At 40.2% G+C, this 936,502-nt stretch overlaps 4 protein-coding genes across 8 annotated transcripts; 2 read left to right on the forward strand and 2 right to left on the reverse strand.

The window, feature by feature from the left end:
* The first annotated feature begins 61,473 nt into the window (after positions 1 to 61,473).
* Positions 61,474 to 63,825, forward strand: LOC136872269 (uncharacterized). Its single transcript, XM_067146090.2, has 2 exons — positions 61,474 to 61,516; positions 61,888 to 63,825. The coding sequence occupies exon 2, from the start codon at positions 61,927 to 61,929 to the stop codon at positions 63,535 to 63,537; it is 1,611 nt and encodes a 536-aa protein (XP_067002191.2). The 5' UTR covers positions 61,474 to 61,516; positions 61,888 to 61,926; the 3' UTR covers positions 63,538 to 63,825.
* A 30,606-nt stretch (positions 63,826 to 94,431) lies between these two features.
* LOC136871959 (putative uncharacterized protein DDB_G0291608) lies at positions 94,432 to 703,466 on the reverse strand. Of its 5 annotated transcripts, XR_010859845.2 has the most exons (11): positions 703,209 to 703,466; positions 246,614 to 246,733; positions 172,904 to 173,006; positions 165,400 to 165,527; positions 159,886 to 160,125; positions 152,151 to 152,418; positions 134,702 to 134,995; positions 128,117 to 128,427; positions 121,669 to 121,956; positions 121,461 to 121,585; positions 96,723 to 96,862 (listed from the first exon to the last, which is right to left on the reverse strand). XR_010859845.2 is itself a non-coding variant. In XM_067145717.2 (10 exons), exons 1-10 carry the CDS (start codon positions 703,320 to 703,322, stop codon positions 96,422 to 96,424), a joined length of 2,307 nt encoding a protein of 768 aa, XP_067001818.2. In that variant the 5' UTR covers positions 703,323 to 703,466; the 3' UTR covers positions 94,432 to 96,421. The 5 variants fall into 5 exon arrangements, 4 of the variants coding, with proteins under 4 accessions (XP_067001818.2, XP_068083376.1, XP_067001819.2 ...); XM_067145717.2 differs by lacking the exon at positions 121,461 to 121,585 and having other exon boundaries at positions 94,432 to 96,862; XM_068227275.1 differs by lacking the exons at positions 121,461 to 121,585; positions 703,209 to 703,466 and adding an exon at positions 673,403 to 673,525 and having other exon boundaries at positions 94,432 to 96,862.
* Positions 703,467 to 752,419: 48,953 nt separating this feature from the next.
* Positions 752,420 to 796,552, reverse strand: eIF3i (eukaryotic translation initiation factor 3 subunit i). The gene is made up of 6 exons (XM_067146521.1): positions 796,449 to 796,552; positions 796,029 to 796,275; positions 777,751 to 777,903; positions 763,085 to 763,212; positions 760,845 to 761,045; positions 752,420 to 752,711 (listed from the first exon to the last, which is right to left on the reverse strand). The coding sequence occupies exons 1-6, from the start codon at positions 796,449 to 796,451 to the stop codon at positions 752,460 to 752,462; spliced, it is 984 nt and encodes a 327-aa protein (XP_067002622.1). The 5' UTR covers positions 796,452 to 796,552; the 3' UTR covers positions 752,420 to 752,459.
* A 4,277-nt stretch (positions 796,553 to 800,829) lies between these two features.
* Positions 800,830 to 802,005, forward strand: BCL7-like (chromatin remodeling complex subunit BCL7B-like protein). The gene is made up of 2 exons (XM_067145721.2): positions 800,830 to 800,946; positions 801,106 to 802,005. Exon 2 carries the CDS (start codon positions 801,119 to 801,121, stop codon positions 801,512 to 801,514), a length of 396 nt encoding a protein of 131 aa, XP_067001822.1. The 5' UTR covers positions 800,830 to 800,946; positions 801,106 to 801,118; the 3' UTR covers positions 801,515 to 802,005.
* The last annotated feature ends 134,497 nt before the right edge of the window (positions 802,006 to 936,502 follow it).

Genomic DNA, 936,502 nt, shown 5'->3' on the forward strand with positions numbered 1-936,502 from the left:
TCCTATCAATCACCAACCCAAGATATTTGACAGTTCTAACTAGTTTTATTTCAGTATTCTGCATATATATTTTACTGTGTGGGATTTCATTCTGATCTTGTTTTGTCATTATCATATAATTAGTCTTTTGCACATTAATAGTTAATTTATTTGCTTGAAACCAAAAGCACAAAGTTTTGAGGTCTTCCTGCATTTCCTTAACAATGGAGTCTATATTACTACCAGTATAGAACAAGTTTGTGTCGTCGGCATACAGTGTGATACGTCCTTTCAAGCGGCAAGTTGCAATATCATTGATGTAGACTAGGAAGAGAATCGGCCCTAATACTGACCCCTGTGGAACGCCATGGGTTACCCTAATTGCTGAGCTCCTACAGTTATTCAGCACTACATACTGTTTTCTATCGGACAGATAATTATCAAACCACTTCAATGCAACACCACGAACTCCTGCTCTCTCTAATTGAGCTAACAGTCTTTCATGGTCCACTGTATCAAAGGCTTTCTTTAGATCTATAAACAACCCACCAGCAAAACTATTAAAATCTATTGACTCTTGCAGCATATTTATGAGATCTACGGTTGCTATTTCAGTGTTAGAGTTCTCAGGAAAGCCATATTGTGCATTGTAAAAGAAATTATTTTTGTTTAAAAAGTGAGAAGTCTCTTTTTAACAATAGTTTCTAATATTTTGGAGATTATGGAAAGAATACAGATAGGCCTATAGTTACTAGGATTCCTCCCGTCCCCACCCTTGAAGACAGGAACTACTTTAGCTACTTTTAGCTCACTGGGTAATGTACCAGATGACAAGGATACGTTAAGGATATATGTTAGCATCCCACTTAAAGAATCCTGGAATTCTTTTAGAAAGTTGGCAGTTATACCATCCTGCCCACAGCTACTCTTGTCTTTTAAATTTCAAAATCAAATCAAAATCAAAATCTCTTTATTTGCAAATGAGGTGTCTACCTCGGTGGCAAATGGTACACTAAAATACATTATTGTCAAGCACTAAATTTTAAATTAACAGGAGACGAAGAAAATTTTCCTAGAATACAAAATTATACAATTTATGCTAATAATTTTTTCTATTAAACACACACATCATCCTTAATAAATTTATATTGTTTACAAAATTCTACTTATAATATCTTACAAACATAGTCAACTCTTATACAGTACGGTATGTGAAATTACTTCTAATAATACTATACAACTGGTATAAGATTAAAATTAACACTGAATTTATTTACATATTTATATTTTAACCATTTTGGAACCTAAGTAGCATAACGACCTGCTGCGTCTTAACCAGAGCCCCTTTTGCCACCACTTTTCAGAGTTCCTGAAGGGCCTTCACAGCTACCGTAGCGGTCCAAGGGCCCTCGAAGTCCCCACTGTACTTCACCTCTACAGGCAGTCCCCTACTTGGGCTGTCCAAACTCCTTAGACCAGGGGATGGAATTAATTTAATCACACACATTTATTATTTACAATATCCTGCACTGGTCGAATGCCCTCTAACATTTAATTTATTATCTCTGTTGTTGTTTATTCTCTTCTTGAATATCTGTACAGATTTTGGAAAAGGATCAAACCCTACCCCTGGTAAACTGTTCCACTCCTTCACGCCCTTCCCAATGAAAGAAAATTTACCCCAATCACTTCTGCTAAAATTCCTTCTAATTTTGTACTTGTGGTCAGTTCTACCAATATAATTATTTTCCAACCGAAGCCTCTCGCGGATATCTCCCCATGCTTCTTCTCCTGTATAGACTCTATATAATCCTATAAGTCTAGTTTTCTCCCTTCTCTTACTTAAAGTTTCCCACCCAAGTTCCTTTAACATTTCTGATACACTACTCTTTCTCCTGAAATCCCCTGTTACAAACCTTGCTGCTTTCCTCTGCACACCATCTAGTTCTTTTATTAGGTATTCTTGGTGAGGATCCCAAACACAGTTTGCATATTCCAATAATGGACGAACCATACTTAAGTAACTTTTTTCTTTTAATTCTTTGTTGCATCCTTTAAGTAGTCTCATTATGACATGTAACGATCTGTATGCTTTCCCAACAATGTCATCAACATGACCCTTCCAGTGCAAATTACTTTCAAATCTCACACCTAAGTATTTGCACTTGCCATCTTGCCTCATCCAAAGTATATTCAAATTCAGTTTTAAAGCTCCTGTTTGTAAATGTTGTAACAATTGATTTGCCTCCATTAATCTTCATATTATTTTCTTCAACCCATTCTTGGATACTGTCAAGATCCCTTTGTAATTCTGAACAATCCTCAATGTTATTTATTTCCCTATAAACAATTATGTCATCTGCATACAATCTTATTTTCGATGTTATATTGTTCCCTAAATCATTTGCGTATATTAAGAAAAGTAACGGACCGATTATACTACCCTGTGCAATTCCCTTACAGACTTTCTCTTCCTGTGATATATTATTTCCTACTTTGACTTTCTGAACCCTTGAATTTAGAAATGTTCTTATCCAACGTATAACCCTTACATCCAATCCTATTCCCTCCAATTTCTTTAATAATATTCCATGTTCCACTCTATCAAAGGCTTTGGAAAGATCTATGGCTATGCAATCTAACTGGCCTCCTGAATCTAACTGATCTGATATGTCCTGCTGAAATCCCACCAGTTGTGCCTTGCAAGAAAATTTCTTTCTAAATCCATACTGGCTCCTCATGAACCAATTTTTATCATCACATATCCCTCTGATGTACTTTGCTATTAAACTCTCCAGTATTTTACAAACTATACTGGTCAGGCTGATTGGTCTGTAGTTCTCTGGTTTCCTTTTATCACCCTTTCCTTTATAAATTGGTATTATTATAGATTCCTTCCATTCCTTTGGTATCACACTATTATTTATGACATAGTCAAAGAGAAATTTTAAATAAGGCACTATATACCACCCCATTGTCTTTAATACCTCCCCAGTAATTTGATCACTTCCTGCTGCTTTTCCTTGCTGAAGCAGTTGGATTTCTCTGAAAATAACTTCATTTGTGAATGAGAAGCTTCTTGTTTCCCTCTGTGTCTCTCCCTCTCTATCTTCTGTTACGGTTTCCAAGTCCTGACAATCTTCTACTGAATCTCGGAATTCCCTACTAAAGAGGTTTGCTTTCTCAGTATCTGTTAAATAGTGTTCACCCCCTTCTCCCACCATTGTAGGAATTTGGATTCCTTTTCCTTTTTGATTCCTAATATATGAATACAGCTTTTTCCATTTCCCTTTGTGGTCATTACGCTATTGAAGAATGCCATTCATATAATTCTCTTTTGCTTCCTTTTTCACTCTATTCAGTTCCCTCATTAGCTATTTTCTACTTTCTCTACTCTCCCTACCTTCTTTGATTTTCCTGTTTACTATTCTACATTTTCTTTTTAATTTTCTTATTCCCTTGTGTAATAAACAGGGTCTGAGGTCATTTTACCCTTCTTAACAGGTACAAATCTCTTCTCTCCTTCCCAAATGATTCCTTTAAATTTAGCCCAAAGTGTATCCACATTATTCCCTTCACTTATCCAACAACTGAATTGTGATTTAAGGTAAGTCCCAAATTCATCAACTTTAGTTTTTCTGTATAATTTCTTGTCTTTTGTGACCCTCTTATTAAGCATTTTTGGTACAAGTCCTACATCCATTATTACAGCCTTATGGTCACATATTCCTTCAATTACCTCAGTTTTATCAACAATTTCCCATGGTTTAACCAAGAATACATCTAGCAAGTTATTGAGACGAGTTGGTTCTTGTACTACTTGTGTAAATCCTCCCTCCCAAATTAACTTATTTGCCAGTTTCTGTTCATGGGCTTCACTTGCAGCTCCATTCCATTCAACTTCAGGCAAGTTTAGATCTCCCCTAATTATTACCGTATCATTATTGTTTTTATGAGTATAATCTATTATTTTCTCAAATATTTCCATGTCTCTTTCCTCTCTTCCAGACCTATATGTTCCTATAATTTCCACCTCCTTCATATTATCACAAACTAATTTTATCCCTAATATTTCATCCCTTTCATCAGTAAACCATTCATGCGAACAATAAGTTTCCTTCACCAGAATAAATACCCCTCCTCCCTTTTTATCTCCTCGGTCTCTACGATAGACTGTATACCCTTCTGGAAATACTTCTGTATTACCCACCCCTTCTCTCAACCACGATTCCACTCCTATCACCACATCCGTCTCATAAGATTCCATCAATGTACCGAATTTTAATTGTTTATTTACTACACTCTGACAGTTTACCAAGAGCAATCTCAGACCTCCTTCCTCCCTAAAACTTGACTGTTGCAATTGGGTAACGTTTGACTCATGAGTTGAGAACTTCCCTGGAACCCAGATCCTTGTACATAGATCTTGATTTAAGGGTCTGGGTTTTCTGGCAAGTTTCCCTGTATGTGCCAGTTTAGTGGTATGGGTTTTCTTAAGTACAGATTAGTTCGCAAATCTCTGTTGATAATTGTAGCAATTTGCTTACAGAGAGTTGCTTTTCCATTACCATTTAGATGTAAACCATGTCTAGTGAACATTTGCCTGCCAAGACCTAAAGTATCTACTACATAGACATTTCTAAAACTCTTACTTAATCTCTTGATTTTTATATTTACATCATGTACAGCTTTGTTCACACATGAGTCCTCTAAAAGGTCAAACCTGGGTGGCACATTTACTACAATTACTTTTGAGTGAGGTAGTTTAGAAATCTTACCTCTGAGAGTCGTAATTAATTCCTCACCTTCATTTGCAGCAATGCCATTTGTACCACTCACAATCACCACATAATTGTCCTTCTCTAACACAGGATCACAACTTGAAAGGACGTCTTCAGTTTTGGCACCTGGTTTTATTAGTCCTAAAACCTCAGTCTCTGGATTCTGCAGCTCATCCTTGATGCCTTCTGCCATACCCCGCCCTTGACTGTCTGCGTAGAGATGAATCTTTGGCGACCTTGACTTTCGGTTGGTTTTCTTCTTCTGTAGCTTACCTCCACTGGATTTAAAATTATTTGGAAAACTTGGTGTGTCTTCTTCTGGAACTTGCTGCAATAACTGAAATCTATTTTGGCACTGCAAAGAGTTTTTTCCCGGTTTTAAGTTGTACGTAGTTTCTCCCATATGTTTAACATTAGGCCTAAAATGGCCACGCGTCACTTCCGTCCACGGCGATCTTTCTTCTCCAATGTCTTCTTTATCTTCCAGTTTCTTTATTCTGTCCTTTAAGCTTTCATTTTCATGTTTCAGAGCGCATAAGTCCTCTTGTAGCACTCCTAAAAAATTATAGTTTCGTAAGTCTCTCTTTCTTGTTGTTCTGCCTCATTCTCAGTTTGTTTACACTCGGGACACAGCCACTCACTTTCTTCAATATCAGTCCTATTTACAATATTTGCACAACGAAAATTGTACCATTCATCACACTTACGACACAGAATCCCATTTTTAACTACTCTTCTGCATTTGCCACATTTTTCACTGCATCTTACACCATTATCTACTACGGATATCACAGACTCACACACAGTAGTCGCCATCTTGTCCTAGTTGATATTATAGATCTTACTTCTGTTTCATCAGTTGGATATAGGTAAAATGAGTTCAAGTAACTAGGAACCGCAAGTGTTTCAGTGCTCTGGGGAGGGATTGCTGAAGCCAGGGTTTTAGCAATATTTGTAAAATATAAATTTAATGAAGTCTATTTGAAACCTTCCCGTCCATCCAGGTCTCGTCCACGTATACAGCCGTCGTTTGTGGTGTTTGAACCAAGTATTGACAAGGACTAAATTATGATCGGTGAAGAATTCAACCAGCCAACTTCCTCTTTCGTTTCTTTGTCCCAATCCGAATTCTCCTACTGTATTACCTTCTCTTCCTTGGCCTACCACTGCATTCCAGTCTCCCATTACAATTAGATTCTCGTCACCCTTTACATATTGTATTAAATCTTCTATCCCTTCATATATTCTTTCGATTTCCTCATCATACGCTGAACTAGTAGGCATATAGACCTGCACTATTGTGGTGGGCATTGGTTTGGTGTCTATCTTGACAACAATAATTCTTTCACTATGCTGGTCGTTGTAGCTTACCCGCTGTACTATTTTCTTATTCATCATTAAACCAACTCCTGCATTACCCCTGTTTGATTTTTTGTTGATAATTCGGTAGTCGCCTGACCAAAAATCCTGTTCTTCCTGCCAATATACTTCACTTATACCAACTACATCTAACTTTAATCTATCTATCTCTCTTTTCAGATTCTCTAACCTACCACAACGACTCAAGCTTCTAACATTCCACGCTCCGACTCGCAGAATGTCAGTATCCATCTTCCTGATGATCGCCCCCTCTCGTGTAGTCCCCACCCGGAGATCCGAATGGGGACTAGTTTACCTCCGGAATATTTTACCCGGGAGGAAGCCATCATCAGTACATCATTCATACGGAGAGAGCTGCATGACCTCGGGAGTTAGTTACGGTTGTAGTTTCCCGTTGCGTTCAGCCGTGTAGCAGTATCAACACAGCTAAGCCATGATGAGTGTTATTACAAGGCCATATCAGTCAATCATCTAGACTGCCGCCCTTGCAACTTCCGAAAGGCTGCTACCCCCCTTTCGATGAACCATTCCTTAGTCTGGTCTCTCAACAGATACCCATCCGATATGGTTGCACCTGCGGCTCGGCTATCTGCATCATTGGAACACGCAAGCCTCCCCACCGCGGCAAGGTCACATGGTTCGCAGGGGAAGATATATATCGTAACTCGTTTATAATCATGCCGCTGAATAAAGAGTAAAGCTTGTTGGATAGCGAATAATTCCGCAGTAAAGATCGAACAATCACCAGGTAAACAATATTGTTTCTTGATATTTATAGAGAGTATACAGAATGCGGCTCCGACTCCAGTGGTATTCTCGGCACCGTGTGTGTATATATCTATGCTTGGAGGAATACAGGAAAGTTTCAAGTTTTTAGCGGGCAAATGATCTGGTCCCTGTGCATGTATGACGGCAGAATAGGTACTGCGGGTAGGCCAGATTATCTGTGGCCGATAATGAAGAACAGAATACGGTATTGTGTAGGGTATTAAGGTTACACTTTGCAGTATATACTGTATCTTGTAACGACTTTAAAGCATCGAAGGCATGATATAAAGCAGGTAGTCTTCGCAAACCTTGACGCCGGATGGAAGAATACTCATGGAGGAGTTGCAATTTCGGGATTAAATGGTGCCTCGTAAGAGAACATTTTTAAGTAAATATTGCATAGAAAGCATTTTTCTACGAACATGTAAGGGAGGTTCACAGGATTCCACCAAAAGTGCATTAGTAGGTGTTGATTTCAGAGCTCCTATACATGTGAGCAGTGCTTTATATTGATATATATTAAGAATATTCAAATTCGTACTCGCTGTCATGTCAAAGATATGGGCTCCATAGTCCAGGAGCGATCTTATAGTGGACTTGTACAGGGATAGCGCCACACACGGGTCAACTCCCCAGTGTCTACGGGTGACAGATTTTAGTATCTGTATATAATTATCACTTTTCGAGCGTTAGTAGAGGAAATGCTGCTTCCATGTAAGCTTATGATCTATAAATAATCCTAGATATTTATGTTGATTAACGATGGGAATTTCATACACAGCAATCATAAGTACGATGGTGTGTGAAGATCATCGCTCGACATTTGGCGATAGAAAGATGAAATCCATGAGAATCCAACCATGCTATGGCCTCTCTAAGCGTGTATATGATATGCTGTCTAAAAACCTGTAAATTCTCATATAATAAATCAAAAAACCATCTGCGAACGCCTGTATACGAGCATATCGGAGAATGACTGTTTCAAAATCCTTCATAAATATAGCAAAAAGAATGCCGCTCAGGATATCTCCCTGAGGCAGCCCTGTACTCACCTGACGAGGCGGTATTGTATGACGTTTTGAAAGACAATGTTCGATATATGAGTAGTTGTCTAAAAATGATAAGAATCCCCACAGGTATTTTAAGAGATGCAAGTTTATCCCATAGGATATTCAGAGGTACAGAGTCGTAGGTCCGTTGGATATCGAGAAAAACTGTAATCGTGCTGTCCTTCCTATGACGGGCTAGTAACAAGTCAATGACGAACATTTTAAACGCATCATATGAACTTCGTCCCTAAAAAAATGCATATTGATATTGTGGTGTTAGACAATAATACTACTCTTACCCATATAAGCCTCCGAAGTAAAATTTTTGGAAATACTTTGCGAATACAAGAACCCAACACTGTACCGCGGTAATTGTGCGGTTCAGAGGGTATGTGCCTATTTTTAAGAATAGGTATAAGAAGAAATTCATTACACGTAGGAGGCGTAATAAAAGTTCGAAAGATATCATTCTTTCTTTCTTCTTCTTTTCTAGCCTATTTCAATCCACTGCTGGACATAGGCCTCTTCCATATGTTTCCATCGTATTCGGTCTTGAGCCACTTGGATCCAGCGTGTTCCAGCCAACATCTTTACGTCGTCGAGCCATCTCTTCTGGGGTCTTCCAATGCCTCTCTTGTGTCCCCATGGTCTCCAGTGAACAATCCTAGAGGTCCACCTGTTGTAGTCTTGTCGAGCTACGTGTCCTACCCATTGCCATTTTAGTCTTGCTACTCTCTCTAGGATGTCTGTTACATTAGTTCTTCTCCTGATGTCCTCTGAACGGATCTTATCCCTAAGGCTGATCCCTAGCATCTGTCGCTCCATAGCTCGTTGTGTTCGCTGAAGCTTGCGAGCGCTTTCCTTCGTCAGAGTCATCGTTTCCAGACCGTAAGTTGTAACTGGCAGCAAGCACGTATTATAAACCTTGGTTTTCAGGTTAATTGGAACATCCTTGTTGGTGAGGATGAATCTTAGTTTTCGGAATGCAGTCCAACTCATACCTATTCTGCGAGGAATTTCTGCACGTTGGTTGTCTTTTCCAAGTTTTATCTTGTGTCCAAGATAGATGTACTCATCGACAGCTTCTATATATTGGTTTCCCATTTTAAGTGGTCGACTCTCTGGGCTTAGTATTTTTGTTTTATTAATGTTCATTTCCAAACCAATCTTAGCAGAAGCAGTTTTTAATTCTTGGATCATGCTTTCTAGCTCATCTATATTTTCACTTATGAGCACAATGTCATCGGCAAAACGCAGATTGTTCAAATATACCCCGTTGATTTTTATTCCTTTATTATCCCAATGAAGGGTTTTGAATACGTCTTCCAAGGCAAGGGTAAACAGCTTTGGAGAAATTGTGTCACCTTGTCGAACTCCTTTGCCAACTGAGATTTTATTGGTGATGAGGTCTTCGTCCACTCTGACTACCATTGTTGCTTGATCATAAATGTTTTCCAGAAGCTTTATATACCTTGAGTTTATCATGGCATTTTGAAGTGCCTTCATGATTGCCCAAATCTCCACTGAGTCAAAAGCTTTTTTATAATCAATGAAGGCCAGATGAATCTTGATGTTGTACTCAGTGGTTTTCTCAAGAAGAAGACGAATAGTCTGGATGTGTTCAACAGTTGAGAGACCTTTACGAAATCCCGCTTGCTCGGCAGGTTGATAAAAATCCAGTTCTCTTGTGAGGCGGTTGGTTACAATTTTAGTCAGGAGCTTGTAAAGGTGTGATAACAAACTCACAGGACGATAGTTCTCTAAATTTTCCTTATCACCTTTCTTGAAGAGAAGTATCACTTCAGCATTTTTTCCAATTTTCTGTTTTCTTCCAGAGTTAATACACTTGTTGATGAGTATTCTCATGGCTTCTATCTCGAATTGGCTCGAATTGGTAATAGTTTAAGCATCTGAAACGATACATTATCAGGACCTGGAGATGAATTCGAACAAGATTGAAAGACCAACAGCGGAAGCTGTACTGACCTGATAACGCTGAAACCTATCACAGACGGAGACAACGGTGCCATCTAGCGGCTGGTGAGCACACAACGCCATAGATTCAACTCAAAGACAATTAAAGCAAAATTGCTTATACTTATTGACTTGCCGTCGTATTTACTTCCAGTTGTCCACTCTCAAACATAGAATGCGCTGCTCTGTGATGCAGCCTCTTAACTTGCCGACTTTGTCAACTTTTGTTACTTGTGACTTCTTCCGATCTCCGCCGTGTAGGATATCTAACCTGTCTTTTGCGAACGGCCAACGGGAGTTTTACTATCTCCCACTTCGAAACGTGACAGGAGCATGAAGACGAGTCTACGTATGAACACTTGAGGTTTTCATTGAAGTGATCTTGAACAAGAACTCTGCTGCTACTCTTTTAATCTATTTTAAACTCACTTTTCTCCTTGGATAGATTTCCAAATTCCTCTTTTCCGCACCTTTCTCCCCTTCATGTTATCGGCTCATTTTTATCTCGGCTTTAATTTCACGCTTACGTACATCAATGCTCGAAGATGGTCATACGTTAGCGGTGGAGTGTCACATGAACGTCTGGTACTAGTCAAACAGCATCTATATTACTCCAAAGCAACGAGCTAGAAAGAGGACTATAGAGTGGCTATTGGACCACCATATTTGAATCTACTTGAAAGCCACGTCCGCCATATTGTAAGCGATCAAATCGAGTGGGCTTGTGAAGCAAGTACAGAGGCTGCGGGAATAAATACCGTTTCACAGTTTTTTTAATTAGGGAAGCACTCAAAGATGCGCAATGTCTGTTTAAAAGGACATTAAAAATACAAGATACAGGCTACATACTTACATATTGTATAAAGAAAGAAAATTAGCGCATTTCCAGTAGTCCGAATTACAAAACAAATCACAAGACATTGCCAAAAATTTAGACCCACTTACAGGGAATGAAAATATAGAACAGAAAACCTTGAGCAAAGTAATATAACATCGGGAAATAATTCATATAACTTTAATAATAATAATAATAATAATAATAATAATAATAATAATAATAATAATAAATCCTAGTATCTTTCCATTTACCTGGAATTGGAATTTTGTATGGATTTAGCCTAATTTTACGACCGGATGCCCTTCTTGACGACGCCAACCCTAGGTGGAGTGATGTATTTACTATTGCATGTTTTTGTAGTGGTTTGTAGTATGTTCTGTTGTGTGTAGATGAATAAGGTTATCCAGTCCCGGATCCAGAGTAATTAACTGTCGACTACCCGGTTAATATCCTCAACCCGGTCGAATCCGGTGCCCTCTGAACCAAAGGCCAGCACGCTGATCATTCAGCCAAGGAGCCGACCCTAAACAACTTGGCAGGTTCGATCCTGGCTCAGTACGATGGTATTTGAAGGTGCTCATATCCCTCAGAACTCCTGCGGGACAACATTCCGGCACCTCGGCTTATCCGATAAAGTAGTTAATAGGACGAAAAACTAATAATAATTTACGAAAAATAAGTATTCTAGAGCCGTGGGGTACAAGGTTTGAAGTGAACAATGGTGTAATAAAGTATCCCTTAATAATAATAATAATAATAATAATAATAATAATAATAATAATAATAATAATAATAATAATAATAATAATAAAAATAACAAGAATTTGTAGGATAAACAATTTGAAATAATTGTTGAAAAAGAGAACGGTTCTTCTTGTGATAATGATCTTAAATCACATAAGTTAACTTTCCTGAATAATTCACTTCGGTTATCTTTGGAAGAAGATTATGGTAACGCCGATTTTTATTTGCCTTATGTAGCACCCACTCAGACACGCCTTATAGCTACGATGGGATAGGGAAATGCTAGGACTGCGAAGGAAGTGTCAGTGGCATTAAGGCACAGCAGCCCCCGTATTTGCCTGATGTGAAAATGGGAACCACGGAAAACCAGCTAACAGTGCTGTCGGCAGTGGAATTAGAACTTACTATATCCCGAATGCAAGCTAAGAGCTATATACCGCGAAGCACGTAGCCAACTCGCTCAGTAGTAGTGGTGATGTAGGACTTGTAACACCGTTGTTCACTTTATATTTATTTTCAAAATGCTGGGGAAATGTGCTCTGTAGGATACAATGTAATAATAAATAGTGGTCTTGGTTTTTCTTCCTACCGACTACTTAGTACGGTTTTCGGAGAAGCTGAAGTGCCGGAGTTTTGCCCCGGCGGAGTTCCCTTACGGGTCGGAAAATCTACTGACACAAAGGTGACCTATCTGAGCATCTTCAAATACCAAATATGGCATCTTGGGCTCAGAAAGCTAGCCCTCTACCGTCTGAGCCACTTAGTCAGGTAGGATACATTTTTATCGTGTTTGGCTGCCAGTTCCTACAAGAAAATAAAAGTAGGCCTAATGTACACGTGCTGGATTCTGCTACACAGGCAACGTAATTCTGCTAATCGCCCAAAACTGTGTACATTAGTAAAAAAAAAATCTTATCTGAAATGATATTTATTCTTCGTGTTTTCTCTACAATTTATGCAATTGCATGCCACACACGTAGAGAGCATAATTTCTCCGATCTAATCTGTTAAAAGTATCGCACCGTATGCGGAAGAAATTATATGAATGGCACTTAAACTATGGAGTCGCTATTTCGTCTTGGCACCACCCAGAGCGCTGTAGCAGCCATATTAGCCACTCTATAGTCCTCTTTCTAGCTCGTTGCTCCAAAGCGACCATTGTGCTCTTTCAAGGGGATGACTAATTTTTTCGTCCCGTGTGCTTAAAAATATAGAGTATGGTACATAATGTCAGTTATTGCACTTACAAAATGCATACGTACTACTAAGCAGTGGAATGTCTTCCTTACGGAACATCGAAAGGTATCCACATTATTTTTGTAAGCCTGTGGTAGTTGTGTCTCGATCAGGCTTCCCTTACCAAAACCAGCAATAGAAGTTTCAAAGGTACATGCAGAAAGATATTACAATGATAATTAATATTGTGGTACCACGCGTTCAAATAATAAACTAATATCTGCTTCACTGCTCCTTGGCATCACTGAATGTCTGAAGCTTCTGTAAACAAATGCGTAATGAAATGCAAGTGAATTACGAAGTTGTTCTAGGAACTAAATAGCCTATATATTTATATTTTTAGTTGATCTCTGATTAGCCAAATATCGGGATATCAAATTATGATTGTATATAATTTATACTCTTACAATTTCCGTTCATATTATGGTTACGACTTGAAAATCCATTCTTCCAATCTATTATGATGCTTCTTTGTTGTTCTCAGAATGGATGTTTCTGCCCATTTATCACAAAATTGTTTAAAGTGCATAAATGTGAAATTATATTATCACTGATGATCTTGTAGATGTCTAATGAGAAATTTTGTAGACGACATTTATGCAGACATCGAAAATGTAGCTAAACAACGTTGAAAAATCTGTCTTAATCCTGTTAGCACCAAACATATAGTATCAGATGGCGTGTCATGATTGTGCATCGACATTAAACCTTCGTGAGGAAAGTTATATATGCCATGGATTTGGATTAGGTTATTGCGGTGAATGCTTAAGTTACAGGAAAAAGTTGTCTAAATTTGGTGAAAGCGTGAAAACAGTGTATGGATTTAGTTGTAATATGCCAAATGAAGTTATTGGTAGAAATGTCTCATTCGCCTCATAGACCAAGTAAGGAAGAGGGAACCGAAAATTCGAAGAAACCTCCTATTGTATTGTACAAAGATAGAAAGAAAACTGAGCATATACAATCGGAATTAACGGAAGTTGACAAGGAAATTCTTGAACGACTGAAAAAATTGAGAGAATATAGGAAAATAAAAGCATTTACGAATGAAGATGTACATAACAGGTCTGAAAATTCTCAAGAAAACTATACTAATGACGAAGGAGCTACTGCAGTTGAACATTCGTCACTGCAGTCTCTCTCTGCTGAGACATTAGATGAAGTAATGATCAGCGACCTTTCGATTGATGATTTCATTATTAAGAGCTCAGATGATCTTTTAGTTTTAGAACCTCTTTGTCAAGGACGTTCGCAGGAAGAGGATAAATTCAATGCGAAGGAAGGTACTACTACAGTAGAACAGAGAAAGGAATCTCATTCGATCCTCTGATCTAGTAATACTTCTCGCAATTTTAGTTTACTTAATTTCTGAAAGTGTGGGGCATAACAAATATCAGTGGTTATTAAATCCTCTCAAGTACAGAAAAAGTTTATTTCATAGTTTGAAATTAAGTTTAAGTGGATTATAAACGCAACAAGAAGTACCAGAAAGAGTACGGGGGGGGGGGGGGGGGGGGGGAGGCGGAAGGTTGCATGTTGATAGAAACTATTTACGTAACTGCAAATTTTTCCCGAGAGGTAGGTTCGAAAGGTCCATTTGCAGTAGACCTAACTGTGAAAATCAGACGGATATATAGTGGGATACAAAAATGCTATGAGGAATACAATATATGTATCATGAGTGTACATTTCATTTATTAATAATTACACAATGCAATGCGTATCGAATGTGCTCGTTCGTGCTTGTTCTTAAGTCCCACTAACTACTTTTTCGGTTTTCGGAGATGCCGAGGTGCCGGAATTTTGTCCCACACAAGTTCTTTTACGCGCCAGTAAATGTACCGAGACGAGGCTGATGTAATTGAGCATCCTCAAATACCACCGGAGTGAGCCAGGCTCTAACCTGCAAATTTGGAACTAGAAGGCCAGCGCCTCATCCGTCTGAGTGACTCAACCCAGCAGTCTACATTATTAAGAGATATTACCGGCATGCCAATTTTACTACAAGGTTGCTTGTACCTTAAAAAGGACAAGAAAACTTGTATTACTAAGTGACTATTGATGTCATCATCACAGGTCCAAGTAACCTCCTGTTTTACTCGGAATCCGAATCACGGGACGAGGCTTTTCATTTAAGAAGTCCTACCTGCTTTGACCAAGTTTCTAACCATCGCTACCTTCGTCACAGACCCTCGATGATATTCCCCGGCTATCTCGCCCTCTGTACCCTAATGAATTCTACTTTCTAAAGCCCAATTCATTTTACCAGTACTACAGTACATACACTATAATCGAAATAGGCTACTACAGTGATAGCTGTACAGTATTCCTATTTATTAATCCTAAATATTACACACAGAATTACTGTCGGTCTCTATCACTCCACAGTAGATTAAGACAGTATATCAGCGAAAGAAGTGCAAGGAAGTAACCCTGTAATTTTACGTGACTGTTGATATCGCAATCATGGCCACAGGATGTCCAGTTTTCCTTGGAATTCCTCCCCTGTGGGTGAGGGAGATAGAAGAACACCTATGGTATCACCTGCCTGTCGTAAGAGGAGCCCCAGGGGCTCTGAACTTTCAATCGTGGGTTGGGACCACGGGGCCCTTAGCTGAGACCTGACATTGCTTCCATTTATTCGTGCCAGGCTCCTCATTTTCACCTATACTATCCTACCTCCCTTGGTCAACTCTTTTTCTTTTCCGACTCCGACGGTATTAGAGTACTCGAGGCCTAGGTGGTCTTTCGTTTTCACGCCCTTCGTGGTCCTTGTCTTTCTTTGGCCGACACCTTCATTTGTCGAAGTGTCGGATCCCTTTTATTTTTTCCCTATGATTAATGTTATATAGAGGATAGTTGGCCAGTTGAACTTCCTCTTAAAACAATAATCACCAACACTCTCGGAATTCGAACCACACGACGTCACATTTCATTTTAAACCCATCTCATCAACGGAAGCTTAACCTTTTCAACATGCAACACGTGAAATCACAATAGCACATATTGCACACATTTCGGTAAATTTAAATAAAATCCCATGCTCTAGTTATCGTGTTTTGGGAATAGAATGAGATAACTTTAAACAGCGGCGAAATATATGAAGTTTTAATATTCAGATGAGAACTTACGGTGTGTACTTACATACCTATTGAATATCTATTTCTCTCAAACGAACGTATGAGTTTTGCAGCTGGAAGAACCACGTCGTCTACCTTGTATTAACATTACTTCTACTTCAGCCAGGCTCAACGTTCCTGCAAGACGCTATTATCCTCATGATACTTATTACGGCGACACTGAGTCCGAAGTTCACGTCTGCACTGGAAAAGTCACGACTACGTTCAATCGACTCCAGCCTGTACGGTTGGCAGCCCCATGTTTCAAGTTGTGCCTGAACTCACTTATCGTCGTTCCCATTGCAATCTAAGCGAGCGAAACGTAACGTTGACGGCTATTATCTTTACGAAGATTATGTTTTCCATCATCATAGCATGCGAGTAATAATGAGAACCACGTTACAAACGAGGAAGTGCGGCGGCGCACTGGCTTGATTGCCTGCACATCATCGTTGCCCACCATCGATTCCAGTTAACTGGTCAGGACCTTCGTATTCTCCAATATTCTATAATCCGAATGGCCATGCACTGGGTCTCACAAGGAGTTGGAAAAACAGTGACCGAACACAGACTAGCTGGTGGTGAACAGTTATCACTGACCTCAAGCACACTGGTGTAATCTAGAACGAGAAGGAATTGATCGCGGGGAACCGATAGCGGTGGAGAGACCTTGTCGTCCGATGTTCTCAACTGCACGGGAAGAACTCAGACTGAGACTGCAGTTCTATTGAGTAGCCTGATAATTACGCCTTTAAGAAATTTTTCGTTTTTTAACCCGATAAACCACTCTCGAAGGGTCTTCTATTGACACTTCAACAGATCTTTATCATTGCATTCTGCCCTCCCGTACGACGTACCATAGTAGAAGGGAATTACTATTTGTATTGTTAAGGGATAAGCTGGAGTTTATCTGAAGGGAATGGTAACAACTTTTTATCAATTGAAAGCTGTCCAGGAGGTATACAACTAGAAATACTGAGGAATGGAAGTAATAAATTTACTGAAAAAATTGTACAGAAATGTACTGTAAGGAAGAGAGGAAGAGAAATACCTCAGGAAATGAAGTTAGAATATACTAGCTCCATTAAGGAGACAGAAGGTTAAGCCAAAATTATCGTGGAAATTGTATAATGAATCCTGTATAGGTAATGAAAACCTTTTCCAGAGTCACAAACGAACATTTAAAGATTTGAGTATAGTAATTGTGTTCATTGATTTCGAAAAAGGCTATGGCAGTGTTCATGAAGCTACTGTGGCAAGCATCATGAGAAGCATCAGTGAGTGAAGATATAATCGATAACCTACGATCTACAATATATACTGAAAGTAATAAATGCTCTCCAGAGAATTCTACACAACCAAAGTTTTGCCCTGAAGATGGTTTTCCGTGGTTTCCCATTTTCACACCAGGCAAATGCTGGGGCTGTACCTTAATTAAGGCCACGGCCGCTTCCTTCCCACTCCTAGCCCTTCCCTGTCCCATCGTCGCCATAAGACCTATCTGTGTCGGTGCGACGTAAAGCAAATAACAAATAACAAAAAAAAAAAAAAAGGGTTGTTTCATATCGCCACTTCTTGTTCTTCACCTACGGCTTCTCCCCCCGCCTTCCCCCTGTGGGTGGGGTTGGTAAAATAACACCCACGGTATCCCCTGCCTGTCGTAAGAGGCGACTAAAAGGGGCCTCAGGGGCTCTGAACTTTGGAGCGTGGGTTGGCGACCACGTGGCCCTCAGCTGAGTCTTGGCTGTGAGTCCACTTACTTGTGCCAGGCTCATCACTTTCACCTATCCTATCCGATCTCTCTTGGTCAACTCTTGTTCTTTTCAGACCCCGACGTTATTAGGTTTGCAATGGCTAAGGGGTCTTTCATTTTCACGTCCTTCGTGGCCCTTGTCTTTCTTTGACCGATATCTTCATTTTTCGAAATGTCGGATCCCTTCCTTTTTTCCTCTGATTAGTGTTATGTAGAGGATGGTTGCCTAGTTGTACTTCCTCTTAAAAAAATAATCACCACCACCTCCCCCAACTCCCCCACACCTGTGGGGTCAGGGGAGCGAACTGGATTGCACATGTGTGTTATCACCGGATGCCCTTCCTGACGCACCGCCTTCTTTTTCTTCTTCTTCTTTTTATTATTGTTCTCCTCCTCCTCCTCCTCCTGCTGCTACTACTACTACTACTAATAATAGTAATAATAATAATAAATTAATAATAATAATCTGTCTACGTATTTAGCTTTGTTGTGGAATCCTTTTATAGTTATTCCGAACACCAATTATTAACGGCAATTTTCATTTCCATTTGGGCATCGTAATAACATTTGTAATTACTAACTCTGAACGCAGTTTATAATTATTGTATAATTATAAATTAGCGTGCATATTTTATTACTGCGAAATATTTGTGCAGTAGGGGAGATATCAATTTAGCTCTTACTACAGTTCTATTGTTGTAATTAGAATAGGCTTAACTGCAATTTCCAAATGAAGGATAACAATGCTAATATTATACATTACCTTGCTTGCTTTATGTTTGCAAGTAATAGCAATAATAATAATAATAATAATAATAATAATAATAATAATAATAATAATAAAAAATTAATAGTGCCTTCCGAGGTGCACAGAAGTGTAAGAAGGTGCGGGCATGAATGGGTGGACAGGGAAAAGATCAAATATTAATTTAAAACTCTACAATTTGAAAGTTTCTTTCTTTCCTTTCTTTCTTTTCGGATTTTAACTTTGTTAAACAATAACAAATAACAGTTGGGTAGGCATAAGGGGAGCTGGTTAGCTCTTATAACAATAGTTATTTCAAATCAGGTGCACTAGGCATAATGATTTTTTAAGAAAAGTTTGTTTGCTCAAACGTTACACTATTATAAAGAGCACTACTGCTCCAATCAGTTACAAGTTAGGAGACTGGGGTCCGAAATTTACAAAACTTCAAAAGAGGGTCATTGCACCATACAATTAATTAGGAAACTACTCTCCAAAATTTACAAGATTCAAGCCTCTCCAAGGCACAATCTAACTTTTACAAAGAAAACAAACAGTCTCAGTTATAATTAAATAGGAAATTAAATAAGAGTAGTTAACTTTAAAAGAGGAAATAAGTGCCCATTCTACACGGCCTTAGTACAAAAGAAAAGGCTAAAGTTATTGGCCGGAAATCAAAATTTTAAGAGACGAACACTTGCACTCCATTGAAGTTCACTTGAAAATGCTTAAAACCCTATGTGGGCTTATGGTCCTAAAACAGAGAGGCTAAGCCTATACTACGGAGGTGAGCAGATGAAGAGATAATTTTAAATTACAAAAGGAAGAGACAAATTTTAAAGTTTACGAAATCATAGTCACATCAATACCAAGTTGAAATGGAATAAAAGAGGGTTTACACACTTTATTTCCTAAGTTAGAATAAGGTCTTAATACTTGGTTAAAAATGTACATTACCGGGCGAGTTAGCCGTGCGGTTAGGAGCGCGCAGCTGTGAGCTCATATCCGGGAGATAGTGGGTTCGAATCCCACTGTCGGCAGCCTTGAAAATGCTTTTCCATGGTTTCCCATTTTCACACCAGGCAAATGCTGGGGCTGTACCTCAATTAAGGCCACGGCCGCTTCCTTCCCACTCCTAGGCCTTCCCTATCCCAATCGTTGCCATAAGACCTATCTATGTCGGTGCGACGTAAAACAAATAGCAAAAAATATTACATTATAAGATTGAATTTTACATTAAGAAATTTTTTTGAAACCTTCCCCTCAAGTTAGCTTTCTGAGAATATTACATGATTAAAAGATGTCTGCCATTACCTTGAGCTGGTGGGCCTTCCGTAGATGGTGAAGGATAGCCCCTGCCTCCTCTACGAATACATTCTAAACCTCGTGACTGAAGCGATCGAAAGAAAACATGGCCCAAAATATCCCTGCTAGTATAGCGGAGAGGAAGGTTGCAGAATTCTACGGACTAAAGCCCTATACACACCCATAAATCCTATTGGTTAATTAAATAAACGTTAAAAATTCTTTAGCAGCTAAAATTCCAGGCACCGGGCGAGTTGGCCGTGCGCGTAGAGGCGCGCGGCTGTGAGCTTGCATCCGGGAGATAGTAGGTTCGAATCCCACTATCGGCAGCCCTGAAAATGGTTTTCCGTGGTTTCCCATTTTCACAGCAGGCAAATGCTGGGGCTGTACCTTAATTAAGGCCACGGCCGCTTCCTTCCAGCTCCTTGTCCTTTCCTATCTCATCGTCGCCATAAGACCTATCTGTGTCGGTGCGACGTAAAGCAACTAGCAAAAAAAAATTCTAGGCAGCGGGAAGAGATAGAAGTTCTAGCAACCTCGGATCACAAAAAAATCTACAAACAATTCAGTTTAGGAAACTTTTGAATACAAAATTTCTCTTGAGAATTAATTGTCCATCCTCTCACCAGTGGGAGCACATAAGTCGACAGTACAGACATCTGACGATAAACTTACAAATTTCTTCCACTACACTGAAGTGCACATTACAGATGGTCTTCTAAAATGCGCTCACTTTGAATGTACGGAGTGTGTATACCTCCGGTATAATAATAATAATAATAATAATAATAATAATAATAATAATAATAATAATAATAATAATAATAATAATAATAATAATAATAATAATAATAATTGTTACGGAGATTTCCGTGGTAGGTAGAGGTGAAAGAAGGTGCGGGTGTGAATAGGTCTCCGACTACGGAATTAAAGTTAAATGTAAAATTTAACAAGGTTATATTTTCTTTCCAAAATTCAGAAATAACAAGAATGGCAGGTACGGCGTAGCAAGACAACAAAGTACAATTACAGTATTTACAGGATTTGGGCTTCGAGCCCTGAAAACACAATTCTTGAGCAACTAGCCCAACTTTACGATATACAAATTTCAACAACGGGGCAGAAGACCCCAATCAAACCCTGGAGCACTTGCTCCAAATTACACCGTAAAGCCTCCTCGAGGCATACAAGACTCAGTTTCCGGAAAAGAGCCACTCGCTCTCAAATTTAAGCCTCTCCCAGGCCACACCAAACTCCACCTTCAAGCTGTCCTCAACGGACATAAACACAGGGGTAAAATACCCAATCTACTGAGGCCTATTAAGTGAGAAAAGGTTAATTATATGGCCTCTAAAATACCAACCTGAAAGGAGGCTCTCCGCACTCCTAATACCCTTTATTTAAAACCTACTTGGCACTAGGCCGTTAATGCAAGGGCTAATCCCATACTACAGAGGTGACTTCAGAAAAGAACAATTTACATCATATTAACGAAGAATAGGTTGAGAAAAATAAGTTCACCTCAAAACAATATGATTGGGAGCTCGAGAGGGTTAAGCACTCTCTATCCCGATATGCAGTTTAAAAGATGAAATAGATACAAGTTTCTTTACATTTTAAGGAAGGTTACATAATGGAAAAAGCTTCGGACCCGCCCCGAGAGTTAAACTGCTGAGCTAGCAAAAAAAGAAGTTATTAATTGGCCATTACCTTGTTGTTGACCGCTGCCGAAGAAAGAGGCGCTTCCCGCCCCCTGCTATGTACTTTACACACTGAAAGATGGAACAGAAGTGGCCCCGAGACCCTAAAATCAGCAGTTTATATACTCTCGCGGAAGGTTCTAGGCGTTAGGGGAATGAGAACACCCGCCCACAATCACTTTATTGGAGAATAAGGAGAAACCCCTACACAAGATGAAGAAGAAACACATTATTGGTGGAAAATTAATTTCAGAAATTCGGGATTGGCTAGATTTAAAACAAGGGGAAAGAAAGGGGTAATATTGCCAACTTAACCAATGACAGAAAGAAATTTAACAAAGAACAAACTTTTGAAATAAAATTTTCTCCAAAGAACAGTTCTTTTTCTTCGCACTAGGGTGCACTATTGTAGTTCTTCAGTAGTGTCCTCTAGAAGAGAAAGTTCACACTTCTTACTTCAAGCAAAACAAAAACACATCAAAAATGACACAGTTCTAAAACTCCAAAATTTACAGGTAGTGACATCTTCTGAGAAAGTAGAAAATTAATACCGTCAATAAAGTTCAGACTTCCTCCAGCAGATGAGTTTCAACTGGCGCACCTTTTGAATTAGCGGCGTGGAGGTGTACCGCCCGGTACAATAATAATAATAATAATAATAATAATAATAATAATAATAATAATAATAATAATAATAATAATAATAATAATAATAATAATAATTGTACTGAAGGTAAAACTTCTCCGTCCATTTCAACTGCACGCCTTTTAGAAGGACATCTGTGTTATGAATCTGTAACTGTGTATCTGAATGAGTTTAGAACTTTGACCTATAGATGTCTCTATATTTTACTTATGTGCCCCTCTGACGGGAGGACCGACAATTAATTTTCAAGGGAAATTTATTTTCATATGTTTGTAATCCTGAAGTTTTTTAGATTTTTTCTTGTGTGATAAGGTTACCAGCATTTCTACGACATCCTTCTTCCTGAAGTTATTAACCAATCAGAAATTGTTGTGCATATTCTTGTAGCCAATTAAAATTGGTAGTATGTACAGGCATTCTGCCTAGGTCAAGAGAGATCGGGAACATTCCCCGAGAGTTGCTATATAAGATGGGCGTTGTTGGGCCATTTTGTCGCTTCATCGCTCCAATCTAAGTGTGTGTGCGACATAGTAGTCAACAGCTCAAGGTAACGGCAGACATCTTTTAAATATGTGATAGCTCAAGGTAGATAACTTGAGAGGAAGGTTTCAAACTTCCTTCTTAATGAAAAATTCTCAAGTTTATTATCTCCCTTTGAATGCGAGTTTTCAGGCCAGTCTAAAGAATCTACTCAAATCTTGATGAGAAAAATGTAACTTAGGGAATAAAGAGTGTTCAACCTCTATTAATTCCCATTCAACTTGGTATAGGAGTGACTATGATTTTATACATTTTCAATTTCAGAACTATTTTGGTATTCTGTAGTATAGGCTTAGCCTCTGTAAGTTCGGGCCATAAGCCCATTTGGCATTCTGAGTGTATTTCTAAAGGAGTGCAAGTCTTTCGACTCCTAGCATTTTGTTGATGGGCGATCGTCTTAAACCTTTTTTTGTACTTCTACGTCATTTTGTATGGGGATTTCTTGCCCCTGTTTAAAGTGTTATTAGTTCAATCAATCACTACTGATCTGCATTTAGTGCACTGGCCCAGGTGGCAGATTGCCTATCTGTTGTTTTCCTAGCCTTTTCCTAAATGATTGCTAAGAACCCTAAATCCCGGCCCCAGGGACTCTGAACTTTGGAGCGTGGGTTGGCGACCACGGGGTCCTCATCTGAGTCCTGGCATTTCTTCCACTTACTTGTGCCTGGCTCCTCACTTTCATCTATCCTATCCGACCTCTCTTGGTCAAATCTTGTTCTTTTCCGACCCCGATGCTATTAGGTTTGCGAGGGCTAGGGAGTCTTTCATTTTCACGCCCTTCGTGGCCCTTGTCTTCCTTTGGCCGATATCTTCATTTTTCGAAGTGTCGGAACCCTTCCATATTTTTCCTCTGATTAGTGTTATATAGAGGATGGTTGCCTAATTGTACTTCCTCTTAAAACAATAATCACCACCACCACCACCACACTAAATCCCGTTCCTATAAACGAATATTTGCCCCAATTTGTCCTCATGAATTTCAGCTTTATCCTCATATTGTTATCTTTCCTCCTTTTAAAGACACCACTCAAATTTATACGTCTACTGATGTCATTCCACGCCATCTCACCACTGAAAGCTCGGAAATACCACTTAGTAGAGCAGCTCGTCTCCTTTCTCCCAAGTCTTCCCAGCCCAAACTTTGCAACATTTTTGTAACGCTACTCTTTTTGTCGGAAATCATCCAGAACAAATTGAACTGCTTTTCTTTAATTTTTTCCAGTTCTTGAATCAAGTAATCCTGGTGAGGGTCCCATACACTGGAATCATACTCTACTTGGGGTCTTACTAGCGGCTTATATGCCCTCGCCTTTACATCCTTACTACAATCCCTAAATACCCTCATAACCATGTGCAGGGATCTGAACCCTTTATATACAATCATATTTTCGAATATCCCAATGAAGATCTTTCCTTATATTAAGACCTGGGTATTTACAATGATCCCCAAAAGGAACTTTCACCCCATCAACGCAGTAATTAAAACTGAAAGGAGTTTTCCTATTTGTGAAACACACAACCTAACTTTTAACCCCGTTTATCATCATACCATTGCCTGCTGCTCATCTCACAACATTATTGAGTTCATTTTGCAGTTGCTGACAATCTTGTAACTTATTTATTACTCTGTACAAAATAATATCATCTGCGAAAAGCCTTATCTCTGATTCCACTTCTTTACACATATCATTGATATATATAAGAAAACCTAAAGGTCCAATAATACTTCGTTGAGGAATTCCCCTATTAATTATTACAGGGTCAGATAAAGCTTCGCCTCCTCTAATTCTCTGAGTTCTATTTTCTAGAAACAGCCACCCATAAAGTCGCTCTCTTGTGAAGTTCAATTGCACACTTTTTTGCCAGTAGTCTCCCATGATCTACCCTATCAAATGCCTTAGATAGGTCAATCGCAATACAGTCCATTTAACCTCCTGAATCCAGGATATCTGCTATATCTTGATGGAATCGTACAAGTTCAGCTTCATTTGAATAACCTCTCCTAAACCTAAACTGTCTTTTATCAAACCTGTTATTAATTTCGCAAACATCTCTAATGTAATAAGAAAGAATGCCTTCCCAAAACTTCCATGCAATGCATGTCAAACTGACTGGCCTGTAATTTTCAGCTTTATGTCTATCATCCTTTCCTTTATACACAGGGACTATTATAGCAACTCTCCACTCATTTGGTATAGTTCCTTCATACAAACAATAATCAAATAAGTATTTCCGATATGGTACTATATCCCAACCCATTGTCTTTAGAATATCCACCGAATCCTTATCAATTCCGGCTGCTTTTCTAGTTTTCATCTTTTGTATCTTACTCTAAATGTCATTTTTGTCTATGTTAATTTCAGTACTTCTTTAGTATCAGTGACCTCCTCTATCTGGACATTATCCTTGTATCCAAAATCTTCACATACTGCTGACTGAATACTTCTGCCTTTTTAAGATCCCCGCGTACACACTTCCCTTGTTCATTAATTATTCCTGCAATGTACTTCTTGGAACCTGTTTCTACCTTAAAGTACTGTACCAGGAAAGCCTATGTCCTGGCCCATATCAATCGAAAGAAACGTTATTCCAGCATAAAATATCCGTCCAACGTACGAACATTTAAATAAAGGAATGTTCCAGCAGGTGCCAGACTTCACGAGTGCACTAGGCGAAGTCAAGTGACGTCACCTGTCGCTCGAAGCTCACCTCCCCTAGAGATATTTCTCGAAAAGAATTTCCTTTTCGCAAGCTTTCCAACGCCTTAACCAATTTCAACGGGACAAACGCTGAATTGTAGCGGACGTCATAAAAGTTAATCCCTGTGAATTTCGAATTAATCCATCCCATGGTTGTTGAGTTATAATAATTTAAAGTCTAAGAAAATTATACACTCACGGTCACATGGCCAAGAGAAACCACCCCTCCCAGCGCCGGTGTATATATGTCAAGGCTAACAAGCAGAGCAGCGCAGTACAAGGACGAGTACACAGATGTGTGTGAGTGAGACAGAGAAGATACCGACCCTCGTACATTATGTCCGCGCAGTCACGGTGAAAGTACTTGCCGTCGCGTTTCCGGAACACGAAGTTATATCGCCGACTAAATTATAAAAGACGTCGCACTGTATTTAGTACATCGCGTCACGACTACAGTCTAATTCTAAAGACATTTGAGAATATAAAACGAGTGAACTTATTGAAGTGCAAATATCAAATATTTAACGTTCACAGAATATATCATTACGTGTAGACTTAGTTTACTTCACATGATATTGAACTTCTACAGAAACTAATGTGTAGAATTACCAGAACTCATTTCTTTTCGAGTATTGAACTGTATTTTTTTTATTCACGCCATATTAGTATAAGACTTACAGTAGTAATCTGTGTGAGTACTAAGAACTTTTTCTGAGGTAATATGACGTTATAATAACAAGATAATCAGAAAATAATCCTTAGTGACTTAATGACCGTGTTCGAAGACCGTGATTATAGACTATGATTTGCCTTTTTCAAGTGTGAACTGTGTAATTATGGACGTTTCAGTAACGACTTTAAATAGTATTTCATACAGGAAGGACTGTGATTATTCAATTAACGTCTTAAAGTTCAATTACGCCATAAACTGTGTTCAACAGTAAATGACAGTGTCAGTGATAACTACTCGCACTAAATGAATTTTTCGTGTGCGAAAAATCACCTTAACGAGCTGCAATTCTACACGATCCAGTTCCAGCTATCATCACCTCATCGGGGACGTCAACATGGTGTGTTAAGGGAACACCGCCGATCCTGATTCTCCACGGAACATTCCAGACGCCCATCCTTCAACATTTGTAGCAACATTTCTTTCATTAAGTGAGTAGTAACAAACTGAAAAAATGTTCTCATTAATTTTGAACAGTGGAAACTTCAGTGCCGCGTGTGAACAAATATTTCAGAGTTCTCATAGTTTCTCAGAAGTGATTAATTTAATATTCAAATTTAATTTTCATATCTCATAGAAAGACTTTAGGCTTTTCAAGTGTGCTATACATCAAGGTTTACAAACTGAAAAACTGAAAACTTTTAACAGAAATTTAATTTCTCATGTCAATTTGCAATTACAACTGTGTGCTCATATTTAGAAAGACTTTAGGTGGAAATCTAATACCTCGTCTTCTCACATATGAAAGATTTTGGAATCAGTGATATTCACTTAATTTTTATGAACAGAATTCAAGAATATTACGTTCAAACTTTTAATTTCAATGCCAGATTTGAGTCCAATAATCATATTGCAGGGTGAAGAATTAATAAATTTTTTAAAAAATTTTAACCATCTATTATTCGCTCTGCGAGTCTATCCTACTCTGTATCGGCTCCAAAACCAAGTTCCACTCCCTGAAGTCCTACACATGCCCTTTCCCCAAAAACGTTTCCTGGTACAGAGAGGATAGAATATATAATAGATGGCGCGCCAACTTAAAGGGGCTTGATTTGGGGCCACGCCAAAAATAATAGAAGGCGCTGCACATGATTAGGCCTCGATTGGAGTCACGATACCAGATATAATAGATTGCCGGAACACTCAGGGTTCGATTTGCGTCATAATAAATTTCAATTTGAGTACAGGATTCGACTGCAACTATTACGAACACGAAGAACTTGTTGTATTTGACTTATTCGAATATTCCGGAAACATGGATAACTTACTTGCAGCAATCGAAGCTCTCAGGCTTAGCATTAACGATCAGAATGCTAAGATTGATAGGTCTAACAGCCAGATAGCACAAATGAACACGCAAATAGATCGAATTAATACACAGATGGTAGAGTCTAATTCCCAATTACAGGCTCAAAATAACCAATAACAGGCGCAGATAGTTGACTCTAATTCTCAATTGCAGTCACAACTGCAGGCTCAACTAATTGATTCTAATAATCAACTTCAACAACGAATGCAGGCACAAAATACTCAACTACAAGCGCAGTTAACTGAGTCAAATAGCAAGGTAACTTCTAAAATTGATAGGACCTTGAACACTAAGTTTGCAGAGGCCGATAAAGTCATTAATAAAAGGCTCACTGAATCCAGTGCCCTTATCGAGCAACAATTCAGTGAAGCTGGAACTCGCCTCGAAAAGAAACTTACTGATTCTAGTGCACAAGTTGAAGCCACTTTAAAAAACATGAGGGATCAGTTTGTTGAAAACTTAGAGTCTATCAAGGAAGAAATAAAGACAGAGGTCGTCAAGTCTTTAGACAAAGATCTTAGAAATGTTCTTCCTTCCGTTCAAGCATTTTCCACCGAACTCAAAGATTTACGGACTGAATTTCAAGAATCCCATGGTAACATCTCACAAGCTCAAGTAAAGCTAGGTCAGGTGCAGGAAAACCTGCGAGATGCATTAAAGAACGACGTGGGCAAATTACGAAGCGAGATAGGATTAATTAAGAGCACGCAAGGCGAACTCGACAAGCGTATTACAGGACAGCTAGACAGCACGCATACCCAGATAGCTGCTTTCGGTAAAGACGTACAAGTCATTAAAACTGACTTGAGAAATGAAATAAAAGATTTAGACGCCTCAATTAATTCCAAAATTGAGAATTTGTCTGAAGAAGTGAATCAAATTAAACTCGAAGAACATACAACTGACGTCACAATTCCTGGTTCATCGAGGGAAGTACACAGCACAACAACCCTCATTAAAGTACCAGATGACAAACCAGTCAAATTTTCAGGACGTGACGAGTATACTGCTCGAGAATTTTTGTTAAATGTCGACGATTACCTGGAAGAGAATAGGGTAGATGACGATAGAAAACTTAGAGTAGTATCCAAGCTTCTAGAAGGACGAGCCTTATCATGGTTCATAGCTTTTAAGAGCAACTTTAAAAACTATGACGACTTTAAAAAGGCACTTCTTAAAAGCTTTTGGGATTCTGAAAGACAACACCTCGTCAAGATGCAACTCTACTCTAGTAAATACAATACTTCAATCAATACTTCCCGATATTCAGATTATTGTTTAATGCAATTAAAAAAATTACAGTTTTTAGATCCACCTTTGCCAGATATCGAACTCATTCAGATCCTGACACTTCAATATCCGCCTCATGTTCAAGAGATACTAGTCGCTGTCAACATTAAAACATTGGAACATTTCGACGCTACTTTGCGCAGGTTAGATACGGCTAATATCCAATCTAGTCCGAAAACTAACAGGAGTCGAGAAACAAATACGAACTCTGCGGAAATGAAACCGCCGGAGAGAGGGGAACCCAGGACACGTGAAGAAGGCAGATTAAGCCCTAAAAACCCAACCAGATTCCGGAATTTACGACGTCAGAGGAATCAGGATAGACACCTTTACCAACCTAGGAATTCATGGAGACAGCGTGAAAGCACTCCTGAAGGAAATCGTAAGTCCAGACAAAGAGAACTCGAAAGTAGATGGAAGGATACACGGAAATACGTCAGGGAGAGAAATTGTAACCCTGATGAGCTTGGAGCCACGTCCCTGGAATACCAACGTCAATTCGGACCAAGAGAACTAAGATCACCTGATCCTGAATCAACAGGCGCTATTTAAAAAAACGCCGATCTCACAATAGGGAGATTGACTACAGAACACGATGAGGACGAGATTTCAAACTATTGTACTGTTGTTATCGATTACTGGCACATTGACGATTCCGTATTACTATTCGAAGACGCACAAACACCAAGGCCAATCATTACCCGTTCATTGCCTGTCATAACAGTACACACAGGCAACCTACAGGTGATTACGCTCATCGATTCTGGAGCGCAAGCTTCTTTAATTTCTGATAGGCTTGTAGACTCGCTTAAAAATCAGAACAATGTTTTGTTATTGCCTGCAGCTCAAATCAAAGTAAGACGGATAGTTCCTGATAAAGTTGTTAAGTGTAAATCCCAGGCATTTTTAGAGTTTGAAATTAACAGTCAGACATTCGAACACATATTTTTGGTAGTATCACGTCCTAACTTCAATTTAATACTTGGATCAGATTTTATGATTAAATACAAAGGAACCATTGACTATGACGCCAACCTCGTAAGATTAAAGAATAATTCTGTAGGACTACAGGTGGTAGGACGAAGCGACCTGGAAGTTCAAGAGAATGGAGCCCGTTTCGAAGAAGCCGGTGGTGACATTATTAAGCCCGCTGTAAGCGAGGTTGCGCCAGCCGTAGCAGAATGTCAAAAGGGTGACCAAAGTGAGGACGATGCAGAGTCCCTATTCAATGAGAACTCCATCATAGGTCCGGATTATATAATGTCAATAGCCAGTGTGGTTGAGGACCCGGAAATTAAATTAAAATTGGAGGAGGCTAAAAATGATGTTCTACAAAAATGTGCATGTGTGTTCGATGACAAGCCTGGAGAGATAGCTGGCTACGAATATCATCTTGATGTAAATGACTTATCCCCTTATCAAAAGAAACCATATCCCGTCCCCGAGAAATATCGAGAAGAAGTTCGTGACTTAATTCATAAAATGACAGACGATGGGATAATTTCGCCTTGCGTAACTAAGTACCTGAATCCATTGGCCACAGTGCGTAAGGCTAACGGCGGTATCAGGATTTGCCTTGATGCGAGGGTCCTAAATGACCGACTGACCTTAGAATATGACCGTCCTCCATTACTTAAGGATATCATCAGAAGATTCCACGGCATGAATTTCTTTAGTTGCCTTGACGGAACTTCTTCATATTATCATATAAAATTGGATGCTTCTTATTTGAAAATAGGACCTATGTTTTCAACAAAATTCCATTTGGCATTAAGAACTCGGGAGCTGTTCTGATCAGAGCCCTGGAAAAACACTTATCAGATGACGTAAAACACATAACTACGATTTATGTTGACGATATTTTGATTGCCTCGAGAACTTTCGAAGAGCAAGTGAGAGATGTCAATCTGGTCCTACAGTAATTGGAGAAGAAGGATTTCAAGATAAATGCCCAGAAAAGTCAGCTTTTCCAAACATCAGTATTATTCTCAGGACATGTAATTAGTGGTGATGGAATTCAACGTAACCCTGCCAAGATTAAGAGTATCATTGACTTTCGTAGACCTCAGCGCATTAAAAACGTGAGACAGTTCCCAGGACTTTGTCAGTTCTTTTCTCAACACTGTCCAGATTATACTGAGACGTTAGCTCCTCTTCAGCAACTACTACTTAAGAATAATAGATGGAAGTGGACTGAGGAATGTGAACGAGCTTTCCTTGACAACAAGGACATGTTGAAAAACTCTGTTAAACTAGTTTATCCGGATTTTTCCCTTCCATTCTTCATAGAGAGTGATGCCAGCTCTGTAGGAATAGGCGCAGTGCTGTATCAAGTGAGACCTGAAGATCCCGATCACAGACTTTACATCTCGTTTCTAAGTAGAAAACTACGACCTCACGAAAAGTCCTATACCATAACTGAACTTGAAGCTCTGGCTGTTGTTTTTTCTCTCCAGTATTGGAAGAAAATCATCTACGGCTATCCCTTTACGATTTACAGAGACCATAATGCTCTGACATTCATACTGTCATCTGACATGACGAATGAAAGAGTTTCCCGATGGGCTCTTTTCATTCAGCAGTTCGACCTCACAGTAATACACAGGCCTGGTCGAAAGAATGCCTTAGCAGATGCCCTCAGCCGCAACCCTGCTGAAGTTATCGAAGTTCACGAGGTTAACATCATGAATGATGATGACGAAGAATGTCTTAGCAAACTGCGCTACCTTGCCCAGATGCAACGAAGAGACGCCAATTGTAGGGAATTAATTCGATTTTTATCAGGTACGATGCCCGCCGATGATGATGAATTCCCACGTCTCCAACGACTTTCTTCAAACTTCTATTTACGGGATGGGATTCTTATGAAATACATTGACTTAGCCAAGACGCAAAGCAGGATTTATGCACCTGTCAAAATCAGGAAGGCTACCATATGGCATTGTCACTCAATTTCAGGTCATGCTGGTACGGATAAAGTTCTCACCTTATTAAGGAAAGGTTTACATGGGAATATCTTAGGCGAGACACTAGGAGAATTTTGCGGTCTTGTGATTTATGCCAGCGGATCAAACCAAATAATTACCTACTTAAGGAATTTCCTAAACCGCTGATCCCGGAAAAGCCCGGAGAAATAATGGCAATCGATCTGTACGGCCCTTTGTCAAAGGCGACCAGGGGGAACAGACATGTCATTGTTGTTGTGGATGTCTTTTCCAAGTATACTATGCTGTTGCCTATCCAGAAAGCTAATGCCGGTAACATCTTAAGGAGGCTGAAAAAGAACATCATCCCTGAGATGGGAAAGCCTGAATACTTACTAACGGATCACGGAACGCAATTCACTTCCGTAGAATTCCAACAGGCCTTAGAAGAACTTAACATCTGTCATATCATGAATTCTATTAGGCACCCGGAAGCTAACCCTGCTGAAAGGATAATGAGAGAACTCGCTAAATTCTGCCGAATCTATTGTAGCGAATATCACTGGAAGTGGATCGAGGTCTTGCCAGTAATGCAAAAGATTATAAACGCTATTGTGCATGAATCCACTAATGACATTCCTCTCAGCCTGCATCATGGGATAAAACCCGAGAGACCTTGGGACAGAATTCTACCAGTTCTACCAGATGCTATCGTGCCGCAGCAAGTTAAGATCAACGACACGCTGACCAGGCTAAGACATGCAGCTGCCATCAGAGAACGACGCCAGCGTAATAGGAAGTTCAGAAGACCACTAAATCCTGGAGACCTTATTTTAATACGCAGACCAGCTACTTCCAACCCTGAGAGGAGGATTTACGCTAAGTTCTGTCCACCATTTGTAGGTCCTTACCGTGTCCGCACTGTATTGAGAAACGGAGCTTATGAAATTGTAAGATTGGATGGCACTTTTGAGGGTATGTATAACTCAGCCAATTTAAAACAATATGTACCACAGGAAGAGTAAAGCCTGGAAAAGAAAATCCTGCGTATTTTCTTTTCGTCAAACCAAGGGGAAGATGTACCAGGAAAGCCTATGTCCTGGCCCATATCAATCGAAAGAAACGTTATTCCAGCATAAAATATCCGTCCGACGTACGAACATTTAAATAAAGGAATGTTCCAGCAGGTGCCAGACTTCACGAGTGCACTAGGCGAAGTCAAGTGACGTCACCTGTCGCTCGAAGCTCACCTCCCCTAGAGATATTTCTCGAAAAGAATTTCCTTTCCGCAAGCTTTCCAACGACCATAGCCACGTTCTATTATGTGGCGCGGAATTTTGAACGATCCTTAACCTGAATTCTGTCATCTGCACGGGACTTAGCCGCGTGGGGGCGCGAAAATTTAAAAAAGAGAACGTGGCTAACCTCACTGCTACCATCATAACAGGTCCAAACTCGTGCTTTTGACAGGTGTGTGGCGCGGAATTTGTATCTAACCTCACTGCTGTTATCTTGATGGGACTTAACCATGTACAGGCGCGGAAGTTTGAACGGACCCTAACCTCACTGCTGTCATCTTGACGGGACTTAGTCGCGTGCTTGGAATTTTGAAAGGGTAAACGACGCTAACTTCACAACTGTTATCTTGACAGGGACTTAGCCATGTCGATGGAGGGCGCTTAATTTAGTTTTGCGGCTAAATGCTCTTCCCAACGCCATATTGCCAGATCCCCTTCTCGGGACCATCTTGGGGCATAACTTCACAGTGTCGTACATTTTATGTCAAGATGCCCTTCCCGACACTATCTTGGAGGGGCCTAAGTGTCCTAGTTCTAGTTCTACGGCTAGCTGTCCTTCTCGTCATATCCCCTTCCCGGCACCATCTTGGAGGCCTAAGGACCTAAGTTTTAAGGCTAGCTGCACTTCTCGTCATGCCCCTTCTCGACACTATCTTAGGGGAGGCCTAACCTCAGAGGACCCTGTCCATCCCGACGAAATATTTCGAGATGCCAATACCTCCTCCTCCTCACAGTTTTATGGACAGATTCCCTTCCCCTCTGCTATTTCTAGAGGAAGACTAACTAAACCGTCGCTGAGGCTTTATGTCTCCAACCGACGCGTGACCTCCCCTCCTAAACAAGATAAAATATGTTGTTAATAAATCCTGTTACAGAGAACTGGGAAGATGCATTGTGCTGTGATCCTCTATTAAGAGAAATCTTTCTTTATGTTTATAACATTGTATGTTCTTATCTTACAGTAAAGATGTGAATAGTCATCATACATTTCCCATGGGGTTATGAACTGAAAAATTTCCTTGATTATAAATATATGATGAAAGGAGGGCGCAATAATTTTTATTACCTGAGATACTTACATGTGAAAAAGGACATGTTATAAGGGAGAAGGTAGTAACACATACCCCTTCTTCTATCGATTAGCATTATGAGATTAGCACAAAGGCTTTAGGTCTCTATCCGACAAAAAATCTGAACAGCGTCCTCTCGCTGCAGAGGGGATTTTTAAAAATGTAATCATGACATACACAGAATGGTATATATTTACTCTGTTGCGCTGAAATAGCATAGACGGCGCTGGCATTCTCATCACAAGAAAATTGGTTCAATCTTGTTTTTAGCTGTGTAGGGTAGAGGTAGGGGGGAGGGATCGGAAACGTATTCATATACTGTCTGTTGTTAACTTACATTGTTTATAAAATGGTTTACCCTTTTAGTCACTACTTACGACAGGCAGGGCGAAACAGCGAAAAAATATATCTGACCTGATTAATGTTAATAAAGGATGGATGTACATTTGTACTTCCTCTTAAAGCAATAATCACCACTACTATTAATGATAATATAGGATGGATGTACAGTTGTACTTCCTCTTAAAACAATATTCACCACCACCATTACTATTGATGTTTAAGAGAGGATTAGCGCACACAATCTACAAGCCAAATATGCGATTATGATTTTTACTACTGCAAATAAAATTTCACTACTTATGACAGGCAGTTAATACCGTTAAAATATTCTCTGACCTGACTATACACTGTGAATGAACGACAAGCAGGGGATACTATACATTACCGCTATTAATAATAAGGATGGATGTACAGTTGTACTTCCTCTTAAAACAATAATCACTACTACTATTAATGATAATAAAGGATGGATGTACAGTTGTACTTTCTCTTAAAACAATAATCTCCACCGCCAATACTATTGATGTTAATAGAGGATTAGCGCACAACGGCTATAAGCCAGAAATCCTACTAGTATTTTTACTACTGCAGATAAAAATTCACTAATAACGACAGGCAGGTTATACCGTAAAAACTTGTTAGATTTGGATTTCCTATCGATCACTACGATGTCCGCTCGTTCAATTTGAACATTCATTTCAAGACTGTAAGTTCTGCATCATTTGTTACTCTGGCCGTTGTTTCGAGTCGCCTCTTCGACTGTGATTGATCTCGCTTTAAAAAGAGGAATTCACGTCTGGTATAAGAAAGGTTTGGAAACAGTGTCTTTGATTTTTCGGAGAAATGACTTTAGTTTGATCACTAATGTTTACGGCGTTCTAAAAACTACGTCATATATTTTCAACGTGTTAACGTTTTTCTAAAAGCTAATGATTTTTATGTTATACTTCGGGTGTATTTTAACTACATTATGATTATTTTAGGCATTCGAAATTCAAATAATAATAATAATAATAATAATAATAATAATAATAATAATAATAATAATAATAATAATAATAATAATAATAATAATAATTTTGGTGTGAGGTAAACTAGCGCGGACGTTTTCACAAGGACTTATGTAATTGGATTTTTTCCTTTTTCCTTTCGTGGTTTTAAAGTATTCATTTCCCTACTTAAAGTTCAATTTTAGATTCTTTCACAACCGTTTTTCTTTTGTTTTTACATTATTTGCATTGTCGTGCTCGTATCTTACGATTGGGTTATACGAGTAGGCCTAGTTATGGCGTTGGTCTGTAGCCTCGGTGTTGATTATTGTTTTGGTGTTGTGAGTTGCTCTGTTTTGAGAGGATGCCCTGATATGATTTCTTTAATTATTCTATTCGATACCAGGGTGTTGTCATCACTTACTTGAGCCTCTTCACTATTTCTCTAGTGTCACTCATTTAATTTCCTCTAACCTTGCGGTTATTTGGGATGAGTTTCCTTGTGAAACTCCTCGAGAAATTAATTTCTAATCAAGTAAATTTTAATTAATTGTAAATTGTTAAACTGGTATACCAAGAAAAAGAGAGTCCTTCCAAAGGTATTAAAGATGCAAGACCGAGGTCTGTGAATTTGAGTAAATTGCTAAAAAAATATTGTAAGGTTTTTAATTTTCTTAAATCTTGAAGGGGATCGGCCGATTCCTGCGCACGTTTGTTATCTGTTTTTAAAAATCTAGATATTTAGTTTTAATTTTACTTAAATGTTTTTCCTGAATACAATTACCTTGTTTATTTAAATGGTATTGTGTTTGTTCTTGGAGTAGTAAGTCAAGTTTTAATACAGTAACCAAGTTCCTCCGGTTAGTCATTGCCTGCACTGTTTATGGTAAGTTCTTATGTGTTGTAATTTCCTTCTTGTTGTGCTGTTTTTGTGATGTGTGCTTCCACATTGGTATCAAATAAATACGGTCTGGGCGATTTGTGGAGATCGCGCGACTGGGTCAGTTAGTGGTAGGAGAGCGTGGTTGTCTTTTGTTTCACTGTGGATATGTGCTTCTTGTAGGTTGTCCTGAACAACCTCTTGGTTAGTAGAGTCCTATGTTATGTTGTTTCTTGCTTGCTTGTTGTTTTAAGGGGCCTAACATCGAAGGTCATCGGTCCATGTTGTTTCTTGCGCTCGTAGCTAACTCTTCTCTTAGTACATCCTCCCATATTGGCATGGTTACTGTATATATTTTGAGTTGTTCAACTATTCTAAGAAAGACAAGTATGAAATAGTAAAATATATCTGTAAAAGGAAATGCAGGCATCTTGTATAAATTTTGTTTTACTGTTTCATGTCTCAACCCTGGAGTGGCCTGTTTTGTCCCTTTTATTTACGAGAGCTGTTTGGATTTCCGTACTCACCTTTGGCGATTTTCATCCTACCGGTAACGTTGCTGTGTAAGCTGCCTTCCACCTTCGTGGTTCTCTGTAAACCGTAACTTATCATTTTGTGTACCCCGGCTATTAAGTGCATTTTTCATGTATTATTATTTATGATTGCTTGGATATTATAGTTGTTGAATTTGAAATTCTTGGACAACTCGTATTTGAGTACTGATCGTTTGAATCAGGGCTGGTAACTTATCTTGTGTTTTACTGCCTACTGGTGTATTTGAGAACCATCTCAATGTGCGAATTCATTCTATTTTTATTGAGTTATTTGATTTGAGCATTTACGTTGCGTGTGAATTTAATTGATCAATTGGATTATGATTAATGTTCGGTACTCTGGGAAAATATTATTATATTATCTGCCCTGGCGTTTGATATTGGTTCCCAGTTTTTTGTTATTATTACACTGACTGACAGAGCAAATGCAACACCAAGAAGGAGTGGTTCGAAAGGGATGAAAGTTGGGGAAAAAACAGAGACGGCACGGACGAATAATTGATGTTTATTTCAAACCGATATGCAGGTTACACAATGCGCACGGCATCGACTCAGTAGGATGTAGGACCACCGCGAGCGGCGATGCACGCAGAAACACGTCGAGGTACAGAGTCAATAAGAGTGCGGATGGTGTCCTGAGGGATGGTTCTCCATTCTCTGTCAACCATTTGCCACAGTTGGTCGTCCGTACGAGGCTGGGGCAGAGTTTGCAAACGGCGTCTAAAGAGATCCCACACGTGTTCGATTGGTGAGAGATCCGGAGAGTACGCTGGCCACGGAAGCATCTGTACACCTCGTAGAGCCTGTTGGGAGATGCGAGCAGTGTGTGGGCGGGCATTATCCTGCTGAAACAGAGCATTGGGCAGCCCCTGAAGGTACGGGAATGCCACCGGCCGCAGCACATGCTGCACGTAGCGGTGGGCATTTAACGTGCCTTGAATACGAACTAGAGGTGACGTGGAATCATACGCAATAGCGCCCCAAACCATGATGCCGCGTTGTCTAGCGGTAGGGCACTCCACAGTTACTGCCGGATTTGACCTTTCTCCACGCCGACGCCACACTCGTCTGCGGTGACTATCACTGACAGAACAGAAGCGTGACTCATCGGAGAACACGACGTTCCGCCATTCCCTCATCCAAGTCGCTCTAGCCCGGCACCATGCCAGGCGTGCACGTCTATGCTGTGGAGACAATGGTAGTCTTCTGAGCGGACGCCGGGAGTGCAGGCCTCCTTCAACCAATCGACGGGAAATTGTTCTGGTCGATATTGGAACAGCCAGGGTGTCTTGCACATGCTGAAGAATGGCTGTTGACGTGGCGTGCGGGGCTGCCACCGCTTGGCGGCGGATGCGCCGATCCTCGCGTGCTGACGTCACTCGGGCTGCGCCTGGACCCCTCGCACGTGCCACATGTCCCTGCGCCAACTATCTTCGCCACAGGCGCTGCACCGTGGACACATCCCTATGGGTATCGGCTGCGATTTGACGAAGCGACCAACCTGCCCTTCTCAGCCCGATCACCATACCCCTCGTAAAGTCGTCTGTCTGCTGGAAATGCCTCCGTTGACGGCGGCCTGGCATTCTTAGCTATACACGTGGACTGTGGCACACGACAACACGTTCTACAATGACTGTCGGCTGAGAAATCACGGTACGAAGTGGGCCATTCGCCAACGCCGTGTCCCATTTATCGTTCGCTACGTGCGCAGCACAGCGGCGCATTTCACATCATGAGCATACCTCAGTGACGTCAGTCTACCCTGCAATTGGCATAAAGTTCTGACCACTCCTTCTTGGTGTTGCATTTGCTCTGTCAGTCAGTGTATTTAATGGCATTATACTAGGGCAGTGTACGTGCTATAAATAATGAAAACCTGCTGTAATTAATATTCTCTACGGCGTTGCTAGTGGCGTGTGAACCTGATCCATACTTGATCTAATCTTTGGCATATCCACCTTGTGTCTGTTTCTGTACGTATGTGGTTCTGTGCTGAACTATGGGCGTTTCATTACACCCTCCCACCGTTACTATATATGAACTTCTTTTTTTAAAACCTGCAATGATTTCATGTGATCAGTGTGTGTGTGTGTGTGTGTGTGTTAATTTTATCTGCGCTGTACGCATGAATTTATTCCTTGCAACCAACTTTGGGCCCAAATGGTATGATTTTCATGCCAGTGACCGTTTCGTTCATGTAATTGATACATTACAGTCGTGTGTGACTTAGTGATTTAGTAACGTTTAGCCTGTTATTTTGAAAAGTTTAACTTTTATTTATCCTACAATATGATAGCTAACTCCATTAAATTATCTACTTTTGAAGTGAACTTGGCTTGAGGTGTGGAGCCCTGTATCTACTTCTAAGTAATCATTACTGTCTTATACAACCTATTGCTGGTAATGTGTTTCTGTTTCTGCTGTGCGATTGCTGATCCGTGCTGATTATGAGGCTGGTGTGTGTGTATTGTATGAATGGTTTTCCATTTTTACCCTGTCTCGCAGTTGGTGTCGGTTGGTGTGTTTGCTAGGTGGTGATTGGATGCATTTTACCTATGTCGTCTGGTTATTGTGTAGTTATCGGTTATAGTGGAACACTGTTAATCGGTGATAGAGAGGGTCACCTGTTGGCCTTGTGCTTAGAATTTTTAGAGCCTATACTCGTTCTCCATTCTTCTAACTACCGATTGCATGGGTTTCTCTGTTTCTAATGTGTCCTGCATCCTCTTCTCGGTTATATTTGTTACTTGGTTGTAGAGTATTCATCTGGTGTGTGGCCTACCTCAACTTTTTCCTACTCGTAAATTTTTCTGTTGTGTTAATTAACCTAACTTGTCTTTTATGAACTATTGATTTTGTTATCATCCTGGTGTGAACGTTACTTGGTGCATTGATGTTTCTTGAGCCTGGTTGTTCTCTGCATTGTTGGTATTGTGCATTGCCGTGGTCATTATATACCTGGTATATGTGTTTTGAAAAATTCTGCTAACCTATTGTTATTTATCTAGTTCCGTTGAGTTGTCAGTTCCGTGTATTCCCTACGATATCTACTTGTTATTGTGGTCTTGCGTTGCGCAAGAGAGGTCCTTTGCCTGAAGGGTGAACCACCTTTTAAACCTAAGAAGTATGGCTATGGTAATTGTTATTGCGTTGTGTAAATGGGTGGTTATGGCACCTTGGTATGGGCAGTGTCTTCCATTAACTTACCTCTGTGTCCTGTAGATATTTCCATTTTTCTTTACATGAATCTGCTACTCCCTCGGAATTAGCTTGCCTTGTTATGAGTAATTTGTTGGTTTCGTGTGTTCTGGTTTCTTCTTTTCCTCTCTCCATGCATTTCCTATTCATCTGACGTCGTATAGTGTTTAATATTTACTTCTGTAAAGCTCATTTAACACATTGAGTGCCAAGCGACCCCATTTGGGTACGTGAGAGTAGTCAAGTTTTTGAACTTCACATCCCCATATGGTGTCGTACGTTCGTTCTAAATCGAGAACTGTGCGATCCCATTTGGGTGCGCAGTAAGTATGTGTTTCGAAGCTGTAAAATGTCTCTTCCTGCAATCTGCTGGTCGTCTGTTTGAGTACGTACATAGTCCACTTTCCATTTCTCAATTCCTGTTTTGGCGCGACCCCATATGGTTACTTTTAGAATGCTTTGAATGGTGATAAGAGTCAGTCTCTCTCGCGCACAGATTGTTTATGTTACTTTGCAGTGTTGTGTGTTTCCTTTTCTTTTTTTAAGTTGTTACGAATAAATCGAGCAGTAAAAAATTAGCGCACATAGTCTGGTCGATATATGGAACAATTCGGACAATGATGATGTAGACGAAGTATATAGTTACAGTGATTTTGAACCCAGTACAGAGCAAATAGCGATCTCGCACGTCCATCCACATTGATGAATTTCAGTCTTCAGCATACACATCCCCACTGTACTCCGGGTTTACAAGCCAGCATTTGCAACAATTATGGCCATCTTCAATGATATAGTCACTGGTTTCCCATGTTGCACAATCATCACTGCTAGGTTCTCTTACTCAAATTAAAAGTTATACATATATTTGTATATACTTATTCAATATTCCGTAACTACTAATTCTTCTTCTAATATTATTCTGTTACATCCTAATTTACCAAATTCACATGATTTTCACTACTTCATATAACTGTATTTTATACGAAAATTCAATCAATCAATCAATCAATCAATCAATCAATCAATCAATCAATCAATCAATCAATCAATCAATCAATCAATCAATCAATCAATCACTGCTGATCTGCATTTAGGGCAGTCGCCCAGGTGGCAGATTCCCTATCTGTTGTTTTCCTAGTCTTTTCTTAAATAATCACAAAGAAATTGGAAAATTATTGAACATTTCCCTTGGTAAGTTATTCCAATCCCACACTCCCCTTCCTACAAACGAATATTTGCCCCAATTTGTCCTCTTGAATTCCAACTTTTATCTTCATATTGTGATATTTCCTACTTTTAAAGACACCACTCAAACTTATTCGTCTACTGATGTCCTCCCACGCCATCTCTCCACTGACAGCTCGAAACATACCACTTAATCGAGCAGCTCGTCTCCTTTTTCCCAAGTCTTCCCAGCCCAAACTTTGCAACATTTTTGTAACGCTATTCCTTTGTCGGAAATCACCCAGAACAAATCGAGCTGCTTTTCTTTGGATTTCTTCCAGTTCTTGAATCAAGTAATCCTGGCGAGGGTCCTATACACTGGAACCGTACTCTAGTTGGTGTCTTACCAGAGACTTCTATGCTCTCTCCCTTATATCCTTACTACAATCCTTAAATATCCTCATAACCATGTGTAGAGATCTATACCCTTTATTAACAATCATATTGATGTGATTACCTCAATGAACACAGTAATTAAAACTGAGAGGACTTTTCCTATTTGTGAAACTCACAACCTGACTTGTAACCCCGTGTATCATCATACCACTGCCCACCGTCCATCTCACAACACTATCGAGGTCACCCTGAAGCCGCTCACAATCTTGTAACATATTTACTACTCTGTACAAAATAACATCATCTGCAAACAGCCTTATCTCTGATTCCACTTCTTTACACATAACATTGATATACATAAGAAAATATAAAGGTCCAATAATACTGCCTAGAGGAATTTCCGTCTTAACTATTACAGAGATAGATAAAGCTTCGCCTACTCTAATTCTCTGAGTTCTATTTTCTAAAAACAGCCACCCATTCAGTCACTCTCTTGTCAAGTTCAATTGCACTCTTTTTTGCCAGTAGTCTCCCATGATCTACCCTATCAAATGCCTTAGATAGGTCAGTCGCAATACAGTCCATTTGACCTCCTGAATCCAGGATATCTGCGATATCTTGCTGGAATCCTACAAGTTGAGCTTCAGTGGAATAATCTTTCCTAAACCTAAACTGCCTTTTATCAAACAGTTATTAATTTCGCAAACATCTCCAATATAATCAGAAAGAATGCCTTCCGAAAGCTTACCTGCAATGCATGTCAAACTAACTGGCCTGTAATTTTCAGCTTTATGTCTATCACACTTTCCTTTATACACAGGGGCAACTATAGTAACTCTCCATTCATTTGGTATAGCTCCTTCAATCAAAAAATAATCAAATAAGTATTACAGATATGGTACTCTATCCCAACCCATTGCCTTTAGTATATCCCCAGAAATCTTATCAATTCCAGCTGCCTTTCTAGTTATCAACTTTTGTATCTTACTGTAAATGTCATAGTTATCAAAGGTAAATTTGAATACTTCTTTAGTATTATTCACCTCCCCTATCTGGACATTATCCTTGTAACCAACAATCTTTACATACTGCTGAATACTTCTGCCTTTCGAGGATCTTCGCATACACACTCCCCTTGTTCATTAATGATTCCTGGAAAGTCCTTCATTGAACCTGTTTCTGCCTTAAAGTACCTATATACCTTCCATTTTTCACTAAAATTTGTATGACCACCAATTATGCTTGCCATCATGTTATCCTTAGCTGACTTCTTTGCTAGATTCAATTTCCTAGTAAGTTCCTTCAATTTCTCGTTACTTCCATAACCATTTCTAACTCTATTTCGCTCCAACCTGCACCACATTCTTAGACTCTTTATGCCTCTGTTATAATATAGTGGATCTTCACCATTCCTTTCCACCTTTAAAAGTACAAACCTATTTTCACATTCCTCAACAATTGCTTTAAACCCATCCCAGAGTCTGTTTACATTTTTATTTACCATTTTCCAGCGATCATAATTCTTTTTTAAAAACTCCCTTGTGCCTGTTTTATCAACCATATGGTACTGCGTAATAGTCCTAATTTTAATACGTTCCTTTCTCTCACATTTATTTTGAACTACGACAAAAACAGCTTCGTGACCATTAATACCATCTATTACTTCGGTTTCTCTATAGAGCTCATCTGGTTTTATCAGCACCACATCCAAAATATTCTTCCCTCTAGTTGGTTCCATCACTTTCTGAATCAGATGCCCTTCCCATATTAACTTATTTGCCATTTGTTGTTCATGCTCCCTGTTGTTCTCATTACCTTCCCAATTGACATTTGGTAAACTAAGATCACCTGCTACTATCACATTCCTTTCCATATCATTTCCAACATAGCTGATTATCTTATCAAATAATTCTGAATCAGCGTCAGCGCTACCCTTTCACGGTCTGTACACTCCGAAGACATCAAGTTGCCTATTATCTTTAGAGATGAGCCTTACACACAGAATTTAATGTTTTTCATCCTTATCTTTTTCGTAGCTTACATATTATTCTTTCACCATAATGAATACTCCCCTCCTACCATACCTATCCTATCTCTACGATACACACTGCAGTTCCGTGAGAATATTTCTGCATCCATTATATCATTTCTCAGCCATGATTCAACTCCTATTACAATTTCTGGTAAGTATGTATCTATTAAATTACTTAATTCGATTCCTTTGTTTACAATGCTTCTACAGTTGAGCACTAACATTTTTGTGTCATCCCTACTTGATTTCCAATTCCCTGTTCGCTTAACACCGCTGCCTAAGCCACCCCGTTTCCCTGAATGTACCTGCCTATAACCCTTCTATACAAGTTCCCTATCTTATATGTACACTGCGGTATAAGTTAATGCCATCTGAGCGCAGATCCGTGTCTCCTACCCACCCATTAGTATCTAGAAATCTCACTCCCATTTTCCCAGATACCCACTCCATAGTCTCGTTTAAATCCCCAATCACCTTCCAGCCAGTATCCGTCCTACACAGTATTCCACTGATAACAATCTCCGCTTCCTTAAACTCCATCCGTGCTGCATTTACCAGATCCCACACATCCCCAACTATGTTGGTACTTATACCTGCTTGCCTTAGGTTGATAGTACCAACGTGAAACACTACCACCTTCTCCTTTCCCTCTTCATTCTCTTCTACTTTCCTCAATATCTGCCTCAACCTAATTCTTGGATAACACTCTACCCTGGTTCCCTTTCCTCCACACACTTTCCCCACATGTCCAACGATGGAATCCCCAATGACCAGAGCCTCAACCCTACCCACCTCATTTGAACCCCTCCCCTCCTGGTCAGCCCTATCTTCTCTCACTGCTGCAGAAGCTACTTCCTCCTCCCTTTTCTCCCTCCCATGACCCTGTTCCACCTGTCTTTTCCTTTCCATTGCACTATATTTCCCTGTCCTGCCTTTTCCCTTCCTCCTACTTCCACACAGCTCGGCAACAGTTCCCTGTTCCTCCTCTTCCCTCGGTTGTTCTACCTGCAGTAATGAAATGTCGTATGGCTTTTAGTGCCGGGATATCCCAGGACGGGTTCGGCTCGCCAGGTGCAGGTCTTTCTATTTGATGCTTGTAGGCGACCTGCGCGTCGTGATGAGGACGAAATGATGATGAAGACAACACATACACCCAGCCCCCGTGCCATTGGAATTAACCAATTAAGGTTAAAATCCCCGACCCTGCCGGGAATCGAACCCGGGACCTTCTGAACCGCTGACCGTTCATCCAACGAGTCGGACTGCCTGCAGTGACTCGTACCGATTTCTCACAGACACCTGTCCTGAATTCTGATCCAGAACAGAGCCTTTAACCTGCAATCTCCTTCCCCTTAAAACATTAGACCACCTGTCTTCTACAATTACCCCATTTCCTTCCCATCCCTCCTTTACACCTACTGTATCCTGTACATTATTTGAAGGAGGCCTACTTTCCTTCCTGTCCTCTGAGGGAACGCTAATTATCTCCCTCAAACCCTCCAACTCCTCCCTCATACTCCTTAATGCCTGGCCACACCCACAATTCCTACACTTGCACTGCGTAGCCATTATTTACAGAATAATGGGAAGAAAAGAAAAAATGAATTAACTTATTCTGTGCAAATAAAAATGAAAGGAAAGAAATATTGGCTATAAAAATTAAAGGAAAGAAATTGTCTAGGATACTTCACAAAGATCACACAACAACAAGGTAATTAACATAAGCTACTGCTACACTACTCTAATTGCTGCAACTTTAATTCTGTTAGAGTGTTGTAGAAAAAAATGCTGTTAATTACTGAAAGACGAAAGTAATACTTAATACACAAGAATTAGGTCTACACAATTCTAAACTGCAGTTAAGTCTATCCTAATAACAGCAACAGAATTCTGTAAGAGGGGTAATACAGATACAACAGATACTATAGATATTACAGATACTATAGATATTACAGATACTATACCACACAATTTTTTCACAGTAATAGAATAAACACACTAATTTATCATAAGATACCTACTATAATACACTACAATTATTTTAAACTACCGGTACGTTCAGATGTACCGTAATTATAATACACTAGGTTATTACTAAGCACAAACTGAAATGGAAGTTACAATTAAAGTTTGAAAATCGCAAGACTACTCAAAATAATAGAATAAGCACTCTGATTTATAATAAGTCACTACAATATACTACAACAGTTTTTAAACTACGTTCAGACGTATCCTAATTACAATAGGTTATTATTAAGCACAAATAGAAATGAAAATTGCAATTAGGCCCAAAGTTTGAAATTCGTAAGAACTACCGTACTCAAGGATTACCAACAAAGTTAAACGCGTAGACAGAAGACAGAAGATTATTTCTTTAGTATTACTTTATCCTGCTATGCTCTAATAGAAATGAAACATTGCGTTTGGTTAAATGCTTAAGTATCGAAAGGAATGCCGTACACAAAGAAAAACACTAATATAACAGGCAAGATACTATCTAATATACCTTATCTTCACTAAAATTCTCAACTGAAATGTGGTTATGTGATTATTACAGCTGGTGGATTACTATTATTTTCCCTACTGCACGGGACGGAGAATGTGTCCTTAATTAGCCCCACTGAAAAATACGAGGTTTTCTACAATAATTTCTCAAAAATATTTCTATCATAACTACTCCTACTACTCCAGGGATTTGAATCGCAATTACTGGGATATATGAACTTTATTATTACTAGCAGTTTCCCGCTGGCTCCGCCTGCAATGTACAAAGCATGGTGTACGTTACTATCCTCACAGATGTATTTGCAAAGTTTCGAGTTAATGAAATAAAGCACATGATCTACTGTGATAATAGAATGTAATATTATGTCAAAGGAACACTTGAAAATACATCACACAAAGAAATTTAATTAAACGTTCCTTGGAACAACACTACGCGCTGAACTGTTAAAAAGTCCTTCAAAGATCGTCGTCATGGAGACAAATGTACTCATAACTTTTCTCAGAATCTACCAATTTAATTAGTTATCACCTTAAAAGAAAGCGCTTGATCCAATGAGTGATTTTAGACCAAACCGAACTGCGTACCTCAATAAGAACGAAAGATATGATTGCTTCAATGAGAACAAAATGTTGAAGAAATGAGACGTCAAATTGAATGTGCACTCATAACAATACAACGACTGTTAACTATTACCGTGTACAGTATCTCTTTAACTTCTTTTTAAATGGAAGTGTACAGGCATATCGTGTTTGTTAATGTAGTAAATTATTACTTTCGCGATAGTTCGAACGGATATCTATACGAAATACCGGAGAAGTTACGTTATCATTCCTTATGATAATCTGCCTTTGTATTATACCAACGAACCTACAGATATTTACAAATATTTTTAAAGTTAATATTATTACCTAAAGTATTTCCTAAACCTAAATTCTAAACAAGGTACACCTAGCTAGGCTACTTAATCTAGAGAACGTAATTTACTGAAGACCAACTGAATTACTTGTTATAAAATTTAAATAAATATCACTACTCCCAATTTCTGCCAACAAGCACTAAACACCACTATATAAATAGCACTAAATGAATCACAAATACACAAAATTAAGCTATTTCAATAGGTTTTAACTACTTTACCACTACAATAATGCAAGAGGTCTCTCAACAGCCCCCCTGTGGGTGGGGGCGGTAGAATAACACCCACGGTATCCCCTGCCTGTCGTAAGACGCGACTAAAAGTGGCCCTAGGGGCTCTGAGCTTTGGAGCGTGGGTTGGCGACCACGGGGTCCTCAGCTGAGTGCTGGCATTGCTTCCACTTACTTGTGCCAGGCTCCTCACTTTCATCTATCCTCTCCGACCTCTCTTGGTCAACTCTTGTTCTTTTCCGACCCCGACGCTATTAGGTTCGCGAGGGCTAGGGAGTTTTTCAATTTCACGCCCTTCGTGGCCCTTGCCTTCCTTTGGCCGATAACTTCATTTTTCGAAGTGTCGGACCCCTTCCATTTTTCCCTCTGATTAGTGTTATATAGAGGATGGTTGCCTAGTTGTACTTCCTCTTAAAACAATAATCACCACCACCACCACCACCATCTCTCAACAGCCAACTGTTCTCAAGCGCATCCAACAATGCAATTGTCAATTCTGCCGTAATTCCGGCCGTAGCGAATTGAGCTTCGATTTGCATCAGCCATAATTTTACGTTCTTTCGCCAAATTGGTGGTATTTTTACCGAGACGCGTGCATTTCTGTTCTCGTAAATGTCTTGTTGATAGGGTTCCTTCCGTATTCTCAGTGTTAGGCATTTTTACAGAAACACAATAGTCAACGGTTACACTCCACAACACATGAATGCACATGTTTTTATTTCATCACGTCGGGGTCACCACTGTTAGAGTAAGCTAAGTTGACTCGTGCTCTAAAATTGCTATTCAAGAATTAAACCGGTAAAAAGCAATGATTTATTGTTAACACAGCACCACACACAATTAACAACCAGATATAGAACAAACCTACATAAACATCTTGATAAACATACATTCCACAAGTAGGTTATACAAATTTAAAAGGAGCAGAAAGAGAATGTAAAGATTGGTCACTAAGCCTTTGGAGTCGTTTTAATGTAGATGGAGCCACCACAATCTGCCCCTGTAATAATTAAGAGGGGAATTCCTCAAGGCAGTAATATTGGACCTGCATTTTTTCTTATATATATCTATATATATAAATTAACTTGTTCTGACTGACTGACTGACTGACTGACTGATTCATCATCGCCGAGCCAAAACTACTGGACATAAAGAAATGAAATTTTGGGGATATATTCATATTGAGATGTAGGTGCTCGTTAAGAGAGGATTCTTAGATATTCCGTCGCTAAGGGGGTGAAAAGGGGGTAAAATTTTAAAATGAGTGTGTCTATATCTCGAAACTTTAAAAGTTTACGGCTGTAAAAATTGGTATTTAGAATTTTCTTTAAAAATAAGGAAACATGTATCTTTTTTTGTTTTCAGAAAATCCTAATAGAAGGGGATAAAAAAGGGTGAAAAAGTGTTGAATGCCTTTAATCAGGATACCGGTACTTATATCTCAGAAACTGACGATATTACAGACCTAAAAATTGGTACTTTTGATCTCTTTTAAAAATAAAGAAACACGTATTTTTTGTTTTTGAAAAATCCAATTAATGGGAGGGTGTAAAGGGGGGTGATTTTTTAAAATGAGTGCATCTATATTTCAAAACTTTTAAAGTTTACAGACGTAAAAATTGGTATGTAGAATCTTCATCAAAAATAAAGAAACACTTTTTTTTGTTTTCCGTAAATCCCAACAGGAGGGGTGTAAAAGGGTGAATAATGGGTCGAATTCCTTTAATGAGGATACATATATATCAGAAACTGAAGATATTTACAGACCCGAAAATTGGTATTTCGGATCTACTTTAAAAATTATTTTTGGAAAATCCAATGAATGGCGGGGCGGGGGGGGGGTGAAAAGGGGGTGAATTTTTAAAATTAGTGTATCTATATCTCAAAACTTCTGTAGTTTATAGATGTAAAAATTGGTATTTAGAATTGCCTTTAAAAATAAAGAAACACGTATTTTTTGTTTTCGGAAAATCCCAATAGGAAGGGCGGAAAAGGGTGAAAAAGAGGTCGAATTCCTTTAACGAGGCTACTTATATTTCAGAACCTGGGACCGCTACGGTAGCTGTGAAGGCCCTTCAGGAACTTCAAGGGCTCTGGTTAAGATGCAGCAGGTCGTTATGCTACTTAGGTTCCAAAATGGGTAAAATATAAATATGTAAATAAATTCAATGTAATTTTAATCTTATACCAGTTGTATATTATTATTAGAAGTAATTTCACATACTGTATATGAGTTGACTATGTTTGTAAGATATTATAAGTAGAATTTTGTAAACAATATAAATTTATTAAGGATGATGTATGTGTTTAATAGAACAAATTATTAGCGTAAATTGTACAATATTGTATTCTAGGAAAATTTTCTTCGTCTCTTGTTAATTTAAAATTTAGTGCTTGACAATAATGTATTTTAGTGTACCATTTGCCACCGAGGTAGACACCTCATTTGCAAATAAAGAGATTTTGATTTGATTTTTGATCTGAAAATTGGTGTTTGGGATCTCCTTTAGAAATAAAGAAACACGTATTTTTTTGTTTTTGGAAAATCCAATTAATGGGGGGAAGGGGGTGAATTTTTAAAATGAGTGTATCTATATCTCAAAACTTTTAAAGTTTACAGATGTAAAAATTTGTATTTAGAATCTCCTTTAAAAATAAAGGAACACGTATTTTGTTTTCTTTAAATCCCAATAGGAGGGGTGTAAAAGGGTGAATAATGGGTCGAATGCCTTTAATGAGGATACATATATCACAGAAAATGAAGATATTACAGAACTGAAAATTTTTGTATAGGATCTCCTTTAAAAATAAAGAAACACGTATGTTTTTGTTTTTGGAAAATCCAATTAATGCCGGTTAAACAGGAGTGGCAAATTGGGGTTAATTTTTCGAAAGACTATATCTACAGAATATCTCAGAAACGCAAAATGTTACAGACGTAAAAAGTGGGTATTTGGAATTTCCTGTAAATGTAAAGAAACATAGGTGATTTGTTTTTGGAAACTCCAGTTAGGGGGAAATAAAAAGGAGTTAAATTTTAAAATGAGAATTTCTACAGTATATCACAAAAAACTTAACATGTTACAGACGTGAAAAATGGTACTTTTTATCTCTATTAAAAATAAAGAAACGTGTATTTTTAGTTTTCGGAAATACCACTTGGTGGAGGGGGGTAAAAGTGACTGAAAATGCTGTTGATTTCTTTTAGTTAGGCTACTGATATCTCAAAAATGAAGATGTTACTGACGTGAAATTTGATATTTGGAATCTGCTTTAAAAGTAAACAAACACGTATTCTCGGAAAATCCAATGAAGGGGGGGGGGTGAAAGAATTGAAAATATATTGACTTAATAGTATGAGAATACATACATGTAATAAAAACTTAAGTTGTTACAGACGTGAAAATTGGTATTTGGATCTCCTTTAAAAACAAAGAAAAGCGCGTTTTGGGGGGGAACCATTTTGGGGGTGGGGGTGAAAAGGATGTGAATTCCTTTCATGTGGACACATAAATCAAAAACTGAAGAAGTTAGAGTCGTGATAATTGGTATTTAGAAGATCATTTACTATTAAAGAAACAAGTATTTTTTGCCGGAAAATTCATTTGGGGGGGAGGGGAGGAGTGTGAAAGGAAGTGAAAAAGTGAATTATTTTTATGGGGATACTTATATCTCAAAACTGAAGGTAAAAGACGTGAACATTGGTGTTTGTAATCTCCTTTAAACATAAAGAAACACTCCTTCTTTTAATTTTTTTAGGGGGTAAATAAACTTAACTTCGGTGAGGTGTGAAAGGAGGTGAGACCAATTGATTTTTTTGCTACTTGTTTAACGTCGCATCGACACAGATAGGTCTTATCGCGACGATGGGACAGGAAAGGGCTAGGAGTGGGAAGGAATCGGCCGTGGCCTTAATTAAGGCACAGCCCCAGCATTTGCCTGGTGGGAAAATGGGAAACCACGGAAAAACATTTTCAGGGCTGTCGACAGTTGGGTTCGAACCAACTATCTCCCGAATACTGGATACTGGCTGCACTTAAGCGACTACAGCTATCGAACTCGGTCCAATTGATTTTACTGTTCATAATGTACTTATAAGGAGCCTCCGTTGCTCAGGCAGCAGCGCGCCGGTCTCTCACAACTGGGTTCCGTGGTTCACATCCCGGTCACTCCATGTGATATTCGTGCTGGACAAAACGGATGCGGGACAGGTTTTTCTCCGGATACTCCGGTTTTCCCTGTCATCATTCATTCCAGCAACACTGTCCAATATTTCATTTAATTTGTCATTCATCGATCATTGCCCCAGAGGAGTGCTTCGGTAGCCGGCACAGTTCCTATTGTTGCCGCTAGATGGGGCTTTATTCATTCCATTCCTGACCCTGTCGAATGACTGGAAACAGGCTGTAGATTTTCGATGTACTTATTCTGATCATAAACCGATAATTTTTAATCTTTCCTGGGCTCGTTTTCAACAGCCATCTTTTCCTTCGGAGAACGTTCTTAGATTACAGTAGATTCTCCTGGCATATAAATAAAAATTTGAACACATTTGGAATAAACGACAGGAATGCGATTGACCGTCAAATTGTTCACCTCTATAATAAGGTCAATAATGCACGGAAGTATGTTATTCGTATCGCCAGAAATACCGCACACTTGCCTACGCGCGACAATGGTGCTGGTCACATTTTCAACAATGGCAATGGCAGCAGATGGAATTTACCGCCAAGTAACGGTCTTGCATCTTACTGTGGGGTCCACAACATCTAATAATAATAATAATAATAATAATAATAATAATAATAATAATAATGTTCTGGACCGTCGTCAAATGTGCGGACCGCGCTGGAAACAATTCCTGGATGGGTAATGACTAAGAATGCAGTCCGGCCGTGGGTTCAGTACCGCCAAGGCACCCAAGATGACACCACGCCGGATCTCCGGAAGGATTTGATCCATATTGAAAATGCTTATAGGAAAAGATGGCAAAGATTTAGGGACCCAACTGACCGAGTGGAATACCTGGACCTAGCCCGGGAAGTACGAAATCGATTGCTGGAAAGAATGATTAAAAATGGGAGGAAACTTGCCGTAATCTATTAGAAAACCAGTCAGATCGCGAATTTCGGCGGATTCTCACAGAAAACGAGTCAGATTGCGAATTTCGGCGGATTATATATCTAAAACAATAAGCATTCAATTATAAATTTCAGTACAATACCGTAGCGAAGCACGGGTATCTTGCTAGTCAATGATATGTGTAAAGAAGTGGAATCAGAGATAAGGCTTTTTGCAGATGATGTTATTCTGTACAGAGTAATAAATAAATTACAATATTGTGAGCAACTGCAAAATGACCTCGATAATGTTGTGAGATGGACAGTAGGCAATGGTATGATGATAAACGGGGTTAAAAGTCAGGTTGTGAATTTCACCAATAGGAAAAGTCTTCTCAGTTTTAATTATTGCGTTGATGGGGTGAAACTTCCTTTTGGGGATCATTGTAAATAGCTAGGTATTAATAAAAGGAAAGATCTTCATTGGGTAATCACATAAATATGATTGTTAATAAAGGGTACAGATCTCTGCACTTGGTTGTGAGGGTATTTAGGGGTTGTAGTAAGGATGTAAAGGGAAGGGGATAAGTGTATCTGGTTAAGACCCAAACTAGAGTTTGTTTCCAGTTTATGGGACCCTCACCAGGATTAGTTGATTAAAGAAATGGAAAAAATCCGGAGAAAAACAGCTCGATTTGTTCTTGGCGATTTCCGACAAAAGAGTAGCGTTACAAAAATTCTGCAAAGTTTGGGGCTGGGAAGACTTGGGAGAAAGGAGACAAGCTGCTCGACTAAGCTTTATGTTCCAAGCTGTCAGTGGAGAGATGGCGTGGGAGGACATCAGTAGATGAATACATTTGAGTGGTGTCTTTAAAAGTAGAAAAGGTCACAATATGAAGATAAAGTTGGAATTCAAGAGGACAAATTGGGGCAAATATTCGTTTATAGAAAGGGGACTTAGGGATTAGAATACCTTACCAAAGGAGATGTTCAATAAATTTCCAATTTCTTTGCAGTCATTTAAGAAAAATTAGGAATACAACATATAAGGTATCTGCAGGTAAAGGCGTCTGCCCTAAATGCAGATCAGTAGTGATTGATTGATTGATTGATTGATTGATTGAGTGATTGATTGATTGATTGATTGATTGATTGATTGATTGATTGATTGATTGATTGATTGATTGATTGATTGATTGCTCTATTCTTGCATGCGGTTTGCATTGCTATTAGCTTCTATCTTCTGTGACTTCCAAAACTGATTGTGGTTCCACAACTTCTAACAGTTACATCAATTATTGTTCCAGGTGTTGGGTGTAATTTTACGTACAGCATCTCTCCTCCTGTAATTAAGTCTTTTTCAAGTTTCCGAACGACAAACAAAATTTGATTAGAAGGAAAGCGTGGGCGACATTTTTGAAACGAATCACGTAGGATGAAAAACCAAGGACACCCACGAACAGTTCCAGTATTTGCATCCTTCATTTTGTAAAATGAATGCTTTGAAGAGTTCCTGACCGCCCTGTGTACGTAGGTCTACTTAGTTCACTTCTGACACTAAATTCAAACATTAAATGGAATTTTTAGAAAAAATTGCTCATTGTTACAAAATACGAAAATTAAGGCATGACAACACAGTCGAACATTTTACAGGTATGAATATCTGCCTGGTTATTTACGCAAGTGCACGGGCTAGTAGGATCAACAATTTTAATACCATGTTTTGCTTCCAGTGAGGTACCAGTTAACAATCAGGCAATTACGGACAATTTATTGACAATAGGCGTTTTGGAAGCGTTTCTATCGCTATTTAAAAAACACAGGGCTGCAATATCCTGGCACTTTTCTGACAAACCTGCCTTACATAGGCAGTTGCCATATACAGATTCTATCCGAGTCAGCTTGAAGAATATTTGTATACAGAATATGTGTTAATGTCTTTGAAGAGTACTGTGTTCTGAACTTAAATAGTGTTCGTAATTTTGCTTATGAACTTACTACGTAGTTGCAGTGAGTTAATAAATGAAGTATGCAAAAAAAAATTGAAAATCTTATCAATACACTGTGATGTATTAATATTTGTTTCCCCTCAACATTAGCTGGATATTTGTCCCGATCTTTCTTCTATGTTAAAAATATCGGGACTGTCATTCAACTGCTCTCCTTTCCTTACAGTAGAATCCTTGAAATAATCCGGGCACCATGTCACAATCTCATCCAAATGCTGCCCAGACTAATGATTGTCTACTACGTGCGTTCGCTACTCTCCCGTCTAGGTTCGCCTTCCCTTGCCGCTAGGGCGTCACGAGTACCAAACCGTTTCATTCGCACGTGACATATAGCGATTACAACCCTACATATAGGTAGGGTTGGCATACGTCCTGAAAAAGTGAAATTGTCCAGAATTTGAGCACGTGTCCCGACGTCCTGACTGAATTTTCAAAAATCCCCAAGTGTTCTGAATTTTGAAAATCAGAGCAAATTATTTAAAATTTTGCTCAAATGCTTTTCTAAGGGAATGTCTCATCTATGCAAATAACATTGAATATTATATAATTTTGGAGGGGTCTGTAAAATAAATATTTTACTTGGTGTATGATTTCTTATTCTTTCTTTATTTGATTTTTAACATTAACATCAGGTCGTTTGGTAATGGATGGGACAGTTCACATGGAATTACCCAAATACACTCGTTGGAAACATAGGCGCCAATTTTTGGTCTTGAGCACGTGGGCAAGGATGAATATATCAAATATTTGATGATGATGATGCTTGTTGTTTTAAGAGGCCAATCATTGAAGGTCATCGGCCCCTTCTAAATATTTTTACGGGACCAAAAATACGATTGCGTCCCCGTATCACTATATGCATGGGGGGCAACTGCTCCCGTGGAGTCGGCGGCACCTATGTTTGGAACTTGTCAATGTTGGTGTCTTGATTTTCATCCTGAATCTTGTGGCAACCCTACATATAGGGTTGGCATCAGGAAGGACATCCGGCCGTAAAACAGGGCCAAACCCACATATGCGACACAGTTCACACCCGCAACCCCACAGGTGCGGGAAAAGCGGTAGAGAAAAGAAGATAGATTGAAAAACATGTATGTCTGTTTTTGTAAATGCAAAAGTTTTAAGGGTGCTGTCAAAAATGATTTAACCATTTTAAAAGAATACGAAACCTTTTCGTAAATTCTTATATTGGACGTTTTCATTAAGCGTTGGATATTACTGTTTTATAGGTTTAAAATTTAATACTCGTTAACAGTAACAATTCCGCTTAATAATACTGAGATCAAAATAGGCATACCGTAAACTGGGGTTACTTTGTGTTAGTTTTGACGATTTCAATATAATCGGAATAATATAATTGTGTATTAAAGTTTTTTCTATATTATCGTATGCTTCCGTCCTTTATTCGTGTTTTGCAACAATTTTTATCCATGTATTTGCATTTAATAACTTAATATTACAAGAAGAACTTATCACAATGTTACCTCGTTAGGTGGGGTTACTTTGTGACACCATATTTTTACCATTGCATTTCCATGTTTGGTGCGTACCCTATGTCACAAAGTTACCCCCATTAAGCGGTTACTTAAGACTTCGGTAAATACAAAAGGAGAATTTCTTTCACAACCATGGTAATACAACACAATGTATATGTTTTAAACCATCAGATATAACCACTTGCAATATTTACATCATTCAAGAACGAATAGTTTACAAAACTGTTTACTTTGCGCTGTGCTGTGAGTTCTGGAATGCCATAGATTTCAAGTTTTCCTCTTAGTATGGTCGGATTAATTTTACACTATATTTCGTCATCTGCGTACTATATTTCATCCTTGATGTCCGGCCACTTCACGGTGCTATCCATAGCACTGACAACTGCACCTTGCTTGTATACTTTCGTTACGATTCCTGGATAGTACGGTACTTGCCTTCAACTATTACAGTTACGCATGTTTCAACAATATTATCATCGGATTCGAAGATACGATTTTCACGAATAGGAACTACTTCATAGCCAGAATTAAATTCTTCTTCCTGCAATGAATTGTCTCTTGACTCAGTACAGATGTCATCATTGTCATTTTTACTTGAATCACCTTTTCGGGTGTCTTTAATGTTCTTTGATCGACAGTTCCCGTTGATGCCACTACAACTAAAAATCTCATCTACAGTGTCAAAATCTGAAGGTGTCATACTTCTTCCAGGTGGCACATCTATACATCTCCCCTTTCTTCAGCCATTATTTGTTACCTTACCTCTTTTGAGATTCAGGTGCTCAATGAAACTTACAGCTTGTTTCACAACATCACCTTCTACATCAATTGCCCTGTTGAACATGTACTTCAGCACTCCTCCTGGCTTAGAGGGTAAATGCCACATTTCCTGCATCAAGAACGTAGATAATTCGGATCATTTTCAACTATAGTTGGGCCCATGATAGTTGAAGTCTGACATTTGAGCGGCGAAAGCAGTAACTACGAAGTACGCTACGTTGTCATAGTTACCTCAGTCTGCGAAATATCACCTTTTCTTACAGGTTGAATATTTAATCAACTATGTTGGTTTAAGGGCACCCGGAAGGGGTGAAATCGATTTTTTTTTATTTTTTTGCAGTTTTATATACCTGTGACTTTCTTCTATCGAATACTTTTTGTTTCAGACCTCTGCGACGTTTGAAAGGGTGTTAATTTTTATATTACCTGGACTGGTGCAGATGTCGGGCATGACATGTCCTCGAACTGATGTAACATAACATTACTTTCCATCTGTAAGCGGTGACAAAGACTCTGTTGAAGGTGTTTATGTTTCAGAACGTGGTCATTTTCTGCGAGAGGATATTACCTGTGTTGCAGGAAAGTGCAACTTTCAATTGTTGGCCATCCTGGACGGCAGAATGAATGAGAACAAAACTGCATGTGTTTATTGTTTGTTTTGGCGGCTTCTTTCACAACAGGATTCAGCTGCTTTCTTTTTCGTTTGGTTTTATACATTGAACAGGATACGTAGACATAGTAATAGGATTTTCAAGGTGCGCAAGAATGTGGGAAAGAGGAAAATCACTGTTGTTATTCCAAACGTTACAAGTGTGTGTTCCCCAATTTACTATAAAAAAGATGCAGAATGAACAACCACAGCACGGTTTGTGTCCAAAAGGAGAGGACACGTAGTGCAAATACCATAAAAATGAAGGAAACTACGACCACAAGCACAGTCTCCCGTATGCAGTCGTGGAATCCATAAGGCCAGTCTTCAGAGATCTTATGGTCCGGAAATGCCTTCCCGGTAAAACCCAAACCCTAACGAATGCTTAAATAATGTGATCTGGACTCGGATACCCAAGAGTGTATTTGTGAGTATAAAAACACTCCACTTTGGTGTTTATGATGCCGTGGCAATATACATTGGGGGCAATATCTCGAAGAGGGAAGTTCTACAAAGACTTCGTATACCGGTACCTCGAGGGCACAACACTGAAACGAATGTCAATTGTAGATAAGGAAAGAAAAAGGAAAGCAGATGCAGCAGAAAGGGAGCTGGTGAAGCTTGGAAGACAGAAGAAAGGAAGTGTAAATAGAAGATTACAGGATGAGATGGAAGAGAACCCAGATGATCGTCTGTATGAATGTGGAATGCATAAGGAACTTTGAGGCTCGTTTCCTGAAAAGTAGTTTTTTGTGTATCTAAGGAACATTTATGCGGATACCACTAAACGTACATTAACGAAACTTGTAGGTGGTATGTAACTAATCATTCTACGTATTTTAACACGAGATTTTAAAAATCAAAGGTACGATTTCTGAATTATGGAACAAAATGTCTCATTTTAAAACCTAAAATTTTGATGTTCACTTAAAAATGTATATTTTCAAAAAAACAGAAGATATTAAAATATGATGTCGTCTATCCACGTATGAGGGTCTAATAAATATGTATACAAAAAATGAATTTCCTTGGTTCATAAAGTTATGAGAAAATGTTCCTTAAAAACGCCCATTTTAACATGGCAGACATAGCCCCTTCCGGGTGCCCTTAATGCAATTCAGTAAACTTTGACCCGTTCGTAAGCTCGTGTTAATAATTCCGGCATTTAATGCAGAACACTAAACTGACAATAACCTCAACAAATGCACATGTTAAATAGAGAAGGAACTGTACAACTAGCCACTGATTAACTTACGGAAAAAATAAACTAAGAACGAAAATAATAAACACTTAAATTATTACATAAACCAGCATTTACTAACACAGCTAACAATACCATTCCGAATAATATGACCAAAGCGACTGAGAACAAGCCAACCCACATGCCGATAGCATCCTTAAATGTGGCATCGCTGTTATCGTTGCCATAGCAACAGACCATTTTCGAGCAGCGTTAGTCAACTTTTTCTCGCTGGTGGCGCTAAACGTCAGACTTCAACTCTTGTGGGCCTAACTACAGTTCTCAATTAGATCTTAACAAGAGATGGACATTCTTGCTTCAGTATTGTGGAACATCGTTTTCTGACTCCAGATTCCTTTTAAAAAAAGCAATTTTAGAACACTGGGGTTACTTTGTGGCAGTGCCATTGATGTCACAAAATTACCCCTTTAACTTCTCCTCTTTATTTTATTTTAACATAAATAACTGAAAGAAAGCTCAAACTGACGTGAAAATATTGCATGTTTATCAGGAAACATTAAATTAAGATTTTCACTAACTTTGACATGTGTATCTCATTAACGTTTTCTCTCGCCGACAAAAGTTTCTCGCTATTCATAAAATCACGTGCTCAGTACACTACACCAAAAGGCTCTCTGTAACCAATAATCCAACTCTTAAGTCGTTATCATTGTGCACACAGGTAGCAGCATTATTGAGGAGTGAAAACATATACTGTTCATTGTCAGACGATCGATGCATATCCCGCGAAATATGGAAGTATTGTCATTAATGCTTTCACGGCTCGTACTTATAGACATGACTAGCTGATGTACCCGTGCTTCGCTACGGAATTCTACATTGTACACAGAACAGTAGGTTAGGTAGAGTACACGTTGTGATCAAGACTGTATTAAATTGCTTAGCTCTTAACGTTACGCTAGAAACGCGACGGAGAAATCACCAAACGTCTTTTCTCATATGACGACTGCACTAGGGAATTTTTATTGTAATGGTAGGCCCGCTTTCCTACCATCAGTCTCAATCAGGTTGGGAAATTGCATTGTAATGACAGACACTCACTCTCCACCTGCCTGTTTACATCCTCAGAAAGATTGCCTTAGTGGGTTTTCCCAACTGAAATGAACATAGGGCATTACAACTGCGCGAGTAAAGGCAATGATTTCACATGAAATACTCAATCAAATGAAAAACCACACATTTTCTCACTTTTAACGAACAGTACTATGCTGCCAATATAACAGTCCAAACTTCCAGAGCTGGAATGACCAGGCCTCAGACAGCCATGATACGTGAACACTCTTAGTCTTTTATCGGGGTGGGGGCGGGGTGTAATTCTAGACCAGGTCATACTACTACTACTACTACTACTACTACTACTACTACTACTACTACTACTACTAAGTGATCCTCTGTCTTGAGAGAGCACACTGATCATTCAAAACAGCGCGTCAGAGTAGGGATCGAATAGCTGGAATACTAGGAACCAGTGTGTTACGTACCAGCAGTACGGTATCAGAAAATATATAAACCAGAGGAATGACATGTTAAAGAAGAAAGTTTTCTAACTCCCCGGCTATTTCCCCCAATATTCAGTCAGGCTGTTATACTCGGTACGCAGCAGTAATCCCATCTATCGGAGTTGAGCGGCAGCATAGGAGACAAAGAACATCGCCACAAACAATGGTCAATGTAATGTTATTGTTGATCAATGTTGTGCGCTTTCAATATTGTACGCCTTCACATTTAGTTTCCTTCCGACTCTGAAATACCACTCTTATCATAGTCGGTACGGTAAAGTTGAATAAAACTTAAATGGTCGGAAATTGCATTCTCTATAACTTTTGTTAAGTAGCACTTTTCGATAGGACCATTAACATAGGTACTTAAAAATTAAGTTTTAGGCGGCGTCCCCTAAACTACAATTTCATGCAGGGCGAATAAAATTGTTTTTAACTTAGACTGTAGTTTCTTATTCCCCGACTCTATATACCGACTTTCATTAAATTCTGTTAACCCATATTCTCGTGGCTCGGCGTTGATATGGACATGGTAACAAAAATACAATTTATGAATATCTGTGTTATCAAAGCCGGTATGGTAACAATGTATGGCATAAATGACGGAAATTTAATTCTATATAACTTTAGTTATGTAATATTTATCGATAGTACCGGTACCACTAATAATATAAATATTTAAGAATTAAATTTTAGGCCTTCCAATAAACTACCATTTCACTCAGCGTGAGTAAAATGATTTATAGCCTAGATTGTAGCGGCTAATACCCGGACTTCATATACCGATTTTCATTAAATTCTCTTCAGCCGTTTTCTCGTGATGCGTGTGCAGACAGACAGACAGACAGACAGACAGACAGACAGACAGACAGACAGACAGAAATTGCAGAAAAGTAAAAAATGCAAAATGCATTTCCTTGTTACTATGGACATGACTGATACAGAAATACCATTATTTTCAAACTCTGAGCAAGGTGAAATTCTTAACGTTTCGCAGAGAACTGAGCTCTGCGTCTTCAGAAGAAATCTCAACTGTGCACGAGAAAGGCTTCTTAAACATTGACACTTTGAAATTTGGATGTTATAATAGAACATGGGTTACTTTGTGACATATGCGCGCCAAATAATACTTCCATATAGACATGATATTGTATAGGCTTTTCGGGCTTATGCCGTGTCAAGAACTGCATGACAAGCCTCCTCTTCCTCGATGTTATTATTATAATTATTATAACTGCCGTAGATAGTATTTTCTGTAGTATTCTGAAGCCTAGTGGGTCACTTCTTATTTCAGTTATATGATACATTTTTTAAGGTGAAAAATTCCATTCTGCCGGCCGGCATCTGGAACTGTTATACTGATTTGTTACCGACTGAGCAAATTAACTCAAGCTCATTATCAGGCTGCCATTCTGGCAGTTCATGTAATGAATGGTTCAAATTATAAGCGATGCCATTTCATTCGTCAAAGAGAATCTGTTATCTTCCTTCCTTACCAATTGACTCTCGTAGGTTTTTTACCATACATGGAAACGCGTCGCATCCGTGGTTTCGAAAATCTCATTGGTAGTGGAGTGGCATTGGTTATTTGAAAGTGAGGCGTGGTCGGCGTTGCGCTGTCATTCCTGTATATGGAGCGGCGGTTAAAATGAAGTTCTAATGACCTGATTTCAATTCAGTAAGTTCATTTCATTTTTAAATGTCTCTCATTCCACTTTCGTGACAGTATGTTGATACTATCTAACATTTTAAGACGTCAAGTTCCTGCTGTTGGATATAAACTTCTTTTATAAAAAGAAATATGGTATTATAACTGGAATGTTCTTGTGATACTCGAAACAAGTGATCTCACGCTTGGAGAAAGTTTTTAACAGTCTCTTTAAATTTAATTAATTGTGGGAGGGAGGAGAAAGTGTCTGTTCCTTATTATTTAACCCATAATTCTTCTTAATATTTCGTGAATTACGAATATGTTCCTCCATAATTGAATAATTTGATAGGTTTTATACATCTGTTTTAATGTTAGTACCTTTTTTTCTTTCTTTGTAGCGGACTGCATTAAAACGTGGTTTTCGACGAGAGTGGAAAATGATAGCAGATCCACTGATTCAGTCTTCGGTTCAGCATGACAATAGTACAGATGACATATTTGCAAATAGTAGTACTGAAACTGTCATAGAAAATATTGACTTTTCTTTAATTTTGAAAGAAGGTTTTTTATTCACATGTCCACAACCTGATGCACAATCCACTGCATGCCCTTCTAGTGGTCAGGATACTGTTCCTGTTAACCCGGAACATATTTTTATGGCTGAAAAATTGGAGAACTGTGCAGTACCATTAGCAGGCTTATCTTCAGGCACTGGTGAAATTGTTAGTAATATTAGCATCATAGCCAATGAATTTGTATCTGAAGCTGTTAATTTCCCTCTGAAGATATATTGCCCATTTTGTATTTATTACTTTTCTTCAGAGTATCTTCTTAAAGACCATATAAAGAATATCCATGAACACGAATTACACAAAATTTCAAATCAACCTCTTAATGAGAAATTCACCTTTAATCCATGCCCATATTGTCATGCAAAATTTTACTTGAAGGCTTTGGTATCAAAACACGTTATGCGTTATCACCAGAATGATGTTATAAATATTTTTCAGTGTTCAGGTCCTGATACATACACTACTTGTATTTTTTGTTCACATAAGGTCTTAAAGAAGCATGAGAAACTGTTATTAATTCATATAGAGAAAAAACATGGTACTGAACTTCAAAGTTTTATAGAGCACAAATTATCTCAAGCTATAGTTACAGAAAGCAAAAATGTTAAAACTGTAGAACTAGAAATACAGGATTTGATTTCACAAATTAATCATAGTCCTACCTCTTCCAACTTTGGGACATCTTTCCCACTCAGTTACCCTAGATCAATATTGAAGAATAGAGATGCTTTGAATTTAGGTACCAATGAGAGGAATAATCAAGACAAGTGTACCAAATTAGTTCAGAAAGGTAGCGCATCAGTGCGTCGAGGACTTAAATTTGACACTGCTAAACCTGATTATATGATAAATGAGCAGGAAAATAAAGGAAATTGTTTCAATTTTGTAGAACGGTTGGATAAACATGAAATAAATGATGTAGAAGTTAGGAAACGAAAGAGACAGACATGGAAATCACTATTTTCATTTAAAAGACATGGTGAGGGTCAGAATAGAGCAAACATGCTGGAGTCAAAAAGGTGCAAAGTAGAAACAGGTCAAGAGGTCCCTGATCAGGTAATAAAACCAAAATTTATATGCAGTACACCGATATCTGTATCTTGTCATGACAAAAATAAGAGTAATAACTTTTCATTCGAGATGAGTCCATGCCAGATAGCCAGTCCTTTGAAACGAGTTATGTTTAAAAGTATTGTTGATGATGGTGTTCATCAAATAAATGACAAAATGGAAGTTAGTTATAATAGTAAAATATCTGTTGTTAAACAGTTCAAGTGTGCATTATGTGAAGAAGGTTTTGTTGATAATGGTGACTTGTTAAGGCACACAAGAAAGTTTCACAGGGGACCAAAGAATTTATTTCATCCACAATATAAGTGTGGTGAATGTGAAGCAAAATTTTACAAAAATAGTTATCTTGTGCGCCACTGCCAGTTTCATCACACTCCTCTTTGTCTCAGAAATAAGTTACGCTAGATTGCTACAGTACCTCTTTGAGTAGATGAATGGATTCCCAGATTCTTAATGTTGGTACATGTTATAAAGGTACATTTATAGACTAGGTCAACCGCTGTATTAAGTATAAGTCTGTCATGGGTAAAAGTATTTTGGGACCTTCTTGAACATTCAAAGGTTGTTCTTCGGTATATGCTGGCAGTGGACTTCTCCGAGAAATGGAGGTTATTCAGGGGAATATGCACAATTGTATTTATGGTATTTCTCATTCTTATCACCTCAAACTCGATGTGGCAGTGGTAACACGTTCAATATGATATTGTTATTATCACTATTCTTAAAGAATCCAGATATTTTTCATGTATCTTCACCTGAAATAATAATACCAAAGGTATATCATTGTACATATTTTGTTGTTCTTTTGTTACAAAACTTGATAACCTTTATTTACATAGATTTTCTTATATACAGTTCTTTTAGTATTAAGTTATGCATTTATATATATATGGAACAATTCTCTTGTTAAGTAGATTTGATAGGCCATAAAGCAATGAAACTATTTCATGAATTCTGCTTGCAACTACTAGGCCTACAACTCAAACAACAAACTGCTTAACAGTGGTTGTTGGTCCAGATAAGCCTGGGATGTTATGAGATAGTTTCTTGTACTACTGCTTTTCTGACATATTACATTATTGTTCATAGCTATTCACTTTACATGTCTGTGGTGAGCAGTTGTCACTGCTTCTTAGAATGTCAGTTTGATTTTTTAGTTTATTAACCAAGTCTACAGGAGTTTTATAGCCAGTCTAATACCGGTATATTCTATAGTAATTTATGATACACTATTTTGGATTTTTTTAAATTGTAATGCATCAGATTGTTCATTACTAGAATTAAATTTTGTATAAAATTCTGCCATAATACATCGAACCTTAACAAGTATCTTTCTTACCATGCAACATTTGTCCTTTGTGCATCTTTGTGACTGGTTCCATGTAACATCCTTCATGAAGATCAAAGCTTGTAAAATTGGTTTAATATTCATCTTCTTCCACTGCTTTTCCTACGCCCTGGTGAGTGGAGGGGTTTGCTTATATGGACTGTTGTACGGCCAAATGCCTTTCCTGACACCAATCCTGTGTGGAGTGATGTATTCAGTGTTGCATGTTTTTGTGGTAATTGATAGTGTGGTTTGTCAATTAATCAATCAATCAGTCATCAATGATCTGCATTTAGGGCTGTCGCCCAGGTGGCAGATTCCCTGTAAATGTTTTACATAGCATTTTCTTCAACGTTTTCAAAGAACTTGGAGATTGATCAAACATTTCCTCCGATAAATTATTCCAACCGCTTACTCCTCGCCCTATAAATTAATATTTCCCCCAATTTGTCCTCTTGAATTCCAACTTAATCTTCATATTATGATATTCCTACTTTTAAAAGCTCCACTCAAGCTTATTCATCTACTAATGTAATTCCATGCCTCTCTCCGCTGACAGCTCAACATACCACTTAATCAGGCATCTCATCTCCTTACTTCTTAGTCTTCCCAGCCCAAAGTTTGCTATGTTTTTGTAATATTACTCCTTTGTTAGAAATAACCCAGAACAAATCATGATATTTTCCTTTTGATCTTTTCCAGGTCTCATCAAGTGTTCCTGGTGTGGGTCCCAGACACTGGAACTATACTCTAATTAGGGTCTTACCAGAGACTTATATATCCTCTCCTTTATATCGAAGAGATCTGTAACCTTTCTTTACAATCTTGTTAATATGATTACCCCAATGAAGATCATTCCTTATATTAACACCTAAGCACTTACAGCGATCCCCATGAGCCACTATCACTTCATTAGCACAGTAATTAAAACTGAGAGGACTTCTCTTCTTGGTGAGACAACCTGGCTTTTCATCCCATTTACCATCATATCATTGTCCGCTGTCCATTTCAAACATTGTTTAGGTCCCTCTGCAGTCGCTCACAACCCTGTAACTCATTTACTACTCTATACAGTATAACATTATCTGGAAATAGAGTTATCTGTGATCCCAGTTCTTTACTCATCATTTATATGTATAAGAAAACATAAAAGTCCAGTAGTGCTCCCCTACGAGATGCTCCTCTTAATCATTACAGGATCAGATAAGACTTAACATACTCTAATTTTCTGGGTTCTATTTTCAAGAAATTTAGCCACCCGTTCGACCACTCCTTTGTCTATTCCCATAGCCGTGATTTTTGTCAGTAATCTCCCATGATCTACTCTGTCAAATGCCTTGGACAGGTCAATAGCGATACTGTCCATTTGAGGTACTGGATCTAAAATCTCTCTTATATGTTGCTGGAATCCTACAAGTTGAGCTTCACTGGAATAACCTTTTATAAACCCTAACTGCCTTCTGTCAAACCAGTTATTGATTTTGCAAATGTGTCTATATAATCAGAAAGAATGCTTTCCCAGAGCTTACAAACAACACATGTCAGGCTGACTGGCCTACAATTATCTGTTTTATGTTTGTTACTCTTTCCCTTGTACACTGGGACTACTATTGCAACTCTCCATTCATTTGGTATCACAAAACAATAATTAAATATTTCAGGTATGGCACTCTACCCTAACCCATAGCCTTTAATATATCCCCAGAAATCTTATCAATCCTAGCCGCTTTTCTAGATTTCAGCTTCTGTGTCTTTTCGTAAATGTCTGTTTTCATAGGTAAGTTTCAGTAATTCACCAGGGGCTTTCTCTATCCTTATGTCCAATTACCTTTACATACTGTTGACTGAATACTTCTGCCTTCTGTACCGGTAATTCCTCAGGTATACACTGCTCTTGTTTGTTAATGACCCCTGGAATGTCCTTCCTGGAACCTATTTCTGCCTTAAAAATATCTATACATCTTTCCATTGCTTTCTAAAATTCATGTGCTGCCAATATTGTTTGCCATCACTTTATCCGTAGTTGACTTTTTCGCTAAATTCAATTTTCTTGTAAGCTCCTTCAGTCTCTCCTTACTCCCTCGACCATTCCTAATTCTATTTCTTTCTAATCTACAGTTCCTTCTTAATCTCTTTATTTCCCTGTTATAATATAATGGACCCTTACCATTCCTTACCTCTTTTAAAGGTACATATCTGTTTTCACACTCGTCAGCAATTGCTCTAAACCCAACCCATAGGCTGCTTACATGTTTATTTACCATTTTCCATTGATCATTTTTTTTTTTTTTCTTTTTTAAGTTTTCCCATACCTCTCTTATCAACCGCATGTTATTGCCTCATACATACAGTACATTATAGAATGTTATGCTTTTCAGTGTTCAGTCCGTATATCTAAACCTCCTCAAACCTCTGTTCACAACTGGAGCTCTGTGGCCTCGTTTAATGTTGCCTATCTTTAAATCATTAAAACAGATATATGTAGTCTATATATTTCACTCCTGTTAGCTTTCTTACTCTCCTCCTCTTCCTCCTCCTCCTTCTTCTAGACACTATGTGTGAATTAAACCCAGTTTTGGGGCTGGATGACTTTCCTGATGCCACCTCTATGTGTAGGGAAATATTCACTATTGCATGTTTGTGTGGTGGTTTGTACTGTGATGGGTTGTATGTAAATGAAGATGTGTGTTAAGATGAACACAAACACCCAGCCCCCAAGCTAGAGGAATTAACCAAATACAATTAAAAACCCTCAGGCTAACCAGGAAACAAACCCAGGACCCTCTGAACCAGAGGCCAGTATGTTGACCATTCAGTCAAGGAACCATGCTGTTAACTTTCTCGCCTGAGCCTTCATTAAAGGCCGAGTCTAACCATCATCTTCTTGGTCTTCTCCTGCCACTCTTACCCTCTATCGATAAGCCCATTATTCTTCTAGGTAACCTATCCCCTCCCCACCACCACAGCCAGTTTATATGCACTGCTTCAGCCATTGAGTTCATTCCTAACTTAGCCTTTATCTCCTCATTGCTAGTACTCTCCCATTATTCTTACTTGTTTATACCAGCAATCCTTCTCATTACTTTCATGTCTGTTACTTCCAGTTTATGAACAAGATATTCTGATTTTACCCAGCTTTCACTCCTGTACAGCAAAGTTTAAACATTAACAGTTGCTGTTTTAATACCAGGGAATTACATCCTAAGCAGCAGTGTAACCATCTCACCCTTAGATAGGCAGTTCTACTTGTATTTTAAAACCAATGATGTGAAGTGGATGTTGAACAAACTTGTTAATAGAGATCTGGATATTGTAGAAATGAAAGAGTTTTTTCACTTACTTGTGGGCTGTTATTTTCTTTCTGGTGAGAATTTTCAGAAATCAGTGTGGAGACTCTTGAGACTTTTCCAAGTAACCAGGGATGCATACAAAGAAGGTATGTATGTTATTGCTAAAAATCCCTCATAATTATCCAGTAGATTTCATAATTTTGGCATCCATTTATCCTGATCTCTAAGCCTATAAAGTTTTTTGCTTCATGATTCAAAACCTTACCCCTAGTCTCCTCCAATTCTGTGATAAAAACTGCTGAAATTCAAGCTTCTTGGAAAGTTATGACTGGTTGATTGATCACTGGTTACTTGCTAATTCTTTATGTGCATCATTACCCTCAGTAAATGTGTACAGTTTCCCCTCAGTGTGAAGTACACCGTTTAGGAAGCTAAATCTTAGAAATCTTACTTCGTGTAACATGTAGGAGCTAGCGGTTTGTTCATTGCCAATACCAGGGACCACCAATCCACCCCAGTCATGTATTTACTTTTATAGCAAACTATCAGAACTTGTGCAGCATTTTCCATACATCCCAAGTGAATACCCACTGCCATTATCGGATACTTATGAAATGTGGTGTTACTGCCAGAAATCAACGCAGATAGACTTTATTACCAACTATCAAACTCCTTTGCTGTAGGCCAGTGGTCGCACATGAAACAGTGTCCCCGAATACACATTTCCTTTGAGACGCTATATGTTAGGTACCCCTGACGTGTTAGACCCATGGGTTTTGTCACTATCCAGGACATGTGCAGACCAGTACACACCTTGGATGTTTAGCGAACATTTGGTGGCCAGGTACTTAGGAAGTATGTGGTAACCTCAAATATATGTAAGGGTGATGCTTCTTTTTTTTTTTTGCTGACTCTGCAGTGTAGGGGTAGCATGCCTGCATCTTACCTGGAGGCCCTGTGTTTGATTTCCAGTGAGGTCAAGGATTTTTACCTGGATCTGAGGGCTGGTTCGAGGTCCACTCAGCCTACGTGATTACATAATTGAGGAGCTATCTGACGTTGAGATAGCGGGCCCGGTCTAGAAAGCCAAGAATAACAGCCAAGAGGATTTGTTGTGTTGGCCACATGACACCTCATAATCTGTAGGCCTTTGGGTTGAGCAGCGGTTGCTTGGTATGCCATGGTCCTTCGGGGCTGTTGCACCATGGTTGTTGGGTTGTATGTTTCTTTGATTAACATCTCTTCCAAGAGGTGCAAGGGTGTTGGAATTTTGTCCCATACGAGTTCTTTAGCATTCCAGAAACCATTTCACATTTATGAACCCACCAATGTTGCCCACCTTAGTCAGAAACAAACCTGTTCTATGGAATAGTACAGTGATCAGTTGATAGCACCACTAATGAGACCAGCTATCAAATTCCTTGACCACACTTGCCCTTCCTTGAGCTCCCCAATTATTTTTCATTGAGTAAAGTCATTGATATTTTTTCTGTAGGCCATTTACTGTAGTTAGTTGAGCACAATGAAATTAAGTTATTCTTTTGCTAATCATTTAATGTTGTATTAACAAATCAGAGGTTTTTGGCGATGCAAGGATAGGAAAGGGCTAGGAATGGGAAGGTAGTGGCCATGGCCTTAATTATGATACAGCTCCAGAATTTGCCTGGTGCTAAAATAGAAAACCATCTTCAGGGCTGCCAGCGGTGGGATTTGAATCCACCATCTCCTGAATGCAAGCTCACAGCTATGCGATCCTAACTGCACGGCCAACTGTTTGGTCAGTGAAATGAAGTGAAACTCTTTTAATAATAATGTTTTTGCCCCGAAGACTTCCATTCAAGTGGTTCATTTGCACTTTATTGACCAAGTGATTTGGTTGTGTTGTGGTATGGACTGTGTAGCTGTAAGATTGCATTTGGAAGATATTTGAGCAGACCTAAAGATGATTTTCCATACTTTCCCATTTTCCAGGCAAATACTGCAGCTGTACTTTAATTGAAGGTCATGGTTGCTTCCTTCCCAGTACTAGCCCTTTCCTATCCCATCATCACCAAAAACCTATCTAAGCTAATGTGACGTTAAACAGCCAACAAAAAATAAATTTAATAATTCTGTATTGCAACACAGAGCTCTTACAAGCTCTCAGGCCAGAAAAATTTCACAAGGTCAAGTTTATATTCTGTCAGACCTTCGTATGGGAATGCCCCACATGGCTTTAGTTTGGTTATAACAGTTATCAACAATGTTTTGTTTCGTTTTATAACTTGATCCAAATAACTGTGCCATGTGCAGAAACAAAATAATCATACTCTCCCACCAACAGGTAAACTTCAGACATCTCTAGTTAAGAAAGTTTTAGTTGCAATATTTCATTCTTATGGTGATGGATGCACTTAAAATGTCCTTAAAGCAGTAGCTAGGATTGAGCTCACTTGAGGGCTTAACACACATCTGGCACCCTTGATGGACAGAAAAGGAACAAGTGACAAATGAAATTGCAACATTGCCAAATTCTCTGCCCTTGATCATAACAGGTCGTAACTAGCACACTCCTCCTAAATTATGTTTAAGTTGTTCAAGTCTGCAGTGGACTGAACGATGTGGCAAGCTTTTCTCTCACTCCTTGCCTGTTCTAGGAGAATGTTTCTGCTTTTTTATCTATCCTAAGCCAAGAACATCGAAGCTCAAGCCATTCAGTTTGAGGTTATGAATATTCCAGGTGGAACAGTAGGAGCCATAGTAAAAGTGAATGTACAATTCCCCTCTGCTCACCACGCAGCACATTTATTTGGAGTGAGTTCTACACTTTGTCCTTCACTTTTGTATAACAGTGTTATATTATCTAATTTTGTCTTTATGTTGTGAATACTCGTTAAATTAAATAACATCTAATTTTGTCTTTATGTTGTGAATACTCATTAAATTAAATAACATTTGTTTCTGGAGTTTATCTGGAACATAGGCCTACACTACATTGGCATCACTCCTGAGAGGGAAGTAGACTGATCCCATACGGTATATCACTCATGTCATGAGCCTATATAAGGCTGTGAGCACTCAGTATAAATGTTTACTAGCTCCAGCAGAACTCAGTGAGGCTGAATGAGGTATGATTATATATTGGAGCTCACCAATTCGGTCATTTCATCAGTGAGATTTTTTGGCAAGTTTCAGATGCCACGTTTAACAATGCATGATGTAGTGGGGAAGTAGAAATGCCAGGAAGTTATAAAACAGTTAACAGATAGAGACCCAATGTATGGCGAAGTCAGACTGCAAGCTCCGTAAGAAACCATGCCCAAAGATCTTTGTCAAAGTGATACCATTCATCAAGAGGTGTTTGCACTTGGATTCGATGGGCAAGCTGCATTACACAAACCAACAATCACTAAATTAAACGCTTGCTCGATATTACAGGGGTGCAAAACACATCGCCTGTGGACTTTAAAACAAAGGAAGAGCATCATATGGAATGACAAATTGTGCTACATGTTGTGGCAGTCCAGTGAGTGTGTATGGACCTTATAAATGTAAGTGAGTAGTACTTACCTGAACACATTGTTCCCATTGTGAAATTTGGCAGTGGAAGGATTATGGGGTGGACTTGTCTTTTGTGGTTTAGTTTTAGTTCCTTGAACCATGAATGCTGAAGCCTATTGGATAATATTGGACAATTATATGCTACCCAGTATGTGATAACAATTTGGAAACAGGCCCTTTTCCTTCCCAACATGACAGTCCACCTGTTCGTAAAGTAAAGGCCATAACCAAGTGGTTTGTCAAAATAGGAGGGAATTCAAATGGCTAGCCCAAAGTCCTGATCGAAACCAAGACTGACTCCAATAGTCAGACTGTAACATTAAAGAAACATGGTGGCCGAAGTAGCCAGACTGCTGGTATTGGCTAAAACGAAAATATCACATATATATTACACCAATGGCAGTAATTTAACATGATAAATTTAACATTGTATGGAAAATCACTGTTGCACATATGAAAAAGCTTTGTGAACAACTTATCCATCACAAGGAATTGACTAGAATCACATATATCTACTAGAAGTGATAGACAGACCCACACTAAGAGAGAACAACAAGCTGATCATTTAGAAATTTACACTTAGTCAAATAATGTTTTCTCTTAGATTTCACTTTGCTGGATAGATGGAAATATACAATAAAACTGTTAAAATTATATTTATAATTTCACTTTGAATGTTTAAAAATATTTTAAGGTGAAAAATTCCTCAACTTATTCACCCTCATGAGAACTTGTTGCATTAGCTTTAAAGTGGTGGACAAGCACAGATTGCTGTGAAATACACTTGCATTTAAATCACTTGACACTTTGAAGCACATAGACACTGACAAAACATCACCATATCAATTATCATCGATCTAAATGATTTTCTTTTTGCAAGGAATACGAATAGGTTCACCATTTAGAATTAGAAAAAGAGTCTTCCCTAACCTCATACTTGTTCTCAAATGATGCATGCTCACTACTGTTTTGTCATCAACTTTAAAATAGTCACGATATACACTATGTGATCAAAAGTATCCGGACACCCCCAAAAACATACGTTTTTCATCTTAGGTACATTGTGTTGCCACCTACTGCCAGGTACTCCATAGCAGCGACCTCAGTAGCCATTAGACATTGTGAGAGAGCAGAATGGGGCGCTCCACGGAACTCTCGGACTTCAAACGTGGTCAGGTGATTGGGTGTCACTTGTGTCAAAAGTCTGTACGCGAGATTACTACACTCCTAAACATCCCTAGGTCCATTGTTTCTGATGTGATAATGAAGTGGAAATATGAAGGGACGTGGTCGAGCGGCTGCCCATAAGCCACACATCACACAGGTCAATGCCAAACGATGCCTCGCTTGGTGTGAGGATTGTAAACATTGGACGATTGAACAGTGGAAAAACGTTGTGTGCAGTGACGAATCATGGTACACAATGTAGCGATCCGATGGCAGGGTGTGGGTACGGCGAATGCCCGGTGAACGTAGTGCCAACAGTAAAATTCAGAGGCAGTGGTATTATGGTGTGGTCGTGCTTTTCATGGAGGGGCTTGCACCCCTTGTTGTTTTGCGTGACACTATCACAGCACAGGCCTACATTGATGTTTTAAGCACCTTCTTGCTTCCCACTGTTGAAGAGCACTTCGAGGATGGCGATTGCATCTTTCAACATGATCGAGCACCTGCTCATAATGCACGGCCTGTAGCGGAGTGGTTACACGACAATAACATCCCTGTCATGGACTGGCCTGCATAGAGTCCCGACCTGAATCCTATAGAACACCTTTGGGATGTTTTGGAACGCCGACTTTTGTGCCAGGCCTCACTGTCTGACATCGCTACCTCTCCTCAGTGCAGCACTCCGTGAAGAATGGCTGCCATTCCCCAAGCAACCTTCCAGCACCTGATTGAACGTATGCCTGCGAGAGTGGAAGCTGTCATCAAGGGTAAGGGTGGGCCAACACCATATTGAATTCCAGCATTACCGATGGAGGGCGCCACGAACTTGTACGGCATGTTCAGCCAGGTGTCCGGATACTTTTGATCACATAGTGTATATTCCTAATCCACTTCTCTTTTAATGTTTTATTGCTTAGAAAGCTTAAGAATATTTGTATGAGAGGCATTGCCATAATTTGACTTAAACCCGGTTCACAACACGATGAAAACAAACACATTCTCACATTACTGCATATAATTATAGATTCTAAGTGTCCGTTGACTCATATAAATACACCCGTACACTTATATTCTACAAAGAAACTCATATGTATCATCAACTTTCATGAAATTACACCTTCAGCATGCAAAAACAACAAACCCTCATTTCCAGCATGCCCGGCTATTTGATTCGTCATCTTGGAACGATCGAGAGTAGCATTAAGGTATGAAGATTGTAGTTGGTCTTATCTTAACCCAAATGAGCATCTCTGGGATGAGTTACAGCACCAGTTGACAGCCAGTCTATACTGCCCCAAAACAGCTCCAGAACAGTTTGCCATGTTGCAGGAGGAATGCAAGCAATACCTGTAGCATCTACCAAAACTTTGTGGAAAGTCTTCTTAGAAGGTAGAGGCTGTGATAGTGGTGAAGGGTAGACCTATGTCATACTGACACCATAGCAGCTCCAGTACGCCACAGGAAACTACTCATTAATGGCAATGTAGTGTATTTGATTATCATACATGGGCAAAATAATCACTGTTGTACTCTTTCTCTTAGTTGAGGATACTCGTGTTCATTTTTTGAATGGTAGAGTACCTATACTGATATTGCTTTTCATATTGTTCCAGAGCATCACCTCATCTTTGGACTGCTGTACAAACAGTCACTGCTTTGGAACAAAATACTGGATGGCACACGTAACAAATGCTGAAAACCTTCTCTATTTTGGCCTTATATTTTAGCTGTCCTGTGAGTAATTACTCGTGAAAAATCATCATAATATTCATTAAGTTTTTTTAAATTGGAAAGAACCAGCAGTGATTTCTCAGTAGCAACCAGAAAAGATAACGTAGAATGTGTGTGATGTGAATGAAACTGGTCCATACTATTATAGTTTGTTTCAAATGGTAAGCTATTCCAGTCGGGGTTGTTTATATGGCAATAGAGTTAAAATAATGTATTAATAAGGTCCACCTTTTCAATACAAACTGTACAGAGTTTAAATTACATATATGTTTAGGGACTAGTTTCGACCTAATAGTAGGTCATCATCAGCCTAAAGCAAATGAAATACATAAGTATCGAAGAAATTAAACAATGTAAAGACACATAATGTCTCTAAATTGTACATACCATGTGAGAAACTGAGATAAGATATGAGAGACGTGCTGCACTATGTTAAAAAATAGCTCTATGATAGAGATTCGTAAAAAGTCCAGTGCACCATACAACATTAAAAAACTTGTTAGAGATAGAAATCCTTAAGTTGTTGGTCAAGAAATTCAATATATGCTGGCTCCTTAAAGACGCTGTTATCCATTAGAAGAACAACTGAGCCGAAGTCACGTCGTTTTCTTGAGATATTCACAACTGTAATAACACATGGATGCTAGAAAGGCTCTTTTGTTTTTTTTGGGACTTGAAGAAAGGTGATTGTTGCGCGTGGAGGCTTAAGAATCAAGAGATGTGCTACACTATGTTAAAAAATAGAGATTCATAAAAAAGTCCAGTGCTCCGTATAACATTACAAAGTTGTATAATTAATCCTTGAAATTGCTGGTCACAGAAATTAATATAGGCTGGCTCATAAGAGATGCTGCTTTCCATTAAAGATCAACTGAGTTGTAGTCATGCTGTCTTCTCAAGATGTTCATAAATTTAGTACACATGGATGTGAAGTAGGATGCTAGAAAAAAGCTCTTCTGTTTCTAGAATCTTGAAGGACGATGGTTGTTGCGCATGGAGGCTTAATATATATAAAATCAAATAAAGGTGGTTAGAAATTCACAGTTCAATGTGGACCATACAGTTGATGTTGAATAAATGACAGCTAAGAAAGAAGGAGATAAGTTACGGGGAAGAAAATACTTAAATGGAATATGTTATATGGGAATTTACTTCATGTTGTAATAAGCTGAGAGGAGCTAGAAATGAAGTGAGAATAGGGGTAGAGTAGGTGAGGTTCAAAGGAAGTCTTGTGTAGGAGGTGCGGGGAGAAAGGGAAGAGAAAGGAAAGTGAGCGGAAGGAGAGGAGGGGTGGAGATTATTAAGGCAGGGATGAGGGAATACGGAAGATCGCCTAAGTAAAGTACTGTAAATAGAATGAAAAACTGGACCTTGATTACTTGATTTTGAGATTCTGAAAAGGTGAATGAGCAGGTCAAAAAGAACAGTTGGTTTTTTGGAAATGCCGTTAAGATTGTAATTTGGATTAAAATATTGGTCTATTTTTTAACATAGTGCAGCACGTCTCTCGTATCTTATCTCAGTTTCTCACATGGTATGTATAATTTAGAGACCTTATGTGTCTTTACATTGTTTAATTTCTTCGATACTTATGTATTTAATTTGCTTTAGGCTGATGATGACGTACTGTTAGGTCGAAACTAGTCCCTAAACATATATGTAATTTAAACTCTGTACAGTTTGTATTGAAAAGGAGGACCTTATTAATACATTATTTTAACTCTATTGTAATCACAGTTTAATATGGATCTATTATAATGAAATTTATTTCTTTTAATTATTTATATGAAGTAAAAATATGGCTTGGCAGCAAAATTTTCCACGGAGTGCAATGTATTGAGCAGGTGGGAGAATGCAACAACACAATACGGAAGATCATTTGGGGTCTCTGGGGACAATGTTTGAAGGGTAATTAGCTTATGGAAAGCTATGTTTCCACCAACGATCATGCTCAGTTGGAAAGCCGGCATTTCTAACTATAGCCCGACAATGTAATTTCCATTGCAGTAGACTTTTCGCAGAGATAGGATGTCTATCTTATCCCACTCCTCCTGACAGGCTTTCTAGAGGTCATTGATAGTGCTTGGATGTCTATTTTCTAAGGCCCTTTTTAAGGGTCCAAATGCACAGAAGTCCATGGGTGACTCATCAAGTGCCTTTACCGGAATGCCAGTAAAAGGAATTGCACGGATTCCAGTTTCCATCTCCTTTCTCACTAAGAACAGCCGTTTCGAACAAGAGGTATGGCTGGATGCTTTATCTTCATGTACCCATACCTGATTTCTTGCCCTCTCATGCAGTGCTGGGATATCCGTGTTGTGAATGGGTGTTAAAACCTCGTGCTGATAGCATGTAGAGTTCACCTTCACATTATTAGCAACACAGTGAATGGTTAACTTGCGACTGTAGCATTATCCACCGATGATCATAAAACCCCTTGGAAAACTTTCCTGGCATTCTTTATACAATGTTTGATAATTTTTTTTGTCTATAGGGCAGTAGTAAATCGAGTGGGGTTTATTACAGCCACTAAGGTACACACGCATGCTTCATCTAATGCCACCGCATTTTTTCATCTGTCCCCTGCCAGATAGCCCTCATACAGCTTTCTTGCGTTAGTGCGATGTTCCGAAATGTGATGAAGCAACAGCTTGTGAACTCTGCGCTTTTGCCGCTTTTCAAATTGCAGGTTCTGGTTGATTATGGTGTTAACTGTTGAAACAGACATCCCCAACTTACATGCGATAGTCCTTTGGGGGGCAGGGTTACCATATGAGACACACTTTCTTCACCATTTCTGGTGGCTGGTCGTGGATTTGCCTGTTTTTTACCCTCTGGAATTAAGCCCAGTTGGCCTTTGCCTTTTTTATTCAATACAACACTGATCCCGTTCTTTGATATCAAAAAATCACACTTCTTGCACATTCTTTGGATTGCAGAATAGCTATATTTAGCTTTGGAAAGGGCTGTTTTGTAGCCTTCCCAATCCGCTTCAGTATCGTTACAGCTAATGTCATAAAACTCTACACACACGTTCTCAGTATTGACATAAATCATCACTCCCCATTTCGATGTGCTCAAGTTGATAACAGTGCCGCCAGCGGCCTCCAAACTTGTCACTAGAGATTCCGAACGACCTTCTGTAACCCCGTGGTTGACCAATTCCGACTAAACTCCAAAACAAATCAATTAATCATATTTGCTTAATCCAAATATAAGTATCAAAAAGGTTGAAATTTACTGTTATTGATTCATTGTAAATAGGATTTGATACGGGAAATGAAGCTGATTTCTTGTAAAATCTGAAGGCTGAAACACTTCCCATTTGAAACAGACTATGGTTTAGTATGTTGCCAATTCATTAAATGGCCATAGATGAATCTATAACTTACCATAATACTAATGTGTCAGTTCAATTAAGTAATTAATGTTTTCCAGAGAAGTGAAAAATACTTATGGCAAGTTGCAGGAGAAAATTATTTTTCTGCCACCTAAAACTGCCATTGAAAAAGTGTATACAGTATATGTAATGTAGAATATACAATGTAGAGTATATAATTTGCATTATATATTTACATGCACATGGTTAATAATAAATAAAATATATGTTAGGTTTCATGCAAAACAAAACTTGTTTATGAGATTTTTTGTCAGTATTAGGCACTCTCAAACTACTATGGGATACTTTTAAACAGTTGCTTTGCTCCAGTAAGCGATTAATTATGCAGACAGTTAAAACTTTCTTGATAACTGCAGCTATGATTCATGATCTTGATGTAAAACAAAGAAAGCCAAGAATTGGGTTTGATTCTTGGTCTGATGCCTTATTTGTTTCTGTTACTGTATTTGCATTGTGTTATAAAGCAAGCAAGCTTGAAGTTTCATAACTGTCAATATTGTGGTCATAGCCTTGGGATCTCCAGTTTTACATGGAATCAGAACCACATGGACTTGACTTTTCATTTCAAAAATCCTACACACATTAGGTGGTATTTGAACCACGATCAACTTGGTAAGAAGCCAGACAAGATGTCACTCAGCTATCATATCCTTCTTTCTCAAGTAAGAGAATCCGACTTTTTAGGCCACGGATTCCCACCCAGTGTGATGTACAGTCTGATGGGGTGTGCGACAAAATTTCTTCTAGGTAATCTCTCTCCTCCTCAAACTAGCGCACCACTAAAGCTGGTTCTAATAATAATAATAATGTTATTTGTTTTACGTCCCACTAACTACTTTTTAAGGTCTTCGGAGACGCCGAGGTGCCGGAATTTAGTCCCGCAGGAGTTCTTTTACGTGCCAGTAAATCTACCGACACGAGGCTGTCGTATTTGAGCACCTTCAAATACCACCGGACTGAGCCAGGATCGAACCTGCCAAGTTGGGGTTAGAAGGCCAGCGCCTTAACCGTCTGAGTCACTCAGCCCGGCAAAGCTGGTTCTAATGCACCGCTTCATCTAATGAGTTCATTCATAATGCCTCATGATGTCAGTATCTTACAATTGCAAGGAGGACTATAAAAGTTTTCCATGTCATACTTGTACAAATGAACAGTTTCTACAGTGAAAATTGTGCAATATAAGCAGAGGAACACCATATATTGAGAAACTCTGTGGAACCCATCGAGTGCAGATTTCTCATTAATTTTAATATTTGTGTTTTCAAAAACAATAATAAAACTATTTTATCAGACATTTCGTACATAGATAAATTGGGACTACAGCACCTACCTTTCTCTTTCTCTGATGAAGCATGATATGCTGCTTGTATTTAGAAGAATGCTGCCACTTCTTTGCTAACATTGGCCTATCGACAATAATGGATGTCTGACAACACAGAAGTCTATATTATTACTAGTATGTAAACCTGTTTTTGACAATCAAAATGATTATGTGTAAAATAATTGGAAATTTGAAATCAGTATATTTGTGTATCTTGTGAATAAAATTTTTCCATGTTTGGTTTAGAGGCATGTACTCTATAGAACGACGACAACAGCAGAATTCAGGCAACAGAAATGAGATTCATTAGGACTATGAATCAAAAGGACAAAATCAGAAATGAAGTAAATAGGAGGGTAGCTGGCATTGAGATCTGTATTACCAGTGTAATAAAGAAGCATAGACTTCAATAGTATGGGCACATTATGAGAATGAAGAGTGAGAGACCTGCCAGAAAATACTTCGATATTACTATCCAAGGAGAAAGGCCAAGGAAATGCTGGATAGACACAGTGAAAGCATATGTAGAAGAGAAAAATCTCAGATGGAAAGATGCCCTTGAACACAAGATGTATGCAGACAGGAAGAGACGGCAAGCTGTTGTATTGCAAGTGACTAATCTCATCTCTAAGCTGTTGTATACCATACTCAGGAAAATGGAGTTGGATGATGATGATGATAAATAAAAGTTACACTTCCCTCATTACATATTCTACATGCCATTTGCATAGGATCAGAACAGGTCTTATGACAATTTTTTGAGAAAGAAGCAAACATGCAAAATTTCATCTAACCTGTATCTTGACCACAGGCGCAGCTCCATAATATGATCTGCAGAGCTGCAGACCACCACAATGAAAGATATACAGTAATATATAGCGATTAGCGATGCCATCCTTCATATTGAGTGTTTATATCGAGCCAAAGATCGATACCCATACAGCTGTTGGTGATCTGGCAACCCTGTTTAGATCTGTGAACAACAGAACATTAGGAGAGCACACTTACCTACAGCTTTCTTCCGATAGGTGGCTAAGAGTTGTCCATAAGGTTCTGTATGAACTGCACGCCTTACAGTACGTCTGGCCTATTCCCATGACCATAGAGTTAGTAAATAATACACTAGAGGTAGCACCAGCGCCACTGTCCGTGAGAGAATCGCTGCAGCGAGCGAGCATGTTGAAATCTCAGCTGTTTGGGAAAAACTCCCTCCATTGTACTCATCAGTATAAATAGAGAACTTTTAAAACTGTGTGGATATTGATATGGTTTAAAATTCTTATGTGTCAACATTCTCAGATACTACAATATAGTTGTGATGCTTCTGTTCAGTAAAAAGCCCAAATAGCTTAAATACAGGATAAATGCGTGATAAAAGAGGATGGTTGTGATTAAGTAACACAAAATCAATTTACTGTTCATGTTAAGTCTTCAAACAACGTACCTTAACTCTTTCGCTGCGCTATTTTTAAACAGAACACTTACAGAAAAATGTAACTTTTTTCGTATTTTCCAAATGAACTGAAATTCAATTTTTGTTAAAGGTTAGTGACATTCAACTCCATTGCACCATTTTTAACTCAACTTTGGCAAACTAGCAGTGACATTTGACCTTGAAACACACATTACTGTGATACATCTCCGAACATGGAACTGGACACATTGCAGGCTGCCCTGGGTAATTTTTACAAAAAAAAAACATAGTGTCTGTTTTCTCTTGCACAGTCCCTTTCCTTTCTCTGAACATTTTGCTGGTAATATGGAACAAACAACACAATTAGGTTTGTGACTCTTGTCCTGCTGCTCCCCAAGAAAGTGCGTCTCCGTCAGGAGCGCTTGAGGTATGTAATCAGAAGGTCTTCCTCGTTTCGCCGGCGGACTGCGCTGATACTCTCGTAGAAGTCCGATTATAACAGAATTTCTGAAGTCAGGAGCACTAATTGCCCTTTTTTGAAGCTTATTGTATAACATTCTTCCTCTCATTAGTGAAGTTTCAATGCCATCTCTAATATCCCGCTAGTCCGAAACAAAATGAAGATCTTCCTCGTTGGCACTTTCTCCCGAACAATTACTATGCACATCATCACTTGTTTCATTGTCCAAATTTACTGAACAGACTGAATCAGAATCGGCCATTAAAAGATTGAAGATTTCGTCACTGTCATTACTAATGTTTTTCCGCTCGCTCATAGCTGCTGAGTGCAGCCTGCTATCGGCCCGACAGCTGACAGAAATGTTGGCGGGCGGGCGGGTGAAAGATAACAAGTAAACATAGGTCCAGTTTTCGCGGCAACGTTTTCAAACAATGCTTAGTACATAGTCAATACATGACTATAGATGTTTGTATTATTCAATGCGCCTTTATTAAATAAGCGCGTGGAAAATTTAGCAGGAAAATACCAAGTCGACAAAAGTCAACTTCCACAGCGAAAGAGTTAAGATTGGCGGTATGTATATTTCTCTATCTTTTGTGTAAATGACCAGGACTTCAGCATAATTCTATCCAACGACCGAAAACATTCTCTCTCATACGAAACGGATGAGCGAGTTCTTAGGCCTACAAGTAATCATGACTATGTTTCTCCGTAATGGTAGTGAATTCTTCCGAGTTAGGTAGTCATGATAATGAAAACAGAAACGCTACTACCATCAGATGATGTTCCCCCTCCATTAAGAAAGCCGGCTCTCAAAGATGTATGCAGGTCTTGGAACCTTTGTAAATATGAATTTGTCGATAGGTAAAAAAAATTTCGATAAGCGGAAGAGAGGCTTTATTTTCTGTAACTTTTTAATTGTTGTTTTTTTTTGTACAATTGTTATTTATATTGTCAATGTCCCTCTAAATCGGGGTCTTGCAAATTGAGATGAACATGTACCTGTATTATTTTGGTACATTTTTGAGAACTTCACACTGATAGGACATGGAGTGAAGCGTTTTCACAGAGTTGGAGGACGATTTCACACGAGCTCAGCTGACACTTCCCGTATGCAATACGAATTTAGATTTGTCTATTAAACTTACTGCAATCGACTGGGTGTCACAGAGCAGAACCACCATCATTAGTCAGCACGAGCCGCTACTGCTTCACCACCATGGAAATAACTCCTCCCCAGGCTAGAGTCTTGTCTCTTGCTTTTAGATGGAGGCAGTGTCGTCATACATGCCAGAATGATGTTTGAAGATGATTTATTAATTATACTGAAAGAGGGTATTTTTCACTAAATATTGCAGTTCAAATGTGGTGGTCACCATTGTAATGTAATGTATTCTATAAATGGTGCCAATTTCAGCCATCTAAAAATTCTCATTTCTGCAGTATCACTGTGAAAGGCAACAGAATTCAGGGATGGATGTAGTTCAAATTTGTGCCAATTGATGAAGCTGTGCTTGTCAACATGGCGAAGAGCACACAACCACAAAGAAACTGTTTTCCTTTGAAGAGAACAAAAATTATAGTTGTGAGAGTTTACTTGTAAAGTGGAGATAGTAAGCCATATCTGGTGCCAATATCAGCTTTTGAAATGTTCTCGTTTTCTCAATAACACTGAAAGACAGGCAGTCATAGAGATTTTATGTTCAATGAAATCTCAATGCGATGATACTACACAGACAGAAAAAAATATTGTTGTTTTTATAAAGAGGGATTTAGAATTAATGGGTTCTCATGTCACTTGTTGAATACAATAACATCTGAAAACTGAATTACATTTACTACCTGCCACATTCTATTTAATTTCCACTAATATGAGGTTTGAAATACAAAGAAATATTAAATAACAATACCTTACCTATTTCCAGCAGAGTATATTCGTAGTGACCATGTAATTTTAATTGTTCACACTATGCAGCACTCCACTACTGTAAACTACCGCAGATAAAGAAGTCTGAAACGACACTTCATTTCAAATTCCTCTTCACTGGCAGAGAAACTCACAAAGATCTAATTGTGTTGAGATTCACTGCTACACCGAGCTTGATAGCTGCAGTCGCTTAAGTGCAACCAGTATACAGTATTTGGGAGATAGTGGTTTCGAATCCCACTGTCTGCAGTCCTGAAGATGGTTTTCCGTGGTTTCTCATTTTCACACTAGGCAAATGCTGGAAATGTACCTTAATTAAGGCCATGGCCGCTTCCTTTCCTCTCCTAGCCCTTTCCTGTACCATTGTCACCATAAGATTTATCTTTGCCGGTGCAATGTAAAGCCAATTGTAAAAAAAAAAAAAAAATCACTGCTACAGTTACAGCAACAACAGCCTGGGAATGTACGACACTGTATCAAACCGAGATAATGAATGGGCTATTTAAATTTTAAGCAGCTATTCAATAGCTACAGTACTGCCGTTAAAATCTTTCTGGTATGCACACTACCTAGATCTTCCTGGAATTCCCTTTTTATTTTTTTACAAGTTGCTTTATGTCGCACTGAAAATGGGAAACCATGGAAAACCATTCAGGGCTGCTTATTCAAGAAATTGTCATCTGTCAGAAAAGTTTGGAAACCGCTGCCTTAGGCCACATGGCTTGGGTTTCATCTTCACCAGTGATTAAAGACCATATGTTCATGTCCCACGTGATGCTCCTATTGAAAAGCACACTGAGACTTGAAGTTCATCCTTTAATCACATATTCACTATGGGCTTGTATTAAAATATTAAACAGAACAGGGTAAGAAATTACAGCTGTGAAAGGCACTAACAGCAACTGGTAAGGAAATTGTTTTATATCCTGCCACCTATCAGTAATGGAAATTAAATTTTCATAACTACTGTCAGTTTGAAAGTGCCTTATGTACGGTTCAATTTATTATATATTTTTTTGTTTTGTTTGTTTTTTTTTTTTGTTTTTTTTTGGTTTTTTTTTTTTTTTTTTTTTTTTTTTTTTTTTTTTTTTTTTTTTTTTGTGGATATGATGGATAGTCTTGAATAATCTGTGTATACTGTTCAGAAAGAGATCAAGCAGAATATGTCTATCAAATAGTATACTGTGTTGGTTTGAATGTATGTCATAAAACAATGATACAATAAAAACTTTGTGCTTATTTGTCGTGTTCTTTTTTCTGAAATTTTGTTTCAAATATAATAGATATCCCTTTATTTTGCTTTGCGACAGTTCTATGAGGTATGTACCTGAACTGTTGTTATGCTTCCAATATGTTTCACAATTGTCTAAATCTTGTTTCCAAATACTACAGCACTGACTATTGAGAAGCAAATCATTTCTGGCTGTTCTAGTTCGATTTGGTTGCGTAGTCGCAGATTCTGCTCTGTGGTATACAGGAGCACATGTTCATTAGACTCAATCTAAGCAACCTGAGTGTGTAATTCATTTGTCTGTTGAAAGGATTTTCTCCCTCATTAACAAAATCTGGGCGTATGAGAAATCACATCTAAAAGTATAACGATGGCTTTCTTTTAAAACCTCGTATGTCCCAATGCTCTTCCTACCCATTATATTCCTTAGGACTGGTCACGTGTCCCAGGCACATATTTATATGTAGTCCATCAGAAAAAAATTTCGTTGTGTTCATTTTCCTGTGCTAATGCGTAAATGAAAATGAACCTTAAATACATTATACTGTAGGAGTACGTAAATTCGTCATGCAGACAACATCCCCAATACGGTATATTAAGGTCCATTTTCCTTTACAAATTAACATAGGAAAATGAACACAATGAAAATTATTCTGATGGACTGCATACAAATGTGTGTCTGGGAGGTGTGATCAGTCTTAAGGAATATAATGGGTAGGAAGAGCATTGGGACATACAAGGTTTTAAAAGAAACTCATCAATAAGTAACTTTAACTTTTCTGAAAATTGTTTAGAAAACCATGGCTTTTCTGAAATCGCCTCCACAACTGTTAAAAAATAGTATCTAGTTAAAAGTACAAACTGGTTGTGAATAAAAGTGACATTCTTATGAAATCAGAGTGTAAATTTTAGTACTAATTATATTAAAAGTAGATATAGGAATACTAAATTTTACCTATTCAGTGTTATCTTGCAGATATTCCAAAGAAATTAACACTGAAAATTATCTCCTCAGTTTTAAAGGCTAAATCTTTGTTGAAGACATTTTATTTTTCACAGGATTGTTTGCAGTTTCATGAGTTTTTCCCTTATCTTCATAACTGTTAAATACAGTAGTACTAAGTAAAAAAATTGAATCAAAGAGAACCTTGGAAAGTCTGGATAAATGTGGTAACAATAAGACTTTTATAAATCCCTAACCCAGGGCCTGTGCAGGAAGCTGGAAGCCTTCAAAATGTGGGTCTATCGGCAGATGTTACGTATCTCGTGGACTTAGAGAGCAGGGAATACTGAGGTGACAGAAAGACTAAACAAGAAGATTGAAGTATTCCTTTGTATCAATTTGTAACTTGAATATTTTGGACACGTGATGCAGAATGAATGGTACAGGATTCTACAGTTGGTGATGCAGGCAAAGATCTGAAGACAACAGAGACCTGACTGAAGAACCTGAGGGACTGGTTTGTGCATTTGAAAAATAGTGGGTTAGAATCCCACTGTCGGCAGCCCTGAAGATGGTTTTCTGTGGTTTTTCATTTTCACTACCTTTCCAATCCTAGCCCTTTCCCATCCTTCCATCACCGAAAACCTTCATTGTGTTAGTGCGACATTAAACAAATAGCAAAAATATATATATATATTTAAATAGTCTCATATAATTGTAAAAGTATGAACAGTAGAATATTAGGTGTTTTTTTTTTGTTTGCTACTAGAATGGTCAGTGTTAAGTGAAACATTTGAATTAGGCCATTATTGCAGTACAAACTTTATTCAGACTTATTTGAAACAGGCAGTTATGGCATTAATATTCAACATCACTGACTTAGTCACAGGAATGGTTTTTGCAGTTAATATAATAAGAATGGTAGGTAGTGGATATGAACTCCAGCAAAGTCATTAGATTTTTCTTCTTCAAATCACCAATATGTCGATTGAAATAAAGCAAATCGAAAGTCGCTTTTAACTCACATTTTGCAAAATGTACTTAATCAGAAGTAACATCTGCATTGTTAGAATACCTTTAATGCATTATATGAGGACATGACGACTGAAAAGCCCCTTTATCTTCATTCATTCCACCTGGGAATTAAGTTGAGACAATTTATGTTATGTTTTCTGTAAACATTGGAACAGACTACGGGAATTACCAAGAGACTACCATATGGCTTGTATCAAGCTTGGCATGATAAGAAGTCTTGACAGCTGACGCAGCAGTTTGCTAGTACTATGGTTGTCTGACGAGAAGTCGCATGCATGTGGAGTAAAGGGTGTGGAGGGTAAGCATGGCTGATGCGCATGCGTTAATCTCAACTCTCAAGGCCTACCAATAAACATCAGTTCCATCCGTGATGATTCTTGTTAACTGAGGTGCTGTTGTGAAGTTTCAAAAGTTGTAGTGCAATTGCATGTTAGTTACACATTTACTGTAAGTACTGCATAATGAACAGTTTAATAATGAATCCGCATCTCTTTCAAAGAGCTTGCACTGTTTATCACGGCTAATGTTTGTAGCTTAGTGTAGTAGTATCTGTTACTCCTTCCAAATTTATTTTCAACTTTTTCAATTTTCCTTCACAGTACTACTCCACTATAAATATATAAATTTGTTCTATTACTATACTAAAACATATATAATTAATGTTATTTCAATTAAATCAATTTTCCTATTCATCAAATTTTAAATTGATACTTTCAAAATAATTCGAATCGCACGAACATCCTCTCAGTGTAAATGAAATGCTTTACTTTAAGCTTTATTTTGCATTCTAGATACACTTTCCAGTACATCTACTATGTTATGACTAGGGCTCGGATTCATATGCACTAAAAACTCCGAAAATATGCATGCACATATGCACTAAAAATGTTGAAAATATGCACGAAAATATGCACTAAATATAAAACATATTGCAATTACCAAACAAATCATTTAATTTTAACTCAGTGTTAAATTGATAAACGAGTTTCACTCCTTATAAAATGATACATGGCAGTAGACTTCAACAGTTTTTCAATGTTTTCAGGAGTCGATGACATTCTGTTGTCGGACATAAGTAATTTATACGCTGAAAATTATCGTTGTACGTCGACGGACGTAACTGGGCAATACTTGTACACTGGCTCTGACTGCTCGGAACATCCTTCTGGCAAAGACTTCAGGCATTTTTGCAGTTTAATCTGGTAAAACATTGCAATGGACGAAGAGCAAGTTAACAGAAGAACGCACTTGTTTAAGCAAAATTTGGCAGGCAACTGTAAGGAGAAGGAGGAAGGAATGTCAGAAAGAAGGAAGCTGCAGTTGTGGAAAACGTCATTTTCCATCTACCTACTTGTACTGCGACACTGAAAGCACTTTCCTTGATCAGGGAAGGTGTCTCATGTTACCAAGTGATGTGCAACATACAGATTTCATTAAATTTTTCATTTCGTTCAGAAATCTTAGATAATCCATCACACATAAGAGAAAAATATGTCTGTATATGCACTAATGTTCAAAATATGCACTAACGTTCAAAATATGCATTTGCATATGCGCATATGCATTTTTAAAAAGTCCGGGCCCTAGTTATGACTTATCTCACCTTATAATGAGAGCGACGGGCGATGTGTACATGTTTTAGAGCTAAAATCATATTATCATAATATAACAATATTACTTTCAAATCCACCTTCAAACGCACTACCTTTCAATGCAAGATCCATTTAAATTTTTCTATTGTAATCCATCTCTTACTTGATCATAAGCTGCACCTTGACCTGACATTTACTCTAATAAGAGAGAGTAACTATTGGATAGTAACTATTGGACTTTTAAGGTATGTTGTAAGTTTATTATCGCAATAATATCCAGCTCTAGGGCTAAATGGTTAGCGTGCTGGCCCTTGGTCACAGGGGTCCCGGGTTCGATTACCGGCAGGATCGGGAATTTTAACTATCATTGGTTAATTTTCCTGGCACGGGCGCTGGGTGTACGTGATGTCTTCATCATAATTTCATCCTCATTACTACGTGCAGGTCACCTACGGGAGTCAACTCAAAAGAGACCTGCACCTGGCGAGCCGAACCCGTCCTGGGATCTCCCGGCACTAAAAGCCCTACGCCATTTTTTATCGCAATAGTTAAGTACCGTACACTACAGCACAGAGAATATTTTTGGTCAAGTGTTATTTGTACATGAAGAAGAAACCCATTAGAACGTGCCTTTGAAAACTCTGTAGATAGTTTCCCGGTTCTACAATACCATCAAAATGTTACATGCAACAACTGGTTCACAAGTGGCGTAGTACTGGTTCAGTAACTAGTAAAAATAAAAACAGTGAAGGAGAACAGCTCTCTCACAGGAGAGGTTGGAAGACATACAGGCAGACTACAAGTCAGTCCACGTAAGTCGCTTCGAAGAGTAGCTCAGGAAACTGGTATTTATTCATCAGCATGTAATGTAAAAAAATACATTTACAGTGTTATCAGACTCATTCAGTGGTGAGTTCAATTTCATTTACTAGTTTATTTGTTTTATTTATTTATGTATTTGGCTGAGCATTTACAGTATATAGCTTGTGAATTGTTTCGTTTAGTTTCTCACGTCCGCTCACCATTGCGCGCGCTGTCCTTGCTGTCACCGCTTCTCTGCACTCCTGTGCCTCGGTATTCCACTAAGAAGTCTTAAATTAGACTCTATAGTTCTTAAGACCCACTGCTTGAAGGTTGCTGATATTTCTGTTGGTTTTGATGCAGGTTTCTATGCTGTATGTGGTAACTGGTACAAAGAAGCTCCTGTATAGTATTAACTTTGATCTTAACGGAACTTGCTTATCCCACAGAAGTTTTCTCCCAAGGTGATAAAACTGGGCTCCATTCTGTATTCTACAAGTTATTTCTTCAGATTGTTGGCTATCTGTTGTTACTACACTGCCAAGATAACGGAACTGATGTACTTGTTCCAACATTGATCCATCTCTACAGGGTGTCCGAGAAGTCCCCATACCCCTAGTTTCATACGTTTCATATTATTATTTTGTTATATTATGGCATGGACAATTGAGTTTGTATAATTGGGGAATTTAATAGTTGTTTTATTGGTATTGGTATCCCTGCTGCTAGCATTGTTGTCAGTCTCATTTCAGTTGTTAAGTCATGGTGGACATGAGCGGACACAGCTACACTGTTGAGGAGCGATTAGTGGCGTGTGTGTGGGTGCACGAACGAGCACATACGGGGCAAACAATGACTGTGATAATGAGTGCATTTAGAGATCACTTTGGCAAACCCCCACCTTGTATAGCTACTCTGCTTGATTGGGAGAAACGTGCGTTTGCTTCAGGCAGTGTCAAAGACAGGCCGCGTAGTGGACGTAAGAAGACGCGGGAAGAAACGTGTCAATTGAACAGTCTCCATTGAAATCCATTCGCAAAAGAGCAGCTGAACTTTAAGTACTGCGGTCAACAATGCATGACCACATTAAAAGAGATTTGAATATGAAGGGATTTAAGCTGATGCATGTGAATGAATTATCTGACAATGACATGGAGCAATGAGTTGCAGCCTGCCATGCTTTGTTGGCACAATTCCCAACTGCCGTGTCTTGCTCAAGAGTGTTATTTTCTGATGAATCTGTGATATATCACAGTTCACATAGGAGGAATGTGGTTTTCTGGTCTAAGGAAAATCCTCATTATGTGCAAGAGTTGGAAAGAAACCCACCTCATGTTATGATATTTTTTTGATGGGTATGTGAATGGAAAATCTTATTTGCATATGTTACAATATTGGTTAATACCTCAGCTTCAAGACAAGGGAATCATGGGTCATGTGTGGTTACAACAGGATGGGGCTCCAGCACATTTTGCTATTCAGCTGCGCGAGTTCCTTGATGAACAATTTCAAGGCCGCTGGATTGGCCAACATCTCCAGCCCCGTTGAAATGGCCAACACGAAGCCCGGACCTTACCACGCCAGACAACTCATTATGGGGAATAATCAGGTCCCATGTGGCTCAACATCGGTACACGACTAATGAAGAATTGCGCCAAAGTGTGGAGGAAGCCTTTCGTTCCATAACTCCTGAGATGCTCCACAAGATGTCAATGAGGACTTGGAGACGGATAGAACTCTGTGTAAGGCATGATGGTGCACATACAGATTCCCTGGATTCATAGTTTTTATATGTAAGTACTCCACTGTAATATGAAACGTGTGAAACTAGGGGTACGGGGACTTCTCGGACATCCTGTATGATGAAATTCTAAAATAATTCAATTATATTAGGTCCATCTATTCAGTACACTTCTGCAATTTATAAAATGGTCTATTTAAAGGTTACATAGTTGTCTATTTAAAGGTTACATAGTTGTTTAAAATACCCTGGGCAGCAAAATAATAGAGAAGAAAGACATACAACAAAAAACAGTGATACATAAAAAATCTGAGATAACACAACAAATGCAATTAGAGTTTATGTTAAAATGTACAGTTTCTATATTTTGCGACTCCTCATACTATCTTTAACCTCTGCCTCATTTTTCATTCTCATACTCTGCCTTTTACAGTATTTTCACTTTTAGATCCTGGCTATACTTGTTTTCTCTGTGATGCAATACAACTGATTATTTAAAAACTTCACTCCATTTTCCAGAAACATGACAGACTAGAACAACATCTGTCTTCTCTATCCTTTAAGTATTTCCTCCAGCCAACCAATATTTTACTAAATACGGTTGGACCCACACTCACAACTTATTTTATCCAAGTTTGAATCCATGTACATTTTTAACAGTTTCCAGTGTACTTGTTGAATACCCATATTTTTAATATAGAAGCTATGTACATTTTAACATAAACTCCAATTGCATGTGTTGACTATGTTTTCTCGGATTTTTTATGTATCACTGTTTTTTGTTATATGTCTTTCTTCTCTATTATTTTGCTGATGATGACCTCTAAGCTAGGTCGAAACATGTTCAAGGTATTTTGAAGAACTATGTAACCTTTAAATAGACCATTTAATAAATGGCAGAAGTGTATTGAATAGGTGACCTAATATAATTGAATTCTTTTAGAATTTCATTGTAGATATTTGAAGTCAATATGGAACCGGAATGAAGTTTATTACTTTGATCCATGTAGTGACGTTAGTACGGATGTTCTTTCGAGTAATAGGCAACACTGTTGTTTTGGACTTGCTTATCATGAGACCAAATTGCTTGAATATAGCTCTCCAGACATTCAATTAATTAATTAATTAATGTTATTTGCTTTACGTCCCACTAACTACTTTTACGGTTTTCGTAGACGCCAAGGTGCCAGAATTTAGTCCCGCAGGAGTTCTTTTGTGTGCCAGTAAATCTACCGACACGAGGCTGACGTATTTGAGCACCTTCCAATACTACCGGACTGAGCCAGGATCGAACCTGCCAAGTTGGGGGCAGATGGCCAACGCCTCAACCATCTGAGCCACTCAGTAGACATTCAGCTTCTGTTGCACTTCAGATACTCTATCATACCATATTACCACATCATCTGCAAAGGCAAGAGCTTTAAACTCAGAGTTGTTGTTGAGTCTCTTAACTCTCTTTATTATTTCATCCATTACAATGATGAATAAAAGTGATGATAGTGTGCTGCCTTGTTGTACATCCTACCTAGTCTCAAACCACTCCAAATATCCATGTCCTATTTGAACACAACTCTGGCAATGTTCATACAGCATTTTGACTTTATTAATTAAAGCATATGGTATAGATCTATTCTCAAGGCATTTCCAGAATTTTTGTCCCTGTATGCTGTCATAAGCCTTCTCAGTATCTTGGAAAATGAAGATGACATCTTTTCCTTTTTCCCAGTGCTTCTCCGTGATCATCCTTAAAGAAAATATCAGATCTGTTATTGCCTTATTCCTTCAGAAACCATACGGCTCCTCTTCAAGCTGTGATTCAATGATGTTTCTTAATCTCTGTTCTATGATTCATTCCACTATTTTAAGTAGCCTACACGAGATAGAAGAGTGACGCCTCTGTAGTTGCTGGGTTTCCGTCCGTCTTCTTTCTTAAATAGAGGGACAATGACTCCTTTGGTCCAGTTTTTTGGAAGTTTTCCTTTCCAAATGATGCGTAGGACTCTAAACAACCACTGCAATCCTTGCAGTCCAGCAGATTTGATCATGTCAGCAATTACCTCATCTATGCCTGTTGCCCTGGTTTTACTTATGTTCCTTAGGGCACTTTCCACTTCTATCCATGTTATAGGAGGTTCCACATTTTGAATATATTATTTTGCCATGCTCTCCTATTGTTTATTTAAATTGTCACCATTATATAATTTGTCAAAATACTATACCATCTCATCTCTTATCTCTTTGTCATTCCAAGTGATGTTTCCATCTTCTTTCTCCAGGGCCTCAATCAATCAATCAATCAATCAATCAATCATCACTGATTTATTTAGGACAGTTGCCTAGGTGGCAGATTCCCTATCTGTTGTTTATCTAGTCTTATTAAATAATTGCAAAGAATTGGGAAATTTATTGAACATTTCCCTTGGTAAATTTTCCAATCCAAAATTCCTCTTCCCATAAAGGAATAATTGCTGCAAATTGTCCTCTTGAATTCCAACTCTATATTCATACTGTAATCTCTCCTACTTTTAAAAACACCATTCAAACTTATTTGTCTACTAATGTCATTCCACGCCATCTCTCCACCGACAGCTCAGAACATACCACTTAGTTGAGCAGTTTGTCTCCTTCTCCCAAGTCTTCTCCAGCCCACCTAGCGAGATGACCATGTGGTTAGGATTGCGCAGCTGTCAGCTTAGATTCGGGAGACAGCGAGTTCAAATTCCACTGTTGGCAGCCCTGAAGGTGATTTTCTATTGTTTCCCATTTCCACACCAGGCAGATTAAGGTCACGGCCACTTCCTTCCCACTCCTAGCCTTTTCTTATCCCATCGTTGCTGTAAGATCTATTTGTGTCGGTGCGATGTAAAGCAAATTTACAGCGATAACTTTAACATTATAGTCCCTCTAGTCAATACTTATTACAATCTTTTATTGGCTAAACACCGTACATGTTTCGAGAACCCATATGTTGTCTTCTTCAGTGGCTGTATAATCTACCAAGCTTTCCCAGGACTTGTTAACAACACTATTTTATTTTGCCTTACAAATAAATTACAAATTGTCATTATAAATATTGTAAACTAAGTCTAAGAAATAAAATTATTATATGTCAACTTAAATAAAAATTATTGGAAATTATGTGGCCTAGCATTCCAGTTTTCAGTCTCAATAAAATAACAAATTTTTCAGTTAAGGTATCTACTTAATAAAAATATTTTGTCTAAAAAATGCTCTTGTAAAATTGAGGCATCCACTCTAATACTGTAGATATGTGTGTAAATGTTTATATCTGCATCTCCTGTTCAACATTCCTCTGTTCCATTTCTTTGAGGACTTCTGCAAACTTTCTTGTCTTAAGTATGCTATTTTCTCCTGTGTATAACTATATTTGACCTTGACCTCCAATTGTAACTTTTAGAGTTCAACATAAACCTTGTCTTTCGATCTTTGTGGCTCTCACAGTTGCTATTTAAAACTGTATCACGAGCCAGTAAATCTACCGACACGAGGCTGACGACCTCCAAATACCACTGGACTGAGCCAGGATCAAACCTGCCAAGTTGGGGTCAGAAGACCAGCACCTGAACAGCCTGAGCTGCTCAACCCAGTATTTAGAATTCCTCCCATACACCAGCTTTTTAACTGAAGTACATTCTCTCATGCCTTGTACATGAATTGACTAGACAGGTGTTCTATGTAGAAAAGCTGCACCTGAAGATGCTTCTGCCAGCCGCTTTAGCTTATAGGGACTCTGTAAAAACTTCAGCAAAAGAGATCTGGTATATGGGAGAAATTCCAACTGAGTGATGCCATGACAAACCAAGAGTGGTCACAGGGAGACTGAGCTGAGATACACAATGACAGGCTTTCTGTGCACAGTTTTCATCAGAAGCTGTATCAAATCAAGTTCTTCCATGAACCTGGCCCTAATTGCAGGTGCAAGAGATGTGGTGAACCGTGAGTGGTACAGAGTGCTAAGTTGCCAGTTGAGAATGGAATCACTGAAGAAATACTGTACTAATTATTGATTGTAAGAAATTCTTTCCCTGCACATTGTTAGCAATTAAATATTCATTTATTCATTCATTCATTCATTCATTCATTCATTCATTCATTCATTCATTCATTAAGACATCATTTCCTAATTTAATATTGCCTGTATTGACTGTATCCCAGTACTTTTGTTTTGGATTTGTTTATTTTCATCTTTTACTCCTCCAAGACTGTGTTTAAATGAGATATGAGTTTTGTGATTTTGAATACCTTTTTTTTCAGGGTTATATTCATTCAGATAAATAGGGTCAAGGGAAAAGTAGTATTAAACCAAAAGTAGCATGTCTTAATTTAACTCTAAAAGAAAAAGTCAAAAGAGGCACAAATCAGCTGGAAATGGAATGGTATATTTTAGAATAAATATCAGTTCACATCTTAATTGAAAATGAAATACATTTTAATTCAGTAGCAGAAGTTGTCATTTACAAAAGTAACATGATGCTAAAAAGCAAAATAAGTACTAAAAGACAGAACAGTTTTTGTAAGTCCAAAAAATATTACAATTCTGTTTTTGTAGCTTCTACTGTTATTAGCCCAAGGATATCTGAAAGGAGAAGCCTGAAATCAATACCTGAGTTTGATTATAACAGAGTAAGCTTTCTATTAGATCATGCCAATAAGAAGTGAAACAATTTCATTTATGAGGAAATAGGATGTAGTAACGTTTTACTTTTATGCACCATGTGGCTTGTAAAGAGCTTGAAAAACAAAGAAAAATTCATGATAGTGTTTATCTTTATCTTTTCATATAAATAACATAATGGCTTATAATTATTTGGTATGAACACACATTTGTATCCAAACATGTTTCTATTTGAAATATATATCAAATAATTTCATGACTAATGTCTACTATTATACTGGAGATTCCTTGCTTGTGAAACTCTCACATTCAAAATGATCACAGACACTGATCGTTATCGCTGATATGCTGGTTTGCCACTACATCAGACGACACATCTTTGGTACATGCTGCTTCTTAACTTTGGGTAGCTTCATTATATCACATTTCTAGCCAAGGAACATCCACACTTCACACCACAGAATAGCTTGTTTTCTTATATAGAGAAAACATTGAAAATAGTCATGTAATTGTTTACTTTGGTATTTCCACTCAATCTAAATACCTATCAGAAATCAATATATTAATATAACATTTATTTACACTTTCCCACCTTTAGTGGGAAAAAAATATAACTTCAAAAAACATTTAAATCCTGCACAAGTGGAATATAAAACAAAATATATTGCATATTACAAATAATAATGATATATACAAGTTGAAAATTACATATGCTATAGGCCTGAAGAGTTTTCGATGTTTACATTTATATAATTTTTAACAAAGAACAAAATGCTACTTTGTTACATGTATATAGACAAATACCTATTATAACTATGTAATAGTAATGGCATTAATACCATTTTCCCTGGTATGCTTTACAAAATAATATTGAAGCCCATTTACAAAGAAACCAGTTCTGATAATCAATTTCAGACATTTTTAAGCATAACTTTATTTCTTTACACTATGAATTAAAATAATCATTATTGTCTGGATAGATTTCGATTCAGTTTTCATTTTGAAAAACAGGGAAATATGACTAGTATAACAAGACAGTTACCTGTCGACTATTCCACCTTAAAGAACAACCACACAATTAAACACTCTCTGAAAGAGTCACACTTCAGAGTCCTTCAGTAACTCCAGTGGTATAGTCCAATTCAGCTAACACCTAACATAGCGCAGAACATTGGCACTTCATTAGTTAGAATTATATGCCTTTTTAGACAGCAGAGAGAAGCTCAAACATTAGCCTGCAAAGATATCTCACGTTTCTCTTGTAGAAAAGTTCCATTAATTAAAAATATATTAAACCTGAAGAGTAGCTTTTTCTAAGCAAGATATAAAATATCTACTAAGGAGCAATGCTAATAGATACTTCGTAAAATTTAACTTAGTGCTTAATATTTTGAGCAAAATAAAAAGCCTATTTTACAGAGATTCCTTTGGATATGACTCCAACAGCTGTGGAGTAGGTAGAGTAATATTTAATGTAGTTGAACTCGCCAGATAGTGTTCCTGGTTATCTTAAAGCAATTTTCTGAGTAGGAATACTATAATTAGCAGACTGTTCTTTCATGTATTTTTACCTTTCCACTTACGTGTTTCCACATTCTTCACTCCAGGGTAATTTAGATGATTCCAATCCAATAATTTAAAAGTTCTTCGGAAAAACTATTTGCACACTGTTAATATCCCACCAAAGTATTTAATGGCTAAACTTCTGTTTGGCCATTATTATTGAGCTTTTGTCAGAGCCGTGTTATTTCTGCTCCATTCTCCTGAGCACTCTCTTTAGCATCTGTCTGACTTGCCTTATTCTGCTGTCCTTGTTGAGGTGATTGCTGCTGCTGATGATATGTGTTCTGTTCACTATTCGACGATACATTTGGACTAGACGTAGGGAAGAATCTTATTGTTTGACTGCTACCATCCGCCACAGGTGAAGTCACATCCAAGCAGTCACAGCTGAGACTGGAATCAGAAAGTGTTGGATCTCCAGAATACTTTGGAAGCAAGAGAAGAGACTCAGTGGATTTGGTGGGCTGCACATAACGATGGTGATGATGGTGGTGGTGGTGATGGTGATGATGATGTTGGTTGTGCCCATGCAGGTTAACTGATGTCGAAGCAGATCCCTGTGGTTGTCTGCGATCACCTCTGCATTGTGATGATCCAGCACTACCACTTGCCTGAAAAATTTCCAGCTATTAAACATTACATTTATAATGGTATACAGTATAAGAAATTAGAAGAGCCAAAGAAATCTGAAATGGAATACATCATTTAGCTACAAATATATGCACACATTGAACTGTAGAGAGTTAATATACATAGGTTAACCTTCTGGAAAAAAAAGAAAAAAAATCTTCAAATACACCGCCTGACAAAAAAACACCCATAAGAAGTGGAGAAAACAAAATGAAACCTAATGTATTCAGAGGGTATGTCATATTTCAGTTATTACAAAATCAAGTCAAATTTACAAAGAACTTCGCAGTACGAGCCACTTATCAGCATGACGTTGCACCCCCTCTGGCCTGGATGTATGCACTGAATCGGTTGGGAAGGGCGTCAAAGTCATGTCGTCTCCTGAAGTAAGCTGGCCCTCAACTGTTGTAACTGGTCCTTGATATCCTAGTTACTGGCACTGGGACGGAGTAGACGTCCGAGCTGGTCCACACATCTATTGGGGACAGATCTGGGGATCTTGCTGTCCATGGGAGTACCTCAGCATCACGCAGACAGTTTATAGAGACATGTGCTGTGTGTGGACAGCACTGTCCTGTTGAAAAACGGCACCACAATACTGTCGCATGAGAGATAACACAAGAGGACGCATGATGTCCATGACGTACCGTTGTACTATCTGAGTTCCCTTAATCACTACCAGCTGTGACTTGCCACGGTGAAGAGGCTTGTATGTCGCAGTGAAGCAGATAGCCAAACCGCAGTTGCAACCATATCTGATAGGTATCTGTCGAGAGACCAGACAAACAAATGGTTTATCGAAAGGGGGGTAGCAGCCTTTTGAAAGTTGCAAGGGCGACAGTCTAGATGATTGAATGAGACGGCCTTGTAATAATACTTAACATGGATTAGCTGCATTTACACTGTTACACGGCTGAAAGAAACAGGAAACTACAGCCGTAACTAACTCCTGAGGACATGCAGCTCTCTCTGCATGAATGATTTACTGATGATGGCTTCCTCCTGGGCAAAATATTCTGGAGGTAAAATAATTTCCCCATTCGGATCTCCGGGCAATCTCAGGAAATTGGATACTGACATTCTGCGAGTCGGAGCATGGAATGTTGGAAGTTTGAATTATTGTGGTAGGTTAGAGAATCTGAAATGGGAGATGGATGGACTAAACTTAGATGCAGTTGGTATAAGTGAAGTACATTGGCAGGAAGAGTAGGATTTTTGGTCAGGCGACTAAAGAATGATCAAAATAGTACAAAATCAAACAGGGGAAATGCAGGAGTTGGTTTAATAATAAGAAAATATGGCAGCAGGTAAGCTACTATGACCATCAAAATGAAATAGTGCAGCTCTATATGCCTACTAGCTGGGATGATGATGATGAAATTGAAAGAAAATATGAAGAAGTAGAAGATTTAATACAATATGTAAAAGGTGATGAGAATCTAATTGTGATGGAAGACTGGAATGTAGTGGTAGACCAAGGAAGAGAAGGTAATACAGTAGGAGAATTTGGATAGTGACAAAGGAATGAAAGAGGAAGTCAGGTGGTTGAAATTCTGCACCGATCATAATTTGGTCCGTGCTAATACTTGGTTCAAACACCACAAACCATGGATGTATACATGGGTGAGACCTGGAGACACTGGAAGGTATCAAACAGATTTCATTATGATTAGGCAGAGATTCAGAAACCAGTGTTTTATTGAAAGACTTTCACCAGGAGCAGACGTGGACTCTCCCCACAGCGTTTTGGTCAGAAATGCCATCTGAAATTGAAAAAACTGAAGAAAGGAAGGAGTGCAAGGAGATGGGATCTAGATAAGTTGAAAGAAAAGAGTGTGAGGGATTGTTTCAAAGAACATGTTGCACAAGAACTAAATGAAAAGGCTGAAGGAAACAATAGAGGAAGAATGGACAGTTGTGAAAAGTGAGGTAATAGGATTGCTGAGGAAATGTTAGGAAGAAAGGAAAGATATAAGAATCGATGGATAACTCAGGAGATACTAGACCAGACTGATGAATAACAAAAAATCAGGAGGGCAGAGAAGAATACAGGCAATTAAAGAATGAAGTAGGTAGAAAGTGGAGGGCAGCTAAGGAAGAACGTCTGAAAGAGAGTTGCAAGGATGTTGAAGGTTGTATGGTCCTAGAAAAGGTAGATGCTGCATACTGGAAAATCAAGGAAACCTTTGAAGAAATGAAAAGTAGGTGTGCGAATATTAAGAGCTCAGGTGGAAAACCACTTCTAGGGAAAGAAGTCAAGACAGAAAGATGGCAGTAACATATCCAACAGTTTTATCAAGTTAAAGAATTAGATGATATGGTTCTGGAACAACAAGAATCTGTTGATGCTGATGAAATGGGAGACCCAATTTTCAGGTCAGAATTTGACAGGGCTTTGTGAGATCTAAATAGGAATGAAGCACCTGGAATTGATGACATAACCTCAGAATTACTGACTGTCTTAGGATAAACCGACATGACAAGGTCCATTTAGTGTGCAAGAAGTATGATACAGGAGAAGTGCTATCCAATTTTCAGCAGAATGTTGTTAAACCTATTCCCAAGAAAACTGGTGCTGACAAGTGCGAACACTACTGCACCATTAGTTTAGTATCTCATGCCTGCAACATTTTAACACATATTATTTACATAAGAATGGAAAGACAAGTTGAAACTGAGTTGGGAGAAGATCAATTCAGCTTCAGAAGAAATGCAGGAACACTTGAAGCAATCCCGACTACGTCTGATCTTACAGAACTGAATTAAGAAGTATAAGCCCACATACATGGCTTTTGTAGATCTAGAAAAGGCATTTGATAATGTTGATTGGACCAAGCTATTTAAGATTCTGAAGGTGATCGAGAAAGAAAGAAAGAAGAATTATCTACAATCTGTATAAAAATCAGTCCGCAGGGATAAGAATCAAGGGTCTTGAAAAAGAAGCAGCATTCTAGAAAGGAGCGAGGCGAGGCTGCAGTTTGTTCCCCCCTGCTTTTCAATGTTTATATGGAAAAGGCAGTAAAGGAAATCACAATCCAAGAACAGGAAATCAAAACTCTTCGAGATTTGCCGATAATATTGTTATTTATCTGAGTCTGCAGAAGATCTGACTATTCAGTCTAATTTTCATTATCCTGTCGATGTTCTCTACCATGTTCACATGCTCCTCCAGCTGTTTTGAAATTATCAAGCCCACTCCAATTTTTGCCTCTCGGTCATCACTCCAGTATAGTGCATATCCTTTCCTCATTCTCTTCTTTCTTTTGCCCTTCCACTTAACTTCGCTCAAAACCATAATTCTCTTTCTCCATAAAATCCACCACTTCTTCTGTCTTTCCTGTCAGAGGCTTAAGGTTGATTATGCCCACCTTCATGGTGTTGGTTACTGGTTGCCCATTTTTCACACCCTCAGTACCCAAGGAACTGTGCATCGCTTGCAGGGTATGCCCTAACCTTTTCCAAGGCAAGTTTAGAAGTACCATCTGCAATTATTTCATTAGGGTCACCACTCCCAGAGGCATTTTATACCTACTGCAAGGTGTAACTTTAGGCTGTTGCTCAGGGATACAGACACCTTTTGCAGCTGCTTCACTGATATACAGACATTCCTGACAGGAGAAATTTCTTCCATTTTATCTGTCATTGGGACTGGGTCCTCTTCCACCATCTAAACTGTTGACTACATTCTCCTTTCCTTCACAAAGGATTCACCTGGCCTCCAATGGGAAGACTCCTCTGTCCGTAGCTGGTTGTCCCCCCCTTTGGGTGTCAAATTTGGTAATGGCCGCTTGACCTTTGGCCAGGCAGTCGTGGGTAGTACCGTCTGTGTCACATACGGTAGCAGGATGATCCTCACCTGACACATCAACATACGGTACTGAAAAGGCCAGGCTGAGTGGTTCAGACGGTTGAGGCCCTGGCCTTCTGACCCCAACTTGGCAGGTTCGATCCTGGCTCAGTCCGGTGGTATTTGAAGGTGCTCAAATACGTCAGCCTCGTGTCAGTAGATTTACTAGCACGTGAAAGAACTCCTGCAGGACTAAATTCCGGCACCTGGGCGGCTCCGAAAACCATAAAAGTAGTTAGTGGGACGTAAAGCAAATATTATTAAAACTGAAAGGACTTTTCCTTCTGGTGAAACTTATAGCCTGACTTTTCATCCCATTTACAGTCATAGCATTGTTTGTTGTCCACCCCATAAGACTGTCAATGTCTTTTTGCAGATGGTCACAAATTCTGCAAAAGCCTTATCTGTTCTTTTTCTCGTACCATTTGTATACATAAGAAAATATGAAAGTACAATCATCCTGCCTTGTGGGACCTTCCACCCTCTTAATTGTTACATGATCCACTTACTCTAATTCTCCGAGTTTCTTTTTTTTTTTCTCTCTAGATATTTAGCCACCCATTCAACCACTCTTTTGTTTAGTCAACAGTCCTCATTTTCACCAGCACTCTCCCATGATCTACCCTATCAGAAGCTTTGGATACGTCAATAGTGACATTCCATTTGTCCTCATGAATATAAAAATTTCTAAAATATCTGTTATATCTAGCAGGAATCCTACAACTTGAGCCTCAGTGCCTTCTATCTAACCACAAGGCGGGGTGAATCCAATCAATTATTTTGCATATAAGAGTGGAATCCATCTACCAATGTGTGAATCTGATCATTATTTTGAGTTTTTAAACATATGTTTAGTATTTATAACAATGTATCACATTTTATTTCAGACTTAATTTGTAAAAATCATACAATACACTTAACAGTAGTGCTATACAAAACATTAGAATTATGAATGATTACAAAAAAAACGTCTAAATTACTGGAGTTCCAAGTGGTAAAATGATATACGATCAACGTTAACAATAATATAATCATAATTATTTATGGCATTAAACCTTCATACCATGCCTTCTAACCATGACATAGAGGAGCATGAGGCAAATGAAAATAAAGGAGCAGAAAAGGAGAGTGCAGAATTAAAAGTATATGATTTCATCGTTGTAAAATATGTTACCAAAATATATATATATATATATATATATATATATATATATATATATATATATATATATATTATGAAAAAAATAATGAAATGCATACAAACTGTGTAAGTACAGTATATTACTACAGTTTTAATCTTTGATAAATTGGATATTTTTAAAATCCCTTTTCTGACATTTGAGAATGTGGTATCTGCCACAGAAAAGGCCATTTAGTTCACACATACATCCTGAGTCAGGTGGGGGGTGGTGGTGCTCTTTCATCATGCAGATTTTATAGTGATTGCCATGCACAAAATGTCGGAGCTCATTTTTCATGCCTGTCTAGGATTGGTTCATCGAGGCCTCTGTGGAACAGAGTTCCAAGCAAATATTGTTACTTTTTGCTCTCTTTCTTGTATAGACTTGCCCATCAAAATGTAACTGGCAGGTCAAATTTCAATCGTAGATCTTCAATTAGTAATGTCTCCGCAAAAATGAGGGTTGGATATTTTTATTTTGTTGACAGCATACAAAATGACATTCTTGAGAATGGAAGTTGTTTGTGTTGTTTATAGTAACATTTACTTTGTCTTTCTGAAAAACGAACCTGACCGAGGCAGAAAAAACACAACTTGTTCGAAAGCTTGTACTAGGATATTGATTTTAGAGTTCATCCCAGAACCTTCTTATAAACCCTCATGATTGGATTCACCCTACAAAATTGAAATATTATAATCAGATATGGAAAGTATGAAAACAGTGTTAACTATAGATATAAAAATTAATAGTAGTATTTAAGATATTTGTATGAGAGTAAAAATATCATAACTTAACAATTCTACAACTGAGGTCCGGCTCCATGGCTAAATGGTTAGCATGCTGACCTTTGGTCACAGGGGTCCCTGGTTCGATTCCCGGCAGGGTCGGGAATTTTAACCATCATTGGTTAATTTCTCTGGCACGGGGGCTGGGTGTATGTGTCGTATTCATCATCATGTAGATGTATTCTGGGTTAAACCATGGGAAATTGTTGATAAAACTGAGGTAACTGAATAGGAGACCATAAGGCTGTAATAATGGATGTAGGACTCGTACCAAAAAGGCTTAATAAGAGGGTTACACAAGACAAGAAATTGTACAGAAAAACTAAAGTTGATGAATTTGGGACTTACATGCAATAGAGAACCACTCCCAAGTGGACTGCATTTATACAGACTTCTCAAAAGCTTTTGACACTGTTGATCACGATATCTTGCTGCAAAAACTAACGGGCTACGGTTTGAATCATATCTTAAAAATCGCCTGCAGATTGTTAAAATAAGGAATCATTTTTCTGCGCCTATTATTGTTACCAGTGGAGTTCCTCAAGGGTCTCACCTTGCGCCCTTACTTTTTACTCTCTACATAAATGACATTAAAAATATACTTAAGAATTCTAAATTGCTTTTGTTTGCCGACGATGCAAATTAATTGTTCACTTGATTGTTTAAAACTTCAAGAAGATTTACATCATCTGGAAAAGTACTGTATTCAAAATGGGTTGAAACTTAATCATGAGAAATGTAAAATAATATCATTTTTTAAAAACAAGAAGAAAATATCATTTCCGTACAAATTTAGTAATAACATTCTAACTCCTGTTTCACAAGTAAATGACCTTGGTGTTTTATTCAGTTATAACCTATCATTTAATGAACATATTGAAAATATTTGTAAGAAAGCATTTCAAAGATTGGGTTGCATTACTAGATATTCTAGGGAATTTTCAAAACTTAGCTACCTATCGATTGCTGTATGTATCTATGGTACACCCTATACTAGAATACTGTTCACCTGTTTGGAACCCTTCTCATCAGACCTCTATCCATAGATTAGATTCAGTACAACATAAATTTCTTCGTCTATATTCTTTTAGAGCAGGATTCTCAGATGATAATGTTGATTATACATCCCTACAACAGTCCTTAAATCTGCATAGCCTGTCACAACGCCGTGAATTATTGGATACACTCTTCATTTTTAAATTGCTTCATTCCTTGGTGAATTGTCCACAACTCCTTGCAAAAATTAACGTACATGTAGCAGACAGACGCACAAGGTTCAAGAATACATTGTCTACAAATTGGCATAGAACTAACTATGCATTCAATGGGCCAATTGAACGAATGTCAAGATCTATAAACAAAGTGGATATTGATATATTTAACTGCTCATTGTCAAAACTTAGAACTCATTTACATAATCTCCAGAATTGACTATTACTTTCCTGTGCTTACTTGTAATATAACCTGTGTATATATCTGTACATATTTTTCTACTTATACTCCATTGAACTTTCTTTTTACAGTGTTTTGTCTATACTACTCTACTGTTATGCAAAATGGTATTTCCGTTAATAAAGTATTATTATTATTATCACAATTCAGTTGTTGGATAAGTGAAGGGAGTAATGTGGATACACTTTGGGCTAAATTTAAAGGAATCATTTGGGAAGGAGAGAAGAGATTTGTATCTGTTAAGGGTAAAATGACCTCAGACCCTGTTTATTATATAAGGGAAATAAGAAAATTAAAAAGAAAATGTAGAATAGTAAACAGGAAAATCAAAGAGGGTAGGGAGAGTAGAGAAACTAGAAAACAGCTAATGAGGAAACTAAATAGATTGAAAAAGGAAGCAAAAGATAATTATATGAATGGCATACTTCAAGAGGGTAATAACCACAAAGGGAAATGGAAAAGGCTGTATTCATATATCAGGAATCAAAAGGGAAAAGGAATCCAAATTCCTACAATGGTGGGAGAAGGGGATGAACACCATTTAACAAATACTGAAAAAGCAAACCTATTTAGTAGGGTATTCAGAGATTCAGTAGATGATTGTCAGGAGTTGGAAACTGAAACAGAAGATAGAGAGGGAGAGACACAGAGGGAAACAAGAAGCTTCTCATTCACAAATGAAGATATTTTTAGAGAAATCCAACTGCTTCAGCAAGGAAAAGCAGCAGGAAGTGATCAAATTACTGGGGAGGTATTAAAGACAATGGGGTGGTACATAGTGCCTTATTTAAAATTTCTCTTTGACTATGTCATAAATAATAGTGTAGTACCAAAGGAATGGAAGGAATCTATAATAATACCAATTTATAAAGGAAAGGGTGATAAAAAGAAACCAGAGAACTACAGACCAATCAGCCTGACCAGTATAGTTTGTAAAATACTGGAGAGTTTAATATCAAAGTACATCAGAGGGATATGTGATGATAAAAATTGGTTCATGAGGAGCCAGTATGGATTTAGAAAGAAATTTTCTTGTGAGGCACAACTGGTGGGATTTCAGCAGGACATATCAGATCAATTGGATTCAGGAGGTCAGTTACTGTAGATTGTATAGCCATAGATCCTTCCAAAGCCTTTGATAGAGTGGAACATGGAATATTATTAAAGAAATTGGAGGGAATAGGATTGGACGTAAGGGTTACACATTGGATAAAAACATTTCTAAATTCAAAGGTTCAGAAAGTCAAAGTAGGAAATAATGTATCGCAGGAAGAGAAAGTTTGGTCCGTTACTTTTCTTAATATACGCAAATGATTTAGGGAACAATATAACATCAAAAATAAGATTGTATGCAGATGACATAATTGTTTATAGGGAAATAAATAACATTGAGGATTGTTCAGAACTACAAAGGGACCTTGAAAGTATCCAACAATGGGTTGAAGAAAATAATATGAAGGTTAATGGAGGCAAATCAACTGTTACAACTTTTACAAGCAGGAGCTTTAAAACTGAATTTGAATATACTTTGGATGAGGTAGTTATCCCAAAAGATGGCAAGTGCAAATACTTAGGTGTGAGATTTGAAAGTAATTTGCACTTGAAGGGTCATGTTTGACGACATTGTTGGGAAAGCACACAGATCGTTACATGTCATAATGAGGCTACTTAAAGGATGCAATAAAGAATTAAAAGAAAAAAGTTACTTAAGTATGGTTCGTCCGTTATTGGAATATGCAAACAGTGTTTGGGATCCTCACCAAGAATACCTAATAAAAGAAATAGATAGTGTGCAGAGAAAAGCAGCAAGATTTGTAACAGGAGATTTCAGGAGAAAGAATAGTGTATCAGAAATGTTAAAGGAACTTGGGTGGGAAACTTTAAGTAAGAGAAGGGAGGAAACTAGACTTATAGGATTATATAGAGCCTATATAAGAGAAGAAGCATGGGGAGATATCCATGAGAGGCTTCAGTTGGAAAATAATTATATCGGCAGGACAGACCACAAATATAAAATTAGAAGGAATTTTAGCAGAAGCGATTGGGGTAAATTTTCATTCATTGGGAAGGGTGTGAAGGAGTGGAACAGCTTACCAGGGGTAGTGTTTGATCCTTTTCTTAAATCTGTACAGATATTCAAGAAGAGAATAAACAGCAACAGAGAAAAATTAATGAAGTGTTAGAGGGCATTCGACCAGTGCAGGTTATTGTAAATAAATGTGTGTGAATAAATTAATTCCATCCCCTGGTCTAAGGAGTTTGGACAGCCAAAGTAGGGGACTGCCTGTAGGGGTGAAGTACAATGGGGACTTCGAGGGCCCTAGGACCGCTACGGTAGCTGTGAAGGCCCTTCAGGAACTCTGAAAAGTGGTGGCAAAAGGGGCTCTGGTTAAGACGCAGCAGGTCGTTATGCTACTTAGGTTTCAGAATGGGTAAAAAAAAAAAAAAAAAAAAAAAAGTAAATAAATGCAATGTAAATTTTAATCTTATCATTTGAAGTAATTCCACATACTGTATATCAGTTGACTATATCTGAAAGTAGTACAGGAGATATTATAAGTAGAATTTTGTAAACAATATAAATTTATTAAGGATGAGCTGTGTGTTTAATAGAAAAAATTGTTAGCGTAAATTGTATAATATTGTATTATAGGAAAATTTTCTTCTCTTGTTAATTTAATATTTAGTGCTTGACAATAATGTATTTTGGTGTACCATTTGCCACTGAGGTAGACACCTCATTTGCAAATAAAGAGATTTTGATTTGATTTGATCATTTCATCCTCATCACAACGTGCAGGTCGCCTATGGGAGTTAAATCAAAAGACCTGCACCTGGCGAGCCAAACATGTCCTCAGACACTCCTAACACTACAGTAAAAGCCATACGCCATTTCATTTCATTTCTACAACTGAGGTACTTGTCAGTGACAGAAGTTATCCAACTGATGTCCTTACATCACGTGATGTGAGAAACATCTGCTAACTATGGCAATTGTTGGTAATGTGAACTACAACTTACCATTATTGTAGACAAGTTTATCTAGAGGTCAAAACAGTGATCAGTTATGGAACCAGTTATAACACCATACCAACATTTCTCATTGTTGAAAAGTAGGTAATGATCAGATTTACACCACCTGATCAGAATCACCCCATTTTACGGTAGATAAATTACATAAAATAACAACACTATTCAACCCGAAAAGGAACTTAATAATAAATTTGCATATTTTTTTTGCAAATTTTGTGAAAACGCATATTTGTATATTGATAAAATTGTGATTTATACCTTCATTTAGGCTACCTTTGTAATACCAGAAACAGAGATGGGCTACCTAAACAATTTTTAGATTTTTAAACATTTTTTGCCAGGCTGCATAACTTAGTTGAGCACTGGCCTTTTATATGAAGGTGCTCAAATACGTCAGCCTCGTGTCAGTGGATTTACTGGCACATAAATGAACTTCTTCAGGATGAAATTCCGGCATCTCTGTATCTCCAAAAACCGTTAAAGTAGTTAAAGGAAAAAGTAAGCAAACGTGCTTGCAAATTCCAACCAGAAAAATTTGCTGTTAAGTGAACACAGTAAACTGTGTGGAATGTAAAAAACATAACAATTTAATGATTTCAAAATAGTAGTCAGAACTTCAAAATTTGATGAAATCACCTAGATGAGGCAATAAAATTTAGTAAATACTCAGAAAATGTTACTAGTAAATCTAATTTCATCTCAATAGAATGTGGCATACCATATTGCCCACAACAGCATGAGATATCAGCTCTTCCTCCACTGAATTATTGGAGAACTCCACAGCTCACTCAAACAAAACTGAACTGTCACAAATTTCAAGTACCTTCTAGAAGCTATCAGAACCCTAACACTTAGTTCTTCAGCCTGCCATATCAGCCCACTGAGACTTGCAGAAGTTTGTTGAACAAATTTCTGAAGATGCAAGCTTATTTGATGGGTAATGTTGGATGATGATGATAATAATAATAATAATAATAATAATAATACAAACCAAATCCCATGGCTCAACAGCCCCAAAGGGCCATGGCCTACCAAATGACTGCTGCTCAGCCCGAAGGCCTGCAGATTATGATGTCGTGTGGTCAGCATGACGAATCCTCTCGGTCATTATTCTTGGTTTTCTAAACCCGGGCCCACTATCTCGCCTTCAGACAGCTCCTCAATTTTTTATTTTAATCATGTAGGCTGAATGGACCTCAAACCAGCCCTCAGATCGAGGTAAAAATCCCTGAGCTGGCCAGGAATCAAACCTGGGGCCTCTAGATAAGAGGTAGGCATACTACTCTTATACATTATTAATAGGCTAATAATTGCATGGCCTGACAACTTGACAACTTGTTCTGGAGATTATTAAACAAAGGCTATAATCAATATCAATATGAAACCTGAGTTATATTGCTAATTATGGTACGAATGTGAAATAATTGAAAGAAAGTGAAAAGAAACAGTCAATGTGCACAAAAACTATATTCTTTACTGATATTTAGATTGTTGCTCTCACTGACCATAATTATAGACATAAGCTTTTGGACTTTTGCCATGTCAAGAAAACAAGGTGCATTTTTTACGTTTTGAATATTCATGCTATTAAGGAGAGGCATCTCCTATAAAGAAGAAAATGAACAACAGTAGAATACTAACACCACTAAATGGTAGGGGACCTGATAACAGAGTACTTACAGGTATATTATCTAAAAATAAATGGATTAGGAATTCTCTGTTTTGCTAGTGGCTTTACGTCGCACCGACACAAATAGATCTTATGGCGACGATGGGACATGAAAGGCCTAGGAATTGTAAGGAAGCGGCCGTGACCTTAAGGTATAGCCCCAGCATTTGCCTGGTGTGAAAATGGGAAACCACGGAAAACCATCTTCAGGGCTGCCGATGGTAGGACTCAAACCCACTATCTCCCGGATGCAAGCTCATAGCTGCCCGCCCCTAACTGCATGGCCAACTCGCCCGGTGGTTAGAATTCTAATCAAGGAATACGTGGTAAGTTATTTTAAAATAATAATATGTAGCACTCCAAAATTTCTAGTAATTTTTAATAAAGAGAAATTTAAAGCTATGATACTGTGAATGTGAAGGAAGCATTGCTGCCATTTCCTCTGAATGCCAAGGAAACTTGCTATTAAGGATTCAAGGAGCTGGATGGAAATGAACTATGAAAAATGTCAGCGCAAGATAATACAAAGGAGATTTACAGATTAACAAATATGACACTGTACCGACATGAATTTCATGATAAGAACAATGAACACCAAAGTCAACTAACTGCGAGCCTTAACTGAAATTAAAATTAATCATCACAATGAGAAAGTATAAGAAGTAATCATACAATATAAAAGTCCTCCAAAAATTTTATAGCAAGTTGTAGGATTAAATTCAGTGCACTATAAATAGGAGCATGTTTAATACAGAACAGGATCCAAAGCAAAACACATCAAGTGAAAAGGATCAGGACATATGGTACATAAATATGAATCTGTGAAGTGGTATCAGATAGATACTGTGGTACTAGTATGCTCTTAGTATAATTTAAATACAAGCCTGGTGTTAAGTGTGAGTCAAAAGTCTACAGCAACTACTAAAAGATTGTTGCTCTTGAATATCTGGTATATTTTTACAAGGAAAAGAAAGCTGCAGTACATAGCTAATTTATTTTATTACAATCTGGGGTCACTTTTGGGTTCTTCACTCTAAAACTGGCCAGGAAAATGAGTTGATGAAAGGAATATGATTCTACAGGTGATAAAAAATAGGAAGAGAAATTGACTGAAAAGAGATTCCTTGCTTGTAGGTGCTATGGAAGGGATGGCACAAGGAGGGGGAGAGAACGTATGAGATCGCAGACAATTTAAAAGTGGAAGGAAAATACATATTGATCAAGAGATCACCGGAGTACAGGGATGTGTTAAGACTCATTTGTTGGTGGAACATACATACATACTTACATACAGGTACATGAAACTTCTTCAGGGATTTATTACAAATGTCGATTAGTAACAAGTGTCTACTATTTGGGAAAATAAAAACAGTTTTGGGGACACATTTTCCAAATGAATACTCAGCTGTAATCAAGAATAAACCATGTTCCATCAATAGTATTAGGTTTAATAGTAGGTGTAATACAGTCATACAATACAAATAGTGCAGACAGTACTGTGAAGCTTCTCCTAGATCAAAATGAAAAGACATTGCATTTATTAATAACCTCTTTACTTTTAAAGTAAACACACCCGGGTGACTGGAGTGGGACAATGATGATGATGACTTTTAAAGTAATCTGATACGAGAGTTTGTGTTGTGGAAGCACTTTTAGTTTACTTTTTAGATGCATTTCTACTTCTGAAATAAGTGTAAGTCCATTTCCATCTCTGTTATGGATGAAGTACTTTTCAAATTGCTCACTTTCTAACGGCATTCACAAGCTTCTGTTGCTTTGACTGCTTCATCCTCATTTCTATCCATAATTAATACAGTAGTATAATCAGTCACACTTTGAACGAGACACTCAGTATCCACAGATCAATCCTCGGTGCACACAGAGTCATCAACGGACTATAAGCCAGCTTTTAAAAGTTTGCATAGTTCAAATTTAGTGCTTTCATTTTCACATTCATCACTTCTCGAACCATGTTCATATTCAGTAAAACGAAAATTGTGTCCAATACTGCTTATTTTATAGTAAGTACATCAGTTATTAAGAATAGGCCTATCTGCGATTAGGAAGCAAATTCTCCATATATACGCATCTATTTCTGCCAGAGAATCAAAAAATGTCTGGTCTCCAGAAGTGAGTGTCTGGAGAAGTTTTAATGTACAGTATTTATTACAAGATATAAATTAATATTTTAGAAAATATAACCAGTAACACCTTAATATACTGCACAAGAATTTACCGCGAAAACTTAGCGTAGTAGGCAAGTAACTAATGAAGATTATCAGCAACCCTTTCAAGTAGAAATGCACGAAATTAAATGCAGGCGATAAAGGTATGGAAAATATTATCACCATTCTCCACAGCTAAAAACTGACAAGAAGCTAGTTTTGGTTGCACAAGGATAAATATCAACATTATGAATTACATTTCCAATAATATAGACAAATCCTTGATACACCTCCTCCTTGCATAAGGAAGCCTACAGACCATGCTTTTAGCTGACATTCTGTATTGAAAATGTCAATTGTTCTTGAAGAGTGCTAAACAGTTCAACCAGCAGAGATCATTATAAAGCGTATGTCTTTCGCACAACATGGTTATTAATTGGAAAAGTGCATAATGCAGTCTGACAGATGTCATTGTTAAGGTCACAGAGTAGAATAGAGAAAAATTAGGGAGGCAAACAAAATATTTGAGACATTTTATAAATAATCTTTATATATAAAATGAGCAAATTACTTTGCTCAGTATAATGTTAATACCATAATGGTAAATTAACTATATCAGGATGTTGATTAGAATTCAAGCACTTAAAAGAAATGTCTACTTATAAATTTAGCACTTTGTGCCAATGGGCTAATGGCACACCTTCCAAAGACAACACACACAGTCATAAACACATACAAACTCAGCATTTATTCACAGCTAATTTACAATATACTCCAATATTAAAGGAGCAGTCTGGTGTAAAATGATAGAAAAATTGAAACAGAGGTCTTGAATAAAGAAAAACAACTATGTTTTCTGTATAAGAATCTGATTTCAAAGATAAACAGCTGAGCGTCAAACATGGTGACGTCACTTCTATTATTTACTATCAGCTCCAAGCAAGTGTATGTGCAATGAGATAACTGCTGCTCCTAAATAAATCGGTGATAGTTGCAAGATGCCTCCGTGTTGTCCAATCCCATTAGTAATTATTTCATATACTTGCATTTGAATACAATGGATACTGAAAGGAAGTTCAATAGAAACATATTTATGTTTCAGGCAGCAATAATACTGAACTTTTTCACTTTACCTATTTTTCCTGGTTAGAGAATTCCTTATTAACAAATAGGCAAGTAATATTTCTGTTTAATAAAAATGTAGTGTTACATATTAATTATATCTGTAACAGTAACCACTGATGGAAAAACTTATAATGTACACTTGGGTCCGTTGCTATAGATAGTTCTGAAGTTTCAGACATATCATTAATTAACCCATTGTCAACCAGCGCTGAGCACATGTTGCTGCAGAAACCAACAAGTAGTTTTCTTGTGGGTTCTGGGATTGTGTGTGTGTATTTGGAAATATCTGTGCAGGAAATTGGGATAGATCCCAGGATGTCTTAAAGACAAAACTACACTCCAAATAAACATTATCAGGAGCTTAGATGTAAAGCATAATTCCTTAATCGGTGCAGCTTCCCAGTCCAGACATCTAAAATAAAAACACAGAGAGAGAGAGAGAGAGAGAAATTATGTATGAAAATGAATGAACTAAAATCATATTGTTTCAAACCCAACAAGAACCCACCACGGTCAAATAGCGATAAGGAATTACTATTCCATAAAGAAATTCTATTAGACAGAAGCAATAACATTTCATGGTGTAAATGTGAAAGTTGTATTCCTATGCCAATTGATCTCTAAAGAATGTACAGTCTCGAGTTCCAAAATATAAATGAAGTAAAGGGCTGTATAACTGTTGTTTGTTTACAGTTCAATAATCTTAGGCCTACAGAGGTGCTTTATACAACAAGACACAACTTAGCTGTAAAACCAAACAATTCTAAAGAGAAGGGATATCCCCATTCCTAAAAGAAAGATTTGTAGCATAGTTTGCAAATTTGATTAATTCGTGGACTGCAGTTGGTCATAAAAATAGTGTTGTTATACTATCATGTGTATAACTGTATAAGAAACAAATTCCCAGAACCTGATGGAATTTATCAAGAATTTAAGGCTGCTGAGAATGATCTATCAGCCTCGGTTGCTGTTTGTTTAGAAAGGTGAGTAAATAATAATAATATGCATATGTTAGTAGAATTTCATATGCCAATTGCATTTTACCAGTTTGTTTTAACACTTGAATGTACTATTAAATGCCTCAACAATGTATATGGCTGACAGCGAGTGGAGTAAGTGACATCACACGCATTTTATCAAGCACTGTATTTTGTCTTCTCATAACAGCATACAGTAGAGTTCAGATAATGATCAGTAACCTTGTAATTTCTTCTTCCATTTTCTTTGGCAGTTATACTGACAGGTGATTTTTAGACCAGGCAGCTCGTTTAATGCCAATATTTCTAAAACTTCTACAACTAATTTTGATGTTCACTGTAGACACTGTAAAAAGCAATATGGCAAAGAAAGTTGTTCAAATCCTGAGCACATTCAGTTTGGACCATGCATTTTATCTATTATGCAGAGAAAATGTTAATTTAGCAGATTTGTAACATCTCCCAGTTGAAACCAGAAGAGTTCACTTTGAGGACATTGAAACACTGTCTATTGCAGTTCAACATTATCTGGATATATAATTTTAATGAAAAATAAACACAACAACAGATCAGCATCGGAACAGAGAGCGACAGAAGGAGAAGATAAGGACAGATGTGAAAATACAAAAGAACAAGGACAACCTCCTCGTTTTCATACTCTGCCATCTGCAAGTAGATAGGTTCTCTCCCCTCAATCCCTGTTCTTCTACATCCATTTCTTCCCAGCACCCGACAAGCTCATTTCTGCTTGCATTTTTGTATTTGTCTTAATTTTCCTTTCCAACATTCACCGATCTTGCAATGACCTGTAATTTTACTTTTCCTCCATGTGTGTTACTATCCTCATTTCTAGCTTTCTGTCTTTTATTTATATTGGTCAATTACTAGTATACTCACACAGTAGATAAATGAATAAATAATATAATTAAATGGTATCAAAAGCAGGAAAACACCCATAACTTCCGACCAATGTAGTGGTGGTGAACAAGAAATCCCATATTATTCCTCTAACAGGACTCAAAACCGAAAATCAGACTTAATTAGTGCTGCAAGATGTTTTCTCTGACAATTTTGCATTGACAGATGCTACAGGTAACAACATAAAATGTGCCAATATTTTCTAAGAAATCTTTTGAGGATATTAGGTCAGAATGATGTAAAAATGTGAACTACTCTGCAGTAGCCCTCAACAAGACAAACCAACATGACCAAAATGGGTGTCTATACTTTTATACCAGTAAAACAGACTTAGTTGTGGCACTGCTGTCAGATTGGGTCCTCCTCAAATTGGTGACAGAGTGCCATCTTGTGGCAAATGCGGACTGCCAAACTCTGCTAATCTGTAGCCCCTTTATTTTCTTGTTGAAACAGTAGTCACTTTTCATTATTTCATTTTGCTTCAAGGTAGAGATGAGCATGATACCGACAGGTGTCTGCTTGAAGTATGATTTCCTCAAATTTCTGTTTGAGATTAAGAAGAGAGAGACTTGCTCTTCTTCTTTTCCTACTACTTTTCCCACATCTGTGGGGTCGCAGGTGTGAACTGCATTGAACATGTGGATTTGGCCCTGTTTTACGGTCGGATGCCCTTCCTGCTGCCAACCCTATATGGAGGGATGTAATCACTATTGCGTGTTTCAGTGGTGATTGATAGTGTACTGTGTTGTGTAAATATGAAGAGGAGAGTGTTGGGACGGTCACAAACACCCAGTCCCCAAGCCAGAAGTATTAATCAGAAGCAATTAAAATCCCCGACCCGGCGGGGAATCGAATCCAGAACCCTCTGAACCGAAGGCCAGTACGCTGACCATTCAGCCAACGAGTCGAACAAGGGAGATACTTGCTCTGCTACTGAGAATTTTTCTAGTTAGGCAAGGCAACAAATGCATGCATGTTCCTACAGTCTGGTGTTAATGCTGTGTTAGGAGGACCCAATGTAAATATTTCTGCATAAACAGGGAATGTGGTGATTGTCTGTACTAGAGAGAGGGTCCTGAGGATGTTTATATCAGCACAAAGGCTGGGATATTTTTCTCATGGTTATAAAAGATGCATTAAAATCTTTCCAACCATGCCATTCATTTTTGAGATTTATGGAAGGATTACCCTTTCCCTCACAAATCTCTTCCAGTTTCTTCTCAGAGTGTAGAGGAGACTCAGCAACCCTCAGTCTCATTTTTACAATCTATTGCAAAATAATAGAATTTAATACTTGAGCATTCCATACTACTGGAAGCCTCCAATACTCAGGAAGAAACGCTTTGACTTCTCACCACTGGATTCTGTGGTTCAAATCTCGATCACTCCATGGGAGATTTGTGCTGGACAAAGTGGAGGCGGGACAGGTTTTTCTCTGGGTACTCCAGTTTTCCCTGTCATCTTTCATTCCAGCAACACTCTCCATTATCATTTCATCTGTCCTTCATTAATTATTGCCCAAAAGGAGTGCGACAGGCTTCAGCAGCCAGCACAATTCCTATCCTCACAGCTAGGTGGGGGCTTCAATTATTCTATTCCTGACCTCCTTAAATGACTGGAAACAGGTTGTGGATTTTCATTTTTTCCATGCTACTGTATTATACTTCTATTCTTTCAACAGTGCAATGCAATATGAGGTATTTAGAGAAAGAAAATATTAACAGGCTATTTTTTTTAATGCAAAATATTTTTTGTCCATAGGATTCATCTGTATATTTCAAAAAATGCTTTTCTCTGAAGTTATCATCATCATCATCATCATCATCATCATCATCATCATCATCATCATCATCACACTAGTGCAGCATTGGTCAAGACTTGAACACTTGCTTTCCCTAGGAGCATGACCTCATCTGTCCAGTGCTCTGGCTATCCCCCACCAGTGCATTATTCAGTGAAAGTGTATGAGGGAGATTGATGTCTGCCGACAGTTGTGACAGGCAGGGGTAAGTAAAAGGTTGTACTGTATGTGGTAAAATCGGACTGATGAAGCAAAATCCCTGCTCACAGCCTTCGTAATAAAATATAATATGATAAAAATAAAATTATGTAATAATGGCTGAGAGGAATAGTCACACTAGCCATGCACATCTCATAATCAGCAGGCCTACGGGCTGAACAGAATTCATTTGGTAGGCCAAGGTCCATTAGGGCTGTATTGCCATGGGGTTTGGGTTTTATTTTATAAAAACAACATTTTACATACAGGCACATGCTTTTAGCCATTTTAGCAAAACAAAGAACCCTTATCTGAGATGGGACATGCGTTAGCTTAGTTACGTTTTAACTATATAATGTGTTTGCAACAAAGGTTCATGATACAGTGAAGTACACAGAGTTGTGCAGTTTAAAATCTGTTGAAGCCATGCACTGCTGGTCAATTATAAAACAAAAATTAAAAAAGCAGCTTGCTTATGTAGAAGGAACTGAGTGCTGAAAAGCCTTAAGCAGCTTGCCGGTCCCATCAAGGATATTGCTGTTGAAGTATTTTACAAAAATCATGCATATTTCAGGATTGTAGAAATATGCTTGAGTCAGGTGTTGCACTGCTGATCCTTCAGCTCACAGTGCAAGTAATTGGAAACATTCTTAGTCAAAAGCAAATAAGGTCTTATAAATAAATCGAAATCAGTCTTGAGACCTTCAAATTCTTAAAATCTCTTTGAAAATGAATTGGCTGATGGGCGACAAGATGACTGTGTTGCTATTGTGAAGCCAGACTGCTAAACTCTTCCTCGGCCCTTAACATCTCACCACTTCTGCACTTAACATGCATGACAGGAGCGCAGCAAGAGTGCATGTGAGTGATAAGCACTGTTTGGCCAGGCTTGCACTAGTCAGCATCATAATGGAGTATAATTTTCATATCCCTATCACGTATAACAATACAGCAGCTCTGTTGACATTTGCATCTTTGAGGAAATGCTAGCCATGTTGCAAAAATGTATGAAAATTACTCGTTTCCAAATCAGAGCAGTAAGTGGGATATCAATGTTTTCCAATCAAACATCTTTAATTATGGTCAGGAATTCTGATTAAGAAATAAAACACAGCAAGTAAGCACAACACATCTTCTGCTCTGGATTTCTGCTACAGGCCTATCTGATAGTAGATAACGTTACTGCTCGCTGAGCCAGTGGGCAAAAATTCAATCTATTTCTTGTAAGTTGTAATAATCTTCTTATATTTTGGCTTGCAATATCCGTGTCTCCTCACCTGTATGTTTTTTGCAAGTTGCTTTACGTCGCACTGACTTAGATAGGTCTTATGGCGAGTGGAACAGGAAGGAGCTAGGAGTGGGAAAGAAGCGGCCGTGGCCTTAATTAAGGTACAGCCCCAGCATTTGCCTGGTGTGAAAATGGGAAAACACGGAAACTCACCTGTATCAGTGTGGTTCTAGAACTTGTCACCTTGCTCACTGGATGTTTTGAAGAAAGCCAATACTCAGGTATTCATTTTGATTAACATTCACTGGAGAGCATTATAATCTTCTACTTCACAACTGCATGCATCATAAAATCATTGTTGCCTATTGACTGTCCATTGTATTGATGCTCATCCTGCACATTTTCAAATTCATCATCAAATTTAGCCAGATATACTTACAAAGTTGACTGAATGCCTGCCAGTTTTTCAAGAAAAGGAAAGAGGAGTGCATTTCACAGGTGATAGCAGGCCCATAGCCATCGGGAGTGGGGGTTGGGGAGGCAGGATGGACTTTGCTTGTACTGGCATCTTCTTCACACAACCTAGCTCAATTACAATTAGATATTAAAATACATTAACATGGATGCAAGAATATAGGGTGTGTTTGGATGTATTCACAGCATTGTGAAAATTACAAAATGCCCATTATGAGTCCCAGTCCTTTCCTTACCATCCCCTCTCACTCTCCCTTTCCTGTATGTCTTCTACCCACTTCTTTTGTTGGTATCTTCATCTGACAGCCATCAACTTGAAATTATCCCTCTGGCAACCCAAGAACCAACCAGTGACGGTACAACCAAGCTGTGTGGTCTATGTGATATAGCTAGCATTATTGCCGCATCAAAATGACGAGTTTAAACATGTTTATACCGTATATCTCCGAATCCAAGACAAAGTTTTTTTCTCAGAATCACATGTGAAAAATCAAGGGTCGTCTTACATTCGCGACCTAACAGTAATAAACACCATTGACAGCTACCACGGTAACCACGCTGCTTCCCTTCACCCTCCGGGCACACATAAACCTCGACCTTCAATGTTGGCGTCTTTATTAAGCCTATAGGCTACATCACTAGTCGCGGCAACAGGTTGTACAGTGCCTCAGAGTAATGTCACTGGTTCTCGGGCAATAGCAAAGAGAGAATGACATTCTACTTGTCGGGAGACAGGTTTGCAGCACCGGCGACCAACAATACCCTGAATAGATAAAAGAAAATGTCCCTGTATTAGCCTCTACAAAAGCGTTTCTCGTATCCACAGAATGGCATCAAAACATACGAGCCTTCGAATTCTTAGGCTATGGCTACTCAGTGGCTGAGGTGTAACACATCTATTGTGCCTGATACTTAGTAAAATTAACAGTTTACAGACAGCAGGAATATTTTTGTGACGGATCATCGTACTGTAAAGACACGTGGAACAGGTATTCCCAGCAATTTTTCAATGGGTTCTCTTCAATATTATAATACCGATTTCAATTTAATGGTTATGAAACTTGCTGAAATAAAGAATAATTGTATAGCTGCAAGAAAATACGGCATAACTAAAGCCAATATTCGGTGCTGGCATGAAGACAAAGATAGTCTAAAAATGTGTACTGTACAAGAAAGGCATTTATTTGATATCACAAAGCACTTTTTAAGCCTAATTTAATTTTTGAAGGAAAAAGTGGGTGTTCTCTTGCATTCTCAGGGTTGTCTTGGATTTGGAGAAATACAGTAATTTCACTTTTGTTGGTAAATATAAGATTTCTTTTACCTTTATAGCAATCTGCCAAAATGGGCTCCATTGATGTAACAAGCGGTAAAGTATAAAGAGGGCCTACAGCCGTAACTTCACCTTATCTATCTAACATCTATGATCTATGATATTTAGCATCTGTCTGTGACCGAGCATGTGATGCAGGTGTAACACAGCAACACCATACCATCTGGTATTTTTCACATCTCTCTAGCAGACATTATTTTATCATATTCTTTAACTGCCATCTGTTGACTGGTTTTGTTCTAAAAAAAATGCATGCATAATAAACTGAACAAAAAGTCGGCATTTTAAATTTGACTGCAAGAATCTTGGCATTAAAAAAAAGCAATATGTTGATGGTCAAGTAATTTGAGACTACATTTCTTATGGTTTGGGTAGATATACTTAAATATTGATGCCCCTCCTAAACAAGAGGTTCCTTCCCCCCTGAACCATAGGACTGGCTATGGGCCTGGATGGTAGGTCACTCAATTCACACACACATACCAGTAGGAAAAAGCCTCACTGTCACAGAGTAGTGTCTGAATTGTATAAAGAATAACTGCAACCACAGTAGTCTTTGCAAATATCTGCAAACTAACTTTCTGGATATCCTACATAAATATTATATTGTTCAAATGAAGAAAAAGCAGAAGAACCTGTGGCATGTACACCCCATTTTGGACCTTGGCTTATCGAGATGACTGGTGCCCAGCCAGGTGGCCTGCAGATATTGGGAGTGACATGTACTCAGGGTATGACATCAGCCATAATTATTGAAGTGAATTAATAATAATAATAATAATAATAATAATAATAATAATAATAATAATAATAATAATAATAATAATAATAATAATAATAATAATAATAATAACAACAACAACATTGGTCTTACATCTTGCTGGCAACTTCTACAATATTTGGAGATGCTCAAATAAGTTCTTATTCATCATGAGACCATAAAAATGATTCAGATCAAGACAACACTTAGTGTATCACAGAAATGTATGCAATTATTTCTTTTAATGCGTCGAGTGCCAAGCAAAAAATTTGAAATTTTCCTCTGTGGACCAAAAACACATTTTTATTTCCTACCATTTCAGTAGCAATATTCCACCATGCATTTAATTGTAAGGTAAAATACAACATCAAAAACAGAAATAAAGTAAAGCTGCCACTGGTGTCTGCTGAGGGCTGTTGAGAAACTTGTATCTGCTAGGGCCATAGTGGTCATGCAAGCAGACAATAATCACAGACACGCAAAATACTATCCAATTTTAAGCTACTGTCCCTTGTGGGATGAGGAAGTGAGGGAAGAGGGGAACAGATAGAGTGAAACAGGTTAGGTAAGCATGTGTTAAGTAACAATTTTGGATTAAAAGTTCATTCAAGTTGCACACAATTATTGAACCTCTCTCTCTCTTCTCTTTGCATGCCAACACCCAACCACTGGAGTAGGGCAAGTAAAATGTTTTTAACTGAATAATAATAGTAGTAGATCTGTCACCTGTCTGGCACTTCAGGTTGTCAACACTTCCTCGTGATAATGTCCTGCATTCCTCTCTGGGGTCTTGAGCCCAGCATCAAAAGGTACTGTAATATGTTGACTACTCTTAAGCATTGGAAAATGCAGTGTGAATGAATGAATGACAAGAAAGCTACAAACTAAAGAAAATAAATGTTTTCATACCTGAATGTATAATGTATATATAATATTGGAGACTGTAGCATGAATTATAATCAAAGTGGACTTGACGGTTAATCAACATTGTCAAATCCTATATACAAGCAGACAAGTGTGTATGTAGTCAAGTTTGAGTGAGTAGACATGTATGTCTGCCATGGCCAAGCTGGACAAATTAGAATAGTCTCCTGTGTGTGCTGTGCTGCTCAATGTGTTGATTAAATTGCTACTTTATTTCTGCCATTCCATTGAAATGTAAACCAGTTCTTGAATTTGATAGAGATGGGTATATTCAGTTTCCTGGCTCCTTTTATGATCAAGAATGGGATGACTTGAAGGTGAACAATGATGTTCTGGTACTCTAGCATTGGAGTCTACAAAATATGACGAAAATGTGTCTAGAATGATGATGGAAAGAAGCCCGTCTGACACAGGGAGAACTGCTCAGTCCATTTACATCAGAACAGAAGTTAATATATGAAAAATGAATTCTGCTCTTACTACCAAACTTATTTACATGAAGAGCTATATCAGCAGAATCAGGAAAATGAAGCTTGACAGAATATGAAGACACATAAAGAGAAAAAAAATGTGTATGTTAGTAGCGCACACATAGCTGAATGCAGTTACATGGTCAGTGAAAATAATGGAGCAAACATGGATCCAACTGTTAGTTACTCAAAGCAACAGCAAATCTTGTTACGCAAGTCATGAGCATGAATGAACTTACTAGGTAGAGCTTCAGCCAGTTTCTGACCTATACAAGTTTGTCATGTGCAGTCCTTTTCAATATCTGTCCCCATTATTTTATATATGATGTCCATAGCTATGAGAATTGCAATAACTATCATCCTTCTGAAAAAAGAAAAGTAACAATAATGCATTTGTGGACAGGATGAATAATTCTTAATATGACTACAAGAATAGACCCTGCATACCTTTGTGCTCTGTGTTCTACTGTGGCTGCCTTTGCTTCCACTACTCTTAACAGATGAAGTATCCAAATAGCCATAACCAAATCCATAGCCACCAAATGCTTTTGTGGTAAGATTGTCCCATGACTTAGCAGGCTTTGCAGGGTTGTATGAGGTAAAGCCAGATCCCTGATGCTGAGAAGTGGAGGGATACTGGTGCTGCTGTTGCTGCTGCTGCTGCTGATGGTATGAATTAGAAGTACTCTGCTGCTTGGATGACTTAGTGGAATGATTCCTAGCAGCTGAAGATCCCTGCAATGACAAACACTGATTCAAGACTTGAAACTAACAGGCTTAAAATGTAATACTGTCAAACTGTCCTGAGTCAACCTGGGGTCTAGAGTTGGCCGCTATGTAGACTTTATTATTGCACATTTATTGTTATCCAACTGTCTATGAGCCGCAATTGCCAGCTGCCCTGACTGACACTACTTCCTATCACCATCTGACATGGAAGTACCTACCACAATGTGTGACACATGATGCAGCAGTTAGAGTAGCCAACAGTAAAAATATAAACACATAGCATCTAACTTTTACCAATTTGGTCTTGTTAAATTCTACTGAAATTCAAAAATGTATTTTTTCCAGAATTTTGTGCTTAAGAACATATCGTATTATAATAATTATTTTTCCAAGGCAAAATTGTATTTTGGTACAAAGCCAACCACCTGCATGGCAACACAATGTGTAGCGCTTTTGGTGCAAAATGTGTGGTGTGTAATTGTTGTACTGTGGTAATGATATCAAACATGGTATGTTTTAAAATATTTGTAATTTTGGAAATTTCATTCACTACATAACTTCTGCCCTTATTATTCAGGCATAAGATTCCCTATTCACTGATACAGACATCATGGATTAGAATTCACATTCAGAAGTCAATATGAAACAAATTAAGAAATTTGCACATATTAAATTCCTGCATAATTTTATCCCTAGCAATCACAGGACAATTGTGGCAATTATCTCAGTACCCCACGTGAGAGACTGGAGTTGTTATTTAAAAGTCTTCAATATAATTTTATGCCAGGCAGTTAAAGGAGAGAAAATATTCTACTCAATTCATGAATACCCTGTTGAATATCTTCATTCTATGGAAGTACGAATGTGTAAAAATAATTTATTAGTAATGTTGAAATTTGTATAACCTTACCTATGTATGGTGCCTTTGTTGGCGGGACCTAGTGTTTACAGTGCACTATGTCTTCTGGTCTGGGCTAGAGCAATTTTGTTACTTTCATTGACCTGTCTCAGCTTTATCCTTGGCTTTGACAATATAAAAGTGACTGAGGTATGAGCGATGCTAGTAATGCCAATCATTATTCAGTCAGTTCCTGCTATGAATGGTGTGAAAATGTTGCTCATAGGGTCGGTTGGTATATGTATTTCAGTGGGCTTGGCAGACTGGTATGTAATAGCACTTACCAAACCAATGATTACATTACCAATTAGCCTGCCTTTGTCTGTGGTCTCATCATTGGAAACCCAAATAGTACCAGCTTTATCTTTTCTGAACAGTTTCATCGTATTTGGCTGAACAGTAGGTTTTTCTGAACATTGGCTCATCCGGGATAGTTTGTTTAGTATAGTTCTTGAAAAATTCCCAGAAGCACTGATTATTCGGTTTGAAGAGAGGTATGTCAGCAGAGATGAGAGCACCGCAGAGATCAGTGTTGAACTCTGACGTTACACTTGAAATTGTTGGTTGTGTCAGAAGCAACTGTCTCTGTTTGGAATTTTGTTGTTTGTTAGTTTGATGTTTATTGGTTGAATGTTGTTGCACCAGGAACCTTAAGTAGATGTCGCTATACACTGACACAAATTACAAAATAATATCTTACTGTCAGTTGATAAATTATCATTTTTAAATCCTGATACATAACTTTTCAATTTTAAACTGGTTGACTGTGCTAGTTTAGGCATATTGTACCAATGTTAATGTCTTCACTGAATATCACTATACAACTGAACACACAGTACTTGTACACATAATGGTATGTACAGGAACACTACAATTTGTCTCCCTGCTAATTCAAATGTGAATGAATGGCAGTGAACTAGATGGAGGTATGAAGCAATGAAAGGGAATGCCCAAATAACAAAATAATTGGGTAACCACTGAAACACCGTCAGTGAATGGGATTTCACGAGTTATGGAATTTTGGGACAGACACAACCGATATTGTTATGTAACGCAGCGTAGCTCAGCATACTGACTGGCTGGCCTCACCTCCTCCGGCCTTCATCCTCTCTTTCTCCACACTGATTATCTGCTTTTTGTATCAGTTCAAATGTGGACAGACACAATTGTTGAACTCCACACCAACTATTAAATGTTTAAATATAAATTATTAATTTGTTTTTCAATTATTGAGAGGACTGTTAATTTAATACCCTTTAGCCAAAATATGGACTATTGATTTTAATGACTAAGAACATGGAACATATGGGCTAACCTCCAAAATGTGGAAAAATATGAAATATAAACACTGCATTTTTCAAGCATGTCATGATTTGTAAAGATAATACAAAATATAATTCATTTCATTACAAAACTGTTGTCAGACCACAGTTTTTGTATGCCTCAGAGACCCTCCTGATGAACAATAAAGCCACCATGGATGATCTAAAGAAAGCCGGAAAGACGTATCCTCAGGAAAATTCATGGACCAAGATTGCTCCTAGATGGAACCTAAAGACTTAAATCGAACTCTGAGCTGTATCGACAGTTAGAATCGGCCAATACCAGCATGCGACGTAGGAGGCTTAAGTTCTACGGACACCTACAATGAATGGACAGCAACAGGCTTACAAAGAAGATCTTCTCTTTGGTTAAAAGCTACAAGACTGGAAGCTTGTGGCTTAATGAAGTACAGGACTTGGATTCGGCTGGGATTTCAGACCTTGATATAGAAGATCGTTCCAAATTTTGTGCTATGGTACAGTCTTGGACCCCACGACCTAGAGTTCCTAGAAGTCGGAAGCCCCTTTCGCAGGAGAGAAAGGAGAAATTATCAGCAGGGCTCAAGAGATATTGGGAACAAAGAAGAGCATCGAGGAAGAACTAGTCATCAGCGCTCCTTAGTGGGCTTAAATCAATAATAATAATTAATTTCAGTTTCCTAAATATGTATTTACATAGAAATCTGTTCCCTGGTTATGATACAGTCTACTATAGATCTGGTGTCCCTACCCTTCCATGTGTGACGGTGAATCGTCTTATGCTTGGAACTGTTAATTCCATGGGTATGTGGGGAACTGGGAGTGAAATTTCTAGATCCTAATGGGTGGGTAGGAGATAGGGATCTGCGCTCGGATGGCCTTCATTTAAACCGCAGTGGTACGTATAAGTTAGGAAATTTGTTTGGAAGGGTAATAGGGAGGTACATTCAGGGAAACGGGATGGCCTAGGGAGCGGTGATAAGGGAACAGGGAACTGGAAATCAAGTAGGGATGACATAAAATTGTTAGTGTTGAACTGTAGAAGTATTGTAAAGAAAGGAATAGAATTAAGTAATTTAATAGATATATATTTACCAGATATTGTAATAGGAGTTGAATCATGGCTGAGAAATGATATAATGGATGCAGAAATTTTCTCACCGCATTGGAGTGTGTATCGTAGAGATAGGATAAGAATGGTGGGAGGGGGAGTGTTCATTCTGGTGAAAGAAGAAATTGTAAGCTACGAAAAAGTTAAAGATGAGACACATGAAATTCTAGGTGTAAGGCTCATTTCTAAAGATAATAGGCAACTTGATATATTTGGAGTGTACAGATCGGGAAAGGGTAGCACTGACACGGATTCGTAATTATTTGATAGGATAGTCAGCTATGTGGGAAATGACATGGAAAGAAATGTGATTGTAGCGGGAGATCTGAATTTGCCAGATGTAAATTGGGAAGGAAATGCGAACGACAGGAAACATGACCAACAAATGGCAAATAAGTTAATATGGGAAGGACAGCTAATTCAGAAAGTGATGGAACCAACCAGAGGGGAAAATATCCTGGATGTCGTGCTGATGAAACCAGATGAGCTCTATAGGGAAACTGAAGTAATAGATGGTATTAGTGATCATGAAGCTGTTTTTGTCGTAGTTAAAAATAAATGATAGAAAGGAAGGTCTTAAAAGTAGGACTGTTAGCAGGCATGAGGCAGTTTCTAAAAAGTAACTATGATCGGTGGAAAACGGCAAATAAAAATGTAAACAGACTATGGGATGGGTTTCAAGAAATTGTTGAGAAATGCGAAAACAGGTTTGTACCTTTAAGAGTGGTAAGGAATGGTAAAGACCCACCTTATTATAATAGAGAAATAAAGAGACTAAGAAGGAGGTGCAGACTGGAAAGAAATAGAGTTAGAAATGGCTGTGGAAGTAAGGAGAAATTGAAGGAACTTACTAGAAAATTGAATCAAGCAAAGAAGGCAGCTAAGGATAACATGATGGCAAGCATAATTGGCAGTCATACAAATTTTAGTGAAAAATGGAAGGGTATGTATAGGTATTTTAAGGCAGAAACAGGTTCCAAGAAGGACATTCCAGGAATAATTAATGAACAAGGGGAGTGTGTATGTGAGGATCTTCAAAAGGCAGAAGTATTCAGTCAGCAGTATGTAAAGATTGTTGGTTACAAGGATAATGTCGAGATAGAGGAGGAGACTAAGGCCAAAGAAGTAATAAAATTTACATATGATAACAATGACATTTACAATAAGATACAAAAGTTGAAAACTAGAAAAGCGGCTGGAATTGATCAGATTTCTAGGGATATGCTAAAGACAATGGGTTGGGATATAGTACCATATAGTACCATATCTGAAGTACTTATTTGATTATTGTTTGGTCGGAGGAGCTATACCAGATGAATGGAGAGTTGCTATAGTAGTCCCTGTGTATAAAGGAAAGGGTGATAGACATAAAGCTGAAAATTACAGGCCAGTAAGTTTGACATGCATTGTATGTAAGCTTTGGGAAGGCATTCTTTCTGATTATATTAGACATGTTTGTGAAATGAATAACTGGTTCGATAGAAGGCAATTCGGTTTTAGGAAAGGTTATTCCACTGAAGCTCAACTTGTAGGATTCCAGCAAGATATAGCAGATATCTTGGATTCTGGAGGTCAAATGGACTGTATCGCGATTGACCTGTCTAAAGCATTTGATAGGGTGGATCATGGGAGACTACTGGCAAAAATGAGTGCAATTGGACTAGACAAAAGAGTGTCTGAATGGGTTGCTATATTTCTAGAAAACAGATCTCAGAGAGTTAGAGTAGGTGAAGCTTTGTCTGACCCTGTAATAGTTGAGAGGGGAGTTCCTCAGGGCAGTGTTATCGGACCTTTATGTTTTCTTATATATGTAAATGATATGAGTAAAGGAGTGGAATCGGAGGTAAGGCTTTTTGCGGATGATGTTATTCTCTATAGAGTGATAAATAAGTTACAAGATTGTGAGTAACTGCAACGTGACCTCGAAAATGTTGTGAGATGGACAGCAGGCAATGGTATCTTGATAAACGGGGTTAAAAGCCAGGTTGTGAGTTTCACAAATAGGAAAAGCCCTCTCAGTTTTAATTACTGCGTTGATGGGGTGAAAATTCCTTTTGGGGATCATTGTAAGTATCTAGGTGTTAATATAAGGAAAGATCTTCATTGGGGTAATCACATAAATGGGATTGTAAATAAAGGGTACCGATCTCTGCACATGGTTATGAGGGTGTTTAGGGGTTGTAGTAAGGATGTAAAGGAGAGGGCATATAAGTCTCTGGTAAGACCCCAACTAGAGTATGGTTCGAGTGTATGGGACCCTCACCAGGATTACCTGATTCAAGAACGGAAAAAATCCAAAGAAAAGCAGCTCGATTTGTTTCGAGTGATTTCCGACAAAAGAGTAGCGTTACAAAAATGTTGCAAAGTTTGGGTTGGGAAGAATTGAGAGAAAGAAGAAGAGCTGCTCGACTAAGTGGTATGTTCCGAGCTGTCAGCGGTGAGATGGCGTGGAATGATATTAGTAGACGAATAAGTTTGAATGGCGTTTATAAAAGTAGGAAAGATCACAATATGAAGATAAAGTTGGAATTCAAGAAGACAAACTGGGGCAAATATTCATTTATAGGAAGGGGAGTTAGGGATTGGAATAACTGACCAAGGGAGATGTTCAATAAATTTCCAATTTCTTTGAAATCATTTAGGAAAAGGCTAGGAAAGCAACAGATAGGGAATCTGCCACCTGGGCGACTGCCCTAAATGCAGATCAGTATTGATTGATTGATACTAGCAAAGAAGTCCAGTAAATGCTTCCCATTCCTATTAGCTTCCATACCTTCCCCCACATTTACCACCAGCTTTTCGTATTTTACAAATATTTTAAAATATTTTTAATAGGACGTTTATTATAAAACGTACCTCACATGGTGGGTCCCAGTAAAGAGTGTCGGTACTAAGTGATGTGGTGTACGATGCTGCACTGCTCTCCCCACCAGGTCCACCAGCTACAGTACAGCTCAATTCACTTGACGTACAGGAATGTAGGCTACACTGGCTCACCAAGCCAGTACCAAAATTGAAGTAACGATGTGTTCGTGGCTGTGGGGCCTGTGCCGGTAGAGGTGTTACAGGTTGTTGTTGTTGTTGTTGTTGTTGTTGTTGCTGTTGCTGCTGCTGTTGTTGCTGTTGCTGTTGCTGCTGACCATTTCGACCACTCTTCTCTTTCCAACCTACATTTGGAAAGAAAATCAATTAAACACTTCGGAAATGTACATTTCTAACTCCTGTTCAAATTCACATATCAGTTTTGGTTGTTTATTTCTTACAAAGCAGCATTGCAATGATTGTATTTAAAGTTGAATACAGTATACACAGTATGTCGAACAAAGAAGTTTAATTAAAGAAAATTATGTTGATTAGCTTGGACATTACCAAAGTCTCCCACAAATTTGAACCAGGCAGTTATTACAAATAAACTGAGAGAAGTCAGCAGTCATGAGCAAGTCGAGTGCCATTCTCATAATTAATATTGCATGGAGATTATGGCTCATGTTTGCAGATTTTTAGAAGGTTAAAAAGAAAATAGACCTGGATCTTCTTTCCTTTATTTAAATCTATATATATAAAACTAGCAAGATACCCGTGCTTTGCTACGGTATTATACTGAAATTTATAATTGAATGCTTATTGTTTTAGATATATAATCCGCCGAAATTCGCGATCTGACCAGTTTTCTGCGAGAATCCACGAAAATTCGCGATCGGACTCGTTTTCTAATAGATTACGGCTAGTTTCCTCCCAATTTTCAATCTTTCTTTCCAGCAAACGATTTCGTACTTCCCGGGCTAGGTCCAGGTATTCCACCCAGTTAGTTAGGTCCCTAAATCTTTGCCATCTTTTCCTATAAGCATTTTTAATATGAATCAAATCCTTCAGGGGATCTGTCGTGGTGTCGTCTTGGGTGCCTTGGCGGTAGCCTACTGAACCCGCGGCCGGACTGCATTCTTAGTCATTAGCCGTCCAGGACCCGTTTCCAGCGTGGTCCGCACATGTGACGACGGTCCAGAACATTATTATTATTATTATTATTATTATTATTATTATTATCATTATTGTTATTATATGTTCTGGACCCCACAGCAATATGCAAGACCGCTACTTGGCGGTAAATTACATCTGCTGCCATTGTCATTGTTGACAATGTGGCCAGCACCATTGTCGCGCGTAGGCAAGTGTGCGGGATTTCTGGCAATACGAATGACATACCTCCGTGTATTAGTGACCTTATTATAGAGGTGAACAATTTGACGGTCAATATCATTCCTATCGTTTATTTCAAATGTGTTTTAATTTTTATTTATATGCCAGGAGAATCTACTCTAATCTAAGAATGTTCTCCGAAGGAAAAGATGGTTGTTGAAAAAGAACCCTAGAAAGATTAAAAATGATCGGTTTATGATCAGAATAAGTACATCGAAAGTCAACAGCCTGTTTCCTATCATTCGACAGGATCAGGGATGGAATGAATAAAGCCCCATTTAGCGGCGACAATATGAATTGTGCCGGCTGCCGAAGCTCCCCTCTGGGGCAATGATCGATGAGTGACAAATGAAATGAAATATTGGACAGTGTTGCTGGAATTAATGATGACAGGGAAAGCCGGAGTATCCGGAGAAAAACCTGTCCCGCCGCCATTTTGTCCAGCACGAATGTCACATGGAGTGACCGGGATTTGAAACACGGAACCCAGCTGTGAGAGGCCGGCGCTCTGCCGCCTGAGCAACGGAGGCTCCTTATAAGTACATTATGAACAGTAAAATCAATTGGTCTCACCGCCTTTTACACCCCACCGCCGTTAAGTTTATTTACCCCCACCCCCCAAAAAATTAAAAGAAGGTGTGTTTCTTTATGTTTAAAGGAGATTCCAAATACCAATGTTCACGTTTATTACCTTCAGTTTTGAGATATAAGTATCCACTTAAAAATAATTCACTTTTTTTAACTTCCTTTCACACTCCCCCCCCTCACAAAGTGATATTAAGGCAAAAAATACTTGTTCCTTTAATAGTAAAGGATCTTCTAAATACCAATTATCACCACTCTAACCTCTTCAGTTTTTGATTTATGTGTCCTCATGAAAGGAATTCAGCTCCTTTTCACCCCCCCCCCAAGGTTATTCCCCCCCCCCCCAAACGCACTTTTCTTTGTTTTTAAAAGAGATCAAAATACCAATTTTCACGTCTGTAACATGTTAAGTTTTTTAAGATATACTGTAGAAATTCTCATTTTAAAATTTCACCCCTTTTTAGTTCCCCTTAAGTGGAGTTTCCTAAGAAAATCACCTATGTTTCTTTTCACTTACAGGAGATTCCAAATACCCACTTTTTACGTCTGTAACATTTTACGCTTCTCAGATATTCTGTAGATATAGTCTTTCAAAAAATTCACCCCAATTTGCCACTCCTGTTTAACCGCCATTAATTGAATTTTCCAAAAGCAAAAATATACGTGTTTCTTTATTTTTAAAGGAGATCCCATTTACAAATTTTCAGTTCTGTAATATCTTCAGTTTCTGAGATATATGTATCCTCATTAAAGGCATTCAACCCATTATTCACCCTTTTACACCCCTCCTATTGGGATTTAGAGAAAACAAATAAATACGTGTTCCTTTGTTTTTAAGGGAGATTCTAAACACCAATTTTTACATCCGTAAACGTTTAAAGTTTTAAGATGTAGACACACTCATTTTAAAATTTCACCCCCCTTTTCACCCCCCATTATTTGGATTTTCCAAAAACGAAAAAATACCTGTTTCTTTATTTTTAAAGTAGATCCCAAATACCAATTTTCAGGTCTGTAATATCTTCTGTTTCTGAAATAAAAGTAGCCTCATTAAAGGCATTCAACCTCTTTTTCACCCTTTTCCACCCTTCCTATTTGGATTTTCCGAAAACAAAAAATACGTGTTTCTTTATTTTTAAAGGAGATTCTAAATACCAAATTTTACATCTATAAACTTTAAAAGTTTTGAGATATAGATACACTCATTTTAAAAATTTCATCCCCCTTTCACCCCCCATTGTTTGGATTTTCCCAAAACGAAAAAATACCTGTTTCTTTATTTTTAATGTAGATCCCAAATACCAATTTTCAGGTCTGTAATATATTCAGTTTCTAAGATATATGTATTCTCTTTAAAGGCATTCAACCCAATTTTCACCCCCTTTTCACCCCTCCTATCGGGATTTTCCGAAAACAAAAAACTACGTGTTCCTTGATTTATAATGAAGATTCTAAATACCAATTTTTACATTTCTAAACTTTAAAACTTTTGAGATATAGATGCACTCATTCTAAAAATTCACCCGCCTTATCACCCTCGCATTAATTGGATTTTCCAAAAACAAACAAATATGTGTTACTTTATTTTTGAAAGCGATCAAAAGTACCAATTTTGAGGTCTGTAATATCTTCAGTTTCTGAGATATAAGTAGCGGTATCCTGATTAAAGGCATTCAACCCCTTTTTCACCCTTTTTCACCCTTTTTCACCCCTCCTATTGGGATTGTCTGAAAACAAAAAAATACGTGTTTCCTTATTTTTAAAGAAGATTCTAAATACCAATTTTCGCATCTGTAAACTTTTAAAGTTTTGAGATATAGACACACTCATTTTAAAATTTCACCCCCCTTTTCACCCCCTTAGGGACGGAATATCCAAAAAATCCTCTCTTAGCGAGCACCTACATTATAATATGAATATATCCCCAAAATTTCATTTCTTTATGTCCAGTAGTTTTGGCTCGGCGATGATGAATCAGTCAGTCAGTCAGTCAGTCAGTCAGTCAGTCAGGACAAGCTATTTTATATATATAGATAAGAGTTTTGTCTGTACATTGCTCAGAATTTGAAAAGAATGGTATTTCTGTATCGGTCATGTCCACAGTAACAAGGAACTGCCTGCCTGCCTGCCCGCCCGCCCGCCTGCCCTTAAAATGGCCTCATGTGACTCATGGGTGTGGTAACTAGGGCCTGGATTTTTAGGTAGCATAAACTAACTTTAGGTTTCTTATATTCTTAAAATAGGTTATTTTAGGTTTTGCCTCCAGGATCAATACAGGTAGCAATCATTTTCTGTTTTCGTAGTTCTGTAAAATTTATTTATGTACTTATTTCACAGAAGTTTACATTGTCATATTCATATCAACACACAGGGAATATGCTTTACTGTTTCCTTTGTAAGTTATTTCTTTGCACTGCAGTAAATAACAACGTACATACCCAAATTGTCCGGCGTAAATGATTTCCTGTTGTCACGTAACACATTATTATATGATGAAAAAGTTCTTTCGACAGAACACGATATCATTGGAGCGTAGTACATAGATGCTAATGCAGCAGGTTATAGGGTTAATTTTCCTGAATACTTTCCTCTCTGTAATACTGAATTGATGACTTTGATATCTTCAAAACCAGGATTGCATTGAAGAATCTTCTGCTGCTTCAAAGAACGTGCCACTCCCAATGGCCCAGGTATTTCTCTTCTGGAAACATTGTCAATGATATCCAGGGAATCTTGGAGTGGCAAGGTTGCACTTTCCAACTGGAGAATAGCTTCTGGTATAAAACAGATATGTGTCTTAATATATGGTAGGGAAGCTACGAGAGTCGGGCACTCGAGCAATTTCTTGGCCTAGGCGATGCAGGAAGCTTCTGTTTTATCCATATCATTGACGGCATTTTTAATTCCTTCTTGGTGCTTAGCATAGTAAATAGCAGCAGACAGCCAAGTCCCACAGCGGGTAAGTATCGGCTCAGGTGGAAGAGATGTTGTTGATAGTTTCTCTTTGAACAAATGTATACGTGTTAGGGCTTTTAAGAAATATTTCTTGACTGAAGAGACCATGCTGTTCACGTCACTGAAGTTGCTTCTAATCTCCTCCGCAAGGCGGTGCAGGCCGTGGTCCAAGCGTGTAACGTGTAGCATGCTCGGGTAGAGGGACTGTAGAATCTGCCCTGCCTTCAACATGTAGGAAGCACTGTCACTGAAAAAAACGGAACTTACTATCTTGATTCTCTGCTGGCCACAATATGCATAAAGCATCCCTCACTGCGCAGGCTATTGTGCTGTTGTTAGTTTGTTCTATTTCTTTACAAAGAACTAGATGAGGGTTAGCTGGTTCATTTTGATCAAGCTTACCTACTACCACATTCACAATGAAGCAACCGCAACTGTCAGATGTTTCATCGACAGAACACTAAATATAGTGATCTCCTATATATTCTCTTATTTCATCTAATGTCCTGTGGTAAACAGAATGCAAATAATTCTTCCTTAAAGTGGATTCATTAGGTATACTGTGGCCGCTGATGTCTCCTAAGAAAGTTTTCATGGTCAGGTTACTTAGCATGTTCCATGGGACGTTTGCAGACACAAACGCCTGACAAAGGCAAAAGTTAAAGTTATCTTCAGGCCTGCCAACTGTGGAAGCAGTAAACGTTTGCTTACTGTTGCTGCTGGACATATTTCTTCTCGCTACGCTAGCCATGTGAGCAGCTGCAGATTTATACTGCTCAAGATGGGATTTCTGCTCACATTTAACCTGAAATGAAGAATCAAAATCCTAAGTACTCTTCAGTAAGCGAGCTAGGGAATTGCAATGCAGGTTTTAGATCAGTTACGGGGAACTTACTTCTTTGGAGTATGCCTGACAGAAGACTATTTGACCATATGTAGTGAAGTATCCACCTGTAGCAAGCCAATTTCTCAATAAGTGCGATTTAGGCATTATTTGGCTATACAACAATTACGGTTAGAAAATACTGCAGGAACAATTCACCACACACTCTGCCAGTGTACTCTCTGTGGACAACTGGAGGCGAAACTGTTTACGTTCCTCCTGACCTTCCATCAGATGCATCAAGGAGCCATCAGATGTCACATGTGTAGTGGGAAGCATGGGACGTGCTGTAAAACTGTAGTAACCTGAACTCTCTCCGTCCTACTGCTTGTAATCACGGTGGAAATAACTTTACAATGCAGGGAAATAACATTCTTTATTTACAGAAGGTAAAACACTATTTAGGTTATTTTAGGTGTCAACCCCTCATTTAGGTTGTTTTTTTTAGGTGCAATAAAATTTGCATATTCTGTTCCAGGAAGTGTGAAACGAACAAATATATTGAAATTCATGAATTAAATAGTGAGGAAAAAACTAGGTTAAAACCTCAAAATCCAGGCCCTAGTGATAACTGAGCAAAAATTATTTGGCTGCCAGTCCACCTTCCAGGTGGGAAGACAGCAGCTAAACCAGCCAGTTAATCATGCAAGAAGAAGAAGAAGAAGAAGAAGAAGAAGAAGAAGAAGAAGAAGAAGAAGAAGAAGAAGAAGAAGAAGAAGAAGTTCCTGTTGTATCATGAGGAACCAATTCCCATAGCATATTTTAATGGTGGAGAAATATGACAAACATTAACATTTTTGTTTTATCACATTTGTACGTACCCTTCGATTCTGGGGTAGACTTGGAATTGTTCTTGCTACTGTGACCATTCCGATGCTCCTTGTGATGTCGGGAACGGCGCCGAGAAGAAGGAACACAATGTGGATCACAGCAAGGGCTGGCAAGATCATACGCCTCAAGACTAGAGTTGTCCTGGTTGCTGGCCTGTACACAAGGATTGCACAAATGGTGGGATGAGTGTTGCTGTGGTGGTGGAGCTTGCTGTTGCTGTTGACTCTCCTGATGGTTCTTACTGTGATTATTCCCTGAATTTTTTGAGCATTTTGTGGACACACCTGAAAGAGAGCATATTCCAGTTAATAATGAATTACTGTATTTACTTGCATATTAAACTAGATTTTCTCTTCATTTTTATAGCTACCATTTGTGACAACCTGCCATTTTGTGTGGTGAACACATGACTTTTATGCCTACATACCATATTAATTCATGCAATAGATGCCACAGCATAATAGAAGCACTCCCAATTTTCCCCTTAAAATTTTGGAAAAAACCATTTCCCCACTTACTGGATGCACTTTTTTTTTTTTTTTTTGTAATATTTAAAATCTTAAAATTGGAAGGATCGCAGTATGCAAGAAAACTTGTAAGCTGAGATCAACGGCTGCAGACTCAGTTGTGTTGAGCACACAATACCGTACTCTTTCTGCAAAGGATAACAATTATTTCCATAGCACATGGATAAAGGGGATGACAAGAGTGCAGTATTTTTTTTATAGTGTGTAGTAAGTATTGACGATAAAAAGAAAAGTAGGGAGGCACAGTGATGTTCACATTTTTAGACAACAATGCATGAAAAATGAGCACCTTCCAATACCACCGGACTGAGCCAGGATTGAACCTGCCAAGTTGGGGTCAGAAGGCCAGCGCCTCAACTGTCTGAACCACTCAGCCTGGCCCTTTAGATTATATTGAACCATTAAGAGGATTTTCACAAATTCTATCTTGAAATGGTTCCTATTATCAGTCCATTATACTGAGATCAATGAAAATAGTATTTCTACATTTGCATTGTTCTCTGGTATAGAAAAAATATATATTTTGCAAGTCTCAATAACTCGCAACTACAATCAATCGACTTACATTAATTGAACTACTTTGCCCATTTCTTACCACAAGGTAACTTGTTAAATTCAGAATTATTAGTACTCTCATTCAAGAATTGTTTGAAATTGCAGAACTGATCAAAAGATTTCACATCATCAATTTGAAAGGATTCAGCGTGCAAATACAGAATACATTTTTCAACTCCATAATATTCAATATCACTTTTCAGTCCCATCCACTTAAAACAGGCTTCCTTCAAAAATTTGTTATCTCCTGTCACTTGTCATGTTGTTAGCTGTCACACATTAACATAGCAGTTTTCTGACAGTATATTGCTGAGAGAGAAGTATGCAGTATACAGAGTGGTAAATAGCATCTATTATCACAATAGAAGGCAAACATAGAATAATCACATTTCTGTATATCGATAAGATATCGATTATACCATTGCGTATTGAAGAATACTTGTAAAAGCAAAATAGTAAAACGGATTACCCCAAAATAAACAGATTCACTATTTTTTTAAAAATGGATATTTTGGGTTTTTAAAATAAACTGCCCGGACAGTACTCGAAAAAGGAGGACATGTCTGGATAAAAGAGGACGTCTGGTCACCCTACTACCACCACTATCACCACCACCACCACCACCACCATCTTCATCATCGATTTACAGTTCCAGTTTCACCAGGTACTGTTGATAAGTCTCCTCCACCCTCCTCTCTTCAAGAATGTCTTATTCTTCATGACAACATCCACTGTCCTTCCCCTAGCTACAATGTCAGTCTTGACCATATCCATTCAGCACGTTCTAGGTCTTCCAATCTGGCATTTTCCTTCTAACTCTCATTCCATATTCCAAGTAACACTCGGGCTATTCTTGTAGGTCCCAACTTCATCACTTGCCCGAACCACCGTAGTCTGGATTACCAACTTTGACTAGTACATATTTCTTAATGCCAGCTTCCTGCCTCACCTCCTCATTTCTTAATTTGTCCATACTGGCCTTCTGGATAGTGGACCTTAGGAACTTCAATTCTCATCCTTGCAATCTTGAGTATCTCTTCATGTAGGTGCACGTTTTGATACCACAGGTCAAGATCGGTATGAACATAGCTAATTTTGCTTTCTTTGGAATCTTAACATCCTAAAGAAGGGTCCTCACATATTGGTAGAAGAAGGAACTCTCTTACATTGTGTTTGTGATCTCACTTGCTGTTATGTAGTCTCTGGAAACTGTACCACCGAGGTAGATGAAACTACCCACACTGTGCAACACGTGGTTAGTCTGATGCTTGTTGATTGACCATCTCCATTCATTGTCATCATTACAGTCTTAGTTTCATTGAACTTTAGGTTGGATTCCTGAAACTTGGCCTTCCACATGTCAAGTCATGTCTGCAGCTAGTCTTCTGTTTCTTCCCAAGGCAACTGCATTGAGTTCATCTAAAGTTTTCTTAATGTTGTTCATTAATCATCCATAACTGTGATAAACAGCAGTGGGAAACAGTGCACTGTCCTGCTGGATGGCACTCTGCAAAATGAATGCCCCTCTCAAACTCTCATACAAGAAGTAATATTCTTGTACAACTTCTGGACTTCCATTACAAGTCTTTCAGGCATGTTCCTCTTTCGTAAGCACTGCCAGATCTCCTCTTCTGTGACTCTGCCGTATGCCTTTTCAATATCCAGGAATACCATGATTCTTGCCTTCCTCCCGATACTTTGCCACATGTACTATGTACTTCTGAAGCCATCCTGCTGTGATTCTATGATGGTTTGCAGCCTCCACTCTATGATCTTCTTGAGAATTTTCAGCCCATATGACAGAGTTATCCCTCTACAGTTTGTAGATTTTTACCTAATTCCTCTTGAACAGAGGAATGATAACACCCTTGTTTCAGTCTGCACGTACCTTGTCCTTTCACACTGCAGTAAGCAATCTGTGTAGTTATTATGAACCCTGTACTCCTGCTGCTTTGATCATGTCTTCATTCACTTCATCTACTCCTGGTGATTTTCCTTTAGGCATAGTTTTTACTGGTGCTTCTGTTTCTGTCCATGAGGTAGAAGGCTCCTCCGAGCAGGCTTCCACATATCTGGCTCTTATGTTTCTCTTTACTTCTCATGCAACCAGCAGATGTTTGAAATGGTTCTTCAGGACCTCTCTGATATCACATTAATTTCTGACCACATTCTCAGTTTCATCTTCAAGTACCTTGATGGTATTCATCAGTTTCCTTTTGCCTTTGGCCACGCTATATAGTAACTTCATATTGATTTTGCAATCTTCATCCAGTTTGTGTGGAAATCTTCCAACTCTTCATCTCCTCTTCTTGAACTATCCTTTTCACCCTCAGCTTCTTATCTCTGTACAACTGTTCAAACAAAACGATGAAAGTCTATAATATTTTAGGTTAAATCCTTTGGCATTCTTTGGTACAATGACATCCTTTGTTGCAGAAAAAGATTATTTCTTCCATAAATTTTATTATTCAGCCTCAGTTTATCTTACAATCCAAGACACTAATCTCATGTGCTGCAGATATTTCATATCCTTTAAAATACAGGGTGTACCCGCGACGATGTTACAAACTTTCAGGGCTGATGTAGGATGGCAATGAACTCTGACACCAGCAATTTATAGGCTTCTTCTTCTTCTTCTTCTTCTTCTTCTTCTTCTTCTTCCCTTGCACTCTGCTTGGGATCCCACCTCTACCGCCTCAAGGGCAGTCTGAATTTAAGAATTTCATTTTGAAGTCCGTATTGAACCGAGAATAATAGATAAGTAAAATTAGAAATCCACCTTTTCAATACTAATATTAAACTAAATAATTTATAACATTAGAGCATTACGGTAGACTTGGGGTCGAGGGATAAAACTTGGGAGGAGGACAAGTACCTTGCCCAGGCGGCCTCACCTGCTATGCTGAAGAGAGGCCTTGTGGGGGGATGGGAAGATTGGAAGGGATAGACAAGGAAGAGGGTAGGAGGTGGCCGTGGCCTTAGGTTGAGTACCATCCCGGCATTTGCCTGGAGGAGAAGTGGGAAACAATGGAAAACCTCTCCCAGTATGGCTGACGTGGAAATCAAACCCACCTCTACTCAGCTGACCTCCCGAGGCTGAGTGAACCCCGTTCCAGCCCTCGTACCACTTTTCAAATTTTGTGGCAGAGCCGGGAATCGAAGCCGGGCCTCCAGGGGTGGCAGCTAATCACACTAACCACTACACCACAGAGGCGGACAATTTATAGTTTACTGCTCTAATTCTACGAGTCTTGGCACAATGGATATCACTGGTTTTTATGATGCAGTTGTTCTTGGATACTCACTCATTTAATAACAAACAGTTAAGAGCTCACAGAATGCACATGAAGTACTTGCATAGAATATTCGCAACAGACTACACAGAGCATTAACCCATTGGCGCCGACTCATGGAACCGTTCCGTACACCGCCATTTTGGACCGAATGCCGACATACAGAACTGCTCCATACCAAATTATTAACATTTGTAGTTTTAGTAAACAGCAAGTGATGAGTCTTGCGCCACATTGTAGATTACTCACTGAAGTTCAGTGAATCTTCATAAGTGTTGTGAAATGTAGGTGGCCTTTCTGTTCTGAAATCTTGCTTGCACTTGTTAGTAAATAAACATGGCTGATGATTATGTAGATATTGTAAAGTGATTAGAAAGTAATAATGAGAATGATTTTTCTTCAGAGACCTCCAACAGAAAGGAAGAAACATCCAGTTTGGTTTTTTGAATTGTGGACTTCCGGAACTTCATCTCAGATGCCTGCAACCTTGACAAATCTTTCTTAGTGAGGGTGCAGGTTTCAATACCATAGGTTAAGATTAGTATGAAGTACTGATTGAACATCACCAGCTTTGATTTTGTTGGTACTTTCGGATCCCAGAGGAGTGTTCGTACTTGCTGGTAAAAGTGAGAGCTCTTCTGCACTCTATTTGCCACCTCCTTTGTGGCTGGTGTATCTCGAGATATTACACTGCCAAAGTATGTTAAGCTTTCCACACTTTCTAGTGGACGGTTTCCTAGCATGATGTTCGCTGGTTGTCCATCTCTGTTTATTATAATCACTACTGTTTTGAGTTCACTTATCTTGAGATTGAACCCCTGTAATTTAACCTTCCATTCATTGAGTCTCGACTGTACTTGTTCCTCAGTTTCTCCCCAGATCATAACATCATCTGCAAAGGCCTTTGTATTTAGTTCAGAGGTTTTCTTGATGTTCTTCATTATGTCATCCATGATGGTGATAAACAATAATGGGGATAGTGCACTGCCTTGCTGGACTCCACTTCCAGTCTTGAACCAGGATGAATGTCCGTCACCCAATCGCACACAGCTGGTACAGTTCTCATACAGCATCTGAACTTTCCTCACCAGTCCCTCCGGCATATGTCTTTTTCTCAGGCATTCCCATATCTTCTCTCTTGCAATGCTGTCATATGCCTTCTCAGTGTCAAGGAAAACCATAAACAGATCTTCGCCTTTTTCCCAATATTTTTCCATTAACATACGAACACTGAAGATTAGGTCTGTTGTGGACCTGTTAGGCCTGAAGCCATACTGTTCCTCTTCAAACTGTGGCTCTAAGATAACTCGCAATCTGCTCTCTAAGATTTTCTCAAGAATCTTAAGCCCATGAGAAAGGAGTGTTATTCCCTGGTAGTTGGGGCATTTTCGATTTCCTTTCTTAAACAGGGGGATAATGATATCCTTGCTCCAATCAGTAGGTATCTTGCCATCTTTCCAAACTGCATTGAGCACTCTGTGTAGCCACTGTAAACCCTGGACTCCTGCTGCTTTAATCATGTCCGTGCTGACTTCATCGATTCCTGGGGATTTCCCTTGCGGCATCTTCTTAAAGGCTGCTTCTGTTTCTGCCCATGTAATGGCAGGTACCTCTGTGCAGGTTTCAACAGCTGGTTCTTTTGTTCTCTGATCTGCTTCTGTCCTGTTCGATAGGTGATCAAAATGATTCCTCAGAACCTCTCTGATGTCCTCCTCTTTCCTGGCCAGGTTTCCATTAGGATTCTCAATTGTTTTGATGGTTTCAACTGAATTCCTTTTGTTTTTGATCACTCTGAACAATAGTTTCATATTGCCTCTGCTGTCTTCCTTTTTTAAGTTTTTTTAGTTTTTGAGTAAATTTCTCCCAGTACTTTATCTTCTCCTCTTCTACTACTCTTAACTCTCAATTTCTTGTCCCGGTAAACTTGCTCAAGGTCTCTGATCTTCCTCTCGTCCCTTACCTGTTCTGGCTTGGATTTCTCTCTATCTTTCTCTTTGTGCCATGTTCCTTTCCTTTATTGAGGATCTTACTCTCTCACTCCACCAGGATCTCTTTCTTGCTTACTCTCACACTTGTCTTGCCGCAAACCTTGTTACGAACTCTCTACTACATTAAGACTTTTTATTCTTCTTACCGTCTGCCAACCTCCGCATTCTACTGCTGCATTGTTTTCACCGTCTACATGCTCACTCAGCTCATCACTGACTGTGCTGCTCCACTCCACTGTTGTTTCTCCGCTGTTACGTCACGCTTACGTACTCCACGTTCTAGTAACTTCTGGACTCGCCTTTCTGCCACCTATATAAGCGTGCTCCTGCCTCTCTTCGCTGGTCAGACATCGAGTGTGATTATTCTGGAATGGAAAGAGCAGCTTATTTCGCAAGCGGCTGGTCCGTTGCGATATTTTAAATTGTCATTCTGAAAATGCTACATTGAAAATCGTCGTACAGACTGGGTGAGCAAACATTTTAATTTCTTCATGTTTGGTGTTTCTATCAAGACTTAAAGACTGAACGATTGATTATTTAATGCCTTTCTGGCTTTGATTCTAACTAAATCCTCCAGACGGATATCTTTATTTGTCTTCAATTTCACATGGTGGACTATACATGGACAAATGTTAGGAGTGTTGTCACGTCATGAACTCTTGCTTGGTAGTGCAGTGGTCGCGCTCACTGTTAACTGATAGGGTTTAAGCAGCCTGAAAATCTCCCCCCCCCCCCCTTTTCCCTCCCTCCACTGTCTGTCTCCTTTTTTTCTTTCCATGGTTTTAACTCCTATTTTCTATTTTCTAACATGATCTAATTCTCCATTTTGGTTATCCCTGGTTGGATTTGATAAATAATTGTAAGTGTGGCCTTTAATCAGTATTGTGAAATTGTATTAACACCCCTTTTTTCTTAAGCGTTGGGGTTCACAAAAAATAAAATTGTGGTTGTGTCTTAGGTTTTGGAGAGACTCCTTGGTGCCGCTTGTAAAAATTTCTAGTCAAGATTTATTCTGATTGCATTCAATTGTAAAAGGCTGTGCCTGTTCTGAAATTGTTGTGATTGCATTTTTAAAAAGATATTTTTGTTGTACACTGCCTGTTCTAGTTCTTTATGGTAAAAAATATAACCTACTTAAAATTGATTCCCTTTTCTTTATATCTTTTTTGATGTTTGCTCTTTTTCCCCCTCTGTTTTTTTTTCTTTCTTATATTGTACTTAGCATGGACAACCCTCTTGGTCGGTCTGGCAAAGCTCCACTGACTCTGCTGATTGAAAAAATGCCATTTCTAATACACTAGTTTTCGTGTCACTGTTATCTAACGAGATTATTGGTTCTAGTATCCAGCACATGCTTTTCCGCGGTGTGACAACTTCCCTCCAGTAGAATGATACCTGCTTATTCTAGTACTGAGTTGCTCGAAATAAATACCGTTTTGTAACCTTTGTGCAATGGATCAATCCCATTATTATTACCTGTGGTGTGATTATATATCGTTTCGGTCATTCCTATATAAACTTATCATTATCATATTAAAAAAATTCTCCATGCCACATATGCTAGCAGACAATCTTTTTACTAATTATATGCCTTGTTTTCTCACTTGTAGATATGGCATGTTTTTCAGATAACTTTATAACTTCCCATTGGGTGAAACTTCCAATTCACCACTTCCCTCATATCATAATTTGTCCTTGCCCAACCCTCTCATTGGGGACTTGATTTCTTTCTCTCCTTTTCTAGTTCATCAATGGATTCTCCTTCATCTGATCCATTCAATGATGATACTAAACCTCCTACAGCCTTTTGTCAACACGTAATCTCTCCGTTTCCACTACCCCATTTTTCTTCTTCCCCTCACCTTACCTCTGTTGACAGTGCACTTAATATTCAAATAGTTAAACAGTCCTTGCTTCAGGTGCCTCAATTACAAGCTACTGATCCTCGCAGCTTGACCATTTGGCATTTTTCTGTTCGAAAATTTTTAAATATTACACTAGCTTCTTTTCCTCAACTAATTGGTCTCTTGTCTGCTAAAAAATACTGGTTTCTTTTCAAAATTTTGGCTCAATAATATGTCTAATTTCTCTTTTTGGTTTCACTTACGGACTGCAATACATAATTATTTTTTTTGCCATATGAGATTCGTTATAAACTAAGTACTGAGTTTGTCCGTCGCCACCAGCTACCCACTGAACCTGCACACGACTACCTTCTACCTTGACTCTTACCACCTATAGTGATGTATTAAACATTGCTCACAATACGTCTGAATTACTTTCAATTGTCCAATTCTATGCTGCCCCTTCTTTTCCCTTCTTTTCGTCAATTCTTGGCCATATCCTAAGTTCACAGGGTGTCGCTGTTGATCCTGACCAAGTCTCTGCCATTCACGAAATTCCCCCTCCTCAAAATTTGAAACAGTTGCACTCCTTTTTAGGTATGGTTGGCTTTTATGCCAAATACATTCCTAATTTCTCTCAAATCTCTGAACCTTTAAATCTCCTTAAAAGAAAAGGCATTAAATTTCACTGGGCTGTTTCTCAACAAACCACTTTTGATACCTTAAAATCTAAACTCTCTCCAGACCCCCTGATACAAATTCCAGATTTTACCTTACCCTTTGAACTTTCAACTGATGCCTCTGACATTGCTCTTGATGCCGTATTACAACAAACTAGTAATGGCCAAACAATGCCTATTTTAGCCGTCTTCTATCTCCTGTCGAACGAAAATATTCTCTGATACCATATGTGGCGTGGAGAATTTTTTTTACATGACAATGATAAGTTTATATAGAAATGACCAAAACAATATATAATCACACCACAGGTAATAATAATGGGATCCATCCACGGCACAAAGGTTACGAAGCGGTATTTATTTCGAGCAACTCAGTACCTAGAGCAAGCAGGTATCATTCTACTGGAGGGAAGTTGTCAGACCGCAGAAAGGCATGTGTCGGATACTAGAACCAATGATCTCGTTAAATAACAGTGAGACGAAAACTAGTGTATTAGAAATGACATTTTTTCAATCAGCAGAGTCAGTGGAGCTTTGCCAGACCGACCAAGAGGTTTGTCCATGGTAAGTACAATATAAGAAAGAAGAAAAAAAAACATAGGGAAAAGAGCAAACATCAGAAAAGATTTAAAGAAAAGGGAATCAATTTTAAGTAGGTTATATTTTTACCATAAAGGACTAGAACAGGCAGTGTACAACAAAAAGATATTTAAAAAATGCAATCACAACAATTTCAGAACAGGCACAGCCTTTTACAATTGAATGCAATCAGAATAAATCTTGACTAGAAATTTTTACAAGCGGCACCAAGGAGTCTCTCCAAAACCTAAGACTCGTGATTGATACACAACCACAATTTTATTTTTTGTGAACCACAACGCTTAAGAAAAAAGGGGTGTTATTACAATTTCACAATACTGATTAAAGGCCACACTTACAATTATATATCAAACCCAACCAGGGATAACCAAAATGGAGAATTAGAGCATGTTAGAAAATAAAAAACAGGAGTTAAAACCATGGAAAGAAAAAAAGGAGACAGACAGTGGAGGGAGGGAAAGGGGGGGGGAAGATTTTCAGGCTGCTTAAACCCTATCAGTTAACAGTGAGCGTGACCACTGCACTACCAAGCAAGAGTTCATGACGTGACAACACTCCTAACATTTGTCCATGTATAGTCCACCATGTGAAATTGAAGATAAATAACCGGGCGAGTTGGCCGTGCGTGTAGAGGCGCGCGGCTGTGAGCTTGCATCCGGGAGATAGTAGGTTCGAATCCCACTATCGGCAGCCCTGAAAATGGTTTTCCGTGGTTTCCCATTTTCACACCAGGCAAATGCTGGGGCTGTACCTTAATTAAGGCCACGGCCGTTTCCTTCCAACTCCTAGGCCTTTCCTATCCCATCGTCGCCATAAGACCTATCTGTGTCGGTGCGACGTAAAGCCCCTAGCAAAAAAAAAAAAAGATAAATAAAGATATCCGTCTGGAGGATTTAGTTAGAATCAAAGCCAGAAGGGCATTAAATAATCAATCGTTCAGTCTTTAAGTCTTGATAGAAACACCAAACATGAAGAAATTAAAATGTTTGCTCACCCAGTCTGTACGACGATTTTCAATGTAGCATTTTCAGAATGACAATTTAAAATATCGCAACGGACCAGCCGCTTGCGAAATAAGTTGCTCTCTCCATTCCAGAATAATCACACTCGATGTCTGACCAGCGAAGAGAGGCAGGAGCACGCTTATATAGGTGGCAGAAAGGCGAGTCCAGAAGTTACTAGAACGTGGAGTACGTAAGCGTGACGTAACAGCGGAGAAACAACAGTGGAGTGGAGCAGCACAGTCAGTGATGAGCTGAGTGAGCATGTAGACGGTGAAAACAATGCAGCAGTAGAATGCGGAGGTTGGCAGATGGTAAGAAGAATAGAAAGTCTTGATGTAGTAGAGAGTCCGTAACAACCTCTATTGCTTCTTTTATCAAGGTGTTTTGAAATATTGTCCACTCTACCTCACCACTCTCCACTTCTTCCGTAGGCAGTTGTCCTCTTACACGGTCTTGATAGTCTGTCCTTTTTTCAATCTGTTGTAGCTCCTACACCTTAATCTTAGGTAATTTCCTGGTTGTTATCTTTGGTACATTAATGTCTTTCAGATCTACTACTAATAATCGGTGGTCGCTATTGAGGTTCTCACTTGGAATCACCTTGACATCAGTCACAATTCTACTTCTTTCTTTATCTGCAATGACATAGTCAATGACCGTCTTGCTCTTTCCATCCCAGCTGTAATGGGTAATCTTTTGATCGACTCTTTTGTTGAACTAACTGTTTTTTACTACCAAACAGTTTCTAATGCAGAAGTCTAGGAGATGTTCGCCTTCCGAATTCCTTTTCCCATAGCCATGTGGTCCCATCACCTTCTCATAGTCATTCCTGTTTGTCCCGAGCTGTGCGTTGATGTCCCCGATGATGATTGTCCTCTCTTCACTGATGATCTCTTCTAGGTCTTCGAGAAACTTGTTCTTTTCATCTTGATTGCAACCCGTCTGAGGGGCATACACTTGCACCAGTATCAGCTTCTCTTTCCCAAGATGAACTGTTGCCTTTATTATCCTCTTACTTATGTACTGGATCTCTGTAATGCCATCTAACGTTTTAGCCAATATCAATCCTACTCCATTTCTCATCTCTCTGTTGTTACCATTCCAGTAGAGGGTATAGTTTTTCCTCAACTCTTTCTTCCCTTTACCTTTCCACATAGTTTCACCACAGTCTAATATATACAGTCGCGAAGCTCTTATAAGAGGAAGCTTCATCCACTTGACAGCTGGAGCGACACTAGCACCTCTAGCTGCGAGGTAGAGGCAACTTGCTAGCAGGCAACAGGGAACAAATTACCACTACAGTCTAAAATGGTCATAACTTCTGAACCATTCATACAAATAATGTCCTGCCAAGGTTATTGTAATCCTTATGAAATAGTGGAGGAGGTCAAACAATTTATTTCGATGAGGAGTTCGAGGATAATATCGAAATATGTATTTAATCTTAAGGAGTTATATTTTTTTACCGCAGACTATAACATAAAATCGCTTCTAGAGGGCAACCGGTTCGAAATAGGTATATACCATCCTGGGCTTTTTAGTAGAGGTTTCTATGCTCTACATTTCTTATGCTTACACTTGGGGTCTATTGTTGACAGTTCACACAGCGTAAGCCAAGAAAGCAAGTGATGACCATGGTAGAGCGGTGCGCTGGCCTTCTTAGCCCAACTTGGCAGGTTCGATGTCGGTTGGTCGCTTGCTACAGTCTAAAATAGAAGCGATTTTATATTATAGTCCGCAGTAAAGAAAAAAATTCCTATAGATTAAATAAATGTTTTGATATTATCCTCAAACTCCTCATCGAAATAAATTGTTTGACCTCTTCCACTATTTCATAAGGATTACAATAACCTTGTCAGGACATTATTTGCATGAATGGTTCAGAAGTTATGACCATTTTAGACTGTAGTGGTAATTCGTTCCCTGTTGTCTGCTAGCAAGTTGCCTCTACCTCACCGCTTGGAGAGCTGTAGTCGCATCGGATGAAAAATATCATCAGAGCTTCGTGACTGTATATATTAGACTGTGGTTTCACTCAGTCCTAGGATTGATATTTTCCTTCTCTCCATGATATCCACTAAGCCTTCATATTTCCTAGTCAAACTTAGTACATTGATTGTTCCTATTCGAGTGTGTTGTCTTCTCCAGGGTTGTTGCACAATCGCAAGGCTTGGCCTATCATCAGGCTGTAAGCCATCACACCTGGCGTGGGTCTGCGGGTGCTGTTGTCTATTCCGAGTTCTTTGTTTGCATCCGAGGCTTATAAGTGTTGAAAGCGAGTGCAGTTACTTTTCAACTGACTTGCTAGGCCTAACGTTAGAGAAGATTTTCTGTCAGGGTTATCTCCCTTAGCCTTTAGCAGTCCCCTGCCACATCTGCAAGGCAGCAGCTTCCAGTTGAATTTGTGTCATTTCCTACAAAATGGCTGACAAGCCCCCTAAGGGTGAACTCCTCGTCCTGTACTTTATTATAAAAGAAGACAACAGAATATTTTGCAAAGTTTGATAAAAAGACGTAAGGGCAGATAGAACTCATTACAAAACATTGTAATAGCAAAAGACACAAAGAAAAGTACCGGTGCCTTGTTTTGCTTAAAATCTACGTGAATTTAAAAATTAAAATAATTAAAATCAATGTGGATGGTTGAATGGGATGGTGAAATGGAAATTACTTCACAAGATGGAAGGCTACATCAGCCGTTGCTCCTCCAAGGACACAGTAGATTTGTCGTCAACAACAAGATTTCAGGGAAGCTCTTTTAATAATAGTATGACAGCAATCAGCTTCAGGGATCCTGCATAAACTGAAGTCAAGAGACACTTTTATAAAATTAAAATAACATTTGCCTTGGAAAGAGCTAATGAAGAGAATATCCTTGTAAAAAAAAAGAACAGTGACAAAGAACAATTAATTTTCAAAAACTTTTTTATTAGTAGACAACTAGAAAATTATACATCATAGTGGAAAATGTGCTGGGAACAACATTTTTTAAAAAATTTATGTTTAAATAAATAGATATAGTTTTAATATAGGTTAAAATAAGTAAATCCATTTTCCTTCCCATTTCACTGCCCCAATTCAACCATCCACATTGATTTTAATTATTTTAATTTTTTTAAATTCACATTGTTTTTAAGCAAAACAAGGTACTCATTAAGATCATGATGCAAGTATAATGGTGTGGCAGTGCGCATCCAGTCTACCGCAGTGACGTCACGCTGGTAGCAAAGCAAGGAAGGCGGTAACATTTCTCGCTCTGTGAAGAGAGCGCATCGTTCAAAATGTATTCGTTTACAATCGAGAGACAACTAATATATTACTACAGTCAGTTTATTATTATGTCATTAATATTCTAAGTATTTTACTCTTACATTTATGTAATGAATGCCTTACACATAAGCGTTATACGGTAGCTCTAGCAGTTTATAATGTTTGACATTTTCTTGGACGTTTATCTAATTTTCGTCCTGTAACTGTTTCAAGCGAATACAAGATCTTGTGCGCGCTAAGGTTAAACTCACTTCTCGAGGAATTTTCACCGTTGGCGGTAATTGTTTCATAGCTCTCTCTGTTAGTTTGTCAAATATGTAGGGTTCCCCGCAAAGGTAGCTACCGTGAATGTCATTAAATTCTTTCTCCATTATATTTGTAACTTTCAGCAACTCGTAACAGGGTCTAATTAAATTTCCTCTTGAGACACATTGGAGCCAGTTTGTTTGTTTGTTTGTGGCTGCCGAACAGTTGTACCTTTCTTTCTTTATCTGTTTACCCTCCAGGGTTGGTTTTTCCCTCTGACTCAGCGAGGGATTCCACCTCTACCGCCTCAAGGGCAGTGTCCTGGAGCGTGAGACATTGGGTCGGGAGATACAGCTGGGGAGGATGACCAATACGTCGCCCAGGCGGCCTCACCTGCTATGCTGAACAGGGGCCTTGTGGGGGGATGGGAAGATTGGAAGGGATAGACAAAGGAGAGAGAACGATGCGGCCGTGGCCTTAAGTTAGGTACGATCCCGGCATTTGCCTCGAGGAGAAATGGGAAACCACGGAAAACCATTTCCAGGATGGCTGAAGTGGGAATCGAACCCATCTCTAATCATTTGACCTCCCGAGGCTGAGTGGACCCCGTTCCAGCCCTCGTATCACTTTTGAAATTTCGTGGCAGAGCCGGAAATCAAACCCGGAACTCCGGGGGGGGGGGGGGGGGGAGGCGCAGCTAATCACACTAACCACTACACCACAGAGGCGGACTTGATTTTATTTTCATGGGTCATTAAAAATTTTATTTGCCCTGGAAAAAAATATGTTCGAACATTGAAGTAATTATCTCAGGAATGACATTTGCCTTTTTTAGTTGTTGTAGTAATTCCCATTCATTCTTCAATAGCTGTTCATATTTTTCCTTAAGACACTCTTTTCTCTTTCCAACAGTAGGATCTTTCTTCTAAAATCATCCAATTCGTTAGTTCCATTTTCTCCGTTATAGTCCACATTCTCTTCAGTTTCATCTTCCCTAAAATTAACATAGACGAGTTATTTATTCTTTCAGCTGAAAAAATGGAATGTTATATAACATTTAAACATATTTATTGTGTTTCTTCACTCACCTATTGAAATCAGCAGCTGGCGATCTTAGAAGTTCAGCTACATCCTTATGTCGATTTCTGTTTTTCCCTCTCAACCCTCTGCCACTATTACGAGTTAATATATTTCCTCCTAGTGGTATAGTCTCATACATCCGGTTTTAATTCACGGCTGCTTTTATTCCGATGATTTAGAAGTTGTTGTCTTAAAGGGATTTCAAAGCACGTCACAGTGAAATAAAGCGAGCAAACTCGACCTAAAGTAATAACGTAATAACAAACCTTGTATTAACTTAACACGGCATGTATTAAATAAAGAGTATTATAATTTTTCGTGTATTATAAATACGTACCGCGTTTCACACTAGATTTATCATTGCGCCGACAAGCGTTTTCCCACAGTCTGGCAAGATGTTCATTTTTCGGGAATGAAAAATACTTTGTGTATGATCCTTGGTTTTCCTGTAGTAGCTTAAACAGTCTGCTACTGCACAGCCTGGCATTTTCAAAAGTGTGATCTGTGCAGATTAATGAAAAGAATAAAAGCTTCAAATTATGTACGGCACGTATTTAATACATAACGCATGTTTAACTCGTTAAAAATACAACAGCGACAAGCCATGTAGCCGCAGAGCCAGTTTCTCGCAGTGCTCTCCGCGTGACGTCACCTGCGCAGAAGCAACGCATTTTCGTCTCTGTTACTGACACACCATTATACATCACGATTAAGATGTTTTAAAGAAGATAATATACTTTGTAATTTCACCTAAGCATTGTAATATAGCTGAGGATGTTCCAAATGGAACGAAACATGTACTGTAAGTGATTAATTGATTTGCTTAAAGCAAACATAAGTACCAAAATGGTGGAAATTTACTGTTATTGATTCAATGTAAATAAGTTTTGATATTCATAATGAAGCTGATTTCTTGCAACATCCACTTAGCCGAGCATCTCGTCTCCTTACTCCCAAGTTTTCCCAGCACAAATTTTTCAACATTTGAGTAACACTACTCCTTTGTAGCAGAAAGGAAATGACCACCCTACCGCACGTAAACTCTGGCTCAGGACACCTCTGCGGAGGTTCAGACCTGCCTTCAGGCAGAATACACCCTTACCTTACTCCTTTGTTGAAAATCACCCAGAACAAATCGTGCAGCTTTCCTTTTAATTTTTTCCAGTTCTTGTATCAACTACTCCTGGTGAGGATCTCATATACTGGAACCATACTCTAACTGCTATCTTACCAGAGACTTACACTCCCTCTCATTCACACCCTTACTACAACCCCTATGAAGATCATTCCTTATATATTGTTCCCCATGAGGTACTGTCACCCCATCAACACAATAATTAAAACTGAGAGGACTTTCCTCTTAATGAATCTTACAACTTTACTTTTCATCCCATTTACATTACATTCATACCATTGTCCGCTGTCCATCTCGACACATGGTTTAGGTCACCCTGCAGTCGCTCACAATCCTGCAACTCATTTACTACTCGATACAGTATAACACCATCTGTGAGTATCCTTATCTGTGGTACATTTTCAAGTCATGAGAAGATCAAGAATTCAAGATATTTGAGACAGATGATTATGAAACACAAGACGGTGCTTCCTCATAAAAAGGGAAAGTTTTTAAAAGTTCTGCATTTGACCTCAGGTGATATTCGCCTTAAGAATTTTGATTCGTATTTTCTAATTTTATTAATCCTGCATTAGTTTCAACAGACTGAAAAACTGCACAGTTATAGAGCAATTCAGCACGGTCAAAAATGAATATTTTAGTGGTTTTCTTGAAAAATACATGGATAATTCCCGGAGAATCCACCATAAGACAATGTTATCACAGATCTTGTTATCATAATGCTTTGAACCAGGTAAGAAACTCAGTACAAAACCAGAAAATATGGGTTTCACCAGACTAAACACAGATGTTTGACAGATTGTAACAATAATATTTTCATGGGGATTTTGTTGCCTGATCATGTTGAAAACAAAACATTGTTAATAACTAAAATACTTGAATAAATTAACCATTCTATGACTGGAAAAACCTGTTTGAAAATTTGATGCATCTGTATCTCATGTCCTACTGTGCTTGAATGGTAGCATGTTTATGAGTGAAGGCAACAACTTCCCTCCTTTCCACCATGACCGGCACAACAGTTGTCTGTGTTCTCCTAATTCCAAGAGTTTTGAGTGATCAGGCATGAACCCATACCGTATATCATTACTGCTTCTTGAAATTTTATCAGCATCCTAAATTTGCTTCCACAAACACCTCTGCCTCCTTTTCTTTTTAAATAAGAGGTGTTCTACTATATTTGTATACTAAAAGAAATACTGTTGTTGATATCTCACCAGGGCCTGCAGCAGCTATACCATTAGTCTGATGATATCCTTTAGATGCTCCATGGCGAGGCTGCATATCACATGCATTCTTCATAACATGGTGATGGTTAGCAGGGTCAGCATGAACCCGCTGTTGGTGTGGAACGTGAGAACCCGTCCAGCCAACAAGGTATTCACCACTACTACTAGTGGAAGGCTGTTGCAGTATGTAGGACCGGTACCGAGGATCCAAGTACTGATACGCCAACAGCATTTGCTGGGTCTGGGGTTGTTGTATCTACAAATATACATACATTTTCAATCAAAACTCAAATAGGCAAAAGGTTTTTTTTATAGTACTTAATTTTTTATTTTATACATTACAATGTTTAGTTATGAAGTTCAGGTGATATATACACAAGTGTACAAGCTAAACATTTTCCATCTTTATTATACAAAAAATTATATTTCTACAGAGGACTATGAATTTGCCGTACTAACCTGCCATGTTCTGAAGAAATTGTAAAGCACAGATACAGCATAGTAAGAAAGAGTGAATTCACCTCCCAGAAAAGGGTAAAATGTTGACCATGTGCAGACGTTACAGACAAGATATTCAAAATGGTAAAAACATTATGTTAAAATACAACCATCAGCATCATCCCTAATCTGAATGTAGCCAGGTAAGGAAAAATTTGGTTCATCCCAATTTGAGTAGAGCTTAGAAATTGTGAATACAAGAGCTGGTGTGAATTACCTGTTCAAACAGAACAGCATAAAGCTGCAAACAATTGGGTTTGAAATCACATACCAAACCAGAATCATCAGTCAACAATGCTGAAAGGTAAGGAAAGGTAAGGGTGTATTCTGCCTGAAGGCAAATCCAGACCTCCGCAGAGGTGTGTCTGAACCGGGGTTTACGTACAGTAGGGTGGCCAGTTACTTTCCTCTCCTCCATTCCCTTACCACCAACAGCGTGGGCCAACCCATCCAAACCTTGACCACGCCCAATGTTGCTTAACTTCGGAGATCTCACGGGATCATGAGATAGAAACACTTGCTCATGTTTTGGGATCTTACCATTGTGAAGAGATGCTGTGGAACATCTGGGATAGTAAGATTTGGTCCTTAATAGCAAATTCTTTGAGAAAAATAAAGAATATACACTGACTGACAGAGCAAATGCAACACCAAGAAGGAGTGGTCAGAACTTTATGCCAATTGCAGGGTAGACTGACGTCACTGAGGTATGCTCATGATGTGAAATGCGCCGCTGTGCTGCGCACGTAGCGAACGATAAATGGGACACGGCGTTGGCGAATGGCCCATTTCGTACCGTGATTTCTCAGCCGACAGTCATTGTAGAACGTGTTGTCGTGTGCCACAGGACACGTGTATAGCTAAGAATGCCAGGCCGCCGTCAATGGAGGCATTTCCAGTAGGCAGACGACTTTACGAGGGGTATGGTGATCAGGCTGAGAAGGGCAGGTTGGTCGCTTCGTCAAATCGCAGCCGATACCCATAGGGATGTGTCCACGGTGCAGTGCCTGTGGCGAAGATGGTTGGCGCAGGGACATGTGGCACGTGCGAGGGGTCCAGGTGCAGCCCGAGTGACGTCAGCACGCGAGGATCGGCGCATCCGCCACCAAGCGGTGGCAGCCCCGCACGCCACGTCAACCGCCATTCTTCAGCATGTGCAAGACACCCTGGCTGTTCCAATATTGACCAGAACAATTTCCCGTCGATTGGTTGAAGGAGGCCTCCACTCCCGGCGTCGGCTCAGAAGACTACCATTGACTCCACAGCATAGACGTGCACGCCTGGCATGGTGCCGGGCTAGAGCGACTTGGATGAGGGAATGGCGAAACGTTGTGTTCTCCGATGAGTCACGCTTCTGTTCTGTCAGTGATAGTCACCGCAGACGAGTGTGGCGTCGGCGTGGAGAAAGGTCAAATCCGGCAGTAACTGTGGAGCGCCCTACCGCTAGACAACGCGGCATCATGGTTTGGGGTGCTATTGCGTATGATTCCACGTCACCTCTAGTGCGTATTCAAGGCACGTTAAATGCCCACCGCTACGTGCAGCATGTGCTGCGGCCGGTGGCACTCCCGTACCTTCAGGGGCTGCCCAATACTCTGTTTCAGCAGGATAATGCCCGCCCACACACTGCTCGCATTTCCCAACAGGCTCTACGAGGTGTACAGATGCTTCCGTGGCCAGCGTACTCTCCGGATCTTTCACCAATCGAACACGTGTGGGATCTCATTGGACGCCGTTTGCAAACTCTGCCCCAGCCTCGTACGGACGACCAACTGTGGCAAATGGTTGACAGAGAATGGAGAACCATCCCTCAGGACACCATCCGCACTCTTATTGACTCTGTACCTCGACGTGTTTCTGCGTGCATCGCCGCTCGCGGTGGTCCTACATCCTACTGAGTCGATGCCGTGCGCATTGTGTAACCTGCATATCGGTTTGAAATAAACATCAATTATTCGTCCGTGCCGTCTCTGTTTTTTCCCCAACTTTCATCCCTTTCGAACCACTCCTTCTTGGTGTTGCATTTGCTCTGTCAGTCAGTGTATATAGGCCTATCTCTGGTGTTAAATTGAAAATATATAAAGAATCTTTCGTTGCTCACTGCCAACTGTTGATGGATGCAGAAATTGTAAAATTAGCTTACAGTGATGTGGATGGTGCAAAGTAATAACATTGACAGAGGGGGGATTGGGCAGCAACTATGTACTTAGGTCATAGTCACGAATGTTTAACTGGAAAAAAAAAAAAAAAAAAAAAAAATAGATGTTATAAAGTACAAAGTACCGTATTTCACGGCATAATCGTCGCCACCGCGTAATCGTCGCATCCTTTATTTTCAATACAAAAATCGGACTTTAAACCTTTAATTACATAATCGTCGCACGTCCAAATTTTGTTCACTAATCTGGTTAAAAGGTAAATGGAACTGCAATGTAAGTTGCACATGAATGCGCAATTTAAATACGTGTATGGTTTATGGGCAATTTGGCAACACAGTCACGTTTGCGACCTGTTGCACAACGTATAAATAAATAATACCGGTATATGTACGACGCATGGCTTACCGGTAGACTATCGGCAGTTTGACAACGTGGTCGCGAGACAGTGTACTATTTATTCACCGCCTACATATTATGCTTACTGGTAGGCTATCGGCAGTTTGACAACGTGGTCGCGAGACAGTGTACTATTTATTCACCACCTACATATTATGAGTTCCCATTTGAAATACGTAAGGCTGTAAGTTATCGCTTATCGGCAACGTCGCCAGGAAATACCGGCTAGGTAGGTTGAATGGACCTCGAACCAGCCCTCAGATACAGGTAAAATTCCCTGACCCGGCCGTGAATTGAACCCGAGGCCTCCGTGTAAGAGGCAAGCACGCTACCCCTACACCATGGGGCCGGCTCCTGTGTTATTGCGCACGAAGTGAAATCCAAGACGATAACGCAGATTTCCACGGAATTATTCAGCCGAATTATTTACGATGTCTCAGTTGTCATCGCTAGACTCTTATCTTACTACTACGTCATAAGTGTCCGGGCATGGGATGAAAACTTTTATCCAAGCAGTCAAGATAATTATTATCCAATGCTATTAAAGTTTTATTTTATAAACTCGTCAGTAATGTAATGTAAAATCAACAATAACTGGGAAGAAATATTAACCTTAATTACCGTATGTTTAAAAGAAATTGAAAAAAAATGAATGTTTGTTACTGACGTCTCGGAATACAGTCAACTATACAGTAGATCTACACCGCGCTAGCTAGAGCTCCGGTTTGCGAGCTTTGCGCAAGCGCAGTAGTGTGTCGCAACCAACGAGCTAAACTGATAAATTGTTGCATGGTTCCTTGCTGCCTAACAGTATTGGCTGCTCTGAAATGGACAGATCACAGATGCATTCATTTGTTTCAGATTTATGTGATTACTGTAGACATGTGTGCGTGAGAATTTAAGTTTTTAATTTGTGTTTTGGGTGTTTGCAGAAATAATTTGTTTTAATAGTGAACAATTACGGAAAGTCATTTATATCGCAAAACATTAACGTGTGAAGCATTTATAAGCGATTATGGGTAAATATAGAAACTATTCTGCGGGCTTCAAGCTAAGCGTAATTGCCTTCGCTGAACAGCACGGGAACAGAGCTACAGAAAGAAAATTTTCTGTGAGTGAAAAGTTGGTGCGTGACTGGCTGAAAGTAAAAAACAAGCTAAAAAGCACAAACCCTTCTAGATGCGCGTTTAGAGGTCCTAAAACAGGGAAGTTTCCTATAATTGACGAAGAAGTGTTTAGGTACGTCAGTGAAATACGTAACAATGGCTGCAGTGTATCATATGAAATCTTACAAATTAAGGGACAGGAGGTAGCGCGCAAACACAACATACCGGTAACTCAGTTTAAGGCGACTCGTGGGTGGATTAAGGGGTTCATGCGACGACACAATCTGTCAGTGCGAAGGAGAACAACACTAAGCCAAAAGTTGCCTGCTGATTACACGGACAAGATTGTAAATTTTCACCGATTTGTCATACGTTTGCGCAAGGAAACTTCGTACTTGCTTTCTCAAATCGGTAATGCCGATCAGACTCCAATCTTTTTCGATATGCCTCGCAACAGCACTATTGCGCTAAAAGGATCACGGAGTGTATTAATGAAAACCAGCGGTAGTGAGAAGTTGCGATGCACGGCAATGCTAGCCATTACAGCTGACGGGAGAAAGTTGCCGCCTTACATCATTTTCAAGAGGAAAACGAGACTAGGAGACTAGCTTACAATCAGACAGTTTATAAAGGAATAGAACCTGTGACTACCAGAATGAAAAAGAAACAAATATTTTTAGGGCATATAATACAGTCACCAGAAAATAGAATCAGTAGAAAAATAATAGAAAAATTATGGAAGAGTAAGAGTAAGAATAATATTAGGTGGATAACAGAACTTAAATAAGACATGAGAGAGTTGCATATTATAGAAAATTTTAAATACAAAACAAATACACTCAACATATTGAAAGATAAACACATTAGACTAGTACAAACAAAAATCAACAAGCAGAGAATAGGAGGAGTGATTCCAGAAGCAGAAAGAAAATTATGTTCAGAAAGGATGAAACAGTATTTGGCTGACAAAAAAGAAGAAAAATCTCCATAAACCTGACTAAGTAGTCCTATGTTGGCTAAAAAATTAAAATAAATAAATAAATAAATAAATAAATAAATAAATAAATAAATAAATAAATAAATGTATTTTATTTTTTCCTTGACACAAATTTTATAGTCACATGTCTTTGATAACTGAAGTAAGATAGATAAAGCACAGGTTCTGCATTAATGTTATGAACAAAGGTAAGGTCAATCTTGCTATGTCCAAGAGTTGTGTTAGATAACGAAGGTGCATATTCCAATCCAATGTATTTCTTCAAGAAATTTAAAATGTTCAAACAAACATTAGCATCGATTTTAAAGTCTCCTAGTAGTATGATAGACACTATATTATTAATGATTTCTGACAGTCATGTCTATCAAACAAGAACCGAACATTAATGTCAACTTACAGAAGCAATTCCGTCTCAGCCAACAACTCGCAGAAGATTTTTGGTACCAAGATTGGTACTAGGATTGCAAAGTACCAAGAAGTTTGTACAGATGGACCAATAGATGGACAAAAGAATATCTGCTCCAACTCTGCAGCTGTCATGAAGTTCACCAGCCACCCAAAAGAGACACAAAGCTCTGAGTTGGTGATCTAGTACCTCTACAAGAGGAGCTATGTCCAAAGTATATGTAGAAGCGGGCATATGTAGAAGAGTTACATGAAGGTAAAATAAGAACTGTTGTGCTTTGTAATGCAGATGGAAAGCATTGAATGAGCCCTGTCCAGCTGGTCGATCCCTTGAGAGTGACCAGGTTAATAGACTATATTGCCTAGTTGTACTTCCTCTTAAAACAATCACTACACCTCAACCAGGGTTGGGAATACTTAGGCAATGCCATTCCTACTTACCCTGCCTGACAAAAAAATTGGTCGGATGAAGAAAAGGTCGGATGCCAATGTAACTTTATACACATACACACCATCGGTGGGTATGTAAATAACTAGAGTTGCAATTCTCTGTGACAGGTAGAATGTCCACCGGAGCGCATTAGTGTTTTTTGTGTTTAGTGTTATTACCAATCCTGACAGGGAATATAAGGGGCATGAACAGCATCAGATGTTGAGTGATTACTGTGAAGGACATGGAGATGCTACATACTCATGTAAGACAGTGTTATCAGCACCTGACAGAGTTTGAAAGGGGCCTCATTGTGAGTCTCCATTTGGCCGGCTGGTCAAATTGTGCAATATCCAGATTTGTGGGGAATTCGGATGTGAGTGGTCCGATGTTGCATTGCGTGGGAATATGAGGATAGGCATACTCATCATCAAGGTTACGTTTCATCAGGTCTGACCACCACAAGAGAGGATTGCCATATTGTGCACTAAGCAAATCATAACCACTTCACATCTGCGCCTACCACACAAGAACAGGTAATGGACTCCCTGCAACATTCTGTGCCATCCCACACCATTGGTTGGAGACACTACAACACGAACGGCTGTGTTTGGAGTGGTGCCATGACCGGGAAGCGTGAACTGCTGATGAATGGCATCGCATTGTGTTCTGCAATACACACTAAATGATTTGTCATTGAACCAACTGCAGGCCTTTGGTATCACAGGATGTTCAAGATCACATGTCACTACAAGGAGGTACTCTAGTGAGCCGAGAAATTATGTGAAGTCTTAACCTTCACAAAATGCAAGAAATCATCCTATTCAGTCATATCTTCAAAAGTGACAAAATACAGCCTGGTAAAACTGATCATAGAAGGGAAACATGGACACGGGCAGAGAGAGTTATCCTGGTCTGAAGATGGACATCAACCCTCTGTGAGGAGACAGCACCAGCAGAAAAGCAGAAGATAATAAAGTACAATAATAAGTCAAGAATGAAAGTGGTAGCAGAGTTCCATTTGTACACCATGATGGTGACTTGACACTCGCTCATTCTCTATCCCTCTCTCTTGGTTGATTCTACAATACTTCCTCTTTGAGGACAATGTAACTCACTTCTTGGTGAATATGAGAAGTTGTCTTGTTTGGTATTCCGGCTCCTGCACATGATAGCTTGTGCTGCTCTTACATTTCTGATCATCGCCTCTACAATCAAAGCACATAATTCTCTCAATATTATATATCCATGGGTTGGCTAGTACAATTCTGATATGAATTGTGTGGGCGCCACCAGATGACAGAAGAACAGCTGCATTGGGTCGCACTGCACAAATCCTGAAAACACCAGTCTTAGAGAGAAATGGATGGTGGTAACACCACCCAGTCTTCTTTCTGTAATAGAAGTATGGATGCTCATCCAGTCCGGGTCATTTCCTCTCGACAAGGAGTACTGGATAGTAGTTGGAAACATAAAAAATATTTTAAATGTCAACACAGCTTAACCTCCCAAAAGAAGATCAAAGGCTGTGAATAGACATTGGCTGTGAAAGCTTGCAATAGTATGTAGTGCAATTATCACTTCCAACTACTGGTAGAATATGATTTCATCAGCATGCAATTAGAGTATGGAAATGTGAAGTCATTACAGTATTTCTCTTTCAAACTAGCTGATATGTGGCACATGATTACTGAAACTTTCACTGAAACCTAAGTTACGAGTCCTTACTTACCCTAGCAACATCTTCTGTGGACACTGTAGGCCGACAGTACGTGTACTCAACTGCTTCAGACTGTGTGGGAGTGGTAGCATCTGTAGACGTTGAGGCTGTAGCCTTCTTCCGTGCAGGGAGACTGTGAGTCTTCCACTTCCCTTGGAGCAGTTCCCTTTCACGCAGACACAGCCGCTCCAATTCTACCATCTTCCCTTGGAGAACACGCTGAAGTTGAATATAGCGCATGTGGAGTTCAACCTGAAGAATACAATTAAACAATTTAGGCTACTCAGCAAATAGAAAAGCATTTATATAGGATGACTCATGAATCAAGCTCTGTCTTATTACATGCAAACTACAGAAGTGGGCACAAATTGGGTTGTGCAGACATATACACTCAACTGCAAACAAATTTGGCAGAAAATAAATATTTAATTTTATACATTCTCAAAACATTGTGGATATTCAGTGGCCGAAGATATCATACTTGCAGTCCTACCATCTGCACAATATGTTTATCCTATTTCAGACTGTACTGGGAGGTACACCCGCCCCGTTCATTTAAATGAAGCGCCATGGAAAATGCCATCTTAAATCTAAAACTCGCAACAACTAGCACAAGAAGTTTGAATTTTTCTCTACAGATGTCTCTAACAAAAGAAAACTTATATTATGCCCTCTAGTGTGAAGAGGAACTATTAAAATCCTAAAGTAAATTTTTATTTTAAGGTTTACTACACTGAGTTTATTATTCTTTGTTTTTCGTATGTTAAAGTTGTCAATACTTCGATCTCTTCTCGCCAACTTAAGATGTTGGCCAATAGAAAATATTGTGTATTTATTTTTCGGCCAATTACATTTATCTTGTAACTATTTAATTATCCAATGGAAATTGGGAGTGTGTCGGGCCTTAGCCGATAGCTCTATAACCTTTCTCTCGGGTATAAAAGCTGGCACATTTTCGACCTGGCTGTCTTATTCATCGCTACAGTTTAGTGTGTGTGGTTATTAAGGAGGCGGGGACCTCGTCAATCATCGAGCAGACCAGCAGCTCAAGGTAATGGCCGTCCTATAGAAATGAGAGTCTTTGAAAGCTAGCTCAAGGGGAAGGTTTCCAAACTTTACTAATATAGCCTAACTGTAATTTTCTAAAATAAAACTTTCAAACTAGTCAAAAGAACTTAGCCGAAATTCAGGAATAGAGTGTGTTACCCTCTCGAGTTCCCTATCAACTTCTTTGAGGTGACTATGACTTTGTAACAGTTTTCTGTCTGTAATTTTTGTAACTTAAATTTTCTCCATCTAGTCACTTCAGTAGTATAGGCTTAGCCTCTGTAACTTCGGGCCAGAATCCCAACTAGGGTTTTAATCCTTTAATTGCAAATTTCAAGGAGTAAAAGTGTCCAGCTCCACATCATTTTGATTTTTGGACCAGTAACTTTAACCTGTTGTTTTTTCCACAAAGGCCCGGTAGATAGGGTGTTCGATACCCCTGTGAAATTCTATTTCATTCTGTGTAAATATGTTAGACGGTAAATACTGTTGGAATTATAAAATGTAGGTTGTGCCTTTGATAGGCCTGGGCATTTTGTTGAAAATATAAATTTTATAGAGCGAAGACGCTATGGGTGTAATGTTCAGAGAATAGTCTCCTAGACTCCTAGATAATTTTGTGAAGCAAAAGGTGCTCTTAAAACACTGTATATTTTGAATACTCTGTAAACAAAATTGGGAGGGTCATCTCCTCTACTGTTTTTTGAAAGGAGCCACAGCGCTCATTGGAGAATGTATAATTAGTGAGCCCTAAGCTCAAGGTGGTTGTTATTCGATATTCTAAAATTGTTATCCTATCTTATGATCTTTTGTACCTGAATTTTGTAAAGTCTTATTTCTGAAAAAAAAAAAAAAAAAAAGAAAGAGCATTGAGAAAGTAATATAACCATAATTTTAAAGTTTTATGATGATGCTTGTTGTTTAAAGGGGCCTAACATAGAAGGTCATCGGCCCCTTTAAAGTTTTAAATCAATCTTCTGATTGTCCTATCTTGACCCATTCATGCCCACACCTTCTTTCACCTCTGTCCACCACGGAATCCCCGGAACACAAACAACGGGATTTTGAAAGTAAGTCATCTTCTGCAATGGCCTTGAGTGTACAGGACATGGTTAAAGTGTGTCTATGCAGAGGTACTTAGGACATTTTGTATTTATTTACCTCAGAGTTATGGCTGAGCAGAGAACATTTAGATATAAAAAATACTGTTTTAAGCAACCTAGATAGGTATGAAAATATTAGAATAGGCACTATTAAAATTTTGCATAAATTTGTAATGACTACTTAATGATTGAAAATTGAAATTATCTCCTAAATAATGTTAAATAAGGGTTTTACTATATTCAGAAATGTCAGTTCATTGCTGATCTCAATTTTGTAGAGACAGAATGAAACTGTACTGAAACATCTGTTGCCAGTGGTTTAACATTGCACTGATAGGTTTTTGGTGATGATGGGATAGGAAAGGGGAAGGAAGCATCTGTGGCCTTATTTGAGGTACACTCCAAGCATTTACCTGGTGTGAAAAGGGAAAACCACAGAAAACTTTCCCCCAGTAGGTGGGGGCGGTAGAATAACATACACCGATATCCCCTGCCTATCATAAGAAGCTAATTGAGAGCATCGTTTGGTGACCATGGCGCCCTTAGCTGAATCCTGGTGTTTCTTCCACTTACTTGTGCCAGGGTCCTCACTTTCATCTATCTTATCTGATATGCCTTGGTCAACTCTTGTTCTTTCCCAACCCCAAAGGTATTAGGTTTACGAGTGCTAAGGAGTCCTTTATTTTCATGCCTTTCATGGCACTTGTCTTTCTTTGGCCGATATCTTTATTTTTGAAGTGTCTGACCCCTTCCATTTTTTCCCTCCAATTAGTGTTAATAGAGGACGGTTGCCCAGTTGTACTTCCTCTTAAAACAATTCCACACTACTTTGGGCAAACTAAGCTACAAAAGTCACATCACTGAAAGCGCAGTGTGGTTGGTTTTTCTCATTGTGCTACAATTAAGACAGCTCAAAGCTGCCAGGAATACTACTGTGTCAAAAATCTACACAACGAAGACACATGAAATATCAATATTTAGATCTTCCTGAATAAAAAAAAATATATATTAAAATGCTCCTGATCTTTCATTATTTATTTGAACATGTAATAATCAGAAGAAACCAGTTCTAAAAATGATTTTAAACCCAACTCTAAAATTAACTTTCTTAAATGGCTGTGATATATATTTTCTCCTTTTTCTTCAGCTAGTTTAACATTGCCAAATCTCTAGTATTGCCTATTTCTAGAAAACAAAACTAATCACTGGTACAAAAAAGTTTGGCATTTTACTTGTGAAGGAGGGGTAGGCAGCGTTGTCACATTCATGCATCATTTGTAAGGCATCACATTTTCACATACTTTCACCGATATAAAATTTCCAAAGTTTAATTTATCCATGTATTTATTGTACATGTTTTAATATTTTGCTGGTTCTACCTGCCTCTCTGGGCAATGATATGACTCCTCCACCTCGTGCTGGCCCAGCACAGTGGTAAACTGCGAGGAAAAAAGGAATTTGAATCTTTGAGCTTGTTGCCCAATAAAGGGAAAGGAATGGTTTTATAAAGGTAGTACACAGCCACTAACAGCTTGGTAGGTAAAGTTGAAGGCCTGCCAACCATAACATTATAAAAATATTTTGGAGATCAACATTATTGGACTGATGAATGATGCAAAAGGCACTAATCCTGTGCAGTTTCCAGAGATTTTCTGAAAGTTTAAACTTGTGAAACAGTTTTTAATGGCCTAGCAACCTGCCATGGCTTTGCAAGAGAGCAATTTTTAATTTCTGGTGATAGGATTTAACCTAACCTTAGTTGAATTGATGCCAATACGGGACACAAAAATGAGATTTATAAGTTGTCAATTATCCTCATTACCAAGGAATCGTGATCTTGAGTAAATTTTTAGTATGAACTACGGTTCTCCAATTGAACAAATCTCTATCAACATATATCAAGAGAAAAATGGCTAATGTTTTCTACAAGGAAATATTACCGGTATAGTACAAGGCCGAGAGACTCCTTTCAACATCTTAAAACTTTACCAAATCACTTAACACTTAACCTCAACTTTGGAACTTTGGCTATTCTTTGAAGAAAGAAGATCCCTTACATCAGATTTTTTATCTCAAACTTGTACATTGAGGTTTTAACTAAACATGAAAGAACATTTTGTATCATCATCATCATCATCATCATCATCATCATCATCATCATCATCATCATCATCACCACCACAAGTGTTTATTATTTTGTTTATGTCAATTTTTGTATCCTTTTTAGATGAAGATGTTCCACATTACGAATGAAACGTACTGCTGTATTTTGAATAATGTAATTGGATTTTAAGCTAGATATGTTTCATAATTACATAGACTAGCAGTAAAATCAGACAAGTATTGGAAAGTGGGTTTCTCCATTCAACCTAACCTTAGTTGAGGAAAATTGAGTTAGAAGAATATGTTCATAGCTCACGACAACATTCTTTCCAAAGACTGCCTTTTAGCTCGCTCCTTTCTCCCCATACAATATTTAAACTATTTACTTTGATATGAATTGTGATTTATTCTCAAAATAACTTTTACAGATAGGCATATCACCACAGACTTCTTTGTGGTAGAGCTTTTGTGATAATTCTACTACACATGCTTTGTTGGATTTGTGGAAGTACAGGCGACATAAGCTAAGAAAGCACTCAGATAAATTTTCTCTGACTAACTCCTTCCTTGATACATGCTCTATACAATGGTGAAAAGTGCATAAAAATCTGTTTTGTCATTCTCGAACCCCCTGAGTGTGAGGACGGTAGAATAGCATCCATGGTATCCCCTGCCTGCAGTAAAAGGCAACTAAAAGTGGCCCCAGGACCTCTTAACTTTGGAGCATGGGTTGGCGACCATGGACACTTAGCTGAGTTCTGGCTTTGCTTCCAATTACTCGTGCCAGGCTCCTCACTTTAATCTGTCCTACCTAACCTCCTCTGGTCAACTCTTGTTCTTTTCCGACCCCTACAGTATTAGGTTTTCAAGGCCTAGGAAGTCGTTCATTTTCATGCCCTTCGTGGCTCTCTGTTCCTTTTGCCAATTAAAGTTTTGAAGTGTTGGAACTCTGCGTTTTTTTCCCCTCTCATTAGTGTTAACTGAGAATGGCTGACTAGTTGTACTTCCTCTTAATCACCACCACCACCACCACCACCACCAGTCATTCTAGAGATTATCCTACAGTAACACAGACACCTACCGAGGACTTTATTTTATAAAATGTATAGACATTGTCACCACAGTTTTGGTGTTCATTCTTTGAAGTCACCTATACAATAATTATTAATGACAGGTAATGAATGGTTAAATAGGTATTTAGGGTATTCATAGTGTCATTTGAAAAGTCATTGAAGGTTGTAAAATTTTTAAAAAGATGTTAAGTTAAACTTACCTTCCTTACACAGTCTTCAAACAGTACCACCATCCGCATCCGAGAGTCACAATTCTTGATGAAATTGACCAAGGTCTTATGATCAGCTTTCTCCATATCATGGCCATTAATAGATAAAATAACATCCCCTGGAAGAGATTCTACAGTGAATAATAATAATAATAATAATAATAATAATAATAATAATAATAATAATAATAATAATAATAATAATAATTTGATAGCATAAAACCATTTTACATACATAATTTGAAACTAGATACTACATGAAGCACAAGGTAAAAATTAGGGTGATAATCACTTTCTGCCTGTTGATATTTCATGAGAAATGTTTGTGTCTATCTCTTGGCCAAGGCCAGAACAAAATGTAGCTTTCAATGAATTCTCAGTCTCATTTATGTCTCTGACAGTATGGAAGGTGCTAAATAATGGCACTCAGAACAATACTAATGCTTATGAGTCAGTTACGCTGCAATAACATTTTTTGAACGTGTGAGGAAAGCGATGGTAAACTACCCCACTCCTCATCTTACCTAATAATTCTCATTTTAGAATTGCCATCACTTTTTATGGTTTCCCCATAACTGCGTAACCTTCAGCGATGCTATCTAAGGAACCAACCAACCTTTGGAACGAAGATTTAACAGATAACAAAGAGAATTAATAACATGGTACTATATGGTGTAATCATTTTATTAGATCCTGTACACCATGCACTTTTCAGAATAATATAATCTTGTTATGATTTTTTGAACAAATATTATATATATGGCATTTGCATCTTTTCTACTATATTTGAGAATGAGAATGGGAACTATCATAATCATTATGTTCAGCACATCTGCACCCTGGTCATTATTTCAGCTATTTGTCCTATGTCAGGTATGAAAGAGAGCCATTGTATATGAGATAAAGAGACAGTTGTAATATTATATTCCCTGTTCTAAAATAATAGTCACATTTCCTTAGCCATATATTTATTGACATTGAATGATATAAAAAGTAATTTCTTACAGCATTATAATTATACAATGAAAACATATTACGGTACTGTCAGTATTCTGATTTCTTAGTATTTTGCTTAGACCACAGCAGCACAGGTGAAAATAATGTCAAGACTACAATGAAGAAATTGATAGACTGCCCTGATGTTAACACTTCTTGACCTACCATGAGAACTTAGCGAGTCCAGAATCATAGGACGACTCAGGATCTATTAACTTAAACTGTGACTAACTTCATTTTATTATTGAATTTATATTTATTTGAAAGTCTATCTTCCAGACTCTCAACATTTATTTTATTTTCAATCAATCAGTCGCAACTGATCGGCATTTAAGGCTGTTGCCCAGGAGACAAATTCCCTATCAATTGTGTACCTAGTCTTTTTTTAGATGAATTCAAAGAACTTTGAAATTTTTCAACCATCTCCCTTTATAAATTATTCCAATCCCTAATTCCTCTTCCTATAACAAAATATTTGCCCTAATTTGACCTCTTGAATTCCACTTTATCTTCATCTTATGGATATTCATATGTTTATAAACTCTAATCAACTAATGGCATTTCACACCCTCCACTCATAGCTCAGAACATACTACTTAGCAACATTTTTTTAATACTACATTTGTGCAAATGTGATTTTATGAAAATATTGACGTGTGACTTTAATAAACATTTCCTAACATAATCATAAATAATCATAAATGTGATGTACTAATCACTTCACCTCTTTGGATACTTTTGTTCTATTTATACACTTCATATATATAATTCAAAAATTCTGCTATGTAGGTATTATAATACCAGTAGAATCAAGAAGTAACTGAACATGTGTAGAAACTTAATTACAGAAGACGTACAACCCTTTACACTTTACCACCTACAAAGTAAGTTCCTTGGGCAGTGACATAGCTCTACCAGAGTTTGTACCACTTTTTGAAACAGCCCTACGGCCTATTTGTGGTAATTTCCCACAAAGAACACATCACAATCATCTTCACTTCTTTGGTTGACATAACAGGCACTTTCAGAAACAGGTAGTACATCCTAATCTTCTGAAGAATGATCTGGAGAATACAGAGGATAAGGGCAAGTATGTTAAGGAGCAACCGGTGTGCTGGGGTGTCATAATTGAAAACCCAGTTCTGTGTGCCACAAATGTAGGCTTGTCATTCATTTTGGAAAACCAGGAATGTCCTAATTTAAAGCGCCAAAATTACTGTCTCAGCCAGATAACTAGAAAATCCTCAAAATCCCAAATTTTTGTTTCTTTGTTTAAAGAGATCACAAATTTTCAGTTATTCAGATTACCACACAAGGGTTTAGTTAAACATCACTATAGCGCAACAACATCTCCTAGTCGAGCTGTGTAATGAATGATCTATTGTGGACTTCTCACTTTAATTATCATGAATTTAAAATTAACTTCCCCTTGTAGCTTCCTTCTTTCGCTTTTTCCTAATGTAGGCTATATTTGGTTCACGTAATGACTTGTAATTATTTTCAGCACTCTGTGCTTTTGTGTGTAACTAATGATTCATCTAAAATGACTTAGAGGAGGGAACAGAATTAAATTTATCACACAAAAGAGTAACTTTGAATTTTAAAAACAGGTCATTTTGAAGTTGAAGCATATGGAAGTAAATATGGTAATATTAAATTTCTTTGAAAATATAGCCATTTAGTATATTTCTGAGGGTAAATTAGACAGGTACTACTTTTTTTTTTTTTTTCACTTACCATTAAGTATGGAGGTAGAAGAGATATCAAGGACCGTATGAGCACATTTAAACACAAAGAAAATGTGAGCTCTGCTTCTACAACAAACTACTGCCTATTAATTTCTGAACTGATCAATGGAAGGAATGAAAATTTGCTGAAGCAGAGGCTACAAAATGGTACAGTAAGTTCCCCGGTTTTTATAATTCTGAATAAGGCAACTTCCCCCAGTTGAAGCCTTTTACCTCACGCTGTATCACGAACAATCAAAAGAATTAAAACGTACGTCTCCCAAGTGACAGTCCTACCTTCAGGAATGAATCAGAAATGTACAGTACACTGGAATCGAAGAACACTTCGAACATAACATTTTCCATACACCTAAGACCATAGCACAATCTAATATATACAGTCACAAAGTTCCTTAGTGATAAAATGACATCCTGTTGACAGGCGGAACGACGCCAGCGCTCATAGCTGCCAGCAAGCTACAACTGTCAGGGACAAGTTCTCTATCCAACAACTGATTGTACCTTACCACGTAAATTATAAACTGTAACCACCTCAACAACTATAGTAATCGTAAATTTTAAGAAAACATGTTGATACTTATTGCTAAAGCATGATAAAAATACTGAAGGAAAACTACTATAGTTTACTTCCAAAGGAACAACTGATCATACCACTGCAGTTAAGGTCTTGGCCATTTTAGAAATCCTATTATTGAACTGAATTTGGTAATTTCACATAAATCAGAAAAAATAGTAGACTAATAAACAAAATCCAATTCAAATAATATTCAAATCTCAGCAAACTAATTTTAAGGACTTTGTGTGTTTCCTATGGCACTCAAAACCTGCAGTACATGGATTCCACCATGTCATCTGCGAAAACACAACATACCACGAACCATCAAACTCATGCAAGTGTACATTATGTGGACAGTTATGTGAACGATATCACTTACAACTCTGCAACAAGAGGACTAGATCAATCAGAGACTATGCGTCCAATGGTGCAAGTGTTAAATTGTTATAACACCCTTCACTAATCTATGGCTATTTTGCTGCAATAAATGTTTTATTATTATACACATCTCCTTTTGTAAATGCCATGTTAATTTAATAGAAAACCAATCATCTGTGATTGGAATTACCACATGCTTACCTCCCAAAACATACACTAACTTTAACATACCAGTACACCAGTAGCTTGCTGACCACATGGAGCACTACAGTTGTTTGGATGAAAAAAATTAACCAAGCTTCATGAATGTATGTATTAAACTGTGACCATAGGCTATATTCTATACAGGCATGAAAACCTACCAAGACAGAAGTAACCAAAGTTTGGTTTCTTTTTGACTCTCTTTGTAGTTTGTTAGTGTAACCAAGTTACGAATAAAATATGGTATGTTAGTTGAGAATTAAAATATTTCAGAATGCAAGTCAGTACGAGAAAACAAACAAACAAACTAACAAACAAACAAACAAACAAACAATGCTCAACATGCCAACGACATGAAATGCCAAGATTTTGACCATCCTTCAAAAATAGCCCACCTCGGCCAAGATTTAACCCACAAACTTGGAATAACGAATCAGTCACTCAGCACTCAGGTAACTAAAAGTTATTTATGTATGATTTACGTAGTACTTACAGTTCTTTAGAAGTCAATATCTAGGTATTTACGGTGACCAGAATTTTGGATATAAAAAGCAGGGCCTACCTGAAAGCGGTCATGCGAAATGCAAGCTTAGGTTTTTACAGACTATGAATCTCATGTTAAATCCTTATTGACGGTTCAACTTCTTACAAAATTGTACAAAACTGTTTTAATCCTCCTAGTCAATACTATATATTTTATGTCCAATTAAGACAAAACTTTACATATAAATAGACGTGTTTCAACCCCCCCAGTGGGTTATCCTCAGTAAAACATGTAAACTGATATTAAAAACATAGGAAACATATAAAATGAAATATTAATTTAACAATTTTAAAAAAAACATGATGAAAGTTAAAAACTGTGAAATGTTGATCATTAAAACAGTCTTGAACTGGAGGTCTTTCTGTTTCAATGCTTTGTTGTCCTTTGGTGTGGTTCAACTGGTGTCTGTATAACTGTTGGATTAGTTATTTGTGTTTCGACATGGCCTGATATACATAGGCATTATTGAAGTTGAACCATCTGATTTTAGTCTGTAAAATGGATAATACAAATCAAATTAAGGTTGAGAAATGGTGACTAACAGGAACAATATTTACAATAAGTTATGAAGAACAAAAAATTAACTTACGTTACGTATCACTCATGTTCTCTGACTATGGAGTCCAGCTCTTGACTGACTTACTCCCACAGTTGAGATGCAAGGCGTGTTGCTAAGAGGAAGTGGAGTGGGGTAATGGGGGGGGGGGGGGGGCTTGCGGGAGAAAGGGAGTGTGGAATAATGGGGGTGGTGACTGAAACCGAGTGTAATAATTGTGAGTTCTTACGTTCCTGTTGTTTTACTACAAATGATCAGATTAAAAGTTTCCCATATTATGTTCTTTTATTCATTTATCTCATTTAAGTTGAGGGCTGGGTTCTTCTATTGATCCATACTGCTGTAACAATCCTCTACCGAGCTCAATAGCTGCAGTCACTTAAGTGCGGCCAGTATCCAGTATTCGGGAGATAGTAGGTTCGAACCCCACTGTCGCCAGCCCTGAAAATCGTTTTCCGTGGTTTCCCATTTTCACACCAGGCAAATGCTGGGGCTGTACCTTAATTAAGGCCACGGCCGCTTCCTTCCCACTCCTAGCCCTTCCCTATCCCATCGTCGCCATAAGACCTATCTGTGTCGGTGCAACGTATAGCAACTAGCATATTTTAAAAAAAACCTCTAAAATGTTGAGTAGTGGACCTTTTTGTTCACATAGAATTTTTATATCTTGATCTATTGTAGTATAATTGTGATTATAGTCTTTGTGACGGTTACTCAAGGCAGAGAAACTATTATATTTTAAAGCATTGCGATGTTCTGTATATCTTCTCAGGAAGTTTCTACCAGTTTGTCCAATGTAATTTGACCTGCATCCCTGACATTCCAGTTTGTATTTCCCAGAATTTGTGTATTTATTGCTAATATTTACTGTGTGAGAGTTAAATAACATTCTTTCAATAATGTTGCTGGTTTTGAAAGCAATTTTTATGTTCTTTTTTCTTAGGACATTGGTGTTTATGTGTGTATAATTATTATTGCTAAATGTGAATGTGGCATATTTTTCTTTAGTTTTTGAATCTTTCATTAAAGTAGTTGTGGGCTTGTTAATATGTTCCTTGATTGGCTTACTTATAAATGTTGTGCTGAATCCGTTGTTCAAAGCTAATTTCGTGGATGGTCCTGATTTTTTTTTTCAAATTTTTCTTTGAGAGTGGCATTTTTAAAACTCTTTATCACATGTTATTGTAGGCAGCTTTTTTTGTGAGCTTCAGGATGTACTGAATTTTGTTTAATGGTGTTAGCAGTATAAGTTGGTTTCCGGTAAATGTTAAATGCCAGGTAATTATTCTTATGATGTGATAGTGTTATGTTTAAATAATTAAGAGCGTTATTGTTCTCCACTTCCATAGTGTATTTAATATTATGATCTAAACTATTGACGAGTTCCAAAATTTCCTTTCCTTCATTAACGCTGCTACCTATGATGGCTACCTCATCATCAGCGTAACGTGTCCAGTATTTTATAGCTTTCATCTAATCTATGAGGAGGATTAAAGCAGTTTTTTTACGGTTTTGTAAGAAGCTTATTTTTTTGCCATTTGCATTATCATAATATTGAAGTACCAGTACCGGTACATTAAATCACACCAGATTCTCTCTCTTCCCTGCTGTAGCCCACAAATTGGTGATTTTAATGCAGTCAAGAACAGAATACTCCATCTTCACCACAGAGAACAGCAGAAAAGGAATAGTATGTAACTAATCATTTTGACACATTCTTTACTGGCTGGACTGAGTGGCTCAGATGGCTGAGGCTCTGGACTTCTGACCTCATCTTGACAGGTTTGATCCTGGCTCAGTCCGATGGTTACACAAAGGTGCTCAATTACTTCAGCCTCGTGTCAGTAGATTTACTGGCACATAGAAGAACTCCTGTGGGACTGAATTCTGAAACCTTGCCGTCTCCAAAAACCATAAATATGTACTTAGTGGGACGGAAAGCCAATAACATTATTACTTTCTTTACTAAATTTCATAGAGAGTTGACAATAAAGAAAAGGAGAATCCTGCGAAAAGCCAGATATCTGATCACCCTATATGTACCGAATAATCTGAATCTAGTTTGTAATATTTGAACAATGGGTTGGTTCTTATTGTGTTTCATTTAAATGAACTGTGAGAAAGAGATATGATTTCTATTAGACCATTTTCTATGGACCTCTTTTGTCTCTTTTTAAAACAATTTGCTTTATGTCGTACCTGCACAGTTAGGTCTTATGGCGGTGGTGATGGGATAGGAAAGGGCTAGGACAGGGAAGTAACTGTGACAGCACCAGCATTTGCCTAGTGTGAAAATGGGAAATCATGGAAAACCATCTACAGGGCTGCCGATAGTGGGGTTCGAACCCACTATCTCCCGAATGCAAGCTGGCAACAACATGAACCAGACCGCGCAGCCATTCGCTCGGTTACTTACCTTCTAAATAACTCCCGATTACCAGTATATGCTATTGTTTTATACCCTGTACATTCTAATTAGGCACACCAATGTACAGTAAGTTCTAAAGTCTACCTACCTTCACGCATGCCTGCCTTAAAGGCAGCACCATCGTAGTCGACATAATCAACATAAGTTATCATCTCGATCTCCTGCTCCTTCTTGTAATGAATTCCATAACTCTGAAAGAGAAATTATAGGATTAGTTCTTTTCCTCTAACACACACAATTTGAATATATTGTATAGCTTAGCTTTCATTCATTTTGAAATGTTCAATAAAAAGAAGTCTAAAAATCATCTGGAACACACTGGTCAAAAGAATGATGCACGGGATGAAATCTAAAATAATGCTGAAGAAGTATTGAAACATGTAAGAAAATTGACTATCTGCTCGCGACTTTCAAAAAAAAATAAGAGAGAAAAGAATGTGAAAATGTCAGTGGGAACAGGAAAAGGAGAGTATTGGACCCAATACTATTTATACACTTACCAGTATGCAGTAGTGGCGATTAGGGGGAAGGGGGGGCAGTTGCCCACCCACTTTGTGGAGAAAAATATTACATTTTGATTCCATTTTAGCCAGCTTAAACAAGGAATTATTTTTTAAAAAAGCAATTTGTAGAAGCACTGTTGTCTTATCAGCTGATTCTATCCTTTATTTTCTGTAATTAACAACATTATTAGCAGAAATACGCACAAAATGTCGTTTGTCCCAGATAACCGATTTGTATAGCGCCAAAGCAAGGCGGTGGACATTTTGCATGTGCTGTAAGGAAGGGTAGCAGGTTTTTTTTTTTTTTTTTTTTGTTTTTTTTTTTTTTTTTTTGGCACGGTCACGGACACTGAGGTATGATTCACCCGCTTGCCGCGCGCATTCATCAGTTTGCAAGACTCTTGAGTGTCTTATTTTCTTAGTGTGTAGCAGTGGCGGTGCGTGGATAAAACGTGTAGGGGTTCACTGCTATGGAAAATAACGTGTTCAAATTATTACTTGATGTTTACATAGATGTAAAATAGTGACATTGTTTGATTAGAAACGTGACTTTGCTTTGCAGAGACACGGCTACAGCTCAAAGGTTACCAAAACAATGAAGAATGAAAGAGAATATGAGGTGCAATTACTATAAACTGATCCAATTTCCCCTCATTTTGAAGACGTAGGAGTAAGTTCTTCAAGAACGTGTTAGGCATACTACTGTTATTTATGTGTTGGCGTATTTTGCTGTTTACGTTTCATAAAACACGTATTACTAATGAAAAGTTTTATTTAATTACATAAACTTAGGCTACGTACGCCTATTGATGCTATACAAACCGTAGTTAGCAAAATATTCTGGCTCATTGCGGTTAATTACATTAGAATGGCAAAATCGCCAAATTAAAATCCCTTCAAAACCTACCACATACGGCAAATTTTAACCGCGCACTCTGACAATGCTTCGGCTAATTTCGGAACTGCTCGATGTAAATCGTGTCTATCGCTGGTCCAGTTACCAGCGATTCCTGGGCTGTTTTCCCTGCTTCTCATACCTCGCCTTGCGCACCCTCCTTACGTCTCATGGCCCCGTGCCTTGTGTCCTGAAATTGAACCTCTTCGCTGGTTCCGGAGTGCAACCGAGTGTTGATGTCAAAAATGCCGCTACGCGCGCTGATATACGGAGCAAATTTAAGGAACAGGCTCTGGTAAACCATTTTACCTAGACTTATCTATTTCTAGGGGGTTCACTGAACCAGTGAACATATAGAACGCGCCGCCACTGTGAAGAACTGATAATACAGTTGAATTTTTGAAACTACCTTTCAGGCCATACACATTTCGATTATGGGAGACTCAAGGCCAACTCTCTTGCACCCACAAACAAACCTTTACCATCCCCATCCCGTTCTTTTCATAACTCTGTCAGTGCCGGGAATCGAATGCAGGATGCATTGGGGGTGGGGGTGGGAGGGGGAGAGATGTGGCCAATACACCATCAGTAGATTTACTGGCATATAAGAAAACTTTTGCGGGACAGAATTCCGGCACCTTGGGGTCTCCGAAAACTACAAAAGTTGTCGTGTGACGTAAAACCAATACAAAGAATAACACAGCATCGTCTGGAATTTGATATGCCTAGAAATCAGTCCACACGCCCATTAAAACCGTGTTTTAGTAATGGAACAATATAATTGGTGTGTATTGGGGAGAGCTCTTACTGAAAACTGGATGACCCCATTCGGATAGCACATTCTCGTGTTGGGAACAATGATATGGTCATAAACACGATGAACCACTCCTGCCTAATTTGATGACATCCCCACCTCCTTGCATTCGGGAGACAGTGGGTTCGAACCTCACTTTCGGCAGCCCTGAAGATTGTTTCCCGTGGTTTCCCATGTTCACATTAGGCAAATGCCATGGCTGGCCGCTTCCTTCCCACTCCTAGCTCTTTCCTATCCCATCGTCGCCATAAGACCTATCTCTGTCGGTGCGACGTAAAACAACTTGTTAAAAAAAAAAAAAAAAAAAAAAGAATAGAACAAAATGGTTTCTTTCATTAAGCAATCCGTTACGAAAAGTGAGTGAAGACGAGTGCACTTAAATCCTAATCGCTGACTCTTGAGAGAGAAGCGATAGCGATATCTGAAAACCGACAGGGGCTTTTAATTTCCTGCGGGGATACAGGCCAGCTGGTGAGGATTTAATTTCTCCCGGTCATGTTGCGTAGAACAGAACAGCAGGCCGCGACGTTGCAAGGTCACAGCTGGAAACGAAATTACGGCCGAGGATGACAAGCTGTCGATATTTCGAGGAGAGAGACATATTCATTGTTGTTTATACAGATTGTTATCTTTTATACGTCTTATTATTATTATTATTATTATTATTATTACTATTATTATTATTATTATTATTATTATTTATTAGTGTAAAATGGGCCCTCCATAAGCTGTATCTAACAAATAAATAAATAAATAAATAAATAAATAAATAAATAAATAAATCAGTGGATTGGTATTTACTCGCACTCAGAGCCTCCGTGGATCAGGCGGCAGGGCGCCGGCCTCTCACTGCTCGGTTCCGTGGTTCAAATCCCGGGCACTCCATGTGAGATTTCTGCTCGACAGGGACAGTTTCTTCTCCGGATATTCCGGGTTTCCCCGTCATCTTTCATTCCAGCAACACACTCATTTCATCTGTCAGTCATTAATCATTGATCCAGAGGAGTGCGACAGGCTTCGGCAGCCGGCACAATTATCAATCAATCACTACTGATGTGCATTTAGGACAGTCGCCTAGGTGGCAGATTCCCTATCAGTTGTTTTCCTAGCCTTTTCTTAAGTGATTGCAAAGAAATTGGAAATTTACTGAACATCTCCCGTGATAAGTTATTCCACTTCCTAACTCCCCTTCTTATAAAGGAATATTTGCCCCAATTTGTCCTCCTGAATTCTAACTTTATCTTCATATTGTGATCTTTCCTTTTCCTACTTTTAAAGACACCACTCAAACTTATTCGTCTCCTGATGTCATTCCACGCCATTTTCCACTGACAGCTCGGAACATACCACTTCGTCGAGCAGCTCGTCTCCTTTCTCCCAAGTCTTCCCAGCCCAAATCTTGCAATATTTTTGTAACGCTACTCTTCTGTCGGAATTTCCAATTCCTATTTTCGCCGCTCGACGGGGCTTCATTCATTCCATTCCTGTTCCGGTCGAATGACTGGAAACAGGCTATGGATTTTCAAGTTTCATAAACTCTTCTTACTTATTGAAATTCACTCAGTTAAGCTGTATGTATCATGTGGCCACTGCACACCGTTGGAAACACATATTCTCCTAAACTTCCGAGTTTGGTTGCGTGGCTGCTATGTCCCAAGTTAGACTTACAGAGGTGATGATAGTTTAAAGGAACAAAACAAAGAGAACAACAGCTTCTCGTAGTAGCCTATTAAAAGAAGGAGGAAGAGGAAGATATTAGATACCACGAAGAAAAAGAGTGTCGGATAAAGAAAAGACAATCCCATGAGATTTAGAATAATGAAAGACAACTTTTAAAATAGGACAAGAGCTGCCCAACATTGGGCAAAAGTAAATTGAAGCACTGCCGACTCAGCTGAGTTTCCACGATTTCCCCTCGTGTCTTGTGAGGTGTGAAACTTTGTCTGGAAGCACCGTGACCTGCAAGTATTTGGGTGTTACTTGGTCAGTGGAACAACTCCCTTAGCTGTATTATTTGATTTTAAAATCCAGGCTCTTCCCCTGTACTTACGAGGCTGAGCTAACCCATTTAAGTGCTGAGAGAAGGACTTCTAAGTTCTTCGACGAGCCGCGTAAAAGGCAAGAAAGACTCCTATACAACGGGCCGGCCTCAGCTTAAGTCTTTGGAGAAATAATAATAACAACAACAACAACAACAATAAGTCTGAATTTCGTCCTGTGCCGGTAGATCCATCAACACGAGGTCGGAGTAACTGAGCACTTTAAAATACCACCGGACTGAGACATGATCGAACCCGCTATATTGGGCTTTGAAAGCCAGCGCTCTACAACCTGAGCCACTTAGCGTGGCGGATGTCTAGATCTTCTTCTACTGAGAAAATAGAAATTTACTGACATAATAAAAACCACCACTGAAAAGAATTACGTCCTTGATGCATGTACCTAAGAATGATTAAAACTCAGCCTACCTCTCGTCTCTTCTTGGGCATAATTTAGGATGCTCTGCCTTTTCAATCGTTCTTTTCCACGAAGCATTTTACAATATATCACTTCGAAGACGAAAGAGAGACAGAGAAAGTGACGTGCACGCTTCAAAAGAGATTTTTTAAAAAACAAGCTCTTACTTTCTGAACTTAACATGTTCAGTAAAAGAGAATTTACGTAGATATTGATTAGTGCTGGAGCCTCCGTGACTCAGACGGCAGCGCGTTGGCCTCTCACGGCTGGGTACCGTGGTTCAAATCCCGGTCACTCCATGAGAAATTTGTGCTGGACAAATGAAATGAAATGGCGTATGGCTTTTAGTGCCGGGAGTGTCCGAGGACAAGTTCGGCTCGCCAGATGCTGGTATTTTGATTTGACACCCGTAGGCGACCTGCGTGTCGTGATGGGGATGAAATGATGAAGACGACACATACACCCAGTCCCCGTGACAGGGGAATTAACCAATTATGGTTAGAAATTCCCGATCCTGCCGGGAATCGAACCCGGGACCCCTGTAACCAAAGGCAAGCACGCTAACCATTTAGCCATGGAGCCGGACTGCTGGACAAAGCGGAGGAGGGACAGGTTTTCTCCAGGTACTCCGGTTTGCCCTGTCATTTTTCATTCCAGCAACACTCTTCATTATCATTTCATAGCATTTGTCAGTCATTAATATAAATCACCTTGGAAGTGGCGACCCCATTGTAATAATAGCCTATATATGGTTCATTCATTATATCGCTGACCCGATCAAAGACTGGAAAGCAGGTCGCATGTTTTCATTCATTCATTCACTCATTCATTATAAGTGCTATCAAAACTGTCTGAGGTACAGTATGTCTCTTACCTTTTACGTGACAGGCTCAGGCCTGAATAACTAGAGTGCCATGTCCAGGGGCACGAACCTGTGTTAAGTAGCATTACGCAATATAAGTCATACATAGTATAGAGTGGTTACTTTGGAAACTCATTCCATGAGTCTATGCTAACTAAGCAGCAATGAGTTGCGGTGAAAAGGAATGAAGTAAACACAGAGTCTTGTAAGGTCAGAGGGTCTTACGAGCAAGTCGATACAGGCAATCTATATAGTCACGTTCCAATGTTTGGAAAAAGCAAGCGAAGGGGTAGTTTGAAGTGTCCTGTAACTTAAAAGTTAATGGGGCCATCCCAATCAAGTATTACGAGACAGAATTATGTTTATGATGACAAATATTAGAAAGGGGGGGGGGGAGGGAGTTAGGTTATGAAGATACGTGTTAAGAGGAGAATACCGGTAGTCATGTTTAAGAAAATGAGAATTGCTACATGTATAATAGTGGGAGTAGCGATACCTGGGGGAGATGACAGAGCCAATAGAGAGCCAGAAAAGCCTTAGCTAAGAGTAAGGAATATTCTCATATTAATTGCTAGTTTCTTTAAATAAGGATGTAAGTGAAGGAACAAGCGTCTTATTGCATTAGTCTTCGCGCCGTGGGAGCTTTACCTTCAGCTCACGCCAGGGAACCGCGACCGGTTCCAGAAGTTGCGTCGCTACCTACAATGTTTCTTAGCAGATCAAGTTTTTTTTTTTTTGTTTTTGCTAGGGGCTTTACGTCGCACCGACACAGATAGGTCTTATGGCGACGATGGGATAGGAAAGGCCTAGGAGTTGGAATGAAGCGGCCGTGGCCTTAATTAAGGTACAGCTCCAGCATTTGCCTGGTGTGAAAATGGGAAACCACGGAAAACCATCTTCAGGGCTGCCGATAGTGGGATTCGAACCTACTAGTAGATCAAGTTTGGAGGGTGTTGCTAACGCTTTGTATTCATCATACTTTGATTCTCGACGTAAGCTGTAGTTCTTCTGGGCTTATCGTAGTTGACAACTTAAAACTTGAGGAATCTCTGCGAGACTCCATGATACTCTGTTTTTACATCGCTTTAGCATTTCAGCGGTACTCTAATGTTTTAGAGTCGATATTTGAAGTAGCCGTTCTGAGCTCGCAAAATGTTGTGTATGTGGGAAGAAGTACGGTACTCTTACAAGTCGTCTACAACAAATAAAAACAAAAAAGCACGAGGAAACCAATTTTGTGTAAATAAATAATTTTGTGTAATATTTTGTGTTCATACTCTTGGGAGCAATTCATTAAGTGTCCTATAGATTTTGTCTCTCTTTCGCTCTCTTTGCTCACTGTTGTGGGATCCAACCAGACGTAGTTATTCGGCATTTAAGACTCTCATGTCAGTAAAATAAAGGACCTCTTCTCAGGACGAAATACCGGCATTCCGGCGTCTATCAGAAACCTATAACAGTTGAATTATTATTATTATTATTATTATTATTATTATTATTATTATTATTATTATTGCACTTGTTTTACTTCGCAGAGACACAGATGGTGGTGGTGGTGGTGATTATTGTTTTAAGAGGAAGTAGAACTAGACAACCATCCTCTATATAACACTAGTTAGAGAGAAAAGAAGGAAGGGATCCGACACTTCGAAAAATGAAGGTATCGGCCAAGAAAGACGAGGCCCACGAAGGGCGTGAAAATGAAAACTTCCTAGACACCAAATGCTCTAATATCGTAGGGGTCGGAAAAGAACAAAAGTTGACCAACGGATGTCGGATAGGTTAGATGAAGGTGAGAAGCTTGGCAAAAGTAAGCACCTACCCAGACAGGTCTTATAATAATTATTATTAGTAGCAGTAATAGTAGAAGTGATAGTAGTAATATTCACAGTCTGACTTCAAAATTTAGATTTATACGTGGAATAGAGCAACTCACAATTATTTAGGAGTTTAGAAATTCTGTGTTAGTAGGTAGGCCTATAATAATATTTACATTATAATACATACTCATTGTCCTGAATATTGTATTGTGACCGTATCGGTCATACCCATAATTAATTAAAAATTGAATTAGGCGGTGGAAACTTTTGTCAAGCTCCTTTGTCCATATTGGAGTGAAGTTGCATCAGGATGCACAACACCTCCGACTTGGTGGTGTAAACACGAGTCCGTCATAGCTGGAGAAATACCTAGACAAAGAGCGGGCTATGAAAAATGACAAGGAATGAAAATATATAGCAATAACTCTGCCCACTAAAAATGGCCGAAACACGGTAATGCCAACGTGCAAGCTTGATTTATAGTGTAAGATTTCGAGATAAGCATATTAATTAATCAGGGAAACCTCGGCATGCTATATGTTTTTATAGTAGACCTCTGCCTAAATATTCATTTTTTTTGTAAAATTTCAACGTGTGGAATATTACGCCACCAGATGATTATATAAGCACTGTTGTAACCAAGGTTGAAGTTTACAGAACACAACTTTATTTTGCTTCACTTTATGATATTTACACAAATAACTGAAATTTATTTTGAAGCAAAAAGGAATATTGAATCTTGAGAAAAGTCTGTCTTTATACAATATGTACAGGTTTGCAGTCTTTATATACACTTCTATCTTGAAAAGATAGTCTTCGTGAATTGACACGTTGATAGTCGAGAACTATCTGGCACACTAACATAAATGTTCATGAGAGTCCTTGTTTGTTGAAGTACCTGAATTCCTAAAAAGCAAGTTCAATTGATTGAAGAAATTCCACCTAGCGAAACTAAGGGAGCTTGCATAACTTTAGGGAATGAAAATGGCTTGTAAAAGAATTACGGAACATAGGCAGCGGAAACAGGAAAGGGAGCGGTGACCAGAGGTGAAACCTCGTACTGCCAGAAATTCAGTCCACCTGGTCGAAGCACATTTTTAAGAGGAGTAGCCTCCGTGCTCGACGTAGGGTGTATTCTGGAGCTGGACACCGGGGAAGTGGGCAAGTGAGCAGGCCGGGAGCTCCTATTTATAGTACACTCGATGGTCAGGCACGCGCACTGAGGGCTGCGCGTCGAAGCTAGCAGAATGGTACACAGGCGCGCGTGCAGCTGGCTGGCGGAGCGAGAAAGGAGCGCCGGACATACAACAAGTACCAGTAGCGTACCCACGCTTGCTGAGTACGCAGACTCCGGATGGGGGATCCCCAAAAAGGTATCATTTTGATAATAAATTTCAGATAAACCGCCGATCGATTTGTTTTCCGCACATAACCAAATTACTTAAAAGTAATCGAGCGCATTGCCGATGTCACATAACTCGTAGAACCAGTGATATGCAAAATGTGGTGGGGACTGTTCGCCGTCTATCGTTCGTGCAGGGGTGAAATTATATAAGGGCCCGCCATGTTGAGGAAGCTATTACTTGACGGGAAGTATCGGAGGCAGACATACGGTCCGCTTGTGTCCTGACCTTACCTGTATTCGGGAGTGCTAATATATATTTTCCCAATACGCTGTGTGAAAAACTTTGTTCAAGTTAAAGATAAAGTTAAAGTACAGAAAGTATGTGAGAATATTGATTAACGGGACAAGTATATCGCCGGAAATTCGACCGCGGGAACTGTGTTAAAGTTTCGAAAATTGTGTTAGTGAATGACGTAATTTAATTGAACGTCATTAGACTTGTTACAGTGAAGAAGAGGACCCTAGCATAACCAGAAAAGGATTCGAACCAGTGATCCACGCCAGCGCCATGAGGGGTTAAACGACGTCAAGGGCCTTTCCGAGGCCTGAACCATGGATTTATCGACATGACGATGAGTACATAAAATTTAAAGTATTATCCAAGTACATTGTAAGGTTATTTTCTTGCTAGTTGCTTTACGTCGCACCGGCACAGATAGGTCTTATGGCGACGATGGGACAGGAAAAGGCTAGGAGTGGGAAGGAAGCGGCCGTGGCCTTAATTAAGGTACAGCCCCAGCATTTGCCTGGTGTGAAAATGGGAAACCACGGAAAACCATTTTCAGGGCTGCCGACAGTGGGGTTCGAACCTACTATCTCCCGAATACTGGATACTGGCCGCACTTAAGCGACTGCAGCTATCGAGCTCGGTAAGGTTATTTTCATGTAAGCGTATGTAGATCACATAAGCAAGGTTAGTAATGTAAATTGCATGTATTTTTGAATTAGGGAGAGACTTGTGAGTGATCTTTATATTGTATTAAATAATAACTCAGAGGTAATTACATGTAGTTACGGAAGAGGTATCCTGGACTGTACAACTTAGGTAAAATCCAGAAAATACCTCATACGGATAAGGTCGTATACTTTCAAACATATATTTAAGTAACTATTAAAGAATATGTCTGTGGTAGTAAACTATAATTGAATGTGGTATCAGTTACAAGTGAGTTGTATTTAGAAATTGAACAGAACCAATGACATGTGATAGCGATGGATGCGATGATCGGATGGTCTCTCCCCCGGGTTGTTGGCCATCCGTGGCTGGGGGAGGGGGATGTCCGTTCTTTATTTCCAGTCGACCATGTGGAGTTAAATATATTTGATTTTCCGTAATTAATAATTCTGTTTGCATGTCAGTGCAATGGTCGCGGCGGGCAGACTTTCTCCCCCTCCCCGGTGGGCGGTTGTCCCTCACTTTGGGGAGGGGTCTGTCCGCTGTTTTTATAAGGATGTATAACTTGTGGGGTATGCAACATATACTAACATTATCTAACTGTTAACGAATTTGAATATCTTTGGACTTTTTGTATCTTGCTTTCGGTTATTGGTTTGTTTGGAGTACGTTCAAATTTAACTACATGTAATGTTTTACATTACAATAAACGAATACGCTCTCCCCAGTTGGTGGTTATCCTGACTGGGAGAGAAGTGTATTCATTCAAATAATGTTTAACTAGATGGAAACGAAAATTCTGTAATATGGGCTAAATTTTCGGGCCTATAAAATAAAATTTAAAGTAACGCATGTGCATGATTTAGTGACGAAATATCAGAAAGGTTGAGAGTGCTTTAGATTGAGAGGGTAAAATATAGATTTGTTTTATTGAAGATTTATAACGATAAAATTAATATCTTCCTTTATATGGAATATTCAATCTATATTGGTAATGAATGACGGCAGTGTCTTCAAAATGCCAGTATTGGCATAATAATCACGGGTGTAGAAAGGCACTCTGGTTTTAAAGTAAATTTGTATTAGTAGAATATAGAGATGGCTGTATTAATTTGTGTAAGTTGTGAAAAGCCTGGACCCGAACGGACGTCCTCCCCTTGTTTAGATAAAGTTTTCCTTCTATGTAAAGAAGTATATGATTTTCTTTAAAATTAGAATACAGTTATGGATACGTTTAAATCCATTTGAATCATCGCCATAAGACCTATCTGTGTCGGTGCGACGTAAAGCCCCTAGCAAAAAAAAAAAAAAAAAATCCATTTGAGATTTTTGTCTGAGTTCAATTGTATAGGAAAACATACGCTGATTATTCTGTGCGTTCGATTAGGTGTGAACCTGGGTCTTCCAAGTCTATGGATGTGACTTAATGTGAGTTGTAAGCGGGCAGAGAATTAATAAGCAAATGAAGCCTTTGACTATGATAACAGGATATCAGTTGAAATGATATATATTTGCCACGATGTTTCCTCAGGGAGACTGGTCGTCTCGCCTTGAGTGTGTTTAAAATGAGTGATCTCCGGCCAGCCATTACCAGGTATGGCTCTGCGTTGTATGATTATGGCTTTTAAAGGGTGCGCTAGCACACTCTCGTAAGAAGGGATTTTGCCAAGTGTCTTGTTCAAGCCTGTGCACCAAGATGGAAAGCTAAAGGATTCACAAATATATGATCGCATTTAGAGATTTCTTTTTAAAATCTTTCATGTTTATTTCTGTAAATAAATTAAATAACTTGAATGCCAGTATTGTACTGTGTGTTGATCTTATGAATAATTGAGATAGGGAGTTTTTAGAGACCCGTTTGTCGGTGACATCCTGGAGACCATCGGTTCGAAGTCCAAGGCAGGCCCTGGATTTTCGTCATACACAAGTTTATTTTCTTGTTCCTCGAAATACAGCCAATCGCATGTGTTTATTGCTTATATTTTTGTTTATAATATGCGTACATAATTTTTGATTGTGTTCCTTGAAATTTATTTCATGTTTTATGTATGAATTCGCGAACGGGTTCTGTCTCGTCATTTTGTCACCGGCTTCATTGCGATGTGAGTTCGATTCCGGTCCCGACATCTGTTTAATTTTATTGTTGGTTGTGATAGAGCCCACTAGTGTTAGCTTATTCTTTTGTTCATATATTAGAAGTATAGTTAATTAGGTAGGCGACCATTCCAAGTTATCTCCGATTTTAACGTAGATACAGAGGCGGCCAGAAATATTCAAATGTAGGGATGTGAAGCTATAATTGTTGAAATGATCGAGGTAGTATGCGGAATTATGTATTATGTCGTGACTTCACCGATGCATTATCATGTGTTACAAACACAGACACAGTATACAAACGATGAGAATACGTGTGTGTTCTGTAACATGTGACTTCCTTCAACAACGTTCCGTAACCTAATGACACAAGTATTCAAACGCGATCTATCAGCGAATAGTACAACCCATTAAACGATGGCAATGTTGACATCTGTACCTTCAGAGCACCTCAGTCGTCTCTCCAGCCATACAGTACACAAGCAACATCGAATACGAGTGTTCATAGTCGAAATGAGGCGAAAAGGAAAGGAGACAACTCTAGAGGAGAGAAAAATCATCTAGCGCCTGCATGAACAAAAGAGGACATGTAAAGAAATTGGAGAAGCTGTACGCAGAAATCTGTCCAATGTGTGGTGTGTCATCCAAAGTTACAAAACGAGGAATACCGTTGTTAATCAGCCTAGGAAAGGTGCTCCGCCAAAATTTACGTCTCGAGATAAAAGACTGGTGCTTAAAATAGTGAAGCAAAATCCCAGACTAACAGCAACATAAATTAGAGCACATTTCGAGGAACATCTTGGGAAGGTAGTTCATGAAGGAACAGTTCGTAGGGTTATGAACAGTACCGCGTACCAATCCAGAACACTAAGACATAAACCGAATGTCAGTAAAGTAAACAAGAGAAAGCGTTTGGAATTTGCTAATGAATATGTATCGTAGAATAATGCATTCTGGGATCGTGTGTTATGGTCGGATGAAAAAAAAGTTCAATATATACCGAAGTGATGGCCGATCAAACGTGTGGAGACAGAAAAATACTGAGTGGGACCCTCAACATATGGAAGCTACGGTCAAGCATGGGGTCGGCAGCGTGATGGTATGGGGATGTATGGCGTCAAGTGGTGTGGGTGAGCTAGCTTTCATTGAGGGCAACATGAACAAGTATGATTGTAAGAACATACTACAAGAACATCTGAAGAAAAGCGCTCAAAAACTAAATCTTGGAAATAATTTTTATTTCCAACAAGATAGCGATCCGAAATACACCTCCGAAGTTGCTAGATTATGGATCATCTACAACACACCCCATATATGAAAACACCACCTCAATCATCCGACTTGAACCCCATCGAGAACATTTGGCAGGTATTGGAAGATAGGACCAGGAAACATCACATCACCAGAAAGACGACACTAAAGGAAATTATTCTGCAGGAATGGAACAAAATTGCTGCGGACATAACTAGCAAGTACGTACATTTAATGCCAAGGCGTTTGGCAGCAGTGATTCAACGTAAAGGTATGACAACCAAGTAGGCTACTAGAGTGCAGTGTTTTGTATATTTGAATACTTATGTCCCAATGTTGGAAGAACCTTTTTCAGCACAAAAATGTATTCGTGTAACTTACGTGCATATATGTGACATTAACATGAAGGTACGGTGTATTACAAACCATGGAAGAGGAGTGTTTATTCCTATAGTGTATGTTTTGGTCATTAAATGTACTCTTATAGTGGCATAATGTTGCATTTGAATACTTCTGTCCGCCTCTGTAGATCTTACGCGACGAACGCACCGTGGCCCTGAGAGGCCGGAGGTTTGATTCCATGGAACGGAGGAAGTGCAGTTGATCCTTGCACGGTCGAAAGAGCTTTTGTTCACCCATCACTTTGAAGTTTACTGTTCTTCGCTTTCTAGATGAGGTGGCATTTGACTCCAGACTGAAAAGGTTATATACCATCGAACGCCTTGGCGTATGGTGCTGTATGGCGGTAGTCCGGTTTGGGGATCAATGATGCTGTCGTATAGTTCTATCGGGCAATGGCGAGGGTGGTATGGTTGCAGTGTGTCGTTAGTTATTGCGTGAAAACAAAACAATAATAATTTTATGCGAAGATCGTCATAAATCGAACATTGCTGATGATAGTATTTACTTATACGTTACCGTACGGTAACAAACATAAAAGCTGTCCAATATATTTATCTTGTAATCTCCTCTTATGGTACCGGTACCGTTTTATTCAGTTTCTACGGAGCCCACTGAATATAGGCAGGGATATGCCTCATACTTAGGAATTAATACACACACAATATCCCCTGGTCGTGAAAGACGAAGCCATTTTTTCTTTCTTTTGATTTCCGCCAATCCCAGCATGTCTAGCAGATGTCCTGATTGCGAACAGTGCAGATGGCGAACAAGTGGGAAATACCAAGTTGCCCAACCCGCTTGACTAGAAATGTTGAGTTGGATATGAACAAAATTCTAATTTGACGGGATGCAGAAAAATTAACCCTCAGTTGGTACATCAAGTTGTGGTACACACAATTGGTGTATTAAAGTATTTGGCGCAACTCATTGCCAGTTCAGTGGCGCCAGTGTTGAGCTGGCTTGTTCTGTTTATGTGCAGTGATTGTTTTGCTAGCGCTGTTTTGTTCTCGTTTCGTTTTTTATGATGGCATGTTTAAGTGAACAATGTGCAGCTGTGAAATTTTGTTTTCTACTCGTCAAAAAAGAACCGACGTGTGGCAGACAGGAGACTGGTTCTTCCACCACGCAGGATTCTACCTAAGATGAATTATAATGCTGAAGATGGCACAAACATCCAGCCCCCAAATCAGAAGAATTAACCAATGAAGGTTAACATCCCCGACCCGACAGGGAATTGAACCCGGGATCTTTTGGACCAAAGGCCAGCATGTTAACCATTTACACATGGAGTCAAACATGCCCTTACTTAAGGCGTGGAGATGGGAAACCATGGAAAACCATTTTCAGGGCTGCAGATAACGGGGTCTAAACATACCATCTCCCGAATGGAAGTTCACAACTACGTGAACCAAACCGCACGGCGAGCTCACTCGGTATTATTATAATTGATTATCTACTTTGAGATTAAAAAGATTTTTGCAGCTCCTTTTTTGTCCTTAAGTCAAATGTCAGGAACTTTATCCGGGTAAACTCTTCCCTGATTACATTTGAAAAGAACTGAGTGAGTGTGAGACTGCATTTAACAAATCGATAGTGTACGCTTCAATTACTGCGTATCTATATATATAAAAACTACTGGACCGATTTCGCTGAAATTTTCACAATTTGTTCTTATTTCATCTGAAAGGGATTATGAAGTGGTTTGAACGAAATCGGTAAAGTAGTTGTGTTACTATGAGTAATTTTATGTAATTTTATTAAATTGCAAAGCCGCACCAAGATTGGATCGACTTGATGGACAGATTGTCGCTAGGCGACAGCAGCTTACGTTATACCATGATAGTCCGCTAAATGAAATGGCGTATGGTTTTTAGTGCCGGGAGTGCCGAGGACATGTTCGGCTCGCCACGTACAGATCTTGTGATTTGACTCCTTTAGGCGACCTGCACGTCGTGATTAGGATAATATTTGCTGTATATAGGAGGATGAAAACACGCCGCATTGACTTACAAAGTACCTTCCTTGATACGAGGTGCATTCTTATGCCTATTATTTTGTAATAGCAATCCAACATGCCGTGATCGAGATGTACTTTCATGTCATAGTACCAACATTGGCAGGTCTGCCCATTTTGAAGAATGCAGCTGTGTATTAGACGTGTGAAGTATTTAAGAAACTTTTAAAAATATAGAATATCAACAATGGAATGACAAGAGTTATCACCCCCCCCTCCTAACGAAGAGCAACTGGGGGTTCCCAACGAGCAAAGGCGAGTCTATGTAATCTATAGGTGGGTATGTACGTATGTATTGCATCTCCTCCTATACCACTCGAGCGATTTCAACCAAACTTGGTACACTTATGACTTAGTGTTGAATTCATAGTTTTCGTGGTCGCTGAGATAAATAGTGACACTCCGGATCTTAAAGTCCAATTTCAGGGGCGAGGAGGAGTGAGAAATAATAATAATAATAATAATAATAATAATAATAATAATAATAGAAAATAGAGCCGAATTCATCATTTTCAGGGTGACTGAGATGAATAGTGATACTCCGGAATTTTTTTTCAGATATGTCGTTTAAATTGTAATTAGGGTTGAAGTATTGGTCAAGGTGAATAAAACGATTTTCAGTAGTGTTTAGAAGGGGGCGTTTGTTAATGATTTTAAGTATTGTTATGTCTTTTTCAATATTGGTGAAATTATGTTTGGAGTCTCGTATGTGTTGTCCTATAACAGAGAATCTGTTGTATTTAATGGCGTTGATATGTACGGAGTATCTGATATTAAAGTTGCGTCCAGTTTGACTGATGTACGAGGAGCTGCAGTTGTTACATTTGAATCTGTATACTCCAGATTTAGAAAAAGCAGTAGATTTATTTTGTGATTTAGAGTTGTGTAATATATCAAAAGGCCCCCTGGTCGCCAACCCACGCTTCCAAGTTAAGAGCCCTGGGGCTTTCATGTTCTTGTATAAGCTTCACAGAAATTGTGAAAGTATGTGATGGAGAGTTAAAAAAGGTTAACTGTTATATTAATGTGAGATGTAGCTCGTGGGGGAAGATTTTGTATAGCAATGTAAGGTAGTATTTATAATTTATGGGACATGCATGTGGACTCTTGGGTGGATGAAAGCCTCGATACGGCCTGTATATCACGAAGGAAGTTCTCTGAATAACTGGAAATGAAAAATATTACGGTTCAGTTTTTGGAAGCTTGACATGTCGGATTTGTTTCTAAGGAAACGTATAATCTCATTATTGTCACAAAAACGTTAGTGGCAGCTTCTCATACATGCGACACATAGTAATCACTGATCATTGAGCGTGATGCACCATCTCCAGGACTGAGGTAGAAACATTACTACAGTATTTGATATCCTTAAAGGAAAAAGTGTCCAGAACGGTATGCGAGGGCAGAAGTTTCACAGCCCAATTCAACAATCTTCCGGAAGGAAACAATATAATATACGAGAGAAACTGAGTTCTATTTTCTTACGACCTTATTCCTTAGTGTAATATACCTATAATTTTAAGTTCTGGTAGGAAATAATGGAACTGGGAGAACCCTTCATTCTGCTCCATAATCGCAACACATTCGGTGCGCAGTCAACAATAAGACACGACAGAAACATACTATTGTTGAACAGGTCGCTTACTGTGCAGTCCGCATTCAGTTCATATAAGAAGGATAAGAAAAGTTGTCGCTATTCCCCGTACACCCAGCACGCGTCCGTAAGGATTCCGGGGGCGATCAAGCGTGCTGACTCTCTGGATGGTTGCCACGGGTGATGGCGGGGAGGGGCCATCACTACGGGGAAGCCTGCTGCGATCGCAGTTGGTACTACCCCACTGTACTTGTTAATATCGTCGGGGTGACAGTCGAACTCGACACGAGGTACTGCTCCTCAGAACAGGGGTTTTCTCTGTTTGGGGATTCAGTCCCGAGTGTCGGAAACGACTGAAACTTCGGAGATATTAACAAATACGCGGGATGAGGTGCGCGTCCGAAAGGATTCCGGGGGCGACAAAGCGCATCGACTTACTGGATGGTCGCCACGGGTGATGGCGGGGAGGAGCCATCACCTCTACGAAAGCTTCCTGCGTTAGGTCAAGGAGGCATGGTGGAGAAGTTCTACCCACTATCTGACAAGAAAGAAGAAATGTGCGGTGAATCGACAAAATGACGCATGTTCAGTTGATGTGAAGAGTTTCAATTGTAAAATGTTGGTATCAATGGATGGTAATAAAATCTATGTATGGATAATTTTGTATATCCCTATGATATTCGCTAAATAAAATTCATCATCACTGTTCTTAACTGCAGTATTTTTTAATATTCAAGCGAATAAAGAAGGCTAAATGTATTTACACTGATGGGTTATTGAAAAGCTCACAACCATAGTGTTAACGAGAGATTTAAGATAATACATACCTCCCATAATTTCGGAAATCATAGAGCCGGGAGATGGTATTGATTATTTTAATCTTAATTTTCGATACATGCAGTTTACAAAAATGATTATAGTATAATTGAAAAACGTGCACTAAAAGCACAAATAAAGAATAACCTGTCCGGAAATATGATGAATAAAAATTTAATACAAGTATTTGTGAGTAATTTAGAAGTTGAACAGAAAAAAGAATGGCCTGAAAAGTGTGTTAGAAATATTATTGTAAGAAATGGAAATTCTCGGACATGCTATCGAGGAAACATGGCACCCGGCCCAAAGAGGTCAGCACAGTAGTTATCCTCAGTCCCTCCATATGTCCGACTCCTGAAATGAATATTAATATTGACTCTCGAAAGAAAAAAATATAAAAAATAAAACGTGCAGACTAATAGAACTATTACGATAAAATTATTATATGCTATGTCTATAATCTACGTATCTAACTGCTCTACTCTTCAACGGAGTTATATTTTCTAGTATATACTGTGACCGTACCGGCACAATTAGTATTTATTTCAAATGATATGCTTGGTAAGGAAGCTGGCAGCAAGCTTTCTTTGTGTGGATGCTGGGGGTATCGTCAGGTTGCGCAATACGAAGCCCGCCAGAGAGGCGCCTTCACCCGCCCACTGGGTGGCTTAAGGAATCCCCGAGCTAGGCACACGTCATAGAAGAAGCAGGAGAAGAACACTATTTAGCGACTCCATATTGGAAAACATCTGCCAGCGTACGGCGATGCCAAAGCGATCGGGCAAAATTTAATGCATTTTCGGCATAAATAAGGCTTAATTAACAATACTCCACCCGTTAGAGTAGTGTGCTGAATTTTGGTGGAATTATAAAGTCAAGAGTTCTGGTAGAAAATACTCTCCAAGCGAAAGGCGTTGGTAAACAACTTACATAATACCCATAGCGTACGGACGCGATGGCTGAAGCCAGATGCCTTTGGGGATTCCCTACTTCCCCTCCAAGATGATAAATTAATTACGGCAGATCCGCCGAACATATCCAATTCCGCATGGCATAGCGTACTTGTGCATATCCAAGTCACACAGTCTAGCGTATTGCTAATTTCGACAGGCTGGTTTATCCAGGAGCAGTCGAAATAAGAGTGGGGATGAAGTCACTAAACCGCCCCTACCACCGGGGCTAGTATAAGTTTTTTGCAGTTCCAGGGAACTGGAGTAGTCGTTGAGGAGCTTTCGACGGGAAACGACGGTCGCTTCGCTATCGGATTACCGCTCCTTGGTATACTATGTGAACAAAGCGGCAGGGAAAATCTTTCAGTTTTTTTTTTGTGATTATAATGTGTGATCGGCAACAGACGATTACGGTAATGAGATATACTTAAGATATCGGTTGCAAAGTAGACTAAGACTTCGTGAAAGATGAAGTAGGATTTTGCATAACAACTACTTGATAGTACGTAGAATTTCTCGAGCAGAACAAAGAACTGTATAAAATCACGCTGTTTCTGAACAGAGCGTAGGTCAGATTATTAACTGATTAACAATCTAGTGAGGAGTGTTCCTGAACTATTAAACCATACAGAAGATAGGGATAGAAAATTCTGCATCATACGAATGCAGGGAACGCCCGGTTTAACAGTGTAATAGACTAGCTGAAAGTAGCCGATATATTCATCTCCTTGTAACTGGCAGTGGGTAGACAAAGAAGTAATAGGAGTGAACGGTAACACGTGTGCAAGAAATTGATAAATTGTGTGAATTACAATCTAATTTCAGTGATCCGTGTGTTACTAAAATGGATTACGCGAGACAAGATATGGAACTTCTGAACTCCAGGACTACAGGATCCAGCGCCATGGAGTAATCCAACATGGGCAGGCCTCCGGATCCTCCGGACAGGGCCGAAGACGTCAACTGTTGAGTACAAAGTTATGTTTCTTACCAATGCTAGTATTTCCCTTTGTAAATAATAGTCATGAAGTATAGGGTTAAAATAACATATATAAATAGGTTTAATCCGCCCAAGAATGGTCGGGAATCCTTTTATTCATTTTTGTTTCAATAAATTAATTAGATATGGGAAGGGAGTGATCCTGTGTTAGTGTATAGAATAGGGGACCCCTTTTAGTGGATATATTTGCATGTTATTATAATTTGTTTATTTAGTGCTGAGAAGGAATTGAGGGGGGAAAAGGAATAGAATGATATGTAGATTAATAATGTAGATCTCATCTGAGCAAGTGCCTAAGTTACGTAGGGATTAGCGAGGTGACAGAGTCATCAACAAGTGCCCGTATGAAAGGAAAAACTTGGGCTAGAATCAGCACTATGTTCGTAAAGTCAGAAATAGCATGTTGTTGCATGGTAGTATAAGTTTTGGCTGTAACTGGTGATGTTCAAGGAATGACGTGCCGAGGTTTGAACCCCTGTCCTCCACTACACTATTGAGGTTAGATGTAGAAGGTCTGTTAGTGGTTTGGAAGGATTTGATAATTTAAATTAATTTGAATTTCATTATTATTATTATTATTATTATTATTATTATTATTATTATTATTATTATTTTCTTAATGTAACTTGAGCAGTGTTTTGATACTATACATTTCAAGCAAAAGGTTAGAAGATTATTATTATTATTATTATTATTATTATTATTATTATTATTATTATTATTATTATTATTAGTATTGTTATTATTTTACCTAAGGTATTTTGATTGATGATTTATACCGATAGATAGGGTAGTATCTGATAGGTACACATACTCGCCTCAGAGGCGGAGAAATAGGAGTATTGCTATGGTCAGGGGCTAACGGATGGTGCACTTTGGAAGGAGAGAAGATACGAGTCGAACTCCAGACCTCCAGAGATATGAGAGAATGAAATGTGAATTAACGGTCGAATTTGAGAAATGATTCTCGTGTACTGAATGTATGTGGGCTGGTCCGAGCATTGAATAAAATGTGCCAGTTTTCTCATGAATTAATTTGATGGACACAGAGAGAGAAAAAGGCCTAGCGGGAAGCAGGCTGAATGGTGTTTTTTTTGTCTCCGGACCGTGGGACAAGTGTCAGCTGTGAATTTATGGCTGAGAGGGGAGAATCTGGAACAGGGAGGAAGATATACAAGCAGAAAGGTTGGTCGAACCAACATTCTGGTTTCTTTGAGAATAAAGACAGCAAGTGCTTTAATTGCCACCCCGTAGACCATGACCTACAGAGCAATATAGATGTTTATTTTTGTTATGACAGTTCGATACACGATTAGATTAATTAGGGCTTGATTACAGTACCCTGGATGGAGACGACCAGAGTCTCAGGTTCGAACCTCATGTGGGCACAGCAGTGATCAACAGCTCGCTAAGACAGCGGGTTACAACGGTTAGATTACAGCCATCGTCTTTATTGATACATGTGTTTGATATATTTTCTTTTTCAGGATATGTTTTTGTTGGTTACTTTTAATCGATGTCGGTTTGAATCTAGACTTCGTGAAAGTCCACTGGTAGTGATTGCAAATGATAGTTCGTTGTTCAAGTCTGTGTTTATTTTATATGGAAGACTTGAGTCCTTTTTCTTTCCTTCTCCGTGTTTTAGTGACGGATTTCTGATATGGTCAGAATGTTCGGATTAATTATGTTTTTAATCTTTACTTCATTGATTCCTAGCGTTAGCCGACCATTCAAAGGCGGACATTTTTCTTTTGTGTAAATAGAGTCTAATGTGTAATACGGGATTCAGTCCCATGGAATACTCGCATTGGGGGAACATGGCTTGTTTTGTTTGTTTTTGTGAATATGATAGGGTACTCAGTGGTTTATGCTAAACCGGGTGATGACGCGCACAAAACAATTGCGATAATACACAAACAATTTGTGTAGCATCCATCCAAACTAATGTAATAATTATGTAAGCAATATATGACACAGGCAATTCAAAGTGATAGTATGTGAAAAAGTGAAATCATATTAACAACCTCTCGGTTATTCTCTGTTTTGGTAGAGAGGGATATGGATATTTACGTCTGTGTCAAAAGGGAAAATTTATTGGAGTAGAGAAAATAACAGCTAACGTTGCCTTTCACATAGATTTTGTCTGTGGAATGTGGAGGTAACAGCCGATGTCAATGGCAGCCCGGATTTTTCCGCTGCTAAAATAAGTGATTTGCTCATATTAATTGTGTCAGAAGTATCAAGAGTGTATGTAAATTTGTATATTTCACCGAGTGAGTAGTAAATTGTTCCAAACGATTTTATGCCTATCTATACCGAAAAACATGCATCCAGAATCCTCTTCCGTTCATTGTAGGCCTTTAAGATAGCTTATGTTTGATAGCCTCTTTATGCCGCGAACGTTCTTCGGCCCTGAGGAGTCCGTGTTCAGACCTCAGGAACGGGAGAGTAGCTGTGATCTAGCTGAGTCGAATGGTCGATAACTCTTCATGTGAGTGGATTAAGTATACAATCCCAATGAGGAGAAATCGGCACAGACCGAAAAGATCCCTTGACTATCGACTTCCGTGGAGCATGGTCCCATGTGTTCGTGACCCGAAAGGGTTGGTTTGTTATCACATGGTCCCATGAGTCATGGGGGACGGTGGTTAAAGGTCCCATATGGCGCCCTCCGTGTTGGCATTTTCGGCATTTTCGGCATTTGCGTGTAGGCATTTTCGGCATTTTTCGGTAGGTATTTTCGGATTTGAATTTTTTTTCTTTATTGGGCGCATGGCACATATACCTAAGTTAAAATGGATAGGAATGGCCAATTATGACAAGGAACTGATTTAGTTCATACTTGGATGCACGTAATTGGACCAGTAGTTAAATCTGAATGACTAAGTAAATAATAAATGTTAATTTGAGGAATTTTTCGGTATGTCGTGGTTATTATTATTATTATTATCATGGCAATAACCATGACGGTCATTCAAAGCAATGGACGTACCCGGAAGGTAAATAAGGATTCAATCGAGTCCAGGAAACAATGAAATGATTTTCCAGAATCTGGGGAAAAATGAATATCGATACCCTTCAGGTAATCGTATTCGCGGGTATGAGTCGGAAGGTACTGTTTGATGTAGGCCTCATTGCTAGTAGTGAATGTTATTTATATATTAAGGTAGATTTCTCGTGATTTAGCAAGGGTAACCTCAGGCCCTGGAGCTGATTATGAAATGGCAATAAATTAGGTTTCAGACGGAAAGTCTTGGGACGGTATGACCTATTGTATCGGGTGTATCTGCCTCAATGCTTGAAGGATGACCTGTTTTATTGGCATATACCACCTGTGTTGGTAATTTAATGCGCGCGTGATTAATTTATTCAAAATTGATTATTGATGAAAAAGGCTATGTTTTAAAAGTTGTTTATGCACTCGGTGAAACAGGGGTGTACATGTTAGGCAACTTCGAGTTAGCCGTGTTTGAGGCGGTGTTTTGGAATTAATGTTTTGATTTTCAAAATTTTTCGAAGTTGAACGGGGGGAACGCATTCTTGAATGAACATTGTTTTGTGCGTCTATCAACCCGAGGTCCAAGGTCCGAAGGTGAAGGGGGTCTCATTTTAATGAAAACAGTTGTATTATCATGGATATGGAGGCGTTAAAGGAACTCTTACGGGAGATGAGTGAGGATATTCAGGCGAATTTAATGGAAAAACTGAATCAATCTAATGAGGACATGCAGGCAAAATTTAATCAGAATAGCGAAGACATGCAGTGTATGAAAGAACTGATGCGGAAAAATAGCGAGGAGATTCGGGATAACCTAACGGAAAAACTGAATCAAACGAGTGAGGATATTCAGGAAAAGATGACGGGAAAACTGAGTCAGGCTATTGGAAACATTCAGGAAAACCTCAAAGAAATGATAGACCAGGTACAGACAGAGTGTAAGGTAGGAAGGGAAGAAATAAATAAGCGATTAGAGCGAATCGATGAGCGGCAGGACGAATTGGTCGAACAATTGAGAGTCGATCGGGAACGCTGCATTAAGATAACCGAACGTTTAGAAGAGCGAGTAGGGAGCGTTGAGGCAAAGCAGGAGGAGATCAGTAAGACCATGGATACGGCAATTGAACGCATTGACTGTGTTGAGGCTCAAAGCACAAGTGTCGCGGAGCAGTTAGACCAACATATGAAGGCGACAGTTGAATACCAAGAAAATCAGCGTAGGGAAACTGAGGCAATAACTCGGGAAATATCCCAAACCCAGATGAAGCTGAATGATGTACGCCATAAAGCCGAAGCGTTACGACAGGAGTTTACCGACACGATCGAACTGCGTGTAGCAGAGGAAAGAGAGCTAACGTCCGTAAACATTACCGCGATCCGGGAAGAAATCGACAAGAGGGACGATAAACTTTCAGACAGGATCGAGGATTGGTCACATAGAACTCAGAAGGTCAAGCTCAAAGTAGACATCCACGACGCCATAATTCAGGAATTAAAGGAAGAGTTTGGGAAAATTAAAGTAGGGAAGAATTTTCAGGAAGTTGGGAAGGAATTTAGCCCAATGAAACCAACTCAATTTAATCCGTTCGACACAAAGCCCGAATCCGAAAGATCAGGACTCTTCCAGACAATGAATATGAGTCAAGATCAGATAGCGGGGACACCAGGGCATAACTCAACATTCCTTCCTGTCGAACCGATCCCCATCTATAACATGGTGAAGATGGCGGACGACAAACCAAAACGTTTCAAACCCGGCGGGAATATGACGCCAAAGAAGTTTTTGATTGAGATGGACGGTTACATGAGCGATAACCGGATCTCGTCTGAACGAAAGTTACGGGTTGTCGAGAAATTTTTAGAGGACCAGGCCCTTGTATGGTTCCAAGCATTTCGATACTGCTTCGACGGGTACGAAAGCTTTAAGAGGGCATTTCTAGACAAATATTGGGGAATGCAAACGCAGCAGGGTTTGCGCCTCGAACTGTACTCACGTCGGTATTCGATGACGGGACCGACGCGCTTCTGCGAGTACTTCACAGGACAGCTAGTGAAGATGAGGGAGTTGGACAACCCTCCGGCAGAAGGCGAACTATTGGCAGCGCTCACAGAACAATTTCCCGCTGACGTGCAGCGTATCTTGATAGCGGCAGATGTAAAAACAGCTGTTGAGATGGAGCAAGTGTTGCGGCACCTGGACCAGACGTCGGGTGGCCAACACATGCGGACCAGGCAGACTGAAATGGTAAACACCGTGAACTGCCAAGGAAATGCTAATTCGGTCGGTCAAAAGGACCAAGGGACAAGTACGCGGGAATTGTACGCTACAAATAACCATTCAAGGGATAGTAGGTGGAATCCTCGTCCGTGGAAGGAGGATAGGCGGAGTTACGGTCGGCAATCCTATACGAGAGATAATTACCGTAAGGACCGGCGACCCTATCCGAAATGGCAACCTAGAAACGATAGGAATCCGCAACCACGGGGAGATTATCGTCAGGGAGACCAGAACGACCGCAAGAAAGAATCTCAACGGTACGTTAAAGAACTGCGCGAGGCGCGAAGTAATGGAGACATATGGGAGCAGCCCATAAGGCAACTCTCCCAAACAAATGAGTGTCAAGGGGCAGAGAGTCTTGCGTTACAGCAGCATAATGCGAATCAAGGGAGGTTGAACCCCTGTGCGCCAGAGTATGAGGCCACAGAGGGGAATCGCCTTAAAAAAAGCCCAACTACTAAGCGGGGAGATAGCCGGATTTTCGGAAGCTATCGATCCTCAGGAGACGTCATGGACGGTCATTACGATAGACACCTGGGTGGTGCAAGCTGACGATTTACTGGAAGAACAGTTGAAAACAGACATTAAGGTCATAAGAGAACTACCCGTTATTTACATCAGGGTTAACGGGGTTCGAGTTCGTTGTCTTGTGGACACGGGAGCCAGCGTGAGCGTTGTCTCTAGAATTCTATTACAAGAACTTCAATCCAAAAATGATATCCCGGTTATCCCAATATCAAATGTTAAGGTTCGTGGAGTAATGCCGGACAGGACCACAATCTGCAATAGCCAAGCGTATCTGGACCTGGAGATTGGAAAGGACATTGTTTCCCATCCATTTATCGTTTTATCCAAAATTGAATATAATATTATCATCGGTTCAGATTTCTTAAGGGAATATAAAGCCCACATTAATATGGAGACGAACGAAATTTGTTTAAAATTTGATTCGGCCCAAACCGAGATGAAGTTAAATGATTTTGGGGACTTAGAAACCGAGGAAAGAATTTGGACGACACAGATCTGTTCAGGAAACCCGGAGGGAGAAGAAAGCGGGATAGGATTGGACGTAATCTGCCACAAAGTCTTTGAGGAATCTGGAATGACAATCGCAGCATTGGAGACAGAAGAGGAACCATCGTTGGATTCAACCATTCAAGGGAAAATTCATGAAGCCAAAATTGGGGAAAATGAAAAGGACCAATTACTCAAAATTTTAGAACAATGTAAAGAAGTTTTCGGTTCGCGACCGGGGAAGATCCCAAACTTTCAATATACCTTGGTAGTCAACAGTTGGGAACCTTTTAGGCAACGCCCGTATCCGGTACCAGAAAAGTATCATGACAAAGTCAGTAAAATCATTGGCGAGATGGAGGCTAGTGGTTTAATTATGAAGTCCCCAACACCTTTCCTGAACCCACTCGTAATTGTTGAAAAAGCGAATGGGTCTCTTCGCGTTTGCCTTGACGCGAGGGCTATTAATAAACGCTTAGTCCCCGAGTATGATCAAGCCCCTTGTATCAAGGACATCCTGAAGAAATTTCGGCATATGAAGTTGTTTTCTGGGGTCGACTTAACTTCCTCTTTTCATCACGTAGAGTTAGACCCGAAGACCAAAATTTTGACTGGGTTTATGTTTGACCAGACGACATACGTCTTCAACCGGCTTCCGTTCGGCATTATGAACGCGGGATCTGCTCTTATCCGAGCTCTCGATAGAAACCTTAGCGACGAGGTAAATGCATTTACGGTAAGGTACATCGATGACATTTTGGTGGCATCTGAGACAGTCGAGGACCATCTCGAAAAGATCAAGAAGCTCTTGCTCGATCTGGATCGAAACAACTTTAAAGTCAACCTCCCAAAGTCACAGTTCTGTCAAAGGATTATTTTATTTTTGGGACACGTGATTGACTCCGATGGCGTGATCCCAAACCCCGTCAAAATTCAAGCAATTCAAAACTTTCCAAGACCAACTAGGGTCAAGCACGTTCGGCAATTTTTAGGGATCTGTAATTTCTTCTCTGATCACTGTCCTGGGTATACTGAAGTCGTAGCACCTCTCCAAAATTTGCTAAAGAAAAATAACCGTTGGAAGTGGGACGAGGAATGCGAAGCCGCTTTCAATAAGACGAAGGAACTCCTCGCCAACAGCATTAAATTAGGTTACCCAGATTATTCTAAGAAATTCATTGTGCAAACAGACGCATCGAAAATTGGGGTCGGTGCTGTATTGTACCAAGAAGACCCGGAGGCACAACCAAAAATCACATATCTGGCATTTATGAGCCGCAAATTGAGATCTCACGAGCTCAAATACACAGTGACTGAACTCGAGATGTTGGCTATCGTCACAGCCCTAGGTCACTGGCGGAAGTATATCTATGGCTTCCCCATTGTCCTTCGGACAGACCATAAGGCCTTAACTTTCATGCTCAAGTCGACAATGACGAGCGAAAGGGTCAATCGTTGGTGTCTTTTCGTCCAACAATTTGCCTTAACGGTTGAGCATTGTGCTGGAAAAAACAACATTATTGCAGATGCCCTAAGTCGAAACCCGGACTCCAGCGAAACTTCCATTTTTCACATCCAGCTGGAAGATGAAGACCATGCCACTCTAGAAAAGTTGAAAACTATAGGGGAGGAGCAGGAAAGATATCCGGAAACAGGGAAATTGATCGAGTTCTTCAAGCGGAAATTACAACCGGGTACCGCCGAGCACTCAGAAATAGAGAAGAAGGCAGAACGGTACAATTACTTCAACGGGATTCTCCATAAGTTTGTCGATGATAATCACACTCGATACAGGATTGTAGTGCCGCCCGTTTTACAAGAGGACTTAGTCTGGTTGGCACACCGAGCCATTGGTCACGCCGGGATCGACAAGGTTGTATCAACGTTAAAGGAAACCTTCATTTGGCCAAATATGAGGAAGATTGTCCGCCGTGTATTGATGACATGCGATATATGCCAGCGGGTGAAGCACAATACCTTTTTGCTTAAACAACTGCCGCGGCCTTTGTTGCCGAAACAGCCCAAAGAGCTCTTCGCGCTAGATTTTTACGGTCCCTTACCCAAGGCACGACGCGGGATGCAGCATATTTTGGTTTGCGTCGATGTCTTTTCGAAGTTTATCCAACTTTGCCCCGTACAAAAAGCGAATACCAGAGCTGTCATCAATCAGATAAAGAATAAAATCATTCCGAGGATGGGTAAACTGGAGTGTATTTTGACAGATCACGGTTCCCAATTCACGTCCGGAGCTTTTAAAAGGGATATTGAACGATTAGGGGTGAAGCATCACCTGAGTTCGATTCGCCACCCCGAATCAAATCCAGCCGAGCGAATCATGCGGGAGATAGGCAAATTTTGCCGGATCTACTGTTCCCGTCAACATTGGCGATGGGTGGACGTCCTTCCTATTATTGAGGAATGTGTGAATGGGACGGTCCACGAGTCGACAGGGATGATCCCAAGCGTCGTTCACTTCGACGAAATTCCAAAAAGACCCTGGGTGAATGCAATCCAATGCCCTCAAGACCCCCGCTTATCCGTGGAACTCTGCATACAGACAACGGCGGAATATTTGAAAGGACAGGCAGAGAAGCTATTACGGCGATTGCGCGGAAAAAGGTACCATCGTCCGCTGTGAGTTGGAGAACTTGTTCTTGTCAAACGACCAGCGATCTCCGATCCCGCAAATAAAATTCATCATAAGTTTGCGGAGCTATACATTGGGCCGTATCGGATCATCGAAAATTTGGATAATAATTCCTACAAGGTCCAGAGCATGGACGGCACGACTGAGACCGTGTACAATGCCGCCAATTTGAAATTGTACCATCCTCCAGGAAGCAGCAGAATAGACGCCAATCAGGTGGACGAGAACGCCGAAGAAGAGGAAGAGGATCTAGAGAGAGACGAAGATGAGGATCCAGGGGACGAAGAAGAAGATGGTGAAGAAGATCCAGCAGTCCATGTAATGACGGTGGAGGAACGAGATGATTTGAGTGACCAGAGTTGTGAGGAGTGCATAGAGCTGTACCAGAGACGCGACATTATGGCACGAGTATGTTTCTTGCTCCAGAGAGAAAATGCCCAGTTGAGGTTGGAATCACAGAAACTTAGAGCAGCTAAAGAAGATTGATCGTAGGACGGATTGAGTAGTAATTCTTCAAGAAATTCGCAACTCCGTTTCAAATTTCTTGAAACCAACGGAGGGGCAGATGTGACCGTACCGGCACAATTAGTATTTATTTCGAATGATATGCTTGGTAAGGAAGCTGGCAGCCAGCTTTCTTTGTGTGGATGCTGGGGGTATCGTCAGGTTGCGCAATACGAAGCCCGCCAGAGAGGCGCCTTCACCCGCCCACTGGGTGGCTTAAGGAATCCCCGAGCTAGGCACACGTCATAGAAGAAGCAGGAGAAGAACACTATTTAGCGACTCCATATTGGAAAACATCTGCCAGCGTACGGCGATGCCAAAGCGATCGGGCAAAATTTAATGCATTTTCGGCATAAATAAGGCTTAATTAACAATACTCCACCCGTTAGAGTAGTGTGCTGAATTTTGGTGGAATTATAAAGTCAAGAGTTCTGGTAGAAAATACTCTCCAAGCGAAAGGCGTTGGTAAACAACTTACATAATACCCATAGCGTACGGACGCGATGGCTGAAGCCAGATGCCTTTGGGGATTCCCTACTTCCCCTCCAAGATGATAAATTAATTACGGCTGATCCGCCGAACATATCCAATTCCGCATGGCATAGCGTACTTGTGCATATCCAAGTCACACAGTCTAGCGTATTGCTAATTTCGACAGGCTGGTTTATCCAGGAGCAGTCGAAATAAGAGTGGGGATGAAGTCACTAAACCGCCCCTACCACCGGGGCTAGTATAAGTTTTTTGCAGTTCCAGGGAACTGGAGTAGTCGTTGAGGAGCTTTCGACGGGAAACGACGGTCGCTTCGCTATCGGATTACCGCTCCTTGGTATACTATGTGAACAAAGCGGCAGGGAAAATCTTTCAGTTTTTTTTTTGTGATTATAATGTGTGATCGGCAACAGACGATTACGGTAATGAGATATACTTAAGATATCGGTTGCAAAGTAGACTAAGACTTCGTGAAAGATGAAGTAGGATTTTGCATAACAACTACTTGATAGTACGTAGAATTTCTCGAGCAGAACAAAGAACTGTATAAAATCACGCTGTTTCTGAACAGAGCGTAGGTCAGATTATTAACTGATTAACAATCTAGTGAGGAGTGTTCCTGAACTATTAAACCATACAGAAGATAGGGATAGAAAATTCTGCATCATACGAATGCAGGGAACGCCCGGTTTAACAGTGTAATAGACTAGCTGAAAGTAGCCGATATATTCATCTCCTTGTAACTGGCAGTGGGTAGACAAAGAAGTAATAGGAGTGAACGGTAACACGTGTGCAAGAAATTGATAAATTGTGTGAATTACAATCTAATTTCAGTGATCCGTGTGTTACTAAAATGGATTACGCGAGACAAGATATGGAACTTCTGAACTCCAGGACTACAGGATCCAGCGCCATGGAGTAATCCAACATGGGCAGGCCTCCGGATCCTCCGGACAGGGCCGAAGACGTCAACTGTTGAGTACAAAGTTATGTTTCTTACCAATGCTAGTATTTCCCTTTGTAAATAATAGTCATGAAGTATAGGGTTAAAATAACATATATAAATAGGTTTAATCCGCCCAAGAATGGTCGGGAATCCTTTTATTCATTTTTGTTTCAATAAATTAATTAGATATGGGAAGGGAGTGATCCTGTGTTAGTGTATAGAATAGGGGACCCCTTTTAGTGGATATATTTGCATGTTATTATAATTTGTTTATTTAGTGCTGAGAAGGAATTGAGGGGGGAAAAGGAATAGAATGATATGTAGATTAATAATGTAGATCTCATCTGAGCAAGTGCCTAAGTTACGTAGGGATTAGCGAGGTGACAGAGTCATCAACAAGTGCCCGTATGAAAGGAAAAACTTGGGCTAGAATCAGCACTATGTTCGTAAAGTCAGAAATAGCATGTTGTTGCATGGTAGTATAAGTTTTGGCTGTAACTGGTGATGTTCAAGGAATGACGTGCCGAGGTTTGAACCCCTGTCCTCCACTACACTATTGAGGTTAGATGTAGAAGGTCTGTTAGTGGTTTGGAAGGATTTGATAATTTAAATTAATTTGAATTTCATTATTATTATTATTATTATTATTATTATTATTATTATTATTATTATTTTCTTAATGTAACTTGAGCAGTGTTTTGATACTATACATTTCAAGCAAAAGGTTAGAAGATTATTATTATTATTATTATTATTATTATTATTATTATTATTAGTATTGTTATTATTTTACCTAAGGTATTTTGATTGATGATTTATACCGATAGATAGGGTAGTATCTGATAGGTACACATACTCGCCTCAGAGGCGGAGAAATAGGAGTATTGCTATGGTCAGGGGCTAACGGATGGTGCACTTTGGAAGGAGAGAAGATACGAGTCGAACTCCAGACCTCCAGAGATATGAGAGAATGAAATGTGAATTAACGGTCGAATTTGAGAAATGATTCTCGTGTACTGAATGTATGTGGGCTGGTCCGAGCATTGAATAAAATGTGCCAGTTTTCTAATGAATTAATTTGATGGACACAGAGAGAGAAAAAGGCCTAGCGGGAAGCAGGCTGAATGGTGTTTTTTTTTGTCTCCGGACCGTGGGACAAGTGTCAGCTGTGAATTTATGGCTGAGAGGGGAGAATCTGGAACAGGGAGGAAGATATACAAGCAGAAAGGTTGGTCGAACCAACATTCTGGTTTCTTTGAGAATAAAGACAGCAAGTGCTTTAATTGCCACCCCGTAGACCATGACCTACAGAGCAATATAGATGTTTATTTTTGTTATGACAGTTCGATACACGATTAGATTAATTAGGGCTTGATTACAGTACCCTGGATGGAGACGACCAGAGTCTCAGGTTCGAACCTCATGTGGGCACAGCAGTGATCAACAGCTCGCTAAGACAGCGGGTTACAACGGTTAGATTACAGCCATCGTCTTTATTGATACATGTGTTTGATATATTTTCTTTTTCAGGATGTGTTTTTGTTGGTTACTTTTAATCGATGTCGGTTTGAATCTAGACTTCGTGAAAGTCCACTGGTAGTGATTGCAAATGATAGTTCGTTGTTCAAGTCTGTGTTTATTTTATATGGAAGACTTGAGTCCTTTTTCTTTCCTTCTCCGTGTTTTAGTGACGGATTTCTGATATGGTCAGAATGTTCGGATTAATTATGTTTTTAATCTTTACTTCATTGATTCCTAGCGTTAGCCGACCATTCAAAGGCGGACATTTTTCTTTTGTGTAAATAGAGTCTAATGTGTAATACGGGATTCAGTCCCATGGAATACTCGCATTGGGGGAACATGGCTTGTTTTGTTTGTTTTTGTGAATATGATAGGGTACTCAGTGGTTTATGCTAAACCGGGTGATGACGCGCACAAAACAATTGCGATAATACACAAACAATTTGTGTAGCATCCATCCAAACTAATGTAATAATTATGTAAGCAATATATGACACAGGCAATTCAAAGTGATAGTATGTGAAAAAGTGAAATCATATTAACAACCTCTCGGTTATTCTCTGTTTTGGTAGAGAGGGATATGGATATTTACGTCTGTGTCAAAAGGGAAAATTTATTGGAGTAGAGAAAATAACAGCTAACGTTGCCTTTCACATAGATTTTGTCTGTGGAATGTGGAGGTAACAGCCGATGTCAATGGCAGCCCGGATTTTTCCGCTGCTAAAATAAGTGATTTGCTCATATTAATTGTGTCAGAAGTATCAAGAGTGTATGTAAATTTGTATATTTCACCGAGTGAGTAGTAAATTGTTCCAAACGATTTTATGCCTATCTATACCGAAAAACATGCATCCAGAATCCTCTTCCGTTCATTGTAGGCCTTTAAGATAGCTTATGTTTGATAGCCTCTTTATGCCGCGAACGTTCTTCGGCCCTGAGGAGTCCGTGTTCAGACCTCAGGAACGGGAGAGTAGCTGTGATCTAGCTGAGTCGAATGGTCGATAACTCTTCATGTGAGTGGATTAAGTATACAATCCCAATGAGGAGAAATCGGCACAGACCGAAAAGATCCCTTGACTATCGACTTCCGTGGAGCATGGTCCCATGTGTTCGTGACCCGAAAGGGTTGGTTTGTTATCACATGGTCCCATGAGTCATGGGGGACGGTGGTTAAAGGTCCCAATACATAAAAGTGAATGTTTGTTTGTATGTCACAAATGGATTTAAAGTTAAAAACTTCATGTTTCTTCCGTATTGAATAGAGAAATAAGAAGATGTACAATATTATAGGGAAGGATCCACCTTTCAATACTCCGTAGTAAGTTGAACTAAAAAGTAGTTACAACCTGTTTATTGGGACCGGTTTCAACACATTTCAAGTGTCATCATCAGCCAATTAGCGAAGATCTTAAAACAACTAATATATTGAACACAGGCAAAAAATTAACATTGTATCATATCATATCCTTAGTTCCCCCCCCCTCCCCACCCAAGGGGCTCTGAACTTCGGAGCGTGGGTTGGCGACCATGGGGCCCTTAGCTGAGTCCTGGCATTGCTTCCACTTACTTGTGCCAGGCACCTCACTTTCATCTATCCTGTCCGACCTCCCTTGGTCAACTCTTATTCCTTTCCGACCCCGACGCTTTTAGGTTTCCGAGGGCTAGGGAGTCTTTCATTTTCACGCCCTTCGTGGCCCTTGTATTCCTTTGGCTGATATCTTCATTTTTCGAAGTATCGGATCCCTTCCATTTTTCTTTCCTTCCCACCCTCCATCCCCCAGGGGCTCTGAACTTCGGAGCGTGGGTTGGCGACCACGGGGCCCTTAGCTGAGTCCTGGCATTGCTTCCACTTACTTGTGCCAGGCTCCTCACTTTCATCTATCCTGTCCGACCTCCCTTGGTCAACTCTTGTTCCTTTCCGACCCCGACGCTATTAGGTTTCCGAGGGTTAGGGAGTCTTTCATTTTCACGCCCTTCGTGGCCCTTGTCTTCCTTTGGCTGATATCTTCATTTTTCGAAGTATCGGATCCCTTCCATTTTTCTTTCCTTCCCACCCTCCATCCCCCAGGGGCTCTGAACTTCGGAGCGTGGGTTGGCGACCACGGGGCCCTTAGCTGAGTCCTGGCATTGTTTACACTTACTTGTGCCAGGCTCCTCACTTTCATCTATCCTGTCCGACCTCCTTTGGTCAACTCTTGTTCTTTTCCGACCCCGATGCTATTAGGTTTGCGAGGGCTAGGGAGTCTTTCATTTTCACGCCCTTCGTGGCCCTTGTCTTCCTTTATCCGATATCTTCATTTTTCGAAGTGTCTGTTCTCTTCCTCTTTTTTTCCTCGAATTAGTGTTATATAAAGGATTGTTGCCCAATTGTATTTCCTCTAATAACAATAACCACCACCACCACCACCACCACCACCACCCTCTAATAAACGTTCCCCACCCCCTTTCTCTATTTATCATTTCTTTATCAATTACTACGGCAAGTTGTTTCGAGTTGAACCTCGTATTTCTTTCATTATTTCTTCCTATTTTTTAATATATTTTAATTTGGCTTTATTCTTTTTTAACGTTTTAAATTATTTTAAAACCTATATATCCACTTTGAATTTGACGAAATTAAATCCTACACTGTTTTCCTAAGACTTCATTCACGTCACCTTTTACTCTTCGGCCGGAGAAACAAATGCCTACAAGACCTGCCTAGCAACGACTTTACATAAGTGCATACTTGATCTGCTTATGAACTTCAACTATATTTGTTTTCGGCGCAAGATAGTGATGTTCTGTTTACTCTCTTGACTGATTATTGTGTTTTGAACATTAACTGAATTGCTACGATATGATACAATGTTAATTTTTTGCCTGTGTTCAATATATTAGTTGTTTTAAGATCTTCGCTAATTGGCTGATGATGACACTTGAAATGTGTTGAAACCGGTCCCAATAAACAGGTTGTAACTACTTTTTAGTTCAACTTACTACGGAGTATTGAAAGGTGGATCCTTCCCTATAATATTGTACATCTTCTTATTGTCACAAATGGACTCAAAACCTACCAGACCGAAATGTCACAATGTTTTCTTATTACTCTTGGGAGGGTTTAGGAACTCATTTGAACGAAATCAGATGGGTAGTATTTTTGTAATGAGTAATTTTATGTAATTTAATTGCAAACCCGCACCAAGATCGGATCGACTTGATCGACAGACTGTCGCTAGGCGACAGCAGTTTACGCTAAATGAAATGAAATGGCGTATGGCTTTTAGTGCCGGGAGTGTCCGAAGACACATTTGGCCCGCCAGGTGCAGGTCATATGATTTGGCTCCCGCAGGCGACCTGCGCGTCGTGATAAGGATGAAATGATGATAACACATACAATCAGCTCCAGTGCCAGCGAAATTAACCAATGATGGTTAAAATTCCCGACCCTGCCGGATATCGAACCCGGGACCCCTGTGATCAAATGGCTAATCATTTAAGCCATGGAGCCGGACAGTTTACGCTATATCATGATAGTCCGGTGAGAAATGCTGTACATAGGAGGATGGGAACACGCCAGCAAGCTTTATAAAGTATATTTCTTGCTAGGAGGATCATAACCGTGCCTGTTATTTGGAAATAGCAACCCAATATGCGGCGATGGAGATGTACTGTACTTTCATGTCATAAGACCAACCTTGATAGGTCTGCCCAGTTTGAAGAATATAGCTGCGTATTAGATGTGACAAAGTGAGGGTAATTGTAGCCTATCTCAAAACTGAAGGTCACAGGCGTGAAAATTGGTACTTGGAATCTCCGTTAAAAAACGAAAGATGTGTTCTTTTGTTTTAGGAAAATCCACTTAAGGGGGTGCGTGAAAAGAAGTGAAAAAGAAGTTGAATTCTCTTTATGAGTATACGTATATCTCAAAAAATGAAGATGTTATAGACGTGAAAATTGGTACTGGAATCTCCTTTGAAAATAAGACACACGCATATTCTTTTTTTCGGAACATCCACTTAAGGAATGGGGGAGGGGTGTGAAGAAAATGAAGACTGGGTTGAATTATTTTTATGGGGAAACTTATAAAACTAATGTTACAGACATGGAAATTGTTATTTGGAATTTCCTAAAAGAATGTATTATTTTTCGACTTGAGAGTGGGCTGTTTCTCACATGGACAGTTCCATGTCACCAGAGCCAATGCCACACGCGGTTTTCAAAAAGTTACTGGGGTAAATGAACCTCACTTTTCCGGTAAGTTTTTGTGCCTTAGGAAGTTTCAGAAAATCTCTTAGTGCAGTAGCGAGGAATGATTACTTTTATCAAAGTACGAAATCCAAAGCGGCGGGTAACAGCTAGTTTAATATAAAACTGTATTTAACAAACCATTAATGTACGCTTTAATTACTGTATACTAAATTATGGTGTATTTGGTGAACATGGTCTTCAGAAGAAGGGGCTGCCTGGCCGAGGCGGTAAAGGCGTACTCGGTTCGCCCGGAAGGACGTGGGTTCGAATCCCCGTCAGGAAGTCATAAAATTTCAGAAATGAGATTTCCACTTTCGGAGGTGCATATGGCCCTGAGGTTCACTCAGCCTACACCAAAAATGAGTAAAAGGTTAATTCCTGGGGGCAAAGGCGGCCGGGCGTAGAGCTAACCACTCTACCCCACCACGTGCCGAGGTTACGAATAGTGGAAGCCTTTACCTTCCACAACTCCCAGGGCCTTCATGACTTTGCTTTGCTTTTTGGTCTTCAGAAGACATGGAGCAAAGTTCTCTGCGAGATGTAAAGATATCCACCTTGTTTTCTTCAGGCGGCATACACCCGAAAGTCCATATCATGTCTACAAGTTCGGGCCGTGAAAGCATCAATGTTAACATGGTGTAATTTTTGTTCCGGGGTTTCCGTGGCTCACAGAGAGATAAGAAGCGCCTGGGGTGAATGGGTGGACAAGTAATTAACTAGAGCAGAACATAACACGACAAATTTTGAAATTTTATTTCTTTCCTTTTTTTCAGGTGTAAAATTTGATATATGTATCACATGGATCACATAGCCATCCACCACACGCATTAAGTGGACATTTAATATTTTTTTCTTCTTGTTCAAATAATGCAGCTGATATTATGCTTTAAAATATCACAGATTATTTAAAGTTATTATGATGGAGTTCATCCATTTACTTTCACTTCTGCGTAGCCAGAAGAGAAGGCTGATTTTGCTATCTATTTTCTATCTATTTACAGATGAGAAACAAAGTAATTTGTGCTTCACAATTGAATATCTAGTTCTTCTATCCAGCGTACAGCATCTGGAGTTACCAGCAGGAAGTCCGCTTCATCACCGTGATAGGTTCGAATCTTTCATTCCCTGACGATAATTGTTGTATACAAGGAACTTGGGATACAAGGCACAACATAAAAGTTTATGCTATTGCTTCAACACATTTATACAATATGTACATGAAATAGAATGAAACTTCCAGAAGCTTGTTGAGTTGCACACGATTAATGTTAATATAAGGTAGTAGGCTGAGGGCCTGAATAATATTTACATTTGAGATTCCTACATACATTCAATCTTGTCTTGATGAGACAGTCTGTTCAAATGAGAGAATGTTCTTGATAGTCGACAACTATTGGTCATGTATAATAACAAGTGTGACTTGTAAAGAGAGTTCGTATTAGCAGAATGCTAACAGGAGGCGTATAACTTGCAAGGAACTTGCGTCTAGTGTTCATATACAGCAGAATGCTATGATTGGGGTCGGAGCAGGATGAATGAGGCAATGTCCAGAGGTGAAACCTCACGGCCAGGAATCAGTCCACCTATTCAGAACACATTTTTAAGAGGGTGCCTCCGTGTCTGACTTGCGGTGTAGTCTGGTCGTTGGACACTGTAGGAGTCCTGGAGAGGCTTTTTTTTAATCGGGGGGGGGGGGGCGAAGCCCGCTCCCCCCGCGTGACCATCGACTCAATCTACATGTCCTCCGACATGCTATTATTTCTAAGAAGAAAGAGATAGCAGGGAGGAGTGGGAAGTGGTACAAGGAGTATCTGCCGGTTTCCGAGTCAGACTCGGTACCACGGCAAGAGTTTGTGTTAGGTATATGGTGAGAGGCGAGAAACGTTGCTCCTTTTATAGCGCTGGCTGACGTCACAGACGATCACGTCAGCGCACTGCAGTCTGCCTCGTGGTCTCTGGAAACGTCTGTGTTCGGCGGGATGCGGAGCTTGTAGACGCGGAGGACACACACAACAATAATAATTATGATGAATGGTCTGGTGTGGCATTTCATAGCATCTATCAGTCATTAATAAATCACTTTGGGAGTGGCGACCCCATCGTACTAATAGCCTATATCTGCTTCATTCATTACACCCCTGACCTAGTCAATGACTGGAAAAAAGGTTGTAGGTTTTCATTTTTCAGTCTGGTGTGGAGCTTCGCAGTCATAGTCTGGATTAGGTATAAAGTTTATGCAATGTCATAATCGACTCTAAATATTCACATAATGTATTTCAACGGATGCTTATGATTCACATTTTCTAATTAATAATCATAACTTGTGTTAGTGACAGACTATCCTCTTTTGAAATAGAGTCTAGTGTTTCTCTGTAAAAAATTGTACATATTAAGTTTAGGATCACATGGCCATCCACTACACGCATTACGTGGACATTTAATATTTTTTTGTTCTTGTTCAAATAATGCAGCTGATATTATGCTTTAAAATATCACAGATTATTTAGGGATGTTATTAGGATGGAGTTCATGCATTTACTTTCATTTTTGCGTAGCCAGAAGAGAAGGCTAATTTTTCTTATTTATTCTTTTACAGAATAGTCCAAATATGACAACGTTAATCGAGCAATCTGACTTTAATTATGTATTTATTCGACAATTGTACATTCGAGAGTTATAAGGCGACGTCAACCAAGAGATAATTTTTTTAAAAAGTTTATTATATGTGCATATCTTATATATCAAGCATGTTTTTAAATTGTTTCTTTTTGTATTGTCGTCAACCCTTATCCTTTAAATGCCTCTAAAATTGGGACAGCTAGCAAACGAACCTTGGGATCTCTCGTATGTACACTGAGTTAGACCGGGTAAAGAGGGGGCAATACAAATGTGTCAGGTGCAATGGAAAAAACAAAGAGTTACTTCAATAGGATACAGAGTAACAGTGGATCACACTGGTTCAAGGTTTACGTTAATTACAATCGTGCGCTACCATGTTCGAACATACTCCAGTGAACTGGATGAACATGTGGTCGCGCTTTCTGGAACGTTAAACCTGACTTACGAGCACTGTCAGCGAATTGCATGATAGCGTTCTGGCATTTATAAACTGCACTCTGTACGTAGAGTTATTTATAACACTCGCAGACTTCAGAGGCATATTCTGTTTATATGCATTCTAGAATAACACAACAGTTTTCTTTCAGAGTTTACGATTTCCTCCAGCAACTGAACATCAACACATGCAGTACAATATCGTAGCTAACGCTGTCAAGATTAAATTGCCTGGTTGAAAAGCATCTCTGCTACTACGCTAAACATTGCTATCACTCATGTCAGCTAACTGATATTTCGTCGCTTAGCCTGCGAAAACTTACGTGAAAATATTTTTGCTGGTAGGGATTTGTCATCTAAGGTTCAATATTGTGCGATGATCCTCAAAGAATTCTCGTTCATGATACATGCGCTGCGGGTCAGTATTTCTCCAATACATAGCGGTAACACAGCGGTTTTAGCAGGCGCAACGATGATTTGTCGCTGCAATTATAGAAAAACTAACCCTTAACGACATGTACAACGCCTAGTTGGTCTACAATTTGATTTACGTCGCATCGACACAGATAGGTCTTATGGCGACGATGGAGTAAGAAAGGGCCAGGAGTGGGAAGGAAGCAACCGTGGCCTTAAGGTACAGCCACAGCATTTACCTGGTGTGAAAATGGGAAACCACGGAAAACCATCTTCAGGGCTGCCGACAGTGGGTTTCCAATCCACTTTCTTCCGAATGCTCACAGATGGGCGACTATAAGCACAGCAAAATCGATTGGTTCCTGAATTTACGTGGTTAAGTGTAAGAGAGGGCCACGATCCCTAACCTCGCCACTGCTAAAGTCGAAAAATAACTTACTAACTAAATAAATTACATAAATAAATAGCACGCAGTATAAGGAAAAGGTAGCTGGGCTGAATTACAGTGACCTAAGAAATATTTTACTCCGTTTGAATTACAAATTACTCTTTCAGCAAGTGAAATGAAAATCCACAGCCTGTTTCCAGTCATTCGACCGGGTCAGGAATGGAATGAATGAAGCCCCCTTGTAGCGGCGAGGATAGGAATTGTGGCGGCTGCCGAAGCCTGTCGCACTCCTCTGGGGCAATGATGAATGACAGAGGAAACGAAATGGTAATGGAGAGAGTTTCTGGAATGAAATATGACAGGGAAAACCGGAGTACCCGGAGAAAAACCTATCCCGCCTCCGTTTTGTCCAGCACAAATCTCACACAGAGTGACCGGGATTTGAACCACGGAACCCAGCGGTGAGACGCCGGCATGCTGCCGCCTGAGCCACGGAGGCTACTTTTTCAACAAGTAATCAGTGATGATGATGATGATGATGATGATGCTTGTTGTTTAAAGGGGCCTAACATCGAGGTCATCGGCCCCTAATGGTATGAAATGAAATAACAAAAATTTCAAAAAATCCACTGACCAAAATAAATAAAAATGTCATGAAAAATGAATGAATGGACATTAACGCCCCCTCCCCAGAAAAACAAGAAACAAACAAAAACCAGTGGATCCGACTCAAAAACGGTCATAAATAATAGTATTACTGACCAAGGGACCACTTATAAACCACAGTCCTGAATCGATCATGCTTGATGTCTAAAGGGGTCCAAAAACCAGGTCTAAGGCCCCTCAGTATGGTACATGTCGCAAGTAACGTAGAACCATGATATTTCTCAAGCTGCGGTACTAATCAAAGGCTAGAACCATGATATTTCTCAAGCTGCGGTACTAATCAAAGGCAGCGTAAACTCACGGTGTTCCAAACATTAAGGTACTACTCACAAGTATCGTACGTCGTAAAGGTAACGCAGACCTATGGTGTTTCTCATACAATGGCGCCACTCATGGCCAACGCAAACCGATGAGGTTCCTCACCTAGGTGTACTAATCACGGGCGCCGGCATTCCCGTGGTGTTCCTCACATAGTGGGTACTAATCACTGGCAACGCAGACCCACGGTGTCGCTCATATAGTGGTACAACTCACAGGCAACGCCCAGACCCGCGGTGTTGCTCACATGGGTACAACTCACGGGAACTGGAAAACCACACTGAACCCCGCTTGAGTGCTACGAATTACAAAACTATTCAGTACCTAACAGAATGGTACTACTCGCAAGTAAAAGCGACCCATGGTGTTCCGCGCGTGATGGTACACATCAAAAGTAGTTTCATACAATCAGCCCTTGGTCGCCCCTTTTAGTCGACTCTCACGACAGGCAGGGGATACCGTGGGTGTATTATTCGTCTGCCTCTCCCACCCACAGGGGGTGTGTGTTTGGTCCGCGAGAGGTATTTTATTTCCCTCAAGTACGCGCCACGTGGGAGTATCACCTCTCCCCCTGCTACGCCAGCGTAGTAGGTTCGTGGCTTTTTTTTTTTTTTTTTTTTTTTAGCAAGGAGGCATTAAATGGCTGTCTTCGCTCTTCTTCCTGGCCTTCTTCCCAAATTACTGGGGTCGGCAATTGTGATGGATTTCGCCTTCGTGACCCCAACTCTACTGTATGTGGAAGACACACATTTTCACAACTGCGTATCTCTATAGTAGTTAGTAGTATGTCTGACTCGTAGGCTGAATGATCAACCTACTTCCCTTCGGTTCAGAGGGTCCAGGGTTCGATTTCCGGCCGGGTCAGCGATTTTAATAGCTTCTGATTAATTCTTCTGGCTCGGGGACTTGGTATTTGTGTATGTCCCAACACTCTCCTTTTTATATTCACACAACTCACCACACTACACTACAGACCACCACATAAACACGCAATAGTGATTACATCCCTCCATATGGGTTTGGCGTCAGGAAGAGCATCCGGCGGTAAAATAGCGCCCAAATCCACATGTGCCACATAGTTCGCACCCACGACGCCACAGGTTGGGGAAAGCGGTAAAAGAAGAGAAAGAAGAAGGAGGTGGTTAGTAGTACAATGTAACTTATGTGGTATGTGTAGATAAAAAGAACACAAACACTCAGTCCGAGTCAAAAAATTACCCACACGCAATTAAAATCCCTGACCCGGCCAGGAATCGAACCCGGGGTCGTCTGAACCGAAGGGCAGTACAATTACCATTGAAAAGTGGCTGCCCTCACTGAGTGAAAGTGAACATGATTCATTGGCACTTCGAAAAAAATCCCGTAACTTTTATTTCAGTTAGTAATTTTCAGCACTACAAATAATTTTCCATTTACTGATAATAATAATAATAATAATAATAATAATAATAATAATAATAATAATAATAATAATAATAATAATAATAATTGGTTAGACAGTTCTAATCGCTAAGCTTCTACCTCTTGGGGGAAAGTAGGCCTACATCGCTGCCTTTGCTGAATAGACGTTCTGCCGGGCTGAGTGGTTCAGACGGTTGAGGCGCTGACTTTCTGACCCCAACTTGGCAGGTTCGATCCTGGCTCAGTCCGGTGGTGTTTGAAGGTGCTCAAATACGTCAGCCTCGTGTTAGTAGATTTATTGTCACGTAAAAGAACTCCTGCGGGACTAAATTCCGGCACATCGGTGTCTCCGAAAATCGTAAAAGTACTTAGTGGAACGTAAAGCTATTATTATTATTATTATTATTATTATTATTATTATTATTATTATTATTATTATTATTATTATTATTATTATTAAAATGTTCATTTATAGCAATATTAAACATCTCAAGAGTATCCCGGAGGCCCGGGTTCGATTCCCGGCTCTGCCACGAATTTTGAAAAGTGGCGCGAGGACTGGTACGGGGTCCACTCAACTTTGGGATGTCAACTGAGCAGAGAGGGGTTCAACTCTCAGCTCAGTCATCCTCGAAGTGGTTTTCCGTGGTTTTTCACTTCTCCTGGCAAATGCCGGGATGGTACCTAACTTAAGGCCACAGCCGCTTCCTTCACACTCCTAGCCATTTGCTATTCCATTTTCGTCATAAGACCTATTTGTGTGGGTGCGACGTAAAGCAAATTGTAAACATCTTAGAAGGAAAATCTTCCGAAAGAGACTTAAAGGTGCTGGTGGTGGTGATTACTGTTTTAAGAGGAAGTACAAGTAGGCAACTATCCTCTATATAACACTAATCAGAGGGAAAAATGGAAGGTATCGGCCAAAGAAAGACAAGAGCCACGAAGGGCGTGAAAATGAAAGACTCCCTAGGCCTCGGGAACCTAATACCATCGGGGTCGGAAAAGAAAAGAACAAGAGTTGATCAAGAGAGGTCGGACAGGAAAGACGAAAGTGAGAAGCCTGGCACAAGTAAGTGTAAACAATGCCAGGACTCAGCTAAGGGCTCCGAGGTCGCCAACCCCCGCTCCAAAGTTCAGAGCCCTTAGGGCCCCTTTTAGTTGCCTCTTACGACAGGCAGGGATACTGTGGGTGTTTTTCTACCGCCCCCACCCCTAATTAAAGGCCGCTCTGTGCAAATATATTAGATACAAAAGACAACTAATGTTGACTACATCATCACAAATCACCATAGATTCAAAATTGCTTCTTTGCGAACCCCGGACAGATCACTAGTTAGTAATATATTAAATTATCTGTTCTGTGTGGTGTTTACCATTCATATGAACTTCAATTCCATGGTATTAACAGAACTTGAACTTAATGTAGATAAAACTATAACACGACCCAACCGGGCCCGAGAATGTTTATTGTTCGACCCAGAACTTGTAAACCATGCGTGGTAAACACACGACCCCCCACTGAATCGGATCGTTGCTTCAACTACGAAGCGCGACACTCATCTTGGCAGTTTTACTGTTTAGTCTCCTTTTAGCTGAGTGCTACCTTCTCACCACGAGGTCATCGTTCACCTTCTGGTCAACAGTGGTCAGATTTAAGATCTAGTCTCAGTGGTTCGAATTCCAGGTAAAACTGTATATTCATGCCTTCTGCTAAAATATTAACAGTCAAGCTGAACATCAAGTTGGTTTAACCTCATATCACTACGTTTCTTGGCAGGCTTTCATTTACTGCGTAACTGGAGTTGGTAAGGCACTCACACTCAAGCCGTGCATATGAAACCTAGGTTATTGGATTAGGGTTTACGAGGTGTATGCATAAGTCTTTTTCGCTTTCACTAAGAGATGGCGCCAGCCAACAGTACGCAGCGTATGAATTTGACACATACGTCAGTTTGTTCGTCTGACATTGACCTACCAACACACACAAGTAGAGATGAGATTAAGTGATATTTCAGAATATCTGTGACCAGCGTAACTGTGACACAAAAATATCTGTGACTTTTATCTGTGATTCAGTCACAGGAAGCACAAACATATGATTATCGTCACGGTCAATCTTTGATTGATTATCAGTACTGATCTGCATTTAGGGCAGTCGCCCAGATGGAAGATACCCTATCTGTTGTTTTCCTAGCCTTTTCTTAAATGATTTCAATGAGACTGGGAATTTATAGAACATGTCCCTTGGTAAGTTATTCCAATCCCTAACTCCCCTTCCTATAAATGAATATTTGCCCCAATTTGTCCTCTTGAATCCCAGCTTTACATTCATATTGTGATCTTTCCTACTTTTAAAGATGCCACTCAAACGTATACGTCTATTAATGTCATTCCACGCCATCTCTCCACTGACAGCTTGGAACATAACACTTAGTCGAGAAACTCGTCTTCTTTCTCCCAGTTCTTCCCACCCCAAACTTTGCAACATTTTTGTAACGCTACTCTTTTGTCGGATATCACCCAGAACAAATCGAGCTGCTTTTCTTTGGATTTTTTTCCAGTTCTTGTATCAAGTAATCCTGGTGAGAGTGCCATATACTGGAACCATACTCTAGTTGGGGTCTTACCAGTGTTCCCCCTGTGGGTGGGGGCGGTAGAATAACACCCACGGTATCCCCTGCCTGTCGTAAGAGACGACTAAAAGGGGCCCCAGGGGCTCTGAACATTGGAGCGTGGGTTCGTGACCAAGGGGCCTTTACCTGAGTCCTGGCATTGCTTCCACTTACTTGCGCCAGGCTCCTCACTTTCACCTATCCTATCCGACCTCTCTCGGTCAACTCTTGTTCTTTTCCGACCCCGACGCTATTAGGTTTTCGAGGGCTAGGGAGTCTTTCACGCCCTTCATGGCCCTTGTCTTTCTTTGGCCGATATCTTCATTTTTCGAAGTGTCGGGTCCCTTCCATTTTTCTCTCTGATTAGTGTTATATAGAGGATGGTTGGCTAGTTGTACTTCCTCTTTAAACATTAATCACCACCACCACCACCACCACCACCACCACCACCACCACCACCACTCTTACCAGTGACTTATATGCCCTCTCCTTTACATCCTTACTACAACCCCTAAACACCCTCATAACCATGTGCCAGTATGGAAATGCTTCTATTTGATAAGATGACAATGTCGGAAAGTATTTTCCGGAAGATTCGGGACATTAGAAGCGGAAAAATAATATTCACGTTTCACAGGGACAAGATTGTTAACATGATGCGCAATAAATTAACAAACGGATTGTGATTACCCGTGTCGTGTCTCCGGGATACCTATTATTTACAGTACTTAATGTAGTTTTAGAAATAAAATGACTGAAAGTAATACATTTATGAACAATACAAAGATTCCTCCTATATACATGGTTATTTCATAGGTAGCGCGGTATGATAAAATGTGTGATTTAACACCTTCAGTATTGCCGCAGGTAATTGGTGGATGGAAAACGGGTATAGACCTTGAGCTACAGCAGATAACATAGCCCTGTGAACGTGATCCAAGTATCTACACAACTTAAAAGATATTTTGTCACAGATACTTCTGTGTCAGCGTATCTGACATATCGGTGAGAAAGTAGGCTGTGATTTATCGATCATCTCTACACACAAGTTGAGTCCGCCAAACACTAGCGTCTGCGTTGTATCGTTCAGTGATCATGACGACGTTTGTGCCTGAAAAAGAACATTTGTGGCACGCATTGCTTTTCTTATTTAATCAAAAGAAATAGGCTGTGAAAAGTCATCGTTTGCTGGTAGAAACATATGGTGAACACGCTCCGTCGATTACAACATGCGACACATAGTTTCGACAATTTAAACGTGGTGATTTCGTTGTGAAAGACAGTGCGTGCTCTGGTAGACCACAAAAGTGCGAAGACGAGCAATTGCAGGCGTTACTGGATGATGATCCAACGCAAACTCAACAGTAATTGGCACAAGCATTAAATGTGTCACAAAAAACAATCACCAGACGTTTACGAGCAATGGGGAAGATCAGTAAACTCGGTAAATGGGTTCCACACGATTTGAATGAAAATCGCAAAGTCACTTGTGAAATACTGCTACTACGCCACGAAAGAAAATCATTTATGTACCGAATTGTGACAGGTGACGAAAAATGGATTTATTTTGCAAACCCGAAGAGGAGAAAATCGTGGCTGTCACCGGACGAAGCCGGTCCTTCAACACCAAGGCCAAATCACTTCGGCAAGAAGACCATGCTTTGTGTCTGGTCGGACCAGAGCGGTATTGTGTATTACACACAACGCTGTCGCCAACAAATTAAATTTAAATTACGCATTGATCGAAAGACGACCGGAATGGGCCAAAAGACATGGCAAAGTGATTTTGTTACACGACAATGCGCCGTCTCATACAGTAAAACCAGTGAAAGACACCTTGAAATCGCTTGGATGGGACATCCTTCCGCACCCGCCGTACGGCTCCAACCTGGCGCCATCTGACTATCCTATCGGTGGCGTGCCAGATGCGACCGTGCCGCATGCGACCCGTGCCACTAGCGACCGCATAATCTGTAACCGTGCCGGATGCGACCGGCGTTGACAAGCAAATTGTCATTTGATAAGTTGTGTCATCACCCACGATAAGGTAAGCTAAACGAAGTGCAATGCCATTTCAGTAAGTCCTATAAGCAGCTACTGCCCCCTACTTTACATAACACTTCTGGGGGAAACTCGTTTTACAACACGAAACATGGTGATGCGATTGCGTCTTTTCCCACCGGGCGAGTTGGCCATGCGGTTAGAGGCGCGCGGCCCTGAGCTTGCATCCGGGAGATAGTGGGTTCGAATCCGACTGTCGGCAGTCCTGAAGATGGTTTTCCGTGGTTACCCATTTTCACACCAGGCAAATGCTGGGGCTGTACTTTAATTAAGACCAGGGCCGCTTCCTTCCCATCCCCATTCCTTGCCTGGTTCAGGTCTTTCTACCTGATTCCCTTGGGCGGCCTGCGCGTCTGGATGTGGGATTATGATAATGAAGTAGGATTTCGGCACGTAGCCTACTCCTCTCGAATAATACAAAGGGGTCTGCTCAATGCTTTATGTCGTCATCCGACGGCCGAATCACCATCAACAGCATCATATCCCCTCACTCCATTTGAACACTGCGAAAAGGTTTGGATTTGAATCCCGGCTTTTGGCATGCAATCTGGTGATTAGAAACTGTCTACCACCAACTTTCCTACCGTGCCGGCCAACATTCTGATGGTGATTTTTTTCTCATCCCGGCTAAGTGGCTCAGACGGCTCAGACGGTTGAGATGCTGGTCTTCCGACTCCAACTTGGCAGGTTCGATCCTGGCTCAGTCCGGTGGTATTTGAACGTGCTCAAATACGTCAGCTTTGTGTCAGTGGATTTACTGGCACGTAAAATAACTCCTGCGGGACCAAATTCCGGCACCTCGGCGTCTCCTTAAACCATAAAACTAGTTACTGGGATGTAAAGCCAGCAACATTATTATATTTTTCCTTCGACATACGGCACTCGAACCTGCTAACAATGGTGTCAGACCTTTATTTTAGAAAAGACCAAGTTAGCTACTTATAAGCAATCTGCCACTTGGTGCCAGCCCTTAATGCAGATCAATTGTAAGTGATTGATGGGTCGCATGCGGCACGATGCTTATCCGCTCGGTCGCTATTGGCACGATAATGGCCGGGTCGCATCCGGCACGGTCGCATCTGGCACGTAACCATCCTATCACCTCTTCGCATCAATGGGGCACGCACTCGCAGAGCAGCACTTTAGCAATTTCGAGGTAGTTGGAAAATGGCTCGACGAATGGTTTGCCGCAAAACACTAGCAGTTTTTTCTGTCATGTCATGTCATGTATGTATAATCCTCAGCCCTAAGGCTGGTTGGATCCTCCACAGCTCTGCCATAAGCTACCATAGATGGCCTAGGCATCACTGAAGAGCCGTATTAGGGAAATGACTAGTGAGGTAGTTTCCCGCTGTTTTCCTCACCGAGCCAGAGTTGCTATTACATATCAGTCTGCCAAGCCCACTGAAATGCATGCACCAACCGACCCTATGAGCAATATTTTCAGACCATTCATAGCAGGGACTGGCTGCGTAAGGATTGGCATTACTGGCATCGCTCATACCTCAGTCACTTTCATATTGTCAAAGTCAAGGATAAGACAGAGACAGATCTATGAAAGTAACAAAATTGCTCTAGCTCATACCAGAAGACATAGCGCACTGTAAACACTAGGTCCCGCCAGCAAAGGCATATGGTATTCATAACTCACCTGAAAGATGGGCGAAGTGTGTAGAAGCCGATGGCCAATATTTTGAATGAACAAACATGAACTGCTATTGAAAATTACGTGGTTTTTACCATAAAAACTGGCAAAAACTTGTGCATATACCTGGTATGAGTGCTTATGTAAGATACTCGCGGTATTAAATTTATTTTATTTTATTTATTTATTTATTGTCTTGTTTTATATGGCGGGACTCAGGCTATGAAGCCTGCTATTCTGTCCGACCATACATACACCTACATGAAGAGTTAAATATACACTAAATTATCTACAGTTTAATATCTTAAGGTAGCAATTAAATGTTTTAATGAATCTAAAACTTAACTATGATCTAATCCTACTATGTTATAAGAAATCATTATTATTTATTAACCAGGTTTGACAGAGTTTCTTAAAGCGGAGGTGGTTTGACACGCTCCTAATTTCAGCAGGTAGGGAATTCCAAATTCGGCTGGCGGCGACTATAAATGATCTACTGTAGCCAGTTGAGCGGTGAATGGGAATGCTTAGTACTGCGGTGGATGATGATCTGGTAGGAATACTAGAAGGTGATGCTAGGTAATGGAATTGTGTGGCAAGGTATTCAGGTGTGTTAAGGTTCAGTATACGATGTAACAGGGAAAGAGTGTGTAAATTTCGTCGCTCTCTTAAGCATAGCCATGAAAGCCTAGCAAATGCGGGAGAAATATGGCTAAACCTGGTATATCTGAAATAAATCGAACGCATGCGTTATGTGCCTTTTGGAGCTTGATGGAAAGTGAGGCATTCAGGTTACTGTATACTACGTCACAGTAGTCGAATATTGGCATTACCATACTTTGGATAAGCAGTTTTCTTACATTTTGGGGGAGTAAATCTCTGAGTTTTTTAAGGGAATGTAAGGAATAAAACACTCGCTGACATATACCTGTTACATGATCTGGCAGGTAATCCTTTTTCTGGGCAATATTCTGTCGTCCATGTGTCTCTTAAAATCGATAACAACTGAAGGAAGTTTAAACACAAACTAACATCATCTATCATTAATCACAATAAATATTGACGATGCCTCAATGAATACCAGTTTGCCGGATTACAATCGAGGAATCCGTGATTTGTCTAAATGGGATAACACTCGTTCACAATCAAAATTGGAAACTTTGGCAATCCATCGCTAGCAATATTCGGAATAATATTCATGATTTAAGAATTAGAAAATAACTTATCGAGATGAGTAATAATAATGTTATTGGTTTTACGTCCAACTACTTTGGAAGACGTCAAGAAGTTATTTTACGTGCCCCTAATTTTTGCTGGTAAACTTTACTAAAATGATAACAGCTCAGGAATAAAATGCAACCTGAGTATTCATCTTATAGTATTCTACTTCACAGTGGCGATTAGCATGACGTCACTGCCGGGAAGAAATCTCCTGTGAATTTGCTTTCACAAAATGAATACAGCTTTTCGTTGTACCTTCATTAAAGTTACGGCCGCCACCTTCCCAATCCTAACCCTTTCCGATCCTTCCGTCGCTGAAAACCTTCCAGGTGTTAGTGCTACGTTGAAAAGGTGGCAAAAATGGATTTTTTTTTAAATAAGAGAGCGAGCGAGGGAGCAGTAATTTGTCATGCGAGATGAAACAACGAGAAAGCAATCGCTTTCGCTATAACTCCTCTTGCTCCGTAACAGTCCCATGCTAATGAAAAGTTCGATTAGCGCGACGGTTTCAGCTACGTGGATCAAGTTACGTTGTGGGTCAACGTCTCTTCAGTTCAGATGCTATAAATCTTGATGTGATCTACCAATGGCTTACTACCATAAACTTCCTTCTTAGCAACACTCTTACCAAAAAATCTACATATGATATCAAAACTGATTTATTCAAGCATTTTAACTGACAAAATACTTCAGTGGAAGCTACATTTTACTCTGACACATGCCCAGAGACAGATGAAAAAATACAACGTCAGACCAAATCACAATTACTTCTGGAGTAATTCAGGGTAGTGTGATAGGGCCCCTCCTGGACACGATTTATGCTCTCGACTTCCCGGATTGTATAAATTCGACCATGGCACAGTATGCCAATGACACAGACATTTATAGAGCCATGAAAAATAATGATGACCGGGCGAGTTGGCCGTGCGGTTAGGGCTGCGCAGCTGTGAGCTTGTATCCGGGAGATAGTGGGTTCGAACCACACTGTCGATAGCCATGAAAATAGTTTTCCGGGGTTTCCCATTTTCACACCAGGCAAATGCAGGGGCTGTACCTTAATTAAGGCCACGGCCGCTTCCTTCCCACTCCTAGCCGTTTTCTGTCCTATCGTCGCCATAAGACCTATCTGTGTCGGTGCGACGTAGGGCAAATTGTAAGAGAAAAAAAAAGATGATATGGTACAATTCCAATCGGATCTGGATAGTATAGCTCTATGGTGTGATGTAAATGCAATGTGTATAAATTTTAATTGTAATAAGACTAAGCAGAGCTAGACAACCACTCCAGAACCAGCCTATTCTGTACGGAATCCAACTACCGCCTTCTAACTCCATCCGACTGCTTGGTATTCATATTACGGACAATCTAAAACGTAATAAGCACGGGGAGGATGCGAGGTGTAAGGCACACAGAGCACTATGTAGGTTTCGTCCCTAGATGTCTCTCGGGAGAAGTAAAGCCCTACGAACGACTTATACACTCATGTTCTTAAGAAAAACAGAACACCTTGAAAGACTAGAGATAGGAAGGCCATATTCACAGAACATGTACTGTATATTAGTATGTTCGGAAGAAATTATTGCCATTTGAACCATGTCGGCCCTCAAGTTCAAGGTCCACATCGGTATCTCGACGCACTACTACCGACTGGTAAAATGTGCCTGCGGCTCTCGTTGTCGCTATAAACCGAAGGTAATGGATCAGTGTGATTTGAGCAGACGTGCAGGATGCCTCGCAGACGTATGCGAGAACCGTACCGTCAAATGAATGAGTATGAAAGAGGGCGCAGTATTGGCATGAGAGAACGTGATGAATCTATCCGAGAAAATGCTGCTTGTGTGAGATGAAGTGTGTCGGCAGTGCAGCGGGTGTGTACAGAATGGCTCACAGAAGGCCGTAGAACACGACGAGATGGGTCTGGTCGCACCAATCAGACCTTCCCCCGAGAAGATCGACACCTCATTCGGATGGCATTGCAGGACAGATCTGCGTCCTCCTCGGCTCTGGCGCAACAGTGGAACAATGTAACACATCGTACACTATCAAGAGTGACAGTGTGTCACCGTTTGTTACGGTCTGGGTTACCGGCGCGTCGTCCACTTCTCCACCTACCTTTCACTAATAGCAATAAACATGCTAGACTGCAATGGTGTATGGAACGACGTCACTGGGGACAGGAATGGCAGCAGATAGTGTTTTCGGACGAATCCAGGTTCTGTTTGTTTGAAAATGATGGCCGCATTTTGGTTCGCCGCAGACAGGGGAAGAGGCATCACATTGACTGCATTCGCACAAGACATACAGCGCCAACTCAAGGCTTTATGGTGTGGGGTGCTATTGGGTACAACTACAAATCAAAGTTGGTGCGTGTCCAAGGCACTGTGACCAGTTTGACCTACGTGAATGACATCCTGCGTCCCATAGCCATACCCTTTCTTCACGACACCCCAGACGCTATATTTCAGCAGGACAATGCGCTACCACATGTTGCTGCACGAATACGTGCCTTCTTGTTGTCACAGGATGTCAGACTGTTGCCCTGGCCCACCCGATCACCGGACTTGTCGCCAATCCAAAATGTGTGGGATGTGATGAAACGACGGGTGCGGCTCTGTGACCCAATGCCAACCACCAAAGTTGAATTGTGGAACCAGGTGAATGCATCATGGATGGCTATACCCCAGATCGTCATTCGCGCCTTATACGCGTCGATGCCATCACGCATGGAACAAGTTATCAATGCCCATGGAGGACACAGTGCCTACTAGGCAACAGGACACATGCTGAAACTAGGTGACAAATGTTAACCGTTTCTGCAGAGCATACTAATGAACATGTCCTGTGAATATGAACTTACTATTTCTGGTCTTTCAAGGTCTTCTGTTTTTTTTTTTTTATGAATATGGCTGCATTTCCCTGGTGCAGCCCATACTACTATAGGGTCCTTCCTCCTGGCACCAAATGGCAACAGAAAATTTGAGGAAACTAGAAGATGCACAGGGACGAGCAGAACATATAATTAACAAACACATCCCTCTAAACACAGTCAGGTCACTGCCACCAGTGAACTCGTTACGTAAACAAATAGCCTTCCTTACCAATTCTCTTTCCACCGCCAACATGTTAATTATCGCTCTGTTAAGAGATGCAAAGGAGTTACTCTTATTCAACCCCTCGCTAGAACAACCTCATATTTAAATGGATTTTACGTACGGTCTGCTCGTCTCTGGAATATTCTGCCATCTGAAGTAAAACTGCCCCCTCTTCCTCACTTCCTCCTCGCAGTAAAGAAATTGTATATGTAAATAGAAACCCATATGTGATGTATATAACGTGTACAAATTACAATTTCAGAAATGATGTGAGCAAATGTGGCGAGAGTAGTTGTGAACGAATGTATATACAGGGGTATCTTCTTACTCTAATATGTACAGCATAAATCAAGATAATCATTATTCTAAGAGTACAGTGATTGAAGTGGAAATACGTAAATTTAAAATTGTCTATACATATGTAAATATTCAGTAGGTTTTATTTTATACACGTTTCTTTACGTCACACCGACACAGCTGCGCGCCCCTAACCGCACGGCCAACTCGCCCGGTGGGAAGGAAGCGGCCGTGGCTTTAAGTAAGGTTAAACCCCAGCATTTGCATGGTGTGAAAATGGGAATGCATGGAAAACCATCTTCATGGCTGCCGACAGTGGGGTTGGAAGTCACTATCTCCCGAATGCTGGATACTGACCGCACTTAAGCGACTGCAGCTACCAACCAACCAACCAACCAACCAACCAACCAACCCAACCCAACCCAACCAACCAAATAGCAACTGGATGGCGTTGATTTGTTTGATAAACAATTTTCTTGGAAATATTTGAACCACTTTTCAGGATTTGTAAGTGTTGAACGAGTGAAGGCCCTGCTTCACGTAGTAGACAAGTTGTCAAGAGAATCTCTGTCGATTTGACGTCCAATTTACGTGTAATTTGCCTTTATTAAATGAATTCAGCTTTTTTAAAAACATTAACCGGCTCTGTCTTGTGTGTTAGGTCATCATCCCAGAGGCTGGTTGGATCCTCAAATAGCACCACCAAAGGTTATGCGGTTATAAGGAAACCCCAAAAACCAATGGCAGCACCAAAATGAGGCATACTAGGCAAGATGAGGAGTGAGGTAGTTTGCCATTGCTTTCCTCACTGGGTCAGAAAGTACTATTGCAGCACGACTGACCCTATGAGCAACGCCTTTCATAACACTCAGATGCACTAGTCGTGCTCTGAATGTCATTACTCAGCACCACCCATACCCCAGCAGCTTCCATATTGTCACAGCCATGGATGAGCCTGGGACTTCGGTGGAAGCTACACTTTACTCTGGCCTGTGCCAAGAGATGGATGCAAAAGTGCTGTATCCATCAAGAAATGACAGCAGGCAGAGGCTCTGTCTTATTATCGAATAAAGATGAAAATACCGATCATATAGAAGGCCGTTAAGAAGTCTGTACAGGCCACCGGCCTTAATCAAAATAGCAGTTCAGGGAGTATCTGAATTCCCAATCTTACACACTTGGAAGGCTGGTAGTGGGGCCCAAGTATACAGAGTGGTCGGAAACAACGTGAGTCGAGTATGTGAGCGTTAGAGGGTTGGTCATACTGATAAATAATGTGAAAAAAATAATTTGACATCTCGCACCGTTGTCATTTTATCAGTTGCTGAAGTTAGCCAATCAGATCGCTTTGAGGGCGAATTCGAATGAGCTCTGTGAGGCGATGTTGTAAAATCTGCACGTGGCTTAAGACCTACTTGAGAGCACCAATCGAAGAAAAACCTTCGCCAGGAGAGGGTTTTGAATACAGACCTCCGAGCTGACAGGATCGCGCCATATCAAGTACGCTATAGTGACTGGCTGAAGCGCGCTGTGTGTTTGTATTTGATACTTATTTCTCGGCGTCGATACCTGCTAGGCGGTGGTGGTGGTGATTATGTTTTTTTTTTTTTTTTTTTTTGCTAGTTGCTTTACGTCGCACCGACACAGATAGGTCTTATTGCGACGATGGGACAGGAAATGGCTAGGAGTGGAAAGAAAGCGGCCGTGGCCTTAATTAAGGTACAGCTCCAGCATTTGCCTGGTGTGAAAATGGGAAACCACGGAAAACCATTTTCAGGGCTGCCGATAGTGGGGTTCGAACCTACTATCTCCCGAATACTGGATACTGGCCGCACTTAAGCGACTGCAGCTATCGAGCTCGGTAATTATGGTTTTAAGAGGAAGTACAACTAGGCAACCATCCTCTATATAATACTAATCAGAGGGAACAAATGGACGGGATCCGACACTTCGAAAAATGAAGACATCGGCCAAAGTAAGACAAGGGCCACGGATGTCGTGAACATGAAAAGACTCCCTAGCCGTCGCAAAGCTAATAGCGTCGGGGTCGGAAAAGAACAAGAGTTGACCAAGGGAGATCAGATAGGATAGATGAAAGTGAGGAACCTGGTACAAGTAAGTGGAAGCAATGCCAGGACTCAGCTAAGAACCCCGTGGTAGCCAATCCACGCTCCGAAGTTCCGAGCCCCTAAGGCCCCTTTCAGTCGCCTCTTACGACAGGCAGAGGATACCATGGGTGTTATTCTACCACCCCCACCCACAGGGGAATAGCTGCTAGGCGATCGGTCATTTAATAAAATTTCCCTTAAGCAGTCATTTAGCATGCGTACAGTGGACTTTGACTCACATAGCAACGCAAGCCTTCTTCGATTGGTGCTCTCATACCAGTTTTAAAAGACGTGCTGATTTGGCAACACCGCCTCGCAAAGCCCATTTGAACTCGCCCGCTAACTTGGTTAACTTCAGCAGCTGATAAAATGAACGTCAGATATCGAATTATTTTCAAATTATTTATCAGTATGACCAACCCTCTAACGGTCTTATACCCGGTTCACGCTGTTTCCGACCACCCTGTATAACATTTTGAATAGAAACAAAAGTCCGGAAATGAACCGTCCCCTTACCACAAGCAAAACACTACCACACATTTATGTGTCCCGTGTCTGCTGCATCAATGAACAGCGTTTACGTTGTTGTTGTTGGTGGTGGTGGTGGTAGTGTTGCAGTGCTTCTGCGTGCACTTACAAGTACGGTTCGAATTGGCAACCACCCTTCTTCGATACGAACATTGTACCTGTGTATCATGTTCTGTTACACTCGTTCACAAACATCTGGTAGACGACCGACCGCCGCTGCCATAAAACGCGTAAGCAGATCTCCAGACTCCACCGGCGTCTTGTAAATCCAACTCTTCTTGTAAGTTCTGAAGCGAACTCCTCTGTAACACGTCCGCTTGGCCGAGTGGCTCAGTCGCTTGGTATTTGAAGGTGCTCAAATACGCCAGTCCCGTGTCACCAGATTTACCGGCACGGAAAAGAACTCCCACGGGACGAAATTCTGGCACTCGCTGTCTCCGAAAACCGTAATGGGACTTAAAACCAAAATTATTATTATTATTATTATTATTATTATTATTATTATTATTATTATTGTTACGGAGATTCCATGGTGGACAGAGGTGAAAGAAGGTACGGGCATGAATGGGTCTAGGTATATGGGGCAATCAGAAGATTAATTTAAAATTTCAAAATCAGAGCTATATTTCTTTTTCTGCTGTTTTTTTTTTTCAGATGCCAAATTTTAATGAAACGAGTCGCTCTGCGACGGAACAATATTTCAGATACAGAACTAACTCGTTAGCTTAGATACAAGGTAGGAGAAAACAGAAAAATCCACAAAATTGCTAATTAACCATATGAGCTTACAGCTCCCAATTTTACAAATATTACTTGAGCACTATTGCTCCATCCACTCAATGGTCAAGGAGACAGATTTCCCAATTTCATTTACAGAGTATTCACAATGTACAATCTTCCAAGAGCACATTTACTCCACAAAACAACGTTACCGCCTTCCAAAAGGCACCATTCAATATTCACACTAACACCTCTACATGAATAGAAAAAACAAATTTATCTAGGAGACTGCACTCCAATTTATAATTTATAATTCTAATGAGAAGCTGGTGTAGTAACAATCAGTCAATTCAATTTCGAACTAGCACTCTTTGCGCGGTTTCATATTCTTCAAACTTTATTTGGAGAGTTTTGATTTAATTTTGTTCGTACAATGTCTGTATTGTAATCGAATAAATTATTATAACAGAGACTTCAGTACCTATCGGTTACAGAGTATAGTTCTGTAGTTACTGAAAAATTAAAGCAATGAGAGTTAAAACATCTCATTGGTGTATCTGTTCAGCAGCTCAGCTGTTAAACCACGGAGAAAGTCAAATAAAACCTATTGTACATATTTTAATAATCTTACGATAACTAATAACATATTTGTTTATATAACTTCACAAAATATTCCATTGCTTCTACCTGCTGAAATTAAATTTACATTAGTTATTCATAGATTTTATATTTTATTTCAGCGGGCCCGAATTTTTATTTCGGCACGCATCACATTCGTTACGGATGTGGTAAGTATTCTACGTGAACACTTATAGCCGTGACCCCGACACAGCCCGCTCAGTTTTCCTTCATAACGCACTGAAAAAAACATCATCGCAAACCTTGATATAATAAGTAGACAAATGAGAACTGATCTCATAGTCTACTCTTGATTTTTGATAGACAATCTGTCTGTTGTAAAACAGTACTGGAGTTCTGGCAGCTGGACTGTACACCGTGGGACTTCGAGAACTGTCACGGTACTCTTTCCTTTACTTCCGCTATACAGCCAAGCACACACTCAACATACATATGATGGCCACTTTCACCCGACGTTAGGTTACATCACTATGTTTCGTCAATACACAGATAGCACTGTAGCGTAAACAAGGGTCATCACTTTATTTTCATCACCCCGTTTCCTGTCATACTATTTCCTCTTTTAACATCATTCTGGAAGCTTCCGCACTGTCTCCATAAGTTGCGCTCCCACAGTAGCTTGATTTCCTAATGGAGAAATAATAATAATAATAATAATAATAATAATAATAATAATAATAATAATAATAATAATAATAATAATAATAATAATAATAATAAAAACCTTCCGCGAGTGACATTGTGAGTATCCTAATGATGGCGATGGCCATCTTATCGACGATATGAACACGAGGATTATTATTATTATTATTATTATTATTATTATTATTATTATTATTATTCCTGACCTTTTTCCAACTAGTTGGGGTCGGCACTACATGTGTATTAAAGCCAGTTTTACTGCCGGATGCTTCCCTGACACCAATCCTATGTGTGGGGGAGGGGGGATGATTGTATTCATTATTGCGGGTTTCTGTGTTTGTTTGCAGTGTAATATGTAGTGTAGATGAAGATTTGTATTAAGACGACCTCAAATATCCAGACCTTGAGGTAGAGGAATTAAAAATACGCGGCTGAAACAACAGACTTGGTCGGGAATCGAGCCCGGGACCCTCTGAACCGAAGGATTCTACCACCATTTATCCAAGGAGCTGGACTGAATAATGGCTCATATGACTACTTATAACTGGTGCTTGAGAAATGAAACGCCAGACTCTCGAAAAGTTAGGGCCACTGGATATAATTTCCAATCAGGTGCAGATTTAGTATCCATGTAGGTTAACCTCGCGAAAACCCAACAAAATCTGTGTCCGTCACAGTATAATGTCCCCTGGTGAGTGTAATTCCGGACAATGCAGACGCCTAGAGAAGCGAATATCCCGGATATAATAATTCGTTCCTATTAGAAGACAATATCCTCGAGCTACTCGGGCGAAAGGAACCATAAGTACGCACGTGTACTCCGCGCTCTGCCCTGATTACCTGGCAGTGGTTGTACTGAATAACAATAGGCTAAGCTGTGCAGTGCACATTTCGTAATACGGCCGTGAATTAAACTGGGTTATTTATATAAACTGGTTCCAGCTCTTGCATAAAGTCAATGCAGCAACAGCATGGATAAGAATCAGTGCTGAAATTTCATCAGCAAAAAGAGTTCACACGAACAAAAAAGTTTTATTTTATCAAGGAAAACTATCTGCATACAATAAGACCAGTAGGGCATATATTACCGTTTCCAATCCACTCGTATTTAAGGGATTGAGACGGGGTTCTCTTATCTATACTAATATTATAAAAAGGAAAAATTTGTATATTTGTTTGTAACGGATAGACTCAAAAACTAATGAACCGATTTTAAAAATTACTTCACCTACAGAAAGCTACATTGCCAGTGAGTAACATGGGCTGTATTTTATTTTCAAAACAATTCGATGGGGGGGCGATGGGGGGGGGGAGATATAAAAATATAAAAATAATGGGCTAATATAGGCGAAATCGAATATGTCGTACAAGGACGAGACAAAGCTCATTTTAAGCCCCTTGACGCAAAGAATAAAACTCGCTAAGTCCTATGGGCCCGAAAACCAACTGTTATGGGGATATTGGCACCATACTAACCCTGCTCTAGGAATCGGATAAAAGAAATGAACTGCCGTAACCATGGCAACGTCAGCTCCAGAATTCTAGAGAGCGAGATTGTGCATGTACGTTTGGGCATACCTGCCAACCAAAATTGGTACACATATGACTTACTACCTGGAAAAAATATACTGTTGTGCAAGACACTCACAGGACTCCTTTGGGCGGGGATGGAAAGGGGGTGAAGTATGAAAATAATATGTACTGTATGTCAATGTTTGTATGTATGTGTTACACTTCTCCTAAACCACTGGAGCGATTTCAACCAAATGTGGTACACTTATCACTTAGTATCAGGAGACAAACCGCGTGGGGGTAAGACACCCCTAGCACCCTTACAGGAAGGGGGCAAGGGGGTAATGTATAAAAATAATCTAGAATAGTATCGAATCCATAGTTTTCGTGGTCGCTGAAATGAATAGTGCACTCCGAATTTTTTAAAATTCATGTTCAGCCCCCTTTGTGGTGGGTCCGGGTGGGGGGGAGTGAGATACAGAAAAAATCGAAAACAGTGTCGAATCTACGGTTTTGGGGTCACTGAGATGAATGGTGTCAATCCAGATTTTTTTATCTCTTAGGGGTGGGGGCGAGAGAGGGACAATCTCATTGACAGTTGAAATCCTGTTATCGTATCTATAGTGCGACGGCTAAATACATATTGTAATCATTTAATCATTTTTGACAGGATCAAATACTTCCTAGTCGATTCGAGCTTCCATAAGGACAAAGATTTACTCGAAAATTAAATAATCTAAATCTTGAAATCAAACACATCTAAATAATTCTAAAACTACATAGGAATAGATCGAAACATATCAATCTGCAGGTCAAAAAGGAATTCTATAAAAATTCACTTCACACGTAACTAACTGGTAATACAAATCTTAAAGGTAAACATTCAGAAACTATCCGGGTACTACAACTAGTCTTCAGATATCAAAATAGTCAAACCCTGCATCAAGAACACCAGAAGTAACAAACACCGACAACACAGCATAAGCACCGTGATCCTCAGACGGCCCAAACTAACTAATAAATAATAATAATAATAATAATAATAATAATAATAATAATAATAATAATAATAATAATAATAATAATAATAATAATAATAATAATAATAATAAAAATTCTTTTTAAAACTGGGCCATATTAACACCCGCGATACCACCAGAGTTTGGGAAATAATTGTATAATGCAGGGGTGCAAATACGGAAACACCCACCTGCTCCGAACATCTAATTTCAAATAAAAATCGGTATAAAGTACAAAAATCATCGTAAGTTTATTATTATTATTATTATTATTATTATTATTATTATTATTATTATTATTATTTAACATGAAAGTGTCTCATGGTAGGAAAAGAGAGTTGACCAAGAGAATTTGGATAGAGAAGATGAAAGTGAGGAGACTGGTACAAGTAGGTACAAGCAATGCCAGACTCAGCTAGAGACCCCGTTCTCAACCCACGCTCCTAAGGTAAAATCCCCTAAGGAGTTCCTTTCAGTCGTCACACACGACAGGCAGGTCATACAGTGGATGTATTCTAACGCCGTCACCCACAGGGGGTCGTCTGGACGTTATGAAAGGTTGTATCCATAAGACCGGCCGTGTGGCATTAGTGAGGAAAGCAATGGAAAACTACCTTATTCCTAATCATGTCTTGTACGCCTCATCATAGTGCCACTATCGGTTTTTGTGGTTTCCCTATAACCGAATAACCTTCAGTGGTGGTTTTGAGGATACAACCACCTTCTGAACTGATCAGGCAGTCCATTTGGCGTAATATAACCTTTCTGAGATCGGAGTCTGGAGAACCTGCGCCTTCGTATAGGCGCAAAAGTTCAAACGTATTTAGCAACCTTCAACATCAATTCTCATGAAAACCTTCAGTATCATCCTCAAACTTCTGTGAGTAGGAACTGTCTATGATGGAGTCTCATGAATGTAGCTTTAACAATCAGAAATTAGATAAACGCCACGGGACTTCAAGACACTACCGCAGAATTTTCTTGGTGTGAGAGTAAAAGTAGTCCTGAGACGAACGCATTTAGGACCGAATTCATAGACAGCCAGGTTTTATTTCATATTACCTACTTAAGTGTCCCACTTATGTCTTTAAGAGGGCCTTCTTCGTACACTTAAGTGACTCACCTATGTCTGGTAGCAAGATGGAGTAAAATGATTTTGCTGAATGTCGCATTTCATGCACAGAATGCTTTCCGTGCACCCAAAAGATATTTCAGAGACATGGAAAATCCTGTAGATATGTATAGTGACCAACGATTTTTGAAAAAGGTTTCGTTTTAGTAAAGCGACAGGGGCTGCCTGGTCGAGGCGGTAAAGGCGTGCTCGGTTCGCCCGGAAGGACGTGGGTTCGAATCCTCGTCAGGAAGTCGTAAAATTTAAGAAACGAGATTTCCACTTCTGGAGGTGCAGATGGCCCTGAGGTTCACTCAGCCTACACCAAAAATGAGTACCAGATTGATTCCTGGGGGCAAAGGCGGCCGGGCGTAGAGCTAACCACTCTACCCCATCACGTGCAGAGGTTAACAATGGTAGAAGCCTTTACCTTCCACTCCTCTAAGGGCCTTCATGGCCTGTACTGAGGCGACTTTGCTTTGCTTTAGTAAAGCGACAGTTACGAATATTTTTTTGTTCCCTTGACAGAACATAACCTCCTCCTCTCACAATTAATGAAGATATTGATTTATTTTAAATTTTTCTTATTCATATTTTTATATTTGGCTTAATTGGAAACATGTTACAAGTTCATAAGATACCAACACTGTAGTCCTATAAATAGTAAAGAACAATATTGACTTACCTGGAGAAATAGCTTACAACATGTTGCAGTATTACCAATTTTTGTTTTCAGTTGGTTCATAGGCTACTGATTTATATCAGTTAGTCAATCAATCATCTGTCGGATTATATCAGTAGTTTCTGAGATCATGGCATTCCACATTCAAAGATACAACACATTTCCTACAGACCAGCCTGTATAGGCCAGGGCCGTAGCAAAGGGGTATTTCGGGGGGGGGGAGTCAGACACCCCATGGAAATTTTACAAAAATAAAAATAGAAAGTGACAATAAACTAAATAAACATTCAGGGACATAATTGTAGAGTCAAGATATCTGTTGAATATCTTTTCTAAGAAGGCTCAAGTTGGATTTTAGATTGTAAAGTGAACTCGCCATTCGCTGCAAAACTATTGATCTTGATCGCATTGTTCTTGTTATGTATTTTAATATAAGATTTTTTAGTGTACTGCAATCTGAATATCAGCATAAATCACTTAAATATCATTGTCATAATGACAAGTCTTACATGCGCACACCACACACGCACAAGCACATTCATACCCCTCAAAGGCCGATCCTGGCTATACTACTGGTATATACGATCTTCTAACCTCAAAAACGGCGTACGATATATTTCTATAGACAAAACGCAATAGATCATTGCCCTATTCAGTAGCCAGGATCGTAATATACGGACAGTGTTGCCACATGTCCATTGAATACTTATCGTGTGTGCTCTTTAAGTGTTGTCTATGAAATGTAAACTCGTATAAGAGAATACTTAACGAGCTCGATGGCTGAAGTCGCTTAAGTGCGGCCAGTATCCAGTAATCGGGAGATCGTGGGTTCGAGCCCCACTGTCGGCAGCCCTGAAGATGGTTTTCCGTGGTTTCCCATTTTCAAACCAGGCAAATGCCGGGGCTGTACCTTAAGGCCACGGCCGCTTCCTTCCACTTCCTAGGCCTTTCCCATCCCATCGTCGCCATAAGACCTGTCTGTGTCGGTGTGACGTAAAGAAAATAGCAAAAAAAGAGAATACTTACTATAACCTATCCCTTATTACTCAAGGTTCAACTTATGTATAGGTACTCCATAAATTCGGCTACTGACAATCTACGCATCCCTCCCTAAAACAACTTCCAGATCTCGCCTTGAACTCCTAGACGGTACCAAATTATTAACAAACCTAATTACATAGTCGAAGAAGATTGCGTGTCAATAGCATGCAAGGCCGGAGAAAGCGAAGATACTCGCACTATCACACGTTGCGGCAGCGATCGCTCAATAAAAACAAGACAAATGAGGTCAACGCTTTCCTCTGCGATCAATGAAACGTAAACGGAGTTACGTCACAGACCAGCTTCTTCGGCACTCATTCATCTGTGGGCTAGCCCGAGGTGGTCCGCGTACCTGCTCGTGCTTTAACTACTATTACAGGATGCAGCTGAAATAACCAGTATATCCTGTACTACAGCTACTGGAGTAACCCATTAACAGTGAATTCTTAGGTAAATACATCAAACTCAATTTTAGAATTCTACGTGAATGTCAATCTCCTGATCATAACTAAAATAGTGGGACAATTTACTGATACATTTTTCTAATCTTAAATTGCTCACATTATTAAGTACTTGTTTTCAAGTACACATAATAGAAGCAAAGCATTGTATGCCAATACTGGATGTTGTTGATAGATTGGAATGATCACACGCAATGGGGAAATATACAAATTACTCTACGATGGAGCAATTTGGTGCTGTATAACTATTTGCTTGCACTTGTAATTTTACTGTCCTCTGGGGGAGACCGCTGTACCTAGAACCGCATTTTAAAAAATTGGTTTAATTTATTAATTTTTCATTAAAATCAAATAGTTTTTCTAGTGATACACTCCTTATTTATCTACAATAACAATTTAAGTCAAAGTGTATCACTGTAGTAGACCAGAGGTGCTCAGCTGGGCGCCCGTTGAGGCTAGCCCAGTGCGGCCGGGCTGGCGTGACGTAAATGCGGGCAGCTTACGTAGCAAGCATACGTCACAGTGAAGCGAGACAGCGAACGCACTTTGCAGGAAGGCGAGGGAGCATTGACGTTCGATTGTGATTGCGAAGCTCTCCTCCACTACTCAGCGAAGTGCTGACTATAATCACAACACCTGACCTTTTCAAGATATTGCGGATTGATTTACACTGCGCTCGATATAGGCTGAACAGTCAGTTTTATTTTCTTATATTTATTCAATCAAAGAAAACTGGCACGTATTTTGTTACAATCTACAAAGTTACAGGGTTTAAGCGTACAAGCTACGGTTTACAATTCCTTGAATGGGCATGGCAGTATTTCCATTTTAAAAAGGTAAAATTCCTGTTATTCATTAAGCAAAAAGTAGTATAATTACATAATTCAACAAGTTTACTGCTTGATTTTGCACAGTGTTGTAGTCGTGTGTGACTTTCCACGTTCAATGAATATCTGAAAATAATATTTTAAATTTAACAAGCGTCCGATGATAATAGCTAGCCTAGTGGGGACATAGATATTTACTATCCAAGATTAAAGTACAACAACAATGTAAATATGTCTGCCATATAGATGTATAGTATGCCTTCAAATACATAATCTAACTGTTGTTATTTCCGGTAAACATGATTTGATTGTTGGTGAGTTTATCAGATAATTTAAACCTAAACAACCACAAACCAGAGCTTATCCATCTTAATGTCGTATTATATTAGAAATGTTGCTAAAGCACCTCTTAAAATGTAATAGGGAAAATTGTAATTCATTACGGTACATCATACAAATATTTGAGGTTTTAGGCCTCTTTATTGTATCCAGTAAAAATATATAAATTGCAATGAACATAAATAACTTATTTCTTACATCGTAAATTGAGAATGACGTGAATTTCTGCCCTCTTTCATTATTTTCTACCTCCATTTCAAACTCGGTTATCGCCACGGTGAACAAGAGAGACTGGGAGAACTTCGCCCAACTTTCACGGCCTGTGACGTAGCCACGTCACTGTGGTTGAATAGCACAGACGTCATCACGTAGTTGCTCTAGGGAGCCGGTGTTTCTCGCTCCGCTCGGGACGGCTGTTTGTCACGTGACAAGTGAGCAGCAGTTAGGCGGGTTGCATACCGTGGCCGTACTGTACTGTCGCCACTAGCCTTCAGTACGTACTACGCCATGCACTTCCCCTACTTCTTCCCCTACTTGCTCGCTAAGCTGCTCTCGTTCCTCGAGAGCGGGGAGCAAACTGGCTCTGAAGGAATTTCGCTCTCGATTGACGATGCCTGGAATAGCATATGCTCATCGCCTGGCCGCCCATTTACAGCGCTGGGCGCCCGCGGGGTGGAATGCCCAGCGTGAGCATCTCTGGTGTACACAATATAAAGAAATGTCAATAGCTCAAGGTACAATATACCTTTGTACCTTTGGCCACCAGATAACAAGTGTAGTTTAGCTTATACTGTAAACAGTACAGGTATTGGCAGCATAAAATACATTTCTGCTTAACTGCCACTGTATCGAAACACTGAAGCACTGTAGCAACATATTTTTTATAATAAAACTGTTAGGGAATTCAAATTTTCATTCGAGGATCGTACATTTGAAACACAGTTCCATACCACCCAGTTACTTCACATCCCATTTACCTCACTCTACCCTACGGACAAAAGACTCCGTGTGAAGCAACAGCAAAAGCCCTAAGTTCCCTTTTCTAGGATTCAGTCAAAATTGGTGGTGGTGATGGTGGTGGTGTTGGTGATGGTGGTGGTGTTGGTGATGGTATTGGTTTAAGGGGAAGTACAACAAGCGACCCCCCCCCACCCCCCATAACGTTAATTCGGAGGAGTGCGGGTTGATAATTTGTTGATATCGTGATTATAGCCACGGGACCTCCAGTTTTACGTGTAATCCGAACCACAAGGATGTAACTTCATTTCAAAATCCCACGTGAACTGATTGGGATTCGAACCGGGTCCCCTAAAAAATGGGAGACTTCCGACCCTTTGAATAATGAGGGTATCCTTAAAAAGAAGGGAAGGGCCATGAATGTCGTGAAAATGAAAGAGTCCTTAGATCTAGCAAACTTAATACTGTCGGGGCCGAAAGAGGGCAGCAGTCGATCAAAGGAGGTCAGATAGAGAATATAAAAGTAAGGAGCATGACCCAAGTAAGCGGAAGAAATTCCAGAGGCGGCTACATGTTCCACGGTCACCAACTCACGCTCCTAAGTTGAGAGCCCCTGGGAATTAACGCCTTGAGTAGCCTCTTGTAACAGGCAGGAGATACTGCGGGTGTATTATTCTACCAATGGAGGTTGAACATTGTGTTAAAATACCACGACGAGTTTCCTTAGCTGAAGTCAAATAACTAAAATATTTCCGAATAAGGAGCCTCCGAGGCTCAGACGGCAGCGTGTCGGCCTCTCACCGCTGGATACCGTGGTTCAAATCCCAGTCACTCCATGTGAGATTTGTGCTGGACAAAGCGGAGGCGGGACAGGTTTTTCTCCGGGTACTCCGGTTTTCCCTGTCATCTTTCATTCCAGCAACACTCTCCAATAACATTTCATCTATCAGTCATTTATCATTGCGCCAGAGGAGTGCGCTAGGCTTCGGCAGCCGGCACATTTCCTATCCTCGACGCTAGATGGGGGCTTCATTCATTCCATCCCTGACCCGGTCAAATGACTGAAAAAAGGCTGTGGATTTTAATTTATTTACTTGTCGTAAACTGTGTGCTTATCACTCGGATCAGAACTGAATTCTTGCTTCTTGTTTGTGCAAGCGGGTGGGACCAAAGATCATTATCAATATCATCCCCGCATTCCGAATCTAAATGAAGTTTTGGTTAGCATATCATACGACGAGTAAGCAAGAGGTTCATGTTTTGCGATAATTTAGAAATCGCTTTAATTTTCTGAACTTGTTACTTGGTATTGAACCCATGACCTTTGTGCCCTAACAACATTATGCATAAATTAACAATTAAATTAAAAGTTGGATTCTTGATAGCATGGATTTGACACGTGACGAGGGGGTGATTACCTTCGGTCCCACACACTGGGGTACGTGACGTCAGCCACACGTGTCGACGGCGGAAGAATCTCAAGTCATTTTTGTGAACTATTTCAAAGCGCGTGTACATGGCGTGACCCAAGCCAAGTCAAAAAAATATAGTGCCTATCAAAGGGGGTCAATCATCTCACAAATCGAACCCGTATAAATTTTAAATGTCCATGAACACTACCGCCAGAAATGTAGCAAGCATGTAGTCACTTTCAAAACTCTTGAAATTACAGTTTAGTTTAGTCAGAAAATTTATAGAAATTTTCTTGGCGGCAAAGGGAGATATCCGAAGAGAGGGGGTAACTGCTATAAATATGAAGGGACGCCATGACGAAGTCTCCTTCTCCGGCATTTGTGATACAAAGCGGACGAAAAATTGTTGAGCTGCTCTGCGAAATCAAACAATAAAAGTAGACTGAGTTCAACTGCAGATTTTAGCCATTGTGGCTAGGTCTTGACTCCATGAGGAGATAGTTTTCTTGAGTGAAATAATTGTACCAGATAGGGCGATCAAAGTACTGAATAAATTCTAATGTGATTAAGTAATTCGTGTGCGGAAATAATTATAGTCCATCGTGTGCGCTCAGCAAACAAGTGAAGGGTATTTTCCTTTTTTTATGCTTTATTCCAGGAAACCTGAAGAAATATAATGATGATTTGTAAAGCCATGAATGTAAAAATGGCTAAATAAAATGCCAGGGTCGCAGGTGAGCCCTATGACGAACAATGGTGTGACTACATGAGGTAGGTGACTTTCCATCTTACTACCTATTATATCTTGTTTCATGATCTCTAAAAGTGTATTTGAATGGGGATATACAACGCAGTGGTCACCCCTACTAAGTTTTGTAAATGTGAGAATACGACTAAAAGAGTCATTTGTTTTATTTTACACTTGGATAAATTTTTGAAGTCTTGCGAGTGCCGTATAATGTTGTAAAAAGTTATTGAATAAGGTTTCGAAGTGATATCACGTCCAATGTAGATCGTCATCCGTGTGAGTGTACTGCCTATATTTTGTGATGTCAAATTAAGATGTTCATTCGACGTAAATTTTTCCTGTCTGCAATTTGACGCTAATAATGTAGGAATCCATGGTTACTCATTTTCAATCGAGTGGAAGCGCGCTGTCGGGTGAGAATCTAGGGTGATGAATTTGGTCACGGAGAGAAACGTTTTTCTAGGCCCATTTTAAACTGTGTCTGACTGACAATAAAAAGATCTAGTAGAATGTTTCAGTCATTTTTCGTAAAAATCAAGTTATTAAATACGATATCATTTATGCGAAGTTATTCATGATTAATGCATTGTGCGATATTAGACGTCGAGATTTCTAGTAAGGATTTTATTCCAGTTCTTTGTCGATGATAATTGTGGAGCTGGGAAACAGAGGTTAGTTTTGTTGATATGAGATTTATGAATCAGGTTGGACCTGTCATTGAAGCCGGGACACGATAGCCCGAGGTATATTTTATAATGTTGGGAATGGAAAGAAATACATAGAAATCCATAGCGGTATTAATTGGCGACGCGTATAATTAGTGTGGGCATCTTGAAGCATAATCTGTGCATTTTGTTGGTTAGAATATCGTATTTGTTTAATTATGTCGGCAGAGTTTAAAGGAGAGCATTTTGAGAAGCCAGTCAACTGGAACAAACCAGGTGTTTCATGTTACTGCCAAGCGAACTTGGGGACGAGAGGCCTCAGCTGAGAGGGTTACACCATATGATAACGGGACAGGCGTGGAATTGAGATTGTATTCTCGGCCGGGGAGAACGTTAAAATGCTGGATTTAGTTGAAATTCATAGCCGGTAATAATCTGAGTATTGTGGAATACTGTAAAATGTGTTTAATTGGGGACGTAATTAACATTTGAAATCACGAACTTCGAGTATAAGGAACAGAGTAACCAAATTCAGGGTTGTCCAAAATATAGAGCGATGGTTGTGATGATTGGTTTGTCTGTGAGGGGTGTGCAAAATTCATAAATGGTATGACGAGATATGACATCGTAATTATATGGCGAGTTGTTTGGTTTGTACGTAGATTATTAGGATATCCAAGTGTTAATAACGGTTAGGACTAGATTAGATTTTAAAGTGTGAGATCATGAGACAAGATATATAACTGGACATGAATTATGTAACAATTCTTTTCCGGCCAGATAAATATCACAAGATTGAATTCACATCACAGCTGCGTAGGAATTTGTGAAGAAACCAGAGTCCGCGGAGATAAAATTTACTGTTCTTTAACATTTCGTTAAATCATTTAAATTTATTTAATTATTAAATTCAGTGAAACCGCATTTTGAAATAACTTTAATCAAGCGAATAACTTGGAGATGCATTCTGGCAATTTTAGTTTGTTTTCTGGGGAATATTTAAATGTAAAGTAACGATTAAGGGGACATATCCGAAGGAAATGATTTTACTGCCACAAAGTTTGTGAGCATTGCTATTGTTGTAATTATTGAACTTTGATTGATTGAGCAGTGAATGTGCTGGGGATAGTAAAGTGGAAACTTTGGTCATCAACCGATGTAACTTAATTGTGTTTAGCCTTCAGCCTAGAAACTTGGATGGTCAGGGGGTCATCAACCTCAGTGACTTAGATTAGGGCCATATGCCATTGTAGCATCATTTCCTTGCGGTCATCATCCACAATGACTTTAAAGTAACTTAGAAGATTAGATGTCGGTCCATGACATAGACGCAGGTCACATCGATTCAATTAAGGGTCCATGCCGTAGAACCACTGTGTGGCACACACCGATTGGACGGCCTTAATTATACCCAGAGTCCAGAGTTCGTGTTACGAGGGCTGGACCATAACGAATCACTATGATGGTACATGTGGTCTCACATGGAAGCCGAATTTAAGGATTTCCAGACTTTCCTTTCTTAAATGATTAATAATTGAGACAATGGTTTCTAGTATGAATGCCCGTCAGGCAGTTACGTTAAAGTCTCACACCAGTGTTCTGACCTTTATGTAAAATGATTGTGGTGTCCAGTGGACACAATTGACTATGACACCGTTGACATATCAGATTGCTTCAGAATTTTCCTGAATAAATGGGTATCTTTTAAATAGACCTTTCATTCCAGTAGATAGATTAGAATTACTGAACCCTACCTTTACCTCAGCAAGTGACGAAGAACCCGATACTACCCAAGAGACAGATCTCATGAACTTTGCTGATAGGTAAGAAAGGTAGGTATCCCTCAATATGGACCAAAGGGTTCAGTATAGATGATGCCTAACTGGAGCAATAAAGGCGTGGTTCAGATTCATCTCCAGAAATTGACAAATTTAGAAACAAGATTTCAGTTACCGGATAAGAATTCGGTCCATGAGTGTGGCGTTAATTCCAAGACGAAGTAGGGTCACCAGATCGGTGAAGTGAAAAACAAAACCAAGTCGGTGACTCGTGGGAACATGACCTGATGATGGCACAATGCAACCCTAAACCTTTCAAAATAATGATTAATAAGGTTATGAAAACACTGTGGAAACATGATGACGCAGGTGCTATAATAGGTAGTAAAAATAAATATGTCAAACCCAAGTGTTTGGCCTTTGCTGATGATTTGGCACTCTTCGCTGAGACAGAACAGGAAGCAATAACACAGATAAATGAACTACAGGAGATAGCCGAGAAAACAGGTTTAAATATCTCCTTCACAAAAACAGGGATGATGAGCACGGACAGGAATTATGTGAAAAGAACAATGACGACGAAATATGGCGAAGTGAAGGTCATAAAGCAGTTTAAATATCTGGGAGAGATTATCAGCAGCAACGGGATGGATAAAGAGGCCATGGAAAATAGGAGACTTAAGTTGGAAAGGCTAAACACTGCCACCAAAGCCATTTACAACAAAAAAATCTTTCCATTAATGCCAAACTAAGACATTATGATGCTGTGGTAAAACCAGTGATTCTGTGTGGGGTGGAAACAGCAACGTTAACGAACCTGGAAAAATTACTAAAGATTGAAAGGAGAATATTAAGGAGGATTTACGGCCCAAGGGTGGTAGAGGGAAACTACAGATTACGATCAAATAAGGAGATATACAAAAGAGCAGAAGACCTGGAAACAACAAAAAGGAAAAGACGGTTGCTATTCTATGGACACATGGTCAGAATGGATCCAGCAAGGTTAAATAAACAAATCTTTAATAAGATATACTACTTGAAGAGCCAGGGGGGTTATGCCAAGCAGATGGAGGAAGAACTTAAGAGGTTATGAATTGCAGATGAAGAATGTCGTGATAGAGACCAATTCATAAAAAGACTTTCCAACATAAAAGTTCTTGTGGAAGAAAAGAAAGAGTGCAGAGGGGGGAGATGGACTGAAGAGAGAAGAGTGCAACATTCTGAAAAAATGAAGGCACTGTGGAGAAAAAGGAAGGAAGAAGGGATGATAAGAAGGAAGTGAAGTGGTATTTGCGTGGTCCTAAGTTTGACCGGTTCGCAAAAAAGGAAGAAAAAGTAGAATAAATCCCAATTAAAACGACCAGGCCTGGTTTGATCATACTAACAATATATTCCCTATTTTACAGTCTTCACTTTGGCCGTATTTTCAAGAAGTTCTAATGTTAGGCTATGCCGTAGTTGTTTGTTCTTCAAACGGTATGATGGTAAGCGGGATGAAAAATTAGGTTTTGAGTTTCACCAAGAGGAAATGTCTTCTCAGTTTTAATTACTGGAGTGAAAATGCCTCAGTGTTAATAAAAGGGAAAATCTTCAATGCGGTAACCACATTAACGAATAAAGGATACATATGGTTATGATGGTATTTACGGGCGCTAGTAAGGAGTTAGAGGAAAGGGCGTATAAGTCTCTGGTAACATCCTAGTTAGAGTATTGTTTCAGTGTATGGGACCTTCACCAGGATTGATTAGAGAACTGTAAAAGATCCAGAGGAAAGCAGCACGATATCTGCATATGTTCGCAAAATGTCCTAGTTCTTTGAAATAATTTAAGAGAAGACCAGGTAAACAACTGATAGGGAATATGCCACCTGGGCTATGCGCCGACACCGGGTTTCTTTTTCTACAAGTTGCTTTACGTCCCACCGACTCAGATAGGTCTTATGGCGACGATGGGACAAGAAAAGGGCTAGGAGTTGGAAGGAAGCGGCCGTGGCCTTAATTAAGGTACAGCCCCAGCATTTGCCTGGCGTGAAAGTGGCAAACTACGGAAAATCATATTCAGGGCTGCCGACAGTGGAGTTCGAACCCACTATCTTACGAATACTGCATACTGGCCGTACTTAAGAGACTGCAGCTATCGAGCTCAATACACCGGGTTTTACCTTCTCCCAATATCATAATAATCTCACAACCGCATGTGTAGGTTGCCCATAGGTGTCAAACAGAAAGACCTGCATCAGGCGAGCCGAATATGTCCTTGGAAACTGCCCGCACTAACAACCATACGCAAAATAAAAATCTACTCGTGGTAGTTGAGGTCATACAATTATTATTATTATTATTATTATTATTATTATTATTTACTGTTATTTTCTAGTACACGATTACATGGTACTGAGGTTTTCATTCATACATAAATACACGTCTCTCAGGGTGTCACGAACCTCATAAAGCATTGGTGCATAACAATTCTAATTTCGTACGGCTACTGCTAGTCTGATGCAGCCCTTGTAAGGCAGACCCTCCAACGAGGGTGAACGGTTTCTGCCGTGTACAGGAAACTGCGTGTTGTTGTGGGGGAAGATAATGTTGCAGGGATATTGAGGACAGCACAAACACCGAGTCCCCGGAGCAAGGGAATTAACTATTTATGATTAAAATTGCCGGTCCGGAATCGAACCTGAGACCCTCTGAACTGAACGCTGACCATTCAGTCAAGGAACCGGACTTCCTCGAGGTAGTACAGCTCTTTTCAGACACTCTCGTAATGGCGTGTGCCTTTTAACCAAATACGAGCCCTCCTGTCATTCTTAAATCTGTCAGTACCGGGAATGAAACCCGGGTCTCCAGGGACGGCAGCTAATAGAGCTAACCGTTACGCTGCACATGAGGGCACTGTCCACATAAAAACTATTTTTTGTTCCTCGGTATCTGGAACTGGTGGCTAATGTTAGAAGACGACACACACATTGCGCAGCTTTGTAACATCAAACCAGAACGTTTTCTTCACATCATTATTAGGAATGTTGAAGTTCAACTGACCTGGAGAGTGAAGCCGAAGGAGCCGTTCCTCTTCTCGACGATAATGGTGCGGCGCCGCCTATCCTCCTCCGGCTTGCTCGCCGTCACGCGGTCTGGCTTCACTCGCTCCAGGATTTGTGACTGGAACAAGAAAAACAACTGTCATCTGCTGCACGAAATAACATCCCGCAGTATAAATACATGTAAAATCTCCAGGTAAGGAAAGTTAATTACAAGAAAATGGTCTACGACCAAGAAACATTGATATACATTCAATTATCAAGGAAAAAGCTGTTCAAATGGCCGCAATTGGCGTAAGATATATATAACTCTATAAACCCTATCAACTATTTTAATTCTCCAGAAACAAGTTATTTAAAAATGTGCATTTAAAAAAATGCTAGTCTATTAACAATTTTCACGGAAGGGAACCGTAATTTAATTCATCGATTGCGAATATTAAGAACATTCAAGCTCTTTAGGTGTTTTCAACCGTGAAATCACCATCGTTTCTTCCCAGTGTGGCTCGTCGGCTGGATATCCATATCTCTCCAAGACGCTGGCGGCTTTTACGCCTTTGAAACTAGACAGGCAGTAAGTCAAGTTGAATTACGTACTTCCCCTAGTTCACCATCACTGCATTGTCCTACAAGGAGGCTTGCAATGGTGACAGGCATCGAATCACAACCCACAGTGTAAAAGAAAGAGGAAGGCACAGACAAATATGGTGTAAATGTTTCTACACCGAGGGTCTGAAAGGAAGACCTGAAGCGTAATAAAGTAGATGGTTGCCAACAAGAGCAGATGGAGATATTTTGTCGATGTCCTAAATACCACAATGAATTAAAGTAATTCTTGCCCTTTAATCATTCCAGTCTTTGACAATTAACTAGAGCAATTGGAGCCATATTATTAGTAAAATGATTCCTTCGCAATAAAAAACTTCTCTTCCAGTGCGTGGTACAGTAATGTCCTCTCTCGTCTGATTAATCAGTCCTTATGTATATGGAGAAACGTTAAGACACGAGCAGTAACTTTTGAAACTAGAACGATGTCGTAATCTGCCTTTAGTACAGTCAATAAGTCTGAAGCAATGAAGGTAAACGGTTCGTGTCAAATGGATCCATGCTCTTTGCTGTGTGCTGTATATGTCAGGTAACATGCAGACATCATCTTTCCAGTCTTCAAACTTCTCTCCACATATTATAGCCTTCCTCCCTATCCGGAATCGGACCCTCCCGACCACCACTACAAATCTCACTTCTTCACTACAGAGATAATATTTATAATGCGTTATAAAGTATTATCTTTCCTCAAGCTATTAGTTTTAATGCGCGTAGTTACGGATGGAAACAATCGGGGAGAAATTATATCACTTACAATCCATCTAGGAAACAATCAGATGCTCCACCTAGCATCTCAATCCGGAATATACGTGCGTGATAATTCGAAGCCCCAACAATATCCCAGGATACTAAAAACAAACATCAATGAAGGTGTTCACAAAGCTGAAGCAATACTGACATTTGTAGGAAGTACTAAATAATCATTTTGAATTATTCCCCCCAACAAAAAAAAAAAAAAATTGGTTTTCCGATATGAATAATAATAATAATAATTTCGTGTGGATATTTCTAGCCGGGTGCAGCCCTTGTAAGGCAGACCCTCCGATGAGTGTGGGCGGCATCTGTCATGTGTAGGTAACTGCGTGTTATTGTGGTGGAGGATAGTGTTATGTGTGGTGTGTGAGTTGCAGGGATGTTGGGGACAGCACAAACACTCAGCCCCCGGGGCATTGGAATTAACCAATGAAGGTTAAAATCCCCGACCCGACCTGGAATCGAACCCGGGGCCCTCTGAACCGAAGGCCAGTACGCTGGCTATTCAGCCAACGAGTCGGACTTCCGATATGAAGAAACCGATTGATTGAAAACATATTTTGATTCATAAATATTGAATTAAAAACTGATAGCGTTTAATTAATTTAATTTTCAATCAAATCTTGAAGTACCATGAATTTTTGGAAATTGAATCAAGCGATACAGTAAGAACAAACAGCAAGTACAAGTGTGAAGGAATGATTTGATCTCGTAACGAACTCCCCTGTAGAAAAATGTAACATAGATGCCTAAAATATATTCCATTATATTTCATAATATCAGAGGGAATCTTTCCTAATCGAAGACCTCAGAATAAAGCACCATCAGCCATCTACAGTCTACTCAACCAAAGTTCTTGAAGAGCGACAACAAAAAGAAGTGAAATCTGGAGTGAATTTTTTGCAACAAATTAAGTTAACTACGGAATGGAAAGGAACGAACTACGACTAAGAAACAAAGTCACACGCTTCGCCGTACTTGGTTTTCACCATAAGCTATGAATGACCAAATAATTTCATGATCCAAAGACTGTATTTGTACATTATGCAAGGAATATTGCAACCGGTATCACGTCAAGAATAAATGTAAATTACGAATGAAATCGCTGTTGAAACTTTGTAACACCGATTAGCTTAAGCTTAATGGAATGGGTAAGAGTCGGGTGAGTGAAGGTAGCGCCATAGCCTTAATTAAAGCACAGCCATTTGCCTGGCGAGGAATCAGGAAAGCATGAAAAAGCATTGAGGACTGCCGATTGTGGGCTTCGAACTCATCTCTCGACTGCAAGCTTCCAGCTACGCGATCCACATTGTTTAGTCAAATAACTCACTATGTAGTCAAACAACACCCATTTTACTGGGGTCTTGAATACTGCTTTGTATATTTAGAAATCAAATAGTGAAAGAAAAATTCGATATCAAAGGGTCACTTCTTGTTTTTTTTCTTGTCTATTATGTCAAGGAATGTGTAACTGATATTTTACTTTAACGTTTTCGTTTCGATTTTCCTACCCGATATTACGTGCTTTTTCAGAACTTTGACAAAACATTGAATGTCAGACATTTCACTATACAGTTCCAGCAGCTGGTAGAATTAGAGCAGAATCCTGCTAAGCCGGACTCTGCAAACCCAAAAGTGGGATAATCCGAAGAAAATATGCGATCGAGGAAAAATCCCAATTTCTTTTTTAGCTATTTTGTTTTTTTACGTCGCACCGACACAGATATGTCTTAAGGCGACGATGGGAGAGGAAAGGCCTAGGAAGTGGAAGGAAGTGGCCGTGGCCTTAATTAAGGTACAGCCCCGGCATTTGCCTGGTGTGAAAATGGGAAACCACGGAAAACCATCTTCAGGGCTGCCGACAGTGGGGCTCGAACCCACTATCTCCCGATTACTGGATACTGGCCGCATTTAAGCGACTGCAGCTATCGAGCTCGATAATCCCAATTTCAATGTAAACGTTTTCATCATAGTATTGTGCTTAAAAATATCTGTTTAAGCTGGCATTTAGCTAGGCTGAGTGGCTCAAACGATTAAGGCGCTAGCCCTCTGACCCCAGCTTGGCAGGTTCGATCCTGGCTCAGTCCGGTGCTATATGAAGGTGCTCAAATACGTCAGCCTCGTGTCGGTAAATTTACTGGCACGTAAAAGAACTCCATCAGGACAAAATTCCGGCACCTTGGCGACACCGAAAACCGTCAAAAGTAATTAGTGGGACGTAATACAATAATATTAATATAATCCAAACGCAGTACAATACATTGTTAATTCAATTCTAGGATAATTTTGCTTCATTTGTAGTCAGTTCTGTGCGGTTCGGGTCATGTAGCTGTGTGCTTGCATTTGAGAGATAGCGGGTTCAGACTAGAGTTCTATATACCCGGGTATGGAGACCATAGATTAAATGAAATAGTCTGACGCCTGGCTGTATCGGCAAACCGCCGAACGTTTCTGTGAAGCTGTGTTGTATACCACAATCGAGTATATCCGCCGAGTCTGTTTATGTTCGGTCTTTTATGTGAAATGTGTCCCTTCTGATTTCCCCAGCTTGCCGTGAAAAAACAACAAAAAAGAAAAAAAAAACACAAACAACTTAGTCATACAACATAGTATTTGTTTCGCTTTAATTGCTATTATGAGTGAGATTATTAATATAATTTTGTTTGTTAACACAATGAGAATAATGTAATGGCGTGTGGCCTCCGGGGAGGTCTGATGCAGATATTTCGAGTTGACGCCTGATAGGCGACCTGCACGTCTGTGAGAATGGGGCCCTACCTGTGATGAAAATTCTAATGGTGAAGACGACGCACACACAGCCAGCCTCCGAGCCGTCTGAATTAACCAGTAAAGGTTAATATTCCTGACCCGGCCGGGAATCGAATTCGGGACCCCTTGGAACAAAGGCCAGCACGCTAACCATTCAGCCACGGACACAATGAGAATACAAAATGTTCAATATTTAAAACACAAATAGACCTCCTCGCAAAGCAAACTTTGGGCTGAGAGACTTGGAACTAGGAGACGAACAGCTCGACTAAATGGAATGTTTCGAGCTGTCAGTGGAGAGATGGATTAGGATGGAATTAGTAGAATACATTTCAGTGGAGTTTTCAAAGTAGACAACATCATAAAATTAAGATAAAGTTCTAATTCAAGAGGACAAATTGGCGCCAATACTCTTTTATAGGAAGAGAAAGTAAGGATTGGAATAATTTATCAAGGGATATGTTTGAAATCATTTAAGGAAAGACTACGTAAACAGCATATAGGGAATCTGCCACCTGGGCGAGAGACCTAAATGCAGATCAATGCTGATGAAGTGATTGATTGCGCATGGATCTTACAGTTTTCAGTTGCGATTTTAAATGCCTATAGACACAATCTATTCCGTACCTAAGAACCAGTAGCACGTAAGGACCAAATGCAAATATTTCACTACAAGGTAAACAAATACAAAACTGTAAAAAAAAAATGAAAGTCTTAGGAATCGGTCTCTCATAATTAAATAGCTCAATTATTTTGAAGTAAGAGAATAAGCATCATTGTATTTGTCCATGTCAGTCACGCGATATTGTACCGCCGCAATTCGGCTGTGTTCTGTCAGTTACACAGTGTTGTTCTCAATCTACTGTAATCGCAGGGGAACGATCGGGAAGCAATGAAATGTTTAGCCGACTACTACCATCGCATTATGTTCACTTTAAAAAAAAATTCGTGTGATTTCTAGCCGGGTGCAGCCCTTGTAAGGCAGACGCTCCAATGAGGGTGGGCGGCATCTGCCATGTGTAGGTAACTGCGTGTTATTGTGGTGGAGATAAGTGTTATGTTTGGTGTGTGATTTGCAGGGATGTTGGGGACACTACAAACACCCAGCCCCCGAGCCAATGGAATTAACCAATGAAGGTTAAAATCCCCAACCCGGCCGGGAATTGAACCCGGGACCCTCTGAACCGAAGGCCAGTACGCTGACCATTCAGCCAGAGTCGGACATCATGTTCACTGAAGGATCGAGTATACGCCAGTTTCTGCAGGACTCTAGTTTAAATCCCACTGCCGACAGCCGCGAAGGTGGTTGTATGCGGTTCCCATTTTCGCACCATGCAAATGAAAGGTTGTAAGGCCACGGTCACTCCTTCACAGCCACAGCCCTGTCCTACCCCATCGTCACTGTAAGACCTGCCTGAGTCTGTGTGACGTTAGACCAATATAAAAACGAAGTCAAGCTACGAAATTACAAAGAGGCCTACAGTGAGCAATTTTGTATGGCGTTTTGTGTAGTAGTTACAAAACAAGTTAATTGCATGAAACATCATTACTGTATTTTTAATACGTTATTTAACAATACAAATTTAGGTAACCTTCATTCACATTTATATTAAAACGCAGTAACGCTCAGTGAGCGGCAAAAAAGTCGGTAATCTTATTTTGGCGTAAAGAATTAAGCCAGATTGATTATGCGATATTGCTGCAACCAGGGGCGGCCGTGCCTTATGTGCTGAAGTGCTGCAGCACATTGCCTATTCGGAAAATAAATTAGTTTAAAAATATTATCTACAATCAAATACAGTGCACTGAAAAAAGGCGTCAGCCAAAGAATATGAAATTATTCAACTCCCCTCACAACCAGGTAACTACTGGTGCGCTTCACAACGGGTGCTGTGCGATCACAGCTCAGCGAGCTTTTAGCCAGTAACCAGGAACTCTGCCTTTTGCGCATGCGTGTCGAACTTTTCCGATACAAAGATAATGTGTTCCGATAGGCTGTGGAAACAACAGCAAAGACATCACTTCACAGCGATTATTCGTTCAACCACAGGGAGGCAGCACTTGCACTAGTCACACTTGCATTACGACCGATATGAGAAAGTGGCAACTGGCACCCTCTTGAGTCAGCGGTGGTATTTAAGAGGATCGCTCAAAGCAAACGGGAAAACGAAATACTATAGAGCTGTTCGCGCCAGGTCTTTTAATACCAAAGAGGATAGAATACTACCAACTTGCCTATTCCATAGCCACATTTGTAAATCGATGAACTATAAAAATTGTACTTATGTTGTCAGAATAAGGACATGATAGTGTGATTTTCTTTAATTAAAATGTTTTTATAGTGTCATTTATAAACTATACATAACATATAATTTTGCATTACGATGTTGCTGGTTCTATTTCAATGATGTTCGTAACATTGGGGAGTTCTGTTTTTGCGCGCTCACACTAAGTGTTTGAGATCGTGAATATTTTGCCATTGCAGGTGTTATTGTGTGTTTAATTATATAGTTTTTTATGTGGAATGTGTATATGTGTTGGGGTTGTTTGCATGTTTCTTCAGTGTGGAAAACTCAGTGGAGAGCCTCTTGAAAACTACATACCGGTATATTTCTAAATATTTTTATTTTTTGGAGTGGGGATGGGTTACAGCACACAACTGATTTTCTGCACCAGCCGCCACTGGCTGCAACGTGCCATAAACATCACGTCGGTCAGCGTAGCACCAGCGTACTGTTCTACGTAACTACTGCACGTACACTATAAGACATACATGTTTTTTTCGGATAATCCGACCAGACTGCAGCCAAGTTCGGATTAGCAGGGCTATGCTGTAGTAGGCTCGATTCGTCGTCAGCAGCATCTACTAACCAATAACAACTCTTAACTAGACTGATGACATTTCAGGTTTCTCTAGTAAGTACTGTAACTCCTTCAAGATATCCTCTTCCTGTAACTTAAAATGAACTACCGTGAACATAAGCGGCTCCATAACTTGTGTATCATTAGAATCAAGCATAAGTTTGGTACTTAAATTATGATGCACAATCAGGTAATTATTGTGGGGGGCGGGGGTGTGGAGGCATGATTAATATGAACACAGGCATGTGAAATGGTGAACAACTATTAATGCAAATATTACTATAAAACAACAATATTCACAAACAAACAAAAAACTGAACAATAATAGAGCTTGCTTCCCAAATACATTGTTCAACGAGATTATGTACGGAGTTTTCCATAGTATTCACAAGTAAACAGAAAAATGGAACTTTTCATATTTTTTTAAATGAATGTTTTATGTACGAAGCTATCAAAACTAATCACAAGGAAAAAACAAAACTTGCTTAATTAATACTTTTTTTTAATAAATGCCATATTACTGTATATTATGCATTTCATGACACGAAATGTGAAAGGCTCTACCTACTGAACAGTCTCCATTGGGAAACGTAGTTCTCTGAAGGAATACCCGCTTTCTAATCTCATTTCTTGATATAAAACCATCTACCACCTTCTCCAGATTTAACGCCTTAGCAGCCTCCGAAGGCTACCAAACTGCACGTTTTAAAGGGAGGAGGGGGCAAACTAGCAATCTGCCCCCAAGATCGTTTTTGGGGTGCAGAAAACGTCTTCCCCCACCTAAATTCGGCGTCACTGTGCACAATGTAAATCAATTTCCTATAGAGTTTTCAACCCACCTTCCATGTAAATTCTGAGATCAAATTTTATTTCGAATCTGGAATATTTTAAAATTCGAATGAATTAACTGTCGTTTAGTAAGTTTGCCTGTCAATGTAGATGATGGACAGATTACACGTCTCGATAGTTTCGGACGGAACCTGAACCTATCGGCCCATGTGGCCTTGAATTCACTTCATGACAGATTTTAGCTTCGCTGCATAGATGGGTTTGAAAGTGGTGTGCTTTTTGAACGGAATAGAGTTGGCCAGAATATGACTTGGATCACCAAGGGTGGGTGTTTCGCTGAGTAAGGACCTGGCATTTTATACCTTAGTCATTCTGTAGTATAGTTTCCCAATGAGGAGACGAGATAATTGGGATTGTCACTTTCACCAGAAAGGAATTTTCTCTAGATTCCATTCAAACCATTGCGCGCCAGATATCATGCGTAAGGGTTTGTTCTGGAAACGCTGCATTCTGTTAATGTGTGTTTTACTTGCAATATCCCAGATGGACTGGCATACTTAAGGATTGGCCGTACTGAGGTTTTATACAGCTTGAGCCTGTTTTCTAGATTGAGCGCATTGTCGGCATTCATAATTGGGATAATTTCTGATAGGCGACGGATCGCCTGGGCCGAAATTCTGATGATATGGTCCTTGAATGTATCCTCTGTCCAGGGTAACACCCAGATATTTGGTTACATTTAACCACCAGATCACTTCGCCAAAGAAAAATAAGAAAAAAGACCAGTGGTTGGGGATCATCTTTAGGGCATTCTGATAAAAGACTGACACTACTCTTGGCTACATTAATTTTGAGCGGAAGACAACGGGCAGGGTATGATCGGGAGCTGATCATCATATCCCCCCAATTGCGCATAAGATCCTCCAAACACTTCAACCACCACTTACTACCGACTACCACGTCTCTATTGACAATTTTTGCTAGTTTCTTTACGTCGCACCGACACAGATAGGTCTTATGGCGACGATGGGACAGGAAAGGGCTAGGAGTGGGAAGGAAGCGACCGGGGCCTTAAGGTACAACCCCAGCATTTGCCTGGTATGAAAATGGGAAACCACGGAAAACCATTTTCAGGGCTGCCGACAGTGGGGTTCGAACCTACTATCTCCCGAATACTGGATACTGACCGCACTTAAGCGACTGCAACTATCGAGCTCGGTCTATTGACAATTACAGTCGAAATCTGTTATAACGACTCCGAAGAGATCACCAATCAGCGGTCGTTATAGCCGATAGTCGCACAAACCGGTTTTATTTTTTGTTGCTAAAAATGTAATATCTGTAAGTTTTATGCTGCACACTTACATGGTTAATTAACATAATAAGTTAAAAACAAAAAATCGCTGTATACTGTATTTACAGTATTTGTGGAGTGGGAGTGAGGGGAATTTCATTGAATTCACATAAAGAACAGGTTCAATAATGGGCACATTATTTGTTCTTTGCTGCTTAAACGATCTACGTAAAGAGTCTTCACTATCTTTGTGCTCAGATGATCTGGTCCGCTTGATTTCTTTTAATATTAGAAAAAAGACTGTATTTTCTCTCTCTTCTTCCAAATATTAGATATCGTTCAGTGTGAAAATGAATGAAAACCTATAACCTGTGTTCCAGTGTTTGACCGGGTCAGGGATGTAAAGAATGAACCATGTATATAGATTATTATTACGATGGGGTCGCCACTCCCAAAGTGATTCATGAATGACTGATAGATGCTATGAAATGATAATGGAGAGTGTTGCTGGAATTAAAGATGACCGGGAAAACCGGAATACCCAGAGGAAAACCTGTTCCGCCTCCGCTTTGTCAAGCATAAATCTCACATGGAGTGACCGGGATTTGAACCAAGGTATCCAGCGGTGAGAGGCCGACGCGCCGCCGTCTGAGCCACGGAGACTCACCGTTCAGTGTGATACATCCAGTTCATTCGCGATGTTGACGTTTGTCTCCCAATTTTCCAATCGTCAAATTATGTGTGACATTTCTTCAAAATTAAACACTTTCCTCTTCTTTTGCGAAATCTTCACAGCGATTCTTGCCTTGACTATTTAACAGACAGACTGATTTTAAGTTTACAATAATAAGCTTTACATTGTTGTCAGCAATCCCCAAAAATACGTAACAAAAAATAATTGGACGTTATAGCCAATCAATCAATCAATCAATCAATCAATCAATCAATCAATCAATCAATACTGATCTGCATTTAGGGCAGTCGCCCAGGTGGCAGATTCCCTATCTGTTGCTTTCCTAGCCTTTTCCTAAATGATTTCAAAGAAATTGGAAATTTATTGAACGTCTCCCTTGGTAAGTTATTCCAATCCCTAACTCCCCTTCCTATAAAAGAATATTTGCCCCAGTTAGTCCTCTTGAATTCCAACTTTATCTTCATATTGTGATCTTTCCTACTTTTATAAACGCCATTCAAACTTATTCGTCTACTAATGTCATTCCACGCCATCTCACCGCTGACAGCTCGGAACATACCACTTAGTCGAGCAGCTATTCTTTCTCTCAATTCTTCCCAACCCAAACTTTGCAACATTTTTGTAACGCTACTCTTTTGTCGGAAATCACCCAGAACAAATCGAGCTGCTTTTCTTTGGATTTTTTCCAGTTCTTGAATCAGGTAATCCTGGTGAGGGTCCCATACACTGGAACCATACTCTAGTTGGGGTCTTACCAGAGACTTATATGCCCTCTCCTTTACATCCTTACTACAACCCCTAAACACCCTCATAACCATGTGCAGAGATCTGTACCCTTTATTTACAATCCCATTTATGTGATTACCCCAATGAAGATCTTTCCTTATATTAACACCTAGATACTTACAATGATCCCCAAAAGGAACTTTCACCCCATCAACGCAGTAATTAAAACTGAGAGGACTTTTCCTATTTGTGAAACTCACAACCTGACTTTTAACCCCGTTTATCAACATACCATTGCCTGCTGTCCATCTCACAACATTTTCGAGGTCACGTTGCAGTTGCTCACAATCTTGTAACTTATGTATCACTCTATAGAGAATAACATCATCCACAAAAAGCCTTACCTCTGATTCCACTCCTTTACTCATATCATTTATATATATAAGAAAACATAAAGGTCCGATAATACTGCCTTGAGGAATTCCCCTCTTAATTATTACAGGGTCAGATAAAGCTTCACCTACTCTAATTCTCTGAGATCTATTTTCTAGAAATATAGCAACCCATTCAGTCACTCTTTTGTCTAGTCCAATTGCACTCATTTTTGCCAGTAGTCTCCCATGATCCACCCTATCAAATGCTTTAGACAGATCAATCGCGATACAGTCCATTTGATCTCCAGAATCCAAGATATCTGCTATATCTTGCTGGAATCCTACAAGTTGAGCTTCAGTGGAATAACCTTTCCTAAAACCGAATTGCCTTCTATCGAACCAGCCGATACATTTCTCCGAAAATGTGACAAAGTACGTCGTTCTATACGATATGTCGTAATAAGCGGCTTTTTAAATACAGTGTTTATATAGAATAAGCATTGGATTTCTCCGTCATATCCAATAATCGTTAAGAGCGATGTCGCAATAAAAGGTTTGATATAGCTATATTGCGAGTCCAGCAAGTAAAAGAGCTTCAGTGCACTCACTAACCTTCACAACGAAGAGGGATTATGAACGGCTAAGACAAAATTAAGAAGTATTTAGCTGCTGTAAAACTGTTCCTTCGAAGATTAAAAATAATTGAATATCAATAGGAAGCGTCAGCATGTGTTTCCATTCAGGAACAAACATATTCAGAAGCTTCATAGATGCAAACAGGAGAAAGTGTATGTATACAGTGGGAGCACAGAGAGACAGAGGCCACCATTATCGCGTTTTAATGAGTGTGTCAAGACACAGGAGAAGATACTAAACATCTGCTTGGAGTATATAAACTGTTCCACGTGCCACATATAAATAGACTCGTGAATGAAACCCTCGCTGCGTCTGTTCTTAAAAGGGGGAGAGAAAAATGATGTAGATGAAAGAGATAAGTAATGCATGAAACTAGAGAGTTAGTATTATGCAGCAGGGGAAAAAAAGTGAAGTAGCCATAATGCTATTCTCCTTCGTGTGTAGAGCAAAATTCACGAACCGAATAAGAAAACGACAGCCCGTCAAGTCCTTTACGTATTGCAGATAATACTTTATTTTGATAATATTAAATTATTCAAAATCAGGTATCAAGAAATTCAGTAGGAAGTCCTTCAGATACTAGACGTTAAATTTAACACGAATTTAAAGCGAAAAGTGGACAAAATATTCACGTATGCCCAAATTTAAGTATTTTCCAAGAACAAATTTTGCTTCAGAAGGAGGAAACATTACCAGATTTTTATGTCCCTATATTAGTTCACTCTGTGGATCAGTGGTAAGAGTATCGGCCTTCGGATCACAAAATCGCAGGCTCAAACCCGGCAGAGAGCGTGGGATTTCTGAAAGGTGGAAGAAGTCCCATCGACACTCCATGTCACACAATGTCGGCAGGTAAAAGATCTCTGGCGATATATTTGTCTTTTCGCGACAAAATTAATTAAAACTCAGCCATAGACCGCCCAACAGCGATCAGTTTCTCTGCTGTCTGGTACAGTAAAATGGAACATGAAAATTGACACGCAGGAACCCGAAATTGCATGAAATGAAAAAGACTGACCACGATAAAAAAGACCATACCATTATTATTATTATTAATTACATTCATATTGAAAGTGTAAAATATCGAATACGGTTGCACATTGACATTACAGTAATATGTTAAGACTGCTGTACTTTACATTCCAGCAAAACCTTTACTAGGATCACTTTCCTACGTATAACGCAGTGAAGTTTTAATAATTCAGTAGCTATCTAGAACGTTTCTATTTATGAAAAAAAAAAACACTTAATGAACTTCTATTTCGCTACTAAAGTAAACGAAGAAATTTTTTAAAATTTTCAAGGCACTCCCAGATACGCAAGTTCCAAATACAAGTTTTTTTGCTATTTTGCTTTACGTCGCATCGACACAGATAGGTCTTATGGTGACGATGGGACAGAAAAGGGCTAGGAATGGGAAGGTAGCGGCCGTGGCCTTAATTAAGGTACAGCCCCAGCATTTGCCTGGTATGAAAATGGGAAACCACGGAAAACCGTCTTCAGGGCTGCCGACAGTGGAGTTCGAACCCACTATCTCCCGGATGCGAGCTCACAGCTGCGCGCTCCTAACCTCACGGCCAACTCGCTTGGTAATACAAGGTTAATAACAGAGTTCAATATCTCATTTTTGTTCTACTACTTTGTAATCATTTCTCTACGGTTTTAATTATAAAACATATTGACGTCGTTATTCCCCCTCGTTGTCAGTTAATATCATTCCAGCTATCGGTATCCTTTCGCAAAAAAAAAAAAAAAGTATTAGTTTACTTGGCTCTTGATCGTGATCAAAGCCACGGAACTTCTAGTTGTATGGGGAATCCGAATCCTAACGATATGACTATTATTTTTTCAACTGATTATTTCAAAATTTCCACATGCATTTAGAGGATTCGAACCGCGACCACCTTCATAAGAATCTAGTGAATATACCACTCTGCTATCACGTCCCTATTCCTTCCTGAACAGGAGCTTTCAAATCATTTCGGAGTATGCATCTTGTTTGCATACTGTACGCCCCCGTGGCTAACTGGTTAGCATGCTTACCATTGGTCCAAGGGATTCGGATTCTCGATTCCGTGCCGGGTCGGGATTTTAACCTTCATTGGTTAATTCCTCTGGCTCGGCGAGTGAGTGTTTGTGCCGTCTTCAACATTAGATTTCATCCTCACAGACAAGCAGGTCGCCCAGGAACATCAAATCGAAAGACCTACACCAGACCTCTCCGGAGACCATACACAATTATTATTATTATTATTATTATTATTATTATTATTATTATTATTATTATTGTATTATTATTATTATTATTGTAGTTCACGTAGACGCTGATGTACAGCTCACTATGTCAAGAATGCGGTCGGAGCTCTACTTTAACAGCAACTTCTGGCGTTGAATTCCCGGCCTGAGGTGTTTAACAAATCGACCGTACCTACGTATACCAATGAAACTGTACACTCGTTATCTTACAGGAGAGCGCCATAAAGCTCTTCTTGAGCATACGCGGCTGTATACTTTCAATACTTTACGCTGCTTGATCTTCTCATTAAAGCTTCTTGCATTTTCACATACGGCTGGACTATATACAAATACAAGCCGTTTGACTATAAAAGGCGATTCCTCACAATATCGGTTTCGACAGTTTACGGAGGGACGATCAAAATAAGTCAGAAAGGATTTTTAAAAAAGACGGTATATGGCGAGTCCAAATAAAAACGTGAATAATTGTGTTTTTGCTAACTTGAATACGTAACAAAGTTCGAACCGTCGCAAGCATTCAAAGAACCTCTGCTACCAAGACAATTTTTGAAAAGTAATTTTCAGTCACTCCCTAAAAGCAATAAATAATAATAATAATAATAATAATAATAATAATAATAATAATAATAATAATAATAATAATAATAATAATAATAATAATAATAATAATACCACTTTTCTCACATCTGTGCGGTCGCGGGTGTGAACTGTGTTGCACATGTGGATTTTTCCTGTTTCGCGGCCGGATGCCCTCCCTGACGGCAACCCTATATGGAGAGATGCAATCAGTATTGCGTGTTTATGAGGCAGTTGGTAGTGTAGTGTATTGTCAGAATATGAAGATGAGAGTGTTGGGACAAACACAAACTCCTAGTCTCTGAGCCAGAAGAATTAATCAGACGCGATTAAAATCCCCGACCCGGCAAAGAATTGAACTCGGGACCCTCTGAACCGAAGGCCTCAACTCTGACCAGTCATCCAATAATAATAATAATAATAATAATAATAATAATAATAATAATAAATTGTTGATATGTCTCATTAATGATTTATGACTTTCGGAGACGCCGATGAGCTGAGCTGAAATTTTGTCTCGCAAGAGTTCTTTTACGTTCCGGTAACTCTGCTTCACGAAGCTGACTTATCTGAACACCTTCAAATACCACTGGTTGGAGCCGGGATTGATCCCGCCAACTTTTAAGCTCATAAGGCCAGCGCTGTACCTACTGAGCCACTCTGCCTGGCTGTCTCTTAAATCGTCCTTCTCGGTAATAAGGGATTTCCTGATAAGCATGGTTTCAACAAACACAATCTCTCTCATTAATCGCTACAAGTCAGATAACAGAAAAGATGTGAATTAATTACTATATTAAGGAATCTAGAAACACAGTCTTACCTTGGAAGGTCGGAAATGAAAGGAACTTCATATCGAAGAAATACTTCCGCTCAAGGTTAGGTAATTAGGTATCTCAGTGGTTATTATTATCATCATCATCATCATCATCATCATCATCATCATCATCATCATCATTATTATTATTGGGCCGATGACCTTCGATGTTAGGCCCCTTAAAACAACAAGCAAGTATTATTATTATTATTATTATTATTATTATTTTGAAATTTTAGATATGTTCTGTCCTTTTGATTTACTCTCTGTCTTATTTCGTCCCGTTCAAAGAAACATGTAGTCTCGCAGTTTCAATCGTATATTTTCTTTCTTGTTTTCCCAGGGCTTTTTTTTCTTTTTTTGCGGATGACAACTGTGTCACCTTGGCCCTGATTTACGGCCGGCTGCAGTTTCTGATGCCTAATCTGTTTGGAAGGGTCCATTTCACCATTGCGTGTTCCAGTGATAGCTGGAAACACAAATATCCTGTTCCTCAGCCAGAAGAATTAACCAGTCGTGGATACTCTGCCTGCAATCGAACGCAGGATCCTCTTAACCGAAGCGCAGCGTTGACCATTCATCTATGCAGCCGGACATCCCACAACATTTACTTAGAAACCCCTAGATTATTCTGAATAATAATAATAATAATAATAATAATAATAATAATAATAATAATAATAATAATAATGAAATGGCGTATGGCTTTTAGTGCCGGGAGTGTCCGAGGACATGTTCGGCTCGCCAGGTGCAGGTCTTTTGATTTGACACCCGTAGGCTACCTGCGCGTCATGATGATGAAATCATGTTGAAGACGACACATACACCCAGCCCTCGAGCCAGCGAAATTAACCAATGATGGTTAAAATTCCCGACCCGGAACCTTTGTGACCAAAGGCCAGCATGTTAACCATTTAGCCATGGAGCCGGACATAATAATAATAATAATAATAATAATAATAATAATAATAATAATAATAATAATAATAATAATAATAATAATAATAATAATAATAATAATAATAATAATAATAATAATAATTTTGATTCAAACCCCAAAACCACAATTCCCTGGTTTAGAAATACCAAAGAAGACCTTCAAATACTACATATCTCAGCTGAAGACGCCCTTAACAGAGATCTCTTCCGCAAGAAAATATTGACGAACGGGCTAAACCGAGACGAGCAACCGAAGAGAAGACACGGTGCCCCTTGGACAGAGGAGCGTAAGCAGGCCCACTCACAAAGAATGAGGGAAATTTGGGATCAAAAGAAGGCCAAGTTCAGTGTCAAATGCAACAAGACTTAACGTGGTCCTTGATGGCCCCAGCGAAATATATATATAAGAAGAAGAAGAAGAATAGGACCAGGATCAATTCCATACTCTACAATTTAAGAGAAATTTGAGATATTCCATTGGGATGTTTATAAACAAACAAACAAACCCCATGGTATTTGAGCCCTAACGGGCCTTGGCCTACCACGCGACAGCTGCTCAGCCCGAAGGCCTGCATATTACAAGGTGACACATGGTCAGTACGACGAATCCTCTCGGCCGTTATTCCTGGTCGCTGTCTCACCGTCCGATAGCTCCTCAACTGTTATCATATAGGCTGAATGGACCTCGAACCAATCCTCAGGTCCAGGTAAAAGTCTCTGTCCTAGCCGGGAATCGAACCCACGGCCTCCGGATGAGAGGCAGCAGGCTACCCCTAGACCGCGGGGCCGCTACTCGGATGTTTATAACCTAAGGTAAAATAACGGAGAAGAGAATTTAGCTAAAATACCCTCGGCTACCCCAGAATTGTTTAGCGCAGTTCACCCTCTTCAAAATAAAGACGACTTGTAGTTTTACGCGCCAGTTGATACCGTGATCATAGCTACGGGACCTCCAATTTTCTGTGGGATCCAAACTAAAGAGATGCAAAATATTATTTCAAAACTCCCGTATACGTTGGTTGAGAATCGAACTGTGCCCTCCTTACTGAGTGGCCAGTGACAGGGCCACTAATCAAGTCCCTTTCACCCACTTCAACTCCACGTGAATGTTGATATGATACCTCACGAATAACCCACGCATGCTTCCTTCCCAGTTCTATCCCATGTACACGCCCCACGCATGCCATCCTCAGACTTCACAGAGTCCCTGGCACTTTACCTCCAAACCAAACAACATTTTACGAGTTTATCTATCAACAACAGCTCTTTGAAACCACGGGGAAAAAATTGAACTCGACTGGACTGACAGACGCTTAATACTCAACATACAAATAACAGGATTCTGAAATGAAAACAAATGGAACTAAAACGACTGCAAGAATGAGGAAAGATATAAGACAAGGCTATCCACTTTCAACCTATTTAATAAACATGTTCTTAGAGGAAACAGTTTCGGAGATGAAAAAAAAAAAAAACAACGCTAATTATGATTAATAGGAAACCAATCCATCGTTTTTTTTTAGTTGCTATTTTTGCTTTACGTCGCACCGACACAGATAGGTCTTTTCGCGACGATGGGATTGGAAAGGCCTAGGAATGGGAAGGAAGCGGCCGTGGCCTTAATTAAGGTACAGCCCCAGCATTTGCCTGGTGTGAAAATGGGAAACCACGGAAAACCATTTTCAGGGCTGCCGACTGTGGGATTCGAACCCACTATCACCCGGATGCAAGATCACAGCTACGCGCTCCTAACCGCACCCAATCCATCGTAGAAGATATGCAGATGATATTGCAAAAGTTGCTGACAGTGGAAAGGAAATAAACAGCAACAGTAAGGGTCGAAGTTATATCCCAATGTTATCTCAAAATTGTCCGACTCGTTGGCTGAACGGTCAGCGTACTGGCCTTAGATTCAGAGGGTCCCGGGTTCGATTCCAGGCCGGGTCGGGGATTTTAACCTTCATTGATTAATTCCAATGGCACGTGGGCTGGGTGTATGTGTTGTCTTAATCATCATTTCATCCTCATCACGACGCGCAGGTCGCCTATGGGTGTCAAATAGAAAGACCTGCACCTGGCGAGCCGAACCCGTCCTGGGATATCCCGGCACTAGAAGCCATACGACATTTCATTTCATCTCAAAATTAACATGAAATAAAAGGCGAGTTAAGCAAAGCCATTCTACCGAGCGAGTTGGCCGTGCGGTTCGAGGCGCGCAACTGTAAGCTTTTATTCGGTAGGTAGTGGGTTCGAGCCCTGCTGTCGGCAGCCCTGAAGATGATTTTCCGTGGTTTCCCATTTTCACATCAGGCAAATGCTGGGGATGTACCTTAATTAATGCCACGACCGCTTCCTTCCCATTCCTAGCCCTTTTCTAATTCGTCGTCGCCATAAGACCTGCAGTGTATGTGTCGGTGCGACGTAAAGCCAACTGTAAAAAAGAAAACATTCTAAAACATCAAGAGTGAGAAAAAAAATTGAAGATCCAAAATTTGAGCAGGAAAGCCAGTTTATCTCGCAAGCATCGTTACAAGTGACAGAAGAAGCATCCAAGAGGTAAAGACAATATCTACGGCTAACAAAGCCTTCCAGAGCAAAACACATATGCTAACCAGCGAGTCCTTAAATGACAATAGAAGGAAGCTTTGTATGGATTGTACTTCCATATAGATGTGGAAGTCTGACACTGGGAAAACGTGAAGGATAAAAGTTGGAAGCATTAAAGATGTGGATGTGGAGAGGAGTAACCAAACAAGCTGAACACAAATAGGAAGTAAGTGCCGATTCTCCAAGAAATCGGTGAAATAAATCTGATCCATGAGAAAGCAAAAACTGTGGAGTACATTTTCGGACGGTGAATTTTTTCGCAAAATATTTGAAGGTAGATGCATTTAACCATCGGCGGGATTGGAAAATCTGGAGGTTTTGGAAAGTTCAACAGGCATTCTTTTGGATTAAGCAGTTAGAAATATACAATCAACATAAGTCTTCAGAATTACTATCATTGTTATGATGTATTATGTATTATTTGAAATTTAGGAAAGGGATGCAATGAAGTTTTCTTGGAGATCATGTGTATTTTTTAAGAACCCCAAACAGTGCCCTGGTGCTAGCAGTGAAATTCTCCCTAACACCTTTTCATTATCACGCAAGCGTTTGCTGAAGTCAGTCCTGTTCACCGTTCCGTTAAGAAGAGTACAACACTGCTACTTCTATTAGTCGCGCCCAGTTAGCCATCGTTGCTCTGAGAAGAATCTACTGTTCTTTTGGCATAACGCATGGAGTTTTCTAGCCGGGCTGAGTGGTTCAGACAGTAGGGCACTGGCTTTCAGAGCCCAAGAGGGCAGATTCGATCTCAGTCCAGTCCAATGGTATTTAAAGGTGATCGAATACGCTACCGGGACGTAAAAGAAAGCCTACAGGACAAAATTTGCGGTATCTCGAAGTTTCCGAAAGCCGTTAAAAATTAGTTGGGAGGACGCAAAACCAAGCCGGCAAAAGAGGCCTAGGGGTAGACTGCCTGCCTATGATTCCCGGCCAGGTCAAATATTTTACCTGGATCTGAGGGCTGGTTCGAGGTACACTCAGCCTACATGATTAGGTGCAATGGATGAACTACTACCTGTCAGTAAGACAGCGGCACCGGCGTGGAGACTCAAGAATTAAGGCATAGATGATTCATCACAATGATGATGATGATGATGATGCTTGTTGTTTTAAGGGGCCTAACATCGAAGGTCATCGGCCCCTAATGGTACGAAGTGAAAGAACAAAAATTTCAAAGGCATCCACTGACCAAAATAAAAATAAAATATGTCATGAAGAATGAATGGATGGACAGGAACCCAACAAAACACAAAACAAACAAACAAAAACCAGTGGATCGGACTCAATAGAGATCGAAAATAACATTATTACCGACCAAGGAACCACTTATAAAGCACAATGATGCTTGGTGTCTAAAGGGGGTGCAAAATCCAAGTCTAAGGCCCCACAGAATGGTACATGTCGGGAGTAAAATAGAACCATGGTATGTGTCATGTTGGGGTATTAATCAGAAGTAGCGAAGACTCACGGTGTTCCACAAAAGATGGTACTACTCACAAGTATTCTACTTCGTACAGGTAACGCAGACCTATGGTGTTTCGCACACAATGGCGTCACTTACAGCCAACGCAGACCAATGAGTTTCCTCACCTAGGTGTACTAGTCACGGGTGCCGGTCCCAAGGGCCCCGTGGTGTTCATCACACAGTGAGTACTAATCACAGGCAACGCAGACCCACGGTGTCGCTCATATAGCGGTACAACTCACAGGCTACGCCCAGACCCGCGGTGTTGCCCACATGGGTACAACGCACGGGTACTGGAATCCACCAGGCCAGGCTTTTTACTGCAACGAATCACAAACCTATTTCGTACCAAGTTAGTGATACTACTCACAAGTACATGCAACCCATGGTGTTCCCCGCATGATGGTACGAATCAAGAGTAGTTTCATGGTTCTAATTCATTCATCCCTTGGTCGCCCCCTTCAGTCGCCTCTTACGACAGGCAGGGGATACCGTGGGTGAATTTTTCGTCTGCCTCCCCCACCCACAAGGGGTGTGTGTTTGGTCCGCGAGAGGTATTTTATTTCCCTCAAGTCCGCCGGCAAGCCGGTTAGGACCCCCCTATCCGCCACCTGGGACGATTCATCACAATGACCACGTGGTACCACGTAATTTGCAGGCCTTGGGGATGAACAGCGCTCGTTTGGTAGTCAAAGGTCCATGAGGGGGGTTGTGCGGTGGGATTTGTATCATTTTGGGGGGAGGGGAAGGGGTCCGACGTACAACCAGTAATAATACTATTATATGAATGTTCCTGGTGAAAATTCTCTCTCTTCCTTCAAATATTACTTTACTAGCAAATGTACCCGTGCTTCGCTACGGTATTCTACATTGTATACGGATATCGACGTACATACTGTGCGTGCAGCAAATGAGATTGCATGTCTCTTAGCCTTATCCGAGAAATAGCATGGGGATGTCCACATACGTTGTTTCCAATGTAAAGTGAGGGTTGCGGAGTTGTGACGATAACGCCAGGCTCACTTGTCTACTGCCATTCACAATCGAGTTGGCAAGTTTACATTATAATTGCAGGCCCCAATGCCTACTGCGCGGTCACAATCGATTTGGGGAGTTTTAGTTACAATGGCAGACCCATTTCCTACTTTCAGACAGGTTACAGTTGAGGAGTTTTTATTATAATACCAGGCAACTTCCCTACCACCAGTCAAAATTGAGTTGTGCAGTTATCATTATAATGACAGTCCCTTTTTACTGCTGCTAGCCAGCTTACTGCCAGTCACACAGAATTAGTGAGTTTCCATGAAAATAGCAGGCCAATATGCCTAATGCTAGTCAAATTTTAGATTGGAACATTTGTTTATAATGGCGGGCACCCTGGCCTAGAGCCAAACACAATAGAGTAGGGGACTTTCGAACAAAACTGCATGATCCCTTGCCTTCTGCAAGACAAATCGAAAAGTGAATTATTCATTAAAATCGTAGGCCCTCCTTACTAATGCCAGTTACACAGGAGTTGGAGAAGGACCCCATTCCTACTGCCAGCAGTCAAAGTCGGTGTAGGGAGTACTGATTACAATAGCAGACACATCCTTTCTCGATCGCTACAAATCGACATCAATGAATATATATACAGATGGACATACGAAAGTATATGAATGTTTGCAATATTGCAGACCTTCATTTACAGATTAACTGCTGCTAAACGGCACGTCATATCGACAAAGGATTGTACCGTAAGGCGCAGTATTTAGCGATCTAAATGGCTGGTCCTATGATATTTTCTCGCATCTAATCTATTCATGGGTCAGATTGAATCAAAAACGTTGAATAGGTTGAAATTTGTGTAAGAATATCTTACATTGCAATACTTTCCGGATAATTATGTGACATAGCATTTGGCTCACATATGGGTACTGGGTGGGCCAATGTTCGTGTAGAGTTTGATCATACTATCTTTCCTGTAAGTGATTGAAATGATGCACATGAGAAGAAAAGGTTTAGGAATTAATTTCCATTAAGGCAGGTAGATTTCCATAAAGTTTGGTTGTGTGTATTTTGAGGGAGTGCAAAATCACGGTTTCGGTTTCGTATAAACCCCCAATTAGTTCAGGGATTTAGAAACAATATTTGCCCTAAAACCTCCCCAAAGGACAGGTGGATTATAAATATGAAGTTTGGTGGAAATATATCCAGTAGTTTTCAAGTTAGAGAAAGACTAACTAACTAACTAACTAACTAACTAACTAACTAACTAACTAACTAACTAACTAACTAACTAACTAACTAACTAACTAACTAACTAACTAACTAACTAACTAACTAACTAACTAACTAACTAACTAACTAACTAACTAACTAACTAACTAACTAACTAACTAACTAACTAACTAACTAACTAACTAACTAACTAACTAACTAACTAACTAACTAACTAACTAACTAACTAACTAACTAACTAACTAACTAACTAACTAACTAACTAACTAACTAACTAACTAACTAACTAACTAACTAACTAACTAACTAACTAACTAACTAACTAACTAACTAACTAACTAACTAACTAACTAACTAACTAACTAACTAACTAACTAACTAACTAACTAACTAACTAACTAACTAACTAACTAACTAACTAACTAACTAACTAACTAACTAACTAACTAACTAACTAACTAACTAACTAACTAACTAACTAACTAACTAACTAACTAACTAACTAACTAACTAACTAACTAACTAACTAACTAACTAACTAACTAACTAACTAACTAACTAACTAACTAACTAACTAACTAACTAACTAACTAACTAACTAACTAACTAACTAACTAACTAACTAACTAACTAACTAACTAACTAACTAACTAACTAACTAACTAACTAACTAACTAACTAACTAACTAACTAACTAACTAACTAACTAACTAACTAACTAACTAACTAACTAACTAACTAACTAACTAACTAACTAACTAACTAACTAACTAACTAACTAACTAACTAACTAACTAACTAACTAACTAACTAACTAACTAACTAACTAACTAACTAACTAACTAACTAACTAACTAACTAACTAACTAACTAACTAACTAACTAACTAACTAACTAACTAACTAACTAACTAACTAACTAACTAACTAACTAACTAACTAACTAACTAACTAACTAACTAACTAACTAACTAACTAACTAACTAACTAACTAACTAACTAACTAACTAACTAACTAACTAACTAACTAACTAACTAACTAACTAACTAACTAACTAACTAACTAACTAACTAACTAACTAACTAACTAACTAACTAACTAACTAACTAACTAACTAACTAACTAACTAACTAACTAACTAACTAACTAACTAACTAACTAACTAACTAACTAACTAACTAACTAACTAACTAACTAACTAACTAACTAACTAACTAACTAACTAACTAACTAACTAACTAACTAACTAACTAACTAACTAACTAACTAACTAACTAACTAACTAACTAACTAACTAACTAACTAACTAACTAACTAACTAACTAACTAACTAACTAACTAACTAACTAACTAACTAACTAACTAACTAACTAACTAACTAACTAACTAACTAACTAACTAACTAACTAACTAACTAACTAACTAACTAACTAACTAACTCCAAGGAAACCTACCCTTGGACAGATGGATGCTATATATATAATTTGGTTCAAATATCTTGTTAGTTTTCAAGTTGTAAGAAGTACGCTTTACACGCACCCGCTCTTGCGTTAAGTCCGCTGGGATTTGTACCGAAAAACGGTCCGTTAACGATATCTCCCTTACTAAATCCTGTTATCGAAATGATGCACATGAGAAAAAAAGGTTTAGAAATTCATTTTCATTAAGGCAGGTTGATTTCCATTAAGTTCGGTTGTGTATACTTTGAGGGAGTGCAAAAACACGGTTTCGGTTTCGTAAAAATCCCCACTCAGTTCAGGGATTTAGAAACGATATTTGCGCTAAAACCTACCCAAGGAGAGGTGGATTCTAAATATGAAGTTTGGTGGAAATATATATTTAGTAGTTTTCAAGTTATAGAAGGACAGACAAACAAACAAACAGACAAACAAACAGACAAACAGACACCAAAGCTAAAAATGATGCAGATGGTCATTATTACACCTGAAACGGATAACTGTACGGAAATTTCGCCAAAATAATCAATGTATAAACACACGGTCGTTACGATTTTATTGTTTGCGCTAAAACCTACCCAACGACAGGTGGATTCTAAATATGAAGTCTGGTGGAAATATGTCCAGTAGTTTTCAAGTTATAGAAGGACAGACAAACAGACAAAAAAACAGACAAACTGACACCAAAGCAAAAAATGATGCAGATGGTCATAATTACACCTGAAACGGATAACTGTACGGAAATTTCGCCAAAATAATCAATGTACAGACACACGGTCGTTACGATTTTATTTATATAGATGACGGATAAGCATGAGCACGTTGAAAAGTGCAGACTTCCACTTCGAGATTCATATCTCCTAAACGGTTTATGATATTAAGAAACAGTTTGCGCCATCAGACGCCTCATTTATCGCTCTACATGTCGGTTTCTAAACCACTTCCTCGTATCTCCCATATTAAGGGGGTAAATTGAGTTCACATTTTGAATAGGGTGAAATTTGGGTGCATTTTTACCATTTTACATTACTTTTTGCCTACTTATGTATAAGCTAGAATCATGAAATTTGGTACACATAAGTCCCTCAATTGCGCCAATGTGCGCACCTAACGCGATGATCCTATCATTCTTATAAGTGTGTCAAACAATGAAATATACTTGTAAAAATCACCAAATTTACGAACAATACAGAAATACGGCCAAATTTAACGTATAAGGGAGAGAGATACGACAAAATGTCACAGGATCAAAGTTGTAGATCACTCCGAATTGAAGGGACATTGTGCCATCCGTTTTGTGATACGACTTACCGTTTAGCCAAAAAATAGCTCAAAAGGAATGTCTGCACAGTCATTAAAATTGCCTCCATATTTCGATATTTTTTGGGGGTAAAAAGTGAAAAATTTGAACATCTTGGAATTTTCCCGTCGGTTAGGGACCAAAAGCTATAATTTCACCAAATTTCAATTGTCTACCTCGTCTGGCAGGTTGTGCCGCCATTTTGATTTGGGGGGATAGGGGATAAAAATGAGGAAATTCCCGAAAATTTTTAAGCCCACGAAACCTATAGGTTATCGTTTTGGATATACTATACGACTGTGTTCTTATGCAGATTACAAAATTTGAGCCCCCCAGCGTGCCCCCTTCAGGGAATTTTGAGAATTTCCGATTTGTCTAGGGATCCTGGGGTCATCAGTTTCCTCCGTACCAAGTTTCAAATTTCTGAGATTTCTGGAAGTGCCTCATTAATTCACGTCTTTTTTCATTTTTGAATATTTATATATACATCGCTCCAGCCCGACTTGCTTTTATATATATAGATGACGGATAAGCATGAGCACGTTGAAAAGTGCAGACTTCCACTTCGAGATTCATATCTCCTTAACGGTTTATGATATTAAGAAACGGTTTGCGCCATAAGGCGCCTCGTTTATCGCTCTACATGTTTGTTTCTAAACCATTTCCTCGTATCTCCCATATTAAGGGGGTAAATTGAGTTCACATTTTGAATAGGGTGAAATTTGGGTGCATTTTTAACATTTTACATTACTTTTTGCCTACTTATGTATAAGCTAGAATCATGAAATTTGGTACACATATGTCCCTTAATCGTGCCAATGTGCACACCTAACGCGATCATCCTATCATTCTTATAAGTATGTCAAACATTGAAATTTACTTGTAAAAATCACCAAATTTACGAACAATCCAGAAATACGGCCAAATTTAACGTATAAGGGAGAGAGATACGACAAAATGTCACAGGACCAAAGTTGTAGATCACTCCGAATTGAAGGGACATTGTGCCATCCGTTTTGTGATACGACTTACCGTTTAGCCAAAAAACAGCTCAAAAGGAATGTCTGCACAGTCATTAAAATTGCCTCCATATTTCGATATCTTTGGGGGTAAAAAGTGAAAAATTTGAACATCTTGGAATTTTCCCGTCCGTTAGGGACCAAAAGCTATATATTCACCAAATTTCAATTGTCTACCTCGTCTGGCAGGTTGTGCCGCCATCTTGATTTGGGGGGATAGGGGATAAAAATGAGGAAATTCCCGAAAATTTTTAAGCCCACGAAACCTATAGGTTATCGTTTTGGATATACTATACGACTGTGTTCTTATGCTGAGCCCAAAATTTGAGCCCCCCCAGCGTGCCCCCTTCAGGGAATTTTGAGAATTTCCGATTTTTCTAGGGATCCTGGGGTCATCAGTTTCCCTCGTACCAAGTTTCAAATTTATGAGATTTCTGGAAGTGCCTCATTAATTCACGTCTTTTTTCATTTTTAAATATTTATATATACATCGCTCCAGCCCGACTTGCTTTTATATATATAGATGACGGATAAGCATGAGCACGTTGAAAAGTGCAGATTTCCACTTCGAGATTCATATCTCCTAAACGGTTTATGATATTAAGAAACGGTTTGCGCCATCAGACGCCTCATTTATCGCTCTAAATGTTTGTTTCTAAACCATATCCTCGTATCTCCCATATTAAGGGGGTAAATTGAGTTCAAATGTTGAATAGGGTGAAATTTGGGTGCATTTTTAACATTTTACATTACATTTTGCCTACTTATGTATAAGCTAGAATCATGAAATTTGGTACACATATGTCCCTTAATCGTGCCAATGTGCACACTTAACGCGATCATCCTATCATTCTTATAAGTATGTCAAACATTGAAATTTACTTGTAAAAATCACCAAATTTACGAACAATCCAGAAATACGGCCAAATTTAACGTATAAGGGAGAGAGATACGACAAAATGTCACAGGACCAAAGTTGTAGATCACTCCGAATTGAAGGGACATTGTGCCATCCGTTTTGTGATACGACTTACCGTTTAGCCAAAAAAAAGCTCAAAAGGAATGTCTGCACAGTCATTAAAATTGCCTCCATATTTCGATATCTTTGGGGGTAAAAAGTGAAAAATTTGAACATCTTGGAATTTTCCCGTCCGTTAGGGACCAAAAGCTATATATTCACCAAATTTCAATTGTCTACCTCGTCTGGCAGGTTGTGCCGCCATCTTGATTTGGGGGGATAGGGGATAAAAATGAGGAAATTCCCGAAAATTTTTAAGCCCACGAAACCTATAGGTTATCGTTTTGGATATACTATACGACTGTGTTCTTATGCTGAGCCCAAAATTTGAGCCCCCCCAGCGTGCCCCCTTCAGGGAATTTTGAGAATTGCCGATTTTTCTAGGGATCCTGGGGTCATCAGTTTCCCTCGTACCAAGTTTCAAATTTATGAGATTTCTGGAAGTGCCTCATTAATTCACGTCTTTTTTCATTTTTAAATATTTATATATACATCGCTCCAGCCCGACTTGCTTTTATATATATAGATGACGGATAAGCATGAGCACGTTGAAAAGTGCAGATTTCCACTTCGAGATTCATATCTCCTAAACGGTTTATGATATTAAGAAACGGTTTGCGCCATCAGACGCCTCATTTATCGCTCTAAATGTTTGTTTCTAAACCATATCCTCGTATCTCCCATATTAAGGGGGTAAATTGAGTTCAAATGTTGAATAGGGTGAAATTTGGGTGCATTTTTAACATTTTACATTACATTTTGCCTGCTTATGTATAAGCTAGAATCATGAAATTTGGTACACATATGTCCCTTAATCGTGCCAATGTGCACACCTAACGCGATCATCCTATCATTCTTATAAGTATGTCAAACATTGAAAATTACTTGTAAAAATCACCAAATTTACGAACAATCCAGAAATACGGCCAAATTTAACGTATAAGGGAGAGAGATAAGACAAAATGTCACAGGACCAAAGTTGTAGATCACTCCGAATTGAAGAGACATTGTGCCATCCGTTTTGTGATACGACTTACCGTTTAGCCAAAAAATAGCTCAAAAGGAATGTCTGCACAGTCATTAAAATTGCCTCCATATTTCGATATCTTTGGGGGTAAAAAGTGAAAAATTTGAACATCTTGGAATTTTCCCGTCCGTTAGGGACCAAAAGCTATATATTCACCAAATTTCAATTGTCTACCTCGTCTGGCAGGTTGTGCCGCCATCTTGATTTGGGGGGATAGGGGATAAAAATGAGGAAATTCCCGAAAATTTTTAAGCCCACGAAACCTATAGGTTATCGTTTTGGATATACTATACGACTGTGTTCTTATGCTGAGCCCAAAATTTGAGCCCCCCCAGCGTGCCCCCTTCAGGGAATTTTGAGAATTTCCGATTTTTCTAGGGATCCTGGGGTCATCAGTTTCCCTCGTACCAAGTTTCAAATTTATGAGATTTCTGGAAGTGCCTCATTAATTCACGTCTTTTTTCATTTTTAAATATTTATATATACATCGCTCCAGCCCGACTTGCTTTTATATATATAGATGTGGAGAACTATGATTATAATTTCATATTTTAGAGGTTTTGTAAGAGTTCTTTTTAAGTATTTGACTGATTATAGGCATGATTTCAAGTCATTTAGGCGATCTTAACTTAATTAGCTAGAATAGAATACTCCCATCGTGCAGTTTCGGATAACCTGAAATTGGGAAGGGAACAATCATTTATTGTAATCCAAAATGTGTTATTGACATATTCATTCTTTTCCTTATTACTATTTGTTTATCTCTTCCTACATTAAACATTACAATTTCCACCTAATTTCTAAGTTGTTGTTTTTTAACTTAATTAGCTGACAACGGCGTTTATACTACACCGTTCTCTTCCAAATGTTTTAAGTAAAACATTTTTACAGGTAGGAAATTAACCACTACGACTGCACCTACACCCACGCTCATTACAGGTTTCCCACGACGTTGTATCGTAGTTGCGCCTCGAAATATCGCTATGTGATAATGTTGAGGGGAGTAATACTGACCCGCAGCACATGTATCACTTAGAACGAAAATTCGTTGATCTAGTTCAGGGCCTCTCAGGGTGCATGCACTGTGCACGGTGCAAAAGACGACTTCGCTCGGTTGACCAGAGCGGAGAACCCCCACTCTTCGATTTGGAGCAATAGCGCTGTCTCTCTCTTTCCCCACACCTGTCTCGCTCGCTTCCCCCTGTCTCCCTCTTCCTCACTTGCTCCGTAGCGCTCCAAATCCGAGCCGAGTTGAGCCGAGCTTAGCCGAGTAGTCCAGAGACGAAGCGTTGGTCCGAGCCGAGTGGAACCGATGCACTGTGCACAGGAACTCTGCGCCGCTGTCTGCACGCGTGAGATTTTGAGCGTTTGAGAGGCCCTGATCTAGTTCATGCAATACAACTTTAGATGACAGAACCTTTCTGGTTCGAGTTCTAAGATGAAATATCACATAACGATTTTTCCAGACACAACGACAATATGTATATGAACTTAAAACGGGAGCTGATTACTTGTACTGCCAGCGGTAACTTTTTAGCAAATAGATAAGTTTGTAATGTTGAAACTGCAGGCCGATCGGGGATGCCACTTACTTTACTTATCATGAGGCATGACATTAGTCTATAATTCCTAAAACTGGACAAGCCTGCGGGCCTATACACCAAAGCGTTCGGTACTCAATACTACTTGAGTAATTTAATTAAAGTCAGTCAAGGGCTCTTCAAACGAAATTAACTTCTAACTTCTAGCATACAGCTCTCAAGTTTGCTGACGGGTTGAAACAGATGCTCAACGAACAATATTCCGGAGTTAGCCAACGTGACCTCAGCAAAGTGGGTGAAAGTAAAAAGGCAATACCCATTATCAACCAGTTCAGATAAGGGACATATGAATGGGTCAAGGGGAAAAAACACGTCAGTCAACTTCCTTCAGAACTCAGAAAAACGACATTTTAATTTCGAAAAAGTCATTAGATAAACAAAAAGTTACCAATGTATTTTGAAGAACTGAAGTTCGAAATGTAGTCGCACGGCCAACTAGCTCGGTAGAATCTTCAGCTATCTGAGGCTAAGTATCCACGATTCCCCTCCTCAAAGCAGTATTGTATTCGTATAAATGTCGGGAATCGACCGCAGACTATAAACTACAGTGACGAGTCTGGGAACTTCTACTCAAACTATCATTTCACACCCTCATAGGACAGTACTACACCATTGGTTATTATCAAACACAATCCACTTCAATCACATGCAGCTAACACACTATAAACTCACATCTTTGCAGCAAGAGTAATCAGTTTAAAGCATTACGTTCAACTGACAGTTAATACCGTAGACAACGCCACGGGAGATCTGTGCGTAGGAAGCACTACAATAGTGAGGCTTGACCACAAGGTATTCCATATGATCTTCATTACGGTTCTCTTTGACCCTCAACATGACAACTCTCATAAGAAGGGTATCATTACGAGCTCTACAAGGAATATACCGGATGTACGAGACATGCTTGGGCACAAAGTTTTACCTGATCATTCATGCAAATGAGAACTTTTTTAAACACTTTTTGTTATACTGCCTGATTTTAAATTACGATTATTAAGAGGAAACCCTACTGCAATATTGGACAATAGTATACATACTTTTGGTACTAGACACTCGAAACTTTGAATCTCACGGTAGCACCCATTCTCCACTTTTGCAAGTGCGCCCATTTTTAAATCACACAAGCACAAACCTATCGGTCAGAACTCAAAATACTGCAGGCAAACCAGTTTTATCCTGATTCGTTTCAAATATTGCACAAACGTACACCCATGCGTTGTTTATAATGTGTAGGATCCATTTTTAAAACGACCGCAATTTTCCAGAAATACTATGAGTCAAAGCATGGAAAAAATAATTTTAAGGTGCAAAATGTTGTTAAAAATATAAGCATTTAATTTATAACAAATTTAAAACTACACTCATCCCAGGGAATAACAAGATAATTCAAAAAATATAGTTTCCATGGGAAACATTTTTTTGTTTTTGAACAATACGAAATCACTGATTGTCATCAAATGTTGTAAGAACACGCTGCGTCATATGAAACAGCTTTCTAAAAGGGGTCTTGCGTTTTATTTTGTTTAGTTCCAAAAATTAATACCTTAACTGCTTTGGTTCGTGAGCGAAACTGACTTGTCCTGTAATGATCAAGCATTATTTTCTTATGTGGACCAGCCAGCACCGAAGTGGTGTAAGTCACATTTGCATATCGTTAGCTAGTAAGTTCTCATTAACAAAGGCAGTTTTTAAATTAACTAACAATAATGCATTTACAATATAATAATATCCACGCCCACGATAACAACAGAAAAGATTTACTACACACAAGACAAACTGACTTATCAGGTTGAAGCCACTTTTGTTAGCAACATTCAAAATATAAACAAGATAACTAGTCTGGTTCTTACTGGGGACTGTATTGTATTCTTTAATAATCCGGAAGTAATGTTTGGCCATTTATTAAGTATTATGATGAAATTACTCATCTCAATGGTGTCAAATGGTGGAGATCACTGAAATTAGTAGGTTAACGCAAAAATAAAAAATAAAATCGGAAAAAATGACTTATCTGGTTCTTTTCCGGGATGAGTGAAATTATTCCTTAGACCTTCCCAAGCTGAATAACCAAATTTCAAACCAGAATGAAATAGAGTTCCTGGAGCATTTTGAGACATCTACCATTTCTGGAGAAAAACAAAAGGTCGCATTCCGATCCAATTGATATATTTAAATAACATATTTATTTTTCTTCATTTAAACTGTATGAACTATCTCAGCAAATTCGGTGCAAATCAGGCTAAAATTATTCATTACGGTCCCCTTACTGTATGTAGAATATTAGATCATACACCAGTGTGATGTTCAGTACTCTGACAGCCGCTGTTGAACAAGGGAAACCAATTAAAGCCCAACGCCCTATACTGAAAAGAAAGTCTTAATCCTATCTTTAAAATAAAGTAAGGTAATTATTAGTAAATTTATTACCGAGTCTTTTGAAATGAGGTATTTTGGTGCTTTTCTTTGGAGCAGGAAATGTGTTCGTTTATCAGTATTCGTAATGTATTCATCCTAAACTAATCAATATGGTGATGTCCTTGCAATATCCCGTTACATTTTCCATACTTTCAGCATCACTAATTCAATTGGTGTGTTCACGTATACCTTGTAGTGTTCCCCTCGAAATTACCATATAACCGTTTAATTAATGAAATACAATGATCCTGTCGTGAATAATAATGTCCTCAAAACATATATTCTGTTATTCAAACTGGTTACTATATTAAGAAAATGTATTGCTCACTTTAACATGTAGCGTTCAATTTGGAAATTGCCTATATCACCCGATCTACACACACACACACACACACACACACACACACACACACAGAGTACACTTCGTATTTATATATTAATGTTTCCACTAAAACAAAAAAATAACTTCGGTCTTTTAATTGGAGAGGGAAAATTGGAAGAGATGTAAATGGCCAGGCCCTTTCAATTTTTCACAGGAGTAAAACCACCCAAAAGCGCAATACATTTCTTACCAACTAGAGACGCTCATTCTTAGAAGGTCAATAGCACATATTTTCGTAATGATCTTAATTTCACAGGGTCGGGCCGAGTGGATAAGACAGTTGAGGCGCTACCTTTCTGACCCCAACTTCGCAGGTTCGATTCTGGGTCAGTCCGGTGGCATTTGAAGGTGCTTAAATACGTCAGCAGCGTGTTGGTAGATTTACTGGCATGTAAGAGAACTCCTGCGTGACTAAATTCCCGCACAACAACGTCTCCGAAAGCTGTAAGAGTAGTTAGTGGGACGTAAAGCCAACAAATTATTATTATTATTATTATTATTATTATTATTATTATTATTATTATTATTATTATTATTATTATTATTATATTTCACAGTCGCAAGATTTACGGTCGCACGTTAACTCTAGTAATTAACACGTCAAATCCTGTGGTCAACCTGATGACAATTACCATTTTTGTGTAAACATGAAACAATTAAAGCAAGGATGCAAGTATCCTGGTCGGTATCTTACGGGGAAATAAGGTGAGCGTTTCGTAACTTTCACTAAGAACTAAAGTAATGGCATTTTTTGCCCTCCAACAGACTTAGTATCAATGCAATAACTGTAGTCAGTCACTTAATGTGCACTGATCTAACAAGCAACTTGAAAATATTTGTTAAGAAAGCTGATTTTCATACAGTGCTGAAATGAAATGACGTATGGCTTTTAGTGCCGGGATATCCCAGGACGGGATCGGCTCGCCAGGTGCAGGTCTTTCTATTTGACACCCGTAGGTGACCTGCGCGTCGGGAGATTGGAATTAACCAATTGAGGTTAAAATCCCCCCTCTGAACCGAAGGCCAGTACGCTGACCGTTCAGCCAACGAGTCGGACCATACAGTGCTGGTAACACAGGACGAATCGTAAACCTTATACAGCCCTGATCGCAGTGATTCCGTGTTTGGTGGTCACTGAGCGGTATATCGGCCAAAACCGCATTTTAAGGCGTATTCTGTGTACATTCTTTCGGGCAACTGTTTATAGACTACTCACAAGGGGCAGATAACTGATCCCGTTGTTTTACGACATAAAACAAAAACCATCAGAACCATTAACCTATTCGCCTCATGTTTACACTACGCTTCCCAGTAAATATCTTCCATCTGGATCTGTCGCCATCATGCATTATCTCCATTATCACTCTTCGTTCTGATTCACTATCCAGAACAATTTTTTTTTTTGGTAGTGGCTTTACGTCGCACCGACACAGATAAGTCTTATGGCGACGATGGGATAGGAAAGGCCTAGGAGTTGGAAGGAAGCAGCCGTGGCCTTAATTAAGGTACAGCCCCAGCATTTGCCTGGTGTGAAAATTGGAAACCACGGAAAACCATCTTCAGGGATGCCGACAGTGGGATTCGAACCCACTATCTCCCCGATGCAAGCTCACAGCCGCGCGCCTCTAACCGCACGGCCAACTCGCCCAGTGGGAACAATAATTATACTCCGTTGCACGTTGTTGACAGAAAGACACTTAGCGATACAGATTTACTAATTCCAGTTTTTCAGACTTAATGAGATGATGCTTAAATCGAGGAAAGGAAACTGCTATTCCTTAACTATTTAGCTAATTGTAGAATAGGTTAAACAGAGAATTATATTAGCGAAGTTTAGTTAACTCTATACTCATTCTAAAATAATGCTTTGTACAAGGAGTATTACCCTTAAATAAATCTTTCAATAAGCGCTATTATAAACAAGTACTGCAACAATTTTCGAAATGACGGATGGATATGGATTGTTTCAATGTATGCATCTTCTACAAGTTGTGTATAATAGTCCGCATTTTTCTTTATTGGTTATTGTCAATGTTGTTTGTAGCGTATTTAGAGGAAATCAGATCGTTTTGGAGAAAATGTCAAACGCTCGAAATTTCCTTGTAGTCGAGGGGGACCAAGTGGCCTACGATCAAAGAAACTGAAGATGCAAAGAAAAAACACAAAGGCAAAACAGGTCAGGAGCATGTTAATACCTCTCGTAAGGTGCAAACGTTAAATTGCACTTTTGAGAACATACCATTCGTATATATTAAAAAATATTCCTCGCCCATCATCAAATAGCGTCTACATTCAATACCATTTTCCATGAATGTCCAAAGACCAACAATAAAATTCCAGAGCAAAATTACAGAAGTCATTGCACTGAAGCATTTTTCCAAGGAAATTATAGAATTAAAATAAAGTATGTCACGTATAAAATTACAAGATAGAGATTAATTTTTGAAATGATCAGAAATATTTCTCTATAAATGTGTTGAACATTGTCTGGGGTATGTAATGTGAAAATTACGTTTTCAAACTGAAATGGGAGGTTTTGATTATGGGGTATTTTTAATCAGATTTATAAAAACAAACTATACGGGTATCTCATTACTTGTCCCATTAAAATTAAATTTGGTATATATATGCTATTCTCCATGCATTTACTACGCAGCAAAAGTATCAGAAATATTTTTTCAGAAATTGGATACTTCTTAGTAGAAAGGAGAAAAATGCCAAATTTATTAACAGTAAGTTATTGATAAGAAATTGTCTCTGACGAACAATTTAGAGATTTATGTTTGAGAATTAAATTAAAGGAACAAATGACAAGTTTTCATCGATCTTTAACAATAGATTAGGGATGAAGTTAAAACTATTACACTGAGTAATATACACAAAAAAAACCACATTTATAAAAAGTGCTAAGTCCTGCAAACAATTTGTTCATAGCCTATGTGCTTTGTTACATGTATTAGTGACAGATCTGCAAATAGATCTGCAAATAATATAATTTTCGCTCTTCATTGGACTTCAAACCGTTAATTGATACAGAACATGCAAATACCGGGCGAGCTGACCGTGCGGTTACGGCCGCGCAGCTGTGAGCTTGCATTCGGGAGATAGTGGGTTCGAATTCTTCCATCGGCAGCCCTGAAGATGGATTCCGTGGTTTCCTATTTTCACACTAGGAAAATGCTGGAGCTGTACTTGAATTAAGGCCACGGCCACTACCTTCCCAATACTAGTTCTTTCCCATCCCTCCATCACCGAAAACCTCCGTTGTGTTAGTGCGACGTTAAACAAATATAAAATACCTTCATTTATCACTTTCTTACCTTGACTACCGGATTTTCATAGCCTGGTCCCGCTCATTCTTGGAATGTTGATGGCGCATCTTTCGTGGCCATCTTATTAGCTTAAGAGCCATAATATTTACGGCCATACGTTAACTCGTATATTAATTATGCCAATTATTGAGCAGGTCACAAATACAGGTAGTTATTGACTGTTGCGAACCTAATTATCTGAAAACAACTGCCAGCTGTAGTTGATACAAGAATGCTACTTCATAATATGACTGGCAATAAAAGTGCAAGCCAACATAGAAAATCACTATGTAGGTCTCCGCGGAGTAATTAGGTTGCAAGTTAGTTGGAAATTTAAGATGCAACAATGTGGGTTATGTGGTTATAAGTACCCAAAATATTTGAAAAAAAAAAAAAAGCGTCCCACGTCTGAAGATAAAGGTGGTAGGGTGACGAGATATTTCCTCTCCACTGTATGCGGTATTAGTTGACGATGAGGTTCATTAATCGGTGCGAAATGTGAACTACAGGTATGGGCTGTGCTTGAACATTGTAAGTACCTCACGTGAGGGAAAATAAAGTTGTAACAATTATGATACAGGAAGGAATGCTGGGTGTTTAACAAAGGGATGTCACGATGTCCGCATCACCGATTATGTTCAACCGCACGGCCAACTCGCTCGGTAATAAATAAAGTGATGTAGGGTAAACCTACCTTATTTCGTGATATACTTTATTTCGTGATACGCGACATATTGTTGATCCTGAAGTAAGGTAGGCGTTTTACACTTAGTTCCAACAGTCCTCAGTACATAACAGGAGTGCTTTTACACGGGGAAACTATTTTGAGCGGGAATTTCAGCTGGGTGAAGGACAGGCAGTTGATTTTATGTTGTGTGGATGGAAACACGCTACTTGTTGGTCTGTCCCTGTAGTAAAACGTTATTAAGGTTAGTTGGCAAAGTAATTATTCAGACAAGTATATGCACTTATATTCTCTAAGGAACACACTTATAATATCAGTAGCCAGAGTTGGATTTAAGTGCATTATTAATGATATACTGTAATTGCTTAAGAAAATGACTACGACTCTTACGTTTTGTGTCCATTTCAGACATAATGGCTCCAGCGTAAAGCAAATGTGTGAAGAAGGAAAACAGCAACAGGCTCAAAAAAACGGGTCTTGTGACCTAAGAAGACAAACCTATTCATCAGTTGACCTTCGGGAAGCGCTTCAGAAAGTTTTGGAAGAAAAGTGGTCTATACACAAGGCTGCTAAACATTTCACCGTTCCGTGGAGTACTCTAAAAGGAAATATGACTATTGGAAAAATGGGTAGACCGTTTTCCCTTACGAGTGAACTGGAGATTAAGTTCGTTAATTTCATAGTAAAAATGCAGGAAATAGGGATCGGTCTGAACGTTTACCGAATAAGACATGTTGCGTATGCTATGGCCAAAAAACAGTATGCAAACAATGACAAAGTTCCCATTCAGTGAAGTGAAAAATTGTGCAAGCTGGAAATGCTGCAGGTGAATTCGGTCCACTTCTAATCATTTTTAAACGAGTGAGAATGCCAGATGCATTGACGAATAGTGCCTTCCTAACGCCTCAGTAGTCCTGTCACAGAGTGAATGGATTAACAGTGAACTTTTCTTAAAGTGGTTCATCTGATGCTATTGTATTTATGTGTAGTATTTGTGAATATGTCAGTGACAACGATACCGATACTAAAAATGAGTGAAAAGTACGTGAAGTGAACTGTAACAATGCTCAGAAAAGTTATCACGGAGTTAAGTATACTGTGTCACGGAATTAGGTATGCTATCACGAAATTAAGTAGCACGCCCACTTCGCCTATTACATATTATAACTCCAAATGTTTTGCATTTTTTGAACGTTCTTTATCACGTGTTTGTAGAATAATGTATTGGTACTCAGCATGTAAAATATAAAATTCCTAGATCGAGTATTTGTCCTGATATATTACTTGCAATCCTTAATATCATGAAGTTAGGTAGGTTTACCCTATAAATCATCAAACGTCATATCCATCCATGCCTCGAAGACCCGTGCAGGGGTGAAGGTTTCCATTATCCGTAATCTCGGCACGAAGTGGTATACAGTTGTTAGTCCTTTGTTCAGCCGCGTTTGCATCCAGGAATTAAGCTGGTACCCACTTATGGTGTAGACTGATTGGTTCAGATATTGTATTTCTCCAGGAGAGATGCCGACCTGGGCAGCTCAGGGGGTAGAGACCTGGTCTTCTGAGCTCAAGTTGGCGGTTTTGATCCAGGCCCAGTCCGATGGTACAGTGGGTCACCTTAATATTCGGACAACACAGATAATGGAATGTTTCCTGACATAATGCGTTCGCAAACAAGTGTATATCCAACAAACACACGTCCAACAATTCATGAGTATATACCCCACGTATCACAACAAAATTAAATTTCTGGCGAATTGGTGAAGTGTTCTGATAGTGATAGAAAAGGAAATCATGAGATACTGTATTTGAAAGTGCAGCCTTGTGTCTGTGATTTTCTGACACGTACAATAACTCCTGAGGAATGAAATTCCGGTATCTCAGCGTCTCCAAACATTGCAAAAGTAGTTAGTGGGACGTAAAACGAATACATTATTTATTATCTCAACGAGATAACTTTGTAATGGGGAACCGAGCCCACATTCTTCAGAACGAACCAAGCATTTCATCATCATCTCGGCCAAGTTGATTTCGTGATGAAGTCAGCACAAGAACAACAACAAAAAATGTGTTCACTGGTTCCTTTTTCCAGAGTGATTAGCGTAATGGACTTCAGTTCAGAAGATCTTGGATTCGATTCGGAGCCGGCCCGGGGATTTTAGCAGTGAGCAGCTATTTCTCTTAGCCTGGGCACGAGGCGTTTGTCTTAATGTACAGCTCTTCATTTACATACACTATGACACAACCAACCGCCAATGAAACACAGAACAGGAGAAAATGCAGAACAATAGGGTTGGAGTCAGGAAATGCATCCAGCTGGAAAACCGAGAGAAGTCCACATCTTTGACAGGGTCTAGGGTGTGGAAGAAGACCATTGTGGAAACATCAGATTATCATGCAAATACATAACATGAACTACTTATCATAAATAATGGCGCATAGTCAGGCACCTCGTGCCCGACTCGTTGGCTGAATGGTCAGCGTACTGGCCTTCGGTTCAGAGGGTCCCGTGTTCAATCGCTTCTGATTAATTATTCTGGCGTCAGACTCGTTGGCTGAATGGTCAGCGTACTGGCCTTCGGATCAGAGGGTCGCGGGTTCGATTCCCGGCCGGGTCGGGATTTTAACCTTCACTGGTTCCAATGGTCCAGGGTCTGGGTGTTTGTGTTGTTCCCAACATCCCTGCAACTCACACACCACACGTAACACTATCCTCCACCACAATAACACGCAATTACGAACACATGGCAGATGCCGCCCACCCTCATCGGAGGGTCTGCCTTATAACGGCTGCACTCGGCTAGAAATAGCCACACGAAATTTAAAAAATCTTCTGGCTCGGGGACTGCGTCTTTTATGTACGTTCCAACACTCCCCTCTTCATATTCACACTACACTACCAACCAACACCGAAACACGCAATAGTGATTACATCCCTCCATATAGGGTTGGCGTCAGGAAGGGCATCCGGCCGTAAAACAGGGCCAAACCTACATGTGCAACACAATTCGCACCCACGACCACACGGGTGTGGGAAAAGCGGTAGGCAAAGAAGAAGAAGAAGAGTCAGGCACCTCGTGTTGAATGAAAGTAACCTTAACAGAGCAACTGTAACATTTAATTTTAAAACTTCCGATGTTATTTCAACAGTTCTGGTTTACTTCTGCCTGGCGCTCCTTGATTTATGGTCAAACGTAGTAGTCGTACGGTTCAGAGGGTCACGGACTCGATTCCCCGGTCGGGCTGGAGATTTTAGTCGTGTCTGGCACGGGAACTGGGTGTTAATGTTCATCATAATACAGAACGCTTTATATACACACACAACACATCACACTACCGCGGAACCATGCAATAGTGAATGCGTAGGTTTTAGAACGGGAATTCAGCTGTAGAACTAGGCCAAATCTAGGCGTAGCGCCGATCTCAAATAATTGAGGAAAGGTCAGGAAGAAGAGAGAAAGACGAGTCACGGTTTAATTCTAGCGAATTGGAATAGAGTCTTCACGAAACTGTATGTCATCCATCCAGAAGATTTGTGTCTCTTCATACAGCATAATTTCAAAAGATTGTCATATCTAACATTCAAACATTAAAGTATCTGACGTTTTAAAACTTAATAATTCATCTGATATCAGGTCAAACATTTTCCGCCAGATAATTCAATATCCCTAAGGAATCACTAAACAAAAGCCTTTCTTTCTCTACCTCCTTAGGCACAAAGAACTCTTGTTGTCACCCATGAAAGTCTCCTCTAGTGAAAGGCATAAGACAAACTGTTTAACACGATATTCAAACCACGTACTGAAACTGGAACGACAAACTTTCACAGAGCGTACAATTGCGTATCATCTTGTAAAACTTTCGTCAGTGAAATGGGAATGATAGCTTATTGCTGTAGCAAACTTGTTCTTGGTTTACAAGCGAATCGAAAAGAATACTTTCACGTCTGTAAAACAGTATTAGTCAAAACAAGATAAAAATGACAAAGAGATAAAGAATGCATTATTTGATTGAACAGAGGGAAGAAAATGTACGCATGACTCAAACACGGAACACCGAGCTCGATAGCTGCAGTCGCTTAAGTGCGGCCAGTATCCAGTATTCGGGAGATAGTAGGTTCGAACCCCACTGTCGGCAGCCCTGAAAATGTTTTTCCGTGGTTTCCCATTTTCACACCAGGCAAATGCTGGGGCTGTACCTTAATTAAGGCCACGGCCGCTTCCTTCCCACTCCTAGCCCTTTCCTGCCCCATCGTCGCCGTAAGACCTATCTGTGTCGGTGCGACGTAAAACAACTAGCAAACACGCAACGACAGCTAAAAAAACCAAACCAAACCCCATGGCACTACAGCCCTTGAAGGGCCTTGGCCTACCAAGCGACCGCTCTTCAGACCGAAGGCCTGCAGATTACGAGGTGTCGTGTTGTCAGCACGACGAATCCTCTCGGCCGTTATTCTTGGCTTTCTAGACTGGAACCGCTATCACACCGTCAGATAGCTCCTCAATTCTAATCACGTAGGCTGAGTGGACCTCGAACCAGCCCTCAGGTCCAGGTAAAAATCCCTGACCTGGCCGGGAATCGAAGCCGGGGCCTCCGGGTAAGGGGCAGGCACGCTACCCCTACACCACAGGGCCGGTGGTGACAGCTAGTTTAGTGATACACAAAGTCAAGTCAAGCAGATGGTACTCCAATCTGCTTGGAACTAAGCGAGTTGGCTACACGGTACGAGTTGTGTACAAGCTTACATGAGAGAGAGAGAGAGAGAGAGTAAGAACCCCACTTTCAAGAGTCCTGATATTGATTCTCCGTAGTTTCCATTTAATGCAATAGATAAAATGAACAACTGTGCTTCTAGTGTTATTGTTAGAATTTAAATATGCAGTGTAACTGATTGACTGAAGACTTGTTTGTCTCCGTTGCTATTTGTTTTACGTCGCACCGACACAGACAGGTCTTATGGCGATGATGGGACAGGAAAGGGCTAGGACTGGGAAGGAAGCGACCGTGGCCTTAAGCTACAGCCCTAGATTTTCTCTGGTGTGAAAATAAGAAACCACGGAAAAGCATCTTCAGAGCTGCCGACAGCGGGGCTCGAACCCACAATCTCCCGAATGCAAGCTACATCTACATAACCTGAACTGCGTAGCCAACTCGCTCGGCAATACCGAATTCTCTTATGACAGATGCACTGGAACGTTTATCTGAGAGAGCTGACAACATTGTCACTAGCGTCTCACCAGGCGGCCACGGATTGAATCCGGACAATGTGCGTGTGTGGGATGTTTGAAATGTCAAGTCACGTCCTTGTGATTCGGATTTCACATAAAACTGGAGACACATAAAGATTGCGTTTATGTTCCTCTGTTTATGGAATGCGTAACAACACCCTATTTCAAAAGTATCCAGTTTTTTACGGTCGGGAACTATACTCCCCGAGTTTACGATGCCTACAGCAGGTCAAAGAAATTGACTGCAGGGGGAGCTGAAATTTTGTTCCGTTAGTGGTGCCATAGTCTCCAGATTTTGGTTAACTCTGCAATAACGGTCCATGGCATCTCAGTTCTTCGGCGTAGGGCTTCTAGTGTTTGATAAAACACACCGTAAGTAAATTAACTCGCCAGCCCCTTCAATTTGTTCTTGTTTCAGGGAGGTTGCCCGATCGCCCTATCAACTATAGTATGCGCACTTTTTAGTGATAGATTTTTGTACTCGTTGGAGAAGTAAGAAGAGTTCCGTTAGTACTGCCAACTGAATGGAAATGAAATCTGAATTGAATCGATAATATGATCGATCGATATGAATTTTATAAACCTTTATTATTTTAAGCAAACAACTGTGTCACACACACAATATATAATACTATATAACATTTCCTGTTGCGAAACGTGTTCCTAGCATGAATTCTATAGTTTGGCTTTGCTGTGTAAATGACAACAGTACGAGTACTTAAAGTGTACGCCAGATGTCGCACAGCCATGATAAGCAATTCTTAGTTTGTGTTTGAGAGGTTGCCAATACGAATCTCGAAGATAACCGAAGTCGACCACTTCAGCACTAGGGTGTAAATCTATCACTAAAAAGTGCGCGGATAGTATCATCACTTTGATTTTTTATTCGAATAGTTATTTCATTCTCCCCGTTAGGGGAGCGGGCCATCAGTCCAACAAAGGGACTCTTTGGACGATTACTTGTACAAATATTTGTTTATATAGGATTGTATGCTAACAGTACACGTTGTACGAAAGTTTTTTAAAAATCTGTAGAGCACGTCATCAAGTACTAAGCACTACAGACTTAACAAAAGAACAGTGGACATTGTTTTTTTCTTGAAAAAAGAATAAGGTAAGGGTTATTCTGCCCGAAGGCAGGTCCGAACCTCCGCAGAGGTGTTTCTGAGCCGGAGTTTACGTGCGGTAGGGTGGCCAGTTCCTTTCCGCTCATCCATTCCCTTACCCCCCCCCCCCACCCTCCGCCAACAGCGCGTGGCAACCCATCCAACTCCTGACCACGTCCAATGTTGCTTAACTTCGGAGATCTCACGGGATCCGGTGTTTCAACACGGCTACGGACGTTGGCGAAAAAAAAAAGAATATGGAAATAAATTATAAACAATATCTAGATTTAAATATACAATCAATGACATAATATTATTATTATCTTATCATCACTTTGATCTTGTCCTCATCTATGTATAGGCCAGTTGTTTGCTCTCCTCCTGAAGGAGTTTTATGTAAAGTTCGGGTTCACCAGTGTTTCTATCTGTAACGACTGTATAGTCTAGATATCCAAGTTAATTTGCTGCAATTTATAGAAAATCCACTTTTGTATTCTAGAAGGACTCACCTCATAAGGAGATCTTCACAAATTACAAAAAGTATAGGAGACAGTATACAACACTGACGTACCGTACTCCTATCGGAAAAAAAAAGGAGCTTGTACGTCACCTTCTATCCGACTCGTTGGCTGAATGGTCAGCGTACTTGGCCTTCGGTTCAGAGGGTCCCGGGGTCGATTCCCGGCCGTGTCTGGGATTTTAACCTTCATTGGTTAATTCCAATGGTCCGGGGGCTGGGTGTTTGTGCTGTCCCCAACATTCCTGCAACACACACACACCACACTATCCTCCACCACAATAACACGCAGTTACCTACACATGGCAGATGCCGCCCGCCCTCATCGGAGGGTCTGCCTTACAAGGGATGCACTCGGCTAGAAATAGCCACGCGAAATTATTAGTATTATTATATTATACGTCGCCTTATCTCCAAACAAACTTTTGTCTCAAAGTTTACTGATTACGGTAATGAGATGATCACGAACACACATTTTTGTCAAAATTTCCCCACAGACATGACCACTTCCCGAAGCCCACGAAGCATAAGAATAGCAATGTTCACACTAAGTGCATCAAAAACCACGAGAAAGAAAAGCAAAGCTATTTTTTGGAGAACCAGAACTCTCACTGGCAAGGTGCACTGTGTTTCTCGATGGTTCTACAGCCCCACCATCCAGGACATGACGACGCCAAAGAAGCTGCATCCACGCTCGTAGCCTATCAGATAAATTTGGTGAGAGCATAGATCTATAAGCAGTTAACTTTGGCCTCACGATATGTACACTAGCTTTCAAGCCAAACGGCTTCACAACAATTCAAACGACGTTTAGCTCAACTCGCTACTTCCAAAAAAAAAAAAAATCTACCTTCGTTACGCCATACAGCAGATCAACACACAAAGAGAGTGATTTGGAAGTGAAGGTTCTATTATTAGTCTACTTCATCGGAACATCTGTAGGTAAGCAATGTGACGCGGTTGCAAATAAAATTGTCATAAATATTTGATTGCAAGCAATAAATGTTGACAATCGGACTAAAATGACATAGGATGGTTGAAATGGTTACGGGCTGCAATCTTTCAATCTAATTTTTCATTTGTACAATGGTCACTTACTGAACATTATAAAACAGCAGGGAGAGATTCAGCTGAGTAGAAATGCAGTATGCCTAAGAAGACGACGTGGCCTCAATGACAGAGTGTGCTGAAAGCCTGTAATCCAATATGTTGGAGTGATAATAATTCAAGTATCTAGGGGAATATATACAAATAGGAGGATGAAATAAGACATCCTACACAGATAGAACAGAAAAACTTCAGAAAGCGTACAAACTCACATGGACACACTACAATAAAAGAAACATATCACGACAGGTCAAACTCAGGCACTACAATGCAGTTGTACTACCAGAAGCCCTTTACGCTTCAGAAACAACCACAATTGGAAAATCAGGTATCATAGAGTCAGAAAAATGGAACGTAAAATCCTCAGAAAGATGTTTGGAGCAATACACAGTGATGGTATATGGATGAAGAGACCAACTAAGGAACTATACGAATACACAGACAGACTCACAAACATGATCAGAAAATGCCGACTAATGTTCTATGGGCACCTACATAGAATGGACAGCAGCAGCCTCACAAAGAGGATTTCTGATGTAGCTAATAGCTCAATAAAGAAAAACAAGTGGCTGAAAGAAATAGAAAATGGTCTACAACAAGCAGGTATCGACAAGGCAATGATAAATGAAAGAAACACATTCAGAAATAAAATTATGAATGCGAAATTTGAAGTAAAAGAGAGTAAAAAACAGTGGACGTATGGACTGAACGAAGGAAACAAGAACACAGTCAAATAATGAAGAGATTTGGGAAGAGAAGGGGAAGAAACAAGACGATATTGAATAATCATGTAACATTCAAGTTCGACCACTGTCTTAATGGCAACAATGTATGATGATAATTGTTCAGCATAAGTTAAAGCACTAAATTTTGAAATTGTATTTCTTTCTTTTTTTATTTTAAAATGTGATAAATAATCTGAATAAACAATAACAATATAATGATGATGAGCTCGTCAGCTCGGGTAACAACAGCGAACTATGAGTCCAGAAATCAGGTACAATAGAGAAAATTATCGACAATAGTTTACAAGGGACGAGCAATGTAGCTCTGAAGGTACACTATTTTACACGAGCATATTTGCTCTACTCACGTACATTGTAGGAGACTGAGCTCTGAAATGTTACTGTAGTCCAGCCTCTAAGAGGCACAAGCTTCTTACAAAATTATTTCTTACAGCATTCAAAAACAGTATTTGCAGTCACTTCTGCTCAGCAGTCTGTTACACACTCGTTCATCAATATTTACACTTTAGACGGGGGCAATGAGTGCCCATACTAAATGGCCTTAATGCAAAAATAAATTAAAAATCAGGCGATCGTCCATGAACAAAAGGCTAGGAGGCGAGACGCTTGCACTCCTTTTAGAAAAAACACTTAGAATCCTAAATGGGCTTATGGCCCGAAGTTGCAGAGGCTAAGTCTATACTACAGAGGGGTGACCAGATGCGAAATATTAAGTACCAAAGCAGTGTGAAGAATTTATAGGTTTAGACAATCTTAGTCACCCCATACCAAGTTGAATGGGAATTAACAGAGTGTGAAGACTCTTTATTCCCTTAATTTACATATTTCCCAGCAGAGATTGTTAGAGTCCTCAGACTTGCCGAAAATTTACATTTAAACAATGACTTTAGAACTTCACATTAGAAAAGAAGTTTGAAACCTTTCCCTCAAGTTATCTGCCTGGAGCTATCACATTTTAAGAAATGTATGCCATTACCTTGAGTTGTTGAGCCTTCCGAGCAATGGCAGGCAGCCCCTGCCTCCTTATTAAGCCGCGCACACAGACTAGACCGGAGCGATGAAGATGACAACACGGCCCTAAAGAGCCCAGATTTTATAGCATCTCAGAGGGGAAGATTCCAGAACTCTCTTCAGATAGGCAGAATACCTGCACACTCCCGCAATTTTAATTGGCTAGAGAAATATACACACTATTCCTGATTTGTTAATAACTCACGGAAGAAGGAAGCCGTAGGAGTGTTGACAACTTCAGCACATGAAAGAAAAACAATCTACAAAAATGTAAGGTTTACAAACATTGAAAATTCCCTTAAAAATTAATTGTCCATAATCCCGCCAGAGGGGGCACATAGGCCGATAGTAGAGGCATCTAATGATTGAAGGTCCAAGTATCTTGAGTTACATTCGTTCCGGATTCACCATACAGATGGCCTTCTAGAAGAAGAATGTTTACCCCCGGTATAATAATAATAATAATAATAATAATAATAATAATAATAAATATTATTATCGGCTTAATAAGGAGGCAGGGGCTGCCTGCCATCGTTCGGAATTATTATTATTATTATTATTATTATTATTATTATTATTATTATTATTATTATTATTATTATTATTATTTTTTTTGCTAGGGGCTTTACGTCGCACCGACACAGATAGGTCTTATGGCGACGATGGGATAGGAAAGGCCTAGGAGTTGGAAGGAAGCGGCCGTGGCCTTAATTAAGGTACAGCCCCAGCATTTGCCTGGTGTGAAAATGGGAAACCACGGAAAACCATCTTCAGGGCTGCCGATAGTGGGATTCGAACCTACTATCTCCCGGATGCAAGCTCACAGCCGCGCGCCTCTATGCGCACGGCCAACTCGCCCGGTTTTTTATTATGATTATTATTATTATTATTATTATTATTATTATTATTATTATTATTATTATTATAAGGACACCTACAGAAAATGTGTAACAAAGAAAGGGAAATCAAATGGAAGTACAAAAATGGATTGCAATGAATAAATGAATGCTATCTCCCCAGTTTTAAGTGTTTTGCAACTAGGGGATGGGAATATTTTATTTTATCTAGTTGTGATGAACTAGTGAAGTTTGCTCAAATGCTACAAATTTTAAGGCATTCAGGTCGTTGAACTGAATACATTTTCAAGTGAAATGTGTCTATAAATATAACGAAGCCGACTTTCGCCCATTACGTGTTGTCTGCGATCACGCATGCCTTTAAAGCTTGTAATCATGCAAGGTCAATGTTCGGTTTCGTGAAAGAGAAAGAGTTCGAGAACGATTTAGATTGAATTTGGCTAAAAAAAAAAAAACTTAAAAAAAAAACGGAATCAACCCTCAACTGATCCTCGTAATACTGGGTTTGTTGTTCCCTGTAGTAGTTTACAGTACTTCAGTTAAAAAAAACAGCACTTCCTATTAAAATATGATTTAGCTAAATTTATTAATTTAGTAATTACGTATATGCTGAAACGAATATCTTGTATTATGTAGCAGCTATTAAGGGGTTATTCGGTCTCAACCACGTGTAAAGCATCTTGAATTACATTATCTCGTTATGTACAGTTCACGAACTCGCAAGCTAACCGGTCAGTCCAACTCAGTTAAACTTCTGACGATTTCGCAATCAATGGTTATTGTCCTATGTTGTTATTACTCAAGAGGAGTCCATCCCACACAGCTGAGCAAAACGACGTGTAGACTCGTTCAGAGCTTCCTGCATTCTGGTCAATGAGTTTCTGAAAGAATAAAACTAGAAAAGCCACCAAACTTCACTGAACAAACGGATGTACCGAACTGTCTGATCACAATGAGCAGAATGAGCAGAATGCGTTGATTGATTGATTGATTGATTGACTGATTGATTGATTGATTGATTGATTGATTGATTGATTGATTGATTGATTGATTGATTGATTGATTGATTGATTGATTGATTGACTGATTGATTGATTGATTGATTGATTGATTGATTGATTGATTGATTGATTGGAGACGAGGTTCACTTAGGCTCACGTGACGCAGAGGAGTAGAAGAGCAGACTGAAATGTCACACTCTGTAATCCGGCCAATGCCGGCTGCCTCCTTATAATCCTTTAAATTACGAATACACCGAGCATGTGGCTACGAGATTGAGGACACGTAGATGTCAGCTTGCATTCGGGAGATAGTGGCCTCGAACCCCACTGTCGGCAGCCCTGAAAATGGTTTTCGGTGGTTTCCCATTTTAATAAATAATGTTACTTGATTTACGTCCCGCTAACTACTTCTGCGCTTTTCGGAGACACCAAGGTGCCGGTATTTAGTCCCGCAGCATTCTTTTACGTGGCAGTAAATCTATCGACACGGCGGTTTCCCATCTTCACACCAGTGCTTCAAAGGCATGCGTGAGCATAGGCAGCACGCAATGGGTCAAACTTTGCTTACGTAGGTCTACTGTACGTCTCCGCTAGAGATGGCTGAAATACAACGTAGCAGTTACATGTTTGTCACTGTTACAAATGTAACCAGGACAAAAAATAACAGGTTACCGAGTAACGACAACAGAATAACGTACTAGTGAAAACAGTAACTGGGAAGTGGGAATTGTCACTAGTAGCAGCTTACAGACACAGAATGTGACCTTCAGAGTTCTGATAGTACGCATTTCTTTATTTCTTGATTTGTTTAAGTTGCTGCTGGCATCTGGTAACTAAAGAAAGCGTCAACTGTTATGACATATTCAACTGCTCAGGAGTAATCGTTGACTCAGACATCGCGCAGGGCTACCTATATTATAATATTATTATAAGTTTCACCCGTATAATTTTTTCTTGTACCATAAATAAATTAGTATGCTAACTTCCTATATTGATATTATAGATAAGATATTATCGAAAACATAACATTACTTCATTTTACTTAATCTTTTTATACCGGATTGTGTCGAGGTTTGGCAGACAGATCATCATGTTTTCTAGTCTTCTATCCTTTATCGGGGCATTGTCAAACTCACTCCTATAGATTTCAGAGAAGACGCTATGTTGTCTTCTCATTTCATCCGTTGTCTGCCTCTCGTTAACTTTATAGCAAATAGGAATGCGTGTTTTGCTGCACCGACTTTCAACAGTGTATTACACCCTGCGCACTTTTTAGCGTTAGATTTACACCCTAGTGCTGAATCGGTCGACCTCGGCAATCTTCGAGATTCGTACTGGCAACCTTTGAAACACAAACTATGAATCTCTTATGCATCGCTGTGCGATATCTGGCGTATACTTTACGTACTAGTACTGTTGTTATTTACACAGTAAAGCCAAACTATAGAATTCACTCTAGGAATAAGATTCGCATCGAGAAATGTTATATAATGTGTGTGTGACACAGTTGTTGGCTTAAGATAACAAAGGTTTAGAAAATCCATATCGATCGATCGATTATATTATCGATTCAATTCAGGTTTAATTTACATTCAGTTGGCAGTACTACCGGAACCGGGAGAGCTCCCTCCTTATTCCTCAAACCCGTACACAAATCTATCGCTAAAAAGTGCGCAGATAATAGTCATGCGTGCGCACATGTGCGAGTGAATGTATGGGACTTAGCAACACAATTGTAACGAGACTAGCTTGGAGCCGTCACCAGGCTGTGACCAATAAAAGGTGAGTAACGTTGGACATTATTTTTAACTGTTACTCTTCACAGTTACTTTATTGCAGCAGTGACAGATGTAGCAGTTACACAAAAATGACCGTTTTTCACACCTCTAGTCTCTGCATGTGAGACAACGTTCTGACAACGTAACGTGTCTTAATATCAATAGTCATTAAAGAAGTAGTTACAGTAACACCTTTACGTCCTATAAATTACTTTCACGATTTTGAGAGACAGCGAGTTACTGGGATTCTGCCTTACAGTTCTACTCACCGGCGTACTTCAAAGCCTTGAATTTCCGTAAGACTGAGTCGATTTCGAACCCGATTAATACTCTCATCGCGGAGTTCGGTAGATTTTTCTAACATATTTGTTATGTTTCTGATATTTGTTGTATTTTGAATTAAGCAAGGCTTACTGTATTCATTCCTTCTTCTAGCAGCAAGTGCTATTCAGCTTTTTTCTAACTGCCCAGAGGACAAAGCATTCCGAACATGCTCATTCTTATAATCAAGATGGTGAGAGAGTAATGTGTTCAAGCAGAGAAAGGTCAGCTGTTCCGCATGTGCCTCATAACTGTTACAGAAATGATTTCTCGAAAGTGCTACTGAATCATTTACAGCCACCAAAGACTATTAATAAATTCGTTCTACCCCAACAGCTTGCAGAATAAACAGAGATCACAATACCTGTAAATGAATACTCTCTCCAATAGGTGGTCATTCGTATTTGGTGGAGAAAAGTGGTGTGTTGTACTTTATTCCATCCCCCTCTGTGGATCAGTGGCAATGTCTCCGCCTCTGAATCCCAAGATCACACGTTCAAACCCGGCACAGGCAGTCGGATTTTTGAAGGGCGGCAAGAAGACTATTCGATACTCCATGTCGTACGATGTCGGCATGTAAAGGATTTCTGGTAAAACATTTGGTGTTTACCCGACAAAACTCTGCAACAGATCACCCAACACAGATCTAGTTTACACTGCCATCTGGTAGAATAAAACGGAACGTCAAAATATACGCCCAGGCAGTCTAATGCTGTCAAATTGAAATACCTGCAGACGGTAGCTGAGGCCATATTATTATATTATTATTATTATTATTATTATTATTATTATATTATTATTATTATTATTATTATTATTATTATTATTATACATCTGCCTATTGCCATTTCTTGATGGATGCACAGGCCAGAGCAAAATGTAGCTTCCACTGAAGGCTCAGCCTCATCCATGGCAGTGACAATATGGAAGCTGTTGGGGGTGGTGCTGAGTAATGACATTTGGAGCACGACCAGTGTATCTGATTGTTATGAAAGGCGTCGCTCATAGGGTCAGACGTGCTGCAACAGAACTTTCTGGCCCTGTGATGAAAGCAATGGCAAACTACCTCACTCCTTATCTTGCCTAGTACGCCTCATTTTGGCGCCGCCGGCGGTTGTTGCGGTTTCCTTTTAACCACATAACCTTTCGCGGTTCTTTTTGAGGATCCAGTCAGCCTCTGGACTGATGACCTAACAGACTCGTTATTCATACATCATTATAGATCTATGACTTCCAGCGTTCAGTCTGAAAGCCTCTGTGAATTTACTAAACATTTCCAAAATCCTCTATTTGTAGCTAGCTCCCGAGTCGTCATTTAGTTCCGTACCTCTTATCCTTAACCCTCAAGCACACGCGCCAAATTTTAGGACGCAGACACACGCGTGGGGGTGCTTTCCACCCCATATATAATTGTATTGTAAAATATGAATTAATGTATTATTTGGAGATTTTAAGATAGATTATATAAGAACGACTCTGTCTGTGGGGATCCAGCCAGAAAGATATAAGAGCGGGGAGAGCACAGGAGAGTTATTTGTACATTTCACTAGGAAATAAAATGACCTGGGGTGGATTCCATCCCATACGCGTGTGTTTGAGGGTTAAACATTAGTAGGCGAATCTAACCATCGTCGTCATGGTCTCCCTCTACTACTCTTGCCCTCCATGACCGAGTCCATTATCTTAGGTAACCTACACAACTCCATTCGCCTCGTATGATCCCACCACCGAAACAGGTTTATGCGTACAGCTTCATCAATCGAATTCATTTTTCATTACGTGCACCTTCCTGCCCTTGTTCCCTCCTGGGTATAACTGCGATCATTCTCGCTACTTTCATGTCTGTTACTTCTAACTTATGAATGAGATATTGCGCCCTGGTGGGGGTGTGATAAGCGTCATGCAATTATGATGAATTACTGAGGAATATATATTTCATTTTCAGAATAAAGAATATCTTACTGTACATACAGTAAGAGCAGGCCAGGCCGAGATGGTATGGTGAAACATGCATAGACTATTGTCTCCACTGAGATTAACAAACACAATGAACGGCAGAATTAGAATTCTCAGAAATTGTGACGAAGGGGGAAAGAGAAAGGCACGAGTTGTTAACAAGTTGCGGAAAGTTTTCATAGCCCCGGGCACAATAGGTAGTGGCAATAGCGCAGAGAGCCGGGTGCAAATTTCTGAGAAATGATGGCAGGGTATCTCCATGTACTAGCGGGAGTTGAACGCGGGGTTGGCACTGGAAGAAAAAAATATGAGCCTTCCCGGTCACGTGATTTAGGTGGACCAATGGAAAAATTCACTTGACCAAAGCAAGGCGACAACTTCGTATTTTAAGAAGCACTAGCGAGGCTAACTCCGCGGATTAAACTGATAGAAGGGAATGAGTTATCAATTCAGAATAAGGTGGAATTTAGGAGCCTTACTATATTATAAAACTTATAAAAAGTTAATAATTGCGGGAGATTGCATGGTGTAATTCTGAGAATTCATGGACGCTATTCGTTGATTGGCTGGAGGCAAAGGACGCCACAATAGAGCGCGAAATCCCGAGCTGGGATACGGCAGCTAAATTCGCAAATATATCCATTACCAGCGAACGATAATAGTTGAGAATTGGTATAGAGCATTTGAGAACATAATTAAATCATTGGATATCATATTTAAGCCACTGGCAAAGGCGCAAATAGTCATATGAGGATATCGGGACTGCGCGTCCTAAGATAACCTCCCTTAAACTCGGAAGAGAGGGGATACAAGTATAAATATGAGGTCGTGGACAAGGACTGGCAACTACTACTTCTGACAAAGTGTCGGAGCGGATACCACGCCTGGGGTGCGTGACAACTTCTGATATTTTGTTCGAGCCGTGATTACGCCAGGGGTGCGTGTGTGTACTTACTCGTGGAGTAGGGTTCGAAGTATTATATTGTTACATAGTACGGTGATTCATGACGTGATGTAGCTCATATTACAGTCTTGAGCAGTATACTAGTATGAAGTGTTTCAAATAGACAGGACTCAGTAAAGCCTAACTTACGGAGTGTGAGATTCTACCAACAGATTAGGAAGTGCGTTACGTGAGAACGGTCACGAGTGTTTATGTCACCTAGTAAACAGTCGATTCTAAACTGATACCTGGTCAGCTACACGAACGTGAGACGGGAAATTCAAGTGCGCGCACGGGCCGTTGTAAAGGGGATCCCGAGGTATCCCATGTTCCTAGTGTCCGGGAAAGGAATGAAGAATGTATATCTACATTAAGTGGGCTAGATACAAGGCCGAGAGTGTAAAATTTGTGAGTAGAATTTAGGGTGGAAATTATTCCAGAGTGCAACAGTTATTGTATTTGTTTTTATTCAAAATGTGTAAAGTTGAAAAGGGTCAAGGATTAATTCTTCAAGCTGGCATGAATACCAGTGGAATGCAGGGCTAAGACTGGACGGGGCCTGTGCTTCTCGTCCGGCTTAGCAGACTACAAAAAAGAGATGAGTAACCTTTTCAAATATTTGTAGATTGCTATCGTTAGGGGGAGGAAATCATTATTTTATCATGGTAACTTGATTGTGAAACGAGCCGTTAGATCGAGCACTCATCATAATTTTGATTATTAAATAGAGTATAGTAGGGTTGAATTGTTCATTCAAGTGCTTGAGTTGTTTGATATGATATGGAGCACGTTTCACGTAAAGATAATGTTAATATTCATTTAGAAGTGCTTCCAAAGTGTTTTTCCAGTATAAGAACTTTTATAGATATTAAGGCATGTTGTTAAGATAATCCAGAGGTAGGGTTGCCAAGTGATATAAATTGTTGTGGGACGGAATGAAGTCCAGAGATTTGTTTGTAAATATCGCGAAGTTCGCCAGTGGACAAAATAATAATAATCTGTAGAAGTGTCGGAGTAATAAATTAATATTGGGTAATGTGTAAAGGCGTGTTTAATAATAATCTTTGAGAATAAAGGCACGGGCCTAGTTGGATAGAATGATTGCAAATTAAAGTAATTTAAATGTGGAGATATTATGTGGTATGAATATTTTATTTGGGCAGTGAATCCGATTTTAACACTAATTGTTGATTTAACGTTTTTGGACTCCATAATAATCATAAATAAATTTGGTAGAAACGAGATAGGCATGTTTGATAATATGGTCACGCTATGTTTGAGGCCCAGAGTGATTTGAGCCAAAAGTTGAGATTTGGAGTTTTGTGGGACAGAAATCCGGCCCGAAATGAAAGTGAATTGTACTGATGATGAAGAAATAGATGGATCTTAAGGCCTACATAGAGGTTGTATTTCTATACCGGTGTATTGGGTGGCAGAATAGAGTCCACACACCGAGGGTTAATTAGTGAAAATGTTTTGAAGAGTTCCGATGGATAAATGGACTTCAAAATGGAAAAGAAAGGAATAATTTAACACTTGCAGAGATTGGAGGTATTTGCCCAACTGCGAGGTGTTATGGGATTTGAGAATTGTCTTAGGAGCATATGGTCTCCATGAATTAACGACAGTACGAAAATAAGGGTGCGGTTCGAACACTATTATGTCCCGACCGATGTGAATTCGGATCTTTGTGATTTCTGTTTGGGAGAGAACGAATGTGACTAAATTATAAAGATGGGGAATAAAAATAAAGATTCTCGAGAGCATAAGAATATTAATAATAATAATATTACCGGGCGAGTTGGCCGTGCGCGTAGAGGCGCGCGGCTGTGAGCTTGCATCCGGGAAATAGTAGGTTCGAATCCCACTATCGGCAGCCCTGAAGATGGTTTTCCGTGGTTTCCCATTTTCACACCAGGCAAATGCTGGGGCTGTACCTTAATTAAGGCCACGGCCGCTTTCTTCCAACTCCTAGGCCTTTCCTATTCCATCGTAGCCATAAGACCTATCTGTGTCGGTGCGACGTAAAGCCCCTAGCAAAAAAAAAAAAATAATAATATTCCAAGTAAATCATGTCTGGATTGATTAGTGCCAAAATAAATCTGAATTGTAAAAGGGGTTATGCGTTAAACATATTAAGAGTGGACTACCGTGTAACAAGCGAAATTAATTTTTTTAAATAATAATAATAATAATAATAATAATAATAATAATAATAATATTTGAAGACATTTTTAATTTATTTATGAACGCAATAATGATGTTGGGAGTTGAAATGAAAAATTTGAAATTTTCAAACCACTTTAATAATTATAATATTTGAAAAAAAAATAAAAGAAACTACTTTTTTGAAGAAGAAGAAGAAGAAGAAGAAGAAGAAGAATTTACTTTTTTATATTTTGGACACAATAAGGATGTTGGGAGTTGAAATGAAAAATATGAGATTTTTAACTAATAATAATAATAATGAGAATATTTGGAGAAGGAGAAGAAGAATATAAAAAGGAAGCTACTTTTTTATTTTTATTTTTTGATGAGAATATAAGAGCGAGAAGTTGAAGTATTATAGCGAGGATGATTACGGGTGACGATAATCACGATTTCCACTATTAATAATAATGTTGATAATAATAATAATAATAATAATAATAATAATAATAATAAATTATTTTTTTAAATATTTTTATTTTATTTTATTATTTCGGATGCTGATGATGAATGATATTAGGGAGGTCAGCTGGCGAATTAACGTAATAATGTCAAGTGTTGTGAATAATAATTTAATAGTTGTAAAATGCAGGCAAATCCCTACATCTGGACCATTAGGTTAGAGTATCTTTGTCGTTTCCTTCAACTAACGATTAGCATATCTTGGTTAGGAACCCGGGGAGAGTTTGTAGTTTCCCGGGTTGGTCTCATCTCAATCAAAGTGGAGGCGATAACATAGTTCATGTGATCGCGCCCACTTAGCCAACAGGTAATTGGTCCATGACCAAAAATGGTCATGGTGTTAACGAAGGTAAATATGATACCTTCAGATATGAACGGTTCCACCACCCAAATGGAAGGGTGGTCAGAAGTGATAAATATTATGTAATCATTTTCAGAAATAATTTGCCAAATTACCGGCAAATCAAGGGTCAACAGATTTTGTTGTGTGTAAAAATTATTTTGTTTACTTAAATAAAATGCTCCTTTAGTATTTGCAAGGAAACAGTTCCAGGTTCTTGTTCTTGTAGAATAGTAAACCCTTGGTGACCGTTTAAATATCCGTCCCCATTCCTAGGATGGAGCCTTCATAATTTCCCTTTGATCTGAATATATATATAATTTGTGTGTTTTATGATGAGCCTTAAAGTTAAAGATTAGAGTGTCCCGTTCAACCCTGTAGTACCGATTGGATTGCGCCCTTACATTTAGTTTGAGATATTATATCTCGATAGAATTTTTTATCGTTTATGAGTTGCGATAGATTCGGACCGTAACACTCCCTGAGATAAATGCTGGTTGGGACTCAGCCTTTGAGCGGGTACAATATACTGAGTCCATCCAGCTTTCACTACCGTACAGCAAAGTTAGTCGGAAAACAAACCGGTGTAAAAATAGTTTCGTACACGAGCTGACTTCTTTCTTACAGAATACTGTTGATCAAACTGTGAACTCGCCGTATGAGCTTTGCTGCACCTTGATTCATCACTGAGATGAGGACACATGCAGGGATGTGTTTCAGTAAATACAACATTGTCCACGTTTTCAGTGCTAATTTTTCTCAAACTCCTTCTCACGTAACGAAATTTTCCACGATTTTGCAGTCGTACATAGCCGTCATTTTCATAACACTGTCACTAAAAAGGAAGCCACGTTATAAGACAATAGGTGTTGTTTGGCGCCCAGATGCGAGGGGCGCGGGAAAGTAATGTACAGACAGTGCCAATTCTTGTGTGTAAATTTTGGCGAATTTGGTTTTTACGAACCTATCGGATAAGCGAAGGTCGGTTAAGAGGGACTCTGCTGTACAATGAAAACTAGAATGCAGAAGAGGACCCAGTAGAAGATTAAATTCCTGGTTGGCGAACGTAAGAGAATGATATCATTCGACTTCTGTTCAAACTCTTCAAAATAGCCAAAATGGGCAATATCCGGAAAGGATAAGGTAAAGAAAGAAAGAAAGAAAGAAAGAAAGAAAGAAAGAAAGAAAGAAAGAAAGAAAGAAAGTGCTTTATGGCAGACACTATGGATAATCCATAGTCTGCAATGTGACGTTATTCCAGTACGACCGCTAGGTGTGCTCTGGATACCGAATACACGCTCAACTGTCACGTACAGTACAACACGACTCCACGAATGGAAGAGAGCCAAAGCTTACGCATAACAGGTACCGGTACGGCTTACCGGAAGTAACAATCTGAAAATGGAAGGGTGAGAATGTAGGACATGCGCAAATAACGACCAGGGTGAATACAGTCCAGAGTAAATAGCATGTTAGTTCCACGAATCACATGCCGGAAAGAACGAAAAAAATGTTTACACTGTATCTTATCTCCTCGTCAAGGATAACATGTCCTGTCCTTTTGCAGTTAAAGAACTCAAGGCTACAGTTAAAGAAACTTCCACGGTAATATTTACCCGTCATTAAAGGCTGCGTGATGATAGGAACGTCGGTAATCCAGGTGAATGGATCAGCAACGGTTTAATTCCTTGTTATATAACTGAATTACGTGCTATATCTACAACTTTTATCCTATAGGATAGATCTCTCCAAATTGGGTAGGGATTATTATTATTATTATTATTATTATTATTATTATTATTATTATTATTATTATTATTATTATGCGTGAATGGTCTTTTTCGGAACACACGAAGCTTTATTTATGATTTCGTTTGCGGAGGATCCAGGATGCTTTCATCTGCTGACTAAAGATCCTCTTCCTTTGTTCCATCCACTTGGTACCTGCTCTTTTTGGTACTTATATTCTGTGGAGTAACTTTCCCACTTGTCAATTTTCTTTCTGTATATATTTCGATTCAAAATGCCTTCAGGTTGAATTTATGCGTTCTTTACGTCCGCTTTTGTTTGTTCTATCCAAGGGAAATTCTTCAGTTTATCAATTCTTTCAAGAACTTGGTGGGTTAGTCTGGTTTCTGGAAGCCTCTTAAGATGTCCATAAAATTGTAGCCTTCTTTTCCTGAAGTCTGCAGCAATATTAGATAATTTTTCTGTGGATTTCCGGGTTTGAAGGCGGTACCCGTCTTCCGTACCCTTCTTGGCTCCTCTATCTCACGGTCAATAGCTCCTCAATCGTAATCACGTAGGATGAATGGACCTCGAACCAGTCCTCAGATCTGGTAAAGATCCCTAACCGGAATCGAACCTAGGGCCTTCGGTAAGAGGCAGGCACGCTACCTTTAGACAGCCGGTGTGCCCCTCAGCCGGCATTAACGGAAATGTATAAGCAATCCTATCAGACAAGCAAGTTGCTCCCAGTCTCGGTACTAAAAAAGGAAGGCGTAGCGGACGGAAGTGAAGTATAATGTATTTGTCGGATGTCCTGGTTTTATTTACGCTATTGTCCTGGATTCCCGGTCTGTTTTGATATTCTGTTAAAGTTTGAACTGAGAATGTATTAATCCTGTATTAAACTATTAATAATCTTCTTTTGTCCCTTTTCCCATAAGCTGGTGGGGTTCCGGGTGTGAAATTGCCGCATATGTGATTTTGGTCTTGTTTTACGGCGGGATGCCCGTTCTGACGCCAACCCTGTGTGGAGGGATGTCCGGCTCCATGATAAATGGTGGCCTTTGGTCACAGGGGGCCCGAGTTCGATTTCCAGCAGGATCGGGAATTTTAACCATAATTGGTTAATTCCTCTGGCACGGGGGCTGGGTGTATGTGTCGTCTTCATCATTTCATCCTCATCACGACACGTAGGTCGCCTACGGGCGTCAAATCAAATGACCTGCATCTGGCGAGCCGAACTCGTCCTCTGACACTCCCGGCATTTCATTTTCCTTAATAAATAATGTTATTTGCCTTACGTCCCACTAACTACTTTTGCGGTTTTTGGAGTCAGTTTTCTTTTTGTGGAGGGATGTATACTTCAGTTACTCGTTGAATCACCTGTCTACTTCAAAGGAATCGACTTTTCTTTCAAACAATACAATGTTTCCTGTCCTGTTTTGTGTCCATGCTGAGGGATGAAGTGGATTTTCTCCTTTACAATGTTACACGTTCTCCCCTACCTAAGCAGATGTTACGGTGACCAATCTATCTGCAGTTCACAGTGATTAACGAGTCTTTCTTTTTCGCTGTTTCGAAGTCTTTTAATGTGAAGTATACTTGTGTATTATCAATTTCAGTTCTATTATGTGGAGGCCTGGGAAGCAACCCATGAAGTTGATGCTCTTGAAGATCGTGGATTAAATCCACCAGTCACCTCCCGTGATCCCAACGTAGTAACAGTGATTCAATGCCCGAAAGTAGTTCAGCGAACGAAAGGAAGTTCAATAAAACTTCCAAGCAAAGTCAGGATATATTATGTAATATAATGACATCTGATTGTTTAATTAATTAATTAATTAATTAATTAAAATGTTACCGGGAGAGTTGCCCGTGCTGTTACGGCCGCGCAGCTGTGAGTTTGCATCAGGGAAATAGAGGGTTCGAACCCCACTGTTGGCAGCCCTGAAGATGGTTTTCCGTGGTTTCCCATTTTCACAGCAGGCAAATGCTGGAGCTGTACCTTAACTAAGGCCATGGCCGCTTCCTTCCCACTCTTAGGTCTTTCCTATCCCATCGTCGCCGTAAGACCTATCTGTGTCGGTGCGACGTAAAGCAAATTGTGAAAAGAATAAAAAAAATTAAAATGTTCACAAACAGAATGGATTAAATAATTCAAAAAATTAGGCCTACTTGTTAAAACTGTTTGTAAATAATTCTGAACTTAACCATGAACAATTAGTTTCTTAACATTTACAAGAAGTTTAAAGTCGAAAGTTTAAAAAATGTTAGACTTCACAACATAGATGCCAAATACTTGGCGCACGCTTCTGTTAATTGCAGGTGTGGAACTGCCGGCAAAGCTCCCATTCTCCCATGTGTGTGTGTGTGTGTGTGTGTGTGTGTGTGTTCGAGCAATATTATTTCATATTGGTTAACTACCTGATGTGCCCGTGCTACGCTTCGGAATTCTCAGAAACAGTCTTTGTGGTTTTCCTACCTGAAGTCGTCAGTAGGAATGTAGCAATTAAAAGCAATGTTATATAAAATACTCGATCAAATGAAAAACCACACATTTTCTCACTTTTAACGAACAGTACTACGGTGCCGATCTAACAGTTCAAAGTTCCAGTGCTGGAATGACCAGACCGCAGACAGCCGTGAACACTCTTCTGCCGTTACTGCGTTCAATATGCACACTGCTCATTCCAATCAGTGCTTCAGAGTAGGGATTGAATAGCTCGAATACTGTGATTAACCTGTTTGTTACGTATCAGTAGTATCAGAAAATTTATGAACCAGAGGAACGGCATGCTAAAGAAGAAAGTTATCTAACTCCCCAGCTACTTCCAGCCAATATTCAGACAGGCTGTTATACTCAGTACGACCGGGTGAGTTGGCCGTGCGGTTAGGGGCGCGCAGCTGTGAACTGTCGACAGCCCTGAAGATGGTTTTCTGTAGTCTCCCATTTTCACACCAGATAAATATTGGGCCTGTAACGTAATTAAGGTCAGGGCCGCTTCCTTCCCACTCCTAGCCCTTTTCTATCCCATAGTCGCCATGAGTCCTATCTGTGTCGGCGCGACGTAAAGCAAATTTTTAAAAAACTCGGTATACAGCAGTAATCCCATCTATCGGAGATGAGCTGCAACAGAGACACACAGCACATCACAACAAACAATGGTCAATGTAATGTTATTGTTGATTAATATTATGAGCTTTCTGTATTGTAGGCCTTCACATTCAGTTTTCTTTAGACTCTGTAATATTAGGGCGTCTTATAAAATTAATTATAGCGAAGACTGTAGTTCCTTATTCCTCGACTTTACATACTGATTTTCATTTAATTCTGTTTACCCATTTTTCTGCCAACGGCCGTACCCGTGTTGAACACCGGATCCCGTGAGATCTCCGAAGTTAAGCAACATTGGGCGTGGTCAGGAGTTGGATGGGTTGTCACGCGCTGTTGGTGGGGGGGTAAGGGAATGGAGGAGCGGAAAGGAACTGGCCACCCTACCGCACGTAAACTCCGGCTCAGGAACACCTCTGCGGAGGTTCGGACATGCCTTCGGGCAGTATAACCCTTACCTACCCATTTTTCTCGTGGTGCAGCTGATATGGACTTAGCAACAAAACTCCAAATTCATGAATATCTCTTATCATAGCCGGTACAGTAAAAATGTATAAGACATAAATGATCGGAAATTTAATAATATATAATTTAGTTATATACTGTTGGTAAATAGGGCCACTAATAAAACAAATATTCGATAATTCAATTTTAGGCCTTCCCCTAAACTGCCATTTCACTCAACGTGAATAAAATTATTTATAGACTACATTGTAGCGACTTATTCCCCAACTTTGCATACTGATTTTCGTTAATATAGGACAAATAATAACATAAATATTTGAGAATTAAATTTTAGGCCTTCCCCTAAACTACTATTTCTCTCAGTGTGAAAAAGATTATTTATGGCCTAGATTGTAGCGACTTATTCCCGAAATTTACATACCGATTTTCATTAAATTATCTTCAGCCGTTTTCTCGTGATGCGTGTAAATACATACATACATACATATATTACGGAAAATTAAAAATTGCATTTCCTTGTTACTATAGATACGACCGATACAAAAATACCATCCTTTTTAAATTTTAAGCAATGTACATACAAGACTCTAATTGTATATATATAGATGTATGGTATAATATTTTAATTCCTTTATAAATGTGAGTGAGAGTGTTAGCATAATGTAATTGTACTAAATTATAAGTTAATATATTTGCAGAAAAGTATTGTAAGTGTGGTTAACTATAAGAGACTGTCATGCGCCCTAACATCTCCACTTGAAAATAAATAAAAATAAATAAATAAATAAATAAATAAAAATAAAAAAGAGGGAGGACGACTACTGTTCCAATGAGTAACTTTTGCTAGTTTGTGTGGTGGTTGGTAATGTTTTGTACCGTGCCGTGCCTGTGCAGTGGAGTGGAGTGGAGTGGAGTGTGTTGGGACATCGACTCAGAGAACCGACGACCCGGCTGGGGAGGGAGGGCTGCAGCACTTGTAATTATCACAGGTGGTAGCAAAACTCCTGAGGCCGACCCTGCTCTGAAATGACCGCTATTAAGGAAACATTATGTTAGTCATTGATTCATTACCACAGAGACTGACCCCCAAGACCAACCTACACAAAATGCGTGTGGGGATTACTTTTCTCCCTTAATTCCATAACATATTATGGTGTGTTATAAATACGAGTAAATACAGGATTATTATGCATATTCCACGGAAACTGACGTTAGGATCCTCTGGTGGTTAACGACAAGTACCGCTATTCCGTACGTTTATTTATGCGCCCATTGTATCGGTTAAATTTTCTTAGACCCACGACCTTGTGAATAATAAGCAAGGGTTACCAAAGAATTACAACACCTCACTAACGTGTTAGGAGTCCCTACCACAAGGTTGTGTCGTTCCCATGGCTTACTGACCGTCCTCATGTCAGTGTGTCGCTCTATTCAAGGACACAAGCGGGACGGAACGGGATTCTCCAACGCCTTGTCACTGGGAAGTTCTTACTCAACAGTGAATCACGTCTCAGTTACTGGTGACTGCATGAATGCACTAGGTCAGTAGTTCCTAAGCTTTTCAGAAGAGATATTCATTACGGAATACTATTTTCCCCGTAGCACTTATATGACAATTACTTGACGACGGAAGGTCATCCTATAAAGCCCGAAAACTTCTATTCGTCAGGGCGTCGTTAAACTGCTAAAGGAGAAAGACGGTTACTTTTACACACAATAATAATAATAATAATAATAATAATAATAATAATAATAATAATAATAATAATAATAATAATAATAATAATTAGTGGAAGGATTTGGAAGTGCAGCACCTTTTTTAAAAAATGTAGCTATTTTCACAGATTAGTCAATATATGTTAAAATCCCACTTTGCTGATTCCTATTGTTAAGCTCATAACTTTAGTTAATATTCTAGTTTCTGGTTATACCATCTACCTCATCATCATTATTTTCTTCGATAACAACACTACCATCATGTATAATTACAGTACTAATGCAGTTTTAAAGCAGTTCGTAAATCATTTTAATCGTAATATTTTAAATACCTTGTTATAGTATGTGCATATGTAACTGAATATTTGTAATACTATGTTACTGAAGAAAAGTGTATTTTTTAAATTTCATTTACGACTTCATTTTACAAGGACTTTCATAAGAGATATTATAATGTTAATTTAATATTTGTTTTTATCTAATGTAATAGTAAATGTATATGTTTCACATCATTAGGTTTGTACCTGTCTGAAGAAAAATAAATAAATAAATAAATAAATAAATAAATAAATAAATAAATAAATAAATAAATACATACATAAATTAAATATGTGGGGACATGAAATGAAACGAAATAAACACAATTTGTTTCTTTTTTTTTTGTATGGTCACTATGTTTTGCCACCTTTTCTCTTCTATTTCATGTTTCAAGCACCTTTTCACACCACATTTATTTGCGTTTTTAAAATATTATACTTTTTGTTCCTTTCTTGAACAGATTTTGAACAGTTTGTTTGATCAGAAGTCAACATTAGTCAATAAATAAATATTAAAATATAATTTATGGAAACTACCAGTAATTCATATCCCAGCAAGAATGACCAATCTGCAACTGTGAAATCAAATTAAAATTTAAACAAAGATGTTGCAACAGTTTAAACTAAGTTCAGTTAGTACTGGCATGACATTAACGGTTTCACCTATCTACTGCGTACTCTTCCGTTGGCCGTAACAGCCCGGACCAGAGCGTATTTTTCACAACACAAAATCAGGTCGAAGGTTAAAAAGGAGGTATTGAGGAGGAACAGTGGAAGAAGTTAGGGACAACCCCGATAGATATTTTAAACTCAAACTCGAATTAAATTTGAAGAACAATCCAGATGTGGAAACTTTTACAACTTCGACTGAACTCCCTTTACGAGTGCTGACAAGATATTCTTCACTGGTTTCTGTAGGATGTCGAGCGGAGATTCTTGCTATGTAAGGATCTACTAAGCTGAAAGTGCCAGCGATTTACTGTCAAAAAAGATTGAAATATTGTGTGTAATCTAATATAACATGTTGATTAATTATTCGAACCCAGTAAATGTGATAAAGGAAGTTCATACAAAAGGTTTAAACCTTAATAAAATGATTTCATCAACACCTTTTTATATGCATTTTCAGAACCTTTTTGCCCCTTTTCTGATCATACCTTCCACCTTAAAATGCTCTCAATAATAATAATAATAATAATAATAATAATAATGATAATAATAATAATAATAATAATAATAATAATAATAATAATAATAATAATAAGAGCGTGTGGTTTCCCAAGGGTAGTGATGTGCGCGAATGACACCTGGAATCGCAAGAATCGGTCCTTACGACTCCGAAGTCGCACTCAATGTCGCATACGAGGAATCGGTTCCCAATGACGTCACCAGTGTGCTGGGTGCACTCACTAAAGTGAGTCTTCCGTACATAAGTGGGGCAAAGTCGAACGTGCAATATTTACCATTTCTTTTGTATACAATGAAATGCCTTATTGGTTGTCATGAATGAATTATGCCACATAATAATGAAATAACAACTTATCCTAGTAGTGTGGAAATCACGTTACACATTTCGAAACTGGGTGTAGCAATCGACATTATTATTTATGCTTATACTGTATTTTTCTAATGTGGTTTTCAAATATCGCTAGTATAAACGTACAAAGTCTGTGGAATTAAGTCACATTTTTAATAAGCACATAAGTTGTTTCGTAGCGTACCTGTCTTCCGTTACATTTAATTTGCAATGAAGATTTCGTGTTGCTGTCCGACTCGTTGGCTGAATGGTCAGCGTTGAGGCCTTCGGTTCCCAGGGTCCCGGGTTCGATTCCTGGCCGGGTGAGAGATTTTATTAGCCTCTGATTAGTTCTTTTGGCCCGGGGACTGGGTGTTTGTGTTTGTCCCAACATTTTCCTCTTCATATTCAGACAACACACTACACTACCAACCACCAGAGGAACACGCAATAGTGATTACATCCCTCCACATAGGGTTGGCGTCAGGAAGCATCCTGCTGTAAAACAGGGCCAAATCAACATGTGCGATACAGTTCGCACCCGCGACCGCACAGGTGTGGGAAAAGTGGCAGAAAAATAAGAACATTTCATACTATTGCTAAATATTAAGTTATTATGGGAAGCTGTCAGAATCACTATTTTTGTTTTCATCACTGCTTAACATTAGTTAAGGTTGTCTCTTTTGTACAATTGTATTTTGTTGAAATAGTAGTGTTATGTCATAATCCCTGTAGAAGTTTTGATTTGTTTACAATCCATACAATTTGATTAGTTTCAAACAGAGAATCATATTTTCTGATCAGATTACAGTCGCATTAGGGTATATAACTCCAGAACACTACAGTGAGAGCAGGCATGGCTTGTAAAGTGACCTGGTTATAAACCTAAACGACGTACTCACATTACAGAACAAATTCGTGCTGCACGTGTTTACGTATCTGCATCACAGATGGTGCTACTAGTTCCTCAGATTCGGAATCGACTCTTCGCGATTCCAGTCGGAACCCATCACTACCGAAGAGGCCTGCTGCAGGTCTTTAGAGTTGACACCCTATAGGCGACCTGCGCGTCTGTGAGGATGGGGCCCTACCTATGATGAATTCTCATGTTGAAGACGGCACACACACACACCCACCCTTCGAGCTATTAGAATTAACCAATGAAGGTTAAAATCCCCGACCCGGCCGCGAATCCAACCCGGGACCTTCTGGACCAAAGGCTAGCACGCTAACCATTTAGCTACGGAGACGGACAGTGTATGACGATGAACATAATTGCTCGTACATTTTTAAAACTACTGGCTACTGCTTCAAGCATTTAAAAGGTTATTTTATTAAATGTGAAAAGTCTGCAAATATTCAATTTGGATGGTGTTCGGAGAAGTTATGCTTTATACAACAATTTTGTGGACTGTTACAACTGCATTGTCTACGTTCCTGATTAATTGCAGTTAGAGATGTCTTATACAAACAACAAAACACCATTTGGTAGAAGTTCGATTCTTCTTCTTTTTCTACCGCTTTTCCCACACCTGTGGAGTCGCGGTGCGCACTGCGTAGCACATGTGGATTGTGGTGGTTGGTAGTGTGGTGTGTTGTCTGAATATGAAGAGCGGAGTATTGGGACAAACAATAACATCCAGTCCCCGAGCCAGAATAATTAATCAGAAGCGATTAAAATTCCCCTGACCCGGCCGGAAATCGAATCCGGGACCTCTGAACCGAAGGGCAATACGCTGACCATTCAGCCAACGAATCGGACGAGGAAGTTCGATTACTTCTCATTAACAGAAGTCTTACTCTCGTCACACCATTCCCTAAGTCCATCTATGTCCTGAAGATATTGCATTCAAAGGGACCAAAATTTGTATGAATACATATATTTATATTATAAATGCAATTAACTCAAAATAGTAAAAGAAATATGTATCTGCCCCCGATCAGAATGTTTTCTGGTGAGTTCGGTGCGGTGACAAAGCATTTAGAGTATGATACTAGTAAGACACTTCAGTGTACTCCATAACCTTTCAAAGACTGATACATTTATGAAAATCCACAGCCTGTTTCCAGTCATTTGACCACGTCAGGAATGCAATGAATGAAGCCCCATCTAGCGGCGAGGATAGGGATTGTGCCGGCTGCCGAAGCCTGTCGCGCTCTTCTGGGGCAAAAATTAATGACCGACAGGTGAAATGAAATTATATTGGAGTGTGTTGCTGGAAAGAAAGATGACAGGGAAAACCGGAGTACCCGGAAAAATCTGTCCCACCTCCGCTTTGTCCAGCACAAATCTTACATGGAGTGACCGGGATTTGAACCACGGAACCCAGCCGCCTGAGCCACGTTCAGTTCCAAGCCTCTTTCTTTATATCATTGGGAAACTCTAATCGTCGTCACCATGGCCTTCCCGTGCTTTTCCTGTCCTGGTCGAGTCCATTATTGTCCTAGACTGTTTATCCTACTAACAAGACCACAATCGAAGCCGGTAGTTTCATCAACAGAATTCACTCCTTAGCCTTTGTCTACTCATTACGAGTGCCCTCATGCTATTGTTTCCACGCGATTGTACCAGCAATCATTCTCTCTCCTTTCATGTCTGTTACTTCCGGTTTATGAATAAGATATTCCGAGACCACCCAACTTTCACTCCCGTACAGCAAAGTTGTAGGGATATTTTCATCCGAAAGTTCACTTCTTTAAAAATTCTATTTATCGCAATTGCGAGCTTCGTTAATACGAACGCGAATGAATTTGTGAATAATCCACAAAGAAGTCGTGGGAAGATTTTGGTAACAACCTGGAAAGGCTAGGTCAAGCAGCAGGGAAACCTTTCTGGACAGTAATAAAGAATCTTAGGAAGGGAAGGAAAAAGGAAATGAACAGTGTTTTGAGTAATTCAGGTGAACTCATAATAGATCCCAGGGAATCACTGGAGAGGTGGAGGGAATATTTTGAACATCTTCTCAATGTAAGAGGAAATCATCTTGGTGGTGTTGTGAACAGCAAAGCTCATGGGGAGGAGGAAAATGATGTTGGTGAAATTATGCTTGAGGAAGTGGAAAGGATGGTAAATTAACTCCATTGTCATAAGGCAGCAGGAATAGATGAAATTAGACCTGAAATGGTGAAGTATAGTGGGAAGACAGGGATGAAATGGCTTCATCGAGTAGTAAAATTAGCATGGAGTGTTGGTAAGGTACCTTCAGATTGGGCAAAAGCAGTAATTGCACCTATCTATAAGCAAGGGAACAGGAAGGATTGCAACAACTATCGAGGTATCTCACTGATTAGTATACCAAGCAAAGTATTCACTGGCATCTTGGAAGGGAGGTTGCGATCAGTCGTTGAGAGGAAGCTGGATGAAAACCAGTGTGGTTTCAGACCACAGAGAGGCTGTCAGGATCAGATTTTCAGTATGCGCCAGGTAATTGAAAAATGCTACGAGAGGAATAGGCAGTTGTGTTTATGTTTCGTAGATCTAGAGAAAGCATATGACAGGGTACCGAGGGAAAAGATGTTCGCCATACTGGGGGACTATGGAATTAAAGGCAGATTATTAAAAGCAATCAAAGGCATTTATGTTGACAATTGGGCTTCAGTGAGAATTGATGGTAGAATGAGTTCTTGGTTCAGGGTACTTACAGGGGTTAGACAAGGCTGTAATCTTTCACCTTTGCTGTTTGTAGTTTACATGGATCATCTGCTGAAAGGTATAAAATGGCAGGGAGGGATTCAGTTAGGTGGAAATGTAGTAAGCAGTCTGGCCTATGCTGACGACTTGGTCTTAATGGCAGATTGTGCCGAAAGCCTACAGTCTAATATCGTGGAACTTGAAAATAGGTGCAATGAGTATGGTATGAAAATTAGCCTCTCGAAGACTAAATTGATGTCAGTAGGTAAGAAATTGAACAGAATTGAATGTCAGATTGGTGATACAAAGCTGGAACAGGTCGATAATTTCAAGTATTTAGGTTGTGTGTTCTCCCAGGATGGTAATATAGTAGGTGAGATTGAATCAAGGTGTCGTAAAGCTAATGCAGTGAGCTTGCAGCTGCGATCAACAGTATTCTGTAAGAAGGAAGTCAGCTCCCAGACGAAACTATCTTTACATCGGTCTGTTTTCAGGCCAACTTTGCTTTACGGGAGCGAAAGCTGGGTGGACTCAGGATATCTTATTCATAAGTTAGAAGTAACAGACATGAAAGTAGCAAGAATGATTGCTGGTACAAACAGGTGGGAACAATGGCAGGAGGGTACTCGGAATGAGGAGATAAAGGCTAATTTAGGAATGAACTCGATGGATGAAGCTGTACGCATAAACCGGCTTCGGTGGTGGGGTCATGTGAGGCGAATGGAGGAGGACAGGTTACCTAGGAGAATAATGGACTCTGCTATGGAGGGTAAGAGAAGTAGAGGTAGACCAAGACGACGATGGTTAGACTCGGTTTTTAACGATTTAAAGATAAGAGGTATAGAACTAAATGAGGTCACAACACTAGTTGCAAATCGAGGATTGTGGCGACGTTTAGTAAATTCACAGAGGCTTGCAGACTGAACGCTGAAAGGCATAACAGTCTATAATGCTAATGTATGTATGTTTGTATCCAGTTTTGTATTGCCTACCTTATACCTCAGTCCTCTTAGATTTCTACCCAACTGATATCACTTTAGTCTCTGAAATGCTACAACTGGAAAAATAATGACAATATAGTAATAAATCTGTCTACACTGACTGACCAGAAATCAATTATCAACAGTCTCTTATGGAATGCTAGAACCTCCGTGGCTCAGGCGGCAGTGCGCCGGCTTCTCACCGCTGGGTTCCGTGGTTCAAATCCCGGTCACTTCATGTGAGATTTGTGCTGGACAAAGTGGAGGAAGGACAGGTTTTTCTGCGGATATTCGTGTTTTCCCTGTTATCTTTCTTTCCAGCAACACTCTCCAATATAATTTCATTTCATTTCATCTGTCATTCTTCATTGCCTCAGAGGAGTGCGACAGGCTACGGCAACCATCACAATTACCATCCTCGCCGCTAGATGGGGTATTCATTCATGCAATGCATTCCATTCCATTCAATTCAATTCCATTCCTGACCCGGTCGAATGACTGGAAACAAGCTGTGGATTTTCCTTTCTTATGGAATGCTACTAAACTATATGGCAGTTAACAGAATGTGAAAGAGAACCTACCCAATGCGTGAACGGAATGGTGTTTGTAATTCCTCTAGAGGAGGCAGCCAATAAACGATCCTGCCTTGCACGCCGAGCACAGAGGTAGCAGGGTTTCTAAAGGGCCCCACAGACGGTCCGTCTTACTGTCCGTCTTGCCTGCGCAGTTCTAAGATGAGAGGTAAGTCGGAACACGGAAGAGGACACAGACGCTCCGTTTTGCTGTCAGACTTGCGATCAGTTTTCGCTACTCGTGCACGGATAACATGCTAGAGCAGCTTCTAATTTACACCGCTCTAGCATTAGCTTTGAGATCAAAAGCTAAAAAGAAAAGGGCTTGATCAAAATGGGCAAAAGCTTGGTTAGTTAAACGAGATACACTGTCGCATATAAATTTAATGAAAGATTTAACTCTTGAACCAGGTGACTGGTACAATTATTTGAGGATGGACAGTGAAACGTATTTATACCTTCTTTACTTGGTAGCGCCCCATATCAGAAAGAGTGACAATGCAATGAGACGGGCAATAACACCGCATGAACGACTCAACGTCACACTTCGTTTCCTAGCAACCGGTAGAAGTTACGAAGATCTGAAATTTTCCGCTGCGATTTCAGTCCAGTCTTTGGGAGTAATAATTCCTGAGACTTGCTCTGCAATATATAAGGTGCGCAAGAATCAGTATCTCAAAGTAAGTAAAATTTATTTATAAGTTTCTTGCACGAGGTAAAAGGAAATGTATTTCATGTTAATTTAATATAAAACAAGGTATAATGTATGCTTAGAGTACAATAAGAAACAATTATATAACGGAGTGTAAAAATTAAGTCTTCGTCCAACCAACCTAAAAGCAAAAAATATAATTAATTACATTGGGTTAAATTATATTTTAGTTGCATGATTTAATAATAATAATAATAATAATAATAATAATAATAATAATAATAATAATAATAATAATAATAATAATAATAATTTTATTTTGTTTCAGTTTCCAACAAAAGAAGATGAATGAATTTGTACTGGACAGCAGTTTGAAAGAAAATGGAATTTTCCAAATTGTCTGGGTCCGGTTGTTGGAAAACATGTAAAAATAACCCTGTACCGTGTACTCTTTACTTTTGATTTTCCACAAGCACGGATTACAACGGTATAGCTGTATGAATTCCATTAGAAACGCTCGAGACATGATTGTTAAATCCGACATTATGTCCTACGAGCGAACTGCACTATAGGAGCAATTGGTTAAAACTGACGCTAAGTCTGAAGACCCCACACACGCTCCAACTTGCTCGTCGACTTACCTGTACACGCACAGAAAAATCAGGCGCTGCCAGATTCACTTCGAGCCAAGCCTAAGACGGTACAGGGATGAAAATTCTACCACACACGGTCCGTCTTACCTGTCGTCTTAGAACTGCGCAGGTAAGACGGACGCTAAGACTATGGGGCCCTTTAGGGTGGGAAGGAAGGGTAGGTCAGCAGTCTGACCAGCGACAGCAGCACAGGTCACCTAACCAGTTTTCAAAGAAGTTTAAAGAGTTCGAAAGGCTCGAGAATGACTTATTTATCAGACCTTTGGCTGAAAATGTTGGCCATTACTTCCACCTTGAGCCGACATATCTAGAGTGCAACACTGTTCAAGAACATACTTGTGCAATGGGCACAATTTTTATGAAGTACTCAACAGCAATATCTTCGACTGCATAGTCAAGCTGCTAAAGTTATTTATGTATGCGAGTGGTGTTCTTTTATCATATGAAACTAATCAGGTCCTGGAAACGAGGTGGTTTAATGGATTTCAACCTGCGCAACTTCGTGCGGCGGACTGTATCGCGAATCCCTGTTCCAAACATTGCCGCGATTGTCAGCATACATTCGTCACAATTTCAAAAGATAATCCGAACACTGGCCAGGTGACTGCAATCAAATTAGCTCCCAGGACAAAATATGGCATCCAGATCGGCTTCCAATTTCTTTTTCGAAAAGGCTCCCAAGAATAGCAACTGGTTCCTGGGACATATTTGAACTGTTTGAACGATCTCCCCTGCGTCGACATTTTCTTTCCCAGTTTAATAGACTTATGTAGGTCTGGTTTAAAATGTTATTATAGTTGTGCAGTACTTCAGCCATCGACGAAAATCCGGTACTTGTATTGGGCACGTCTCAACTGAACTGGTTGCATTTGCCGCAATGAAACAGGCCAGTGTGTGACGGCACAATGCTGACACAAGCAAGTTCCTTTGATACGAACGTTTTCACCTGACCTATTCGGACGTGAATTCATACACAACATACGTGTTTACACAACAATGTTATTGATGCGCTGTTAATTTCTTGTATGTGTCGGACGATGGATCTGACTATATAACAGTAAGAAGCAGTACAGAAACAAACAAACAAAAGATGAAATTAATGGTGAAGTCGTGCAGAGCAGTTATAACATTATTTTACAAGACCAACGTAATGTAGTAGATAGTCTTAAGTTTGTGTAATGGGAGAGAAAAGTGCTGATGTAGTAGGATCGATGAAGAGCTTCGGATCCAATAATAATAATAATAATAATAATAATAATAATAATAATAATAATAATAATAATAATAATAATAATAATAATAATAATGTGGATTTCTTCAGTCATCAACTGCATATTGGAAATATACACCTCCACCCATTCTCGAAAACTCTTCATATAAACTACTATGGGACCGAGAAGTCATAACCGATGTCACGCTCAGCAACAATAGGCCAGATATTATTCTAATCGATAAATCAAAAAGATCCGCATCCCTTATAGAAATTGCTTGTCCAAATACCTCCAATCTGCAAACAACAATAGCCACAAAGATATCAAAATACACAGAACTGGCAATAGAAATACAACGCCTGTGGAAACTAGAATCAGTCACCACAGTTCCAATAGTAATATCATGTACCGGTGTTATTCCAAAATGCTTGCACAGCTCTCTGGCCGCATTAAACCTGCATCATCACACATACGTAGAACTACAGAAAGCCACCCTCCTGAGCACCTGCCACATTGTGAGAAAGTTCCTAGGAACGACTTTTCCTCTGACTCACGCCAAACAACATGAAGTTCCAGGTCGCAGTTCCAGTAATACTGAAGAACAGATTCCCAAAACGGGGACATAAGAAGTCTGAAGTTGTTTGTATTTATTGTATAAATGTATATGTTGTAATTATTTCTGTTGTAAATATTTGTACATATATGTACCTGTAGTTTCATAATCAAGAGGGTGACTCCTTGCTTAGGCCGAGTCAGCCCATTATGTTACCGGCACAAGCCGAGCCTTCCTAAATTGATACAAATAATAATAATAATAATAATAATAATAATAATAATAATAATAATAATAATAATGACAATCTGAAAGAACATAAGCTATCACCAATAGCAATGGGAAGAAAGAACAGAGGTGTTGAAATAAACTATCATTTGCAGATGATTTTGCCATACTTTAGAAAACCTGAAAAATGCAGCAATACAAGACAATCTCTTGTAAAAATAGTCAACAGAACAGGTTTAAGAATTACTGTAGGAATTTTTTATGACAAATATAAAAAATGCTCCAGAATTTCTAACAGCGAATAGGGAAGGTAAAGAAATTCAGATGTTTGGGAGAAACTATTCAAGATAATGGTTTGGAAAAGTCTGCTGTGTAAGAAAGGATACATACGATAGAAACAGCACATGTTATAACTAGGAATCTCTACAACAAAAGTGTTTATCTAAAAACCTCAAAATACAACGCTACAACACAGTAATCAAACCGGAATGTCTGTGCACGAGTGAATGTCTAAGTACTAAACTACAAGCTGAATAAATTGGAAATACTGGAAAGAAAAAATATACGAAAAATACTCGGTCCGCTAAGAATTACAGAACTCTGTCAATCAAGAGCTAATGATGAAAAACCGGAACAAAGAAAACATAACAGAAACAATGCGGAAGAGGCGATTGATATTGTTTGGACATTTATACAGAAATGAATGACAACAGGTCAACCAAACAGATCTACAAATAATATCGTTGGAACAAGAAGTCAACAACCGGGTGAGTTGGCCCTGCGGTTAGGAGCGTGCGGCTGTGAGCTTGCATCCGGGAGATAGTGGGTTCGAATCCCAATGTCCGCAGCCCTGAAGATGGTTTTCAGTGGTTTCCCATTTTCACACCAGGCAAATGCTGGGGCTGTACCTTAAGTAAGGCCACGGCCGCTTCCTTCCCATTCCTAGGCCTTACCTCTCCCATCGTCGCCATAAGACCTATCTGTGTCGGTGTGACGTAAAGCCACTAGCGAAAAAAAAAGAAGTCAACAACAACAACCTGTATTCATGAAGTCAAAAAAGATTTGGAAAGAAACAATATAGGAGAAGAAGCAACAAAAAGGGAGAGATTTTTAGGAAGAAAGTGTCAAAAATGGAAGGATTCTAAGGTCGGCAGGGAAAGAAACAGGCACAAAATGGTCCGAGGAGAGGAATAGATGAAGTATTGGAGGAAGACGAAGGAACAACAAAGGGTGAAGCATTTAAAATTTCACGTGGTCCCTAGAATACCCTAACAGAGAAAGAAAGACAGAAAGAAGAAGGAAACAAACAAACAAAAAAACAAACAAAGAATAATCATCATCATCACGGGGTGCTTGTGTACCGTCAAATACTACTGGACTGGCCAGGTTCAAACCCGCCATACTGGACTCAGAAAGCTAGCGCTATACTTCCCACTAGCTATCCCGGTTGAGAACTTTTTCTGCATCCGTGTGTTGGCATACAGGAAGTGAACGTCAGAGGTGGTCCTTGAGAAATAAACGGTCACAAACATTTGTGCTAAGCGTTATCCGAACACATAAGCATATTAAAGTGGTTAAACAATGGAAGAGACCAATATTGAACAAACACTTGACAACCGCTAGCCCATATGGTAACACTGTGTGTATAGCGGCGCTCAACTATACATCTCCAGTGATCCTGTGCCTACTTCCAAAGTAAATATAATTTTTTTGCTAGAAAGGGACACTCAGTCTCGCACGAGCGATTTAAATGTTGATGAAACAGGTGTCAATTTTAGAACGTGTCCAGTCTCGAACGACCTTGTATGTTATGTAGCGGTTTTAAAAGTGGTCTCGCCGGAGGCTTGTTCGACAGGTCAAGTACTGTACCCCTTCACCAGTCCTGCCTCACTCGGCAGCCTTTCTCCAATCGTGAGCCAGATAACTGGATATTATTGATCGCTGTGATATGGAGTGGGCTGGATTATACATGCACACATAATAGATTAACCGAGCTGAGGGGCCCAGATGTCCTGAGCTGAGGTAGGTGGGTTCGATTCAGCTCAGTCTAGTTATATTTGAAATGAGTAAAAAAACGCCAGTCAGTAGATTTACCAGTATTTTCTTTTTTCTTTTTTTTTCAATTTACTTTACGTCGCACCGACGCAGATAGGTCTTATGGCAATGACGGGACAGGAAAGCCTAAGAGTGGGAAGGAAGCGGCCGTGGCCTTAATTAAGATACACAACCAGCATTTGCCTGGTGTGAAAAGGGAAAACTACGGAAAACCACCTTCAGGGCTGCCGACAGTGGGGTTCGAACCCACTATCTTCCGGATGCAAGCTCACAGCTGCGCTCCCCTAACCGCACGGCCAACTCGCCCGGTAGATTTACCGGTATGTAAAATAACACCTCAGGGACAACATTTTTGGCATCTGGTATATATTGGCATTGATAAATGTCTATTCTTCTTCCGTTGTGGACTGCCACAGTGCACTTGCTCCGTCAGATGCTTTCCCCTATTATGATGTGTTTTCAATTAGAAGACTAACGAGTTTTTAGAAACTTCAGATAACAACAAAATAAGCCGACTAAGCCTACGAGTGAAAGTTATTATTATTATTATTATTATTATTATTATTATTATTATTATTATTATTATTATTATTATCATCATTATCATTATTATTATTATTATTATTATTATTATTATTATTATTATTATTAATGCGAATAAGCCCATTAGGATTACATAAAGTAAGTAGCGGTGTGCATTTGCCATCCTTCACGCCCATATTTCTTTCATTCTTTTACTGTGGGCTCTGTTTCTGTCTTCAGACTAGACTGTTCCAGTATTATTTAGTCTTTCCTCGTGGTCAACTTGCCATTTGTGAATTTTGGATCTGAAGATTACCCTGTTTTGGACACTGCCTGCGTCCGCCTCTGTGGTGTAGTGGTTAGTGTGATTAGCTGCCACCCCTGGAGGCCTGGGTTCGATTCCCGGCTCTGCCACGGCATTTGAAAAGTGGTACGAGGGCTGAAACGGGGTCCACTCAATCTCAGGAGGTCAACTGAGTAGAGGTGGGTTCTATTCCCACCTCAGCCATCCTGGAAGTGGTTTTCCAGGGTTTCCTACTTCTCCTCCAGGCAAATGCCGGGATGGTACCTAACTTAAGGCCACGGCCGCTTCCTTCCCTCTTCCTTGTATATCCCTTCTAATCTTTCCATCCCCCACCAAGGCCCCTGTTCAGATTAGCAGGTGAGGCCGCCTGGGCGAGTTACTGGTCATTCTCCCCAGTTGTATCCCCCGGCCCAGAGTCTGAAGCTCCAGGACACTGCCCTTGAGCCGGTAGAGGTGGGATCTTTCGCTGAGTCAGAGGGAAAAACCGACCCTGGAGGGTAAAAAGAAGAAGAAGAAGAAGAAGAAGAAGAAGAAGAAGGAGGACACTGCCTGTTTCAAATCGGTTTTGGTTTCGCCAATCCATTTGACTGTACCTGTTTTGGCTTTACACCTGTTTTCGTAGAATTCAACTATTTGTTCTGTAAGTCTGTGTGAAGTGTTTTCTAATGTCACTGCGAATATTTGTCTATTGTTTGATTTCCTGTCTTCCTCTGTGTCCGTATTGTCCGTCGGCGAGTTTTGGGGCTAGAACTTTTCTTATGGCTTTATTACTAATTTTATTGCTATTTGCTTTACGTCGCACCGACACAGAGAGGTCTGATGGCGACGATGGGATAGGAAACGCCTAGGAATGGTAAGGAAGCGGCCGTGGCCTTAATTAAGGTATAGTCCTAGCATTTTCCTGGTGTGAAAATAGGAAACCACGGAAAACGACGTTTAGGGCTGCCGACAGTGGGGTTCGAGCCCACTATCTCCCGGATATAAGCTCACAGCATTTATTTTATTTGTTGTCTTATTAATAATATTAATAGTTCGATTATTAATTTCAATGAACATTATATGGAAAGCCGACCATCCAGCACAAGTCCCGCCTCGCCAACACTTTGCGCGACACGAATTTCATATGGATTCACCGATGTTTGAAGCCGGAATGCAGCAGTAAAAGGTCAGTATTTAACCGTCGGAGCTAAGCATGGGGCTACTGCAATATAAATAAGTAATAATAACATCTTATAAATTGAAATAACCTTTGAAGTTCATTAGTATTTTATTGTACAGTAGAACCTGCCCCAACGGATACCCTTATTCAGCGGACACCTCCCTATACGGACAATTTTCCTGGGAACCGATTTTATTTTACATAAGACAAGTGTTAAATTGGCCTCATTTAAGCGGACACCTCCAACTCCGGACAGTGGACATCGCCATTTGTCCCGTCCACTTGATTTAAGCGGACACACTATACGTTGCAGGACAATTTATTACGCCGGACCACATGTCATCCTCCTTTTTAAAACCATTCTTCAGACACAAGGAAATCCCTTTTGAATGTTTGTACTATTTCGAGTGCAAGGGGAGACAAGGTACATCGGAATGCAGTTCTACCTAGTGGTGTGTAGGCCTATTTCGAGAATTCTAATTGCTCAGAAATGCTGCCAGAGACTGTTGGCTCACAAGTTACCTGGGGATTTTCTTCCCTTCTTGCATCATTCTATTCATAACTCGGATTGTCGCTGATAAGGTCGAGCTCAGGTAGTCAACTTGAGAAGGAAAAGACAGTACAGGCGCAATTAGTGAGACAGAAATACCGTAGCATTTCAGCTGTCTGTTAAACATGAGTTAAAAGAGATTACTTCACGAAACTGTAATGTTTATCAATTATGTAAAATCACAAGTAACTCTCTATGAAATACTAACACAGAAATCACTTAGAATAATAAAAATAAAGATATGTATACTTATATTCAAGGTGGATGTTCTCTGCTGTTAAAATGTTAGATTATTTTTACAAACTTGTTTTAGCGGACACCTCTCGTAACGGTCGGAACCGACAGTGTCCACAGAAAGGAGTTTCGACTGAATTAATCTGTTGGTTGTGTGTTGAAGTCCCATCTATTCGGCAAGGGAAAGGGCGCCAGAAAAGCATACCCTCATGGCACAGGTAGTCCAGTCCTCCGTGATTCCACTGGCGAGAAGACAAAGCGGCCTCGAAGCCGCCTGAAACGCTTCGGCATTAGTCCCCAGCGACTGTGTTTAAAGTAACCCTAACGATAAATACAGTACTGTCCTGATTGGAATACCAGCCTAGGATCACCAACGTATAACTTTCTAGTCTTACGAAACTGACTTAATGGGCTTGGCTAGGAGTTACTTAACATGAATATTCACACTTTTCACCTTTCAAAGAAGATATTTTCTTGGGCATCAAAGTGGTACTGAGTAAGGGCGAATAAATTATTATTATTATTATTATTATTATTATTATTATTATTATTATTAAACTTATGGCATTGCACATAAAAATATGATACACTATTTCAACGTATATACAAACACTGGTGCAAATAAACCACTGAACAATCAACTTAGCCCTATCAATTTAACAGGCACATATCCAGTTTGTCCAGCCACTGTCTAGCCCACAAAACCCTCCAGTGATCCTCAGTACGCTCTCCTCAGACATTTTGCTACAATGTGGTGGATAAACACTATTCAAGCTCTCTAGGCTTTTTCAATCGTGAAATTATCAGTTGTGTCGTTCTCGTGTGGCAGTGGGCTATTCGGTTGGGTTGCCACACTTTTCCCAAGACGCTACCTTGCTCCTTTGGGGTTGTCATTGTAATCGCTCTTGTTACGAGTTTCTACTGATGGCGTCTGAACTAGTGCCGATTTTGATTTTAGGTGCCTGAATCCTATAGCAATATCTTCATGGTGAATCAAAAATAAAGGGGCTTCATCCAATGTCGTTATAACCTGTGTTAACGATCCGGTAACTCTGGTCTACCATTCTGCGGACGGTCGCGTGGTACAGTGGCTTCAGAATTAGTGTGTAAACATCATCTCGTATTACAATGGAGGTTTAAGAAGATAAACTATGGTTTAGTGAGGTTTTTGACTATCGAAAGTGTACAAATATATTGGTTCTTTGAGGAAATTCAATTTTTATAGTACTATATTTATTCCATTCAGAATAAGAAAGTTAATGAGACATGTTTCCTCTCTTTAAGAGACATCCTCAGCCATAAAAAGGAACAAAACCCCCCCAAAAAATTTAAAAAACAACACTAAAATATTTCTAATATATCTTAGCCTTTGGTGATAAGCTAGTCTTGAAGACTGTAGTCAAATGTTCCACGGTGGAAACATACTGTATGAAATTTAAAATTCAATTAAAACAGAATCACGCCAATGAGGTTTCACAAGTTGTGTCTTAAGTGTTCATGAAGCCTTGGTTATTGGATAAGTCTTCAAAAAGGGCTCTTATATTTAAGTGTTTTTAAATGCATGTGCATTTTTGCTTTATGGCTTTTGTTCCTTTTATGGATAGTACCTCTTAATGAGATGAGATTAACTTTGTTATTCTAAATGGAATAAATAATTATAGTATTGTAAAGTTAGAATTTCCTCGAAGAACCAAAATACTTGTATTAGGTTGACAATATGGCCTACAATAATGAATTTTATTTCATGTAATATCGAAAGTGTGTCATAACAAGAAATGTACCACCGCATATCTACAATATACAGCACGTTGGTCGCTGTAAAAATATGGTGGAAACATTTCCGGGGCAGAGATGGTCCAACACCTGGACAAGGCAATCATGCAAAACCACTAGACAATTGTATAATTTGATTAATTTATCTAACGAATTCCACGCTGCAACACTGATGATGTAGCCTCAGAAGTAAATTATAGTTATGGTTCGATGCACGCAGTTATTGACGAACGTCCGAACTATCGCCTGTTCTGTGTACAATAGATTTATAAGGAAATAAGGAAATGGAACGTCTCAGAACAGGTGCTGTATTCACAAATCTGATATTGTCAGGAGAAAGGCAATGCGTCTCTGTAACCGTATTGTTCCCACTGGTGAAACCTGGTGCCACCATACGAGCCAGTACAGCAAGTCAAAGCCTGCAGTAGAAACATCCGGGGTCGCCACTCCCAAAGAAGGCCAAGAACGACGGGAAATGTATTAATGTCTTTGTTCCAACGAAGTGGGACCTTTACTTATCAAATTCATAGAATAGATATCTGTGCAGATGTATTGCGCAAATGCCACCAGGCAAGTACGAAAGAGTGTTTAGTGCAATAAAGAGAGAATAGACGTACGGATAGCTATCACAGATATATTCGTCTAGCTTCCATGAGACTTTCAAGTTCCTGGAATTATTAGGCTCGTTATACAGTGGAACAATTGCCTAAGCTGGACGCGCGAATTGCTAAGTAATATACCCATAAAAAACAAAACAAAACAAAACAAAACCCCATGACGCAACAGCCCTGAAGGGCCGTGGCCTACCAAGCGACCGCTGCTCAGCCCAAAGGTCTACAGATTATGAGGTGTCGTGTGGTCAGCATGACGAATCCTTTCTGCCGTTATTCTTGGCTTCCTACACTGGGGCCGCCATCTCACAATCAGATAGCTCCTCAATTGTAATCACGTTTATCAGTCAGTGAATGGCGTGAGGGAATAAACATTACTGCTAATGTGTGCGCTGTTCGATCTCTTCCTGACAGGTCCCAGAACGAAAACCTCAGTCGGCATTGCCAAAGGGAGACAGAAATACTTCCTCATGTTTTGGGATCCTGCCTTCATTGAGAGATGCTGCGAAACACCAGGCATGGCAAGATTCGGTCCTTTATAGCAAATACCCTCAAAAAGAAACATTATAGGGTCGCCGAAGAGGTATCCGGACTTGCTGATAACTGTAGCAATAGGAGAATTGACAACATAGCCCACAAGGAATCATAGGGTGTGTGATATACAGTATAATAGACCCTATAGTTCGTTTTGAAATCTCCACAGACCAGCCAGAAGGCGTTGATAAAGAAAAGAAGCTTATCTATGAACCGACCATAATTTATTATAAAGATATATTTGGACCGAAGGCCATTAAAGTGATAGGATTAATGATAATAACTCGACAGACTATTCCTCGATTCACTGTGAATTTTTGGAAGAAGCATAATTTAGAGGTTGCGGAACTATAAAATATGTCTTTAACTTTACGAGGTTCAATTTCAATATTAAAAAATCACTGCTACGTATTATAACTACTTTAGTTTAAAAACATTATGAAAATAACGTAAACAAAATTATTGTAAATCACAATTTAATTTGTTTCGTTATGCTTTGTCCACTGTGGCAACCTTCGACTGAGGAAATAAATAAATAAATAAATAAATAAATAAATAAATAAATAAATTAAAAATAAATAAAAAATAAAAAATAAATAAAAATAAATTAAAAATAAATTAAAAATAAATAAAAAAATAAATAAAAAATAAGTAAAAAATAAGTAATAAAAATAATTAAAAAATAAATAAAAATAAATAATAAAAAATAAAAAATAAATAATAAAAAATAAATAATAAAAAATAAAAAATAATAAATAATAATAAATAAATAAATAATTAAATAAATAAATAAATAATTATCTTGGAGTAGATTTACGATGTAGGTACGTAGAAATGAAACGATTAGTACAAGATAGGGTGCATGGACATTGCATCAAGCCAGTCTACGGGCTGATGACCCAAATATCAACATCAAGCATGCAACTGTGTGTAATTAAGAAGACTTGATTGATGTACATTATAGAAGAAGAAGAACCCTCCGTATATTCTGTCTCAGACTAAGGTGTCAGTGCTCCCTCGAGAGCAGCGATGAAAGTGACAACTTGAAAGAGAATTGTCAATGTTAGTCCAGTCTCGGCAGGGTTCTATTTACGTCAGGGGTTAGTAATTTACCACGTTACTAACACATCGCTGGTCTTGTGTGGGGTTTCAGCAAACTGATCGCACAGTTCACTGGATTGAATACACACACGTTGCTCATTAACGTCATCAAAGAGCACAAGTCGAGCTTATGATACAGAGCTCTCAGATGTCACATCGAAGACAAGTGTTCAGATAGTAGGATTTAGTGAAACGGATTCTAGCGAAGAGGAGCATAGAGCAGTGGCGGCGCGTGAAGTTTGGTAATGGGGGCTCAGATATTTACTGTATGTTTAAATTATACGATTAATAACAATGGCGTGTGGCCTCCGAAGAGGTCTGATGCAGGTCTTCGAGTATACGCGACCTGCACGTCTATAACGATGAGACTCTACCTATGATGAATTTTAATGATTAAGACGGCACACACACCCAACACCAGAGACAACGGAATTAATCATCATCAACATCATCTAGAACATCATCATCTACATCATCATCATCATCATCATCATCATCATCATCATCATCATCTATATCATCCTTTAACTGTCTCCAATCGCCCGGGTGCGGTACAAGAGCGCTCTCCATCTGTCTATCCAGGTACATTTATTCCTCCTCAACTTGGTGTCATTCCACTCTTCCTTCCAGATCTTGGTTTATTTGACTGATCTGCCGTTTTCTTGGTTGTCTCTAGGTCTTTTGCCTTCCAATTCCTTTTCTAGCCATTTTCTTTCTGTTCTCATTTGATCCATCCTTTTTACATTGCCATGCCATTTGAGCCTTGATGTTCTTACATTTTCACTTACACCGTTTTACTTGTGTATTATGACGGATCTCTTCATTCCAGATTTTTTTTTTTTGCTATTGGCTTTACGTCGCACCGACACATATAGGTCTTACGGCGACGATGGGGCAGGGAAGAGCTAGGACTGGGAAGGAAGCGGCCGTGGCCTTAATTAAGGTACAGCCCCAGCATTTGCCTGGTGTGAAAATGGGAAACCACGGAAAACCATCTTCAGGGCTGCCGACAGTGGGGTTCGAACCCACTATCTCCCGAATACTGGATACTGGCCGCACTTAAGCGACTGCAGCTATCGAGCTCGGTCATTCCAGATCTTATCTCTTCTTGTTTTCTGTAGCAATGAACTTAGGAACTTCAATTCTTCAGCTTGAAGTCTGCTACTATCTCTACTGTTGATTGCAGATTTCAAGGGCATAACAGTTACCACACAAGACACGTCCTAAGAAATACCTCAAATACCTGCGGGACTAAATTCCGACACCTCGGCGTCTCCTTAAACCATAAAAGTAGTTACTGGGACGTAAAGCCAGCAACATTATTATATTTTTCTTTCGACCAATGGCACTCGAACCTGCTAAGCACGGTGCCAGATCTTTATTTTAGAAAAGACCAAGTTAGCTACTTAGCAATCTGCCACTTGGTGCAGATAAATTGTGTAAGTGATTGATGGGTCGCATGCGGCACGATGCTTATCCACTCGGTCGCTATGGCCTGGTCGCATCTGACACGTAACTACTGCTAGATCTAGTGAGATCAGTTTTCTTAGAAATTCATCGGGTTATCTTCCCCCGCCCTTTTAAGTGTTAAGGAAACAGAGACGAACCCCACTTTTGTTCCTATGGTTCCCGACAGGTTTGGGGAGAGGATAGGGTGAGTGTGTGAAAGAAGAGAAAGGGAGTATATGAAACACAACTTGCTTTAGCAATTTCGGCATTTCCTTTTAAACACGTTTTCCCTCTACCTTTTAACACTTGAATCCCGCTTAGGGCTATTTTAGAAGCTTTTGCTAATTCACTCGGCAGAATGAACCACCCTGCTAGAGCTCCCTTTACGCTCTAAACCAAGAAAACAGAATAACCAGCGGTATTCTTCTTAATTTTGCACTTAGGAAGAAAATAATTGCGAGAATAAGTGGGTGAATCGCTGAACTTAATGAGGAGAAACCACGTCTGCATATGGATAGAATAAACAATTGAACACTCCGGAAAAATTTCAATGTTATTTGAAAACAAGAAACAGAACAACCTCTTACCGTGTTCTTTCACCGCTTCTCCCACACTCTGGCAGGACCACGGGTGCGACTTCTGTATCACATGTCATGTGGACTTGCCACATACCCCATCTGTCGTCAACTTTATGCAGGGGGATGAATTCACTATTGCGAGTTTCTGTGGTGGCTGGGATGTGGTGTGGTGTGTTGTGTTTATATGAAGAGGTGTGCATTGAGGCAAACACAACCACGCAGACCAAGCGAGTTAACTGTGTGGTTAGGGTCACGCAGTTGTGAGCTTGCATTCGGAGATAGTGGGTTCGAATCCCACCGGCGGCAGCCTTGGTTTTTCCGTGGTTTCCCATTTGCACGTTAGGTAAATGCTGGGGCTGTACTTTAAATAAGGCTATGTCCGCTACCCTCCCAATCTTAGCCCTTTCCTAATATTCCATCGCCGAAAACCTTCGCCTAGTTAGTGCGACGGTAAACAAGTAGCAAAACAAGCCCAGTCCCCGAGCCAGATGAACTTATCAGACACGGCTAAAATTATCGAACTAAGGCCGCGGCGTTAACCACTAACCAAAGAGCCGGATACTTAAACATATTTTAGTGGCCAGCAATTCAAACTTTGAATTAGAGTCACATAGAATCGGGACATCTTTTGCATAAAATTTGTACTAAATTTAGGTACAACTTAAGTAACTTGTATTAATAATATCAAAACATACGGTCAAATTCAATGAAAATAGTAGTGAAACTAAAATAGACACTGTGAAATAGATCTGAATGATCTTAACATCCAAAACAGGGACATCTAGATCTGAAATTCACAAATGGCAAGTTGACAAAGAGGATAAAACGAAGAAAACGATCAGAACAACTTGGACCAAACATAGCCCTAAATGGACTTAATCAGAAATAATAATAATAATAATAATAATAATAATAATAATAATAATAATAATAATAATAATAATAATAATAATAATATGTATATAAGGGCTGTTTCTGTTTCACAACACGGTTCAATTCCAGCTCAGCCCATTGGTTTTCGAAGGTGTTCAAATAGTCAGCCGCATGTCGATAGATTTACTGATACGTAAAATAACTCCTACGGTGGCAAATGTGAAAACGGGAAACCACGGAAACCCATCTTCAGGGCTGCCGACAGTGGTTTTCGAACCCACTTTCTCCCAAATGCAAGCTCACAGCTGTATGCCCTAACCGCACGTCCAACTCGCTCGGTGTTGTTGATGTGGAACTTACACCTGCAATACGGTACATCAGGATCCTATCTTTATCTCGACTACAAATGCACACTTGGTGTTTAAAGCAGTCAGCACTTAGAATGGGCGATAAACAAGCGCACAGCAGAAGGTTTGACCATCAGGTTAATGAAAGTCATCTGAGAATATTACATTATCTATATCAGTACAGTATGTCACAAGAAAGTGGAGCAATTCCCAACTTTCTATTATGTACGTGTCTGACTGTTACAGTCTTCCTAGTTTTAACAGAAAGCGTTGCAAGCTGATATCTCGAAAGGCACTGGGTTCGAAGCAACATGGCACGAGGGTTGACAATTTGGAGCTATCTAGTCTGAAAATGTAGCAAGCCCAGTCCAGGGAAAAGAAAAGTGAGGCCCAGAGGTTCGACAGCTTTGAGAAGTTCGGCAAGTATTGCAGTTATGAAACACAGTTTAAAATAAAAATAAAAATGGCTAATGTATTTAATAGTTTCTACAAAATACAAAGCTGAAGAATCATTCATAAATATGGTCTAACTGTAAATGATTTTATTCCTCTACTGCTTTTCCCACACTTGTGGGGTCGCGGGTGCGATCATTGTCACACATATGTGAATTTGGCCCTGTTTTACGGCCAGATGCCCTTCCTGACGCCAACCGTATGTGAAGGGATGTAATCACTATTGCGTGTTTCTGTGGTGTTGTTAGAATGGTGTGGTGTCTGAATATGAAGAGGAGAGTGTTGGGGCAAACACTCAGTTCCTGAACCAGAAGAATTAATCAGACGAGATTAAAATCCCCGATGCGACCGGGAATCGACCCCGAAATTCTCTGAATCCAAGGCTTCAACACTGACCATTCAACAAAGGAGTCAAACAATCGGGGCGTCTATATGAACATGTATGAACAAACGTCCTACGGTCGATCACGAGTTATGAGCTGGATGGAACTTTTGGAGTCAGAAATTCGATTAAGTCTCGTATCATCTAATTTACCACCTAATCATCACGAGTTCCTCCGTCTCCGCAGTGTGACGGTTAGCGCTATTAGCTGCGATCCCCAGAGGCCCGAGTTCCATTCCCGATACTCCCAGAGATTTAAGAGTTGAAGGATGACTGTCATGAGGTTAGAATGCTACATTCAGCTCACCTCGTTTGGGGGTGTGCCTTGAAAAGAGCTTCACCACCTCGGAATGAGGACACGCGTTTATTTTACATTATTACGAGTTCGATAATACGTGTACTTCCTCTATGGTCAAAATAACGCGAGATTCTTCTGATGCAAGATTCACAACGACACTCGAAAATACCCTGTTCTCTAGCCATAAAGCCATCAGACTTGTGATACACTTTGTTCATAAACATGGAGTGGCTACAGTTACTCGAGGTGGGATGTGCCTGGTAGGGCTATCACCAATAATTCCAGCACAGCTTTGGAATGTCCGTAACATGTGAAAGATGGACCACAGGTCGCATAATTAAAATAAAAACTATGGCGCAATATCCCCGAAGGACCATGTCCTACCAAGCGACCGCTGCTCAGCCCGAAGGTCTGCAGATTACGAGGTGTCGTGTGGTCAGCATGACGAATCCTCTCGGCCGTTATTCTTGGTTTTCTAGACCGGGGCCGCCATCTCACCGTCAGAAACCTCCTCAACTGTAATCACGTAGGCTGAGTGGACCTCGAATGAGCCCTCAGATCCAGGTAAAAATCGCTGACCTCGCCGGGAATCGAACCGGGGTCCTGCGGATAAAAGGCAGGCACGCTACACCTACACCACGGGGCCGGCAGACGAATGATCATAAGGACGTTTTGTGTGTTGTTGGGGTGTCTACATTTCTGGGAACACCCCGGATTCTTCTTCTTCTTCTTCTACTAGCGGTTTAACGTCGCACTGCACATCGAAAGTTTTCGGCGACGCAAGGAGGGGGAAGGGCTATGACTGGGAAGGTAGCGGCCGTGACATTAACGTACAGCCCGAGAGCATTTGCCTGGTGTGAAAATGGGAAACCACGGAAAACCATCTTCAGGGCTGCCGACGGTGGGATTCGAATCAACCATCTTCCGAATGCAAGCGCACAGCTACGCGACCCTAACAGCACTGCCAACCCGCTCGGTCCGTACTTTAACTCAAAGAATCTTTAAAAATTATAAAAACTAATTATCTTCGCGCAGTTCCTGAAGGTCCCTTGGAGGAAGAGAAGAATTGATGGTGGTGACTATTATTGTGTTAAGAGGAAGACAAATGAGCAACCATCCTCTCTTAACACTATTCAGAGGAAAAACTGAAAAGGTGAGATGGATACTTTCAAGAATGAATGAATCGGCTCAAGGAAGAGCCGCGAAGACCATGAAAATGGAAGACTCCAAGGTATCATATACCTAAGGCTGTCGGGGCCAGAAGAAAGCAAGAGTTGATCACGGAAAGTCGGACAGGAAAGAAGAAAGCAAAGAGCGTGTCACGAGTAAGAAAGAAGGGAAGGTAAAACTACCATTCACAACCTCGGCACCAACAAGTGGTTATTTCTATGCTTGGCTTCCTCTGCAGGAATTAACCTAGAACTTATTCCTTGACGAGTGAACCCCACGGCTAAGTGCCACTCTAAAGGTGTAAACCTCGTTTACACATTTCTCGATTTCCTAACGAGAAATCGAAAACATATCTTACCGCCTCAGCTACGCAGGTCTTAATTGGAATAGTACAACAATTGAGGATCTGGATACAGTAACAGCTTTGGTCTTCTTATGCTGCTATTGTATAAGCACAATTTTCAAAATCCATGAACCCTCTGGTACCCAATAAGCTACGTCTTAATTCCATCCGCTGCTTCTGGTAGTCAGGGGACGACAGAAGCGAATGGCATGCGCTACGTTATAGTTGCAAGGAACAAAACCGGTACTCCGTGAACAGCGTGAGCAGCAGAAAATGGTGCATACTAGTGAGATGTTACGGGATGAAAGAACATGTATTGAATCTAGTTTATCAAATTACAATGGTTCAGCTGTGCCCAGTGGTGAACAAGAAGTGGATGAAAGCTGTACACCTATTTGCAGAGGGTGAAAAAAAGGAAGAGAATCATTGTAAAACGCGAGCAAAACAGACGCAGAAATTTTCATTTCCCTTACAATTGGCAAGGAAGTGAATAAGAACTGGATTGTAAGAAGAAGGAAATTATCTTCAAGAAACAAAATATGATCACAAGAGATAAATAATTTCTGGTGTTCTCTTGAACAATGATTTAAAATGTTTGTATGTTCTGACCTTAGCCCAAAGGCTGATTAGATCCTCAACAGCTCCGCCATTAGCTGTCATAGGTGGCCTAGGCATCATTGAAGAAACATACTGGGGAAATGAGTCAGGTAGTTTACCGTTGCTTTCCTCACTAAACCAGAAGTTGCTATAAGTCTGCCAAGCCCACTCAAATGCATGCACCAACCGACCCTATGAGGAACATTTTCACACCATGCGTAGCATGGACTGGGTGCATAAGGAATGGCATTACTAGTAGTGTTATCGGCTTGGCTTTACGTCCCACAAACTACTTTTACGGTTTTCGGAGACGCCGAGGGTACCGCAGGAGTTCTTTTACATGCCAGTAAATCTATCGACTTCAGGCTGAGCCAGGATCGAACCTGCCAAGCTGGGATCAGATGGCCAGCGCCTCAACCGTCTGAGCCACTCAGCCCGGTAATGGCATTACTAGCATCGCTCATACCTCAGTCACTTTTAAGTAAAATAAATAAACCAGGTGTAAAAGCTCAAAGGACGGCTGATGTTCTATCCACTGTAAGTTAGTTAAAATGTCGAGCGGTATGAAAGAGTCATGCGTGACGTCAGTTACAAATTTCTCCAATTGAATTTGGTTTTAACAATACATGAGTTAAAGACCAACTGTATGGTGGTCATGTTAATACATTCCAAGAATCACCCAAACCTATTCTCCAATCATAGTGCATCCATATTCAGCTGATAACATCACTCACGTCCTGTATTTATGCAGCATTTCTGCAAGTGCTTGCAACAACAACGTACGTTAAGAAAATGTATTTTAATTTATCCTTTTATTCATGCAAGATATTAGAATACAAACTTAAAGAATGGCTCATCTCATTGTTAACATCAATATATATAGCCTTACATTTGTGTTCATTGTTTAGTTATTCAAATTTAAATCTTTGTCTTCCAGTTTCCCAAAATAACTTAAATCTACTAACGTTGCAGGCCTTCAGTGTATCCTATATCTTTAGACTGGTCTGTTCTTCAGACAAAACTCTGGGTCCTATCTGCTTCATGTTTAATTATCTCAGACACATTGTAAATTTTCTCATTCGGTATCGATAAACTACTCGTAATACTCATTTTTCGGTAGGTCCACGACCAAACTAATTATCATTCTACTCTCTTGGGTGCCTTTGCTGGAGAGATCTTGTTAACAGTGCACTATATCTTCCGGTATGGGCTAGAACAAATTTGTTACTTTAATTGGTGGCGTGCCAGATGCGACCGTGCCGCATGCGACCCGTGCCACTAGCGACCGCATAATCTGTAACCGTGCCGGATGCGACCGGCGTTGACAAGCAAATTGTCATTTGATAAGTTGTGTCATCACCCAAAATAAGGTAAGCTAAATGAAGTGCAATGTAATTTCAAAAAGTCTTATAAGCAGCTACTGCCCTTACTTTACAGAACACTTCTGGGGGAAACTCGTTTTGCAACACGAAATATGGTGATGCGTTTACGTCTTTTCCCACTGGGCGAGTTTGCCATGCGGTTAGAGGCGCGCGGCTGTGAGCTTGCATCCGGGAGATAGTGGGTTCGAATCCCACTGTCGGCAGCCCTGAAGATGGTTTTCCGTGGTTTCCCATTTTCACACCAGGCAAATGCCGGGGCTGTACCTTAATTAAGGCCACGGCCGCTTCCCTCCAACTCCTAGGTCTTTCCTATCCCATCGTCGCCATAAGACCTATCTGTGTCGGTGAGACGTAAAGCCATTAGCAAATAAATAGTATTTTCCTAAAATATCTCTATATATGGAGCTGCGCCTCCATATCTGGGAGAAGGTACCATGCAGGTTAGGTCAGTGCGTTGCCGGACGACTAGTTACAGCTACTTCGGTAGGCTGCTGGGTTCGAATACCCCGTCGGCCATCCTCGAAAATTATTTCTCGTGGTTTCCCATTTTTCATCTCCAGGAAAATGGGCGTGGTATTTCATTTCGTAAATCCCACAAATATTGGCCGGGAATCAAACCCGGACTGCCTTGGTGAGAAGCGAGCAGTGATGCCACTGGGCTCGTTTCTATTACTCCCCACTCTATCCGGTTCTTACTGCGGGTCAGGGTGTGTAGCAGATTTGGCATTCTTTTACGGCTGGATGCTTTTCTTGACGCCAACCATTAGAGGAGAAATGCTACGTGTTAATGTGGTGGTGGTGGTGATTATTGTTTTAAGAGGAAGTGCAATTAGGTGACCATCCTTTATTTAACACTAATCAGGGAGAAAAATGGAAGGAATCCGACACTGCGAAAACGGAAGATATCAGCGAAAGACAAGAGCCACGAAGGGCGTGAAAACGAACGACTCTCTAGGCCTAGAAAGTTCTAATCCCGTCGGGGTTGGAATAGAACAAGATTTGACCAAGGAAAGTCGGATATGATAGATGAAAATGAGGAGCCTGGCACAAGTAAGTGGAAGCAGTGCTAGGACTCAACTCAGTGCCCCGTGGTCACTAACCCACGCTCCCAAGTTGAGAGCCCCTTACGACACGCAGGGAATACCGTGGGTGTAATTCTACCGCCCCCCTCCACAGGGGAATGTGGAGTTAGATAACTTTCTTCTTTAGCATGACTTTCCTCTGGTTCATCGATTTTCTGGTACTACTGGTACGTAACATACTGGTTTATCATAGTACTGCACGCATTTGATTCCTTCTCTGTGGCACTGATTGGAATGAGCAGTGTGCACACTTAAAGGAATAATGGCATAAGATTGTTCACGGCTGTCTGCGGCCTGGTCATTCCAGGTCGGGAACTTTGGACTGTTAGATCGGTAGCATAGTACAGTTAAAAATGAGAAAATGTGCGGTTTTCTATTTTATCGAGTATTTCATAATTATGATAGCACTGCTTGTAACTGCGACATTTCTGTTGACTTCATTGTAATGACCTATGATGATTTCAGTTGGCAAAACCATAAAGACAGTCTTTCTGATGATGTAAAAAGACAGGTAGAGAGTGAGTGCCTGCCATTGTCATCAAACTGCCCAACTCCACTGACTGGCAGTAGGCAAGTGGGCCTACCATCATAATGAAAACTTACCAAGTTGATTGTGACTGACAGTAGGCAAGAGGACCTGCCATTATAATTTCCTAACCAAGTCTTCACATGCGAAAATACGTATGGTGACTTGCCCGTCGCTTTTCTGAGTAACTTTAAGAGCTATGTAGTTTAATATAATCTTATTCACAACGTGTAGAGTATTTAACCTAGAATTCTGAATACAATGTAGAATTCCGTAGCGAAGCACGGGTACATTAGCTAGTCACATCTAAATTTGTATCAGAATCTAATTACGCTGTACCGGGGACTCCGAAATTAAGTTTGAATCCCTTTCAGAAAACAATCGATAATGTTTGGTAACAAAACACACGAGTAGCGTTGCGAAAATATTGCAAATCTTGGGCTAGGAAGACTTAGAAGTAAGAAGACGAGCTGCTCGACTAAGCGGGATGTTCCGAGCTGTCAGTGGGGAGATGGCGTAGAATGACATTAGTAGACGAATAAGTTTGAGTGGTGTTTTTAAAAGTAGGAGAGATCACAATATAAAGTTAGAACTCAAGACGACATATTGCGGCAAATATTCGTTTATAGGACGAGGAGTTAGGGATTGGAATAATTTACCAAGGGAGATGTTCAATAAATTTCGTACTGGGCCAGTTGGCCGTGCGGTTAGTAGCGCGCAGCTGTGAGCTGGCATCCGGGAGAAAGTGGGTTCGAATCCCACTGTCGGCAGCCCTGAAGATGGTTTTCCGTTGTTTCCCATTTTCACATCAGGCAAATGTGAAAGTCGATGTGTACTTTAATCAAGGACAAGGCCGCTTCCTTCCCACTCTTAGCCCTTTCCTATCCCATCGTCGCCTATAATATATATAATTTCGTGTGGCTATTTCTAGCCGAGTGCAGCCCTTGTAAGGCAGACCCTCCGATGAGGGTGGGCGGCATCTGCCATATGTAGGGAACTGCGTGTTATTGTGGTGGAGGATAGTGTAATGTGTGGTGTGTGAGTTGCAGGGATGTTGGGGACTGCACAAACACCCAGCCCCCGGGCCATTGGAATTAACCAATGAAGGTTAAAATCCCCGACCCGGCCGCGAATCGAACCCGGGACCCTCTGAACCGAAGGCCAGTACGCTGACCATTCAGCCGAGTCGGACATAGTCACCTTAAAATCTGTCTGTGTCGGTGCGACGTTATACCACTAGCAAAAAAAGAAGATCCTAATTCTCTGAAATTATTTACGACTTAGGCCTACTTACTTATCGTGTCCTATTAGTGCCGGGAGTGTCCGAGGACGTGTTCGGCTTGCCTTGTGCAGGTCTTTCTACCTGAACCACATGGGAGGCCTGCGCGTCTGGATGTGAGATTATGATAATGAAGTAGGGAAAGATGAAACCCGGTGTCGGCACGTACCCTACTCCTCTCGAATAATATCAAGGGGTCTGCTCAATGCTTTACGTCCCTATCCGACGGCCGAATCACCATCAACAGCATCATATTGCCTCACTTCATTCGAACACTGCGAAGAAGTTTAGATTTGAATCCAGGCTTTTGGTACGCAATCTAGTGATTACAAATTGTATACACCAACTTTCCTACCCTGCCGGCCTACATTCTCATGGTGAAATTTTTTTCATCCGGGCTAAGTGGCTCGACGGCTCAGACGGTTGAGATGCTGGTCTTCCGACTCCAACTTGGCAGGTTCGATCCTGGTTCAGTCTGGTGGTATTTGAAGGCGCTCAAATACGTCAGCTTTGTGTCGGTGGATTTACTGGCACGTAAAATAAGTCCTGCGGGACTAAACTCCGGCACCTCGGCGTCTCCTTAAACCATAAAAGTAATTACTGGGACGTAAATCCAGCAACATTATCATATTTTTCTTTCGACCAACGGCACTCGAACCTGCTAACAACGGTGTCAGACCTTTATTTTAGAAAAGACCAAGTTAGCTACTGATAAGCAATCTGCCAATTGGTGACAGCCCTTAATGCAGATCAATTGTAAGTGATTGATGGGTCGCATGCGGCACGGTGCATATCCGCTCGGTCGCTATTGGCACGATAATGGCCGGGTCGCATCCGGCACGGTCGCATCTGGCACGTAACCCTTTAATTGACCTGTCTAAGTCTCATCCTTGGCTTTGACGATAATTTTTTTTCTTTTTTGCTAGTTGCTTTACGTCGCACCGACACAGATAGGTCTTATGGCGACGATGGGACAGGAAAGGACTAGGAGTGGGAAGGAAGCGGCCGTGGCCTTAATTAAGGCCTGGTGTGAAAATGGGAAACCACGGAAAACCATTTTCAGGGCTGCCGACAGTGGGGTTCGAACCTACTGTCTCCCGAATACCTGGCGATAATTAAGAAAGCGAGTAAGGTAAAGAGTGATGTTAAAAACATCATTCCTTAGGCAGCCAGTAACTATTATAAATGTTGTGAAAATGTCGCTCATATGGTCTGTTGGTGCATGCATTTCAGTGGGCTTGGCAGACTGATATGTAATAGCAACTTATGGCGAGGCAACGAAAGCAACGAGAAACTCTCTTGCTCCTCGTTTCCCTTGTATTTCTCTTGAGTGACGCCTAGACCATCTACGACAGCTGATGGCAGACCCGTTAAGAATCAAACCTGCCTTCGGGCTGAATACTCAAACATATTATTTTGCCTCGCTAAGGATAGTGTTCGCGCATGTCAGTGATTATCCCACACTTTACAACACGTATTCTATATCATTTTCGCAAAGTTTTCATAATGCACCAGTCTTTCATAAATGTTGCCAGTAGTTTGACGACACACAAATGCATCGGAGGTTTTCATCGACGCAATGATAAGAAAGGGCTAAGACAGGGAAGGAACTGGTCGTCGCTTCAATTAAGGTACAGTAACACATTAGCCTGATGTGAGAATGGAAAACCATGGAAAATCATCTTCAGGGCTGCAGACGGTGCGGTTCGAACCCTCCATCTTTCATATGCAAACTCAGCTACGTGACTCGAACCGCGTAAGCAATAACTCAGAACATCATCTACTTTGTTTCAGTTTAAAAATATATTTGTTTTATTTCACTTTCTGAAGCAACCAGCCGCAAGGATAACAAAATAGTTCAACTGGCTTTCAGCAACCAGGGAGAAATTTGCTACGACGAGGTCTGGAGACTTTGCTGTTTCTGTCTTACCTCCCTTGGTCGAATTAAGTTACAGGTCTTGAGATCTCGATTTAGCCTTCAGGTCATCGCTTTCACCAATTTCAATGTCACAAATATACTGTCACTTAGAATGGTTTCTTCTGGCTGAGAGGACATGCCTTTCACTACAGCCTGTTAACAAGAAGAATGTGAAGAATTTCCTGTTGGTTGAACACAACTTAAACTATCACCACTAATCGCCCAGGTGGCAGATTCCCATCAATCGTCCAACTAGTCGTTCTTAAATTATTTCAAATAGATTTATCGAACAACTCCCTTCATAAATTATTCCTAATTCCTCTTCCTATAAACGAATGGTTGCCACAATTTGTTCTATTGAATTCAAGGTTTTCTTCGTATTGGGATCTTTCTTCTACTTGTAAAGACTCCATTCGAGTTTATTCGCCTACTGATGTCATGCCATGCTATTTCTCCACTGACAGGTCGGAAACCGCTTAGTCGATGATGATGATGCTGCTTGTTGTTTTAAGGGGCCTAACATCGAAGGTCATCGGCCCCTAATGGAACGAAATGAATGACATGAGACATGAGACACTCCGTAAGGATGCGTACCACGGTAAGATGGTCGCCACAGGTACACACCGGAGGGGGTTCTCCTTTCAGTAGATGGGAGTGCGTCAAGATACCGTGGCCGATCCGAAGGCGACATAATACCACGGCTTCCCTCCGCGAAACCCGAAGGGAAGTCCTCCATACCTTCGTTGTTCCTTTTATCGCTCTCAGCTTATTGGGAAGTGGGATGGCCTGCCACTCCATCTCCCAATGAGACATAACCAGATGTCTCAGCTGAGAGCGAATATCACTTGCTGGAACCTTGAAAAGCAACGGGGGCAGTGTAACTGCCTCGTTGGCAGCCTGATCTGCTAACTCGTTTCCCTCTATGCCCATGTGGCTGGGGAGCCACACAAACGTAATTCTGGTGCCGGCAGGTCCTGGATCCGCTGCACCAGAGGGTGCCGAGGGAAACAGGTATCAATAGACTGGAGCGAGCTCAAGGAGTCAGTACACACGAGAAAGTGTCGGCGTTCATTGTACAGTGCGTACCGCAGAGCTCCACAGAGAGCATAAAGCTCCGCTGTGTACACACTACAGGTTTCCGGGAGAGCAAAAAGAAACCGATCATTTCCGACAACGAACGCACAGCCCACCTTCGTATCTGTCCTTGAACCATCCGTGTAAACGACGACTGAACCTGGATAGCGGCCAACAACGGACAGGTAGAGCCTCCGATAAATCGAAGGGTCCGTGTCTCCTTTCGGGCCAGTGTGCAAATCCAGGATGATTTCAGGTCGTCGTACAACCCACGGAGGTACCCCACTTGGTTGTCTGACAAGGCAAGGAACCGAAGGTACGTTAAACAACCTGTAACAGCTCTCCAAGCGTATGCCAACCGGCCGCGTTGCCCGAGGACAAGCAGCGTATAGAAAACGGTTGCCATTGTTGAATACGCAAGGATAGCTGGGATGAAGTGGCATCTGTCGCAATTTAGCAGCATACAAAAGAAGCATTTGCTGGCGCCGCAGGTGTAAAGGCGGCACACCACACTTAGCGAGCAGGCTAGCTATGGGGCTTGTACGAAAAGCTCCCGTCGCCAACCTAACCCCGCTGTGGTGGATGCTGTTGGGCGTCGCAAGAACGCTTGGTCTTGCTGAGCCATATGCTGCACTGCCGTAGTCTAGTCGAGATAAAATATGTGCCCTATAGAATCGTAGGAGCACCGTGCGGTCAGTCCCCCGAAAAGTGCTGCTAAGAAACTTCAGGATATTAAGCTTTCTAGTGCATTGCACTTTTAACTGCCGCACGTGTGGCTCCCACGATAATTTGCTGTCAAAAAGGAGCCCAAGAAATCGGTAAGTGTCAACAACTGGAAGAACGACATGGCCTAAATAAAGCTCAGGATGGGGGTGAAGAGTACGTTGACGACAAAAGTGGACAACAGAGGTCTTTGCGGCAGAAAACCGAAAGCCATGTTCTAAGGTCCACTGCTCCACCCTCCTGATAGCTTGCTGTAACTGTCGCTCTGCGACTGTCATACTGCACGAGCTATAGTGCAGAGCAAAATCGTCCACATATAGGGACGGTATTACTGCTGGACCAGCAGCAGCAACAATACCGTTTATAGCAATCGCGAACAGAGTGACACTAAGAACCGATCCCTGTGGGACTCCATTTTCTTGAACGTAGTATTGCGAATAGGTCCTCCCTACTCGGACACGGAATAGACGGAAGGACAAAAAATTCGCAATAAATATCGGCAAGTTACCTCGGAATCTCCATTGATGCAGGACTGAAAGGATGCCATATCACCAGGTGGTGTCGCAGGCCTTCTCCAAGTCAAAGAAAACAGCTACCAAGTGCTGTTTGCTGAGAAACGCATCCTGGATAGAACTCTCCAGGCGTACCAAGTGGTCAGTAGTCGAGCGAGCGGCTCGAAAACCACATTGGTACTCGGACAAGAGTCCTTGTTTCTCCACACACCACACGAGTCGGCGATTGACCATCCTCTCAAATAGCTTACACAGGCAGTTTGTAAGACAAATTGGTCTGTAACTTCCTGCATACTTAGGATCCTTGTCAGGCTTGAGGACAGGAATGACTATGCCCTCTCGCCACTGAGACGGAAAATCACCCTCTATCCAGATTCGGTTGAACACACGAAGGAGATATAGGAGACTATCATCACTAAGGTGTTTCAACATCTGGTTATGGATGTTGTCCGGTCCAGGAGACGTGTCCTTGCAAAGCGCTAAGGCGCTACGGAGTTCCCACTCCGTAAAGGGCACGTTGTAGTCCTCTGAAGCTTGGGTGGCAAAACTAAGGTGATGACGTTCTGCCTCCCGCTTCAGAGGTAGGAAATCAGGATGGTAATTCCCGGAGCCGGAGACATCCGCGAAATGACTAGCGAGATGGTTAGCAATTGCAAGAGGGTCAGTGGCGACACTGCCTGCAATGGAAATTCCCGGTACAGCAGATGATCCGTGAATACCCGAAATCCGTCGAAGCTTCGTCCACACTTGGGATGATGGAGTATGTGACGTCATGGACGACACATCTCTCCCATGAAGCCTTCTTACTTTGTCGAATAAGAACTCGCGCCTAAGCGCGGAGTTTCTTAAATGTTACCAAGTTGGCCACAGTAGGCTGTCTACGGTAACGTTTATGAGCGCGACGGCGTTCTGTGATGGCTGCTGCTATTTCATCGTTCCACCAGGGAACGAGTTTTCGGCGAGGAGTCCCCGAGAAGAACGGAATGGACTCCACAGCAGCAACAAGAATAACTTGGGTGACATAAGTTATTTCCTCACCGACAGTCCGCCTGATATCGTCATTAAAGACAGCTAGTGATGAGTACTTTGCCCAATCAGCACGTTTAAGAATGGGGAGCCTCGACGGATTTATGCTTCAACAAAGTAAGGATAATGGGAAAATGGTCACTGTCACAGAGATCATCGTGTCTATTCCACCGAAATAGTGGAACCAACGTTCGGCTGCATAGACTTAGGTCGATGCGAGAATACGTGCCATAACGTACACTAAAGTGAGTTGGTTCCCCTGTGTTCAAAATACATAAATCCAGCTCTGTTGCTAATGTCTCCAGCTCTCTTCCCCGGGGGCAAGGCACCTCAGAGCCCCACACGGGGTGATGGGCGTTAAAATCGCCCAATAAAAGGAAGGGAGATGGAAGCTGATCTATGAGATCAACGACATCAGTTATATTAAGATGCTGGCCTGGTGGAAAATAAACATTACACACTGTTGCTATGACAGGCAGTGAAACGCGAACAGCTACAGCCTCGAGCGGGGTTCTTAATGGAACCTCTTCGCTGTAGGTATCAGAACGTACAAAAATGCCAACGCCACCGGAAGCCCGGTGAGCATAGTATCGTTCTGTAGAGTATAGCCTAAAATTTCTCAAGACCGTACGATGACCAGGTCTGAAGTTAGTCTCCTGAATACAGACTATACTCGCTGCGTACTCACTAATGAGCTGACGTAACTCAGCAAGATGCCTGTCATAACCATTACAGTTCCACTGTAACAGTGCCATAGTGTGGACGATATAAGTAGTGTTAGGTTATGAGCGATAAGATGCTCACAAACCTAAAGACTATCAACATCTACATCCGTAGATGTAGTGGACAGCGCGACATCCATCTCGTCGTCAACAGACGGCGGGGATGCCGCCCAGAACTTCGACGTTTTTCGGGGGCGAAGGGGTCCCCTACGAGGAGAGCGCGCAGGTTTGGGAGCAGGAGTACCTCCCGGCGCAGACTCAATCCCCTCAGGTGGGGGGCATGACATCTCCTTCCCAGGGGAAGTCCGAGAGCGCTCAGGACGGGCACTCTTCTTCCCCTTCTTTTTTTCTAGTTTAGACGGGCTGGGAGATGGTTTCCCAGCCCTGGTCGACGATGCCGCCTCCGCCGGCTGGGGCACGACTTTCATCGACCTCCTAGGGGGGGGGGAGACTTAGTCTTCCCCCCGTGCTGTGCCGGCTGGGAACTGCCAGCCAGCACAGACTTCTGGTCGGTCGAAGGTGGGGTGGTCCCCCCCTTCGAGCTTTTACTCTTTGCGACGTCGCTGGGAGCAGCAACAGTCGCCTTGGGCGCAGCGATCAGCACAGGTGACGATGTTGAAAATGACGAACCTGGAAGACTCTTGAGCTATCATGCTGTAGTCGAGTGTACGGGCAGGTGTATTCGTGGAATTAAACTTACGGCGCCCTTCCTGGTAGGAAAGACCATCCAGGGTCTTGATCTCCTGGATCTTCTTCTCACTCAGGTATGTCAGACAGTTCCGATCCCGAGGAGAATGAAAACCGGAGCAGTTAGTGCACTTGTACGGAGTTGTGCACTCCTCCGCGCCGTGAGTTACTCGTCCACATGTACCACATACAGCCTGATTCGAACAGCGAGAGACCATATGTCCGAATCGCTGGCATTGATAGCATCGCATAGGAGGCGGGATATACGGCCTCACATCGCAACGATAAGTTGTTACCTTGACTTTCTCTGGTAACACAGACAACTTGAAAGAGACAATGAAGGCACCAGTGGCAACGTCTTCACCGTTGACCTTGCGCGTAATGCGCCGGACGTGTGTCACGCCACGGTTCTTCATATCTTCCATCAACTCGTCGTCAGTGTTCAAAATAAGGTCGCGGTGAAAGATGACTCCGCGAACCAGGTTTAAGGACTTATGCTCTTCCACTTTGACGGGGATTTCGCCAAAGTGCTCGCACTTAAGCAGCTGATCAGCTTGCAGTGCTGTACGAGTCTTCATAAGCAAACTACCGTTGCGCATTTTCTTAAGGTCCTCAAGTTCGCCGTAAACGCCATCGATGTGTCGACTAAAAAGGATCGACTTCACCAGCTTCAAATCGTGCCCATCGGTTCTGGTAGCGACCAGAAACCTAGGGAAGCTGGATCCCATTCCTTCACGCTGCGCATGTTCCCAGGGAGTTGAACCTCTCAGGGAAGCAAAAGTTAAAGACTTAGGTGGGGGACCACCTTGAGAAGGACGACTTCGTTTGGAAGCCATTCCCGAAAGCTTCCTCCCCGAATGCTACCCACTCCAATCAGGGGTCTCTGTAGCCGAACCAAGCAGTCAAGGCAATACCCACCTGGTCGTAGCAGGTATTGCCCGGGGTCCGATGTTGGACGATGCCTAATACGGGATGACTGAGGCAATGAGCACCAGGGCTCCCTTCCTCCAGTCACCCGCAATAGCATGTGCCCCATAGCGTGTACAGAGCACTAAATATAGAGAAAAAAATTTAAAAAAATAATAATAATATGTCCTTCTGGCATTCGGCTGTGCGGGGACCTGTGTTGTCAGGCGGATACCACTGCCAAGGTACATGGCGCTCCCAACACGCAATGGTCCTGGGTGGACAGTTGTGGGCTTTTGGGCGTAATCGCACACGTAAGAGGCCCATCTCCGGGGAGCACGCACATCAAAATTTTGAAATGGTCTACATCTGACCCTCGGAAAATTAATAATAAAATAAAGAGGGGACCATGGCCACATGACCCTTTAAGTCGCCTTCTACGACAGGCAGGGATTACCTGTGAATGTACTCGACCCCTCCCATCCACAGGAGGTCCAACACATTATACCAAACCGCAATCCATGTCCCCGCCTAGGTCGCCCCTTTTAGTCGACTCATACGACAGGCAGGGGGTACCGCGGGTGTATTCTACATGTGCGTCCCCCACCCGCAGGGGGTAGTGTGTTTGGTCCGCGAGAGGTATTTTATTTCCCTCAAGTCCGCCGGCAAGCCGGTTAGGACCCCCCTATCCGCCACCTGGGACGCGCCACGTGGGAGTATCACCTCTCCCCCTGCTACGCCTTCGTAGCAGGTTCGTGGCCGCTTAGTCGGGCAGCTCGTCTAACTTGTCCCAGTCCTAAATTTTTAACATTTTCGTAACAACATTATTTTGTCGGAAATCACATAGAACAAATCACGCTGCTTTCCTCTGTATATGTTCCAGTTTTCGAATTAAAACTATTGGTTAGGTCCTATACAGTGAAACAATACTCTGTCCTTTAGATCCTTACGACAAGCCACAGCCATCCTCGTAACCAAATGAAGAATGTTTATTAAGAACCTCGTTAATGTTATTACACCAATGAAGTTCCTTACATTAACACCTACCAATTTATAACATAAATTAAAAGTAGCAAAAGCGTTTTTCAAAACGGGTGGGGGGTGAGGGGCATGTTTCGTCCAATCAACTGAAAAATCTTCATATTCCATCAATCATATCAAAAATACATTCATAGTTCAAGGTCATATCCATGTGTCGTGAGATACAGTGTTTACAGACGACCGCATTTTCTTATACAAGCCAGAACATTTTTTATTTTTTATTTTTTATTTTTTTTACTGTCATCGATTTGTACGAGTTTCATCTTTAGCTTTGGCGATATGAAAGTCACCTCGACGGCGCAGTTGGTTAGATGTTATCCTTGTATTCCCAACATATCAGGTTCGATTCCGGTTGCGTTTGGTGACATTTCAGGGTGTTTAGATGTGACAATTCCGTGTCGTTGTCTTCCAGTAAATTCAAGAATTACTGAGGAAAACTTCACACCCCGGCATCTCTCGAAACCCACAGCAATTGAAGGAACGTTAAACATACACTGCCTTTTTTGTTAGAAGTACGCGTTATGTTCCCCGGCCACGTAAACTGTCACACTAAATGAGATAGAAGCTGAGCAGAGATATGGAGAGTGACAGAGAGGTTGACTGGAAGTAAGTTATTTTGGTACAGTCCACGGTGGCTACCACTAGTGTTCAAATCCGATTTCTAGTTCTGACTTCAATGCGGGCGGACCCACGCATATTGCTAGTAGCTAATAATTTGGGTTCCCAGAAAGAGAGAATAAAAATACCACGATGACATCAGCTGGTTAAAGCAACACCTTTTACAACTGGCTCTACGTCACACCGACACAGATACTGTAGGTCTTATGGCGACGACGAGATAGGAAAGGGTTAGGAGTGGGAAAGAAGCGCCCGTGGCCTTAATTGAGGGTGATAATGGGAAACAACGGAAAACCATATTTAGGGCTACCGTCAGAAAGGCTCGAACCCACTATCTCCCGAATGCAAAGCTTATAGCTGCGCGCCCCTAACCGCACGGCAAACTCGCTTGGTAAAGCAACACAAGATAACAAAGGCTATAGTCTCTGCTTACCAAGGAGAAACTGGCCGCTATAAAGTTCCTCTTAAACTGCTGGATAACATGTTGATGCAAAGGTAGTACTGTATGTTGAATCGTTGTTATGCGATTCTAGTAACAGGTCGCACTGTCAGCGTAACAAAGCCCGAGAGTGCAGAGGTAGCACGTAACGGTAATGCGTGGAACGTAAAATATGAAAGGTGCAGACCTTTCTTTGTAAATAAGGAACTATAAACACTATGTGTGTATTTGAGTCACGAGCTTGTAGGCTGGTGGCAACCATCAGTTGCTCTATCGCAGATTACTCAGTTACAGAAAAGTCTGAACTATTGCTGTTTCAGTCGCGACGGGTAGAGTTGCGCTCATCGGGTTGTTCCTTGAAAGAACGTTAGCCTCTCTGAACAGAAGAAGGAGAAGAAGAAGAAGCAGAAGGGTCCGGCAGAACAACTAGGAGCCAAAGAGACGATGATTCTAAGGAAGATCTTGGGCCCAGTATAGGAAAGGAGAATATAGGAGAGGTACAATCATAATATATATCTGCATATGGAGAAAATAACGGGCACTATTAGGAAAAACGAATGAAACCAGAAAGACTGCCCACTCGAATCTTTGCCTACTTTCTGAATAAGAAAGCTAAAGGGATCTGGTTCACCGAGGTGGAAAGGCATTTATAAAAAATTGGGGATCTTACGAGATGACGCCTTGCAACGCGATCCTTTAAAGAAAAACTTGAAGGTCTACAGAGTTTTCGAACAAAACCTAATAATAATAATCTTATTTGTTTTACGTCCCACTAACTACTTTTTTAAGGTCTTCGGAGACGCCGAGGTGCCGGAATTCAGTCCCGCAGGAGTTCTTTTTACGTGCCAGTAAATCTACCGACACGGGGTTGTCGTATTTGAGCACCTTCAAACACCACCGGACTGAGCCAGGATCGAACCTGCCAAGTTGGGGTTAGAAGGCCAGCGCCTTAACCGTCTGAGCCACTCATCCCGGCCGAACAAAACCTACAGTGAAGATAGGTAATACGCGAAGAGAAGAACGAAAAGCAGCTCACCGAAGGAGGATGCGGATGTACTGGGCGAGTCTTAAAGCTCAAGACAGAAAAGAGCGTGGTCCATACCTGGCCGAAACGAAATAATAATAATAATAATAATAATAATAATAATAATAATAATAATAATAATAATAATAATAGGGTAACACTGAAATTTAATGTAGTGAGAGCACTTCATGGGAACAGAATCTTCATGACATAATTTTCATCGTCAAAATGCACTCTTATTTCTGGACGTTAGAGGCCGTATCCGGGAGGGGAAGTTAGGGGGGTTCAACACCCCCCCCCCAAAAAAGGTGAACTTGACAAATTTAAACAGCATATACGAGTTTTGTTTCCAGCAAGTCAATAGACACTGTCTCCTGCCTCGTGACACACAGACTTCTGACTTGTTTACTGCGGGAGGTTCTAAAGGACTTCCCAGTAAGATTTTATTTGTAAACTATTTCAAGATTATACTGTTCAAGATACTGAAAGAGTCAGCAACTATTTTAGTTTCCCGTAATAAATTAAAAGTATTTTTGATCAATTTAGGGATGAAAATAGAAGTTATAGGTATACAGGCGTATTTAACGTCAACTTAGGCATTTTTGACACTATATGATCACAATTTCTAACCTGATAAATACATGAAACGTGTAAATACAATTTCATTTTAAGATATCTCCTTGTCAGGAACAAAATATTTTTGCCTAAAATCCGAGGTCTAATGGTCACTTACCATTGTTTATCACTGGATTCTCCTTGCACGTACGATAATATCGCATAGCTTATCGTCATTCCTGCGAAGCATACACATACAAAAGTGTTCCCATAAGAAGACACAACCAGAACAAGTCACATACGTTAAAACCTCAATATCTTCGGTCTTGTATTTTACGATAGTTTAAATCTGACGTCCAGATTTGTAATCGGCATCCAAATATCAACCAATGCTTCGCTATGCTTAGAAAACAGGTTTTATTGCTATGGCTTCGATATGCAAGTGTTCTAGAAATTAATTTGTATGTATCAGGAACCTGCAACGTACATAACAGCGATGGTAATGCTTTCATGGTGTTCCTGCTGCGATAATAAACTGTGCACCAAACATTGTGTTCTTCAGCTACATTGCCGTGAAGCTCGTCCGGCTATAGAGCAACGTTTAGCACCATTAGCTACGGTCCTCGGTGACACTGGTTCGATCCTCGCTTCTGTTAAGAGATTTAAGAAATGGCGGGAGGGCTGGCATGTGGTCAAAACACATTCAGTTCACCTTCACTGGGGGTGTGCTAGAAAAAAGTTGCCCCACTTCGGGACGAGGACATGAGTTGAGTTTACCATGAAGTTGATTGACGCCCATAGGGGACCTGCACGTCTGTGTGTGTGTGTGATGATGATTATTATGCTGATGAGGTAGGGAGAGGGTGAAATCCGCTGTTGCCACATAGCCTACTCCAGTCGAATAACTCCAAGGGATCTCCTCATAAGTTTTTTTTGTTACAATTGGCTTTATGTCGCACTGACACAGATAGGTCTTATGGCGACGATGGCCTTAAGGTACAACTCACAACATTTGCCTGGTGTGAAAAAGGGAAACCACGGAAAACCATCTTCAGGGCTGCTGACAGTGAGGCTCGAACCCACTATCTCCCAAATGCAAGATCACAGCTGCGCACCCCTAACCGCACGGCCAACTCACTCGGTCCTTCTGAAACCCAACCAGCTGGTGTTCATAAAGAAAAGTATGAGTTAACATCTATAGAATTAGGGGTCTTACGCTTTCATCTATAGCAAAGGCGGGTGCTATTCAGCTCAGTGTGAAGCGCTCAACCTCAGGCAGGTAAAAAAATGAAATGGCGTATGGCTTTTAGTGCCGGGAGTGTCCGAGGACATGTTCGGCTCGCCAGATGCAGGTCTCTTGATTTGACACCCGTAGGTGACCTGCGCGTCGTGATGAAGATGAAATGATGATGAAGACGACACATACACCTAGCCCCCGTGCCAGCGAAATTAACCAATTAAGGTTAAAATTCCCGACCCTGCCGGGAATCGAACCCGGGACCCCTGTGACCAAAGGCCAACACGCTAACCATTTAGCCATGGAGCCGGACCTCAGGCAGGTGAAGGAGCAAAGTATGCGCTCTGACCGGATGGTATTTATTTATTTATTTATTTATTTATTTATTTATTTATTTATTTATTTATTTATTTATTTATTTATTTATTTATTTATTTATTTATTTATTGGCTTGTTTTACATGGCGTGGCTCGGGCTATGAAACCTGCTGTTATGCCAAACCACCTTATATGTACAACATTGTACAAACTACAGAGTATAGAGATTTCTAATTACATATAATTAATTATAAAATTAAATAATAGTTATAAACAAAAGGTAAATTTCTGAGACTCACTATTAAAAAAATTAAATACTAATTTCTTAAGTCTATGTACCATTTATAACATATTTTTTAAATACATTTCTACTATGTGTGTCTCTAATTACAACCGGAAGGGAATTCCAAGAGCGTATGGTTGCAGGTATGAATGAGTTGCCGAAACCGGTCGTGCGGTAAATTGGGAAGCTCAGCAGGGAAGAGGTTTCTGACCTTGTAGGTATACTGTTTGGAGATGACTGTTTTAACTTACAACTAGGGGCGCGTATCTAAACAGTTTTTAACTCGTAACACATTGATTGTGCCTAATGTCTCGTTCTATTCAGAGCGTTAGATGAAATGTCGTATGGCTTTGTTTTTAGTGTCGGGATATTCCAAGACAGGATCGGCTCGCCAGGTGCAGGTCTTTCTATTAGACGCCCGTAGGCGACCTGCGCGTCGTGATGAGGATGAAATGATGATGAAGACAACACACACACCCAGCCCCCGGGCCATTGGAATTCACCAATTAAGGTTAAAATCCCCGATCCGGCCGGGAATCGAACCCGGGGCCCTCTGAACCGAAGGTCAATACGGTGACCGTTCAGCCGACGAGTAGAGCATTAGATTATGACGAGGAAATAAAATAAGTAATATTGTATACAAATGCCATGTGCTAAGTAAATCGTTTAATTATATTAATTTCATTAGATTATGGGTAGGAAACAAAATTAATTATTTTGAATGTGATAACGTAATACTCCTTTGACTACATGCAGAATAAACACTGAACGATAGACGAACTGTACGATTGTATTGCGTAAACATAACTCAATAGACTCAACCAGATACATTGCTGTGGCTTTGCTTGCGTCATCTAGTCTTCACAGCGCTGCTCTCGGCTCTTCCCGCACTCATGCCACTATCTCCGGGAACGGGGCTCGCCCATTGCCCACCTATGAGCTAGAGGCACAATGACAGCCAGATTCAATCAGTTCTGTTACCTGTTCCCATTGCATAACAAATTTATGAATCTGGTGGCTGTAAAGGGTTCATAAAGGAACCATTAATTGTATAATAGTGACATGTGGAACACCTGACCCTACTGTGCAAGAACACACACTCTCACCACCTCGACTGTAAAGACATGCATGTTTGGAATGTTTTGGCTACTAGTTAGGCTTTAGTTGGAGGACGCCGAATGGAAATACGATTTCAAACACATATTTTAAGTTCTTGAGGAGAGGGTTTTTAACAAGAGTACGAGTTAATTTTAGGTTGATTCAGTCTTACCCGGGTACCGAAACACAAGAGACAAGCCTAGGATCATCACAGGTATAGCAGGCGAGAGGCCACACGACCCATTGTATCAAAGTGTTCGTTGATTTCTTGGTTTTGCTAATCTGAACTGCAAACGACAGTACGTTACCCGGTGAGACAACACTATCTACAGAAAGGCATTCCAGGAATAAGGTGGTCGATGTACTTAATGAGAAGAACAACGAAGACTTGGCAGCAGTGAACTGAGAAAGGGAAGACACCACACCAACTCTCTCCATGACCTACTCTTGTGTGCTGACAGCTGAGTAAAGTGTAACACTTTTCCACGCCCTGGAGTATGTCCTTATCTCCACTCTCCCTTTTCCTGTGATAGTAGGAGACTCATTCATAGGATTCATTGTACGCGGCGTAATTATACACATTTGGGCATTTCAAAAGGAACGTTATAGAAAGTTAGTGTCGCATGGATAGTATATGATAAGCAGTTCTTCCGCTACCACTAACTTTCCTTTGCCAATTGTTTTACAATGCACCGACACACACAGGTCTTATGGCGACGACGGGATAGGATAAGGAATCGACCGTGGACTTAAAAGAAACAGCCCCAGCATTTGCCCTGTGTGACAATGGGAAACCATGGAAAACTAGCTTCAGGACTGCCGAAAGTGGGGTTCGAATCCACTATCTTGAGTGGAAAAATATTTTATGTAATTAGTCAATTAAAGAGGAGTTTATTAGTCTCGGATTTGATTGCCTGCTTTCGCAAAATAAATAAATAAATGGAACGCCGTACAAAGTTAGTGACGCATAGATAGTGCATGATAAGCAGTTCCTCCACTCCCACAAATTTTTATGCCATTTGTTTTACGCTCCACCGACAAAGGGAGTTTTTTCTTCTACCCGAAGGTTGTTTGAATCCTCAACAGTTTTTTTATTTGCTTTACGTCGCACCGACACAGATAGGTCTTATGGCGACGATGGGATAGGATAGGCCTAGGAATTGGAAGGAAGCGGCCGTGGCCTTAATTATCGTACAGCCCCGGCATTTGCCTGGTGTGAAAATGGGAAACCACGGAAAACCATCTTCAGGGCTGCCGACAGTGGGGCTCGAACCCACTATCTCCTGATTACTGGATACTGGCCGCACTTAAGCGACTGCAGCTATCGAGCTCGGTCCTCAACAGTTTAATCGTCAGCAATCAAAGAAAGCTCAGACATTAGTGAAGAGTTATTTTAATCCGTGTGGTTTTCATAACCTGGGTGCAGTTCTTCTCAGACTGAGGGTAGGCGGAGTTTGTCTTGTGAAGTACTGCGCACGTGCGCAATACATCTTTAGTTTCAGAATCGTACTTGGGCCAGTGAACATTACAAAAACATTGGAAGGACCAAAGCACAAAGATGCGGATCTAGACTATCTTGGCTTTATTGATGGCATTGCACCAATCGTCAGATATGCACAAAAACAACATAAAATACTGTCAGAACAAGCAGCAAAAATCGGGCTAACAAATTTCATCTGACAACAAAACAGCACCAGGTTAACTCAAAATCGGCTACAACAAAATCTCCCGCGTGAAATAATTTATATATACCTCGGTGTATAGAATACAGAAAATTGTAAGGGCATTATTTTGGAGAATGAATACAAACTAATTAATTAATAACATAAAGAGAAAGGCAATGAACTACAGTCAAATGAAGTCATGTGAGGCAGGAAAAGTCAAATTAGGAAACATTTTGAAGGCCGTTCTTGAATATTGTTATTTAAGTAGCAGAATCAACAATCAAGGGAGGTCTTTCGTTGGTATATCTGCTCATCTGAAACACACCTATTGATATGCATATTAGAAGTACATTCCTTTATTTTTTTTGCTAGTTGCTTTACGTCGCACCGACACAGATAGGTCTTATGGCGACGATGGACAGGAAAGGGCTAGGAGTGGGAAGGAAGCGGCCGTGGCCTTAAGGTACAGCCCCAGCATTTGCCTGGTGTGAAAATGGGAAACCACGGAAAACCATTTTCAGGGCTGCCGATAGTGGGGTTCGAACCTACTATCTCCCGAATACTGGATACTGGCCGCACTTAAGCGACTGCAGCTATCGAGCTCGGTAGAAGTACATTCCTGAAAACATTTGTTCTGACATGGTAATGAAAGAAGGTCAGTAACTTGTGTGGAAAAAGGAATAGATGCCTTTGAAAAGTGCTGTTACACAAGAATATTGAAGGCGGGGAATGCTGGTGAAATTTAACCACGGGAAATGAAATGTCGTATGGCAAAAGTGCCGGGATATCCCAGGACGGGTCCGGCTCGCCAGGTGCAGGTCTTTCTATTTGACTCCTGTAGGCGACCTGCGCGTCGTGATGAGGATGGAATGATGATGAAGACAACACATACACCGAGCCCCCGTGCCGTTGGAATTAACCAATTAATGTTAAAATCCCCGACCCGGCTGGGAATCGAACCCGGGATCCTCTGAACCGAAGGCCAGTATGCTGACCGTTCAGCCAACGAGTCGGACAACCACGGGAAGAGATGCATTGATAAGACACTACCTAAGCGTGCCAGTTATACGATTGGTTTCTGAAGGAAATAGTATAGGAAGTAAGAATAGTACGAAGAGGCCTAGACATTGTGAGAAGATCAGTGCAGATATACCCAGGTTGCAGTCGTTTCGTACGCATTTGCCTAGAATAGGTGAGAAAGAGATTTGTAGCAAACTAGTGCATGGACTGATGACAGAAACAAATCAATGATAGGACAATGATGCCTGTTGACTTTTCTCTCGGTAGGAGCCTAACATTTAGGTTGGCATTTTTTTTTTTTTTTTTTTCATCTTGGACTGTCTTAACAACTTACAGGAGAGAATATACTCGTTAGCGTGGGTGATGAAGCGTGGCGAATGGATGGGAGCCCTGTTAAGAAAGTTTAACATTGCTGCGGAGAGTATCTTCCGTTTGCGGATTACTTCATTCAATTGGATAATGCAGCCTTGAATGTTGCAACTGAACACAAGTTCAATGACATCTGACAACATGTGACAGCGAAAAAGAACGGAAATTGACAACAAAGGCTGGGTGAGTCAGTACCAGCAAGGTTCTATTCTATTTCCACGTTCCGTGCCATTGGAAGCATTTACTACCTCAGTAAATTTCGAAGTTGACTCCCCAAGTGCCGTCAATAAAAATTTATTACGCTCTGTCTAACGTCACTTTACGATCAGGAGTGTTAACAAAGAAGGATACACAGTCTCTGGGCGAGACCACGAGAAGAAACACGCTCACTTCAGATAACATACACGTCAATATGACAGCTGCACTTACTCTAGTCGTATGTGTCTCTGTGCTACGAAAAAACTCAAACCACATGCACCTCTATACAACCATGGTGTCCGTTAAATAGTACAGCAAGACAAACTCAGGAGAATGTCGGATTTGAAAGGAAGCTAGCATAGCTGTTTTGATTGATCTACGTTGAGTGTAGTTTGAGAACAAACAGTGGACTTGGCAACATCGTCGGTGGATGGAGAGCGAGTCTCGGTCCACAAGTGGCCAGGCTGGTCTCTAGTCCAACAGCTCTGCACTCCGACCGGCCAACCGAGCAGAGGAGGAATGGCCACGGCTCTACGCCTCTATATTCGGGAGACGGGATAAGGCTGGACCTCACGGCTGGTCCCAACCGTCGGCTGTCCTGAGAATGGTTTTTTGTGGTTTTCAATTCTCCTGCACTAAGGCGAATGCCGGGACGGTACCTAGTATAGGCCACGGCCGCCAACCCCCTCACCTTCTCGGAGAATCTCCTTCACCGTAATAAATCTCCCAGCCTGAGAGACGGCGTTACTGTCTAAGAGGCCCGCCTTCCCCCTCAGGGGAGGAATGGAAACATTTTAGTAGTAGTAGTAGTAGTAGTAGTAGTAGTAGTAGTAGTAGTAGTAGCAGCAACATTGCACGGTACCTACACGTGGCCGTGTTGTGAACGGTCATCTGAAAGCAAACGCGCGCGTGTAGTGTGTGTGTCATCTACCGGCTACCTGTGTTATACACAACTGCCGAGGCAAGTGAAACACTGCTTGACCTATCATGTGCCAAGCAGCATCAGTGCCACGCGTCGGCCCTAAAGCCCCTTCCACACGATCCATTGCTTTCCACGTCACTTCTCAGACACACTGTTTTCCTTGCTGTCCACTTCCGGTAACTTCTAGTCCCCACCACATCTTTTGCATGTCAATTTTACTTTGGACCATCCTTGCAATTTATATTCTTACGAAAAGAAGATGTTTTTTTCAAGTTGCTTTACGTCGCACCAACACAGATAGATCTTATGGCGACGATGGGACAGGAAAGGGCACACTCGCTAGAAAGCAAGGTAAACTTGCAGTTTAATGGTTTTTCTTTGCCGAGAGTGTGCAAGGACATGTTCGGCAAGCCAATTCTCGAGTTGGTTTTCCCGGTACACCTCATGGGGTGAGCTACATGTACTGCTGTGTAAGGTCGTTGCCTGCGGGTGTAGGTGTAATTGTACAGGCTGCGAATGGGAAGGAAGCGGCCGTGGCTTCGAGGAAGGTACCATCGGGTATTTGCCTGGAGTTGAAATGGAAAACTATTTCCAGTATAGTTTCGAACCCACCTGTCTCCCAAGGACAGAGCTAGCAGCCATAACTGGCCGGTATGCATCGCACTGAGCGAACCTGTTCGGCAGGTTAACTGACAACTATAACGAATTAAAGACACACGAGTAAAAATAACTGCAAACTATAATAAATGCACGAAGCAATAAACATTATCATTCAAAATAAGATTGCACTTGGGCGAGGCGGCATTAGTGTTTGTTTATCACGGTGGGTAGAGGACAGCGGGGCGAGCAATAGGCCAAATAAAGCTATCACATGAATCTTGCATTACCAATAGGACAAAATCAATTTTAGAGCAGAATTTGTAAGAGCTCCAAGTACAAAAGCAACAGGGCGAATTCAAAATGGACTGTTAACTGTTCATGGGCTGGCAACATTAGAGTGAAAACACTACCAGATAGACACTATTAACTATTGATAATCAAGGGGCAGGAACGAACTGATCAACATTAATACACTCACCCTGATTGCCAAGTGATCCGATGTTTCCGGCCAGCCTAGTAGTGACGTTGGTACGACAATAACCGAGGGAAAACATATCACACGTTGTGTGCCCCACCCTGCACTTGTGTAAGTTCATCAGCTCCCAACAATATAATTTTTTTTTCCTAGTTGCTTTTACGCCGCACCGACACAGATAGGTCTTATGGCGACGATGAGAGAGGAAAGGGTTAGGAGTGGGAAGAAAGCGGCCGTGGCCTTAAGTAAGGTGTGAAAATGGGGAACCACGGAAAACCATCTTCAGAGTTGCCGACAGCGGGGTTCGAACCCACTATCTCCCGAATACTGGATACTGGCCGCACTTAAGCGACTGCAGCTATTGAGCTTAGTACAATATACATTGCTGACAGTTTAGTACGAGAGGAATTTAAAAGCTTGGATGTATAAAGTCATATATTGGAATTTAAAAAACGAAACAGTAACATAAAGTACTGCATTTCTAAAATTTCCCTCTTTTATAATCTTTCAGCGTTCTTAAACACGACAGCTCTAATAATCAGTGACCACTTAAGTACAGACGAGTTGGAGAAGTGGACACATCAGCTCTTGAGATGTACTAAGTGAGGATAGTCAGTCTCGTATAAATTCCGTGACCTCACGATTACTGCTATTAGTCACACATTTAACGGCTGTAAACATAGAGCGTTTGCGTAATCATTCAAACAATCATGACAAGCTTAGGGAGAAGGTAAGAAAAGTTAAATAACAATAAACAAAACATATTTCTAAATTTATTTCACCGGATTAATTATATTTTGCTGTAATAATAATAATAATAATAATGAACTGATATGGAGTTCTAACTCTTTACAGTGTCTAAAATCAATCTTTCGTGGATGGAAGAGCCGGGATACGAATCCCCACTGTCGGCAGCCCTGAAGATGGTTTTCCGTGGTTTCCCATTTTCACACCAGGCAAATGTTGGGGCTGTACCTTAATTAAGGCCACGGCCGCTTCCTTCACACTCCTAGCCCCTTCCTGCCTCATCGTCGCCATAAGACCTGTCTGTGTCGGTGCGACGTAAAGCAAATAACAAACAAACAAACAAAAAAAAAAAAAAAAAGAATCCTAGCAAAGTGGCAGTAAGCTGCAATAATAAATGCTAGTGTACGGCGGCGCATATCGGGACCAAACACCCGTTTTGCGGGGAAACATTCTCGACAGTAACGTAATGTTTCTAGAAGTAGCAGAGTATAGAGCGTTCCTTTGCATTTTTTGATGCGGAATCGAACGAAACCATTCGCAGGACCCTACGACTAAGAGCACTCAAGACATCGCGAAATATATCTACACTTAAACAAAGCGTTAAATTTAACTGAACTAATGATGCATACAACGGATGATTCTTTTCGCGAATGCCTCAAAAATTAGTTTACGGATATAAAATCTGCTTAAAACAATATTTAATTAGTAGAGAAATAAAAAAGCAGAAATGAATGCCAAACAATATTTTATATTTATATTTTTCTAACTTATAAACACAGTAGCTGCATATTTGTACACACTATTCATTTGATGAAGGGGAAGGGGAGAGTGTGAACTATCATGTATTAACAAAGTTTCAGAAAATGAAATTTCTATTTAGACCTGAAATGGTGAAGTATAGTGGGAAGGCAGGGATGAAATGGCTTCATAGAGTAGTAAGATTAGCGTGGAGTGGTGGTAAGGTACCTTCAGATTGGACAAAAGCAGTAATTGCACCTGTCCATAAGCAAGGGAACAGGAAGGATTGCAATAATTATCGAGGTATCTTATTGATTATTATACCAGGCAAAGTATTCACTGGTATCATGGAAGGGAGGATGAGATCAGTAGTTGAGAGGAAGTTGGATGAAAACCAGTGTGGTTTCAGACCACAGAGGGGCTGTCAGGATCAGATTTTCAGTATGCACCAAAAAAGCAAAGTCATCTCCGTACAAGCCATGAAGACCCTTGGAGGGGTGGAAGGTAAAGGCTTCCACTATCCGTAACCTCGGCACTTGATGGGGTAGAGTGGTTGTCTCTACGGCCGGCCGCCTTTGCCCCCAGGAATTAACCTGGTGCTCATTTTTGGTGTATGCTGAGTGAACCTCAGGGTCATATACACCTCCGGAAGTGGAAATCGCGTTTCTTAAATTTTACGACTTCCTGACGGGGATTCGAACTCACGTCCTTCCGGGCGAACCGAGCACGCCTTTACTGCCTCGGCCAGACAGCCCCTTTCAGTATGCACAGCCCTGAAAATGGTTTTCCGTGGTTTCCAATTTTCACATCAGGCAAATGCTGGGGCTGTACCTTAATTAAGGCCACGGCCGCTTCCTTCCCACTCCTAGCCCTTCCCTGTCCCATCGTCGCCATAAGACCTATCTGTGTTGGTGCGACGTAAAGCAACTAGCAGTCAGTAGTACGCACCAGGTAACTGAAAAATGCTACGTGAGGAATACCGTAGTCAGTTGTGTTTATGTTTCGTAGACCTAGAGAAAGCATATGACAGGGTACCGAGGGAAAAGATGTTCGCCATACTGGGGGACTATGGAATTAAGGGTACATTATTAAAATCAACCAAAGGCATTTATGTTGACAATTGGGCTGCAGTAAGAATTGGTGGTAGAATGAGTTCCTGGTTCAGGGTACTTACAGTGGTTAGATAAGGCTGTAATCTTTTATTTGGATCATCTGCTGAAAGGTATAAAGTGGCAGGAAGCGATTCAGGGAGGTGGAAATGTAGTAAGCAGTCTGGCTTAGCTGACGTCTTGGTTAAATGGCAGGTTGTGTCGAAAGCCTGTAGTCTAATATCTTGGAACTTGAAAATAGGTGCAGTGAGTATGGTATGAAAATTAGCCTCTCGAAGACTAAATTGATGTCAGTAGGTAAGAAATTCAACAGAATTGAATGTCAGGTTGGTGACACAAAGCTGGAACAGGTAGATACTTGTAAGTATTTCGGTTGTGTGTCCTCCCAGGATGATAATATAGTGTGATTGAATCAAGGTGTAGTAAAGCTAATGCAGTGAGCTCGCAGTTGCGATCAACAGTGTTCTGTAAGGAGGAAGTCAGCTCCCGGACGAAACTATCTTTACATCGGTCTGTTTTCAGACCAACTTTGCTTTACGGGAGCGAAATCTGGGTGGACTCAGGATATCTTATTCACAAGTTAGAAGTAACGGACATGAAAGTAGAGAGAATGATTGTTGGTACAAACAGGTGGGAACAATGGCAGGAAAGTACTCGGAATGAGGAGATAAAGGCTAAGTTAGGAATGAACTCCATGGATGAAGCTGTAAGTATAAACCGGCTTCGGTGTTGGGGTCATGTGAGGCGAATTGAGTGTAAGAGAAGTAGAGGGAAACCAAAACGACGATTTGTTAGACTCAGTTTCTAACGATTTAAAGGTAAGAGGTATAGAACTAAATGGAGCCACAGCAGTAGTTGCAAATAGAGGATTATGGCGAAGTTTAGTAAACTCACAGAGGCTTGCAGACTGAGCGCTCGAAGGCATAACAGTCTCTAATGATAATGTACGTACGTATGTATGTATGTATGTATGTATGTATGTATGAACAAACAAATACATTTTCAAGTGGGAAAATAATGTTCACTCTATTAACACAGTTTTCCGAAATACTCTTCTGCGTTTATGAACTGAAATGAAAAGTTGCGTAGCCTATTTCAACTGGGAAAATAATATTATATTAAAAAATATTACACAAATAAAATATAGGCCTATTGTATTTATAACATGTGTCGTGAAATGCTTTAGAAGAGGAACTGAACTGAAATGCAATTTCTGAAGAAAATAACCCCAACTAAAATAAAAATCTCATGGCTTCAGCTTAAAACGGCGCTGCGGATATATTTAGTGCCATAGTTCGATGAAAATTACAAGAAGAGTTGTGTATTATAGTAGTTTGTCGAAAATGTTTTAATTACTCTGGAAATCAACCTAGACATGTATGTAATTCCACGAAAAATTTAGTATTTTGATTAAAATAACCCCCTCTAGAGTATTTTTATTTTTGACGACCAACTGTTCACCGCATGCTTGAGTGTATTCACAACAGTCATATTAAGTTGGCCGAAATGATTGATTAATGTAAGACGGTATTTTATTATTCAATAAACCGCAATAAACTCAAAAAAAGAACTTTTTCGGTTTTAAATTTATTTTACCCATTACAAACAATGTGTAATCGCATAACCATTATCATTATCACAGATGGATTCTGCGGCTCATTCGCTTTAGGAAACTTGTAGCGAATCGGCCAAAATGTTAGTATTATTAACTTAATGTTTTTTTCCGCATTGGACTCACTGTGCGGCGTATTATTTTAAATAATGTGAGTTTAAGAGGAAGTAGTACTTCAGAACAGTGGATGACGTTTCTTACTGAAACATGTTGACAAACATTTTTGTGTAAAAGGTTACGTGCTAGAAACGACCACGCCAAAATCATACCGCGTGCGAACAATTAATCAATCCACCACCACTGGTCTGCATTTAGGGCAGTCGCCTAAGTGGTAAATTGTGTACCATTAGTTGACCTAGTCTTTTCTTAAATAATTTCAGAGAATTTGGAAATTTATCGAGCACTTCCCTAGGTAAATTATTCCAATCCCCAACTCCTCTTCCTATAAACACATATTTGCCCGATGATATCTTTATCTTCATATTGTGATCTTTCCTGCTTTTAAAAACACCACCCAAACTTATTCATCTACTAACGTCATTAATTTAGTGTACATAGTTAAATGTTGTGCACAGTTTGTGGTTATAGTAGTTCGCTATTTGAGCAAAACAAAGAACAATTTCATTCACTACCCTGTACATTTTTGGCCTGTTTTATTTCTTTTGCATTTTCTGGTTCTAATTTAGCTTACCTTATCTCGGAGGATGACAGATTAAAAAAACATGAAAGCTGAATTATCAACACCGGTCGCTTTCGGCACGGTTACAGATTATGCGGTCGCTAGTGGCACCAGTCGCACCTGGCACGGTTACAGATTATGCGGTCGCTAGTGGCACCAGTCGCACCTAGCACGACACAGTGTATAGACTTTTAAAATGCCACAATCATTAATTCGTGACACATTTAATCAGTAGCAAAGCAACTGGATCCTGCAAGTGAGGCGGTCTAAGGACGGAAACAATGACCGGAAACACGACTGTCAACAAGAGAACACTTTCACGCATAACCAATGAATTTCCTTCGAGACTAGTACCAAAGAAGCCAAGATTAGTACGTTCAGCATACAGATGGGGAATGCCTGCAGTTATTGCAGGCGATTAAAACCATCGCTGCTGATCACTTCCGGTCAATGCACCACGCGATCCCAGATTATCCATGAATCGTGCGTGCAAGTGGACCGAGCAAGTGGCTGCGGGGATAACGGCACGTAGCTATCAGCTTGCACTCAGGAGATAGTGGGTTCGGACCCCAATATCGGCAGCCCTCAAGACGGTTTTCTGTGGTTTCCCATTTTAACACGAGGCAAATGTCGGGGCTGTACCTTAATTAAGGCCACAGTCGATTATTTTCCACTCCTATCCCGTCATCGCCATAAGACCTATCTGTGTCGTAATAGAAAAAAGGAAAATAAATGAGTTTCATGGGCCACAAGAGTTAGGAAAAGTAAGTCCGGACTCTTGATATCATGATAGCCGCTGGATATCTTGTTTTACATGGAATCCGGACCACATGGACATGTTTCATTTCAAAAATCCCACAGACATTGACTGAAATTCGAACCGCAATCACCATGGTGAGAAGCTAGTCAGGATGTCACTCATATACCACACCTTCCACCTATCCCCCCCCCCTCTTTCTGCTGTAAATGAGAGCGATTATGATCATACTTAACTAATATTGATGGAGCTATTTATATTTGTTCGAAACCGAGCGAAATGGTGATGTTTGTTGTTTAAAGGGCCTAACAGCTAGGTCACCGGCCCATGATGATGATGATGATGATGATGATTGTTGTTTAAAGGGCCTAACAGCTAGGTCATCGGCCCCTATTGGTACGAGGTGCAACGAAATTAAACGATAATTAAAACTTCAAAATGTATCAACTGACAAAAATATAAAACGAATGATGAAAAATGGTCCGCCTCTGTGGTGTAGTGGTTAGCGTGATTAGCTGCCACCCCCGGAGGTCCGGGTTCGATTCCCGGCTCTGCCACGAAATTTGAAAAGTGGTACGAGGGCTGGAACGGGGTCCACTCAGCCTCGGGAGGTCAACTGAGTAGAGGTGGGTTCGATTCCCACCTCAGCCATCCTGGAAGTGGTTTTCCGTGGTTTCCCACTTCTCCTCCAGGCGAATGCCGGGATGGTACCTAACTTAAGGCCACGGCCGCTTCCTTCCCTCTTCCTTGCCTATCCCTTCCATTCTTCCAATCCCTCCACAAGGCCCCTGTTCAGCATAGCAGGTGAGGCCGCCTGGGCGAGGTACTGGTCATTCTCCCCAGTTGTATCCCCTGACCAAGAGTCTGAAGCTCCGGGACACTGCCCTTGAGGCGGTAGAGGTGGGATCCCTCGCTGAGTCCGAGGGAAAAACCGAACCTGGAGGGTAAACAGATGATGATGATGATGATGAAAAATGACCATGAATATAAAACAATCAGTGGATCCAATTCACAATGCCTTCTTTTCTGAGATGATGCTTGTTATAAAAAGGGGTCCAAAATCCAGGTCACCGGACTCTCATAACAGTACTAATCACTGGTAAAGCAGAACCATAGTGTTCCTACTATAGTGGTACTAATCACAGGCCACGTATACTCTCGGTGCCGCTCACCTGGTGGTACTAATCATAGGCAATCTAGACCCACGGCGTATCACACATTATGATACCACCCACAGGAAATACAGACCATTCTGAACACAGGGGAACAGACACATTCCAGCGCAGCTTACGGCATCTTTTCTCGCATGGACATTAGTCCACCTATTAATAGCCGATTACACCCCCCACCCCCACGCCCCCGCGCTTCGGTGGGATACACACGATGGTACTAACCATAGGCAACGCCCAAAACCCGTGGTGTTCCTCACATACCGGTACTACTCCTACGTAACGTAGATCCATGGTGTTCCTCACATGGTGATACAAATCGCAAGTAGTCTCATGGTTTTAATTTCACCATCCCTTGGTCGCCCTTTTTAGTCACCTCTTACGACAGACAGGGGATAACGCGGGTGTATTCGTCTGCGTTTCCCACCCACAGCGAGTAGAGCGAAATGGTCGCGCGTGTTAACGCGCTACGGCTATAGAGCTAAGCTCTGCATTCGGGGGACAAGTGGGTTCGAATCCCACGGTCGACTCTCCTGAGAATGGTTTTTATGCGGTTTCCCATTTTCACTTCCAGGCAAATGCCGGGACAGATCCTATTCATTCTTTCACATCCTTACCCAATTTCATTCATCGTAATTCAGTTTCATTGGCACCTCAATGAGGTTGGCGTCAGGAAGGACAACCGGCTGTAAAAAGCATACCATACAGTTTCAACTCACCTCACCCCCAACACCGTATCAGGAAAGCAAGACTAATGGGCAGACAATACACATATACATTATACTACAATACACAGGCTACTATATACATTATTTTTCGTCTGACTGGTGGGTGTGAATCCGACTTAAAACTGTAGGTCCTGTGGATAATGTTCATTAAGATTAACCACTGATGTAAAACTAACTGCTCATTAACCATATCTAACTTTGTTAGCTAATATTATGAAAGTAAGCTATTTTCGCCACATTTAATTGACCAAGGAATAATTCATGTTTCCGATCAACCGGCCAATTGACCAATGGGTAAACCAGTGGACTGCAATTCCATCTCGCTGCACGATACAAGACAACCACTCTTCCGTAACACGTGAACATTTCAACCCAGTTCCAGTATGATGGGATTTAACGGCTCGTAACCAGGAAGGATTGGGATATTGATCTCTAATAGACGATTAAATGAAGGTAAATTTCTCTGCATCTGAAGCCTCTTATGTTTTAGAAGCTGCAGAGAAATCAGCGGCAAAGCATACATACATAAATTATAATTAATGTTATTGGTTGTGACGTCCCACTGACTACTTTTACGTTTTCGGAGACGTCAATGTCCCGGAATTTAGTCCCGCACGAGTTATTTTACGTGCCAATAAATCTACCGACATGCAGCTGGCGTTTTTGAGCAGAATCAAATACCACCGGGCTGAGCCAGGATCGAACCCACCAACTTGGAGTCAGAAGGCCAGCGCTTCAACCGTTTGAGCCACTAAGCCCAGCTAAAAATATTACATTATTTTTTTTCTAATAGACTATTATGTTTTTCACCAGTCATTCTACAAGCCTATGTGAACGAATGAATGCACTAAGCACCTCCATAATCGTGTATTTGGCGTCTCCGAAGACCCTAAAAGTAGTTAGTGGGACGTAAAACAAATAACATTATTATTAATCGTGTATTTACAGCCAGTAGGTGACCTCACTTGTCCTACGCTTACTATTTCATTAAAAACATGAATCTAAGTCATCGCCACCTAGGTCGGTGCTGGTGGTAATTACTGCTTTAAGAGGAAGTATAAATCGGTAACCACCCCTTTACAATTGGCTTTACGTCGCATCGACACAGATACGTCTTATGATGACGATGGAATAGGAAAGGCCTAGTGGAAAGGAAGCGGCTATAATCTTAATTAAGGCACGGCCCCAGCATTTGCCTGATGTGAAAATGGGAAAGCAAGCACGACCATCCTCAGGGCTGCCGACAGTGGGGTTCGAACCCACTGTCTCCCGAATGCAAGCTCACAGCTGCGCGCCCCTAACCGCACGGCCAACTCGCTCGGTGGTAACCGCCCTCTCCTAACACTAATCAGAATGAAGAATGGAGGTATCAGCAAAAGAAAGGGAAAAGCCACAAAGAGCGTGACTCCCTACGCTTCGCAAATCGAACACCGCCGGGTAAGACGATACCAAGGAAAGATGAAAGTGAGGAGCCTGACACAAGTAGATGAAAGCAGTGACAGATTTAGCCGGGGGCCAATAATCACAAACAAACGCTTCCAAGTTGAGAGCGCCTTTCAGTCCTTTTGTACGATAAGTAGGGGATACCGTGGCGTGGATGTATTCTTAGCACACCCACCCACAGGAGGTGCCTCATAGGTTTCCCTATGCATATCTTACCCTTCATAACTATTCTCACTAGAGTTGTGTTTTCTACCAAAACTACGGTTCGATAGCTTTGGTAGAATACATAAATGGCGTATTAAATGATTAGGGCCCGGATCCATATGCACTAAAAACTCCAAAAAATATGCATGCACTTCTGCACCAAATATGTTGATAATATGCACTAAAAATAAAACAAAATGCACTTACAAACGCATTATTTAACTCAGTGTTAAATTGATAAACAGTTTCATTACTCGCTAAATGATGTATGCCAGTAGGTTATCAACTATTTTTCAGTGTTTTCAGGGGTCAGTGACTTTCTGTTGTCGGACAGAATTAATTTATACGTTGAAAATGAACGTTCTACATCGACGGACTAACTGGGCAATACTTGTACACTGGCACGGACTGCTCGGAAAATTATTCTGGCAAAGAGTGTCTGATTCCACTTATATAGTTGCTTAACCTCTTCAATCCTGGGTTTGAGTCCAACACCGCACTGAGTTTCGTTTTAATTTTTTCTCCAGTTTCACCAGGGACACAATTTAAAGAATTAATGGTGTTTTGAATTAACTGAAGGGATTTGTGTAGGGGTGCACTGTGAGTTTCTAGGCCTTTAATCGCCATATAAAGTGATTAATAATGCACCTGGATGAAACTAATATCTTTATATACAGTTTCAGACTCAAATGCACACTTTTCTTCACAAACACACGCAGTATGACTCATCAATACCTTCAACTACATATTTTACTTGATTAAAGTCCTCCTGGTCGAATGATACTGCGGATAGCCAAGTTCCCCATCTTGTGAGAACAGGTTCCGGCGGACAAAGATGTTGTGAAAAGAGTTGTTATCCGTCTACCTACTTGTATTGCGACACTGAAACCACTTTCCTTCATCGGAAAAGGCTTCTCGTGTTGCCAGTGGATGTACAAAATATAGAGTTCATTAAAATTTGTATTTCGTTCAGAAATCTTGGATAATCGAACATAACATAAAAGAAAAATATATCTGTATATGCACTTACGTTCAAAATATGCACTAATCTTCAAAATATGCATTTGCATTTGCATTTTTTTTAAATCCGGGGCCTATAAATGATATAGTTGCTGGGAGTATGGTAGGAAAAGAAACAAATGAACATATAGGAGAGGAACTGGGAGCCAACTACTTTTTGCGCATAATGAGAATCACACATCGTTTCGAGCCAGTCCGTTTTTAGTGCTTTATTCGAACATTTCACAAAAATAAATTTAAGACACGACTTCTGTTTAACTAAAATATTTTGGATTAAAGTACGTTTTACACACACACACACACACACACACACACACACACACACACACACACACACACACACACACACACACACACACACACACAATCTCTATGATTAATTATGTTGTTTTATAGTTAACAGAATCTACAGAGTGAAGCGTAATTCGCGCACCCGGGCGTCGCAGCGCGACTCCTCACATGCCAGCAATAAAAAAATGTCTCTTACAAAATTTCGTCTTGCAAGTATATCCGGCAGAAAAACGACGTTGAAGAGTAGCAATCTGGCAACACTGTAACCACATGTAGGGTAACTACCTCTGTCAGCAGAAGATAGTTGTACTGTACAGTTGATACAGTGGATAGTTTTGGGTTAGCATGCAGGAGGTCGAGTGGTCGATCCTGGGTTGAGGCGTATGCTTTTTATTTCATAAATGTAGTCCAGGTGGTATGGTATCTGGCATCTTAATCGTCAACAGCGATTGCAGTGGGTCCTCTAGAAACCATTTTCACGTACATACTACGATCCTAGAAATGGACGAACAATCGTTTTCATTGGTTAGCTTTGAAAGGCGCGCTTTCCACGTCGTGGGCGTGAATTTATTCGCACCACTTCATCTACTAGATGTGAAACCTGTTTTCTTTGTACCCTCCTCCAATGGTCCCATAGATCAGTACCAACTATTATTCTTGCCTCGTTCAGGTCCATTACATTTCGTTAGGGCCTTACGTTACCAGTAGGCCTAACAACGTGCTCTGCGAATAATGTACAAACTCGGTTACAATTTGTATGTGTTATCATCACCATGGTCCCAATAATTCTGCCTTTCAACATTGCGTCTCGCAACCGCATGCTGTTTAGTACGTATCTCAATGCATCATTATTATTATTATTATTATTATTATTATTATTATTGTTATTATTATTGTTATTATTATTATGTTGTTGTTGTTGTTGTTGTTGTTGTAAATGTAGGATACATGTGACCTCAGAAACGGTGTCTTGCTGTATTACAGTAGGTAATGTCAGATGGAAATTAGCAAATAAAATATGCGCCTCAACCCAGGATCGAACCATCGACCTCCTGCATGCCAAAAAAAACCTCTACCCACTGCACCAACTGTACCGTACGACAAGAACGTGCTGACAGCGGTAGTTACCCTACATATGGTAACAGTGTTGCCAGATTGCTACTCTTCAACGTCCGTTTTCTACCGGATATACTCGCAAGACGAAATTTTGTAAAATACATTTTTTTTATTGCTGGCACGTGAGGAGTCGCGCTGCGACGCCCGAGTGCGCGAATTACGCTTCACCCTGTATATATGAAAAGAGTTTACTGAAAACAGCTTTGGCAAATCCGTCCGTCCGTTCCTTGGGCCGAGTTGTTTTATTTTTGTTTCATTCTCTCCAGAATTGCCTGCCGGTGAATGATGAGACATTGCTAGATCTCCAAGTTCAATCAACGTTGAGTAATCATAAAATCAAATCATTACATAATAACTGCAGGCGAAGATTTACCCTAACCCGCAATACATTCTGTACTTAGCAGGTTGCTAAGCGACTAACGCTTTCGCTGATATTCTGATATATGTAATTTTCATCCTTAGTAATGTCATTGCATGCAGCCACGTTTGATTACTACCTGTCAAGCCAGAGATTATACACTTCCTCTGATCATGAAAGAATACTATTCACTGCTAGATACTCTGATTTGCTAACCTGTCCCAGCTTCTACATATAATCAACAGATAGCAGAGCGTTCCTAATAACGTACATGCTGCTAAGAGAAATAAGTCTACGTACAAACAGACCCCAACATGACATACGCCTTAGACACTATCTGGGAACACCTGTCGAAGGACAACATAGCCGGACTAGGAAGAGTCAAGGCCATGCATCTTAAAAAGTTCTCTGCCTGGCAAGAAACACCCCTTCGAGAAAAACTTATGAGCATACAAGACAACTGTTCTACATAGAATAACTGCGATTAAAATACCATTGTCTTCTACGACACAATACCAAGCTTTACATCAAGAACTGCAAGATTTAAAAACAAGCGAATATATAGATAGATTTTTAGGAAACAGACGGCATGATGACGTCAGAATGGATGAATTCTGACTACGAACTGCTGCATGCCATAACACGCTTCTGATTAAATGTTCATAAAACTACTGAAAAGGGCAGGCAAACAATATCACTACGACAGGTATATCAAGACGAGTTGTCTGACCTGTTTATAATGAATGCTGCAGAACAGCACGGGTCCTCTAATATTTATTTAATTGACTTTTTCAGTCACGAAATAACATTAAGTTATTCACTACCAGAGCATACCGTCAAGAGCATGATTGTGTGATGCACTCAATGGAGATTCCTCATGGTTGTGAAGGCACAGATTTCTGATCGTCCATTAAGTTCCACTGCACTAAAACTAACTTTTCGGTCATCGCACGAGAAAGCCTTTTCTTTTTTCCAACTTTACTGTTGATCCTCTTATGAACCGCCTATTATTGCGCTCGCTCGCAGCTGTTGATGGTGGTACATTCAGAAGTTTGCACACAGGAAAGCTCATCGCCTGAGACCTATACAATCCTTTCCACCAGGTTCAAGATGAAACATGTTCAGCAACGTCCCACAAATCATCAGAGGATAGAAACCACTAGAAGCTCAAAATTCAGCCACATAACCACATTTGTACTTCCTTTGTCATGCGCCAAGAACTGACACAAATGCATGACCCTCATTTGGAGCGTTCAGACTAGTGCCTTTGTACCGTGGGTCTAGCAGATTCACCACAGAATCTGTTTCCGCACTGTACCGCATAATTTTCACGAGGCTTCTATCTTGCAGTGGATGGCCCTTGTATAATTCTCACATTTGCGAACGATGACACATGCTGAAGAATTCTGCCCGCGTACTAATGTTCCTTATGTTACAGTGTTTTTTTTTTACACCCTAACTCAGTTTCTGTAAGTCTCAACGTTTCCGGTTCCTAGACGAATCTAGTCTTCTTCTTCTTCTTCTTCCGCTTTTCCCACAGCTGTGGGGTCGCGGGTGTGAACTGTGTAGCATATGTTTATTTGGCCCTGTTTTACGGCCGGATGCCCTTCCTGACGCCAACCCTATATGGAGGGATGTAATCACTATTACGTGTTTTTGTGATGATTGGTAGTGTAGTGCGTTGTCTGAATATGGAGATGAAAGTGTTGGGACAAACACAAACATCCAATCCCCGAGCTAGAAGAATTAATCACACGTGATTAAAATCCCCGACCCGGTCGGGAATCGAACCTGGAACCCTGTGAACCGAAGGCCTCAATGTTAATCATTCAGCCAGTGAGCCGAACTCTAGACGAATCTAGTATAAAATCGATTTGAAACTCCACAAAGCTATCAGCATAAGTAGCGCCCGATGTGTATGCAATAAGCTGAACGTACTGGTAACGAGGGTAGCATCTTAAATGACCAATTCTGAAAAGAAAAATATCATAGCCTATTCTACGTTTTCATAATGGTACAATACGGTACCTTTGCAACTCTTATTCTAACCTATTCCACTGATTTCGCATAACCTGACCGTCAAAGATGGTTAATTTGGACAGTTTCATTCAACGTGTTATTCGAAACTATTTTTACCTGTCATCAGATTAAAAGGATGATGGAGGTGATTGTTGTTCTAAGGGGAAGTAAAACGAGACAAAGATTCCCGATGATAAAGATATACAAATACAGATCACTTACTGGTTCGCGAACCTCATGAGATTTTTTTTTTTATCTTCACGCAAACTACAAGAGGTGGCACTGCGGGAGGTGAGTGTTCATTCATTCTTCACAAAATAAATGAACATTAAGTTTATTATTATATTAGAATACATTACATTTCACATGTTGAAATAGAATGACACATTACACAGCGGATGCAGAATTATTCCACTGTATGTGCACAATTTCAATGAAATAATATCAGAGTAATATTTACCTTGTGCGTGTTTCTAAATTAAATACTGAATGCCACTACATACATCAATGGGCATTAACTAAACTGTGGACAAATGTATTTTAGGTAAAACAGATAAATAATTGAAATTTCAAATTATAACTTGTTTATAAAATACATAGAGTGAAAATAAACATTGCTACCGTTTGTGAAATAGGCACAAAAGTGTATTCAACAATCGTAGCTATTTCTTTGCATTTTTCTATACTATTTTCATTCAACAACTTCTGAATGTTCGGAAAGAGTGTTTGAATGGTGAGCAGTCGAAGCACATTACAGTATGATCCGACAGTTTATTTCAATGTCGATATTTGGTGATTTCCATCAAAGAAAAAAATGCTCGTAACTGTATGTTGATTTGAATAAGATGTGTTTGGCTGAGTGGCTCAGACGGTTAAGGCGCTGGCCTTCTGATCACCACTTGGTAGGTTCGATCCTGACTCAGCCCGGTGGTATTTGAAGGTGCACAAATACGTCAGCCTCGTGTCGATACATTTCACGTAAAATGACTCCTGCGGGACTAAAATTCCTGCACCTCAGCGTCTTCTAAAAACCGTGAAAGTTGTTAGTGGGACGTAAAAACAACGACATTATTATTATTATTATTATTATTATTATTATTATTATTATTATTATTGAATAGGATGTCTTTGTAATTGTGGAAATTGGACACGTGAAGGTCTTTTTTATATAAATTGTATAAATTTATCTTGGTTTTAAATTTATCTCTCAGTTCACGATCACACTGTAGGTCCAATTCGGCTGCAGTACGACTAACCTCGACGCGTACTGCTCTGCTGCTCGCTCCTGTAATGCATTTGCCCCGGATCTCTGCTCTCGCGCACCAATTACATCGCAGTTGATTGTCGCTGAAGTAGGCCTACGTGAAGTATTAGATTTTATGTTTAGGTGTGATGGGTTTAAAATGACGTAGAGTTGATTTTACAGTGATGCATATTAAGTTACGACGACCCTGTGTATATAAAATTGTTTCAAACCGAAATATACTTGCTAGCCCGCGAAGTTATTTAGAAGCTATTTCGAAGTGACGGAGTGAGTTGTTGGCTTGCATTCGGTACAAAGTGGTTTCGAACCCCAATGTAGGCAGCCCTGAGTACCGTAATAATAGGCACTATCGATTTCTTCTAAGTCCCACTCTTGTCCTATCCCATCATCACCATCAGAGACCTCTGAATGGATGCGAAGTAAAACAAATAGGGATAAAAAGAAATAAAAAAGAAACATTTTTACGATATAAAATTTAGTTTGATCACAGTTAATTTGGACATTAAGTGTTGACAAGACAAGTTTCCTTCACCTACGGTCGGCCCAAGCACTGGGTCCCAACTTGACGGGATGTCAAAATAATGAAAATTAATATTTATATCAAGTATTTTTTTAAACAGAATCATAGTTCTATTACAAAAGTTGTTTTTAGCGGTTGAGTTCATCTACTGTGTTATTTAAGGCTAAGAAGTTGAATACCGTCAGCCCCGTGGTTTAGGGGTAGTGTGTTTGTCTAACTCGAAGGCCACGGGTTCGATTCTTGGCCAGGTTAGGATTTTTACCTACATCTGAGGGTTGGTTAGAGGTCCACGCAGCAAACGTCATTGCAGATAAGGAGCTATTTGACAATAGAGTGGCAACCCCGGTCTAGAAAGCTAAAAACTTTCGAGAAGATTCGTCGCAATGACCCTACGTCACCTCGTAATCTGCATGTCTTCGGGCTGAACAGTAGTCGCTTGGTAGCCCCGTAAGGGCTATCGCACCATCTTTTTTAAAAATAAATTAAATATTTTGATTAATATATTTTATCCTACATTTTTCGTTGCACCCCCTTCATTTGTTCTAGACCTATCTCAGTGGCAAGTGGAGAGCGTAGGTTTAGTTAATTTAAACTAATAAAAATATATCTTCAGAAACTAGGAATAGTTGAAAGTGACATCAGAGGCCGTTCAACATTCAAAAGTATTGTGAGAAAAAGGAGGTTCCAGGACAATCCACCTTGCAGAAGACAGGTGGAGAGGAAGGAGCTACACAGCCAGATAATGGGGTACGTACTGGGCAAACATCAGCCCACTCCCAGCGAAAAAGTTTAATATCGTGGTCCTTAGTTGGCATTATCGAAACAGAGAGAGGGCCAGGACGTTTGTCTACATCAGCAAGCATCTCAACTGAAAATGACGAAAAATATTTGGATATCTATCAAACGATAAATACTTCCACAGGTAGCAAAACTTATGTGAAGGTACAAGGCAGCCCAACATTTTTTTTTTGCTAGTTGCTTTACGTCGCACCGACACAGATAGGTCTTATAGCGACGATGGAACAGGAAAGGTCTAGGAATAGGAAGGAAGCGGCCTTGGCCTTAATTGCCTGGTGTGAAAATGGGAAACCACGGAAAACCATTTTCAGAGCTGCCGACAGTGGGGTTCGAACCCACTATCTCCCGGATGCGAGCTCACAGCTGTGCGCTCCTATCTGCACGGCCAACTCGCCCGGTGAACATTTTGTAGTGTGCTGAATGTGACTTTTAAGATAATTATGACATTTTACAATGAATGCAAGTGCTTGAAACATGGGTGATGCAGTAGGATAGACTGATGAATAACATTAACATCGATCATGGATGTGGCGACTCCGCAAACCGTAAGAGTAGTTAGGACGTGAAACAAGCATCATCATCATCATCATCATGATGGATATCGCTGGACGGCGTCTTCAAGAGTGGTGAGTAATTAATAATTCTAATGGATTATTTTTCAGTGCTTAGGAGACTTGAAACTTCGAACATCCGGATGAGGAAGCGAATATGATGAGCAGCCCTGGACCGGTCGTGTGTCCATCGACATGGTCGCTGACTGCAACATACGTCACGGCTTCCGTGTCTTTGAGCAGGGAATCCTGTGTAAATTGGTACTGACACGGAACATGTTGACATGCATCACAAATAGTGTATTTTACGCCAACTTTCCAGTTACGATAGTGAGAGAAGATGTACAGGTTAAGGTGATATAACAGGTGTTATTACGTAACTCTTTCCCGCCACATGGAAGCTCGCAGTGTAGGCTGAGAGAAACGTGGAGGTGACTCATACTGAAGGGAAATAATATTGAGGTTGAACTCCTCTTTATCCTACTTTAAATACCTATATCTAGAGCCAAGAAGTTAACACATATTGACAGGAGAAGTGTTCAGTGACAAAAGTTCACATGTATTAATTACTCTTCTTCTCCTCCCCTTCACCATGACTAGTCCCGCTGAGAAACAGGGTCCTTGATGTGGATCCGTCTCCTCCATTCATTTTCTGTTTAAAGCCCTGCTCCAAGCTCAGTTCTTTAAGATCCGAGACGACAGAGTACCTTCATCTACTACGGGGCAAACCTCTTCTTATCCGGGAGGAGGCATATCCAAGAGACTACCTCCCACATCACATATTATTTTATCAATCCCTTAAAGTGAACAGATATCGGCGGTATATATCAACAGGCTACACTATACATCCGAACCTAAGGATACATACGAATAGATATGGGAGACTTACTAATCTTCAATCCTCCTAGGGTAGAAAAGGTGGAAAAAGGGAACTATCCAAAACTTTTTTCCCTTTTTACAATTTGCTTTATATTGCACCGAAACAGGCAGGTCTCGTGGCGACGATGGGATAGGAGTGGAAATAAAGCGTCCGTGGCCTTAATTAAGGTACATCCCTAGCATTTGCCCGGTGTAAAAGTGGGAAACCATCTTCAGGGATACCGACAGCGGGGTTCGAATCCACTATCTCCGGAATGCAAGTTCACAGCTGCGTTGACCCCAACCGCACGGGCAACTCGCTTGGTCTGACAGTGTTACTCAGCTCAAAATATTATACAGGCTGTAAGGGGGTATGCTATACCGAAAACATGAGGTGTACAGGAATTGTATCTACTGCAATACGGTGCAGATGTCAACGTCCTGCTGTTGACCAGAAGGTCAAAACTCAATGGTTTCAGTTTTGCTTTGCATCGCACGCGTGGTGATTGCTTGTAAACACATACGTACTCGCTGCACAAGTGTGGCCTTCGTATAAGCACGGCACTGGTGTCTATGTCTATGCCACACAGCGGGTATTTGTTAACATCAAGTTAAATAACCAGTGCGTGTGCTTGTGATTCGTTTTAGTATAAACTTCGTCCAGGTGTGTGGTGTTTATCACAACAGGTCGCTTGTCCTAGCGACTGGCGTTGCAGCATAAATAAGCAAGCCACTGTTCTGCTGCGCGTATTCTTACCTGCTGTACTGTCTTAGGCTACAAAGAACATGTTTTACAAGATATCATCACCATGTAAATGGTGCGTTAACTTGGTTAGATTGTAAGAGAACACCACTTGACCTTAATCTTGCCAAAATAAATAAATAAATAAATAAATAAATAAATAAATAAATAAATAAATAAATAAATAAATAAATAAATAAATAAATAGCTGCAGTCGCTTAATTCCGGTCAGTGTCCAGTATTCGGGAGATAGTGGGTTCGAACCCCACTGTCGGCAGCCCTGAAAATGGTTTACTGTGGTTTCCCATTTTCACACCCGGCGAATGCTGGGGCTGTACCTTAACAAAGGCCACTGCCGCTTCCTTCCCACTCCTAGCTCCTTAGCTCCTTCCTGTCCCGTCGTCGCCATAAGACCTGTGAGTGTGCGACGTAATGCAACTTGCATAATAAAATCAATCAATCAATCAATCAATCAATCAATCAATCAATCAATCAATCAATCAATCAATCAATCAATCAATCAATCAATCAAATTATCTGCAGTGTGTCCGAAAACTGAATGCAGTTTCCACGTATGTCTTAATTATAATTCTCTGCTATCTCGTATGATCACGGTACAAAGTTCCCTTTCACTTTGCAGTAAGTAATACAATTTTGTAATAAGTCAAAAATTGTTTCAGTTTCTCTACCACTTTGTTCCATAGCTGACAGTATTTTATCCAGTGCAGGTGTTACATAAAGAGCCCCATTGGCCTCAGAGGTAAATAAATAAAAATACAAATGAATTTTCTAGCCGGACAGAGTGACTCAGATGGCAAAGCCTTAGATGACAGGTTCGATACTGGTTCAGCTTGATGGTAATTGAAGGTGTTCAGACACAGCAGGCTTGTGTCAGTAGATTTACGGGCGCATAATATAACTGCGGGACAAAAATTCCGGCACGTCACTGTCACCAAATATCATGAAGTAGTTAGTAGGATAAAACCAATTATATTATTAAGTCCGGCTCTTCGGCCGATTATTCAGTGTATCAGCCATTGGTTCAGCTGATCTCGGGTTTAATTGCTGGCTGGGTAGAGGATTTTAATATTAGATTGTTAACCTCCTTGTCTCGGGGATTGTGTATGTTTGTGCTGTTTCCAACATTCTAGCAACATACACCACACACAACACTATCCTGTACCACGATAATGAACAGCTTCCGATACTCGGCAGATGCCGCCCACCTTCGTCAAAGGGTGTGCCTTACAATGGTTGCACCAGGCCAGCAACAGCCACACGAAATAATAATAATAATAATAATAATAATAATAATAATAATAATAATAATAATAATAATAATAATAATAATAATAATAATAATAATAATATGTTCTCTTCAGATTCACCGTTTCAGAACTGTATCCATTCTACAATCAAAGATGGACAGACACGGGATATGTTACAAATTTAATGTTAATGTTATTCCGGAGACGCCGAGGTGCTGGAATTTAGTCGCGCAGGAGTTCTTTTACGTGCCATTAAATATATTGACACGAGGCTCAGGTATTTGAGCACTTTCGAATACCATCGGACTCAGCCCGGTATGTTACATATTAAGGAGAGTTGAGGTAAGTGCATACCCTAAAAACTGAAGTCCAGTTTTGGATTTTGAATGCATCTAAACTAATTACAATATCAAAACTTTTTTTCTGCATGTTGACTGGTTAATTATGTGTGCCTACTGCTTCTTGAACGTTTGTTTGAGAATGGGTATCTTAGTAGTAAATTAAATATCACTATAATATCGACGGTGCATCATGGGACAAGCGCATTTCTAGCCTATAATCTTGCATTAAATGTATGACACACAATCGAGGACAAGATCGAATTCTCCATTAAGCAATCAGATGGACATTTCAAAATTTATAAAGTTATATCTTCTGTAAAATTCTTCAAATTGGGAACATGCATCATTTTCAAAAATATTTTTTTTTGAAAAGTACACCAATGAAATAGTACGTAAACGTATTACATTGGGGTATGTTGCCTTGTTTTCTACCATTAAAAAAATATTTAATAGTGCCTTTCCGCAAGGCGAGTGAAACGGCCTCTGACGTAAGCGGCGCGCTGTGACGTCACGATCCAGTACCGCATGGAGCTCTACCAGCCGTTGTGCATCAGCCGTTGCTAAAAGCCGATTGTTTATTATTCATGATCGCGAATAACTTCGAAATGACAGAAGAAAGGTTCAAAACAGCACAGTCAGACAATCTACCATGTATAGATGTCATTATTCTTGAAAAATGTGACTTTTGTGGCCGCAGAAATTAGCGGATAACAAGCAAGTTTGTAAGTGGCGTCTTTTATATACGTGCAATGTACTGTAACCCATAGTATTAGGATAACAACGAACCTGGATAGATATCACATCACTTTCAACATTTTCTTCTAGACTGATTCCCCTATTAAAGAATAACATTACATTTTCGGGCTTTCAGCATTAGTAAAGTAAGAAATCGGATTTCAGCACTAACATAAACATATAGGTAGCATTATAGTACTAGTCCGCTTCTGTGGTGTAGTGGTTAATGTGTGCCACTCCTGGAGGCCCGGTTTCGATTCCCGGCTCTGCCATGAAAGTTGAAAACAAATAGTACGAGGGCTGGAAAGGGGTCTACTCAGCCTCAGGAGGTCAACTGAGTAGAAGGGTTTCGAATCCCACCTCAGCCATCCTCGAAGTGGTTTTTCGTATTTTCCTACTTCTCCTCCAGGCACCTAAGGCCACGGCCGTTTCCTTCCCTCTTCCTTGTCTATCCCAAAGTTTCACGTTCCAGGACACTGCCCTTGAAGTGGTAGAGGTGAAATCCCTCGCTGAGTCCGAGAGAAAACGAACCCTGAAGGATAAACTGATTAAGAAAGAAAGAAAGAAAGAAGGAAAGAAAGAAAGAAAGATCATAGTACTGTAGGTCTATAACCTATCATTTCTGAAAAAATATATATTTATGGTTGGGGCAACTGGCCTACCCACTTCCGGGGCCCATGAAAGAGAATTAAATATCTATGTGGAGGGAAAAATTTAAACATGATAAAGATAAATATGACTTCATCTAGTTTTCACAAGTTGGGCTGAGTGGTTCAGACGGTTGAGGTGCTGGCCTTTTGACCCCAACTTGGCAGGTTCGATCCTGGTTCAGTCCGGTGGTAGTTGAAGGTGCTCAAATACGTCAGCCTCGTGTCGGTAGATTTACTGGCACGTAAAAGAACTCCTGCAGGACTAAATTCCTGCACATCGGCGTCTCCGAAAATCGTAGAAGTAGTTAGCGCGGCGTGAAGCCAATAACATTAATTACATTTGGCTTTTAACAAGCTGAGCATATCAGGAAAGAAAAGTGTCCTGGTGACATTTTAATCGCTCAGTACAGGAATGTCTTTGGGTGCTGTGACTTTTACTTTTTTGTTTTTTTGTTTTTGCTGTTTGCTTTACGTCACACCGTCACATCTAGGTCTTATGGCGACGATGGGACAGGAAAGGCCTAGGAATGGGAACAAAGCGGCCGTGGCCTTAGGTACAGCCTCAGCATTTGCCTGGTGGGAAAATGGGGAAACCACGGAAAACCATCTTCAGGGCTGCCAGCAGTGGGGTTGAAAACCTTCTATCTCCCGGATGCGAGCACACAGCTGCGCGCTCCTAACCGCACGCCCAACTCGCGCGGTATTTTTACCCTTCGGTTTATTGACTTGGCTTGTATAACCTAAAACTTAGGCTAAGTTGGATAATATTTTAAACACCTACACCACTATTTTCACCTGTGTGCAATTATGTTATTTATTTCATTAATATTATGATAATTATTATAATTGAGCATTGTTAACTTATAAGACCCCAACAGACAAGCATTGCTTTTGTGTAGAGTTATACATTTGTTAAATTCACGTTGTTTCCTTTCATGATGTACACGCCTATTCTTTGTTACATTATAGAGTATTTAGATATAGCCTAAATTTCTTTACCAATTAAGCTTTTCAATACATAGCTGTCCCATGCCAAGATATATTGGTAGAATTAGAGCTGTCAAAATGGTTCATAAACCCTTTGATTTATTATCTTGACATGGATCACCCAAAACATAGGTTAGGTTTGGAGAATACTTTAATAATCAGCATTATTTAATGCACTGTTCATTACTTTCATATTCCAAGATGTAATTGAAGCATTTAAATAAAGCATCATACATTAAAATTTAAAGTTTTACTACTAGAACAGCTGACATGGAAAAGTGATTTGAAAATTCAAACAAATTCATCTTACGTTAGAATCTTCAAAAAAATAAACTGTAGACTTTTCCGATATATCACCAGCATTTCTCCGGCTCGCCAAAATCCATTTCTCCCTAGTTTTAGCGTCTTTGAAACATGTATAAACAATTTGTTTGGTATGGTATGCGATGTGCTATTGCACATCGGAACTCTACACCATTTACAAGTTTTCTGCCTCACTGTCTGCGCAGGATTCATTTTAAGTCTAAAATATACCACTCAGATTATTATCCGATGTATAGACCTCGAATTTAACCGTACTAGACACTAACGTAAAGTAGAAATACGCGAAGTGTATGCTGCTTCTCACAGCACACTATGTGTTATTTCGTTTGCTAATTCAGTCAACCTGTACGATGACGTCAGACCAATGAGATCGCGTACTTGCGTGACGTGACATTTTCGTAGATTTTTATCATGTTTGGAGTTATTATTTGTACATTCTGATCACATTTTTGAATTCTGCATGAAATTTTGAATCAGATTAGCATATTTTTAATTAAAACCCCGGATCATGCATGTTCCCTATTCATGTGTTAGGGTGTTTAAGAAGCAAAATTATAGCTACTGAAGAACCAATAGAAGTTGACAACTGAAGACAAAAATGGTGTTAACTTACGTTTATTAGTATGTAAGTTACCCAGGATGCATTAACGCACTTATCCCTCATGCAAGAGCAACTCCTCATGCTTTTCGTAATTAGTTACGTGGTATTTTTATGATTACATATATGAATGCAATGGCGTGTGGCCTGAGGCCTGGTGCAGGTCTTTTGATTTGACGCCGTAACATATATGAATGAAAAGAGTATACTTTTAGCTCTTAAACTCACCACAAATACAGATATTCCAATGAAAAATTATCAAGATATAACGTTGATTCGGAAAGCATGATTAACTTTAATGGCTCGAGAGAGTTGGCCGTGCGGTTAGGATCGCGGACCTGTAGGCTTTCATTCGGGAGATAGTGGGTTCGAACCCCAATGTTGGCAGCCCTGAAGATAGTTTCTCATGGTTTCCCATTTTCACAGCAGAAAAATGCTGGGGCTGTACCTTAATTAAGGCCACGGCTGCTTACTTCCAAATCCTTACCCACTCCAACCAACCAACCAACCAACCAATAGAACCCGGCATCCTCTAAACTAAAGACCAGCACGCTAATCATTTAACCGTGGAGCCAGACAATGTAGGGATGAAAACCTTTAACTGCCTTAACTGAGTCTATCAACAAATAAGTCAGGCCCATCAGCCTTTGGTTCAGAGGTTTGAATTGCTGACATCTAATATTTACTAAATGTACGAAGTATCGAGTTACACAATGTCTGCTATCCTCAGAATCCTAGTGCTTTTCCTAGATGAAGTAGTAAGGGCGCGTTTTCTTCACACGAACGACTAAGTTATAACCGAGACTCTCACTCAGCCTATAACAGAAATTAATAAAACAAAAACCTGCACCCCTACAGCCCATGGCTTGCCATATGACTGCTGCCCACCAGATGGTCTGTAGATACTGGAGTACCACGCGACCAGCGGGACTACATTCTCAACCGCATTGCTTGGCTTTCTTGACCAGATACACTTACTCTCGTATCAGACAGTTTCTCAGTCTCATGAGGTTGAGTGAACCCCGATCCAGAGTTCATCCCAAAATTAAAATCACTGCGCTGACAGAGAAATGAACCTAGGATATCCGAGGAACAGGTGGCACGCTGCCCTTACAGGTCTTACTGCGTCTCCTAATATTCTGCAATGGAGAGGACTTCACCTTCACAATTCCAGCAATTTTGACCGGTTCCGAACCCATGATCGTGACTAGAAGAAGGAGATCTAATAACTTGGCCACCAACACTGGCGAATTCAGTGGTAATAATAATAATAATAATAATAATAATAATAATAATAATAATAATAATAATAATGGCGTGTGTCCTCAGAAGATGCCTGGTCCAGGTCTTTCAAGCTGACCTTTTATAGACGACCTACGCGTCTGATGAATTATAATGACGAAGACCGCATGCACACCCAGCCTCGAGCCGTAGAAATTAACCAATGAAGGTTAAAATTCCCTACCAGGCCGGGAATCGAACCCGGCACCCTCTAAACTAAAGACCAGCACGCTAATCATTTAACCGTGGAGCCAGACAATGTAGGGACGAAAACCATTAACTGCCTTATTGAGGTATCACATTCACTTAATAGAAATGAGGAAACGCAAACGACCGAAGAAAGCATTAAGTTTAACGATCAGTTCTTTGTTCTAGGAGAAAGAACACATCAACAATAACAGGAAATTATTAACTAAATCACTTTCATAAGATTAGATTGTAAAAGAAGGTGTTGTTAGACTCAACAGCGGGACGGGTGGGTACTGGCTATGTGCGTCCTCTCTTGTCATTCAGCCCAAGGCTGTGGGAACATCTCTCATGTGACACTAACATGGAATACTCCCAGGAGAATCATGCTTCCGAGCTGCGTAATCACTTAGAAAGTGAATGTGTTACGACTGCCCAGCACTGTGTTCAGTTCCATGGCAAACTCCATTGACACCTCGCACAATGATGCTCTTCCATCTCCCTCGGTTCGCACTCTCGGTTCGATTTCCAGCTACACTTCTACCTACTGTGTATCAACCTACCTTTCTCTTTTCACCAATATCGTCTCCTCACGTTTGTTTGGGGTCGCTAGAGCACACACACTGAGTTAGGGACTTCATATTGATTGATTTTATAACCCACTAACTATTTTTACGGTTCTCAAAGGCGCTAGCGGCACCTTCCCCGTGTGTGAACCTACCCGATACTGACATTAATATTATCAGTGATAACATTTTCTCTGCTGAAACGAGGGGCAGTAGGTCAAGATCTTCGAAGGAAGGTTTGCATTATTTTATGCCACCTGGTCCACGATGTTTCGGGATTATGAAGAAAATTACTGGACACACATTCTAAATAAACTACCTGTTGTTAAAGCAGCGTTAACGGAGGAAAGAACAAGACTCTACCAAGGAACGTACGAATAGGGAAGATGACAGAAGAAATGCGGCACAAGCAAGTGAAAGCAATTCAAGAGTCACATCTTATCCCTTGAGAAGTAACATTATTACTAGAAACAGATACGTGTTTGGAGAGAATTAGTACCAATTGCTTAACTTCGCTGTGTTGAAATCCTGAACCCCAAAGAGAATGTCAGTTTTCTCAGGGATGTACACGGGCTATCAGCTGATTGAGAAGTACACAAGCATTAGATAATAATAATAATAATAATAATAATAATAATAATAATAATAATAATAATAATAATAATAATAATAATAATAAACCCGCCATAAAACTGCTAAAATGTTAATTAAAGAAACCAAAAGGGAATAACTTCGTGATACCTACACAGGAAATAAAAGAAACTTGCACCACTTCGGAGTAAACAACACAGCTCTAAACGTTCGGACTGAGAAAAAAAGAATGAAAGAGAAGCGTGAAGAAAGGAAGAAGAAAGTGAAGAAGCTGTTTAACGTCCATATCGGCACATATGAATTAAGACATCCAATGAAAATTCGATTGCAAATTTAAAAATTCCAGTCCATTTGCTAAAATTACAATTATTGTGCATCGATATTCTTAACCGAAACAGTCTAGTGTATGGCACGTGAAAGCAAATGTGTAGTAATTCGATTCCAGTAAACTAACACCATAGAGTATCTGTGTGTCTGGGGGGGGGGAGAAATAATCCACGGGGTAAAGGCGTTTATCTGGAAAGACGTCAGTTTCATTCTACGTCAGGAAATTGAAAAAAATTAAAGACTTTTTCACTTCTGAAGGGGCACACGACTCTTGAGGTTAACTCAGCCTACAGCCCAAAATGAGCAGCAGATTAATACCTGGAAACAAAGGCGGCCAGGCATAAAGCTAACCTCTCTATCCCACTTAGTGCCGATGGATGAAGCCTTTACCTTCCTCTCCTTTAACCTTTCACATCCCATCCCCGAGCTAATTCGTATGTCAACATGCCCCCCACTGTCCCAAACACGAGTTAACTCATTTCAAGCAATGCGCTCTTCTCCATTCTCCAGTTCAGTGTGACGCGGTAATTTTGTCGTTCATCATGTGCTCTGTCCATAAATCGCCTTACCGCATTTTGACGATAATTACGTGTCTTCTGTTTTTATTTCACAGCTGTCCTCTGAGATGGGTGCGTAGAAGTACAGAGAAAGCATGAAGGAAGATTATGCTTTAGAAATTTTAGGGAATAATGATGAGCCTGTCTTGTGCAGTGGAGATAAGTTGCAGTGAAACAAGCTATAGATTTATCACGCCATTTTCAAGTTCTGGTAAAAGAGCCAAGAGAAAACCATTGCTAATGTTGCTGTTCCATGACTAGGCCTATTCAGTAGTTGCGTAAAGGTAAGGGTGTATTCTGCCCGAAGGAAGGTCCGAACCTCCGCAGAGGTGTGCCTGAGCCGGAGTTAACGTGCGGTAGGGTGGCCAGTTCCATTCCGCTCCTCCATTCCCTTACCACATTGCAACTCATCCAAATCTTGACCACACCCAATGTTGCTTAACTATGGAGATCTCACGGGATCCGATGTTTCGCCCCAGTGTAGCAGTAGCCGAAACGCAGGTCATTTCACGGTTGAAAAAACCTAAAGACCTTCAATGTATATAATTAAATTTATCGACATCGAACCCATACTCTTTCAGGTGAATCACGAGAGCTTTTATTGCCTTGGCTAGGCAGCCAACAGCTATAACAATACTCTACTCTACATCATATGTGGGCAATGAGAGAGCCCCTCTCCCTGAGCTGAACGGTATGAGTGTGGGAAGAGCAGAGAGCAGCTGACTTCTGATAGTTTGTGTTTTACAGACTGGACGGTGATATGCGGAGTCAAGGAGCAAGCAAAGCCACAGCAATTTAACTGGCTGAGTATAACAAAACAATCATACAGTTCGTTTGTAGTTCATTGTTTATGCTGTGTTCCTAAACAAGCTTTTATGTTGGCCTACAGTATTTCTATGAGTACAGGTAGTACTAGGTAGTTCCTACACATAACCTAATGAAATGAATATAGTTAAATGTATTTACTTAGCACAAGGCGTATGTATACGATATAACTTATTTTCACCATAATAATGTACTGAATAGAAGGAGACATTAAACACAATTAAAAAAACCCTTACACGTTTAAATCTGTTTAGATACGCGCCCCTTCCCTACTTGTAACTGAGAGACGTGCAAGCAGCTGCTAGGCTGTACCTTTCGTAAGAGCGCACACACTGCTCCTTTACTTATCTCAGCTAGAGCGCTGTTCATTGAGCCGAATTGTGCCCGCCTTTGGCCTACATGGAAGCTAAAGGAAAACAACGTTAAAGCACCAAGCTTCTAAAACTAGCAGCGCTGGTGCAGTTGCTATAGCCGCAGATCTGGTGTTTGCTTACACACTAGATGTGCACTGGCCCAGCTAACACTGTTATTGATTATGCCTTTCAGTGGACTTCCGCATTTTCATTTAAAACGTACTTTATGCTCCAGCGCACCCACACTGGAGTTAAATTTAGAACTCGTTTGGTGGGACAGGCCACAATCCCCCAGGCTGACCTCACAATTACAGCTTATTAATCTAATATACTTCTGTAACATAACACACTTTGTGGATTAATCTCATTTATTGACATATCCGTCCGTCCACAACACGAACGTATGTCCCATTCACCGCCCCACAAAAAAAAACATAACTACGAAAAAGCCATCCAAATCAAGCTATAACGTTTGATGTCCCTTCAACCACAACATTCTTGTCGTTCTAGATGGACAGCGGGTCTGACATTCACTGGTCATTAAAACAGTGCAAGGTAGTCATTTCGCAGTCATTTAAATCTGGATAGCTGTGTGTCCCAGACACTATCCGTAGCATTATAGCCAGTTTTAAGGCACGATGAGACCAATCCCCCACCCCGTGGCTACAAGACTTATATATTGCTCCTTCGTACATCAGAAGGAAAACATCGAAGACACTACTTTTCAAGAACACTGAAACCCATAAAATATCTTTCTTGTATAGTATTTCGTAGGATCTACCAGAGATGTGATTAAAATCACATCAACCGCCAGGAAATTAACATTCAAAACTATCAATGCAAACAAGAAATGGAGAGAATGCCGGAAAGGAAATCTTCACAATGTCTACTTAATCAAGGATCCCGTCAAAACGTTTGGAAGTTTGGGGTCGTCAGTCTTCCCCGCCACAAATGGACTACACTAAAACGAATTAGAGCAGATATGGTTGTTTATTAAATACATGGGGGTTTAAAGAGAGTGGCTCCTCCGACTGTGTTGCAGAAGAACAAATGATGATGCATATTATGGAGAAATTTCCACCAAGCAGTTTTGGAGACTTCACAGTGGCACCAAATGCACAAACCTGGCTGTCACATTTTGTTATTTATCTCCAACGGTGTATTTGTAGTTGAAATTTAATACCTGGTGTTCAAGTTTACTGTATATATGTACCTGTCAAGCCATACGATAATAATAATAATAATAATAATAATAATAATAATAATAATAATAATAATAATGGCGTATGGCCTCCGAAGAGGCCTGATGTAGATCTTCCGAGTTGACGCCGTATAGGCGAGTTGCGCGTCTATGAGGATGGGGCCCTACCTAGGATGAATTCTAATGCTGGAGACGGTACACACACTCAGCCCCCGAATCATCGGAATTAACTAAGGTTAAAATACCCGACCCGGCCGGGAATCGAATTCCGGACCCCTTGAACTAGAGGCCAGCACGCTAACCATTTAGCTATGGAGCTGGACCCTGTATAGGATGAGTACAAGGTATACTACATGAACATTTTGCACCTCATTAATGAATATAGATTTTGCTCTCCTGGAAATAACGTAATCTAAGACCACAGTCTTACTGATGTTGTATTTCACGACAAAGCACACTAGTAGAAATGCTCAAAACGCTGTAAGGACTAGGTTTTGAACACGGAGCCGTTTCCTGTTCTGATCCCTTCTTCTCCTCCTTGTTATTCATTACTTTTATTTGATCTTCTTTGCTGTATGCCTAAACGTCTCACAATACCTATGTCTTGGATTTTACTACTGTCTGCTGATAAAGAGTCGCATTCAAATATATTGGATTTAGTATGGCACTACCGTTTAACTTATTTACTACTCCCGTAAATTTGCAGAAAACTGTTTCCTACAGTGCTATATTACTTGGAGTTATATTACATTGGAAATCAACTCGTCAACTGTATTCAGCGCAGAGGCACAGTAATTCTGTCAGAGCTTCAAGTATTCTCTGCAATTTCATGTCTCTCCGAAAAGCATATGCTCCATCACCTCTGCGTGGCCTACTAAATGTAGATTTCATCATAAACAACGTCCCACTCGTTAGCTGAATGGTCAGCGTACTGGCCTTCGGTTCAGAGGGTCCCGGGTTCGATTCCCTGCCGGTTCGGGGATCTTAACCTTCATTGGTTAATTCCAATGACCCGGGGGCTGGGTGTTTGTGCTGTCCCCAACATCCCTGCAACTCACACATAACACTATCCTCCACCAGAATGACACGCAGTTACCTACAAATGGAAGATACCGCCTACCCTCATCGGAGGATCTGCCTTACAAGGGCTGCACTCTGCAAGAAATAGCCACACAAAATTATTATTATTATTATTATTATTATTATTATTATTATTATTATTATTATTATTATTATTAACAACAACAACAGCAACAACAAACACGCTGCAGTGAATATAGAGGTATGAAACGCCTTCAGCCATCAAACTGTATGCTCACGATCATTCCCTTATTCTAAAGAGATATCCATTGTGGAACAGTGTCGAGTTCAAAACAGAGCGACTGACGAGATGTCGTAGAGGGTTGATGCGTATGAGTGTTATCTTGAGTTGTATCACTTTATGCGTGGTATTTCGGAGTCATTAAGCGAAATGACTTACAGATTGTTATCGAAGTGTATCTTTTTGTTAATAATGACTATACATTACATTCAATTGCGGTGAATATGGCTTTAGAACGAATGAAGTTGTAGGAATGGTGTCTATTTCGAGCGGGAACATTTAATTGTTTCATTTTCCATTTGTCCGACTCGTTGGCTGAATGGTCAGCGTCCTGGCCTTCGGTTCAGAGGGTCCCGGGTTCGATTCCCGGCCGGGTCGGGGATTTTAACCTTCATTGGTTAATTCCAATGGCCCGGGGGCTGGGTGTTTGTGCTGTCCCCAACATCCCTGCAATTCACACACCACACACAACACTATCCTCCAGCACAATAACACGCAGTTACCTACACATGGCAGAAGCCGCCCACCCTCATCGGAGGGTCAGCCTTACAAGGGCTGCACTCGGCTAGAAATAGCCACACGAAATTATTATTTTCCATTTGTGTCAGTTTGAACCCGGAACTGTGAGGTCTGTCAGGACAGTGTGTTCAATGAAATATCGATTAAAAAATGTGTAAGTGTGTGCTTGCTCTGGTAAGTGCTGAGCAAGATCCTTCTGATTTCGTTAGTACCTACATCATCTCACTTCCTCTGGTACTTATTATTTTTTTTAAATAGCTTAGGTTTTCATCTCTCTTGGAATTTGTAAGTCGGCATTCAAATGAAACTATCGATTTTTCCGTAAGTGCCTCTACTTATTAATAACACCTGACTTAACTATTATTGCATCTTACTCTGTTCCACTGACGTTTCGTCTGGTCTTACAATATCTTGAAGATGTCAGAACGGAGGTAGGGATACACTTCCCTTCTCCAGTTGACTATAGTCATTTCAGGTTGACTATAGTAATTTCGTTCCATCAGTTTCTTATTTCAGGTAAAAACACTCCTAAGTTGATAAACAAAGAGTTGTGTCACAACGCAAAATGTTGATCAAGAAGCATCAATTTAGAAATAACAACTTGCCTTCCCACCTCCCTCCTTAAGGTTGATGAACCTGAACAAGTCGTGTCTCAAACAGAAATATTAGACTCCCGCTACGGATGTTTCGCCTTCTACATCGGCGAATTTTGAGTTGTGTCACTACTCAAGCAGGGGTGTGGTATGTATTATAACTTTGCATTAGAAATGTTGAAAATAGCACCCCCCTCCCTGTTTCGCACACAATACTACTCTTCTTATTATGTTCCTCCGCACTTTGGTATAGCTGCTGCTGCTGCTGCTGCTGCTGCTGCTGCTGCTGCTGCAGAAAGTTTATGCACAATACCAGCCCTGTTTGGGTGCATAACCTGATCACGGAAATAGGCCCATAAAATGTTCATGACGATTAAATCTAGTGATATCAGGGAAGTAACCTGGTAAACACTTGACACTACGCATGTAAATCTATGGCATTTAAGTAACAACGTAATTTGTGTTCTGGTGTGTGCTTCGCATTCGTTCAGAGATCCACTTATTACATAAAACCGTGCGACGGACATGGTCATCCTGTGCTAGGTGCTGAGCTGTGTGGGATTTGAAGGGGTGCCAGCGTAGATTATGTTGAATAATTCTATGCACATGAACATGATGTATTCCCATTGTGTGTGCCAAAGTGTACTCGTATGACGTTCTGTGGTAGCAGCTTCTCTCATCATTTTTCACCTATTCCGGACCTCTCTCTGCCGTGTCCTCAATGAACGACTTGTCTCACGAAGCGTACCATGCTAGCATAGTCTCTTCTGCAATGCACAGAGCCTTCACGCAGTGTTTCAGCAGATTGAGTTCTTAGTTAGTCTGTAGCCCGACAAACATTCGGTAACTTCTTTCACTTTACGTGATTGCGTATCCGTTTCATGCATCACAATGAAAGCTCCTGCAGCCTAATAGGTAGACCACCCATTCTACTGCGGAATAGGTATCTGAAGCACCCGGTACTGAAGATCTTTAGCTTAACCTGGTTATATGTAAATAAATGTTACCATAAAAGGACGTCAACTTCAGTGTATATCTCTGCAACCAAGCTGAGGTATTCCACACCATAAGACAAGGGAAGCAAAATTAAATCTGCTGTAATTTCCACTCGCCATCCTGCGAGTTTATTTATATTGATTCTGCAAACTCTTGTTCCCTAACCGAACCGTGAATAACTCACCGCTGTCTTTTCTACAGGACCTTCACCTGCCTCTTTAACCTTTTAACCCCCACATTATCAGGACTGTCGGCGTGTCATTTCTCTTTCCTTCATCTTCACGTTGCTTGGCCTCTCGTTCGAAATTTTTCAGTATTCTCATTCTTCGAGAAGGTGAGGCATCTTACTCTCTTTATTTCCCTTCTGGATGTTAATAAGCTAGAGCACTATCACTTGAGGTAAATATGGGAGGACGTTACTTGTTGTCACACAGATAAAACCCTCCCTACTCCTCGATCTTTATCAGGAGATTTCAAGTTCTCCACATATTATTTACGTGTATGTAAATTAGTTCGCCGGCCCCATGGTGCAGAGTTGGCGCGCCTGTTTCTTAGCCGGAGGACGCGGGTTCGAATCACGGCCAGGTCAGAGATTTTCACCTGAATCTGAGGGCTGGTTCTAGGTCCACTCAGACTACGTGATTACAATTGAGGAGCTATCTGACGGTGAGGTGGCGGTCCCAGTCTAGAAAGCCAAGAATAACAGCCGAAAGGATTCGTCGTGCTGACCACACGACACCTCATAATCTCCAGGCCTTCGGGCTAATCAGTGGTCGCTTGGTAGGCCAAGGCCCTTCTGGGCTGTTGCGTCATGGTATTTCTTTGCTTACGTAAATTAGCTCATTATAATTATACTATCGTAGTCACAGAATTTCCGGCTTTGTGGCTGAATGGTCAGCGTAGTGCCCTTCGGTTCAGACGGGCCCGAGTTCGATTCCCAGCCTGGTTGGAGATAGTAACCTGTTTGGTTAATCCCTTTACCTCGGGGCTAGCTGTTTACGTCCGTCTTAATGCACATCATCTAAATACAACATATCAGACTACAAACCACCACAGAAATATGCATTAGTCAATAAATCCCTCCAAATAGGGTTGGCACAAGAAAAATGCCAACAGATAATTTGGAAAAGGCCAAGACGAAGATTAGAATCAAAGAATGAAGAAGGTCAAAGCGATTATATACTATATATTGGCTATTATATATATCTATGCATATACTGTAAATATCTGCAATTTAAACTAATAGATTAAGGACATGAGGAATAATTTCCGAAAGCGTTTTCATAAATGGCATTATCTCTTATTTCAGTTAACTTTGCTCTTATTTCCATCGTCATCGCACGATCGTACTTTGCTGCCAACAAGAAGTTGATCTTATAAAATCAAAATCTTCAGAAATGTACCCAATATACTCTTTCTGAAATGTTAATAGACTGAGCAAACAGTCCTTCAGTTATGACGGCGGAGTGTGACGTAAACCCTTCCTTCCCCAACCCTCCCAGCGTCTCCACGGTGGAAATCTAAACATAGCTCCATCCACCACATGTTGTAACTTATTGATAGCAAAATACTCTTTTGGCGTTATCCTCAAGTATTGGAGTGTTGAGTGAAATTTAAGAAGAAGAAGAAGAAGAAGAAGAAGAAGAAGAAGAAGAAGCTAATTGCCTTCCGAATTATATAAACTCAAAACTACAGCCAAACTAACCCTCCCATGGCGCAAAAGGGCTTTGGCCTACCAAGTGACTGCTGCTCAGCCCGAAGGTCGGCAGATTATGAGGTGTCGTGTGGTCAGCACGACGAATCATCTCGGCTATTATTCTTGGCTTTCTAGACCGGGGTCGCCATCTCACTGTCAGATAGCTCCTCAATTGTAATAACGTAGGCTGAGTGGACCTCGAACCAGCCCTCAGATTCAGGTAAAAATCTCTGACCTGGCCGGGAATCGAACCCAGGGCTCCGGGTAATAGGCGGGCACTTTGAAGGCTACAGACAACTGTCATTAATTGAGATCGGTTGGCTGCCACACTTGCTAAGGAAGCATGAGTAAACACAGGAAGTTCGACACGACGCAACAACACTTAAGCTTGCACTATTTTTAAAACTTTATTAGGGCAACGGCTTAGTTTTTGGCTTTCCACCTGGACGACTGTATTTCGAATGCCACTCAGTAGTGGTTGCATCTTTCACTTGAAAATTTACGTAACGTAAGGAAGGACATCTGCCTTTAAACCCTCGGCCTTAACCCAAAACTAGCGAGGGTGGCTCCAGCAACCCTCGATAAGCCGAAGAAAAGTTATTATTATTATTATTATTATTATTATTTTCTCCCTTCTCTAAACGAGGAGGGGGTGTGGGGTTGGCGGCTGTTAACAATGTCAAGTATGTTTCCCATTTTCACACCAGGCAAATGCTAGGGCTGTTCTTTCATTAAGGCCACGGGCGCTGTCTTCCCACTCTTAGTGCTTTCCTCTCCCGTCGTCACCACAAGACCTATATGTGTCGGTGCAACGTAAAGCCAATTGTAAATAGAAAATATTTTAAGTCACACCGACACATACAGGTCTTGTGACGACGGGAGTGGGAAGAAAGCGGCCGTGACCTTAATGAATGTACAGCCCCAACATTCAACTTCTGTGGAATTGGTAAACCATGGAAAACCATCTTCGTGGCTGCCAACAGTGGGGCTGGAAGCCACCATCTCCCGAATTTAAGCTCATAGCTAGGCGACCAACTTGCTCGGTACTAAGAAAAAATCTCTATTAATTGTTGCAAGCTCAACACTGACAGAGTTTTTCAATGTACAATAATTCACTAGTATACTTAGCTTTTCCTACAGTTCGGAGGGCTATGCAATTTGAGAATGTTCAAACTTTTCTCTGTGTGGTTGCCTTCCAACTCCCGCGGGACGAAATTCCGACCATTCCAGCTTTTCTTAAAACCTATAGCCTAGCAATTGCAGGGCCGTTATACGAGTATTATTTATAGTAGTAGTAGTAGTAGTAGTAGTAGTAGTAGTAGTAGTAGTAGTAGTTGTTGTTCCCGCATCCTATGTAGCACAAGTTATTGTTTCTTGAAGTTTTTAAGTCTATTTTGTTTTATTTTATGAATTATGTTAGATCGACTGGGATATGTTAATTTTCTCACTGTTAAATAGACGACACAGAAAAGCATGGATTTTACCCAATAAGACTGTATGGGTGTGTACTTTTAACTAATCTGGTATAGGATTAGTGAGGAAGCAGTCGCAACCAGTCAGACACTTTTCCGGAAAAGTTTGGATCAAACTTTGTAGAGGCTTTCTCAACCCGAGCTACGTTGTTCCGTCATAAAATACTTCTTGTTTCACTCCTTAATATACAGTACACTTGCCCGATAAACACTGCGCCAACAAACTTGGTGTAGTTCTGCTACGTTAGGAAGTTGACAAGCAGCGATAAAGGCGGTCTGTAGCTCAGGTTGAACTCGTTCTAAAAGCAAAGGCGTGCGACCTTTTAATGGAGAACTATAGATACATTAAATCTCCTCATTAATTGGCCAAGAAATCCCTCTCTTACATATGTAGAGAATGTCAAACAGAACGGAAGGAAACTAGATAAAAATTGAGAGAGAGAGAGAGATATGAGATTATGCAAGGGATCGCGCGGTGTGGGCAATGGACCAAAGCTGAAAACCAGAAGCTAATGGGAAGAAGAAGAAATTTCTATGATAATCTGTGCCTTCTTTTCGGTCGTGTTTGAACTCAGGGACGTAGAATTATTTCGGACGATCACATTTGTGTTAGGAAGTGAGCCATTTCAGTATTCACTGGTACTGAAACATGGAACTATGAATAATAATAATAATAATAATAATAATAATAATAATAATAATAATAATAATGTTTTAACGCCCCACTAACTACTACTGACGGTTTTCGGAGATGCCGAGGTGCCGGAATTTTGTCCAGCGGGAGTTCTTTTACGTGCCAGTAAATCTATCGACACGAGGCTGACGTATCTGAGCACCTCCAAATACCACCAGACTGAGCCAGGATCGAACCTGCCAAGTTGGGATCAGAAGGCCAGTGTCTCAACTGTCTGAGCCACTCAGCCCGGTAAAAGGATTTTAACACGCTTCTCTAATCAGTTATCTATTATGAGACTAAGAGGAGCCTGCTCTAGTTCCACAAACCTATTACATTCGCAGCAGAATAAAAAATGAAATCTGCACCAACCGCACAGGACAAGACATGAAAATAACACAGGACATCAGAGAATACTCCAACACAATTTGAGCATGATGGTAAACACCATGTGGTCCCCAGATATGCAGCAGCAATAACAACTTATGTTCTCAGTACGAACAGAGGATCATACACTACAGTACTTACCTCGCATAGCTGACAAGACACAACTCTCACATCTGTTGTAAAACAATTCTCTTCGAACCCTAAGATCCACTTTTCGAATGGTACGGACTTCCCGCTCTTCGGCATCGCGAAGCACGCAACCACACACGCCCTTCCACGACGGCGTCTCGCGGAGGAATGAAGCGAGCGACAATGAACATGGTTATTTGCGTCTTTATGTGGTGCAACGTTGCACAACAATTCAATAACATTTACATTCGCGAGACGCACTAGTATACAGTTTGTTGTTTTCCCTTAATGTCACTGGCTCTGTCAGAAGTTTTTTTTTCACTGTGAGTTCATATGAGCAGTAGAAACTGCGCATTACGCTCTGTCTATAACTCTCCTGTCGTATTGCCTAATAAAATAACCTTCATTGAGTGCAGGTAGATGCTGTACGAATGTTATGGAATCCTCCGTGGAACATCTGCAATATTTTAATAGTTTCTGTTAGGAGATACCAAGTATAATTCTAGAAAACAGATACGACGCAGCAGGTAGTGATGGCGCCTACAGCTCCCCTCGCCGCGCCTACCGTCGCGCCATCCCTAGCAGTGGTGCGTCTAAAGGGGATATATCGATGTTCTTCCAGACTTAGTTCGATAGATAACAGGATTATTGGTTTAGACCCGGTATCAATATTTGACACTTTAGAGAAGAGAAATGGAGTTAACAGAATTCCAAACGAACACCAGAGTTATTTCCAATAATATTGTGAATACCATCTGGTTATATTACAATCTCTAATTATAGAGCAAAAATGGTTATCAACAGGCCCCGCATGTTGATGGCATGTCATTTTAACTGGTGCATTATGAACATTGCTATGTATAACAGCAGAGTTGCAGCCACTTAGAGAGAGATTAGTGAATACATCTTGAGTTTAAAATGTTATATGAACCTGTGCCCTATTTGCAACACCTACAGATTTACACTAATTCAAAAATTGCATGTAAAGCACATTTTTCTCGAGTTAATTTTGTCGGAAGGGACAGTTGAAATGAAACGAACTCGTCACAAATAATCCATTATTCAAATGGATCCTGTTCGGAACCGAGCGAAGCCAAAGCTCTGATTTCGGGAGAAGGGTGGATTCGAACTCCACCGTCGGCTATCCTGAGAATGCTTTTCTCCGTTTCCCCATTTTCACATCCAGTCAAAAGCCTGGACAGTTCCTTTTTTTTCTTTTTAACAATTGGCTTTACGTCGCACCGATACAGATAGGTCTTATGGCGACTGTGGGATAGGGATAGTTAGCCACTGTGCTAACTATACACTCTACAAGACTAATTTTAACATATTGTTTACATGGCTGGTAGCTCAAAATTTATAATGAAAATCCACAACCCGTTTCCAGTCATTTGACCAGGTCAGGAATGGAATGAATGAAACCCCCATCTAGCGGCAGGATAGGAATTGTGCCGGCTGCCGAAGCCTGTCGCACTCCCCTGGGGCAATGATTAATGAATGACAGATGAAATTAAATTATATTGAAGAGTGTTGTTGGAATGAATGATGACAGGGAAATCCGGAGTACCCGGAGAAAAACCTGTCCCGCCTCCGCATTGTCCAGCACAAATTTCACATGGAGTGACCGTGATTCGAACCACGGAACCCAGCGGTGAGAGGCATGTAATTCCATTCCTGTAATTATAGAAAACTGACAATGAAAACTATCGGCGAATTGTGGTTCTGATATGGTAATAGGCCTACACGTGTTTCATTTTACATATTCTCTGTAATATTACATATTTTTACATTTGTTAAGAATGCAACATTTTTGCACATATCTAGGTAATAAATTCCGGTCTAGAAAGCCAAGAATGACGACCGAGAGGATTCGTCGTGCTGACCACACGGCACCTCAATCTGCAGGCCTTCGGGCTCAGCAATGGTTGCTTGATAAGCCATGGCGTTTGCTTTAGGTACTTATTTAAAAAATAAATACAAATTGTGTCAGCTCGTTTAATTTTCATACTATAGTAAAATAACTGGCAAATTTTATCTCGTATAGAATATATTTCAATTCCTAAGTACCGGACGAGTTGACCGTGCGGTTAGGACAGCGCAGCTGTGAGCTTGCATCTAGGAGATAGTGGGTTCGAACCCCACTGTCGGCAGCCCTGAAGATAGTTTTCCGTGGTTTCCCATTTTCACACCAGGCGCATGCTGGGGCTGTACCTTAATTAAGGCAACGGCCGCTTCCTTCCAACTTCTAGGCCTTTCCTATCCCTTCGTCGCCATAAGACCTATCTCTGTCGGTGCGACGTACAACAAATTGTAAAAAAACTGCTAACATTGGCTTAAAATTCCTGTAAAATTTTAATTTCTAAACCTTTTTCTGTGAAATACAATAGGTTCGAGTGTCTCAACTGCAGTTATTTAAGCTATCTATCTGTTTGCAAGATCATTAGTGGCGAACAAGAAGAGGCCCTGGAAGATATTTCACCCAGCTAGTTTCATTATTTTTAAATATGCATCGGTGACTTCCTGCGGTGGTGAACAGTCCTTCTCAGCTTACAAGACATTTTTATGGATCAACGCCAAAACATGATAATGGAAAACGCGGAGAAGTACACACTGTACATCACGATAGAAAGTTACCGTACTATTTAATAGGGATTTACAGACAGATACTACCGGTATATCAGGTTTATTTAGTAACATTTATTTGTTTCATTTTCGGGGCATGGGGGCAACAGGAAAATGGCTGCAACAATACATTGTGTATTATACTCTGCGACTTCTTTTCTTTCTTAATCTGGTTATCCTCCAGGGTCGGTTTTTCCCTCGGACTCAGCGAGGGATCCCACCTCTACCTCCTCAAGGGCATTGTCCTGGAGCGTGAGACTTTGGGTCGGGGGATACAACTGGGGAGAATGACCAGTAACTCGCCCAGGCGGCCTCACCTGCTATGCTGAACAGGGTCCTTGCGGGGAATGGGAAGATTGGAAGGGATAGACAAGGAAGAGGCCGTGGCCTTACGTTAGGTACCATCCCGGCATTTGCCTGGAGGAGAAGTGGGAAACCACGGAAAACCACTTCCAGGATGGCCGAGATGGGAATCGAACGTACCTCTACTCAGTTGGCCTCCCGAGGCTGAGTGGACTCCGTTCCAGCCCTCGTACCACTTTTCGAATTTCGTGGCAGAGCCGGAAATTGAACACTCGAACTTCTGAACTTCAGATTTCTTAGCGAGCGCAATAGCCATTACGCTACCTGTGCAATTTACAGTGCATAACTTTTACTTCGGTTCGTTTTAACCTAATAGGGACCACGGGGCTCATCTTAACTTTTAGCTATGGTCTTCTGCTTTTTCTTGGCCCAGTATGCTTCCATTTTCTGGCTGTGTGCCTGCTTCCTTCCATCCGTCCACTTAAGTCTCTTTTTGCTTGTGAGGGACAGTGGGAAGACTCCCTGCAGAATAGCCTATGGGTACTGAGATCAGTTCTCTGTGGTCTCTAATGGGATCTGCAGTTCCTCTAGGTCTGATTTTACTGAGATGGTCCACATGCATAAGGGGCTGCCTGGCCGAGGCGGTAAAGGCGTGCTCGGTTCGCTCGGAAGGACGTGGGTTCGAATCCCCGTTAGGAAGTCGTAAAATTTAACGAGATTTCCACTTCCGGAGGTGCATATGGCCTTGAGGTTCACTCAGCTTATACCAAAAATGAGTACCAGGTTAATTCCTGGGGGCAAAGGCGGCCGGGCGTAGAGCTGACTACTCCACCCCATAAAGTGCCGAGGTTAAGAATGGTGGAAGCCTTTACCTTCCACCCCTCCAAGGGCCTTCATGGCCTGTACGGAGATGACTTTGCTTTTTTTAATCCACATGCATAACATTATTTCTAAATATTTGAAGTATTTCGATTATGCCTGTAATTTGATTATTAAGTATTGTCAAATTCAGACCGAATAAATTCTCTGAAGCAACAACTATGACTTTGTCGTACCTGCTGCCCCAATGTAAAGACGTGTACATTTCTTTACAATTCAACAGTGACATTTCCAACCCATACCAACTAGATATTTTATTTCGACAATACCTCTCACACGGTTCGTATTTTACGCCGTTGTGACGACATAACTAACCCCCATGGCACTAGAGCCTTGAAGGGCCTTGGCCTACCAAGTGACCGCTGCTCAGCCCGAAGGCCTGCAGATTACGAGGTGTCGTGTGGTCTGCGCGACGAATCTTCTCGGCCGTTATTCTTGGCTTTCTAGACCGGGGCCGCTGTCTCACTGTCAGATAGCTCCTCAATTCTAATCACTAAGGCTGAGTGGACCTCGAACCAGCCCTCAGATCCAGATTAAAATCCCAGACCTGGCCGAAAATCGAACCCGTGGTCTCCGGGTAAGAGGCAGGCACGCTATCCCTACACCACAGGGCCGACTGACCTCAACATAGTCGTGTTCGATTAAAAAAAAAAAAAAGATAATTTTAACTTACGCTTTAACCCTCTACTACATGAATTATTTTTCGTTTCCGTTTGGCGAAGAAAATTTCAAGCTTTAATGTTCAACATACGCTCAGTGGTTTAGATATACCAGCAATTCTTAACTGGGCCTAATAGCTTAACACTCATATGTGATGTGGATTGCCATATTGGAATATATATACGATTTTCCACAATTTTACGCTAAGCTTTTAACATTCACTGGGATAAGTGTTTAATTGATTGTACAGTTGAAGGTGTGACGTAAAACTATCTCTGCCTACAATGTTTATCCATTTACACAGGTGAAAAGTTATTTGTTGCCTAATGACAACAGTATGCAGTAGAGGGTTAAATTGTCCCAATAATGACGGCATGGTGATGTTCAGATACTTCCTCATAAGACGAGTGGCATTAAGAAAATGACTGATATATTATTATCTCCAATGCTTTTTTTAATAATTGCAATTTCTATTATTAAAATTCCCGACCAGGAATCGAACCAGATGCTCTCTGGAACTAAGGTGGACCTTCAGCCAAGTAGTCGGACGATAAAATAACGTACTTTAATGCACTCACGAGAAATTAACTGAATTAGAGATAACTTACTAGTAACGCGTAACACCCCGTTTCGCCTTGAAGACGGAGGCGAAGCGGCGTAGCATGCAATCCACAAGACACGGGAAATGTTGGGGAGCCATATTGAGCTGCACATCCTGCCATAATCGACCAAGATTGATCGGAGCAGGGTCCAGGAAACAAACGCCTCTCTCGACAGCATCCCAGATGTACTCAATGTGATTGAGATCGAGCCTCCTCGGGGGCCACGCAAGCATCTTCATATTCGTGGAGTGCTCATCGAACCAGTCAGCCACAAATCGCGAGCGATGGGCTGGGGGGATAGTCTTGCTGTAGGTACAGGTCGCCTGCAGGTTGCTGGAGGCCAACGGGTTCCTGTAACGTTCACCAGTGAGGACGTATCAGATGTATAAAGGTAAGGGTGTATTCTGCCCGAAGGGAGGTCCGAACCTCCGCAGAGGTGTGCCTGAGCCGGAGTTTACGTACGGTAGGGTGGCCAGTTCCTTTCCGCTTCTCCATTCCCTTACTCCCACCAACAGCGCGTGGCAACCCATCCAAATCTTGACCACGCCCAATTTTGTTTAACTTCGGATATCTCACGGGATCCGGTGTTTCAACACGGCTACGGCCGTTGGCTACAGATGTATCAGGGGTCCCATTTCATCACCCGTGACCAGTCCCCATACGAGGATAAAGATGGTGGTGGTGATTATTGTTTAAAGAGGAAGTACAACTAGTCAACCGACGTTAATTAGAAAGAAAATAGAAGAGGTCTGACACTTCAAAAATGAAGGTATCGGCAAAAGAAAGGGAAGGGCCACGAAAGGTGTGAAAATGAAAGATTCTCTAGGCTTTGAAGACTTAATACCGTCGGGGTCGGAAAAGAAAAAATAGAGTTGCCCAAGGGAAGTCGGATGGAAAAAAGAGAAAAGCGATTAGCCTTACAAATATGAGACAGCAATGCCAGGTACAGCTAGGGGAACCGTGGTCGCCAAACCCTACTCCCACTTTTAGTCGCCACAGGGGGTAGGGGGCATACGAGGATATCACCACCTGCTGGCAAGAGCGATCCATTGTATCATGAGTAGGGTTGCCATAAGCTTCAGGATGAAATTCAGGACACCAACATCGACAAGTTCCAACCATACCCTAGGCGCCGACTCCACGCGAGCACTTGCCCCTAAACGCAATTGTGTTCTTTCTCCCGTAAAAATAAAAGACATGTTCATTCTTGCCCCTCGTGCTCAAGACCAAAAGTTGGCGCCTATGGTTCCAACGAATGCATATTGGTAATTCCATGTGAACTATCCCATCCATAACCAAAAAGATACAAAGCGGAAACACGCTGCTCTCTGGCGGAAGTAGATAGCTTTAGCGTAGGTCAAACCTGTTACCATGACAACGTCCGGTAATGACGCCAGACTCTTCTTCAGGATGACCAACCAATAAAAATTCCATCCCTTTAAAAAATTGAGCAAAATTTTAAATAATTTCCTCCGATTTTTTAAATTCAGTACATTTAAGAATTTTTAAAAATTCAGTCAGGACGTCGGGACACATGCTCAAATTCAGGACGTATGGCAACCTAATCATGAGGTTGATGACGCCCTGGTACTCGGCCATCGCGTTGTACAAACTGGTACTTCGATTATTTGTCCAGGCGACCTTTTTCAATACTTGGAGCGTCCAATGCCAGTGTTCCTTTGTCCATGCCAGTCGTGTCTTGTGACGAGTGCTGAGCACAGGTACCTCTCATGGGACGGTTGCTTCTGTATCCCATGGTTCTGGATGGTATGGTTGCTCACACATCGTTGTTCTCCACCACTGAACTGACCAGTGACCTGCTGCACTGCGATCTGTCTATCCGATCTTACGATCCGAATTAGCCGTCGGTGACCCCTATTATCAACGTGTCGTATACCGTGGCAGTTGACCCTGAAGGTGATGGTTTCACCTCTATGCATGTACTCACGTTTCACTCTGTGATAGTACATATATCACACCCCCGAATTATATGTAGGATATTATTGTCAGTATTCGATTTATTATTATTATTATTATTATTATTATTATTATTATTATTATTATTATTATCATCAGAATTCCATTTGTATATTTTGCCATTTATATTTGTAAGCTAGAAGATATCCACATATGTAGGTATGAGTAATTTGTTTTGCACGAGTGGGAAAACATTGCTTTAATAACTCTGGTAATTTGGATGAGTCATGTGGCTACCCCAGTGTTTGTTGTGATGTACTTGTGTCCGGAAATTCCACGAGTCATGTATATATCCCAGCCTGAAGAGATGAGCTTGTTGTTGTATTAGGGAAGTTCGTTGACTCATGTAATAAACCCCAGAGTTTGTTTATCTCTTGGGAGATAGGAGAAGTTCAGGGCTTGGTCTTGACTAGAGATCACTCATGATTGGCTGGCAAGCACCAATCCAGACGTATCATCTGAGAGGAAGGGGATGTTGACGTCTATACAGTTTGACCATACGGCGGCAACCAGTGACATTGTAAAGGAACGAGAAGGAAAACTACTACAACTACAAGCAGTAACACTGTATGAAGGAACGACAACTGACACACTGTACGGGAAGGAAGTGGTGCTGATATACGGTATTCGAGTGACACGGCTGCAATGGACTGGACTTCAAACGTTCGTGGAGCGTAGTCTTGTTATGTTTGTGGAAAGTGGCTAATCAAAAAGTTGTGGAGGGCGTATGCATTAAGAATTGTAGTACTTGTGGAGGTCTGGCATATGTTGGTGAAAGCTATCTCAGACTTTCCATAATTTATGTTGAGGGTCGACAGACGTGTGTATGTCTCTTTACAACAAGTGTTAAAATATGTGAACACAGTATTACAAGGTACAGTATCTGTGTGATGTGATAACTGCCGATTATGAGAATCGGTAAGTCGAATTGATATAGAGACAGTGAAGGGTATTTATCTTCATACATGTACATTGTTCATCGGACTATCTACAAATGGTAGTTTAGTTCTCACTTTCGTTTCCCCACTCTTTTCATTGTTATTGTTGTAAATATGGAGTCTTCAAGCAATCTTTAGTGTGTGTATTATATGTATAATTTTGTGTGTTGACGGGGTGTTCATGCACGGATTTGTTAAGAATATAGTTAGCTATTTTAGAATCAGTGGAGTTATTGATAAACCTAGGTGCAGTTCCTACCTATTTAGTCGTTTTCAGGAGGTTAGGTAAGGCCTGCAGCAGATGTACCAGTACGCAGCATTATGTACACGCCCTGGGATATAAAGTTTATCATGCTCTATTAAAATTCGAGGGATCCATTCTGGTGAACTCTGGCGCCCATACTACGGACATTTCGATTAACTATTTTTATTAATTTAATTTATTTTCAAGTATTTTATGAAGTTTGAGTAATGTTATTTATTTATATATTTTTATTCATGATTTTATTTATTATGGTAGTCATCAAAGTTACAACTCTTGATGCTGTGGTCCTTTCACGACTTCAGAGATGGAGTGGCCCATATTTCTGGCGCCGACAATCTGGCTGCGATCTAATGCGCTGAGGTCTGGTCTCTTGCCCATCTTGTAATGAGCTGTTCCTCATACAGCCCGTACACTGTTACATCCCACGCCCTCGGAGGGGCGAGCACAGCGCCATTTTCCTATTACGGTAGATATATCTTATTCATTTGCTCATGATTGCAAAAGTACATTTCTTCTTCTTCTTTATCTGTTTACCCTCCAGGGTTGGTTTTTCCCTCGGATTCAGTGAGGGATCCCACCTCTACCGCCTCAAGGGCAGTGTCCTGGAGCTTCAGACTCTGTGTCGGGAGATACAACGGGGGAGGATGACGAGTACCTGCTTCAATGAGAATATTTCGTTTGTTTTCGTTTCTTTCTTTCTTTCTTTCTTTATTGAGGTCGACAGCTGCAGTCGCTTAAGTGCGGCCAGTATCCAGTATTCGGGAGATAATAGGTTCGAACCCCACTGTCGGCAGCCCTGAAAATGGTTTTCCGTGGTTTCCCATTTTCACACCGGGCAAATGCTGGGGCTGTACCTTAATTAAGGCCACGGCCGCTAACTTCCCACTCCTAGCCCTTTCCTGTCCCGTCGTCGCCATAAGACCTATCTGTGTCTGTGAAACGTAAAGCAACTAGCAAAAAAAGAATTTTTTTTTTATTTCTTTATTTCTTAATATGTTTACCTTCCAGGGTCGCTTCCTCCCTCCGACTCCACGAGGGTTCCCCACCTCTACCGCCTCAAGGGCTGTGTCCTGGAGCGTGAGACTTTGGGTCGGGTGGATACAACTGGGAATGAGGGTCAGTACCTCGCAGACGGCCTCACCTGCTATGCTGAACAGGGACCTTGCGGGGGATGGGAATATTATAAGGGATAGACAAGGAAGAGGGAAAGAAGCGGCCGTGGCCTTAAGTTAGGTACCATCCCGGCATTTGACTGGGGGAGAAGTGGGAAACCACGGTTCAATTCCCACCTCAGTTATCCTCGAAGTGGTTTTCCACTTCTCCTCCAGGAAAATGCCGGGATGGTACCTAACTTAAGGCCACAGCCACTTCCTTCCCTCTTCCTTGTCTATCCCTTCCAATCTTCCCATCCCCCCCACTAGCCCCATGTTCAGCATAGCAGGTGGTCCTCCTTCCCACTTGTATCCTCCCGACCCATAGTCTCACGCTCCAGGATACTGCCTTTGAGGCGGTAGAGGTGGGATCCCTCGCGGAGTCCGAGGGAAAAACCGACCCTGGAAGGTAAACAGATTAAGAAGGAAAGAAAGAAAGAAAGAAAGAAAGAAAGAAAGAAAGAAAGAAACTAAAACAAATAAAATATTCTCATTGAGGGACTAATGCACTCTAATAATAATGTATTCTTTTCTGAGAAGAAACACACATAAAAAAATATAAATCTAATATTGGTATCATACACTGGTTTATCAAGAATGGACACAATGTTTATTATTTCAAAGCTGAAAAAAAACTTATTTGAGCATGGATTTATGGCATTATCCATATTTTAGAAAAAATATTACCGTCCAAGAGTGTAGGATTCTTATGAACAATATGCCCAAAAATTAGAACTGTGTCTGAAAGTCAAAGGAAGTCCAGGAGGTGCAATGTTTTTGGAGCAATATGTAATAAATATGTATATAGCCAACACCTATCCCGTTTCTCTACGGGGTCGTGTATGAAGTAAAATAAATCTTCGTAGCGAGTTCTTACGATGGGATGCTCTTCCTGATGTCCTGTCGAATAGCACCAAAAGGGCTGCTCGAGGCTTCACTTCTCATCAACAGCATCATATACCCTCATTCCATATGTACACTGCGGAAAAGTTTGGAATTAAATCCAGGCTTTCGGTACGCAATCACGCGATTAGAAATTGTACACCACAACCTCTTCTACTCTGCCGGCCGACATTCAAATGATGAACACTTTTCCGACCAACCGGACTCGAATCGGCTAACCACAGTGTCAGATCACGCAGAACTGATGCCTTAACGACCATGGCCACCAAGCGGGCATATGATAAATATGTAATACAGTTTAATATTATATGGACTTAAAATAAACTTAAATAAAGGTTTTAAAATTTTCAAGCTATTAGTAGACCTGTATAGGTTTCGCATTGGAGACCTACGGTGGATCACGTCGGAGGGCAAAGAAATTCATTACTCAAGTTCCTCGTGAAGTGCCACTGGGATATCTCCCCAATTGCAAGGCATTTGCTGTTGTTAATAATAATAATAATAATAATAATAATAATAATAATAATAATAATAATAATAATAATAATAATAAATGGGCTTTACGTCACGGACACATATAGGTCTTATGGCAACGATGGGATAGGAAAAGGCTAGGAGTGGAAGGAGGCGTCCGTGGCCTTAATTAATGCACAGCCCCCGAATTTGCCTGGCGTGAAAATGGGAAACCACGGAAAACAGTCTTCAGGGCTTCCTACAATGGGGTTTGAACCAACTATCTCCCGAATGCAAGATCGCATCTGCGCGCCCTAATCGCACGGCCAGCTCGCTCGGTATAATAATAATAATAATAATAATAATAATAATAATAATAATAATAATAATAATAATAATAATAATAATAATAATAACTAAAGAATTTTGGAAATTAAGAAGTAATAACGAAATTTATCAGAACGTTGAAAACATATCTATAAACATATCTATAACAGTACGGAAGAGGAGACTGCTATTCTTGGACATATTTACAGAATGGACGACAATAGACTAACCAAAAATATCTTCACGTATCTTTGGAAGAAAAAGTCGACAACGACCTGGATTCAAGATATCAAAAAGACTTGCAAAGAAACAACATCAGAGGAGAAGTAATGGAAAGAGAGATTTTCAGGAAGAAAGTTTTAAAGATGGAAGGATTCCAAGGGAGGGAGGCAAAGAAAACCGGCACAAAGTGGTCTGAAGAAAGAAGAAACATAGTGAAACAATGAAGGAATAACAAAGGATGAAGACCTGAAATTGGAACGTGGCCCCTAGTAGGCCCTAACGCAAGGAAAAGAAGAACACGGTAGATGCGTAGGCTATATTAATCACCAGTACAAACACCACAAACTCGCTAGTTAAGAAATGCCTCATAGTTCCTCGCACTCCACGTGAAGTAGTGCCGAGACAGGTGACATCTGATATCGTAGACGGAGGATCCCATTATACGGGAGTTAAGGAAGCCTTGTCGATGCATCATCATGGGCACTCCCGTGTGAGTCACTTGTCACTGGGCCCCGGTCCAAAGACGCAAACAATACGAAGTAATTGTTCCGCACGTGTTCTTGCTCAGACTTGTTAGTAAATAGAGTAAGCCTCCTTTAGTCTGTAGACCGACCTCTTATCACTGAGCTGAAGTTCGAGTTCGATACCGGCTTAGTCCGATGTTATTTTAAGGTGTTCAAATACCCCAGTCTTGTGTCGGTGGATTTACTGGCACGTGAAAGAACTCCTACGGGACAAAATTCTTCGAAAACCATGAAAGTAGATTATGGAACGTTTACTTCTATTAATAATAATAATAATAATAATAATAATAATAATAATAATAATAATAATAATCTATCCTTTTTTTTCTAATGACTTTCACAATATATCTTTATCTTCAATAGTGAAGAAGAATGAGACTCGTACGGAATGAATCAGTAGGAAAAAACGCACACATTGGGAAACTTAACCTGCCAAGACGACTGTTTTCCATTGAGATGGGGTGTAGCTTCTTGAGTGTCACTTGATCAGCGTGGCGACTTTCTTAGTCGTGCTGCTCAACTTTCATGACCAGGCTAGCTGCCTCTCATATCAAAGTTTTGTTTATAATTGTATCCGTGCTTTTGAAAAGGGTATTAGTCAATGAAGCATAACTTTAGGAAAAACAAAAACAATCAAAACCCTTCTTTCTTTTTTGTTAGAAAAAAAATTGTCATTTCTTTTTACAGAAACCCAATGCCTCAAAAATGCGTATAATAAAATATTTTTAGATTTGTATCATTTATAACTATGTCGTAAAAACGTCGTCCGCCTTTTCAAAAGTAATGAAATAGAAGTGTGCATTTGTTATTTTATTTTTTTACACAGGGGTTACAAAATACAATATTCAAACTTCTAGAGATGATAGAAGGGGGAAAAATAGATATTTTTATTGCATAACCATAGGTCGAAATCAGTAGTTGAAATGACCGGGCGAGTTGGCCGTGCGCGCGGCTGTGAGCTTGCATCCGGGAGATAGTAGGTTCGAATCCCACTATTGGCAGCCCTGAAAATGGTTTTCCGTGGTTTCCCATTTTCACACCAGGCAAATGCTGGGGCTGTACCTTAATTAAGGCCACGGCCGCTTCCTTCCAACTCCTAGGCCTTTCCTATCCCATCGTCGCCATAAGACCTATCTGTGTCGGCGCGACGTAAAGCCCCTAGCAAACAAAAAATCAGTAGTTGAAATGAGGTGGTTGAGAATAAACCTATTACATGTAATTTGATTGTAATATTTTACAAAAACTATTGTAATAATAATAATAATAATAATAATAATAATAATAATGTTATTTGCTTTACGTCCCACTAACTACTTTTACGGTCTTCGGAGACGCCGAGGTGCCGGAATTTAGTCCCGCAGGAGTTCTTTTACGGGCCAGTAAATCTACCGACACGAGGCTGTCGTATTTGAGCACCTTCAAATACCACCGAACTGAGCCAGGATCGAACCTGCCAAGTTCGGGTTAGAAGGCCAGCGCCTTAACCGTCTGAGCCACTCAGCCCAGCCAAAAACGATTGAAAAGTGCGTTCTCCTGTTCCAATGCACGCTCTGCAATGACATGTCTTTGCCTGTTATACACGTTCGAAGACACCGGCATGTGCTGCATAGAGTATGCAGCTGCGAACACCCCAGTGAGGAGCTCCTTCTCGGATTTAATTGGAGTCTCATACACTCTATTGCTCTGCTCTAAACGAACGAAAACGTACTGCGTGTTGTCACAGAACAGACGTTGCATTCTGATATCATGGCATGTGTTAAATGTTGACTGTTTTGAAAAACCATCACCATACGTGCATCTGTAAACATCCTAAGATCCTACTTGTTCAGACCTCCATTATTTAAATCAATATTAAATAATAAATAATTTATATTAATTTACATTCCACAATACTATTTATACGTTGAAATTAATATCGCAGAGTTATTTCGTTTTTGACACTGCAAAATAGTAATAAAATGTACTGATATACCGGGCAAGTTGGCCGTGCTGTTAGGGGCGCGTGTCTGTGAGCTTGCATCCGGGAGATAGTGGGTTCGAATCCCACTGTCGGCAGCCCTGAAGATGGTTTTCCGTGGTTTCCCATTTTCACACCAGACAAAAGCTGGGGCTGTACCTTAGTAAAGGCCACGGCCGCTTCCTTCCAACTCCTACTCCTTTCCTATCCCATCGTCGCCATAAGACCTATCTGTGTCCGTGCGACGTAAAGCCATTAGAAAAAAATATACTGATAGGCCTACACATCATTGCAACAGACAAAATAACCCGATATGCTCCAACACATTCTTGGAAGGAAAAATATATGCATAGGCGATCCCTACGTACATTAATAAAGGGCAGTCTCTGTCTCTTATTTGTTTGAAGGAAGTAAGACGTTGGTAGATTTGACATAATACAACTCACGGTAATAGGAATATCTTTGCAGCTCGAATGTTACCTCAGGAAAGTGTTGAATATGTAACTGTTTCCTCAAAGACGAATCGCGATAGAAAAAAATATGCTACATATAATCGCAGACAAGACAGCGCGCTCCAAATGGATGAATTCAAATTACCAACCAATTAATAATATTAGTGATTTATTGCATTATTGCTTTAGACATACAGTTTATACTAAACAACTTACAAACGATGGTCTCTTCTTACCCCCACATTGTCCATATGCCTTAGACACTCTATTGACTAAAAGCCCCTTGAAGAACTACTATACAACACGATCAGTGGGTAATAAACATAGTAAACCCTGCTAATAAAAACAACACTGACGACTTCCACATTTTTCAGGTGGTATGAATTGTCGAATAAATGTGTACATCTCATTTTCAAGAAAACTATGCGTGACTCACAGACAGGAGATATCCTCATTTAGTCCTCAGCTAAGTAACACCAATACTAACCTGAAAAAAAAAAAGAAAATGCAACATTAATATTGTCCTTGTCACTCTAATTTACATCTAAAACAAACGTAAAAAAAATCCGAAAATTAAATTACTGCAAACCTAGGGCATTATACAAAGTAAAATGTAGTGTGGTGGTGATTGTTTTAAGAGGAAGTACAACTAGGCAACCATCCTCTATATAACACTAATCAGAGAGAAAAAAATGGAAGGGGTCCGACACTTCGAAAAATGAAGGTATCGGCCAAGGGAAGACAAGGGCCACGAAGGGCGTGAAAATGAAAGACTCCCTAGGCCTCCATACCGTCGGGGTCGGAAAAGAACAAGAGTTGACCAAGAGAGGTCGGATAGGATAGATAAAAGTGAGGAGCCTGGCACAAGTAAGTGGAAGCAATGCCAGGACTCAGCTAAGGGCCCCGTGGTCGCCAACACACGCTCCAAATTTCAGAGCCCCTGGGGCCCCTTTTAGTCGCCTCTTACGACAGGCAGGGGATACCGTGGGTGTTATTCTACCGCCCCCACCCACAGGGGGTAAAATGTAGTGTCTTGTCGGTTGACAAGATTTGTATGGTTTGCATTATACATTATCTCACCGAAAGTATTCGGACAGTCCTCGGTACACCTATTCTAGAGCCTGGATGCCACTACGACCGCTGCTGCAGTTATGAACGGCGGCTGCGAGTTTGATGTTGTGAGGTCGGAATAGGTTTTGGCCTACTGGTGGCCACGGCTGGTCCGTGATCCGACAGCTCTGCATTCCGTCCGACCAGCCGAGCAGAGGAGGAGTGGCCACGGCTCTACCGTGGCTCTATGCTTCTGTATTCGTGAGACGGAGGGGGGCTGGTCCCCACCGTCGGCTGTCCTGAAAATAGTTTCACGTGGTTTTCCATTCTCCAGCTCTAAGACGAATGCCGGGACAGGTCACGGCGTCAAACCCCCTCACCTTCTCCGAGCATCTTCGCCGTAACAAATCTCGAGGCATGAGAAGAGACTGCTTCACCGACTAAGAGGCCTGCCGTCCCCTTCAGGGACGGAACGAAAACGTTTTAGTAGTAGTAGTAGTAGTAGTCGATGTTATTCAGTGATATTAAAAACTGCAGAATGGGTGGAGCAAGGGAGCGTAGTGACTTCGAACACGGAATAGTTACTGGCTGTCACGTGAGTAAGCAATTAGTTAAGACCATTTCCACCCTTCTCTAGTTGCCCCAGTCGTCTGTCGTGGACGACGTGATTGTGACCTGGAAAGGGAAAACACAACCGCAACAAAACTACAAAGAAGCCCACGCGTGATAACCGAGAGGCCCCGTCGAGCATTGAAGAAGGTGGTGCGGAAAAATGGCATATCGTATAATACAATCACTCGTGAATTCCCTGAAGGTACCCGCCCTTAAATCGTAGATTTCGCTGCTGACGCACGTACAGCCTACAGAATGCCCACAGTAATATTTTGGCAGAGGTGGAGTGACCGCGTGGGGGTTATTATTATTCTTATTTCGTATGGCAAAACAAGGATACATTATAAATACATATAAATACAAATTTCTTAAATAAGTATGTAATTTACAGGCCAGCATTCAAAACTTACTGTCCAGACTTTTCAGCCAGTCCACTGCTTCTGTAGAGGTACTATGTCATTTTTTAATAGATCCATTGAATCTTCTTTTTGGGCAGTCCATAACAACGTGCTGGATGGTCTGAGGCACATTATCACAGTCTCAGAATGCGTTTTCAGATTTCCCCCATTTGTGAAGCGAGAATTTACACCTTCCATGGTTTGTCCTGATTCTGTTTAGAGATGTCCATTCCCTTCTCGGTAAACTGAAACCAGGAGGAGCTCTACCAGGATGGTGGATTAAACCCAGGTGGTCAGGATTTGAGGAGGTCCATTCATCATGCCAGATCTCATCAGCATCAAAATGTGATTTTCATGCAAGGAACTTTGCCCTTTTGTAACACTATGGAGGACGTTAAAGGCAGAAGGGGGAAGGATATAAGGACATTTTGACCAGTTGCGTGTTATTTGGCAATTCGGAGTTGATCACTGTGTGTTTCATCATGATAATGCTCATAAAGCGGGGTCTGTTCGTGAGTGGTTTGTGGACAATAAGGTTCCGGAAATGGACTGGTCAGCTCAGAGCTCCGACCTCAATCCTATCAGGGCACGTATAGGATATACTACATGAAACAGCGACTTTACTTCACTACTCCCATCACTAACTACGATTGTTAGAGTGCTGTAGGAAGAGTGGCCTGACATCCCCCGAAGACGTTTCGATACGTATTAGACAGTCTCCTCCGCAGAATTATTCCTATAATATTTGTAAAGGCCAAGTATAAGCTGTGAAAAAGGCCAACCGTCCACTTAACCCTGTGGGCGGTATTTACGAAGAACACTTAAGAGGACAATTTCGATTACGTGTCCGGGAACTGAGTGCACACCAGCCGATGGTAGGTTGGAGACATTGTCAAACTAGAAGCCTACAGAGTTAAAGTTGACGCATGGTTGAAACACGTTTAAAAACTGCAATTTTTGTGTTCCACCGGCGATAAAAAAATGTGAAAATACAAATTAAAAATTTCGAAACCTACATGACCTAACGTGAAATGAAACGACGAACTGTGGGATGGGCAACCGATCCTCAGCCGGCTGCAAAGGAAACGGCATACGTTTGATCTCCTGGCTCCTCGCTTTATGACGGTAGCGGGCTCTAAAACGGAAGTTCTCATTTCCCAACAGAAATCCTCACAGCTCTGTTGCCAATACACATTTTATTAGAATAGACGTTAGTATCTTTTTCCAGCTCAGACAATTCGCTCGTGCTTTGTTCACTGTTTGATAGGCTTGCATTTGCCTCATTAATTCAGACGAAACCGTTTATTGCGACATCGCTTATTACGAGATATCCTATAAAACGACATATTTTGATCACATTATCGGAGAAATGTATCGGCTGTAACGTCCAATGTTGATTTTGTTTGTTACGTATTTGGTGATTGCTGACAACAATGTAACGTTTATTATTGTAGATTTCGCGTCACTCTGTCTGTTAAATAGTCAAGGCAAGAATCACTGTAAGGACGTCGCAAAGTAAAAGGAGAGTGTTTATTGCGCCACACATAATATTGCCATTAGAAAATTGGGAAAAAAAAGTCAGCATCGCGAAGGATTTGTATTTACCACACAAAGTGATTTCTAAGGTCTTGAAGGTCAGAGAGAAAATCCGGTCTTTTATTTTATTTTTATTTTTTTTGCAGAAAATGACTTAAACGTCGAGCGTGCTACAATATCTGAGCACAAAGATATTGAAGAATCTTTACTTAGATGATTTAAGCGGCAAAGAATAAACAATGTGCCTATCAATGGACCTACTCTTCAAGTGAAAACCAATGAAATTCCTCGCAGTTGCACGGTTTAAGCAGCAAAGAATAAACAATGTGCCTATCAATGGACCTACTCTTCAAATGAAAGCTAACACCTACTCTTCAAGTGAGAGCTAATGAAATTCATCGCAGTCGCACGGTTTTAGCAGCAAAGAATAAATAATGTGCCTATCAATGGACCTACTCTTCAAATTAAAGCTAACACCTACTCTTCAAGTGAGAGCTAATGAAATTCATCGCAGTCGCACGGTTTTAGCAGCAAAGAATAAATAATGTGCCTATCAATGGACCTACTCTTCAAATTAAAGCTAACACCTACTCTTCAAGTAAAAGCCAATGAAATTCCTCGCAGTCCCATTCCACAAATACTGTTCTATAAATGCAGTGCATCTTTCAGTTAAGTTTTTTTTAATATTTAACGCAATTCTGTTAATTAACCATGTAAATGTGCAGCCTAAAACTTACAGATATGACATTTTTAGCAACAAAACAAAAAACTCCCTTTGCGCTACTATCGGCTATAACGACCGTTGATTGACGGTCCCTTCGGTGTCGTTATAACCGATTTCGACTGTATTTGAGAAGTGTATTGCTGTTCACTTAGCTCCATTCAATAATGTGGATGTGGCAAGGTATGACAACCATGCTCTTGAGAGCGCTCACTTGCCTTTTAAACGACACGCGCCACTTGTGTCCAGAGGAAAGAAACCGACTGACAACCCTCATTATCACTAGGGCGGGCCACGTTTTGAGATCAGAAGCTGCCACCTGGCGATACGTTCACCGTACCAACTTTAACATTTCAAATTAGCAGAGCTTCAACTCAACAAAATTAATCACCACCTAAAGTGAATTTCGCATTCAATCCGTTGGTACCTTCTGCAGTGGATGGTAACAGACAACTTTGTCGGAGTATAGATTTGAGTTCTGCTTGCTTGTATTTCTGTGTTAGCTGGACTCCATAAACTTAAGCATTTTACGTATGGTTTCGAAAGGTGACAACGCATCTACTATGGAAATGTCCTTACTTATACTTGTACTATTATATCTGGAGACTTGTCAGTCCAATTTTTCATCTCCTGCGGTTTTGTCACGCTGATAATGGGATAAGGCAAAGAGGTATACAAAGTACACTCAACCTTCGAAATACTATGGTCTAGGGCAGAGATGACAAACCTATGACACGCGAACACGACTTGTGTGGCGCGAAGCATAGAACCCTGCACGGATGCGGATATTCGCGGATATCTGCGAAGTTAGTGTCTTGGCGGATACAAACTGTATGACAGTGTAGATAATTTTGCTGATAATTTCTAAATAATGACGTTTATTGATTTTTGCTCAGGTATACTCGTATTTTTGCTTGTGTTTAGGCGACCCTTGACAGTGGTATGGGAGAATGGTGATATATAAAGAGCCTTGAGACCATAAAGCCGTAAATTAATGGAAGGAGCAAATACGTCGGTAGTTGTCGCAAAAGAAAATACCTCATAAACCTGCGACTGTAGCGGTTCTGGTACCAGGTGCCAGGCCTATTGTATTATGTTAAAAGATCTATCAGTTTCAACACCTTGGGTAGTTAAATATTTACAATATCCGCGGATAACAATTCGCGGATGCGGATATTATATTGTACATCCGCGCAGGGCTCTACGCATAACATACTATCTTAGTTTAATCTAAGTCGAAAATCTAGCAACATAACATTTTAACATTACGCTTTAATAAAGTAGTCCGGCCCCGCGGTGTAGGGGGCTACGCGTTCACCTGTCACCCGGCGGCCCCGGGTTTGATTCCCGGCCGGGCCAGGGGTTTTTAATTGTAAATGATTAATATCCCTGACCTGGGGACTGGTTGTTTGTGTCCTGCTTAATGTTCCTTTCCTCACATTCAACACTTTACACTTCTGCCATTTCCAAATACACGCATGTTCACAACATATCGTGCACAGTAGGGGCAAAAGATCTTAGGTCGACGCCCCGAATAAACAGCATAAATAGAGTAAAAAATAAAATAATAGAGTAATAAAAAAGTATGCCACAATTAGTTATATGACCATATTTTGTACAAATTTTACTAGGTTAAAGCAAAAATATATCTTATTCTTAAAATATACATGTTTTTTGAAATATAATTTTCAGCGATGATGCGAAATAAAATCATGAAACAGTCAAATAGATTTATATGTAACGCAGTCTAATACCTGCGTGAAGTCAAATGAATGATTATTGTAATGGAAGATACCCGCTGACACACTGAACTGTATAAAAGTAATAAACAAGACCATAACTGACACGCTAGTCGGAAAAGGTTTGCCACCCCTGGTCTAGGGACTAAGAAGATGGGAAATGTAGTCAAGAAAGGTAGATAGGAATAATGCAGAGAAACTTGAGAGCAGCATGCAACTAGCCTGCTAGAGACGTCGCAGTACTTTTCCATGTCCCATTCTTAGTTCAGATAAAGAGAGCAGCGGGAAGGGGTGATAGAGACAGCTGTTATATCCAGCAGTGGCTAGGCTGCTATAAAGCACACCGATTTGCGAGAACCGAGTCTCAGAGAGCTCGAGAATCAACGCAAAACACAGCCTAACCACATGCGTATAGTGCTACGGACTTTGGGGAAATATTCCTTACTTCACCCTGAACTAGACAACAATAAACTACATTTAGCAAAATTATTTTTGAAAAAAACTAAATATACGTACATACATTTTCATCGTGGACTTAGTATTTCAGCGTTCGGTCTACAAGTCTCTGTGAATTAACTAAACGCCCCCACAATCCTATATTTTTTAATAGTTCTGCGGTCTCGTTTGGTTCCATACTTATAATGAAATCATTTGAAACCGAGTCTAACAACAACAGCAATAATAATAATAATAATAATAATAATAATAATAATAATAATAATAATAATAATAATTGTTTTTACGACCCACTGACTTTTTTATGGTTTTCGGAGACGCTGAGGAATTTTGTCCCGCAGGAGATTTACGTGCCAGTAAATCTACCGGTCTGATGGCTACATATGGGTCTTTTATTGCTTCTTCAGCGGTTTTTTCACCTTCTTTCTCTATGTATTGATTGCGTTTTTGTGTTAGTAGGTTCTTGTAGTATTTTCGTTTTTCGCCGTATATTTGTAGATCTTCTGGTTTTGACATCATCTTGGCTTTATGCAACGCATTTAATGTGATTTGTCTTTCTGTGCAGCACTCCTTGTCGAACCACGGTTGAGCTTTTCTTGTGTTCATTTTGTGGGTTATACTTGCTTTTAGCATATTGTTGATTGTTGCTAGGGCTTTGTTTAAATCACTTTCTTTGATTGCTTCTTCTGCTTCAGTTACATTTCCTAATGCTCTCTCTAGTTCTGCCAAGTTTATCTTTCTGGATATGGTGATTTTTTTCATTTGTTGTTATAACTTTCTTTGGAATCCTGAGTGAGAATTTGGTCTGTATGGGGATGTGTTTTCTCAGCGGGGTTACTGGTGAAGTCCACAATCCCTTTTGTTCTAGAATGTGTATATCGTCTCCTTTATGGAATACCAGGTCGATGGTGCTACTTCCATTGTGGGCAAAGTAAGTTTTATGTTTAGGGTCATTCACTAATTTGAAATTTTCTTCATCAAGAAATGTGAGGACAGCTCTACATTTCATGTCGGGTTTGTCTAGTCTGCAGTTCATATCTCCTGCTAGTATGATGTTTTCTTCTGAATCTGGAATTGAGGAATTGATTGATAGCATCTATTTATATGTATTTCGGTTAGATAAAATTAAAAAATCACAAATTCCCCTCGACGGGAGTACATTTTATAACGAAAAATAAAGTTTAAGATATTTTACTATTTCTCTTCGTAATTGTTTATATTAGTTTAAATAAATTAAGTAGCTCTCCTCGTCGATTAGTGGTAGTGTGTAGTCCTCCGGGTCCCGAAATTGAGAGTTCAAATACGACAGAGGTGGTTGAATTTTGAACGGCGGGAAGAAGTCCTCCCGGCACTACCTGACGTGTGGTGTCCGCACGTAAAAGATATCTGGTGACATAATCGATGTTTACCCGACAAATGAAATACAAACTCAGCAATTAGGTCAACCAATGGAGTTTCCGTTCCTCTATCATCTGGTGGAGTAAGCCGGCTCCATGGCTAAATGGTTAGCGTGCTGGGCTTTGGTCACAGGGGTCCCGGGTTCGATTCCCGGCAGGGCTGGGTATTTTAAGCATAATTTATTAATTCCACTGGCACGGGGGCTGGGTGTATGTGCCCTCTTCATAATCATTTCATCCTCATCACAACGCGCAGGTCACCTACGGGAGTCAGATTAAAAGACCTGCATCTAGCGAGCCGAACTTGTCCTCGGACACTTATTTATAGCGGCATCAAATCTCTGTGCGCATAAGTCCAGAAATAAACGTAACAGCTTAGTAGTTTTTCAAAAATGTTAATAATAAATATAAAAATGATGGTTCGCTGTGAATAACCGAAGAACGTACAGTTTGTGCCCGAAGTTGGGAGGATTTGAGAGTGAGCAGACGAGCTGCTCGACCATGCGGGATGTTCAGAACTCTCAGTGGAGAAATGGCGAGAAATGGCATTACTGAACTATTAAACTTGAGTGGAGTCTTTAAAGGCAGGAAAAGTATATGAAAATTAGTTGGAATTCAAGAGGACAAAATGAGGCAAATAATTTTTAGGGAGAGGAATTAGGGAGTGGGATAATTTATCAAGGTAAATGTTTAATAGATTTCCAAGTTCCTTGAATTTGGTATACAAATGATAGGAAACAGTCCTAAATGCAGATCAATTATCATTGATTGATCTGTGGATTATACTAATAAGTCATAATTCACCCTTCTAGGTGTCCATAAAAAACAGACGTCTTTTGATAATGGTGTCCATCAAAATGGTATCAGAAATAGCTAACTTAAGGTTACGGCCGCTTCCTTCCCTCTTCCTTACATATCCCTCCCAATCTTCCCATCCCTCCGCAAAACCCCTGTTCAGCATAGCAGGTGAGGCCGCCTGGGCGAGATACCGTTTCATCTCTCCAAGCTGTGTCCCCCGAGCCAAAGTCTCACCCTTGAGGCGGTAGACGTGAGATTCCTCGCTGAGTCCAAGGGTAAAACCAACCCTGGAGGGTAAACGGATTAAGAAATAATTATTATTATTAAAAATGTTATTGGCTTTACGTCCCACTAACTACTATTACGGTTTTCGGAGAGACTGAGGTGCCGGAATTTAGTCCCGCAGGAGTTCTTTTACGTGCCAGTAAATCTACCGTCACGAGGCTGACGTATTTGAGCTCCTTCAAATACCACCGGACTGAGCCAGGATCGATCCTGCCAAGTTGGGGTCAGAAGACCGGCGCCTCAACCGTGTGAGCCACTCAGCCCGGCTGATATTATTATTATTATTATTATTATTATTATTATTATTATTATTATTATTATTTTGTAGCGGCATCAAATCCCTTAGCGTATGGATCCAGAATAAAACATAACTGCTGCAATGTTTTTCAAAAAATCTTAAGAACGAATATAAAATTGTTCTATGTTTCTGTGTGCACAAAGCCTCTCCAAACATTTCATAAATCATTAGGGTACCTAATGAGGGCAAATGTTCCCCCCAGTCGCATCAAACCCACCGCATTGTGAGTATATATGTAGACATATTAATTGAAGTCATCAATCACGGCCAGCACGAAGTCAACGAAGCAGAAAATACAAACAAATGGGGGTTCAAGCCACGCGCAATCTAAGAGCAATCACGGCGGGGACCATTCACAGGGAGATAGATGGAGGGTGGACGGAAATAGCTTTAGCACAGTAGATTATTATTATTATTATTATTATTATTATTATTATTATTATTATTATTATTATTTATTACTGTAGCTTCCACAGTCGCAGCCATCAACAAAAGTGGATATGTCGGTGGAATTTACATTTTTCACTCGCCAGACACAAAAATACCGCATCCATCATCAAGAAACAGCAATAGTAATATCTAAGAAGAAGACCAAGAATGATTGAAGTCAAACTGATACATTTGATCACAAATGAAGAAAAACTGAATCAAGTTGGTGAGAGGAGAAAGATTTGTGAAATTTAACCAAAATAAGGGACTGATTGATAAGACTTTTCAGACTTTTGAAGGTGTAGGGGGTAGGAATAATGCTACGAGTAGACCGAGGTATGGATAGAACAGTAGATGTAAGAGGCAATAGATGCAGAAAATACGTCAATGAAAATGTTGGCACAGGATATTGCGACATGTGAGGTACATCAAACCAGTCCATGAACTGATGGCCCACACAACAAAACCATTATTAACGTGGATATGCTTTTGGGCTGCGTGTCTGTCTGGAATTAATGTCACCAGTTTCCCCGTCATCACCGTAACCATGGCAACCAGCGTTCGTCTATTTGTATATGACAGTAGCGTCATTTTCTCACTGTGCACTTGCTTCCTGTAACTAAGAGCTTGAAAAAAAAAAAAAAAATCTCGTATCAACTGTACGCCGTTCTACTCCTCAGCAGAATTAATATCTTTAAACTGGCCGGAAAACGACGGACCTACGGCCTTCGAATAAGAGCCAGGCAAGATACCCCTCTACACCATAGGACTGACTGCTAATAATAATAATAATAATAATAATAATAATAATAATAATAATAATAATAATAATAATAATAATGTGTAAGTAGGGTAGCATCCTGCTTCATGAATTTACCGAGCTCAGAAAATTTTAAGCAAGCCTCGGACCTATGGGAGTAACGGAGTCCCACTCCCATTTGACAGGCGAGGGGTTCCTTGGACACAACTTGGCGAACGAAATGGAATTCGATGGGGAGCTATCAATATTAATGGGGCTTATGGAAGAAAGAAAGTACAACTGGCAGAGTCAGCAAAGAGGATGGATCTGGATGTGCTAGGAGTAAATGATATACAGGTAAGGAGAGATAACGAAGAAGAGATAGGAGATTATAAAGTGTACTTGACGGGTGTTAGAAAGGGAAGGGCAGAGTATGGGGTAGGGCGGTTTAACAGGAATACCATTGCACGGAACATAGTTTCTGTTAGGCACGTAAAAGAGTGAATGATGTGGGTAAATTTGGCAGTTGGAGGAATTAGGACGAGAATCGTCTCAGTGTATTCACCATATGAGGGTGCAGATGAGGATGAAGTTGACAAGTTTTATGAAGCTTCGAGTGACATCGTGGTCAGGGTCAACAGCAAGGATAGAATATTGCTAATAGGCGATTTCAATGCGAGAGTTGGAAATAGAACTGAAGGATACGAAAGGGTGATTGGTAAATGTGGGGAAGATATGGAAGCTAATAGGAACGGGAAGCATTTGCTGGACTTCTGTGCTAGTATAGGTTTAGCTGTTACGAATACATTCTTCAAGCATAAGGCTATTCACCACTACACGTGGGAGGCTAGGGATACCAGATCCATAATAGACTATATCTTAACCGACTTCGAATTCAGGAAATCTGTTAGGAATGTACGAGTTTTCCGGGGATTTTTCAATGATACAGACCACTATCTGATCTGTAGTGAACTAAGTATCTCTAGGCCTAGGTGTAACGGTTCAAATCCCGTTACAAGATGATATCTGTATTTATATTATTGTATGATTTTATCTGTATTTTACTATTATTATTATTATTATTATTATTATTATTATTATTATTATGTCAGTATTATTATTATGTTATCTGTGATATTGTACTATTATTGTAATTATCCGTTTTATTCAATTTTGCAATTGCCTGTTGCTTGCAAGATTGCACTTAGATGTATGCATATATACGTATGTGTAGATTATCATTAAACACCTGTACAGTGAGAATTGTTGTATACATCAGAGATTGGAAGTGACGTTGTTATATTGCGACACCACTGGCGATTCTGCCAAGTCATCGCTACTCCATGGCTATGTCATTGTATTTATTTAGATATGCGCGCACGAAGTCGATCGCCGCGGGGCTATTTCACCACTGTGCGTAATATCTGTCGCGTAGGTGGGAGTATGTCATTGTTATTTCTGGAGATTACGTAGTTGTGTCAACCAACGTCTATATAAGGTAGCTCCATATTGTAGCGTCAGTCATTACTTATACGGATGCAGTACAGTGAAGTAGTCTACTAGATCAAGAGGCCTTAGGTGGTCAGCCAACCAGTGTGAACGAGAGATGGCGAAGACTCAGTGAGCCATTATTGGTCATTGAGAGAGTGAGACCAAATGGTTGGTCCGTCACTTAGTGGAAGACGCGGACGCAAGGCTTACCAAGGAGTCAGAGAGGGCAACCCTGGACCTGCCAAGAGGTCATACCATATTGACTTACAAAGAAGTCAGATGATATGGAGAAGAAGCAGTCGCGAGGATGTATCACCACGTTAGGCGTGACACATCTACAGTAAACACCAGAGCAATGGATTACGTCGTAATTACACTCAAAGTGTTGAAGGTACAGTCTAGTGAATCAGTGAGGGAAATATTTCGTATAAATTGTTAAATGTCCGGTCAAGTAGAATTCAAATTCATGCTTAGTTTCTTTCAGTTGCAATGTCAAAATTTCATATTCTCATCTGTTTTATCGCAACAAGACTCACTATTTTTTGATATATTATTTAAAGAATATATATTGTTCTATCAAACGAATTCAGAGTTTCATTTCATTGACAGTAAAATATCTTAACCTCAAAATTAATGGGGAAACCGAACGCCAATCTCCTTTTCCCAGAACTTATATGGTATGTTGTCAAAAGTAAGCTTATTACCCCACACCCTAGAGGTAGTCAAGAGTCTCATTCTATTATTGCTGTACTGAGTGACAGCTGGCGCCCTTCAAATAACGTATGTGTAAGTAAGCAGGTAACAAGTAAGTGTGAGTACAAGGTTCGACGAGTGTGTATTTTATTTAATGAATGTTAATTTTCATAATTTCCATTTTAAATGCAGATATTCAGATTTTTCAAGTTAAATGCAGATTTACATATGTTGTAAAATAAGATTAGTAGTAAGGAACTTCTACATAGGATAGAGAAAGTGAAATCTGTCTGCAAACGAAAAAGGGTAGAAAATCTCCAGGACGAGGAAATTAGAAGTACATGGATATGATTAGTGAGAAGTTTCGAACAGTAGACAGTAAGCAGGTTCAGGATATAGAAAGTGAATGGGTGGCATACAGGAATGCTGTAGTTGAAACAGCAAGGGAATGCCTAGGAACAACTATGTGTAAAGATGGGAAAAGACGAACATCTTGATGGAATGATGAAGTGAGAGCAGCTTGTAAACGTAAAAAGAAGGCTTATCAGAAATGGCTCCAAACAAGGGCCGAGGCAGACAGGGATCTGTACGTAGATGAAAGAAACAGAGGGAAACAAATAGTTGTTGAATCCAAAAAGAAGTCGTGGGGAGATTTTGGTAAAAACCTGAAAAGGCTTGGTCAAGCAGCAGGGAAACCTTTCTGGACAGTAATAAAGAATCTTAGGAAGGGAGGGAAAAAGGAAATGAGCAGTGTTTTGGGTAATTCAGGTGAACTCATAATAGATCCCAGGGAATCACTGGACAGGCGGAGGGAATATCTTGAACAGCTTCTCAACATAAAAGAAATCTTCCTGGTGGTGTTGCAAACAGCCAAGCTCATGGGGAAGAGGAAAATGGTGTTGGTGAAATTACGCTTGAGGAAGTGAAAAGGATGGTAAATAAACTCCATTGTCATAGAGCAGCAGGAATATATGAAATTAGACATGAAATAGTGAAGTATAGTGGGAAGGCAGGGATGAAATGGCTTCATAGAGTAGTAAGATTAGCATGGAGTGTTGGTAAGGTACCTTCAGATTGGACAAAAGCAGTAATTGCACCTATCTATAAGCAAGGGAACAGGAAAGATTGCAACAACTATGGAGGTATCTCATTGATTAGTATACCAGGCAAGGTATTCACTGGCATCTTGGAAGGGAGGGTGCGACCAGTAGTTGAGAGTAAGTTGGATGAAAACCAGTGTGGTTTCAGACCACAGAGGGACTGTTAGGATCAGATTTTCAGTATGCGCCAGATAACTGAAAAATGCTACGAGAGGGATAGTCAGTTGTGTTTATGTTACGTAGAACTAGAGAAAGCATATGATAGGGTACCGAGAGAAAAGATGTTCGCCATACTCAGACTATGGAATTAAAGGTAGATTATTAAAATCAATCAAAGGCATTTATGTTGACAAGTGGGCTTCAGTGAGATTTGATGGTAGAATGAGTTCTTGGTTCAGGGTACTTACAGGGGTTAGACAAGGCTGTAATCTTTCACCTTTGCTGTTCGTAGTTTACATGGATCATCTGCTGAAAGGTATAAAATGGCAAGAAGAGATTCAGTTAGGTGGAAATGTAGTAAGCAGTCTGGCCTATGCTGACGACTTTGTCTTAATGGCAGATTGTCCCTAAAGCCTGCAGTCTAATATCTTGGAACTTGAAAATAGGTGCAATGAGCATAGTATGATAATTAGCCTTTCGAAGACTAAATTGATGTCAGTAGGTAAAAAATTCAACAGAATTGAATGTCAGATGGGTGATACAAAGCTAGAACAGGTCGATAGTTTCAAGTATTTAGGTTGTGTGTTCTCCCAGAATGGTAATATAGTAAGTTAGATTGAATCAAGGTGTAGTAAAGCTAATGCAGTGAGCTTGCAGTTGCAATCAACAGCATTCAGTAAGAAGGAAGTCAGTTTCCAGACGAAACTATCTTTACATCGGTCTGTTTTCAGACCAACTTTGCTTTACGGGAGTGAAAGCTGGGTGGACTCAGGATATCTTATTCATAAGTTTGAAGTAACAGACATGAAAGTTGCAAGAATGATTGTTGATACAAACAGGTGGGAACAATGGCAGGAGGGTACTCAGAACGAAGAGATAAAGGCTAAGTTAGGAATGAACCCCATGGATGAAGCTGTACGCATAAACTGGCTTCGGTGGTGGGGTCATGTGAGGCGGATGGAGGAGGATAGGTTACCTAGGAGAATAATGGACTCTATTATGGAGGGTAAGAGAAGTAGAGGGAGACCAGGACGACGATGGTTAGCCTCAGTTTCTTACGATTTAAAGATAAGGGGTATAGAACTAAATGAGGCCACAGCACTAGTTGCGAATAGAGGATTGTGGCGACGGTTAGTAAATACACAGAGGCTTGCAGACTGAACGCTGAAAGGCATAACAGTCTTTAATGATAATGCATGTATGTAATAATAATAATAATAATAATAATAATAATAATAATAATAATAGCCTTATGTTTACGAGGTATAGAATGTCTCGTTTTCTCCCAGATCATGAGCCTTACCGTTATTTTGTGGATACATTTATTTTTCTTTCGATTTATCGGAACTCTGTCCGGCTCCATGGCTAAATGGTTAGCGGGCTGAACTTTGGTCACAGGGGTCCCGGGTTCGATTCCGCCAGCGTCGGGAATTTTAACAATAATTGGTTAATTTCGCTGGCACGGGGGCTGTGTGTATGTGTCGTCTTCATCATCATGTCATCCATATCACGACGCGCAGGTCGCCAACGGGAGTCAAATCAAAAGACCTGCACCTGGCGACCCGAACTTGTCCTCGGACACTCCCGGCATTAAAAGCCATACGCCATTTCATTTCATCGGAACTCTTTATCTCTTTAGGTGGAGTTAAAGGATGCATTCGTTATCTGTACCCTACCCGCCCCACTCATGTCGTAAGAGGAGAAAACCAAAGAATCTGTAGTCGCTCTCTTGTCTTCATAGGTTACTACTATTAAATTATTAATATATGAACTACCACTTTCATCGTTGACACATTTTTGCTCCTCTCTGATGGAATATTTTGTCGTTGATAGTAAGTAGTTTGAGAAGTGAATAGTTTCGTCTATTATTATTATTATTATTATTATTATTATTATTATTATTATTATTATGTTATTATGTTATTACCTTTGCCACCAAGCGACTTGGTCACTAGAGTGGAACATAAATAGGAGCACATAGTAGCTTAACGGGGACTCGTACAACACTTGTTGGAAAATTATTGGAGCTACAGTCTCATTGTTAGATATTCCATAGTACTTATACGACAAACTTACTTTACGACCGACCTTGCAGCGATGACAAATAGACACCGTTACACAGCATCAAGTGAATTGACCATATTAATAGAAGTGTTGCTTCCAGTAATAGTTGTGCTATATCTTGTTGTATTAATCTCAGGCACTCTTGAGATAATGACCGTCTTGAGTGTTTTGATGACCATTAGATATTCATTTTAAATGTAATTGCTTGTATTGTTTATCTAAATAAGCGTACGTGTTCTTTGACGTTAGTTTAATACAGGATGGGCAAAATGAATCTGGCCAGGAAAATATTTCTAAGACTGACGCGTAACTGACCCTTGTTAATGAAGAGGAGAACTGCCCATCACAAGGAATGCTGGAAACCGTGATACTGAGCCACCAATCCGTTGATGTCACATGCCTGCGTGTGCGCATCTTCTCCATCTCCCGAGTTCGTCGCTGTGTCATTACTAAGGTGAGGATATTTAGGCACTAAAAATACCCAAAAGAGGCAGGCAAATATGCACTTAAAATCGCAATGTATGCACTAAAATGGCAAAAACAGGCACTAAAAGCCAACCCGAATATACCACCTGCTTATCATTTAAAATTACTCAGTATATGTGAATCATGCCATTTTGTTCTCAGTTAAACGGTTTACGCCAAGGAACAAGTGAACACCAAAATCATGAAAAGGTAAAAGTAATAATGGTTTTTATTATTATTATTAGTTATTATAATTATAATTAATACAACTGAAGACACTTATCTCTCACAGACTATAATTATGTGAACAGGACACTTCAAACGAATCTTAGCACATGTTACAGTGGACAACTAGATATTGTTTCAAATTTTGCACATTAAATATTTTTTTTTTGTCAGTTAATATATTTTTAAAATGTGAAAATTACCTTTCCACTTCACATGAGGTCAGGGGACAGTATGTAAAAACAGCTAGTTCTGCTGGGTGAAACCTGGTAGTGGTGGTGCTGCGTCGTTCCCTGCGAGAACTGCAGCGATGACCGAAGCATCCCTTTAGCCGGGATTTCTCTGCATTATGCTACGAAATCTGGCACTGATCTTAGCTCCTATCAGTCCATTCAGGTTAACCATTGTTGCCAGCAGAGCTCTGTATTGAAGGTTTTCTGAGAATTGTCCTCCATTTGGTGGAGAAATGGCTGCAGGTCTGTTGCTTGTTTTCTTGTCCAACATATGTATAGCAGTGTTCTTGTGCTGGTCTAGACAGTATTCCTTTACACATTTTATCTGAAGGGACAGAACACAGAACAGAAAATTAACTTTGAGAAATCGTGTAAAAAACATTAGTAGGCCTGCCGTATAGGAAATAAAAGTATTAAGCATTTAATAAACACTGTACTTACTTCTTTTGAACAGGCTTGGAAAAATACCACTTTCCCATCGGTAGTGAAATTTGAGTCGCCATTGATCCACTGCCGATACCTAATAGATCTGCATGATTTGTCCTTCGGCATTTGCTCGAGAAATCATTGCCCTTCTTTAGAGAATGTAAAGCACCGCGCTATGTACGTGGTTCACTATGGCCCGGTTTCATCAACACATGTTAAATATATACTAACAACTAGTTACTTAATACGGAGTTAAAAATTCAACATCTTGTTAGGTTTCTTGTGTTTCATCAAACTTTTCTTGTGAAATGTTAACTAATCGACTGTTACCTCTCCCAATATTGCGAACTGGTGCGAATCAAGGAGGTAGTGTTACGAACATGCTGTTTTACAGCGCGCTCCGATGCGCTTTTGTTTGAGTACAGCTGTAAAATATGGCGCGTGAAGTGAAACGAAATCGTAGTTCTAATTTTTCCTCCTTCGAAAAAGAGTTGTTACGGATTAGTTAGTAAATATATATAAGTTATTGAGTGCAAGCGCACAGATGGCTTGACGATAAAAGAAAAGGACGAGGCACGGGAAAAGTCCGCGAGGGTTTCAATGGGGTTAACAGATACTTTTTTTTAGCGGGTATCCACTTGTCACCTAACAAAATCACTTCGTTAATTGTCCCACTTCAAACTGTGCTCCGATACGGGAGTTATTAAATATTGTATTGTCGTGTGCAGAACCAGACACCACCTAGCAAGTATATCCCTGGTTTGGAGGTTAGGCTCACTAATCACCTGAACATGAACATTAAAATTAACAGAGAAATATCCCTTCCGATTACGATATATTTCGGCCCAATTGCCCCCAGGTGATTAGATTCTTACATGTGTGCAATCTATTGCACCTAGAACAAACACCAGGAAAACGGCTTATTTCATAGAAGTCGCGGATAATTTGCTGACGCTCTTCTACTGAAGGGAATGTTATATACCTCCTTCTCATGGATGTTATTGCTGCAGACACTCGACAAACAACTCTACTAACAGTGGCTTTAGAAATTCCAGCATTGTCTCCGACCATTATGTGAAAATAACCAGTAGCAAAAAATAGTAATATTATCAGTACCTGCAACATTGGAGAAAGAGGTAAGTTTCTCTTCGTAGGATATTCCAACCTCACTTGAATTTCGTCAACAACCTTAGCAACGACTATTTTCGATAACCTGTATCTATGAAGAAACTCCGCATCCGTCAAATTTTCTAAGTCATTACGTCGCTGAACTCTTCTTCGATTAGGATTGTTTTGTAAAAGATCTAAACAGAGCAATTCCGCCTCGAAAGCGAGATTCACAGCAGCCATTTTGGAACAGGTTGCAAAATGCTAATGTTAGCCATTTAACATTGGAAATAGCTGATGTTAACTTTAATACGCAGTTTAACATTTGTTAATGTTAATGTTAATGTTAACAGTTGTTGATGAAACGCAAATTTTCTTAAATCGTATGTTAAAATAATGTAACATCTTGTTAAGTACTAACATGTGTTGATGAAACCGGGCCTAACAGTCTGGCTTTAACAAATATTTTCAAGAGTCCAGGAATTCAAAATTACTTGCAGCTTAGCACAAAACGAGTAAACTGGTGTATAAAGAGCTCTTCCAACCGTGCGCGTTCTCTTTCTCTTTCTCTCTCTCTCTCTCTCTCTCTCTCTCTCTCTCTTTCCCACCTCCCCCACAACAGGGTGCAGATTCAAGCCCACCTTGCTCCAAGCAGAATCAGAAGATAGCGAGAACGCTGTTGTCCTCTCTAATCCCATTTTAGTGCCTATCTTTGGTAGCTACCTGCAAACAATACCTGCTTTCAGTGGCTATCTGGTCAAGAAAACTAACAAAGTAGAGATGGCTGGAAATATAGGACTTAAAAACTTAATATTTGTCGTTTTAGGCACTTAACATGCAAATATCTTCAAAATAGGCACTAATGCACGAAATAAGCATTTATTGGCACTATAAAACCCATGTAGTTCCTTTGAAAATCGACTGAAACAGATTTTAGACTTAAGCATACGATTCTGGGTTGAGGATAAAAATAGGCATTTATGACGAAATCCTCACCCTAGATGTAGAGATGGTGAATCTGATTCATTTAGAAGAACCAATTCATTTGAAACGATTCACTAAAATGAATCGTTCATTTGATTCGTTCATTCAATTACCACGTGACGGAGAGCCGAAAGCTAAACTACGGACTCAGATGAACCATTCCGTTATGTTATTTATAACTGCTACTGCTTTACAAGTTACAAGAAGTTAAATGTTCAAGGTAATTGCTAGCATTTTAACAAGAGTAATATCCGTTTTAGAGGTTACAGTCGAAAAATGCTACACAACTGTCCGGCTAATCCTTTCCAAATTTAAGTAGCTACCATTCGAATTTACACGACAATCGAATTTGAAATGTATAGTAGATATGAACATTTCTGTGTCCATGTTCCACACGTTAGTTCACGAGAACGAGAACAGGAATCTTGAAGTAAACTTAACCTAACATTTCGCAACGAGCTGTAAGTTGAGTGTATATTACAGTTCCGTGAAGTGTGCGACTTGAAACGATGTTGTAATTTCTTATTTAAAAAATAATTTTTCCTGTAAGGTTAGGTTAGGAGTATTGGACTTGCGAACCGGACTTTTAGTTCAGGTTAAATAAAAAATAACAGTCGTTCTTCACAAGTTGTCGTTGATTCAAAAATTCGATTCACAATTCGATTCATTTCGTTCACTGAATCATGATTCAATCGTTGAGTGCAATGATTCGTTCATTATAAACCACTCGTTCAGAATCTCCCCATCTCTAATTACATGTGAGCGACTGAGAGGAGCAGACGTGTTTAGTGACCAGTTGACAGCGCGTGTGCGCAAGAGCTCAAGACTGGACGAGTTTTGGAAAAACCTCCAGCAAAGTCTGCAGTGTAAAACTTAGTGGCAAAATGGCATGAAACGGGCTCTGTAGCGAATAAAAACAATAACTATCCGAAAAGAGTTTGAACACCAGAAAACATTGGTCGAGTGAAGTCCGACGAAATCTTAACGCCGTTTATCGTTGCAAGTGGGAATTAAGCGATCGTCGCGTCGAATCATCATCAGAAAGGACCTGCGTCTGTATCCTTACAAATTTATTGTTGTGTGTGCGTTAAAGCGTCCAGACGAACCTTCGTGTGTTGAGTTCTGCCGGTGGTTTCTGAGGACTTTGGGATCCTCAGTTTTTCAGTTCTCAGATGAGGCCATTTAACAAGGGTCAATCCCGCGCCAGTCCTATTGTAAATATTTTCAGGGCCAGTTTTAATTTACCCACCCGGTATTTTACAACAGCAAAGTACCTTTGCAGTCCAACATTTAACGTATAGCTTCCCGTTCGATTTGTTTACATTCGATTCCTGGCTTTGGTACTATGCTCCGACTAGACTAAGAGACTGAAAGGGAGTAGAACCAAGCCTAGGAGCAACCTGTCATAATGTTTCGGTAATGTTTTAATATATAAGCTTAGTTGGTACGGTAATTAGTAATACTGAAACTATTTATTTTATGTCTGTTCTAAGCTCTTGAAAGGCATAACAGTCTATAATGATAATGTATGTATGTATGTATGTATGTATGTATGTATGTATGTATGTATGTATGTATGTATGTATGTATGTAAGCGCTAGCTGAACTTAGTCCAGCTCCTTGGCCGAATGGTCAGAGTACTGGCCTTCCATTCTGAGGGGTCCCGAATTCGATTCCCGGCCGGGTCGGGAATTTCAACTGCGTATGGTTAATTCGTCTGGCTTGCGAACTACGGCCTGAATTCGTCTTAACACACATCTCCTGACCTACGCACAACATATCATACTGCCAACCATCAAGAAAACACGCAATAGTGGATATATCCCTCCACATCATCAAGGGCATACGACCGTAAAATACATGCTGATCCCAATAAAAGTCGGAATAGAACGCAATTAGAGAGACCCAGAAGTCACGAGATGAACGAAGTTATTAAAGAAGAACATCCTAATGATAAACTGCCATAATATTTTTTTTCCATAATATTTTATCGTTATTATACTGATTGCCTTTAAACATTTCTAACTGAAGGGGGATGTGTGTATTTTGTGATTATATTTAGGCTGTTTAATAAATAATGTTGGTTTGTGACAGCAAAGTTGTAAGTTTCTGCCTTTAAACCTTTGTATGATCATTCTCGATTTGTGATATCTGAAGACATCTCTTTTCCGTTTCGAGTCAGTTAATGTATAACTGTTAGGCTCTTCAGTTTGCTGAAACTAACTTTGAGTAATACATTTATAAACTACCTGAAAGAGAAAACACATGGCAACAGAATTATACCTGAAATTAATTAAGTTCTTTCTTTCTCACATAGTTTATAAATTTATTCATTCAAAATTAGTTTCGGAAGACTGAAGGACCTAACCGATATTGTTTTTGAGTTTTGTTTTGCTCATTATGTCAGTGATTTTAATTATAAAATGATTTTATTTTATTGCACATTATTTAGTGGTTTTCATTGAATGGGAAATATTTAATTTGAATAGAAGTTAAATTTTTATGACTCTTTTGTTTGACTCGATGTCCTTATTTATAGGCTTGTTTCATTTATTTCTTATTTGGAGTTTTGTTGTTTTTTTTTGTTTTTTTTTTTTTACAGAGAAGAATATGTATATAGGGATTTAGCAACGAATCGATTTATTATTTTGGTTTTAATGTTTGTATTGTCCATAATGTTTTTTATGTTTAGATCAAGTTTAATCAGAATTTTATTAGGTTGGGATGGTTTAGGTTTGGTCGTTTATTATTAGAACGTAAAATCGTATATTCTTCAAATGAAAACGACCGCCTATTTTAACCGAATATAGGCTTGTAACGGCAAAAGCACCACACAATAACGCAAGATGTTACTGGGGTGTATTTGAAGTACTGTAAGTCTAAACTTTACTATTGCCTCTAGGCTCATTCTTATCTAACCTTAACGACTTGCCACTCAGAATGTTATTGATATTTAGATAACCTTCCATTTCGGCCCTCAATCAGTGTCGATCATAAAACACATTTACCAACTTTATCACCTGCAGCCTTAAAATCACTCTTCACATTATTCAGAAGCCGAAGGCGTCGCAAAGAATTTATTTATTTATTTATTTATTTTAGAAATGCATTTTACTGACATGTGTTTAAACAATACACATGACTTGCCAGCGCAATGCACCTGTAAAGAATTATAAAAACAAATTACGTACTTTCAGCAAGTACATAACAAGTAAAACTGGATCACCTGCTGGTAACAATGTAAAAGCAAAAGCAAAGTTACCTCCGTGCAGGCCATGAAGGCCCTTGGAGGAGTGGAAGGTAAAGGCTTCCACCATTGTTAACCTCGGCACGTGATGGGGTAGAGTGGTTAGCTCTACGCCCGGCCGCCTTTGCCCCCAGGAATTAACCTGGTACTCATTTTTGGTGTAGGCTGAGTGAACCTCAGGGCCATATGCACCTCCGGAAGTGGAAATCTCGTTTCTTAAATGTTACGACTTCCTGACGGGGATTCGAACCCACGTCCTTCCGGGCGAACCGAGCACACCTTTACCGCCTCGGCCAGGCAGCCCCTCTGGTAACAATGTGGCGAACAAAAATTCAAATTCTCAAGTCAGGAGTCTTCAGGAAATTCCATCACAGCATTAAGTACGGAATTGTTTTGTACTCGTAACCATCACAAGTTTGAACTTTTGTTTCTTATGTATATTGTTGCCGATATTTAGTTAATATTTTACGGATTTTTAAGTTTATAAAACGCTGTATTAGGATCACCAAATTTGCAGGATAGAAATGTAATCAGGAAAATTGTTCACACAAGGGTATTTGGGGAAGATGAGATGAAACCAACTTGACGTAACTGGTCGTAGGAATAGAAATTACAACAATCGATGAAAATGAAGAAGTGGGCAAGGAGGAAAGCTCAACAAATGTTGATTACGCGGGGTCATAAATGACCCATTCGCGCAGAAAGAGAAGAAAACAAAATGATGAATTCTTAATTGAATTATGGACAATGTGAACAGGGAGGACAGCACTAATACGAAGAAGTGGGAAACTGACATGGTCAAGTGGGAGGTTGCAGCTTCCATTCGGGCGAAGTGGCATGTCCTGTACACGAGGGTCTACAACACTTTGAACAGCAATTAGGAAGCATCAGTCCGATAAAAGAGGTCGTACAAAAAACGAGAAAATTAGATAAGAAATAACCTCCAGGTTCTACAACAAGAAGGAGCTTGGTAAATTTAATATAACAGAGCTTGTGGTTCTCGAATCAATCTCTTCAGCCGTCTAAGAGCCCATTGTCGACATTATTGATGCACTCGGAAGACAGCATTATACTCAATAGCGACTGAAAGGCTCCGCTGAGATATTCCACCCTCATACCACTGGAGCCCTGATAAACCTTGGGCTACTAAACGACCACTGCTCAGCTCGAAGGCCTGCAGATTAACAAGTGACTTGTGGATAGCACGATGAATCCTCTCGGCCATTATACTTGGCTTTCTAAACCGGGGCCACCACTATTTCACCGTCAGATAGCTCCCCAATTGCAATCACGTAGGCTGAGCGGACCTCGAACCAGCCCTCAGATCCCGGTAAAAATCCATGGCCTAGCCAGGAATCGCACCCGGGGCCTCCATGTGAGAAGTAGGTTCCAGTGATCATGACAAAAACATGTCTCTTTTTCGGTATAAGACAGATACTCGTAAATTGTAGTACGGTATTGGAAAATAGTACATTAGAATTTCCCAATGAGGCAGCTTCGCCTTCAGAGAAGCTAGAAAGTTCAAGTACGCGCTAGTAGTAGTAGTAGTAGTAGTAATAGTAGTAGTAGTAGTAGTAGTAGTAACAAACACGTAAACATTGATTGTGGAGATAGAGCGCGGAGAAAATTTTGTTAGATTTCTGCTTATTAGCGGAAGAGTTGTGTAACTGTTGTTAACTTGTTTGAATCAGGATACCTTTGTCGAATTTCTTTGGTAATTCTATGTAACGTTTGTTACGGTACGGAAGTTGCATACTCTTTGTAACAACGTAAGGGAACTATTAAAACGGTCTAACACCGAGGTTAGCCGGTTCGAGTCCCGTTGGTCGAAAAAATTTTCACCATCAGAATGTTGGCCGGCAGGGTAGGGGAGGTGGTGGTATACAATTTCTAATCACTAGATTGCGTGCCAAAAGCCTGGATTAAATTCCAAACCTCTCCGCAGTGCTCATATGGAGTGAGGGCGTATGACGCTGTTGATGGTGATTCGTCCGTCGGATGGGGACGTTAAGCCTTGAGCAGACCCCTTGGTGCTATTCGACAGGAGTAGGCTATGTGCCGGCACCGGGTTTCACCCTCTCCCTACTATCATATATCACGTCATTCATTTCATCTCTCATTAACTCCTCTGATGAGGTTGACGTCAGGAAGGGCATCCGGTCATAAAAAACCGCCACGACAAATTCATCTCACCTCATACCCGACCCCGTAGGGAAACGGGACAAGGGTTGGACAAATGGTCAAAAAAAATAAATAATAATAGTAATAGTAATGGCGTGTGGCCTCCGAAGAGGCGATCTCGCCTCGTGCAGGTCTTTCTAGTCGACGCCGTATAGGCGATCTGCACGTCTGTGAGGATGGGGCCCTACCTATGATGAATTCTAGCTGAAGACTGCATACACACACCCAACCCCCGTGCCAGTGGAATAAACCAATGGAGGTTAAAATTCCCGACCCGGCCGGGAATCGAATCTGAGACCCCACGGACGAGAGGCCAGAACGCTAACCATTTAGTCATAGAGCCAGACAAAGTAAAATCGTGTCCTCATCCCGAGGTGGTAAAGCTCCCCAAGGGAGGTAAGCTGCATGTATCATTTTAACCACATACCGTAACAGCCCTCCTACCATTCTTAAATTTCTGGCAGTACCGAGAATCGAACCCGTTCCTCCGAAGACTGCAGCTAATAGCTCTAACCATTGTGCTATGGAAACGGACAAATATTAAATGAACGAATAGAATCTCTTGTCGTATCCTTAGACCACAATAGATTCTTTGCGTTGTCAAAGACATCAGCAATATGGTGACTGGTAAACCTTTTCAAATTCTTCACATGTTGTATGCGAAGTACATTTTAGTTTCTACTTTCACTTTGCACACCTTACAGAAAAACACGCTGTTGTCTGACGTTAACATGTTTCTCTTCAAATTCTCGCGTGAATGCTCGCTACTTCACATTTTAAGTTTTAGACCCCCTGAGTAGGGAGCACTGTGAATTTCACTAGATGACAAGAAGTGGCATATAGAAACAAGTCCCGAGATCCGAACAACGACTCTCCTCCGGTTGACTTACAAAAGTGGATGTTTTGGTAGTGAAGAGAATGTAAAGCAAACCCGGATGTTACACCCAGGATAAATTAAAGGAGAAATTGAAAGAGTGAAAGTTAGCACAGGTTATCAAAGCGCGACAAGTCGTCCACATAATAAAAACAGAAGTAGCTTTACACTGCGTTGTGAAGCAGTAGCGAATTGATCTGATTCGTCTCCCTTCGTTGATCGCTATTCTAAATATACCTCAACATTGACTTCAGATAGAAAAAAAGTAGAAAGATTTCCAGAGCAGTGTAAAGCAAAGAAGAGAAAGTAAACAGTTCTCGCCACATTTTGTTACATTAGAAGGCCTTAGATTTCCTCCCCAGCTGAGCTCTGAGCGTATAATCCTTCCTCCTCACAGCCCCTGCAACACGCATTGTCCTCTCCCAGGGCGGATCGATACGGTCATGATACGAGGAAGGGGAGGCGAGTTCCAGGGGTTACCACATGCCAAACACTTCCTCGAGGCAAAAATAGCACCAACAAGGAGAACTGTGAAACTGCTCACTAGCTCAAGCAACTAAATCTCTTACGAGGAACACTTTGTCCCCGCTCCTTTTCAATATTTTTAAATAGAACAACCAGTAAAAGAAATTGTTACCGAGATTTTGTGGAACGTCTTTGCTCGATAACTTTTACACTTGCAGGTCTTTCTAGTCACAACCTACAATTTACAAGACCATATCAATGACCTTTTAAGTTTACACAGGGGTATTTAGTACCCATTCTACTGGGGCCTTTATGGAAATCAGCAGGTTCAATTACTGGCCCCAAAAACAAATTGTATGGAGATGAACACTTACGCTCTTTTAAATCAAGAGGTTAAAACCCTACTTGGGCTTGTGGCCCGACGATGCAGATGCTAATCCTAAACTACTGAGGTGACTAGATGGACAAGTTAATTTGCAATTTACAAGAGAAAAACAGTTACAAAATCATAGTCATAGTCACCTCAAGATTAATTGAAGGGGAATTCGAGAGGGTAACGCACTCTCTATCCCCGGTTTTCAGTTTAAGTGCTTATGACTTACTTGCACTTTTATATGAGAAGGAAGAAAGTTTACATTTTAGGAAACTGACTGCCACATAGTTAAGATTGGAACCTTCCCCTCGAGTCACCTTGCGGAGATAACTACTGAGATAGAAAAATGGTGGCCATTACCTTAGCTGATGTTCTGCCTGCCGAAGAATAAGGCCCCCGCCTCCTCTCTTAAAACACTCTCTCTCTCTCTCAGTAACGCGGCGATCAATAAGTTAATTCGAAAAGGCGTCAGCTTTTATACCCGAGAGGAAGGTTCGAGAAGGCTGTGGACGAAAACCAGACACACCCTCTCGTTTTATTGGCAGATAAAACAGGTACAAGAAGCTTTTTATTGGTTGAAAATTAAATACACAAAACTTTTAATTGGCCAGAATCCAAAGTTGGCGGGATAAGTAAAAAGTGTTGCAAACCTTGAAGTATCAAAAACAAAGAAAGTCAATTCAGTTCAGGAAACTTATGAACAGAAAATTTCTTTAAATTTCTAGTTGCTACACTTTGCACCAGAGTGCATGACATAAGGTTGTTAATAGAGACATCTATAGAGAAAAGTTCCAACTTCTTGTAATAGCTGTTGTAAACTTTAAGTGTTAGATAGCGTTCTTCCAGGCGCTTCATTTAAATGCACGGGAATTTGAAGGAAAAAAAAGGGATCACAATTAAAGGAAAGAAAACAAAAAAAACCCTGAAATTTGCCTATGATTTTATTTTATAAGAGTTTGCAGAAGATGTGGAGAAATTTCTGAATAGTGTTGAAAGAGGTTTGGGAGGATTACAATATGAAAATAAAGAAATCCTAAACAAAAGTAACGGAATAGAGTCGAATAAAGATACTCTCAGACGCCATTTGTTCCGCAATTGTCTCGTTTTCCGTCTGAACAAGTGTCGTGTTGTCATCGGTACGAATTTTCACAATACGCAACTTCAACTAAACATAGTGTAACCAATGCCGAGATCTTCCAAAGTGCGAAGAAGCAGATTGGAGAAGAGTTTCGGATCTACTGAATAACAAAGGAACGTTGGCTTGTGCAAGAAGTGCCGATAAATGCATTACAAGGAAGATAAATGATGCAAGAGATTTACTTATGTTGAGGTTTTCAGTATTTCTATACTTAGTAGTTATAATTAGAGGTTGACATTCAGAACAAGGGCTGATGTTCGTTTGTTCTTTAACAGGGTCTAACATCTAGATCATCGACCCAATAAGTGCTGTTAGAAAGTATTTCATGTAACTGATAAAAGTAAGAAGTGTCAAAAATACGTATTTTTCTATGTGATGATAACATTTAGATTGTATAAGGTAGAATATTTATTTTATTATTTCGGAATTTGTTGACTTTGTTGTGTATTTTCATTTAGATGAAGGCTCTTCAATCCACAGACTAGAAAAGAAATTGTACAATAACGACGAGTGAGATGTATTTTTCTATATTGTGATTTCAGTAAGAGTACTCTTGGTCATAAAAGGAGGGAACTGGCAACACAATGCTTTTTAAAACGTTAAAATGTGTGTCGTTTTAAAACTACAGTTAAAATGTAACTGTCCCCCCAAATTATGGAATGTCCCCCGTTTTTTACTGTCTTGTCCCTCATTCCTTCCTTCAACAGTGTCACCCTACTCGTAGGTGATGCACGGAATGACAAAAGTAGATTAATATTGCTTGAGTAGTGAAATAACTAAGAATGCACATTTGCAGATTAGACAAGCAAGGAAGATATTTCTAGTTGCTTTACAACGCACCGACACAGATAGGTCTTACGGCGACGGAAAACCATCTTCAGGGCTGCCGACAGTGGGGTTCGAACGTACTATCTCCCGAATACTGGATACTGGCCGCACTTAAGCGACTGCAGCTATCGAGCTCGGTGGAAGATATTTCTTACGCAAATAATATTTGTTTACATTAAACACTAATTTTCATATTAGAAGTTTTTTCTGAAGAGTTGTGTGGAAGTGCAACATGGACAATAAGCAATGCAGAAAGGAGAATGTAAGCTTTTGAGATGTGGTGTAACAGACAAATGCTGAAGGGGAGACGAATAGCCTGGATCACAAATGAGAGGTCGTGAAATTTGACCAGAGGAATAGACAGAATGATAGGACACATCCTTAGGCACCCAGGACTTGACTGGTTTAGTATTCTTAGTGAAGTGTAGGCGGTAAGAAAGGTAGGGGTAGACCAACGCATGAATATGATAGAGATTAGAGTAGATGTAGAATGCAACAGTTATGTATAAATGAAAATACGAGTGGCATGGGAAGCTGCATCAAATCAGTCTATGAACTGACGACCGAGCTACAACAAAGAGAAAGGCATCCAACTTCGAGTTCGGGAAAGCAATGTTTTTGAAGGCATCACACGACGTCTAGTTCGCATGCGCAATATTATCTGCTAATGGGACCTTTTTCACAGAGAAATAATATGAAAAATTTATCTTTGGATGGTACTAATAGCTTCTGGCAATGAATACGAAGATGGTCCGTGCGAGATAGGAGTTATATCTCATAACGTGGTCATCGTCAGAATTCACAAAATGTTCAAAGCAGACGTAAGTTGCATCATGAGCAGCGAATGAAGAACGCGGCACAGTACTGACCGCGGAAGTTCTCATCTTCGGTGTAGTCAACTATACAGGACGATCGGATGTATAACTACTATTGAATACGGTAAATCGAAACACGACGCTATGCTGTTAGTCAAACAAATTTAATCACGTGCACAGCGCATTATCATCATCTACTAGACCAGTGGTTTCCACGGATCCCCTTTGGATTTGGTAAGAAACTGAGACGGCGCTATAGAAATTGAAATTATTCGTAATATGAAGTTACAACATTGTTATGTTTTGAACTAAAGACATGTTATTAACACACAGTTTAAAAGGAGCACCTGAAAACCATGTTCATATTAAATGAATATTACAAACTGACTTCTGAATCAAAGCAATAGACGTAGATCGGGAGTAGGCTAGGCCTACATCAATGGAGGAATTTCATTGTCATTAGAACTCGTTTTAAACCTACGAGCGCCGGGCTAGTGTCTCAGACGGTTGAGGCGCTGGTCTACTGACTCCAACTTGGCAGGCTCGGTCCTGGCTCAATCCGGTGGTATATAAAGGTGCTGAAATACGTCAGCCTCGTGTTGCTAGATTTACGGGCACGTAAAAAAACTCTTGCCGGACTAAATTCCGGCAATTTCCAAAAACCGTAAAAGTAATTAGTGGGACGTAAAAACAAATAACATTATTATAACCTACGAGCAGATATTTATTTTTGACTAAAAGTCATAGCTAAATATAAATCTCCGAACATATTTCAAAAATCTTTCACCGCTGGTCGAGAGAGAGAGATACAAACTTAACACACACACGCACCAAGCAGATGTTAAGTAACGTTTTTTCAGGAACAATCAGTTCAATCGCCACCCTCGTACCTACCACAAAATAATTTTCAAGACAACTGACGGCCTCAACTAAAAATTTAAGAAAAAAAATGATGATTCTTTTAAAACAGCTTGAAGGTCAGTTCATTTAAGGGTGAGATCTGGTCATGTATCATTAGCAAATTAATTACACTAATTTTTCCCAGTATAGTCGCGTACGGTAGTACATAGTTGCATCAAGTAACATTTTATTATTATCCCTTGATAACTTTTGACGGTTCCCTGGGGATTCACAGACCACACTTTGAAAACCACTGCTATGGATCTTCAATTACAGTATTTGGTACCAACTTCCAATAAGAACAATATGAGAGATTTGATGTAGGCTTAAATAAGAGAATATTTATTTTACCTGTCAATCTTACAAGAAGTTTTAAATGTTTTTTCTTCATTCAACATTTCGTATCATTGTAATACTTGTGTTAATATCCTAATATCATAGTTCTTAGTGGCAATATCATAAATATATTTCTTGTACAAACAGTAGTTTAAGACAATTAAGGTGTATTCATTCGTCAAAAACCAGTTTACTCAATCCTAACTAAAAATAAAAAAAGAAATATTTTCACGCGAATCGAACCCATGTTTATTTCCTCGGGTGTGTACCCCACTGGATGTACGTAATCGCGTACCTTATTCTGGTATGAACACCTAGAAAAAAAAAATTTTCATGGAAAATATAGCATGTTATTACGAAGTTCATAGGTCTTTTAAAAAACCTTTAAGCTCGTACGCCAGGAATGTTCCGACATAATGTTTACTCCAAGCATAACGTGTTTTAAAGGAAGAGTGTAAGTAGCTAGCGATTCTCTGGAAATACCTAGAATTTAGAGAACCCATGGCCTTCTGAATATTATTCTTAGCGAGGTTTCGGCAGACAATCCGCGGACGTATATAAAGCGCTGTTTACAGTTCGAAGGTGCAAAATGGTCTCACGCAAATCAAGTGGGCTGAGCGGTACTGTACAGGATGTTTCGAAAGTCCCATTACCCCCCCACCACCACCACCACCACCTAACTGTGCACTAGGGCTATGTGCTTTTCCTTGTTGCAGGTGATATTGATTCGAGAAAATAAATGGCCGATGAATCTAATTACACCCTGAAGCAACGAACTGTTATGAGTACCTCGGTTGTAGTTAACTATAACATTTGATTTGCACTCAAAAAGTATTGATTTCTCAATGTACCTTTAATGAGAAGCGATAAATTGCAATCAGTTTCGACCTGATCTTAGATGATTACATCCTTATTTACCTTTAATTGAAACCAAAGTAGAGGCGTATTACTGTTAATAATATTATTGAAATTTATTTCCAATTAAAGAAATGTGTTGATCAAATTAAAGCTGCTAACTTTTTATTTTAATGGTTTAATTCCATTAACATTTCTCAATTTATATACTTTAAATAAAACAATACATTTTCATTGTATAAATAATATATCATATTTATAAATACTTAAAAGTCAATAAACTTCCCCAACATCTTCAGTGTTGTGCTCTACATAAGCTATTTAAGTACAAAATCAACATAATCAGTATAACCATCCACAATACAAAACTAATTAAATAAATTTTAATACTATTATACTGCCCCCTGATAGTGAATTAAAGGGTGGCTCACGCTGGGAAAACTTTGAGAGAAATTCAAAATGATTTCAACATTAGATTTAATACAGTTGCTCTACCGAAACCAACAGTAACTGCGTTGGGACAAGAGGCTGTTTGGAACTACTTCTATGAAAGACAGACCACGCTCTGCAAGACCAACAACAAGAACAGACAAGTGTGCGGGAGTTACAGCATCAGTGGAACGGTCGCTGGTCGTCCACGTTTGGGAATTTTATCGAACAACTCCAGTAACTGCACTCAGGCGTCACGTCGGTTCTACGGGTCTTGATCACTCAACTCATTCCCAAACGATGGTTCCGCGGTTTTAGGCGTAAGTCCTTCCGCATATGTCGCTGTAATGGCATTAGTGGGACGTCCAGTTCCTCTGATCGCTTGCGTGGTGACCTTTTCGGTTCTCAAAGTTTTCCCAGTGTGAGTTCGTTCATGAGCCCAGGTACTCATGACTCATGACAGTTCGTTGCTCCAGGGTGTAATTAGATTAATCGGCCATTTATTTCCACGAATCAATATCACCTGCAACAAGAAAAAGCATACAGTACACCAGGGCCTCTCAAACGCCCAAAATCTCACGCGTGCAGAGCGAGACGCAAGAGCTCCGTGCACTGTGCATCGGTGCCGCTCGGTATGGCTCGGATCAACGCTTCATCTCTGGGCTACTCGGCTATGCTCGGCTCTACTCGGCTATACTCGGCTCAACTCAGCCAGGATTTGGAGCGCTACGGCGCAAGTAGGGGAGAGGAAGACAGGTGGAGCGAGCGAGACAGGCGTGGGGAAAGAGAGAGACAGCGCTATTGCTCCAAATCGAGGAGTGGGGGGTTTGCACTGTGGTCAACCAAGCCAAGTCGTCTTTTGCACCGTGCACAGTGCATGCACCACGCGGATGCACCGTGAGAGGCCCTGCAGTATACAGTTAGGTGGAGGGTGAGGTGAGGGTGCGGGGGTAGGGTAATAGGACTATTGGAACATCAAGTACGTCGGAAATGTGCGATGTACAGTATTTTATTCCAGCTTGAGTTTTGCAACAAAATAAACTGTTTTAGCCTTAAGAACAGACAGCAGTATAGTCATACACTTCCAGAAAATTAAATACGAATAGAAGTATGTGACCAGCTAAACAAATTCAAGTGTTAAATGTTAATATAGCAAAATAACGCCCAGCATATGGATCGGTTATGGCGCCGTGCGGGAACTTGAAAATCTTGTCGCGTCGTGATAATAATCCTAATGGCTAAATAAAAGGTAGTAGGCTCGTGCATCTTCAAGTAGAACCTCGTAATTTACTCTTAACGATGCACCGGGCACACTGCTGTTGGGAGTGTCTCAATACAACAATGCTCACTTCAACCGCACATGGAATATCGCGATAGCTTTTATTCCCAATTTGCCAAGGACATCACCTACACAAAATTCTTATGGGTACGGTTCTGACATCCGGCAGACAATTTTAGGCAGCTTTAAGCAAGGAGTCTTGAGACATATTCGGCAACAACCATGAATCCTACAAGACAATGGAATGCAATTTGTCACGGAGGTTAATGTGCCCCTTTATGTAGTGTCTACGTTGAACACAATAGTCTATACAATGATTTCAAAACAAAGTGAAAGAGGAATTAAAATCTTAAATGTATATCAACTTAAGACAAGGACATATATTTAATTAACCACTAGAAATGTTGTTCAAATACAAACATTCGTGTTTTTTTATTGTTGGTTTAAAATAGCTTAATATCTAGGTAATCGGCACATTCTTTTTTTTTTTCTTTTCCGAATTTGAGTTAACCATGAACCGCATGGAACTTAAGGCTTCGCTTCGCTTGGCTTGGCTTCTCTTCTCTGCTCTTCTCTTCTCAGAACCTTTTCACCGAGCTCGACAGCTGCAGTCGCTTAAGTGGGGACAGTATCCAGTATTCGGGAGATGGTGGGTTCGAACCCCACTGTCGGCAACCCTGAAAATGGTTTTGCGTGGTTTCCCATTTTTACACCAGGCAAATGCTGGAGCTGTACCTTAATAAAGGCCACGGCCGCTTTCTTCCCACTCCTACCCCTTTCCTGTCCCATCTTCGCCATAAGAGCTGTCGGTGCGAAGTAAAGCAATTTGTAAAAATAACTCTTCATTCTTTCGCTTCTCATCTCTCTTTCAACAAATGATCCATTTAGGCGTCCCTTTTAGTGCTTTCTCTTCAAATCATTTTAGACTGTCGACTCTTCTCCTGAACTCTCTCTTAATGTGGATCATCTGCAGGGTGATTCCCACTTGTTCCGCATCCCTCTTGACCACTTCTACCACTTGGAGGTGGCCGTTAACCCCATGATGTATTTGAAGATCCTTTTGGTCAGTCGTTTGTCATCCGTTCTTACTAAGTGACCGTAGAAATTCAGCCTTCGTTTCCGCATCGAGTCCGTTATCCTTTCAGTGTACTTGGAAGAAAAGGAGGAATGAGGAGCTCTACAAGTCCCATCAGCAGTCTTCTGCGGTCCCAGAATTTTGCTCCGAATTTTCCTTTCCTTCTTTTCGAGTTTTTGCAGCTCCCCGCCCCCTCCGCCCGCCCAACGTCCGCTTCTTTTAATAAGGCAGTCTGAAGCGTACAATTCTTTCAGTTTTATTACTGAGTTATAATGTCGGATTTTGGCGTAGTAGGATATTTCCCGTTTGTTATACCTGTTGTGTGTTAGCTTGTAAGCCAGATCTAATTTTCTGGCTCGTGCCTTGTTTGCCACTTTATCCAGTCCGTTCAGTTGGACCCATTCACCCAGTTATTTGAACTTGCCTGTCGTTTTAATCTTGCCATGTTTCATCATTCTTGTTTTATAATAATAATAATAATAATAATAATAATAATAATAATAATAATAATAATAATAATGGTTTAACGACCAACTACTTACTTTTACGGACTTCACAGACACGAAGGTGCTGGAATTTTGTGCTGCGGGAGTCCTTTTACGTACCGGTAAATCTACCGATGCGGGGCTGACGTATTTGAGCACCTTCAAATACCACCGCACTGAGTCAGGATCGAACCTGCCAACTTGGGCTCAGAAAACCAGCGCCTCAACCCTCTGAGTCACTCAGCCCGGCTCATTCTTGTTTTGTTAGTACACTAATACAAATAGGTTTTTTGCCGATGATGGAATAAGAATAGTCGAGGACTCGAAATGAAGATACAGTGGCAGAACTTGCCTGATGTGAAAGTCACGAACCACGGCAAAACCTTTTTCAGGGATGTCGATAGTAGGGTGCAAACCCGTCTCTTGAATAGTAGCTTACAGATATGCGGCCCCTGCAATGCAGTCACCTCACTGGGATATAAGTATAAGCATTAAAATGTATATTTATACCGAAGAATGATAAGCAAACCTGAAAGTTGGCGAGTTTCTTTGCTTGTGAAGCCTAATTTCGGGAATCACTCAACCGATTTCAATAATACTTTATCCATTAGAAAGCTTATTTCTTCTAGGTTTATTATGTTAGCATATCGGGGAAGCAGGGAGTTTCAAGAAAGTAAATCGAGTCGGAAAATTTGTACGTCTAGGATCCTTAACAGTCGGTCCTATAAAAGAAATGGAGCCCACCAAGTCAGAATTAAGTTTTCTTAAAGACATCCTCCGTATTAGGTATTAGGTGTTGCATTACCATGGTAATCTGGTTATCTGGATTACCGATCAACTAGAATGGACTTGTTCCGTCTGAGTCGGATAAACGGGGTCGTACAGTAATAACAAACGCTCTCTCTCCACGTTGCTAACGTTACGTAAAGTGGGCAAAGGTGAAGATTAACGCGTGCAAGTATCGTTTATCGTTTAAAAAATATTATTCATACCCAGGAACTTGGCATTCACTGCTAGTAATTGAGACGTTTCACCCCATCGTCGTAATATGTCTATGCGATTAGGATTATTTCAGGGAACACAACAATGAAACCGTATAAATGTTTAAAGATATATCTAGGCATAATTGGTAGTAAATAAATAGAAAATAATAATCCACTGTAGACTACTTCTAACTTAACATAATTCTACCATCCAGCCAACTCTTAACAATGTAACTCTGGGACACTTGTTGCTGCTGCTGCCTGGCGCGCTTGAACTTCGACATTTTTTCATTTCGAATATCCATGTCGTCGTTCTCGCCTATTCGAAATAATAACATACACACAAGTCTATGCCCCCCAGAATGTTTTGTTAAGAAGGAAGCCATACTTTCTAGTGTCGACTCATTTAAATGTAACTTAAAAAGCTTTCCAGTCTGTAAAACACACAAGTTAAATATAAATATTACACAATAAAATACCTGTAAAAAACACATTATTAAACAAATATTAACATGTTTAATTCTTGAAATAACATCAGATTCTATCAAATCACACTCAAATGTTTTCCAGTAAATGCTGGAGTAGAGACAAAGGAGTACATCATTAAGATAAATTCCAGATTTCAAGTGCCTAAGTATTAAAAAGAAATAACTGTTCTAAATATCTGAGTGTGATTTGATAGAATCTGATGATGTTCTTTTAAGAACGAAATATGTCATTCTTTGTTTAATACAGTGTAATTTTATTCCTTGCTTAATAAAGTGTTTTTACAGATATTCTATAGTGTAATATTTAACTTGTGTGTTCGACAGACTGAAAAGATTTTAACCTACAACCTCCTAATAAACATAAGATGTAGCAAGTGTACCAGTTTTCACTGAAAATGCAGTGTGGCTATTTCTACCCTGGTGTTGCCCTTGTAAGGCAGACTCTCCGGCGAGGGTGGACGGAGTCTATCGTGAATAGGAAACTGTGGGTTAGTGTGGTAAAGGATAGTGTTATAAGTGAGTTGCAGGAATATTGAGGACAGCACCAACAGCCAGTCCCTGAGCATAGGGGATTAACCATTAATGATGAAAATCCCTCGACCCATTCGGGAATCGAACCGAGGGCCCCGAAGAGCGAAAGCTTGAAAATAGAATAGATGTTGATTCACTTGATACCATGTAGGTGAAATCACAAGTCCGTTCTGATACTACGGTCTGCTGACCACGTTGCTTAATGGAGAACCAGAACTCCGTAAGACAATTTTACGAGTTGGTCCGTACTGTCACGTTTATGCAGATGTGGATTTACAAATCTTCAAAATTCCACCAACTCGGCCTGGGACCGAACCCGCCATCATACGGTCAAGAGTTTAGTTCCTTAATCGCAAGAGTGTGACTTCTCAGTAAGAGTTAACAGAGACACGACAGTGCCGAATTTTTGTTTAGCGCCCGTATGTGGTCGAGAGACCACTCTCCCTTGAATTGTGTTTGAACAAAACAAAACTAACTATTGATGCGGGCAGTTGTTACACATGGAAGTGAAATGTACTCTGAATAAGCAAGTTAGATGGATATGCAAGAGAAGTTCCAAGGAAAAATATTTAGACCAATCTACCAGATGGCTGAAATTTGGAGAAAAAGGATGAACAGGGAATTAAAGAAGTCATACACAGAGCCCAAGCTCGACGTCAAAGTGATGCGTCTGAGGCGGTACGGGCATATCAACAGATGGCCGCTAATCGGATGGTAAAGGAATTGCATGAGTACAGGCACCTAGGCATGATACGAGACCTAGGAGACTTACAAGAAAAAGATGGCGGGACAATATATATGACTGAGGACATGAGAAGGGTGGTTGTGAAAAGAGTGGTGATAGGAGTGTGTGAAAGTAGGTAACATGTCAAGCCAGGAAGGAGGATTTTGTATTTTAAATACCGGCCCTCTTATAAATGTTCCATGGCTTACCCATTTTCAATTAAATATCAGATGAATTGCCTGGACGGTACCTTTTGGAGATGTTACAGTTATTTCCTTCTCGATTCTTTTTCTTCATCCGCATTCTGACATTCGTGACCGTGATCTGGGTCTCCAGGTGACAGGCTCATTCCCTGTCCCGAATTATATTCGGGATCGGAAGTCACAAACGTCAGGGCACTGCCTGTTAAACCGGTAGAGGAATAACATAAAAATTAATTTACGCACCAATTTTCCGAGACGAAGTTGATTTACTATCCTTAAAAAACCATCAATCTGCAAATCGAGCCTGAAATTTGCCGCTTTTAATTTATCACTTACCAGGACAGTCATTTAAAAAAAACAACAATCTTATCAATCTAAATTGTTCGATTTTGAGCCGCTGCGACTGTTCAGAGTGAAGTTTCCTCGTTTCTCTTTTTCACGGTCACTTAATATCTCGTTAAGGCATTCACCAACACTATTCACTCTCTCGAGGGAAATACTGGATTAGCGCTTATTGTAAGTTCCAGAACCCCCTGTGGATGGGGGCGGTAGAATAACACCCACGGTATCCCCTGCCGGTCGTAAGAGGCGACTAAAGCTCTGAAATTTGGAGCGTTGGTTGGCGACCACGGGTCCCTTAAGCGAGTCCTGGCATTGCTTCCACTTACTTGTGCCAGACTCCTCACTTTCATCTATCCTATCCGACCTCCCTTGGTCAACTCTTGTTTTTCCGACTCCGAGGGTATTAGAGTACCCGAGGCCTAGGGAGTCATTCATTTTCATCATTTTCAGGCCCTTCGTGGCCCTTGTCTTTCTTTGGCTGATATCTTCATTTTTCGAAGTGTCGGATCCCTTCCGTTTTTCTCTCTGATTAAAGTTATATAGAGGATGGTTGCCTAGATGTACTTCCTCTTAAAACAGTAATCACCACCACCACCACCACCACCACCACCACCACCACCACCACCACCACCACCAAAGTTCCAGTATTATTATCATCATTATCATTAGTATCATTATTATTAATCCGCACGATTTCTTTTCATTCATCTTTTAACCTAGCTCTTCAAATGACTCTTTGAATAATTTACTAAACCTTTCAGATCAAAAGGTATGAATATCGGAAAAAAAATTTGCCGCATCTCGTGAACATGAAGTATTGGTTGGTGAGGGCTATGTTGTACTTACGAGAGGAATTTTTGGATCGAAGTAAAAGCGCTTGCGTTTGTCGCAATGTGCACACTTGCCTTGCGTGCAGTTCATTACCTTCCACCGTTCTCCTTCTCGTGAGGATTTATAACCAGCCAGAGGGGAAAAAACCAACATAATGAAAATACAGCAGTTATATGCAGACATATACTGTATACCAGGATAATCCTCGTATGGTACAACACATGGTGGACAAACCGCTATTATCCTTATCCTTACTGTATTTAACTATCGTGAACTTAAATTAAGAAACAATGAGTAACATTATTAATGTAAATAAGTTACTAATCGCTAGAGAGACTGAAAGCATCTCACCAACGTTTTAAGATATGACTACAGTGAATCACAAAAGTAAAATCGGGCATTAGCGTTTTGTGCTATTTTTAACCGTTATTAACGGACAAAAATAATGTAGGAACAATCTTGGCATAAACTGAAATGGGACACATGTAACAAATAACATAACGGCATTTTCTAACTTGAAAACCTAACAAAAACATAAACAATAATACTTAAAGAAACATGCCCAATATCGCAGCCACAAAAGTGTTCGGACGACATGTGAATCAAACACACTACAGTACATTTCAATACCTTGTATGAAGTCCCTTTTGCTTTATCACTTGCTCCAAGCGTTTAGACATGCTGTGAACGAGTTTTTTGTGTAATCTGGACTTATTTGTCTCCATTCTTCCATTATTCTATCCTTTAAAGCTTGTCTTGATGTCACTGGCCTTTGTCTTACTTTTCTCTTCAGTTCATCCCATAGATTTTCAGTAGGGTTTAAGTCCGGACTCTGAGGAAGTGTATTTCAAACTTTAGGACAATTATACAGCGTTCACAGTCTCTGAATATCCGATTTATATTTTGGGTCATTGTCTTTGTATCATTTGAACTTGCCCGAAAGCCCTAAATTTTCAGCACTTTTCAGTAAGTTATCTTTTAGAATATTCAGGTACTTATGCTTGTCCATCTTACCTTCAATGAATACTAATTCGCCCACCCCAGATGAAGACATAGCGCCCAAAATCACGACACCTCCACATCCGTGTTTAAATGTGGGTTGCAAATTCTTCGATTGAAGTTCTTCATTTGGTTTTCTTCGAACCACAGTTCTTCTGTTTGAAGAGAACATACGCACTTGACTTTCATCTACAAAAATTACTTCGTCCCACCAACCGACAGGTTTATTTATGCGCTGATTCGCGAAGTCCAAGCTTTTCTTTCTATTTCTCTCATTTACCATGGGTTTTTTCCTGCTCACTCTGCCGCTATACCCTCGTCTTCTGATAATTCTCTGCACAGTTTCAGGGTGAACTTCCTACCCATATTCCTGCAGAAATTTTCGTTGCCGGTAACTTCGGATTTTTCTTAATTTTTCTTATTACTTCCGCTCTGCTGCTCAGCTTCCTTGGTCGCCCTGTTTTAGGTTTATCTTCAATTCTATCTTCCCTGTTGAATCTTCTCATAATATCACCCAAAGTACTCTCGCTTATTTGTAACAATGCGGCAATATCTCTTTCAGAATGCCCTTTAGCATGATGGAAAATAACAAGTTATCTCTTTTCAAATGATGTATTTCTTCCTTTCCACCCCATCGCAATGCAAAACGTTCGTGTTTACAGAACAGAAGCGAAGCACATAATGAGCTTGTTCTGCCTACTACTACCACCACCCCCTACTCCCATCTGTTCCTGCCTGCGCGACACAAATTAAAATTGCATGTAGTTAGTTACATTTTACGATGACTTGTGTGTGCTACATTGTACGTCAATATTCACATTACTAAATGGACTGGGAATTGCTTCTTTTGGGCTTCAAATGTTGGAAGAGTACTTCAAATTAAAAAAAACATAATAGGGTGGTCGAATACTTTTGTGATTCAGTGTATATTTAGGTATCATTATATCGTAAAGTACACTTAGATTATATGTTCCTCCCCCCCCCCCTACCTATGGATGATTGTGGTAGATATATCAATGGCATCCCGTGTCAGTCGTAAGAGGTGACTAAAAGAAGCCTCAGGGATTTTCAATTTGGGAGCGTTGGTGACTAAGGGGCCCTAGCTTGAGTCTGGCATTGTTTCCACTTATTTGTGCCTGACTCCTCACTTTCATCTTTCCTATCCGGCCTCCCTTTGTCAACTCTTGTTCCTTTCCAACCCCGATAGTATTAGGTTTGCGGGGCCTAAGAAGTCTTCCAATTTAACGCCTATCGTGGCCCTTACCTTTACATTGCCAATAATTTCGTTCTTCGAGTGGTTGGATATCGCATTTTTTCGCTCTGGTTAGTGTTACGAGAGGATGGTTGCCTATTTTTACTTCATTTCAAAACAATAATGACCACTATATGTTTATCTTACTATCTTATTGCAGTTAATTTAGCAAATATTTCAAATGCGCTTTACACCACGTGGATTTCTGAGTAAGTGGATTAACTATACCCGCAAAAAAGAAACGTTTTGACAGATAGGGCTGGAGGAAGGAGCATTGCTCGGTGTTGCCACATTCCTGCATTCTTTTCTCCTTCGCTTCACTTCCGCCTCACTTGTTCGTTTGTTCAGACTTCTGTGTTCTGTTGTACGTAACTAAAAAGTGAGAGGTTTGGCAACTCCAAGCAACACGAGCCGGCCAGTAGGCTTATCTCCATGGCAACCGCAGTGGGTCCTCCCACGTCTCCATGGCAACCATACCCCTACTCCCTTCACCCCACCCAGGCAGACATTAACGGACCTCCCTCTAAGAAATGTCAGAACGCATCTTTCAATACTACGACTATAGGCCTACATCCCAACAAGGACAAGGTATGCAAGTAGGAACGTTCGAGGAGCCTACATTTTTTGCTAACGGTTTAACGTCGCACTAATTCAGTTAGGTTTTCTGCGACAATGGGATAGAAAATGGCTAGGACTGAGAAAGAAATGCCCGTGGCTTTTAGGTATAGACCCAACATTTACATGGTGTGAAAATGGGAAACAATGGAAAACCATCTTCAGGGCTGTCAACGGTGAGCTTCGAAAACACCATATCCCGAGAGCAAGCTCACTGCTACCCGGTCCGTAACACACAACAACTCGCTCGGTGTTTGGACCGTTAAAACAATATCATCATCATCATCATCATCATGAAGAACTTCTGACATATGTATTTATTGTGAAGCACGCTCAAAGCAACAACAAACCGAGCAAGTGGCTGTGCTGCTTGGGTCACGTAGCTATCAGCTTGCATTCGGGAGATAGTGGGTTCGAATCCCACTCTAGGCAGGTCTGAAGATGGTTTTCCGTAGTTCCCCCATTTTCACACCAGGAAAATGCTGGGACTGTACCTTCATTAAGGCCTCGTTCGCTTCATTCCCAGTCCTAGTCCTTTCCTATCCCACTGTCGCCATAAGACATATCTGTGTCGGTGCGACGTAAAGCCAATTGTAAAAAAGAAAAAAGAAAAAAAAGAACTAAATTCTGTACATTCGCTGGGGCTCAGGATAGAACTAGTCAGACTTTACTCTTATTGGTCTTTTATTTTACGCGTCCCTCGCGTGGTAAATGTATTACTACACAAATAGAACGTAGTAGTTGTAATGGACGTTAGGGAGACATCAGGATAAGTTATAGTACAGCTCTGCCAGTTTGATTACTCTGACAACGACAAACACGTCCTATGCACCTGGCTTTTGCAAGTAATGTCCCCTAATGAGCCTTGGATCATTAAAGAAAAACCCGCTGTAAATATTCGAGTTAAAACGGAACTGAACTTTCAACATAACTGAAGTAAACACCTCTCCGTAAATACTGCAATTCATTCTTCAAATGACAGTCTCAGGTCGATAGAGGCTATATTTTTCTTTTAACGTCATACTAACACATCGAAGATTTTCGGCGACGGAAAGATGGGAAAGGGATTGGAAAGGTAGCGGCCGCGGCCTTAAGAGGCCCAGTATTTGCCTGGTATGAAAGTGGGAAACTACGGAAAACCATCTTCATGCCTGCCGACGGTGGATTCGAACCCATCACCTCCTGAATGCAAGCTCACAGCTATGCGACCCTAACCGCATCGCCAACTCGCTCGGTACAAAGAGAAAAGATGAGTCCGACTTTCGGTTATGTGAACGTGCGTTGGTGGCATACATGGGCATTTAATGTTACACGAAGCACAAGCGGTTCTTGACATTCCCACAGACTACAAGAGATGGCGCTGCAGGAGGTCAGTGTTCATTCGTCCGTCACTCTTTTGTATCATAAACCTGAATAACAGTCAGTGGCGGGCAGCAACTCAGTTCCAGTAGGAAAGTCGTCATGGCAAATTCAAAGCCAACAAAATCACCGTCTAAATTTCATGAGATGCACAGACTTCTTGCGTTCCCAAAGAAGACAATGGAAGATCAATCTAACATTTAAGTAAACCCTATGCATGTCCAAGCTGCGAAGGTAGGACTGGACTTCCAGCTCGAATTAAGATCAGGACAAAATGAGACACATTTTCAGTTGATAAACACATGAAATAAAGACTATTCACAGTTAATATTTTGGCTATGTTTGTTCTAATGATTTGTGCAAGCAAGTGTTTTCATAGGTGAAATATGCCGAGTCAGAATACACCGTCTGAGCTACTCGGTCCGGCTAAAAACAAACAAGCGTGCACTCTTATGGGACGGTTGATATCACGGGACGACCAGTGTTACGTGAAACCTGAACACAAAGTCGGGAAAAATTCCCATATGCATTGGCGAGATTCGAACCACTGTGACTTTCGTGACAAACAAATGATAGATCCCCCCCCCCACACACACACACCACTCACCGAATCTTCACTGCCTATTATTTTAATTTCATTGCTTCCTTGAACTCAAGGCTGCCTCTCGACGAAGCTTACCAAAGAAATATAAAACGAATTAGCATGTAGCATATGCAGCAATGAGTCATCCAGAACGAAATCAACAAGAGATACAAACAAAAGGGTGAAGAGTGAAAACTGTAAAGAGAGTAATACTTGTGATAAAGGCATTTACATTTGAAATGTTATGTAAATAAGTTACGAAGCATACAACTGTTTTTTAAATGTACTGTATGTAACGGCCATCAGAAAAAAAATGTGTTCTATATTGTTTACTGGAAGGCCTACCTTTTTTGTAGATGTTGACAAAAAATTTTGGGGTAGTCCCTATAGTTCTGATTAGTAATGTAACGGTTCAAATCCCGTTACAAGATGATATCTGTATTTTTATTATTTTATTATTTTATCTGTATTTTATTATTATTATTATTATTATTATTATTATTATTATTATGTCAGTATTATTATTATTTTATCTGTGATATTGTTACTATTATTGTAATTATCCGTTTTATTCAATTCGATTTTGCAATTGCCTGTTGCGTGCAAGATTGTACTTAGATGTATGCATATATACGTATGTGTAGAATAACACTCAATACCTGTACAGTGAGAATTGTTGTATATATCAGAGATTGGAAGTGACGTTGTTATATTGCTATACCACTGGCGATTCTGCCAAGTCATCGCCAAGTCATGGCTACGTCATCGTGAGCTTTTAGAATATGCGCTCAGGAGAGTCGGCCGCCCCAGGGCTATTTCACCACTGTATGTAATATCTGTCGCGTAGGTGGGAGTATGTCATTGTTATTTCTGGAGATTACGTAGCTGTGTCAACCAACGTCTATAAGAGGTGGATGCATATTGTAGCGTCAGTCATTAGTTATACGGATGCAGTACAGTGAAGAAGTCTACTAGATCAAGAGGCCTTAGTTGGTCAGTCAACCAGTGTGAACGAGAGATGGTGAAGACTCAGTGAGCCATTAATTATTGGTCATTGAGAGAGTGAGACCAAGAGGTTGGTCCGTCACTTAGTTGAAGACACGGACGCAAGGGCTTACCATGAAGTCAGAGAGGGCAACCCTGGACCTACCAAGAGGTAATACCATATTGACTTACAAAGAAGTCAGATGATATGGAGAAGAAGCAGTCACAAGGATGTATCACCAAGTTAGGCGTGACACATCTACAGTGAACACCAGATCAAAGGAATACGTCGTAATTACACTAAAAGTGTTGAAGGTACAGTCAAGTGAATCAGTGAGGGAAATATTTCGTATAAATTGTTAAATGTCCGGTCAAGAAGAATTCAAATTCATGCCTAGTTTCTTTCAGTTGCTATGTCATAATTTCATATTCTCATCTGTTTTATCGCAACAAGACTCACTATTTTTTTATATATTATTTAAAGAATATATATTGTTCTATCAAACGAATTCATAGTTTCATTTCATTGACAGTAAAATATATTAACCTCAAAATTAATGGGGAAACCGAACGCCAATCTCCTTTTCCCAGAACTTATATGGTATGTTGTCAAAAGTAAGCTTATTACCCCACACCCTAGAGATAGTCAAGAGTCTCATTCTATTATTGCTGTACTGAGTGGCAGCTGGCGCCCTTCAAATAACGTATGTGTAAGTAAGCAGGTAACAAGTAAGTGTGAGTACAAGGTCAGACGAGTGTGTATTTTATTTAATGAATGTTAATTTTCATAATTTCCATTTTAAATGCAGATATTCAGATTTTTAATTTAATCCAGATTTATATATATGTTTATAAAATCAGTCAGACAGTTAGGAAAGTCTCAGTAAACCAATCACTTTTAATTCATCCAGGTGAATTCTGTCTGTAGTAATCTGTTAAAATAATTCTACAATTAAAATAGAAGCCCAAGTAAGATAGTTGTCAAAGCTTGTCACACGGACTGACAAACATAATAATAATAATAGTATTCTTGGTGATTTAAAAAATAAACAAAGAGAATGGATGTATGAGTGCATGGTAGCATAGTAGAGGGGCACTGAGGTTGCATCGAAAAAATACAGCTTTCTTTATATCTCGACAACATATTTATTTATTTATTTATTTATTTATTTATTTATTTATTTATTTATTTATTTATTTATTTATTTATTTATTTATGCCATGGAAGCTGTTAAGGAATAGGTGGTGGTAGCCAAATGACACCATCGCTGGCTTCTTACCATGTTTCGAATCACGGCCAATGCATGTGGGTTTTTGAAATGAAAAGTTATGCCCCTGTGTTCGGATACCACGTAAAACTGGAAGTCTCGTGGCTACGATAAAGAAATTCACAATCGCGTAAAACAACGTTTGATTTGTTTTATTTCCTAGCACGCCTCATTACGGCACTGTCTTGTATTTCTGAGTGTCCTGAGAATTAGTGATGCTCTTCGGAGATCTAGCCAGCCCTTTGATTGGCGAGTCAACAAACTAACAAATTAATAAATAAAAGAGTATCTATGGCGGAATTGTTGCGGTCGATCGGTCTCATGTCACAGTCGATTCACGATGAACATTTCCTACTCAACTGCATTCTATTCAGAGATACGAGTATCTTGCAGTCTATATCGGAGTCAATCAGGAACTCTTTCTTCTTGGTTGGTCGACCATGGGAATAGTCACGCTATAATCGTGACTACAATAATACGGATGTCATCAGATATCGATACATCTATACGATACAATGTTACAGCCTTGCACATAAACTTTCCAAGTCGGCGTATAGTTTAGTGAATTGTTTCTTGGGGTTATCCAGCAACACATTTTTACTTTTGCCGACTGCCATTTCTTGATGATTAGTCAATTATTTTTGCATCTGTGTCTTGGTACAGGCCAGAGAAAAAAACTGGCAACCACTAAGTCAGTCTCATTTATGGATATGGGAGTATGAAAGACGCTCAGGTATGGGTGGTGCTGAATAACGGCATTCTGAGCACCATTCAGTACGCCTGGGTGTTATGAAAGGCCAGGGTCACTCGTGCTGCAACAGCACTTTCTGAACGAGTGAAGACAATAATAACTATCTCACTCGTCATCATGCTTTATATGCCTCATTACAGCACCACCAGCGGTTTTCGAGTATCCAGACAGCCTCCTGGCTGAAAATAGGCCAGACACATTTTCACTAGCCAATAATAATAATAATAATAATAATAATAATAATAATAATAATAATAATAATAATAATAATAATACGTGTGGTAAATCTGCTGACACGAGCCTGGTATTTTAGCACCTTCAGCTACCACCGGACTGAGCCAGGATCGAACTTTGACTCAGAAGACCGGCTAGCTCTTTAACGCCTCACTAACGAATATATAATATTTCAATGATTCCGGAACAGGATAAGGCTACGATTGGCCATGACTATTCAGGATAGCTCCGATATTTGCTTGGTTTTAAAATAAGTAAAACGGCGGAAAACCATCTTTAGGGTTACCAGCGATTAAGTTCAAAACCGCCATCTTCCAAATGCAAGCTGACCGCTACACGATAGTACCATTAGTCATTTTGTTAGTTGAACTCAGCAAAATATTGATATGTGACCATTAAAAAGTACTCCAGGGAATTTCAACTAGTGATATACAGGTGGTGACCAGCTGAGTCTGGCACTGTCTCCAATTTCTTACCTAAACTGCCTCCCTTGGTCAACTCCTGTTCTTTTCCCTACCATGGCGGAATTAGGTTTGTGGACTCTAGGGAATGTTTCTTTCTCTTTAGCCTAATACCCATTCCTCCAGATGCGTATCTCTTTCTATTATTCTTTTCTTTCGATTAATATTGGAAGAAATATGAAAGCATACGAAAGAAAAATGACTTACGATTAAGAGCTAATATAATCCTGGATAAGAAATGGTTTGCTTAACCTAAGCTTCTTAACCTTATCGTAAAGCATGTCTTAGTGAATAAAACTACGAAGATGAGCTATTCTTAGTGAGTAAAACTACGAAGATGAGCTATGTACTTCTAACCATGCACACACTGCTTGAAAATGTGTGTGTGTGTGTGTGTGTGTGATAGGCGAGTAGTAGTTTCAAGTAGGATATAAAATCATGGGGGGAAAAATTGAAAATCCACAGCCTGTTTCCAGTCATTCGACGGGGTCAGGAATGGAATGAATGAAGCCTCCATATAGCGGCGAGGATGGAAATTGTGCCGGCTGCCAAGGTCTGTCGCACTCCTCTGGGGCAGTGATTGATGATGATGGAATGAAATGATATTGGAGAGTGTTGCTGGAATCAAACATGAAAAGAAAAACCGGAGTACCCGGAGCAAAACCTGTCCCGCCTCCACTTTGTCCAGCCCAAATCTCACATGTGAAAGGGATTTGAACCAAGGAACCCAGCGATGAGAGGCCGGTGCGGTGCTACCTGAGCCACGGAGGCTCCGATTAAAATCATAACCATCTCTAATATAAAATAAATCGAGTCGGCATCAGTTCCATTTACACTGCACGTTAACTGCTGTACGTCTTCATGGACCAGCTTTGTATAATTCGTTACGGTTCTTGCTTTCTTTGTTTATCGTAGAGGGATGGAATGCAAGCAAAGTTGATTGGCATTCAAAGGTGTAGAAAACCTGGGTCAGTAGATTTAGTGACGCGACGGAGAGGTTTTCTTTTTCTTTTTCTTTTTTTGAGAAATTCCGGCACTCTTGTGTCTCTTAAAACTTGTAGCACGGAAGGATTGTTGTTGGTGTTGTGGTTGTTAGGGTCATCAATTCACTGAATAATTTCATGCAGCTTTCCATCCACTTTTACTGTGTGTTAACTGTAACGTAACTGCATCTAATAATTTGTTTGTCATATTCATGCTTTAGTCTACCCCTAATGTTCCTACTACCTATACTTCTCTTTAAAAAATTAGTAAATATTGGGTGTGTAAAGACGTGTCCTATCAATCTCTCTTCTTCTGGTCATACTTCACCAAATCAATGTGTCTTCATTTGTGATCATATCTAGCCATCTCACCTTCTGCAATACTACATTTCAAAGGTACCTATTATCCTTCTTTCTGCACTACTTATTCTCCACGTTTCATTTCCATGCAATGCCATGCTCCACACAAAAGAGTTCAAAATAATAATAATAATAATAATAATAATAATAATAATAATAATAATAATAATAATAATTTTTGCTGGCGAGACTAATAATGTTTACAGTGCTCTGTGCCGTCTGGAACATGCTAGGACAAATTTGCCACTTTCATTCATCCTCTCTCTCTCTCTCTCTCTCTCTCTCTCTCTCATCCTTGGCTTTGAGAATTTTAAAGTGACCTAACATCTAGGTCATCGATCCTGTTCATTGTTTCCACGTGGAGATTCCTCTTGGTAAGTTCGTCTTTGAGCTGTTTGAGTGACATATTCTCTAGTATGACTTGCAGTATGATTATTTCCTCATTCGCTCGTGATATGATTTCATGTTCTTGAAACAAAAGCTATGGTAGTAGGGCATATAAAATGGGTAACATGATACAGAACAAGAATAACCTTCCCTTCACTCTACAACGGCAATATTTATCAAGCCACAATCAAAAGTAATTTTATATCATTTCCTCCTTTCGCCCACATGATATGCGATATCGTACCACACCTGCTGTTCCCGTGAACAGGTCAGATTCCTAAAATGGTTCATTTATTGTGTTCAAGAAACAGTACACGCCGTCTAGCCGAGGCAGTAAAGGCGTACTCGTTTCACTTGGCAGGAAGTCGGTTCGATTTGTCGTCAGGAGATCGAAAAAATTGAGAATCGATGTATTAAAAAAATGGATACCAGGCTAATTTCTGGGGGGCAAATGTGACTAGACATAGAATTTACCACTCTATTCCACGGACGGTAAAAGTCTTCAAATTCAACTCCTCCAAGGGACTTCATTGCCTGTAGAGAAATTTCTGTGTTTTATGTATTCTGATGAGGTCAAACGTTTTAGTTTCCTACCGTGATGTCATCTATGCCAGGATTTAAATCCTGTCCTCGCGGTGGAAAGAAGTGTAAAAAAAAACATGTATTAGAAATTAAATTCCATGATAATCTTGACATTAATACCTCGTAAGATTCTTGAAACACGTGTCCATAAATTGTCTGTCTATCTGTCAATTACACCCATAATATTTGAAAATGATCACTCTCAGCTTCTCTTTGGCCCCTTCACATAGGCAAAACATATTTGACATTACAACCTCGTCACCTGGCGCCCACCTACGGACACTAGACAACTAAAATTTCTTTGAAGGGGAAGTTTCAGATCCTAGGTTGTCACCCCGCGAAAATGTGTGTTGGTACCAATTCAGGAAGATTGTGTGTAGGCCTTTGAATGGAGAGACGGTGCGGTAAGATCGCGCGATGTCTGGCGATGGCGAGCAGAGCGAAGGTAAGATGAAGATGACCTTAGAAGTTAGGCTCCATTCTCCTCCTTCCTTTTAATGAGGGTAAGGTTAATTTTTAAGGCTAGGTCTTGGTGTGTAATATCTAATATGCTCTGCAATATGTTCGACCGCAAAACAGGGCCGAGTCCATATGTACAATATAGTTTGCATCCGCGACCCTGCCTCGGGATGTGGGAAAAGCCAATTAATAATAATAATAATAATAATTAAATAAATAGATAAATAAATAAATAAATAAAAGTAATGCAACACTACGTGTCACATACTTCCACCACCAAAGAAGTCTGCTATTTCTAAGCATGGCTTAAGACACACAATCATTTTTTCTATCATCTCCCATTCAATTGTGGTTAGAGGTTTGATATTAGAAGAGTGTGTCGATAGGACGTCTATAATACTCCTTTTAGCTTTCATAAGGCTCTCAAACATGAGAGTAACTATGTCTTGTTTAAATTTACAGGCATCAAGGCCTTGCATTTGAATTTGTCTAGATAAGGGCTGCGTCTAAAATGCCCCACTATTTTCCTGCACTTTGAAGGTAATGTTCCGATAGCAGCATATATATAATAGCTGAGGCTTACATACCAAATGACATAATAACACTCTACACAGGTTTTGTGCCACGCAAAACTTGTTTTCCTTCACCACACTGTAATTTTAATCGGTTCGATTAATCGATTAAATCGACAGCTCTAATTATTATTATTATTATTATTATTATTATTATTATTATTATTATTATTATTATTATTATTATTATTAACACTAGGCTGATATTCGATAGGCTTCGTTTGAGAGAACGGGTTGACCTGATTATAGCTTCCTCTCTGCATCAGTCCCAAAACAGTTGGTTCAACCGGAGACAGTCGTATTTTTAAGGGCAGAATAAAGACCATTCGGCAGTCCGAGCCTTAGGATGTAGGCGTGTAAAATATATCTGGCGACATACTTGGTGTTATCCGACAAAATACGGATATTAAAAACTCCGGAATTGGTCGCCTAATAGTGCTCTGGTTTCCCTGACATCTCGTACAGTAAAACGTACGAAGGACGTGAACTCGAGACACGCCAGTCACTGACAATGAAGATCACTCAGTCTGAATCGAACTTTCAAAACCATGAAAATCACCATATGTTCCCAGTTTTGGACTGTCTATCAACATCAAAAGCTCATTTTTGGTTTTTGAGTCATATCTGGGCCAATATTTTAGTGGGGTCCCACCTTAAATCTATAACCCAACGCTGATGTGACAACTGATACTGTAAACGTAATATAATCGCAAATAACTTGCCAATGAGTTCTGGAGGAATATATATCGCCAACTACTTTGCCGAAATAGTGGATGTCCTAGTACACACCAGATGTCCCACTTTATACATACGAAAATCCACAAAGCTCACCATGCATAAATGTTGACCGACAATACGGGGATTCCAAGCGCACCACGCGGCGAAAAAATGTAAACCTTGAAGTGCACTATCGATAGTCACGTATCTTTGAACGTCAGTAGACAGACCATTTGCAGAAGGTTTTATGATTTCATGTCGTGTTCTGCGTGTTAACAGTATCACGTAAAGGAAACACGACGAAGAAATAAAAGTGTCATAGAACACTATTTTTGGGAACGGAAGGTTTCACAAAGTGGAAATAGTTTCTTTCGTTGTGTCTTCTGTACGTGCAAGGGGACAGGCAACAAGAGTTCAATGTATGGTAGAGTAACTTACAATAACTTACTGTTTCCTGAGGATCTCAGTGGTATCATTTCTCTGTCTGCTGCTCCAGATACAAGGAGATGCTTAGCTAAGTGTGAGTTCCATGAACACAGGTGTGTTCAACATTCAATCGAAAAAATCCAAAAATGCAACTTCTGTTAGGTATCCTTGATGGCGGGATTGGCAGAACAGACTTCAATAGCTTGTAAATGTAAGACATGAGATACAAATTCCTAGGTGTACTGTACAGGGACTTTAAGGGCCACCACACACAGAAAGCTAAGCTAAGCTAAGCTACGCAACCTTACGAAAAAAAATCGCACCAATGAAGTTATATGGAATGGCACACACAGACTGCTATGCTACGCTACGCTAACCTAAGCCATGCCAATCTAAATTTTATAGATCCAAGGAGTCGATTTACGTAGCTGTTGCTGGCTTCGCGCATGCGCATAACTTTTTTGCCTGGCGTCTAGCAAACTGTTCTTTTACGTGTGTGGCTTTCGTGAGTTACCTCAGTACAGCAGCTATTATACTGCTGAAAGACAACTGTTCGCAACAAATAAATGAAACTCTGGAAATTGATTGTACGTAACATTTATTGCTTTCACATACATTTTTATCCTACATTCTATAATGTGAGTACTTCGTATTTATTTTCTGTTAATATCATCCTCAGTAACAGAGAGGAAATCATGATGAAAGTCATTTTTTATTCTTCACCATTTCCATGCGATGCTTGAATCAAATTACGGAATTCACTATGAATTATTATTCTCCCTCCAATTTCACGTATACAGAATCTTCTCCTCTTTTTACTTTTTTCTTTTTCTTCATCTTTCAAGACAATGGCCAATAAAAAAGTATCCTCTTCGATTAATCTGCCGTTTTTAAATGGCTGCCTAGCATAGATTAGTTTAGCTTTTTATTCGTGACATAGCATAACATAGCTTGGCACATCCTAGCATAGCGTGGCTTAACCTAGCTTATCGTAGCTTTCTGTGTGTGATGGCCTGAAGACTTGTACAAAATACGTGACATATACTGGGACTTCCGTTTAATTTTACAAACACTGTTTATGTTTCGAGACAACCTTCCAAGTCTGGAGGATGGAGGGAAGCGAGTGATAAAAACAAACATGTTAGTGTGTGCGCTTCGAGGCATTACCTCTTGCGTACATTCGTGCACTTCAAGGTTCACTTTTAGAGAGCTCAAAGGTTTCATGTTAATGGAAAGTGCGCTTTGTGGATCCCCTCGTATGTACAGATGACAGCTGCCTGTTCAATATTCAGAGCGTGCTGTTATTCTCGTTCCGTGCGACAGCTTGGCTCTATGCTGCGGAACAGTTCCTGTCCTAGGAGCGGAACCGGTGTGCAAAGAAGCGATCAACGGTAATAGATACATTCCCTGTGTTATCAGCAGCAGAACGAATTACCGAGTAACTTAGTGGTATACAGGTACGTGAATAGCACGCCAAGGTCGGTAACTGACCTAAAATAACTTATAAACAGATATAGGATAGTACGTCAATACTTCTTCCTTCGTGTTATATCAGATCCTTATGATTTGTATTCCTCTTATAAGCAAAAAGCGGAGTTGTTTAGCCACTCGACTCGCATCCCGAGTGACTCACGTTCGTCTTGCTGTTTAAAGAGGCCTAACATCTAGGCAATTGTCCAGCTCCATGGCTAAATGGTTAGCGTGCTGGCCTTCGGTTCAGAGGGTCCCGGGTTCGATTCCCGACCGGGTCGGGGATTTTAACCTTAATTGGTTAATTCCAATGGCACGGGGGCTGGGTGTATGTGTTGTCTTCATCATCATTTCATCCTCATCACGACACGCAAGTCGCCTACGGGAGTCAAATAGAAAGACCTGCATCTGGCGAGTCAAACCCGTCCAGGGATATCCCGGCTCTAAAAGCCATACGACATTTCATTTCACTTTTAAACACCCTCAGTCAATGATTACGTAGTAAGCCCGTTTCTTCTTCCTCCCCGCCTAAATGCAGCAGTGTACACAGTGGTGCACATTCCACCTGCCCTTCGTCAACGGATGTGGTTCCAGCATGATGGAACTCCACCTTACTTTGGACTGAGGGTTCGTGAACCCCTGGATCAGACATTCTCTGCAAAGTGGATAGGAAGAGGAGGTCCTGTTTCATGGCCCGCTCGTTCACCTGATCTCACCCCACTTGATTTCTTCTTGTGGGGCCATGTGAAAAGACTTGGGTATCAGACACCTTTCGAGACTGAAGAGAATCTCTTTGAAATAATTATCGCTGCCTGTGACGCTGTTCAAACGACACCGGGGATTGTTGTAAATGGAGCAGCTTGAGAAACTTGTGCAGGTAAACGGACTTAAATGAGTAGAATTTTGCTTAACGTTTGACTCGATCGTTTCCGGAATATGGTTCCTTATTTACCGTCTTCCATCATCCCTGAAACATATCACGGATACATCCTGTATAGCTAAGACATGAATATTTCGCCAGAAACTATGGGTGGTGTCGTCAGAAAGTCCATTATTATTATTATTATTATTATTATTATTATTGAGCTGTGTGAAACCTTCCCCTGAATTAGAGATAAGTGCCCAGCACTTGCCCAATACAAAGAAAACCGCAGCTTTCGTGAAGTTTAGCAACTCTCAAGTAGAGGTGTTCAACTTTGAAGGGTCATAAGTACAGTGACTAAGAACCTAGCATAAATACGTCAAGAATACTTGGTGTCAGAGGACGAAGGAAGGGACAAAAGATTCCATTGTAACGCGTGAAGAGCGCACGTGGGGAGTACTTCATATCCTCGAGATGAACGTGTGGACTTCAACTTCACCCCACTTCTTCCAATAATTGAAGTATATCTAGCGAGCTCATGCACACTCCACGACAGAACTGTGACTGTGTGATTGCACTGTTCGGAGGCCAAGTTTCGGAATCTATCTGGAGACAGCGGTTATATTTAGCGTATATCCGCCCTAGCTTCTCCACACTCCCGAAAACGCTGAAATAAACCTAAAAACTACGGCTCCACTCACTAGCAGTAGTCGTGATTATTATTATTATTATTATTATTATTATTATTATTATTATTATTATTATTTAAAGAGGCCTAACATCTAGGTCATCGACCATGTTCACTGTTTCGGCGTGTAGATATATTGGGGTTGAAGGTGTCTCAAGCGAAAAATCGATGAACCGCTTTTCGTTGAATACTTGAACACATTATAGCTCAAAAAGTATTTCATATACGGGAATCATAAATATATTACTTTAAAGTAAATGAGGAATGTACAAGACTTGACCATGGTAGCTGACCTATTATAATGCGCATGACGTCATTACAAGACGGCCGCCAGAGTAAGATAAACTTTTATCAGTCGAAATTCGCTTGCCGCGCGGCGTGGCTTTGCGTGTAGATGTCGTGCTGAGGCGAGTGAAATGTCATTTGATTTTTCTCGACGAGATCTATACACCAGAAAAAGTAAAATGTGACTAAATGAAGACAACATTAAACGTTTCGCGACTGAAAATTGAATTTTGGCATACTTCACAAAAATGCCCTAACCTAAGATAAACGGATAAAAGCCTCCATAAAACGCATGCGTGAGCAAAATGGACAATATGGGATCTAATAAGCTGGTCATCGCGGAAGATGACTTTTTTAAAATATCCTCTTGTTTGAAATAGTACGAACATATTGTACAGGTGGCAGGCTTCCAAATGTCATCTCTTCAGCCAATCCACAGTTTACAAATATTCTCACATTTCAAGAATCTATAAAATGAAATATTTATTTGCCGACCAATTTTTGTGCACCGGGCGAGTTGGCCGTGCGTGTAGAGGCGCGTGGCTGTGAGCTTGCATCCGGGAGATAGTAGGTTCGAATCCCACTATCGGCAGCCCTGAAAATGGTTTTCCGTGGTTTCCCATTTTCACACCAGGCAAATGCTGGGGCTGTACCTTAATTAAGGCCACGGCCGCTTCCTTCCAACTCCTAGGCCTTTCCTATCCCATCGTCGCCATAAGACCTATCTGTGTCGGTGCGACGTAAAGCCCCTAGCAAAAAAAAAAATGTGCGGTAGAGTGTATATTTGCGGAATGAAAGGGACGGCTGCGGGGGCGTCGCAAACTTGAGCCCACAGTGTTGGACTCTCGTAAACACAAATAACAAATCAAAGATACTGTAACGTTGGGGCGGGTAGCAGGTATATAAATACGCGGCTGGTAGCCTTTACCCTAAAATTTATTAACTAACACTGATTGTTACACAATCACACAGCCACACAGTGACTCAGCGCTCTCTTTATTCTCAATGTTCTGCCATACAAGTTATTCGCTCTGACACCTCAAGCCAAAACGATTACACTACGTCACTTCTGAAACTCACTGTACCACAATAGCGCCCAAACACTTCACAGTGTACATGAATGAACACAGTTACACAAATCTGCATGTAGTATATGGTTCGTACGCACACGACAGTCTTCACCACTGTCTCGCGTCGTTCCGCTGCACTATTCGTATTCACCGTCAGTTCACTGGTGACAGGACTCTATTGCTCCGAAGCACACTCAATCCACAGCGCTGTCACAGAACTGAACCGTCTCACTCTCCGATCGAGCTTAAATTTAACCACCTCATGCTCGTCTGGCCTGCCTTTTATAGGGAGGATGGCCCTTCCAGATACTTCACGAGAGTAGAAGCCCCTGGACATCTCTGGAGATCGAATGCTCTGGTGTCCTCTCTTGAAACCAGGGGGGCCTGCGACAGTGACTGCAGTAGTGGTGATAGTGGGGGCTGGCCAAGGTGCATAGATTGCCTCTGGCTGGTCACAAGAGGTGGCGAGAGAGCGGCCCCCATTCGGCGACGTCACTCTCAGTTGGGAGCCAGGCTGTAATTCTCCTCCCCAAGGCCTCCATTATTAAAGGCGGACAGCGTCACAATACTAAATATGATACATCTCTTTCATATCATTCACAACTGTTCAATAATATTTTAATAATTGCTAAAAATTGTTCAAATTACAATTTAAATGTATCAAGAGAACGATTTGGACATTTCAATTTCTTTATCATTTCTAATTACAATGCACGACACGTTTCACGTACGTAACTTCAGCGGCTGTATAGGTACAGCCTACCACGTTTTTACGGAAACTCAACGAGATGTTCAACGCCTCTTAACAATAACCAGAGGAGGAAACGGACGATGTCTGTCCTTCGAAGAAGAATAGTATCAACAAAATAAACAGAAAGAATCACTAAAAACATACCCATGAACGATTCCCCAGGCACTGCGAATTTAATATCGTCGGGGTCAGGGGAGAAGAGGAGTACACCATGGGAGGTTGGGTGGGTAAGATAACTGTAAGGAGCCTGGCATCGGTACGTGGAATCAATATCAGACTCGGCTAGAAGTACAGTACGCGCAACTTTTAGTGATACCTGGGCTCCCTAGTGTTGAATTGGTAGACCCCGGTTATCTTCGAGATTCGTAGTGGCAACCTTTGACACACGAACTATGAAGCGATTGTGCATCGCCGGGAGACATCTGGCGTACATTTTACGTACTAGTACTGTTGTTTACACAGCAAAGCTAAAATATAGAATTTATGCTAGGAACACGATTCGCATCGAGAAATGTTATATAATGTGTGTGTGACAACTGTTGGCTTAAGATAATAAAGGTTTAGGAAATTCATATCGATCGAACATTCTATCGATTCAATTCAGATTTCATTTCCATTCAGTTGGCAGTATTACCGGAACATGCCTTTTCCACCTGTCCTCTGATCATGTCGACCTCTATAATCTCGCTTGTCTCCTTCATCCAGTTCTCCTTTGCCTCACGACACTTTGTTGTGATTTGATTTCTAATTTCTTTGTACCTTTCTTTATTCCCTACTCGCCTCTTTATTCTTTTCGCGAATAAGGTTTATGATTTCATCAGTCATCCATGGCTTCTTCGGCTGTAACTGTCTTCTTCCCAGCACTTCTTCAGCAACCTCAGTTATACCATTCCTTATTTCCTCCCATTTTGCACTGTCATGAAGAGCGCCTGCTAACTGATTAGCTTTCATTTTTTATGCCTTCTGTATGCCAGTGTTCTTTAAACTTGGTGTGTTCTATTTGTGCTGGATCAATTTCATATTCTTCTTTAGCTTAATGCCACACCTGGCTATTACAAGTTTGTGGTCGCTGTCCACATCAGGTCCTGGATAGCTGTGACTGGATTTAATCTGGTTTTGATATCGCTGTCTGACTAATATATAATCAATCTGATATCGTGCATTATCTCCAGGTGCTTTCTATGTGTATTTTCTTCGGACAGGTACTTCAAAAATGTGTTTGTTATAACCATGGCATGTTGGTTCACAAAATTCTAAAAGTCTCTGACCTCTTTAGTTCATATTTAGTCTATCTCCTACGAGCTCCAACAAGCTTTCAATTTGCTCGTAGACTACCTCTTCGTCGGAACTGTTTGATGTTCGGCAGTATACCTGGATGATCACTAGATCAACTATTTTTTGCTATTTGCTTTACGTCGCACCGACACAGATAGGTCTTATGGCGACGATGGGATAGGAAAGGCCTAGGAATTGGAAGGAAGCGGCCGTGGCCTTAATTAAGGTACAGCCCCAGCATTTGCCTGGTGTGAAAATGGGAAACCACGGAAAACCATATTCAGGGCTGCCGACAGTGGGGGTCGAACCCACTATCTCCCGATTACTGGATACTGGCCGCACTAAGCGACTGCAGCTATCGAGCTCGGTCTAGTAGATAAACTGGAGTGGCTTTCACTTTGATCATCATCAATCTGTCACTTACACGATATGTGTTGATCATGTGCCTGGACCATTTTCTTCGCAAGATAATAGCAACTCCATTCATTCCCGACTTTTCACTTCCACTGTAAATAATTATTCTAAATTCGTCTGAACAGAAGTCCCCGTTACCTGACCATATTGTTTCACATATTCCTAAAATATAAAGTGCTGTTTCTTGCATTACGATTTTGATTTCTTCTAGTTTTCCTATTCTTAGCAACGTTTTCACATTCCAAGTCCCTAAATTGAACTTATTACGCACTTTCCTGCAAGGATTTCGTTGGATGACGTCCTGAAAGGCCTCGCAGGCATCCCCTCTCCTGCCGGAGAGGTAGGATAGGAAATATAAAAATGTACAGTGAAGTACAAGATGAAGTAAAAGCGAAAGGTCATTAAGACAAGAATTGAAAGACATTGTCATCCTTTTTGTTCCTATCTTTCCAATTTAAGAGCGTCGGCACTTGACATGGATTTGGCCCAGTTTTGCGGCCGGGCCACCTTCCTGACGCTAACCGTATGTGGAAGGATCTACTGCCCATTGTATGATTCTGTAATAGTTCGTAGAGTTGCATGTAGATGAAGAGAAGTGATGGGCACAAACATCCAGTCCCCGAACCAGCAGAATCATACTCAGTTAAAATCCTCTGCCTGGCCAGGAACTGAATCCAGAGCCCACTAAACTGAAGCCCACTACGCTGTCCATTCAGCCAAGGAACCGGACAATGGCTTTATTATTATTATTGCAAACGTAACATTGTCGGTGACAACGGAGAACAAGAGTTGATGAAGAACAAATATGGAAGTGGATCCTGATACTATAATTTGGAAGCATTCTAGTGATAGTGATCGTTATTTCAGAGGCAAAACTTACGTGGCAGGAGGGGTGAGAGGAAGCACTCCATGTTCTCAAGCTGAAAGCCTCTAGGGATATCGGCAATGTCTACTTAAAGTGCCGTGTTCAGAGCTCACCAAACACTGCCCAAAGGGTCAAGATTTTGGTTTTCTTTTAAGGTAGACTGTCCAAAAGGAGAAACATTTTCAAAAAGGCTCGCACGAAATCAGTTTTAGATTTTCATATCTGAATTACCTGCAACAATATATTTCTAGTTTTCTCTGTTCATTTTTAGGGGATTGCAACATATCTCCTGCACTTTGTAGCTCTACAGTACATGGTGTACTGTACATGAAGTCAGCCTGGTAACTTATGTGCAGTACCGTAACGTACGTACTCGAGTGTGTCATTGTCACAGGGGCTAGGATTGGGAAGGAAGTATGTCAACTACAGCTCCCTAGTGTTCAAAAAGGAAACCACGGAACACCCCTAATGTTCTCATGAGAATGCCTACTTATCGTTCTAACTACTATGCGTTTTAAGTCATTCGTGGCAGAGCCGATAATCGAATCGAATCAGAAAGCTGGTCGTAAATTACTGTGCCATGCTAATACCAAAATGTATTGTGGTTTATTGTGAGTAAACTACACGACTCAGACTTACAGCAAGCGAGCACGTGGCCGCGCGGTTTAGGTCACGCATCTATAGTTTCCCGTTGTTTCCCACTTTTACACCAGGTACTTAATTAAGGCTACGGTGCCTTCCTTACCACTCCTAGCCCGTTCCGATCCCATCGTCGCCATAATGCCTGTGTTGCGGTAAGACGTAAAACACCCTTCAGAACATATCTGGAGTTTACGATTATCAGTTTCTTTCTTGGATTCAACAATATCTGGTAAGATATTTGGCCGGCCCGCGGTGTAAGGGTAGCGTGTCTGCCTCTTACCCGGATTCAATTCCCGGCCAGGTCAGAGATTTTTACCTGGATTTGAGGTCTGATTCGAGATTGATTCAGCCTACGTGGTTACAATTGAGGAGCCAGGGCGATAAGATAGCGGTCCTGGTCTAAAAAGCCAAGAATAACATCTCGTAATCTGTAGACCTTAAGCCGAACAACGGTCACTTTGTAGGTTATGGCACTTCGGGGCTGTTGTGCCATGGGGTTTGGTTTGGTTTGCTTTGCTTTGCTTTGGCAAGCTATATGATCTGGAGTTACTTTGAACTCACCAGGAGGAGCATCTGGTGATGCATTGTTGATGCTCTGCAGTAGATTCCAAGACTGCCGGCTATTCTGTTTCATATCTAGCTGAGACATGCGTCAGTTTTCTCTTCTGACGGTTGCTGAAGTATGCATCAGACCTCGTTCAGATTTTTTTTTTTTTTTTTTCGTAGAAGAGATCTTCGTATTAAAGTTGTTAAAATTTGTCTAAAAGCATCTTTAGAGTCTTCAAACCTCGAATATAGGACGTTCTGCAGTCCGTAAGAATGTGCTTGCGTGAAACAGCCTTGACTGCTTCGACAAAACGATCATAGTTCTTTGGAACGGGTTCAGTTTCCAGAACTGTTTGATCAATGTCAACTATCAGCTTCTCCCAATGCGCTCTTTTGACATTAGGTTATATTTTATACTGGACAGTCCCCCTCGTGTGTGCTTCTACAATTGTAGGGGGCTAACCTTGGTTACCCTCTTCAATTGAAGATCCTCTTCGTGGTGAGGGGGACTAGTAGCTCCTTTCTTGCGATGCCGAATGGAGCCCTATTGGGTAACCGTTCGGCATACAAGGAGGAGGAAGCTAAAGCACCGCCCAACCCTAAGGTGTAACGCGACCCGTGCCGATGGGGTGCATGGCACATGGGAGATGTGTCTTGGACGGAGCCTTCGAGATACTTGGCGCCCTCTCGAAGTAAGTAGCCTTACCCAGGTATGCGGGGCTCTGCCTGGGCGGACATATATTTCCCTAGCTACTCGTGGGATTTGTATGAATACGGTAGCCATCCATAAACCGGAGAGCCCTTCTGGGGCCTCCGAGAAAAACACTACAACAACGACCGAAGGGGACTCTTCGGAGATACCCTCGGATAGTTCATCTTCGACAGTTAGAGGGCTCACTCAAGAGGTGGGCAATCTACAGGTCCAGAAGAAGAAGAAGAAACAGCGCTCTGGCGCTGAAAAGAGGAGATACAAGAAGGCCTTAAAGGCCCGGGAGCAGGCCAAAGAGGGCCTGACTCCTGGGGCTGAGGGGACTTCTACTATCACAACAGCGACAACAGTGGAGGGATCCAATGGGCACAAGAGGCGGGACCCTGAAAAGGGCTCTGTTTCTAGGGCACAGAGGACCCCACCCACTAAGATGCCAGCGGGGAAACTACTTCTGTCGGGGGCAACCCCAGAAGAAGACCGGCAGACCCGCAAGAGACCCAAGGTGGAGTACGCCAGGATAGTCAAAGCTGGGATCAGGATGGCCATAGTACCTGTGGGATATCCTGACCAGCAGCTATCCGAGAAACAGGTGGAAGGTGTGGAAGAGGCTATCACCAATCTGATAGACGGGCTTCCGGAGCAGGGGCCCATTAAGCCTCAGTTCCTGGATTGCTATCTGTCGAGGGGTGCGGCCGTCATCATAGCAGAGAACAACGAAACTGTAGCATGGCTTTCTAGACTTGTTGCAGGTATACAACCGTGGGAAGGAGCCAGGCTCACAATTGTGGGCATGGACAAACTCCTTTCCTACAAGAGAGTCATGGTCTGGATACCAGGACAACCAAAGGACAATAATGTCCTTTTGGGAAGAATGGCACGCCAGAACCATGGCTTAAATCCCACCAGCTGGAGGGTCTACGACCGCAAGGAGGAGAAGAGAGGTGTCCGCCTTGTGGTCAGCATGGACTCCAGGGATGTGGAGAAAGTGGTGGGGAAGAAGATCTTCTGCGGGGTGCATGTGGCTACCTTCACCTTGGTGGAGGGCAAGCATGACAAGCAGAGGACCAACCCCACCACAGAAAAAATCGAGACCAGCAGGGGCAAAGAGCTGGAGCCCGGACAGGAACCGGGGCCAGCCAAGCCCCAGGATCCATCGCGGGAGACGTAGCTGCAAGTTCCGGAGACCGCATAAGGTAAAGTATTCTATGAAAGTAAAGAATGATTACTTTCATACAGGCAAATATACAACATTGTATAGCGGCCTCTAGGGTACTTAATAGAAGTATCCAGAAAGGCGGGTTTTCGGTCGCCCTGATACAGGAACCCTGGCTTAGACAGGGGCATATCATGGGACTAAAATGTGCAGGTTTCACGCTATTCAGTGGAATAGCAGAGGATAAGCCTAGAGCATGTATACTAATTAAGGATCATAACGCTTGGGCTATACCGGGTTTCATTAGTAGAGACCTGGTAGCAGTCCTAATGAGATATGAAGAGGGCGGACAGCCAAGAGACTTGGTTGTCTGTTCTGCGTATTTCCCAGGTGACTCTGAATCTCCACCCCCGCCGGAGGAGTTCAAGAGACTGGTGATATACTGTAGGAAACAAGGATTAAACCTCATAGTAGGATGCGATGCCAATGCTCATCATAGCATTTGGGGAAGCAAAAATACAAACCGAAGAGGAGAGCACTTCATAGAATTTCTATGTACAACTGATCTTGAGATCATGAATATTGGTGATACCCCTACCTTCATTAATAATAGGAGCGAAGGGATCATAGATCTTACCCTGGGTTCCATGGGAATCATGCAGGAATTTAAAGACTGGAAGGTCTCTTTGGAGCCTTCCTTGTCAGATCATAGACACATTGTGTTTTATATAGAGGGCTCCATCGAGATCCCGTCTTACAGAAACCCTAGAAGAACCGATTGGATATCTTTTAGGGAGGACGTGAGGAGGGGACTGGAGGGAGGATCCTCAAACATAATTAAAAACAAAGAGGAGCTGGAGCTCAGTGTGAGTTTTCTCACACGGACACTGGTTACCTCTTATGAATTAAACTGCCCTATTGTTAAGGCAAAGAGAGTAACAGGAAGCTTCAAGTGGAATAGTTATCTTGAACACCTGAGGAGAAATACACGAAGGCTCTGGAATAAATACAGGGAACTTCAGGATCAAGAAAGCCTAGATTCTTACAAAGAATCACAAAGAAGGTACAAGTCAGAAGTCAAAAAGGCTTCTAGGAAATCTTGGAGACAATTTTGTGACTCCATTGAAAGTCGACATGAAGCGGCAAGGCTTCATAAAATTTTAACCTTGGATAGAAGGGCAAGGCTGGGCTCACTGGAGACTCCTTCTGGTGGATACACATCCACAGAGGGGGAGACCCAGAGCTTACTGCTTGATGCCCACTTTCCAGGTTCGGTAATCAAGAATTGTGAGGTAGAATCGAGCGGATCCTTCAGACCCGATAAAAGTGGCTGGAGGGAAGCCGCAGAGATTGTCACCCCAAGAAGGGTTAAGTGGGCATTAGAATCCTTTGCCCCTTACAAAAGCCCAGGTGTGGATGGGATCTTCCCGGCGCTTCTTCAGGAGGCGGGAGAGGTCCTTATACCATACCTGGTTAGCATTTTTAGAGCCTGTCTCACTATGGGGTACGTGTACTCCTTGTGGCGTCAGGCGAAGGTGGTATTTATACCTAAACCCGGAAGGTCTTCATATACTAGACCTAAGGATTATAGACCCATTAGTCTAACGTCTTTCCTACTTAAGACTTTGGAAATACTGGTGGATAGACATATCAGGGAGAAAGTATTAAGAGACTTTCCCCTGCATTCCCACCAACATGCATATCAACCAGGGAAGTCGGTTGAGACGGCACTGCACCAGCTGGTTTCTAGGCTGGAGAGTGCCTTGGATCAACAACAACTTGCCATGGTTGTATTCCTAGATATAGAAGGGGCCTTTAACTATACATCTTTGGGCTCCATAGAACGTAGTCTAGAGAGAAGAGGAGTGAGCAGCATGCTCATAAAATGGATTATGGCCTCACTGCAGGGCCGTCAAGTTCTGTTTACCCTCAACGCTGTAATGTTGAGAGCTAATATAGACAGGGGGTGTCCACAGGGAGGAGTATTATCACCAACATTATGGTGTCTGGTAGTGGATGAACTACTTACCAGGTTAAATGTTGGAGGAATATACGCCCAAGGCTATGCAGACGACATAAGCCTGATGGCGGTAGGAAATTTCCCCAGTACGGTTTCCGAACTCGTACAGAGCTCTTTACGTAGGGTGGAAAGATGGTGCCACGAGACAGACTTGTCGGTTAATCCCGATAAGACGGAGCTTGTAGTATTTACCAAGAGGAGGAGGCTAGACGGACTGTCAGAGCCTTTCCTATTTGGGAAAAAATTAGTTAAGACAACTTCGGTTAAGTACCTAGGGGTAATCCTTGAGGCAAGACTGAGTTGGAAGAAACACATAGATCATAAGGTGGATAAGGCTCGCAAGATTATGTGGGCCTGTCGCAGGGCCGTCGGGAAGACTTGGGGCCTAAGACCTAAGGTGGTCCAGTGGCTCTATATCTCCATTGTACGGCCCACGATCACCTATGCATCTATAGTTTGGTGGCCAGGCTCAGAGAGTAAAACTGTGAGCACCAAGTTAAACAGTGTCCAAAGACTTGCGTGTCTAGGAATAACAGGGGCACTGGATACTACACCATTATGTGCAATGGAGGCCATCCTAGGTTTTCCCCCATTACATTTATATGTTAAGGTAATAGCGGGAATGAGTGCCTATCGCCTTTGGTCACTCGGAGGATGGTCCTTCAAAAACCCGAATAGAGGTCATGCCTCTATTCTTAGAAGGCTTCACCAGACTTGCCCTATGACAATGATGATCGGGGATCTGATGAAGCCTAGCTTTAATTTGAATTATAAATTTACAGTGGTGATACCCACAAGGGAGGAGTGGGCCGCGGACGCTGGGGCCCGTCTTAAGTCTGGGGGCTGTACGTGGTACACAGATGGCTCGCGGACGGAGACGGGCACAGGCGCCGGGGTCTGGGGGCCTAAGACAAGGCTCTCCCTTCCTATGGGTAAATATGCTACTGTTTTCCAGGCTGAAGTATACGCAATACTAGCCTGTGCTGTAAATATATGGAATATGCCTGGACACAGAAGACATATCACTTTGTAGTGATAGCCAGGCAGCGCTAAAAGCACTATGTGCAGTTAAAACAACATCAAAACTGGTATGGGAATGCCAAAGGATGTTAGATCAGCTGTGTGAGCTTAGCTCAGTTACCCTATTATGGGTTCCTGGGCACACAGGTATCAGCGGAAATGAAGAAGCTGACAAACTAGCGAAACAGGGCTCAATGGGTTCCTTCATAGGACCAGAGCCCTTCCTGGGAGTGTCACTCCGAAGTGTGAGACTGGCAATATCCCAATGGATAAACCAATCTCACCTAGATATTTGGAAGAGGTTAACCATAGCAAGACAGGCACGTGAACTTATCAAAGGGCCTAGTCAAAGCTATAAAGAGGTCCTAATGAATTTGAATAGGACCAGAATGAGAATGGTAGTTGGACTGTTAACAGGCCACAATACCTTACAGAGACACCTACACATCATGAAAATCACCCAGGATCCGATGTGTAGAAGATGCGGTAAGGAGGAGGAGACCTCCGCGCATGTGTTATGTCAGTGCGAGGCTTTTGCAAGCACTAGACATCGATTCCTGGGCTCACATTTTGTGAGCCTGGAGGACATCAGGAATGCCAAAATCCGGACACTGGTATCCTTTATAGGAGCACTAGGGCTGGACTAGGCAAACCCGTTCAAGGGGCACAAAGGGTCTTCATAGACCTACGTGTGGAGCTCTGCGAAAGCAGGGCTCACCCATTTCTTATCTATTTATCTATCTATCTATACTGGACAGTCTCAAGCTTCTCATCTGCTTCTCCAGCACAGATTATGGCTCGATGCTCTGAACGTGGGAGTGGCTTTGTGAAATCTTTTTTCACCTGGTGGGCAATTTGTTCATTTGCTAAAAGTAGTGGTTTAACGTCCCACGAACACATCGAAGGTTTTCGGGAAAGTAGCGATCGTGTCTTTAAGGTACACCCCCAGTACTTGTCTGGTGTGAAAATTGAAAACAACGTAAAACCATTTTCAATACTACCTGAGTTATCCCGATGTCAGCATATTCTTGATATTCCAAGTGACACAGCTCTAACTAAATACAATCCAGCAGAAAAAAAACCTCAATTGCTTTCTTTTAAAGACGCTGGTAGTAGAAAGTATTAACACACTGTTACTATTGTGAAGAAAACAATGTCACACTAAGACCAGCTACTTTAGACTAATACAATAATACTGATATAATCACGTTCTCAGCAATATTTCTAAAACTTACGTTTGGCACTTAGCCGCTGTAGAATGTTAAATCTTCTATTGCTAATTCATATAAACCAAGAATGTTGTCATACAATTAGTTCACAATGCTTCAGTATTTATACCAACCTGTATCACTCGCAACAGCAACACAGTGAGATCAAACCAAGATACATACCTGAAAAAAATAGAAAAACAGTCATTAGGAACAACACAAAGGATATAAACAGGTATTTAGGTATCTCTAGGTCATATCTCTGGGTATACAATTCATTTCAATGACAGAGTCACAGTAGATTTAGAAATAAATTGTTAAAAAGGTAATAATAATAATAATAATAATAATAATAATAATAATAATAATAATAATAATAATAACCTTGCGATCCTTTCGAACAACAGACAAGAAGCAATCCAATCCATAGAAAAAATGAATGAAATAGCTGCAAAAACCGGACTTCAAATTTCATTTGAAAAGACGCAGTATATGGAAGGAACTAAATCAAGATTCGACAATCAACCTTTAATCACTAATTGTGGAATAATTTCCCAAGTAGACAAATTCAAGTATCTAGGTGAAATTATTCAGCCAGCAGGGTTAAATCAGGAAGCTAACAAAGAAAGAACTGCTAAACTGCAAAGGGCTTACAAATCACATGGAACAGATACAACAAAAGATGTATATCAAAAAATGCAAAATTACGACACTACAATACAGTCATCAAACCAGAGGCACTTTATGCATCTGAAACACTGATCATTGGCGGAAGGTCACAAATGAAAAGCATTGAGAAACAAGAGAGGAAAATTCTCAGAAAAATCCTAGGACCAAAGTTCGAAAATGGAATTTGGATGAAAAAGAAACCACACGAAATTTTTCAATTCACAGAAAAAAATCACAGATACCTTCAGAAAGAGACGATTAAAATTCTACGGACACCTACACAGAATGGATAACAACAGGCTGAAAAAGAAAATTCTAAATCTAGCTCTAACCCTGAAAATCCGCAACAATTGGTTAGCAGAAATTCATGAAGATCTACAAGAAATGGGTATTGAGGACGAAACCATTCAAGATAGAATGAAATTTAGAAGCTTAGTAAACAAACATAAATTTGCAGAGAAACCAACAAGAAAAAATACAGGCTGGACAGAAACACGCAGAAAGGAACACAGTGAAAAAATGAAGAAATATTGGGAAGAAAAGAAGAAGAAACATTGTGCAAAATAAGTTCAAACGCGCTCCACAGTTGGGCACAACGAATCAAAATAATAATAATAATAATAACAGTAGTTAAAACAGAAGCAATTTATGTATCTGAAACTATTATAATTGGTGGCAGATCTCGAATAAAGATAATAGAAAAACAAGTAAGAAAAATCCTCAGGAAAATATTAAGACCAAAATGCGAAAATGGAATTTGAATGAAAAAGAAATCACCTGAAATCTATCAAGTTACAAAAAAATCACAGATACAGTCAGGAAATTGGGATTACAATTTTATGGTCACTTATACGGAATGGATAATAAAAGGCTCACAAAGGAAAGTTTAAACTTAGCCTTATCAATGAAAAATCACAATAATTGGCTAAAAGAAATCATGAAACACGTAAATGAAATTGGCATGAATGAAGAAACCACTCAAGATAGAATAAAATTCAGAACCTTAATTCACAAACACAATTTGTGTGTAAACCCACCCGACTACATACAGGATGGACTGAACGTAAAAAAAAACACACAGCGAGAGGATGAAGAGATAGTGGGAAAAGAAGAGGAAAAATCGAAAAAGTGCTAATGAGTTTAAACGCGCTCCTTAGTTGGGCATAACGAATCAAATAATAATAATAATTAAATAAATACATTAAATACTTTCTAGTACTCATCTCTGAGGCGATCATGGATAGCTTCGGCCTTATGGAAGAGATGCTATTCACGACCCTTACATACCCTTAACGTATCCACAAAGACGCGCACGAGTTGGTACAATTATTTTATTTACATTTATCTACAAATTAAACACACACATAACCTTGATCACTGCTGTCACAACAAAACACTCCGACAACACACCGCCATTTAAAACAACTGCCAACACTTCAATATGGCGACTGCATCCAATGCATGTCACGAGTATAATCTTCCAATGACTTCCGAATAATAACTCACTTAACAGTAACTCTCAATAACTAACTTCACCGTCAAGATAGTCTCTATATATATATTCCGGCTAGGCTTCCAGAAAGATAGGTTACAAGCAATACCTTCGTAAAAATTCTGGAGTGCCTAATACAAAGACTATAATGTATGGAATATTCTCAATCGTTCTCGTGCCTATTGCCATTCTCGAAGTTACCGTGTGTTTCACAATTAAAGATTACAATTTATATATACAGATAAGAACAAAGTATAATATTAATTCACAGGTATTTACATTAACGGAACTGATATAAATGTCTATGTACAATACATATTTCATAACATAACCTCACACACAACGCGATCGTATCGTAATAATAATAACAACACAGATACTAACTGGATGTAACACTTCATATCCATACATACAAGTAATAAAAATAATAATAATTCGAGCTCGATATTTGCATTAGTTACCCATGAGTGAGAGAACATTGTTTTCAAGTTATACCTGTTATCGCACTTGCGTCACCCTACCAGGCCTGATAGTATAGTCCTCTCCGTGTAAGGACGTACCCTAAGGGTGCAACCTTACCCTTTCTCCCCTGTAATATTAAGGTATTGATTTATAGTTACTTTTCTTGCTGTTGGGTATTTTGCAGGTCTTTTTCAGTGTCGCTAACCATACAGTTTAGGGACCCTACTTGCCGATACGATGTCTTACATTTACCGTTAATCTGGCACGTTGGCAACGTTCAATCACTGTTCTAGCGTGAATTGCGTGTTGACACCGCATCGCCGTTAAAGTCACTAGTGATACATTTGCGAGAATATTTAAAGCATATTTTCTTTTTCTTTGGGATTGTAAATCTATTTGGCTAATACCAGGTAAGTAGAATTGTGGCATGTTCGGATAATGCATTCAATAACATAGTTTGTGTGAAATGATGAAAGTGCTCAAATACGCCAGTCTCATGTCTAGATCTACCGGTGCATGAAATAACTCTTGCGGGACGAAATTTTGGCAGTAGAACTTATTATTATTTTCAAATCCGCAGTGAACTTGAAAGCTGACCTAATTTCCGTTCACGGAGCTTGGCACATTAGTATTCCTGTATGTTTCCTGATAAGCTTGAAGATATAACCAGCCTGCAGGCTGAAAATATGCCCAATAATCTCTCTCCTTACTGGTTACCGGTATTGAAGAGAGAAGAAAATGTTCGCGCAAAAGAAAGGGAAGTCATTGGATGTCTGGAACTTTCGAAAATCACACTGCAAAGACTTATTAAATAAATTGCATCGTTTAACACGCCCCTCTTTTCAAGAATATGGTTATAGTACGCCTACTGTATATCAAAATAAAGACAGATATATGTAACATTAATTTGAGTGAGAAAGTATGTTTATTTCCTTAATTCCTCATTGAGCGTGGAAATCGACTTAATTATGAATATCTTGATTTATTTCATCTTAACTTTTATCATTTACTAGGGTAGGGAAACATTCATTATCGGTGTTTACATTGAGGTTAGTTTGTTATGGTTATGTCTGGTGATTTTAATATGTAACCAGGCAGGTTGGCAGCAGTGATCAGCCATTACAAAAAAAGAAAAAAAGAAGAGCATCGAGCGGCGATATTTACTTTCTGGGGTATTGCCTTACGTGGCGATTACTATAATACTGAACACCGGGCGAGTTGGCCGTGCGCGTAGAGGCGCGCGGCTGTGGGCTTGCATCCGGGAGATAGTAGGTTCGAATCCCACTATCGGCAACCCTGAAGATGGTTTTCCGTGGTTTCCCATTTTCACACCAGGCAAATGCTGGGGCTGTACCTTAATTAAGGCCACGGCCGCTTCCTTCCAACTCCTAGGCCTTTCCTATCCCATCGTCGCCATAAGACCTATCTGTCGGTGCGACGTAAAGCCCCTAGCAAAAAAAAAAGTAATACTGAACAACACTAATGCACTCTGGTGGCCGTTCTACTTGACACAGAACAGCAACTCTAATAATTTACATACCCGCCCATAATGTGTACATGTAGGAAGTTTCACTGACATACGATCATTCCTTCTGCGTGCTTCCATTTTTTTTTATCAGGCAGTGTAAATCACATTTTCGGCGATTCTGTTACTAATCTTGGGCAGCAATTTCCAGTCACATGCAAGAATTTGCATTCGCTTGTATTATCTTATCGATAACAGATTATACCAGGGCTTGCTCTGCAATACTAGAAGCACTTCATTAGCCGTCAGTTGACATGCTCGCCATTTATATCCCTGTTCTTGTACTCAATCGTATCTTTTGACAACTGTTTCTAATAATAATGTTATTTGCTTTACGTTCCACTAACTACTTTTACAGCCTTCGGAGACGCCGAGGTGCCGGAATTTAGTCCCGCAGGAGATCTTTTACGTGCCAGCAAATCTACCGACACGAGGCTGACGTATTTGAGCACCTTCAAATACCACCCGACTGAGCCAGGATCGAACCTGCCACGTTGGGGTCAGAAGGCCTGCGCCTCAACCATCTGAGCCACTCAGCCCGGCGAAAACTGATTCTGGTCAACAACATCCTTAAAATTAATCGAACTACACAAAGAGATTTTCCCTTTCAGGCCCTTTGAACGTGGAAGCCGAAAAATAGTCAACCAATCCTGAATTGCGAAAACTGGAACAAATTTCTTAACCTCTTCAACGATTCTACGCCTCGAGTCCACTTCAGTATAGCAATTTTCTTCTTCTTCTTCTTCTTCTTCTTCTTCTTCTTCTTAATCTGGTTACCCTCCAGGGTTGGTTTTTCCCTTGGACTCAGCGAGGGATCCCGCCTCTACCGCCTCAAGGACAGTGTCCTGGAGCTTCAGACATTGGGTCGGGAATACAACTGGGGAGAATGACCAGTACCTCGCCCAGGCGGCCTCACCTGCTATGCTGGACAGGGGCCTTGGTGGGGGGTGGGAAGATTGGAAGGGATAGACAAGGAAGAGGGAAGGAAGCGGCTGTGGCCTCAAGTTAGGTACCATCCTGGCATTTGCCTGGAGGAGAAGTGGGAAACAACGGAAAACCACTTCCAGGATGGCAAAGGTGGGAATCGAGCCCACCTCTACTCAGCTGACCCCCCGAGGCTGAGTGGACCCCGTTCCAGCCCTCGTACCACTTTTCAAATTTCGTGGCAGAGCCGGGAATCGAACCTAGGCCTCTGGGGGTGGCAGCTAATCACACTAACCACTACACCACAGAAGCGGACATAGCCATTTCTATTCTCCAGGAAAATATGTTCTGTAACTAGAGCCCTGCACGGATGCAGATATTCGCGGATTTTAGTGTACAGTATTGTCGGATGCAAACTGTATGGCAGTGCGGATAATTTTGATGGCTTTTAAATAGTGAACTGTATTGATTTGCACTCAGGTATACTCTTATTTTTGCTTGGGGTTTGGCGACCCTTGATATTGGTATAGAAGAATGATATATAAAGAGCCCTGAGACTACAAAGCCGTAAATCTGACCTAAGTCTAACTGGCTTCTACCCCACCCCCCAATTAATGAAAGGAAGGAAGGAACAAAGGTTCCGAAAGAGAACCGTTCACTACGTCGTTGTTGCAAGAGGAAATCCTTCAAAAACCTGCCACTGTCAGGTGTCTGGCCTGTTGTATTATGTTTACAGAACTATCCTTTTCAATAACTTGGATGTAATACAGCTAAATATTTACAATATCCGCGGATAACCATTCGCAGATTCGGATGCGGGTGTGGATGAAGGAAGTGCGGATGTGGATCGGATACGGATAATATTTTGTGGTTTCCAGAAGATGCATAAAGAGAGTTACAATATGTTGATTACGGTTCTGAACTCCTTATATGTCAGAAAATAATAATAATTTCGTGTGGCTATTTCTAGCCGAGTGCAGCCCTTGTAAGGCAGACCCTCCGATGAGGGTGGGCGGCATCTGCCATGTGTGGGTAACTGCGTGTTATTGTGGTGGAGGATAGTGTTATGTGTGGTGTGTGAGTTGCAGGGATTTTGGGAACAGCATAAACACCCAGCCCCCGGGCCAGTGGAATTAACCAATGAAGGTTAAAATCCCCGACCCGGCCGGGAATCGAACCCGGGACCCTCTGAACCGAAGGCCAGTACGCTGAGCATTCAGCCAACGAGTCGGACTGTCAGATAATAATGAGACTTCATCACCTGTTGTGAGAGTTTTGTTAGATAGTGCATAAGGCAGGTCTCAATGTAGAGTTACCTCTCTTTCCATTGAGCCTCCATGGCTCAGGCGGCAGCGCACCGGCCTCTCACCGCTAGGTTCCGTGGTTCAAATCCCATTCACTCCATGTGAGATTTGTGCTGGACAATGCTGAGGCGGGACAGGATTTTCTCCGGGTACTCCGGTTTTCGCTGTCATATTTCATTCTAGGAACACTCTCCAATATCATTTCATTTCATCTGTCATTCACTGATCACTGCCCCACATGAGTGCGACAGGCTTCGGCAGCCGACACAATCCCTATTCTCGCCGCTAGATGGGCTTTTTTTTTTTTTTTTTTTTTTTTCATTCCTGAGCCGGTCGAATGACTGGAAACAGGCTGTGGATTTTAATTTTGATTTCTCTTTTTATTCATTTCTGTCCAAGAAACGTAGAAAGAAACATTAGGTGAGACTGATCCGTGAACGGCGAAATTGTAAAACACAAAAATACTTCTACTGTAGTACACCTGACTGACGTCTGACGAGAGTATTTGCAAAACTGACAGCAAGTCAATTGTCACTGGTACAAACTTATCATTAACGCCTCTTTATTCCTAACTGTAGCAGCATTGAAGTCATGTTCTTCTCAGATAGGCAACATAATTTTCTTCAACTTCAGCCGTTTTCTCGGCGTTTCTAGTTTCATAGGCAACGCATGATCGGCACCGATCCTTTCTTGGGATTGTAAAATGAAATATTATAATCACTGCATAAAATCCGTCTATAAGTTATACGCTGAGTTGCCAAAAGTCATGGGAAGACACTAAATGTGATGTTAATAACAAGTTGCTCCTCCACGAGTCCTCAAAACGGCAACAATACGGCGAGGCATCGACTCTACAAGGTGTTGGAACCGTTCTGCAGGGATCTGGGCCCACGCATCTTGCACTGCTACCCACAATTAGTCTTGTGTAGGTGGTGCGAGTTTTATAGAGTGTACACCAGCATAGACAGCATCCCATAAATGTTCAACTGGATTGAGATCGGGGGATCTGGAGGGCCAATCCATGGTCGTAACTTCTCTGGAGTGCTACTTCAACCACTTGCGTGACACCACAGAGCGGTGACATGGCGCACTGTCCTGTTGAAACATGGCATCTCCATCAGGGTACTCAAGGGCCAGAGAGGGATGCAGACGGTCTGAAAGAATGTCTAGATAACGTGCACCTGTCAGCGCTCCCTGCAGCCCAACAATAGTGCCTAATTGCGACCATGAGTCCCGCCTGGACACAGCCTTGTAGACATGCAGGATCCAGAGCTTCATGGGGCATACGCCACACTTTCATGTGCCCATCAGCTCGATACAATTGGAACGGAGATTCAGCGGACCATACCACACGCCGCCACTATTCCATGGTCAATTGCCGATGTTCGCGGGCCATGCACATTGTTGAACTCTGTGTCGAGGTGTCAGCAAAGGAATACAAGTTGGTCGTCAGCTGGTGAAGCTTATGCGGTGCAGCCTCCTTACAGTCCTGGTATAAATGGGTTCCTGACTCCCAACATTCAACTGGGCGGTGATCCGACTCACAGTAGCGCATCGAGCGCCCAGTATGGTTCTGCGGAGGCAACGTGATGTTCGTTCGTTAAACACCTGTGGTCTTCCCGTGCGGCGATTTTCGCGGGTGGTAACATTCTTTTTGCGATATTGAATATCCATCCTCGACACTGTTGACCTCGGAAACCCGAATTCACGTGTAATCTCCGCAGTGCTAAGACCATACGCCGTGCACCAATGATCATCCCACGTTCAAAGTCTGTTAACTCGTGACATGTTGCCATCTTCACGACGCTGGTGTCTGTGACAGACTGTTCAGCTACGCCGTACCTAGCCGTAGCTAGCCGCAACGCTGAGGGGTCATACACGGCACATTTTGTAATGGGACACCCCTTCTCGTGCCGTTTGGCCATTCAGTGCATGTGATACAGGGACAGCTCTTCCTTCTTCCATATACTTCGTCTTGTATATGCCATACAAATTGTATATACTCAGCCTGGGATCCAAATATTGCCTTTGAGCTGATGTCCTACAAGAGTGAGAACTTACAGTTCGGAGTCTTTCAACATGATTGTTTTACTTCACAGTCCGGCTCCAAGACTAAATGGTTAGTTGCTGGCCTTCGGTCACTGGGGTCCCCGGTTCGATTCCCGGCAGGGCCGGAAATTTTAACAATCATTGGTTAATTTCCCTGGCACGGGGGCAGGGTGTATGTGTTGTCTTCATCATTTCATCCTCATCACGACGCGCAGGTCGCCTACGGGAGTCAAATCAAAAGACCTGCACCTGGTGAGCCGAACCCGTCCTGGGATCTCCCTGCCCTAAAAGCCATTCGCCATTTCATTTCATTTTACTTCACAAATAATATCTGCTTTTGTTTTATTTGCAGGTGTGCATTTTCCTCTACGATCTTTACCAATAAAAGTTCCATATTCTCTTTTATATCGTAAAGCTGTGCCCACAACACCTTTGCTTATACTAAGAGTAGTGACAAAAAATATTTACAAACTTTCCTTTTGAGTTCGTCAACTTCGAAGAAGTATTTTTGTGAAATTGTTCTTGGTGCTCGTCCTGATTCATCCGGTCTCCTCCTTTCAGGTATCAATCTTTTTCTTTGACAAGTCGCTTTACGTCGCCCAGACGCAGATAGGTCTTATGGCGACGATGAGATAGGAAATGGCTAGGAGAGGGAAGGAAGCGACCGTGGCCTCAATTAAGGTACAGCCCCAGCATTTGCCTGCTGTGAAAATGGGAAGCCATCTTCAGGGCTACCGACAGTGGGGTTCGAACCCACTATCCCCCGATTGCAAGCTTATATCTGCGCGCCTCTAACCGCACGGCCAATTAGCTTGGTAGGCTGTGAATCAGTTACCTGCTTGAGGATAAGTCTTCCTGTCGTTCAAAATGTTCTTCCTTCCAACACAGCCTACAAATATCAATCAATGAATGAATGAATCAATCAATCATTGATCTGCGTTTAGAGTAGTCACCCAGGTGTCAGATTCCTTGTCAGTTGTTTACCTAGGCTTTTTAGTCCTTCCTTTTCTCCTCCGAGAACGAATCTATGCATTCTAAACGACAATGTTTACAGTCCATTGCTTTTGGCTTCTTAGCAGGACTATTCTTCCCTTTTGTTGTGTAGGGGGTAACCCTTCATTCACCCTCCTCTTCTCCTCTTCCATGAACTAGGATCTTTCCTTCTCAATCCCCACTTTCTCCTCGTCCCACAATAATCTGTATCATTATTAGTAGTCACTAGTACTTCACTTGTGTGTTCTTGATTCCTGTTTGACTTTCTTAGTGAAAACTTGCTAACACCCTCTTCTGAAAACATTTCCTGACAAATGGGGACATAATCGGGATCTACATTCAAGAAATCTGATCCTACAAGAAGAAAAAGAAAAGATGGAGGATTGGAGGAGTAGAGGAGGCCAGGTATGAAAGTTCTCTTTCTCAAAGTAAGGTGCGCGACTGCAATCTACGATACAAAATGTTCACACGTCATAGAGTCTTCAGACAAGTGCCAGAACGTGAAGCATCTTCTGAAAGAATCTGCTCACCTGAGGTTGAAGCACTAATGAGTTTCCGGTAACTCCGTTAAGACACGCAGTGAAAGAAGACTCGCGCCTACTTGGCAGGGCGGCATCCTGTGATATACTGCTATCAGAACAACAGCACTTCCGGGCCTCGTGTCGCGCGAACACACTACTTTCTCTTATCGTGTGATACAGAAGGAGAGCTAATTCCTTCACTCTGAGCGAGGGGGTGGGAATATGCCCTCATTCACAGAACTGCATTAACTTACTGTGAATGGCTTTACTCCCACGGCGGTACGGAAATACCACTTCCCAGCCCTGCCCAACCTATTGATACTTATTGGAGAAGCGTGCTGTAAAAATAACAATTTTATTACATTCTCTAGAAAAATATATTACAAAATTACAACATAAACATTTTTCTGAATTCGGTCCGTTATTATATTAAAAATATGGAAGAACATTATTTTCCTATATATTTAATGCCGCACCGACACAAGGCAGGTCTTAATAGCGACGACAAGGTAGGACAGGGGACGGAAGCGATCATTGTATTGATTAAAGGACAGCCCCAGCATTTATCTGGTGTGAAAATTGGAAACCATGTAAAACCACCTTCAGTGCTGCTGACCGTAGGGATTGAATCCATTATTTTCCGAATGCAGACACATAAGTGACGCAAACCGCGCAGTCAACTCACTAAGTGAAGAACAAACTACAAAACTTTGTAAAAAAGAAGGGGTTATGATTATGATGATGACTGCTGGAAATCGGCGTTGTTTAAAGCAGCCAATGGTGACTTTCTTCCACACAGTAAAGTTAATATGACTGCCTTTTTATTAATGCTGTAATAATAATAATAATAATAATAATAATAATAATAATAATAATAATAATAATAATAATAATAATAATAATAATAGAATAGTAATAATAATAAAAGCAGTTGATTTTGCCATATTCTCTGAAAGCCTGACCAATGCAGCAATACAAGTAAATCTTCTGGAAGAGACAGCCAACATGGCAAGCTTAAGAATTTCAGCAGAAAAAACAACATTCATGACGAATAAAAAAAAATGCTCAAAAATTGCTAGGGACAGATGTTGGTTCAATAGAAAGGGTAAAGCAATTCAAATATTTGGGGGAAACAATCCAAGAAAATGGTTTGGAAAAATCTGCTATAGATGCAAGGATACACAAAATGGAAAGAACATAGAAAACATAACTATAACAGTATAACAAAAAATACATACAACAAAAAATGTTTATCTAAAAATCTTAAAATATAGCACTACAACACAGTTGTGAAACCAGAATGCTTATATGCCAGTGAATGCTTAGTACTCAATAATAAACTTGAAAGATTGGAAGTACTAAAAATAAGAATCATAAGAAAAATATTAGGCCCTCTAAAAACTACAGAATTTTGGAAATTAAGAAGTAATAAGGAAATTTATCAGAACATAGAAAACATAACTATAACAGTACGGAAGTAGAGACTGCCATTTATTGGACATATTTACAGAATGGACGACAATAGACTAACCAAAAAGATCTTCACGTATCTTTGGAAGAAAAAGTCAACAACCACCTGGATTCAAGAGATCAAAGAAGACTTGGAAAGAAACATCAAAGAAGAAGTAATGGAAAGAGAAATTTTTTTAGGAAGCAAGTTTTAAAGATGGAAAGATTCCAAGGGAGGGAGGCAAAGAAAACCGGCACAAAGTGGTCTGAAGAAAGAAAAAAGAAACATAGTGAAACAATGAAGGAATATTGGAAGAAAAAGAACAACAACAAAGGATGAAGAATTGAAATTGGAACGTGGTCCCTAGTAGGCCCAAATGCAAGAAAACCGAGCTCGATAGCTGCAGTCGCTTAAGTGCGGCCAGTATCCAGTATTCGGGAGATAGTAGGTTCGAACCCCACTGTCGGCAGCCCTGAAAATGGTTTTCCGTGGTTTCCCATTTTCACACCAGGCAAATGCTGGGGCTGTACCTTAATTAAGGCCACGGCCGCTTCCTTCCCACTCCTAGCCCTTTCCTGTCCCATCGTCGCCGTAAGACCTATCTGTGTCGGTGCGACGTAAAACAACTAGCAAAAAAAATGCAAGAAAAATAATAAAAAGCAGAGGTGATAGCATTTATTTTTGTGCTTCAATTTCACGCACAACAGAAGATCACCTTCTCCTCCTTATTCAAATACAGCTTATATTTATTACTAGCATTTGCTCTTTAGGTTGTTATCTTGTGATTACATTTATTGAATAAAATATTTTTGGAAGAGACCAAAATTTTATATTCGGATATAACCATGTGGTCATCAACATAAACTGCTCTACTATTATGCTTTGTCTCTAATCGCTGAACCTGTTACTGTTCCGTCATCTGCCGTGGACTTTCACATTCGAAGCTTGCCAAACTGCTGTAAAGTAGCTAACGATATAGTGTTCTGCATTTGAAGACAGTAAGTTAGGTACCTAATATATAAAAGTATCGAATAAGAAAATAAATGCTTAACAGCTGAAGAGCGTCACGACTGATGTAGAAGACATTTTCCGGACTTGTTGGTCGTGCTCCAAATGGATTCCTAGCTTTCAACTTTTCACCAGAAACTCCACTGGACATTTTTCGCGAGTCCGATCTCTCCGAAGGTCAGGAATGGACGTCAGAAACTAGAAACCCATCAGAACCGCAGACTACGAAGTTTGTTCTAATTGTTTAATCTTGATTCCTTTGTAAACTTCATCAAGAGGAATTCAAAAAATAGCTTCAGAGTAATTTAAAAAGGATCGGAAAGAGGATACAACATTGTCTCATAAGTATTTAATGCCTTCACATACGTAGTTGCGATATATCGCCAGCATTTATCAATAGCAGATCTTGCAATGATTATTTCTGTTTTCATCACTCCTTTTCCGTTAGTATCACTTAGGATTCCTTTTAACCTGTGTTCCTGGTCCAAATCTCGGAAACTTCGGATGGAATTTTCAGTAGAACAAATGCGAGACAGCGAAGGCACATTTAACCTCATACCGCTAGCCAAGTCCTAAACTCAGCCTGGATGCTCCGTTGTCATTGAAGACAAGAAATTATCACAATATGGAATTAAACAAATGGTATTTAATCTTTCAGCTTATACAATGTTTGTCCAACCCTTGTCCCGTTTCCCTACGGGGTCGGGTATGAGGTAGATGAATCTGTCGTGGCGGGTTTTAGGACGTCAACCTCATCCGAGGAGTTACTTTTTTTTCTTTTAGAATTGGCTTTGATAGGAAGATATGGTTGCAGCAACCGTTGCATTGCATGTTGCAGCCTCCTGGTGAGTACCCGCCTTAGTCGCACCAACACGGATACGTCTTATGGCGACGATGGGATAGGAAAGGAGTGGGAAGTAGCCTAAGCGGGCATGGTCTTCATTAAGGTACAGCCCCAGCATTTGCCTGGTGTCAAAATTGGAAACCACGGAAAACGATCTTCAGGGCTGCCGACAGTGGGGCTGGAACCCAAGCTCATCGCTGCGTGCCCCTAACCGCACGGCCAACTCACCCGGTAGTTAATGAGTTGAAATGAATGGCGTGATATATGATACTAGTCTAGGAAGAAAGAGGGTGATACCCAGTGCCGGCACACAGCCTACTCCTATCGAATAGCAACAAGGCGTCTGCTCAAGGCTTAACGTCCCCATCCGACGGACGAATCACTATCAACAGCGGCATATGCCCTCACTCCATATGAGCACTGAGGAGAGGTTTGGGATTTAATCCAGGCTTTTGGCACGCAATCTAGTGATTATAAATTGTATACCACGACCTCCCCTATCAACATTCTGATGTTGAATTTTTTTCAACTAACGGGACTCGAACCGGCTAACCACGTTGTCAGATCGTTTAGACTTAAACGCCTTAACGATTATGGCCACCAGGCGAGCTAAGCTGACATATTCAATATTATAATATTATTTTGTGAGATGTGTTATATGCTGGCACGTGGAAATGTTCCCAGCGAGAACATTCAACGTAGTAAGAGTAATTGAAAGATCCTACTTCAATTTTCGGACCGATGCTTCTTATTTTCAAAACTATTTCTGTTGACACACATCAATCCAAAGGAATGTAAAAGTGAATCGTGTTTCATACTTAATAATAAGAGGTAAAAGTCGTATTACTTAAAGGAGCATAGAGCCAGCATTGAATGCTGCGAGAGGATTTCTTCAAAAACGACCGATTTTCCGGCCCTTAGCGCCCGAAAGCGCCCGGCAGCATTATCTGCATTCGTCTGCGATCCGTGTCATAGTTTTTTTTTCTCATCTGTGAAGTGTTTATAAGGCATTTATGAACACGCAGTGCAATCTACAAGTCTTAGAGAATAAAGGAAGAGAGATAATCTGTCTTGACGTTGCCTAGGCAACGGTCTTGAACTTCCGCGAGCGCGGGTCAGCTGTTTCGTCCGTAAACATGGCGGGATTGAATATAGCGTATATTGAAACTGAGATGAATATGGGCGAAAAAAGTGACACAGAATCATTGAGTAGGGGTGCAGGTGAATTTTTAATGAGTGAATAATGTATCAACGAAGATAATTTTAGTGATAACAATGATATGAATGAAAACGAATATCGATAAATCGGACCTGATAGCGATGCCACGACAATTCAGGTAACACAAATATTACGTTTCGTTACTCCGAATGATTAAATGGATGATGTTGAACCTGCGCATAATTCGGAAAGAGTATTAGAGGAAAGAGATTGTTTTTTACGTATGTTAGGAGGAGAAAAACTATTCAGTGACATAGCCTATTGCGCATATAACAATGCAGCATTCAAACAGTCGCATTCCGGTAAGATAAAAACAGAATGGGAAGACCCTCGCCCAGATGAAATAAAATCTTATATACATGGGCATCATTCCACTTCCAAAATCACGTAATTATTGGTTTTGAGGTATTCAGACAACATGGGAATGTGATAAATGCAGACTGTCTCTGTGTCGAGTATCACGAGGAATTGAAATTGATGTAATGGTATATTTTCTAATGTTATTGAAAATTTGAATTAATTGTGATCAATACTTTTAACTGTATATAACTTTTTCTGAAACAATACGGTCTGTTTCAGTTTTTGCTAAATAATAGGTTGAAACCTGGGGATAAGCGGAGTGAAAATGCGGGCGGGAAAGGGTTAAGTAATGGATTTTGTACTTAAAGATTATTTTCAGGTGAGAACGTGTCTATGCCAGCTCCGCAGTCTACAGCTAGTGAGCCTGCCTGCTGGGGGTCTATCTAGAATTAGCGCGGACACTTTTCCGACACGACGGTAACCATGGCAACCTGTGTATACTACGGTAGGAACAAAATGGCGGTAGGCTATCACTACTGTAACGGCCACAGGCTTTTGAGGTTTTCGTACACTTGTATGTATGTTCAGTCCGTCAGCGATGCCGCTGGTGGGATCCTCAACAGCTCTGCCATCAGCTGTCATAGATGGCCTAGGCGTACTAGGGAAATGAGGAGTGAGGTAGTTTCCCGTTGCTTTCCTCACCGAGCCAGAGTTGCTATTACATATCAGTCTGCCAAGCCCACTGAAATGCATACACCAACCGACCCTGTGAGCAACATTTTCACACCATTCGTAGCAGGGACTGGCTGCAGAAGGTGGCATTACTAGCATCGCTCACACCTCAGTCACTTTCATATTGTCAAAGCCAAGGATGAGACAAAGACAGATCTATGAAAGTAACAAAATTGCTCTAGCCCATACCAGAAGACATAGTGCACTGTAAACACTAGGTCCTGCCAGCAAAGGCATTTCGTACACTTACTTATCAGAAATAAAAGGACAAATATTATGTGGATTTAAAAAAAATATTAAACAGAACGTGGTACACTTGGAATGTGGGTAATAACTCTATGTAGTATGGGTCTGTGATATGAGAAATAAGAGACAATTTAAGAGTTCGGGAGTAATATTACGAGAAAAAGTAAGACCAATAAATGAATTGCCCAATGCGTTGGGATAGTTGCTCGGCACAACATTCAAATTAAAGTGATGTTTGAGAAAATCAAATGCATTTTCATTTATTTGCATGTTTCTTTCTTTTGCACGTTCTTTCCGAATCCTAATCAAATCTTCCTTTCCCATTATTAAATTTGTTGTTCTATACAACTGACGACGATGCACTGATAACGATAGCTAACCTCCAACTGAGCGCGCAAATCAACACAGCGCCATCTTATAACAGAGTATGCGTGTGACCTCACACTAGAGATGGGGAATCTGATCCATTTAGAAGAACCGATTCATTTGAAACGATTCACCAAAATGATTCGTTCATTTCATTCGTACATTCGATTACCACGTGACGGAGAGCCAAAAGCGAAACCATGGATTCAGATGAACAATTCCATTATGTTCTTCGTAACTGCTACTGCTTTACAACTTACAAGAAGTGAAATGTTCAAGGTAACAAGAGTAATACCATTTTTAGAGGTTAAAGTCGAAAAATGCTACACAACCGTCTGACTAATCCTTTCCGAACTTAAGTAACTACCATTGGAAACTATACGACAATAGAATTTGAAATTTATAGTAAACTAGCAGTTTCCCGCTGGCTCCGCCCGCAATGTACAATGTATGGTGTTGTTCGTTACTATCCTCACGGATGTATTTGCAAAGTTCCGACTTAATGAAATAAAGCACATGATCTGCTGTGGTAACAGAATGTAATATTATGTCAACAAAACACTTGAAAATACATCACACAAAGAAATTGAATTAAACGTTCCTTGGAACAACACTACGCGCTGAATTGTTGAAAAGTCCTTGAAAGATCATCGCCATGGAGACAAATGTACTCATAACTTTTCTCAGAATCTAGCAATTTAGTAGTTATTACCTCAAAAGAAAGCGCTTGATCCACTGAGTGTTTTTAGAACAAAATGAACTGCGTACCTCAATTAGAACGAAAGATTTAATTTCTTCAATGAGAAAAAAAATGTTGAAGAAATGGGACTTCAAATTGAATGTGCACTCATAACTTTCCTCAGAATCAACCAATTTGAATAGTTAAGAGCTGAAATGAAAGATCTTGATCCACTGAATATTCTTAGGTCAAAACGAACTCCGTACCTCAATTAGAGCCAAAGATATGATAGCTTCAAAGACAAAAAATTGAAAAAATCAAATAATTTGAGGAAGGCGAAAGTTAAGTGATTTATAGTGCCTGATGACAAATCTGTGCAAGAATACCTTTCAGTTAAAAAAATGAAGGAAATCGACCGGATAGAATGGCCGTACTGGCTGACTTTAGTTTCCATCAATTTTTTTAATATATAGATATGAACATTTTTGTGGCTATGTTCGACGCGTTACTTCACAGTACTTCACGAGAACGAGAACGAGAACGGGAACGTTGAAGTAAACTTAACCTAACATTTCGCAACGACCTGAAAGTTGAGTGTATATTACAGTGTGACTTGAAACGACGTGATATAATTTCTTATTTTTAAAAAAAATACTTTTTTCCCCTACGGCTAGGTTAGGAGTATTTGACTTGTGAACCGGACTTTAAGTTCAGGTTAAATAATAAAAAAAATTAACGGAGTCGTTCTTCACAGCTGTCACAGATTCATAAATGGTGGATACCCGATTTGGCGATATGAATCAGAACGAACGAGAAACGAGGAACCAAGGAACGAGTTGCGGCCGCTATCTCTCGATTCACAAACGATTCGATTCATTTCGTTCACTGAATCATGATTCAGTTATTCAGTGCAATGATTCGTTCATTATGAATCACTCGTTCAGAATCTCCCCATCTCTACCTCACACATTTAGCGTAAATTTTGCCTTACTTTGAAGCGCCATTTAACTAAAACTATGTTTCAAATTTTCTTTCTTTTTTCTCTTTTCTTTTTTGCAACAGGTAGCCTTTTTTAAATATGTTAATTGAGATATTAAAGATATATCAGATGTAAGGCTTTTCAGGCGTTTGCTCTATTAACCAACGTTTCGTCTTAGGTCGGACACTAGACTCGTCAGAGTGGGATGTGTCAGACCCTACCCACTGACGCTGGGGTGTATGCAGGTGGGCTTATCAGAAGCCTATATAAGAGGCACAGTCTGATAACTGCATACGGGAGATAAATCTCCACAATGGAATTATTGCCCGCCTAGCAATTCCGAATGGAAAATTCTAAATTCCCATGGAGGGAATTAGATATTTTTCACCAATAGAGCATGTCAAAAACATATCAGATGTAAGGCTTCTCAGGCGTTTCTTCTATTAACCAGCGTTAATAGGGTCTGATACATCCCACTCTGACGAGTCTAGTGTCAGACCTAAGACGAAACGCTGGTTAATAGAGCAAACGCCTGAAAAGCCTTACATCTGATATGTTTTTGACATGCTCTATTGGTGAAAAATATCTAATTCCCTCCATGGGAATTTAGAATTTTCCATACATTAAAGATAATCGTCAGTTAAATAATCTCGGCGATATACGCGTTCTACGCAGACACTGAAAGCGTCTTAAAATGTTTATTTGCATGTATCCGTTGTCAAGGCACGTAACTCCGTTAAAACATATCCATGCTTCTATGCTTCTCCATGTAACGGAGAAACTTCATTAAACTGTATTTACCAGGATCTGAGGGCTGGTTCGAGGTCCACTCAGCCTACGCAACAATAGAGGAGCTATCTGACGTTCTATAAAGCTATAAAGATTCGTCGCGCTGACCACACGTCACCTCGTAATCCGCAGGTGGACAGCGGTCACCTGGTAGGCCATGACTCATCGAGGCTGCAACGTCATGTGCTTGTTCTTGTCCTTATCATCAAAACACCAATTGACAAACGAGAACCTCGTTTAAACTGTTCTCACCTTTCGTGTCTTTTTATATTGACTTTTTTGGAATCCGGAAATTTATCATCCACAATCCACCATTCGTAAAGGAGCCGAGAGTTCTTACCAAGGCAGCAATACATGTAAGATTTTTGAAATTGCAGGTCCCGCGGCTATGATCACGAAATCAACAATCAAGTAAAACTACAAGATTGCCTACATTGTCCTTCAAATTGTTGAGAATGCCTTAAAATATACTTTTCCACGAGTAATACTGTCATAGAATTATAGTGAAGTTCATATAGATGTGAACCAGAGTTCCTGGAAGTGATCGTGTTGACGTTGTCATAACAAAAAGCACGCATATTGCGCCATGTGTGGCTTAACGATCCAAGGTTATGTATGAACTCAACTCGACCCCGACAGAGAGCGGGAGGACTTGTATAACATATAATAGTATACGTGTGGCTTAGCGCTGTGTCTAACCTGCAGGTTCGGATTTGAGCTCTGTTCCCATGATGGTAATTCAGAACCAAATTGGGAAGATTTGAATTAATTAATGGATTGTGGAAATGCATTATTAAAAGAAATTAAACGCATCAGCTACTCTGGGCTTATGGGAGAATTATCGCAAATCACACTAGCCTGCAATGATTTACCGGTTTTGGTGAAAATAGCTGGTTCATATGGAAAACGATGTGCTGATTTCGAGAACACTTCATATATATAGGCTATATCAATGTTCGAGATTTAATGTAAATTTAAGGACATTTGAATTCATTTCATCATGTTTCGAAACCAGGCATCGAAATACACGAACAACACTAATATTAGTGGGTAGAATTCATTGAAAAAAGAAACTAAATGCTTTATCATGTACCGTTTGCAACATATAAATTAAAAAGATTTCCTACAATCCTTTATTATGCAAATTTACGGAAATATGAAAATAATGTTATCACACACAAAAAGATTTGTCAGTCACATTAATTGGTGGAATACATAATATTATGACTTACTATGTGGAAAAACAAATGAAAGAAAGGGGGAGGGGTAAGCACCCCTGGGTGAAAATAAAATAGGAGCACAGTGTTATATTGTGTTGGATGCTTTGTATACTGTAAGAAAACCGGACTCTGGCACTGTAAATTTTACCGCACTGAATTCAATCACCTATAACATCTCACACCTCAAAAAAAGGTTCTTTTGCTGCTAAGTCGTTTACGATTAACTATTAAATCATTTTGTTGCATATCTTTAAGAGGGTGTCAAAATTTAGTAAAATGCGATAAAAATTATGGTATCAAAGGAAATGACGCGGGTGTTGAGAAAAATCCGCAACTGATATGAAAAAACGGAAAGCATATTTGAAATCAGCGCACGAGTTTTATTCATGTTCATATATATAATTTTTTTAAGATTTTTAAGGGGTGTCAAGTTTAGTCAAGTGCGATTAAAATCATGATATTAAAAGAAATGAGGCTACTGTGAAAAATCCTCACGTGATACGAGAAAATGGAAAGCAAATTTGAATTCAGCACACGCAAGTTAGGTAAGATCACATATTAAACCTTTTACTGGAGGAAAAAGAATACTATTTTGCAGCCTACTGCTATTCATCTGTAGCTGCGAGATACCACCAGCATTTATCAGTTACAGGTCGTGCAATAACTGTTTCGTCATTCTTTTTTCATTAGCAGACGATTGTGAACTAGGGTGTGAGAATTCCCGGCATGGCAGCGCGTTGTGAACGTATTGTCCGAGTCATAGCACTCTCTACAGATGTCCATAAGAGAAATAAGCTGTAGCTACTGATAAACAGATAGATAACCAGGTCTGAATACAATTTGTTTTTACGTCACACCGACACAGATAGGTCTTATGGTGATGGAATAAGAAAGGCCCAGGAGTGGAAAGGAAGCGGCCGTGCCCTTAATTAAGGTACAGCTCCAGCATTTGCCTGGTGTGAAAATGGGAAACCACGGAAAACCATCTTCAAGGCTGCCGACAGTGGGGTTCGAACCCACTATCTCCCGCATGCAAGCTCACAGCTGCGCGCCCCTAGCCGCACAGCCAACTCGCCCGGTACGTCTGAATAGTTCAATAGGGTTTTTCAGTCGTGGAGTTAGACTAACCCAAATTCACAATACGTTTTCCTTTCTCGTGACTATTTCTACACCGTAACTGGTGCCCGACTGACCAAAATATTTCTTCTGTTTTTATAATGCAATAAACATATTATTGCTTGTTTTCCTTATATTAATTTACACTATTCAATTATGTAGAACATTACACATTTTCGTTCTTTTGAATATCAGTGCCTTCAACGCTCGTAAACTCGACCAAGAAAACACTCTTGTGGTGCCAACTTTGGGGGTGCAGAGTGCCATTTTGCCCCCTCAAAATTTCTCCTAGATACTAAGTCCTCTTAAAACGTGCAGTTTGGTAGTCTTCGGAGGCTGCTAAGGTGTTAAATCTCGGAAAGGTGGTAGATGGTTTTATATCAAGAAATGAGATTGGAAAGCGGGCATTCCTTCAGAGAACTACATTTCCCAATGGAGACTCTTCTCGTGGTAGGGCTTTTTAACATTTCGTATCATGAAATGCTTAGGCCTAATATACTGTACGATAATAGGATATTTATTAAGAAAATGTATTTATGAAGCAAGTTCTAACTTTTTTACTTGTGATTATTTTTGATAGTCCGTTCATAAAACATTCCTTCAAAATATTTACTGTATGTATGATGATGATAATGATGATGCTTGTTGTTTAAAGGGGCTTAACATCTAGGTAATCGGCCCCTAATGGCACGAAATGAGACGAAATGTAAGGACAATTAAAAATCCATAATCCTCCACTGACCAGAATTCAAAACGCGAGGACGAAGAATGAATGGATGGATATGAAGTTGAAACAATCAGTGGATCCGACCCGCAATGCCCCGCATTCCCAGAAACTAGCGTTAAACAATAGTATTACTGACCAATGGACTACTTCTACTGAATCGATGATGCTTGTAGTCTAGACGGGTCCAAAATCCAGGTCATCGGCCCTTCATAATGGCACTTATGGCTAGGAAAGTTGAACCATGGTATGTGTCATGTTGCGGTACTAATCAAAAGTAGCATAGACTCGCGGTATTCCACACATTATGGTACTACTCACAGGTAATGTAATGCGCACATGTAACACAGACGTATAGTGTTTCGCACATTGTGTTGCTATTTACAGGCAACGCAAACCTATGGTGTTCTTCACTTAAGTGGACTAACCACAGGGACTCGCACTATCCCGTGGTGTTCCCCACATAGTGGGTACTAATCATAGGCAAGGCAGAACCATGGTGTCACTCATATGGTGGTACGAATCACAGGTACTGTAAAATGCATCCTGAGCACACACTGTCGCTACTAATCACAAATCAATTGTGTACCTAATATAGTGGTACTACGCGCAAGTAAAAGCAACCCATGGTGTTCCCTGCGTGATGGTACTAATTACAAGTAGTATCATATTTGTAATTTGATCATCCCTTTTAGTCACCTCTTACGACAGGCAGGGGATACCGTGGGTGTATTCTTCATCTGCGTCCCCCACCCACAGAGGTTGTGTGCTTGGTCCGCGAGAGGTATTTTATTTCCCTCAAGTCCGCCGGCAAGCCGGTTAGGACCCCCTATCCGCCACCTGGGACGCGCCACGTGGGAGTATCACTTCTCCCCCTGCTACGCCAGCGTAGTAGGTTCGTGGACAGTAATTATGAATCAAGTTATATTTTTGTGTTTACTTTTGAATATATTTAAAACTCCGTACATAAGACTCGTTCAAAAAGATATTTGCAGGGCTGAGTGGCTCGGACCTTTGAGGCGCTGACCTTCGACCCCAACTTGGCAGTTTCGGTCCTGGCTCAGTCCGATGGTATTCGAAGGTGCTCAAATACGTCAGCCTCATGTCGGTAGATTTACTGACACATAAAAGAGCCCCTTGGGGACTAAATTCTGGCACCTCGATGTCCCAAAAACAGTTAAAGTAGTTAGTGGAACGTAGGTAAGGGTTATTCTGCCCGAAGGCAGGTCCGAACCTCCGCAGAGGCGTTCCTGAGCCGGAGTTTACGTGCGGTAGGGTGGCCAGTTCCTTTCCGCTCCTCCATTCCCTTACCCCCCACCAACAGCGCGTGGCAACCCATCCAACTCCTGACCACGCCCAATGTTGCTTAACTTCGGAGATCTCACGGGATCCGTGTTTCAACACGGCTACGGCCGTTGGCAGTGGAACGTAAAGCAAAAATATTATTATTATTATTATTATTATTATTATTATTATTATTATTATTATTATTATTATTTAAAATGTATTTGAGAAGCAAGCCCTATTATTGTTCTGTTCTTTCTGTTTCTAAATATAGGAATGTTTGCACTAATAGTTGTTCCTCATTTCATATGCTTGTGTTCATGTTAATCATTTCCCCCCCCCCCCTCCAATAATTGCCCGAAATCGGCGCGCCTGACAAGGAAAGTGAACAAGTGACATTTCCTGAAGAAACTACGGTTTAGCCTTCAAGAAAATCACACCAACACCAGGGCAGTGCATCCCGAAATTAGAAAACACATTACACTGATATTGAAGGAACATATAACACAAAACATCAGCTACAACATCTAAGTCGATGCCAAGTATGCCACAATAAAAGGATGGGAAGACGAGATTTTCTTCCATGGATTATGTTGTTGCCATCTGTGAAGATTCTTTTGGTTATTAGTTTTAAGTCACACCGACTCACACAGTTCTTACGACTACGATGGGATAGGGCAAAGCTATGATTGGGAAGGAAGGAACCGTGGTCTTAATAATTGAGGTACAGTCATAACATTTGCCTGGTATGAAAATCGGAAACCACAGAAAACTGTTTTCAAGCCTGTTGAGAGTAGGTTCAAACGCTGCATCTCTCGAATGTAAGCCAACATCTACACTACCCTAGCCGCGCAACCAACTCGCTCAATCTATGAAGTGACTGGGCAGCGATAAAGTGTGACTGTGTGTCTTATATTTCTTCTTTTATATTTAAGCTAGCATCATTTTTCTTTGTTTTGCTAAGTAAAATAAGCATCCCTAATCCGTAAACACTGGTTTATTATGCCTTTTAGATCTCTTAAAAATAATATTAGTTGGGTTTGTTGCTCCCGAGTTTATCATTGATGTTATCAATCTTCCATTCGCAATCGACGTGGTTAGGATTTTTTCATTGCAAAACGTCCATATTCATATGTTATGACCAGGCAGGGATTTTGATAACCTAATAAATGCCGAAAAATTACCTATAATACGACTTAAAAGTCCTCAAAAACCCGAACAGAGCCAGAAAATGAATAAATAATATGAGGGAAAATATATATTTACTCAAAAACAGTAAATATGTGCATTAACCACATTACATTTAATGCGTAATGAAGTGAATACAATTAATATGAGTCATCAAATAATAATAATAATAATAATAATAATAATAATAATAATAATAATAATAATAATAATAATAATAATAATAAATATGGAAACACCTGAGCGAATAATATTAAAAATAAAACAGTTCCACAAAATTTGAAACGAAAGAAATATAAACGATATCGCAACAGAACATGTGAAATGGGTGAGGCTAGATTACAAGAGCAGAGGGAAATATTTTGGCTAGTCTTTTCTTCTTCGGAGTTCGGGCTGAAAGAGATAAACAGAGCACAAGTAAACTATGTACGTTTATTTCAGTACAAGGTTAACCCCCACGCCACGTCGCTCTACTTTCTCAAACGTTATCCTCTCGGAGATAATACCGAGTTTAGGATATTAGTATAACCGATCAGAACAAACTAAAATTATTATTAGTATTAAGCTCCATCTGTGGATCAGAGTAGTGTGCCTTCGGAACTCACGGTCGTGGGTCAAACCCGACTGAAGGGCGGAAAACAGTTTGACTCAGTGTCAAGTCGTCAGTATGTGAAAGATCTCTCGTATTTACCCGCTAAAAGGAATTAAACTCGACAGTAAGTCATCCGCAGAGTTCAAATTCCTCCGTCATCTCGTAGAGTAAAAGAGAACATCGAAACTGATATGCAGGCTGCCTGAACAGCGTTAAATCAAAATGACTGCACATAGTGGTCGAGACTACTACTACTTTTCTTACTAGTCTTTCTCCCAATGTTACTAAGCTAGGTACGGGAGGAGGAGGGGTGTGTGGGTGGAAGGAAGGAATTCATTAAATTAATTAATTTGGTCCAGTTTTACGGCCGAATGCGCTTCCTGCCTCCGAACCTATGTGGAAGGATCTATACATTGCATGTTGCTGTGGTGGTTTTGTGGTAGTGTGGTGTGTTACGTGTAAATGAAACTTTGTATTAATTTGAACACAAACACCCAGTCCCCAAGTCAGGCGAATTAACCGTATGCAGTTAAAATCCTGAGGCTAGGGCTGAGTGGCTCGGACAGTTGAGAAGCTGGCCTTCTGACCCCAACTTGGAAGGTTCAATCCTGGCTCAGTCCGGTAGTATTTAAAGGTGCTCAAATACGTCAGCTTCGTATCGACAGATTTACACGCACGTAAAAGAACTCCTGCTGTACAAAATTCCGGCATCTCGGCGTCTCCAAAAACCGTAAAAGTAGTTGGTGGGACGTAAAGCCAATATTATTACTGCTATTTGCTTTACGTCGCACCGACACAGATATGTCTTACGGCGACGATGGGATAGGAAAGGCCTAGGAATTGGAAGGAAGCGGCCGTGGCCTTAATTAAGGTACAGCCCCGACATTTGACTGGTGTGAAAATAGGAAACCACGGGAAACCATCTTCAGGGCTGCCGACAGTGGGGCTCGAACCCACTATCTCCCGATTACTGGATACTGGCCGCACTTAAGAGACTGCAGCTATCGAGCTCGGTAATATTATTATTAAAAATTAATGTAAAAGTATACTTTGTCGCAAGGCAGCCTCTGCATGAGAGGTAAAAGGTGTCTTCTGCCCGAAGGCAGGTCCAAATCGCCGCAGAGTTGTGCCTGAGCCGGAGTTTACGTACGGTAGGGTGGCCAGTTCCTTTCCGCTCCTCCATTGCCTTACCCCCACCAACAGCGCATGGCAACCCATCCAAATCTTGACCACGCCCAGTGTTGCTTAACTTCGGAGATCTCACGGGATCCGGTGTTTCAACACGGCTATGGCCGTTGGCTTGCATGAGAGGAAGTGTTCCATAAAATACAATTGTAATAGTATATAAAAATAATATTATTAATATTTCTTTTGCTAGCAGTTCAATGTCGCTCTACCATTAAAAACTTTCGAAGATGCTGAGATGAGAAAGGGTTAGCTGGAAAGGTATAGCAGCGTAGTCTCTTTTCTCAATTGGCTTTACGTCGCACCGACACAGATAGGTCTTATGACGATGGGACAGGAAAGGGCTAGGAGTAGGAAGGAAACGACCGTGGCCTCAATTAAGGTAGAGCCCCAGCATTTGCCTGCTGTGAAAATGGGGAAACCACGGAAAACCATCTTCAGTGCTGCTGACAGTGGAGTTCGAAGCCACTATCTCCCGAATGTAAGCTTACAGCTGCGTGCCCCTAACCGCACGGCCAACTCGTCCGGTAGGCGTGCATGCTTACATCTACACAATCCGCACAGCGCAGTCAACTCGTTCAGTCCTTGGCATTGAAGATTTTCGGTCAAGGCTTCCCGCACGCTACAGAGGCAAGTGGCCAGACCATCAGACCATTATAATTATAGCTTTATTGCTCTGTTTGCCACTTAAAGAGTTCGTCAAGTGGTTACCGTACTGTAACCACTTGCAGTTAACCTTGACACCATGAAGTGTGCACCTTTAGTGCCGGAGCAAATCATTACGTTGTTCACTCACAGTACAAACCACTTTGGTAATAACTCTGATTCGGAAAGGAACGTGCTGTTTTGACAATAATTGAACGGCCTCGGCTACAGTGTGCAAGCATTTTGATTTAACGCCAAGTACAGGGTGATTCAAAAGAGAGAAGTAGTCCATATAGAAGTCAAAGTATCACTGTACTTTCGAATGGAAACATTGTCTAGGACGAAACCCAGCGTCAATGCAAGCCGGGGAATGTCAGGAACGCGCCATGTCGGCTGCTTGCCATCAGACTGCCAGAACTAAAGTGTGGGTGACAGAGTAATAGTACTGAAAGTAAACTTGGGCCCATGAGAGTTGAAGTCTGACATTTGAGCGATGTAAGCAATGCCCTGCGTTGCCATACCACGGCCTGCGATATATCATCCTTTAATACAGGCTGAGTGTTTAATAAAACATTAGCCTAATAGAATTCAATAAGCTTTGATCCATTCCTAAGCTGGGACTAATAGTTCTAGCATTTAAGACAGAATAGGCCATTGCCGATAAATGTAACATCTGATAATCAATAACAAAATCATGAACTGCCGATAATTGCGTCAAGAAATGCAAAACAGCTAAAAAATTGCAGTCGGGGCATATTTTACACCCATCAGCCGGTCATAATGAAGTGATTACAATTCAAGTTAAGGTCCACCTATTCAATACATATTTATTAATGATTTAAGTTATTTCATTAAAACATTAAAATTACTGACTGCCTTAGGAGAAACCAGCATGGCAAGGTTATTCCATTTAGTGTGTAAGATGTATGAGACAGGAGAAGTCCCATCCGATTTTCGGCAGAATGTTGTAACTATTCCCAAGAAAGCCGGTGCTGACAGGTGTGAAAACTATCGCACCATTAGTTTAGTATCTCATGCCTGCAAAATTTTAACACGTATTATTTACAGAAGAATGGAAAAACAAGTTGAAGCTGAGACGGGAGAAGATCAATTTGGCTTCGGAAGAAATGTAGGAACACGTGAAGCAATCCTGACTTTACGTCTGATCTTAGGGGATGGAATAAAGAAGGACAAGCCCACGTACATGGCATTCGTAGACCTAGAAAAGGCATTCGATAATGTTGATTGGACCAAGCTATTAAAGATTCTGAGGGTGACTGGGATTAGATACCGAGAACGAAGAATTATCTATAATCTGTATAAAAATCAGTCTGCAGTGATAAGAATTGAGGGCTCTGAAAAAGAAGCAGCAATCCAGAAAGGAGTGAGGCAAGGCTGCAGTTTGTCCCCCTCCTTTTCAATGTTTACATAGAACAGGCAGTAAAGGATATCAAAGAAAAATTTGGAAAATGAATCACAATCCAAGGAGAGGAAATCAAAACCTTGAGATTTGCCGATGATATTGTTATTTTATCTGAGACTTCAGAAGATCTCGAGAAGCTGCTGAATGGTATGGATGAAGCCTTGGGTAAGGAGTACAAGATGAAAATAAGTAAGTCCAAAACAAAAGTAATGGAGTGCAGTCGAACGAAGGCAGGTGATGCAGGAAATATTAAATTAGGAAATGAAAGGAAGTAGAAGAATATTGTTACTTGGGTAGTAAAATAACTAACGATGGCAGAAGTAAGGAGGACATAAAATGCAGATCAGCACAAGCAAGGAAGAGCTTTCTTAAGAAAGGAAATTTGCTCACTTCAAACATTGATATAGGAATTAGAAAGATGTTTTTGAAGACTTTCGTGTGGAGCGTGGCATTGTATGGAAGTGAAACATGGACGATAACTAGCTCAGAAAGAAAGAGAATAGAAGCTTTGGAAATGTGGTGTTATAAAAGAATGCTGAAGGTGAGATGGATAGATCGAATCACAAATGAAGAGATACTGAATCGAATTGGCGAGAGGAGGTCGATTTGGCTAAATTTGACGAGAAGAAGAGATAGATGATAGGACAAATCTTAAGACATCCAGGACTTGTCCAGGTGGTTTTTGAAGGAAGTGTAAGTGGTAAGAACAGTAGGGGTAGAACAAGGTATGAATATGACAAGCAGATTAGAGCAGATGCAGGTTGCAATAGTTACGTAGAAATGAAAAGGTTAGCATAGGATAGGTTGGCATGGAGGGCTGCATCAAACCAGGCTATGGACTGATGACTCAAAGAACAACATTGGAAGAGAAACAGTTGAGTTTGTAAAAGTTTACATTTTCAGGTTCTGTCTCTGTGATAAAACAAACGGCATACTGTAATTTTATTATTGCATTGCATCCTTGATCATCATCATCATCATCATCATCTCAGCGTTTGTCCCACAATGGATCAGGGTCCGCTGTTTTGCAAGCCAGTCTCCACTTGGTTCTAGCGCATCATCTGGAACAAGGTGAACATACCGCATGTCTTCTTGAAGGCGATCAAGCCAGGATTTCTTGGGCCGAACACGTGGCCGATTTCCACATGCCATGATGCGAAGTGTCGTCTGTACAATAGATGTACAGTACGTTCTCTACGCATTACGTGACCATACTTAAACTGTTCTACTTTATTGAGATCTTGGCCATCTCTCTGAATGGTTCCATTCGTCTGCGGACCGCACTCCATGTACCGGTACTCAGTTTTCTTGATATTCAGTCGAAGTCCGTGTGCTGTTAGTTTTTCGTTCCACTTCCGAACCATCTCTTGAATCTGTTGACGCTGCTCAGCAGCCAGTAGGACATCGACAGCATACAAGAGTGACCATGGGGGGTGATGACTGGATATCTGAGATGACTGTCCATACACAAAATGAAGAGAAGCGGTGACAGGGCAGATCCCTGGTGGACACCAACCCGAATGGGGAATGGCTGTTTTTGGGGTGTATATTTGTTCAGCGTCTTTCCATCGAACTTATGTAAGTTTTCGGTGACGGTGGAATAGTAAGGCAGAGACCATTAACAAAGGTGCAGCTACGGCAAATGCCTATTGTGAATAGGAAACCATGGACAACCAGCTTTAGGGCTGGATACATTACTGTTTACAGTGAAACAATCCGTACCAACAGCCAGCACGCAGAGTCTGAATTGTTGGTAAGGATAACTAAATTTTAATGAACGTCCACTGGAGGCTAGCACTCGGATAAACATTTTTTTCATTATCATTCCTAATATACATTTAAAACCAATCTTGTCTAGTGTCCTAGTAAACAGAGAAGTGGAGGACACAATAAATTCTCATCGGCTCTCAAAAGAAGAAAGATTCGTTGGAGCAGATACACTGTTAGAAATTTGGAAATGGGTTACCTGGAAACCTGTTACCGACGAACCGATATTTAGTCTACAACTCGCAGACTAGGAATATATACCAGTATATTTAAAGCATTATTAGTGCTGCTTTCTACGAAGCTACGTGACCCAAACCACACAGCCACTCGCTCGGTTGACTTAACTATAAAGTACAATATTAATAACAAGTGACTAAATATACACACTCATTATAACTTATTAATAATGATATTATTGAAAATAATGTGTTCTTATTTGTTGATGTAATTAAGTGCAGAATGAAAGTTACTGATGTCGCTTCTTGTCTCAGTCTAGTACGAAGAAGAAAAAAACAACAGAATATATCTGGTAGAAATTGGTGAATTGCAATACACAAATGTTGGAGGGAGTTCTTTAGGAAGTATGAAGGAGTACATGAGCTTAGTATGTCCAGTTCTGTGACGAGTGCATTAGCATTGCATTTTGTATTACTAACGGATTAAAGCTTTCTAAAAGGTCTACTTTAAATAATCTTTCAGATCATCATATAGTAATATCAAAAGCAAGACAATTTTTTACCACATGCCAATGTGAAAAAACGGTGGTAGACAAAAATGGTTTAACAAAAAAACTGTTTTAACTTCAAAACATTTTCTTCCAACCCTGTGTCCAGCGCACTAGTGCGTTGAATTCGCAACGACACATTAGCGGCAAGTTCTTCTTCTTCTTCTTCTTCCTATTATTATTATTATTATTATTATTATTATTATTGCAGTAGCAGTCACATGAGGCGTGTACATATAATTACAACCTCTGCTAGTTAACGAAGCGTAGACACGAGTGCGCAATTATAAATCGCACAGTGCATTGCGTCGGAAAATTAAGGGAAGGGAGAGAACACAAAGCAGTATTGATCTACAAGGTCAAACCCATTTTGGTCTATCTGAAGCTTTAGTTTATTTCATCCTAGAAATCTCTTGCCTAAACGATGCCTCTTGTTACAAGTCATTAAGTCGTGACGTATTTGCATTCATTTGTAGTGGATACCGATTAAGAGAAGTTCAGTTTCTAGCTCTGCAGTCCTGATAGACGATTTCAATAAATCATCGTTACTCCTGAAAAACAAACTATGTAACGATGTTCGGAAAATACTGACCCGGGGCACATATAATGAGGAATGAGAATTATTTGATAAAACTCACACGTTACTAAATCTTAAAAGAGAGAACCTTACCGGTCACACTTCTAAGCTGAAATAGTCCACATAACTGTATAGAATACACGCTATTCAACTGTCATTTGTTAAAAAATGATTAGGATGTTGGTGATGTGATGCTTGTTGTTTAAAGGGGCCTAACATCTAAAGTCATCGGCCTATTTTTAAAAAAAGTAGAACATTTTAGTTAAATATTTGTCGTCTTCGATAATTTGAGATTTTGATGTAGTTGTGGTAACTCCCAACACAATTTTTTTACGAAAGACAACTAGCAGACTTCTTGCCCTTTCCCCAATTTCATGGGCCCGGCACTGTGTGTGTGTGTGTGTGTGGGGGGGTCATGGAACAATTTTACGACCGGATGCCCTTCCTGACGCCAAACCTACGTAGAGGGATATATGTATTTACTATTGTGTATTTTTGTGGTGGTTGGTAGTGTGTGTGTTGTATATGTATTACGACGAACACAAACACTCCTTCACCGAGTTAAATGAGAACCATACGAAGTTAGAATCCCCGATCCATCCGCGAAATCGAACCCGGAGCCCCGAGTCCACTGTATTTGCTTTTTTTCACTGTCTGCTTTACGTCGCACCGACACGGATCTTATGGCAACGATGGGATAGGAAAGAGCTAGGGGTGGATGGGAAACCACGGAAAATCATTTTTACGGCTGCCGACAGTGGGTTCGAATCCACTATCTCCAGAATATAAGCTCACAGCTTCGCGAACATAACCACACGGCCAACTCTCTGCGAAATATTAAAAGTTAATGTACAGAGTAAAGCAGTAACAAGTAATTAAGTATGTAATTAACTAAAATATTTGAAATTGAAATAAGTCTGACAAAAGTAGACAAATCTGTTTGATTCGTGATTATAGATGAATTTAACAGAATTTAAAATGAAAACGGCGCGAGATATCGATGTATTTTTTTCAAATTACTCATCAGTATGACCAACGCTCTAACGCTCATATACTCTGTTCACGCTGTTTCAGAACACCCTGTATTCACATATTGTACGTGTTTTTTTTTTTTTTTGCTAGGGGCTTTACGTCGCACCGACACAGATAGGTCTTATGGCGACGATGGGATAGGAAAGGCCTAGGAGTTGGAAGGAAGCGGCCGTGGCCTTAATTAAGGTACAGCCCCAGCATTTGCCTGGTGTGAAAATGGGAAACCACGGAAAACCATCTTCAGGGCTGCCGATAGTGGGATTCGAACCTACTATCTCCCGGATGCAAGCTCACAGCCGCGCGCCTCTACGCGCACGGCCAACTCGCCCGGTATTGTACGTGTTAATAGAATAGGTCTGTAGAACGTGAAATTTTGTGTTGCCAAAATCTTATTTTCAATATGAAGTGTTTTTGTCATTTTAAACTAGAACTAACGTTATATTTCACTGTACATGCGCATACGTCAGCTAACTGCTCCGATGCACCTTGCTATTTTTCAGCTGTCGACTTTACAACCAGCCCCGGGTTCGATTCCTGGACAGGTCAGGGATTTTTACCTGGTTCGAAGGAAGCGGCCGTGGCCTTAATTAAGGTATAGCCCCAGCATTTGCCTGGTGTGAAAATGGGAAACCACGGAAAACCATCTTCAGGGCTGCTGACAGTGGGGTTCAAACCCACTATCTCCTGGATGCAAGTGCGCAGCTGTGAGCTAACCGCACGGCCAACTCGCCCGGTGAAAGCCAAGAATAACAGCCGAGAGGATTCGGTGTGCTGACCACATGCCACCTCGTAATCTGCAGGCCTTCGGGATGAGCAGCGGTCGCTTAGAAGACCATGGCCCCTCGGAGCTGATGTGCCATGGGGTTTGGTTTGGTATGCTTTTTTTTTAATATACAGAAAATTGATTATTACAATTTTATTAAACCTGTAAGTGGGTTTGGTTTGGTTTTTGTTGACTTTACAAAAAATTTATTATTACAATTAAACCTGTAATTAATTCTACACCCAAGTCTTGTTTTAACTCTGTTCCAACCACACAATTCCTTTGACACCGAACTCAGACAAGAAACATGCCAGCTGTAGAATATGAGGTCATCATGTGTTACATGTTCTCGGCAGAATTCCCCCTCAACTACAGAATATTAAGGTCTTCGGCAGTAAATACAATATGTAAATCAATGTTTACGCTGTTCGCAGCTGAGCGTGGCTGGTACCACGAGGTGGTGATTCAGGCACGCGGCGTATGCGTCACCAGAACCGCCCGCTAATAATTACATAACCAAGTCACACCAGCTGTGTAACCCGCTACGATCGCGAACATATTGAACAGCAATACTGTACTCTGACGTAACCGACCTTGGACAGCTGGCCACCAGGTAACAGCACCAGAAATAAAGCCATTTAAATAATAGGATCAGCTGCCTTATTTTGCAAGCCTCCGTAGCTCAGGCGGCAGCGCGTCAGCCTCTCACCGCTAGGTTCCGTGGTTCAAATCCCGGTCACTCCATGTGAGATTTGTGCTGAACAAAGTGGAGGCGGGACAGGTTTTTCTCCGGGAACTCCGGGTTTCCCTTTCATCTTTCATTCCAGCAACTCTCTCCATTATCATTTCATTTCCTCTGTCACTCATTCATTAATCATTGCCCCCGAGGAGTGCGACAGGCCTCGCCGCAAGATGGGGCTTCATTCATTCATTCATTCCAAAAAATGTACAGACAACAACAAGTACCCGGCTTTGTGGGATATAGCGGCCATGGTGGGGGGCGAGGGGAGGGGTGTAAATATCAAAACTGAAAAAGAAAGAAAAATCTACAGCAGAAGGGTGCGGTGGGATTCCGTAACTACTGTTTGTATGTTCCATATATTATTTATATTTCACAGTATTACCTAAGTGCGGTAATATGTTTTCGAGATTTTGAATCAGTACTATACAATAAAACTTTCACCAAAGGAACAATATTACACATGCACCAATATTACAATTATACAATTAAAAATCATTTAGTGTTCGACTACACACAAAGAAACTAACAGACACTAAAGAGACTGTCAGACTGACGAATACGCGCGACAAGCAAGTGAATCATCCCTCAGTGTCCACGAACCTGGCAAAAAAATCTGCTACCCTTCTTCCGAGCACATGCAAAAGCTCAACTACTTGCTGTTGCGCTATACAAATCGGTTAGCCGCAACATACATTTTCTGTGTATTTCCGTTAATATTTTTGTTAATAATTAAAGAAAATAAAGTAAAGGCAACAGGGCTTGTGCAAATTGCTTTTTAGAATCATTCCTAGTTTCAGCCGGTTAAAGTGGAATAAAATTGTAATGTTTTCTCCAAAAGGTGTGGGGGGAGGCAGCCCCCCCCCCCCCCCAATGACCGCTACTGTGCACAGAGAAAATCATCTTTTGAAAGTGCGGCATTCGCCCTGAGACACACCAACAGCAGAAGGGAACGATGGGATTCCGTAACTACTTTTTGTATATTCCATATATTATTTATATTTCACAGTATTACTTGTGTAATCTTTCTTTCTTTCTTTCTTTCTTTCTTTCTTTCTTTCTTTCTTTATCTGTTTAGCCTCCAGGGTTGGTTTTTCCCCTCGGACTCAGCGAGGGATCCCACCTCCACCGCTTCAAAGGTAGTGTCCTGGAGTGCGAGACTTTGGTCGGGGATACAACTGGGAAGGAGGACCAGTACCTCGCCCAGGCGGCCTCACCTGTAATGCTGATCAGGAGACTTCTGGGGGGGGGGGAGTTTGGAAAGGACAGACAAGGAAGGGGGAAGGAAGCGGCCGTGGCCTTAAGTTAGGCACCTTCCCCAGCATTTACCTGGAGGAGAAGTGGGAAACCACGGAAAACCACCTCCAGGATGGTGGAGGTGGGAATCGAACCCACTTCTACTCAGTTGACCTCCCGAGTGGACCACGTTCAAGCCCTCGAACCACTTTTCAAATTTCGTGGTAGAGCTAGGAATCGAGCCCGGGTCTCCGGGGGTGGCAGCTAATCATGCTAACCACTACACCACAGAGGTGGACTTCTTGTGTGATAAGAAACAAAATAAACATGAGGGGTCATTTCTTACTAATAAATGTGCATTGCCAGATAATATCAAATAGAGCATATTCCTACGTAAAGTTTAAAGCATGCATTTTATACAATAAGGTCTTCAAATAAATTAGTCACCACTGATCTGCGTTTAGGGCTGTCGTCCAGGTGGCAGATTCCTTGATGAATAAACACGTGATAGCGTTGGCTGCCGAATCAATCGTTTCGCTCATTTGAACTACTGTTCAAAAACAGCAAATATAATAATAATAATAATAATAATAATAATAATAATAATAATAATAATAATAATAATAATAATAATAATAATAATAATAATAAAGCAAAATCATTCACATACAGGTCACGAAGATATTTGGAGAAGTCGAAGATAAGACCTTTGTTATCCATAACCTCGAAACTAGGTGAGATAAAGACGTTAGCCCCACGCCTACTCGCTTTCATCCTCAGGAATTAACCTGATGCTCACTCGGTTGCACATTGAGTAAACCCTGGGCCAATGTACCCCTCCAGAAGTGTTGCTTCTATATTTACAGACCTCTTGACAGAATGAAGTCCATGGGTATGTCCTTTTTGATTAACCGATCACCTCTCTATCGCCACGGCTAGGCAACCATTCTTTGTACAATTACGTTTTGGTGGTGCTGCAACTTTAAGGACGTCGAAAGTTCTCACTCGACATTCCAATATATGCCATCGCGGAAACCTGCACGTTCCAGTGTTTCCCCTTGAGCTTTATTGATCGTGCTACAAAATTATAAGCGAATAGGAAATTGATGCCACTTAAAATAAAATTATAGTGTTTTATCGGAAGGATTTAAATCATCGAGGGATTATAGATCTCTGCCTATTTTTAATGTGCAATGCACTAATCGACCGTTGGGAAGCAAAATGGTGGCTATTCCTGTCCACGCTACTAATATAACACGAAGCCTTAAATTGAACCACTTTTGCATTAAGCATCGGTATATATACGTTTGTCCAGTTCGCACGCGACCATCGATGGAAAATGCATTCTTGACATTTGAGTTGTTTTGTTGCGGCACGTCAAGCATTTCATTAATATAACTGAAAGTTGCCCAATGTCAGCCAAATTTAATTTGAAAATTGGCACATAAGCAGTTTGCTCGTAGTAAAGGTACAATCCTTCCGGTTTCCATGACAGTAAATTATGACATGGAGGATCGACTCACTTTCTTAACTACCAGAGAGGAAGAGGTGCACAGCCTTTTTGTTAAAATTACGACAACGAGGAAAGGGCTTTTACATTTCTCCGATATCATTTCAAGGTAACAAATATAGGGAGAGCTGCAAAGAGATAGTAACATTACGCCGTATAGCTGCTTCTCGACTAAGCGACTTTCTGCAACGGCAACACAACAGACTGGAATAGCTGACCAGGAAGACGTCCGACTGCGTATGCGTGCTTGCCCCCTTCCACGTCCCCTCTCGCATCTTATGCCTCAGCGCTACCACAGTCCAGGTGGCCTTGAAGTACTGGTGAGCGCTTTGGCGAATCAGAATGCTACATTTTTCTTCAATAATTTAAAAATATATGGCAAGAAATGTTTATGTTTTTAAATACACACTGCAAATCTACAGGCAAAGAGCCTTCGTTAGAATGTTTTGCGATGTCAATCGGTTCAGCCGTTCTCTCAAAATCACTAACGAAAATCAGCCTAGTATTTTAAATATATAGATGATAATAATAATAATAATAATAATAATAATAATAATAATAATAATTGTTACCGTGTTTTTGTGGTAGTTATGCGTGAAAGAAGGTGCGGGGTGGTGAACGGGTCTCAAGCTACTAAAGTAAAATTAATTAAAATTTAACCAGGTTATATTTTCTTTTCAAAAACAAAGAAATAACAAGCATGGGAGGTACAAAGTAGCAAGTCAAAGGGTAGTTACAATATGTACAGGATTTGGGCTTCGAGCCCTGAAAACACAATGCCTGGGCAATCAGCTCAGTTTTACCTCAAACACAATTTTAACAGAGGGGCAGAAAACCCCATTCATACCTAGGAGCCCTTGCTCCAAATTACACTGAAAAGCCTCCTCGAGGCATACAATATACCATTTTCAAAAGAGCCACTCGCTCTCAATTTTAAGCCTCTCCCAGGCCACACCAAACTCCACTTTTAAGCTGTCCTCAAAGGACATATACACAGGGGTAAAATACCCAACCTACTGAGGTCTATTAAATGACAAGAAGGTTAATACATGACCTCTAAAATACGATTTGAGGGGAGGCGAACTTGCACTCCTAATACACTTTGTTCAAGACCTACTTGGCCTTAGGCCGTTAGTGCAAGGGCTAATCCCATACTACAGAGGTGACTTAAGAAAATAACAATTTACATTACATTACGGAAGAATTGGTTGAGAAAATAAGTTCACCTCCAGACAATGTGAGTGGGAGCTCGAGAGGGTTAGCACTCTCTATCCCAGTATGTAGCTTTAAAAGAGAATATATGAAAAGAGGAGTTACATTTAGGAAAAGGTTACATGGTGGAACGCTTAGAACCCGCCCCGAGAGTTAAACTGCTGAGCAAGCAAAGAAAGAAGTTATTAATCGGCCATTACCTTGTTGTTGACCGCTGCCGAGGAAAGAGGCGCTTCCCGCCTCCTGCTATGTACTTAATACACTGAAAGATGGAACAGAAGTGGCCCGGAGACCCTAAAATCAGCAGTTTATATCCTCTCGCGGAAGGTTCTAGGTGTCAGGGGAATGAAAACACCCTCCCACAAACTTTTTATTGGGTAGGATACAGCAACATATTCAAGTTGGGGGAAGATACCTACGATTGGTCAGAAATTAATAACAGAAATTCGGGATTGGTTAAATTGCAAACAAGGGGAAAGAGAGGGGTATACAGCCAACTCAACCAATAACTGAAAAAAATTTAGCAAAGACAAACATTTGAAATAAAAATTTCTCCAACAAAATAGTTCTTTGACTTCGCACTAGGGTGCACTATTGTTGATCTTCAGTAGTGTACTCTAGAAGAGAAAGTTCACACTTCTTACTTCAAACGAAACAAAACACATCAAAAATGACACAGTTCAAAAACTCAAAGTTTTCCACGTGGTGACATCTTCTGAGAAAGTAAAGAATTAATAGCGTAGATAAAGTTTAGACTTCCTCCAGCAGAGGAGTTTCAACTGGCGCAAATTTTAAATTAGCGGCGTGGAGGTGTACCGCCCGGTACAATAATAATAATAATAATAATAATAATAATAATAATAATAATAATAATAATAATAATAATAATAATAATAATTGTATCGGGAGGTACACCTCAACTCCCCTCATTTAAAAGAAGCGCCTTAAGGAACGTTATCTGTCTTACAAAACGCGAAACACCTACGGCCTGAAGTTGGGACATTGACCTGAAGATGTCACCAGTTAATTATTGAGTAATGTGTTATTTTGAAGTTGCCTAAACTGACTGGACTTATTTGTTTTATTTTGGTTTACGTCAAGAAGTTTAGACTTTTCTCCATAGATGTCATTACAAAAAACTGAGGTAATGCACTCTGGTGCAAGGTAAAAGAATTAATGAATTAAGGAAGTTTTGTGTTAGTATGTTTTCTCAACTAAATTAACTTTCATTTATTTTGTTAATTCAAGGTTTGCAATACTTCTTTCTCATTCCGCCAGTTTTTGAATCTGGCCAATCAAGAATTTTATGTAATTATTTTTCAACCAATCATACATTTCTTGTACCTTTTGAATTTGCCAATAAAAATGAGAGGGTGTGTCCGGATTTAGTCCAGAACTCTCTCGAACCGTCCCCTCGCGTATATAAGCTACGGCCTTTCAGGCTACCTTGTCTCATTCTTCGCCAGGCAGTTCATCAGCCCAGGTAATGGCCACCAGTCATATCTCTCTATAGCTACCTCTGCAGACTTACACGAGGGGTAGGTACTAATTTCTAACTATGTACCGTAACCTCCCGTTTTCCACAATGTAAACTTTCTTTCGGCTAATGTAAAATTTCATAAAAATCTTAAACTGTAAATCGGGGATAGAGAGTGCGTTACCCTCTCGAGGTCCCCTTCAACTTAGTTCGAGGTGACTACGATTTCCTAACTGTTTCTCTTTGCTGTAAAGCGTAATTAACCTTCATTCTAGTCACCTCGGTAGCTTGGGATTAACCTCTGCTTCATCGGGCCGAGAGCTCCATTTAGGGTTTTATATTTAATTTGCTATGAGCGCAAGTCTACGCCTCCATACATTTTGTGTGCGGGCTAGTATTTTAACCTGTTTTTCTTTCCACGAAGGCCCAGTAGTTTGGGTACTAGTTACCCCTGTGTACAAATTGTAAAACTGTAAGTTGGGCCTAGAGGGGCCAGAAATTTGTAAGATTTTTTTATGCAATAATGCCTTCAGTAGGCTGTAAGAAATTAGGAGCGCAGTCTCCTTCGTTCAAGTTGGAGAGCATGTAAGCTCTTTCCTGAGATTGATGTAATATTGAGGGGTGCCTTTAGAAGGCCGTATTTGTAACCTTTGGAGCAAGGTGTTCTTGTTTTGGGAGATTTCTCTTTGTCTATGTAAACACTAATTGGCAATATTGTAAAGTTAGAAATTAGGGGCTTGAAGCCCAAATCTGTTAAATTATCTAATCTTGGGTTTTCCAATTCTTGTTTGAAGATTGCTGTTTGTACCTGTCTCCTTGTTATTTCACTCAGTGAAAAATTTGTTAAGTTTGTGATTTGAAAAGAAATATAACCTTTATTTTAAAGATTTAATTTTTGATATCGTAGATAGACCCATTCAAGCCCACACCTTCTTTTACTTCTCTCTGAACCACAGAAACTCCGTAACAATAATAATAATAATAATAATAATAATAATAATAATAATAATAGACTAAGCATGATGGAAATGTCAGCTGACATAGAAACTACTCCAGGCCCTAGTGATTGCACTAGGTTTTCTCGGTTATCGGATTCTGGGGGACCGAAAACATGCGGGAATGTATCGGAGCTTCCCAAATCTCTTCGTCCCAAACGCAAGCATTTTCTAGGCACTATCAACATCAATACACTTCTCAAAACTGCCGAACTGAAGCAATTAACGGACGTGTTGGACAGACTAAATATCCAAATTTTAACTCTTCAAGAAACTAGATATACGGATGAAAATCACTTCGAGTCAGGCAACTACAGAATATCGTCGCTGCCGGGACAAAACCTATGTGAAATATTTTAGCTTAGAACTTTGACCGGTGAGGTGCTGTCATCTAAGGTGCAATATTGTCAAGGCGTACTCGCTCTTCATAATGAATATGCTGCGGGTCAGTATATCACCAAAAATATTATCATATAGGAGGTTTTGTCCCGGCAACGACGATATACAAAGGTAAACCAGCAATGACAGTCCTTAACACACCATTGCAATTTGGCACCGCGTCTGCAGGAAGAAAGAATATCAAATTCAATTACGATTTTCACATCTCCCTCTGAAAAAAAAATCAGGGCTGGCAATCAAATCAAGAAACAAAGCCTATTCACTAATCAATACTCATGCACCTACAAATAATTACAACCAAAAAGACCAGAAAAGGTGACGCATTCTGGAAACTTCTAGAAGAAACAGTCAGTGCCGGATTAAGGTGTTTGGGGGCCCTGAGCTATTTAAAAATGTGGGGCCCCTTCTTCGTAAAATCACGTAAGACTGGCATACTGAAGTCGTTATAGAACTACTTCCACTTAAATTGATGAATAGGGAAGTAAAATAGACTACATTTTTTCTATTTTTCATGTTAATATTTCATAATGCCAAAACATATTTTACATTTGTCTCATCATCACTACCAAATCGACATACAAAACGGAACTTACGTTTTTTAGCACCACTAGGATATTTTCTATCCATTTTACAAAAACATTACAGTTGTGACTTACGAATGGTTCAATAATCAGAGGTTAACTGGAAGTTCTCTTCCTAACGCAAAGATACAGTATAGCAGGCGCATTCCACCGTGCTTCCCCTGTCCCCTTCCACTCACTTCCTAGACCTCTTCCCCCCCCCCCTTCCCCCTCTGCCCGTACTCGCAAGCTGCCAGATTTAAATTTTCGTCAGCAATAACCTTTACAATAATTACAGTGCGTAAGTAGCGAGGATTCGTGTCTCCGGACGGTAATTGATTCTAGCAGTGATGAAATACTGGCGCGGACAACTGATAAGAAGGAAGGAAGAGTGCGTGTTCGATATTTTGCGAGCGTAAATATTCATATACGTGCACGCAGGTGGATCAACAGGCCTTTTTATACAATTTTAGGTTCGGCCAAGGGCCGGGGCCCCTTAGCACGCGGGACCCGGGGCTGCAGTCCCTTTAGCCCCCCCCCCCATAATCCGCCTGGAAACAGTAGCCCAAATTCCTGAACATCATGTGAAATTTTTGATGGGAGATTTCAATGCACAAATAGGCAAAGAAAAGAAGTACAAAGCCACCGTATGACTTTACCCTGCCTATAAAAGAACCAATAAAAATAGAGAAAGATTAATTTCTGTGAGACCTTTGATCTGAAACTAATGTCAACTCATTTTCTAGCACACCCGCAGAAGAAAAGAACCTGGGGGTCCCCGAACATCCATGTAGGATAATTTCAGACAGACCATGTGGCTATTACAGAAAGAAACCAAAAGGAGATAATGAATGTATAAGTCAAAAAGGATATCATAGACTCTGATCATAACCCATCTCTAATCAAAGTGAAGTTTCAACCTAACAGACCCAAATATAGATCACGGCGAAACCCAGGAATAGACCCAGAGATTCTGAAGCAAAACTCAAGCTGTTTCCTGGCCAATATCTCCGAGCAAAATGCTACTAGTTGGTCAGAACTTAAAGACGAACTTGTAAAAGCAGCCTAAGTGCACTAACATGGCACCGAGGAAACGTAAACATAAGTGGTGGAACGATACCTGCATGAAAGCATGGCAAGACTGGAATTCGCAGAAAACCAGGGAAGTGGCATGTCTTTATTAAAATCCAGAAGGAGACATGAAAGAGTATACGATTCCAAAAGTCACTATGGTCAGATCAGACTGGCAGAAATCGAACAAGAGTTCAAGAAAAGCAATACTAGGAACGTTTACAGAACCTTTAAAGAAGAACTGACGAGTTATGGGGCACCCACTATATGTTTTAAACGACCTGATGGGACTTTAGAAAATAACTAATGAAGAAAACTTCAAAGTTTTGGCAGATCATTTCAAAGACCTTTTAAATTGCGAACCTCCTACTGGCCAACTCGCTTTTGAAAGATCAGAACCAAATCCATATTCAGAGCCTCTAACAATAGAAGAAGTTGAACAGATAACACACGAGTTAAAAACACACAGCTCCACGGGAAGATTACCATTGCAGAAATGCGGAAAGTAGGAGGCAGAAATCTCGCTCAGAAAATCCAAAACATGCTTACATATATCTGGACTAGTGAAACAATTCCTGAAGACTGGAAGTGTGCAATAATTCACCCATTACATAAGAAAGGGGATAAAACTGACATAAATAACTACAGATGTATTTTCCTACAAATAGTCACCTACAAAATTCGAAATTCGTTCAAAACTCCTACTCAAGAGACTTGAAATACAAACAGACCATCTGATTGGAGAATATCAGTCAGGGTTCAGGAAAGGCAGGTCGTGCGCAGAACATATTATTAACCCCAAGACCATCCTACCAATTCGTAAGAGCAGGCAAACGGTAATTAATTTTGTGGACTTCAAAAAGGCATATGACTCTGCAGACAGACCGACACTTTTGCTTTTACTGGAAGAATTGAAAGTTGATAGGAAAACAAGAGAATTAATCATGCAAACACTAACAGGCACCACTTCCAAGGTTAAATTATTAGAACCAGTTGATGTTAAAACAGGAGTCCGAGAAGGAGATCGGTTGTCCACTTTATTGTTTAATCTTGTTTTGGAAAAGTGATTAGGACTGGGAAAGAAGGTTGGCATATTACGTGAAAAAAATTAATTTACAGGGTTTGGTCTTCGCTGATGACTTAGCAGTGTTGTCCAATAATAGACAGGAAGCGATTGCATCCATTGTAAAAATCCATGAAATTGCATCCAGAACTGAACTCCAGATCTCTTATCAGAAAATTTACTACATGGAAGGATCTCTTTGATACCTAGGTGGTCAACCAATGAAAACCCAATACTGTAAAATATTCCAAGTGTCTACATTCAGGACTCAATCGCGAAGCAAACAAAAAAGAGCCTCTAAATTGATCAGAGAATACAGACTCACTTGGAGCAGATATATTTAAAAAAATCTATATCCAGGAACGCAAAATTAAGACATTATAACACTGTAATAAATCCTTGAGCACTATCTGCAGCTGGTACTCTGATCATTGGGGGCAGATAATTGATTAAAGACGTAGAAAAGCAAGAAAGAAATATCTTAAGGAAATTTTTTTGACCAGTCTGTACAGGGGGTATTTGGATGATGATGAAATCTTATGACCTGTGCCAACACTCAGAGAAAATCTCACACACATTTAGGAACAGTCGTTTGAAATTTTATGGACATATTCTCAGAATGAGTAATCAGAGATTGACCAAAAGAATTCTGAACATTGCCCTATCAATGAAAGTGAAAAAAACCAATTGGCTGCTCGAAGTTGGAAAAGATCTTCAGGAAATAGGCATCACAGATGACATTGTGTTAGAAAGATCTTTCAGAAAAATTAGTCCAAGCACTACCACCAACAAAACCTCGTCAGAAGATCGCAAGAAAAGCCACAGCGAGAAGATGGAGAGATATTAGGAAAATAAAAACGCAACGACATCAGCTAAATAAGTTCAATCGCGCTCCTTAATTGGGCACAGCGAAGAAATAATAATAATAATAATAATAATAATAATAATAATAATAATAATTTTGATAGCTGGGGCTGGGTGTGTGTACCGTTTTCATCATTAGAATTCATCACTGCCAGGGCCTAATCCTCACAGACGCGCAGGTCGCCGGCGGGGCACCAGGCCTCTTCGGAGGCCACACGCTATTATTATTATTATTATTATTATTATTATTATTATTATTATTATTATTATTCAACTTCGCTAATCGGCCAACTAGGGACCACGATAAGCCTCATTTTAAATTCTGGCATTTGTTCATTTTTCGCTTGATCCACATCGTCTTCATTAGCTCAGTGTGTTTAGTACGACGTTCTTCTGTCCATTAAGCTTCAGTTGGCCGTTTTTCGTCCCGGAAAGTCCCAAAAGTCTTGATGGCTGCTCTGAAAAGATTTCGGTCTTGTGCATCTTCTGCTTCTAGGCCCATTTCTTTAGGATCTTTCTTGACATTAACGTACCAGGGCATTGCCGTTTTTGGTTTCGAGTCAAATATACTGAAGATACGTTTCGTCCATCGAGAGTCGATCATCCGTCGTATATGACCGTAGAAGCGAACTCTGCCTTCACGCATTGTGTCCGCGATCTTCTCTTAGAGTATACTTCTTGTCTGGATTTTCTAATGTAGTTTGGGCCAAGTAAGGTGTGTAGGATCTTTCTTTCCTCTCTAAATTCGCAAGCAAACATTTCTCGGACAGGATAAGGCATTAAGATGCATACAGCGATACTGGTTTGATGACAGTGTTGCAGTGACGAATTTTTTGTGTTCATGGAAAAGCACTTTTTGTTGTAAATGTTGCGGGTGGTTTGGAAAGTGACTTCCATTTTCTTGATTCTTGCTGCTATGGCCTCTTTGTCAAGTCCATTATGCTGAATCCATTCCCCACGGTTTATCGTTCCATATTTGGTGTTTAGTTGTGCCGTATCTTCTTTGATATTCGACATTACTTCTGTCTTTTGAAAGGAAATTTGTAAACCTGTTTTCTCTGCTACTTCCTTCAACACATTGATCTGTTCTGTTTCACTTTCGAAATTTTCTGTCATCAGGGCTATATCATAAGCGAACGCTAAGCAATCTATTTCCACTCCGTTTTTCTTTGTTTCAATCCTTACGGGGTTGTAAAGGTTTCTTTCTTTTAACGTCTTTCGTCACTCCTGTATTACCTTCTCAAGTACGCAGTTGAACAAAAGAGGTGACAGCCCATCTCCCTGTCGAACGCCAGTCTTCATCTCAAAGGGTTCAGAGAGACATCCTTGGAATTTAACTTTGGATTTGGTATTAGTTAGTGTTGCCCTTATTATCACCAGCAGTTTCTCATCGACTCCCATTTCTGCAAGGATGTTAAGCAACACATCACGGTCGATAGAGTCGTATGCTTTCCTGAAGTCTACAAATGTAGATACATAGGTTCGACCTCTCAGCACATGGTATCTTATTATGGTTTTTGCTATTTGCTTTACGTCTTACCGACACAGATAGGTCTTATGGCGTCGATGGGATAGGAAAGGCCTAGGAATTGGAAGGATGCGGCCGTGACCTTAATTAAGGTACAGCCCCGGCATTTGCCTGGTGTGAAAATGGGAAACCACGGAAAACCATCTTCAGGGCCGCCGACAGTCGGGTATTATGGTTTTTAGGTTAAGTATTTGTTCTTCACTTGATCGGCGTTTCCGAAAACCTGTTTGGTATTATTATTATTATTATTATTATTATTATTATTATTATTATTATTATTCATATAATTTTTGCCCTTATGGACAGTGTTCGAACTCGAATATCTCATGACACAATTTTCACTTCTTTCTCTTCTTCCTCTTCTCTTCCCAAAATCTCTTCATCCTTTGGCTGTGCTCCTGTTTCTTTTGTTCTGTCCACAATGTTCCTGTCTTCTTCTTCTTCTTCTTCTTCTTCTTCTTCTCATTTACTATAAATTTTGTATTCCTAATTTTGTTTCTGAATTCTTTTCTGTCTCCTATCATTTGCCTGTTGATCCCCACCTGCCTTAAGTCTTCCTCTATTTTATTATTATTATTATTATTATTATTATTATTATTATTATTATTATTATTATTATTATTATTGGCGGGTTCTATCCAGGTTCACTCTGATGCCATTTGAAGATACTCAAGTAGTTAGCCTCGTGTCAGTAGACTTCTAGCACGTAAAAAGATCCTGTGGGAGAAAATTCCGGGACCTCGGCGTCTCCGAAACTCGTAGAAGCAGTTCTAATACATAAAACCAATAACATTATATAATCATTTATCATGTTTCAGACCTTTTGCTTTAACACTATTTGGGCTGGCTGTATGTCACTTTCAAAGTTCGATTTTTCTCTGCCAGATGGCAGAGTGACCAGAACTGTGCTGGCCGAGTTGTAGTACGGCTAAGGTTAAACTAATAACGTCGGATAAACACTAAATGTACCACGTGAGATGTTTCGAACGTCAACATCGCACAATATGGAGTGCTATTCCGCCCATCCGACTACCTCAGCCGGGTCTGAATCCGCGGTCAAGGGATGTGAAGGCCAATACTCTACCACCGACCCTCAGGATGTGCCCACTTTGACAACTAATTCATTATTAGACAAGAAATTACCAGAATGCATTATGACCACATTACTGGATGTATCCTGCACAACATCATGTACAGTAATTACAACGTCTATAACAAACGTCACCAGATGGGTCACGTGAGTTATTAATTGAGAGAAATGCCATAAGAAGCAGGAACCCATTACGACAACAACAATAGCTGTCGTCCAAATCTCATTAGTCATTAGGGATTACATAAAGTCAGTGGCACAACTCTGTTTAATGTCCTTCACCAAACGATGAACTCCTGTCGAACAAAAAGACCATTAGGAACTCTGCTGCATTGATCAGATTGCGCAGTTAAAATTGAGTGGTGTTTCGCTTTGTTTACATTTGTAAGATAACTTTTATACTTTTTTTACAACATTCTTGTAGTTGTACGCGACTTTATAATCGTAATCATAGCCAGAAGGCCGCCGTAATTATTTACGTAACTTACAACAATGTGTCAGCCGCGTAAGTAGCATACCGGAATGTAATTTTACCATAACAAATATATCAAACTTATGGAAAGAAATATATTAAAAATAAGTACGGTTATGTACTGTATAACTAATCAGAAATGATATTTCTCCATTTACGTTGAAGTTAAGTATGTAGACTAACTATTCTTTGGTATTATGTAATCATAATTACGTGTCTTGCCTCTGTGGTGTAGTGGTTAGCGTGATTAGCTGCCACCCCTGGAGGCCCGGGTTCGATTCATGGCTCTGCCACGAAATTTGAGAAGTGGTGCGAGGGTTGGAACGGAGTCCACTCAGCCCCGGGACGTCAAGAGTAGAGGAGGACTCGATTCCCATCTCAGCCATCCTCGAAGTGGTTTACCGTGGTTTGGTTTCCTATTTCTCCACGCAAATGCCAGAATGGTATCTAACTTAAGAATACGGCCGCTTCCTTCCCTCTTCCTTGTCTATCCCTTTCAATCTTCCCATCACGTGACCTCGAAAATGTTGTGAGATGGACAGCAGGCAATGGTATGTTGATAAACGGGGTTAAAAGTCAGGTTGTGAGTTTCACAAATAGGAAAAGTCCTCTCAGTTTTAATTACTGCGTTGATGGGGTGAAAGTTCCTTTTGGGGATCATTGTAAGTATCTAGGTGTTAATATAAGGAAAGATCTTCATTGGGGTAATCACATAAATATGATTGTAAATAAAGGGTACAGATCTCTGCACATGGTTATGAGGGTGTTTAGGGGTTGTAGTAAGAATGTAAAGGAGAGGGCATATAAGTCTCTGGTAAGACCCCAACTAGAGTATGGTTCCAGTGTTTGGGACCCTCACCAGGATTACCCGATTCAAGAACTGGAAAAAATCCAAAGAAAAGCAGCTCGATTTGTTCTGGGTGATTTCCGACAAAAGAGTAGCGTTACAAAAATGTTGCAAAGTTTGGGTTGGGAAGAATTGAGAGAAAGAAGAGCTGCTCGACCAAGTGGTATGTTCCGAGCTGTCAGCGGAGAGATGTCATGGAATGACATTAGTATACGAATAAGTTTGAATGACGTTTATAAAAGTAGGAAAGATCACAATATGAAGATAAAGTCGGAATTCAAGAGGACAAATTGGGGCAAATATTATTTTATAGGAAGGGGAGTTAGGGATTGGAATAACTTACCAAGGGAGACGTTCAATAAAATTCCAATTTCTTTGAAATCATTTAGGAAAAGTCTAGGAAAGCAACAGATAGGGATGCCACCTGGGCGACTGCCCTAAATGCAGATCAGTATTGATTGATTGATTGATTGATTGATTGATTGATTGATTGACTGATCACCCATAAGGCTCCTGTTCAGCACAGCAGGTGAGGCCGCCTGGCCTAGTTACTGGTCCTCTTCCCCAGTTGTATATCCCTACCCAAAGTCTCACTCAACAAGACACTGCCCTTGAGGCGGTGGAGTTGTGATCCCTCTGAGTCCAAGGGAAAAACCAACCCTGGAGGGTAAACGAATTAAGAAAAAAATACGTGTCTTTGAAGCTCATTACTCATTACAAAGAGTATGATATACAGTTGGCCACGGAATTATCTCCGGGAACGGAAATATTATGATGTATTAAAACAATTTGTTCCTTTTTGTAGATCTCTAAAATAATCTGGATACGGTTATATTTTCTTTGTATTTGAACAGGAAATAATCACTAACTTCGTGACGTACGTACATTGTTAATATAGGTGATGTTACAGTAGGCCATGGAATGTGCGATGAAGTTACTGTAGTTTAATGCACACGTGCGGTGAAATAACTTCATTTTACAGTGTTCAGAAAAAGCCTACTTATCAAATGCAAAACTGTTCATAAACCACCTAGCTTTCGCTGTGGTGGTAGATAATTGGTATCCCGCTCCTTGTCCGGAACGAGTCCGCTACAGTTCTTTGCGTATGTGGTACGTTGTCAACCTACGTGGTTTGTTCTAGAGTTGGAAAGGCAAACGCATTATATATATCTTAGCTCCTTTTGTAAGGACACTAATATAGTTTAACCGGAAGCTCTATAAGGAAAACATAGTTTTTATTATATAAAACAGTTTAGTTGATGAACGTGGGCAAAATGGAGAAAATTAAGGTTAAACTTTAGTCACTGCTATAATTCACAGACAAATATTACAGCGACAACAACATTTGCATATTATAGTTAATAGATCCATTACACTACAAAACAAAATTCAAAGGTTATCTGGCATTTGAATACACATAAAAAGTAAAAGAATACCATCATTTTTCACTGGAGTGGATTTTGCTCTAAACGGAGAGTATGAATTTTAATAATACGCCAGTGGACCAAATCCATATGGCACTGTAAGTTTCTAGGAACTTAAGATCAATAATTTTAAATTGGAAATAATGAACTAATATGGACTATAAAGATGCAATATACTGATTACTAATCTGACCACAACAAGTGTCTAAATAGGCTATTAATTGATTTGCTGTTGTGCTGACGTTCCTCAGGTAATACAGAATACATGAACCTACTTTTGTTGGGCCCATTTGTGCTGTATCTTCACCCCACATGTTCATGTACCCTATATCATTCTCAGTTATACATTCCTACAATATACGCCCGAAACCTCCTCTTGTAAAGGTAAACGTTCTTTATTTTCTTCGAATTTGTATCACTGTTTATATTCTCCTCATGGCCGATGTCCGCCATGATACTGCGCATATCACGTGACTCAGAGAAAGAAAGAAAGAAAGAAAGAAAGAAAGAAAGAAAGGGATTGGTCATGAGGATTTGGCCCACTATGCACTACCTCCAGCGGCTAGTTCAGTTTGGTTGATATTTTGTGACCCTGCAGCACATAAATGGAAAGACGTGGAGATAGCCCAGTTGAAGAGATAATACCTGACTCAGAAATGACCTCTAGATGGCATTAACTCAATTTCGATGGTTGGTGGATTTGGCCCTCTATGGTTCTCAGCCGTTCAATTATAGTACAAATTTAAAGCTGTCCGTTTTTCTATCTTCGTTGAGCATTTAAAATGGAGCACGTTTCTGTGTAGCGATATTTGGTATTTTGTTAAAGAGACCGTTCGAGTGTTAGTACGATGACGTTAGCGACCTGGCCAATCAAGTTAAACTTTTAGACTTGATATCAGCCCTAAAAACAACTGTTTCTAGAGAGCATATACTAAAAAATGACAAGCTGCCGCAACGGAGGCTCGGTTAGACGACCTGTATATATTAGAATATTTGTTATGGTGATTATTGTTTTACAGCAAAACACAACTAAGTAACCATCGCTCGGAGCCCCGTGATCGTCAACCCAGCTCCTAAGTTAAGAGCCGTAGGGACTACCCCTTTCAGTCGATTCTTACGACTATATAGCAGGGAATACAGTGGATGCATTCTACGCCTCCAGTCACAAGAGAAAGATATTGGAACGACCGAGCGAGTTGGCCGTGCGGTTAGGGGCGCGCAGCCATGAGCGTGCATTCGGGAAATAGTGGGTACAGCATTTCCTGGTGTGAAAATGGGAAACCACGGAAAACCATTTTCAGGGCTGCCGACAGTGGGGTTCGAACCTACTATCTCCCGAATACTGGATACTGGCCGCATTTAAGCGACTGCAGCTATCGAGCTCGGTTCAAAGATTTTAGAAAGGTACATTTACCACTTCTAAGTAGTAATAATAATAATAATAATAATAATAATAATAATAATAATAATAATAATAATAATAATCTCCTTGGTTCGTCAGCTTAATGGCCTTCAGTTCAGATGGTCTTGGGTTCGATTCCAGGTCGAAAGAGAATTTCATCCGCGTCTGGTTAATTCTTTTTGTTCGTGAATGAGTATTTGTGTTTAAAACATTTATCTTCATTTACGTACATCACACTACCAGCCACCACAGAAAGATGCAAAAGTGAATAGCCTATATCCATCACCAACGGATTTTGGAAGCAAGGGGCAAAGAATAGTTATATCCTAGAAAGTATTGTCAAATTACTTAATACAATGTTTGAAAGGGGTGAATTTCCAAAATCTTGGCAAGAAATAGTGATTTGCCCAATCCAAAATAAGAAAAGTGATTTCTCAAACACAAATAGTTATAGAGGAATAACTTATTTTAAGTAAAATATACACAGGGAAGCTGGCAAAAAGGATTATGAAGTGGGCGGAGGGGGCTCGACCCTGGAGACATTCCAGTTATGCTTCAAAGAAAGGATTCAGAGGTGACAATATATTTGTGGTGGGAACAATAATGGAAAGATATGTAGAAAAGGAAGGAGGAAAATTGTACGTCACTGCTATTGAATCGGAAAAAGAATTTGATTCGGTGAGTAGAGGGGCTAATATGCGAAGAATAGGGATGTTTCATACGATGATCAGAACGTTGAAAACATATTCAGAGTACGGCTGAAACAGGATAATCAGGATATTTCGGGTCTTAGTATCTCCCTACTCACACTGACTCCTGCCAGCATGCACGGCAGTATAAAGGAAGTGGAAAATTGCGGTCAAAACATTAATACACAAAAAACCATGGTAATGAAATGTATAAAAAGCATATAAATTATCAAAGAATGAAAAATGGTAGACAGGTGAGGCAAATTTAGAAGTCATCAAGAAAACAGAGTAGGCCTACTTGGGCAAGAAGAAATGAAAAATGGTCAGAACAAATAAAAAGAGCAAAACTAAAGGGTGTGAGTGCATTGTCAGCTATTAACACTTTATCTAAAAAATTCGAAACAGAGTTAAAAAAATGTATTTAATGCCTTAGTTGAAGCTAGGGTATTGGACGAAGCATAGGTTTGGGGAGTTGAAGAAAATGTTTCCACACTTCACGTCGGCCCTAATCTCTAGTAAATTTAGAATCCAAAACAGTCGATGTGCGTTGTTTGAAATGCAAAGTTACAATTCGCGGTTTATGCCTACAAGATAGAGAAATAATAACTCTTCCTTTAACCTCGAGGCTAATCTAACACATCTAGTAGCTTCGAGGATTCACGTGTAATTACCGTGCTCATTTGAAATCAACATTTCCACACTGATGATGTCACAGATCGAGTGATATGTTTCTCTCCATGAAGCCCAGCTGGCTTTCGGATATTAAGCCTGCCACAGGCTCGCATGCATATAATCGCACTGAACCACCAGCTAACAGGCTGTCATTATGCTGTATATCAAACATGATGGTAGACCTACAGCATTCGCTTTATTTCAAGCCCCCTTCGTTCATAAAAAAGAAAAATTATTGCCGGACAACCATAACAGATTAGCACACGATAAGGTGGCATGAAGGACTGAACTAAACAAGTCTGCGGACTGATGACCTAAACAACATTACACACAGCAAATTTAGTAGTTGCGAGTAAATTCAGAACCAAGCAGCTTACACGCCGAGCGTAATTTAGATTTAAGGCGTTGCACTGAATATAATTTGCTTAACCTCAACTGCCCTGTCCCCTGTGTGAGTCACTATCTTACTGAGTAGGTCGACTTCTTCACTTTCATTAGAGGCGAAAAGTGATATGAACGGGAGAACTGAAGATATAATTAAGTTCCTCACTCGATCGATAAGCCATGATTTGTCGTCATAGTCCATCAGGATGTGACAAGAGGTCTTGTCGGTAACGTCTCCTTCAACATCTTCAAGCAGAGCAGGCATACAGAGATGGAACTTTCTTCTCCCTGGCACATAACTCCCCAGTCGAATTAGGAGTTTAAAGAATAAAAGGTGAAATTTTAATATTTTCCTACAACTAGCACTGTTTTTAGCCAGAATAACAACTAAATAAAAAGTCCGACTCCTTTTCTGAACGATCAACGTTTGGGCTTTGGGTTCAGAGGATCCCGAGTTTGAATCCCGGCCAAAACGAGGGTTTTAATCGCGTTTGGTTAATTCCTGTAGGTCGGCTTGTCCCGGCACACACTTTATATTCACACCACACTACCAACCACCACAGAAATACGAAATAGTGAATAGTTCCCTCCACATAGGGTTGATGTAAGGAAGAGCATTCTGCCGTAAAACAGGACCAGAGTCCATGTGAGCGACATAGTTCACACCAGCGACCCCAGGGTTTCGGATAAGCAGTAAAAGAAGAACAACAAATAAATAGAAAATATATATTTCGAAATGGCATCCGTAACTTTTTATTACATTCATCCTTTCTTTGCTAGTACTCAGTTTATTGCCTGACAGCTCGAAGACCAATTATTGACCAAATTAGCACAATTCCAGTCACGCCGGGCTCAGCCATGCTCCATAATGATCAAAGAGTAGAGGAATTCACCTCAGTTGTCCGAGTGCCAAAGTTTTCACGTTACAGAACGGCAACAAACGACGCGCAGTGTGGTTGTATGTTCGTAAGAGCCGGCGAAGGGGTGTAACCGCAAATCTGTTTCGGCCGGTCATTTAGCAATGATAAATTAAGACCATTTATTATTGTTTATCCTTTCGAACACCTACCCGAGATTTTGCACTTCATCTAATACAGAGTCACAATGCATCATCAACAGTCATATCACATACATACAGGGTCTTTATTTATGCTTGGCAAGGACTTTCTCGTGCTCGACCTTGGCCGCCAGTGACGGTTCAGTTGCCGGCCACCGCGCGTGCGTATGTACGGCAGAATACGGTGCTCAAAATCATTATCATGCATTTTATTCACCATGTTTACAGTTTATGCTCAAAATCATTATCGTGAATTATCATGCATTTTACTCACCATTTTTACAGAATATGCTGAAAATGTTCCCCATGCGCTGCCAAACATAATCGGCATCTCCTAATGAAGTTTTCGGTTACTCTACCAAGTTCTTCAGCACTGATGGATGCAATTGCAGCTCTTGTAATGTAATGTATTGTATTGTATTGTATTAAGTTCATCTAGTGTGTGAGGGTTGTTCTCATAAACTACATTTTTTAACATTCCCCAGAAATAAAAATCACATGCCGTTAAATCTCGGCTACGAGGGGGCCACAGATTGTTACTTATGATCCTCGTACCAAACACGCTTTACGTCTATTTTCATTGTTTACTGAACCTGTAGGTTTGAATCTCTTGGCCAGTTGTTTTATTGTCCGACTGATAGGAATGGGTCTCCCTGGAAATTTCGCTCGAAACTTTTGTCTTGTCCTAGCGCACGATTTTCTGCACTTAATGTAAGTATTGTGCAGATATACACGTTCACGTAACGAATATTTCACATACATTAGAGCACTATACACAACCACAATAACACTATACAATACGATCTACAGTACGCAGTAGCTTCATTGAACACCCTACTATCTCGAGCTCAGTTCTCAGCAACTGCAGAAGTGCCGGAAACCGCGTGCGCCAGCGGCCGGTAGCGGCCTGTCAACGGCGGCCAAGGTCGAGCGAGTAAGTCCTTGCCAAGCATAAATAAAGACCCTGTATATGGCACCAATATAATCCTTGCTCGATTACAACGGATAGGACACAATACTTAGACCTCATGATGTTGATCGCATGAAAGGATAGATAATAGCTTTAGGAGGGATAGAGAGGTTATATTTACGACTAGTCTACCCTTACTCCCAGGAAGTAACCTGGTTTACTAATTTCTAGTCATGTGCCTCTATACAACTATAAGTCTTATTTATACATTTCTCGACGCTCTAAGAGGGAATCGATGCCATGTCTTCTGACAAGTGAAGCTTTCGGACCTCCCGACGACAACAGTTATGAAATCTTCTGGGGTGAACAAGCAAGAGATCGAAGTAAGTGGAGTGAAGTGTGACATTTCGCTATCACTCACCAGGCACACTGTACCTGTGAAATATGGAGACATGTAAATGCTGGGATTACGTACAATATCTTGACTTTTCAAATGTCATGTACACATATGAGCCATTTACATTATGACCACCTACCTGATACGATATAGGACTCCCTTTTCCTCACAGAATTGCGACCATTTGGTGAGGCATCACTTCTACGAGGCGGCGGAAGATATTCTGGGGTATCTGGTACCACAAGCGTAACAGCAGGTCCTCCAGCTGACGTATACTGCTGGGGGATGGTGATGGAGCACGAACCCGCTTCTCCAAGTCGAACCATGGGGGTTCATAACGGGGTTATTTCGGGCCCACGGCATTAAAACAAATTCACTATCGTGCTCCTCAAACCAGTCCTTCACAATTCTGGTTTGTCGTGCTGAAATTGGCCATCACCTTCAAGGAACACTGTCGACATGAATGGATAGATTTGGTTCCTTATTACTTTTTTTTAAATTTTTTACTATTGCATTACGTCGCACTGACACAGATAGGTCTTATAGCGACGATGGGATAGAAAAGAACTAGAAGTGGGAATGAAGCGGCCGTGGCTTTAATATAAAAATAGGCAACCATGGAAAACCATCTTCAGGGTTGCCGACAGTGGGGTTCGAATCTACTATCTACTGGATTTGGTTCCCAATAACGTCCATATACAGGATAGCTATTAGGGATTGGGTGTACCGGAATAATGGACCGCAATGGGTCCCAAGAAAACATCGCGCAAATAATCACACCTCTTCCACCAGCCTGCCTCCGCACGACCGTCCAACTACGTGGCATAGCCCCCGATGGAAATTAGCGAATACGCGCTCGGCCGTCAGCGTGATGAACCAGGAATATGGATGTTACGGACCGGGTGACCCTTTTCCAATCGTCCACAGGCAAGTGGCGATGATTTTGTACCTACCTCGTGTGCTGCTTTCGGTGGAGTGCAGTCAGCATTGGGGTACGACTGGGTTGTCTACTTTGCAGTTCCGCGTGCATCAGTGTTTGATGATCCGTGTGCTGGAGAACATCGGCCTGGTCGTCACTGTTGTACCTGGTCGCCATTTCTCCAACTGTAGCCCCACTGTCGCTCCAAACAATGCGCGACAGCCTCCGCAAGTCTCTGGCATAAATGAACTAGTGTCGACGCACGGCTGGACGACGCGTCGTTGTTTTCCCTCGTCGTAACAAGGCGCCATGCGGACACAATTAGCCGTATATCAAACGCAAGAAGGTCGGCCGCTTTTCCCATTCTGACGCCAGAGACACTGAGATATGTACCATTTTGCCGGCATGTCACCTATTAATCTTCCCTCTGTAAGGCGCTGAATGTTCCCGGCTCGAGATGATCACAATGCAATGGTTCATCGGTGTATACACATTACCGAGCGCAGTGGCCGCGCGTGTTAACGAGCTAAGGCTACGGAGCCAAGTTCTGCATTCGGGAGATGACGGAATTTGAATCCCACCGTCAGCTGTTCTGAGATTTTTTTACCTCTAGACAAATGCTAGGACAGCTCCTATTCATAGGTCACAACCGATTCCTTTCATTTCTTTGCCCATTTTCATTCACCACTTTATCTTCATTAATTCCTCAACTGAGGTTGGTATCAGGAAGGCCATCCGACCGTAAAACATGCTACAGAATTTCATCTCACCGCATCCCCGACCCCGTATTAGGAGATGGGACTAAGGGGTAAACATACTGTGCATATATGGAATGAGGTGTATACCTCATTCTACCTTGTGGTACCTCACACCATGAGCAAATATTGACTGCACTGGAATCACAATAAGGAGTGTTGCATACGTCAAGAACAGGAAAACGGATGTCCAACATACACTGACTGACAGAGCAAATGCAACACCAAGAAGGTGTGGTCAGAACTTTATGCCAATTGCAGGGTAGACTGACGTCACTGAGGTATGCTCATGATGTGAAATGCGCCGCTGTGCTGCGCACGTAGCGAACGATAAATGGGACACGGCGTTGGCGAATGGCCCACTTCGTACCGTGATTTCTCAGCCAACAGTCATTGTAGAACGTGTTGTCGTGTGCCACAGGACACGTGTATAGATAAGAATGCCAGGCCGCCGTCAACGGAGGCATTTCCAGCAGACAGACGACTTTACGAGGGGTATGGTGATCGGGCTGAGAAGGGCAGGTTGGTCGCTTCGTCAAATCGCAGCCGATACCCATAGGGATGTGTCCACGGTGCAGCGCCTGTGGCGAAGATGGTTGGCGCAGGGACATGTGGCACGTGCGAGGGGTCCAGGCGCAGCCCGAGTGACGTCAGCACGCGAGGATCGGCGCATCCGCCGCCAAGCGGTGGCAGCCCCGCACGCCACGTCAACCGCCATTCTTCAGCATGTGCAAGACACCCTGGCTGTTCCAATATCGACCAGAACAATTTCCCGTCGATTGGTTGAAGGAGGCCTGCACTCCCGGCGTCCGCTCAGAAGACTACCATTGACTCCACAGCATAGACGTGCACGCCTGGCATGGTGCCGGGCTAGAGCGACTTGGATGAGGGAATGCCGGAACGTCGTGTTCTCCGATGAGTCACGCTTCTGTTCTGTCAGTGATAGTCACCGCAGACGAGTGTGGCGTCGGCGTGGAGAAAGGTCAAATCCAGCAGTAACTGTGGAGCGCCCTACCGCTAGACAACGCGGCATCATGGTTTGGGGCGCTATTGCGTATGATTCCACGTCACCTCTAGTGCGTATTCAAGGCACGTTAAATGCCCACCGCTACGTGCAGCATGTGCTGCGGCCGGTGGCACTCCCGTACCTTCAGGGGCTGCCCAATGCTCTGTTTCAGCAGGATAATGCCCGCCCACACACTGCTCGCATCTCCCAACAGGCTCTACGAGGTGTACAGATGCTTCCGTGGCCAGCGTACTCTCCGGATCTCTCACCAATCGAACACGTGTGGGATCTCATTGGACGCCGTTTGCAAACTCTGCCCCAGCCTCGTACGGACGACCAACTGTGGCAAATGGTTGGCAGAGAATGGAGAACCATCCCTCAGGACACCATCCGCACTGTTATTGACTCTGTACCTCGACGTGTTTCTGCGTGCATCGCCGCTCGCGGTGGTCCTACATCCTACTGAGTCGATGCCGTGCGCATTGTGTAACCTGCATATCGGTTTGAAATAAACATCAATTATTCGTCCGTGCCGTCTCTGTTTTTTCCCCAACTTTCATCCCTTTCGAACCACTCCTTCTTGGTGTTGCATTTGCTCTGTCAGTCAGTGTATTATGGAACGAAGTGGTGTATCCTGTGACACGTATCTAGACGCCTTCCAAGCATAGCGAAGCATAGGCTGGGACTTTGGTGAGCTCAACTGACTGTCTATAAAAGAATATAACTTGGAAATTAAGATATATACAGAGTGTCCCGCTCCCAGCGGGGCCGGCAGTCGACATGCACATGCACGCTCCGAGCGGTGTATTCATAACCTCATGCTGACTCACTGCATAGCCACGAGGCGGTTACTTTTTGGGTGTCGTGGGAAGCCGTGAAGTGATGCGTGGGTTGCAACAGCACGTGTGGCTGAATTACAGTAGAATTAGATTAATTACATTATTAGACCGTTGAAATGCCAGTGAAATCCACGCTTGAACAAAGAGATTATATATATATGACACATATGTAACAACCGAGTCACATAGAGAGATGCGTAGGCGATTTCAGGAGAGATTTCTCGGGGTTCCAATTCCAGGTAGAGAAACAGATGTCTCGTGAATAAATTAAAAACAACGGGATCACTTAATGCTGTATTAATAAACCGAAAAGAAGGGTTCTATCGGAAGAAAAAATCGACAACATCAACATATTATTCGTACGATCTCCCACTAAATCTGTACGACGTGTTGCACAACAGGAACTTAACGCGTGTGAATAGCAATTCCATTATGAGATGCCAGGGCCGAAGGACACCACTTTCAACATCGCCTGTAAAAAAGGTTAGTACTCATTATAAAGGCTATTGGGTACATAAATACGCAATAAATGTAATAATATCGGACACACAATACGTGGCGGGAGAGCATGAATATATCGTTCGGAACATGCATATATTTTTTTTTTTTTGCTAGTGATTTAACGTCGCACGAACACATCGAAGAATGGGAAAGGACTAGGATTAGGAAGGTAGCGGCCTTGAACTTAATTCTGGTATAGTCCCAGCATTTACCTGGTGAGAAAATGGGAAACCACGAAAAAACATCTTCAGGGCTGCCGGCGACGGTATTCGAACCCGCTATCCCTGAACGCAAGCTCATAGCTGCGCGACCCTAACCGCACGGCCAACTCACTCGGTATGAATATACAGTCGTGCACGTTAACGGTATTCGTCTCATCATGAGTTTGTACTGACGAAAGAAATAGACGTCAGGAGGGTGACAGTACGCAACTTTGTGTTTTCAGTTTGTATGATGTTGGTGCGCAAATTTACATCCCTGTGCCCAGGCTTTCGTAGTGTGTTTCATCAGACCCTGAATCCAGCAACAGAAGCAAATGTTCCCTTTCGATTCGGTTCTGCTACTTTACGCATCCTGGAGAGTACGAGACCTGTTGACATCTTACCACTGGTTCTGCAGTCATATTCTATATTTGTAGGTTGGTTACGTAGTAGTGTGTCGTAATCAGGTTTGCCAAATTTATCACCGGCTTCCTGAAAGCAATTTACAGTTTCTTTGCGAGACGTCCTGGAAATAAAATAACCACCTGAATGGTATAGGGGTCGGTACTTAGAAATAACGCCTTGAACAGCAGATTCAGCTGTGTTCTAGCATCCCACCTCTTTCAATTGCATTTACTATTTGCCTCAATTCTTTTTCTGGTGATGTCTTGAATTTTCGGGCAGTTTCTGCAACAGTTTTCTTTGTAATCGTGACACTGTCATAAATTATAATTGATTTAGTTACTCTGAATGTATATGAGTATTAGCATTAAGGTTATGATCCTGAGCATAAAATACGAAAGTCTGATTTCGAAAGGTCATTTGGTAAAGTGACACAAAGTGATGATATATTATGGTGAAAAAAAATATTTAATTGGTGTATCTTTGATTAATTTTAAGGAAGAGAAATGTGTTACATTCCTCAGCGAACAAGGATTTCTTCTACATTAATAATAATAATAATAATAATAATAATAATAATAATATTAATAATATTAATAATAATAATAATAATCCCCTTGCTGCTACAAACCTAACGGGCCTTGGCCTACCAAACGACCGCTGCTCAGCCTGAAGTCCTGCAGATTACGAGATGACGCGAAGTCAACGCGATGAGTCTCCTCGACCGTTATTCTTGGCTTTCTAGACCGGGGCCACTATTTCACTGTCAGAGTTCCTTAAACTGTTCTGGTGTAGGCTGAGTAGACCTCGAACCAGCCCTCAGATCCAGGTACAAATCCCCGATCTGGCTGGGGAATCGAACCCGGGATCTCCCGGTAAGATGCAGGCTCGCTACCCCTAGACCGTAGGGTCAGCATTAACAAAATAATAATAATAATAATAATAATAATAATAATAATAATAATAATTCGTAACATTTCTCCCACAAACAGAATTTTTTTAAATACCTCAAACCGAGCGAGTAGGCCGTGCGGTTAGGGTCGCACAGTAATGACCTTACATTCGGAAGATAGTGGGTTCGAATCCCACTTTTCCCATTCTTCCGCCGCCGAAAGCCTAACACTAACTCAGATAGGTTTTCGGCAATGGTGAGACAGGGAAAAAGGCAAGCGACTGTAGCTTTATTAAAGGTACTGTATAGCTCCAGCTCCTCACGGAAAACCATCTTCTGGGCAGCCAATGGTGGAGTTCGAATCTGCCCTCTCCTGAACGCAAGATTACTGCTACGTGACCTCTGCCACGCAGTCAACTCGTTATATTATTATTATTATTTTGATGGGGTCATTCCAAGCCACACAGGTCTCAGATAGATCGAGTAAAACGTACTAGGTTGATGCGTATTAGCAAAGATCCTAAAGGTCATAGGCCTGCTAAACACCAAGTACGACTGTCTTCCATAAAATTTATTGGAAAGGATACAGCTTGGTTATTTTGTCCTAAAAATCGACCACCTGTCTGAATGAGCAAGGTTTCGACCGTAACCTTTCTGTCGACTATACTGTAGCCATAAGACCTATCTGTGTCGGTGCGACGTAAAACCACTAGCGAAAAGAAAAAAAATCTCTGTCGACTATAACTTGCTAATAAATTGGTCAAGTCCAACAACTGGCAATCAATATGACTACTACTGACGCCAAATGAACGCCTATAAGAGAAAATAAAGCAGTGAACGTCTATATATAACTAGTCACGTGGATGACAACAGGAAGCTCTGTGAGGTGTATTAATAGGACGCGTGCTCGCACTCACAATGTATCATATGAGACAACTGGTTCCTTTGTTTACTGGAGAAGAGTATCCACAGGATTATCAATCATTCATCACCATTTGTCTTGAGCTGGTATTTAAATAAATAAATAAAATTGGACTTCAGATATCTTTTGAGAAGATAAAATTCATTATCAATATCAGGGATATGGCCTCAGCCAGTTAGTTTTAGATCATCTGAAATGGTGCCTGATAGGTGGGCTGAATACCGAATTTATACACGTACAGCACTAAGTCAGAGAACGGAAATCTCAACAAAGTTAAGCGAGGACTACCTTCCAGGAATGGAGATGTCCGACGAAGTAACAGCTCCTAATTAGACTCTCCACGAGGGAGTGGACAGAGTCTGATAACAGCAAATTTAGCAGCTGTTCGTTCCGTCCACGGACGTCCCTTGACAGTACTCTGTCCAGAAGTGGCTGCCCAGAGATTTAAACCTTGGTGCACGTCTTGGGGTTCTGTGAACATGGACTACTCTTCAGGAAATCCACACACCACGTGACACGATCCAAAATTGCTGCCGCACTTAGAAAGGATGAACTGTGCAAGAAAAAATAAATTGTATTGCTGAAATGAGTTATCATCAAGACAACGAGACTGTCGGGTGGAATGGCAGTCAACCTGCTATACTAAAATGCACTTCATCTTCAATTAATTAAAAGGGCGACTTTACATATGCGGATCTACTTAGGCTACTTCAGATTAAATTCTTTCATAGTAAATATTTTGTAATAGTCATTATCAAACCACACGTACATAGTGATAGATCAGTCAATCTTATCTCTGGCTGTATGATTAAATGGGTAGCATGCTGCCCTTTGGTACAAGGAGTCCCGAGTTCGATTTCCGGATGGGTCGCAGATTTTAATTTTTATTCGCTAATTCCTCTACCTCGGGGGCTGAGCGTTTGTGCCGTCTTCAACATTATAATTCATCTTAGACAGGGCCTCATCCTCACGGCTTACACGGGTCAACTCTAAAGACCTGCGCCAGGCCTCTACAAAGGCCACACACCATTATTTAGTCAATTTTGTTCAGTGAATGCGGGGTTTCTTTGTAAAAAAAAAACAAAACAATGTAGACTGGATATTTCCCTTAATTGTAGTTTATTACTGTATCAACCACTCAGTCAAATTTTCAAGTGTGTGTTAGATAAGGCGAACTATCGAAATTGGATTCCCGAACCATCACACAGGACACGAAATATATTATTTAACTGTTACTACTTTGATGATAATAGCGTTTGGCCTCCGAAGAGGCCTGGCGCAGGTCTTAAGTGTTGACGCATGTAAGCGACTTGCGCGTGTGTGAGGATGAGGGGCCTACCTATCATGAATTCTAATAGTGAAGACGGCGCACAGACCCAGCTACTGGAATTAACCAATTAAGGTTAAAATCCCCGACCCGGCCAAGAATTGAACTCGGGACCCTTTGGGTCATATGGCAGATGCTAACCATTTAGCCATGGAGCCGGGCACTACTTGGATGAAGTATATGTTCTAGAATTACGAAGTAACTGAAGTGCCACAGAGTTTCGATTAGGTTTACAGAGATTTTATCCTCAAAAAAGCCTTGAAATAAGAAAAAATTAGGTCTAGCAACGATTGCTGTGTGTAAGCTAGGTTGGAAAAGTGTCCAATGATGTACTCAAAAGCATAGGAAACAAGATATAGCATTGAGAAAAATAAGACATTCTTAGGCGTGGATTATGGGGGGATGTTTGATTTGTAGCAAGGTGCTTCAGCATGTACGATTTTTCATTATTCTGTATGCCATGTCAATGAAATATGGGAGGGAAGGTTGGCAAGTGCTAGTCCAACAACAGAAGTACAAACTGTTTACTGAACCTGAAAGAAAATGGCAGTGTAAGAGTGCTAAGCTTGAACTATAGGAATTCACTATGGCGATTGCAAAAAGAATGTGCCTCTTTAATGCCGAGATGAATGATCAGCGTAGTCGCCTTCGGTACAATGGGCCTCGGGTTCGATTTCCGGTCGGGTCGGGAATTTTAATTTCGTCTAGTTAATTCTTCATGTCTGGCCAGGTACATCCTGCTACGGTAATTGAGTTAGCCGTACAGCCAGCGTCTCGACGCCAAGTGTTGGGCGGCGGGAAATAACTCAGCCAGCTGAGGGGGCCAGCGACTCAGGGTGGAAGAGTGCTCTTAGTGGGGCGATGAACCCTCAGTGGAGGAAATGTCACTGAAATTCATAACTGCAAGCGTCTGACCCATAGTGGACGGTTGGGAGCGGCGTCTGTTCTCCAGGTTAGGTGCAGCTGTTAACGTAATGTACAGAATCCGCTACACAAGCTACTGTAATTCCCAAGATAAGCAGTCTTGAATAGAAGCTTGAGTGAAACTGTTGAACTGGCTCAAGACAGACATCTGTGGCTTCGGCGACAAGCCTTAGCCTTTAGAATATTATGATGAGTTGATTCTAGCTGGTGGGCTGGGTGTTTATGTCTGTCTTAATAAACATCTTCATTTTTATACAACATATTACAGTATCATACGCTCCTCCGTGGCTTAGGCGGCAGCGAGTCGGCCTCTCACCGCTGGGTTCCGTGGTTCAAATTCCGGTCACTCCATGTGGGATTTGTGCTGGACAAAGCGGAGGTGGGACAGGTTTTCTCCGGGTACTCCGGTTTTTCCTATCACCTTTCGTTCCAGCAACACTCTCCAATATCATTTCATCTGTCTGTCATTAATCATTGCCCCAGAGGAGTGCGACAGGCCTCGGCAGCCGGCACAATTCCTATCCTCGCCGCAAGATGGGGGCATCATTTATCCCATCCCTGACCCGTGAATAACTGGGAAACAGGTTGTAGGTTTCCATTTCCATTACAGTATCATAAACCACCCCAGAAACACGGAATAGTCAATTCCCCTTCTCATAGTTTTGGCATCAGGAAGGTCATCACCGAACTCGATGTCCGACTCGTTGGCCACACATAACACAATAACACGCAGTTACCTACACATGGCAGATGCCTCCCACCTCATCGAAGGATCTGCCTTACAAGGGCTGCACCCGGTTAGAAATAGCCATACGGAATTATACCAAGCTCGATAGCTGCAGTAGCTGAAGTGCGGCCAGAATCCAGCATTCGGGAGATAGTGGGTTTGAACCCCTCTGAAGCAGCCCGGAAGATGGTTTTCCGTGGTTTCTAATTTCCACATCAGGCGAATACTGGGGCTGTACCTTAATTAAGGCCACGACCGCTTCCTACCAACCGGGCGAGTTGGCCGTGTAGTTAGTGGCGCGCAGCTGTGAGCTTGCATCCGGGAGTTCATAAGTTTGAACCCCACTGTCGGCAACCATGAAGATGGTTTTACGTCGTTTACATTTTCACACCAGGCAAATGCTGGGGCTGTACCTTAATTAAGACCACGGCCACTCCCTTCCTCGTCCTAGGCCTTTCCTCTCCCATTGTCACCATAAGACCTATCTGTGACGGTGAGACGTAAAGCAAATAGCAAAATAGCAAATAGCTTCCTTCCAACTCCTAGACGACCTTTCCTGTCCCATCGTCGCCATAAGACCTATCTGTATCGGTGCGACATAAAGCAACTTGAAACAAGAAGTTCATCCGGCCGTAAAACTGGTCCAACTTCCCAACAAGTTCAGACCCCAAGTAACTGGAGAAAAAGGTCAGGCAGAAAAGGAACAAGATTACCATCACGATTGTAGCTGCTGTTAAGTTACAGCCCTTACACTCCACGCGGTGCTCATTACGCAGATATGACATCTCAGATCACGAAACATACCGGCCACTGGCATAGAGGGAGAGGCTGAAGACACGAAAAATCCCAGCAGAAGAGGATTGGCAGTGGCTTAAAAATACCTGAGGGGGTGATTTGGAAAATTCTCATTGGAATAGGTCAACAAGGAAATTATTGCCAACATGACCGCCAATATCCGTTGACTGTATACGGCACGATAAGGAGATGAATCCGAGCAAAAGGTATTCAGGAACTCACGAAGCTCAATAACCAAACTAATAAGTCGATATCGTAGTTAAATATTCTATTAGCAGGCCGAGGCTTGATAATCGACGAATAGAAATAGATGACGCAACGCACTGGAGTGGAACCCAGTGTAGTTGGCAGATTGTCAATTTTATATCAGCACCTTTCAGCGTGCTTTCATTGTGTTTGCTACATGAAAAGGACGTGTTGATTGAAGCCCAGACTACATTCACAGAGTTACAATAGGCCTATAGAATATTTAAGCTGAGAGGAGCACTTTCAGCGAACAAATTAGCTAACATATTACAAACAGACGTAGGTCTTCTTTTATTCAAATGTGTGGTAGGCAATACATTTATCGCACTATTATACTATATTTATCATTACGCCTATTCGGTACTAAATTTTTCAGTTCGCATGGTTACATGCAAAAGCTGGAAAATTGTCCATATTACAGGGTGGGCAAAATTAAACTGTCCCGGAAAATATTTATAAGACTGACGCGGAATTGACGCTTGTTAATGAAAGAAGAACTGACCATCACAGCAAATGCTGGAAACCGCGATTTCGATGTACCAATCGATTGCTGTCACATGTCTGCTCGCAGTTTGCGCGTGCACACCTCCCGAGTACGTCACTGTGTCATTACATGTGAGCGCGAGAAGCAGGCGTGTTTAGTGACCAGTTGAACGCAACACAAAAAGGTGCTCAAGATAAAACAGCGCGTGTTCACTGTCGAGTGTTATGCGAACCACGATTAGTGGAAAACTTGCGCGAAACTGGTTGCGCAGGAGTTTAAGACTGGAAGTGTTCAGGCAAAACCTCCAGCAAAGCCTGTAATGCGAAACTTGGTGGCAAAGTTGCATGATACGGGCTCTGTAGCGAAAAACAACCGTAACTATCTGAAAGAGAGTTCAAACACCAAAAACTATTGCTCGCGTGAAGGAGAGCCTGGAACGAAATCAAACCTGCATCTGTATCCTTACTAATTTACTGTTGTGCATGGGTTCAAGCGTCCAAACGAATCTTCGCGTGTCGAGTTCTGCCAGTGGTTTCTGAGCATCAGTCACTACTGGTCTGCATTTAGGACAGTCGCCCAGGTGGAAGATTCCCTATTTGTTGTCTTCCTAGCCTTTTCTTGAATGATTTCAAAGAAATTGGAAATTTATTGAACATCTGCCTTGGTAAGTTATTCCAATCCCTAACTCCCCTTCCTATAAACGAATAACCAAACCCCATGGCACTACAGCCCATGAAAGGCCTTGGCCTTGGCCTACCAAGCGACCGCTGCTCAGCACGAAGGCCTGCAGATTACGGGGTGTCATGTGGTCAGCACGACGAATCCTCTCGGCCGTTATTCTTGGCTTTCTAGACCGGGGCCACCATCTCACCATCAGATAGCTCCTCAATTCTAATCACGTAGGCTAAGTGGACCTCGAACCAGCCCTCAGGTCCAGGTAAAAATCCCTGACCTGACCGGGAATCGAACCCGGGGCCTCCGGGCAAGAGGCAGGCACGCTACCCCTACAACACGGGGCCGGCTCCTATAAACGAATATTTGCCCCAATTTGTCCTCTTGAATTCCAACGTTATCTTCATATTGTGATATTTCCTACTTTTAAAAACACCACTACCGGGTGAGTTGGTCGTGCGGTTAGGGGCGCTCAGCTGTGAGCTTGCATCCGGGAGATAGTGGGTTCGAACCTCACCGTCGGCAGCCCTGAGGATGGTTTTCCGTGGTTTCCCATTTTCACACCAGGCAAATGCTGGCGCTCTACCTTAGTGAAGGCCACGACCGCTTCCTTCCCATTCCTAGGCCTATCCCATCGCCGCCGTAAGACCTATCTGTGTCGGTGCGACGTAAAGCAAATATCAAAAAACACTCAGACTTATTCGTCTACTAATGTCATTCCAGACCATCTCTCCACTGACAATTCGGAACATACCACTTAGTCGAGCAGCTCGTCTCCTTTCTCCAAATCTTCCCAGTCCAAACTTTGCAACATTTTTGTAACCCTACTATTTTGTAGGAAATCACCCGGAAGAAATCGAGCTGCTTTTCTTTGGATTTTTCCCAGTTCTTGAATCAAGTAATTCTGGTGAGGGTCCCATACACTGGAACCATACTCTATTTAGGGTCGTACCAGGTACTTATATGCCCTCTCCTTTACATCCTTACTGCAATCCCTACACACCCTCATGCCATAACCATGTGAGATCTGTACCCTTTATTTACAATCCCATTTATGTGACTACCCCAATGAAGATCTTTCCTTATATTAACACCTAGATACTTCCAATGATTCTCATAAGGAACTTTTACGCCATCAACGCAGTAATTAAAAATGAGAGGACTTTTCCTATCTGTGAAACTCGCAACCAGTGATGTGGAGAAAGGACTTTTGATCCTCAGATTTTCATTTCTTCAGGTGAGGCCATTTCCAGCATCTTCTGTGATGTTCATTATTGAGGGTCAATCCTGCGTCAGACCTAAGAAATTCAATATTCTAAAGGCTAATGCCTTGTCGATGCAACCACTCTTTTCTTTCATTGGCTGTTCGTTTCAGTTCCATGTTGTTACATCCAGAGACTAAATGGAATGCACCCACCAGATTTTGTACTCTTTGGTTTGGAGAACAGTTTTTGTTTTGTACAGGAAAGAATGATGTAAATAAAGTTTTAAGTTTGTGGAAAATAATAAAAGTCATCACCTGTGTAACTATCTGACGAATTCCGTTTTATCGGGTAGATTTTCGGGTTCGACGTAACACAATAGTTGACACAACCTAACCTCTTCTTGATGTCGTCCAAATACTTCATCCTAGGTCTTACTCTCCCTTTCTTTCCCAGCACTTTCCCTTCAAGTATGTTAGTGATGAAAGTATTGTGTCTGATGACATGTTCAATAAATTTTAATTTCCTGTTTTCCATTTCCTTTAAAAATCTTCTCTCTTCTTTTTCCCTTAAGACTTCTAGGTTGGTTTTTCTTTCCGTCCAGCTCGTTCTGGTCATTTTCCGCCATATCCACATTTCAGCAGCTTCAAGTCGATTCCTTTCTAATTTACCCAGAGTCCAACTCTCACTTCCATACTGAAGTGTACTCCATACAAATGATTTTGCAAAGGATTTTCTGACATCTATATTCATGTGTGTGCTGGTTAAAATGTTTTTCTTAGTCACAAATGCCTGTTTTGCCAATGCTATTCTTCTCTTTACTTCCAGGAAGCATCTATTATCCTCTGTTATCATACTACCAAGACAACAGAATTGTTTCACCTGATCAATTCCGACGTCATCAATTTTTATATTGGTTCTAATTTCCTCCATATTTTTCCGTACTACCATTACTTTCGTTTTTCGTTTGTTTACTTTTAATTTCCATAGTTTAAGAGTGCCTGAGAGGACTTTCAGCATTCTATTCATTTCTTTTCTGAGTCTGCAATTAATATGATGTCATCTGCAAATCTGAAACAATGTATCCTTTCACCACTGACTTTTATTCCCTTTGTCTTCTTCATGATCTGAATAGCTTCCTCAATGAACATCTATATATATAAAATAACTTGTCCTGACTGACTGACTGACTGACTGACTGACTGACTGACTGACTGACTGATTCATCATCGCCGAGCCAAAACTACTGGACATAAAGAAATGAAATTTTGGGGATAGATTCATATTAAGATGTAGGTGCTCGCTAAGAGAGGATTTTTGGATATTCCTTCGCTAAGGGGGTGAAAAGGGGGGTGAAATTTTAAAATGAGTGTATCTATATCTCAAAACTTTAAAAGTTTACAGATGTAAAAATTGGTATTTAGAATCTTCTTTAAAAATAAGGAAACACGTATTTTTTTGTTTTCAGAAAATCCCAATAGGAGGGGTGATAAAGGGTGAAAATGGGGAAAAAATGGTTGAATGCCTTTAATCAGGATACCGGTACTTATATCTCAGAAACTGAAGATGTTACAGACCTGAAAATTGGTACTTTTGATCTCTTTTAAAAATAAAGAAACACGTATTTTTTTGTTTTTGGAAAATCCAAGTAATGGGAGGGTGAAAAAGGGGTGAATTTTTAAAATGAGTGAATCTATATCTCCAAACTTTTAAAGTTTGCAGATGTAAAAATTGATATTTTGAATCTACATTAAAAATAAAGAAACACGTAATTTTTTGTTTTCGGAAAATCGCAGTAGGAATCGTGAAAAGGGGTGAAAAACTGGTTGAATGCCTTTCATGAGGCACTTATATCTCAGAACCTGAAGATATTAAAGACCTGAAAATTGATGTTTGGGATCTCTTTTAAAATTAAAGAAACACGTATTTTTTTTTGCTTTTGGAAAATCCAATTAATGGGGGGGGGTGAAAAGGGGGTGATTTTTTAAAATGAGTGTATCTATATCTCAAAACTTTTAAAGTGTATGGATGTAAAAATTGGTATTTAGAATCTCCTTTAAAAATAAAGAAACGCGTATTCTTTTGTTTTCGGAAAATCCCAATAGGAAGGGTGTAAAAGGGTGAATAATGGGTTGAATGCCTTTAATGAGGCTACTTATATTTCAGAACCTGAAGATATTACAGACCTGAAAATTGGTATGTGGGATCTATTTTAAAAGTAAAGAAACACGTATTTTTTCGTTTTTAGAAGATCCAAATATTGGGGGGTGAAAGTGGGGGGTGAATTTTTAAAAATGAGTGTGTTTACATCTTAAAACTTTAAAATTTACAGATGTAAAAATTGGTAGTTAGAATCTCCTCTAAAAATAAAGGAACACGTATTTTTTTGTTTCCTGTAAATCCCAATAGGAGGGGTGTAAAAGGGTGAAAAATGGGTTGAATGCCTTTAATGAGGATACTTATATTTCAGAACCTGAAGATATTACAGAACTGAAAATTTGTATATGGGACCTTTTTTAAAAATAAAGAAACACATATTTTTTTGTTTTCGGAAAATCCAATTAATGGCGGTTAAACAGGAGTGACAAATTGGGGTGAATTTTTTGAAAGACTATATCTACAGAATATCTTGGAAACGTAAAATGTTACAGACGTAAAAAGTGGGTGTTTGGAATCTCCTGTAAATGTAAAGAAACATAGGTGATTTGGAAACTCCACCTAAGGGGAACTCAAAAGGGGTGAAATTTTAAAATGAGAACTTTTACAGTATATCTAAAAAAACTTAACATGTTACAGAAGTAAAAAAATGGTATTTTTTATCTCTATTAAACATAACGAATCGTGTACTTTTAGTTTTCGGAAATACCACTTGGGTGGTGGGGGGTGGGTAAAAGTGACTGAAAATGGTGTTGAATTCTTTTAATTAGGCTACTGATATCTTAAAAATGAAGATGTTACAGACGTGAAATTTGATATTTGCAATCTGCTTTAAAAGTAAAGAAACACGTATTCTCGGAAAATCCAATGAGGGGGGGGGGGGGGGTGAAAGTATTGAAAATTTAATTGACTTAATTGTATGAGAATGCATACATCTAATAAAAACTAAAGTTGTTACAGACGTGAAAATTCGTATTTAGATCTCCTTTAAAAACAAAGAAAAACGCGTTTTGGTGGGGAAACCATCTTGGAGGGTGGGAGTGTAAAGGAGTTGAATTCCTTTCATGACGACACATAAATCAAAAGCTGAAGAAGTTAGAGTCGTGATAATTGGTATTTAGAAGATCTTTTACTATGAAAGAAGCAAGTATTTTTTGCGGGAAAATTCACTTGGGGGGGGGAGTAGTGTGAGATGAAGTGAAAAATATAAATTATTTTTATGAGGATACTTATATCTTAAAACTGATGGCAATAGACGTGAACATTGGTGTTTGGAATCTCCTTTAAACATAAAGAAACAAGCCTTCTTTTAATTTTTTTGTGGAGGGAGGGGGTTGGCGGTAAATAAACTTAACGGCGGTGGGGTGTAGAAGGAGGTGAACCCATTGATTTTGATTTTACTGTTCTTAATGTACTTATAAGTATCCTCCGTTTCTCAGGCGGCAGCGCGCGGGCCTCTCTCACAGCTGGGTTCCGTGGTTCAAATCCCGGTCACTCCATGTGACATTCGTGCTGGTAAAAACGGAGGTGGGACAGGTTTTTCTCCGGATACTCCGGTTTTCCCTGTCAACGGCCTTTCCATCAACACGTAATAATAATAATAATAATAATAATAATAATAATAATAATAATAATAATAATAATAATAATAATAATTGTACCAGGCGGTACACCTCCACCCAATTAATTTTAAAATGTGCGCCAATTGAAACTCCTCTGCTGGAGGAAGTCTGAACTTTATTGACGGTATTAATTTTCTACTTTCTCAGAAGATGTCACCACGTGGAAAAGTTTGAGTTTTTGAACTGTGTCATTTTTGATGTGTTTTTGTTTCACTTGTAGTTAGAAGTGTGAACTTTCTCTTCTAGAGGACACTACTGAAGATCAACAACGGTGCACTCTAGTGCGAAGTGAAAGAACTGTTTTTTGGAGAAAATTTAATTTCAAGAGTTCGTTCTTTGTTAAATTTCTTTCAGTCATTGTTTAAGTTGGCAATATTCACCCCTTCTTTCCCCTTGTGTTGAACCTAACCAATCCCGAATTTCTTAAATTAATTTCTATCCAATCAGATGTATCTTCCCCCAACTTGAATATGTTGTTGTGTCCTACCCAATAAAGTGTTTGTGGGAGGGTGTTTTCTTTCCCCTAACGCCTAGAAACTTCCGCGAGAGTATTTAAACTGCTGATTTTTGGGTCTCTCGGCCACTTCTGTTCCATCTTTCAGTGTGTTAAGTACATAGCAGGGGGCGGGAAGCGCCTCTTTCTTCGGCAGCGGTCAACAACAAGGTAATGGCCGATTAATAAATTCTTTCTTTGCTAGCTCAGCAGTTTAACTTTCGGGGCGGGTTCTAAGCGTTCCACTATGTAACCTTTTCCTAAAATGTAACTTCTCTTTTCATCTATTCTCTTGTAAAGCTACATACTGGGATAGAGAGTGCTAACCCTCTCGAGCTCCCACTCACATTGTCTTGAGGTGAACTTATTTTCTCAACCAATTCTTCCGTAATGTAATGTAAATTGTTATTTTCTTAAGTCACCTCTGTAGTATGGGATTAGCCCTTGCACTAACGGCCTAAGGCCAAGTAGGTCTTAAACAAAGTGTATTAGGAGTGCAAGTTCGCCTCCCCTCAAATTGTATTTTAGAGGTCATGTATTAACCTTCTTGTCATTTAATAGACCTCAGTAGGTTGGGTATTTTACCCCTGTGTATATGTCCTTTGAGGACAGCTTAAAGGTGGAGTTTTGGTGTGGCCTGGGAGAGGCTTAAATTTGAGAGCGTGTGGCTCTTTTGAAAATTGTATATTGTATGCCTCGAGGAGGCTTTTCAGTGTAATTTGGAGCAAGGGCTCCTAGGTATGAATGGGGTTTTCTGCCCCTCTGTTAAAATTGTGTTTGGGGTAAAACTGAGCTGATTGCCCAAGAATTATGTTTCTGACTTTTGAAGCCCCAAATGGGGTACCTATGTAAATGTATTTTTCAACCGCGTTTCGGCTACTAAGTACCTGTTTTATTTGTTGTTACCTAATTTTGCAAAGAAAATATAACCTTGTTAAATTTTAAAATTAATTTCACTTTAGTAGCTTGAGACCTATTCACCACCCAGCACCTTCTTTCATGCATAACTACCACCAAAACACGGTAACAAGTGGTAGCAGAGCGTGGTTGAATGGGTCTCAATTTAGCCCCTTTTGACGGCTAAATATTGTTTGTTCCGAACTCTAACTATTTTCCCAGTTGCTGGAATTTTTTGACTTTTTCAAAATTGTTCTGTCATCATGCCAGGCCCTCGCGATGTTCTTCATCTTAATTATTTGCGCAAGGAGGAGTTGATCTATGAATTAACTATCAGAAATGTGCAATCTGGAGGCACGGTTGCAATAGACACTAACAAGCTTAGAGAGTCCCTTGATTTGCCCATTTCCATCCCCAATTTGGGAGAGAAAGAAATTGACGACTCTCTTTCCACGATCACGGAGAATATTACTGGGCTAGCTTCTGTAGTTAGTTTTTTTGATGAAAATGATCCGTCTCCTAATCAAATTAAGCGTGTGCAAGGCAGGCTATATCATTTTTCGAATAGGGTTAACGATCTGTTGTCTCTAAAACTGAATGACGTTCAGAGGAAGGAAGCTAGTACGCTCCTGGAAAATATTTCCGAATTATCTAGTAAGGTCATTCAATTGTTAACTGGGGAAGTTCCTCCCAAATCTGATCAGCCCACCATAGTGAATGTAGGTAGCGAGGAAGAACCTGCTAAGGGAGAAGTAAATAGGAAAACCATCGCTGCTCAAACTATCCCTGCCCCATTGGACAACGAACCGAACGTCGTGCATCATTGAGTAACATCCGTTCTGAATTAACTTCCTTACCATTGAAACCTTTACCTACTATGTCACCCGGGTTTAGCAGCTTGCCTCATCCATTGGCAATGTTGCTCAGAGGTATCTCTAAGTTTTCCGTTAATACCACCAGTGATGTAATTTCATTTTTAAGATTTCTAGTGGAATTTCAGGATCATGCCCTTGTTTTTTCTCTTTCTCCATGTCAAATCTTGCAAATTATCTATCCGTATGCTATTGGTATTCTCTCTGATAAAATCGTAAGAGCCATTGCCGAGCAATCATCTATTGAGGATTTCCATGCCCATTTGCTAGCTAACTTCATCCCTGCTAGGGCCAGGTCCTCCCTTATTCAGAAGTACTATTATCGTGTACAGCGCTTGGATGAAAACTTGGCTGATTTCATACAGGACATTAAGTTTTATACTAGGGTGTTTGCCCTTCATTTTCCTGAAGATCAGATTGTACAGGCTATTGTAGAGGGAATTTCACCTCCCTATAGGTCATATTTGTGTTTCGCGGCGTGCCCGCAAACCTTCTCTGAACTTGAAGCATTGGCCGTCTCAGCGGAAGGAGTTAGATACGCCGATTCTTTGCGTGTCGCGAAAGAACCCCCGCCTTCCTTTAGTAACACTCGGCCTCCACCTCGCCGACCAGTCAATCCCCGTAAATGTTATGCTTGCGGGTCGCCTGACCATCTGCGCAACAAGTGTCCGCTGATCAAGTCAAGTGGGACAAGGAATGGAGCCGGGTCATCACAAGGCTGTTTTAAATGTGGGGCTTTCTCACATATTGCCAAGAATTGTCCCAACTCAAATAGCACCCCCTCCTGCTCAACTTCTGGTGTAAATTCCACCTATGCCAATAATAAAAAGTGACTAGTGGCTTCGGCTGAGTCGACTAATCCATCTTCCCGAGACTCAGCCCCTAGTAAACAGGTTGTAAATGCAGAGAACGATCAGCCTTCAAATTCATCTTTTGAATGCCCTAAAGAATGTCTTAGGATTGCGGCGGATACCCCCGCACCTGTTCCTTTTCTTAAGATTGAGTTAAATAACGAGCCTATAACAGCTCTCTTAGATTCAGGCAGTGCTTGTTCGATTATTTCGGCTGAATGGTATTCTAAATTGAAAGCTGTTTGTAAACTACCTGACTACGTCTCATCTCCTATTCAATATGTTTCGGCTAATTCATCTCCATTAGAAATTCTAGGTTCCGTACTGGTCAAAATTCGTATTTTTAAATTTACATGGAAAATTAAATTGTTTGTGGCCAAGCAATTGTCTTGCCCCATTATATTGGGAGCTGACTTTATTTCTCACACTGGTCTTGTGCTCGATCTCCAGTCTAGGCCGTGCACATTCAAATTTGCTTCTAGTTGTAAAATACCACTATTAAAGTGTAATTCTGTGTCATGTTCTTCTATTTCGCCTACCCAGGATGAGATGTTGTTAGACCTTAGACATCTACCTGAGGAGCAGGCTGATAGTATTCGCAAACTGTGTCAGTCGTTTCCCGAGGTGTTCTCTGATACTCTTGGTGTTACTGACCTTATTGAATACAAAATTGAGGTCACGGATTCGATTCCTGTCCGTTTTCCACCTTATAGGCTATCTCCACCTAAAATGAAGGCTCTGAAAGAAATTATCGATCAGATGTTGAAGGATGGTATTATTAGGCCCTCTAAGTCGGCGTATTCATCGCCTATTTTTCTAGTCCCGAAACCCCAAGGAGGCTTCAGGCCTGTCATTGATTACAGGGCTCTCAATCGGAAGGTGGTGTTGCAATCTGTGCCCCTTCCTGACCTTCATTCTTGTTTTTCATGGTTTCGTAAGGCCAAGTTCTTCACCATATTGGACTTAAATCAGGCCTATAATCAAATTCCCCTTGCCGAAGAGTCTAAACACCTTACAGCGTTTGCCACGGACTGGAATTTATATGAATACAACCGCGTGCCTTTCGGGCTCCCTACGGGAGCAGCTGTGCTCACTAGGCTACTAGATAGGGTCTTCTCCGACATCAAATTCGAGTACTTATATCACTATTTAGATGATGTCGTCGTATTTTCAGAGACTTTTGAAGAACATCTAGATCATTTGCGAGAAGTTCTCGATCGCCTTCGTAAGGCTGGGTTAACTGTTAAGTTGTCCAAGGTTGCCTTTGCTAAGCCCTCTATGTCATTCCTAGGGCATATTGTGTCACCCGATGGGGTAGCAGTCGATCATTCTAGAACACAGGCCATCCGTGATTTTAAAACTCCCAAGGACATTAAAGGTATCGCCAGGTTCATTGGTATGGTGAATTTCTTCAGAAAGTTTATTCCTAACTTCACTAATAGAGCGGCGCCCTTAAACCTTCTTCGTAGGAAAGGCATCAAATTCGAGTGGGGACCTTCTCAACAAGCCGCTTTTGAAGACCTTAAATTAGCACTTTGTAATGCCCCTGTACTTGCTATGCCTGATTTCTCAAAGAAATTCATCGTCCAAACGGACGCGTCATCGTCAGCTGTAGCTGCAGTCCTTCTTCAAGAGACTGAACTAGGGAGGCGACCCATCGCCTATGCATCTAGGACTCTATCGGCTCAAGAAGCCAAGTATTCCATCTATGAGCTCGAAGGGTTGGCAGTCTTATTTGCATTAGAAAAGTTCCGTCTCTATCTGGAACATGTCAAATTCGACCTGGAGACAGATAATCAAGCATTAAGCTGGGTCTTAGGTAGGCCGCGTCGTACTGGTCGTATAGCCCGTTGGGCCATCCGTATTTCTGCCTTCCAATTCAATGTCAAGCATATCCGAGGTACCGAAAATGTTGTTGCTGATGGACTCAGCCGTATGTTTCATAACGACGTCGAGACCCACGAACCGGTCGACAGTTCATCACCTTCCGAGTCCATACTATCTGGTGTTAAAGCCATCTTAACAGATGCTCCCATGCTTTTTAGGGATATTGAGAAATACCAACGTGAAGATCCGACGCTGGCTCCGATAATGGAAACCCTTTCTTCTGGGGAACATGTTGTCCCTTATGTTCTGAGGAATGGTGTTTTATGTTGCCCTTCGAGGCATGACAAGATGATGAAAGTTGTCGTTCCAGCTGTTCTGGTACCTATGATCTTCAAGTATTATCATGAGACCCCACTAGGAGGGCATCTGGGTATCTTTAAAACTCGTGAAATGTTCATCTGGAAAGGTATGGACGGTGAAATCCGTGAACTAGTAAAGGCTTGTAAATCACGTTTGCTCAGTAAACCCACCATGTCCACCAAGGTAGGCCTTTTGTCTTCGCATCAAGCGTCGCGCCCCATGGAACGTCTGTATATCGATTATGTAGGACCCTTCCCCCAGTCAAAGGGTAATGCTAACAAGTTCATCTTCGTGTGCGTAGATGGTTTTACCAGATTTTCTTGGTTATTTCCGACTAAGCTGGCTACCGCTCAGTCTACCATTACCTGCTTAAATTCTATTTTTGCTTCTTTTGGTCCGTGTCAATATATTGTATCTGATAATGCTAAGGCTTTTACATCTAATTTATTTCGTAAATTCTGTTTTGACTTATCAATCTCTCATGTAACTACTTCTGCTTATTACCCTCAACCATCTCTGGCTGAACGGGTTAACCGTAATCTCAGGTCCGCACTTATTGCCTATCATCATGAAGATCATTCCAGGTGGGACACGTCCCTGCATTGGATAGCTTTTGCTTTGAATTCGGCGGTTCATGAATCTCACAAGTTTACTCCAGCTTCTTTGATGTTCAAGTTTGTTCCCAACTCGCCGCTCTCTAACCTCTGGTCTCTGAATGACATTCTACCCGAGACAATAGATCCGGATAACATTAAAGATCTTTGGAAGAAGGCTAAAGCCAATCTTAAAGTGTCTCATGAAAAGGTTAGGGAAAGGTATGATCGTGGACGGAGACCCACCCCTTTGAAGGTAGGTGACCAGGTTATGGTCAAAAATTTTGTTCCCGCGGGCAAGCTTGCCCCCAGATTCCATGGGCCATGTGTTATTCTCGATTTCCTTACGCCAGTTACGTTGTTAGTAAGCAATCCAGTCACCGAGAGGATATTTAGGGTTCACCTGTCACAGGTGAAACCAGTGTAAATTTTGTGTCAACTTGCTTCATATAATTTGAAAGGAATATGAAGGTTATATTTTTTTTTTTTGAGTTCAACTTTTAAGGCTTTCTGCCCCTTCTATAATATTTTGGTCTTATATGTAAGCCTCGTGTAAAACCTTACCCGATCCGTTAAACTGCCATCCTGTCCTTGCCACGGCCATTACCACGCTCCCGTCTCCTGCTCCAACACACACTGTGGCTTCATAATATTAAATGCCATGGATATCTACACGCCGCTGGCCCCTCAACCTCTCCATAATGCCTGTGCCCTCAAAAAAGATGATGGTCCAACACAATTCTGCCGCCTAGTTTTATGTTTCAGTGCCCCCGCAGCCGCGCGGCGCTGTGCCGCGGCTGGGTTCGAGGACGGGCCCCCTCGGCCCCAGCGAGGACGACATGTGCACGGCGAGCCGGAGCTCTCCTCCCGGCCAAGGCTGATGTTCGGCGCACAACCTGCTACTTGCCCGCAGCCTGTATATGTTCACCGCGGGCGCGGCGTGCTTCAACACCCTTGCTCCCCTCATAGTGCGGGCGAGCGGTATCTCAGGGTACTTGAGGGGTCCGAGCGGCCTCATTTGGACGCAAGCTGCAACGGCCGGTCTGGCCATCCAACTTCATTAACCTCAACTACATGAACAGTTACTATAAGCAATGACTACACTTGGGAAACCAACAAGCAATATTTGGTGGACATTGCAAAATTCTTCACCACTTTTAAGTATTAAAAGTTTATCTTCAGAATTCAACTTCTACAACTTAAAGACTATACTTCTCCTGCAACAAGAAAATTTTGAAACCGATACAAACCAAATTAAGAAAATCTTATAAATTTTTTTTTTGGCAATCAATCTCCATATCTACATCAAACCTGGGACCTGGTTTCATATATCACCCCTGGTGGAACTTTTGGGGGGGGAGGTCTGTACCAGGCGGTACACCTCCACCCAATTAATTTTAAAATGTGCGCCAATTGAAACTCCTCTGCTGGAGGAAGTCTGAACTTTATTGACGGTATTAATTTTCTACTTTCTCAGAAGATGTCACCACGTGGAAAAGTTTGAGTTTTTGAACTGTGTCATTTTTGATGTGTTTTTGTTTCACTTGTAGTTAGAAGTGTGAACTTTCTCTTCTAGAGGACACTACTGAAGATCAACAACGGTGCACTCTAGTGCGAAGTGAAAGAACTGTTTTTTGGAGAAAATTTAATTTCAAGAGTTCGTTCTTTGTTAAATTTCTTTCAGTCATTGTTTAAGTTGGCAATATTCACCCCTTCTTTCCCCTTGTGTTGAACCTAACCAATCCCGAATTTCTTAAATTAATTTCTATCCAATCAGATGTATCTTCCCCCAACTTGAATATGTTGTTGTGTCCTACCCAATAAAGTGTTTGTGGGAGGGTGTTTTCTTTCCCCTAACGCCTAGAAACTTCCGCGAGAGTATTTAAACTGCTGATTTTTGGGTCTCTCGGCCACTTCTGTTCCATCTTTCAGTGTGTTAAGTACATAGCAGGGGGCGGGAAGCGCCTCTTTCTTCGGCAGCGGTCAACAACAAGGTAATGGCCGATTAATAAATTCTTTCTTTGCTAGCTCAGCAGTTTAACTTTCGGGGCGGGTTCTAAGCGTTCCACTATGTAACCTTTTCCTAAAATGTAACTTCTCTTTTCATCTATTCTCTTGTAAAGCTACATACTGGGATAGAGAGTGCTAACCCTCTCGAGCTCCCACTCACATTGTCTTGAGGTGAACTTATTTTCTCAACCAATTCTTCCGTAATGTAATGTAAATTGTTATTTTCTTAAGTCACCTCTGTAGTATGGGATTAGCCCTTGCACTAACGGCCTAAGGCCAAGTAGGTCTTAAACAAAGTGTATTAGGAGTGCAAGTTCGCCTCCCCTCAAATTGTATTTTAGAGGTCATGTATTAACCTTCTTGTCATTTAATAGACCTCAGTAGGTTGGGTATTTTACCCCTGTGTATATGTCCTTTGAGGACAGCTTAAAGGTGGAGTTTTGGTGTGGCCTGGGAGAGGCTTAAATTTGAGAGCGTGTGGCTCTTTTGAAAATTGTATATTGTATGCCTCGAGGAGGCTTTTCAGTGTAATTTGGAGCAAGGGCTCCTAGGTATGAATGGGGTTTTCTGCCCCTCTGTTAAAATTGTGTTTGGGGTAAAACTGAGCTGATTGCCCAAGAATTATGTTTCTGACTTTTGAAGCCCCAAATGGGGTACCTATGTAAATGTATTTTTCAACCGCGTTTCGGCTACTAAGTACCTGTTTTATTTGTTGTTACCTAATTTTGCAAAGAAAATATAACCTTGTTAAATTTTAAAATTAATTTCACTTTAGTAGCTTGAGACCTATTCACCACCCAGCACCTTCTTTCATGCATAACTACCACCAAAACACGGTAACAATAATAATAATAATAATAATGTTCCGGACCGTCGTCAAATGTGCGGATCGCGCTGGAAACGGCTCCTGGACGGGTAATGACTAAGAATGCAGTCCGGCCGCGGGTTCAGTGCCGGCAAAGCACCCAATATGACACCACGCCGGATCTCCTGAAGGATTTTATACATATTAAAATGATTATAGGAAAAGATGGCAAAGATTTACGGAGCCAACTGACCGGGAGGAATACCTGAGCCTAGCCCGGGAAGTACGAAATCGATTGCTGGAAAGGAAGATTGAAAAATGGGAGAAAACGTGCCGTAATCTAATAGAAAACGAGTCAGATCGGGAATTTTGGTGGATTCTCACAGAAAACGAGTCAGATCGCGAATTTCGGCGGATTATATATCTAAAACAATAAGCATTCAATTATAAATCTCAGTACAATACCGTAGCGAAGCACGAGTATCTTGCTAGTATTAAATAAATACGGTGATAGGGGACAACCTTGTCTAACTCCTTTCCTAATCCTGGCCTTTTCTTCTACCTGATTGATGATTACTTTTGTGCTTTGGTTCAGGTACAGTTGATTAATCATTCTTCTATCCTTCCAGTCCAGTCCTATTTTCCTCATAGTTCTAAACAGTAGTTTCCAGTTCACATTGTCAAAAGCTTTTTCTAAGTCAATGAAGGTAAGATAAGTCGTTCTATTAATTTCCATCCTTCTCTATTGTAAATATTTTCCGGCCAAATTTATTTTGCCCATCCGGTAAAAGGTAGATCATACAGTGTGTAACAATAAAATACAGCTAAACTTTCAGGACACGTTCCGCACACGTCGAAGAAGAAAATGTGGCATATAGACATGGATCCGGAAACACTTTATTCCAATGTTAAAACTCATTTTTCTACAACTCTGCAGAATATATTAATCATCGAAGAGACATAGGAACAGAGCGTACCAGCATACTACATGAAATATTCTAAATGCCCTCCATTAGAATTTGTACATCCACCTGTGATGAATAATAACAACCACAAAGTCAATCAAATGTGACACGGTTTGATTTTTTCTAGAAATATATTTTTTGCCACATACCTTCTTTTTCACATTTCACTCTTCGGAGTTTTCTCAAAGAATTCAATATATTGTCACGTGCCAGCCCCCTTTCTGTAGCCCCCTTCGGTATTTCCTGGAAGGAATACAAGTGAGTCAGCTGGGAGCTCCCAGTCGTAACGCATAGTGACGGCCTCTCTGCTCTATTGTTTCCTTCGCCTTGGTTCTTAGGGATCTTCTAGAAGGCGTGGCCAGAATCTTCTTATTCCAGCCGCACCCCGAAAAGTCTGGAACGTCATCACCGGGAATATAAAACAGGTTCACCGTGGACAGACAGTGTTGGGGAGTTTGAGAGTAGCAGTGCCGGCTGCCGTCCGAGTTTGCCTGTGGTGGGTGTCCCACTGGAGATAGTGTCAGAGTATCGTCGTGTTGGAGTGTTGTTGGAGTACGGAGTGGAGTACTGTGTGTGTGTGTGTGTGTGTGTGTGTGTGTGTGTGTGTGTGTGTGTGTGTGTGTGTGTGTGTGTGTGTGTGTGTGTGTGTGTGTGTGTAACACCCTGGAGTCAGTGTGTGGAACAGTTAGTGTGAGTAGAGTTTGAGCAATTTTAATTGTCATTGTTATGAGTATTAACATTCCTAAGTTGTTGCTGTTATGTGACCGCTGTTTAGTTGTCAGTGTTGAGTAGTTCACTGTGTGGAGCGGTCACGTGAAATGACTATGTGAGCGACGGATTTCTCTCGAATCTAGTCTAGGAGCAGTCGTCGTGCGTCCTGATTGCTAACAGACTGTGTGCTCTTACCTGTGTGCGCGCAGCTGTTGTGGATGGAGCGTCCGAAGAGAAGTGAAAGTGTAGTCTGTCGAACAGGATTATTACCCGTCCCAAGTAATACCAGCAAGCCGGACTACGTACTGTATGAGCACCAGAGACATGTAAATAGACAGCAATCAGGGAACTGATGCCATTTATTCTCAGATATAATTGTGTATGTACGAAATGGGTCATCCTAAATCGATAAAACAGACAGCGTTTTATTCATAACAACATGTACTCTTTTCATACATTAAAAAACGCCTTTTTCGGTGCGTGTCCTCTTCAGAATATTCATGAATTTCACATTCGCCAAGACAATCTAAATTTTTGAAAAACCTACGCATACCTCATTTTCCAAGTTTTTCAAGAAAACTATGCATGACTCACAGAAGATATCCTCATTTAGTCGCCAGCTACGTAACACCAATACTCACCTGGAAGGAAGAGAAAATACAACATTAATTATTATCTTCATCATTCAAATTATTGGAGAGCAAATTTTTCTGCAAAAAACTCTACAACATTATTGCGGAAATTAATTTCCTGGCAATGTATGGTATTATAAGGAAAATATAGTGTCTCGTCAGTGGAGAAGTTTTGTATGGTTTACATAAAAGGTCAGGGAAAAAGCAGGCACGTCAACTTCCATCAGAACTCAGAAAAAACTAAATTTTCATTTTAAAGTTACTAAATAAACAAATAAAAGTTACAAAATCATATGCTTTGAATAGTTTAAGTTCGAAATGTAGTAAACTGAATTAAGCTCGGTTCGATGCCCAGTTGACTTACCGGCACCTGTGTTTCATCCCTGATCCTTCACATACACACCAGCAGGTGACGATAACGAAACTTTTATTGTAGGAAGAGAAGTTCGAGCTAGAAACCTTTCAAACCAGCGAAGTTCAACCTCAACAAAACATTGAACACCAGTAAATAGCTTTCGTCTTTAATGTTTTCGGTGTCTTGAGATATCCAGACGTAAGAAAGCCCATGTGGCTAGTTGGTACATATAACCTGACCAAAGTTAACTCTTTCACCTTTCAAATCATGTATGTACAGTGCGTTGTGTTTAGGCAGTCCAATTCACGCAGAATTACACGCAAGTAAACTCAAATCTGTTCTGTACTAAACTTACCTATTACGTCCCTTGTAGTCCAATTTTGTCCATCATGCGGTTTCGTCCCCAAGACACAAAAAGGGATAGAGCCCGACGTTTTAAGTACGGCGGTAAAGAACACAGAAGGTGTAGAGTCAAGAAAGGTAAAGAGAAATAAGAGAGAGACTGGAGTGAAGCAGCATTCAATTACATAGCTTGCTAGTGACGTCGGTGTACTTTTCCACGCCCCACGCTTGGTTCAGAGAGAGAGAGAGAGAGATGTACACATACCTTGATTCTGTATCACTTATAATATTGCGGTTCGTGGTGAAGGTTAAGGTATCAGTAGACGGTGCGTATGATATGAGCAAAGAATCGTGTAAAAACTCGCAGTATACTTGGCCTGGCATGGCGCGAATCGCGCTTCGGCGAACTAGGCGCGTTGGATCATACTGAAGGCGCTTTACTTAGATGATCCTCAAAAGGGATTCGACGCGGCTTGCGGTGCCTGCTTGACGGGACCCGTGCTTGTTTGTTGACATTTCCTAGTGTTTGCATGTGCGCATCAGGCATTTTTTGTCTGTTCTTGATGCAAGAGATTAGCTGTAATTTAATAGTGTAGTCACTGATCTCAATGGAGGGCACTTTGAACAAGAAAAAGTGATTTGTGACCCAAAACACTCGTCACAACATGATCGTGATGAAGAGCACGATGCGTGGGAGAGGGTAAAGGCGTGATTGGAAGGTGGTGAACAGGCGTTATATCTACAACCCAAGACGAATCTACAAAGGCCAACTAGCTGTCAGAAATTCATCGCACCGAATCGCGTTATGTAATCACCTGCTTTTAATATTTCAGACGTGAAGGCCGAACGTTTGACGTGTGTCTTGCACGAACCATGTGCTGTAATTACCGCCTTAACCGTAGTCATGCCCACTTCGGGAACCATGGAAAACGGCCGTGTTCCATTAAGTGGTCCTGCGAATCGGGATACCATTAACTGTGGAACAGAAATGGACATCTCGGGCATAAATCAGAGTCTTGGCCCTCCTTGTGTTCAGGCGGCTAGGGCTATCCAATCTATGGGTGGTCCAAAAACTGTTAAAGGAGAAATCCTCACTGAGACTATAAATACGACTAGCATCCTACTCCACAGAAGTTAACAGAGTACGCTCTGATGTTTTAAGCAAGCCTCGGACCTATGGGAGTGAATTTGAATTTGATAGTGTGCTAATAATAATAATAATAATAATAATAATAATAATAATAATAATAATAATAATAATAATAATAAGCTAATAATAATAATAATAATACAAAGAAGCAGAGTAAGATTTACAAGACAATGGATAAACCCAATTTTAAAGGCAACAGGCGTAAAGGCAAAAAATGGCCAGAGTATTAGTTGCAAATAGAACACCGTAGAAACTCGGTTCATTCATAGAGCTTTACAGAATGAACGCTCAAATCAATCACAGTCTATGATGAAAACATATGATTAAGCTGTTTCCTAATTTGATTGTGGTGAAAGTTAAGAGACCGCAAGCAAGGACGCATGTACCCCCGAGGAAGACATGGGAGTTTTGATAGCGAGCACCAAATTTTTCCATGTCGTGTGCACAGTTGTGTTAAGGCTGGGTCACACTTGGCGATTTTATAGCAGCGAGTCAGCTAGCAACGAGTACTCGCTGTTTAAATCGCTCAGTGTGATTAAAAAAGTCGCTACTCGCCGTAAGCCCAGCGAGAAGGAAAATCGCTACGGGAAGAGTTGGACATGTTTAAATTTTCTCGCTGCTAGCTAGTCACGTGATCATCACGCAGCGACTCATCGCCTTGTGTGACAGCGTAATCGCTGATAGAGGAAGTGCACGGTAGCGAGATGTTTTAGCTCAAAACACCTTATAAATATACTTTTCAGTGTTATCATTTAAAATGAGTATTATAAAGTGGTCAGGTGATCAGATAATACAATTTCTGGAGGTTTTACGGAAGTATGAGGTCCTGTGGGACGTTTCGACTTCTTATTACATGAAAGGAGATCGTATAGACAGTGCTTATTCTAAAATTATCAGTGAATTGAACGAGTTGGGATTTACGGTTACGCTAGATGTGGTCAAGAAGAATATTAAAAAAAACTAAAACACGCAAACAGAGCAGACATTAGGCTGTCACCACTTGCCAAGCATCGTAGTGTTATTTCCAGTTTTATCCTGTATGAGATCGCCATACGCAATTTCGCATTTTGCTTTACAGTAAATGTTGTAATCTTTTCAAGCAAGTCATCGAATTTGCGAGGGCTCATTCTTAGAACATTGCGGTACGCTTTCGGATCTTCTGCAGAAAGCTCTTGCATTAGTCTGTTGGAGGCTCCAAGCTTACCCCCCCCCCCCTCCCCTTTCTATGCAGTCTCTCACCCATTTACGTTTTCTTGATTCTTTCGTCAACACTATCAATAATTCGCGACTGACCTCATGCACTGCAAGTCTCAACAAACGTCTTATAATATTACACCGCAATCCAACAGACGACATTATTATAAAACACCACGAAAATTACACAAAACTCAAAAACTAGTCTACTGAAACGCAGAAACACAATGTTATCGCTGCTTGTACCTCTATATACTATCTCGCTTGAGTCTTTGTAATCTGACAAATTCTCGTAGCGATTTCACTATCAGCGAGAACTCGCAACTAGAACTAGCAACAAGAATATCGCCTAGTGTGACCTAGGCTTTACCCAGCTTGGCGAGTTTAACGCTGATTCTTTCGTAGAAGAACCAACTCCGTTTTGGTCTCAAGTAGCGTGCATTCAAGATTAAAATTAACATTTTCTCGATAGATTTCTTTCTTGGCTCATAGTTAGCGCTGAACCGTATAGTTGAATAGCTCAGAACAAAAGGTTATATAAGTAAAAATAATAATCGTGTCTTCGAGATATATCCATCATTGAATCGGGTTATGCCATCTTACAACCTCTACAAGCGTTACATCTCTAAATTACATATCTTTGTTTTAAGGAAAGGGTAGGAGTAAAGAACGGCAGGGGTAGGTCATGGCATGGGCCTGTAAACAGACTGGAACAGATGTACAATAGGATGTTCTGTGAGATGCTGGGATCTTTGGCCGCACAGACAGGTAAACAGTTGGTGACGAGCTCGCCGCATGCTATGGTGACAGCGCGGTACTGCCCAAATGGCAAACATACCCCGAGTGTTCACAACAACATTGTACCTGACCACACTTCTACACGATGCTTTCCGAACTGAGCGTAGTCACGCTGACGCGAGCAGGTAGGCTGCCGTTCTCTCCCCGTGGGAGATGGTATGAGATCGGCGGATGCAGAGTACAGGAGGTTCCAGCCTATTAGTAGCCTCGGCTAGTCCATGGTCGGACAGCTCTGCTTTCCTTCCGACCAACCGAGCAGAGGAGCGCCTCTGCTAGTCCCCACCGTCGCCTGTCCTGAGAATGGTTTTCCATTCTCCTGCACTATGGCGAATGCCGGGACAGTTCCTAGTATAGGCCACGGTCGCCAACCCCCTCACCTTCTCCGAACATCTTCACCGTGGCAAAATTCCCTGGCCTGAGAGACGGCGTCACCGTCTAGGAGACCCACCATCCCCTTCAGGGACGGAATGAAAAATAGTAGTAGTAGAAGATGGTACGATCCCGCTAGTGCAGCTGCAGAACCTAGCAACTAACAGTAGTAGTTACCTAGAAAATAGGGTGGCATTGAGGGCTACAAACAGAAAGAAAAAAAAACAGGCCATGGCCTGATGATAAACACCATCCATCAAAGAATCATAATAAATCAAAAGAAAGGACAAAAGATGTCTGACTGGCGATAGTGGTAATAATATACCGCACTGCACAAGGAAATAAAGGAGATGGCATCCATAAACAACTCGCTAATAAAGACAACTCAATGGTATTTCGAAAGTGACCAAAGAAGTGAACAGCCATATATCGATTTATCTTTACGTAAACAAGCAGACAGTGGACGTGACCTGACCTGACACCCACTCAACAGAGAATCACGAGTAGCAGACACGAGAGTGGAACAACCTCAGTGATCGCGTGCTAGTGTCGACCCTCCATATATGTCATGTTCCACATCTCTCCACGACTGTCTTCAGTCCTTATACAATTCAAGACCGGGCTTTTGTAATAAAATATCCTACAATGTCGTGTTTCGATCACTCCCTCAACCGACATGCTAATTCACATTGACATAATTTAAAATTACGTAAGTGAACACTTTCTTTCTTTCTTTCTTTCTTTCTTGGTTTTTCTACATTTGGATTCTGGATCAGTAGAAGTGTGTCCGACTAATAATTCCAAGTTTGCAGGTTCGAATTCGGCTGAAGTAGTCATTGCACTTGGTTCAGGGACTGGCCGCAGATTTCTTCCATGCCAGCATCGATGCCATTGTGTACCGCTGGAACAACTGCTCGGGCAAGAATGGTGATGGTGAATAGTAATGCGAATCAGTGCCATGTTACTCTGTATAGCCTACTTACATCTGTCTGTAAAATGAAGTTTCTCCGACCGAACACTTGTTACCTTATATTATGTAAAGCGCCCTTTGTACTTTGATACTGTCCGGTTCCATGGCTAAATGGTTCGCGTGCTGACCTTTGGTCCAAAGGGTCCTGGGTTCGATTTCTGGCCGGGTCGGGGATTTTAACCTTCATTGGTTAATTCCAATAGCTCTGAGGCTGTGCGTGTACCGTCTTCGTCATTAGAATTCATTATAGGTAGGGCCCCATCATCATAGATGCGCAGGTCGCCTATAAGGCGTCTACTCGAAAGACCAGCACCAGGTCTCCTCGGAGGCCACACGCCACGCCATTATTATTTTGAAACTTGCGCATTTTAATGACATTCAAAGGAAATTTTAGTATTTCTGTTCTGCAGTGCATTACTCGCATCTTGCTATTTGTTTTACGTCGCATCGTCACAAACAGGTCTTACGGAGACGAGGGGATAGGAAAGGACTAGGACGGGGAGTAAGCCACAATGGGCTTGCTTAATTAAGACACACTCGCAGCATTTGTCCGGTGTTAAAATGCGGAAACCACGGAAAATCATCTTCGGAGCCGCCGACGGTGGAATTCCAACGCACTAGTCACCCAAAGCACGTATCCAAGTCGCTCCATATTAATATTTTCGAAAACATTTCTATTAATATGTGACATTCCATCTTTATTTTCATATTTCAACGCAGAATATATATGAAAGATCGACTATTATCAAGATGAATGATACAGATTATTATGAATACTATATCAACGCTCATGTGTGCCAAACCTGAAGAATGGAGAAGGCGGTGACTTGGCTAAGCCTGGAGACAAACTTGATCCTATTATTTTGATGTTTTATATGCTTTATATTTCGTTGTCATTGTTTTTGGATTATTTACATGATTACTATTGGATATTTTAATCGTTTTTGTTAATGATATCCGTTGCAGAGGACTGTAGCGCGATATTTTAAGGGTTATTTACGTGTTTTGGTATTTTGTTTACAAGCATGGCAACCATATGTTGTGTTACTATATACTATACGCGCACTTTATCTTGAGCCCGGATCTCCATAGTAACGAATGGGAACTAGGGCTCAAGAAAAAGTGCGCGTACTATACGTGTGACGTGTGTGCTAAAAGGTTATGTTAATGATATATAGTCAACGCTATTCTGTATTACGGATTCATCTGCACGGTTGGTTTGTAGTTTATATCTTTTTAAGGTTCTTTCTGCTGCTTTACGTTGTCTATGGTAATTAATTTGTGGTACTATCTCTCACTTGGTGCTTATGATATTTGTTTATATGATTGCTACGGAGTGAGTAATGAAAAATTATTTGATATTTTATGTGAAGCTTTCTCTGACAGTATGTTTGATCAGTTTTTGGCGTTCATTCGTTGTTATTAAGTTAAATAATGTCGCAGCGTTTTGGTTCTATTTTTCTAACCTGTGACTTTACAGAGAAGTGTGGATAGCATTTTATAGTAACAAATCTAAAGGTTAGGGAACGTGCATTGTCTGTACGGTCGGTGATTGCATTACACAGTCTACGTATTGAACCTTTGTGTCCCAAGAAAGTATTGTCGTAGAGTTACCACATGAGGCCCCATGTTAATCGCAATGAGAAGCTCAAATATATATATTTTTGTCTCGCAGAGCCGACACGAGACAGGAAGGTTGCCACTTTCTTTCTCACGCTCTGAGATTTGACGTCACCCGCACGTGTCGAGGATGGACGGATACAGAATAAAGTGTGGGTTAAATAAATATATTTAATAAAAGGAATTAGCAGTGAACGTACTGTAATGAGTGTCCTGTAATTATCTGTGAGACAATTGGTCTTTAGTAATATAGATTTGAAATTGCTAAGCAATTTCCGAGAATATCTCGTGAAAGTCGCGCGTGTCTATTCGACCCACGCCACGTCGTCAGAATATAGTGCCTATCAAACGAGGTCATTTAACCAATCAATTTGGTACGAGATAATTTTAAATGTTCATGAATAATGTCCTTAGCAATTTAGCAAGTACTTGGTTACAGTTGAAACTGCTTTAAATACATTTCCACGAGGTCGGGAAATGTACGCAATATTTCTTGGCGGCAAGGAAAAATTCCTAAGAGAGGGGACGGAAAACTATAAATAAAGGGATGCGCCATCTTGAAATCACCCTACATTGAATCATTGGAGCTCGTAAGAGAAGGCCATACTGTTGAGTAAAATTGGTCGGCGAGTAACAGACTAAGTCCAACAGAAACTTAGATTTTGGCCGATGTGGCTGGGGTATTGTCTCCAAGTGTAGATAGTTTTTGTTTATTACAGTATTAATCATATGTAAAGGCGGTCCTCTCAACGCCGTAGTAGTATTAGTGCAAACAGCATTGTGTCGTAAAAGAAAAAGAGTATTTCGTGTGCGGGCGACAGTCCAAACATTCGTGTTCGGTCCGCGAAAATATCGAGTGAAGGGTATTTCTTTGTTTGTGCCTTTATTTCAGGAAAGAAATATGAATAACACAAAATGAGAAGCCGGAAGTGTTAAAATGGCTAAATAAACATCGGAGGGTTGCTGGTGAGCTAACATGGAAGTTGACGTGCAGTTAAAATAGGTGGAAGTGCCACTATCACCGCCTAGGTATCTGTTTTATGATGTCACACTTATATTTTGTAATGGGTATTTATGACTCAATTTGGTCACCCATTTGTTTCGTGAATGTCAGAAAATATGACGAACGGTTATTTGTTTTTCATGCTTGGACAAATTTTATAAATTATTACGAGTACCGTGTAATGTGTTGTAAATAGTCAATTTGAGGGTTACGAAGAGATATTAACGTCTAAAGTAGATCGTCATTTCCGTGAGCTTATTTCCTGTATTTTGTGGTGTCAAGTTAAGATTTTTTTATCTGACGTAAAATTTTTCTGTTTGAATTATGACGGAGGTGGTGCAAGAGATCCGTGGTTTCCCATTTTCAATCGGGTGTAGGCGCGCTGTCGCGTTGAGCAGTGTAAATCTGTGAATATCTGTCACGAAGGTACTGCTATTTCTATGTCCGTTTAAACTGTGTCTGATTGACAATAAATAACAGTAAAGTTTGTCAGCCATTTTTGTGAAATCCAGTTCAGAAATACTAGGTCACGTTATGCGAAGATGTTTTATTATTAGAGTATTGTGTGTAATTATGCGTTGTGGATTCTAAGGATTATTGTTCCATTCTTTTTGTCATTCAGATTTGTCGCGTCTGAGGCAAGAGGTTCAAGTCTTGTTAGATGTGTGTTGATGTAGGATTTTTGTGAATCAGGTGGTTGGAAGTCTGTAATTATGCCGGGAGACTGCGTGAACCCGAGGAAGATATTTGTATAATGTTGAGATGAAAATCGTGAGGGAATCCACGGAAGTGTCAGTTTGTGACGTGTATAATTATTGAATGACATCTTAAAGTAAATCTCTGCGCATAGTCTGTTTGGGCCAGGAATGTCGTATTTGTAATTTTATTAGCGAAATCGTAGATTTCATTTTTTGAGACCAGTTAAGCGTGAATATATAACAGGTGTTTTCAATCAAAGCTATGACAGCGGAGGGTAGCTCTTTAACAGACCAGCTGATCGGGAAGTTCGCCGCTGGGGGAGTAACTGTATCCGTGCGGTCTTTTACGTGTTGAAAATTAGATTGTATTCTTTAGAATGGAGTTCGTAATTCTGCAAGAACTAATTGAAAGTTTTCATCCATGAGTAACGTGAATGTTATTAGATAGCGTTCTATAATATTAACTTGTTTAACCGAGATCTGAAGGTATATTTGAAATCACGGAAGTAAACTATAACGAGCGAAGTTTACCCATTTCCAAGGTATCCAAAATAGAGTGTTGGTAGTAGTCATTGATTTATTTTTGAGGGGTGCACAAAGCCTTATTTAAATGTCATGATGGGATGTGACAGTATTTGATTTACGTTTTACGTCGAGTTACTTATGCAGATTTTTAGTACTTAATAATTAGGGTTATCCAATTGTTAATAATTGCTAGTGTTAGATTAAACTTATGGTGTGATGTCATGAAACAAGATATAATACTGGAAATAAATAATATGTAAATTTTTTCCAGCTGCACGATATCAAGCAACGATTAACATTATAAAATATAATTACATCAGAATTTGAGTAGGGATTTGTTAAAGAAACCATTCGTCCGCGGAGATAGAATTTGTTGTTATTTAGGATTTATAAAATGATTTCAATTTATTAAATTATTGAACTCAGTGGAAACCGCATTTGTGAAATAACTTAAAGCCAAGTGAATAACTTGAAGGTGTATTCTGGAAATCTTAATTTATTTTGCTGGGGAAAAGAGTCCAGAGTTCGTGTTACGAGGGCTGGACCATCACGAATCATTATGATGGTACATGTAGTTTCACATGGAAGCCGATTTAAGGATTTCCAGACTTTGTTTTCTTCATTCTTAATTTGTGACAATAGTTTCTAGTAAGGATGCCCATCAGACAGTTAAGGCAAAGCTTCTCAAACCAGTATACCTGTCCTCTGCGTTATAATTAGTGTTGCGTTGATTGGACAAGATGAGGTCAAATTATAATGTTAATTTATGAATTTTCCTCATTAATTGTTAAATAAACCACAAATTTTCTAGAGTTGATCTTTTATTTAAGTAGACAGATTAGATATACTGAAACCCGTCTTTTACCTCAGCAAGTGACGAAGAACCCGGTAACGACCCAAGAGACATATCTCATGCTAATTGCTGATAGGTAGGGAAGACAGGTATCCTTTATGGACCACCAAGGGTTCAGTATAGTGTTATTAATCTCAGTTTAATCGTACAGACTTGGTAGTCAATAAATTATAAGATCATAACCTGATAAGGAAAATCAAATTAACAAATCGCACGCTTGTTAACAACATCGTATTACATTTTATGACATGGAGACGGAATTCGTGAAAGCCAGTAATGAAGCAGCAGATTCTTCGAGTGTTGTAAATCATATTACAAGCTCCCAAAACAACTTAAGTTCGAATGGAAAGCCACCATTACCCTGTCCCCATTGCGGCAAGCACTACATAAAACTCAATACGCACGTAAGTCGATCTCGTCCTGATATCCATCGCAAAATAATAGTACAGAGGCAGCCTACCATAAACCACTCTGCCACTTCACAAGGTGACGAAACATACAATCACGAAGAATTTCGCTCTCAAAATGAGAGTAGAAAACCAATGGGACCAATAGACGAATATAAAAAGATCTTGTACCAGTGGAATTGTAAGTTTTCTTATGATATGAGCACAGACCCGTACGACCAACTGGATTTTTAAAATGGAACAGTTCCCATTTCTTGTATATAAGGAGATGGTCATAGGCAACCACATTCTCCCACGGTGACATGTAGCGCTGTTGATTTCGTGCGATACTTGGGTGAAAAGGCATGGAACTGGGATTGAACACCTCATCCAAGATTTTAAAACATTACCCGAAAATTCGAAATGCACAGACAGAAAGGTAGTCAGTCATGCGGACACAGTTCAGACATACAGCTTGAACAGGATAGCGCTGGAGTCACACATAGATTAGAATAATTTGTCTAACTTCTCTGTTTTTTGCAATGAATGCCAATGTTTGTCACAAATCTCACAAACATACTTTAGAAATGCGTGTGCATTACTTGAGAATAATTCTCTCTCTCTCGCGACCTCACAAAAATGGACTTTTCAGAACATATTTCATAACTCCTTCAAGAGTTTCTGACTGTGACTCATCAAATTCCGTTCGCATATTGTTGTTGAGCTCCTTAATGGCTGTTGGCTTGTTGACATATTTGTACTCGTTTACGTGCTCTTTGAGGCACTCTCAAAGAAAATTCAGAGTGGTCAAATCTGGAAATGGTAGAAATAATGGACCGCTGATATGGAAATAAAATTTTCGTAAATTCCATGCATTATATGGTGCCCAACTTTTCGGAATTTCCTTTGGAAGTTTGAAGAAAGAAAAGAGAATGTCACTGTAAAGTAAAAAAGTTAAGAGGTATGTGAACCCATGTGCGACTTTGTGCCACATTATATTGGACAGATTTTACACACTACGATGTCCAGAATCATGAAAACAGTGACAACAAAAACAACCACCAAGTGAACAGCTGCAAGGCAAAAGCTATTACTAGTAGATCGTCCCTTATTTCTTAGATCTCTCAATCAGCGGAAGGTTGCACCAAGGTGAATTGTAGCGATAACCAGAGCGGTCAGCAGTCCTGAGGGAGGAGATATTGATCTCGGTGAAGTAAGGACATTCCCACAGGAGCACTCAAAGTGGAGCCAACCACTTACACCGCAGAACGGAATTCCGGAGGAGGCGCTGAGCTTACAGCAAGGGAAGAGAACGAGCCCACTGTATCATTATGGCTTCGTGAGGACTATTACTACAACTTCCAATTTAAAGAAAATATCTTTATAGATAGAAACTAAAGATTCGTAGAGAAGGGGGTAATTAAAAAAAAATTGTAGAACAAATCGAAATCGTTTCTCAAAATACTTATCTTGGGGTGGCAAATCAATTGTTTTTGACGTAACGAGCACAGCAATCATTAGCAAACATTAAAGACGGCTTGAAGTTTTCCCCATCGCCGTTACATAACGTTAGGGTGAATATAGAAAAAAAAATGTTCCGGTTTGTAGTGGAAACTGCGCCCAGCATATTCTAGGGTCCGCTCGCTCCGAAGGTCAGTAATTCACTCTCTTCAAAATCCAGACCCTTGAAAAGTCGAACACATTTTCCGGTGAAACGTCAGTAGCTAGAAACCACATGGAAGTCCGTAAATAGGCTGTCTTCTATATGTATCGTGAAGTCGGCCGTGAAAGCCTAAGCTGTTATAATAACGTTACGTACATATGTACTATCAGCTCGAACTGCAGGAAATTTAATGTTTCCATAGGCTTTAGAAGTATATCCAAGATTGTCTTATTTGTAATCCTCTTCTAAATCTGTTAAAAATCAAACATAGATCATAGCCATTAACACATTAAAACTAGAGTTATGGAGTTTACAATATTAGCTATTAAAATTCAGAGAAGCTGCTCAGTTCAATATTCTAGGTGTGTTAAGGGTTGAGACCACACATGTAACGGTTATTTTCAAACCTCCCAAGCCCTAATATTAAACAAAAGGCAATTTAAAACTTTTTACATTATCTCCGCAATGGAAGCTAGCGCAAGCTAAATTTCAAGTTTGTACCATGCTAAACATTTCGAACAGACACACATTTCTGTTGATTTCATTCTCCAGTTTGGTATTCTTGTTTACTGTTTAAATGACGTATGTCTAGATGCTTTAAATTTTAAGAAATTAACTGTTTGTTGTAAATTACCATTCGTATGGAATATGCGAAGAAAAAAGTATCCTTCATAACGGATAGCTGCACATTATAGGGGGAGGGGCCAGCGAAAAGAAAACCGAATTAAGAGTTGAAAAATATATAAAGAGACTGGTTCAGAATTTACGTACTAAAAACACTGATTTATTATTGTAATCTAATATTTATGAGGTAATCCTTGTTCTACTAGTCAGCCATCCATCGTGGATTTTTCATCTTCCTCTCAAATTTCCCTTTTATAGCCTAATACACATATCTTGAATTCATATTTGGATGCCTTCGATGAGCTTACTCCTTTGGAAAAGGTGGTACTGTGTAGTCTTAATAATTGATCAAAAGTAACATTTTAAACTCAGTAGATTTTCCTATTTATTTCTTATTGCCTGAATTGAGTACGACATGTACATCCGCGTCTCTATAGGGTTATTGCTGAATGATAAGATGTAATACAACGTACCTCAACTTTAACGAACAGGGACACCATATGCCCACTATGATAAAACAATGATACATTCGTGGAAAACGTGACATTTCCTATCTTTCTCACAAATTTCCCTTTTATAATATAGATCTCTTGAATTCATAGTTGGTTAGCTTCGGTATTATTTCTAGTATGCATATCATGGATTGATTGATTGAGTTTATATGTACAAGCCAAAATATAAGAAATTACGGCCTACGCCATCTTCATGATGTCCGACTCGTTGGCTTAATCGTCAGTATTGTCTTTCGGTTCAGAGGGCCCTGGGTTCGATTCCCGGCCGGGTCGGGGATTTTAACCTTAATTGGTTAATTCCAGTGGCTCGAGGGCTGGGTGTTTGTGCTGTTCCCAACATCCCTGCAACTCACACACCACACATAACACTATCCTCCACCACCACAATAACACGCAGTTACCTACACACAGCAGATGCCGCCCACCCTCAGCGGAGGGTTTGCCTTACAAGGGCTGCACCCAGGTAGAGGTAGCCACTCGAAATTATTATTATTATATTCATGATTTTCTAAAAATGTACCTTTAATTATCATGTTTCAGTATTTTTAGAGTCAATCTCACAATCAGACTCCCCTCAGAATATATCACCACCATTTTCAGCCTTCTTACCGAACTACGAATATATTTCAGAAGTAGTAATTGATTTAATAGATACTCTTAAGTCAGTCTCTCTCTCTCTCTCTCTCTCTCTCTCTCTCTCTCTCTCTCTCTCTATCTATCTATCACACACACAATCTGCTCCGCGTTTATCAAGGAAGAAACATTCAGGTTTTTTTTTTTCTACGAATGGAGAAAAATCGAACAATTCTCCGCAACTCTCAGAGACATTTTAAAAGTTCTTGGTGACTCACTGAGGTATTTACACACTTCACTAGCTGATTCATCTTCCTTCTTTTCATAATTTCCAGAATATTATATTACATACTTCACTAGCTGATTCATCTTCCTTCGTTTCATAATTTCCAGAAACTTTATTATATTACAAAACTGATCAAAACGGAGTAATCCATCAATTATTACATCAGTTTCACTGTGATGATACTTGACGGTTTTTTTTTCTGCGTCTTCACAAATCATTTATTATTAACTAGGGGTTTAACGTCGAACTAACACTATTCGGTAACGCTGGGCTAGGGATGGTAATTAAGCAGCTGTGGCCTTAATTAAGGTACAGCCCCAGCATTTGTCTGGTATAAAAATTAGAAACCGCGAAAATTCATGAATGAACCCACCATCACCTAAATGTAAACCCACAGCTTCGCGAGCTCTACTACAGCCAACTCGCTCGGTATCCAAGTCACAACTTGAGTGAGTTTCATCCATTTACACGGTTGAAAATGGTCACTGAACAGACGTCAGAGATGCCTAGGTCAATGCAGTCACTCCAGCTAACGACGGAGCTATGAAAATATTAATGATCTCGTTTCAAAAAAAAAAATTCTCCGTCTCTGAAAGAGGACATTTATACAAAAAAAGCACGTTCTGGCGCTTTTTCTGAAGTTAAAAAGAGGACGCGTTCAGTAATATGAACACGTGGGGAAACAACGAATATCATTACCCGGATACAACTTATTATGAATAAATACGCGTTACCAGGGCTGCAAAATTACACATTCTGTGCAAATCAAGACTTCCTGTTTCTTATTACTGGTGCCTCAGTTTCATGGATTACAATATTACAATCGTTGTTTCTGGAAAGAAATTATGGCGTCCAGCTGGATGTCAAAGGTGCACCACATATGGGTATTTTAAATAATGCTAGTGGATATGAGGTTCTTATCGATGACTGATGAGTGGTTCAGTACTGAAGTGAAGTTAGTGAAAGTGTATCAGATACTAAAAGAGCAGAACTCGAAAAGAAGTGTAATTTCGAGTGGATGTTAAAAATTAGGTGATTATCTTCTCTTTAATGCAATATATCATCATCATCACCAGATCAATCTCCGGTTTGAAGTTAAGGCCTGCTCCATCGTCTTCCAAGTGTTTCTGTCTTGCACAGTTCTCGTCCACAACGGTCCTACGTTGGGCTCACTGTATCTGATCAGCTAGGCAATGGGGGTCCTATTTTTCCTTACTGCCTTTGTCCATTTATGGGAATTAGATTTTGCTTACATGCTCAGCCCATCTCCACTTCTTTACCATGTAACTGTTCGACCCCTCATCAAAACACTTGGGGAGATGAAAGTTATTATCTTGGGACACATGAATATCAGATAAACTATTTGTGGCTTGCCCGCAAATTGCCACGCAAATAGAAACAATTAACATTCCATGGTTTCCCATTTCTCTATGTGATGTTTGGGCGCCAGGGTTACAGTTTTAAACAAAACTGTAAACCAAAATTTATATTTACTAGCATAGAGACTTATACTTAAATCACAGGGGTAGGATTTTAAATAATTAACCATTAAGTATCGCTTAAGAAAGAAAATTAACGCAATATAAAATACAAATGAATTTATTATACAAAAAATGAAATGAATCGGAAAAGTTCCTTAAAGCGTGGAGGAATTTATAATTTACTTTACTTTACTGAATTTAATATTGCTTGCTTTATCTAATTGAAGCTCACCAATTGCAGCTTTCGTTGAAGTCATCTGGTTTCCGTGGTTACTCGTTCTCTTCTTCTCGATGTAGAATTTGCTCCATGGGCATCCTTCCTTCCTTCTCTGATGTAGTATGGGCTATCTGGACTAACACTCCCTAATTGCCTAGTCTTAAATTAGACATTGGCCCTATACTTGTAAAAACTGATCAGCGTTGATCGTAAGAGGAGAAAATTCAGAGATATGATTTTTTCCATATTAGTAGAAATCTCAATCCAACTGAGCTATACTATTTATACGGTACAAACTTATACCAAAATTCCATGGACTTGAACTAAACACAGATCTTCGTCCAGAATATTTACTGAAAAAACACAAGCCGTAAGCTTGTTTCGTCTCACGCAGATCCGATAACATTACCGCATCTAAGTACTGTATCGAAGCGACAACACATTGTACAAAAATAACTATGTCGCGGAGCGACCACACACTGTTTCAAAAATCAAATAACGTCGTTCAAAGTAGATGTTCACAGTAGAAGTAGTAGTGATGGAGTATCCGTAAGTATCTCGCTCCGCACTTGATAATATCACCGGGCTCCCCCACTCTAGGTAACAGCTTAATCACAAATCTCTATATAATGAAACATCTGATTCGTAGATCGCATTATCATCTCCCCTTCTCTTCTTCCTTGCCGAGTCCAGTAGGCGTGGTGATGATGTACTCTGACCAGCTTGCAAGCCTCGCGCGCGGGTCGCTGTTTACTGCCTTCGCCAAACCCATGAGTCACGCAAAATCCCCAGCTTCAAGAATAACCCTCCGTATACACAAATGTGAGATGAAATGAAAACAACTATGTCTCAACATATTGACCGTATTTACAACATAATGAATTCCTATCCTACATAATATAATAATTTAAATAATAAAACGATGTTTTCATATATACAATATGATTCCAAAAGGCCTTGATTACAAATGATTGATGTTGAATAAATATGTTATTACGAATAATTGCCGATGGCGGATAAACTTTATATCAAATGATATCGCGTAAAATGATATTATATTAAATTAGTAGGGCTGGAGAAGCCTGGACGGTTACAACCATACCTCCTTTCGTACATTTCTCAGTTCAGTTTTATGCCTTATGCCAGAATCATGGAGACGATCCTTCAGAAAAAAAAAACACTAAGCTTCCTTCCAACCTTCGCTGACAGACCAGAAGTTGACTGACCTGCATTTTAGTTGCGGAGCATATCTCAGCACCGTGTGTGAGGACAGGAAAAACACAAGTGTTCATTTTCATCCTGATGTCAAGCTGATAATCATTTTGAGAATGAAGCCAGGAGACCAGTATTCCTTTATTGCAATATAACAATATTAATACGATGAAGACGTTTACTTTTTCCGTAAAAAGATACTGCCTTCCTAGTCCAAGCCATAGCCCAAATCTATCTTGGGTTAACTATAGCGTCGTATGAGTTAGATCAAGTCTCTTACTTTTATTTGTCTGTCTCGGTCTCATCTTCAGCTTTACAATGTGAAAGTGACTGAGGTATGAGTCATGCTAGTAACGTCATTCCTTATCCAGCTAGTCCCTGTGATAAATTTCATGAAAGTCTAGATCATAGAGTCAGTTGGTGTCTGCAACCGATGGGCTTGGCATACTGATATGTACCTAACAGCATCTCCTCGCTCGGTGAGGAAAGCAACAGGAAACTATGTACTTCACCTTTCATTTTCCTAATGTGTCTCTTCAGTGACTAGACCAAACACTATGGCACTGCATGCCTGATGAGCCTTGGGCCATCTAGCAACCCCTAATCTGTCCCAAGATTTGTAAATTACGAGAAGGTGCGTAGTCTGCCCGAGGAATGTCCTTGGACGTTATTCCTGGCTTTCTAGAACGGGGCCGCTATCTTACAGTCGGATAGCTCCCTAATTATTGTTCTCACGCAGGCTGACTACACTTCGAATCAGAAATTACATTCCTGTGCAGGAATCGAACCCGGGCCTCTCGATGAAAGACAAGTCTGCTACCCTTAAAAATGGAGGGCCACTATCCCTTCAGTCACGCCAAATTAATCTATAATATTTGGTGGTGGATCTTTTGAGGATCCAAACAGCCTTCGGTCTGAGGACGTAACATACATACATACATACATACATACATACATACATACTCTGGTTCCTCCGTTTCTATTCCTGTTCACCGATCCTATATGTACAACAATTCCTTTGTTGTGGCGGGTTCTAGACTTTGGAATTCCTTGCCTGTCAGTGTCAGAAATTCCACCTCATTACTTCAATTTAAGACTGCTTGTCGAGACTACCTCCTGAATGCAAGCTGACTAAGTTGTATGACTGGAAGATCGAATGAATGTGAGTTAGAAAAGTGTAATGTATTTTTGTGTTTTTGTGTAGGTTATTACTATACAATATTAAGTGTAAGAGAGGGCCAAGAGCCCTAACTTCACCACCTACAAATAATAAAAATAAATAAATAAATAAATAAATAATAAAAATAAATAATAAATAAATATATAATAAAAATAAATAAATATGTAATAAAAATAAATATATAATAAATAAATAAATAAATAAATAAATAAATAAATAAATAATAAAATACATAAGTTACGCCAAACGGCTTACCCCCGGGCAGGTTACAACAATAGGATATAGAAAGTTACCAGTTAAATGGTTAAGCAACGAAGTTAGTTTGCAGTTTAATAATTTTGTTGGTTTTACGTCCTAACTACTTTTAAGGTTGTCGGAGAGATCTAGTTGCCACAATTTTATCCCGCAGGTGTTCTTTCAGGCGCCGGCCCCATTCTAGAAAGCAAAAAATAACGTCTAAGGGCATTCCTCGCGCAGACCAACACGAGGTTGCCATATTTGAGTACCTGATACCTGAACCGGGATCGGTGGTAGTGATGATTGTTTTAAGAGGAAGTACAACTAAGCAACCATCCTCTATATAACACTAATCAGAGGGAAAAAATGGAAGGGATCCGACACTTCGAAAAATGAATATATCGGCCAAAGGCAGACAAGGACGACGAAAGGCGTGAAAATTAAAGACTACCTAGGCCTCGGGAACCTAATAGCTTCGGGGTCGGAAAAGAACAAGAGTTGACCAAGAGTGGTCGGATAGGATAGATGAAAGTGAGGAGCCTGGCACAAGTAAGTGGAAGCAATGCCAGGACTCAGCTAAGGGCCCCGTGGTCGCCAACCCACGCTCCAAAGTCCATAGCCCCTGGGCCCCTTTTAGTTGCCTCTTACGACAGGCAAGGGATACCGTGGGTGTTATTCTACCGCCCCCACCCACAGCGGGAGAACCGGGATCGAACCCGCAAATTTGGGATCAGAAGACCAACGTTCTACTGTCTGAGCTACTCAGGCCGGTAGCTTGCAGTCTATACACATAGTTCCTTCACTTTTCCATAGATTCCAAACCGCAGAGAGACGCCCATATTTCTAAAATCCCACGTGAAGTAGCCGAGGTTCGAACCGTGGCCATCATGGTGATCCTCAAGTGATGTTTAAACTTGTAAAATATAACAACGGCTCTACCTGCGCATTGTATTACGGTACACCATAGAGACGTAGTGCTCTTAAGGAGGCCCTTTGCCGGATCAATGTAGTGCTCCTTGATTCAATATCGCAACCTTGTGCAGAAGAAGAGAATGGAACTGTACTCTCCAACTAACATTGTTTGGGTTCAACGGCCATGGCAACCACATTCAAAGAGAGATGCGGGTCGAGCCCAATACATTCTGACCGATACGACGAATGGTGGCGGAAGTTCACGCTAAATGTATAGTCGTTCAAAGAAAGAATAAGCGCATGGTATTGTATGTTTCTCTCATTTAATATTTTGTCACACTAAATGTTAATTATCAAAACATATTCACCTCTCATGTGGATATATACCCTGTCTACTACTACTAAAAACGTTTTAATTCCGTAGCTAAAGTGGGACGGCGGGCCTCCTAGTCGATAACACCGTCTCTCAGACCAGGGAGATGTGATACGGTGAAGGAGATGTTCGGAGAAGGTGAGGAGATTTGCGGCCATGGTCTATACAAGGAACTCTCCCGGCATTCATCTTAATGTACGAGCATGGAAAACCACGGAGAACCTTCTCAGGACAGCGGTCGGTGCGGACCAGCACCTCCCCGCCTCCCGAATGCAGAGTCGAAGATTCATGGCAGACTCTTTGCTCTTCTTTGCTCGGTCGTAGTGCAGAGCTGTCGGATCACGGAGCGGATGCGGATATCTGCGAAGTTAGTGTCTTGGCGGATACAAACTCTATGGCAGTGTGGATAATTTTGCTAATAATTTCTAAATAATGACGTTTATTGATTTTCGCTCAGGTATACTCTTGTTTTTGCTTGTGGTTAGGCGACCCTTGACAATGGTATGGGAAAAGTCTTGAGACCATACAGCCGTAAATCTGACCTAAGCCTAACTGGCTCCTGCCCTCAATTAATGGAAGGAAGGAACAAAGGTCAATACGTCGCTAGTTGTCGCAAGAGAAAATACCTCATAAACCTGCGACTGTAAGGGTTCTGGTGCCAGGTGTCAGGCCTATTGTATCATGTTAATAGATCTATCAGTTTCAGTACCTTGGGTGAAATATACTGTAGTTAAATATTTATAATATTCGCGGATGCAGGCGCGGATACTATTTTGTATATCCGCGCAGGGCTCTAGCCATTTGTAGGCCGAAGCCCACTCTGTAACCGCCGACCAACCGGGTGGGTATCCACAAACAAGCATTATATCTATACGATTGTTACTGACTAAAGTGTACCAGCGAATAACTTATACAATGCTATCGTACATTAATTTTTGTGCATATGTGGAAAGGTGAAAAAAAAAAAAAAGGAGCTCATGAGATTAAAAGTAGGTTTTTTTTTCTTGTCAGTCAGTTGGCATCGTACTTGAGCGATGTGACAAATCTTAATACAAGTCTTAACACAGTGACGGCCTCGCAGAGGAGGCAGTTTTTTAATATTTGTATCACGGTTAAGTAATGAACCTCTGACTAGTGGCAAGTCTTATCCAAGAATGGCCGACTACCAGATAGTAGGTCTCTTCGTTTGAGACTATCGAATAATATAATGCAGGCCGTGTAGCTGTAAACTTGCATTCAGCCTACGGAAGATGGTGAATTCGAACCCCACCATCAGCAGCCATTCGTTTTCCAATTTTCAAACCAGTTATGGCACGGTGGTTACCTTACATTTAGCCTGTCTCAATGTCGTAGAAAACATACACGAGTTATTGTGATAAGAAAAATACTATGAGGGCTGTGAATAAAGTAGTGGCAACGTAGTGCAGACACTCGCGAGAGATGAGGCATGCGCAAATAGGTTATGGGAGCGGTCAGGTGGCGCTGTTGTCGATGTATAGTGAACATTTAACGGACGTCCACTTGGGAGTGTTGTTTGCTGTGTGGCGGTGAAGTGAAGAGTGTCGATTTCACTGTTCTAAAGAGTGTTTTTTTTTTCAAAAGGAACGAGCCTGAATTAAAGCGTCAATCGAATGAATGGCGTCGCCCAGGTTCGCCACGTCCACGGAAATGTCGACATGAACCCAGTCGGGTGAAGCTTATGCTGATTGTGGCATACGAGTAGGAGGGTGTTATTCTTACTCATGCTGCGCCTGGGGGACAAACCGTGAACAGTGACTACTATTGCCGATGTCCGGTGCGACATATGCGTCCAGCTGTGCGGCGCAAACGTCCGCGTTTATTGCGAGACGATCGCCCTACCGTGTTGCATGTTGTCATGTAGCAAACAATGTCACGCTTTTAATGCAATGGTGGCATTGAGAGGTCTTGGAACACCCTCCGTACTCACCAGACATGAGTTCTTTTGATTTCGAACCGTTTCCGAATCAAATCCGATGCCGCCGATTTCGTGATGTGACATCTGTACTTCGCGCAGTACGGCGCTCTGTAGCCGTCATCAGAGAACGCCCTGCCAACGGTCCCCAACGGCTTCCCGTCATTTGGCAAAATGTAATAGACTTTGCGGGCGACTACACTGAAGAAATGTAACAAAATTGAATACTTTAAACGTCTATGGATGATAGAAGAGACCCAAGGTAGTTAGAGTAAGAGGTAGGGATCACGCGCAGGTCTCCCCACCAAGCTTGGCTGTCGATGACGTCACTTGAACCCTCAGCGCCTTGTCCTCTATATGAGGTAGGCTAATACACAGCTGTAAGGTATTCTGTTTTAGCCACAAGTTAGAGATAACTTCATTGATATTTTAACATCACCTAAGAAAATGCATTCCACTTCACTATTACAGTAGAGTAATAATAGGAGATAATAATAGGACATCAAATACAGTGTGAATCCAGCAGCGTTTCTGAAGTATTTCGATCTATATAAAAGGATGTACCAATGCTAAGACTGTGATAGCAGTGGAATGGCCATTCCATATGTTCATGTTCTCAACACCTATGATAACAATAACAAGGGGCTCTAATTGTTACAGACTCCAACATAAAGCTTGATGACTGCAAGAAATATGTCCGTTGTTACAAGCAGTATTGGGAAACTATATACACCGTCAACAACACAAACAGCAAATGTTAGGAAACTGTCCACAATACAAACAGTACAGTAAATGTTTTCCTGCAAGTGCCAAGAAATAACAAATTCCACGTTAACATTAGATAGGCCATATTCATGAGCCTGTATATCAACATTCTTAGCACTGGTTTCATATACAACATAATAAATTGCCTTTCATAAAAAAATATAACGGGTATGTTATACACAAAGAATAATGCTGATATTAAAAATATATATAACAAAACACACTTATCCATAGCATCAGTGGAATTTCTTTGCTTTTCTTCTTTCTTTATCGGTGTTGTATTAACAGAAACACGGTCTCTTCAATGTCTTACTTTTGTTTAAAGCGTCCATTCGAATAAAAGAACGGCTTCTCACGAAGCAACTTGCAAGCTCATAAATTTCGGAGAATTTCTTTTTCAGGATATCCGTAAGGTTTGTGATTATGTTAGAACCCTTTTCAGTTCTTTCCCGTGGTAAAATTGAAACTACCGAGCTCGATAGCTGTAGTCGCTTAAGTGCGGCCAGTATCCGGTATTCGGAAAATTGGGTTCGAACCCCACTGTCGGCAGCCCTAAAGATGGTTTTACGTGGTTTCCCATTTTCACACCAAGCAAATGCTGGGGCTGTAACTTAATTAAGGCCACGGGCGCTTCCTTCCCACTTCTAGCCATTTTCTGTCCCATCGTCGCCGTAAGACCTATCTGTGTTGGTGCGACGTAAAGCAACTTGCAAAAAAAAAAAAAATCTTTTTGAAATTTAATTTCCACCCCTTGTAGTTTGACCTGTTTTCTCTCCGTAATTACTTTCTATATCGAGGTTCTTCTTTATCCTAAAAGCTATATAGCCAGTGAAATCTTCAAGCAGCTCCTTGGTTTCACGACTCCCCTCGAGCTGTTTTACTAGATCTTCAAGGGCTTTAACGAACCCTTGCTCATCCTCCGATAAAAAATAGGATGTTGTGGGCTCAACGCTGGCCTTAGATTGGCACACGATATCCGAGTTTTGATCGAGTTCATCAGTACATATTTGGGCGTAATATTTCATAATCTTCCGGAGAACAGTTGGAATTTCTTATCGCCTTGGAAGCATTGAGGCTAGAAGCAATGATTTCACCTTTCGCGTCACAGCTGTCGGAAGAGGATCGTCATAAAGCCTTCCGAACCCTCGAAGCTGAGAAAGATAGCTTTCGATAATGTCTTGATTACTTCTGTCACCATTTATTTACGTCAGTGGTTTTAGGGAATTCATGAAAGTGTATGTTTCGTTCCTTCGCGTGCCTGCTATGATTTGTGCAGCCTGCAATGGCATGACAAAGCATACTGAAAAGTGTACATTATTACTGCTTTTTACGTTTTATCTCATAAAATAAACACACACGGTTTCTTATACACCACAGATATGTTACTATCGTGTATTATTAGCACCTAGCTTCTGCGTGCACAGCGATTCTTACTCGAACTACCTCTGCCTCACTCAGAACAGATTCAACGCGAGGGTCCTGCGTGACGTCACAGCTCTGCTTTGCCACTGCGCACCTCTCTCGTGATCCCTACCTTGTATTCTACGTACCTTGGAAGAGACCAAGAATAGTCTTACGTGTTTTATTAAATAAAGATTCGTAAATTGATACTCGAAGTACTTTTGAGTTGATTGAGAAAAAAGTGATTATATTTCAATTTTCCTGTAATCTTTTAGAAAAGAACTGTTCTAAAGCGCGGCTTCCTGCAGCAATACTTAACATTCATTTGTAGGGGCACTTGAAGAGCCTGGTGTAAGAGACTCCAGTTGAATCAGAGGAAGAGCTCGTCGCTCGGATGCTTGCAGCTGCTTGCTGTCTACAGAACAAGTCTGGAGACTTGAAACGTGTACAACAGGCACCGACATCTTTGCAGAGCGTACAGCAGCAGGAGGGAGTACATTCGAGCAGGTTTTTTTTCTTCTTCTTCTTTTAAGAATTTCGATTAAACTGAAATGTAACAGTTTCATTCTCAATCACCTCAAAAATTAACTCAGTTATCTATTTCTGACATACGGTTATTTAAATGCTTTACGTCCCACAGAAACTGATAGGTCTCATGGCGAGATAGGAAAGGAAAGGGCTAGGAGTAGGAAAGAAGCGACCGTGGCCTTAATTAAGGTTCAGTCCCCAGCATTTTCCTGGAGTAAAAATGGAAAACCACAGAAAACCATCTTCAGGGCTGCCGAAAGTGGGATTCGGACCCACTATCTTCCGAATGCAAGCTCACAGCTGCAAGCCCCTAATCGCACGGCCAACTCGGTCGGTATTTAATAAATAATTGAATTTTGTAACATCCGATAGGAAGAAAATAACCAACTTATTAGAGCTTGCATCATGTTTGTTTACGAGTGATCAGTTTATTTCGATAACCAGAAGTAAGTATGTTCAGCATGTCATGGGTCAAGTGATGAACAAATATATATTCCACTTCGTCGCTGACGGGTATTAGCTATTGTAAGATAACCCAGTTTCTTTTCTCTTATCCCATTTCACATCCTTCATAGCGGTTTGTTAACTGACTTCAGTGGCGCAGTTGTTCTCCTTATGTTCCAAAGATGGTGGGTTCGATCCCGCTTGAGGGCGGTGGCACTGAGGATGCTTGATTATAAAAGGTGCATACCACTGGTTTTCTGCACGTTAATGAACTCTTGCTGGACAAAATTCTGACATCTCAACGTCTTTTAACATATATAACAATGGATGGACACTAAAGATAACAGCATTGCAGATTTTAATGTGCTCCTGCGAAGAAAAAATAAACACCTAAGAAGAACAACAACGATGAGAGACACAATGGTTTTTCTGATAGGAAACATCAAATGATTGTTACAGAAGGAATGAGGACGCATTACAATAATAATAATAATAATAATAATAATAATAATAATAATAATAATTATTATTATTATTATTATTATTATTATTATTATTATAATTTTATTCAGCCAATCCCAATTACTTCTGGGGTCGCTGGAACTACCTTGTCTCAGTTTGGGACTTGGCCACAGTTCCTCTACGTTCTGACACTCTTCCTGATCGCATGTGATGATTTTTCAAGCTCCACTCTCATGTTAGAATATGACAGGATTCGAAATTCGGCAAGCCAGCAGAATGACACGTTTTTTTTTTTTTTTAAGTAGCTTTACGTCGCACCGATATAGATAGGTTTTATGGCGACGATGGGATAGGAAAGGGCTAGGAGTGGGAAGGAAGCGACAGGGGCCTTAATTAAGGTACAGCCCCAGCATTTGCCCGGTGTGAAAATGGGAAACCACAGAAACCATCTTTAGGGCTGCCGAGAGTGGGATTCGAACCCACTATTTCCCGAATGCAAGCTCATAGCTGCGTGCTCCTAATCGCACGGCCAACTTTCTCGGTGAATCACATATCAAATGAGTTGAAACATACATACAAATCGTCACTGTTACTCCAAAACCTCTTAAATGCGACCATGAAAATCAAGGTTCTGAGTATACTAAATGAAAAATATCGAACCTTATATGTCTATGCTGCCTGCTGTCATTTCTTGATGGATACAGTACTTTTGCATCCATCTCTTGGCCCAGGCCAGAGTAAAGTGTAGCTTCCATCGAAGTCCCAGTCAACATCCACGGCTGTGACAATATGGAAGTTGCTGGGGTATGGGCAGAGCTGAGTAATGATATTCAGAGCATGACTAGTACATCTGAGTGTTATGAAAGGTGCCGCTCATAGGATCAGTCGTGCTGCAATAGTACTTTCTGACCCAGTGAGGAAAGCAATGGCAAACTACCTCACTCCTCATATTGCCTAGTACGCCTCATTTTGGTGCTGCCATTGGTTTTTGGGGTTTCCTTATAACCGCATAACCGTTGGTGGTGCTATTTGAGGATCCAATCAGCCTCTGGGCTGATGACCTAACAGACAGACAGACAGTTATGTCTATGAAACATCATGATACAATAAACATCGATTTCGTGTTAATTACAAACGAACGTATAGGCTTATTGTGAAGTGTATATCTCTATTAATATAAAACCTCGTAATTCGTGACTTCAACGGGAATGAAATTAGTTGCAAAAGCTCTTATCTCTAAATGACCTAACAATTAATAATGCCGATAAATCGTACGGTATATTCATTTTCTATTGTATCATTTCCAATTTATTTATTTATTTATTTATTTATTTATTTATTTGTTTATCGTATAACTTTTAATGCCGGGAGTATCCAAGGACATGTTTGGCTCTCCTGGTGCAGGTCTTTCTATCTGATGACCACGGGCGACCTGCGCGTCTGGGTGTGGGATGGTTGTGATGAGACAGCGAGGGAGTGAAACCCGGTCTCGGCACACAGCCTACTCCTGTCGAGCAACACCAAGGGGTCTGCTCAAGGCTTAAGTCCCCATCCGACGGCCGAACCACCATGTGAGGTTTGGAAATGAATCTGGGCTTTTGGCATGCAATCTACTTATTAGAAATTGTGAACCACCACCTCTCCTATCGTATCGAGGAACACTGTGTTTAGCTTAATGTACATCTTCATTTACATACAACACGCCACCTTACAGTACAACCCACCACTGAAAGATGCTATAGTAAATGCATCCCTCGACATAGGGTTAGCGTCAAGAGAGGCATCCACCTGTAAAACTGGGCTTAATTCACATACAGTACCGCCCCCAAGTAGTTGGCCAGGAAGAAGATGCAGACTTATGCACTTAAACGACTGCAGCTATCTGTGATTTTCTTTGTTAATCGACTCTCGGCCATTCTTGTGAGGTGCCCATAAAACTTCAGTCTCCTCTTACGTACGACATGTACGATCCTGTCTGTCCGATGCAGTGTGCTATACACAACGTCAATCACGGGTAGTGGTGCTGTAGCGTGTGAGCTTCTCGAATCACGCTTCTGGCATGGTCTCGCGCGTCCCAAGCGGTGTCTGTCTGTCTGTCTATCTCTTCATTTCTCCTATTCATCCATGTGCGATCCTTTCTTTTTCGGGTCCTAAGATCTTTCTCAAGATTTCTTCTTCTTCTTCTTCTTATTATTATTATTATTATTATTATTATTATTATTATTATTATTATTATTATTATTATTATTATTATTATTATTATTATTATTGATGATATAATTTCGTGTGGCTAACTCTAGACGTATGCAGCCCTTGTAAGGCAGACCCTCCGATGGGGGTGGGCGGCAATCACCATGTGTAGGTAACTGCTTGTTATTGTGGTGGCGGATAGTGTTGTGTGGTGTGCGTTGCAGGGATGTTGGGGTCAGCACAAACACCCAGCCCCCGAGCCAAGAAAATTAACCATTTAAAGGACCCATGTGACCAAAGGCCAGCACGCTAACCATTTAGCCATGATGATGATGATGATGATGATAATGATGCTTGTTAAAGGGGCCTAAATTCTAGGTCATCGGCCCTAATGGTACGAGGTCGAACGAAATATGATAGTTGTTAAAATGTATCCACTGATTAGAATTCAAAACACATGATGATGACAAATGATTATGCATTTAAAATAATCAGCTGATCTACTTCGCAATGCCTTATTTTCTTATAAAATAATAGAAAAATAGATTAAGGTAGAATAAGGCATTGCATCATTCAAGTTAAAAGTTTTAAAAAACGTGACTAACACAAAAAGTACTAAAACAGATTCAATAAAATGAAAAGCAGGTAGAAAACTCACTTTCATAAGACGGACGACGAGGTATGGCTGACTGCTCATCTCGTAGGATGAGTGAGATGATACTCGGAAGTACATGATATGTTTTCTTCTTCTTTATCTGTTTACCCTCCAGGGTCGGTTTTCCCTTCGGACTCAGCGAGGGATCCCACCTCTACCGCCGCAAGGGCAGCGTCCTGGAGCTTCAGACTCTGGGTCGGGGGATGCAACTGGGGAGGATGACTAGTACTTCGCCCAGGCGGCCTCATCTGGTATGTTGAACGGGGGCCTTGCGGGGGAATGGGAATATTTGAAGGGAGAGACAAGTTAGCCCGGCATTTGCCTGGATGAGAAGTGGAAATCACTTCCAGGATGGCTGAGGTGGGAATCGAACCCACCTCTACTCAGTTGACATCTTTTGAGACTGAGTGGACCGTTCCAGCCCTCGTACAACTTTTTAAATTTCGTAGCAGAGCAGGGAATCCCGGGAATCGAACCCGGGCTTCCGGAGATGGCAGCTAATCACACTAACCACTACACCACGGAGGCGGACATGTTATGTACTACAGAATGTAATATGTCGAGTAGGGCCTACAATATCTTAGCTAGGCCCTATAGTGTAGCTTAGGAACACTTATGTTCTATTAAGTCATTCAGTGTATATGAAACTCAAATATTTATTCAAAAACTTATTTCCATTTTTGTTTGCATTATAATATGCATTTTTTTTGTTTCTTTCTTACATTAAATCGGCAATAATTTAATATAATGCAATATATGCCTTCTGTAATTAGAGCTTAAGCTCTGTTAAATAAATAAATAAATAAATAAAGTATTTAATTTTAGACTACGGTGCACATCGGCCAGTTCCTCGCACTCCGTAAGTATGTGTACCACGGTGAGTACACATCCGGGGGGCGTCTCCCTTAATTTTTAATTTATTATTTATACTAATACTTCTTGCTGGGGTACAGCCCCTAAATAAGAAACAAATACAACAGGCGGGACCGTAGGTATGTTGTATAATCGCACTGCAGTGTCCAGCTCCATGGCTAAATGGTTAGCGTGCTGGCCTTGGTCACAGGGGCTCCGGGTTCGATTCCAGGCAGGGTCGGGAATTTTAACCATAATTAGTTAATTCCCCTGGCAGGGGGGCTGGGTGTATATGTCGTCATCATCATCATCATCTCATCCTCATCACGACGCGCAGATCACCTACAGGCGCCAAATCAAAAGACCTGCATCTGGCAAGCCGAACTTGTCCTCGGACACTCCGGCACTAAAAGCCATATGCCATTTCATTGCATCACACTCTAGTAATGATGGGGCAATGTAATTAAATGTTACTGAATGAACACAGCAGGGGAAAACCTGAGAATTTCACAAATATTTATTATAGTATGGATTCTGTTACTATTGTGTTGAAACACACTCCTTAAAATTCGTTTTTTGAGGAGAATGATGACTTAATCCCTTTTATGTAAACATATTTTCACCTTGGCCTTGAGATTCACTTCCTCGGAAATCCCCGAGCGCTGGAGGAGACCAGAGGGCTTGCTTGCCCACTGTCCACGCTCCAGTATTTCAAAAGCTACAGTATATGCATGCACTAGTTACTATTGGTACCATGCGAACATTAATCTGGATCGAAATTCGTGACGTTCAAGGGCCTACAACAGACTTTCACTTGCACGCACGACTCCTACTAATTATTGACGTAGACATTTCCATATATACAGTATGTACGCAAACAAATATAATCACAAGGTTCATAAATTGCATCATTAACTGTGGATATTTCAATTCCTCTCATTTAACAACAAACTATAGAGAGAAAACTAACTAGAAACCCGATCAGGCCGCAAGGTATTGTGCAAACCGCCACAGATAATTCATAAAATTTAAAATTGGCGAACACAGTGTACGTTTCAATATAACACCCTTTCAATAATAATAATAATAATAATGTTATTGTTTTTACGTCCGACTAACTACATTTTGGCGGTTTTCGGAGACGCCGAGCTGCTGGAACTTTGTCCCACGGGAGTTCTTTTGTGTGCCAGTAAATCTACCGACTCGAGACTGACATATTTAAGCACCTTCAAATATCACCGGACTGAGTCAGGATCGAACCTAACGAAGTTGGGGTCAGAAGGCCAGTGCCTCAACACCTTTGCATATACAGTATGTCGTAGGTGTGACATCGTAATTGGTGTAAAACCTTCAATTAGTATGTTTAATATATTTTAATTATAGTTTATTTAACGCTAAATTATCTTTTATTAAGTGTTAAACATGACTAGTATATCGTTTCCCTGTAAATATGTAGTATACAATTGTATAACCTCAAATACGCATTGTGTATAAGTTTAACCTCAAAATCCATATAGTCGAAAGCGGTAGAAAATTCCATAATGTTCGTATGTTAGACTTGTTGTACTATATTTGGTATATATGAAAGGTTCCGGAAACTTACTGTAAGGTTTTATTATCCAGATACATGTAGAGACATTACGAATGTTGTAGTAAACAGTCGAGGAATGTTCGAGTACCCATTCGACTAGCTGGTCGATCGATGTTTCGAGTGTGTTCCATTAGAGTGTTGTAAGAACTCTTCTAGAAGTCGATCATTCTGGATGGTTGATCGAATAGTATATATATCGAGCTGTCAGTCAGTGAAGTCAGTTCTCAGTTCCTAGTTCTTAGGACTCAGGCAAGTGCTGGACTGGGAGTGACTGTTGGTCTCCGAGGTGGAGTCAGAGTATTGGACTCGAGCAAAAGTGAGTGAGGCGGTGAATTCAAGAGAGAGTGTGTTATAGTGCGCGAGTCAGTGTTGTTGATATCTGTACTTGTGAGAATCGACTTCAGGGTACTCCGCTATTAAGTGTTGTATATAGTGTCATTTGCTACTGGGTATAATTGTGTGTTGTGACGTACAGTGTAAATAAAGTAATTTATATAAGGAAGTGAACGTGTTCTCGTGTGATATTTATTTACATAAAATCGCATCGTAGAACGATAAATTGGCGACCGTGACAGGACACTTCAAGACTCAGCAATGAAGATCGACTAAATGAGCTTGGTGATGTTACGGAAAGCGCTGACATCCCGAGGTTTACCGACGGCTGGAAGCAAAGCGAACTTACAAGAGATGCTGCGCCAGGATTTGCTAGACAACGGAGAGGACCCAGACAGTTTCGACTTCGAAGTCACCTCGGAGGAAGAAACCAACGACCGGGTATGCAGTATGTTCGCACAACTAATGGCTTTGATTCAGCCCCAGTCCGAAAAACTCGAGGGTAAAATCGAGGACCAGTGTAAAAAAATCGATGCCCAAACCGATAAACTCGGGTGGAAAATCGAGGCCCAGTCTCAAGGAATAAAGTACCAAATCAAGTCTTTGGGCAACGAAGTACAAGCGATAGTGGAGTCCGTAGTTCAAGGCCCAGCGAAAACAGCGAGTGCGCTGTGTGAAAGTACGACAAGTATTTATTAATATTTGTCCCATGTGAAATTTTCTGGAGTTTCATGAATAACTAGCTATGACAGAAGCAAGAACATACAATGCAGACAAGCACAAGAAAGCAAGGCTTTTCTTAAGAACAGAAAATAGCTCACTTCAAAACACAGATATCTAGGATTATTCAGCTAAGATGCCCACCTCAAATAACTCGTGAACCGTTGCAGATATCGACAGTGTTTTCACTTTCGGTAATCGAATCAAGGGACTCGTGATTGGACCTACAGTACATTTTCACGGTGTCACTATTTACTGAGATAATGGTACTAACTTTTTTTTTCAAAAATAACTATCCGGTTTCCTATACTCCTCGGTGCGGGCCGCGTAGCAGTTAGCTTGTGTTCGGGAGATGGCAGGTTCGAATTCCATCATCGGCACCCCTGAAGATGGTTTTCCATACTTTGCCATTTTCATACCAGGCAAACGCAGGGGTTGGGTTTTAAGGAAATGGCCACTGCCTTTCTAGTCCAAGCTTTTCTATCCGTTTGTCGCGAAAACCCACCTGAGTTAGTGCGAACACAAGGAATAAATAAAAAAAAAACAATATCCATACACGGTTGGCGTCAAGAATATCTTGCGGTAAAACTGGGCCAAAACCACATGTGTGACACGGAACGCAACCGTGTCCCCTCCAAGTTGTGCGGAAAGTGTCAAAGAAAGAAAGTTAATGTCCCTCGAATTCGTGTCGAAAATTTGCAACGACCCTGTATAATACCAGCCCAAAACATTACACCACCATCTCCAAATGCATGCTTCTCTTGAACATGTTAGTACCGTTCACCGCGTATTTTATGTCTCCGCACCCTTTGTCGTCGTGTATCTGGCCTAAGTGATATTTGTTTTGTTTTTTTTTTTTTTTTTCCAATTTGCTTTGCGTCTCACCGAGATAGGTCTTATGGTGACGATGGGATAGAAAAGAGCTAGGAGTGGGAAGGAAGCAGCCGTGACCTTAAGGTAGGCCTACAGCTCCAGCATTTGCCTGGTGTGAAAATGGGAAACCACGGAAAACCAACTTCAGGGTTGCCGACAGTGGGATTCGAACCCACTATCTCCCGGATGCAAGCTCACAGCTGGGCGCTCCTAACCGCACGGCCAACTCGCCCGGTATATCCGTGTTTCATCTGCAAACATGACATTAAGCCATTCTTCCACCCCCCCCCCCCCGGCAAGGTCTTCTTCTCTCAACATCACCCGTAATGAAACTCCTCGTATCGGTCGAAATGACCTTAACTGAGCATTATGCAGCCGATTGCCAACAGCTTTTTGCAGATACACGGACCCCGATTACCCTCAAAAAGTCATCTCGTAATTGTTGAGCAGTCGAAATTGGTCTCCTCGGAGCTGTGTTGCGGATATACCGATCTTGGCGTGTCGTTGTCACCCTCGGTTGTCAGTCACATCATTGGTCTCATGGTACCTTTTCTACGTTTTTTGACACTGCACTTTGTGTAACCCCTACAATTAGTGATACTGATGTTTGTGTACACGCATGCACAGAAATGGTGTCCCGCAATCAACACTGCCCCACTCCAGTAGGCCTACTGAAAAGGGGGAGGGAGTGAAATGGTACTGTTGATGGCCACTCCAGTACCGAAAAGTACGGGCAAGGAGTGAACGGGCAGTGCTGAAGGCACAATGTGTGTATTGCTATCATCCATCACTGTGCCATGCGTCAAGCGAGGAGGTGGGGGATGCTATGCTTTGTTTATATCGGAGCGCTATTGCTGTACATGCGTGTAGCATGTCCACCCTGAACCAAAGCCACAAATCTGGCTCGGTCAAACTGGAAAATACGCATTTCACATAAAAAGTAAACACTGACTGAAGCTCACACTGCACTGCATGCACTATTAACAGTCTTCATCTGTAATAGCTCAACACAGACCGTAGGCAGATACATCTGCAATACTGTAATCAAGCAACTGAACACTTGTGTATATACACAGCTCTCTGCCACTTACAACAGGACTACCACATAACAGTATTCCAAACTTTTTATTAGGTGTATAGATAATTACAGTAAAGCCTCCGTGGCTCAGACGGCAGCGCGTCGGCCTCTCACCGCTGGATACTGTGGTTCATATCCCGGTCAATCCAATGTAAGATTTGTGATGGACAAAGCGGAGGCGGGACAGGTTTTTCTCCGGGTACTCCGGTTTTCCCTGTCATCTATCATTCCAGCAACACTCTCCATGCATATTTCATAGCATCTATCAGTCATTAATAAATCACTTTGGGAGTGGCGACCCCATCGTACTAATAGCCTATATCCATTTCATTCATTACATCCCTGACCCGGTCAATGACTGGAAAACAGGTTGTAGGTTTACATTTTATAGATAATTACAAACCATTTCAATGGTGGAGAGAGACGACTCTCAAGGAAAAATGTTTCAAGCAAAGCACCGACATGCGGTAAAAGGATTATGCGTGGTTTAATACAAACCACAGATGTGAGGAACATTACTGCCTCATTTAGTAGGAGGAGAAGCTCCTAAGAAACTGAAACAGGTCATTAGGGAGTCCGTGAAACAGCAGAGGAATTTGTTCCGGTGGGAATTACAATCAACGCTCCAGAAGTAGACGTCTCGTTTATACCACGATCGGCGCTGCATTTGGCCTTCGTTGTGTGTTGGTTCCACTGAACTAAATGCTTCCAAACAAAAACTATTAAATGAAACTGAAGAATTAGATAACGGAGAGACCACTATTTCACAGTGTTGCAAAATACCATCTCTTACAAGACCCTTACCAGTGTAGAGGTAATACAAAATTTACAAGATTGTAAGCAACTGTAAAAAGACCTCGACAATATTGTGAGATGGACAGCAGGCAATGCTATGAGGATAAATGGGGTTAAAAGTCAGGTTGTGCGTTTCAGTAACAGGAAAAGTCCTCTCAGTTTAAATTACTGCGTTGATGGGGTGAAAGTTCCTTATGGGGATCACTGTAAGTACCCATGTGTTAATATAAGGAAAGATCTTTATTGGGGTAATCACATAAACAGGATTTAAATAAAGGGTACAGATCTCTGCATATGGTTATGAGGGTATTTAGGGGTTGTATTAAGGATGTAAAGAAGATGACATAAGTCTCTGGTAAGACCCCAACTAGAATATGGTTCCTGTATATGGGACCCTCGCCAGGATTACTTGATTCGAGAACTGAAAAAAATCCAAAGAAAAGCTGCTCGATTTGCTATAGCTAATTTCCTATAAAAGAGTAGCGTTACGAAAATGTTGCAAATTTTTGGCTGGGAAGACTTGGGAGAAGGAGAACGAGCTGCTCGACTAAGTGGTATGTTCCGAGCTGTCTGCGGAGAGATGGCGTGGAATGACCTCAGTGGACGAAAAAATTTGAGTGGTGTTTTTTTAAAAGGAGGAAAGATCACAATATGAAGATTAATTTAGAATTCAAAAGACAAATTGGGGCAAATATTATTTTATACGAAGAGGAGTTAGGGATCGTAATAATTCACTAAACAAGATAAATGACCAAATTCTTTGCAATTATTTAATAAAAGACTACATAAACAACATATAGGGAATGTGTCACGTGGGCAAGTGCCCTAAATGCAGATCAGTGGTGACTGATTGATTGAATTTTATGTAGAAAAAACAAAAAGTCATTTAAAGACAATTTGTACAAACTTAATATTTTAATTCAGATGTCAATATTAATTGCCATGATTAGCAGGTAAAACATAACCCTAGCCAAACATACATAAGTTTTAAACACGCAAAGGGTATTACTTCATACTCCTGACAATCCACAATCTGTGTAAAGTATGACGGGAAAATGTTTGCCTAGTTAAGGAATATGCTGTATGCTATGAATAGAATCAGACTATACTAAAAGGGAAATAACTTCAAGCTGGGAGGGAAAAGGTATGTACCCTTCCTCGCGAGTACCTGGTTCTCATAACAGAAGCTCCCGCTGAATGTTATAATTAAGGAATTTGTTTTTTCTCATCGGAAGTTGTACGGCTCTCTTGTCTTCTTGTGGTGCTAATTGCGTTCACACGGATGTGGAAAAGTGTGGGGAACAAAGAAATAGGGCAATGTCAGGACTGCTCGATCTTGTTTTGGTAGCACAATTCTGGTACGTATTCTATTCCTCCCGTTATTCCATACCCTGTGATAGGACTAGGAAACGGAGTTGTTCCAGGTTCTTAAGTTGGTATTCAAACGTCGACAATAACCGGCATATAAACAGTAGGCTATGCCCCGCGTTTCAACATTCAACACCGGTTAGAAGTCCCTCATCTCAACTCTCGTAACGTCTACGTTCCTCCTGATTCTTTTTACCAAGTAAGTGACTGCGCAGTTTGTAGGTCACATAGCTACCAGCTTGCAATCGGGAGACAGTAGGTTCGAACCCCACTGACGACAGCTCTGAAGATGGTTTTCCGTAATCGAAAGAGACTATCAACGTATTAGGTCGTGTTACGTACTACTACGTTGAAAGTCTCTTTCGATTACAATGCGGTCGTGAAAATTCAATATTCATGGTTTTCCGTGTTTTCTCATTTTCACACCAGGCCGCTTCCTTCCCACTCCTAGCCCTTTCATTTCCCATCGTCGCCATAAGACCTATCTGTGTCGGTGCGACGTAAAGAAATTGTACGTATACATATTCTCTCAGTTATATCCTAGTTGTGTTGGTCCTATTCTGGTTGAGTCATCGGCTTGAAATTTGTCCGGTTCCTCTTCCATATTGTTTCTGAATATTTTAATCTTATTCACGTGGGTCCAGGTCCTTGATTGAACTGTCAGCGTTCTGACCTTCTGTACGATTTCCGGCTGGACCAGGGATTTCAACTGCGCATGATTAATTCCTCCGTCTCGGGGATTAGGTATTTGTGTTCGTCTTAATACACTTCTCTTCATCTACATACACCACCACACTACACTAACAACCACTACAGAAAAACGCACTTAGGCTCTTTGTCAGGATGGGCATTCAGCCATAAAACTGGGCAAAATCCACATCACGTGCCCAACCCAACCAATTGGGGGAAGCCCAGAGGAAGAAGAACTACTCGAGTGGTTATTGGACTTACGGAGAAGGGAAGGGGGGCTGCCCTGCCAACTTACAGTCTCCGAACTTGCTGGATATTTTATTGCAAGCTCACCCTTAGCCTTTGAGTGTAACCCTGGCATCGACACAGTAGGTATTGGTTCTTCCACCTCCTCAGTCATTGGGCATTAATCTAATCTCAATCTCGTTAACGAAACAGTCACAGTCACCGCACTTAGCAGATGGAAAAATAACATTCTCTTAAGTCGGAACAGGTCAAGAGGGCAAAACTCTGAAGTAAGGGAAGAAAGAATTTCGTCTTCATGTCGAAAATCTCACGCCTTGATTAAAACTACCTCGTCTAGACTAGTTTACTGTACATCGGGACTAGAAGATGTTATCCAACATTTCCAGATTGGCCAGATTGAGACACAACAGGGACAATTAGACTGGAGCGAATGAAACTACTGAACTTTAACACGCTAATTCTCTCTCTCTCTCAAACGTCTGCGTTTGTTACATTTTGGACACGATCTGTGATGTAGATAACCATTACACATTATTATGAACAACTTAAGCATCCAAAACTTGAGAATGTAGGCAGGTCTCAACTGCCTTACTTACACACAAGATATTGTAAACTAAGATCTCATCTTACCTCCATAACCAATTGAGAGAAAACCGATACCTAGACTCCAGATTCTCATACGCTGTATAGTTAAATTAAGCAAATGCTTCTTCTACACAACACCACGGTTTTTAATAATGTTAATGTTCACCCGTTTACGAATTCTGCTAACAGCTTGTCTCAACAATCTGCTTCCTGGATGAATCCGATAATTGCAAGCATTAACTTAGTATTATAAGTGTAACAAAAACAACGTTAATGGTTTACCGTCCCACAAACTACATTCTTATGGTTTTTCGGAGACGTCAAGGTGTCAAAATTTTGCCCTGCACGAGTTCTTTTATGGCCGGTAAATCTATTGACAAGACAATATATTTTAAATTAAGATCTCATCTTACCTCTATACACAATTCAGATTAATGGACACAAACTCTGACAAAAAAAAACAACAAAAAAACAAGCACATTCAAATTCTAATACTACCGGACTAAGCTGGGATAGAACCTGCCAAGTTGGGGTCAGAACACCAGCGCGTCAACCGCCTGAGCCACTCCGTCCGGCTGTTCTGAAATAATTGCATATTGTATTCAATGTACACACTACATAAAGGAGAGCATTAGCCTCAGTGGCAACTTATGACAATTCAATTATCCCTCTAAGAAACATCAAACACTATCTTATTTCTCCTACACAAATCTCTTTTTAATTCATTCATTCGAGGTTGACGCATTTACTCGTCCTTAAAGAAAGCAGATGTAAACCCCCTGAGCTCGGATAAACAACGTCGATCGTTCCAGTGGGGAGAAGAATAAACCAAGCATTTCTTTTTCAAGAACTGTAAATCACGTTGTCTTTCTTGATAGTAGGCTGATAATTACTAACGTTAAAGTAATTAAAGTCCACGACCGATGTAGATAATTGGATCTACCTAGTAAAATACTGTCCCCTAAGACAAGACGAACACTGCAGTAAGTATGGCCTTCAAGCGATCAAATAGCCAATCGACGAAGTGTGGGACGATTGAACAATAGCGAATGAGAGTGGAGAGGAGCAAAACAATGGTGATGACAAGTTGAAAGTGAGAAGGAAGACGACCAATTAAAGTCAGACAAAATGACGATATTGAAGAACTGAAGAACTTCAGACATCTGAGATGTGAATTAATGGAAAATTTAAAAATTAGATACGAAAATCAATAGCGGGATGCAAATTTAGTAATATACTCCAATCTAATATCTCTTCCGTGCAAGGACTTAAAATTATTAGTCAAAAAAAGCCAGATATTCCAGGACAGAAGTTTTATAAACAGACACAGTATCAATTGTATTCGGTTTGAAATGAGTATCACATCAACATACTCTATTTCAGAAAAATGATGTGTACACTTTTTAATAATCGTTTTCTTATGTTAACTGTTGAAAATTAAATACATGACTTGTGCTATGAAGACACAATATAGGGTACCATCACATACTCAAGTCCTGGCACGAAACTAAAGATATACACTAACTGTTGTGTACTCGTCATTGACGGGTTAAGTTTTTGTACTTGCCGCACCGAGCGAGTTTGCCGTGAGGTTAGGGTCGCGTAGGTGTGAGCTTGCATTCGGGCGATGGTGGCGTCGAATCCCACCATCGGCAGCGCTGAATATAGTTTTCCGTGATTTCCCGTTTTCACGCCAGGAAAATGCTGGGTTTGTACCTTATTTTTTTTTGCTAGTTGCTTTACGTCGCACTGGCATAGATAGGTCTTATGGCGACGATGGGATAGGAAAGGCCTAGGAGGTGGAAGGAAGCGGCCGTGGCTTTAATTAAGGTACAGCCCCAGCATTTGCCTGGTGTGAAAATGGGAAACCACGGAAAACCATATGCAGAGCTGCCGACAATGGGATTCGAACCCATTATACCCCGGATGCAAGCTCACAGCCGCGTGCCCCTGACCACACGGCCAACTCGCCCGGTGTGTACATTATTTAACCGCTACCTTCCCAATCCTAGCCCTTCCCCATCCTTGCATCGCCGAAAATCTTCAATGTGTTAGTGTGACGTTAAAGCAATGTATTTGCAGCAGTGATGTAATCTAACGGGGATGAGTGACAGCAGAAGAGACAAAGGGCACCTCAACTAGCAATAATTTGTCAGTGTGATATTTTTTATGGCAACTCTCCCTCTTCCCCCCTCCAAGTTTATGATTCATTTCTCCCTACTGTCTTCCAGTGATTGTTCACGTTTCTCTTCTCATTTCGATAGTCAGCTTCATTCTCTTCTTTACGAATAGGGGTTAATAACTACGGCAGGTGGTTTTGTAGTGTTTAAAAACGATCACAACTACAACCATCGCCAGTTAGCTCGTTAACCCGGGAGTGGAAACGTGGATTTGTGTAACGTTAATGGTAACGTGGGGTGTCCTCGGACCCCCAGCAGTTTCCAGTCGTCTGTGTTACTGGAAATAACGCAAAGTTATATTTTCATAAATAAACAGTAAGAGAGGTTTTAACAGAGAATAAGACTACAATATAGTGTAAGGTATGTTATTGGCACATCAACTAACATATACAAATCTCTGATGCAACGTTAATTCAGTTTGCAATCGTATTAATTTCTTTTGCAATTCCTTTCATTGTAAGTCTTATTCAGATTTACTAGTCGTGTGTTCACCAACATCAGTGCAAGTTTCACAAACACATTTCATGTGCTTTATACACATATATCGTCAACACTTACTGCAGAATGACCTAGTCTTTATGTCCTTACTCCCGGGACAAATAGCGCAATCTTGACTTGCCACTGGGACCTGGCTCTGCTTGTGAACCATCATTTAGTTCAATCTTCACTCGCATGGCTGCTTTCTGGTGGATATACCTAGGTATTTCGGGTTTCAGTGCACTTTTTCTGAGTTGATCTTCAACAAGTTTGACACCGATTTCTACCAGAAATTTACTGCGCATCATCTTCTTATCTGGCATGTTACAGCTGTAAATTACATTGCTATTTATTCCCGCAATATCCAGAACTCAGAACAAGATTACCAATGGCCACCGTTTACATTTTCTAGACGTGGTGTAGGAGGTGCTTAACTCATCAACGACATCCACACCACGTTGGTGAGGTTGTAAAAGGTAGTTATATTCGGTTTGTTGTGGCAACCTGTAGACAAATCTATGTTATCATCTTCCAAGTGCATTGTTGACAACATTAGCAAAGCCTTATTTTTCTTTGGGGCATAAGACAAGTGTCCTATTTTGCCGCAACCCAAATAATGAGGAATTAGGTGTTCTTTCCTGCGCAACAAATTCCTTCGGCACTTCTCTTCTAAGGAATGACAAAGATGCACACAGTAAGAATATAATAACTATAATATCAACAGTGACACATATCAATGCACATACAACCTCATTATTTAGTAGTGGGAATATTACTTACCCACAAACAAATGCACAACAACGCACAGCAAGGCAAAATTATGTACACAAAAATGTTCCACAAACGGTAACGTGGGGGTCTACGAGCACAATTACTTTAACTAGCTGTTTACTTCTTTCGATACGAAGAACACCCGAGAAACATGCAGTAACGTGTAAAGTGAACATGTGAATGAAGGTAGACAAAGCATTAGCAGTTCAGGCAACTAAACATAAACGCAGTAGTTCGAGAACTGACCGTGGTGGTCTAGCAGCACCCCGCGTTGCCATTACAGGGTTAAGGTGAAGACTGAACAACTTTTTCACGTCAGCGATGCTCGCCGTTCATGGTCTTACAAGGGGGCATTCCCTACTCGTCACCACCGATTTCGCTCAAATTTATAGAACAAGCAGGGCTTGGCTAGAAAGAAAAGTACCCGAAGTAGGAACTCCAGATGGCCAAGCGTATAGAAAACGAAAATAAAAATGTTGACGCGACACTCGCACCGTATAAGCCACTTACGTAAAGGCGCACGCTGAGCAGTAGTTGGCGTAGCGGTAAGAGCTGGGACTAGTAATTCGTTGGCCGTGGGTTCGACACTCCGTGTGGAGACTTTTTTCTACGGAGACGTTGAAACAACGATGTGGTTGTAAAAATGCGGCGTTTATGACTTGTGCTTGATACAGAAATAATTATTGTTTACCCTGTTTCTTATTTTATTTATTTTACTCAGAAGGCATAAAAATGATAAAAGAAAGGTATTTCATTGTCAGACTTTTCAACAAGGGTTTGTAATTAAAGGGCGTACGAAAAGACTTTTTGTAATTGAAAATTCAAAACTTTATTCATTGACATTCGATGCTTTACATGTGTCGGGATGATATTTTTCGCAGAAACAGGGTAAACAATAATTATTTCTGTATCAAGCACAAGTCATAAACGCCGCATTTTTACAACCACATCGTGTCCGAGAGCCACGTCAACATTTTTTTTCAATTTTCATTTCCTATACGCTTGGCCATCTGGAGTTCCCACATCGGGTACTTTCCTTTCTAGCCAAGCCCTGCACTTTCTATACATTTGAGCGAAATCGGTGGTGACGAGTAGGGAATGTCCCCTTGTTGGTAACAAAACAAAACAAAACTCGTGAATATGTCCATTATAATAGCTCGTACGCTAAAAATGTATAAGATATAAACGATTGAAAATTGTATTTCTATAATTAGTCGTACACACACATTTTAGATATGTATAGCCTAACTAATTTTGGATATATTAAAATTGTGAAAACTATAATAATCACAATATTTTCGTTATTACTCCCCGAACAGTAAAAACGGAAATCTGAAATTATATTTTACACGTTTAGATTGTCAATCTGGCGACGATGGGAAAGGAAAGGGCTGAGAGTGGGAAGGAAGCGGCCGTGGCATTATTTAAGGTACAGCCTGGTGTGAAAATGGGAAACCACGGAAAACCATCTTCATGGCTGCCGACAGTGGGGTTCGAACCCATTATCTACCGAATGCAAGCTGTGGCCCCTTTAATATTCTCACGCTACTGCGCACTAATCAAATAATATACAGCCTAGTGCACAACTGGCTATCCCTCAACTTGAACAAGTTTTTACAAATTCTGTTCAGGCGATTCCGTGTGATAATACTTCTTTATCTGTTTACCTTCAAGGGTCGGTTTTTCCCTCGGACTTAGCGAGGGATCCCACATCCACCGCCTCAAGACTCTCGGTCGGGGATACAACTGGGGAGGATGAGCAGTACATCCCCCAGGCGGCCTCACCTGCTATGCTGAACAGGGTCCTTATTGGGGAATGGGAAGATTGGAAAGGATGGACAAGGAGTAGGGAAGGAAGCGGCCGTGGCCGTAAGTTAGGTACCATCCCGGCATTTGCCTGGAGGAGAAGTGGGAAACCACGGAAAACCACTTCCAGGATGGCTGAGGTGGGAATCGAACCCACCTCTACTCAGTTGGCCTCCCGAGGCTGAGTGGACCCCGTTCCAGTCCTCGTACCACTTTTCAAATTTCGTGGCAGAGCCGGGAATCGAACCCGGGCCTCCGGGGGTGGCAGCTAATCACACTAACCACTACACCACAGAGACGGACGTGTGATAATACAGGATGGGCAAAATAAAACTGGTCCGAATAACATTTATAAGACTGATGTGGAACTGACCCTTGTTAAAGAACAGGAGAACTGTCCATCATAGGAAATGCTAGAAACCGTGATTTTAATGCACCAATCGATTGCTGTGACACGAATGCGCGTGCGCATCTCTCGCATAAGACATTTCTTCGTCATATAACCAATACGGACAATTAAACTACATCTTACACACACAAAAAGCAGCACTTCATCTGGCTCTATCACGTGAACGATTTCAAAACACCTTCTTTAATCAAAACCAAAAATTATCACAATTGAATTTATTCAAGCCACACTGATCAATCTCTTGAACACTACAATCATGACCACGGCGAACAAAAACACGATGTAACGCAAGAGAGAAAAGCAACACCAGATTGACCACCGCGGCATTCACTGTTCGTTTTAAAGTCGACATTCGGAACAAGACTTCATCCATACGGCAGCTAAGAGACGCAATTTAGCAGCTCATCACGGCCAGAAAGCGAAGGACTTGGCGCATTCACAGTGACCAATAAGAGAAGGACCTTCAACCTTTGAAGGAACATCCTAAAACACCGAGCTCGATAGCTGCAGTCGCTAAAGTGCGGCCACTATCCAGTAATCGGGAGACAGTGGGTTCGAGCCCCACTGTCGGCAGCCCTGAAGATGGTTTACCGTGGTTTCCCATTTTCACACAAGGCAAATGCCGGGACTGTACCTTAATTAAGGCCATGGCCGCTTCCTTCCACTTTCTAGGCCTGTCCTATCCCATCGTCGCCATAAGACATATCTGTGTTGGTGCGACGTAAAGCAGAGCAAATAGCTGTAGTTGAACATCCTAAAACGGCAGGAGTTTCAAAACATACAAGTTCTGCGGTCACTGACTTAAAATCGGGAGAAAGAAAAAGAACTCACTGATCGGGAGGTCGAAAAGATATGTAAAAATATCGGGAATCTACCGCATAAATCGGGAGAGCTGGCAGGTATGATCATGTATGAAGTACAGCTGTCGACGGGATGCTGCTAATGGTGTGTCTTCCAAGTAATCAGGCAATGCAGTACGCAAGAAATCTGGCTAGATCTGTCCAGGATGAACACCGGGTCCGAACAAGCAATCACCAAGAATTGGAGAGGGCAGGATATCGTATGCCTAGAGGTTGGTCAGGCCCACATCAAAATGTAATCTAACGTAATTACTTGTGTAACAATAATTGTAACCGGTTCCTCGCATCTGACGTGTCGGCGTGCACTCAGTAAATACACGCCCGGACAACTCTATAATTATTATGCATTTACAAACCCATGCTATCACACACACTTTTTCTTCTGTCTAAATGAGGAATGCATTTCTGAAATGTTACTGTTGAGTTTTGATACACGCTGCATATGTCCGTCTCTTTGGCTCAGTGGTCAGCGGTTCAGAGGGCCCCGGGTTCGATATGTAGTCATTTTATTTGCGTGCTTGCTTGCGTATCAATTTTGACGATCCGATTTGCTTAGAAAATCTAGAACTTTCTTGGGCGATCAAGTGCTAAGTTTTCATTAATTTTGTCGGAAAATCACCAATGTATCAGCAGAGATTTTTTTTTACATGCTGACAATATATGACAGTGCGCAATGGTCTTCAGAAATCTATCTGTACCAGGTCTGGACCCAAGGTCTTGAGATCTGGAAACCGCCACTATCACTAATTATGTAAATTAAAACTGCATTTTCTTGGATACAAGGAAGTTTCTTCTTCTTCTTCTTCTTCTTGGCTTTATTTCCAATTACAGTATTTGGAGGTCAGCACGACATGTGGATTTGGACCAGTTTCACGCCCCACTCATGCGCCAACCCAATGTGGAGGGATGTATTCTCTCTTGTGTATCTCTATGCTGGTTGGCACCCAGTCCCCGCCGGCCCAGAGGAATTAATCAGACGCGGATAAAATTCCCGGCCCGGCTGGTAATCAAACCTGTGACTCTCTGAACCAAACACAGCTACACTAATCATTCAAGCTAAGAAGTCGGACAGACGTGGAAGATGTTGAGATTAATAAATTAACCAGGTACTGTAGAATGTCACTATGACATTCAGTAGAACCTGAAATGAGAATTACGAAGCCCAAAGCTACGCATGTGCTCAGGTCTGGTGACAGGATTGCAAGTTGGCAAACTCGTTCTCTAAGATGTGGTCCGTTGCATTGCACTTTTTCTATCTACTTGATTTGGCGTGAACGTTTGTGAAACATCCTGTTACCAACCAGCCGGTCTTTCTGACTTAGTTCCCATCAGCACCAAGCGAGAAGTAAACAGAAGAGACAGGAGATACAATAGACCTGCATGCTTATTATAAAGTAGAACTTTCTCCCGTTCATTAAACCATCCGGCACAGTAAATGACGTAATGCGCGCTTACCCAGTTTTACGAGTGATTCTTGTTCATGGATACGGGCAGATTGAGAGTGATCTGGGTCGACATAGACCATAGCCACACTCCATGCGGGTCTAACATGTGCTTTTTCAATAGTTAATTCCCTATAAAAGCAACATTTGTTTAAAGCTACGGACATCGTGATCATCAGACTATTTTTACTTCCGCATGTGAGACCTACTTTGAGATTGCATTGTTTTGGAGTATGAATTGGTTCCCATGCCTACACCAATTAATTCGTATATTGGAAACTAAAGTCTTATTGTAAAGATACTAGATCAGGGGTTTCCAAATGGCGGCCCGCAGGCCGCATGTGGCCCATGAAGCCATTTTTGCGGCCCGCGAGAGCACTGTAAGAAACATTGTGAAGAAAAGTCACAAAAAATGTATTAGCTCGTTCAAAAACGCATTAATTTTTATATACCTTTTAGACCCAAGTCAGAACTAATTATTCTTTAATACTAGTTCCTCTTTTCAAGTATTCACTTGTTCTCAGCAGATTTTTTATTTTAAAGCATTTAAAATATAAATTTCTAGTAATAATGTTATTTTTTGTCTCACTGACTACTTTTGATGGTTTTCGGAGACGCCGAGGTGTCGAAATTTAGTCCCACAAGAATTCTTTTACGTGCCAGTAAATATAACGACACGAGGCGAACGTATTTGAGCCCCTTCAAATACCACCGGAATGAGCCACAATCGAACCTGCAAAGCTGGGATCAGAAGGCCAGCGCCTCAGCCGTCTCAGACACTCAGCCCGCTCCAATTTCACTCTTTTATGCAATTTTAAAATAATGTTTTAAGCAATTATAATGATCAAACCCTCATTTCAATTGAACTATGCATATTATTTCATAATGGGGCTTCTGTACCGTTAGCAGAATTTTACGAAAATTAGCCTAATCAAGTGCGACCTGCGAACATAACTAAACTATCCAAAATTGCCCTCGAGCCCTTACCAATTGGAAACCCCTGTACTAGATATTCGTCGAGGCGTCAGACAAGGCCGTGAGTTGGCCCCTTAAATATTCAACGTATACTCCTAATATTAAAATAAGCGTTTTGACAGATAGGAATGGAGGAATGAGCATTACACGTGCGGTGTAGCCATATTCCTGCATTCCTTTCTCCTTCCCTTCGCTTCCGGCTCACTTATTCGTTCACACCGCTGTGTTCTGTCGTACGAAACTCAGCAGTGAGAGCTTTGGCAACTCCAAGCAACATGAGCCGGCCAGCAGACTTATCTCCATGGCAACTGCAGTGGATCCGCCCACGTTTCCATGGCAACCATACCCCCTACTCCCGTCTCCACATCCAGGCAGGCGGTAAACGGACCTCTCTCTAAGAACTGTCAGAACGTATCTTTCAACATTACGACTATACACTCCGATGCTATTTTCAAGAAAACACTAGGAGGTACGGAAATAGGACAACAACGAATCCACCTGATAGCCGCTCCTATCAGGGACTCAAAATCATCGGTCTCATAATCAACTCATACGAACAATATTTAATTACTTTATCTGTTGCTTAGATGCAAGCATGGTTTGAGTTATGACTCAAAACTGAAATTGTCAACAATCAGACGGACTTTCTTTTTCTGATTTATAGGAGAAAATAAAATCCAATGTATGGTATTTCAGATCATGGCGTATAGGTGAATAGCGGCGATTGGGAACTAAAAGTGGAAGGGGGCACAAAATGTACAGGCAAGCAAAACTGATTTTAAAAGCTTCAAAATGGTAAAATAGTAAGGGAATTCCGAAAGAGAAGTAAAGGTTGACATTTTATCAACTTAACTGCGGTAATTAATAGTTTTTCGAGATGTTGATTCAATACTTTAAGTTACAGTAAAATTTTCACCAAAGGAACAATTACACACGTATTACAATCAAAGAGGAGTACAACGTAAGTGTACAATAAAAATCATTTAGTGTATCAGAGACTAGACAGAACTACACAGACACATTATCTAGGTGAGACTACCAGGCTGACGAACTGGTGCGGTAAGCGGCAAAAATATGGCAAAAATAGATTCACGCTACCCTTCTTCACACCCTGCTGTGCGGATCTCCACTACTTGCTGCGGCGCTGTACAAATCGGTTAGCCGCGACACTTGACATTTTGTGCATGTTTCCCCTAGGTAAATTTTTAAATAATTAATTAAACAAATTAAATGAAATAATTAGGTGATAAAATAACAGGGTTTTAATTTTTGTTTATAATTCTAGTTTTAGGCGGCTAAATGGAACAAAAGTTTATTTTTCCCCTACAAAGCGGAAGGGCGACTGCTCCCCCACCCCATCGCCCCCCCACCACCACCCCAACAAATCGCCGCCACTGCAGGTGATATCTACCAATTCCCAGCGAAGTTTTCAGGATAGGGTCCGCTACGATCTGGATGATGATGATGTCCCGGATTTCTTTTTTTTTCTTTCTTAGTTAATGCAGAAATGATGAACATACTATACTATATGCAGAATCGGGTGAGTTGGCCATGCGGTTAGGCGCGCGCAGGGGTGAGCTTGCATCCGGAAGATAGTGAGTTCGAACCCAACTATCGGCAGCCCTGAAGATGCTTTTAAGTGCTTTCCCATTTTAACACCAGGTTTTACCTTAATTAAGACCACGACCGCTTCCTTCCCACTCCTAAGCCTTTCCTGTCCCATCGTCGCCATAAGACCTATCTGCTCCGTGCGACGTAAAGCCAATTGTAAAAGGACATGCAGACGATACGCTAATCCTTACAGTTATTTCTAGAAAAGCTGAATGACATGGGTAAGGAAGGGGGCTTAAATATAAATGGTAACAACAAAAAATATTTTCAGCCAGATTAAGGCCAAGACCGCTACTTAAACAATTAAACAGCATTCAATTCAACAAGTAAGAGAATGCATGTACCTGAGGTGCTAGATTACCGACGGCCTAGATCCCGGCATGAACATTCAGACCCGTATGGAAATAGCTTGAACCATATTTAATAGAATGGAATCTTTGTTATGCAATGACGCTCAAAATTTACGAAGTCGGACAACGCGTGGTAAAATAGCGTAGGCTATGTGGCCCATCCTGCTCTATGGAGTTGAGACATTGACTCTGAAACATCCAGGGCCGATTGCAGAAACGAAGACTAGTTTTAAGCCTTAGGCATCGACTAACTAAACAACGTCTAAATCGAGCACCATCTTCCATTGCATAAACAATGTTCAGTCGATGTTTAACTAGACATCGCTTAAAGTGTCATTTTTGGTTTGAAAATTGAGAGAAGAATCTTTCATGCAACTCTTTGCTTGTCGCAACCAATGAAATTCGTCGTTGCGCGCCGAACGCCAGTCAGCTGTTTGTCTTCCTACACATTACTCAAATATGGCTAAGCATGAGCATGACTTGCCCACAGAGAAGAGTATCGCTTTCGGTGGAAATTAAATCTCATAATATTATCGACACTAAAGCGACATTCGGGAGACCTGTGAGTTCGAGCACCACCGTCAGCTGTCCTGAGAATGGTTTTCTGTGATTTTCCATTTTCACTTCCAGGCAAATGCCGGGACAGTTCTTATCCATAGGCCACACCCGAATCGTCCCACCTTTTACACAATTTAATTCGCCAACATTCATTTCATGTGCATTAACTCCTCGACAGAGGTTAGCGACAGGACAGACATCCGGCCGTAGAAACATGTCATATAATTTTATCTAACCTCATCCCCGACCCCATATCGGGAAAGGGGACGAAGTGGTAATTTTTTTCTTTCTTTTTTTTTTTCTAATTTTCCGTCGCACCGACACAGATAGGTCTTACGGCGACGATGGGACAGGAAAGGACTAGGAGTGGGAAGGAAGCGGCCGTGGCCTTAATTAAGGTACAGACCCAGCATTTGCCTGGTGTGAAAATGGGGAAACCACGGAAAACCATTTTCAGGGCTGCCGACAGTGGGGTTCGAACCTACTATCTCCCGAATACTGGATACTGGCCGCACTTAAGCGACTGCAGCTATCGAGCTCGGTAAAGTGGTAAACCTACACTAGTTGTTATTAAAAGGAGATAGATAGCCTTTCTAGGACATGTACTTCATGGCGAAAACTTAAGAGGTTCTGCAGCTTATTTTGAAGGGCAAAATGAAAGGACAAAGAGGAAGAGGAGATAACTAACACCTTATGTGAGTAATATCAAAGACTGGGCTGGTATACAGATACTTGAGCAACTGTATCGTGCTGTAGACGACGGAGAAGCATTAGTAGCAACGTCCGGGAGACAGAGCATGGCACATAGAAGACATTCCAAGTCACTAATTTACGTAAGCTCCCTCCGTCCATAAGTGTTAAGTGTATCGGCCTCTGAGTCTCAAGATTGCGGTTCAAACTCGCCAACGGGAACCAGATATGTTAAGGGTGGAAGGAAGTCCATTTGGCGCTCACCCCACACCACACTATGTCAGCATGATAAAAACTTCTGGCAACACATCCGGTGTTTAACTGACAAAATTAATTACAAATTGGCAACAGATTTCCCAATACATTTATATTTATGGAGTAAAACTGAACGTCGAAACTGAAAGGTAGACAGCATAGCGGCGTCAAATCAAAACGACGGAGCAGAAGATGCCCTTCTTATTCATGCAAGAGGCTGATTAGTTTTTATTATCATTTTGATAGAGGTTTAAGGTCGCACTAACCCATACGATGGGTAGGAAAAGCCTAGGACTGGGAAGGTAGGCGCAGTGATCTTAAGGTACAGTCCCAGAATTTTTCTGGTGTAAAATGGGAAACCTCCGACTTCAGGGCTAATGGCAGTAGGGTTGGAATGCAAGTTTACACCTAGCCAACTCGCTCGCTCTTTAAAACATAAGTTTCCAAGACTATAGCGTTCGTGTGTGTGTGTGTGTGTGTGTGTGTGTGTGTGTGTGTGTGTGTGTGTGTGTGTGTGTGTGTGTGTGTGTGTGTGTGAGTGTGTGTCATAGCAAAGGTTTTTTACAGTTACTTAAAATATAGTCTTATTCAGGAATGAGTTGGATAAACCTAGGTAAAATCCACACTTGGATAGCCACCATCAGCGTCAGAATTAGAATCATAGCCCTCTCCACGAAGCAATTTCCTAAGCACTAAGTGATCTGTCAGTAAATCGCTGTGCTATGAAGACAATGAATTAGGGAAGAGTTCCATGAGCTGAAGGGTGATTATGAATGTAGTACCTGTTCTAAACCCTATCCTAGTGAGCTAGACTCTAGAGATGTGCACTATCGACTAATAACTATCGAACTAGTCGACAGTTTCAACTATCGTCATGATAGACTACTTTACAAAACAAGTCACTGAATTCAATAGCATTCCCGTCACTCCCGATGATACATAGGCGAATTATTGTTGTTCGGTGATAAAGCCTCATTGTAGTCTCTCTACGTGTCACTGTTTAACCAGCAACAAGAACAAAGGCCATGTGTATGATGTTGGTTTTTACTAGGGGAACCTTTTGTTATCAGCCCCATGTACGTTTGATAACCTGTGTGACTAATTATTTTAGTTCAGGATTGGTATTCGTACCCAAGGATCTGGAACAGATTTTCGCCAGGGGTGAGTGTAGAAAACCCATGGAAAAACTACACCAATGGTAGCCGCTGTCAGTAACGGGATACGATCCTCGGATCTCCAGGTGGTGTAGCTTCCCATTCCTAATTGTGGAGTACACTAGCTGCTCGAGTATAAAAGAGGGACCCTCTGAATGAATCTGTCACTCAATTTAATATTTGTTCTGTTGGATGTATCTCCCGGTCTAGAAAGCCAAGAATAACGGCCGAGAGGATTCGTCGTGCTGACCACACGACGCCTCGTAATCTTCAGGCCTACGGGTGAGCAGCGGTCGCTTGGTAGGCCAAGGCTCTTCAAGGGCTGTAGTGCCATGGGGTTTGGGGGGGGGGGGTTATTGGATGTATCTACTAGTATTTTTGAAATACTGATCATTTATTTGTATTTTATTCGAAAATGTACCACTATCCAATTTTTACGGAGAAAACTAGAAATAGTCGAATGTTTAGTCATGGAACCACTTACTACTTGTGATATACAGTATAAAGAATATTTTCGACTGAGAATATTCAGCTATTCAGTCGATAGTTCGTAGGTCCTATCGTCCGACCAGTGAAATTCCCCTCAAATGAGAAAATGTACAAATTAGTTTCATGAGTGGATATTTGATAACTGGTACAAATAATTTGCACGGAGAATATTTGATTTTTGCCTTCTTTTTTTTTTTTTTACAATGATGATGTTATATTTCTTTCAAACTGGAAATTAGTGATAGTCAAGAAATTCGTTACATTAATTTCGAATCTGTAGAAGATGGAGACGCCGTTAATGACCTAGAACAGTCATCGCACAAACACTGTCCTAGTCGTGAGTTGCTCCGTTGTTTTTTATCTGTCTATACATAATAGACTGCCGAATGTGTTAGCCACGCGGTTAGGGCCGCGTAGCTGTGATCTTGCATTCGGGAGATGGTAGGTTCGAATTCCGTTTCCCGTCGGTTCCCATTTTCACGCCAGGAACATATTGGGACTGTACCTTAACAGAAGCCATGGCCGCTACTTTCCCAGTCTTAGCACTTTCACATCCTTCGATGTGTTAGTGCGATGTTAAACCACTAGCAAATATACAGTACCGGTCAAAAGTTCACGACCACATAACGAAATCGTGAAATGTCATCTAGAACCTAAAACTGTGATTTTCTTTTGATATTATATCTAATAGGATATATGGCGCCTATTTCATTGAGTTAGTCCAAGTAATGTGGAAGTTATGCATGTTTAACTCTCGGAAGGTCACATAAAAAAAAAATTAAAAATTTAGTAATATAATGAACTGTATACCCTAATTGATTGCAAGTATTACCACCAAGATTTTTTGTAGACTTGGCAATAGGTGGGAGTCATTTTAGTATAAATATAAAAATGTCGAAAATATGCAGCACAGTTTTTTGCGTGTTTATTTTTTCAAAACAGCGCCAAGATAGTCGATTTTTCCTTGTTCTTACCATGGATGTCCCAAGGTCTCAGAGTGAACTATCGGCGTCAGACTTAATCTGTCCTGATAGTTTAATTTGCATACTGCAGATGGCATTTCAGACGCCGATAGCTCACCTCGAGGCCAATGACACTTCTTATCATTAAATAATTAAAAACCGAATCTAACCATCGTCGCCTTGATCTACCTCAATTTTTCTTACCCTTCATGGCCTAGTCCATTATTCTCCTACGTAACCTACCTTCTTCGATTCATCTCGCATGAACACACCTTTTGAAATACAGACAACACATTACACTACCAACCACCATAGAAACAAGCAATAGTGTCCCACCTCATGCCGTTGGCGTCGAAAAGGGCACCAGGCCGTAAAACAACGCCAAGTCCACGTATGCGACAGTTCGTACCCACAACCCCACTAAGATGTGTGAAAAGCTGCGGAAGGAGGAGGAGGAAAAGGAGGATGATTATAGGCCAAGAGACGTGGGAGAAAGCTCCCTCGAAAGTATGAGCAAGATCTCGACATCATCATCATCATCATCATCATCATCATCATCATCATCATCATTTTACTATTTCAGAGTCGTAGACATAATTATGTTGGTCATTATTTATTTTCAACGCCAGAAGGACTCTTCTAGCGCAATCTGCAATCACACAAGATCAGGTCGTTAAGATCTCCGAGCGTATAATCGACGAGAACAAAGACCAACCAACTTAACTACTCTGAAGAGGGTAATAAAACGATGCGGAAGTGGGGGACAGGGCGTGCTTAAGTCACAGGAAACGAAAACAGCGTCCAGTGGCACAATGTTCCTTCTCATCTATCAGCATGATCAGGATCGTACTGACGCACTGGCTACATGGGTGGTGAATTCCTAAGAATGGAAAATGTTTAAATAAAAAAGACATGATATTGTAATTAACTCAAGTGCGGAGAAGGTGAAGGGAACAGAAATCGCTGCCGTAGTGATAAATAAACAAATTCTGAGAGGCAAAAATCTTTTGAACTTTTATTCTAATATCAGCATTACACTCTAAATATATTTGAGTGCGTCAGCAAACTGATCTGCTGAATGAATTATCTTTTGTTCTGCGAAGAATCAAGAACTATTTACCTATATCTCACATTCACATACCTATCAACGGTAAAATTCGATTTTTAAAATAATATTAACGTGCTCGCTAGTACCAAAGCAAGAAATTTTTTGTGTTGCTCCAGTGATCAATTGAACTTCGAAGCTTAGTAACAATACTGTGATTTTTTTAGTATTTAGTAGTTTTAATGATTTCTGTTTGAAAAAAAACATTGTTCTAGGTCCGGACGATTTTGTTTGTCGGTAATCATGGCAATAGTGTTATTAAGGAAACTCATCCTTGACCGACGTCAAAAGAAAACCTTCTTGCAACCCCTCTCTTCATACATCAGAAGGGGCGATACCACTCAGACAATACAATTTCTCAATGGGGTTGCTTTCAGGCATTTTGTAACCGCTCAACAAATTTCAATGAGTTATAAACAAATAAAATCATGTGAGGTGTCATCATTCTGCATTTAATGATAGTACTGTATAAAATTCTAAATATACGTTTTGAATGACGTTCTAATTTCACTGATTACATCCCGCCACATTAGGTTGGCGTCAGGAAGGGCATCTGGCCGTAAAACAGGACCAAATCCAAATGTGCTAAACAGACCGCATCGGCGACCCCACAGGTGTGGGAAAAGCGGTAAAAGAAGAAGTTCTTTATTTTCATGTTTGATTTTTAGTCCTCTTCTTTCGTTATATCTTCTTGATCCTTTTACCCATTGCTCATAATTTCACGTTGATTTGGTCCAGTTTTAATACCCTTCATGGCGCCAACACTATGTGGAGGAAAGTGTTCGCTATCGCGGTTTCTGTTGTGTTTGATAGTGGGGAGTGTTGTACGTAGATGAAGATGAACACAACCAAACTAGTCCTTGATTCAGAAGAATTAACCATACGCAGATAAAATTCCCAAACCGGTCGGGAATCAAACCAGGGGCCCTCTGAACTGAAGGCCAATACGCTGACCATTCAGCCAAGAAGCTGTACTCTTATTTTGATAAAACCATTGTCGCACCGACACAGATAGGTCTTATGGCGACGATGGAATAGGAAAGGGCTAGGAGTAGGAAGGAAGCGGCCGTGGCCTTAATTAGGGTACAGCCCCAGCATTTGCCTGGTGTAAAAATGGGAAATTATGGAAAACTATCTTCAGGGCTGCCGACAATGTGGTTCAAACCAGGGGCCTAGCCAGGGGTGTGTGTTACTGGGGGTTTCACCCCCCCCCCCCAGCGGATGGAATTTTTACAAAAAAGAAAATAACCAGAAACTGACAAACTAAATAAACATTCAGATACATAATTGTAGAACAAACAGATCTGTAATTCACTTGTAGCCTACTAGTGTCCTTATGAGACGTCATTCATGCAGTTTCATTGTGTTCTACCATCATATTGTAACTACACCCCCCTCCCCCCAATCGATCGACCGATCCTGGCTACACTACTGGTTCAAAACCACTACTTCCCAAATCCAAGCTCACAGCTGCGCGCCCCTAATCGCACGGCCAACTCGCTCGGTATATACTTTCTAAATGTGACTCGCCTGTTGTTGTTGTTGTTGTTGTTCTTGTTCTTGTTACTTGTGCATACATTTAATGTCGTTGCTACTGCTGTAAGCAAACCATGCCGCAGGGATGCAATGCAATGCATTTGTTAATGAAAAATAATGAAATTCCGACGACCTAGCCAAGAAACTGACCACCCAGCTATGGGGTCGGACGAATGATAGTGAACATACTTAAAGGACATGGACTCCAAAGTGCAGATAGATGAAATGAAGATGCCGATGAATATTTGGAGCAAGGGTGAGGGGTGAGGAATCAGTCTCCACCCACACCGGTAGTAGCTACGGCATTGAATGAACGTGTATTAGCAGGGGCGAAACGTGACGTTCGTGCAAAAACGTGGGAAGGCTATGAATGAAGCGGCCTGGCATTGTGCTGCCAGTTACAGGAAATATATTCACTTTGCGTCAGGCTCTGGGACAGGGTGGGGCGTAACAAGATGAATTAAATCAGATAACCAATGAAATAGACTGGGGTTACTAACTTGAGGACGTCTCCAACTTTGAAGAACTTTCTAATGAACTGTCTACACGTTCCTGCTCCTCTATACAGTACAGATGTTATTTCTGGATACTTGTCTCGCGTGGGCCGATGCCAACTACTCAAGTTGGTTTAAGAATGAATAATTGCCGCACAAACTAATTTTATCAAGAACAGTTAAATCTTAAGTTTACTAAACACGGTGGCAAAATGAATGTCCAGTATTTCACTTCATTTATCTACGTGTTAACAAGGCAACAAACAAACTTATGTAGGTTTTCGTAGTTCCTCACAAGTATAACGAAGACGGTTTTAATATAGTAATAGTAAAAAAGAAAAAAAAAGATTTGACGTCCTATTAACTACTCTTTTACGGTTTTCGGAGACTCCGAGGTGCCGAAATTTTTCCCGCAGGAGTTCTTTTACGTGTCAGTAAAATCTCCGTAAACCGTAAAAGGGCGGTCTGAGGCTGGTGTATATGAGCACCTTCAAATACCACCGGACTAGGCCAGGATCGAACCTTCCAAGTTGGGGTCAGAAGACCAGTGCCTCAACCGTCCGAGCCAATCAGCCCGACTCCCTGATTTTACTAAACGCCGCAACAATCCTCTATTTGTAACTAGCTAAGTGGCCTAGTTTAGTTCTATACCACTTAACTATAAATAATTGATATAGATGTTGATTCGCTCATCAGTTGGTACCTAGCACACCTACCAATACGCTGGCTAGTGCATACCGTGGAGGCCACTGCGTAGGCTAACTGGAGCCACCGGCAGTGCCAATGCACTAAGAGACTTTGTCTCATCACTAAAAATTGATGCCTGCTTGGCCATCAGATGATATAGATGTTTATTCCCATAGGGAATCTGAAATATTTGTCCTGAATGAGCAAATTTATAATGTCTAATAACGGACCATTTATATTGGTATTATAAATTTGCTCATTCAGGACAAATATTTCAGATTCCCTATGGGAATCAACATCTATATCATCTGATGGCCAAGCAGGCATCAAATTTTAGTGATGAGACAAAGTCTCTTAGTGCATTGGCACTGCCGGTGGCTCCAGTCAGCCTACGCAGTGGCCTCCACGGTATGCACTAGCCAGCGTATTGGTAGGTGTGCTAGGTACCAACTGATGAGCCCACCCTAGCACACGAGGGCGAAACGCTGGCAACCAAAAATGAGCTAGCTGGAAAATTTATGTCCAATAACGGACCATTTATATTGGTATTATAAATAATTGGAAAATGAGTCTAACCATCGTCGTCTTGATCTCCCTCTACTTCTCTTACCCTCCACGACAGAGTCCATTATTTTCCCAGGTAACTTATCCTCCTCCATTCGCCTCTCATGGCTCCACCACCGAAGCCGGTTTATGCGTACAGCTTCATGAATCGAGTTCATTCCAAACTTGTGCTTTATCTCCTAATTCCTAGTACCCTCCTGCCCTTGTTCCCAACTGTTCGTACCAGCGGTTATTCTCGCTACTTTCACGTCTATTATTTCTAACTTATGAATAAGATATCCAGAGTCCACCCAGCTTTCACTTCCATACAGAAAAGTTGGTCTGAAAACAGATCGGTGTAAGATATTATCGTCAGGGAGCTAACTTCTTACAGAATACTATCGATCGCAAATGCGAGCTCTGTGCATTTGCTTTTCCGTACATTGTTTCAATTTTACTTACTATACTACCATCCTGGGAGAACACACATCCAAAATACTTGAAATCATCTATCTCTTCCAGCTTTGTATTTCCAACATCATTTGCAATTCTCTTAGGTTTCTTACCTAGTGACATCTTTTAGTCTTGAAAGACTAAAATATGCATTTATATGCACTATCAAACCGGACAAACCCGTGATGGTGTGACTTAAGAAGTACATCACTACCACATACCATCGAACAGGTGACTGTGCGACTTGGGTCACGTAGCTATCAGCCTGCATTCGGAAGATAGTGGGTTTGAACCCCACTGCCGGCAGCCCTGAAGATAGTTTTGCGTGGTTTCCCATTTTCACACCAGGTCCTTAATTAAGGCCACGGTCGCTTCCTTCCCACTCCTAGCACTTTCCTATCCGAACGTCGCTGTGTTGGTGTGGAGTAAAGCAGATTGTAAAAGGGAAAAATCACATACTTTTAAATTCAAAAAGGGCATGCATTTCGCATACAAATCTGGGGCTCTATTACTTATAACATATCATCGCTCCAATGCCAAAACCACGAATGTGACAATGCCCTTATAATCCATTATTTCTCTTAAGACTGGTCATGCCTCCCAGCCACATATTGATATGCAGTCCATCAGAATAATTTTCGTTGAGTTCATTTTCCTATGCGCGTGTGTAAAGGAAAATGAACCTTAAATACATCATAAACAATGTCATGCAAACATACATTCCTAGACTACGGTACGGAAAGGTTCATTTTCCTTTACACATGCGCATAGGAAAGTGAACTCAGCGAAAATAGTTCTGATGTACTGTATATCAATATGTGGCTGGGAGGCGTGACCAGTCTTAAGAGAAATAATGGATAGAAAGTGCATTGTCACATTCGTGGTTTTAGCATAGGAGCGACGATATTATTCAATCCACTGGAAAATGCTTCACCACTTGCTATTTCGTTGTGCACGGTAGCATAAATCAAACGAAACTGAAAGCAATAAGAATGAGTCATCCGATATTGAACTTGTGATCCGATTATGCAACATAACATGTCATATGTAGGGCACATGATGTAATACTGCAGGCCAGTAGTTCAAGACCCGCCTCCGATACCAGAACCAGCTCCAATATGTGTCAGCGTACGAGTTAGTGGTACATTAACTAACAAGTAATAAAATGTCAAACTGACTGCTTCTTCAACAGCTTCCAGTTTAAATTACGATTATGTGAAGTTCGCGAACTAGCCGGTCGCTTCGAACACGTTGAGATGAACTAGTTCGCAGTCATTCACGTTGTCTAATTTTCCCCTATCAAACTCTATATATTAAATTTAGAATTTAATTTATGTTCTAATCCTTTTAGAATAGAATCGAATACTTCCATCCTCTAGTTCCGGATAGCCAGGAACTGAGGAGAGAGCAATCATTTATTGCAATCCAAGGTATATGATACATGCATAATTTTGTTACAATTAATTTATCTATTACTATCATAAATATTGGCAGATGCCGCCTACTCTCATTGGAGGGTTTGCCTTCCAAGGGTTGCACTCGGCCAGAATTAACCACACGAAATTATTTTACCTTAAATTTTACCCACTAATTTTATTTTTGTCCTCGAAGTTAACATTGTTTTTAGTCTAGGACAAAATGTATCTTACCCCTATCAATTCTTGTTTACAATTGGCTTTACGTCGCGCCGACACAAATAGGTCTTATGGCGACGATGAGACAGGAAAGGGCTAGGAATAGGAAGGAAGCGGCCGTGGCCTTAATTAAGGTACAGCTCCAACATTTGCCTGGTGTGGAAATGGGAAACCACGGAAAACCATCTTCAGGGCTGCGGACAGTAGGGTTCGAACCCACTATCTCCCGAATGCTGGATACTGGCCGCACGTAAGCGACTGCAGCTATCGAGCTCGGTATTAATTCTTGTTAGTGCAAGTATTTATTTGTGTCACTTTGAACGACGTTATCCTTACTCCTTAGCTTACAATAGACATTATGAATGAATGAATGAATGAATGAATGGAATGAATGAATGAATGATTTGCCTGATTGGGTTATACTGCATGACTGAATGAATAATGAATGAATAAGTGATTGATTTATAATGAGTTGAATACTCTCCGGCTACATCTACGGAACATTCATCCTTTTAGATCTCTCACATGATTTGGTACAACATCAAAGCGTGTCGTCTCAAAACTCACGAGTCTCAAAACTCACTAATTCCAGAAAGAGGATTAGTAAGAACAGGTTTCTCTACCTGGGCCGGTCTCAAAACTCACGAACAGGGCCAGTTCTTTGAACAGAAAAATGTCCACCCTATTCGTGATGGGATAATGGAATACTTTTCCATTAAATAATCGAATGAATAATCAATTTAAATAATCGAATGAGTTTCAAATATCATTCAGTTATATCGCACAGAATAATCGGATGCGTCATTAATTTTAAAAAATTCGGTTTAAGTGTGCCGGGTAGACAATCTATTGAAATAAGCGAATAGATGAACTCTTGCGAAAAATAGGAATACGCCTTTTTTTCCAAATGAATCTCCAAGTGTTGAAACTAAATGAGTGAATTAACTTTCTTGATCTTTAATATCTGTAAATAAAATTCCTTATCCAAGTAAATCCAACCTTCTGGCCACATAACGAACTACTGTAAGCCCCAGTATTACCAACTGACAGTTTCTTTTAACTAGCAGCGGGCAATATACCTACTTTAATTTTATGTCGTCCGGCTGCATGCATAAATTGTTAGCAAACTGGCCTTTGGTCCAGTGGGTCCCGGGTTCGATTTTTGGTCGAGTCGGAGATTCTAACTTTCATTAGTTAATTCCTATGGCTCGGGGACTGGGTCTTCGTGTCGTATTCAGCATTAAACTTCATCTTAGGTAGGGCCTCATCCTGACAGACGTGCAGGTCACCTATACGGCGTCAACTCTAAAAACCTCCACAAGACCTCCCCGGAGGTCACACGTCATTATTATAAATTTATGAGAAAGGTAAAAAATATTTTAATAATAATAATAATAATAATAAAAATAATAAAACACCTCGGTCTCTTTCATTCACCAGTATTTTTTCCCTGTGGGATGGGGTGGCTGAATGACATCCTCAGTATCCCCTGCCCGTCGTAAGGGAAGCGTGAGTCACCGCTCACCTCATCCCTCGTGCGGTCATCGCAAGCACCTGCTGTCCGGAGTCGTGAATTTTGACTCATTAGAATGTTTACTTTAGCTACCAGTTTGTAGCCGTGAGTTTTAATACTACGTGTAACTAACTTTAGCCCGTAAGTTTTGAAACTCGCGAGTTTTGAGACGTAACCCGTCAAAGTCACTAGCTTTTTCTTGTCCCCGACTACGTACATCCACATTGCCTCACTCAAAGTTTGTTCAATTGGCATTCTCAACGATTGTGTTAATAAGAATTGTGTGAACATTTTAATTCGAACAACGGTCAAATTTAATCAAGAAATAGTGCCATCAGTGTTTGTGACAAGGGGGTGTAGTAAGGATGTGAAGAAGAGGCCATATAAGTCTCTGGTAAGACGCGAACTAGAGTATGGTTCCAGTGTATGGGACCCTCACCAGGATTATTTGATTCAAGAACTGGAAAAAATCCAAAGAAAAGCAGGTCGATTTGTTCTGAGTGATTTCCGACAAAAGAGTAGCGTCACAAAAATATTGCAAAGTTTGGGCCGAGAAGACTTGGGAGAAAGGAGACGAGCTGCTTGACTAAGTGGTATGTTCCGAGCTGTCAGTGGAGAGATGGCGTGGAACAACTTTAGTAGACGAATAAGTTTGAGTGGGGTCTTTAAAAGTAGGAAAGATCACAATATGAACATAAAGCTGGAATTCAAGAGGACAAATTGGGGCAAATATTCTTTTATAGGAAGGGGAGTTAGAGATTGGAATAACTTACCAAGGGAGATGTTCAATAAATTTTCAAATTCTTTGCAATCATTTAAGAAAAGGCTAGGAAAACAACAGATAGGGAATCTGCGACATGGGCGACTGCCCTAAATGCAGATCAGTAGTGATTAAATGATAGAATCTCTCTTCTGCGGACACAGTCGATTCCGTGGAAAAATGTTCATTACGAGAGGTGTCCGCTAAAACAAGGTTGTAAAAAAACAATGGAACATTTTAACGCCAAATAACATCCGCCTTAAATATAAGCATACATCTTTATTTTGATTCTAAATAATTTATAACTAAATATTTGCCTGGCAGATAATACAAGTTATTTTACAGCCTTTATATTCATCACAGCTTCGGGAATTAATCATTCAGTTGAATGTACAAATTTAGCACATTTTTCTTTACTGCAATATTCTCGAAAAGGGAATAAGGTCCCAACCTGACAAACACATTATTTATTCAATCAACCTCAACTTACAGGTTATTTGCGATTGCTTGCGTTTTTTCTTGTAACATTAGCCCTCTCACATACAGTTTCTTTGCTCGAACATATACCTCAATGTTCACTTCTGCGAAAACTGACTAATAATATTTAGCACATAAGACTCAGTTTTGATTCCTTCACGTTCATGCACCTACTGCAATCCCCAAAATGTTAATGACTACAAGATATTTTAATCCAGTAGAGAACGCTGCGTATTATACATTCCACTTAGTAACATTAACTTAACGGGTCATTTGCATGATATTCTACAGAGAGAGCATTAACAATTTCCCCCCCTTTCAATCATAGAAGATCAATTTATTGTGTGTTAATCTTTACACAACAAGTAGCTGAAGATATCCATTACTTGGGACGAAACATGTACTACTAGTTTATATCCTGTATTTTTTCACTATCTACTACTACTACTACTACTACTACTACTACTACTAACCCCATGGTACTACAGCCCTGAAGGGCCTTGGCCTACCAAGTGACTGCTGCTCAGCCCGAAAGCCTGCAGACTGAGGTGTCGTGTGGTTAGCACGACGAATCCTGTCGGCCGTTATTCTTGGCTTTCTAGCCGGGGCCGCTCAATTGTAATCACGTAAGCTGAGTGGACCTCGAACCAGCCCTCAGATCCAGGTAAAAATCCCTGAACTGGCCGGGAATCGAAGCCGGGGCCTTCGGATAAGAGGCAGGCACGCTACCCCTACACTACTACTACTAAAATGTAATGTTTTCATCCCTCCCCTGAAGGGTGAGGCGGGCCTTCTAGACGGTGACGCCGACTCTCAGGCCAGATTTGTATCGGGAAAAGTGAGAGGGTTGGCGGCCGTGGCCCATACTAGGAACTGTCCCGGCATTCGCCCTAGTGCAGAAGAATGGAAAACCACGGAAAAATATTCTCAAGACAGCCGATAGTAGGGACCAGTACCTTTCCGTCTTCCGAATACAGAGGCGTAGAAGGACCAGCCGTGGCCACCTGTGGGCCGAGACCCACTCTGCTTCCGCCGACGATTTACGGTTTACACTCAATATACATCGTAGTGAAAAGGTGAACCATTGCATTCTTCGTGCATGTATAGTTGAAGTCAATACGGAACTGCTGGCGTTCTCCCTCTGCGGTTTTGTAAATCACAAATACGAGGATTGGGGTATAAGTCATGGCAACTATATTTTCCCCTCACATTTGCACGGTGCTACTACACAATGGTCATATATAATGGAAAGTATGACACTCACAGTACACGGACACAGTACGAGATGGCGGTGTATTGGACAGGGTGATGGTGCCGCAGTAGTGAGTCAGGTTCTCTGCATAATGGATATGGCAAGGCAAGAACAGCGTACGTACATCAAACTAGCCGTTCGTCGGAGTCGAAATGCTAAGGAATGGCATAGCGCTTGTGGAATCTGTAGGGAATAATGCAGGGACGTATTGAATGTGATACGAGCCCACCTGCCAAAATAAAAATTCGGGCCCCCTCAAATAAAACGTAAAAAACTATAGATTTAATTACAAGAGGTAGAAGTCATGCAATGTATTGTAAAGTTATGTAAACAAAGGGATTATTCGTTATTGTAAGATTGTTAAAAAATGGTTAATAGGTTTTATTTGACTGCCTCCGTCGTTTAACGTCTAAGCTTCTGAGCTGCCAACAGATGTTCGTCGTTAACTTTAATTAGCTTCGTTTTTCAGTAACTACAGACCTATACTTTGTAATCGATACAGAAGTCTCTGTTATAATAATTTATTCGATTACATAAAAAAAAAACCTGTTGAAATAAAGTTTGAAAAATATCAAACCGCACAACGATAAGACTAGTCTATTATTAACTTCGCGCAGAGAGGTCGTTCCAAACCAGGGAGTAAAGAATACAGTGAGATGCCTTAGAGCTCTGAGAGAGTGAAGCCCACAGGGGGCGTGGTCGTAAATAGGCGCGAGAACGCATGCTGTTTTTTTGATACTCAAATCTATCACAGCTCATTGAAGTGAATACGGTGATCGCAAATTGCAATTGCGGAAATTTTCAGATGCAAACACTGTACAACACGCTAAAACGTAAAAGATATACTAATAATTAGTTGATTTTGTAGCTCTTACAATGTCGTGTTGTGCATACGGTTACAGGAATCGGAAATCCAAAAATATTCCTAGAATAACATTTCACAGGTAAGATTCTAAGTATGGCTTGTAATATGTAATACAGTATATTCTATATTGTATTACCTCCATCATTATTGTGCTAGTATTCGGAGTCTCAGAAGCACCGTCCACTTTTCGTAAGAATTTTTAGGTTAGACTTGTTGTTTATCGTCAATTTTTCCTGAGGTTTCATGTTCATGAAGAAAGGAGAGCAGAATGGATTAAGGCCATTAGAAGGGAAAATTGGATTCTCCTTACACCAGAATATGTTCAGCACATTTCAAACCGGAATTGTTTGATCGGTCCATGAAGAAATTTGTTTTGAAGGAGAATGTAGTACCTACTATTTTTAAAGAATTTCCTTCTTACCTACAGAATTAGAACACTCGGCACCTAGGGAGTTTTTCATTTTCTCGCCCTTCATGGCCCTTGTCTTTCTTTGGCCGATATCTTAATTTCTCTCTGGTTAGTATTAATAGAGGATGGTTGCCTAGTTGTACTCCCTCTTAAAACAATAATCACTACCACGTGTCTTAAAAGGCGATTAAGGGGGCCTATAGGGCTCTTAATTTCGGAGTGTGGTTTGGCGTCCAATGGCCTAAGGGTGTGACTTCCCCTCTTGGAGAACAATCATTGAACGAGAAATGCAACCATGCAAGCTAAGGGCGCCAATCTTTAAGTTGATGACTTAAAGATAAAAATTTATAATCAAGCTTGGACGGACTCTTATCACAGGGGTGGGGTGATAGTGCTCTAATCATTAAGCAGGAGAATTAGAAATCAAAAGGCTAATTAAGGCAGATTGATTAAAGTGAACTAGGAAAATACTATTTATTATATTGAATATAAATGACGACGGTTTAACGAGAACTGAATTTAAAATAGGAAATGAATTTAACAAAAAGTTGAATGACTCTACTTCGCGAAAACTTGCAATATTTTTAACTCGCTTGCTCACCATGTAGTCTTGTTCTGCTGGTCCTTGGAAAGCTTCCATCCTTGTAGCTGGGACATCACCGGTCGTCTTTGAGATATCTTCATCTGCAGCTAAGTACCATTCCTGCCTTGCAAATTGCATCAACCACTCATTGGATGATGGCTTTGAAACTATCACTCCCTGTTATGCTCTATCCCATATATTGGAGATGAGCCCTAAGTCATAGTTAGAAAAACCTCCTTGGGTTATGTGGAGAGGATACTCAATTAATAATCCTTCCAACTTTACTGAAAATGTGCACTGAAGTTTCATTTCTATCTAGTTTAATACTACCTATTGTCTTAGACTGGTATAAACTGGTCTAATACCGAGCTGTTCGTACTTCCTGATGATAGTGGCTATACACCCATCATTCAGAAATTCCTAAGTACCACGTCGTGGTAACGAAGTAATGAATGTAGAAGTGATAAACTATCACACTAGTCCACTATGGTACAACAACCATAAGACAAGTTATCAGACCTGAAGCGAAATACAAGATAGAAGAATAATCAAGAAGATCAAGAAGAATGATGCCAAGAGCTCCAACACGCCCTTTTATAACCTTTTCTGGCTCTAATTACAGGTCGCTACACGTGGTCCAATCAATTGACACGTCTCTCCCCACTCCAGATATTAAAGTTGATGGGTCCCAACCATGATATCAACTGTTCTTCATTTAGCCCTTTCAATCAGTATCCATGGCAACATGACGCTCCTTTGAAAATATAGGCGGTGATCAGTTTGAATTATTCTGGTCGAAATACATTAGCTGTCGTTACAACGCTTGAACACGTGCTCGCTTTTCCCAGAATTTGATGTCTAAATTTGTCCTTCCTTCTTCTTCAGTGATGTGGCAAGATAGAGGAAAATCTACTGCAAGTTAAATTTAAACGAATGTCGCAAGAATCTAAGTTAATATTAGGATATTTAGCCCTCGTTTACAAGTCGTAGTTACAAAGTAATGAAATGATAGTGAGCAAATGATCAAACATGAATTATAATACAATTACATACCAAGATAAATATCATGACGTTAAATTCCTGAATTAATTACACATAATAAAATTAACATAATTATACTGTGACGTCTGGAACGTTACAAGGGGCTCTTAGCTGAGTCGTGTATTGTTTCCACTTGTGTCAGAGAATGGTTTGCTTGATGGTTGTACGTCCTATTAATACAATAATTACCACCACCACCACTCCAAAATATGTAGTAAGCAATGTTGCTATGCCCAATTTGGCGATTTATTGTGCATTCTCCTAAAGCATTCAGATTGCGGTATGCCCTTATTAATAGCCTACTCCTTATCTTGACTGATATCTGGTGAAGATTTGCTACTCCTGTTTTTAAGATATTCGGTTTATAGTACCGATAGTCAACTAGCGAGAGAGTAGCCTAGATTTAAGGCTGCGGGTCACGAGAAAAGCTTCCTTAGAGCTCAGTAAAAAAGCATTAATAAGTGTGTTTGCCAGAAAATTTTATTACAGTTAATCGCCGTGTTATTTTGAAAACGATTGTACTTAATTGAGCGATTCGAAGTTTCCCTACTCCCGAGAAAATGTCTTGGTTTGTACATATCCAAAACGTAAGAATTGCCATGTTTTGCTAACCATGGGGGTGGGGGCGGGGGCGTGGCCGTTGGCTTCAAGCGATGGCCACAGAGAGTAGTGTAGCGGGCAGCTCCCTGTATTCTTTACTCCCTGTTCGAAACTGAGTTGACTGATTAATACTACACCAACTTCGTATTGACATTATACACTGCTGTCGAATAAATGAGTGTCAAAAGTTACATGTTCAGCAAAATTTGTGAATAATACTATCTCAGGTGCACTACACATCTACAAAGTATCATTTTCTAACTAAAATGTGATATTTTGGTATCAATTTTCATTGTTGTAATTATTTTTCAATAATTTGGTGCAGCTGTTTTGTGAGGAGTGTGTCGCGGTGCTGCGAGAGACGGCGAGGGTAAGCATTGTTTACAGCTGTGATGTGTTGCATTCAGTGCAATAAACGTCTGCTAGGTGCAACCAAGAGACAATTCCTCTACGTACAAACTGTAAAAAAAAAAAAAAAAAAAAAAAACTATTTCGAATGATCTTATAAAACCGCTCTCGTAACGTCCGTGCAGAGTGACATTAGGCTAGATATAAGCTATACTTTTTTTTTTTTTTTTTTTGTGCGAAGAGTTTACGGGGCCCCTTAAAAGCCCGGGTCCGCATGCATTGCAGTCCCTGCAGGCCCTAACGTTATGCCACTGGAATAATGTCCTTCCGTACCGAACCGTTGCAAGATGGGCAGGAGAATTCAAGCACGGATGAGAAACAAGCAGCGACGTGCAACAGTCCAGAAGACCTGTTAGTGTTCGGACTGATGTGTCACATGCAGTAATTAGCCAGTGCACGGACGTGGACAGAAGACTGACACTACTCGAGTTACAAGCCGAAACATTGTCATCCTTCTCCATGACAACGCCAGTTGCTGTACGAAGGCAACTTCAGTTTTTTTTGTGTGTTTTTTTACAAGTTGGTTTACGTCGCACCGACACTGATAGGTCTTATGGCGACAATGTGATAGGTAAAGGCTAAGAGTTGGAAGGAAGCGTTCGTGGCCTTAAGGTACAGCCCCAGCATTTGCCTTGTGTGAAAATCGGAAACCACGGATAAACATCTTCAGGGCTGTCGACAGTGGAGTTCGAACCCACTATCTCCCGAATACTGGATTACTAGCCGCACTTAAGCGACTGCAGCTATCGAGCTGACCAGTGATCTCCTTAGGACCATTTTAGTGGGCTCACCGCCCTGTCGTTTTTACAGACCGCCCGGCTAACATAACTAGATACACGCTAATTACGTAATATTAATACGCATTTGAATCATAGCGTGCTTCAAATTAAAATGTAAATACTGTAAAATTGTTTGTTTAAATGATAAACCATTATTATTATTATTATTATTATTATTATTATTATTATTATTATTAGCATAATTGCATCAATTACATCAGAGTTTAAATGTTTAGCTTGACTATAATGTAGTGCCGAGCGCGAGCGGTGTCTGGATTAACGTCAAATCACACAAGAGCATTCAGTTCCTCATGACGTCAGAAACCCGTATGCTATTGAGGATAATAAGTAATTTATCTTGAATAGGACTAGGTGGTTAGTCCCAAAATACGGTTCCTAACTTTAAGGTTGACTTTTTACTCCAAACTACAGTATAACAGACATTCTTTTTCTCAATTTGCTTTACGTCGCACCGACACAGATAGTAGTAGAACGCTAGAACATCTTGTTTGTGATAACACTAAAATAGTTTACCTGTTTGATATTACTGTCAATGCCCTCTGTGGATCAGTGGTAAAGATACCGGGTTCGAACCCGGCAGAGGTTCTCCGATTTTTGAAGGGTGACACTCCATGTCGTACGATGTCAGCATGTAAAATATAATTGGTGACATATTTGGTGTTTACCCGACAAAATTCACTAAAATTCAGCCTTAGACGCCCAAGAGAGATTCAGTTCACTCTGCCATCTAGTAAGCGTAGAGTAAAAACGGAGCGTCGAAATTGACGAGCAAGCAGCCAGATGGCGTCAAATTAAGATGTTTGCACACGGTATCTGAGGCCATATTATTATTATTATTATTATTATTATTATTATTATTATTATTATTATTATTACTATTATTATTATTAATGTCCTGAGGAGAGGCTGCCTGGCCGAGGCGGGAAAAGGTGTGCTCGGTTCACCCGGAAGGTCGTGGGTTCGATTCCCCGTCAGGAAGTCGTAAAATTTAAGAAGCGAGATTTCCACTCCCGGAAGTGCACATGGCCCTGAGGTTCACTCAGCCTACACCAAAAATGAGTACCAGGTTAATTCCTGGGGGAAAGGCGGCCGGGCGTAGAGCTAACCACTCTACATCATTAAGTGCCGAGGTACGGATAGTGGAAGCCTTTACCTTCCACCCCTCCCAGGGCCTTCATGGCCTGTACGGAGATGACTTTGCTTTGGTTTGCTTTGCTTTGCCCTGAGGGGAATAAAATTACATTTTTTCTTACTCATTTTTTACGTAGTATTCCCCACCCGGCTACTCATTCATGCCACCCGGCTGACGAAAATTTCTGGAGAGAACACAGCTCGGTCAACTTCAGTACTGGAACATCCGCCAAAATCACGGGATCTATCTCCGTGCGATTGTGACCTCATCCTAAAAGTGAAAGAACCACTGCAGGGGAGACGGTCTGGGACACGAGAGAACATTACCGACTCTCTGAAACATGAGATTAAAAAATTCACACATGGTGAGACGACTGGTATCTAACGTCTCCCGCATCGTTGGCAACGTGTTGTAGACATTCTAGGAGACTATTCTGAGGGGTTTATCGCCACTTTTGACCCGATTGTGTCTTGTCACCTCTGGAATATTTAAATCCCTCAAAAACGAGTAACTACCGAGCTCGATAGCTGCAGTCGCTTAAGTGCGGCCAGTATCCAGTATTCGGGAGATAATGGGTTCGAACCCCACTGTCGGCAGCCCTAAAGATGGTTTTCCGTGGTTTCCTGTTTTCACACCAGGCAAATGCTGGGGCTGTACCTTAACTAAGGCCACGGACGCTTCCTTCCCATTCCTAGGCTTTTCCTGTCCCATCGTCGCCATAGGACATATCTGTGTCGGTGCGACGTAAAACAAATAGCAGTTTTCAAAAACGAGTAACTTAACATGAAAATGAAATAATATTGGCCTTACAATCTATCCAAGGACAGGTGGATTCTAAATATCAAGTTTGGTAGAAATTTATCCAGTATTTTTCAAGTTATAACAACTCAAACTCGTCCAATGGGTAGTTGACAGGTAGAGGCAGGAATTCACGAACTCAAACAGACATCAAAGCTAAAAAAGATGCAGATGGTCATTATTACACCTAAAACGGATAACTGTACGGAAATTTCGCCAAAAAAGTCAGGGTACAGACACACGGTCGTTACGATTTTATTTATATAGAAGATAATAATATGGCCTCAGCTACCGTGAGCAAGCATTTTACTTTGACGCCATCTAGCTGCTTGCTCCTCTCGACGTTCAGTTTTATTCTGGCCTACTAGATGGCAGAGTAAACGGTCTGTGACTAGGTTTTAATTCATTTTGTCTGGTGAACACCAAATGAACCGCTTCTCTAGTGTAGTGGTTAGTGTGATTAGCTGCCACCCCTGGAGGCCCGGGTTCGAATTCCCGGCTCTGTCACGAAATTTGAAAAGTGGTACGAGGACTGAAACACGGTCCACTAAGCCCCGGGAGGTCAACTGAGTAGAGGGTGCTTCTATTTCCACCTCGGCCATCCTCGAAGTAGATTTCCGTGGTTTCCCACTTCTCCTCCAGGCAAATGCTGGGGTGGTACCTAACTTAAGGCCACGGCCGCTTCCTTGTCTATCCTTTCCTATCTTTCCCTTCCCGCCTTCTAACAAGGCCCCTGTTCAGCATAGCAGGTGAGGCCGCCTGGGCGTGGTAGAGTTCCTTCTCCCCATTTGTATCCCCGACCAAAAGTCTCACGCTCCAGGACAGTGACCTTGAGGCGGTAGAGGTGAGATACCTCGCTGAGTCCAAGGGAAAAACTAACTCTGGACAGTAAACGGATTAAGAAAGAATAACAAATGTGTCACCAGAGATCTTTTACATGCAGACATCGTACGACATGGAGTGTCGACTGAACTTTTCTTCCGTCTTTAAAAAATTCGACTATCTCTGCCTGGTTTGAACCTACTATCTCGGGGTGCGGAGGGCGACCCTCTACCACTGGTCTACAGAGGGAGCTTACTCTTTACGTGAATGATCTATTACGATTATGTGGCAGGCCTTTTCTAGCCGACTTTAATGTTCAAACAAGAGAGTGTCAGATAGGAAAGATGAATGTGACGGACCTGGGACAAGTAAGTGGAAGGGACACCAGTCTCAGCTAGAGGGTCCCTGTTTGCCAACTAATGTTTCCAAGTTGAGAGCCCCGCGGGAAACTCGTTAGTCCATCACCCATGCAGTATAAATGATTTCCTTAATGTAGCCCGTTGTACTATTTCTATCTGCCTCACTGGCCTCTCACAGATAATTATCGGAAACGTTCATATTCTTGCGGGCGTAGAAGGTGTTCGTTTCGTAATTAACTGCCGCCCTGCCGCAATATGGCCTTGAAGGAGGAGACCTTAGAAACCCACTATGGCAATCTTGATAAACATTAATGCCTTGGTAACAGACATTCTCAAACGGACAGTGGCGATCAGACTGAAAGAATATAACCTACAGATCAGTACACACCAGGAGTTACGACCCAATGGGTCAACGTAGCATCAAGAAAATATATTTTTTATCATCATCAATCATCATCATCATCATCATCATCATCATCATCATCATCATCATCATCATCATCATCATCATCATCATCATCATCATCATCATCATCATCGCTAACATCCGGCTCCGTGGCTGAATTGTCAAGGTTGAGGCCTTCGGTTCACAGGGTCCCGGGTTCCATTCCTGCACGGGTCGGAGATTATAATCACGTCTGGTTAATTCCTCTGTCTCGGAGACTGGGTTTTTTTTTATCCCAACACACTCGTCTTCACTTTCACACAATACTCCGCACTCCCAACCACCACAGACACTTCCAATAGGGATTTGCGTCAGGAAGGGAAGCCGGCCGTAAAACACGGCCAAAACTACATATGCGACTGTTCACACCTCTGATCGGATCAGGTTGTGGGAAAGGCGGTGGAATTATTATTATTATTATTATTATTATTATTATTATTATTATTATTATCATCATCATCATCATCATCATCATCATCATCATCATCATCATCATCATCATCATCATCATCATCATCACCATCGCCAGTATAAAGATTCTGCAACGCGTTAAGAAGAAAATGTGAAGTAGATAATGCTTCAAATCAACAGACAAGATATTTACAAAGAAAATTCACTCCTTTATTTGCTATCAGGCATTTTTTTCTTTACAAGTTGCTGTACGTCGCACCGACACAGATAGGTCTTATGGCAATGATAGGACAGGAAAGGGCTGGGAGTGGGAAGGAAGCGGCCGTGGCCTTAAATTAAGGTACAACCAACATTTGCCTGGTGTGAAAATGGAAAACCACTTTCAGGGCTGCCAACAGTGGGGTTCGAACCCACTACCCCCCGAATACTGGATACTGCCAGCACTTAAGCGACTAGGCATATTCCCCCACGTAGGGCCTACTTCCCAATACTAAAATAAGTAACACGCCGTGGGATCTCTCTAATGAATCGAGAATTCACTTCGTCATAATAACTGACATCAAGAAGTTTCCTTCAGAATGTAACCTTGGCGTGAACTTCATCACTGCTTTGCCCATTCGGTTCTTTCACTTTCCCATGGGGGAAGAATATAGAAGAATCATGGATAACTAAATGTGTAAAATGAATCACATTTTATTTAATGTTATACATACATAGCACCTATTTGTGTTGTCCGACTCGTTGGCTGAGTGGTCAGCGTACTGGCCTTCCGTTCAGAGGGTCCCGGGTTCGATTTTAAGGGGGTTTTAACCTTCATTGGTTAATTCCAGTGGTCCGGGGGCTGGGTGTTTGAGCTGTCCCCAACATTCCTGCAACTCACACACCTCATATAACACTATCCTCCACAACAATAACATGCAGTTACAAACACATGGCAGATGCCGCCCACCCTCATCGGAGGATCTGCCTTACAAGGGCTGCACTCGGCTAGAAATAGCCACACGAAATTATTATTATTACCTGTGTGCTGTGTATGTAGTAAAATATTTTAGCAGGGCTCGAACTTTTATGATCCAAAAATATGCATGCACTTGGACCCTAAGAAATAAAAAAATATGACATAAAACATGTAAATATGAAGCAAAAGAAACGTTATTTTGGAAAAGTTACTCAGAAGACGTTTCATTCAGGATTCTGAACAGGAGAACAGCACATTGGCCACATTCCCAACGTGTTTTATTTCTATCTATTTTGACAACTTACTTCAGGCAATAAATATTTCTAAGGAAAGGAATTTCGAAATATTTTTTTTTACGTCGCACCGACACAGTTCTTACGGCGGTGAATGGATGGGAAAGGGCTAGGAGTGGGAAGGAAGCGGTCGTGGCCTTAAGGTACAGCCCCAGCATTTGCCTGGTATGAAAATGGAAAACCACGGAAAACCATCTTCAGGGCTGCCGACAGTGGGGTTCGAACCCACTAATCTCCCGAATGCAAGCTGACAGCTACGTGACTCAAACCGCGCAGCCACTCGCTCGTTCAAAATAATCTAACGCCAACTACATCACTTGATATTATCGGCAGAACACGTCAATACTTGGAGAATGGCGAAAAAATAATATGACAAGAAAAAGCTTTTGTGCCATTTTTGGTTAAATATTACAACGATCAAATGCAGTAAATTATGCATTTAAAACGATTAAAAACTGTCATTTTTTCACAAAAGCTAGAAAAGTGTTTAATTAACCTAAGTTTGTAAAAGGATACCAGGATAGAAATATGACAAGTCTTAAAAATCTGAGCCCCACTTATAAAGCACGATAGTAGTTTCGCTTTTTATCTCTACTGCTTACTTTTCATTAACATTTACATCGAAACATATTTCATTACTGACCATCATATTAATTATGAATGAAAACCCACGTGAGGGATGGGATGAATGAAGCCCACAACTTACAGCGAGGATATGAATTGTGCCGGCTGCCAAGGCCTGTCTCACTCCTCTGGGGCAATGATTAATGACTGACAGATGAAATGAAATAATGGTGGAGTGTGTTGCTGGAATGAAAGATGACAGGGAAAACCGGAGTACCCGGAGAAAAACCTATCCCGCCTCCGCTTTGTCCAGCACAAATCTCACATAGAGTGACCGGGATTTCAATATCATATTAATCATATTACTTTTAATGATATACTAATTTCGTACTACACATAATAGGTACGTCTGAAGAGTTGCATATAGACAAACTGCTCCGAAGATAATTTCCCAAACTTCTGATGTCCCGAAACTATCAAACGGATCACTATATGGATATTCGTTTCAGTACGTAATGCACTGCCGAAGTTTCACGGTGATTTAACTTTCCCATGGAAGGGAGTTCCCTTCTTAAAGAATGTGATACGGTGAGCATAAGAGGCAGAAGTTCGCCCTATTAGAACCCCCTGATGTTTATACAAATCAGACCAACAGAACTGTAATGTGGATTGAAGCAGCATGGAAGCTCTACTAAAAGACTGAAAACGTAAATGGAACGGTGAGCAAAGCAGCGAATAGTGAGGTTTGGGCTCGTAGTGAATTCACCAGTCTTACGCAGTCCGGCAGTGAATTATGGACTACTTGTTATTACTAGAAAATCCTGCATTGAAAATCCGGTATTTGCTGCAAAACCAGATACCGGTACCAGTGATAATATACTATCAATAAACCAAGATAGGAGTGCGCTGAGTGAATTTCACCATCTATATACTCTCCCAGTTATTCAGTGATCCGAAGAAATTTCGTGCGTATTTCAGAATGACTGCAACTTTTGACTACATACTGTATAAAATGAAACGAAGACAACTTAAGAAGTCAGAAATAGTAAGTAGTTAGAACGTTAGAAGTTTTTAAGTTAGTAATAAACAGTTACTGAAAGGATGCCAATTAACATTTTTAATTAAATATGATAAATGAAACATAGACATGCGATGTTGGAGTGATACGGAAGCTTGTGAATGGACCTTCATTAAGAAATAGTTCAGGTCTGAATATTCTATTCGTAATAATCAATGTTCTTCAAATTTGATGTTCCAGCCATTCTCGGAATGAACTGAACGGAATAGTTTTTTATTTCACAGTTTTGAGCTCTTTTAGGGCAAGTCACGGAATTAAATTATGAAATACTTTTCCCGTTGCATATCTTTCCGTGAAGAAATAGCCTGGTGAGAAATACTTTCCATAAAGCCTGAATGTTACAATGATCGCAATATTGACAGTCGCATAAAATTACAAGGTTGCTTAATTTCATGTCTGTCTTAGTCTTTCATTTTAACTTCTTATCAGCCATTTATTATTTTATTTCACTACTCTCTTTTATCTGCTGTTCTACCCCGAGGTATAGCGTTGGAGTCATCCTGACAAACCATGTTCCTTAACCTTCCAGTGGTCGCGCGGATCACAATAGTGATCCAGCCGTTTAGTTCTTTTCGCTCCTGTTTTTTGATATGACTGTTGGCCTTGAGCATCTGTGTACCTTCCTCGCACCCCATCTCCTCTCTGATAATGCAGTAGTCTGCTAATCTTGACTGATGGTTGTTGCGTTCTAAAACAATTTATTCTTGTGGATCACAACTGTGATCCGTGCGACCACTAGCGTGACTTCTTTTGACTGTGTTTGTTTTCTTATTACGGTGTCTAATCTCGGTTCATGTGCATATATCTACTCCGTGTTATGAGTTTATATTAATTATTGGTATATAAGTACAAAATGGAAGAGTATGAGAATATAAATCGATGGCTGAATGAACCAGACAGTGAGGTACCTTATGGAGGGAGTAAGTGATACAAATTACAATGTCCGGTAATTTTTCAGGTATTTCTTATAAATGCATGCATAATTATATTATATTGTGCACAAAATAAAGTTCTTTTCACAATGCATAATCATATCCGTTGAATAAATAGCATAGAATAGCCTTATATCACAAAGAAAGTACCGGTATGGGTCACAATCGTGATCCGCGCGACCAATGACGTGACTTTTTTTCGCGCGACCACTGGAGTGTTAATGGACTACGTGTGTTGTTGCTACATTTGTTGTTTCTAGAACTAACGGGTTTTTTTGTTTTTTTTTTTGCATGTTTAAATCTATTAACCGTCCGACTTATTTTTGAAATCGATCACATGTTGACCGACCGACTGAAAAGCCAAGTTATTATATCAACTCAAACTAGACAACATACTGAGCGAATTGGCTACGTCGTAAGAGCAGTATAGCTGTAAACGTGCATTTGGGAGATGGAGGATTCGAATTCGACTATCAGCTGTCTTTCATTGTTTCCCATTTTCATACTGAGTAATTTGTGTTGCCAATATTTATTATTATTATTATTATTATTATTATTATTATTATTATTATTGTACCGGGCGGTACACCTCCACGCCGCTAATTCAAACTTTGCGCCAGTTGAAAATCCTCTGCTGGAGGGTGTCCGAACTTTATCTAATGTATTAATTTTCAAGTTACCCAGAAGATGTCACTACTTGGAAATTTTGAAGTTTCTGAACTGGGTCGTTTTCGACGTATTTTGTTTTGCTTGTAGTAAGAAGTGTGAACTTTCTCTTCTAGAGGACACTACTGAAGAACTACAATAGTGCACCCTAGTGCAAGGTGAAAGAACTGTTTTTTGGAGAAATTTTTATTTCAAAAGTTTGTTTCTTGTTAAATTTCTTTCTGGTATTGTTTAAGTTGGCTGTATACCCCTTTCTTTCCCCTTATTTTGAATTTAGCCAATCCCGAATTTCTTTAATTAATTTATGACCAATAAGGTGTTTCTTCTTCAAATTGGATATGCTGCTTAACCCTAACAAATAAATGATTGTGGGCGGGTGTTTTCTTTCCTGAAACGCCTCGAACTTTCCGCGAGAGTATATAAACTGCTGATTTTAGGGTCTCTGCGCCACTTCTGTACCATCTTTCAGTGTGTAAAGTACATAGCAAGGGGCGGGAAGCGCCTCTTTCTTCGGGCAGCAGTTCAACAACCAGGTAATGGCCGTATAATAACTTCTTTTCTTGCTAGCTCAGCAGTTTAACTCTCGGGGCGGGTCCGAAGCTTTTCCACCATGTAACTTTTCCCTAAAATGTAAAGACTCTTAGTATCTATTCTCTTTTAAGCTACATATTGGGATAGAGAGTGCTTAACCCTCTCGAGCTCCCACTCATTGTTTTGAGGTGAACTTACCTTTTCACAACCTATTCTTGTTTAACGTAATGTAAATTGTTTCTTTCTAAAGTCACCTCTTTAGTATGGGATTAGCCCTTGCATTTGTGGCCTAGAGCCAGATTAGGTTTTAAAACAAAATGTATTAGGAGTGCAGTTCGCCTCCTCTCACATTGGTATTTTAGAAGCCATGTAATTATCCTTTTCTCGCTTAATAGGCCTCAGTAGGTTGGGTATTTTACCCCCGTGTTTACGTCCTTAGAGGACAGCTTGAAGGTCGAGTTAGGTGTGGCCTTTTGATTGGCTTAAAACTTTGAGAGCGGATCGCTCTTTTGAAATTTGTTTCTGCGTGCCTCTAGGAGGTCTTATTGTGTAATTTGGAGCAAGTGCTCCTGGGCATGATTGGGGTTTTCTGCCCCTTTGTTAAACCTTATGTACATGTAAGCTTGGGCTAACTGCTCAAGAATTGTGAGTTCGGGGCTCGAAGCCCAAACGCCTGTAAATACTGTTGTTGCTCTTTTGTTGCCTTGCTACTCTGTACCTTCCATGCTTGTTATTTCTTGATTTTGAAAAGAGAATATAACCTTGTTAAATTTTACATTAACTTTAATTTCGTAGTTTGAGACCCGTTCACCCCCGCACCTTCTTTCACCTCTACCTATCACAAAAATACGGTAACAATTATTATTATTATTATTATTATTATTATTATTATTATTATTATTATTATTATTATTATTATGCGTATAGTAAGCACATATGTGATATATTCCAGTACACATAGGACAGTTAATTTCCATCCACGTCGATTTTTCAACAAGTGGTATTACTTTCAAACATTTCATCAAATCAAGAGAGGGTATTTTAAAGGCTTTTACTGACTCATATTTATCCATTCATCTTTTTAATTATATGTACAAAATAACGAGACTATTTTAATTGGCATTTTTAAAATACTCATAATTGTATTTTTCTTACGTTTATCAGTTGCAATATTTCATCGATGCTGTACAAAATAAATTGGTATTTTAAAATGTCAGCAGTGTTACAATGAAATGAAATGGCATATGGCTTTTAGTGCCAGGAGGTGTCCGAGGACATGTTCGGCTCGCCAGGTGCGAGTCTTTTGATTTGACTCCCTAGGCGACCTGCGCGTCGTGATGAGTATGAACTGATGATGAAGACGAGATATTCATACAGCCCCCGTGCCAGCCAAATTAACCAATGATGGTTAAATTTCCCGACCCTGCCAGGAATTGAACCAGAGACCCATGTGACCAAAGGCCAGCACGCTAACCATTTAGCCATGGAGCAGGACAGCAGTATTACATAATATTAAACAACTAGCCCCAAAAACTATACGACACTGAAAATTATCGCTTCTAAAACATTCTTACAATATTCTCTATTGCTTAACGTATACCTCACATGAGCTATACTCAGCTGCTTGAAATGATCTACAGGAAGTTTATTTTATTACATTTTGTATGGGATAAATTGCACTGAAGTAAAACTTTCCCGCGTTTGTTTTACGTCAAAACTGAAGGTTCTCACTATCACAGTTTTTTTTTTGTTTTTCTTTGCTAGTTGTTTTACGTCGCACCGACACAGATAGGTCTTACGGCGACGATGGGACAGGAAAGGGCTAGGAGTGGGAAGGAAGCGGCCGTGGCCTTAATTAAGGTACAGCCCCAGCATTTGCCTGGTGTGAAAATGGGAAACCACGGAAAACCATTTTCAGGGCTGCCGACAGTGGGGTTCGAACCTACTATATCCCGAATACTGGATACTGGCCGCACTTAAGCGACTGCAGCTATCGAGCTCGGTATTGTTATATCTTGATGGCTGCTGTTTCCCTTTCCTCATCGTACCTAACTACATTCGCAGTTAATGTTGCGATACAACTCTGATAACCACTGTGTAGTAATGAATCACTTGCGCATGGTTGGCGTGCCGTGACGGGCACAGATTGTTGATTTATCTTACTAGAAGGCAAGACGGTCTGTTACTATATAGCAGGCTGACTCACAGGGGCAGCACTGTGACAACCAGGAAGAAGCTCCTAAATTAGTTCAGCTCCCGACAAATGAGCTAGGTCATTCGAAGTAAAAAAAATATTATATTTCTCCCAGAGAGATCATCTGCCAGCGTACTCGTTGCATATAACCACCGACTATCTAAAGTATGAGAATATATTCTTTAATTATTCCTAAAATTTACAATCCTTTTCTGAATCATCGTTATCCGGTCGATTAAATTAATAGTTTGCCTTTTTCTACCACTACGAGCGCTAATGTAAGTCAATGGCTTTGTTTCTCTTAAGAGCTTATAACTACATTCGGTGGGGACATTTTTCAAAAATTAAAAAAACAAATGCCTGAGGGTATTAAACCAAGGAACACATTAAGGAAAGAATTACGTAAATAAGTTAATTTGGCTAGGATTTGAATAAAAAAGAAAACTAGTAAAGGAACAAGCGATTTTAGGCTGTATTTCCGGAACTGCAATTAGGCCGGACCTGATTTTCGATCTTTTTGTTTTTTAGTTTGAGAGAGCTATCCAAGCCCTTTATCCCTTCAACTTTCGGCACAATTGAGGAAAGTGATTAATTTTACCTTTTTCGTAGTATGAGGACGCCTACTTTGTGTGCTAAGAAATTGTTTCAACATAAATATATGTGTAAATGAATAAGCCTCCGTGGCTGAGGCGGCAGTGCGCCAACCTCTCACCACTAGGTTTCGTAGTTCAAATCCTGGTCACTCCATGTGAGATTTGTGCTGGACAAAGCAGAGCCGGAACAGATACTCCGGTCTGTCAAGTTTCATTCCAACCACACTCTCCAATATCAGTCATTAATGATTTTCCCCGCAGGATGCGACAGGTTCCGGCAGCCAACACAGTTCCTATCCTCGCCCCTAGATGGAGGCTTCATTAATTCCATTCCTGACCCGGTTGAAACTGGAAACAGCGTGTGGATTTTCATTTCCATGTGCAAATTAATGTAGCTGGGCGTATAGTCTGTACGCCAATAAATAAATAGGAAAAAACACCGATCACTTCCAGTGCTTTTTCCCAGTCAGAAACGGGTTGCATGTCTTGAGTCAATTCGAGACTCATCGCATTCCAGATCGTGAGGAGAAGAGAGAAAATATTTTACAAGTATTTCTTTGAAAATGAAAATCCATAGCCTGTTTGCAGTCATTCGACCGGGTCAGGAATGGAATGAATAAAGCCCCCATCTAACGGCGAGGATAGGAATTGTGCCGGCTGCCGAAGCCTGTCGCACTCCTCTGGGGCAATGCTCAGTGAATGATAGATGAAATGAAATGATATTGGAGAGTGTTTCTGGAATGAAATATGACAGTGAAAAACGGAGTAAGAGGAGAAAAACCTGTCCCACCTCCGCTTTGTTCAGCACAAATCTCAGATCGAGTGACCGGGATTGGAATCACGGAACCCAGCAGTGAGAGGCCGGCGCGCTGCCGCTTGAGCCACGGAAGCTTCAAGTATTTATTTATTTCTGAAAAATACTTCAAGGCTGATAATATAAAAGAAACTGGTCCCACATACACAATAATGCCAAACATACATACATACATACATACATACATACATACATACATACATACATACATATGATGTGGAGGTCTAGTGTCTTAGGGGAAGTACGAGATATCTCATATTGACTCTAATCAAAAAAGAAAAAAGGAGAGAACCTGCCCTTCGACGAACAAAGGTATTCTACTTGTTCCTGCCCTTTTCCCCAATTTTCTTCTTATAGACGCTTCGGCTGGATTTGACCCAGGTTTACGACCGGATGCTCTTCTCGACTTCAATCCTATTGAAGAGAGGTATGACTTTTATATCTCTGCGGTAGTTTGTAATGTGGTGCGTTTTGTGTTGATGAACAGATGTGTATTAAGGTTAACAAAAATACTCAGTCCCCGAGCTAAAATCTAAAATCCCCGATCCAGCCGGGAATCAAACCCGGGGCCCTCTGAACCGAAGGCAACAACCCTGATCATTCAGTAAAGAGCCTTCCAAAAATGAAAGTATCAGTGAAATGAAGGGAAGGCTATGAAAGGCTCTAAAATCAAGAACTCCTTAAGCTTCTTGAGACTTATACCGTAGGGAACAGCAGAACAAGAGTTGACCAAGGGAGGTTGGATAGGAAATGAAAGAAGCGTGGAACAAGTGGAAGAAATGGCAGACTCACCTGGTACTAATATTAAATCCTTCAACTCATTGCAGATATACATTCTAAGGTATAAGGCACAGCTCATATGGAGAATATATGCCACTGCTCTGACATGATAACTGGACTATGTGGCTATAGGCACCGTGCAAATAGATCGAAAAGCTACTACTAGCGCTATATAGTGGCCCGTTCTGAAACAAGAGGTGAGGCGCAGTGCGAGTCTCAGTACAACGTGTGTAACATTCGAACAAGTTGCGGGTTTAAAGCAATTCAATTCGGGGATCTAAGTGAATCATCATGCTATAAAGGACGAGACCTTGTTGTCAGTGGCCATGTGAACAGTGCTGAAGAGTTAATTTCGAAAGGTTTCGGATACATCACAGGAAAAGTCACCCGACAAACGTCTGGCAATTTGCCGCCTTATATCGTGAAACTTGAGGTAGACAAGGTGTAGTTAGGTAAAAATTTATATAGTTTATTTAGTAAGGATTTATTGATGCATGTTTGCTAAGTTGTACGCATTTTTATTTTGTGTTCAGGTTGACCAGAATCGTAATGTCTCTACCAGCAAATGTTCCTGTCCTGCCGGCGCCAGAAGAACTTGTAAACGCGTAGCTGCGGTAGTGTATTATATAAATAATGAAAGTGTTGCCTCCAAAACAGACCGTCCGCAACAGTGGGAAAAACGAGCCCGAAAACAATGTCAACAGAAAAATATAGAAAAGGCAAACGCGTAGAAGAACTGTTCGGTAAAAAGACTTTGATGACATCTCTTTCCCCCTTCAAATTAACTGAGGATATTTTAAAAAACATCGCTTGCAGTCTTCGTACAAAGCATCGAGCAGAAGCAAGTACTGAAATCAAACAATCGTGCAGAGCCGTAGTCACCTTATTGTTAGACAGGGTAGTGAATGATGTGGAGAGAGAAAAATGTTAGGAAATTGTGACACATCTATTACAAGTCTCTAACGACGTGCGCTTGTCAGACAAATACACCTTTCGCACTGTGAGTGACGAAATGTTTTTTACCAGCAAAGTGCAGGTTAATACAGATCATATAATTAAAATATCCCTGGACACTATCTCAATCAGGAAGCCCTCGATGGTTTCAAGAAAAAAAGATAAGAATATCTGCTAGCACGAAAGCAAATCGGATCAAAACTAGGCGACATAACTTTGATACTTTAGCTCTCGCATTTGTAAATGAATCTCCAATTAGGGGGAGCTGCTTTGAACATTCTTACGGAAGTGAAATGGAAAGTGAAGCAATATAATGCTATGGAAGTTCATTTGTTGTTCGTGTTATTCGATGAGGTTGCAAATTCGTTAACACGCAACACATAGACGTCATCCACGTGTGGAAAAAGTTCTGTTGGCAATTTCTGTAATATATTGTATATTTTGATTCTTTTAATACACCTTTCTACGTGAATTCTAACACTCGCAATATTGTAAGTACTCTCAACTTCCTCAGCTGTTAATCTCCCGTCATGTAAGAACGGTGGTGTCATGATTATGATACCGCGGCCAGATAAGTTAGTTCTGATGCCTAAGGGCTGGTTTACACGGGTAGAGTAGCGAGGCGAGTAGAGTAGTTAGTAGAGTAGCCACGTTACTCTACTCTACCGCTGCCTGGTAGAGTTGACACTCGTATCGTTCATACGGGAGTAGAACCATACAGTAGAGTACAGTAGTAGCACCATGTCAAGACGTAAGCACATCGTAAGGAAGTGTTTAAAGACATTTACAAACATATTACTGCAAGAGGTTAGTGAAGCGTTAGAAGAAGAAGTAAATGAGGAAAAAAGGGAATGGGTAAGAGGCTGGCTTAGTAGGAGAGATACACTCGGGGCATCAGCATTAATTCTGAGATAACTTGGCAATTTGGAGAAATATGGGGGGACAAACTCGACACAGTTGGCCAAGAACATGAGGGATCGTCTCAGGAATCATTTTGTTAATGAAGGAGCAGTTCCCTGGCAGTACAAGCATGTATTTTAACCCAGGAACACAAACGATTGAATTGTTATGACTTTATTCATTATTGTACAGAAAGTAACGACAGTGTAATCATCCCCTCAGGATTTTACTAGTCTTCGTCTGTGAATACTGTAGTGGTGATTTCTAAGATAAAACTATATGAACGAGCTCCAGTCTAATTATAGATCATAACTAGCTGATGTACCCGTGCTTCGCTACGGGATTCTCAGAAAGACTGGTTTTCCTAACCTGAAATCAACATAGGTCATTACAAAAACGTAAGTATGAATGTAGCGATTAAAAGCAATGCTATTATATAAAATACTCGATCAAATGGAAAGCCGCACGTTTTATCACTTTTAATGAACAGAGCTGCGGTTAGATTGCGGTGCCAAACTAATAGTCCAAAGTTTCAGAGCTGGGATGACCAGGCCGCAGATTGCCATGAACACTCATCTGCCATTATTCCGCTAAATATGCACACTGTTCATTCCAATCAGTGCCTCAGAGTAGGGATTGAATAGCCCGAATGTTATGATGATCCAGTGTGTTACGTACCAGTTGTATCAGAAAATTTATAAACCAGGGGAATGGCATGCTAAAGAAGAAAGTTATCTAATTCCCCAGCTACTTCCCATCAATATTCAGACAGGCTGTTACACTCTGTACGACTGGGCGAGTTGACCGTGTGGTTAGCGGTGCGCAGCTGTGAGCTTGCATCCGAGAGATAGTGGATTCGAACCCCATTGTCGGCAGCGCTGAAGATGGTATTCCGTAGTTTCCCACTTTCACACCAGTCAAATGCGGGGCCTGTACCTTAATTAAGGCCTAAGGCACTCCTAGCCCTTTCCTATCCCATCGTCGCCATAAAACCTATCTATGTCGGTGTAACGTAAATCAAATAAAAATACTCTGTACGCAGTAGTAATCCTATCTACCGGAGATGAGGGGCAACAGAAGACACAAAGCACATCACGACAAACAATGGTCAATGTAATGTTATTGTTGATCAATGTTATGAGCTTTCTATATTGTAGGCCTTCACATTTAGTTTTCTTTCGACTCTGTGATTTGTAAAATATTTTATACCATAAACTGTAGTTTCTTATTCTCCAACTTTACATACCGATTTTCATTAAATGCTGTTTACCCATTTTCTCGTTACTCGGCGCTGATATGGACTTAGTAACAAAAATCCAAATTCATGAATATCTTTGTGATCATAGCCAGTGAGGTAACAATGTATAAGACATGAATAATAGGAAATTTGATACTATATAACCTTAGTTATGTAGCATTCATCGATTACACCTCTAATAAGAAATATTTCAGAATTACATTTTAGGCCTTCCCCTAAACTACCATATCACTCAGCGTGAATAAAATAATTTACAGCCTTGACTATAGCGACTTATTGCCTGACTTTGCATACCGATTTTCATCAAGATAGGACTACTAATAAGAACAATATTTGAGAATTAAGTTTTATGCCTTCCACTAAACTACCATTTTTCTCAGCGTGAATACAATTATTGATAGCCTAGATTGTACGCAGCAGTAATCCTATCTACCGGAGATGAGGGGCAACAGAAGACACAAAGCACATCACGACAAACAATGGTCAATGTAATGTTATTGTTGATCAATGTTATGAGCTTACCGAGCTCGATAGCTGCAGTCGCTTAAGTGCGGTCAGTATCCAGTAATCGGGAGATAGTGGGTTCGAGTCCCACGGTCGGCAGCCTTGAAGATGGTTTTCCGTGGTTTCCCATTTTCACACCAGGCAAATGCCGGGGCTGTACCATAATTAAGGCCACGGCCGCTTCCTTCCAACTCCTAGGCCTTTCCTATCCCATCGTCGCCATAAGACCTATCTGTGTCAGTGCGACGTAAAGCAAATAGAAAAAAAAAATGTTATGAGCTTTCTATATTGTAGGCCTTCACATTCAGTTTTCTTTCGACTCTGTTTTGTAAACCATAAATTGTAGTTTCTTGTTCTCCGACTTTACATACCGATTTTCATTAAATGCTGTTTACCCATTTTCTCGTTACTCGGCGCTGATATGGGCATAGTAACAAAAATCCAAATTCATGAATATCTTTGTGATCATAGCCAGTGAGGTAACAATGTATAAGACATGAATAATAGGAAATTTGATACTATATAACCTTAGTTATGTAGCATTCATCGATTACACCTCTAATAAGAAATATTTCAGAATTACATTTAAGGCCTTCCCCTAAACTACCATATCACTCAGCGTGAATAAAATAATTTACAGCCTTGACTATAGCGACTTATTTCCTGACTTTGCATACCGATTTTCATCAAGATAGGACTACTAATAAGAACAATATTCGAGAATTAAATTTTAGGCCTTCCACTAAACTACCATTTTTCTCAGCGTGAATACAATTATTGATAGTCTAGATTGTAGCAACTTATTCTCCAACTTTGCATACCCATTTTCTTTAAAATACGACCACTAATAACATAAATAGTTGAGAATTCAATTTTAGGCCTTCCCCTAAACTACCATTCACTCAGCGTGAGTAAAATGATTTATAGCCTAGATTGTAGAGGCTCATCCCCCGACTTCACATACCGATTTTCATTAGACCACTAATAACATTAATAGTTGAGAATTCAATTTAAGCCTTCCCCTAAACTACCATTTCACTCAGCGTGAGCAAAATGATTTATAGCCTAGATGGTAGAGGCTCATCCCCCGACTTCACATACCGATTTTCATTAAATTATCTTCAACCGTTTTCTCGTGATACGTGTACATACATACAGACAGACAGACAGACAGACAGACAGACAGACAGACAGACAGACAGACAGACAGACAGACAGACAGAAATTACGGAAAAGTAAAAAGTGCATTTTCTTGTTACTATGGACATGACCGATACAGAAATACCATTCTTTTCAAATTCTGAGCAATGTACAGACAAAACTCTTATTTTATATATATAGATTCTGGCGAAGTTTTTTGTTCCACGGTGAAGGGGTGAGGTACTCCTTTCCCCAGTTAGACTGTAGTGATGTTTCTATTTCCATTTTTTTTTTTTTTTTTTTTGTATTTCAGCCAACCTAAATCTTATCCGAATGAAATTTTACAGAATTCATTTCAAAAGTTATAGAAAGAATACCCATTGGCCATCAGTGTGTCGTCTCAGAACCCACGAGTCTCAAAACTCACGAGTATCAAAATTCACGAATTCTAAGAAGAGGATTAGCAAGAATAGGTTTCTCTATCTGGGCCAATCTCAAACCTCACGAGCAGGACCAGTTCTTCTTTGAATGGATATATGCCCACCCTACTAGTGATGATATAATCGGATATTTTTTTAAAATCAAATAGCTTCCATCCGGTTATTTAAATAATGGAATAAATAATCAAATGAATTTCAAATATCATTCAGTTATATCGGTTGCGTCATGAATACATTTTTCGGTGTAAGTGTGTCGGATGGATAATCGATTGAATTATGTGAATAGATGAAAAATATAAATACGCCTCTTTTTTTGCAATCCATGAAGTCCAATGCTGAAGACGGCACAAACACTCAGTTCCCGAGCCATAGGAATTAATAAATGAAAGTGAAAATCCCGGCCAGGAGTCGAACCTGGGACTCCCTGGACCCATTGGACCACAGGCCAGCATGCTAACCATGTATCCATGCAGCCGGATGACATAAAATTAAAGTAGGTATATTGCCTGCTGCTAGTTAAAATAAATTTTCAGTTGGTAGTAATTACCGGGGCTTAGTTCTATTATGAGTCCAGAAGACGGCATTTACTTATATAAGAAACTTTACTTTACCGATATTAAATATTACGACTGTTAATTCACTCATTTAGTTTCATTAGAGATTAATTTGGTCATGAATCTCATCGCAGGGAAATTAAATTACTTATCTCCATTCCCTTCAGAAAGTGGGCGAGTATGATGAACGGTCTCTGATACGCTTTCCGAAAATAATATGAACTCATGCTCCACACGTATGACTGAGTCATGTACTCCCAGATGCCTTACTTAGCATAGATTAATATATTACATCACGCCCCCACGCGATTACACGATACGCAATGTTATATACTTGTAGTATTGACTACTTGGCTCACCAAATTTATAAAATCATAAATTAAAATGTGTCAGAATTTTATCTGAAATATAGCGAAGTAGCCAATCGCTATCTTTGACGTTCTGTTGCTATATGACTTAAAAAAGACTCCACAGCGCTGATGTTGATATTTTATGATGGTGGTTCTTTACCCAGCCAAGAAAATGTGGAAAGGTTCATTAAAAATCAATAAGTGTTGAAAACAATGAAGGAAAAGGTGGTGGTGGTGATTACTGTTTTAAGAGGGAGTGCAACTGGGCAGCCATCCTCTATTAATACTAATCAGAGGGAAAAAATGGAAGGTGGCCCATACTTCGAGAAAATGAAGGTTTCGGGCAAAGAAAGACAAGGGCCTTTTCTAAAAAATGTAAGTACCCCTGGGGCCCCTTTTAGTCACCTCTTACGATAGGCAGAGGATACTGTGGATGTTACTCTGCCACCCCAACACACAGGGGAAAATAATGGTCGGTGAATGACACAGAGGTGTATTATTATTATTGTACCGGGCGGTACACCTCTACACCATTTATTTAAAAGTTGCGCCAGTTGAAACTCCTCTTCTGGAGGAAGGTTGAACTTTATCTATTCTATTAATTCTCTACTTTCTCAGAAGATGTCACCACGTGGAAAATTTTGAGTTTTTGAACTGTGTCACTTTTGATGTGTTTTTGTTTCGCTTGAAGTAAGAAGTGTGAACTTTCTCTTCTAGAGGACACTACTGAAGATCAACAATAGTGCAACCTAGTGCGGAGTCAAAGAACTATTTTGTTGAAGAAATTTTTATTTCAAATGTTTGTTCTTTGCTAAATTTCTTTCTGTTATTGTTTAAGTTGGCTGTATACCCCTCTCTTTCCCCTTGTTTTGCATGTAGCCAATCCCGAATTTCTTAAATTAATTTCTATCCAATCAGATGTATCTTCCCCCAACTTGAATCGATTGTGGGGTCCTATCCAATAAAAACATTGTGGGCGGGTGTTTTCATTCCCCTAACGCCTAGAAACTTCCGCGAGAGTATATAAACTGCTGATTTTAGGGTCTCCGGGCCACTTCTGTTCCATCTTTCAGTGTATTAAGTTCATAGCAGGAGGCGGGAAGCGCCTCTTTCTTCTTCAGCCGTTCAACACCAGGTAATGGCCTATTAATAACTTCTTTTCTTGCTAGGTCGGCAGTTTAACACTCGCGGCGGGTTCGAAGCATTTCCATCATGTAACCTTTTCCTAAAATGTAATTACTCTTTTCATCTTTTTCTTGTAAAGCTACATATTGGGATAGAGAGTGCTAACCCTCTCGAGCTCCCACTCACATTTGTTTTGAGGTGAACTTATTTTTTTCAAACTATTCTTCGTTTATGTAATGTAAAGTGTTCTTCTCTAAGTCACCTCTGTAGTATGGGATTAGCCCTTGCGTTAGCGGCCCAGAGCCAGATTAGGTTTTAAAAACAAAGTGTATTAGGAGTGCAAGATCGCCTCCTCTCAAATTGTTATTTTAGAGGTCATGTAATCAACCTTCTTTTCATGTAATAGACCTCCGTAGGTTGGGTATTTTACCCCTGTGAATACGTCCTTAGAAGGACAGCTTGAAGGTAGAGTTTGGTGTGGCCTTGTGATAGGCTTACAATTTTGAGAGCGGATCGCTCTTTGAAATTTGTTTCTGTATGCCTCGTGCAGGCTTTATGTGTAATGTTTGGAGCCAGTGCTCCTGGGCATGAATGGGGTTTTCTGCCCCTTGGCTAAAATTTTTTTTGGAGTAAGGCGGGGCTGATTGCCCAAGAGTTATGAAGTAAGGGCACTGAGCCCGAATCCAGTAATATTGTACCTACATTTTTGCTACTCTGTACCTGTTATGATTGTTATCTCTTGTTTTTGAAAAGAAAATATAACCTAGTTAAATTTTAAATTAATTTTACATTGTACGTTAATTTCGTAGCTTGAAACCCATTCACACCCGCACCTTCTTTCACCTCTACCTACCACGGATATATCCGTAACAAGTGGTAGCAGAGCGTGGTTGAATGGGTCTCAATTTAGCCCCTTTTGACGGCTAAACATTGCTTTAATTCGAACTCTAACAATTTTCTCAGTTGCTGGATTTTTTTTGAGTTTTTTTTTAATTGTTCTGTCATGCCCGGCCCTCGCGATGTTCTCCTCCTTAACTACTTGCGCAAAGAGGAGTTGATATACGAGTTAACTATCAGAAATGTGCAATCTGGAGGCACGGTTGCAATCGACACCAACAAGCTTAGAGAGTCCCTTGATTTGCCCATTTCCATCCCCAATTTGGGAGAGAAAGAAATTGATGACTCTCTTTCCACGATCGTCGAGAATATTACTGGGCTAGCATCTGTAGTCAGCTTTTTTGATGAAAACGATCCGTCTCCTAATCAAATTAAGCGTGTGCAAGGCAGATTATATCACTTTTCAAATAGAGTTAATGATCTGTTGTCTCTGAAGGTGAATGACGTTCAGAGGAAGGACGCTAATACGCTCCTTGAAACTATTTCTGAATTGTCTAATAAGGTCACTCAATTGCTAACCGGCGAAGTTCCTCCCAAAACTGATCAACCCGCCACGGTGAATGTAGGTAACGAGGAAGAGCCTCCTCAGGGAGAAGTCAATAGGATAACCGTTGCTGCTCAAACTATCTCTGCCCCATCGAACAACGAATCTGACCGCCGTGCGTCATTGGGTAACATCCGCTCTGAATTAACTTCTTTGCCATTGAAACCTTTAACGACTATGTCACCTGGGTTCAGTAGCTTGCCTCATCCATTGGCAATGTTGCTTAGAGGTATCTCTAAGTTTTCCGTCAACACCACCAGTGATGTAATTTCATTTTTAAGATTTCTAGTGGAATTTCAGGATCATGCTCTTGTTTTTTCTCTTTCGCCATGTCAAATTTTGCAAATTATCTATCCGTATGCTATTGGTATTCTCTCTGATAAAATCGTAAGAGCCATTGCCGAGCAATCATCTATTGAGGATTTCCATGCCCATTTGCTAGCTAACTTCATCCCGGCTAGGGCCAGGTCCTCCCTAATTCAGAAGTACTATTACCGTGTACAGCGCTTGGATGAAAACTTGGCTGATTTCATTCAAGATATCAAATTCTACACTAGGGTGTTTGCTCTGCACTTTCCTGAAGATCAGATTGTGCAGGCTATTGTAGAAGGTATTTCGCCATCCTACAGGTCATATTTGTGTTTCGCGGCGTGTCCGCAAACCTTCTCTGAACTTGAAGCATTGGCCGTCTCAGCGGAAGGAGTTAGATACGCCGATTCTTTGCGTGTCGCGAAAGAACCCCCGCCTTCCTTTAGTAACACTCGGCCTCCACCTCGCCGACCAGTCAATCCCCGTAAATGTTATGCGTGCGGGTCGCCTGACCATCTGCAGAATAAGTGTCCTCTGATCAAGTCAAGTGGGACAAGGAATGGAGCAGGGTCATCACAAGGCTGTTTTAAGTGTGGGGCCTTCTCACATATCGCCAAAAATTGCCCAAACTCAAATAGCACCCCCTCCTGCTCAACTTCTGGTGCAAATTCCAGCTATGCCAATAATAAAAAGTGACTAGTGGCGTCGGCTGAGCCGACTAATCCATCTTCCCGAGACTCAGCCCCTAGTAAACAGGTTGTAAATGCAGAGAACGACCAGCCTTCAAATTCATCTTTTGAATGCCCTAAAGAGTGTCTTCGGATTGCGGCGGATACCCCCGCACCTGTTCCTTTTCTTAAGATTGAGTTAAATAACGAGCCTATAACAGCTCTCTTAGATTCAGGCAGTGTTTGTTCCATTATTTCGGCTGATTGGTATTCTAAATTGAAATCTGTTTGTAAACTCCCTGACTATGACTCATCTCCTGTTAAATATGTTTCGGCTAATTCATCTCCATTAGAAATTCTAGGTTCCTTACATGTCAAAATTCGGGTTTTTAAATTTACATGGAAGATCAAATTGTTTGTGGCCAAGCGTTTGTCTTGCCCCATCATATTGGGAGCGGACTTCATTTCTCACACTGGTCTTGTGCTCGATCTCCAGAGTAGGTCGTGCACATTCAAATTTGCGTCCAATTGTAGGATTCCCTTGTTAAAGTGTAATGCTGTATCATGTTCATCTAGTTCGCCTACCCAGGATGAGATGTTAGACCTTAGACATGTACCTGAGGAGCAGGCTGATAGAATTCGGAAACTGTGTCAGTCGTTTCCCGAGGTGTTCTCTGATACTCTTGGTGTTACTGACCTTATTGAATACAAAATTGAGGTCACGGATTCGATTCCTGTCCGTTTTCCACCGTATAGGCTATCTCCACCTAAAATGAAGGCTCTGAAAGAAATCATCGATCAGATGTTGAAGGATGGTATTATTAGGCCCTCTAAGTCAGCGTATTCTTCGCCTATTTTTCTAGTCCCGAAACCCCAAGGAGGCTTCAGGCCTGTCATTGATTACAGGGCTCTCAATCGGAAGGTGGTGTTGCAATCTGTGCCCCTTCCCGACCTTCATTCTTGCTTTTCATGGTTTCGTAAGGCCAAGTTCTTCACCATCTTGGACTTGAATCAGGCCTATAATCAAATTCCCCTTGCCGAAGAGTCTAAACATCTTACAGCGTTTGCCACGGACTGGAACTTATACGAATACAACCGCGTGCCTTTCGGGCTCCCCACGGGGGCAGCTGTGCTCACTAGGCTACTAGATAGGGTCTTTTCCGACATCAAATTTGAGTACTTATATCACTACTTGGATGATGTCGTCGTATTTTCCGAAACCTTTGAAGAACATTTAGATCATCTGCGAGAAGTTCTCAATCGCCTTCGTAAGGCTGGGTTAACTGTTAAGTTGTCCAAGGTTGCCTTTGCTAAGCCCTCTATGTCATTCCTAGGGCATATTGTGTCACCTGATGGTGTAGCAGTCGATCATTCTAGAACACAGGCCATCCGTGATTTTAAACCTCCCAAGGACATTAAAGGTATCGCCAGGTTCATTGGCATGGTGAATTTCTTCAGGAAGTTCATTCCTAATTTTGCTAATAGAGCGGCGCCCTTAAACCTTCTCCGTAGGAAAGGCATCAAATTCGAGTGGGGACCGTCTCAACAAGCCGCTTTTGAAGACCTTAAATTAGCTCTCTGTAATGCCCCTGTACTCGCTATGCCTGATTTCTCGAAGAAATTCATCGTCCAAACCGACGCGTCGTCGTCGGCGGTAGCTGCAGTCCTTCTTCAAGAGACTGAACTAGGGAGGCGCCCCATCGCCTATGCATCTAGGACTCTCTCGGCTCAAGAAGCAAAGTACTCCATATATGAGCTTGAAGGTTTGGCAGTTTTATTTGCCTTAGAAAAGTTCCGTCTCTATCTGGAACATGTCAAATTCGACTTGGAGACAGATAATCAAGCCTTAAGCTGGGTCTTAGGTAGGCCGCGTCGTACTGGTCGTATAGCCCGTTGGGCCATCCGTATTTCTGCCTTCCAATTCGATGTACGACATATCAGAGGTACTGAAAATGTTGTTGCTGATGGACTCAGCCGTATGTTTTCTAACGACGTCGAGACCCATGAACCTGTCGACAGTTCATCACCTTCCGAGTCCATACTATCTGAGGTTAATGCCATCCTAACAGATGCTCCCATGCTCTTTAGGGATATCGAGAAATACCAACGTGAAGATCCGACGATGGGTCCGATAATGGAAACCCTTTCTTCTGGGGAACATGTCGTCCCTTATGTTCTGAGGAATGGTGTTTTATGTTGCCCATCGAGGCATGATAAGATGATGAAGGTTGTCGTGCCAGCGGTTCTTGTGCCTATGATCTTCAAGTATTATCATGAGACCCCATTAGGAGGGCATCTTGGAATCTTTAAAACCCGTGAAAAAATTCGTGAAATGTTCATTTGGAAAGGTATGGACGGTGAAATCCGTGAACTTGTAAAAGCTTGTAAATCTTGTTTGCTTAGTAAACCCACCATGTCCACCAAGGTAGGCCTTTTGTCTTCGCATCAAGCGTCGCGCCCCATGGAACGCCTGTATATCGATTATGTAGGACCCTTCCCCCAGTCAAAGGGTAATGCTAACAAGTTCATCTTTGTGTGCGTAGATGGCTTTACTAGATTTTCTTGGTTATTTCCGACTAAGCTGGCTACCGCTCAGTCCACCATTACTTGCCTAAATTCTATTTTTGCTTCTTTTGGTCCGTGCCAATATATTGTATCTGATAATGCTAAGGCGTTCACATCAAATTTATTTCGTAAATTCTGTTTTGACTTGTCCATCTCTCATGTAACTACTTCTGCTTATTACCCTCAACCATCTCTGGCTGAACGGGTTAACCGTAATCTCAGGTCCGCACTCATTGCCTATCATCATGAAGATCCTTCCAGGTGGGACACGTCCCTGCATTGGATAGCTTTTGCTTTGAATTCGGCGGTTCATGAATCTCACAAGTTTACTCCAACTTCTTTGATGTTCAAGTTTGTTCCCAACTCGCCGCTCTCTAACCTCTGGTCTTTGAATGACATTCTCCCCGAGACAATAGATCCGGATAACATTAAAGATCTTTGGAAGAAGGCTAAAGCCAATCTTAAAGTGTCTCATGAAAAGGTTAGGGAAAGGTATGATCGTGGACGGAGACCCACCACTTTGAAGGTAGGTGACCAGGTTATGGTCAAAAATTTTGTTCCCGCGGGCAAGCTTGCCCCCAGATTTCATGGGCCTTGTATCATTCTCGATTTTCTTACGCCGGTTACCTTATTGCTAAGTAATCCAGCCACCGAGAGGATATTTAGAGTTCACCTGTCCCAGGTGAAACCGGTGTAATTTCTGTGTTAACTTGCTTCATATTATTTTGAAAGGATATGAAGGTTATATTTTTTTGAGTTTCACTTTTAAGGCATTCTGCCCCTTCTGTAATATTTTGGTTTTAGATGTAAGCCTTGTGTAAAACCTGCCCCGACCCGTTAAACTGCCATCCTGTTCTTGCCACGGCCATTACCACGCTCCCGTCTCCTGCTCCACCTTACACTGTGGCTTCATAATAGTAAATGCCATGGATATCTACACGCCGCTGGCCCCTCAACCTCTCCACAAGCCTGTACCCTCAAAGAAGATGATAGTCCAACACAATTCTGCCGCCTAGCTTTAATGTTTCAGCGCCCCCGCAGCCGCGCAGCGCCGTGCAGCGACTGGGGAGGGGGATGGGCCCCCTCCTCTCCAGCGAGGACGACATGTGCACGGCGAGCCGGAGCTCTCCTCCCGGCCAAGGCTGATGTGCGGCGCACGACCTGCTACATGCCCGCAGCCTGTATCTGTTCACCGCGGGCGCGGCGTACTTCAACACCTCTGCTCCCCTCATAGTGCGGGCGAGCGGTATCTCAGGGTACTTGAGGGGTCCGAGCGGCCTCCGTTGGACGCAAGCTGCAACGGCCGGTCTGGCCATCCGACTCAATCTACATCAACTACATGGACAGTCACCATAAGCAATAACTACACTGGGGAATTCAACAACAATATTTGGTGGACATTGCAAAATTTTTCTTCACCTTTAAGTATTAAAAGTTTATCTTCAGAAATTCAAATTCTACAAACATAAAGACTTTATTCACCTGCAACAACAACATTTTGAAACTGAATTAAGAAATCTTGTAAATGCTTCGGCTATCTATCTTCGTATCAACATCATTACTTGGACTTTCTTTCAAACTGATTTCATGTGTCACCCCTGGAGGAACTTTTGGGGGGGGAGGTCTGTACCGGGCGGTACACCTCTACACCATTTATTTAAAAGTTGCGCCAGTTGAAACTCCTCTTCTGGAGGAAGGTTGAACTTTATCTATTCTATTAATTCTCTACTTTCTCAGAAGATGTCACCACGTGGAAAATTTTGAGTTTTTGAACTGTGTCACTTTTGATGTGTTTTTGTTTCGCTTGAAGTAAGAAGTGTGAACTTTCTCTTCTAGAGGACACTACTGAAGATCAACAATAGTGCAACCTAGTGCGGAGTCAAAGAACTATTTTGTTGAAGAAATTTTTATTTCAAATGTTTGTTCTTTGCTAAATTTCTTTCTGTTATTGTTTAAGTTGGCTGTATACCCCTCTCTTTCCCCTTGTTTTGCATGTAGCCAATCCCGAATTTCTTAAATTAATTTCTATCCAATCAGATGTATCTTCCCCCAACTTGAATCGATTGTGGGGTCCTATCCAATAAAAACATTGTGGGCGGGTGTTTTCATTCCCCTAACGCCTAGAAACTTCCGCGAGAGTATATAAACTGCTGATTTTAGGGTCTCCGGGCCACTTCTGTTCCATCTTTCAGTGTATTAAGTTCATAGCAGGAGGCGGGAAGCGCCTCTTTCTTCTTCAGCCGTTCAACACCAGGTAATGGCCTATTAATAACTTCTTTTCTTGCTAGGTCGGCAGTTTAACACTCGCGGCGGGTTCGAAGCATTTCCATCATGTAACCTTTTCCTAAAATGTAATTACTCTTTTCATCTTTTTCTTGTAAAGCTACATATTGGGATAGAGAGTGCTAACCCTCTCGAGCTCCCACTCACATTTGTTTTGAGGTGAACTTATTTTTTTCAAACTATTCTTCGTTTATGTAATGTAAAGTGTTCTTCTCTAAGTCACCTCTGTAGTATGGGATTAGCCCTTGCGTTAGCGGCCCAGAGCCAGATTAGGTTTTAAAAACAAAGTGTATTAGGAGTGCAAGATCGCCTCCTCTCAAATTGTTATTTTAGAGGTCATGTAATCAACCTTCTTTTCATGTAATAGACCTCCGTAGGTTGGGTATTTTACCCCTGTGAATACGTCCTTAGAAGGACAGCTTGAAGGTAGAGTTTGGTGTGGCCTTGTGATAGGCTTACAATTTTGAGAGCGGATCGCTCTTTGAAATTTGTTTCTGTATGCCTCGTGCAGGCTTTATGTGTAATGTTTGGAGCCAGTGCTCCTGGGCATGAATGGGGTTTTCTGCCCCTTGGCTAAAATTTTTTTTGGAGTAAGGCGGGGCTGATTGCCCAAGAGTTATGAAGTAAGGGCACTGAGCCCGAATCCAGTAATATTGTACCTACATTTTTGCTACTCTGTACCTGTTATGATTGTTATCTCTTGTTTTTGAAAAGAAAATATAACCTAGTTAAATTTTAAATTAATTTTACATTGCACGTTAATTTCGTAGCTTGAAACCCATTCACACCCGCACCTTCTTTCACCTCTACCTACCACGGATATATCCGTAACAATTATTATTATTATTATTATTATTATTATTATCAAAACATTTTTCTGTGGTCTTAAAGGTAATATAACGTATTTTTCCTTTTGATATAAATTTAATGTTAATGGTATTGTGGCCTCGGGAGAGGCCTGGTTAGTGAGTCACCGCTCACCTCACCCCTCCTGTCGTCATCGCAGGCACCTGCTATCCGGAGTCATGGATTTTGAGACTCATTGGAATATTAATTTAGCTATTAGTTTGCAGTCGTGAGTTTTGATACCATTTGCTACTAATTTTTGCACGTGAGTTTTGAGACGTAACCGGCCATACGTACACTGTAAATTACGCTGGCGTAGGCGTAATTTGCAGTAGCTTCTTCGCCATAAATATCCCAATTACTGATCTATTTTTTTTTTTTGTTCGTTGCTTTTACGGCCCAGGTGTAGAGCTTAAGCTTCTAGATCTGACACTGTACTGTAAACAATAATTATTTTGGATATTCCAAACAACATATGGAAACTATTCAATTTGTTGGGAAAATTACTGTTATTGCTGAAAATTAACGGCAGTGGCAAGTGATATGTAGAAGATCCCTATGTATGTTATTAATATGATTAATGTACACAGTCCTGCACCATTGTATTGCCTAACTTAAACATGTCGAGACACATGATGAACACGCTGTGTAACATTGAAACGTGAGAAATCTTCATATTAAGTGAAAATCCAGCTGACACTTGTTTATATTTTATGTTGCATCTTCGAGTGTAGATGTCTGCGGCACCACCTCCAGACTTCTAGGATCTTCGTATTTTCATGAGTATTTGATTGTATGTACATCGTAATTTTTTTTTTTTTTTTTTTTTTTTTTCTGTTTCAGTTCCGTTAACCCAAAACCCTCTTTACCCATTTTCGCAATCATGTCCTCTTCCGCCGCCCGTCCCATATTCTTATTTATATAAGTAACGCTGTTTATGTTCCATAAACTTTCTTTTTCGCTGTAGAGCTCCACAAATTTGCAAGTTTCTTCTTCCGTCCACTTCATTTTGCCGCCAAATAAACGCTCGACGTAATACCACCGAATGTACACACATGCAAATACAGCAGTCGAATGACGCGTCAGCTGAAAAATCGAACGTCCTCGGACTTCTCCGCCAGCTCTCGGAGCTCGGTTCCGGTGGAGGGGGAAGGATAGTGGTAGAGTTACTTTACCGCAGCGGAAACCCACTCTACTCTACTGCCTACTAACTACTCTACTCTACTTGCTACTATCCCGGTCGTTTACATGATGCTAGTAGCTCTACTATCCACTCTACTCGCCTCGCTACTCTACCCGTGTAAACCAGCCCTAAATCCTTTATCTGCCATGACCTCATCGCCAGGTTGAAGGAAAGTAAACCACTGACGGTTGTTATGAATGAGTCGCTAGCTCTTCCACCGTAACATTTACCGTAGATTTAAAGCGATCATACCATTAGGCGTGATTGCAATTAAAACTTTTGAAGTGTACAACTCTTGTATTGAGAATAGAAATACAATGTCTTGATCTACTTGGGGAGGCTGTTCAACCCTAAATTCCGTGCAGTCAATAATGACTCGACAGTTACCGTAATTTCTTTTAATTGCTGGAGACATTATTTCTTGAACACTTTCCTTACTAGGCCAGAATACGTACCCAGTGCCAGTCGCATAAGGACGGTCGTAAAAATACGTCAAATTGTTGTCCTGTGAACACTCTCAAAGCAGAATAGGACAGTCCGATTTTCATTTTCATTAGGAAAATGAATTATCTGGTTTCTTTACATAATTTAGAAACGTTACAGTTTGGTAATAACGCAAGGCAAAGACGTTGAAGTTCACACTTGTTAAATCACGCATTTGTGTATTGTTCCTTATGGAAGTGTAGCCTTGGAAACCTGGACCCTGATCGTCTTCCGTTCGACACATTTTATCATGTTTCGTAATGTCCCCTCACAGACCGAAATTAAGTGGAATACATGCTTGTGTATTTACGTCGTTTTCATTTATTGAGCAAGGAAACATGACGTTTGAACAATGAAAATCAGATGCATCTTTTGTTACTTGGGCAAACTGTACTTGAAAATTTTCCGTCTGATTCTTCCTTTTGTAATCGCTTGAGTTGTCAGTGAAAGCGCTGTAAGCTGGGTCGCAGCTACACATTTCTCTTCCTGGATTCATCTGGAAATATTGTCGGAACATAGGCTGGACTTAATGGGTGTCTAGATCTTTTGTTTCCGATGAAATGTGCACTACATATTCTTGAGTAAGTCGTAGGTTGCCAAAGTGATCCAGCAGTGCTAAAAATTAAATCGGATCAACTGAACTTATTGCAAACATGTGCAGTACGTATGTGTAGGCCTCCTACTTACTTCATTCGGTTAACTTCTTGTATTATCCATCGCCTCCTTCGGTCCACATCTATCGCTCGTTTTGGAAAACAATAAATTTGTACTTCACTTCCCGTATTTGCGTAAGTATTGGAACATCTGACAACACAACAATTGCGTTTACTTGATCTCCTTTTCTATGCCATTATCATCTGAGTGACTACACGCTCAGTCATAACAGAACAGGTACTGCAAGTCTTGAGTCTGCCTCACGTGTTGTTCTGCGCCCGGCCGCTAGAGCGACGCGCACGGTGCCTATATGCTCAACACATTTACCATGACGTTTCTTATAAAGCCACGCAGCTACCTATGCTTATATTCAGGTGAAGATTGGATTAGCCACATCCAGCAGTCTCTCTCCGCCACTGTTGCCTGTTAACGCGTACAGTCTTGAACCTACCAATACTAGGACGACTTCCTCGTGTTTACTGTAAAAGTGTTTGAAATTATTCGACGCTTGAAATCACCCAAACAGCAAGTTGCATTTATATGGATCAAAACTGATGTTCGATCCCTGGCACAACTGGCAGACAAAACTTCGAAATAAACAGGTATGGGAGGACAGTCCTTTAGCACAGTGGTTCTCAAAGTATGGTCCGCGGGTCCCCAGAGATCACAACAGTTATCACGGGATCCGCGGGATGTTCATAACAGGTTTCCTCGACGCAAGTGTACAATACTGTACGCTACTATACTGGGGAAAGTAATAATGTTATTGGCTTTACGTCCTATTACTACTTTCACGGTTTTTATAGACGCCAAGGTGCCGTAATTTAGTCCTGCAGGAGTTCTTTTGCGTGCCAGTAAATCTACCAACACGAGGCTCACGTATTTCAGCACCTTCAAATACCACCGGACTGAACCAGGATCGAACCTATCAAGTTGGGGTCAGAAGGCCACCGCCTCAACCGTCTGAGCCACTCAGCCCGGCGAAAGTTAGTAGATCAATTGGCAGAGGATAGATGATACGCTTTCACCCTAGCATGAGTTAGTCTTCAAGTTGTTTTAAAAAAGCACGAATTCTTTTTTCAGTTAAGGTTGTCAACTGTATTGACAATTCTTGTCTGGTGACGGAAGTTTTTCTTTTAAGACCCACGATGTAAGTTTTAAAAATATGTTCGGAGACAAATTCGGTTGACAATGATTTTTAACAAACAATAAATATCTCCTCGTTCTCCTTGGACGAATGGTCAGTTTTAAGGCCTTCGGTTCAGAGGGTCCCGTGTTCGATTCCCGGTCGGGTCGGGGATTTTAATCGTATCTGATTATTTCTCCTAGTTCGGGGACTGGGTATTTGGTGTTTGTTTGTGCCAATATTTTCCTCTTCATTTTCGGACAACACATTACTGTACTGTACCATTTCCTGTCTTTATTGCCGACTAGACTCAGGGTTCGGTAAAGCGGTGGTCCTGTTCGATGAAATTTTGAGCGACTCAAAAAAATAATCTATACTTATACTAATGAGTATATTGACAGGAAGAATGGACATATATATTGAAATGAGAAACGCTAATGGGGTAAAATGGATTTATTAATCCCGAGAGAAACATATAAATGGTCCATGCTAAATGGAATATTATAATAATAACCGAAATCGACCTCAAACCAGTCGTAAATATAATTAATTACACTGCGTAAAGCGCTTACAAGAAATATTACAATTTAAACAAGCAACAAGATCAGGTTCAGGCCCGACAAATTACAGTGAAATCCTCGTGACTATACAGGGGAATTAGTCGTCAATATAATTAAGCTGATTGGTTAAAATTTTAGCAATTACAGGTTAATTAAATTATGGGCTGACGTTATAACAGCTGACATACAAACGGTCAACGACCAAAAAAAATGAATAAAACCTCTAACGACAAAATTAATTGACGATTAAATTATTTGACGACTTCATTATACGACGACTAAAATTTATTTGACCCATCGTATTTTAATGGCTGACTACTCCGGATAAGAACCATAAATCCAATATGATTGCCCGTAGGCTGTGTCGCAACACAACGTCTCTATGATGAACCGGTAGGACTAATACATTCGTGAAATAGCTAATACAAATATTTACAGTCCGTCTAAATTGCGGATACACCCATATAAAGACACTATGGCATAAGGGGGTTCCCTAATTTACTTATGTACTACACAGCTTCGACCGTGGGCTCGCGGGCTCACCAAATCAGTCCAGGCAGAACTGGAAATCAATGAAATCAGCTGACGAGCTGTCATGCACCAAAATTTTCACAAGACATAAATCACATAAACAAAGCAGAAGATCGCACCTGTGGAAAGAACTACATACAGATATATATATACACACACTAATGATGATATCTGGGGAGTCGAACTCGTATGCAGACGGCGTCAGATTTTGCGTCTTGACAGACACAAAATTGTCAATATTCTCGGCTCTGTAACAATCAGCTGTGGAGGAAAACAAATACTGAGCTGTCGAGGGAAGGCACCCTCAGGGCGACTTTCACTTTCACACAGTAGGGGAGACATATTCTCTGCCAGTGGTTCACTTGACTAACGGTACTGCAAGTGGTCAGGTCTTGGCCTGCTACACAAATATTCTCGAGGCAAAACAAGTGAAGAAAAGCCTTTTCTACTTTTTAGCCGATGCATTCTTTACATTTCTCTGCGGCTAACTTAGCACTCACGTATTAAGGCTCCCCCAATTTTCAAGGGCATATCTCGCCTTAACACATATATTAGGCCTCATCTCACGCCTCAAGCATCTCAAGCCTCTCCTCTCAATTATCTTGGGTTCGTCCCCAAGTGTTACCCCTGACTTGCCTTCCCGCAATTTTAAAAGAAACTAACTATCTCAACGTAGGTCAGGCTCGCACAACAATTTCCGAGACAGCTGAAATAATATCAATATAGCATGCAGAGAATTACCTGACTAACTTTATGCTGCTAGTTACGTAAATTACCCAACGGTGTTGGCGGATGGCCTTTGTTCATATCAATGACTCTCTTCCCCAAATAACTACAGCAAACGTGGAATAACATAAAACACACAAGCAAAAAACATGAACACAAACAGACTAAGTAATTCCTAATGCGGGACCCTCTACCCTTTTAACTAACATAAATATGTACAAGTGGCATAGGTGAAGAGCATGCACACCCCCTTTGCCAGATATTTACCGTTACATGAAACTAACCAGACTACAGCTGTAATAGCTGTTATTTAACAAGACTAACTAGTAGCTAATTTCCCTAACCTGAATGTACTTTCCCTACAAGTATCATGCCATTTAACATTGGATTTTGGTACTTATCTTTCGTAGTCAGTCGTCATTCACCCCGGATTCCACAGCCACATGTCTAGGCTGCTTAGCTGCTCATAATTCTGGTGCTACACAATGGTTGGCAGGTCCAGACGTTGATACCACGTTCCTCCATGATTCTCTCCTGGGTTTCTGCAGAATACAAGTAGATTAATACCAACTTCTTCACCGCTTAACGTGTACACTATACACGATGCCGATCCTGATGTTAGGCTGTAATTGGCTCAGCCTACACATAAATATTAGTCCGAAATATGTGTCATCAGTTTAAGGGTTCAAACCCAATCGACATAAGTTTATGTAGCGGCTAAATGTACGAGACGCACACGACACATGTAACCCGTTCAAAAAAACCGCTGTGAGATACCGGTCACAGTTCGGGTGTTCATCAATCTCACGTGCAGCGCTCGAGCTTTAATTAATTTGAATTTCTAAGTAAAATCTACGCGGGACCAACTCGTGGTCTATGGACACGGCGAATTATAACTTAGGACATTAAACTGTCCTGTAAAACTGTCCTGTGACTGTCTTGCTCGAGATGAAAATAAAGTAAACTATACACGCGCACAAGTGTATAACGGTCCTTTGTTAATACAAAGAAAGTCTCCCGTTCGCGGACAGCGTGTTACTCGCACCACCAAGTTCAGAAGAATGAGGACGCTTACCCCACCAGGGCTCCTTAAATAACCACCTACCCCTTTGTGTCACGAGGCGCACCCACGGCTAACGGTAGCTGGTTGACGGTTGACCGGCTTTCTCCTTGTCAACGACTTCTCGTTCAAATGAAATTATTAAATAGAGACTCGAAATGACATTATTAGGATCCAAGAGTGAATGATAGTTATGACTGCAGGTGATATTTAGTTTGGAACTGTGGAATCCTAGCTTAATGGGGAAATGACCGCTGACGATCTCGAGATGCATTACTGCGAGTTCGAAGTTAGTCATCCTGGCATCTTGTTGTAGAGCTCTCTTCGTTTGAATCTAGCCACTCCCACACAAAATTCAGTACAGTTCGAAAGTTTGAACATGGGTAGCGTGCATAGTAACCATGGCAACGACTCGCTTCGAATTCAAACTGGAGAGCTACCCTCTGGAAAATTCCATTCCATACCGCGCCCAGCTTGCTTATAACGGACTTCAGAGTTCGTACCCTGCTTCTTGCATGCGAATAATTGATGCGTTGCTGAGATTACCGTATTACGTATATTGAGGCATTCAGGGAATGGCTCATCCTCCGCCCACTCTGGGTAAAAATTTGCTGCAAGCAAATTTTTTTTAGCAGTAATACAACGCATCATCTCTAACGCAGTTGTGGGTCGCTAAGGCACTCTCGTTTCCCATTTCGCACTCGTTCAGACTCCTCCTTCATGCGTTCATTGTCCATCCTAGTGTGGTAATAGATGTCAAGTAAAGCTTGAAATTTACGTTGGTTACTAGCACATCCCTTGCATGTATCTTCTGTAGATTGTTCCAGATTTCCATTTACAATGATGTTGACGTCCTCAACGACTTCTTCTTCTTCTTCTCCTTCTACCAGAATATGTCCTGCTTCCAGGTCTTCCTCTTCCTCGATGTCCTCATCTTCTTCGTCGTCATCATTTACTTCCTCTGCATCCTCATCTTCAGGTATGTCCTCTATCCGGATCTGTCCCGCGGGATAATATAGCCTTAGGTTAGCTGCGTTCATGGTTTTCTCTACCGTTCCGTCCATGCTCCTAATTCGGTAGGAATTGTTACCATAAACCTGCACAATTCTATACGGACCAACATATAATTCTGCAAACTTGTGATAAAAACGAGCAGGGGCATCTGAACTGGTGGGACGTTTGACCAATACAAGTTCATTGACCCTAAGCTCGCGGTGAAAGCGCTTGTGCCTGTTCCTTCTCTGCCGGCGGTCTGCCTGTGCTTTCATTCGCTCCGCCGTGTTCCGAATGCACATTTCAGGCGTCGGTCTTGGGTCGCTAGGACAAGGTATAATCCCCTGCCAGGGCCTATTTGGATACTCATTTAAATGCAGTACCGAGGGTATCTGGCCTGTAGATTCGTGGCGAGTTGAATTTATGCTCTCCATAATTATTGGAACGACGTCTAACCATTTCCAGTGTTCCTTAGGTATGAAGGCTCTGCAATACTTGGCAATTTCACGCATGACCCGTTCACTTGGGTTAGCTTCAGGGTGCCGAATAGAGCTTAAAATATGTTTAATTTCCATTTTCTCGAGCTCTCGTTTAAACGTAGGCGAAGTAAATTGAGGGCCGTGGTCGCTCAATATGCTCTCCGGTTTGCCCATCTTAGGTATAATTTTATTTTTAATTTGGTAGAGTGCAGATCTCGTGTTGGCCTTTTGTACAGGGCATAACATTACGAATTTTGAAAAGACGTCCATGCATACAAGTATGTATCGGACTCCTCGACGACTAGCAGGAAGTTGTCCATAGTAATCTATTGCAAAAATCTGCTTTGGGTGATCTGGCAACACTGGCTTAGGGGCTTGCTTCAACAGAAAGGTGTTAGGTTTAATGCGCTGGCAGGTGTCACACGTCCTAAGCACTTGTTGTATCATTCTTCGCATTCTCGGCCAGATAAATGTTTCTTGCAGTGCGGCTATAACCTTATCTATCCCAGCGTGTCCAGTTGCGTGATGGCCCAACCATATCAAGTCAATCTGGAACACCGGTGGGACGACAATCCGGAGCTTTGTATGTTCGTCGTCAATATATTTATGCAGTAAGTTATTGAAGTAGTGATACACCGCAGCTTTCTTCTGAGCTTCCAAGTATCTCGGGGTACCAGGTTCAATCTCCTTCTTAAAAAAATCGATTAACAGGCGGGTGGGTGGATAATTAAGCTGTTCTTCGCCGATGTTACGAAGTTTATCAACGATGTTCTGATCGTCCTCTCCTAGTAATGCTAAATTAACGACGGCCTCTTCCGAATTTGGATTTCTGCTCAGGGCATCAGCGACTATGTTCAACTTTCCGGGACAGTGTTCTAGCGTGAGGTCAAACTGTTGAACAAAAAGTGACCAGCGGTAAATACGGTCGCTTCCAACGTTAGATTTCATAATGAAAGTGAGCGCCTTATGGTCCGTTCTGATGGTGATCGGAAATCCATAGATGTACTTTCTCCACTGGCTTAATGCATAAACAATAGATAACATTTCCAACTCAGTTGTTGTCCATTTTAGCTCATGAGGTCTCAACTTTCTGCTCATAAAGGCCAGATATGTAACTTTCTGTTCGCTCTCCGGTGTCTCTTGGTAAAGCACGGCTCCTATACCAACTCTAGAAGCGTCTGTCTGAATAATAAAACGACGGTCGTACAAAGGATAACCTAATTTTACAGCATTCGCCAGCATTTCCTTCGTCTTCCTAAAGGCCTCGTCATGTATCTCGCTCCATTTCCAGCGGTTGTTATGTTTCAGCAAATCCTGAAGGGGCGCTACCGTCTCTGTATAGGCAATACAATGTTCGGAGAAAAACTGACATAACCCCAAGAATTGCCGGATATGCTTCACACGGGTCGGCCTTGGAAAGTTTTGGATGGCAGCAATTTTCACAGGATTAGGCCTGACTCCTGTCCCATCAACCACATGACCCAAGAATAGTGTGCTTCGCGTACAGAAGTGTGATTTTTCCAAATTAATTTTAAAGTTACATTTATTCAAGTCTGCCAGCAATAAATCCATTTTTCGGAGATGTTCTTCCGTTGTTTTCGAGCAAAAAATGATGTCATCGATGTATCTCAGTGTAAATGCCTTAACCTCGGGGCTTAGGTTGTTTTCCAGTGCTCGTATGAGCGCACAACTCGAGGTCATCAGCCCGAACGGTAGCCTCTGAAATATGTAAGTTTGATTGTCAAACATAAAGCCTGTAAGCATGCTTGATCCAGGATGTAATGCTATGTGATGAAATGAGCACGTAAGGTCGACGGTCCCAAAGAACTCCATGCCTCCAAACTTCTTCAAAATGTCCTTAATCACCGGGGCTTTATCATACTCGGGGACTAGGCGTTTGTTGACGGCCCTCGCATCCAAGCATACCCTTATGGAACCGTTTGGTTTTGGCACGGCAAGTATTGGGTTTAAAAAACAAGTGGGTGATTTAACTATAATTTCATTCCTTTCCATCTCTTCGATGATTTCTTTGACCTGGGGAAATAGTTTTTCCGGAATCGGGTATGGCTTTTGCTTAAAAGGTTCCCAATTGTTTACCCTTATCTTATACTCATAATTAGGGATTTTTCCTGGTTTCGATCCAAAGACAGTACGATGCTTTATTAATATTTCCCGTATCCTTCCACGCATTTCTTCATCCACGGGTGCCTCTGATAATTTCTCAGGCAGCAATCTGTTAAATTTTTCCTCTTCATTCTTTTCCTCGAGGTTTGCTATCATCGCCTCAAAATTTTCGCGTAGCTCGCTACAATTTTCAATACAGTCCACCGGAAAATCAGTATACTCCTTTTCTCCTTCCGTGACGGTAGTCGTCCAAATCCTTTCTTCATTAAAAACGTCATCCGCTTGATCTAATTTCAACTCTTCATTAGAGTGCTCAGTCCGAAATACGATATTATTATTACCCATATCGATTACTGCATTGTATTCCCCCAGAAAATCTGCACCCAAAATCAGATTATATTCCATTTTCTGAAGGATTACACAAGGATGTGACATAACAGAACTCCCGACTTCTATGTCTAATAAGGCCTGCTCCTTGCATACCGCCGTTCTGTCGGGCACAATGCCTCTCACTTTCAATCTAGATATGGGAATAATAGGTATGTGGGTCTGAGATTTCAGCTCATTAATTAGTGTTTGGGACACCACACTAATCGTCGCGCCCGTGTCGATCAAAGTACGAATGCGCAAATTTCCCACTCTAGTAAAGATAACAGGTAATTGTTTGATAAATTTTGAATTTTGTGGAATATTTTCTTCCAATAGGTCTTCCGGTTGGACCACCCAGCTATCCACCGTCACCACAATCCAACTATCTCCATTTTCTTCCCTGGTCAAATTTAGGCTATCTCCTCTTATTGGGGTTGTGATTTTTTTTTGTACGCTCCACCTGCAGCATTGTAACTCGGAGCGTTCGGGTTCAAATCTGGTCCTTGTTGTTCCCTTCTAAACTCACGATATGAGGCACTTTCGGCCCCATGGCAAGGCTCTTCTCCTGTTTCTTGAATTGCCTCTTGCCATCTAGCTTCTCCTTGTCTTCTGTTTCTCAACTCCTCCACATATTTCCGGGATTCATTACTACGCTGTTCGTAGCTTGGCCGAAAGTTTCCCGTATTTCCTCGGTTCCGTGGCTCTCTTTCATCCCATCTATAATAGGGTCTTCTGGGTCCTGACCAATTCCCGTACTTATATCTGTACGTCCGACCATTATGGCCATTAGCGTAATTTCTTCCTCTCTGTTCCTGCGGATTTCCCCTATATCCATTGCTTCTCCTGTCATCTATCGGACTCCGTGATTGCCAACTCGAATTCTTCGGTTGATTATTCCCAAATCTCGCATGTCGAGTCGTGGTTTGTGTGCCTGAATTTTGCCGCTCGCCGTTTTTCCGTAATTTCGGCGGCGGTCCTTCATCTTCGCTTACTGTCACAGTATGTACGGCCTCCGAGTTCCTCATGCGAGGTTGATTCTGGCTAGATGTTTGGTCGAGCTGACGTAAAGTGACTTCGGCATCTGCCACGGTTTTAACGTTCGCAGCGATTAGCGTCCGTTGAACTTCTACCGGTAATTGCCTGGATATAGCAGCGATAATCTCATTCTCGCTTGGGGGTACGTCTAGATCCCTAAACTTAATGACCTGGGCCACGAAGAAAGGAGAATACTTGGTTGGCCACGTGGTTGGATATTTCTTCGTGTACAATTCCATCCGAAGTCCTTGTTGCACAGTGACATCCCAAAATTTCTTTAGAAAGGCCTCCCTAAACTCTTCATACGTGCTAAACGTATATCTGAAAGCACTCATCCACTTTAGGGCGTCGTCTCCTAGAAATTTCTCCACAGTTCTGAGCTTTCTCTCTGGAGGTATCTTTAAATCAGACATATAATCCTCAAGCTCACGTAGAAATGCCCGTGGTGTTCTATCCTCTATCCCCGTGAATATCTTCGGCTTGTCCTCAGGAGCACGAATAATATTATATACAGGCGTCCCTCCTGTCGCGTTGGGAGTCGAAGTACGTTCTTCGGGTCTAGGGAGATGTAAAAGATCGTTGAATAATGCGGGCTCGCTGCTCTGGCTTGCAGGTCTCTCCATGCTTTGCTGCTGTATCGAGCATTTAATACGACTGAACTCCTTATTAGTACGTAAATCGATCAGCTCAATTTTATCCTTCATATGTGCTAGTTCCTGCTCCATTGAGCTCAGCTTGTTCTGATTCTTCTGTGTGACCTCACTCCAAGCCTCAATACTAGCACCTACCTCCTGATTGTTTGCCCTCACTAATTCACGGTCCGCCAATATCATTCTCTTCACTTCCTTCCCTTTTTCAGCTATTTCATCCTCTATTTCTTCCCTCAATTGTTTCTCCATCTCCAACATCTTTTCCTCAGTTTCCCGTTGCCTTTCCTTAATTTTAATTTCTAATTTGTCTTCCGTCTTCTGCTGGGCGTTAGCAATTTTTGTACTAATCTCGGCCGACATGGTTTCAAATCGAGTCTCAGTATCTGTAGATAACTTATCTATGGCACTTCGGTTTAAACCTATTTCCGTTCGAGCCCCATCCAAGCTTGACGTCATCTCATCTAAGCGCTTGTCTGTCTTAGTAGCATTTTCCGCCACCTTGCTAGATAATTCCTCAACAGAATTCCTTATCCTTTCAACCTGCATTTGAGTCTTAATTTCTACCTCGTCTAGTCGCTTCTCTACTCTCTCTAACCCTTCACGACAGCATTTCTGCACAGTGTCTATTCTCACCTCTAACTCTCCTGTCACCTGCTTTAATTGCGCGCTTAGTTCCTCACGTAATTGTTCACTGTTATCCGCAACTTGCTTAAATTGTTCATCTAATCTATTTGTGAGTTCCATCATACGCTCCCTTTCGCGCTTATCCGCCTCCTCCGTCTTTTGGTCCATCCTATTTGAAAGTTCCTCTCCTAGCTTTCCTACCGCCTCGTCCATACGACGTGCACACTCTTGCGCTGCTAACTCCATGCGGCGTTCACTCTCCTGCGCTTTCAGTTCCAACTTCGCCAACAACTCCTCTAGGGTCATCGACATGATGATACTGTTACAAATGCGACGGCGCGGCTGGGTCACCGGGACGAATGAACTATACGTACGGGTCAATTATTCCCTGTATTCACTGTACTTTAAGAATTATTAAAATTTAAGCTTCTAATACCCTACGTTAATCAGACGGCAATCAATGTGGCTAAATAACTCACCACTTAGAAGCTTCCTATCGGACCAAATTTATGTTTTCCTAATACCGCAATAACACAATAAAAGTACAATCACGAGGAATTATTCAAAAAAATATAAATTGTAGCCCCAAACATTTCAGCTTTATAAAAATCTCTAAATATCCTAACTTTGGGCTCAAGGCTAAGTGCTAGACAACAGCACATGACCCTGCTTACAACACATCTCCGGTTTGAGGCGAATATTCCAAACAGAGGTTTATCGGCCACAAACCTTTGACATAGACGCAAGCATAATCATACTACTTCACATGGAACTGAGGTCATCCCGTGTATCTAACCTTATTCTAGTTGGAAAGCTATGTAAGATACTGGCAATGAACATTTGTACGCAAACAGATGTTCAGGCTGTCTGTGACGATTCATATCTGAAGGATATGTCATCGTCCACTTTACCTCATTGAGAAATCATTCTATTGTCCTCAGGCTCAAATAGAGTCATTTAATTTGTCAGACATGCCTTGCTTATCGGCCCATGTTTCTCATTTCACCTAACACTAGAATTTAAATGCCGATTCAGATCTAACGTTATCTGGTGCATTTAGGCTTTCCTGATTCTTCCTAAACACACGATTTCAATCGAAACCTTGCCCTTATGTCCGTATACTAACACGTATACCCGCACATAGGACTGCTAGGCTCAAGATGTCTAACGCTAGATTGCCAGGTTTTAGTGCACCCAGGTTCGAACTTAACTACTACATTAAATACTAAATGCCTGACTTCGAACCAATGTCCTAACATGATAACGAAATAAATATAATAACTACACTTGTGGGCGTCTTACGCTATGGCGCTAAAGAAAGTAGACACAGCTCAAATGGCACTCGCCTCATGTTCTAATTCCATGGTTTATTCCGAACAAGATTATAAGCTCTGTCCAAATACTAATAATCATAATAACGCATCCACACTTAGGGTCATTACATACATATCTTTCCTAAAGATGCGCTCTATCAAAATGTCGCACAGTGGATACAATATTATGATCACGCACGTTAAAATAATGCTAACACTACATCGCGAAAAGGATACGTCAGGTGCCGCCCAAATGACGATTGCCCCAAAGTTGTACAGGCGCCATAAAATATATGTACCATTTCCTGTCTTTATTGCCGACTAGACTCAGGGTTCGGTAAAGCGGTGGTCCTGTTCGATGAAATTTTGAGCGACTCAAAAAAATAATCTATACTTATACTAATGAGTATATTGACAGGAAGAATGGACATATATATTGAAATGAGAAACGCTAATGGGGTAAAATGGATTTATTAATCCCGAGAGAAACATATAAATGGTCCATGCTAAATGGAATATTATAATAATAACCGAAATCGACCTCAAACCAGTCGTAAATATAATTAATTACACTGCGTAAAGCGCTTACAAGAAATATTACAATTTAAACAAGCAACAAGATCAGGTTCAGGCCCGACAAATTACAGTGAAATCCTCGTGACTATACAGGGGAATTAGTCGTCAATATAATTAAGCTGATTGGTTAAAATTTTAGCAATTACAGGTTAATTAAATTATGGGCTGACGTTATAACAGCTGACATACAAACGGTCAACGACCAAAAAAAATGAATAAAACCTCTAACGACAAAATTAATTGACGATTAAATTATTTGACGACTTCATTATACGACGACTAAAATTTATTTGACCCATCGTATTTTAATGGCTGACTACTCCGGATAAGAACCATAAATCCAATATGATTGCCCGTAGGCTGTGTCGCAACACAACGTCTCTATGATGAACCGGTAGGACTAATACATTCGTGAAATAGCTAATACAAATATTTACAGTCCGTCTAAATTGCGGATACACCCATATAAAGACACTATGGCATAAGGGGGTTCCCTAATTTACTTATGTACTACACAGCTTCGACCGTGGGCTCGCGGGCTCACCAAATCAGTCCAGGCAGAACTGGAAATCAATGAAATCAGCTGACGAGCTGTCATGCACCAAAATTTTCACAAGACATAAATCACATAAACAAAGCAGAAGATCGCACCTGTGGAAAGAACTACATACAGATATATATATACACACACTAATGATGATATCTGGGGAGTCGAACTCGTATGCAGACGGCGTCAGATTTTGCGTCTTGACAGACACAAAATTGTCAATATTCTCGGCTCTGTAACAATCAGCTGTGGAGGAAAACAAATACTGAGCTGTCGAGGGAAGGCACCCTCAGGGCGACTTTCACTTTCACACAGTAGGGGAGACATATTCTCTGCCAGTGGTTCACTTGACTAACGGTACTGCAAGTGGTCAGGTCTTGGCCTGCTACACAAATATTCTCGAGGCAAAACAAGTGAAGAAAAGCCTTTTCTACTTTTTAGCCGATGCATTCTTTACATTTCTCTGCGGCTAACTTAGCACTCACGTATTAAGGCTCCCCCAATTTTCAAGGGCATATCTCGCCTTAACACATATATTAGGCCTCATCTCACGCCTCAAGCATCTCAAGCCTCTCCTCTCAATTATCTTGGGTTCGTCCCCAAGTGTTACCCCTGACTTGCCTTCCCGCAATTTTAAAAGAAACTAACTATCTCAACGTAGGTCAGGCTCGCACAACAATTTCCGAGACAGCTGAAATAATATCAATATAGCATGCAGAGAATTACCTGACTAACTTTATGCTGCTAGTTACGTAAATTACCCAACGGTGTTGGCGGATGGCCTTTGTTCATATCAATGACTCTCTTCCCCAAATAACTACAGCAAACGTGGAATAACATAAAACACACAAGCAAAAAACATGAACACAAACAGACTAAGTAATTCCTAATGCGGGACCCTCTACCCTTTTAACTAACATAAATATGTACAAGTGGCATAGGTGAAGAGCATGCACACCCCCTTTGCCAGATATTTACCGTTACATGAAACTAACCAGACTACAGCTGTAATAGCTGTTATTTAACAAGACTAACTAGTAGCTAATTTCCCTAACCTGAATGTACTTTCCCTACAAGTATCATGCCATTTAACATTGGATTTTGGTACTTATCTTTCGTAGTCAGTCGTCATTCACCCCGGATTCCACAGCCACATGTCTAGGCTGCTTAGCTGCTCATAATTCTGGTGCTACACAATGGTTGGCAGGTCCAGACGTTGATACCACGTTCCTCCATGATTCTCTCCTGGGTTTCTGCAGAATACAAGTAGATTAATACCAACTTCTTCACCGCTTAACGTGTACACTATACACGATGCCGATCCTGATGTTAGGCTGTAATTGGCTCAGCCTACACATAAATATTAGTCCGAAATATGTGTCATCAGTTTAAGGGTTCAAACCCAATCGACATAAGTTTATGTAGCGGCTAAATGTACGAGACGCACACGACACATGTAACCCGTTCAAAAAAACCGCTGTGAGATACCGGTCACAGTTCGGGTGTTCATCAATCTCACGTGCAGCGCTCGAGCTTTAATTAATTTGAATTTCTAAGTAAAATCTACGCGGGACCAACTCGTGGTCTATGGACACGGCGAATTATAACTTAGGACATTAAACTGTCCTGTAAAACTGTCCTGTGACTGTCTTGCTCGAGATGAAAATAAAGTAAACTATACACGCGCACAAGTGTATAACGGTCCTTTGTTAATACAAAGAAAGTCTCCCGTTCGCGGACAGCGTGTTACTCGCACCACCAAGTTCAGAAGAATGAGGACGCTTACCCCACCAGGGCTCCTTAAATAACCACCTACCCCTTTGTGTCACGAGGCGCACCCACGGCTAACGGTAGCTGGTTGACGGTTGACCGGCTTTCTCCTTGTCAACGACTTCTCGTTCAAATGAAATTATTAAATAGAGACTCGAAATGACATTATTAGGATCCAAGAGTGAATGATAGTTATGACTGCAGGTGATATTTAGTTTGGAACTGTGGAATCCTAGCTTAATGGGGAAATGACCGCTGACGATCTCGAGATGCATTACTGCGAGTTCGAAGTTAGTCATCCTGGCATCTTGTTGTAGAGCTCTCTTCGTTTGAATCTAGCCACTCCCACACAAAATTCAGTACAGTTCGAAAGTTTGAACATGGGTAGCGTGCATAGTAACCATGGCAACGACTCGCTTCGAATTCAAACTGGAGAGCTACCCTCTGGAAAATTCCATTCCATACCGCGCCCAGCTTGCTTATAACGGACTTCAGAGTTCGTACCCTGCTTCTTGCATGCGAATAATTGATGCGTTGCTGAGATTACCGTATTACGTATATTGAGGCATTCAGGGAATGGCTCAGTACACTACCAACTACCAGAGAAACACGCAATTGTGAATTTAATATGGGAGATTGGATTATTAGTAGATTAGTTGTTTGATCTTGGATAACTATATTTACGTTGATATCATTTTTAGAACGGTTTATATATTGTACTTGTATTGTTATAGCCAACATGGTATATTATATTCTGGGATATATTCATGTTCAAATTAAGTCTTTTAATAGTATGCGAGGAAATGGTTATGATCAACGAAGACAAACCTCCTTTACCAAAAATATCGTGAGTTCACTCACCTGATGAATGACCCTCTGGAATCGAGCCCCGATCCTTCCAACTAAGAAGATAACGGCTATACTGGTATGCTATCATGACGGAGATAGAACACCAACACTCCAATCACTTGCGTTCTACATGTTTAACAAACAGATGTTATCAACCAATATTTGGCATATTGCCTGGGCCCCTTAATTGGTGCCTCTATGGTTCTTCTCCTATATGACAAGCACAAACCCGATAACCAAAGGCCAGCAGTAAGTTACAAGCAAGGACACTTGACTTCGTACACAATAGTACTTTTCCACCAGCAGTATTTTAGATATTCAACAACTCTCGTTAGAGCTCGACTACAGAGCGGAAATATATATAATACAGAAGTGAAACTGTGTGTCTCGAATGGACTCAGAGACTATTGGACCGATTTCGCTGAAAATTTCACAATTTGTTCTTATTACTCCTGAGACGGAAGTAGTTTGAACGAAATTTTATGTGTCTGGTGCAAGGCTATGGAATTCCCTTCCAGTTAGTGGTAGGAATTGCACTTCCTTAGCTTCTTTCAAGCGGTCTTGCCGAGATTACCTATTAAATGTATAACCAGCTTGTATGAATGGCAGTATGAATGGAAGAATGAATGAGGTTAGGATTTATATTTTGTTAAATTATTTCATTATTCTGTTTTATAAAGTTTATTAGATATGTGGTTAAGTGTAAGAGAGGGCCGTGAGCCTTAACTTCGCCACAAATGAAGGCATGAAATAAATAAATAAATAAATTTAATTGGAAAGCCGCGCCAAGATTGGATCGACTTGATGGACAGATTGTCGCTAGGCGACAGCAACTTACGCTGTATCATGATAGTCCGGTAAGAAATACTGTACATAGAAGAACTGAAATACGCTGCCAAGTTTTATAATAGTATCTTTCTTACTAGTAGGTTCATGGCCGTACCTGTTATTTGGAAATAGCAATCCAGCATGTCACCATTGAGATGTACTTTCATGTCATAGGACCAACTTTGATAGGTCTGCCAAGTTTGAAGAAAGTAGCTGTGCATTAGATGTGAAAAAAAATATTTAAGAAACTGTGAAAAATGTAGATTATCAACAGTGGAATGACACGAGTTATCACCCACTCCTAACGAAGAGCAACTGGGGGTTTGTTAGTTTGGCTATGAAAGACTGTTGAAAATATTTTTATCAGACTTCTTATTTTATCAAAATATAACTCACGTCCCATCTAGATACAAATCCTGTGGATAGGAGGAAAATTACTCCCACGAAACGAATAGCCCTACCGTCCCTCAACCTCCCACTGTGTCAGCTACGCCAGCGGGTCTCATTTAAATGTACTCATTTATAAGTAAATATAGAATACTATTGTAATACAACATGACCAACCAGATAAAACAGTGAAGAGACGCGATGCAACCTGATTTATCACAGCCCAGTAGCAATGTTAACTGATATAAAACTCATCTGTAAACATGTCCATAAATTGTCCTCAGCTCCAGTCACGCTTGTTTAAATTCAAGTCAAGTGTAGCCTGAGGTCAATGATAAGGGAAATGAGTACAGGACTTGAGGACAACACGTATTGACACAGGAAAATTTCGTTACAATATAACGGGACAGAAATGCGAATAGAAACAAACTAAATGAGAATCTATACATATATAAAACTAAGTCTTTCTGCCTGTCTGTATCTGCGTTCGGTTATAACTCGAGAACCGCTAGACATGCTCTTATACAGTTTTCGCTATTGCTAACAGAATCTCTCGAGGAAGATAAGGCTAATCATTCCAAGAGTGGGATATTTTCAACCGCGATAGTTTCGAAAAACAAAGTTGTTGCAATTACGAAAAAACACTCATCGATCACTTCATTAAGCAGCAGCGCTGGAAATCGTTGCGTTTTGAAATAAACCTATTGAGGAAAATAGTTTGACATATTCCACGTCATTTGGGTCACACACTCATTTTTTTCATACAATGGTGTGAATCGCTCTTTGAACTTTTTTGTCGGTTCGTACAGCGCATCATAGCCTGCCTGAAAGTGAATTATTTGCTTAAAAATAGCACTGTTTTCATTATTTAATGAGTTTCGGGATGCACGTATGCGATTATTTAACATTCTAACAATTTGAAACATTTGAAAGATTTTTTCAATCATTAATGATCTGTATTTCGGGTAGATTTCCCATCAAGTTTTTACCTACCTTTTACTTGAACTATTTCAAATTTATCGAACATTTCCCTTGATAACTTATTCCATTCCCTTTCTCCTCGTACTATAAATGCATGTTTGTTCCAATTCGCCCTCTTGAATTTCAACTTTATCTACATATTATGATTTTTCCTAGTTTTGAAAGCTCCCCTCAAGCTTATTCGTCTACTACATTCCACGCCGTCTCTCCAATGACAGCTCGAAACATAACACGTAGTTCAGCATCTAGTTTCTTTACTCCCAAGTCTTCCCTGCTGAAACCTTTCAACATTTTCGTAAATTGCCTAGAACAAATCGTGCTGTTTTCCTTTGGATCTTTTCCAGTTCGCGTGCCAAGTAGTCCTGGTGAGGGTCCTATACCCTGCAACCGTATTCTAATTGAGGTCTTACCAGAGACGTATACGCCCTCTCCTTTACATCCTTATTACAACCCCTAAATAGTCTCATAATTATGTGAAGAGATATGTAACCTTTCTTAACAACGTCGTTAATATGATTACCCCAATGAAAATCATTCCTGCTGTTCGCGAGTATAGAACCTACTTCAACATTACTTAGGAAAAATAACTTGCAATTATAAATTAATTGAATAGTGATGTGTTTCTTCAGTAAGCTAAGCAATGTGACCGAAATGACGTCTACTAGGCTGAACTGACACTATTCTCTCTGCATATTCAGTAAAAGAGAAAGCCCTCACTCACTCCCCACCAAGCTAAAGGGCTGAAATTTGGCGTATGCGTTCCTAACAAAGCATTTAGGAAAGGTAAATATATTTTATTCCGATGTTTTGTGATAAAACCAAACCAAACCAAACCCAATGGCACTACAGCCCTTGAAGTGCCTTGGTCTACCAAGCGACCGCTGCTCCGCCCGAAGGCCTGCAGATTACGAGTTGTCGTGTGGTCAGCACGACGAATCCTCTCGGCCGTTATTCTTGGCTTTCTAGACCAGGGCCGCTACCTCACTGTCAGATAGTTCCTCAATTCTAATCACGTAGGCTGAGTGGACCTCGAACCGACCCTCAGGTCCAGGTAAAAATACCTGACCTGGCCGGGAATCGAACCCGGGGCCTCCGCGTAAGAGGTAGGTACGCTACCCCTACACCACGGGGCCGGCGTTTTGTGATAAAGGGGATGAAATTGGGGTAACTATCAAACATCACAAAACATCACACTTTCCACAACGCTAGAAGGATAAAATATGGCACAGGGGTTTGCTATACGTTAAACAGGGAAAGTAACAATGCTTTATTCCGATGTCTTCGGTAAGTGGGAAAGGGAGGGGAGGAGGGTGAAATTGGCGTAACTAACAAATACATTATTACAAAATCGCATATTTTCTGCGAAGCTAGATGGCTGAAATTTGGCACAGGCGTTCCTTGTGAAAATGAAAACCTACAACCTGTTTTCCAGTCAATGACCGGGTCAGGGATGGGATTAATGAAGTCCCCAACTTGCGGGGAGGATATGCATTGTGCCGACTGCCGAGGCTTGTCGCACTCCTCTGGGGCAATGATTAATGACTGACAGATGAAATGAAATGATAGTGGAGTGTGTTGCTGGAATGAAAAATGACAAAAAACCGAAGTACCTGGAGGAAAACCTGCCCCGCCTCAGCTTTCTCCAGCACAAATCTCACATGGAGTGACCGGGATTTGAACCACGGTATCCAGCGGTGAGGGACCGGCGCGCTGCCGCCTGAGCCACGGAGGATCCTAGGAGTTCCTTGTAACTATTCCAATGTTTTGTGATAAGGGGTTGAAATTGGAGCAACTACCCTAAACATATCACACAACCGCACCCTTTCCACAACGCTTGAGGGATATAATTTGGCACAGGAGTTCGTTATAAGCTAATCACGGAAAGTAAAGATCTGGCTCACACTCTCGGCTATCCAAGAAGTTTCCTCTTGCGGTATATCTATTGGTTTGATGCAGAAATCCGTAGCGTTTCTATATACGTTGGCGCCGCTGAGATATCTAGGAGTTTGTTTATCGTTTGTCAAATAACATTTGAAGCGCATTTATGTGCTTGTGGTTATGCTTTAAACTGTGCTACTCTGAAAAAGTGTTAGAATTACTGTCTACGATGAAATGTCAAGTAGCGAAAAACGAACATTTCCGACGAATGCTATTCCAGTTTAAAGGAGAAACAAAAGCTACAAGGCGGCTCGAAACATGTACGGGGACAGTGCTACCGGAGAAAGTACGGTACGAAAATGGCGCATTTCTTTTGAATGCAGTGATTTGGGCCTAAATACGATCCACGTTCAGGAAGACCATATGCTTTGGGTGTTGCGTCCCAGAAATGCAACCATTACAGCTCATTTTTTTCAACAACTGAGACGCCTTGCGGCCGCAATACAAGAAAACCAACTGGGGCGGCATCAAGTGTTGCTTTTGCACGATAATGCACGCCCGCATGCACTAACATAAAGCAGTTATCCAGAAGTTTGGGTGGGAGGTTCGTCCACACACTCTTTATACTCACGATCTTAACAGTTCCTATGTCCACCTCTTCAGTTTAAATTTATCGAACAATATGCAAGGATGCTCTTTTCATTTTTTAAAAATGATCTCGTACTTGGCTTGTCGACTTCTTTGACGCCGTACCAGTAGATTTCTTCAGGCGTGGAATTGAAACATTGCCCCATCGTTAGCAGAAAGCCATTTATAATGCAGGAAATTATATTACAGATGATGATGATGATTAGTGACATTACTGCGTAGTTCGTGTCGCCATTGTATCCCATCATCCCAAATGTGCAATAATTAAAGGTGTAATAATATGAGCACGTCTTATCAGCTAAAACGCTACGGACTTGAGCATCAACTTAACATTACACGCCACAGTCACTGTCTTTCCAATCCTCCATTAGTTAAAAATACAGAATTCAACGTCAACCACATACATCGGAAGGACTTCGCACGCTCTGTATAAACGGGGCAGTTTTCTATGATTTTCCAACTTCCTCACGCAAAAATATATCTACGTAAAGGAGATCTTCAGTATCCACTACAAGAACCGTATAACAAACTATAGCTCGTTCCATGTTAAGGAAACAGTATTGCTCTTATGACAACAGGGTTGCCATATCGAACGTCTCTGCTCAACACCATCATGGGAAAACTGCAGCACATAAATTTGAAATTTCAGTATTTACGTTCCAGACAAAAAGCGGAAGAAACTAAACTACAAATTCATATTGTGAACTAAAGGGAACGGGGGGATTAGAGGGGCTATTTTTTGTTTGTACGGAATCAGATGAAAACTACGGCACATAAAATACTTCAGCATTGAAGTGTAAAGCAAATTGGGGGAGAAAATAGGCAAGTAATTTTTATGGGCTCGAGAGGTGAGGGGTGTATTTGATTGTATTTAATAAATTTTCCAGGCAACAAAGGCTAGAAAACAGACGCAACAAATAAATACTGAGATGACTTCACTACAGAATTGAGCTGCCGACGGTTCACAGAGTGAGGGTTAAACGAGGCTTGTACCAGAGCAACACAGAAGAAGGAAAATAAAGGAAGGCAACGAAGCGATGGCTGTTCCCGCTATTGTTCTTCATCCCTACAAATCTATTTATGAAAAAGATGTTATATAGTTATTTTAATAAATCGCAGGCAAGAATGCCTCAACCTTTTTATCTATCATTCATATTACATTACAAAGTACAGTATAATATCCCTTGATCACGAGGAATTACGGGTGTCTCAAGAAGTGGTGTGTTCACTCCTTGTAGGTCCATAAGAGCAATACTGTTTTCTTAACGTGGAATGAGCTATAGGTTTACAGCCATGATGGAAAGAGACTACCTGATGTTGGCAATGGCATACAGCTAGTTACGGAATAGTCGAGAGAAGGAAAAAGAAAAATTAAACTTCCTATTTAAAGCGGGAGGAAATTCAGACTTCTGCCCTAAGTGATCCTGTTCCAGTCCCAAAAGGTAGTCCTAGGGTAGACATGCTGGCTATGCCACGTCATTATCTCTGAAGGCTGGATCCTGGATATAATTCACGTTGACAAACTCGGTCACCGAGTTCCTCGACCTTCGATACTGTGTACGGATTGGACTACTTTTGTCTGCTTACAGCATATCAGGCTTATCTTCGCGCCTAAAATGATGCAATTCATACTACAAGCTTTACACCCCTGCGTGTCAGGCAACTCCACACACAGCTGCGACCGCTATAATCTACTGCGCCAAAAAGTGCACGCGCGCGTAAAGTGAAAGTCTTAGCCACACTGCCTAGGCTATTATTGAGTAACATAGTATGATTCTATATTCTATTGCTAGCGCTGATAAAATGCCAGCCCCCGTGGTGTACAGTTAGCGTACTGTTTTTTGCATGAAGAACTTCATGTTTGCATCCCGGCCTGTTTGAAAGGGTCGTATAAGCTAACTTAGGATGAGCAAATTTTGAAAACAGAAAAAAGGGATATTTCAAGACTTTCTTGACTAAAATAAGGGACAAAACGGGATACAAGAGATTAAAATTCAGCAGTATCCGATTAGAATATACCATATCTGAATTAGTTATTTCCCACATGAAACACAGAACTGAAGTGTTATAGACATTTGACATTGCCTAATTTAAAGATTTTAACAGTGTTTCAGAAATCATTTCTTCCAAAATACATCACTCAGGTGTATTATGAACTATAAGCATCGATATGTTTGCCTTATAACATGATAACTTGCAGAAATGCAATGAACTTGATTATAGAACTGACATTTGCACCACCATTTATCATTACCAACATTCACATACTTATCTGAAGAAACTATTTCCTCCAAACGTTTTTGATCGTTCAACGCGACATTTTTACCGTATGTTGTTGGGTTACCTCATGTATAATTATGTCCTCTACACGACCGTATGCGTTGCTTAGCTCTAGGCTACGTTATAGAGTTTGCTGGATGTAAGCGTTGGCCACAGCGTGTTGAAAAGTGCCGTCTGTCGTTTCATACTGCCACCCATATCTCGAAAAGAAAGACCTCACAGCTGCGCGACCGCACGACCAACTCGCTCGGTAAATTAGAAATTAAAATCAACCGCAGCGTGAATCTGTAGTATACAGGAGATTGTGATATGTTTCACCCAAATGTAAATCTGTGCCACCTTAAACCCACCATCACAACGAAATAGCGGTACATCTCACCAATGTTCACAAAGACCTGAAAAATAAATAGCAACTTAAATCACTGTCATGAACGCAATAGGAAAACTATCTTCCTCACAGGTAACAAACGAAGCATCTTTGCTCTCTACGTATGCATACTTTTTTTTTTGCTAGGGGCTTTACGTCGCACCGACACAGATAGGTCTTATGGCGACGATAGGATGGGAAAGGCCTAGGAGTTGTAAGGAAGCGGCCGTGGCCTTAATTAAGGTACAGCCCCAGCATTTGCCTGGTGCTAAAATGGGAAACGACAGAAAACTATCTTCAGGGCTGCCGATAGTGGGATTCGAACCTACTATCTCCCGGATGCAAGCTCACAGCCGCGCGCCTCTACGCGCACGGCCAACTCGCCCGGTACGTATGCATACTGATTTTGGTAGAACGTAGCCTGTCACTAGAAGATTCAAACGGCAGAAGTGGACTAGGCTGACATATGGAACGTCCAAGAAAGATTAATGCTCTTTCTTTCTTTCTTTCTTTCTTTCTTTCTTTCTTTCTTTCTTTCTTTCTTTCTTTCTTTCTTTCTTTCTTTCTTTATTTTCTTAGTCCGTTTAGAGTCCAGGGTTGGTTTTCCGGTCCGACTCAGCGAGGGATCCCACCTCTACCGCCTCAAGGGCAGTGTCCTGGAGCGTGAGGGTTTTGTGGGGGATGGGAAGATTGGAAGGGATAAGCAAGGAATAGGAAAGGAAGCAGCCGTGGCCTTAAGTTAGGCACCATCCCAGAATTTGCCTGGAAAAGAAGTAAGAAACTACGGAAAACCACTTCGAGGATGGCTGATGTGGGAATCAAGCCCCCTATAATCAATTGACCTCCCGAGGCTGAGTAGATTCCGTTCCAGTCCTCGTACCAATTTTCAAATGTCGTGGTAGAGCCGAGAATCGAACCCGGGCCTCCGAGGGCGGCAGTTAATCACACTAACCACTATACCACAGAGGCGGTCAATGTTATTACTGCTGGAGGAATTTGCCGGAAAAAAAAATGAAAGCTGTTCGTGGATAAAACAAAAATCTCACTACTTCATACACCTATTTATTTCATTATCACCTGCAAGGGAGTTCTAATCTGGACAGACAATCCCTACTAAATTCACTCAGCTCCAGAGCCAATACCTTTGCGATACAATCACTGATCTAGGTAAAAATCTGAAAAATTTCCGACAAATTATGAAAGGTCTTTATTCATATTTACCATTCGATTAAATTACTCAAGTAGGCACTGTGGTGTCAGAGGCAAGAAAATGTCTTGGAGATCGATGTAAGGATCAACTACTCGCGTACAAGAAAACGAAACTGAAAGCTCCAGGCAATATAAATGATCTAAGTTACTGATAAATATTTATAGTATACCCCTCATAAGTTTGACATGACAGGATAGTTCAAGAAGCTCAAATTCAATCGTGGATCGCTAGAATCACAGACAATCTCTTTGCTATTCTAGCCACCGAGTGTTCCAAAAAATCGTACGAAAGCATGAGTAAAGGAATGAAACTCAATATTCTTAACACCAGTGAACATTTCTCAAAGCTAAGAATGGTAAAAGTAAAAAAAAAATCCTCAGTATACCTAACTGCCGAGAAACAAAACGAAGACTTGGGTAAATACTGAGAAATGATGGAAACCGACCGCAGCCTACTACAGTGCGGCTTAACAGTTTCAGTGGGAACGAGCATTATCGTACATGAGGCGGTGATATTTTTCGGACTTGAGGACAATCACACTGCCAAAGTCCCTACAGAATCACATTACAGATGAATGAAAAAGAGAATAAAAATAATCCAGAGAATACACGAATTCTAATTATTTATGTAGGTAATACGACATTACTGTTATTAATTACTGTTATTAATTAATATCATTTATAATAATAATAATACATCATCATCATCATCATCATCATAGAGCGTTATGTCTTTCAGGGTTCAGTCTGCAAGCCTCTGAATTTACTAACCGCCGCCACAATCCTCTATTATTTTGTAACTATAGTCCATCTTCGTAGTAAGCGTCTTTCTGGACGACCGGAGGTGTGGCCTGGCCTCGAGTGCGAGGAACTATGGGAGCGTTCGCGCTGGTGGTGGGGGAAGAACTAGAACCTTTCCTCCAGCTGACACAGTCGAGTTCAGGCAGCGGACGTAGCCCTGGGAACTGACTGAAGTAGTGTGGAAAGCTTAGGCGCGAAACGTTCCCGGGTCGGGGTGGGCATTATACAATGGCACATCGGTGTACATACATCACACTAACTCAAAGGTTTAGCAATTACTTAATATGATAAACTAGTGAAAATAAAATAGTACCGTACATTGTACAAATCGAGTCTTACATTTCGATTGTCTGCGTTAAACCTTGTCAATTAATTACACAGGCCTTTGAGCATAACATTCTAAAATTTCAGTTTTATTCCGTAACTTTCGTAGTAGCCTAAATGTTGGTGACATCAAGAAATCAGAGGGTCATGCCTAAAAGAATTCATATCGGATGATGCTTTCGATACAACGTGAAATAAATCTCGGTGTATAGTAAAAGAGGAGGTCAATATTTTGGCACTCTGTAGCCTTTAATTTATTCTTGTGCCTTTTATTATTATACATTCTTACGAATATGACTGTAATATAAAATTGAAAGGTTTGAACCATTTAGTAGAAAATCAATTGAACATAAGACAGTAACTTGCAACTGGTAATACTGCGAATAAAGGAAGTTCCTTTGAAACTGTACTGTATACCAAGGAAAGGCGCATCGGTACGCGCTATCAGCTCATCAATCGCCTAACGAATAGGAGGAAGTTGTTTCCACTGACAGCCCGGAGATATAATCTACTTAACGTGATTTCTAGTGAAATACGTATAAAAGAGATTAATTAATGCAAATTTGTCAGGAAAATGCAGAGAAGAAGCTTTAGTAGAAATATTTCAGATACTTTCATAATAACAATGTCTACTTTTCTTGTCCATCAGAAGAAATATAATAATACTTTTGAATAACCTGCTATTGTTATGACTGAGAGAACAGGTCTCCTACAGCAACAGCAACAACAACTAAAACAGCAACAAAATGCTCCGGAACAATAGACAATATAAATCTGTCTCATAAAATCAAAGCAAAAATATTATCGACTTCTTACGTGTTCTATGATCACGTTTGTTTAATATTCGGAGTTCAGGGATCTTATTTACAAATTATTCAGAATAATCTTCACTCTCGTCTGAATCAGTGCCATCTGAAGTTTCACCGAGGTTGATGTCGGACTGGTCTAATTCTAATTCCTTATGCATGGTGGTGTCACGCTCCCAGTATTCCTGCTCAATGTCTTTTACGTGGTCGCGACATTATTCCGTTTGTCTTGCGAATACTGTGCAAGCAATATCCGCAAAGAGCTTCCTTTTTGTCGAGTGTGTCTGCTGTCAAGTCACGAGAGATCTATAAGACAGATAAATATTTCGTACAGAATAATCATTTTTATTTATATTGGGAATAGGAGCGCCTCATTTATAAACAGTGAAGGCATTAGAGATGCTATGGCACACATTTTTATGCTAAAAACTAATTATGCTGTGTTACTATTAATTGAAATATATTCTTATCACGGACCTCTCCTTTGAAATCTCCCCGAACCGACTCAGTGTGATTGACATCTGGATGATATGTTTCATATGTTCACTCATTGTATAAACACTTTCACGTGCCTAGTCTCGCAGTGGTCTCGCAGATTTAGAAGAGGACCTAGAAGCCATGCTCGTCACTTCAGTAATTTCAACTTAGCCCGCACGTAACAACATGCACCGCTTGAGAGACGTTTTCACTTCAGCGCTAGCCTGGCGACTGGACCTGCTGTAGGAGTGGGGGGACGATAGCTCCCACCACTGCATGCGCAACCATTTCTCGCGCAGGACGCTTTCAACCAAAATGGACTATAGTTGTGTGGCCTCGCTTAGTCATATACCTATTATCGTTAAATCGTTAGAAACTGAGTCTAACCATCATCGTCTATCTCTCTCTACTTCTCTTACCCTCCATAATAAAGCCCATTATTCTCCTAGGTAACCGTAACCTATCCTCATTCATTCGCCTCACATGACTCCACCACCGAAGCCGGTTTATGCTTACAGCTTCATCCATCGAGTTAATTCCTAACTTAGCCTTTATCTCCTCACTCCGAGTACCCTCCTGCCATTTGTTCCCACCTGTTTATATCTACAATCATTCTCGCTACTTTCATGTCTGTTACTTCTAACTTATGAATAAGATATCCTGAGTCCATCCAGCTTTCACTCTTATAAAGCAAAGTTAGTCTGAAAACAGACCGATATAAAGAGCGTTTCGTCCAGGAGCTGACTTCCTTCTTATAGAATAATAATAATAATAATAATAATAATAATAATAATAATAATAATAATAATAATAATAATAATAATAATAAGCCCAACCTATTTCAGCTTTTTTTAAATCCTGAAAATAGTGAGCGAGTAACTAATCAACTAGACTGCGTAGATGATCTAAAAACAGAATGAGTATTTAAGATTAACCTAGTTGCAAGTTTAACCAAGGAGACGTAGACTGACGCAGCGGGTCGTCAGGTTGATGTGTGTATCAAAGCTTTTTTTTTTTTTCAGATTATTTTAACTGAATAAGCTGGGCATAAGACATATGAAAGCAGTCAGAATATGCTAGAACAAGTAGGTTGGAATAATGGCGAGATGGCACACGCAATATATAGTTTTACGTCGCATCGACAGACAGGTCTTATGGCGACGATAAAGTAGGACAACGACTGGGAAGGAAACTAGGTGACCTCAAATAAGGTACAGCCTCAGCATTTGCCTGGTTTGAAAATGGGAATCCACAGAATACCATTTACACGGCTTTCGGCAGTAAAGTTCGAACCCACCGTCGGTCGAATGCAAGTCAACAGCTACATGGCCTGAACCACGCAGCCTACTCATTCTGTCTGGGCAGATCTCTGCATGCTTTTGAAGAATGCAGTGCTTAAGAACGTTTTAATGAATTCCAAGTGTTCTTCATTCTATTGGAAAGTCATGATCATTTTATGCAAAAATGTTCCAGTTATGTGAATTTCAAGGATAGCTTTACATTGAATGAAAATGAAAACCTACAACCTGTTTTCCAGTCTTTGGCCGGGTCAGGGATGTAATGCATGAACCATATATAGGCTATTAGTACAATGGGCTCACCACTCCCAAATGACTGATAAATGCTATGAAATGATAATGGAGTGTGTTGTTGGAATGAAAGGTGACAGGGAAAACCGGAGTACCCGGAGAAAAACTTGTCCCGCCTCCGCTTTGTCCAGCACAAATCTCACATGGAGTGACCGGGATTTGAACCAAGGTATCCAGCGGTAAGAGGCCAACGCGCTGCCGTCTGAGCGACGGAGGCTCAGCTTTATTTTACTACACGTTTTTTCGATTGAAAATCCATTCTTTTTGTAAAAAAACTTATTTGTTAGTTCTGTAAAGTTTAAGCACATTCTTAAAACACTTCATTCAATTACAAATTTACCATATGATTCCTTCCTTCTTCTATCACTTTTCCCACACCTATGGGGTAGCGGGTGCGAACTGCGTCAAACATGTGGATATGACCTTGTTTTACGACAGGATGCCGTTCCTGACGCCAACCCTATATGGAGAGCTGTCTCTATTGCATATTTTCTGTGGTGGTTGGTAATTTGGTGTGTTGTATCAATATGAAGAGGACAGTGTTGGACAGACAAACATTCAGTCCCCGAGCCAGAAGAATTAAATCAGAAGCGATTCAAAATCCCTGATCCGGCCGGGAATCGAACCCGGAATCCTCTGAATAGAAGGGCAGTACGCTGACCATTCAGCCAAGTAGTCTGTTGTTCATTGCCGGACTGAGTGGCTTTCTGACCCCAGCTTGGCAGGTTCGATCCTGGCTCAGTCCGGTGGTATTTGAAAGTGCTCAAATACGTCAGCCTCGTGTTGAGAGATTTATGGCACGTAAAAGAAATCCTGCGGGACAAAATTCCGACAAACATTTCTCGGAACGGTCAACCAACTTTTCGATTCCAGAAGCGTAGAAATCACCTTCAGCGCTATGTAACCACCTGGGGACAGCTGGTTTCACCTCCTCATTGCTTCGAAATCGTCGTCCCCTGACATCCTTTTTAAGCTCACCGAACACATGATAATCGCATGACGTTAAAAACTGGACTGTATGGAGGATGTTGCCATACCTCCCATTTGAATCTCTGCAGCAGTTCGGACGTTTGCTGGCCTTGTGAGGTGTTGCGTTAACGTGCAACAAAATCACACCGGCGCTCAATTTTCCCCGCCGCTTTTCTTTAATTGCCTTACGGAACCGGTTCAACGTTTGACAATACGAAGCCGAGTTGATTGCCGTGCCTCTACGCACAAATTCCACGTGGGCTGCTATAACAGGTCCTTCTTATGTCAAAGAACACTGTCGTCATTACCTTTCCTGTGAAAGATTGGCCTTCTTTCGTGGTGGTGAAGTGGTGTGCACCCATTCCATCGATGTTCTCTTTGTGTCTGGGGTGAAGTGGTAGACCACGTTTCATCCCCTGTGATGATTCGCTGCAGAAACTCGTTGCCATCCACAAGAATACCGTTGCAAAAATGCCAGTGACGATTGGAAACGTCCCTGGTGAGCTTTGTTGAACAGACGTGGGACCCATCGTAGACACAGTTTACGAAATCCAAGGTGCTGGTGAACAATGGAGAACACACTGCCATACGAAATGTTCAGTGCGCTGGCAATTTCCTGCAGTGTTATGCGCCGATTCTCTGTAATGATCTCATCCACACAGTCAACATTTGTAACGGTACTGGGCGTTGGGGGCCTGCCTTCGCGATATTCATCCGTGAGATCCGTGCGTCCGGCGTCAAATTGCTTACACCACTTTACAATACCTGGATGAGAAATTGCACGTTCACCATATACAGCAGTGATTTCACGATAAACGTCCGTACAATTGAGCCGTTTAGCCCATAGAAATCTAATCGTTGCACGCACCTCCAATTTTAAGTGAACATCCAGTTGAAGCGCCATTGAGCCTGCACACACAACACTACGGGATACCACACCAACATTCCTATTGGACGTGTCAGCTAGGGATGGGCGCGACTGAAACCTGCAATCGAGAGTGTCGACTCCGAACACTGGCTCGGTTCGCATGAAACCTCACGACTCCAAGTTACCCTGATGCGCATTGCGGGACCGCACGGTTGCTTCGCATGAAGCCTCGCGACTCCAAGCTAACTTGACTCTCGTTGCGGGGCCGCTAGCATGTCGAAGCGCGGAAAATAACATGAAATATCATGCATGTTTGAGCCTCCGTGGCTCAGGCGGCAACGCGCCGGCCTCTCACCGCTAAGTTCCATGGTTCAAATCCCGGTCACTCCATGTGAGATTTGTATTGAACAAAGCGGAGGCAGGACAGGTTTCTCTCCGGGTATTCCGGTTTTCCCTGTCATATTTCATTCCAAAAACACTCTCCGATATCATTTAATTTCATCTGTCATTCATTAACCATTGCCCCAGAGGAGTGTGACTAGACGGGGCTTCATTCACTCCATTCCTGGAAACAGGCTGTGTATTTTCAGCATGCATGTGACTCATCATTTTCCCATTGGGGTTTTAAGAGTATGGTAGAATGAAGTACGGTATCGTTAACGAAGACAAGCCTAATGGTGTAGTTGAAATGAAGTAAAACGTGTCAAGTCAGAAAGTATCGGCATAGTAGATGGACCACGGGCATTTAATTTCACGTCTTTGTCGTCAGCAGGAAATTGATAAACAGATTTCGATGGTAAATAATTATGGATTGCACATGAAAGATGGAAACAAATCTAATATGGATAAAGTCACTAACATAATTCGAACATACAGTAGATGAAACCATTAAAAATAAACGCTCTATGCACTCTCCGGTTTTTCTTTCTTGTGTATAATATTTATAGGGTATTCATTTTCACTGTGAGCGCAATGTTACCTGGAAAGATTTTCCAGTGAACTGGTTTTATGTTCGTCATAGATGTCACTTAAATTCAAATTGGTGACTATTTCAGAGTATTCTGTCGGAATATAGTATTACTATTAACAATTAATGTGTTGTAATGTTATACTCTATGCCACATATTTGTTTAATGTAATTTGAGTCCAAATTAGCGACTATTTAAGAGTTATGTCTTCATATTATATTATTGTTGTTAACAATAATGGGTAGAAATTTGTTGCGGCTATTATGATGCACAATTATTGGTAAAATATTTGATGTAAAATCATAGCCTACTCGATAAGCACTCGCCTTCCCCCACCCCCCCCCCTCTGTTTTACGTCATTGAAGAAAATATTGACGATTATTTAAAAGTATACTGTCAGATTATTATTAGCACTACCATTATCGTCAATATACTTACAACATTAACAATAATATGATAATAACCCGGAACAATATTTAATGTTTGGTGGCTAATAATAATAATAATAATAATAATAATATTATTATTATTATTATATTATATTATATTATATTATATTATATATAATATTATTATTGCTATTGCTGCTTAATAATCATCTTGTATTCGTCGTATCACCAGGGAGGAACGTGGAACTATAATTCCGAGCAGTTCCGAAAACAGTTGTTAGATGGCGTTAGTGCATCAGTGGAGTCGACACTAGAGTCGAGAGCGTTGGTTTCAGAGACAGCAGTCTCGACTCTTCACGACTCCGTTCGCAACCCATCCCTAGTATCAGCAGTTACTGTAACTTGCTCCGCATTGGCCACGGTCACGAGACGCCGCGTGCTCTAGCGGCGAGCTAGTGCAAGTTACTTTTTGATTCGCCCTCGTAACTTTATAAAAACCAACCAAACAAACCCCATGGCGCTAGAGCCCCGAAGGGCCATGTCCTACCAAGCGAACGCTGCTCAGCCCAAAGGCCTGCAGATTATGAGGTGTCGTGTGGTCAGCACGACGAATCCTCTCGGCCGTTATTCTTGGCTTTCTAGACCGGGGCCATTATCTCACCGTCAGATAGCTCCTCAATTCTAATCACGTAGGCTGAGTGGACCTCGAGCCAGCACTCAGCTCAGATCAAGGTAAAAATCATTGACCTGGCCGGGAATCGAACCCGGAGCCTCCAGGTAAGAGGCAGGTACGCTACCCCTACACCACGGGGCCGGCCGTAACTTTATAAACTATCCGAAAAAGAAAACACATGGTAACAGTAACATAGGCTACTTGTAACAGAAACAACCTAATTTAAAAAAAAAGGTCATTGGAAAAAATGGATGCAAAAACTAACGGAGATAGTTATTATTGGGCTTTTGGGTCTTCCTGAAAGCAAACATGCAAGATCGATGTACTTACAACAGGCAGTGGTCGAGTTGAGAATACATTATCGCTGGTATGCTAGCATACACCGCTGTTTGGACAACATGGTTCAGGCATTTTTGGAAGCACTGTTTAATTCTCCCCCACTCAGGGAAATGTATAGTCGTTCAAAAAGTGGTTGGGGTAAGTGTTTATCAACAAGGCCTGTGTCACGCAGCATGCCCTCTACATAACGAGTGGCGCATCGCTTCTTAATGACTGCACATATGAAACCCTTTAATATGCCCACAATTACTCGCCGGATTTGCAAGATAAGCAGATCACTGAACTTGTCGCTCGATTCTTAGCTGTTCTATTGAGTGAAATTAGTAGAGCCCCACTTTAAAAAACAAAGTTTCTGCTGGTTTCTCGGTGATTACGTAAGTGATGGAGACGAATTAGGCAGCGTTTCATGAGCCTTTTATTAAAATTTTATAATCTTAAAACATAATGTCCATATATTTAACGGATAAGAAGATATTTGACGTGGAGAACTTAGCTGAATAACCGTGTATACTGCATTAGACTACAGTGTTGTGGATCGATGCTAAATGTGATGCTATTGACCAGTAACACCTACAGTATGTCTATAAGGTCTCGTACGATGCATGACAGTGCAGTCATATGGAGTACTGTAGTATTCGCTGTGCCATGCTACAGGAAATGTACCGATACTGACCCGCTACACGCATGTCTCGACACTGTACTACAGCCCAAGTCAGATAACTAGCGATAAAATAGTGGAGTTGGTTCGGTTCGTAACGCCGCGGACTTCCCAATGGGACGGCAGGGTAGCAATACATTGCTTACAAACATTAACTCCCTTAGCGTTGTATTTAATGCGATCCAGCATACACAACAGATGCTAATTACTCAGACCAAAAGCAGCCAATAACTACTGTAGAACAATCACTTCGATACGACTTTTCCAGACAGTAGTGACTATAAATGCAAACACTCCACTATATAGTAGCTACTAACGTCATTGTAACGAGCCTAAAACCAGTAGCGGCGATTAGGGGAGACAGTCGCCCCCCACCACCACCACCACCACTTTGTGGAGGAAATATATTTATTCCATTTTAGCTAGCTGAAACTAGGAATTATTAAAAAAAGCAATTTGTACAAGCCCTGTTGTCTTATCAGTTTTTCTTTTTTTGCTATTTGCTTTACGTCGCATCGACACAGATAGGTCTTATGGCGACGATGGGATAGGAAAGGCCTAGGAATTGGAAGGAAGCGGCCGTGGTCTTAAGGTACAGCCCCGGCATTTGCCTGGTGTGAAAATGGGAAACCATGGAAAACCATCTTCAGGGCTGCCGACAGTGGGGCTCGAACCCACTATCTCCCGATTACTGGATACTGGCCGCATTTAAGCGACGGCAGCTATGAGCTCGGTTATCAGTTAATTCGTTCCTTTAATTCTTTTTTTCTTAATCTGCTTACCCTCCAGGGTTGGCTTTTCCCTCGGACTCAGCGAGGAATTCCACCTCTACCGCCTCAAGGGCAGTGTCCTGGAGCGTGAGACATTGGGTCGGGAGATACAACTGGGGAGAATGACTAGTACCTCACCCAGGCGGCCTCACCTGCTATGCTTAACAGGGGCCTAGGTGGGGGATGGGAAGATTGGAAGGGATAGGCAAGGAAGAGGGAAGGAGGCGGCCGCGGCCTTAAGTGAGGTACCATCCCGACATTTGCCTGGAGGAGAAGCGGGAAACCACGGAAAACCACTTCCAGGATGGCTGAGGTGGGAATGGAACCCACCCTTACTCAGTTGACCTCCCGAGGCTGAGTGGACCCCGTTCCAGCTCTCGTACCACTTTTCAAATTCCGTGGCAGAGCCGGGAATCGAACCCGGGCCTCCGGGGGTGACAGCTAATCACGCTAACCACTACACCATAGAGGCCTTTCCTTTAATTGTTAACAAAATTATGCGCACAAAATGTCGTTCGTCGCTGCTAACCGATTTGTATAGCACCACGGCAAGTAGTGGAGACTTCGCATGTGCCAAGGTCATGAACACTGAGGTATGATTCACCCTCTTGCTGCGCGTATACGTCTGTCTGGCAGTCTCGTTTTAGTGTCTGTTAGTTTAGTATTGTGTAAGTAGTCAAATACTAAGTGATTTTAATTGTATAATCACGCCGTACTTCTATTTAATTCTAATACATGTGTAATGTTGTTCCCATTGTGAAAGTTTTAATGTATAATATTGAATCAAAATCTCAAAAAAAGCTATTTTTACCACACTGTCAACCTTTACCTCTCTGACGAAATTCGCTCAGAGAGCAGCTTTTTCTCTTTCAGTTTCGATATATATACCCCCCCCCCCCCCAACCTCCCCGGTTCTATATCCCACAAACCCGGGTACTTTTATTGTCTGTGCATTTTTTGCCCCCTCTTCTAATTCCCAAGCGCCGCTACTACCTAAAACAGTACCTCGTGTCCTTGCTCTCTGATCCAAAGAGACAGCAGCATGCATGCATTGTCGAATGGCTAACAAAGCAATATGGATGCTTCATGTATCTTGAGTTGCTGTAGATTAAAATAAAATAGGTTACCCGTGCCTGATGTTTTATTCAAAATTCTGATCAAGAGTAACACATTAATGATTGTAACTGCCCGAATACTCACCATTCTGTTGCACGGCCTATTTAAAGGTTCCAGAAGTCATCATCTGGTCTTTCCTTTCTGGCAACATTTCAAACCTTTCATGATAATATCCCTTTCCTCGTTACACATCACGTTACCTTCTCTACATGAAGGTATTCATTCTCGCACATCGTCAGTAACGGTTACTCAGGAGAGATATCATGCTCCAGTCGGCCCCTTGTAGTACGCGATATAGCATGTGCACAGCTCCTCTCTGCTGCTCACCCTTCCGTCTCACCCTCTTGAGCATCCACTGACAAGTTGTCTCGAGTGCTAGGGATGAATATTACGCCATGTAACGCTGTGTATCGTCACGCACGTCAATCTGCTGATGAGGTGGTGGTGGTGGTGGTGGTGATTACTGTTTTAAGAGGAAGTACAACTAGGTAACCATCCTCTATATAACAATAATCAGAAACAATGGAAGGGATCCGACACTTCGAAAAACGAAGGTATCGGCCAAAGAAAGACAAGGGCCACGAAGGGCGTGAACATGAAGGACTCCCTAGCCCTCGGGAACCTAATAGCGTCGGGGTCGGAAAATAACAAGAGTTGACCAAGGGAGGTCGGATAGGACACATGAAAGTAAGGAGCCTGGCACAAGTAAGTGGAAGCAATGTCAGGACTCAACTAAGGGCCCCGTGGTCGCCAACCCACGCTCAAAAGTTCAGAGCCCCTCTGGTTCCTTTTAGTCGCCTCTTACAACAGGCAGGGGCCGTGGGTTCTATTCTACCGCCCCCACCCACAAGGGGAATTCTGCTGCTGATCACTAATGAATTACTTTTCACTTCTCCTGAGAACAATTGCAACATTTCGAACGGTTATAAACAACATTTTTTTTAAATCCTTGATTTCCTTAAAATACTGGAGCCAATAATATGAGAGGCGTGATTAGATCAGTGGCTTAGCTGCTGGCTTCCCACCGCAAAGGCTGAGGTTCGAATTGCGGTCAATCCTGGGTGGAGATTTCCATCTCAAAACTCGCATGGCGTCAGGAAGGGCATCCGATCTCATACCCCCGTTCAAAAACCAATATGCCGGGCTGAGTAGCTCAGACGGTAGAGCGCTGGCCTTCTGAGCCTAACTTGGCAGGTTCGATACTGGCTCAGTCCAATCGTATTTGAAGGTGTTCAGATACGTCAGTCTCGTGTCGGTCAGGTTATTGGCACGTAAAAGAACTCCTGCGGGACAAATTTTCGGCACCTCGGAGTCTCTGAAAACCGTCAAAGAATAGTTAGTGGGACGTAAAATATAATACCAGTAGTATTAAAACCAAAATGAGCCACGCGGCTCCAGCAACTCCAGAAATAACTGGGATAAGCTGAAGAAAGCTTTATCCCCGACTCCGTATTAGGAAAAGAAATTAAGGGGCAGGCATACACTTAAGTCAACAATAATTCAGCTTCTTCTTGGGGGTGAGGGGTTGAAATAGGTTCAATATAATATTCGTTTAGATAAATTTACTGAGACCAGTATCCTATCTCGTATCGAGTTTACAGCCGCTCGCAAAATTATTCGTCCGCGCTCTTCATGTGAGGACAACAGCCAGTAGCACCAATATAATAAAGAAGTTAACAGCAAACAAGTAATCGTATGTTTTATTTGCCATCTGAACATCTGAGGACATAATTTATAGCACCCTAAGCACTGTCATTTGGAACAATTAAAAAACAATCACACTGCTTGCAGAAAAGTCACGTTGCAAAAGTATTCGTCCACAATAAGAAGTCAAGGAATGTTCAGTCGTTTTCTAAATATCAATCACGGCTTGAAGGCGTTTCGGCATGGATGTCACCAGTTTTTCTGTCACTTCCGGGCCTATTTCGTGTCATTCTTCCATGAAGTATTGCTTCAGAGCTTTTTTATTTGGAATATGCTGCTTGCTCAGTGTACATTTTAATTCCGCCCATAAATGATGTATGGGGCTTAAGTCTGGGGAGTGGGGTGGTGTCTGCAGCACATGAGGTGAATTGTAGAGTAGCCATTCCCTAACATGAGCAGTGTGCTTAGGGTCATTATCTTGCTGGAAGAAGTACCCACAATTAAGACCTAATTTTGCCACGCTGGGTGTTAAGTGTTGCTTTAATATACTCAAATATACCATCTTATCTATCCGTTCAGGTATTATATGGCAGTTGGCTACCCCAGCCGCCGACATACACCCGCATACTATTATGGAACCTCCTCTATATTTTGCGGTTGGTTGCAGATTTTGACTTTGGAGCTCGGCGTTCTTCTTTCTCCATACACGTCGCTTTTCAGAGCAATTGAATAAACAGAATTTGCTCTCGTCCGTGAACAACAAGCGTTTTCATAATGCTGGTGGCTTCATAACGTACTGTTTGGCGAACGCCAGCCTCTTAGGGTTCACCTCACTTATCCAGGGCTTATTCCATCTTGTACGCCCCTGCAAACCAGCTCTGTATAACACACGTCGTACGGTGTCGGTGCTGATGTTCTTCCCAGTGGAGGTTGTACTTCTGTTCGAAGCACAGGTCCAGACACATGGGGATTTTTCTGGACGGTGGGTATTATGCTTCACTCTTCGCGTGTTGTCAGCTTCCTCGACCGCCCAGTTCTTGCTCTTTTGATTAAGTTGCACTGGTCTTGTATCGTTGAATGATACTTGCGACTGTAGTTCGCGGTATTCCTGTTTTTCAGCAATTACTCCTCACGAATTACCAAGTATGTGGAGTTGGATAATTCGTTGGCGTTCAACAACAGTTCGTTTCCTTACCTTTCCCATCGTACTCGGGGCATGCACTAGATGTCTCACCGCCACTGTCCGTATCACTGAAGGACTGAGCTTGGTGATGTGTCCCCCTTCCTCACTGCTGTGTTCGTTACACAAGATGATGCACATGGCGGACGAATACTTTTACGTTGCCATTTCCTAGCCCAACCACACTCATTCTTTATTATTAAAGAGTACTGACGTGCAAGAGGTATATTCTGCCGGTATTACAGTACATATATATATATATATATATTGCATATTCACTACGTATTTGTTTCTGAACGTATCCGAAGCCTTGTAATGCAGTTTTGGTGTTCAGTATATGAAAAGGACACATGGACGAATACTTATGCGAGCGACTGTATATCCCGCAACCTTGAACACAGAAGTTGAGTGCCTAACCAACCGCGCTGTGTAGACTGTAGATGGTTTCAACGTCATCTAGCGAGGTGCATTGTTTTCATATCTTTTGTCTATGATGCTATGCCAGGTCGGAAATTCAAAACCTGAAGATGTGAATCATTTCACGTATTTAGTATCGGTTTTCTCTCAGGATGTTAGTATACTAAGTGAACTGAATCAAGGTGTAGAAAGGTAACGCAGTGATCTGACCTTTGTGATAAACCGTATTTTGTAAGAAGGAAATCGGCTCCAGGACGAAACAATCTTTACATCGGTCTGTTTTCAGATCGACTTTGGAGGGGCGTGAAAGCACAGTGTGTTGTCACTGGATTCTCACCAAGGCGGCCGCGGTTCTAATCCCAGCCAATGCACGCGGAATTTTTGAAGTGAAATTTCACTTTCGCGTGGCTATGATCATAATATCAACAGTCACGCATTACTATCGGGTTTTTTTATCTGTAAAGGAATTAAATCTGGGTGGAATCAGGATATTTTATTCTAAGTTGGAAGTAACAGGCATGAAAGTAGCGAGAATAATTGCTGGTACAAACAAGCGAGGGGTGGCAAGAGGATTCTCGGAATGAGAGAAAAAGTTAACAATAAACTGGATGGACAACGTCGTATGCATACGCCGGCTTCGGTGAGGGGATCATATGAGGCGAATGAAAGAGGATAGGTTACCTAGGAGAATAATTGATTCGACCACTGAGGGTAAGAGAAGTAGAGGGAGACTAAGGCGACGATGATTACACTCAGCTTTTATTGATTTCATGATAAGAGGTTTGGATCTAAACGAAGACACAGAGCTAGTTGCAAATATAGGATTATAGAGGCGCTTAATTAATTCACACGGGCTTGCAAAACACTGAAAACCGAGCTCGATGGCTGCAGTCGCTTAAGTGCGGCCAGTATCCAGTATTCGGGAGATAGTAGGTTCGAGCCCCACTGTCGGCAGTCCTGAAGATGGTTTTCCGTGGTTTCCCATTTTCACACCAGGAAAATGCTGGGACTGTACCTTAATTAAGGCCACGGCCGCTTCCCTCCCACTCCTAGTCATTTCCTATCCCATCGTCGCCGTAAGACCTATCTGTGTCAGTGTGACGTAAAGCCAATTGTAAAAAAAAAAAAAAAAAAAAAGTGAAAAGCATTAACAGTCTATAATGAAGCGGTATGTATGTATGTATGTATGTATGTATGTATGTATGTATGTATGTATGTATGTATGTAACTATCGCACGTGCCCCAAATTGTTATTTTTCCCCCAAAAGCAAGTCATTCGCTCTCCCATATGAGCAAGGGAGATCTCTTCTCGAGAAGGGGATTCCTTCTTATCCCCACAGTTAATTCGAAGTCTGAATTCCATCAACCGTAGAGTAATACAATCTATTTTCTCTCTTCCCAATTGTAAATGCTCAAGGTGTACTCCCTGTTGTATGTGGGGGTAGTAACATTGCTTCCGCAGTGACTCACGGAGTGACCGAAACTTCCTCGTTAAAGCGCCTGGTCACGTAATCCAAGAGGAAGAGGGTCTCGGCCTTCCTTTTCCATATTAGAGGGCAAATGAATCCTACCCAGATTTGTATTCACTTCGCAAGCAGACATATTTGGCTACAATAACAGGGCTTCGAATAACGAAACAGTGTCAATCTTCTTCAGCGGCATACCTGAAGCAATAAAGCGAATCAGCGCTCTACATATAAAATTACTGCCACCTCCAACACTGACTCAAGTAACTCATTTACTTATCCTGTTAAAATTAAGACTGAAGACAATTTGCAAACCATAGCCGAGGATCTTAATTCATGTGTCTATATAGCATGACTTCTTAGCTGCGACAAATCAATATATAAAGAATCTAAAGAGTTAAAATCAGAGTAAGAAGCAAGGAGGCAAGGTTGTAGTTTTACGAGGTTCGTGATCACAGCCAGTAGCGGCGACTAAGGGGGGCGAGCGTTGTCCCCCCCCCCACTTTGTAGAGAAAACATTACATTTTTATTCAATTTTAGCCGGCTGAAACTAGGAATTATTAAAAAAACAATTTGTGCAAATTTTTAATTATTAACAAAATTATTATCGAAAATACGCACAAAATGTAGTTTGTCGCGGCTAACCGATTTGTATAGCGCCACAGCAAGTAGTGAAGACTTCACAAATGCTATGAGGAAGGGTAACAGGGATATATTTTTTGCCAAGATCGTGGACACTGAGATATGATATGATTCACCTGCTTGCCGCGTGCATTCGTCAGTCTGGCAGCATCTTTAACATTGTCTTATTTTGTTACAGTGTAGTCAAATATTACATGATTTTTTTAATTTTGTAATAATTTTATATATAATTTAATTGTAATTTGTGTGTAATATTGTTTCTTTGGTGAAAATATAGTACTGAATTAAAATCTCAAAAAAAAAAACTATTATTGCCGCACCTAAGTTAGTAAACTGTCAACCTTTACCTTTCTGTCGAAATTCGCTCAAAGAGCAACAAAAACTTACCATTTGTAGCTTTTTTGTTCAGTTTTGATGTGTATAACCCCCCACCCCCTATATCCCTCAACCCGGCTACTTTCTGTTGTTGTCACCGAGCTCGATAGCTGCAGTCGCTTAAGTGCGGCCAGTATCCAGTATTCGGGAGATAGTAGGTTCGAACCCCACTGTCGGCAGCCCTGAAAATGGTTTTCCGTGGTTTCCCATTTTCACATCAGGCAAATGCTGGGGCTGTTCCTTAATTAAGGCCACGGCCGCTTCCTTCCCACTCCTAGCCCTTCCCTGTCCCATCGTCGCCATAAGACCTATCTCTGTCGGTGCGACGTAAAGCAACTAGAAAAAAAACTTTCTGTTGTCTGCATATATTTTGCCCCCCCCCCCCCCACTTCTAATCCCTAATCACCGCTACTCACACAGCCACGATACCTTCACTTTTACGTGTAGTCCGAACTACAGGGATGTGATAAAAGTGTAAAAGAATAAAGAAACAATAAAGAAAGAAAGAACACTATGCATTAAAATTAACTAGAAGTACTTATAAAGGAAGTGCTATGCAATAGCATTCTAGAAGGGATTCGCAGCCGACTAACAAGACAATCAAATAAAGTGACTCAAAACTAGAACAAAATAAACGCGCTACGCTATACACAAAAGTTTCTCATGTTCAAAATCAGAGATATCTTCTTACATATTTCATTAGGAGTTGTTCCTATAGCGTACAAACCGAGTGAATTGGTCGTACGATTCAGGAGATATTGGGTTCGAACTGCACTGTCGGCAGACCTGAAGATGGTTTTCCGTGGTTTCCCATTTTCATACCAGGCAAACGCCGAAGCGGTACCTTAATTAAGGCCATGGCCACGTCCTTCCCACTCCTATATCATCGTCGCCGTAAGACCTACCTGTGTCGATGTGCCGTAAAGCAAATTATAAGCCAATATATAGCATACAAGACTTGATAAACCAATCAAACGTCTCCAGCAGTTAAAAGAAAGTAAATGTCGAATACCGAAGTGTGCTGTTAGGCTGAGACTATGCAACTAATATTAAAATATGGGAAAATGCCGTTTTTTTCGGATTAATGGTTATAATCCTAAATAGCATTTACCGTATGGCGTTGGAAGTTTAATGACATAGACCAGGACTCTTCAATTAATTTGCCCTGGGGTCCAGACGCTAATATTACAATAAAGGGGGCTCTGGGCTCCAAATATTTGGCTGAGTAAGACAGGCGCTGGTCTTCCTTCTGGTGATCGCTTACTCCGGATAGTAATTACAGAAAGAAAGTAAATATGGTGTAAATTAACATCACTTAACACTGTACGTAAATGCATTCTTTTAAATTTCAACCAGTGGAGTAATTACAGACAATACATTCACATATTTCTTTTAGATCGGTGATATTTTAAATTCAGTGGGCAATATCCATAGGCAACAAAGGTGTCTTTAAATATACCCTGGACTTTAGGTAGGACAAAAAAAGTAAATTTGTCAGCTCAGAAACTAACGAAGAATTGCAGTTCCCATTCAGGATTGGAAGATGCGAATTCAGAGTTAACTTTACCGGTACGTCTGTAGTCACTCATAACGCAAAAGAAGGGGCCTTAGACTACACAAAAATCAAAATAATTTCGATCATCCATCGAGCAAATACGAACCTGTTCATTCTCAACCTTTCGTTACTGCCATTAATGGACCAAATAGGATTTTATGCCAGGGAATGTAGAAGTCGTACATTACTCTACAAGGTATTTTTACTGTTTTAACTCATTTCTTGCCCTTTCTTACTCTTGACATTGTATAAAGTGTGCAGGTCCGGAAAAATATGTATCGGGGTCCGGATCCGGACCGGAATACGACATTTGAAGACCTCTGGTAAAGGCCTACATGCGTTACGACTATCTTGTGAAGGTCCGACCATCTCTTTGATAAAATCGGCTCTCTTGTACTTGGCGACTAGCTTTATTCTAACTCCTTGTGAATGAAATTTGCCAACAACACGATTTGGTTTTTACTGCTACAATTAATCCCCTTTTGTCAGTCGATTCCCCCCTACGTTCAGTATCATTCCAGTCTGAGAGGGGTACCACACATGTAAGACTGGTAGCTGAGGATTAGCGAGACAAAACAAACCTCGTGGTGGATTAATCGTATAAGACGACAGTCTATCCCGTATAGCTACATAAATATACTGTAGTATTCAATAAAGATTCTTCCAAATGAGCGTTATCTAGCAGGTCCCGAATGATTTCGATATCGAAGAGCTTATGAAGTAGGCTATATTTCATCAAATCCGATACATCTTCATAATTCGATGACCAATTTTTATGCAAGCTGATTTTCTATAAAGAGTTTAATGTTGCAACTATCACAAAACCTTTGACGTACAGTCGCTAAATAAGCAAACCAAGAATACTCTGCATTCCACCACAGAGCAACGAAGCGTAGGCCCTACCTATTCGGAAAATCTCCCAGCTATTAGCTGCTGCTGTAGTTTAAGTTTAAAATTGAATAATCAGATTAGATTTATATATAAATAAAATAGATTTAAATATTAACATACAATTTCCTACATAAAACAAATCTACCACGAAAACCACTTAGATATTCGCGCTGCTTTGCCCTTGAATAACTATTTTAAACCTACTCTTCAGCGATTGTTATCAAATGTTTGCAGCAGCGTCATTCTTGAAACTTTGGTGTCTATCGTTTTCAGTGCGTGTACCTAATGTACCTAGGTATAATATGGAGTGCACTAAACTAACACACTAAACAGCACAATCGGTGTAACGATGTCTAGTGTGAGGAATAACACCCTTTCCTTAAAATATAACCTGGAAGTCTGGAAGGTCACTACTGAACATTCATTAAGTTCACTTGGCTGTCTATCCGCTGATTTTTTATAACCTCACATGATACGCCTGACATCGTCACGCCAAAGGGTTCGAATCCCGGCCAATGACTTATGAAGTGCAAAGTCACATTCCTGTGGTTTGGATCCTATCTCAAACTGGAGATCTCGTGAATATGATCACAATATATCAAAAGTCACGTAAGACTGCTTGATATGCCCGTTCTAATCTCGAATCTCTTACCTCGCATTCAAACCTTTCTACAAGAGTTTCGTCCTTGAGGTACAGATGGAACCAAATAAAATGAACCATTTAATCCTCCAAACGTCCGCCCACAGAGGACCTCCGAATTTATCTTTATATATATTTGTAATAAAATGTGTCAATGTTCCACCCGCAAGATTATAAACAACATTTATCAAAGAGCCGAGGTAAGTGAAAAGCGTCAAATATCGGAAGACTAGAAAAACTAATATAACAGCTAAACAGTGTTATAGAATTGTAACCAGAATAAACTGTATGCATGAAACTTCTGACGGGTGTGTACTTACAGAATAAAATATGTATGAACATAAAATTGGAAAACCGTTCGTAAAATGCGATTCTGAACTAGTCATAATCTAAACTTGTTTGGATCTTCCAGAACGTGTTCATCGTATAACGTTAAACTAATGTTTCTAATTTACACGACCATCTGATTCGAACCATTTCCGAAGCAAGGACAGATTCTGAAAACCAGGTTCTACATTCTCTCGCACTATGTAGACAGCAGCAGCTAGCTCGGAAGGGGGCGGGGCAGCCCCAGTGACATGACCAGCTGGCTTCACGGCAATGAATGGCCACGTTTTCAACCTCAGCGCCTTACCTGACTTCGACTTGTTTAGTCATGTTCTTTGTAATTCGCTCTTAAGATACGAATAAAGTGAACTGTGAACACAGTACGTGTGTCAGAAGAAAACGAAAAGGCTTTCGTTTCATCAAACATGCAGAACAAATACATTGCTCAAATACGTATCTTTAAGTACTGGCTTTATCCATAAACTGTCACATTATGAAACATCGGCCTCCCTTTCAGCTTTCGTAATTCCCAACTTCTGATAGGGATATAGTTATAGAATAAAATAAGTATTTATGAATATAAGAAAGTAAAGAAAAGGACTGCGATGTTCTATGTTGTGTGTCCCGTCTGAAGACTACTGGCCAGTATGTATCCTATCAGCAGGGGATCAAGAGTTAAAACAAGGGGATACAACGTGCATTTTTCGTAGCTGTGCCTCCGTTATCGCTGCAAATATTACAAAAATGAAGTACACAGACAAATGAGTTGCCACGGTGTTCTGAATGGCAAACTTGCTTTGACAATACGACGTGCTGTGCATGTATGCACTGTATTTTTATGTTGACATGTACAACAACAACAAAAACGAGGTCAGTCTTCAAGTGGGACGGAAACTAAAAGCATTTCACTGTACACACGAACATTACTGCTCCACCGTGATTAGAGGTACCGGTTCCATGTATAACATACCGTACCTGTAACTAGAACGAGGGTGACAGTGGATAGATAAAACGTCCGCACCGCTCGATAAGAAAGAAGACAATTTTGACAACTGCCGACCATAAAGGATTAGGGTTCAATCAGACGAGCTTCGCCACATATACCTCCGACCTAAAAAAATAAGAAAAATGTTGTTCGAACTCGAATCTTTCGGTTAGAATTCCCAGCAGGTACAGTCTTCAGCGACTGTAATTAATAATCTAGTACCCTACACAACAGAAATTCGGTCTAATTTGGGAAGAAACAAAAACAATTAACACAATAAACCATCCATTTTATCATATTTCTGTTGAAACTCAACATAAGTCAGGAATGTAAACTAATCGAACTGTACGTAACTTAGTACTAATATTTACCGGTGATAACTCGACTTCCCCTTCACTGGATTCGATTTGTGAGGACGTTTGTTGCTGCTTAGACCTTTTTCCTTGAGTTCGTGGATTCTTGTCACCAAGCTTTGGAGAGTTCATGCCGATAACCACACGAAAAAATCGTTGAAAATTTCATACATATAATTCGCACTCATTCTATGACACTTACGCGAAGCACTTCTCCGTACGCACACGGGAACATATTGACGGCAGCAACGAAGCCCGACAGCCCCCCACCCTGCAGCGATACTGCGCAACTGTCGTATGCTGGGCGCTGCGAGCCGTCCGTAATATGAAAGTACTACGTTAGTCGTTTAGAAATACACATCCTATTTCTAAACAGTACAAACACGAAGAATATAGAGATTTAAGGATCACATTTCAAATGAAATATAGCGTGAACTTCGTAAACAACTTCACAAGATTATTTACAATGTTCCATATAGCACGCATTGAGGGTACATGTAACAAACCTTTCAACAGCCAGTGTACCATTGGACAATTCGTGCCAGCGCTTTGACCAGCTGAACATCATTGCCGGCGATGCTGTATCGATCCGGGGAAGGCTGACAGAAACCAAAATGAATATAGTTCTCAATTCTCTATTACTCTTGTGTGAGTAGCTAAGACACTTCATACACTGAAGTCCTGAGACAAAATGAGAGCCAGGCTTTAAATTAACTAGGTACCGTACCGATACGGTATTGCACATTACCACAACAATCGAAAACTATTTTAAAAATCTGCCCAGCTGACTGAAATGCAACGGTCACTACCAACTAAATGTAAACGATAGAAATGAAGTCGTCTGATCAACCAACGATTTGAGACAGGGCCGTATAATTGTCGGCGGTCTGATAAAAGACTGTCAGAAAACATCCCACAACTTAAGAAAAGGAGGTACGTTACAGCATCTACGGGTAGTATTTCGTACTGCAATTTCGTATTTTAGATTTACTTCAACTACCGTATACGAAACTAGCACCGGTAACCTAATGTTAATAAAAATGATAAATATACTGCATACCGTACCGCCTCACATTTATGAAATAATGAAGAACACAGAAAAATATGAGTACAAGCTAACAAATACTTGCGCTATAGACCAGTAACCTGGCAATGAGTAGATTTCACTTGGATATTTATCACAATTAAAACAAACTTCTTCTTTTTCTACCGCTCTTCCAACACCTGTGGGGTCGCGGGTGAGAACTGTGTTGCACACGTGAATTTGGCCCTGTTTTACGACCGGATGCCCTTCCTGAAACCAACTCTATATGGAGGGGAATCGAACCCGGGACCCTCTGAATGAGTCGGACCATTAAAACACACATTTTTCGTATTGTTTGGAACTGGCGAATGGGACCTCTTGCAACTAAAATAAGACCAAATTATGGTACCTTTATAGAATAAGAAAGCTCGGCAATGAAATAATAATAATAATAATAATAATAATAATAATAATATGTTGCTGTTATTGTTATGAAACACCGAGCTCGATAGCTGCAGTCGCTTAAGTGCGGCCAGTATCCAGTATTCGGGAGATAGTAGGTTCGAACCCCACTGTCGGCAGCCCTGAAAATGGTTTTCCGTAGTTTCCCATTTTCACACCAGGCAAATGCTGGGGCTGTACCTTAATTAAGGCCACGGCCGCTTCCTTCCCACTCCTAGCCCTTCCCTGTCCCATCGTCGCCATAAGACCTATCTGTGTCGGTGTGACGTAAAGCAACTAGCAAATTGTTATGAAACACTAAACACACATTTCCTTAAGATTAGAAGTACCGAGCTCGATAGCTGCAGTCGCTTAAGTGCGGCCAGTATCCGGTATTCGGGAGATAGTGGGTTCGAAACCCACTGTCGGCAACCCTGAAGATGGTTTTCCGTGGTTTCCCATTTTCACACCAGGCAAATGCTGGGGCTGTACCTTAATTAAGGCCACGGCCGCTTCCTTCCCATTCCTAGCCCTTTCTATCCCATCGTCGCCATAAGACCTATCCGTGTTGGTGCAACGTAAAGCAACTGTCAAAAAAAAAAGAAAGAAAGAAAGAAAGATTAGAAGCATTCTGATACCAGGCAGCCTTCTTGTGCAGGAACTGCAAATTATTAGTCTTGAATTTGAGTGGGCATTCCGGGACTGAAATACCATTCGAGCACCTGCCTTGACTATTATTTATTTATCCAGACTGACACGAGGGTGAAGTATTTGAGCACCTTCAAATACCATCGGACTGAGTCAGGATCGAACCCACCATGTTGGGGTCAGAAGACTAGTGCCTCAACCATCTGAGCCACTCAGCCTAGTTATAAATAAAAAGTGATACCTTAAAAAATACAATTTTGGAGACTGGAGTAATAAATAACTGCCTAAATCTTAAATTTCTTTTCCTAACATTAAAGCATAGTACATGAAGAAAATTACTGTCAATGAATTCACTAACAACCTTAAAGAGATAAATAAAGGAGGCTTTGGGTGGAGGAGTTCCTTTGGGAGGGTGGTGGTCCTGCAGTTGGAGGAAAACAATCATGCAGTGATGCACTGCAGATGAGACTCCATGTTCGGAATGGCTACAAAGGAAGTCTGTTTTCATGTTAGGAGCGGCCGCAAGAAATCCTGGCTGTAGGTATAAAATGCCTTTGATGACAGGCGGATATGTTGTCGAGATACTTTGTACCATATCAACATGCAGGTGACTCCTCTTCATTCAGATATAAATGTTAGGGCATCCCCTGTAAGCTACATGCATCGTTTCGCCCAAATGACATGGAAAGTGGACGAGGGCTACCGATGCTTGGTTGATGTCAGCTAAAGAAGTTAGACCAAAAAACATCAAATCGGATCAGAATAGCCACTGTCAACAATGGGACAATGGCAGGATGAAGCCAAGAACCGCTTGCCTCTTTGAATCAGCGGAATGTGGATATAGCTAGCGTTCAAGAAACCAGATAGGTAGGTGCAAAATCAAGAGATATCAGAGAAGACTGGTGTAGGTGTGATAGTAAGCCAGTCAATATGCAACAGTGTCTCTGAAGTAACACACGTCAGTGACCACCTGACGTCAATAAAGGTCAATGTGGGGACCAATTTAATTTGAGTTGTGACATGTTATGCTCAACAGGCTGGCTCCCTTGAACAAGAGAAAGACCCATTTTGGAACGACCTCGAATCACACAACCAAGCTGTTGATGATAGTGAAATTCTTTTAACTGTTGGAGATCTTAATTGACACTTCGGTCATGCAAGATATAGCTTTGAACAAACCCATGGAGACCATGGATATGGTGGCTGAAACAATGATGGCATTCAAATCCTAGAATTTGCTGAAGCATGGGATGATACAATCCATATAGACTATGTATCTGTGACGCCCACCACGAATACTGACCAGAGGAGTGCGACAGGCTTCGTGAGCCGGCACATTTCCCATCCTCGCCGCTAGATGGGCGCTTCATTCATTCCATTCCTGACCCGATTAAATTATTTGAAACAGGCTGTGGATTTTCATTACAAGGTGAAGACTAGTAGAAACTAGTTCAAAGCAGCATTGAAATCATCAATCTCAAATTCTAGAATATCATCAGTAGAAGATAGCTGGAATGCATTGTCTGAATCTATCAAGACATCTGCTGCATCCACCCTGGTGTCACCAAATCAAATCGATGCCTTATTGACAAGCAGGCGTGGTGGTGGAATGATGATGTGCAGCAGGCAACCAGGGTAAAGAAGATTGCTTATAAGACATGGCACCAGACATGCACCATTGAGAATTTAGAATGGCACCGGGCTTTTAAGTCCATTGCAAAATGAGCTGTAAAGCAGCACATTACCAAGGCATCTATGATGAGCTGGATAAGCCTGGTACCACGAATAAAATCAATAAACTTGCCTGGGCTCGTGATCAGGCCACACATGATCTAGGTCATGTTATCAACATCAAAAACAAAAATGGCTTCTGCTATAAAAGGGAAATCATATACTATGTAACTGGAAGGAGTATTTTGAGGGTACATGCAATAAAGAGTTGAAATTGCAGTGGAGATGATAAAGGCAGCTGGAGCTGTAGGCCTGCAGTGGACATATCAAGTTCTCAAGTTTGTCTGGGAGAATAAGAAGGTCCCTGAGGATTGGCAAAAAGGAATAATCATCCCAATTTTCAAGAAAGACAATAAGAAAGCATTGAAGAACTACAGAGAAATTACTCTGATATCCCATGTTGCTAAGATAATGGAGAGGATACTGGAAAGTAGGATAAGGTTGAGGGTTGAAAATCAGATACAGGAAAATCAGTTTGGTTTCAGAAGTGGAAGGTCAACAATAGAGCCCATTTTCATTATGAGACAACTAACGGAAAAGCAATGGGAGTATGGGAATGATATGGTGAGGACATTCATTGACAATGAAAAGGCATATGACAGTGTCCCCAGGACTAAAGTTTGGGACAGTCTGGTGCATAAAGGAATGGAACAGGTATTAATAAAAATGATCATGGCAATATACAAGGAATGTTGTAGTTGCGTGCAAACACAAGTTGGCAGGACAAGTTGGTTCAAAAACACTAGTGGGCCAATCCTATTTACAATGGTAATGGATGACACAATGAGAACAGCAAAAGCAGCATATGGAGGAAGAGAAATGAACATGTTGTTACTTGCAAATGATATTGTGATTTGGGGAGAAGAGGACATGAATGTTCAAGAACAGTTGGATATGGTGAATGGGAAGATCGAAGAATGTGGATTGAAAATAAGTGTAGAAAAGAGTAAATCTCTTGTTATGACTAGAGGAGAGAAAGAAGGGAAAGGTCAGATTAGACTTGCTGACAAGCCCCTGGAAGTAGTGGAGATGTTCAAATACCTAGGGAGTGAATTAATGCAGAATGCTTAACTGAATGCTGAGATTAATATGAGGATTCAAGCTGGAAGCTGTTACTATCATAGTGTAGGAAACATGTTACGGGACAAAGATGTGCCAATGGAAACAAAGGAAACTATGTACAAGATGTATTACGTACCCATAACAACTTACGGAGTAGAAACTTGGACAATGACAAAGAAAGATGAGAGTCGAATACAGGCAGCCAAAATGAAGTTCTTGAGGAGTATGATACAGAAGAGTAGAAGAGACAAAATAAGGAATGAGAAAATCCAGAAAGAAATTGGATTGGAAAAATTAATGATAGAATAGAGAAGAGCCGATTAAGATGGTCTGGGCACATAAAGCGAATGAGTGATGAATACCAAAAAAGGTGATGGAAATGCAAATGCAAGGAAGGAGAGGCCATGGACGACCACAATTGAGATGGAAGGCCAGAATCCAACGCAGAATTATAGAAAGAAACCTGGACTGGGACACAATGTTGGAGGAGGAGTGATGGAAAGACCGAAGAAAGTGGAGAGGAACCATATTTGCCCCTACCTGGCTACAGCTGGATAATGGGAAATGATGATGATGATGATGAAGATGCAATTAAGAGTTCTCTCATCCACCTCTACCTACAACTGATCTCATTCACGGCCCAGTGCCCACTATCACTACAGAAGAAGTGTCCACTGCCATCTACAAAATGAAGCCTGGGAAAGCACCTAGTGCAGATAATATCCTGGCCAAAATATGGAATCGTCTTGAAGTGCAAGGTGTAGTATGGCTTACTAACTTCTTCAACAACATTATTAAGGAGGACACTGTACTCCAGAGCTGGAAAAGCAATATCACAATTCCAATTTGGAAAGGAAAAGGAGATATACATGATTGGTCAAATTATAGGCCAATCCACCTCTTGAGCCACACTATGAAAACTTTGAAAGTGTTCCTGATGTGAGATTATGAATCATCACTACTGTCTCATCTAACCAGTGTGGTTTATTTAAAAACAGCGCAACAATAGGTGCCTTCCATACGCTTTGTTTATTGATGTAAATTTGTTAAGAAGGAAGCCACACTCTTCATTGTTGACTCCGTTAATTAACTTCAAAGTTTTTTCATTCTGTTGAACACTATATAATTATAACACATATAACATACATGTATAATACACACAAATAAACAAACAATGATGTTTTGTTCTTGAAAGAACATCAGATTCTATCAAATCACACTTTTTAATTTGTTTTAATTGTTTAAAAACATTTAGGTTTAAACTCTATTTATACTCTTTAATACTTGAAAGTCAAAACTTATCCAACAAAGTGCTCCAGTAGTACAACCTCTCTCCTTCCTACTTCAATTTCTAAACAATTTCATCAATTTAAAAAATAACAAATAAATTTGAAAAATTTGGAACAATCTGATGATGTTCTTTCAAGAACAAAACATGCCATTTCTTGCTTATTAATTTTTTACAGGTATGTTACAGTGTTGCCGGCCCCGTGGTGTAGGGGTAGCATGCCTGCCTCTTACCCGGAGGCCCCGGGTTTCATTCCCGGCCAGGACAGGGATTTTTACCTGGACCTGAGGGCTGGTTCGAGGTCCACTCAGCCTACGTGATTAGAATTGAGGAGCCATCTGACGGTGAGATAGCGGCCCCGGTCTAGAAAACCAAGCATAACGGCCGAGAGGATTCGTCGTGCTGACCACACGACACCTCGTAATCTGCCTGCCTTCGGGTGAGCAGCGGTCGCTTGGTAGGCCAAGGCCCTTCAAGGGCTGTAGTGCCATGGGGTTTGGTTTGGTTTGGTTTTTATGTTACAATGTTATATGTGTTAAAATTAGTGTCCGACAGACAGAAAAACTTCAGTTACTTACTGATGGAAAGATGCCATGAGAAAAGGAAGGCATTTCACTTGCTCTTTCTTATTTTGGAACAAGTGTTTGACTGGGTACCACATGGTCTCATTTGGCTGGCAATGAGAATACACAATGCACCTGAAGCCTATGTCAACTGGGTGAAACTTCTGTGCCAACAAGTCTTCAAGTTTGCTATGGTGTGCAGCAGGAATAACTGGTACCTTCAAAATCAATGTTGGTGTCCAATCAAGGATCAGCTTTGTCCCCATTGCTCTTCATACACTGTGTCACAAATGACATCCAGACAAGGCAACTGTGGACACTATTATACGCTGACAATGTCATGCTAATTAACGAGACATGTAAGGGCCTCAAACAGCAAGTACATGAGTGGGAGATGTGTCTCGAAGAATTTGGGAAGAAACGAAATCTGAAGAAGATGGAGTACCTGGAATGCGGTGATCAAACTGATAGTATTATCACTGTGTGTGGGGGGTTCACCGTAATAAAGCGACCCATTTCAAACACCTAGGGTCATGAATCATCTTGGACTGCAATACACGTCCCAATATCAAGATAAGAGTTAGTGCCTCATGGATGAAGTGACGCTAAGTTAATGGAGACCTGTGCGATAAGAAAATTCCATTGCATCTAAAATATAAAGTTTACCGCACAGTGGTCATACCAGTGGCCCTTTGTGGAAATGAATGCAGGCCTACATCATTGAAGCAAGAATAGGCACTTCTTGCAATGGAAATAAAAATTCTGCAATGGTCCAATGGCTTGACTCGACTAGACTATCAGAAATGATGACATGTGGAATAAATTCAAAGTTATCCTAATCACAGAGAAAATGCATTAATCACGCCTGCGATGGTATGGGCATGTACTCGGCAGCAGTAAAACCTCAGTTTCAATGATTGCCCTTCAACTGAACATGGAGTGTTGCCAACCTCGAGGGTGACCTCAAACATGCTGGCTGGACTCACATGCAGCTCACAGAACTCAGCCCCCGGGACGCTATGGATCGGCTGAAGTGAAGGAAACATTGCAAGAAGGCAGATCCCACTCTACAGTAGTTCCTCAAAATATTTCAATTGCTTTTAATTGACACAAAACACCAAGGAATTATTACCTAAATGATTGTGAGTCATATTCCCAGAAACAATTGGGATAAGCTGAAGAAAGTTTATATATTTTTTAAGGTAATGTTTAATATCTGAAACACTGACAACTATGTTTAAACAAAAGTTACTAATTTAAAGAAAGGTTACAATGGTTCTCTTTAAACGCTTCAGAATGATGTTGAAAAGAAGTCACACTTTTTGGTGTCAGGCCATCCTGGCTTGTACGATGAGCGCTTGCTGGTAACCTTCTGCAACAATATACATCACTGCTTCATATACACTGATGGGTTTCAGATAACTGCCTCAGACCTCAAAATGGTCTATGTAGGATGCTCATTCGTTGTGTATATTAATCGTTCAGAATTTTTGGATAAGAGATTCAGGTTAGTACCTTCTACCACCATTTTTCAAGCAGAACTCTTTGCTATAAAACAAGCAGTAAGATGGTGCTTACAAAATAATTATAGTGCTTAAATAACCAGTGATTCTCAATCTTCAATCACTGCCATAAGAGATAAAATTTACACCCATGGCCTCAAATATCAGGAATTTAATCTTATCCAGCAACTTGCATATTTGTTTTAGTTGGGTAAAAAGTCATGCTGGAACTGTCGGAAATGAGAGACAGACATGTTGGCAAGATCCTCAGCTCGATGGGATACAGATTTCAGCAGACAATGATATGATGGTAAAGGGATTAAAAGTCAGATTGTAAGTTTCACCAAAAGGAAAAGTCCTCTCAAATACTGTTAGCTGTAGTTTAAGTTTATATGATAGGTTTCTTTTTAATGATTTGTAATTAGTTATTTATCAATATAATTCCATTACTGGTTAAGCGTAAGAGAGCTATCCCTAACTTTACCTGGATCAATAAATAATCTAATTTCTGTGTTGATAGTGTGATAGTACTTTATGGGGAACACTGTAAGTACCTTACCTAGGTGTTAATATAAGGAATGATCTTCATTGGGGTAATCATATTAGCGAGGTTGTTATGGAAGGTTACAGATCTCTACATGGTTACGAGAGTATTTAGGAGTTGTAGTAAGGATGTAAAGGATAGATAGATAGATAGATAGATAGATAGATAGATAGATAGATAGATAGATAGATAGATAGATAGATAGATAGATAGATAGATAGAAGCCTTTATTTTTCTTCCAGATCTACAGCGATGAAGCCTTATTGATCCATTAAGGGAGAAAAATAACAATGCCCAACCTAGACAGCTTAAGATGCTATACACATAAAATAACACTCGTAAAGTAAACATAGCTAACCCCAAATATGGAAAAACAAAGTTGCTGGAAATAATAATAATAAAATGTCAATGAGTCATTGTTATCTTTACAGATATAAACAAAACCTTAAAAAAAATCTCAATATTGCTATTACGACCTGGGATAAACGAAAACTAATAGTACTGAAAATAATAATAATAAAATGTCAATGCGTCACTGATATCTTTTCAGATCTAAACAAAACCTCAAAAACTCAATATTGCTATTAAGAAAAGGGATAAAACGAAGACTAAAAGAACTACTGCAACAGGGTAATTCCATCTATAGACAGTATGGCATTAATGGCAATGTGAAACTAAAACTGGCAACATATAACTGAGCAGAGTATAAAATTGTGTCGGGCTGAGTCTGCACTTAGACCACAGAATGTTCCACTTCCGGCCGGGTTTGCACTCAGCACATTCTCTCTTAGACACTGACTTTTCTTATATTCTACTTATGTTGCGAACCTGACTACGTGTTATCTCCACTGTATTGCCGATGTGCAATTTATTACACTTTACATTTCTTTCTTATTGATCACTCTTCAACCTCTACTAATCCACTATATTGTTAACTTTAGAACCCATGCAACTCACCACCTTAAATGAAGCCATGTTCACTCACTTAGGCCTATAACTAGGATAACTAGGACCCCAGCTCATAAACCAACCGTCTCCAGATATTAACTTTCTCCTTAACATCTGACCAATTTATCTCACTCTCTTCCTCATTCACTACACACTTGACCACCTGGAAACTTGCCTCTTCTATCACACCTGTCATTTACTCGCTCTTAACACAGTTATGAATAACACGCACACATTCCACTATTATCGTGTATACAGCCATTTACTTCTCACTACACATTAACTTTTTGCTTCTTGTCACTATGCCTTCATCTACTCTGTTCTTTTTGCTCCATAACTCTCTTAGGCTCAGACTTCTCCCTCTCACTAGGGCCCCTCTTGCTTCTTCTTCCTGCTTCCCAGTCGTGTTTTCGCTTCGTTGACTTACTCTTGTTACATGCTGTGTTTCTACTCCCACAATCTCTCCCTGTATCCTTCTTTCTTCTCTCCCATTGGCCTCCGTCCTGGACTCCTTCATTAATGCCCTGGTCTCTCTGGTTTCCTTCCTTATCACACTCCTCATCTCTGCAATTACCTCCCTGTTCGATTCTTCGAATGATATGGCTAACAAATCTATCAAGTTACTTCCTTCATGCTGCGAGCTTGGTTCCTTTACCTTATTATCCTTGTTTCTTTCTTTGCCTCCATGTCCATCATCCCCCACTTTACAGTCTCTGCCTTGTCTTTCCCCCACTCTCTTTCCCACTAACACTTCGTCATTCCTGTCATCTTCCATTTCTCATAATTTCTTCGCAGTCCACATTCTAGTCCAAATACCGTTGGTCACTACTAATTTTTGACCCTTAATATGAGCTCTTAACTCCCTGTAATTTAGCCCTGGCCAAATGTTTCTTCAGAGTGTTTATGTTCTTCACCCCTTATCTACCAATGTCTTCTTTAACCCAATTTTTTGTGTTCCGTATGTTATCTGCACCTCTTATCACTACTTCTGCCATCAAAGTGGAGAATAGCTTCAGTTTTATCGGTCTATCACCCCATTTTTTACCTATCCTTTCTACGTCATCAATATCAACTTCGCTAAAATTAATTCTCATCATTTTCTGGATGACTTCCACAACTTTGTATGTTGTCAGTACTTTATCTTCTGCTTTGTCTTCCGGTACTCCATATATGAATAGGCATTTCTTCCTCCGTTCTCGGTCACAGTCTTCAATTTCCGCTCGCAACTTCACCACCTCTCCTTCCATCTCCCTTATTTTTGCCTTGAGTGATATGATCTCTCTCTCATTGGTTTCTACTCTACTCATTGTCTCGTCTGTTTTTCCCTGTATCCACCACCTTATATGCTCAAGTTCTTTCATTTGCTCTTTCATCATATTCTTAATCTGCTCAAACGGGCATACTTCTTCCACCACTTCTTTCACCACTTTTCTAATGACCTCCACGTCTTCCCAGTTCATGTTGCCACTAGAAGTCGGGCCGGGGTTTACCTCTACTCCTCCTATAGCTAGTAGTATCATAATCACCACTGCCGCCAAAATCATCTCATCTATCATTCTTGTTTCCATTATACTTCTTTTATTTCTAGCTATCTCCTTTTTCCATTTCATCTGCCATCTTCCAGTAGCCACACGATATTGATCCACGCCAATCATCTTCCTCTTCCTTCTCGAATTACTTTGCTGCCCACCGTTCACATTCCACGCCGGCTCTCTTGACATCTCCACACAATACGTCTGCCACCGAACGCTGACTAGGTTAGACTGATGTAAAGGAGAGAGCGTATAAGTCTCTGGTAATATGCCTATTAGAGTGAGGTTCCAGTATATATAACCCACACTTGATACGAGAAGTGGAAAAGGTCCAAAGGAAAGCAGCAAAATTTGTTCTGGGTGATTTCTGACAAAGGATTAGTGTTACAAAAATATGTGTACTTTAGGCTGGGAAAACTTGGGAGTAAGGAGACGAGATGCTCGACCAAGTGGTACGTTCTGTCAGTGAACAGATGGCATGGAATGACATTAGTAGACGAATTAACTTGAGCGGAGCTTTTAAAAGTAAGGAAGATATGGAGATAAAGTTGGAATTCAAGAAGGAAAATTGGGGTAAATATTCATTTATAGGACGAAGAGTGAATGATTGAAATAATTTATCAAGGGAAATTTTTTATAAATATTCAAGTTCTTTGAAAACGTTTAGTAAAAGCTAGGTAAACAATTGATAAGGAATCTGCAGGTGCACGACAGCCCTAAATGCAGATCATTGATTGGACTGATCAATATTCACCTGATAATGAAAACAACTGCATATTTATGGAATTAATATAGAAAAAAATATTTTCCGGACTTCTAGGCCGTAGCTGAATTGAGTTAATAACTCTCCAGTTCAGCCACAGACTGTAAGCCTGGAAGATAATTTTCTATATGTTTCAAACGCTGGCCGTGAAGGCGTAAGCTGTTATATTTATTGAATGTTGTGAAGAACTCCATTTGTTCCCAAGATCCAGCGCTCTCAAATATCAGGGAACTTTGTGAAGTGATCCTATAAGTGTGGCTTAACATTTCTTCCCAGATCATTAATCCACTTATAGTATGCATGCTATGTACAATTGCTGTTCTTCTCGAAACTAGATGGGACGTTACACATTAACAGACAGGCGTTCGATGACTTGGGCATGTCAGTGTATTTATATCTTCATCATCTTCTTTGAATTTTTCTATTTATATCGGATCTGCCTTCTTGCAATATTTCCTCTACTTCAATCAATCCACAGTGTCCCGGGGGCTGAGTTTTGGGAGCCGCATGTCATCTCTCACCAGGTCCAGCCAACGTGTTTGAGGTCGCCTTCAAGGTCAGCAACCCACCACGTTCAGTCGAAGGGCAGTCTTTGCAACTGAGGTTTCACTGCTATGGACTACATGCCCATACCATCGCAGGTGTGATTCACGCATTTTCTCTGTGATTGGGGTAACCTTGAATTTATTCTGCACATCCCTTTTTTGTTGTAATTGTCTTACGGTGAAAAACTGTGTGGTCAACAGCCAATATCGATAAGAAAAATTGTGATGACTACCAAAATGAGAAAAAAGTCGTGAAGTAACAATCGCTTTAAGAATGTGAAAAAATGGAGTCATGAAAGTACGGAATCCTACATTGTACACAGAACTCTAGATAAAACACTATGCACATTGTAAGAATTATTTAGTTTGCATTACTCTTAGCGTTACCTGAGAAACACCAAGCGGAGGTCCCTATACGTCGTTGCTCATGTAAAGTCAGAGTTGGGGAGTTTTTATTATAATGGCAGTCCCCCTTGTCTACTATCAGCCTCAACTGAATTGAGGTGTTTTCATTATAGTGACAGACCTCCTTGCCTACTGCCTGTCACACTTGACTTTAGAAGTTCTCACTATAATGGCAGTGTCCCCCACCTACAGCCAGTCACAATGAAGTTGCATGGTTTTCATTATAAATACAGACCTTCTTATCTACTGCCATTCAAATTCTGTTGGCCAGGGTTGTTGCAGTCATGATCCAGTTGGGGAGTTTTCATTAAATACTCATTAAAGAGACTAAAACAGAGTAAGGTATACCATAGTTTTCTTTCTTTCCAGGATTTGGTAGAAGTAAAAATATGAAGCAGAAACCATTTTATTAAGACCAGCTTTAGAACATAAGAGAGTACTGAAGAGTGTCCTAAGGATGGTGAGTTTCATGGATCAGCACCAACTTCGTGTCTCTACTATGAAGAATGAAGTCCAGCTTTTCAAACTCCTACCCCCACAATCACCAAAGCCACCTCACTTGTAGGTGCGGTATATATACCCCTATATTCAGCTGGTGGTTGTCGGTCTGCATGGATCACAACTTTAAAAACTTGACCTTCTGGAGCTTTTTCCAATGTTGTTTTAAAATCTCGTATATAAGGACTGTGAATATGCATATGTTGTTGAATTTGTAAAATTAATGAAGGCTTCACAACAGGAAAAATATTGGATTGAATTTCCAACTCTTTTTCATCATTGCCAACAAAATATATTTGTAAACATTAGTATTTTTCTTGAGATGAAGCTAACAAACTTCCTATTCCATGGTCAACTTAGTCTTGAACTTTAAAAGTTGGTATAAAATTTCCACACACTAATCTGTATTGAAGTCATATGTGAATCCCAATAAAGATTCTGTTTTCCACAGGATCAAGCATTTATTTTTGTTGTATCTCCTAACAGCTTTTTGATTCACTGCAGGATATTTCTTTGTGTATTTCCTAACAGCCTCCCTATTAACATCAGGTTTTTCTTTCAGTAAATTGTTTTACAGAATCCCTATGTTTTTTGTATCTTAATGTTATCGGTGAATCTAGAGCAGTGCTTTTTTCCCCTTTGGTTTTCATTGGATGATGGAACTTTTGAACAGCTTCCCGAGTCAGAGGGATAATTTAGATCATCAAGCACAACAGAAAGACATTTGTTTTTAGAAAGAGGATGATAATGAGTGAAAGGAAATTCATTGTAAATTTTGTTATTGGCAGAGCACTGTAAAAAAAAAAAAAAAAAAAAAAAATCTTGCATAAGTGGTTCAAAATGTAATGAGATCGTGTGGGGCCAGAACACGTAAAACGTAATATAGCCCTTCCCTCAACAGGCTATATTCAACCATGGTTCTGTACACGTTACAACATGGCATCATAGTAAACACCTGAAACCATTGACAATTGTTACAGATGTGCTGTACGATACTGTACGATACTAACTGGCACCTGAGACGCCAGTGGATTAGTGCCGTTACATTAAGATAAGGAATTGAAAAAACGTGGTTCATCTCCCTTCGTAGGTACAACAGGATGAGGTACCATAATGCCATTACGCTATTAGCAATGAGTTCCATTCCTTTCTTTCTTTCTTAATCTGCTTACCCTCCAGGGTTGGCTTTTCCCTCAGACTCAGCGAGGGATCCCACCTCTACCGCCTCAAGGGCATGAGACATTGGGTTGGGGGATATAACTGGGGAGGATGACCAGTACCTTGCCAAGGCAGCCTCACCTGCTATGCTGAATAGGGGCCTGGGTGGGGGATGGGAAGTTTGGAAGGGACAGACAAGGAAGAGGGAAGGAAGCGGCCGTGGCTTTAAGTTAGGTACCATCCCGGCATTTGCCTGGAGGAGAAATGGAAAACCATTTCCAGGATGGCTGAGGTGGGAATCGAACCCACCTCTACTCAGTTGACCTCCCAAGGATGAGTGGACCCCGTTCCAGCCCTCGTACCACTTTTCATATTTCGTGGCAGAGCCGGGAATCAAAGCCAGGCCTCTGGAGGTGGCAGCTTATCACACTAACCACTACACCACAGAGGCAGACGAGTTCCATTCCTAACAAATCCTATTATGAAAAAGGTAAGGTAAGGGTGTATTCTGCCCAAAGGCAGGTCCAAACCTCTGCAGAGGTGTTCCTGAGCCGGAGTTTACGTACGGTAAGGTGGCCAGTTCCTTTCCACTCCTCCATTCCTTTACCCCCCCAACAACAGCGTGTGGCAACCCATCCAAATCTTGACCACACCCAAGGTTGCTTAACTTCATAGATCTTACGGGATCCAGTGTTGCAACACGGCTACGGCCGTTGGCATTATGGAAAAGAAAAGGAAAATAATCAGCTATGAAAAACAGGAACTACAGTACACAGGAGCTAGAAGTAAACAGAAAGAAGATCTGTATTACAAATAAAATTTATTTCAATGAACTGTACGACAGAAAGCAGAAGCACGCCTGATCGTACTGCTGTAAATGAGACAGCAATATACTGAAACTTGCCTGTGCTTTTCTAGGTGTAGAAGATAGACAATAGGTATGGAAATACAGTAGCAGGAACTACATCATAGAGCAGCTCTAGAAATGCCTGGTAGAACAACTACATTGAGTGGCCAAAAGTCACGGGAAGAGGTGTCCCATTAGAAAATGAGCCGTGTATGATCCCTGAGCGTTGCGGCTAGCTGCGGCATAGCTGAGCAGTCTGTCACAGACACCAGTGTCATGAAGATGGCAACACGTCACGAGTTAACCGACTTTGAACATGGGATGATCATCAGCGCACAGCGCATGGGTCATAACATTGCGGAGATTACACATGAATTTGGGTTTCCGAGGTCAACAGTATCAAGGGTGGATCTTCAATATCACAGAGATAATGTTACCACCCGCATAAATCGCCACACGGGAAGACCACAGGTGTTTAACAAATGGACATCACGTTGCCTCTGCAGAACGATACTGGGCACTCAATAGGATACTGTGAGTCAGATCACTGCCCAGTTGAATGTTGGGAGTCAGGAACCCATTTCTACCAGGAATATAAGGAGCCAGCTGCACCGCATAGGTTTCACCAGCCAATGACCAACTCATGTCCCTCTGCTCACACCTCAACCCACAGCTCAACAACGTGCATGGGCCTGCGAACATCGGCAATGGACCATGGAATAGTGGCGGCGTGTGGTATGGTCCGATGAATTCCGGTTCTAGTTGTATGGAGGTGATGGGCATGTTAAAGTGTGGCATATGCCCCATGAAGCTATGTATCCTGCGTGTCAACAAGGTTGTGTCCAGACAGGAGGTGGCTCAGTTCTGGTCTGGGCAGCATTCTCATGGTCGCAATTAGGTCTCATTGTCTGGCTGCAGGGAGCGCTGACAGCTGCATGTTATGTGGTGGCACGCAGGTTGTTGGAGGAGCACTCCAGTGAAACTACGACCATGGATAGGCTCTCCACATCTCCCGATCTTAATCCAATCAAGCATTTACAGTGTGCTGTCGATACTGGTGTACGCTCCATGAATCCCGCACCAACTACACAAGACCATTTGAGGGTAGCAGTGCAAGATGCATGGGTCCAGATCCCACCAGAATGATTCCAATACCTTGTAGAGTTGATGCTTTGCCATATTGCTGCCATTTTGAAGACTCGCAGAGGAGCTACTCATTACTAACATCACATTCAGTGTCTTCCCATGACTTTTGGCCACTCATTGTATAGCATTGTGATCAAAATGAGTCAGAAAAGGTGGAAAGTATTAAGAATATAAGACGGAAGAGACTTATTATAAAAGAAAAGATGTGTACAATGAATAAAAGTTAGTTTAATGAACAGTATAAAGCTGTCTGATAGAACACAGAAGCATGTCTGATCGTATTGCATTAAATGAGAGAACTGACAGTGAGCACCATGAACTTCTCTCACAGAATAATTATCTTCTTCCAGCAATGTCTCTGCATTTCTTATGTAATCTGCCCAAGCAGAAGTCATAAAGCTCGCCTCATTCGTGAATCTGTCAACATGTGCTATCCAGCACTTATACTGAAGAGCGATGGTAGTGTGGTGCAAATATCTCGGAAACAGTTGGTTTTAAGGCCTTAAAACATGGTTTTTGGTCCCACAGAAACTTACTGAGAATTGCTCCTAAAGGTCGTAAGACATAAAATGAGCTTTGTCTCATCCGTGTATGACAAATTTGATTTTCTACCTACAGTGGCCTATGGTATTGGGCAAAGGGCCTAAATCTAAAATAGAAGCTGGTTTTCGTTGTGAACGTCTTAAGGTGAAAAAACATGTGGTCAACAGTCAATATCGACAAGGAAAACTGTGAAGATTATCAAATTGAGTAAAAAAACATGAAGGAACGATCACTTTAAGAATAAGACGAGAGGAAGTCATGAAGGGAGGAAGGACTCCCTTTTCATTGGATGCCCTAATATCACTGGTCTAAGGAGTTTGGACAGCCAAAGTAGGGAACTGCCTGTAGGGGTGAAGTACAGTGGGGATTTTGAGGGCCCTGGGACCGCTATGGTAGCTGTGAAGGCCCTTCAGGAACTCTGAAAAGTGGTGGCAAAAGGGGCTCTGGTTAAGACGCAGCAGATCGTTATGCTACTTAGGTTCCAGAATGGGCAAAAAAAGTAAATTTAAGGAAAATTTTAATCTTATACCAGTTGTATAGTATCATTTGAAGAAATTCCACATACTGTATAATAATAATAATAATAATAATAATAATAATAATAATAATAATAATAATAATAATAATAATACGTGCCAGTAAATCTACCGACACAAGGCTGTTGTATTTGAGCATCTTCAAATACCACCGGACTGAGCCAGGATCGAACCTGCCAAGTTGGGGTTAGAAGGCCAGCGCCTTAACCATCTGAGCCACTCAGCCCGGCATACTGTATATCAGTTGACTATATTTGTAAGTAGTACAGGAGATATTATAAGTAGAATTTTGTAAACAATGTAAATTTATTAAGGATGAGCTGTGTGTTTAATAGAAAAAAATTGTTAGCGTAAATTGTATAATATTGTATTATACGAAAATTTTCTTCTCTTGTTAATTTAATATTTAGTGCTTGACAATAATGTATTTTAGTGTATCATTTGCCACCGAGGTAGACACCTCATTTGCAAATAAAGAGATTTTGAATTGATTTTGATTTGAAAACTAAATGTGAAAGCCTGTAACATAAAAAACCTATGAAAACTGATCAACAATAACATCACAATTACTATAGTTTGTTGTAATGTGGTTTGTTTCTTCTGCTGCCACTCATCTCAGAGAGATGAAATGAAATGTCGTATGGCTTTTAGTGCTGGGATATCCCAGGACGGGTTCGGCTCGCCAGGTGCAGGTCTTTCTATTTGACTCCCGTAGGCGACCTGCGCGTCGTAATGAGGATGAAATGATGATGAAGACAACACATACACCCAGCCCCCGTGCCATTGGAATTAACCAATTAAGGTTAAAATCTCCGACCCGGCCGGGAATCGAACCCGGGACCCTCTGAACCGAAGGTCAGTGCGCTGACCATTCAGCCAACGAGTCGGACATCTCAGACAGATGACAGCATGCCATTCCTCTGCCTCTGGTTCCTGCGTGTTCTGATAACTACTGGTATGTGTCACATTAGCTCATCACAATATTCCAACTATTTGATTCCTGCTATGAAGCATTGATGTGAATGGGAATGCACACACTTAATGGAAAAGGCAGAGCAGAGTTCACCACTGTCTGTGGACGATTTGTTCCAGCTCTGGAACTTGGTATTGTTAGAATACCAGTATGGTACTGTTTGTGAAAAGTGAGAAACTGTGCCGTTTTTCATTTGATCACGCATTTGATATGATAGCATTGTTTTAGACAAGATATTCCCATCAGTTAATAATGTATTATGATGAGAATACTGATGTCATTGTAATGACCTACGTTTGGTTCAGTTTCATGTTGTTTGTGTCTGTTACAGCATCACGGGAAAATAGATGGGTAGATTTTAATGAAATTTGGTATTACAGTGTAAAATAAGGTCAAGTACGATCTTAGCTATAAGTAGTTCAGAAAATTTCAGCAGGAGAGGATGCTTCAGAAGAGACTTAAAGGGACATAAAACTCAATCTATCTCTTTTACAGTTAGCTCTACATGAAAATAGCTCACGACAAAATTTTGTTGTATACCTTTTATTCCAATAGAGTAAATAATAAGGAAAATATCTTAACGGGTGAGTTGGCCGTGCGATTAGGGGTGTGCAGCAGTGAGCTTGCATCCAGGAGATAGTGGGTTCGAACCCCACTGTTGGCAGCCCTGGATATGGTTTACCGTGGTTTCCCATTTTCACACCAGGCAAATGCTGGGACTGTACCTTAATTAAGGCCACGGCCACTTCCTTCCCACTCCTAGGCCTTTCCTATCCCATCAGTGCCATAAGACCTATATGTGTCGGTGCAACGTAAAGCAAGTTCAAAAAAAAAATTGAAAAAAGAAGGAAATATCAGTGTGAGTCATACGTAAGTTGTCCGAGAGCCAATAACTAACTCTATAGACTGTAAAGAGATTTATGGAGATGGTTCCAGCAATGTTTTGAAGTAATTGTACATCTGTCAGCATTACTTAAATATTAACCCAATACTTGGTTTTCTTTTAGACGAGAAGGAAGAGGTAAAATCAAGATCAGAAAGAAAAAAAAAGCAGAGAGAAGAGAAACTGCAAAAGAAGTGAGTATGTCACAAGAAGCTACTGACAGGGAGAGGCATGTCCACTTATGAGCCTCAGAATCCGGGTAACCATATGTGGGCTGGACAAAAATCTAATCATGCACATGTTAAATGATTGTCCCATCTCAATGATGGTACTACAGCTAGTATATAACAATATAACCAAGATTTTTCATATTTAGTGAACTGATGCGGGAATGGTGCAGTGGTGTTGCATGTCCAGTCTAATGTGCCAGCTGTGTAGTGCTGTCTCGTCCTTATAAGGAAGGTTGAATGATAAAATAGCGACATGGAAACAAGAAAAAGTTAGGAGTAATACCATCACTTATGAAGCATCTGATGACAGTGAACTTATACGTCATGATGATGATGATGATGATGATGATGATGATGCTTGCTGTTTAAAGGGGCCTAACATCTAGGTCAATGGCCCAAACATGTAAGTCATAAATATATGTTGTACATGAACAGGACCAAGATGTTGATGAGCTAATAAATGCCCGAAAATGACCTACAGAATGACCTAAGAAATAATTTTAAAAATTACTTAAAAACAGTAAAGAAAGAAAGAAAAAATATTCCTTTACTGAGAATTATATTTTATACAATTCCAAAATAATAATTGTACCGGGAGGTACACCTCAATCCCATGCATTTTAATGAAGCACCTTGAAGAACGCTATCTTAACATGCAAAACTTGAAACAATTAGTGGCAAGAAGTTGGGACATTAAGCAAATGATGTCACTACTAAAGTGATAGGGTTTCCTAAACTGACTGAGTTTCTTTTGTTTCTTTGAGTGTATCAAAGTTTACATCAGGGATTTCAAGAAGTTTGGACTTTTCTACATAGATGTCTCTTTTAAAGAACTTATGCCATGCAGTCTGGTACAAAGAGGAATAAGTAGAAATTTGAGGAAATTTTGTGTTCATAGGTTTTTTGAACTGAATTGACTTTCCATGCTTTTGATACTTCAAGGTTTGCAACACTTCTTACTTATCCCGCCAACTTGGGATCTCAACCAATAGAAAATTCTGTGCATTTATTTTTCTGCCAATCACAGGTTTCTTGTAACTTTTTGACTGTCCAATAAAAATGAGAGGGCATGTCTGGATTTAGTCCAGAGCCTTCTTGAACCTCCTCTCGGGTATAAAAGCTGACGCCTTTTTGAGCTAACTAGTCTTACTGATTGTCGTGTTACTGAGTGTGTGTGTTAAGAGAGGAGGCGGAGGGAACCTTAATCTTCGGCTGGCAGAACACCAGCCCAGGTAATGGCCACCATATTTCTATCTCAGTAGTCATCTCCGCAAGCTGATTCAAGGGGAAGGTTCCTATCTTTAACTATGTAACAGTCAATTTCCTAAAATGTAAACTTTCTTCCTTCTCATGTAAAAGATCAAGTAAGTCAAAGTACTTAACTGAAAACCGGGGATAGAGAGTGTGTTACCCTCTCGAATTCTCCTTCAATTAATCTTGAGGTGACTACGATTTTGTAATGGTTTTTCGCTTGTAAATTGTAAATTAACTTGTCCATCTAGGCACCTCAATAATTTGGGATTAGCCTCTGCATCATCGGGCCGTAAGCCCAAGTAGAGTTTTAACCTTTGATTTCAAGGAGCACAAGTGTACGCCTCCATACATTTTTTAGTTTGGGCCAGTAATTTAACCTGTTCTTTTTCACGAAGGCCCGGTAGTATGGGTACTCGATACCCCTGTATTATTTCTTAAAATACAACTGCTACAGTCTTGTCAAATGTAGGTTGAGCCTACAGAGGCCAGAAATTGTAAAGTTTATTAAGCAAATGTAAAAGTTAAAGGTTGCCTTGAGTAGGCCTTAAAAGTTTGGGAGCGCAGTCTCCTTGGTAGAATTTGTAGAGCATGTAAGCTCTTCATTGTATTGTAAACTGAGTGCATTTGGAAGGCTGTAACATGTAATATTTTGGGAGCAAAAGTGCTCTTGATAATTAATATCCAATAAAAGAAAATTGGGAGATCTTTCTCCTTGAATGTGTTAGAAATAAGCCTCAGTGCTTGTGTTAAATTGTCAATGTAAAGAGCGACAAGCTCAGGTCTCTAATGTATATGTTTGTTTGATGTTACCTACCTTGTACCTGATCTAACTAATTAGTTCTGTGACCCTATCTTTGCAAAGTTAAAAGTTTGTTAAAATAAAAAAATAAAAAAAAACGAAATATACCCTTTGTTTTCAAAGTTTTAAATGAGTCTTCTGACTGTCAAAGATAGACCCCTTCCAGCCCGCACCTTCTTTCACCTCTGCGTTCCACAGAATACCTCGGAACAATAATGATAACAATTTATTATTCAGTTTCTCAACCCAGTCAGCCAAGTAGCATAGTATTAGAAGCCAATTTTCATCCAGAAACAGAGCTCTGAGTATAGGACTGCTGTCCAATAAAAAGACTAAGTTCGTTCTTAAGCTCCACAACGTGACAACCAACGTACCTCCATGTGCAACAGAAGCGAATCATGAATAGATCCCATCTCCTCGCAAAAAATGGAAAATTGCCTACTGTTTAAAGCTCTTGCTTTCACAAAATTTACAACTGCATCATTCAGCACTTTATTGACTTCTGGTTGTAATACTTTTGAAGCTATTGCCTCCCTGTTTGTCATGCGGTGTGTGAATGTTACAGAAAAAGTAACAGCACTAACTCTTGCTCTGAACCCCTTTTTAGTTCCAGTAAATGCCACCACCCCATAGGTACATACTGTATACCAACACAATTCGACCATGACAGATTGTCAATAACAATGGAATTCACAAGAGAGAAAATATCTTCGCCTGTAGTCCTACCTTCCAGAGCTTTGCAACGTAGGAAGTCCTCATGCATTTCATTTTCATGACAGTAGAGCGCAAAAACAAGTCGAGTTCTATTTACGATATCAATACTGTCATCATGTTGCAGGGCGAATTTTGGGCTATCGTGAAGACGTAGTAGCAATTGATTTTTTATCTTGGGGGCTACTGTATCAATATGATCAGCCACTGTATCATCTGAGAGCGGTATAGACTTCAGACACTCACTAAATATTTCTCCATGCTTGATCACGCACATTTTCACGGCTGTGGGTAGAAGTAATTTTTTAGCGATGACATATTGATGATCTGGATTTTGCAATCAAATAGGATACCTCTAAGGATGCTCTTAGCGCTTTCTTAGGAACTGTATTCAAGGAATTTGACATTTTCTTTTCATTGCTCATGACGCTTTAAAAATTCTATGGGTTTACTTACATGGTCTGAATGTTTTGTTTGCAAGAGTCTCTTAAGTTTCACAGGCTTCAAGTTGCTGTTGGCTAAAATCTCCAAGCAAATAACACACTGAGATCGTTCCCGTTTATTTAAAAGAATGCTGGTAATGCCTAATGTCATTTAATCATCTTGATTTTTACGCACTTTGGTTATGGGTGTAGAATTAATGTTGTTGATGGGAGCAGAAATAGAATTGGAAGAAGAAGAATATACTTAAATTAAATTCGAATGTTCATCCTTATTAGGACTGGATATACAGGGTGAACAAAAAATGCTGCACTTGGAGGTCAGCAAGCGATTCTTCATCCCACTGCAAGACAAAAGTTTTTATAGCCAAATCGGATTTGGTGCTGTTGGAAAACAAGTCAAAAATGAGAACCTGGCAACACTGTCACATCCTGCAGCACATCGGAATGTAATAGAGAAACCTGCATCATCCTGCTCTACCATACCCGCCTTCGCAGCTCACTGAGTAGACGGCTGGGTTATCAAACCCACATGCATCATGGAACTACGGCTCGAATCTACATCAGGTTGTTTTTTATCTTTTGTGCGTGTGACGTCAGGTCCCTAGTTAATACCAATATAAATGGTCCGTTATTGGACATTATAAATTTCCCAGCTAGCTCATTCTTGGTTGCCAGCGTTTCGCCCTCGTGTGCTAGGGTGGGCTCATCAGTTGGTACCTAGCACACCTACCAATACGCTGGCTAGTGCATACCGTGGAGGCCACTGCGTAGGCTAACTGGAGCCACCGGCAGTGCCAATGCACTAAGAGACTTTGTCTCATCACTAAAAATTGATGCCTGCTTGGCCATCAGATGATATAGATGTTGATTCCCATAGGGAATCTGAAATATTTGTCCTGAATGAGCAAATTTATAATACCAATATAAATGGTCCGTTATTGGACATTATAAATTTCCCAGCTAGCTCATTCTTGGTTGCCAGCGTTTCGCCCTCGTGTGCTAGGGTGGGCTCATCAGTTGGTACCTTGCACACCTACCAATACGCTGGCTAGTGCATACCGTGGAGGCCACTGCGTAGGCTAACTGGAGCCACCGGCAGTGCCAATGCACTAAGAGACTTTGTCTCATCACTAAAAATTGATGCCTGCTTGGCCATCAGATGATATAGATGTTGATTCCCATAGGGAATCTGAAATATTTGTCCTGAATGAGCAAATTTATAATACCAATATAAATGGTCCGTTATTGGACATTATAAATTCCCCAGCTATAAATTTATAATGTCCAATTCCCCAGCTATAAATTTATAATCAACATCTATATCATCTGATGGCCAAGCAGGCATCAATTTTTAGTGATGAGACAAAGTCTCTTAGTGCATTGGCACTGCCGGTGGCTCCAGTTAGCCTACGCAGTGGCCTCCACGGTATGCACTAGCCAGCGTATTGGTAGGTGTGCTAGGTACCAACTGATGAGCCCACCCTAGCACACGAGGGCGAAACGCTGGCAACCAAGAATGAGCTAGCTGGGAAATTTATAATGTCCAATAACGGACCATTTATATTGGTATTATAAATTTGCTCATTCAGGACAAATATTTCAGATTCCCTATGGGAATCAACATCTATATCATCTGATGGCCAAGCAGGCATCAATTTTTAGTGATGAGACAAAGTCTCTTAGTGCATTGGCACTGCCGGTGGCTCCAGTTAGCCTACGCAGTGGCCTCCACGGTATGCACTAGCCAGCGTATTGGTAGGTGTGCTAGGTACCAACTGATGAGCCCACCCTAGCACACGAGGGCGAAACGCTGGCAACCAAGAATGAGCTAGCTGGGAAATTTATAATGTCCAATAACGGACCATTTATATTGGTATTATAAATTTGCTCATTCAGGACAAATATTTCAGATTCCCTATGGGAATCAACATCTATATCAGGTCCCTAGTTCCCGTCATGTAACTGCGTTTGTAAGCATGACTTCCTGTTGTCACATGACATTAGTCGAACACATGACAGTGTGATCCATTCAACTGAATGCATGAGTTGAGGAGGACAACATTCTTGAAGCAGTTCACCAATCACCTCGGCGAAGTACCCGTGATATTGCAAGGCGGTTCCAAGTATCTCAAACACGGACTGTTGACGTGTTGCATGACAAAAAACTGCATCTATATCATTAAATGTTAACTCAACACCAGCGGCCAGAAGACCGCATTCAACGAGTACAGTTCTGTGAATGGCTTTTGCAACAAGTTGAAGATAATGAACATTTTATAAAGAATGCAATATGGAGTGACAAATGTAGCTTCACTCAGGAAGGTATTTTCAACCATCACAACAGCAATTATTGGTCTGACCACAACTCACATGTCACCAGTGAACATGGCTTTCGGGCACGCTTTGGCATGAACCTGTGGCTGGAATCATGGGAGGAGTGCTTTTAGGCCCTTACCTACTGCTGGACACGTTGAATGCACCCCACTATCGTACGTTTCTGGGCAATACTTTGCCTGGCGCTTTAGAAAACGTTCCACTTGGTGTTCGGTGACGGCTATGGTTTCAGCACGATGGTGCACCACCACACTTTGGAATGACAAACTGGTTAAATTAAGTGTTTCCAGGGAAATGGATTGGCCGTGTTCTGGCCTCCACGTTCCCCGGACCTTAATCCACTAGATTTTTATTTGTGGGAACACTTAAAGAACATGTTTATAGTACTCCACCCATGGATGTACAAGACCTAATAGCTCACCTGCATGCTGCATCGGCAATGGTGGATGCAGGTGTGTTGCGTAGGGACCAGTATGGTCCAGCGAGTGGCAAAGTGTTTGCTAATGCAAGGGGGTCGCTTTGAACATCTGCTGTGAAGTGAACGTTGCTCGTAACTGTACGTACCGGCTCTGTGAAGATAAGACTGGGCGTCACACGTACACTATGGAATTATTGTGCATAGCATAATGGGCAATCCAGTGTAGCCTACCTACTGTACTGTATTGTGTTCCCTTGTACCGCATTGGATAGAGACGATGTTACTGTAACCACTATTATGTTCTACGTATTGGCTTTATTTGTGCCATGGACGAAACAAAGTGGCGTTTACGTCTGTAAGAAGTTCATGTTATGTTTGAATGTTTAAATAAAGGTAACTGTAACAGTAAGACAGAACATAGTGTATTGCATAGTACAGGTGTACACTGAATACAATTTGATACATTAACTGAAAAAAATGGCGCGAACACGACTCGAACATCGGCGCGTCTGCACAACCAGCATTTATGGCATTATCTCGCCTCACTGAGCTAATGAGACAGCTCCGGCAGAGCGCCGAGTTCATGCGACCTGTGCTTGGCCATGCTGCACACCGTTAAAGTGTTGCCAGAACCCAGTTTCTTAACTCGCATTCCTATTAAACCTATTGGTGGGACTAGGTTTTGCAAGATAACCTTTTGTCGTGAATTTCAATGAGTAACCGAATGCCGACCTCCACGTGCAGCATTTTTTGTTCACCCTGTATTTGAAGGAGAATAAGCACTCGATAAATCACTTCCATGGGATCCCCTTTTTACCACAGGTAATCAGCCACTTATCCCTTGGTAGGGCAACACTTGTATCAGTTTATTGTGAATCAGGCTAACTACTTCCACTGAACATGCACTAGAATTCACCTGTTCACTCACTTTGAACTGACTACAAAGTTGGGTAGACAATGGTGGAAATAAAAGAATCTATTCTTGTAGTGTTGCAAGGAAGTGGTGGTTGCATTGTTAAGGGCTTATTGTCATTACTGATTGTTAAGTGTTTGGTAAGGAGTTACTGCTGTGGGTGAAAGGGTCCTGCGCGGGTAATGTTACACATTTTCTCCGAATTCCTGCTTACAGGATCTACTGGTCAGTTCTTCTGATGTAAGACAGCAAAAAGTACAAGTTTATTAGACTTTATGGTGATGGACAAGTTTCTTGCCTGAGTATAACAGTATTTGTTCATGAAGTTTATTACAGAATCATCATCATCATCATCATTTTACAGTTCCAGTTTCCCAGGTGCTGTTTGTGAGCCTCTTCCACTCCGTGTTATTAACGTACATTCTGTTGTTAATGACGTCCTCCAGTGTCCTTCCCCAATCTGCGATGTTGATTCATATGATGGCCGGGCTGAGTGGCTCAGACGGTTAAGGCGCTGGCCTTCTAACCCCAACTTGGCAGGTTCGATCCTGGCTCTGTCCGATGGTATTTGAAAGTGCTCAAATATGACAGCCTCGTGTCGGTAGATTTACTGGCACGTAAAAGAACTCCTGCGGGACTAAATTCCGGCACCTCGGCGTCTCCGAAGACCTTAAAAAGTAGTTAGCGGGACGTAAAACAAATAACATTATTATTATTATTATTATTATTTATATGATGTCCATCCAGTGGGTTCTTGCTGTTCCTGCCATCCATTTTCCTGCCACATGTATCTCCAAGTTAACATAAGCTGCCCAAACCACCTCAATCTGGACATGCTGACCTGACCAAACAATGATCTCTCAATCCGAGCTTTCTTTCTAACCATGTCATTCCTTAACTTGTCCAGGTTTGTTTTTTGAATCGTGGACCTCATGAACTTCATCTCAGATGCGTGCAATCTTGATGAGTCCTTAGTGAGAGTGCAGATTTCAATACCATAGGTTAAGACTGGTATGAAGTACTGATTGAACATAACCAGCTTGATTTTGTTGGTACTTTGGAATCAATGATGATGCTTGTTGTTTAAAGGGGCCTAACATCTAGGTCATCGGTCCCTAGTGGTATGAAATGAGATGAAATGTAATGCAAATTAAAAGTCCGATATCCTCCACTGACCAAAATTCAAAACGTGAGGACGAAGAATGAATGGATGGATCTTAATTTAAAACAATCAGTGGATCCGACCCGCAGTGCCTCACATTCACAGAAACTGAAGTAAAACAGTAGTATTATCAGGGACTGCTTCTAAAGCACAATACTGAATCAATGATGCTTGCAGTCTAAAGGGGTCCAAAATCCAAGTCATTGGCCCCTCATAATGGTACTTATTGCTAGGAAAGTAGAACCATGGTATTTGTTATGGTGCGGTACAAATCAAATGCAGCGTAGACTCGCGGTATTCCACACGTTATGGTACTATTCACAGGTAATGAAATTCGCACATGTAATACAGACCTATGGTGTTATGCACATTGCAGCATCATTTACAGGCAACACAAACCAATGGTGTTCATCACATAAGTATACTAACCACAGGGACTCTTACTATCCCATCGTGTTCCGCCTATAGTGGGTACTAATCACAGGCAAGCCAGAACCATGGTGTCGCTCATATAGTGGTACTAATCACAGGTACTATAAAAGTCGACAGTGCACTCTAAGAGGGGAGGCTGAGCTCACGGTGCTCCTGCATGCTACTAATCACAAACCTATTTGGTACCTAACGTAGTGGTACTCTGCGCAGATAAAAGCGACCCATGGTGTTCCCCATGTGGTGGTACTAAATCACAAGTAGTTTCATGGTTCTAATACAGTCATCCCTTTGTTGCCCCTTTTAGTCGCCTCTTACGACAGGCAGGGGTTACTGTGTGTGTATTTGTCTGAGTGCCCCACCCACAGGGGGTACTTTGGGATCCTAGAGGAGTGTCTGTACCTGCTAGTTAAATTGAAAGCTCTTCTGTACTTTATTTGCCACCTCCTTTAAGGCTAGTATATCTCAAGGTATTACACTGCCGAGGTATGTTAAGTTTTCTACACTTCCCAGTGGATGGTTCCCCAGCATGATGTAACTGATGTTCACAGGTCGTCCCTCTCTGTTTATTGCCATCACTACCATTTTGGGTTTGCTTATCTTGAGATTGAATTCCAGGAACTTAGCCTTTCCATTCATTGAGTCTTAAGTGCACTTGCTCCTCAGTTTCTTCCCAGATCATAACGTCATGAGCAAAAGCCATTGCATTTAGTTCACAGGAGGTTTTCTCGATGTTCATTATGTCATCCATGATGGTGATGAACAATAGTGGGGATAGTGCATTGCCTTGCTGGACTCCTTTATTGCACGCGTGCGCACGCAGACTCTCTCTCTCTCTGAAGACCACTGGGCTAGCCTAATGCACTATTAAATACTAACTCTCCATGCCGTGCTGCAGTGTTCGGTACTTACGTTATTCCACACTGCAATACAGTAGATGACACTGAATATGAGCAGGCTTACAAAGGTAAAAGACTGTTGGTTGTCTTCCAACATATTCTTATACCTTTCAATGTCCAAAAATGTGATAGGAACATGATAGTCGATGGCTGAACTTTGCTTTGATGTATGCCTGTTTTCCTTGCACATCATCTCTTGAAAGCAGTCAGCGACAAACAGTCCTTGAATGTTGTGAATCGAGAAAAACTAGACCACATTTTATTACTATCCCAATACATACACATTAAGACTAAATCACGGAGGAAACTATGAACATCTCAAACACCCAACATTCCACTTCCTCTGTAGCCCACCATTGCACACACTCGGGTATGTGACACAAGTTTCTACCCCGACCTCTTCCGAAACTCTGCAAAACGCGAGGCCAATTACAGTGCCATTCTGAAGCAAAATGCCTCGATTTTCCTGTTGGCCTTGACAATATATGGTGCAGTATCCGTTACAAAGAGCAAAATGACGGCATGTTTTACATGCTCTGGCCACAGCAGAACCATTCATTTGTCAAGAAGTCTGCATATTATGGAGTGGTTTACAAACTACAATTGATGGATTTCATCACTTAACAATTGGATGGGTTACGAATACCAGAACTTCAGTAGCGAGTAGGAATGTCTCAAAAATTAAGTCCCCAAAGGAAACCATAATTAAATTTCATCAACTGCTAAAATTAAAATATATTCAAGCTATTTAAGCTTTTTCTAAAGTGAAATTACTGTCATGTCCTGGCTTGTCTATTTCCAAAGTGCCCACGATCACATTGGGAATGTACTGACCACGGTCTTGTCAACTGGAACAAATATATTCTTTCCACACACTTTCCCATATATTCACAATGTTCCCTTGTAGCAGGTTGACAAGCAGTTTTTTCTTAGCACAGACTTGTCCGGAATAGAATGGCCCAAGAACCTACCCAAGAAACTTTTTAGTTTCAGACTGTTCCTTATAAAGTTGAGGATGTGCCTATGGATGCACTGCTTACAAAAAACATTTTTGGAACTCTTCTTTTGACTGGCATTCTGAACACCACGCACGTGATTCTTGCCACCGACATGCCACTAAACAGAAAATATTTAAGCAGCAGCTGCTTTCACCTCGCATACATTCCAAAATGGTACTTAGCCATCTGTTGAAAAGTACCCAAACTCAGAAATCATTTGTCTTAAATAAACAGCCTTAGATGGTTTAACTTTTAGCAATCTCAACACAACCAAACATGAATAAAGAACATGTGCACGTGCGCGCGTGCACACACTAAGGGTAACATGTATACACCTATACTTGTACATATCAACCACATTGAAATACTAGCTTATAAATATGTACACAACATGATAGACCTAGCCCTTGCCATTCATTTTCTCAGTCACCCAGATTAGCTCCAACATGATGTCACTTCAGGAATGTGGATTTTATAATAAAGTGTTAAGGGGAGTACAAAGAAAATCTCAGTTCCCCAACCATATTTTGATAATAAATAATAATGTTATTGGATTTACCTCCCACTAACTACTTTTACAGTTTTCTGAGACACTGAGGTGCCAGAACTTAGTTCCACAGGAGTTCTTTTACATGCCAGTAAATCTACTAACAAGGCTGACGTATTTGAGCACCTTCAAATACCAGCGGACTAAGCCAGGATCAAACCTGTCAAGTTGGAGTCAGAAGACCAGCACCTCAACTGTCCGAACCACCTGGCCCGGCACTAAATTTTGAATCTTTCAACGATGTTTAATTCAAATCAATCAATTCAAAAGTTATTACCGCACAGAACAAAGTAAAGAAAAAAAGGTATCTTGTCAACAAAACTATGCTAGACCTTTACAAAATGACCTAAGAATAAAAAATAATAAAAAAGAACTTCATAATTAAACATTCCTATCATTATGTAACACAACAGCGTTTTCTATACAAGTTAGTATTGTCTGTGTTATTATTTTAAATTTTTAGCCAACATAGGACTACTTAGGTTTATGGAGGTTCTTCTTCTTTTTGTCAGCCCAATACTGTTTCATCCTTTCTGAACGTAATTTTCTTTCTGCTTCTGGAATCACTCTTCCTATTCTCTACTTGTTGATTGTAGTCTAGTGTGTTTATCTTTCAATATTTTGAGTGTATTGGTTTTGTATTTTAAATCTTCTATTGTAATATGCAACTCTCTCATGTCTTCTTTAAGTTCTGTACATAAATCTCAAAGATTGTAGTTGATTCCATGGTTTTGAACATCACTTGATTCGCCATAGTAGGAAACACCGGTTACATCATACTGTCCTTGTGTCGTCGAGTTACATGTTAAACTACAGTAGCAGAGAACTGGCGTTGTTGAACCAGTTTACTATCGCAGGCCAACTAGCATGGCTGTGCTATTTCCCTCGTCGCTTGGGGAGCAAGGGGAGGGAGAATGCACGTGGGAGATGTCTTGCTGTACTGGAGAACCAGTTTAGTGTACTCTGTGAGCACGTCCAATATCCATACCAACACATACATACCATTTTAAAAAATGGTATTTTATCAAAATACAGGCCTTGTATTTGAATATATATTTATTTTAACATATGCAGTACATCACAAGTAGAGTTAATAAGTAACCTTTACTAGAGAGGACAATGGAACCTTTTGCACACTGTCTTCAAGGCAAGTCACTTCTGCCAACATCCTGACCACTTTTCCAAACAGTCCTGCAGTCCATCTCTGGTCACTTCCCACAGAGCATGTGTTGCACTCCTCTTTACCTCTTCAGCTGATGCGAACCTCCACCCTTAAAATAAGCAGGGTTCTGATGCCAAATGGGTAGTAATTTGCTGAGGAATATGAAAGGTGATGAAGGATAGGCAGCTTTGAGATTAATTCACTCACCTGCAGCGACCAGTGATCTGGAGCATTGTTATGATGGAGACCCCAATTTTGTCTTTGCCATAAACGAGGCCTTTGTCGTCTCACTGTATCACGAAGACAACTCCTTGGTGATCATTCGACCATCAGAAATAAAACCGAAGAATAGTGTCCCAGGATATCGATAAAAACTTTGAACATGACTTTTCTCTCTAAACAGTCTTATTACCCTGCGGACCATAGGCTATACTGTACACAGGCGTAGCAAGGTGGGACCGACCAAAGTTTGGTTAATTTTTGACTTTACTGGTGCATACAGAGGGCGTCAGGGGTATGAGCATAGATATTTTGCTAGTCAGTAAAGAAAAATACATCTCACAACATATGCTATGCAAGTTTTACCTTGTCCTATTACTCGCCATATAAGCAAGCCAAATATTTCAGGATTTAATGTATTTTGATTCGCCGTAGTAGGAAACACCGGTTACATCATACTGTCCTTGTGTTGTCGAGTTACATGTTAAACTACAGTAGCAGAGAATAGGGGTTGTTGAACCTGTGTACTATCGCTCCCTCGTCGCTTGGGAAGCAAGGGAGGGAGAATGCACGTGGGAGATGTCTTGCTGTACTGGAGAACCAGTTTAGTGTACTCTGTGAGCACGTCAAATATCCACACCAACACCTACACATTGTGTATCTAGTGTTTTGCAGTTTTGGGCGAGTTATAAGACATCAGTGACATCACTCACTGATCCAAGCTGACAAAAATGATGGGAAATTATAAATGAACAGTGAATGCACCATTTCAGTGCTGTTATTATCTCAGTTTATACTGAACTTCTGACAACATACTATGCGAGTTGTCTATGGTATTGCACAGGTCAATGAAAGAATGGTGAACACCGAAAGAAATAGGCTATCTGTAGATTCAGTGAAATTGTTATTGATGACATAAATTTCAAAGATCGTAGTTGCTTCCATGGTTTTGAACATCACTTGAAGGATAAAGAGCTACTATAAAAGTGCTACCGGGTATTGGTAATAGAAGGCTTATTACTGGACATTCAATGCTTGTAGGTTAAATGACGACTGTAAGCTTGACCCATTTAATTAGAGCTTTCATAATAACAATAATAAAAATAATATTATTGACTTTTACTCCAATTAACTACTTTCATGGTTTATGGTGATGCAGAGGCGCCGGAATTTTGTCCCACAGGAATTCTTTTGAGTGCCTTTTGTTGGTAGATTTACCACATTGAGCGAGGATCGAACCTGCCAAGTTGGGCTCAGATCGGTGCTCTACCATCCGAGCTACTCAGCCTAGCATTAGAACTTCTATTTCATCATGTTTAGGACGTTTTACAAATGATGGGATCTGCAGTTATAAACGATGAGAAGCGTTTTCTAGGCAGAACATTATTGATGAGTAGACAATTATTAATATTGTCAGGGTTTTTTTAGGGGGAAATGAGGGGGTTACGCATATCCCTTAAACATCTGAAGACTGTTTAAGAATAAATATTGGTACATTCCTGTCTAGTCCAGCAAATATAACTTCATTGATCAGCTGGCGTCAACGTGCTGTTCATAACAGCTGGGGAAGATTTAGAATAATTAATTTAAATCAACCTAACAAATCAGTTTCTCTTAGTCGGCAACTCGGCACTAAGCAGCAGAATCGAAACACTGTATGTTAGGTATTCAGCCCGAAGGCTGGTTTGATCCTCCACAGTTCCACCAACAGCTGTCATAGATAGCCTAGGTGTCACTGAAGAGGCATACTAGGAAAATGAGGGGTGAAGTAGTTTCCCGTTGCTTTCCTAACTGGGCCAGAAGATGCTATTACATATCAGTCTGTCAAGCCCACTGAAATGCATGTACCAACCAACCCTATGAGCGTTATTTTCACACTGTTCATAACAGGGACTAGCTGCATAAGGAATGTTATTACTAGCATCGTTCATACCTCTGTCACTTTCATACTGTCGAAGCCAAGGATGAGACAGACAGGTCAATGAAAGTAACAAATTTATTCTAGCCCATAACAGAAGACATAGTGCATTGTAAACAATACATCTCACCAGCAAAGGCATTAGGCCATCTGCTCAACTAAAGCTTTGTAACTGCTGCCTTATTGAAAGAAACTTTACTCGTTTAGGCAAAAAAGTATTTTAGTGCCGTATGTCGGTTGTACAGTTAATGTAGGTACAGTACTTACAATCACTGACTTTTGCCGGTGCCTTTCAATTTTCTCGAAAATGTGGTTTGCATTGAAAAGCAGCTTGTCTTTCGCGATTTTTAATTATTTTTTTACAAGTTGTTTTACAAAATGAATATAAATGGTCCGTTATTGGACATTATAAATTTTCCAGCTAACTCATTCCTGGTTGCCAGCGTTTCACCCCAGTGTGCTAAGTTGGGCTCATCAGTTGGTAAATAAAACACCCACCAAGACGCATGGCTAGTGCACACCGTGGAGGCCACTGCGTAGGCTATTTGGAACCACCGGCAGTGCTAATGCACTATGAGAGACTTTGTCTCATTACCAAAAATTGATGCCTGCCTGGCACTCAGATGATCATCAAGTTGTTTTAAGTCACACCGACACAGATGGGTCTTACGGCGTCAATGGGATAGGAAAGGCCTAGGAGTGGGAAGGAAGCGCCCATGGCCTTAATTCAGGTACAGCCCCAGCATTTGCCTGGTGTGAAAATGGGAAACCACAGAAAACCATCTTCAGAGCTGCCAACAGTGGGGTTCGAACCCACTATCTTCCGGATGAAGGTTCACAGCTGCGCGCCCCTAACCACATGGCCAACTTACCGGGTTTGAATTTCTTAATTGTGTGTGTAACTTCAAAGAAGGCAAAGAAAGTATTAGACCGTTGGTAACCTGAATATCTGAACAGAAAAGATTTGACGGTACATACTCTAACAATCATGAACAAGGAAGTTAGGTTGTTTTTGTGTGCTCGTGTGTGTGGTTAGTTTTGAAGGATGAAGGATGAAGAAAATAACGAACTACAGTATTTTACATCCACCCAGGCATCGAAAAAGCTGAAACTTAATGATTTGAACGTGAACAATGACGGGGAAACTCCAACAGTGTCGTGTGGTGATGCAAAAGAAGATCACAACAAAGGGCTCTCAGCCGCGTGTAACAGTGGGGCGGAAGACATTCCCGAATGCTGGGATTTGGAGAAAAATCTGGAATTTTGCAGTAAGTACAAATATTTGGTGGTAAAAAATAAGAAACTTGGCTGCAAAATTTGTGAAGAAGTTGGCGATTTGTGAACTGAAAGCACATCACGAGGGAAGAACATTTCACAGCAATGGATTTCAGTTTCTATTTGTGCAACTGGTGGAACTCAAAAATAAATGCTAGAAAATGCTTTCTCTCTGCAAGAAAATATTTCCACCGGGCGAGTTGGCCGTGCGTGTAGAGGCGCGCGGCTGTGAGCTTGCATCCGGGAGATAGTAGGTTCGAATCCCACTATCGGCAGCCCTGAAAATGGTTTTCCGTGGTTTCCCATTTTCACATCAGGCAAATGCTGGGGCTGTACCTTAATTAAGGCCACGGCCGCTTCCTTCCAACTCCTAGGCCTTTCCTATCCCATCGTCGCTGTAAGACCTATCTGTGTCGGTGCGACGTAAAGCCCCTAGCAAAAAAAAAAAAAAAAAAAAAAAAAAAAATTCCACATAAAGAAAGTTCAGCAAAACTGAAAACTTTGGAAACTGTATGCACTAAGGCTTTCGAAAAAGAAATAACTGCCAACATATTTCGAACAGCATATAAAGTAGTTAAGAAAAATCAAACCTTCCACCTGAAATTGACGTACAGGAGTTGAATGGTGTTAATACGGGCCACATTCTTCATTCATGTAATGCATGCATAAATATTTGTTTCTCATATCAGAACAGAAATGAGAAATAAGGTGGCAAACATGATGGTGCATGGGAATAGTAAAATTGCCCTCCAACAATCTTTTTTTCTTCTTCTTTTCGAATTATCGAATTGCGAGATGTCCCTGCTGAAGGTATGTTTAGTGCACTGATGACTTATTTGGGAACACTGGGGTTAACTGATGACTTTCTGAAATAGAATCATGTTGCAGACACAACTGATGAAGCTGCAGTAATGATGGGAAAGAAGAAGAGTGTAATTACTTTTATAAAGCAAGTTTCCCGATGTTTTCTTCTGGCATTGTGCCAGTCACAGGCTAGAGCTGTCCATAGGTGATGTGAGTCAAGATTTCCCCTCACATGTAAACCACTTAAATTTTTCCTTGATACAACTGTATACTGTTTACCACCAGTCTCCTAAAAATGCCAGGGAAACTTGGAAGGATTCTACATACATACATGCTTCAGGCATTACAGCAGTCTCAGCTGTTTTAGTGGCAGATTTCAAAAGTGCCAAAGATGATCCAAAAACCTGAGCAAGCCATGTATGCAGGACTCCTCAAAGGCATAACCAAGGTCAATTTTGTATTAGACCTTGTATTGATGTGCGATGCTCTTTAGGAGTTAGCAGAACTTAATGCCGACTTGCAAGCTCGTGACATTACAATTTACTCAGCCCATAAGAAGATATGCCAGCAAATTAAGGTGTTTACTGAAGAGTGACAAAATATGGTCCATATTACACTGGCCTTGGAAGCAGAAGCAATGTTAATTTTTTTTTTTTTGGCCAGTTGCTTTACGTCGCCCCGACACAGATAGGTCTTATGGCGACGATGGGACAGGGAAGGGCTAGGAGTGGGAAGGAAGCGGCCATGGCCTTAATTAAGGTACAGCCCCAGCATTTGCCTGGTGTGAAAATGGGAAACCACGGAAAACCATTGTGGGGTTCGAATCTACTATCTCCCGAATACTGGATACTGACCGCAATTAAGCGACTGCAGCTATCAAGCTCGGTAATGTTAATTTTTAAAGCCGCGAATCTCAAAAAAAGGAGCAAGAAATAAAGGGAATCATACTGATGCTGTGAAGTTCTATGAGTGCATGGGCAGGCATATGGAGAACCGCCTTTTAACATCAGAAGACATTGAAATCCCAGAATTGGCTACAGTTTTCTATTCTACCACTTGGCCAGAAAATCCTGATGTAACTTGTGGAGAAGCAGGAATGAGAAACTTGTGTAAACATTTTAAGTGTTATAAGAGATAAGATCTGGGTGCCTGAGGAAAAGAAATGTGCCTGAAGGACTGGTGAAGAAAATTCAGATGTTGTACAAAGAGTGTACTAGCTGTGTACAAACTGGGGAAGGTCGATCATCATGGTTTGAGACCAAGAGCGGAGTTCAACAAGGAAGTGCACTGTCCTCACTACTGTTTATCACTGTTATGGAAAATATAATGAAGAATGTCATGGAAAAGTTAGGTGAACTGAATGCAGGTCTTTGCTGATGATATCATGATTTGGGTGAAACAGAAGAGGAAGTACCGAACAGACTCAACGAATGGAAATCCCAGTTCCAGGAATATAACCTCAACATCAGCAAGACCAAGACAGTGGTGATGGCAGTCAACAGAGAAGGGCATCCAGCAAGTGTAAAACTAGGAGATCATCAGCTAGAGTGTGTGTGTGTGGATAGTTTCCCTTACCTTGGAAGTATAATCTCCAGTGATTTGGTCAGAAAAAAATTAAAACAGAGTGCAAAAGGGATCAGAATTCTGCCAACAAGTAAGAACACTTTTATGGGATGACAAGATTCCAAAACCGGCCAAACTGATGATGTTTAACAGATATTTCATACCAATATTGATCTATGGTATTGAAGCGTGCACCCTCACAAAAAGAGATTCATCAAGACTGCAGCATCAGAGAGGAAAATTTCTTAGATCTACCATCCAGAAGACCAAGATGGACAAGTTAAGAAATGAGGTGAGAAAATAAGCCAGAATAAAGACATCCCCATTAGACCGAATCGGCACATGCAGACAATGGTGGTACAGGCATGTGATGAGGATGGAGCCTACAAGAACAGCCAGAATAAGTTTGGAAAGACAGGTTTAGGGTAAAAGACATGCAGGAAGACCTAAAGCCCGATGGATGTACATGATCAAAGTTGATCTAGTTACCAGGGGATGGACAGTGGATGATGTTCTCCATGACAAGTTTTATGTATATGGACAGCAAGAAGTGGAAAAGGCTCATAAACAGTACCTGGGAAACTGGAACTGTACAGTGATGATGATGATGTAAACATTTTAAGGTATTCATATACATTTCATTAAAAAATCCATACTTTTACACCAAAACTTTTAAAATTTTGTTAGTAGTTAACAAGAAGGTAAATGAAGACTTATGCTATCAGATTGCCCAATTTATGATTTAAGAGGAGTCCAAGATTTGTTTTGATAATAAAAATGGCACTTTTTGAGACTACCTACCAATGACAAAAATGTATTTAACATTTTTTTTCGCCGAACTATTATCATTAGTGTTCTTGATGTCCCGTACTAAATGTATTAATTTAGCACGATTACACGAATAATTATAATACATTCTTTCAAAAATGCAAAATTTCAAAAATAATTTTTCATTTCTTCGTACTCAGTTTTTGATCGGGGATATATTTTTTTCTCAGTTCTAGTACAGGAAATTCCTAAATTAATTATCTTCAATTTGAGACCTTTTTGAGGTAGATATCTGAATCAGAACTCGACTTATTGTTGTTCGAACCTGAAAAGAAAACATTCTTAGTTTTGAGTAAATTACGTTTAAAATTTTGTATTATGATTAGACCTCTTTCTTTTTACCTGAAAGTATTAGAATTCTCCTACTGCATAGGTGGACCTTCCTCTTCAAGTTTCTTGTCCTCTTTCAGCTTTCTTCTTCCCCTGAGGTACCTCCTTCGCTCTGAAGCTGACTTCTGCATACACATGCCTCATCAGCTTTTGACACTCCTGATGCTGAGTACATACCAGGCACAATCTTTATTCTTAAAACCTCTATTTCAACCTTATTTCCACAATTAAAGTGTAAAACAACATCCATGACACCCAGTTTGAGAGTGGACAGCCCCATATATGTATCTTTTCTACACCTCTTCCATACCGTAGCGTTGAATGACTCATTGGTATTCTGAGTCAAACCATGAAGACATTTTGATAACATTTTTGGATCGAAGAGCCTTTCATACACAGACTTCATTGCATGTAGGACTTCTAGTGGTATTCCTGCTTTATGCTTATAATTGTCAAGTAGATTACCAGTTTTGGCTCGTTGCTATGAACACCAACTGTCTGTTCCTATAGAGCACCTGTGATGGGAAAGCCTGTCTTTATGGGCAGACAAATGATACAATATTGCCCATATAGCATTTGCCATATCTTTTATGGAACTGCAGTTGGAACGCAAAGCAATTCCAAAATAATTCTGACACTTGTCTATCAGTGCCCCAGTTAATCTGCCTCTATCACCCATCTTTTTGTTATGTACAATTTTTCTAAGAGCTGTTCCTAAACGCTTTTGGTAGTGGCCCACACATTCCAGTTTACTGACTTCTTTACCATTGTATGGATTGGAATCACACAATGCCTTGTAATTTTTGGAATCCCCATCCCCATAGAAATCTACATACTCCAGGGGCCTATTCCACAAAAGTATGGTCTTGTACATTACAAGTAAATTCTCTAGCAACTAGTACAAATACCAGAGTTTCTGTTCCACAAAAGAATTTTCTACAGTTGTACTTTACTACTCCATACTTACAAAATACCAGTGAATTTTTATAGGTATGTTCCACAAAAGTACTAGTACTTGTAATTTACTAGAGAATTGGGAACTATTCTCTACCAGTGAAAGGACAATAATATATAAATGTACTAGTGTTATTAAAATATACTTATTTTAGATACATTTTGATAAATATGTGGTCTAGCAGAAGTGATAGGGATGGTAATTAAAATGAAAACTACCGTCTGTATAGGGAAAGAATAAACTTCCAGTTTAACACTATTTGAATACAATGAGATTTTTAAGTTAAGCACAATACAAGTGGAAGAACTTTTGATGGATATTTACCATACGTTGAAACATCCTACGAACAGAAATAAATCTCTCTCTGCTAAACAACAGTTAGGCCTACTAACAACACTGCTTTGGCTAGGAAATTGTGGTCAGTACCATGGTATTGTACATATGCATGGGATGGCAAAATCTTCGGTCTGTAGGGCAATACATTCTGTGGTAGCTGCAATAAATTATATAAAATTTCCTCAAATTGTTCCTTGACCTGAAAATACTGAACAAACATGTTCCAAGAAGGACATTCCTGGAATCATTAATTTCAAGTAATTCCAATCATTAATCCAACTTTTCCCCTCAGAAGCTCCATGAGCTTTTCCAAATCAAATATTTCCATCCAACCCTTTATTTTGTCTTGTTTTTTCAGACTCTCGCTGAATGCACCGAAATGATTATCTTTCCTTCTTTCTATCTCCTTCAAAATGAATAACTTCCTTTCCTTGACACCATTTTAACAATTCATGCAGAGTGTGCAGTTTTGTAACAATTAAGTTTGGCGACCGAATGTCGTTATTAGCGGCATCCGATTCCAAATGACAGACCAAGGTGGGTATGTCAGACTATCGTGGAACATATGCGAGGATCGCGGAAGAACAGAATGGGTGATAATAATGGAGTAATTTCCTATCATCAAAGAAATAAACTGAAAAATAACATTGTAGCATTGAGAAATTCACAGAAATATTAGAGTTCTTTGAATCTTTGCTACATAACTTAACTTAAAATACAATATTAAGATTAATGTGGCAAGCATAACCTAATTCAACGAATGGAATATGAAGATAAACAGCTGATTCATGCTATGACGTAGTATGTTTATTGATATGTTGTCACTTGTAAAACTTGTAACAATTCACTAGTAATATACAAGAGACTATCAATCTTTTGTGGAACAGAAATGTACAACTCCATATATTACAAGAACCCACACTAGTAACTTGTAATGTACAAGACCATACTTTTGTGGAATAGGCCCCAGACCTCTACTCTCACTTGAGCGAGAAAATAATTTTATTGCTCCATGAGGTTCCATATTAGGAGAAGACCCACTGTAATTTTTGGCACAGACTGCAGCATGATCAGCCTCCCAACCTAAATAGGATGGGGAATGCTTATCATTTGAATGCTTTTTACATCCAATACAGTTTCTGGACATTATCTCAACATATAGAACTTTGCCTGTGTTAACGGATATTGCACGTACAACACCAGACAATGAAGAATAGCCACGTTTCTGCCATGTACCATCTACGGAAACACCACATTCCTTACCTTTCTTCTTCACAACTTCTTGGGCAGCAGACTTCCTGCATTCTTCAGCGTAGGAAGACACAACAGAAGATAACGTTTTCACATGCTCATTATAGGCCTTAGGCAAGGGTGGTGGACGGAGGTTCATGATGCAAGCAAACTAATCTCATGCTATATAAACAAGGCGTCTGTTTACCTCAGGAACGTGTTCCTGCCTTTTTGAAGAGCAAATTGTCTTGCTTTCATAACCACACAATTCACATACCAAACCAAGAATCACAACCCATCCAAATCTTTGATTTTCAAAATTTCTTAACCTTCAAGGAAGAGCACTGAAAGCAGCTAGGGCATGCTACAATATTTATTAAATGCTGAAGACAATCTGTGTCAATAATTATGTTAACACTTCTATCACCTGTAGGTCTGATCTTCGATTGTGATGCACAACTTCATCCAGACTTACGACATTTACACTGTTTTTGTTTTGACTGGGTTTTGTATACCAGTTACCACAAAAACTGCGTTGTTTCTTTTTAACGTTTTAATATTTAGAGCCGAGGACAACGAATATACATCGAAATGCACACAGGTAAACAGGCAACGTGACAATATTTTCACTCAAAAGATGAAGTTATGGAAACCATGGAAGCTGCCATTACCAAAGAGTATTACTGCTGAATACAAAGAATACGCACGTGGAGCCATCTGTGGAGAACTATTCTGCAACAACGAGCACCAAACTTGAATTAAAACATCGAAAGGAACCATGAAATTCTCCGTGCAGCGATGCCACGCCCACCTCAGACCCAGACACGGGTGCACTGTTCCCTTTAGCATATTTATGCACGAAACATGCAAGAACTATACATTTTCTTAAAGCAGAAGAATTAAGCTTTCATCAGGAAACAAAAATGAAAAAAGTGACCATTCCCTCCAAATACGTCATTTCAAACGTATATGAATATCTTGAGCTCCATGAAAAACAAATCTTCAGAGCTTTCTGTGAATATCTAACTGAAAAGAGATGCCCAATGTCTCTCCTGCTCCTTATTAACACTCCACTATGAGCAGCATCCCAATTTTGACAAGTGAATGTGAAAGAGGCTTCTCACAAATTAACTTCATCACTCCAACAAGAGCATCATTGCATCTGAATACAGTAGTAAATCTTATGTTCATCAAGTTGGTTGGCCCTCCACTAAGAATTTTCAAACCTGTGGATTAGGCAAATTCATGGTTCCTGAAAGAAAGACATGTGGCGACCGACACGAAAAACAAAGAGATGAAGCGTGAAGATGGCAGTGATCAGCCTCTTTTACAAGTGTGGAATTTATCGTAAGCAGGTCAGCAAAATAAGACACTACCACAGTGCTTATATTTTTGTGTTCACTTAATTTTAAAATGTAAAATGATAAGAAATACTGAGTGCAGTTACCAACTTAACATGCTGACCACAAATAAAATAGCGTAATCAATATTTCTATAAATATGTCGGCCTGAAAAGTGATAACCGCACTGTGCATAACTGCATAAGACCAATTTCATGTTTTTACCTGTATTGAACTTACTACTAGTATTTACAATTCTTATTTTTATTATTTATTATAATAATATCCATGAGTAAAATGAAGATCTTCCATCTCCTACCTGCACACTACTTTCACAACCATCATACATCTGAACTTTTTTTAATAGTGCTTCTGGGATGTTATGGTTTTTCTAAACATTCCCATAAACACTATTATCAAGTCCTTCTCTTTTTCCAAAAATGTTTCCATTAGCTGCCTGAGTGAAAAAATTAGGTCTGTAGTTCTTCTTCAAATTGATCTTCCATTATTTCTCTCAGTCTCTGTTCTATAATCTTCTCCATTATCTTAAGGCAATGTGACAAAAGGGTGATGCCTCTATAATTGGTGCACTTCCTTCTACTTCTTTTTTTTAAACAATGGTAATGTAATTCATTTTTTCTAGTCATCTGGCAATTTGTTCTCTTTCCATGTAACTCCCAGTGTTCGATGTAGCCACTGAATTCCACGGATTCCAGCTGCCTTAATCATGTCTGCTATTAGTTCATCTGCTCCAGCTGACTTTCCACTTTTCATTTTCTGTCTCTTTCCAAGTAATTAGAGGTTGTTCCTTCTGTATTTCATTGGTGACTTTGGTAACTTGTTCTTGTTCACACTCCCAATTCAATATTTTTTTCAAAATAACTCTTCTTCATCTCTAATTCCTACCATGTCTCTGATAATAATCCCGTCCTCTGTTTCAATAGCTTTAATTTCTTCACTATTTGGTGTTTTACTTTTCATTAACCCATGACATTTTCTGATTTCCTTTACTATCTTCCTCAATTCTTTGTGCGAACAGCTCCCAGCTCTTCTCCTTTCCTTCTTTCACTACTCTTTCTACCTGGAGTTTCCTATTCCTGTTCCAGTCTTCCTATATTTTCATCGTACTTTGGTACAGTTCTCTGAGCCTGATTATGTTTCTCAACATCTTTGTTTTCCTTTGCTATGTTTCTTTCTTTAAATTGTATCCTTTACTCTTATCATTTCACCAACTTGCTTCTTTCTCCTTGACTTTACCTTTTGTTTTACAACATACCTCTATAGTAGAGTTAATTATTGTTCTTCTACATGCATTCCACTCTTCATCAACACTATCTCATATTTTGGCAGTTTAGTTGCTATCAAATTTTGAAAATCCCTCTTGATTTCTTCATTTTTCAGTTCCCATTCTTTAATCTTTACTGCAGGCGTAGCTTTAACTGTGCAATTTAGATCCACTACTAGAAGTCTGTGGTCGCTATCCAAGCTCTCACCTGGGATAACTTTCATATCCCTCACTTTTTCTCCAATTCATTTATCAGTTATCACATAATCAACAACTGTCTGATTTCCTATCCCAGCTATATCTGGTAATCTTATGGCTATCCAATTTTTTGAATAATGTATTTTTTATTAAAAGATTGTTTCTTACACACAAATTTAGAATATGTTTGCCCTTTACATTTTTTGTTCCACATCCAAAAGGGACCACCACCACCACCACCACCACCTCGTACCCAGATCTATTGGCCCCAACTTGGGCATTCAGATCCCCAATTATCATAACACTGTCTCCCCATATTTGATCTTCCAAATCATCCAGGAACACTGTTTTCTCATAATCACTGCATCCTTGCTGAGGGTCATACACTTGGTCTATTTTAAAACTATTCTTCCCTAAGTTTACTCTGGCTTTCATTATTCTATCATTTACAAAGATATGTGTGATATCTTAGTGGAGTAGCAAACCTACTCCATTTCATGCTTCCTTTCTATTACCATGCCAGTACAGTTTGTAACCTCCTCTTAATAATTTTGAATTTGTCCCTTTCCATTTTGTCTCGCTCAATCCCAGTATATGAAGCTTCCTTCTTTCCATCATATCTACAATCTCTTCGCTCTTGCCTGTCACGTTTAGAGTTCCTATTCTCAGTTTATGTTTGTATTTTAGTTCAGTCCGAGTATTTTGTCTTTCCCTGATGTTACTTCCTGTATTCCTAGGATTATCTTCAAACTCTGGAGAGTTGTTCCTCGTTCCAAGGGTACATGGAGTTTGGCTTAAATTTGGTTTATTCTTCCATCTTAGGCTCGTTCTTAGATTGAAACACACATGCCAACTTTACAAAACCGAAAATCAGGAGATTTTGATTAGAATATCACGAGAAATCAGGAGATACATTTGGTCAAATCTGCTTATACTATTTGTCTTGTGTAATACAGGAGTACTAGGTTATAACACTTATTGTTCAAAAACCCAACTGTTGTTATACGAGGCTACTATACTGCTTTTCATGAGAGTTTAATCCTGACGTAAACAAATAGGCCTCGCCTTTGCACGTGGGCATAGAGATAGTTGATTGGAGAAGCAACCGTCACACTCACTCGACTGTATGCAAGCTCGAAGAAATATAGTACGTTGCATTAATTTTATTTTATTAGATTTAGAGAGTTCGGAAGAGTACGTAATCAAATTAAAATATGGTTGTCATGTGTACCGGTATGTATGTATGTATATATATGCTTTTTAAAATAAAATAGTGATTAAATAACAAGAAATGAAGGCACAAGGTGTGGTGTAATACAGGAAGTCTTCTCGTAGTGGGAGAAAGTCCTAAGCTGTACAGCATGCAGATAAGGTGTTGCATCTTGCAGCAGCAGTCAGCGAGTATTCACAGTGAGAGAAATGGAGCAAGAGGTAGGACCATTGCGTGTAGTGAAGTACAAAAGAGGAAAACCGCTCAGAAGTGATCATAGGCAGTGCATTGTGAATGTGTTCAATAAAGTGAGCAGAATCCAGGTTTAGTCGTTTATTCAGAAGTTCAGATCTTCGCATTGTTGTCGTATGCGATGCGCAGCCCTGTACGTCCGAACACGAGACGTTGATGGGGTGGAGGTTGGTACTACACGCTCAGCGAATCACAACTCTTTCTTTGGTGGAGGCGTGGACATACCATATTTACATCAGGATTACACGTGAAAAGACATATAGGCTAAAATTTGCGTATCTCTATTCCTCACAGGAAGTACAAGGTATATGAGCGAGATGTTCAGTCTCTGATAAGACGAAAATAGCATGAATTCATGCTTGACACGTGTGAATCAGTCATACACTTGCATGCCATTACTTAGCAAGTGCACAGATTAATATATTGCATCATGCACCCGCGCGATTATGTGAAGCGCAATGCTATTATTATCAAGTAATAAACTAAAATTTGCCAGAATTGTCTTCAAATGGCTCTTAAAATCTCTACAAAAGTTTGAAATTCTTTTACTAAATTACCAAAAGAGACTCTAAATCTAGTGACTAGTCTCTAGAATCAACTAGACTGATGTGAACAAACACTAACATAGCACGCAAGAACGAGACAGTGACAATCGATATACGCGTCGCGATAAACAGGTTTTAAAATAAACATTAGCACACTTGCTAGCATTTCACGTATTAAACTTCGATATTTCATTTGAAAGCGGCCAATGAGCAAAGGACTTCTGGCCACTGGCGTACAAAGCTGAAATAAGGGATTTGAAAACAGATGTTTAAAGTTCACCAAAAAATAAGCTAAAATCGGGAGAAATAATAGAATCATCGGTAAGCGGGAAAACCGTTGAAAATCGGGAAGGTTAGCAGATATGTTGAAAGCAACACGTAACACTCTTCTGCTGACCTGCTAAGCCTAATGCATCAGAGGATTTTCTTTCAGGGTTTACTCCCTTAGCCTTTGAGGATCCCTCCTCTTCCCACAAAGCAGTGGGTTCCTTCTGTACTATCCCCACATGGATGGGTTGCCTCTTCTGCCAGTTCAGCTGTATTGAAAACTTTCATTTTACGCCCTTCCTGCCATTAAGGTCTCCATAGATATCCCTGTGCACGTGGCCTATGTTATACCCAATGGAACCGGGTCCCCACCAGAACTTGGCCGCTACCGTAGCTTCGACTACAGCACTGTTGCACACCCCACGGCATGGACGCGCCTGACATGATTTATCCATGTAGACACAAATCACCTCTGACATCTCTAGGACTGGGTTAAGGAGACTGATGCCACCTCCAACAATCTGTACAAAATCAGTCTGCAGTGATAAGAACTGAGGGCTTTGAAAAAGAAGTGCTCAGCAATCCACAAAGGAGTTAGGTACGGCTGCAGTTTGTCGTCCCTTTCCCACCTTTTCAATGTATATATAGAACAGGCGGTAAAAGAAATAAAAGAGGAATTTGGATAGGGGATCAAAATTCAAGGAGAGGAAATCAAAACCCTGAGATTTGTCAATGATGTTATATTATCTGAGTCTGCAGAAGATCTGGATAAAATGCTGAATGGTATGCAGAGTCTTGAGGAAGAAATGCAAGATGGGGGGAAAAAAATAAATATCCAAAACAAAAGTAATGAAGTGCAGTCAAATGAAGTCAGGTGATGCAGGAAATATGAGATTAGGAAATGAAGTCTTAAACAAACTAGATGAAAATTGTTACTTGGGTAGTAACGGCAGAAGTAAGGACGACATATAATTTAGACTAGCACAAGCAAGTAAGGACTTTTTTTAGAAAATAAATTTGCTCACTTCCAACATTGATAAAGAAAGATGTTTTTGAAGACTCGTTTTGACTGTGGCATTGTATGGAAGTGAAACATGGATGATAAATAACTCAGAAAGGAGGAGAATAGGAGCTTTTGAAATATGGCGTTACAGAAGAATGCTGAAGGTGAGATGGGTAGATCGAATCACAAACGAAGAGATACTGAATCGCACTGGTGAGAGGAGATTGATTTGGCTAAATTTGATGAAAATATGAGATAGAATGATAGTACACATCTTAACACATTCCTCCCCTTAGTGCCCGACTGTTCACTATGCCTTCCAGTCTTTAGTGCCCGGCTGCATTATCTGCACACTTCTGCGTTCTATACAAGTTTTTTTATTTTCTTCGGCAGTGAAGTATTTATAAGGCATTTATGAACACGCAGTACGATCTACAAGACTTAGGAAATGAAAAAAGAGCGATAATCTGTCTTGACGTTGCCTAGGAAACTGTCTTGAATACTGCAGATATTGAAACTGAGCTGAATATAGGTGAAGAAAGTGACACAAAATCTTGAGTAGGGGTGGAGGTGAATTTTTAGTGAGTGAATAACGTATCAACGAAGATAATTTTAGTAATAACAGTGATATAAGTGAAAACTGATATTGAGACTTCAGACCTGATGGCGATTCCGCAGTATTTCAGGTAACACAAATATTTTTATTCGTTACTCTGAATGATTATATGGATGACGCTGAACCTGTCCATAATTTTGAAAGAGTATTACGAGAAATATATTACTTTTTACATATGTTAGGAGGAGACAGACTATTCAGTGAGATAGCCACTTGCATATATGTCAATGCAGAATTCAAACAGGCACATTCCAGTGACACAAATACAGAATGTGAAGACACTTGCTCATGGGAAATAGAAGCTGATATACAGTATATGGGCATCATTCCACTTCCGAAATCACGTGGTTATTGGTTCAGAGGGATTCATACAACATCAGAATGTGACAAATACAGCCTACCTCTGTGTCGAGTATCACCATTAGGTGGGAAATGGAGGTTTGAACCAACAACCTTATGACTTAATGAACAGAGAAATGGATATGATGGTATGTTTTCTAATATTATTGAAAATTTGAATACATTGTGATCAACAATTTTTATTATATTTAACTTTTTCTGAAACAATGTGCTCTACTTCAATTTTTCCTAAATAATAGGTTGAAATCTGAGGATAAGGAGAATGAAAATGAGGGCGGGAAAGGGTTACGACACCCAGGAGTATTTCAGTTGGTTTCTGAGGGAAGTGTAGGTGATAAAAACAGAAGGGGTAAGCCAAGGAATGAATATGACAAGCAGGTTAGAGCAGATGAAGGATGCAGTAGTTATGTAGAAATGAAAAGGTTAGCATACAATAGGGTGGCATAGAGGCTGCATCAAACTAATCTATAAACTAACTACTCAAAAAACAACAACAACAACAACAACAACAACAGTAATTTTCATCTTACAATCCAGACAAGTAGTAGTAGGTTTCGCAAACAACCCCCAACCAATTCAATATTTGTAGTCATGAAGTTTGCATTCTGCTCATTTCCAAAGTCTGTAAACATTCAACACGTTGTTTGGAAGAGCACATTATGACACTCAAACATTTGTATACCTGTTCCCAATTCTACTTGAAGTTTATGAGACAACTAGAAAATGTTATGAAATGTGTAACTTTTAGCGGGGTGGGTAGGTAGGCGCCATAGTAAAATTCCTTGTATAATCACAAAAACAACACAAAGCACCAAGTTATTAAACACATCAAAATTATTTATTCCGATCTGCCCACTCACTGACAATCAAAATTGAATTCAAAATATGCTGGATCAAAATTATGAACACGAATGTAACCATCTTCTCCACCACTGCTATAACTCTTGCCATCGGGATGAAATGCAACACTATTTATGGGTCCAAAATGTCCTTTCACACGGGCAAACTCTTCTTCAAAAACAAGGTGAAAAAATCTTGCATCAAACTTTCCTATACGAGTTGATGTAGTTGTCACTTCCATAGCCTCTTGACCTCCTCCAAGTACGACCTAAGAACATGTACATTATATTTAGCAACCAATATGCATATTCAAGATAATTAAAAATGGCATTCATTCTTAAAATGCAAATACAAAGAAACTTGCTAGTCTTCTCTGACTTGTAGAAGAAAACTGAAAATAAAAAAATAAAAATTCCCTGTCCCTTCAACAAGAGGTATAGAGTAGATTTATTAGAATTTCAAAGCACTAACCATTAGAATGTATGTGTGCTCGAAACATGCATGTGTTACAGAGAAAATGTGTCTTGCTGATTTCTAATACACCTTCTACCAGATTTCAAACCAGAATTAAAATTATCACACACTACCTAGAAATAATATATTTACTGGACTCTCAGATTGGCTCTATATTTTAGATTTTTATATATGATTTGACTGCAAGGAATACTAAATAGTAATACTAAAGAAGTATACATTTACCTATAACAACATTTACAATAAGATACAAAAGGCGAAAACTAAAAAAGCAGCTGGAATTGATAAGATTTTGGTGGATATATTAAAGACAATGGATTGGGATATAGTACCATATCTGAAGTACTTATTTGATTATTGTTTGCATGAAGGAGCTATGCCAAATGAATGGAGAGTTGCTATAGAAGCCCCTGTGTATAAAGAAAATTGTGATAGACGTAAAGCTAAAAATTACAGGCCAGTTAGTTTGACAGCTTTGGGAAAACATTCTTTCTGATTATATTAGACATGTTTGCAAAATTAATAACTGATTCAATAGAAGGCAGCACGTGTTTAGGAAAGGTTATTCCATTGAAGCTCAACTTGTAGGATTCCAGCAAGATATAGCAGGTATCTTGGATTCAGGTCAAATGGACTGTATTGCAAATGACCTAAGGCATTTGATAGGGTAGATCATGGGAGACTACTGGCAAAACTGAGTGCAACTGGACTAAACAAAAGAGTGACTGAATGGGTAGCTGTATTTCTGGAAAATAGATCTCAGAGAATTAGAGTAGGCGAAGCTTTATCTGACCCTGTAATAATTATGAGGGGAATTCCTCAAGGCAGTATTATTGGACCTTTATGTTTTCTTATATATATAAATGATGATAATAATAATAATAATAATAATAATAATAATAATAATAATAATAATAATAATAATAATAATAATAATAATGTTATTTGCTTTACGTCCCACTAACAACTTTTACGGTCTTCGGAGACGCCAAGGTGCCGGAATTTAGTCCCGCAGGAGTTCTTTTACGTGCCAGTAAATTTACAGACATGGAGCTGTCGTATTTGAGCACCTTCAAATACCACCGGACTGAGCCAGGATCGAACCTGCCAAGTTGGGGTTAGAAGGCCAGCGCCTTAACCGTCTGAGCCACTCAGCCCGGCATATATATAAATGATATGATATATAAATTATATTTATTTATTTGAATTTATTTATTTCTGAGTTGTATTGATATCTAGAAAGTTAAAGGAACCATCTTCTTCTTCCCCTGTAAACTTTATGTTTGGGTCCAAAGTGTTCAAGATATTTAGAACATTCTGACTATTGTTGAATTTCTCATTTATTACAGCGTACGTTTCAACATAACGTAACCGAAAATCTAGCCCTTTAATGTGACCTATTATCCAAGAATGTTCCAAGTGGTCCATGAAAGATAACCATTTCTATTTTGGAATACATAGGAAACCCACCTTCACACCAACCACGATTAAAAACAATTCTGTTCATCCCGATACACAGATACACAGAAGAAATCCGCGTATTACAGTTTTATTCACACAGCCTTCGAAGTTCCATTAACCGAAAATGAGAGAAAAAAAAGGAGCACGCATACATCCGCAAACAGGCCTTGTTTAACGGTTTTAGTCTCAAAGTCATTAATAAAATATTATATTTATGCGAATAATCCCCGCACCCTAATTTTAGGGTGGCTCATTTTGAAAAAAATTGAAATTAACTAAAATTTCTTCCATCGAAAGAGTAACGTAGGCATAAACAAACATTTCATATCACTCCGCGATGTCAACGTGATCTTTACACAAATATGAACGTGTAAATTCACGGACATAATTGCTTTGCTTGAACATATTTGAGATGATAATAGTACATTATGCAACAAGCCTATTAATTAAGACACGAGTATGTTTATAAATCTAGCGAAGTGAGTTTTATAATTTCCATACGAGTGTCTTAATTACCATTATAGACTAGTTGCAAAGGACTGTTTATGCTCGACGATAATTATATTTTTAAAATATTCATAAATTTCAGTCGAGATGTCGTTTGACAGTTAAGTTTACTGAACAGAGCGCAGAGATTAATAGATTTGCCGTGAGTGGATCAGAGACCTTGACAATGTCCTATGTTTTCAAAGCTTAGATAGAAGATTATCATAACCTAGCTTTATTTCAAATACAATTTGTTTATTGTACAGTTGAAGTGAATTTGCGGCAATGTGCCGTGTGGTTGTGGAATATTGGAAGTAGAAGGTGCATTGATGTTAATACGTGTGTCCGAAATGTCTGATTTTGGAAACAAGTGCAAAGCTAGTGCGTTGAGTGCAGGTGCAATGCTATCCTCACCTAATGGGTCAAACAGTTGTATCATAATGAAAATCTGAACTCTGATTGGTGGAGAACCTGTCTCATAATGAAACTTGAACTATAATGAGCCTCATTAAGATTCATTTTTCTGGCATATAATATTTATATTTTGGCATCGTCGAGCATAAAAATACATTATCACTGTTATAAAATATATTTGCCATGAAAACTAGCAAATAGGCCTAGGTATTTCATTAATCTGAACTTGCAATAGGCTCGATTCCCTGTATATCGGAAAATTTGTTCTCTCTTGTATCACTAGAATCCTCACTCAAATTACTTACAAATTTGTCACATTCCACGTCTAAAACACTTTTCACACGCGGTCTCTTTTATTTGGATATTAACACGACCGATGGTGGATAATACTTTTCGTGCAATGTAAACACTTGAAACAGACACACCGGCAAACTCGGATGTTAGTTTTGCGATACAGTAAAACCTTGTTAATTCGAAGTCGTTGGTAAGCAAAATTTGGATTTCGAATTACATGGTTCTGAATTAACCGCCAACTTGTACTTCAGAAATCCCAACCCTTGCCGCGTCACAAAATATTCTAAGACCCGTTACTGCATGCAATTAACATTGATTCACAGTTTAAACCTTTCATATGCCATGGAAAAGAACTATTTCCAAAATGTATCCAACAAAGTGCACTTACAGTATTCAAATACCATATTTACTCGTGTATTAGACCTCCACGCATATTAGACCCTCCATGGCTTTTCGAGACGAAGAAAATGAAAAAAATAAATCTCGCATATAAGACCCCTAAGGTAATTCATCAGAGAAGAACAACGATTCCGCTTCGAAACGGGTACAAGTCTTATTGCAGCTCTGATGACATCGCACAAATTTGTGAATAGTTTCGGACGTACGACCTACGCAATGAAAACGCGTCGAATCCATGCGGTACATGTGTGTTTCGTAGGTAAGAAATGTCCGCCTCCGTAGCGTAGGTCTACTGCAGCTCTGATGACGCCGCACATATAGGTGAATAGGCCTAGCTTCATGTCCAACCCGCGCATTGCAAGCACGCATCAGTCGAGATTCCCAGAACCGTACTGCCGGAGATTTACGAATGGCAGGGAGGTTGATATTTAAAGTTAAAAATTTCATTGTTCCGTATCGAAGAATATCACAATTAAAATTGAAATAATTGATGAGGAGATTCCACCTATTCAATACCAAAGAATAAGAAATGTAGTGTATTACATTCTCATTTAATAATACCGTATTTCACGGCATAATCATCGCCACCGCGTATTCGTCGCATCCTTTATTTTCAATACAAAAATCGGACTTTAAACCTTTAATTACATAATCGTCGCACGTCCAAATTTTGTTCACTAATCTGGTTAAAAGGTAAATGGAACTGCAACGTAAGTTGCACATGAATGCGCAATTTAAATACGTGTATGGTTTATGGGCAATTTGGCAACACAGTCACGTTTGCGACATGTTGCACAACGTATAAATAAATAATACCGGTATATGTACGACGCATGGATTACCGGTAGACTATCGGCAGTTTGACAACGTGGTCGCGAGACAGTGTACTATTTATTCACCACCTACATATTATGCTTACCGGTAGGCTATCGGCAGTTTGACAACGTGGTCGCGAGACAGTGTACTATTTATTCACCACCTACATATTATGAGTTCCCATTTGAAATACGTAAGGCTGTAAGTTATCGCTTATCGGCAACGTCGCCAGGAAATACCGGCTAGGTAGGTTGAATGGACCTCGAACCAGCCCTCAGATACAGGTAAAATTCCCTGACCCGGCCGTGAATTGAACCCGAGGCCTCCGTGTAAGAGGCAAACACGCTACCCCTACACCATGGGGCCGGCTCCTGTGTTATTGCGCACGAAGTGAAATCCAAGACGATAACGCAGATTTCCACGGAATTATTCAGCCGAATTATTTACGATGTCTCAGTTGTCATCGCTAGACTCTTATCTTACTACTACGTCATAAGTGTCCGGGCATGGGATGAAAACTTTTATCCAAGCAGTCAAGATAATTATTATCCAATGCTATTAAAGTTTTATTTTATAAACTCGTCAGTAATGTAATGTAAAATCATCAATAACTGGGAAGAAATATTAACCTAATTACCGTATGTTTAAAAGAAATTGAAAAAAATGAATGTATGTTACTGACGTCTCGGAATACAGTCAACTATACAGTAGATCTACACCGTGCTAGCTAGAGCTCCGGTTTGCGAGCTTTGCGCAACCGCAGTAGTGTGTCGCAACCAACGAGCTAAACTGATAAATTGTTGCATGCTTCCTTGCTGCCTAACAGTATTGGCTGCTCTGGAATGGACAGATCACAGATGCATTTATTTGTTTCAGATTTACGTGATTACTGTAGACATGTGTGCGTGAGAATTTAAGTTTTTAATTTGTGTTTTGGGTGTTTGCAGAAATAATTTGTTTTAATAGTGAACAATTACGGAAAGTCATTTATATCGCAAAACATTAACGTGTGAAGCATTTATAAGCGATTATGGGTAAATATAGAAACTATTCTGCGGGCTTCAAGCTAAGCGTAATTGCCTTCGCTGAACAGCACGGGAACAGAGCTGCAGAAAGAAAATTTTCTGTGAGTGAAAAGTTGGTGCGTGACTGGCCGCGTTTAGAGGTCCTAAAACAGGGAAGTTTCCTATAATTGACGAAGAAGTGTTTAGGTACGTCAGTGAAATACGTAACAATGGCTGCAGTGTATCATATGAAATGTTACAAATTAAGGGACAGGAGGTAGCGCGCAAACACAACATACCGGTAACTCAGTTTAAGGCGACTCGTGGGTGGATTAAGGGGTTCATGCGACGACACAATCTGTCAGTGCGAAGGAGAACAACACTAAGCCAAAAGTTGCCTGCTGATTACACGGACAAGATTGTAAATTTTCACCGATGTGTCATACGTTTGCGCAAGGAAACTTCGTACTTGCTTTCTCAAATCGGTAATACCGATCGGACTCCAATCTTTTTTTGATATGCCTCGCAACAGCACTATTGCGCTAAAAGGATCACGGAGTGTATTAATGAAAACCAGCGGTAGTGAGAAGTTGCGATGCACGGCAATGCTAACCATTACAGCTGACGGGAGAAAGTTGCCGCCTTACATCATTTTCAAGAGGAAAACGATGCCTAAGAATATACCGTTTCCCCGTGGAATTCATGTACGAGTGCAACCAAAGGGTTGGATGGACGTAGAATTCATGCTGGACTGGGTTAAAACTGTGTGGAATAGAAGACCTGGTGCACTACTAAAACAACCAGCTCTGCTTGTTTTAGATAGTTTCCGAGGTCACCTCGTGAACGAAGTGAAGCAAATTCTCACTACAAATAAGACACGACAGATAGTCATTCCTGGTGGCCTAACATCTGCTTTGCAGCCACTAGACGTATGTGTTAATAAACCCTTTAAAGACCACTTACGTCGATTTTACAACGAGTGGATGATGAGCGGCGATCAGCAATTGACGCCCGCCGAAATATCAGGCGTCCACCCTTGGACTTGTTATGCTCGTGGGTGAAGAAGAGTTGGGATCTTATACCACCTGAACTAGTCTCCAAGAGCTTCAAAAGGACTGGGATTTCGAATGCATTAGACGGTTCCGAAGATGACGCAGTGTGGCAGGGAGACGAAGAATCTGATACTGGTATTAACAGAGGCGAGGACGGCGCATCAGATAGCGAAACCTGCGATAGCGACACCGAAGATTTGGAATAAATTGCGTACCGGTAAGTCCGCATTTCACAACAAAGCGATAATTTTTTGCAAGTGTAATATTTTAACTTTCTCAAATTAATGACAAATTAACTTAATACGTTCATTTTTATTTTCAGGTTGGAAAAACGTTCGCCGAATTGTTGCGAAAAATTATGAATTTTGTTTTAGACTATTTTAATTATTTTGATGTATAAACGCGAGTATTACGTGCATCTTAAATTTGTATCAAATGCAATTTAATTATAAATACATTTTTTGAGTAATACAAATACTGGTATTAAATATTCATCGTATAATGGTCGCACCCTACAATCTTTTTCGAAAATTTTGGTATAAAAAGTGCGACGATTATGCCGTGAAATACGGTAATTAGAAATGGTACCGGTTTCGACCCTAGTTCAGGTCATCATTAGCCGATTAAGAAATGGAAAATAATGCATAGGATCAGTAGAAGAGGCAATATGAAAAGGAAATGAACGGGGGTAGACACTGTAAAACTTAGAAGAAGTAAAATACAAGTCATTCAAAAGAAAAACAGTGCGCAATTCTCTTAGCGGCAGCAAGGCAAACGCAGCGCTAGGCAAAGTCCCACAATGATTACGAATAGCAGAGAACTGTTCAAAGCCAGTTATTTAAACACTGTCAGGCACAAAGTCACATCACAATCGAACACATACAAAGGTTCATATTCGTGTAGGAGTTGAAGACGAGCAGATTCATTGAAGCAACCTGCCAGCCCCCGGTGATCAGCGCGACACATTCAATATCAGGCACTCTGGTTTCAAACGCCAAAGTAAAATGGAGAATAGCTTGACGATTCAGTTATTTTCTTTGGTTGCGGGAAAGTAAGTATATAGATAAATATAATAAATGAGTAAGTAATAGAATATTTGAAGAAACTGATCTGATTATGTTAAGGTATAGGATACCATATCAGCTTCTGCTGTGTAGTTCTTGTAATCATGGAATGGTATACACTTCATTTGAACTATCAGCAGGAGTAGAAAAAAGTTTCAGCTTAGCATACTTCGAAAATATACACAGTACACACAGACATTGCCAGAGGTTGCAGAAAAGTGAGAAAACCGGGCAAGTTGGCCGTGCGGTTAGGAGAGTGCAGCTTTGAACTCGCATCCAGGAAATAGTGGGTTTGAACCCCACTGTCGGCAGCCATGAAGATGGTTTTCCGTGGTTTCCCGTTTCCACGCCACGCCAGGCAAATGCTGGGGCTGTACCTTAACGCCACAGTTGCTTCCTTCCCATTCCTAGGCCTTTCCTGTCCCATCATCGCCATAAGACCTATCTGTGTCGGTGCGACGTAAAGCAACAAGCAAAAAAAAAAGTTAGAAAAGTGCCCAATGAATTTTAACGAGATATTTGACTGCAACTCATTCACTAGACACTACACCATCTGATGTATTTCAGTTCCTGCACTGTTCTACACTGTTCTAAAGAAAGAAAAATCGCTAGATTATTTCAGTGATTTCACTTCTTTATCTCCATGCTAACCCTGTCCAACACAGATTTCAAAACTGATAGAAAATTGAATGAAAGTCATGGAAAAAACATATGGAGGACAATGGTACTTAAAGATTTCTTTCCTATATACACTACTACATCAAGTCCTCACAAAAGTAAAGATTTGCTGCTATACTGACTTGAATGCCTTTTTGTTGAATCATCAGGCTTCATTTCTCCACCACATACTGGATTTACTTCTGATGATCTACTAAAAACAATGAGGTTCCAATGTACTATAATAGCCTATGTTATACTGAGAAGAATGTATACGTACATGATCCATGATGGGTGAAATTGCTGCACTGTTAACAGGTCTATCCGTTTTATAAGTCTTCAGACACATCAGTGAATCGATGTCAAAGAGTTTGGCAGTATGATCCTTGGATGCAGTAATGAACATGGTACCATATTTATTTAGTTGCATGTCATTTATTGATTTCTTGTGATCATTATTGGAAGCCAGTTTTTTGCCAACCTGAAAATGAATATACAACAGTTAATTTTTCTTCGCAATTAAGATACCTAATAACAGGCAATAACATTATATATATATTTATATACACACATGAGGAATATGCAATTAAAAAAATGCACCCTAAGCCAAAGACACCCTGCACATAAAATTCAGCTTATTTAAGGAAAAGTAACAGCAGATATTAAATATTCTTTTCATTCAATATAAAACACAAATTATACAAAGACAAACTAATCGTAGTGATACTTATTTTACTGTAATAGTCATCAGAATTACAGTATACCGGTACATCAAAATGGCATATCCTCAATTCAATTTTGCTAGTTTCATTGAAAATCAGGATACTCATTTTTCCTCAAAATGCTTTACTACTGAGCATTTCCTTGCTATAATACCAATGCTATTTTTCCAGTTATGAACACACATAATTAAAATGCCATTTTGTATTTCCAGAACATGGTTTCCTTGTTACCTACTAACACACATCTTTTAAAACTTTTCTCTAAATGCTGCAGATGTAAGTCTACGACATGAAAACCCCGGTTGAGATCTACTTCAAGCCTACACATGCAGTTTTGTTAGTTCATTTGGTCATAAGCAATGAGTAGGGAAGAGACTGAGCGAGTTAAAGGGCATTTATGAACATGCTCTGCTCTCTACCTTCCACATTGCCAGCAATTCCAACAGCTTAATAGGTCAAGCATCTTTGTGTAGTAAGATTGCAGTCCAACTCCACCCCCATTATTTTACCCAGAGCTCATACTAGCCAAACCGCCATACTAGCCATGCGTCTTGGTAGGTGTGCTATTTAGCAACTGATGAGCCCAACTTAGCACACTGCGACGAAACACTGGCAACCAGGAATGAGTTAGCTGGAAAATTTATAATGTCCAATAATGGACCAACTATATTGGTGTTATAAATTTACTCATTCGGAACAAATATTTCAGGTTCCCTACGGGAATCAACATCTTTTATCAAACCATCTTAGTCGGCTCTTCTCTATTCTATCATTCATTTTTTCTACTCCAATTTCTTCCTGGATTTTCTCATTTCTCATTTTGTCCAAGTTTCTGCTCTGTAAGTTGTTACAGGTACATAATACATCTTGTACATGGGTTCCTTTGCTTCCATTGTCACATCTTTGTCCCATACATGTTTCTTACACTATGATAGAAACAGCTTCCAGCTTGAATCCTCATACTAATCTCAGTATCCAGTCAAGCATTCTCCATGAATTCACTCCCCAGGTATTTCAACGTCTCCACAACTTCCAGGGACTTGTCTGAAAGTCTAACCTGACTTTTCCCTTCTTTGTCCCTTTTAATCATAACAAGAGTTTTACTCTTTTCTACACTTATTTTCAATCCACATTCTTCGATCTTCCCATTCACTACATCCAACTGTTCTTGAACATTCATGTGCTCTTCTCCCCAAATCACAATATCATCTGCAAAAAACATGATGTTCATTTCTCCTCCTCCATATGTCATCCATTACTATTGTAAACAGGATTGGCGATAGAACACTTCCCTGTCTCAGCCTGCTAGTGATTTTGAACCAACTTGTCCTGCCAACTTGTGTTTGCACGCAACTAAAACATTCCTTGTACATTGCCATGATCATTTTTAGTAATCCCTGTCCAATTTGTTTTAGCACCAGACTGTCCCAAACTTTATTCCTGGGGACACTGTCATATGCCTTTTCAATGTCAATGAATGTCATCACCATATCATCCCCATACTCCTATTGCTTTTCTATTAGTTGTCTCATTATAGAGCAAAATACACTCAACCATTGCTGGTAGCAGATATTGATATTATTCAAAGGGTTAAACCATGAAACTCGTCTAATCAGATCAGATACTATCTAGCATGTATCACAGATGCCCAAGCATCTCCAATGCTATAATATTAATCATTTCTGACATTACAACATTTAATGAAGTATTCATATAACACTGAAAAATATCTATTACCACAAAATGTAACTACAGCAACATAAAAAGTAAAAATTCAGTTGGAAGTCAATGGTCTCACCCTGATATCCCACTGATTCAGTTCCCCATCTTCATGGCCTGTGACCACAAACTCGTCTAAAGTTCCCCAAACCAATGATGTTATTTTTGCGCCAGGAATGGGAATCCGCATGATTGGAGCTGCACTACCTACAAAACAAGAAAGAAAATTCTATACCCAATACATTCAATGATTTAAACATGTACAACAATATGAAAATATGTCTCAAATCAGATACTATCTAGCACACATCATAGATGCATTAATGCTTCACATGCCCAAAAATATCCATCATTTTTGAAATCCTATCTGCAGATCAAATCTGCAACTTGAAATATGAAGTAAACGTAAGTTCTAAAAATCTCAATTCCTAACATGATTTAAATAGAAATGTGTCACATACTGTACAAAGGTTTTCTTGTTTTCACATTACAACTAGTAAATTCATAGAATTCATTACACGGTACAAAATAACCCCTATTAGCAGAGTATGACTACTTTCATCATTTAATACAAAAGCTGCTTTTTAATTAAGGACCGGTTATCCATATCTTTTAGTTCTTTTGAATGTGCACCGATTTCAGACATCCCTTGCACACAAACACACAACTGTTGCCACTGAACTGAAAAGTGCAAAGTGAAAAGGTGCAAAGTTCGTTCGTGGAACAGGCCCCTGGTATAATGAGGAAGGAGATGCATTACTGGACAACATCGCCACGGGGGATGAGACATGGGTGTCCATGTGACCAGTGAATCCAAGCAACAACCAATGGAGTGCCAACACATCTCCGACGAAAGTTAATTTTTTTGCTTTATGTCACACCGACACAGATAGGTCTTCTGGCGACAATGGGATAGGAAAGGCCTAGGAGTAGGAGTGAAACAGTCATGGCCTTAACCCTTAGCGGACAAATTTTTTGCTGGTGCAGTCCTGCATTAGTCGTATTTTTTCTTAAAAAAGCTGCATATTTACAATGAAGATACAATGTCTCACTCACAACATTATGAATTAATTTATCACTCTAGATACGCACTATAAGCAATAAACATGTAGTTGAAAGACAGTTTGCCCCTTTTCTACTTATATTTCTTCTCCATGTGGTACTTCTCGAAGCATTCATTTGTATTTCTTCTCTAGCATAGCGGTTAGTCTCATCAACAATTTGTTGTACCAATTCTTCCGAAACAAATAGTGTAAACAATTCAACGAGAGTAAATGGTTTCTTACTTGCGGAAGATGAGAAACCACTAATAAAAATGCGTGGTTTCTGTACAAAGTTCGGATCAGCTGGGCGATAAACTCTCCGACCATTGTCTGGTTCACTACTATTTGTATCGCTTTCAACTACTTCCATTTCTCTAGAATTGTCATAATCGCTCTCAGAAACATCGAACTCCCTGTCCATAACTGATAATTCGTCATCACTGCTGTCAATTTCACGTAAGAAACGAGGTACATCAGACGAAGTAGCACTACCCTGTCTGCACGCCGCCATTTTCACAGCTGACTAATGTAAACAACAGCTCGTTCTTTATTCACCTGTAAAACTCGTAAAATAAAGTTTTTACGCATCTAGAAGGCTGTGACATTCCCAAAGTTTCTATACAATAACTATAGATAGCAGCAGCACGCATAATTGCTTCACACGCGTATATAGTTATCACGGAAACAGCCGCCGGGTATATCCCGACATACGTCCAGAACAGGAAACTGGGATGTCGGGAAATGCCCGACAGTCGTCCGCTAAGGGTTAATTAAGGTACAGCATTTGCCTGGTATGAAAATGGGAAACCACAGAAAACCATCTTCAGGGCTGCCGACAGTGGGGTTCGAACCCACTATTTCCCAGATGCAAGTACACAGCTGTGCACCCCTAACCGCATGGCCAACTCGCCCGGTAAAGTTAATTTTAAGCTGACTTTCTCAACTTGCAAGATTGTGGCAACTGTGTTTTGGGGGACAGGCGTGGTGTTCTGTTAGTGAACTTAACACCACCAAGGACAACATTAAGTGCAGTTCCATACTGTGCAGCCTTAAACTTTACTAAGATTCACATTTTCAGTAAAAAAAAAAGTATTTCTTTATAGAAATAATATTAAAATTATAAGTCAACACAGAGTGCAAACATGAAATTTATCAAGTGTAACTTGTGCGACCTTGATGAAACTTCGCTGTGCAATCCAGAATAAATGCTGTAGCCTTCTGTCTGCCAGAGTTTCACAATAACACAATACATGAACTAACTCTGCAGCTCGAACGCAAGCCCATACTGAATCATTTGGCTAGCAGCAATTTGATCAACTCCCATAGTCCTGACATTGCAGCTAGCGACTACCATCCCTTCCTTCATCAGAAAAGGCTCCTTGCCAGTCAACATTTCCACAACAACGAAGAAGTGAAAACAACAGTTCAGCCATGCCTCTTATTGCAGATGACAGACATCTATGGTGAGGGTTTACAAAAACTTATCATGATATGAAAAAAATGTTTAACAAGATATTGAGACAATGAGGAAAAGTAGCTGAATGTGTATAGAACCAGATAAAACATAAATTGCCCAAAAATATTCAGTAGTTTTTATTTTATTATAGCCAGCCTGGTGGTCATGATTGTTAAGGCATCAAGTCTTTATGGAATGACACCGTGGTTAGCCGGTTCGAGTCCCGTAGGTGGAAAACATTCAACATCAGACTCATCCGTCGGAGGGTAACATTAAGCCTCGGCAGACTCCTTGTTACATGTTATAAACCTCATTTTAGGTCCGTATTGAAAATTTACAGTTCAACAACAAGAAAGGTGTTTTAATTTGTTCCACCTATTCAATACTTTTATTTTCACTTATAGTGGTGACATAAGTAGACTCTTAGTTAAATGGGACATGTTTTGCCCTCAATTAAGGGCATCTTCATCCTAAAAACAATCATCAAGAATACAACTAATATTAAAAGTGAAAGCTAAAAGTTTAGCCAGTTATTAAAATTCAGAACATAAAAATGTGAAAAATGATACTTTTACATCTGGAACACCTTGGGGTAGAATCAGTAGAAACACACTTAATTTTAAAATGCCACATCGGCTGAGGAACGGGCTGAAGTAGGTGCACGACTTACGACTGACGATACAAGACGGACTACACAAGACTGCCTATGCAAGACTGACAGGAGATAGAGGGAAGGCTGCGGCTGGGGGTGGGCTAGAGGGGAGTAGCCAATGCGGTGCTTTATTGAACCACATGACTTATGACGTATACAACGCTCAAGCCTGCGCTGGTAATACACTATTACAGCTGTTTGTACTCGCAAGGTTACATTCGTATTTTCTAGAAATAATATGAACATTTAACTGAATATATTACATTCCTTCCTCCTTAAGTTTTTCAACAACAACAAAACATAGGTAATACCATACACTTGATTGGAGGACACAAAACACACCAATATATGCCACATACAAAAAGTGATTATATAATGAAACCAACAACCATACAATTGAAAACTCAAATTAACATATACCTTGCTATACAGTACTATACAAAAATACAAAAGAGTGAGTAGGTCACTCTACTCTGGATTGAATCTTACAATAGGTTTCCTATCTCGAAGTGGATAACGTCTCGTTGCGGCAGGTGACGTAACAGTTAGCTGTGCGGGTTGCAGAGATCGTCTGCTAGCTGCTACTGGGCTTTGACACGGTAATGAGACAGGTTGTGAAGGGGGAGAGGAGCGAGAAGTAGGGGAACTTTGTTGACACTCAGAGGCTGGTGAAAGCAGAGGAGCAGATCGTGAGGGAAGGTCAACTAACTGTGACGTTCCTCGCTCAGAGCTAACAACAACTGGGCCTGACTGTAATCCTACTAGCTGGTCTACATGTCTTTTCCAAGTCAATCCAGACTCGAGTTGAATCAAATATGTAACTGGGCCTAGTCTATGCATGATTCTACCTTCTACCCATTTATCTCTTCCTCTGTAGTCTTTAGCTAACACTGGTTGTCCTATAATTAATTGCCTAGTGTGACTACCTCTTGCATTAGTTATTTGTACGTCCTGTTTATTTACTACAGATTTCTGCAAATTAGGTCTGATTAAATCCAATCTAGTTCTCAAAGGACGATTAAACATAAGTTTAGCAGGAGTTTCATTAGTAGTGTTATGTACAGTGTTACGATAAGCTATTAAAAATCTACTTAAAGCTAAATTTACATCTTCATGTTCAAAAATTGCACATTTTAAGCGTTTTTTTACAATTTTAACTGCGTTCTCAGCCTGTCCATTAGAAACTGGATGATATGGTGCTATCAAGGTTTGCCTTATCCCGTTTTAACTTCAAAAATCTAGAAAATTCATCAGAAGAAAAGGGAGGGCCATTATCACTGATAATGAGTTTAGGAAGACCAAATCTACAAAACATAGGACGTAATTTCTCAATGACTTGCTTAGCTGAAGTTGAGTTAACTGTTTCAATTTCCAACCATTTGCTATAAGCGTCCATCACAATCAAATACATTTTGCCTTTAAAAGGACCTAAGAAATCTACATGAAGTCTTTGCCATACATTAGGTGGAAATTCCCATACATGGAGTGAACTTCTATTAGGACTGTCTCTCTGGGCAAGACACGCTGAGCAACTGCTAGCTACGGTTTCGATGTCCTGATCAATTGAAGGCCACCATAAGTACGATCTAGCTAATAATTTCATTTTAACTACTCCAAGGTGTCCACTGTGTAATTCATTTAACAAGGACTTTCTTAAGGACCTTGGAATTAAAACTCTGTAGCCCCACATCAAAACTCCTTGTTCTACAGTTAGTTCAGCTTGCCTTTTAACAAAGTGGCTTAAAGTTGGATCTGGCGTAGTAGGCCATCCATACTATAGTGTATTTAAAAATAATACAGTGAGTGCGCTAGTAACAACAGCGTAACAACACAGAGATGTATACTCTCTGGAGAGAACAGCTGTTCTTCTCATTGGAACATTCTTTGTAGTGAATAGTTATGCAATGCTGTGACAAATGTATTTTCCTAATAAAGTAATGTTAAGTACTGGATAAGTATATTTAGTAGCGTGTTCAGAACATAACACATACAACACATAACCAAGGATTTTGTTTAACTCCTGATCTTTTTGAGTTTCAATACGTATATCATTAAAGTTAATGGGAACATCAGATTCCATTATGCATTGTAAATAACTACCTATGTACTCCACACTAACATCAACGTCCTCGATCTGACTGGCTGATACAGGTAGCCTAGATAATCCATCTGCATTGCCATGGCATTGAGATTTGACATACTGAATGTCATAGTCATAACCTGATAGAAACAATGCATAGCGTTGTAATCTACCTGCTGCAAAGGCTGGTAAACCTTTTTTAGGGCCAAAAATTGTTGTTTTTTTTTCCTTTTTTCTAGGGGCTTTACGTCACACCGACACAGATAGGTCTTATGGCGACGATGGGATAGGAAAGGCCTAGGAGTTGGAAGGAAGCGGCCGTGGCCTTCATTAAGGTACAGCCCCAGCATTTGCCTGTTGTGAAAATGGGAAACCACGGAAAACCATCTTCAGGGCTGCCGATAGTGGGATTCAAACCTACTATCTCCCGGATGCAAGTTCAGAGCCGCACGCTTCTACGCGCACGGCCAACTCGCCCGGTCAAAAATTGTTAGAAGCTGTTTATGATCTGTACACAGAGTAAAATGTCTTCCCCATAAATATTGATTAAACTTCTTTACACCATACACAATGCTCAGGGCTTCTTTATCAATTTGGGAGTAGTTTCTTTCAGCTGAGTTTAAGACTCTACTTGCAAAAGAAAGTGGTCTCTCCGTACCATCTTTTTCTATTATACTTAAAACACTTGCAATGCCATAAGGTGATGCGTCACATGACAACTTGAGTGGTAAGTTAGGGTTGTAATGTGCTAGTACCTGAGCTGAAACTAATTTTTCTTTGACTAATTCAAAAGATTTTTGACAAGCTGAATTCCAGTGAAAAGCTGTATCTTTTCTAAGTAGCTGGTACAAAGGTGTAAGAATAGTAGCTACATTAGGAATAAATTTAGCATAGTAGTTCACAAGACCAAGAAATCCTTTAAGCTGTGTAACATCTTTAGGAACTGGAGCTTCAACAACTGCTCTGACCTTATCACTGGCCGTAGCTAAACCATCTTTACTTATGACATAGCCTAAATATTCTAGACTGTCACAGAAAAACTTGCACTTATCTTTACCAACAGTCAAACTAAGACTACTTAGGCGTTTACACACTTCTCGTAACCTTGACAAATGTTCTGCTGTATTTGCTCCTGTCACAATAATATCATCAAGAAATGAGGCCACACCAGGTATACCGTGTAGTATTTGTTCAATAACTCTTTGAAAAATACCCGGTGCTGACGAGATTCCATAACAAAGACGGTTGTAAGCAAATAACCCTTTGTGGGTACTTATAGTACATAGCTTTTTACTTTCTTCCACTAACAACAACTGCATGTAAGCTGATGACAGATCCATTTTAGAAAACTTATCCCCTTTTTGTAAGACAACAAAGATGTCTTCAATTCTAGGCAGTGGGTGTCTATCTACTTCTAGAAAGGGGTTTAAAGTGACCTTAAAATCTCCGCAAATACGGATTTTACCATTCTTTTTTAATACCGGCACAATCGGAGTGGCCCATTCACTTGAGGATACTGGGGAAAGAAATTCCTCATCCACTAAACTTTGCAATTCTTGTTCAACCTTTTCTCTTAAAGAATAAGGTATTGACCTAGGTTTGTGGTACTTAGGTAAATGCATTTGGCTTAAGGTTTAGTTTTACTGGATCTCCTTTAAAACAGCCTAATTTACTAGTAAATACCTCTGGAAATTCCTTAAATAAGTCTTGTACTAATTTAGACTCTGCATTGGTTTTTACATTCGATAAGTTTACATTATTTACACTGCTGGGAATGCTTATAACAACTTGGAGCTCTTTAATCCAATCACGCCCCATAAGAGGATTACACCCATTACTAATAACATACAGTTTTAAACTCTTTTCCAGGGACTGATATTGAACATTTACTTCTAACTTCCCAACAGGCTTGATTTTCTCGTGGGTGTAAGAATTTAAAACTAAGGCTGTGGGAATCAATTGTACGTGACTTAAGTTAGCCTTGTAAAAATTTTCAAAAAACAACAGATACACAAGCACCAGTCTACTTCAAAATTAACTGGCTTTCCTTCAACAATCAAATTTACTCTAATAGGCTCAACTTTTGTTATGTTACCTAACTGAGGTTGATTGATTTGATCATTTTCATCACACTGAAAAATGTTACAAATATCATACACCTCATCACACAATTTTTCGTGACTAACAACAGGTTTATGTAAGTCTATATAATGCTGGTTAGGTTTAAGTTTGTTTCCCTGCGGATTCTTACTACCCTTAGAAAATGAAGAATTGTTTGTAGGCATGTTTGGTTTTACATGAAATTGAGACTTGCTCTTATGTTTTGACTTGCACACCCTCTCTAAGTGACCCTTCTTTCGACAAAAATGACAAACATATTCCCGATAACGGCACTTGGCAGTAGTATGACCACCTTTATAACCACAACAAAAACACTGAGGCACTTTCACAACACGCAATGACACATGAGGTACATTGGAGCTCGGAGAATGTCGTGTTGAAAACTGCTGCAGGCGGGGTGTGGGGTGGTAGGCCAAGGATACTGCGTCCTTGTTGGTCGCTTCCAACGATAACGCCAGCTGTTCCGCCTTCTGGAATGTGAGATTCTCCTCCGACAGTAGTTGTTTCTTGATAGATTTGTTACGGATGCCACTGACTAATCTGTACCGGAGATAATCAGGAAGTTTGTCTTCGAACTCGCAATACTTGGATAACTGCTTAAGTTGAACAATATATTCGGATACAGTCTTATGTTCCAATTGATCCCGTCTGCTGAATTTATATCTTTCCACAATAAAGGAAGGTTTAGGATGAAGATGGTCTTGGACAATTTGAACTATGGCTTCAAAGGGTTTTTGAGAAGGTTTATCAGGTCTGATTAAATCTTTCAACAAATTGTAGGTTTTAACACCGACCACTGTCAAAAAAGTGCTAACTTTTTTAGCATCTGGAATATCATTGCACTGGACGTAAAGTTCAAAGCGTTCCACGTAGGTTGACCAAGTTTCTTCTGAACTGGCAAAGGGTCCAATATTACCAATTAAGGACATGGCGTGATAGAAGTGAGCTAAAGTCGAAAAGGCAGCGAAAAAACTGTTGTTCAAAGGCATGGAGTGAAAGACATACCCAATATTACGTCGTGAGAAGAATGTTCGAGAGAACAGAGTGCACTATGTTGAGTCATGTAGTGTGGAACGGACCAGAATGTTCTGTCGCCATGAGGAAGCGCTGGAACGTGATGAATATTATAATTTACCTCGTCGCCAATTTTTACATCTGAAACACCTTGGGGTAAACAATCAGTAGAAACACAATTTTAAAATGCCACATCGGCTGAGGAACGAACTGAAGTAGGTACACGACTTACAACTGACAATACAAGACGGACTACACAAGACTGCCTATGCAAGACTGACAGGAGATAGAGGGAAGGCTGTGGCTGGGGGTGGGCTAGAGGGGAGTAGCCAATGCGGTGCTTTATTGAACCACATGACTTACGACGTATACAACGCTCCAGCCTGCGCTGGTAATACACTATTACAGCTGTTTGTACTCGCAAGGTTACATTCTTCGTATTTGCTAGAAATAATATGAACACTTAACTGAATATATTACAGATACAATATATAACGATGCTAATGGAAAACTGTCTATGATTAAACTAGAATCTTGTCGGAGACTAAAACTTCTTCCATTAAAATTCTAATGAAAAACATACATACATACATACATACATACATTATCATTATAGACTGTTATGCCTTTCAGCGTTCAGTCTGCAAGCTTCTGTGAATTTACTAAACGTCGCCACAATCCTCGATTGCAACTAGTGTTGTGGCCTCATTTAGTTCTATACCTCTTATCTTTAAATCGTTAGAAACCGAGTCTAACCATCGTCGTCTTGGTCTACCCCTACTTCTCTTACCCTCCATAGCAGAGTCCATTATTCTCCTAGGTAACCTATCCTCCTCCATTCGCCTTACATGACCCCATCACCGAAGCCGGTTTATGCGTACAGCTTCATCCATCGAGTTCATTCCGAAATTAGCCTTTATATCTTCATTCCGAGTGCCCTCCTGCCATTGTTCCCACCTGTTTGTACCAGCAATCATTCTTGCTACTTTCATATCTGTTACTTCTAACTTATGAATAAGATATCCTGAGTCCACCCAGCTTTCGCTCCCGTAAAGCAAAGTTGGTCTGAAAACAGACCGATGTAAAGATAGTTTCGTCTGGGAGCTGACTTCCTTCTTACAGAATACAGTCGATCGCAGCTGCGAGCTCACTGCATTAGCTTTACGGCACCTTGATTCAATCTCACTTACTATATTACCATCCTGGGAGAACACACAACCTAAATACTTGAAATTATCGACCTGTTCTAGCTTTGTATCACCAATCTGACATTCAATTCTGTTGAATTTCTTACCTACTGACATCAATTTAGTCTTCGAGAGGCTAATTTTCGTACCATACTCATTGCACCTATTTTCAAGTTCCACGATATTAGACTGTAGGCTTTCGGCACAATCTGACATTAAGACCAAGTCGTCAGCATAGGCCAGACTGCTTACTACATTTCCACCTAATTGAATCTCTCCCTGCCATTTTATACCTTTCAGCAGATGATCCATGTAAACTACAAACAGCAAAGGTGAAAGATTACAGCCTTGTCTAACCCCTGTAAGTACCCTGAACCAAGAACTCATTCTGCCATCAATTCTCACTGAAGCCCAATTGTCAACATAAATGCCTTTGATTGCTTTTAATAATCTGCCTTTAATTCCATAGTCCCCCAGTATGGCGAACATCTTTTCCCTCGGTACCCTGTCATATGCTTTTTCTAGATCTACGAAACATAAACACAACTGCCTATTCCTCTCGTAGCATTTTTCAATTACCTGGCGCATACTGAAAATATGATCCTGACAGCCTCTCTGTGGTCTGAAACCACACTGGTTTTCATCCAACTTCCTTTCAACGACTGATCGCACCCTCCCTTCCAAGATGCCAGTGAATACTTTGCCTGGTATACTAATCAGTGAGATACCTCGATAGTTGTTGCAATCCTTCCTGTTCCCTTGCTTATAGATAGGGGCAATTACTGCTTTTGCCCAATCTGAAGGTACCTTACCAACACTCCACGCTAATTTTACTACTCTATGAAGCCATTTCATCCCTGCCTTCCCACTATACTTCACCATTTCAGGTCTAATTTCATCTATTCCTGCTGCTTTATGACAATGGAGTTTATTTACCATCCTTTCCACTTCCTCAAGCATAATTTCACCAACATCATTTTCCTCCTCCCCATGAGCTTGGCTGTTTGCAACACCACCATGATGATTTCCTTTTACATTGAGAAGATGTTCAAAATATTCCCTCCACCTCTCCAGTGATTCCCTGGGATCTATTATGAGTTCACCTGAATTACTCAAAACACTGTTCATTTCCGTTTTCCCTCCCTTCCTAAGATTCTTTATTACTGTCCAGAAAGGTTTCCCTGCTGCTTGACCTAGCCTTTCCAGGTTGTTACCAAAATCTTAGCACCGGTAGGTATTTACCTTACTTACAATTTTTCAACGGATGCTTCTGTCTCACTTTATGCTGACGAACTTTATCAGCAGCCTTGGAAAGATTGTATTTATGACAATCATGCTTATGCTTGTGTTCACGCCCTCATGTCATTGGCTTTATATTATTACCACTTTGGTTTTCCACTAATATTTTAAATGAACTGTTTTTAATTAGAATTTTAATGGAAGAAGTTTTAGTCTCCGACAAGATTATAGTTTAATCATAGACAGTTTTCCATTAGCATCTTTATATATTGTATCATTTTTCACATTTTTATGTTCTGAATTTTAATAACTGGCTAACCTTTTAGCTTTCACTTTTAATATTAGTTGTATTCTTGATGATTGTTTTTAGGCTGAAGATGCCCTTAATTGAGGGCGAAACATGTCCCATTTAACTAAGAGTCTATTTATGTAACCACTATAAGTGAAAATAAAAGTATTGAATAGGTGGAACAAATTAAAACACCTTTATTGTTGTTGAAGACTCCTTGTTATTCGACAGGAGTAGACTAAGTGCCAACACCAGGTTTTACCCTTTCCCAACCTCATTATCATCTCACACCTAGACACGCAGGTCACCCATGGGTGTCAAATAGAAAGACCTGCACCAAACGAGGTGAATATAACTTCGGACACTCCTAGCACTAAAAGCCATATGCTAAAAAAAATTGAATCGAGAAACAGTCCTTAATTAAAAAGTGCGCAGAGGCCTCTACTACATGCACTAGCACGCATCTTGGTACGTGTGCTGGTTACCAGCTTAGGAGCCCAAACTGGCACACTGGGGCGAAACACTGGCATACATACATACATACATACGTCTTCATAGTTTTCACTGTACCAGCGGATACACAGAATAAAATGCCGTAGTGTCGGAAAAAATCTTATCTAGTGTTTCCATAGCTAGAGTCATGCACGGGTGCGGATATCCACTAAGTTAGTGTCTTGGCGGATACAAACTGTACGGCAGTGCAGATAATTTTGCTGATAATTTCTAAATAATGAGGTTTATTTATTTTCACTCAGGTATACTCTTATTTTTGCTTATGGGTAGGTGACCCTTGACATTGGTATGGGAGAATAGTGATATACAGTATACAGAGCTTTGAGTCCAAAAAGCCGTAAAACTGACGTAAACCTAACTGGCTCCCGCCCGCAATTATTGGAAGGAAGCAACAAAAGTCAATACGTTGGTAGTTGTCACAAGAGAAAACTCCTGACAAACCTGTGACTGTGGCGGTCCAGTGCCAGCTGTCAGGCCTATTGTATTATGTTAACAGATCTATCCGTTCCAATACCTTGGGTGTAATATACTGTAGTTAAATATTTACAATATCCGCAGATGTGGATAACCATTCGCGGGTGCGGATATTATTTTGTGTATCCGCGCAGGGCTCTATCCATAGTCCCGTTGGATAGTTTTTATTCATGCATTTAGTAGTACGTTTTCGGCTGAACTAATGTTCTTTTTCCTTGTCCTCTGCAGAAACATCTTAACGAGGTTTATCTGTATTGCTTCTCACTGGAATCTTCAACGTCTGTAAATGTAGCATTTTGGGAAAACTGAATTACCACTGTTTCTAAATCCAGTTTAACAATTCTTAGTCAGTTTCTGAATAATGACCAGATTTTAAGCCCTAAAGTAGGAAAGGAGAATCTCTACAAAGTCTCTAATGGTAACAGAATTGGGTAGCCTGATTTTGCAATGCGTAGTAATATGATTATCAATAGCAATGAGAAAAATGGATTAATAAATCTGAGGAAAAACAAAATCAGGAGTTTTGATCATTTTATACGAGTGAAAGATATAAAGACAGTGGGAAATTTTGGGTTCAATATGCGGCCACGTGTTGAATGTGTAAGTCATCTGTTAGCACTGACGCAAGTGTAATAGACTAATACAACTTGGAAACAATATGCTTTAACCCATGGGTAAATAATACAAATACTGTTATTATTTTTTTAATTATTATTACTACTACTTGTGAGGTATGGCTATGAAGTATTTACATACATTTAGTATTATTATTTACGTAGTTATGTCCGGACTTTATTTGGTATAAATCACAATCATCGTATTATTTGTGAGGTTATATCATGAAACATCTGCTGTATGTATGAGTTTAGTTAATGTAAGCACATGGAATTAATAGTATATAATTTATTATTACCTGCAAATATGATATATATAATCCAATGTAACAATGTGCAACACACTGTAATAAGTCCAGAACAATGCTATGTGCAACCAGAAGTATGTAGAAAGTTCCTTACATTGTAACTCGGCTATTGGAAACTCTCAAATTTACGAGAAAATATGTAACGTATATAAAGAGGCAGTTTTGATGGTAGAGTGGAGTTGTTTCGATGGGACTTGTGTGGAAGTCGTGTTGGCGAATGTTTGAAGTCAGGTATGTGAATTGGTTTTGTTGGGTTGGTAGTTGACATGCATATGTTGCAGTCTCTTCTTATTCTTTCGTAGTAGTGTTTTGTTTATGATGGCAGCTTATTTATTTGCGTGCGTATAATGTGTAAATAAGTTGTAAATAAAATAGAGTATACAACTGACAGCATTTTGTGGGCGTCTTTGTGGATACATCAACATGATCACTTTGTAATAGATCAAATTGAGTAGTGCAACCAGGTATGAGAGGTAAAAATGATCAAAAAGGAACACTATTTCTTTGGTATCATTCATAACATGATGTAAGCATGTGATTTACAGGGCAAGGTCATCAAGATGGAGAGATGGAGCCGATCGGTGTTCTGATCTAATTTACACATGTCATTGTTTATTTGGTAATGATGTCCATTTCCAAGGTTGATTTCATCAATATATATATTTTATTTCTTTGCACGATATAGACGTAGTAAGATTTTCATATAGATCTTGAGGCCAAGCTGTGGACCGTTGACTATATCTTTACAGTCTTCTTATTTCGGGTCTGTTAGCATTGTACATAATGATTTTTTTTTGTCACTCCCTTCAAGTTGCGGATTGAATTGTTTAACATGTTGTAAATATGCTTAACAAGAAACTTTTAGCCGATTCATCCGTTATTCCTAGTGATCACACAACATCAAGTGATATAATGAATACAATTGCTCTTATCGACATTTGAAGGTGCTGTTGCAGTTTCTGCAATAAGTGCAGATCAAGACCACTTATTAACTCATTAGAAATAAAGGCTGTAGTAAATTATTGCTTAATTTTAATACTAGGTACAGAAATTAAATAATAATGCAATACTTCAAGATACAGCAGTATCACATTTCCGAGGGCAGGTTATAATATATTCTCACATCTGGTTGAAATTTAGAAAGGCTGTTCCCACATAACTTTATAGCAAAAGTGCAATTGTTGCTCTACTGGGGTTTGAAACATGTTTTCATAATACATGCACGATTAAATTAGGTGATTCTGTTTGAGTAATAAAACTGAAACGTTTGTCGTAGAAGCCTACCATTACAATTTTTAAGAATAAAATTGATCATGCACATTCACACAGTATTACAATTAGGAAATTACTAAAGAGTAAGCCGCAGTATGGAAATCATCCACAAAATTGTAACTTTTGATCGAATTGCAATTTCATGTGTATTTTAATGCTTTTTTGGTCTTTAAAGACTATTACAAAAATTGCACAATGACAATTCATTATAGCAAGTAAACTTTTCCAAATCATGAATTCTCGTTATAATGGACTTCTACAGTACCATAGCTTATACTCTTCAGGATGTTTGATGGTGAAGTAAGCGTACCAAGAACAGTCATTGTATTGTTTCATGATTCCTCAAGATTGAATTAAAAAATTAATCCATCAATGTCTACATTATTTACTTGATAAACAAAATTAAAGGGATCACTGGAAAAAAAAAAAAAAAAAAAAAAAAAAAGCCACCATCCAAGATGATAATGCACTAACTTAACTTACCAACAGATTCATCAGCATTTCTGACATCAATAATGAACATCTCACACTGGTGTCCATACTGTTTGTCAGTTGAATATACTGCCATATTAGCGCTGTAACTGAACAAGCATGTTCGAACTGATGAATTAGCGCCAACTTTTCCTATCTCTTTCCCTGTAGGAATAAAGAAAACAAAATATCACATTTAAATCATTAAAAGAACTTAGAAATTTAAAATTATATAGAAAACATTTTAAGTGATTTACAGCGTAGGAATCAGACATGGATTAACAAAAATGAAATCCTACGTTAATATGACTATGGTTTTTGAACAGTTACAATTCTGGAAACTGCATGACAGGGTGGTTTTCAGGCATAATGAGAAAAATAACACCAAGAGCTTCCAACAGGAAAGTCACAATTTAAGAACAGTAAATTCTCACCAAGAATGATGATACAGATAAGAATTGAAATGCACTGTATGAAGATGAATTAACTGTAGGTAATAAAAAGGCAGCATCAAAGGCAGAGAAGGTGGGCTTTGGTACAGCAGAGACTGCAGATGTGACATCAGTTGTCACATCTGCGATGTTCTCCGTGTTAAGAGCAGCCTGAAGAAACGGTGGCAGCAGCTGTAAAAATGACTCAGACTGGCAACTACATAACAGCCTATACTGATGATGGTATGGAAAAGATCAGAGTGTTACCATGCAGGATTCAAAGTTCTCTATATGCTGGGGGAACTGTAAAAAGTAGGCAACCAGTAACAGACACCATAAAGAAGGGAACAAGTCTGACTGGGAAAGCTGAAGAGATTACTGATTTTATGGAGGAAGAGGATGTAGCGATAATGGAACTGATTGAAATAAAGTGTAAGGGGAGAGGAAGAAAGAAAATGAAGGGATACATACTATATTGGAGCAATGACGGCAAGAATTGGAGTGGGAGTGATGATTAAAGGAACCCCTGAGGAGTATGTATCCCAGACCGGAGGTTACACTGCATCCACAGACCAACTGACCTCTGGTTAAAGTGGTCCCCTTTCTACCAAGTGCTGTCTCTTCGGATGACAGATGAGTGGTTCTGGGTGCAGGGCACCCTTTTTCCCTTGCAGTGGGAAACTACCCCTAAAGGCAGAAGAGCCATTAAATGGCCAATGGGAAACTTCTCCATAACAGATCCCTAAAGATATCCCAAGAAGAGCATGGTATGGTATGGCTCTCCATGTAAAAGGTTCTGGAAGTAAAACCCTCTTAGAATCTCCATGAGGGTATTACATTAAGATTTACTAACAATGGGAAGAAGAAGGGTGGAGGAAGACTGAAGAAGAGAGGAAGCTAAGAATTGGTATGTGAAATGTCCTCATTCTACTACAAGCAGGAAAACTGGAAGGTGGAAAACAGGAGATGAAGAAGTTCTGGCTGGATGTACTTGGAATGGGCAAGATGAGATAGGGTGGAAATAGAGAGCTGGAAAGTAGAGATCATTATGTTTTACTCAGGAAAACAGGGAAGAAGTAATAGCGCATGAATATTGTTATGGCACGATTAAAAAAATCAATTAGTGAAAGTGGGGTATATTGATGATAGACTGATGATACGATTGAAAGGGAAACAGAATGATCTGGTACACGTGTTATTGTCACAAGGGTTTGGAATGTTGTGGTGGGTGAAGGAAGAGAAGGGACAGTCGGGAATTTTGAACTAGACACAAAGTTAATTTTTGTACAGATCTAGTAACTGGCAACACCTTAATTGAGAACCACAAATGACACTACACATGGATATTGAGACTAACAAAGAGGTATCAAATAGATTACATCCTGGTGCAGAGTAGATACAGGAACTGTCTGAAGAGTACCAAAGCTTACCTAGGAGTAGATATAGATTCTGCTCACAACCTGGCAGTGGAGTTCAAGAGTGAAGTTAGAGAAAGTGAAGAGAGGAAAACCAAGAGAGAAATCTGATTTGGAAATACTGGAAGAGAAAGAAAAAAGTACAGAATTGGAAGAAAGTTTTATGATAAAATGGAACAGGAGCAGATATATAAAGTGTGGAAATAAAGGGTGAAAATGAGGGGGAAGTCTAATGGAAGCAGCAAAAGAAGTAACTGAAGTTAGAAAGTGCAAACAAATTTAAAAATAGGTCATGGAAACCATGCTGAACAAGATGGAAGAAAGGTAAAAATGTAATAATGTGCAGACAAAGAAAGAGAAAATGATGTACAGAAGACTGAATAATGAACTGAGAAAGTGAACAAGCAAGATGGACGGCAGAGAAATATGAGGAATAGGAGAAACTGGAGAGGGAGGGGGGGAAGTTTAAGATGATTGATAGATTAGCCATGGAGTTATTTTTTGTAAGTGGGAAGAAGACAACCAACACAGAAATAAAAAGAAAGGATGGCATGATAGCCAAAGAACTTCAAAAGGTATGAATAGATGGTGCAAATATACCGAGAACTTGTACAAGACAGAGATTGAAGAGGAGGCAAGTGCATTGGAGGATGAAAATAAGTACAGAATTTTGAAAATGTAAATGGCGCTGAAGGAAATTAAGTATTATAAAGCATATGGGATTGATCAACTACGAGCAGATATTTGGAAAACAGGGGAATGAATGAGACGTGGGGGCTGGTCCCCACCGTCGACTGTCTTGAGAATGGTTTCCCATTCTCCTACACTAAGGCGAATGCAAGGAGAGTTAATAGTATAGGCCATGGCCACCAACCCCCCTCGCCTTCTCTAATAAATATATCCTGGCCTGAGATACAGCGCCACAGTCTAGGAGGCCCGCCTCCCCCTTCAGGGGTGGAATGAATAAATTTAGCAGTAGTAGTGAAAAAGGAGAATGACCAGATGACTTTCAACAATAATGATATCCACTATTTGTTTTATGTTGCACCAACACAGATAGGTGTTATGGCAATGATGGGACAGAAAAGACCTAGGACTGGGAGGAAAGCAACAGTGGTCTTAAACAACAGCCCCCAGCATTTACCTAGTATGAAAATGGGAAACCACAGAAAACCATCTTCAGGCCTGCTGACAGTGGGGTTCAAACCCACTATCTCCTGAATGTAGCTACATCACCCAAGTGGCATAGCCAACTCACTTGTTGGTAATAATACCGTCATCGGCTGTAACTCGATCCAAGTATATATAACTTCTTCCTGCATACACTGACCAGTTCAACTCAGTTTACAGATGTGCTATCATAATCTATTAGCTTCATTTCCGTATTGATTGCTACTACAACATAAAAATAATTTAGAAGCCTCCACCTTATCAATACAATATTTATTTACTATAATGCAGTAAATTCAGTACCGGTTTCGACCCCTATGGGGTCATCCTCAGCTGACACACATTAACTTGGTTTCAAAAACATCACATATAAGACATTACACCTTCATACAACTGACCCAATTAAAACCAAACATTAAAAAGTTGCTTATTAAAATAGTAAATGGATCTTTTTCTTTGGCTTAAAAGTACTTGTTATGTGAGGCATATCACCTCATTGTGCCTAATCTATTGAACATCAAATGAAGTTTACACTTGTTCACACTAGTGTTTGTAAAATTGTTACATATTAACAGCATTTATCATCTTTAAGAATATGTATACGTAAAAAGTTTTAGACCCGATGTAACAGGCCGGTTAAAAATGGATGAAATGGTAAAAACAAATAAAATGGGTCCAATTTTTTTGTTCTAATCTGTACTGTTTGTTATTGCTGCATTGTACTTGTAAATTGGCAAGTACATGGTGTATATATGCTAAAGTTGAGGCTTATAATTGTTTTTCATTTGTTCCAATTTTCCTTGACTACTGCTAGTATGCAGGTGATGAAGTTATCTTGGTACACAGATGTTGTTGTGAAGAATTGCGTGTGCCATTATTAAGTTAAATAGTGCCTATTATGAGCTGAAATTAATTTGATATGCCGTACATCTTGAAGTAAGGTTTAAATTATGTCGATGTTAGCCAATGTACATTTGTTCTGGTGATAGCGTGAGGGCTTCTTTTATGTTGTAGATTATGATATCTGTAAGTAGAAATAGTTTGCATAAGAAACGGCGTGTAATAGGCTGTGAAAAGTGAGTTGTGTATTAAAGTACTTACGTTGAGTGTTGGCACTGTGTGCGCTGCACGGCTGCACGTCGAGATCTGTTACGTGTTATTCTGGGGCTGCAATTCGCGGCTGCGGAGGAGAGGTTTGGAGGGTTGGGTGGAGCGCCTGTGGAGGGAGCGGGGCTAGAGTAGGGGAAGTCTTTAAGCGGTTCATTTGTATTTGTGAGTTGTTTCTTAATTCTTTTCAAATAATAATTTTTTAGAAGGGGAATGACTGTATCGAAAAGAATGTTGGTTTTTTCTGTGATTTCATTTAAGCTGAAATTTGGGTTGACGTATTGGTCTAAGTTTATGTAGAATTCTTCCAATATACTGAGCAAGGGGCTCTTAGGATTGGTATTCAGAATTTGCATGTCATTGTTAATATTTGTGAATCTATGTTTTTGGTCATTAATATGTTGTCCCATGGCTGAAAAATGTCTATGTTTAACTGCATTTATGTGTTCGTTATATCGTATCTGAAAGTTTCTCCCGGTATGCCCTACGTAGCTGGCCTCGCAATCATTACATTTCAGGCGGTAGACACCTGAGTGGTTGTACTGATTTATGTTGTTGACTGATTTGGGATTGTGTAAGATGTTAGTATTGCTACGTGTGGTTTTGTAGGCTATTTTCAGGCCTTGTTTTTTAAAAATGTTAGTTATGGAATATATGTGGCTATTATTATAGGTGAATAGTACATAGTCTTTTTTATCTTTTTCGGTTTTAGTTAGCTTGGTTTTAGATTGGTTTTTTATTTTGTTAATGATCTTGTTGATCATTTCTATTTTATATCCGTTCTGTCTGGCAATTTCATGGATTAGATTTAATTCTTTATTTAAGTCTTTTTTCATGAGTGGTATATTGTATGCTCTGTATATCATACTATAGTATGCGGCTTTCTTGTGCGTGTGTGGGTGGAGTCTATTTTTTTTTTTTTTGCTATTTGTTTTACGTCGCGCCGACACAGATACGTCTTGTGGCGACGATGGGATAGGAAAGGCCTAGGAAGTGGAAGGAAGCGGCCGTGGCCTTAATTAAGGTACAGCCCCGGCATTTGCCTGGTGTGAAAATGGGAAACCACGGAAAACCATCTTCAGGGCTGCCGACAGTGGGGCTCGAACCCACGATCTCCCGATTACTGGAGTCTATTTTTATTGTGTTAGGTGTGTGAGTAGGTTTTCTGTATATTTTATATGTTAAATGGTTATTGTGCCTAGTTATGGATATATCTAGGTAATTTATGGTGTTGTTATTTTTGGTTTCCATAGTAAATTTTATATGAGGATCTATTTTATTTAGGTGTTCTAGGATTTTATTTCCGTTGGTATGCCTATTATCTATTATAACAAATACATCGTCTACAAATCTACACCAAAAGGGGAAGTTGTCTAGTTTTTGGATTTCTTGGTGTTCCAGGTAGTCTATATATATTTCTGCCAATATACCTGATGTTGGCGATCCCATGGGTAATCCTTTTTGGTGGTATATGGTATCGTGAAATTTAAAGTAATTATTGTTGATGGCAAAGTGTAATAATTTTATGAATTCCTCTAACTTACTGAGCTTGCTATGATTTTTGAGATTGAATTCTATGATTTTTATGGTTTTTTGTGTAGGTATGTTGGGGTTACATATTTATTATGTCATACAATGCTAATCTATGGTGCTGTTCTATTTTTATGTTTTTGGTAGTTGCAGAATTCTATTGAGTTTTTTATGGTTTTCTTGGCTTGGAACACACAATGTTTACGAAATCTTTGAATGAATTGTGATAATTTATAGGTGGGACTTGGTCTATAGTTTATTATAGGCCTCATGGGAATATTATCTTTATGAATTTTTGGGTATGCTTTAGCAGCAGGTAGTCCTGGGTTCATTGTAATTAGTTTTGTAGTTTCCTGTTCATTTAAAAGTGGGTGTTTTTCAGTAAAATTTTTAGGTTTTTTTGAATGCTATTGGTGGGATCTTTGTTTTTAGTTTGGAAGGTTTCATCTTGGACGCAAGTTTTGGTTTTAGTTATGTATTCATCTTTATCCATGATAACTGTTGTGTTACCTTTGTCTGCTTTAGTTATTAATAAATTATTTTGTTGAATTTTGTTTTTGAGCTTTTTGAGTTGTATGTGGTTCATGGTGTCTTGCTTGTTCTCTTTACTGATTCTGTTAATATATTGTGGTAATGCTTTTTTAATTTCATATCTAATTTCATCTTGTTGTTCCTGGGGTATTTTGTTTATGGCATTTTCGGTTTAAGTGATGATGGTAGTAATATTTTGAAATACCGAGTCATTTCTCCAATTGTGTTTGGGTCCCTTGCTCAGTATAATGGATTCTGTTTCATTAAATACTGTATTAGTTAGATTTTTCATTGGTGGATGGAATACATGCTGGTCATTTTCAGTAGATCTAGTCGAGTGTTGTCTATTGGGTGTGCGATTGCGTGTATGCTGATCCTGTAATTGTTTTAATACATTTACTTTTTTATTTAATGTGTTCTGTTTTTTTATGGCTATATTTGCTATTTTTTCATTGGTTATTTGTTGAAAGTTGTTCCAATAAGAGTCTGGTAAGTCACGTGAAGCTTTCAGGTGTCTCGTACAATTGTGTGTTAAGATGTTGTTTCTTCCTGTACATGAATTTAATCTCTTCTTTAAGCCAAATTCGGTTTGTCTTTTTTTGTATATTCCGGGTTTGGTTGGTGTTTCTAAGTTTATTGTTGTATTTCTTAAGAAATTTTGGAGTTAGATCGTTTAGCAGGCATTCTTTCAGGAAAGTGATGTTTTTGACGTTAGTGATTTTGATTTTCAGATTTTGGTATTTATATGCCGTTCTTTTTGCCTGGTTGGCTGTTCTATCATAATCTATTAGCTTCATTTCCGTATTGATTGCTACTACAACATAAAAATAATTTACAAGCCTCCACCTTATCAATACAATATTTATTTGCTATAATGCAGTAAATTCAGTACCGGTTTCGACCCCTATGGGGTCATCCTCAGCTGACACATATTAAATTGGTTTCAAAAACATCACATATAAGACATTACACCTTCATACAACTGACCCAATTAAAACCAAACATTAAAAAGTTGCTTATTAAAATAGTAAATGGATCTTTTTCTTTGGCTTAAAAGTACTTGTTATGTGAGACATATCACCTCATTGTGCCTAATCTATTGAACATCAAATGAAGTTTACACTTGTTCACACTAGTGTTTGTAAAATTGTTACATATTTACAGTATTTATCGTCTTTAAGAATATGTATACGTCACATGTAAGACATTAACATCTTCATACAACTGACCCAATTAAACCAAACATTAAAAAGTTGCTTATTAAAATAGTAAATGGATCTTTTTCTTTGGCTTAAAAAGTACTTGTTATGTGAGGCATATCACCTCATTGTGCCTAATCTATTGAACATCAAATGAAGTTTACACTTGTTTACACTAGTGTTTGTAAAATTGTTACGTATTAACAGCATTTATCGTCTTTAAGAATATGTATACGTAAAAAGTTTTAGACCCGATGTAACAGGCCGGTTAAAAATGGATGAAATGGTAAAAACAAATAAAATGGGTCCAATTTTTTTGTTCTAATTTGTACTATTTGTTATTGCTGCATTGTACTTGTAAATTGGTAAGTACACGGTGTATATATGCTAAAGTTGAGGCTTATAATTGTTTTTCATTCGTTCCAATTTTCCTTGACCAAAAAAATTGAGGATTAGGCACTTAAAAAGCAGCAAGAGTACAAGAAATACAGTACATGCTTAAAAGAACAAATATGCACAAAGAGAGGAAAGTATATTGAAGTATATAACTAAAAAGCAGAATGCTATATTTCTCTGAGTTTCCAGTCTGCTTAAACTACTGTAGGCCTACAATATCCCAAGAATGTGTGTTATGAAGAATTATAACTATAACCTACATCCATAATCCCTCAGTATGGCCAACATTATTTTCCTTGGTATGGTACCCACTCTAGAATAAAGTCTTATAAAAACAGATCTATGACCTAGTGTAACTGTCTATTCCTTCTCAATATTTTTCAGTTACTAACGGCATACTAAAAATCTACTCCTGACAGCCTCTCTGCACTCGACAACCAAACAGATTCTTCTACAACATCTCTGCAACTTAAATTTCCCTAGTATATCGGTGAAAGAAACATCACAACCTACCAATTGTTTTGTCACTAACCTACCCTAACGTATCCAGACCAATTGTTTTGTCACTAACCTACCCTGAAGTATCCAGACCAATGAGGGGTCACGCGGGATACTAGAGGCCTAAAGGCCGCTTTGTGGCTTCTAACCTGGGGGCGTAAGCCCCTTTCCTTGATCCAGACCAACGGCTTTGTCACTAGCCAGACCTAACAAATCCATACCAATGGCTTTGTCACTAACCTACCGTAACGTATCCAGACCAATGGTTTTGTCACTAACCTACCCTAACGTATCCAGACCAATGGAGGTGTCACACGGGATACTAAAGGCCTAAGGGCGGCTTCTAGGCTTACACCAACAGATCTCCTTTGCTTGATCCAGACCAATGGCTGTCACTAACCAACCCTAATGAATCCAGACCAATGGCTTTGTCACCAACCTACCCTAACAAATCCATACCAATGGCTATGTCACTAACCTACCCTAACATATCCAGACCAATGGAGGTGTCACGCGGGATACTAGGGGCCTGAGGGCCACTTCACGGCTTCTAACCAGGGGGCTTATAGCCCCAAGACCCCCTTGCTTCACCCAGACCAATGGCTTTGTCACTAGCCGGACCTAACGTATCCAGACCAATGGCTTTGACACCGTACGAGATTTGTAAATTCAAAAGGAGCGCCGCTGCACTAGGACTAGATCTTTACATGAACAGTTGGCAGCCCTGTCCACCGCACGATCACGACCATCACGAGAAGCGAGCAAGAAATAAACAAATGACAGTCCAATTGCACCTAGATGCGTGCGCTGAAAAATTGTGGCACTTAATGAACTTTTGCTGAAAACTTTTCACCATCAGATTATCCTCAGGATACATGTCAAGCAAAGCATAAAGAGTAAGACTTTATCCAAGTGTGAGTGTAATGTATGTGAATTTACAGTGAAACCTCAGAATGCGAGTAACTTGGTCTACGAGTTTTGCAAGACAAGCCAACATTTTAACCTTTTCACTCCCAAGTTTCTTTCAGCCTTATGCATGCCCCATGCCAGAATTTTCTGGACGTTTCGACAGTGGTTGTAATAGGCCATAAATACTTTGTATTTATACAGCTACTGAAATGTCATGGAACAAAAATATTAGCAATAGTTTTCTCCTAACACTTTTCCCAAAACTTGAAAGAACTTGGCGTTGTAAATGTCGACAGCTTGTTTCACTGATACTTATCTCCACTATATTCACAAAAGATCAGACTCATCATCACTGCCTACAATTTCTAAAATAAAATCTTTCGTTATGCTTTCTTTACACTCCCGTGCACCCATCTCAGAAGACAGCTGTGAAAGAAAAACACAAGGCACATAATTATCGTCAAAAAACGATAAGGCGATTTATGAATCGTCCGTCATCTGAACAAAGCATGTCAACAGCGTTGGACTGAACTCGGACGTGAACAAGAGTGCATTGCTTTAAATCCGAATTAACTCGTGTTTGGGACAGCGGGAGAAATGTCGACATCCAAGTTAACTCGGGCATGGGACGGAAAAGGTTAAATAAATTGTAACTCGATAAGCGAGTGAGGTTCCGCAATACGAGCGTCACGTGTGTCTAGGTTTTCCCCTCCCCTGCGCCTTTGTTGAATGGATGAACGAGGTCTTTGGTCCTGTAGTGAAGAAATACCTTTCAGAAAATAATCTGCCGCTCAAAGTCTTGCTGGTTATAGACAATGCTCCTGCTCATCCTCCAGGCCTTGAGGACGACTTACTGGAGGAATTCAAGTTCGTTAAGATTAATTTCCTTCCTCCCTACACTACTCCACTCTGTGGATCAGCACGTAATTTCGAACTTCAAGAAGCTATACACCAAAGCACTATTTCAGCGATGGTTCGAAGAGACCGAAGGAACAAACCTTACCATCCGAGAGTTTGGGAGAAATAATTTCCCTATCGTGAACTGCCTGAAGATCATCGATAAACCCTGGGATGGAGTCGCCAAGAGAACTCTCACTTCCGCTTGTGGAAAGCTGTGGCCTGACTGTGTTCTTGGACGTGACTTTGAGGGGATTGTTGGTGAAAATGAGCCGCCGATTGTCGATGAAATTGTGTCCTTAGGGAAAACTATGGGGTTGGAGGTGAATGACATGGACATTCGAGACCTGGTGGAAGAACATAGCCAGGAACTGTCCACCAACAAACTGATGGACCTGCATCGCAAATAACAGGAGGAGGTTATGGAGGAGATCTCGCGCGGGGAAGAGGAAAAGTCAATGGAATCTCTCACTTCAACTGAGATTCAGGATAAGTGCAAAATAAGTGAAACTGTACAAAATGTTGTAGAAAAATACCACCCGAATAAGGCTGTAGCAGTACGAGCAATGAATCAGTTCAGTGATAATGCAATGTCACATTTTCATGAAATCTTCAAAAAGAGACAAAAGCAACAGTCATTGGACAGGTTCCTCGTTAAAGTTGCATGAAAAGGAAACAATTTCAGTGAGCCAACAGATAGCAGTGATTCTGTAAGTGAAATTCGTGCTACATAGTAACTCTTCCCATGTCATCTCTCGTCTCCCTCACACCAACAATAATTTTATTGTAAGATAAAGTGCAGTTTATTTGTTTTAAGTTATATTTTGTTTCAGAAATGGTATGTGAATAAATATTTTTGTGTTGTGGACGAATCATCTGTGTTTCAATTGTTTCTTATGGGAAAACTTGCTTTGATATACGAGCGTTTTGGATTACAAGCATGTTGCCGGAACGAATTATGCTCGCAATCCAAGGTTCCACTGTATTACCATTGATTTAAGAGTTTTTATTGTGCCATAGCTGGTAATGAAGTCTATAACACCATACTGAATAACAAGAGTTCCTTCAGCTGCCTATTTTGCAAAATGCCAACTGGTTTAAGATATTTTACATTTTTTTTCACAAGTTGCTTTATGCTGCACTGACACATAGGTAATATGACAACAGAACAGGAAAGTGTGGAGTTTTTTTTTTTCAATCTGCTTAATGTCACACCAACACAAATAAGTCTTATGGCGACAATGAGATTGGACAGGGCTAGGAGTGAAAGGAAGCGACCGTGGCCTTAAGGTACAACCCGGCATTTTCCTGGTGTGAAAATTGGAAACCACCTTCAGGTCTGTCGACAGTGCGGTTTGAACCCACTCTCTCCAGAATGCAACCTGATAGTTATGTGACCAAAATCTTGCAGTCACTTGCTCGGTATATTTTACTGTAAATGCAGAAACACTTCTTATGCCACATTGAAGGGTCCTTATAACAATGAACATTTCTACCTCTCCTGAAGTAAGACTGATTACATTCGATTTCCCAACTTGAGTATTTTCAGCTAAGGACGCGTCCTGAAATTGGTTTTTTCCCCCCCATCTGCTTTACGTTGCACTGACACAGATAGGTCTTATGGTGACAATGGGATAGGACTGGGAGGAAGAGACCGTGGCCTTAGGTGCGGTACAGCTCCAGCATTTGCCTGGTGTGAAAATGGGGAACCACAGAAAACCATTTTCTGGGCTGTTGACACCGGGGTTGGAACCCGCTATCTCCTCAATGCAAGCGCATGGCTTGGTTATCCAAACTGCGAAGCCAACTCGCCCAGTAGTCTCCTTAAGTTTTATCCTTTGTAACTCATGAAAAATGCTCTACAATCATTCGTACATAGACCTCATTATTGATATTAATAGCATGTCACTAAGCACTACAGTGGAACCCCGATTCTCCGTATTTGGAGGGACCGCGAAAAAAAATCGCACAACATGGGAAAACGGAAAATCCGGGAACGAATGAACCATCAACAATTTGGCTAAATTTCACAAAAACGAAATACAGTAGAAGTCCATTATAGCGAGAATTCATAACAGTGAAAAATTCACTCACTATAACGGATTGTCGTTATATCCGATTTTGTATAAAAGTCGGAAAACCCTTCATGCACTTTAAAATCGGTATGAAACGGCAATCAGTTTGTTCAAAACTTGCATTTCCGCAGATGATATCCACACGACGGCTTGTTATTTTTCGTAATCCGATACTACATGAAAGTGTATGTTTAATTTCATTCTGAAAAAAACATAGTTCCATATTTCTCCGAATCCAAGATGAACCCCACTTTTTCCTTCAAAAATTTTTAATCAGGCTCAAAAAGAAGTTTGTAAAATCGTACAGGCCTACGCAATTTTAGACGCCGAACATTGACTTTCGTCATGCCGTATTTCATTTTTTCGCGGCTGCACAATTATTCTTTATTTCCACGGGTTTAAAGACCATTAACTTAACATTGGCATCATAATACCGAAGAGAACTCGTTGAAAATTTTCCGGCAATACCTATTCCATGCATCTCTACAATACAACGATCCATCAGGAAATTATTCTTGCTGTCTATAAAACTATTACTTTTACTCAGCGTCAGATATAACCGGCTACCGCTACACGCACGTCTCGCTTGTCGGGTGCGACCAAATTCAACGGCTAGTGATGTATAGGCCTAATCGCGAACGTTGAAAGCCAACGAACGAGTTTATTGCGCCACGGTATGGCCAACCGCCCTTGCGTTTTTCGTACACATACTTCACAATTTCATCATCGACTTCTTTAAAGCGTCCTTGTTGTGGACCACTGAATGCATTTTTTTTTTTACAGTATGCATTTTTTTTTAGCTCTTTGTCTTCACGCTAACGCCAAATATTGGCCTATGCCGTATTTTCTTGCGGCTGCACAATTATTCTACATTTCCGAGTGTTTAATAAACATTAACTTAAAATTGGCATCATAATATCGACTAGAACCCGTTGAAAATTTGCCGGCAATACCTTTTCCACGTATCTTTACAATATGACTATTCATCACGAAAATATTCCTGCTGTCTATAAACCTTAATTTTACTAAGCGTCAAGTACAATAGACGCGTTATGACTCTGCCACTGAGTAGCCATGGATTTTCTAAGAATTCGAAGGGTCGCATGTTTTGATGCCATTCTGTAGATTTGAGAAACACACACACTGTACGCTGTACAACCGGTAGCGATGTGTAGGAAAGAAGCGGTCGTCAATGAGTTCTGTGCGCGTGTGAAAAGAAGCAGCGTGGTTACCGCGGTAGTTGCCAGAGGTATCCATTAACTTACTGTTAGGCCGCGAATGCAACAACCCTTGAGTTTTCGCATGAGATTCTGAGAGAAAAACAAGGTCTTGGATTCGGAGAAATACGGTATCACTCCAGAGATCTCTGTGGCAAACACCTCAGCTTTCTTCTTCAAACAGCGTCACCTAACCTAACCGTATATGTAGCCTATCATGAAAACATATTTGAAACGCATGTAGAGAAATAACCTCCTCGTGAAAAATTTACATGTAAATAGCCGTAACTAGATGCGAGAAGATATGAAATATCCTCTGAAATCAGTGATGCACTCTGCCATGTCGAGGTGCACAACATTCTTACGTAATTTCCATATATAACATTAAAATTAAGATATAGTTTATTCAGTGTTTATTTTTACGAGTTAACAACTGCTACCGGCCACGTTATTTACGTATTTATTACGAAAATGTGTTATCATCTTTCATTTTGAATTTTCTTTACATAACAGCTGTCGACGGATATTACTAATCGAGACCGACATCGCCTTCAAATGTCGACGAGAGAAATCGCTAGTGCACATAGCGAGGAAACGATGCCGAAGGTAATCGATCGCATGCAATATCATCGCTGGGGTGCATAAATATCAGTACCGGTAACGGAAAAAATCGCGCGCGCTTAATCGCTCGTAATAACGGATGCGCCAGTGATAGGGTTTTCGCTGTAACCGAAGGACAATATACAGGTTAATATAGGAATTTTGAAGGGACAGAAAAAAGCCGTCGCTATAACGGAGTTCTCGTTATATGCCGTTCTCGCTATAACGGACTTCTACTGTATGTATTATAATTTTATGAACACTCCTAAACCAAACCAAACCACAGTCCCAATTGACCTTCCGCCTACCAAGCGACCGCTGTTCATACCGAAAGCCTGCAGATTAAGAGGTTACACATGGTCAGTGTGACAAATCCTCTCGGCCGTTATTCCTGGCTCTCTAGACCGAGGTCCCCATCTCACCATTCGATAGTTCCTCGATTAAAGGTAATCGTAGAATGAGTGAACCTGCAATCAGCCCTTATATGCAGGTAAAAATGGGAGACCTGACCGGGAATCGAACCCATGTCCTCCAGGTGAGAGGCAGACAAGGTAGATCGGGGGGTTGGCTTCAAACATTAATTACCGGTACGCGACTTAAAAATCTCGAAACTTTACATTCAGTTTTACCGGAGAAACTTCGTAAGTTTCCCGTTAAAACTTCTTTTAGTTCAGCAACTTTGATCAGCCAAACTTTGAAAAATCTAATACCGGTAATGCCAAGCCAAACAACAATCAACCACAAGTAGTTTTTAATTCTCTAATCTAATAAAATAAAGCACATTAGATACACAATCGTCCCACATAATGGCGAAATCCCTCTTTTTTAATCTTACATTTTAATTTGGTCACCTGTACCGGTATACAGTTCGTTGTCAGTTGATGGAAATCGTATTCCGTGTAAATTAGGCCTACATCGACTTTTAACGGTTATGTTGAACTCGAGAATATGGTTTCGAACGTAAATATTGAATCTCGAAAATTCTCGAATGCATTATATTAAATTCTGCCCATCACTAACCACAATCAGATTGGAAAGAGAAAAAATATCATCAAAACTTCAGAAATTATGGTTATTCGTGACCTTGAGCTCAGCTGGAAAGCACGCCCGCTGTACAAGTCGGTACGAGTGCGAAATGCTAGAAACTTTTTAAATGTAACGTACGCAGATAAAACTACTGCGGTTTTTATAACATTTTAACACAAAAACAAGAAATTCCAAGTCTTATATTAGGACCAAAACAGTAATAGGCAATCCCAAAACCTCCCATGGTAAGGTGCAACATCTGTTCTGGTCTCAATAACATACCGGTAATCGTATACGATGATATTAAAATACTAAATTTATGTTAAGAAGAAGCAGTTGCGATTTCTGCCTGAAAGCCCAGTGACTATGCAATGCCCGGGGGGAAGTGCCGGATACCTGTTTCGCGATACAACTGAAAAAAGTAAAAAATATAAACATCTAACCCTGGATATAATATACACGTTTTGCAAGTACGAACAATTGACGAAACTCATTCCGTCTTCAAGTACAGCTGTTGAAATGAAATGCGCTCGTGTCTCCTTCCGATTGTTGTGGCCACTCTCTGCTTTGTTTTCCAAGGATTCTCTAAACAATACCACACGAATGAGATGCTAAGATGATCCCTTATACAAGTGCACCGCCGATCGCTTTTCCAGTACAGTAGGTACTTCCTCTAATTATCGTAATGACAGGACGTTAACACCAAGATCCATAAATATGCCGTAGCCGTCCTTTCGTGAGATACAGTTTCTTGAAGTCGCGTGATCGAGGATTTAGTGTTGATGGGACTGAAATTTCTGGACGGTTGATCCGGGAAACAGTTTCTTCGAGAAACAGATAATACGGGATTTTTACAATGTGATTTAACTGGGATGCTCGCGGGACCACGTAATTTAAACGGAGAATACGGGAAAACGTAGTTTCCGGGAACGTTTAATCGAGGTTCTACTGTATTTCCTTTGTGGAGTTGTTTTTAACAAGTCCCGGGCCCGACAAATGAAAATAGGGACCTGACCGAGACTTTCCAAAAAAAAAACACCACACAACATGCTCTGTAAAATTCTGGCAATCAGAGTGTTAGCCTAATTTACACATAGACCCCCCTTTAATTTTCAGTAAAACTTTTAGCCAGTGGGTGCCAAGTCACCATTCACTGTCATCAAAACAGAGTTCATGTGAAGTGTGGAAGTAATGGCCTCCTTCCATTACATATGCTGAGCAAAGTAAGACAATGGGGTTACACTTCACTTAGATGCATGTGTGATATGAATTTGCCACCATGTTCAGCAGCATGAGGAGGTAAGATTTTGTTTTGTTGTGTGTATATTAATTTATTACAGTAATTAATAATTAATTAATCACCTTTCACTCAACAAAAGAGGTTGGACTTTGTTTAGGTGTGTATGTACATTTAAATATCAGCATTTGTAACAGTCAACCTAACGGTGTCACACACCCTTTGAGATTTTCGCAATTTTTCGTAAGTTACAGTAATGGACAAAAGTATTCATACCCCAACCCATCCAAAACAAAAATTTTTATTGCTGGACCAATACAGAGTACAGGTCAAAATTACAAACATAAACGTATGTATACCTTGTACAGCAGTGTACATTAAAAAGCACAAAATAAACTGGAAGTAAATAACAGTACATAACAAAGCAACAAATTTGTACTCCATGACACTACTTGTCTTGACATAAGTATTCATACCGTATCCCAGAAAAGTTCAAAAGAAACAGATATTACAATGTTCAATAACGAACCATTTATATTCGTATTTATATTACCAACTCGATCAGTAGTGCGTTTGTTTGCTTTTCCTGCATATTATTTCTTTTAACCTGCTGGGCATTGAGAACACCATTTTCTGTGTTAGTTCAGATGAAATGTTCCCCATTCTTGTTGTATGTAGTAACTGTTTTAAGTGTGCATTACTTATGTGGTGTTTTCTTAGTCTGGACTCCAATTCACTCCATAGATGTTCGATGGGGTTGGTATTCAGCAATTGGAGAGGTGTTTTTTATGTGTGCGGCATTTTGTAAAGTACCCACAAACGAACAATTTCCGCCGTATGTTTGGGGTCATTGTCGGGTTGGAAGTAAAACTCATTAGCAATCCCAAGCTTTCCGGCACTTTTGCGACTTTTTTTTTTTTTTTTTTTTCAGGATGCTCAAATGTTGAAATCTCTCCATAGTCCCCTTCGATAAATACCAACTCCCCGACACCTGAAGCGGCCATTGAGCCCCACACCATAACCCCACCCCCACTGTGCTTCACAGCGGTAACGAGGTTCTGCTCATCGAGCTCTGTGGTAGGGCGTCTCCACACTAAAATGCGTCCATTACTTCGGAAAATATTAAATTTACTCTCATCTGTAAACATCACTGTCGACCAAAACGCATTATCTTTCGCCACATATTCTTTGGTAAATTGTAGTCTCTTCCGTCAATTCACTTTCGTTATGTGCGATTCTTTCTTGGGACACTAGATTGATACATAGCACGATGAAGGACCCTCCTTACTGTTTTGTGTGACACTGCATGATAGAAATAATCTGCCAGCTGTGATGCTATTGCCGAAGATGTAGTGTGTAGTTGTTTTTTAATTGTGGATACTCTGAACCTTCCTTCTCGAGCAGTCAATTTCTTCGGACGTCCATTTCTTTTCTTCCTTATAAGAATATCCTGTCCCTTTAACCTTTGTGTGATGCTTTGCACAGTTGGTTTACTTCTTCCAATTATGCTTCCGATCTCAGAATACGGTTTTCCTGGGTGGTGAAGGCGCAGAATAAGTAGTCTCTCTTCAACAGACGTTTCCCTAGTTTTCCTCGCCATTGGACTGGTACCGTCTGACCAGCTGATCAGTCCTTGTCTGTCTGCATCTAGTATGCAACTAATGCCACAGAACAATACAGGTTTCTGTTTGCTCGTTCAAACCCAATTTTTACAAGTAAGATATGAATACTTATGTCCAGACAAACAGTGTCATGGAGTACGCATTTGTTGCTTTGTTATGTACTGTTATTTACTTCCAGTTTATTTTGTGCTTTGTAATGACCACTACTGTACAAGGCATACATATGGGTTTGTAATTTTGACCTGTACTCCGTATTGGTCCCGCAATACAGCATTTTGTATTGGATGAGTAGGAGTGTGAATACTTTTGTCCATGTCTGTATATAGAAAAAGTCAACAGCATCTTCACCGTTTGGAAACATGCAGACTAGTCAAAACAACAGCAACATTCACTAAGATAAAACTCAGCACAAACCAAAATTTTCACAAACCATTTGAACAATCCCATATTCTTAAGCACTGATCCGCTGCTCCAGACATGAAACGCGTCGTATCCCAATTAACATCAATAGCCCAGATTGTTCCTTGGTGACCATCGAAAGTTCCAAGACGTTCTCCATTTAAAGAATACCAGACGTTCGGAACCTGATCCTTCGAAGACGAAAAAAGAAGATCGCCTTCCCTGTTATACTTGATCTGCGTAATGGAACGTTCATGTCCGTGAAGAATTAGGGGTTTCTAAAACATGAAGAATAAACTGATTAGAGCAACACACCGTACAATATGGTTATGACAATATGCTACTTACACGTGCAACATGAAAACAAAACATACTCGTCAGAATTCGATCAAGACCATTTGAGGAAAAGTAATGACTGTAATGGTATACTTATAAAGAAACACCACAGTACCATGTTCTCACAGCTGCTTAAAGTACTCAATCGTAAACACACATTACACCACTTCACCCTACTCCACGGACAAAGCCGGAAATAACCAGGAAGCCATCTTGGCAAGGAATATTATTGTGCCATAGAAATTAAAGAATATAAATAGAATATCAAAAATTCCCTCATGTCAAATTTTCACAGTACCGACCTATGCTGTATTAAAGATGCATAGAACGTTGGTTCAAAATGGAGAGGCGTTTTATGAAATCTAATCTGGCTTTAATCATAATCATCATCAGTACATGATTCCAATAATAACCATTGACATTATACCTGCTTTCTCTCAACCAAAAGATATTTGCCCCAGACGCAGTGGCCAGTAGCGCTTTCTGGCTCGGTTGCAGGTTTGCTTGTTGTTCATAGGGCCTAAAATTCTAAATTAATGATTAATTAGAGATTTCAAGTTATTCTTTCTGTTCAGTGATTTGTCGTTTAAACTACTCTGTATCAACATCCATACACCTTGATTTATGTTTAGTCCAGCATATTTGCTTTTCAGCCAAAGGATAGCTTTGGCACTGCTGTATAGTAAAGCTTTAGCCGGAGAAACTGATTTACAGTTGATTCGGCATTCAGTACAAGATAGAAATTAAACATTTCCATACAAGTACTAAACATACAGAAGTGTGTACAAAATAAAAGGTAACATTTTACACATAAGCTCATTGTATTGTCTTCCATGTTTGTTTGTTTGTTTGTTGCGGAGATAAATGGACCAATAAAAGGAATACCAGTACGCAAGGGCGCCCATACCCGGTCGCAAGGGGGCAGCCCCCTCCCCCCTCTCCTTGCTCTCAGGGAAAGGCAAAAATCTAGTCTAGTCAGGTGTTTTCCTTTCAAGAAAATGACTTAAAAGTCAGTATTACGTAGAAGCAGTAGTACCGTTTCCCACCAACAGGCAGGGAACACCGTGGGTTATTCTACCACAGAATACAAGTCGCTATTTATCTTCCAAATATTAAAAATATTACGTACCCCAGGTCTGCTCCCCCCCCCCCACTACAAACTCTCGTATGAGCGCTGATGCAAGTACGGAAGTACGGTATTATTTATTTTGTATTTTAATTCTGTTCATGACTTTGGCAAAATCTGATCCCGTAGACAGTTGTTCTATTTGCGATTTAATTGTCCAGAGGAATTTCCTTTATCTTATTTTAAAAACTTTAAATAAACTGCAACTAACCATACATTATAGAGCAGCACGAACCATCTACGTTCAGAAATTTAAAAAAGTACCGTTAATAATAATGCAAGGAGCGCGCATAGGTATGCATACAAATACTAATTTAATCCTTACGATAGTTTAGGCCTGCAGAGTTTACGCGCGAATTCACTTTCGGTTCATGAAACACCTTTGTCCTGCATGTCTTATGATGGTAACAACAATGCACTCCTAGTCCTGTTATCACGTGGCAGAGTGCTTGGTTAGGTCATGTCCACTTTTGATCCAACATTGCACTTGTGATGTAAAACACCTGTCATATTTTATTCTCTTTTCTGTTTCCTTTCTTTTAGCGTCGTAACCAGCTTTCCACTTATGAGAGTGAGAATCTGATACCTAGGTCCCCAATCAAGGAAAATACTCGCGAGCTCACATGTAAGCCTCGAAGGGGCGTATTTACTGTACAGTATATAGCCGAAGTGCGGCATAGTACAGAACTGGGATGATATTGTTTGGGCTTACTTATTTGCGATTCTTAATGTCGAATATTCTCATGGTTGCTGCTATGGCTCTCTCTATAATTACCTATATCCGGAATGATTTTGTTGTTGGTTGTATTGTTAACCCAGATATTGGAAAGCGATGACGATTTTCAGGGTTTCTCCTCGAAAGCGGGTGGTGTCTTCTGTCTTTCTCCCTCCTTTCCTGAATACCATGTGAGCCTATACTTTTTATCCTTTACCGTACTTTAATCCTTCATAATATTACATTTTCGAATGGGCAATATATTGTAATACTATTCCATTCTCGTTACTTATTTGGATCGTATCCGTAGGTCAATTGGATCGGTGTCAGACTTTCAACTGTGTAGTTCCAGACCATATCTCGTAGCCTGCCTAAAATTTGTGCTAGATAAAGTGTAGCAAAAGGTTTCTCCAATGGCTCTTGCACCACACAAATACTTTTACCAAATAATACTTTATAACTTCTGTTTGTTTTTCTCAACGAGCTAGAATAACATAGAGAGGCGGAAGCGCTGCCTGAGTGAAGCTATTAGAAGGGCCGTCCACAATATTGCCTGCGGTCACTCAAGCAAGGTAGCATATCCCTGCAATGACGAAAAGTGTAGAAAATACGCATTTTATAATTACTGGGGGAGAATTAGAGACCGTTGCCGAAAGCTTCAAGCATTAAAAATCATACCCTGCGAATACCGCTACTTCATCATATGCCTCGAAATCGGATCAAGAACGTTACCTTGCTTGGCTGCTGTGGTTAAGCGTAAATTACAATAAAATCCGTGGAGTTAAATATTTATGACAGAAAGCCTTAAAATGACAGGGACCTGCAATAGTTTACAACCTCATTCTGATCATATTTTTAAAAGTATTGCAACCCCATGAGTATGTCTTTCTTTGTTAATCCGTTTACCCTCCAGGGTTGGTTTTTACTACGGACTCAGAGATGGATCCTACCTCTATCACTTCAAGGACAGTGTTCTGGAGCGTGATACTTTGGATCGGGGTATACAGCTGGAAAGGAGGGCCAGTTCCTCGCCCAGGCGACCGCACATACTATGCTTGTGGGAGATGATGAGATTGGAAGGGATAGACAAGGAAGAGGGAAGGAAGCAGCAGTGGCCTTAAGTTAGGTACTATCCCGGCATTTGCCTGGAGGAGAAGTGGGAAACCACGGAAAACTGCTTCGAGGATGGCTGAGGTGGGAGTCGAACCCACCTCTACTCAAATGACCTCCCGAGGCTGAGTGGACCCCGTTCAAGCCCTTGTACCCTTTTTCCAATTTCGTGGCAGAGCCGGGAATCGAACCCGAGTGGCAGCTACTCACGCTAACCACTACACCATAGAGGTGACCCAGGAGTACTCTACCACTATAATTGTTTAATATAATTAGTTATAATATAGGGGCATATCATGTTTTTCCCATTAATATATCATACTGGGATTACTAGCTGAAAGGTAACCTTGGAAGTTGTCCATTATGAAGTGTAGCCTAATTTTAAATAGCAATGCAACTGACATCTACAATAAAGGCTGCATAAATTTCACAAATAGCAGTAAAATACTGTATTTACCATACTTGGTGTACGTGTGATCGAAATAGGTGACTTTTCGTGGTTACATTTCCTTGGTGGTGGGCGCTCCATTGTCTTAGTTTGTACAGCAAATGTGAATGAAAATTAAATATGGTTGGAACGGCATTTGCCAGCAATCGCCGTTGGTCATTTGTTTCATACGTGTACTTATCTTCGAAAGTTACAGAGCATAAGCGACTGTATTGAGTGAGACACCATTTACCTCTTTTCGTCCTCACAACGTACTGTTCCGTTAATTCTTTGTTCTTTAAAGGAAATCTGAAACATAATCCGACAAATACTTACCGTAGCTAACCGTACTTTCCCTGTGTAAACAATAAAATGGGTTTATTCATAAACAGACATTACAAATAGGAATCTCGGTTATTATTCAGTAATACTTCATTAAAATACGATATATCCCTGGTTTTATTACTCCGATTAGTACAACCGTACGCTGAGCATGCGGGTGGCATTCTTGAAAGCGAGAATCTATCTTCTCACTTTTTAAAACTTACGAAATTAAATTGGCATGCACTATCTCCCTGTCACCTCAACATATGTTCTCGCGCTAATTCGCTTTGTTTTGACAGCCCCTCTATGTTATTCTAGCTCGTTGGTTTTTTCTTTTCCAGTTCCATGGATAAATTGATAGGGTGCTCGCCTTTAGTCACAGAGGTCCCGGGTTCGATTCCCGGCAGGGTCGGAAATTTTGACCTTAATTGATTAATTCCGCTGGCACGGGGGCTGGGAGTATATGTGTCGTCGACGTCATCATTTTATCCTCATCAAGACGCGCAGGTCGTCTACGGGTGTCAAATCAAGAAGCTGCTTCTGGCGAGCCGAACTTCTCCTCGGACACTCCCGGCACTAAAAGCCATTTCCATTTCACACTTCTGTTTTGCCATTACCTGTTTGCAACTTTCCTCGGCATACGCCATATTCCTCCAATATAGTTAGGCTTTCAATTTCGGGATGTGATAATCAAACGGGACTTTTAGATACATTATGGAAAATAGCAGTTTGGGGCTCTTTCTTAGGAGTAAATATGGCGACTAGACTACCTGTGACTGCAAATATTAATGTATTGCTATCTGGTGGTGCAGCCAAGAGTCTCCTCAAACAGAAGAATTTTGTAAAGCGGGGTCTTAATTAAGAGTGATCTTGTCACAGCGCTTGGATGATTAAAGTCCTCGAAATATTAGGTGTGTGTATTGAGTTTTTATTAAAAATACTTCGTGTGTTTATATAATGTAAATCTGTGCTATAGTCTTTAGTCATAATTGTGTAGAAATTCGCATATTTATTTAATGTGTATTCTACTGCATATCTATATACTAGTTTGTTTCTTCTTAATTTGGCAGATCAGCAGTCAAAATGATGTCAAGATCCGTCAGAGCTGAAACACGAAGCAGAGCGAAAGATGATATTAAAAGGGTAATGCAAGTGGTTGACAAAGTGCGGCACTGGGAAAAGAAGTGGGTTACCATTGGTGAAACTACTATGAAAATTTACAAGTGGGTCCCAGTATCTAGCAGTGAACAGAAGAAGAAGGGAAAAGACACTAGTAATAAAGAGAATACTTTGACCAGGAAATCGGCAGCTCTCGACTCCTCAAATTCAAATTTTGGTCTTGAAGATTCCAATACGTGTTTTTCAATGGTCAGTGATTCTCAAGGTCCAACAGACTTCTCAGCCCAACTTGGGTTTTCTGAAGACTCAAACTCCCAAAGTAGTGAACCCAGTAGTAATAAGAGGGCAAAAACTGATTGATTTTAACTTTATCGTGTACTTTTAAGGCGAAAATACCAAATGAACTTAATGTGTGAAAGAAAATGCTCTACTACATGCTACATGCAGATGAGTAATGAAGAGGAAGAGTAGCCTATATTTTCTGAGCAATGTCATTGCTGAGCTAAAGACTCAAAAGTATTTAAATGTATATAGCAAAACACCATTCTATATTTCCATAGGTTTGCCAATGAAATGTTTCTTACAGAATATTTCTCCATAATCATTCGTATATGTGTAAAATATTATAACATTGTAGGGCTAATGTTACTTCCTTGCTTGTGAGCACATTTGTTTGAATGATATTTCAGTTGGTAAGAGTGATAAAAATGCCACTAGTTAGGTGTGTAGTATTTGTTGATTCAATCCTTTCATCAAGTGAATAGTCCGTAACATGAAGCTCTGCTATATAGACTACTTATATGATGTAGAGAAGTCTGTATGAACATAAAGCTGATTTTAAGCCAAAGACACTATGCAGTGTTTATTTTGGTTATTTCTTAATTTAGTAAGTACCTAGGCTATACAATTTTTGTTTTGTTTTGTTTTTTTACATTAATTGCTCAGACAAAATGTTAGCCACCTCTGATAGAATATAGAGCAGGTTTTCCAGTTCCAGCTCGATAATTGTCGTCCTGATAGAAATAGATGGTGTTCAAGCCAGTTGCAAGAGTGGGATATAGGATCACCATGTTTGGGCATGCCCATCGGCACAAAGCAGGATTGTCAAATAACTCAGATCAAGATATGACAGAAATGCGGTTGAGAAAGCAGGGATCATATTCCAAAAGTTGAAAATACTGTTTCAGATCATAAATGTATTATATCAACAGTAAGCTTTAACGTAATGTGGCTCCTTGGCTGAATGGTCATTGTAGCGACTTCCAGTTCGTAAGTTCCTGGGTTCGATTCCTGGCCGGGCTGGGGATGGGCTGGGTTTTTTGGTTTATTCTTAATATACAATTTCATTTACACACAACACATCACATTGCTAATCACCACAGAAACACACAATAGTGAATACACCCTTTCACATAGGATTTCTCTCGGGTGGGGCACTAGTCATAAAACTATGCTTTATCCACATTAGTACCTACTCCAGATAACTCCAAAAAAAAAAAGGCCAGGAAAGGAAAAAGAAATAGCATCACAATTGCATTTATCAATAAATGTAATAATGAATTAATAAATATTATAACATACATATTGAAACTTAACATTTTATTTCATTGAAGTTTCTACCAGTTCATTCAGTTTATATTTATTTTTCATTACTCTGAATTTGTGTATTCAAATTTCTGTGTGTATATATGTTTAGTCCTCAGCCCAAAGGCTGGTTGGATTCTCAACAGTTCCGCCATCAGCTGTCATAGATGACCTAGGCATCACTGAAGAGGCGTACTAGGGAAATGAGGAGTGAGGTAGCTTCCCGTTGCTTTCCTCGCCGAGCCAGAAATTGCTATTACATCAGTCTGTCAAACCCACTGTAACAGAATTAAATCAGATGAAACAAACACAAGGTAGCTGTTCGCTACTATGTATCTCTCTACCAGGCTGGCCAACTGGAGAATCATCAAACCTTTGGCAGCAATCTCACCTCTGAGAAAAAGAAAAAAAAAAAAACCAAACAGTGAAGAAATCTATCCTGTTTGAAATAAACCCCTTGGTATTCATCAGAGGTGCAAAGATTGGTGTATTTTTTTCCCCCGAGGTTCAAAATATGGGACATTTGCCACTTGGAATAGTAGGGACTACCCAGGATGCAGGATATTTAGCATGAATGCAGTACTGTCCCATAACATCTGGGACATCTGGTAACCTTGATGTAAAATAAAACAAGTGGCAAGTTTGTAGATGTGTCTTTAATATGTACAAGGAGTGATGTTCCTCCCCAGTAACCTCAAACTGTAATAATATTGGACGAAGGAATTTTTTAGTAACATGAAAAGCAGCACTATTGGTTGCCTCATACCTGCAGATCAGTTTTAAATCTGAAAGGAGATCCTCAAAGTCCCACCCTTTAAAATTCACTGCAGGAATTGAATGTTACCTGGAATCTTGACAGGATTCCCCAGTCCTCTTTGGAAATAGTTTCAGAATCTAGTGAGAAATGGCAGCATTAATCACACACGATATGTAGCAACTATCTGTCTGACGTGCGTTGCAGGTGAAGCAATTATGATGAATGTTGGAGTACCAAAAGAAAATGATTTGTAAAAGCATTTCTACTGCTCAAATGGTAAGCTGCTATTTTTCTCCCCTAAATGGATACCGGATACTAAAATGAGAAATTCTTCTGTATGAACTTATTCATTATTATGTAGTATTGTGGAATTCGGGTGTTATAAATCCCATCAGGTAGGTCTACCAGAGATAACAAAGAGTGGTTGAGTTTATGTTTAGAAGTTGCTAACTGCATAGGTCAGCCTATCCATGGGTTATTGGATAGCCAAATATATCAGTGCCAACGGCAAATTATTATTTTGCTTTATTTCAGCAGTTCATCGTGTCTATATACTCACATTATATATATATATATATAGAGAGAGAGAGAGAGAGAGAGTGAGTCAACATCTTATAGGCAACCTGCGCACTTGCAAGGATAGGGCCTTACCTAAGAGGAATTCTAATGAAGACAGCAGAAACTCCCAGCCCCCAAGCCAGAGGAAGTGAAAGTTAAAATCTCTGCTGACATCGTCAGGTATTGAACGTGGGACCTTTTGGACCAATGGCCAGCATGTTAACCATGGAACTAGAAAACACGGTCGGATGAAATTTTCTCATTATTAGGCTTACAATTCCTTTTTAGCTAGCACCATTGTAAAGCAGTTTGTTTTTGTTATTCATATACACTTTGAAAATATTCCCATCAATATTGTTGGGACTTTCAAGTTCCAAGTTACATTTTGGCCCAAATTACCAATATTTTGCATGTTTATGGTTTACAGTTACATTACAAGATATTAGAATCATTCCGTATTGACAGTTTTCACTTTACAAAGGAAATTTAATATGTCCTCCTATTCAGTACATACACATCTCCATCATTAGATGGAGTAATAATAGTCATATATGTTTCAACTCGTTTGAGCCATCTTCAGTGAAAAAGGTTAAAGTTTTTTTTACATAATTGATGCTAAAAAATATGGTAAAACATAATGAAGAAAAGAATGAAAACAAAGGAGACATGATGGAATTAAAACAATAAGTGATTATGGCGAGGTTGTGGACCTCTTAGTCTAAAACGTGCAGTGTTACAATTAAAAAACGAGAACGAATTCACTGTGCAAAAATTTAAAATGACAGACTGTCTTCGTTTAGTCACAATCACAAATAGTCAAGAGGGCGGCAAAAAATTGAGAAACTATGTTTGAGAAGAAAACAAATGCCAGGTAAAATGTATGACACACATGGTGGAAACCGCCAATGGAAGTTCAAATTTATTAAATAGTTGCCCTCTTGAAACTGCCTGACCTCAAATTTAGCTCTCCTGTTCTCACTGATCGTGTCTATTGTTGGCTCAGCTGTGTTTGCCTTATTTTTAAATAGTCAAGAAGGCAGTGAAGAAATGAGAAACTATTTTTAAGAAGATAACAAATGCCAGGTAAAATGTATGTGACACATAGTGGAAACCGCCGACGAAGTTCAAATTTATTAAATACTTGCCTTCTCAGATGGCTTGACCTCAAATTTAAACGGTCCCGTTCTCACTGATCGTGTCTATTGTTGGCTCAGCTGTGTTGGAACACTGTCACGTACATTTTACCTGGCATTTGTTTTCTTCTCAAAAATTGTTTCTAATTTTTTCACCTCCCTCTTGACGATTTAAAAATAAGGCAAACACAGCTGAGTCAATAATAGACACGATCAGTGTGAACTGGACCGCTAAATTTGAGAAAGTCAGGCCATTTTGAGAGGGGAACTATTTAATAAATTTGAACTTCATTGGCAGTTTCCACTATGTGTCACACATTTTTACGTGGGATTTGTTTTCTTCTCAAACATAGTTCCTCATTTCGCTGCCCTCTTGACTATTTGTGATGGTAACTCAACAAAGACAGACAGTCCTTTTAAATTTTAGCACAGTGAATTAGCCCTCGTTTTTTAATTGTAACACACTGCACGTTTTAGACTAAGAGGTCCACAACCTTGCCATACTCACTTATTGTCTTAATTCCATCATGTTGCATTTGTTTTCATTCTTTCCTTCATTATGTTTTAACATTTTTTAGCATCAGTTATGTAAAAAACTTGAACCTTTTTTCACGGAAGATGGCTCAAACAAGTTGAAACATGAATGACTATTATTACTCCATCTAATGATGGAGATTTGTATGTATTGAATAGGAGAATATATTAAATTTCCTTTGTAAAGTATTTACGATTTCGTACATATCTATATATTTAAATTTACATATCAGTAAACACTGTTAACATTTTTGTCCAAAAAAGGAATTAAAAATGAATAATTTAGTAAACAAAGGGCTAGATACTCATTAAAGGTTTAATTCAATCTGATAAAGGAAGTGCAGACAGAACCTGAATGCAATGGACATGTGGAGTAGAACACGAAGGATGCTCTTGTAACACTGTTTCACATAGCAGCATGTACGAAATGGCTTCGGGAACACAGAAACTGTGTTCTAGAGGACTAGAAATGTATAATACATTGTCTGACACACCTTACCAATGAGTGCTAGGTAGAGGTAGAATACTATATGATGGCACAAAACCTTAGCTGTGCTCCAGATAAGTTTCGTATGCAGATGAGTCTGAGCTGCAGCGTAAGTGGGAGGGGAGGAACATTCACTTTGCTAGTAGGTATGGAAGTGTTCACATTCTCTCCTCGTAATGCAGTTGTAACTGTATTGTGGTTTAAGATATCAAGTGAACAGCCCAGCAATTGTTATACCCTCCACTACCTTCCTTTCCGATCCAACCTCTAGGCAGCACACAGGTTTATGTCATCATGTAGTAATCTAACTCTACAAATCAGAAAGTCATACACCAGTCATTAGCCCTTCACAGAGGAGGTATCAACCTGAATATGCAGGTGGGGGCCTAGGTGCATCATTGAAAAATCCAAGGTAGAAAAATTTCACAAAATATCTGGGATGTGTGGGACATCAATACAAACATCTTACAATTTATTTTTTAAGAAGGTAGCCATTCTTTTTCAGTATCGACTAAGTTAATATAACTTTTAAGTATTTCCACTCTGTCGAAACACAAAATGTAACACTTAGAACACAATTAATAAACCTGTGAAAAATATTAGTAACAGAAGAACATCCTCAGATTCTATCAGATCATTTTTAATCATCAATCATTCACCACTGATCTGCATATAGGGCAGTCGCCCATGTGACAGATTAATTATCTGTTGTTTACCTAGTCTTTTCTTAAATAATTGCAAAGAATTTGGAAACTTATTGAACATCTGTCTTGGTAAATTATTCCAATCCTTAACTCCTCTTCCTAAAAACGAATGCCTGCCCCAATTTGTCCTTTTGAATTTCAACTTTATCTTCATATTGTGATCATACCTACTTTTAAAAACACCACTCAAACTTATTCGTCTCCTAATGTCATTCCACGCCATATCTCCACTGACAGCTCAGAACATGAAAGTCGAACAGCTCGTTTCCTTTCTCCCAAGTCTTCCCAGCCTGAACTTTGCAATATTTTCGTAATGCTACTCTTTTGTTGGAAATCAACCAAAACAAATCAAGCTTCTTTTCTTTGGATTCTTTCCAGTTCTCAAATCAAGTAATCCTGGCGAGGGTCCCATATACTGGAGTCTTACCAGAGACTTATATGCCCTCACTTTTACATCCTTACTAGAACCCCCAAATATCCTCCTAACCATGTGCAGAGATCTGTACCCTTTGTTTACAATCATGTGATTACCCCAATGAAGATCTTTCCATATATTAACACCTAGGTACTTGCAGTGATTCCTATAAGGAACTTTCACCCTATCAACACAGTAATTCAAACTGAGAGGACATTTCCTATTAGTGAAACTTGCAACATTATCAAAGTCTTTTTGCACTTGCTCACAATCTTGTAACATATTTATTACTCTATACAGTATAACATCATCTGCAAAAAGTCTCATTTCTGATTCCAGTTCTTTACTCAAACCATTTATATACACTGACTGACAGAGCAAATGCAACACCAAGGAGGAGTGGTTCGAAAGGGATGAAAGTTGGGGAAAAAACAGAGACGGCATGGACGAATAATTGATGTTTATTTCAAACCGATATGCAGGTTACACAATGCGCACGGCATTGACTCAGTAGGATGTAGGACCACCGCGAGCGGCGATGCACGCAGAAACACGTCGAGGTACAGAGTCAATAAGAGTGCGGATGGTGTCCTGAGGGATGGTTCTCCATTCTCTGTCAATCATTTGCCACAGTTGGTCGTCCGTACGAGGCTGGGGCAGAGTTTGCAAACGGCATCCAATGAGATCCCACACGTGTTCGATTGGTGAGAGATCCGGAGAGTACGCTGGCCACGAAAGCATCTGTACACCTCGTAGAGCCTGTTGGGAGATGCGAGCAGTGTGTGGGCGGGCATTATCCTGCTGAAACAGAGCATTGGGCAGCCCTGAAGGTACGGGAGTGCCACCGGCCGCAGCACATGCTGCACGTAGCGGTGGGTATTTAACGTGCCTTGAATACGCACTAGAGGTGACGTGGAATCATACGCAATAGCGTTGTCTAGCGGTAGGGCGCTCCACAGTTACGGCCGGATTTGACCTTTCTCCACACCGACGCCACACGCGTCTGCGGTGACTATCACTGACAGAACAGAAGCGTGACTCATCGGAGAACACGACGTTCCGCCATTCCCTCATCCAAGTCGCTCTAGCCCGGCACCATGCCAGGCGTGCACGTCTATGCTGTGAAGTCAATGGTAGTCTTCTGAGCGGACGCCAGGAGTGCAGGCCTCCTTCAACCAATCGACGGGAAATTGTTCTGGTCGATATTGGAACAGCCAGGGTGTCTTGCACATGCTGAAGAATGGCGGTTGACGTGGCGTGCGGGGCTGCCACCGCTTGGCGGCGAATGCGCCGATCCTCGCATGCTGACGTCACTCGGGCTGCGCCTGGACCCCTCGCACGTGCCACATGTCCCTGCGCCAACCATCTTCGCCACAGGCGCTGCACCGTGGACACATCCCTATGGGTATTGGCTGCGATTTGACGAAGCGACCAACCTGCCCTTCTCAGCCCGATCACCATACCCCTCGTAAAGTCGTCTGTCTGCTGGAAATGCCTCCGTTGACGGCGGCCTGGCATTCTAGCTATACACGTGTCCTGTGGCACACGACAACACGTTCTACAATGACTGTCGGCTGAGAAATCACGGTACGAAGTGGGCCATTCGCCAACGCTGTGTCCCATTTATCGTTCGCTACGTGCGCAGCACAGCGGCGCATTTCACATCATGAGCATACCTCAGTGACGTCAGTCTACTCTGCAATTGGCATAAAGTTCTGACCACTCCTTCTTGGTGTTGCATTTGCTCTGTCGGTCAGTGTATATGTGAAAACAAAAAGGTCCAATAATACTGCTTTGAGGAATCCCCTCATAATGATTGAAGGATCAGATAATGCTGCTCTAATTTCAGTTCTATTTTCTAGAAATGTAGCCAGCCATTTCAGTCACTCTTTTTGGGTAATGCAGTTGCACTCATTTTTTGCCAGTAAGTAGTCTCTCATGATCTATCCTATCAGATCCCTTAGATAGGTCAATTGCAATACAGTACATGTGACCTCCTGAATCTAAGATATCTGCTATATGTTGCTGGGATCCTACAAGTTGAGCTTCAGTGGAATAACCTTTTCTAAACCTGAACTGCTTTCTGTCGAACCGGTTATTAATTTTGCAAACATATCTAACGTAATCAGAAATAATGCATTTGCAAAGCTTACACGCAACACATGATGAGCTGACTGCTCTGTAAATTTTGGCTTTATGTTTATCACCTTTTCCTTTATATAGAGGCTACTATAGCAACTCACCGTTCATCTGGTATAGCTCCTTCATGCAAAGGTCAATCAAATAAGTAGTCTTCAGATATGGAACTATATCTCAACCCAATGTCTTTAATATATTCCTAGAAATCTTATTGATTCCAGCTGCTTTTCTAGATTTCAACTTTTGTATCTTATGGTAAATGTCTTTGTTACTGTAGATAAATCTCATTACTCCGTCAGTATTAGTCATCTCTGTCTGGACGTTATCCTTGTAATCAACAATCTTTAGATACTGCCGACTGAACTCTTCTGCCTTCTGTAGATCCTCATATACACACTCCCCTTGTTCATTAATGATCTCTGGAATGTCCTTCCTGCCAGCTCGGTGGTGTAGGGGTAGCATGCCTGCCTCTTACCCTGGCAAGATCAGGGATTTTTACCTGGATCTGAGGCTGGTTCTAGGTCCACTCAGCCTACGTGATTACAATTAAGGAACCATCTGAAGTGAGATGGTGGCCCCGGTCTAGAAAGCCAAGAATAACGGTCGAGGATGTAAAGGAAATTGAATCTAGTGAAGAAGTCAGCTACGGATAACATGATGGGAAGTATAATGGCAGTCATACAAATTTTAGTGAAAAATGGAATTATATGTAAGTTACAGTTACTTTAAGGTAGAAACAGGTTCCAGGAAGCACATTTCCCCCCCTTCATAGTGGCAATACAGCTTTACAACATGCAAAATACCTTGGTACAAGGAGAAATCGAAGAACCAGATTTAATGCAGATGGAAGATAAGGAAAACGAGGTGTCCATGGCAGAGATTGAGTGGGCCACTAAAAGAATGAAACGAGACAAGGCAGCTGGAATTGACGAGGTCACCATAGAAATGATAATAGCAGCAGGAGCAGTTGGTCTACAGTGGTTGTATAGACTCTTCAGAGTAATATGGAGATCAAAGAGTGGACGAAAGGGGTCATTATACCAATTTTCAAGAAAGGAAACAGGAAGCAATGTGAAAATTACAGAGGAGTGACACTGATACCTCATGCAGCTAAGATCCTTGAAAGAATCTTGGATAAACGAATAAGAGACAGAGCAGAGGGAAAATTAGCAGAACACCAGTATGGATTCAGAAGAGGCAGGTCCACATTTGACCCAATATTTACATTGCATCAAATGATAGAAAGGTATTGGGAATATGGAAAGGACATGGTAGTAACGTTTCTAGATATTGAAAAGGCATATGACAGTGTCCCAAGGAATTTGGTATGGAAAACATTGACAGAGGCACAGACTGGGAATGGAACAATGCAGATGGTAATAGCATTGTATCAAAATTGTAAAAGCTGTGTTAGAACCAAAGTGGGTTAAACTGAATGGTTCAGAGTTGAGACAGGCTTAAGACAGGGAAGTGTATTGTCTCCTTTACTCTTCATTATCATCATGGATGGAATTCTACATAATATTAAGGAGAAGATGATGGGCAAGCAAGTAAAGTCTATGCTCTTTGCTGATGACATTGTAGTTTGGGGAGATAATGAATAGGAAGTACAGACACAAGTTGATTTATGGAATGAGGAGATAAGAAATTTTGGAATGAAGATTAGTACTGCGAAAAGCAAGACTTTGATCATGACGAGAGGTAACAGAAAATCCAGGGGAATTATAAAAATAGGAAATGAACCTCTTGAAGTAGTGAAAATTTTTAAATATTTGGGCAGCATGATGTCACAAGATGGAAATTTGGATGGAAAAATTGATTTAAGAATACAGCAGTCTGCAAGTTTCTACCAGTGTGTGAGAGACATTGTATGGAACAAAGATGTGCCAATGAAGTGCAAGAAGGTTTTATACTCGTCCTATTATAAACCTATACTGACCTAAGCTTCAGCAGCCTGAACGTTGACTAAGCGGAACCGAACTAAGATGGAAGCAGCTGAAATGAGGTTCTTGAGGAGCATACAGAGAAAGACAAGACGAGATAGAATACGAAATGAGGAAATAAGGAGAAGTGTGGGAGTGTGTAAACTTCAACAAGAGACCGATATAACAAAGCTAAAATGGTTTGGATACATGATGAGAATGCCAGGAGAGAGAATACCAAAGAGAACATTCATGGATACAGAGACTGGAAAGAGGCCTAGGGGGTGGCCTAGAATGAAACTGACCGAGCTCGATAGCTGCAGTCGCTTAAGTGCGGCCAGTATCCAGTAATCGGGGGTTCGAACCCCACTGTCGGCAGCCCTGAAGATGGTTTTCCGTGGTTTCCCATTTTCACACCTGGCAAATGCTGGGGCTGTACCTTAATTAAGGCCACGGCTGCTTCCTTCCCATTCCTAGGCCTTTCCTATCCCATCGTTGCCATAAGACATATCTGTGTCGGTGTGACGTACAGCAAATAGCAAAAAAAAAAAAAAGAGAGATGGAGGAGCTCTGTTGCGGACTGTATTGCAAATAGAGAAGGCGATAGCAATAAAGTACTAGAAGAGGAATTGTGGAAAGATCGAGTAAGTTGGAGGGCTTTGGTACACTACCGTATCCAGAGAGAATCTGGAAAAGGGAATGGAAGAAGATGATTTGTCGTACTGACCACATGCCACCTCATTATCTGCAGGCCTTCGGGCTGAGTAGCAGTCACTTGGTAGTCCACGACCCTTCAGGGCTGTTGCACCATGGAGGGAAGTTCCTTCAATTTCTCCTTATTTCCACAACCATTTCTAACTTTATTTCCAACCTGCACCTCCTTCTTAGTCTCTTTATTTATCTGTTATAATATAGTAGGTCTTCATCATCCCTTACCACCTTTAAAGATACCTACCTGTTTTCATATACCTCAACAGTTGCTTTAAACCCATTCTATACTCTGTTTAAATTTTTATTTACCATTTTCCACCATTCATAATTACTTTTTTTAAACTCCATCATGCCTGTATTATCAGCCATATGGTACTGGCTAATAGTCCTATTTTTATGACCTTCCTTTCTATCACATTTATTTTTAACTACAAAAGAAACCAGCTTCGTGATCACTAATATCATCTGTTAATTCAGCTTCTCTATAAAGCTCATCTGGTTTTACCAGCACCACGTCCAGAATATTCTTCGCTCTAGTTGGTTCAATCACTTCCTGATTCAGCTGTCCTTCCCAGATTAACGTATTTGCCATTTGTTGGTCATGCTTCCTGTCATTTGCATTACCTACCCAATTGACATTTGGTAAAATTGATCGCCTGCTACAATCACGTTCCTTTACATATTATTTCCCACATACCTGATTATCTTATCAAATAATTCCGAATCAGCATCTGCATCATCCTCTCCAGGTCTGTACACTCCAAAAATGTCAAGCTGCCTATTATCCTTAGAGATGAGCCTTACACGTAGTAATTTCATGTTTGTCATCTTCAACTTTTTCGTAGCTTACAAATTCTTCTTTCACCAAAATGAATATCCCCTCCACCTTTCCTATCCTGTCTCTACGATAAACACTCCAGTTCTGTGAGAAATTTCTGTATCCATTATATCACTTCCCAGCCATGATTCAACCCCTATTACAATATCTGGTAAGTATGTGTCTATTAAATTACTTAATTCTATTCCTTTCTTTACAATACATTTACAGTTTAATACTAACAGTTTTATGTGATCCATACTTGACTTCATGCTTCCTATACTGTCACCACAGCTCAATAGTCCAGCCAGTTTCCCTGAATGTACCTCCTAATAACTCTTCTAAACAAACCGCCTAATGCGTACCACTGCATTTCAAGTGAAAGACATTTTAACGTAGAACCCCATCTGCTGCCTACCCATTAGCATATACGAATCTCGCTCCCAATTTCCCACATACCCATTCCATAGTTTCATTTAAATCCCCAGTCACCCTCCAGTCAGTATCCCACTGATAAATCTCTGCTTCCTTAAACTGCTTCTCTGCTGCCATAACCAGATCCCACATATCCCCAACGATGGTGGTACATATTCCTGCTTGTCTTACGTTATTGGTACCAACGTGGATAATTATCATCTTCTTCATACCCTCCTCCCTCCTTTCTATTTTCCTCAACATCTGCATTAACCTAACTCCACATATATGTACATTATGTGCAATATTGTTTACATTGCCTAAACCAAACAGTGAGTGCGAATGTGATACAAAGGTATTATGAACAAATGTGACAAATTATATGAAAGCTGAAGTTTGTTATTGACATTAGTACAATCTGAGAAAGTTTTCTGTACTTAAAACCTCCGATTTCACCTCCAGTGCCTGAGCTCGGACTTATATCAGTCACTTGCCTCGATTGTGGCTTGCTCACACAAGCATGTCTGTAGAGGAAGATGGGGTGGGGGGGTGGGGGGGGGGGCAACTCTGTTCAGAGAGAGAGAGAGAGAGAGAGTGTGTGTGTGTGTGTGTGTGTGTACGTACACTGACTGACAGAGCAAATGCAACACCAAGGAGGAATGGTTCGAAAGGGATGAAAGTTGGGGAAAAAACAGAGACGGCACGGACGAATAATTGATGTTTATTTCAAACCGATATGCAGGTTACACAATGCGCACGGCATTGACTCAATAGGATGTAGGACCACCGCGAGCGGCGATGCACGCAGAAACACGTCGAGGTACAGAGTCAATAAGAGTGCGGATGGTGTCCTGAGGGATGGTTCTCCATTCTCTGTCAATCATTTGCCACAGTTGGTCGTCCGTACGAGGCTGGGGCAGAGTTTGCAAACGGCGTCCAATGAGATCCCACACGTGTTCGATTGGTGAGAGATCCGGAAAGTACGCTGGCCACGGAAGCATCTGTACACCTCGTAGAGCCTGTTGGGAGATGCGAGCAGTGTGTGGGCGGGCATTATCCTCCTGAAACAGAGCATTGGGCAGCCCCTGAAGGTACGGGAGTGCCACCGGCCGCAGCACATGCTGCACGTAGCGGTGGGTATTTAACGTGCCTTGAATACACACTAGAGGTGACGTGGAATCATACGCAATAGCGTTGTCTAGCGGTAGGGCGCTCCACAGTTACGGCCGGATTTGACCTTTCTCCACGCCGACGCCACACGCGTCTGCGGTGACTATCACTGACAGAACAGAAGCGTGACTCATCGGAGAACACGACGTTCTGCCATTCCCTCATCCAAGTCGCTCTAGCCCGGCACCATGCCAGGCGTGCACGTCTATGCTGTGGAGTCAATGGTAGTCTTCTGAGCGGACGCCGGGAGTGCGGGCCTCCTTCAACCAATCGACGGGAAATGTTCTGGTCGATATTGGAACAGCCAGGGTGTCTTGCACATGCTGAAGAATGGCGGTTGACGTGGCATGCGGGGCTGCCACCGCTTGGCAGCGGATGCGCCGATCCTCGCGTGCTGACGTCACTCGGGCTGCGCCTGGACCCCTCGCACATGCCACATGTCCCTGCGCCAACCATCTTCGCCACAGGCGCTGCACTGTGGACACATCCCTATGGGTATTGGCTGCGATTTGACGAAGCGACCAACCTGCCCTTCTCAGCCCGATCACCATACCCCTCGTAAAGTCGCCTGTCTGCTGGAAATGCCTCCGTTGACGGCGGCCTGGCATTCTTAGCTATACACGTGTCCTGTGGCACACGACAACACGTTCTACAATGACTGTCGGCTGAGAAATCACGGTACGCAGTGGGCCATTCGCCAACGCCGTGTCCCATTTATTGTTCGCTACGTGCGCAGCACAGCGGCGCATTTCACATCATGAGCATACCTCAGTGACGTCAGTCTACCCTGCAATTGGCATCAAGTTCTGACCACTCCTTCTTGGTGTTGCATTTGCTCTGTCAGTCAGTGTATATATATATATATATATAGAGAGAGAGAGAGAGAGAGAGTGTGTGTGTCGTATATGGCTATAGTCTTTATATATTTGTCTTTACATGTATTAGAAAATGAATGCAAGATAATGATTTTTGGAAGAAATTAGTGTGCAGCATCAATGAATTAAAGAGTACTTTGTATGACGTTTTCTTTTGTGATAAAATAATAGCCTACAAAAAAGTCCCGAGTAATGAACCGCTGCCTAGATTAATAGAATTTATTATAGGTAGGTATTACCTAATTCACTTTCGAGATGTAACTTGCATCAAAGGAACTTCCAATGTGATTAATTAAGAGCTGAACAAAAATAATGTGAAATTTTGTTTTACCAAAATTTGAATTAATTTAGTAGTGCGAAGAGGGGAAGAATTTTTCAGGAATGTATGATCGTTGAGGTTGGTTAGGTTGGCTGCTTTTGCAATATGTATTTCTATTGCCTCCTATTTGATTAATGATTTGCTTTTATTTTTGATGTACCAGCAAGTGGCTGTGCTATTTGGGTCACATAGCTTAATTAACCCTACAAGGACCGGAGGAGGGGTCCAAGGCTCACAGTCAGAATAATTGCTTCTTGCAATGAAATATACTATTTGCAATGGTTGTAAAGAATTGATATTGTTATTTGAGTTATAAGTTAACACTTCCTTACATGCTCAAAAATTATAACGCAGTTACATGCACGGCAGGGATTCCCTCACCGTGCATAAATTGTTTATTTTGTCTACTTTTAGAAGCTTTACTTGTCTTATCTTCTTTATATAAGTGTCACCATGTTATTGTTTTAAATTGGTCCTACTATATTTTTGCAATTAATTATAGTGTAATGGAGAAAACATATAAATATTACCATTTCATTTTCTTGCTGGTGGTCTTGCATAAACTAGGACGTCGTTACACACGTTGGCAGGATTTTACCACCAGGGTGAATTGTACTGCAAGTAGGCTTATTATCACTCCTAGCTATTACTGAAGTTATTATTACTTGCATGATGATATTGATGATTATTATAATTAATATTATTAATTTTCGTTTATAATAGAATATTGCGATAAAATTCAAAATCGGTTCACACCCATTACTAAGTGAAATAGTTCTATGCCCAGTCTATCTTTTATCCAAACATCTAAGAGATTTTTTGAGCTGATTATGACAATGAATCAATAAAAGTAAGTTTCCACCTTTTTGATACTTAAATTTGCATTAAGCAAATCAATCTATCATATACAGTACATGTTTCATTCCATTTGGAACATCTTTAGGTGTATTACAATGCTTAGGTGAAATTACAAAGTATTTATCTTCTTAAGAACATTTTAATAAGTACAGTAGAACCCCGTTTATCCAAAACAAAGGGGATGGAGTCACTTCGGTTGACGTGTTTTTCAGATGACACATGCTAATATTTTTGGAAGTTAAATGTCGAAATAAAAATGCATAAACTCTGTTAATCAAAGATGCATACTGTATATTAATATTAAAATATTTACATAATATCACTCATTGTATAAAATCAGTGGTTTTCTTCTGAATTTTCTTGGTGCAGCGCTGTCGTGCAGCTATGTTGCGCCACCGTTTAATCAACAATACATCAGCTGGTGTAGATTTATCGCTTTGTTCAACAAAGCGCAAAGCAATCTGAAATAATGAATTTTTTTGTGACTACTGAACTGAAAGTAATTTTATTACAATACTGTCATTAAAGTGTGTAGTACTGTATTTTAATAAAAATTCGAACTCAATCTTACCTCCAAAGCATTAAATCATCATCTGCTGTAACTCGATTCTCAGAACTGCTATTGTCGAGGTCGGAGTCGTCTGCATAATCATGACGAATAATAATAATAATAATAATAATAAATAATAATAATAATAATAATAATAATAATAATAATAATAATAATAATAATAATAATAATAATAATAATAATAATAATAATAATAATAATATTTCCTGCTTGTTCAAGAAAAAATGTATCATGGAACAAACTAGAGGGTAAGAAACTGTTTTGTTTTATGCTACACATGCATGCTGGCGAAAGTCATAATATAAAAATAGGGTTTGCCTAGTAGCTCTCAGCACATATAGCAAGAGAATTACTAATATCGACAACTAAAAACGAGAGGGTAAAAAGAATATTAAAATACAATTTTGCCAGAGCATTTTGGTGAAGCCAGGTTTCGGTTAAGCAGGGTTCTACTGTACCTTATTTTACTTAAAATCTATGTGAATTTAAAAAATTGAAGTAAATTAAAATCAATGTGGATGGTGAAATGGAAGGGAAATGGATTTACTTATTTTATCAATCAATCAATACTGATCTGCATTTAGGGCAGTCGCCCAGGTGGCAGATTCCCTATCTGTTGCTTTCCTAGCCTTTTCCGAAATGATTTCACAGAAATTGGAAATTTATTGAACATCTCCCTTGGTAAGTTATTCCAATCCCTAACTCCTCTTCCTATAAATGAATATTTGCCCCAGTTTGTCCTCTTGAATTCCAACTTTATCTTCATATTGTGATCTTTCCTACTTTTATAGACGCCATTCAAACCTATTCGTCTACTAATGTCATTCCACGCCATCTCTCCGCTGACAGCTCGGAACATACCACTTAGTCGAGCAGCTCTTCTTCTTTCTCTCAATTCTTCCCAACCCAAACATTGCAACATTTTTGTAACGCTACCCTTTTGTCGGAAATCACCCAGAACAAATCGAGCTGCTTTTCTTTGGATTTTTTCCAGTTCTTGAATCAGGTAATCCTGGTGAGGGTCCCATACACTGGAACCATACTCTAGTTGGGGTCTTACCAGAGACTTATATGCACTCTCCTTTACATCCTTACTACAACCCCTAAACACCCTCATAACCATGTGCAGAGATCGGTACCCTTTATTTACAATCCCATTTATGTGATTACCCCAGTGAAGATCTTTCCTTATATTAACACCTAGATACTTACAATGATCCCCAAAAGGAACTTTCACCCCATCAACGCAGTAATTAAAACTGAGAGGACTTTTCCTATTTGTGAAACTCACAACCTGACTTTTAGCCCCGTTTATCAACATACCATTGCCTGCTGTCCATCTCACAATATTTTTGAGGTCACGTTGCAGTTGCTGACAATCTTGTAACTTATTTATCACTCTATAGAGAATAACATCATCCGCAAAAAGCCTTACCTCCGATTCCACTCCTTTACTCATATCATTTATATATATAAGAAAACATAAAGGTCCGATAACACTGCCCTGAGGAACTCCCCTCTCAACTATTACAGGGTCAGACAAAGCTTCACCTACTCTAACTCAGATCTAGAAATTTTCTAGAAATATAGCAACCCATTCAGTCACTCTTTTGTCTAGTCCAATTGCACTCATTTTTGCCAGTAGTCTCCCATGATCCACCCTATCAAATGCTTTAGACATGTCAATCGCAATACAGTCCATTTGACCTCCAGAATCCAAGATATCTGCTATATCTTGCTGGAATCCTACAAGCTGAGCTTCAGTGGAATAACCTTTCCTAAAACCGAATTGCCTTCTATCGAACCAGTTATTAATTTCACAAACATTTCTAATATAATCAGAAAGAATGCCTTCCCAAAGCTTACATACAATGCATGTCAAACTTACTGGCCTGTAATTTTCAGCTTTATGTCTATCACCCTTTCCTTTATACACAGGAGCTACTATAGCAACTCTCCATTCATCTGGTATAGCTCCTTCGGTCAAACAATAATCAAATAAGTACTTCAGATATGGTACTATATCCCAACCCATTGTCTTTAGTATATCCCCAGAAATCTGATCAATTCCAGCCGCTTTTCTAGTTTTCAACTTTTGTATCTTATTGTAAATGTCATTGTTATCATATGTAAATTTTATTACTTCTTTGGCCTTAGTCTCCTCCTCTGCCTGGACATTATCCTTGTAACCAACAATCTTTACATACTGCTGACTGAATACTTCTGCCTTTTGAAGATCCTCACATACACACTCCCCTTGTTCATTAATTATTCCTGGAACGTCCTCCTTGGAACCTGTTTCTGCCTTAAAATACCTATACATACCCTTCCATTTTTCACTAAAATTTGTATGACTGCCAATTATGCTTGCCATCATGTTATCCTTAGCTGCCTTCTTTGCTAGATTCAATTTTCTAGTAAGTTCCTTCAATTTCTCCTTACTTCCACAGCCATTTCTAACTCTATTTCTTTCCAGTCTGCACCTCCTTCTTAGTCTCTTTATTTCTTTATTATAATAAGGTGGGTCTTTACCATTCCTTACTACCCTTAAAGGTACAAACCTGTTTTCGCATTCCTCAACAATTTCTTTAAACCCATCCCAGAGTCTGTTTACATTTTTATTTACCGTTTTCCACCGATCATAGTTACTTTTTAGAAACTGCCTCATACCTGCTTTATCAGCCATATGGTACTGCCTAACAGTCCTACTTTTAAGACCTTCCTTTCTATCACATTTATTTTTAAATACCACAAAAAAAGCTTCATGATCACTAATACCATCTATTACTTCGGTTTCCCTATAGAGATCATCTGGTTTTATCAGCACCACATCCAAAATATTTTTCCCTCTGGTTGGTTCCATCACTTTCTGAATCAGCTGTCCTTCCCATATTAACTTATTTTATTTTAAAACTATATCTATTCATTGGAACAGATGTTATAAAAAAATGTTTTTGTTCCCAGTACTTTTCACTATGATATATGATATTCTGCTTGTCTACTAATAAAATGTTTTTGAAAAATAAATTTCCTTTGTCACTGTTCTATATTTTATAACTCTTCATTTGCTCCTTTCAAGGCGAATGTCATTTGTTTTAATTTCATAAAAGTGTCTCTTGAATTCAATTAATTCAGGATCCCTGAAGCTGATTGCTGTCTTACTAGCATTAAAAAAGCTTTCCTGAAATTTGAAATGAAATAAAATGGGGAATTGCTTTTTAAAAGCGTGTTTTAACTCTGCACAGGGAAACCTAGTATATAAAAGAGTGGTTTCATACCTTGTTGTTGACAAAATCTACTGTGTCCTTGGAGGAGCGACAGCTGATGCAGCCTTCCATCTTGTGAAGTAATGGTGTGTGTGTTCCAAAGCTTGCTCCGCCGGGGGAGTGGGGAGGAGGCGTGTCGCTTACGGTCACGATTTCGGCTTTAGAAGAAGGAGTAGGGGGAATAGATATACGGGAGGACGGAAGTTCGTTCATTTTCTTTCTTTTATTGTCTGTATTGTTTTTAATGCCTAATGCTTCCAGGTGTGATAATATCCCTTCGTATAAAATCAATCAATCAGTCAATCAATCAATACTGATCTGCATTTAGGGCAGTCACCCAGGTGGCAGATTCCCTATCTGTTGCTTTCCTAGCCTTTTCCGAAATGATTTCAAAGAAATTGGAAATTTAAACATCTCCCTTGGTAAGTTATTCCAATCCCTAACTCCCCTTCCTATAAATGAATATTTGCCCCAGTTTGTCCTCTTGAATTCCAACTTTATCTTCATATTGTGATCCTTCCTACTTTTATAAACGCCATTCAAACTTATTCGTCTACTAATGTCATTCCACGCCATCTCTCCGCTGACAGCTCGGAACATACCACTTAGTCGAGCAGCTCTTCTTCTTTCTCTCAATTCTTCCCAACCCAAACATTGCAACATTTTTGTAACGCTACTCTTTTGTCGGAAATCACCCAGAACAAATCGAGCTGCTTATCTTTGGATTTTTTCCAGTTCTTGAATCAGGTAATCCTGGTGAGGGTCCCATACACTGGAACCATACTCTAGTTGGGGTCTTACCAGAGACTTATATGCACTCTCCTTTACATCCTTACTACAACCCCTAAACACCCTCATAACCATATGCAGAGATCGGTACCCTTTATTTACAATCCCATTTATGTGATTACCCCAATTAAGATCTTTCCTTATATTAACACCTAGATACTTACAATGATCCCCAAAAGGAACTTTCACCCCATCAACGCAGTAATTAAAACTGAGAGGACTTTTCCTATTTGTGAAACTCACAACCTGACTTTTAGCCCCGTTTATCAACATACCATTGCCTGCTGTCCATCTCACAACATTTTCGAGGTCATGTTGCAGTTGCTCACAATCTTGTAACTTATTTATCACTCTATAGAGAATAACATCATCCGCAAAAAGCCTTACTTCCGATTCCACTCCTTTACTCATATCATTTATATATATAAGAAAACATAAAGGTCCGATAACACTGCCCTGAGGAACTCCCCTCTCAACTATTACAGGGTCAGACAAAGCTTCACCTACTCTAACTCTCTGAGATCTATTTTCTAGAAATATAGCAACCCATTCAGTTACTCTTTTGTCTAGTCCAATTGCACTCATTTTTGCCAGTAGTCTCCCATGATCCACCCTATCAAATGCTTTAGACATGTCAATCGCGATACAGTCCATTTGACCTCCAGAATCCAAGATATCTGCTATATCTTGCTGGAATCCTACAAGTTGAGCTTCAGTGGAATAACCTTTCCTAAAACCGAATTGCCTTCTATCGAACCAGTTATTAATTTCACAAACATGTCTAATATAATCAGAAAGAATGCCTTCCCAAAGCTTACATACAATGCATGTCAAACTTACTGGCCTGTAATTTTCAGCTTTATGTCTATCACCCTTTCCTTTATACACAGGGGCCACTATAGCAACTCTCCATTCATCTGGTATAGCTCCTTCGACCAAACAATAATCAAATAAGTACTTCAGATATAGTACTATATTCCAACCCATTGTCTTTAGTATATCCCCAGAAATCTGATCAATTCCAGCCGCTTTTCTACTTTTCAACTTTTGAATCTTATTGTAAATGTCATTGTTATCATATGTAAATTTTATTACTTCTTAGGCCTTAGTCTCCTCCTCTATCTCGACATTATCCTTGTAACCAACAATCTTTACATACTGCTGACTGAATACTTCTGCCTTTTGAAGATCCTCACATACACACTCCCCTTGTTCATTAATTATTCCTGGAATGTCCTTCTTGGAACCTGTTTCTGCCTTAAAATACCTATACATACCCTTCCATTTTTCACTAAAATTTGTATGACTGCCAATTATGCTTGCCATCATGTTATCCTTAGCTGCCTTCTTTGCTAGATTCAATTTTCTAGTAAGTTCCTTCAATTTCTCCTTACTTCCACAGCCATTTCTAACTCTATTTCTTTCCAGTCTGCACCTCTTTCTTAGTCTCTTTATTTCTCTATTATAATAAGGTGGGTCTTTACCATTCCTTACCACCCTTAAATGTACAAACCTGTTTTCGCATTCCTCAACAATTTCTTTAAACCCATCCCAGAGTCTGTTTACATTTTTATTTACCGTTTTCCACCGATCATAGTTACTTTTTAGAAACTGCCTCATACCTGCTTTATCAGCCATATGGTACTGCCTAACAGTCCTACTTTTAAGACCTTCCTTTCTATCGCATTTATTTTTAACTACCACAAAAACAGCTTCATGATCACTAATACCATCTATTACTTCAGTTTCCCTATAGAGCTCATCTGGTTTTATCAGCACCACATCCAGGATATTTTTCCCTCTGGTTGGTTCCATCACTTTCTGAATCAGCTGTCCTTCCCATATTAACTTATTTGCCATTTGTTGGTCATGCTTCCTGTCGTTCGCATTTCCTTCCCAATTTACATCTAGGGTTCCTATTATTAATTATATCATTCAGGTTAATATGCTGATTACTTTGTTGATCTAAATAAATGTATGTATTTTCTAGTGTATTTAGAAGACCACCTTTATTCGTTTTACGTAATATTGTCAAATCTTGCACTCATATGTTGGCCCATCGAGGAAATTTTTTTATGCCTCTTGGCGTTGACGTGCTGTAAGTATCTTACCGTAAAACTGCATCCAGTTTGCCCAATATAAGATTTTTCGTATTGATGACATTTTAATTTGTAAACCCCTGAATCTAAATGTTTGTCTTTCCCTAGGGAATTAACGCTGTTGTAGTGAAAAAAATTTTGCTTAGTATTATTACTGGTTGAGTAAGCAATCTTATAGTTATGTTTTCTGAACAAATTCGTTACTGCATATATATTAGGACTGTTGAAAGTGAACTTGGCATATTTATCCTTCTTCTTTATTTTGGGTGTTAGATTAGTATTAAATTTCTGTTTGAATTTTCTGATTATTTTATTTACTATATTAAATATTTACCATATTAAATATTAAATTAGGAAATGAAGTCTTAAAGGAAGTAAATGAATATTGTTACTAGGGTAGTAAAATAACTAATGATGGCAGAAGTAAGGAGGACATAAAATGCAGATTAGCACAAGCAAGGAAGAGCTTTCTTAAGAAAAGAAATTTGGTTACTTCAAACATTGATATAGGAATTAGAAAGATGTTTTTGAAGACTTTCGTGTGAAGCGTGGCATTGTATGGAAGTGAAATATGGACGATAACTAGCTCAGAAAGAAAGAGAATAGAAGCTTTTGAAATGTGGTGTTATAGAAGAATGCTGAAGGTGAGATGGATAGATCGGATCACGAATGAAGAGATACTCAATCGAATTGGCGAAAGGAAATCGATTTGGCTAAATTTGACGAGAAGAAGAGATAGAATGATAGGACACATCTTAAGACATCCAGGACTTGTTCAGTTGGTTTTTGAAGGAAGTGTAGGTGGTAAGAACGGTAGGAGTAGACCATGGTATGAATATGACAGGCAGATTAGAACAGATGTAGGATGCAATAGTTATGTAGAAATGAAAAGGTTAGCACGGGATGGGGTGGCATGGAGAGCTGCATCAAACCAGTCTATGGACTGATGACTCAAACAAACAACAACAACAAGTCCAAAACCGTTATATTGGGCTTGTTTATGGATAAAGAGCAATTCTTTTTCTCGTTCTACGTGGGAGAGAGGTATATTAAATGCTCTGTATATGTGACTATAGTAAGCCGATCTTTTTTGTGATTCCGGATGTAATGAGTGGTTTCTTTTCATAATAGGAGTAAAAGTGGGCTTTCTATGTATCTTAAAAATAATAATTTCGTGTGGCTATTTCTAGCCGAGTGCAGCCCTTGTAAGGCAGACCCTCCGATGAGGGTGGGCGGCATCTGCCATGTGTGGGTAACTGCGTGTTATTGTGGTGGAGGATAGTGTTATATGTGGTGTGTGAGTTGCAGGGATGTTGGGGACAGCACAAACACCCAGCCCCCGGGCCACTGGAATTAACCAATGAAGGTTAAAATCCCCGACCCGGCCGGGAATCGAACCCGGGACCCTCCGAACCGAAGGCCAGTACGCTGACCATTCAGCCAACGAGTCGGACATCTTAAAAATAAACCCTTCCTTATCCCATCTTATATTTATGTCTAAAAGATTTATGGAACCTTCTTTTACTTTTTATACAGTAAACTTTACTCTGGAATCTAATGAATTGAAAATATTGAGGATATTATCTCGCTCTTTGATCTATTGCTATAAACGTATCATCTACAAAGCGCATCCATAGATTAAGACCCTCTATTTGTCCTATTATTTTGGTCTGTTCAAGATGATCCAGATAAATGTTGGCTGAAATGCCAGAAGCGGGAGCTCCCATAGGGAGGCCTTCTTGTCTGTATATCTTCGTGGTAAATGTAAATAATTGTGTTCCAAAACAAATTTAAGTATATTAATGAAGTGTTCTTTTTCTGGTAGGCTAAGTTGTTTGTGTTCTATTAAATTCTTCCTAATGATTTATATTGTTTCATCTACTGGAATATTTGTATACATCTCTTTGATATCAAAAGAACATGTTATATGATGTGGTGTTAACTTAAAATTCTTAAGTACTTTACAGAAATCTACTGAATTTTTTATTGGTGTCTTATTGTAAAAACGTAATGATTGCAATCTGATTATGACACACCAGCAAGATAGGGAAAGAGTTACAACACTCCAGTTCAGTGTTAGCATTTCGCACGTCTTGAATAGGGCCTGGTAGTTTAGTAACAATGTTACATTGTCTGGCTCGACCTCTGTTTTTCAGAGGAACGTTGCTCCACAGAGTAGTTCCATCCTTTCCGAAGTATGTCGGTCCTGAACTTGAACTATGCTTTCATCATCACTAGATAAACCTTCCTTTGTGTCACTACCTGGTTCAGGATTATTTGCCACGAACCTGCTACGCAGGCGTAGCAGGGGGAGAGGTGATACTCCCACGTGGCGCGTCCCAGGTGGCGGATAGGGGGTCCTAACCGGCTTGCCGGCGGACTTGAGGGAAATAAAATACCTCTCGTGGACCAAACACACATCCCCTGTGGGTGGGGGAAGCAGACGAATAATACACCCACGGTATCCCCTGCCTGTTGTAAGAGGTGACTAAAAGAGGCGACCAAGGGATGTTTGTCTTGGAACCAAGAAACTACTTGTGATTAGTACCACCACGCGGAGAGCATCATGGGTCGCTTTTACTTGCGCGTAGTACCACTATATTAGGTACCAAATAGGTTTGTGATTAGTAGCACACAGGAGCACCGTGCGGTCGGCTTTTGCAGTACCTGTGATTAGTACCACCATATGAGCAGGACCATGGGATGATAGCTACCATGGTTCTGCCTTGCCTGTGATTAGTACCCACTATATGAGGAACACCACAGGATAGGGGAAGGTCCCAGTGGTTAGTACTCTTATGTGATGAACACCATAGATTTGCGTTGCCTGTAAATGGCGCCTCAAAGTGAGAAAAACATAGGTCTCTATTACATGTCGAATTTCATAACCTCTGAGTAGTACCAGAATGTGTGGAATACCGTGAGTCTCTGCTACTTTTGATTAGTGCCGCAACATGACACATACCATGGTTCTACTTTCCTAGCAATAAGTACCGTTATGAGGGGCCGATAAGTTGGATTTTGGAACCCCTTTAGACTGCAAGCATCACCAATTCAGTGTTATGCTACAGCAGCAGTCCCTTGGTCAGTAATCGTGTTGTTTTCCATCAGCTTCTGTGAATGTAAGGCATTGAGGGTCACATCCACTGATTGTTTTAAATTCATATCCATGCATTAATTCTTCGCCTCATGTTTTGAATTCTGGTCAGTGGAGAATTTTGGACTTTTTATTTGTCTTTCCATTTCGTCTCATTTCGTACCATTAGGGGCCGATGACCTCGATGTTGGGCCCCTTTAAACAACAAGCATCATCATCGCATCATCAGGATTATTTGTTAGATGTTCTGCGTCACTATGATCTGAATCTACCTCTTGAAGCACGGGAAGAATTTCATGCTCATTATTCCAGTAGGTATTCAATGAATATTCAAAATTATTTAGTTTATTTTGGTAGTGAACAGTTACACGCACCAGCGGGGAATATTCTGTTTCATAAAAAAATCTCATGCATTGTTGTTCTCAAAGTCCATGATCTACCAAACAATAAAAAAACACAAACAAAGCAGATAATACAACACTAGCACTGGTGCACAATGAAAAAATTAATCCTCTCCTGGAGAGATCCTATAGCCAACCAACTATAGCATGTCCTAAAGCATCACGATTCTACATGTCACATGAAATCATACAATTTCCTATCTGGCGGCGATTCCCCGCTGGTGCGTGTAACTGTTTACTACCGAAATAAACTAAATAATTTTGAAGCTTTTTTCTTACCTTAAAAAGGTGGTAATCAAAACTGCTATGAGCCTGCAAGGCCCTTCCCTTGGTCCAAGTGAAGACCAGTTTGTCTACTTATAAAATATCATTAATTTTCACATCAGCCTTGCCCAAACAGGTTCCAATAATGCACAAAACATGACAACAATGGTAAAAATCAAGAATGGCAACAACCAGATTATTGAAGCAACAAGACTGGTTATTGTTAGATTAGCAATTAGTGTGTTCTTGTAATGTTACAGATAAATACAAGCATCTAGTGGTAGTCCAATTCTTGCAACAAACATAGAGAGCGCATGCCCTAACTTTCGCCTCTCCTTCCTGCATGAAGATATCTTACCTTTCCACAAAACAGAGATATTCCATCCCCCCCTCTTCTTGCGAGAAATTATCAGCTGCCAGGCATTTAAACGTAAATGCGCATGGAAAACAATAATGAAAACCCAAAATTAGGTTATGATTAATTAATTAATAATAAGTATGGTAATGAATTTTTGCCCACCAAAGTTACTTTCCATATTTTTAAACGTGTTGCCACTACTTTGTTTACAGATTAATAATGTTTTAAATACTACAGTTAAGAAGCAATACCGAGTGTAGGGATCACGCATGTCAACACACTACGGCTATGGAGCCAAGTTCTGCTTTTGAGAGACAAAATGGGTTCAAACCCCATTGTCAGCTGTCTTGAATATGATTTTCTGTGGTTTCCCATTTTCACTTCTAGGCAAATGCCAGAGCAGTTCCTATTCATAGGCCACAGCCTCCTTACACAATTTTATTCACCCTAGATCATTTCATCTTCATTAGCTCCTCAACTGAGGTTGACATCTGGAAGGGCATCCATCCATAAAACATGCATAAATTTCATCTCACCTCATTCTCTACCTCGTATCAGCTAACATACATACGTACAAGTAAGAAGCAATATAATTTGAAATGCTAATTTCTACAGCCAGTGATGTAACCATGGGCTTTTAAATGTAATTAATTAATTAATCAATTAATTTGAATACATTCACTCACCATTTTAAAACTGACATCCTTCCAGCTTCTTTGGGTTTTGATATGTCTTTTGGCCGTAGATTTTGATACGTACATACCGGAATGATGGCTCTCTCAATTCTCAATCCTAAGATTGATTGGCAGCAATTCGTCTTCTCCACTCTTCTCTGTAATCCGCTAATCTCTTCATTTCCACATATGAGCCTGTTCCTACGTCATCTCTGATCTGTCTTGAATATTGCAGTCTAGGTCTTCCTCTTCCTCTTTTACCTTGAATCATTCCTTCGATGACATTAACTATGAAATCATTGTGCCTATAGAGATGGCCAATTAATTGGTCTCTTCTCTTTCTTATTGTTGCTAAAAAGGATCTTTTTTTTTTCCTATTCGTCTAAGAACTTCTTCATTGGTGAGTTTTGCTGTCCATGAGATCTTTTCCATCCTCCTCCAGCACCACATCTCAAATGCTTCCAGACGTTTCTTATCATCTGCACTAATAGTCCACGTTTGGCAGTGGTAACTATATAATTTTGTTTCATCTACAGGTGTTTTCATAGCTGTGCGTCTTATGAAGGAATGATTCTCGCTCCCATAAATTGCTGATAAAATTAGTAACACACTAAACACTGTCATTTATACAACTGAGTTAATTTTGAGTGTCGCTTGCGATCACAAAACCATCAAGTTCCCCAGAAATAGTTTATCACACATAAATTAAATTGGAGTTAATTTTGGAGACAAGATACAATAATATCATTAAGAGAATGTAATAATTTCTGTCCTTAAACATTTAACATTAATTGTGGTCATCTTCATTTTCAGCACCAGCTTGGAGAACCAAATTTGCTGCTATGTTTAGTGCTTCCTGGGTGGTAGGTCTTGATATGCTCTTTCCTGACTTTTTCTTAGATTTTTTATTTGTCAACATGGCATTTATTGGTCCCATTTGCTTTTCTATGGCTTCTATTCTATGGCTATGATTTTTGTTAGTGTTAGCAACAGTTGTTGTTTCTTAATTTTCTGAGATACAGACACAGTAGAACTTTAAGGCTGTCTCAATGTCTTTGTAAGTACGTGAACTTCTTTATCATGTGCATTATCTGTGTCCATCACTAGATTATCCATCACATCATCTTCCTTGAACTGCCCTCGTTGGTTCTGCACACGGCAAATCAAATGAATATGTTTACACATACATATTCCATTTGATGGCAGAATCCAGACAGCAGCATATGTATTTGTGAAGGCAAGCATTGCATTATTGTTGCACACAATCTTGCAGTCACGTTTCCACTATCTTCCATACCCTATATATTTCCTTTGTAGACGAGAAAGAAGACATCACATCCCATTACAAGTTCCTAAGGCATTGCGGTACTTGCTTTGTGTTTTTTCTGAAGCTTTGTGATCTTAGAAGTTATTTTGACTTTATGAATGATGCCTAGTCCCTGACAAAAGTCATTATGGCATGTATCGATTTATCAAGGTGTTTTACGCTCTTGCCATGCAGATATATATAACTGTCTTGTGCATTGCTCCTATATGCATATTGGTGTTTAAACCACAGAGCACTTTATAGCTGATTTTCATTGTTCCTAACAACTTGTATTCTTCAACATGGTTTTTCCTTCTTTGTCACTTTTGAAAGGTTTTTCCTCCAGAATCTGTCAACATGTCAGGTACGAAATAATCTCTTCTTAGGCATGTCCATAACAGCACACTGAGCATTATAATAAGCATCTGCCATGTCCGACATAAACACATTGGGAGATATTTTGTTCATTTCATTCTGAATATGTTGTAGGAAAATAGACAACACTCCTTGATCAGACCTATTCAAAATTAAATGGGCGCAGGGAAATCCTTGTCTTAAGTTGTCCAGTACTAAGAGCGTAATAAGTTCATAACCATAACTGTTAAGTCCATATGTGCCATCATGCACACAGAGTTGCTTCCATATTTCTCAAGCATGTTACATTGTACATCATTCATTATCACCAAAGTGAAATCTTTTCCATGAGCCCAGGGTATTCCTCTCTTGGTTGTTTATAGAATAATACACACATGTTGCCGATTTCTTCCATTTCCTTTACCCATGCACTAAATCTTGATGTCGCATCATATCACTGTTCAAATTGAAACTTTGTTTTATATTATGCAGGTCTTTCCTAGTGATAGTGCAATAGAATTTCGAACTTCATCCAAATATTATATGTTATAATGGTCTGCTTTATCATTACTCACATATGTAAGTTATATTATTCACATATTTATTTTAGGAACATGCTTCAGAAGTTTTCCAATCCCTTCATCAGCCAATTATTCAATATCAACATATCAAAGAATCTTTCTACTCCATATTACTACATTCCACATAAAATATATAAAATCCTGGCTGTGTTTTTAAAATATTACATGGATACTTGTTAAACAGTTATGCTTGTCATTAAAACAGTTGTCATAATTTAAAAGTGTGCCATATGTCTTCACTTCTGTTTGGAAGCTCTAAACTGTTAAAATTGGTAGTTCATCTATCACTTGATGTTGTTCCACTGCCCCTTTTTTTACACTTATGACCAGTCCAAATAAAAGGCTCTTCCCCTGATACTCTTCTGTTTATCCTATGTATGTCTAAGGCGGATCCTTATTTCTTTTTCTATTATTACTAGTCAGCCAGGCAAAGAAATAGAAGACAAGGGAGTAATGACAATAGGAGATCTGAATGCGTAAGTGGTAAGAGAAGAGATTTTGGGGCCATATGGATATGGCAACAAGAATCAAGAAGGGGATATGTTAATAGACTTTAGCCGGTGGGACCAGCTAATAATAGGAAACACATGGTTCAGGAAGAAAAATAGCCTAAATATTACCAAGTATAGATGGGAAGACAGAAGGACGGAAAAAGGCCATCAGAAAGATCTTATAGACTTCACAGCTATGCCTGAGGAAGTCGTTGGAGGTGACCATAGGGCAATGACAGCAGAATTGAAAGCAGGCAAGCTCACAAAGCTACCAGAAAAAAGAGAGAGAAATATTAGGGTCTGGACATCGAAGGTAAAGGAGGTTTGGGAAGAGTTTAGGAAAGAATTACAAAAACTGATACCAAACACTGATGTTAGCCATGTTGAACACGAATGGAATAATTCAGGACAATTTTTTTTAACATGCATTCTGCGAAAAAAAAATGGAAATTTATTTTTTATTGATACATGTTCATTTTGAAGCCCTCTATGGGATGGTGTAACCTGTTTTTTCAGATACTGCTTTTTTGCTGCAGTAATAACCAGTAAAAGTTAGGGAATTTTTCCAAAACTAGCTTTCTACTACTTGAGAGTTACAGCAAAACTTGCTTTCTGCGGGAATGATTTTTATTTTGAAGTCATTGAAACTGTTGCTCTTTATAACTGCATGGATTTGGTTTAAAGTGAATACGACAATGGAACTATTGAGTATGCAGTAATGTTTTTGATATGCCCAAGAAATTTGAATGATTTCTGATGTCAACATTGCAGTATTGCACAGTTATAATCAGATGTATGTCTCGCTTGTAATATTATGGACGCAGTTCAGCAGATTGTGAGCACAGCAATGTAAAGGCTATTAGTGGTTAGTCTTCTGTGGTCAATAAAAGAAGGTTCATGATTCTTGTGCTATAGAAATTGAGCAGTTATTAATTAAATTTATCATGTTTGAGGAATATTGATGTCTTGCATCAACAGTTGAACGAGGTAGGAAATGGAAAGATAGTGTTTCAAGAAGACAGGGAAGAAAAATTTAAACTCATGGATGGTGCCATTGTACAGAAACAATGAAATAATGTGAGTAAAAAGAAGAAGGAAGACATTGTAAAACTGATGTGATTTTTTGAGGTTCTGAATGATGCCAAATCCTTCTATGAGGATGTGATGAAGAGCACTGAAGTAGGTGACAAAAACAATGTTTCAGTTTTTCTTGAAGACTCTGATGTAGAAGAAGTAGAATGAAAGGTCGACAAAGAGTTGGTATTGATAAATATTTTATAAAACAAGAATTATATTACTTTCTTTCTTTCTTTCTTTGGTTCCTCTATTATTCATAACAAAGCGTGTATATGCCAAAGACAATGTTTAAGTTATTTTGAAGACTCAGATGTAGAAGAGTTTTGAGTGAAAGGTGGATAAAATGTTCATGTAAATAAATTTCATAGAAAAAAGGACATTATTTTTTCTTTTCTGGGTTAATTCATATTCATAAAAAGTGTACATGCCAGAATTTGCAGGAAGAGTGTACTGTAATACATGGTGAATAAATATGTTTAATTGATGGAAAAACCAATAAAACTTGTTTTACTAAAATTACTAACAATTTCTTTACTAATATTTTGTGTAGAAAGGAAGTTTTGAAAAAAAACTGTTGAATTTTCAACCCTCATACAATATACAGTTCTTAAATTAAATAAAATCCAAAGGTCACCCTTTAATAAGACCTAATTATAAAATGAATCAATAAAAAAGCAAGTTTATAATTCTAAAGCCCTTCTTGGAAAATAGTTTTTGTCTCTCCTGAAAAATTTCATTTTTCACAAAGCAGGTTTTGCAAAAACGGTCCTCAGTTGTAAGTGTGCATTTTATGAGGTACCGGTATGCAGAGAAAACATGTGGCAGAACATCAGAAAAGATAAGAGAGAGACAATATGGTGCAATAAAATATAAAGTAATGGGAAAGAGTTTTCAAAAAATTACCAAGTTGCTAAAGGAAAGTTGGGAAACATTAAGCCCAGGAAGTAAAGGAAGATTTAAACTGTAGGAAAAAATAATTATTTGGAATTATAGGAAACTGTAGGAATGAAACTGCGAACACAGGGTTTGTGAAGAATACAGGAGTAATACTGACCAGTTTGGGTTTAGGAATTGTCATTCCACTGAAGTTCAACTTGTAGGAATCCAGCAATATACAGCAGATATCTTGGATTTAGGAGGTCAAATGGACTGTATCATGATTGACCTACCTAAGGCATTTGATAGAGTTGATCGTGGGAGACTACTGGCAAAAATGATGGCTATTGGACTAGACAAGAGAGTGACTGAATGGGTGGCTATATTACTAGAACATAGAATTCAGAGAATTAGTGTAAGTGAAGCTAGTGATGGGCAATGCTCGAGACCGAATTCACAGATCTCGATACCGATTCTCCTGTGCTGCGATCTGTGGGATGTTCCAGTAACTACAAGGGTAAACTTGATAGTATACCATAAGCAGTTATTGCGTGAAATAACATTCTCATATGGAAATATGTGAGCAGATAAATTTTGTCAAAAGCTTGGAAAAGTACTGCATGTTCAACTATGAACCCCTTAATACCATTAACGAAAGCGAAAAGTGAATGTCAGTATCTTAAACTGTTCACGACTTGAGGTGGACATCTCAGCTGAATAACCCGGTATAATTTACGAATAACTGTAGATAGGATGTACACCTACCTGGATACTGGAGGCGTGCATTATTTGAACTTGAGAGACGGGGCAGGATGTGCTTAGCTGCACATGCAACCACCATTACACATGAGTGGAACGTGTAATCTGAAATGCCCAAGTTTGCTCCAATTCTTTCAACAGGGTAGATGGGCAACGCTCTCGAGACCGATTCTCCTGTGCTGCAAGCTGTGCGACGTCCCAGTAAATATGAGCGTAAGCTTGATAGTATATCATCAGCAGTTCTCATATGGAAACGTGTGTGCCGATAAATTTTGTCATAAGCCTAGGAAAGTACTGCATGTTGAACTATGAGCACCTTAATACCAATAACGAAAGTGAAAACAGAATGTCAGGATATTAAACGGTTCGTGAATTATTTGAGATGGGCATCTTAGCTGAATAACCCATATAATTTGTTAATAACCGTACATAGGATGTGCACCTACTTGGATACCTCGCAATTGTTGTCGGCAGTGCAGCTTTTTATTATGCAGACCAGGCCGGAGGTATTCTGTGACGATTCCTCTTCATTGATATTATATCTGATATCTGGCACCTGCCAGATCATCCCAGAAGTATTTCTGCTGATGTATTTTACTTCTTTTGAATAAACAACACAGCAGGCTGTGCTATGTGGCATCTCTTCAAAATAACTACACCCACGACTTGTGTTGCATTTTGGACATCGTCTCAAAGTTGTCGCGTACAATTACGCATAATTGCACCATCATTTACTGAAGTACCTAATTATGATGCAAGTACTCTACAACATCGTAAGGAATTATTTCCTTCGTCACCAAAATATTGGTAAACACTAACAGTGGTCATATGATATTGAATGTGGAGTCTGATAATGATGTCGAAAGAAGTGGAGCAAACTTAGGCATTTTAGATTATACGTTTCACTCATACATAATGGTAGTTGCATATGCAGCAAGGTGCATCTTGTCCTATCTCGAGTTCAAATAATGCATGCCTCTAGTATCCAGGTAGGTTTACCTACAGTAGGCATCAGTTTCTGTACTTAGTCTCCTCATTTGTATACTTACCACTGCATACAGTGCCAGAATGTAAATCCTTAATAATTATGTTATACTGCGTCAAAATAGACCTCAGCAGAAATGAATGCCCTAGTCGCTTGTTGACACAAATTTACAAAATGGAGAAGGCCCGTGGTTGGCTATTCGCATACTCGGCACAATCAACCTTCAGCAAAGTCTATCTGTAGGCCTACAACATGCTGCTCGCCACAAATTGCAGGGACAAACCTCTCAAGATCTCTCGAAATTTCTCGCGAGAAATAGTACCTGCGCTAGTCTCGGTAAATCTCGAGTAAGTTCCTTTTGGAGATTATTGTAAGTACCCAGGTGTTAATATAAGGAAAGATCTTCATTGGGGTAATCACATAAATGGGATTGTAAATAAAGGGTTCAGATCTCTGCACATGATTATGAGGGTATTTAAGGGTTGTAGTAAGGATGTAAAGCAGAGGGCAAATAAATCTCTGGTAAGATCCCAAATAGAGTACAGTTCCAGTGTATGGGACCCTCACCAGGATTACTTGATTCAAGAACTAGAAAAATCCAAAGAAAAGCAGCTCGATTTGTTCTGGGTGATTTTCAATAAAATAGCAGCGTTAAAAAAATGTTGCAAAGTTTGGGTTGGGAAGACTTGGGAGAAAGAAACAAATAATAAAGTAAGAGTGCAATAGATCCACCTTTTCAATACAAAATATGCTGTTAATTTAAAATTACATTACTTTATTTGGTACCGGTTTCAACGTCTCGGATGTCATCATCAGCCAAAATTGGGCAGGTAAACAAAGATATACACAATGTTAAAATACAATCTATAGACCCTTAATGGTTAAAATATCAATGGTTGGATAAAATACAATGCATGATGATGCTTGAGGAGAAAGTCATTCTCAGGATATTTTCATCTTAATGTCAACACTCTACAGAGGAGCAGCAATCATATGTCAACATAAATTTCTTTTAAAAATGATTCTCGTGGCTATTAACGCCACATTTAAGATTTTAGGTTCCACAAAGTGACTAAGACTTATTCAAATATTTGCTAATGTTTTCACCTTCCCCGTAATATACAGCAGGCCGATCAAGGTCCCGTATTGGATTGGGAACCTTTTGTCATTCAACAACTGTAATGTCCATAATTGTAACAAGATCCACTTGCTCAATCACATTATGATTTAGCACTTCACCTCATGAAGACTGGTGTCGTGAGTTACCACTAAGGCTACGTATTTTCATCTTAATGTCAACGCTCTACGGAGGAACAGCAATCATACGTCAACATAAAAAAAAAAATTATCATGGCTAATAATGCCACATTTAAGATTTTAAGTTCCACAAGGTGACTAAGACTTATTCAAATATTTGGCAAAGGATTTCACCTTCTGTTTTACAAATGACTAACAAGCTCTCAACTTGTGAAAATATCCTGAGAATGACTTTCTCCTCAAGCATAATCACGCATTTGTATTTTATCCAACCATTGATATTTTAACCATTATGGTCTATAGATGGTATTTTAAGATTGTGTATATCTTTGTTTACCTGCCCAATTTTGGCTGATGATGACATCTGAGACCTTGAAACCAGTACCAAATAAAGTATTGTTGTAATTTTAAATTAACAGTTATTTTGTATTGAAAAGGTGGATCTATTGCACTCTACTTTATTATTTGTTAATCTCTATTCAATACGGACCAAAGACAAAGTTCTTAACATTAAATGAGAGAAAGAAGATGAGCTGCTCGACTAAGTGGTATATTGCAATTTACAAACTTCATCATATAGGTCCATATTGATACAGCTTAATGAAGAACTAGTATTACGTTTAATGGTCCACCCAATCAATACACTTCACTTTACAAGTGAGAACACATTCAATATTAAAATATGTTATACATTCTTTGGTGCATGTTTCATCTAATTTAAGACTTCTTCAGCCGTGGCGTCTCGTATCTAATTAAAATGCATAATTATTACTGTCTAATAATTTAAAATGGATGAACCCACGTCCTTTCTGAATGTTTTTAAATACACTAAAAACAATACACAGTTTTTCCATAAAATTTAAAATTTGATTTTAAATAATATTTCTTGAGATTTGACATATGATACCAGTAGCTTCTGTATACTAACTAAGGTAGAATTTGAACTTTAGCCTCGGAAATGGGAGAATGGGACCTTATCATCAATTGAAGAATAGTGAAGCTTTAAATCTAATGAAAAGGTCTGGAAAGAAAATATATATATATATATATATATATATATTGAACTCTTAGAAATTGAAAAATGTGTTTATTTATGTAACACAGAAACTTACCCTCAAAATTGGTGTACCTACCTATAGCCGGTTCCCTAGCTTAGCTATGACCTGCTTCTCGCCACACTACTGCGCGTGTTATAATTATGTTTCCTCTCGCCCGGCGGAACTTGGCTGGGGGCGGTAGGTGGAGGAGCAGCGCTTTTAGTAGGGGAAGAAGAAACTGCTCTGCCTACATGCAGAACGGAAGGGTGGGTTGTTTTAGCGGAGGTAACTTAAAACTATTAATTTTGCACAATGATAAAAGTAATGGTATCTGTTCATATAATGCCCAATTGATTGATTGATTGATTGATTGATTGATTGATTGATTCATTCATTCATTCATTCATTCATTCATTCCAGAAGAGATGGAAAGAATATCTCGGTGAACTGCTAAACATGAGAAATCAAATGTGGAGAAGGTATCCAGGCAGCAGGAATGGAAGAAGTAACAGGGAAGGGATTAGACATTACAATGTCAAAAGTGAAATTGGGAGTTAAAAAGATTATAGGAAATAGACAAGATAGCCATAGAAATGATCAAGGCTGCAGGACCAGTGAGACTTCAATGGACTAATAGAATACTCAAGTGTGAAAGGAGGAAAAGAAAAAGTGCCTGAGAATTGGAAAAAGAGTTTATAATACCAGTATTCAAGAAAGGAAATACGATTGCAGTAACAACCAAGGAATTACCATTATCTCCTATGTTGCCAAGATATTGGAAAGAAAAATTAGAGAAAAGGTGGAAAGTCAGTTACAGGAGGAACAATTTTAATTGAGAAATGGAAAGTCAACAGTGGAACCTATTTTCATTCTGAAATAAATCTTGGCAAAGAACTGGAAATATAGGAAGGATATAGTGATGACTTTTATCGACTTTAGAAGAGGCTTACAACAGCATCTCCAGAAAAAAAGTTTGGCAAAGCCTGCCACATGGGGCACTGACAAGGAACTAACAATGATGATAAAAGCAATATATGATAACTGTTCCACATGTGTGAAAACAACATGAATGTAATGTTTTTTGTGGATGATGATGTGATCTGCAGAGAAGATGAGGAGGAGGTACAATAACAGCTTGAAGTACTAAATAAAAGGATTGAGGATCAGCGTGGAGAAGAGCAGGACAGTGATGATGAGCAGAGGGAGTAAAGAAGGACAAGGAGCTTTAAAAATTGGAGACAAGGAACTGGAAATAGCTGAACATTTCAAATACATGGGAAGTAAACTGACAGAAAATGGAAAACTGGATAAGGAAATTAGTAGAAGGGTACAACTGGGGAGTGCCTTTTACCACCAGGTACAGAGATTAAGAACAAATATGTAGCAATGAAGGCTAAAGAAGGGATATTACTGACCTATAGTAACATGCAGCAGAAACCTGGACAATGACTTGGAGAGATGAGAGTAGAGTACAGGCAGGTGAAATGAAATGCCTGAGTAGTATGATACAGAAGACAAGGAGGGATGGAGTAAGAAATAAAGACTACGAAAGGAGCTAAATGTGAAAAAACTAAATGACAACTGGAAGAGGACAGATCAAGGTGGCTTGGACATGTCAAAAAGATGAAAAAAGTAAGACTGCCAAGACAAGCACTGGAAAGACAGATGACAGGGAAGAGAGGACGAGGAAGACCAAGATTATGATAGATAAACTCTGTGAAGAACAGCATACGACAATGGAACCTGGACTGGAACATGATATTGGTTGAGGAATGGTGAAGAGGAACCGTATTTGCCCCTACCCAGTGTCAGGTGGAAAAGGGGAAATGGTGACGATGAGCTATCTTGTACACATTCTTGTTCACATAATTGAGGGCTAGTGCTTGTTGTTTTTGGGTGTGGTTTTTCTTTGTTTCCTTAATAATCAATCCAGTGTGTCAGGTCGGTGGTCGTTTTCTTTCGTAATTTTATTTTGTCTATTTTGTTTTTTAAATCTGTTGTGTTCATTGATATGAATATTGCTCTGTGTATCATTGTATTCAGTCCTGCTAATTTATGTGTGCTTAGGTAAAGTAAACTTGTGTCCTTTTCTATCTTTGAATCATTAGAAACTGAGTCTAACTATCATCTTGGACTCCTTCTACTTCTCTTACCCTTCATGACCCAGTCCATTATTTTTCTAGGTAACCTATCTTCCTCCATTCGCCTCACATGACCCCACCACTGAAGCTGGTTCATGCCTAGCGCTTCATCCATTGAGTTCACTCCTAAATTACCCTTCGTCTCTTCACTGCACATACCCTCCAGCCATTGCTCCCATTTATTTGTGCCAGTGCTTGTTCTCATTACTTCCATATCCTGAGTCCACCCACCTTTCACTCCCAAACTGCAAAGTTGGTCTGAAAATAGACTGGTGTAAAGATAGTTTCATCTGGGAGCTGACTTCTTTCTTGCAGAATACCTCCTGGTTATTGAAACTGCAAGCTCACTGCATTAGCTGCTTTGCTGCACCTTGATTCAATCTCACTTACTGTACTACCATCCTGGGAGAGTACACATCCTAACTTAAATACTTGAAATGATCTATCTCTTCCAGTATTTTATTCCCAGTCTGATATTCAATTCTCTTGGGTTTTTTCGCTACCGACATAACTTGAGTCTGGGAAATGTTAATCTTCATATCATATTCAGTGCACCTATGTTCCAAGTTCCAAGATATTAGATTGCAGACTTTAGCACAGTCTGCCATTAAGACCAAGTCATTGACATAGGCCAAACTCATTATTATATTTCCACATTGGCATAGGCCAAACTGATTACTATATTTCCACCTAACTGAATTCCTTCCTGCCACTTTATACCTTTCAGTACATGATCCATGTAAACTATGAACAACAAAGGTGAAAGACTACAGCCCTGTCTAACCCAGTAAGGACCTTGATGCAGTGGTACAACGGTTATCACAGTGGCTTCAATCTTTTGCACCCTTTGTTCAAATCACATTATTTTTTTCATATATCTACTTATGTCCATTGACGATTACTACACTAATGTTTCTTATCAAGTTAGCAGATACAAGGGCATTATGTTGATTGGAAAATTACAACTAAGTTTCATAATAAGTGTTATGTATTTATTATACGAGGATTGGTGAAAAAGTCATGGCAACTATTTTTTTCTTGTAGATCTGTGAACGGATCTCAAACGTATATGTATCATATGGAAGTTCTGCAGGCATAGTGTGTACGCAGAACAACAGATGGCTCTGTGATAGCTGCTAGTAGCACAGCGAGGGCTGTGAAATCAGTCAGTTGGTGAGTGTCGTGCGAGATGGAAGTAACCCGTGTTGAGCAGCGCGCTTACATCAAAATAGACATTCTCCAAGGGAGAAATGTGATGGAATGTCACAGTGAATTAGTGGAAGCCCTTGGGAATAATGCCCTACCATACCGTACAGTAGCACGGTGAATAGGAAAGTTTCAGCAAGGACGTGTGTCAACCAGTGATGAGCAACGTTCGGGACGACCTGTCAGTGTGCGGATCGACATGGCACATGTCGTCATCGAGCAGCTCCTGGATGAAGACAGACGATGGATGCTACAGGAGTTAGAGAGGGCAAGTGGCATCGAGAAACGCACCGTCCACAGGATATTACGTAATGAGCTGCAACTGTGCAAAATCGCATCGCAGTGGGTACCACATGCACTGATGGAAGTTCAAAGGTGGGTGGGCTATGCAATATGCTCCAACCACCTTGCACGCTGGCAACAGGATGGCGATCAATTCTTGTCATGAATAATCACCATTGATGAATTTTGGGCCAGGACATATGAACCAGAAGTGAAACGTCAGTCCGCGGAGTGGCGACATGCTGGATCACCAAGGAGACAGAAGGTCCATGAGATTCCTTCCCCAGTCATAATGATGGTGATCGTTGCATATGACATCAGAGGTGTCATTGTTTGCCACTTTGTTCCACATGGCAGAACAGTGACCGCACAGTACTACGGGGACTTCCTGGTGCGACAGGTACAACGTGGCGTTCGGGAGAAACGTCCGGATCTTGTGGACAGTGCAATAATCCTGCATGACAATGCAAAACCACATAAAGCAGAGTGTGTAGGGCAGCTACTGCGACGTTGGGGTTGGCAAGAATTGGAGCACCCACCGTACTCTCCAGACATTTTGCCCTGTGACTTTGATCTCATTCGAAAGATTAAGGAACCACTACGTGGTAGGCGGTTTGTAACACGAGAGGACATTGATAATGCTGTGCACCAACAGGTGACCCGATTCACACATGATGCAGCAAATGCTGAGGCAGATGGTATTCAGTGCCTCCCACATCGTTGGCAGTGTGTGGTGTCAGTAGCAGGGGACTACTTTGAGGGTATTTAGGCCCAGGTTTGTCATGTCAACTTTATGTGTACTGTGTTGTCATGTTAATAATGTTATTTGTTTTACGTCCCACTAACTACTTTTTGGTCTTCGGAGTGTGTTGTCATTCTTTTGCACCGGGAAGGACCTATTATCAAGTATACTACCATAATAAATTAGTGTGTTACAATATTTCAGTGCTATTCATTGTCCGACTCGTTGGCCGAACGGTCAGCGTACTGGCCTTCGGTTCAGAGGGTCCCGGGTTCGATTCCCAGCCGGGTTGGGGATTTTAACCTTAATTGGTTAATTCCAATGGCACGGGGGCTGGGTGTATGTGTTGTCTTCATCATAATTTCATCCTCATCACGACGCGCAGGTCACCTACAGGCGTCAATTAGAAAGACCTGCACCTGGCGAGCCGAACCCGTCCTGGGATATCCCGGCACTAAAAGCTATACGACATTTCATTTCATTGCTATATTGCATTATATATCCTTTTGTCTGTATATGTCACATTTTCCAACCGGACTGGTATCTTCAAGAAAAAAAGTAGTTGCCATGACTTTTGCCTCAACCCTTGTATATATATATATGGTATTTTTTTTTTTTTTTTTTTTTTTTTGCTAGGGGCTTTACGTCGCACCGACACAGATAGGTCTTATGGCGACGATCATGGTATTTTTCAAGGATTACAATGGTTTGTAAGTTCATTCTTATATTAACGCTTCAGGGAGATACAGTGCATTCAATTGGATGATACTGATCGTAGAAACAGTTGCAAGATTGCCATCATCTTTCTGGCAACTCATGCTACTGAACTTAACATCAAAAATGCATTTCTAACGTATTACTGACTGGTTTCCAAATTGTTCAGCCTTTTCAAACCTCACCTTTAAATCCATCAACAACCCACGCATGTGTCTGGTCACTCTATGTATGGAGGAAATTTCTACTTGCAACATCATGTTGTACTTTGTGAAAATGGGAAGTATGTTCTTCAGTTAATGTTACTGGTTTTACATCCCACTAACTATTTTTTATGGTTTTCAGAGATGTTGAAGTGCCAAAATTTTGTGAGTTCTTTTACACGCCAGTAAATCTAGCGACACAAGAATGATGTATTTGAGGAACTTCAAATACCACTGGACTGAGCCAGGTTCACTTCTGCCAACTTGGAGTTAGAAGGCCAGCGCTCTACTGAACAAACTACTCAGCAATACCATGTTTATCGAACCAGTGAGAGACATCCATCTTGCCGACATGTATCAAGATTTTGTGGCTTTTGAATTCAGGTCTACTCATTTCGTGACAACTTCAACTATTTTTTTACTTGTAAGAAAGAAATATGTCTACTGATAATATCTCCATGTTTGCACTTGCCTCCAAAGTTCTTATAGCCTTTAGGCCAGCAAAGTGAAAGAAGCAACAGATATAGCATCGCATAACCATTGAAGGATTCTATTGTTTCACATATGCTGATACTCCCTTAAATTTAGTCACCGTAGTATGTACACTAATGCAAACAAATGCTAAACAGGTTTCAAAACTCAGCATTTTGTTCTCTATATCTCTGAAATATTCCTTCCAGTGTGTTATCACATTCTACCTGAGCAAAATGTAGAGTACAGATCGGAACCATTTTCTCAGGAGAAAACATAAAAACCATAAATGGACACAATTTTGCAGACACTATTATCATCACTATCATCAGTAGAAAATGAGGGTGTATTTTGAAGATCCTGACTGTTTCAGATATAGCTGTTGGTTTTGGTCTGTCACGTCCATACTTTCTGGTTTTCCAATTGGTCTAAACTAATGCAAAAAAACAAAGTCATCTTGGTACAGGCCATGAAGGCTCTGGGAGGGGTGGAAGGTAAAGGCTTCCACTATCCAAAACTTTGTCACTTGGTTGGGGAGAGTGGTTAGCTCTACACCCAGCCGCCTTTGCTGCCAGGAATTAACCTGATACTCATTTTTGGTGTAGGCTGAGTGAACCTCAGGGCCATGTGCACCTGCAGAACTAAATATCTTGTTTCTTAAATTTCTCGATTTCCTGATGGGGAATCAAACCCACGTCCTTCTGGGTGAACTGAGCACACCTTTACCGCCTCGGCCAGGCAGCCCCTTCTAAACTAATATAGGATTAAATAGTTAGAAAATACCTGTAGAGGATCACATTTAATAAAAAGAGTAGCATTTCTACCTGCTCTTTGCATGGGAATTTGCAATGAATTGCATGTTTCCTTCATGAATGTATGCAAAGTAACATGGCTGTATTCACACATTTAATACGGCATGTAAAAGAGGTATTTTTCTCCAAAAGCACTTTGCACTTAGCACTAATGTAAATTACAATAAAAGTGGACAAAGTTGAGACAGAATGAGGACGATTTATGAATTTATTCCACAGTACAGTTCCTGCTCTAAAGTTGTGCAAAATTCTCCCTGCTTCTGAGCTGCATATTGTTTGTGGCGTGACACTGTGACTCTCGAAAACCATAGTTGATGATACCTCCCTTATTATCTGTTCTAACATAAAGAGTAAAATGGCACATTTGCTGTTTCTGTTAAACCACCCAGAAGTGGCATGCACCAAGTGTCTCACGGGACTTGGCCTAACAAGTTTTCGTAAACATCTCCGTCATTATCTGTCGTTTAGGTGAAGAAATGCATAACGCAGCATGACTATGTTAACAACAGGTTATCTCTGATTAGCAGATGCCTTTCCCAGTTCCTTCTTCGTGATAAATTTAGTTCATAAAACTGTTGTTCACAACAAATGCGGATTCCCAAGTAAAACATTTGCAAACACTCTTGTTCCAAATTAAATAAAATGTCATATTATGTCCAAAAGCTATTAAGTACACTCTACATTGTTGGAATTTGGGAAACAGTGTTAAAATGTGGGAGACTCTAATTTCTTGACAGCAGCATTGCAGTTTCCTTACTGTTTGACCAAGTTGTAATTGGTTTAGTATTGTTTCAAAATCTGTGTGTTCCTTTTGTAGTTCAGTTAAGAACTAAGGACTTAGATGATGGTGTCCCACAACAATTTGTAGGTGATTATACTATCCCTCGAAAAGGTTATTAATCCTTGAAAGTCACTGAAGTAGTGAATCATACTGATTCTATCATTCTACTGGATATTGAAGAGGAATTGCTTGATGGCATCCCCTTGTTCTTCTATGCATGTAATTTCAAAATAATCACCTACTGGAAGGAATTCCTGTTGATCATCACGGAAACATTTGAAATTCCCGGACAACTTCCGATTGCGGCACAAAAGCTAAATAACATATCATTTCTTTCCAAATTTGATTGGTTATTACCAGCTGAATTAGCCATCGTTGATGGAAAGACACAGATTCCCACTCACCATAACTGAAATAAATATATCATGTCATGTAGAAGCTCAGAATACTATGCATTGCCACCACTCATGAATGCCATTCTGAATATCGCTCGTCTTTCATATATGGCGAGCACCACTTCAGAGATCCCCATAGTTCATGCTCTACAGTATATGATTTTTAAAAAGGGTAGAAAGCTTTGCATCATTACATTTTTCTGACAACTCAGCACTAATGACCTTATCAATGTCAGCAGTTAGTATCCTAAACTCGGTGCATAACAGTACAGGTAAACCTCATATTTGATACTCAACCGAGGACATAAAATAGAGTTTGTCCAAATATTTGACTTTTGTCCAGTAAGTACATGAGAGCTTTCAATTTTAAGTGAAATATACGTTAAAGAATGTGACGATCATTGGGTGACTGACCGTACTAAATGACATTTCTTCCCGCTTCGGGCTCTTTATACTTGTAATAGAAAGGTTGAATCAGGAATATTTACGTATGCAACATAATGAATTCATTCATGAACTCATATGCATCAAGGTTGTCCAGTGAAAATTCCTGAAAAGAAAGCTCTCTTCTCATGACATGATATCTTTAAGGTGACTGTATCTCTCTGCCCTATTCACAAGTTCTTATATGATTGAACTTACAGTCTCTGTCTTTGCAAAACTGCCAGTAGTGCATCTCGCCTTGCCTTAACATAATTTGATAACAACAGAAGGGGACTGATATTTTAAGAGGGGACTTCCTTGTCACATTTCTTACACTAACTTGTCCGTTGTTGACTGGTTATAGCGGCCACAATGTAATTCTTATGGATCCTGCATGACTCCTTTACATGCAGGCATTCAGTGATTTGGAATGTGCAATTATAGGATCTGACAGACTGAAGGAAATGTTCAAAGTCAGCACGTGTCCCTTTTGGTAGAGAAATGTGAGATTCTAATAAATCAACCATGTGATCAAATTAATTTTGGAAACAGAAAATATCTAGCTTCAGTTGGGTTTGAGCTTAAGTAAGTGAAACTATCCAAATCTCTAATTTCACCACTGCTAAGAGTAAATAAGTCCAATTTGGTGGCATTAATATTAAATGCTTTTGTCTTCAAGTTAATGAAAAGTCCTACCTTCTTTGCCTGTTCTGTTAAGTCTTTGAGCTTCGCCTATACATCGCCACGTGCTTCAGAACGGAGAAACAAGTCATCAGCAACCTTGTACGTAAATCCCGTTGAATACCACGTTTTCTAGTACTCTGTGCATTACAGCATCAGTAATAATCACATATATGATATGTGATAGAATACACTCTTGCAACACTCTTGAAGGCACAGACATGTGGCCATCGTGAATTACACTTTTTGTGCAATCATGGTACGTTTCTTGAATAAGCTTGTTGATGAACGAGCGAGTTGGCCATGCGGTTAGAGTCATGCAGCCGTGAGCTTTCATTTGGGAGATGGTGGGTTCAAATCCCACGGTTGGCAGGCCTGAAGATGATTTTCCATGGTTTCCCATTTTCACACCAGGAAAATGTCATAGGTGCGGCATCCTAACTGGTATAAAACCTTCAGTTATTATGTTTAATATATTTTAATTATCTTTTATGAAATGTTAAATATGACTAATACATGGTTTCCCTGTAAATATGTATTATAAAATTCGTATAACCTCAAATACGAATTGTGTTTAAGTTTAACCTCAAAATCTATATAGTCAAAAGCTGTAGAAATAATGTAGCTATAATGTTCGTATACAGTCAAACCTTGATAGAACAACATCCAGGGGACCTTAAAATGAATATCGTTATAGCAGGGTTTTTGTTATAATGAGGTTTTGTTAAATAGTGACTACTAAAGTACTGTACCTATTGCATCAAAAAGTGCAGTATATACAGTACTCTTCTGAAGAAAAAAACATTAAAATACAATTAATGAAACACATTTCGTTCACTCCATTTAGTAGTAGAGTATCTTTCTCTTTTGTACCGAAGATTCACTTAAATTCCTTTGTGTCTTTTTCCTTAACGACTCTCATGTAAATATTGTTTTTATCTCCTCTAACGCAATCAGTTGTTCTGCTGAACACTGGAGGATTGAAGATGCTACTTGCTGGATGGCTTCCAACTGTCCAATTAGTTCCATCAGAGGAGGAGGATCATTCACACTTACCACATGACTGTCATCATCAGAATCATCAACAGACAAATCTCCCTTTAACTCTTCGATGATAGATTCATCAGTGTATGCTTCAAACACCAACGCCTCGTCATACACTGACACATATTCAACCACTGATACATCTATGGTTTTCCCAGTTACTGCTGAATACACCTCAAGATCACTTTGAATATCATCCTGTATTTCTTTATCCACCACAACATTCTCACCAACATCTTCACTTTCAGAACTCCTTGCTTTTTTCCAGCAGTTTGCAATCACATTCGGCTCTACACTGTTCCAGGAACTAGCTGCTGATGATGCTTGTTGTTTAAAGGGGCCTAACATTGAGGTCATTGGCCCCCAGGAACTAGTAATTATGCCACAAGCCTGCTTCCCATTGAAACTGTTTAGGTTGTCCACCTTTCTTTCAATGTTTGCAATCACATGTTGAACTAGAAAGCGGCTGGAATTGATCAGATTTCTGGGGATATACTAAAGACAATGGGTTGGGATATAGTACCATATCTGAAGTAGTTATTTAATTATTGTTTGGTCGGAGGAGCTATACCAGATGAATGGAGAGTTGCTATAGTAGCCCCTGTGTATAAAGGAAAGGGTGATAGACATAAAGCTGAAAATTACAGGCCAGTAAGTTTGACATGCATTGTATGTAAGCTTTGGGAAGGCATTCTTTCTGATTATATTAGACATGTTTGTGAAATTAATAACTGGTTTGATAGAAGGCAATTCGGTTTTAGGAAAGGTTATTCCACTGAAGCTCAACTTGTAGGATTCCAGCAAGATATAGCAGATATCTTGGATTCTGGAGGTCAAATGGACTGTATCGCGATTGACGCATTTGATAGGGTGGATCATGGGAGACTACTGGCAAAAATGAGTGCAATTGGACTAGACAAAAGAGTGACTGAATGGGTTGCTATATTTCTAGAAAGTAGATCTCAGAGAATTAGAGTAGGTAAAGCTCTACCTGACCCTGTAATAATTAAGAGGGAAATTCCTCAAGGCAGTATTATCGGACCTTTATGTTTTCTTATATATATAAATGATATGAGTAAAGGAGTGGAATCGGAGGTAAGGCTTTTTGCGGATGATGTTATTCTCTATAGAGTAATAAATAAGTTACAAGATTGTGAGCAACTGCAACGTGACCTCGAAAATGTTGTGAGATGGACAGCAGGCAATGGTATATTGATAAACGGGGTTAAAAGTCAGGTTGTGAGTTTCACAAATAAGAAAAGTCCTCTCAGTTTTAATTACTGTGTTGATGGGGTGAAAGTTCCTTTTGGGGATCATTATAAGTATCTAGGTGTTAATATAAGGAAAGATCTTCACTGGGGTAATCACATAAATGGGATTGTAAATAAAGGGTACAGATCTCTGCACATGGTTATGAGGGTGTTTAGGGGTTGTAGTAAGGATGTAAAGGAGAGTGCATATAAGTCTCTGGTAAGACCCGAACTAGAGTATGGTTCCAGTGTATGGGACCCTCACCAGGATTACCTGATTCAAGAACTGGAAAAAATCCAAAGAAAAGCAGCTCAATTTGTTCTCAGTGATTTCCGACAAAAGAGTAGCGTTACAAAAATGTTGCAATGTTTGGGTTGGGAAGAATTGAGAGAAAGAAGAAGAGCTGCTCGACTAAGTGGTATGTTCCGAGCTGTCAGCGGTGAGATGGCGTGGAATGACATTAGTAGACGAATAAGTTTGAATGGCATTTATAAAAGTAGGAAAGATCACAATATGAAGATAAAGTTGGAATTCAAGAGGACAAACTGGGGCAAATATTCATTTATAGGAAGGGGAGTTAGGGATTGAAATAACTTACCAAGGGAGACGTTCAATAAATTTCTAATTTCTTTGAAATCATTTAGGAAAAGGCTAGGAAAGCAACAGATAGGGAATCTGCCACCTGGGCGACTGCCCTAAATATAGATCAGTATTGATTGATTGATAGATGTGAACGGTATTTTGTCTTGAAGATCTTAATTATTCCCATTTCCTGTGGCTGAAGGATTGAAGTTCAGTTCAGAGGAAAGTAGAATAGTTCTACATTCTTCAACACTGGCATGTTGTTATGCACACTACAATTATTCACCAGCAATGCAATTTTCTTCTTTTTCTTTCCATCTCTCTATCAAGCGAAAGCAACCACTCAATAAAGAAAGCAGACATCATCCATGTTTTTCAATTTGCCTTCTAATTGACTGCAATAAAAAATCACATTTAGAATTACCAAAAAATTGAAATTAATGTGGTAGAGTACAGTACTGTATGTACCTACTCTTCATGCATACTAATAAAATGACTACAGTAGGTACTGTATCAACGTATGAATTAAAGAAAGATAAAATAAAATGTGTTCTCTTACCTGGTAAGCTTTTTACATTTTTGAAGCATCGGGGGTTTGCTGATCTTCTGATCACCAATGGTGTGAACATATGTGTCCCCGTCGCATTGCTGCAGAGAAGAACCGTTAAGCGTACTTTAGATTTCTTCCCTTCTCTACGTTTTTTTCCTCTAAACACCATCGTCTTCTCTGGCATCAGCTGGTAAAACAATCCTGTCTCATCTGCACTGTACATGTTTTCAGGACCGTACTTTTCCAGCAGTTTACACATTGTATTTTTCTGCCAATATTCTGCATCACCTAAAGGGGCTGATTTTTCTTCTTCTGAGATCACTTTAAAAATTATCCCATGCCGCTCCTTAAACCTCTGCAGCCACCCGTTACTTGAATTAAAATTCGAATCGCCAAGCAACCTAGCAAATTCGAAGGCTTTTTGACATATCAAGGGGCCATTAATTGGAATGTTCTGTGCACGCATCTCGTTAAACCACTGCAGTGTAGCACTGTCCACATTGTCAGCAGCAGCCGTCTTCATTCTTTTTCTTGAAAGGTTGAACTTGCCACCTAGAAAATTTTCTTAAATTTCTTTCCGTTTTTTAAGGAACATAGCCAGCGTCGATTGTGCAAGTCCATACTTCCTCGCCACGTTACCTGTTTCATCCTGTTATCAATGTCTTTGAAAACTTCCAGTTTAGTCTCTAAGCTTATCTGTTTCCTAGTTCCAGCCATTGTCCAAATCTCATTAGCCAAATCCCAAATGTATTTCTCACCTCAAAAACGTTTACAGATTGCACATGGGTATAACGTAAATAAACTTCGTACAAGCTCAATACAACACTCCTGACTGCAACTCAAGCTCAATAATGTACAGGCTACAACAGTTAACTCTGTTTCAAACACAGGAGCTCTTTAACTCTTGCTACTTGCCACTGAACACAGCTTTGCCGCTGCTATTCGCTACCTGCTTACTGCCAGCACAGTATGTAGGGAAGCTTCTAAGAATACAACGCTGAAGGTCAAGAGGTTTATCAAACAATATGTACTGTTATGTTCAGATTCTTAGAAGTAGAAAATAGTAAGATCTTCGAAACTTTGTCTTCGTTATAACAGGGTGTTCTAAAATTACTTCATCGTTCTAATGAGGGGTGATTAACTTAATAAATATAGGAAATCTGCCGGGACCATATAAAATGATCGCTGTACCCGGGTTTATCGTTGTATCGGTAATCGTTCTACGGAGGTTTTACTGTATTAGATTTATTCTAGTATAATTTGGTATATATGAAGGGTTCTGGAAACTTACTGTAAGGTTTATTATCCAGATACATCTAGAGACATTAGGAATGTTGGAGAAATTTTCATGCGTATTGGTAAACAGTAACGAAAGTTCGAGTATTCCATTTGACTAGCTGGTCAATCGATGTTTCAAGTTTGTTCCGTTAGCGTGTTGTAAGAACCCTTCCAGAAATTGGTAATTCTATACGGTTGATCGAACAGTATATGTTTGTATGTATGTATGTATGTATGTATATATATATATATATATATCGAGCTGTCAGTCAATGAGTCAGTCAGGTTGGACTCGGAGTGACTATTGGGCTCCGAGGTGGAGGCGGAGAGTTCAAGAGGGTGTATGTTATAGTGCGCGAGTCAGTGTTGTTGATATCTGTACTTGTCAGAATCGACTTCAGGGTATTCCGCTATTAAGTGTTGTAGTGCCACTTGCTAGTGTGTATAATTGTGTGTTGTGAATTACAGTGACAATAAAGTAATTTACACAAAGAAGTGAACATGTTCTATGTGATATTTATTTCCGTCAAATAAAATCACATTTGAGAACGATAAAAATGCAGGGCTATACCATAATTGAGACCATGGACGCTACCTTCCCAATCCTAATCCTTTCCCATGCTTGTGTTGCCAAAAACCTTAGGTGATTGAGTGCAACGTTAAACCATTATCAAAAAAAAATCTAGATTATTTGTGCTGGCACTCCATAATGCTTCACTTCCTTCTGCATGGCTTCTCTGCTGATCGATTCAAAATCTTCCTCAAAGCCAATATTAATTGCTTAGAGGCAAGATGGTAACTTGATACACTGTTCCAAGATTATCCGTAAGGTGTTGATTTGGTCAATGTATGATTGGGCGAAAACTTGTCTGCTCCCTTTTAAATGTCAAATTGATATATTCCTTAATTCCATTTAGTAAGAGCCAGGTGAAGACTTTACTTGGGATGGAAAGAAGCGAGATATCTCTCCAACTGTCAGAGTCTGACTCATCTCCCTTTTCTGGGCAATTACGACAGACCACATCTCCAATCATTAGGCATTTTTCCATCAATCCATAACTCCACAAATTAATAGGGGTTGCAACATGCTGGCCATGTCATTCACATTGATTTCCATCACTTCTGGTGGATTTTGCCAACTCGTGGTTCCTTACTGGTATGCAAATCTGTCAATGTCTGCTCAACTTTCACCATGGTTGGAATGCTGGTTTTAATCCTTATGTCAGGCTCCATCTCTTAATCATCTAATCCCTCATCTAGCTGAACATCAAAGGAGCAGTTTAGAATTGCAGAAAAATGTTCCTGCCAGCGAATGTTGGTCCTCGGGGTTTGTCAGGAGGGTGCCACCTTTATTGAGCAGTTTCTCCGTATCTGCTTTCTCAATAAACTCCGGTGATGTAAGATTTATTTTTTTATTTTTTTGTGACTGTTTCCTCTGCCTGATGAGTCAGTTTGTCTATTCAGTTCCTCTAATCCCTCCTCACACTTGTCTTTACTTTCTGATCCTTCTCAGCAAAATTCTGCTTTTTTTTCCCTTTTTTTTTCCACGTCCTACACTCATTCATTATCTCCTTTACCTCTTTTCATTGTCTGATTATCAGAGCTAGGATTTATATATGCTAAAAATGTTAAAAATATGGATACATACTGTGACAGTTTCGATAGGCCGGATGGCTCGAATATATGAACTGAGTGGTATATCTTGGAGTTAGTACTCTTTGCATTCACATTGACTTCACCTGTGGACTCAGTACTCTTCTAATTAGTTGTTTAAGCCATAAGACTTTATACTGGTGTCGGCAGTTAGGAATGAACCCGTCTATGAAAGAAAGAAAGAAAGAAAGAAAGAAAGAAGAAAGAAAGAGAGTGCGCCTCGCTAGCGTACGATAAACCTGTAGATCAACACCGGTTGTAGTCAACTATGTGAACAACTTGTGATACTATTAAACAGCGTGCTGGGAAGGTAATGTGTATTCCAATGATAATAATGATAACATTTCTGAATATTATCTTACGAGTAAAACCAATGTGGGAAATTATTACAGTTGTGAATTTGACGAGATTTCTGGTCCGAGCACGCGTGCGCAAAGCTTCAAGGACTCCAGCTCGCCAGCTGAGGGGAAAAGTAGGTTACTGTGTCAGTGAATCACCGTACATGAGCCGTCTTCGACACGCTATTCAGACAAGGACTTGGTTCGATAGTGGACGGCTATACCTGAGGATTGATCTGAAGAAGTCGAACTTTGATTTAACACATTCACGCCCGTATCCGAGTTATTGCCTATAGCGCATGACCATGCTATGGACCGTATCCGAGTTAGCCCGGATAAGCGCAACCTTGAACTGGAGCCGTTCCTACGCAGCTGGGATCTATTTTGGTCACCCAAATATGTGTGAGAGAGATGAAAGTAATACCCTTATGAATGCTTCTACTCACCAGAAACCATATGGCTACGGCGATTTTCCCTCCCAAAGCACTTTCTTTGTTTTTTTCTGAAGGTAGCCTAGCGCTGGCACAACTAGCTGCGTAGTTGGTTTGTGATTGCACAAGCGTGTGTATAATCGTGTTCTGAAGTGTAACCATGGTGTGTAGGGACAATATAAATGATGCAAGTGATGCGAATTTAAAAAGCACAGTTTTTCAGCTGCTTGAAAATTATCTTGGCCAGGGGTATACAGTCTATATGGACAATTATTACAAATGGCGTTCGACTCAAGAAACAATTACAGGAACAGAAGACTGCCGTATGTGAAACAATACGGTCAAATAGGGATGTACCAAAAGATCTAAAGGAACACCAGGCATTTCTCAAATGGGGGAAAAAGTGAACCCAACATACAAGTACAGTCACCTCCCTCCGAAATCTCAACTCCAACTATTTCATCAGCTCCAAGTCAACGTCCCGCAATTTTGCCGCCAAAAAGGGCACCGGCCAAGGATCCATCATTTAGGTTAGATGCAAAGAGAAAAGAGCATATTCTCTTGAAGTTTCCACCATCAAATATGGTAAAGTTCCCCTGAAGAAGGTGCAAAGTGTGCTTCAAAAATAAAATTATTAGTGAAACATGCTATTTTTGTAGAAAGTGTGGTGTTCCCATTCACCCAGGAATGTGTGACATTACCTACCACACCCTACAGAGATACTAGAGGACTTCATTAAGGTATGTGCAAAATTTTGTTTCCATATCTTGTTTAGTTTAGAACTTATTGTGAAAAGAATTCGTTGTTGTTTGCTCTGCCACGAACAGCTGGAATAGCTGGGCCAGCCCTTTAAATAGCCGCTCAGATGATGGGCGTGAATGTGTTAACATAGTTGGATATCCCACAAATATATCATTTGGAATATTCTGTTTGTCAATGCACGTAATATAACAGACGTCAAGATAAGTTGAGCTGCCTACAGTGTTTAGTATTTGGACAATATTTCCAGGAATTGGTGGTGTGCCAAATTTATTAATTTTTATTGTACCAGTTTCAGCTTGAAATCCAAGAAGAGGATAGTTACGAATATCATCATGGTGATGTTACCTAACACTGTGTGTGCGGGTGCTGAGATGGAGGCCTAAACTATGAGACCGTAGCTGGCAGCGATAGGTTGAGAGAAAGGCACATATGATTGTACTATTGAGGACGACCAGCCGTCCAGCATCATGAAGACATCGTAAAGCTAAGTTGACGCAATTGTATAATACAATTTGTTCTGTAGTGGGATAGTTATGTAGTTATAATTGGTAAATGGTCTTACAATATGTCGCAGTTGTGTAGTTGCAGTACTTTGCTATATTGTAGTGCCAATAGATGATCTTCACATATTTATCTCCGTTAGATAGGTATAATGTGATACTGAATGGTGTACGTGATCTGTGAATTATGCTCGGTGTATCAGGCAATAATAATTCTCATGGTTTCATCTTATAAATTTATTATAGCCACGATTGGTGGAGAATGATGTTAGAACATTCGAGTACGTAGATTAGATTTTACTGGATGTACAGTCGTCGCACAGAAGCGGTATATACTTGTATATGGTATCCGTTGGAATATAATTGTGTGATATTTGAACTTAAGTCTTGAAAAATGATTCTGTCACTTCAAAACAGAACCCGTGTATGTAAGTGCGGAATAGAGATAGTTAAATCGAGACTCGAGAACCGGTAGGTGTATTGGATCTTTGAGAATTATATACGCGTAGGACTTATTGCGTGATGCTATTGTAATGAATTTGTGAGATCCCGGGGCGGATCACAAATGTATCGTTGTATAATATGGGTCATTATTAGAGATTTCACTATTATTAATGTGATAATTCTGTCTTCGAGAGAGATTAAATTGTAGTGCATAATTGATGTAGTTCTTCGAGAATAGAGTCACACCATCATTATAGAAGATGATTATTGAGGCAAGTGATAATTGGGTAGTGTAATATGGTGAATATTTGCGTGATTTAGGATGGTGAATCTACGTATGTTTGAGTTTGACTACGTCTTTGATGAGTTATGTCTAATTAGGTTCTATCCGGAGTTCTCTGTAATTTGTAACTGTAATGTTCGTGTTAACTCGCGGTGGTTCTGGAACAATATTCGAGGGTCTGACACATCCCACTCTGATGTCTAGTGTCAGACCTAAGACAAAACGCTGGTAAATAGAGCAAACGCCTGAAAAGCCTTACATCTGATATGTTTTTGACAATTTTGCCCGAATTCGAGACCTTTCCCGAATGTTCGAGGACTGTCATTCAGGTCATCTGATTAAATATTAGAAACATTAAGGTACACTCAGCTATCCTAGAATTATTCGATGATATCCTGACACTATGATCATCTTCTGTGTAGCCAAATATGTATATTGTAAAATATTGTGTAAATATTAGTGTGACTTAGTATTATAATTATGGTTATGGTATTTTTGAGTTCACCTTTTATCTTATTGTCTCAAATGTTGTTATACTATGTGGGCAGTGTTACTTTCTTTGATATTCGCATCCAGGATTTGTGATGTGGCATTTCAGAAGTTAAATTTTGAGTTAGGCAGACCATTTAAAATGGACATCACGATATTTTCAGACTTTAGTTATTTATTTAATTTCGCTAATCCAGTAAGCGACTGGTAATTGAACAGATTATTATTTTGTTGAGTCGATTAAGTTTTAAAGAGAAATATAGCATCAAATTATGTAATGGTAAAAACGTTAACTTTGGGTAGATAATTGAAAACTTAATGTGATTATGGTAAAAAATTTAATTTTTTTTCCTTTCTAATATTTCAGAGTGGATCATCTGTATCCAGAGCTTTCAGTGAACTAAATGAAATCTGTTGACCTGAGCAAAATTATCAAAATTAATATGTAATTGTGATTTATTAGGGCAAGATAGGGCGAGAAATCATGTACCACCCCATTTGATTATTTTGTTTGTACATCAAGAGCTGCATTTTTAATTTTATTAGCAATCATTTCCACTATCATAGTTCTGAAGGATGACAATCTGAGATAATTTTTTTTGTTAATAAATCATGCCATATATGAATTTTACTCCATATTTTCTTTATTATATGCCACAATTTAAGTTCATTTTCCTATGCATGCCACATCCTTGGATATTTTACTTGTGCGTCCTATTTGCGAACTGAGCACCCCTGAGGTGTCTCATTGTTCTCCGGCTGCTGATTAGTAATAATGGGGCAATACATATTCAAAAAGACAAAATATGTACATATATATATGCAATTATTAGGCTGAGGATATTGCCCATTTGCCTTTTTTTCTTTTGACCTAAACATACAATATTATGTTTTGGAGTAAATAAAAACAAGTTTTCATTTTGCCTAAATTTGACTATTTTGGTCATATTTGTCTATTTTCTGCATACTTTTTCCCAAATGCAGCATCTTCTTCATCTTCTTTAGCATTTGTCCCGCCTGGTGGCAGGGTCCACTGTGTGGATTCGTTGTCTCCATTTAATTCGGTCACGGACGATATCAGGATGTAGTCTTACAGCTTTCAGGTCATTGTGCACTGTATCGATCCATCACTGTCTTGGTCGTCCCTTGGGCCTCTTTCCAGCGACTTCCAATGTATACGCTGACTTTGCCAGTGTATTGTCTTCTGCACGCAACACATGTCCAAACCAGTGCAGATGGATTTCCTGCATTTTCTTCTGGATCGGTGCGACGCCAAAGCGTTTCCTAATATTGTCATTTGAAATATGATCCAGTCTAGTGATGTCTGCTGTCCACCTAAGCATCTTTGTCTCCATGACGCTTAGTCGACGTTCTACCACCTTCGTAGCACGTCAACACTCAGTGCCGTAGAGAGCGACAGGATGGATAACAGTCCGGTAGATCTTAAATTTCAGATGGTCCTTCATCTGACGGTCTCAGGTGACGCCCGTTGTCATTCGCCACTTCAGCCAGGCTGTGTGTATCCTTGAGTTGACCTCATCAGTAAGTCTGCCATCGTCAGAGAGTGTGGAGCCAAGATATTTAAATTTCTCTACTCGTGGTAGATCTTCACCATCAACGTGGATGGTTCCAACTTCTCAAGGATCTAATGTCATATACTCTGTCTTCTTTTTGTTGAGGTGCAGGCCGTATTGCGCTAGTCGGTTGTTCCACTCTTCTGTTTGGCGCTGGAGATCAGACTTATTGCCAGCAGCCAACATGACATCATCAGCATAGAGAAGTGTCCACGGTATTGGCTTGTGCAGGTCTGATGTAATAGTGTCCATCACAAGAATGAACAGCAGTGGTGATTAGGCAGAGCCTTGATGTACTCCTACAGTGATGCGGAAATCATCGGTCGCTCCTGCGGCAGCTTGAACATAATAATAAAGTAAATTAATATTGAGCGTCAGTTCAAGATCATTCTCCTTCGTGGCTAAAAGACTTAGAATAAACTGCAAGATAGCTCAGGATTAGTATTTCAGCATAACAGCAATAAGACAATTACATCGATAGCACACACTAGCAGTTTTCCAAGTAAGAAGCAGAACGGCTGATAAAATATTGTAGAGGAGCAACAAGCGAACAGCGAAATATCTTTAGTAGTTTCTCTAAAAGAAGAGTTCACCATGCCAAAATCCAAGGGTAGCCAACCTACAGCAGTGGATTAACAACAATCCCAACTTTACCACGGATGGGATTGTTGTTTTCTGCAAATTGTGCAGCATACAAGTAGGTTGTGACATTTTTGTGGTTATGTTCACAAGGCTATTCATATGAACTGCATACAATTTTGAATCAAGCTAGTCTGTGTGGGTGACATATATTATAGAAGTTGCATTTTCCTATTCAGTGCATTGGGAATCTGAAATTATTTACTTTTTTTTAAGGTTAAATATGAAAGGAAAAATCAACCAACATAAACAAACGAGCGAGCACCTGTCCAAGAGCAAACTATCTACTCCAAAAGTGATGCAGCATTTCTATTCTCAGGCATCTGATGTTTCTCGGAAAATCTTAGTTAAGGCTTAATATGTGCAAATGAATTATGGAGGAAGCTGGATAATAAGTCCTTTTGAGATTTACTGGCTGATTCCAGGGAATTGTCAACCCAAGAAGGAAAAAAGTAAAGTTTAAAATAAAACTCAACAATTGGTTTTTATGATAGATAAAACATTAAATGTTATTAATTTTATGATATGTATTCATTTATTGATGTCTTTCAGTTTTTAATTGTGTGGTTAATTGAACCTTTATGTGCAGTCTATATTCATTTGATATGATGAAAAGGCATAAAAATAATTATGGTAAATGTTAATTCTAATGCTCTTTCTGTTCATAGTAATGTACTTATTTAGGTTATTAACAGTTTATATAAGGTATAATAAGGCGACGAATTTATTGCTGCAGGCCATGTAAACACGCAACGAAAAAGGTATAAAAGTTTCTGTAGACAAAAAGTGCGTGGCTCAATTTCAATAAAATTTGGTATGCAAAGCCAATACTGTTCACCCTTTCAAACTGCTATATCATTCGTTTAAAATTTCAAAAATGGATTCATATGAAGCTGATGGTAAAATATGTTGCGTGTTTATGACGTTCTCGCGAGTGGGCGGCAGAGGAGTTCCCCGTCACATGAAGCCATGCTGGAGACGAAATTGAGTGGTACCAGTGGCAAATTGATTATGAAAATCACGTATCTCGAATTAAAGAATCTGGCACAGTTCAAGAGTGTTTTGATAAACTAGTAAAATTGTGTCCCTTGTTCATAAAACACACATTTATTAAAAGAATGCAAAACAAAATGTTCGAAGTGCAGAAAAAACAAGTTTTGCAAGTGGATTTTGCGGAGAATTTCACTGTTCTTCCACAAGATAAAATTCAGAGTTGTTATTGGCATCACCGACAAATTACGATATTTACTGCTGTTGCGTGGTTTGTGGGAGGAAATCATGCTTCAGATGCAATTATGCCTGACCATTTGGAGCATAACAAATATGCCACGCACTCATTTTTAAGCAGAGTATTAACAGACATCAAGCAAAACCGACCAGAAATCACAAGAGTGTTTATCTTCTCGGACGGGGCGGCGGACCAGTTCAAGCAAAGGTTCATGTTCGCAAACCTAATGTTTTTTAAGGAAACTTTTGGAATGAATATAACTTGGAATTTTTTTTTGCGTCTGGTTATGGGAAAGGTGCTGTTGATGGTGTTGGCGGAACACTAAAACGTAATTTGATTGTTTCTCCACGTGCAAAAAGAGACCTTATAAATGTGCACGATGTCGTGGAAATAGAGAAAAGAAATTCAGCAAACACAATTGTTATATTTGCTCCTTCTGAAGATGTTGAAAGGAGTAAACCCCTTCTGAAAAGCCATTTCGCCGATGTCTGTGCAGTACCAGGAACACATGATATTCACTGTGTGGAGCCATTAAAAAAATACATAGTTCAGGCAAGAAAATATTATTATTCAGAAACAACTACCACACACTTTCTACATCCAGACTACAAGAATGAAGCAGATGACAAAAATCCATCCTGTGATACGACTTTTGAAGTAGGAGACTTCGTCCTTGGAAAATACAGCGGAAAGAAACATTCTAAGTATTATGGTTGTACCAGGACTGAAAGTGATGGTGATGTTGATTTTGTAACCAATTTTCGCAAGTGCAACGATGAAGCTAAACTGTTTTGTGAAACACCGACGAAAGACGAGCGCTTTTTAAATGAAAGTGAAATCGAAAGAAAATTACTGGTGCCTCGTTTTACTCATGGGGAATGGTATTTTGATGAGTCTATACCAGAAGCAGAATGAACATAAATTGTTTTTTCATTTTATATTTTTTCTGTTCTAGCTTTCATTCAAACCGTAGGCTACATGCCGGTAAGCGTGAATGTCCAGATATTTTTAATATTTTAGTTCATTTTACATTCACTGTTATTAGTGTTAAATAAATGTGTGACAATTCATAAAAGCACTTTACTTAGGCCACATATCCGTACAAGTATCTGTAGTTATATAAATATTATTATTATTGTTATTGGGAGGAAGGAAGCTTGTAGTTTTACGTAACCGATAATCATACTATCATAAGAAACGGAACCTTGTATTTTACATGAAATCTGAACCACTGGACATGACTTTCACGTCGAAAATCACAGATGCATTAACTGGGACTCGAACCCAGTCCGTCTTGATAGTTGCAAGCAGTTTGACCGCTGCGCCATAACATCCCTTATTTATTATTACTTGCTGCGATATTAAATGTACATTTTATCATTCAGTGATAGTATTTGATGCGGAGTTAAAGATTTATTGGCCCATCACGCCATGTCGCCATAGCTCAGATCCGCATGTTTAATCCCACAACGCTGTCAAGTAAACCGCGACGATCGCTTTTAAATATATTACACAGACATGATAGTATTTGATGCGGAGTTAAAGATTTATTGGCCCATCATGCCATGTTGCCATAGCTCAGATCCACATGTTTAATCCCACAACGCTGTCAAGTAAACCGCGACGATCGCTTTTAAATATATCACACAGACATTACATAACTTACACATTTGTTTTTTTTTCACAAAATGTACATATGTCCTTCTTGCAAACAATAAATTAACATTACTAATAAAAGTTACCACACTTCATAGAATTTAGAAAAAATGTAGAGGTAAACACGTTATGTTTAAAAGTTTATAAAATCGCATACATCAGGTTTATAACAATGAAATTTGTGGGGGTTATTAAGTATCATCTAGACGTTATTATGTATAAATCTCAATTTGTTTAGGTGGTAAGTTTCATATATATGTTAAAAAGAAATGTACAAATGTAAACACGCGACACCTGGAATTGGCTTACTTAAAAAGTACACAAATAGGCAAATTCGTGACTAGTTCACTTTAAGGAAGAATTATGTGGATTGTAGTTATGATGAGGCAAGTAGAACTTGTTTATTAATATTGTATTAGATAAGGGGTTGTATTAAGGGAATTTATTTAAATAAAGTAACCTCGGCAAAAGGCCGCTAAAGTAAACAATTACTGTATTTAGATACCAGCAAACAAGTATATTGGAAAATGTGGGAAATGCCTCAATTTCTTACATTATCTATTTAATGCATCTTAATGCTTGGAATATGAGGTTTTCTTTCTTATTCAAGACAATGAATCGAATAAGACAAGACTTGGGTGATACACCATTCCAGTTATCTACAGCTGAAGCAACAGATACTTGTGGCAGAATGATGGCAAATGTGGTCATTCGAAAACTTCCTGTGGATGAGGCAGGGGAGGCCCCATTTAGTACTCTGTAAAACCCTTGAAACCATGAATAACTATACCACAACTAGGAGCCTCCCCTGTGAACTATGTGACCTTCCTGTGGTGGGGAGGCTTGCGTGTCCCATTGAAGCCGATAGCCGAGCCAGAGGTGCAACCATATCAGATGGGTATTTGTCGAGAGATCAGACTAACGAGTGATTCATTGAAAGGGGAGGAGCAGCCTTTCGGAAGTTACATGGGCAGCACTCTAGATGATTGATTGACATGGCCTATGATAATACGTAACATGGCTTAGCTGTGTTGATACTGCTACATGGCTGAAAGCAACAGAAAACTGCAGCTGTAACTAACTCCCGAGGACATGCAGCTCTCTCTGTATGAATGATTTACTGATGATGGCTTCCTCCCGGGTAAAATATTCCGGATGTAAAATAGTACCCCATTTGGATCTCCGGATGGGGAGTACATGAGAGGGGGCAATCTTCAGGAAGATAGATACTGACATTCTGCGAGTCAGAGCGTGGAATGTTAGAAGTTTGAACTGTTGTGGTGGGTTAGAGAATCTGAAAAGGGAGATGGATAGATTAAAGTTCAATGTAGTTGATATAAGTGAAGTACGTTGGCAGGAAGAGCAGGATTTTTGGTCAGGCGACTATAGAATTATCAACACAAAATCAAACAGGGGAAAAGCAGGGGTTGGTTGAATAATGAATAAGAAAATAGGGCAGCAGGTAAGCTACTACTACTACCAGCATAGTGAAAGGATTATTGTTGTCAAGATAACACCAAACCAATGCCCACCACAATAGTGCAGGTCTATATGTCTACTAGTTCAGGAGATGATGAAGAAATTGAAAGAATATATGAAGAGGTAGATTTAATACAATATTTACAAGGTGATGAGAATCTAATTGCGATAGGAGACTGGAATGCAGTTGTAGGCCAAGGAAGAGAAGGTAATACAGTAAGAGAATTTGGATTGGGCAAAGGAATGAAAGAGGAAATCGGCTTGTTGAATTCTGCACCAATCATAATTTAGTCCTTGCTAATACTTGGTTTAAACATGACAAAAGACGGCTGTATACGTGGACAAGACCTGGAGACACTGGAAGGTATCAAATAGACTTCATTATGATTAGGCAGAGATTCAGAAACCAGGTGTTGGATTGCAAAACTTTCCCAGGAGCAGACATGGCCTCTGACCACAACTTGTTGGTCATGAAATTGAAGAAAGGAAGGAATGCAAGGAGATGGGATCTAGGCAAATTAAAAAAAAAAAAGATTGTGAGGGACTGTTTCAAGGAACATATTGCACAAGGTGGTGGTGATTATTGTTTTAAGAGGAAGTACAACTAGGCAACCATCCTCTATATAACACTAATCAGAGGGGAACATGGAAGAGATCCGACACTTCGAAAAATGAAGATATCGGCCAAAGGAAGACAAGGGCCATGAAGGGCGTGAAAATGAAGGACTCCCTAGCCCTCGCAAACCTAATAGCGTCGGGGTCAGAAAAGAACAAGAGTTGACCAAGAGAGGTCAGATAGGATGGATGAAAGTGAGGAGCCTGACACAAGAACGTGGAAGCAATGTCAGGACTCAGCTAAGAGCTCCATGGTCGCCAACCCACGCTCCAAAGTTCAGAGCCCCTGGGGCCTCTTTTAGTCACCTTTTACGACAGGCATCAGGTACCGTGGGTGTTATTCTACCGCCCCCACACACAGGGGGATGTTGCACAAGGACTAAATGAAAAGGCTGAAGGAAACACAATAGAGGAAGAATGGACAATCATGAAGAATGAGGTCTCAAGGGCTGCTGAGGAAATGATAGGGAGAAAGGAAAGATAAACTAAGAATTCAGTGGATAACTCAGGAGATACTAGACCTGATTGATGAACAATGGAAACACAAGAATACAAAAAATGAAGAGGACAAAAAGGAATACAGGCAATTAAAGAATGAAGTAGATAGAAAGTGTAGGACAGCTAAGGAAGAATGGCTGAAGGAGAAGTGCAAAGATATTAAAGGTTGTATGGTCCTAGGAAAGGTAGATGCTGCATACAGGAAAATCAAGGAAACCTCTGGAGGTATGAATATTAAGAGCTCAGATGGAAAACCACTTCTAGGAAAAGAAGCCAAGGCAGTAAGATGGCAGGAACAAATTCAGCAGTTGTATCAAGGCAAATATGTTGATGATAGAATTTTTATTTTTTATTATTTTTTAGCTTTCTAGAAGACTGGCCAGGCATATATATAAGGAGACAATCTTGACGGTGACAAATTAATTATTGGAAAGAGTTGTTGAACGAGTTATGATTTGGAAGTCAGTTATTGAAAGTTAGTTACTGTTAAGTGAGTTGTTGGAAGTTTCTGATTAGCGAGTTATGGTGCAGCAAGATTTTACTTGTGATCTTGTGACATGCAGTAAACGCAGTTGCCATATTGAAGAGATCGGCAGTTGTTTGTTTTAAATGGCGGTTTGTGATGTGTTTTGTCTGTGCCAACAGCGATTAAGGTTATGTGTGTGTGTCAATTTGTAAATATATGTGAATAAAATAATTGTACCAACTGACAGCATCTCATGAGCTGTCATGTGTAATAATAATACAGGTAGATAGGACAAGTTCACAGTGATATAACATAGGGAGATTTGGAAATACCAAGTTTGAAGAGTACGCAGTACTCCGTAATCATCCAGCTATGAACAATGAGTAATAAGAGGCCATGGAGGTGAAGATAATAAGAGTACCCATAGAAATAGCAGCTTCGTGCCACACATCGAAAGGGAAGAGAGAGGAAAATATGGCGCAGTGGCAACCAACGCAAGTATCAAGTTAAGTAAGGAATACGATAGGTAGAAATTACAAAAAAAGTGAAACCCACAATAAATTTTTTTCAAATGTGGAGTGTTGGTAAGGTACCTTCAGATTGGACAAAAGCAGTAATTGTACCTATCTATAAGCAAGGGAACAGGAAGGATTGGAACAACTATCGAGGTATCTCGTTGATTACTATACCAGGCAAAGTATTCACTGGCATCTTGGAACGGAGGGTGCGATCAGTCGTTGAGAGGAAGTTGGATGAAAACCAGTGTGGTTTCAGACCACAGAGAGGCTGTCAGGATCAGATTTTCAGTATGCACCAGGTAATTGAAAAATGCTACGAGAGGAATAGGCAGTTGTGTTTATGTTTCGTAGATCTAGAGAAAGCATATGACAGGGTACCGAGGAAAAAATGTTCACTATACTGGGGGACTATGGAATTAAAGGTAGATTATTAAAATCAATCAAAGGCATTTATGTTGATAATTGGGCTTCAGTGAGAATTGATGGTAGAATGAGTTCTTGGTTCAGGGTACTTACAGGGGTTAGACAAGGCTGTACTCTTTCACCTTTGCTGTTCGTAGTTTACATGGATCATCTGCTGAAAGGTATAAAATGGCAGGGAGGGATTCAGTTAGTTGGAAATGTAGTAAGCAGTTTGGCCTATGCTGACAACTTGGTCTTAATGGCAGATTGTGCCGAAAGCCTGCAGTCTAATAGGTGCAATGAGTATGTTATGAAAATTAGCCTCTCGAAGACTAAATTGATGTTAGTAGGTAAGAAATTCAACAGAATTGAATGTCAGATTGGTGATACAAAGCTAGAACAGGTCGATAATTTCAAGTATTTAGGTTGTGTGTTCTCCCAGGATGGTAATATAGTAAGTGAGATTGAATCAAGGTGTAGTAAAGCTAATGCAGTGAGCTCGCAGTTGCGATCAGCAGTATTCTGTAAGAAAGAAGTCAGTTCCCAGACGAAACTATCTTTACATCGGTCTGTTTTCAGACCAACTTTACTTTATGGGAGCGAAAGCTGGGTGGACTCAGGATATCTTATTCATAAGTTAGAAGTAACAGACATGAAAGTAGCGAGAATGATTGCTGGTACAAACAGGTGGCAACAATGGCAGGAGGGTACTCGGAATGAGGAGATAAAGGCTAATTTAGGAATGAACTCAATGGATGAAGCTGTACGCATAAACCGGCTTCGGTGGTGGGGTCATGTGAGGCGAATGGAGGGGGATAGGTTACCTAGGAGAATAATGGACTCTGCTATGGAGAGTAAGAGAAGTAGAGGGAGACCAAGACGACGATGGTTAGACTCGGTTTCTAATGATTTGAAGATATGAGGTATAGAACTAAATGAGGCCACAACGCTAGTTGCGAATCGAAGATTGAGGCAACGTTTAGTAAATTCACAGAGGCTTGCAGACTGAACGCTGAAAGGCATAACAGTCTATAATGATAATGTATGTATGTATGTATGTATTCAAGAGAGAATAAAACCAAAATCATTACAAATTGTCTCCGAACATCACTAACCTAAATGCAATTCACAGATGGGGATTTCCCACCTTACTTAGTCTGTGAATGCCATGTGCAGTGCCTGTAACATGCATCATTTTTGGGTGGAAGAACTTTAAAAGCTTGACCAGCTTTCACCATATATACTGCATAGTCTGTTAAAATCAGCAGCAGTTTTCCATCTTTGCTTTCATTTGGCCACACAATTCCTTGAAAGAAATATGCACTCATGTAGGAAATACATCAGTAAGCAAAAGTTCTGGATAAAAATGCCTAACTTACACTCGCAGACACTCAGTGAGGTGGCAAACTGTCTCATTCAGTCCGTGTATCACAATTGTGCGGGTTAGCTGTTTATTTCTGAGCGTATTTGATGATTTCCAAGCGTTACATCGAGCTGCACCATTTGTGCAGGTAGCGCGTAGCATTCTTCACATGTTTTAATGTGTTATTTTTTGTGCGTGGCCAGCAGATTGCGGTAAGAATTTACAGGTACCATTTGGCAGGCCCCTGGTAACCATTCAGGTCTGAAAGGGATGCTCTCTGTGCCTTTCCATTTCCATGATTAATTTATGTGACAGTAGTAAAATTACATCTTTACTTACTCATTGCTTCCTGGACCATCCTAGTTCTGTGTTGTTTGAGTCATCAGTCCATAGACTGGTTTGATGCAAATCTCCATGCCATCCCATCCTGTGTTAACCTTTTCATTTCTACGTAAGTGCTGCATCCTACATCTGCTCTAATCTGTTTGTCATATTCATACCTTCTTATCGCCTACACTTCCCTCAAAAGCCAACTTCACAAGTCGTGGGTGTCTTAAGACGTGTCCTATCGTTCTATCTCTTCTTCTGGTCAAATTTAGCCAAATTGATCTGTTCTCATCAATTCGATTCAGTATCTCTTCATTCTTGATCTGATCTATCCATCCCTTTTCAGCATTCTTCTGTAATACCACATTTCGAAAGCTTCTATTCTCTTTCCTTCTGAGCTAGTTATCGTCCATGTTTCACTTCCATACAATGCTACCCTTCAGAAGAAAGTATTCAAAAACATCTTTCTAATTCCTATATCAATGTTTGAAGTGAGCAAATTTCTTTTCTTAAGAAAAGACTTCCTTGCTTGTGCTAGTCTGCATTTTATATCCTCTTCACTTCTGCCGTCGTAAGTTCTTTACCTACCCAAGTAACAATATCCTTCTACTTCCTTCAAGACATAATTTCCTAATCTAATATTTCCTGCATCACCTGACTTTGTTTGACTGCACTCCATTACTTTTGTTTTGGACTTATTTATTCTCATCTTGTACTCCTTACCCAAGACTCTGTCGATACCATTCAGCAGTTTCTCCAGATCTTCTGCAGTCTAAGATAAAATAACAATATCATCAGCAAATCTCAGGGTTTTGATTTCCTCTCCTTGGATTGTGATTCCCTTCCCAAATTCCTTGATTTCCTGCCTGTTCTATATAAACAATAAAAAGTAGGGGGACAAAAACTGCAACCTTGCCTCACTCCTTTCTGGATTGCTGCTTCTTTTTCAAAGCCCTCTATTCTTATCACTGCATTTTACACACACACATTATCATTATAGACTGTTATGGCTTTCAGGGTTCAGTCTGCAAGCCTCTGTAAATTTACTAAACATCGCCACAATCCTCTATTTGCAACTAGTGCTGTGGCCTCATTTAGTTCTATACCTCTTATCTTTAAATCGTTAGAAGAAACTGAGTCTAACTATCGTCTCTTTGGTCTCCCTCTACTTCTCAGACCCTCCATAACAGAGTCCATTATTCTCCTAGGTAACCTATAGTCCTCCATTCACCTCACACGACCCCACCACCGAAGCCAGTTTATACACACAGCTTCATCCATTGAGTTCATTCCTAACTTAGCCCTTATCTCCTCATTCCAGGTACCCTCCTGCCATTGTTCCCACCTGCTTGTACCAGCAATCATTCTCCCTACTTTTATGTCCGTTACTTCTAACTTATGAATATGATATCCTGTGTCCACCCAGCTTTCGCTCCCGTAAAGCAAAGTCTGAAAACAGAATGATGTAAAGATAGTTTTGTCCAGGAGCTGACTTCCTTCTGACAGATCACTGTTGATCTCAACTGCGAGCTCATTAGCTTTACTACACCTTGATTCAATCTCACTTACTATATTACCATCTTGGGAGAACACACAACTTAAATACTTAAAATTATCTACCTGTTTCGGCTTTGTATCACCAATCTGACATTCAATTCTGTTGAATTTCTTACCTACTGTCATCAATTTAGTCTTCGAGTGGCTAATTTTCATACCATACTCATTACACCTATTTTCAAGTTCCAAGATATTAGACTGCAGGCTTTCGGCACAATCTGCCATTAAGACCAAGTCGTCAGCATAGGCCAAACTGCTTACTACATTTCCAGCTAACTGAATCCCTCCCTGGTACTTTATACCTTTCAGCAGATGATCCATGTAAAGTATGAACAGCAAAGGTGAAAGATTACACCCTTGTCTAACCGCTGTAAGTACCCTGAACCAAGAACTCATTGTACCATCAATTCTCACTGCAGCCCAACTGTCAACATAAATGCCTTTGATTGATTTTAATAATCTACCCTTAATTCCATAGTCCCCCAGTATGGAGAACATCTTTTCCCTCAGTACCCTGTCATATGCTTTCTCTAGATTTACAAAATAAAAAAACACAGCTGTCTATTCATCTCGTAACATTTTTCAATTACCTTGCGTGTACATAAAATCTGATCCTGACAGCCCCTTTGTGGTCTGAAACCACACTGGTTTTTATCCAACTTCCTCTCAACCACTGATCGCACCCTCCCTTCCAAGATGCCAGTGAGTACTTTGCCTGGTATACTAATCAATAAGATACCTCAATAGTTGTTGCAATCCTTCCTGTTCTCTTGCTTATAGATGGATGCAATTACTGCTTTTGTCCAAACTGAAGGTACCTTACCAATACTGCATGCTAATCTTACTGCTCTGTGAAGCCATTTCATCCCCTGCCTTCCCACTATACTTCACCATTTCAGGTCTAATTTCATCTATTCCTGCTGCTTTATGACAGTGGAGTTTATTTACCATCCTTCCACTTCCTCAAGCATAATTTCACCAACATAATTTTCCTCCTCCCTATGAGCTTGGTTGTTCGTGACACTACCAGGAAAATTTCCTTTTACATTGAGAAGACTTTCAAAATATTCCCTCCACCTGTCCAGTGATACCCTGGGATCTATTATGAGTTCACACGAATTACTCAAAACACAGCTAACGTATCCACAAAGACGCACTGTAACGGACTCGTCATATCGCCGGCATCTAGCACCAAGGAAATTTGCCATGCACTAATATTCATCATTTTGTTATTGCTATGGACTCACCTTTATTACGACAACACACCATATTCTTCACTGCAATCGGGAGAGAATAACCTCATCGTTAATATTTATTGATAAACAATACCCTGCACGGATGTCAGCTCTACTTGTCTACGCCGTCTTCGGTCAACTGACTGCCGGTAGGCTTGCTTACACTTCTGATGACGTCACCCAATACTGTTTTGTATCTCTAGAACATTTCTAGAACCAACTCGACCTGCCTCTCCTCAATTCTCCTCCTCTACACATCCATATATAAATCAGGCTTTGCTCTAACTTAATTGAGATGGATTTTGCCTGGTAGAGGGTAGAGCATGGAATGTCCTTTCCGTTATTGTGAAGCTGTGCACTTCAGTGCCCTTTCTGTTTGAGTGCTATGAACGTCGATGTGAGGAGGTATGACAAACAGTTTTACTCATTCTTTTAAAATTGCAGCCTTGAAGGAACAATTTTCCCTTTTATAAATTTAATCTGGGAACATGGCATTTCTTAGCCAAAACACCCTTTTCCTCTATCTATGAACTATTGTAAACTATGGACTCTGTTGGAATTCTTTTTCAGCTGTGCATGTTCTATGTTGGTGGCTGCAATCATCTCATCACATCAGGGACCGTCCAGAACTTCTGACCGCAGGTTGCAGATCAAGCCATCGTGTATGGGCCACAGAAGAAGATGAACCAAGGACTCTCAGCTAACGAGGCCTGAATGATGGAAGCTTAAACTTCCAGGTGTACCCTCCGATGACAGCCGACTTCACAAAGGTGCAATAATGTTCAGTACACTTCATTTTTCTAAGCATGAGAATCATTAGGGCCACTTAAAATGTTAAAATTTATGTATATAAATTTTTCCCGAATGTAAATGTAAAAAGTGTAGGTGAACGCTATATGTGTGTTTCAAGGGGGTAAAGCTTTATTAATTTGATTTTGATTTTTCTTCTGTGATTAAGGATAATCACTTATTTTTTCCGTGGAATTTTATTGCATGAAATAGATTGTAAGGCCCCTTTGTGTTTGTACGTGAAGCATTTTAAGGATGGGATTAATACTTCAAGAGATGTCCTAAATTCATTCCAAGTTCCATCTATCGATATGAGTCTTCATAATCTTTCAAATATATTCTGTTTCAATGCTTCACAATCTAACGCATGTGCCCAACTACTTCCCTTTAATCTTAAGGATGATGACCATTGGAAGAAGAAGCAGGTAATGGCTCGAGATGCAATCCATGCTATAAAAAATTACGCGGGTGAGGTTGTGTTAATTAAATTACCTGTCGAATCAGAGTCTTCTAAATGCATAAATAATGTGGGCTTGAGATATAGATGTGTCAAGGAAATGGGGGCGGTCGTGTAACAATGTTTAAGATGACAGACCGAAAGGATGACTGGAGAATAAAAATAATTATAACTATAGTGACTTGATGAAGTGGGCCGGATATCGTCCCTGCTATAGCAAACTAGTGAAAGTGACATACTATGGAATCTGCAGTTCTGAAGTTTTAGTCTAGATTTTATTATTTATATAATGTGTATCCTCTGACAATGTCTCACATCTCCAGCTCGTTCTGTATGGCTAACACATACAGCTAATCATTAAATATAAAAATGTATTTGACATGAGTAATCACAACTTCTTTCAGCTCTCCTTTTTTTTTTTTTTTTTCTTTTTTTTTTTTTTTTTTTACAATTTGCAGATTCGTTAGTTTGCCAGAGTGGGGACGATATGGCTGGGGCCACTGAGAAATGATATTTGGGTCGCCATGAATAATAATGTGCCTGGAAGAGGCAAGAGAGAATCAAGAAACGAATTGACATATTTTTTCAGAGTGAGTGAAAGTAATTCTCCCCAGCTGGCAGAGCAGGCTACTGCTTATAGAAAGATTTATGGCCTTAATGGGAAGGTATGTCAAGTTCCTGTTGATGTAGATGTTGATTCCCATAGGGAATCAGAAAACGGACCATTTATATTGGTATTTCAAGCTCCTGTAGCGGGCTCGTTCGTCTCTCAAATGCTCATAATATTCACACCAGAAGTCGTTCTCAATTTCAATTAAATCAATCAATACCAATCTGCATTTAGGGCAGTCGCACAGGTAGCAGATTCCCTATCTGTTGTTTTCCTAGCCTTTTCTTAAATGATTTCAATGACATTGGAAATTTATTGAACATCTCCCTTGGTAAGACATTCCAGTCCCTATCTCCCCTTCCTATAAATGAATATTTGTCCCAATTTGTCCTCTTGTATTCCAACTTTATCTTCATATTGTGATCTTTCCTACTTTTAAATACGCCACTCAAACTTCTTCATCTACTAATGTCATTCCACACCATTTCTCTGCTGACAGCTCGGAACATACTACTCAGTCAAGCAGCTCATCTCCTTTCTCCCAGTTCTTCCCAGCCCAAACTTTGAAACATTTTTGTAACGCTACTCTTTTGTCAGAAATCACCCAGAACAAATCGAGCTGCTTTTCTTTGGATTTTTTCCAGTTCTTGAATCAAGTAATCCTGGTGAGGGTCCCATACACGGGAACCATACTCTACTTGGGGTCTTACCAGAGACTTATAAGCCCTCTCCTTTACACCCTTACTACAACCCCTAAACACCCTCATAACCATGTGCATAGATCTGTATCCTTTATTTACAATCCCATTTATGTGATTACCCCAATGAAGATCTTTCCTTATATTAACACCCAGGTACTTACAATGATCCCCAAAAGGAACTTTCACCCCATCAACGCAATAATTATAACTCACAGGACTTTTCCTATTTGTGAAACTCACAACCTGACTTTTAACCCCATTTATCAACATACCATTGCTTGCTGTCTATCTCACAACATTATCGAGGTCATTTTGCAGTTGCTCACAATCTTGTAACTTATTTATTACTCTGTAGAGAATAACATCATCCGCAAAAAAGCGTTACCTCTGATTCCACTCCTTTACTCATATCATTTATATAAGAAAACATAAAGGTCCAATAATACTGCCTTGAGGAATTCCCCTCTTAATTATTTCAGGGTCAGATAAAGCTTCACCTACTCTAATTCTCTGAGATCTATTTTCTAGAAGTAAAGCCACCCATTCAGCCACTCGTTTGTCTAATCCAGTTGCACTCATTTTTGCCAGTAGTCTCCCATGATCCGCCCTATCAAATGTTTTAGACAGGTCAATCGCGATACAGTCCGTTTGACCTCCAGAATTCGAAATATCTGCTATATCTTGCCGGAATCCTACAAGTTGAGCTTCATTGGAATAACCTTTCCTAAAACTGAATTGCCTTCTATCGAACCAGTTATTAATTTCGCAAACATGTCTAATATAATCAGAAAGAATGCCTTCCCAAAGCTTACATGCAACACATGTCAAAAATTACTGGCCTGTAATTTTCAGCTTTATATCTATCACCCTTTCCTTTATACACAGGGGCTACTATAGCACCTCTCCATTCATTTGGTATAGCTCCTTCAACCAAACAATAATCAAATAAGTACTTCAGATATGGTACTATATCCCAACCAATTATCTTTAGTATATCCCCAGAAATCTGATCAATTCCAGCCGCTTTTCTACTTTTCATCTTTTGTATCTTATTGTAAATGTCATTGTCATATGTAAATTTTAATACTTCTTTAGCATTAGTCACCTTCTCTATCTGGACATTTTCCTTGTAACCAATAATCTTTACATACTGCTGACTGAATACTTCTGTCTTTTGAAGATCCTCACATGCACACTCTTCTTGTTCATTAATTATTCTTGGAACGTCCTTCTTGGAACCTGTTCCTGCCTTACAGTACCTATACATACCCTTCCATTTTTCACTAAAATTTGTATGACTGCCAATTATGATTGCCATCATGTTATCCTTAGCTGCCTTCTTTGCTAGATTCAATTTCCTAAGTTCCTTCAATTTCTCCTTATTTCCACAGCCATTTATATTTCTTTCCAATCTGCACCTCCTTCTTAGTCTCTTTATTTCTCTATTATAATAAGGTGGGGCCTTATCATTCCTTACCGCCTTTAAAGGTACAAACCTGTTTTCACATTCCTCAACAATTTCTTTAAACCCATCCCAGAGTCTGTTTACATTCGTATTTACCGTTTTCCACCGAGCATGAATTTTTAAAAACTGCCTCATGCCTGCTTTTATCAGCCATATGGTACTGCCTAATAGTCATACTTTTAAAACCTTCCTTTCTATCACTACGACAATAAAGCTTCGTGATCACTAATACCATCTATTACTTCGGTTTCTCTATAGAGCTCACCTGGTTTTATCAGCACAACGTCCAGGATATTTTTCCTTCTAGTTGGTTCCGTCTTTTTCTGAATCAGCTGTCCTTCCCATATTAACTTATTTGCCATTTGTTGGTCATGCTTCCTGTCGTTCGCATTTCCTTCCCAATTGACATTTGGTAAATTAAGATCTCCCGCTACAATCACATTCCTTTCCATGTTGTTTCACACATAGCTGATTATCCTATCAAATGATTCTGAATCCGTGTCAGCACTACCCTTTCCCGGTCTGTACACTCCAAAGATATCAAATTGCCAATTATCAAGTTGCCTTTAACATTTGTATCGAATATTCACATGCCAATTAAATATTACTATCAGTGTCGTAGATTTTATGATTCAGTAGATGAAGTGATCCTCCCCATTTTATATTTAAATTAGATCAAAATAAGATTTTCAGACTCTCACCCCGAAGCCCAACGAACACGGGTTCAATTCCGTGTTGTATTGATGAATTTGGATCAACACCAGGAGACCTGAAAGGGTCACAGTTTCAAAATGCATTATACTGTGTGAAGTGTATTATTTGTCGAGGTGTTTACAGGTCTAATCAATATAAGATAATATTTTCTGCATTGACGTGTTCTTGGTACCTTATAGCAAAGTTCCGTCCGGATTGCCCCACATATGTAGCCTTGCACTGATTGCAGATCAACTTATAAATTCCTGAATCCTGGAAACATTCTTCTTTATTCTTATTAACCATGTTGTGTTTGAAAAACCTGTGCCTAGTGTTCTTGTTAGTTGAAAATGCTACCTTGATGTCATATTTCTTAAATAAATTTGTAATTATGTAAATGTTAGAATTGTTGTAGGTGATCCTCACATACTTTCTTGTTTTCTCTGACTCTTTTATTAAATTTGTTCGTTGTTTGCATTTATGTTTATTGGTTAACCTGTTAATAATTTTAAGACAAAAGCCATTAATCAAGGCCTGTTGTTGGATGAAAGCAAGTTCTTTATTTCTATCTTTGTTGGTTAACGGAATTTTGAAGGCCCTATTAATAGAAGCTATAATACGCAGAGTTTTTCTGTGAGTTGGGTTGTAGAGAGTTATTATGAATTGTGGTTGGATTAAATGTAGGCTTCCTATGTATTCCAAAGTAAAATTGGTTCCCTTTTCTAGTTGTTGTAACGTCTAAAAAGTTGATTGAACCGTTTTCCTCTTCTTCAATAGTAAACTGTATATTAGGATCTAAGGTGTTCAGGACGTTCAAAATACTAAGACTATCATTGAGATCCTTATTAATTATAGCATATATATCATCTACATAGTGTACCCACAAATCAATCCCTTTAATGTGGTCTACAATACGGGAATGTTCCAAGTGATCCAAGAATATATTAGCTAGTATGCCTGAGGCATGGGGAGGCCATCTTGTTGGTATACCTTGTTGTTAAATAAAAAGTAGTTCTGGTTAAGTACAAATTTAAGGATTGTCATGAACTCTTCTATTTCGGGTATGCTGATCCGTTTGTGTTCTAATAAATCAGTTTTTATTATCTTAATAGTCTTCTCTATGGGGATATTAGTATACATGTCTTTTGTATCAAATGAACAAGTAACATGAGAAGGTTTGAGTTTGAAGTCCTTAATCATCTTACAGAAGTCACTAGAAGTTTTTACGGCAGTGTTAGAATGAAAAACATAGTTTTGTGTTAAAAACTTATGAATGTATTGTGATGTTTTATATATGGGGCTCTTGCAGAAATTAATTACTGGTCTAATAGGTATATCTTTTTTTATGCAACTTGGGCATGGCTCTTGCCATAGGAAGTCCTGGGTTCATATTTACCAGCTTTTGTGATTCCTGCTCACTTAGAATTTCTTGTGAGGTGGGATCTTTATCTACGACCTTGAACTTATTGAAAAAGGTTTCGGTTTTCTCAATATACTCAGTTTTGTTTAAATGACTATAGTTCCTCCCTTATCCGCTTTAGTTACGACTACATCGCTTTGCCTGATTTTGCGTTGTAGTTCATTGTCTAACATAGTGTTATCATTACTTTTCTTAAATCCATTTATTAGGAACAGGATTTTTTCTTCGCTTCGTATCTCAAGTCGTTCTGTACTTCGGCTGGGAGAATCTGTATGGCTGCTTCAGTTTCTGCTAAAGTGAGAGTCAGCTCTTTACTTTTGTTGGAGCTGTGCCAATTATAATATGGGCCTTTACCTAATATTTGTAATTCTTGATCTGTAAAACTGTAACATTCCCTTTTTTTTGGATTATCCTCTTTCAGGTTCTCTAGTTTCTTGTTTAGTGTGACTTGTTTCTTTTCCATTATAAGTTATCTACTTTACCTCTACTGTGTTTAAGGAAGGAATCCCATTCTAATGGTAAAACGGTGGCTCAAAATGTGAGGTGTGCTAAGTATAATTCATGATTGAGAAATTGTTTCTTTTTGTACATGAATTTTATCTCCGTTTTTAACCAAGTTCGGTTAACCATTTTCTGTGTTGCTGATTGAAATTCTGAGTGTAATTTTTTCTTTTGAATCCCTTTTAGAAATTTAGGTATTAAGTCATTTTTAGACATTCTTTAAGAACTATGTTTTTGCTTACTGTTGCTATTTTGACCTTTAGTCTTAGATAGGTGTTCGCGATATTTCCTGCCTGGTTAGCATTCGTATTACAAACTATCCACTTTATTGCCATATCGATAACGTAATCTAATCAATATAAGATAATATTTCCACCTAATCAATACCTTTCTTTCATTTTGCCTTTCGCAACTTATAAAAGTCATTAAGAATAACAGGAAATGTTTCGATCGCTTTGCGATCATCATCAGCTATACACAAAAGCTTAGATAAAACAGCATAAAGCAATCACATAGTTAAATCTATTCAACCTGATATGTTTATGAACACAATCTTTATTCAACCAACAGTGAATATAACCTTTCCACTTAGAAAAGGATAAACAAGAGGATCAGCCTTTTTAGTACAGTACAAAGCGACGAGGAAAAAAGTAGAAGTCAAGTAAAGAAGAAGCATATTTCAGCAAAAACATTTCTTCAGGATCACAACACCAATTTTTTAAAATTTTTAAACAACAAGTGATTTTATTAACCTTCAGGATCTAAAGTGATACCAAAGACATTTTTAGCTCATAGATAGTATTTTAATTCATTTTAAAGTTTAACGTCCTTAACAACTGTTCCCCCCCCCCCCCCCCCCGGTCGCACGCTACCACTCCCCCCCCCCCAACACATATGTCTTTTACTAATATTAGTTTTTAAAGTCAACAAAGATTTAACTATGTGATTGCTTTATGCTGTTTTATCTAAGCTTTTGTGTATGCAGCTGATGATGATCGCAAAGTGATCGAAACATGTCCTCTTATTCTTAATGATTTTATAACTTGCCAAAGTCAAAATAAAAGAAACTTATCAATTAGCTGGAAATATTATCTTATATAGATTAGATTACATTATCGATACGGCAATGAAGTGGATAGCTTGTAAGTGTTTACAGGTGATTGCTCATTTCTTCGTGTATTGTATTCATGTGTTTGTATTATTGTATGATGTTTTAGGGTGACTTACAGGTAACCAACATTGCATTGGTCCGTTTGTAATATAGTAGGATAATATAAGCCCCAGAGAAACACGTATATGCGGTACGGTAATGTAATATGTAATTAATGTGGCCAAGTAGACCTTATGTGCCATTTTATTTTCATGAGTAAGGAAGTGTACGCAACCGTGTCTTATACAATACCTCAGAACCATGATGACTTCACAAGAAATGCCATCTACTGGTGTATACAATTGTGTGTTTGTTTATGCAGTAATATAATAGATACCAGTGGGTATCAATCATAGGTGAAGGGTTAAACCCTTATTCAGTGTGAAGTGTAAAAGTCATTAGTGCGAGTTTAGAAGGTGATTTGGGTTTTTTCTAAATGACAGTCAGAGGTAAGCGAACTGACATGGACATGAAGGCATTCTTCATATAATTGATTTCTTGTATGTGATAATAATCACGCAAAATGGCGCCCGGTAATGACGACGTAGTGTTTTATTCTCCGAGTAAATTAACCGTAAAATGTGACGAAAAGTGCGGAAAATGTCGAAAATTAGTGAAAAATGGAATGTTGTGTGATTCATGTGATCGATGGTGGCATTATAAGTGCGGAAATTGCCCTAGAGACGTAAAAACTAATGAAAATGTTGACTGGATTTGTGAGCAGTGTGTTCGGAATGTTGTTGTTGGGGACGGCGTTGACGAAGCACCGAAAACAGTCGATGAGGAATATAAAAGTGCATTAGAAATTATAAGCATTCTAAAAAAGGACAATGAGACTCTTAAAGTTGAAAATCAAGAATTAAAAGAAAGACTGCGATCGCTAGAATTTGGGACTGACCATTCTTCGAGTGATATACCGGTACAAGTAACAAACTCGAGCACGTGGTGTCAAGTAGTTCGTGGATGGCCGGCTAAGAAGAAATCTACAACTGAATTTCCGGAAATAAACATTAGAAATAGGTTTTCTGCCCTAAATAATTTAATCCTGGAAGAAAGTGATCGCGCGCGTGAAACCAAATCATCGCGATCCGTTGCCGTGCCGAGTTTAAAATTTAGGCCTAGAATTCAGATTCAAGACCCAGTTAGGCCTAAATCAGCGAAGGTAGCTGTGTTTGGTGATAGCCAAGGAAGGGGAATTGCGGGAGTGATTAACGACGAGAATATAGCAGCAACCGGAGAAATATATCCAGGAGCTTCTATCAGCAGTGTTGTGGAAAACGTAGAAGCAGCAACTAGGAACTTCGGGAGCGGCAATGCAGTGCTTATCATCGGTGGGACGAACGACGTAGCTCGCGACGACGCCAAGAATGTAAGATCACAACTTAAACATACACTAGGGAAGCTGACCCACACTAACGTTTTTGTAGTGAACGTGCCCCACAGGCATGATTTGAGTAGAGACTCGTGTGTGAACATTGAAGTGGACAAGGTCAATACAGATATTGTTAAAATTTGTGAACATTTTCGGAATACTCAGGTTATTGAATGCAGCAGTTTTGAGAGATACAGTTATACAAAACATGGCCTCCATCTAAACAATTCAGGTAAACGAAAGATAGCAAATATTGTTCTAGATTTTATTAATCTTAAGATATGTACTGTAAAACAGGCAACTCCCTTGAGTTATAATACTGACCAGGAAAACTAGTAGAAAGAGCCAGCTGTACTTCAAGCTGGCTCAGTCAACTAGAAAAAGAAACTCAGGATAGTAAGGAATTTCAAGTTACCCAATTGCAACAGTCAAGTTTTAGGGAGGAAGGGGGTCTGAGATTGCTCTTGGTAAACTGGCAAAGTGTAGTAAATAAACAATTAAAATTCGGTACATTGATGGAATCTTATGAGACTGATGTGGTGATAGGAGTGGAATCATGGTTGAAAGAAGGGGTGGGTAATAGAGAAGTATTTCCAGAAGGGTACACAGTCTATCGTAGAGACCGAGGAGATAAAAAGGGAGGGGGGTGTTTATTCTGGTGAAGGAAACTTACTGTTCACATGAATGGTTTACCGATGAAAGGGATGAAATATTAGGGATAAAATTAGTTTGTGATAATATGAAGGAAGTGGGAATTATAGGAACATACAGGCCTGGAAGAGAGGAAAGAGACATGGAAATCTTTGAAAAAATAATAGGTTATACTCATAAAAACAATAATAATGATATGGTAATAATTGGGGGAGATCTAAATTTGCCTGAAGTTGAATGGAAAGGAGCTGCAAGTGAAGCCCATGAACAGAAACTGGCAAATAAGTTAATTTGGGAGGGAGGATTTACACAAGTAGTACAAGAACCGACTCGTCTCAATAACTTACTAGATGTATTCTTGGTTAAACCATGGGAAATTGTTGATAAAACTGAGGTAATTGAAGGAATAGGTGACCATAAGGCTGTAATAATGGATGTAGGACTGGTACCAAAAAGGCTTAATAAGAGGGTTACACAAGACAAGAAATTGTACAGAAAAACTAAAGTTGATGAATTTGGGACTTACCTTAAATCACAATTCAGTTGTTGGATAAGTGAAGGGAGTAACGTGGATACACTTTGGGCTAAATTTAAAGGAATCATTTGGGAAGGAGAGAAAAGATTTGTACCTGTTAAGAAGGGTAAAATGACCTCAGACCCTGTTTATTATACAAGGGAAATAAGAAAATTAAAAAGAAAATGTAGAATAGTAAACAGGAAAATCAAAGAGGGTAGGGAGAGTAGAGAAACTAGAAAACAGCTAATGAGGGAACTGAATAGAGTGAAAAAGGAAGCAAAAGAGAATTATATGAATGGCATACTTCAAGAGGGTAATGACCACAAAGGGAAATGGAAAAAGCTGTATTCATATATCAGGAATCAAAAAGGAAAAGGAGTCCACATTCCTACAATGGTGGGAGAAGGGGGTGAACACTATTTAACAGATACTGAGAAATCAAACCTATTTAGTAGGGAATTTAGAGATTCAGTAGATGATTGTCAAGAGTTGGAAACCAAAACAGAAGATAGAGAGGGAGAGAGACAGAGGGAAACAAGAAGCTTCTCATTCACAAACGAAGATATTTTCAGAGAAATCCAACTGCTTCAGCAAGGAAAAGCTGCAGGAAGTGATCAAATTACTGGGGAGGTATTAAAGACAATGGGGTGGTACATAGTGCCTTATTTAAAATTTCTCTTTGACTATGTCATAAATAATAGTGTAATACCAAAGGAATGGAAGGAATCTATAATAATACCAATTTATAAAGGAAAGGGTGATAAAAGGAAACCAGAGAACTACAGACCAATCAGCCTGACCAGTATAGTTTGTAAAATTCTGGAGAGTTTAATATCGAAGTACATCAGAGGGATATGTGATGATAAAAATTGGTTCATGAGGAGCCAGTATGGTTTAGAAAGAAATTTTCTTGTGAGGCACAACTGGTGGGATTTCAGCAAGACATATCAGATCAGTTGGATTCAGGAGGTGAGTTAGATTGCATAGCCATAGATCTTTCCAAAGCCTTTGATAGAGTGGAACATGGAATATTATTAAAGAAATTGGAGGGAATAGGATTGGATGTAAGGGTTACACGTTGGATAAAAGCATTTCTAAATTCAAGGGTTCAGAAAATCAAAGTAGGAAATAATGTATCTCAGGAAGAGAAAGTTTGGAAGGGAATTGCACAGGGTAGTATAATCGGTCCGTTACTTTTCTTAATATACGCAAATGATTTAGGGAACGATATAACATCAAAAATAAGATTGTATGCAGATGACATAATTGTTTATAGAGAAATAAACAACATTGAGGATTGTTCAGAATTACAAAGGGACCTTGAAAGTATCCAACAATGGGTTGAAGAAAATAATATGAAGGTTAATGGAGGCAAATCAACTGTTACAACTTTTACAAACAGGAGCTTTAAAACTGAATTTGAATATACTTTGGATGAAGTAGTTATCCCAAAAGATGGCAAGTGCAAATACTTAGGTGTGAGATTTGAAAGTAAATTGCACTGGAAGGGTCATATTGATGACATTGTTGGGAAAGCATACAGATCATTACATGTCATAATGAGGCTACTTAAAGGATGCAACAAAGAATTAAAAGAAAAAAGTTACTTGAGTATGGTTCGTCCATTATTGGAATATGCAAACAGTGTTTGGGATCCTCACCAAGAATACCTAATAAAAGAAATAGATAGTGTGCAGAGGAAAGCAGCAAGATTTGTAACAGGGGATTTCAGGAGAAAGAGTAGTGTATCAGAAATGTTAAAGGAACTTGGGTGGGATACTTTAAGTAAGAGAAGGGAGAAAACTAGACTTACAGGATTATATAGAGCCTATACAGGAGAAGAAGCATGGGGAGATATCCGTGAGAGGCTTCAGTTGGAAAATAATTATATCGGCAGGACTGACCACAAATATAAAATTAGAAGGAATTTTAGCAGAAGCGATTGGGGTAAATTTTCATTCATTGGGAAGGGTGTGAAGGAGTGGAACAGTTTACCAGGGGTAGTGTTTGATCCTTTTCCAAAATCTGTACAGATATTCAAGAAGAGAATAAACAGCAACAGAGAAAATAAATGAAGTGTTAGAGGGCATTCGACCGGTGCAGGTTATTATAAATAAAAAAATGTGTGTGAATAAATTAATTCCATGCCCTGGTCTAAGGAGTTTGGACAGCCAAAGTAGGGGACTGCCTGTAGGGGTGAAGTACAGTGGGGACTTCGAGGGCCCTGGGACCGCTACGGTAGCTGTGAAGGCCCTTCAGGAACTCTGAAAAGTGGTGGCAAAAGGGGCTCTGGTTAAGACGCAGCAGGTCGTTATGCTACTTAGGATCCAGAACGGGTAAAAAAAATAGTAAATAAATAAATGCAATGTAAATATTAATGTTAGACCAGTTTTATAGTATCATTTGAAGCAATTCCACATACTGTATATCAGTTGACTATATTTGTAAGTAGTACAGGAGATATTATAATTAGAATTTTGTAAACAATATAAATTTATTAAGGATGAGCTGTGTGTTTAATAGAAAACATTGTTAGCGTAAATTGTATAATATTGTATTATAGGAAAAATTTTCTTCTCTTGTTAATTTAATATTTAGTGCTTGACAATAATGTATTTTAGTGTACCATTTGCCACCGAGGTAGACACCTCATTTGCAAATAAAGAGATTTTGATTTGATTTGACATGGCATTGTCTCGTGTAATTTAATTCTTGTGACTCTATCAATTTCATTACATTTTATGTTTTTGAATTGGTACAAATATTCTTCTTATTCCAGTAGTATAGTGTATTCTTTTCATGTTATAGAACACACTACTTTCAATATATTTAAATTAAGTGCCCACTTTATATTGAACAGTCCATTGACCCATATGCTCTTGAGCTTAGCCATTGTGACAGTAAAAGTAGGGAGGATGGGACTTTGATGCCCAGGATTGCCTTTGGAAGTTCTTCATCCAACATATTGCCATTCAAAGATTTATTTGTGAAACTGCGTTGTTAAAATGCCCTGCTGATCCCGGGACAGGTGCGTTAAATGGCGTTTCCCAACATGGGGCGTTCAATTGGTCTTTAAATGGAATGGCAAAATTGTTTAGTTTTGTTATGTGGGCAAATGTTACATCCACGGCAAAGACCATTAAATGGCATTAAAATGGCTTTTATATGGCTTCATGTGCATTTGAATATCTGACCCATTGGTAATGTTTGATGTGTTTCTCAAATATGTAGCCAAATATTGAGGCATGAGTTTGAATACCCCTACTGGGAATGGGGATACCCAAAGTTAAAGTAGTATTACCAAGTTGGAATGGTTAAAACTGAATGGATGGAAGTATCACATTTATTCTGAATATTATTGTTGTTAGGAAAGACGAATAAAGATATAAGGAATCAGAGCATGTGAGCGTAGCATTTCGCGAATTTTGGCATATTAATTTATGAAGGGCTAAAGTAAATTCATTAGGAGGTTATTGGGGTATTAATGATGGGTAATTTACATGTGTACTCAGAGAGTCACTAATAATTATTAGGAGGCATGACACAGCTGTTCTGAAGCTTATTTTGATTTAATGTGATTTTAATATTTAAAAAACACGCCTAGCTAAATATGGAAATTTAAATCGTGGTGTTGAGGTAGCGTGGTCATGCTTGATTTTAGGAGTACCGATTTCTCGGATAGTGCTGTTAAGGATCAGGAAGCGATGAACGTGCTACAGGAAATGATGGCCGAACAGACGGAGTCATATAAAGACATTAACGAGCGTTTTGATCAGCAGGCGGAACGTTTTGATAGGCAAGAGCAGGCAAGCAATAAACGATTTAATAAATTAGATGAGCATTTCGGTCAACAGACGGAGTGTCTAAACCAGATAGACAGAGACACTAATGAGCGCTTGGAACATTTAGAAACACACACTAAAGAACAATATGACAAACTAGATAAGCCTCTCAACCAACATACAGCGCAGTTAGGGCATCTCACTAAGTGTCTACTGTAGACGATCAGGAAGCATTGTGTAAGACCCAGGCCGCAAAGTATGAGGAACTTTTAAATATACACACCACTAAATTTACAGAGCAAATAGAGTCTGTGGATACCAAATTAGAAAAAGTCGAAACTCGTATGAGCAACCAAATGTGGGAAATCAAAGATAAAATGGCCACCCAAGAGGGTAGGGTTGAGACTTAGAAGCCCAAGGGGTTACAGTAATGAAGGAAGTCGAAACGCTACATGCTCAATTGAAGGAACTATCAGTAAAATCCGAGAACATCGGTGACAACTGATACAGGCCGCGGAAGATAATGAGGCTAAATTCGAGACTGTGCATGCTCTCATTGATAGACGATTAGACCAAACGAAGGATGATGTTAGCACTGACGTTGGCGGAAAGCGACGGGAAATCTGAATCCAGTTACAAGAGTTAGCTAAGCAGATCGACAAATGGAGTCAGAAGGCAAATAAGGCAAGCATCAAGACGGACCTACATGACGAGCTGATTAAGGAGCTCAGGGAAGAGGTAAAGAACCTCAAACTCCAGGAAATTAAGGGAGAGGTCATAATGACATCAATCCTCAAGAAGCAAGGGAGCCGTGAACAGGAAATCCAGGCTCATAGTATAGATCGTGGAGTAAAGGGGGAGTCATCACAGATGGGCGAGGCAATTCCAACAGGTTGCACTTTGACTCCGCATGACATGCACTCTCTGCCAATCTGCAATTTTGTACGGATGGCTAACAACGAACCTAAGAAATTCGGGTCTAATGCTCATATGACTCCGAAGGGCTTTCTTGCCGAAATTGAAAAGGCATGGTGAGTTTGAATACTTGAATAATATTCCAATTTCTTTGCAATCATTTAAGAAAAGGCTAGGAAAACAACAGATAGGGAATCTGCCACCTGGGCGACTGCCCTAAATGCAGATCAGTAGTGATTGATAGATCAGTACTTCACTGATCATAATGTACCCATGGACAGGCGTCTTAGGATAGTTGAGTACTATCTGACCAAACAGCCTCTAAACTGATTTAAGGCATTCAAGTACTGCTTTGATAGCTACGAAGAGTTCAGGCGTCGATTCCTCGAGAAGTACTAGGGAATCGAAACCCAGCAAAATCTACGCCTAGAGCTGTATTCAGGAAGGTATTCCGTTGCAGGGCAGATGCAGTTTTGTGAATACTTCGTCCATCAATTGTTGCGGATGAAGGAACTAGACAGCCCGCCATCCACATTAGAATTAATCTTCGCAATAGGGAAGCAGTTGCCTCCCGAAGTCCAGAAAATTCTCATTTCGGCAAATGTCAAGACAGCCATTGAAGCGGAATGCAGCCTACGCCAACTGGACCAGACGACAAATGGGGACACTCACGACAGCACCATCATGAGGCGATTCACATGATGAGTGTGGCCCAGATGAAGGACAGCCAAAATTTTTGGACCCAAGGAACAGGTACCAAAGAGAATAGCGATATTCATTCACCAAAGAGTAGGGATGAATGGAACCCTCCTACGTGGGAAAGGCCGACGAAGCGATACCAAGAAGGGTGGAATTCCCGAAACTATGACTATCGAAGATGCCCAGAGAGGAAAACTGGACCCAGATATAGTCAATACAATCAGTTCAAGAGACCGTAGTTCCAGTGGAAGGATGATAGCAGGCAGTTGTGGTCGAGACTGAGGAATCAGGATGGCCAGATACGGGAGCGCCAAGCCGAGTCTCGACGGTACATAGAACAACTGAGGAACCAAAACACAGGCACGGATATGTGGCAGAGGCCAATTATGGAGATGGCCACGTCAGGGAAGTGCAGAGGAGCCGAGAGCCTCCAGTTCCAAGCCCAACGTGCCCAGAACCAAGGGGACAGTCTAAATCCTCAAGCAACCGAATACTTTGCAGGGGGGTGGAGCTCTAAAAAAATTCCAACTAGGTAGCGAGGAGATAGGATTTCTCGCCTATAGCAACCAATCAGCAACGAATCAGACTGGACGACCGTAACCATTGACACTTGGGTTGTTCAACCAGAATACTTACTAGAGGACCCAAGTAAATGTAGCAAGAAAGTCATTAGAGAGTTACTGGTAATTTATATCCGAGTTCATGGACTACGCGTACGTTGTTAGTTAGACACGGAGCCAGCGTAAGCGTTGTATCAAAAACATTTGTCCGAGAAGTCCAATCAAAATTTCAGATTCCAATACTACCGGTATCAAAGCTGAAAGTGAGAGGGATCATACCAGATCATATGACTGTATGTGACACTCAAGTCTACTTAGACCTAGAGAAAGGTAACGCTATGCTTTCACACCCATTCCTGATGTTAGATACGATGGAATACAACATTATCCTGGGTGCAGATCCCCTGAGAGAACGTAAAGCTGTAATTCATACGGATAAAAATCAGGTCAAATTTCAAATCAACATGAGTCAGGAGGGCGTCCAGTTGAATGATATGAAGGAGGTTACGGATGAAGAGAGAATTTCAAATCAAATCAAATCAAAATCTCTTTATTTGCAAATGAGGTGTCTACCTCGGTGGCAAATGGTACACTAAAATACATTATTGTCAAGAACTAAATATTAAATTAACAAGAGAAGAAAATTTTTCCTATAATACAATATTATACAATTTACGCTAACAAATGTTTTCTATTAAACACACAGCTCATCCTTAATAAATTTATATTGTTTACAAAATTCTACTTACAATATCTCCTGTACTACTTACAAATATAGTCAACTGATATACAGTATTGGAATTACTTCAAATGATACTATACAACTGGTATATCATTAATATTTACATTGCATTTATTTATTTACATTTTTTACCCGTTCTGGATCCTAAGTAGCATAACAACCTGCTGCGTCTTAACCAGAGCCCCTTTTGCCACCACTTTTCAGAGTTCCTGAACTCGGGTTCACTGTAACATGGAAGAAGGTCCCGAGGAATTCACAAATAGGGAACAGCAAGAGATGGAAGAAAGTAGGACCAAATTCGAGAAGTTGGTTGCTAATTTGGAAAAGGAAGAAGAGGAAGAAGAACCAACATTTGAGGATGTAGAAGAGACCAAAATACAGGAAGCAAAAATCAATGAAAGATATAGATCTAAACTGAAAGACATCTTGGGAAGACATTGAACAATCTTTGGGTTACAACCAGGCAAAATTCTAAATTTCAAGTACAATCTAGTGGTAAATAGTTGGGAACCATTTAGGAAAAATCCATACCCAATTCCTGAGAAGCATCGTGCAAAGGTGCGAACTATCATTAAGGAAATGGAAGATCATGAACTAATTTCGAAAGCTCCAACACCGTTTCTAAACCTACTGGTCATTGTGGCTAAACCAAATGGATCATTAAGGGTGTGCTTGGATGTGAGGATCATCAATGAAAAATTAGTGCAAGAATACAACAGGGCATCCATCATCAAAAATATTCTGAAAAGATTTCAGCACATGCAATTTTTCTCCAGCATTGATCTAAGAGCATCTTAAGATCATGTTGAGTTGTTCAGCCAGTCAATGATTCTGACCGATTCATGTTTGACAAACAGACCTATATATACAATCGGGCTCAAAAATGCTGGGTCAGCCTTGATTAGGGCATTAACCAGAACTTGAGTGAGGTCAAGGAAATAACAGTCCGATATGTGGATGACATCCTGATAGTCATGCAAACTTTAGAGGAACATTTAGAGTACTTGCACCTTGTTTTGGAAGAATTGAATTGGAATTACTTCAAAATTAACCTCATCAAGTCACATTTCTTTCAAAAAATATTTTGTTATTGGGGGACATCATTGACTCAGAGAGTGTCTCCCCGAATCTTGTCAAAATTAAAGCCATTAAGAACTTTCCTAAACCCACGAGGGTTAAACACGTCAGGCAGTTTTTAGGCATTTATGGATTTTTTACGGACCACTGTCCAGGCTACATGACCATGGTTGCTCCTCTGCAAGATCTTATTAAGAAGAACAACCGCTGGAATTGGGATACGGCATGTGAGGAAGCATTCAATAAGACAAAGGAATTACTTGGAAACAGCGTAAAGCTAGGGTACCCTGACTTCAACCAAAAACTCATCTTCCAAACAGACGCGTCAATGATAAGTGTCGGCGCTGCACTCTACCAAGAGAGGAAGGATGATGAGCCACGCATCAACTACTTGGCATTTATGAGCAGGAAGCTACGGGAGCATGAGCAACACTACAGAGTGAACGAACTCAAAATGCTAGTTATCGTCACCGTCCTTAGCTATCGGTGCAAATATATATACGATTTCCGCATCCTTCTCAGAACAGATCAGAGAGCTCTAACTTTCATGCTCAAGTCTACGATGTCATCGGAAGAGGTAAATCGGTACACTTTATTCGTGCAACTGTTTGATTTAAAGGTAGAACATTGCGCAGGTAAAGATAATGTCATCACGGATGCGTTGAGCAGGAACCTGGATCCCGAAGTTGAAGTCATACACCACCTTGAACTAAGTGGAGGCAGTCAAGAGGCACTATATCGACTGAGGCGGATATCCAAAGAAAGGAGAGCTGGCCGGAGACTCGTTGACTAATCCGCTTCTTCCAAAAGCAGCTTCAACCAGGAACACCCGAATTCCAGGACGCCGAGTGACATTCACAGAACTACAATTGTATTAATGGGATTGTCTATGAATTTGTGGACAAAAATCATACTGAACTCAGAGTTGTTGTTCCACCCGCACTCCATGTGGACATGATATATCTTGCGCATCATGTGATAGGATATGCGGGTATCGACAAAGTAATGGTCACCCTTGACTTGCAACATTTGCCAGTGCATCAAACCCAATGCATACTTATTAAAACAGATACCGAAACCATTGATCCCAGAGAAACCGCGAGAGATATTTGCAATGGATTTTTATGGTCATCTCCCAAAGGCAACCAGGGGACTACAGTTCATCCTAGTCTGTATGGATGTCTTTTCGAAATTCGTCATGTTATGTCCGTTCCAAAAGACAAACCCCTACATCGGTATTAACCAGATCCACAACAAAATAGTCCCGAAGATGGGAAAATCAGAGAAATTGCTCACGGATCACAATTCACTTCTGCTGCATTCAAAAGGGATATGGAACAATTTAACATTCAGCACATTATGAGTTCACAAGACTCCCAGAGTCCAATACTTCAGAGAGGATCATGTGGGAAATTGGAAAATTTTGTAGAATCTACTGCCCGTGACAGCACTGGCATTGGGTTGATGTTATTCCAATCATCATGGAATGCATCAACTCCACGATCCATGAATCGACTGGACAAATTCCCAGTCTTGTCCATTTTGATGAGAAGCCAGAGAGACCATGGAAGGATGTAGTGCCATGCCCGGAAGATCCCAGACCATCGATGGAGCTGAGAGTGATGACTTCGCTAGAGCACCTCCAAAAACAGGCTGAGAAAAGCTTAAGGCGCCACTAAACAGGCGATTCCATCGACCTCTACGTGTGGGAGGGCTTATGTTCAATCAATCAATACTGATCTGCATTTAGGGCAGTTGCACAGGTAGCAGATTCCCTATCTGTTGTTTTCCTAGCCTTTTCCTAAATGATTTCAAAGAAATTGGAAATTTATTGAACGTCTCTCTTGGTAAGTTATTCCAATCACTAACTCCCCTTCCTATAAATGATAAATTTTCCCCAGTTTGTCCTCTTGAATTCCAACTTTATCTTCATATTGTGATTCTTTCCTACTTTTATAAACGCAACTCAAACTTATTCGTCTACTAATGTCATTCCACGCCATCTCTCCGCTGACAGCTCGGAACATACTAATTATGATACAAATTCTTATAATTTTGTTAATTTCCACCTATTCAATACAATAAAAACGTAATATAATCTTACATATTTATTAAGATGTTGATATGGTACATGTTTCGCTCCTTTTTCGTGAGCATCATCAGCCAATTATTATTTACTTAAGGTTATATAAGATCATGAAACAATTCTTTTGGATGAAGGTTATGCTTATAAACCTGATTGACAAATCTTATAATATTTTACAAGCCATATAACAATAAAATTACAGTATGTCTTTAAGTTAAAACATATTTGTCTAAAATCTATCTAAGTCTAACATTTTATTGACGAAACTCATCTGGTGAACATCCTTTATGAAAATTTATTGCCCAGTCCGGGATACGAGTGGCGCTGCGTCAGCTCAGAGGGCGAAGGTCTAGTTACATGTACAGAGAGAAAGAGAGCTAAGTACAGCGGAACCTTGAAATCACGCTCTCTATTTGCTGAGAGAGAAACAAACAGCCACGCCAAGCGCAGAGAACATTTAGGTCACTAGGCAGTCGATTTACAGTGTATTAACCCAAGAACAGAGATTCTCAGCGAATTCCCTGTATATTCATGGATACGAACTCATAATGTTCTCTTGTTAATAATGATAATACTACATTTTTTGACACAAGCTTGTGAATTTACGAGTAAGGACTGATTGAAATCTGAGTAATTTCTGCTATTCAACGTTGTCAGAAGATGTCTTACATAATGAATGTGTCGGTAATGACGCACCTTAGACAAAAATGTGCGCAGTAAACAGATGTTGGGCGCGCGTAGCCTGATGGAAGCGAGGGAGTCTCCGTTGGATTATAACTGGCGCACAAATTTATGAAAGGAAGCATATGAGATTACTAGAGATTCAGCAATCAGATCTACATGAAATTAGATCAGTGTAAAGTGGAATTTAAGAGCTATAAAATGACTATTCACACGACTATAAGAGATCATTATTAGCAGAGCGATTTCTCACAGGTGTCTTGACTTCTCACAGGTGGGCGGAGCCTACCACCACTCCAGCTGGCTGACCGGATTCACTATAAAAGAAACCCTTAAACTAGCCCTAGTATCCAGTCTGATCTAATCTATCGTAGTTTTTACTCATTCGTTGTGAAACTTCGTCTGTCAGTGTGAGCCATCATGATCAGTTAATTTTGATTCAGTGCTACTGAAAAATATTGAGTGTTCTCCACTTCTGAGTGTTAGACAGAAGTCTGTTCTGTGTGAGACCAATACACATATATTGTAATCAGACCTTATGGTGTAAAAGAAAGATTGTGGTATGCGAATATAAGTGCTTGTAATTCCCTTATTCACATATTAATCGGATGCAGACTGTTAAAGTCAGTGGCGGCTCACATGAATAATATTTAAAGAATGGGTAAGACTTATGATAATCGCTTAGACGTAGTGAGATGCTGACTACATTCTACTAATAATCATTGGATGGAATCAAGGCCGGTATGCTCAAATAAAAATAATGGCAATCATTAACTGTGTCGTGTTACAAAAGGGAAATGAGTAGCGATGTACAGGGACTTAACCGCTACTCAGGTAATCCATTTGAGTCCATGAGTGGGTCTAGCGATAGTATGATATTTGAAGATGCATAAGACAGTACTCCTCCCCTGCGAACCATGTGACCTTGCCGTGGTGGGGAGGCTTCCCTGTTCCAATGAAGCAGATAGCCGAGCCGCAGGTGCAACCATATCGGATGGGTATCTGTTGAGAGACCAGATTAATAAATGGTTCACCGAAAGGGGAGTAGCAGCCTTTCAGAAGTTGCAAGGGTGGCAGTCTAGTGATTGACTGATATGGCCTTGTAATAATACATGGCTTAGCTGTGTTGATACTGCTACACGGCTGAAAGCAATGGGAAACTACAGCTGTAACTGACTCCCGAGGACATGCAGCTCCCTCTGTATGAATGATGCACTGATGATGGCTACCTCCCGGGTAAAACATTCCAGAGGTAAACTAGTCCCCCATTTAGATCTCCTGGTGGAGACTACACGAGAGGGGGCGATCATCAGGAAGATGGATACTGACATTCTGCGAGTCGGAGTGTGGAATGTTAGAAGTTTGAATCATTGTGGTAGGTTAGAAAATCTGAAAAGGGAAATGGATAGACGCAAGTTAGATGTAGTTGGTATAAGTGAAGTACGTTGGCACGAAGAACAGGATTTTTGGTCAAGCAACTACCAAATTATCAACACAAAATCAAACAGGGGAAATGCAGGAGTTGGTTTGATAATGAATAAGAAAATAGGGCAGCGGGTAAGGTACTATGACCAAAATAGTGAAAGAATTATTGTCGTCAAGATAGACACCAAACCAATGCCCACCACAATAGTGCAGGTCTATATGCCTACTAGTTCAGCGGATGATGAGGAAATTGAAAGATTATATGAAGAGATAGAAGATTTAATACAATACGTAAAAGGTGACGAGAATCTAATTCTGATGGGAGACTGGAATGCAGCGGTAGGCCAAGGAAGAGAGGGTGACACAGTATGAGAATTCGGATTGGGACAAAGGAAGAAAAGAGGAAGTCGGCTGATTGAATTGTGCACTGATCATAATTAGTCCTTGCCAATACTTGATTCAAACACCACAAACGCCAGCTGTATACGTGGACGAGACCTGGAGACACTGGAAGGTATCAAATAGACTTCATTATGATTAGGCAGAGATTCAGAAACTAGGTGTTGGATTGCAACATTTTTCCAGGAGCAGACGTGGACACTGACCACAACTTGTTGGCCATGAAATGCCACCTGAAATTGAAGAAAGGAAGGAATGCAAGGAGATAGGATCTAGACAAGTTGAAAGACAAGATTATGAGGGATTGTTTCAAGGAACATGTTGCACAAGAACTAAATGGAAAGGCTGAAGGAAACACAATAGAGGAAGAATGGACAATTGTGAAAAGTGAGGTAATAGGATTGCTGAGGAAATGTTCGGAAGAAAGGAAAGATATAAGAATCGATGGATAACTCAGGAGATACTAGACCTGACTGATGAATAACAAAAGTACAAAAATGCAAAAAATGAGGAGGGCAGAGAAGAATACAGGCAATTAAAGAATGAAGTGGATAGAAAGTGCAAGGTAGCTAAGGAAGAATGGCTGAAGAGAAGTGCAAGGATGTTGAAGTTTGTATGGTCCTAGGAAAGGTAGATGCTGCATACAGGAAAATCAAGGAAACCTTTGGAGAAAGGAAATCTAGGTGTATGAATATTAAGAGTTCAGATGAAAGCCACTTCTAGGGAAATAAGACAAAGGAGAAAGATGGCAGTAACATATCCAACAGTTGTATCAACGTTAAGATGTAGATGATTTGGTTCTGGAACAAGAAGAGGGTACTGATGCTGATGAAATGTGGGACCCAATTTTGAAGTCAGACTTTGACAGAGCTATAAGAGACCTAAATAGGAACAAGACACCTGGAATTGATGACATTCCCTCTGAATTACTGACTGCCTTAGGAGAAACCAACCTGGCAAGCTTATTACATTTAGTGTGTAAGATGCACGAGACAGGAGAAGTGCCATCCGATTTTCGGCAGAATATTGTTATACCTATTCCCAACAAAGCCGGTGCTGACAAGTTTCAAAACTACTGCACCATTAGTTCAGTATCTCATGCCTGAAAACTGTTAACACGTATTAATTACAGAAGAATGGAAAGACAAGTTGAATCTGTGTTGGGAGAAGATCAATTTGGCTTCAGAAGAAATGTAGGAACACGTGAAACAATCCTGACTTTAGATTTGATCTTAGAGGATCGAGTTAAGAAGGACAAACCCACGTACATAGTGTTCGTAGATCTAGAAAAGACATTCGATAATGTTGATTGGACCAAGCTATTTAAGATTCTGAAGGTGATTGGGATCAGATACTGAGAACGAAGAATTATCTACAATCTGTATAAAAATCAGTCTGCAGTGATAAGAATCAAGGGCTTTGAAAAAGAAGCAGTAATCCAGAAAAGAGTTAGGCAAGGCTGCAGTTTGTCCCCCCTCCTCCTCAGTGTTTACATAGAACAGGCAGTAAAGGAAATCAAAGAGGAATTTGGAAAGGGAATCACAATCCAAGGAGAGGAAATCAAGACCTTGAGATTTGCCTATGATATTGTTAGTTTATCTCAGACTGCAGAAGACCTTGAGAAGCTGCTGAGTGGTATGGACAAAGTCTTGTGTAAGGAGTACAAGATGAAAATAAATAAGTCCAAAACAAAAGTAATGGAGTGCAGTTGAACAAAGGCAGGTGATGCAGGAAATATTAGATTAGGAAATGAAATCTTAAAGGAAGTAGATGAATATTGTTACTTGGGTAGTAAAATAACTAACGATGGCAGAAGTAAGGAGGACATAAAATGCAGACTAGCACAAGCAAGGAAGAGCTTTCTTAAGAAAAGAAATCTGCTCACTTCATTGATATAGGAATTAGAAAGATGTTTCTAAAGACTTTCACCTGGAGCGTGGCATTGTATAGAAGTGAAACATGGACGATAACTAGCTCAGAAAGAAAGAGAGTAGAAGCTTTTGAAATGTGGTGTTACAGAAGAATGCTGAAGGTGAGATGGATAGATCAAATTACGAATGAAGAGATACTGAATCGAATTGGTGAGAGGAGATCGATTTGGCTAAATTTGACGAGAAGAAGAGATAGAATGATTGGACACATTTTAAGACACCCAGGACTTGTTCAGTTGGTTCTTGAAGGAAGTGTAGGCAGTAAGAACAGTAGGGGTAGACCAAAGTATGAATATGACAAGCAGATTAGAGCAGATGTAGGAAGCAATAGTTACGAAGAAATGAAAAGGTTTACACAGGATAGAGTGGCATGGAGAGCTGCATCAAACCATTCTATGGACTGATGACTCAAACAACAACAACATTACAAAATATGCTCGACATTCTTCATATAATGCTTGTATCTTCTGAACTGCAAAAATACACATCATTTACTTTTCAAGGAAACATTGGTATCTATGGTCTATGAAGACGGAACCAAGAGCCTTTTTTCTTATGTAAACAAATTTATTTGAAAAATTTAAAAAAAACCTCAAGTTCATACTCTTCACAAATTACTGTAATATTTGCATAGTAGAAAATATGTTTATGCCTCTCTTAATTACAAAATTTGAGGGTAGTGTAAGTCCTCCCCTATTCAAAATGTTGAAATATTCATTTCTGTTTTCAACCTGTCCACCTTTAGGTGAAACATAAGAAGCACAATTTAATGATAATGACATATTTTCCACTAACATACAATAGCCCTGGTTCATTTAAAATATCACTCTTTACGTAGTCACTAGTCAAAATGCTTATGAAGTTGCCTATTAAGTTAGAATGTAGTCTACACAAGAACTTTCCTTCTAATTTGTTTCACTACTAATGATATTGGTTTTTATTAAAGATTTAATGAAGCCTAAATTGAATTTAATATATATATATAATGATTATATTATTTAAATATATTCATTTCATCATGAGTGATATTACATCAGAATTAACATAACCTGAAGCCAAGAGGCCATTTTATGAGAACAAAGATTTTATTCAATAAATTAAGCAGACACTATAAGTAAACCATAATAACGCAAAGTTAATAATGAAACAATCTGTGGTATTAAACTAAGAAGGAAAGCATTTAATAATTGGTTAATTGTCTTAGCTAAATTTATTAATTTTAATTTATGCAAATGGTGACACACATTAAATACCGATACTTACATTGCAATACTGATTAATATCCTCATTGATGGTTATGAATTTCATGTTTTTGGTCCGTATTGAACTGAGAATAATATATAAGTAATAATAATAATAACGTAAATGTTTCCACCTTTTCAGTACTACAATATATTCGCAAAATTACAAAATTATACGGTACTAGTTTCGACCCATCTAGGGGTCATCATCAGCCGTATTGGAGCAAAGATCATTTGTGGCGAAATCCTAAGACAATATTATTTTAAAGAATAACAAGTGAAATGAGATGTTATGGTAATAGTTAATAATACAAGGAATATACATATTAAGGGGTTTTTAACAAAGAATAAAGTATAAAGATTATAACCATAATTTCACCAATATTGAACAAGACATGGACATCCTCGTATTAGCAAACAAGGGCCCTTTACTGAACATAATGGAAAATTACTACATACACCTAGACCAATACTTTAATGCTAGTCACAATCTCAATGAAATCTCAGAGAAACCCAACATACTCTTCGATCTATTTATCACTTTCTCAGAAACAATAATGCAGCCAACCTAAACTCAATCCTAAATTTAATCAAAGGTACTTTTCCAAGACAATTACACTTTCTCCCGCACCCTTCAGCCCCACCTTAAGCCCTCTTCCTAAGCCATATTTCATTTCAATACAAGAACTTACTGATTTCCATGATTATAATTTTTACAACACCCCATTTATACTTTATTCTTTGTTAAAAACCCCTTAATATGTATATTCCTTGTATTATTAACTATTACCATAACATCTCATTTCACTTGTTATTCTTTAAAATAATATTGTCTTAGGATTTTGCCACAAATGATCTTTGCTCCAATACGGCTGATGATGACCCCTAGATGGGTCGAAACTAGTACCGTATAATTTTGTAATTTTGTGAATATATTGTAGTACTGAAAAGGTGGAAACATTTACGTTATTATTATTATTACTTATATATTAATATCCTCATATCGCTGCACTTACCACGTCCAGAATCAAGTATCACTGCAGCGGAAATGTAAGTATTCCTTACATAAATTAATCTTTAACTACATCATGTGGTCTAATTCTAAGAACACTATCAGCCTTGATGAACTGCATATCCCAGTAACTTCCCCAATCGCAGTCTACTGCCCGTTACCATGGCAGTCAGTATTGGAGGCTCTCGTATTGTTAATGTGACGTCCGGGGGATCGCGCGACTATGAGCGTAAGTCGGGGGTCGAAGGGGTGGTATGTGGTCCTGTGGCTACACTTCTTGCTGATGGAAGTGCACTAGCAAAACACAGGAAATGCTATTTATTCTTACCAAGTCCGTTACATGCACGTCCACGCCATGGCCTCTGGGCAACGGGTACATTTTTAAGGTACACGGCTAAGTCACGTAAGGGCGGAAAGCGAGTTCCTAACGCTTAAATGGGGACCAATCAGTTAAGGGAGACAATCTTAACAGAAAACATCAGTCCTCCAGGATTGCTGGGGGTTGGAGCAAGGCTAACAACCTCGCTCCGGAAAACAAACTGTTGCGATGCCCCCGTATATGTCTTGGAATGGTAGATTTAATAAACGATGAACCAAGCTAAAGGAAATGGACTATGCAGTTGGTACATGGAATGTATGCACTCTTCTTTGAGCCAGAGCTTTGAAAGTATTGATGCAACAAACTGGACATAGCAGCCATCCAAGAAACAAGATGGTCAGGAAGAGATGAGATTTGGAATACCAAAACCCACACAATATTTAGTAGTGGGAAGTCAAGGAAGGCACAAGAAGGAGGAGTAACATTTATAGTATGAACACGAGCCAAAGGTGATGTACTACAGTTTTTGGCAGTTAATGAAACATTGGCAAACATTGCGTGTTAAAATGTTATTCTATAATTTAACAATCAAAAATGTATATGCACCAATGGAAGACAAGGAACAGGTAGTCAAGGATCAGTTCTATGCTGAACTGGAATGAGTGCTAGATTCAATCCCATCAAATGATGCTAAGATGATAATAGGAGACCTAAATGCACAAAATGGGAAGGACGAGATATATCAAGGAAATCTTCCGATGTATCAAACTAGGACGGCAAGCCTACGGAAGAAATTCTTCAATCTTCAAATCCAACATGCCAACCCTCTTAAAGAAGATAGTTTTTGATCAGAGTGTTCTCCCTGTACCGACAGTTGTGAAACCTGGACATTGAGCGAGTTTGTTAAGCAAAAACTCAGAACAGCCCAAAGAGCTATGGAATGGTTTATGCTAGGCTTCACGAAGAAAGACAGAAGAGAGCAGATTACATCAGGTCAGTCACAAAGGTCAGTGACATTTTAGAAAGGGTGGCTACCGTAAGATGGCAGTGGGCAGGCCATGTTTGCTCGGAGAACTGATGGTAGGTGGACAAAGCTTGTACTTGAGTGGAGTCCAAAAGATCATCTGAGACTAAATGGAAGACCACCGGACAAATGGGATAAAGACATCTGGAAGATTACTGGAATCAATTGGCAGAACACCGCTCAAGACCATCCGAGATGGAGAGACCTCATGAATACCTACCTTGCTTTGGACTTAAAGAGGCCACATCGCAAAAATGATTGAATTTGGCAGATAGTGATAGTGAATAGGGATCCATAGTTTACACAATAATACTAATGATAATGGACAGAGATTGCTTGACCTTGCTCCCAGCAGAAACATGAAAGTGATGTTAACTTGTTTCACTCATAAAGAAGTGCAGAAGCAAACATGGATATTGTCGGATGGAAAGACCTGTCATCAAATAGACCATGTAGTGATGGAGAAAAGATGGGCATCCAATATCATGGATGTCAGATTATACAGAGGAACAAGTTGTGGTTCCGACCACTTTCTAGTTAAGGCAATCTTAAGGTGTCGCATAATGAAAGCAAGGAAGGAAGGAGTGAGTAGGATAGAAAAGTATAATACTAGTGAAATGAATAATAAGGAAGTATCAGAAAAATACAGGGAAAGAATGGCAGAAGTTCTGGTAGAGAAATATAATAAGGACCAAACAGCAATGGTCGAAACCAAATGGGTTGCTCTGAAGGAAAGCGTTCAGGCCATGGCAAAGGACACACTAGACATTCTACCCAAAAGGAACACAAAGGAATGGTTTGATAAGGAATGCCAAAAGCCATAGAAGAAAGAGATAAGGCATATAAAGCATACTTAGAGAGACCAACAAGGGTGAAGAAACAGGAGAAGAAAATTAAATGAGAAAATGGCTAGAATAGTGGAGGAATTTAAGGAAGATTACAGCTAAATGGCTTATAGAGAAGTTGAGGAAGTGAAAGAAGGATTCAGAGCAAGAACAAACATGTGTAAGGACAGAGATAGACAGCTTTTAGGAGATAAAGAAGGGATCCAAGATAGATGGAAGGAATATTTCCAACACCTCCTGAACCCAGTAGAAATGGAAGGGAAAGCATCAACTACTTCAAGGATTAACAATGAGACAAATGAATCGGAAGTCACAGCACCATCTGTGCAAGAAGTTATAGAAGCCATACAACAACTGAAAAACAATAAAGCACCAGATATTGATGGAATCCCTGCAGAGTTGTGGAAATACGGAGGAACTGCACTACAAGAAGCTATATACGATCTAACTGTGAGTGTATGGAATACAGAAGAAATGCCTGAAGACTGGTGCAAAGGCATCATATGCCCAATATACAAGAAAGGGGGTAAGTTGATATGTAGCAATTATAGAGGAATTACACTGCTGTGTGCAGTATGTAAGCTGTTCACCTCCATCCTGAAGAAGAAGCTAGAACCCCTGGCGGAATAAATTCTAGGAGAATACCAGGCAGGGTTCAGGAAGGGAAGATCCACTATTGATCAGATATTTACTGTGAAACAAGTGTTGGAGAAGTGTTGGGAATGGGGCAGAGACGTGGTACAGATGTTTATCGACTTTCAACAAGCATATTACTCTATTGACAGGGATAAATGAATGGAGATATTAAGAGAGTTCAAGATACCAGAAAAGCTGGTGCGACTAGTGGAATTAACTATGAGAAATACAATGGTCGGAGTGAATATTCAGACTGAAGTAGGCAGCTTCTTCAAAGTGAATCAGGGATTGAAGAAAGGAGATGGCTTGGCACAAATTCTATTTAACCTGGCACTAGATCAGTGATTAGAAAGTTAAGGGTGGACACCAGTGGAACACTTCTATACAAAACAGCTCAACTAGTTGGATATGCTGATGACATTAATTTGATGGGAAGAACAACAAGGACAGTTAAAGAAGTATTTGAAGACTTGAGTAGAGAAGGCAAAGAGATTGGACTTAAGATCAATGATCAAAAGACGAAGGTAATGGTGCAGGCTCGAGAAGGAAGTATACAGATGGCCAACTTGTCCCTAAAGGATCCAAAGTGGAGGTGTTGGATGAGTTTATATATCTTTGCGTAAATGGTAGAAATACACACACGAATTCAAGCTGCCAATAGAGCAGTACTACCTCTTTTCAGAAGGAGAGATATAAACCTGAGCCTAAAAGTTATGCTATACAAAACCTTCATTCGTAGTATAGTGATGTATGGAAGTGAATTGTGGACCCTCCTAAAGAAAGTCATGGAGAAAGATTCCTTTGAAAGGAAAATCCTGAGGAGAATTTATGGACCAATATGCGTACAAGGGAAATAGAGAATTAGATATAACAATGAACTATATTCCCTGTATGGGGAGGCACCGCTGTTGCATGCCATTCGAATTAAGACTTAAATGGGTAGGTCATCTAATCAGGATGGATGAACACTGAATCCCAAAGAAGGTATTCTTAGAAGATTTTGAAGGAGGAAGGCCTGTGGGAAGGCCACGTAATAGATGGGAAGATGGTGTACATCAGGACACAGCACACATCCTCAAGATCCGGAATGGAGAGTTGCTGTGCGAGATTGACAAGTTTGGCGGAGAGCAGCTGGGGAGGCCATGACCCGAAAACTGGCCATCACGCCATAGTTAAGGTAAGGTAATGAATAGAGTCCGGATTTTTAGGTACTGATAGGTTAAAATGCAAATTTACTTAAGCGGACAACACGTATATACTACCCCGTACAGCGGTTATGCTAGGAGATTTGCATAGATATTAGGGGTACGGCCTATATAACTCCTTGAATTTATGTTACTCTTGCTACATTATGGTACAACGGGTTGCATGACACTTCCTATAAACGAAATTACTTTCCATTCTAACCTATTGCCACCTAAAAATCCGAGGTCTAGTAATGAACATAAGTCAGTGACAACTGAATTATTTTTTTGTGTTCATTGTGTTTATTTGTTTTCTGTATCTGTTGATGACAGTAACTGGTGTGAAATATATTAGGTAACCATGGCTAATCGTATGTGAATACGAACAATTCAAATTTTGATGAAAAAGTTTTGAAAATTATCAATGACCTAGGAAATTTCTGAGGAAGAGGTTGGTGATTCTAAACACAGCAAACATAACTCAGAATTCTGTGTCTTGGACGACTGTGAAATGTAGAAAAGATAGCCACAGGAGAATTGGAAAGCGAAAATAATGAGGAATATGATAGGAATATTTTGTGGCAGAAATAGATTCAAGTGTTCGACAGTGGAAACAAACAGGAATATTATAATTCCAGCTCACAATATATCAGTGATCCCAGCACTTTTCCCCGATCTAAGAAGACAGATTAGTTGCTATCACAGAAATGTAGTTTGGAATAAATTTGTATGCATTCAACAAAGACATTACACTACTTTGCTACAAAGGGAAGTGCGGTGCTTCTCATATATCAACAATGCATCACTCCAGAGAAGATGACATGAAAACAGGAAAATCTTAAATTATAGCCCACTATAACACAAAAGTGGTGTTGATACTGTAGATGATGAGAGTGCCAAATCTCTTCAAGCCGCCATACACAGTGATGGCCTATGGCTGTGTCCTTCATGTGAGGGTTATCAATGCATACATTGTTCACAAGGCCTTCAAGGAAAGAACTGTACTTAGCAGGATGAACTTCATGAAAACTCACATGAAACATCTGAGTGAATCTTCACTGCAAGAAATAACAATGGCCAAAACGCCTTCCAAGAGAACTGTTCTGTCAGTCAAGTTGTGGAAGCTCCATGAAGACCCGGACCAGGACAAACTGTCAGTCCATCAAAAAAGAAGAGGAAGATTAGCTACTTGTGTTGCAAGTGCAAAGTTCTGATTTGTTTGGAATGATCAAGTAACATGTATGCAGGACAAGTAATGTGTATCTGCAGTGCATGTAATGTGACGCTGATGGTCACTTTCATTAGTGCAGATATTTTCTGTATAATTTATTGTAGAGAAAACTTATCAAATATAATATCAGTGAGTCCCGTTTAGCATGAAATTACAACATTCAACTTTCTAGAAAGTAACTGCCTTTAGTTATTTTGATTTTTGTCCATGTGTGAAAATTTAGATGGGAATTTTGACTTTCACAATGGTGAAATTACATTCTGTAAATCTGTTGCATTTTATGTTTCATCAAACTGTTTCATTAGCTACAAAACACAAAATGTTGTGTTAGAAGGTGATCTTTGTATATTGTACCCACCTTCCAAATTATAGTTGTGTACGAAATATTCACGACTGCAGTTGTGGGTTAAATGCAAAGCAGATGAACACAACTTTTTCCTGAACATTGAATTCCACTAGCTACAGTCTTCCCCAGTGCTGTGTTGCCGTATATCGTACACACTGGCCTATATTAAGTCGGCCATGGATCAACAGTATTCTGTAAGAAAGAAGTCAGTTTCCGGATGGAACTATCTTTACAGAATATTTTACCCGGGAGGAAGCCATCATCAGTACATCATTCGTACAGAGAGACCTGCATGTCCTCGGGAGTTAGTTACGGCTGTAGTTTCCCGTTGCTTTCAGCCGTGTAGCAGTATCAACACAGCTAAGCCATGTTGAGTATTATTACAAGGCCACATCAGTCAATCATCCAGACTGCCGCCCTTGCAATTTCCAAAAGGCTGCTACCCCCCTTTCAATGAACCATTTGTTAGTCTGGTCTCTCAACAGATACCCATCCGATATGGTTGCACCTGCGGCTCGGCTATATGCGTCATTGGGACACGCAAGCCTCCCCACCGCAGCGAGGTCACATGGTTCATAGAGGAGGGGGCTGAGTCTACGCAAACAATAAAAAATTATCTCCACAGGGACCACCTACGTTCAAGAGTTCCTTGGCGAGCACATGCACGTACACCCCAACACCGTGGCGCTAGGTACTGATGGGCAAGGGAGCACTTGGTCTGGATTCTGGAAGAATGACTCTTCACGTATCAGTGCAGAATGTGTCTGATGCTGGATAATGATTGGAGCGGGTTTGCAGAGAGCGAGGTAATGCCAGACAAGTCCTGTACGCCATCCAACATGCACAAAAGGGAGGCAGATCCATCATGTTTTGCGGCGGTATTATGTATGGACATGAGATGCCACTCGTAGAGGACAATACGACTGGTACACAATACCGGAACAGAATCCTTGGGCCCATTGTTCAACCGTACTGACAACATTTTGGCAACAGATTTGTTCTGAAAGATGACAACGCGTGCTTGCACTGGTCCAGTCTTGTGAACCTCTTCCTCAAGGAGACCCAAATCCATTGGATGGACTGTCCTAGGGTGTCTCTGGACATGAATCCCATTGAAAGTGCCTGCAATATGCTGAAAGAGGCAGTACAATGGTGAAAAAAATCCACCTCTCACATGGCCGGAGGGTTGCTGTCAAGGAGTGGGAGAGGATTGACCAGGACAGCCTCAACTGCCTTGTGGACACTATGCAACAACAGGTCCAATCATGCTTCACGTAAGGGAGTAGAGTAACACCATACTGAGAGGCAGAATCCGATTCCCATGTTCGAGAGGCAGATATACGTTGTCAAAGAATATTGTTTGTACTGGGCCTATCATTGCTTTTTCTTTACACCAATCATGTTATGCTTGACATAAAAGCGTGTATTTTCATCCCATACATTCTCTGGGGTCATCAGCAACCCAAAAACCTGGAACTCCAGGTGGTGCAAAATGTCTTTTGAGGAGTGTATTATTACAATTTAAGTTTTAGTTAATGAGAACAAGGCAATTACAATTTAATACAGGAAAGTTACATTATACTTAACACTGAATTGTATGTTACACCACATTCACACTAATGCAATACCAGAAATGTGGCACGTCTCGTGCCTAACCACCTTTGAGAGGTTAACGCAAGTATGTCTATCTTTTTCATAAATAAATACTTTCCTTCACTATCACACATGCACACTTTAATTTTCTCACAAAGTTCTACTCGCTGCGTACGACTTGTGTAGCATCTTCATATCAGTCTCGTTCGGTTCCAGTCTTAAATCGTACACTTAATGTTGACATAAGTTATTTTAGCTGTGTTTTCTCTGTATATTTTCTGCATTTTTATAATCCTGTGCTTTCCCAGTTTTTTCAGAAAATAAGTACCCTGCATAAAGCAGTGTATGGAATGGAAAATCTTTCCATGGTACTACAAACATAGGCAATACTGTTGTCGATGATGACTTGAATCGAATGGCAACTAAAGCAATAGTTTTTCATTTGGATTCCAATACTTTGTGGATAACCCCTTTAGGGCATTTTTTGCAAACTCTGGATAAAGGAAACCAGTTTAGTGGCTTAATAAAACAGTCTCTTGGCCTTCTTCATGATTCTGATATCAAAGTTGCCTCTCAATAGTGTGATGTGCAGCGTGAAATATCGCAATGGCCAATAACTTGGGGGTGGTCTATACATTCCAACAACTTGGTACATTGGTTTCCTTACCCTAGCAGAGGAGAATGCATAAATTTCTTCTTGGATCCCTGCCACATGCTCAAGGAAGTGTGAAATACACAGTTCAAAAAAAATTAGGGGAAAATGTTTTGTAACGCCTGATATGTGAACATTAATCTGGTAGATGGGGTTCCAATGGTCTCATAGCATACTTTGAGACCTTAGCTACTCATGGTATGTCAAATCGAAGTTATACTCCATCTGTAGGCGTAGTCATGCATTAAACTGTCAGGTGACCCTCAAAACAAAGTGAATAGCGGTGCGTCTGTGTGTCGTGAGGTACACAGACTACTGCGTTACTGCGTGCATTTGAGCACATTGTACATAAACCAGTACATCCCATGAGATATCTTAATGAGATTCAAGTCACAAAGGCCGTCACTTTGATCCAGGAAGGATGGACTTGTGTCGTGTTGCTTTGGACGTCAATGTCTCTCCGTCAGTTATTCAATGCTTGTGGAATTGCCAAAATGAGACAGGCCAGTTCACAAGGAGGGTTGGACAAGGTCGTGGACGCATGACAACCCAACAGGATGACCGATATCTGCATTGTGGCGTCGTTAAGCAACTGCCCAAGAACTGCAACAAGACCTCAGAAGGGTCATTGGAGGTTCGATGTCTGACCAGACAGTAGGGAACAGGTTAAGAGAAATGTCCTTACGATCCAGACGTCCTGTTCGAATGCCCCGTTTAACGCAGCAACATCGTGCAGCTCGCCTTCTGTTTGCCCGTACCCACGTCAATGTTGTTCACAAATGAGTCCAGATTTCCCGACACAGCGTGATGGATCTCAACGTGTATGGAGACGCCGTGGTGAGCAGTACATGCCAAATGATGTCCAGAAAGGCGACTGATTCGGACAAGGTTCTGTGATGGTGTGGGGTGGCATCAGCATTGATGGCCGTACAGATCTTGTTGTCATCCGTGGTAATTTACCGCTGCGGGGTACATCGAGCAGATACTGCTACAGCGTGTGTTGGTTGCTGCATAGTGTGTTGGCCCTGAATTCGTAGTCATACACGACAATGCCAGGGCTCATGTAGTGCACATCACTAGAGCTGTCTTGCGAGAAATGGACATTCAAGAGATGGAATGGCCAGCAGTGAGTTCTGACCTTAATCCCATCGAGCATGTGTGGGATAGGCTTGACAGAAGTGTTCATGGGCGTCCTGTTCCACCACAGACTCTCCAAGACCTCGAACAGGCTCTCATTGAAGAATGGGACCTGATACTGCAACGTGACCTCTGTCGACTTATACGAAGCATGCCACGTAGGTGCCAAGCTGTGATAAATGCTCGTGGAGGACATACATCATACCGAAGCTCAGCAACTGTGATAAAAATCAACCCTGGAGGACTTTTATCACTTTGTTTTCACCTCTATTTGGACATTTCTGTTTGTGTTCTGAAAATGAACGCGAATCCATCAATGTTATTTTGTATACTTGAACGGGAAAGAATAAAGGTTTAGTTGGCAATATACCTGGGTGTGAGGTATTGTTTTGTGGAGCATGGCATACGTTCAAAAACATGTTCCCCTAATTTTTTTGAACTGTGTAATTTAGCAGATTATAAAGTATTGTTTGACCCTACCAACAATTGTATCGAATGGCAATACTTAGATAAATTGCATGCTCCCTGAAAAGGACAACTTTAGTTAGGGAACAAACTGACCGACATCCACTTAAACTATACTAAGCAAAAGATGAGTGTAAATCTCGCTGCTCAGGTAATGAGATCATCTGTTGCTGACTAAACTTGCAGGATTTGAAGATGTTCAGATATTTTTGAGTTTTTAGACACTTTTGACAAGGCTCTTCGACATTCTCAATTCAAGGAGTATTCGAGTTAAGTATGGAAAACAAGCCTTGTACCCAGGAAATATAGATAAACATTCTGCTTTCCTGGTGAAACTTCTATGACCTGTTGAATTATTTAATTGTTCTTCCACGTTGAACCACGTTCTTTTATGTACTATAATTACAGTTTGTTGACATTTTGAAAACATTAGAGTATTCATTGTCAAGGCAACTGGAAAGAAATAGAGTTAGAAATGGCTGTGGAAGTAAGGAGAAATTGAAGGAACTTACTAGAAAATTGAATATAGCAAAGAAGGCAGCTAAGGATAACATGATGGCAAGCATAATTGGCAGTCATACAAATTTTAGTGAAAATGGAAGGGTATGTATAGGTATTTTAAGGCAGAAACAGGTTCCAAGGAGGACATTCCAGGAATAATTAATGAACAAGGGGAGTGTGTATGTGAGGATCTTCAAAAGGCAGAAGTATTCAGTCAGCAGTATGTAAAGATTGTTGGTTACAAGGATAATGTCGAGATAGAGGTGGAGACTAAGGCCAAAGAAGTAATAAAATTTACATATGATAACAATGACATTTACAATAAGATATAAAAGTTGAAAACTAGAAAAGCGGCTGGAATTGATCAGATTTCTGGGGATATACTAAAGACAATGGGTTGGGATATAGTACCATATCTGAAGTACTTATTTGATTATTGTTTGGTCAGAGGAGCTATACCAGATGAATGGAGAGTTGCTATAGTAGCCCCTGTGTATAAAGGAAAGGGTGATAGACATAAAGTTGAAAATTATAGGCCAGTAAGGTTGATGTGCATTGTATGTAAGCTTTGGGAAGGCATTCTTTCTGATTATATTAGACATGTTTGTGAAATTAATAACTGGTTCGATAGAAGGCAGTTCGGTTTTAGGAAAGGTTATTCCACTGAAACTCAACTTGTAGGATTCCAGCAAGATATAGCAGATATCTTGGATTCTGGAGGTCAAATGGACTTAATCGCGATTCACCTGTCTAAAGCATTTGATAGGGTGGATCATGGGAGACTACTGGCAAAAATGAGTGTAATTGGACTAGACAAAAGAGTGACTGAATGGGTTGCTATATTTCTAGAAAATAGATCTCAGAGAATTAGAGTAGGTGAAGCTTTATCTGACCCTGTAATAATTAAGAGGGGAATTCCTCAAGGCAGTATTATCGGACCTTTATGTTTTCTTATATATATAAATGATATGAGTAAAGGAGTGGAATCGGAGGCGCAGCATGAACTCAAAAATGTTGTGAGATGGACAGCAGGCAATGGTATGTTGATAAACGGGGTTAAAAGTCAGGTTGTGAGTTTCACAAATAGGAAAAGTCCTCTCAGTTTTAATTACTGTGTTGATGGGGTGAAAGTTCCTTTTGGGGATCATTGTAAGTATCTAGGTGTTAATATAAGGAAAGATCTTCATTGGGGTAATCACATAAATGGGATTGTAAATAAAGGGTACAGATCTATGCACATGGTTATGAGGGTGTTTAGGGGTTGTAGTAAGGTTGTAAAGGAGAGTGCATATAAGTCTCTGGTAAGACCCCAACTAGAGTATGGTTCCAGTGTATGGGACCCTCACCAGGATTACCTGATTCAAGAACTGGAAAAAATCCAAAGAAAAGCAGCTCAATTTGTTCTGGGTGATTTCCGACAAAAGAGTAGCGTTACAAAAATGTTGCATTGTTTGGGTTGGGAAGAACTGAGAGAAAGAAGAAGAGCTGCTCGACTAAGTGGTATGTTATTATTTATAAGCTTCATGTCCGTATTGATTGGTATCACTATATAGAAATAATATGAATCACCACCTTATCAATACACTATTTTATTTACTACCAAACTGGTAAATAGGGTCAATACCGGTTTCGACCCCTAAGGGGTCATCCTCAGTTGACACATATAAATATCTATAAAAGCATCACATATAATAGTTAAAGTTTAAAATTGATGTGTCGTTAGTATACTGGTAACTACATATGCATGTATTATGGAATTTATAAGTTTGTTCTATTGGAGCTATTATGTAGATTTTCTGTTTCTTTGTAAACAGTATCAAAAGTATTGTATTGGATGTGGTTCATCCATTTGACAAAATGCTAGTGGATTGAATATGTACATTTGCTGAGAGGTACATGCTATTCTATTTTACAATTTTTGTTTTACATAATATGGGGTAATATTATTACATTTGCACATATATGGTGATATTAGGTACAATGTAGGGTGTTAAAGATGTACTATTTGAATTTTCAGTATCCTGATTACATTTCATGTAGTGGTTGTAAGGTTTACTGATTCACTTGTTTAGTTCAGTTAAATACATAATGACCTTGTTGGTTTGAATTCTTATGATTAAAATATTGGTATGTAATACCTAGTTAACATGAATCCTTAATATTAATATATAAGTTTGTAGCACCTCTTATTCCCGTTTTCAGTCTTAAAATAGAATTGTGTCTTGACACTTTATTTTGTTAGACATATAAAAGTCTTGTTAAAATAAAACTTTGGGGCTAAAACCGGTATGAAATACCTATTTAAAATACATTAGATAATGGTATTGATATGTGGTGCTATGTGCATATTCAAAAAATCTAAATGAAATATAAATATAAATTGGTGACAGTACTGTAGGTTGTTGTGTTGTAGTTAACGGCTGGTCCATTAAAAATATATATGTTTACTTGAATAGGATCGATCACATGCTGTACGCGTTACGAGTGAAATTGCATAATATATTATAGTATTAACTGGTAATTTTGTAGGATACTGCTGTTGTAGTTGGAAATCTTGAATATCATTGAGAAAATGTTCTCATCTTGTCGCGTGTCGAATACAGGTTGAGTAGGTCACCATTAAGAGATGAAGTGCATATTGGATGTCGTATATCTAAATTAGGTTGTACGTTGGTTGTATCGTGGAGACGTGTTGTAAATTAATATATGTTGGCTGTTGGGATCGTGTGCTCTGTATGGCTGTCTGTTGAGAAAAAAAGCTCTATCTCTATGGCTTCCCTTACCAGTCGAGCATCAAAGTCCTTTACAGAGGCGATGACCTTCACCTTGTCAAAGAGGATTTCGTGGTCTGTACTATAGAAATGTTCTGCTACGGCAGACTGGCTTATGGCACTCAACATGGATGATGAAAGAATGACATTCTTTATCGACCTGATGTGTTCTTTCACCCTGGTGCTGACAAGCCTTTTCGTCATGCCAATCTATGAGCAACCACAGCCACATGGAACTTCATACACGCCTGGTGTTTCGAGATGTGGTTTTTCTTTGAATGGTCGGAACAGGGATTTGAGCTTCTGGTCTGTGGTGAAAACTTTAATTATATTGTACTTCCTAAGAATGCGCCCTATTCTGTCAGTTATACCTGCCACGTAACGAAAGAATCCTTTCTTCTTTTTACTGTAATCCTGGTTGGTAACATCCTTGTTAGGCTCCTCGATCTTTACAGTTCGTGCTATGTCTCCTGACATATAGCAGTTTTTTGCTACTTGGTTTACGTCGCACCGACACAGATAGGTCTTATGGCAACAATGGGAGAGGAACGGCCTAGGAAGTGGAAGCGGTCGTGGCCTTAATTAACTCTGACAGTAACATGTCTATAAATATCGCTTTAGTTACACCACACATTTCGAAGATGTGTCACTCAAAGCCTATTACTTAAAAGTTACCAGATGGAATGAGCAAGGAATAGAGGTGGTCGAGGGGATAACTCTCCCCTCCTTAAGAGGAATAGATGGCATTCATTCGCACAACACGTCAGGAAAACGTATGGTGTTACTGTCAGGGTTAAGGTACAGCGCCGGCATTTGCCTGGTATGAAAATGGGAAACCACGGAAAACTATCTTCAGGGCTGTCGACAGTGGGGCTCGAACCCGCTATCTCCCGATTACTGGATACTGGCCGCACTTAAGCGACTGCAGCTATCGAGCTCGGTAGCCGTTTTTCTTCATGGATGTTGTTAGATCACTTAATGCACTTGAGCGGTTATCAGCGTCTGCAACGTTATTCACCCTAGTAAATAACGCTCAAAGGAGAGCTGCTTTTTGGCAGGGTTGGTGATGTGAGGACTTAGGAAGGTATCTTTCAGAATGTGTAGGTTTCTTATACATTGCATGGCCTTGTGTACCATCATTCTTCTTGTATACTAGCACATCAAGAAAAGGTAATTTACCTTCATTTTCTACTTCCATCGTGAAATTGATCTTACTGTTAATGGAATTTACGTGCTCCAAAAATTCATTTAATGTTTCCCTTCCATGCGGTGAGACTGAAAATGTGTCATCCATGCAACAATAGCACTTAGGTTTCAATGGCACTGTAGTTAATACAGCAGACTCGTAGTGTTCCATAAAAATACTAACAGCCACTGGTGACAGAGGTGAACCCATTGCTGCTCCTTCTGTCTGTTCGTAATAATCCTCTTTGTAGTAGAAGTAAGTAGATTTTAAACAAATTGCCACCAGATTGGTCAAGTCCTCAGACAGGTATTGTCTGATGTAAGCAAGCGTTTTTTCTACTGGTATTTTAGTAAAAAGTGACATAACATCAAAGCTTACCAGGACGTCACCTTCGTCCACCCATAGCTCACGTAACTTCTGCAAGAAGTGTTTCGAATCTTTAACGTGATGTTGTGTCTTCCCTGTTTCTGGCTGTAACAGTGATGAAATATAGCGGACTAACTCATGGTTCGCAGAAACAATCGCACTTACGATTCGTCTTAGTGACACGTCAGTCATTCTCGTGTAGTTTTGGGAGGCCATAAATGACTGGAGGAACCGGGTTTGAATTTAGTAAGGTCTTCTGCAAGTGTTCTGGAAGAGATGAGCTCTTCACTAGTCTGGTGACTTTGTATTAATTTTCTTAGTGGGATTCCTTACTTTCTTATACGTTTCTTCTTCTAGTAGGTTGTTCATTTTTGTTTCATAATCAGCTGTATTCATGATGATTGAAAAATTACCCTTGTCAGACAGAATTACAATTATACTATTGTAGTGATGGGCAGTCTGAGACAAAGTCTCGAGATTTCTCGAGACTAGCGCAGGCACTATTTCTCGCGAGAAATTTCGAGAGATCTCGAGAGAGTTGTCCCCGCATTGTGCGGCGAGCAGCGTGTTGTAGGCCTACAGGTAGTCGGAGCTGAATGTTGTTTGTGCTGAGTATGCAAATAACTAACCACGGGCCTTCTCAATTCGTAAATACGTGTCAACGAGCGACTAGGGCGTTCACTTCTACCGAGGTCCATTTTGAAGCAGTATAACATAATTATAAAGGATACGCATTCTGGCATTTTATGCACTGGTAGGTACACGAATGAGGGGTTTAAGTACAGAACCTGACGCCTACTGTAGGTACACGTACCTGAATACTAGAGGCGTGCATTATTCGAACTCGAGACGAGGCAAGATGCGCCTTGTTGCATATGCAACCACCATTACGCACGAGTGGAGTGTGTAATCTAAATTGCTTCAGTTTGCTCCAATTCTTTCGACAGGTACGTGTACATCGTTATCAGACCCCGTATTATGACAACTGCTTGTGTTTACCGATATTTTGGTGACGAAGGAAATAATTCCTTATACTGTTATAGAGTACGGTACTTCGATATATGACGGTGCCATGTGAAATTCTGTCTAGTTGTACGCGACAACTTGAAGACGATGTCCAAAACGCAACGTAAGTCGTGGATGTCGGTTATTTTTAAGAGATGTCACATAGCACAGCCCACTGTGTTGCTTATTCAAAAGAAGTAAAATACATCGGCGGAAATACTTCTGGGATGATCCGTACTTACAAACGCATAGGCCTATCAATGAAGAGGAATCGTCACAGAACACCTCCTGCCCGGTCTGAATCACAAGAAGCTACCCTGCCGACAACGATTTTAGGTTTACATCCTAATAACAATTAACAAATTATACAGGTTATTCAGCTAAGAAGTCCACCTGACATAACTCGTGAACAGTTTAAGGTACTGGCATTCTGTATTCACTTTCGTTAATGGCATTAAAGAGCTCATAGTTCAACATGCAGTGTTTTCCTAGGTTTTTGACAAAATTTATCGTCACACACGTTTCCACATGAGAACTGCTGATAACTATCAAGCTTACACCCTTAGTTACTGGGACGTCGTACAGCTTGCAGCACACGAGAATCGGTCTCGAGAGCGTTGCCCATCACCCCTGCTGAAGAATTGGAGCAAAGTCGGGCATTTTAGATTACACGTTCCACTCATGTGTAATGGGGGTTGCATATGTAGCAAAGCACATCTTCCCCGTCTCAGGTTCGAATAATGCACGCCTCCAGTATACAAGTAGGTGTATATCTTATCTAAATTCATTCACAAATTATGCATGGTTATTCAGCTAAGATGTCCACTCCAAATAAGTCGTGAACAGTTTAAGATACTGACATTCTGTTTTCACTTTCGTTAATAGTATTAAGGGGTTCGTAGTTGAACATGAAGTACTTTTCCGGGCTTTTGACCAAATGTATTGGCTCACACATTTTCATATGAGAACGTTATTTCACGCAATAACTGCCAATGATATACTATCAATTTTACAGTCGTAATTACTGGTACGTCGCACAGCTTGCACTACAGAAGGATCGGTCTCGAGCGAGAGCGTTGCCCATCACTATACTATTGTCTTTGCAAAATTCATTAGCTTTAAGTTCACCTTAGGTCAGGTTTTGAGGTGGTGGCTTCGCTTTTTTCAGCACGTAAGATACATCTTGACGAATTTCTTCCGCCTTGTTTAATGGTAAATCTCTGATGGCACACTCTACCCCACAGACAGTCTTCTCTACTGGCATTCTTCTCGGTGCCACAGCAAAGTTAAAACCTTTCTTTAGCACTGATATTGAGTTTTAGTTTAGTACTTTATCAGACATATTTACTATGACCTTGTTATAATCTAATTCTGGTGGTTTGCTTTAGAAGATTTTCTGATTTTTTTTTTCTTGTTTTGATCTAATATATTCGTTTACACGTTCGGCCTGCTCATATGTTATCCTGTCTATCAAGGCCCAATGTTCAGTTTGCAAGTTAATGCTAATCTCCATGAAAAGACTGAGTGTAATTCTATTGTACTTATCCGAATCCCTCCTAGTTTGTTGAATTTGATATCGCAGAAAAAATCTGCTGGCTTCCGCCAGAATCTTCTTGGTTCCAGTAGCTTGCAGATGATGTTTAATCTTGGTCCATAAAGGTATGATGTCACTGTCACGACATCTCTTCAAGAAGGCTAGACTGGCAATAGACTTAAATATTTTCTTTCTCAATTCACTGAACTTTCTTACCTTCAAGTACATATCCTCTCCACGAAGGTTACTAATTAATGAACGTAGGTTTTCGTGGCTCATTGTATTAACTTAAAGAAATACATGAATACTGGATTAAAGCCACTATATTTATTTAATGAAGACGAATTTAAGCCAAACTGCATTGGCCTTCATCAGGGCATGTTAATCCATGAAGGCCTAGCGTTGCATATGTGCAACGGCGTACCGGTGCTCTTTTCTTTCAATGTATGGAGTTATTTTCCAGTAAAAGAATGAAAATTGTGCACGTATTTGGTAAACGTAAGTGTTGTGCTTCGTTACGAGTCGGTTAATAAATAGTCACCGCTTGATTGTTGACGAGGTGTGTATTTGAAGTTCGCCGTGTGTTCCAGCAATCACAATGGCATGGTACCGTAAGTGGTAAGATTCGCCATCTAATTTTATGATTTAGAAATAATGAACCTCTTTTAGGAAATCCAGGAAGTAAATTCATCAGAGTTTTAATGTAGCATGATTCCTTTTACAATTAATAACTCGTGGATGAGTGAGATCCACATATTCCCGGCGTTGCATATTCGCAACGCTAGGCGGATCCATTGTCAAATCACTTCTTTATGTACCAATTTGCGGCTAGGTTTCGATTTCTACTTTGACAACTTGTTTACGAGCATTAACTTGCTTTCGTACGGTACCTAAAGTCATGTGGGTACACAGGCACTGGAACTGTAAGAGAGAACAGAGTCCCAAAGGAATGCAATCTAATTCCTACAAAGGAAATAAAAGGAAAAGAAAAGTGATTTGACAAAGTAAGCAATGATGACTTGATAATTGCTCGCTGGCATGACAACAATTCTGTAACTGTTGCTTCTACAGTTCACCCTGTCTTCCCACTAGATCTGGTCAAAGGTTTTCCATGGCAGATAAGAAAGTCATCAAGGTAGAACGCCGTGCACTACTTGGAATTTATAATACATTTATGGGAGGAACAGACCTCATATATGAGAACGTCAACAGCTTCCGCGTGGCTATTAGGAGCAAGAAATGGTGGTGGGCAATTTTTTCCTGGATCTTAGATGGCAGCCTGCAAAATGCTTGGTACCTCAGCAACATGTCTCGGCCTAAAATGACGTACCTCCAATTCAAGCGGGAAGTGGCGCAATACTACGTCAAATGTGTGTGTATATATATATCAGGTACCGTAAATAATGTCTTATTTTATATAAACTATTTTATTTTGTCTCTTATTAAATAATCAACTCAACAATAACTTAATCTTCTTCTCCACGCTCATTGTCCTTTACTTTCATTATTTTCTCGAAGAAAACAACAATCAATCAATACTGATCTGCATTTAGGGCAGTCGCCCAGGTGGCAGATTCCCTATCTGTTGTTTTTCTAGTCTTTTCCTAAATGATTTTAAATAAATTGGAAATTTATTGAACGTCGCCCTTGGTAAGTTATTCCAATCCCTAACTCCCCTTCCTATAAATGAATATTTGCCCCAATTTGTCCTCTTGAATTCCAACATTATCTTCATATTGTGATCTTTCCTACTTTTATAAATGCCATTCAAACTTACTCGTCTACTAATGTCATTCCACGCCATCTCTCCGCTGACAGCTCGGAACATACCACTTAGTCGAGCAGCTCTTCTTCTTTCTCTCAGTTCTTCCCAACCCAAACAATGCAACATTTTTGTAACGCTACTCTTTTGTCGGAAATCACCCAGAACAAATTGAGCTGCTTTTCTTTGGATTTTTTCCAGTTCTTGAATCAGGTAATCCTGGTGAGGGTCCCATACACTGGAACCATACTCTAGTTGGGGTCTTACCAGAGACTTATATGCACTCTCCTTTACAACCTTACTACAACCCCTAAACACCCTCATAACCATGTGCATAGATCTGTACCCTTTATTTACAATCCCATTTATGTGATTACCCCAATGAAGATCTTTCCTTATATTAACACCTAGATACTTACAATGATCCCCAAAAGGAACTTTCACCCCATCAACACAGTAATTAAAACTGAGAGGACTTTTCCTATTTGTGAAACTCACAACCTGACTTTTAACCCCGTTTATCAACATACCATTGCCTGCTGTCCATCTCACAACATTTTCGAGTTCATGCTGCGCCTCCGATTCCACTCCTTTACTCATATCATTTATATATATAAGAAAACATAAAGGTCCGATAATACTGCCTTGAGGAATTCCCCTCTTAATTATTACAGGGTCAGATAAAGCTTCACCTACTCTAATTCTCTGAGATCTATTTTCTAGAAATATAGCAACCCATTCAGTCACTCTTTTGTCTAGTCCAATTACACTCATTTTTGCCAGTGGTCTCCCATGATCCACCCTATCAAATGCTTTAGACAGGTGAATCGCGATTAAGTCCATTTGACCTCCAGAATCCAAGATACACTGACTGACAGAGCAAATGCAACACCAAGAAGGAGTGGTTCGAAAGGAATGAAAGTTGGGGGAAAAAAAAAGACGGCACGGACGAATAATTGATGTTTATTTCAAACCGATATGCAGGTTACACAATGCGCACGGCATCGACTCAGTAGGATGTAGGACCACCGCGAGCGGCGATGCACGCAGAAACACGTCGAGGTACAGAGTCAATAAGAGTGCGGATGGTGTCGTGAGGGATGGTTCTCCATTCTCTGTCAACCATTTGCCACAGTTGGTCGTCCGTACGAGGCTGGGGCAGAGTTTGCAAACGGCGTCCAATGAGATCCCACACGTGTTCGATTGGTGAGAGATCCGGAGAGTACGCTGGCCACGGAAGCATCTGTACACCTCGTAGAGCCTGTTGGGAGATGCGAGCAGTGTGTGGGCGGGCATTATCCTGCTGAAACAGAGCATTGGGCAGCCCCTGAAGGTACGGGAGTGCCACCGGCCGCAGCACATGCTGCACGTAGCGGTGGGCACTTAACGTGCCTTGAATACGCACTAGAGGTGACGTGGAATCATACGCAATAGCGCCCCAAATCATGATGTCGCGTTGTCTAGCGGTAGGGCGCTCCACAGTTACTGCCGGATTTTACCTTTCTCCACGCCGACGCCACACTCGTCTGCGGTGACTATCACTGACAGAACAGAAGCGTGACTCATCGGAGAACACGACGTTCCGCCATTCCCTCATCCAAGTCGCTCTAGCCCGGCACCATGCCAGGCGTGCACGTCTATGCTGTTGAGTCAATGGTAGTCTTCTGAGCGGACGCCGGGAGTGCAAGCCTCCTTCAACCAATCGACGGGAAATTGTTCTGGTCGATATTGGAACAGCCAGGGTGTCTTGCACATGCTGAAGAATGGCGGTTGACGTGGCGTGCGAGGCTGCCACCGCTTGGCGGCGGATGCGCCGATCCTCGCGTGCTGACGTCACTCGGGCTGCGCCTGGACCCCTCGCACGTGCCACATGTCCCTGCGCCAACCATCTTCGCCACAGGCGCTGCACCGTGGACACATCCCTATGGGTATCGGCTGCGATTTGACGAAGCGACCAACCTGCCCTTCTCAGCCCGATCACCATACCCCTCGTAAAGTCATCTGTCTGCTGGAAATGCCTCCGTTGACGGCGGCCTGGCATTCTTAGCTATACACGTGTCCTGTGGCACACGACAACACGTTCTACAATGACTGTCGGTTGAGAAATCACGGTACGAAGTGGGCCATTCGCCAACGCCGTGTCCCATTTATCGTTCGCTACGTGCGCACCACAGCGGCGCATTTCACATCATGAGCATACCTCAGTGACGTCAGTCTACCCTGCAATTGACATAAAGTTCTGACCACTCCTTCTTGGTGTTGCATTTGCTCTCAGTCAGTGTATCTGCTATATCTTGCTGGAATCCTACAAGTTGAGCTTCAGTGGAATAACCTTTCCTAAAACCGAACTGCCTTCTATCGAACCAGTTATTAATTTCACAAACATGTCTAATATAATCAGAAAGAATGCCTTCCCAAAGCTTACATACAATGCACGTCAAATTTACTGGCCTGTAATTTTCAGCTTTATGTCTATTACCCTTTCCTTTATACACAGGGCTTACTATAGCAACTTTCCATTCATCTGGTATAGCTCCTCTGACCAAACAATAATCAAATAAGTACTTCCTTGTAACCAACAATCTTTACATACTGCTGACTGAATACTTCTGCCTTTTGAAGATCCTCACATACACACTCTCCTTGTTCATTAATTATTCCTGGAATGTCCTTCTTGGAACCTGTTTCTGCCTTAAAATACCTATACAAACCCTTCCATTTTTCACTAAAATTTGTATGACAGCCAATTATGCTTGCCATCATGTTATCCTTAGCTGCCTTCTTTGCTAGATTCAATTTTCTAGTAAGTTCCTTCAATTTCTCCTTACTTCCACAGCCATTTCTAACTTTATTTCTTTCCAGTCTGCACCTCCTTCTTTGTTTCTTTATTTCTCTATTATAATAAGGTGGGTCCTTACCATTCCTTACCTCCCTTAAAGGTACAAACCTGTTTTTGCATTCCTCAACAATTTCTTTAAACCCATCCCAGAGTCTGTTTACATTTTTATTTACTGTTTTTCCACCGATCATAGTTACTTTTTAGAAACTGCCTCATGCCTGCTTTATGAGCCATATGGTACTGCCTAATAGTCCTACTTTTAAGACCTTCCTTTCTATCACATTTATTTTTAACTACGACAAAAACAGCTTCATTGTCACTAATACCATTTATTACTTCAGTTTCCCTATAGAACTCATCTGGTTTTATCAGCACCACATCCAGGACATTTTTCCCTCTGGTTGGTTCCAACACTTTCTGAATCAGCTGTCCTTCCCATATTAACTTATTTGCCATTTGTTGGTCATGCTTCCTGTTGTTCGCATTTCCTTCCCAATTGACATCTGGCAAATTCAGATCTCCTGCTACAATCACATTTCTTTCCATGTCGTTTCCCACATAGCCGACTATCCTATCAAATAATTCTGAATCCGCGTCAGTGCTACCCTTTCCTGGTCTGTACACTCCAATTATATCAAGTTGCCTATTATCTTTAGAAATGAGCCTTACACCTAGAATTTCATGTGTCTTATCTTTAACTTTTTCGTAGCTTAACAAATTCTTCTTTCACCAGAATGAATACTCCCCCTTCCACCATTCCTATCCTATATCTACGATACATACTCCAGTGCCGTGAGAAAATTTGTGCATCCATTATATCATTTCTCAGCCATGATTCAACTCCTATGACAATATCTGGTAAATATATATCTATTAAATTACTTAATTCTATTCCTTTCTTTACAATACTTCTACAGTTCAACACCAACAATTTTATGTCATCCCTACTTGATTTCCAGTTCCCTGTTCCCTTATCACTGCTCCCTAGGCCACCCCGTTTCCCTGAATGTACCTCCCTATTACCCTTTCCTACTTCCATTCTCAGTTCAATACGGACAAAAATGAAAATCTTAGGTTTAAATCCCTATTACCCTTCCAAACAAATTTCCTAACTTATACGTACCACTGCGGTTTAAGTGAAGACCATCTGAGCGCAGATCCCTATCTCCTACTCACCCATTAGGATATAGAAATTTCACTCCCAGTTTCCCACATACCCACTCCATAGTCTCATTTAAATCCCCAATCACCCTCCAGTCAGTATCCCTCAGACACAATATTCCACTAATAACAATCTCCACTTTTTAAAACTTCATCCGTGCTGCATTTACCAGATCCCACACATCTGCAACTATGTTGGTACTTGTATCAGCTTGCCTTACGTTGTTGGTACTAACGTGAAACACTACCACCTTCTCCTTCCCCTCCTCCCTCTCTTCTACTTTCCTCAACATCTGCCTCAACCTAATTCCTGGATAACATTCTACCCTGGTTCCTTTTCCTCCACACACTTTCCCCACATGTCTAACGAAGGAATCCCCCATAACCAGAGTCTCAACCCTACCCACCTCTTTTGATCCCCTCCCCTCCTGGTCAACCCTATCTTTCCTGATGGTTGCAGAAGCTACTTCCTCCTCCCTTTTCTCCTTCCCATGACCCTGTTTCACCTGTCTTTTCCTATCCTCTACTCTACATTTCCCTTTCCTACCTTTTCCCTTCCTTCTACTCCCACACATCTCAGCAACAGTTCCCTGCTCCTCATCTTCCCTCTGTTGTTCTACCTGGAGTGACTCGTACCGATTTCGCACAGACACCTGTCCTGAATTCTGATCCTGAATAGAGCCCTTAGCCTGCAATCTCCTTCCCCTTAGAACATTAGACCACCTGTCTTCTACAACTCCCCCCTTTCCTTCCCCTCCCTCTTGTACACATACTGTAACCTGTACATTGTTTGAGGGAGTCCTATCTTCCTTACTGTCTTCTGTGAGAATCCTAATTATCTCCCTCAAACTCTCCAACTCCTCCCTCATACCCCTCAATGCCTCGCCACACCCACAGTTCGTACACTCGCGCTCCTTAGCCATTTTTTACGAAAAAAATGAAAATAAAATAACTTATTTGCAAAAAAAAATGAACGGAGGGATATACTGTCTGGGATAGTACTCAAAGATCACACTATAATAAGATAATTAATATACGACTACACTACAATACTACTTAGTCGTACACTATTTTTTATCCTACAACCCCTAACAGGATAAAAACTGCTGTTAATTACTGAATATCGAAAGTAATACAGAAGAACTACATAATTCCAAACTGCAATTAAGCCTATCCTAATTACAACAACAGTATTAATTTATTTCTTTATGTTAATACTGCAATGTATTCAAAACGTCTGCAATCTGTATGTAAGGTACATAAAACAACTATAACAACACTGTTCAACATGGAAGAAGAACTAAATAATTCTGCTTTTCTGCTTAAAAAAAAAAAAAAAAAACCCTTACTTTTAGCAACTTTGTCAACTTATACTGAAGTCAGAGCAGAAGACAGGATATCTTGGGTTCATTATCTTCATAGATAATGCTTTGGCAATGTACAAGCTGTTAGTTGAAGGAGAAAATTGTTCACTGATGTATTTGCCACTTTATAAGGCAAGCCAAGACAATACTGAGAGCCTTTCTGGGTACATACATTATTGCTGGAGACATAGCAATAATCATACATGCAGATAGTTTACTGGATCATTTAGAAGAATTTTGTTATACAGAGGACTCCAAGAAACAAATGCAGGAAATGCTCTTGTTCTAAACTAGACTATCAATAAACGAAAGAGTAAAGTAGAAGAGATTAATTCTTCCACATCTGGCTCAAGATCTTTAGAAGATAATGGACAGGCTTTGTACACTTGTGACCAACCTGTTGAAGACTAAGTTCTCTTAGGCATTTTCAGAGAATATATAAGACTTATGTGTTTGCTGGGTATTTTGGAAACCACATCAAATACAACTTTAATATTGTTGTGATATTCTGCAGGATATTCATTTATGCCTTTACAATCAAATCTGTACGTGAAAGTTGCTAAAAGTTCTTAGCTAACAATATTTCACAGGTTAATAATTTCAATTTACTGTAATGCAAAAACGTGCCGGCCCCGTGGTGTAGGGGTAACATGCCTGCCTCTTACCCGGAGGCCCCGGGTTCGATTCCCGGCTAGGTCAGGAATTTTTACCTGGACCTGAGGGCTGGTTTGAGGTCCACTCAGCCTACGTGATTAGAATTGTGGAGCTATCTGATGGTGAGATAGCAGCCGTAGTCTATAAAACCAAGATAACGGCTGAGAGGATTCACCGTGCTGACCACATGACACCTCGTAATCTGCAGGCCTTCGGGCTGAGCAGCGGTCACTTGGTAGGCCAAGGCCCTTCAAGGGCTGTAGTGCCATGGGGTCTGGTTTGGTTTGGTAACGCAAACACACACGGGGACTTGTTCAAACATCTGAAGGTGTTTATGAATCTATCAATCATTACCGATCTGCATTTAGGGCAGTCGACCAGGTGGCAGATTCCCTATCTGTTGGTTTCCTAGTCTTTTCTTAAATGATTGCTAAGAAAATGGAAATATATTGAACATCTCGCTTGGTAAGTTATTCCAATCCCTAACTCCCCTTCCTATAAACTAATATTTGCCTCAATTTGTCCTCTTGAACTCCAACTTTATCTTCATATTCAAACTTATTCGTCTACTAATGTAATTCCACGCCATTTATATGCTGACAGCTCGGAACATACCACTTAAAACTAAGAAACAATGTTAGGTTTTTGTCCACCCAATCAATACACATCACTTTACAAGTGAAAACTATTTAATATGTATAGTAATATGTTTTTATATTGAATATTTAATATGTATTTATATGTACAGTAATATGTTTTTATATTAAATATTTAATATGTTTTTTTATTAAATAGTTTTCACTTGTAAAGTGATGGGTATTGATTGGGTGGACCAAAACCTAACATTGTTTCACAGTTTTAACAGTATCAACACAGATATATACGATGAAGTTCGTAAATTGTACTACCAGACTTTCAATACGGAAAAAATGAGGATAGTCTCTTGCAATACATACCACTTAGTCAAGCAGCTCTCCCTAGTCTTCCCAGCCAAAAATAAGTAACATTTTTGTAATACTACTCTTTTGTCAGAAATATCCAAAACAAATCGAGTTGCTTTTCTTTATAGACTTTTTCCAGTTTTTGAATCAAGTAATCGTGGTGAGGGTCCCATACACTGGAACTATACTATCTTTGAGGTCTTACCAGACATATGCCCTCTCCTTTACATCCTTACTACAACCCCTAAATATCCTCATAATCATGTGCAGAGATCTGTACCCTTTATTTACAATCCCATTCATGTGATTACTTAATGAAGATCTTTCCTTATATTAACACCTAGGTACTTGCAACGATCCCCAAAAGGAACATTCACCCCATCAATGCTGTAATTAAAACTGAGAGGATTTTTCCTATTTGTGAAACTCGCAACCTGACTTTTAACCCCATTTATCATCACACCATTGCCTATTGTCCATCTCACAACATTATCAAGGTCATTTTGCAGTTTCTCACAATCTTGTAACTTATCTCTGAGTCACTCGTTTATCTAGTCCAATCGCACTCATTTTTGCCAGTAGCCTCCCATGATCTATCCTATCAAATGCCTTAGGTAGGTCAATCGCGATACAGCCCATTTACCCTCCTGAATCCAGGATATCTGCTATATCTTGCTGGAATCCTACAAGTTGACCTTCAGTGGAATAACCTTTCTTAAACCCAAACTGCCTTCTGTAGAATCAGTTATTAATTTTGCAAACATATCTAATATAACCAGAAAGAATGCTTTCCCAAAGCTTATATGTAATGCATGTCAAACTGACTGGCCTGTAATTTTCAGCTTTATGTCTATCACCGTTTCCTTTATACACAGGGGCTACTGTAGCAACTCTCCATTCATTTGGTATAGCTCTTTCATGCAAACAATAATCAAATAAGTACTTCAGATATGGTACTATATCCCAACCCATTTTATTTAGTATATCCCCTGAAATTTTATTAATTCCAACTACTTTTCAACTTATGTTCTTGTTGTAAATGTCCTTGTTATCATAGGTAAATTTTAATACTTCTTTAGTCACCTCCACTATCTGGACATTAACCTTGCAACCAACAATCTTTACCTACTGCTGACTGAATCCTTATGCCTTTTGAAGATCCTCACATACACACTCCGCTTGTTCATCAATGATTCCTGGAATGTCCTTCTCAGAACCTGTTTCTGCTCTGAAGTACCTATACATACCCTTCCATTTTTCACTAATATCTGTATGACTGCCAATTATGCTTGCCATCATGTTATCCTTAGCTGACTTCTTTGCTAGATTCAATTTCCTAGTAGTTCCTTCAATGTCTAAACTTTATAAACTTTACTATGTGAATCAATGATGAAGTCTTTTATTAATGCCAGGTTGAGTGGGTCAGACAGTTGAGACACTGGCCTTCTGACCGCAACTTGGCAGGTTCAATCCTGGCTAAGTCCGGTGGTATTTGGAGACGCTCAAATACATCAGCCTCGTGCTGGTAGATTTACCAGCACTTAAAGTAACTCCTGCGGGACTGAATTCCAGTTAGTGGGATGTAAAGCAAATAACAATATTATTTATTACTTTTATTAATATTACCAATGTAAAGAATCTTATTGATGATGTCTGTTGTTACTGGAGTTGACCTGTTGCCAGGAGAACACTACTTGGAGCATAAGCCAGAACAAAAACATGTACAGTCAAACCTCGTTAAGACGTTTCTGCAGGGAAAAACAAAAAAGACTGTGTTAAGCGAGAAAACATAGTACTAAATATACAAATAAAAATTCTCAAACAGGTATATGGAAACACTAAATATTTTTTCGGACATGAGGGCAAATTACGACATGTATGCACGGGTAAAGTGTAAACTAAATCTACCATTTCTGAAGATGAGAGGAAAGTATTAAAAGGTGTGAAAAATACGAGAGAACAAATATGAAAACCTTTTCCACTGGGGTTTAAAAAATAACAAATGCATTGAAAGTTGTGAAAAACACCAAACAACAAATATAAAAACATGTGCACGGGGACCAATAAAAATATTATTGCAGATTCTAAAACAAATGTTAGTAGACGCCTTTTATTTCGGAGGAGTGGGTTATGAAAAATTATTTTCTGGTCACACTCTATGACAATGAATTGGAGGTTATACTCGATCATGTGTGACTGGCAGGAATGACTTTGGCCCACATTTTGAATAAACTTCAACCAACGTGAATGATCAAGTCGAAACTCAAAGGTGCGAGTTCAACATTTGCGACGTACGTGCGCTTCAAGATGCAAATGCCAGTTCACTTTCTGACAGATTTGAACTTTTTCTTCATTAGTAAGGAATTTCACGAGTTTCTGGAAGGAGATTGTGTTGTTTCCAACAAGCTTGGGTTTACCTCCAAAAATCCCTTTCATTTGCCAGTAAAGTATCGATTCAATTCTAATGATATGTTATGAGCAACATGGATAATTTTCTGATTTTGCGAAGGATAAACCCCTCCCCAGTTTTATGCATTAAATTAGCTCGTGATAGGAGTTTCAGATTTTTACCTCGGAAGCTGTAGAACCTGAGTTCGACTCATGTTGGGACCATGGATCTAACCTGATACTATGGCTTGATTAAGCCATATCTTCAAGATATATTGTGTGCTATATGTTTGACATTTTCTATGTAATGTGTTTTATTATTCCCTAAAGTGTTTTATGGTGATAGGTTCGATGCCAGCGTTGGTTGATTTTTCTTTGAATATAATTTGTTAGGTAAACCCAGAATACGCGTATGTGTTCAGTGTAATATATAACTGTCATGGTCAAATAGACCATGTGTTTGATATACGGCGATGCAATCTCGTGTATAAAAGTAGATGTACTTGTGGAACGCCTATATTCCAAACCATGACTAATGATAATTAATTAAATACATGATTAATGATGATTAATTAACAAGATGGATGCCATTTAGTAGCCATTTTTTGATCAGCTTATTAAAGTAATAGATGCCATTTAGTATCACTGTTATAGATAAATAAAACCACGTATCAGTGCGTATTAATCAAATGATTTAAGGTATGCCGAGCAACAACTACAAATGTGAATAAACTAAAAGGACTTTAAGGCATACTATATATAATTATTGCTTCAGTCTTGATTATTTCTTTGTTTATGTGTTGTAATATGGCATCATCTTGTGTACTAACCGTGTGATTTTATCAGTATAATAAAATGTTTAGCAAATATATTTCAACGAAGATTCCTCTCATTTAATAATATTAGTGTATTCCTCACACATTATAGAGAATCCTACTTTCGTTAGATTTTATGTAGTGCCTATTTTCTTTTTCGAACATTCCACTGCCCGTATGCTTTATATGAGGTCCAGCCGTTGATGCAATGAAAGTAGGAAGGACGAGACTTCAAGCCTGGGAAATGACTTCTGAAGTTCTCATCCAGCAATTCCATCTATACATCTGTTTGTGAAACCGAATTATGTATTAGCTGCCCTAATATGCCCAGGATGGGTACAGTATTGAAGTTAATTATTAAAAATAATTCAGCACAGGGCTTTTACAAAAGAGAATTTATCTCAGCAATGAAAAGGTTAAGCTCGACTTTTCCTTCTTTACTTCCTGTACTCTTCACCATTGTCTTGATCTTTGCCACGCTGATCCTAAATCCCCATTGTTCAATCCTTCTATTCAGTACATTCAGCTGTTGTACCACCACCTTATCTTATCCCCAGATCACATCATACATAATATTATGACTATATATATACTGTATAAATAACTCTAAAATATGCATGTGTCAGAAGTGCTCCAAACTTTCTGAATAGCTAAATACTGTGTGCACACATTTCCCAAAGTTTGACATACAGTAGACCCTTGATTATGTGTTCCTGGAAACAAAGTTTTCCTGGATTATTCCTTCAAATTACGTGGTCCCGTGAGCATCCTAATTAAATCATGCTGTTAAAAATCCTGCATTAACTGTTCCTCGAAGAAATGATTTCCCGGATCAACCGTCCAGAAATATCAGTCCCATGAAAGCTACATCCTCTATAAAGCGTTTTTCAAGAAACTGGATCTTGGTGCTAATGTCACGTCATTGCGATAATTAGAGCAAGTACTGTACTGGAAAAGTGATCGGCGGTGAACTTGCATAAGGGACCATGTTAGCATCACATTCGGGTGGTACTGTTTAGGGAATCCTCGGAAATCATAAAGCAGAAAGTGGCCACAACAAATGGAAGGAGCAAGTGCATTTCGACAGTTTCATCAAATGTTCGTATTTGTAAAACGAGAACATTATGTCCCGGGTTAGATGTTTAGTTTTTATTTTTTTTAAATTTTTTTATTTTTTTCGATTGTATCGCCGAATAGATTTTCAGAACTTCCCTCACGGTACTGTAGAGTCACTGGGCTTTCAGGCAGGAACTGGAACCACTCCTTCATAACACAAATTTGGTATTTTAATATTATCGTATACGATTATGTTATAGAGACCAGAACAGATGCCAGTGGCGTATGCTGGGGTCAAGACGTGGCCTACCACTAGGCTTAGGTTACCCCTTTTCGATGACTGGTTTAGTGAACGTCAAGCCTTCAGCGTTTTGAGCTGCAGCCAATAGCCAATGGAGAAGCCTGCTGTGTTGTCAAGCTAGCTTCACAATCCATTGCCCTGGCCTCTGCCACTGCCAATACTCAACACCTGATCAGTGGAGATGGTAGCCGAAGGTTTAGCAAATTAAAGTCCGGCTTTGTGGCTAAATGGATAGAATGTTTGCTCTTTGGTCCGATGGCTACGGTTCAATTTTCATAATCAACCCCCTCATACTGTTAATTCCACTGGCTTAGGAACTGGGTGTTTATGACGTCTTCACCATTCATTTTATCCTAATTAGGTCACCACCAAGCCTATACAGATGCCATGCACCATTATTTTTATAATATAAAATTTTGATTTTTACAGTGGTTGTACCCATCGCTCACTGGTTAATTAGCTTCCTTGGGAGATCAGTGGTGGTGTCCAACCCCTGATCATGGGTTCGATTCCAACTAACAAAAGAGAACACTGAATCTGAAAGATTGCATTTCATTTGAGCAGATCTAGCAATAGAAAGAAAGCTGTATTACTCCTATAACAATAGCCATGCAGTGTCTTCCTACAAGGATAAGTAAACGGGAGTGAACTACCAGCACTCTATTATCTATGTAATTAAGTCGGAAGTGAGGAAGTACATACAATGAGTAACGCTTGGTTGATAGGTAGCAGTGGCGATCTGAAGGACCGAAACCTAACACATCTAACCCCCCGGTCCCTGCACCTATCCGATACACAGCAGCAAGTCACGCGAGGTGAGTCGAGGGAAGAGGAACGAGAGTCTGGGCTGCAATATCAGTCTCCAATGCCTTGTTCTGAGAAATACGTTGGATGTTTTTTCTAATTTTGTTTTGTGAATGGAACAATGTGTCAGATGCTTACATTATAATGTGCTTTAGATTTCCGACGTTCGCATTTGAGGTTTGGGCTTCACCGATTGCCTTGGTAGCTCTCAGTATACCCCACTGACAGATGTTGCACCTTACATACATAATTAAAGCCATGGGTGGTTTTGGGATTGCCTATTACTGTTTTGGTCACAGTATAAGACTGGAAATTTTACAGTATTTTACATCGCCAACCGTGAAAAAGGTATGACAGGTCAATGCGAAGTCCCACTGGGGAAATGCTTTCCATTTCTTCTGGTACAGCCCCTGTGGGATGGATAAAAATGTTATCTCGGGGAGGTCTACTCGTTCCATCGTTAGAATGGTAAACCAAATAAAGGAATTTGAGTAAATTTTCAGGGACACTCACGGACGTGCTGAACTGTGACGCATACCTAATATTATACGCAAAGTGTGTCAAATAATTAGCAGTAAATTCCCCGCTGTACCACCAGAAATATTAAAAATGTATGTTAGAACGAGAATGTTTATACGCATACGACAAATGAACATTCGGACAAGAACTGAAAAATCCATAACAGCTCATCGGCGAAAGGCACGACAGTGGATTTCATCTTCAAAAGCAACCACTTCATGACATCTAATCTCACAGGTAGGACTGTATTCTAATGAAGTGTTTTTCCTGTTCTTTCTCATTGTTTAATTTTTAAAAAGTAGACTATCTTTGCGGAGCCTCCGTGGCTCAGACGGCAGCGCGTCGGCTTCTCACTACTGGATACCGTGGTTCAAATCCCGGTCACTCCATGTGAGATTCGTGCTAATCAAAGCAGAGACGGGACAGGTTTTTCTCCGGGTACCCCGGTTTTCCCTGTCATCTTTCATTCCAGCAACACTCTCTATTATCATTTGATAGCATTTATCAGTCATTAATAAATCACTTTGGGAGTGGCGACCCCATTGTAATAATAGCCTATATATGGTTCATTCATTACATTCCTGACCCGGCCAAAGACTGGAAAACAGGTTGTAGGTTTTCCAGGACTATCTATACATGGTTTCGAATATGAACTTACTTCTGCTGCTGTTATAATATTTGTTAAGCTTTAAACTCGATACCTGCGGAAGTGAGTCAGTAGCCTGTATCGTATGTTAGCATATGGTAGTTCCATCACAAAGTTCTGCTGTAAAGATTTAATATTACAAACATTTCATATCTCCAAATATTTATGTTTACAGATTTGAGAGCGCGTAACCTTCTTTAAACTAAATAGAGGAAATTGGAAATGTTAATAAATTTCAAGCGTTGGTCAGTGTGCCGTCACGTTACATTTACGCCTTATTCGTAATAGAAATAATGAAAAGTTACTATGCTGTACTCTTTTTTCAATCTTATAACAGCAGTAATCTTTATGTCTGGTCTGCAATTAGTTCTGAGAAACTGTAATGTTTGCTGATATTATGAGATTCCTACTGATTTGCGCGCATTGTGCTCGGCTGCTTTGCTCCTACTGTGACGTCATTTCATTAACCAATAGCAGCTCGGCTCATGTTGGGCCCAACCTTTAGTAGTGTTTAAGAACCTTGGGTAAGAAAGAAATTAAAGATCAAGTCCCCACAAAAACAGTCGAAGAGGCAAAATAAAACAACGGGGATAGGCACTGTAAAATTTAGAAGAAGTAGAAGGTAAGTCACTTAAAAGAAGCAAGGCGCAATCTTCTGAACAGCGGGGCCTATTCCACAAAAGTATGGTCTTGTACATTACAAGTTACTAGTGTGGGTTCTTGTAATGTATGGAGTTGTACATTTCTGTTCCACAAAAGATTGATAGTCTCTTGTATATTACTAGTGAATTGTTACAAGTTTTACAAGTGACAACATATCAATAAACATACTACGTCATAGCATGAATCACCTGTTTATCTTCATATTCCATTCGTTGAATTAGGTTATACTTGCCTCATCAATCTTAATATCGTATTTTAATTTAAGTAATGTAGCAAAGATTCAAAGAACTAATATTTCTGTGAATTTCTCAATGCTACAATGTTATTTTTCAGCTTATTTCTTTGATGATAGGAAATTACTCCGTTATTATCACCCATTCTGTTCTTCTGTGGTCCTCGCATATGTTCCACGATAGTCTGACATACCGACCTTGGTCTGTCATTCGGAATCGGATGCCGTTAATAACGACATTTGGCCGCCAAACTTAACTGTTACAAAATTGCACACTCTGCATGAATTGTTAAAATGGTGTCAAGGAAAGGAAGTTATTCATTTTGAAGGAAATAGAAAGAAGGAAAGATATTCATTTCAGTGCATTCAGCGATAGTCTGAAAAAACAAGACAAAATAAAGGGTTGGATGGAAATATTTGATTTGGAAAAGCTCATGGAGCTTCTGAGGGGAAAATTTGGATTAATGATTGGAATTAATGATTACAGGAATGTCCTTCTTGGAACATGTTTGTTCAGTATTTTCAGGTCAAGGAACAATTTGAGGAAATTTTATATAATTTATTGCAGCTACCACAGAATGTATTGCCCTACAGACCGAAGATTTTGCCATCCCATGCATATGTGCAATACCATGGTACTGACCACAATTTCCTAGCCAAAGCAGTGTTGTTAGTAGGCCGAACTGTTGTTTAGCGGAGAGAGATTTATTTCTGTTCGTAGGATGTTTCAACCTATGATAAATATCCATCAAAAGTTCTTCCACTTGTATTGTGCTTAACCTGAAACTCTCATTGTATTCAAATAGTGTTAAACTGGAAGTTTATTCTTTCCCTATACAGACGGTAGTTTTCATTTTCATTACTATCACTATCACTTCTGCTAGACCACATATTTATCAAAATGTATCTGAAATAAGTATATTTAAATAGCACTAGTACATTTATATATTACTGTCCTTTCACTGGTAGAGAATAGTTCCCAATTCACTAGTAAATTACAAGTACTAGTACTTTTGTGGAACATACCTATAAAAATTCACTGGTAAATTGTAAGTATGGAGTAGTAAAGTACAACTGTGGAAAATTCTTTTGTGGAACAGAAACTCTGGTATTTGTACTAGTTACTAGAGAATTTACTTGTAATGTAAAAGACCATACTTTTGTGGAATAGGTCCCAGCATAACACACGCAAAGTTTGGCATTGTCTCATAATGTTTACGAGAAGCGGAGAACAGTTAAATGAACCAGCTTGCATACACTATCAGGCGCGAAGTCAGAACACAATCCAACAAATATGAAGATGCAAAATCGCGCAGAAGCCGAAGACGAGTAGCTCAATTAAAGTAAATTGCCAGCTCCCGAAGATCAGCGCGACATATTCAACGTCAGGCACTGTGCTTTCAAACGCCGACTGAACTTGATGAATAGCTTAACGATCCAGTATTTGCTCCGGTCGCGAAAATGTACATATATATGTATATATATATATATATATATACATACACACACATATAATACAATTCAATATAATTGAAATATGTAACTAGGATCTTGTAGATTTTTTAGAACAGTTGACGTAAAAAACAATTGTGAAGAGAAAAATGGTAAAAAGCGCAATATTGGAAACAAATGAAAAATGTATATGCACAGTGCGCTATTTCATGAAGATAAAAATTCAGGTCGTAATTGAAGTAGTCAAAGTCAGCGCAAGGCACGAGTTTAAATTTGAATGTGAAAATCCAAAATGCAGGTGGCAATATAGTATTTTAGCATACAGTTCAATTCGGAAAGTAGTTTTTTTTTTTTTAGAGGAGAGGTGAAAAGAAAAGATAGGATAAGTTAATAAAGGAAGCAGATTGGTAGATAAGAGAAGATTAAAAGGATTTGAAGTTAAAAGATGATGGGAAAGAATAAGATAGGGAAATAAAGGAGAGACTTCTTGCAGCTTCTCGTACATCGGACAAACTGGCCGCAACTTCAACATCAGATACTCCGAACTTATCAACACCATTAAATACAACAGATTCTCCGCTATAGGACAACACATACAAGACTCCAAGCATAATTTCACTAATACAGTATTGAAAAGGATATAAAAATACTTAAAATCGTTATTCACCTTGACCAATACTTCAACCCCAATTTCAATTTAAACAACATTTCTGAGAAACCCAATATACTATTTGACTTCCCAATTCTTCTTCCCAAACATTCTAAATTTCTAAACCTGAATTCAATTTTCCATGTCTTACAAAGTTCCTACCCACATTTTCTACCTAGAATAACCCACCCTAAACTACCCCTCCTTTATTTCGCTATCTTATCCTTTCCCATCACCTTTTAACTTCAAATCCTTTTAATCTTCTCTTATCTACTAATCTTCTTTCTTTATTAACTTATCCTATCTTTTCACCTCTCCTCTAAAAAAAAAAAACCTACTTTCTGAATTGAACTGTATGCTAATATACTATATTGCCACCTGCATTTTGGATTTTCACATTCAAATTTAAACTCATGCCTTGCGCTGACTTTGACTACTTCAATTACGACCTGAATTTTTATCTTCATGAAATAGCGCACTGTGCATATATGTTTTTCATTTGTTTCCGGTATTGCGCTTTTTACCAATTTTCTCTTCACAATTGTTTTCTATGTCAACTGTTCTAAAAAATCTACAAGATCCTAGTTACACATTTCAATTATATTGAATTGTATTATATGTGTATATACATTTATGTACATTTTCGCGACCGAAGCAAATACTGGATCATTAAGCTATTCATAAAGTTCAGTCGGCATTTGAAAAAACAGTGCCTGACATTGAATATACATTGTTTACATATGATAACAATGACATTTTCAATAAGATACAAAAGTTGAAAACTAGAAAAGCGGCTGGAATTGATCAGATTTCTGGGGATATACTAAAGACAATGGGTTGGGATATAGTACCATATCTAAAGTACTTATTTGATTATTGTTTGGTCGGAGGAGCTATACCAGACGAATGGAGAGTTCCTATAGTAGCCCCTGTGTATAAAGGAAAGGGTGATAGACATAAAGCTGAAAATTACAGGCCAGTAAGTTTGACATGCAATGTATGTAAGCTTTGGGAAGGCATTCTTTCTGATTATATTAGACATGTTTGTGAAATTAATAACTGGTTTGATAGAAGGCAATTCGGTTTTAGGAAAGGTTATTCCACTGAAGCTCAACTTGTAGGATGCCAGCAAGATATAGCAGATATCTTGGATTCTGGAGGTCAAATGGACTTAATCGCGATTCACCTGTCTAAAGCATTTGATAGGTTGGATCATGGGGACTACTGACAAAAATGATTGCAACTGGACTAGACAAAAGAGTGACTGAATGGGTTGCTATATTTCTAGAAAATAGATCTCAGAGCATTAGAGTAGGTGAAGCTTTATCTGACCCTGTAATAATTAAGAGGGGAATTCCTCAAGGCAGTATTATCGGACTTTTATGTTTTCTTATATATATAAATGATATGAGTAAAGGAGTGGAATCGGAGGCAAGGCTTTTTGCGGATGATGTTATTCTCTATAGAGTGATAAATAAGTTACAAGATTGTGAGCAACTGCAACGTGACCTCGAAAATGTTGTGAGATGGACAGCAGGCAATGGTATGTTGATAAACGGGGTTAAAAGTCAGGTTGTGAGTTTCACAAATAGGAAAAGTCCTCTCAGTTTTAATTACTGTGTTGATGGGGTGAAAGTTCCTTTTGGGGATCATTGTAAGTATCTAGGTGTTAATATAAGGAAAGATCTTCATTGGGGTAATTACATAAATGGGATTGTAAATAAAGGGTACAGATCTCTGCACATGGTTATGAGGGTGTTTAGGGGTTGTAGTAAGGATGTAAAGGAGAGTGCATATAAGTCTCTGGTAAGACCCCAACTAGAGTATGGTTCCAGTGTATGGGACCCTCACCAGGATTACCTGATTCAAGAACTGGAAAAAATCCAAAGAAAAGCAGCTCAATTTGTTCTGGGTGATTTCCGACAAAAGAATAGCGTTACAAAAATGTTGCAAGGTTTGGGTTGGGAAGAACTGAGAGAAAGAAGAACAGCTGCTCGACTAAGTGGTATGTTCAGAGCTGTCAGCGGAGAGATGGCGTGGAATGACATTAGTAGACGAATAAGTTTGAATGGCGTTTATAAAGGTAGGAAAGGTAGGAAAGATCACAATATGAAGATAAAGTTGGAATTCAAGAGGACAGACTGGGGCAAATATTCATTTATACGAAGGGGAGTTAGGGATTGGAATAACTTACCAAGGGAGATGTTCAATAAATTTCCAATTTCTTTGAAATCATTTAGGAAAAGGCTAGGAAAGCAACAGATAGGGAATCTGCCACCTGGGCGACTGCCCTAAATGCAGATCAGTATTGACTGATTGAATATGTCGCGCTGATCTTCGGGAGCTGGCAATTTACCTCAATTGAGCTACTCGTCTTTGGCTTCTGCACGATTTTGCATCTTCACATTTGTTGGATTGTGTTGTGACTTCGCGCCTGATAGTGTATGCAAGCTGGTTCATTTAACTGTTCACCGCTTCTTGTAAACATTATGAGACAATGCCGAACTTTGCGTGTGCTATGCTGCTGTTCAGAAGATTGCGCCTTGCTTCTTTTAAGTGACTTACCTTCTACTTCTTCTGAATTTTACAGTGCCTATCCCCGTTTTTTTATTTTGCCTCTTCAACTGTTTTTGTGGGGACTTGGTCTTTAATTTCTTTCTTACCTATGCATTGTTTTTTGCGTTTTATTCGGCTGATGATGACCCGGATTGGGGTCGAAACCGGTACCGCTTCCACTTATAATTAAATAGGAATGTAACACTACATTTTGTATTTATCGGTATTGAATAGGTTGAACTACCTTATTATTTCAATTTCAAAGTTTCCCCAGTAAAACTGAATGTAAAGTTTCAAGATTTTTAACCCGCGTACCAGTAATTAATTTTTGAAGCCAACCCCACGGTCTAACTTTCCTGCCTCTCACCCGAAGGACCAGAGTTCGATTCCCTGCCAGGTCAGGCATTTTTACCTGGATATGAGGGCTGGTTCCAGCTCCACTCAGCCTACGATTACCTTTAATCGAGGAGCTATCGAATGGTGAGATGGCGACTCCAGTCTAGAGAGCCAGGAATAATGGCCAAGAGGATTTGTTACATTGACCATGCATGATGTTTAGCCAAATTGTTGATGTTTCATTCTTTTCCATATTTTCCATTTTCCCGTGTGTATGTTTTTTTTACTCCGGGGTCCCTCCAAAAACGGAGCATCGAGGTTCCAGTGTACCAGTTTTCTTCCTTGAAATACCACCCTATTTAATGAAGACTTCTCCAAACTCCCCTTATCTCACATCACAATGCACAATGATGACATGCCATTTACCCTTCCTTTGATATGGACTTCTTGTCATTTGGTTTTCTTAAAATTTTAAACTTCCTTCCTGCAGTAAATAATTTTCTTGGCTGCAGCTTTTTCACTTGTGTTAACTTACAATATCAAAATACTGCCTAGCCAACAACAGAAGGTGCCTGTGCAGTAGGCATTACATTCAATATATAAGCAAGAATTAAAATAACATCTGATTTTCAATAAAAGATAACAATAAACTAACCTAAACATGTAGTACGTGTTGAAGAGATGTTAAATACAGACCAAAAATGGCCAGCCGGACACCAGTGAGATCCGAACCTCCCGATTTCGCGTCGGTTGCTCTACCATTTGAGCTATGGTGGCCTAGGCCATCTTTGTTCTGTTTTTGAAAGGATCTGAGCTACAGGTCTGGCACTGCTGCTAGCACACTGTAGAGTGCGTTTAAGTCGCCCGTTGTGGGGCATGTCAATGAATATTGAATTTTCACGACCGCATTGTAATCGAAACAGACTTTGAACGTATTAGGTCGTGTTACGTACATGCAGTAGGTGTTGAAGAGATGTTAAGTACAGAACAAAAATGGCCAGCCGGACACCAGTGGGATCCGAACCCACAACCTCCCGATTTCGTGTCGGTTGCTCTACCAATTGAGCTATGGTGGCTAGCAGCAGTGCCAGACCTGTAGCTCAGATCCTTTCAAAAACAGAACAAAGATGGCCTAGGCCACCATAGCTCAACTGGTAGAGAAACCGACGCGAAATCGGGAGGTTGTGGGTTCGGATCCCACTGGTGTCCGGCTGGCCATTTTTGTTCTGTACTTAACATCTCTTCAACACGTACTACATGTACGTAACACGACCTAATACGTTCAAAGTCTGTTTCGATTACAATGCGGTCGTGAAAATTCAATATTCAATAAACTAACCTATTTATGATAGAAGGGGGGGGGGGGGGGGGTTAGACCAGATAAGAAAAGATATAGAGGAGAGGGGAGAAACAATGGATGCCCTGGAGAGAGAAGCAGCATACAAAGACAGTAACACATGGAGGCATATTGTTCTAAAACATCCTGCCCGGCTCGCTGGAGGAAGTCATGACGATGATGGTAGACAGGGTTTACATGAACAAGCTGTAGAATATGCAGACTTCACTGTTGTCCAACTAGTTGTCTGAAATAAATATGTAGTATGATACAGGATGATGATTCACACTACAGAATGATAATTCATAAAAATGATGGTAATTTGACAGTCAACATTATGTGCATTAACATGTACACATTGCAACTTGGCTTCACTGTTATTGTCAAAGCAGAACAGGAAGTAGTATTTTGGAAAATATTTGGACAAAAATATTTGCACAGAAGATCGTATGGTCATCGGTACTGCTGATTAAATTATAAAATACTATTTGACTATGAAAACAAGTTTACAGCACTCTTCCAAGTTCAGGCAGAATGGAGTGATATGGTATGTACTGATGAACTTGGAAATTACATTAATTCTAGTCATACAAATATTGCAGTAACTATTGTCAATTTGGAAGGAAAAAGGAAACACTGGGAGGCAGGATGAGATTATAACATTTTCTACAAGGAGAAGGAGAAGGAGAAGAATACCCTAACATTTATGAGAATATAATTCTTTATGATGTAAAAATGCTACTTCATCCACTCGTGAACATGCATATATAGGAAGAAGCTATCAGCAGAATTGGCACATTATGCTACATAATTCTTTAACCCTAGAACTGCGCACCGTCTTTCTGACAGACGGTGTCTTTCTTCTGCCATAGATTTATAACTGGACGCCAGATTTTGCCAATATAGATATCAGTTAAATACTGATAATTTCATCTCCACTTTTTAAAGTCTTTGAAAAACAAGCACCAGTATGTAGAAGTTTATTTAGCTGTAGAACTGAAAGTAATTTCATATGTTCTTAGAATCAATATGGCAGCCCACTTTGTTGACTATTCTGAAATAGAGCGCTTGATTTCCGAAGATCTCAGTGACAGTACTGATGGTGACAGCGAGTATAGTGTTAATTCCGATATGGAGATTATTCCTGAAAGTAGTGAAAGTGACAGCGAAGTACGAGGTGCCTCGGGAGTAATGGAAAATTCTGATAATCAGAATGATGTTCAAATCGGTGCAGGTTATATTATTATTGGCAGTATGTTAAATATTTGAAGAAACCAGTGAAGGGATAAGTGTGAACTGTTAATATTTGTGTACATTGTTATAAAAACTTTGATTGCAACACAAAAAGGTAAAGAAACTGCCTTAAGAAAAGTAAGATAAGCCGTAGGTTTGAAATTCGTGAAAAGAACTCAAAATCAGTTTTGAGAAAAAAATGTACTTTACTTAGCTTTTGAAATGAAAAGTGAAGAATTGTATGGGAAAATGTAAGGACATACCTGTGTATTTCAGAATATCATGTTTCAGGAATAAATTATCTACAGTGAAACCTCG

This window comes from Anabrus simplex, chromosome 4 (genome assembly GCF_040414725.1).
Source record: "Anabrus simplex isolate iqAnaSimp1 chromosome 4, ASM4041472v1, whole genome shotgun sequence".
In the NCBI taxonomy this organism is placed as follows: domain Eukaryota; kingdom Metazoa; phylum Arthropoda; class Insecta; order Orthoptera; family Tettigoniidae; genus Anabrus; species Anabrus simplex.

Bases quoted from the DNA above. Each gene is read 5' to 3' on its own strand.
- LOC136872269 (XM_067146090.2), top strand. From the start codon at position 61,927: ATGATAGCAGATCCACTGATTCAGTCTTCGGTTCAGCATGACAATAGT.
- LOC136871959 (XM_067145717.2), bottom strand. From the start codon at position 703,322: ATGAACTCTCCAAAGCTTGGTGACAAGAATCCACGAACTCAAGGAAAA. The intron at 152,419-159,885 runs GTAAGTAAGGAC...GTATATTTGTAG, and splicing joins CCACAGAAGATGTTGCTAGG to ATACAACAACCCCAGACCCA. The intron at 134,996-152,150 runs GTGAGATATCAA...GCTCTCTTTCAG, and splicing joins TATAGCTGCTGCAGGCCCTG to GTGTGTCCACAAAATGCTCA.
- eIF3i (XM_067146521.1), bottom strand. The intron at 761,046-763,084 runs GTGAGACCATTG...ATTCATTTTCAG, and splicing joins TGAATCAGTGGGATATCAGG to GTTGGCAAAAAACTGGCTTC. The intron at 752,712-760,844 runs GTACGTATACAT...ACATGTTCTTAG, and splicing joins TTTCACCCATCATGGATCAT to GTCGTACTTGGAGGAGGTCA.
- BCL7-like (XM_067145721.2), top strand. From the start codon at position 801,119: ATGATGTCAAGATCCGTCAGAGCTGAAACACGAAGCAGAGCGAAAGAT.